The sequence below is a fragment of the Osmia bicornis genome, chromosome 1, assembly GCF_907164935.1.
Source record: "Osmia bicornis bicornis chromosome 1, iOsmBic2.1, whole genome shotgun sequence".
Classification (NCBI taxonomy): Eukaryota; Metazoa; Arthropoda; class Insecta; order Hymenoptera; family Megachilidae; genus Osmia; species Osmia bicornis.
Genome location: NC_060216.1, coordinates 13712780 through 14831130, shown reverse-complemented (window position 1 = coordinate 14831130; position 1118351 = coordinate 13712780). Strand labels below are relative to the sequence as shown.

General features: G+C 35.0%; 135 protein-coding genes, 5 long non-coding RNA genes and 3 other non-coding genes across 350 annotated transcripts in view; 68 read left to right on the top strand and 75 right to left on the bottom strand.

Moving 5' to 3' along the window:
- The window catches only part of LOC114883211 (E3 ubiquitin-protein ligase SH3RF3-like), a 7773-nt gene extending 3518 nt beyond the window's left edge, over positions 1–4255 (top strand). For 3 of the 5 annotated variants that reach the window (XM_029200780.2, XM_029200779.2, XM_029200782.2), the window contains 4 exons: positions 1–110; positions 600–767; positions 1268–1381; positions 1450–4255. The exon at positions 1–110 is cut by the window's left edge and continues 33 nt beyond it. In XM_029200780.2, coding sequence (XP_029056613.1) covers positions 1–110; positions 600–767; positions 1268–1381; positions 1450–1633 — 576 coding nt within the window. In that variant the 3' untranslated portion in view covers positions 1634–4255. Of the gene's footprint in view, positions 111–599; positions 768–1267; positions 1382–1449 lie in introns of those variants that run through there. The other 2 variants (XM_029200781.2, XM_029200783.2) reach the window with 2 other exon arrangements.
- A 94-nt stretch (positions 4256–4349) lies between these two features.
- Positions 4350–7314, top strand: LOC114883214 (transmembrane protein 53). 4 transcript variants are annotated; one of them, XM_029200788.2, is made up of 6 exons: positions 4350–4666; positions 5526–5634; positions 5708–5980; positions 6052–6320; positions 6406–6583; positions 6649–7314. In XM_029200788.2, the coding sequence occupies exons 2-6, from the start codon at positions 5542–5544 to the stop codon at positions 6787–6789; spliced, it is 954 nt and encodes a 317-aa protein (XP_029056621.1). In that variant the 5' UTR covers positions 4350–4666; positions 5526–5541; the 3' UTR covers positions 6790–7314. The 4 variants fall into 4 exon arrangements, with proteins under 4 accessions (XP_029056621.1, XP_029056622.1, XP_029056619.1 ...); XM_029200789.2 differs by lacking the exon at positions 4350–4666 and adding an exon at positions 4692–5384; XM_029200786.2 differs by lacking the exon at positions 4350–4666 and adding an exon at positions 4693–5384 and having other exon boundaries at positions 5490–5634.
- Positions 6994–9381, bottom strand: LOC114883213 (probable ATP-dependent RNA helicase DDX49). The gene is made up of 6 exons (XM_029200785.2): positions 8960–9381; positions 8702–8895; positions 8282–8626; positions 8030–8202; positions 7595–7950; positions 6994–7513 (listed from the first exon to the last, which is right to left on the bottom strand). The coding sequence occupies exons 1-6, from the start codon at positions 9015–9017 to the stop codon at positions 7302–7304; spliced, it is 1338 nt and encodes a 445-aa protein (XP_029056618.1). The 5' UTR covers positions 9018–9381; the 3' UTR covers positions 6994–7301.
- Positions 9382–11355: 1974 nt separating this feature from the next.
- Positions 11356–13358, top strand: LOC114870856. Of its 2 annotated transcripts, none has more exons than XM_029176019.2 (4): positions 11356–11739; positions 11817–11982; positions 12055–12258; positions 12336–13358. In XM_029176019.2, the coding sequence occupies exons 1-4, from the start codon at positions 11565–11567 to the stop codon at positions 12544–12546; spliced, it is 756 nt and encodes a 251-aa protein (XP_029031852.1). In that variant the 5' UTR covers positions 11356–11564; the 3' UTR covers positions 12547–13358. The 2 variants fall into 2 exon arrangements, with proteins under 2 accessions (XP_029031852.1, XP_029031851.1); XM_029176018.2 differs by having other exon boundaries at positions 11356–11748.
- Positions 13359–19337: 5979 nt separating this feature from the next.
- On the bottom strand, positions 19338–63254 carry LOC114883184 (casein kinase I). Of its 6 annotated transcripts, XM_029200734.2 has the most exons (11): positions 61861–63254; positions 27691–27731; positions 27386–27455; positions 26647–26795; positions 26195–26429; positions 24919–25238; positions 24114–24188; positions 23172–23246; positions 22163–22288; positions 20901–21007; positions 19934–20331 (listed from the first exon to the last, which is right to left on the bottom strand). In XM_029200734.2, exons 1-11 carry the CDS (start codon positions 62087–62089, stop codon positions 20145–20147), a joined length of 1614 nt encoding a protein of 537 aa, XP_029056567.1. In that variant the 5' UTR covers positions 62090–63254; the 3' UTR covers positions 19934–20144. The 6 variants fall into 6 exon arrangements, with proteins under 6 accessions (XP_029056565.1, XP_029056563.1, XP_029056564.1 ...); XM_029200732.2 differs by lacking the exons at positions 19934–20331; positions 22163–22288; positions 24114–24188 and adding exons at positions 19338–19753; positions 22761–22832; XM_029200730.2 differs by lacking the exons at positions 19934–20331; positions 24114–24188 and adding an exon at positions 19338–19753.
- An 87-nt stretch (positions 63255–63341) lies between these two features.
- Positions 63342–67399, top strand: LOC114883183 (centrosomal protein of 120 kDa-like). Of its 2 annotated transcripts, none has more exons than XM_029200728.2 (11): positions 63342–63880; positions 63956–64103; positions 64167–64422; positions 64504–65175; positions 65244–65551; positions 65623–65866; positions 65934–66054; positions 66134–66237; positions 66302–66583; positions 66646–66974; positions 67050–67399. In XM_029200728.2, the coding sequence occupies exons 1-11, from the start codon at positions 63829–63831 to the stop codon at positions 67378–67380; spliced, it is 2847 nt and encodes a 948-aa protein (XP_029056561.1). In that variant the 5' UTR covers positions 63342–63828; the 3' UTR covers positions 67381–67399. The 2 variants fall into 2 exon arrangements, with proteins under 2 accessions (XP_029056561.1, XP_029056562.1); XM_029200729.2 differs by having other exon boundaries at positions 63343–63880; positions 65059–65175.
- A 149-nt stretch (positions 67400–67548) lies between these two features.
- On the bottom strand, positions 67549–72167 carry LOC114883182 (nucleolar protein 6). The gene is made up of 11 exons (XM_029200727.2): positions 72028–72167; positions 71455–71928; positions 70921–71386; positions 70299–70857; positions 69931–70225; positions 69634–69858; positions 69131–69565; positions 68887–69050; positions 68542–68795; positions 68067–68476; positions 67549–67984 (listed from the first exon to the last, which is right to left on the bottom strand). Exons 1-11 carry the CDS (start codon positions 72043–72045, stop codon positions 67739–67741), a joined length of 3546 nt encoding a protein of 1181 aa, XP_029056560.2. The 5' UTR covers positions 72046–72167; the 3' UTR covers positions 67549–67738.
- Positions 72168–72544: 377 nt separating this feature from the next.
- Positions 72545–80668, bottom strand: LOC114870860. 4 transcript variants are annotated; one of them, XM_029176029.2, is made up of 16 exons: positions 80603–80636; positions 79995–80494; positions 79715–79868; positions 78521–79134; positions 78276–78452; positions 77839–78200; positions 77488–77754; positions 77057–77419; positions 76742–76985; positions 76429–76637; positions 76225–76363; positions 75897–76153; positions 75667–75829; positions 75431–75597; positions 75287–75338; positions 74404–74492 (listed from the first exon to the last, which is right to left on the bottom strand). In XM_029176029.2, the coding sequence occupies exons 1-15, from the start codon at positions 80619–80621 to the stop codon at positions 75320–75322; spliced, it is 3654 nt and encodes a 1217-aa protein (XP_029031862.2). In that variant the 5' UTR covers positions 80622–80636; the 3' UTR covers positions 74404–74492; positions 75287–75319. The 4 variants fall into 4 exon arrangements, with proteins under 4 accessions (XP_029031861.2, XP_029031860.2, XP_029031864.2 ...); XM_029176028.2 differs by lacking the exon at positions 75287–75338 and having other exon boundaries at positions 72545–74492; positions 80596–80668; XM_029176027.2 differs by lacking the exon at positions 75287–75338 and having other exon boundaries at positions 72545–74492.
- A 291-nt stretch (positions 80669–80959) lies between these two features.
- On the top strand, positions 80960–84179 carry LOC114883192 (RNA polymerase-associated protein Rtf1). Its single transcript, XM_029200752.2, has 7 exons — positions 80960–81135; positions 81500–81758; positions 81838–82242; positions 82327–82567; positions 82653–83379; positions 83463–83730; positions 83814–84179. Exons 1-7 carry the CDS (start codon positions 81055–81057, stop codon positions 83918–83920), a joined length of 2088 nt encoding a protein of 695 aa, XP_029056585.1. The 5' UTR covers positions 80960–81054; the 3' UTR covers positions 83921–84179.
- Positions 84180–86490: 2311 nt separating this feature from the next.
- LOC114883194 (cofilin/actin-depolymerizing factor homolog) lies at positions 86491–91827 on the top strand. Its single transcript, XM_029200756.2, has 3 exons — positions 86491–86660; positions 90865–91107; positions 91183–91827. Exons 1-3 carry the CDS (start codon positions 86658–86660, stop codon positions 91381–91383), a joined length of 447 nt encoding a protein of 148 aa, XP_029056589.1. The 5' UTR covers positions 86491–86657; the 3' UTR covers positions 91384–91827.
- A 100-nt stretch (positions 91828–91927) lies between these two features.
- LOC114883193 (WD repeat-containing protein CG11141) lies at positions 91928–96621 on the top strand. The gene is made up of 10 exons (XM_029200754.2): positions 91928–92468; positions 92780–92977; positions 93230–93466; positions 93524–93811; positions 93891–94051; positions 94125–94260; positions 94332–94635; positions 94706–94865; positions 94945–95774; positions 95841–96621. Exons 3-10 carry the CDS (start codon positions 93242–93244, stop codon positions 95915–95917), a joined length of 2181 nt encoding a protein of 726 aa, XP_029056587.1. The 5' UTR covers positions 91928–92468; positions 92780–92977; positions 93230–93241; the 3' UTR covers positions 95918–96621.
- A 168-nt stretch (positions 96622–96789) lies between these two features.
- Positions 96790–97978, bottom strand: LOC114870906 (ATP synthase subunit O, mitochondrial). The gene is made up of 4 exons (XM_029176130.2): positions 97870–97978; positions 97639–97683; positions 97425–97535; positions 96790–97349 (listed from the first exon to the last, which is right to left on the bottom strand). The coding sequence occupies exons 1-4, from the start codon at positions 97888–97890 to the stop codon at positions 96903–96905; spliced, it is 624 nt and encodes a 207-aa protein (XP_029031963.1). The 5' UTR covers positions 97891–97978; the 3' UTR covers positions 96790–96902.
- Positions 97979–98340: 362 nt separating this feature from the next.
- LOC114870905 lies at positions 98341–111001 on the bottom strand. 3 transcript variants are annotated; one of them, XM_046285894.1, is made up of 7 exons: positions 110974–110996; positions 110097–110148; positions 108479–108575; positions 107855–108021; positions 104246–104379; positions 103717–103893; positions 98341–100699 (listed from the first exon to the last, which is right to left on the bottom strand). In XM_046285894.1, the coding sequence occupies exons 3-7, from the start codon at positions 108566–108568 to the stop codon at positions 100521–100523; spliced, it is 747 nt and encodes a 248-aa protein (XP_046141850.1). In that variant the 5' UTR covers positions 108569–108575; positions 110097–110148; positions 110974–110996; the 3' UTR covers positions 98341–100520. The 3 variants fall into 3 exon arrangements, with proteins under 3 accessions (XP_046141850.1, XP_029031960.1, XP_029031959.1); XM_029176127.2 differs by lacking the exon at positions 110097–110148 and having other exon boundaries at positions 110974–111001; XM_029176126.2 differs by lacking the exon at positions 110974–110996 and having other exon boundaries at positions 108479–109295.
- A 15256-nt stretch (positions 111002–126257) lies between these two features.
- On the top strand, positions 126258–133463 carry LOC114870913 (neurotrimin-like). 2 transcript variants are annotated; one of them, XM_029176138.2, is made up of 10 exons: positions 126258–126402; positions 127207–127308; positions 128727–128945; positions 130069–130190; positions 130287–130428; positions 131412–131509; positions 132333–132635; positions 132717–132909; positions 133001–133054; positions 133121–133463. In XM_029176138.2, the coding sequence occupies exons 1-10, from the start codon at positions 126363–126365 to the stop codon at positions 133261–133263; spliced, it is 1416 nt and encodes a 471-aa protein (XP_029031971.1). In that variant the 5' UTR covers positions 126258–126362; the 3' UTR covers positions 133264–133463. The 2 variants fall into 2 exon arrangements, with proteins under 2 accessions (XP_029031971.1, XP_029031972.1); XM_029176139.2 differs by lacking the exon at positions 128727–128945.
- Positions 133464–134486: 1023 nt separating this feature from the next.
- LOC114870954 (rho guanine nucleotide exchange factor 12) lies at positions 134487–166886 on the bottom strand. 4 transcript variants are annotated; one of them, XM_029176263.2, is made up of 27 exons: positions 166468–166886; positions 162695–162930; positions 161835–161884; positions 161544–161601; positions 159002–159243; positions 158254–158475; positions 157291–157539; positions 156438–156719; positions 156281–156370; positions 156097–156210; positions 155907–156005; positions 155741–155833; positions 155476–155669; positions 155103–155392; positions 154808–154984; positions 154641–154697; positions 148044–148179; positions 147507–147588; positions 147325–147377; positions 139687–139958; positions 137975–139273; positions 137755–137871; positions 137493–137669; positions 137151–137368; positions 136860–137010; positions 136736–136782; positions 134487–136637 (listed from the first exon to the last, which is right to left on the bottom strand). In XM_029176263.2, exons 2-27 carry the CDS (start codon positions 162864–162866, stop codon positions 136539–136541), a joined length of 5040 nt encoding a protein of 1679 aa, XP_029032096.2. In that variant the 5' UTR covers positions 162867–162930; positions 166468–166886; the 3' UTR covers positions 134487–136538. The 4 variants fall into 4 exon arrangements, with proteins under 4 accessions (XP_029032096.2, XP_029032097.2, XP_029032099.2 ...); XM_029176264.2 differs by having other exon boundaries at positions 139687–139946; XM_029176266.2 differs by lacking the exon at positions 157291–157539 and having other exon boundaries at positions 166468–166885.
- A 442-nt stretch (positions 166887–167328) lies between these two features.
- Positions 167329–169727, bottom strand: LOC114883198 (tectonic-3). The gene is made up of 5 exons (XM_029200760.2): positions 169383–169727; positions 169078–169311; positions 168848–169007; positions 168581–168777; positions 167329–168511 (listed from the first exon to the last, which is right to left on the bottom strand). The coding sequence occupies exons 1-5, from the start codon at positions 169725–169727 to the stop codon at positions 167426–167428; spliced, it is 2022 nt and encodes a 673-aa protein (XP_029056593.2). The 3' UTR covers positions 167329–167425.
- Positions 169622–170477, bottom strand: LOC123988161 (B9 domain-containing protein 2-like). The gene is made up of 3 exons (XM_046287207.1): positions 170380–170477; positions 170038–170298; positions 169622–169973 (listed from the first exon to the last, which is right to left on the bottom strand). The coding sequence occupies exons 1-3, from the start codon at positions 170465–170467 to the stop codon at positions 169795–169797; spliced, it is 528 nt and encodes a 175-aa protein (XP_046143163.1). The 5' UTR covers positions 170468–170477; the 3' UTR covers positions 169622–169794.
- A 535-nt stretch (positions 170478–171012) lies between these two features.
- On the top strand, positions 171013–173025 carry LOC114883223 (trafficking protein particle complex subunit 13). 2 transcript variants are annotated; one of them, XM_029200815.2, is made up of 10 exons: positions 171013–171105; positions 171218–171386; positions 171450–171534; positions 171621–171748; positions 171813–171936; positions 172017–172113; positions 172184–172410; positions 172494–172594; positions 172671–172818; positions 172894–173025. In XM_029200815.2, exons 1-10 carry the CDS (start codon positions 171063–171065, stop codon positions 172984–172986), a joined length of 1215 nt encoding a protein of 404 aa, XP_029056648.1. In that variant the 5' UTR covers positions 171013–171062; the 3' UTR covers positions 172987–173025. The 2 variants fall into 2 exon arrangements, with proteins under 2 accessions (XP_029056648.1, XP_029056647.1); XM_029200814.2 differs by having other exon boundaries at positions 171218–171534.
- Positions 173026–173055: 30 nt separating this feature from the next.
- LOC114883225 (GPN-loop GTPase 2) lies at positions 173056–175008 on the bottom strand. The gene is made up of 8 exons (XM_029200817.2): positions 174918–175008; positions 174764–174848; positions 174586–174693; positions 174197–174506; positions 173916–174121; positions 173727–173841; positions 173448–173643; positions 173056–173368 (listed from the first exon to the last, which is right to left on the bottom strand). Exons 4-8 carry the CDS (start codon positions 174315–174317, stop codon positions 173131–173133), a joined length of 876 nt encoding a protein of 291 aa, XP_029056650.1. The 5' UTR covers positions 174318–174506; positions 174586–174693; positions 174764–174848; positions 174918–175008; the 3' UTR covers positions 173056–173130.
- LOC114883228 (proteasome assembly chaperone 3-like) lies at positions 174347–174834 on the bottom strand. The gene is made up of 3 exons (XM_046288408.1): positions 174764–174834; positions 174586–174693; positions 174347–174506 (listed from the first exon to the last, which is right to left on the bottom strand). Exons 1-3 carry the CDS (start codon positions 174832–174834, stop codon positions 174347–174349), a joined length of 339 nt encoding a protein of 112 aa, XP_046144364.1.
- A 351-nt stretch (positions 175009–175359) lies between the features above and the next one.
- Positions 175360–176548, bottom strand: LOC114883226 (lactoylglutathione lyase). Its single transcript, XM_029200818.1, has 4 exons — positions 176456–176548; positions 175790–176085; positions 175636–175703; positions 175360–175556 (listed from the first exon to the last, which is right to left on the bottom strand). The coding sequence occupies exons 2-4, from the start codon at positions 176083–176085 to the stop codon at positions 175369–175371; spliced, it is 552 nt and encodes a 183-aa protein (XP_029056651.1). The 5' UTR covers positions 176456–176548; the 3' UTR covers positions 175360–175368.
- Positions 176549–176704: 156 nt separating this feature from the next.
- On the top strand, positions 176705–178615 carry LOC114883224 (BRO1 domain-containing protein BROX-like). The gene is made up of 7 exons (XM_029200816.2): positions 176705–176805; positions 176989–177219; positions 177303–177398; positions 177471–177649; positions 177727–177902; positions 177971–178203; positions 178266–178615. The coding sequence occupies exons 1-7, from the start codon at positions 176705–176707 to the stop codon at positions 178510–178512; spliced, it is 1263 nt and encodes a 420-aa protein (XP_029056649.1). The 3' UTR covers positions 178513–178615.
- Positions 178616–179417: 802 nt separating this feature from the next.
- Positions 179418–182768, top strand: LOC114883208 (porphobilinogen deaminase). 2 transcript variants are annotated; one of them, XM_029200775.2, is made up of 7 exons: positions 179418–179729; positions 179826–179984; positions 180492–180564; positions 180672–180855; positions 181203–181473; positions 181552–181868; positions 181949–182768. In XM_029200775.2, the coding sequence occupies exons 2-7, from the start codon at positions 179937–179939 to the stop codon at positions 182121–182123; spliced, it is 1068 nt and encodes a 355-aa protein (XP_029056608.1). In that variant the 5' UTR covers positions 179418–179729; positions 179826–179936; the 3' UTR covers positions 182124–182768. The 2 variants fall into 2 exon arrangements, with proteins under 2 accessions (XP_029056608.1, XP_029056609.1); XM_029200776.2 differs by having other exon boundaries at positions 179419–179729; positions 179826–179994.
- Positions 182769–183762: 994 nt separating this feature from the next.
- LOC114883209 (mitochondrial import receptor subunit TOM20 homolog) lies at positions 183763–184809 on the bottom strand. The gene is made up of 4 exons (XM_029200777.2): positions 184601–184809; positions 184225–184316; positions 183968–184141; positions 183763–183902 (listed from the first exon to the last, which is right to left on the bottom strand). The coding sequence occupies exons 1-4, from the start codon at positions 184719–184721 to the stop codon at positions 183861–183863; spliced, it is 429 nt and encodes a 142-aa protein (XP_029056610.1). The 5' UTR covers positions 184722–184809; the 3' UTR covers positions 183763–183860.
- Positions 184810–184910: 101 nt separating this feature from the next.
- On the top strand, positions 184911–189337 carry LOC114883210 (WD repeat and HMG-box DNA-binding protein 1). Of its 3 annotated transcripts, none has more exons than XM_046287164.1 (14): positions 184911–185268; positions 185432–185546; positions 185630–185781; positions 185849–185957; positions 186029–186271; positions 186333–186548; positions 186608–186895; positions 186973–187189; positions 187263–187487; positions 187552–187772; positions 187837–188079; positions 188166–188532; positions 188612–188917; positions 189254–189337. In XM_046287164.1, exons 1-14 carry the CDS (start codon positions 185192–185194, stop codon positions 189259–189261), a joined length of 2787 nt encoding a protein of 928 aa, XP_046143120.1. In that variant the 5' UTR covers positions 184911–185191; the 3' UTR covers positions 189262–189337. The 3 variants fall into 3 exon arrangements, with proteins under 3 accessions (XP_046143120.1, XP_046143116.1, XP_029056611.2); XM_046287160.1 differs by lacking the exon at positions 189254–189337 and adding an exon at positions 189106–189196; XM_029200778.2 differs by lacking the exon at positions 189254–189337 and having other exon boundaries at positions 188612–189071.
- LOC123988142 (organic cation transporter protein-like) lies at positions 189168–192901 on the top strand. Its single transcript, XM_046287169.1, has 9 exons — positions 189168–189428; positions 190735–191018; positions 191085–191188; positions 191258–191412; positions 191495–191663; positions 191735–192060; positions 192140–192444; positions 192521–192657; positions 192733–192901. Exons 1-9 carry the CDS (start codon positions 189407–189409, stop codon positions 192761–192763), a joined length of 1533 nt encoding a protein of 510 aa, XP_046143125.1. The 5' UTR covers positions 189168–189406; the 3' UTR covers positions 192764–192901.
- Positions 192902–193616: 715 nt separating this feature from the next.
- Positions 193617–196307, bottom strand: LOC114870909 (epoxide hydrolase 4-like). 2 transcript variants are annotated; one of them, XM_046287178.1, is made up of 6 exons: positions 195602–196307; positions 195110–195234; positions 194741–195016; positions 194511–194653; positions 194185–194439; positions 193617–194095 (listed from the first exon to the last, which is right to left on the bottom strand). In XM_046287178.1, the coding sequence occupies exons 1-6, from the start codon at positions 195812–195814 to the stop codon at positions 193923–193925; spliced, it is 1185 nt and encodes a 394-aa protein (XP_046143134.1). In that variant the 5' UTR covers positions 195815–196307; the 3' UTR covers positions 193617–193922. The 2 variants fall into 2 exon arrangements, with proteins under 2 accessions (XP_046143134.1, XP_029031967.1); XM_029176134.2 differs by having other exon boundaries at positions 194511–194668; positions 195602–196305.
- A 552-nt stretch (positions 196308–196859) lies between these two features.
- Positions 196860–198420, top strand: LOC114870910 (protein MIS12 homolog). The gene is made up of 4 exons (XM_029176135.2): positions 196860–197194; positions 197664–197833; positions 197893–198030; positions 198095–198420. The coding sequence occupies exons 1-4, from the start codon at positions 197107–197109 to the stop codon at positions 198353–198355; spliced, it is 657 nt and encodes a 218-aa protein (XP_029031968.1). The 5' UTR covers positions 196860–197106; the 3' UTR covers positions 198356–198420.
- A 113-nt stretch (positions 198421–198533) lies between these two features.
- LOC114870969 (enhancer of mRNA-decapping protein 3) lies at positions 198534–202409 on the top strand. 4 transcript variants are annotated; one of them, XM_029176306.2, is made up of 6 exons: positions 198534–199061; positions 199504–199670; positions 199762–200012; positions 200089–200237; positions 200312–200563; positions 200644–202409. In XM_029176306.2, exons 2-6 carry the CDS (start codon positions 199513–199515, stop codon positions 201235–201237), a joined length of 1404 nt encoding a protein of 467 aa, XP_029032139.1. In that variant the 5' UTR covers positions 198534–199061; positions 199504–199512; the 3' UTR covers positions 201238–202409. The 4 variants fall into 4 exon arrangements, with proteins under 4 accessions (XP_029032139.1, XP_029032138.1, XP_029032137.1 ...); XM_029176305.2 differs by having other exon boundaries at positions 198534–199065; XM_029176304.2 differs by having other exon boundaries at positions 198534–199085.
- Positions 202410–202510: 101 nt separating this feature from the next.
- Positions 202511–211671, bottom strand: LOC114870970 (MAP kinase-activated protein kinase 2). 2 transcript variants are annotated; one of them, XM_029176308.2, is made up of 10 exons: positions 211167–211671; positions 210413–210698; positions 208955–209243; positions 205526–205665; positions 205390–205454; positions 205209–205316; positions 205029–205127; positions 204875–204950; positions 204596–204806; positions 202511–204515 (listed from the first exon to the last, which is right to left on the bottom strand). In XM_029176308.2, exons 2-10 carry the CDS (start codon positions 210445–210447, stop codon positions 204273–204275), a joined length of 1266 nt encoding a protein of 421 aa, XP_029032141.1. In that variant the 5' UTR covers positions 210448–210698; positions 211167–211671; the 3' UTR covers positions 202511–204272. The 2 variants fall into 2 exon arrangements, with proteins under 2 accessions (XP_029032141.1, XP_029032140.1); XM_029176307.2 differs by lacking the exons at positions 210413–210698; positions 211167–211671 and adding an exon at positions 209319–209411.
- On the top strand, positions 206757–209386 carry LOC114870975. Of its 2 annotated transcripts, XR_003788452.2 has the most exons (4): positions 206842–207184; positions 207630–207693; positions 207796–208394; positions 209297–209386. It is a non-coding gene; the product is annotated as an uncharacterized LOC114870975 (long non-coding RNA). The 2 variants fall into 2 exon arrangements; XR_003788451.2 differs by lacking the exon at positions 209297–209386 and having other exon boundaries at positions 206757–207184; positions 207796–208948.
- A 1405-nt stretch (positions 211672–213076) lies between the features above and the next one.
- Positions 213077–219524, bottom strand: LOC114870965 (nuclear receptor subfamily 2 group C member 1-like). Of its 7 annotated transcripts, none has more exons than XM_029176291.2 (10): positions 217870–218440; positions 217725–217796; positions 216306–216446; positions 216129–216236; positions 215887–216042; positions 215552–215816; positions 215183–215445; positions 214916–215112; positions 214566–214843; positions 213077–214499 (listed from the first exon to the last, which is right to left on the bottom strand). In XM_029176291.2, exons 3-10 carry the CDS (start codon positions 216438–216440, stop codon positions 214240–214242), a joined length of 1662 nt encoding a protein of 553 aa, XP_029032124.2. In that variant the 5' UTR covers positions 216441–216446; positions 217725–217796; positions 217870–218440; the 3' UTR covers positions 213077–214239. The 7 variants fall into 7 exon arrangements, with proteins under 7 accessions (XP_029032124.2, XP_029032125.2, XP_029032123.2 ...); XM_029176292.2 differs by having other exon boundaries at positions 217874–218440; XM_029176290.2 differs by lacking the exons at positions 217725–217796; positions 217870–218440 and adding an exon at positions 219298–219524.
- A 267-nt stretch (positions 219525–219791) lies between these two features.
- LOC114870972 (microtubule-associated proteins 1A/1B light chain 3A-like) lies at positions 219792–222286 on the bottom strand. The gene is made up of 4 exons (XM_029176310.2): positions 222120–222286; positions 221655–221817; positions 221400–221583; positions 219792–221324 (listed from the first exon to the last, which is right to left on the bottom strand). Exons 1-3 carry the CDS (start codon positions 222160–222162, stop codon positions 221421–221423), a joined length of 369 nt encoding a protein of 122 aa, XP_029032143.1. The 5' UTR covers positions 222163–222286; the 3' UTR covers positions 219792–221324; positions 221400–221420.
- Positions 222287–222769: 483 nt separating this feature from the next.
- On the top strand, positions 222770–245362 carry LOC114870964 (dual specificity tyrosine-phosphorylation-regulated kinase 2-like). The gene is made up of 2 exons (XM_029176288.2): positions 222770–226778; positions 236918–245362. Exons 1-2 carry the CDS (start codon positions 225504–225506, stop codon positions 237944–237946), a joined length of 2304 nt encoding a protein of 767 aa, XP_029032121.1. The 5' UTR covers positions 222770–225503; the 3' UTR covers positions 237947–245362.
- Positions 245363–245439: 77 nt separating this feature from the next.
- Positions 245440–249333, top strand: LOC114870971. Its single transcript, XM_029176309.2, has 6 exons — positions 245440–247889; positions 247959–248145; positions 248224–248352; positions 248408–248593; positions 248664–248928; positions 248997–249333. Exons 1-6 carry the CDS (start codon positions 247763–247765, stop codon positions 249207–249209), a joined length of 1107 nt encoding a protein of 368 aa, XP_029032142.1. The 5' UTR covers positions 245440–247762; the 3' UTR covers positions 249210–249333.
- LOC114870973 lies at positions 249329–253665 on the bottom strand. 2 transcript variants are annotated; one of them, XM_029176312.2, is made up of 3 exons: positions 253580–253665; positions 249848–249980; positions 249329–249777 (listed from the first exon to the last, which is right to left on the bottom strand). In XM_029176312.2, the coding sequence occupies exons 2-3, from the start codon at positions 249975–249977 to the stop codon at positions 249545–249547; spliced, it is 363 nt and encodes a 120-aa protein (XP_029032145.1). In that variant the 5' UTR covers positions 249978–249980; positions 253580–253665; the 3' UTR covers positions 249329–249544. The 2 variants fall into 2 exon arrangements, with proteins under 2 accessions (XP_029032145.1, XP_029032144.1); XM_029176311.2 differs by lacking the exon at positions 253580–253665 and adding an exon at positions 250160–250264.
- Positions 250609–258757, top strand: LOC114870968 (glucose-6-phosphate 1-dehydrogenase). 3 transcript variants are annotated; one of them, XM_046285009.1, is made up of 8 exons: positions 253676–253804; positions 253868–254159; positions 255816–255940; positions 256143–256510; positions 256649–257247; positions 257447–257652; positions 257756–257916; positions 257984–258757. In XM_046285009.1, exons 3-8 carry the CDS (start codon positions 255872–255874, stop codon positions 258072–258074), a joined length of 1494 nt encoding a protein of 497 aa, XP_046140965.1. In that variant the 5' UTR covers positions 253676–253804; positions 253868–254159; positions 255816–255871; the 3' UTR covers positions 258075–258757. The 3 variants fall into 3 exon arrangements, with proteins under 3 accessions (XP_029032133.1, XP_046140965.1, XP_029032134.1); XM_029176300.2 differs by lacking the exons at positions 253676–253804; positions 253868–254159 and adding an exon at positions 250609–250838; XM_029176301.2 differs by lacking the exon at positions 253868–254159.
- LOC114870963 (striatin-interacting protein 1) lies at positions 258565–263152 on the bottom strand. 2 transcript variants are annotated; one of them, XM_029176286.2, is made up of 11 exons: positions 263042–263152; positions 262605–262721; positions 262259–262542; positions 261693–262185; positions 261395–261602; positions 261182–261336; positions 260864–261108; positions 260566–260793; positions 260317–260488; positions 260046–260250; positions 258565–259973 (listed from the first exon to the last, which is right to left on the bottom strand). In XM_029176286.2, exons 1-11 carry the CDS (start codon positions 263126–263128, stop codon positions 259708–259710), a joined length of 2460 nt encoding a protein of 819 aa, XP_029032119.1. In that variant the 5' UTR covers positions 263129–263152; the 3' UTR covers positions 258565–259707. The 2 variants fall into 2 exon arrangements, with proteins under 2 accessions (XP_029032119.1, XP_029032120.1); XM_029176287.2 differs by lacking the exon at positions 263042–263152 and adding an exon at positions 262823–262915.
- LOC114870966 (protein wntless) lies at positions 261861–267523 on the top strand. Of its 3 annotated transcripts, none has more exons than XM_029176299.2 (13): positions 261861–261950; positions 262166–262199; positions 263874–264058; positions 264125–264230; positions 264293–264417; positions 264489–264644; positions 264722–264899; positions 264971–265098; positions 265184–265189; positions 265267–265428; positions 265511–265738; positions 265808–265961; positions 266094–267523. In XM_029176299.2, exons 1-13 carry the CDS (start codon positions 261927–261929, stop codon positions 266192–266194), a joined length of 1587 nt encoding a protein of 528 aa, XP_029032132.1. In that variant the 5' UTR covers positions 261861–261926; the 3' UTR covers positions 266195–267523. The 3 variants fall into 3 exon arrangements, with proteins under 3 accessions (XP_029032132.1, XP_029032131.1, XP_029032130.1); XM_029176298.2 differs by lacking the exons at positions 261861–261950; positions 262166–262199 and adding exons at positions 263073–263152; positions 263598–263728; XM_029176297.2 differs by lacking the exons at positions 261861–261950; positions 262166–262199 and adding exons at positions 263170–263456; positions 263598–263728.
- Positions 267524–268378: 855 nt separating this feature from the next.
- LOC114870857 (ubiquitin-conjugating enzyme E2 H) lies at positions 268379–287725 on the top strand. Of its 3 annotated transcripts, XR_003788435.2 has the most exons (6): positions 268379–269051; positions 275852–275928; positions 285045–285212; positions 285363–285491; positions 285772–286114; positions 287221–287725. XR_003788435.2 is itself a non-coding variant. In XM_029176020.2 (5 exons), exons 1-5 carry the CDS (start codon positions 268999–269001, stop codon positions 285906–285908), a joined length of 564 nt encoding a protein of 187 aa, XP_029031853.1. In that variant the 5' UTR covers positions 268379–268998; the 3' UTR covers positions 285909–287725. The 3 variants fall into 3 exon arrangements, 2 of the variants coding, with proteins under 2 accessions (XP_029031853.1, XP_046141583.1); XM_029176020.2 differs by having other exon boundaries at positions 285772–287725; XM_046285627.1 differs by lacking the exon at positions 268379–269051 and adding an exon at positions 269207–269336 and having other exon boundaries at positions 285772–287725.
- Positions 287726–293899: 6174 nt separating this feature from the next.
- On the top strand, positions 293900–324808 carry LOC114870929 (inositol 1,4,5-trisphosphate receptor). 11 transcript variants are annotated; one of them, XM_046287817.1, is made up of 48 exons: positions 293900–294699; positions 299088–299273; positions 306032–306102; positions 306226–306338; positions 306413–306499; positions 307587–308081; positions 308155–308284; positions 308428–308639; positions 308699–309025; positions 309093–309239; positions 309305–309606; positions 309681–309795; positions 309863–310038; positions 310112–310267; positions 310330–310480; positions 310553–310700; positions 310953–310979; positions 311266–311605; positions 311671–311836; positions 311906–312125; positions 312201–312739; positions 312809–312924; positions 312987–313122; positions 313188–313445; positions 313961–313975; positions 314566–314643; positions 315374–315494; positions 315569–315711; positions 315814–315849; positions 316251–316438; positions 316498–316609; positions 317364–317471; positions 318771–318888; positions 318948–319180; positions 319250–319684; positions 319762–320271; positions 320328–320477; positions 320546–320738; positions 320806–320928; positions 320989–321161; positions 321234–321398; positions 321469–321649; positions 321733–321825; positions 321901–322058; positions 322125–322290; positions 322364–322524; positions 322594–322755; positions 323153–324808. In XM_046287817.1, the coding sequence occupies exons 2-48, from the start codon at positions 299176–299178 to the stop codon at positions 323231–323233; spliced, it is 8433 nt and encodes a 2810-aa protein (XP_046143773.1). In that variant the 5' UTR covers positions 293900–294699; positions 299088–299175; the 3' UTR covers positions 323234–324808. The 11 variants fall into 11 exon arrangements, with proteins under 11 accessions (XP_046143773.1, XP_046143772.1, XP_046143774.1 ...); XM_046287816.1 differs by having other exon boundaries at positions 308155–308293; XM_046287818.1 differs by lacking the exon at positions 310953–310979 and having other exon boundaries at positions 308155–308293.
- Positions 324809–326374: 1566 nt separating this feature from the next.
- LOC114870907 (protein DENND6A) lies at positions 326375–330249 on the top strand. Its single transcript, XM_029176131.2, has 9 exons — positions 326375–327128; positions 327199–327468; positions 327547–327819; positions 327899–328084; positions 328150–328397; positions 328463–328653; positions 328708–328976; positions 329050–329262; positions 329323–330249. Exons 2-9 carry the CDS (start codon positions 327319–327321, stop codon positions 329521–329523), a joined length of 1731 nt encoding a protein of 576 aa, XP_029031964.1. The 5' UTR covers positions 326375–327128; positions 327199–327318; the 3' UTR covers positions 329524–330249.
- Positions 330250–330471: 222 nt separating this feature from the next.
- On the top strand, positions 330472–336747 carry LOC114870902 (kinesin-like protein KIF20B). Of its 2 annotated transcripts, XM_029176119.2 has the most exons (17): positions 330472–330644; positions 330724–330870; positions 330933–331446; positions 331521–332142; positions 332218–332654; positions 332712–332913; positions 332986–333424; positions 333492–333866; positions 333933–334541; positions 334617–334910; positions 334979–335023; positions 335084–335167; positions 335236–335476; positions 335557–335936; positions 336004–336170; positions 336244–336376; positions 336441–336747. In XM_029176119.2, exons 3-17 carry the CDS (start codon positions 330933–330935, stop codon positions 336504–336506), a joined length of 4608 nt encoding a protein of 1535 aa, XP_029031952.2. In that variant the 5' UTR covers positions 330472–330644; positions 330724–330870; the 3' UTR covers positions 336507–336747. The 2 variants fall into 2 exon arrangements, with proteins under 2 accessions (XP_029031952.2, XP_029031953.2); XM_029176120.2 differs by lacking the exon at positions 330724–330870.
- Positions 336748–338095: 1348 nt separating this feature from the next.
- On the bottom strand, positions 338096–393248 carry LOC114870915 (synapse-associated protein 1). 4 transcript variants are annotated; one of them, XM_029176144.2, is made up of 9 exons: positions 392887–393245; positions 388893–389099; positions 388711–388799; positions 376382–376503; positions 347980–348117; positions 347429–347568; positions 346956–347095; positions 344431–344595; positions 338096–340877 (listed from the first exon to the last, which is right to left on the bottom strand). In XM_029176144.2, exons 1-9 carry the CDS (start codon positions 393021–393023, stop codon positions 340702–340704), a joined length of 1314 nt encoding a protein of 437 aa, XP_029031977.2. In that variant the 5' UTR covers positions 393024–393245; the 3' UTR covers positions 338096–340701. The 4 variants fall into 4 exon arrangements, with proteins under 4 accessions (XP_029031977.2, XP_029031978.2, XP_029031979.2 ...); XM_029176145.2 differs by having other exon boundaries at positions 388714–388799; XM_029176146.2 differs by having other exon boundaries at positions 388899–389099.
- A 559-nt stretch (positions 393249–393807) lies between these two features.
- LOC114870917 (GTPase HRas) lies at positions 393808–396518 on the top strand. Of its 3 annotated transcripts, XM_029176155.2 has the most exons (6): positions 393808–394668; positions 394750–394806; positions 394921–394994; positions 395075–395266; positions 395334–395477; positions 396275–396518. In XM_029176155.2, exons 1-6 carry the CDS (start codon positions 394527–394529, stop codon positions 396323–396325), a joined length of 660 nt encoding a protein of 219 aa, XP_029031988.1. In that variant the 5' UTR covers positions 393808–394526; the 3' UTR covers positions 396326–396518. The 3 variants fall into 3 exon arrangements, with proteins under 3 accessions (XP_029031988.1, XP_046142786.1, XP_029031987.1); XM_046286830.1 differs by lacking the exon at positions 395334–395477; XM_029176154.2 differs by having other exon boundaries at positions 395334–396518.
- LOC114870916 (Golgi membrane protein 1-like) lies at positions 394820–406017 on the bottom strand. Of its 9 annotated transcripts, none has more exons than XM_029176152.2 (7): positions 405321–406017; positions 399896–400079; positions 399509–399809; positions 399377–399443; positions 398878–399048; positions 398299–398388; positions 398004–398170 (listed from the first exon to the last, which is right to left on the bottom strand). In XM_029176152.2, the coding sequence occupies exons 2-6, from the start codon at positions 400060–400062 to the stop codon at positions 398312–398314; spliced, it is 783 nt and encodes a 260-aa protein (XP_029031985.1). In that variant the 5' UTR covers positions 400063–400079; positions 405321–406017; the 3' UTR covers positions 398004–398170; positions 398299–398311. The 9 variants fall into 9 exon arrangements, with proteins under 9 accessions (XP_029031986.1, XP_046142777.1, XP_046142776.1 ...); XM_029176151.2 differs by lacking the exon at positions 405321–406017 and adding an exon at positions 403655–405296; XM_029176148.2 differs by lacking the exon at positions 405321–406017 and adding an exon at positions 400274–400589.
- A 2759-nt stretch (positions 406018–408776) lies between these two features.
- On the bottom strand, positions 408777–415506 carry LOC114870914 (host cell factor). Of its 3 annotated transcripts, none has more exons than XM_029176143.2 (8): positions 415136–415506; positions 414735–415016; positions 413248–413955; positions 413040–413191; positions 410060–412963; positions 409762–409989; positions 409296–409677; positions 408777–409181 (listed from the first exon to the last, which is right to left on the bottom strand). In XM_029176143.2, the coding sequence occupies exons 2-8, from the start codon at positions 414901–414903 to the stop codon at positions 409063–409065; spliced, it is 4662 nt and encodes a 1553-aa protein (XP_029031976.2). In that variant the 5' UTR covers positions 414904–415016; positions 415136–415506; the 3' UTR covers positions 408777–409062. The 3 variants fall into 3 exon arrangements, with proteins under 3 accessions (XP_029031976.2, XP_029031974.2, XP_029031975.2); XM_029176141.2 differs by having other exon boundaries at positions 408777–409199; positions 415136–415504; XM_029176142.2 differs by having other exon boundaries at positions 408777–409199; positions 413046–413191; positions 415136–415503.
- A 577-nt stretch (positions 415507–416083) lies between these two features.
- Positions 416084–420436, bottom strand: LOC114870888 (coatomer subunit alpha). Its single transcript, XM_029176087.2, has 5 exons — positions 420260–420436; positions 418968–420192; positions 417942–418889; positions 416716–417870; positions 416084–416644 (listed from the first exon to the last, which is right to left on the bottom strand). The coding sequence occupies exons 1-5, from the start codon at positions 420337–420339 to the stop codon at positions 416408–416410; spliced, it is 3645 nt and encodes a 1214-aa protein (XP_029031920.1). The 5' UTR covers positions 420340–420436; the 3' UTR covers positions 416084–416407.
- A 359-nt stretch (positions 420437–420795) lies between these two features.
- LOC114883206 (cysteine-rich with EGF-like domain protein 2) lies at positions 420796–422437 on the top strand. Of its 3 annotated transcripts, none has more exons than XM_046289604.1 (5): positions 420803–420836; positions 421067–421194; positions 421279–421936; positions 421998–422093; positions 422180–422437. In XM_046289604.1, exons 1-5 carry the CDS (start codon positions 420818–420820, stop codon positions 422398–422400), a joined length of 1122 nt encoding a protein of 373 aa, XP_046145560.1. In that variant the 5' UTR covers positions 420803–420817; the 3' UTR covers positions 422401–422437. The 3 variants fall into 3 exon arrangements, with proteins under 3 accessions (XP_029056605.1, XP_046145560.1, XP_046145534.1); XM_046289578.1 differs by having other exon boundaries at positions 420803–420851; XM_029200772.2 differs by having other exon boundaries at positions 420796–421194; positions 422180–422436.
- Positions 422438–449152: 26715 nt separating this feature from the next.
- Positions 449153–451128, top strand: LOC114883166 (THUMP domain-containing protein 3-like). Of its 2 annotated transcripts, XM_029200692.2 has the most exons (7): positions 449153–449360; positions 449433–449545; positions 449634–450096; positions 450166–450344; positions 450416–450595; positions 450661–450798; positions 450860–451128. In XM_029200692.2, the coding sequence occupies exons 1-7, from the start codon at positions 449267–449269 to the stop codon at positions 451016–451018; spliced, it is 1326 nt and encodes a 441-aa protein (XP_029056525.1). In that variant the 5' UTR covers positions 449153–449266; the 3' UTR covers positions 451019–451128. The 2 variants fall into 2 exon arrangements, with proteins under 2 accessions (XP_029056525.1, XP_029056527.1); XM_029200694.2 differs by lacking the exon at positions 449153–449360 and having other exon boundaries at positions 449457–449541.
- Positions 451041–452417, bottom strand: LOC114883167 (probable ribosome production factor 1). The gene is made up of 3 exons (XM_029200695.2): positions 451759–452417; positions 451415–451679; positions 451041–451352 (listed from the first exon to the last, which is right to left on the bottom strand). The coding sequence occupies exons 1-3, from the start codon at positions 452327–452329 to the stop codon at positions 451175–451177; spliced, it is 1014 nt and encodes a 337-aa protein (XP_029056528.2). The 5' UTR covers positions 452330–452417; the 3' UTR covers positions 451041–451174.
- Positions 452418–452966: 549 nt separating this feature from the next.
- Positions 452967–454119, bottom strand: LOC114870927 (BET1 homolog). 3 transcript variants are annotated; one of them, XM_029176195.2, is made up of 4 exons: positions 454012–454119; positions 453756–453809; positions 453515–453678; positions 452967–453434 (listed from the first exon to the last, which is right to left on the bottom strand). In XM_029176195.2, the coding sequence occupies exons 2-4, from the start codon at positions 453772–453774 to the stop codon at positions 453279–453281; spliced, it is 339 nt and encodes a 112-aa protein (XP_029032028.1). In that variant the 5' UTR covers positions 453775–453809; positions 454012–454119; the 3' UTR covers positions 452967–453278. The 3 variants fall into 3 exon arrangements, with proteins under 3 accessions (XP_029032028.1, XP_029032030.1, XP_029032029.1); XM_029176197.2 differs by lacking the exon at positions 454012–454119 and adding an exon at positions 453898–454005; XM_029176196.2 differs by lacking the exon at positions 454012–454119 and having other exon boundaries at positions 453756–453891.
- A 425-nt stretch (positions 454120–454544) lies between these two features.
- On the top strand, positions 454545–462840 carry LOC114870923 (DNA topoisomerase 2). The gene is made up of 23 exons (XM_029176168.2): positions 454545–454989; positions 455630–455956; positions 456030–456273; positions 456428–456814; positions 456881–457120; positions 457194–457299; positions 457402–457554; positions 457752–457921; positions 457999–458209; positions 458287–458875; positions 458943–459174; positions 459239–459438; positions 459522–459657; positions 459768–460067; positions 460443–460676; positions 460802–460987; positions 461061–461175; positions 461361–461510; positions 461594–461672; positions 461755–461825; positions 462084–462197; positions 462260–462381; positions 462545–462840. Exons 2-23 carry the CDS (start codon positions 455655–455657, stop codon positions 462692–462694), a joined length of 4491 nt encoding a protein of 1496 aa, XP_029032001.1. The 5' UTR covers positions 454545–454989; positions 455630–455654; the 3' UTR covers positions 462695–462840.
- A 2916-nt stretch (positions 462841–465756) lies between these two features.
- On the bottom strand, positions 465757–493667 carry LOC114870925 (serine/threonine-protein kinase tousled-like 2). 21 transcript variants are annotated; one of them, XM_046287369.1, is made up of 16 exons: positions 492422–493666; positions 490338–490401; positions 485667–485752; positions 473106–473196; positions 472786–473048; positions 472486–472719; positions 471706–471798; positions 471015–471476; positions 469972–470175; positions 469616–469707; positions 469234–469381; positions 469054–469165; positions 468800–468938; positions 468567–468678; positions 467734–467841; positions 465757–467415 (listed from the first exon to the last, which is right to left on the bottom strand). In XM_046287369.1, the coding sequence occupies exons 2-16, from the start codon at positions 490366–490368 to the stop codon at positions 467200–467202; spliced, it is 2391 nt and encodes a 796-aa protein (XP_046143325.1). In that variant the 5' UTR covers positions 490369–490401; positions 492422–493666; the 3' UTR covers positions 465757–467199. The 21 variants fall into 21 exon arrangements, with proteins under 21 accessions (XP_046143325.1, XP_029032003.1, XP_029032012.1 ...); XM_029176170.2 differs by lacking the exon at positions 490338–490401 and having other exon boundaries at positions 492422–492693; positions 492787–493666; XM_029176179.2 differs by lacking the exon at positions 485667–485752 and having other exon boundaries at positions 490346–490401; positions 492422–492466; positions 492787–493666.
- Positions 477113–480096, top strand: LOC114870928. The gene is made up of 2 exons (XR_003788447.2): positions 477113–477201; positions 477834–480096. It is a non-coding gene; the product is annotated as an uncharacterized LOC114870928 (long non-coding RNA).
- Positions 493668–494977: 1310 nt separating the features above from the next.
- LOC114870876 (late secretory pathway protein AVL9 homolog) lies at positions 494978–500324 on the bottom strand. The gene is made up of 9 exons (XM_029176069.2): positions 500060–500324; positions 499737–499934; positions 499445–499673; positions 499168–499357; positions 498409–498922; positions 498029–498163; positions 497544–497932; positions 497324–497412; positions 494978–497090 (listed from the first exon to the last, which is right to left on the bottom strand). The coding sequence occupies exons 1-9, from the start codon at positions 500126–500128 to the stop codon at positions 496888–496890; spliced, it is 2016 nt and encodes a 671-aa protein (XP_029031902.1). The 5' UTR covers positions 500129–500324; the 3' UTR covers positions 494978–496887.
- Positions 500325–500719: 395 nt separating this feature from the next.
- LOC114870877 (SUZ domain-containing protein 1) lies at positions 500720–503280 on the bottom strand. Of its 3 annotated transcripts, none has more exons than XM_029176070.2 (4): positions 503137–503280; positions 501751–501821; positions 501379–501568; positions 500720–501320 (listed from the first exon to the last, which is right to left on the bottom strand). In XM_029176070.2, exons 1-4 carry the CDS (start codon positions 503263–503265, stop codon positions 501129–501131), a joined length of 582 nt encoding a protein of 193 aa, XP_029031903.1. In that variant the 5' UTR covers positions 503266–503280; the 3' UTR covers positions 500720–501128. The 3 variants fall into 3 exon arrangements, with proteins under 3 accessions (XP_029031903.1, XP_029031905.1, XP_029031904.1); XM_029176072.2 differs by having other exon boundaries at positions 503141–503217; XM_029176071.2 differs by lacking the exon at positions 503137–503280 and adding an exon at positions 502705–502972.
- Positions 503281–503508: 228 nt separating this feature from the next.
- Trnaw-cca lies at positions 503509–503580 on the bottom strand. Its single transcript has one exon. It is a non-coding gene; the product is annotated as a tRNA-Trp (tRNA).
- A 94-nt stretch (positions 503581–503674) lies between these two features.
- On the top strand, positions 503675–506643 carry LOC114883181 (protein FAM98B). 3 transcript variants are annotated; one of them, XM_029200726.2, is made up of 8 exons: positions 503675–503880; positions 503953–504003; positions 504201–504567; positions 504642–504932; positions 505016–505314; positions 505397–505506; positions 505603–505953; positions 506055–506643. In XM_029200726.2, exons 2-8 carry the CDS (start codon positions 503966–503968, stop codon positions 506210–506212), a joined length of 1614 nt encoding a protein of 537 aa, XP_029056559.2. In that variant the 5' UTR covers positions 503675–503880; positions 503953–503965; the 3' UTR covers positions 506213–506643. The 3 variants fall into 3 exon arrangements, with proteins under 3 accessions (XP_029056559.2, XP_029056558.2, XP_029056556.2); XM_029200725.2 differs by having other exon boundaries at positions 503677–503884; positions 505397–505953; XM_029200723.2 differs by having other exon boundaries at positions 503678–503880; positions 505397–505953.
- A 953-nt stretch (positions 506644–507596) lies between these two features.
- LOC114870920 (transmembrane channel-like protein 7) lies at positions 507597–510927 on the top strand. The gene is made up of 4 exons (XM_029176161.2): positions 507597–507986; positions 508135–508360; positions 508428–508669; positions 508753–510927. The coding sequence occupies exons 2-4, from the start codon at positions 508183–508185 to the stop codon at positions 510640–510642; spliced, it is 2310 nt and encodes a 769-aa protein (XP_029031994.2). The 5' UTR covers positions 507597–507986; positions 508135–508182; the 3' UTR covers positions 510643–510927.
- A 460-nt stretch (positions 510928–511387) lies between these two features.
- Positions 511388–513312, bottom strand: LOC114870922 (ribonuclease H2 subunit C). Of its 2 annotated transcripts, none has more exons than XM_029176166.2 (3): positions 512845–513312; positions 512421–512653; positions 511388–511676 (listed from the first exon to the last, which is right to left on the bottom strand). In XM_029176166.2, the coding sequence occupies exons 1-3, from the start codon at positions 512987–512989 to the stop codon at positions 511659–511661; spliced, it is 396 nt and encodes a 131-aa protein (XP_029031999.1). In that variant the 5' UTR covers positions 512990–513312; the 3' UTR covers positions 511388–511658. The 2 variants fall into 2 exon arrangements, with proteins under 2 accessions (XP_029031999.1, XP_029031998.1); XM_029176165.2 differs by lacking the exon at positions 511388–511676 and adding an exon at positions 512215–512345 and having other exon boundaries at positions 512845–513309.
- A 111-nt stretch (positions 513313–513423) lies between these two features.
- Positions 513424–532757, top strand: LOC114870921 (dihydropyrimidinase). 2 transcript variants are annotated; one of them, XM_029176164.2, is made up of 10 exons: positions 513424–513682; positions 520609–520703; positions 521873–522185; positions 523227–523406; positions 523895–524008; positions 525987–526219; positions 527160–527496; positions 527765–527920; positions 528002–528269; positions 528572–532757. In XM_029176164.2, the coding sequence occupies exons 1-10, from the start codon at positions 513644–513646 to the stop codon at positions 528649–528651; spliced, it is 1815 nt and encodes a 604-aa protein (XP_029031997.1). In that variant the 5' UTR covers positions 513424–513643; the 3' UTR covers positions 528652–532757. The 2 variants fall into 2 exon arrangements, with proteins under 2 accessions (XP_029031997.1, XP_029031996.1); XM_029176163.2 differs by lacking the exon at positions 525987–526219 and adding an exon at positions 524829–525061.
- Positions 532269–546688, bottom strand: LOC114870919 (epidermal growth factor receptor kinase substrate 8-like protein 1). Of its 2 annotated transcripts, none has more exons than XM_029176158.2 (10): positions 546197–546688; positions 539231–539304; positions 538373–538608; positions 537581–537920; positions 536273–537486; positions 535823–535940; positions 533552–533830; positions 533302–533470; positions 533094–533229; positions 532269–533031 (listed from the first exon to the last, which is right to left on the bottom strand). In XM_029176158.2, the coding sequence occupies exons 2-10, from the start codon at positions 539274–539276 to the stop codon at positions 532960–532962; spliced, it is 2610 nt and encodes an 869-aa protein (XP_029031991.1). In that variant the 5' UTR covers positions 539277–539304; positions 546197–546688; the 3' UTR covers positions 532269–532959. The 2 variants fall into 2 exon arrangements, with proteins under 2 accessions (XP_029031991.1, XP_029031990.1); XM_029176157.2 differs by having other exon boundaries at positions 533534–533830; positions 546197–546687.
- Positions 546689–547201: 513 nt separating this feature from the next.
- On the bottom strand, positions 547202–547980 carry LOC114883218 (cytochrome b-c1 complex subunit 8). 2 transcript variants are annotated; one of them, XM_029200795.1, is made up of 3 exons: positions 547883–547980; positions 547506–547671; positions 547202–547365 (listed from the first exon to the last, which is right to left on the bottom strand). In XM_029200795.1, the coding sequence occupies exons 2-3, from the start codon at positions 547657–547659 to the stop codon at positions 547286–547288; spliced, it is 234 nt and encodes a 77-aa protein (XP_029056628.1). In that variant the 5' UTR covers positions 547660–547671; positions 547883–547980; the 3' UTR covers positions 547202–547285. The 2 variants fall into 2 exon arrangements, with proteins under 2 accessions (XP_029056628.1, XP_029056629.1); XM_029200796.1 differs by lacking the exon at positions 547883–547980 and adding an exon at positions 547769–547873.
- Positions 547981–548577: 597 nt separating this feature from the next.
- LOC114883217 (lysine-specific demethylase lid) lies at positions 548578–562885 on the top strand. 2 transcript variants are annotated; one of them, XM_029200794.2, is made up of 18 exons: positions 548578–549092; positions 551821–552037; positions 552123–552283; positions 552353–552715; positions 552790–553068; positions 553143–553635; positions 553705–553832; positions 553912–554106; positions 554947–555407; positions 555481–555742; positions 555815–556637; positions 556715–556923; positions 557013–557237; positions 557326–557410; positions 557480–557880; positions 557983–558103; positions 558186–558328; positions 558631–562885. In XM_029200794.2, exons 1-18 carry the CDS (start codon positions 548862–548864, stop codon positions 558694–558696), a joined length of 4863 nt encoding a protein of 1620 aa, XP_029056627.1. In that variant the 5' UTR covers positions 548578–548861; the 3' UTR covers positions 558697–562885. The 2 variants fall into 2 exon arrangements, with proteins under 2 accessions (XP_029056627.1, XP_029056626.1); XM_029200793.2 differs by having other exon boundaries at positions 548579–549092; positions 558562–562885.
- A 392-nt stretch (positions 562886–563277) lies between these two features.
- LOC114883231 (plastin-1) lies at positions 563278–586547 on the top strand. 2 transcript variants are annotated; one of them, XM_029200826.2, is made up of 6 exons: positions 563278–563292; positions 563359–563409; positions 563978–564462; positions 583700–584130; positions 584314–585532; positions 586169–586547. In XM_029200826.2, the coding sequence occupies exons 3-6, from the start codon at positions 564397–564399 to the stop codon at positions 586361–586363; spliced, it is 1911 nt and encodes a 636-aa protein (XP_029056659.1). In that variant the 5' UTR covers positions 563278–563292; positions 563359–563409; positions 563978–564396; the 3' UTR covers positions 586364–586547. The 2 variants fall into 2 exon arrangements, with proteins under 2 accessions (XP_029056659.1, XP_029056658.1); XM_029200825.2 differs by lacking the exons at positions 563278–563292; positions 563359–563409; positions 563978–564462 and adding an exon at positions 581535–581706.
- Positions 586548–589781: 3234 nt separating this feature from the next.
- On the bottom strand, positions 589782–591945 carry LOC114883232. The gene is made up of 3 exons (XM_029200827.1): positions 591843–591945; positions 590745–591418; positions 589782–590381 (listed from the first exon to the last, which is right to left on the bottom strand). The coding sequence occupies exons 1-3, from the start codon at positions 591871–591873 to the stop codon at positions 590148–590150; spliced, it is 939 nt and encodes a 312-aa protein (XP_029056660.1). The 5' UTR covers positions 591874–591945; the 3' UTR covers positions 589782–590147.
- An 861-nt stretch (positions 591946–592806) lies between these two features.
- On the bottom strand, positions 592807–596888 carry LOC114883216. Of its 2 annotated transcripts, XR_003790521.2 has the most exons (3): positions 596759–596888; positions 596599–596686; positions 595580–595974 (listed from the first exon to the last, which is right to left on the bottom strand). XR_003790521.2 is itself a non-coding variant. In XM_029200791.2 (2 exons), the coding sequence occupies exon 2, from the start codon at positions 595570–595572 to the stop codon at positions 594682–594684; it is 891 nt and encodes a 296-aa protein (XP_029056624.1). In that variant the 5' UTR covers positions 595573–595974; positions 596599–596888; the 3' UTR covers positions 592807–594681. The 2 variants fall into 2 exon arrangements, 1 of the variants encoding a protein (XP_029056624.1); XM_029200791.2 differs by having other exon boundaries at positions 592807–595974; positions 596599–596888.
- A 227-nt stretch (positions 596889–597115) lies between these two features.
- LOC114883230 (ataxin-7-like protein 1) lies at positions 597116–625215 on the top strand. Of its 2 annotated transcripts, XM_046286315.1 has the most exons (7): positions 597116–597194; positions 597736–597839; positions 613676–613732; positions 613834–613938; positions 614115–614821; positions 615768–615818; positions 615907–625215. In XM_046286315.1, exons 2-7 carry the CDS (start codon positions 597782–597784, stop codon positions 616645–616647), a joined length of 1719 nt encoding a protein of 572 aa, XP_046142271.1. In that variant the 5' UTR covers positions 597116–597194; positions 597736–597781; the 3' UTR covers positions 616648–625215. The 2 variants fall into 2 exon arrangements, with proteins under 2 accessions (XP_046142271.1, XP_046142272.1); XM_046286316.1 differs by lacking the exon at positions 615768–615818.
- Positions 598695–600613, bottom strand: LOC114883204 (vitellogenin-like). The gene is made up of 3 exons (XM_029200768.2): positions 600517–600613; positions 599113–599810; positions 598695–599007 (listed from the first exon to the last, which is right to left on the bottom strand). The coding sequence occupies exons 1-3, from the start codon at positions 600545–600547 to the stop codon at positions 598774–598776; spliced, it is 963 nt and encodes a 320-aa protein (XP_029056601.1). The 5' UTR covers positions 600548–600613; the 3' UTR covers positions 598695–598773.
- Positions 601391–604093, bottom strand: LOC114883207. 2 transcript variants are annotated; one of them, XM_029200774.2, is made up of 3 exons: positions 603991–604093; positions 602329–602975; positions 601391–601839 (listed from the first exon to the last, which is right to left on the bottom strand). In XM_029200774.2, exons 1-3 carry the CDS (start codon positions 604025–604027, stop codon positions 601588–601590), a joined length of 936 nt encoding a protein of 311 aa, XP_029056607.2. In that variant the 5' UTR covers positions 604028–604093; the 3' UTR covers positions 601391–601587. The 2 variants fall into 2 exon arrangements, with proteins under 2 accessions (XP_029056607.2, XP_029056606.2); XM_029200773.2 differs by lacking the exon at positions 603991–604093 and having other exon boundaries at positions 602329–603967.
- On the top strand, positions 611201–613353 carry LOC114883229. The gene is made up of 2 exons (XM_029200822.2): positions 611201–611312; positions 611410–613353. The coding sequence occupies exons 1-2, from the start codon at positions 611307–611309 to the stop codon at positions 611845–611847; spliced, it is 444 nt and encodes a 147-aa protein (XP_029056655.2). The 5' UTR covers positions 611201–611306; the 3' UTR covers positions 611848–613353.
- A 1839-nt stretch (positions 625216–627054) lies between the features above and the next one.
- LOC114883189 lies at positions 627055–628875 on the bottom strand. Of its 6 annotated transcripts, none has more exons than XR_003790519.2 (4): positions 628646–628785; positions 628226–628298; positions 627910–628146; positions 627055–627575 (listed from the first exon to the last, which is right to left on the bottom strand). XR_003790519.2 is itself a non-coding variant. In XM_029200746.2 (4 exons), exons 1-3 carry the CDS (start codon positions 628873–628875, stop codon positions 628100–628102), a joined length of 315 nt encoding a protein of 104 aa, XP_029056579.2. In that variant the 3' UTR covers positions 627055–627575; positions 627910–628099. The 6 variants fall into 6 exon arrangements, 3 of the variants coding, with proteins under 3 accessions (XP_029056579.2, XP_029056581.2, XP_029056578.2); XR_006830548.1 differs by having other exon boundaries at positions 628230–628298; XR_003790520.2 differs by lacking the exon at positions 628646–628785 and adding an exon at positions 628412–628436.
- Positions 628876–628947: 72 nt separating this feature from the next.
- Positions 628948–661547, top strand: LOC114883188 (KN motif and ankyrin repeat domain-containing protein 3). Of its 4 annotated transcripts, none has more exons than XM_029200741.2 (10): positions 628948–629064; positions 645580–645677; positions 646919–647118; positions 647396–647630; positions 654740–654855; positions 654940–655020; positions 655912–656127; positions 656948–658176; positions 659076–659673; positions 659747–661547. In XM_029200741.2, exons 2-10 carry the CDS (start codon positions 645632–645634, stop codon positions 660194–660196), a joined length of 3171 nt encoding a protein of 1056 aa, XP_029056574.2. In that variant the 5' UTR covers positions 628948–629064; positions 645580–645631; the 3' UTR covers positions 660197–661547. The 4 variants fall into 4 exon arrangements, with proteins under 4 accessions (XP_029056574.2, XP_029056576.2, XP_029056575.2 ...); XM_029200743.2 differs by lacking the exon at positions 628948–629064 and adding an exon at positions 642683–642885; XM_029200742.2 differs by lacking the exon at positions 628948–629064 and adding an exon at positions 643541–643704.
- Positions 661548–663807: 2260 nt separating this feature from the next.
- LOC114870868 (1-acyl-sn-glycerol-3-phosphate acyltransferase beta) lies at positions 663808–667016 on the top strand. The gene is made up of 6 exons (XM_029176053.2): positions 663808–663916; positions 665056–665241; positions 665425–665558; positions 666145–666326; positions 666405–666570; positions 666637–667016. The coding sequence occupies exons 1-6, from the start codon at positions 663906–663908 to the stop codon at positions 666798–666800; spliced, it is 843 nt and encodes a 280-aa protein (XP_029031886.2). The 5' UTR covers positions 663808–663905; the 3' UTR covers positions 666801–667016.
- An 89-nt stretch (positions 667017–667105) lies between these two features.
- On the top strand, positions 667106–668409 carry LOC114870871 (nucleoside diphosphate kinase 6-like). Of its 2 annotated transcripts, none has more exons than XM_029176058.2 (3): positions 667106–667214; positions 667407–667710; positions 667774–668409. In XM_029176058.2, the coding sequence occupies exons 1-3, from the start codon at positions 667212–667214 to the stop codon at positions 667935–667937; spliced, it is 471 nt and encodes a 156-aa protein (XP_029031891.1). In that variant the 5' UTR covers positions 667106–667211; the 3' UTR covers positions 667938–668409. The 2 variants fall into 2 exon arrangements, with proteins under 2 accessions (XP_029031891.1, XP_029031889.1); XM_029176056.2 differs by having other exon boundaries at positions 667109–667297.
- On the bottom strand, positions 668399–670181 carry LOC114870866 (putative uncharacterized protein DDB_G0282133). The gene is made up of 5 exons (XM_029176051.2): positions 669938–670181; positions 669336–669828; positions 669027–669278; positions 668728–668864; positions 668399–668571 (listed from the first exon to the last, which is right to left on the bottom strand). The coding sequence occupies exons 1-5, from the start codon at positions 669969–669971 to the stop codon at positions 668411–668413; spliced, it is 1077 nt and encodes a 358-aa protein (XP_029031884.1). The 5' UTR covers positions 669972–670181; the 3' UTR covers positions 668399–668410.
- Positions 670182–670445: 264 nt separating this feature from the next.
- Positions 670446–672880, top strand: LOC114870862 (NEDD8-activating enzyme E1 regulatory subunit). 3 transcript variants are annotated; one of them, XM_029176034.2, is made up of 8 exons: positions 670446–670601; positions 670771–670935; positions 671006–671188; positions 671242–671737; positions 671807–671940; positions 672007–672209; positions 672397–672533; positions 672599–672880. In XM_029176034.2, exons 1-8 carry the CDS (start codon positions 670534–670536, stop codon positions 672827–672829), a joined length of 1617 nt encoding a protein of 538 aa, XP_029031867.1. In that variant the 5' UTR covers positions 670446–670533; the 3' UTR covers positions 672830–672880. The 3 variants fall into 3 exon arrangements, with proteins under 3 accessions (XP_029031867.1, XP_029031869.1, XP_029031868.1); XM_029176036.2 differs by lacking the exon at positions 672397–672533 and having other exon boundaries at positions 672599–672737; XM_029176035.2 differs by lacking the exon at positions 670446–670601 and having other exon boundaries at positions 670831–670935; positions 671017–671188.
- Positions 672881–672956: 76 nt separating this feature from the next.
- LOC114870870 (neurocalcin homolog) lies at positions 672957–736026 on the bottom strand. Of its 3 annotated transcripts, none has more exons than XM_029176054.2 (5): positions 735797–736026; positions 680795–681005; positions 680588–680706; positions 680044–680232; positions 672957–679887 (listed from the first exon to the last, which is right to left on the bottom strand). In XM_029176054.2, the coding sequence occupies exons 2-5, from the start codon at positions 680862–680864 to the stop codon at positions 679687–679689; spliced, it is 579 nt and encodes a 192-aa protein (XP_029031887.1). In that variant the 5' UTR covers positions 680865–681005; positions 735797–736026; the 3' UTR covers positions 672957–679686. The 3 variants fall into 3 exon arrangements, with proteins under 3 accessions (XP_029031887.1, XP_029031888.1, XP_046141663.1); XM_029176055.2 differs by lacking the exon at positions 735797–736026 and adding an exon at positions 735650–735788; XM_046285707.1 differs by lacking the exon at positions 735797–736026 and adding an exon at positions 681319–684882.
- On the bottom strand, positions 685237–735642 carry LOC114870872 (neuronal calcium sensor 2). 3 transcript variants are annotated; one of them, XM_029176061.2, is made up of 6 exons: positions 735401–735642; positions 721963–722008; positions 694884–695002; positions 693213–693356; positions 691039–691167; positions 685237–690344 (listed from the first exon to the last, which is right to left on the bottom strand). In XM_029176061.2, exons 3-6 carry the CDS (start codon positions 694992–694994, stop codon positions 690168–690170), a joined length of 561 nt encoding a protein of 186 aa, XP_029031894.1. In that variant the 5' UTR covers positions 694995–695002; positions 721963–722008; positions 735401–735642; the 3' UTR covers positions 685237–690167. The 3 variants fall into 3 exon arrangements, with proteins under 3 accessions (XP_029031894.1, XP_029031893.1, XP_029031892.1); XM_029176060.2 differs by lacking the exons at positions 721963–722008; positions 735401–735642 and adding exons at positions 710902–711097; positions 711199–711361; XM_029176059.2 differs by lacking the exons at positions 721963–722008; positions 735401–735642 and adding an exon at positions 710902–711361.
- Positions 736027–736564: 538 nt separating the features above from the next.
- On the top strand, positions 736565–738226 carry LOC114870867 (replication factor C subunit 2). The gene is made up of 6 exons (XM_029176052.2): positions 736565–736700; positions 736778–737045; positions 737118–737366; positions 737586–737795; positions 737900–738013; positions 738071–738226. The coding sequence occupies exons 1-6, from the start codon at positions 736588–736590 to the stop codon at positions 738170–738172; spliced, it is 1056 nt and encodes a 351-aa protein (XP_029031885.2). The 5' UTR covers positions 736565–736587; the 3' UTR covers positions 738173–738226.
- Positions 738227–738757: 531 nt separating this feature from the next.
- LOC114870861 lies at positions 738758–759643 on the bottom strand. 2 transcript variants are annotated; one of them, XM_029176032.2, is made up of 11 exons: positions 759410–759643; positions 750836–750967; positions 750198–750291; positions 747732–747812; positions 742811–742974; positions 742406–742591; positions 742114–742269; positions 741708–741860; positions 740772–741033; positions 739612–740013; positions 738758–739349 (listed from the first exon to the last, which is right to left on the bottom strand). In XM_029176032.2, the coding sequence occupies exons 2-11, from the start codon at positions 750913–750915 to the stop codon at positions 738954–738956; spliced, it is 1974 nt and encodes a 657-aa protein (XP_029031865.1). In that variant the 5' UTR covers positions 750916–750967; positions 759410–759643; the 3' UTR covers positions 738758–738953. The 2 variants fall into 2 exon arrangements, with proteins under 2 accessions (XP_029031865.1, XP_029031866.1); XM_029176033.2 differs by lacking the exon at positions 759410–759643 and having other exon boundaries at positions 750834–750918.
- Positions 751165–751237, bottom strand: Trnav-uac. Its single transcript has one exon. It is a non-coding gene; the product is annotated as a tRNA-Val (tRNA).
- Positions 754909–759313, bottom strand: LOC114870865 (inner centromere protein-like). 3 transcript variants are annotated; one of them, XM_029176050.2, is made up of 2 exons: positions 759293–759313; positions 754909–756619 (listed from the first exon to the last, which is right to left on the bottom strand). In XM_029176050.2, the coding sequence occupies exon 2, from the start codon at positions 756399–756401 to the stop codon at positions 755214–755216; it is 1188 nt and encodes a 395-aa protein (XP_029031883.1). In that variant the 5' UTR covers positions 756402–756619; positions 759293–759313; the 3' UTR covers positions 754909–755213. The 3 variants fall into 3 exon arrangements, with proteins under 3 accessions (XP_029031883.1, XP_029031882.1, XP_029031881.1); XM_029176049.2 differs by lacking the exon at positions 759293–759313 and adding an exon at positions 758783–758930; XM_029176048.2 differs by lacking the exon at positions 759293–759313 and adding an exon at positions 758574–758714.
- A 1-nt stretch (position 759644) lies between the features above and the next one.
- Positions 759645–790130, top strand: LOC114870863. Of its 11 annotated transcripts, XM_046285681.1 has the most exons (14): positions 761590–761859; positions 762638–762861; positions 773087–773183; positions 773388–773649; positions 773833–773974; positions 774694–774708; positions 776501–776646; positions 776830–776927; positions 777949–778158; positions 784549–784668; positions 785447–785715; positions 787667–787810; positions 788926–789018; positions 789195–789247. In XM_046285681.1, the coding sequence occupies exons 4-13, from the start codon at positions 773448–773450 to the stop codon at positions 788981–788983; spliced, it is 1404 nt and encodes a 467-aa protein (XP_046141637.1). In that variant the 5' UTR covers positions 761590–761859; positions 762638–762861; positions 773087–773183; positions 773388–773447; the 3' UTR covers positions 788984–789018; positions 789195–789247. The 11 variants fall into 11 exon arrangements, with proteins under 11 accessions (XP_029031871.1, XP_046141648.1, XP_046141637.1 ...); XM_029176039.2 differs by lacking the exons at positions 788926–789018; positions 789195–789247 and adding an exon at positions 789288–790130 and having other exon boundaries at positions 776507–776646; XM_029176042.2 differs by lacking the exons at positions 788926–789018; positions 789195–789247 and adding an exon at positions 789288–790130 and having other exon boundaries at positions 787691–787810.
- Trnar-ucu lies at positions 760982–761054 on the bottom strand. The gene has a single exon. It is a non-coding gene; the product is annotated as a tRNA-Arg (tRNA).
- On the bottom strand, positions 780659–783735 carry LOC114870873. The gene is made up of 3 exons (XR_003788437.2): positions 783400–783735; positions 783167–783338; positions 780659–780800 (listed from the first exon to the last, which is right to left on the bottom strand). It is a non-coding gene; the product is annotated as an uncharacterized LOC114870873 (long non-coding RNA).
- A 5700-nt stretch (positions 790131–795830) lies between the features above and the next one.
- On the bottom strand, positions 795831–798110 carry LOC114883176 (uncharacterized protein DDB_G0280315-like). Its single transcript, XM_029200712.2, has 2 exons — positions 797470–798110; positions 795831–797400 (listed from the first exon to the last, which is right to left on the bottom strand). Exons 1-2 carry the CDS (start codon positions 797815–797817, stop codon positions 797011–797013), a joined length of 738 nt encoding a protein of 245 aa, XP_029056545.1. The 5' UTR covers positions 797818–798110; the 3' UTR covers positions 795831–797010.
- A 135-nt stretch (positions 798111–798245) lies between these two features.
- Positions 798246–826546, top strand: LOC114883175 (formin-like protein). 3 transcript variants are annotated; one of them, XM_029200711.2, is made up of 18 exons: positions 798246–798763; positions 814558–814641; positions 817541–817627; positions 817972–818078; positions 818147–818286; positions 818433–818611; positions 818824–818900; positions 818983–819298; positions 819797–819913; positions 820010–820250; positions 820376–820647; positions 820729–820996; positions 821082–821209; positions 821406–821850; positions 821992–822266; positions 822412–822525; positions 823797–823896; positions 825103–825187. In XM_029200711.2, the coding sequence occupies exons 1-17, from the start codon at positions 798545–798547 to the stop codon at positions 823869–823871; spliced, it is 3144 nt and encodes a 1047-aa protein (XP_029056544.1). In that variant the 5' UTR covers positions 798246–798544; the 3' UTR covers positions 823872–823896; positions 825103–825187. The 3 variants fall into 3 exon arrangements, with proteins under 3 accessions (XP_029056544.1, XP_029056542.1, XP_029056543.1); XM_029200709.2 differs by lacking the exon at positions 823797–823896 and having other exon boundaries at positions 798248–798763; positions 825103–826546; XM_029200710.2 differs by lacking the exon at positions 823797–823896 and having other exon boundaries at positions 798249–798763; positions 817999–818078; positions 825103–826546.
- Positions 826547–827533: 987 nt separating this feature from the next.
- On the top strand, positions 827534–829618 carry LOC114883178 (dynein regulatory complex subunit 2). The gene is made up of 6 exons (XM_029200717.2): positions 827534–827908; positions 827975–828227; positions 828295–828512; positions 828581–828973; positions 829174–829311; positions 829410–829618. Exons 1-6 carry the CDS (start codon positions 827768–827770, stop codon positions 829602–829604), a joined length of 1338 nt encoding a protein of 445 aa, XP_029056550.2. The 5' UTR covers positions 827534–827767; the 3' UTR covers positions 829605–829618.
- On the bottom strand, positions 829618–833819 carry LOC114883177 (THO complex subunit 5 homolog). 2 transcript variants are annotated; one of them, XM_029200713.2, is made up of 12 exons: positions 833775–833819; positions 833551–833663; positions 833053–833190; positions 832765–832979; positions 832620–832695; positions 832107–832292; positions 831901–832033; positions 831354–831593; positions 831182–831296; positions 830800–831001; positions 830434–830725; positions 829938–830254 (listed from the first exon to the last, which is right to left on the bottom strand). In XM_029200713.2, the coding sequence occupies exons 2-12, from the start codon at positions 833644–833646 to the stop codon at positions 829938–829940; spliced, it is 2010 nt and encodes a 669-aa protein (XP_029056546.1). In that variant the 5' UTR covers positions 833647–833663; positions 833775–833819. The 2 variants fall into 2 exon arrangements, with proteins under 2 accessions (XP_029056549.1, XP_029056546.1); XM_029200716.2 differs by having other exon boundaries at positions 829618–830254; positions 831182–831284; positions 833551–833802.
- A 368-nt stretch (positions 833820–834187) lies between these two features.
- On the bottom strand, positions 834188–840805 carry LOC114870903 (protein dispatched). Its single transcript, XM_029176121.2, has 10 exons — positions 840032–840805; positions 839817–839954; positions 839002–839691; positions 838532–838919; positions 838251–838452; positions 837783–838170; positions 837131–837709; positions 836745–837045; positions 836377–836677; positions 834188–836295 (listed from the first exon to the last, which is right to left on the bottom strand). The coding sequence occupies exons 1-10, from the start codon at positions 840167–840169 to the stop codon at positions 836058–836060; spliced, it is 3363 nt and encodes a 1120-aa protein (XP_029031954.2). The 5' UTR covers positions 840170–840805; the 3' UTR covers positions 834188–836057.
- A 143-nt stretch (positions 840806–840948) lies between these two features.
- LOC114870904 (protein lines) lies at positions 840949–845226 on the bottom strand. Its single transcript, XM_029176125.2, has 3 exons — positions 844838–845226; positions 844252–844759; positions 840949–844099 (listed from the first exon to the last, which is right to left on the bottom strand). Exon 3 carries the CDS (start codon positions 843917–843919, stop codon positions 842135–842137), a length of 1785 nt encoding a protein of 594 aa, XP_029031958.1. The 5' UTR covers positions 843920–844099; positions 844252–844759; positions 844838–845226; the 3' UTR covers positions 840949–842134.
- Positions 845227–845453: 227 nt separating this feature from the next.
- LOC114883150 (serine/threonine-protein kinase Genghis Khan) lies at positions 845454–859542 on the top strand. Of its 3 annotated transcripts, none has more exons than XM_029200641.2 (25): positions 845454–846580; positions 846852–847039; positions 847114–847296; positions 847501–847772; positions 847857–848156; positions 848246–848389; positions 848460–848582; positions 848667–850094; positions 850179–850414; positions 850491–850597; positions 852047–852244; positions 853069–853232; positions 853307–853562; positions 853638–853924; positions 854010–854153; positions 854232–854367; positions 854446–854687; positions 854773–854953; positions 855034–855222; positions 855287–855472; positions 855547–855728; positions 855813–855911; positions 855986–856091; positions 856208–856365; positions 856491–859542. In XM_029200641.2, exons 2-25 carry the CDS (start codon positions 846967–846969, stop codon positions 856602–856604), a joined length of 5508 nt encoding a protein of 1835 aa, XP_029056474.1. In that variant the 5' UTR covers positions 845454–846580; positions 846852–846966; the 3' UTR covers positions 856605–859542. The 3 variants fall into 3 exon arrangements, with proteins under 3 accessions (XP_029056474.1, XP_029056472.1, XP_029056475.1); XM_029200639.2 differs by having other exon boundaries at positions 845455–846580; positions 855986–856109; XM_029200642.2 differs by lacking the exon at positions 852047–852244 and having other exon boundaries at positions 845460–846580; positions 855986–856109.
- Positions 858468–863493, bottom strand: LOC114883151 (deubiquitinase DESI2). 9 transcript variants are annotated; one of them, XM_046287892.1, is made up of 7 exons: positions 863179–863429; positions 862430–862607; positions 862287–862359; positions 862104–862197; positions 861897–862038; positions 861660–861819; positions 858468–858966 (listed from the first exon to the last, which is right to left on the bottom strand). In XM_046287892.1, the coding sequence occupies exons 2-7, from the start codon at positions 862553–862555 to the stop codon at positions 858941–858943; spliced, it is 621 nt and encodes a 206-aa protein (XP_046143848.1). In that variant the 5' UTR covers positions 862556–862607; positions 863179–863429; the 3' UTR covers positions 858468–858940. The 9 variants fall into 9 exon arrangements, with proteins under 9 accessions (XP_046143848.1, XP_029056480.1, XP_029056477.1 ...); XM_029200647.2 differs by lacking the exons at positions 858468–858966; positions 863179–863429 and adding exons at positions 859809–861591; positions 863436–863493; XM_029200644.2 differs by lacking the exon at positions 858468–858966 and adding an exon at positions 859809–861591.
- A 1667-nt stretch (positions 863494–865160) lies between these two features.
- LOC114870934 (dr1-associated corepressor) lies at positions 865161–867069 on the bottom strand. The gene is made up of 5 exons (XM_029176222.2): positions 866831–867069; positions 866550–866622; positions 866347–866440; positions 866084–866263; positions 865161–866020 (listed from the first exon to the last, which is right to left on the bottom strand). Exons 1-5 carry the CDS (start codon positions 866876–866878, stop codon positions 865714–865716), a joined length of 702 nt encoding a protein of 233 aa, XP_029032055.1. The 5' UTR covers positions 866879–867069; the 3' UTR covers positions 865161–865713.
- Positions 867070–867163: 94 nt separating this feature from the next.
- Positions 867164–870535, top strand: LOC114870933 (DNApol-eta). Its single transcript, XM_029176221.2, has 7 exons — positions 867164–867740; positions 867811–867945; positions 868019–868227; positions 868299–868465; positions 868531–868754; positions 868867–868990; positions 869058–870535. Exons 1-7 carry the CDS (start codon positions 867601–867603, stop codon positions 870429–870431), a joined length of 2373 nt encoding a protein of 790 aa, XP_029032054.1. The 5' UTR covers positions 867164–867600; the 3' UTR covers positions 870432–870535.
- A 32-nt stretch (positions 870536–870567) lies between these two features.
- LOC114870935 lies at positions 870568–870995 on the bottom strand. The gene is made up of 2 exons (XM_029176225.2): positions 870794–870995; positions 870568–870728 (listed from the first exon to the last, which is right to left on the bottom strand). Exons 1-2 carry the CDS (start codon positions 870993–870995, stop codon positions 870568–870570), a joined length of 363 nt encoding a protein of 120 aa, XP_029032058.1.
- A 159-nt stretch (positions 870996–871154) lies between these two features.
- On the bottom strand, positions 871155–878811 carry LOC114870930 (spatacsin). Of its 6 annotated transcripts, none has more exons than XM_029176212.2 (23): positions 878694–878811; positions 877904–878225; positions 877671–877837; positions 877244–877600; positions 876362–877162; positions 876126–876298; positions 875778–876052; positions 875539–875709; positions 875228–875452; positions 874962–875153; positions 874772–874888; positions 874519–874693; positions 874215–874438; positions 873981–874141; positions 873583–873901; positions 873348–873510; positions 872911–873267; positions 872691–872846; positions 872466–872614; positions 872278–872385; positions 871915–872208; positions 871529–871848; positions 871155–871453 (listed from the first exon to the last, which is right to left on the bottom strand). In XM_029176212.2, the coding sequence occupies exons 2-23, from the start codon at positions 878183–878185 to the stop codon at positions 871252–871254; spliced, it is 5388 nt and encodes a 1795-aa protein (XP_029032045.2). In that variant the 5' UTR covers positions 878186–878225; positions 878694–878811; the 3' UTR covers positions 871155–871251. The 6 variants fall into 6 exon arrangements, with proteins under 6 accessions (XP_029032045.2, XP_029032046.2, XP_029032044.2 ...); XM_029176213.2 differs by lacking the exon at positions 878694–878811 and adding an exon at positions 878295–878347; XM_029176211.2 differs by lacking the exon at positions 878694–878811 and having other exon boundaries at positions 877904–878375.
- An 84-nt stretch (positions 878812–878895) lies between these two features.
- LOC114870931 (E3 ubiquitin-protein ligase UBR2) lies at positions 878896–887047 on the bottom strand. 3 transcript variants are annotated; one of them, XM_029176218.2, is made up of 3 exons: positions 886777–887046; positions 886241–886460; positions 878896–885665 (listed from the first exon to the last, which is right to left on the bottom strand). In XM_029176218.2, exon 3 carries the CDS (start codon positions 885631–885633, stop codon positions 880285–880287), a length of 5349 nt encoding a protein of 1782 aa, XP_029032051.2. In that variant the 5' UTR covers positions 885634–885665; positions 886241–886460; positions 886777–887046; the 3' UTR covers positions 878896–880284. The 3 variants fall into 3 exon arrangements, with proteins under 3 accessions (XP_029032051.2, XP_029032052.2, XP_029032053.2); XM_029176219.2 differs by having other exon boundaries at positions 886241–886375; XM_029176220.2 differs by lacking the exon at positions 886241–886460 and having other exon boundaries at positions 886777–887047.
- Positions 887048–887266: 219 nt separating this feature from the next.
- On the top strand, positions 887267–889723 carry LOC114883191 (SWI/SNF-related matrix-associated actin-dependent regulator of chromatin subfamily B member 1). Of its 2 annotated transcripts, none has more exons than XM_029200751.2 (6): positions 887267–887494; positions 887675–888136; positions 888230–888357; positions 888467–888779; positions 888872–889048; positions 889153–889723. In XM_029200751.2, the coding sequence occupies exons 2-6, from the start codon at positions 887685–887687 to the stop codon at positions 889190–889192; spliced, it is 1110 nt and encodes a 369-aa protein (XP_029056584.1). In that variant the 5' UTR covers positions 887267–887494; positions 887675–887684; the 3' UTR covers positions 889193–889723. The 2 variants fall into 2 exon arrangements, with proteins under 2 accessions (XP_029056584.1, XP_029056583.1); XM_029200750.2 differs by having other exon boundaries at positions 887267–887595.
- Positions 889724–890195: 472 nt separating this feature from the next.
- LOC114870912 (putative tricarboxylate transport protein, mitochondrial) lies at positions 890196–893010 on the top strand. The gene is made up of 4 exons (XM_029176137.2): positions 890196–890430; positions 890823–891257; positions 891625–891845; positions 891933–893010. The coding sequence occupies exons 1-4, from the start codon at positions 890277–890279 to the stop codon at positions 892113–892115; spliced, it is 993 nt and encodes a 330-aa protein (XP_029031970.1). The 5' UTR covers positions 890196–890276; the 3' UTR covers positions 892116–893010.
- Positions 893011–893431: 421 nt separating this feature from the next.
- LOC114870955 (tetratricopeptide repeat protein 28) lies at positions 893432–901764 on the top strand. Its single transcript, XM_029176267.2, has 15 exons — positions 893432–893856; positions 894154–894411; positions 894475–894877; positions 894956–895513; positions 895575–895870; positions 895950–896415; positions 896499–896906; positions 896985–897362; positions 897443–898223; positions 898295–898965; positions 899041–899543; positions 899622–899984; positions 900055–900292; positions 900365–900583; positions 900657–901764. Exons 1-15 carry the CDS (start codon positions 893833–893835, stop codon positions 901295–901297), a joined length of 6207 nt encoding a protein of 2068 aa, XP_029032100.1. The 5' UTR covers positions 893432–893832; the 3' UTR covers positions 901298–901764.
- A 29-nt stretch (positions 901765–901793) lies between these two features.
- On the bottom strand, positions 901794–902687 carry LOC114870958 (peptidyl-tRNA hydrolase 2, mitochondrial-like). Its single transcript, XM_029176272.2, has 3 exons — positions 902423–902687; positions 902151–902336; positions 901794–902066 (listed from the first exon to the last, which is right to left on the bottom strand). The coding sequence occupies exons 1-3, from the start codon at positions 902594–902596 to the stop codon at positions 901884–901886; spliced, it is 543 nt and encodes a 180-aa protein (XP_029032105.1). The 5' UTR covers positions 902597–902687; the 3' UTR covers positions 901794–901883.
- A 193-nt stretch (positions 902688–902880) lies between these two features.
- On the top strand, positions 902881–912243 carry LOC114870956 (myotubularin-related protein 13). 3 transcript variants are annotated; one of them, XM_029176270.2, is made up of 21 exons: positions 902881–903692; positions 903950–904035; positions 904093–904380; positions 904460–904679; positions 904747–904988; positions 905065–905370; positions 905448–905625; positions 905733–905937; positions 906004–907605; positions 907676–907869; positions 907933–908328; positions 908395–908611; positions 908698–908899; positions 908970–909115; positions 909192–910037; positions 910109–910256; positions 910330–910475; positions 910549–910775; positions 910866–911072; positions 911150–911232; positions 911308–912243. In XM_029176270.2, exons 1-21 carry the CDS (start codon positions 903593–903595, stop codon positions 911398–911400), a joined length of 6132 nt encoding a protein of 2043 aa, XP_029032103.1. In that variant the 5' UTR covers positions 902881–903592; the 3' UTR covers positions 911401–912243. The 3 variants fall into 3 exon arrangements, with proteins under 3 accessions (XP_029032103.1, XP_029032102.1, XP_029032101.1); XM_029176269.2 differs by having other exon boundaries at positions 907930–908328; XM_029176268.2 differs by having other exon boundaries at positions 905733–907605; positions 907930–908316.
- Positions 912244–912456: 213 nt separating this feature from the next.
- Positions 912457–918546, top strand: LOC114883168 (AP-1 complex subunit beta-1). 6 transcript variants are annotated; one of them, XM_046286768.1, is made up of 13 exons: positions 912489–912614; positions 912792–912860; positions 912988–913146; positions 913717–913887; positions 915150–915176; positions 915277–915522; positions 915604–915864; positions 915950–916372; positions 916452–917136; positions 917214–917472; positions 917555–917906; positions 917988–918179; positions 918255–918546. In XM_046286768.1, exons 3-13 carry the CDS (start codon positions 913039–913041, stop codon positions 918327–918329), a joined length of 2799 nt encoding a protein of 932 aa, XP_046142724.1. In that variant the 5' UTR covers positions 912489–912614; positions 912792–912860; positions 912988–913038; the 3' UTR covers positions 918330–918546. The 6 variants fall into 6 exon arrangements, with proteins under 6 accessions (XP_046142732.1, XP_046142724.1, XP_029056533.1 ...); XM_046286776.1 differs by lacking the exon at positions 912792–912860 and having other exon boundaries at positions 912457–912552; XM_029200700.2 differs by lacking the exon at positions 912792–912860.
- A 123-nt stretch (positions 918547–918669) lies between these two features.
- On the bottom strand, positions 918670–919683 carry LOC114883174 (40S ribosomal protein S27). Its single transcript, XM_029200708.1, has 2 exons — positions 919581–919683; positions 918670–919001 (listed from the first exon to the last, which is right to left on the bottom strand). Exon 2 carries the CDS (start codon positions 918998–919000, stop codon positions 918743–918745), a length of 258 nt encoding a protein of 85 aa, XP_029056541.1. The 5' UTR covers position 919001; positions 919581–919683; the 3' UTR covers positions 918670–918742.
- Positions 919684–919788: 105 nt separating this feature from the next.
- On the top strand, positions 919789–924321 carry LOC114883169 (vang-like protein 1). 3 transcript variants are annotated; one of them, XR_003790518.2, is made up of 5 exons: positions 919789–920319; positions 920404–920995; positions 921068–921226; positions 921298–923541; positions 924240–924321. XR_003790518.2 is itself a non-coding variant. In XM_029200702.2 (5 exons), exons 2-5 carry the CDS (start codon positions 920189–920191, stop codon positions 922132–922134), a joined length of 1719 nt encoding a protein of 572 aa, XP_029056535.1. In that variant the 5' UTR covers positions 919789–920034; positions 920127–920188; the 3' UTR covers positions 922135–923931. The 3 variants fall into 3 exon arrangements, 1 of the variants encoding a protein (XP_029056535.1); XR_003790517.2 differs by having other exon boundaries at positions 921298–923648; positions 924240–924318; XM_029200702.2 differs by lacking the exon at positions 924240–924321 and having other exon boundaries at positions 919789–920034; positions 920127–920319; positions 921298–923931.
- On the top strand, positions 924239–925140 carry LOC114883173 (prefoldin subunit 2). The gene is made up of 3 exons (XM_029200707.2): positions 924239–924461; positions 924626–924749; positions 924862–925140. The coding sequence occupies exons 1-3, from the start codon at positions 924316–924318 to the stop codon at positions 925051–925053; spliced, it is 462 nt and encodes a 153-aa protein (XP_029056540.1). The 5' UTR covers positions 924239–924315; the 3' UTR covers positions 925054–925140.
- Positions 925141–925442: 302 nt separating this feature from the next.
- On the bottom strand, positions 925443–927511 carry LOC114883171 (polycomb protein EED-like). The gene has a single exon (XM_029200704.2). The coding sequence runs from the start codon at positions 927509–927511 to the stop codon at positions 926228–926230; it is 1284 nt and encodes a 427-aa protein (XP_029056537.1). The 3' UTR covers positions 925443–926227.
- LOC114883172 lies at positions 927511–928750 on the bottom strand. Its single transcript, XM_029200706.2, has 4 exons — positions 928499–928750; positions 927974–928162; positions 927735–927896; positions 927511–927649 (listed from the first exon to the last, which is right to left on the bottom strand). The coding sequence occupies exons 1-4, from the start codon at positions 928556–928558 to the stop codon at positions 927545–927547; spliced, it is 516 nt and encodes a 171-aa protein (XP_029056539.1). The 5' UTR covers positions 928559–928750; the 3' UTR covers positions 927511–927544.
- Positions 928751–929231: 481 nt separating this feature from the next.
- On the bottom strand, positions 929232–935456 carry LOC114883240 (glycine receptor subunit alpha-2). Of its 2 annotated transcripts, none has more exons than XM_029200843.2 (9): positions 935080–935456; positions 933637–933781; positions 933298–933380; positions 933054–933197; positions 932853–932935; positions 932303–932437; positions 931966–932066; positions 931510–931827; positions 929232–931295 (listed from the first exon to the last, which is right to left on the bottom strand). In XM_029200843.2, exons 1-9 carry the CDS (start codon positions 935172–935174, stop codon positions 931113–931115), a joined length of 1287 nt encoding a protein of 428 aa, XP_029056676.1. In that variant the 5' UTR covers positions 935175–935456; the 3' UTR covers positions 929232–931112. The 2 variants fall into 2 exon arrangements, with proteins under 2 accessions (XP_029056676.1, XP_029056677.1); XM_029200844.2 differs by having other exon boundaries at positions 929232–931262.
- Positions 935457–937305: 1849 nt separating this feature from the next.
- Positions 937306–943505, top strand: LOC123987862. The gene is made up of 2 exons (XR_006829502.1): positions 937306–939650; positions 942831–943505. It is a non-coding gene; the product is annotated as an uncharacterized LOC123987862 (long non-coding RNA).
- Positions 940264–942837, bottom strand: LOC114883238 (ATP-dependent DNA helicase Q5-like). The gene is made up of 9 exons (XM_029200837.2): positions 942637–942837; positions 942458–942579; positions 942230–942394; positions 941985–942161; positions 941727–941906; positions 941550–941658; positions 941148–941484; positions 940927–941079; positions 940264–940852 (listed from the first exon to the last, which is right to left on the bottom strand). The coding sequence occupies exons 1-9, from the start codon at positions 942740–942742 to the stop codon at positions 940282–940284; spliced, it is 1920 nt and encodes a 639-aa protein (XP_029056670.2). The 5' UTR covers positions 942743–942837; the 3' UTR covers positions 940264–940281.
- A 4808-nt stretch (positions 943506–948313) lies between the features above and the next one.
- Positions 948314–961630, bottom strand: LOC114883236. 3 transcript variants are annotated; one of them, XM_029200834.2, is made up of 12 exons: positions 961438–961630; positions 961265–961346; positions 960437–960587; positions 960217–960375; positions 959733–960145; positions 959176–959653; positions 958746–959086; positions 958460–958668; positions 958100–958385; positions 957777–957916; positions 957535–957684; positions 948314–956651 (listed from the first exon to the last, which is right to left on the bottom strand). In XM_029200834.2, the coding sequence occupies exons 3-12, from the start codon at positions 960557–960559 to the stop codon at positions 953518–953520; spliced, it is 5433 nt and encodes a 1810-aa protein (XP_029056667.2). In that variant the 5' UTR covers positions 960560–960587; positions 961265–961346; positions 961438–961630; the 3' UTR covers positions 948314–953517. The 3 variants fall into 3 exon arrangements, with proteins under 3 accessions (XP_029056667.2, XP_029056668.2, XP_029056665.2); XM_029200835.2 differs by having other exon boundaries at positions 961446–961630; XM_029200832.2 differs by having other exon boundaries at positions 961169–961630.
- LOC114883239 lies at positions 961429–965378 on the top strand. Of its 2 annotated transcripts, none has more exons than XM_029200839.2 (12): positions 961429–961516; positions 963123–963237; positions 963296–963399; positions 963480–963551; positions 963642–963742; positions 963803–963906; positions 963978–964219; positions 964288–964463; positions 964534–964672; positions 964736–964935; positions 965017–965231; positions 965294–965378. In XM_029200839.2, the coding sequence occupies exons 2-12, from the start codon at positions 963147–963149 to the stop codon at positions 965323–965325; spliced, it is 1476 nt and encodes a 491-aa protein (XP_029056672.1). In that variant the 5' UTR covers positions 961429–961516; positions 963123–963146; the 3' UTR covers positions 965326–965378. The 2 variants fall into 2 exon arrangements, with proteins under 2 accessions (XP_029056672.1, XP_029056671.1); XM_029200838.2 differs by having other exon boundaries at positions 963794–963906.
- Positions 965379–965393: 15 nt separating this feature from the next.
- On the bottom strand, positions 965394–966926 carry LOC114870852 (60S ribosomal protein L18). Its single transcript, XM_029176013.2, has 4 exons — positions 966852–966926; positions 966627–966713; positions 965896–966102; positions 965394–965804 (listed from the first exon to the last, which is right to left on the bottom strand). The coding sequence occupies exons 1-4, from the start codon at positions 966852–966854 to the stop codon at positions 965535–965537; spliced, it is 567 nt and encodes a 188-aa protein (XP_029031846.1). The 5' UTR covers positions 966855–966926; the 3' UTR covers positions 965394–965534.
- An 874-nt stretch (positions 966927–967800) lies between these two features.
- LOC114883237 (sphingosine kinase 2-like) lies at positions 967801–979031 on the top strand. The gene is made up of 7 exons (XM_029200836.2): positions 967801–968905; positions 973891–974242; positions 975380–975745; positions 975831–976081; positions 976195–976290; positions 976849–976988; positions 977191–979031. The coding sequence occupies exons 1-7, from the start codon at positions 968350–968352 to the stop codon at positions 977377–977379; spliced, it is 1950 nt and encodes a 649-aa protein (XP_029056669.1). The 5' UTR covers positions 967801–968349; the 3' UTR covers positions 977380–979031.
- A 242-nt stretch (positions 979032–979273) lies between these two features.
- On the bottom strand, positions 979274–983250 carry LOC114883241 (ankyrin repeat domain-containing protein 54). 2 transcript variants are annotated; one of them, XM_029176010.2, is made up of 5 exons: positions 982671–983249; positions 982500–982572; positions 982200–982419; positions 982068–982083; positions 979274–981869 (listed from the first exon to the last, which is right to left on the bottom strand). In XM_029176010.2, exons 1-5 carry the CDS (start codon positions 982995–982997, stop codon positions 981651–981653), a joined length of 855 nt encoding a protein of 284 aa, XP_029031843.1. In that variant the 5' UTR covers positions 982998–983249; the 3' UTR covers positions 979274–981650. The 2 variants fall into 2 exon arrangements, with proteins under 2 accessions (XP_029031843.1, XP_029056679.1); XM_029200846.2 differs by having other exon boundaries at positions 979274–982083; positions 982671–983250.
- Positions 983251–983419: 169 nt separating this feature from the next.
- Positions 983420–984230, top strand: LOC114870854 (39S ribosomal protein L52, mitochondrial). The gene is made up of 4 exons (XM_029176016.1): positions 983420–983530; positions 983637–983706; positions 983806–983938; positions 984024–984230. Exons 1-4 carry the CDS (start codon positions 983500–983502, stop codon positions 984165–984167), a joined length of 378 nt encoding a protein of 125 aa, XP_029031849.1. The 5' UTR covers positions 983420–983499; the 3' UTR covers positions 984168–984230.
- LOC114870853 (39S ribosomal protein L13, mitochondrial) lies at positions 984225–985443 on the bottom strand. Its single transcript, XM_029176015.2, has 4 exons — positions 985260–985443; positions 984956–985079; positions 984618–984772; positions 984225–984546 (listed from the first exon to the last, which is right to left on the bottom strand). The coding sequence occupies exons 1-4, from the start codon at positions 985281–985283 to the stop codon at positions 984313–984315; spliced, it is 537 nt and encodes a 178-aa protein (XP_029031848.1). The 5' UTR covers positions 985284–985443; the 3' UTR covers positions 984225–984312.
- Positions 985444–985560: 117 nt separating this feature from the next.
- LOC114870851 (protein seele) lies at positions 985561–986719 on the top strand. 2 transcript variants are annotated; one of them, XM_029176011.2, is made up of 5 exons: positions 985561–985673; positions 985757–985847; positions 985932–986047; positions 986111–986317; positions 986409–986719. In XM_029176011.2, exons 2-5 carry the CDS (start codon positions 985757–985759, stop codon positions 986589–986591), a joined length of 597 nt encoding a protein of 198 aa, XP_029031844.1. In that variant the 5' UTR covers positions 985561–985673; the 3' UTR covers positions 986592–986719. The 2 variants fall into 2 exon arrangements, with proteins under 2 accessions (XP_029031844.1, XP_029031845.1); XM_029176012.2 differs by lacking the exon at positions 985561–985673 and having other exon boundaries at positions 985939–986047.
- Positions 986720–986943: 224 nt separating this feature from the next.
- On the top strand, positions 986944–989267 carry LOC114883186 (THO complex subunit 4). Its single transcript, XM_029200737.2, has 5 exons — positions 986944–987278; positions 987787–987924; positions 988147–988294; positions 988575–988715; positions 988802–989267. The coding sequence occupies exons 1-5, from the start codon at positions 987069–987071 to the stop codon at positions 988912–988914; spliced, it is 750 nt and encodes a 249-aa protein (XP_029056570.1). The 5' UTR covers positions 986944–987068; the 3' UTR covers positions 988915–989267.
- An 895-nt stretch (positions 989268–990162) lies between these two features.
- On the bottom strand, positions 990163–991707 carry LOC114870880 (ubiquitin-conjugating enzyme E2 S). The gene is made up of 5 exons (XM_029176078.2): positions 991615–991707; positions 991321–991468; positions 990691–990881; positions 990490–990618; positions 990163–990421 (listed from the first exon to the last, which is right to left on the bottom strand). The coding sequence occupies exons 1-5, from the start codon at positions 991630–991632 to the stop codon at positions 990269–990271; spliced, it is 639 nt and encodes a 212-aa protein (XP_029031911.1). The 5' UTR covers positions 991633–991707; the 3' UTR covers positions 990163–990268.
- On the top strand, positions 991485–993477 carry LOC114870879 (ADP-ribosylation factor-like protein 6-interacting protein 1). 2 transcript variants are annotated; one of them, XM_029176077.2, is made up of 5 exons: positions 991485–991579; positions 992241–992374; positions 992630–992867; positions 992970–993054; positions 993142–993477. In XM_029176077.2, the coding sequence occupies exons 2-5, from the start codon at positions 992250–992252 to the stop codon at positions 993243–993245; spliced, it is 552 nt and encodes a 183-aa protein (XP_029031910.1). In that variant the 5' UTR covers positions 991485–991579; positions 992241–992249; the 3' UTR covers positions 993246–993477. The 2 variants fall into 2 exon arrangements, with proteins under 2 accessions (XP_029031910.1, XP_029031909.1); XM_029176076.1 differs by lacking the exon at positions 991485–991579 and adding an exon at positions 991994–992077.
- A 211-nt stretch (positions 993478–993688) lies between these two features.
- LOC114870878 (peroxisomal membrane protein 11B) lies at positions 993689–995239 on the top strand. The gene is made up of 3 exons (XM_029176073.2): positions 993689–994072; positions 994159–994274; positions 994353–995239. Exons 1-3 carry the CDS (start codon positions 994017–994019, stop codon positions 994880–994882), a joined length of 702 nt encoding a protein of 233 aa, XP_029031906.1. The 5' UTR covers positions 993689–994016; the 3' UTR covers positions 994883–995239.
- LOC114870881 (heme transporter hrg1-A-like) lies at positions 995178–996411 on the bottom strand. Its single transcript, XM_029176079.2, has 3 exons — positions 996012–996411; positions 995576–995749; positions 995178–995479 (listed from the first exon to the last, which is right to left on the bottom strand). Exons 1-3 carry the CDS (start codon positions 996136–996138, stop codon positions 995325–995327), a joined length of 456 nt encoding a protein of 151 aa, XP_029031912.2. The 5' UTR covers positions 996139–996411; the 3' UTR covers positions 995178–995324.
- Positions 996412–996986: 575 nt separating this feature from the next.
- Positions 996987–1008743, bottom strand: LOC114870961 (calpain-A-like). 6 transcript variants are annotated; one of them, XM_029176281.2, is made up of 15 exons: positions 1008352–1008743; positions 1008126–1008258; positions 1002006–1002182; positions 1001747–1001934; positions 1001356–1001659; positions 1001111–1001292; positions 1000735–1000985; positions 1000505–1000662; positions 1000215–1000432; positions 1000098–1000140; positions 999595–999724; positions 998557–998685; positions 998000–998127; positions 997730–997925; positions 996987–997674 (listed from the first exon to the last, which is right to left on the bottom strand). In XM_029176281.2, exons 1-15 carry the CDS (start codon positions 1008429–1008431, stop codon positions 997589–997591), a joined length of 2403 nt encoding a protein of 800 aa, XP_029032114.1. In that variant the 5' UTR covers positions 1008432–1008743; the 3' UTR covers positions 996987–997588. The 6 variants fall into 6 exon arrangements, with proteins under 6 accessions (XP_029032114.1, XP_029032117.1, XP_029032116.1 ...); XM_029176284.2 differs by lacking the exons at positions 1008126–1008258; positions 1008352–1008743 and adding an exon at positions 1004176–1004814; XM_029176283.2 differs by lacking the exons at positions 1008126–1008258; positions 1008352–1008743 and adding an exon at positions 1003426–1003931.
- A 102-nt stretch (positions 1008744–1008845) lies between these two features.
- On the bottom strand, positions 1008846–1020906 carry LOC114870959 (leukocyte tyrosine kinase receptor). Of its 6 annotated transcripts, none has more exons than XM_029176275.2 (27): positions 1020133–1020906; positions 1020014–1020054; positions 1018336–1018488; positions 1016919–1017259; positions 1016530–1016722; positions 1016331–1016458; positions 1016107–1016238; positions 1015881–1016036; positions 1015634–1015764; positions 1015406–1015572; positions 1015246–1015340; positions 1015088–1015186; positions 1014853–1015033; positions 1014638–1014785; positions 1014375–1014524; positions 1014155–1014311; positions 1013899–1014090; positions 1013592–1013837; positions 1013435–1013536; positions 1013172–1013367; positions 1012506–1012785; positions 1012140–1012432; positions 1011849–1012074; positions 1011649–1011765; positions 1011345–1011590; positions 1010716–1011177; positions 1008846–1010185 (listed from the first exon to the last, which is right to left on the bottom strand). In XM_029176275.2, exons 4-27 carry the CDS (start codon positions 1017229–1017231, stop codon positions 1010138–1010140), a joined length of 4458 nt encoding a protein of 1485 aa, XP_029032108.2. In that variant the 5' UTR covers positions 1017232–1017259; positions 1018336–1018488; positions 1020014–1020054; positions 1020133–1020906; the 3' UTR covers positions 1008846–1010137. The 6 variants fall into 6 exon arrangements, with proteins under 6 accessions (XP_029032108.2, XP_029032109.2, XP_029032112.2 ...); XM_029176276.2 differs by lacking the exon at positions 1020014–1020054 and having other exon boundaries at positions 1020133–1020405; positions 1020471–1020906; XM_029176279.2 differs by lacking the exon at positions 1020014–1020054 and having other exon boundaries at positions 1008846–1010230.
- Positions 1020907–1021062: 156 nt separating this feature from the next.
- Positions 1021063–1023896, top strand: LOC114883199 (galactokinase-like). The gene is made up of 4 exons (XM_046288387.1): positions 1021063–1022421; positions 1022480–1022681; positions 1023237–1023782; positions 1023886–1023896. The coding sequence occupies exons 1-4, from the start codon at positions 1022230–1022232 to the stop codon at positions 1023894–1023896; spliced, it is 951 nt and encodes a 316-aa protein (XP_046144343.1). The 5' UTR covers positions 1021063–1022229.
- On the bottom strand, positions 1023807–1026355 carry LOC114883179 (sialomucin core protein 24-like). Its single transcript, XM_029200718.2, has 3 exons — positions 1026154–1026355; positions 1025281–1025742; positions 1023807–1025211 (listed from the first exon to the last, which is right to left on the bottom strand). The coding sequence occupies exons 1-3, from the start codon at positions 1026215–1026217 to the stop codon at positions 1025117–1025119; spliced, it is 621 nt and encodes a 206-aa protein (XP_029056551.1). The 5' UTR covers positions 1026218–1026355; the 3' UTR covers positions 1023807–1025116.
- A 778-nt stretch (positions 1026356–1027133) lies between these two features.
- On the top strand, positions 1027134–1032304 carry LOC114870885 (toll-like receptor 7). Its single transcript, XM_029176084.2, has one exon. It carries the CDS (start codon positions 1027550–1027552, stop codon positions 1031615–1031617), a length of 4068 nt encoding a protein of 1355 aa, XP_029031917.1. The 5' UTR covers positions 1027134–1027549; the 3' UTR covers positions 1031618–1032304.
- Positions 1032305–1041966: 9662 nt separating this feature from the next.
- Positions 1041967–1055628, top strand: LOC114870889 (histone-lysine N-methyltransferase trithorax). 2 transcript variants are annotated; one of them, XM_029176088.2, is made up of 10 exons: positions 1041967–1042244; positions 1042420–1043416; positions 1043481–1044044; positions 1044193–1044596; positions 1044659–1044820; positions 1045175–1045570; positions 1045629–1051585; positions 1051657–1051819; positions 1051964–1052110; positions 1052186–1055628. In XM_029176088.2, exons 1-10 carry the CDS (start codon positions 1042080–1042082, stop codon positions 1052357–1052359), a joined length of 9129 nt encoding a protein of 3042 aa, XP_029031921.2. In that variant the 5' UTR covers positions 1041967–1042079; the 3' UTR covers positions 1052360–1055628. The 2 variants fall into 2 exon arrangements, with proteins under 2 accessions (XP_029031921.2, XP_029031922.2); XM_029176089.2 differs by lacking the exon at positions 1045175–1045570.
- A 968-nt stretch (positions 1055629–1056596) lies between these two features.
- On the top strand, positions 1056597–1087479 carry LOC114870890 (protein capicua homolog). 11 transcript variants are annotated; one of them, XM_029176092.2, is made up of 22 exons: positions 1056597–1057180; positions 1073995–1074284; positions 1074925–1075319; positions 1075528–1076092; positions 1076149–1076409; positions 1076710–1076821; positions 1076945–1077151; positions 1077290–1077405; positions 1077518–1078386; positions 1078443–1078656; positions 1078786–1078863; positions 1079364–1079647; positions 1079704–1080114; positions 1080171–1080471; positions 1080542–1080855; positions 1081262–1081490; positions 1081744–1081947; positions 1082011–1082271; positions 1082340–1082523; positions 1082867–1083084; positions 1083156–1083632; positions 1083836–1087479. In XM_029176092.2, the coding sequence occupies exons 3-22, from the start codon at positions 1074945–1074947 to the stop codon at positions 1083904–1083906; spliced, it is 5751 nt and encodes a 1916-aa protein (XP_029031925.2). In that variant the 5' UTR covers positions 1056597–1057180; positions 1073995–1074284; positions 1074925–1074944; the 3' UTR covers positions 1083907–1087479. The 11 variants fall into 11 exon arrangements, with proteins under 11 accessions (XP_029031925.2, XP_029031928.2, XP_046142176.1 ...); XM_029176095.2 differs by lacking the exon at positions 1056597–1057180 and adding an exon at positions 1064615–1064703 and having other exon boundaries at positions 1076725–1076821; XM_046286220.1 differs by lacking the exon at positions 1056597–1057180 and adding an exon at positions 1064615–1064703 and having other exon boundaries at positions 1077293–1077405.
- LOC114870896 lies at positions 1078803–1079348 on the bottom strand. The gene is made up of 3 exons (XR_003788446.1): positions 1079256–1079348; positions 1079041–1079173; positions 1078803–1078852 (listed from the first exon to the last, which is right to left on the bottom strand). It is a non-coding gene; the product is annotated as an uncharacterized LOC114870896 (long non-coding RNA).
- A 308-nt stretch (positions 1087480–1087787) lies between the features above and the next one.
- On the bottom strand, positions 1087788–1093604 carry LOC114870891 (D-aminoacyl-tRNA deacylase 1-like). 4 transcript variants are annotated; one of them, XM_029176106.2, is made up of 11 exons: positions 1093451–1093550; positions 1092147–1092269; positions 1091957–1092066; positions 1091640–1091804; positions 1091437–1091582; positions 1091144–1091378; positions 1090618–1090927; positions 1090250–1090548; positions 1089732–1090174; positions 1089201–1089354; positions 1087788–1088181 (listed from the first exon to the last, which is right to left on the bottom strand). In XM_029176106.2, exons 2-11 carry the CDS (start codon positions 1092193–1092195, stop codon positions 1088179–1088181), a joined length of 1914 nt encoding a protein of 637 aa, XP_029031939.2. In that variant the 5' UTR covers positions 1092196–1092269; positions 1093451–1093550; the 3' UTR covers positions 1087788–1088178. The 4 variants fall into 4 exon arrangements, with proteins under 4 accessions (XP_029031939.2, XP_029031937.2, XP_029031938.2 ...); XM_029176104.2 differs by lacking the exon at positions 1087788–1088181 and adding an exon at positions 1088245–1088560; XM_029176105.2 differs by lacking the exon at positions 1087788–1088181 and having other exon boundaries at positions 1089045–1089354; positions 1093451–1093549.
- A 194-nt stretch (positions 1093605–1093798) lies between these two features.
- LOC114870892 (SH2B adapter protein 1) lies at positions 1093799–1097464 on the top strand. 4 transcript variants are annotated; one of them, XR_003788440.2, is made up of 6 exons: positions 1093801–1094638; positions 1094857–1095734; positions 1095824–1096014; positions 1096092–1096427; positions 1096532–1096704; positions 1097235–1097320. XR_003788440.2 is itself a non-coding variant. In XM_029176108.2 (5 exons), exons 1-5 carry the CDS (start codon positions 1094292–1094294, stop codon positions 1097370–1097372), a joined length of 1806 nt encoding a protein of 601 aa, XP_029031941.1. In that variant the 5' UTR covers positions 1093799–1094291; the 3' UTR covers positions 1097373–1097464. The 4 variants fall into 4 exon arrangements, 2 of the variants coding, with proteins under 2 accessions (XP_029031941.1, XP_029031942.1); XM_029176108.2 differs by lacking the exon at positions 1096532–1096704 and having other exon boundaries at positions 1093799–1094638; positions 1096092–1096343; positions 1097235–1097464; XR_006829529.1 differs by having other exon boundaries at positions 1096092–1096704.
- Positions 1096337–1102243, bottom strand: LOC114870893 (POC1 centriolar protein homolog A). 4 transcript variants are annotated; one of them, XR_003788444.2, is made up of 9 exons: positions 1102220–1102243; positions 1101273–1101627; positions 1100990–1101200; positions 1100694–1100893; positions 1100347–1100628; positions 1099989–1100278; positions 1097361–1097496; positions 1097217–1097285; positions 1096337–1096418 (listed from the first exon to the last, which is right to left on the bottom strand). XR_003788444.2 is itself a non-coding variant. In XM_029176110.2 (6 exons), exons 2-6 carry the CDS (start codon positions 1101618–1101620, stop codon positions 1099985–1099987), a joined length of 1335 nt encoding a protein of 444 aa, XP_029031943.1. In that variant the 5' UTR covers positions 1101621–1101627; positions 1101847–1102204; the 3' UTR covers positions 1099929–1099984. The 4 variants fall into 4 exon arrangements, 1 of the variants encoding a protein (XP_029031943.1); XR_003788443.2 differs by lacking the exon at positions 1102220–1102243 and adding an exon at positions 1101847–1102206 and having other exon boundaries at positions 1101273–1101639; XR_003788442.2 differs by lacking the exon at positions 1102220–1102243 and adding an exon at positions 1101847–1102205.
- On the top strand, positions 1098826–1099910 carry LOC114870895 (copper transport protein ATOX1). The gene is made up of 3 exons (XM_029176112.2): positions 1098826–1099272; positions 1099334–1099409; positions 1099619–1099910. Exons 1-3 carry the CDS (start codon positions 1099261–1099263, stop codon positions 1099747–1099749), a joined length of 219 nt encoding a protein of 72 aa, XP_029031945.1. The 5' UTR covers positions 1098826–1099260; the 3' UTR covers positions 1099750–1099910.
- Positions 1102244–1103568: 1325 nt separating the features above from the next.
- LOC114870884 lies at positions 1103569–1104514 on the bottom strand. Its single transcript, XM_029176082.1, has 4 exons — positions 1104290–1104514; positions 1104059–1104216; positions 1103822–1103998; positions 1103569–1103726 (listed from the first exon to the last, which is right to left on the bottom strand). The coding sequence occupies exons 1-4, from the start codon at positions 1104472–1104474 to the stop codon at positions 1103569–1103571; spliced, it is 678 nt and encodes a 225-aa protein (XP_029031915.1). The 5' UTR covers positions 1104475–1104514.
- Positions 1104515–1105141: 627 nt separating this feature from the next.
- LOC114883200 lies at positions 1105142–1106769 on the bottom strand. Its single transcript, XM_046288363.1, has 4 exons — positions 1106723–1106769; positions 1106417–1106642; positions 1106023–1106343; positions 1105142–1105540 (listed from the first exon to the last, which is right to left on the bottom strand). Exons 1-4 carry the CDS (start codon positions 1106767–1106769, stop codon positions 1105142–1105144), a joined length of 993 nt encoding a protein of 330 aa, XP_046144319.1.
- A 554-nt stretch (positions 1106770–1107323) lies between these two features.
- On the bottom strand, positions 1107324–1109709 carry LOC114870855. Its single transcript, XM_029176017.2, has 5 exons — positions 1109207–1109709; positions 1108263–1108578; positions 1107855–1107975; positions 1107573–1107780; positions 1107324–1107510 (listed from the first exon to the last, which is right to left on the bottom strand). The coding sequence occupies exons 2-5, from the start codon at positions 1108488–1108490 to the stop codon at positions 1107324–1107326; spliced, it is 744 nt and encodes a 247-aa protein (XP_029031850.1). The 5' UTR covers positions 1108491–1108578; positions 1109207–1109709.
- An 888-nt stretch (positions 1109710–1110597) lies between these two features.
- LOC114883205 (U8-agatoxin-Ao1a-like) lies at positions 1110598–1114435 on the top strand. 2 transcript variants are annotated; one of them, XM_029200770.2, is made up of 3 exons: positions 1110598–1110889; positions 1112623–1112701; positions 1112975–1114435. In XM_029200770.2, the coding sequence occupies exons 1-3, from the start codon at positions 1110808–1110810 to the stop codon at positions 1113108–1113110; spliced, it is 297 nt and encodes a 98-aa protein (XP_029056603.1). In that variant the 5' UTR covers positions 1110598–1110807; the 3' UTR covers positions 1113111–1114435. The 2 variants fall into 2 exon arrangements, with proteins under 2 accessions (XP_029056603.1, XP_029056602.1); XM_029200769.2 differs by having other exon boundaries at positions 1110603–1110889; positions 1112948–1114435.
- Positions 1114436–1118351: the final 3916 nt, after the last annotated feature.

Here is a 1118351-nt window from a genome sequence, read left to right as displayed (position 1 = left end):
ATGCGTCGATTAACGAATATCAAAAAATCCAAGTCACCACCTCCTACTACATATTCAATGGACAATCCTGTCTTCGATGACGGTAATTCCATCAACCCAGTACACGTTCGGTAAGATTTTTTTTCTTCTATTGTTACAACAATGAAAAAACTTCGTGCTTTATGCAATTGTAATCTGTTAATTCAACGCGTTAAAGTTATGCTACAAATAAAGTATTAAAATAGAATAATTCTGAATAATCTGCATGTTAATGGCATACTCGATGTTTTATTAACAAGCCGCATGTTTCGTTATTCAGAATCATTTACATGTTCATGTACTTACATGTAAAATATGTGTATTGTTGTATATGTACTCTTATTATGTGTTACGTAACTATTAAAATCACTGCATGATTTTTAGTATTAGCCACACAGATATAATTGAAGAACTCAATTATACATAGTATGCAAAATAGTGTAACTTCTTAATTGTTTCTCTTATTCACTTCCTATTTTTTTTTCTTTTTTTTTGGTTTTTGTTTAATGCAATGCGAGCTGCACGTGTTGAATTATTTGTCTAATTCTACACGGGGGGTGGGTGGGTATATTTAAAATTAGATCGGGATCTTGTCCAAGTCAGTTGCTACAGGTGGGAGCTACACAGGAATTAAATGCTTCAAACAACCATCATCGTTTGTGTCCAGGCACTGTGCAGGGACACGTCACGTCTTCACAAAGACTTAAATTCAAGGAGAGACCATCTTTATCGGTCTCAATCTTCCAGAGGTTAGTTGTTATTTATAAATATCAAATACATGATTGACGAGCAGAATAAGTGAAAAAAATTAACGATTACAGTAAAAAAAATTATCTATCTTAATATATCTACCCAGCTGATACGTAAAGTGGAAGTTGTTTGTTATTTTTTATTCAAATAATCTGTGTGTAATAATTGTGTGACGTACATGTCTAATAATATTAACATTTATAATTACATATATATATAATCTTGCTATACATAGGTAAGTATGTTAATGAAACTTTAGAAACATTAAAATTGCACAGTTACATTGATAGCATTAAAGTGTTAGATTTTGTGCCTGTTGTATGTATGTACTTACGTTTCACAGCTATTGTTATTGGTTTTGTTTTTTCCTTTTCAATTGTATATTTTCATTGCATGTTAAGTACACGTGCGTTTAACGTATAACTATTGTATATAGTTATTAAATATTCGTAACGAGTTAAAAGACATCTTGATTTTCGTTTATTCTTATCATTAACAGATCCAACGAATCTGGGGGAATGGCGTGTACACCGGTAGGAAACCATCACCGTAAAAGTAACTCCTTAGATGCTGGTATGGGAAAACAAATAAAGCAACAACCTTCTCGTGAACGGTATGATATATATTTAATTTTTATTATATTATTTATTGACTTTCAATTAATTGAAATTTATTTTTCAGAGAACGAGTATATAGATTCCGTTGTATTGTGCCATATCCGCCTAACAGTGAATTTGAATTAGAACTTCGAGTGGGAGACATTATTTATGTACATAAAAAGCGTGATGATGGCTGGTATAAGGGTACTCAGCAAAGAACTGGTCGTACAGGACTTTTCCCAGCAAGTTTCGTCGAAGCCTTCTGAGATACAGCTCAAAATCATCTGGTATTAGAGACTTGTATATAACTTCGCACAACTTGAAAGTGACTTATGATAAAGTTACTTTGTAAGCTTATTAATGATATAATCGATAGGAGGGTAAGTAAGAAGAGTACGATTCAAATTGTGTAACTGATTTACACTTCAGTGCATTAAACAATGCACTGAACTTTCACTTACATACTATATGTAGTAAGTTTCCATAATTGTTTGTTATAATTACAACAACAAAAATTGTTTAAATCATAGAACGCACTAAGCATATTGAAATTCTTCAACGTGCATACTGCCATTTGTTAAGAGAAGAAAAGATTAAACAAAGTACGGAATTGTACTTTGTCAATACTGCCATTTGAACAAAAATATTAAAAATAATGTAATACTCTCTATTGTTCTTATTAGTATAAAATCAGCTTCATTAGTTAGAGTATACCGAAAGAATCTTTGTTCATATGTATAAGTATCTTCAGAACAAAATGGGTAAAACGGCATTATTTTTACATAATTTGAAATGTTATTGAATTACGTGTTATTATTGCATATATTTTTACTGATTTTGTGCAACACATTTTTTGTTTCACAAAAATTTTATGAACAAATTAGCATATTATAATTAATATAAATCTTACTAAGTTGTTGTTTTTCAAAGATATGTAGACAATATTTTGTGATATAAAATTGTATAAATTTTTAATAATTTTACCATTTTACTGTTTTTTTTTTTTGTCTTAATGTGGTCAGCTTTGAAAAATATTTTTTTACAAATGTATGCTTCGTCTTAATATTTATGATTCAAAGTATACATATAAAATATTTTCTTGGGGGTAAGTTAATTGTTAACATCCCTCTTTTTATACAGAAATATGTAAGTTTGAGAAATCATTTTGAATGACATAAAAACGTTTCTATTAAACATGTGGTTGTCAAAGACTGGCCTATATTTTTACATTAGTTAAGTAGTTATCAGCAGAAAAATTAATTATATAATTAATGTTTTTAGTAACATTATCTTTATATTTATACCATACAAATGAACGTGTATCTCTTGATTGATGTGGAGACGATGTACATGTTCGTTCAGGATAACAAATCACATCGTTAAAAGCCAATTTCATGTAATTATATTATTATAGGGAATTATAAGTATCAATTGACGAGCTTCCAGAGGCCGAATAATATCAGTATTTAGATGGAAACTTGTTACTTTCCCACATAATGTTATTTACAATCATGCACAAATATCTATAAGTAAAATTTCACATATGTTGACATTTTTATTTTTACACTACAAGTATGTTAATTTTTAACTAATGCTTACCATTCATAGATTACATAAGAATGTGTAAAGATAATTATATAATACCATCAGTTTTATAAAATTTAGCAAGCATTCATAAGTCTGAACATGTATTGTCCTTCTACATATGTTGTAATTTATTTAATTTATAAATTCATGTTTTATATTATGAAAAAATGTTTTATAGAAATTAACTATTATACGTGTACGTATATACACAAGCGCACATATGCGCATTCGATGTAGAAATAAGATTATGGAAGAAGAAAAGAATGGTATTACACGGCATGAACCAGTGATGCCATTTAATTTTGTTTTACTGTTTCTCTGATAGCAATATATTTTAGTATATTTTTTTTTCGACTTTCAATAAATTTGAACTTTATTTTGATTATAAAATAATTCATATTTTATATTTGAAATAAATCCCTTTATTTTTTTCCAATACACAATTTTCTTTTCTTCTTCCTCTGGTACTAAAGAAAGATATGTTTTATCATATTTAGCAATATAAATACACAGTATAAAATGTATTTATATCCTATGTGTTTTATATAATATAAAACTAAGTAATTTATTATTATTAATAACGATAATACCTTATAAAAGGAACATTACTTCATTATAGCAGATAAATTTCAAATAATAATACAACTAGTAATAATATACATTGATGTATGTGGTAATGAAATTTTATCAAAATTTGTAACGTGTATGATTTATTCAGTCATACATTTTATATGATTTACCTATTTTCGTTTGAAGCATGACAAATACATCTAAAAATAAGCAGCATGCAGAATGAGTGTTGCCTATAATTGTAAATAAAATACAATATCCACAGTAAAAGCTTAAACATTCTTTATGATATTCTACTGCAATAAATAGTAAAATCAAAGATATTGTACTCGGTTTTTCATATGTATAATTTCTGTACAAGAAAATTTTTGTAATAGCAACATTGTTCAAAAATTAATCATTTGTACACAAGCAATAACTAAATTAATTTTTGTTAAGCATTAATGTAATATTTTTGTCCTTCCATTAGGATAAATATTTTTACCTGTTGATTATTAGTTGTACATATTATTTAGTAATTTATATTTTGCCACAAACTATCATAGCAAATTTCTTTAGATATTGCACCCAATATAATTTAGAAGCCATAAAATTAACATTTAAGTATTAAATAAAACGTGTAGTAAGCTTCTACAAGTAGCTGTTGTAAAATATTATATTTAAAAGTAATTTTTCCCCTATGACACTGTAATTGATTCATTATTAATAAACTTTATTATATATGAAAAAGAGATTCAATGATTATGTTAATACTAGTAGAGTGAAATTAATTTCTTTTTCATAGAACTGTGTAATTGTAACGTAAAAAAAGAATGTAAAATCTTATTTATCAAACAGATGTAGATAATTATCAAGAATAAAAAACTGTTTTATTTGGTCTGTTTTAAGTTTAAAAATTTTTTGCGATATAGCAAACGAAACTTGCAGTATATTTTGTTACATAAAAAATGAACTTCATATTCATGAAATGCAAATATTTTACAACATAATTGTAAACATTTATGTTGATAACATGCAAATTCGTACAAGATTATGTGCGTGAAATGAATCGTTCAAAGATCAGTCTGTTTGTCATAAGAGAAGATCTACATGTAATTCAGTGTGCTACAGTAGCTAGCGGAACACTCAATCATTAAGCGGCTGTAAGTTTTTTTTTTATCTCTTCTTGATAATGTCAGCCATGTACGAATAGAATTAAGTTTAAACTACAATTTATTGCACATACATTAAAATGTCGTGTAACTGATAACAATAATTTATACAATCTAATTATATTCGTATTTGTGTTTACTGGTAATAGAAATAAGGTACAATTAAGCAGTGAATTAAAATTGTATAATAAGGAATTCTTGTATTCCTTTTTTTGATTTATTTTTACGATTGATATTATTTTAATAAAAGATATCATCGTAATCAGTTAAATTCGAGCGTTCCTATTTATATTCTGATTTTTAACAATTTGTGTGCATTAAGTAACAGAAATGTTGCAAAATGTAATGATTCTTGAGAAATTTGCCGTATGTTCTTTTGAAATATGTAAAAATAAAAAGTGAACGTATAAGTGAAATTTGATATTCGCGCTTGGCAACTTATTTGCGGATGTGTTCATTGGTGTATATGTATACAAGCGAATGACAGCGAATGACAGGGAGCTGTTAGGGAGGGAAAGACAATTTAGTATATTAACGGATAAAAATGTCATTAGATAGGTCAATTGATTTTAAGTAACTATCAGGTTGTACTTTATTCTTTCACACAGTCCCAAATGTACGTAAAGGAACATTAATAACCAAGATGCAAAGAACTAAAGTAAACCGTAATTTCTGAGTAGTAATAATTTGTACATATTGTTATGTTCAAGTATGTATACATGTACTTATTTTTACTTAATGCACCAATAATTTGTTAACCTATTTGAAGTATTAATAATATAAAGCTTTGACGGTATTGTATTATTACTGCTAGCAATCAGTACCAACAAATTCTTTAAATATAATATAGAAATTTACTGTAAACAATGATTGTTGGGAGAATTTTGCTGTCTACCCTTGCAAGAGCACCATTAATTTCTTATGGACCACCACAGCTATTAAGGCAGAAACAAGATTTGGTAATGTAAATTTATAATATTATCACTTTGTCTTTCTAACATTTTTCTAACAGTTGTTATCTTTCCTGATTAGGCTCTATCTTTACTGGTGGGTAAAGTGTCCAATTATCACGTAACAAAGAATATTGAACATATTGTACAAGATAAGCGAATTAAAAACCACAATGGAATAATTCAGCAATATAATAATGTGAAAAATAGGCCACTGTTAATTTTACTTAGCTGGTTATTATCAAAACGTAGACATGTTATGAAATACATGAATTTATACAAGGAACAGGGTTTTGATATTGTAGTAATATCAATTACCCCTTGGCAACTAATGTGGCCTACGAAAGGATCCAGGGTAAGTACAGAAAATAAAAACTATTAATTATCAAGTTTATTATGATTTAATTTGGCAAACTTTTCTTTTAGCTAGTTGCTGCAGATCTATTAGAATTCTTAGTAAAACATAAAAATTATGAACAAATACTATTACATGGATTTTCGGTGGGTGCATATATGTGGGGAGAAATATTAGATTTAATAAAGAGCGACCCTGAAAAATATAGTAATATAATTGATAGAATTGTTGGTCAAGTATGGGATAGTGTGGCTGATGTATCTGAACTGTCAATAGGCACACCACGAGCATTGTTTCCAAAAAACGAGATGTTACAAAATATGCTACAAAAGTATATGGAGTAAGCTTGTCTTCTACTACAATAACATATATATATTTCAAAATTATAATCCTTTTAAATACATGTATGTTGAAATAATTTACAGGTATCATTTAAGAACATTTTACAAACAATCTACTCAATATTATATACGTTCTAGTCAATTATTTCATACAAATTTGGTACATACTCCAGCATTATTTCTCATGAGTAATACAGACCCTGTAGGTTCGGTAACTAGTAACATGAGAGTACGTGATACGTGGGATACGTTGGGTGTAAAGGTAAGACCTTATTTATATATAAAACAAAGACTTTGATTTATTATTTTCACCTAAATACATTTCAGACTTATGTTAAAATATTTGAAAACTCTCCACATGTTGGGCATTATCAAAAATACCCAAAAGAATATGTTGCTGAGTTGTATGCCTTTTTAACTAAATTAAACTTAATTAAAAATGAAGAAAGAATGATATCACATTTATGAATGTGATATATTATGTTTAATCAATTATATTATAATATAGCATTATATTTATCAAATATATAATCATTTGATACGTATTTAATTTCTATAGAAATGAATTTCAGGATAAACAAGCGCCAAAATGGGTATTAATAATTAATTAGAACTTTTGACTTAATTGTTTAGGGCTGTGTTTTATTGGCTGTAAATGAAAATACAACTGTGCAATGATGAAAAATATAGTAATTCAAATTCATGATAATTACATAATTATTGAAGTGTTCATTCGAAAAGATATATGGATGAATTATAATTATACTTTTTTTTAAATTTCATATTTATATGCATCAACACTTATTTCTTATTTACAATTATCTTAATCTTTATAGAGTACAGAATTGCACAGTATGTGATACAAATACGTGCCTTTTATATAATAAGTATGGATATGTAGTTATAAAAATAGTTGAAAACGGTATCAATCTTTGTAATATGTACATCTTCAAAAGTAATAAGATCTAATTATATTTTACTTATTCGTTTTTATCAATGTCTTTCTTTTTCGATTTGTAACGTTTTTTCTTTTCTAAAATCTCTTCAATTTCATCAGGATCTTTGCCTTCAAGAATAAGCTTCTTACGTTTATTAATCATTCTCTTTTCATAAAAGTCTGTTTCGTCTAATTTCATTTCCGCCTCTCGTTTAGCAACAGATATTTGTGTCAGGATTGTAATTATCTCCTTATCTGTAAAATATGTGTTATGTGCTATGAATATGCTTTTACTTTTTACTTGATTGAAAAATCAAACATAAAAACATGTATTACCATTGACTTTATATTCTGTCAATTTTGTTCCAATAGCATCCTCGACAGCATGTAGCAATTTAATATCAGATGGTGTTATTAGGGTAACTGCCATACCTCCTTTACCTGCTCTAGCTGTTCTTCCAACTCTATGAATGTACTCTTTCGGTACATTTGGTATAATATGATTTACAACTAATTCAACAGTGGGGATATCTAAACCTCTTGCTGCAACATCTGTAGCTATTAAAATTTTTATATGGTTTGACTTAAACTGAGTAAGTGCTGCAAGACGATCTTTTTGTTTTATCATTGCATGCAGAGCCACATTTTTAAATCCAACATCATTTAACATCATAGACAGTACTTGACAGTTCCTAAAAGGTAAAGAATGATAAGCTACTGATCATGATTAAATTACATTCATCCATCTATCAAATACACATTTCATTTTACTTGCAGGTGTCTGTAAAAATCATTATAGATCCATCTTTGTTTGTTACTCTAAATGTCCTTATTGCTTCTACCAGAAAAGAATCGCGGACATCCCTTGGACAGAGTACATAACGTTGATCAAGTTCCTTTACTGTAGCCACACCGGATATATCTTCAGATTCCCAAATGAAAGCCTTTAAAAATAATTGGTGATACCATTTAAGATTACTTGTTATGGTTTAACTTGTTAACATTCATAAAATTTTACAATACCTTATTAGATACTATATCTTTTACTTTGTCAAGGGTATCAGTCATTGTTGCACTAAAAAGAAGCATTTGCTTTTGTTTAGGTAATGTATCAAATATAACTTTCAGTTGCTCATCAAAATGTCCTTCTAATAATCTATCAGCTTCATCTAAAACTAAGAATTTTATTTTCTTTAGGGTAAATGTATCACAGCTTGTTAAATGATCAGCTAATCTTCCTGGAGTTGCAACAACTATGTGTGGATGTTTTGATAACTCTAAACCTTGTATGACCATATCCATACCACCGACAATTACACATTTTTTTAAACCAATAGATTTTCCTATTGCTGAAAATTGGTCAGCAATCTATAAATATAAATATTTATTGTTAGCTAGGCAAATATAAAGTGTCTGTGCATTAAAATATATTGTTTTACATACTTGGAAAGCAAGTTCTCTGGTTGGTGTTAAAATGAGTGCATAAATGCCATAGGGATCTTCAGATAACTTTTGTAATATAGGAAGTGCAAAGGCAAGCGTTTTACCACTGCCAGTTTTTGCGCAACCAATGCAATCATCACCTGCTAAAATTCTTGGGATACAATTCTGCTGAATTGGAGTTGGATTTTTTAAACCTAAAGTAAGTAACAGTATTAAAATTTGTTGGTTTATCTATGAACGTTTAAAATGACATCTTACCCATAAAATTACACTGATTAATAAGCCATGAGCTTAAGTTTAAGTCTGCAAATGTCATAATTTCTATTATTTATTTAAAAATTAAGATTGTTTCTAATTGCATACAATCATTGACTACATCACTGCATCCTTTTACATCCTTAGCGCCCCCTGGCGGTAAAAAAAGGAACTAAATCATGCAAAAATTTTGGCCCTCTAGCGGCAAAAATGTGAACTAAATTATCGACCTCGAACCAGCGCCCTCTGGGGACAGAAAAAGGAACTAAATCATGCAAAGATTTTGGCCCTCTAGTGGCAAAAATGTGAACTAAATTTTCGACATCGAATCAGCGCCCTCTGGGGGCAGAAAAAGCAACTAAATCATGCAAAGATTTTGGCCCTCTAGTGGCAAAAATGTGAACTAAATTTTCGACATCGAATCAGCGCCCTCTGGGGACAGAAAAAGGAACTAAATCATGCAAAGATTTTGGCCCTCTAGCGGCAAAAATGTGAACTAAATTTTCTACCTCGAATCAGCGCCCTCTGGTGGCCGAAAAAGGAACTAAATTTTGCAAAAATTTAAATGAAAATTATTTTTCACGAGACTTTACTTACCTTTACTTACCTTTACTTACCTTTATTCGAACCAGTGGCCATAAGTATATTATTTATAATATATTTATTATAAGGGTTGAAAGGATACAAGAGATGCAGGGAGAATTCAGGAGTGTAAGGGATACAGAGATGTAAGGGATGCAGACGTATAAGAAATGCCGGCATATACGAGATGCAGGAATATAGGGAATGTAGTGATATAAGGGATACAGGGATGGCCCTTAAAGACAAAGAAATGATAAATAACTGGGAAGGTTGAGCCGAGGCCCATGAAGAGGGATAAAATAATAAATGACTTGGGAGGGTGGTCCAACCGAGGCCCGAAATTAGGGGTAAAATAATAAACAACAGGATAAAATAATAGGCAAGGCATACAGATGTAATAGAAACAACACGTTCATGCTCCTATTGAATTTATTCAATAAGCTATGAAGATAAATACAGCAACTCCTTCCTTCTAACAACGTGGTAACATGTCTGTGACTGAACTATATTAATTAAATTATATTAGGTTCTTTGTTAAACTGAACAATTATTATTATAATTGTTTGACAAACTTGTATTTAGTTCATGCACTTTGATAAATAAATTATTTGAAAAAAGCAACTGAGTTATTATTTAATTAACCCAATTTTATTTCTAAGTTATTTATTTAATGCTCGTGATTACTGTTCTCAGATATTTATTTAATTGACTTAAATTCTTCTATCATTTTAATTATTCAATGTACTGAACTTCGTTTCGGGGTCCTCGATACCCCGGAAGCCAAATTGTCGGTATGCAGTGTCGCTGGTGCTATGGGGTTCTGAATACCCCAAGATGATATATGGGTATGCAGTGTGATCGATGCCGCGGGGTCCTGAGCACCCCAAGATGATTGTCGGGTTGCAGCGTCGCAGGGGCCTCGGGGTCCTCGATACCCCGGATGCCAAATTGTCGGTATTCAGTATTGCTGGTGCTTTGGGGTTCTGAATACCCCAAGATGATATATGGGTATGCAGTGTGGTCGATGCCGCGGGGTCCTGAGCACCCCAAGATGATTGTCGAGTTGCAGCGTCGCAGGGGCCTCGGGGTCCTCGATACCCCGGATGCCAAATTGTCGGTATTCAGTATTGCTGGTGCTTTGGGGTTCTGAATACCCCAAGATGATATATGGGTATGCAGTGTGGTCGATGCCGCGGGGTCCTGAGCACCCCAAGATGATTGTCGGGTTGCAGCGTCGCAGGGGCCTCGGGGTCCTCGATACCCCGGATGCCAAATTGTCGGTATGCAGTATTGCTGGTGCTTTGGGGTTCTGAATACCCCAAGATGATATATGAGTATGCAGTGTGGTCGATGCCGCGGGGTCCTGAGCACCCCAAGATGATTGTCGGGTTGCAGCGTCGCAGGGGCCTCGGGGTCCTCGATACCCCGGATGCCAAATTGTCGGTATGCAGTATTGCTGGTGCTTTGGGGTTCTGAATACCCCAAGATGATATATGGGTATGCAGTGTGGTCGATGCCGCGGGGTCCTCGCTACCCCGGATGCCAGATTGTCGGTATGCAGTGTCGCTGGTGCTTGGGGGTTCTGAATACCCCAAGATGATATATGGGGATGCAGTGTTGTAGCTGCCGCGGGGTCTTGAATGCCCCAAGATGATTGTCGGGTTGCAGCGTCGCAGGGGCCTCGGGGTCCTCGATACCCCAGATGCCAAATTGTCGATATGCAGTGTCGTAGGTGTTTTGGGGTCCCTAACACCCCAAGATGAATACGTTCTTTTTCAAGGCACAAATTCACGCTTCTTTGAGAACAAAGGCACGTTGGTACTACCCGTCGGTAGGGGGTGCTAACAGTGTTGTTTACAAAACTCCGTAACATGGTTTATTTAAATAATAGTGACAGTTTGTATAAAAAAAAGGAGTTTCCTTGATGCTGGTCAAATATATACCGGCTGGATATAACCGCCTTCCCCGTGCCATAGTACAAATAATTTAAATTTTAATACAGAGGGAAGAAAGAAAATCATACAACATGTTGGGATTTGATAACTTAGAAAAAGCTGTTGTAAGTTTGAGCAAAAGTATCTCTAATTTCCCTATTGGCGCGGTTTCGTTGAATGATTTCAAACCGATCGAAGAAAGGATTAGAGAGACACGAAAAACCTTGAAGGCCTTAAATGCCAGGTTATTAATGCTTAAAGCACAAAGTGAATTTCGTATGTTATATAAATATTTATCCGAAGAAAGAGTTTGTTTGTATGAAATTCATTTGATATTATTTCAGGAACAGCAACCGAAGAATCAGAGGGTGATATAGTAGATACGATAACAGAATTGAATGATGCTACATCATATGTTTTCTTAAACAGTATGAAAACTAAACTGTGTTTTCATTCCTTTACTATTCAAGATATCTTAGCAGGCAAACAAGGAGATCCTGATATGCAAGAGTAAAAAAGAATAAAATCTAAAATATAAGTCTGTAGAGTATAACGCTTAATAATTTCAGTATTCTGTTTCAGAAAAATTTATGCCTGTATGCATAAAATATTTTCCATTAATGATATTTCATTGTCACTGCTGAAGGATATAGATGAAGCAAGAAATAAACAATTTGATTTAAAAGTCAAATGTAGATATGTATTAATTAAATATAAAATGTTTTTAAAGGAACAAGAGGAAATTTGCAACAAAAAATTACAAGAAACAAATCCTCATATGGCATTGTATTAATGATATTAATAATTAATTAATTATTAGGAATTAATGGTATTTTTAATTAATCTCTCATTTCATTTTTCAGAAATAAAGCTAAAACAATGAAAGCTTTAAAAAATATAAATGTCATGAAGAAATTGATTGTAGATTTCATTGGTGCTGCCTATCACATGTTGTACGATCATATATTTTTAGTAAAAATGCTAGAAAAACATAGGGAATTAATTAATATTGATACAATTTTAACAATGGCTGAAAAAAATATAGAACCCGAAAGTACAGCAATAGAGGATTGAAGTTATTGTTGATATATTTAAAAAGGAAATCATGAAATATAATTACTTTGCTATAAGAAATGTATATTTAAATCTCTACGTTATATTTTGTATCTCTTAGATTTACTGCATTAATTTAACTTGAAGCTCTGAATGTAATTCTTTTTTACAATAACGTGTAAAGAAAAAAAGGAAAAACAAGCTTGAATTATGTAACCAAACAATTGAATTACATAAATCAAAAAAGAAAACATCCATGATATTCAATAAGAACTCTTTTCTTGTTTTTCTAAGTGTGCAGACACAACACATATTTACAGGGAAAAATTTCGTGCAATCTCAATGTCTTTTTTTTTTTTCAATTCTATTAAAGCGACTTTATCAGACGGTTTTATATGTATATTATTTGATAAATAACAGTTTATAAGCCAATGATTATGAGTTGAAAGATAGAATTTCGATCACAGCTTACAAGTACGATAAAAATGTATTAATGCAGGGGAGAGAGGTGCACATTCGCCGACAAGACTAATGAAAAACTTGTTTCAATTTCATAAATTATATTCCATCATTTGTGAAATTTTTTATGGTCCAGTACGTCTTTCAGTCCCGTGTATTTTCATCGTTACGATGTAAACCGCTCTCCACCTTTCGTATCCTTACGCTTACTGGCTTAAATATAGAATCAATCGGAAATAGTACTCAAACAATTTAATTCTTATGTACATTAATTTCTTATTTCATTTCTTTTTTTCGTCTTTAATATGTTGTTGGTTTTATAAGTGGAAAGAAAACGAATCCACTAATATAACAAAAAGCACGTTAAAAGTGAACAATTTCATTTCATTCATTTAGAATATCCTCGCAAAAAACATCGGACATCCATTTTTTCTTCTCGTGTATGTATGTATATATGTATGTGTGAGTGTATCATCCGAGTACAGACATGTTACGAAATGGACAAAAAACACTTCGAAGCATATTCGATATCTTTAAATTGTCTCTATAAATTAGCAAATGGAATAATTACGATTTTCATGCTTCTTCGTCCGATTTCGTCGCAAAGAACACATCCACGTTTCGCTGACATTATTAAGATTACGTGGTAATAAAATTAGTCGGGTCACTGTCCATCGTCTGACAGTTATTAATTACCATAATAATACAGCTTATTAATGTCATTAATCGCCATTACTGATATAGTTCATGTATATATATATACACATATATAATATGTATAATGTTTATATAATTTGAAGCTGATACATCTCCTCGATACCCAACATTTCACAATTCTCATTAACTTTTCTCTCGTGTCCATCGTTAGCGTACAATCTATCCATTCCAATAAACTTCTATTTACAAAATTAATCGACGCACTCGATTTCTTTCTGTTTCGTCTGATAGCACATCGGTCTCCTCCTCGCTATATCGATAAACATCTCAAAATTTCTATAACAGCATCAATCTCACACACTCATTATTACATGGTTCACACTATTTTTTTTTTTTTCTGTAATGCACATGAGCTGCCAATTCCATACAAGTGGCAAAATAATCATTGAACACAAGCTACATAATCCTTTAGCAACGGATACACGCTAGAAAAAAAAAAAAACGATAATAGTTAAAACGCTAAAAGGCAATACATTATCTAAATCACGTTTGCGGTGTCGCGGATGAGAAAATATTCCTATAATAATGAAAGCACGACACATTGGTTACACGGTTTTCAATGCAATTTCATTTAAATTAAACGTCGCTAATCGTTTCGAAACGAACATTTAGAGAAAGAAAAAATAAAAATGTATTATTCGACGTTTAGCTCTTTGTTGCTTCACAACGAAAGACAACGAGTTGGAGATACAATGGAACGACTTGGAAGAGATCCCAAAACTTCACAGGTGATACGTGGGGGTGACGAAAGAAACGATTAAAAAAGAAAATATCGGTACAGAAAATCATAAAAGGGTATCACGTATCATCTGTGCATCGCTTTGCGATCAATTCGAGTCCACGACACGACGTATTCGCGTGTCGCATCCTTCGCGAATAATCCGCCATTTTGCATTGCAACTTATTCAAAGCGAGGAAATGAAAGACACGTACACACGGTGATCTTGGTCCGATCTGTTCGCACCAATTTACAAATATACAAATAATCGCATTCGAACTCGTCGTTTCATCGTCAATAATGGGATCGTTTCGTCATTCGGACGAGGTTAACAGCCTTCCCGTGCAACGAGTACAAGAACAAAGAGAAATAAAATAAAGGATTCCAAAAAAAAAAAGAAGATACCATTCTAGGTCGGATAGAAAAATGTTTCTTTTTTTTTTTCTTGTTCGCTCACAACCATACTTAACCAGCAGTCAGTCGTGTTGTATTTAAAAACTGGTGACGCATGAAAAGTCGACTAAAAAAAAACTACAAGCTAAATTGCAACATAGTTGCAGCATAATCATGCCAACGACTCGTGGCAGGGTAGCTTCATAAATATGGAGTCTTTCCTTTTCACAAGACTCCCCCCCCTCCTCGTCACATACATACAATCATTCTTACATTTTCACAGGTGTTTCCCCCTTACACAAATACTATCTTTCAAATCTGAAATTTGTTAACTAATGCACAGGATGTGGCGGAAACGTGATACAAGTAAGTACAGCTTGTACCAGGGCTTTCGTCGCAACCTGCAGACGGTAATCATGGAATTTGAATGCATGTACGTTTCGTATTCTATCAAGAGATCATACAGACGGCACCGTCGACAACACAAGAAACATTAGTTTAAGTATTGGAATAACACCAAGGCTCGTTCTCTCTCTCTCTCTGGACGCGAAAACATCCACAATAGGGATGCGCGGATACCCGATATTACGGACTCGTGCGGGCTCGGAAAAAATCGGGCGGGCTCGGGAAACTTTCGGGTTCGGTCGGATACCATCGAGTTGATCCGGACGAGACCGCGGCCCGCGATCCAACTCTCATGTACTTGTTAATACTTGCAATAAACATTTGCAAAATCTGTTTTATATGGAATCTGTTTTATCTGTTTTAATTGGAATAAGATAATTTGGGAGCTCGTCCAAATCTGCCCGACTGTACCCGACTGAACCCGAAATAGTCGGGCTACCCGACTGCACGCATGTATCGGACGCCCGCCCGAGCACGCCCGATGTTTTCCGAACCGACCCGACTAGTCGGGCCGCACATCCCTAATCCACGCTAAATGATAAACGTCCTTCCCTCTGGCCATTGTTCTCTTTTTAACATTTCTTTCATTCTCCCATTCGATTCGCCTTTTTTCCACTTTCTCTCGATTCGAATTTTCCTACACCGGTCGCATTTTCATTCGCTCTTTCCCCCCGCCACTGTACAAGAAACCTGAACGTCCGACGATTGTTCGACGACCAGTTGCTCTGGCAAGCTTACAAAAAGGAACAAAATGCTCCCGGTTTTCGCGTTCAGTGGGAAGATACAGATACAACGAGAGAGAGGAAATCCAGAGAGTTTAATGGTTCAACTTTTATCTCGATTTTTAAGCGTATTACTTCAAGACATCCGACGGCTAGTTACAGCGTGATATCAGGTGTGCAGAAGCATGCCGCAACGCTTCGTGATACGCTCTCTCTAAGTACATCGATTCATCTTTTATCTTTTTCATTTTCCTCGTAATCGTCGACCATTTAATTATCGGATACAACGTGTACGGATACATTTAACAGGGTGCGTATCGGTATGGTTCGGTAGCGGGGTACGAAATCGTTCGCCATAGTAATTAGCACAAGTTCGGACCATCGAACACGACGAATTTAAGGCTCGCCCTCTACTTTCACGAATTACATTATCTCGCCTACAACATCTCTTTAACGCGTCGATTGCCACGGCTGTTTAATTAAAAGAATACCACTAAAATTACACTAGCAATTCGAAACAGCAAACCGAAGCGTTATAATAAAAAAAATATTAATGAACCATCGAACGGCGGAGCTGAATCAATTAGGATTCAAAGGAAATTTTAATACGAAAAAGATTCGTATATTGAAAAATAAAGACTAAAGTTTAGAACATTTAGAAAACCTCATCCGCCGTACGAAAGTTAATATTTACAATGGCAATCAACGCGTTAATCGTTTTGGTCGAAAATTAACTAACACGCGTTCGCTGAAATTTTACTATATTTCATAAAATGTATTCACCTTTTTCTGTACCGTAATAAAAAATAATGATGACGGTTGTAACACGATTGATCAGATCGTATCGCGTTGATAATTAAACTTTTCTGATTGCAAAAAGTTTGCAAGAAGAATAACATCTGTGCCGACTAGCCGATTAAACGGATTTCTTTTTGTTTCTTTCATTTTCTTGATTAATAATTGTTCGTTTTGTTACAAATTCGTGGTCACTCTCTCTCTTCAAGTGGACGAGATTTTATTCTATGACGAAAAAACTGTACACATCAATTATTACCTCTAATCTCTTTCGCTCTTTTTTCTTTTTTTGTTCTCATTTATCAGTCAACGGCGATCTAACGAGACATAAAGATATTAGCGCAAGTTTCATCTTTCATTATCGTTATTTTCTTTATCAGTTAACGACAGTACATTTACGGCTGAATCTACTGATATACTTATGGCGATACATGTGTTTACTTTCGAATAATAACCATTTTTACTTCTTTGTACATCTATGTGTGTAGTATAACGTTATCGGTAATATTTATAGATATGAACATGATTTATTTTTTTTTTGTAATTCTTTCTTTTTATTAGAAAATCTATCTCTTTGTATATCCCTGTTCTCGATAATAAACGATTAACAAAGAATAAAAGGACGTTTTGTGACAACGCGTTATAGTTATAATAAATTCTATATCATTTTATGTACTAAACATGTATGTACCATCAGAGATTATTCTAACTAACTTCGAGATGTAATGAATTTCATATTAACGCGTGCTTCGATCAGTTTCTTATTTATCAGTCTGCAAATAAACGAACAATTACGAGTCCTTGAATGTGCGACAGATTTCGTTCGAGTATTAAGAAAAAAAAAAACATTTATCGAAAAGTTTCTAACAGTTATACTTTTGACAGAGATCGTTGGAAATTTGTAACAAAACTTCGGAGGATCGATAATTCTTTTCTTGTTCGTTTAATCGGCAGGGCTGACAAAGATCCTTTTCTTCTTCTCCTTTTTCTTCTTCTTCTTCTTCTTCAATTTCGCATACATGTTTCGCGTTAAGTATCTCTTCATTGCTAGAGTGCTTTTTTGAGAATCATCCATAGGAATTTTTGTGTAACACTTCGCAAAGTTCATCTTTCTCTGTTTTAGCAATCAGTAATTAATATTCAAAGGAAATTTTATTGTTTATAACGTTCATGGTAAAATGATTGAATTTTAAAATGAAAAACCTATATTGACGTAAATGTATTCAATTACAGGCATACTTTGGTTCTCTTTTCGTTACATTTCTAATATAATTTCATCTAAATGTGTTAACACGCGTGTTCCAAGGATAAAAAAGAAATTCCTCTGCAATAGACGGTTGATTCAAGAAATGATTTTGAATCATCGCATTTTCTGGTAGAACACGGATCAACTGTATCAATTACAGTATACAATCGTTGATCTAAGTTCTATTCAATTTTTCACGAGTAGATAATACGATCTACGGACATTAATTCTTCTTTTTTTGCTTCCTCGTTTCGATATGTTATATAAAATGTGATTTGAATTATTTCTGCGACGTGTAACTCTTTTCTTTCTTAGAAGGTAATTGCACGGAAGGCATGAAACCGAAATATCGATTCTCTTCTTAAAAGATTCGTACAGCCGGTTCGATGAAGCTTATTAAATGATACATGATCAACGAAAATGTAAAGTAGCTTCGCAGTAAAATAGCTCTCGGATGTATTACGTACAGTCAAGTTTCGTATACAATTCTGTGCTTACGTAGAACAACGATAGGCAGTGTGGGCATAAGAAATCGTTGTTAAAAATAAAATTAGTTAAAAAAAAGAAGACGAGGAATTAACTAAAATATGGTGAGCGTGATTACAGCGCGATGTTCGCAGCTATCTAATGAGAAAAGCTTTAATACTGTTATAAATTCTATAAAAAAAAAGAACCATTCGTTTGAACAATTGATACACTCTTCGAAAGTCTAAATCATGGACTCGTGATCGTTGAGGAAAAAGAACCAAGAATACTAAGACGATCTTAAATTAAACGTGTTTATCATTTCGGTTTCATGCCTTTCCAGTCGATCGGACTTGAAAAATTCTATTTATGTTTAAAGTTCGATACAAGCGGGAGCACGGTACGCTCGTTAATCCGGGAGAGTTATATATTTTTTCTTTTATTTTGTAAAATGAGATCTCAGCTTGGATTGATTTACGATTTAATACACGCATCGTAATACATGTAGCAACGAAGAAACGGCGTTGTTTCAAGACCGCCATAGTGTGTGGTACAAGATGAGAGAGAGTCGTAGGCACAAACACGTTCTTTCACCATCGGCACGTCAATTCCTTCTTCTAATTCTTAGACACGTAGGTGGGACCGATTTCCCGGCCGCTAAACAATCCGATCAGCAGTGACAGGTTTACAGTGTTTTACAATCGGTAACATCGACATTGACAACGATGTTTAACCATTAAGCGATTATCGTACACGTAATGACAATGATAAATCGTAGGATCGTAATAATAATAAGAATAATAAAATAATAATAATAAGAATAATAATAGAGGATAATCTTAGTAGTAATGATAATAATAATAATAATCAGAGGAAAAAGAAGAAGAGCAAAGTTAATCCTGATGATAATAATAATAATAATCGTAATAATAATAATGAGAATAATAGCAATAGTAGTAGCAGTAATAACGATGGCTGTCTGGTTGTTGTTTCATTTGATAAGGTCGACGGCACGACGACATTGCGACGATGGTGTTCACCACCGAATCCTGAGAAGCGGGCCGACTTCCGGCACGTAGCAAAGTAACGGGCCCCCTTTCCGGATCGTCTGCAGCTTCTCTGTCCACCTTATCATCTTCTATTCCACCGATTCGCACTGCCGCGACACGTTTCCCAACATCACATGTACTATTACACGCACACTGTACTGCCCCCCCAAGATCGACGATAACAGACAGTCACTTTTGTCTTCCACTTTTCTTCTTCTTCCGTTTGAAGAAGCAACAGCATCTGCAAATAAAGCAAACACTAATAGGACTTAGAGTCGTCTTCTTTTTCATCGCCTTATTCTATGACACCAACATGCAAACCACGACAAAACATTCCAAAGCGGCGACAAAATCGAGAGAGCTTGCTTTCTCCGTCCAAATCTCCCATAGTGACAACGTTTTATCATCCAAGACAGAAAATAATGCTAAACAAGGAGAGCACGATCTTTTCAAATGCAAACCTCTTTGAGGTCCGCGCTCCGATTTATCAAAATTTACAAATTTTAAGCCTAGATAAAATTTCGAAGATCGTACGCTCCTCTTAAGGATTTATAATTTCTAAATTATCTAACACTGATCAAAGTATACAATCTAACGGCAGGGGAAAAAGAAGAACGGTTCTCTAAAATGATACGTGTATAGTCAGGTGATTATCGAACATTATATTTTGTCTTTATGTTGCATAAAAGGAAGTTCCGTAATGGCCAGTTGTGTCGGAATAATAAACCAAGTTCAGGGATCGTTCTAGGATCGGCATTGGACGTAGAAGGATAGAAACTTCGACGTAGGATCTTTCCGCATCCACTACAACGCTTTTTTGTCAGCAAACATTTCTTTCTGAAAGAGGATAGACAGGATATTTAACATCTATTATCATGCATGAAAACAAACGATGAATTTGAAATTATATCGAGACAGTGATACGGTAATTTGATCGATTAGACCAGGGGTGGACAAATTGCGCCCTGCTAAGACGGTCAGAAAAATCCGCCTTGACCGAAGATTCCTCTTGTATTTAAATAAATTGAATAAAGCAGCCACTATTTTATTGAATTTATATTTACTAATTTTTATGCTACAATTTATACCTTTCTGAAATGCAAAGTTAATTAATGAAGGCAATTATTTTAAAAGGCACAAAGTGGTCCCTGAGCCAAAACAATTGTCCACCCCTGGATTAGACGATTACTATTCATCTTCCACCGCGTTAGTGCATACAATCTCGCTCGTTTACGATGCATATCTCTAATGCATGCACTATTTACGAAATGTGTTAGCTTCTATTTCTTATTTCAATATCCTTCGTCTCTTTAAAATATTAACAAGTTAAAAACCATATACAAGGTGTAGACGAAAACTTAAATCTACCAGTTAGATAGAGAAATGAAGATGATTGTAATACTAACTTGGTTTCGTCCACCATGTCCACTTCCTGAGGCGCTGTTATTGGTGTATTCGAGTGTCCTGCGGTAGGATCATCGTTGGCTAATTCTCCGTTCGTCGAAGACACCACCTAAATATACAATCGATCATTAGTAATTAAATCGAACGTGTAAACGATGAAACTTGAAATTATATCAGAAGAAAATTAAGTATAACGATCGATGGAATTCTGTATACCGTAAAATTAAGATATTTACATGTACAATCGTTCTACTAAACTATATATTTATATACAGGGTGTTCGACAACAGCTGGGAGATTTTTTAAGGGGTGATTCTAGGGATGAAAATCAAGAACGACGAAATAGCGTTTGCGGCTTTGTTTTCCAGTGATTAACGTTTAAAAATTCGAGTAAAGCCGCGAAATAGCGTTTGAGGTTTTTTAGATTTTCTAGAATCACCCCCCTTAAAAAATCGAACACCCTATATACACACGTGTAGATGTTTCTACTTGACAAAGGACTAACAATAAGACGATATAATTTACGTGAGACAAGCGGCACTTTGTATTCACGAGGCGTTGTTAATAAGAAAAACGAAGTGAAACTTTAAAACATGGTAATGGCTAATCAACTCACGGTTAAACAAATTACTCTTATAGTTAAAAACACAACGCATGAAGTTATTATACTTTTACTAGGCTCGTATAAAGCGCGGTTTAATCCGGGAATAGATAGAACGTGATTATGTGACGGTCTGGTGGATTAGTGAAGTAACAGAATTAGAGGTATAAATCGATCAACGAAACAAACGTCCGCATGCTACGACAAACCAATTCGCATCGACTTCAAACTGACCATATAATCCGTTGATGCTTTGTCTAGAAATAGAGCGAACAGTTTACTTGCAGACGCGTCTGGCCATCATCTGGGCTAAGACAATGGAAAACAAGGGGAGAGAGTAGGTAAAACGGAGAGGGATGCATTGTATTTTTTCGATTCGAAGAGAATATACTTTGTAAATCTAATGATTTTTCATTTTAAATCCTATTATCTTTCTTTAATTGAATTTTCCAATTAATGATTTTGAACTATTGGCCAGTAATATAATGAAAAATAATTGTTTTCAATTAATATTTATAATCGAATGATTAGTAACACATGGAATTTTGATACCAAATGGAATTTACAGACAGAACACGTGGCAACGAAAAGAAAGAATGATTTCTTTGGACAGATAAGAGTAGACAGATAATGGACGACACAAGGATCGCTAGGTCCACTCACCTGTACAGAACCGTGCCTATCAGCAGGTGTCAATGTACCACCAGCTCCTGATTGCTTCACAGTATCTGGCCACGTGGTTCCCACCCCTTTACCACCCCCGCCTCCCACCCCTGGACCTGTCACATCCTAAAGGAACAAGCACTAAATTCTCCAAGTTTCAATGCGTCCAACGGTACAAGAAAAATTAACAAATGTATCCTTGAATGGACACGACCTCGTACACTTGTCGCATGTGATACCAAAATGAGTTTCCTTGGGAATACATCACGAATCAACGGTTTTCTTTACATTATCGTTGGACAAATTACAATTTACCATGATACTGATAAACTACGACTAGCTACGTTAAAATTGATTATCAAAACGATACTAGAGGAATGGCAAAAAAAAAAAAGAAGAAAGGGTTGTTTTCTAAGTAACTTCTTCATACATGCATTGAACCTTGATTTTGGAACGAGGTTGATTTTATAGAAAAATATCACTTTATCTACGTGTACCTTCAACCGAATACTTTCGATAAGATAAAAAGCATGCATGAAGAAGTAAAGACGAGAGGAAAAAGAAAAAGGAGACGCGTTACAAAATTTTGTTTCCTTACATAGTTCCCTTGCATTGCGATGTTAACCTCATCCAACACGAGGACTACGTCCTCCTCAAAATCATCGCATTCCTATACACCGAGGATTTCCGTGTTTCGCAAAGAAACAAAATCGTTTATATAAGAGAATCTTTCAGGTGTGTCGAGAAAATATAGAGAATGTAATCTCTTCCCAATTATCGTTTCAACTCATTTCGACAAGTTATTGCGAAAATTATAAAAAGAATCACATTAAAAAAGAAAAATGATAATAAAGAAAGAAATCTATTCCGTATACCCGATGAGGTGTATATATACTCATGCTGTTATTTGAAATAGCTAAGCTTCACACATTCATGCTCGTTTTCTTCGGAAAAAAAAATAAAATAAAATAAAAGAAAGAAAAGATGTTATAAATATTTATTAGCGTACCTTGTACGGATGCCGATCACGATTCGGCGATACGATAATTTCTTGTCCAGTCTGCAAGGATCCAACAGGCGTAGACTGAAAAAACGAAACACAGAAATATTCCATTATAAAAGTATATTCTCGTTACCATATTCGTTTAGTTATATATATGCATAGATAGACGAATTTCTTGATGACATACTTGGAATCAGGAATGAAAGAATATTTTGACGATAATTCAAGATAATTATTTTCAAACACTTGCTCTTCGACACTGCAGGGGAGAATGGAAGGTACATTCTTATAAAGGAATATAAAATCACACAGAAATATAAGTATTAATATCGTCTGGAAAAAAAGAAAGCGTTCTAGGGTTAAACGATATAAATCTACTTAAAGGTATAATTACGTACTTAAGCGATTAGAAGTTTCTATCGCATTATTGTAAAAGCTGTTCGATCATCTTTTTTTAGAAAGGGTTCAGAAAAATACTTAGCAAGTAGGAAGGAAAGGATTATCGATCCGCATGCACTGGCGATACTACCGTATAAATATCCTGATAAAAATCTTACTGTGAGTGTAAACGAATGAATCGAACGTAACACGGGTGGAAGGTTTAAAATATGCGGTGCTAAGTACTGGTGGATGTAGTTGATGCGAATCTCGGTCGAAGCAAGATGTGACATCGTGTTTCAACGAGGGTGAAAAATAAGATTTTCACCCTTTTCTCTTATTTCTTTTTTCATGATAATAAAGTTTCTATCAAGCTCCCAGTATCGTTCCGTGCATTTTACAGCAACATTTTCGAGCACGTATTACGCTTCTCAGATAAAACTATACAGTCGGTGCAGCTGCATCCTTTTGTCATTAACGAAAAGTTTGTTTCTGATTAAACAGGCGTTATCGAACCACGCGTACAGGTCGAATATCAAATATGCGAGCCTCGCGTAACGTGTCACCCACCTTATCGGATTTAGTCTTGCCAACATGAGAAGGAGGAGCCATCCTGAGAGCTCTAAGTTGTTCGAAGTTGGATGGCTAGAGGTACATTGGGGGCAGCATGCAAACGTTAAAGATCATCAAGTGAAATATGACTATTTCTTATATTTCTTTTTTTCTCTTTCTTCACTAAAACGACAGAGAAGACGACGTTACTTACCCCGAAGAGACGATATCTAGGAGTTTCTTGTGACATAACAACGATACTCGAGAAATCTTGCAAGTTTTCGAGCAATTTAAGCACGCTTCAGCTTCGAATTTTATTCGATCCTTAAAAGTCTTGAAACTCTTCGCTCGTGAGATACTGTATTCATAGTAGACTAGAGCGCGTGTGAAATATGCAACGTATGCGAATTAAGATACGCAAGAGTAGCTGATATATATTTCAAATCTTACGGAAAGAATTTCAAGAGTCTTAAGATTCGAAACGTTCTCTATATTCTATTCGAAACGATCCATCCGGATTGAAATCACGTTCGTGTACATTGATAAAATTCTTTTAATTTACATAATCGAATAATCGTCTGGATATTCGAGTGAATATACGAGTAGAGGAAAAAAGAAACGAAAATAACTCCGATGTAGATTTGATATCGACTCTTGCGATACGTGCTTCGTCCCAGGACGTAAACCAGGATGGTTCCTAAAATCTCCTATCATTCTGTCTTCCTTTCTTGCGTGCATTGCGAAGAGATACAAAGAAAAAAAGGAAAAAGAAAAGAAAAAGACACAAGTGTCGTATCGATCACTTGATCAATGGATCACGCACCATCGTCTTGCCGGTCCAATCGAACTCGCCGTCGTTGACGAAACCTCGTTTCTCGTAGAGGTCGTGGAAGAGGTTCCTCAGGTACTCGTAGTCGGGCGTCTCGAAGAAGTCCAATCTACGAACGTATCGCAAGTACGTAGCCATTTCTTCGGGATGACCGTCGCAGAGTACCTCGATCGGTGTATTCCGTTTCGTGTCGCCGATTTTCTGATATCGTTCCTTCAACGTGTCAGCTTTCAATCCTTGCCAAGGAAGGCTACCGCGCAGGAAGTACATGAACATATGTCCTAACGCCTCCAAGTCGTCCCTTCTGCTCTGCTCTAATTGCAAAGAGAATAGAAAAACACATTTGCTTAGTAAAGAATATTTTCTAACTAAATAGTTAACGAAGATCAGAGGATTAAACGCAGCCGCGTCAACGGGCGTTCGCTTTATAACTTTCTCCGGACGTAGACCTCCCGCACCGCGGTTAAGTTTCAAGATGTTCTGGACCTGGTTTACCTAAACGCTTTAACGACCTGTGACATTTGTGAGTAGTCTATTCGATAAAAGTTTACGTTTCAGAGCATCCGTAATCGTTTCTGTAATTATAATTGATATCGATAGCGGTAAACCGGAGTGAAAGATTAATTACAGGAAATGTGTATCAATACCAGGAGCTGATGTATCAGCCGTCAAAGTGATAACGCTAGAAAATAATGTAGAAAATTAAATAAATAATTGATGAAACATAATTTAACCCTTTGCCCTACTTGCTAAACCCAACTATTCACCGCTGTAACGTTGAGGTAAATCAAGGAAATTGAAATATTATGCACATATTGTATTTAGAGATTGCCGGCTGTGCAAATTCTAATTGAAATTGCTCTTCAAATTTAATTATAACACAGGTAAGGTTCAGTTTTGTCACGTTAGAACTGTAAGGTGCGTCACAAGTGTGACTCGTCGTTACATGGCAAGCGGTTAATATATACAGTGGTATGTACGTCTGCTTTGGAATACGTCCAATTCGGAATATGTCCTGTTTGGACGTGACAAATTTTACTCGGTATACGACATACATTTTTTGTGAATTTTGCGTCATTTTTAAATAATTAAAAATTAAATTAATAATCAATTATATTCGGAGTTGATGTATTATTAACTGACTGATCATACAAGTAAAGGAAAGGAGGAGGTACCACTGTACATTGATAAAATTTAAATAAGAATTTAATTAAAATAAGAAATTGAAAATTAGTCATCTTAACTGGTTCGGAGCGAAGATAAAAGTTACCTTTTCCAAGATGCGTGTTGATGCTCATGTAACGCGCCGTACCCGTCAGGCTTTTGTGTTCCCGGTATGGTATGTGTTTGTTCGTCTCCAAGTCTATGTACTCTTTGGCCAGTCCAAAATCAATGATGTGAATAACCTTCTCGCGTTTGGTTGTGCTTCGTCCTATCAGGAAGTTTTCCGGCTTGATATCACGGTAGATCAAGTGTCGACTATGAACGTACTCTATCCTATGAAGCTGTAGAAATAAGCGAGGTATTAATGTACATACGAGGGAAAGAAACTTTTCACCGACTGTGTAAGTCTATCTAGGTATTAAGTTACCGGATAAGTTGTGAGCTTCGATGTAAAGACATAACTGTTCAAATTTTAATTTCTTCTATTTTCATCAAGTATACGTTTATCGTTGTACGTAATTTCAAACAGTGATTTCATATTCCATCGATTGCACTTACAAGTTGTGTGGCGATGTTGAGAACGGTCTTCAGGGTAAACCTCCTACCGCACAGGTCGAACAGGTCCTCCAGGCTCGGTCCGAGAAGTTCCATCACTAAAGCGTTATACTTCCCGCATGGACCGAAGTAGTATACCTCCGGTATACCTTCTACACCGTTGATCGATCGAAAGAAAAGTTAATTGAAAATTCATTATCGATCATTCACCGTGAACAGAGGTGTGCGAGTACTCGGAATTTACGAGTCCAGCGTTTGAATTTACCGAATTACTCGAAATCGACGAACTGTTTGAAACAAAAGCGAGTTATTCGATAAAATCGAACTACTTGAATATTCGAGTAATTCAATTTTTTCAAATAGCTCGCTTTTGTTTCAAACAGTTCGTCGATTTCGAGTAATTTGACAAATTCAAGCGCTCGAAAATTGAATTACTTGAATATTCAAGTGAATCTCGAATATTCGAGTAATTCAATTTTTCAAGTAGCTCGCTTTTGTTTCAAACAGTTCGTCGATTTCGAGTAATTCGGCAAATTCAAGCGCTCGAAAATTCGAGTAATTCAATTTTTCAAGTAGCTCGCTTTTGTTTCAAACAATTCATCGATTTCGAATAATTCGGCAAATTCAAGCGCTCGACTCGGCTCGACCGACCGATCATTGTCCGACTCGAAATTCGAGTACTCGAATAAATCGAGTACTCGCACACCTCTAACCATTCGAATGAATTTCTTTCATTACTCACCGTGTGTACCTAATAATTTGTAAAACCTATATTCTAAGTGTAGCTGCGGCGCCTTCGACCTCATTGGTTCCTACAAAAGCGACAGAAAAAAGAGATAGCAATGGTTTTAAAATAATACCCTGACGGAAAAAAGTTTCTGTCACGTTAATGATTCGTAATGAGATTCGAACGAGATCCCTCTCAGCACTCAGCTAACTTTAACTCCCAGTCAAACTGTTAACGCCAATTAAGCGATTTCCTCGTGTCCTGCTTTTTTTTGTTCTCTATCGCTGAAAGTGACTGTTCTCAAATTTTAATGAACTCACCATTTTAATTGCTACATGCTCGTTATTGTAGAGGTTCTTCCCTGGAACAGAACGGAAAAGTAAAAGGTCTATGGGCGTTCCATGATCGTAGCAATTTTACATAATTCAATCGATAGTTCGTTTTTCTTTTACGCAAGTTAATGCTCAGCCTATAAACAGGTTAACTGCACTGGTAGTTGGTTCTTTTCCGAATTATTTAATTATATCAAATTTAAGGCACCTGATAACTTATCAATTTGCATGATTAAATCCTGTTTTTTTGAATAATGTAATTACTGTTTAATTTTATATATAAAAATGGGATTAATTCCACGTTCGATGGATAGAACGAACGCAAAGGTGTTTAATTATACTCGTTGCAACCGTTTTACGCAATTGCAGATATCGAAGCCTGGGTGTGTCTCGATATCAGCTCGTTAGTCTAAATATCAATAAACGTGGGATTCCTCGAACGCCAATTACAGCGGTGTTTCTCTTTTTATATATATATATCAATGTTCGTAATTATAGCTGAGATATAGAAAAGACGTTAATGTCACCTTAATCGCGTTACATTCGCTTCCATTTCGTGCGATCATTATTATATCGAACGACTTCCCCCCTTGATTGCTCTTCACCGTGAGAAATTCAATTGATCAGATTTGCGGGCTAACTACGTATGCGGTCGTTGTGGTATTACCTATGGTTACCGATTATCACCCTCCGCAAAGCGATATTCCATAATTTTTCATTTATATAATAACACGTTGAACAACATGGGGGTCACCGGCTTCACAATTTACACATGCTTGAATAATTAAAAGAAAACAATAGAAAATTAATTATTACTATTCTTGGTAATTAGAGCTTTATGTTCTAGAGTGTTAACACTAGAACTACCAAACCAGTCAAATTACTGGTTTAAAGTTTTATGTTTTAAATTATAAATTTTATCAAGGTATTTTTGTTAGGTGAAAAATCACGATTTTTGAAAATTTTAATTACTTGTAATTAATAAAATTTTCAGCATCTAGTGTATATTAAATTATGTTGCATCCTTTATCTATTTAATTTTCTACATTATTCTCAAATTAAATAAGCGTACATCAAAAGTCGGTAGTTCTAGTGTCAACAGGTGATAGTGAAATAAAATTGAAAACTAACTGCATAAATTACCAAAAAATGTTTGTAATACTTAGACTCGAAAGTCTGAAGCTTCAAGATGCTCGAGACTACGTGAAAACTCGCCAGACAAATTCGTATGCGTGTTACTCCAGCGAGGACAAAGATACCCTCTTTATAAACGTCAGCTTCGTGACGAGAATTGTGGTGTCGTCACGAAAGTGAACCTCTCACCGTTTCCCAAAGAAAGAGGATAAAGAAGCCGTTCGAGAATGAAAGTACATCGGCTACTTCGAAAATAATGAACTCGAAACTTTGTCGCTAATTAAATAATAATACGCGGAGGACAGCCTGTTCGTTTCGCGACACGCGATACCGGCTGACTTCAGACTTAACCCTCGTGGAAAGGGAACGTAAGATCGTTGCAATTATTCATCCAAATTAATCGGTACGGTCGAACGATTAAACCGTCAAGAAAGTGCAACTTCGAGTTTACGCTTTGAATCGCTAATTGAGACAGCTTACAAATTTCTTAGCTATCTATTTGCACGCCGTCCGTTCCTAACCTAACTTAACACGTTGCTCAGCATCGCGAACGATTTCCTAGTTTCGCAACGAGACATTCAATAACCGCAGATAGGAATCTCCCTAGCTTTGTATATTATTTCAAAAATGTCCGACTATGATTTATAGAAAGGAAACTTGATCGTTGATAAAATTGAAATTATCATAACGCAACGGTGAATGCGATTCGGCATTGATTTTAACCTGAAACGTTATTTCATTCATCCGAAGTGAAATTGGAGTAGGTCACTCGGTGTAATAATACTTTGCATAATTTAAGAGAACGTGACGTAATCCGTGATACGATACAAGAAAATTTGCCGGATTATTCCGTCATCCGATGCAAATGGCTTAAGAATTTTTGATACGTAAATTAGCGAGAAAAGTGTTATCGGGAAAAAGAGGGAATAATCTTAACGACTCTGATTTCTCACGAAAGAGCACGATTTATCACACATGCGCGACGAGTATGAATTTTTTATGCAGAATTTCACATTTTTAAGTATAAATTTTGCTTTTATTTTGGAAAGGTATCATTTTCACCAATTATTACCGTCCACGCTGTAGCGGGGACTGTTCGATTCCGAGATCGCCCGAACTTGGCCGATCGCGGCCGAGTGGAGACGCGTGGACGGTTGAGACAGGAAGAAAGGATGGCGTCGTTATAGGCGTTGTTTTAAGGAAAATAAAGAGTTTAAAAATTAAAAATGTATGATTTTATAACCCAATCCAAATCTACTTCATAAAAGGTAGACACTTACTGATATCGCAAAGTTTCGAGCGTCTAATCATCGCGAAGGGCATGGCTGTTGACGAATAGATAAGAATCGGGGAAGTAATCTTGCGATCGAGCCGGACTCACGCGAACTCGCACGATTAAGGACGACAATTGCAAGCGAGATCTCGAATCGCAACCGTGCGGATCGCGAATGGATTAAGCGGAAATGTAATTGACGAGTGTACCACAACGATGAATCAGTGCCCCGGACCTCACGTGCCGCATCAGACGAGCGTGATGCGTGTACCGTACACGAACGAACCTTTTGTCGCGACTTGTAGCGAGAGTCACACGTGACTCTCCAACAAGTCGCATAAATTCGCATCTTAGGATCTTCGAAACTTTCCAAAATTTAAGAGAAATCGAACGTCGACCGATTGCGAATGAAAAATACCACGATAACCAATTATTCCATGGCGAACGTTTAACTTAGAAGAAAAGAAATCGCGTTTCGTTGCATAAAATGCAAAGTAAGCTTACTTAAAGTTTCTCTCGTTCCGGAAACGAGCAGTTGGCGACCGGAGGGAAAGAAACCGGATGCAAACGAATGGACAAGTATATTTAATTAAACAATCAATCTTCAGGACTTCTCTGAATTTTTCCACGATTTATAAATAGGAAACATAAAATTACGATCCCTCGAATCCTTAATTAACGACGTATTATTTTTCTTACGTAACGAGTCATGGGTCGATTACAAAAAATAATTAAAACGTACTCTAAGGGTGCTATCTCCCGACCTCTCGATAATATTAATAATAACTTGAGAATATTTACAATGACAAGTCAGAAGTGAAAAACAAGATCGCATCAGTGAAGGGTTAAACATTGAGGTAGTTGGAATTTGATACAATAATAAAGCGAAGATAAACCGAAGTAAAAATACGGTACGGAGATAAAAAGAAGGCATACATAATTTTTTAACATTCGACCGTGCGTCGATAAGACGCTTTTTTACTTACAACGTTTAATATGGAAATGAAAGTGGAAATTCACTTGAGAATATTCACGGATGTGCGAGACTTAAAGTGTCACCGAAATAACGTGCTCGAAAGGAAAGAAGAGTAACATGGGTCAAGATTTTAAGATAAAAAACGGCTCTTCTCCTTGATCCTTTTCCCGAAGAAAACGGTTTAGAGTCGATCCGTTTCCACGAAGGAGACGCGCGACAATGGAAAATATGTCAGCAGGAAACGGCGATAATTATATCGCCACCGAACACCGTGGAAAAATTGATCTGTCCTCGAAAATAGGCCGACACCCATTGACGATGAATTCCCTGAAATATTCCAGACGCGTTTCGCCACCGAACGCGTATACACAATGATGCCTAAATGAACGTTGTGTTAGACACGTTCCGCACTGTCTCTATTTTTCAGTCGATAAACCGTGAATTTCAATGAGTCATCCCGAACGCGCAATCTTGATCCTTTCAATCGCAAGCGCGTTAATTAATTTATTTTCAATAAATCAATGAATCGATTCCTCTACAAAATATTAAGAAAGCATCGAACGTGATTCGTTTTCTCCAGCTTTCGTATCGAGCTTCCACGATCGGCGCCAATTACATAAATCAGAAATTACGAAACGAGCCGTGTCCAGTTTGTTTTCTCGCACGGTTTATAAATCGTCGACGCACGAAACACGATTAGAATTCGATCGACGATCGGTTCGATTTACACGCGGTTAATTAATGCTCCTCCAATAACACCGCGTCTCTGCTAATGGCAAATTAATGCTCGCATATTATATCGAGGAGCTTGTATTTAACAGCCCGGTATACCATCTTACAACCCGTCCCACGTACCCCGTTACGTGTGATTCAATTTAACCGTTTATTCGAGCGAAAAGTTGTCGGGACCGGGAAGAAATTCGATTAACTATAATAACGAAACGACGACGTCCAAGATGGAAATTTATTTGCATATTTTCGATAAACGAGAACGAATCTGTATCGGAGTTAGGAATACAGGGTATGAAATGAATATACACGCAGGAGGATCGAGGTCAAGTATAATAATACCGAAAAGAGCCATTGTTTCCCTGACAAAACAAGAATTTTCATCCGCCGACACCCTGTTTTCAATGTTTGATGCTTGACAAAAGCATCGCCCAGTTGCCTCTGTATATCGCAATTGCCACTTACCGTGCATTTGTTCGATCCCTGTGACGCTTCGCGTCTTTGACCCAGTGCATAGAGAGAGCGTGTATACAGAACCCTTTGTGACGCGGCATCGCACCGATAATTAGACTCCCAATCAAGTGTACGCGGTTGATAATTAGACTCGAAGTAAGCCTATTAGACGATGCGTTTGCAGTTCTACCCGCGTAGAAATTGCTTTCACGATGAAGGTATGCCATGCACATATCTCGTCGAGATATCGCGACAACTTGACAACAAGGACTGATGACTGGCATAATTTAACGTAAAGGATGGAGGCGTTTGATATCAACCGTATCCCTTTCATCCAATTCCCGCGATACAGGGGTTGTAACACCGTATTAATAACTTCCTAATTTCCAAAAGTTTGTCTTTGAAATAAATATGCTACAATGTGCGCCAAATACCTTCAACAAACAAGTAAATTTAATTAACATTTTTATCTTAATCCTGTTTGCAACAATACTTTTCTCGAGGTAAAATGTAGCTAATATCTGTAGATCCAATTAGGGAAGGAGGAAGATATTAGGTGAAAAATCGTGGTTGGAATTTGCAGAAGGAATCGATCGTGCAAATTGGAAACGAAGGTGGAATATGAAAAGCGAGCTATTCTGTTTGATCGGTAGGTAGTTTTATAGAGAGGAGTTCAAACTGACTGATAAAAGGAAATATAAAAGGTCCAGCGAAGCGATGGATAAATGCTCGGGGCGAGAAAAATTCCTTGCGCCCTCGTCTGTTCGAACTGGTCGTGCGAAAAATCGATCGATCCAGGCATCCTCGTAAATAACCAAATGAATCTCGAGACATCGATACTCCTTCCTTCCCGATAGAATATTCCTCTAGCAAATAAATCTGCATACAAAGTGGCCCGAGAAAATTTGTAAATAATTGTCGAATAAATTCGTATAACAAGAATGACGTTATTTTTAACCCTTCCATTTTTTTTCAAATTAAGAATTTTGGAAACTCGCAACATTTTCCACATAGCAAACACGTGATCAGTGACGAAATGTCCGACGCAAACTGGACCAGCGAATAACACAGAAGCCGGCTAAGATAGAAAAGCCGCGTGTTCCGTTCGGTTGGAAAAGGTTTCGCAGAGCCGCGTAGAAAATCTAATAAATCGCGTCGGATAAAATGCTCGAAAACAAAGCTAGCCTGTTGAGCTAGCCGCGAAATAAATGGTTTAGGGAAACCACAGAAAAATCCAGCTGACGATATCGAATCGTGCAATCGTTCGATTGATCAAAGTATTCGGTAATTCGATCAAACCGGGCTGGAAAGCAAGCTTCCCTAAAGTTCTTTAATTGAATAAAAAATTTCATATTATTCTCGATTGAACGGAGCGAAACGAGTTAAGAAGGTTTAAAAAGGTTCTAACAAAGCAACGATAAGACGACCGATAGAAAGTGAACGCGTCACCGGAAGTTGGAAAGAAAATCCTGGCAACCGTCCAAAGCTTCTTGAATAAGATATTTCCTACGATCGAAGTAATTCTTCAGCGAGCGTTTGAAATGAAAAAAGAGATATCCCGAGTTGGACAATAAACAAAGGGATCGTCAGAGTGTGGCGGATATTAAAGTCGAAAATGACGGGAGTCGGAATCGCGTGAACTCGGAAATTTTTCATGATTCCCGATGTGGAACGCGATAGGACACGAACCTGGTGTGCCCCGTTCTATTTTACCCTCGTCAACATTTTCTATACGTTCTTAATTTTTTTAATTTAAAAAATCTTGCAAAAATAATTAGAGGGTTAATGAAGATAGATAGTCGAGTCGCTTAGCGCAAGAAATATCTGGAACAGCTGCATTAGATAGGGGAACTTTCGTTTCGCAATTCTGCATTCACAATGGAAGGTCACAGAGAGGTCAACGAGATGCACCATAGAAGGAGATAATTCAGGATATCGGGAAGGCGAAGGTATTCTTCGAGGGTGGTAGAACAGTGCGACGTATCGCGGGGAAAATACACTGGCCAGTTAACGTTATGTTTCCCCTGGAAAGATTGTATCGATCGTAACTCTTCCGTTCGCATAGATCTCCATCAGCGAAATATCGTACGGTTCTCTCACGCGATCACCGGTACGCTCGAGATCGTCTACCAGTGTTCGAGTAATTCCGTGTAATTTCCTGTAATTCTGTTCTATTCGCTGACGTTATTGGAAAAAATTCGATTTTCGAAACGTTGGAAAGACATTCGTCTCGAAGAAGAAGAAACTTTCGACGACCTTTCATCGTCGTTCGCTTTTCCCCTCGGAGTGCGAGCTTCGAAGAGGCGCTCTTTCGACAAGCGTTTCTATTCGTGAACCGTGACGAATTCGATTCTTCTGAAAAGTTCACAGTCACGAGAGTTACATTTCCCTCTGACGGCGAAGTACTTTTTGTCGGATCGACAAATCGTTCGGCAACGAATAACGGATGCGGTTCGTTTCGCGGTTCTTAGAGCGGCAGATTGCGACGCGCGTTTTCCACCTCTGATTACGCAAAACTGAAGCATCGATTCGTTGAAAGTATCATTGTCGGACTGTACGTCAGAAGCAGATAGATCCGTCTTACCGAAAGCTAAGGTCGTCGAACCGTGAGTCCAATTAGTCGCTGCTTTTTCGCGTAATTAATGCAACGACGCTCCGTGTCGGGTCGAATTTGTGACGGGACAACGATTTCTGATAAAGACGCGGCACCCTTGTCACCTTAAAACGTCGCTACGCGTGGTAGCAGGTGATTTAAATAATTTTCTGCTTATTTCGTTAAACTACTTCCCTGGGTTACGGTTCGCAGAGGAAAAAATAGAGAACAGATAAGCCGATAACTTAGTTCGCCTTGGAAATTCGTTAACGAACAGTGGCACAGCTGGGTGAGAAGTTTCTAACTGGTCAAAGCTGAAACACACGTATCCTTTGTACGTTAATCCGCTGGCCGGTCCGCGAAACTCGGCGTAAATGAGATTGCGGCTCGACAAGCCGTTACGGAGCAGCCTGTCGAAAGCGAAGTATTCCGGAAAACTCGTACGCGGGTTACGCAGAAGGGAAACTCTGGCTGAATCGGATCCTGCCGCGTTAGCCGAACAAGCGAGGCTAATTAAGCGAATGGACGAGAAGGATTTGCCACGCGATGGAAAGCGTCACGGAGAGGGATTAACTCCGAAGTAGACTGGTATCGTCTCGCTGAGAGGCGATAATAATTATTAATGAACATTTTATAAGAAGAGCTACGAGAGTGAAGAGAACTCTGTTAAAAATATTTAAATTATCGCTGCTAATTTAAAAAAAAAATAACTCAAATTCATTTTTAATACCAATGTAACATCGTTGCAGTTGCATCGAATTGCGATTAATCGTAGGAGGAGGGAAAGGATCGAGAAAGTGTCGGGATAAACGGGGTTACGAGCGTGACGAATCCCGTGCAAGTTGTGATTCGATTCGCATGGAAGAAATGAGCGATCGAATCGGGCCGCGTAAAGCTACTGCAAGGATTTTATCGGGACGTTGTCGGTCTCTGGCTGGATATAACCTGTCTTACCGGTGCAAACGAGACTGCAGGAAGACAAAAATCACGACGAGAGAATCGAGCCGACGTTGCGGACTGTTTCTAAACAGGGAAAAGAGCAACGTTAAGTATTCAGAACGGGCCTTCGATTATTTATACCTGTTTCGTTGAAAAACAAGATCAAAATGCATAACAATGAAGACCGGGTATCGAGATTACGTGAAAGAAAAAGGATACCGCTGGAAGTGGGTCACTCAAGACGGCTTAACGGAGACGGCGTCTAGGATTCTCATTTTCGAAGGTACGCAAACGTCCTCGTTAAAGAAGAGATTAGACTTAGCGACGGCTTAGAGTGCCTCGCGTGTAATTGTTGAAATATTAAAACTTGCGATAGAATTATGAAAAATATTGAAAATAATTTGGACAGACCAATTAGCAAAACTAGGTCATTTACGGGAGAACGAATTCAATTCGGAGCTCACGCGACTTCGATCGACGAGCGCGCAGGTTTTTCCATTTAAATCGCAAACTCGCGTACAAATCACGGGGCTTGATTTCGAATTTCAACCTGACCGTGTTGCGGAAAATCGATATCCCGAGCTGCCGACGATGCTAATGCTATTTTCAAGCACGACACGAAAGCGTAATAATAACGAACGGTGCCTCGATATTATGCCAGTCGATCGGTGGGTAATCGAGAGAAAACTAACAGCGATGTCGAAGAAATCGAATGAACAAGATCGAGGAAAAATGATAGAATTCGAATTATTGGGTATCGAATTATCGATGATCGCGACATCGGTGTTACTCCAATTTTGTATCGTTGAAGGTATAACAAAGAAGTAGGCGGTGAAAGGGAAAATTATGTTCTAGCGTGACTGGAGACGGCCAGAAGAGAGATGCACGTGTTACATGAACGCGTTCGACTTTGCGATAACCCGAAGGAAGCAGACGACGAGAAGGAAGTGGGTTGGTAGGTAGGTAGGTACGTAGGTAGAGAATAGGGAGGCGGTGGCAGCGACGGGAGATAAAAAAGAAAAGTGGGCCGCAGCGCGTGGCGTTTCGCTATGAGGGAAAGGGTTGAATTTTCCCGCGAAGATAAGGGGGCGATGCTGAAAAATGTTTCAAACAAAGACTCAGTTTTGTGCGAGTGCCACGGCATTAAGCGTCGCGATTAATCGTCAGGTGAGAAAGGAAACGCGTCCGAGGGTGCAGAAGTAGCGCAACGGACACTTTTAACCCTGTAACCCAGTCGAAGCGTGCTACCTTACAAAAGCCATCGAGCAACCAGCACGAACCGACTGGACGACCGAGGAACCGACTCGACCCGGCCTTCCGACGACTAGAAAATCGAAGTAGAGCGTTATACCGGAGAGCGAGGCAACATCGCTTCCATCGATCCGCCTACCACAGCCTATTCCACCCTCCTCTCTCTCTCTCTTACCCTCTTTTTTTCCCCTTCCTTCTTTTAATCTCATCTTTTTGCTCGTACAACCCTTATACCCCGTTCCTCCTCCCGTTTCGTCTGTCTCCTTTTTCAACCCAACCCTTGCTGCCCCACGATCGACGTGTCCCTTTGTTTTCCCCTCTCTTTTCAGCCCGTTTCGCACACTCTTCATCGATGGCCCCTCTTCTGTTTCCAATCCGCTCACCATCCACAGTCTGCACCCGCAATAACGACGCACGCGTGCCACTCCATATCGGACGTTGCTCACACTTCGGCCCGTTCTCTTCTCCCCCTTATCACCCTTCTTCTTCTTCTGCGCTTTTTCCTACCCCGCAACCACGCACGTGCCATTTATTTCGATCCGGCTCGAAACTGCGGCCGGAACTGCGTAACCGGAAATCGAATTCGCAAACAGTTGTCCCCTTCGGTAATTGGATCTTTTTTAGACGAACCTACTCGACAGGGATGTCGATCAATTTTTTAATTCCCAAGCTCGACATTTTTTTAAAGAAATTAATAGCGATTCGATGAAAATCATAAATGTGAAAATTTCATGGGAAGTTAATAAGCGAGCCGATTGAAATTCATCGACGCGTAATGGCGATGAGCGAGGATGAAAAGCGAACCGCGAGTCAATATTATTTTAACTGAAAATCAACCGATGCGATTTACCTACGGTCTATCGTGTTTGCTTGGAAAAAATTTCGCAACGAGATGAATCTAAAATGGGGAACCGTGCGTTATCGACAGACGTGGATACTTTTTCGCGGGTAATCGGAGCTGAGAGAGTTACCTGTCCGCAACAATGCGTAACTCGTTTCGAAGTACGAACGAGTTCTACCGTTCGAAGGGAGTGACGGTGCGCGTTCCGTAAGAAAGTAACTCGATTCCTTCCCTCACCTTCCACGGGCTTTTTCTAAAATAAATAAGAATTAACGAGCTCTCGTTACGATCCGGTGATCTCCGAGAATTCGTGACGCGCTACTGTTCGGACGAAAGGAGGATTCAAAGAAAACTATCATCCCCGAGATACATCGTTCGAGGAAAGAAACGTCGTCGACGCGAATCGCTGGAATTTCGTTTCCACGGAAAACACCGGGGAAACAAGGTTGCGGGTCGTATCGGGAAGAATGGGGTAGTTTAGGGTAGAAATTCGAAGATCCTCCGATAAACCGAATCGCCCTGAGGACAGGCATTGTAAAAAGTCCACCGGTAAATCTCTCCTACAATTGGATTTTTGCGATCGGTTGAATTCAGAAAAACACAAGTCCCCCCGAAAAACTCGATACGACGCCGATGTAACAAAGCGTTCCTGTCTGTGCCAAAAGGAATAACTTGGACCAATTCTAACGAACGATCCACTTGTGCGATTAACGAGGATCGATTTAAAAGGATCCTTAATTAGACGCATATTTCAATCGAACGTTGCTTCGTCACGCGTGTAATGGTAATTAATTTCTCTTCGTACTTGCTTTGGCGAGAGGAATCTTTCAGTGAAAATTGCGAAGAATAATTTACCGAAACGGATCGAAGAATACCGTGTTCAAAATTTAAAATGGCACAATGGTACCTAATGGCCATTTTCATCGGTAAGGAGTTTCAGTGAAAATTGCGAAGAATAATTCAAGGAATATTGTATTCAATATTTAAAATGGCACAATGGTACCTAATGGCCATTTTCATCGGTAAGGAGTTTCAGTGAAAATTGCGAAGAATAATTCAAGGAATATTGTATTCAATATTTATAATGGCACAATAGTATCCGAAAACAAGCCTTTACCTAATGGCCATTTTCATCGGTAAAGAGGGAACACGATCGATTGTGACATTGTTTCGCGTGTCACTGTCGGTTCTGGATGTGCCGCCATTGAATATTGCGTCTGCTGACAAGCAATAGGGGGGCTTTCCAATGATTCTATGGGAATCAATCGCGAGCTGATAGTGGCGTAAATTGATTCCAAGATTATCTTGGAATCTGTCTCTGGAAATTGATTAAATAATTACCCGTTTGCAAAACGTCGCAACTAAATCCGTATCACAAAGGATGAGGGGTCCTCGAATTGAAAAGTCCTTAGAATTCGCATCGTTTCACGTTACATCATTCCGTTGCGTCAATTGAAACTTTGACGTCAGATATTGTTAAGAAAATCTCGAATTTTCGAGATGGAACTTCTGCTACATCCGCGGGAGTTCGTTATCCTGTATGGTCAACAAAGTGGAATGAAAAAAACGGTGATTCTTAGAAACCCGTGGTAACTTTGTTGCTACGTCAGGAAAGAAAAGAATTTCGAAAGTGTGGCAGCCGATGTTGAACCTTGAGAATCCCTCTTCGAGGATCCCTTCGACCGTTACCAGGGACAGCTGTCTGCGGGGCAATGCCGCAAACCAACGTAAACTTGCGGCCTGACGATGAAGAAGAAAGAGGGAAAAGAGGAAGGAACGAGGGAAGGTGAAAGAGAAGGAGAGAGACGCGCAGGTGTCACGATCGAGACGAGTCTCCGGTGCATGCTGTAGACAGAGTTGCACTTTGTGCGTTGCACTTCCCTTCTCTCTCTCCAACCGCTTTTTCATCTCTATCGTTCTCTTCCCTTGCCTCTTGTTCTAGCGTTTCTTCCTGCGCCACATGAAGCCCCGTTCACACGGTACCTCGACCTCTGCAGGCTTTCCTGAGGCAACTGCCACCGGATCAGAGATAAAAGGGACGCTTTTTGTTCGCCCTTGGATTATCTACTTCAATCATTTTCTTGTATAATTATAATCGATCAAAATTCCACGCTTTCGTTTTCCTGATTTCGATTCCTGTCTCGCAGAGGGAATCGAAGCGGAGCTGTAGCTCAATTTACTCGAGATACCAGAAGTTTATGGAGGAAAATAGGAAGCGTCCAATGATAGGACATTGAACGGTCTCTCAGGAATACTGAAAGAGTTGCCAGAACACGTGTTGGCGAAGCCCCAGAACATCTTCGAACTGAATCCTTAGGATCATCTGGTTCAATGCGCTTCTGGGATACGCTGAACGCGTGAAAAAAAATGGCTCCACCGTGTAACAAAGCGGCAATTACAATTCAGCTCGGCAGTGTTTGAATAGAATTGCGTTCGAGACATCTCGGAATTAATTGAATAATCGAGGAACACCGATATAGTAACGAAGTTAAAAAGAAATGTTCTTTAACGTCATAAATCGTGTTTTGCATCGTACTTGTAAACAGGATTTAGAGAGCTGAGCAAAGACTTTTTCTTCGCATCGATGTAATCTCATTGATGACGAAGCACCTGCTAGAGTGCCGTTACCAGTGTATCCGTATGCATTCGATAATTGTTCAGATTCTCGACCAGGTCACTGTACGCCATTCGAGATCCAACAAATTTCGTGGAAATAGATCATTCTCCGACATTACGTACCGTCGTTAAAATTTAGAAGGTGATTTCGAATGAATCGATTGATAGAAAAAATATCAGAAGAAATAATGTTAAATGAGAATTCTACTACTCTGCTTGTTAAGCGGATATCGACACGTATGCATGTACGATCGAAGAAGCTCGTTACATGTAACGCATACACGATGAGCTGGAAGAACGGATATATCGCCGCTTACGAAGCCATTACAAAGATCAAAATACAAAGCGTGTATTGTGAAAGGTTCTACGATAGAATAGATCGGCGAAACGCATGCTCGGTTAATTAAACCGATCCAATTAGTAACAGTGGTAACTAGTTTATACTAAAGCAATTAGTCGTTGATATCGCGTTATCGAAATTCGACGCATTCAAAGCGAATGAAAACCGCTGTTTGCGGGAAATAAGAGAGGCTAATCGGTATAGAAATCGAGTAACCAATCGTTTGCAATTATTAATTAAAGTTTGTCGTTTGATCGGAAATAGTTGAGGTACCAGAGAGGCGAAATACACGTCTGACGGAACTCTCCGTAACTTTCAACGAAACGTGGTTATCCAGCAATTTACGCGCAACTCGTTGACTAATTCACGATGAAACTTGTCAACGTGTTAGCCATCGATGCACTTTCGACGGATAATTAATGAAACTCCCAATGGATCGACGGTCTGTGCACGCGAATAGGGAAGGGACTGGCTGGTTCTTTTCGTCTCTCAAGATATTACGTCGCCGAGAAAATTGTGTTTCGTTGTAAATTATGCATTACGCGAAATCGGATTTCACGTTAATGCATGTATAACGAGATGCACTGCTAATTAGGTTCAATCTGGCCCGTCTGGGCGGTACGATGTATCGATGAGATGGAATTCAAACAAATAACTTCTTGTTTCTTATTCAATATTCGAATCCTTAATTTCATTTAAAGCATCCTTCTAAAATACTGTTAATTGTTCTAATTGCACAATCTCTCATTAAGAAATTTCATTATTATACATAGTGTTCCAAATTTCGAGCACAATTACGAACGGGTTAACGCAACTTTTTCCGGACAAAAGAAACAGATGTTTACGATCGAACGAGAGATCAAAGAGCTTCGAGACACGGGTACATTTAGCGATATCGTGATCGTCTGAGAACGAGGAGAAAGTGAGAGATCGGAATCGAGCACTGTTACCAGGACGATAATGGATGGTCGAAATGCAGTAGGCGAAAAGATAAAGTAAATGCCGGAAGGGACGTGTTCGTTAATCCCTGTTACTTCGCATTACCGTAATTATTCGCCCTATCAACGGAGCTTGTAACCCGGTTGAACGCGATACCCCCGAGGGCTTCTTCAACTTCGATTTATCGATCTTCCGTGGCCTCTTTTAACGTTCCTCGAAAGTCAATTTCAATGTCGCGATGTGACGTTACCGAGACGACGAAACGGACCCCATTTGCCAACTTTTTGTTTAATTAAATCAATAACTGGCGCGGAGAGTAATCAACATCGTCGGATAACATCGTAATTTTATTTATAAAAGGAAAAAAGAGGAGGATTTTCTATTTACGTTTTCCGCGAACGAAGGCAGAAATTCACAGTTCGCGCGAAGAAGTTCATTAACTGAGACGCGTATTTTAATGATGTTCCGTTATTGTTTCTGTTTAATATAAAAGGCTAGGAGAAAGAGGTTTATCGATTCAACTTCTCCCCCAGTTTCTTTGCGGCTACTCTTCTTTATCGCGGGGCTTTGATACGCTTCGAAAGCCACGTTACCTTGCTGTGCAATTAATGAAAATAATCTTGGAAGAAGGTGCGAGGATGCTTCCGTGTCCGGTTTGATTAACGATTAGTAATTACCGAAGGCGATCGCTTTTTCCGACAAGCTACCTGACACGGACAATTGTTGCATAATCAAAAAGAACAATGTTGAGCAACACAAGTCTAGCTTATTATTAGACAAAAATCCTACGGTATTATTCCGTAAAAATCAAACGAAACTCTGAATGAAAAGAAAAGAAAAAACGAGCCGACGACCTGGATATAGGCTCGAGTGTGAAAGATATTCGTCCTATAAATGTATAATGAAACGATTAATTAAAAAGGATAGCACGTGCGGGCACCGCTTAACGGCACTCATCGTTCCTCGACACGAAGGCAACACCGAAAATGGAAAATATATCCTGTCTATTTTTCTTGTAAATTTATGTCACGACCAAGAGATAAAGGCAAAAGGCTGGAAGGACTTTTTGGGACTCTATCCATTTTTGAAGTTTTAATTATAATTATTTATTGTAGTTTGATGAATGTGGAAAGAAAAGCTATTTGAATTTTGTTAATAAAAATAAATGATTAGCAAAAATGATTAATTAAGGCGGAGTCGATATTTTCTTCATTATCGACCTCGAAGAAGTCATTGCGAAATAAACCCTTTTGGTTGGAGGATTCGTCCTGAGTTGGGGCTTTTTCGAGTAACGAGCATCGGGTCGGGTTAAGGGGTAATAAAACAATAATTCATACCATTCTATAAATGGTCAGAAAGTCCCTTTCCCTCTGAAAAGAATACCGAATTCCCTTTTTGGGGAAAGCGTTTTCTGGTGCTCGCAAACTCACTCTTGTCTAAACCATCTCGTAGACAAGTTGCGCAAAATAAACTTTGTCATCTTCACTCAGTATCAGTTATTTTCATCTCTACCGATTTCCCTCGCACGATCCCCTCATTTATGATTAGTAAATTTTCGGAGCTGCAACTGTTCGGTCTATTTGCGGATAGTAAAGTAATAAACCCTGTAAACCCATCGACCGTGTTTTCTAAAGGAGATTAACACCATTACCCTCGGGCATTCCTGTGTTATAAATTTTCTATTATATCCGACGGTTTTATCGTGGTCGCGTGCCATTTTGACCTATCGACGGATTTAGAAAGCGATGCGCTTCGGGATATCTAAATTGTAAGTACATCTGGTGACGTAAAATCACGACGATTACCCGGCGCATCGATCAAACCGTTTCGATAATGTTCCTTTTCATTTTTCTTTCCTCCCCGGGTCGATATAACGGAAGCAACAGGTTCGATAAGAACATCGGGGCGTTAAACAGCGCGAACGAGAGAAATACACATTTTCGATGTAAACCGGTGGAAATAATTCTGGACACTTTGAATAAAAATATTCTTTATTTCATATTTCTGCAGAAAATGTATATTTTGCCGTAATATTTTTATTGTGATCTATAATGTTTATATTTAATATTCTCACGTAATTTAATTTGTAAATGTTTGAAAATTTTAATTTCAAAAAATCTAAACTGCGCCTGACAACTCGAAAGGTTGCGTGATGTGAAATATTCAATGACAGGATGAAAGGATACCCAACGAAATATTAATTTTTTTCTACCTCCCTTGATACGTTGACATTTGTTGACACTTTGAATAAAAATATTTATTTCATATTTGCGCAGAAAATGTATATTCTGCTATGCTAAATTGATACGGTAATATTTTTCTTGTAAATGTTTGAAAATTTTAATTAAAAAAAATCTAAAAATGATTATATATTAAACAATTTGAATAAATGCGAAAAAGTAAAAATTGAAAAGTGTCCAGAATTAATTTCATTAGTGTAGGAGGCGCGAGCAGGGAATGTAGGGCAGAGGGGGGGGAATTTGAAAAATATTAAATCAGAGCGCCCAGTTGCCAGGCAATCGGCGCCGGACGGTCAAACGATCGACCGTCGTAGACACAGGCTTAGACGTAGGTGTAAATGTAGGTCAGGGTACCAGCACGTGCAGCGAGCAAGAGCCCTGGGTCGCAGGAAAAGAATACGGCGAACGGCAAGTTCGTCTACGAGAGCCACTTTTCGATAGCTACTCTAACCACCCACGCTCCCTACTCTAACTCTTTTCCTCGTCATCGAATTTTCCTTCGAAACCTTGACGAACGTCGTTCCTCCCTTAGGGTTTCCATCATTCGTCAGGTATCTCCGGACGAGTACTACAGAAAGCTGAGAAGTTGACGAGGTTAAGGAATGCGGGTACGATTGGTCGTCGTCGATAAGCCACGCCCACGCACAAGCTATTGGTCGATGCGATCGCACGCTAATTGCGTCGTCCGACAAAGAAGAAAAATGTTAGAGTTGACAAGGTTAAGGAATGCGGGTACGATTGGTCGTCGTCGATAAGCCACGCCCACGCACGCGCTATTGGCTGATGCGATTGCACACTAATTGCATCGTCCGACAAAGAAGAAAAATGTTACAGTTTCCATCATTCGTCAGGTATTTCTGGACGAGTACTACAGAAAGCTGAGAAGTTGACGAGGTTAAGGAATGCGGGTACGATTGGTCGTCGTCGATAAGCCACGCCCACGCACGCGCTATTGGCCGACGCGATCGCACACTAATTGCGTCGCCTGACAAAGAAGAAAAATGAGACTTTGCGGTAAAGCGAGATGGTACGAAGTCTGCGAGGCGGCGAACTTTGTACGCGAGGGTCTCACGTGGGGGCGGAGCGTGCCCCTCTGCCCTCCCGCCCGTCAACTTCTCATCTCTATATAATATGTTCAACCCTATCTGAGAAACTGTCCATCTTACTCGAGGGAGAAGCGGATTAATATCGACGCGTATCCAGCAACGTTTATCGAGGTTTAACAAGCTTCTAAATAATTAATCCTCGGTATACTCGAGAGGGATGACATTGAAATAGCTTAGGGTTCGAGAGATCCAACGGGTCGGGGAGGTCCATTAAGAGAAATTGCCAGCTGCAGGCGAATCTAATTGAAAAACGTCTGCGAGCGATTAAAGCGAGTGATATAACTTTTCGTATCGATTATCCATCTGGTACGAATTGTAAATTATACTATAATCTCTGTCGGTTATATTGTAGCTAAAGGTTGATAAGATACCGGGAAATGTGTTAGGAAATGTCAGACGGTTAAATTATTAAACGAAATTACCAGGTAATCTACTTTCGTCAACTCTTTCCCCGTGTAATCTGCAATCAAGGTAATTTAAGATACCTCGAACTTGGTAATTCGCAATCTCCCAGCTGTCGAGAGAAGGCAAAAGTTTTTCCCGGCAAACAATGTTTCGAATTTCGCAGCGGGGGGAAGATTATAAATTATCAAACGTTCAAATGAGCCGGGCATTTGAACGGGGCCGATTAATAACACACGAATCGAACGAGGAACGTTCGCTACCTAATAATTCAAATCGCTCCGGCCATTAGCCTCGATTATTTATGCACACATAGATGATACGGAATCGTTTGAAATTAACATCGAAACGAGACGTAAGTGTGTACAATTCGTTTGCATAATTGATACGCGAGCTCGGAAAGAACCGAATGAAATATTAATACAAGACGAGTATCTGCAAGTCTTAATGAAAACATGATTGATCGTCCATCGATTTTTTCCGGCAAATCGATGAAAGAAAATTATACGTTCCTCGTCGAACGATGGATTTTCTTCAATTTTTTTCCTTCTCTTTCGATTATTAAATTTTATCCAACTCGAGGTGTTGATCGCTGAATGTTAAATTGATAGCAGTGGAAATGTTAAACAGAAATCTCCTTTGCAAACGTTACCTTTTACGGAATGATTGATTCTCTCCATTGAATGTTTAACTTTTCCAACAGTGAAACAAACTTTACCGAACTTCCGAGGAAGCCAGGAACCAGGCTATTATCTTGTTTTGCATTCGCTTTGGAATACTTTTAGAGGAGCAAAGATTGATATTACAATCCTCGCGAACAAATAGACGAGTCGCGTTTCGTTCGAAATTGTGATTCGAAATATGATATCGAAATTCCGCGTAGAATTTCCATATTTTTCAATTTCAAACGTCCATGACGGGATTCGCGCGGGTAGTTATCAGGTTACAGAGGAACGAAGCTTAATTTTCCTTTCTTAACTGATCCTCCTCTCTCGTTAGCCGTCGACGAGTCGAATATAAACGTTGGTTTTCTCGGATCCCCTTAATTGTGTTTGCGATCGAGCGGCAGTGACGCTAATTAAATGCAGATTGATAAGACGATGGGTGTTCGAATGGCAGGATCAGATCTAATTAGGGAGGAGCTCGACGATTTAATTACACGCGATTCTCGAAGAAAGAAACATCGAAGATTAATATTTATTACGAGTGTAGGATAGTGGACATTCTTTCTCATAGGAATACGTTTAGTTTAGGTTAAGATAATTTGCGACAGGGTCATGGTGACCCGTCGAGGGCGAGGACCTTACGAACGGGTCAGTCTTGATGCATCGTTCGTTGTTTACGCGTCTCGTTTGTATCTCAGTAGTTAATCGTAGTTTTGTCGTAATTTCTTGTAATTTCGTTGGAGTTTAATTAACCATCTTCACCTAATTCTAATCGAGCCAGAATTTATTTTAGCCATCGTCAAATCCCGTACAAGAACGATGGTTAATATCGATCATCGATTGATTTTAAAAGTTCCACGAAACAACGAGTAATTTCTCGTAATTTCGTTGGAATTTAATTAACTATAATCCTTCGCCTAATTCCAATGAAGCCAGAATTTATTTCAGCCTTACCATCGTCAAATCCTATACAAGAACGATACTTAATATCGATGCTCGATTGATTTAAAAATTTCAGAACGTAAAAGTTCCACGAAACAACGCGTGTGCCGCTACGAATTAATCCTGAAAGTTTAATGAAAACGGCTGTACAAATGTTTCATTAATCTTCTTGATACAAAATGGCTGATTGCCAGTCGCAACGAACAATGGTTCGGAGTGAAAGTCTATTCAGGCATTACGATGCTCCGGTAACACGATTGTGCTTTGAAAGAGCGCGATTACGCTTAGAACGATCTTTATCAATGAAAAATACCGAGAAATCTGCGGGAAAGCAGAACGCACAGACGCTTACGTAACCGGAGATATTTCCATTCGCGAGAAAACGTACCGTGGAAGAAATTATGTGTCTTCCTGATGTTGACATTTTCATCTCGAATTCGCGGTGACCTTATTTTTCGTCGGATAAAATTTCGCGAGAGGAACCAACTTTTGCGGGAACCTTTGGTCCGTTAAGTGCCTCTCGAAATTACGTTTCTAAAGACGTACCTTTCTGTATAAAAAGAACAATAGCGATCTTATTTAAAATTAAAAAAAAAAAAAAAAAGGAGAAAACAAAATTGTCGAGGAAAGTTTGAAGAAGGAATTTCATAAAGATCCAGTGGCCCTGTTTCGAAGCAACGATACACGACGATGAAAAAGGAAGCCGATAAAACCGAGATCTGAAGATTTTAACGAGCTGCAGATGGTCGAACTCGTTGCACTCGAAAGTGGAAAAGTGCCTCGAGTTCGTAGTTAACGACTGAACGACAGAGCGAAAGCGAGAGCAAAGAAAACAGCGGATTTTCAGGAAGAACAATTAACAAAAGAGAAAGCATCGAGTGATCGATAGGTTTCTCTAATTGCTGACGATGCTGGACTTCATTGAAACTAACTAATTAATATTTTACTCATTGTGGAGATATCTGACCTCAAATTTTCTATAATCGAATAATTAATAAAAGAAATAATTAAAGTAATGTAGAATAGTGGATATCTTCTAGTTTAAATTAAGATAATTTATGATAGGGTCAGGATGACCCGTGGAGAGCAAAATTCCACAGTAGAGTAAAACTAAAAGATTTTTTCGAATAAAACTCGAATCATAAACTAGATTCTTTCTTCGAGAATCGCGAGTAATTAAATCATCCAGCTCCTCCCTAATTAGATCTGATCCTGCCATTCAAACACCTTTTAACTAAAACTAGAGTGCAACACCGGTGTCCATAAAGAACAGCACAATTCAAGGAACGAATGAAACCTGTCGAAGACGTGGAAACTACTTGAAGAAGTAACATCGTACATACAATGCTGCGCTTGACCTTACGTTCTAACGTCATCGTGCCTTTCTAACGAAGTTCTTGACCTCGGTGTATCTTCAGGATCGATACGAGTGAATCTGGTGTCGGATTTGAAAAGAGAAGATAAGCCTGATGCAATCTTCGTGGTAGCCCAAGGACGATTATAAAAAGAAATATGGAAGATCATCAAAAATTTAATAATCTAATATCGCAGCTTTCATTTGATTACCGACGCGAATAGAAAGTAAAATTGAATAATACCTTGCTTCATCGGTTTCCTCGGAATCCTCGAAGGATTCCATTTCCATGACATTATTCGAAGGTCGAGAGGATGCGAGGAGGTTTGAATCAACGAAAGGCAAAGTTTACATCGGGTACACCAGCTGTATATCCTCGTCGGACATTAAACATCAGCTGGTTACTCTAAACTACTATTCCGCGTCATATATACAGGGTGTTCCAATAGTTTCTTAATTTTTTTTAATTTTTGCAACGTTAAATAATTAAGGATAATTTTACGAAAAACTTGTAATCTCGCGGCTCGAAAGCCAGAATTCTACGCGCAAGAGTTTAGAAGCCGAGGCCGACTTTGGTTAAAGAGGCCATCGACGAAGACCTCGGTATTATGTGCTCTCCGAGCAGTGTGCGTGCGTGTGCAAAATGCGATTCGCCTGTTGACAACGCGAACAACAGCTACCGACGACGAACGAACGAAAACAGCCGCTTTTGTTCGCTTCCTTTCCCGCGAAATCGTCGCTCCTTCGTACGCGAGAACTTTGCCACGAGTCGGATCTTTAATTGTTCGCCTGAGTACTCCAAACGCTCCTAACTGATAACGAATCGAATGATAACAAATCAAGCTGTGTACTCGATTAATGAACAGTGAAATATAAACGATTATATCCAGAAATCGCGATGATAAATTAAATTAAAAATCGACACCTGATTATGACGGTTCGATAAAAATATTGATAAATTTATATTGAATAATTTCAAAGCAGAAAAATGTTATAATTTGCTATTTAACTTAACTATCGTCGCTGATTCATAATCTATGATCGCTTTATTGAACTCGTAACGATTGTTATCGTAACCAAGTGATAATGAACCGTGTGTCTCTGAATGAGAAGCAAAGGACAAAAAAAGAAGACTGACACGAGGAAGCTTCTATTATTACGAGCTAATAATAGTAAGGTGGTGGGTTTCGCGAGACGGGATACGAAAATATTTCAAATCGAGTACTATTTTTGGACCGAGTTTCGGCTAACCGGCTGCATACGCCCAGGTGCATCGGGCGGATGCAACAAAAATTGCAGATATCATTTCGCGTGACTCACAAGGACGTTGAAAATATCGTTTTATTTATCAGGGTCACTTTGCGACAAAGCAGAAACGAACGGGTTACCTCGTAAGGTATTTCATTTCTTCGTTCAAAGACCCACTAGATAGATGCATCCGACGAGTGCAATTTTTCTCTTTAACCCTTTACGCTTTGTAACAGGAACAAAGAAGCTTATCAGCAAATATTTATCCTCCACTTTTCACTTTGTTTATGGATAAAGGTCGTCTCGTTACATCGTCAATTTCGAAGAGATAAGAAAATTTTCAGTCGTTGCAATATGTTGCAATATTCTAAAGAGAACGTTTTCAATAGGTGTAATTTGAATCGATTGCAAATTTGTATGAATCCTTTGAAATTTCACCGCCGAAGTCGTAAAACGAATTGTAAAATCCTGAATAATTTCAGAATATCAATTCCCCTTTGTCCGTTGCCTTTCATAAGAATCTTGTTGGAAGATCCTCCTAGATAAGGAAAGCTTATGTCATGATCTTTTCAGAATAATTTCGAGATATTGCTCTATGAATTATTCTACGAAAGTGCAACGATGCGGGTCACGTATGAAACAAAAACGAAACGATCGATCGCATCGATAAATATCAGATTAGAGGGAGGAACAAAATCGGTTCCAAGTTATATAATTTTTCGAACGCAAGTTTTCAAGTTTTCATAATCAGCGATCCCCAAAAATCTTTAGATAACCCTTGATTTAAATAATTTATTCGGGGAAAAAAATGTGCCCTCAAAGGGTTAATCAGCTCGACGCACGAATGACCCACTTTTTTTCTTCCCCATCAGTTTTACCTTTAGGCAGAGGTTTAAACAACAGGAACATAGAAAATTGCTTCCTGGAAGCTGATAAGCGACACGAATGATAACAACCGAACACAAGTAATGACGTAGCGACATGAAAATTTGGGTTAACTCGGTGCATTTATTAATTAAGTAAAATGGTACTGAAATGAAATAACGACCGTAAGAGACCATCTGGTCTCGATCGAATCCGCGATTGCTTTCACGCAGGATCCTTTTTCAATTCGCTAATTCGCACGCGGTTCAATCAGAGCCGGCAGATGCGACTGGCCGGCGATAACAATCCTCCCTCTTCAACATCTTCCTTCTGTTTCTAATGCACACCTTCGGTACAGTGCATTCCCATCACGTTCCGCCACTTGCCTCCCGAGATTATTACGGGCGTAATCGTTTCTGTAACGTAACGTTATGTATTTGCAACGACCTCTGCACGATAAATCCAACCACGTCTCGCCTTCTCTTCCCCTCCGATTATGTCATAAAGAAGAAGAGACACCAGCGTGCCAAGTAGTCTGCGGTAATAGCAAAGCTTCTCGGAATGTATTAGACGAGACTAGCTTGAACGTCGGTTGGCCACAGAAAAATTTATGCCTTCCTGTTGGTGACTGAATTGCAACAAACCATTACAAGCGATTCGATTATACTTTGAAACGATTTGAATTTTCTGATATTTTTTAAAAGATCCACGATTTTTCTCCGATTTATCCCGTTAATTTTCGGAATGCAGATTCGCGAAATTATCGAGGATGAATTATTCCAGTGGCAAACGTTAAAAGTCAGTTGGCCACAGAAAAATTGATGTCTTCCTATTGCAACAAACCATCACAAGCAATTCGATTATACTTTGAAACGATTTGAATTTTCTGATATTTTTTAAAAGATCGACGATTTTTCTCCGATTTATCCCGTTAATTTTCGGAATGCAGATTCGCGAAATTATCGAGGATGAATTATTCCAGTGGCAAGCGTTAAACGTCGAACGGTACGGGTCGAAGAGCAACGATTCCCTGCGGAAACAAGCAGCCTCGAGGAAACCGCGGAATCTCTGCCAATACGCGTGGCCAGGCATAAATCATTGTCAGCAGCATCGGGTCTGATAGAGGGGCGCGTTAACCAGCGGAACTGCGCGAAAAGCAAAAGGGAATTGTTCGCCACGCTGGTTGCATCGGTTCTGACGCCATCGCCCGTTTGCTGACGCCTTTCCTTTTACACGTGCACCGGATAATTCGCAACCGGTATTCGAGGAAAATGGAGCAACCATAATAATCGAGAAGGAAAAACGAAAATATCAGTTTTAATTTCGTACAGTTCGGAGAAATATTAATAATCTCCTATAAATCCAACGAATACCAATTTTCTTCATTTCATTTCACGCCACCGCGACAGCTGTTTCCATTCCAATCCCCTTACGTTAATACACACTTTCCAGGCTTAACAAACGAATATGTCACAGGTGTCGCGGTGAAAATCGAGATACACGCGAGAAAACCGATAATTACTCGCGGAGCAATTCTGTTCGCTCGAAACGGATAGGACAAATAATTCTGAAAGAATACGAAACATAGCCTGACGCGGTTAACTGGGTTACGGAACATCCTAAATTGCTGTATGACGAACAACTTCCCCTTCCTAAGGACTTTCTTGCAATCACTCGGAAACAAAAACTTGGAAAGAAACCGTATATTTTCTCCGAGGATGAGTCAGACTAAGGAACGATCAAGGAACAGCGCGCTTTTTCATTACCAGTTCGTTTATTAAAGTTTGGAAATACTGGGTCTGGATATAAATGGTCAGAATCGGCTACGTAGTTGCGAAACTTGAGATGTTATATTTTTTCAAAATAAACGATTAATTAGGGAAAGTTTGCGAGCGTCGCGCTTTCGAACCTCCTTGCGAGTTTATTTATTTATTTAGTATATATGGCTGGGTATCTTTTGTATTTAACGAAATTACTTTTCCCTTCACAAATCTTATTATCTTCTAATGATTTCTATGGATTCCTATTGAAATTCAAACGCTCGAAACGTTAAGCAGGATTCTATAGCTGGAAATGAAAAATATATCGTTAAAAATTCGAATCTCGATGATCGAAAAATGCAGGGAACGGGCGTCCTCGTGAACTCGGGTGTACTCGAAAAAGAGTCGTGTTCAACGAGAACACTCGTCCTCCAGTTTTTCCTAAACGCGTAAAAAATGGGAGCAGAAATACTGAATTTATTGTTCATCGACAATCGCGGTACGCGATTCATCTCTTTCCACCCTTCGGTTAGGTAAGTGGTGCTAGACTTCTGTTCCTAGCTCTGGCAGCTTTGATTATCTCGGAGTAATCCCCGAGGGAGCCGTGGTAAGGGTGCTTTAACAGACCTATGATCTTTTAGCGAACTTCTACTAACTCTCCGATACTTAATTCCTCGCTAATTTCCTAAGGATGCTCCAGAAATCATTTAACGATCCTCTGGCAAGCCTACGATTCATCAACGACTCTCGAGCGATCCTCTAACGATCCTCTAACGATAATCTCCATTTTTCGCGGCTCGTAAGCGGGCGAAGGCGATCAAGAAGCAATTAGCGCGGGTGAGCAGCGAACAGGTAGATTGCCGTACGAACACGCGGCTGACATCGTTAATTCCGCGTGGGTCAAGTCCGAGTTGCCGAAGAAGTGGCCGTCTAAAAATATATCTCGTTTCCGTTGCCGAGCTGGCATACAAGCCAGGTGAGAAGAGAGAGAGAGAGAATGAGAGGGAAAGGTGCAAAGCTAAGAGACGAGCCAGCAACGGCGGTGTTAAAAGGACGTTATACGGTGCCCGGCTAGTCTAGCCGGATCCGGGGCCGAGTTCATTTCACTTCGCAGTCATCAGCTTCTCTCCTGAGTCACTCGAGTCGACCAAGCAGACAGGTACTCGCTACCTGCCCTCCGATATCCCGACAAAATGGCGTGCGTGCAACACGAGCCTGTTCGAATTCAAACCCATCCCCCTAGCGAATGGACCGGTCAAGGAACGTAGAGTGGACACGCTGGAAAATTGCAGCGACAAGCACTCGCTATGGGGGAAATTAAGAGAGTCAGCTGGACGGTCAGAGGGAATCAGCTGACCGAGAACTTGGACGTTACCGTGGTTTGAAAAGTGGATCGCGGAGGAGATATTTTATATTTTGAAATAAGGAAAAATTCTAGATTAACCCTTTTCGAAGGAGAAATTTCAAACGTTCAGTCTCGTACGAGAAATAGTTTGAAACAAAGGAAACTTAACATCTGTTCGCGAAGGGTTACATTGCTCGCAATCAAGAGAACAGACAAGACACGGGGCGAAATAGGTCGACGGAAATCGACGCGTTTTCTTTGGCTTCTGTTTACCGGTCGTGATAAACGCTTTCTCCGAGCGGAACGGAAAGTTTCGTAAAGTTACGCAATTATAGAAGTTGAATAAATTAAAGGAGAATCGAGCGACAGAGTTTCCATCGAGGCGAAGCAATTAAACAGAGAAAACAGGAAATTTCCGTGAGAAATTTGAATTTCGTTACGACTCCCTATAACTGACTCTGTTAATAAACTGTGACTGAATTCGAAACGAGTTCTTACCGAAAGCGTTCGATCAATTTTTCTAGACGCGACCGTGGGAACGTGGTAAGAGCCGCGATCGACCCCCTCAGGTACCGACCGGAAGGTCGGTTTTACCTACGCCACTTCTCCGGTCTACGGTTTGGAATTTCGTACTTCCTGTTCCCTTGCTAACTTAACCATCATTTTGAAGTGTAATTACAGCGATATTCGTTAATTAGAAGATTAAGGTTTTAGAATTTAACCCTTTTGCTCCGAAAGACCCTAATATTTTATCAAAGCGAAAGGGCGACATTTGAAGACTAGAATATAGAACGCAATGAAATCGACGAGGCGGATTGATAAGATGCATTCTAAGAGGCTTGAATATCGAACTAATCGAATCGATGCCAGTATGATTCGTAAAGCGTCGGATATGCTGCACTCGAACAACTTTACACCACCGCAATGACGTCAGCATCAGCTGATCGAGTTTTCCAGCTGGCTATGTTATCACCAGTGAAAAGGACAACAACTTTGCTGGGTCACGGGTGTAGGAGCTTAAAGTTGCAGGTTATTACGAATACTAAAGTGCAACACGCGTCCGTAACGGCACGTGCGATCCGCAAATAACTTTTCACACGAGCTTCGAAGCGGAAATCAATGGGAACGCGGTTTAAAGAGAACCATATGACGTTTGGAAACGTAACGTAACGCTTTCAAGCTCGGGCGGGCTCGGAAAAAATCGGCCGATGCATACGTGCAGTCGGGTAGTCGGACCGTTTCGGGTCCGGTCGGATAAAGTCGGACGGATTCGGACGAGCTCCCGCGGGCCACGGTCCGCGATCCGACTTGTTAATACTTTCAATAAGTTTTATATGGAATTTTGGAGTAAGATTATTTTTATCACGTGGAAAAATAATGTAACGAATTTATTTGAAATGAATTTCATTCCACCTGTATGGTCATTTATAATGAATATTCCACCTGCAAGCATTAATAAGTATGTACATGAGAGTCGGGTCGCGTCCGAACCTGCCCGATTTTTTCCGAGCCAGCCCGAACCCGTAATACCGTGTACAATTCAATCATAGTGTCCGATCGTCTAGTGTATTTTGTAATTTCAAATTAATTATTGAATATTCGAAAACTTTTATCAGATGATTATGTTAATTACTTTAACGCTTTTATTAAATAATTAGATTTATGATATTTCTTGCGGTTAAACTTGGACTCCGAAGTCAGTGCTTTTTCACTAGACGAACGGACACTATGATTGATATTGTACCCTGATGCACATCCCTAATGCAAATCGTGTCCGCGACGAGAGAGGGGGAAAGAAATTGACGATATTTAATTATTCGAATCAGGGAGCGAATTATATGGAATTTTGAAATAAGACAATTTTTATTACGTGGAAAAATAATACTTGTAACGAATGCTCTGTATTTCAATAATCCACATTGAATCTTTCTTTCATCAACGAGCCGGAGTAATCGACTTTCGGACGGGTTATAAAGACGTAATTGCTCTGGTTTATCGCTCGGTGACGATCGAGGAGAGACGGTCATCGGAGTCGTGACTGGTTCGGCACGGAATGCAAAAGCGATCGTCTTTGCGAGGCTCTCGAGCCACGTGGCGCTATTAACGCGTATCGCACAGGCTGCTGTTATCAGTTTATCACCTTCCTGGTCGGTGACTGGTCGCTTGTGGACGAGCGTAAATGCACTTCCCGAGGACGATCTGGCCGAGACGTGGTCAATTGTTGCGTTCGCCTTGTACAAGCTTCGATAATTGTCCCATTATCGGTCGTGTACACCGTGAACAAATTGCTTTCCAAACCGTATCCAAAAGCGTTTTCCACCCCTTTCGCGCCGCTTAACTCGACTATCACTCGCGATACACATATATTCTGCATCGGCCTCGATCGCTTAGCGAAGCGTGTTCGCGTGGAATAACTCGAGGACGCGTTTATGTATCGATTCAAGAGCGATGCACGAGAGAGAAGAAATCTATGCTCTTTTAACGATCAGCTCAGCGATTGATTTTTACTAGTGTCAACTAGATCCAAGGATGACGATGTAAGAGGTTGCATTTGTATTAGTAACAATGTCAGCTGCGACGAAACGGTCAACCGATCGTCGATCGAACGTATGAATGGGTGGAGCGCAATGCTGAATTCAAAGTACTCGCTTGCAATTAGTATTAATGGAATAGCGGACGAACTGGTAGCGTGTCGCTGTTTATAATCGTTGCATTAAGATAATGAACGGTTAATTGCTCGTTAATCATCTATAAACTGAGCAGAATGAAACAGCGTTAAATCTTGTCGTGATATTTGTAAGATTCTAATTGTAAGTGTAATTAGATTGCTCGTTAAGGTAATTTTATAAATGAAAAGGTAGATCGAATAAAGGATTACCGATAACGAAAAGTGAAAATCCAGGAAGGAAGCTCGATCGTCGAAAGTAATGAAATTTCATTTCCAATCGATATTCGATTCCGAACTCGGATGATGTGATTATGAAAGATGCATCGGGATATCGTGCAATCGGTGATCGGATCGATAGTGAGGATAATCACGGAAAACGATTCCATCGATCCGTTTCTAACTTAGGAGAATCGAACAATTGTCCGGGGGACAAAACGAGAGTATCGATAGAAACGTTCGTACGCTTCACACTTCGCTGATTTAGTCGAACGACAAACGTGCACGAGCAAGAACAACCGGTATTAATACACCTTTATCGCGACCCATGAAATCGTTCGAATGTAAGGCATTAACCGATCGATCCGATTCCACGATATCCCGATGAATCTTTCATAATTACACTGGTGGAATTAATTCTGGACACTTTGAATAAAAATATTTCTGCAGGAAATGTATATTCTGCTATGCTAAATTGATACCGTAATATTTTTATTCTAATCTATAATATTTATACTTAATATTCTCACACGATTTCGTTTGTAAATATTTGAAAATTTTAATTTTAAAGAATCTAAACTGTGTTGTCATTTTTATTTCTGCCCCTGGCAACACGAAACGTTGCATGACGCGAAATAACCAACCACAGGATGAAAGGATATCCAACGAAATATTAATTTTTTTCTACCTCCTTTGATATTTGAAATTGAAATTTTTATTATACATTAAAAGTACGCCTGTAAAAGGTCTTTTTACCGATTTTTTTACGTATAAGCGACGCCCTAAAATTAGAAAATAAAATATTAAATAATTTGAATAAATGCGAAATTTAAGTGGAAATTTAAAATTGTCCACTTTTCATTAATTTCGACTATCGACTCTTAGATACTTTTACTTTTCGATATCGGTGATCCTTTCGGGAAGAATTTCCGCGACGCCCCCGCGGGTAACGACACTTTCCTCCAGACTTTATTACCAGCGTGGCTCGAATTTGTGCAAGGTTCTAAATTATGGAAGTGCTAGATCGGGAATTTATTTATACCGTCCAGTTGGCGCGAATCGATACGGTGTTTCAGCGAATGGAATGGAAAGGATGTTGTTGCGGTCGCGGTCGGATCTCGCGGAACGAGACAACGGCCTATGCAATCGCGCGAGAACGTTTCAATATTAAGAATGACTCATGTGATCGACGACAAAGCACTAAAACGCTCTCTCCTATCGCTAACTTATCCAAAGATAATGTCGCTAATTCGTTCGTGCCGCCGTTATTGTCGGTTGTAAATTAAAATCTCCCGAAGTAATTGCGCTAGACCGCCTAACTATTATTAACAACCGCGGCCTTTTTCCTCCAGTAAACAACCGCTAACTGAGTGCATTTGACACCGCGCTAATTCGTTTATTCCAGGATATTCCGAGCATTGTCTGCGAACGTTCGTAAATCAACGGGAATATTTCTATCCGCTGATTGCGCGTAAAATAATGAAAATTGAATAAGAAGAAAAGATTTTGATGATTTTGATCATTGTACAGCTTAGATTTCTAAATAATGTCAGGACGCACCAGGTGTGTCATCCATTGCACCGTATAGATAGTATATGACACACCTCTTGCGTCTTCTATTGCTTCATATAGATAACATATGACGCACCTGCTGCGTCAAAGATTTCAAACATTTCTATTAATTTTCCTTAAAATAATATTCGATCTATGGTATTTTGCCAATCAACCAAGACGATAAAAATGGTGTTAGGTATGCAAAATTGAATTAAAAAAACACTTTAATTTACATCGCCAACGCGTGCAATTAAAGTGCCTCTACTGAATGTATCTCTAACGATAAACTAAAATCCTTAAACGGTATTAAAAATAAGCGAAGAAAGGATGTTGTTCGAAGAGCGGCGAAGCGTTCGAACAGAAGGCAAAGCACGGACTGAATTTGTCAGAGGGATTTTAAGGAACCGTCCAGGCAGAAGAACTAAATGGGGATTCACACGCGGCTGATCTTTCGGAGATGAATCACAAGGAAGAGGCGAGGTTGCACTAACAAGCAGCCTCGTGCAAACTCGAAAATTATTATGTATATTCGACGAAAGCGACTATTGGCAGAGGGGATATCTGGAGACCGGTGACCCGCTAATTAGTAGCGTTTACAAAAGAACGTTTGCTTTAAGCATTCTTGCCCGTTCGCGATGTCCGTATTCTCCGCTCGAACCTCGACCATTCGACACCCGAGTTAGAATTCGTATTCTATTTCTTTTTTCGTAACGAACATCAATTTTTATCGATTGAAAGTAATTTATGATCATTGACGTAGTATCAAGATATTTTTTCTTGGACTTTCTATGGGTATAAAAATCGCGTTCGAGCCTGTAATCGCGAAAGCGTTAACACGTCGAATAGACAGCATGCGAAAGTTGAACAGCAGAGTCTTAATTCTGAAATATCAGCCAACTGTGCGCGATACGGCGATAAGGGACAACGGGAGAGACCACTTGCAGTTGGGTAATAATTCAACCGATAACGCGTAAACACGTACCACGATGCAGGCTATATTTACCATAGCATCGTACGATTTTAGAGAATAAAAAGAGAACCTGACGCGGACACTTTTACTCGTCCTCCCTTTAGATGTAAGTACGCTATCGCTCATAAATCTTCGGCTAGATTTGGAACTTATTAAACTGATACGCGAATAGAATGCAATCGTAGATATAAAATAAGTATTCGTTAACACTAGATTGATTCATTTACGATTTTATTGCAATTTTTAAATATATATTGGTTTTTAATAGAATTATGAAATGTATATAAATACTAATTCCTTCCCCTCCCCACTAATTAATTCCAAAAATCCATATGTGCTAGTGTTAAATATAGTTATTTTAAATTTAAGAATTTTTATTTAATTTAAATAGTTTTATCATTTCTAATACTTTTATATAACCATCGTGTACTAAAGAACAGTATCAAAAAGATAAGACGATCTTAGAGATAGGATTCAAAAAATGAATCATTTCTAGTAACTTCTATGATAGTAAAATTTTTCTATAATTTTTCTCTATTTTTCCCAAGAAAATTTCTGAATTTTCTGATATTTATTGGGCATCCTAACATCTTTGAACGACAGTGTACAGCACTGTGTTCAAAGTTCCAGGTAAAGTGTATACCTTGCTGACATAGACACGGTACTTCTGCAATATTTACACAGTTGATACTGTCTAAAGCTCGTAAGTGTGAACCGTGTCTCTTTAAAGAAAAGAAGAAAAGCGTCACAGAGCAGCAGTGGAGTTTTCTTTTTTTACACCGGACTCGTGTATCGAATTTTTCGATCTTTTTCCAACACATAGGGGAAAAAGTGCAAGCTTTTCGTCAATGTTCTTTGTTATTCCCTTGCACGGGGAGAGCATTGAAAGTTGGAATCGAACGACACGTTCAGAAGGTGAGATTTACAAAGCTCAGCCTTCAAAGTTGGATGGTTACGCTTTCTTGGGTAGCAAGATTTACCTACTTGATCCCTTTGAGGGCCGAAACCTTTGTGCCTTCTACAGTAGTAGCGCTACCGTTATGTACGTTAAAGGATACGCGATTTACGCTTAAGAAGGCTCAAGTTGTCCTCTGTGATCGGTAGGGAAAATTAGAAAATTCGTGTATCAGAAAACTAAATGTAAAGAACGCAGGGCCGGCCCTGGGCCTAAGGTCCAGGGCCCCCATAAGACAATTTTGCAAATCTAAATTAGTTTAAGCTTCAATGTTAATTATATAAATTTTGTTTGAGCTACTTTTTTTTATGTCATATATGAAGGGGCCCTTTTTCGGAGCTCGCCTCGGACCCCCGAAATCTCAGGGCCGGCCCAGGGCCTAAGCAGACTAGGCGACCGCCTAGGGGCCCCCAAGGTCCAGGGCCCCCATAAGACAATTTTGCAAATCTAAATTAGTTATACAAGCTTCAATGTTAATTTTATAAATTTTATTCGAGCTACTTTTTTTATGTCATATATGAAGGGGCCCTTTTTCGGAGCTCGCCTCGGACCCCCGAAATCTCAGGGCCGGCCCAGGGCCTAAGCAGACTAGGCGACCGCCTAGGGGCCCCCAAGGTCCAGGGCCCCCATAAAACAATTTTGCAAATCTAAATTGCAAGATTTGCAAATCTAAATTAGTTATACAAGCTTCAATGTTAATTTTATAAATTTTATTCGAGCTACTTTTTTTTGTCATATTTACGAAGGGGCCCTTTCTCGGAGCCCGCCTCGGACCCCTGAAATCTCAGAGCCGGCCCTGAAGGAACGATTATTTTAATTTATCCCTAACCGTTTAAACGAGTAAAAAGTTATTTTGCTATAACCTTATACATAAAACATTGAAACTTGGTAGAACTAAATGTTGCGCCGGGAGAACTCGTTTAACTCGAATCACGCGGGTTAACAACAAACTAGTTGACGTGTCGATTTTAACTTTGCTCGCCAAATATTCGATACTTTGATAATTTGCGAAAACGCGTATCGACCGGCCGCTAATTAACAACTTTAACCATTTTGCTCGGTCCTTCTCAAGTTACTGTTCGCAAACTACAAACTTTTATTCTCTTTCATAAAAATATAAATAAAGTCATTGAATTGCAGAGTTATAGCAGTCCATTTAAAAGTAAAGTAAACATGTTGAGTAAGAAAATCACAAGCATCGAGCATAGATAAATGATATAAAATTATCGTTGAATTACGTCATGAAGTTTGACGATAAACGATGCATTCGAAATACGAAAAGAACGTCATCGGTCAATTTACAGCGAGTTATGTTCGTCGACGGGATTTTTCAAATGTCCCCGAACACGTGAACCCGTGGATTAAAATGGAAGGAGTGAAAATGTCGGACGGATATTACGAAAAAAAAAAGAAGAAGAAAAAAAAACCGGAAGGTACGATCCCGTCAGAGAGATCAGCTGAAAAGAATTCCATTGAGATCGATCGAAATGAAAATTCGCTTTAAGGTTCCGTTCGTTACCGCGGCGCGACAGTTCCGAAAGGTTAGAAAGAAATTTTCGAGCTACTTTATGAGTGGCTCCATTTTGTTCGATCTACCGTCAAAGAAGCCACTTTCACGCGCGGGTGTTAACCGTTGACCCGATCTGTCCGTTACACGTAACATAATGAAAAAAGTGTAACTGGCGAACGAGGATTATTTATTGTTCGCGTGGACCAACTTCATTCGGGGTCGTTAAATGGTATATAAGAAAAATAGAAAGAAAAAAAATAAAGAAAATAACTTACCCAGTCGAAGTTCTCCAAAATTGCCAGAGCCAATTTTCTTGCCGACACGGAAGTTGGGCCCGACCATGAGTACATTGGACGACGAAGTGACACTATGCCTGGAGGAATGCACGTTGGATCTGGCAGGATTACCGCTACCGCGAGAGATTCTCTTCGCGGCTTCCTGTTCGCGCTCGGAGCTACGAGCGAGCTCCTTCTCGCGTGTATCCCTACCGTCTCTTTTCTGCATGTTGCCAGTGTCCTCTGTCGTGGCAGAGTATCCGCGACAGTTCTATTTAACGTGACAGAAAGTCTCGTTTGAACGACGAAGAAAATTCCCGACGTATGTCCGGTCGATTAACGGTGACGATGTACGTTTTCTCGGGGATCGATCCCCATTCTTGACATATTTTCTTCTTTGGTCGTCTTCCCTTGGACGGTCGCCGATGGAAATATAACTCCAACGGCTTCCTGGGAGGATGCATACACACGTAAGGCACGCACGACACGACACGCACGCACACACAAGCAATGCACGCACAGAACACCGTACGGCGAGTCGCAGGTGTCACGGTTCGTCGGTCGATGCCTTCAGGGGATCAATCCCCATGCTATCCTAACCTAGCAGCAGATTTCAGGAAATGTTTACACTTAATACAAGATGAAGAGGGCAGACGAGAACACGCGCGAAACACACACCAGCTATTTCTCTTCCTTTATCCCCTTCTTCTATCTCCTTCTATGCGGCTAGTGGTTTATCACAGACGGGAACGAGTGTTCTCTAAGTGTCGAGGACCCTGGACGATTCCATACCAATTTCGACCTGCCTCTTTTGCCCGGCCGGCCGGGAGGAACGGTTAAAGATAAATATCGCGTCTCAGTCGATACGGCGTGCATCGCCAAGACTGTTCTGTCGTACGGGAATACACTCCGAAACCTCCTCCATTACAAACGACCCCGCCGCGTGCGATCGCGATCGTACTCAATCGTGCTCCGATAAAACCACGACTCACCACCGCAGACTCGATTCTGCGGTTAGTTTTGGGAGCGCCGCCGAAGCGGCTCTGAACTCTTTCCAGTGACACGCACACAAGCACATGCACTTTACGAGCTTCGTATGTTCTCTCTTGACTAAGGAAAATCCGCAGTCGTGTCACAAGTATGCCCGATCGGCTATTGTGTGCCTGTACACAAGGCCCGGATTAACCGCTGTCCTTCACGGTCTCGACGTCCCAGATTTTCTAAAACGTTCCTTTCCAAACTGATTATACGAATATGATTCTTTTTAATCGTGTACCGTCCGCCGATTGCACGCACGCTATTTGAAAGATCCGTCGAACGCGGACAAACGATCACGTACAAGTTCACGCTTCTGTCTCTCGCGCTCGACTCGACATGGGTGAGATTTGTTACGAGGCCGACAATGCTGCCAATCTGAAACGATATTCATGTCGCATTCGCAATGTCGCCTCGCGATACTAGCTCCCTCCCTTGCAAACGTCACGGATTCGCACACTTTACAAATGTTTTAAATGCTTTTCATATATATATTAGAATTTATTTTTGAAACTATGGAATCTTTCAGGATTATTATATGCTGGAATAATTTATAAGTTGACCCTCGATAAATATTCAACTTTGTTACCAGGCCACCATGCGCAACTAATTCCCTATCTATGTTTGTTCGATGACATAATTATGATTATGGCGTTGATTTGAATTTTCAAACAGCGGAAAGAATATAATGATAACTGTAGCTGCGAAATTCGCAGAATATGTTAATTCTCTTAATAAATAATATATTTTTTAATATTTTGTATGTGAAATGATACCCTTCCTTTAACTAATCTGTCATCTTAAATGGAAATGTTATGACATTAAGTTCCACGTTTCCATAGAGATCAATTCGAATTTTACTGATTTCTTTAATATTCGTTAAATGTTTATGGGATTTATTTTTAGTATTTTTGTGAATTATATTATAATATAATGGAAACGTCAGTAACTTTTGATGTTCGGATTATATTAAACATAAAAGAAGGTAAATTTTATGTTACTGTTAACCTCCTGTTAGAAATATTATTTTAACAAATTACTTTTATTTTATTAACTTTAGGTAAAGGTTTTGAACAAATTTTATTACCTACGTTAGTTGTTGCAACACTTAATGGACATTCCTTAGAAACTGATGTTGTAGAACCAAGTCCCAATCCTCAGTACGATCATGACTTGGTTTGGGAAGTTGATAAAAATAGATTACGAAAGTACGTTAACACAATAAAATACTTGTTATAAGTTATTTCTAAAGCATTATCTTCATTTTATAGAATGAGATCCGGACAAGTTCCATTGAAGCTAGAATGTTTTGCTATTAAAAGCAACGATCATAAGGAAAAATTAGGGTATCTTCTACTTAATCTGAGAGCTGCACAAGTTTTTTCTAAAAATGATACCATTAATGTGAAATCTAATTGGCATACGCTATTAGGTTTAAAAGGTGAGCTTAAAGTCCATAAACCTGAATTACTCCTGGCTTTAAGTATTCATCATCAAGAACCTACAACATTAAATTCTCAATTAGAGGTAAACAGTTTGTTACCAATATGTAAGTCTTATATTAACACACATGACTGCAAAAATCTTATTTAGTATATAAAATTGCAGCTAAAGAATAGTGAAGAATATCACCAAACAACTCCTGAATCTCCTAAAATAACTCCTTGTTTGCTTTGTGAAGAGCGTCTTATCCAATTGGGTCCTTTAAACACTTGTCATGAATTGTTTTTGTTGAATATCACAGCTATATCTGCAACAAATATAGATTCATTATTACCACCAAATTATTATGCAGATATGAATAATAATTTATATTTTTGGTGTAAAATATTGGAAAATGATATCTACTTTAATAGATCTAAGAAAGATTATGGACAGCTCTGGACACTTAATGAGAAAATTGTAATAAGGATCAGAAGTTCATTAAGAGTCTTAAAAGATTATTTACAACAAAAACCATTTTTGTTTATATATTTGAAATATAAAGAGAACATCTTAGGTCAATCAGAAGTAAATTTGAAACCCCTGATTCCTACTGATAATATTGAAGAATTTCTTAAAATCACAGAAAGTAGTAATAGTACTTTACAACAAAGATGTTACTTATATAGAAAAGATAAAAGTAATGATGCAGAATATAGAAATTCATATCTTGATTTACAGCTAAAATTGCAGTATGCAGGAGGTAAAACAGATGTAACAGAAACTCCTAACACTGTAATTAGTGATTCTATTATTTCTAATTCTGCTAAAGAACTGAAATCTAATTTAAAACAAACGGTAAGTTTCTTTATTCTATACTGTTACAAAAATGAAGAATAGAATGTTCAACTTCACTGTTATTCTAGAAATCATATGGAAGTGAAATAGATTGTCATAGAAATGCTGGTGGTGATTTTGGAAAATATTCTGTTGGAGCTCCCATGATCGACTTCGCAAATACATATAACAGTCTAAATAAACAATCATTGAGCTGTGAAGTTATTCAAAGTCAGCCAATTAAAGCTGTATTTTCACAATCAGCTGATACACTACTGTCTAATATCAATGATTGTTCTAAAAGTGTAGAAGCATATCACTGTTATTGTTTGAATATTTTATTAATAGCAATAAAATTAACATCTCCTGCATTAGCAATGACAAATGCAGAAATTCGGTATTTACTGATTCAGCTTTTTATCGTTTAAAAAATATCTTTTAACTAAATACATACATTCTTTCGAACAGACTTCATCATCCAAAGACTGAAATTGTATCAACATTTCATTCAAATGTGCCATTTTCATTAGGAGAAAAAATAAAATTGCAAGATGTAGGTTGCAAGTTACATTTTATCTCAGCGATAGATGAAATCAGACAGTTATTACTGTCTTTCCCACCAAAGATTAGTATATATAAAAAAGAAGGAAATTCTAAGACATGTGTATGTCAAAGTATTGTTGATATAAAACAATTATTTTCTCAAAATAAGGTAATATGATGTAAAAAAAAATATCTTGCAGTTGTATAGGCTTACTGAGATTCAATCAATTTTTTAGGCTGAACACTTATGTGATGTACCATTATATGATATGGAACAAAAAAATGTTGGTAATTTAGATGTTTTGTTGAATTTAGAGGATCATGGTCCGTATTATAGGATCAAAAGATCAGTACAAAGTAAGTTTTTTATTTTAAAAATTTTCACACCATTTACTTTTGCCTCTTTTAACGTGTATAAATTATACTTCCACCTTAGGTGAATATTTGGGACCACCTATTTTGGATGATAGTTTAGCATATAAAATAGTTGATGAGTTAGAAACATGGAAAGAAAGACAGATGGAAATATTTAAAGTTGAGGTAAAAGTATAAATCAAAATCTGATTGTGTGTAAGATATATGATAATTTTTTAAAATAATTTAGTTGAAAAGGAAGGAAGATCGTCATTTAAATTTATTGAGTCAAGAGTGGCAAAAACAGAAAGAAAATTTAGAAGCAAAACTTGCTTGCAGCATCGAACAATGTAAACTGCTAGCAAACAGTTTAAATAACGCTACAGAAGACTTAAGAATGCGGAGATTACAAAGTCTTGAAAAGGAAACAAGATTAATTAAAACAAATGAAGATTTACATTGGAGATATGAAACAAAAATACGTCAACTTAACGAATCACATTTTGCGATGCTAAAAGAACTTACATTAAAGGTTCGTAAGAGAATTTAATTAGAATAATAATTGAAGAATTGTATATTTTTAATACTTTATAGATCGACATTCTTGAGAAGAATAAAACGACTCTAGAAGGGGAAGTTGAACAATTAAGTGCTGAGAATGAAAGATTACAATTGCTTCTAACGAAACAATTAGAAGAATTAGAATCTTATCAAAAAGGTTCTTTAACGCAGGATCAAACAGCAAACTTGTTACAAGAGTTAAAAATACTTGAAGAAAAATTACAAAATGCACAGGAAAGTAAATATTTCTTCAAAGAACAATGGGCAAAGGCAGTTCGTGAAATGCATTGTATGAGAAGAGAATATCAAGAAGCTAGACAAGTTCAGATAAAAAATAGTAAAGAAGAATTGCAAAACTTGGAGTAAGTATTTAATTTCTGCATACAACGTAGTAATAAGTAAAATTATAATAACGCATTATAAATATTTTCATATAGTCTAGAAGAGATATTGTGTACTGATACAAATGCCTTGACAAATGACCAGATTTTATTGAATGAAATTCAAAAAGAAATTGATGTGATTAAACCTAAACCATCTTTTACTGACAGCGACGTATACTGTCAAGTATTTACGCCGGCCTCTGTAGATTCCAAAATTTTACAGAATAGCAATAAAAGTACGTTTAAAAAATCGGAAGAATGTGATAAAAGACTGCAGGCATTACTCGAAGAACGTAATTCGCTATTAAAGACCGGAAGCTATACAATTGATGATACAGTTATTATGAAACTAAATGCAGAAATAAGATCGTTAATGATGAAGTAGTTGTTATAATATTTTTTAATATATAGCAGGTTATAAAATACGTTGATATTAACTCATTGACAAAAATTATTTTGGTAAAAGTTATATTTTATTACGATATGGGACTGTAGAACACTCTCTACCATTTTTTTTACCTGTGTATGTACATTTATTAAAATAAATATATTGTACTTGTTTAATTACCCTTTATTTATTCGTAATCGTGATCTCAAGGCAAAATAATCCGTAATTTTAACTATAAAATTATAGTATAAAACATTCATTTTATCATGTATACCTGAAATTAATAGCTGATACGGATTCTTTATATTTTACAGAACTTAATGTTTATAGATTTATATTACAATTCCTTTATTATTCAGGTTAAGGAAAACCTTTTTGATCGAACATCAATCGATTGAATCAGATCTCCTCCAAGAATGTAAAAGTCTTGAATCATTGACGAAATATTTAAAACTAATTGACCATCGTCGTTACATTTTCGACCACTGATATTTGATACCTTAAATTCTTTAACTCCTAACACTGAAGGTTTGAACAATACTCCTATTGTTATACCACCATATGTGTCATAAAAGAATAAAGCAAATTCATCGTACCCATCCTAAAAATAAAAACATTTAATGATCAATTATAGTCATAGAATTGCATAAAAAATTGTTATACGTAAAATCATTAAAATTTACCCTAAGTTCTCTTAGGAAATACTGTACAGGATCGAAATCAACAACTGGTATTTTTTGTTTTGAGTGCTTTTTGTAAGGATGCCACTCAACAAGTGGATGTCCTTTATCAAGATCAATTGCTTGCACCCTCCTTGAAACCATAACTGGCTTTAAATGTATTAGACAATCATATTCTGTGAGCGGTGGCCTGAATAAAGGCTTGTAATTCAACAGAGCTTTTGTGAAAAAGTTCTCCTCAAACAATTTCAAAGATTGTCTTGCCAGTGTGGTAATGCGGTTCAAGATCAAAGTAGTTGGTGTTTTCCTCGTCCATAATGATCTTTGATGGTCATAAGGGGTTGATATAAACAGGGGTGGTAGAGAATCACGAGATGATCCAAAAAGCGTTTCTACCGCTATTATTTCTTCTTCTATAATTACGCACCACGTTATAAATAGTAAAAATAATAATTTGTGATATTATTTAAATACTTACTACTCATTTCGTTATTGAAATTAACGATAACAGGATCTGTATTCCAATGGCCCCTTGCAAAAATTTCTAATAGCCTCAAAAATGCTACTTGAGGCATCTGAGGAGGCACATACGGCGCAGGAGTTAAATACATTGAAGCTACAAGTAATTCAACTACTACATCTGGTATATGAGAATGATCCAATAATTGAGCAGAAAGCCAGCGTTTTGTTAAACAACAAGTAGCTCCGAAAGATGGTTGTTGAACATGCAATCTACCACGTAAATAGTATCATTTTAATTCTCTATATTGTATATAAATGCGTAAATAAATAAATAGAAATTTTCTATGAAAATTATTCTTACCCATGTAAGGCACTAGTCAACTTTGGTAATTCAAATAATTTATTTTCCAATTCAATTGATTCATCATTATCTTTGTATTTTATAACTCCATCCTCAGTTACTTGCTGCTTTAAGCAACCAATTTCTTTCTGATGTGCTACTCTTAACCGAAATGCAAACCCATCCTGAAATGATACATTTATTATTAATTGTGCAAATTTAATCAATTGAACGTATTCTGTTTTAAACAGCTGCATGTAATAACCTTATATACGTCGACGTGAGATAAATTTGCATTTGTTACTAAGTTATATTGTTTTCTAAGGCATTCTGCAATTTGTATATGAAAAGCAGCTTTTGTTTTTCTGAAAGCTTCTAACTCATCTGGCCACTTTCCACTAGTTGATAACTGCAGGGTTACTTCAAGTGGACAAACATATTTAGGAGGTGCAGTTATTCCGTTTGCTAATATTAAACAATTTTGTCTTGTTTTAATAAGTCGTTTATCAGGTCGGTAAGTTGTCGACAGTGGTGGAAATACATCCGTGTATCGAAAGACTGCACTGGCTCCTTGAACTCCATGTATGGCTAAAGGAATGTCTGTAAGAGACATCAATTCTTTTTCAAGACCATTAAGTGTGTTTATCGCCTTTAATGCAGCTTCCTCTCCCGTCCCATAAGCAAAATGTGTTATTTTGACCTAAACATTACACAATACCTTTTTTTATTTATTCAAATAAAAAATTGTAGAGAAATTTCTATCATTACCTTTCGCAATTTTAATAATTCTTCCATTTCATCTGCTATATAAATGAAATTATTTTTAAAAAGACGTAATTTTTTGGTTAATAGAAACATTACAATCTTTTTACAGATCAGTCTTTTTCCTGATAATGTTTTGCCTTTTGACCAAACTACTGCTTCGCGAATAGATCCGTCTTGGAATCGACGCAATTCTGATTTATCACCCCAGAATTTTCTAAATTCATTTGCCTAAAATTCATTAAAGTTCATTATAGAAAATAAAATTATGATCATTTTTTTACGTTAAAACAGTTTACTCACTTCTGGTAAATTTGCTTCAGGTCCTTTCTCAACAATATTGAAACAAAATTCGCGATTTAATTCTAATCCAATAAAAATTTGTCCAATGTCATTGTCATTGTTCACTGTGCATTCCCATTCCGAAATTTCATTCGGTAATATACAAATGTGATGTACTCTATTTTTTAATCCTTCTTTTAACATGTTACATATAATTTTTATTGCTTGAGCTCGATAATTGGGACCATAATTTAATTTATCATTTTCTTCTGAATTAGCATTTACCATTTTTCTTAATGCTTGAGTATTTTTAAACCTGCATATTTTTTAAACATTGTTCTTTTATGAAGTTGCATATATATATATATATAACGTTCAAAATTAATTACCAGATAAGATGATCAAATGCTCTATAGAATGGTACTTTTCTCATGAAAAGTGCTTGAAAACTATCAGCATGTGCACTGTCTAGATGACTTAAGCAAAGTTCAGCTTCCCTCTGTATCCATTTATAAGTAGCTGTAGATACATGAGCTGTAATATTATGGTAACCAGTACTATCTAAGAATACACAATCGTAATATTTTTGATAATTGAACACTCTCGTTTTACTGTCTTCATCTTGGCTCATTGTTATTCCAGTTTCATGCAAATTAACTTGCACTAAATAATTCCATACATTCCTGACTATTTGATAACTGCTCATAAATGTATTCAACTTTTTAATCGATAATAAGTATAAAACAAACATTGTAACAATATATCCATCAAAAGATTCAAAACCTTTAGTCAATTCACGTTGAGCCAACCATACTTTCAACAAAATAATACCATCTCTTAAGTTTGGATATTCTTTGATCATTTTCATGTTTTCAGAATTTATTCTCATTGTTAAATCACGAAGAACTATAGAATTGTAATGTGGTGTTGGTGGTAAGTCCTCTGTATCTATAATAATAATATGTATTTAAGTAATATATTTACTTAATATATAACACATTTAAAACATACCATTGCTATTGTTAAAAAACCATCCAGGTCTAATACTGTTTTTTTCTGGTAAAAATCTATTTAATTTAAAACTTCCTTCTTGTGCTGATACATGTACCAGTACAGTGATTTTTGTACCTAATTTTCCAATTGGAACTAGTTTTAAAATTGGCCTTAAATTATCTCCTATAAACTTTTTGTGCTCAGCAATATCAGAAGTGATGTTAGATGCTATACATGCCAAGTATATTGCTTTCTTTTTTAGATATCTATAATTCTGATAATCCTGTTTTTGAAACATTTTAGAAGGCATTTCAACTGTTAAATCTATAGTGATATTTGGACTAATTGCAGCATCAATAATATAAGAACCTATAACAGTAATGTCAGATGGTTTAAGAAATTTGAATGTGCCTTTTGTGTCTTCTGGTACATTCGGCATAGGTATATGGACATCTAACATTTCTTGTAATTCTGGATCTGAAAACTAAACACATAGATTAGAATACCATCTTATACCAATCTGTAAACTTTTAAAGAAATTAAAGCACATACTTGATATTCTTTTGTTTCTTCAATTGATTGTACAGTTTTCTCAAAATTTTCAAACCAAACATTAAATAAATGTTTATATTTGTCTTTGATTCTGACTTCATTTAACATTTCTTCTATTTGTAATCTGAATAAATTAGAATGAAATAAATTCTCTGTTTCCCTGAGCTGATTTAATTCTTCAACAGTTGGTGCTTTATATAAATCTTTGTCTAATTTTGGTTTTTTCTTTGATACATTATCTGTAAAATCATCTGTGATTTTTCTTCTTTTATTATCAGATGTTAGAAGAAAATTTTGGGCATCTGCTTCTTCCATTTCCATTTCTTCTTCTTCCTCTTCTTCTTCTTCTTCTTCTTCTTCTTCTTCTTCTTCTTCTGTATCTCCTCCTTCATTTTCTTGATCTGTATCTTGATCAATTTCAGCATTTTCTAATGACTGATCATCAGAATTATTTACAAAATCATCTATATTTGCCTGAAAAATATAATAGTTGTGTCAATCACATTATACTGCATTTAAATCTTTAAGGTTATATCAAGATAATAATACTTATAGCTCTTATAAATAATATACCTTATAAGGTATCTTCATTTTCGTTTTTTAATTGTTCAATTCGTTGGCTCTTAATATCACAATATCTATAAAATCTAATGTAAAGCATACAATAAAGAACATTCACGCCAACATCTCACGTGCTGTTTTTGAAATGCATTCGGCGCAAACTACTCAAAGAGTTACCGATCGATATTCCAGGGGAACATTAGCGCCATCTATTAAAAAACGGCGGAAACTAGTCGGCGAGTAGTTTCAGCAGTTTCCCGATAGATGGCGCCAGTGTTCCACCATTATTTTATAAATTATTTTTTAATTAATAATTAAAGAAAATGAAGTATATATGGTACAAGGAATTAAATAAATACCCTTCTGAAAAGTATCACTCTATTTTATCTCTTCAAATATGATAATATATTTTATGACTTGAAATATTAACTGTTATTAATTTTATGTTCTTATATTGTTAGTTAAATGTAAAAAATGAAGTACTTATTAACTTTATAGAAAAAATAATAATTTTGAAATTACAATGATCTTCACAATGGAAGCCCACTTTTATTTAAAAGAAGAACATGAAATGAATATCCATGTCTAAACAAGCTGTAATGATACATAGCATTTATAGTCATAGATGCCTGTAGTATGACATTAAAAACTTTTTTAATGTACAAACATATTGCCTTATTATATAAGTCGTTTTGCACCACTTATGGAAGAATTATTCAGACCTAAAAGAAGTTTAACATCTTCAATCTAAGAGCAAAAATATAAGTCATGTAAAACTAAATTACATTACTTAATGTATGTATTTAACAATAGAACAGATAGGTGGGGTTTTTGAAAATTAAATTAAACTACAATCAGCACCTCAAGTTATTAAAATGAGATATGTACAAGTGCATTCTGGCAATGATGATAGCAATACTAAAGAAGTGCAAAACATACAATTATTAGTAACAAAATTTTCTTAAAACTGAACTTTTAATAGTGTTGATCAACATTACATTTTATTGAATATTTTTCTTTCTCGTATGAATTGTATGTATATTTTTCACTGCATAACTTTCGTCAGTGATATGCAATTATATATTTCAGAAAACTTGATATTTATCAAAGCATTTAACAAACAATTAAAATCATACAGTAAAAAATACAATTAACTATAACCAGAACAAACATAGAAGCGCTAATTTATCTGAATGTCATAGAATTTGAAATGGTTGATAAATTTATAATATACCAACAAATTGCATAATCAAGCAATATAAATTTCTGAACAAATGCGCATTAAAAATTCTTTACAATATTATCTTAGATAATATTATCATTATACATTAATGAGCTCAATATCATGATACTATTATTGTACAGATTAATGCTTGAAATTGCATTAATCTTATTACACGGTTATACAATACAGATCTCTTTGAATAATCGATTTAAATGGTATCCTAATATTTACATAATTAATGGAAAGATGTATAATTAAATTGGACAATAATAAAATATTACTTTAATACATACTAGCATATTAAAGCATATTATGATCACATTGATTATTAAATTATTGAAGATAAAAAATAATTACATTAATTTATTGCACATTGCAAGAGCAAATAGCATTTTTTTCGTATATGTTAACGCTTATCTTGAAACACAAACAGTTTGTATATATTAATACATGGTAATTTTTCTTAGTTCATACTTGGACAATAATTCTGTATTTATTAAAAACTAACAATTTTGATCAAACTAGAGAGCATGTAATACAGTCAAAAATTATTTTTTGAAATTTCTCTGAAAAATATTATAGTGGAAAACAATCACATAATGAAAATTAAGATGCAGAAATATTGATATACCTCTGTTATTATATAATTGGTCCAATCACAATCAAACCAATTATGTACATACATAACTTTGTATACTTAATATTCAATATTTTTAGGCCCTAAGAATATAACGATTACTTTCCTCTTACCATTAGTTTTCAGAAGATTCTAACATTTCCTTCTTTTTCTATGCACGTAGTATTCGATGCTAAACAACATATAAACAACAGATAATTTACACTGTGACAGAAAAAGCTAAAATATAAGAATATTCAATCATAAACAGTGATATTTTAACTTAGAACAATATTGACAGTCATATCTATAATTTCTTACTATTAAAAGTTGCAAAAAATAGAATCTTTTAATATAGAAAAGACTTTTTGTTAACATTCTTCTGCATTTAATTTAAATCTAAGTGTATAGAACTATTCATGGAGCAATTCTGTAAGAATTATTTTCTTATCTTTTATATACATTAATTGTTGTAATCAAAATTTCTTGTATTAGATTCGTTTATACAATATTACCGATAACTTGACCCTTTAATAAATTGTAGTCTCATCTGCAGATATAGCCAGCTCTTCTTCACTCCAATCGCTAACTCCAAATCCGGATGAGCCATGGAAACTGCGAGATCTTGCAACATTACTAAAAACAAAGCAATAGATATTCTTCTTAAACTACATGTATGAAGAAAGAACCAGTTAAACACATTATTGTATATAACATGTTAACATGCTGGTGCTCTGTTCCTGTATAATGGAAGTTTCTGTAAAAAATTCAGTTAATTTTTCAATATTTACAATAGTATCTGTAAATTTTCTATCTCTTTCTTTAAATATTTCAGCAATTATAAGTTCTGAAATAGATATTCAAAAACTGTGCAGATAAAAATGTTTTAATATGCTTGGTTCTTTCTCAGATCATGCAAATGAAACAAATCAAAAAATAAGATATTAATCTAGCTGTACCACATTAATAAGCCACAACGAAACTAGCCTGACGTTTTTAATCCACACACTCAAGTTTGTATGTTGATTTAATTTCTAATTATTTAATTTATAAGTAACATCATTTTAATAAAAATAAATAATCATTTTCATAATTTGCTTCACTAAAGCATAATTATAAATTTTGCTATATAATAACGATTGAATAATATGGATTTTAGATACATTTTTTATGCAAAAGATAACAATTTTATGAACGCATAGAAGAATAATGTACTGTATACATATAACTTTTTACATCATATGAAAGATCCATAGTATTCATAGATTAATAGTGCATTAGCAATGGATTAATATAAAAACTAAAATCAAAAAGCAGCATTATTGCAATACGATTTCTTCAAGAGGCTATAAAAAGTAATAAAAGTTACACTTTATAATACACCTCTTAAAAAAATGTTTATCGCAAAATCAAACAAGTCTTTTTCGTACCACTTGCTTGTATCGATGGTCTCTATCATTAGATTATCGATCGCTATCGGTCCTACCAACATAGTGAAATACTTTTTATATTAACCGGATAAAAAATTCTTTCGTATCATTTTTTTAAATTAATAGATAAGAACATGTGCTAACCTTGGGGAAAGATTGGCATTTGCATTTTTCTTTGCTAATCCTGCCTTTTTTCTCCCTTCCATTGCTGCTTTCATGGGATCATAACTTTTACGACGTTTCCAATTTTGCATTTCTACCTCTTTTGCATTAGGCGCTGTAAATTTTGGTTTTGGTTTTATCTTAGATCCCTGTAACGAGAAATGTTCACAAACAATTTAGACTGCAATAAACAAATTTATATGAAAAAATATACATACTGAATTTGGTCTACTTGACCGCATGCTGAAACGTCCAGAATCAGTTCTGCTAATGGTTGTTACAGACTCAGATTTTTCTCGAGTATCATGTGTGACTGATTTATTTTTATTTACATTTGTAGGCAATTTAGTAGGTTGTAAGTCTAATCGTGCTCTGCGTAAACTATAAATAAATTCTTAGAATGCATGTGTTAATTAATAGTATCGATTAATTAAATGTTAATTTTTACCTAAATGCTCTGTTATATTTAGTGTTTGGGGCAACACTATGGACATTAGGCTGACGATCATCACTACTTTCTGTATCAGTATGCTCGTGTAATGCTTTTGATACATTTTTATGTAAGCTATGACTAGTATCCTCATCGCTTTCATTATCTGAATCTATTAAAGGTGAACGACAAACTGTTATACGAGCTGACATAGCTGATACTACATTTTGTGTTGTTTGTAAGTAATACGATGTTTCTAAGTCACTATCGCTTTCCTGTGTATTAAAAATTCATTAACGATTATCTTCAATAAAAATAAATTTTATTTCACCATAAATACACCTACCAACTGTGGACTACACGGTGGAGGTATGTGATGGTCATCTTGAGCAATATTTAATTCGTTGTCGGACCATTCATTGGTTAATGAAAGAGCACCGCCAGTTCCATGGAAACTTGCCGATCTTAATACGGAACTATCATGGCTGAAAATCATCAAATTAAAAACAGAAGTTCATAGATTATAAACACTTGTAAAATATATACTCACTTTCCTGAACTGTCTTCTGTGCTGTGATGCTTCTTTGAATTATCTATTAATTTCTTTCTACCTTCGGCAGCTGCTTTCATCGGGTCATAACTCTTTCTTCGTTTCCAATTTTGGAATTCTACTTCTTTGGAAGTTAATGTCGAATTACTTCTACCAGATTTCTGATCCTTATTTGCTTTTTGATTAGGACGTTGTATGCCGGAAGTATGCTATAAAATATTGAAAATTACTGAAGTTATTTCTCATATTTAGAAAAAGAAAAATTAATAGAAAATATTAAGAAAAATATTATTTATAAATATCATATATTTACATGCGTCGATTTTGGCACTCTCATACTCTGTCTAGTACTATCAGTTCTTGATATAGATACAGCTCTAGGTTTTGTAATTTCTGATTTTTTTAAAGATTCTTTAGTATGCGGATTCACATTATTCGCACGACTTCTATGATAATTTTGTTGTTTATTTATAGCTGTTGATTTTACTTCACTTTGTGCTCTTCTACGCCTTTCTTCTGGTGTAGTATTCGGTGTAGTATCAGATTCACAGTTTAATCTGTACATTATAAAACGTAATTTGAAATATGCAATATTTCATTTAGTACAGATGCCATATTATTTAAATACCTAGCTCTTCTGATACTAAAAGCTCGGTTTAATTTAATTCCAGAGGATACTGAAGCTAATGAAGATTTTGCCTGTTGTTCACCGGCCTCGCTGCTACTATCAGAAGCAGCAACGTATACTCCTCCCGAAGATGTTTTATCAATATCACTGCTATTGAAACTACTACGACGAGATGATTGGCTTTGTGATTTTACATTTCTAATATTTGCGTTGCTGCAAGATCTTTGGATACTTAAATTACGTTGAAGAATTGGACTATTTTGAAGAACACTGTCAGTTTTTATTAACATTTCCTTATTATTAAAGCCAACGTTTCCTTCTTGGTAACTTGCGGTACTATTAGATTTCCTTAACATATATGGACTTCAAAGAAAAAGACTTTTAGTATTATAGCAAACAAAGTATTTGTAATTTTTATTCTATATACGTACCTGTTTTCAACACAAGTGAAATACCCAATATTTTTAGCCTGAGGGGAAGATTTTGCTAAATGTTTAGTTCTTTCTAATACTGGTGAATTAACTATTTGCGTGATTGTTTTACGTGCAACAATTGGACTGTTAGTTAATTTTGGCGTAGACGGTCTTAAACGACTCAAAACGGGACTATTTGGATATTTAATTTCATCATCTTGGTAATACTTCACGCTGCTCTTTTTGGACGTATTACATTCTGTTGCATTCGATGTACATTCTCTCCTATATTATAAAAAATAATGTTCATACATAATTTACGATCGTTACGCTTAAATCATATTTTTTTGCATAAACATTGTTTTTTACCTGTCCAAGGAACTACTTCGTCTTCCTAAATGAAGGGAAGTAAAATCTTTGGACGGACTACTTAATTCAGTGGCTGTATTTTCAGTCTTTGATTTGTTCAAATTTAAATATTTGCGAATACTTTTCCTAGCTTCACTGGTGTTAATTCTTCTAAAAAGAGATTCAGACAAACTTCCTCTTCTTGCCAAAGCACCGTGCACCGGTGTTTGTTGGGAACTTTGTGGCGGTGTATTATAACTATTACTGGTATCGTCATCTGATTCTCCGCCAGAATCAATAAGTGTACTTTGGTTCGAAATTAGACCAATTCTTTCCCTTATTCTGAGATACGATTCTGAATTTAAATTACCATCTTTCTGTTCCTAAAAATGTTCATCATTACATATATATTATTACTGTTATTATACATAGTACCACAGATATGAAATACTTCGTACATAGCGACTACGAGCCAGTCTTTGAGATCTACTATGAATAGGAGACGGTATTTTGGAAGGACTTAACGGAGGGGTGCAACTAGTTGATCCATCGATTGCAGGTGGAAGAGAATTATGTTCTGCTACTTGAGTCGCCCATTCTGATATCCATGTACTATTGTCTCTTGAAACACACATCTTTAAAAGAAACACATTTTAAAGAATTCATAGATAATCGGTAAATAATGAATGCAACATTAGTTTACCTTAAAGCTATGAATACATGCTTCGTTTCTTTCCTCTGCAGTTAAAACACCAACGCTAAATACTTTGTCAATATCCATTCTTGCTTTTTCTTCATCAGTGTAATCCTTGTGAATTGTATATGTTCCTGCTTCGCTAACAGCACCATCTGATCCTCCATCGATATTACTAACATTAAAAACATCTATATCTGTTTCAGTTGGATCATCTGGATTTACTTCCATTGTATAACTAACACTGGACAAATTATGTTCCTTTGTATTAACGCTTTTACGTTTAACATAATTGATATTAGAAACTTTTTCTGAGACATCAGATGAATGTTCATAGTCATCTGCAGCATCAATATTTTTCGTATATAACTTTTCGGTATCATCATCATAATTATTTAATTGAATTCGACTTAAATCATTTATTGTTGCAGATTTTTGTGGTAGCCAATGAGGTGCGGCATTTATTTTGTCTATATTGCCAAGTTCTAAAGAGAGATTTTTATTGGAATACTTATTTTGCTTTGATTGCTCAAAAGATCTAGACATTGTATCTTGTTTGTTTTGAAAATTTGATGTTTTTACAGTGCATTCAGATTTCTTAGAAACATTAGATGATTTTGAACCTAAGAATAAAATTTTATACACATAAAATTTCGTAATAAACTATAAATATCCTGTTATAATAATGTTAATGCTAATGTTAACAAGTAGGAAATAAGTAATATGTATTCAATCTAATTCAGCATGAAGTTTTAATACCAATTTATATGTGATACTAAAATCATTAAGGTTGCCGGCCCACATACTGTGAACATATCAAAGATACTTGTGAAGAATATTAAAAAGCTTGGTAAAGATGATTTCATCATGAGTCATACATTGCATATATAGTCTTCTTTTACATACAATTTTCTCTTCAAAAGGAACTGGTCTTCAATAATTATAAAAAAACAAATATTATTTAAAAAATTGTATGGTAAATATACATTCATTATAAACAATTACTATATTACACTAATGCTCACAGGTGTCTTATTAGCAAAATGTTACTGAACCATTAAATTAATTTTTTTAGCAACAATTAACTGTATAATTAATGATATATATCATGCTACCAACATAATTCTTTTCATCAATTATTAGTGATGTAATAAAAACCAAACTTCTTAGGATTTAATTGTAATTAAAAGGTAATAAAATTACCCAGCTGCTTCAATTTCTCTGACAGTTGATCTGTTTTTCGTTTTGTATCATCCTCGCTACTAAAATAACCCTCCGAATGTGTACTAGAAACTTTTTGTTTTTGCATTAAATTCGAAGAACCCAAAGTACTAGGTTTTTTTGTATTTATTTCTACCTAAAAATTTAATTTCAATATTAGTTATACTGTTTTAAATCGCTATTTATACTGTTACCATGCCATTATGTAGACAATATCTTTCTATCTTCGTTTAATGTTTTCATGTAAGGCCACAAAACCAACCTTGGATGTAGATAAATTTCGTTTATGTCTAGCATTATATCTTTCAAATAAATTTTGATATTTGGTTGCATCAACTTCCTTACTGCCAAAATCAATTGTAAAAGCTAATGGAGGTTGGGACACGTGTCCATCAGTAGAATTTTCTGACATTGTTCTTAATTGTTCAGTCTTGCAATCGTTTTTTAAAATTTTCCCATCCTCTGAGAATTCTTTTTCCTCACTTTCAGTACATACTTTTTCCTCTTCGTTCGTTGATATTCGATTATCTTCCAGATCTTTTACATAAATTTCTGAATCTTCCAGTTGTGCGTATATAGTAGTATCATCGTGTTTCTCGCTATCAATCGTTACATTTTTAAGGGATGACAACGAATTTTCAACATTCTCGATGCTTTCAGTGTCCTTTCGAATGCTGTTATTAAATTCCGCCGAATTGCTTGTCGAAAGTTGAGTGTCAACCCCTTTTGATGTATTCATTTCTACTTCCATATTCACAGCCACTAAATATTCCAATTTTAAACATCCGTAATTAGAATGGTCACGTTATCTACAACACTACTATCTATTACAATTAATTCGTAAATGCCACTCCTATAATTACATCTCACTTTTTGAAGGTAACGTCATATACAGTCCAATATAGTATAAAATTTTCTGACACATCGACACAGGTGCGTCTAATATACGCCATTGACGGCAAAAAGTGTCAACATTCAAAGCTACCAATGCGCGAAATAAAATATTACTAACATACGAAAGGATTGAGCATTGTGTATTAATAATAAAATAGTAATTAGATACTTTAGGACAACATATGTTACACTTTTCATACAAGAATGTGTAATAATTATATAAAATGAACCACACAATTAGTGGTTCAACCTCAAAACTTAGGTTGCTGGAACGAGTAGGGTATTGCAATGCCATTGTTGGTATTAGTGTTTAACGTTTTCGGTTCTACGCGGTCTTCCTAGTTTATTGTATCTTGCATGACGTTAGGTTTATCTTTGTTAGGAGGGCGTGCAATTTTCACGATCTCCGTTAATAAATTTACGTGACGATGCCAAAGAGAAAGAATCAGGCTCTTATAGATTCTGATAGTAGTGGCAGTGCGTCGGAAAGTGGCACGGATTTGGATAATGTAAATGATATAACCTTACATAAAAATCTCATGTTATGTTACTTCCACTTTTATACTTTTGATTAATTTTTTATATTTCAAAAGTAAATAGACAGATTTCAGTAGTAATTTTATTCAAGTTGAATAAATTCCAATACATCTAAATCATATATAGAAGATGTATGACTGAAGATTATTTCACATAACCTGTTAAATTTCAAATGATAGACCCACAGAATTTTCTATTTAAAACATTTACTTCAATTACTTGAAATTTACTTTTTAGTAGTTGTATTTTCTGTATTATACATTTTATGAATTTGTTTAATATAATACATGTATAAAATGATTGAAGTTTAATCATGTATCTGTGAACTTCAATTAGGATTTATTATCACTTGCTAAAAAGAAGAAAGGCAAAGCCCAAGATGATTCTCAATCTAATGAAGAGACTGGAACCACTAAAAAAGATAATAAACATGATTCAGATACATCAGATTCTGATGATGATTGGGGTGCAAAAGCTGGTAAAAATAAAAAGAAGAAAGTACCCACTAAGAGAAATAAACGTAAGATGACAAAGTCTAGTAGTGAAGAAAGTGCTAGCGAAAAAGAACCTGAAAAGGTCTCTGAACCAGAAGAAGGTAATTACTTATTTTAATTTTTCAGAATATTGAAGTATTAATGATATCATAAAGCTATAAAGTAATTTTATATTTACAGGTGAGGTTTCAGATTCGGATGCTAGTGTCTCTGACTCTAGCCAAGAAGAATTTAATGATGGCTATGATGACAAATTAATGGGAGATGCTGAGGATCAGGCAAGACTTGCACAAATGACTGAAAAAGAACGCGAACAAGAGATTTTTAAACGAATCGAACAACGTGAAATTATGAAAACAAGATTTGAGATTGAGAAAAAATTAAGAATGGCCAAGAAACAAGAACTGAAAAAACAAAAAGAGTCGAGAAAGAAAGAAAAGGGTGTTGAAGAAAGAAAACTCGATAGAGCACCGGATCCTAAAGAACGAAGTAAAGATCGTAAAAAGACGATAGAAGAAAAGCAAGATAAAAAATTCCATGCAATGTCTCTCCTAAAAGCGAGACGAGAAGAGAAGAAAGAAAGAGGTAATGTGGTGAATAATTCGAATACAATATTTATTCTAAAAAAAATAGATTTTGTAATTATTTTATCTTCTTCTTTTCTTGTAGAAGAGAAAGAGAAACAGAGGATAGAGCAACAGCAACAACAGTCAAAGGATATTGAAGAAGAAGAATTAGAAGATGATCACAAAGGGGGTGCAAATAAAACGAAGCTTAAAGCATCTGATATTTATTCTGATGACAGTGGTTCATCGGATAGTGCGGAAGATGAAGAAACTGCTAAGCCGGCATCTCATCGTAGATCGTCTTCGAGTGACAGTAGGGATACTGATTCCGACACTGACAAAAAGTCAGTATTTTTTATTATCTCATTAAAGATATTTGTTTGACATGAATAACATCGTTACGAAATAATCGAATGTATTATTTTACAGATCTGTCACCAGTAATAAAGCAAAACCGAAGAAACCAGTATATGTTAGTACAAAGGAAGATCTCAATAAAATTAGATTATCTCGTCATAAAATGGAAAGATTTGTACATCTTCCATTCTTTGATAGAGTAGTACAAGGCTGCTTTGTTAGAATTGGTATTGGTAATAACAATGGGAAACCAGTGTACAGAGTAGCTGAAATTAGCGGTGTCTGTGAAACTGGTAAAATTTACCAACTCGGTGGTACAAGAACGAATAAAGGTTTGAAACTAAGGCACGGGGCACAAGAACGCGTATTTAGATTAGAATTTGTATCCAATCAAGAATTTACCGAATCTGAATTTTTCAAATGGAAAGAAACTTGCGCTCTGCAAGGAATATCAATGCCCACGTTTGAAGAAGTTGAACAAAAATTAAAAGACATTAAAGAAGCTTTGGTTTACGAATTCAAAGAGGAAGATATAGAAAAAATAGTAAGAGAAAAGGAAAGATTTAAGCAAACTCCATATAATTATGCGATGAAGAAGGCACAGCTTATGCGGGAAAGAGATGCAGCTAATTGCAGAGGGGATGACGAAACTGCCACTCGGCTTAATCAAGAATTAAGTGAACTCGAAGAACGTGCTTCTGAGCTGGATAAAATGCGCACGGCAACAATATCTAGTATATCTTATATTAACGATCGTAATCGGAAAAAGAATGTTGAAGAAGCAGAAAAGGCGATCATGGTAATTAACTATCTTACTCTGTTAAGTACAAGAACATTGAAACGTATTAATTTTATGAAGTTAATCTATTCTTTACGTAACAGGAGGAAGTAAAAGCTAATAAAGGTAAAAAAGTAGACGACCCATTTACGAGGCGAAGTACAAAACCAAGAATGGTTTACAAGCCTGACGATGAAGAAGTATCGTCTGCTGTTCCGGTAAATGACAAAGCAAGTCCTCAACAAACTGAAACGATAGCAGTAAATAATGAGAAAGAGAATGGACAGGAAACAAAGAAGAAGCAAAGTACTGAAGATTTATTTAATGCTCATGATTTTGATATCACAATAGATTTGGAAGTTCCAATTCCAAGTAAGTTATCGATGAAATATATTTTCATAACATATTTTGCAGAAATGAAACATATGTACCATGTATTTTTTTTTTTCTTTCAGACAATCCCGTTAGTGTATTACCGAAACCTATTAGTAATATTAAAGATACAGGACCTCGACGGTCCTTGAATTTAGAAGATTATAAAAAGAAGCGGGGACTCATCTAACGTTTGTTAACTCTAGAAAAAAGAAAATCAGTTCTTTGTGATTTGATTAATTGTAAAGATAAGAGTGAAATCTTGTAACAGTTGACTGAGAAACTAGCTTATGTATAGTTCTCATATAACGTTAATTTTTTTTTGTTATTATAAATAATGACTCCTTCTTTTAGAAAGGATATAGGTGGTTCCTACCATATAATTCTAGTTACAATGTCATAATTATTGTATTCTTTACGAAAGAATACAGTTTCAACGTTTATTAAAACATTTGTGTTTTTAAGAAACGCTGTCTAGCAGTACTTAAGCAGGAAAAAGTATTACAATTTGGGTTATTTAAGAGCTTCGTAACTGAATTCACCTCCTCTTTCAATAATATGACTTTTTATCATCCCTTAATATCGAATTAGTAATTCCAATCATGAAAATAGTTATTGATCATAAATACATTAATCATGATTTTGCGTGTATTATTATAACTTTTCGTGTTCTGTATGTTTAAATAAATATTAGTAAGCGACCACCTCATGACAAAAAAAAAAGTATAAAGCTATACGTTTTTACAAGTTATATTTACGATAGTTAATTGCTTTATATGAGAACATAATGAAGACTATCATACTTATAGGTATTTTTTAATTCTTTGCAGTGTTCTAATAATGTTACACATGCTGCATATTGCCGCCAATATAATTTGGCTACAGAAGCTTCAAAACATGTTTTACTATAAAAATTTGTACATATTCTTTAAATAGTTCGAATAATTTAAGTTGGTACATTCTTATATGTATATATTACATCATTTTATGTGATTATATATATACGTATAAGACATGAAATAACGATAAAAATATTTTTAGATATATACTTCTTTTTAGCTTAGTATCCAATAATTATTGTTATCTCCGATCTATTAAGTAGAGTAAATACTTAACAATTGTATCATGGTAATATAATTGGTGTTAATATCTATTCGAATTTAGATATTAACGTTATCTTCAATTTGTTCACGAGGTTAATTCTTCTTATAGCCCATAATCATATCTTGAGTAAATAAAATTTTATATTTTGTACTAAGAAATATGCAGTTTTTATATTTATATAAAATTAATTTCATTCAAATTAACAGTGAAATATTAATTCTTTTAGAAAGTAAAATAATGCTTATAAAAATAAATAAATATTTGCCTAAAAATATATAAGTTTAGTATAAAATTTTATTTATCCAAGATGTAGTAGCTTATTCAGAATACTTCATAAAAATCAGTAATGTTTATGTAAATTGGTAAACTATAACACCTGTAATTCTGAGTAGAAATGATTATTATCCCATTATTGGAGTGAAACATGTATTTGCAGTTATCCATAAATTTGCCAAAATTGTATATATATGTATCTAAACAGTATATTATTAAAAAATAGTAGAGAAATTCATATTCTTATTTGTGTGACTATAGTTTACTTATTTGAAAAAGTGAACAAGAAATATTTCTAGGAACTGAACTGAGAAACATTATTTATAACGCTCGATTTTTATATTAAACAAAGTACATTAAAAAATATGCTTTAATATATTTTTACTATTCCTAGCATGTATTAAGGTATAACGATCTTTAAAGGTAGTATATAAACTTCAATATTTTTTCATTTACAATATACTCGTAAAATAGCTTATTTAATTACATTGTACATTAAAAATTACAGCAATAATATAAGATTAATTGTACTAAGAGTAATCTTGAAATGTATGAATTATGTTTTAAAACTGTGTAATTGACAACAGTATTACAATAATATACATATATGGATATAAATCTACTTCCATGTTATATTTGTTCGACCAAATTTATTCCTGTATGTACATTATACAAGTGCATATAAGTAAGGATTAAAATTTTGCGATATCAAAGATTATCAATAATTCTGTATTTGTGACTCTTTAATTTTTACCGATAGAGTTGAAATTATTGTTGATTCAACATTGTGCTGTCACGTTTCGGGGTGTTTTGAAACTGTCAACTACATTGCGCGGCGTGCGCACGCAAATCATGCAGCATGCGCACTGAACGACGCGCGACGTCTGTATGCGGTCGCTTGCATGCCGCTGCCCATATAAGGTAATTTCCCCATGTCCCTTACAATGATTGGTCAATAAGACCGGCAGGTCGCATCAATGATTAATTCACATAAATAACACGTTGTTGTTACTCAAATCTATTTTATGCCTATGTTAAGGTATCAAGGAACTTATCGAACGTTCTTATTTTTAAGATAACCTAGAAGAAAAGCGTATTCCAATTGAAATTAAATGGTATATAAACGACCGGCATGACCGCATCACACAACGCTTGCGCACTGGAACAATCTTACCGGCTTGAAAGGAATATTCGTGCTTAATAGATTATAATTCGTTGGTTTATCATAAAAAGTATAAAGCGTTTGAAATATACGATTTATTATTGGATTTTCTCCAGAAAAGTATTTGTATATCCGATCACGACTTTTTGTTAGTCACAAATCGGCCAATCAAGACAGAGTTAATCAGAGTGCGCGCGCGCAGGCGTAGGGATACAGGATTCGCAGATAGCTAGCTGAGAGAGGAGCCTCCCTTCCCGTTCGTTCATGAGCCGCGACCCCCGCGACTGGACACTGCGCCTATCCAGTTCCACCAGACCGAGGCTCTCGTGAAAGTGTAGGTTAAAGTGCTTGTTTACGTGAATCTTCTTACTGGCTACGACATCACAAAATGGTAAATATCATACTGTGCATGTATCTACTTTGAAAATAATGTCGCCGATCCTTCGGGAACCGGTAGACGGCTTACTTTGTGGTTATGGCCGAAGCAGACGCGCCGGTCGCCATTTCTGTCCCGGCAATACGCCGCGAGAACGACGGCTTTCTTCTTTTGGCCACACCAATCGACCGATTTCGTTACTTTCAATTGGCTTATTTGGAATTGCCTGTGCAAACGATTTTCATACTTTTAATATAACGAACGAGGAAGGCAAACATTTCACGTTGGGTGCATTTTTATGTGCCAATCGCGATTCCTTGCTTCCAGGAAACGGATGATTCATTTCCAGTTTCACGATACGACAGTCAAATACTTCGAAGAGCAATTATTGTGATCGGTGACGGGAGAAAATTATATGTCGTGGAAACGTAGCAATTTCCAGTTACGTTACAACATATCGTTGTACGGTAATTGTTTCGATAAATTCTTTTTAATTGTTTCAAGTATTTAATTAGAAAGGTGCTTGTTCCTTAGAACATTCTTTTTATTCATTTTTCCAAATTTCTTTTTTCGCACCACATGTTCTGATTTACTGTAAATCGTTTGACGTAGTTTCAGGATTAAAAATTATCCAGTAATAGTAGTAACATGTGGAGTACAGTTTTCAAATACAATTTTAGTAGTATCAACTGTGTAAAGATTATTTCCTTTTATTCTACCCGTTAAGCACCGATTTCATTGGAGTTTATAAAGTATATTTAAGTACTATTATCGTCATACAGTTTCGTATTGAGCTCAAAGATTTCTCGAATTTGCGTTGTAATTGCCAAAAATTTATATAACAAACGTACGTTATGCCAGATTGAAATTTCCTTCCAATCTTTAAAGATGTCGAAATATCGAATTTTATTATCGATCGCTTACTATCTCGTCGACTGCATCGGTGCTCACTTTTATCTTTTCAAACATACGTTACCTATTACTTTATATTCCATTTAGTTAATAGATAAATACAGACGGTATCATTATCAGTCGTGTTTATACAAATGTGGAATAAACTTGCATAAACGAAAAGTGCTTACGACGCTAATAAATCCGTTTCAGTGTGGAATAGTTTGATTCCGCTGTTATTTAACGAGTGAACGTAAACTATTTAAATGTGTTGGCATTAAATTTCATTTGATAAATTAATAATTTAACTATTAAACTGATTAGTTGTATGCACGATACAGTTATCAATAGTTCCGGAAGAATTCATTAAATAGCAGTCGCGTTTCGTTTCCGGCAAATTGGCGACAGAGAATGAACTGTTCGAAACTAGCACAAGTAGTAACTACCATTCTCCGAATACATTTTAAATATTTATGCTGGTTACCGATAGACGCGGTATCCTTGGTAATGAAGAGCTGGGTTTCCTTGCGAAACTAACCCCCCTCCCTCCCCTCTCGCGCTTTGCGGATGACAGTGAACTACAAGAGTTCTGGTAGAGAGGGAAAAATTCAATGAGCCCGTAAGGAGGTCGGTTCTTGCAGGCCAGTGACTCTCAAAGTTCACTGACGCCTTCGCGAATGTGGTGAATAAGCTGATTATCTTCGACGTTATTATGATTAATCTTACTGGCTATTTCTTATTCGTCACCGTATCGCTTTTTTCTCGTTCGCGTTAACGTTTCAGACACTCATTAAACACATATTTTATTACACGTATTAAACACCAAATTATCGTTAGAGATAAAAGATATTTAAACAATTAAAAGCTGAAATCAGTGGATTTCAAATACGGCCGTACTGTTTGACGGTAGTTTTTATTCAAGGTCTGGTAAACATGTTCCTTTGATATTTTTTTTTTTCCCTTTATTTTGCGACACGCGCCAAATATTTGCTGTTCTTTTTCCTGTTGGTTTTACTTAACGGACCGAGCGGCGGTGTATAAAATTGTACGTGTAAATGACCAGTTTTCTCGACAGTCGAACAATCGACCGTGTCGCTCCTCGTCGGTGAATCATCTTCCGTTTGACCTTGTGCCACACACAAGAGACGTTTACAACAACGCCCTAGAGGGAGCCAAGTCTGGCTCTAACCGGCATCCCCCGTCGTGTCAGAATATCGACCGAGGGATTGCATCCTCCATCCACTGGCTGTCCTCCAACCACGTTACACTTTTCGCCGACCCTTTTGCACCCCGATCCGACCCTTACGTTCGTTATTCCAAGGGTAGACAAAACTGTTCGCTCGAATATAATATATATTTACAAATAACAAGCATGAAAGATCATTTCAGTGAATAACAAATTTTACAATAATACAGTGACACACGCGCTGGCAAAGTATCCGTTTTAACTTCAAATATCGAATTACATTTTATGCGACTAATTTTAGCGGTTTTGCAATTTGTTGTTTACCGCGGTCACATCTGTTCCGTTTTCATGCGATTCTTGGAAATACAAGGATGTTTCTTTTTATATATTCAATTTGAATAGAGTTTCGATCCGATGAACGTTGATCCTAGACGAAAGCCGTTTCAAAAATAACTATCCCACTTCGAAACTTTTCACTCTGCGTGCGTGTCGCGCGTCTATGGCGCGTTACCACTCTTTTAACGCATTACCGACAGGAAACGAGAATCCTCGTTTTATTGAAATATGAAAATGCCCCGTCGGTAATGTGTTAACTTCCTTCCCCTAGATACAGGATTTTCAACCTAGCGTCGTATCACGGTCATTGGCGTAATAAAAATTTTTCTCTGGAATTGATTAGATCCTTCATCTTTTTATTATTCATAATTTCACCTAATGAATGCGCCCAAAAATATCTAGTGGAGTCTTGCAAAAATCCCTAGACTTTTAGTGCAAGGGGCTAGCGTGACTAGTTACCACTCTGAGGTTCCAGTTCGAATTTTGGCGGGACTTTCAGGGACTCCTAATATTTTTTTACTTATCGTAATAATTTCTGATGGGGGATAGGGTGTTCGGCACACCCTTCTTTAATCCCCACCTGGCTTCGCCACTGGTCATGGTGGTATTTCACAAATGTCCACCTAGTGGAAGAAAGACGCAGGCGAACGGAGCTCCGTACCGTGTGGCACGTGCCCGAAAAGCAAGGGATAACTTTAGAAATGGACGTCGGATCTCTTTTAGAGTCGGATTCGTGCGTGGGAAGACTTTATTTCGGTACGTCCCCTACGTTTGCCCGCGAAATAAGCTTAAACGGGCAGACTTAACACGACGCGCGTAATACTGATAGTGTTGATACTGGCACGGCCTCCTCTTTACTCTCCAACGCGTGTTATGTACGTGGTAATGTGCAGAAACATGCTCCATGCTTGTAACGCCTGTTCACCTGGTACTAAAAAAAGATACACAGCGTGAAGTCACTAGTAATTAAAATTTCCCATAATCGCGACATTTCATCTAAGAACATAACTAGTCACGTTCTTAGGTGAAAAATCGCGATTTTCGAAAATTTTAATTAATTGTAACTTTTAAGTGCATTGACCGATTACGATGAAATTTTCAGCATACACGTAACATACCTAAATTTACAAATGTCATATTATAAATTTTAATTACAGACTCAAATAAAAAAGTAAAAAAATTGCCTTTTACTATTTCTTTCCCTAATTCGACAAATTGTAATCTTAGTAAATTAATTTTTATAGCTTCTCGAGAAACCTCGAATCTTTTGGTCCAATTTTAAATAAGGTATTCTGTTTTAAACGGTGTCCGAATATTTTTGCGCGCCACTGTATGTATATTGTTTATTTGAAGAAACGAAGCGGAGATAAGAAATTAAACGATGATGTCTTCTCCTTTTTGAAAGATTTTTAAACACAAGTAATAATCTTGACGATAGGATTGAAAATGTTATAAATGTTTGTATTCGCTGGTTGAGAGTAAGTCTTATAAAATCGTACAGAGTCACTAGTTGCTTGTAGCCGATATCAGTTTCAACAGGTATGATTAAGTTTTATAAACAAGCTTTTTATCGAGCCATTATGCAATCTTGTGACTCACAATCAGTATCGCGCCCAATTCGTTTTTACGGTACTGATAATGATTGCACGTTGCTAGAAATTTTCTATTTTCTATCGGTGTCGATATCTTATCGTGTATCGGGTATCGCTGCAGGTATAGCAGTGATGCTTAGGGCAATAAGTATTTAACAGCAAAAATTGAAGTAACAAATTTTAATAATAACGGTGTTTTGTTTTGTTTGTTTAGGCATCCGGAGTAACAGTAGCCGACGTTTGTAAGACGACGTACGAGGAGATTAAAAAAGACAAAAAGCATCGATATGTAATCTTCTACATTAAAGACGAGAAGCAAATTGACGTTGAAGTTATCGGACCTCGCGACGCAGCTTACGACGCTTTCCTAGAAGATTTGCAGAAAGGTGGTAGCGGAGAATGTCGCTATGGCCTTTTCGATTTCGAATATACTCATCAGTGTCAGGGTACTTCCGAGGTAATATTTTTATTGTTGTATAAAGTTAAAAATGATCGATGGGATATTCAATTGACATTCCTTTTGATTTTTCAGGCATCCAAGAAGCAAAAGTTATTCTTAATGTCGTGGTGTCCCGACACGGCTAAAGTTAAGAAGAAGATGTTGTACTCCAGTTCTTTCGACGCTTTGAAAAAGTCCTTAGTTGGCGTGCAAAAGTATATACAGGCAACAGACCTTTCAGAGGCCTCTGAAGAAGCTGTTGAAGAGAAGCTCCGAGCCACTGACAGGAATTAGGAGTATTTCAGCAAATCCAAAATTATTAATATTAATGAGAGAAATCAAGTGAAAAAACAGTACGCAAATTCCCTTCCCCAAAATAATGCTCTATACCGTCGTCGCGTCGAAGGTTCGCGTTTTTACACATTTTTCACGTTTAAGCGAAAACGACTACTAAGTATTTGCGCTACATGTATTAGTCATTGGGGAACGTAAACATTAGCAGAAAGGAACGTAAAAGGAATACAAAATATATAAGGAACAAAAAAAAAAAAAAAACACTTTTCATACTGCGAACGTTGTGTGAATCTGTCTGATATAATATTAATATTATACTATTATTATAATTATAAGATACTTGTAAAAGAATAACAATTTACAACCAGTCAGGCAGTAAGAATGAAAGCATTACACTTTTGTCATCGGCTGTATAATGTTTAAATTAAATTCATTTCATAATGACTTTTTGTGAGATCCCGTTAGTAAATCCCACATTTCCTAATGTTGTGTGAAGCTGTTTTGTTTGTTATAAAAAAAAAAGTGATTAGTAATATCGTTTGTACATGATAAGACAATTAATCGTTTTATATATGAAATAAATTTTGCTTCGGTTATTTTGTATAATTCTTTATATTCAATTTAAATTGTATGCAATCGCTTTTTAAAAGTATTATCAAAAATCTAGTAGCATTATAGACCTATATGTTGCACGTAGAGATAACTAGGTTTTAATAATTTATACATAGTATTAAATGTTTTACAAAGATTAATTAGAATCCTTTCCTGGTCCTTTTTTAGCGAGATGCTCTTTATTGATAAGGAAATGATATTTATACTCAAATTGAAAATGATTTTTAGCGCCATCTATTATCAACTGTCAAAAAGTCCTGAAGAATTGGAAAAATGAGAAAACTGGAAAATGATTTAATAAAAATTAACTAGAACAACATAGCCAAGGCGCAAGTGATTAAAAAGAAAAAAGAAAACATTCTTCCTTTTCCCACATAATCATAACTTCATATATTTAAACAAATATTAATAGCGGAACTCGCGCGTCCTCGATGCAACTCAGTCGTGGCATTTGCTCATTAATCATTTATACTGTATAGTATTTTTCACAAATAAAATATGAATAAATACTATTCTATGCAAACTTAAAATATAAATAATACATGTATGAAATCATAACAGAGGGAAATTCTTAATAATTTTATGCTTCATATGAAACTTGTTTCTTCACAATTGTTATTTTTTGATAACTTATCAACTAATAACTCAAACAAGATTCGCAAAACCCCTTCAGTCATAGTTATATTTATCAAGTTAATTTGCATTACTTTCATTTTTCAATGTTAACCGCAAATAAAAGCAGTATAACGATTTTTGTCAAAATTATCCTTGTGCTTTTCTATAGGTGACGTGGTTTATGGTATGTGAAGGCGTATGCGTACAATCTTGCTATTATAAATTACAGTCAATTACAGTATTGTGAGATGACATTACACCGGATATTATAATACATAATAAAAGATGATTACTGTATACAGTGCAAAGAAGAAAATATAATCGAATAGTATTATATCTCTTTTCATAAACCGCATTTAATAAAGAGGTAATTCAATATATTTTACAACTTATACTGATGAGTTATTGAAAGTAACTGTTTCTTACATGTCATTTTTACTATAATGACATTACAGTGTAGCTTGGTATTGATAAGCAGTGTGATAGTACATAGTTTTACCTAAGAAAAATAGTTACTTAAAAAAGTATAAACTTTTTATGTTACATTTATTTTATAATCTGTTATAAACTATGTTATTTGCAATATAAATTATGTTTATGAAACAATTATATTATGCAGGTGACACTTAAGATGACAACTCCTATGCGCGAGGATGGTGGTCCTTTACGAGAATGGGCACCTCTGGCCATGCTTCTTGAACAAATACCTGCAAAGATTCAAACTGGGCTTTTTACACATAACATTAATTTTACTTGTATCGATGCTGTGCCAGAATTCATAGCTATTGGAACTAATCATGGATTAGTATATTGGTTTGACAGAGATAAACAAGATCTCCAAAGACTTAGATGCGAGGTATTATCAAAACAACATTGTTAATCATTGGATCACTGATGTTATTTATTTTTTCAGAATGTTAATTCTAAAATCACATGCATCCAAGTAATATCAACTGTGGATTATATGGTTGCTGCTGGAAATGAACATGGCGTGGTAACTGTATTTCAGATACCTAAAAGTCCACCAGATTCATTACCAGACAGTTTGAAACCAAAGCAGAAAAAGCAGGTAGAAAGATACAGTATAAGTGGTTTGCATAATAGTGCAGTAACAACAGTTGAATGGTCTAAGAATGGTATGAAGTTGTTTAGCGGGGATCAAGATGGTCTAGTAGTACTTACTGAAATTGACTTTTATATGGTATATAGAAAATTAAATTATAACTTGATATCATTGCTTACAATATTCTTATATCTTTCTCTTACAAATTTATTAATAGCATTTGTCAAAGTCATCAGAATTACTAAATGAAAAGTATGCAGTAGTTCAATTGAATTATCAGCAGGGCTTGTTATTAGTTTCGACGACATTACGTACGATATTAGTTAACAGAAATGAGAATGGAAAAGTAACACAAGTTGGTCAAAAAGAACGAAAAACGTTAGTATAAAATAAAACAGTATCATATTTTTTGTAAGGTAATACATGATGATTTAATATATACATATTTTAGATTAGGAAAATTAGGTGCTGTGTTTGGTTGTAGACAAAATTACACTCAAGATTTAGTAATATATGCTAGTAGACCTGGATTACGTTTATGGCAGGCTGACAAAACTGGAACTGTTCTGAAAACACTGATCTTTAAAGTTTGTATAAAACTGTATTACTATTTTAATTTTCTTTACTGTCAATTGATCTGACGAAAGATATTCTTAAGGATGCCGTCCGATCTGGTCATACGCAAGTGGAACTGTTAAATCCTGCACCAGAGAGTTCTAAAAGAAATCGGGGAGAACCAATGTTCGGTGTTATCTTACCTTTCTGTGAAGATTTATTGATTACATATAGCGATGAAGTTATATATGTAGTAAATCCACAGACCATTGCTATAATGTCTGTTGTAACAGACTTACGTCGTATCACTGATGTTGCTTGTACAAAAGATGAAATATTTGTTTTGGAAGGAGAAAGAAACATTATACGTATTGGATATTGTCCCGAAACTAATATGTTCTCATCAGGTAGTAATTTTTACCTTAACATTTCTTCTAATTCCTGTCTGTCTATATTTAATAAAAATTTAACTTTTAGAAGTAAGAAATACAATAGATCCGCTTTTATCGTTGGCCGAAATTAGTAAACCGGTTACTAACGGTATATTAGAATTAACTTCTAAATTGAAAGAAAGCACAATAGTGCCAGCCATCCCTTTTCATAAAATCAACCCAACTAATATTATTCAATCCGTCGGGTAAAGTATTAAAATAAAATGTTATTTTTACTATTCATGTACTAATGTTACATATTTAAAATCATGTATATCTTTTTAGTATCGTACCGATTGTTACGGCTGATACCGATGCAACTTCAATTGCAAATGCAGAAGAAGCTCTTGAAGAATCACCAACAATGCCTCTAAATTCAAATACTTCATTATTATCGGATCCTGGCACGGTAACAGATAATAATGATCCTGCAGAAAGAAGAAATGTAGAACAGAATGAAAGGTATAACGATAGAAGGCAAATATTTGAAAAGATTAGTCAGCAAGAATTTGAAGACGTCGTCTTCACTCCAGAAAAGAAACTTAAAAAATCACGCAATAAAATAATGAATGGAAATGGAAATTGTTCATCATTATCCGATGTTGATGATTTGTCTGTTTTTAACAAGGATAAATTAAATGCTAATGATCCGAAGACGACACACTCTTCTTTATTAACGCTCAGTATCGACGATGATTTCATACTGAAAACCGATAGAAATCTTGAATCCATTCAGCGTGATGTAGAAGATAAAGAAAAGCGTTTGGCGGACGTGTTGGATTTCGATTTATCGAAATATATGACAAGTAGCCAAATTGCTGCTACTAATTCAAATGTGTCCGAGTCTGTCGATACAATTACGTGTGCCGAATGTAAAATACATTGCAATGGTTCTTCAGCAGAAGAAAAAAATGAGCAAAATGAATACAATGAACATAGTGATCATACTGAAACTGAATCTGGAGACGAAGATGTTAGTTACCAAACTGAGTTGAAGAAGTTGGAAGATTTAGGTGAATGTAGGAAGAAGTTACTACAGGATAAATTAAACGATCCTTCAATAGATACGATTGATTGTGATACAGATAGACGCGATGTAGAATTACGGTTTCGTAGTAAGTATAATAAGGTAAACTGCTAATGTACCTTTTGCAGGTTTCAGAAAATATTTATATTTTCAGTTTTATCAATATCAACAACATTGGAAGACGAAGATTGGGTTTTAGTGAAGAAAGATGTGTATTCAGTTACATCGTAAGATAAAATAATACATTATTTTAGATAAAATTACATCAACTTTTATCTATAGTTTGAAAAATAATAGGTTTTAAATAGATGTGTTTTTAATTTTTTATGCACATCTAACAAACAGTCTTCATATACTGAAATCAAAGCACTATCGTGTATCAGTTTTTGCATACAAAATTGAAATTTTAATAATGTATTTTCTAGTCCTGCTGTAGTGCAATTTGCATTTTTATAATAATTCTGAAAATCATGTTCAATGTATTATTTGAGTATATATGCATATTTTTTTATTTTATTTAAACTGTAAAATATTGCAATCGTATTTTTATTGTAATGTTTTCGAATTAATGAATTTTTTCCTGAATGGAAAATGGCGATGCATTTTTTTATGGTCTATTGTTGTCAAGTATTACTTGTGTATTGTTACACATTTAAAATAATATAGAAGTACCTTGGATTTATGATATTAGTGTTACACATTCCAATTTAAATTTTTGTGACAAATAGATTTGAAAGTAAAAATGATATTATACGTAGTTATCTTATCATGATATAAATGTTAATACAAATTTTTGCAAATCAGTATTTGATTTATTAATATGGTAATCCTCTGAAGATTGTAAATTTCATTGTAAATGCAGACATAAATTTCAAACAAAACTGTAATTTCTGCTGATGTTAAAAAGAAATTTACTATTCTATATGGATAGATATACATATTAATTTAAAACGTGAAAAAATATTGAAAGTCACACTTTTAGATAATAAAACAATTATACTTTATTCGTAATTTTTATTATTTATACCCATAAAATGAAATAAAGGTTCAGTGTGTATAAAATTATTTCAAGAAATGAAAAACAATTTTCTACTAAGAACAAGTAGATTTGGAATAATTTATTGTTTAATGATGTACATGTTATTTAATGAACATCTATATCAACATCTATACATAGATTATTCTTTCCTTTTTCACTGAATATTATAAAAACTGTTCATGCTGAGGTAGCAATAATTTCACTATACCTTTTAACTTTAGTAGCAACACTCATATCTACATATTTATCTCCCACTGATACAATCATACCTCCAATAATGGAAGGATCAACCTTTGCAGTTAATAAGATATTTTGACCTTTGCTTAAGAATCCTTTTAGAGCTTTCTCAAGCTTAGATCTCATATCAGCATCAAGTGGTTTGGCAGTAATTACTTCGCATACAACCTCACCTCTGGTAGCAGCCATTAACATCTTAAATGTATTAATTATACCATTTACTTGTCCAAGTCTTCCATTTTCTGCAAGTAAAGTCAATAGATTTGTAGTTTCCTTAGCCAGGCTGAGTTTACCAGCAACTGATTTAAGTGCTTCAGCTTTGTTTCTTCGTTTTATTGATGGATCTTTCACAAATTCATTCAGCTTCTGATCAGTTTTTACAAGTTCCTATCATAGTACAGAAATTAAAACTGTAGGACTTTAATTCATCATTACATAAAATACAATACATATTATACATACTTGGAATTTTATTAAATCCTTTTCAACATTATTTAATGTCTTTTGTTTTGAAGCAGCTGAATAAAGTGCTGTAGCGTATCTTCCTTGAACTCCAAATACTTGAATTGGAGGCTAACATCGTATAGAAATTAAATTAATAACGATCAGAACATAAATCAAAGATATTATTTTAAGTTATGTAAGTTTATATTTAATATGGAGTTAATAAATGTACCTTAACCATTTGTTGAGCAATGGAATTGCTACTGAACGATCTTGCCTAGAAAACAAATATTTTTTATTAATTTTACAAGTTGTTCTTAGAACTCATAGTGTTTTCATTCTATCAGTTCAATAATTGAGTTGTCAGAATACTTAATTTTCCCACTGAAGATTTAAAATCATTGATTTATGTATTACTTGCAGGTTGACAAAGGTAACAAGTTACGAATGTGATATTACTTACAATTACTCTGCTGAAAGACATGGTTCTATACTTTAAGCAGCACTTTACCAAAATCCGAGAACGACAAATGTGGTTCTACACATTTACCATTATATAAGATGGACCAATTTCATATGTGTGAGTAGAGAATACATATATATCTTTTGATAGAAAGCGCCATCTGTAGAGGGCGCAAGTTGAAAGTGCGCAAAATTTTGTTCGGACAGTAGTAAATAAAATTGCAAAGTGATTCGCTCGTGAATAGGTGAGTTTTTATTTGCTTCATAATTTGTATTACATTCATTTCTTATTCTAAGTTAACTGTTTCAAGTTTTAAGGTATTCATGTGATTTTGACAGCTGTAAGATGGCCAAAATGTATTGTTATAATATTGAACGACAATTGGTACATACCAACTAACACGAAAATGGCGCGTCAAAGCTGATTACTTTGTAAATGGAGTATTCTTCAAACATCATTGTTAAGGTATGTTAAACATTTCTTAGAACATCAAAATTCAACATGAGATTTCAACATATAGCGATCCATTTATTAATTTTCAAACGTGGTGAAGTTTACAATTATACTTTTCATCGGTAAAGATGTTGGATGAACAATCCTTAGTATTTTCGTACCGCCAATTTAATTAGATGCAGAAACATTTATTATATGGACAGTACGTTTAGGATTACACACATTGATAACATATATATTATCTTTCATGCTATTTTGTGCAATATCAATTAGATTATCAATCGATATGTGTAGTTTCCTGTTATCCGTCCTTGGTTAATATGACACAGCTGACAGTTTTATATGTAGATATCTCTTCTATTATTTATTCACTACATTTGATTTATCTTTGAATCATTCTATTTAATACGACAAATAAATTGAACGCAACGTATACAAAATTTATACCACGAAGAAATTTCACAAAGTTATACTTTTCTCTCATTTTTTGGTCGTTAATTATTTTATAATTAATTAATTTACTTCTTTCATTCTAATTAACGTTAATATAATGTCGTAACCAATACTACGTAATTTAAGAAGCTAATCATTTTGTCGTATTTGTGGATGCACAAATGTGTACATACATACAAGATTTATTGTTAATATCATGAATAATAGGTTAGTAACCACAATTAGTATTTTCTGAGTATTAGTGTTATGCATGGACATAAAACTAACACCATATACATTTATGTGAATACATTCATAAGTATATCTTTTTTTTTTTCTTCAAAACATTCATACAATAATATATGTATTTAACATTAAAACAAACCGTGTATATATGCGCATTGCTCGTTTACCATAAGAGTGACTTTTATAATTACTTCTCTTTGTTAATTAACACGTGAACGATAATAGAACAATAGTAACAAAGGATATTTCTGTCAAGGTTTAATTAACATGAAAATTTCATAGTTAAAATAATTCTCTCGCGTCAGTTTTATGACAAACGAGCTGGGCGCGTGGTTCAATTTGGTCCTCTATTGGATTCATTAACGTCTAATTTGATCGACATTTCTCTTTCTACTTTCCGAGTTGACACATTTCTCTAGCATTCTGTACAATGTACACTGTCAGCAAAATATTTATGCTCGTTCTTCATCTGTACCCATCATTTTCCACAGAGATTTTAATAATTTCAAATTCAAATATCGCGGGGTAGGACACGAATAGTCACGAGTGCACGTTCGGAAAAATTCGTGCCTCGGTAGATCCTATATAAGAACACGCGTGGTATGATCGCGTTAGTACGCGACCAGATCGTACAACATTTAGAAGGGGGCTGTTTTTTTTTTTTTTTGCAATTTTGATATTTTTATCCATTAAATACCATTGATTGATAATCGGTGCAGATCAAAGAGCGATATACATACATTTAACATCTATTTTTCCAAGAAACTGATTAGTCGATCATCGATACGATTATGATCGTATTTTTAATTCGGTTCATACTCGGTTCAAACAATTCCTCTGTAAATGAAGCTCCTTTAAAAAAATATCTTCGCAGAATATGTATATGTATATCTATAATTATAGATCTGTATCTTATTAACTAAATAAAGCTTGTATCAGGTTCTTATCGTCTACCAGACTAGTGGAATCCAAGATTCTTCACGGATATTTAATCCTTAGACCGGCAATGACTTCGTTTAATCAAATGAAACTTTTGTAAAACGAATGATCGAACCTCTTATTAAATTTTTCTTATCAACACCATCGCTGAGTGTTTAATTATACGCACATTCGTGTACAGGACGAAACATAATAGTCAGATTTCGTGCTTCCATCCATTTGTCTGGAAACACGAGTTTCTATTATTCAAATAAACCATTGTTACCACAACTATTATTCAAATTATATCTCGGTTATTCGGTTACCGTTTCATTTACGAACTGGTGGTAAGAACCTAATCGATTGGTAACTTCAGCCAGTCTATGGGTTAAAATTGGCCCGGTGTATAGAACGATAAGAATGCTTGTTGAACAACTCAGTGATCAACTCAGACTTACTCGAAAGCGAAACGCTGGCAGTCTCTTAGAATGCCGGCGAAATGAAATCGATTAACACCAGAAGGTTCAAAGGATCCATATTTTTTTTTTTCGTTAACGATAAACACGTAAGCGAACGAAATCTTTGCTCCTTCCAGCGTTGATTTAAACGTAACTGGTCCTCGCAGTGCAACAAAACAGATTCAGAGCTTCATGCAAGTAGGACGAGCGTCTTACCGATCTATTAGATCTATCGTTGCTGTGATTCAATCGATTTCGTTGAATTCTTCGTCCGTTGCCACGGTTTCCTCTGTTTCCGCTCTGATGTAAAGCCTGGTACTTTTCTGTGAACACGAACAGAAAGAAACAATCTCAGCTTCGCCATCTTCAATGGTATTATTCGCGTCTAATAACGTCGATTGTTGTACTTGGTTCGTTAAAATTCAGTTAATGGAAGAAGATACTTTGACATTCCCGAACGTTGATAGGCTAAGTTGCCTGCGTAATTATTTAATGGATGGTAATTCCGTTGAATGGAAGCTCCGGTAAATACGCTTCTGTTTGAAGCGATTCTCTTTAACGTTCCCCTCGAAATTAAAAATCAAATAGCACCTTAATTGATAACGACCTAAGGCTTAACGAGACTAAGCGAGGAGGGGGAAATATTTTCCCTTACGACTTTATTGAATTCTTTTCTAATTGCTCGATCGTATCGATCATCTCTGATAACGCGCGCGATTCCTTCTGCGACCCAGATTATTCTCACCTACTTTCTCTCTACCCGATCCGCGCGAGTTTCTTTAATTCCACTGGTCAAAGCGTCGTAGAAAGAATTTTTCGTACTCTCGGATGTGGGTGCCATTCGGAGGGAAGTGCAGCAATAGGGGAAAATCATGAAAGAACGACTTAACTCGTGCGATGCGGCGCGATCGCAATAAATCGAGACTTTTCCATCGGTCGTAAAATCAGGAAAAGAGGTTTTCATCGAGGATCGCCAGCGATAAAGTACGTTTCTGTGAATTTCAAAGAGGCGTCCGGTCGAAAATCCATTGTTACGAATAAGCCGGTAGGTAAATTACCGGGAAGGTAAGAACGTTGCGGTAAGATTCGTTGAAAATGAGGTTTCATCTAAAGAAAGATGGTAATCTCCGGTTCTCGTTATTGGCAGAAAAACGAATTCCTCTCGTCCTTGACCCCGATCGACGCGAAACGCCGATGATACGTGGCCGTTGTGCATACATATTAATTTCGTCGCGACAAACAGAGGATTCGGGGACGAGAATGAATAAAGGGGTAGGCCAGGCGCCGCGGCGCGGCGTGTTTCGAGTACATAGGTGGAAGCTTTGCCGAGTTTACCTGGTGGTAAAGGTTTGCCCGACCTTGCCCGTTTAGATTGTTTCGCAAATCGTGGCGAGAATTGCTTTATCGGTGGTCGTGCATATTTCCCCTTTCAACCCCACCGATTTTCCCACCCTTTTCCCGTGTCCGCTGAATTCACGTTTCCGCGGAGAACAGAGTGAACGCAGTTTATCCTTGACCCGCTCTCTGTTTAGCGTTAAATAATGCTCGTCGCGGTTTCCGTCTGTACATATTTATTTCCCTGCCCTCCCTGAGCGCGTTACGCGTTCATATCCGTCAGTTGCACGCACAGACATCGGTGCGTAACGTTAATCATCTGGGAATGTAGAGGAGAGTTTTTTTAAATAGAATAAATTAGAAATTCTAAAAGACGGTATTTTCAAATCAATTGAGCTTATTCGAACCCCCTTTGTATCCCTAATTTACCACGAGCTCCTTTCAAAGAATCCCTTAAAAGTCGCACGTGCGTCCGCTAAGAGGGTTCCTTTTTATTCCCGCCTCGTTTCAGCACCGAGTTTCTCCCCCCCCCCCGAAATGAATTCTCTCGTCACGCCGGGTGCACAACACTCGAGCCCTTTTTCGAAATTTTATCTACGAGTCCAACGATTCTCTCCTTGTTGTTGGTTTTTATTCCTTTATTTCCCTCTGTAGCCGCGTACGTTCTCTCTGGAGCGTGAATTTCCCGTCCGTAACACACAGCCAGAAGGAAGTCTGTGTTTCCGCTCGACCTTGACCCGTTTTCCGTTCAATGTCAAACGTTGCTCTCTCTCGTTCTCTCCCTGTCTTTCTCCCGTTCTGTCGCACCGATTCGCCCTCCTTCGACACCCTCCCTCGGTATTCCCTTGATAAGCGTTCGAAGTTTCGAATTTGCCGGTTACGGGATCGAAGGTCGCGGATGCACGACGATATCGGTTTCACGGACCACAGGGACGCATCCGAATTCGCTCATTATATCGACGGATAATTAAGGTCACCGTGTACCAGCCGACCGAAAGACGAACCGGATAAACCCTATACCTAGATGCTTTCTCCTCCCGGAAGGTAATACGTTTGTTCCGTTGAATCAATGGCAACTTAAGTGCGACGAGGTAAGACGTAGACGAACAGACGAAGATGGAGAAATTGTACTCCTTTGAAATCCAGACCTTGGCCTCCGGAGTAACCCGATTAGAGACAGTTGAATAGAGAAGAAGAGGGTGCAGGCGGAGAGGAACACGGGAATAGGGAGAAGGAAGAATGGAAAGAATAATCGAGGGAGGGTGAGATATTAGGGGGTGAATAGAGCGACCAGTTCGCAGAAACTGCTAATCGAATTAACGGCACTGTTTACGTTCCAGGAGAACAGTAAAACGTATCGCAAACGTTGCTCCCTTCTGACTGGGATGTTTTATAAGAAAAATATAGATTCTAAAATTTTAAACAGGAATTAAATTAAATTTGGGTATCTCTCCATGGTCCGTCATCCGAGGGTGAAATTTCTCAAGAGAAAATTTAGACGCCCGAGTCATTTATAAGCAAAAATATACATAATTATTATTTTAATAATTATCTAAATAGGTAGACCCCAAACTAAATTAAAATTAGGTCTCTCTCCATGGTCCGCCATCAGAGGGTGAGATTTCTCAAGAGAAAATTTAGACGCCCGAGTCATTAATAAACAAAAATATACATAATTATTATTTTAATAATTATCTAAATAGGTAGAACCCAAACTAAATTAAAATTAGGTCTCTCTCCATGGTCCGCCATCCCAGGATGAGATTTCCGAAAGTAAAGTTAGACGCGTGTGTCATAAATACGACAGAGTATGGACGGGCAAATGGTTTTGAGCGATAGTGTATATTCTGTGCTTTGATAACCGATGGCGTTTGTAATATCATCCCCGAGGACGAGTAACCGGGATAAATTCGATCGTGGATAGGACGGGGAGACAAGCGAGTCGTCGCGAAACAAAATTCGTTCCCGTAACGATGAACGATGATAACCGGAAATACAACAGTACCTATATTTTCGTCAGATTGCGGCATGAATTCCTGCAGTTCAGCGATCAATTCTCGCATTTCGTCCGAATCTTTTCTTATGCTGCATAATTCCTCCACGTAGAAGTTCGGGGTGATCTGTTTGCACAGAAGTATCTGCGAGATCACGTTGCCGATCTTTGATGGGCCGTTACGACTTTCTGAAACGGGAATGGAAAAAAGAATGAAAAATATTTTTACGGTCGCCCATCGCGATGTAACAAACGACGCTGACAATATCTCTTCGCTTTTTATTATACCTAAAGAAAATGACGTTTTCCCGATGGAAATATCCGACCGGGTAACAAGTTAATCCGGTTCGACGATATTTTTTAAGCTCGTATTCGATTGTCACGCGTAACGCGTTTCGTGTAACTGGATTTTCGATGAAAGTGAATTTATTGCTTTATAGGAGATTCCTCGTAAAGCTCCGGTTAATTAAAATGTTTCGGGCGAAGCTGTACGCCGTTCAATTTATCTTCCAGTTAAAGGAAAGAGGGTTGGTGAACTTACCGTACTCGCTCATGTCCATCGGAACATGGCGAATCAGCTGCTCGCTTTTGGACAATTCGCGTAGGAACAGTTGAGACACGTAGAATAGCAGCATTAAATTCGGGCAGTCTACGGGTATACCGATCTCAGTAGTTCTGAAATCAGAATATTACAAATTTTCGATAACGTTCGATGGTTCGTTCGTTGACTTGTACTACTTGCCTAAGAGGGATCAAATATTAAATAGTGTTATTTAATTCTAAGGGAAGCTAATTTGCATTTTAGAAGATCTAAGCTTATTCCGATCCCTATTTAGTTATCTATTTTATTTCAAAGCCAATATTTATACGAAGCTCTCGGTTGAGGAAACTCGAAGGAAGAAGGCAACCGCGATTTTTCGCGATTGTTCCGCTTTGTACAAAGAAGATTTACGTATTAAAGAGGCGCCTTTAATCCTTCCGTTCGTCAAACGAGAAATATTTAATGTCGTTCCAGTAAACTCGAGAGAAAATCCGAGCGATTTATATTGTCACGGAGCTGTTTCCGCGTTACTTTCTGGCTCGTGGCATTTATTTTCTTTTCTTCACGAGGAAAGGTATAAGATCACGAGCAAAGGTATTATAACGAAGTACATTGCGATCGCGAAAGAAACGCTTGTTCTCTGGGAAGCTTAGGTGGGTGGAAAAATTTCTTCCTTCTTTTTTAACCTTTTACAGTCTACCGTGGAGACTGAATCTACAACGGATATTGCTCTTCAAGTCCCGCGTTCACTTTCTTTTCTTTTCCCTTGAGTTACGATATAACCTACGGTATTGTCTCAACGTAAATTTGTTGAGGGGTAGTTTCGCTGTTTTTAAGATACAAGATGATAAATAAGAAAAATTTAAGGATCCATTATTCACGTATCTTTCTTGTACCGAATAGTCGAAGGGAAAGACGTTTTCCATGCTATCCCCGACCGGTCGTCTCGTCGAAAGCTATTATTTAGTATCGTAAAAATCTAATAAAACGCTGGAAAGTAGGAGGCATCGATTTCAAGCCTGTTTAATGCCAGATGCTCGAGACTGTTAGAGACGTTTATCGTACAATTTTCCATCCGATCGCGGTCTCCAATTCTTATCGGAAAAACTTCCTCGAATTTCATTTCCGCGTTACTTCCGGTTACATATTTCATTGCCGGTTATACCGTCTATTAGCGGTGGAATAAAGCTGGCAACGATCGGTCGATTGTCGTGCAACGACGACTCGTGTTTCGTTGCCAGTAATTTATGGAAAAAAAGCGCTTTCGATTGCAGTTGCAAAGGCGACTTTTGCAATAAACGTTTCTGGAAAATCGTGCGCGATACGCTATCTCTCGAACAATTTCGAGGCGTTGTAAAAGGGATACAGCTTATTCCACATACCCTTGCCAATTTCTCTTTCCTTTTTTTTTTATGAAATAAGACAAGTGTTCCGCGTCGCGTGTCGTTTAACTGATACGAAACTTGCGTGATTCCGTTAGATACATTGCGCCTGATACGGCTGCCATATCTCACGAAGGTATTGGTAAAAATTGATCGCGCGATGAATCAAACACGCCAGGTTTTTAAGCGTTTTCAGGAAGTAGTTGATTATCCCCTTGAAATTCGCTCCCTAATTCGAATAATCAAACATCGTCGATGGACACGATTTGCATTAGGGATGTGTGGGTGCCCGATTACGGGTTCGGGCGGGCTCGGGCGGACTCGGGCGGGTGTCCTATTTCGGGTCAGGTCGGATAAAGTCGGGCAGATTCGGGCGCGGCCCAATCTTATTTACTTATTAACGCTTGCAATAAGCATGTTCGAAATCTATTTTGTATAAAATGAAGATACAGGTGGCATGGAATGAAATTTATTTCAAATAAATTCCACATAGAAGAATTAGGCCGCGGCCCGCGGCCCGCGGGAGCTCGTCCGGGTCTGCCCGACTTTATCCGACCGGGCTACCCGACCGCGCGTATGTATCGTACACCCACCCGAGTCCGTCCGATGTTATCCGAACCGACCCGAATAGTCGGGAACCCGACGCGACGTATTAGTCGGGCCGCAGATCGCTAATTTGCATAGAATTACAGTCCGAGCGACGTTTAAATCGCAATTAGCGTGTGTTTGACGTTTGGAATGTGGCAGAAATTACGCAGCGACGTTACGTGAATAGGGATGCGAGCGTTGGGCACACGCGATCTGTAATTAACCGAAATTATGTAACCGGAGGACGGGATAAACGAATGCGCAGTATTCGGACCGTACGACCGTAGGACTCGTTCCCAATTCCCGAAGGGATTTTCTTTGATTTTCTATCAAAGAAGTTCCGGGAAAATTACGCGACTTACATTTGCATCGAACGAGCCGAGAATCCCGACCGTTTCCGGCAACTTTCCAGCTGTAAATCAACGGGGAGACGAATTAACCAGGACCTGGAAGGGAATGGAAACTCGTGAAACATTTAACTTCTCGTCGGAACAAGCGAACTCCTGTAGGAGAATCTATTTTTTTCTCCAAGACGCCGAGGGTTCTTTGGTGACCGGACCTTGGTCACTTTTACCTTTCTAGGAAAGCAATCCCCGGAATCGATAACATTCTTTCCCGGGCACGTTTCAAAGTAACAGAACTTTTCTGATACTATTATTACGTGCCTGTTTCACACACGGCTCAATCACGATAATCGAAAGACTCGGTAAAAAATAAGAAAGTTCGATAGATTATTTTTTAGATGCTGGTAATGTTGTCCCAAGATTATCGCGACAATCGCGGAGGGAAAAAAGAGCGAACAATTTATCCTTAAGAAATCGATTTGCGCCGCGCCTAAGGGGATGTAATTTGGGGAACAAAAACAGGATCATAATAAGTCTGATAAATCCTCCGGCACAATAGGGAAAGGACAATAGCTTTTATTTAGGGATTTCCGAGCTAAGGCAACGCGTTTCCCAGTATCATCCTCCAGAATCCTCCTTTTTCGGTTATCCCTTAACAAAAATAGGGAAGTACACGATCGTGGCTTGTTTTCTATCGTTGCAATCTATTTTATCCCGTTAATTGGAATCTCATTAACAGGAAGCAATATGAGCGTTCGCTGTGTGTTATGACGTCTTCGTTTAACGCTCGATTCCGAGTAATTGACATAAACTGGTTAATCAATCGTTCGATCTCCCCTTTCTTTTCTTTTCCCCCGCTTTATATTACGCTTTCTCAATTTTCTTCTCAACGATTAGCAAGTTTAATACACACCCCTCCGAAAATCGATCTTTTATTTCATTATCGATGAAAAATATGTTATTAACCTATTTCGGTCCATCGTTTCCAATTCAGTACACTTGATTTGAAATTTTCTCATTATTCCAATGTACACGAAATAAAATTTGCATCGCTAATATCGTACGTCATTGCATCCTTGATTTGAAAAAAAAAAAGTCCAAGCAAAATCAAGTTTTCAATCTTAAATTTTAATACAATTTAAAAAGCTAAAAAAAAAAGGAAGAATAACCAGTCGCCGCAGTGAAACGAGTCAACGATACAGCTGACGCAGCAATTTTTTTTCCGTCAAAAGCACGCGTACTTCTATTTATAATAAAGAAAAAAAATATCTTGAAACGTAGAATGGCATACGTACTTTCCTACTTGTGGCAGTAAAAGCTGGGACGTGTTCTTGCACATTTCTACACAGTTCCGACGTGTTCGCCGAATTTTCTCCCGCAGTTCCGGACAGTCCCGCGGTCTCCCAATGCTTAACAGCTGATCACGATATTGTGCCACGTGGGTGTTGATCTCTTGAATTTGCTAGAAAAATAAAAGCGAAACCCGCGATTAACCCGGTTTCCCGAGATATGTAACAGTTGCTGTGATATACGCGACAACCGGAGATTAAACATCGCCGTGATCATAAACCGAGCAATTTGTTACGTGACCGATGATTATTCTGACGATAAACCGAGCGAACAGCTTATTCGAACGATTGTTTCCTCGTGCATGGAATAAACGACACTTTACGTTAATCTGATCGAAAATAGAACAAGAGAATTGCTTAGAGATTTGAATAAAATTTCATATTTTTCCCTATCGGAAAATAGCAAATTCTTCGTGTTTGATATTGCTCGATTAGAATAATATTAAACCGTGTAATCGGCGAACAGATGCGTAGTCGCTGACCCCAAATACAAATAATTAATATCCCCCGATAAATGTACGATTATGATAAGATAAACGAAAGTATCGAACAACAAGTATAATAATTTACCATAAGAATCGCCCTTTCTGCTTTCTCGACCTTCTCATCTTGCGTCTGGTTCTGAGCATTGCTCACTGATGGTTTCGGCGATTCCGTCATTATTTCGCTTGAACGAGCAACGTTTCGATTGCTAATTGTCGGAAGGCAATTAACAATATCGCTCGGTAATATTCACGAATGCTATGAGATGTTACATCAATATCGGGGAGACACACCGAAATACAGGATTTTAAACACCGCTTTTAACACAGATAGTTATTCGATTTTTTGGATCACAGCCAGAATAAACTTTTACGAGTATCTCGCGTAGATATATTCGTCTAGACTTGGGAAAGAAGCAACGGGGCAAGTTTTCTTTTTTTTTTTTGTTTTTGTTTTTTTTCTCTCTACAAGTAATTGGTGATTTTTAAAGAGAAGAGGTGTATTTCGCCAGTCTGCGTAATTGAGACAGGATCGCTTGAAGCAAAAGCGGCACGAACACGGTGCTTCCCTTTAATAGGACCGATCGTTGTTCTTCGTTAACTGGCGTGTCCGAAAATTGTCGAAAACACGTCTGTTCGTCTTCGTTCGACCATTAGACGAACATTAAAAGTAGATTAACGATAGATTTACGAGCGGTTCCAGTGGGGATAATTAAAAGAAATCGTCCATTTAATGCTTCTGACGACGGGTACGGGGTAAAATGTGCCAACGAATAGCCCGTATTATTCTCATCACGAATCTCATTAAAGTCAGGCTATCGGCGCACTTTCGTGAATTCCTACCGGTCCCGTGATTCGTGTTCGACCCGTCCTTTCCGAATCTCGACGCTCGCTTCATGTTTTCACTGCCAGAATCACGGAGAAATTAGATATACCGCGTGTTCCCGTTAAATTCGAACCTCGGCCAGCTTTCTTTCCTTTACGAGATCAAAAGTTTCCATTGTTAAAAAAAATCGAGCCTCCTCGGGAAAGATGTGCGCGCCGTGCCAGCACACGCGACTAACTGAAACGTGGGTTTTGCTCTCGAGCTCTTTCACTACCGCTCGTTTCCCTTCTTAAGAGCGCATGTCTGACTTACTCCGCTCCTGTACTACTGTCGCCGCGATCTAACTAACCGTACCTTTCTATTACACCAACGCGTAACCAGACTTTCGTGTATCATCAAAACAAACCCTGTTACTTAATTAACCCTTAATATTGAAAAATTTTATTTTTAATCTAACGTCGATAATTTGAAAAGAAAAATTTCAATTTCTCTATCAAAATTATATCGCAAATATAAATTCGTTAAAATTTATATTTGCAATATCGAAAGATTTCCTGTGTTTTAATATTTCGCGTTTCTGCTACTCTCTTGAAATCTTGTCCCCTTTTCTTTCTTTTTCAATCGTATCGCGTACGTATGTAGGAAAAATGACCGTGAACCTTTTTGTACGAAGAAGAAAGGATCTACGAGGCTGTTTTACGTAGAAAGAGGAACAATCTGGACAAACGGAAGGCTGGTATCGCGCTGGTTCAAACCGAACAAAGTCGTAAAACATAATTGGGAAGCGATAATCTTATGCTCGTTTGATAACGATGGAAACTTAAACAGATTTAGAATATTTATCGTCATTCTAATGCTGGTTTCATTCACCGTTACCAACCAATTTTAGATTGAAATGAACTCCGGATTGTCAGCTCCAGGCCGTGCTCTACCTAGAAAGCAATTACCCAGAGAATTTCGTATCATTAACAAAAGATGCTTTCGCGCTGCATAGCAGTCGCAACGGGAAAGCATTGAAACGAATAAAGATATTTGTGTACCGACTGGCTAGTTAAGTATTGTATTATGATTAATTCTTTTAATTATTATCAAAACAATTGTCAATTTTACTGAAAAGCGCGATTCGGACAGTTTGCTTTCATTCGTGAGAAGGTATTATTATCATCTATCATTCTTTCTGTCCAATCTGTGCCAAGTCTACAAATTATTAATTATTAAATTAATGTCAAAAAATAATTGAAATTTTGTTACTTAAAGAAAATAAATTAATGCACGTTTGCCACATAGATTGCCTGTCTGATTAATTTCACATTATACTACTATGGCAGTCAATAAATCATAGAATTATTTTATTATTATAAAATCTAATGATCACAGTTAGCTAATAATAACACAAAAACATTAATTAACTTGATTAAATTTTCATGCAACAACAGTAGTAGGTATATTATATTCAGTACGTCTGACTTATGCTACACTATACTACTGCAGTTCTTAAGATGCACAGATCGCACGAAAGAGGAGAGTCTGTACAATACAAATATCATGCAAAACACAATGAGATATAAAGTATATGTCATGATCAGGCTTTGTATGTAGATTCGCTCCATGATTGTTGCAACTTTTTTTCCTTTGTCTCGACTATAAATTCATGACGGTTTGTACGGTGTGCCTCTCACTGTATGCTGATTATGGAATGTTCGAATTAAGATGGATGCGATGATTATTACGAAATGATTCGAACTTTGAATATTCACTTGATATTGTGGATCTGAAAACTGAACACTTCCGATCCAAGACACTGATCGAAAGCAACTAAAGCCCGTTGCTCTTCCGAGTAACAGGTATACCTGCGTGCCCGGTTGGAGAGGGGGGGAGAAACTGTGTCGTAGCAACAGGCGCGATGAACTGACAGACCAATTTCACGTTTGGAACAGCATCAACGTGTGCATGCGCGATTAAAATCGGATATCAAGTGCTCCATGGATTTTTAGGCCAGGGGAGACTGGTAAAAGGAGGAGCTCGATGGCAAAAATATTTCTTCTGTTCAAAATTAACTGGGTCAGCCCTGAAATTTCGGGGGTCCGAGGCGAGCTTCGAAAATAGGTCAAAAACAAAAGTAGGTCAAATAAAATTTATAAAATTAACATTGACGCTTGTACAACTAATTTAGATTTGCATTTTCATTGATTAATATTCAAATAGTCTTATGGAGGCCCTGGACCTTGGGGGGTCCTAGGCGGCTGCCTAGTTTGCCTAGATCCAGGGCCGGCCCTGAGATTTCGGGGGTCCGAGACGAGCTTCGAAAATAGGCCAAAAACAAAAGTAGGTCAAATAAAATTTATAAAATTAACATTGAAACTTGTACAACTAATTTAGATTTGCATTTTCATTGATTAATATTCGAATAGTCTTATGGAGGCCCTGGACCTTGGGGGGTCCTAGGCGGCTGCCTAGTTTGCCCAGACCCAGGGCCGGCCCTGAGATTTCGGGGGTCCGAGGCGAGCTTCGAAAATAGGCCAAAAACAAAAGTAGGTCAAATAAAATTTATAAAATTAACATTGAAGCTTGTACAACTAATTTAGATTTGCATTTTCATTGATTAATATTCGAATAGTCTTATGGAGGCCCTGGACCTTGGGGGGTCCTAGGCGCCTGCCTAGTTTGCCTAGACCCAGGGCCGGCCCTGAGATTTCGGGGGTCCGAGGCGAGCTTCGAAAAAGGGTCCCTTTGCATATATAAAAAAAAGTAGGTCAAATAAAATTTAAAAAAAATTTATAACATTAAAGCTTGTATAACTAATTTAGGTTTGCATTTACATCGATTAATATTCGAGTAAAAATTCTTAGATGCAAAATCGTTTTATGGGGACCCTAGGTGGCCGCCTAGTTTGCCTCTATCCAGGGCCGGCCCTGAAAATTAATTGAATTAATAACAAATTCTCTGCTGGCAAATTAACACGTTCAGTTAAGGGTTATCTTGGCTCGGGGTATTTGAACGGTTGAAATAAAAGTGTTTGAGATACTCATCGGAACAGGATCATTAATTAAACGCGTGATGGTGGTGGCGCGTTGCTTGGATGTTAATTTCGATGAAACTGTTGTGTGAAGGATTGGTCGATCAGCGTTGGGCTAAATATAGCCGCCAGTTAAATGCAACACGATGAACCAATCGCGCCGCATGCTGCGTGAATAGAGGACGGAGATTGGTTTTACCACGATGCCCCTAACTAACAGGTAAATTTAGCGTGATTCGAATCATCGTCTAGAAACGCTTGTGGTATTTACATCATCAAACGATACTGATTTATGTATATATACAATGTATCCTATTTTGATCTATCCATTTGTTTTTCTAAAAATGATTTTAAACGAAGAATGCTGGAAGCGTTTATGTAACTAGAAGGGTGTCTGACCTATTCTCGACTATACTACTTAACTTCAGAAATAAAAAGTTATAAAGAATTATCAAAATTTTGCATCGATCGTGTTCGTTGATAAATCTACAAACAACGTCGAGATTATTTCGAAAGTTTAATTAATATAGCGAGGTGTAACAATTAATTGCGGAATGGAAAGGATCTCGTCGAAGTTTTAATTGGAACGATAATTAATATATTTCACGGCTCGCCCTTGGCTACCAACAATCCCGCGCTCTTTTTCTCCTAGTTACGTTATTTGCACAGTTTCATTTGTTCGCGTTACCGTAAACCGTGTCGTTTTCTCGGCTAGCCGGAAACTGCCTCGATAACGAGCGAAATTCGTAACACGGTTTTAGAATTCACGAGGGCACTTGACATCAATCATCGCTGGTAAAAGTTAAAAGTGAAACAACGATTCTCCTCTTCTCTTTTTTTTCACCACGAGCGTCAAACGCGATTCTTCGCTTCGTCTCGATAGAAGAAAATAAAATCATCTCCTTTACTGACAAGTTTCACCTTTTATCCGAATCGGAATTCTTTTAGCCTCGGGTTCAGTCGAGAAATGTGTCATTGATTTTATAGAATAAAGGGAAGTTTCTTTCCAGGATTCGAGTTTCTCTGAAAAAATGATTTTAATAGACTGACAAAATGATAAGGACTTATGCATCAACCCGATACGTAAAAGTAGAGCTGCTCGTTTCATCTTCTCTTCCTCGAAACGTTTCTATTTACTTACTCTCCGCTGATGGTTTTCAATCTTTGAGAGCACGAAAATATAAATTCTTTGCCGCTGCGGGTGAAATCAATTTCTTAGATGAGACTTTTAGCCGAGCTAGCAGATTGTCTGACCTTTCCATCGCTATACTACTCGATTCCCAGAGATCCAAAAGAAAGCAACAATAACGTTGTAATCGATCGGACGATGTAAACGTATCCGGTATCGAATGGCAAAGCCCCGTATGTTCGCGTTTCAACGTTTAATCACGATGCAAACAGAGTATCGTTAAATTTTCCTTTCACAAACGCGGCTGAATTTTATTAGTCTATCAACGCGAATCCGTTGTAGGATTTCCTATGGTTGCCGTAACAGAGATGGAGGTTCAGAGGGAAATACAGCGATCCTATCCTCTCAGGAAAACGGATATCTGCAGCAAATTTCGTGTCATAAACGTCCAACACAGAACATAGAGACTCTCAACCTTCGCGGTGCAACGTGTACTTCTCTCAAATATTAATTCCAACTGTTGTATCAAGGCCGAGCTAACAATTTATGCAGAATTTCTTTCTCTGCGAAGATTAAATAACGGATTATGAAAAATAACGTCAGATGAATTTCTTGATATTTCGTTTGAAATACTCTACGTATGAAGAGTTTTAGAACGAGGATGACGGGCCACGAAGAGAGACCTAATTTCAATTTAACTTCGTATTTATTTATAAAACTTTTTCATTTAAAAATTGTACATTTAATATTCAGAGTTAATATCTCTGTTATATGCGTTGTGTGTTTGGGCCTCGATTGACCCAGACTCCGATATTGCAGGCTTAAAGCCCAAAATCTATAATGGAAATTCGAGATAAACGCGACCTTTAATAAACGCGTTGTGTATCCGATGACAATTCGAAACTGTCCGATGCGTTCGCACAATATTTGATCAACGAGAAGCTTTTCGTCGCGAATTGCCGGCTGAAATTTAGGCATCGAATGAGCGCACAATGTCCTCGCATAATTCCACCGAGCCGGAATACGATGGGACAGTAATAATTCACTTTGAGTCTATTAATATCAGCCCTAATTTTCGACGTTGGCGTATCGTTGACGCACCATCCATCGCTGCCAGATGTCAATTTACATTTACATCAACCACTATCCAGGGGTCTTAAAGATGTCCAGCTTCGATAAATCTTCCCTTTGTTTCTTCTTTTAATTGCAATTCGTTACCGTGCTCAAAATAGCCATCGATGTAACGATTTAATAAAATTCTTGGAAAAATTATGGCGTTTTGTCTCGGGAAAATTATGGCATTTCGTCCCGGGAATTGTCCACTAGAACAGTGGGGCTGACGTGGACGGTCCCTGTCCCAGATGTCTGAGTTCTATATTCACAGGAAATTTGATTTCACGGGCTCCTATTGTCCAATGGAGATTAATTTACCGTCGTCTTTTGGAATTTTACGCTAGAAGAAGTGGGGGTTGTGGGCGGAGCGTGGCCCCCCGGCATTGGGCCTTTCCTGTAATGGCCGCAAGGTGTCGCCCGCGTAACTCCATCCTTTCTCGCTAGCGGTCCACCTTACGGCCATCATAGGAAAGGCCCAAGGCGCCACGCTCCGCCCACAACCCCCACATTCTTCTGGCGTAAAATTCGAAGAGACGACGGTAAATTAATCTCCATAGGACAATAGAACGCCGTGAAATCGAATTTCCTTAATTCCACGAGGTTCTTTCGTTCGGGTATCCAGATTTTCAGTTCAACTCGCAAACGATCGGTGAAACACGACCGTTCCGTCGCGATTTGCATGCGGCTATGCATGTATGCATTCGTTTTGCATCTATTAAAAATCAGGACAGCGGTCAGCGATAATCGAGAGTCACGGGTCGCGCGATAGAAATGTAAATGTGAAAACGTTCTACCGGAACCTTGGATCACTTTCGGAATCTTTTTTTATTTCTTACTCAGCTCGTTCGAATCGGAACGAAAAAGCACGCGTACCCGAGGAGCGTTTCTATAATTAATTCGTGGGAGGCGAAACACTCGTTACTTTCATCATTTTCAATTCACATCCGCAAATCTGAAGCGGATGAAAATCTCTTATTTAATATGCATCGAAGGAACGGTGAATTTTCCGTGAATTTATAAACGGATATCTCGATCATCCTCTTATCCTTTCGGTACCCCAGCGCGATTAAGTTTTCGTCTTGAGGAACTAATTCCTTGCGCCCTACTTAATTTGCATATGAAACGACGAATCGTTTCGACGAAGTTGTTTCGCAAACCGCTCGTCGACCCGAGCCTATCGGGTTGAAGGAGAAAAATTAGAAGCAAGAACCACGACGAGGCGTGGATGACGATACTTTCCTGAAAGTTTCGCGAAAATCTCTGTCCGCTCCAGATGCTCTCGAGATTGCCTTCGCGCTTATACGAGGAAACGGTAACCGCGAACTTTCTTGGCGAGGAATAAGAAGAAGAAGAAAAAAAAAAGAAAATTGATCGAACCGCGAAAGAAAATTCTGCTCGATGATATTAGCGGCGAAGTAAGTACGTTTGCGGGTGCAATGTTCGTGGGTAGATGCGATAGCGTGAGCAGGTTAATGGTCAAGTTATATACCTCGAGGTAAGAAAGAAGAGGAAAAGGAAAGGAAAAGTGGGCTATGGAATTGGAGCTGCGTGGAAGTTGGAAAATGGCACGGTAAAGTTACCCACCTTTGTACCAGACGTGTGTACGAGGTGCCGGTTTAAACTAGGAAAATTCCTTCGGTCTCCTATCGGATCGTTAGTTTTCATCGCGAATTAATTAGGAAACAGGAAATTCAGTAATATTTCAGAAAATCCTTAATCAGACGCTCTGCTTTCTGATTTATAACTTTATGATGTTCGAAATGTCAATCTCTTAATTAGGTGATTAAGCGATATTCGTACCATCAGATGTCGGTAATCAACGCGTTTAATTATGAAATTCAGTTCGCACGAAAGGAAGAGAGCGCGATCCGACGAACGTCTCGAAGGAGAATGGAAGGAAGGGGTTGAAATTTGTGTGTTAGTGGGTCAATCAAGAGGAATAAGAAAGGTCATCGTTGCGATCCGAACATTTTACCTTTCCAAGTAGAAAGCTGTCGACGAAAGCATCTGAAATAAAAAGGAAACACTGAGAAATAAAGGGTAAAGCTAGAAGAGTCACGGAGGATGAAACTAATGGAATGGATCGAGAGGGAAAGCATTAGAAAGGGAGAAACCGAGAGAGGACGAATAAAAGAACGATGATAGCATTGTCGAATGGTATCAACGTAAATAAGCTTGTAATCCAATAAGCTGTAGTTGTAAACTTCCTACCATTCCACTCTTTGTTCTCGCTTCCATTTTGAGCTTTGCCCCCGAGCGTTTGAGAAACCGAGTTTCACCGACTTTCCTTCTAATGCCATCAACAACTTTGACTCTTATCAGATTTCTACTTTCATCTTCCTTCGTGCATCTTCCCAATGTGAAAAGAAAATCGATATCACAAGAACTTTTCATTTTTCAACATTGACCGACCACCGATGATCGTTTTTACAGTGGGTGATCAAATTATTAGAGCCATGATATAAGAAGTAGGTTTTTCATGTTTGTGTAGAAATAGAGCCACAATTTTAAGGTTTTTACATTTAAATAAATTTTAATCAATAACTCTCCACTATTAATATACAACAAAATAAAAATAAAGAAATTCATTTAAAAGATTATATTTACTCGGTTTAACTCGGTTTTCATTTAAGAATTAATGATATTTATGTAAAATCATCAATTTATGGGAGTGGCTCTAATAATTCCACAATCGTCACCCTGTAAAATATCGTCTAGAAAAAGAAAGAACAGGAGCAAAGCGTTTCGATCCGTTCTGAACGAGGCTAATAATGAGATCCAATTAAATAATCAAGGAAGAAGCACGTGTTCGTGGAAGGATCTGCTGGAAGGAAAGCTCGTGCTATTTTAGCGACATGGTGGCTCTCCGGGGGATAAATTCTGCATAATTGTAGCAAGAACCGTCTCGGTGCAGCGTTAAATTATTTCGAAGGACCTTCGCGGTGACGTTAACCGTGTCCAACGTTTTCCAGCTGCCCCGCCACGATTTTCATCGTCCAGAAACACGGATAGGGTAATTAGTTTGCCCGTTGGGAGGAGAGTTCGAGAGTTCAACTGGAGCACGTTAGTCCTGGAATCGAGGAAAACGAGTGACTAATTAGCAACTGGAAACTCTCGTACGAAATTATATCAGAGTTATGGAAGCATCCACGAAACGAGGCTACCCTACTTCCGGTTCAAGATGCGAACCGCCCGGGACGGTTCTTGTCGTTAAAGTTTGCCCCGGCGTTAGCCCGACAACACCTTCCTTTCCTTTCGACCTTTATCAACGAACCGTGACGAGATTCGTTTCGCACGGAGATCTCTCTCGTTAACGGATTAACTGTGGAACAAAAGGAATTCACGGCTGTTCCCCCGTAACTTTGTTTCCTTCTAATTACTGATTTACGCGCCGGAAGTAAGCCACTCGGTCGTTCCTGGTATTTATTTCTTTCGCGTCGAGATGCTGACGTTAATTAAATTCCCTTCCTTTCGACGATCCTTCGTTAGAGATGTTTTGATATAAAACGTTGCTCGGCAACAGGAAACGTACGCGTACGAATATATAGAGAAATACCAACTGCAATTCCCTGAATAACCGAAGAAAAATCCAAGAGTAACTGAAAGCTCTTCGGAATTGGCCGAAAAATGACACTCGAAGACGCTAAAAGGACGTGATTCTCACAAGGATTTCCACGAAGGTTCACCCTTCTACTCTCTACCACGATCGATAGCACCTTTTTCAGTTACTTTCCGACACCGCCACTTAACCAGCAACAATCATCGAAGATTCAATTAGTCGTGATATTCATAAAAGGATCGTTCGATAAAAGTTTCTTTTCGATCTAACGATGATGAATTTTACAAAGAGCGAAGGATGCTCGAATGATTTTTTTTCACCGTCAATTAAAAATAATCTATAGGAGAGGAAAAAAAACATCTTAATATAATTTGTACTTTAAAAACCCCATGGATCAGTCTTTGGTGATTTAAAAATAAACTTAAAGTAACTTAGCCTAACTTAATACTAGTTGGGGAGGAATCGCGACTGACGAACCCTGTCCCAGACATCTATCATTCCGCAATTCGGAATTTCTATAAGTTTGGACTGCACGCCGGGCGACCACTATCGAGAACACTGATCACCGATCATCTCGCCGCTACCTAGCGGACCCTGGCCCGAACTAATGGCGTCCGGGGAGACGAAACCCTTTCTCCCTCTCCACTAAACGCCTACAAATCTTAAGAAAACATAGGTCGTTCGAGTGTTTTTTTTTTAACGAGCTTTCCCTCGTTTTCCCTCGTGGAAAGTTTTCCGAGTAAATCGACAATTTCGTGCGGCGGAGACCTAATAAAATATTTCTTTATCTTTATTATCAGTATTGTGTTTCTTTCGGTGCACAATACAAAGAGATACCCTGTTTACATTGTTCTTTGACGATTACAACACAGTGGTCCGTATTTGCCAGAGTAATCTCGCCTTTATTGTGTCGTAAGCCTGTTTGCTCTGACAAACGTTGGCCACTGCAAAGCGTCGGATTAATCATCCGGCCACCATAACTCGATGAACCACTGACTTATTCAACAGACCCGTTTCCAGGCCTTTCTGTTCTTAATTTCTTCTCATTCACGACGAATGTTTTTTTTTATAGATACACAGAGCGAACGTAATTGGAGACAAGTCTTTCCGATTAAATTATAAATTAATCACGGATTCAATAATATTAATATGATTGGTAGTACGATCTAAATCCGGGTTTTGTCACGAATGTAGGGTACGAAATTTTCGAAACTTCACACCAGATCATACAGTGCGACGCAAATGACGTAACCTCCGGTCAATCGCTACAAATAATATTAAATAAATTGCGTATAGAATTCGGAGAGCACGCAGTTTACTCGCGACCATCGTTAATTAGTACAGACGTATGGCGTAACCGCGACAGGAACTATTAATTGAATTATTAGAAATTGAGTAACAGATACGCATAGAAGTGCACAGCTCTGGTGCACCCAGTTTTTACACTTCAGAAACTTTTGAACCGCGAACTAATTGAATTCGTCGATCACCAGTTGCGTACGTAACTCGAGAGGTCAATCAAATTTTCTGTCTCTCTCTTTTTTTTTATTGCGCATTCCAATATAATTAAAAGTACCGTCCAACGACCATCCCTCGACGAAGTATTCAATTATTCCGACTTGATACGCAGGAAGCTAAAAAGAGGGTTCAGAAGTGTTTAATTGAAAAATATGCCTTGGAACATCTTAAACACCCTCGATTGACGTATTTTATTTTTTACGATTTAATTTTTTTACCCTCCGAGTCATTTCGACCTTCGTCACTGACTTTTTTTTTTTTATACACGCAGATTTTTCTCTCTCTGCGTTTGCATCCCGCGTTTCAGAATTTTCCAGGAAAAACTGGGCCGAGTTTTTCCATCGCTCGCCCCGGTTTCAGCTTCGCCCAGTATCACCTGGGAACCGGGTAAATCGTTAGATGTGTTCTGCCTGAAATATATAACGGTAAACAAGGCGGATAGCACGTAACTGGAAATGTTAAAATATTTCTTTTGAATTTTTCAACCCACGGTTTAACCATTCGTAGTTAAGCGTCCCATTTTCTCAAGTACACTTTGTGCGCCGTGTAATTAATTAGCCAGAAACAAATTGGTCCGTCGTCGGAGTTCGAGTGTGAAAAATTTCAAAATGTATTCAACGGTTCCCCGGGTCCTTACAAATCACCGTTGATTACTCAAAGTAACGAGGGTGTTCGTGCGCCTGTGTAACGTCTCTCGAAATGTCCGGCTCGTTTATTTAATACGCAATTTTATCTACGTGCTTTGCGTGTGCTTTCGGTATTGCGGCCGACGAAATAAACGATACACGGTGCACGTAGTACGTGTAATGCGACCGGGAAATATTGCTGGTGTTGCCACTTGTACGGAGCGGAACGTTTAGCCCGGAACACTGATAAAATCTGGCACAACCGCGTTCATTCACCAGGGACACAATTAATCCTTCCTTTTGGCGAAAATATTTCACCAGTTTCTTTCCGCGTTCTTCGAGTCAGATTGATACTAATCAATATACAGTGGCTCGGAAAAGTATTCGCACATCGTTTAACACGTTGACTGCCACGGTACTTTTTAGGATTCCGATGTAAAAAGCCAATTTAATTTAATTATATTAAATTATTAAAAACTAGAAAGTGTTTTTTTTTGAAAAAAAAAAAAGATCTTGCGAATTATCTCGCAGTTGGCAGTCAGCGTGTTAAAACAGAATACCTCATTTAAAATTGGTCCAAACCACTGGAGGTTTTTCGAGAAGCTATAAAAATTAATTTACTAAAATCTGTGCTTCTGTCGTTTTGAAAAATTGCAATTTGTTAAAATCGTGAAATAAAATCAGTGAAGGGTAATTTTTCTACTTTTGCGACTCCCTGTAATTATTCATTGTGACAATATTGATTGAGAGGAATGAGGTAAAAATTTATCAAAGAAAAGAAAATAAACGTATCGATTCATTTTAAACGGGCTTCATTATAAGCTCTTCGTGTCGCTTATTTTCGTACGCTCTTCGCGGTGTTTTTAATTGTATTCGGTACAATTAAACATGTTCGTTTACGAATCGCGCGTAAAAAGTATCCGGTCCGCCAGCATGACCTGCGCAATTAATCCCATTTCCGACCCTAACCAGCAGATATTCCTTTGAGCCGTCCGTAAACATGCCACAGCCGACGATGGTACACTTGGGGTTAGTGCTTCGGTAAATTAATGTTAATTAAAGCACAAGAGTTTTTAGCCACCGTCTGGACAGTCCGTCGCGATGACAACTTACAATTGTCAGAGGAACGGTGCTGGACAAATGCATATTTCTCACATTTCTTTAGCTAAAAGAATTATCCTTCGGAGATAATACGGAAGTGTTCGCGATACGAAGCTTATTAATTTCATAAAAGACGCTGAATAGCTGACGGAAAGGTATAAACATTTCGAATCCGTTGACCCCGTTGGTAAACAGATTTTGCAATCAGCTTAACAGGCCCTCTATGCCACTTGGCCGAGTGTATCAGATAATTGAGAACCTCTCTGAAAGTGTCTTCTTTGCGTTGGATTAAGCATATTCACACGGATTCGTACGACCACGAACGCAAGCGACGCGAAGAGAGGGAAAGGATTACATTCTCGCCCTAATATTTCCACTTCTCCTTTCGCTTCTCTCCTCCTCGCATCACGAGGAAGCTTAAGGCGATACAGGATACCTCCAAGCGTCCTTTCCGCCGGAAATATCGAATGTTAGCCGTGGATTGCTCAAAGGATGCAGAGGCGATCGACAAATACCGGGTGCGCGTTCCGCGGTTGTACGAATGAAATTCGCCGTTTGGTAGGAGAACCGCAAGAATTCTAGGGTACATGCGATACAAGACGGTTGATCGATTTCGAACAACTATGAAAGCCAAATTATCGAGGAGAGTGCACACCGGTCTCGCGTGCATTATTTATAAGAGCAGATTGTACGAGCTACTTTGAACGCGAACCACTTTGTCGAGGTTTCGTTGCGGACCGACTAAGTGCATGCAAAGCTTCTTCGAATGGCTAATTGTTTCGATCATCCCGTTGATAAGGACAGCGTAATAAAGTGCTTTAACCGCATAATTCAGTAGCCCCTTTCATCCCGGGGAAAAAGCATTGCGGAGTGTAATTTGTATCGCTGTTGCAGCCAGCTAGAGAGACATTCGTATTGGTTATCTAGCTAATAAATTTCCTCTGATCTTTCATGAAAAGTACGTACTGTCGAGAGATGGAAAGAATATTAGCGGGAGGGCACAGGGGCAAAGGGAGGACTTCGCACGCTCCGCCCTATCCCCACGTTTAAAATCCATCGCAACGCTGACGTCGTATCATCTCGCTTTGTCGCGAAGTTCCATTTTCCTTCTTTGTCGGGCGGCGCGATTGGCGTGCGATCGCATTGGCCAATAGCGCGCGGCGATGCACGTGCGTAAGGCGTGACGCACCGACTCCGACCAATCGTACTCGCGTTCCTTTCTCTAACGTTCTTTCCATCTCTCGACAGTGGATTATCGCGCGCTAATGGCCGATGCGAAAAAATGAGACTTCGCGAGAAAGCGAGATGGTGCGAAGTGCTCCCTTTGCTCCTGTGCCGTCCCGCTAATCTTCTTTCCATCTCTCGACCGTGCTTCTCTGCGCGAGCCGAAAAATACCTTGCTTACAAATCACGACACGCTCCGAATGCCGGTGGCAGTTCAGGAAGCTGGAAAATTCGCGCGCAAACATCGTTCCAGGACAGCGGTTCGTTGAATCGTTCGCACAAGACAAGCGGCTCCTTCTGTTTTCGGGGCGAGAGGGAAGAAAGGAAAAAGGGAAAAAAAAGAAAAGGGAGAGGAAAAGCCGGAGCTGGTGTCGCCGTAGGCGGTTTGCACAATTTGTCACCGGTGGCTGAATGGTACGCGAGAGAGCAGCGATATTCGCGCGGCTACGCTTTGTAAGAACGAGCTCCGTTCCGTTCATGAATATTTACCACCCGGTCCGAAGACGGCCGGAAAACGGTGGTCGAGAGAATTAACCCGTTTAAATCGAGCTATTCGCGGCGACGAATGGAAAAGAGGTAAAAATTCATTAAGCTCCACTCTCTGGAAAAGTCTTCCGAGAAAAGACGCGCGTCGGAATACTCTAAATGATTTCAAGACGGCGCGAAGCAGCTTCGAACGGACGATAGATCCGCGACGCTTTCCTTTTTTTTCTCGCATTTGCATGGAAAAAAGATCGGACCAGAGAAGACAGACCGAGGCGGATGACCGTAAAAAGGTTTCGGTGCACGCTCGGGCAGAAAACTTTCGTGTCGTTGCATAAAATATCAGCGGGGGTAGTAAAGCTTTGAATTGTAAATTAAGATCGACGGTTGACGAGCTCCTGGCTTTGAGAAAATGTGGGTTATTGTTGGATATTTTTTTTTATCCTACTCGCGTGTTGCGTCGGGTCATGGTATCCGTGTGTTTAACGATCGCGTGTCCACGCTGCAAGAAAGTTGAAAGGAATTTCGGTTAATTACTTGAATTTTACATTATTTTATGGGGGTATTAACGTTTAAAGAGCTCCTTTTCTGCAATTCTTTAAACTTCATTCTTTTCCTGATGGATGCGAAGTTTTATTTGATTAAATTGGGGACTGATTGGTAGACTGGTGGAATTAATTCTTTGCATAAAAATATTTTTTATTTTTGGTATTGATTTTTAGTTCACCGATAGCTAGGGAGAAGCAACTCTTCGCATAAAAGTCAAATTAATTAATAGATATTAAAATATATTAGAATACGAAGTTTAACAATTTCCTATTATTATTCTCCTATATTTTATTTCTTCCTTTAAATTTCATTTCTGTATGAAACAATTCGAATACAGAAACAATTGAAATCTGTCAGTTTGCTTGGATTCGCTGGGATAGTAGCATTGAGTGACGTTTATCAAAACCACCCGTTAATTTCTCGTTATTTTTAGACAGCATCCATTGCGAACAGGTTGTCCGTTGGTTAGTCGCGTTAAAATCCGAGTGAAATTCACTACGGCTGATATACCAACGAGCTAAACATTCGTCAGCACGTTATGCATATCCTCCGAGCATAATCCGTGAACAATGCGCTCCAATGACGTACCAGGGGGTCAACAATGCTCGTTAAATAGACCACAATATCTCCTTTACGCGGGAGCGACTCTTGTTCCTTCGTTTATAATTCTTTTCAAAATATACACTCACTACGAATTGATTTGAATATTAACGTCGTCGCGACAGGGGGGAATAATCGATCGAAGGTTTGATAATTAGTTTTCGCTTAATAATCGCCAGCAGCAGGAGGTCTGTTAATAGGTTCCTGCTCTATTAACCTGCAACAGAAAATGTAAAAGCACAACCTTCGTCGAGCGTTTAACGTCGAACGCTCTTTGTAGAAATTAGGAAAACGTCTCTGTATTTTATTGACAAACATAGGAGAAAACAATCATAAAGGACGTTGAATTTTTCAAGCTACCAAGAGGTAGAAAAGTCCGGCGAAGCGATGAACCGTTTAATATAATTTTCGTGGAAATTGTTTTCCGTGATGTTACTCGAACTGAAGTATATAGCATCCCTGGGAATTGCTGCCGGAATGGGGGTCAAGCTGCCGCTCATGGCTGATTCTGAAAACGAACGCCCGTTTCGACTGATTTCGTTTGTCTCTGTCCCGAGAAAGTGGAGCGCGGACGTCCGTCGGATGGAAATATGAATTTTCTTATTTCGCTAAGCGAATGCCGACTTTGTGGCGGTGAACTACGTTAAATAATTAAGAACGTTTCATACCGGTGTCTCGGCCGAGGCAATAACTCGCGAAGCGCGGCAGAGGGAAATTAAAATGCGATTACACGTAATCTCGATGCTGAAGTTTTGTTGTTAATTCCTCGTGGCTCCGCTTCAAAGTACCTCCGAGTGGACGCCTTTTTATCGTTCGCTCCAGCTTTGCCAATTTTATTTTTTTTTCTCCTTTCATTTTTTCATTTTCCCAACGAGTGCTCTTAATATCGTTGAATTACTTTCGACGTATTCGCAAAATGGCTCTAGTGAAATTTTCAGGAAAGTCTGATTTTACGAAAAGGAATCTTTTATTGAACGATCGATTCGATTACCCTTTGAGAATTACGATGGTAAACGTTGCATTGTCTCCTTGAATGATGCACCACTGACAGTGACATTTTCATTTGTTTACAATCATGAATGAGGGTACGCACGGTTTGTCGATTGCTTTTAAAACGCTCCGTCGATTCACATATTAGATTAACGATTTAATGGATAACTCGATGAATGACTCCATGTATGGTACGTGTCGGTGCGTAAATTGAACAAATTATAGAAGAATGCTTTCGGTGTTGGTAGATGGACACCCTGTGCACGTATACATAGTGGTAGCGTTACAATAGGGTGCGGTGGTTCTCAATTCAAACAAAATATCTTTTCCTTTCAACTCCATTATTTTTATCTACTCTATCGCTTATCAATTAAAGTGTGAAATTAGAAATTTCATATTATAGTCCATAAAATCTTCCAAAAATAAAATTGTTAAAGTCCTATCTATTCTATCGTATGTTAATTAAAGTGTTGTCAATTAGAAATTTTATATTATAGTCCATAAAATCTTCCAAAAATAAAATTATTAAAATCCTATCTATTCCATCGCGTATCAATTTCTATCGTAGATTAATTAAAGTCGTCAAATAGAAATTTCATATTTTAGTCCATAAAATCTTCCAAAAATAAATTTGTTAAAGTCCTATCTATTCCATCGCGTATCAATTTCTATCATACGTTAATTAAAGTCGGCAAATAGAAATTTCATGTTATATTCCATAAAATCTTCGAAAAATAAAATTGTTCAAATCCTATCTATTCTATCGCGTATCAATTTCTATCGTACGTTAATTAAAGCCGTCAAATAGAAATTTCATATTATATTCCATAAAAGCTTCGAAATATAAAATTATTAAAGTCCTAGATTCCACGGGATAAAATTCGCAATTGCAATATTCATAAGTAAATTCATTTCCATTTTATGAAAGAGCTATTTTTGAAATATTCATAAATGAAAAGCAGAGACGATGGACGGGATTTATCGTGGGTGAAAATATGAGCACCCTGATTGGTACAATGGACAACTGGTCATAATTACGTGTGACAAGTGTGCGTGAGGGGGCGTAGACGTGTGTGCGTTAAGATCGTGGCAACACGATCACCATCTTAACTGAAGATCAGTGTCTCGTGAAAAGTCGAAGAGTTCGCGCGTACTACGGCATCATTCTGAATCGTTTCTTCTTTTCCGTTTATTTCGTGATTCGAGGGTGGTGGAACGTATATACATGTTTTTATAAAATGTTGCTGTTCGCTTGGATGCTCTGCATTTTTATCATTGGTGAGCAAAAATCCATACATTTCCCTCGGTCGACCTTTTATTTATTGCATTTTATTTTCGAAGACAAATACGACCCTTATCCTAAATTCTTTCGTGTTTCGAAAACATTGATCCATCTTGCTCTAAGAAGTTTTATTTTAAAGAAACAGACACGTTTCCTGTATTTTTCCTTGAAATACGGGTCTACGAGTTCCTGTTTTCCATTGGATTTTCATGCAGTGAATTGCAGTGAATTTTCGAACAACTTTTATAATTCCCTGCTTCTCCCAATTCAACTGTTTCCACATTTGTTCTGGATTTAATGGAAGATAGTTTGCGAAAATCGCAAACAACCCGAGGGCGTGAAAACGAGTTTCCACCCGGCATGGGATCGGAAATTTTAAATTGCCAGCCTGTCTCGTTTGTTTCTTGCTCTCTCTAATCGCTCGTCCCGTTTCCTTCGTACGAGGAAGCTTCTGGGAAGAGGGAAAACTGAAAGGTGACCAAGCGGCATGGAAAATCGTAGCGACGTTTGCTTACCTGTCGCCGTTCCACCGACGCGAAAATTGCGTATACATAATGTATAAGAAATCTGCATGTGTCTTTTCACGGCACAGGGAAACGCGGTAACACCGGTAGTTTTCGGAGAAAATAGAAAGCGAATGGGCACAGTAGTGTAGAGTAACGAACAGGCTGCAGTGACTGGACGGGAAAATTGCGCCCGTCGGAAGATAAATTGATGCGCAAAATTTGAAGGAAAATTATATCTTGTGTACCGTCGGATATTAGATTAATTATTTCATCAAATTTTCCCCGTTGTTACAGGAAGTCGGGCAGCGGCGAACAACGGATTTAAAAGTTACCCAACAACCGTGAAGACTTTTGAAAATGACACGGTTTTGCTTCCGTGCTACGTCGAGGATCACGGTGAGTAACATATCAAATTCCGATACTCTGAAATTCAATTTACAAACTTATCCGCCCCGCTCGATTAACAAGGGGGGTAAAGTTGAACGAGTTGAACGGGAAACGAGTATTGGAAGCAGGGAAAAAGGTATAAAAGTAATGCCCGCGTATAAACGGTATGGAGGCATCATTCTCTCCTCTCAGTTATTACAAACAAATATCACCTGTTGCGTCTCGTAAACCGCAACAATGGTGTAACATTAGATACCTCGTACCGTGATCGTTTTCTCTTGTAAGAGAGTAAAAGTGATCTCTTCCGTTTCACGTTGCCAGCTGCATTAGAATTGCAACATGCAATCAGGATTCCGTACTTTCCTAATGGTATCAGATATCCATGTATTTTCTATATTAAATTTCTCTAATTTCATTTACTTAATAATTTTTTTCATAGATTCTCCGATTTCTTTATAAGACGCACCCAGTGCGTCGAGGGTATAATTAACACAAGACGCATCTGACGCGTCGTAAATATAATCAACACAAGACGCATCTGGTGCATCGTAAATATAATTAACACAAGACGCATCTGACGTGTCGTGAATATATAATTAACGCAATACGTATCCGGTGCGTCGTAGATATAATTAACAGAAGACTCACCTGGTGTGTCGTCGAATTTTATACATTTATATCCACATGGAAACTCTGGTAATTAAATTGCAAATTTAAGCAATTTAGGGAAACTAGAACAAGGTTGAAATTTTAGCGAACGTTCGGTAATTTTGCTAAACAAGAAACTCGTTCATTCGACTGGACACGGGCTGAGAACGCAAACAATTAACGGTACAATCGATCGAGCTGTCATCGGTGGTTTCGCCTAACAAGATTGCCTGTCAGTTATTCACTTTAGCTTGTCGCAAGTTGGACATGAGGTCACGTACGTACTCTAAAATGATCGGCGATCGTGAAATGGCTACGGATTAAAGAGCTGTTTGGTATTAAGCACTTTCAACCCTTTGGCATTGCTGCGGTAACCACGGATCCAGGACGGCCAACTAACGGCCTCGATTTTCTATCCCAGTTAGGATTACCGTTAAATTAGGTCAGGCAAAAGATACTCGGTTACGTGTTCAACTACTTATCGGTTTAAGGTTCATTAAATCTTAAGACACGGATTCAATCTCCATAATTAAAGAGACGGAATAATTTAAGTACGAAATGGTTTCTATGATTTTTTCATTAAAACAATGAAACGTTTTAATGCCATAATTCTCGAAAATTCCTGGGAAAATCGTGGGGAAAAAGGTATTAGGATAAGAAAGAAGATTGAGGATTCCTGTCGGACGAATAAATCCTGATAAATTCTCTCGCGAAATTAATGTAGACTTTTTTCCATTGAATCACGAGGAGCTTCCAAATTTTCCTCTGTGCATTCACAGACAACGTGCAAACGACGGTGAGGTGGTGGAGGGACGGCTTCCTTTTGGCTGACAGCGGTGAACCACGACACGTACCACCTGAAAGAGTTAGAATGTACTCAAACAGGAGCTTGGAGGTTTCCCATGTGAAGCGAAATGATACCGGGGAGTATGTGTGCCAAGCTTCGCGACCAGCTCCCTGGGGATACGCGACGCAGGTACACGAGATCGAAGTAATGTGTGAGTACGTCAGAATTCTGTATAATAGTTGCAAATTCATGCTCCATAAATCGTGCTTCGAGCTTAATTTTCACCTATACCGAAAGTTTCGTTATACGAACATTGAAAGCAGTTTCCAAAACCTGGTTAGGTATTTGGTGCATGATAAAAGAAGAAAATCCAATTTTACTCTTGCTTGCTCCGACAATTATTAAGCGTAACGAAACAGAGCCGAGATCAAAATCAAAGGAGCGGAAGAGAAAAAGGGGTCTTTGAGAGGAAAGTTAAATACGACTATCGATTGTTGTCGGTGTGAAATTATAGATAACTCGAAAATACCTCGTAGCTCTACGTCATTCGACAAACAAATTCAGGAAAGTTCCCTCGGTCGTCGCCGATTCTCTATGGAGTTTTTCTCAGTCGCGAGGATTTCGGTTTCATTTCGCGGAACGCGTAGCCAACGCTAAAAATAAGAGAAAAGAATCACCGATCATCCCTCTGTGGGGTCGAATTCGGTGGTGTTTTTAGCGTCCCCTGAGATTCCAACTCCTTTTTCCGTCGAACCGTCCCTCTGTGAAATCGAATTCGGTGGTGTTTTTAGCGCCCCCTGAGATTCCAACTCCTTTTTCCGTCGAACCATCCCTCTGTGGAATCGAATTCGGTGGTGTTTCTAGTGTCCTCTGAGATTCCAGTTTCTTTTTCCGTCGAACCACCCCTATGTGGAATCGAATTCGGCGGTGTTTTTTGTGTTCCCTGAGATTCCAACTCATTTTTCCGTCGGACAACAAACGCTTTCGCGCCGGATCCTCTTACTTTTAGACCCACTTGTGATTCCGGTTTCATTTTCAGAGATCGCCAAAAGCGTTTTTAATTGTATCTATTAGGAGCTTTAATTAAAAAGTACGAAAATTAGTTTTAATACTTTCAGGGACAGTACTCGTTTCCATTTCTATCGAGTTGAATTATAATTAACGCAAGACGCACAAGGTGCGTCGTAAATCTAATTAACACAAGACGCACCTGGTGCGTCGTATAAATCCATATGGTAATTCTGGTAATTAAATTGAAAATTTTAACAAATCAGGAAAACTGAAACAAAGTTCTCGACCTTAATTACTAATTAAATTAAAATGATTACTTACAGTTGCACCCAGCGTCCAACCAGTGCCAGAATCCGGTAAACTGGAAGTGAACTTAGGGGAGGAGGTGGACATGGCTTGCGTGGCTAAAGGTGTTCCAGTCCCCATCATATCCTGGAAGAATAAGGTAAACGATGTCGATACGTCTGAATGCGTAAAGAAAAACGACGCCTGTCACCTGTCGTAGCTTTGGTGAACAGTAAAAATATTTGTCCATTCACAGGACGGGGAGATACCGTTTCTGTATGATAGATCACGTCTGCGATTCCACGCTGAGAGTCCCAGTAACGCTGGTCGCTATACTTGTGTGGCGAACAATGACGTCGGTGAATCCGCTGTGGCCACCATAGATTTGTACGTCAGATGTAAGTAAAAATATATTTTTGTATAATCAACAGGGCTGACCCTTGGTCTAGGTAGACTGGGGGGTCACCTAGGGCCCCCATAAGACGATTTTGCAAATCTAAATTGCAAGATTTGCAAATCTAAATTAGTTATACAAGCTTTAATGTTAATTTTATAAATTTTATTTGAGCTACTTTTCTTTATGTCGTATATGTAAAGGGGCCCTTTTTCGAAACCCGGAATCTCAGAGCCGGCCCTGAGCCTAAGCAGACTAGGCTGGACCCCCCAAGGTCCAGGACCCCCATAAAACGATTTTGCAAATCTAAATTAGTTAATTTTATAAATTTTATTTGAGCTACTTTTCTCTATGTCATATATGTAAAGGGGCCCTTTTGTCTTCCCGAAATCTCAGAGCCGGCCCTGATAATCAATTTGATGTATTAATGAATTAATCCTTCATCGAGGAAGCTTTCAACGAGTTACTTCCCATGTAATAACATTGATTTCCTTAGGAATATTCAAAGACGGTGCTGCTTCTTGATGATGCATCGACGTTCGAAGTTAATCAACTTTATGCATGCCTGCCCATGCGTGCGGAAGTAATAACCTACACCATCCTGCTTAAACGGTCGTAATTAAATTAGGAAGCTGACTCTTTAGTATTCCGATCAGATGCCGGTACGAATTAATAGTAACCATGCTAGATTCGGATAAATCGAATCGTTTATCCACGATAATTGTTCATGAATATAAAAATTTCTATTAAAAATCATTGAACTACAAGTGGAGAGCTTTGACTGGACGAGCATTCAACCTCTACTTAAATGATTCATCTCCTTAAATAATTTCATGATTAACGCTGTATTAATTGACAACCTCGGATGCTTTAATAGGTTCAAAGACTGTCCTACATTATGAAAATTTCTTTTATACAGTTACTATATGATGATTATTTTTATTTCCATGTTTCTATTGATTGATCTGCGGATGGGAAACGCCTCAGACAAGCCGAGGATCGAGATGACGAGGACCTGGGCGCACGCACCTCCTGGGATACGCGTACAGCTGCATTGCGAGGTGACTGCCTGGCCAGAAGCAACGGTGAGCAGTTTTGCAAGACTACCGACGATGTAATTACAACGCTAGTAATTAACAGTTCGAACAACAATGGACCTAGTTCGCGCAGAGTGAAGCCGGTTTTCACCGTAGCCGAGAGAGTATCTTCGTTGTTGGAGTTGTAATTACTTCCTGAAACGACAGTTTCGTCTTGCGGATTTAAAGAACTCTATACTTAAAAGAACGCTATTACGTTTACCGTCGATCCTATCCTTCAAAACGTTCCTTTGCCACCAGTGTTTCACTGAGATTTTGCAGCGAAAATTAATTCTGCTTACAAAGTACGTTCGATGGAAAAGGCTAACGAGTTGGGATTTATTGAGAGCAAAGTTTCTAGTCGACGGAATCCTTGTGAAACTTGGCATAGCAGTTGATGTATTACCTTGAAGGGGCTGAACAACTGGAAATTAACACTTAAGCACTTTGAGTGCGTATCCATAAATTAGAAAATCAGTTTACACGAGACGGTGTAATTTCGAAGGACTAGGTAAAGCCTTGTTAACCCTCTACGTTGAACAATTTCTCAGCGTTATCCGTTCGAGGGTGTAACGCGTGACAAATCGATCCACGAGAAACGTGACGATACTTCTCTTAGCGAAAAGTACCTGCTACGGTTAAGCTTCTTGCTGATACAGCATTCCTTCAGACTTCTCACCGCTGACAAATGTTCATAGCGTCCTGGTACATTTGGAATTAAACTTGTATGAGTCATTGTACCGTCTGTCACCTTCTTTTAATGTGACCCAGACCTAGGAAGCTTGTAAACTAGCTATACCTTGAAAATTTTTAAATTAAAAATTCTTTCCAGGTGGAATGGTACTTCAACAACAAAAGCGTGAAGTATTCGTCGAGGATAGTGAAGCACAACGCAGGGAGTGATCACAGTTTGGTGATAAGGAACGTCAGAACGACGGATTATGGTTTCTACCTATGCAGGGCTTCTAATTCCTTGGGGATCACCGAAGCGGCGGTCGAATTATCAGGCATAGCGAATCCTGCCGTCTTGAAGAAGACCTCTCACAGTCTTTCGAAGACCTCGTACAATTTCGTCTGGGAGGTCTACAGTTACAGTCCCATCGTTCAATATGAGTTCAGGTTTCGTAAATACGTGGTAAGACCCTGGCAGTTAATAATTAGAGGAATCATAAATTTTAGGAGACGTGTAGATGTTGAAATGTTAAAATATTTTTAGAACGGTGTTCCTGGTCCATGGCACAATTTGTACATTCCTAGTGGCAATGATGGAAACAGTTTCATACACACGTACTCGTTCAACTTGACGGGATTAGAAGAAGCAACGCATTACGAAGCGCTCGTTTTGTCGAAAAATCGTCATGGATGGAGCAAACCGTCGGATATAATACGATTCGCCACGGAAGGTGCTCGTAAGTAATAAAGACAAGTGACCGCTTCTTCGTCTTGAGAACGATTCCATCCTGTTTCCAACGTTCTCGTGACCTATATAATTTATTTCAGCGGACAGAGACAGCTACATTACAAACGCGATACAAGAGGATAAAATTGTACCAGGTAACTGGTTACAAGTTTCTACCTATACGTCGATAACATATATATTAAATAGTATTTTATTTATAGTGGTGCAACTTGCATCAATGTCGCAACATTCACCTTTAGGAACAGACAGAAGTGGATCATCTTCTAACGAAGCAAAGTTAATGATAGTTATAGCATTTATGTCTGTATTATATGTATTTACTACAAATTTTGAAAATATCTAATACGTTTAAAGCAGTAGTTTTAGTTAATAAGGAAAAAGAAACAAAGAAAACATCAGTTGTATCCTATATTAGGATAAATTCTCCTTAAGTGAGATTATTAAACTTTAAGATTGTAAATAAATTTAAATGTATCTATTGTAGTTCATATATTATACTTTAAAGTGCCTTGGTTTACAAATAAAACGTTAATTACAGTTAAATTGAAAAATTAAATCATCCCTTAAAAATTCCTATTTAGCGCCATCTATACAAAGAAAGCTGAAATTACAGTGTTATAAATCATACTGGGGTGTTAGGGACCCCAAAGCACCGGCGATACTGCATACTGACATTAAGGCATCTGGGGTGTCGGGGACCCCAAGCACCAACGATACTGTATACCGATATTGTGGCATTTGGGGTGTCGAAGACCCCAAGCCACGCTGATACTGCATGCCAGCATTGTGACATCTGGGGCGTCCAGGACCCCGAGCATTATGGCATCTGGGATCTTGAGGACCCCAAGCGCTATTGCATCTGGGATCTTGAGGACCCCAGGCGCTAGTGCATCTGGGATCTTGAGGACCCCAAGTGGTATTGCATCTGGGATCTTGAGGACCCCAAGCGGTATTGCATCTGGGATCTTGAGGACCCCAAGTGGTATTGCATCTGGGATCTTGAGGACCCCAAACGGTATTGCATCGGGGTGTCGAGGACCCCAAGCGGTATTGCGTATGGGATCTTGAGGACCCCAAGCGGTATTGCATCTGGGATCTTGAGGACCCCAAGTGGTATTGCATCGGGGTGTCGAGGACCCCAAGTATTACTGCATCTGGGATCTTGAGGACCCCAAGCATTATGGCATCGGGGTGTCGAGGACCCCGAGCACCAGCGATACTGTATACCGACATTATGGCATCTAGGGGTGTCAGGGACCCCGAAACACCGCTTACGCTCTTCGCCGAGGTGTACAGCGGGGTCTCGTAGACCCCGTTGAGTAGTTTGAGCCACTATAGCATAGATGACGATAGTGGTTATGTCGGTATAGGATAAGTCGGTAACTTGTCGAGTAGTTTCTGGCGTCCTTGCATAGATGGCGCTAAAGTCGCATTTTTAAAAACCATTATAATTATTTAATAACTGTATAAAATTGTTAGGGTATACTGTGACCAAATATTTAAAACTCTACGATTTACAATGTAATAAGTATTTTAATGCAATAATATAATAATAATTAATAATAATAATATCAACTAATAATATTATTAAATACTTTATACATGTACATAGTAATGTATTTATAATAATTCGTATTTTATCAGTAGAAGAATTATTAGTATTTAGTAGTAGCAAAGATTTTATGTAAACAGGTAAGTCTTTTTTGCACGTTCAGTCCTTTGTTACAAAGAGTAGTACAATTTCTTTTATGTCAACTGTATTCTATAATTGAAGAAATCCATTACTGGAGTTGTAATAGTTTTAAGTAAACTGCGTTTAATATAGTTTTTACAATGTTTCGCCTATGATTGTACGTAATTTATTCGCTATAAATTCATTTTTCAACGTTTGTTCTTTATATATCAGTTATTGTTTTCCTTATCTACGAATATTAATAATTTTGAAGTTTCCAGTTATGTTCAGGATTCTATAAATAGTATACAAATTTCTGTTCCATTTTCTTATTTCTATTTCTAAATTCCATTATATTTGAAAAGGAACTTGATTGTTCGATTAGGCAAGTGTAGCACCAAGAGGAAATATTTCTCAAGGCAAATGCCGTTCGTAAAAATCTGCATGCAATATCAGTGTATATTTTCGTAATTAGTTAATTTGGTAACTCTATAATCAATTAACTCTTATGACAGAACACAAAGAACTTATATTATTGTAATAATTTTGTATTTGGTATATTTTTAAACAGTCAATTAAATGTTTAAAGAAAAACAAAAAGTTAATGAAATAAACGATGGAATAGTGAAATAATACACCGTATTAATTTGAACACAGATATTCACTCATTTAACTGTTTTTCATCCTTTTAGGTGTTACATATTTTAATATAATAATTTTATTACATCCAAATTATTATTAGCTTGATTTGTATTACTACGATATATAGCTCAACTGTTCTTAGTGTATTAACATCTTCACGTATTTCCTAGTTTTCCATTTATTTTTTGTCTATTAACTGTAATTGTCAAATTGATATTAACATAAATTAGAAAATTAATACATAAGGGCAGCAATAAATGTAATCTAACAGCAGTAAATAAATTAAATATTAGAATTGTTACTTATTTTTTCGTATGCATTTACCTTCACACTTCACACTATCAGGAAAGCATTACACAATGACGTATGCTGTTTAGTAATTTTAAAAACCAATCGACATTTGCCACCTCTGGATTTAATATCCTGAACATTTGGTCACGGGATATAAAAAAGTATGTAAAAGCGCTTTACGTAATAATGCTGCGTCGAAACTTATCATTCTGCATGTCTTTGCATTCATTACAAATCGACGCACTTGTGGATTATATACCTTTGTGTAAATGCATGTTATGTTTCACAATTATTAAACTATGATATAATAACACAGTTGGTTCCAAATACGCCATTGTAAATCACAACGTGTATATTTCTTCAGGTGAACAACTGAATTGTTCTAAACGTGTATAACATATTTATGTAAATGTTGTTTTTTTTTTGTCTTTTTAATATAAAATGCATTAACAATTAAGTATTTTCAAAGTAATTTCTAGAGAAACGTTTCCATCCTTTTTGTTCTAAAAGCATTTCAAGAAACAAATTTCGAGTGTACAAATTAATATTGCATATGAAATATGTGTAAAACGGCGTCGTTCAGAACATACGATGTAACAACATTTATACAATAATAGATATTGTTAGAGCAGTATTACTGTGTAGAATTTAAAATAATGCATGCTGAAAAAATTTTTTCTCTCACAGTATTACTTTAAAATCCACATCGACGTACTATTTTTAATCAAACGTTCATGTATAATTTCCAGTCATTGACATAACGTGACGCACATGAAACAACGTCATATAGATCCAGTTACATAAAATCTTTGGCAAAGGTATGATTAATCATTGACCCATGACTCTGTAAATATGTCTCTAATATTATTGTATTTCATAAACAGCTACTCGCCATTTGTCATGTTTGTTTTTTTTTTACACAATTTTGATTTCTTCCAGTATGAGCATTCAGAAACGATCTTGCTCGTGAAATGCACCTGGTCGACATTATCTAATACAATGTCTTAGTTGCTTCAACCAACACTATCTCCCATTACTTCCGTTTCTATTTCATGTTCTGTACGCTCTGATTCTTCGATCGTTTCAGATTCACCCCGTGCATCTTCAAATTCCTATTAAGATCAACAAAATTACATTTATAATAACATAGAAAAACTATTAGCATAAAACCATTATATTCATTTGTTATAAAATTACAAGTTCCTCTTACTTCACGTGTTGCATCATCAATACTGCTTTCCTTATTTAAAATTTCACCTGTAAAAAACAACCAAGAAACAATAAATTATTACATCTGTTCACTTCTAATAAATTCAACAAAATAAGGAACTAACCGGTTTCCGTTTGTGTTTGACACGATATAGTGCACGTATCAGAATATTCGCGACGTTTGATATCTGTATCAAGAGCATGAAGACGTTCTCTACTTCTACGTAATTCTTTCCGCAACGTTTCCCGTTCTTCTTCTCTTTCTTTTACAATTTCCTACAATTCAAGAAGCGTAGCACATATAGAAATTTTGTTTTAAAAATATATATATACCCATCTCACATCTTCAAGTGTGATTTTCTGATTAAGAGTCTTCAGTGTATTTTTTAATTTCTTTTTGATGCAAAGTTTCTTACCAATAATTGTGACAATTGAGATGTTAAAGAATGACACACTGGTTGTAAACTAGCAATTGATATTGCTGGTTGAGGATGAAGATGCATTCGTGGCGATGGACAACCAGTCGCTTCGCAACTAGCTGGTGCAGTTAATGCCGATGTTCCACGCGAGGCAAGAACAGTTTCTGTTTCGCTTACATTTAACGCGGAATTTAACATTCCTACCAACTGATTCGCTACAAGTATAAAATAAATTGTATAAAATTATGTTTTAAATAAAAATGTCACTACTCTATAAGAAACTTATGATTATAAAATGTGAAGCCAATAGTTTGAATATTACATTCTACTGAAAAATACCTTGACTAATAGCAGCGAGTATTAGTTCAGCAGGTTCTTTTTCCATGCTTGATGGCTCGGATGCCATATCAGCTACATGCTCAAAATCTTCTTTAGGAATATTTAAAATATCTGCTACCAATAACTGTTTCTCAATTAAAGCCTGTTTGATTATCTCATCCTTTCTTCTGAGACATTCTAAAAACCACGTGAAACGTAAATTACAATAATATTCACAAACTTAAAGATAACACTTTTCTAATTAAAAAAGAACACAATATACCTATAGGTGTAAACACTGGTTCAGCAACATGTACCGGTGGTACTTCTACGTGAACTTCAAGCGGATCTATTAACGATGCTTGAGTACAAGTAACCATTCTTAATGGTTCTCCTATACCTGAACAAAAACCAGATTATTCATTAAAATGAAATTTTAAAACAAAACCTATTCTTTTCTTTTAAAATTCCAAACAATTTTCAATATATAAACATAGCAGAACCTGTTGCAGGAGGTTCATTTGGCAGTGGTGGTGGTTGCTGTTGCTGCTTTGCTTGTTCAGTTGTGGCAGGCTCAGGTGCAGGAGTATTAGGTGTTTCAGGTTCCTGTTCAACGCTTGTATTCGGCGTGGAATCAGTCGCTTCTAATTCCTGTTCCGGTGGCTGGTCCGTTTTCTCAGGAATAATGTCGTGTTCCGTGGAGGAAGTGTCCTCGATCGGGGGTCCTGGTTCCTGTGCCAGTGCAGTTGGAGGAGTAGGTCTTCTACCCTGCTTATCACGAGCCTTGTACGCTTCAGCTGCCTCGGATATATGCTTACACCATAATTTCCGTTCCGCGGGCGAGGCTGCTACTAAATCGTAGATCTGCGCTCCGTTCTGAGAGGTGTTCACCAGATAAAGAGAATTCTTATCGACAGCATTGTGCCTGACGAGAACGGTGGACACTTTGACGATTGGACTGAGCACAGAGTTCGCTTGATTCGTGTTGATAAATTTCAGCAGGTACTTTTCGTCTTGTCGATGCAACAGGAATATCGTGTCGTCGAGGAGTATTACGTGCAGGTCAACGGGTTTGGCTCGATTCTGCTCGGTTCTGCGCCATTGCAACGGACCCTCGTAGATCAATTTACGTTTAGTTATGTCCAGATTTTTAAATTCCTGTACGGTCGGATGTTCGAATTTTTCGAAAGCGGTTCTGTCGATGGTTCGTTGGATCTCTGCCAACCTTTGGTAATCCTCCGCCTCCCGTACAGCCTGGTTCACGCGGCTTAGAATCTCCTTGCTCCGTTCTAAGCTACGTAAAACGGCGGTTCTTTCCTTATCGTTACTCTCCGGCGTGTACTTGGCCAGATTCTCGAATAGAAGGGGATACTTGGTCAATCGTAGCATCCCGGTTAATATGTGATCTTTCAGCTGCAACCTTCGGCAGAGCGGATTAGCTTCGATCTCGTTCAGGAACGAATTTAATTTTGGATCCTTCCGACGACGATCTCGCAACGCGTCCAGGGCTACCTGCTGTTTCGCGCAGTAAGTCGACGCTGCCCTCTCGAACGACTCACCGTTATCCCCGTCGAACATCTCTAACAGAAGCTCGCCAACATCGCCCACGCACGGATTCTCCTTTTTCTTACGTTTCATCGTTTGATTGAACCGCGAATGGATCGTTACCATCTCGTCTAAATTCGAAAACAGTAATTGGATTTGGTCTAACGGAAGTACTTGGGATTCGAGCAGCGGCTTATGGAAAACGTGCGACAACACTCTTAACGCCCGCACGTGAGATCGCTCCGTGTGGAAGAGTTCTGAAAGAATAACGAGCGATGGTGTGCGATTAAGATGATCCAACGTTTACATATTAAAATTGCGAATGCAGTTATAACATAACATTTTATTATTCAAATCCTATCTTTCGCCGGTGTTTTTATTTGCCCGTGGGAATGTTTCACACCGAAAGAAAAAAAAAGAAAAAAAAGAAAAAAAAAATAATTATCCATAAATTTGGATTTGAACCCCAGTCTCACTAGCAGGCTAGCGCTCTACCACTTCAGCCACAGAACCATCTTAGAAACAAGATTTACCTATACGATATACAAGATACGTGGGAATACCAGAAACTTTACATTAAAATATCTGAAAAACGAAGAAACCCTTTAGGGTTTTGTAACCCTATATGTATACTACTTGGAAGATGTAAATGTTATAAAACGAAACGAACCGTTGATAACTTCTTGCCGTTTCTTTTCAGCATTGCTGAGCCGAGCGAGTACGTCCTCGGCGACACCCTGACTCCAGTCAGGAGGATCCGGTTCGACGTCAACATCGCTGTCCCACGAGGTTGACGTGTTCGACGATGACGTAGCTGGGTGCACCTGCTCCAGGCTGGTACTCGGACTGTCCAGGCTTCTCGTCGACAGGCTGCTGTTCGACGAACTGCCAGCCGAGTTGCCGGGAAACGTGCCGGCTGGTTCGCAGTCACTGAAACCAGCCCTATAGTAAATCGTTAGCGAATTACGTATTCGACGGTTTATACCGTACCGGCTGCCTTCAGCCATTTAGAATCTTTTTCAATATCTATAATACCAACTCTAGTTAGGATTCGATGACGTTGGTCCACGGATAAAGTGACTTGTTAGGATTCTCTTGGACAACGGGTCACATTTCATACAAATTATGCAACGAAGAATTAATTAAATTAATTGTTTAACTTAAAATATTCACACTCTTATCCTGGAAACAATGATAAATTGTAATACCTTACGGATTTTGTACGTTGATCATTAACACCGGAATTATCGTGTTTCACGAAGTCGATGAAAATTTCTGGCAGTCGTTCGTTTACGTTCGAGCACTCCGACGAGATGTCGTTCGGATGATCAAACGGTGAAGACGGTTTGGTGCAGGATATTGGACTACTTATGTTTTCGTTGCCACGAAAATTAGGTCGAGGACGGACACGTCGAGAGCCGTGTTGTCTCATCTCTCTTATATCTCCTTAGCCCTAAAGGGCTTCAACGGTGCGGCAAAGCTGGCAGCTAACTGCTGCCTTTACTAGGAAACCGTGGATACACTTTTATTCGAGGGGACTTTTAGCTGCAAAGAGCACTCTCCCGCGAAATGTAGTTACGTTATTCTTTTTTTTTCATTTTTGCATGGCTTAGGCATTTTTGATTAGAATCAACGAGATTGCTTCCCTTTTAGACTTTCATATAGGAAGTTTGTTCTGGTGATTCAATAGCTTGCAAATTTTTTCTGAACCTTTGTGATGCAACGTACGTGAGGAAATTTACAGAATTAAATTTTTAAAAAGGTACGCGGATAAGAATTTCTATAATAATTACGGTATTATGCAAGGTGTAAGCTATGCTGATGGAAATACGATCGTAAAAATGCCACCCATCAGTTTTCTAAGTATACTGCCAAAAGGAAGTTAGTAAATTAAGGGGATTCAAGTATCTACCGAAAGGTTAAACGTTATTTTCGCGGTAAAAGTCGGCTAGCAGTGTGTTGGCATTTTGGCTGAGTTATTATAGTTACTGCAACATTATTCGCACCCCTTCTATCACGATTTACCGGAACTATTAAAGGGCGAATAATGTCCCAATTTTTAACACTAGATTGCCGGACTCACATTCATTAAAATAGGTATAGCACGTATGGATTTTTGGAACTAAGTAGTGGGTAGGAGAAGGAATAAATAATTCTATTAAAAACCAACATGTTTTTAAAAAAATTATTTAAGTTTTTTTATATACAGTGGGTCACAATCACAATCTTAGTAAATTAATTTGCATAGCTTCTCGAGAAACCTCGCGTCATTTGGTCCAATTTTAAACGAGGTATTCCGTTTTAAACGGTGAGCGAATAATTTTGTGATCCACTGTATATAGCAATAAAATCATAAATGAGTGAAATTGACTAACTCCGGCAATCTAGTGTTAACAGCATATTACATTTCTCCTTAAAATAAAATTTATTTCAATAAATCCTGATATTTTGGCGAAATCAAAATAAACATCTACTAATTTCGATCAAATTTTCCCTGGATTTCCAGCTATCTAATTTATCGCGAATAATTGAACACAGCGTGGCTGTGTGCCACGGCGTCCCGACTATAAACGAGAACTTAATCGACGTCGATCAAGCTAAGCCTTATCGAAGCCGCTCCTTCATCACTTTAATCAACCCCCTAGATATAGAATGCGACATTGACTTGCAGCTGATACGCTGCCTTGTGCATACAATCGTACCCGGTCATCAATGGTACCTGTATTCTTCCGAAGAGTAAAAATCCAAGCAATTTTATGCCTCGTACACTGACACCCCCTTTAACAAACAGTTTGCTCAACGAAAGCTTCTATCGACGTACCGTACACAAAATTAATTTGAAAAAGAAAAAGAAATCTTAGTTAATTCCAGATTAAGACGAATTTTATAAATAGTGTCTTCTGTTTAAAAAAGAAAAAAGAAAAAATAGAAAGGGGTAAGAGTTACCATTATAAAACCTTAGAATTTCGAAATTTCAATTGGAGCAAAATTTATTTAGACTCTTTTGCAATCGAATGAAAAATCGTGCTGTAATAAGGAACTTGTTAAAGAAGCTGAGCCTACAGTCTATGTATTGATTCGAAAGTATCGATCGCTTAAAAAATAAAGGGCAAGACATCTATCTCTGGCCTGATACCGCTTTGGTCCCCATTTACAGGCGTGTACACGTATTACGAACGGATCGATAGAAACGGATCATTTTCTTTTTTTTCTGTCCATTTGTGCGCATCGATTTCTTTTAATACCAGCTGCATTAGCAGCCAATTTTTATTGCTCGTCACGAAATATTAACACCTGCGCGAGAAACTGGTATTATTTCGTTTATTTGTACTGTGGTTGATATATTCTGCATTTTTCAGGTAACCGTCTGATTTATGCAAGGCTATACTACTTATTGAAAGAAACGTTTTTATTAATCCTGAAAATATTGCCAAAAATATTCTGTTAATTATAAAATGAATTTGAAAATTCAAAATGAATTAAATCTGAAATAGAAAAAATTCTCAACGATTTTAGCACTGATTTAATTGAAAAAAGGGATTGGTCCTTTTTTTAGGATAAGGCTTATGCACCATTGTGCAGGTATTCTAGGCGGTGTCAATTGAATTTAATTGCTATGAACGTGACCCCTATATAGTGTTGCTGTTCGCAGAAATCTATCCCTCTGTTACATAAAACGCGTTCTTTCTAAGTGAACAATTTTCAATGAATTAATTAGTCTCAAATAGATTTTCAAAGTCATCGAAATTAACCGTACCACAGAAATTTCGCTGGCAATCTTTCCTTTTAAAAGTGATATTATGTATTTGTTATAATAACGATTGTGACAAGATTAGAAATTTTCTTTGATAGATACTAATTGAATGTCTCAGGGCGAAGAATGGATAAAGCTAGGCGGTGATGAAAAAACGAAAGGTGTCGTATCACTGTTAGAATAAGGGAAAGCCATAAAAAGGTAATTAACCATAATGTACTTTGCTTGAATTAGAATCTGACATGTTCGTCTCCATGTACTATCGAGATAAAATAAAAGGTATACGTATTTTAATTCTTCGTCGAAATAATAAATTTCCATTTCATTTTGAATGATCAAACATTAATAAATAAAAAAATGAAATAAAATACGAAAAGTCTGTATTATTTATCAATATTAGTTTCTCTCTGCCATCGAATTTTAATCCTTCATAAAATACTCGACTGAAAGCATCGCTATTCAATTTTTTCCATTTTTTAGAAAATCTGAGGAACAAAACGATTTTTATCCGTTGCGATTCATAAAATTTCTATTTTTGTTGCCTGGCTACAACTTTCGCGTATCTCGCGTTCTAATCATTAAAAGGTTATTCTACTGTTGCCAGTTTTGAAAGGGAGATTAAAATGCAATTTTTCGAGCTTGAAATACAGAAAAAGCGAAATCCGTCCGGATTTGCCTTTTCAGGATTGTCTTCGTATAAAAATAAATAGACCTATCCTATCAGGAATTAAATCACAGATTTCAATATTTTTATCATAGCTGGAACGAGTTGATTTGTTCAGAAATAAAGCGGCACGGGGTTATTTATTTATCGAACCCCAAGTGTCAAAGGCGCGATGCAGTTTCATGCTCGGTCGAGTAAAAGTGAACTTTGCAAGTTGCTCGATGAGGTCAATAATCCTGTATGGCTTTTCAAAATGTAAAAATGCATCAACGATTCGAAGGCACTCGAGAAGGTTGACGGCCTACGATCTACACCGAGATCAATCGTTAGTTCGTCGGATTTGAAGCGGAAGTTAGCATCGTTTTTTCGCTTCTTCGATGAGACTCTAATGCCGCGGTATTTAAGCAATTTCACACTCTTTGGAGAAAATGTTGATTTTCGGGGTCCAAATTAAATTTTGAATAATTTGTAATTTAAGCCAGCAGGCTGAGAGATTTAACAATGATACAAATTACACTTTGAAAATTAGTAATTTGAAAATTAAAGAAGTCAACTTCGGAAGAGTCTAATGCCGCGGTATTTAAGCAATTTCACACTCTTTGGAGAAAATTTTGATTTTTGGACTTCAAATTAAATTTCGCATAATTTGTAATTTAAACCAGCAGGCTGAGAGATTTAACAATGATACTAATTACACTTTGAAAATTAGTAATTTGAAAATTAAAGGAGTCAACTTCCCCCTTTTCGTTTCGGAAGAGTCTAATGTCGCGGTATTTACACCATTTCGCACTCTTTGGAGAAAATTTTGATTTTCGGGGTCCAAATTAAATTTCGCATGAAATGTAATTTAAGCCAACAGGCTGAGACATTTAACAGTAATACTAATTACACTTTGAAAATTAATAATTAGAAAATTTTCAATTTGAAAATTAAAGAAGTCAACTTCTTTTTTCGTTTTGGAAGAGTCTAATGCCGTAATTTCGCACTCTTTGGAGAAAATTTTGATTTTTAGACTTCGAATTAAATTTCGCACAATTTGTAATTTAAGCCGACAGGCTGAGACATTTAACAGTGATACTAATTACACTTTGAAAATTAATAATTTGAAAATTAACGAAGTGAACTTCTTTTTGTTTTCGGAAGAGTTACAAGGATCCACACTTTTCATCTCATATTACTAAACGTTTCAATAGAGGATTGTTAAAATTGCAATTAAGCAATTCAAGGCATAACGGTGTGCATCATGTAACTCGGTCTGTTTTGTGCGGTTCAAACGAGCGACGTCAAGATAAACGCGGATTTTATTAAAAAAATGAATTTCATTTTAAAATTTCTGTAGCTGAATTTGATTTTCAGGCGTTTCGAACGTCGCTCAAAGAAAGGCATTGAAATCACCAGAAATGTATACGAACATTCCCACCCTTAATGATGTTGATCGCGTTTCTTATAAATTAATACATAAAAGATAATTTCACTTACAGTTTACAACGGCCAACCATAATTTCAATTTCATCCCTTACCTTAATTATCAAAATCATATCATAATGAAATTTTGATTGCTATTTAACAAAACTAATAATCATCGAGTGAACACATATATAACGTATAAATTTTCTTTTTTTATACCGACGCTAACTAAAACAGTCGAGAAACATGAACGCGGTCACCGAAGAAATCATAAGCGAACACGTTGAGTTACATAAACCACCCCATAAAGAATCACTCTTGTAAGCCACAGTGGAATACAAAGATTCAACTTCGAAATAGAATGGTGCGGAAAAGATACCCCGATAGATCGTTCTAAGATTGCAATAGCAACCGGTTGATCGGATGAGGCCAGGAAATCGCGATACGACTCGACGGGCGAAGCTTTTCGGATAAACGCGTGGGTGTTTCGGATCGTCGAGGCAACGCAATAACCATCCGCGAAATTGAACGTTTAACGTCAGACTGAAGGCCTTCTGGCTGGCATATACATCTTCGCCAAGAGGAACAGAACGAACCATTCGAGTCTGCGCCGTTCGCACGTGGACGCGGATCTAGAGCGTTAAAAGTACATTTATACGCAACCGTACCGCCAATGTCCCGTCGACGTACCGTCAACAACGATTACCCCCTCCTTCCATTTATTCCCCCTTTCATGTTTTTCAGGAAAATGGACACAGAGGAGGAAAAGCGGACAGGAAACACAAAGCGCACCTGGCTGCGAGTTAAGCTTCCTTTTGTTCAAAGGAAACGTTCCAACTCTCGCCTTATTAGCCAACTCGTACCAAACAATTTAAATAAATTTTTATTAAATTTAAAACGTAATATTTTGTTATTTTCTAAATATTTATCGTAAGATTGAAAATCATGAAAAGAGGGATAAAGCATTTAAACTTTCTATCACTTTTGTGCAGGCCAAATGGTAAGAGTTATCGAATAAATTTAGTGGGTCAAAATCTCAACGAATGGTAGAAAGAAAATATTTTTTAATTTTTTTTTTTTTCATTTAGTTCCAAGGGTTGGCTTTAGAGCGAATCTCGCTCTACTTTTACCTAGTTTGTTTATATTTTTTAAGGGTGAGGAGGAGGTTCTAGGTCAGGCTCTCCCAAGGCTCTCCCAAGGCTTAGGGCAACTAGTGGCTCCTCCCCCTACATTTGCTCCCAAGCCTTGAACGCATACTGTTGGTCTAGATTTTTTCATTTTACTACCAGGGAATTTTCGAATCGCTCAACCAGCAATTTCGTTTTCAAATAAAAAACAATTCTGTTTTGAGAGAGGAAGGATACGTCGACGGTACAGTTATGTATAAATGGATCTTTAAGGAACGAAAAGTCACCGTCGAAGAAACCGAGGACTCTGCCAAAAATCTATACACGGTGTGCCTGAAAAATTCCAGGGTCGAGTAAAAGCCGGAAATAGATGTTCGGGGTGATTTCGGAAGCCGCGAAGGTGGGAGGTGTTTTTTTTTTTTTCGCGAAGCAAGGAATCTTTGACACGATAAAAGAAAAAGAAATAAATAACGAAGAAAGCAATGATAAAAGCTGGATACGTGGTTCAATTTCATTCGGAGCCTTTCCGAGTGCGCTATTTTCGGAAGATAATCTTGAATGTTAGAACGAGAATAAATTTTACTCTAACGAGAAGTGTACTCTTGGACATTTATGGACGTTTACGATTCTGGAACTTTTTAGACACGCTATAACAATTTCAAAACGCAAACGTCAAACGATGATGTTTCAAGGCTGCCAGAATGCACTAAACCTGGTACACTGTTCAATATTTTTACTAACAAGCTGTGTAAACTTAGGAAATTTTGGAGATCGACTTCTCGAAACCGATCCATATCTAAAAATCTGATTCAATAAATATTTCAATATTCAAATATACTGTAACTTTATTATAATTACTGCTTTTGTTTCGGGGATAACAGAATTGTTTTTCAATCTCAATTTATTAAAGTCAATTTTCAAATAATTGAAATAAAAGTTTAAAATTAAATCTGAAATTAAATTCCACAAATTCTTTCATTATTAATAACATTGTTATTCCACAATGTATAAGTACCCTCGATAAAACGAAGCTCTGTACAATGAACTCGTGTTTTCAATCTTTTTGCAATGCACAGCATTTTACTCATCGTTCTGCAATGCACGACTGTGAAATCCAGATTCATTTCAAATAGTGTTCGTCTTTGTAGCGTTTCTATTTTGCTAATTACACAATTTTGTAATGAAGTGACACGGAGCAATAGAAACAGTTTGAAAAACAATTTGTTCCTCGTTGATAAGAGTGTGAATTAATATCAACATAATTATTTTTAAATTACCATAAATAAATAAATATTAATTTCTGTATAATTACACGTGAATTGTTATACAGTTATTTAAATAAAAATATTTACTCACTTTGTTTTGGAGAGATTTGGGTCACTGGTCTTCCTCTTTTCTCGTAGCTGTCGCTGTAACGAGAACAGTTCAAATGATACTTAAAAATACCTATCAATTACCAGTGTTAAGATTTCTTAAATTATACGAAATTTACATAAATTAAAAAATGAATATTTACAATGCACGATTTTGATCCTTACCTTGTGATGTATCCGCTCCTTGTAACTTTCAGACCTGTTTATGTTTGACGTCTTTGGCTTACTGGAAATATTTTGCTGCACCCTAAGTAATCGTAATTAATAAAGCGTAAATTAATATCTATAACAGAAACAAGCTACACAACTGCAATAAATAAATAAAAAAAAGTATGCATTTTCATGGTGTACAGAAAATTCGATGAATATTAAAATTTTAATACCTTACAAATCTCAAATAATAAAAATAAACGCTTTATAATTTTATTAATTAATATCCAGTGTACAACAGGTAGCATCAAGAACCTTATTAAAGCATCCAATTAGTAAGGTGTTAAAATTAAATGAAGGCTTTCTTACAAAAAAGAACGAAGTAATTAAACGAAGCAATTTAAGAACAAATTTGTACAACATCTAAGCAAAATAAATCACTGAATATTTGAATGAAAAATAAACAGACATGTCACATCGTGTGTTCTATGGAAATATGGAAGCAGTTCGAGAATAGAAATATTCTTTCGCGTGCAAATTTGAAACACATACATTTCAGAAATATCTTCCCGCGAGGAAGGATTGTCCATATTATCGGCGTGATCGGAGACCCCGCTGTAAGCGGAAATGCGTCCTCTTTCGCTGCTGGTACGCGCGTTTCCGGCTACGCCGCCCCCGCGATGCTCTCCTGAAAATGCGGAACAAACGAACGCATTCATTAATTGTTCCAAGTGGGAGGCTACGATGGAGAAAAAAAAAAACATCATAGTGCAATAAAAGAACTACGACGACACGTGTAGCTACGATGTTGGTTAAATTATTTCGATTCGCATCGATGCATCATAAAAAGGCCATCACAGATACGTTTCAAGTGAGACTATTGATTTTCGATACAATACCCCTATGTGCTTATTTCCCTTCAATAACCGAGGCATTCTTTTCAATTGAAATTACAATAAATGTAATAAACAATATTTGCTAACATCTTCCCACAGAAGGAAATAATTAATTTATTACATATTTTTGTAACTAAACGATTCGATCAAGTGGTTGGAAAGGACAAAAATATATTTGTAAAAAATAATGGAAAATATTCGTATTAAAAACATGACGTCGAATCAGTGGTATGAAATTTATTGTTCGTACTAATTTAATTTTACGTGGTATCCCGGTGAAATTAACCCGAATTCCATCCGCACAAGAGTCTATTACATCCATGCTGCTATTAAAAAACGAAAGAATGTTTTTCATTTTTTCACGAGTCCATCAAGCTCGAGTATTTATATAAATATTTTTATAACTGTTTCTAAGAAACTGTATCTTAACTCGTAAAATTCGCTTGAATTTATTTATGAATAATTTCTATTTAATTATTAAATAAATAAAAATGAAATACTTCTCTGAATCATTCACAGATTATAAAATCTAATAAATTTCGAAAAAGTAATATATGTTGTTGAGAAACGATAGCTGACGATATTGTATTGCTCTCGTTATCTCGATGATAATGGAAATGAAAGGAACACATTTCTACCGAACTCGTCCAGTTTAATGCGTGCCAGCATCGAATTAACACACAGGCTACGCCACGATTTCTGGCATTCTTCCAAGTATCTTATGTGGAGGCTTATCAGGTAAGGAATGCGACTCAAGGTAAAAGCAGACCGCCAGACTGTGCGGGGATAGGGTGGTTACATTAATCCGTAGTTAGACAAACATACAAATCAAAACCGATTCGTTGCGTCAATGGTAACGATTCGATCGAAAGAACGTACCGTCGAGTTTAACTATGAAACGAACGTCAGTAGCTAAATTAAAATACAGAATAACATTAACACGTCCGCCACAGTAGAAGAGTCCATGCGTGGTCAGACAGGTTGTCATTGTAATTGACATAAAATTGTTCCATTTTTCACTTGCTTTCCCAGTCACTGAAAATGGTAAAAATAATAACACGAAGCTTCCTTCTCTGATTAATCTGAATTTTTCAAGGGATTAATAAACATCGTTTGGAGAAAAATTAATCATCTTCTGATAATAGGTGGTTAATCGATGACTATCGAATAATTGAAACTGTTTCTTTTTACCGCAAATGATATGTTTCCTTCACCTTTGAAAAATTCAAATGGACGAATAAATTGTTCAATGTTAAAAATACTTGAATAGGGAAAAAAGGAATTGGTGCTCTTGAACCCCGTAAGCAGACAGATAGTTATAGATCGACAGGGGTAGGTATGCCGAGAGGATGCACGAAGGAAAAGCTCGAGCCTCGAGTATTTTTAGATTAAGACGATGTAGGCGCGTGTCGCGGAGGCCGGAAACCGTTTTCTCGGCCCCTCCTTCCCGTTTTCTTCTTGGTTGTTGTCGTTGCCGTCTGCACTCGTGCCGTGCAAGATCTATCTTATTTTCCTACCCCCTCGTGCCGACGCATACTTGGCATACGGTTACGACAACGGACACGCGTCATTATAAAATCGAAGGAACAACTGAACCATCAAAAGGTACAGGAGGATAAAATGGTCAAAAGTGCCCTTGAAATCGATTTTATTTAGCTGTGCACGGTTAATAGCTTATTAAAAAACAAAGTTATACACCAAGTTTCAATCCTGTATTTCAACCGAGAGGCTAGTTAGAGAGAATTATAAAATCGATAAAACGGTTTTCAACATATTTTCCCCATTTATTGGTATTCAAAAAATCTGAAAAAATTCACAATCATAAAGAGACGTATTTAGAATATTCTGGAATTTTTGCAGATTTTTTGAATATCAATAAATAGGGAAAATATGTTAAAAACCGGTTTTTCATTTTACCCTCTTACTACCCTCTCGAATGAAATACAGGATTGAAAATAACGTTTTTCTTTTTTTTATGCTATTAAATGGTACACAGCTCAATAAATCGGTTTCGAGGACACTTTTGACCATCTTATCCTGCTACACCCTTTTGGTGAAAATTCGCCAATTACACCCCAATAATTCCAATAATGACATAAGTTACAAACATCGTTTCTGCTACTCATTTTCAATTTAAAAAATATGAATTTTCTAAAGCTTTTCCACAGCAATTTTTTCATTAAATATAAAATTAAAATTTTAAGCTACAAAATACTGAATAATCCTTATTAAATTTTTTCAATCTCTACCAGAAATATTGAAATAGATGGAAGATTTTCAATTGCAATTTCCTCTACCGCTTTCAGGCTCATCTTTAAATACACGCGAGTTGTAAAAGCTTACAATTCGTCTACGCGGGTACCTACGTACGATTTCCAGTACATTCTGATCTAATTTTGTCTAGACACGCAGTATTTGTATAGTCGCAAGGTTCTGTTTATGAGGTACGCGGATCAGACGAGGAAGGGTGGCAAATAATCTGACTTTAATTTAAATGAAACTTTGTAAACTTGTAAAATAATAGATTATGTTAAACGCGAAGAAATTATGTTTCAACAAAAATCCAATTCTGCCATCCGAGAGTTAATTAAAATTGGATTGTTCGCAACCCTTACGAACAACCCCGAAACAGAAGGAAACGGTTGTTCCATAATATTCGCAAACGATGCATCTCGTTCGCTTATATAAATGCAACAAGGATTTATGAACGCGTTTGACGAGCAACACCAGAGGCGAGGAAATTTCTATGGGAATAAATTGTTAAAACTTCCTAGTCTCCCCTTCTTAACTTCCTCAACTGTACCAGAAACTTTCCTCCATACGTGAGAGAAGCTTTGAAACTTTCGAAATTACCGATAAAATTTCGGTCAACGGAAAGGGGAAATAAAATGCCTACATAAAGAACTTTTAAACTAGAATCAACCGTGAGAAACTCCGATGATTGTAGAAAAACTAGAAAATTTCATTTTTTCTTCCTCGTATCGTTTGAAAAGAGAATGATTAAGAACAAACCTGTCTCTTTCTCAGATCCACTAATTTCCTTCGCACCGGTCTCGCGAAACTTCTCCGAAGAATCGTTCTTATCACAGAACGCACTATCGTTTAAATTCTCACAACACGTCGATACATTCAGACGATCCAAACCGACGATTATAGCAGTTTCGATGATCTCGCTCGGTTCCCGTGTCTTCCTCACCGCGTGGAACGTCTCCCAAACTTTACCGGCCAGAGAACCTTTGCTCATCGGCACCGCCGATCTTTGCTTGATCGTTTTCAGCTTCGTTTTCTTCGCCACTTTGTCTTTGCTTACTTTCTCCAACACCACTGTCGAACCTAGTGTTATCCATAATCGTCTACCTTTTCGTCACTGCTCGTTTCGAAGATCAAAGAATCTCCGCTCGTACACCGTAAAGCGAATTAATAATTAGCGCAATTAATGATAATCTTTTTTTTTAAATTAAAAATGAAACGAATCTCCGTAACGCGAATTAATAACTAGCGCAATTAATAATAATCTTTTTTTTTTTAAATTAAAAATGAAACGAATCTCCGTAACGCGAATTAATAATTAGCGCAATTAATGTTAATCTTTTCTTAAAATTAATAATAAAATGTAACGCGATGGAAAGAGCGGAGCTTCTTCGATCGAAACGAGCTCATTAGATATTCACGCGATCTTTACCATCACCCTTCAGCTTCCGATTCAATCTGTTCCTGTATCTCTCCGAGGAAAGCCTGAAGCTAACAAAGCTGGCTAGCGGCGAGGGGTTGGTGGTAGTTGGGTAAGGGTTGCGATCCGGTTCCCCCTCCAAGGGGTCACGCAACTGTTGCACCTCGACCATGTGAACACCTTTCGAGGACGGTGAAAGAGATAAAGAACGATCGGTACACGAATGATACCTCTTGCCACTCTTCCCGCGGCAACAACCGAACTGGCACTAATTTCTCTTCAAGCACTCTGCTCTCGCTTCTTTTTCGCGGAGACTGGTGTGTTTCGTTTCCGGTTAAACCCCACCAGGATCGCTCTCCCCCGCTCGTTTTACAACCACGTTCGAAAGCGTACGTGTACGAATGTACAGGGTGTGCGTGGTTCCTGATTTTCGAAGCCCTCCGAGGTAACCCTCCGGGAACGTTGGGGGGTGATCTTCAAGATATTGATGTGCTTAAGGTTCCTCTTAAAGGGTAGCTATCCTCCAACAGGCGATAGACTCTTCTGCTTCTTAGGATTTTCACACCTTTCTCTTGGATATTTTTGGAAACGTACACTGGAACGTGAACAGATTTTTGTCTTCCACTTTATAGAGGGTGGGGATGTATTGGAGAGAATTGATTTGGAAAAAAATTAATGAATTATTTGAATTTGATTTTTAGTAATAAATTATGTATACACCCTGTATATGAAGACAAATCTCTGTTACTGTGATTCCAAGTTTCAGCTGCCTTTTCGTGGTTTCCGTTCTTCCTTCCTTCCTCTCCTCTTCCACAAATTCAGTTGAGAAAAGTTTAGCCCACACCGAACGCTACACGTTTTGCGAAACTTCCTTATCGCAGAGTGTGATTATTGTAACAGCACGGTTCGATAAAAACCACCTACACTAGTCGTTTCAAGCATCAACCATCGCTTGTGTATTTCAACTTGACACTGCTCTCTTTAATAGTTCAATTTTTAGAGAAAAACTCATATAATGTTTGCAATATCGTGCAAAGTCGTATAGAGTAATTAAAATAATTATTCACATAAAATGAATAATTATACTTATTGAATTCAGTCCTAATTAAAATGTATTAACACACTGTGGATAATGAATTTACTATGAGCTGATATCATTGCCATTCTTAGAATTTGAAACTAGTCATCAAATACACAGGGTGCTCCAAACATAAATGATCAGATTCTATCAGTATGTTTTACAAGTAGAAATAAGAAATATTGTACACTCGAGTGCAATGTAGATTTCTGTTGGAACCCAGGAAGAGCCTAACATATGAACAAGAAGATCTTTAAATTAAAAAAAAGTCCAAGTTGCACATAATCATATGTATCAATAGTGAACTCATTAGAAAGGACTTTGGAATACTCGGTATAAGTCACTGTTATTACTATTCTTAGCAAAAGCTATTATTTTTGTTAGTTGATATATTTTTCAAAAAACTGTATGTCCCTAATGAATACGCTTTATCAAAAGAACCACTCATTGATAAGGAAAATCACCAAGCACTATAATAAATTCATCTTCTTAAGAAACAACTTCTTTCATGAAAAGAAAATTGAACACAACGGTGAACAGATTCTTCTTTAACTGGCACTTCAAAATACTTTTCCAAGGAGAAAAATAAATTTTACTATCAATGGTGGCGAACAATTCCAACGAGACAAACACTTGCTAACAATGGCTGTCGTGACCTACGTTCGTCGAGGAACGCCTCGTTCGAAATGAAGTCAGTAAACTTCGAGATAGCGGATAACGTGAACGAAAAGGAAAAAAAAGAAGCGAACGAGACGTACTTACGTCGACAAACAAGTGTGCGTAATTATAAGCCTCCATAATGCAATATGGAAACAAAACACATTCTGCGGTCTAGCAAGAATATCGTCACGGCGAGAAATATACGTTTAACGAGCATCCTTTTTCCTTACAAATTTATTCAATTATTTTATAACAGAGATAACTGCGATCTTCGTTAATGAACTGAAAGTATATGTTTAATATTAAAATATTATACTTGTCTCGATGCTGAAGAACGCGCTTGATATTCAAAAATTACTCTACATCTGTGATGGCCTGGTTCTTTTGAAATTAAAATTACCTGTTATTAGAAATTAATGAGGAATAAAAAACGCAGAATTGTTCGCAGTGTATTATGAATAAAATATAGATTTCGTTCTGGGAATTATGGTAAAATTAACGGCATCTGACGAGTTATCACGTTGTGAACTGATTAACACAGCTTGACGGTGTTATATGTATGTATATAAAATAAAAAAGAACGATATTTATTCCTTATTACTTTTGCGAATTAAAAAAACTTAGAAATAAAAGATGATTTTGATACATCATATAGAATACTGATATAAAAAGATGTATCATTGTATTCTTAGAAATATAAAATGTCAAGGCTTACTGATATTCGCGGTTCAATGATAAATATTGTCGAACAAAAGCTACATCCACTTTGTCCTTAACACAATCGTTTATGAGCTGAGTGTGTTTTAAACAAATATTTAATGGTTTAATAAAATGAATGTACTTACCATTTTCTCCATCAGTCAATGCCCCGCTGTCCTCCTCGCTTTTCTTTGTTTTATCAACTGTAATCACGAAATAGTTTATTCTATTAACAAACAATTATACATCATAAAAAGGTAAAAGTAAAATAAGATTTTTACATAATATGTTCTGTGATATTTAAGTTACTTACTATGAAGCATATGATTTTGAGAATGATGGTGATGATGCGATGATGGAGGTTTTCTTTCAGGTCTGATACGTTCCATTAATTTGCTTATACGATCCCTTTCCTTCCGAACCACCAATGGTCCTGGACAACTCTCCTCTACTACCCGAACACACTGACGGTGAACACTTAAAGAACAATCTGTAACGAAAAATACAGCCTCCCTTTAATTTTGTTGTATGAAATTATATTCTTCTAATACAATTATTTTATGTCAGCATAGCAGTTAACGATTGATTAATCATACAATTTTACGTACCGCTACATAAATATCCTTGAGGTCCAATTCCGCCAATGATAAGTTGACAATGATTGCAATTAGTAATAGTGAAGTATTGATGAGCTACAAAATGGTGACCCCTGATTGTCATTTTCCTTGTCTTTCCAGTGAGTAAACGTACTTTAAGATTCGATTTATCTTTAGCAACAAATGTAGGTACTCGGTCAAGCGATACTGGCCGGACTTGAAAAATTTTTGTTAAAATTGTTGCCAGACCAGCTGCCGTTGTGAATTGTCGCAAATCTACGTTCTCTTTTTCTATATCTACTCTGAAATAATACATCAGGCGTAATATAAGGAATTATACAGGAATAGAAATTAATACTGTATAAATTTAAACGAGTAAACTTACAAATAAGGATCCATCTTAGGTAAGAGGAACGTTTCTATGATTTTTGTCTCTCGTGACTTGTCGGATGCGCTTTCATCTAACTGGACATCGCTCGGACCAAATATCGTACCTAATCCGGCTATTCTTTTTTGTTGAAAATCTGCAAGTTGCTCGTTCAGTTCTTCTTTCGCGCGTATACGCGCTTTCCAAAAAATCTAACAGAAATGTGATGTTTTATACGAGCGTACGAGGTAATAAAATATTTAAAGAAAAATGAAATACATACCTTTCGCAGAATCTCTTCCTTATCAGATTCTTTCAAGAGAACATCATCTATTTCGTGTGCAACATTTTCGTCTACATTATGCAGACGGAGAGGCTATATAAAAAGTTGAGAATCAAGTATTATGTTTAAGTATGCTGAAAAATATTTTCAATTTTAAGCTACTTACTGCACCAGGTACTAAAAAACTAGAATGAATCTCATATGCCCACTTTCTCATTTCTTTAGCATTGCCTTCTTTGTACAGATCCGTTACTAAATAGAACAACTACAATAATATGAATAATTTTATATAATTTTGGATAATAAAATTAATTATCTTAACAAAATTATTACCCTATACTCTATATAATACCTACCAGACTGGAGGGATCACTGTTTGATAAAACATAATTAATAAATACAGCAAGATGCGCATGGTGTCCCCATAATCGGGACAAAGACTTAAATGGACCATGATCTTCCAACTGACCCTAAAATTATAATCAATTTTAATCAAGTATTCATTCGAATTTGATAGGAACCTTTATATTATAAACTTACAACTTCTTGATCGCTCATGTCGTCATCCTCCATTGACATGATCGGTTGTTGCAACGTGGGCAGTCCAGGAATGCTTTCGTTTAATGTTGTCTGTAAAGAAGAATTTTAAGTACCTATCCCAATAAACAATGTTATAAATTAGGATTCCAATGCTTACATCATTTATGGTAGAATTAGAAGTATCATTTCCTGGACTAGCAACCGGATACGGTGGGGGTGGAGTTCCTGGAGGAGTGATATGAGGTAATTCATCTATATCAATGTCACTATGCCTCACATGCCTTGGAGGAGAAAGATCGTTCATTGATTCGGATGCTATTAAACGTCTACTAGCTTCTGATGGAGAAATACTTGTTGTTCCCAGTTGTTCTGGACTGGATTTTGTTCGTTGGTGCTTATTCAATGAATTTGAAGAACCCAAATTCGCACCCTGTGAAAGCTATAAGAAAATCGAATAATCCCTTATTAAATAAATAGATAATAATCGATAGACTGTTAACAATTATACATTAAACATTCATATAATCTAAGACTGTGTAATTCATTATGCAAGAGTGTAGCGAGATGTATGCATATTATCAATAAATTTGTACATATAATAAAAACACTGCAGTCGCAAAAACAGTAAAAAATATCTATATATCAAACAAGTATTAATCTATATACTGAATAACCACAAGCTCGTCAAATCGCACTTTGATCACAATTACAATCACATTTAAAAGATATCGTTTCAACGAACAATTACAGCTTTAGGCATAACATTTAGACATAATAAGACATAACAAAATCTTCACTTGGTACTTGGTTGTCACTCAGTATCATGATGATCCAGTATATAAAATGAAACGTGAATAGAAATCTTTAAAAACGTAACAAGATAGAACTACAAAATTATTCAGCAGAAAAATTAGTTAACCGTAGAAGTGTACACTATCGTGTGATACTTCCTTTTTACCATGCATTCGTATATATTATTCATTTAATAACTTAGCAGCTAGACTACTTACAGAGTTAGGTATGCCATGACTGGTGGTTGAGGGCATTACATGAGTCAACAGATGACGTTCCAGCTCCAACTGGGCTACGTTGTGCGTATTTGTAGTAGGCGGAGGTCTGGGAGGCAATGGTGGCGGAGACAGGCTTTGCATGGACAAGGATTTACGAGATGGTAGAGGCGGTGGTACATCACCACTGCTACCACTCAAGGGTGAATAATAACCCGGGGAACATGAGGTGTTTGTTACCAATGAGCAAAGCTGTAAGACACAACAAAAGCTGGTTAGATAAAGTTAGCAGAAGCTTGAATACATCCCTATATGAGTGAGTTTGAAAATTTCAACTTCGATGCAATTATACTTTATATAAAACTTATACCTGTATAGTTCAAAAAGTGGACACGTATGATAACCCAATGTAGGTCTTGTCAATTTTTCTCATTATGTACCATCTTATCGTATATAATAAAAAATTATTAAATTGCTACACAATCAATGTATTAAAAAAAATTATACTCAAACGTTGTAACAAAAATAAACATTTTAATATCATGCCGAGCAACTATTTGGTACACTGAACAGCATAGCCTGGAATTGCCAAACACTGATATTAAAGCCAGGCACAAAAATATATATATATATATATAGGGATATAAGAAATGTTAATGAATTAAGCGTTAAAACGAACTCACGTTTCTATAAATACAATTATGAATAATAACGTGATATTTATGACATAATATGCAGGATGTTCCATGGAACTGAAATGGACCGTATCATCAGAATTAAAGATAATGGTTTTATATTTTAAATAGCATCAAGGATGCACTCCATCCCGGTCGATGAAACATCCTTTATACAAATGACTAGTTTACAGGTATAAAATTGATGCAGTACATTAGTGCAATAAACAAGAAACCTTAAAATAGTTTCAGCATCTCATTAAAGCATGTTTCAATGGGAAAAAAACCAGACCTGTTCATTGGTAGTAATCGCAGTTAGTTGTTCCTGTAGGGTGCGCACCCTCCTTTCGGCGCCTGCCAGTTCTGCTTGTAACGCAACAACGTTGACATTACCGCTGCCAGTACTAGCCTTCGCCAGGTCACTGCGAAGCTTGTCAACGTAACTTTGTTCCTTCTCCAACATAAGCTGGAATGTATGAACGCGCTGAGTTTCCAGCTGCCGTTTTTTCTCGAACTGGAATATACAAAAACACAGAAATTGATTAATTTACGGTCCGAATATCTTATAAAATCCTGGCTTAGTTAAAAATCCTATGATAATCCACAAAAACATAAATAAAATAAGTATACCAGATAAAAGATAAATATTACATACCAATGTAACTTGTTTCAAGTAAAAGCAAATATCAAAACCTTCTTATATTTGAAGTTAAACATTTCTAACTAAAAACATAAAACATATCATTAGTAAACCTAACAGATTCCTACATCAAGATGTTGTATATCAAACTCAGAGATATGTTAAACAAAGATCAACACACATTATCAGTAAACCTAATGCAATTCTAATGCATTCTAATGATTCAAATTTTGAAGTGTTTAAGAAACTTATTGGAGCTGATCAGGATTTTTGTGACTTTTTAACTGAAAATCTAGATTATCAGTTTTGACCATTCTTTAATTAAAACTAATCGACTTTTAAATTACAATATCACTCTATGTCAGCCACGAAGCGGATATCATGTTAGCAGGAAACTTACATCAACAGGTTGAGGTCCTGTGATGCGTGCATTACAGGGTGTACCGGACGCCGGTGCAGTCGACGCCCTGTGCAAGGAAGTCGCTGGTTGCGAGGGTGAGACCATCGTCGAGCCGGCTGATAAACTGACCGGCCGTTGATGCTGTCCACCCGTAACGCCAACCTGTAGTCCCGTGGCCGTCGTCACTGCACTACTTGTTGGAACTGGCTTCTGCTGTACCGTCAGTACCACCTGCGTCGAAGCTGCAACAAGAGTTCAAGGACGATGATTAGTCACCTTTCGCATACCTAAGCCGGTCCTTCCCCCGCCTTTGACCCTCCACCTTTCTTTTAACAACCGCTCGAACAGTCATCACTGTGTATTTTTCTTTGAAAATTTTCAGACCTCCGTCGGTTTCACTTTATTTCCTTTGCATGCAACAAATACCACATTTCTTCTATCCAAAAGAAATCAACTTCCAGACGTATTAAAATTAACCGATGATGAATCTTTCAGCTGATCTTGAAATAAGTTTTTAAATATAACGCAAGTCTTATCATGCAAAAGTGAACGAAATATCCGGGTTTGTTAGATCAATAACGATAGGGATATCGCAACGACGATAAGAGCGAACGAGTATAATAACGACGAGGATAAACATGGTAAATATTTAATTAAAGTATCCAGAAAGATAATATTTAAATTACTATTTGCTAACGTAGTTTCTTCTTACGTCATTCGCACGTCTGATCGAATTAACACATCACTACTTGTATCATTTTTTCTTCTAATTCTAGAAATACGTTTCGTCCATCAGAAGCAGAAAAAACTTGGTATCAGAATAACGAATGTTTCCCAAACAAACGCATTGAAAACGTGCCAAGATTTCCAAAACGTTTGCATTTTTTCTTGAAAATCAGGATGACATTGAGCAACACCGTGATCACGATTCAAGATACATGGGTACAGGTGTCGTTTATCATGGGAACTATGGAAATTATGTAATCGCAAGCATCGTAGAGATCGAAAATACCGGAGTAAGGCTTAGCACGAGCTTTCTTCCAAGCTTGCCTCAGGTCGTACGTGGTTCGCGTCTTCATATAGACACAAATCGAAATAAACGTGTATTCGAAGGGTGATCGATTTTCTCGTCTAGCAGTTTCTCGTGTCGCCGATTTAAGCTTCGATTCCCGATACGCGCGCATCGGGAGCCGTGTCGTCTGCGAAACTGCGTAAAACGATGCCGACCCGAGGCGATCCGGCCAGTAGTGAGACGTTCGTACCGAGAAACTTGGCCCCAGGTGCGTGTATTAATATGAATGACGAGATTCTTATGTTTACACGCGACTAATCTCTCCTGTATGACCAGGCCTGGTCATTTGACTATACTGCAACATCTTTCCAAATCGATTCTAATATTATCGCACCTTTTTTGAGACCGCATCGTTCCAATTAAAAGAGTAATTAAAAAGAGAAGTTGCGATATTCTTTAAAATTAAAAATTTTTTTTAAATTACATTATCGTAAATATTCATGAAATCAAAATCGCCATCCTCGAGTTACAATTTACCATGCAAATTAGATCTCCGTGGTGCTTGCGGAATTGATTTTAAATATTCATTAGACCAGCGAAACCCGAATGCGTACAAGAACCACCGTTTTACAAACTGATTAAGTAGGACACCTACTATGCTTTGGAAAGTTATTTAATTGAGTTATTTGGAACAATATTTTGATATTCTGTGATATTTCTGTTGCGAAATTTTAATCGAATTACGGCACAGTTCAGGCAAGGTAGAGGACGTCTACGGGCACATTGTGTTGTACCTGAACTGTTAGAAAGAGGAGGACAGACTCTATGAACGGTCACCGCTATAAACTCTGCTTACATCACTGGAGACCTCGTCGCCGTGGCTTCGTTCATGTTGGTGTGTTCAGAATAAAGTCGCCGACCATCCTTCGCAATCTTTGTAAATGTCTTTTTCGCGGATACGGATAAGAAATCTAACTCCTTCTTTAACGGTTCGCCAAGAATAAACGTTAATTAAAAACCGTTGAATTACGCTATTCATAAAAATAGAATTAAATAAAAATCTAATATTTAACAACTTAATACTATAATTTTCTTAATATATTATGAATCTATTTTTATGAAATCAGGTTAACAACCTACAACAGTTGAGTAGAGTAAACGCATCGTTTATGATCATCAATGACAAGATATAAGAATAACTTGCAAAAGGTGTAAGGCATCTGGTGTGTGGTCACATTATAAGCTTTCCAGACAGACTACCTGGAAATGAGCAATCGACGGGAAAATCCGGGTACAAAGGAAAAAGTGGTTCCCCCTTCGTACATGCGTGGGAGTGCACTGACGATATAATTAAAGAGATTTAGTAAAATGGAAATTCAAAGTTATATAACTAAAGTACTTTAATAAATATGCAATAAATAATAAAAATTCGTCTCTAAGAGAAACATTTCTCAGTATAGTCTTGGAAATAGAAAAAGGAAAGAGACGAAAAAATAGGTCATAGAAAAGAAAGAAAGTATGTAAACTTACACTTTATGAGCTGTACAACTTCCGTATGCGTGGACTGCATTACATTCACGCCGTTAACCTGAAAATACCGATCATAGTTAAAAATAGTAAAATGAGCGTAAATTACTGTGAATTTAAATTCACGCAAGCTGTAGATATTTAAGTTTACAAGTTGATTTATTTAACCCGCGAAAATACTACGAATGTTTTCATTAAAAATTTTATGTACGATTAATTATTGTTTCTTTTTTTTTTCTCGCGCGAAACGTTTTAACGTTATTTTGCAATAACATAAATTCATTATAAGCTCACCTTGATTATTTTGTCGCCCGCGTGAAGGCCAGCTCTCGCGGCTGCACCGCCTACAATGCATCATCATTGCCTTTTAACATCTTTTTTTCTCTTTTCTTTCACGAGACAATAGAAAAATATTCTAACAACTCCTATTTCATCAACACAAATTCCTCGTTATATACTTTTCTCTTTCATTTTCTTCGAGTGCATACAAAATTTCAGACACCCTGACGTAAAAAAAGATAGAAAAATAATATTATAATGTTCATAATTCTATTATTAACTCATTGGAGTGTCTGAGTCATAAGAGAGAAAAAAAAAAATCATTAACGAGAGAAAAGTTTCTAAACATCTAACTTATATAACAGATTGAAACATTCAAGGTACAAATAGCCTCGATAATAATACAATTTAAATATTGCAAAATAATCTTATTATATACCTATGGTCTTTTATACTTTTACTATTCTAAAATATCATATATTTAACACACTTACGGCCACCCAGATAACCGAACTTTTCACAATAACTTTCAAACTTTTCTTTTTGTTTTGAAAATTTATAATTTCTCTTCTTGATGAAAGCATCCATGATAGAATAATCTGATAAATAATTCAATATTTCCAATCCTTTCGGTCCGTCGTTTGATTACATTAATATTCAACGGTGTACAAAGCTATCAGCCGCAAAAGTGTTAAATGCATTGAAACTTATATAAGAGACCGTGGTACCTTCTCAAACGATCAAACGAACGAAACAGACGGTATTCCGGTTCGTTTCGTCGAATGCTATCCTTGTATGCTCAATTGCACCGTGTTTTATCAATTCTGCGAAAAACGATTTTAAAATCGCGCGATTAACACGATGATAACACACACCTTCCTTCACCGACTGAACGTAGACGGGGTTATCGCCTGAGACTTTCATCCCGTATCCTGCCTCGTCTTTGTAGACGACGAGGGTGGCGACGGGTGCTGGTTCAACGGTTCCACCCCCAGCGGCGCCTCCGCCACCCCCGACGCTGCGCCGCAACGCCGCCGTTCCATTCATCCCTTCTTCGATCTCCGCCTGGCCTCCCCTCACCTCAGCCACCGCTGCAGCACGACTCTATCACCTACAAGCAAAACGAAACAACGTTAATAATAATTTAAATACAATCTTCAAGATGATAGATGGGACAGTGGATTGTTCATTATCGAAACGGTAAAAATGGCACAGACAAAAGTGACGATACGCGCTATTTACGGAAATGATACAGTCGGCGAGAATATTGTTTACAAATGGTTTTTCCGTTTTTAGAAGTTTACAGAAAAGAGTCAAATTAACGATGTTTAAAAAATTTCATTTTATATCTTTGTTAATAAGTGGCCCCGTATTTTTGGCTATCGATGGATGTTGAGACTCTCTGTTATTTGCAAAGGTATAAAAAAGTTATATCAGCCGTAACATAGCAGTAAGAACTTTTTTTCTCGACGGAGGATCCTCGGTAAATCTTCGAATTCAGATAGATCTCATCTACTTTTTTGTCTTACCTACTTGTTATTATGATTAAATATTATACTTTCATTAATTTTATGTCACTGATGGTTCAGTGATAAAGTTTAGCAGAGGGTGGACGATAAAAAAGTCCTCGGTTATTCGGTGCACCCTACGACGCACCGTATGCGTCATGTAAATATAATTTTTTAATTATCAATTATTCATCAAAACGCAACGATAAAAATAATGTTACATGGAAATAAAATTAAAATTGATTAGTGACTTGAAATGAAAATAAAAAATAAAGTTAAAAATTATAATTCATGTACTTTCTAATTATATCAACTTTCTTTTAGTAGGGTAATCGAATGCATCGAACGAAATTAATTGATATTTCTGTTCTCTTATTTCGCGTTACTTTCTATACTTTACACGTGCTAAAAGTAGAGTAAAATGATCAAATTATTGAAATTTAAGGATTCGTAGAATCGCGAGAGCAGCGGTAAACGGTTAATTTAAGAGGCTAAAAATATTCTGCTAAATCTACAATTTCAACTAAATTCTTCCCTGCAAATGTTGCATAATCGTTCGATGATTCATGGTTTCTTAATCTTTAACTGAAAACATTAAAGTTGGTCGATACGATAACAGACGAATTAAGATTATTCTGTTTATAAAACATTATTTGATTTAATAGAATCTAATGTACTGTTGCTGTTTCCAGATATAATGAAATTAGGAAAATTACACGAAACAAACAATTTAATTATCTAACAAAAATTCATCACTGTCTCTCGATTGAAACAACCGTTGCGCTTTGACGAATAATTACTTCTTAACGAATACAGGATGTTTGATCATTCACCGCATACGAAGTTAATAAATAATCATGCCCCCTTATCAACGGGATTATGTCTGTCGTAGCTGTTTACTTTCACAAGCTTATAATCAAGTATATTTCACGTACGTGTTTGATTAGTATTTATTGCCATAATGGGTACCAACAATTTTGCGTTTTACATATGTGTTCATCAGTTTTAACATTGACGATTACACGTTTCATGGAATCTGTGACTCTTGCCATTTTAAGTTTCTTTTTATACCTAATGAAAATAATGTCCTGTAACATTACAATTTGTTATAATTACGATTAATAAGAGATTTAAAACTATGTGAATAAATTTATTAGAATATTTGTAATTCGTAAGAATCAACTAATTAGCAAGAATTCCTCCTAAAATATAAAATTAATTTTTATTTTTCTCTTTAAAAAAAATCTCTTAATGATATCAAGCAATATTCAGAAGTGTACTAGTTACTTCTAAAATAGCATAAGACTGGCCTACTAGATGCATATTTAACCCTTATCCGACTGAAATATTTTAAGAACACATCCTACTGAAATCTCTCTAGCGAATATAAGCAAATTCAACGTTTCTGAACTTGTATAATACATTTTTCATAAATATATTTCCGATCTTGCATTCGTTACACGGATGTGTACCATAATTTTTTCATCGCATCCGCTGTGTACCGTTTTACATTTCAATTATTTATGTCCGACTTAATTAATAGAGTTAATTGCTGAATCCTTTGCATCCTAAACGAAGAATCATAGTATTCTAATAACGCAAAACGTTCCTTTTGTGATACTGAAAATTAAATATAATTTTCAATTATTATTTAGTAATGGTGTCGAATTTTAATAACAATGAAAATTTTTTCCCAGTATATGTACGTACCAAACGGTAAAATATTGCTGAAAATTAAATGATAATTAATTCTGTATAAGTGGTGCACCGTAATACGATCGCGTACAGAGTTAATGCACTCGGTGCCCAGTTTTATCAAGGACGAGAAAATTTCAACGCGATTTTATTCTTATTCTATCATTTAAATAATGTAAATTACAATTTAAGTGATTTAAAAAAAAAATCAATTACCTTAAAAAAGCTTTATCTAGATATGTTTCTTATTATTTATTTACACTGAGTATTATTTTAAAAAATGTGTAATATCATATATAATAAAAAAATATTTTTAAATTGAGCGCGGCATAATGTGCGGATAAGGTTATGTTTCCTAAATACCCCACGCACTTCTCCTAAATAAAAATCAAATTGTTGTGAGTTTTTATAATTTTATCTTCTCGTTTTATATGTTTTCTCGTAATTAACAAATGTAACGCGAAGTGGAAATTATTGATCCTGTTTAAAATTTGTTGAAAACAATAGCTTACCGTAAGGTTGGTTTAGTATTTCGGTGGTAACTTCGATATCGCATTCGTGATTTACATGGTTCGTGTCAGACGTGAGTCGAATGCTCTCACGGCGAATTTTAAACGAATCGTGCGCAGTAATGATATTCCGATCAATTTTCTTGATTATTATTGCATTCAAAACAATCTCAAGATTGTTAATTTATCATGCTACACTTTTGCAACAATATTGCACCGTGATAAATAAAATACCGCAAACAATAGACATTTGTGTTTGAAGTATTCGAGTTAATCTTAAGTATAGATTACTGACAAGTAAATTTAATGAAATTATTTATTTTTCTTTAGATCATATAATTATCCAAAAGTATTATGCTAGACAAGTAATAAGAGATTATTCTCTAACTTATTAACAAACCAAACTTCTCAATTTACAAAACTGTAAATTTTAGAGAAATTAAATTATGATGAATTACCCTTCAGCTAATAATACCTCATGATAAAATTTCATTACCAATGTTACTGCCATGTTTAGTATACTTATTCTCTGACTTAAATCGAACTATTTTTTACGTTAAATGTAATAAACAATCTATTTTTGATGTAAATAATAATTATTTGAAAGAGATATTAAGATGTAGGACTTTATTTATATCATTCATAGTGTCTCGTAAATTATTGGATAATATACAATTAAGTATATTCAATTCGAAGAAAATATAAAACAACGCGTGACAGCGATTAAAATTCATAGAATATGTCAAAGAGAAACTGAGAAACCATACATGACATCATGTTATTTAATATAACAGGTTAATAGGTCAGGTACTTATTAGATATTTTAAACATAAAATTACAGAAAAGACAATCGTGAAAAAAAGAAAATACACAGATGAAAGGTTTGAAGAATGACTCGCGAATAGGCGTTCCAAAGAGGATAGAGTAAATACATACCTTTCATTTAATCTATTTCGTAGTTTAACGAATCTTCTACAAAACACCAGTGATGAAGTAGAAGCGCAATAACGCGAGATATCACTTCACCTTGGCACTATATTCCACGAGAATTATATCACAATTGTCATAATAAAAGAACACATATGAACATGGCTGGTGACGGGTAATTATTCTGCCTCTAGCACTTTCACGGCACATTTTGATGTCTCCTGATAATACATGATAAGAAAACAATTCCGTAAAAAAATGAAGACCTCTTCTCTACTAGTTATGCAAACATGCATGCACCATACGTGGATATGAAGGCACTGATTTTTTTATAAAATGCACATTCGATAAAACGAAAATACACTACTAACAAGTGTCAGCCATCTTGTATTGGAGCCAAGCACAACCCAACATCCCATAGTGCATCACGACAGCTGCAGGAGTTCGTACCGAGATTTTAGAGAAGAAATCAGCTTCTTGTGATTGGCGGATGATTTAAATACGCCTTTTCCATTGGATAGAACTCTATTAGTAAATTTTCTTCTGTTTTGGGATGATTTTTTAAAAATACGCTCTACAATTTTTTTAAATTTAAATTTAAATTCTAAAATTTTACTACATGTATAGTTGTATAAAATCGTTAAAAAAAATCATTGTATGAAATCATGATAATTGTTATCTCTATTTTGTATCACTAATCATACAGATTCGTATTTGAATTTGAAATTCACATTCGTATTTTGTACTTATATTTTTTTTTAAATAAATGAACTAAAACTACAGAATTGTTTTTACAAAACAGAGATAATAAAATATACAATATCACACAGTTTTTTCCTTTTATTTGTTTTAAATACACATTGCATTAATCAAATGTTATAAAATAGCATTTTTCAAACTTTCTATTTGCTTACATTAAATAATATTAATAAGTAGATATAGTGGGTAGTATAACAATTACATGAGATCAATACAAAAAATTGTGCAAGGATATAATGAGTAATATAATAATTAAAAATATACTAGGTTTAATACATTTTGACCTACTTAAAAACGGATAAAAAAAGTCGTATGGTAAGGTAAGATCTAAATTAGGACTCCCTGCAAAATAGTATTTGGACGGCTTCGATACGTCATGAAATGTAACGTAACTAATAACATCTACTTTTAACATATCTGTACAGTTTTCAGTCATACACTTTGACCAGAATACATCAGATTCTTCTGAAAAAGTAATACCTACTCCTAATATATTATAATTGGTCAGAGTTTTTGGTTTTGCTAAAGCAGAGTACAAAATATCTAAACGTGTAGATGTTATTAATCCTGAACAATATAATCGACCATTACTTAATTGTCCCGTGACAATATTCTGAGGTATCCTATCAAGTAATATTTGTGCCCAATCAGCAGTATTATTGCTGGAAAAGTTACCTGACTTAGAAATATAAATACTATATTGATTTATTTGAGTGACATTAAGTAAAGAATCCTTCAACGCGAAAAACATTATACGATTTTGTAACTCTATACAAGACGCTGTACTGAAATTATTAGTTTCTAAAGATGCAGAACATTTTAGTTTAACATCTTCCCCAAAAGCAAGAACATATCTGTTGACATCATTACATTCGCCATGCCTTGTAGCTATGGGCAATGTAAAAAAACCATTAGTTTTATTAAAATTAATATACCTGCTTTCCACGTTATTAATCTTATTTATTTTTAAAACACCACTAATTAATGGTTTTCCAAAAATATAACCGGGATTACCGCTTAGAGAGAAAATTTTCTCTTTATCTACGTCTGCCCATTCATAACTTACTTCGAACTGTTGATAGAAACTTCGAGAAACATTTCCTATATTAAAATATACATTAAAACTATTAATTCCCATGGAACCATTGTGAATAATTAAATACTTTACACCTGTTACAATATTGTAACATGTTCCATTAGAACAAGATCCTGATATAGTATCATTATTGCATGTTTTCCAAGAATATTTACAATAGTAATTATTTACAGATAAGCACACGTTTCTGGGGCAACTCTGTAAATAATAATTTGAAATATTATTATATGTATGTAGTACACGAAAACATATAAATTTCATAAATACCTCATTTGATATCTTAATGTAAGTTTCATTTAATAAATGAGGAGATATAATAACAGTAAAATTATTAAATGCTGCAGGAAATAGAAATTCGTTTGTATTAATTAATTCAGTTTGCAAGCACTGTTCTTTCCATTCACGAAGATATTTTACAGTTTTCTTAAATAAACATAACTCAGTAAATCCAGATTGCAGTATTTCTAAATTGAATTACAAACAAATTATTAACATATTGATAATTAAAAATATAATATCCAGAATAATACCTACCCAAAGGTTCAACATAATTGCTCTGTATTTTCCATATAATGTCATCATCTTTATAGAGACTAGGATTATTATATTCAGGTACATATAATTGGTCTTTCCATCTCCATGTCAGTCTATTTGGATTTATAGCTTCTTTTAAATCTTTGTTTGTTTTTATATTCTGCATAAAATGAAAAATTTAGTAAGACATGAATTATAAAAATTGAGTAACAATTATAAAATATAACTACCAAATCATTATTAATGCTATATGTTGGTGGAAGATTGTCATATAAAATGCAAAACAGATTGTTTGCCAGTTTCTCAAGTATAAATGGTGTGTTATTTCGTTCTATAAAATTTCTGTGATAACAATAACGTTTGTCATATAATTCTGCTGCATGATTTTCACAATGTGAAAAAGATGTTAAATGGAATTCGTTACAATCTTTATCACAGCAGCAATTAATATTGCAAGATGACACCTATTTTAAAATGAAGATATTAAATTACAATAGTAATAATTATTAAAATTTCATGAAAAATATAAACTCACTGTTAAATCACATTCACATATAGTAGACTGTACTTTATGTATAGTATGATTTTTTATTTTATCATTGTATTTAATTTTGTGAGATTTTTGTATAGATGATATGTTAATCTTTGTAGTTTGTATTGGATATATAGAACTACTTGTAGTGGTACTTGTATTAACACTAGTTGTATTATAAATGCTATCAATTGTGGTGCTTAATGTTTCTTGTGAAATATCTTTTTCTGTTAATTCATCACATTCTGTTTCATTTGCACATGTAAATATTTCTTCAAGTTTTTTTGTATATGTTAATTGATTAAGCATAAGATAAAAAAACATTAATATAAATATGTTTGTAAACATTTCTGTAGTCTTACATAAAGCTCATTTTAAATATACAATTAATATTCTTTGGCAATATAATGTGCATTTATAAATGACATCCATATTTCTCAAAATTTTTTGTGAGTATATGTAATTCAATTTTAACTGTACCCATGCTTTCTGTAAGCAGTTCAAATCTATCCAAGCAATTAACTAAAACATTTGGAGATTTTAGTTGTAAAGTTATTCCCAAAAATTTATCTTTTAATCTGTCCTTCCAATTACCTGCACACATAAAAATAATAACATAATATTACATTAAATATTTTTCAGGAAATATTCAACTTACCAATTGGTTTCCATGTATGACATTCTATAAAATGTAATCCAGGAGATAATGGAATGTTACAACTTCCATAAGACCCAAATAATATTCTTTCATGTGCATCTCTAAAAAATATTTGCAATAAAAGCTTTGGTGAATTTTGAAGGGTCTGAGTTGTATAGTGTAAATCTATGGGATGATCCCAAACTGGTTCATTAACATATAAGTCACAGCTTTCTTGAGTTTGCCCTTCTTCGCAACCATTTAACACTTTCCATCCATTACCTACAAAAATAAATGTAATCAGTATCATATGTATGATTTTAAACAGGTAATTAATATTTTATATGATAACAGTCATATTACCAGCATGAAAGCTCCACTTGCATAAAAGTTGTGATTGTTTAAAATTTTTAGCAGACAAAATCCTACCAATTATATGCAATTCGGCCATTCCATATAATTATATCATTTCATTGATATAATTATGCATCAACAAACTGCAACAAACGTAGCAAGCAAGATGCAATAAGCTTTGGTTTACAAATGCATTAGGTTCGTTTAACAACAATGCAGGAGAAGGCATTCCATACGCCCTCTTGTGAAATTTCAATAAAACTCTACATGTCAAAGTTTCATGTTACATTTTTTAATATTGTGCCTGCAATGTTGTGAATACATCATTCTTAATTTTATGCTTGAAGTATTTAAATAATTCAATAGATTTTCAAAATTTCATTCTGCTACGAACATTTCTCGTAGAAATTTTAAAAGTTTAACAGATTTTATTGCATATTTATTTCATTTATATTATGCTTTATTAGAGTTTATACATGCATCGTTGTTTTATAAAACAGAAAATTGTGAGAAAACTGTTATAACATCATCTTGAAAAGTAATCTGATGATTAATATATCCAATTATTGATTCAGCAGTCGAATCGAGCCGAATGTTAAGTACTCCACAGGTTATATTCCTTAGGAAACATTAATGTCAACTACTGTTACTTCACTTCAGTAAATATTTATTTTTTATTATAAATATTTATAATGGAAACTAAACCAAAAAGTGAACATTTGCTAGAATTGAAAGGTAATAAAAATGACTCTTACATAATTTTAAATTTAATTAGAGAAATAACCAATGATTATTTCAATATTGACATTGATGATAGTTATATTTTGATTTTGCTTTTATCTTTTAGTGATGAGATTAACAAGACCCACACTTGCAAGTCCAGTAGTTGTTACATGTGATTCAACAGACCTTCCTGGTAATACATTAAATAATGAGCTTAAAAATGATTGTACTGCTTTACAAGGAATGGAAACTCTTGCAGTAGGACAGTTTATGGTATTACCACAAAGTTTTGGGTATGTATATGTAAATAGATATCAACAATTTCACATTAAAATTGTGTGTATATTTCTTTCCAGGAATATATATTTAGGTGAAATATTTTCAAGTTATCTTTGTGTACATAATGGAAGTAATCAGTTAGTAAAAAATGTAACTGTTAAAGTAAGTAATATCCTTTTATGTTTTTAATATACAAAGAAACTTTGTATATGTGTAAGTTATCATTCATTCTTAATAACATTTCATAGGCAGATTTACAAACAAGTACTCAAATTATTCCTCTTTGTGGTAGTAATGGAGAAATGAAAGATTTAGCACCTGATAATACAGTTGATGAAGTAATACATCATGAAGTAAAAGAAATAGGAACACATATGTAAGAATATACAATTAAAGAATATTATAATGTATGTTTATTATGCAGTGATCCCCTTTTTCAGACTAGTTTGTGAAGTAACTTATACATCTACAAATTTAGGAGGCATATCTCAATCGTTTAGAAAATATTTTAAATTTCAAGTGGTTAAGCCATTAGATGTAAAAACAAAGTTTTATAATGCAGAGGTAATATTTTTGTAATAATTAACCTTGTATAAAAAATTGTGTATTAGAGAGATTTATTAAGATCAAATTTTTGTTTAAAGTCAGATGAAGTATATTTAGAAGTTGAAATACAAAATCTGACAGCAGGGCCAATATGTTTAGAGAAAGTTTCACTTGAGTCATCTCATTTATTTAGTGGTAAGTGCATTATACATTACTTTAAATAATCAGATTCTGAGCTCACGTGTGATCATTATAATCATTTCAGTATCAACATTAAATACAAATGAAAAAGGTGAATCCATTTATGGATTAGTTAATTTATTAGATACCGATTGCAGTAGACAATATTTATATTGCTTAAAACCGCAGTTAAGTTTATTGAAAGATCCGAAAATGATGCATAATGCAACAAACATTGGTAAATTTGATATTGTGTGGAGAAGTAACTTAGGAGAAAGAGGAAGATTACAAACAAGTCAATTACAAAGAACGGTTTGTTAAATTGTGTTATTTCATTTATAATTGATTAAGATTTTCATAATTCGATTCATCTAAATATTTTATATTCGTTTTAGGCGCCTGAATACGGCGATATAAGAGTTACTATGAAAGATATTCCTTTAAAAGTTTATCTTGAACAATCAGTTAATTTTAATTGCCACATCATTAATACGTCGTAAGTATTAATCATTATTTCTATAGCCCATAATTGGGAAATTTGACAAATGATTAAACTTTATCGTTTTTGCTAGGGAAAGAAGTATGGATTTAATGTTGAGCTTGGAATCGAATGAATCTATAGCATGGTGTGGAATATCTAACACAACAATAGGAACATTAAAACCTGGTGTATCAATAGATATTCCTTTATGCTTAATTCCATTACGTAGCGGTATCATTGTAAGTACTTTTAATGATAAAAGCATTTAAAAGATAGTAGTATACTATTTAACATCATAATGTGTAATATTTTAGATCATTTCAGGATTAAAATTAGTAGATACATTTTTGAAGAGGGTGTATGATTACGACGGTTTAACACAAATATTTGTCAGTCAAAAAGACTAATATGTTGTTTTATAAAATAATAAAAATATATTTATTAAACTGCAGCATTTTTCTTCCAAATAGACCAAATATTTATTAATACATCAAATGATATTAATATGAACAAAATAATATTAAATGGATTATTTTTAGAAAATAAATTCTTTAGAAGTACTCATCTATTGTGGATGTTTTTTCGGTTTCACTTACTGCTCCCACTGCGCAAGCAAGTAACGTTTGAACATCTTGCGGTTCGTTTCCTCCAAAAATATAGCCGTTAGCTTTATCCACAGCATTTTTTACTTGCAATAATAAAGCTTGATTAGAAATATCTAATGGTATAAAGCTAACAAGACTGTAGTCTTCTATTAATGACACGAAAGCTGCATTCAGTTTTTTATGCCTAAAGTGCAAAACGTGTAATACATAAGTTTTCATACTCTGAACATTTCTAAATATTTATTGTATGATTTCAAACTTACTTTGATGTAAATGGATTTTCGTCCAGTTTGTCTAACAAGTATTTTAAGTCAAGTACTTCAGTATAAAAATCTATATTAAAATCTAGATACTGACTGAACTTTTTCATTTCATCAAATTTTGTCATGACATTAACATGAGGTAAACCTAATTGCAGCATAGTAGTTGTACATAAAATTAATGAAGACAAATATTTACCTACAATCCAAAAAATTAATAATGGTACATGAACACATTTTAGTATATTATTTATACGAAAGAAATATAATAAATATAATTACCAGCATCACTGCAATAATGAGAGTCAACAAGATGTACACTGCATAACCTTACTAAATTTTGGGCTAATTTTTCAGCAATTATACTGACTGATTTGTGATGTGTGTATAATTCAACCTATTGAAAAACATTAAATTATAGCTTAAAAATATATAAATGTTTCATAATATATAATACATATGTATATATACCTGTCCTGGACAATCAATAATAATATAATGATCTTTTAGATTTAAGATCTTTGTAATTAACCATTTTACATTAGCTTCTAAAAATTCCATACAGTAAACTAAAGCTCCATTTGGTCCAAGTCCATAATGTGACATTACTTCCTCATGCTTTATTAATTCAGATATATCAACTATTGGTGTGTATTCCATATTCTCATTTGCAGGATCTGAATATGTAAAAATGTTATAAAAATCATTAATACCAAAATTACTTATTAGTAAAACATTTATCAGTTATTTACCAATGTTGATAATAGCCACTTTTCTACCAAGTTTTTCCAAAAACTTGCTCATAACATGGCAATATGTTGTTTTTCCACTTCCTGGTGGACCAATTACTAATTGACCAAATATCAAACTCATATTTACACATTTGTTTTATAACAGTAATATCACTTTGATTCTTTTAGAGCATTAGCAATAGCTCTCAAAGTATCTGGTTCATAATTTTTTAAGGATAATGATATCAATAATGGTTTATCTAAATTAATCTGTTCTGCTATATAACGAGCAGCTGCCACAATTTCAATATCATCTCTTCCAAACAAAACCCTAAAATATTTGTTACATACTTGTTACATCAAATTAATATGAAATTAATATATTATAGGATGATTAGACAAATACTCACTTTGCAGAATATATACTATTATTAAACTGATGAAATGAAGATCCTTTAGTTACTGCTATTAATGATCCTAACTTCTTTAAATGTGTTGCAATTATTAATACACGGTTACTGAAAAATATTAATGGACAAATGTCAGTAAATAATGTAAACCTATCTTAAACTTACATTATTTACTTACCTGTAAATCTTCAAGGCAATATCAGTGTGATGACCACCGTTAGTAATAATGGCACAAGCATGACTTTTCATATTTATTATATTATCTATATCAAAATTTATAAACGTTTAATGCCGACAAATCTAACCTCAATGATTTACTAAGTAAAACTTACTTATATCATATTTAAAAAGCGCTTAATACTTGCTACCGATTTTATTCAAAACAAACGTTGAATTTATACAGATAGCTGTGTAATACACTATACTGCACTATACACAACACAATTTTTACAGCGGATAATACAGTGTTATATTACAATAAACATTAATGTGGTACCATCTGGTGTATACAGTTAATACTATGGTCTCTTCAATTTTTTTTTTACAGTTACCATAAAAATAATAAAGTACTTATTTATACGTATAAATTATATGTATGTATACGGTTCTGTCCATCAATGGCGGAATACTTTCCCAACTATACTCAACAGTAATTATAAAAGTAATAAAGAATTGGCAAAAATATAAAACAATGGTGCAAAGGCGAGGTACAGCTTTTTTCATTGTCTAAAATCTAACCTAGAACTTGAGGGTATTTAAAGAAAATATTTCATATAATAAACATTAATGATTTAATACTATATTTGCAATACTCGTTGAACTTATAATTTCAATCCAATAATCATCTGGATCTTTGATCATAGCATATCCTTTTAACCTAGTATTGTTTAGTTTCTTTACAAATGTAACATTTAATCTTTCAAATCTTTCACATGCTTTTTCAATATCAGGTACTGCAATTCCAATATGACCTGTGCATTAAAAAAGTATATTTAATTTCAAATATTATATTTGATATATTTTAATTATGTAATAGTTAAAATATATTACCAAATCCTTGAGGATTTGAATTTCCATTATGAAATTTGGTATCAGGATCAGTTTCTGTTCCCCAGTTACTGTAAGGAAATGTTGATATTTCATACGCTACTAATCTATAATAATATTAAACAATTCTTTATTATACATTAAATTGTAAACCTACTGAGCAAGTCCTATAGTAGCTCTACGGCTAAATGTCCATTCAATACTTTCTCTTTTATCAGTAGGTATTTCCTTAGGATTCTCATATCCCAAAAGATACCAAGAGAGTTTGGTCTCAGGAAAATCAATTTTCTGTAATAAATGCATACCGAGTACTTCGGTATAAAATGGTAATGATATTCTTGGATCTTTAATACGATACATTGTTTGTTGCACAAAGTAACCATTCGTTGCAGGATCAGGTTCTTTACACAGTTCACGTGTTTCACTATTTGTTAATCCTGTAGGTTCACCCATCTAAAAGAAATACAATGAAATTTTACATAAATACTACCATATAATTCATTATGATACATACAAAAAATTAAATTTCAATGTAAATAACTTAACTTGGTGATAAAATTCTGTTATTGTTTGTAAATGCCTTATTTTCTTTTTTTTTTTATATATAATATAAATAAATTGAAAATCTTTTCATAAAACTATAGTGCTACTAAATTAAAACACAAAAATTATTTAAATAATGTTATGTTTATATTGTATATGTTGTGTTAAAACTAAATAGGTTAAATCACAAATGTGTGAAGTTGTCATGACAAAATCGTTGCATCAATGGATAATAACTTATGAATATATAACAACACCTACACTATTGTATGATTATTACCTTGTAGAAAATAATAAATATAACAATCAACACTTTGTCACACCCTTCTAAGCGTAATCAGAACGTATGAAAGATTACACGATCTACTACTTCCATCTTCAAAAAGTGGAATATCTTTCATTGAGTACAGTATGATTGTGTAGGTATGTTATGTTGTCTGCTTTACCTTGTTGCCTTATCTGTCAAACTGGATAATTCAAGTAGTTAGATACAATTAATAGGAACAATTTCATTTAAATCATTAAGAACATGGCACATTGGTTTCATCGTAATGTATTAAAAGCAACAACAAATCAAAAATTTGAATTAAAAATAGCTAATCCAACTGATGCTACAAGAAAACTGTGCAGGTTAGCTATATTTATTAGATGTAATAAAACGCATTTTGTTCTTTGCGTGCTTAATTAATACTTTAAGTGCCTATATTATACTATACTATAAAATAAATGATTTTACTGTAAAAAATAATTATGTGGTACCTGTAATTATTAATATTTTCCACAGTACATTTATCTAACTTTCTTATCTTTCAGTGATTTAAAACTATCAAGAATTCGTCTTTTAGATGTAATAAAAAATCCAAATAATTCCAGTGATACCATAGAACCAGCTTTTCATAGCTATTTAAGTTTATTATATGGATTTATATGGGAAATAAATTCAGTAGCGGAACAAGATCAACATGTTGGCAGGCCGAATCCTAGTAAACTCAGAAATGTTGTTATATATAAGTGGACACAGACATTATTGGGAACAAACACTTAGTAATATATAATTTTTACATATGTTATCCTGTGAACAGGAATAAGTATTGAGCATAATTTAAAATATCACTTTCATATTATAGTTCTAGTGCTGATTCTGTTTATGAAGCAGCTAATATGAGTGTAAATGTAGGACTTTGGTTTATGAAACATGCTGCAATGTTAGCTGCTAAAGATGAGTAAGTATAATCAATCTTGAATATGTAAAATGAATATTATAAAAAGTATAATACAATATAAATATAATTCAGCATAAATATGAATGAAGCAAAAGATGTACATACAATGCTAAGAAGGGCTGCAGGAATATTTACTTTTGTACAAACAGAATTTTTACCACAATTGGCAAATCCTCCACCATTAGGAAGTGATTTAGATCCACGAATATTAAATGCATACGTGAATCAGTGTACAGCAGAAGCACAAGAAGGTTTATTGCCTATATTTATAACATATAATTATTACTTTTCCTCTTGACTATTAATTTTCATATACAATATATTACAGTGACTGTAGCAAGAGCAGTGGAACTAAAACATAATGCCAATTTAATATCAGCTTTGGCTAATGAAACAAGTAAATTATTTCTGGATGCAGCTAATACATTACGTTCGTTTAAAGCAGAAATAACAGGTCAATGGATTAAATATTTAGAATTTAAAGCAGCATTTTATCAATCTTATGTAAGTGAAATGTTAGAAATATTAACTATGTGAAATTAAATTATACTTTTCTTTGCTTATCTTTATAGGCTTATAATTATTGTGGCGAAAATTTATTGGCTATGGATAAATGTGGGGAAGCAATTAAAGCTTTACAAGAAAGTGAAGCTTGCTTAAAAAAGGCGAAAATATTATGTCAAGAGTATGGAAAAATAAATGGTCCGGCACCTAAAATAAAGCCAGATGAACATACTGTATTCAAAAGATTAGCCCCTATAGTAAAACTTACTCTCGACAAATGTAACAGAGAGAACGGTTTAATGTAAGTACTTTATACCTGCATGTAATGTAATAGTTTGTTTAATTTCTATTTCTATTTTATAGTTACCATCATAAAATACCAGGAGAAATTCCAGTATTAGATACCAAAGCCACGTTCGGTTTAGTGAGTCCTATCGATTTTCAAATGCAATCATATCATCCTGTATGGAATTTGGATGTATATAAAACATTATCAGGCTTAACTTCGGCAAAAGTTGAAAAAGAACAAAATTTACCTCCTGTCAAGGAGGATGCAATTCATCACAGTACTAAAGACCCTAAAAATGCAAGTGGTTGTATATTACAATAGGCTTCGCTAATGCAGCAATATGAGTAGTAAATTAAATTTACTACTTTTTTATTCTAATAATTTTAAATGTTACTATAACATTAAAAGCTTAATTTATTTAAAAGAAAAGTGTATATGTACAAATTAATCATTTAGTATTTAATTAGCATCTGAATATTTTTATTTATATATGGAGTACTATGCACAGATAGTATATATTTTTAATCAAGAACTATTGCAGCAATTAAATCATTGATTTAAGTGAAAACAGTTTTATATACATGTTTTTGTTTGTATATTTGTTAAAATTTTATTTCCTTTTGTTAACAGTGTGCAATACACATTAAAAAAATATTGTATATGTGATTTGTTGTGTCTAGTATTTGTACATTAACTGCTATAAAATTCAAATTGTCAGTCATGAGTTTTATATTATTTGAATGTTACTATAAATCAGTATTTGAAAAGGAACATTCATTCTGCAATTTATTTATTGTAACTTATTTTACAATAAATATAATAATGAAAGATAATTGTAGGGAATATTCACATAATCAGTCATAACTGTTTTTATATGAAATATTTTATACATAACATATATCTTTCAACAAAGTATTTTGAATATTCAAAGCAAATATTGTAAGCACCATATAAAGAAATTTTATATCTACAGAAACTGTAAAGAGATTGATTGTATTATAGTTAATAAGCTTGCGTAGTCACTGAAGCAGTGACTATCTGTAGCCACTGCTTGCTTTTTATTTACACACACCATAATTCAATCAGAGCTTTTAATTACACTTAAATTACATTTGATTATTGTTACTGATAATGTAACTATAATTAATTATATTAAATGTGAGTTTGAAAAGCGAAATTAAGAAGAAAAAACTTTACTTGTTTAAACATCCCGCCATTGTATTCAATATTCCATTCAACATACACATTCAAAAAACATTAAATCACCGTCAGACCTTTCGCTTCGTGATTACATAGTCGGAACTGGTCGGAACGGTATCAGCATTCCATTCTTGATTCATTCCAGTTGGTCGCTTTCAGTGATCACGTTCTCCAGTGCCGTTTTGTACTAAAAATATGGCGTCTTAAGAATGTAGTACCTTTTATATATCAATTGATTATTTTCACGATCTGCTGCAGTGTCAGTAACTGTGAAATCTGCTACATCTAATAGAATTCAAAATATTTTATATATTTATTAATACTGTGTTCAAGTTCTTGTAAGTATATCCTGGAGGTTACTTTTAAGTGTAGCAATCTAGTGAAAGTTGTTCATGTCTTTGACCTAAATTCGGTTCTTTTTGTCCTTTAAACAGAATTACATTTGACACATTCCGAAATAGGGTAACTTTGTTACATAATAATAATCATTGATAAGATTCTGTTGTAATCAATATACAGAACGTGAGGGAATTTAAATTGCTGTGATGACGGATACACGTGACGTAATACGAGTAGGATCTCGGCAAAGCCAGGTACATAAATGTACAAAACGTTTTCTTTTTTGATAGTATGTTTTTTGTTATATTCTTTGTTCTTATTTGATACTTTCATTTTTAGAAACTTATGTAATAATAATAACGGAAGCAATAACAATTAGATAAACATATTTTACTATTATTTTTTAAGGATACAGGAAGCAAAATATTTTATTCAAATTCAATTCAAAATATGATTATATATATTTTATCCTGTTATCCGAATAGAAAATTCATATCATGAATAAATGATGTAATGCATGATTTGTAAAATGTTAGAAGTGTCATTTATTGTTTTAAATGGTCCATTACTCAGCACTTTTTACTAGTGCTTATTACATTGAATATTTACATATGCAATATTCAATTTCCAACAAGCAGCAGTATTTTAGTTGATCTAATTATTTAACCATCATTTTGTAAAAGAATATGACAAAATTGTACATTTAATAAAAATGTGATATTTACATTACATATCTGAAGTACTTGTAATTATTATTGCAGTTGGCTCTGATTCAAACAAATTATGTGATAAAATGTTTAAAAGAATATAATCCACAAAAGGAATTTGAAATAGGTAAGAAAAATTATAAATAAATTTTTTTTTATGAAAAATGATTAATATTTTTTGTAAAATTTTTATTAAAATTTTACTAAATATGTATTAAATATTATAATTTGCAGTTACAATGAACACAAAAGGAGACAAGATTTTAGATAAATCTTTACCTAAAATTGGTGAGAAGTCTCTTTTTACAGAAGAGTTGGAACTTGCTTTAGAAGATGGCAATGTTGACTTTGTAGTACATTCATTAAAAGATTTACCAACATCATTGCCAAAAGGAATGGTCCTAGGGGCAATATTAAAGTAAGCATAAAATTAAATTAACTACATATTAACATGCTATTCATGCTTTGTTATTCCAAAATGGATGATTACAGATTTAAAATTTAAATTTGCAATAAAATTATCATATTCATGAAAGAGACATATTGCATACATAAAATGCATATTACTTACGTAGTAACATTTTGACTATATTTTGACAATTATAATATCCCTGTGCATTAACATTGTACATATTTTATTTTGTATGATTTTAAATATGTTATATCTTTGTATTTGATATGCAAATAAATGTTACCTCAATTCATCTATCTAATTCACAAAAGAAAGTAAAATAAAACTTGTATTAATTAAAATAAAATTTACAGACGCGAAGATCCGTGTGATGCAGTTGTTATGTCTAAAAAGTACAAAGACAAAACATTATCTACCTTACCAGAAGGTAGTGTTATTGGTACTAGTTCGTTACGCAGATCGGCTCAATTAGCTCGTAACATGCCACACTTAAAAGTGCAAAATATTCGTGGTAATTTAAATACTAGATTAAGAAAGTTGGACGATGAAAATGGACCTTTCGCGGCAATTATTTTAGCAGCTGCTGGTTTAAAAAGAATGAATTGGGAAAATAGAATAAGTCAGGTAATTTTCGTTGTAAATTTATATAAAATTGTTGTTACCTTTTTTATTATTATTTATATGTATTCCCGGTATTTGTAGTTATTAGAACCGGAAGGTACATTGTATGCTGTAGGGCAGGGTGCATTAGGAGTTGAATGTCGGGAAGCAGATTGGAAAATATTGTCCCTTTTGGAACCATTGTATGATGTAGATACAACTTTAAGATGTGTATGCGAACGTTCTTTTCTAAAAACCTTGGGAGGTGGATGTTCAGCGCCAGTCGCTGTTTCCTCGACCTTAGAAGATAAGAATTTAACTATTACTGGTGCTGTATGGTCTTTAGATGGACAGAAACTTGTTAAAGATACCTTTAAAAGCAAACTTTATATACCCGATGATGATGGAGAACCTCCGAAGTAAGTAAACTTAGATGAGTTCGTTCCTAAAGTATTATTTTTCGGAAAATTAATAAAAATGTACATTTATTACATGACAGAAAATGTCCATATCGAGAACCGAAACTTTACTGCAGTGTTGTACCTGGTAAAGTAAGCAATATGAGTCTTACAGGTGCCGAACAACTTGGTAAAGATCTTGCAAAAAGTCTTATAGAGAAGAATGCTCTCGATATTATGGAAGAAGCTAGAAATGAAATTTTAACTGTTAAATAGAATTGATGAATAGTACTGAAATATAAGGTTTTCTTGATGATGAAAACATTCTGAAAATGTATATAGTAAGATCTGATCAGTGTAAAAAGTACAAAATATTATGAACTGTAAAAAAAATCGATAATACCCTGTTGTACAGTTTGTTATAATTTAAATGTTTACCGATTTTGTCATATCATTTCATCATTTTAGCAGTTACACACAAACAAAAGTTGCCAATAGTAAAACCAGTTTAAGTGAAAGCTATACACTGCCGTATTTTCATTTTAAAATCATGTAAAATGTTGTTGCATTGTTTGAATGATTGTGTAATATAGCATACAGGTCATAAATATAATAGTGTTATAACTGAAGCTATTCCATATATGTACATATTACTTTTTTTTAAACAAATATCATTATCAAGAAAACTATTCTATATTGATACATAGTATTATGATGAAATATATTTAGAAAATATGTACTATAAATTATATTTGAGTTTGTTATTTTACTCTGTTGTTTTGTCAGTTGTTTACATCTGGATAATTTATAAAAAATTTATTGTTTGAAGAAAAAATTCTGTACAGTTATGGTGTACAGTATAGTTACTATTGTACATTGAAGGGAATGAAAGGAAATAAAAAGTTATATATTATATATTAATCTGTGGAAAGATCTTTATATACCTAGATCTCATATCCATAATTTTTTAATAGAAGATAGTACTAATTCCTCAATGTATTTATCGACAATGTAAAGTTGTTTTACATGTAAAAACAATAGGATATTATTGAACTTATTTTTTTTCTTTTATTAATAACATTCATTTTGTTTTTACATGATACAGTTTTTAAGAAAAACCGTTTTTATTTGATACTAGATATAATTCTTTCTTATTGCCTTTAGTTTATAAGAATAGAACATTTTTTATACAAAAAAATAATTATAAAGTGTTTAATATGCTAGTGAGTACCGTTGAAAATAATGTCATGTACATATGCTTAATACATCTATTATAAGGATGTCAATTTTTATATTCACAAGGTAGAATACATGTTTTTGCATAAATTTGTGCAAATTCTATAAAATATATTTATTAAGAATATATAGACATAACTGCATTTCTGTAGCTATTTGTAAATGCTGTTATTTTATGATCACATTTCATATGAATTCCTCATTGAATGAGCCTAATGTTTCAACATGCTACTACTAATGCATAAAATTATGCATTTTGAAATTTCTATAAAATCAAACACATTATTCAATTTTAGTATTTGTTCAATTATTTTTCTCCATTTCTGTTCTCTCTTAAAATTGCTACACATTTAACAAATATGAACAATTTATTACAGTCATATAAAGAGATTAAGAAAATCTTGTGTGACACTAGAAATCTTTCTAAGTTTTGTGTATTATATATTTATTGCCACCTTAATCAAAGATATTTTACTTGTATGACTTATCATTGCGGCAGTTAACTGTAATTTTTAAATGAACATCATAGTTAATTAAGTTAAGATAGTTAAGATTTTTCTATTTAAAATTTAAATGCACATAAATGTATATCACATTCTTGATTATTAACATGTAGTATTAAGGAGTATGGAAGTTTAATCAAGGAGAACATGCCACATAATTAGAAAGTTTCACAAGATTAAAGTCACACAAATGTCTACATTATCAAAAGAAGGCATACACTTCTACTAATAGTTAGATTTTATTTTAAAAGTCAACGTAAATTTTAGTATTATTTTATTCAACATCTTCCTCAGCCATTGCAGTTTGAGATAGCTTCTGTAACAAGAAGCAAAATTTTTCCTTATTCCTTATCCTATTAAAACATTAATCTTATCACATACCTGGCTAATAGCTGGTATTCGCTGCAATAAAAGATGAAAAACTTGTGGTGGCAGTGTTTTCTGAAGAACTTGCAATAATTGTGTAGGTTGTCCACAAACAGCAACTGCATTTGCTAAATGCTCAATTCCACCTTCTATATCACCGTATGAAAGCATTTCTTCTCCAAGTTGAACCTTATAATAATTAAAACATATTAGAATAATTTAACAGTGACATTATCAATGGATAATTAAACACTTAAATATATAATATTAACCTCTTGGAAGAAGAATTTTTGAACAACTTCATGATCTTTTAAATCTGGAATTTTTGAACTAGCTTTTTGAGCTTGCTTCTTAGCTTTTCTACCTATAAATATGAAACAATACACATTGAATAAATTAAATGTGTATATCATCCTCAGATATTAAGAGGATTAAAACAAACATTAAACGTGCATTTCAAAATATTAACAATAATGTAAAATGTAATTTTCCGAAGATAATTATTTTTCATTAACAATCACTATTATCAAAACAATTAGTAAATATAACAATCAGTTTTTTAGATAGAATCACATATAAAATCCATTAAAAATACATCACATGGTGTAGAGAATTCTCTATGGAAATAGAAACTAAGACTTGACTTACGTTCACGCAATTTCTTTTTAAAATCTGGATCACTACGACGCTTTTGATCGAAGTAAAAGCAATATCCAACAAATATTCCAGCTATTCCAACAGCAATACCTACTGCAGCCTTTGAAATCATGATGATTGTAATATATAAACTTAAATCTTATAATAACGAAATTTACAAACTCCTCATTGCCTCTTCGGTCACCCTAGAAAAGGCTGCGTCTGCTACTAAATGTACGGAATATAGCAGCAGAAGCAGTGTTTCAACATGTGCTTTAAAAGGCTATGATATAATTAATAAATTCCCTAGCTTGTTACGAAGATTTTACAAATTCTTATCGTATTGTGAATGTATTTAAACGTTTTGTACATATAATTATAGATGTAATTTTAAATAAATTTATTTAGCGTTCATTTAATATATTTTCTTTACATCTTATATAAAAAATATGCGTAGGGATTTATGTATTTTCTGATCGAACTTAAGATTTAGAATGCGCGCCAAAGTATGGGTATAAAGAGTCCGAAGTTTATAATTAGAGATTTAGCAAAGTAAATATACGAATACATGTTTTGAAAAGTTATTCATTAAATTATTAAACGATGCCATTAATAAAGAAACCCATGCGTTATGCACATCCTGAAGGACACACGCATGTTTGTTATTTTACGGGTGAGAAGTAAGTGGAAGCATGCCTAAAAAGATATATTTTGTTTATAATTTTCAATACCAATATTGATTATTATTCATAATTAAAATTGTATCATTATATCAGAAGAGTTTAATGTAATAAAGTAAAACAACAGAAGGGATAAATATTTTAAAAGTACCTGTGATGATAGGGGAGGACTTGTTACTTGTGGATCAGATGGAGATGTTAGATCCTGGTTGAACTTGATGGATGATGATCCAGCTGCAAGCTGTGTCTCTGAGCAGGCCATATCAGTTATATCAAAGGTATACATGTATTTTAAATATGAAATATATTTACACATGTATCTACTTATATCCTTAATGTCTTATAAATATCTTAATTTTAGAATGGAAAAATATTTGTCGGCAATGACAATAATATTGTTCAAATACTTAATTATCCTGATCTTGAAAAAGAAGGAATAGTCACTAGATTTTCAGCCCCTGTATCAGCATTAGCAACATCAAAAGATAGTAACATTATAGTATCAGGATCTTGGTACGTGACACATTAGTTGAATAATTTTTAATTAATATAATAAACTCATGTTTAATATATGTTACAGTGATATGAGAATTCAAGTTACTGATATTAGTACATCAAATAACATAGAGCTGTTAGGGCATGAAGCTCCTATATTGGGTCTATCATTGGATCCCAAAGAAGAATTTGTGGTGAAGTATATCTAATTAATCAGCAATTTATTTTCAATAGCAATAACCATTACAAAATATGATTTGTTTAGGCATCATCAAGTGCAGATGGATCAGTACGTGTATGGAGTATTAAACAAAAAAAGGCTGTAAATATTTGGCCTAATATTGTACCCAAATGTAACTCATTTTTTTTGGCTAAAACATATGGTGTACCCTCATTTCACCCTAAAGATGGAAGTTGTCTTGCATATCCATCTTCAAAGGACATAGTTATAGTGGAAAGATCTTCTTGGAAAGAATTATTTCGTTTAAAGTGCATTAATATAAAAAGTGTAAGTTCTTTTTATCTGTACATTTTATATAAAAAAAATAATATTATTCTTCATAATATAGGAAATTAGTATTTGTAAATTTTCTGAATGTGGTACATTATTAGCTGCTAGTTCAGTAAATGGAGAAATAATTGTTTGGAATACACAAACAAAGGAATTAATTGGCTATATTGAACACCAGCAAAATTCTAAAATCACTGCATTATGTTGGAATGTTGATAAGCCAGATGAGATAGCATTCTGTGATTCTTTGGGTCAATTAGGATGTGTTGATGTGGTAAATATATTTAAAATCTGTTTTTTCTCCCATTATTTTAACAAATATATTTTCTTTAGATATTCGATGATAAGTCACCAAGTAATGTGCTGAATGTAGAAACAAACGGAAATATTAGAGATAATGATACTGATGTGTTAGGAGATGATGATGATGATGATGATGGAGAAAATGTTATATCTTTAAATAAAATTAAAGCATCAGTAGATAATGAAGATGATAAAAGTCAATCTGATGCAGCATCTGAAAAATCACAACATGATGTAAATGTTCTTTCACCTGAAATTCATTTACAACCACCATTTCAACCTGGTTCATCTCCATTACATTTACTGTCCCGTTTTATGGTAAATTTTTTCTTTTTAATTTAAATATCAATAAAACTATACATTACAGATTTTATATACAATGATAATTTATATAGGTTTGGAATGACACTGGTATGGTAAGATGTTTTACTTCTGAAGATGGTGATGAATGTAGTATTGAAGTAGAGTTTCATGATGTGACGATCCATCGTAGTATGCATATTAATAATTACTTAAGGCATACAATAGCAGCTTTATCATCCCAAGCATTGGCACTAAATTGTCCATCAAGTAGTGATACACAAAGTAAACTTGTTGTAATATCATTACAAGGTTAGTATTATATGATTATATGAATTATTTTTGATCAATTCACTTAAGATAACTACAGCTAATGAATAAATAGGCTGGGGGTCTGGAAACAAAGAATGGTCGTTAAATCTTCCTGAGGATGAGGAAGGACAATGCATCGCTGCTGGTGATAATTTCGTAGCGCTTGCAACGTCTAAGAGATATTTAAGAATTTTTACAGTCGCCGGAACGCAGCGTGAAATGATAGCTTTACCAGGTCCTGTGGTGGCAATGAATGGACTCAAAAATAATCTAGTGGTTGCTTATCACAGTGGGATAGGTAATATTTATTTCTCTATTGATCTTACTAATAATTTTTTAATGAAAACAAAATATTTGTATAGGAGTATCAGGTGATCAATGCATGAATTTACTGTGGATTCAAATTCGTAGATTGACCTTACATAGTCAAACACTATGTCTTCCATTATCACCTTCATCAGAACTTATGTGGTTAGGACTTTCTGATCTTGGATCTCCAGTTTTAATGGATGCCGATGATATTATTAAAGTTTATAATAAAAGATCTTCTTTGTGGAAAGTTGTTAGTAATATGAATGGGCAGGTAATATCAATGTTTATCACATTATATGTATATTTGAATAATAATAATAATGAATTTAAATTAGTCCAAGGGTAAAGCAGATCATTATTTTATAATTGGAATTTCTGAGCAACACGGTATGGCGCGTTGCGTTTTATGCAAAGGAAGTCATTATCCCCCAACTACACCGCGTCCTGTCATCGCAGAAATATCATTAATTCCACCGCTTTGTGAATTTGAAAGCGAAAAGACAGAAAAAGAATTGAAATTATGGAAGTTGGGAAGTGACCCGTTAGAAGAAGATGAAGCAATGCTGTCTCTTATTGCGGTATGTTTAATATTCAATATGTTACATATCATACATGTACGAAATTTAAATAATTATTTATATATCTCATAATTTTATTTAATTAGCTCGCTTGCCAGAGCAATTTGGAATATCGAGCAGTAGAACTTTGTGAACAAATGGCATCAGAGAAGGTTATAGAATTAGCAATTAAATATGCACGAAGAATAAACCGAATAGCTTTATCTAATAAATTAGAATCTATTGCTGATATAAAAGAGGAAGAAAAGGAGAAAGAAGTAGAGAATAAGAACAATGATGAAGAAGAAATAAAAAGCGACGATGAACCTCTAGATAATGATCTTAATGCATCAACAATCTTATTACCTATTAAAAAGCCAGATATAGAAATTAAGCCCTTATCGATGAATGAAACGTTATCAATGAAAAGAAATAATCCATTTTTAAAGAGCGGAAATTCTCCAACTATAAAAGGTATGATCATTATATTCTGTTTATTTCATGATATTATGTATATATTATTAAATTAATTTTCATCTTGAAAATAAAATAGGGTTAGCTGGATTAGATATCACATTGGATAAACCACAAAAACCGGCACCATTTATAGCTTTAAAACCGAAGGCGAAACAAGCAAAAGATGCACCGAAGAAAGAAACGTTTGTTAGTTGGTACGCTAAGAACAAGAAAAGTTTACAGGAAGAGTTTCCTGAATTAAGTCCTGCAGATTTAACGAAAGCTGCTTTGGCAAGATACAAAGAAAAGGAGGTGATTCCAAATCGTAATACACCTGAATCTTCGGAATCGAAAAAGAGGAAATTGAGCCCTGAAAGTGAACAAAATGATCAACCGAAACGAGGTTTGAACACACTGCTTAGTTCCTTTTCATATAGCAAATAAATACCTCTACCATAATGTAAGATACATTTTTATAATTTTTAATTTATTGTTTTACGCTAATGTAATTATTTTTTATCATGTAATGCACAATGAATATCAGACTGTTTCATTAACATAGTTCATTTATTCATTCATATCCATTCATAGGTAAGGTTTAATCGATGATTTAAAAACATACGTTATTAGATAACGTGATATGGTAACAATCAAAAGTGATTAAGATTGTCAAAAGTATCGATAAGGTAGGTATTTGGTAATTTGAGATTTTCATCTCGCCAGAAATCTTTCATTCTAGATCGATAAAACAGATAAAGAATAGAGTATTGGAGCTCTTTTAGTTTGTGTAAGACTTTCAGCACGGCAGTTAGCGAAGGTATCGAGCACTTGGATATCGTACATTATTAGTAATTTTACGGACAATAATAAAGTAACAAAATTTAAAAACACAATGCTTGAAAAGGCGATGAGAGGTAAGTAGGAATATTTGGCATTGTTCTCCATTTATTTGTGTTAGAATTTGAAATGTTAGTGAGTCTAAATATACATTTAATTTGGTGGTACAATCCGCGCGTCTTTAATTGCATCATCGCGACACGCATGCGAGAAAAAACAATTGAAATTTCATGTATGACATTAAATTCAATAATTTTTAATAGGAAGAAAATTGAATTAACAATGGTAGATATAGAAATTCGTTTCTTTATTCATAGAATTAAAATAAAAAATTTAACTAAAGTATTATTTCATTCAATATAAATGTAAATAAATAATTTATGTATAAATATTCTATAAATTGAAGTGATTTTGTTTAAATGGGACACACTTTTATCAGTTGTCAACTTGGGAATTTCTTATCTAGGATCTAGAATGATACATATGTAAACATTTCAAATTCTTTTTTCCGTGGACAATTTACGATGGCAATGATTATCTTTTACTGCTGTTATCTAAGGTGAAAAACAAAAATATGTTTTGTGTTAGCGAAGTCAACGTATCAAATTTTCCGCGTTTCAATATTTTTATGGTATTATGCAGTTCATTACGGAAAATTATGACGGATAAACATGACACAAAAATCACAGTATAAAGTTCTTCAACTACTTGTTTGTTTCTAATAATTTATCTATGATCTATTAATAAACGGCCTGCGCTGTTATATGTTTTCCATATACATACAACTGAACTAGTTTCTAGATTTCAAAATGTAAATTAATCGAATTTAATTAGAATATTGAAAATTCAGATTGTGTGAATTTTATTGTAGATATTTTTATATTTTATGACCAACTAAATTTAAATTTTTAAATGCACAACGAACGTTTCTCCAATTCAAGATCATATTACGGTAATGCGAGTAATGCACATGTATATGTCGCATAGGTACCGTTATTGCACTTGGAAAGTTGTATGAGAAACTTGTTCGGTTATAAAAATAAAGTTACTCTTGCAACACGATTAATGATACTCAATAAAGTTGTGATAAAGACATTAATTATATTATGAATTATATTAGTTTTAATTGAATATAATTGTACAAAATAATTCCTCTCAATATTATTCCTCCTTGATATTATAAAAGACATTATTGCATTTCTTAAATACAAATTATTCTGTACGTTGATATTCGAATTTTAAAATATGAAATTAAAGTTAATTACTGACGATTCTTACCATCTGTCGATAAAATTAAGTGGCGGTAATTACAATTCGAATAGTACATACATAGCCTCAGGATTTGAAAATTCAAGTGGTAATAACGAAAAAATATGTTTTCAGATCATACACCATTAGATGTTGTTCAAAATGCTATGGGCGTTATGGGCCCATGGCACATCGTCATTGCTGTAGCACTTTCTCTAGTAAAATTTCCTGTAGCTTGGCATCAACTTTCAATTATATTTCTCGCACCACCGACCAATTTTTCATGTGCTGCACCAACATCAATGACTAATGAATCTACAATAATGAAATGTTATATAGATGTAGGAAATGGTACTATGGAAAAATGTACAAGTTTCAAATATGACAAGCGTATATTTAAGGATAGCATTATAACTCGCGTAAGTATGACCCTTTAATTTAGAATAAATTTACAAATTGTTAAATATAATTTTACAATTTTCTAGTGGGACTTGGTCTGTGACCGTGAACAATTAGCAAACTTTTTACAATCTTGTATAATGTTTGGAGTTCTTGTTGGTAACTTAGTCTTCAGTATAATGGCTGATAGGTATGCTAAAAGTTGTTATAAATTATAAATATAAAATAAGATTACTGGGAGTGACATGTACATTTTCAGAATTGGCAGAAAGAAACCCTTGATGATTGCAATAGGATTGCAATCAATAACTGGAATTATAAGTGCAATTGTTCCATGGTATGAATTATTTGTAATATTCAAATTTATTTCTGCTGTAGCTACAGGTGGTACTATGCTTGTTAGCTTTGTTTTACGTAAGTAGTAAACAATTTATCCAAATTGTAAATATAATATAATTTTTATAAGTATTACAATAAATTATGTAATAAATTACAGTTATGGAGATTGTAGGAGTAGAATGGAGATCAACTATGTCGGTTCTTTTCCATGTGCCATTTTTACTTGGTCACCTAATGAATCCTTTAATTTCATATTTAACACGTACATGGGATGGTTTTCAAATGGCAGTTTCTATACCATCAATATTTTTATTGTCATACTACTGGTACGTAAAAATAATTATACACTAATATGTTTTAATCAAAATGAACTTGAATAGTCTTGCATGTGTTGCAGGATTATACCTGAATCACCAAGATGGTTACTTGCTGTTGGTAAATTATCAAAAGCAGAACAAATTTTAATGAAAGCAGCTGGCAGAAATAAAATACCGGTAGAAAATGTTAAAATAGCAATTGAAACATATGAAAGTAATAGAGAAATTCGTCACAAACAAGATAAGGAGAAATACAATATTACACATTTGTTTAGAACGCCAAATCTAAGATTAAAAACTATTTGTATATGTATTAATTGGTTTGTTTGCGGTAGCTGTTTCTTTGGATTAGCACAGTACATGGGTTACATTGATGGTGATATCTTTGTGAATGTTGCTATATCAGGTAAACTTTATAAAGAAAAATATTGTTCTTTCGTTAAACTTTTTATAAAAGTTATTAAGGTATAATGTTATTTTTTTAGCTGCTGTTGAAGTACCTGGCACTATAGCAGTTTTACTTTTGATATCCCGTGTATCGCGATTAAAAATTTTAATGGGTGGTAATCTATTATCTGCTTTAAGTTTACTTTCACTGACTGTGATAACAAATTCGGATTTTACAGTATTTTTAGCTACATTAGGACTTGCAGGAATGTCATTTAGTTTTCCCACAATATATTTATATAGCAGTGAAGCATTTCCAACTGTAGTTAGAAACGCTGGAGTAGGTTTAGGAAGTGTTTGTGCTAGAATTGGAAGTATGATTGCGCCCTATATTGCGACTATGGTAATATTTTTTATTCGTACAGTTTTTATGCATGCAATGTGATCATACTCCACTAAATGTTATTATTTAATTTTAGGGAAAGATTGAACCTTGGTTACCACCAGTAATATTTGGGGTAGGACCTTTACTTGGTGCTCTATTATGCTTTTTTTTACCAGAAACAATGAATTGTGAATTACCCGAAACCATTGAGGATGGAGAAAATTTTGGAAAGTAAGTTGTAAGATATTAAATAATACTGTATTGATTACCTATTCTTAAATAATATTTTTCAAATAATTATTACAGAAAACAAACTAAAAGAAGTAGAACAAAGTAATATATTTATCAAACAGGAAGAAAATAATATCGTGCTCAAATTGCTCAACTTTTTCAACGAAACTATAATACTTTTTAATTCACATTTTTTTGTACTGTTATACATATATTTTAATAAATAAAATCCTTATAAATATAATAAATTAAACTCAATTAAGTTTAATATTTGAAAAATATTATAGTAACATGGTACGTATGATGTTGTAATTAATATTTTAGAGTAGTTTACTAAATACTGCGTACAACATTTTAGACGAAATAGCTTTATCACGTATGTACATTATTATTAAAAATAATTTTGCTATATATTACACATTATTTAATAATGCAGTTATTTCAATGAGAAAACATTCCTCTTTCTAACAGTGACGACAGATTGGACATACCTTGATCTCTTGATCGGTACGAGTTCGAAAAATTATTAAAATAATTGCTTGACAGACTTCTATTTTAAAAAGACCGCCATAAATTGAAATTTTTAGATTTCGACCCTATTGCCATCTATACGAAAACGGCGCAAACTACTCGACGAGTTACCGATCGATTCCTAGAAACACGAGGGCACTAGCGCCATCTATTAAGAAATCGCGGAAACTATTCGGCAAGTAGTTTCAACGAGTTCCCGATAGATGGCGCCAGTGTTCCCTTGTTTCTGGGAATCGATCGGTAACTCGTCGAGTAGTTTGCGCCGTTTTCGTATAGATGGCAATAGGGTCGAAATCTAAAAATTTCAATTTATGGCGGTCTTTTTAAAATACTCAATATTAGTATGAATTAGAACGAACGAAAACTCGTTCTCTAGGACAGTCTAGGATATAGGGTCTCTCGTTGAAAGAATATCTGAATGCATTAAATAAATAATTAATAAAATAAAATTGTATATTCATGTAACTCATATAAAAAATTAAAATTCTTTCACATAAAACTTAGCTGATTCCTTAATTACAATCTTATTTACAATATATAAATGTTGATAGAAGTAATATAACAAAAATAACTCAGCCTTTGTTTATGTTTATGCATCATATTATCACTTAATATGCATAATTATAAACTATGCAATATTATACATTTGGTAGAAAATTCTTTTATTTTTGTTTCGTCTAGGGACACAAAAGCCTTGCAGTAGCTTTTTGGAAAAATTGAGATTTTTAAGATTTCTACTTGGGTAAGAATATTAATATTTTACTAGGTAAAACATTAACCACACCACTAGTCTTTTTATGAACAGCATCAAACATGTGATTGCCATATTTAACAGTGTTACTTAGAGATCCAAACCAAGAAGATACAATACTCTTGGGTGGTGGTTTCTCTGTGTTACTCACTGTACCTAGAAATTAATTTGTTTACCATGTTATCAAAAACGTGAACAATTCTGTCCACAATTCATAAGTACAATTTATATAATAAATAACTTACCCATTAAGAATTTTAAAATTGCTGTATTTACTATGTTTGATTTTTGTTGATGTGGAAAATGTTGTGCTCCAGCAATTACTTTAACGCTAAATTTTTCAATGTACTCAGAACTTTGTATAATGTTTTCTATTGACACAAGTGGATCTTTGTTTCCAACTATAAGCAGGGTTCTAGTACAAATTTGTTCAGAAGAATCTGTATTAAGTCTTATGAAAGGAAGATTTCTGAAGTAATTAATAGCACCTGTCCAATCCTCTGGGAACAATAATTTTCATTTTATTCTCTACATGTGTGCAAAAAATATTATAATTTCTTTTTTAGATTACCTTTTCTGCTAAATGCATACTTGTATGCTTCTACGTAGTTTTTTTCAGTATTTATTTCATCAAGCTGAAGATGTTGAAATGCATCATTTATGATGGATAAATCTTCTTTGAGTGCATCAATTTCAGGAAGAAATGGCAATCTACTAAAATGCATCCATCTAAATAGTAATATTAATAATAAGATATATATAACTGATACATTATTAATTAACAGCAAATGAATGACTTACTTTAAATCAAATACAGAATTCCCAGTCACTCTATTCCAATAAAAGTTAGGATGGGGGCATGAAATTACAACAAACTTGTGAATCATATCCCCATATAAGGCTACCATATACCACCCTAAAAGTCCACCTAGATCATGACCAATTATACTACATTGTCTTACTCCAAGAGTTAAAATAAATTGTTTTAATTCCTCAATTAAAACTTCAATTCTGTAAGAACGTTTAGTTGCTGGTTTGTCACTATCTCCAAATCCCTTTAAATCTATTGCTACTATCCTAAATAATCAAGGAAGTTGTTATTCTAGATATTGTCTACTGTGCTATACATCTTAATATTCTTACTAAAACATTATTAAAAATAAATTATACCTGTAATGTACAGAAAGACATGGTATTTGTTCCCTCCAAGACAACCAACAGTCAGGAAATCCATGTAGAAGTAATATAAGTGGTTTATCTTTATCTCCAGCTTCTACATAATGAAACTTCACACCCTATAGAAGAAACAAAAATTTTTAATATTTCTAATAAAACATCCATTTACTTCACTTATTGATAAATGCAGTTTTTTTATTTGTACACTTCTCACAAATGTCCGTAGAATAAAATTAACAGTCAATCATTCTTGAGAAAAACAAACAAATTGACACAGTTGTTTTTAAAATTTACTAAAAATATGTAAATACCTATATAATCATGTTGATCGATCGAAATCGAATGTGTACATCGAACAGTTATGTCGTCAAGTGTTATCAGGGGTCGACAATTCTTATACAATTTTCTTGATAAATTTTATTCAAAATTTAAATTGTGTTACACGGATTACATTGGATTAAAAAATATTTTACAAGTTTTGCTTACCTTGATTTTTACATGTGAATGAATTCCTAAATTATTGTCCACCAAACAAGGAGGGGGCTTATCTCGTTGCTGCAGCATGAAAAATTTCTTAGGATCCCAAATCCACTTTGGAAATCTTTTTATTATTAAGTAAAAGCCACACAAGAAAGAAAGAAAATGTAATTTAATGATTTCGAATATTGATACATGAACAATCTTCTCGTTTGTATACATAATTGTTAAACAGGGAAAACAAGATGACTGTACTATTTGAATTTATATATTTCTTCGCATCAAATTTATTTATCTCGTACACTAAACAAAGCAAGGTACTATCAATTTTAATATACCTATATACGTATATGTATAGAGTTGTATAAGTGATAGTATAATATGTATGCAATGTATCAAAATTCACGTGTTCTTTCAGGATTATAGAAAAGGATTATCCGCTTTGATCAAAAGATATAAATCAATATCGTTCGCGAGTTTGAACGTAAATTCAGCGTTTTCAGTGAAGTTGACAATGTATTACTGATTAAAACTTTAGTCCGTAGATCCACGAGAGTAGAGGTCATCGTGAGAAGCGAGGAGGTTCGTTATCGGTTCGGTTCTCAACGTCAAAATGAGCTCAATAAAATCTACAACTAAATACTTGTTCTTAGAAATCTTATGAAAGCCATCTATTGGAAAAGATTGCGAATATAGCAAGTAAGAATTCTTGAGAAATATGACACATTTATTAATTTGTATATGTCAGCTATTACATTAAACATTTTGATAAATTGGAACTGACGTTTATTTTGTTTAGTCTAGTGTTAATAAGGAATATTTAATCATTAAGAAAAGATAGATCCAGTAAGCTGGAAGTGCGTGCAAGTTATTTTTACAAGTTTTTTAATTTTGTATCTAACTGCGCCGCCTTTTGAAAATAACACTGCTGGCACCATCTAACGATCCCTAGAGAACCTACACAAACAAAAATCTCCTTACTACCGTCGGTACAAGTAATACCTGTAATACCAGTCACAGTTGATATTGCAGGATGTGACATGAAAATGATAATGAGAAATTTAGAACCAACCACAGTAAATCTGCGCAGCATGAACGGAAAATCTGTTATTTGACACTACTATTTTCTTGCTGAATAAAGTCCTGTGTATGAAAGACAAATATTTCTACATGATTGCTGATACGTTGATGTTAATAAAATAACGTGATTCAAAGTAATTGAAATCATTTTCTGGTGTAACCTGAACAGAAAATTCTCATTGGAAAAGATTTGCATTTGATTGGTCAGTTTTGAAATAATCTGAAATCCCGCTAACAACTTCAGATGCTTTAAGGAACACAAAGGGACAAAGGACGCTGTCGTACGCAAGCACATAGACGCCATGTTCATTTGTCAACGGACGTCAAGGTGTGATCATCGAAGGGAACAAAGTTGCTTCGAAGAAGTATGAAGATATTGAGTGCTTCAATCAACTCGTCGTACAGTTTATGTGTATCTAAAACGATTTAACGATATGGCGTACTCAGAATTACGGAAACGTAAATTAGAAGAATATGAAATGCAGCTGTTTAACTTTCATTCAAGAGCCGTTTACGCTACTTGTAAGGCGCCGCCGTTTTAAGTTTCATTTTTTGAATGTTTTTCAGATTTTACAACATTCTCAATATGTACAGCAATATATTCTAATCGTTGGACGGGTGCACTCTGGTATCATGTGAATATGATCATGACTAGAGTTACACTCGTCCATTGCTTGGAATACTTTCACCGGCTCCTACGAACGGAGTTAATCACAAAGACTAACGCTTCGCTTTCCTCTTCTTATTTTCTTACGTTATAACTTAAAAGAAGAAACAAATAAAAATTGCCCTTGAACTAATATATATAAATTTATACATGTTGTGTTTTCCTTTAGTTCCTCGTGTATTTGGTTCCTTTTATTTATTTTTTGCTTACCATAAGAATTTTCTTATTTATACGTAATGAAATATTAATAAAATAGAAATAACTATATAATAAATATAATTTTAATAACGTTGCTTTGGTATAAATATTTTCTTTCTTTTATAGTGAAAAATATTGTACATGAAAGGACTCATTCCACAATTAGTAAAATGTGTGAAACAATTAAGGAAGTATACAAGTTAAATTCTGAGAATCTAACAGTACTTTTGACAAATCAAAAGCAATTAGAAAAAATATATTATGAAGCAATAGTATCACATTTAAAAAATATTGAGGTAATCACATTAATACTAATATTTTTTTCAATGTGATAATAAAATATAAATTATTTTAGAGTATTGTAAATAAATATATTGCTGTACCAAGTAATGTTCTGCTGGAAGAAGACAGGTATCAGAGAACACAGTACAGTGATGCAGAATTTGAAAGTATGAAACAAAAATTAAAAGATCTACAAGAGAGAGCAAAAAGAGTACGTATTTTATTCTTCTTTAAACATTGTATAACTGATATTTATCATTATATGAATATTGCAGGCTACTATTTTAAATGCAGTACTGAAAGAAGAATTGCAAGTTTTTGATCAGTTTTCAATTTCTGAAGATGATGTAAATAATATGTGTAATATAATTGAAACTGATCTTGCATGTTCAGATACAGATGATAAGATGTATCAATTAGTAGAAGACTATAGACAGTTTTCCACAAGTATCTTTGATGTACCAGTTACAGAAAAAAGAAAGTACAATACAATGAAGAATCTCAAGTGCAAAGATTTCAATTTAAGTGAATTATAAATTAAATTGAAAGAAAGTTATTTTTCTTAAAGAAAAATATTATTTGATGGATAGTGTTCCTGTAAATAAGTATATTAACATTCTATGAATATTTTATATTTCTATTAAACATCTTTTGTACGATTTATGAATAAATAAAAATTATTTATATTAACTAAAATATTAATTTATATCTAATTTACTATAAAATTTGCTATTTCACTTCTTCCTAAGATCATTTACAAGACTCTCTTCTTGAATGGATACAGGTAGAAAGGATATGTTGGACCGAACGGTACTGAAACTTGAGTCTCTTTTACATCAGCTTGTATGTAAGAAGTAAGAACTGGTAAGAAACGTTTTGCTTTTAGGTTCAAATATTCAAATTTTAATTAAAGTTTCGTGTGAAAGAGACTTTAATATACAATACCGATTGGACGCAGTAAAGTAGGGATCACACTTGCTTGACTAGTTATTGGACGCTAGGAACGTCATTTCGGCTCGTTCCGCCGAATATAATAGAGTACAGTATCTCATAACCTTTTATTGGTCTAAATTATTATTTCATACTACTATTGAGATTCATGTAAAATATCTTTATGTAATTATTTTAAGTAGTACTCAATCTCTTCACCTAACATGGAAAACATTCGTTAAATTCAAATTTTTGAAATTAAATACTTTCTGTTAGAAAGAATCGATAATACGAAAGATAAACCAATAGTATGTAAGTAAGTATGTATGAACCAAGGTATGCATTCTTTTCGTTTGGTATATTCTGGTATATTCAGTACTTATGAGCGGCATGCGGTTAGAGTAGGGATGAAAATATACAAGAATTTTGTTTCGGGCATTGTACGTTAATGAATATATTGACATATGTTTAATACTTTTAAATTTCAAAACAACTACAAAATCTTCAATTAATTGTGACACTATTAAACACACTAACCAGTCGTTATTAACAATATATTCACGTTTAATCACTTACATTATAGGTTCGTATAATTTTCGTTTTTCTGATGTGTTTTAATTTTTTAAAGTTTTTATTAACAATTTATAAAACACATACCTCAGGTATCATTTATTTGACGTTATTGTTTATGTTAACATTATTTTTTTGCCACTGACTAATAATTTTCATTGATAAATTTAATGTACACAAACAGGTAACCAGCATGTCAGAACAATTTGTGGGTTGTACAGTTTCTGTGAAGTGTACAGAGGAAATTGGAAGTTATCAAGGACAGATAGTTGATTTAAATAAAGATGATATTATACTCTCAAAAGCTTTTCATAATGGTGTACCTAGTACTTCGCAAGTAGTTGTTTTAAGGTATTATAATTTTGTTGTTTTTCTAACAATAATAAGTTATCAGATGCAAACATAAAATTAATGAAAATAAAAATTACTCTTGTATTTTCAGTACAAAGGATATATTAAATGTAGAATTCATATCCATCAATGAAACATCGAACACAAATGATATTAATCAAACACAAAATAAAGTAACTGTAAAGAGACCTATTGCTAAAAGAGCTGGAAGGTCGTTCTCAGAAAGTGTTCCCTCTTCTGTTCAATCTACATCCTCTCAGACACAGACTAATTTTATTAAAAAACCAGATAATAATGCTCAACCTATTACAGAACAGCCTGCGAATGGGAAAGTTCCATTAGGTATAATATTGAAGACAGAATCTTTTTACATTTAGGCAATTAGTAAGCAATTTTAATAACAGTTTATTTTTATCAGCTGAATCTGCTAATAAACCAATACAAAAAAGATTGAGCCATAGACAAAGGGCTCTGGAAAGGGATGAACACACATTTGGTACACCGATCGATCAGTCTTTAAGTCAAGATTTTGATTTTGAAAAGAATTTAGCATTATTTAATAAAGAGGTTTGTTTTTCAATATTAAAAGCTATCATAAAAATGATAGTTTTTAAAAAAATGTTATTAAATGCTTTTTACAGGCTGTATGGCAAGAAATAAATTCTTTGAAGCCTGATATTGTTAGGCAATCGGAAAATAATAGGGGAAGATATCGGCACGATGAAAATGTTATCGTTGCCGAACCCACAGTTTTTAGACAGATAACGGTACCTAGTGCTGGAGAAAAGGAATATGTAACAGACAATGGTTTAATAATTCCTAGTATAACGCTTAATCTTCACCGTCAATTAATAGGAGCAGCCGATCGGCTTGGAATTAGTTGGGAACGTAGAGTATGTAAAATGCATTAAAAAATAAGAAAATAAATATATATACATATACTCAGATAAATATAATTAATCTGTTTAAATAGGTCGAACTTTTTGGTCGTGCGGGTGCAGAAATAATATTACAGCTATTAGGTGGAAGTCATCGACTAAATCCGAATAACGCACATCAGTGGCCAACGGTTGTTGCACTGTGCGGACCTCATCGGTCTGGCGCGGCAGGTGTTAACTGTGCTAGACAATTATCTAGTCACGGTGTTAAAACAATCGTGTTTGTAGAAAATTCAGAAGATATTTTTCTTTTGCAAGAACTATCCCTGTACAAACTGACAGGTAATAAGGTAGAAACAAAAGTTAAAAATTTACCGGCAGTGGTGGATTTGATACTCGTAGCACTTTGTGATGAAAATTCTCCTAAAATGATTACACCTATAGCGAGGTGGGCAAATAGTAACAGAGCGCCTATTTTAGCTATCGAACCTCCGGCTACAGGTACACCTGGTATACTTAGCAAATTTAGTTTACTTGGTGGACTACCATTGTCTCATAGCGTCGACAATGGCAGACTATATTTATGTAATCTTGCACTGCCAAACAAAGTATATGCAGATGTTGGTATAACGTATAGGTCTCCTTTTGGACCAAAGTTTGTCATTCCTTTGCATTCCAATATTTCGTAGCAAATTTATTAAGTTAGCGATCATTTTAATAAAGTACTTTACTTTAATCTGATATTACTTTAATGCCTTGCGTATGCTATTATATCGCGAAAGCATTATCCGGATTTATTTAATAAAAATCATACACAACAGCATTTAATGTTATATAGTTCAGGTTTAGTTTGTACATAGACTGTTGTAATTTAATGTGCAAAGTCACATACAATTGTTCATTTAAATATATAAGTATACAATGTATACAAAATGATCGGGTTAAAAAGGGTAAATATACAGTGTTTGGTTTTGTAAATTACATGAAAAATGGAATGATTTTAAAGCAAATTATTTGAAGTAAAATTAACTAATACAGAAATCTTTGAACATTATAAATTGTCGAAATTGAATACTGTATGTGCTTGGTACATTTCAGTAAGTATACAGTTTCTTAGTACAATACAAATATAATATTTTGCTCATGAATAATCATAATAGATACGTTCAAAATATATAACACGTGAACGATATTATTCACTGTTTATACTAAAAGCAAACAGATCACCAACTGAATGATGGAAATTAAATTTCTTTTATATCAGATCTTGAATGCTAAAATTCTATAAAATAATTTTACAGTGGACAAAAGTTTACTATAAGAGATAATTATATTTTTTCATAAATTGTGATATATTAACATAACGAGTTTGTAAAATGATTCTTTATAAATTATCTGTCATCTGAATGAACATAACTCCAGTCCATAAATACAAGAAAAATATACGTAAAGATTTATTACATTATTCGGGGCACAAAATAAATCGTGATCATTGCAGATTTTTACTTGTTTTTACGCCTAAAATATTCAGAGCATTTCATTTTTTTTTTGTCTTTGTAATGTTCGTCATAATTTATAAATTGAACAAATGTTTTTATTGAAACGATGTAAATCTAATTGCATGTTTTATTATACCTTGTGCCAGGTTTTACTGAATAATGTACGAATCATGGTACTATCTTTGAAATTATTAGTTACAACAAATATTTGTACAAGGTTTATTTTAGTTATAGATAGCTTAAGTTATTTATATTTTATATGTAAATATATATTTATATATTGTGGAAATTAATCTTAAACGTTTGATTATGATAAATTTTATGAATATTACTGTAATTTTTCAAGAGTTTTTCAGATGGATAAATATAATTATGCTTAAAAATATAATGTAAAAATGAATACAATATTGTGTTAATTACACATTGATTAAATCTAAATTCAATAGCGAAGTTAAAAGTAAAATTAGACGAATAATATGTATTTATTTTAATTTTTGCAATTGGAGATTGTTCAGATTATTACAGTAATTCAATAATTGAAATAATACAATTTTAGCAAAGTAATACATTGCAATTACAGCACAGAATCACAATTAAATAATGAATCGACTATGTCGTAGTTAAAGACATTCTGTATATTTATTGTCAAGTTTCATAAATGCAGTGCAAACCAGCAGACATAAATTCATTACAAAAATACTTCATTACTACAGTCCAGCTCGAATTAAATATATGTATTAATTTTTGTATAATTTATAATCATTTTAATCTATAAAAATTGTACTATCCCAGTTTTACCAAGTATAACAATGCTACAATTTTTTTTATAGTGTAATTGCTTAACTACATATATTTTAATCTAGGAAAATATTCCAAGATTATTTACTTTTTCAAATTAAAATTCACATAAGTTTTTGTACATGGTTAATAATAATTAATAAGTAGTTATATATATTTTTTTTAAATAAAACAAGAGCTGAACCATCATACAATATTTGTGCTAAAAAATATTTTGTTTCCACAATTCTAAATTGTTGACATTTAGTGGTACATATACTGTGAAAACAAAATTACCAATTAATTAAAAATTTTTAAATAGTTTTACTAAACATATGGTGGAGACAAGCTAAGGCCCGATCAACTCTATTTTTTTGTTACTTATCAGTCATAACGTCCATTTAACTATTACAGATTTTTAATACCTAACATAGATGACTATTAATTATACATATAATCGATCATTATGATTATTTCATTAAAAAATAATTCATACATATAATATTTACAATTCATAACATATCAGTCGTTTCTGAAGAAACAGTAACACGTTATATGAGATTTAATTACCTCTTAAATATCGCCTAAATATGCACCTAACTGAAATACCTAATGGCTCTAGTTGAACTTGTAACTGAAAATTGACCTCTGGTTAATTAAGGTATTTTTCTCCTCTACATTCATTACGATTTTTTATTATATAATGCATCTAAAAAAATATAATTACTACATTCATTTAGTGAAGTTTATATATTTGTTTCTAAGTATAACTTTATTTATTATAAATTTTCCTATTTGAAAAATTAAAAATTATCGTATGTTTTTAGTGCCTAAGAAGCAATGAGGACAATACATGTCAGTAGTACCCTATGACAATTATAAGAATTTCTTCACGTATTTAGCCTCAGTCAATGTTATCACTTAAAAGTACATTGTATATTTTTGTATAATCGTTAAACTGAACGTTTCTGTCACAGTTTGTAATTTTCTTAACTGTGCGTGGATAAAAATTCAAAAATACATGGATATAAATGTTCATGATAAATTAAAGTACTGCATATAAAATATGTATTAAGTAATTGATAGGAAACTATTATAGTTAAATGACAAATTTCATAATTTGTATCAGTAGTAGTGCCTTTCAATAAGTTAAGTATCCACAGTCATTGTAGTATTTGAAGAAAAACTTCTTAGAAGTGGTACATAAGCACAATAGCACGAATTCATGCAATTTGTTAGAAATTACTGGAACGCTTCCATTTCCATTTCTCTGTGATTTTTAATTTTAACTGCATATATATATCTCTTCTCAAGATTACTTCGATTGTAATCATTTATATTTTACATCGTACCAGTTATCAAAAAACAATTCTCATGATAATTACACTATACCTTATACATCTTTGTAAAAAAATACGCCAGCGATTCCTGGCTTTTGTCGCGTATTCCTAGGATGCTGCTGTTGGAGCATTAGCAGCGGGTGGCATAGCGTTTGCCTGTTTTGCTCGTCTACGTTTATTTAATAACGCATTATTTGTGTGATCCAATTGTTTCAAATTAGCCGTATCATAATCTACACGCATCGTGGCTAAAGACCGTGTCATTTCTTCTTGAACTTCCGGCCAAAGTTCTTCACCCTCCCGAAGCACGCGTCCGGTATGTAAAGGCGTAGCTGGTACTTCGGTATATTGCTATGTAACAAAAGTGATATATTTTATATTTATAAGAAAAGTACATAGATTTATCAAATGTATCAAAATATGATTCTTACAGCGATCCATTTGTTGCGCATAACTTCGTCGATCTGTAGTCTTTGAGCGGGATCCGTACACAACATACCCTTAATAAGATTTTTTGCCTCAGAGCTAACATTTGACCATTCAGGAGCTGGAAAATCATACTGACCTAGCCGAATTCTCTTTTTCATTCCTGGTGAAATTGCTAAACCATGGTTACTATAGAAAGGTGGAAAGCCGCACAATCTGAAATATTAATATTATTCATTATGTGAGTATATAACAACAGTTATTTAAAAATAATATTCACTTACAATATGTACATTATAACTCCGAGTGACCATATATCACAGCTTTTATCATATTTTTCAGGTCCCAAAACTTCAGGAGCTTTGGAAAAAAAAGGACATTCGTTTAATTATGTATCTCCCTTACCAAAATGATAGTAGAATTTTAAACGCAACTTACCAACATAATAGGGTGTGTAGCATGGTGTTTGTAAGGTATCCTTTGAATGCGTTTCTTTTGCAAAACCAAAATCAGTAAGTTTCAATATTCCAGTGTTATCTAAAAAATAATGTACCATATACTGTTAAACTTATGTTTTCATCTAACAATAGAAAATTAAGAAAGTGTAAAAATACATACCTGGTTTGGAATACAAAAGATTTTCTGGTTTGAGATCTCTGTGTGCAATATTCATATCGTGCAGATGTTTTACAGCAACACAAATTTCATACATTATTTGTGCTGCTTCTGCAAATAAAGAATTTGTATACTCTAGATATTTTTAATATTACAAAATTATATATTTATTTATTTTTACTACCTCTCTCTGTAAAGGCACCATCTTGCCTGTCTTGTATTCTCTCAAATAATTCTCCACCTTCCATACTAAAAATTTATTAAATATTTACAACCTCATTACCATAATGATACTTAAAAATTAAGTACATGTAGCTTACCATTCCATAACAACCAATAAACATTTATTTCCGCTATATGTGTTTTCATACACATCTTTCACTTGAACTATGTGTCTGCAATTTGACGCTCTCCAATGCAATTCAACTTCTCTACGTGCCTTTACACAGTCATACAATACCTGTAAATGAAAAGTGTATCTCATAGTAAAGAAACCTCTTGAAATATACATAGAAAAGAACTTTTCTGCCTTAATTATCTAGCTTTTAAAAATTTCGTAATTTTATGAAATTAACGTCAATCCTTGAATAAATGAAGTGACGTAATCAGTTAGGATCAAAATGAATATAAACATGAGAAACGACAACTGCATGACTTGCAATATCTACATCTTCGTACATCTACAGATAATTTTTATTTCTTTGGATGAAGAAAAAGCTTATAATACATCTAAAAACTTATAACTATGTTGTAGGTATGTAGAGTGGTGAATGACCCAAAACCAGCTGACGTCGCGATATCGCTAAAACTTGCATTCTATAGCAGTTCGTAACCAGCATTTTTAATGTGAGGTAATGATATGAGATTGATAAGTGTAGTTTAACTGAACGACATTGGTAAGCTGTCTTGCCGCTGCAGTGTCTGTAATTCTACACCGCAGTATTTGGAAACAAAATCTCTTTGGAAAGTGTTACGGTTGTGAAATGGAAAAAAGGAAGGAAAAAAGTATCTCACAGCTGAGTAACATATTTTTAGACCACCCGATGTATTGCGCGGTCTAAAAATATGCAAATATAATTAAAACCCGGGAATCGAGCTCGAAAAAAGTGAAACCGATTTCGATTTGAAATTACCCGGAGCAACAGTGTCGATAGCAATGACGAAATAGATAAATCTCCTATAAAAATAGAATTTAGAAATAGAAATTCATTTGCTCTGAAAGGTTATCTTGTAATAGCGGACGTAACATTACAAATATCGTGTTACAATAATACTCTGCTCTCGAATGAGTTAACGAGTTTCATGTGATTTCCCACGTTAATCTGTTGCGTTACTGTTCAAATGAAAATGCATCAACGGTCATGCGCAATAAATAATCGACAATTCGTGATAATGAGATTAGCGTTTAACAATGTTACGTGGCATGTACAAACGTGGATATACGTGGATTAATATTGATGGCCAGCTAGATGAGATTATTTCTATCATCCCACGCTGCAATATTTAAACGCGGAAAAAGAAGCGCATGGCGCATGCGCGGTAACTGAAAATACAACTTTTGTAATTCGAATTAAAATAACGTATTATTAATTATAATTAAAATATTAATAATAATAATAGTAATGACAAAATATTATTTTTCAATATTTTTGCACAAAACTGCAACGAGTGCAAAAATATTTACGAAGGAACGAAATCCGGTCAATATTTCCATCGTCTACTTCCTGTTATTGGGATTTCATTGCCGGATCACAAAAATATACGAAACGTGTACAAAAAATCAAGAAAGAAATAAGTGACAGTTTTATTGATTGATTGTTTGATAGTATTAGTTAATCAATCAACAGACGTAAATTCATAACAAGAAGTTAGGTTGAAAACCAGTGGACTGTGACGTTGGCAGACATTGACTTTTTTGCAACTACGTAAAGGTGTGCGGAAATATGATTCGATAACTTTCTCCTGAAGTATGCCTCGAGGTACTTTTTTTTTGATTCACTACTGATCTATGGACTTTATACATAATTGGGTATACTACTCACTACTACTATCCGTTATTTCTTCTCTTTTGAAAGTAAATTTTTTTTCCTCTTAATGGCGGAACGTTGCGGTTTCTGGTTTCAGAATTGCAACTGTGATGCTACATTCTCAAGGACTATGTTGAAAGAACAATGCATTGAATAAATTTTCACTGTAAAATACAAATGTAAGATATTGCATTGTTGCATCGGAAGTACCTGAAGGTCGCCACAGGGCCGGCCCTGGGTCGCCATAACAACAATTTAGTTTCATTGATTTATGTGGCTTAATTCCAACAATGAAATCTCTTACAGTTGTCATTGCGTAAAATTACTATATTGACTAATTTAACGACTCTTAGCGAATTTAAAATAGTTTGGTTGACATATAATTTAATCCTTACAGACTGGTGATTAGGAAGCTATTAATTCTTCAACCCTGAATTACCGACAGAGCGGCATCTTTGCAGGTATTGACCATTTTAATGTTAGCAAGCATGAGATCATCAATACTATACAAATGACATATTTTCGTTGAAGCTTATCAAGTACTTCTATTTTTGTCCATTTAGTCAGATGTGCCTCCTCTCCACTCTACTTGTTTACTTTTTTTATATAAGATGGAAGTATAAATCATTACTGGATAAACAAGCTAAGTAGATTTGAAGTAGCTTTAAAACCCTGCTAAGAAACAATTAAAAAAAATGAAATTACAATAAAAAGAATAACTTCCGAAACATGTAGGCACGTGTTTATGCGCGGGACACTACATGATTTTCATAATCGGTCATTGACATTTTATTTATCTACCTCTTTGATCATATTTTTTTGCAATATATTAATAAAATTATTCATAAAGTGTTATTATAATAATACATGTGTCTGTACACGTTTGTACACAAATTACTTACAGAAGTAACAACACTCTAGTGAAATTTTTCCACAAAAATGCCGGTGCAAGATCGATAAATTAAAGAAAAACAGAAATACGAAAAACCCCGAAATTTTTTCAAGGTGATACAGAGAGAAAATAAAAGGCAAATCAGTTTCCAGTGATACACCGCATGGTCAGAATGGTCGAATGGGAAATCACCGGGTATAAATAGAGGATGACTCGCAGTCTGGACTCGCTTGGACATCGTTAGTCGATGATCATACTTCGCCACGCCAAGTAGGTATCGATACATTGCGGATCGATGATCCTCTAATTACGCGTTGGTATGGACATTTAACATCAGATATCGGGAATTCATCCTTGGAGCATTGTTCTGCCGTTCCAAATATAGCCAAGGATAGACGTGTCGCGTTACACTTAAACGTGTAATACCTACGTACTTTCTGATAAGAGCGTTTTATACCTCCATAAAATATGGCGCTACGTACATACATTAAACACGCGTAACACATTTGGTTGCTATCTACACCTGTCGAACAATCCGTTCGTTTTGTAATCATACGTTCGAACATGATGGTTTACTATTCGTGCGTGAAATTGTAATTAAGTTCTACGTAATACCGATCCATAATGAAAGAGGAAATAATAGTTAATTCAATGAGGCTTGTCTCATCGCATAACCGTGGTGTTTTAATATAAGCACTGTTGTAGTTTTCCATCGAAAGAGGAAAATGAAGGAATTAATTGTTTCCATAGTTTGAAATATTTCAAAATTGTATTAGCGAAACTAGGGACCGATTCTGTGAAAAAAAAAAAAGAAGGAACCATTATCTCACCTTAAGTGCATACTTTTCCCTTGTATTTTTGTCATAACATTGAACAACTTTGCCGTTTATTCCAAGTCCAAGTACGTGATTACTGATCTCGTAGTCGTCGATGATCGGTGTAACTTTTGGTACACGGGTGTCGCATCTCGTAAGCGGATGTTCCATGGTCTTCCGTTTCGTTTCCACGGCCGAAACTTCTTTCTCCTTGGTCGTTGCCTCGATCTCGGTATCCGCGGCTCGTTTCCGTTTCCCTTTCTTATTATCCTCGTGGTCTTCGCCGACGGGCCCCTTGCACTTTCTAAAATAATTAATCGTCAGTCATATTTTATGATATTCTCTCTCTTACCATAGGTATAGAACCGTCGATACCCACAATATAAATAATATTCGGAATAAACTGAAACACTTCATGAGAAATCCGGAAAATTACAACTGTACGATTGATAAGGAAAACTTTAGAATGATAGTATAGTTCGTGCTGACACTTCTGAGTACGCACGACGAGTGACATCAGTATAGGTAAAAAATCATTGGCGAACGAAAAGTGTGTATTATCACTTGTAAGAAACAGCGCTTTATCTCGAGACTTACCGGCGAGACAGGGTTTAAAAAATATACCTATTACTCAATTCACACGATTGAATTAATAATGCTCGCACGTAGAAATTTCATAAATTTTTAATAATGCAAAAAATGATAAATTTTTATTCTCTATTTAAAAGTATGAAATTAGTAAAACAATGAAAATTAAAGCTCTATTTCGGGGGTCCGAAGTGGGCCCCTTCACGTATATGACATAAAGAAAAAAGTACCTCAAATAAAATTTATAAAATTAACATTAAAGCCTGTATAAGTAATTTAGATTTGCATTTACATTGATTAATATTAAAATCGTTTTATGGGGGCCCTGGACCCTGGGGGGCCCAAGGCGGCCGCCTAGTCTGTCTAGGCCCAGGGCCGGCCCTGATATTTACAAAAATTGTTTTTAATTAGTTGCTTGCTACAATCAAATCAGATTATTTCACTCTGCACGATAATCGATAGGAATTATTTCGTCGAATTATATAAAATAATAATAGCAGACACACACAAACGCGAATATTGGTATGTGTCGGTACACCTTTGCGTATTACACAACCAGTTTTAATCGATTGCAATGAACCTATAGCACACAGTGGTTCCACGCTTGCGATTGGCGCATTTTAAAATTTATCAGTACAATTTCCAATCGAACATATACAGCCGTCGCGGTGTTTGCGAATGAGATAAAAAAACAATGGAAACGATTGATGAGAGAGAGAGAAAAAAAAACCAACAGCATTAAAACTCAATCGTTAAAATTCAGCGCAAATTATATTTCAAGAATGCGAGTTTTAATGAACGCGCAATTGCTCTGATTGTAACGACAAAAATGTACGACGGGTAATGATGTATATAAAAAAGGAGAAAATAAAATATGACAGAGACCTCCAAAATGTCCACTTGGTTGCCGATTTCGGCATTTGCGTAGCTTTCTAAGTTTTCAAAAGTTCGAATCGAATCGTTGAACGAGGATAAAGAGCATCGCCTTCCAGGAAAGTCGAAACTCCAAAGAATTCTCAGAGTGAAGAGAACACAGCCAGTAGCGGGGTTGTTAGAGCTAAACCGTGAGCTCCGCGTCGTCGAATAAAATAAGAATTTTTTTTTTTCGAATTGTAACTCAAAACTCGATATCCAAAGGATAATCACGGAGGGGAGAGATGCCAGCTGAAAACTGAAGACAAAAACTAATGAAACTCATCTTTAATAATGACAGAGATGATTTTCAGTGACAAGAAGCGTGCAAAAAAGCCATTTTAGTTCAAAAAAAAAAAAAAAGAAGCATTTTTATGTAAGGGTACACGTGGATGGCTCGACACTTCTAATGAGATGGAATTGCATTTCTGTTACGCAAGTAACGCAACAAAAATCTCGTTAAATTGCCAGGATAAACACAATGATGGAGGAACAGAACACAAAGTGACTCGTCAAAGATCTATTTGCATAAACTCGTATTCACCGCCAAATTCGCCATCTATATTTTATCATAATTTACAAAATACTTGGACGATTCACTTAAAATAGCGATTGCAGCATATGAAGTGAACAAAAAAAGATAGCGCGTTAAAGAACAGGCACACTGAAATAATTGATGAACCAATAAAATTAACCTTTAGCATGATTATGCAGTAATATAGCGTACCTGGTGACGCTCACTCCTTCGAAAACAACTTCCCGCCACAGAATAACACAATTGCAATAAAGAACACCACTGTTACAATATATTATTTTTTCACTATTATGAAAACACTCGGTGACTTTTAAGAATAATATTTGTTACGGTACGTCATAACACTGGTTCACAATATTTACACAAAAATATGTTTAAAAATGTTCACAAGTATCGACATATATTTTTAGTTAATTTATTATTCTTTTTGTGCTTCTGTTAAAACAACAGCCAAGAAGAAAAATTCTTCGGAGGTGTGTCACCCACGTTCCAAACGATCGAACGGATTGGAATACCTGGTCTACCTGTCGTGGAATAGCCGGTTTTACGCGAGTGTTGAAATATTTGATAGTGTCGTTGGAAAGTGACGTTTTCGTTACGAGAAACTCGATCATAAAACACTTAACCAAACACGAGATTTTCCATGACCATACTTTCCGTCCATTCGACCGATCGCTACTGAACCCAAGTCCGCTCAGCGACTCTGACTTTCGTACGAAAAACCAATTCACAAACACCAGCGGATAAAGCGGCTATGGCGGCAAAGCGCCTCTACAAGCAATCTTAGGATATGACTCACTCTGCAGGGGCGACTCTATGCTACAACTTTTAGGGTTCTTGCATAAGTATTGCGCCCCACTTTTCTAAATAGTTAGTGGTGGCTGGTCTACAGGGCCGGCCCTGAGATTTTGGGGGTCGGAGGCGAGCTCCGAAAAAGGGCCCCTTCACACATATGACATATAACAGGACCGGCCCTGCTGATCTATAAGAGTTGTAGGGCTGTCGCCCCCCAGTGCAGACTCGCCACTATTAATTTTATGTTTGATATAGGGGAAAAGAAGATACACCATTATTATATGCTAATTATTTATTTATTTTGTTTAATTATACGTTATACCACAATTAAACATGTATGTACATACTCTTTGATAATAATAAAACTGAAGCGGCAACAATCTTCAGGTATCTTGCATATTCTGACTTACAAAATTATTATATTTAATATAAATATCTTTCATACAGGCACGTTTTATATTTACACGTAGTTTCATTTCTTTTCAAGTCAAATATGATTTTTAATTGTATTGTCCGTTAAGCATATTATACATAATAGTTGTATCACATAGAATATATAAATTTCAAAAGATATTTTTCATTTATAATTTGTCATTGATACATCATACATAACATGTGATGCAGTGGATAACAAGTTCCTTTCTAAAGTACAAATAACATCTCTTGTAATGATGCAGAACAAAATATTGTTGTTAATTTGATCCACCACTGCCATTTTGTGAACATAAAATTGGAGTTACTTTTAATTAAAATATTACATACATATTTACTATAAATTGTATCAAATTCTAGTCAATAAGTATAATATACATGAATATCTGTAGAAAAAGATGTATTGTGGTTTAATCTTTGGATTAACAAATTAGAAAGGATACTTATTTTTAATTATATATTAAACACTGTTCAGAATATTCTACACGCTTACTAATCATGAAAATGTTTATGGAAATCTCGTAACTAGCAAAATTGATTTTTTTAAGAACATTAACAATCGTGACGAGTTTAAAAATATTCAACGATTTCTTTCAGTATATTTTCACAAAAAAATATCAATACTTTAAACATTAGTAATGATGCTAAATACACAAGATTATTAACTTCACCTAAAAATACTAACGTTATTTACCTCTTTCATAATCATCAAACAAATACAAATAATATATGTACTTATCATTAATATTAGATTAATATAGTTACAATTAGCAGTAAGATATAAAATGTACATCATTTCTTTAAGTAAACACATATACATTTATTTTTTAATCTGATAAGTATTCCTGCATTTCATAAAAAATATACTATTATTGTCGTTTTTTTTTGTTTTTTTTTTTCAAGTAAATAATACTTAATAATACATTTATAGTAGAGTTAATTCATTAGTTCGTCTCTCATTAAAAATAAATTATGATTAATGGTTGTTTCTGCTTTTGAATGTTGCATCAATTATACTATTGCACATCCTACTCTTTTACGATAAAGATTCAATACCATTTATTTTTTATCTACAATAAAGCACAGCCTAGAAATACATCATTTATCGTGATTAATTTCTAGGAGAAATAAGGAAAACATGTACATGTTTTGACTTATTTGTAGTAAAGTTATGAAATTATTAAGAAATAGTTTCAATTACAACAAAATCGCGATTTGTTTGTACTAATACTTATGTAAAGTTAATATTCTTTTTTTTTTACATTAAATCATTTATATTTTCTTTAAACGTATACTTCAGTTTTGATTCGTATCAAAACTAAGTGATAATTTTCTTCTCTGACGGACGGAAAAAACAGCGACTATAAAAAAATAATAATATTTTGATTTTCATTAATCAATACTTGACTCGACTTTCTTCCTTTATCTAATAACCGAAATCATTATTGGAAAAAGTTACAAGACTGTTGCTTTCTTTTTTTCATTCAAAATCAGAATTTTCCAATACAAAATTATTCATTCAAGGGCTAAATTGCTTTTACTTGCCCTGCATGTTCTTTTTACGTTATACGTAGGTACAAAACTTTCCAAACATATATTTTCAAAATAATTTAAGTTAATAACATATAATACGTAATTAACCATGTCATTTTGTACTTCATTTTTAGAAACAAATACATATATTATTGTTAATATTACCTTCGTGCAACTTGTGGAAAGTTCTGTACAAAACGTATTGAATTTATAATAAATAAGAGAAAAAAAAACTCTGAAACATCAAAATATTGTAAACTAGATATTACATCTGATTAACAAGTTAAAATACACATCTACCCTGAGTTTTAACACCTTTAGAAAGGGGCATATAAGATTTTTACGAAAAATAAAAATTAACTTTGCCTCGTTATACTTTCTCTTATTCTCCATTGTATAAAAATATTCAAGGCATTCAACGGTAATGTATGTATATATAATGTATATATACATACATATATATCACTTTACTAGGTCACGACCTACATTGCACGGATAGTAATTGTCACCCCATATGACTTTCAGGTTCAGTTTTGTAATCTTGCATAGTAAGAATATAAGGCACAACACTAGCTACGCTTACTCTGCCGATAAGACCTGCGAAAAACAGATCTTCCAAAACTCTAGGATTAATCGAACGAAGTGGCGCGAGCCTTAAAAGAAGACGAGGTAATCTGTCCGATCCCACGCGTTGCTGTAATTCCGTCCAGGCAGCTTCTTGTAAAACTTCAACTTTCTTGCGCCAAACACCAGCCAGCACATTGTCTAATAACAAGGTATTACTTTCAACGTTAAAAATCATTGAAAAGGATATATTAATCGGTTACTTACCAGCACTGAAAAGCGTCAATGCTTTAAGGTATGCATATTCAACAGAATCCACTTGTAATTTATGTAGCGAACTAACACAATCTTGTAATCTACATATATGTTCCGTGACAGACTTTACTTTACTAGCTGTAATTTTTTCTTGCGCAATGCTAGCTTGTAAATGATTTATTATCGATGTTAGAATACTCGGAAGTGACAGAGTATATGCACACTGTGCAAGTCCTAAAGTAAAGAGCTGTCCCCAAGAACTACGTACTAACGTTGTTTGAACCTCGGATCTGTAAACATAAGTGATTATATGAAATATTCAAGCTCGTATGATCTAATATTTATATTGTTTATGCGCTTACGGTAACGCTTGAAATGCTGGAATTCCTCTTGCCCAATGAACCGACAGAAAAAGTAATCTGGCAGCACTTTCACAAATATAATGTATTGATAAGTACGCGGGTGCTGGGCTGGGAGCTCTTAACTCAAATAACGTGTGTCTTTCGGAAATTAACTGACCGGTCCATTCTTCTTCTGGTTCACTCGAACCGTTCACACTCTGCGCATATAACGAAACATGAGATATTACATCGTATTAAATAGAATTATGTAAAATAAATTGAACGCACATCTCCGATAAGTTTGGCCATGCTATCCAACGCATGTGAAATAAGTAAACGCTCTCTCGCTAATGTTAACGCATCACTGAGGTCACTATCGCTACTTTGGTCTTCCATACTCGGGCTTTCAGGTTGTTCCCAGGTTGGGGGTGTTTCGGATACCGGTTGCTGCGGTTCCGGTTTAACTCTTGGACTTCGATTTCCTACTTTTGACCCTGCCGATTCACCCAACACTGGTTTTCTCTCGTGTTGGACAGCTACAACGACAAAGCCTGATATTACTGTTACAATGTTGATACAGATTTGAAAGCTTGATTCGTTTTAATTATTAAATATAGAACTTTTGAGAGTAACGTGTATTGTGTTGATTAAACTTACAGTCACTTCGCATTCCCATCGCAAGACACTTTTGAAGTCTACAATACTGACAACGATTTCTGTGATGTTTGGTAACTTCACAACTTTTACTTCCCCTGCATTGATAACCCAACTGCTTTCGAATACTACGCTTGAAAAAACCCTTGCAACCTTCGCAACTGATCGCCCCATAGTGTCTTCCACTGGCCCTATCTCCACATACTACACATAATTCTAGAGACAATCCCAAACCTAAGGAACCGCGAACATCTCTGGCTAATTTTACCTGAAAAAATAACCAACTGTAAGTAGAATGAAATGTAAGATAAAAAATTTGTTAAAAATGTTAATTTTACCTCTACATCAACATTACTTAAATGCTCAATTCCAGAGTGTAAATGAACCATGCCTGTGTGAGGACCCAAATTACGAAAATCTCGTCCCATTTTGTGATCAACTTTATCATCGTGCACGTTATCGACATGATTATTTTGATCCCTTTCCATGTCTCTCTAAATATTATACAGGTAATCAATTAAATATGTTTTAAATATGTTTAATCTTAATTTTCATATAAATAAATATATCAAAAACCCACCATAGCGGGATGATGCGCTAAATTATATAAATTTCTTCCAATACTTTGATCTATTTTATCATCGTGTAGACTTTCACTGCGATCGTTCTGATCCACGTCCATATCCCTCTGTAATTAAAAATTGAAATTTTTTAATCGTATATTACAAACGATATTTAAAAAGAAAATGATATACACCTCAGTTTCAACATCAGCTACGTGATCCACGCCATGGTGTCGGGATAAATTACGAAAATCCATTCCTACTTTTCGTTCCTCTTCGTTTTCATTTAAATTATCGTGATCGCGTTGTTCCCTATGATCCCTGTCCATTTCTTTCTGGAAAAAGAACAAATGAAATAATTACTTAAAAATCTTTACTCATACCGGTAAGATTCGTAGTTGATAAATTTTCTAAACAATCAGTATTCGCTTGTTTAATGGAATAAAATGCGGTGGACAGAAATAACGATGAAATTTCGTCAATCGTGTTTACAAAAATGGGACAAAGGAAAGGACGCAATATTTTAAAAATACTTTTATTTATTCATATCGCCTTTCAAATAATTATTTTTAAAAAAATTCTACAATGACGAGGATACAGCTTATAACTTGAAGAGAAGAAGGATATATTTTTCTATAGCGATTGCATAACATTACACCGAGTATGATCAGGTAAATCGTGATCGTGTAGAGGCCGATTTCATCTAAGCAAACAGAATGTATCGTTTAAAGGCCTAACCATCGGGACGGTATAAAAAATGAAAACTGGAGCATTTGCCGCCCGCCCCTACCTGCTGCAACCCTTTCCCCCCCTACCATTTTAAGAAGTGAAAGAGATGGTACCGAGTTCTTCGGTTCATGGGTTGCTACGTTGTTAGGCGCATACCCATAGCCATGCTACACTGGCTGTCATAGAGCGAATGGTCCATTTCCATACGCTCGTGATCAGACTTCGTCACCGCTGTCAGTGCGGTAACACGAGAAAATGGTGCCTGTACCGTTGTTCAAAAAATAGTTAACATTCTTAGACCTTGCGTTCGTTACACATCAGTACGAACATTCTCTTTCTCAACCTTTCTAATTACGATAAACTTTCAACTCAGGAAACTATCAAATATGTTATTACGTTCAACATGAATTATTTTATATTCTTAATAAATATCTATACGCGTACGATCAATAATGCGACACATATCTAATTTCACGGAAGTGTCATACTCGGGATTCAACGTTATTCCGTTTTACAATCAAGAATTTCATGATCGTAACATGACACCTGTCGTTTTTTCTTCAAACTTAAGCCAATGACCTGTTTAGACACGTGTCACTATAAACAAATTTTTATTTAACAAATTTATAGTTTATTATTTATTGTTCATAAGCTGTATCCTTAATGGAAGTTTGTGTTATACAACAATCAGTCCATCCATCATTCAGAAGATTGATTCAATTGAAAAGATATATAAAACGCTAGATTTTGTTATTTAGATTTTTATTATCCAATGAAAATAATTAACATTTCGTGAAGTAATTTACGTTTCTCTCTCGTCGACCTTAACAAACACGTAGTGTCTTAGAAATTAAAGTTCGAGGACGGTACGCATAATACACTACCTGTTGGGTCGACCTGTATCACCGCATTTGCGTGTGTGTCGGTGGTGGCGCTCTCACGGGTCACGCACGGTTCTGAAAATATAACGTAGCCAGCCACGCGGTAATAGGCGCGGAATAATATTCACGTCTTTAGAAAAATAAATACCAACAACGAAAGGCTACGAGAAAACGGACACAGTTGCAGCACACGAAATCGTTTTTACTACGTTCGAACGGTTGTGCCATAAAAACAAGCACGTTGAAGTTTAAAGGCAACCTTGCGCAGGTGAACGCAGCCAGGCCGTTCGCTGTACTGGCAGGTTGGCAGGTCACTCTCTTGTGTACCGCCAAGACACACCGGCCAGGTGCATTCTCGCCCCGCTTGCCTGCTTTTCTACCTGAGCGAGAACATTTGCCGTGGAGGACCGCATAGTGGCCTCTCGACGAGCGTTACAGGTTATGTCACGTAATACACGCCCGCGATGACTTATCGGTTGGGACTCGAGGTCGCAACGCAGATCGAGAATAGGTCAAACACGAACGAGTTAATAGCGAAAATATACGTAGACTATCGACTACTTTTACATATCTTTGTTCCTAAGACGCGCATAGAAATAACTCATTGTAACTACTTATGGTGTACGCTATTCTTACGAATACTTATTTTACAAAAGGATTCTAATTTTCCACATAAAGATGTTATAGTACCTATGGGACATTGAACACATTTATAATAATATTTATTAAAATCTCATGATTGAAAACAAATAATATTTAACAAAGAGAAATGCTTGTTCTATTTTAACAAAAATAATTTTTACTTTTACTAACTTAAATTAGCAACTTTTAAATATATGTATATTACATTGGCTTATAACCTTTCGAATGGTCATTCCAAGTCGGCTAAAGAATTCTTGGAACGGCATCAGTGAAGAAGAATAGTCACTCTAGAGTAATTATTTCTATACGACCGGACTTCACAGGTAAAGGTCGCTCGTGGGTCCGAAGGTTACCTCCTACCTACTCGATCACCGCATCGACACAGATTTATCTCGTAATCCTACCCATCGCATTAAATTGTATTGCTAATTGCGCATCATTCTTCTTTTTTTTTTCTCAAATATTTATTGTAATTTATTTCTCAATAAAAGCGTAACTCTTTGCAGGAATTTAATGACGTCAACGCTTTTGTTTCTAAAGAGACAAGGAACAATGTTACTACTCTTTGATATTCTTTTTATATTTTTCCGCGTTCGTAATATTCATAACGTTTTTATAATAGAAATGCTTGAATATTTATTTTTAAAGATAAATATAAAATATTAACCGAATTAACTAAGGAATGTTACTACCAACAAAGTTGCGAATGTCAAAATATGATCAATCGTCACGTTAATGTTTGGTCGTCTATTTACAAATATTCTATATGAATAAAAGAAAATATTTTTTACCGTGTATTGCGCAAAGTAGTGAATGCACAGATTGTTACGATATGGGCGAGTTATCGTTCAGGATTTCATACATCGTTATCGACGAAACGGTAACAAAAACTAAAGAATTGAAAGGTAAACAAGCAATTATTACAGAGACTTACCTAAATCAGTAACAACGATGGATAATTTGAACGCACGTCATTTGGACAGATCATAGCAACAACTAGACTTCGTCAACCATCCGTGGGTTAGAGTTCATAACCTCTTCTAACCTTTACCTTTTCTTTGCCTCTTTCCCCCCCGTGCCTAACCCCACCGCTCACCTTTATACTCATTCGACATTGCATTTACCGCCATCGATGCGCGGTTGCACACAGATTGACGATTTTGAAATCTATGTTGCAGAATTTATCTGTCGCGCTAAGTTGTCGGCAAACTCGGGAACCTGTTGGAAGGAAGTACCGCCATATTGGTGAAGGAAGCTGCCATGGATCAGCAGTTTGTATTTAAATTGTTACATGGAGGAGCTTGCAGAACGATCGTAAAGGTATGAAATATATATTCTGTACAATTTAATTTCATTAGAGTATATTTGAAAGCTATAAAGCTAATAAATTAATTTAGAAGAATAAATAAATTTGTAGGAAACAATGTATCTGTTGCAAAAAGTTATTTATTGCAAATAATTTTTTACATAATATATGTTATACATTCATTCATTACACAAGTATTAATAATGCATACCATTAATATTGCCGATATTTATAGTAGTTATCAGTACAATATCATCAGTGTTGAAATATCCATTTATTAATTAATCACCTTATTTGTATTATTGTATCACTATTAGATATTTAAAAATATTTGCAGAAAGCCCTGTTTTTTTCTTGCTCCTCGTCTAAAAGATTTCACATAAATTAAGTTAAATATTGCTTGAAAAAATATATCAGTTATCCTGTCATAAACCTAAGAGTATTATATTTTTAGAATGTCTTTATATAAATTGGTATCAGTTATTTACATTGGTAAATAAGATTTATTCATACCAGAAATTGAAACTGAAAAATCTTTCTGTTCCTAAAATTTTAAATCTTACAAAATTATGTCACCGATACAATAATTATGTTCTTTCTTAGTTATAATGCCAGGTACTTTTGTTTCTTACTTAATTTACTTCTATGAAGATCAATGATAAGTGCGCTTACAACATTTTCGAATTTAAGACACAATTCAGAATATTAATTATCATATAGTATAAGTATCAAATAGCAAAAGATACTAATTTAATATTAAATGGATATCATATATTCCGTTTAGGAACGATTACAATTTAATCGAATTTCATAATGCAAATGTATTTAATAACATTAATTTGAGTATAATAATATTATCACATAACAGTACACATTACATAGTGTGTAATTATATGCATGAACACTTTCGTTAATGTTTCGATATTTTTTTAAAAAGAATAGACTTAGATGCAAAAGTTATTTTCATTAACGGGTTCCGTCGTAAGATTAATTTAAAACACTCCTTTTTTTTCTATCGTCTAAAATTTCATGTACTTACTAAAAGTTCGATTTACCTATTTAATATGTAAGTTATAATACATAGTATAGATACTATTAACGTAATGTCATAATTTATGAAATATCAAACAAACACAGAATAATGTTGGTTTGATTTCATTTTTTTTTTTTTTATATAATATGTCAAGTGTAACTGGCCACTACTTACTATTTTATACAGTAGTATTATCATTTTACATATTTAAAATTTATAAGACGAGTATGGAAGCAAGCAAATTTAGATTAATAATGCTAAAAATTATAAAAGTAACTTTCTTACCTATTAATAAATGAATCTTATTTTAGTAGTTTATATTCATTGAAAATTATAAGAAAAAAGTACTGTCATAAAAAAAAAAAATTATTCTTAAACTTTAACTTATATAAAACATGGTTGATGCATATACTGAAGGCCCAAAGCACCATAAGGATTTTATACACAAATGTCAATCTTCATTGTTCTGTTAATTATTTCCAGCAGGTACTGCAAGTTGATCACAAAAATTCTGCATATTCAATTGCAGGCAGATTTAAGTAATAATAGATCTAAAATTCTTCCTAGGTGTTAAAAACTTTTTAGCACATAGTATGTATACTCCCAGAAAATTTGTTTTCACCTACAAGTTAAAATATCCAAAATAAACAATGCCTAGATTAATATGTTAACAAGAATTAAATGTATGTAAACTTACTTTGTAACTATGTGAATGTAACTAATGCCCAAATACTTCTTGGCTAGCAAACACTACATAAAGAAAACCATCCTCATCTTTCTCTCTTTGATAAAGTTGTGCCATAGTCATGCTACCACTTGCCATGCTTCTTTGATTTACTAATAGAAAAAATGCCTGTGTTGGATGAAGCTGTAGCCTACGTCTATTAATTAATATTGATTAATACAAATTAAATGACAAATGAAATGTCTTACAAAATGTATAAAAATATACCTAATTATTTTTACAAATTCTGCTACTGTAAGATAATCTGGCACCAAAAATTTGGCTTTGTCCAGAACAGGTAACTGTTTCTCTCCATAATATCTTTCAACAATAATAGGTATCTTATTTGGATGCCGTTCTCTAATTAATTCTACATCAGCAACTCGTTGTGCTAAATCAAAGAAAAAGAATGTATTATAAGTATTGTATTAGTTAAAAAAAAAAATAACAGAAATATAGCTCTTTATTATATTTTATAGGATTATATAATTATAAGAAATATATTAACTATTAAATGAAATTCTGTTTAAGATGAAACAAAAATATATAGCTCGAATTATCAATAAAACAAAGATATATTACATTGTGAAATAAGCTGAGCATTGCCAAGGAATACCTTGTATATTTTGTTTAGTTTCTGCTGAAGAATAAATTTGAGGAAAAATTAATTGAAACAATCAAAATTATGCTTACCGAACGAACGTTTTTCTTTAAACGATTTTGGAATTAAATTCATGTTGATTCCACTATCAGTTATTACGACGTACTTAAAATGATATCAGCTGTGAGGCTACAAAAGTATTCTCAACGGGTCAAAATAACGCCAGTCTCTGACTGTTTAAAGCTTAGGTTAGTTCTGATAGACAATACGACGATAACATATGTTTACATTGACATGTGCTGCCCCCTGAAAGCTTGACAGTAGTTATTTGTATTCGACTGCAGCTATTTCTCCCTTTATTATCTCTTCGACTTTCTTGGAAAACGAATCTTTATCCTAAATTACTTGATAAAAAGGAAAAGGTCGAATAAATGTTAACAATGTAATATTTCTATCATCTTTATTCAATAGTAATCTTTTCTTACATCAGAAAGATCGTTAGAATAGAAAATTAGATAAGAATAATTTATATTGTAGCAAATTTATGCGCATACAGCACAGCGCATATTATGCGCAGTTCACCAGAGTGGATAACTACGAAAAGACCAGTTTTCGTTCTTCGCGCATCTCCAGTGCGCATCTTCGCCCTGATTGGCGATACTCCCAAACGAAGTGGAACGCGATTAGCGGAGAGCTCGCTGCGTTCCCCCACCATCTACCAACCTGCGCGTCGCAGTTATGGACTCTGGTGAACTGCGGTATACAATAATGTCGGTCGGTTTGATTTCGCGGGAAAGGCAGGAACTAACGCGGGAGAAAGATTTAACCATCTAGATGTACGTATTAGTTTATGGCCTCCCCTTGGCTTCGAAACAAGAATACGAGTGGTCATCTGTGCGTGCGGCAAGCACCAACCGTCTGTAAACGTGATAGTGCAGGCGTGGGTGTTGCAGCAGGCGTTTCTTTATGAATAGACAAATGGTGCTCCCGCTTTGAGTGCATTGTGAATCAGTGAGTGTGAATTTCTCAGTGAAAAGTTGTGCCGGAATTGAGTAAAAACCTAGTGTTAAATTAAATACACCACACGAGAAGCGTTACCTTCCACTCGGTCGAGAATCGAGCGTATACAAGTTCGTTAATCACGCATGCTAGACGTAGTGGAAGGGGTAACAAAAACACCTGTATACTAAATCTATAGATACAGCGGTGGAGTCAGTGGAAACAAGAGACACTCGGCATCTCGTGGAAATCACGATGGAGGGATCTTTATCACCGGAAGCGTCGTGCTACGTCGCTTAACCGTGAAGAATCTCTTATACCGTATCGGCATTGTTTTTTAAAAACAGAAAGTTAAATACACGTGACGATTGTGCTGTATCGAGTTAGTGAGCCTGGCCGTTCGTCCGTTTGCCTGGTCGTCTACCTCTTCTAAACCGTCCTGACACAACGTTTAACGGGGGTATAAAAAGAATAAACATGGCGGCGACGCGAGAGAGATAGACAGAGGAGCGAGAGAAGGGAGCAAGAGAAAGAGAGAGATAAAGAAAGAGAGAGAGAGAGAGAGAGAGAAGTCAGCCAGCCAGCTAGCCAGCCAGTCAGTGTGCCAGAAGCGACGAACTTCGTTCCGTGTCGTCTTTGTTTCCATGAGTGAAAAAGATCTGTCGTTCTTAAACCATCCACCCATTTCTGCATTTATTCACTCGTGCATGAGTAAATCGTCGAGAATAACAAGTTTGCACGATTAATGCCGAGTGAACGTTTCGCTTGTAAACAGTTATCAAGGTGCGGTCACGTTCATCGTGTTCGCGGTGTTTGCTTCGATTTTCATGCGTGCGGGGTCCACGACCGAGCGTGTTAGAAATCCACTAACACATAGTCTGGCAATAGGGTGGCTCGAGTTTGAGCCTCCTCAGGGTTGACATGATATGTCATTGCCGAAGAAATTTCAACGCCGGTGACAACGACCGTGCGACAGTTTATCGAATTGATACGATGCGAATAATTACACGAAGACGCTGGATCTGGTGAAAAATCAAATAACTGCCCGGGAAGACACGAACAAGGTTTCTTCTATAGTTACGAATGATGTGTTGAATAAAATAAAATCGAGAAATTTTCTACGAGCCGAGTGTGTCGCATGGAAATGGTGTTATCAATTGGGAATCTCCGTTGGTCAGTGACGATGCTTCTACGAAATCGGTGAATCTCGTTCGTCGTAAACATCGAATAACAGTGTTTAACGTACGAACGGTAGAATAAATATTCTTGAGTGGTTCGTTTGTGGAAGAGGGGGAAAAAAGAAAAAAAGAAGAGAGGAAATAGTTCGATGGAGAGAAGTCGTGCAAGTTGGACGGCCCGGTGCCAATAACCTCCGTGGTTAGGAAGTAGACAGTTTTCGCACGATGCGTTTGCCCTCGTGCGCGATACATTATAAAATTAGACGTTCGAAACTTCGCGCGAAGGCAAAAGGATTACATTGTTTCCATGCAGCTACGAAAGTGGAAACATTGAATTGCGGTGGTAACGAGGGTAGGGTCAAGCGACGAAGGGAATTAATACGAATCGGATGAATAATTCGAGAAGGGGAGGGGGGAGGGACCTCTCCCTCGTTGAAGACAGCTGTGCACGGTCGGAAGTGACGTCAGACAGTGGGTTCATAGTTCCTCTTATTTTTCTCGCTCAGCTTTTCCGCCCGGTTTCGAAGGGTTGACGAGAGCGCCGGACAAGGAAAGACGGGCCTTTTCACGAACGACTCGTTAACCGTCGCCCAGCGAATCGTCACAATTTCTAGTCCGCTGTATTTACACCGAGAACCACGAATATTTTTTAGACGTTCAATTGTATTTCGAACGCCTGACCGAAAGGAATAAAACCGTAAGCGTATCGATGATAAGTTAATTCGAACCATTCGAATGCAGACTTATCGAGCGAGCATCGAAGACATATTGGATGCGTCTTAGGAGACTTAATAACTCGGAAGGTGTTCGCTAACGACCCACGTGGGCGGACGAGGCATTTCGCTCGTGAAATTTCGACCCTGACGAGAACGAGACTGAAAGTAAATCGCGTTAAATGCTTTTTAGTCGATTTAATTTATTGAAAAAAACGAAAGAACGTCGCTGACGATGTGACGACTCTTCTAAAGGATCGACCAAATTTACTATTATACATACATATATATATATATATATATATACGTATACAATAAAAGCTTGGAACAATAGAAGAGATATCGAGCGATAGCAATAAAACAAACTAGCGTGTTATCAACCTCGAACCAACATGTTTTTTTATTGTTCGAACGACAATACACGGTGACAGGTTGAAAGATATATGAAAAAAAATTGAAATATCGAAGAGAAGATATCAAAGGGCGAATCTGTTGGATCGTTCGATGGTTGCCTCTTTCGTCGTTCGACCGATCGGTCTGTCCGGCAAAAAACACACGCTTTTAAATCATCGTCAAATGGACACAAATGACTAGCTTAATTCTATCGGCGAACACGTACGAGATGCCCCTGCCAAGACCGAACCTGTACATACCCTCGAGCGCGATCTCCACGCAGACGTACATCACGTCGAGCGACACCAATCACCTGCCACCGTTAAAGGGTAGCGCGTTAGCCCTGAAGCCGACCGTACGTTCCAACAACAGTCTACTCAGTCTGACTGGTGGTAACTCGGACAGTCTGAACTTGAGCCTCGGCTCACACGCCGCCGGTCACAATTCCAGTCACAATTCCGGTCACAATTCCATACGTAACACCAGTCATAACTTGCATTCGCAGCCGGACGGTCAGTCGGGTAGCGAGACCAATCACATGCCACCGTTAAAGGGTAGCGCGTTAGCCCTGAAGCCGAGCTTAATCAGCTCCAACAACAGTCTCCTCAGTCTGACTGGTGGTAACTCGGACAGTCTGAACTTGAGCCTCGGCTCACACTCCGCCGGTCACAATTCCAGTAGTCACAATTCCAGTCACAATTCCATACGTAACACCAGTCATAACTCGCATTCGCAGCCGGACGGTCAGTCGGGTAGCGCGTTACCGAAGAACGGCCGTCCGAACGGTAGTTCCTGCGGTAGCGCCGGCACCTATAAACCCAAGACCATCACCGCCACTCCGGACGCCGTGCTCAAGATCTACAAGAACAGATTGACGCCGTACGAGCATCAGGAGATCCTCGATTACCCCCAGATATACTTCATCGGGGCGAACGCGAAGAAGAGGCCTGGCATAATCGGTCGACCGAACAACAATGACTACGACAACGAACACGGTTCCTACATCCACGTGAATCACGACCACGTCGCCTACAGGTACGAGGTCCTCAAGGTGATCGGCAAAGGGGCGTTCGGCCAGGTGGTCAAGGCATACGACCATAAGAAACAGGAGCACGTTGCCTTGAAGATGCTTAGGAACGAGAAGAGGTTCCATCGTCAGGCGCAGGAGGAGGTGAAGATACTGAGGAAGCTAAGGGAACAGGACAAGGACGACACGATGAACATCATTCATATGTACGACTGGTTCACGTTCCGCAATCACATGTGCATCACCTTCGAACTCCTCAGTATTAATCTCTACGAGCTGATTAAGAAGAACAAGTTCCGTGGATTCAGCATGCAGCTGGTCAGGAAGTTCGCCCACTCGTTGCTTCAGTGCCTCGTCGCCCTTTACAAGAACAGGATCATTCATTGCGACATGAAGCCGGAGAATATTCTGTTGAAGCAGCAAGGACGCGCCGGTATTAAGGTGAGCGCACCTTATATTTTAGATTTTAATAAACTAGGTAAAAGTAGAGCGAGATTTGCTCTGAAGCCAAACCTTGGAACTAAATGGAGAAAGAAAAAATTCGGTCATTCGTTGAGATTTTTGACCCACTAAACACAATGGCGCAAGAATTTTTTCGATAACAGAAAGTCACAGAAAATCTAAGATTTTCAATCTTAGAATCTATGCAGTAAACTCTTACTATATTTCTGGTTAGGGATTACAATTCAATTAATATAGAAAGAGTCGATAGCGTGTATGAAATTCAACTCGAGTGGCGATATAGCGAGAGTTTACTTATTAGCACGGATACCGCAAGAGGAACGAGCGCGACAGGCTGGCTGGCGTGCTCGTTTCATACACCCTGGACATGCAAAACACGCGGCTTTCGTGTTTATATGTACGAACGTTGAATTATACAGAAGTACCGTGAAACTGTACTACAATGCGAGATTAGTGTATTGACAAACGCAATCACACGCGCTCCCGGCGTCCTTGTCCTCTACAATAAACGAATTGCTGGTACGTAGCATAAATTTTCAGACACTTATATGGTACTATAGCTGGTGCACTTAGGTATTGCATTATCCTGAGGTCTATAGAATTAGCATTCAATATCGTGAACTTTCCTCGCGACCTTGCAACGCTGACGAAGCTGGTGAACGCTTTCGTAGCTTCCATGTTGCTCTAACTTTGCTGTAATTGCCTCGAATTATTAACAACGCGATGACCATGGCATACACGTATGTATGTCTATGTAAAAGTAATCTGTCTGAAATTGAATGCAAGGTAGAATAGATTTTACAGTTTTCACTCAGCCTTTAAGAAATGAAACTCCCATTTGCGATACTTGATCGGTTACTTAGCGAACGATAATCCGCAATTGGGTCAGAACAATCGGTCTCTGACTTGTTCATTGTTTTATTACCGATCCAAGTATGCATTTGTAATCTCCAGACGTCTGTCTGGTAGAAAGAACAATATTATCATGAATTTTATGATTATCGTTTAACCTTTTAACTGCAGCTCTATTTAAATATTGCTTTAATTAAAATATTCTAATATTTTTTTTTTTTAAGTAGTTTCGACTTCAGGGACCACAAATTATCTTGTATTTGGGAGTTTGTTCAGAAAATCTTACCGTCTCTTCTCTTTAACCATTGCACACCTACATTGTACATCTTCACTTCTCAGTCCTAAATATAAGTTACACGCTAGCTCCCCAACATCTATTTTTGAGTTCGTTTCTACGACAGCTTTTCCCTTCTTCCGATAAACAGGACGACTTACTTGATCCTCTTCGCCTTTTTTTCTTCCTCCTTGGAAACTTTTTTGGCCCACGACTCGGCTATTCAGTAGAAAGTTTCCCGTGACAATGGAAGGTGGAATAAAAAAAAGGTCGAGGGTTGTTTTAAGGGACGGCGGGTACTTTTTGGAAAGTTGTCTTGGAAGTTCGGTGAACGAGGGAGAATTCAGTTTATCCCAATTTAGGTTTCCCCTGATGGACTGCTCGATGATTTTAGCAATTTATTACTTACGAGTTTGAAAACTTGGAAAGTTAGAAATATAGAAATTTTCCAGTTTTCAAATTTGCAAATTGGGTGATTTGACAACTTGGAAAATTAGAAATATAGAAATCTCCAAATTTCCCAGCTTTCAAACTTTCAAATTTGCAGATTTGGTAATTTTAGAATCTTAGAAATATAGAAATATCCAAATTTTCCAGCTTTCAAGTTTTCAAATTTGCAAATTGAGTGATTTGACAACTTGGAAAATTAGAAATATAGAAATCTCCAAATTTTCCAGCTATCAAACTTTCAAAATTGCAAATTAGGTAATTTTAGAAACTTGGAAACATAGAAATTTCCAAATTTCATTTCCTCCACTGCTACCTTCCAAATTTTGCAAGGAAGCCTCGAAAAGATGGCAATATTTGATTTTCTCATAACAAATTTTTCCATCATTTCATTTTTGAACCGGTCAGAACCTGTGCCTATAATTTTCTCGATATTGTAAAACGGTTTACGATAATCCTCTCTGGCCACGCGATAATAAATTTTCTAAGGTTGTAACGAGCTTCTTTCACGCTGTAGTCACACGTGTGCAAGAGGAAGAGGAAGGAAAGAGATGGTCTCTAATCATTTCCGTGATTCTTCGTATCGCAACGTTTTATTCCGACGCGGTTCTTAAATAGCGGTAGCCGCAATTATGCGGAAAACGGGATAAATATACTTAAACGAGGCACGGCCTAAATGTAATTGGCGAACAGTCGGAGGAAAGAGGTACGGAGGCACGAATAAGATGCACGAACTGGCGGCAGAGCTCGGTCGTAAAAATAGGGAACGAATAGGTTTCTCTGTTCACTATTAATAGCGGGCTGCGTCGATACGATGACTTTAATCCACGACTCTAGGTTTATCGGAAATTTTACGTCACCAGCTAGACACGTTGCAGCCTTAAGAATAACGATCACTATATTTATATTCAGCAAATTTTTCAATAACACCAGGTCATTGGAAGTCTGACATAATTTGATGACATAAAAATGAAAAGAAAAAGGAACTTGCGGTATATCAATTAAAAGCTTAAACTCTAATGAAAATAACTGTACAAATTAAAAAACGACTGGTTACCAGTTCTACCAAGCAATCATAATTAATTTTCAACCATACGTTCTAATGAAGAATCATCCATTTTATAATTATTTTCTTTAATCCTTAAGCTTTAAATTGGTATACCGCATGAGCCATTAAGCGATACTTTTATGTGATGAAATCATACCAATAACCTACCTGTGATTATACTGATGATGAAACTCGCCATAACGAAAGGATTAACGGTGTTGTTTTCGAAGCAATGGACACCTTGTTGATCGAGTGATTCTCGGGCAGAGGAGCGGCTAATTATTTCGAGCGATGCATTGAAACGGGGTCGCTGAACTATTTCTGCCGTAATTCCGCAAGCGTTCCGTACCACCGGTAATCCTCTAGTGGAATAAAAAGCTAAACGGTCGATAATTAAGGAGCTTTAACAGTCCGAAATCCATAGAGCCGGCACGAAGTGGGTTAACAAACGTTCCATGAAAAAAAAAATATGTTGAAACGTAGTTATATCAACGAGCGTCTGGTTAAGCTGTAACGTTGTAATTTCGCGTTCACGCTTTCGCCCATTTTTCCATTAACGACGTGAATAAATATCGAGGTTGCTTCCGTGCACGGTACCGTCACTCGGATAGAACCATTTGAACCAGAGCCGGTGTACAGACGATTTAAGTTTCAAACCGGGACTTAAATTTTATTTAAAATGAATTTAAATTTTCGAACCAAGTTCATTAACCGAGAGGAAAGTTCGATAGCCCTTGGCCCCAGAATTCTCGATCCGTTCCTGGTTACAACCCTTAATTTAATTGTAAGAGAAGCGATGATTGTAAGAGAAGCACGCGTTTACGTGTCCATTTATGTCGCGATTTAAGTGCCACGGAAGTGGTATCGCTTTGTGTAACGACACTTCCAAGTGAGCGCAGCTCAATTAGCCTTCGAACAATGAAGAGAGTAGAGAGTTCATTCAGCGATCGAAACGCTATACACGCGTGGTTATTGAATCTTAAGTCACATCTTATTTACAAAACAGACGTCTCAATGGCTTTTCAATTATACGTTTCTCGAAATAATTAGATGTTTTAACCTCCAGACGATCTTAGAGGAACATCAGCTCAACAATAAGTTTATGGAACGCGTCATTTTGACGCATTTCGAATTTTACTCGCGTGGAAGTATAAACTCGTATATTTCGACAACAGTGCTACCGATTAAACACTCGGGACCAATCAGATAGCTGCGCTTGTCTAATCAGTCCTACTCCACCAATCACAGGGCTCGTTATTTAAGCCCTAGATAAACGGGCCAGATGCATCTGATAAAGCCACTTGCATCGCGCGGAGCCCAGTCAGTCTGCTCTTGGGCTTCGATGAAGGAGGAGTGTTTTTTTTTGCGATTGGTTTTATAGATTTTTGCCTTAGAATCGCGTCGTCAATGAAGACATTAGCGATTGATAATAAGATTATTTCTTGACTAGAAATAATTAGTTTTATAAATTTTTGCCTTAGAGTCGCGTCGTCATAAAGACATTAGCGATTGATAATAATATTATTTCTTGATTAGAAATAGCAGGGTAAAAATGAACAGGGTGGACCCCCTAGAAATATGGGTTGCGAGTAAGTCCAACAAAAATTCCATGATTCTAAAATTGTAAAATTATTTTGATAGGAAATTTGATCATAAGGACTTTTAGCATTCGTTTATCTAAGTATACACCTACGATCGGTTAACATAGTGACCGCCATGGCAATGAGAGATCGTCAATGTTGGAACTGTAAAGATTGTTTCGTGTCTGGTTCAACGATCTCTCGCGTGTTAGCTGAACAGAATCGATCGTTGAATGAATCGAGCCTCTTCATTGTTTCACTTTAATCGAGCAGCCGATGTTAGACTTGGAACGTTACCGCAGACCAGGTTGTGGCACTTCCGCGACACGGAGACTGGACCGGTTTTCCATGCTGGATACGAATTGCTCGTCCTAACCCAGGTCTCTTGGTGCACCATAACGTAGCAGCCTATACAGGGTGTCTCAAGCGAATAGGTCGTATTACATCTTTAACACAATAGTAATATTTCTAAATTTCTGAGAAACCTCCTAGTTGCTTATTATATCCATAATAAGCAAAGTTGAATATTGTGGTTTAATTTTCAGTGGGATTAAATTTAATGGAGCAAGTATTTTAAGCTCCTCTTTGAATATTTGACATTTATTAAATGCAATCCAGTTAATTAATTACGTTCAACGTCTAACCAGCTCAGAATTTGCGAAACGTGATAACAGTTGGAAATAACGTAATAACGATAATGAATTATTTATTAACCGGTACGATTTCACCGGACTTCGAACTCGTTCCGCCAGGAAACACGAATCCTCGCTTCGAAACCACCACGGAGTTGTATTTAATTAAAAAATAAAAACGAATGAATTATTCTTAACTGAAAGAGGACACGTCCAAGTTGAACCCATGCAAAGTCTACCCCGTTGGTATTTATATAGCTAACAAAAGAGGACGGGGAATTAACGGGTCGATGAAATTGTCCTCGTCCTAGAGTCGATGAAGCTTTTCATCTATTCGAGGAGTTCTTATTTTCCGTCTGGTGGAAAACATTGTCAAGGGAGGTTCAATTAATTTTCAATTATATCCGACCGCTGTAATTCAGCCCTTCTATTTTCGTTAGTCACGCGACGTTACACTTGACGCACGATCAACTTTTGCATCATCCTCGGAGGGATGAGTTGCATCTCTCTTGTTTTAACCCGTGTTCTCCTTATTCTTTGACCGTACCGTCGACCTTCTACCTATCGCGATAGAGAAATTATTGCATAATTCGTGTGTATGGGACGGATAGATAAAGTGGCCGTGGATGCACATTTATCACATATGTCCTCGTGAACGAATCGGCTACTCACTTATCTTGCGACTCTGAAAGCCTGAAGCCTACCTAAGTGGTGGAAGGCTTTGTTCTTGAGAACTATGACTAGGGTGTTTTCTTCGTGGCTGGAAAATTAACCCTTGGGTTTAATACAGCACCACTTCAGTGATTCTTTGCTTAGGGGCTCTGAAGGAAGGCCTTTGCAAGATTCTGAAATTTTTAATTCTCAAATTCTCCAAACTCCAAATCTCAAATTTCCGAATTCTCCAAATCTCATATTCTCAAATTCTCGAAATCCCAAATTCTCAAAGTCTCCAAATTTCAAATTCCCCAAATCCCAAATTTCCGAATTCTCCAAATCTCATATTCTCAAATTCTCCAAATCCCAAATTCCCCAAATTCTCCAAATCCCAAATCCCAAATTCTCAAAGTCTCCAAATTTCAAATTCTCCAAATCCCAAATTCCCCAAATTCTCCAAATTCCAAATTCTCAAAGTCTCCAAATTTCAAATTCCCCAAATCCCAAATTCTCCAAATCCCAAATTCCCAAATTTTCAAAGTCTCCAAATTACAAATTCTCCAAATCCCAAATTCCCTAAATTCCAAATTTTTAACATAGATATCTATCTATCACAACACATTTAGTCACGTTTTACTTTTATCTTTTATGCTTTGAACGCAATTTTCAACTTGACCATCGTTCCGACGTGCATATTAAAGCGGAAGAGGTAGAAAGGAAGCACGTTCGTTGAACAAATCCCAGCGAAAGAATAGTGCAAACTGACAACGGAAACAATCCGTGTATCCTACAATATCCGGTCTTCAGCCGCGGTGGAGCACCCGCGCGTTCTACACAACTTCGTTATGGCTCGTTAAATATTGATACTTCAATTTTATATCCACGCAAATATCTATAGCTTTCGTTCTTGTGTTCGTTATTGTGCAGCGAATGTGCCTCTTACGCAAAAACGTTTCAAAAACACACAATTCCGCGTTTACCTTCCGCACTTTCTGTTCTGTTATTATTCTTTCATTCATATTTTTTTTCTTCATTCACGTAATCCGCGTTTTTAGATTTTCACTCTATACGAGATTTGTACCGAAGCTTCTAACAATGGAATAGAAAATTAGTTTTTTATATTCGTTAACCGGAACTTCCCATTACCAACGAATGCATTAGGTTAAAGAATAGTCATTGTTAATAGAAATTCGCTTTGAAATCTCACGCAACGGAAGGATTTAAATGAAATTGAAGTGCAAATTAGTGTCTGCGGTGATCATTAAAGGGTTAAGCATCCGATATGAATATAATGAAGAGGGAAATTAAAATGCTGGGATACGCTTGATGCTCGACTCGATATCCCTTATACGAGGGCTCGATTGTTTCCCGAAGATGCATCACCGGCGAACCATAGGCAGCCCAAGTATTTCCGGTCAGTTGTTATGCCCGACCTTGACAATAAACTCGCTGTTCCCTCCTGATACGCACCACGATTTTTTAACAAAGCACACACGTTTTTTCTCTAATTATATTATTATCCATAAAAAAATGTATGATTTATTATAACAATTCTATTGAATTTTATAGAACAGGTATAACTGTATAATTTATTTCCAAGCAATTGCTCCTCTTACACGTAACCTTTTTAATTCAACATTTGCGCGCTACGGGAACCGACCATTAGCATTTTCGTTCAATTTTCTTTCAACGCAACGAGCTAACGAGCTAGCAAAAAAAGAAAAGATTCCAGATCTTATCGTGGAATATTTTCAGGCTTGGCCAGGAACTGTTTATCGATCGTAACTCGAAAGCAGTAACCAGAAACGTAACGAAGGTAGCCATTTCGGCTTTCCCTATGAGTCATTGTTCCCTATGGTTATTGTCTCCCAAGGGATAACTGTGCTCGATGCCCCAACTTCTCCAGAATTATCTATCCAATATTCCCAATCGTTGCTTGTTTTCAATATAAGTAGGCTTTCCCAGGGAAAATGGCGATATAGGGAATGCAAGAATTTTCAAAATCTTAATTTTTACAATTAAAAATAATTTAGAAAAAGAATAATATTATTTTTAATTATTATATATAACATTTAGAATAAAACTGAGAAATATGAATAATGGATAAATATTAACGTCTTCAGTGACGATGTTTTTTTATTTTATAGTCAAGAGGTTAATCAAATTTTCCCGCGTAAACGTTTGCTCGATAGTGGTGGTCCGCCACAGGTCTATATATATAGAGCCTCCTCCCCTACATTGTCATTCTCCTCGGGAACACCCACGGGGAAGGATGGGAACCTCGGATGTTCCCATTTTTCCAGAGCATTTCTGATTTAATCGCTAATGTAGATTTTCAGCGAGGAATGTAAATGTAAAATTTAATATCCATCTAAGAGAAGTTGAATTAATTACAAGAGTGGCGTGATAATAGCTCAATCTACTTGCTTCTTCCCATTATGATTCATTACGAAGCGAATTGCATTCTCGTTATTTAGATTGCAGTATAACACAGCACGATCGATATTACGCAATGTGTTTTTGTTTAAACGACGCATTTTCTAATTCATGTCAAGGTAAATTGAACGGTCGGTGATTGTACGTTTCCGCAGTGATATCGATTTTCTATCGTTTTTCCCTTGATCTTCCTCCGTCGTGTTGTTTCAACGTATTTTGAATAAAAGCTTCGAGGGAACCTTGACACTTTTCCGTCGTGAATTATTATCGTTTATTCTACTCCCAGAGCACAGGTGAAAAAAAATTTCCACCAGTGTAATTTGCAGACTGCGATGGAAATTCGACAAAGGTCAAGGTTCGGCTGTAATTCGATCGGTAAAAAAGAAAAATCAATTTCCCTGCCAACACTCTCCCCGTTACCGTACACACCGTTGATTATGGACACGTCAAAGGCTTGACCGTGCTTTGATCGACGTGTCCACCCTGTACGCGTGTCTCTCGACAACCTTTTTATACCCCATCGTCGAAAAACTTTTTTCAACGGTGACGTTAAAAATACACTCTACCTCGTTAACCTGGTAATTAAGGATAACGAAATTACTCGTCGTTGGAAAATAATGCAACTCCGCGAGGAGTTAACCAGATTTCAAACATGATTTCAGCGAATTTTTATCGAAAAATTCGCAGAATTATAGGTTCCTTGATAAAACGTTGTTTTGTCGGTTTCTTGTTATTTGAAATTGAACTCTCGGTACCGGAAACGGAACTTTGCCGAACCGACCGAAGCGTACACAAAAGATTTTTCGCGTCTATCGGAAAAAGAGACGAGATTTCCGGTTGTTTGTTTCACGTTTGGTCAAATATCGAAAACAAATTTCGACCGGATCGATGTTATTGGAAACGGTCCAACGATATTGGAAATAATTCCGCCTCCGGTGGCGGATGATATCGCGAGAGACCCAGACGAGCAATAACAAACCGGAAAATCTCGATGGATTTTCCTTGAGATTTAACCATCGCGCGAATAAGTAGAGATCGTACAGGTACCACCTGTTACCTCGTGAAGCTAAACAGCCATTCCAATTAGGGGAACGAGCTTCTTTTTATCGTTGGTTCCCGCAATGGAATGAAAGGGAAACCGCGAATAAACATTTTTCCCCTTTCGTATCTCGTTTCGCGGAGCATCGTAAAGAGAGTCTCGCGGGCTCGATGGTTCCTGACCCCTTTCGCTGAAAACAGACGGTACGTGGTGCGCTTTCGTAATTAGTCGCAACAAACTTGCTCCGACGAACAAACGGTAATGGTTAATTGCAATTTGAAAATTCCTCGTTTTCCAGTACACTTTAGATCCGATAAGAGGAATTATGAAACCAGTAATAGGTTGTTCACGCTTGTTTACATTGTTTTATAAAGCAATTTCACGGTAAAAGCACAAGAAGAGTCTCGCATTCGAGCCGGCTATTTTCTACTAGAACCAGGACGACCCTCCGGCCAATACTTCCGTCAAAAAGCATACCCTTCGTAAAGCTTCCGGCCCGGCACCCTTCACAATCGATCAGCTATGTCACTTTCTATTTACGGTGACGCGATACCGCTACGAACTTGATCGACCAGCTTGTCCTGCACTTTGGTACACATTGTGTGTACTGGTTTTGGTAGAAAAATGAAAGGTAGAGGTTGAGGTAGGTTTTAGAAAAGGAAAAAGTAGAGGTTTCATTTTTATATTTTCAATTATTTTTTAATTATAGTTTATTGCTCGCTCGCCAATAACCCGAGGAAACCAGTGTAACCCTGGATAAACTCCAACGCGGCGTTTCTGTTAGCTACGCGTTGCCCAAAATATTAAACTAGGCCGGTAGAAAACAAAATTATCCGCCACCTCTCTAAAATATTATACAACCTCGTTCATCTGACGTAATACAAATTTACACCGATACACCCTCGTAGTCTAACAGTTTCTATCTCCTGTCTTCTCAAACAGATCTTTACTATTTTGTCACGTTTCGTTGGCAAAGTACGTTGTAAACGATACGTGTCTCTTATTTCATTCGAATCACGTACGATATTCACGATATAACGCAGACTGTTGGGTCTTCGTGTACTCGACTGAGGGATTCTGCAACTATGTTGATCCATAAGTAAAACTAATACTCGTTCGGAGTAACGTTAAAATCGTGATGTGTATTCTGTTTCAGGTGATAGACTTTGGTTCGAGTTGCTACGAGAATCAACGCATCTACACGTACATTCAGAGTCGGTTTTACCGGGCGCCGGAGGTGATCCTGGGCGCAAAATACGGGATGCCGATCGACATGTGGAGTCTCGGTTGCATCCTCGCCGAGTTGTTCACCGGTTTCCCGCTTCTGCCAGGTGAAGACGAGGCGGACCAGATGGCTTGTATCATCGAGCTCCTAGGCATGCCACCGCCGGAGGTACTGGAATCCGCGAAACGACGCAGGCAGTTCATCAATTCGAAGGGTTATCCTCGATACTGTACCGTCACCACCACGTCGGACGGTTCGATCATCGTGAACGGTAGCAATTCTAGGAAAGGAAAAGGCCGCGGACCACCGGGTTCGAGGAAGCTGAAGCAAGTGTTGAACTGCGACGATCCTTATTTCGTCGACTTCATACGGTGCTGCCTGAGATGGGACCCGGAACAAAGGCTGACGCCTAGCAAAGCTTTGAAGCACATATGGTTACGTCGAATGTTGCCAAAGCTTCCGCAGAACACTACTCACGACGCTTTGCCCGCGTTACCAGCCGCGGCTGCTCCGCCACCTCCCTCGACCACCGGGCTAAGAACTTCGGCTACCGGTAGCCGAAGTTCCAGCAAGTCGAACATCTTGCAAACGAACAACACCGAGAACACGAACAAGGTGAAGCAGTTGAACGAGTTCCTACACACAATGTGCACGATATATTCGGCCCTGAACCGTACGAACGGAACGGGCCGACCAGCTCAGCCGGTCTCGGCTAATCATCAAGCCAGGGTCAGCAGTCATCCGTCGTTGAACTCGATCGCCGGTGACGGTGGTAGCAGCGGTGGCGACGGTTGCAGCAGTAGTACCAGCAGCGGACAGCACAGTCATCAGTTGCAAAGCGTACCGCATAACAATGGTTCGCACGGATCCCACGGATCCCATGGATCTCACGGCTCGCACGGGTCCTCGCACGATAGTCGCAGCTCCCTTCGTGTACGCGGTGTCGGCCGAGTCGACTGACGTTTAACGAGGACATCATCGAACAGCAGGGACGAGTCACCGAAATACGAGGCCACTCTTTCTCTCCTCTAACGCGTCGATGATGTTTCGTTGCTTGTCTCGGATGTAACAGGTCCTCCTCCTTGTCGATTCAAGGATAATGCTACCTGCCAAACGACACCGTATGGTGCCTCCTACCTCTGGTAGCGTTCGACTAGGGTTCAGAGAAAGGGTGGTCCCGTAATCGACCTCCAGGTATTACTGTGATCTTTAGTAAAACTGCTGATGGTGAAGGAACTGTTTAAAACAATATGCTCGCGATACCTCGAATCATGTACCTCATCGCGTTGCTGTCCGATACGCTTGTCCAGCATTCATTTCTCGTAGTCGTCGTCGATGTTGTTTACTTTTGTACTCGAGTATTTGTGTGATAACGTTGTAAGAGCGATGACACCCTAGTTTACGTTCGTTTCTATATGTTCGTAGCGTGGAAGGAATGCGGGAGGTTATTTGTGTCCAGGGAAGCGTAGAAGCAAAGATTTCTGCACCGTCTCGATGAATCGATTTTGTTCCGAGTCAAAGGGTTATTTCGTCGACGTCTAAGGACGAAGCTTATTCGATATAGCGAGGCCATTGCTGAGAGCAGCCTTTCACGCGAACAAGAATCTAATAATCAAAGGGCATGGAGCACAGCCGCCTCGTTGAATAGAGTCATCCGGCAGCTTTTTAGGTCAACCGATTCCTCCGGTAATGCTATCAGCTGCGAGCAGAAGGGGAACGTTGATTTTCAATCGACGCGAACCGCTGCTTCTTCTTCTCCATGATTAAAGGACACTTGGCTTGTCTTTTCACTGAAACGCTACTTTGAAATCACTATTACTTTCTTCAGTTTTGCGAATCCAGGATTATCGAGCATCGATCTTCATTCAACTCGATTCTTTTGTTTCGTGGAATCTGAATCTGGAAAATTATCTTCAGTCCCTTGTCTCAGTAATCTTTCTCACCTTTCAATTTCATCGTCACTCGAGTATAATTTTTAAATAATTTATTCCATGTACTTTTTAATTCTTGCCAATAGCTTTAATTTATGATCTTGCATTTTTTAATCCTTCTTTTTGCATCTGTTAGAAACATTTATTCTGCATTTTTATACGGTGCATTTATTACAAGAATTTTCACCCTGCCAATCTCTACAAAAAATAATCAAGAAGCATTTATTTTGACAAAAATTCGATATTGCGAATATTTTAAAACTTCTGATAATTTATGTAACTGAATTTGTTTTTTTCATCGATAGGTATCGACACTTTGATAATTTTTTTATCACTTCGCGTTTATTTTCTTATCTGAAACTCGGCTACTTCGCATTTCGAAGTATAAATAAATAAACTAAAGAGGCGTGCTCAAATCCGAGCGTGTAACTTCGACGGCGACCCTGGCACAAGCGAATTCACGCTAATTTTAGTTTTTGACTGAACGGATAAAGGGACGGAACAGCGTTTCGACGTCGACGTTGAAGTTTTAACCGAGAACGTTGGACGAGCAACGATCAGAAAAAGGGAAGCACGGTTGTAACGCGGGTGAAACGTCTCAATATAATCAAAGAGTGGAAAGATCAGATGCTGAAAGAAGAAGAAGAAGGAAAAAAGAAACGGCAATCAAAGCCAACGATCATAAGGGACGATCCATGATGAAGAAACGAAGAGGAAAAATAAACGAAGGCAGTGAGACGAAGGTTTATTATAAAATCGTGATACTGAACAAGATATCTTGTGATATGGAATTTTAGACGTATTGGGGTTCATTTCGATGAACATAGATAAAAATATAGATATATTATATATATGTATATGAAGTGCGTATATATATATTGTACTGTAATGTCGTGACGCGCTAATCAAGAACAAAGAAGAGCGCGATTATTAAATGAACGTGCTTAGTGAGAAGTAGCCAGCTGAAGCAGGATAAATAATGCGTTAAAAAGAAAAGAAATACAGCGACAAAGGAAGAAGAGAAAAGGTCTCGTGAAACGTTTCACGATACAATGTACGATGATATCGTTCACGATTCCTCCTCCCTCTTTAATTTTACATTTAATTCCTTTTTATCATGTGATTATATTATACGACCGCGTACGAATCTTAGAATTGTACAACGGCGATCGCGAACGTGTGTGTCTGATTAATCTCGCGAGAGAACGAACATTCATCATTATCATTCTTTTTATTTCTCTCATTTTTTTTCCTTTTTTTTTTTAATTAACACGCGAAGGCACATTGTCCCCCGCTGGTCGAGAAGAAACGCGAAGGAAATAATCTTGGCGTATTTCAATTTTTTTCAATAACGCTTTAAGAAGATCGATCGTAAATACCACTGCCAATACCTTCCTCTATATAAGTTCGGCTCTCGTTTTCTCGTAAGTACAAGCGATCGCACGTATTAGTTACGAACCTAGTCCCCCCAGTGAAATTTCAATAATCGTGCTCGTTGCAGAAACAAGGAAATAGTATATTGGCAGAGGGATTTGAGTTAAGGAAGAATTTCGTCGTTTACGATTTGGTATAGCGAAGCGTTGCTGTCGCTCGTAACAAATTAGTATGCTAATAGAAATTCGTACCTTAATATTTTGGGTCGCGTTGGAATCGCAAAGCGTCGTTGGAATAATTTCTCAGTTGCGAAAAATTTGCTATTAGATAATTAATTCGTAAAGCAATTAATTTCTAGCTGAGAGAATTCGTCGCTTTCGATTCGATGCGACGATTAAAACCTTTGTTGCTGAAACAATTTTCAATTTAAAATAAATTTCATACTGGAATCGCGAAATTTAATATTTTTCAAATTACAATTAATTTGCTATTCATTTCTCTGCCAATCTACTCATTTCCCATGGCTCGTTCGAAGTGCTTACGCGTGTGACGATTGTCAGTAAGCACATCTCACTTATGCATACTAGGTACACGTTAAACGTATACTATCGCCGCGTTTACCAATTAACAGATAGACAAATTGCTCGAGAGTTTACGTTTGACTTAATTTCTAATCACAATCCTCACTGCTTTACTGTGATTAACGTTAACTCACGTTCGTTGTCGGTGCAAACTTCGGCTCAAACCTATCGCGTGTATATTTGTCGATTGATCTCGAAGAAGATTGCCCAGAAAATTAATTCAGGCTCCTTCTCCTTCTTTTTATTTTTATTTTCTTTTTTTTTTTATGTTTTCTGAAGCAAAACGTGTATATAAGTACGATGTAAGTGATTAGCTTTTTCTCTCCTTTTCTGTGTCCTTTCTTTTTGTATTAATTGCTTTTTACTATAACGCGTCCCGACGCCCAATGAAGTTTAAGCGATGTAGTTGTAGGCTTATACGAGACAGGATATTTCAAGGTCTAGGCTTTAACTCAAGGTAAACGAGGGTGTGTGCCGATTGTCTGGAAGATGTACACGGAGATTTATCTGAAAGAAAACCTAAGCGATATCCACCTTTTTTTTCCTTGTTTCTATCTTATCTGTTTCAAAATATTGATAGATCTGCTGCATTTCTGTGCATTTCTTTATGGATCTATGGATGCATTGAAGTTTTTTGGATATTAACACATTAAATACCGTGGGAACCATCGATGACCCTCACCAGAAATTTAATATAGACTGAAATAAAATTCCAAGTGCATTAATATTATATTTATTTCATAAGCTGGCAAGTGAAAAATTCAAATGAAATAATTATAATTATAGCCTATCGTAGGTCCATTTTCTCTACGGTATTTAATGTCTTAAATATTCTGTATAAAATACCCCTGAATCAACCCCCAAAAAATCAGAACTAATCCGAGTCATCGTGAAAGTTTCAAACATCGTATCATCATAAATAGAATGAATAATAGAAAGTTCCTTTAGCGATTTGCAACGAAGTGAGGTAGATAAGGGAAAAGTACAGTTCGCAGAGGCATGAATTTGCGATGTGCTTTTATGGCAAATACAAATTAGTAATCGCCTGCAATTATAACGAATTACTAATCCGGAATGAGTTTTCTCCTTATTTCGTTTACTTTCCCACTTTCACCTTTCAATGCTCTACTTAATAGTATAATTCACTAATTTATTTAGTGAGGTTCCCCGCTACATTTCCATCCTTTTCATTTTCTTCTCACCTCTTTCTTTATCTTAAAAAAGCATGATTTATTAATATCCATGACACCGTATTAAATATCCTTATTAAACCCCCACTACGTGATGCGTATGTAACACGCCTGGTGCATAACGCGTGTTACATCAGGGTGCATTTTAACCCCTTTTCACCCTGATTACTTTAAGATGCGTTTATATTTTAAAATAGGACGCGTGGAATAATTAGAAGTAAAAAATGATTATTTTCAAATTTGAGACGTAAGTCGTGGATGGCACCGAAAGTGCTGAGACTTAATTTTTGACCAGGTATACCGAAGGAAAGGGTTAATCTTGTGGAAGAATACGGAGATTTTATCGGATCGATCGACGAGGCGTGCTGGCCCGAAGTTCGTTGAACGCAGCCACCTCGTTCCGTGACCTTCCCTCTTTCAGATCTTGCCATTCCGGTGAATCGATGCTCTCTCCCCCCTCTCTCTAGAATCCTTATCATTCGTACAGTCAGACACGAAGGAACCTCTTCTCCTTGTCGTCTTATCCCTCTTCAAACGCGTCCTCGATGACCCTTCTTCGAGGACCAATTCCCTTCCGACACACAAGGTGGATATTGTTACGGTTCCGAACACACCCGATACTTATTTGAGAAAAAGGAAAGAGATAATAATTGTTTAAGAGAATTAGCGGTAAATAATAATAGATAAGGAACGAGGATAAACGATGTCGAATGAACAAAAGGAGAGAAAAAAAAAGAAAACGGAAGTCGGGTTAGCTTGTAGATCCTCGCCCTCCTCTTTTTCGGTTCTTCTCTTTTCCTTGATTTTTAACCCAGAGACGCGTATAACAACGTGGCGAAGAAAGGTTGTGCCAAATTTTATAATACTCGTCAAGGTAATTAGAAAATGTGGGTCCAAAAATCATTCTATTCTGAGTTATAAAAAAAATTGTATTTTGTGTGAAGGGTGTTCGATAAAGGTGTGGCATTAATTTAAATTCAATTTTTAAATAAATTCAACATTTTTCAATGTTGAAACAAAGCTTTCAGTTAATATTAATAATACTCAAACATGGATCTGGAAGTGTTTTATTTTCAATTTATACAAAAATTTTTCTATTTATTCTGACGAGTACTTCTTTTTAAATTCCGCACAACCTTTTCCGAACACCCCCGCGTCTCTCACCTTGCATCTCTCTTCCGTAGGGAACGACCAATTGATCGTGCGCCATAGCGTATCATGAAATTTATTTCCGATTTAACGAAGCGTGCATTTTTATTCACTGCGAAGGGAAAAAAAGCTGCTGTGTATTCTAGCGGATAGATTCGATTTTCCAAGATACAGAAACGAACGAACTTCGGCAATTTATTTAGGGGATAACTTGTGGTCAAAATTATTCTTTTTTCATGCTCGTAAACCGATCGTTCCTATTTTTTTTAATATAATGCAGTTCAATAAAATCATAAAATTTTAATAACTTCCTGTACGACGTCAAATTTGAATTTTTTTATATGCACGAACGAAATCAATATTCTTTTTTTCCAAACACGGTAGAATACACGGTACGCGAGTCCAATACCGATTTTCGTACAAACATGGTTCCAAATGAAAAAGAAAAATTAAAAAACACTCGTGCTACCATTAGAAATTTCATAATCATCGAAACACCTGTACTACATTTGTACAATAAAAAAAAAAAATACTGAAATAATTGTACAAAATAGACAACCGTTATCCTGCCCCGATTTTTATGGTGTTCGTTTTACGATATACGTTTCTGCACACACGCGCGCTTTCTGTACTCGCGAAATTGTCTTCAGGAAGTGGCCTCTAACATATTCTACGTGTAATTCGTTTTTACCCGGATCGAAAAAACTTCTCGTTTAATCGCAGGTGTTTCATTCGTTCGCGTCGACAGACGCCGCTGCAACGATGCGAAACGAGCGTAATTAATTATGTCTTTCATTTTCTAGGAGGATTACATTGTCGTATTCTCGGTTTGTATGATACTCGGAAGTCGCAGGAAACCCGTGGCGTTTCTTTTCTCGCAGTCTAATTTTAATCGAACGACTCCTAACGAATATCTATCAGCGTCTTGTATTCAATTGTGTACCTCGATTTGTATATAAAAAGTAAAAAAAAAAATGAAAAAGAAAGAAACGATTTGTTCCTTCAAGTGGAATGAGTTCAAGCGGCTCAGTTTAGTACCCCTTTTAATATAATTCCTCGAACAGAGTTATGTGGATCGGTTGCAGCGGCAGCGATCAATCGAATCATCCCTCTTGAATCGCAAGCTTTTTTATATTTTTTTTGTAAAAAGTGTGCATCGTACTCGATTGTTATTTCTTCTCTGATTATGATACTTTTTATGAGTTAAGTTTTATTAGGCTACAGGTATTTTGACAAACGATGAGCATTGATAATAAATGATCGTATGCAGGGTGTTCTGAAGAGCTCTATACCGTTGGATAGATCACGAAAAATCGAAACGAAAAGTTCTGTAGCATTTTTCGATAGGATCAGTAGTTTAGCCACATTTCGTAGTTGAAAATTGACCAATCACCGCGCAGCTTCAGTGGCTCGACGCGGCAGAGGAGGCGTGTCTTGCCACTGACGCTGCGCGCTGATTGGTCAATTTTCAACCACGAAATGTGGCTAAACTATTGATCCCATCGAAAAATGCTGCAGAACTTTTCGCTTCGATTTTCCATGATCTATCCAATGGTGTACAGCTCTTCAGATAATTTATATACAAATTACCTTTGTTCCCTTTGGTAACACCTGAGCCCTTAATAATTAATCATCCCAGGTCAATAATTAATCAATTATAATTCGAATCAAAATGCATTTATCCGAAATAATCTAGTGATTTTGCTAATCGTTTGTCAATGCACCGGTAGCCGTAAGTTTAATGCGGTTTCATCAGCGACAAAACGCAACGTTTGATCTCTTTACAGGCGCGAATATACATAGACGCGTCGTATGTAGGTAACGTAATTGTAATCGAATCATGCTCCCGTTTTCTTGCGTCCAGCGTCACGTATTATTTCTCCCTTGTCTTCTTCGTGTTCTCGAGTTTCCTCGAGGATACAAGAACGAAGAAACGTATAGAGGGACGCGTCGTTGTACATCTAGCAATTCTACGAATGTACCGTGGAAAATTATACGATTTAGAGCGTTTATCCGACAGCACTATGTCGGTCCTCGGAAAGACACAGAAGGATCTCGTATGTAAAGCGTTCTTTCGTCAAAGTCAAGGAAACGCGAAAACTGATTTTTCTAAAGGACTGCTCTGAAATAAACGCTGCTTACGACAGTTAACAGCTGTTGACTTGTTTTCTTTTTTTTTTTTTATTTTATTTTCTAAAACGAACGAGCAAAATGTTCCTCTTCGTTTGATTCTCTCATTCAACAGGAAATGAATGAGAGCGCGTTTCACGAAACGCCGTTGAATAAATAAGAATAAAAATAAAAGGGGTTGAAATAAGACGGAACGTTGAAGGTTCCGTGACATGCGGAAAGATAAACGCGAAGTTAGGCTTTCTGCCAAAACGTTCGATCTTCAAGGTGCGCGCGTCGTTTGATGGAAATTCCCCGACGGTAAAACCGACGCGATCATGGAACTGATGGAGAGTATCGTTAAACTCGTTTCTTTCTTTCCGAGTCGACTCTCGTCTTTGAATAGACATTGGTCGATTAAATCTTGTAGCTGTTAGGCGCCACTACAGTGGCTTCCCTCTAAGCGACTTTCTAGGACGAAACACCATTACACTGGCTTTCTTTTTTCATCTTACTTCTTCACCTATATATGTAATCGCATTAACTCTTCCGTTACCATTGGCGAGCATAGTCGTTTAACGAAATTCTAAAATTCCAGAAAAAAAATTTCTCTCTATGTTTTTGTCGTTAGAAAGGTTAAGACTAATCAAAGGGTTAAAGCGTGCTATAACGAAGAGATAATTAATCGGATCAATGATTACTCGACGTTTGAATCTCATCTCCGTTTGGTTTCGTCAGAGGAAATGCTCGAGTATCTGGAATAGATCGGATTTCGATTATGCGACATTGACTGCTTTTCCGGGTCGCATTTATTTTTAATTCACCGATACAGAGTTCAGAGGAGTGACGTCAAGCAGACTAGGCGTGGATGATTCGATGCCATGTACTTCGGCAAACCGCCAGGGTATTGCTGATCGATTGATTACCCTAATAATATTTTCCTTCCGAATGAGAACCTGCCCCTTTATGTATGTATTTCATACGATTCTATATTTGATTAAGAAAACAAAGCGTATTTGTTTCGCAGTAAATCCTTTGTGCGAGCTTGCTAAGGAAAATTAGTTGATCACCGATGACACACAAAGCGTTTGTTAACAGTGTTTTTCCATTACTCATTGCGAGCCTTATTTCGAATTAGTATAATTTTTTTTCTTTAGTCATTTAGCCTCGATAGCTCTCACGATAGTCGATCTTTCAATATTTTCTTATTTTTAACAATGGACAATTTCGTTTTAGAGGGTGCTACAGTGGAAGGGTTTGTATTAATTTGAAGTTAGCCTGCAAGAAGAACACGTTTCAACAATGATATACTATGATGTTTTGTATCCCAGGATAAACCGGTCTTTAAGAAGTGAAAGAAGAGATCGAACCTCTGTCACTGGTCCTGTCTCGTTACCGACCACTTATTTTCGGTCGGTCCAAATTCAATGGAAAAAGATACTGGCCAGTTGCCAACGGTGCTCAACGAGTACGTTGTCTTTTTACAACCCTTTTCAGACTCAGAAAACACCGAATGATGTGGTGCCTTTCAAAGAATTCTTTGTTAAATGAAATACGTTCAAATTAATCGTAAACTCTTGTTGTTAGAATACTTTAGGTTTAATTCTTAAAATATTCTACACGAAGTGCATATCGAACCATTCATAACTTTCACATTATTTATTTTAGCTATTGAAAGAATAATACGAAAGCAATTTCAAGAATTTTTATTTTTGCAACTGTTATTATTAAATTAGTTTTGTTCTAATTGGGAGATATTGAAAAGTTTATTGCAGATTTGGAGTTCGAAGTCATAGCCTTATGGTTAAATCTTTTTTCTAATTCTTTAATCGTTATTTTATTAAATATTTAAATGCAAAAAAGTAGTTTATGGTAAAAAATGATTAAATGATTTTTAACGATGTTTGAAATTGGTAGAAAAATTGACCATGCGGTGGCGCGCTTATCGAACGCTCCGCCATGTTAGTTTATGCTCTGTGCTGAAATGAAAAATTTGTATATTCAGCAACTGTAACTCGTTCAAATAAAATTAAAAATGTGATTCATTCAGTTCCCGACAAAAAACAAAATTACGGGATGAGTATTTCTGTTTGGGAAGCTTTTGAAATTAAATTGTGAATTTTGTTGAATAAATTTGAAAAGCTACCGCAATGCTTTGAATCGTGCGGTCGTTACAAACTCAAAAGTACGTTTGTCAGACGCTTAGGTATTTCCGACGACAAATATTAAGGTAGAGTTAAATAAAAGCTGTTTGTTTTGTGAGTTTTCGAGTTAGAAGGAACACCATTCTATTTTGGTATAATATCAAGTGTTATTTTGTCGCACACATTGTTTAACTACCTGTTGAATTCAAATTTTAAATCAGAGATATATGTCAATTGTTTCTGGTTCGAAATGTATAATTATTACATTCAATACCAAGGGAATAAATATTAGTCGGCAATGTTGAGAACAGTAGGAATGTATAAAACGATTATTTATTTGTTTCTTCCTATTTCGGTTTTATTTGCATTTGATGGAAATGCAATATTGAGGGAATTGGGTGAAAAACAGTATCAAATGATTAAAGGTATCTATAATTTATTATAATAAAGAACGATTCTTCTTTGTAGAAAATTGATGTCATTTTTTTTTACAGCTAAATCATCTTTGTCCCATCATGGAACATGTTGGCACAATGCTATTCAAGCAATGAAATCTAGCTGTAGTAATTTAAATGACCAAGAACATTCACTTATGGCTTTGAAATTAACAAATTGTTTCTTGGAAGATTCTGGTCATGAAACTTACAATTGTCATCATATAGAATCAGAAAATCAACGCAAGTAAATTGCACTTACTTTGTTTTATTGTAATAAGTTATATTATAATACTTTGTAGCAATATATTTATTTATTTTACAGAAATTGCATTAGTAACATGTCAGACAGGGCATTTAATGTATATAATGAATATTATATACATGCTACACACATGTGCTTTTATTTAAACTATGAAGCTTGGCAAATTGAAACTGACAATACCATTAAAGAGTAGGTTCTTGTATATGAATTATAATTATTATTACTAACTTCTGTCTGTTTACAGATTATATCAAGTTTCTTCAAGAATGAAGGAACAATTATTGGAAGCTTCAGAAATGCAAGGGGCAATGCTTGAAGGTCAAAAACAAAGTCTCAAAATGCAAAATAAACTTTTAGATCATGGAAAGGAACTTGGTTCTATACTGAAGTCTTCGTCCGAAAGTGTTAACAGTATGGCCAAAGATTTTAAGTAAGTTTATGATTTATGTAAGTGCTGTTAGAGCTTTTCAGTTAATTAATTCAATGATTTTATATTGCAGAGAAACAGCAAGGGATCAAAGAGAATTATTATATCAAATCTTCTCCTATATACGTACTTTTCAAGACTGGATTATTGGAGAAGTTTCTTGGTTTCAATCTATTATGTATTATACAATTGGTTGTATTTTATGTGCATTATTTAGTTCTTCTAAAAGAACTGTAGATGCCAGAATCACACTTTTTACAATTCTAAGTTTAAATGTTATAATAGAACGAATGTTAGTCAAATATTATGATAATGTTGTACATCATCCCAATGATAAGGTAATGGAAAATTATATTTTCAGTTAATTATGTTTCGTATATTTATAATAAAATCATGTATAATTCAGGAAAACTTAATCAGTACAACATGGATGTACAGAAAAATAGCTCTCACACTTTGTGCTGTTACATTATTGTTAACATATTATTATTACAAAGATGAACAAATAGAAAATTATAAGGCGTTAAAAAGAATTGAACATCAGTTGAATACCATACAAGAAGTAACATCTACTTGTACCACTGATTATCCATTTCGTATGTATATTAATTGCATATAATTTATATTATGAACAAATAACTGAAATTGTTTTATTATACAGGTTATTTCACTAGGCTCAGAGTGAAACAGTTACAAGCACAAACAAGTAGACAGGCTGAAATGAGAACTTCTTCATAATTAAGGTAAAATATATTTTATTCGTTTGAGGGGTATTTGAAAAACCTCGTCGAAAGATGCCAGAGAGTGCGATCGCGCTTATTTTAATGTAGCGGATCTTTCCGACATGAAATCAGAACAGCGCGATCGCTCTGAGTTGGATTCAAACAGTTATACACATAATATTACAAATACAGTAACAATAATGATGCTAAATCTTTTGTATGCAATATTTTATTAAATAGTTGGGTATTGTCGTAAAAGATAAGTAAGTTGTTTGTCTGAAAACTGTTTAGTTTCAGGAGTAGGTATATCTTTCTTACTCATTTCACTTTGATTCTTCATAGTTATTTCAAGATTTTTGTAACATTTTTGTAACTTGAGTTCAAATTCATTACAAGCACCAAAGCCAAATTCTTTTTCCTTCCAGCAATTAAATAGTAGCGACATTTCAAATAAACATTTGTCCTCTGAAATACATGAAAAGTATTGTGTATGTGAATATTGTAATATATTATTATAGTACAATATGATATTTACGCAAAGAAACCCGTCTTGTTCCGCTAACGCGATTTTGTAATTTCAGAGGATATAATTCCTTAAATGGTACTTTTTTCTCACTTTGTGGTGATCTCGCATATTTGCCAAAATATACCGCGTTTAATCTCATTTTCTGTAACAAAACAATATTAGATCACTACAGATTTAAGGTTAAGAGAAATTAATCTTAGAGCTTTCATATGATACATCGATGATTATGAATACATATTTTTATACATCGTGAAAAGATATTTAAAGATTTATATACGAGACATTTTTCAAATCAATTTCTTTATTTAAATAACACTATACCTTTAATAATGTTTATTCCAAAGAAAATACACCGTGATAGATGGCGCTAGAGTATCGAATTTTGTTGAAAACGATAAAACAGTGTCGATAATTTCCAATATTCATTCTCTTTTCAAATTTTGAAATACTTGTTGATACAAACATTTTGAAAATATTACTTATATGTAAATCGTTTTAAGAAAATAATAAAGCGCTCTATTACCCAATTAATATTATTACATTTTTTAATTTAAATTATACATATATAATTTAAAAAATGTATTAATAACTTAAAAAATGAACAAATTGTGTGTAATACTTTTCTTTTTTTTAAATTTGGTATTAAAAAAAAAAACATTCTTTACTAGTGTAGTAAGTAAAAGTAAAATCTCATAAGAGATTGGCGGACGAAACTAAACGAGGCGGGGAACTCGACGAAACGAGGATCTTTGCGAATAACATTTTAAAATATCAGTTCATCGGTTTACGCGTGCCGCATCGTATTGCATTTTCAAACTTAACCTCAATTTTTTTAAAAAGAAAATTTCATTGTTGTCTTGCCGTTGCATGGAATGCTTTTTGCATTATTCAACGAACTTTTCATAAAGGCACGAGTCTTCTACTGAAACAGTCTATAACGCTGATCGTTAAACATTTTATTTTCTAAATCTTTAAGTATTTATCATGGACAAAATGAGAAGTAAGTTTTCAAACATTCTTAACTAACATTTTGTTTTAAATATTTAATGTACATTACAATTGTTTATTAATCAAAAACATATTCCTAATATTCAATTGTGCAAATGACCTTCGTTCAAAGACACGATTAAATAATTCCAAAAGAATAGATGTTATGATCTTATTTTTATTTTTTTGTATAAATGTTAACGACAAGATAATTAAAACAAAAGCATTTTTTATCGCGAATTTTCTTACACATTCTATTTATATAACAAAATCATACGATATTTTCATTTTCACTGTAAGGTTGGATAAAAGATAACAATTCGAAGATAACTTTAATAAGCAATGATTCTTAGCATTAGTGGGTAATGAAACTTTTAAGAACAGCTTATTTATTAAATAAAAACCTGTATCTATTACTTTTTAGTTATTAAATAATCATTTTAACGAGAGTCATTTTTACGTTTTTGTCGTTGCAAAATCAGTGCAAGGTAAATTTGAAAGTAGGTCTTTCAGATTGATTCACGTGGTGAAGGATGCAACGTAGGCTTCCGTTAATTGAGGGGAATTGTAGGAGAAAAAATCTCCCACTCCATCTCTTATTTATCTATATACTTATGAAAGTAAGTGATGGGAAGTTTCTTCTCCTACCTTTCCCTTTAACTGAAAGAAGCCTACATTGCATCTGAGTGCACTAAAATAATAAAATCTGACCTTGAAAGTACATATGCACATTCATTTTTTAAGACACCAATCATACTAGTTTAAGGACCAAATGACTATGTACGTAAATTACCATAAAATTATAATAGAATGAATGTTAAAAAAGTTGAATTTATAATCATAAAACCTTTGATGAGTAATTGCACAAATACGCGTACATCTACTATCTTGTCCCACCACCGTGTTACGATCGCGTGAGTTGTACGTATCACGCATTACGATAAGCATACGGGAAAAAAGCAGTATCAATATATACGTAATAATAATTGTACTGTAAATTTTCAATTTTTATATATCTTTACTATCGAAGGATGATAAATCATGACTATACACATTTCAGTATAGTTAGCAATATAAAAATTAATTTAATCAAGATCAATTGAAAAAAAAATGTATATATTTTTAAGTTTTAGTGCCATTTGAGATAGTACGTTAGTTATCTATAGATTATCATAGGTTATCATAAAATAATAATCGTGATTTTCTCAAAGCATTACTAATAATACAAAATACGTTATAGCATTAGTAATGCATTAACTATCAGTACGTCCAACGTAATTCAAAATGCATATTCATTTGAAATTTACATTTCATTCTTCATTCATCATGTTTGTCATTAATGTTCACATAAGTGCTTAGATATAAGCCGCTCATATGCCAATTCAATGAACTTGAAAAAAGGAGAAAATAGGAAAACTGATAAAATATAAAATTCAATTTTTCCACAGTTCTCCACTTTTCTGATATGCTACAATTGAAACAAACATGAAACCTAAGAATTAACAATCTAACAGCTTCATTGTTTATAGATCGCGAACGCGTTGATGCGTTTCAAAAGTCAATTCGAAATTGATCGATCGGAAACTTCGATTTCCCTCAGCGATTCGCGCTGGATAACTCGTTATCATTTGTTACTTTGCAAAGTCATTGCCTCTTGCGAGATTAACAGGTGGCCGTTTTACACGTGTTCACGTGCATACGTAATCTGCGTTTATGCGTTAACGTTAACGCGTCACGGAGCAGGGCCGGCTCTGGACCTAGGCAAATTAGGCGGCCGCCTAGGGCCCCCATAAAACGATTTTAATATTAATCGATGTAAATGCAAATCTAAATTAGTTATACAAGCTTTAATGTTAATTTTATAAATTTTATTTGAGCTACTTTTTTATGTGATATTTGCGAAGGGGCCCTTTTTTAGAGCTCGCCTCGGACCCCGAAATCTCAGGGCCGGCCCTGGGTCTAGGCAAACTAGGCAGGCGCCTAGAGCCCCCATAAAACAATTTTGCAAATCTAAATTAATTATACAAGCTTTAATGTTAATTTTATAAATTTTATTTGAGCTACTTTTTTTTATATGATATATGCGAAGGGGCCCTTTTTCGGAGTTCGCCTCGGACCCCCGAAATCTCAGGGCCGGCCCTGTCACGGAGGGTGTGAAATCACCGTAGATTCGTAAATAAATTATTACAAAGGATTTGTAAATACAGGAAAAAAAAAATTCGACATAAGACACTCGTTCGCTTTCGCATCATGTTGCGTCCTTGAATACCGAGGAACAAAACGTTTCCATTCCTCCTACCTGTGTCTTCCTAGGTAATATTAGGCACTCTCAGGACTGCTCTAATAACAAATTCCTATTTACCTGTATAAATTCAATTCGTAATCCACTCTATTTCTTTCCACAGCTTCAGAACCATAAGTTATTCAGAGTTTACAGGAAAGGTATCGTGTTGATTGCAAATTTTTATTACAGGTATCGTACTTATGTAATTATGCGTAATGCCTCTGGCATCGCTGACAATGAATTGTATGAAATTTATTCGAAACTCTTTTGTTACTTAGGAAAAGATTTATTATCTTTTCGAAAATTTTTAGGAGATAGAATGGTTTCTATGATAAATTCATTTGGATCTATTGTTGGAAAGATAAAAATTACTGGACTCCACTTTACTAATTAAGGGAATATCCTGTTCCTCCATAAGGATTAAAGAAGGCGGAAATAATTATTCGTCGTCTCAGGGGGTCTCAACTTACGAATATCTCGGTTGCTTGTACAGGTGTGCTTGTGTTTCAAGTTCGTGCATCTTTTTGAGGCTGAGAAACAGTCCAAAGCGACGATCGCATCAGTCGATGTTGAACGGTTGAAGAGATCGGTAGTGATCAGGTATCGCTCGCGTTTCTCCTCGAGTTTCTTCCGGGACAACTTTGTTCCCAAACTTTCCTGCTACTCAAGTTCAGAATTTTTCAACACCATGTTGAGTAAGTTGAACGATACTACCGATAGAAATATATTTTTTGTGATTATCGTTTTCTTATCTTTAGAGGGCGGTCCTTCAGGTGTGATTAAGGAAATTGGAGATCTGATAGATCGTCGATGCTCGTATTTCGAACGAGGATCTTTCATTGTTTCATTTTATTTTTATTCTCGTCGAGGGATTATCAATAATATTAATAAATTGAATTATGTTAAATTAAAAAGAAAAATTGTGGTGAATATATTGTGCTTTTCTCTTTTGTAAATTAATTTTAATATTTTTTTAATGAATTCGTGCATAAGTGAATCGTGACTTTTGTTTTTTTAAATTTTTCTTCATTTCTTCAGTTAAAAAATACGGTAAACAATCATTTTTTATTTTAACTTATATAATATTGTAAAAAAGTTAAATTAAAAAATTGCAATCACGAAAGAAAATATTTTCAGTAATTTCATTAATAATGAAAAAAAAAAATGTTTTCATAGTGAGTTTGTAACACGATGCAACGAAGGGTTAATAATTATCTCTAATCGCGCTTGTCACGCATTCGCGTTTGGTTTTTTTTACATAATCCATACAAAAAGTGTCGTACCGTGATACGATTAGTTTTCTATCGTTACGTAAGACTTGTAGAACAATTTTATATTCGAATACGAAGCGCCTTAACGCGATGTAATTTTTCTGTATTTAATGATACTTCAACGCGATATTATATTCTTTCAGATTTTCAAATTGATATTATAATAATTTTATTAGAATCAATATAGTATATAAAATTTAATATTGATATTATAATAATTTGATTAGAATTAATATACTAATTTATTTCTAAAAAGCATGAAATAATAAAGAAAATAAAAATGAAAATTAGATATTCAAAAGATATAGTATCTATGTAAATTATAATAGGGTACTGTTCTAATAACCTTCAATCTCCAAAACAAAGGCAAAACAGAAATATTTCATTTCTATCTCGAGATTTCGAGATATCTCTTGAGCGAAGCCTTTGCGAGCAAACTTTTGTTTAATTTGCGACCCAAATTCATATTTTTAAGTTTGGTCATTTAACCCAGGAGCACCCTGTATATTGAGCGTTATATCGTTGTTAGATATTATGTAAAATTATCTCTGTTAGTTATTATTACCGTAATAATTGATTCTGTGTAGTCCTCATTTATATTATACAAGCTTGCGAAGGATAGCAGAGTTGATCTCCTAATCAGTGAATAGATTATTACCTCGAACGAGAATACATTCCCCTCTGAATATTACATAATTATTGATACATGCATATGCGATTACGATAGTTTCAAAAATTTCAAATCCAAGAAAAAATCATCTGATGTTTACACCATCATTCATCAATGGGTTCTCATTAACATAAATGGTGAAACTTTACAGTTCAAAGTCAACAGAAGAGAGCAAACCTCTGCAAACTTGAAATTCCACTTTTTATTTGCTTTTAAAGTAATCATTCGGATAATTTGTTGTAACAGCTATTTTGTAATGGATTTATGCTGTGCTGGCATTTGTATACGAATTACACAGTCGAAGGACGATTATAATATTGATTCGTAAACATTTATAACTGGCGTAAGCATAATTATAGAATTGAAGGAGGGGGGTCAAAAATATTTTTTCATACTTTATTAGCATCACGGTAATATTAAGTCTGATTTTCTTCATTTTTCTTTATTCCTGAAATTTTCTCTTAATCTTTGATCGATGCCTTGAATTTAATTAACGTTCGTATGTTAAAATTGTGTTCTGTAGTTTCGTATGGATATAAGTCTAACTAGTTTCTTTATGCTCTTTGACCTTACTACAAAAACTATATACAAAGTACTAATGAAAACATGAGCGACTTTTAAATGATCTTGACATTTAAATTTTAATAAATAAATAAATATAAATTATTTTAGTCAAGAAATAAATATAAAATAAATTAAACAAATTTCTTTCCATCATACTGATTTTTGCTGATCAACAAAATTAACAAAGAATTTTTGTTTCAGAAACGTCAACGGAGGAAAGCCTGCGCTATATCAGGCAATCCTTGAAGTCAGAAGAAATGGATCACCTTGAAGGAACCCATTTCGATGGATCATTTCCCCACGTGTTTGTAACTCTCGGAGCTTCTGTAAGCATAGCTTTCATTTTTTAATTTAATCCTTTCACTATTCATTAAAATAAGAGATCAATTTTGTATGTCTATACCTATAGTATTTATTATAAATTTTCTAGGTCTCCATATGTTGCTCGTACACCTAAAGAATTAATTACAAACAAAAATCACTCTCACCGTCACGATCAGAATACTAATCAATTTATATTAAATACAGGGTGACTTGGCTAAGAAAAAAATCTATCCAACGTTATGGTGGCTGTTCAGGGACAATCTTTTACCAAAAACCACCACCTTCTTCGGTTACGCGAGGACCAACATGACCGTAAAACAATTACGTGAAAAATGCCATCAGTATATGAAAGTAAAGTCAGGTGAAGAAGAGAGGTACGAAGAGTTTTGGAAGTTAAATCATTACGTGTCCGGTATGTACGACACGCAGAGAGGATTTGAAGTATTGAACGAGGAGCTGAAGAAACATGAGAAAGGGTATCAAGTCGCTCACAGGCTGTTTTATCTCGCTTTACCACCGAGTGTATTCGAAAGCGTCACTGTACATATTAGAAACGTTTGTATGGGAGAAAAGTAAGTAAGAAAAAGGAAATTTTAATTACTCGTTCCAATTACCTTTGACTTTGTACGGTTATTTTTATCAGACTTTAAGCTTTCAATTCCAATAGCATAAATTGAATTATAATAACCTACTTAATTTTTTTCTTACAGGGGATGGACCAGGGTGATCATAGAAAAACCATTCGGTCGGGATGCGATTACATCGCAACAATTATCCGATCATTTAGCCTCCTTGTTCAGAGAAGAACAGATTTACCGTATCGATCATTACCTGGGAAAGGAGATGGTACAAAATTTAATGACACTCAGATTTGGGAATAGAATATTCAATCCAACCTGGAACAGGGAAAACGTAGCATCCGTGCAGATCACTTTCAAAGAACCTTTTGGTACCCAAGGGAGGGGTGGATACTTCGACGAATTCGGTATCATCAGAGACGTAATGCAGAATCATTTGTTACAAATCCTGTCGTTAGTTGCAATGGAGAAACCAGCCTCTTGTCACCCGGATGATATCCGCGACGAGAAGGTGAAGGTTTTGAAATGCATGAAACTCTTGGAATCAGAGGATGTTGTATTAGGTCAATACGTTGGTGATCCTGAATCCGACGACCCTGAAGCACGTTTAGGATATTTGGATGACCCTACTGTACCACCTGGTTCCAATACTCCCACTTATGCCATGGCTGTGTTGAAAATTAATAATGAACGGTGGGACGGTGTTCCTTTTATTCTTAGATGCGGAAAAGGTAAATAACCACATAAATAAAAGATTAGTATAGAAAACTTGAAACTTCTTTTAATAATTTACATTTGAACTTGACATAGAAATTTTCATAATAAGCCGGCATAATGAGCGTTTACAATAGTAATTCAGAATGTCTCTAGTTGTTAAGAATCTATTTTTCTATTACCTCATGTTTCACAAGCGTGTGTATTATTCATTAGCGTTGAACGAACGAAAGGCAGAAGTTAGAATACAATATCAGGATGTGCCCGGCGATATATTCGATGGGAAAGCGAAGAGAAATGAATTAGTAATTAGAGTACAACCCGGTGAAGCATTATACATTAAAATGATGACGAAATCGCCTGGTATTACGTTCGATATGGAGGAAACGGAGCTGGATCTAACGTATGGTTATAGATACAAAGTATGTAAAGTTGAAGAACGTGTGACGAACGTTCGTTTAATGGAATATAGAAGGCAATGAAACGCCAATGATTAAATGTTGTTTAACATTTGATACATTGCAGGACTTGAAACTTCCCGACGCGTACGAACGTTTAATCCTGGATGTATTTTGCGGTTCGCAAATGCATTTCGTGCGAAGCGACGAGCTCTCAGAAGCGTGGAGAATCTTCACGCCGTTACTGCATCAAATTGAAAATGAAAATATTAAACCGATTCCTTATAAGTACGTTGTCTGGTATGAGCCTGAAATCTCAACTTGTTTCTCATACATTTATTTATTGTTCTTTCAGGTATGGTTCGCGAGGACCAAAAGAGGCAGACGAAATGGCGAAATCAAATAACTTTAAGTATTATGGTTCTTACAAATGGATAAAACCATAATCAATAAAAGTTGGTAATAATTGAATGACATTCATAGAGTCAATGTTACAGTTCTTCATCTGTAATCATATCATTCCATTTTTGATATCAATATATACAAAGTATCTTCTGAAATTTTATATCCATATACAAAGTAATTTATACGACTAATTTATTGAACAATTGAATTTCTTCCGTTTTGTTGAAACAGAGTTTTAAAGTACAAAAACACGTTTTACTGGTTAAAATGTGTAGTAATAGATATAAAAGGACATTAACTGTGGAATTCAGTGTGCATATATTGATATGCATTTTATAAGTGATTTTGGATAGAATGTCATTGTTCCACTTGTTAACTTACATCATCTCAGGTAATATAACTTATACTAGGTAATATAGAATATTATATATGTATATATATATATATATATGTATATTTATACAGTGTACAGATAAATTTGTAGATAAGCGTTTAAATATTTTGCAAACAGTTGAAAAATTACAACTTACATGTGGATCATCATTTTTTTATTTACTTTTGACGATTTAAACATGATGCCAATCACATGAAATACTTTGTACAATAGAAGAAATAACATAAATTATGCGATATCTTGCGCTGGAACTATTTAAATATACATTAAAATACATTACAATAAATAAAGAGAAAGTTGAATTATTCAGTTTATAATTCGCACAATCTACAGTTTTACGTATATGATTTTTTAAATGAAACAATGTCGTGATAGGAAAGCACCGGATAAGTGCTTTATTGATTCTTGTATGATAAATTTTTGTACGACTTATACAATTATTCAGCTCCCTCTCCCTCCCTTGTACACATACATACACTCACGCATCATACATATATATATATATAAAGAAACCAACTACTCATATGCATACAAGTCACACGCATTTTTTGCCATATTAAGTAATAAACAAAAAGTACATGATTTATATAGAATTAGCAAATTTTTCTTTAAAAAAATGCAGTTTCGAATTAAATTAATATACGATATACATGTTAACATTCATATATGTTTGTAAATACCATTATATCACGATAAATATTATCATTGTCGTAATGAAAAAGGGGGTACATATAAAAATTATACAAAATACGGGAAGTTTCAGTTGGTATGCAATTCGTAGTTTTTCTTGTTACATTATTAAAAATTAATTTACAGAAACCTAAGATGGTTGAGTATGAACGATACATTCGAATAAATTTTATCTTAGTTCATCGTAATGACATAAGAGACGATTATTATATTTACTTATAACTCTAGTAATAGTAATAGTAAAATATTGCCAGAAGCAATAAGTATTTCACAAATTAAATACACACAAACAAATGTAACAAAAAAAACATGACACAATTTCTTATGAATTATCTCTGAAAAGTCGTTAGTCTTTTCGTTAAACGTTCGTTAGATTAGGACCTTTCACTGTTCAAAGTGTAAAAACCAAATGAAAATTCAGTTTTTTTATTTTTTTATTTTTGACATAACGATATGGCAATGTCTTTTGTTTCTTTTCATTTCTGAACACTTCACGATAGTAACTTGTAAAAATGTCAAAATTTCATCCAGGTCTATGAACTGTCGAAAATATCAATTTAATGTATATATATATTACACTTATTCAAAATTTAAATTTCACACGACGATGAATCCAACAATTCGTCCCAATTAATACTTCTCTGAAATACTTCTTGCTGCAACCATAATTCGTAATGTTGTTTAAACTCATCACTTAATTCCACGTTCATACCGAGTACCGACGTGACTGACGTATCAACAGGTTCCATATCTTTGTCCTTAGGAATATTAGTATATCTTAAATTATTAAAACGATCAACGCAAGAACGTAGTACACTCTCGTCTACTTGAAAGTCCCATGGTCGTGCTTCTAAATCTGATGAAAATGAAACAATAATTGTAAATTTAACATAATACAAGGAAGTTCGGACATATAGTAGGATATTACCATTGCCATAAGCCCAATCATCGTTCAATCGATGTCTAACTTTCGCATAAATTGCACTGATTGTTTTCATATTAGTCTTCCGCCACTGGCGCCCTAAGTATCTCGTTTGCATTTTTAGCAATTTTAAAACATATAATTGCATCATTGCATGCCGAACTTTTAGTGTACGTTTTAATATAGGTGCCGACTTAAAAACGACTAGCATCTGTAAACATAATTAACGTTAATACTTCTTGACGAATGAATAAGAAATTCTTATAATTAAACATACCATAATCCTACTATGTTTCCACTTCGTCAATTTGTTAAGTATACGTAATAAATTAATGCAGGAAAATACATTTCTCCACGAATACGTTTGGTTATTCCCGATTTCAAGATTTTCTATAGTCAGCTCGGGCTGATCACCGATAACACACATGGGGAAATCTAGTATAGGAATACTGTAAATAAGAAAAATATTATATCAAATTTGTATAGATTAAAACAAACGATTAATTCTCGTTAGATAAAAACTTACACATTTTTAGCTTCAATGTAAGCTAGAATATTCTGATTTAAAAATTTTAAAACGAGCGGTATGCAATTAGCGAATACTAAATGCTGTGACATGAATTCAAATTGATATATATGATTCAGCTTGAAGTGTTTCAACAAAAGAAGTAGAATTGCAGAAACAGCTTTAGCGATTATTTCCTTATGCCTATTTACATCGATACTGAGTTTCATTGATTGTAATACTGTCATGCTATATCAAGAGAAACACGTATATTAATATACAAAATAATATATACATGTATTTTAATTTGTGAACTTACGGCATTTGTCCTGGCAGAACATCAGCCATGATATTGGTAGTGTCTGTTTTAGCTTTACTGGCTGGTGCAGTTGCTAACAAAATCTTTAATAATGCAATCATATACTGCGGGACAAACGGCAATATAGCATGATAAACGATTTCTGTCGGTGTCTGACGAATCGGAAACCTTGGAGTAGTTATAGGGTTTCTAAGCATTTGCTCTTCTTTCTGTATTTGAACTTCAGCTAAAGATGTGTACATATGCTGGAAATATTTATTACAATTAATGCGCATTGAGATTTTTTTTAAACACAAGATGTATGAATATTTAACTTACTTTTTTAAGTGTGTTGACACCTTCGTGGATTGGTTGAGGCAATCCTGCCAAACTTTCTCTATCTCCTTCTAAATTGTACCCAACAAACTTTAATCTTGTTACTTCAAGAAAAGTGTCCACATCCTTTTGTCTAACTTTTGGCGTCCACGGTAAACCTGCAGAAGTATATTATCCGAAATAATTAATGTTTATCATAAGAAGTAGAATAATTACTTTTTCCTTTGGTGAGCTGTGGAGTACTAGGCCTTATTTGTAGCTGATTATTTTGTTCCTCACAGTAATTTTGATTCCAACCAGTCTGATTCATAAGTACATTCATTTCTCCTTCGCTTTCATTATTTCCGGTATTATTTCCTAGTTCTCCACCTTCGTATTCCATTCCTAAACCTGGTTCATCCAATGAACTCTGTTTCATTAGACACTGAAAAAAAAAGGAGAGACAATGAGATAAGAAAGTTTGGCTGATTTCAAATAAAATGAAATAAAATATAAAAATAAAACAATGACGTACTCGTCGATAAGATCGATTACTTTTTTTCTGATTTTGTGTTTCTATTAAATCTGCAGCACTAACTGGAGGAGAGCTAGCTCTCATGGTCTTGGCAACTTCTAAAGTATCTTCTTGCTGAGTATCAAGACCGGCTTCCTCGCGGTATTGTTTTTTCAATTCTCTTAGTGTATCAATACCACCCAAGGACACTAAGATTAACTTCCACAGGAGTAGAAGAACCTTTTTCATAGGAAAATGTGGAGCCGATCCACTGCAATGGTACGTTACCATACCGAGAAGCTTAACTATAAGCAATTCCTCTCCATACGGATGTATTAGATCTTCTTTAAAAGATTCAATGTTATCTTTGTAAATACTGTTCTCTAAATCTTTCATTTCTTCTCTCATTACCTCGGTTATGATATATAAAACGGACAGAATTACCCTTAAATCAACAGAATCATCAAGACTAACTGATATTTTTCTCATTGCAGGGGCAGCTCTGCTACTATTCCTGTAAGTGGAAAGGTACATAAGAAAATACTGTTGAACTAAATCTTTTTTTTTTAATGTAAAAGTAAACATACGCAATTTCCATATTAAGAAGTTCAACAAATGCTGGAAATACTCCAGCTTCATACAGTAACATTACATTGATTCTAGTCCATTCTTGTTGTTCTTTGTCAGACTGTACTCCAGCCCAACAACCTTGAGCTAAATACAAGATACACCTAGCTGCTTTCATTCTCAACTGTTTATTAGAAACTTCTAATTGGTCTAACAATTTGGAAATCACAGATCTCTGTTGAGCTTCTGTCATATTTTGCCACCAGGGTCGCAATTTATAAGATTCCATTTGTTCTTCGAATGCCTAGGAACAAATACATGTTTTGTTATTTCGATGCATCATACGATAGAAATGCCTATACTCACTGTAAGATTAACATGTAATTCACACTGTTCATTGTAGCTGTATAATTCAGCAATTTCATTGGCATGCGTATCCGCATCATCATAAACAAAGTCCAAATCTGTGGTTTTAGGTGTTTCCTAAACATAAAAATACAAAAGACATGCAAATGTTACTAAATCGGTGTTAGCTTCTTTCACTATAATGAAATATGAGAAACAATCATAAATATTATATGTACCATTTTATGTATATTAATTTCAACAATTATTATTTAGAAAATGGATAAGAGACGTTATTCACGTATCATGTGATTTGATAAACAGATTGTGGCAATCCAGGCATTAAACAGTATATGCTTCTGTCAGAAAGGTTAGAAACGACTTGATCCACGACGGTTATCGTTACGTATTTCTCGCCAGGTTTTCTTGTCTTTTTAGTTGACAAAGCATTTACTCACATCGGTACTCATTATTCGTTGATGTAGAACTACTCGGGGAAGATTACGCTTCCCATTCCCATTCGCATCCATCGCTACGTCACGCATTTTCTAATAGTGATTGAAAATGCAGTATGTAATGCATCTTATACTTAATTTATCAATCGATACTTTCCTCTCGATTAATCGACGGTTATTCTATCGATCAACGAGATAATGTAATCGATTTTTTAATGAAAAAAGTCGATGATGCACTTTGCTACATTCGATAATGTTTAAGAGACTCCGGTGTATTCAAACTTTTGTTAATGAAATGTTAAAGGCTACGATGATATTTCTTATATTTCGAAAATTCTTCAAATTATCGTTGGCAGCATTGAACGATTGGTTAGCGATATCTTTTTAGAGAATTTCACAAGAAATTTTCCAAATATTGGTAAGATGCAAGCTTCCATTTTGAAAAGCGAAGCTACTCGAAAAGCACGTTAAACTGCTCTTCATATACTCTTCGGGCAAACGCGTCTCTTTTTGTGCGTCCCCTTTGCTAACATTATATTTATATTAAAAAATATTGTAGGCAATTGTAACTGTATAAAGAAAACATGCAAGGAACTATCATAGAAAATTTAAGCGGTAGAAAACTTTCGGTACTCGTCGTACTGTTGATCATCGCACAAATTGTTTGTTTTTTAATAGGTGGACTTATTGGTAAGTGAAAGAACATTAAAGAGTTTGAAAATATCATAGTATTAGAACTTAAGTTTTATGTTTATTTAAAGATAAAAATCTTAAGTAAATTACAGAAGTTTATTATTACAAATTAATAAAATATCTTTCTGTACTTGTTATTTAGCTCCAACTCCTGCTAGTAGCCAAAACATACTTGGTACCCCTTGCAAGGATAGCCGTGTAAATAGATCTGAACCTGGAGGAAATAAATGGTATTATTCAAGAGGAAGAGGAGCTTGTAATGCTGTTGATATGAACGTTAGCTTTGATGGTCATCATCAAGCCTACCAAGTTGTTTATACGTTTCAGGTAAATTTTATATTAAGAGGTACATAAAATAAATTAAAATTTAAACATTTATTCATTTTTTTATAGATGCCTGTGCCTCGAAATAGCATGAAACTTGATTATTCTAGATGGCAACAAAATCTGATTGGTGTTTTACAAGTGGACATTGTTTATCATAGTCAGATAGAAATTGGTAATTTATTAGAAGCACGATAAATGTTTCATAATCATCTGTATTAATTTACATTTCCACAGCTCCTAGAACCAAAATAACATTAGATGCAAGACTTGCATACAGAAACAAGGGTGATCCGGATGATGCTTGGAAACCTTATGCCGCATCTGTGGTTGAAAGAATTTTGGATTGTAGTATTGATGATGTAAATACATTAATTAATTAATGTAATTATATTTAATGGAAGGGGTACATTTACATTTAATTATTTTACAGGCAATGGAGCAATATAATTACAATTGCAAGCTGGTCCCATTGTTTGAACTTGGCTCCTTATTTCACGATTATTATCTTTTAAATATCCGTCTTCCGGCTGATACTGATAAAAACATAAATCAGGGTTTAGGACATATAAGTGATTTATGGCTTACAGTAAATATAAATTATGTTTAAAATATATTATATTTAGCAGGAAATTAGGAATTAATTTTACTCGTTTTATATTGCAGGCTATCAATCAGAATGGCGGATTTACGAGGGTATGGGTCAGTTTGAAAACCATTTTCTTTCCCATTGTTATATGCGTTCTTGCTTGGTATTGGAGACGAATTAATATGCTTTCAAGATCTCCGGCTCTCTTGGAATATTTGCTTTTAGCTCTAGGCGCAGCTCTGACGTTTTTAAACAGTAAGCCGTGCATTATCTACCCTCGTTATACAATACATTCATTATTCCCGTTTAAACATGATCTCTTGTAGCGCCTTTGGAGTACTTAACCCTCGCCTATGATATGCCATTTATGCTTTTATTGGGCGATATTAAACAGGGAGTTTTCTATGCAATGCTCTTGTCTTTTTGGCTCATCTTTGCTGGAGAACATCTTATGGTAAGAATGTAAAATCAGCGTATAAAAATAATTTCTCTTCAACGTACTAATTATATCTTTTTACATGTGGCTTTCTCTTCTACAGATACAGGTGAGTTAAAGTCTTTATTAATTCTTTAAATAATTATATTTGTATAAATATCACTTCTGTAATTATTTATCGTTTAGGAAGGCGATCAAAGAAATTCTTTAAAATGTTACTGGCGTCATTTATCCGCGGTGGGCATTGGCTGCCTCTCATTATTTGTATTCGACATGTGTGAACGCGGCGTGCAATTAAGAAATCCGTTCTACTCAATTTGGGTTACGGATCTTGGGACTAAATTTGCTGTATCCTTTTGTAGACAAAAAAGAAATCTATCTTCTAGTTTGTAAAATTTTAGATTCCTTGACTTGCGAAAACAAAAAACAGTTATCGTTCATAATTTTAGCAGGTATATCCGCTGGTGTGTATTTAATATTTTTATCTTACATGATATGGAAAGTGTTTATGAATATCAGCGCAAAAAGAGCTGCGTTACCCAGTATGAGTTCGGCACGACGTTTACACTACGAGGGTGTAATATACCGATTTAAATTTCTGATGATCGCTACACTGTTATGCGCATCCTTAACTGTTATTGGATTTATGCTAGGCCAGGTATTTAACTCTGCATTATATTTTAAATATCCGTAGAAAGTGAAAATTAATCGTACAAAAAATATGCAGGTCGCAGAAGGACAATGGAAATGGGATGATGAATTGCATTTGGAAATGACATCGGCATTTTTCACTGGGGTGTATGGAATGTGGAATATTTATATTATAGCATTATTGTGCCTATATGCACCATCGCATAAACAATGGCCTATCGAGCCATCCGGTAATTAATAAATTTTTCATTTTCATCTATTTACACTTAACACTATGATTTTGATTTGTCTTTTATCAGTACAACTTATCAGTACCTTATTTCCTTATATCGTTCGTTTAATCTCAATTTAATCTTTTCCAGAAAATAGTATTAGCGAAGAAATCGAATTTTCGCGTTTATCTACCGATCCAAATGAGATGTTGTCTTTGACAGCATTTGCACGAAAAGCAGCGGTAGAGTAAATAGTATACATATTTTATAAAAAAAAAAAAAAAGCATGGCAATCGACCAATCAACAATTTTGTACTTAATCATAGCATGGTACAATGCAATAACCATGAATTAATGAAGGTTTTTCAATAGTTGTAGAGAATGCAAGGACTGATAATACTCTGAAAAGTAATCTCTTAATACCAAAATTAAGTATTTATTAAAAATGATATTTTTTAAGGCTTTTATAATACAACTTAGTATCTAACAATTTTTTATGATGGTACTTAATTAGGTACTTAATATTTTCAAGATTAAACGAATGAAAAAGAGTCACTTTAGACAATGTTTTTTCGTTACGTTCATTTTCGTGTGTAATTAAAATAGAGTAACATGTAGCTGGAGTAATTTTATAAAACATTCCATTTAAAATGCAAATATTCTACCTTCCGGATAACATTTTTTCTATACGTCGCAAACATTAAATTATCATTGATAATTGAAAGGAAATATCATTGCCATGCTTACATAGTAATCATCTTCAATGAATTAATCTGGCGATATTTATTTTCTTAAACGATATTTAATCTATTCCGTCTTTTTATAATACATATCAATATTGGGCATTTATCCATAATTAATGTTCATAAATGTGCATTTAATTGTAGTTAAATAATATTGAATATGTGCATTCAACAATTCTTCATTCTTATATTCAACAGTATTAAGTTCCTCAGATACATTTTTTATATTACATATATTTAATACAAACGTTTACAAATTCCAATGCATTAATGCAGGTTTTTTAGAAGCTAAGGTATGCATGCAACAAAGTAGAATCGAAGCAGGAAGGTGTAATAAATTTGTAACATTTGAATAGAATCAACCTAGTGCACATTAGCTACTTATATATAGTACTTACATTTGCAGCAATAAGATTAGTATTTTCTACTTGTGACGTATCTAACGAAATCTATTAATGAATGGCAACTTCTATACGAATTTTGTATTATATTATTAGTTGTGATATCTTCTTAATAACTTGTGGATGTGAAAAAAAAAATAAAATGTAATGTATTAGGGCTATAAGAAAAAAAAAACCAACAAATTCTTATGCATGTTTATATAATTGAATTTTGGTATTATATATAATAGGAACATTTTTTCATGTATTAATCAAAATTTTTATACATTTTTTAGGTAAACCAATTTGTTAGAATAATTTTGTTAAATTGTTAAATATGATGTAACACTATATGTTATATATATGGTAATTTTACATATGGAAACATAGACTTGTATGTGTCGTTGTAGTTATGTCTTTTGTTTCAACGTTATTAAACGTCCGGGTGAAACACGAACTATTATACGTCCGATTTACCGAGTAATTCCATTTCTTTTAAACCGTTCGTGCAATTTATTCTCTTGCTGGAATAATTATTGCGAGATAAGACCATTCTTTATAACTCCACTATTGAAGGTTTATATAATTTCTCCTATAATATGTGTGAAAGGGGTTAACTTTAAATGTCAAGTTTAATCAAATTTAACAGATACTGGATTTCGCATTGTTGTTTCTAAAAGGTATTTATATATTATTTATAACAATTCTGTATAGTTACTGTATAGGTATTACGAACATGATTATCTATTTAATTTAAATTTAAATTCCACGCATACGTCATCAATTGATACTATTTTACAGTGTTACCAAGTACTAGTGATTTTTATGAATATGTGCTTTCTGTAACGAATTTGTTTCTAAATTCCAAGAGTAATTGCTTTTTGCTTTTGTTTTCGTATTAGCAAATACATAATGCGTGATAAATTTTCAATATTTCAACATCAAGTATACATGTATAAATTATTCATAACGAAATCAAAATACGTTTTTAGTTACGAAATACAACATTAATAGGATACTTTGTGCAACTGATTGCCACATAATAAAAAATAATTCGTATGAAATAATAGAACACGAAATAAGGGCATAAACGAACACGTTTTAATATTAATATTTTTATTAGTTATACAGTTTGAATTTCTTTAGGCGATTTAAAAAAAAAGAAAATTAAAAAAAAAAACGTAACAACGTTTAGCCGTATTATTTGCGGTAATTCTAGTGATATTAGTGAAACGAAAGAATTGCTGGTGATTTGTGGAGGATAGCAGGGATTTTGTATGGTGCGCGCGCATCCAGTGGCAAGACGTAAGACAGAGGTAGCAGCAAGCAAGAGAGCAGTACAGAAGCGGAATCAGATGTAGTGAAGTCTGTGAGTTGACAGTGGGGTGCACGAGAACAGGCGTTTCATAGCGGTGGAGGCGGAGGAGGTTTAGGGGAAAGAATTGTTTTCTGTGTGCGCGAGAAACGTGTCGAACAGTAAAAGTCTCTGAACGGGAATCATTGGTTGGTGGTGGTGAAATGATCCTCTAGCCCGAGGATTTTGACTTGGTCCGCTCGGACAAAGAGGAATACAATTTGTATATCGCTACACATCGACGGATCCTACGCTCGTTCATCCATAGAAAACATCATCAAACGCTGACGTCGCAAAATTCGTCTGGTGTCGTTTTCCTTCGTGGTGAGCGTCGAAGATTCAACGACTGACTAGCGACCATCACGCGCGCGTGTCTTTGTTTTTTTTGTTTCTCAATAAACTTGCTCGCAACGGGTGAAACAGTGTGTTATATCACAGTGGTGAAAGACTGATATTGTTGTGTGTATTGCTGTGATAAATAATCGGTAGCAGTCAGAGGCCCTTCCTAAACGACGATCGAGCTCAGCTGATTCAAGGACTTGCTGCGAAGGGCTCTGCTGCGATAATAGACGATAAATATGTCGTCCCCCAGCGCTGGAAAACGACGTATGGACACGGACGTTCTCAAATTGTATCCTTGAAATTCACTTTTATTTCTCCTACTTGCTATTTGTATCTCCGTCTTCTTTTTTTTCTTCTTCCTCGTCTCCTTCCCCCCACTCCGACTCCTTCTCCCGTAACCCCCCACCCTCTTGTCCCTCCTACTCCGCGATCTCTTGTTCTCGTTCTTTCTTTCTCTTTCGCTCTATCGCACGTGCTTGCGATCGGATGCGAGAGAGGCCTGCACATGGTTGCAAGTGCAAGAGCTACGTAGTATGCATGTGCGTGTTGCACGGTGGAATCGCTTATTTATCAGGTAACCGATTGGTTTATAGGCCGACGAGAAACAACACGGTGCAATGTCAATGATATTTCACGGTGACCAGAGATATTTAACTCCTTGTTTCGTCGATGACGGAACACAGCTGTTTTTAAAACCAGCTGACTCCCTACATTTCTGCGCTCGTGTGTGCGCAGCTTTATCTTGTTCCCTCAACGCATCGCGAGTGTGCCCGACCACAAATTTTTAGAGGTTAGCTTTTATATTTTTCTTTTTTTTTCTTCCTCATTTCGTTCCTTTCGATAGAATTCTTTGATTTAGGAATTCGAACGGTACCCGGATTCTATGATACTCTTTATATTTATACATTCGTAGCGAGCGTAAATATTTAAAGTCGCGCGTCAAAGAGAAGCGTATATACATATGTACGTTGCTTCGAAACGGAGTGAAGCGCGACCAACGGTAATTGAGACGTCACCGTCTCAATTACCGAATATTTCAACATTAATCGAATAATTCAGAAAAATAAACGCGAGCTTTGCAAACAGATATGAAAAATACAAACAAAAGATAATAACGATGCCAACTTATAGACTGGTTCGATTACTTTTCCACCAAACGTTATTATCTTTGATAAGTCACGTGACGATAGTGACTAATAATTTCCATTATTCTTGCCTGAGGTGGCCATTTCTGTTAGAGATACACCTTTGTCGATAAACCTGGTCAACGATCGTTGACGTATTTTACTCTTTAATCAACGTTCGAACAAATTTATCCTTTTGATATAGAACGTACATTTACGCAAGGGGTAGAATAATTGCTTCACCGATTTTGAAGTTCTAGTAACTTCTAGTATTATTACACAGGTGAATCCATGGGGGTTATTGCCATTCCACCATAAGGGGTTGTAAAATTGAAAAAGATAGATTTAATTATATAATTAACAATTAAATTCGCATATTAATATACTTATTAATTAATTAATAACATATTAATATACCAATAAATTCCCACTTGTGTAAATGTGCATAATTTTATAATTAAATGTTCATAGTTTAATCTACATATACGAACCTAATTCGTAAGAAATTGATTTTTTGCGTAATATAACGTCGCGTTTCGCTTATCATTCTTGTACAGACGTTCTTGTACGAATGTGTCAGTTTTTCTAGAGCGATGATAGTCTCTCTTTATACCGTGTTCTTTCGTGTCTCGTAACCATCGATCAGTCTTTGTTGAAGCTTACATTAAATTTGCAAGCGCTTCGTCGGGCAAAGTGAATTGGATGCGTTTATTCGCATCGGTTCGTTCGGTATAAACAGGTTTTCAAATTTCCCGAAGAAAGAATTAGCGATACGAATTTGAAGTCTTAGATAAATTGAAAATTTTCAAGGCAAATTATATCGATACCATTATCTCAACACAAGATTAAACTGGGACAAATATAGTACAGGTTTTTTTTAATAAACTGATAACAGGAAAAAAATTAATCTAAGCGTTATAGAAACAAAAATATTATCGTATCTTTTTAATTAAAATTTCCATTTAAGTTCAGAATCATTTCTCGTACCTTTTGGAATTTATTTAGAAACTTATTCGAAAGAAAAGTCGTAAAATAATAATCGGTATCTTGAAACGAAACAGTCGTAGTTTTCAGCGAACAAAAATAAAAACGATTCGTTAGAAGGGGATAAGGCGAACGGAAAAATTGGAGGATCTCAGCGATGTTAAAATAAACAGGGGAACGTATACAAGTTTTGAAATTTTATAGCGTATAAACTTGTTGGCAAATCGAAGTTAGGTAAATATTTCCATTTTAAATAACGCCGAAAGCCGTTTCCTAGCTTTATTATGGAATATGCATTAGCGACCAATTCGACTGGTTGCTTCGTTATTTTTCTACGGGGCTCGATGGAAAATTGTTTCTTTGCCAAGAATTCCTTTCTTCCGCGATGCGGCATACCGGAATTGTATTTTCGGTCTTTTTCGTTTTGTAAATTTAAGAAAAACCCCCTCTTTGTTCTTTGTCATCATCAAAAAAATGTTGAAATATTTTAATTAAGCGAGCGAATTAATAATCAATTTTGTTATCGAACCTTTTCCTTTTTTGTTGCACGGTTATCGATGATCGTAAATCAGATTGTATAAATTTCATTCTAGTTGTCGCATAATATTGTGACACAAATCGAGCCGTGTTAAAAAACACTGTTTAAAGTGTTATAAAACGTATCTATTAGTGTTCGTCGTATGATCGCGAAGGCTCACCTTGAACGCCTACATGACACGAATGACAAGGTTTGCTTCCTCTTCTAGAATTGCAACCGCATATTTATACACACCTTCCACTGTTTTAACATTGTTTTTATCATCTGTTCTAGTCCAGTTTCAATAGGACGAATAATAGACTAGAAAATGGCAATAATTCCTAGGGACATTATTAATTTTTTTTTAAATTAACACTAGAACTACCAAAGAGATCAAAATGACTGATTTCCAGTTTCTTATTTTAACCCTCTATTGCATGAATTTTTGACGAGTTTACTTAAAAATAAGTTTGGTCATAAAATAAATAATAAAATTTTATTAGAAAATTGCGCAATGTTCCCTCTTGGAACCAGCTCAGAGTCTTTAGTATTGTCTACTTAATTTATTATAGAAATAAATTTAAGTTCCCGTTTGGGAACGGAATGCAATAGAGGGTTAAATTTATAAATTTTATCCAGGTATTTTTTTTTATATTTCTTCCTTCATTTATTTAATAATTTACATTATTTTCAGTTAAAAAATAAGTCGGTAGTTCTAGTGTTAATATTTCAAAAATTCTAATTTTCATCTTCATGTACATAGATCGGAGAGTCTCTCTCTCTACATTGCCATTTTACTCGGGTAAGCTTAACGAGCCGCGCACGGTGCATCTAAAGTTTCGACCAACCCTGTCTAATTTTCATTATTTCTCTAATGCAGTGGTCAGACGAGAAACACGTAGACGTGGTGTTCCGGAAGTAATTCAATTATGGATCGACGATACTCGATGGACCTCTCAGAAGGTTCCTTGTCCGCCCGTCGAAATCAAGCTAATCAATTACGCGGCTAATTAACAAGGTTCTCGATATGGGCGGTTAATGGTTCACCGTAATGGCCTCGATAGCACGCGAGAACACGCGAAAAGTGTTCTTCGTATAATATCGTTTTACCTGAGACCCGTGATATCGACGACGCGTATTTCAATAACGTCCACCTCCACGATATCCAATCTATTCGAGACTTCAATTATTCTCTAAACATCAAAGATCGAAGTTAATAAACGTCACGGGGTATTTGTTCGCGATCGATTCTATACCTCCCAAAGAAATGGAAAAAAAACAACTTGATTTGTATGGAGATAGCGTATTGAAATGAACGGGTTCGATATGAAAGCAGTTGATTTTATCCTTTTTTTTAGAGAATATTGAAAACTGTCAAATGATTCTTTATCATAGATATTGGTACCATATTTTTATTTTTATTCTTGAAATATTCAAGTTTGGATTAGTAGATTAGGACGCATCTGGTGCGTCGAATTGGGAAATCTCGCGTCCAATACTTGACCTTTTTTGAAATGATTCTTTATCATAAATATTGGTACCATATTTTTATTTTTATTCTTGAAGTATTCAAGTTTGGATTAATAGATTAGGACGCATCTGGTGCGTCGAATTGGGAAACCTTGGCGAACGTGCGAATAAATTGAAAAATGAGGAGGTGGCCGAGTTCATCTCGTGTCCAATACTTGACCTTGTTTACGGGCAGGATTACATAGACCTTTCGCTATCAGCGTACATTTCAGTGTGTTTCTCGAATACATTATAAAAGAGGCTGTTTCGCTTTGTGCCTTATCTAAGCAATTCTTACTCCGGCCAGAAAACACAGGGCTATTATCTAAGCGGTACACAACGCCTATCCCATGTTCGTTTCTATGTAACTACAGTGCCTGGAATTCGTAACGAAGGCCAACGACGGAAGAAATAATTTTGTACGCGTTAGGGAAGTTTCCTGTCGCGTTAGAAAGAAAGTTAGAATTATGTATTTCCCTTCGACGAAAATTTTCGCGTGATTTTTCGCACGCGCACCAACGTTGGTCAATGTAAACGCGGCTTATCGAACATCGAAGATAAGAGGGCATCTAGGGGCGCGTCTTCCGAAAATAAATAACATCCAAGGGCGCGAGAGTGATGGATATTTTAAACAATCGTACCATCTGCGCAGATAGACGCGACATCGATTCGCACGTGCTGTTTATTTGGATAGACGCGACGCAGACGCGTACACTTTTTCGTGTTCGCGTTTTAGAGTTTAGTGGTCTTTGCTGGGAGTAAACGAGAAAAAGACCGATGCGCGATTTAGTTAAATTTAACCTGCTCATTAACCCTTTGAAGGCCAGCGGTACGTGCTAGTACCATCTTTTTATTTTTCGTCTTTTCTTTAATTCAGAATTAATTTGCGAATTTTTCAACATGAAAGTACTTTTTACACTCTTGGGATTCCAAGTTATATAATTTTCATGGAAAGTGTTTACTCATAATTGTAAGCAATTAAAACACAAAAAATTCATTTTTTTCCCCCGGGAATAAATTCGGTTATTTTGGAACGAAAAATCCTAGAGCTCTGAAAATTTTTGAATTTTCCAATTCTGACGTCAGAATAGTAATCAGTGACCCCAAAAATTCTCATGAAAAATGTGTCCCTCAAAGGGTTAATCACTGTTCTTACTACCTCAATCAATTTCTCTTATTGGATGTATGAATTAATTAAACGAAATGCTTGGAATGGGAGCTCTGTTTTAATTATCTTTTATTAATCATACATTTGATGAAAGATTAATTAAAAATTATTTCGATTGCCGGTACAAGTTAATTTGGATTCTATTCGGTTGCGTGTCCGAGGCGGGGTTAACGTGGCGCGTACACCTCGATTTATGCGTATCCAACGGCATTACTACGGGAATATACAAGAGAACCGATTGCGTTCACGGTAGCCTGGTCTTTCCGTATAACAAAGCTCGAAGCTGCGCCAGGTGAGAGGCCAGTAACGCTCGCCTCGTGTGTGTAACCGCTTGCCAAAACAAGAAAGTGGTTTACCGTACGTTGAATAACACATCGTTGTAATTTGATTTTCCTTTTCAACGATCGCGCGGCTCTCACGGCTTCGTTACCACTCGATGGAAATAAAAAGGATGTGTTTTCAGTGGTATAAAATACACGAGCGAGCGAGCGGGCTTTTGATAAAATGTACTCATTAGCGATGAAATTTATTGCAGTAGGAAATAAAAATTATTTCCTTTTTCTTCATTTTTCGTCTACGGGGAAACGCAAGTCTCGGAAATAATTGTTTGCCGAACTTTCTCCAAAGTCATCCGGTTCCGTTCTTCAGCATCGTTTTCTGGTTGCGTAGCTTGTTTTCGTACTCGGTCTCCGACCCCGATTCCTCCAACGACACTTTGCATGCCCGCGAATTATTCTATCGCGGTATCGGGGCCAATCTCGCGTGAAAATTTGCTCGATCCACGACGGAACGACGCCGCGTAGGTACCTTTCGATCATCGATGCGTAGTAATGAGTACCGTTTAAACGAACCTAACGATTAAAATCAAACGTACCTTGAGATTCGATGGCGCGTGATAAATCGTAATCGCAGATCTCGACGGAGAATAGCTCGTTTTCAGATTTCATTCCTTTTTCTCCTATCCACGTGAATTCTCGAGAAAGTTATAGTTAAAAATTTAATAAGAAATGATTATTTCTTCGGATGGAGCGTATTATTGTATTCGGAGAAACTCTGAGCATTGCTCAGAAATCTAAGTACTTTCTAATGTGCGGAGCTCTGCAGATGCATTAGAGACAAATTGCGCCCAGATTTCACGTGAAACCGTTATTATAATCTTCAATTGAAGTAGATCACTCATTTATATCTTTATAAATTTAATTTTAAGGTTTCTTGCAAGATTAGGGTAGTAAATCGGTCGGTTTAACCCAGGGCCTCCCACACTTTCTCGTACGGCCCTGCAAAGATTTTGCATTTTGATTTTGAAAAATTCCTAGTGTCCCCCAGCCTCGTTGTACCCTAGGCGTGTTAACTTAATTTTTGGAAATGATACCATGGTGTTTTTTCGGATAGGCACTGATGTTTAAATAAATTTAAGATTAAAACATTGATTTTTTAATTTTAATTTTTAAATTTTACATTTTTAAATTTGTAGCTGGCTCGTTTTGAAAAAGGTTGCTCATCCCTGGTTCAAGCTCTGGCGATTGAGCGCTCGATATCGCGTGGGTGGAGTGGCAGCGAAGGTGTTAATTGATGGGAAGTCGAATGAATCTAACGATCGGGATTTTTGATAAGATTTCGCGCCCGTAATAGTCTACCTTAGTTCATTGCACCGTTTTCTCGTCGACGCCAAAACACATATTTACCCCCCGTGTTTTCGCTTCTTATTTGAATTTACACCTACCTCCTCCGATCCCCGTGTTCCTTTAAATATTATTACAGATTCACATTCCTTAACCGACTCACAGAATAGAAAGCAAGCATGAGGTGACGATTCTAGGAGGATTAAACGAATTTTCCGTGAAATTCTACGGTCCAAGGGGCAGTAAGTACGAAATACACCTTTTCTTTGGATGTTTTATGTGTTTTCAGGAAAGCAAGTATTTTTTCCCTTCTTTTCTTTGTTAATTATTTGGCTAAATTTGATTTGGCAATCATAGTGGTATTCAGTGTCTGATTTATGGATAACTAACGGTGATTATAATCACTGTAATCACAATAAATTGGAATAATTACTTGCTTTCTAATTATAGAGATTGAAAGAAGTTCTATTCGATTGATTGGAAAATCCTCTTCCATATTAAACATAGAAAATTTTCGGCATTAGAATAACTTTGTTAAAAATAAATGTTTGTAATAGAAAAATACTTTTTCTAATTAATCGAATTTCTTTCAACTGATAATATTTTAAGGCAACGTATAGGAGATATCGTGTATTATTTTTTATTTGATGGCAATAGAAACCATAACATTGATTGAAAAACTAAAAGAAACGACCATGAAGCAATCTCAGAACAATGTAATCTCTCCTTACGAGTATCGCATTGCAAATATAAAAGACGATACGAAGGAGTTTCTATTGCATTTCCTTGTACACTTTATCACTTACCAGATATTTTATGTAATGCTTACCTAACAGGCTGTACATTGAAATTATTGATAATTTGTCAAACGTTCACAATTATCCCTATTAAACACCCGAATTATTTACCATTATTATCTGGGCTTAACAGTAAAGTCACTAACGAACAGATTAACTAATATAAGTACACTCATGGATCAGAGTTCAATGTATTGTTTTCTGTTACAATTAATGGAAAAATTTAAAGGTTCCTGGAAACAGTAGAATTTTTTAAAATCTTCTTCATTATACAAATTAATAATTGTGACCAAAAATAAAACACAATTTATCCTCGGTAGAAATATCTTTCCAAGGAACACTTCGTCAGGCGTTTGATTGATATCGTGTCGATCAGCTGATCGATGGAAACGCGTGTATTATTGCAAAAGTGTATCCGGTGCGAGGAACACGCGAGTCCTTGGATTCTGAAATGCTGAGAACATAGTACGATATAATCACGTGAAACGATGATTCCTCTTTGCGACTCGTGTCCGTTCGTATATATCGTGATAAATTATTCGCGGGTTCGCAGGGCAAGGTTACCAAGACCAGGAAGTAATGGATCAGGTTAACGGTGCACCGGTAACGAGGAAACTCGATAGAAATTCATTTGATAAATGAGTCTCGAGGTGATTTAAATTTTGTCATACACGGTTTTTCAATTATCACATTGTTGCATATGAACTGGCTAATTTGGAAATTATGCGTGGGTGGTACGAGTCCCATACCGCCAGAGCCTTCCCCTAATTGAATATTACGAAAGATATTTTCTTTTCCATAATTAAAAAGAGGGTTGATTTTGGAAGATTGAAATTCAGGCGCGATTTCATGACACAAAAGTATCGCGAAATATCGCTTAATTAAAATTCAATTTAAAGCTCAAGATCTATCGATAATTACCGTATAAAGGGTTTATCGATATCGTACGGGTACGAACAGGGAATGTTTACGTGCCGTAGGATTTCTGTTCGCTTGTATATTGATCGATCGAGGAATAACGCTATTCTGGAATGCCGGTGGCACGAAAGAGTGTTTTAAAATTAATTTCATTGCTTCTTCGCTTTTATTGCGTCCTTCGGAACAGTTACAGTTGGGTAAGCTGCTCGATCATTATGACCGTGTATGTGATCGTTCGTGTGTTACAACAATTATCGTAAACGGTGCATCCTGATGCATCTCGATGCAAAAAAATTCTCTTTCAACGAATATAGTTTCATCGAAGTCAAAAATATAATCATCGATCACTTGCCAGACGAGTTCGGCCTCGAAACTGTAGTTAATTAGAAAGGAATTACAGAAGCAGTAATTATGAATTGCGAATTCATCTTGTTAATTGGATATTCTTGTTCATTGTTGCAACTTTTAATTAGGTTCAAAATAAATTCATAAAAGGTTTTATTACTTAGTATCTGCACCATTGTTCTAGTGTTTTACACTCTTGACGCACCACGTGTGTCATATGATTTCCTATCGTTGACGCACCTTATGCGTCTTGCAGTTATCAATTTTTTTCTTTCTTTTTACCAAAGTTTCTTCGCAAACTCGGCGTTACTTTAACCATAAAATTCGTGTAGATAGTTTTACGGTCACGTCGAGAGTTTCTATAACTTTTCACGATATTTCAAAGGGAAGAACAACTGGATCTTACTGGCTGTAAGACCGTTTCGTGTTTTCCAGATAAATCGATGTATTACTGTGAACGGTTTGAAATAAATTACATGGGAAGAAAGAATGGCGGTGACGATAAGAGCTGTTCAGTTTAGACGCATCTCCTCGGTGGTTGCCCCTTTTATTTCTACTTGATCAACCAGCAAAATTGCGTAACCTGTATCGTCAGCACGTGAATTGTCTATCTTTCTATTTTTATTTTTTCTCTTATTACGATAGAGTTCTTATTCGAGGTGGATGTTGAGTCAATTGGGATCCAAAGCTATGGTACGAAAATTCTTTTACGATTCATGTATTGGAAAAATAATTTTAAAAAATATCAGTGATATACAGTCCGAAGGTTAAGAAAGCGTTTAGAATCCTTTTACCAGTAATTATGTCTCTTTTTAAGGCATACGAAGTAAAAGTTATAAGAATACAAACGACGTTGGTAACTGATAAGATTAACAGTGTTTCATTACGAATGTATCACAGAAACAAATATCGTCGATTTCTTGGTGAACTACAACGCAAATGATTTTCATTGGCTGTGTACCACGTAGAGAATCTTTATTGGTTCTTTATCACAGTTTAATGAGTTACTTAATAAACTCATTTGCATTGTAAACCCGCGTAAACGATTTTCATCCACGTTTCGTGATTTTTCTTATCAATTATTTCGAGCGAACCGATATTATCAGAGACTCGACCGGTGTAGGGCTTTTGATAAAATTAATTTATACCCTCGTCCATTAGAACCGGAGCATTTTTCTTTGTGACGCCCGGCGTTGTTGAACATGTGTATGCTCTCAGTACATCCGCCGCTTACACCATCCGTGTTTTACTACACAAAGCACACAGAGTTGTTTGAAAATGCCTGTAAATGAGCGGTCGCCGATACACATCGGTGATACACTGTGTTCCGTACGCTGACCCACTTTAACAACGGCCCTCTAATACGCCCAAGATTCTCTTCGACACCGATGCTGCTCCATGGGGTGTTGGAAAAATTTGCGATAAGCCTTTTATGGGGATAGTGTTCGATTATTGACTAGAAGTATTTTCTACTTTCGGGGAACGAATAGTTAATTTTCAAATTTCTAGATTTTTGGGGGGATGTTCGAGTATTAGAATTTGAGAAATTTGGACTCTTGGGATTTTAGAATTTTAGAATTTTGGGATTTTAGAATATTAGAATTTTAGAAATTTGGGCTATTGGGATTTTAGAATATTAGAATTTGGGAAATTTGGGGATTTTTAGAATATTAGAATTTGGGGAATTTGGGGATTGTAGAATATTAGAATTTTAGAAATATGCAATCTTAGAACCTAGGATTTTAAAAATATTAGAATTCGAAAAATTTGCAATTTAAAAATATTAGAATTTGAAAAATTTGCAAATTTAAAATATTAGAATTTTGGGATTTTAGAATATTGAAGTTTGAGAATTTTGGAATCTTGAAATTTTTGAATTTGGGAATTTTTGAATCCCTTGATCTCTTCCTGTCTCTCCTAATATATTTCCAAGATTGAAATCCATTCCAGAAATCTCCATAGCATCCGAATGTACATGAAAACGTATTTGACCAGAAAGCGTAGTTACAAGTAGGGATCCTCTTGCTAATGATGCTCAACAGTTCTAAATTGAGACCTTAAACAACTTCGTAGCTCGCTGGCTTTCCGGAGATACTTTCCACTAGTCTCTCCTTTTGTATAGCAGACGAGTTATTGTATAAAAGGATCCAAAAAGATCTACGTAACCGTAGCCAAAGGAACGAGTTTATTGTTTCTCGTTGTACGGTCTCGGTTGTGTATTTTTGATTATGAGGAAGCAGTTACGAGTCGGACGACCGACTTTGACTCGTTCTCTCCGTCGAGAGATGGGAATCAATTAAACTGCAATTATGGTGCATTTGGCAGTGAAAGACGACAAGAATCTGTCCGCGGATAGAATCCGAAGCGCGAGCAATGTGGCTAAGAACTATTAATGGAAACAGAAAGACCAACCGAGGAGAGCTTGTTCTTCCTCTGACAAGCAGAGCAGGTGTAATTTCAGGGTCTGTGTTCGCAATTAATTTCACGTTTCATTGAAAACCCTGATATTAAAATTAATTTAGAAAAGAAAAATATAATTTTTAATTATTAATAATTAATAATTACAAAATTTAGTATATAATTGAAAAGTACAAATAACAAAGTAAAAATGAATTCAAATTTTCCCGCGTAAAAATTAATACCCAATTGGCGGTCCGCCACAGGCCTATATAAGCAGGCCCCCTTTCGGCACATTGTCATTCTCCCCGGGGACGTCCACGGGGAAGGATGGGAACACCGTCCCATCACCGCTTTCCTCTGGGAAGCCTGATTTAATCGTGAGTGTACACGAATATTTTCCGGCACAAATGACTGCGGCGAAAGGGTTAACGCACGCATTACGCACATCTGTCAGAGATAAAAAAGGTCGCTCGCCTCTGCTCTATCAACGTACCACGAATTATTAATTCACCGAGGAGTATATTTTATTTTTCGAATTTTCTTGTAAAACCATCGCTATTACAGAAATTATCATCCCGGTAGTATCTCGTTTGCACAACGACCGCGAATTGTTTTCTTCTCAGCCAGACCGTAATTTCTCGTCTTGTTGCCTTTAATTTGCGTCCACTTCTCTGCCACGCGTTTTATCGCCATTTCTTACCAACGTCTATTTATTCGTTTTATTCCTTTCATTTAGCAAGTTATTTTTTCTTCAAATTATCATCAGTTCATTTTCCACAAATTTTCTTTTCATTAACGAGAATAGTATTCACCGTTACGATGCGATAATAACAAATCTATTTGCATGAAATTATAGGAATGTAGATTGAACGCAATCATCGTTGCATTATTACAATAACAGGGGAATATCATGATTACACGGATGCGAATGCAGGATTCAATACAGGCGTTTATTCTGCGGACAAATAACAGGAACACGGTGCAAAACAAACATGATTTCACGTTATAAAAATCACGCGAAATACCACCGTTGATTATACAAATTTAATTTACCTAACGATGCTTGAAATATTATACATCAATAACTCGATATTTCATTCGTACAGGGTGAAATGCAATTAATTAACGTTGCAGAAATTTGATCGTAATGCGTGTGTACAAATCTCATTTCCACCGGAGTGGTAATTACTGTTAACAGTATAAAAATGGATAAAAAAAAATCCGATAGGCGAGCATGAAAATGCTTCTCTCCTGGAATACGTGTAAAAGCACATTTTTTTTTTTTTCTCGATGCGTCTAAATTGCTACGCTTCCAGCTGACCCAGTTTCCACGTAGAAGCTGTCTACGTCACAGTGCAAATTATGTTGTGCATAAGGGACCCTTGGTAATCTCGTGCACCCGATCCTCCTATCCGTGTCTACCCTTTGGTTGATTGTTTCATTTCATTTATCTGAAATTAAGGGGATAGAGAAATTTTTCTTCTTACAAATAGATTTTCATTTTCAAACAGTTACTCCTCGTTTAATAGAAAATGAAATCTGATCAATTTTCATGAAAAATTTTCATTAGAAATCGCGTCGAGATTTCGATGTACACCGTGTATAATCTCTGTCGTAATTTCCAGCGAACCGTTTCACTTTCGTTGCGTGTTGCTCGCGAATTTCCACCACCCTGTCCTCAATTACGATACCTCTCGGCTCGTTCAACAACGGTTACCTTCTTTATAAATCCCTTTAATTACTCAAGATATCTTTTCTTTTTCTTTCACCCTCCCGCGGAGGTTGCATTTCGAAAGAGCTGAAGAGTCGCGCGGATGCAGTTCGATACGACGAAACTTCTCCGAGCCTGGCCCAGTGACCTAGTTTTTCCTTGCTGTTGCTGTGCTACAGGAAAACCGTGTTGCTACGCGTTCGTTTTCCATTTCTACGATTCGACCCACCCTTTGGAGCGAAGAAAAAAATTTTAATCGGTGCAAACGTGATCCACGTTTCGTTGAATCAAAGAGGCAGAGTTCGTTCGGGCATCGTTTCATCGCGTAAAAATCATAAATGAAATTCGAGTATGACGACTGATGGAAATGAGAATATATTCCAGTTAGAGGGAACAGGAAATACAGATATAGTTCGATTATCCTGCGAATGGGAGCTTATCCTACGGTCCATTACGATTCAATTGGATAGAAACAGGAAATGATCGGGTTCAGTTACGGTGTTCGATTCGCGATCATTATTCGCAACCCTTGCTTGCATTGCATCGTAACGAAATACAGTATCCTTTGATCAAACGTACGTGCTTGAAAATTGTGTAACACGATTCAGGAAAAATATTGAAAAATTTGTTTTCAATCGTTCTTTACTTTAACGTTAAATCAGTAAGTACTTTTTTCAACTTTGATTTCATTTTTGTCGATTAAATTGCAGGATGAAATTTTATGAAATAAAATATCAAAAATGTTATTGAATAAACGAAATATGAGCAAAGCGAGTTCAGGTAGATAAGAGCAAAACAGCTTTGCAATCTGAAGAGATTAAGGGTGAACAGAATTTACCGTTCAAATCCTCCCTTGCATTGTTTTCTAATCCCCAAATAGGAAGGTACTTCAATGGAATTTCGTTGATTCTAGTAGTTCTCCAACGGCCTGTGGATTCAACCATTCAATCCGTTATAATCACTATTCATCAATAAGCCTTGAAATCATTTGCAGTCAGTTAATTAATTAATCCACTAATGAATACGATTAGAATTATGCGTTTGATTAATCGAAACATAGGTAAACTCTGCTAAACAGAATAATTAATAAATAAAAATATAACAATTCTTTTTAAATTTCCAATATTATTGTCTTTTAAAATCATTCGAAATACGAGAGTTTCAAAATGATTCCTCGTCTCAATTTCAAACAGAAATAATTTAAACAGCAAACGATACGCGTGCGACTGAATAAAGGATTATCGATGCAAATGTTCCAAACGACCCACCGATAAACGGACAAAATTATTCAGTTTTGATTTATTTAATTATATTCATACGATCGTGATATAATCAAACAAATATCACGTTTAACTCGTGTCTCATTATTATATCAATTAACGCGATAACAGTTCAATTAAACGTACCGGGAAATAAATTGAGACAGGGTATTTAATTAATTTGTGAATTTATAATTTACGAGAATTTTAATAAATAATCGAGTAGGGAAGAAATATGAAGATTGCGAATTTAATTGCTAACTCAATACTTGAGAGTAAGACTCGCACGAGAGTGAGTGTCAACACAGGTGGATACTTACCCTTAGGATTCCACATATAAGACTGAAATATTAAACATCCATTAGGAAATGATTGTTTGACAATTTAGAGATGTCAATTTACAATGTCCCTATTTTTCATGTCGACTCGATATGATGAGTCTTGGTTCGCTGAACCGACTGCACACCGAACAGGAATTAGCTCGGTTGCTTGTGCATTCCCGCAGCTCCGATTCCGTGTGGATATTGATACTTTCACCGTGAATCCGTTCGTCTGTGTGTTCCACGTGCGTGTACGCACAGGTGGGTCACGTTTCTCGCCTACACGTTACTGCAAGCGCGTAATGCACGCTTGTATCCTCATGTGTGTATGCATATTCGCGAAGGCAAAAGTCGGTTCACCGTGACGGGCGGAAAACTATGAGAGAGAGAGAGAGAGAGAGAGAGAGAGAGAGAGTAATTTGTGTAATAGATAGAGTGAGCAGGGGTGGTCGGAGACAGAAGGGGAATCATCATTAAGAGTTTAGAAAAATAAAAATTTCAGATCTAATTAATTAGATGTATTCGCTACTAATGAGCTGCGTTACTAATTAACAATAAAAATAATTTATTTGTTTTAATAAATTAAAAATAGCATAGATTCATTAAAAAAAAAAAAAAAGAAAGTAGGGTATCGGGATTCGAACCGAGGACCTTGAGATTTTTAGTCATGGTTGAAGTATACAAAGTGTTTATTTATGGTTTTATGGAAAAAGTTTAGAGGACAAAGTTATAATATTTCAAGAAGGACATCTAGAGGTATGATTATTTTTTTCCTAGATCGATTTTTCAAAAATTTCAAGATCATCTATATTTAAATTACAGAGGTTCGAGTTACGTTCCATTTGTCTCTTTTTCAAGTGGCCACTTCTGATTCTCTTGTTTTATTATTGGAGTAGAATTTTTCAATTTCATCGACTTCCTTTTGAAATACATCTGAAAATAAAGGTCTCGAGTAATTTGAACTGATGGAAAAGTGAAGGAAAGCTTACCTGGAATTTGCATCGTTGTTTGATATACTAGAAGCTCTCTATGCGAAAGGAGAGCGCTTTAAGTAAGCTTCTTCGATCTAAAAACACCTTCGTGCCAGGGAGTTTGATGGATTCCCTCTTTTCGTGGACAATAGAAGTCGACCTTCCTTCCTTCTCTATTTCCCGTTCATTTTTCCAGCGAGAAAGAGTATCACGTTCCAGGAGTTTTACCGTTCAACGTTCCAGTTTCCTTCATCTATATCGCTGGTTATGATTCCCAGCTGCTGGAATATTATCGATAACTGTGCTTTCAATCTCAATCACTGATGCAATATTCCATTTGTTGTGGCTATCGATTAACCATCGTGAAAATCTTTCATGGAGATTGAACGATTGACTTCTGTTTTATTTCTTCAATCTCCTGTGATTCTATTAGCTTCCTATAGAGTGTCTGTTCCGATTTGATGGCATAAAAGTAGTACAAATTTAATGAAAACGATTATATAAAGGTTTTCTGTGTCTCTACAAATTTCATTCTCTAATAATTTAAAAGAGTTCAATTGAAAATCAATTTTTCTAGCAGATTGAACTTTCGATGAGATTGAAATATTAATCACCTTCTATTTGGACTACATTACAGCACCTTACGAGGGTGGAATATGGAAGGTGAGGGTTCACTTGCCCGAGCACTACCCCTTCAAATCTCCTTCGATCGGCTTTATGAACAAGGTGTACCACCCTAACATTGACGAAGTCTCTGGCACAGTGTGTCTAGACGTAATAAACCAGGCTTGGACTGCCCTTTACGGTATGTATATTTAAATATATCATTCTTTTTCCTTTATTTGAAAGAAAATAGAAGAATATTTGTACCATTTGTTTTCTATTCAAGAAAAATCAACTTCATACTGTTAGATACTTGAATAATTCTGATGGTATCTTTTTCATTCTGTTACAGATTTATCGAATATTTTCGAGTCTTTCCTGCCCCAATTGTTAACATATCCTAATCCAATTGACCCCTTAAATGGCGACGCCGCGGCCATGTATCTACACAAACCTGAGGAGTACAAGAAGAAGGTAGCAGGTGAGTATGTTATCGTCTACCTTCTTCTTTCTTTATCCACCGAAAAGTGATATAACAGAAAGCTAAGAGAGTAAGGAAATTACCATAGAATTATTTCTCTCGGTTGAAAAGTTTTCAATTTACCCGGATATTAACTGGAAGATGTACTCGAACGAGCGTAGAGGGATCAGAGATCCAAGGGGTCGACGTGTAAATTACCTTGGCTCGGGGAAAGCTATTTCCATGTCGAATATCCGGCCGTATTAATTTGCTCGCAATATCCTTGTTGATTTGTTGCTAGATTACGTGAGGAAATACGCGACGGAGGAGGCGTTAAGGGACCAGGAGAACGGCGGTACTGAGAACGGAGTTTCGTCCGACAGCGAGTCTTCGATGAGCGATTTCAGCGAGGACGAAGCACAGGACATGGAGTTGTAACCAAATATTTTACCATCCGTACCCATATCCTTAATCTCGATTCCCTGTAAACACTCCGATCGCTCGTCCTACCAAATAGATGCTTACATTCGAACCATCAGACGGTGTTCGCCGTCTGTTTAGCCGACATGGCACTCTCGTCACTTCGTTTCCTAGGGAACACGTTTCAACTGCGACCAGATTGTTGTTAAATTATTATTCGGCAGGTAAACGAAACAGAAAGGAAGCGTTTAAAAAAATGAACAGCAAATGGATGATGAACAAAAAGAGAATATCGCTTTTGGAGTTTTCAACGAGAGAGGATTCTTTCTTTTTTTTTTTAATTTTTTTATTAATTCCAAATTGGATAGCATTCTGGTTGAACAATTACTGTGATCGACGACGATTAAAGCTTTTGTTTAATATCTTTTTTTTTTTTTATCGCACTTGGTTGTTGTTCCTCCTCGTTGTGGATTTTATTTTCTCTCTTTCTTTTTAAATCGTGCATCGAAGTTGTAGGAACGTTGTTAAAATTTCGTTTACCAACTGTTGCAATTCGTGTTACGTTGTGTTTTAGTGCGCTTTGTTATTCGTACACGTGCCGAGAATAATTACACTTGGCACCGTGTGCAGGGTGTTTGAAAAGATTTTAATGGAAATCTGAGGGATATGGTACTTATCAGAAGATAGGAAAAATGTTTAATACCATCTCTGTCTATCGTAAAGACCATTTGATAATTTTCATTTCTTACTGAAAAGATTAACAGAATAATTAGGAATTTGAAAGAAATATTTTTAAGGATATTTCAATCTTAACGCTATGACTACCTAAGGGACTGTTAACAGAATTATGTCAATTATGATTGATTCTAAATTTTAATTATCATTTGATATAGGTAAGAAAATAATACCATAAGCTAGTTAAAAACAACAAAGTGTTAAAACTTAGAATCCTTCTACTATGGCAATGAATGTATTAAACAATTTTCTAAGTACCATGAATATTACCTCTCTTCTCGAACACCTTGTACATTTAGCATCAATTTCATTTTAACGAACTTGAATGAAAAATTTTTGTAGAGTAACGACTCTTTTGTTGCCTTCACGAAACGACAGTCTCGACAGTAAATAGAAAAGAAGATAAAGGTATACTGAAACACAGGGTGCAGGGTCGATGATGTTATTCTTATCCCATTTTATTCTATTTCTCATGAACAATTTCTTTTTTTCTTTTCTGTCGATGAAAGAATGTTAAAAAATAATTGGAAAATGGGTACTAGGTCCATCTTCCTTATCATTGTTCTATCACAATCCCTGAACGTTTCCCTCGTAGGGCGCAGCAACCGGGGCATGCTTCGACAGTGTTGAAGACAGGTCTGCGTTGTAAACGTCGCTTAAGTAACGATCTTAATGTCGGATTGTCCCAACCGCAGTCGAAATCTGCACGCTCAACGATTCTCGACGGAAGAGAACGAATCAACGGTGACCCCTGTCAATACGACACGTCATTCTGTCATCAGACCGAACCGAATTCATCGCGAATTATCAGAGACGAAGATGGTACGTCCACGGCGGAAGTGCACCATATGGACGTTGATCCGGCGGACGGAAGTAGAAGCGGCAATTTGGATAGAAACACGATTTAACGCGAAAAATCTCTCCTGGTGATGTCTCTTTATATAATATATATATTTTATTATAACTGTCTGATTTAGAACGGCGATTATTGTTTGTACAGTTGTATGCGTTTTATCTCCCCACACCCTCGTGATACTCCCTCATTTATTATTCAAAATTTCTTAATAAGTTGAAATGTTTTAATTTTTTTTTTTTTTTTTTTTTAGATATATATGTATGGTTAAAGTACATTCGCGATCAAATTAGTCTTCCTTGAGGAAATGGTGATACAGGGGAAGTACAAATTCTAAGAATCATAATTTGGACGATATTTTAGAAACAAAATATTAGAAAAATTTAGTATATAATTGAGATATATGAATAGGAAATAAATATCAATTCAAATGTTCCCGCGTAAACGTTTATACGCCCGGGATGGTCCGCCACAGACCTATATAATAGAGCCTCCTCCCTTACATCGTCATTCTTCTCGGGGACGCCCACGGGGTAGGATGGGAACCCAGAACGTCCCTATTTTTTTTTATTTTTTTTTTAAGCCTCATTTGATTACGAGTGTACTCTCATTTGTTTTTTTTTTCTTTTAGAAGTTTAATTTTTATTTTTATGCGGTTACATAATTTTATTTTATGAAGTTTTGGAGAAAGAATTTTGAGGGAATTTTGTACAAAATCTTTGGTGCACAATAATCTTCGTTTAGCAGTTAATTGATCTCTTTCCCTTTGCGTGGTTTTATGGTGTATAAAATATGATCAACCATAAGCGTAGAACACATGGTATTTTTAGTGCCTTTACAGGCAGAAAATTGTGCCTTATACGTGGGTCTCCATAGAAAGGTGAATGATGAGCATTCGTTTAACGAACGTATCAATTGGCAAATCGATCGCAGAATAATGAACCTTGAGTTTTTTATTTTAGAGAAAAACAATATGGTACGAAAATTGAAATTTTCTCGTTTGTATTTTGTAGTAGGTTCACTCCCTATTTTTTAACAATTCAATTTATTATTATTCACACATGAACGTGGCTATCGTATCATTTTTATCTTTATCATTTTTATTTAGTGACATTTTAATTGAATTATTAACACTTTGATACTGCTATTATACATAATTTTTTGCACCAGTATTTAATAATTAATTAATAATAATTTTTAGTACTTTTATACATCAGTTAATATTGTAATTTTAAATGGAAAATTCTCAAATATAATTTTTCGATACAAGAAATTTAATTAAATTATGAAAGTCATTAATTAGATAAAATATGCTGCCATCAAAGTGTTAATTAAATTCGTAATACGATAGCTGCGTCCACGTTTTAATCGTCAGATTTTTTTCTTTTTTAATTAGGAAAATAAAAATAAAGATATTTACTTGATGATAAAAATTCATATTGTTCGCGATTATATGCTTTTATAATTTCATTGATACGATTCATGGTGGCTCTATCCACTCGTGGAAATGTATAGTATTGTATTAATTAATTAGAGAGGTGATTATTAAAATGGAGTGAAACCAATACGACGTTGTCTTTTCTCAGGCATTGTTACATCATCGTTTAATCGTGTTTTCTGAAGGTAAAATAAATCTTCGAAGGTTTCACAAAAATAATTCGCATTTTACGTTAGATTTCAAGAAACATAAAAAAAGAAAAAAGAATAAGCGATTTATTTAGAAAAATTTTGTAATTCTTATTAAATATAGCTGATAGTAGTTTCTCTTAGTCCTTTATATTTTCTTCATAGAATATTCTTCGAAGTAAGTCGATGTAGTAGCTTTAATTATATTCTCATTAGCATCGTTTCATCGTTAATTGAGAAAACCAAAATGAACAGCGAGAAAGAGAGAGAGGAAGAGTGAATGTCCATTGGCGTAACTGGAACTCTTTTTCTCTGTCAGATGTTAATTTTGGTATTTTAGAAATTTTAGAATCATCGAATTTTAGACTAGAAGCCAAATTTTGAAGGAATCATTCGTGACCCCCTGTCTAGTTACGCCAATGCGAACGAGAGAAAAGAAAAAGCAAGATTCAAAGATAAAAAGAATTTGCGTTCTCGTAGATTACAGTGATCGAGGCAAAGTCGTATTCACAGATCTCACGTTATTACTTTTTTATGTATGTAACATAAGATTATGAATGAATTATATGTTATTATTGATCATAATTCGCACAACGCTATTATGTATATGGTTTTTTTACTAACCGAACTTTGTTTAACCAATTGAAAGGATAGTTTTAATAATCATTTTTTATTTTTTTTGCAAATGTTGTTTGTCTCTGCTCATTATGAGTTTGTATCTACTTCTATTTAAATCCTCTACAAACATCCAAAGTTGATAAAACAAATCAATTCAGTCCCCTGTTAATCATTTGCAACATTTTTTATCAATCAGATTAATCATTCTTCAAGCATTGTTCCATGAATATTTGAATGTTTCAGAAATTTCCAAGTACTTCTACTGTCGCACTACTTATTTCAGGAATCAGAAGAATATTACAAACAATACAAAGGAGTCGTTATCTACAATTATAAATAATGCTATATCGATTAAAAAGAATTCATTTGTTTTCTTTCCATGAACCACATCTCATGTAAACAGGTAAAATCGTGGGACAACTCCAAAAGCTATCAGTGACGAGCAATGCCATTCGTTGCCAAACGTTTAATTAATTATTCTTAATTAGTCAAAGGAACAGTACACTCGCGATTTAATCAGGCTTTTTTAGGGAAGAATTCTCTATATTTTAATTTAGAAAGAAAATAATATAATTCTTAATCATTATACATTATAAAATTTAGTATGTAACCGGAAAGTACGAAAAACAAAGTAAACATCAATTCAAATTTTCGCGCGTAAAAGTCGGGGTGGTCCGCCACAGCTCTATATATATAGGGCCCCCTTCAACGCATCGTCATTCTCTCCGGGGACGCCTACGGAGGAGGGTGGGAACCCGGACACCGTCATCCTCCCTGGAGAAGCCTCTTTTGATCGTGAGTGTATAATTTTGTTCTATTCCATGACTAATTCAACCGGATCACTCGTTAAATTATTTTCCACTATATCATAAGTTTTAAAAATGAAACAATTGCAATCTTGTTATTTGCTTGTCTCTTTTATCAGGGCAAGAATAATTCTATCGAAAATTCTCGTCTTACCGGATAGTTTTTTAATTCGCACAAAATTTGTGAGTGATTTTTTAAATCGTATCGATTAGGGTTGCAATAATTTAGGAAAATTGAATGATTATTCTTGCTCTGCCGTTAAGACGCAAGTCTAGTTGGAATTTAGTTGCTAAATCAATCGAGCGATTTAATTAATTCCCACCGTTCGGATCAATATTCTCCATCGAGATAAGGAAATAGCAATATTTTTGCTACTCGTTCGTAATACTAATCTATCATCGATGTTATCTAAAAAGAAATACAAAGGGGGAAAAAAAAAAATAAATGAGAAATATGTTAGAACGACGATGCCGACGTAAGCATCCCGCAATAATGGTTAATTAAAACTAATACAATGATCTTAATCGTTAATCGTCTGATCTATATGGATCGATGCTAGTTTTTACACAAAATAACCGAAACAACAACGATGCTATTACGTTAACGGAGAATATATTAATTATTAGATTTCCTCGGATCTACGACACGAAGCTTTTTATTTTCTCCTTTTTGTTATTGTAAATCTAGTCTGGTAGGACTCGACGCGCGTTGTTCATCTTAAGTTTAAGGGTTTAAGAACAATTGTGTACGTATTCCTAATGAATATCGAAATTGCGACTGTATCGATATTTTGTACAGAAAATTCATTCTGTGTATTTTATTTTATCCGACAAATTGTTAAGCACAAACGATTGCATTTCTGCGACTTGAATGAAATCACAACGCAAAATCGATATTCATTAAATGTACCATACAGAACCACCGAACCACGTACACTTGTTCGATACAACGTTATGTGTTAAATGTTTCAGCATAGATATAAAAGAAAAAAAAAAAAAAAATCACAAAGAATGTTTCTTATTTTCTATCGTGAGAGTGTTGTACTTACTATCAAAAGGGACGACCACACCGCTAAGGGCACCCCGTATATGGTATCGAAAATTGTTATCCAAATGATTCTGTTCTCGTAAGAGAAGCATTGAGGTTAAAGAAAATAAGGGAGAAAATATATTCTCCACGTGTGCGCCTGAAATATTGAATTAGTAAGGGTAATTGATATTTTGAGATTTGTAAGCGCGCTATATACGGAAGTTGAAATAACATCCTATCCAATTTGTCTGTGAGCCGATTGCAACTAGTTGTGTAATTAAATCTATATAAATATTATATATACAATATGTGATCAAGTGGAAGGTGATGCACAATAATGGATTTACGTGAAAGCAAAGAGAAAAAAAAAAGAAAGGAACGAAGGAAAGAAAGATATTTTGTTTTAAGTATTTTTAATCCTCCGACGGTGGGTCGTTAAATAACGATTTTCATTTTCTAAATTTTACACTGTCTCTTTATTTTATAACACTTGAAAGTCTTGTTAAGAAATTTCATCCGGGTCATAATTGACCTGACTCCACCGTCCGATGGTTAATCATAGTGAGCCTCGGTTACGAGTGAAAAGAAAAGGAACACGCTTTATTCACTATTTTTACGGTCGTCCAAAATTTGATCATCCAGCTCGAAAGGATTCAGTAGATCGAGCTGTGTGTGGCTTAATCCTTCGGGGCTGTTCACGAGGTTGCCCTGCTGGCAATGGGCAAATCGATTAGAAAACTATCTCTGCCCCAAGATTTATCTTCAGGGAAAATTGTGTATCCTAAGGGCCCAGGGCGCCTCGTAGACGGCCCTATCATAGTTACACATCACTAGAAGTACTCTCGACACATAGCGTGTAACGTTAGACTAACATTTAAGATGCTGAAACATACAACCAAAAGAAACACGATTGTCATTAACTCTGCAGTAGTGATCATAGAACTTCGAAAAAGATCATGATGATTCTTGTTAATCCAATGTGTGTTCAGTTCAATTATCACAAAATGATCGGAGACCATATAAGAAACCCGTTGAAGAACAATCAATGAATGGTCGCACGAGTACTGCAGGGTTTACGGGAAATCGAGATACTCGTTAAAAGTCAAAGTTAAGCTTTATCAGAGAGAGATTAGGTAAAAAAAAAAAAAAATAATTGAGGAACGTAGCGAGAAGACATTCGGGATGCTTATTAAAAAATTTTATGCGCAATGATAAACGGCTCACATTTTTAGTAAAACAATGTTGTTCTCAGAGCTGTGTCTACGTTCTACGTACAATCGTGAGATCGAATTATTGGTGTCCGTAGAGGGTATATATATTTTCTTATTGTATAATTAGCTCCGCTGCTTTGACACGTTAAGGCCTTAGTACATTAAAATCAGTTACGTTGCATCGCAATTACCGGGAAACGAGGTTTACAATCTGTATAATGTGCAATCACGTGCAACTTGGGTTTCCTTTAGTTAACAGTACAGGTGTCGTTCTAAGACGCCACGCTCAACACGTAGTCGTGATAAAAGTATTGACTAGTTTAACGATTAGCGCTTCAATTTAAAAAAAAATTTGTCATTTTATTTTCTCCTGGTTCTCAGAGTTATTGTTTCGTATTATCTCCCAGGCTGAAAGTATAGGGGAAAGAGTTTCTAGGTTAAGTCCTCTTTAGACTCCCCAAGGCAAACGATGGGAGGTTTTATTCTTATCCAAAGGGAGCCTACGTTGCACTCGTGGGTACAACTTGGTACAGTGATCGATGGAAAAGAAATAATTCAACCGCGAATTGTTCCGAGATGTGTCAATATATAATTGTGAAGAATCGGAGATACGTTCCTCGTTTGAATTTTAATTCGAACTGATTTAAGGGAACTAGAGCCTTAAGCTAGTTGTAAAATTTTCCTTAGGTACCTATTGTTTTAATGTATGAATTGTCTATGTCTGAATGTTCGCATCGTTGAACATACCGGAAGCTACAACAAAACAAAGTGAAAGAAACAAATAATGTTTTCTGAGAAATACGGTGAAGATTCTCGTCCTTTTTGACAAAAAAAAAAACATAAGGAAAAGGCAAAACATAAAAAGGAAACAAGTACGCAACGGTGCGGCGTGCTTCTGTTAATATATCTCATGAATTTATTAAAAATCACAAAATGTCTTTCTAGCTAGTATAGTAACGGTAATTAAGAACTTGCTGATTCCACGTTCTCATGGCTCATGGCGACACAATAAAAAGAATAACAATGAACACTACACTATTACAAAATATTTATTATAAATAAGATATAACAAATATAAAGGATAAATATATTATATTGAATTAATAATGATTGAACGAGATGAAATTTTTTGGTACAATAAAATGAAAAGATTAACGTTGTTGAGATTATTATCTCCTATCGCTTCGCGTCTTATAATCTTTTTTATTAATTTTGCCTTTGTTTCAACGTAGTGATTACATTTTTAATTTTTTTATTGTGGCGCCATCTATTCAAGAACGGCTCAAACTACTCTACACCTTACCGACTGAGATTTCGAAAGGGTTAAACTGGTAGCGCCACCTACTAAAAAGTATTGAAAACTAATTATCATCTTATCGATCAAGCTTCCTGCAGTCGGTAAATACTGAACATCGCTAGCGGTAGTGACTTACCGACCGTCGGAAGGTCGATCGATATGTTGGTAAATTATTTTTGCCGCCGAGTCTCGAACCGACGCGACTCCAGTGCTCCAGTCGTGCCAGAACCATCAAGGTGTACGGACGTATGTTGTCCTGCGTCGCGTTCCAAAGTGTCGTGTATGCATACGCGCGATTAGTGATACTTCGTGACCATACCAAGTCACGCGTTTTCAATATTATTACAACTTCGTGAATATTTATCGCGATTCGATCAAGTAAGCAATCAAATTCTGTGTATAAAAAGATCGCGGTATCTGTGACACGTATGTACGCGAACAACTGACGAGGCTATCGCCAACATTTTCGTATTTTTTCGTGCATCAACGAAGAAGAATCGTCAACGCATTGAAATATTTTGAGCAAGTGTTCCGGCATTCTTAAACCGGTGCGATACCGCCTCGGAAACGATTTCAATCGCGGCGACGTGAAGTGCACTGGAAGTGTTGGGGAACGGTACAGGCGGCGAGGACGTGAGTAAACACGTTTCTTTTTTTTTTTTTCATTTCTTGACTAATGTCGATGGTACAAAGTACATACGACTTTTCTCATATTTTTTCCTTCGTTCATTTATCGTTTTATTTCTCTTTTATTATCCTACTAAACTTTCTGCGTCTTTAATAGAAATCTTATTTTTAATATAAAATGTTTGATCTTTTCTTTGCATCCTGTTAGGTTAGTTTTTGTACGATGGATCGTGTAAAAACGCGGTTTCCGATGATCGTGCGTGAGACGCGTATCAATTACTTCAATAGATCTGTCAATGTAACACGAAAGAAACATTTATCTTTTTATCTTAGAAGAATGCGTGCAGCTGTCTAAATTATGTTTCCGTACTTTTATTAGGCATCAGCTGACTGCATTAGTACGAGCTTTTTCAACGAATCCGTTTGACGTTAGCTGTTAGCCATCGCAAAGTTAATTTCCTTCACGTTCGAATCTCTAGAGGCAACGCGTTATTATTCCGCGCGAGTAGGTCGATTAATAGAATCGTCAGATTTAAACGGTCGCTCGCATAAACGATTCCATTTAACCGATTTCAATCGGCACGTTTTATTTCTCTTTCCGTTCGCTGCGTTTCCGTTGCACTAATTGCAAACGGTGGAAACCGGAACGCGTGAAACGGTTCGTTTCTTCCGTTTCCAGACGGCAATGAATATCGCTGCTATTATCGGACCGTTTTTCGCTCGGTTGACACAATTAAAGACGATAACAATTGCACACGTGAAACGTGCACGAATATTTGCATGACGTTTACTGCAAAAACGCTCACGTAACTTCGTGCGTAAGGCCAGTGACTTTACGTATATGCGATTTATATATCATTTCTGGTGAATTATTAGGGAAGAAGAGCGTGCATAAGTGCGTGCATTGTTACGTCAAGCGGTCCGTACGAACCGTTTCTATTATTAGTTTTATATTTCGTTGCAAAACGGACATATCGCGTTATATGGATCGTGTGCAGCGACGCACGCCCGACAAATCCCGCTAAGGTTAATGACATCGCGCGGGTGGCAAATCGCTTCCTCCTTTTCGACTTCGATTCCGCGGATCCGATATCGATATTGGATAATATGAATGCAATTTCACGTCGGTACCTGACAACCGAGACGAATCATTATTCTTTCCAATTCGCCATATGAAACACGGGACGACACAAATTTGATTTGCCACCTGTCGGTGGAAATTAATGCGAAAACGTGAAATGAAAATTGTAGATGAGTAAAAAATACGATATAAACGAATGGAAAAATTTTAAAGCATTAAAACGAAATCGAGGACCTTAGCAGGCTTTAATGAAGCGTTCTATTTTTTACTCTTCAGGGTGATAGCCTCTTTTAAGGCAAGTCCAATGACCTTTAAACCAAGGTCACTGAAGATTATACGCAGGCCATGAAAGTACCTTGAAAATATATCCTACTTACTTCCTATAATACTTTAATTCCAAATTTTATTTAGATGCTTTAATTACTCAAAAAAAAATCGAGAGTAGCAATCTTTGAATAATCGAACGATTTAAAACGCTACTCGGTTATTTGTGTCAGTTCGATAATACCAACTCGAACGATTTCGAATTTCGATTATTTGAACAGTTCTATTTTCGCTACCATTTTATTACGTATTTCCTGTACGACTTAGTACATATACCAGGTCGTTGTACCTTACAAAGAGCGTGCTACCAAAAATATAATCCTTCCTTGATAAATATCAGGTTGACCTTGGAATGTCCTTGGAATGACCTCTCCAATTCCTGATATTTTTTTTTAAATTAAATATCCTACTTTTATTTGCACAATATCGAATATTTTGAAAGCTGAAAATATTTATTTTTCCTGTGATATCGATATAGAGGGTGCTGTATACGTTCTCTGAATTAATTTTTCGAGTATACCGAATACCCCTCTTGAAACGTGAGATTTAAACAGGAAAAAAGATATTGTCTGCGGGAAAACCTTGGAAAAACGAAACTTAATAAGCAGGTAACGTTAAACCAATGCTATTTCGTAACGTATGGTAAATTAAGCCGGTCGTTTCTTGAAATTAGATCCGGTCTTTTTGTTATTGTGCAGTCGGTAAATTAAAGCATACGATTCGTTTGCACATCTAATGGTAAGTTGTAGAAAAGGGTGATGTTTTTGTAAGACGCATAGGGTGCGTCATTGGTTATCCAAAATATATGAATGTAGATAATTATTTTTTATATCTTTACGTAAAAAATATTACAAAATATTTGTAAATATCATGTGGCAATTGTTAATAGTTAGGCACGGAGAAAAGTAATGGTACCTAAAGACATATTACGGGATTATAAATGGCTAGTAGCTAAGCTCGAGGTTTTAACGGAGTACGCTGATGCATTGGTACGGTTTCATTTAGATCGTATTGCTAGTCAATTGACAATTTATTGTTCGATGACTGGGACATCCGATGGGAGAATAAAAGAAACATCTGCGCGTTCCCTTTTTTTCTTCTCTACTCGTTATATCCCAGTAGTATTTCCTTTTCTTATCGTACAGAATTAAAATTAATATATCAATTTCAAATAAAAATAAAAATAAAAGGAACTCCTAATAGTACGTTCCCTGAGTAATTTCTATTTTGATATAAAAATAAATGTAAAATTATCCATCAGGAAACTTTGAAACGTGAAATTAAAATTTAGTAGTACTTCCATTTTTTAAAATTATTTACATATGAAATTATTGTACTTTGTGTTGTAATGCCGATTGTTTGAAATGAAAATTAAAAACACGTTTATTTTTCATGACTCACTGTTTGTCCCTGCTACTCTCGCGGGTTTTTCTGTGAATGAATACCAGAAATAGAATGTCGCGGTTATGAATGAAGCAGCGAGTTTGGTTACATACAAGGAAGCTGAATATAGCCAGTTTAACGGAGAAAGTAGTTTACTAAAGTTTACTTGGAACTTTGCGTACGAAACTAGAATTAATTCTCGATTGAAAAATGTATAGACACTTGATATAGAAAAATCAGGGTTTCAAATGTCGTGTGTTTTCCTTGGAAGACTTTCGAGTAGTGGTACAACTAGTTACGATAGAGAATGATTTAATTACTCGATGATGCTTCAGCTGCAACTTGCCGGATGAAGCTGGTACGGTACAATAAACGCTAAATGGTCGTTTTCATTAAATCTGAACGCGTTTCAATAATAGAAATTAATTTACTATCCGATCAAAGTTTAAAAAAGGAAATAGGAGAAGACAATCGAATGTCCCTAGTTCTCGCCCTTCCCTATGGGCATCCTGGTGGAGAATGGCAATGGAGGGGAGAGGACCCCGTATATATAGACCAATGGCGGACCACCTCTAGCGTATAACCGCTTGCGCGGGAAAATTTGAATTGATATTTATTTATTAATCATACTTCTCAGTTATATAGTAAAATTTATAATAGATTATAATTAAAAATGATATTATTTTATTTTTAAATTACTTTTAATATTAATATCGTCAAAATTAAGATTTTTTAAATTCCTTAGAGATTCTCTTAGAATAATAATGAAAATTATTAGATTTATCAAGTACTATTGCTTTATTAGTAGAAAATGTATAAAAGCTTTGGTATTTAGACCGTCGAAATGAATTTCTCTGAAAATCATTAGACTAATGGTTCGTTAATTACCGCGCTTGTTTGGCGATCATTTAACAAGCCATAGAACGAACGCTAAACGGTGGGAAATTCAGCGCGATTAATCACGTTTCCCAATCAACCGAATGCAACAAATTAATCGTGTTCGAGTAGGTTGGAATTATAACTGCTAACCGCAACAGCTATTACTTCCAACCGAGCAATTTTAACTTTGATTTTCCTCTCCTCCGAGATGGACGGTCGCGAGGTTCCTAGCAAAATGGGTCAACTAAAACTCAATTTCACCATGGAAATTGCCGTCTTTTTACCTGTCCAGCCGTGTCTATCCTGAAAACGATAGGAGGGAAATTGGTTCCCGTCGAGTTTCCGATTTCTGCAGACTTGTCAGAACTGTCGCGATATGAAAAAAGTTGAAAAAATTGCGTTCATTCTTGTCGTTCGAACTTCTAAACGACTATATACGATTAGCTGAGCATCTACGAACGTTCGTAGTGCATTGTAAGCGAATTTCCTGTGCACTTGCATGCACTGATAGCAATAAAAGCGTTAGCTGGGACACGAGGAAAATTGCGAGATAACTGATTAAATCCTTCGTTCAATCGCAAATTCAGTTTCATTGACAATGAAATGAAATCAGATTCATCCTTCTTTGAAGCCCTCTTCCAAAGAAAGCCATCCCCTTTAGAGGAATCAAGCAATCCGTATTTGTTCTCGCGAGAACAGTAGTAACGATCTCGTTTCTGCCCCGTAGGTGTAGCCATGAATAATTCACTCGGTTGAAAGGCTGAATTCTCCCCGACTTCGAGGTTGCCTGAGAGCCGAAAAACAACAGCTTCAAGATGGGCGAGATCCTTGGCTCGGCGAGCTTCCTTCACCTCGGTGATATCGTCAGCCTCTACGCCGAAGGAAGCGTATCGGGATTTCTTTCCACCCTCGGGTAAGTTGAATATTCATTAAATCGTTCTGACTAATTAGCATGATTCCATAGCGTCCAAGCTGACTCCAGGATGCTTCGTTATTCGACGAAATTTGGCGAAACTCGCTCGAAATCGCGAGGAAGATTATTATACTACCTTAGAAATTTAGTTAAAATTAATGATGTTGATATACCCATTTTATTCCTGATCCTTCACACTACTTTTACTCTAAATATATTACCTCCGCTTATTGATTTTCGATAAAATATTTATCCATTTATTTGTAAATTTAAAATTAACTAATGGACGTTAAACGGGAAATTTAATAAAATGTGATCGCGAAGAATCGAGACTGACATTATATTCACCGGTGAGTCATTCGAAGAATAAATTTATGTATATCCTAAATAACAATGAATAATTTTGTTGATAGAGAATAATCATCTTTAAGAATAATTTATTCCTTCATTTTAGAAGTTTCTAAATCTGAATATTTCTTCATTAAAATAGTATGGGAATATTAATATCGAGGTAATTAAAATGTCGAGCTGAGGGTAAATAGAGGATCCTGTCTACCTGTGGAGGACAGCAAAGGGTTAAAAGGCACTTAATTCTCCGAAATAAGGTCAAAGCAGACTGTGCGACTACGTGGTCCAATTTACTGCAGTTCGTGTATTTTTGAATGAACCGTGCGTCTCGAAAGGCCGTAGGTCATGAAATATAATGTTTGAATGAATTGTGAATAAAGTAGGCCAAAGAACTGTACTCCCAGGTAGTACGGTAAGAAATCTTAGAAGTGTGATTGAAAGGTATTCTCTATTTTATTTCGTGATTTATGAAAGAAGGAAAAATGTAAAATAATTTAATTCAAAATCTTTGTTTTAATATCAGGATCATTCAGATGGCATTTAAATAAGAGATGCAAATATTTTCCAATAAGAATCGAATATCTCTAACCATCTGCAGATTAAATGTCTTCAACCGAACCTGAGATCTCGGATCGTTTAATAACATTTTTCCTTATCTCCTTTAGAATTCAATTTCAAGGGAATCGAGGATCGTTTTGCTGCTCGTCTCGAACATTTGTCAGGACTTTTTTCATTTTATCCTCGATAATCCATTTCCCGGGTCATATAACATTCAGGTCTATCAGAAAAAGGGACTAGCTAGAATAATCTTAGCATATTTGGCGTTCTCTATACATCGCTCTCGAAACGATTAGATATTCAAATCAAACATTGATATCGTTTCCTTTGGAATTCTTCAATACGTTCCTGCTTCAACAAGTACTCTTGGCTACGAGTACTTCGGCACGTTGAATTTTATATCAAACGTATGAATGATTTCCTCGGAAGTGGAAAAGCCATTTCTATGCTCCGTTGGAATCGTTTATGCAAAGAATACATCAAGATTCTTCGATATATTCTCGAGAAATGGCAGATCTTTCCTTTTTCTCCTTTGAGCTCAATTATTTCTAGTTTCTATTGGATTTCTTTAATCTTTTAATTTGGCACGGCGAGTTAAGTTAAAATTCGGCTTCTCTCCATGGTCCGCCATCGGAGGATTAACTTATTATAGAACTTCAAAGACGATCCACGTGAATTTTTAGGGTTTTTTGAAAATTTCTCCCCTCTTCTACTCCCTTTCAGTAACACCTGTTAAAATTCCTCATGTAAAGGGTAAAGGGGCCCGCGATCTTTCTCCCAGAAAAATAAAAAAAATAAAAGGACGATCCACGTGAATTCAAACTCGATAAATAATATCATAAATATGGCAATATTTTAACCAATTAATAATTGTCTGGTAGAGAATCAATATCCGATTGTTTGTATCGTTTCGAAAGGTGTTTGCGGTACTCGAAGAAAAGCATCGGGGTATTAATCGGCTTAGGAGGAAATCCAAAGCTGCCCATGTGAGCCGCTTCCGACGAATAAATTTTCTCCCCTTCGCTCTAACGTGTCGCATTTGCTATTCTTTGCCCGCTTGTATTATCCGCGCCCTGTTGACTTCGGCCAACACAAAGATAGGACGTCGATACGGCCAGGTAATAAGGCGATCCTCTTTGTAATCAAGCTCGTCTATCGTGTGCTCAAAGGGTATCTGCTATTGACGTTAATGTGAGTATCTTTGAAGCCATTATCGGGGAAAAGCATCGCCGAGCGAAAAAAAAGCAATCGGTAAAAAGTAACGTACTTTCTATGATTCTGACTCGTTATGACTTTTTTTTTAGATATTATTGAATTAATCTTCAGGGATCCATGATCTTAATTTCCTGGTGTTTTCCTTGTTGAGAGAAAGCGGTGAAATCGAAGGTGGAATAAAAATCAGAGAGGAAAGAAATTTATCCTCGAGCAGGAAAAACAGATTGCAGTCAGACTTTTGAGAAATTGCGTATTTTTTCGCAACACGGATGTGTTGTATTTTTTAAGTGGAATTTGATAAACAGATGAACGAAGATTATTAAATTGCAAAGAATAATTTGAAATTTTTACTTATTATCCAAATTATTCAAATTCCACTCGTATTAGAATATTGTAGCTTTTGTTACAATTCTAATTCCTAGCAAACAGACTCGTTCTTTTCACGTTCTTACTTGAAGAGGACTTGGTTTGCAAGTGATTATGGCAGGGTTCTCGACCACTTTGGAAATGGGTCAGGTAGGCACACTTCGCCTATTCTAGTGGCTTTCCACGGCTCGAGGCGGTATCTCAAATAAGATTCAATCGAATCTCACTCGGCGTTGCTTGTACACTAGCTATTATCTCTCTTTGTTGCATTTGTGGGCAGATAAAGCGAAGACAAACGTATGCACGCGCACGAATTTTCACGATGTCACGTATCTTGCGAAACACGTATTTTCGAACGTATCGTTCGCGTTTCACTCCGCTTCTATTCCATTCGAATTATAAGTTAGGACGATAGAGTAGAAGAGGAGAGAAATTTTCAAAAAACCCCCCAAATTCATGTGGATCGTCTTTGAACTCCGATGGCGGACCATGGAGAGAAGCCCAATTTCAATTCAACTCGCCGTGCCCAATTAATATAACTTAATAAATCAAATTTTCGAGGATAAAACTCCCTCAAATTCACGTGGATTGTCTTTGAACTCCGATGGCGGACCATGGAGAGAAGCCCAATTTCAATTCAACTCGCCGTGCCCAATTAATATAACTTAATAAATCAAATTTTCGAGGATAAAACTCCCTCAAATTCACGTGGATTGTCTTTGAACTCCGATGGCGGACCATGGAGAGAAGCCCAATTTCAATTCAACTCGCTCTGCCCAATTAATATAACTTAATAAATCAAATTTTCGAGGATAAAACTCCCTCAAATTCACGTGGATCGTCTTTGAAGTTCCATGACGAGTTAACCCTCCGATGGCGGACCATGGAGAGAAGCCCAATTTTAATTCAACTCGCCGTGCCAAATTAATATAACTTAAGAGATCAAATTTTCGAGGATAGTTCGCTGTTAATTACGAAGGAATTACATTGTGCCTTGCGGTTACCAATGCTGGCAGCACTAGTGGCAGGATATAATTTCAGCCGGTACCAGCTCGTCAAACTGAATCTCCGGCTCGTTGAATGGAGTATGCCTACTAATTCCTGTTCTCCGCTAGCATCCCGATTGCACAGCCACTTGTCATTCTCGATAACAGTGCACTCGATGCAGCAGCTCGATGCTGCGGCTGAGAGGGATGTAATTAATGTTTCCAACGATCGAGTTTCAAACATCGATCAGCCGAAAATTTACAATATATCAAAACTATTCTAGTAATTCTTCTTATTATTATTATTTGTATCTATTTTATTCATCCAGAGAATTTCTGTAACCCTTTTAACCCTTTCGGTTCACTTGCGATCAAATCTAGCTTCTTTGCTAATTCAAATTTTCGGGCGCAGTTGGTCCGCCACAGCCCTATATATATGAGGCCCTTTGCGCTGCATTGTCACTTGCTCCGCGGATGCCCACGGAGAAGGGTGGGAACCCTAGATATGACTATTTTTCCTAGGAAAACCTAATCGAGGGTATGAAACTTAATTTCTCGATACTCGAGAAATGTGATTGTTCTCAGGACAATCGTTTTCCTAGATAGCAAGATATGGAAATGCATACGCATTAGGCTGCATTGTGCATCGCGCGCTTCCTGTGCTGATCAATAAATCACCACGTTCCACGCCCTCGATAATTTTATTAATAACTTTGTCGGGTATCGTTTAATTGTTAACGCGCGCGCGTCGAAGGAACGAAATAAGAAACCCGGTTAAGATACAAATATTTTTGCTTATCCGTAAATGAAACACGGTTTATAATGCTCGCTTATCGTACGCAATCTAATCTCGCTAATTAAGCATTGACGCAAAACAGACGTGCAGCGATCGTGTGATACACTTAAAACAGCTTGAGACGATGAGAATCGACCATTAACGCGATTATCCAACATCGGTATTGCTTTAAATAGTCCTGATAAAAATTGTTAGATGAACACTACAAGATTTATGAAAAAGAAGAATTTATGATAACGGGATGTCTGATTAGGATGAATTTTATGGAGCGTAAATACGAGAGATAGTAGAATTAAAATTCTTTATTTAATTCCTTGTTTCCATATAAATGCATCGGTGCACCGTTGCATCTCAAGGGTGTTAACATTAATCACGGCTGCAATAAATGATCTGAGCGCAATCACGGCTGCATTCTATGCTATACGTGCACAGTGCACATGACGCGGTCGCCGACAACAATATCGGGTATCGCGTTATGGTCGTTTCTCTGTTTATGTGCCTTTCTCTGTTATACATATGTAGCTTTCGCGAAAATGCATCGCGTGCATCTCTCTTGTCCGCTGACCCGACAGCTTCAATTCTTACGGCTCGATGCAGTTGTGATCAACCATTATACGAGGGATATTAAAACTGCTCTCGCAAATCGAATATCGGCTCGCTTCGATAACCGATATTTATTACCAAACAAGAAACACTATCATTTATATTAATATTTGTTGAGCTGCAAAAGAATGAAAATTTTGTTTATTTCACAGAATTATTATTTCGATTCATTTTGTTTTTCTATTTGATTTAAAATTCACAGAAAATAGGATGAAAATTTTATACATAATTCAATAGAACTTTTTTTAATAAAAAAAAATATCTGACGGTGAGCTTGCAGTATTTGAACGGGCGTGCGTTTGCATAGCGATAGAGAGGATCAGTAACAATTGATTTTATCTTATATAAGTAAATTCTTTGTTTTGGGATTATTTTTGTCAAAAAAAATCGCTCTAGTTCCAATATTGATTTTTAGTTTAATGGGAAAGGTGGTAGATTTCCGAGAATTTTATAAATTCTTAATCAATTCGCTGTCGTTCTTAGAAGATATATCTTTCGACAATGACTAATGGTCAGCGGCACGTTTCCTGCGTTCTCGGTCACGCGAGAAATCGATGGAACTGCTATTTGCGAATTTATGATCTGGAAAACCATTCGTTCGCTAATTAACAGCTCGCGAAACAAGCGACAATGGCTAAAGTGAGGTGCCATTGAAAACTGTGTTTCTAAAGCCGTGTATACAATGCGCATATAAGAATTGTTTCGAAACAAAAGTACGAGTTCCGAGAGGGAATTATTAAAAATGTTCAAATTCCAGAAATACCAAAAATTTTAATTCTCCTTATCTTCTAAAGCTACAACTTAATTCATTGTTTAATCCTTCTGCTTCCATCGAAATTTCTCTGATTTCTTAACATTTCTATTTCTCTCGAAGCACAAGTAACTTGTATGACTACGTTTCGCGGTACGTATTAGCCTTCGAGGTAGTTAAAAGGAGCTTACGTTTGCGTTACGAATGAGAAGCCTAAATACAATCTCATTAGCGAACTTTGTATTCCATTAGTGACCCAACAACAAGCGACGGTGGGTACTTAGTTTGTGGCAGTGAAAAGGTGCAATTGACCGTCCTCCGTTTTTCGTTTCTAATAATTATTCGCAATCCTTAGAAAAAATCTTGATTCATGAAGATCTTATGAAATAATCTGCAACCGTTGACTACCACTGAGGCAAGATTTCCATGATCAATATGTAGCTTCATTTCTATCGGGGTTGTAAACCTCTTTTTACCATCGATTCTGTTCCCTCGAACCTATTGTTCGGCAGCCAGGTTTTGTGTTGCAGAAAATATTGAAATACTGCTCCATTTCCTACGTGGGTTCCAATTGAAAAATGAATCGTTTTAGAGTTTCCATTGTGTTTTTGATGTACTTTTTATTTTTCAAATTTCGTGAGATAATAGATTTTTCTTTTAAAAATAAGAATAATACCTAATGAAATTTTTCAGTGGTGCTAGTCAATACATTAAAGGATCCCGCGTAATGGTAATGTACTTTGGCGTCACGTTGCCACTATCGGATGCACCCGGTTGCACTATGCACCGAGTATGCGCCGTATCCGAAAGGTTAAAGCTCCTGGGCAAGTCTTGGCCTGCCCCAATATCGATCTACACCTTGTTCTCCTTCCATTTGGACCACTCTTATCCAACCGCTATTTCCGGATTTACATTGTCAATTATCAATTTCTAATTGCATTTTGGAAGGTCGCGTCACGACTAGTTTTATTGCAACGAGATGAAATGACTTCGGTTCAAATCCCAGGAGTATCAAATTTGTTTTTTTTTTTATTTATAAAACAAGCTTACTAATATAAAAATTTGGTATTTATTTTTAATAGATAATGATTTTAAAATAATATAGATTCTTTGAAATATTTTAATTGATTTTTAGATTAGTGGACGACAGGTGCGTGGTATGTCCCGAGGCAGGAGATTTATCAAATCCACCGAAGAAGTTTCGAGGTAATATTTGTACGTCTAAGGTCGTAAATCTACGCTGTCAAAAACAACAGTTCTTTTCTCAGGGCGTAGATCTACGATCTTCTGTAACAACGCGTTAACGTTGGTCTTTGATACAATTTTCAGATTGTCTCTTCAAAATATGTCCTATGAATCGTTATTCCGCTCAGAAGCAATTCTGGAAGGCGGCAAAACAAAACGCAGGCGGTACAGATGCTGTACTGTTAAAAAGACTGCACGTGAGTTTATTTCGATAAACAATTATCGTCATCGTTGGACTATTTATAATCCGAGGATTGATGTTAATTTTCAGCATGCCGCTGAAATCGAGAAGAAACAGAACGAGACTGAAAATAAGAAACTGCTGGGAAGCGTGGTATCCTATGGTAACGTCGTCCAGGTGAGAGGGATTGTTTTCTTTCCCGAGTATTTTTATATATTTTTACATTGCCCCCGTTACGCGAAGTAAATCAATTTACCTTGCGCTACACGCCTCAAAAGGTCAGGCTTAGCTTTAGAACCCAAGGACGCATACCCTTTTTTTATGCATAAAGCTTGCTGGCTACGAGGAAAATAGAAAAACGCAGTAACAATTGAAGGGTTCGTAACAAATACCCTGTCGATTTTTCCTCATTTTTGCAATAAAAATATTTGTATACTTAATAATTTGCTGGTATTTTAACGTAGGAGCCTGGCCCCCTCGCGATTCTAAGATCCTAAGATTTCAAAATTCCAAGATTTTGAATTTATGAAATGAAACTTCAATCTTTTCTTTCACATTTACATTTTCCTTGACTATGCTTGTGCTATTAATCATGAGAGTAGTGGGAAACGATAACTGCTTGCTAATTAACAGAATCTACTTCCTCTGCTCGTATCATTCCTCTTTGTAGTAACTGACTTAAAATCATAAAATCAAGTTATAAAATTTAATTACAAAGCGATAGGCTTATTCGTCTATATTCTATATTGAAGAAAATAATGTCTAAGGGAATAAAACTCAACTCCGTGGTTCACCTTATAAACTGAGTTTCATCCCAGGCAATGCTTGCTGATTGCTTGCTGTTTTAAGTATAATGATCGAATTATTAATCACATTCGTGGTGCTTTTATCGTCCACAACACGGTGAACAACGTTACACTGTAAAGGGATCCTCGGTGTGCCTGTTATACAGAAGCGAAAGAACGTCTGCTTGGAACACAGGGCCTCTGAACACCATTAGACGTCTACTTAACTTGATGCAATAACGTAGTCTGGGGTCTCCGTCGGGCTATCGAGCTACTTTATTGCTTCCCACTTTGTCAGGGAATTATGGTAGACGTGAAAATTAATCTACTACAAAGTACCTTCTTATTTTAGGACTTCCCCTCATACTGATTATTATTCTGGGATTTTCATTGAAATTTCATGCAAATTCAAATTCATATACCTTCCTACACATTTAATTCTATTGCAAGTGTAATATAACTAATGCCCCTTTCTTCAGCTGCTTCACCTCAAATCCAACAAATTCCTGACTGTCAACAAGAGGCTACCAGCCCTCCTCGAGAAGAACGCAATGAGGGTGTATTTAGATGCAAACGGAAACGAGGGTTCCTGGCTCTACATAATGCCCTTCTACAAGCTCCGTAGCGACGGTGATAGCGTGGTAGTCGGTGACAAAGTAATCCTGGAGCCAGTTAATGCTGGCAGACAGGGTCTCCATGTAGCTGCCAACTATGAACTCGGTGATAATCCAGGTTGCAAAGAAGTTAATGTGGTCAATTCAGCAACATCTTGGAAGGTGACATTGTTCATGGAGCATAGGGAGAATCAGGAGGAGATTTTAAAAGGTGGAGATGTTGTTAGATTATTCCATGCAGAGCAAGAAAAGTTTCTAACAATGGACGAGTACAAGAAAAAACAGCATGTATTTTTGAGGACCACTGGGAGAACTAGTGCCACTGCTGCTACCAGTAGTAAAGCTTTATGGGAGGTTGAAGTAAGAAGATTGTAAATAACTCAGCGTTCATCCTTTGAAAATTATTTATTACTAACTTTCTTTCTTTTTCCAGGTTGTCCAGCACGATCCATGCAGAGGAGGAGCTGGCCACTGGAATTCTCTATTCAGATTCAAGCACCTAGCCACAGGGCAATATTTGGCTGCTGAAATTGACACCGACGAACCACGTGAGACCACAAAAGGCAAGCGTGGTAAGATAGATATATACGTGTGTGGAGTAGCATCAACTTGTTTCCTCGGGGATCGTGTACCTCTTTAACTAACACTTGTGATCGTTTCATGAATCTTCATCATATTTATAATACATTGCTATTGTATCGTATAGATCCACCAGGACCAGTGTACAGACTAGTATCAGTACCTCATAGCAATGAAATTAGTTCTTTATTCGAATTGGACCCAACTACGTTAACGAGAGGGGACAGTTTGGTACCACAGTCGTCTTTTGTTAGATTACACCATATATGTACAAATACTTGGGTCCACTCGACGAGTGTACCGATTGACAAAGATGATGAGAAGCCAGTTATGTCAAAGGTAATTTTCAATAAGCATCATGTACAGATCCTGTAATTAAATTATAATCGTGTTAAAAGGTGGGTTGTGCTATCAACAAAGAAGATAAAGAAGCGTTTGCTCTGAGATCCGTATCTCCGGTAGAAGTAAGGGATTTGGATTTTGCGAACGATGCCTGCAAGGTGTTAGCCTCCATAAGTAGTAAATTAGAAAAGGGCACAATTTCGCATAACGAGAGGCGAGCTGTAATGAGTCTACTGCAGGATATAGTGTACTTCATAGCTGGTTTAGAAAATGAACAGAACAAATCTGAGGCGTTAGAATTAATCGTCGCGAATGCCGTGAGGGATCGACAGAAATTATTGCGAGAACAGTACATACTTGGCCAGTTATTTAAAATACTTCAGGTACCGTAGAGTAATTTATATTTCCATTTTGAAATTTTTATACGTTGAAGATATCTTTCTCTTGTAGGCTCCGTTCTTAGAGTCCGCCGAGGGCGAGGGACCATTTCTTAGAATAGAGGAGTTGAATGATCCAAGGCACGCGCCATATAAATATATGTTTCGTTTATGCTATCGAATACTCAGGCTTTCCCAGCAAGATTATCGGAAAAATCAGGTACTGTATATTTTTACACGTAATATTATCGACAGGTCGATATTTATTTTCTCTTTGCGATGCAGGAATACATAGCGAAACACTTTGCTTTCATGCAAAAACAAATTGGATACGATATTTTGGCGGAAGATACCATCACTGCACTTTTGCACAATAATAGAAAATTGTTAGAGAAACATATAACAGCGGCGGAAATTGAAACCTTCGTTGGTCTTGTTAGGAAGAATATGCATAACTGGGAATCGAGGTTTCTAGATTATTTGTCAGATTTGTGTATTTCTAATAAGAAGGCGATTGCAGTCACTCAAGAATTAATTTGTAAAAGTGTACTGAGTGAAAAGAATAAAGATATATTATTAGAAACTAGGTAAACAATGATATGTCTGTTGAAAAAGAGTGCCTTTTTATTTATATGTATTGATGAATGATGATTTTCTTTAGAATGGTTAAAACTCAGGTCGAGGTGGAAGAATTAGACGAGAAGCAAGAAAATGATGAACCAAGAATTACTGTGATGGAAGAATTCGAAGTTTTTCTTACATGGAATAATGGAACGGTTCGCATCAGTATCACTATACTTTCTATCTGCATTTAAAATTTATTCTAACAGATTTTTTATTTAGAAGTCAATGTCTTTAAGTGAATTATCGAGGGGAGCAAAGCTGGGGAATGTTCAAGATGCAGCGATATTGGATTACTATAGGCATCAGTTAAATCTCTTTAGCAATATGTGTCTAAATAGACAGTATTTAGCATTGAATAATTTGTCACCGCATTTGGATATTGGTCTGATACTGAAGTAAGTATAATTAATGTTAGAATCAATGCCCGTTTCCATAATATACAATGAAATTTTGTTATTAAAAATTCAGGTGTATGGAAGATGAGACAGTGCCATACGAATTGCGAGCATCATTCTGCAGACTTATGTTACATCTTCACGTTGACAGAGATCCACAAGAACAAGTGACTCCTGTTAAATATGCTCGATTATGGTCTGAGATTCCTTCGAAAATGAGTATTAACGAGTATGTAAAAATAATACTATATATTTTGTAGAATATTGGTACGATGTATTCATTGATTTCAGTTACGATGCAAACAGAATGAGAGATCAGAATAAGGAAGGCGTTCGCGCTAAATTTAGCGCAACTATTATGTTTGTAGAAGATTATCTATGCAATGTCGTGGCAAAAATGTGGTCTTTTGCGGATCAAGAGCAGAATAAACTGACGTTTGAAGTAAGGGAGAATATGCACAATATACTTGTTCCGCCAAAAAGATACAATTATTTAATACCTTCATATTTCCAGGTTGTGAAATTAGCGCGTGATTTAATTTATTTCGGATTCTACAGTTTTAGCGATCTCTTAAGACTAACGAAAACGTTGCTCAGTATTTTGGACTGCATTTCAGAAAATGACTCAGCTGACGGAAAGATTCCAACTGGTGAAATTGATTGTAAGTGGATTTTTAATTTATATTCGTTCAGTATAGAGTCAACACATCATTTCGCGATATTTCCTGTAGAGTATTATTATTCTCTAATTGTATGCACAAAAGAGAAGTCCCATTGTATCTTCCTTCCCTCTATTGTAGTCTCTAATGTTGTCATATTAACTAAATAACAATTTGTATGTAGTTAATTAAATAGACATGCTAAGTATAGTATATGTTGAAGTATTAATTAATAAATGTTAACAACTTCTAAAGCTGATTCTGTGGATTCTAAGGAAGCAGGTAATATATCAACTATGAATTAAAAACTAGGTTTTGTTAATTACATAATATATGCATGTTGCCTTGTAATCTTTGTTACACCTTGGTTTAGTATAGCACCTTCTTACACTTTGTAATTTCTATATATTTTCTATATTTAACATAAATATCTTACTAAATGTAAATACCCAAGATAAAGTATGCCTACTATGTTTAATTCCTATACCTTCATTTAAAATTCATTAAAAATTTTTACTGTTTGATACATTTTAAAGTTATATAAAACTGTTTGTAATAACTTTAATAGCTGAAGGTGGAGTATTAAGATGTATTGGAGACATGGGAGCAGTGATGACAAGTTTGACATTGGGACCAGCTGGACAAGTGTTAGCTGGCAATTCTTCACCAAGACCAAAGCCGCTCCTGAAGAAAGAATACCCTTTGGTGATGGATACAAAACTGAAGATAATTGAAATTTTGCAATTTATACTCGATGTTCGATTAGACTATAGGATTTCTTGTTTATTGAGCATTTTTAAACAAGAATTTGATGAAACTGAAAGAGCCTCAGGTGATCTAAGTCTTGGTCAGAAAACCATAGACTTGGAATTAATAGGGACACAAGCAGAGGGTATATTTGGCAGCAGGTAATACACCATAGAATCATTTATTTATATCCTTGAAATAATATTTCATAAATCATTTTATTCAGTGAAGAATGCGTGGCATTGGATTTGGATGGGCAAGGTGGTAAAACATTTCTGCGTGTTCTATTACACTTGGCAATGCACGATTATCCACCGTTAGTTTCTGGAGCACTGCATCTACTTTTTAGACATTTTAGTCAAAGACAAGAGGTTTTACAAGCTTTTAAACAAGTACGTTCTTTTGCTTCTCATATTGCCATACTTTTTGACAGGAAAATTTATTAAGGTTTTTATGAATAGGTACAACTGTTAGTTTCTGACAGTGATGTTGAATCTTATAAACAAATAAAATCAGATTTAGATGTGTTACGACAGTCTGTTGAAAAATCTGAGCTTTGGGTGTACAAATCTAGGGCGACAGAAGAACATGGTGGTAAAAAGAAGAAAAGTAAAGAGGAAGAAGACGATGGAGCTACTCCTCGCAAAGCACCACCACAACTATCCACAACTAATAAGAAAGGTTCTGATAATGATTTTAATTGAAAATATTAATTAATCTGTTTCTTTTAAATAAATTATTCTTTGTTGATTATAGGGTCTGCAATAGATTTAGACATTGGTCCTCCATTGCACGCAGACCAGGCAGAGGAATATAAAAAGATACAACAAATTTTAATTCGTATGAATAAATTATGCATACAGACGATTGGTGGTCAAATAAAACCACGAAAACACGAACAAAGACTTCTACGAAACGTCGGTGTACATACTGTTGTCTTAGATTTATTACAAGTACCATTTGACACTAAAGAAGATGTTCGAATGAACGAGTTAATGCGATTAGCACACGATTTTCTTCAGAACTTTTGCTTAGGCAATCAACAGAACCAGGTTCTATTGCATAAACAATTGGATTTGTTTTTAAATCCCGGTATAAGGGAGGCTCAAACAGTGTGCAGTATTTTTCAAGACAATTCAACACTGTGCAATGAAGTAAATGCCAAGGTGATACAACACTTTGTGCATTGCATAGAAACACATGGAAAACACGTGCAATATTTAAAATTCCTTCAAACTATAGTAAAAGCTGAAAATCAATTTATTAGAAAATGTCAAGAAATGGTTATGCAAGAAGTGAGTAGGGATTATATTTATATTGATGAATTTATTTATAGCATTTGATTAATATTATTGTTTTTGTAGTTGGTTCAAGCAGGTGAAGATGTTCTGGTATTTTATAACGATCGATCATCTTTCAATCACTTTGTGGAGATGATGCGATCTGAAAGACATAGGATGGACGAAAGTAGTCCTCTCAAGTATGTTTTACATCTTAGTAATCTAATTTATTACATATATTTTATTTTAATATACATTTTAGGTACCATGTAGAGTTGGTTAAACTATTAGCCTGTTGCACAATGGGGAAGAATGTTAATACCGAAATCAAATGCCACAGTCTTTTACCATTAGATGATATCGTTGCTATGGTGTCACATCCAGATTGTATACCAGAAGTAAGTTCCTTGATTAGGAGTTCGGTTCTAATGACTTAATTATTTAAATGTATGTGTACTTACAGGTGAAAGAAGCATATATCAATTTTCTCAATCATTGTTATATTGATACAGAAGTTGAAATGAAAGAAATTTATACTTCAAATCATATGTGGTCCTTGTTTGAAAAATCTTTTATCGTAGACATGGGTATAATAGCAACGGCTACCCACGATCGTGAACACGCTGATATCGCTCTAGAAAATTATGTGACAGGTTGTCTAATGAATATCATTACGACGTTCTTTAGCAGCCCATTCTCAGATCAAAGTACTACAGTGCAGGTATTGTATTCGTCTTATACCTTGTCAAAAGTTCATCATTTTTATATGAATAGTTTTTCAAACAAATTTATAATGTAATTGGCGTAATTATAATTTCTATCACTGCAGAAATATGTTATAGAAATTTTTTTAAACTAATATCAATATTTATATGGTGGATATTGCACCTTTGTTTTTCAGACGTATAAGCACACTAATTTACAGATGTAACTAATTAACAAAAAGGAAGAACGATTTTTCTTCTAAGTGTATTTATGTAGTTTCAGAGCACAAATTTATTGTTTTTATATGCAATGTCACTTATGTTGATAACGCTTTTTTTTTAAATTATGTTGATTTACATTAGATTATACTTTTATTTTATCAATTATGTTTCATCAGTTTTCGCGCAATATAGAATGAATTAATAAAGAAAATAATTTTTCTTGTATTTAAAGATGTTAAAATTCAGTTAATCTGCGGTGTTTGTACACAATTTAAAATTCCATATTCGTTGTTTCATTACTTAACTGAAGTACATCAAAATGGAGGTAATTTGTAGAAAAGAATATGAGATTTTTAAGTTAGTTACAATTAGTACGATTTGTAGATTATAAGTATTTCTGTAAAAGTACTTATAGGAATAATAATCAAACTTTCAGATATCACAAGTACAAGTAAAATAAGCAGTCATATGATAGATATAAGTAACATAACTAACATGTACTTAATCTAACGCAGAAACCTATCCGAATATTCTATCATTTATTTGATCTGATAATTTCTTGGTTCTTGCTTTGCATGATGAACTTCATTAATTTACATTTATTTAGAAACCAAGTACATGTCACGACCGTTTGAGATCATTAGTATTTGATTAAAAAATACCATATTTTATTTTGTTCCTTATTTATTATTTCAATTTATTTATTTGCCTTATCATGATAAGCCAGAGTACATAATCAATTAATAACTACAGTGTTAATATATCTTTTTTGATGTGTGCTTGGTAATTGGTGATTGCATCAGCGGCATGTTCTGTGTTTTTGGCATGCAACACCTGGCCTTCTTTGACTCATCAACATTGGTTTACTGGGTCTGGGTGCTGGGTCTATATGGTGGTGGGTTGATTTACTAATAGAAACATCTCCACGAGGCTAGACTTTATTGGAGCATCAAGGAGAGTGACCGGAATACTGATAATAATCTTACTGGCTATGTGAGTACTTAAAAAAAAATGCTCTGTCTATTATGAGCACTTGTAAATAACACTTGAAATACTAATATGAAAAAATCAGAAAATATTTGGGTTTGAAGTTTCAAATTAAAACAAGTGGTTTCTAACAATGTTATTTGGTGTAGATATACGGTATATGTTATATCATAAAATTAAAATGTTTTATTGTAAATACTTTCATTGTAAATACACGTGTTTATGTGTAATTCAATAACGCAGGTATATACAAACAAAATAATTAGAAACATAAGCACAAATGTGCTTTATTGATATTAGATTGGTTTACAGTATTCTTCTTTAAAATTCTATGTCTTTATGGGAAGTTATACTAACATACTCACTGTCTTCAATGAATGAAACAAGCTATCTATTTAAACTTTCTCAAGTACTAACCATAGGATCTTAATTATAATTGGGATATCCTTTTATATCTATCTTTTTTTATTTCATGCAGCATGAGTCTGTGATTTAATATCTACAGAAAAGTTTCCTTATACGAATTGCTTGGCAATGAGTGTGTTATATGAAATGCAAAGTAACAGAATCAGTAATAAATAAATAAATGCTTAATTCTCAAGACTTAAACTAAATAGGATAATGATGTTACAGTATATTCTTCTTTGGAAATAATACTTTTAACTTGATTATTTTAGCTTCTTGAATTAGTAGTTTCATAACAATATTAAATGGTGTTTAAATTTTTTTAAAACAGACACGGCAGCCTATTTTCGTTCAGTTGCTTCATGCAGGTTTTAAAGTTTCACAATGTTCATGGCTAAATGCCGGTCAAAGATTCAATGTGGAAAATTGTATACGAACATTGTCAGAAGTAGGTGAGTAAACGTTTCTCATAAATTAAAATTGTACCATTTTATAAATAAAAAATAAACTCTGTTTTCATTGTCAGCCAAAGGCAGAGGTATAGCTATACCAACTGACTTGGAAAGTCAAGTTGCTTCTATGTTCAATAAAGCTGCAATGCTTAGTAGACAAACAAGTAAATGGCTTCAGGCTGCGAAACAACCAAAAATAGAACGCACACAAAGTCAGGTAATAATAAACGTTGATTAAAAATTATTTGGGATTTCATCAATTTTTCTATTAAACCTGTTATAATAATGAATATTACTGACATAATCTCTGAATACATAGAGTGATTTAATTTGTGAGGAAGATAGTAAAACTGAGGTAAAAATTATTCACAAATCTCTGCACTTAACTAATTTGTTATAGCTGTAGTATAGTGTAGGAAAATGAGTAGTGTAGTAAATGTTCAAAGATACATGTCGAGTGCAACGTAGGCCTTTCATAATTAATTAAGAATAAATGTAAGAGGAGAATCTTCCTTGATCTTTGGAAAATTCTGGGAGAGCCTAAGTTGCACTCGACCGTACAATTAGGATTAATACACTTAATATACTGCAAAAATTAAACAAAATCAAAATATTTTTTTTATGCTTAAAAATAATATCTTTTTAGTTTCTTAGCAATCATTATGTTTCATAGCATTTGCTTATATAATTAACTTACATTATAGGAAAAATACTTATATGTATATGATCATTATTGAACAATGTATTTTTATTTAGCTAATGCGTTTGGATCGCAGTATCATAGAAGGCTTACAAGATATAGTATCATTATTGGAAGAGCAATTGAAACCACTAGTTCAATCAGAATTGTCCTTATTAGTGGACATACTCTACCGACCAGAATTACTGTTTCCAGCAGCGAGTGATGCTAGAAAAAGATGTGAAAATGGTGGATTTATAAAAAGGTAAATAAATTGTTATAATTAAGTATATTTTAAATGATAATTTTTCAATTGTTCTTTAGATTAATCAAGCATACCGAAAAATTACTAGAAGAGAAAGAAGAGAAATTATGCGTGAAGGTGTTGAGAACACTCAGGGAAATGATGGCTATTGATCCTGAATATGGAGAAAAAGTGAGTTCTATAGAATCGTGCTTTGCATGGAGTTACAAGAATCATTCATATGAAAAAGATTCACGACATTGTGGAAAAGGGCATTCAGTTGTTTCCGACAAAACGTTACTGATATTAATTAGTAGTGACAAATCCTTTAGGCATGCTTAACATTTACTAATCGCTTTGATATCTGAATAATGAATATTTTGGAATGCGATGGTAATGGCTGTTTTATAATGAACAAATATGCAATAATTCTCGTATTTTTCGAAGCTTATAAAAGTGCATTTCAGTACAGCAATAATGTGTGCTTATGTACCATTTCAAAGATGATGTTTCATGATAGTACTAGCGCTTTAACGATGATAAATTCAGAATCACTTTTGAGAGCATGCCTTTTCTTAAACTAGGATTTGCTACTATTAATTAGCACCGCACCTCGTACAACTGATTAAATATATATTACTGTTTCAAGTTCTAGCTGAACCTGAATTAACAAAAATTTGTGTCTCCACATGTATCCATTTGTACTTTACATGTTTGTTGAAAAGCTAAATGCCCATATGTTATCCGCACACTTTAGATGAACAAGTACGCGGTTAAAAGATTTTTTATTTGGAACTCTAAATGCAAACGAGATAAAGTATAATAAACTTTATGAGTGTATACTATTAAAAAAAAAAAAAAAAAAAAAAAACATAAAATAACAATGGGTGAGTAGGTTTAGTAGAATAGAAATGTAGGTAAAGATGTTTTCATGCTGCAAACGAAGATCGAAGGTGTCTCGGAAGAAGAAGAAACCGAACAGAAGAACGAGTCACAAAGTGGAACAGGCTCTGTTGATGAGCCTGAACCTCGTCAAATGACTCAACAAGAGCGGGTAAAAATTAAAGTAGATAAGAACGGTAATTTGTGGGCACAACGTATATAAATTGGCAACATGAATTTTACTTATATTACTGAGAACTTATTTCACCGTCACTCTATCGTTAATTATTATGTATTTGTATAAGTTCTCTTATATCAAATATTTTTCATTGTTGTATAACTATATACACATTTATGAAATATCAGATATTTTCAAACCACACAAACCACACATTCTCTAGTAGTTGCTTGTAGTATCAAGATTATATCATAAATTTCATGAAATTTGCTTAAATAAAATACATAATGTACGTTGTGTAGGTATACTATGCATGTGCTTGATGAATTTTATTATATTCACTTTAATTCATTCCTTATTCTATCATCTTATTATATCTTCTTAATAAATATAAGTATAATATAGGTATATGACCTCGTCTTTTTAAATAGAAGATTATTATTTGTTTTACTTCAATATAAATAATTAGACATTTAAGTAAGTATTTGTATAAGTTGAATGATTTCAACTGAATTATGATTTTGTGAATCATAATTTCTGATTAATTTTCAATTATTATTTTACTTAGTGTAAAATATTTTTTTAAGTACAATTCCAGTATGGGCATAGAGTTTAGAAAATAGTATAATATTTAAATATGTACATATATATATATTTTTATTCCAGATAGAGTGTACCAATACGTCTGTAGATCTTTCTTACTACGTATATAACACACATTTTCAATAGTAATAGGGATAGCAATGTAGAATTTAGTAATAGAATTATATTTTCAATATTTCTCCTTATGCAATTTCTTAATATTGATATTATTGGTTGTAAAGGTACTACAAGTGTACTGTTAGTAAAGTCATTGACTTTCCTGATCTGAAATATTTAATTATTTTTCAACACATAATATATGAAATCAATGTGTGATTTCTAGTTAATTCTTTCCATTTATTCTCAAATTTTGAATTTTAATGTTGTGCATTTTTCAAAGTATAATATTCATAGTTTAAGTGTTCTCTTCTATTTTATTCACACATGTATGTATAAATTAATCTAATCAACAGATTATAAATTGCACAAATTTTTCACACTACTTTGATGCACAAAGTATGTAAATACACAGTTTCATTACTTCTATTATTAAAGTAATAATTAGGCTGATACTACATATGATGCACTGGTACTCCCTTTCAAACATATTGAACTTTTTATCAATTTTTTCCGCACGATGTATTGGTACATCTCAGTTAATCAAAATGCGTTCCATTTTATCAATTTCTGTTTCTTCTCCTTCTTCCACAGGGAGATGCATTAAGGCACAATCTCTTGACTCGCTACTTTGGGAAATCTTTTATTCAGAAACCAGAAAACATAGAAATTGGAGTTGCTCATATAGCTCCAATCACTCATGGACCAGGAGGTATAAATTGATTTTGTAAAAATTAATTATAGAAGATAATAATGTATAATCTTTTGCAGCCAAACTGTTAAGTCGTGCAGGCCGCACGCTGCATGAAATTCAGAGTCATCTTGACCGTGAAGGCGCATCAGATTTAGTAGTGGAATTAGTAATTAAGAGCGTACACTCTCCAAGTATATTCGTGGAAGCTATAGAACTTGGTATTGCATTGTTAGAAGGAGGAAATCCTATTATACAGAAGAGTGTGTTCAATAAATTGATGGGTGGCGATTTAAGTCAATCATTTTTCAAAGCAAGTTATTCTCTATATATTATATTGTAGATTTTATGCGAGCAAATAATTTAAACAATGCAATTATAGGTATTTTATGACAAGATGAAAGATTCACAGCAGGAAATTAAATCTACGGTTTCGGTAAACACTTCAGACATAGCAGCTAAGGCTCATGAAGACAAGGAGCAGAGCAAGGAAATGGAGAAAATATCAAAGAAACGTACTTCAGGAAAACCTAATGGAATTGTGATAACAGATGAATTGAGAGAAGAATTAAATCAAGCAGCAACGTCTACTGTTCAAGCATATGCAAATGTGCGAAATCTTGCATCCGGTGAAGATGCAACGAACAATGCAGCCCTTGGAAATGCATTGGAAGATATGATAGCTGAAAAATTGGAGAGGCATCGTGGTGGAACGACAGAAAGGGACGAGGGGCAGTTGAGTATAAAAGTTTTAGTAATGCAACCGATATTACGTTTCCTGCAACTATTGTGTGAAAATCACAATCGTGATTTACAGGTAATTATTTTAAGTTCTTCAATAGTATATTTCTTTCAATGGTATGGTAATATTAAAACGTCCAATTTATTTTATAGAATTTCCTGCGTAATCAAAATAACAAGACCAACTTTAATTTAGTATCTGAAACGCTCATGTTCTTGGACTGCATCTGTGGTTCAACTACTGGTGGATTAGGCTTATTAGGATTGTACATAAATGAGCAGAATGTTGCGTTAATTAATCAGACTTTAGAGACCTTGACAGAGTACTGTCAAGGGCCATGCCACGATAATCAGAATTGTATCGCGACTCACGAATCCAATGGATTAGATATAATAACTGCCTTAATTTTGAACGATATCAATCCTTTGGGAAAAACTAGGATGGATTTAGTGTTAGAGTTGAAAAATAACGCTAGTAAATTATTACTAGCTATAATGGAGAGCAGAGGTGATAGTGAGAATGCAGAAAGGATTATGTACAACATGAATCCAAAACAATTAGTTGATGTTGCATGTCGAGCATTTCATCAAGAATCTTTGGATGATGATGGCGACATTGATGATTCCTCAACGGATGGTGAAGAAGGAGTATCACCCAAAGAAGTAATATAGTTTTTATATATCAAAATATCTTGATACTCATTATTAATTCATTTTAGGTTGGACACAATATCTACATTTTATGCCACCAATTAGCACAACACAATAAAGAGTTGGCGTCGATGTTGAAGCCTTCTGAACTAAGCAATGCAGATCCAAAAGTTAACAAAGCATTGCAATACTATGCAACTCACACAGCTCAGATAGAGGTGCAGCATTAATACTCACATTCATTCAACAATAATTTTGTATTTATAAAACCATAAATTCCTTTCAGATTGTTAGAAATGACAGAACACTGGAACAGATTGTGTTCCCAATTCCCGAAATCTGTGAACTTATTACTCTAGACACGAAGATCAAAGTATTGAACACTACAGAACGCGATGATCAGGGATCAAAGGTTTCTGATTTCTTTGAAAGAACAGAGGATATGTTCAATGAAATGAAGTGGCAGAAGAAACTTAGGGGTATGGTATTTTATGGCTTATAAATTTTAAAGTTATTCAATCTAAATATATTATTTTTTATTTACAGGACAACCAGTACTATTTTGGATGAGTAGTTACATGTCTTTATGGAGCAATATTTTATTTAACTGTGCAGTACTCATAAACCTTATCGTAGCTTTCTTTTACCCGTTTGTGGATTCTGTGCCTAGTAAGTTCCTTATAGAAATTTAATAAGAAAGAATGTATAAGCATTTTTTTGTTATTTCAGAATTAAGTTCACACCTGTCTGCTCTCATTTGGACAGTAATGCTTTCATCAGGTGTTATCGTCATTACGCTACCACGGGAATCAGGTATAAGAACTCTGGTAGCTTCAACAATACTACGATTAATATTTTCTATAGGACCAGAACCAACGTTATGGTTGCTCGGTTTTGTCACGGTAAATTTACAATCCATAAATCGAAAATACATTTTCATAGGACCCTTGTCTATAATGAATATGCTTTTTCAGGTTGTATTAAAAGTTGTACATCTAATAAGCATTATAGGTAATCAAGGCACATTGACGAAAAGCTTAGAACAAATAGTGACGAACGTTGAAATTCTGTATCATATATCGTACCTTATATTTTGTGTTCTTGGAATTTGTATGCATCCATTTTTCTACTCAGTTTTAGTAAGTGTTGGAATATTAACTTATTTATGTTAAATAAAACAATGTATTATTAAACTATTTATATTTGCAGCTGTTTGATGTAGTATATCGGGAAGAAACGTTGCTCAATGTAATCAGATCTGTTACAAGAAATGGAAGATCCATTATACTCACTGCTGTATTGGCATTAATTTTAGTTTACATGTTTTCTATCATTGGATTCATGTTCTTTAAAGATGACTTCTTAGTGACTGTTGATGAAGATATTGTGTGTAAGTAGCTGTTTCAACATTATGTTGTATGGTATTTCTAGTGTTGGTAGATTTATTATATCTATTATTTATATTAATTGTAGCATCATATACCAAAGGAAGCACAGAAACGTGTGATGCTGCGGGTAGTGAAAAATGTGAGGCAACAGAAACTGTATCTCGATATATTCGCGAAGGTATTTCATATTTTTGCAACTTAAACTCTTTTGATTAAATACAATAAATAGACTGACACCTTTTTAATTATACAGTTAACGAAAAAGATAGTCGATCAGAAGTAATTAACATTGGTGGAGAACTGAAGGAACGAGCATGCGATTCACTGGTGATGTGTATTGTCACAACTTTAAACCAAGGTTTAAGAAATGGCGGTGGCATTGGAGATATTTTACGAGCACCTTCCAGTACTGTAAGTATATACATAAAAAAAGGTGAGACATGACTATCATTAATATTAATGTTAATCATTTTTCAGGAACCCTTGTTTGTTGCTAGAGTTGTGTACGACTTGCTATTCTTCTTCATTGTAATAATTATTGTTCTGAATCTCATCTTTGGTGTTATCATTGATACATTTGCTGATCTTAGATCAGAGAAACAGCAAAAGGAATTGATTTTGAAGAACACTTGCTTTATTTGCGGTACATATATTTAATTTTTAATTGTATCTACACGTTTTCATTATTGTTAGTATTTACAATATTTCTTTCACAGGACTAAATAGATCATCCTTTGATAATAAAACGGTGTCGTTCGAGGAGCATGTTAAACACGAACACAATATGTGGCATTATCTGTATTTCATCGTTTTAGTGAAAGTGAAAGATCCCACTGAATTTACAGGGCCTGAGTCTTACGTGTACGCTATGGTGAAGGTAATAGTCCATGGAGCTTCAAAAAATTGAACCGTGCTTTAACTTTTAAGCTCTGTGTACTTTTTACAGGACCGGAATCTTGATTGGTTTCCAAGATTAAGGGCCAAGTCATTGGCAGCTGACGAGGGAGAGGGTGAACAAGTAGAATTAAGAAGCTTACAGTCTCAGTTGGAATCCACGCAATGTTTGGTGAAATGTTTGTCACAACAACTTACCGAGCTTCGTGATCAGGTAAATCATTCAACATTGTTCTTAAGCATTGGTGTAGCTAGGACATTTTTCTGTAGTGAGCCAGGACCTTTAGAAATTTTGGAATTGTAGAATCTTAAAACTTTAGAATGGTGAGGGAGGCAGTTCACATTTTAGGAAAAAGGCAGGCCCACTATTGGGGCCCCAGAAATCTTGGCCTCTGCCAATTAATTTTTTTTTTTTTTTTTTTAACGTGGGGAAATCTTGCATAAGACACCCCCGCCCCAACAGGGCGGGGGTAGTGTCGGATTCTTACCGACTAAAACCCCACGGCGGTACAAATTCAAATGAACATACCAAAGCACCCTTGCCTCCACCTAGTTACTCCGATGCTCGTAATCATATTTCAATAATATCCGTTAACATGTTTAATCATTAGATGACGGAGCAACGAAAGCAGAAGCAACGGTTGGGCCTTTTGAATTCTGCGACCGCATTGTTACAGACCGTACCGACGTAAATAAGTACATTTGAAAAATTTATTTTTAATCATCCACGAATCTCAATTTGATACTCCGATGTAATATTTAATGGATAAGTTTGTGTGTTCTTAAGAAGCATTTAAAGACACCCGGGAAAGAAGTATCATGAAAATAACACAATGCATTTGTGTAGGTTTGTTCCTAATTTCAGAGTAAATAATTTTCATACGATAATAAGAATTGATTTTACTAAGAATAACATTAATTTTGCTTGTTTTATATTAGATAGAGAAATCACATTGTAAATTGTGTTAGTCTTGTCACTTTTAGTCTTGTCTAAATAAGTTTACTTGGTACGTGTTACTTAACTTTTAACGATTGTGCAAAATTCAGTAGTACCATGGTAATTTTAATCTTTATGCGAATAAGCAACCGAATGCACGCATGGAAGTACGATATACTATGAATGTAACATATCTGAAGTTCTTATCGAGGTTTTAATATTTCTGCAACCTGTTTGAAACAGGTCTTTAAGAATGTTGAAGCTTTTATCCATGTAATGGATTTGTAAAATAAATGTCTGATATTTCACTTGATACATTAGTAAGTTCGTTTCGTTCGTTGTGTCTATAGACTTTTACGTTTGTAAAATAGGCATAATCTTACAGTAATCACATTATTTACTCATATTTTAATTGGTGATAATAATTGAATTTAGATATGTAAATCGTGTGCGTGTAAGTTTTACAAAAAATCAGGTTAGATATTGAGAATTTGTTTTATTACTTTCTTTATTACAAATCTATGTATTACAAAGAAATTATCTATTTGTTTATAAATTCTTAAACAGTTGGGTATTATCCAGTTACTTCATGAATGAAAAAAGCAATAGAGAATAAGTGAAAGAGCGATTGACAATTAAATGTTATAGAATTTTACAGTTGTCTATTTTCCTGATGTCTGATGCCAGTAGATAGATAAACCGACGATAGAGTAAAATGAAGAAAGAATGTGGATACGCGATTCAGATCCTTATATCATTAATCGTAGATATTTATAGTAAATCAATGTCAATAAATATCGTTATTTAGTTCTATGCAAATAGGCGAACATTAAGAGATAATCTTTATATTTGAAGTATATTCAATGGAAATATATTTAAGCTGTTATTCACTATGCACCAAAAAGCATTCTTGAGTATCGTAGAGGATTATGCTTTTTGTTCATCGACATATATCTTCCACCAATATGTTGATCTTAAATGATGTTCAACATCCTTGTCTCTCTCTCTGTAACATTTATACATATATGTACGTTGATAATTTTTGTTTTTAACAGCGAAACTATATGTAATGTATATACGCATACATCTTATTGGATGTTATTCACATTTTCGTGACTCGTACATATTAAGAATACAACAATAAAAATTGTTGTTTCCTTCTGTGCCAACTTTACCAGATGTTTATTATGAGTTGTTATTTAAGATTTTCATCGTACATTCGAAAGAAATGGATTACCTCTAGATGTACATGTTTCATCTTCCAATTGTAAAATGTATAAATAATAGATTGTATTCAAACTTGTATGTGAATAAATTGTTCTTTTTTTATCAAACCGGCTTTTCTATAACAGTTCAGCATTGATAAAAAGTTATATCTAGCTAATCTTGAACTCTATAAATTAGGCGCTTCGCGCTAAAGCGCGCCAGTTTGTCTTCGGACGTCGAAGAAGAAGGAGGTATACGTCGATTTTCTACCGCAGCGCCATCTATACAAAAGTGGAGCAAACTACTCAACAATGTACCGATTGATCTTCTGAAACGTTGTGGGGTGATGGTAATGCAGGCTTTCCATGAGCCAGAAGGGACTACCCCTAAATCACTTTAACCCCACAGCCCTTGTATATTGAATCCCATATAGCACTGCATCTTCCACATCATTCCTCCCTTACACCTCCATATCCCTTACATCTCCGTATTCCATACATCCCTGTATCCTTTACATACTTGCATCCCTTATACTCCAACATCTCTTATATTTCTGCATCCTTTATACTCCAGCAACCCTTACATCCCTGCATACCTCTCATCCCTGCAAACCTTATAATAAATATATTACAAATATAATAATATATTCATGGCCACTGGTTCGAGTACAGGTAAGTAAAGGTAAGTAAAGGTAAGTAAAGGTAAGTAAAGGTAAGTAAAGGTAAGTAAAGGTAAGTAAAGGTAAGTAAAGGTCATTCAAGGTCATTCAAGGTCATTCAAGGTCATTCAAGGTAAGTGAAGATAAGCAAAGATAAGTAGAGATAAGTAAAGGTCATTCAAGGTCATTCAAGGTCATTCAAGGTCATTCAAGGTAAGTGAAGATAAGCAAAGATAAGTAGAGATAAGTAAAGGTCATTCAAGGTCATTCAAGGTCATTCAAGGTCATTCAAGGTCATTCAAGGTCATTCAAGGTCATTCAAGGTCATTAAAGGTAAGTGAAGATAAGCAAAGATAAGTAGAGATAAGTAAAGGTCATTCAAGGTCATTCAAGGTCATTCAAGGTCATTCAAGGTAAGTGAAGATAAGCAAAGATAAGTAGAGATAAGTAAAGGTCATTCAAGGTCATTCAAGGTCATTCAAGGTCATTCAAGGTAAGTGAAGATAAGCAAAGATAAGTAGAGATAAGTAAAGGTCATTCAAGGTCATTCAAGGTCATTCAAGGTCATTCAAGGTAAGTAAAGATAAGTAGAGATAAGTAAAGGTCATTCAAGGTCATTAAAGGTCATTAAAGGTAAGTAAAGGTAAGTAAAGGTAAGTAAAAGTAAGTAAAGGTAAGTAAAGGTAAGTAAAGGTAAATAAAGGTCATTAAAGGTCATTAAAGGAATGTAAGGGATGCAGTAATGTAACGGATGCAGTGATACAAAGAATTCAGGGTTGTAAGGCATGCGGATATGTAAGGGGTAAGGAAATGTAAGGGATACACTGATATACGGTCGGGCCTTGTGTGGCCCTCAAAGACAAAAGAAAATAATAAATAACTGGGAAGGGTGATCCGTGGCCCATGAAGGCGGATACAATAATAAATAACTTGGATCAAATAATAAATAAAAGGGATTACCATCAACATGCGTTAGAATGTTGCAATGCGAAGTGTTTTATACAGCAGATGGCGCTCTGCGCCAATTCAAGACCTCTTGAAAACAGACATGTCCAGTCTTGTTGGATCTGTAGCAATCTGTAGTCATTGGTGTTTTTGGCATAAGGAAGTAGGAGTTCTGTTGTAATTAAATTGGAAGGCAACACTATGCAGATTTCATAAACAATAAAAGCAGTGTACTTTAATTTGATATTATCTTAATGACTGAATGAATGTGATGAGATAAAGTTCTTAAAACGAGTATATGTTTCATTTCGTAGGTTATAATTATTGTTAGAGACATAAGCATTATGAAGACTTTCTCCTACAAAGCGAAACTAAACCATTTATGTCTGTTTGAACACGAACTTATGCAGCTGTTGTTGGTTAAGAAACCTACTGGTGTTAACATTGTTCAGGAGCGTTCACCTTCTTTTAACGTATTTTCAAAAATCGAATTGACATGTTTGGCAGATTATTATTATCAAGGAACACAAAACACGTGGGCATATTAACAGTTGTTTGCATATAGTAAATAACAATGAAATAAACATACTATGTTATGTCACTCATGTTTTTGATACTTGAGTTCTTTAATTCTTTAATTCGCATATTTCCCTGACACTTTGCTCCTATTAACAAATAGAGTGCAAATGTGGATTATATGCTATTAAGTATTGTTATACAGGGTGATATACGTGTATGTTAAAATTGAAAATAATGAGATTATTCAGAGTGATGAGAAAGCTTCATAGAAGATAATTTTTAATCAAGAAAGCACAGAATGATGTGTACCATAAACAAAGTTGTAAGTTTTGATACTGATGCATATTATAAACTAATAAATACAATCTAATGATAAATTAAATATCTTTCAGAATCCTAGATTCCTTTTTAGGAGTTATTTTAATATATTAATTTATGAATTAAATGAAAGCTGTTGAAACAGTCCACTCCTATAATATGTGTACTTGGTTGGGATAGAAGATTTTAATAAAATGTCAGTTGCTTCCTGTTCAAAAGTTAAAATAATGGATATTGTAAATAGCAAAGAAGAGATGATATACGAAAAATGGGAATGTTTTCATAATTGGGTACATTGTATATGCATTGTTACTTTTGATCTTGAATTAGGTCAAGCTATAGAGGTACATTTTTATTATATTTAACATTTCTTTTTCATTTAAATGTTATTATCTATAATAATATATTTTCTTATTTATCAGGCTATATATCCACCTCATATCAAGTTATCCGAACAAGAGAGATCTAATGTCTGTTATCTTGCTTTTCCTGATTCGAACTCTGGCTGTATGGGGGATACTCAATATCATGTAAGAATAAGGCAGAATGGAACTATGGTGCAAGAGACTGCAGCTTTAAAAGAATACGGTAGAAGATCGCCTCCGTTCTTGCAGTGCGATAAAGATTATTATTGGGGATACGTCTATTTTCGTCAAGTAAAAGACAAATCCCTTCCAAGAGGATATTTCCAAAAGGTTTATTTTACATAACAAAGTAATAAATGTATAGATTCGACGTTACGACGTATAAGCAGTAATATTATTTATATTTTAGAGTATTGTTATTATAACAAAACTGCCATTTGTGAATCTCTTTGGCGAGTTGTGTGCTTTAATTGCGCCTGAGTTTTTTGAATTGGGTAACGCAGTTATGGAAGTTATAGTAAGGGAAATTAATCAATGGCCTTCGCCGATACCTGGCCAAGTAGTGCATTTACCACTTATAGGAGTTTTATTTCAGGTAAAAACACATCTTACCACTGATTCATTCTCTTTCACGTTAATTTTTATTAACTTACATTATAGACATACATCCCAAATCAAAACTATAAAGCAACCGCACCCACGATTGCTGCCATGGATCATGCGCCAAATTTTCATGCAACGCGAAGACTAATTTTAACATCCGTTTACGAAGGAGATATGTTTAGAAGTTTAGCTAGTGTTGTAAATTATGTACATTTATTATGGGAGTTAGTATTACTTAGCGAACCGATAGTTGTTATGGCTGGTTCACCTACTGGCTGCTCTGAAATGGTCCAAGCACTCATCGCGTAAGTATTCTATGTTATATAAATATTTGGAAAGTGTATATTATTAAAGAAAATTTTTTTTTCAGACTAATAGCGCCGTTAAAATATTGCGCCGATCATCGGCCTTATTTTACAATTCATGACTCTGAATTTAAAGAGTACACTACAGACGCTCCATCGCCTCCCGCTGTAATATTAGGTGTAACTAATCCGTTTTTCGCTAAAACTCTCCAGCATTGGCCTCACATTATAAGAATAAGCAATGGAACTAATAATGGTAAGTTCTATGAAACAATGTACAAGTAGAGCGTTGAAATTCCTTATGTTTTAGAAAATCAAAGGTACAAAATAAAGAAATCCGAGAATCTCAAGGTGCTGGATTCAAAGCCAGGAGTTTATACGCAATATAAACCTTTCCTTCAGAAAGATAAAGCTATATTAAAAAAGTTATTTAGAGGTATACAGACGAAAAGGCCAGGCGAAGTGCAGACAGCTCTTTTAAAACGTCATTTAATAGAACTTACTGAAAGTTTTATGATACCTCTTGAAAGATATATTGCCAGTCTTATGCCATTACAAAAAGACATATCACCATTCAAAGTAATTATTTGCTTTCTTGTATTTCATGTAACGGGGAGTTTAAATGATATTGTATGAATCATACTTATTTTAGGCTACGCCCATACCTGAATTATTTAATCCAGACGATTTTTTAGCTACTCTAAGTAGCGCCGGACCGCAACTGACTACCGGCATAAAAGGAGATTGGGTTGGATTGTACAGACGATTTTTTCGATCCCCTAATTTCTCCGGATGGTTTCATAGTAGATATACTGAGCTATCGCAGAAGCTACAAGTTATACAACTCGAAGCATTGTCGCAAGCGGTTAGTTTCTCTAACCTGTAACTTATTTTTTTCATCTAATTTGATTGTGGTTAATTACAGGATTTAAAAACTTGGGTGCAAGGAAAGGAAGAGGTAGAGTTGGTAGATATGATTCTTCGAATTCGACAAAAATTAGAAAAGACTTATATCGATGAAGTACCTATAGGCAATTCTGTGCGAGAAAAGCTGCAAGAAAGAATAGACGATATTACTCATACGTTGCCGGACGATTTGAAAGATATTTTGAATCGCGAATCTTGACACTATGATTACTTTATTAGTTTTGAAGCTTGCTAAGTAATTCTACAATCATCGGTACATAATAAAGAGAATTCAATTGAAGATATCTCTAAACATCGCTCTCTTCGTTAATAAATGTAAAATGATGCGAAGGGAAAATAGTACTGAGAGAAGTATTTAAACTACGTGTAAGATATGAAAGTGTACGAAGATCGACTGGATGTACTTTGGAAAGAATAATTCAATTTCATTTGTAATTTGTTTAATTTACGTTTGAATACTCGAAGATAGATGTGAGCCAGGACTACTTTTCCTTTTTATATGAAACGTAACATAAAACGTGATACAAGAGTCAATAATGATGTGTGAAATATTTCCTAGGTGCGACTAAAGACTTACGAGCTCACGTTAATATTCCTACATTAACAAAATCTTATATGTATTTGTTTCAATATTCTTTTCTAACTAAATATTATTTTTTGATATTTTACAATTCATAGCCATGTTATGTAATCAAATTTCTTCCTAACATCATTTATTTAAGTAATTTATTAATCATTTTGGATGGTTTTTTCTGTTAATATTAAGTGGAATAATGTTTATTCCAAAGGTAATTATAAACTCTAGTTACATGTGAATGTAATAGAAAAAGAGAATATTACCTGTTAAATGTACATATATGTTTAACTTGAGATCTGTAAATACTGATATGAATCATGAATGTAATAAAGATTTATTTTAATAATATCATTGTGTTGCTTATTATCATAAAATAAAAATCGTGTACTGTAAGATTTATGAACAAAAAATATGAGATATAGTACAAACTTTCATAGGGATTTAGAATTTGTTATGGTGTCTGTCATCGTTTATTGGCTGGAGGGACGCATATTGATTCTCACAGGTTAAATTCAAGCGCGGTAGTAATAAAATTCACCACATATTCCACCAATCCATACAAAGCATTCTTGCAGTAGAAATTCAAAATAAAATACTAACCGTTCATGGTTGAGCTTCTCGAGAAAGAAATGTGCGTGATTTGGTATTTTGATTTATCTCTAAAAGCTGGCACGTAGTACACTGAGATCGTTACAACATTATTAAATAGTTTGTAAGAAAGTATTTTATATTGAAAACATAAGGTACGTGTTTCAAGTATTAACAGGTTAATTTATATCTGTAACTGTCCCCAACACTCAAAAACAACTCTTTATTTTTTAGGAGCATGCAATAATAAATGATGATTTAGTTCGCGACGCTTGTGTTTTCCAAAATTTATTTTAATAATTCGTACAATTATTTTGTTTTTTATATGAAGATTAGTTATTGATATTTTTATTTAAAGAACGACGTTTTGATGTTAAGAAGGTAAACTAGGTTTTCTACTTCTATAAAGTGTAATGGAATAATGGACCTATTTTAATTTCTAGATGGATGATACATTAGATTCTATTAGACCTTCTTATGATGTTCATCCTCGAGAAGAGATGTCATATTTGTTTGGCAGAGATCCAAGCATACTGGCTTATGGACAAAGACCTGCACCCTCTAAATATACTAAAAAGAATTTGCTTTCTGTTTATGAGATTGAGGAAAGTAATTCTAGTAGTGAAACTGGTGTCTTTAATTTGGAATCACACAGCTTACAAACTGCTAAAGTATATTTACGAATGAAACCATTTCCTAAGAAGTTGAAATTAACAGAGGAGCAGACAAATGCCTATAAAATACTCAATTCAACTACTTTATTCACAAGATTGCCTACTTTAGAAAATAACAGTAGTTGTCTAAAGAGATCCAATAGCACCGATATTGTGTGCAGAAAATTCACATTCACTAAAACATTCGGGCCTGAAACTACTCAGTTAGAATTATTTGAACAAGCAGTGAAACAACACATGGTAGATTTTTTAGCTGGTCAAAATTCTACCATCATGACATATGGTAAAAATATTTTAAATTGAATTTGTTTTTAATTAAATGATGAGTATAATTTATGGCAAATAATTATTTTAAAGGTACAACAAATTCAGGGAAATCTTATACCTTACAAGGAACTACTACATCCCCTGGAATTATACCAAGATGTTTGGAATTTGTCTTCTCTAATATCACACCAAAATCCACTCCTTCTTACAAGCCTATGAATCATTGTGATGTTGTTTCTCTGAACCCTCTTGAGCGTGCTCAAGAATTAGAGATAAAAACCAAGTTACTGACATTTGCTTCAGTGGATAAACATCAATATATGAATGCTTATAAAGAGATGCAGAAATTGTTACAAGAAGAATCACCGATCCGACCTAGTCAATGCATCGATTCTCATTATTCTGTTTGGGTATCATTTGCTGAAATTTACAACGAAATTGTATATGATCTTTTATCGAACGAATGTCAGAAAAAAAGAACAGCTCTTAAGTTAGCAACAGATTCTCAAGGAAGAGCATTTATAAAAGGTCTGAAGACTGTATGTGTGAACTCTGGTTCTGAAGCGTATCAAGTATTAATGGCTGGCCAGTATAATTTAAAGGTAGCTGCAACAGCTCTGAATGCTAGAAGCTCCAGATCTCATTGTATATTTACTATTAAATTACTGAAATATTATATTGAAAATGATCCCAATTCTGTTGAAGTTAGCACGTATGTACATCATATTTTTCTTACAGAGTTCTTGTTCTAATCGTTTAAGTTATATGATTTTTATTTTACCAACAGGTTCGCGTTTTGTGATTTGGCTGGTTCAGAGCGATTGAAGAAGACGTTGAATATCGGAGAGAGATTAAAAGAAGCTCAAAATATTAATACAAGCTTACTAGTGTTGGGAAGATGCTTAAAAACTATTCACGAAGTACAGATATCGAAACAGAAAATAGAACATACTGGACCGTTTAGAGAATCGAAATTAACGAGGCTGTTTCAAAAAGCCCTATCTGGCAAGGAGCATATAGCTCTTATAGTAAATATCAATCCGGTACCAAATTTATACATAGAAACGCAGAATGTTCTGAATTTTTCTGCTATTGCAAAGAAGATAGTTATAGAACAGAAGGAGAAAGAATATAAGAAAAATAAATCAAGATTTTCACAGTTAGTTACTCAAAGTATAAAAACAGTAACTGATTGGGATTCTACACAAATAGTAGAAAATGAAGGTGATATATAATACTTTCAAAGTAAAAATTAGGCTTGTAACTTTTATTCTTTTGTAGATTGGCAAAATACTGTTGAAAACGATAGTACACCTGATTATATTAATACCGAAGATTATGAGGAATTGTTATATGAAAATGCAAAATTAAAGAAAGAAATTGGTGCTTTAAAGAGTTCTGTATTATCCCGTGATTTACAAATACGTCAAGAAATGGCTGATACTTATACGGCTATGATGAAAGAGCTTGAAACAGAATGGAAGTATGTATCTACATTGTTTGATTTTTTTTTCATATAATTTATTTGACTAATATACCGTTAAATACAATTTAGAAATCGTATAAAAGATGTGGAAGAACAACAGGAAGATGCACTTCAATGGTCTGTGAAACAGGTTGAAGACTTTTACAAGCAGAAATTAGACCAAATGAGTACCCGGAAGAGAAAGAAGTATTTGACCGATCCTGAAAATAATTTCGATGACGATGTTAATGATATAAAAAAGATTAACGAGTTAGAAATAGAGAATTCACGTTTGACAACGAAAATCGTGCTATTAAAAAATAATTTGAAGGAGATCAAAGAAACAAATCAAGCGTTAACGGTAGAAAAAAATAAAGTAACATTCGAACTGGGTTTGACAAAGGAAGATTTAAAAAGTATGACAAATCTATTGAACGCAGCCCAACAAGAAATTAATTTTGATGAGGAGTCAAAAAGTTACCTCGAAGAATTAAAATCCCAGTTGTTTGCTAAGCAAGAACAAGTTAAGGTACATATATCAGATTCGAAGTATTACATTAAGTATATTATTTTTAATCTTTTACGTATTATTTTAGAAATTAAAAGTATTCTTGAATGAAGCAAAAGAAGAGTATATTTCAATCACTACCGAAGTAAGAGAAAAAGAATATACGATTAAAGAACAGGATGAAGAACTGTTTGAGAAACAAGAAACTATAAAAGAATTAGAACATGAGTTGACGGATCTTAATATTTGTTTGATGGAACAGACCAAAACAATGGAAATGTTAGAAGAAAAATTGGAGGCTCAGACAAAGAAAATTCTAGATGACGAAAATAAAATACAAATTATGCAAGAACAAATAGATAAATTAATAAATGAAAAATTATTATTGCAAGACGGGGTTGAATTATTGAAAAAAGCAGGTCTTACTGAGAACAGTATAAAGGAAATAAGCTGTAAAATTGATGTATGTCTCAATTGTTGGGTCGTATTTTTTTATTTAAATGTAATATTACAAATTTTTATTTAACAGGGCTCCGAAACATCTTCTGATTGCTTGGAAAATGAAGAGCAACCGTCTTCTACAATCGAACCAGAAATAGTAAATGATACACTTGAGAATGATAAAAAGGATATTGAAACAGTAGGGGAAGAGGAAATAGATACGCAGATGCAAGACAAAATAATTGCTATAAACGAAGAGAACTTGAGATTGAAACAAAAATTAACTCAGAGTACAATTGAAATACAAAGTCTAAAAGAAGAGTTGGAACATACCAAAGTTAAGCAAAACGACATAGCTGAACAAATACGCAATTTGCAAATTAATAATATAAAGGCTAAAGCTGAAACTGATGATGCTAAACATAAAGTAGCAATAGAAACAGTAGAGATAGGTACCCAAATAAGTGTGAAATCTGAAGAGCAAGGTACAAACACTATTAAAATTGATTTAGACGATAAAAGTAGCCAGATCTCTGAAGATCTAATAAAAGAAGAAGATGAACACATAATAAAGGAAGAAATTAATGAGATAAATTCCGTTGAAGAAAACGATGATCAGGATGTTATATTAGATGAATTAACAAAATTAATGGTAAAATACGATGATGTTAAGACACTGTACAAAGAGAAATGTCTGGTATGTAAGAGATTGTTACGGTAGGCAAAACAATCGTATTTTCTTACTATTGCTAATTATTTTATCATTTTCTAGATAGTGGAAGAAACATACGAAGAAATATTGTTTTTAGAACGAAAAATAAAAGAACTTTCAGCAGAAAGTAGTACAAATAAAGTTGTTGCCGAAGAATACAAACAGTCAATTGAGTTGCTACGACAGGAGCTTTCTACTATGAAAGAAGATAAGGATCAAATTAAAGAGACGTTACAATCCACTGATAACATTAAAGTTAGTTTGGAAACTAAGATTAATGATTATGAACAGCGACTTTACGATACCGAACAACAGCTCATACTTGCTAAGAACAATTACAATCAGTGTATGGAGGTATATTGCTTGGTTTTATTTGAATATATTTTATATTTTCTTTTTAAACATTTGTCTAATATTTACAGAAATTGAATACCTTACAGGCAAGTTTTGATTCTCTTACCACGAAGGTATGTATTGATTATAATATTATTATTTTCTATGTATTTAATCTGCTGATTTTCTTACAGTGCAAAAATGAACACGAAGAAAAAATAAGTAACTTAGAAAAGGAACTTTCTGTTACAATAGAAAAAACTAATTTAAAATCACAGGTATTTAAGAAAAATCATAACAAAATTTGACAAATTTTCAGTTTTTATTCTCTTTTTTTTTTGCTTAGTGTTTGGATGTTCATGCTGCAAAAATTATGGAACTAGAACAAAATCTTGAGGGTGTAACGGAGCTTAAACAAAAGATTGATGAATTAAACAAAAAATTAGAAATATGTCAAACTGAGAAAGATAATTTGCAAAAATTATTGGATGAGAACAATGATAGGCTTTCAGAACTTGAGGAGCGCTTAGTATCCGCGCAGGAAAAAGAACAAGAAAAGGATGATGAGATAAATTCGCTTCAAAGAGGTTGGTCAAACGATAGTACCAGACATTATTTTAAGTATATAATTACGTTTTGAAAATTTTTATATTTTATATTGCTGTAGAAATGAAGCACATGATACAAAAAACTGAGAATGACGATAAAAGTGATAAATTAATGGAAGTAGAAATGAAGAATACGATTAAAAATTTAACAGAAATGAAAGAGAAGCTTTCCCGAAAACAAGAATACATAGATCAATTAGAATTGCAGGTTAAAGATAGCGAACAAAATGCGAAAATTTTAGAACTTTTACAGCTAAGCAGCCAGGAAAGACAAGCAGAGAATGAAAGATTAAGAGTTATGAATGAAAAATTAAAAAATAATTTGATCGAGAAGGAACGTGAAATGGAATCGTTTATGAAGAATAGGGACGAAATGGTGGTAAAATACGAATGTTTAGTGAAGAATCAGCAAGAAGAATTAGAAAAACAGAAACAAGAGGTACTTAGAGGTTTATTTAATAAAATTATTATTCGATGAATTTTCCTTAATAATGGCTTTTTCTCAGTTAATTAAAAATCATCCTAAAGAAGTGGGTTATTGCGAAAATACATCCGAAGATGAAGTGGTGCACAAAGAGCGTCGAACTCGACGACCACCTAAAAAATTCACCCCCACGTCAAAAGTGGATAATCATGACATTCCAACGATCGACCTTTCAACTTCTGATTCTAAGTAAATTACATAAAAATTATGTAAGTTTTATAAACTAAATGACAGATTGAAACATATTATTTTGACGTTTCAGACGAAGCACGAAACGTAATATTTTGCCACCCCCACCGCAGGTGGAAACACTTTCAGAGACAAAGAGAAGTACTCGTAAAAAGAAGCTGTACATAAAAGGAGATGAATCTTTTCACGATATCGAGCCTCTGGAGGTAAATTTTTTAAATTTCAATTAATATTTGATAAAGTACATATACATATTTTTATTCATTTTAGAGTACAGTAATAATCACGCCATCGACGAAAACACGCAATTTAAGGAGTAAGCGAAAGAATGTGTAAATAAAACGTATCATTTAAAATTAAATTATAAAATAAAACTGAGGAAAACAAACAAGAAATCACAGTGCCAACTAATAGCGTTTACTAGGTATAATGTTGTTAAGTTGGTCGTGCCTTTTTTGTGATATTTCTAATACAACGTTAATGTTCTATATTATAAGGCGTATTATCAGAGTAAATAATGGAACTTTGTACTTTTCAATGATATACTTCGTATTAAAATATATAGTTTTTTAAAATATTTCGTTCTTTTATTGATTGCCCAAATCATAGATCTACAACTTCCGGTGAAGATATGGCAGGCAGCGCCACTTGTACAACGCGTGTGGGTGTCCGGCACCCGAATTGAGTAAGAGTGATCAATGTCCTCGATATCATCGATATCCGCAAAGTCCAACTCCATTACGTATTTTTTTAAAAATAATTTACTACAATTAATCAAAATAAATTGTTCAACACTGAACAATACCATCTTCAAACGCGTGCTTAAGTCCTGAATATCGTCGACTTAAAAATATAACCTCAATGAAGCCAAATAAGAACTCGTTTTCTACAAATAAAGCGGACTTATTCGACTATGAATTCGTAAGAGCTTAAGACTTTCTTAAGCATCGACTGTGAATCAACATCGATAAGCAAATGTTTAAGACCAGCTTAGAAATAAGTTGCGACTGTAAATACCGCCCTTACAATTAATTAACTGTATATCAGAGATCTTTATTCTCGCCTTCTAACAACAGGCCGCTCCGACTTGAATGTCGGTGCGAATGTAACATGGCGCTAGCTTCGTGTTTGTTCTCTACCCCCACTCTAGCTGAGTCCGTTCTGCGCAGGCGTGTCCCCATACGCGCCGTTATGGCGGCGCATTTTCAAGATACGAAAATTTTGATAAATCTTCAACATCGATTTATTCAAAAATAAAGCCTCTTCCGAAAAAATGTTATTTTACACTTTCGACTTACTTTTTCACGCAGAATCATCTCCTTTCCGGCTGTGCCAACCTGTATATTATGAATACACATTCAAGAGAAATTGTTGGTAGTCCACCTTAACTTCAGGCCAATATTTTATTTTTTTTCTTCACATAAAAAGCATTAATATATCGAGAGGAACAGATTGATGGGTAATCACGTATCAGTCTATATTATTATATTTTTTTGTTGTCAGTTTATTTCTCACGAGGTACACGACCTTTATTGTTTACATTCCGCACTTATATTAATTATTCTCTTAAATAATTCCGTAATTAATGCTTCATCTCCTTATACTCTCAATAATATTCATAATATATTATCATACTTTCAATGGAGTCAACAACATATATATATATTTTTTTATTTATTTATTTTCATATGTATATCATGTATATTTATTTATGTGTGTATATATATATATACGTATCGGATGTATGTTCATTCTTACGATTGAATGCACTGTACCATAGGATAGCTTGTTTGTTTTTTAATACACAATTCACAGAGTTGTTTTGAAATAAGAGGGGCTGCCGAAGTACACCATGAAAAATCTGCTATTTGTTCATTTTTTTTTCTCTTTCTTTTGTTGGCCATTGAAGTGTGTGTATGTGTGTGTGTGTGTGTGTGTGTGTGTCTGTTAACGTTGAATTTTTTTTTCTTTTTTTCTTTTTTTTTATTACAGAGGGAAAGACGTTCGCTTATCAAGTCTTACATAAATTTACTTTCCTGATCCATCGGTTTCGCCCGTTCAAAAGATGAAGGGCTCTCCTCGTCGCGATATATAATGTACGTTTTCTAACCTCTCGGTCGGTGCCAAGAGGGAAATATATAACAATGAATCAATAGAATATAAACGTATAACACCCAACAGATTCGTCTTAACGAAAAAAAGAAAAAAAAACATGGCTAGATAGTGGAATTATATCACTTATTCTGAGGGGGGAAGGGGGGGAGCTTCGTGTTAATGAAATTTCACGATTATCGACTCTGTGGAACTTCGACGTAACTTAGGCCCGAATTAATTACACACCTTAACATTAATATACATTTAATACAGTATACGTATCCATATATGACCTAACGACTAGCGCGAATGAAAAAACCTCGCAGCGAGTTGAATGAAACACGCGCACGCGGTGAACCAGCGTTGAGCTCAGAATTTTAAGTCTTTCTTTTTTTTTTTTCATCTCTACCCTTAACCCTTCCGCTACAGCCATCGTCGATACAAAACGCTTCCATATTAAATTGTTTTTTAAACCGCAAGTGTTTTTTAGATAATACTCAATTGTTATTCAAAAATTTACACCCTTTGGGCGACTATAGTTACCTGTAGCAGCGAAAGGGTTAAAGGATCAGGGAGTCCTCTAGGCTAGTGAGTTTTTTTTTTCATCATACATCGAATCAGTCGGTCGATGAACGATAGAGAGAATATAGAAAATCTCTGGGGAAGAATTGACGAAAGATCTGGACTCAACATAGCGGCGCACGCAAAACGAACGTCTCGACGGGAAGTGCAAGGATTTCCTTTTACAGCCTTCCTTTTCTTCCTACGAATCACATGTTCCATTTTTCATGGTTGGTAACGAAAATTCCCTTTTTCTCGTCGATCGAGATTGGTCCACGTGAAAAGCTAATCTCTTTAATCTCGATGTTATATAATGCTATCATTTCTGTCCAGAAATGCTTTCCGTTGGACGGTACAGCGCGGAAAATCATTCTTTCCTCTTTCTAGTATCTTCTATTTGCTTTCACGTGGACACAGCAGTTTAAATATTAAACATATACTCAACGTCAGCGTAATTAACAATCAATTTAATGGAACAAGTAGACTCTCGCCAACATAACCTTAATATATGCTCTGAAACCATGTTAGCCAACGATTTTTCTTTCGTACACGTGGTACAATTAACGGAGGCAGAGTATGTTTAATCGAATTGAATTCATCTTTGGCATGCAACATCCACGATCGACGAATAACGATAAAGGATCGTTGTAGGATGCTTGATCTCCGATAGATTAACACGTTGATTGCCGTGGTGGTGATGGACGCCTCAAATTTTGCGTAATTGGATAATTAGGGGCAAGTTTGGGTGACGTTAGCGTTATACTAATAATGCAATTAGTATGTTAATGGAAATTAATTATTACACTGATTAAAGGCACCTATGATCGATGCTTTAAATAATTTAAAAAAAAAGGAATAAGTATTACTATATTAATAACCTAAAACTGGAAATTTAAAAATTAGCTATTTGCAGAAAAATTATTTCCCAATTTTAATTCAAAGTAAATAATTAAAAAATGAAGCGACTTTTTCCACTATGGCATTAAACGTGTCAATTTGATAAAATTAAAAAAAAAAAAAAAAAGAGAAGCTGATTCGTCGATCCGTTCGAAACGGTGTCCTTCGGCACACGGCAGTGTAAAGTGTGTGATCCTGGATAGTCCTCGATCCTTCGAACCCGATGAAGAATATTCAATCGTATTTAATTTATTATTCACACGAGATACACATATATATTTCTTAGCACAGTGCATATCGAGTAAACATTAAGAAGTACATTGATTTATCTTCTTTTTTTTTTCTTTCTTTAAATATGTTTAACGATCAATATTACAAACGAGAAAATGCATGAAGAAATCTTACACATTCGCCCGTGTAGTAATCGACGGCGAGTCTAACAATTGACATAAGTGTGGCGTTCAAGTACATAGAATCGTGTCCCGTGTGCACACCCGTCCACCGTCTATGGATCATCGATGGATGGAATCGACGGAGAAGCTAGATCGTCGAAAAATAATTAACCCATCACCCTCGGGTCACCCTATCGTCTTCATCGTGCTCGAGGATCGTAAACGTACACGCTGTCGAGAGAAAACATACCCCTGTAAGAAGAGGAAAACTTGTTTCCTCTTCCAACCCTCCTTCCTCCCCTTCCATCTTCTACCTCCTCTATCAACAACAATCATTCATTTCTCTCTCCATCTTTATTAAATTAAACGATCAAGTCCCGAACACTAATTACCCAATTAAAAATAAGGAATTTTTCGAAAAGAGAGACAGAGCAAGATTCTTTCTTTCGGTTTTCCTTTTTTTATTTTTAGAAAACCGGAGGAAGATCGATGGAAGAAAAGAAGAAGCCGAATCTCTCCTGGCAGGATCTCAATTGAAACGCGACGAGATCTTCTCTGTATCCGGTCACAAAGAGGATCCCTTCGGCTCACTTGAGGTCCTCCTCTTCCTCGTTGGCCAGTAACTCGTCGATCTGCTTCTCCCAATCGTCTTTATTCGCGTCGGTGTCTTTGGTGGTTGCGACGCCATTCTTCGTCTCGCTTCCGGTTACAACAACCTCGTAATCCTTCAGCTCCGCTTCCAATTCGCGTTCCCAATCTTCTTCTGCGGAGATTGACAAGTAGCTAGTTTCATGCAGGCCACGCGGGGTCTTGTACGGCCAATGTGTGTACGCGTGGGTGTATTATTTTTCTGTGTATATATATATGTGTGTGTCGCAATCGAGCGTCCCAGCCTCGCGTCCCTATTTCTTCGCATTGATCTCGCGACTCGCGTGTCTCCGTGTGCCAGTGTCGGAATTAAATCGTGTATTTGTGTTAGTGTTAGTAGTACGGGTGGGAGGGTAAGCGGGAAAGAGAAGGTGGAGAGCAAAAACTCAAACCACACAAGGAGAGAGAAAAAAAAAAGGGGGTGAAACGGAACCGAGGAGACGGCTTTCCGGCGTCACCCTTCCCTTTTTTACCGATCTATAACTGAAACCTTTCGCATTCCAGCTACATTTCCGCCTCGATTCCCGCCACCATACTTCAATTACTTATTTCATGAAAAATTATCTTAATTCCTCCGTTGCATAATTTTCGTTTTAATTTTCTACAGGAAAAATGGTATAATATCGAAATTTTTATATAACGCAACGAAGGGGTTGAAGTGAAATTAAATTCCACCGAATTTACCGATCGGAAAAATTTCACCTGAAACCGCATTACCATTTTCGTTCGATCGATGAATTATTTCGCGTGTCGAGATTGAGGCAACGAACGAGCACCGAATTTTTCGCCAGTAGTTCATCCCTCCTCTCCCTACAACCCTTGCGTATATCGATTTGTCTTTACATGCGCTCTCCATGTCGAGTCGACGTTCGATAGCCCCGCGAACACCTATCTATATCGACACACTCGATACCGTGTCGTTCTATTATTTTCACTTTCTTCCCTTACTTCTATTTTACCACCCCTCCCCTGTTTTTCTGCATCGAAATAGGGTGCACCGGTGCACGTGCTCGTTTTTAACCCCCTTGCAGTCGTGTATCTACTAGCACTAAATAAAATTAAATAAATTAATTATTTAACCCTCACGGGTACAATAACGCAATGGGCGTCCAATGTTCGCAAATTCAACTTATTTATTTATTAAAAGTAAGGATTTATATGTTATTAATAATTTAATAAAAATTGATATATTATCGAACTTATCGTCATGCAGTATTTACTGCTGAATTATGAAATTCAGTAGTAGTGCTCAACGCATGGTCAGACCCAGCTGGTAATACTACTTAGCTGGGTCACTATAGAAATAAACGAATTTAATTTATAATTATCAACCATTTGGAATTAAAATTTCGAATGAATGAAAGAACCAGTGTGTTTCGGTTTAAATTAAAAAAATTAATTAAGCTCCATTCTATAGGGGGTATAATTGATTTGGAAGGTTTACTAGCGGTACAAATACGACCGCAAAGGATTAACGCCGCTTAAGCGTCGGTCCGTACAGAAAGCTCGTTTTCTCGTTCGATTCGTACGTTTCCCGTCGTTCTTTTTTCACCCCCGCGATTTTCGCGTTCACATTTCGGATAGACGGGCGGGTAAACGGATCGCCTCCGGCCGGCCGTTTTTCTCTCTCCTGAATATGCGTTTCTCTGGTTTACGGGGTAACTCGTTATGCGTTTTAGGTTTGAATTGAATCGGAAGGAAAATCACTACGAGGACTACACCCACAAGAGACGAGACATAAAGGTTACACCTCGATCCCCGATTGTTATTATTTTTTATTTTTTCCATTAAAACACGTATTGTCATTCAACGAATTTTTATATGTTACTTCTTTTTTTTTTTTTGGTTATTTTGTCTTAATTCTTTATGTAACACTTAGTAGATTCTCTTCTATCTTTCCATTTAATCCCTTAATCAAACACGAAGAGAATCGACAAGAGACGATATTTATTGATTAAGAACGAAGACAGACAGACAAACAGACAAACGGACAGACATACAGACATTTAGTCGAGTTTTATTCTTTGTTGCTCGTTATATATTTTTTTTTTTTAATCATCGATTTGTGTATATCTTTTCTTCTCTCTCTTTTCTAAAAGGATACCCCCTTTTTTTCCCCTAGAATATCTCGTACTTTCCCTTAAACACCGCGCGTACTTTCATTTTCTCACGCATTCTGCCCCTTTCTCTCTCTCTCAATCGCTCTCTCCCTTTCTCTCCCTTCAGCAAATGTCGATCCCAAAACCGCGTGCGTCTATGGCCGCTAATTCCATCGGTTTTCTCTTTTATATCACCGTTTCGAATCCGACCGTGTACATACTTCAACGCTGTATCCATTTACGATTTGCATATATCGAGCCGTCTGATCTTCACCCCTCCTCTGTCTTTCTTTCGCCTCGGTATCTCTCTATCTCTCTCGAACATCAGAAATGAGAAAATCGCTAACAACGAGGACGATAAGGAATAGCCATCGCGACGAAAAAGCAACCCCCTGAATCGTCGATCGGTTCGCCATGGATGGGGTGAAAAAAAGAAACGAAAAGGAAGAAAGAAGGAAACGAGGGGTTGAAAACGTAACGAGGGTGACGAGAGGATCGTTCCCTGTCCCGTATTCATCCAGCGGCCTTTGCTTGACCACACTTGAGAGAGAGAAAGAAAAAGGAAAAAGAAAAAAGAAGGGAGCTGGGTGGTTCGAGGAGACAGGGGACGAAAAGCGAAAAACTCAACGTCGGTTTTCGAGACGGGGAAAGAAGCTTGTATTATTAATTTTTTTTTCTTTTTCTGAGGGGTGTGCTTTGGATAATGCTTTTTTTTATCGGGGTCAAATTCTCTCCTCTTCTTTAGGCTGTTGACAGAATAGAATGGAAAGCGGTCGTTTAGTCACATGAAGCAATCATCAATAGTCAGAGATGAGAGACGGTCTACGGGTATGATTGCGAAATAAGGAATAACGTAACACAGTTGTTATCATACAATGGTCGAGAGCAATTCTCGCTACTAAAAAGCACACTGATTAGGAACCTTGGATGAAGCTGCTCGCACATGAATGAAATACACAAAACTACGAAATGAATAAACGGCTCGCTAAAAACGCTGGTGAAAAGAAGGTGGAACACAGAGAGATCGAGTGTCACGATTACGTTGATTCTCGTATTATACTCACGAGGGACGGTGTTTCGTGGACACCTTGTGTCTTGGGCATTGATCGTTCGATCGGAGGAGCTTCTCTTATCAACCCCCTGTACTTAAGGGAAACTTTGAAAATTCAGAAATTTAAAAGTAGAGAAATTTGGAAATTTAAAACTCATACAAATTCCAAATTCTCATATATAAAATTTCCCCCTACAAATACAGAAGGTTAAAAAGAAGAGTTCCTCTTCGAATGTATCTTCTAATTAAAAATTTCGTTGGTGGTCGTAACAGAACGTCTCTTCGAAGATCGAGTGTCTTCGTGTGAAAAAAAAACAATTTTTCGATCAGAGTGCACCAAAGACTCCTCCTTTTTCTCTTTCTCTCAAAAATTAAAAGAAGAGGGAACCGTGGCAGGAGTTAAGGTCCGTCTATCATTCGACGAGCTAAGCAGGGTTTTTCTTCAATTATCGCGACGTTCTATGCAATGATCCCAATTGAATTCATTAGGGTGTTAGCGACGACCAACGATCACTAACCTTTAGGTGGTTGCATCCCAAGTTTTTTCATGCCCTCGCGGACCTCTTCGAGGTCCGTGTCCGAGACCCTCATGCTATCGGACACGAATTCGTGGCCCGGGGAATCGGCGTTGTTACTGCTGGTGGTCACAGTTCCGCCGCTTTCCTGGCCGGTGGTCACTTGAACTGTTCGCAATACAACACTCACGGCTAAACTAGAAGGATCGGGGAGCAACTGTTGCCTAACGCTAAAGCTTTCTATTCCATTCGTATTTCGCTGCGTGTATTGTTGAAATTTCATCGCGGTCCGACTGGCTGCACTACCACGATATCGTTATTCGTCGGTGAAAGATATTCATTTTTTAAAACGAACCGTGTAAACGGATATTTCCTGCTTCTAATAATGAACCGCGAAACGGATAGGTTTCATGGAAGCCGTTCCAAAGGTAAAAACGAACCGGAACACGCTGATGGAGAGTGAAATTTCAGTGACCGGACTTTCGAGAAGTAAACGGAAGTTTCGCGGAGTGCAGCAGTCGCCGGGATCAAATTCTTGTTCTGAAGAAAGTGGTTCAATGCTCGGAGAGAGCGGACGGAATGCAGAAAGGTGAATAACCTCTGGTGGAAGATTATTTCTTAACTCGATAACGGGCGGAGAAAAAATGTAGGAAATATGGGATACATAAATTTGATAATTAGGAAATTTTCTAATTTCATTGGTACGCGAGTGATGTGCGGCCCGACTATTCGGGTCGGTTCGGGAAACATCGGGCGGGTGTCCGATATATATGTGCAGTTGGGTAGCCCGACTGCTTCGGGTCAGGTTGGGTACGAGCTCCCGCGGGCCATTCAAAATCTATCGGACATCCGGCCGATGTTTTCCGGTAATATCGGTTACCTTCAAAGAGGTTAATTTCATTAAACTTCCATCGTCTAAAAATGTTGATATCGAACCACCGTGTGTCTCTCGACCCTTTCTGCTTCCGTTTCTGCCTCCAATTCCGGAAAAGCCGAGTTGTTTTCCCAGCGTGCTGGCGTGCAGCAATTTTCCGAGCGGCGCGTTCGAAATTTCATCAGAAATGATCGTTTCACTCGAATTAACGTCGCATTCGTAATTTCGACGGACCGATAACAATGCAATTTTAATCGTTTCCCACTCGATTATTCCCAGCGTGTTCGAAGAAGGAAAATATTTTGACACGCCAGCACGTTGAATAAATAGAAATCTACACGACGCATCGAACTCTGAATCGTGCCATGCAAAGAAAGATTCTAAGAAAACGTCGCGCGACGCTCGTAAAACGTCTCCGCCGTCTTTTCCCGTCGACGCCTCGCGTCCTCGGACGTACGGGCTAAATCTGTCCGCCCCGACGAGAGGAAATTAACTGTGCTACTTTCGGGCAACAAAGGTATGTCGAGTCAAGCAACTCGGTACTGCAAATGCAAACTAACAGCGGATACTATGTAATGAATGAAAAATAAAAATAAAAGAGCACGCGTGTAGCACGCTCGATCGACCCTCTCTTCGAAAATCATGTCGATGGCTGACTTTTATCGCACCTTTTAAAGTAACGAGTTTCATACGACGAACAAAGCCGACGGATATTCGAAGCGGTCAATGCCACCGCTTCCCAACCATTCACCTATCAATCCCCCTCGTCTATTTGTTATTAAGTCATCTAACAAACAAACTTTTAACGGGATTGTCGGATACAGAGTGTTGGGTTTATTGTCTCTTCGATATTGAAACATCATTTTTGTTTTTACTGCGTTATTCCAGAAGTCTGTGTGGTTTTTGGATCGATGTTTCGATTGAAGCATTGAATGTCGTGAATAAAGATTTTCTTTTGACAACTTTTTTATTCGTTTGTTTGTTAAATATATATTTTATCAGTAAATGGTTTTGGAGTTTTTTTTTTATTCAAATATCCTTCGGCTGAGATGAATTTATTTATCTTTTTAATTAGATAATAAATGCTTATCCGATATTCGAGCATCAATTTGTAGAATAAATATCAGGTGGTCTGAAGAGACTGCCATCGACTATGCAAAGCGTTTTGTTTAAAATATCCTCGACGATATGATCAAATATTCATTCTTTTACTTTTGCAAACATCCCGTATGATGCATAAGTAAATCTGTTATCCATTTAATTCTCTGGGGATGGTGTATCATCGAATGCTTTAAATTAATATTTCAATCCTTTCAGATAAATATTGCAAATTAGTAACATTTGTATTTATTCTAATCAGGGGTCGTCAATGATCAACATCAAAAATTGAATAATTAATTTTTTAATATTTCAAAGGGTAGAAAATCAGAAAATTTCGAAGGGTAGAAAATACAGAAAATTTCAATTAGAAAATGAAACAATCCTGAAAGGGTTGAAATGGAAATAGGTAGAATGTTTCAATTTTTCAATTTACAAAACGCAATGTAGCTGATCGAGAGGGTCGAGTGTTATATCGAATATTGCATGGCAAATGCATCGAACCAAGAATAATAATGTCTAACGATGAGAAAGTGGAGGGTCTAAATGGAATTACCTTCAGGTTGATTCACGTTTCCGGCGGAGGTCAGATTCTGGTTGTTTTCAGCCTGACTGGCCATCGCGTTCAGTTCGTGGCTCTGACGGAGAACCGAGACCCGGTAGAAGTAGTTCCGCCAGAAATTCTCTTCGGATATTCTGCATGACACGGGGAATTAGTCTCGATGTGAACCCGATACAGAGCCCTGCCCTTCCGATCAACCCGTAAACGGACAACGTTTTGGAAATTGCCAATTAACGCGACCCACCGTAGACTGATTTCGTTTACAACCGGTAAATAATCGATTCGTAGTTAAGTACATACGCTTTGTACCTCGGTGTACGTCGATTAATCAGACACGTCCCAAGATAATTTCTAATTAGAAATTCTCTTGGGTTATTTTCGAAAAGCCCCTGCATCGATTTTCTTTTGAAAAATTTTCAGACTTTTCTGTAAGAAAAATATTTTCCAAATAATTCTGTCCAACTTACACTTTCGGTACCAGCTGGAATCGCATGTCCTTCAGATTCGGGTCCAAAGCAAGGGTGGCTTCCGCCATCGGCTGCACAACCTCGAAGTCCCATGGAAAATCAACTCCCTCGGGTGGGGGCCTCAAGAAGTTGCGTTTGTCCTGAAATCAGTGCTCGATTGTGGAAAGGACGAATTCAACTATTTCCCTGGAGTCGACGACTCTACACTCTGTTCATTGCCATCAAACTCGGTGAAATTATTCTTGAATACATTAACCCCATAGTACCGTGTCTGATATCTATTTCAAACGATCAAAGGAGGAACGATCACCGACTATCTCATAATCTTTGCTCATTACCAACCGCTATGAACACCGCAGGAATGGTATCAAGTATCTTTGTGACATACGAGCACTTTGTACACCATATTCCCCTCTCTCTCTGTGTATATACAAAGCCTATCTAGCAAACGGAATTCAATTGCGCCCCTGTGTCTCTCTAAGCTTCGTTTTCCCGGTACAGAACAGTTGTCGAACAAGAACAAACGTGTATACTGGAAAGGAATTACTCACCGTTGAGAGAGATAAGCATTCTTCGCGTAATACGTCCTCGTTCGGTGCACCGACCCACGGTGCAACGGCCTCTCCCTTTTCGGTGTGCTTGTTGGCAATGAAAGCCTCCTGTTCTTTGTTCAGTTCCGCGACCAATCTCTGAAATACCATTAAATCCCGTGATTAGAGAGGGTACAGATGTTGAGGGGAGGACGAGAGTGTCGTCGGACTGCGAGACAGAGCGCAATTAACGGTGTCATCAACTGACGGGCAGATCAAGTGCCCGCTCGAGAGTTCGCGGGCACCGGAGTGCACGGGACAGCTGCGAAGAATAGGAAATATTTCATTTCAAAGTTTTTCAATTTTTTAATTATCTAACGTTTAAATTTTGCATTTTAGTCATTTGGAAATTTGAGACTTTGAAAATGAATCATTCTTATAGCAGATAACCTTCTCATTTTCTGCCCTGGTGTTTTCATTTTCAAAAGCAAAGATATCAAAGACTTCCACGTCAATTATGAATTATTCATGGCGCATAATAAGAAAATGAGGAGAGCCATGGAAAAACTTTATTGCAGGCTATTAAAAGGTAGCTTGTTGAATTTTAAGTGAAATTCTTTTTGACGTTTTTAATAACGAGCCACTGTTTAAGAAAAACATGCCATGGGATCGAATAGATGAAATGGAGAAAAATTGCGTTAAGGGCGAAGAAAAATTGATGGCTAACGATCGTGGAACAAACGAAAGGATTAAAGAGAACGCGTTCCTTCATACCGAGGCTAAAGCTCGGGGAGCTAACCTTCTGATTATCGTGATTGTATTTAGGTCAACAAAGTTCTTAACAATCTCTGACTCGATGGGACTTGATACTAAAGCTCTAGATACATCGATAGCCAAGTTTAAAGGAACCGATACCAATGTGGTTGCTTCGGATTCAGTTAGACTTCCCTAATTTGGATTAACCAAGTATTTAGATTAAGCAAGTTCTCGACTTGTACGAGCCAGGTAACTCGAAACTATTCAATTTTCCTTCGACGAAGCTGATTGCGGAGTATTGTGATTCTGCAGGGGTCAAGAGTAACGATTTGACTTTGGAATATTTTCAGGGTGAATTTATCAAATTAAAATGTTTCATTTAGCACTTTGAGTGCTACGTTATCCATATGAATTTTGATAATTTGGAATTTAAGAATTTTTAAAATTTGAAATTCTTGAATTCTAAAAATGTGAAATTCTTGAATTCTGAAAATTTGAAATTCCTGAATTCTAGAGTTCTAAAAATGTGAAATTCCTGAATTCTTGAATTCTAAAAATGTGAAATTCTTGAATTCTGAAAATTTGGAATTATTGAACTCTGAAAATCTGAAATACTTGAATTCTGAAAATTTGACATTCTTGAATTCTGAAAAGTTGAAATTCCTGAATTCTGAAAAGTTGAAATTCTTGAATTCTGAAACTTTGAAATGAAATAAAATCGATTGGAATTAATACCTAAACAATTGTACCATCGAACTTTCATTCATATAATAGATTTCAGTGAACTCCAGAAGTAATTCAATTCAGTCGTTCTCTGAAGTGAACTTTAACTAACCAGCTACTCAATTCGTGAGCCAAGTGACCGTGTACGTAGGATTTTCAACCGGATGACTTTCAAGACCAGTAAACTCTGACTCTGCAAAGACCTTGAAGAAATATATCCTAATGTATTAAAGATAGAACCACCCTGTGGCGGCGAGGCTCACGCTCGGCTAAGCCAGCTACCTTATTATCGCTTGTATTTGGGTCAACAAAGTTCTCCACTTCTCGCAGACAGTGCATCGTCGCGACGATAACATTCTTCGTCAAACCACTGATCAATATTTTTTTTTTTCCTTCCTCGCCAAGTTAACCAACAGCAATCTGTATAAACGACCCGTGCCAACGACAGAAATGGCAGTACCATTTTTCTCCCACGCAATCCGTGAAACCCTGCTTGTTTATTTCTTGTAACTCGTCCGTGATACCAGTGATTGCTGCAAATTTTTCACTGCAGAAATGTAAAAAGAAAAACGAAACTTTATGAGATTCGTTGATTGGAAAAAATGAAAAATAGAGGCTGGTTTGTAATGTTTGCTCAGAGATGAATGTAACCAAACGAAATTGTTCATTCGTTGTTTTATTTCGGTTGAAAGATTCTTGTTTGCACTTTAAACGAGAATTTTTTTATTAACACTTTACCATTGTTATTCTTTCATATTTTACTAGAATTTTGGAAAAAATTCTAAGTAGAAGAAGAAATAGGGAAAAAATTATTAAATGAGTTCCTGGAATTTTCTATTTATAATCAGGATGTTAATAAAGCAGAATTCAGTGATGCGAAAAAAATTGCAAATGAATGCTTCGTTAACGGAACATTGGTCATTAAAAGTTTCGTTTTGAATGTATTTTTCGGTTTATTCCGGATTGTAGAATTAGTGCAACGTTGGCCCAGAAAACTCGGTTTATTTTTAATCCAGCAAGTCGATGGGTGTACGTCACACTTTTACAATTGTGTGTACACGTCCCCGGCGAATTTTTACTACCGTTGGTCACGCGAATATACAGCTACGACTCATTTTCCACGTGTAAAACAGCAATTTTACTTTCACGGTGCGGAAACTGTAACAGGACAATACATGGTTCAGCGCTTCGATCAATAGCAGAAATTCTAACTAGACGACGTAATATTCATAAATCAAGCAAATGAGCTTCGTGTGTCGAGGCAAGGATCAACAAGGAGTGAACTGTGCCTCGTTTCGTTATGGATCTCTCTAATGATATATAGCACCTGGGTTGGCAATTTGAAATAGGAGATCATTTTGTGTCGTGATAGTAATGTCGTATAGGTGGTTGATCGATGCTCATTATCTTTCGTGGAGACAGGATTTTTTGGGGGTCGACCAAATCCTTTAGAAATTTGGAAAACTTGGAATTTTGGCAATTTGAAATTTTAGAATTATAGAATTTGGAACTTTGGAATTTGGGAATCTTAGAATTTTAGAATTATAGAATCTTGAAACTTTGGAATTTGGGAATCTTAGAATCTTAGAATTATAGAATCTTGAAACTTTGAAATTTGGGAATCTTAGAATTTTAGAATTATAGAATTTGGAACTTTGGAATTTGGCAATTTAGAATTTTAAAATTATAGAATCTCGAAACTTTGGAATTTGGGAATCTTGGAATTTTAGAATTATAAAATCTTGAAACTTTGGAATTCGGAAATTTTAGAATTTTGGCAATTTAAAATTTTAGAATTATAGAATCTTGAAATCCTAAAATTTAAAAATTTTAAAAAACCTAGAATTCTTGAATGAAAAAATTCTGAAATCCACGATTTCATTCAGAAACGCCTTAAGCTTTCTGTTCGAGGCTAATGCCTTCTCAGCCACTATACCAGGACACTACGAATTTGATTCAGCTGACCGTGTTACTGTATCAAGAGGATCCTGACCTCCGGAAGAGGCGAGCATTACACGAAAAGGCTGGAAAAATAGCTTCCGGCTTGACGGATCGGATTCAGTGAATCGATCTGGGTTGGACAACCCGGAGAAATGAAATACCGTCTGCTGAAGGATTCAATAGCATTCTTCGAGCAGACACTTCGGATCCGCATGGAACGTGGAATGTATAACTTTCTTTCCACGCCCATGATCTTATCGAAGGACAAAAGAAATCATAAAGCGAATATTTCTTTATTTATTCAAGAATATCGATGCTAAGAAAACCTTTGTCTCGAGGAATGCAATTTTGTTCACTCAGAAAATTATTAAAGACGCTTTAAAAATGTAAGATGTGTCATTTTTGTAACTATCCTCTTCCTTACACTTTCTAGCGAAATTCTGAAATAGAATAAAATAAAAATATCTACGAATTTCCTGGTCTAATTTTCCCAGCATTACATAGAAATGCACTCGAATGAATAAAAATTTCATTTTACATTTCAACGTGGATTTTCCACGCGATGCTACGTCTTTAACGAAAAATGATTTTAATCGCGCATCCGGCCGACTGTGAGAAAACCTGCACATCTTCCTCGACAGGAGTCCTGTATTACAGTCACGTGGAAGCACGAAACGTGGGCCGAATGCGACAGGATCTTTGCTACTGCCAAGTCCTCTTCAAGGTATGGAATTACCACCCAGGGATTAAAGCTATGGGAAAATAAAAAGAAGCCGGAAAACAGGACGTCGTTTCAATTTTTGATTGCAGTCTTTCAATATCCGATCGGTAAATAAAATATTGAATAATGGAAATTACAGTGGTTACTTAAAATTTTTTATTTTTATTTTATATGCTTTAGAATTTTAGAATTATAGAATCTTGAAATTTGGGAATTTGGGAATCTTAGAATTTTGGCAATTTAGAATTTTAAAACTTTGGAATTTGGGAATCTTAAACAGTGGATTAGGGAAAATTTAATTTTAATTTCAGACTTCTTTAATGGTCCATAATGTGATGCTTGTAGAATTGTTAATTATGCCTGAATATAATTACTGGAAACTTTATGTAATCCCTTGTTATCTCAAAATGATATTAGAAACTTGGAGAAAATGAATGGCGTGTAGGATAATAATGATTCTCTGATATTGCTTTCCAGCGAGTTGAGCGTTGGATTTCACGGTCTGGAGTGTTTGAGATCAGCTCGTATGATTTTGCAACCTTAGTATCGGATCCTAGAACCCGCCTCGAGGTTTTGATAACAGTTCCGGTAACCCTAAGGTGCTCGATATTGAAGTGTTGGATGTGAGAGGAGTTCGAAATTACTGATATGGTACATATTAAATTTCAATCTCCTCCGTATTAAATTTTTAAACACTTTAGATCCCTCAAATCAAATATTTAGTGAGTTAGATACTATACTTCGAGCACTGACGTAACTAGGTACGGGGCAGGCTGGGCCCTCAAAAATGTGAATTCATCCCCTTACAATTTTAGGATTCTCAGGTTCTAAATTCCAAAATTTAAAAATTCTAAAATTACAAAATTCTAAAATTCTAAAATTCTAAAATTCTAAAATTCTAAGATTCTAAAATTCTAAGATTCTAAAATTCTAAGATTCTAAAATTCTAAGATTCTAAAATTCTAAGATTCTAAAATTCTAAGATTCTAAAATTCTAAAATTCTAAGATTCTAACATTCTAAGATTCTAAAATTCTAAAATTCTAAAATTCTAAAATTCTAAAATTCTAAAATTCTAAAATTCTAAAATTCTAAAATTCTAAAATTCTAAAATTCTAAAATTACAAAGTTTCTAAAAATCTCCTCCACCCCCAAAAATCCTAATTACGCCAATAGTTAAAACAGTATAATAACAACCCCAAAGCATTAAATCATGGTTTCACAAAAACATGCCATGGCCAGTAAAATGACCGCAACAGGTAAGAGAAAGCCATCAAAGCAGGCAACTATCTATGGAAGCACATTTCCTATCTTATATCCGGTCATCAGGGGATTAAACACCGTGGTTCTATCAGAACGGGCCACTTTTATTTATTACGTCGAAAGCCCTTATTTCGATAAGACTGCCATTCATCGACAAGCTTTCAATCGAGCAACGTTCTCTTCGAAGAACGATCGGTTGTCTACCACGACAGCTGTCAATTGGCACGTGTTATTACCGCGAAGAGGATCGTTAAAAAACGAATGCTCATTGACGAGCATCCGTCGTTTGCAGACCGACCCAATTTCCAATGGAACAAGGCGACGAGGACGAAACAAGGCATTCGTCGAACAAAGATTCTTTCAACGAGACCACGTTAAATCGTCGTCGAAGTTATTATTGGTTGGAATTCGGGTTGCATCTTTGCTTGATAAATAATTCTTCGACTTCTTAAAAAAATACTAAACTTTTAAGAATTTCATGTCAAATTTTCCTCGAGGAAAATACCTCCATATTTTCCTCGCAAAGAAGATTATTACGATTGAAATTTAAAGGATCTCCAGGAGATCAAGGGAGACCCAGACGGTCATAAATAATCCCTATTCTCTCAGTGGTGTGTAAACGTTGAAAGGATCAGAATAACACAGGTGCGGCGGGTTACGAGGGAGATTGATAAGAGGATGATTACAGTTAATTCTAATTGCCCTGGGTAGAATTATGTTATGATAGAATGCAAGGGCTCGAACAATCCCTCCGACCTTGACCTGAAAGCTTTCGCCTATTGACTTCTCTTACAGATGTGTTACGACCTATTTCCCATTTTCGACGATTAATCTACCGCAGAAGCACCCTTTACGTAACTATTGTTTCAAAGTGAATATTAATAGAATAACTATTTTTGTTTTAAAATTCTACCCCTTTTATCATTCCAAGTGTATTCGAAATCAAGTTCAAATACGGATAGAAGTGAATGACAGGAGGAAACGAGGAGCTTTTGTAGTCAAAGGACAATGCATCAAGGATCTCTTACTCGACAGTTTCTAAATATTGATCTAAGTTAACAGGGATACGTAAAACAAGCAAAGGATTCGAAAGAAAGAGAAATTCTTTTTGTCGATTCTGGATTGAAATCGTTTGGAAACGACCCATCGATTTGCAGAGGACTAAATTGCCAGCCAGGGTAATTGCGCGTCGCATGAAATATTGAAACACGATTCCATAGAAATATTTGTCTATCTTTGCCGAGATAGATTGCCTTTCCTGTTGATAGAGTTTATCAATGGATGTATACAACCGCTTTGAATAATGTTTTCCTTCCATCTGCTCTAGATAGAGATTTGAGTACCAAAATTTTAATTTTAATTTTAATTTTAATTTTGGGAAGCAGATATTTTTCAAATAAATTTCCCAGGCTTGCAAATTTCATTTTTGGAAAGAAAAATTTGATAATTAATTTAACATGGTGTATTTCGAAAGTAGTCAAAAGATTTTCAAATAAATTTCCCACGCTTGCAAATTTCATTTTTCGAAAGAAAAATTTGATAATTAATTTAACACGGTGTATTTCGAAAGCAGCCAAAAGAAGAAGAACATCACCCCCCCGCATCTTTCTTACTTTAAAAGTCTGTAAGAAAAGCATCGTAACGAAAGGTCGATAAGGTGCCAGGAACACGGCTGGTCCGAGTGATTTTCAAGCACAACAAAATGTTTTCACGAAGCGATTAACAGGGAAAGACTTTCACGAGCAAGAACCATCATCGATCCATAGCCAAGCCTTGACAGTAATGGGCTCGCCACATTACCGAGCTACATTTAATCATTTTACGTCCGGTTTTTTCTTCTCTATAAGTAGAAAAAAAGAAAACAGTTTGGTGGTAAAACGCGTGAATAAATATTCAGAGGTGCAACAAAAGCTTCTCCGAGCAACTTATTGATCCATGACTCCGTTCCAGACTTCTGCTGCTGGCTTAAATTTTCAAAACGTTCCGCTGCAATTCCTCACGAATTTTTCTCTTGAAAATATAAAGAGATTCAAATTTATAGAATCCAAGTCGAGGAATTAAATAAATAAATATTTAAATTTAGTTACTATCGAGTCGATAGGTCACCAGATGAATTTCATGGAATTCAACCAGAAGTGTCGAAAGGAATTTCACGATCTCTGGAAGTTTGAAACGTACATCGAGTACAAGTCACGTGCGAATTTCCGGAGAGTGTACAGAGTTCCATCTGAGAGTAGAATCTTGAAGGACTTCACTCAACTCGGGAATGGCTGAACGAAAGCAGACAGCGATCAGTGACTAGAACGGTTTCCGAGAAGAACAGGCCTATCGATCCATGGAACAAGTGCCAAAGAGGATGACGCTGGCTGGTCCCTGACGTAATATCCGTAGCTGATAAAGAAAGCTCCATTTACGATTTTCTGCTCGTCCCAGAGGACAGCGAGGGTAGCGATGTTTCTTATCTATCCCCTTCCGTAACTGCACTCTTTTATTCCTCCTCTGAACGCGACACGAGATGTCTTAGCTCTCTCGTAATCCGCTTGGATAATTTTCTTACCGTCCCTCAACGTTTCCAGCTGAGCGTTCCAGATGATTATTACGCGAGCACAGCTGCGGTTCGGATAAAATTCACGCTCCATAGGAGGATCGTTAACGGAAGATTCGATTAAACGGTTCTTTCGTGAAACAGCATTAGCGCGGTTGTTAACGAGCCGCCTAATGAAACACGAGAAATCACTCGTCGTTGCCCTAGATCGCGAAGTTAACGCGGTCACGTGCGAGGCAAATTAGAATTTGTCGAACACGTGGGCTTTAGCAACGTTCCAATTGCATTGTCAGCTTGACGACAACTTCTGTAATCAACAACCGGCCAGGTGAAACGGAGCGAACAATGTTGCGTAATTATGGAGAAATCGGATGAACCCGTTTCTGGAAAGACGTCCGAGCGGTCGGCGACGAACGGTGCCGGCAGTGGTATAGGTCCGTCGATGGTCAGACGCAGGTGGAAAAATCAACGACTGACCCGATGGTATAACGCCCCGTCACTTCCACGTATGACAGGCTGGCATTTATGTTTGCAAACCGACGTCGAACTTTGTTTCAATTCGATAAAGTGGATCTCTCTGTTTGAACTCTTTTGAAACTAGGGAAAACTTTATTGACACAGACTTTATACGCGTGTATGTACTTTAGATATTTCTTTCGCTTATCGGTTGAATCAGGTATTTTCGAAGGGGCTTTAAAACTGGAACAATGAATTCTTTAGTACCAAAAGTATTTATTTATTTCATTCATCAATTTCTAAGGGGGTGATTATGATATCTCAAATTTACATACTCGAATAAATGGTCCTAATTAAATAAAGATCGTATCATCGCGACTTCAATTAAGGCGTGACAGTAATAAGGAACAGTGGTACAGCCATGAAATTAGTCAGACATATGCTACAGGACGTTATTTATTTAATTCTTCAATGATATTTCAAATTTAAATACTCGAATAAATGCTCCTAATTAAATAAAGATCGTATCATCGCGTCTTCAATTAACGCATGACAGTAATAAGGAGAGAAACAAGAGTGACAGTGGTCCAGCCACGAAATTAGTCAGACACGCGCTACAGGACGTTATTTAATTCTTCAATTTCTAAGCAGGGTGAATATGATATCTCAAATTTAAATACTCGAAAAAATGCTTCTAATTAAATAAAGATCGTATCATCGCGTCTTCAATTAGCACATAACAGTAATAAAGAGAGAAACAAGAGTGACAGTGGTACAGCCAGGAAATTAGTCAGACATGCGCTAAAGAACATTATTTAATTCCTCTATTTTTAAGCGGGGTGAATATACCTCAAATTTAAATACTCGAAAAAATGTACCTAAGGAAATGAAGATATCATCGCGCCTTCAACTACCACATGACAGTAATAAGGAGAGGAACACGAGTGACAGTGGTACAGCGACGAATATAGTCGGACATACGTTACAGGATGCTAGCAGACGGTAACATGAACGATAGGGACAAAACGTTTGCGGTCCGGCATAGTTTCCCACCGATGTAGGTCGTTTAGCAAAGACACGGTACACTCTGCAGGCTCGTAAAGCGGGCAACAAAGGAGCTTTTGATAAAATAATCGTATCACCATAGACGGGCCAGCATACAAACTACATTTTGAACGTGCTCTCAGAAACTAACAGAAAATTGATATTCCGCTATTATCTCTTCGAGTGAAAATAAATGATGTTTGAAAAATTTTTCAACCGACGAAAACATATTTTTAATATTTGGAAATTAGTCTTTATTAAAGGGCCATCGGAGACCCTGCAATTAAGTGCTCAATTTCGTCCGTGACACTTGGGTGGCCGCGATTCGCCGGATGCAGCCAGGCATTCTTAGAGCCACGAACTCGTTATTGGTCCGAGTTCCATGCGGTCCACGGGATCATCGATTACTGACGATCCGCGGTTTGACTCGAAACCCCCCCAGAGTTTAACCCAGTTCGAAGCACCGTCGTCGATGTGATCGAAGAAACGGCAGCGGGGCGGAAAAACGAGGGACGAAAGGCGAGGCCGTCGCCTGGGGGGAAGCAAAAAAAGACGCAGAGCGGACAATGAACGGGAAACGACAAGCGACGAGACGCCACGAGTTTCCCCGTGACCCTGGATCGAAAGTCGAACACCTGCGCTTTTCTATCGGAATTTCCACCCTGCTCCTTTATTTCCCACGCCCTTTCGACTGAACGATAGAAAATATCAAAATAAAATAATTGATAAGGCTGTTTATAATTTTTTGATAGACCTAATATTTTTTTCTATCAAAAAAATTAAATTTTGGTAACGATGAGACGCCACGAGTTTCCCCGTGACCCTGGATCGAAAGTCGGACACCTGCGCTTTTCTATCGGAATTTCCACCCTGCTCCTTTATTTCCCACGCCCTTTCGACTGAACGATATAAAATATCAAAATAAAATAATTGATAAGGCTGTTTATAATTTTTTGATAGACCTAATATTTTTTTCTATCAAAAAAATTAAATTTTCATAACAACGAGACGCTTTCGAACGTCGAGTTAATTCTGTCCGGCGGCGCAGAATGCGCCAGAGAAATTGCATCGGTCGCCATCGTTAGCGGTATGGACGAGCCATTATCCAAGCACGGAAACTCGATTACTCTTCCAATTCAACGGAACTTTCGACGGTGTATCCTGTGACAAGTTCGCCGACGAGAACCAACCGCTCGATACACCGGAACTTGGACCGTGTCCTTCATCCCTTCCGGCGTCAATGATCTCCAACTTCTTGGAAGTACCATCAGTCGAAGGTCAATAGAAAAGCTGATCGATAGTACTTCGTCATTAGTTTTAATTATTAATTAAACGGAAGAGGAAAATAATTTTGTGATCAAGTAGTTCAACTGTGAAATAAATCAGACACCCTGGCATATTCTATTCTTATTCAAATTTCAAAATCATTTCTAAAATTTTAAGTATTATAATATTGATATCAGAAGTGTAATAGAGAATCTCAAGTAATCCAGAGAAAAGGAAGCTCCCAAAGTCTATTTATAAAATTGGAAGAATTCTATTTTAAAGCGTTTCAGAGGGATTAATTAAGAGACATCTAGAATACCCTAGCTAGAGATAAAACTTCTCAGAGTTTTAATATAAATCCAAGGAAAATATAGTGGAGTAGTGAATTTATCCCTGACAGACGAGGGAGAAAAAAGGAACCTCCAATTTTTCTATTTTCTTTAACATTCATTTACTCTATTTGAAGAAACGCGCAGGCAAAAGTCCTGCGTCCTGAGAAATTGATAACAAACGACCTACTTTGATTTCATACCTGAACCGAGCATACGTGGAAAGAATCTTATCTAAAATGGTACAACAATATCGTTCGTTTGGTCCGCATAAATCGACAGTGCAATCGAACGTGTTTATTCCCGAGTCTACGAGGGTCTATTCAGAATTTCTAAGTGAATTTCTACGTTTCGATTCGTAGCCTCTCGTGTCAAGGCCGCACCGCAAGCTGGCAACTTCCGTTTCCGAGTCTGACTCGGAGAGAAAAGCTTATTAGTGCTGCTGGCAAGAGCCAAGCCCTATCTGTAAGAGGCGAGGACACGCAGTTTCCGGCTTGTAATTATAACCGCGAGTCGAGCGAGTGGCTGCTTAAGGTGGAAGACGCTACTTTCGTGGCTCGTTTACGACGAAACTTTCGCCTAGACAGATATAATCCCGCGGCTGTCTCATTTTCCTGAGAAACTTATGTGCCGTTTCTTCGGGAAACATCAACAACGACTTTCCTCTGGCACGCTTTACTACCAAAACTTGGAAATATTGCTATGAAATAGCTGTTTCGAATGATCGATAGATCCTTCCTTTTTCATTTTTTATTTGAATTTCAGTTTGACACTTTTATGGGTTGTAAAATTATATGTCGCTGAATGACTAATTTATTTAAAATGAAAATTACGAATTTCCTTTTTACTATGAAAAGCGCTAATTTCGCGATTGAAACGTTAACATGAATTCTAAATAAAGATAAAATTGAGATTAGCATAGCGTCGAATTAATTCACAGAAGGAAATCAACATTTGCTAATTATACATGGGGAGGAAATACGTGATGAGAATTAATTCCCATGAAGAACATTAATTATTTGCAGAAAGTCGAGCTTCGTTACGTCTACATTTCGCGTCTCTGTACTGGATACGAAACTGAACTGAATTTCCCCTTGCAGCTATGCTATAAATATTCGAAAATTCAACTAAATCGTGTGCAGAGGAATATTTACCGATCTTTCCGTTATTGATCCAGCACTGGATCAAAAGGAGGTCTAAGGGGTGGTACAAGGGTGGTAGAATCTCCTGAAATTCTAAAATTCCAAAGTTCTAAAATTCTAAAATTACAAAGTTCTAAATTTCTAAAATTCCAAAGTTCTAAAATTCTAAAATTCTGAAATTCTAAAGTTCTAAAATTCTGAAAGTCTAAAATTCTAAAATTCTAAGATTCCAAAATTCTAAAATTCCAAAGTTCTAAATTTCTAAAATTCCAAAGTTCTAAAATTCTAAAATTCAGAAATTCTGAAATTCTAAAGTTCTAAAATTCTAAGATTCTAAAATTCTGAAATTCTGAAAGTCTAAAGTTCTAAAATTCTAAGATTCCAAAATTCTAAAATTCTGAAATTCCAAAATTCCAAAATTCTGAAATTCTAAAGAGATCGCGTTTCGAGGATTACAACATCCTGAAATTTCAGACTGCCCAGAGCTGACACGCCTCCCCCCCTAGTTGGAACGTTTAATGAGCGGCTGGAAAGAAACGCGGGAAAAGCAACGGCATAATTAACAGAATTCTAGCCCGCGGGGCTAATTGGCGACGCGAGCTACATTTTAATGAACACACCGGTTAGAAGAAACCCAACTTCCAGCCGATAGGTGAGTTTCAAACGAACCAACTTCGGATATCTGTTTTATTCGAACCGGAGAACTGCTGCATTAAAGTGAGAAGAGAAAGAAACGTAAAACTTTGGACAGTTCGGGAATTCATTTAAACGAGGGTAACCCTTGCTCTTGATTCGAAAGGAAAGCGAACGGATGATTCAACGGTGCTCTTCTTCAACGAGGACGTAGAAAAGCAAAGGTTTAAAAAGGAACTACAGGGTAGGAAGGGTGTTGAAAAGAAAATAGTACTTTTAATGCAGGAAAAACCTTTGACATTATTCAGAATCTTCACTTACATCCATTGCACCTGAAGACTTATTTGCTGCGTGTGAATAGGTGCATTCTAATCAAAGTTCTCAGGTGAATGGTTATTGATGTATTATAGGATCGGGACCTTTAGACCCCGATAATAAAAGGAACCGTAGGGGTGATATAGAAGACCGGGTACAATACAGATAACTTAGCTCCTATTCACCTTTCCGGAAATCCCTATTTTCCAGGATTCTTACAGTATCGTGACCTACTACCTATACAACCCTTAAGTTTCCCACTAATGGTACCTCGGGCCATGCTCGCTATAATAACTCTTTCTAATGGAAAATGTTCCTTAGCTCTAGTTAATTATGCAGCTGCAATTTTGCCCCTGAAAGGATCTTGTGATTTTTAAAAGGGTTAAATTAGGTCTATTCCTTGTTTTTCGGATTGTAAAAAGAAGAATTTTATAATAAACTTATAAAGAAATTATAATAAACTAAACTAAACGTTATGAAATGTGGAAGTCTCTATCTAAACAACACTTGTATTCATAATAAGATGTCTCTCTGAAAATAGAGTTAAGTTCTATTCCGAGGCACAAGATGTGCCATTATTTTTGTACATCACGAAGAGGTCATTATCCTTCTTTAAATTTAACTCATTCCAGCTCGGCCCTCATTTAAAGTCACTGCATCTGAAGTCCCATTTATTAGAATAATTAACTGCAATCTAAAGAGGATAAAATGAAAATAGTAATTTTAATGTAATTAAGAATTTTCAAATAACTTGACTGAAATAGGATTATTTATATCTGTGATATTTTAAGAAATTAAATTTTATTTCAAATAAATTTCAATTCTTCAAGTTTTAATTTTATTTAAAATAAATTTCAATTCTTCAAGTTTAAATTTTATTTGAAATAAATTTCAATTCTTCAATTTTAAATTGTATTTAAAATAAATTTCAATTTTTGAACAAGGAAGATATCTCAAAGCTTTTCCCAGCCAATGGAATTTTCTTTCTCTCGCATAGAAATCCTACTATTTCGCGGAAACATTCAAACGAACGGAGAGAAACTCCATTTCCCAGCAGCAAATTTTGTTTCGCGAGTAAAAAAGGGTTCGAGTCCATCGACAAAGGTAGAGAGAGGAATATTTTCGGAACCGCGTCGATGTTTTACAGCCACCGGGCAATCAGCGAACAAAATCGAGGTGAAAAGCAATTATCTGGTCGTCAAACACGGGCTATTAAACGTACGCGCGATAAATTGCACGGGGAACGCAACGAAACACCTCGATGGCATGGCACGGTATTCCAAGTGAATTCCATGGATTGAAGTTGAAATTTTGAAAAATTTCAGGTTACTCGAAGAGCAACTATGTGTTGCATCGGAAAGCTAGAACGGCATGCAAAATTTGCGTACGTGTGTAACCGTGCTTTCGGTTTGGCCTGTAACTAGGTCGCAGCCGGTCCTGACCCAGATGAATGTTGGGTGACGTCACGCAAACCCCTTGATCTTCTCTTCGTCAAGGTGCCGACTAAGAGTATCTTGCCGTCCCTCTTTTCCTCAACCCTTTTCGACCACCCACCTACTCGATAGCCAGAACCCTAGTAGATCCTTGGAAACGAATTACAGTATCCTCTCGATAATTTCCTATTTTCAGAATTCCGTGTCTTTCTAATAAACGAGGAATTATTCTTCAGGATTTCTAATAAACGAGGATTCTTCATAATAATTTTGGCAAGGAATTAGCGAACACCTATTGAACACACTCGACGACAAATGTGAAACATACGTGCGGACGTGTGTAGAATTTGGTAACGGTGTTTCGCCTCTGGCCACAGAGAACAGGACCATGTTTAAAATGTAGCCTTCGTGTGTTTCTTTGTTCGTTTTGTTTGCCAGCCTTTTTCGCGAACCGCCGTTTTTACGGTGAGAGGTTATTGTGAGGCAGCGGTAAATATTTGTACCCCTACAGGCATATTGGCTGCGAATTTTCGTGGATTCTCCCGGCGAAGATATTTCGAGTTAAATTGAATGATGGAGAGTTGTCTTTTCAGAATTATCTCGTGAAACTGTGTTTGCTAAAATTTAATTTTTGTGACTAATGTTCGGAGTTTTTTAATTCTAAAATTCTAATATTCTAATATTCTAATATTCTAATATTCTAATATTCTAAAATTCTAATATTCTAAAATTCTAATATTCTAAAATTCTAATATTCTAAAATTCTAATATTCTAAAATTCTAATATTCTAATATTCTAATATTCTAATATTCTAATATTCTAAAATTCTAAAAGTCTAAAATTCTAAAGTTCTAAAATTCTAAAATTCTAAAGTTCTAATATTCTAAAATTCTAATATTCTAATATTCTAATATTCTAATATTCTAATATTCTAAAATTCTAAAATTCTAAAGTTCTAAAATTCTAATATTCTAATATTCTAATATTCTAATATTCTAAAATTCTAAAATTCTAAAATTCTAAAATTCTAAAGTTCTAAAGTTCTAAAATTCTAAAATTCTAAAATTCTAAAATTCTAAAATTCTAAAATTCCAAAATTCTAAAATTCTAAAATTCTAAAATTCTAAAGTTCTAAAATTCTAAAATTCTAAAATTCTAAAATCTAAAATTCTAAAGTTCTAAAATTCTAAAATCATTTTTTGCCACCACTGTGTCAAACGACAAGACTATCAAAGAAACTTGGCATGATTTCGAGAATGAACTGACGGGGCGATAGCGGTTAAAGTGGTCCATAGAACCGCGTTGATGTTTGCACCAGTCATCCGGTGAATATTTGTAGGAAACCTATTGCTCACAGTTCTTCCTCAGCTTTATTTCATCGCCGAACGAATCAGACAACTCTATCTATATTTCTACAGTCCCATTTCTTCGTTTTCCCCGAATTTCCGGTGCAATTTTATTAGTCGGAATAGCGCGCCACTAACGTCGATGAAATTTTTTTTCACGAAGCCGTTCAATGGCTGTGCGAATTCGTTACGATATCAAGTTTAGATTGGTGGTGCACATTTCCCTTCTGTTCGATTGCAATTTCTCAAGAAGTGAAAATTCCAGGCACGATTCCGACTGGTATGCTAAGTTCGTTCCACGGTTCGTTGGGACTGGTACAGATTGAAAGAAAAGAAAGTGGGGGTGGATATTAAAAAAAAAACATTGCTGATTGTTTCAATTGAAAGAAACAATAGAATAGGTTGGTGCATTTTGCGAAATTATAAGCTGTGAAAATTGACGAGGAAAATGAAATATCTAATTAATTTTCAGAAAATAAAATAAATTAAATTTACTATTTTGTATAGAAATATTTATACACCCCAGGTTTAGGATCACTATTCTGTAACTAAATTATAAACTGTGAAAATTGATGAGGGAAAATGAAATATCTAATTAATTTTCAGAAAATAAAACAAATGAAATTTGCTATTTTGTATAGAAATATTTGTACACCCCATATTGGAAACCACTAATCTATAAAATAAAAAGCAGACTAATTTTCCAGGAAAATCTGAATTTCCCCCGTACACAGTAGCAGCGAGCAGCGAGAAGAAGGTCGTCGCGTAATTCCACTCTAGCAGTGCTTTAATCAATTAAGCTATCCAATTACCTAGGAAATTTTATTCCGACTAATCGTATCTAGTGGAAAGCACCGAAAAAGAGTCGTCCTTGTGCTTGTTTCACCCTCTCTAATTCCTCTCTCTCTCTCGCCATCTCACCCTACTATCGTTCCCTCTTGGTTAGTAGTACGTTCATCCTCCAGTAAACAGAGTTCCGAGCGGAAACGTTTCATCGAAATCCTGTTAGCACGGTTTCAAGGTGAAACTCGATGCACTGGGCTGGCTGATATACTTTTGCGTCGCTTGACGCGACCTCGGAGGGGGGGCAAAGTTTCGCCGAAGCAAAATTCTCACCGTGTTCGAATTCAAATCCGACCTGCGTCACACCGGCGTCGTAGTTTCGAGAGATTTAATTAACGCCAAACGAAGTGCGATAACGAGCATCGCAGTGCACAATAACTAGACTAAACGGGAACTCAGCTGCAACCAGTTTCAAGTTCAAGGCGAACTGTTTTCGAAGGCCAGACACCTGTCACCCTGCTGGACACGAAAGCTGTGAGAATTTACTAAATTCCTCTCTCGGTAACACGGATTTTCACATAAAATAGTGAAATTCTACCTCGTAAAAGGAGCTTTTCCGATGTTCTCGATTCTAAGAATTTTCCGTTCCATATAAATGGCAGCTAATATAGAAAATTTATTGTATTTGCAAGTGTCTCATTTATATTACAACAAAAAGAATCTGCTGTAATTGTAATTCTTGTTACAACGCTGACGGAAAACTGGGACATGCTTGTATTTGCTTTGAACGAACGGGGGTGAGAAAGAAGGGAGAAGACCTTGTGGCACGCTTCTGTCACTATTTTTTACACTCTCTTAACGTTTCTCTAGGAAATGGACATCCGGTGAATTAAACATGACACTCGATGAATTCTACAACGACAGAAGGGTGAGAAGAAAACAGAGGGTGAAACTCATAAATACAATCGCGGAGAAGAGATTTCTCATCGCGAACGACCATGGAGAATCGAAACCTTTTTCCATTTATTTATACATAATTCATAAAACAATCGATGATTTTCCTTATCCTGTCGACGAAGAAAACGACTAACCGAATTTTCGAATGCAAATCATTCGAGGGTGACCTTTGCAGAGACTTGGCTCGTAGATATACCCGAGCCTCCGGCTTGCAGTCTATTGATCGACTACTACGGATATACGATTAACCGCTAATCGGGAATTAATTAAGTTCACACTTTGCAATCGGAAGATAGCCACCGACTCCGTCCCTGATAACGTTATCAATAATATTGAAAATCTATCGATAATATGGTCAAGATATTGTAGCATCGTAGTTTAGAACTTAGGGTAGTTTTCATTTCTAAAAACAAGAAAAGGGCCATAAAAGAAAAAGGCGATGACGAAAACCAGGCCCAAGGGTCGGCGAGGGTCTTTCTGTGCAAGGGTTTTTCCCGCGAGGGTCTTTCCCGGCGAGGGTCTTACCGGGCGAGGGTCTTTCCGTGCGAGGGTCTTTCCGGGCGAGGGTCTTTCCGGGCGAGGGTCTTTCCAGGTGAGGGTCTTACCGGGCGAGGGTCTTTCCGGGCGAGGGTTTTTCCTGGCGAGGGTCTTACCGGGCGAGAGTCTTTCCGGGCGAGGGTCTTTCCGGGCGAGGGTTTTTCCTGGCAAGGGTCTTACCGGGCGAGAGTCTTTCCGGGCGAGGGTTATTCCGGGCAAGGCCTTGGGCTCTAGCGAGTGGTACGAATGCCTTTTGACTTTCGACGAGTGTAGAACGTTTAGCCTGCGAGACACCTTATTGTCAATTTCGTACCTTATTCAACACTATCTTTCATTATTAAGTCTATTAAACAATATTCATTCATTCAACCACAATATTAAAGTTCCGCCGAGAAGCGACTTACTCGCTCTGCGTTTGGAATGGTAAAAGTATTTCCGACCGAAAAGGTTACAGCGTCGACTGAAAGGAAGAGGAATGGGGCCGGAAACGTTGCAACTACACCCGTTCCTTGTTATCTTCCGTTAAAAAGGTGCTAACGATAAATCAGCCAGCCTGTCGCGTGATCGTTCGAGTTTACCCTGGAAAAGGGTCGTTTCATGCATCGTCCAACCAGAATGCCATCTTTCACCCCGTGTATTTTATTCCGATTCAAGCTTTTCACACCCTTTTACCCAACACGGCGTAAAATTGGGAGGATGGAAATAATATAAGAGATAGGGATTTAAATTAAAATTCGGGTCTCTCTCCGCGGTCCGCCGTCCGAAGGTTGATCAGTCTGCTCGAAGTAAACTTGAGAAGCGATAACGAGAACGTCTTTGAATCGAATAAAACGAGAAGCGGAGGTGTAGAAAGGAGGGTGGAAAGGGTAAGATCAGGGTGGAAAGATTCGAACGACTTTCAGATTGTCTCCAAGGTAACGAGAAAACTTTCAATCTCGATTAACGGTCGGATAGGCGAGAGAAACGAAGCTACCGTTGCTTCGGGATGCATAATTGAAGTTACGCTAATCCTCGAGCTTTCGTTTCCCTCTCGTTTACCAATATACGTACAAGCTTGCAACGAGCCGTGACCTTGGAACATTCAGAGAGACCATGTTTCTTCGTTAACGAGGAAACTTCGACGCGTGAAACGACATACGCGGCACTAATTATGGGCTTAATTAACGCGTCTCCTGCTACAGTTTCGAATTTCATGTTCTATTTTTTTTTTTCACTCCTCCTTCGATGTTTGCGAAGCGCAGATTTGCCGAGCGAGCAACAGTTTAACCGCTTTTCATCGTTCCATCGCGATAACGTGCCTGCTCGACTGATTTTGTATTCAACGGGTACATCGTGGCCTCAGCACGTGACTCTCATTCATTATAGCGACAGAACGTTTAATTAAGGACAGCGTGTTTTGCTAATCGCTTTAAATTAAACGAGGGATCGATTATCGAATCGATGAGAAATTATCTGTTAACCGATTTAAAAAATCGCGATAAAAATCCAGGGTAGTAATATTACACTCGGCTACAAAAAGGGACGTTAAGTTAAGAAAAACTGGAGTAAAGATCAATCGTCTCGGAACAACGCGTAGCAGCCGTAATTACGAGTCGTTGAAAGAGCACAAAGGTAACGAGGGAAAGAAGAATCCTAGTCTTGAAAAAATAAAAAAAAAGGAAAAGTCAAAGATGGAGCCTGTTGCATCGGAAAACGCTCGAAGGAAAAGAGAAATTTTCCACGGTGAAATTTAATACCAGACTCGACGTAATGTTCCTCTTTGTTCCAATTAAACGCGACGATCCATGTTACGATGAAAATAAACTGATTAGTCGTACGCGTGTAAGCTGTAGGCGATATTTATAAATCGGAACGTGTTATCGAATGATACAGTTGATATATCATGAATTTGTTTTGCGACGCGTTTATCGCGTACCTAGTGAATTTTCAAACGAGCGGAGGAAGATAAATGACGACGATAAAACAGAAGAAAATCATGGAAAGAAATATTAGATTTAGTGTAGGAGGAATGAAAGTACGCTCGACGTAAGAAAAACAATTTTGTGTACTCGCTTTAGCATTCATTTCCATATCAAAGTCAATCAAATGCAGAGGGAAAATAAATGAGAATAAAAATGGAGAAGAAAAAACCAAGGACTACCTACACAAGTTGCATACATAAATCCATTAACTCTGAAACATCGCTTAAAAAGTATATTAATTTCATTTTTATTGCAAATAAAATTAATTTGTTTATATTTCAATATAATAATTCCCAGCAAGAATGCTTGTAGTTAATTTTCAGACGATTCTATATTTCATATTACCTTCATTTCTCTAAGAATTATTCTTCCAATACATGAAATCAACATTTTATTCTCAAATTAGATAACTGGAAATAATTTCCAATAGAAATAACCATGTCCAAAGGGTGAATTTTTCTTAAAGTGTCGTTTTTGTACTCGGTACATCAGAGTAATCCAGAAAAAGGATCGGATTTGGATGCAGAATCTCTCGGTGGATATTAATCCGCGAGATTTGTGCGGAACAGGGTGCCTTGAGCGATGCACCGGGCTGGCCCTACGAAGGTCAAGGCTCGTTATCGATTAGTCGCCCCCAAGTGTCTGCAGGGCTGGCACGTACGTCCCTGGCACCAAGGGGTAAAATTTCCAACCATATTCCACGAGCCTTGAAAATCGATTTACATCATGATTGCGACTAACCCTCTACTATTACCATACGATTGTCAGAGGCCCCAAATTCAATATCGTATGCCGTTAAATTGGTGTCTCCTTGCAACATGCATCCTGGCATAACCGCTCCTTTGAACAAGGAGTCGCCTTTGTTCACCCAGAACAGCACTCGTGTTTCGTTGGGTGGGATCGAATAGAATATCGGTGGACAGTTATTGGTCCTTGACGAAAGGTTATTTCGAGGGGAAGTGAAAATGACGAGAAGAAATGATATGTTTGAATAATTTAATTGGAAAAATGAAGGTTCGACAATATGGATAAAATCGTTCTTTGATTGGAATATAGAGGTTGTTTCCCTACGATCGGGTTCGATGATCGAATAACGGAAATTGTGAAAGTGTAAATATTTGCCTGGTTAATGCAAACATTTCATCCGAATCCATAGCGAGTTAAAGCGAAGTATTTACCCTGGTCAGTGTACCATTCCAATTTTTCCATCAGGCAAGCATGAATTCTACCGCTGAAATTAATTAATAATCTGAAATAACAAATCCGATGATTGAATGGAGTACCGTATGGAAAAGGCATCTTTTTTTTTTTTTTATTTCTTTTTCACCATTTAGTAATTTGTAAAACCAATCGACGAAGGAAAGCTCGGTCTCTGAACCCATAAAAACATTGAGGATGGTCAGACAAAACATACAATTCGGATGAAATTGTTTCGCTAATATAATTGCCAGCTTTCCGCGCATCGGAGGACAAAAACAGCAATTCAATTTCCCGGTGATCGCATTCTCTTTGACCCCGGCCAGGAGATTATGCGGCAGGGTTACGCGTTACGTTCGAAGGGGTCAAAGCACCCATCGATGTCATTCAATTTCCCAGAGTAGCACGATCGTGACCGGGTAGCCCTGTGTTGCGGCAAGCCCCCGGGTCATCGACAGTGTGAAAATTCCATAGTCCTCAAGTAGCCTAGCCGCGATGCGGTCGCATCGATATCGAAAATAGGATTTCCGGAAGATCAAAGAGACTCTGATGTACCGTGCCCTGTAACGGTGTACGGGAAATTCTCGATCAGGGATCGTTGTACCGAGCCAGGAACTGATTGATTATCGGATCCTGTTTCATTGTTTCCTCGGTGTCTTTGATTAGACGAGCTCCCTCGCTTATTGTTAGATGTGGAACACTCGATAATTCCCTACCATGTGCATAAATAGTAATTCTCTGAAGAATTAAAATCTGCTATTAAACGTTTCATAATTTCCCATTTCTCAAAATGGCCTTCCTTTGAATTCCAAAAATGAGGAATTATCAAACTGTTTACTCTCGCAATTGTCCATCCCTCAGACTGATGGTCCCAGAGAAATAATATTAATTGTAATTATACGAAACGTCCAAATGACAATCATTTAATTTTCAAACAACAGTTGACCTTCAGTCCGGTGACGAGTGTGAGAGACATAGGCAGCACAGCTGGTGCTGGTGGACAAAAAGCGGAGAGTTGCGAGGGACGGGCAATGCCAGCGGGGGCTAACGAAAATCGATAATACGCTGCGCAAATGGCAAGCTTTTATGACGCTATGCCCGATAAATTCGGCGATAATGACAGAGGAGGGAAGGCTCGGTTTCGCGGATCGTCCCGGGGAGAATCAGCTGTTCGGTGCAAACCTTGGGCTGCCAGAACCGTTTGAAATTCACAGTTCGATGCGATCGACGTTACGCAAAACGAAATCGGAATGATGCAAGGGGGGATTGGAAGGATGAAACTTGCGATAGAGAGAGAATTATGGATAGATAGCTTGCTGTGCGTAGAACTGTGAGCGACAGGCCGGAGAAAGTTCAAGGCTCAAGGCATCGATTCTCGCCGGTGAGACGCGGAAACGCGGGTGGAAAACACGAGCAAACACAGAGACAGAGACACGGTGACGAGTAAACGAGTTCTAGAAAGTTGAGATAGAAGAAAAAGAAAGCAGACAAGATAAATAGCCTGCTAGATTATAACGGATAAAATAAAGTATAAAAATGTTCATTTGTTTAGAAACTAAATTGAGTACAACATTGTTTTCTAGATATTGATCATGGAGTAAAAAAGAAACTATTAAACTATAAATCAAACTTCCCCGGGAAACTCCCATCCGTCCCCGGAGGCATCCCGGGGGCAACTGACGATTCAGACGAGAAGGCCCCGTATATATAGGCCCGTGGCGGACCTCCAATCGCGTGCAACTGCATACGCGGGAAAATTTGAACTGATTTAAAGATTCGAACGAAATTTTCCAATACTTAATAATTAAAAATTATATTATTTTGTTTCTAAATCACTTTCAATATTAATATTATCAAAATTAATATCTTTTTTTTATAAATTCAAAATAAATCTGTGAAAGATACCAGTGAAGTTTTGTTTCTTTATACACCTTGTACATGAATAAAAAGCTAGGTGTCCTACAGAAAGGCCTTCAAAAAGAAGCAATTTTACAGACCATAACGTAGGCGTTATTGCTATTTTTTGAAAAAAGAAAAAACGATGCAGAAACTGGAAGACGTTGAACGGTGCCAGTTTGGCCCGTGCTTCTGTAGTTGGGTCTCGAATGAAAAGGGTGGCGCTTGGATCAATACCAACTGCCCCTATTCTTTGCCCGCGTATGCACGAGTCGTAGTTTCGTTACTGGACGTACAAATACACAGGAGAGACTTTGTGTATGCACCGTTGTACGTGTGGCTTCGAAACTGTAACCACAGCGGTACCCGGGCCGCTGGTTAATCATTTCTGCGCTGAAGCGCGTCTGACCATACAACGGGCCCGACTACTGTGGCCGCATTCGAAGCCCGACGCGTACGGATCCACTTGTTGGATGATATGACCGATCGTTATTCTTGCATTATCGCTATTCAACGACTCGCAGGTGTAAATCAAAATTTTCAGAAAATAGAATTTAGCACCTGGACATTTTTATTTTTATTTTGCAATATAATTAAAATTATGCAAATTACGATAATTGAATGACTTATTCATGCTATCAAACATATTTTTTTCTATTTTTTATTACACGCAATGAAAATTTTCAGAAAGGGCAATTTTACACCTGGACATTTTTATTTTTATTTTGCAATATAATTAAGATTATTCAAAATAAAATAGTTCAATGACTTATTCAAGCTATCAAATATATCTTTTTCTATTTTTTCTCCTCAGGTATTTTTTGTTACACGCAATGGACTCGATGTTTAAACCGAACGTGTCGGCCGTGATTTTTCTAACGGTGTTCAATTTGTTCCAGTTTAATTATTATTCCTCCCCGGGCGTCACGAACGGCACGGATTACCTCGCGCACGCAATTCTCGAAAAATACGAAACCCAACACGTGGTCGGATATTTCTGCTAGAGGGATGAAGCGTAAACGCGTGGTACGTGATGAGACGGTTTTGTAAACTATATTCAACCGTTCAGATTACCGAGATTCATCCGGTAATCGAGCTAATCATTCACCGATATTTAATATCACCGATGGAATCGTAGCTCGCCACTTGCCCGGAAGAAGGTTTTCACGTGATCCGACACCGTACCAAGTACCGGCTGCATTAATTCAACCTTTCTATTCTGGTGTTGATAGATATCGCCGGGTCGTTGGCCATATATCAGCGGGAGAAAGGTGGGCGCGCAGACGGTGGAGAAGTCTGCAGATAATACGATGCGCGCACCTCGTTCACCGTTATTAGGGATGACGCTCGTCAAACGGTCAAAGCAGACGCCGAGTCATGGATTTCCAGAGAATTTCTTATGCGGAAAGTAGCGTATCTATTCGTGGTTTCCAGGGTGAAAATTTGTCTTCCAAAAATTTCATTTTCACCACGGCTATTTTAACGACAGCGAATTTCAATTAAAAAATTCAACACGTCGACACGTTTCACCTTTGATTATTAAGATTAATTAATTTTTCAATCTGAAATTTTAATTATTCCAGCGTATCAAGTTTCAAACGGAACTGTTCGCCCACCTACGCCCTCGATAAGTTTACTCGTTTGCCATCAGAATTTTACGCGACGTTCAATCTCCTTTGAAGTCAAACGAGAATTTTCATTTTCCCGGTGAAAAGGTCGAATTTTTCTCGCGCAACAAACGTTCAACACCCCGTAACTTCGTTATGCGCTCGACGGATCAACGCCCACCCTTAACCGACAACGTGGAAATGTAATTCATTCGATCGGGGAAAGTGGCACGTTCGAATTTACCTGCCGCAACGTGAGAATCTAATTTTGATCTGCATCACGCGTTAACCATCCCTCGTATTAATAACGAATCGCTAACTATGTGCGGCCGAGGGATGCAAAATTTCTCCCCGATATATTAAAAGTGTTAAATTAATAATTCGGTGTGATTTTCATTTTCTTAACCAGTAATCGAATTTCTGTTAATATTGCCAATTTGCAAATTTGCAAACCACCCCTATTTAATTTTCCTATAATTGAAAACGATAACATTCCAAGTTCTCAAAGCTGAATGAAATAAACTTTAAAATAATTTACACTCTCTCAACTTTCTTTTTCTATCCAAGAATTTTACTACCCAGGAGGAAAACTTAAGGAACGCTAAACTTCTCCCAGACAGTTTCTAAATCGAAGATCTCTTAAAATCCAAAGCACCCAGGGACTGTCGCGCACATTAAGCGTACACTCGACGTAGCTTCTGAGAAATTACACGTCATGTGCATACACGGCATGTGTCCCGCTAGGAAAGACGGTAAACCACCAGGAACGCCGCTGAAACTACGCGAGAAACGGAAAGTTCTATGCTTTTGAAAGCACGAACACCGCTGGAAATTTTGTGGTGATCAACGATGAGAACATGAAATTTAATATACCTTTGAAATCATTAATAATTGTCAGTGGTTTTTTGTTCCCTGGATGGGTATATCTACCCTCGTATAAAATTTGGGTTAAACTGACCAGCTATGGAAGATCAATGTTTATTAATTTTTTTCTTTTTTAAATGAAATATTTCTAGGGTAATGAGTTTCAACGACCTACATTTTAACTTCTATTTATTCGATGCTCCACTTGATCAGAATTGCAATATCGGTCCATAGACTCATATGGAAACGAAGCATCTTTCAGCTACAAATTGCTTCGACAGCATCAATCGTGGTCTGATCGACACCCAAATCGAATAAATTGCACAGCAGTTTCCGATGCTCTTTCATTTTATCAGAATTTTCGACGGTAATACCGATAATCTTTCCATGCATCGCAGTGGTTCGAATGCGTCGTTGACAATCGCTACGTTAAAATCAAAATCGTTATCTATAGAATAAGCGTCCTTTTCATAAGAGCTAATTATACGATGCGCGCATCTGGCTCGAGGACTTTGTTTAAAAACGAAGCTTTATGAATTTCGACATTCTATAAACACGTTACGAGCATTCCGCGTCGCATTTCCATGGAAAATTCGGTCGCGTTTTATTAAAGAGGCGACCTTCGCATCGGTGTCCGTGAAAATATTCCTTTTTGAAAAATTATGAAGCGCGATATTGCGAGGAAAAATTCAATTCCAATCAAAAAGACAAAGGGGAATATTGTTTCTCGTTGAACGGAGAAAAATCGTATAAGAAAAATGTCAACATTTAATCGAACAAAGGAAATATTAATTTTCAGAAAACATAACGTTGATCAACGCGTTAAATATTTGATCGAGTCTAATTAAATCTTAAGTGTTCCACTTCGCTTCAGATTCCTAATTAACTTGAAGATTATTTTTGAACCAGCTCTCGAGGCTCTATTTGCTGATCAATAACATTCGTTTCAACAAACGTGGAGAAACAAGTTTGATATTTTTATAGTGCGAACAAACATCCGATTTTTCCATCTGTATTTTTCTATCGTCAGCTTTTCGATAGGGAAAAAATTTGTTTGCTGGAAATATGTATTTGAACGCGAGTTGAAAAATGTTAAGAACGAAGAGTTTAATGCCCTCTCTAGAAGTCGAGGAGAATTGGATCCGTGGAATACGATACGAAGGCAGAGATTGCTGCGATTCAAAGAATCCCATTCAACTTTCGTCTGCCCGTGAACCCCGCTATAGGTGAACGGCAGGGTGATAACCGAACAAGCAGAAATCGCGAAAAACGATATAAAAGTCGAGAACGCGTGTAACGCGGAAAATTCGTTGATATATCGAAGAGGGAGAGGGAGGCTACGCTTAGGAAAATGTGTTCAATAACTTTTCTTCCTCTGCAAAGAATGGTCCTCGACTCGTCGGGTGCATTACACCCGATGAAACGACATTTCTATTCGCGACTGGAATTCCAGTCGTATTTAATAGAGAGGAATCGAGCGAGAGGGTGAAAGGGGGGGTGAATTCTTACCGGGGAATGCTCGATGAAACGCATAACTGATGAATTTCGGTCAGTGAAGATTATAATTATATCTCGTCGCGTTTATTACTGTTCTTACTACTGAAAATTTCAATACGTTTCACATCTTTTTACCTGGTGTTAATTTTAGGTCTTAGATTGATATTGGAGATTGCTTTATGGAACGTAGATATTAAAATAAAATTGGAAGTGTCTTGGAAATTAAATTTCTATCGACTCAAATGGCGGACCATGGAGAGAGGCCATAATTAAACCTTTTCATTTTTCTTCTAAACATTAAATTATTCTTTTTTGGGGTTTCTGAGTATTATACTGTAACAATGTTAATATTACAATAACTATTACTAGAACCACGAATATTTGAAGTAATTAATTATCGAGCTTAACATTCCAACAACCGCAGAATAAGCACTCGAGTTTGATACAACAACCGAATTAATTTTGTGTATCATTGAATAGATTATTGTTGACTCCGCAATGAAATATACGTACATGTAACAATAAATAACAGTATCTGAATTCACCCTTGTTTGCAAGGGGTTGCAACTGAATATGAGAGCAGAAGAAACCATTTTCCACTCGATTGGAAGGGAACTTCACCGAACGGAAATAAGGAAACACTTTTCCCTATCAGCGCGGAAAACGCGAACCGTAAGAATTTTCTGAATTGATTCATGGAAATGATTTTAAACCGCGACAATAGGGTGAACAAAATTCGCACCGCGTCGATGAAAGTGAATTGGTCACTCGAGTAATTAAATGCCACCGATTTGCATTTTCCCTCTAAAGCGACCACCATCAACCGCGTGTTCTGTTGTGTATTTTTTTGTACATAAAATAACGTTCCATTCGATTAATTTCGACGAGAAACAGAGGGTTGAAATTTTGCGTTAGTTATTGAAATCGGACCAGGCGTCGAATCAAAGGGTCCAGTAAATTGTAATCAAAAAAGGATTTTAATATAAAAGTTGGACGATACGCGTCACGATGGTTCGTCATCGAAAATCAATAACGTACAATTTATTAAAATCCTGTTTTACCTTTGATACGCTTCCACGTAGGTATAATACAGTACTTCAATACAATAAAGAAAAATATAAAGTGCACATATCAGTAATAGCGATAGTTATCAGTGATAGTTATCAAAATTCTACCATAAATAATAAAAGAATAATCATCGTGTTACTCACGTTCTCCTCGACGGTTTTCTTGATCTTCACACCAGCCTCAACCACGGTTTTACCAGCCTTGTTCACAGCGCTGTATAAAAACCCGCCCAGAGTCTTGGCACCTGCCAGAGCCTTCGTGGAAACTGCAACGGAGAAGAAAAATATAATGAGCCGTGGAAAAGGAAAGAGGTTCAGCTATGGGACTAGTTTTCAACGCGACAATCCGTTCCAGATACGTCAGCGACACGTTGAAGCATCTCTCGCGGGTATTTTACCATTCATCGGCCGACCAGGAACGTTCGACTAAGCTGCGTTCGCGTTTCAACGGAAAACGACTTGATCACGTGACGTTACTTGCCTCGCGGAACGACGATAAAACGGTAATACCCTGTTCCCGGCGCGGGCTGGCTCCAACGGGAATAAAAATCCTGATGTTTCGCCAACAGCGCAGTCTGTTTTATTAAGAGGTCAATGGACACTGATATTTTTATATCACGTGTTTATTATGACACAGATTTTAGGGCTGGTTAAATAATCATAGATTGTGGATTTTATTCTGATTCGGAGGGATTATCAGATTTTGATATTAATAGTATAGTAGGAGATTTAGTAAATACATAATATTTTTGATAATTATAATATTAACCCTTTTAATATGGAAATTGGTTATAATTATAGTCTGTGTATGTAAAATTCCCCAGGAAAAATGGGGGATGTCCCCGGTCCTCGTCCTTCCCCTTCGGCGGTCCCGAGGAGACTGACAGCGCGGCGATAGGGGCCTCATATATATAGGCCTATGGCGGACCACCCCGCGAGTCTACACGAATACGCGCGAAAATTTGAATTGATATTTATTTATTATATATATTTCTCGGTTATACACTACATTTTATGGTACTTAATAATTAAAAATTGTATTATTTAAGGAAAAAAATTATAATTAATTTCTGTAAATGATACAGAAACAAAATAGAATCGAAATGTGCATTTAACCATTAAATTCTCTTCCCTCTGGATTAAACGAAGCTTTTAAGCTTGGACCACGGTAACGTATCCACTGTTTCGTGTTAATTGATTCGTGTATCGAGTATCGTCGAAAATTAACCAATTTATCGTGCGAATTAATTCTAGTTATGATTTATTATCAATATTAGATTTCAAGCCGATCGGCAATTTTGGTTGTTCGAATATTAATAAAAAAGAATGTGTATCCAATATCAGATAAGGAACGCAAGGGAATAAATTTTGATGACTTTGACAGAATATTTAAAATTTTTACACAATTTCTATTATCTTTTTTACACGTTATTAATAATATCAGTAACTACCGTTTAAGTCGTTCAGTTCAATTTGAAATAATTATTTCATTTAAGACTGCGTCTGAATATTAACGAGAATAACTGTCGATCGTTAATTAGTAATCAGCGAATAATGCTCGACAGATTTGAATTCGGAGATCAAATGACCCTTTGTGTTCAACTCAAAGGATATACCTTCGAATATTAACGCCTATTATGTATACCATGTTGATTCACAGAACAAGGTGAATAATATTTCATAATCCACACAAACGATTATTTTCACCTGCAGATTCAATTAACATTCTGAACAAATATAATTTTAAACCGAGAATAATGAACAAAATACCTTTTCCTATAGCCTTCGAACGAAACTTCCCCTCATTAGGTATAATCACCTGGCATCCAAGTTGCCATCTGACGGAATAATTAACGCTACGTAGTATCATATTATCCTAATTCCAAATCGAATTTCGAAACGCCAGAGAATCGATCCCTTTTTTCAACAAGTCACTGCCAGATCAACGAAGCTCCTATTTATTCGATCTACAAGCATTCTACGATTTACACCCAATTTACACCCAAAATTCTATTTAAAGAAATAATATGAAAACGAACCGTGACTCGCGAAGAAGATGCGCCTCGACGCGCAGAAATCGTGAACACTGGTCGAAGAGTGCTCGATGACTCGACGTAAGCCGAGGCCAATTTAATCAAACAAATTGAACCAGTTCGATTCGCGTGTCTCTCTCTCTAATACTGCCCATTGAATTCTTTCGTCAAGATCGAGTCAGAAAATTCAGGATCGAAGTCGTTCGATGATTATTGATTCCTGATCGAGAAGTTAGAGAAGGGGATGTGAAATGCAGTAACAGAAGGTTGCTACAGGCTGGCAGGGTACCAAGGGAAGTGGTACAGGTGCCAAATATCGTACGAGCCTAGCATCGTGTCAGGGCTTCAACGGTAATTTGTTGCCGGACACGATCGCCACGAGAAATTTACCCTGTTTCCACGATGTATACCCGTAGTAATAAGAGATATTACGCTGTGACTCGCTGGTAGCCGATAAATCAATAGAATGCGACGATTTTAGGTGGAAAATGAGGATTCAGTTTAATTCGCATAGATATCTTCACTAATTTCACGGTAAAATTTTTTTCAAAATAAATCACCCACTATGTTATAATTAGAAAAATAAATTGACACAGAATCTATGAATTGCTGGTAGCTGATAAATCAATAGAATGCGACGATTTTAGATCTAAAATGAGGACTGAGTCGAATTCACGTAGATATTGTAACTTTGCACTAATTTCACGCTAAATTTTTTTCAAAATGAATTTCTAATGGAATTCACCCACTATGTTATAATTAGGAAAATAAATTGACACAGAATCTATGATTTGTTGGTGGTCGATAAATCAATAGAATGCGACGATTTTAGGTGGAAAATGAAGATTAAATTGAATTCACGTAAATATTGTAACTGCACTAATTTCACGCTAAATTTTTTTCAAAATGAATCTAATGAAATTCACCCACTATGTTATAATTAGAAAAATAAATTGACATGGAATCTATGAATTGCTGGTGACCGATAAATCAATAGAATGCGACGATTTTAGATCTAAAATGAGGACTGAATCGAATTCACGTAAATATTGTAACTCTGCACTAATTTCAAGCTAAATTTTTTTCAAAATGAATCTCTGTGTTATAATTAGAAACTCGGGCTATATTTTGAAAATAAATTGACATGGAATCTATCGATTTTGAAATCAGCTCCACCAGCAATACTCCACAGAGATTCGTCTAATACGTTAATGCCCTCCTGGCGTTTATCGTAACACATGTTCACGATTCCACTGATATTTCGGCTCGATCTATTCGTCGTAATAAAGCCACAAGGGAGATTTGCGGTCGTGCACGTTCGAAACGGCAGCTCGTAAAAGATTTTTCAAGAAGAAACCACAGAGAGACGTGACCACCAGCTATCTTCGACGATGCAATTCCACTGCACTGTTCGCTGAACAGCGAAAATGCATAATCGGTTCGCGATAACTCGCGTCATTGCCGATTAAGCTAATAACCGGGCACGTGCTCGATAAAGATGCTATTAGCGGCCAATGAATGCCTTTGATAAAAAGTGTCTCTGGAGGTCAGGAAAATTTGAAGAAAAATAATTCAGATTAGAAAAATTATAGTGCGAGTAAAATTGAAAAATTTTCATTTTAATTAATAGAATTTTTGATAAGAATTTTCTATTCAGAAAAATTTTCCAGCTTTTCTTATTTTTCTTATGAAAGCCTGATTTAATCACAAATATACATAAATGATTAATTAAGCCGTAATGAATCATGTAATAAAATAATTACGGTATTCACTCAGTTCGTTGCCCTGAAAGAAAGTTGATGTTTAATTAAAAATATTCCTTCGCGAGGAGAAAGTTTTCAGTACCCTCAGCATTAAACATAAATACGAAAATCAGACTAACGATCTTAGCTTTTACTTGGAAGAACTTACAAGATAACTATCCCCGTTGCTTTACAATTTCCCTTTGAACTTCTGTCTGACCTATTCGACTTTCTACACGCCGATCGTTACGCGACTTTCATTTATAGAATATCGAGCGTGCGATTCTTTTCTTAACGGAGCAATCGAAAGGATATATCCTGGCCGCTACGAGAAAACATGGCCACTTCGAAAATTATATGACGTGCCAACCGGCGTTTAATCAAACATCGACCTTGCACCTCCATCGCGTTAACCTCGTGCTAGTTTCGCGGCAAGAAGGCGAACATTGAGAAGAGAAAAAAAAAAAATACAAAAGAAAAGGTGCAGGAAGGGCGTGGAGGAAATACGTCCGATTCAGGCACGTGCGACCCTTCATTGCCACGTTGGAAATTTTATTTTTATTTTCTATCATTTCAAATGCGAATATTTCTAATCAAGTTAATTAAAAAATTTCTATCGTTTTGGGTGCTGGGTTGCTGTGAAAATTCAGAGGCAACGCAAATATTTAAAAAAAATAGAAGATTTTTAATTAAATAAATGTGGGGGTTGTGGCGTTTCCGGTACCTAGGCATTTCCTATGATGGCCCTAAGGCAGGCATGGTCACGAAACCAGCTCAAAGAGCGCGTCTGACATCGACACTGTTTGAAAGCACGCTTCACTCTACTTCTTAGCTCTTTACGAATGTGTGGCGTTCGACACAACTAGTTTATTACTAGCTGCCTGTGCCTGCCGTAAGGTGTCGCGCGTGTAACTCCATCCTTTCTCGCAAGTGGTCCATCACGAGCCTTACCAAAATAAGATCTGTGAATATAGAACCCAGGCGTCTAGGGCAGAGACCGCTTATTGAGTTCTATTGGACGGTCCCCGAGACGAAACACCATAATTTCCCCCGACATCCTCCATAAAACGGTTGATGGCTTTCTATGGAACTTCAGATGTCATATATAAGCGAAGTAGCAATAACGATGTTAAAAATAAGGCAGACTTCCTTGCTGTTCCGTAAAGAAATATCCGTCGATAAATAAAGTTAGTCGGTACTTCCCGTTTCCGAATGATTTAATAATCCTATCCAGAAGTCTAGTCGAGCAGAAATGCATTTGACCCCGTGGAAACGCAGCTTCAATCTGATTTTCTCTATCTATTTCTGCATCCTTCGTTCGCGCTATCTCCGATTTATTACCGGAGCAGTGCCCTGTCTGTACGGTGCATTGAACTCCGTCGATAGAAAATCTCGAAAGCATTTCTCCTGAAGAGAAGGTAATAGGAGGAGGTATTAGTTCCCGCGTATACTTGCGAGGATTCGACTGGAATGGAACACCCGGAAAACCGGAAACACGATACAAGAAGTTAGCGATTCTCAAATTTCAATTACTACCCCGGTTTGCTCTTGAAGCGCATCGTGGCCTCGCATAAACTTTCGTGTCATCGAACCCTCGCGTTCTTCCGGAACGACGGTCAAAGAGGCATCCTCGTCCTACCCTTTGCTATACCGGGACTTTCCCCAAGAGCCCCAAGTAACGAGAGCGAAATTCTTTCCCTCTTTGTTCGAGGGAGTTCGACGATCTCCTGTATCGGTCTTTCTCGTTTTCTTCTTCATTCCTTATCTATAGAATTTTTAGAAAGCAACCCTGACTAGAAGGGATGAAACTGTTGGCTGTCGGTCTGTTTGAACAGCCGTGGAAACCAAGGGGACTTACAGGCTTCACGAGCAGGCCTGTAATTAATTCTAGTAGCAGCTCGAACCTACTCATTAGCATCTTCGATCTGACCCCGCTGGAGCTGCGGTAACCTCTCAAGCCGGATCGTCGAGAAGGCTCGAAAAGTGAGAAATTTGGAGGAGAAAAGAAGAGTAATTTGTCGGGGACAGGTAGATTTGGAAAGTTTTCCCTGGTTCCATTTCGAGTACCCAAGGGTGAGTCCGGAGAGTCGGCGACGCACGGACCTTCGACCCCTAGGCTATGGCATTCGAAATTCCCATTACTCCGTTTGCCAGATTACCGTAATAGGAGCTTATTAATGATCTATAAACACCGAGGACCCTCGTGTTATGATTCCCTAACACCTAGATGCCAAGGGTGCGTCCGGAGAGTCGGCGACGCATGGACCTTAAGCTTAAAGCTTATGGGATTTCAAATCTCCCACGCCTCTGTTTGGCAAATTAGCGAAGTAGCAAGTGGAAACTTAACTTCTCCAATAAATACCAGGTATTTCTCCTCATCCCGAATACTTTGAATCCACCTACCCGCCATTTACGACGATACCGAGAATAATTACCGCGAATAATTAGCCGGCAAGTATAGTCAATGAAATCTGCACGATATAACGATTGTTTGTCGGAAGCCAACACAATTTCCCGGATCCGGGATTAACGTCTCTCTGGGGATCTCGTTGAAGAATGCAAGCTCCACTATAGGGGAGGATCGATGGCGAGTCGTAGAGCTTGGCCTGGTTAAAAACGCATAAAATTTTCCTCGGAATCACAGGGAGAATCTTTTCTCGAATTACACAAGGGCGTTCTATAAACATCCTGAATACCTCCGATAGATACTCTTGAGGATTACCGCGTAACGCCATCGACGAGCAAAGCTAAGCAAAAGAAATATAATCCGATCAGGGTTTTGTGAAAAACGAGAATGGAAAAAAGAGAAACGGTCTCGTCGAGTGACCGACAGAAAGGCGCGGACGTGGTCGGTTATATTTCAAACGTCGCATCATTCAACCTAGATTCCCGTTGAGACACAGTGGTCGTGTAACCTTGACCCGTGGAAGAGCACCGGTGGAAAAATCCGCGAAAACCGCTCTGATTTCTCTGACCTTACCGGACAACTGCGTAGCTCGGGAATTATTTTCCTGTGGTTCCCGGTAAATGCGTACGAACGTTTCAGAAACATGATGCCAGCCTCCAGCTGTACCTGCCATCCCGACTGACACGTGGAGGATTTGAATTTCATCGGTGAAATTCACTCGTTTTTCAAACGTGTCTCTTTGACCGCCGACAAAACATAGCCTTGACCGTTTCGCCGACCACGTTTCTCTATGGTTGAATTTATGGAAAAATCCAGCTAACGTGGACGCCGGTGTCGACTGTTTTAATCGGGATCGTTTAAATTAAATTCTGACGTTTACCTAGATCTCTCTACAGATTTTTATTTTTTTCATTAACCGTTGAAAAGCTCAGCCATGTTTTTTATGTCAGTGGAAAATCATTTTTAAAAAGGAAGATTTAAAAAATGAAAATAATACGAAATACAAGATTAAATTTAAATTGGAGCTCCGAGGATTATCTGTCACGGTATATGTACAGGAAAATATTTTCAAGCTTTTTCAAATGAAAATAATAATCCTTTTGATTTTAATTCTAAATATTTGTAATGCAACTTCCTACGATACACATTTGCTAATTTAAATGAAACTTTGTGCAAACGTGGAATTATGTCAGCGTTGTACGGAGGTTCCTATTCTACTTGCTAAACTATACGCCGTCTCTCTTCCTCCCACTACTCGTCTGACTACGTGCTGACACGTACTACTTATTACTGTTCGATCACGCTGCGTTCTATACTACTTCCCTGTCCGACTAGTTACCCGTTTAGTAACATAGTAACGTTACAATGAACGCATACACTGCATTCAGTGTATAGTTACTAAATGCATCTGCTCAAAGTTCTATATTGCTTCCAGTGTAACTAGATTTAATTAAAACTTCAATATAAATTATTAAATATTATTCCTGCAAAAATCATAATATTTTTATCTTTAATTCCTATTAACTGATCGAACAGTTTAATTACGCTCTTTCGACTGTCCAACTAGTTACCGTTTAGTAACATAGTAACATTACAATGAACGCATACACTGCATTCAGTGTATAGTTACTAAATGCATCTGCTCAAAGTTCTATATTGCTTCCAGTGTAACTAGATTCAATTAAAACTTCAATATAAATTATTAAATATTATTCCTGCAAAAATCACAATATTTTCATCTTTAATTCCTAACGATTCCTAACGAACAGTTTAATTACGCGCTTTCGAAAACAATTAAGCAGCAAATAGGAGGCGCAAATGGTACCAAAGATAAGTTTACATCTCCGCAAAGTTTCTCAGTTAATTTCTACCTTCTATATACCAATTCCCTGTCATCAGTTGAACAAGCAAATCTTGGGAAGAACAAACAGGAAAGAAGGCAAGAAGAAAGTCGAGGAGCAACAGCGAGTCTAGTCGCGTGCTCGGCTTGACTTTCGAGAGAGAAGAGCCAGAAGCTCTCTCGGACGGTCGTATTGATCGGCGAAGATGGGGGTCCAACCCCTCGACACGAAGGACGGCTACTTGCTGACTGGATCTGGTTATACTCGTGGAAATTCGTGGCGAACGGTTTCACCGAGAGGATCCACCCAGTCCACCCACGCGAGACCCCCGAGTGTCCTAACGATTTATACGGATGCGGTCATCGAGGAGCCCGGAGCGACGCACAGGGTGTTTCAACGACGCTTTATCACGGATCGAGGATGTCCAGTTACGTATCTAGGTGTTCCACGCCCGAGGCCAAGGACGAATACCTCGACCCCTCTATTTCAACGACGGCTACCACTTCTTTTTCACGGACTCCACTTCAGCTCCTTTAATCCTCGCCGAGCTATTCCGCAGCTTAACGATTATAATCCAGCTGAGGGGAGGAGAGAAAAAAAAAAAAGCGCGGACCCGTCGGAATTGAAGCTCGTTATTGACGTTGTACCGTGCTTTCTTTTTCTTCGTTCGAGGTACTCGCTAACGGTATACATAAACCGTAACTTCTTGATTGTGTCCCATGAAGATGGGACAGGAACGGGGTACGAATCGAATGCTCGAGGAACGACATTATGCAACGGGTTGTTTCGTTTCACCGACCAACTTTCCTTTCGAGGCTAATGACGTTAGGGAGATTGCTTCCGCTCCATCGCGTCGACCAGAATCTCCGACGAGCAGGAAACGAGAGCAACGTGTCCTGCTTAACCAGCCGAACAATATGTCTGACCGATAGCGATGCCACGACCTTCTCCATTCTCCACGATTAAATATGCCCTATTAACCCTTTCCCTCTGTCGCAGGCCGAAACCGATCATACGGTTCACTACCATGGGCCATTGATTCACAAATATTACCGTGTGCACTTAGGGGTTGTACAGGTATTTATGGAGTGAATTCAAGTTGCCTTTGGCAATTTTGAAATTTTGCAATTTTTTTTTCTATGAGTGGAGGTTTCTTGAAGAATAAAAATAAAATTTCGATTTTTGAAAATCGGAAGCTTAATATACCAGGGGTGGGTTAGACCCCTTTCTAAGAAATAGAAGTTTCTTAACAAATAAAAATAAAATTTCAATTTTTGAAAATCGGAAGCTTAATAATCAGGGGTGGGTTAGGCCCCTTTCTAAAGAATGGAGATTTCTTATGAAATAAAAATAAAATTTCGATTTTCGAAAACCGAAAGGCCCCTTGAAAATTTTTCAATTATGAAGTGTGGGAATTAAAAAATTTTAGAATAGCAAGAAGACCAACCTAATACTACAAAAATTACAAAATAACAATAAATAATAAATATCATTAAAGAGTACAGGAAATCTCTGTGCCATCAATGGCTACACTCTACCCACAGGTCGTTCCACAGAAGACTACAGTCGGTGATAATAACAAGACGACTAAACACTGAAAGGTATCATCTTAACACGTGTATACAACAACAGACGGAGAAAAGGTTCCCACGAAAACACCACCTGGGACACGGCTATACGATGACCTACTCTTTGTTCATTCAGAGCCTGACACCGTTGTATATATCCAGCAGAATGTTTTTCTCTATACATGTTATGACCGAGCCAAGAAAGAGCAACTCTAATATTAATTATCCTATGTCGCTTCACGTTCCAGGAAATTTATTTGCTAGGTGAATTGCTACTTTTGCGCACCGTTGTCACAAAGTGGATGAAAATCCACAATTTATTATTCTTTTGTATTGCACCGGTCGCTAAATTAGCAGTAGATCTACCAACCTTTGATGCACATTTGTTTTTATCATAATAAAGGATGAAAGCTAAATTGATATTTGCAATTATTAAAAAAATTCAAAGTCAGTCGTTTCTGATTAAACAAGAAATTCATACTGTAAATAAAAATTGGATCGAATAACCCGTTTCCTTCGCTCGCCTTAGTCCAGATAAATTTCCAATATGATATTTCAACGGTATCAGTTTTAAAACAAATAACAGAAGCGGATCTCGCTTTAATCCATTTTACAGTTTATTCACCCACGCTTCGCGAATCTTTGAAAAATCCTTTCACCCTTAAAAATATTCGCAAAAAATTCTACACTCTTTGCACTTTTCCAGCAATCTACTCAAACAAAGAGAGAAACGTTTAGGGGCTATCGATTCGCGGGGGAGGAGATTCCCTCGAAGGAGCTGGTATACAAAGCGCGTTATAATTTCAAAGTTTCGTTACGGAAAGGACCCGAGAGAAAAGGATCTCTAAAGCTTGGTCCTCGGGAAAATTTGCACAGCTTGCATCGTTTAACGCGACAACTTTGTTAGCCGCGAAAAACGAGAAGACTCGTTGTAAACGAGGATCGATTTACAATGGAATTTTTCGAGGACGTTCGACGGACAAAAATTCCAGCGTTCCATTTTTCCTTTTTCCATTCGCCACAACGCGTTTCGATTTTCATCAACCCGCAGTTTTCTCTCGAACGGAATTGTTACATACCATCGCGAGATTTTTCCAACTTTTATGCAGATGATCCATTATTCAAGACCATATTCATTCGTTCGAAATGCAACAGCTTTGTTGCATTTTTCAAACTGCAATCCAGATGCAATCGTAAAACGTGCACGCACGATTTCATTTCGAAAAAGAGAGAGGTCTTGTTTTGAAAATATAATTTCATTCAACCCGTTCAAGGTACAGATTATTCCAGTTTAATTTCACAGAGTTGAAAATACTGGGAACAAAGGCAACGAACCTTTTCCATTTCGCGGTGCACGGTACACGTGGAAAATATCGAAAGAAAAATTCTCATTTCCTGCCTAACAGCCCCGTAAATACCCGGTGCTGAACTGGCAAAACAAACAAATTAATTACTTATGAAACACGAACGAACGCGTTTCCGCCCGTTATTGTAAACACGAGGAAATTAAGAGGGGTTCGTTTGCGAAACGCGGAGAAAGATCAAATTGATTATCGAATGAACGGATGAATTATATTTGCGAATCGAACTAGGGCGGTGAAAAATATCGGAATATCGGGGAGGGGCTGGTGAATTCCGGACGAGTATTATTTTCGCACGTGTTAGCTCGAACAAGTGTTTTTTCGCCAGGAAAAATATGTTATCGATGGGATCGACGTCCGCGAGGAGTTCAACGTTATCCGTACATCCGGGCAGGGAATGAAAAAAAAATATATAATTTTCACGAAATATACGAATCGTCGGATTGGTTGTTTCCACCGTGGAATAAAACACGAGCGCGCTTTGAAAGAGGGACGAGATGGAATAATGAAACAGACGGGAATCCTCTGACGAGGAATCCTCGCAGGAAGTGGAAGGAGAAAATAGAAGTGAACCATGAAAGTCAATCGAATAACACCGATAGCGATTCCGATATCAGTTCGTTAAACTTGATCGACATCGAGCTGCATCGTTAATCAGGCCAGTTGGACGTGGCGAGTCGAGAAAACCCGATAAGTTTCTCGTTGAATCTTTTATCGAATTGCCTAGCCACTATTCCCGTCTAGCATTCTGAATATGCGCCTCGAAATACTGGCATTTGAGAAAATCAAATCCCCGTGGTACGTGTAACACCATCATTTCTGCATCTTTCATGCGGACACTCCAAAAGCTTTCTCCTTCATAAAGATTTCAGGACGCAACAATGGCAATTGCGAGGAAATAAATCCAGAGTGGATATGGAGTTTAAAACAGTTTCAAAATAAATGGGGAAAATTAAATGTAAATTAATGATTTTACTCATTTGGATTTTTATGAAGCTTACTTAATTACGAATAATATATACGTCTAGAAGTGTATTAAATAATAAACTAGATACTGCGCTACTGCTATAATAAAAAGGTTCAAGAGCCTTTTAATTTCCCAGGGATGAGGATGAACAGGTATCCTTTAGCCTCCTCTTATTGCATGAAAGATGCTTCGTCACAAGCAACGAATATCACTGGTAAGAAGAGTCAGTTTCTTTGAGAGTCCTTCGAACTCTTTCATTTCCCCAACGGGGGGTCTAATTAAAAGTTTCCTTTGCAATTTTCAAGGAAATTGATTAACAGCGACGATGTAAGGACAATTTACGTTGAAGAGAAAATATTTTAGAGAAAATTCTTAGATACAAATTTAATTTTGATCATCTTGGTACCAGTTATATTCGTTAACGAGTGTCGTAATCAACACCTCTGCTGCCGGACGCGAATTATATTGTCTTCAAGTTAAAACGTTAATAATTAAAACGCGATTTCGCGTGGATCGGCAACAAAAGCGTTAATTTAACAGTTATAAACACTCACCACCTCCAAATGCTTGTTGTCCCTCTTCTTTGTCGTCGATCGGTGATCCCTCTAAGCTTCCAGGACCGCTGTCAGCACCCCCAGTAGCGCTGTAACAAAAATGAATAGAAAAATGTTAGAAGAAGTGAATTGCAAGAATGCCGTTTGTTCGAGATCGAAAATATATGCATGGAAACACAAACTCTTGCCTGCTTGCGTCATCTTCCTTCTGGGCCGGCTCGCTTTGGGTGTTTTGCGCCACTTGGGTGCCATTCGCCGGCGGTTGGGACTCGCCTTCATTTCCATGTGCACCGCCACGGGTTAATCCCGGTATTCCACCGCTAAACCAGCCCGTCATTTGAGACTTTACACCGGCCAACATTTCCAATTTGCTACTACCTTTGGTAGGGCTGCAACAGAAAGAATAAACCACCGTTTAATTAACGGGAAACGCTGTGAATTTCCACGATCGTGGAAGGGGAGAAAATATTCGTTAGCTTTTGCTAATTATTCAATTATACAAAATCTAAAGGGTTATTTGCCAATGATCCTCGCTCTTAGAGCAATGGCCTGGAAGACGGAAGATCCGGTTTCCAATCTTGCTCGATTTATAATTCCATATCAATGAAATATTAACGCGTTGATTGCTAAACCGAATACTAAGGATGCGCTGGTACCGCGGATTACCAGTTCGGTTCGGATCGAAAGATTATCTGCTCACCCTCGCATCCTTTAATTAATAACCACGCCTGTTATTAAAATTATCCAGGCTTCGAATTACTAGTATATTTTATTTTTCAACTGTTCAATCAAATTAACACTAGAACTACCAAAGGGGTAAAAATAACTGGTTTCCAGTTTCTTATTTTAAATTATAAATTTTTCAAGATAAAGAAATTATGTTTCATATTCTGTATTATTTTCAACTTAAAAATTAGAGTGGATCAAAGGTCGGTAGTTCTAGTGTTAAAGTAATAACGTCGATGATGGCAATAATAATCAAGCCGTATATGCCATAACTGGATATGGGTCGTTTTCACGGTGGCGATCAATGCGTTAAGCAATCGTATATATAGCACGGTTGAAGGGAAGTAAAAATTCCCTGGTTTGTACAACTGGGCCACCAAAAGCGTATATTTCATCTGGATTATTTGCTCGGCTTTTTTTATTGCGATCGTTACCTAACGTTCGAGCGAAACGAGCCATCGGAGAATGTCCTCTGAAGTGTGCTACCAACTCCTGCCTATTCGCTATAAATATGTTAGGAACAAAAACAGGTCAACGTAACCGAGACGAGGGAGGAGGAAACATTGTTTTCATCAAGTATAACTCGTTTAATAGCAGCATGGCTTTGTAAATGATTTACCGAGGTTAGAAGCGTGGCTAATTAAAAAGGGGGTCCTCGCCCCCTTTAGTATTGTGAAAGATTTCGTTTCGACTGGGCCGGCCCTGAGATTTCGGGGGTCCGAGGCGAGCTCCCAAAAAGGGCCGAGCTCTCAAATAAAATTTATAAAATTAATATTCAAGTAAACCGTCTTATGGGGGCCCTGGACCTTGGGGGCCCCTAGGCGGCCTACTCTGCCAAGGCCCAGAGCCGGCCCTGCGCTTCGACTCTTATTATTTCATCTTTTTCCCTATAAATAACCTACGATTCGATTCTCTGCTTTTGTAATACCTGCCATTACACGTGAATAGTGAATTATGTGATTCCTGATACAGGACTTAACCTATAACATACAACAATGATACTTCGTTAATAACCGGTATTAGATTTGCATCAAACAGCCACAATTATTCGAATTACTCGGTTCGAACGGTAGCCTGTTTGTTAGTAATTTATTGTTCCTCTAATGAAGATTACCAGGAAACGTGGAAACACCATCTATTGTGTGATACTTAAAATTTTATGGAATCTGCTTGTGCTTTGGTAAGCGTTCGAACCACCACAGGCTTCCATTACAATTATACGAATTAACAGTACAGGGAGTGGGTAAACGCAATGCTATTGATTGCAACCTATATAAACGAACATACTTTCCAGTTTTTATAGACGTTTCAAATTACATCAATTTTTCTATGCATCTAAATATTGTAATAATTTTTTATTTCTTACACCTATGGCTTGATAAAAAATTCCTTTATGATTTCATACAGAACCGAACGCATTGTTCTCGGTTAATTGAAATTTTAACATTTAAAGCATATCGGAAACGCTAATGTACACGTATTTAACATAAAGTGCATTAACCTCTTGCATACCAAATGTGCCTTCCAGGCATCTGAAGTATTTAATATTCCGAGCCAAGTACATTGCACTGATTTTCATCCAGTTCATTAGATTTTAATATTAATTATAATACGAATAAATTTACAGGTCATGTCAAATATTGGTATAATTGGGGAATATGCAAATACATGTAAAATCGAGAAACAGTATCGTTAATAATACCTGATTAATTTAAATAAATAAATACCCTTCCCGAGTCAGCTAATTTTACTTTGGAAAAGAAATCAATGTTCGTTCAATGTGCGGTGAAATATTTATTCCTTGGGATCTCCCGATAAGCATCCAAATAGAACAGTCTAGGCAGTTGACCCGAGAATTACTAAATTATGCGGCACCTTTACTCACGGGCATACTAGTGGAAATTGTTTCGGTAACGCGAAGGGTAAAGCACCCCTCGAGCATTTTGCATCCCTCTTTTTTTTTCCATTCCTTCGTTTCCTTTGTAGAGGATAAACCGCGAGAATTAACGCGTTGACTAACGCCAGGAATTTAATTTAATTACTAAAAATAAAACAACGACGGTATTCTGAATGAAAGTAAAACAATCTCCTTCTAGTCGATAAAAGCTATTCCGACTCCAGTTACGTGTAAGGTTGGTACGCCTGTGTGGCCACGCTTCTCTTCCGTCACTCGTATAAATATAAAAATACCGAGAATAAAGGGAATTAAATGAACGGGAGTTAAATCACCGCTCTCTTTGAAACGAAAAAGAAAACTTCCAAGTCTTTTATGATACACAAAAGAACGTTCAAGTTGAGAAAAAAAAGAGACGAATAAAAATTGAATATCCCTAGGGAAGAAAAGGTGACCGCTTTTTTATGAATTATTTTCAGCAACATCAGAAGACTAAAACTTAAGAATACCCCTTCGCTTGGAATAATGGGGTAAACTGGGTTTGAATGATTATATATTTGTACAGCAATTTATAATCTTTCAAAGAGTTCAGTTTAACGCTACATTAATTTCAAGGGGAGTTCGAGCACGTATCTATAAATTCGCGACAGTATTCTGCATATCGCGATGGCGTTCTCTGGAAATCCTATTTCCGAAATCCATTACGTATGACGTAACTTTTCGAGAATGGCCGTATAAATGTCGTATTTCGTGCAGAGCCTTCCCGATAACGCTAGTATAAGCTGGCGTACGTCTCGCGTCTTCGAAGCGGAAAATACGAAATGTCTGACTCGTGACTAGGGGAATCCACGAGAGCTAGGAACGTGAGGTAGCGTTTAGACGCTTGTAATATTTAACAGAACTAAAATGTTAAATATATTGCAATCGTATTTTGTATATTTCATCGTATTGCAATCATATTTTGTATAATTAAAATTTTTAAATAAATGATCGATTAATTGAAAGGGCAATAATATAGACTGCATTAGTCATTAATGGTCTTATTGTGTATATGTATAATCTTGATAAGCATAGATAAAGCTTTATCTGCCAACTGTCACGCTAACTGACAATCGTGAAAACAATGCAGAAAAAGGTTAGGTGCACCATTACTTCGGATGCACGTTAACCTGATTTCAATTTATGAAAGGTTGTAACGGTGTCGTATAAGTAGTACTTTACGTAAGAACAGGGACGTCTGTTATCGATCTAATCCCAAAAATGCATTCAAGATTGAATTTAAAATTTTCAACGTATCGCGCAGATGCGTAAAATCGCCGTGAATTCGTCCGACGTTTGAACGCAAGTACGTAAAAGCAATTGTTTCCAATTAAAACAATCGCTTCTAGGTAACAAACAAGAAATGTTGATACGTAGTGCATTCTGTACAACGCATATAAGATACTGTTGGCGTAGCACAAACAAGATTACCCTCTCCCATGACTATAAGTAAAACACTTATGTCAAACGAGTTACAATGTTCAAGTGATTGTGTAGATTATTAAAGTGACACTAACCTGTCTTTTTTCTCTGCATCGACATCGCCTGGTTCAGTAACCGGAGTAATTTTTTCTTCTGCCGGCATTTCTGTATTGCTTTCTTCGCCTTTCTTTCCCATCCATGTAGACATCTGATTCGTTAGCCCCGTGAACATTTTGAATTATGTCAATTGCTCTAACACTGGAATGTGCGTGATGGATACTATGTATCTTCTTTCTGACCTATTCTCTACGCTAGCAGAAACGTCACTGAAACCCGCTCGGGACCGAGTGACGGTAAAAGCTTGTCCGCTTAGCTGGTCGCGCAACCACGAACTGCGCGAAGTCTGTCCGTGATCGCGCATATCATACTGCGCAGCCTAATAGCCGACTACTGCGCCGCTACCCTCCAACGAAAACTAATGCAAGTACGATTGATTTTCGAACAATGGCGCGAAATATAAATTAAATTTACAGAATATGAAGTATAATCTTTTAAAAATAAATATTAAAATTAATATTTAATTATTAGCGGTAGATATCTCAAGATATACACTATAACGTTCTGAAGAAATTTTTCTTTTTCGTTCAATTCCAGAACAATATAGTTACTAAATTTGTACAGTTTTATTGCAAAATAGGTAATGTAATAAGCTGAGAATATTACCTGTGCATTATATTTCCATACTTCTTCCTTTTACAATAACGTGCACTTTGAAATAATACCATAGCACCATCTCCCTACGAACTGATATACCAACGGAATCGGAAGTTGTTTATTTGACGGTGGTTTACCGGAACTATAGGGTGCTGTAATCACGGTGGTCTTTTTGAAATATCAACAGAGAGCCTTTTGTCCTAAAATGATTAATGAACTTGTCAGTAAAACTTTTTAGCAGATTTCTGTATTGAACGCACAATAATAGGAATTCGAAAAAGAATTGGATCTACTTACTTACATAAAAAAATATGATCGATTCCAATATCATTTTATCCTGCTATCCTATAGATGTCATACTGAATCGAAACGATATTGCCATCTACCAGTCGGTCACCGGAATCAACGAGACTAAATCTTGAATATTTTCCTTATACTTAACTTTTTCAACTTATTAGAACTCGTAAGACATTCTTTGTCAGCCAAATAATACTCGTAAATGTAATAAATTACTAGTTCCTAATTCTGCGCTATCACTGTTGTCAGAAGATTAATGTATAATTATTTCACATTAAAGTTCTTTCAATTATTATTTTCAACAAATAGCATCAATGATCTACGAAGAAACCTCGAATTACATTATAGTTTGTAAACGAACAATAAAATAAAAAAACACGTCCCTGAATACATGATCGCGCGCCTGCTTAATCTTGGCGGCTGTCACGTTCTGTCAAGTCTCCTCGTTAGCCTATGCTCATCAGCCATGCTGTATATAACTGTAAAAAGTATAAATTCGAACAATTAAGTATCCCTCGGTGTGGTTCCGAGCTATTGCAAAAAACAACGGCCTGCAATCGTGATCAAACATGTACCGTATCTTTTCCGATCTAACAACTGATACGGGTGTGTCTACGCGCGTGTTCCAATACGTGACCAAGTATGTCAGTCAGTTTGTAAAAGTGCGAGTGCCCCGTAACCGAAGCAAGCATTAAATTACCAAATAGTTAGTAATTTTCCAACGATGTCAGCTGACATCCTGCAGGATAAGAGCGTGGCCTTGAACGGCAAGAATGACGTACCGGTCGTCTCGCAGCCCACCATCAGGAGTGGACTAAGGGTTTATAAGATCGTTGTTTTGGGCGATGGTGGTGTTGGTAAATCAGGTAATGCAATTTTTATTGTACATCCGAGAAATCTGTTGAGTTACATGTACATAATACACATTGTGAAATGTATTTTTTTAGCTGTCACTCTACAGTTTGTCAGTCACAGCTTCCTTGATTACCATGATCCAACTATAGGTAAGGAGTTTCTATCATACAGTGTATTTCAATGTAAAGCATTTGAAAATATTTCTTTTCTTAGTATTTCTTAGCTTTCAGGGTAATATATTTAATATTCTTTGTTATTGACAGAGGATTCGTATCAACAACAAGCAGTTATAGATGGTGAGGCTGCACTTTTAGACATATTGGATACTGCTGGGCAGGTCAGGATCTATTACTGCAAGACAAAATTCTGCAAAAATTAAAAATTGTTTAATGTATGCATTGTATCTTTTATATACAGGTGGAATTCACGGCTATGCGTGACCAATATATGAGATGTGGAGAGGGATTTATGATATGTTACTCTGTAACTGATAGGCACAGCTTTCAGGAAGCTCTGGAGTATAGGAAATTAATAACAAGAGTAAGAGCTAATGAAGATATACCACTGGTGTTAGTTGGCAACAAATTTGATCTGCAACATCAAAGAAAGGTAAAATGTTAGTTATTTAAGTAATTAGAACTCGTTCACTTTTGCTCATGTGATCATTATACTGTAGGTAACCACAGAAGAGGGAAAGGCACTTGCTGAACAGCTTGGTTGCCCTTTTTATGAAACATCCGCTGCACTTAGACAATTCATAGACGATGCATTTTACTCGTTAGTTAGACAAATTCGAGCTAAAGAGAGATCACGAAATTCAGTACGTAAACATAGTCGTTGGTGGCGACTTCGTTCGATTTTCGCGTTTATTTTTAGAAGAAAGCAAAGACACGTGAACAACCATCACTATTCTCCTTAAATGTAGCCATTTTAAAAATATATTTTTTTTGATAGCATAATTTTTCATTGATATAACATGGCAGCATAAATAGTTTGAAGTTTTATAGATTACAACGAAAAACAATTTTTCGATGATTTTTTTTTATACTTTATGGTAGTCCTCCTCTTTAGGGACTAATTCACTAACATCTCACTGCCTTATCTCTAACCCCATTATACTTTGAGCATAGCAATGGATACATAAAATGTACACTACAATTCATCATTTTTATCAGAAAGAAAAACCACGATTTTAAGAGAACTAATATTTAATATGACAGTATAGTATTTTCATTATCTCCAAATATATTCTCTCCATCATTATTTATTAAAAAGGCTGTTGACATTATTTATAGTATATTTTACCGTGTAGAGTATTTAAAAATTAGAATCGGTTGCCTAATTCTCATAGGAGTAGTTTATTTATATTTTGTTTAAATTAACATCCTATATCTTCATCTAGACATAATTAAACTTTTAATTACTCAGTTACAATTATTATCTTACATGACCAAAGAATGTTTAATATTTAATAAAGTATTAAGCGAAGAATTTATAAATGCAGACGAGTTTGCAGTTGTGAGATGGAAAGCTTTATGATACTAATTGTTATATCGTCCTAATTAATGATGTCAAGTTGATAATTGAAATTTATTTATGCTAATTTCATTTTTGCAGATATCAGAAGTGAATTATTACAAAATATATGGAAGTTACGATAATTTGTAAAGTTTACAAATGTTACATATTTGAAAATCGCACAAAGTAAAGAGTATAAACAAGAAATATTTTGCAAACATTTTGCAATCAAAAGAAAGAAATATATTTTGATGTTTACTAATGAAACAAATAATACTTTTATTTAATCTTGTATTTTTAAAATGGCTCCTAAAGAAAATCGAATTTTAAAAATTATAATATAACGTACTACTGATAGAATATATTTTTACGATTTTTAATATTCGTTGTTTCGAAAAATTTTTAACTATGTATTTTTTAACGCGCAGCTTCTGAATACGTGATTTCGTTTTTAGGGTAGAAAAGATACATATATATATATGGTTATAGATAAATTAAGTAATAGAAAGATAATTTAAAGAATTGCCAGATATTAAATGAAATCTATAATGGCAAGTAGTCATCGTATAAAACAAAAAAACTGGTTAAACGTAAGTTTTAAACGTCTAGTCGTTACTTAATGTTTCCTAGTCAAACTTTGCATTTTGTTACACATAGAAATGATTTACAGTTTACAGATGCAGTTATGAAATTTTGATTAAACACGCTTTAATAAAATCGTTTATGTTTATCATATCTTAGAAAATATTTACACATGTTAGTAATATAATTGTTATAACGTTTTATAAATAGTTTACTACTGAGAAATTTTGATAATTAACATTTAATCCATCATTAGCGAACATAACAATCAAGACTATTTTATTTTTTAGAGTAACTATAAAGTATTGTTATAAACAATGATAATAATTTGCATAATATATCAAGTTAGCTTTGTACCTATGCAGTAAAAAGTATTAATAAATATAAACGAATTATATGTAATCATCGAATATGTAATGATGCAGAGCCTGTATATGTATTATGTGAAATGTGTTTAAATGTGAAAATGACTGTAGGTGCTTTGTTGACAGCACATCATACGATTTTATCTTATATTTTTAAACTCGATGTAACATATATATTCCCAAACTATAAAAAAAAAGAAATAGAAATGTGATGAGATTTAATATATTAATATAAAACTAAAGCTATAAAATAAAAACACATTTGACAGTGACAATACAATGTAATAAAAACATAATATACATGCTCGTTTCAGTATTGAGCAATAAATTTCATATGATTGAAATAAATTCATATAAAATGTAAGGTATAATTGGAAATAACAAAATATAAATTGCAAACGTATTTGAAACATATGATCTGAAATACAATTATACCGTTTTGTAATATTAGTCTCTATTAGACTTATGTATTTACAATTTCATACCTTGACTAAGATATCGTATCCACGATTATGTTTATTTAAGGATAGATTCATGATATATTATTTACTATACAAAAAAGATTCGTGTTTATTCTTAGAGTGAATACAAAATAGAAGAATAAAAACCATTCATTTTAAGTAAATACGATTATTTGCCTTATTCATAACAATTATATAATCTATATAATAACACGATTTATTGATATTACGTAAAATTTAAAATCATTTTCATTAGATTTAATCAAACTATAAAAAATGATAAATTTACGATATTAAACAGATAAAAATTTTTAAACTGTTGAGAATAAATTTCTCTGTTATTATTTATAAATAAAGATGCACTGTGTAAAATGTAAAGCATTTAAAATATTTGTTGCTTTAAGAAACATTATAACTCTATTATATTTAATAAATGTTTGACACATATTTATTAATTACTGTAAGAGATATTTTTATTATACTTATTTATTATCAGTCTCCACTGACTTGTGCTTTCATTCGTTGATCTCTTCTTCTTTCTATTACATTGGCATCTCTCAATCCTGTATTCTCTTGTTTATTGCTTCCTAAATAAACATAAGCAGAATAAAATTATGTTTATATTAATAGTCATTCTTAAAATGAATTATATACATTGATAAACAAAAATAAAATTATAGTGAAGACAGATTTTTAAATTAGCGTATGTAAATACCATTTTGATCTACTTATTCAAATTCTGGATTGACTGATGCTGTGTCTTCGTTGGAAGTATTATTTTTTGAAATTTTTGGACTTGTTTGAGCTGAAAGTCATGTAAACTAAATTACTACTCTAAAATAAAACAGTAAATATGTTTCTGAAAGGTTTTAATTTCAGATCAGTGTACAAATTAACCACGGTTAAATAACACTTATGTATTCCTGAAATTAGTACAGCCTTCACCAATTAGTAATCAATTTATACTACTGACAAATATCTATAATCTATTTTAACCCTTGATTCATTTGATCATGAATGCAAATTTACATTAAATAAGGAGTCAGTATTTGTGTTACAATGTTCCTACATTTTAGATTCCCTTACCAATATTTTATTCATCGATATTAGTTAATCATTTTTCTATATTGATCAAATAATGCAGTATATTTAATAAGCAGTTCAACTGTTCCATGTTACAAATCTAACAATAGATGCATAAATATACAATGACTTTATGTACAGAATTGTTTAGTGCTGCTTTATTTGCGTGGCAATATTCTTTTCTCCTGCGATAGGAGAAAAGTATTACTACCTTTCAACATTGTAACTGAGAAGCGAGGACTTAGGCGCACAGCGCCGGGCGGATCTGTTGGAAGAATTGGAATTCCATGGTATTTCAAACCACGCTGACCAGCTAAGCTTATTCTTACAGCTGACTCCGGAACAGGACCCAACTGAGACTTGTTAATTACTGGTCTTGTAGCTAAATTGGCAAATCGCCAGAATATCATATAATACTAAATCAATTGGTAGTATACAGAAATGAAAGAAAATGGAAGTTGCATTACTATCATCTATTGGTACCCCAAACATGTTAGAATTATTCGCAAAATTATTATTTAAAAAGCTGCTACAATTTAAATAATTCAAATTTATCCTCATTGATTTGTAAAGGCAGTATCAAAATAAATCATTTAAACAAACAGGATATTGTTTAACATTTTCAACTCTTTCTTTTCAATCTAACTTCATATAATTCTAGATGTATAAAAATATAAAGAAACTTAATTTAAAGAAGTGTTTTAACTTACCCAGAGGAGTGATTGTACTTTTCCTTGGGAGAGTTATATTGCATTTAAATTTAAGATCGTTCTTCAACTATAAAAAGTTTTAATAAGTAAAATGTATAATCAGCTTATAAAACTCAAATGTTAATTTAATACCTGATCTACTTCTTCCTGCAATTTTTTGTTTTCCTCCTTTTTTGCATCTAACTTTGTATTAAAAGTATCCTTCTCCAGTCTTAAAGTTTCTAATGTTGCAGTTTTAGTAGCATCTAACTTGTTTAAAGAATCCAATTCACCTTTACAAATATTATTAGAATATTCCAATTCATCGTTCTTTTTCTTTAAATATGCTTGCTGTTCTAAGCGTACATGCAAAGATGCCACTTCACCCTCCGCATGCTTAAATCTTTGCTCTAAATTCCCACGTAATGTAACGCATTGATCTCTTTCTTCGGCACTAAACAATTTTTATATAAACATTTGTAAATTGTAAATTCATTAGAACTGATATGGCATTTATTATAAGAGTAACTATATCGATACCTTATTTTAAGTTGTTCATTTAATTCATCAATTTGTCTAACTAATTCAATATTTTCAGAAGATAGAGTCCACCAGTTGCAAATGAGCATTAAACAAGCGACAAGAAGTCCTCCGACTAGGAGGGGAGGACATCGGCCTCCTCCGACTCTCATACTGTCAATTCCCATTCCTTACTTATTGCACCCTGTTTAATAGACACGCATGTGTATCGTTAATTAACACGCGTATGAAAAATCAATTAACACCGAGTGTCACTCTTGTTCTATTCGATAAATAAGTAAACAATTTAATCATCTGTCACATCGCGTAACATAAAATTAAGGTAAAATAATTTCTAACAAAAGTGGCACTTTTTTAACCTCCCTCTGATACGTATACAGATTCCTTCGGTGTAATTGTCACGAGATTTTTCTTTACAAAATGCACTGAACGTGTGTGGGCGTATTCTAGTATACACTGCCGGTATTGACATCAGTTAATCGCAAGAAATACTAAGTCGCATTATATCACGATGTAACGCAATTCTTGAAACACATTTAAAGATTTCATTTACCCATTAATAATAATAAAATCGGTGTTAAAATAATTTTAAATCAATGCGGTATGATCATGGTGCTGGAATAAGTAATAGTGACGACTGGTGACGACTAACCACAGCAATCACACACATACATACATACATTAAGATACATATGTATATGCTATATGTAGATAGATGATAGGAACGCATGCACACATATTCATTAATGACAAGCTAGTAGGCTATCAACTGCATGGGAAGAGATACCACTTCTACAGGATACTGCTCTTTTACCTTATGCTTATGAATTTTATATTTACGACCTTACCCTGCGATGTACAGTGGGTCATAAAATTATTCACTCACCGTTTAAAATAAAATACCTCATTTAAAATTGGACCAAATGACTTGAGACTTTTTGAGAAGCTATAAAAATTAATTTACTGAGATATGTGCTTCTGTCGTTTTAAAAAATTATAATTTGTCAAACTCGGGAAGAAAATGGTGAAAGGCAATTTTTTAACTTTTTGATCTGAGCCTGTAACGAAAATTTACAAATGTCATATTTTAAATTCTCGTTACAGGCTCAGATAAAAAAGTTAAAAAATTACTCTTCGCTATTTTTTTCACGCTTTCGACAAACTGTAATTTTTTAAAACAGCAAAAATATATATTTTAGTAAATTAATTTTTATAGCTTCTCAAAATGCCTCAAGTCATTTGGTCAAATTTTAAATGATGAGCGAATAATTTTGTCACCCACTGTATCAGATACGAAGATTCGCTCGCGATGCAAGTTCTGTTATTATAGCCTGTCAAAAGACGTACGAAATCATGTACATATGTACAAATATAAAATATCTTCGGTAATTAATCAGCTAAAAATAAGCGTCATTTGCAGGCGTGATAATATAATCTTTTATATTGCAGACATTTTTTCCACGGGTTTTATTTGAACATTCGAAGGATACATGTTTTAAAAATCAGAATTAAACGAATAAAAATCATGCCTTTATTGAATAAAGGAGATCGTGAAATTAACCCAATAATTTCTAGAGATTGTATTTTCAAGATAGGTGACACATTCGTTGCCACCCGCTCGATTGTCAATGCTAAATGCCCGCTATGCAATTTTGGGTATTAAAGGGTTAAGACAGGGGTGGGCGGAACACGAATTCATAGCGTAATTCCTCAAGTACACCACCGATCTCTGATTTTATTCTATATAAACGCTCACAGTGACCACTGTGATCGACTTGCAAAGAATGGTCAAAATTAATAATCTAGTTTTTGAGTTAAAAAATCACAAAAAAATCCCTATCAATAGCGGAGCTTCGCTCCAAAAAGATACGGCCCTCCGCTAACCGCCACTTTCACAAAATGGCCCCCGAGCCAAAACACTTGCCCACCCCTGGGTTAAAAAGTCCAGTTGCGAGGGGACCAATCGCGTACGAATAAACTTTTAATAAGTTTACATACATTTATTCTGTTTCTCTTTGTTACATATAATATATGTTTAGTTAACCCTACCATTGAAGAGAATCTATAGTTGAATAGAGTGAAAAATAGCGCGATCCACGTAATGAACTGAAACGCCAAGAGACATTTTGCACTTAGAGGATTCTCGACGTTCAAATTCATCGTATACACGATTCACTGAAAGATATACTTGTTCAAGAAACGGGCGAAACTATTTTCAACTAATTTCATCGTCGTATGTAATAACAACGTAAGAAGAAGACCGTACAAGCATGCAAGTCATGTGAAAAGTAAAATCTGTCGGACATATTTTTTTTTTCTTATCATACATCATTCTCTCCAGTACAATTAACTTGACACATTTCGTTTTTTTCGCAAAAGTACTCGACTGAAAATAGCATCTCTTTCAAGTACCATCATTTCCCGGATATACAAACGTTCTATGTGATGTGTACAGTCTTAAAATTCAAATAAGATTATTCAAACCCTTTCATTCTAATTGAATTAGAATCAGTTCAATGGTGATTCTCTTTTATTATCTCATCACGCGTTAATTGTATATATCTCATACGTTCATTTTTTTAAATGAATGTTTTAGGCAATCGTTTCTCTCAAGTTCTCAGTGACTTTGCCTGTACGCGTGAACGAAAAATAAAATATATGATAAATGTAATATGTGCTTTCCGGACATTCCATTCGGCACCTGAATATGTGTGTGTATAGAGGGTGTTCCATGTAAGTGAGTTAAATTATAATTCTAAAATGATAGAAGATAGAAAAAAAATCAGACAAATTCCATTCCGGAAGTGGAGTTAGTTAATAAAAAAAATGCAACTACTGGCATCTGATACGTCTCCGCCGTATCACGTGACACCGCGACGCCATTTTGATTCTGACTAACGGAGTCTACCGCTTTAGAGTTATAGCTCGGCCCAATGACATGGAATACCCTGTATATGATGTGTGTCGTCGTTATGCGAAACATATGGTCACGAATGTCGATCACTCATTTATCTCCCTCTTTTACGTCCTAAATCTAGCCTCGCGGATGTTCGTTCGAAGGTCCGAAACATTTTGAGCTAGACGTGGAAAAATAATCTATTGTTGCAAACGTCGTATGATAGAAGTCCGCACACTCGTACGTATTTACATACATACATGTACACACGGGACGCGTTCCACTACATTTCACCTTTCTTTCCTTATTATTATTTAGTCTAAAAGGGATCGACGATCGTGCTGCTTCGAAATAAAATCGACGAAGAGATAACATCTAAAAGATCATTTCCGATGTGTATCACTACTAGTTTCATTTATGAATTATAAATACGTTAGCACTTATAACAAACATAATGCACGGATTTCATTACGTTTGATTTAATTTGATTAAGTTTGAGCAACGTTCGCACGAGTTTCCCGCGCAAACAGGTGATTCTATAAAATGGTTCTCAATATGACGATACTCGTACAGCACCCTTTCGAAACAGCATAATTGTCGACGATAAATTTGTTCATTTCTCGTTAGGTATTCGACGAAAATACCGTACGAAGCACTTTTCGTGCTGATTTAGATCACGTGCAACGAAACACGTGGCAGTAACATCGAGATTACGTAGAAACGTTGCACTTCTCGTGAAAAATATTCGCCGGAAACGCGTGGGTTCTCTTTACGAGACTCGTTCGTGAAAAAGTCGGTAATCTCACGATTTATTCATGCGAGATGAATATTTCAACAAAAGAGAAACAAAATCTTGGAAATACCTTTTCGCTGTACAGTGTGTTCAGCTAGGGATGGACATATCCTTTGATAAGGTGGCAGCTGGGATGATTCAGCTGGGATAACTTCTTCCGTCACTAAAGCACTCGTTAAAGTTTCGTTTTTAAATTACTAATGAAAAACACCGACAAATCAGAACACGTGTAGTGCGCAAGCTCAGTCGCGGGAGTGTTGGCTACGAGAACCGCACTCGATCGTGGCTGCGAACAAACTGGGCCTTGCGCCATGTTGGTTCGTAGCCGACACTCCTGCGCATGCGCACTATATTTGCGCATTGACTGATTGGTGTTTTTCATTAATAATTTAAAAACTATGTCTTAATGAACATTTTGGTAAATAGAAAACTTGTTCAGAATCACTTCAGCTACCACCCTTTCAAAGGGTACCCACCCCTAGACGAGCACCCTGTATATAGATTCATTTGTAATATGTATTAACACATTACCTACCGATTATAATTTAATATTAGTTATAAATTAAAGGAGTAATCTTTACTTTCAATTTCTTCTTAATTATTGTACATTTAACTTTCATTATTTTAATCGATAATGAGTTATGGATAAATTAATAATAATCACAGGTTTCAGTCAACAACTGGTGGCATTAAGAAGCTTCTTAAGTGACATCCGGTAGGTAAAGTGTTAAGAAACAACGTAAACGTCAATTCTCGCGTACACAATTAGCTTCATCATCATTTTCACAGTCGATATGGTGAACGAATGCAAGATGATTCCATGGAATCGTTCTTTCTCGGTACGTTTGAAGGTATTTTTACTCGTCTTTTTTCTTTGTCACGATATGCAGGAAAAATGCATATCCGGCACACGGTGTTCACAGAAAACTCGTGTGCCTTCAGTTCGTTCGCTCTCCGTTATTCTCGTAATTTTGACGAAGTTGCGCGCTTTTTCAACAGGCAACTCTTCTATGCTTTACAATTAACTAACTTATATTAACACTTTGACTTTAACGCCATTATTTTATCCACTCTATCAAACGCTAATTACAATTTAAAAATAAAAATTCTATCAATAATGATTCGTTGAATACAAAAGGGAATGGAAAATTGCGAGAATCATAGATTCTATGAAATGTACGGCAGTCAAAGTGTTAATTAACGTACATTAATTAATATAATTTAGCCTGTTAACCGAGGAGGATTTTCACGAGTTAACTCGTTATCCTTGGTTAATAGGTTAATTAACATTCTACAGCTAGGTGAAAGCGATGCTCACTTATCGATAGATTCAAATGATCGATGACGATTAACACATTGATTGCCATGGAGGTTACTGGCACAATGAATTTTATTAACTGAATTACAAAATAAAAAAAAATAATAAAAATTAATCCCTAATACCCTCAACCTTTTACCTCGTGCCTCCAATTATATTCTAATTTTTTAATTAAAATTCTAAATGCCATTTGCAAAATTAAAAATTTGCATAAACATATACATACAATACATCAATTTCCTTCGTTTGTCTCGCATTTAAATGATAATTAGCTGATACTAGAGTACTTAATTGATAACAGAAAATCGATAAGACAAAAGGTCAACAATTCACACCATCATGTGTCGTTTGGATAATTATATCTCCTATGGCATTCAATATGTCACATACAAAGTACCAAGAAAAATACTGCACTTACCGGCTCGAAAATGAATTGTACACTTATTCTGAGCCGATCTTAACACCTCAAGGACCAAAGACTTCTGCAATGAAATTTATATTCCAATAAACGCAAGCAATAAAAATTAACGATTAAAGGAACGATATCGCATAGTCGTAAAATCGCACGCGATTACTTCGCTCTTTATTTCACCGATGAATCCTATATTATAAGATGCGATTGATCCTCGATACTGATGAATCCTATAAAAAAGTGCAATTTTATCCTTAAAAAGTATAATCATTTAAACTTGTCGATCATCGTTACATCAACAAGTACTAATATAAATTTATATCGAAGTATAAAATTACAATCTGTAAATGTTGTTGTCTTTTTTTTACGTACTCACATTTCGATTAGGCACGCTAATTCTTTTTTCGTCAATTTAATTAAATTATTCGAGGGCTCAAAATGAGTTCATTTATAAAATTTGATAAATTTTCAAAAGACATGTACGATGCTTTTTTTTGGAATTATTAGATTGGAATGGTACCTTATCAGAAAGGATCGATTGTACGTAAACTTTCTCGCTGGAACATAGTTCTAATTAGTGATACTTATTAACGTCGTGTTTACGAAATTTCGTCGAAAAATACAAATGTATATTATTCAGTACGATCGCAGGTTTAGTGCAGTACGCTAAGTTTCTATTTGTCGTTGACAAAATAATTTTATTTCAAAATTTTGCCACGACATCGTTTCGTTTGATTTGCCTGCTGCATACAATTCGCTTTCCCTTGCAATCCTTTCTTCAAGATCTAATCACTCGGAAAGGGTAAAATCGTGCTAATGATGCCGTTTATTTTCTTCTTCAGCATTTAGTCATACGTTTAAAATAGTACGACAAAGTTTGCCATCGACTGTGATCGTAGAGGGGGAAAAACCATCGTTCGGTTTGAGCATAATTTATGCGCTAAGAAAAAAAAATATTATAATTATTTGTCACTAGATTTCCTTAATTATAAAAAGTCCTTCTGGTCGTAACATTTCTCAGGTTGTTACAGGTCCGTTCCTTAAAATTTAATATCGTTTAAGATTTTTTTCATAGAGGTCATCTGGTCCCTTTGAAAGAATATTTTTATTAATTTTCTTTCAAACAGACGTGATTCGTATCCGGATATCTTGAACGATATTAATTTGTTTTTGTTTGTTATAACAAAAGAAATTGCAGAAAGATACCTTGCTTTCGTTACTGCCAAAAGAATTAACAGAAAGGCAGCACGCGAGAAAAATAATGAGATGATTTACAGATTCGTGTTACAATAAAATTAATAGGATATTTTATCTACTTTTTTAGTACATTATTTTAACATTTTCTCTTGAATTAAGTTGATTAATGTAGATAAGAAAAATTTGAAAAATTGAGAACCTAAAATTTATAACATATAAAGTCTTTATAAGTTTCAGGTATACAGTAAGACAGATTATGACACTCATACTTGTATGATAAAATGAAGTTTAATACCTCTTTTTGTATTTTTTTTTTTAGTAGTTTTAGCATACAGTTAGTTGTTGTTGTTGTTTTTTTTTTTAAAGATGCAGGTATCTACAATGTAAGTACACATTCATGTTATAAAAGTCACTACAGTGAAATAACGAGTATTTCATGTAAGATAATTTTTCTATATTTATTCATAACTTCTCTCAATATATATTTAGATATCATGGATACTATTTCAATACATTTGAATAGAACAGAATATCCTACCAGGTATGCATACAATTGAAAATATTCCATCTGTAGGATATTTATAAACTGATATCGTAGTACGGTTTTTAGTATTATCTTTTTTGTCAACAAAACAAAATGAATGAACTAATAACTTTTTTTTTATCGATTGGTCATACAAGTGTTCTATCAGAAGGAAATCTGGTACCATTTAAAGTGATACATATTCGTTAAAAATATGTTAGTCCCTTACGTGTTAAACGAATTTCGAATTGATAAAAGAAAAAAAAAAATAATAGAAGTATGATTGCAGTGAATTATACTAACTTAATGTAAAGTTATTAGTTCTTATAGTTTCCTAACTCTTTTTATATAAACATATTTCAAATATTCTAATTTGTAGGGTATTGTTAATATAAATTTTTTTAGCATAACATATTAAGTGTCTAAAACGCTATGTTAATTCTTAAGCTATAAGCAAATAACACAAAGTTTGTATTGATAAATCTAAAAGTAAAATGTGCGCTTGAATTACTGCAGTTTCAAACATAGCCCCAAGCCATCTAATCATATATCAATCCATGAATTCTATTTATAAATGTTTATGATTTGTTGGCTTCAACATTCAACCTCAGTTTAAAAAGCATTCTTTAAATATTTCAATTAAAATATATTATGCTTAAAAGAACTTAAGATGCGTGTATCCTTCATTAAAACTTTAATGTATAATTGTTTTATTTCTCTATAAATTGTATTTTTTTTTTTTATCATTTATACTAATTCCTTGATTTAGTACCTTAAAAGATTAAACGTTATATTAGACATAATATATTATAATGATATACTATTCAAATAATTATTTCGTTGCCATATAAAAATATTCTTAATTTTCTTCAAATTCTTTTTTATTCTCCAAAACATCAACGCTTTTGAAACCAAGCTTGTAATTTTTCATAAACAACACGTGCAATTCTACTAAACTTATACCATTTTTGCCATTTTTACAAAAAATATCGCTGCGTTTTGTACCGAAAGCATTAACAAAATTGCAAAGGTAAATTCGTATTTTAAAAAAAAAAGAATTTTACAATACGTGCTCCTTTCTCTTATCAAATCTACGTTTTCTTCTTTGTAATTGGCAGTAACAAAAGTAACCAGAGTAAGATATAGCACCGATGTTCTATACAGAAACGGATGTTACAAACAGAATTTTCATTCCATACACTTGCATCGTATTGCAGAATTAAGAAAACAATTTTAATAACATTAAAAAAAAAAAGTCCATTCCAATTACAATATTTACAATAAATATTTAAATGTAGCAGGAAGTTTTCCCAACTCCCAATTCGCATTAAAAAATCTGTACTTACAGATATCTGATAATAATAAAAAATTTTATATCAAGAATTTACAATTCAAAAAAAAAAGAAATCTTTTTCCCAGTAGCTTCACAGAGCTCAAACAAAAATTCCATTTTACTATCTTGTTCCAACCTACAACTACATTAAATTCATATATATGTATGTTAGAAAATAAAACTAAAGGTGGTCAATATTTGGATGTAACTACGAATTGTCGCAGATGATGCAAGTGTTGTCGTTATCTATATCTTCACGACATTTATGGAAAATATTTATAAACGTGGAAAAATTTGTTTAACTCCAAAATAACCACCTTGCCATTTATTAATAGTACTGGTGTTATCTTTACAGAAAAAGGTCGCACATTCGCGAAGGAGTAGGAGAATAACGGTGAGTCAGAAAACGCAGTATAGAAAGACCTTGTATTCGTATATAGAACACTTAAAATACTTTTTTTTTTTAACCCTTATGTTTATACCTCAATGTAGCTATGGACACCTCTTCCATCGTTCTTTTTTATCGTGCATTCATTTCTTTCATTTACTCGCATGTCACGTCGTTTACTCCAAGAATATACTGTTTTCTTTCATCGTCGTTGTTAGGCGTGTGTACCAGCGGAAATTAAATAACGAATAGCGCTGTTTGGATATTTGGGCTGTAAGAGGTCAAGGGAAAACAGACTCAAGAAAAGTTAGCTACTCGGTCTCTTTAGTTTCACCTTCTTCTGTGGGGAGTTTGCTTGTAAACGTATATTTACACCGCGCCTCTTTACTTGTGGATTATTCTCCATGTAATTGCTGGGATCTGCTGCTGTTGATACATTAGATGCTGATACAAAAATTAATAATTTATAGCTTTCCATTGAAAAAAAAAAAAAAAAAATACCTGAATTTATCTTTGACAAAAAAGAATACCTATACTAACCTTGTTGCAACCACCTAACTTGCGTCGCTGGTCCGTATCCTTTCACGTTTCGTGCTGCTATTCTAAATATTATGGCCGGTGTTCGAGTCGTATCAACATAAGCGGCACTAAGGGAACTATTAGACACCGAACAGGAATTGTTTGTACCGCAATAGAATTTCGTGAATGTTAGATTTGAATTTGACGAAGTTGTCTTTGGTTCTCCACTATTATTCGATGCAGTGTTCGACATTGCAATATATGCTGAATATTCCAAAATCGGTCCATCGTTTCTGTTAGGCGGTGGTTCCCATGAAATATGCGCACCGTCCGCGGTTTTACTAATTTTTATAGCACTAGGTGCTCCAGGAAATCCCGGAACATATGTTCTAAACGCCGATACCTTTAAATAAAAAAATTTTTTAAGATATTACAATTACATTCAACATTTTATTTTTGTATCTATATTTATAGTTGTTTTATTTACCTCACTCCAATCACTTTGTCCACAACTATTCACAGCAGCAATTCTTAGTTTATAAATAGTTCCTTGTTCTAAGGCAACCTTGGTTCTTCCCTCAAAAACATCCATCGTCAATGGTTGCGTTATATCTAATGGTTCATCGCCAGGTAAATAATAATGTTGTACAGTAAATCTTGATTCTTGTGTCACCCCCACGTCGTACCATTCTTCTTCCTTCTTTTCCTTCTCATTCTATAAATATAAAAAAAAATGTTAAAAAAATAAATTACACAGCAGCAGGCAAAAGGATTTAATAAATTACCTGTTCAGCTTTAATTTTCATTGGTTGTTCAGCTGACCCCAAGGCAGCTGTGGCTAACGTAGTCAGTGCCGTAGAATCATCACCGTTCTCCGTTCTACTACCATTCATTTTCTCTTGCTTCAAGGGTTCCTTTTTAACAGACTCTTCTTTTATTTCCATTTTCACCGGGGCTACTGGTTTCTGAACATCCATTTCCTTTTCAAGCAGCACGACGTTACTGATAGTTGACGTAGCTGGTTCAGGAATTTTAATATCTTGTTTCATTTTCTCGTCAGGTTGTTCTAACTTTATTTGCATGATAGAAGTTGTGATTGGAATATTGATACTGGTGGTAGTTAAGCAAGAATCTGTGACCATTGGCTCGTCGTTATCTTCCAGCGTCTCCATCGGTGACGTACCTTCAGGGAGTTCCATGGGTTGTTCTGGAACTTCGTCTTTCACTTTTTCAACGGTATCTTGATTATCTTCCTGAGAAAGCTGCGATATACTATCCTCGGGTGATAAATGTTCAGCAACCGACGATTTATCATGATCAGCGGTGTACGAATCCATAGCCATTAATTTGATCTCTGTACTTTCACTTTGCTCGTTCTCATCGTTCTCTGGCAATTCCATTGCTTCCGGCATCGATGCCTCCTCCGACGTAGCTTCTATGGGATCTTGCATGGTAGAAATTTCAGCCTTTATTTGCACTTCCTCGGACGATGCATTATTTATGACCTGCATGGTACTTTCGTTAGACGGTTCCGGTTCGTTAGCAACTTCCACAGGCATTTCACTTTCATTTGGCTGAGCATCAGCAGAAGTTTCCGGCTCGACCGGAATATCTTCCGCGGTGCTGGTTGGAACAGGAACTTCAGTCGCACCTTCCGAGGATACCTCTGGCTCTTTCATGGAAGACTCTTCCATATGAACACTTTCCGGAGCCGCGTCAGCAGGATCTTGCTCCATGTTCGCAGAATCTGCAGCCTGCGATTCTTCTTGATTCTCTAAAGCAGGATCCTCCGCCAGATCAATTTTATCATTGTCTTCGTCGTCGTCAGATAAGAGAACATCTGCCGCGCCGTCGACTTGAGGAATTAAGAAATTACCATCTCTATCGATTTGCATGGACTCCCCACCTCCCATTTGGGAAACCAAAGCTGCTGCGGTGTTCGTTTCATCGCCGTTGCAATTATCGTCCATTTTACCATCCCCTGCTCCGCCGTCGTCTGTAGAGACCATGAAGGATAAATCTCCGGAAGGTTCTTGAACTGGATCTATCAAACCTGCTTCCGCAGCTAACGCAGCCAATGCAGCGTCGGTGGTGGCAGGACCATCAGACGTGGACGCTAATGAAGCCGATGGTTGCTTCTGCGATGGTACGAACAACATTTTACTTGTGTCTATCGTCTCTGATACACTTGAAGTAGTCGCTATGGAACTACTCGTTGGCATGAGAGTAACTGTTTTTGCACCTATTCCACCAGACATTTGTAACGTTACAGGTTTACCAGACACTGTCACCGTTTCTGGTGTTTTCTGTATCTGAGGCATAGTGACGATTTGACTCTTTCCAGGATTGAAAATGGCCTGTGGATTTCCTTTAGTGGCGATGGTCACGGTTTTTGGCACACCACCCTGGCCTGGTACCGTGATAGTTATAGGCTTGCCCGTGGTTCCACCTCCCATCGCACCGGACGAAACGACGATCATTTTTACTCCCTGCTGATTCGTTACGTGGTTAGTTGCTGATAAGGGTAACACGTTTACCGGTGTGGTAATATTCGCCGTTTGTCCGGTACCAGCTTGAGAGGTGGTAACAGCCTGTACAGCTCTCAAACCCGAACCTGTTGTAACTACAATTATTTGGTTTCGACCAACTAATCCACCATTGCCTCCGGGTTTCGTTATCATTATCGTCTGTTTCCCGCTGATGTTTTGCCCTTTGCTCATTGCTACGATGCTAGACGTTTTCATGGTTGTAAGAATCTTGGATCCTGCTACAGTGTTAGGATTTACCAGTCTCAGTATTGTTGGTCCTTGGTTAAGAGGCTTCGCACCTGTTGCTTGAACAGTCTTCCCGGGGATGAGGCTTACTTTAGGCACAGTCGCTACCATTCCTTGTCCGGTTTTAAGAAGGTGGACAATCTGAGGTTGACCAGCTATGTTCTGGCCTGGTTTTTGTAGGATTATCTGTTTACTTTGCTGCGGCGAAGCGGTTCTCAATACCGTTGCACCCGGAGGCGCGAAACGTATTTGTTGGCCAGGTTGTACGTTTTTCATTCTGATTGTGTTAGCTGTTGTCTGTGGAAGAATTGGTACGTTGTTCATACTTATTTTTGGAGTAGCAGCGGCTGCTGCCGCAAGGGCAGCGATCCCTGACATTGCAGCTGGCGTTTGACCTGCCACTGTAGTATTAGAAGTTGGAGCTTGCTCGGGAGTTGTGGGTGTCGTTGTAACTAAGGGAGAACGAATTCTGATCAGATTTCCAGCGACTCTCGGTGTCATTGGGCTTGATGGTTTTGTTACACTTTGTGATGATACTGGTTTCTGAACTGGACTTTGCACAGTCGATTGTACTCGTACTGGGGGAGTTTGTGGTATGGACGGCTTGACAACGGTTGGAGTTGATGGAAGCTCGGGAGCAGTGGTGATGGGCGAAGATGTGGCAGAATCAGTTGCAAGTGTAACCATTGCTGTCGTGGTCGTTGGTACGGCGGTACTCGCCGGTGCGCTGACCGCCGGAAATGTTCCGGTTGTTGCCGATGGTTTACACTTCTGAATCTGTAGTATGTAGTATTGCGCCGATGGTACGGGTGTCCATTGGATTTCTAACGCTTGCAAACTTGCCCTAACTAAGTTCAATTTCGATGGTGCCGATGGCTTGCCGACCTCGAGGTACCACAAATCTTTGCAACAAACCTAAGGACACAGATTAAATCATACTTTATAAAAAATAAAACCATTCCTACATTATAAAACAACTGTATGGACTAACCCTAACCTGATTGTTCCAAGCTTTGCGGTATCCATCCCGACCGGACCATACGTAGAGTTTATTATGCATCCCGATTGCACAATGACCGGCACGAGCACGAGGAACATTTTCTTCTAGAGTATCGACGGTTAATTGTTCCCACGTCCATGTTTCTAAAATAAGATTAATTAATAGTCAAAGGAATAATTGAACTCTAATACTAACTTACCTATATTTAAGCAAGCCAACGTATTCGTGCACTTCCATTCTTTTTCATGTGTTGCTACTTTAACATCATCAACAACGAGCGGTACCCATCCTCCGAAAACGTACATTCGATGACCAATTAATGTGGCAGTATGAAGGGAACGTGGTAATGGAATAGGACCATGAACCACTGGTTTGTTCCAAGTCATTGAATCGACATCGAGATACCACAAATCACCCAAACGACAACCGCTCATACCACCATAAATCACTAAACAGGTTTTTCCTGTTTTACTATCAGAATAAGACACCCCGGTATGGGACTCCCTGGGTGGTGGTGCATGCCCATGGGTTTGCGGTACATCCCAAGCAGTTGTACCATTAGGGAGTAGTTCAAGGGTATATAGATCATTTAAATATCTTGGTATATTGTTTTTATGATCCTCACTGTCATTGGCCAATCCTCCAAAGAGGAATACTCTGTTACCAATGAGAGTAAAACTGTGCCCCAATCTTGGACACGGTGGAGGATCATTTTCTGGTGGTCTGGGTCTCAGTTTCTTCCATTCCCACCTAACTGCTTGGAGTTCGTAAAGCTCATCTGAATATTTTCCATATTCTACCATACCACCAAATACTAAAATACGGCTTCCATCAACAACAAATCCGTATGCTGCACAGCCAGGTGGGATGTCACCTTTTGTGGATGGTACAAACCATTGGTTAGTAGCTGGAAAGAAAAGAGATAATTTTATTAATTAAAAAAACGTTTTTTAACATATAACATTACACGAAATGTTTATGTAATATAAATGCTATGCTAATTTTAAATGGACTCATTTAATAATCTTAACTATCTAAAAAATTTAAATATGATATTGAGTAATTTAATTTATTAATATATTAAAAATAATCCTACATTCTTGTGAACAATAATTTTATACATATATTGCTATATTTATTACATTTTATATAATAAGCTTTACATTCAATTCAAAATTCTTATAAGAAACACATCTAACTTAACACTCATACATACAAGTGTTAGCAATATAGTAAAAAGAATACTATGCTTATTTGTGATATGATAAAGATGTGAAAATATAAAATGAAAGAGTGGGAAGAAAAATAGGAACGGAAGGAAAAAAGAAAAGGAAAGGTGAAGCGTGAACGTGGAATGACGGGAAACGCGGCGCGTTGCAAATTGTGGTGGGGCGTAAGGGACAGCAATGGCCGCTCCCGTGCGTATAAACATGAAAAATGACAGATCGAACTGATTCTCCTTATGAAATTACCCTAATGTTTAACAAATAAAAGTTAAAAAGACATTTACAATGTAGGTACATTCAACCTGTATGAAACATATGATAATAAATGATCTGGCATGAACAAAATTCATATTTTCACGGCGATCCGGCCGGTGACCGTTTTGTCAGTGTATGCCGCCATCTTGGATCGCGGGAATCATCAAGAACGGCGCGAAAGACGCACAGCAAGGAAGGAACTTACTCGTGTTATAGACATGAAGCTCGTCAACAATGCCCTCGTTTCCACCGCCGAAAACAACCATAAGGTCTTTAAGAGCAACTGCCCTGTGTCCATGTCTAGGTCTTGGCTGGGGCCCGGATGGATTTGTGATCCGCTTCCACTTTAGCATGGGTGCCGCCATGATGACCATCGATCACATCATTTTTTCATACCGCGCAGCTATGCACCCACTGTGTTACCCTAGAGCAGTAGGACGCCCGATGGTTTCGGAGATAGTGCGCCCTTATTTTCAAATCTTCCTACCTTCAATATTTATAATTCAATAACTTTTAATAACTTTGAAGGTTCACACACCCAATATAAACGTACTATTCTTGGTATTCTTAGCACTGTCAATATCGTACGTCTCGATTATAACCTACCTTTAACTAATTTACTTCACCGATTATCTTGTCCTAACAAAATGATTCATATGAACGTAAAGTCAGACAAATATTTCTTGATAAGAATCATGAAAATTCTACACGATTTAGAAGACGTCTGTAACGTAACACGTATACACAGAACGCACACCGTATATTTACGTTCACGATGTTTACGGCACTGGTTTTACATCTTCTAGTGCGCTCACTCGGTCTTCTTCAATGATCTAAATGCACATATATTATTCACGATGCACTATTGCGATTGCAATCAAATAATAGTTTCAATGGTATATTTGACGCAAAAGCAATCTTAAAAACATTTAATGCAACATTTATAATATAACTTGAATCTTATGTCCTTTTGAAAACGTTTATTAAACTGACAAAAAATGGCGTAATAAAAAACTTCCCTATATAATTAGGTATTCCTAGATAGTCACAACATGAAATTTATAAAAAGAATCTTATTTCAGAATCTTACTCTGTTGAAAAGGATCTCACTTTAGCAAATTTATAATCTATAGAAATAATTCTTGCACTTTTTTACCTATTATTGCATAGAACTTGCATCACAGAATCGGTTGTTACCAACTTTAAGTTTTAAAATATTAGTAATTTTTGTTTATTAAGATGGCTTGTTCGAAATTTATAATTCAATTACTGTTTATGACGCTTTGAATATGATTACGAAGTTCATTAAAAATTAAATATTATAAACTATATTTGAGTCAAACAATTTAAGCAACTATTTAAACTATAGCTATTTATTATTTTAAATTATGCTACAATTGAAAACCATTTTTTTAATACTATCATTGATTATAAATAAGAAATACATTATTTGAACGTATAGAAACGTTATTAAAAATATACCATGATTAAAAAATGCTGCATAATTATTATAAAATAAGTTGTACAAATTAAAGATTTTGTAGATAAAGTACATAAAATGTAATGACAGTTTTTATTTGTAACTTCATTATATATTTTTAAAATATAATTCCTATGTACTGTTTCAATATGAAATAATAATAACAGTACAAACATATTAAAATCCATATTTTTTTCTTTACGAATCATTGTAAAAACATACTTAAGACTGGATATATATCCATATGCTTCATATTTACAATACTTTTGAAAATATAATACCCTTGACATACTTAAGGAATACCAGAACTTATATTAATATATCGTGAAGTATAGATTGAAATAATTATGATTCATCAGTAGTGTCAGATATATTAATGCAAAAAAAAACATAAAAAATTATCTGAATTGTACAGGACTTATCCTCAAACCGATACATTCTTTACCAATTACTGCTACTTCACAAATCTTACACACTGCATCTTTGAATTGTGGCAAATAAGTTGCACCACATAAAGGACATTTAACTTCCGGTTTTCCTCTGTAAATTGGAACAAACGTGCTTGCACATAGAGAAAATGGATTGTGTTCATCATACGCTAACTGGTGTTCATCTACTGGATTTTTATCGCATGCCTAAAAAAACCATCAAAATATATATTTAAAACACTGAACAATAACATTTAATTTAAACTAAAGATACAAACCTGTAAAATTTTTCGAACTTGTTGAGCTAAGTCAGGTTTAGGTCCCAGTTCGAGTAACCTTCTTGCAAAGGAAGCAGCAGTTTTATAATTCTTCAACTTGAAGAACATATTTACAGCTATCCTTAACGTGAGTATCTGATGAATGGGTTGCAAATTGCAATGTGTAAAGTAAGCTGCCATTTCGCAGATTCGTTTTTGCTCAGCCAAAGTAGCTTTAGGAAGATTCTTCCTCTCAGTTTCCATCTTCAAACCAAGGATATATTCTCGACAAATTTGAATTAATTGTTGAGCTTCTGCGATATCTTGTCTGGTATCAACAACCAGCAATGGTACACTGAGTAAAATAGCTTGAAGCTTTTCTATTGCCTCTGGGAATTTTCCACCAGTCGTCAAATGATAGCATACTTGAAGTCGTTGAACTAAATCAGTAAGATGCAACCCAACTGCAGGGAGACCGCTCTTTGGATTTGTTTCTTTCCAATTCCTCTGAGGATATCCGTACAACGAAGGTATATTCGGCAGCGAAGCAAATGATGTTCTGGCACGAGCGAATGTATTCAAGAAAAGATTCTGATAAGCTTCAAATTCAACAACGCCAACTTGATCATTGAGTAATCTAAATGCAGTTTCAAATGACCCAGCTAGAATATGATCCACAGGCAACTGGGAATTATTCATCCAGTGCTGAGTTGATGGCACTCCTTTCGTCGGTGGTGAATAATAACCATCTTCCACTGTAGTTGTCGTAGTTTCAAGCTCAGGTGGCAGATCCACATCTTCAACATCCCACCCAGCGCTTTCTTCTCCTTCAGGAACGTTTTCATTCTCGATACCTTCTTCATCATCTATTCCTAATTCTTCATCATTACCCCATCCTTCAGCAGGTACTGAGCTATCGTCTTCTGGAGCCAATGCAGCAGCCACTTGGCTCTTACCCCGTGACATCATTGCACCTTCGAAGAAACCTTTCGAGACTGTTAATAATGGCCAATTATTCTCGGCTTGTTGAATGGGTACCGGAGGACGAAGATATTCTGCTCCCTTTTCAAGAGAAGAAAGCTCTTCGCTCATGGAACTGTAAAGGACATCGTCCTCTGAAGATGAAATGCTATGAATTTTTTCTGTTACATATGCTAAAGAAGCTTGGCCAGAACTCTGAAACACAAGAAAATAAAAATGAAATAAAAATTCTCTTGGAAATTAATTTATATAATAGAGATACATACCCGTAATATTTTTGCACGTTCACAGATATCACCAAGATATAAACTACCCTGGTACTGTCCAGATACATCCTTTCTAATCTCAGCTATTTTTATCATCTTGCGTAATTTTTCTAAGTTACCAGTTATGAGATAAAGGAATGATAATTTTTCGAAATTCTTAGTTCTTTGATAACACATTTCAACAACTTGATGGTTCCCTTGCAATAAAGCTGCTTGAGCCAAACTTTCCCAACAGGGTTTTTGATCAAGGGATCTTGCAGCTTCTAAGGCGACTTCTATATTGCCGCATTCGAGTGCGAGACCGAATCTTGTCTTTTCATCTTTTACAAAATGCAAAGCAACTTCAGGGTACCCCTTTTGTTGTAGATATGCAATTATAGATTGGCCAACGAGATTTGCATTGCGAACCATATGCAGAACTTCCTCGTATTTTCTATTAATTAGAGCTAATTTGAATTTATATTCAGTAGGATCTATTCTAAGAATCCTTGGTCTACATTCTCTATCTAAACAGTAAACTTGGTTGCCTTTAACTCTGGTTACGTATATCGGAAGATCTAATGTACGAATGATACCATGATCACCATTGTTAATTGCATATTTTATATGATTACTAGTAGTGTAAATGAAAACTCCTGAATCGTCCCAGGCTCCTGATTTCACTCTAGTATTTTCATGAACAGAGCACAGAGATTCTAATCGTCTATTGCAAATGTTAACTGTATGTTTGGCAAGTAAAGCGACGTGAGACATATCATTGGACCAAACAACATATCTACATTTAGAGATCTTTACTTCTGCTAGTGTTCTCTTCTGTTGAACATCGAAAAGGATTACTTGATCAGCATCTCGTAAAAGAAGCATTCCTGTGCCAGCATAAAATATCTCATCGCAATTTGGAATTTGAACCTTCTTGGTAACTTCATTTTTCAAATTCTTGATCACCAACTGCAACAAAAAATTAGAGAATAATATTTAATTATTTTTGGATAATTTTAAGGGGACTAATTTGTTTAAAATACATACTGAATAAGCTCTGTCTAATACGGCAAAACGGTTTCTAGCAACCCAAATGGCAGTGACCCCCGAAGCCCGCTTTGTATCGGCATCGGTACTTGAACTACCCTCGCGAGGTATCATATACAAATCATAAGTGCTGTTTTCAATATTATTAGGCGCTCTAGTACAAATTAATACAGCATTCTCAGGTTGATTATAGGACATGCTGTAAGGAGGTGTCTTTCCACCCCCGCGTATCTGCATAACGGATGTATCTTTAGAAGTAGTGAAATCTAATTTTCTAAGGAAACGCTCTTTCACGTAATAAAGAACGTTTCCATATACTGCATATGCTGGACGTTCTCTTTCTAGTTTGAAGATGATCATTCCAGAGTCATGTCCAGCAGCAAAGAGATTTAGGGTAGGGTGTGCTGCAAGGACCCAGAATCTTTCATGCTCTCTTCTAAATGTATGCAAGCAAGTGCGTTTGGACATGTCCCATACGCGGATACTCTTGTCTTCTGAGTTTGAGAGAATTAAATCTTGTCTAGGGTGGAACAGGACGCAAGAAACATTGTTGTAGTGTCCACGGCAAGTGTCGACCTCCCATGCTTTAGCATCATTCATTCTCCACATTTTGACTTGACGGTCGTCAGCACCGGATACAATTAATGGTAGTGTGGGATGGAAACATGCCCAGTTAACTCCTCTATCGTGACCTTCAAGGACATGCTTTACAACAGCATCAGCTTGGCCAAATAAATCTGTTGCTCCAGGATTCTTTAAATGGTCTTCTAAGCCTCCTGGACCAGGAGCTACATTTTTCTTTCTTAAGCCAGAAATGTCCCATACTCTTACGGTTTGATCTAAAGAGGCTGATACTATAATATCTTCTGTAGGGTGGAACTGTGCACACATTACATAGTGATTGTGTCCTGTTAAGACACAAATGCAGGTACGGCTCTGCCAGTTCCATATGCGGATTGTTTGATCATCTGATGCACTTAAGATCCATGGGTATTCTTGATGGAATACAATTGTTCTAATATAATCCAAGTGACCTAGTAATGTGAAAATGCATCTTCTTTGTTTGTAGTTCCATACTTTAATTTTGTAGTCATCACCACCAGATGCAAATAATGGCTGTTGATTGTGGAAACATATTCCACGAACAGGTCCATCGTGTTCATCAAATTTATCTAATAAAGTACACATACGGTAGTCCCATAATTGTATAACTCCATTGTGTAAACTGTAAAAGAAAGTGTAAATTTATTAAATTACATTTGAACTTGATGGGGAGATGCGAGAGTACTTACCTTGCAAGAACCCAGGGACGTTTCGGGTGAAACGATAACCCTTTTACTCGGGCAGATTTTGTTTCGAATTTTGTCAACATATTTTAATGAAATATCTAAAGGAATTGTGTCTAACAAAACATTCCCTCCTTCTAACCTTCCGGATTTGACACGACTTGACGACACGTCACTACTGCCGGCATGAAATACGGTATTGCAATAGATGTGCACATACCATTTATGAGAATATACAGGAAAATTTAATAAAAATAATTAAAAAATAGATATTATGATATATTAAATTGTATTATTTTATTCTGATCCCTGACATTTTTTATAAAAATGTATAATACATTGTCCCTTTTTATAAAATTACTTTAGAGCTTACATTGTTCAATGAATCGCTTTAACGTTTAATTGTCTTAAATTTTAAGTTATTTTAAAAGGAAAGGATGTTTTAGATAGGTATTTTATTGATTTATTTAAAAAAATTAACATTTATCATCTATAGATTGATTCAACCATGTTTAATCTGTTCAAAACATGCGCAAACTTATTTACAAAATACTTGTTTAGCCCATGGTGTTCTGCTATCAATGTCGGAGACCCGATGTTATCTACTCGCATAATTTAGAGATATAATTGAGATATTTCATATAATTATGACCTTACGTGAAATATTCCAACTCAATTATTGAAATACTATGTGTTTTTCTTAATTTAAAAACCAAAGAAACAATTTTCTATTATAGTAATTCGAACGTAGAGTAGCAACTGATTCAAATAGAATAATGCACAAACCTAACATTCTTTTTTTTCATTTATTAGGTCTTTTTATTTTACTTAACATATTAGCATATGTGGAATGTAACAAAGCATCTACAAGTGAAGAACTTAAAGCTTATAAATTTCCTCCATGTGCAGCTTGTAAACAATTGACAAATAGTTTTAAAAAGGTAAGCCCATTATTTATTGTGTGTTTTGAATGAAAAGGGAAATTTTCTGTATTTTAATTTCTACATTTAAATTCTGTTTTACAGGGTATAGAGAGGACTAGCCGTGAAAAATTTGATGGTGGTGACAGTGCATGGGAGGAAGATAAATTAGGTTCATATTCAAAAAGTGAAACTAGATTAATAGAGATACAAGAACATTTATGTAAAGAATTAGAACGCGGTGAAACTCAATGCCAAGCTTTAGCTGAAGAATTGGAGAACAAAATAGAAGAATGGTGGTTTAATCATCAACAAACACATCCTGATATTTATGATTATATATGTATTCAACAGACAAAACGATGTTGTCCAAAAGATCATTTTGGTCCAGAATGTGTACCATGTCCTGGTTATCCAGATAAAATTTGCAGCAATAATGGCAAATGCCAAGGAGCAGGAACTAGGAAAGGAATTGGTGGATGCTTATGTGACAAAGGATATGAAGGAGAAAACTGTTCTGACTGTTCTAGTGGATTTTATGAATCATATAGAGATGAAAATAAACTACTATGTTCTCAATGTCATGCTGCCTGTGATGGTCCTTGTGAAGGACCTGGACCAAAGAATTGTAAGAAATGTATGAAAGGATGGTACATGATAAAAGATAAAGGATGTTTTGATATTGATGAATGTATCCAAAGTGAGCAATACTGTCCTGGAAATCAGTTCTGTATTAATAAAGATGGAAGTCATTCCTGTTTAAGTAAGTTATAACAATGATGTTTCAATGATGATTGATGATTTAACTTCTCTATTTCATTTAGGTTGTGATAGAGCTTGTAATGGGTGCACAGGTGATGGTCCAGACATGTGTTTAAAATGTGCAGAAGGATATTATAAGAGAGATAATTTATGTATAAGTAAGATTTATTCACTTTATTATATTTATAGGAGATACAATGTTTATATAAGGTGTTTAGATATGAAATAAGTATTTTTGTTCTAGATTCTGATATCCTGGGCCGTAAACAAAAGGAAAATGTTACTAGATATGCTACCTATTTTGGTCTTTGTGTTGCAACATGTATCATTTTTCAACGTAATATTTATATAGCTAGTGTAATTGGATTATTAGTTGGTATATACATATCAGTGTCAGAGTATATGATAGCACACAGTAATGTTCAGGACACAACAGCAAATGTAGATATATTAGGTCCAGTATAAATAGAATATGATTTAGTAAATTCATACTTACTAATTTAATTGATAAATGGCAATTTTGTGATGTATTATAAATGATTTATAATAAAAATAACATTTATTATTAGTAATAATATTAATTATTTTGAGTTTTTCAGTTTTTATACATACATGTATTGAAAAGTTATAAATTATACTTTGTAAAAGAATGTATGTATAATTAATTTAATAGTAACTGTGTAATATACAAGATAAATATGTAATAATTTAATATTAAAATAATTTTGTATATATACTATCGTGTTTTACCGCTAGATGTCTACAAGGATGAATCATTTCTCGCACGAAATAATCCTGTTTATAGTTTTATATGAAGATCGGGAAGTAATTTTCGCCGCAATACTCTGATATTATATCCATATCAAAATTTTTGAGGAAAAGCTAATGCACTGCCACAGCTTCTTTATTTGTACAAAAAATAAATCTGTGATTGACATATTTGAATATATTTGGTAAATGAGCATCGTATTTCTTCAAAAAGCATTTATTCAGAAATGTTTCGCTTCCGTTCATAAACTCATTTCCTGTTCATTTCCTTCTATCATTATTACCAGTATTGTCGTTGTTATTATAATTGTCATTCATATTATAAATATACTTAGGAATTTTATACATCTAATTTTTTTACAAGGATTCCTTAACATACTCTTATACTTTTGTAAAACCCGCTTTAGAAAGAAGTCTTCGGGATCGTAGTTGAAGAACTGGGGTTCCAACCGATAGATGGCTATTAGGGTTGCACTTTACTCGCAGTTAAAGTAGCTTTTAAGAACCTTAAAGGTGTTAGTTTTGGGGGTGCAAGGTGCAATACTCTGTAATCATATCCATATATGAATTTTTGAAACCCTGTGGAATTATTCCCAAACGGCCATAATTATAATTCAAAAATAAATTTGAAATAGGTCAGAAGACACCCATCCCCAACAGAATTCCCGAAATTTTCAAAGTCCCAGAACTTCGATCTTTCCCTTCCACCTCCTCATTGCACACCCTTCAACACCACCGATTTAAAAAGCGTTCCTTTCGCAAATGGATTCCTAACAACCCTCCACCCCCATAACATTTATAAAATAAAGCAACCACCCTCTGCTCCCCAATTTAACTTTCTTTCCACCTACTCATACTTGCCTTCCACAAACTTATCCCAAGATCCGTAAGTTGTTCCACAAATGCACTCAAAGTCCATAAATCCATTTGCACCAGGAAACCTAAAGAAAAATGCGAGATGGAAAGACCTCGAAGCGCACAAAGAATCTCCCTCAAAAACAGCACTACCTACTCCAACTCAAAAACAATTACACACAGCATTTCCATCTCCAAAATCATCCAAAGATGCACAAACCATACATTAATAAATTTATTCTTTCATCAGCCACAAGAATCCTTCCCCAAAAATACACGATCCTATAAAAAGAACATCAGCGCCCTGAAACTTCGAAGAAAGTAATCATTCTATAAACAAAATCCAACAAACATTGTTCATATCGCACAGTGAATAATTAACACAGTACAAATTGAATTTAAAATTCCCAGGAACGAGTGTTTCTTAATTTGTATCTTCATATCGATATTCCTTCTGCCTCCTTATAATTAAATCATTAAATTCATTTGTAACGTGCAGATCTTTCTTACATATTCGCCTTGGTGTATTTTATTCGCTTTCGAAGTTGTAGTTTAATATTCAAATATTTGTATCTTGTGTAAGATTGTTGTTATTGGAATAAGTATAGTTTTTTAGAAGGGCAGTGTATACGGTAATCGATGTTGGACTTGAGGTAGATGTTTCTCTATTGGAAATTGGTGGAGGTGCCGCTTCTTGGCGCGGAGGGTCCGCAGGTCCTTTTCACAATGGCAGCCTTCGAGAAGGTCCTTGGAATGCGGGATTAGGGGACTAAGACGGTTACCGGTAGGTGGCTGTGACATTATTCCTTTACTCGCTGGGGAAAAGGTTTCTAGAGTCTTAAATAGCTAGTTCTTGGGCTGCAGAAGGTGCAATACTCATATCATATCCATATGAATTTTTGAAAAGCGGGGGAAATCATTTCTCACTCCTATAATACATATTCAAAATTAAAACAACCCTCAAAATATTTTATAGAAAATTCAAGCGAGTAATAGTCGTTTGTATTTTTTATAATTTTCTGGATTAACATACGTGAAAATGTATAATGTTAACAATAAGACAATGTGCGAAACGAGCTTTTCCTTTGTTCTGTGCAAAACTTTGTGAAGTATGAATTAAATGTACAATGCTTTTGCAAATGTCTTATGTACATTATAGACTACAATTGTTTATGCGAGTGCATATTTTTATAGAAAATCTAGAAATGACTAGGAATACTGGTAGATATATAAGACGATTTTTATTCTTCATTTTTTAAGAAATTAATTTTTGAGGAGATATACAATTTTTGACACTATGGATCAGAGAATTTCAACGTCGTGTCGTTATATCATCTGGAATTTCCGTTTGCTCGAAGTATTCAGTATAAAAAAATAAAACGAAAGAACCCCCTTTTTCCTAACCCTCTTTTTTAACCCCCTAGCGGCTGCTGGCACCTGGACCAAAAACTGTTCACCCTTCCTTCTTTTTTTAGTTCCCTTCCCCCTATTTATACTCCCGATTCAAGGATTTACCCCTGCCGGATTGCCCGAAGGGTTGTTTTAAACAACAGTGCAGTTCCAAGCCCGATCGGGAAGACGAACTTGATATTCTTTTAGTCTCGGTATATCGTGCACAGAGTTCACACTGTCGTTTTAAAATCTCTGCTATTCTCGTGGTATTAGTAGGTAAATTAATAAAAAAGACGATTATAAAATTCATTTTCGTGAAGTGTTATTTAAAAAGTTTAATTGTATTAAATATCTTAAGTGAATAGTGATTTTTAACGACGTGCTATCTACGTTTTATTTTATAATAAGAAGAAATGATTATAAAGTCTAATTAGTGATACATCATTTTTATTGAAAATTATATTTTATGTGTAAATGAATATTTCTTTAATTGAAAAGGTAATGAGAAAATTATTAAGATTATTTAGATTTTATAAAATATATTTCTGGGGATATCAATTTGAAATAATGAATTATTTATTACATATTATTATTTATATTAAAATAATTTTAAAGTGGAAATTGAGTATTATAGACCACTATAGACCATCCCTTTTTTAAATAAAATAATATAGATTAAAATAATAAGTTTCTAATGATTTCAAGAGTAATAGAATATGGTGATTGTCCATCATTTTGCGCCATTTTTCGATTCATCGAAAGTAGCCAGGGGCTGCCTAGACAATATACTGATCTGTGGAAACGGATTCGAGGGGGTGCGTATAAGGATCGCCTTTTACCCTCCTAGTCCGACAGCCCATTGGTCAGATCAGATTCTGTCCCTGGACGAAGCTATCGATTATTTGCTGCCGATTTCCAAAGGCTACCTGCACGATAATTTCAACAATGAGCTAGGAGGTGTGGTCTATCTCTATGGTCAAGCAATACCCCCATGCAAATCATTCATAGAGCAAATTATCTCAACATTACCTTATTTGAATAACAAACTCATCAAAAGAATCTAAAATATCTTCCAAAAGTATTCAAGAATTTATATAATTTATTATATAAATTAAAATGTAAAAATTGAAAGAAGAAAACTTAAATTTAAAAAAACACAGAGGCGAAAAAATTAAAATACTTATCTTTATTTACCTGAATAGAAAATTTAATATTTAAAACACTATTACTTAAAGTTATATAAGGTATAAAATTTAATATACATCGCAATATATAAAATGGTCTTCTCCACTAATCACTCACCGTTAATTATCACAATTAATCCACTTACGTATCATATGAAATCAACCATGCCGAAGAGTTCTCGGAAAAAGAAATGGTCATCAGGACGCCATTTTGTCCATAGTAATTGCTTCGGGCGCCTGTGGACATGCGGACCCGTGCTACCCGCACGCGCGTGTGCTGCGTGCCGAGGAGTAGCGGGAGTATTTTATAAGGGTGTGGGGGTGAATAGTCACATGACCAATAGAAAGACGCTTTCCGATTGGCTGGACGATGGCCGATGACGTAATGAATCCGACGACGCGCGGGCTGCCTGGTCTAGGAACAGGTCGAGTGGAACTGATCGACGACAGCCCTGATGAACGTATCCACCCACCCACATGCGTGTCGGACGTGTGGACAGGTACGAGGATACACTAGAAATTCTTTTTTCGAATGTCTAGTTTCTGTCCTTTTCCTTAAACAAATCAACCGATTCAATCGCAATTGAGTAATTCATAACCTGCTTTCTACATTAATAGCGCTATTAGATTTTTCTTTATTTCTTTATATAAATAAATAAAAATATGTATTTTATATTTAAAAACCTTAAAACTTTAAAAAATATTCTTTTAGTAATATCTACTTTTAGATAGTTTAGTAATTCTCAGTGTAAAACTGAGTTAAATAATTAGCGAGTGTTTCACCACCCGCATCGATAGGTCGCTTCGATTATCGAGACATTTAACGAAACACAAACGATTACCGGCTCGATTCGTCACGCCTGAATCAAACAGTCTTATCTTGTCTGGAGTATCAGAAACATGTTCGTACATATTCGAGTGATGGTTAAACAAATTGACGATAGATTATCGTAGAAGTATCGTGGGATTTAAAAAGAAGTATAAGGGTCTTTGTAGTGGGGGTAACGAACCACAGGAGAAAGATCGAGCACGAGTGTTCCAGCATTCCGTCACGGGCGCTCGTGATCAACGGAAGTGTAGTGCCGGTGTGAGAATTTTTTGAGCAGGATCGAAAAAATCGATCAAGACGATCTCGTTTGAGATAGAATGATCGTATCCCGTGTTCGGAGACCATTCATGAAGGCTGTCGTCCAAAATTCATCACCGGAAGGCTAAGGTTCGCGATACAGCATCCTAACCTCACTCGATGTTTTTTGAACATGACAGGAGGAGGAAGGCGCCGGATGATACTGCGTAACCAGGTATTTTTTAATTAAATATTTTGCATAACATATTTCTTAAATAGTATTAAGTAGAACGTATTGTATAAGGTAGTATTAAGTCCTATCTATATCTAAATTTACAAATAATATAATATTAATATGGTACTATAATTTAAAATAGGGTATTTATGTAATTAGTAATCATAATAAGATTCCCCATGAAATATTTATTTTATTATTTTTTAATTTTCTAAGCTATCGCTTAGAAAAAATAAATTAAAGTAATTTTAAGACCTCAAAAATTACCTTAAAGTAATTATTAATTATTACTTTGAACGTATTAACACACAAGATACCCTATAAGTATAAGGAATCTCTTTTTTTTTTACTAAAAAAAGAAAGACCCGTAACGAATTGAAATTCGCACGATATCAGTCGTGCAGGTAATTATCTTTTCGCCTTGCGCGCACTGTCAGCATACTTCTTAATTGACATTACCAGTCAACGTTTCCTTCCTGCATGAATATTTCTTTCCCTACCGGAGATCCGTATTATACGATAAAGAATCTTTTTCACGTGAACGTGACGTCATCGAAACGAGTATAACGACCCCTGCATGGCTCATGTATTATCATGTTATTATAATTGAACCGTGCTTTCGGCGCACTAATTGAGAGAGCGTAATTAATTACCGAGAGGCCGGCCACTGTTTCAAATTGTTCCCGGTCGATTATTTGTTAAAAAATCGCCTATTTCGAAACGAAACGTTCCTTGTACATTTTGTAAACTTCTGTATAATTGCATTCGAAATGCATCACCGTAAACGTTGATCTAAACCGCTGATAATAATTGACTAGTCTCTCTGTACTTTCCCCTGTACATTACAACTATCATATCGTATATTGATACATTTTTTTCTATTGGTACACGGTTTGTACTTGTTCGGTAGTTGAAAGTAAGCCGAGGGATAAGGATCTTAGTGGCAATTAAAAACGTCTTAACACGTTTGCGAACCGATAATTGCCTTCGTTTTTATCTTAATTTCCACAATTTTCAAGCTGTATTATTTAAGAGATTCAATTTCCAATTTCTCTTTCCCCTGATTCAATCTCAAAGTTTTATAGCTTTAAACGTCAAATTAATCCTCAAAATTTCTGACTACGAATGTGTTAATTAGAACCGCATTAGAAAGATAAAAATCTGATGAAACACAAAGAGTTTCTAAATAAAATTCTAATCGTGAAATAAAAGAAATTACTTTTCCCGTTGGTAGACCGACCTTGTTGCCGGTTCAATGTTCCCGCTTTCGAATTCGAGAAAAATTCTCGAACCGCATTTCACATCGGTCGAGGAATCGAGAGCGGTCTCCGGTTACCGGTAAAAACAAAATCGGTTTTTACCGTGCAAACGCGGCGAAAGACAGAAGGAGACGGTTGAACTTTTTCGACGATCGATCGAATCAGAATAATTCGACACACCTTCCGTTTCCTTTTTTTCACCTTTCTTCACGCAATTTTTCTTCGTTCCGCTCGGATCTGGATCGACCACCGCCGCAAACCGTTCGATCGATCGCTTTCACGATCCATATTAAAATGATCGTACCCTCGAACCGGGAATAATTGAAACGGTCCGTGATCCCTGGCAAATGAAACATTGAACAACGTAATTGAATTCTATTTATAAAGCGATATCTACATCGGAAATGGGATAATTCTACGGATATTTCATAGATTTCAATGATTCATCTGAAACCGTCTACGTAGAAGTTCTAATTTTCCTCCTTTTCAGATTTTTTATTCTGCAAAATTGCTATGGAAAAATAATATTTGTTTCATATTAAAAATATTGAAATATTGAGTGGATCTTCCCATTTTTTTTTTGGAAAAAAAGGGCCAACCCTCCCCCGCCACTAAATTAATTAAAAAAAGAGAAAAATTGCAAATGGCATATTGCATTAACGCAACATTGGTCCTTAATGGATTAAAATTTGACGGCAATCCCACGCAAGCCTTTCATTAATGTACTCTGTATAAAATGGCTGTCAGTTGCAGCGAACAATCGGTCAGACTGAAATGCGTGTTGGTATTGTTCCTTTATGAATTTAAATCAGGATATTCCGCAGCGATGGTAATTTAATACAACATTTAGAGAAAGAAGGGTTAATGAATACACAACACACTGTTAGTATAACAAATATCAATGAAAAGCAACATTGAAAAGCAAAAACTGAATCGCAATGAAATTTCCAATAAATCTTTGAAAATGATTCTAATCATAATCGATGAATCATAATTAATTTTCCTTAATTAATTTCTGTAAGCATAAAAATATTTCCAATAAATCTTCGGAAACGATTCTAATCGCAATCGATAAATCATGATTGATTTCATTTTTCTTTCGTTAAAAATGAATTGCCGGCAAATTAATTCCATCTGATAACATCATTGCCATGAGAAAATAATGACGCAAGAACCCTTTCGATATACACGGTGATGCTTGAAATTCTTACAAGCTTGTTCGATGGTTTTTTGCTATTAAACGCCGGTAGCTGAATTTACCCGCGTGTTTTGTCGATTCCGGGCATTAGTGTTCCACCAAGTGTGTCGAGAAATTCGGTTGAGAAGAAAGTAGCGTAATTGCCGGTCTCGTTGCGTTATTCCACCGTCGATCCGGCCGCAAAAAGCGCTCCCGAGGAAAAAATGCTGACTCGCGCGATCTGTTTCGTTCGGCTATGACTCATTGGTAATAATCATCTTTACGACGCTATCGCGGCCTTACTAATTTCACCTGACAGAGTTTACAGGCTCGGTTGGCCTCGTTTTTCATATCTAAATTGCACGCTGACATTGCGCCTAGCATCTTGCGAATACCGCTCGAAAATCATTCGATTCCACGCGTTCCGTTCTGAATTCTCATCGATGATCGAATCGAACAAAAATTTCTAAGCTTCTCGATACCGTTTCTAATCGATCAATCGAGTCCTACACGCGTTTAAATAATTTATTTGAAATTGGGCGCAGTAATTATAGATAAGTAATTTTGATTAATTAGAGGTGAAGAAGGTGTCTCGATACTTTATTATAAAGAAGTAGCAATTTTCTAAGCTTCTCGATACCGTTTCTAATCGATCAATCGAGTCCTACACGCGTTTAAATAATTTATTTGAAATTGGGCGCAGTAATTATAGATAAGTAATTTTGATTAATTAGAGGTGAAGAAGGTGTCTCGATACTTTATTATAAAGAAGTAGCAATTATATAATTGGTACTTCTTTAAGAAAGTAATTAGTACAGGATCGCATTAATGATCATTAGAGGATTCCCTGCCGAGTTCCGAGGAACACTATTTTTATACCTCTAAACATTCGATTAAATGTACACTGGTTCTTTCGTTTCTGATACGTAATTCATTCTCTAGAATCAGAGGACCACCTGTTCAAATAAAGTAATCTATACATCAAAAGCTACTGTACATATACTAAACGTTCGAAGCACCCAGTCTTTATGTAATATTTGATCTATGTTTTAAAAGTATACGCTAATATATTCAAATGAGGTACTGAACATTTTTCAATCTATCTTGTACCCTTTAAATGTTCAGTAATTCAATGGTACCATTTCTAAAATTGAGTTTAATTCACGGTTTCTCGTTTAATCCCCTTGCAATTTATGCAAATTAAAGTTCCATTACGAAAATGAAATTTTTCACGATGCAAATTAAAATTTTATCAACAATTCTACTTTGCAAATGAAACCTCTGGTAAAAATTTCACGTTGCAAATGAATCCTTTGCCAAAGACGTCCCCGTTGCAAATGAAACCTTCTCCATAATGTTATAAATCCCAAGCACTAATAATACCAGAATCAAATAAAAATGTCTACCGCCACTATTACCAGAGTTCCGGTAATTCACTGAGCGTAGCTTCCCAGGTTAAAAACGACGATAAGATTTCTTCCGAGCTCGTCCTCGATACGATTAAGGAGGTTAAAAAGACCTCGGTTTCTTTCCTTTTTTTATCGATCACCTCGAGGCTGCCACCTTTGTCGATTACTAACTTCTTTACGCACCAGTAAAGATTAAAATATTTGCAATATGATAAAAAAAGATCCCTGCTATTCCTATATTATAAATCATCTTGCACTCTTCATCAAAAAGTTCATTTCTTCTTTCTCAATTAAAACTCTCTTTTTAATTCTTTGAAAACAGATGCAAGGTTACTTTGATTCACAAATAGAACTCCATTATTCATAGAAAATTGGTTAAAAATATATTAGAAATTATTTAAAATTATCGTTCAGATTTCTTCTCAAGTTTTTCTCTACCGTCAGCATCTTTGTGCCGAAAGCTCTGTCGATCGCAGGACAAAAGGGAAGAAAAATAAAAACTAAAAAGAGCCTTCAGGGCTGTATACAGGCTACATGCTATCACCACCTGGATCGCATTGTTCTCCCGGATGCATTCATCAAATAAATTGCTTTCATCGGGCCAAGTGTCGGGTTAGCGCGATTGTTACTCCCTTGTCGAAAATCCCGAAGAAGCGTGTTCAAAATTTTCACGTAACAGTTTTTCGAAAAAAAAAGGTGAGAGCGTCACGTTTTTTTTTTCGACGCCAAATTGCGTTCGGTATAGGGGTGAAAAGCTTCGCGTCATCGGTGTACGTTGCTGCCTCTCGCAAGATGGTTCCTCCCTGGTGAAAAAAAAAGGGAGCATTACCGTTGCTTATCCCTATCCTGACCTATGGTTACCATGGTGACGCACACCACGGCCAATCCCACCCTTTAGGGGAGTCCTCCAAGGACCACCAGGGAAATTTCATTTCTCTCTGATCAATGGTAAAAAATACGGCCAACTTGGCCTTTTCTCTCTCTCCTCTCTTTGTCACCGGTAGTCGGCCAATTTTCACTACGTTCGATCCTTTGTACTCTTTCAAAAATTATAAATCGACGAGGAAGAATTCTGATGTCGAGTGTCATTCGACGTGACTCTGCATTTGGGGTTGTTAAAGAACAGTATTAAAAATAGTGAATTTAAAAAAATTATTTAAAAATCATTTTGCCAAAAGTGATTTTTTTTAGTTGAATTAATGGTGAAATAATTATTTAATTAACAGTGCTTATTTTTTACCAATTTTCTACAAGTAATGGAGTTTTATTTGTGAACCAAAGTGACCTTGGATTTGTTTTCAAAAAATTAAAAAAAGAGTTTTAATGAGAAAGAAGAAATGAACTTTTTGCCAGGAAATAAAAGTTGTTGGTTACCAAGTATTTCATAAGCGTGTTTTCAACGTGGAGCATCGCAACTTTGTGGGAAAGTTGGTAATTACGATGACAAATATGAAGTTTACGAAGCCTCTGGAAATTTACCTTCAACCCTTCCGTGACTTCTAGTAAACTCATCTTAAGATCGTGGTTCCAGGCTCCGTAGTTTATACTACTTACAGACCGGTTCGAGTTTGTTCTATGTGGAAGTGTACACGTTTGCACACTATGTAACAGTGGCTTATTGAAGTCCTGGTGAGAACTGGCCTTCACACGTCACCGACGACCAGGTACCCTGACGAAATCGTGTCTTTCGTGATGCTGCTCTTCGGATCGAGTGCCTTTGTCCTTCGATCTTCTCCCTCTTCTTCATCCTCTCTTGAATTACATTCTTCCTGTCAGGTCTCAATGAGTGTATAAATTTTGTAGTGTTAATCCATCTTACATTTTACATTTTCCATTTGAGTTTATTTGTATTGTTTGTTGCAATCCAGAACTAGTCATTCTGTGTTAAAAATATTAATCAATCCCTTGTGTAATTTTATTCATTAAAGTTTAAGCTTCAATTTGATGTGCCACAAGTGCCATTTTGTGGAACTTCTCTGTCATGAAATCATCTCAGACTTCCTATCTACTAATCTAATTTCTAATGTATCTAATTTCATAATCTACTCAGATCAATAAATAAATTAATTATTGTTTAAGCTTCAATTTGATGTGCCATAAGTGCCATTTTGTGGAACTTCTCTGTCATGAAATCATCTCAGACTTCCTATCTACTAATCTAATTTCTAATGTATCTAATTTCATAATCTACTCAGATCAATAAATAAATTAATTATTGTTTAAGCTTCAATTTGATGTGCCATAAGTGCCATTTTGTGGAACTTCTCTGTCATGAAATCATCAGAATTCCTATCTACTAATCTAATTTCTAATGTATCTAATTTCATAATCTACTCAGATCAACAAATTAATTAATTATTTTCTGTGAGATGATTCAATAAAAAATGGACTGAATTAATCAGTTGCAGTATGTGCATTATTGCATGCCATCCATTACACAGATGTTTGAACGCTCCATCCTGTGCAGTATTAGAGCAGGGAGGAAATTGAGGCGAGGGTTACCAGATTATTCTCTACCCAACGGGTGTAATTGAATTTTAAACTCCCCAAACGTTGGGTACATATGCGTCCATTCATGGTACATCGTATCCAGCCGTTTCGTCGACGTCGTGAATTTCATAGGTGAGAGGATCAATTGAACGTTGCCAATGCAACGTGGAATGCACCCTGTCCCTTCTAATAATCGTCAACCATCCTCTATAGAAAAATACACTGTGTACACAATGTAATTCACGGTGTTCCACGAAACTTTCATACGTGCAATAATTTTACCTCTGTTAGCCTTATCGAGCAAGATCTTGCATTCCTCTTGCTCAGCGATGAGAAAACAAAAGGCTATCTGAAACCAAAAAATGCATATTCAATTGCATTACAGCGAATTTTGCTCGAGGTTCGTGTTAGGTAATGAGCAATCATTTTATGAGGAATTTATGGCATCAGCATGATAGAAAAAAAGAAGGGGTGAAATTATTCTATAGGGAAGTTCTTTATTTTTATTTAAAGAAATCAAAAATGTATAATTTATTTAAATTTAATGAGTTTCTCTAACTTTTTTTAAACTCAACATTTTTTGATTGTGTATAAAAAATGAAAATTTATGGAAAATTTTTAATCTGTAAATGTACACTAGATGGTTTTGTTCCAGTGGAAAGATAGAATCCGTGGATAACGATTTTCCTTGCTTTGTTCTAAATAGGCTAATGCACCGGGACAATAGTGGCACTCACTAAAATTTTTCTATGTCCTATATATATATATTAAAAGAGAACTCTTACAAGTGTCCTAGAAAAGTCATCATTTTTCTTTAAAAAAATAAATTATAAGATATATAAATTCTTCAGAAGCTCCAACCGTCTAATTAAATTCAATTAATTCTCCATCCAACTCTGTGTACCATTAAATCATCACACTTAGAAAATTGAAAAAGAAAAATGTCTGTTGATAAAACAATCACGAAAGAACCGTTTAATCTAACGGTATGGAATAATTTCCAGGACTTTGTTTCCAACCGGACTGTGGAAAAGCCGTGAGGAGAATGTGCTCTTCGAGCATGACTCGTATTTACCTGATGTGGTTTCTTCAGCAACATAGCACAGATTTTTTAACCCGACCGTACGACTCAAAGGATATTTGAAAATTTCTAGAAAGACGTTGCTATCAACCACAGAGGATAACGTCCAGCTTTGTCGGTCAGGTGGATCCAATTAATTGGAAATCAAATTCTAATTAAGGAACGCGCCTGAATAATTGACGTGCGTGTGCTTAACGATGCATGGTCGGTTGCCATATTCCAGGCAAACGAACATACATTTCCGAATTAACCGCATCGTGACTCAACAGTCGGAAGTGGAATGAAATTTCATGAGGATTCACTGTGTGCAATTCAAATTCTTTCATTTGCTAATTTTTTTAATTTAGATATAGCAGGTGAAGTTTTCAAAATTAGGGTTTTGTGACGTCGCCCTATTTGAAAGGAAAATTCAGAAGAGTTTCATTTTCTTCTGATAGAATTTGTGTTGAGGATAAGACAAGGAACTTAAGGTTGATTAATCCGGATACTAACTCAACAGTCAAAAATAGAATGAAATTTCATGAAGATTCACTGTGTGAAATTCGAATTCTTTCATTTGCTAATTTTTTTAATTTAGGTATAGCAGGCGAAATTTTGTGACGTCGTCCTATCTGAAATAGACAATAGGAAAATTCAGAAGAGTTTCATTTTCTGATGGTAGAATTTGTGTTGAGGATAAGACAAGGGACTTAAGGTTGATTAATCCGAAAGCTAATTGAACGCCAGAGGCAACAGGAAGTTCCATGCAAGTTCTCGTCGACCGTTTAACCTGCTACTTACCGTACCGAATTCTGATCCTGGAATTAGGTAAGAGAACAGTGTGTTGAGTTGGAAACAGTTGGGAAGCTCGCGGTATTCGCACCTTACCGCAATTCGCTCTTGAAACTCGTTCTCCTAGAGCGATGAACTTTGTGGTATCGCTATAGGCCAGTCGGCGATCCTCTGTGGCTGATTCTCTAACTCCTTTTAATTCGATCAAATAATCTCTCCTCGAGTTTAATCAGGATGTACGAAAACATCTCAATCTGAAACATTATTTTATAGTCAGCAATTTTCAAGTTATTTGATAAGGAGGAATCTTAAATAATTTTAATTGATGGTCTCATCCCTAATTAGAAGATCATCTTCTCAATCAGTGCAATCTAAATATTTTACAGTATTCAATTTTTCTTGCTTCATTGGCTAATTTTCAAATTCAAATTTTTAATTAGCTATCTTGTAATATTAACACTGTTCAAGGTTTATTTTGAGGCATGGGTCACTAGCGACCCTCACAGTAGTCAGTACCTTAATTTGCATTTTTTAAATTCAAAAGGGTCCAAAATCTGGGCTGAAATATCTCATAAAATATTTTATAAAAGTTCCAATTCTTCATCATCGACCACCTGTAGATCCCAGAATCAAATATTCCTTTTCCCAAGTGAACCTGCGATGATTGCAACGGTGAATAATGGCTTTTCACGGAAACGTTCTATGCAGCCGCGTAGCACGTGTCATCAGCGACTGTAAAGATAATTCCTCGTCGAGGAAGTCGAAAGGAAATCAAGAAGATACTAAAAAATTTCTAAGGAACGATTAAAAGTGCTGCTCGATTTCTTGTACCTTCGCAATTTATTTTATATCAAGATGAGAAAGAAGTCAATTTTGAGGATGTTGAGGAGTAGCCTGGAGGAAGATGGTTGCAAATGCGCTTAGAAACGATGGTATACCGAGAAACAAGCCTCTGAAAGCGGTAATAAACGCAGTACCAGCTTGGCAAAGATTCTGTACCCGGAGAAACGCTTAACCACCACTTCCTGGGATTCTTGCGAGAATTCCTGACTGAAAGTAACAAAGGAATCGGTGCTGTTCCACTGGTATCGTAAAACGGTCCGTTCTGATTTTCTTTTTCTTCCTGCTGGCGCTCAACTTGCCTTCGATTCAGAAGAAAGGCATTTCCTTTCATCCGAATCCATTAAACGAGGAAAATGTAATTTTTTTATCAAAGAACTTGATATTTTTTTTATTGGAGATAGGGGCACAGTGATTAATTTCATTTTTTCTTAATTATTATTGCTTCCTCCTGTTCTCCAGATTTATTGAACGCCATCGACGACATCACTAATTACACATCCTTGAATAATTAAAAGAAAATTAAGTAATATTGATACTCATAATGTAAAGTGTAATAAAAATTAACTATTTCCATTCTTAATAATTAGAGCTTCAATAGGTCCTGTAACAATTGACCATTTTCACCGTGGCGTTCAACATTTTAAGTACAGTTGAATAGAGCTGTGTCTAATTTTCTGGTACACCAGCACACATTCTTTTCACGGTTTCTTCAGGTTAACCCCGAGAAACAGCTGAAGGGATGCGATTGGTTCTTCTGGGCCCTTTTATAGTGGCCATTATACCGCGTCCAGGCTTTATCGGCTATCATGACTTGCCGTATTATGCTACTCGTCCCGGGACTTTCCACCTGCGAGACCACAATTCCCTCTCCTCGACGATCAATTTTTCATTCTTGAATCGGTTTACAATCTTCTATAATACCGGAAATTTCTAAACCATCTCACTTAATTTTCCTTTGTTTCAAATTTGTCAAAATTAAATTTTTCCAAATCGAAAACTTCTTCAGTTCTTCCATTACATTGCACGTTTCATAAAAATTCCTACGTTTCTATAAGTCTGGAAGAAATTAAATTTCTCAAAATTAAAAGCTTCTTCTCTTCTTCCATTATCTTAGATTTTATTTTATTCTACATTGTACGTTTCATAAAAATTCCTATGTTTCTATAAGTCTGGAAGAGATTCTTTCTCGGAACTTCGGATGAATTCTTTTCCGAGAATTCCGTGAGTCAGTTCAGATGAGAAAACCTTATTTCGATTCGTCGAAGGAAGGAAACACAATTAATTATTTTTCTCATTTGTCGTTTATTGGCAGTGCAGCCGGTAATTGTTCCATCACGGCTGGCTTGAAAAGGTGTGTACCCAGCCAGGCGGGAATTTCTCAAGAAACGAACGATGTTCGGTCAAATGCGGAGGCGATGAACTTTTCCGATTAATGAGCATCTAGAGCTCGATATCCAATGTTAGAATGGATCTAGGATCTGAATAGTACCCCTTTATAATTTTATTAATAGAATATTAAATATATTCAATGTTCCCAAGTCAATATTTTCAAATTTTCTATCAAACACTCTTCCTTCTCGTTTAGAGACCGAGGTAGAAATTACTTGGTCAGTGACGTTCTTTCATGACGATTGAACCACTCGGTTCCATTGTGGTTTTGTGTTTCATAACCGAAAGTGTTGCGTCACATTATGCTCGGTTCGTCCTTACAATTATTTTTATTTCTGTTATGAAACAAAAGAAAGCCTAAACAGAGGGATGAATCCAGGCTATTCAGTGCAATCAATACCGTCCTCCTGTGCCATTACTGATCCACTTCTGCTCCTTCGGGACACTGGTTGCATCTTCGTTCGTGATTCTCCTAATTAATTATTTTTTAATCAAATGTTAGTTCCAAGACACATTTTAATTTTTCTATTTTCCTCGACGGAAAATCGATCGGATTTCCTCGTTTCCGATGCTCCACTCTCACGATCCGTTCGATTTCTTCTACTCTTCGTGGATTCTATTCAGACCCATGGTTGAGCAACTATTTTTTTACTTTTACCATGGATAATAGAACCCGTCCTCTCGTTTTCTGCCGCATCACCCTGAACAACCTTCTCGCAGTTTCTCGTAATAGTACTATAATGTTCCCTGTAGGGCCCTCGGACCCCTCCTTTCAGTTTTTTCTAGTCGAGTGTACTCTTTTCCTACCCTTGGAACAGATACACCTTTTCTTGCCGTGGAAATAATTCGAGGCGGTTGGAAAAGTTTAATTAAGTTTTAAAATTGACGCGGATACCTTATGGCGTCCCTGTATCCGGTTTCTGGAGCGTGTCTTGCGGCTAGGCTTCCGGTATCGTTACTTTTTGAACTTTTGATTTGGAGTGTGACTTTTTTATAACAAAATACAGTGGCACCTTATACCAAATAGGATTTCCCATAAGATTAATCTGTTCTCGTGTAAAAAAACTCCTATTGATATTATATCTACATTAATGTAAAATAATTTAAACACTGTTCTAGAAATTTGTAAAAAATTCAAATATAAATGTAACCTAATGATAGATTCTAAATTAACAAAGCAAATGGAATAAATTTTACTGCCTCCTTTTTTATGAGTCAGTTAATAATAAACTCCGAATATAATTGATCATTAATTTAATTTTCCCTCTGAGATAATTATTTTAAAATGATGCAAAATTCCAAAGCAGACATATACCGAGGTACCACTGTATATATAAAATTGCAAGAACCTCGTTAACATAATTTATGCGAAACGAAAGCTTAATTAAAAGAGACATTTCTATTACTCAGCACCTGGTGACATTTTTTCAATAAAAAAATTTCTCTCTTAATAATAATTATGCTATTCACTCTACGTTTCACAAATCTCATGCTAATCATTTAAACATCAATCTGATCAGGATTTTCCTGTCCCATAATTATCTCGCGTTTGTTAACCGACGTTAGAGAGTCGGATACATAGAAACGTTAATTAGCCTCGATTAGCCAGCTGTGATTGACTATTAACGTAACCGGGAAACACGCAACCAGTAAATTGGACCACCCTATGGACACCCAAGTGTATATCCGTTGATTCTGTTGCTGGCATGATTTGCTTCTCAACTCGGTGCAATTCCAAGTTCAAAGCCACTTTACCAACTCCTCTCCTATCTCTTTAGATTCTCTGTTTCTCTTTTGTATCGTACTCTTCTCTCCTACCTTTCTCCTCGTGTATACGATCTAGCTACGTGGCTGGCAGCAATTAAGGGCATTCGATAATGATGGAACTATAGGTAAGCAGGATTTCTCTCTCTCTCTCTGGTTTTCTGTTAAGCTGCTTAGAGAAGAGAACAAATCTGTCACTGTCAGCCGTCTATTCACAGTCGTCCGTGCGCTAACTCGATGAAAAAGGAGAAGACGGACGGTGAAATCGCCGTGCGGATGGGCTTCACGGTGATTTTGACTCGTGTTCCCTTCGACCTGTCTACGCCACTCCTTTCCACCTAAGAATGTTTTGATAGGAAGATGTGACGGTAAAATAAAATTCAAGATAATTGGTTTGGATTGCTCGTTAAAGTGTCCGGCGTTGTGCGCAACTTCGAGCCTTAACGATTATACCTTAATTGCCTTTATTCCTTTTTTTCTTCATTGCGGGGGCCATTTTTAGAATACAGTTAATGAGCCAATGAATTAACAATTTCTTTCTTAATATTTCGAGTTCCTTTGTTAATTCCATCTTGAATTCATAATTCTATCATTTGAAATTGTGCTTAGACGTTTGAACTCTCGGATGGCGGACCATGGAGAGAGCCCCGGTATCTATTATCTTGAAGCTTGTAAAGAATGGAAAATTTGAAATTTGAGACGAAGCAGAGTGATATTTTGACAAAAAGAAAACGATGTGGCGAGTAAAACGAGGGGGAGAATTTTTCGATTCTATTAAGCTGACGGTTTCACGTGAAATTCATTCGAAACTCGAGGTATTTGTTCAAGGATCCCGATTCTATCAGGCCTTCGAATCGTCGTTGATGGAACAGATTTGCCTGGAGCGGGGCCTCGTGAATATTACCCTCTTTCTTTCTCCACCCTTCGTCTCGTTACCTTTCCATCTTCCTTTTTTTTTCTACTTCCTTCTCTCATTCACCTCTCGAGGACTCTCTTCCTCGAGTAGAACAGCACGTGCTCGATTCTCAGCGTACGTACGCTCGATGGGCGGGATTTTCGAGGGTAAAAAACCTCGTGTCCCAGCGCGGGGACAAGGCTAAAAGCACGACACACATCGGATTACGTGTCTAAAAAGTGGAAGGAACCACCGATCCAACGGGAAAAAGAGTCCACTTTATTTCTGGAGCGGTTAGAAAGCCGTGATACAACTAATAATCTACTTTACAGGCAATATAAAAAAAGTTCATCAACCCTTCCGTTAGAAATTAAGTAATTTCTTTATTTTAAGTAAAATATTTTCAATTTGGATATTTTTATGAACATTTTCTATTTCCTATTCTATCATTTTTTAATAAAATAAAAATATACTTTTTAGAATAGAAAACTTTCGTCAAATTAAAATTGATGGATTTCTCTAAATTAAATCTTAGACTATTTTCGTTATTAACAGAATATGGTTATATCTGTGAAATCAATGAAATTTGCAATGTCAAACAGGGTCCACTAAAAGATTCGTTCAACGCGATAATGGAATATTAAAAGTGACCCGACTATCAATCGATTGGTGTCTCTATTTTTAAGAAAGGACGGTTCAGGTTCGAATTCCTCCAGAAGCAGGTCTCTGTGATCCCACATAAATTAAGTATCCCCTCTTCCTAAGGGGACTTAAAAATATCTCCCTCTTCTGAATCAATATTCCTCACCGACCGCTTTCTTATCTCCTTTTATCCGTATCAAACTCTTCTTCAAACTAATCACACTTAACCCTTTAACTATCAGACCATTAGAATTTTTACATTTGAAAAGCTTAGACAGCTTTGGAAGGATTTCTGTTGGAAATTTGATTATAAAAATTAATTAGTCTTCTAAGGCCGCCAGTGGCAACTAAAGGGTTGACACTATTTCGGGCTTCTGGGTTTTCCAATCACACTTAACCCTTTCACTGTCGAGGAATTGGAATTTTTACATTTGGAAAACTTAGAGAGCTAAGGAAGGATTTCTGTTGGAAATTTGATTAGAAAAATTAATTAGCCTTCTAAGGGTGCTAGTGGCAATTAAAGGGTTAACACTATTTGGAGTTTCTGGGTTTTCCAAGAATTTTAATTGATCTCTGATGCTAACAAAATCTTGGAAATATTTTCCTGAAATCTGAAATAATTAACCCTTTACTACCCCCAGAAATTTTTTTAGAATCATCTCAATTTTTTCTCGAGTATTCGAGCTTGAAGACCAATTTTTTAGTCGAAATTATAGTAGTAAAGTTGATCCACGAGCGGACGGAGAGGCAGCTGGGAACGTCTGGCCAGGAAGAAGAGGAGAACCGACACCAAAGGATTATTACAGCCGTGTTGCATAACATGTCGTTGACCACACGGTTGGATTACTCATGCTCCTCGTCGAGTGACCTTGTATCGCAATCAAGCCTCGAACCTGCACAGCCTAGGCAGATTCCCTCGTCCAACGATCCTGGACCAACCGGTGGCCCTGGATACGAGGGCAATGCACCTTCGCGCTGCATCACCCTTCTCTTCTTCACCCAGCCGTCTCCGTTCCTCCTAGAAACAATACTGTTACCGGTGTGTCATGGATTGTCCAAGAGGATTTACATGTTCCAGCATCGAACACGACGATAAAACCATGGACCAACTCCTCCGCTTAACCGTATGCGATCGTTTTATCGGTCAACGGGACGATGTTTCATTTTAATGACTCTTATGCACCGGGAGGTGCATCCTTCCACAATGGGGCATTTGCATGAAAAATGCATTTGGGGTGAAAATTGTCTTGTAACCAAAATTCACTTATTTATATTTTGTGTAGGTATTAATTTGAATTTTTGTAAATTTTGATAATGAAAAATGGGAATTATAATTATTTTGAGAAATTCACTTATTTATATTTTGTGTAGGTATTAATTTGAATTTTTGTAAATTTTGAAAATGAAAAATGGGAATTATAATTATTTAGAGAAATAGTAATTTTAAAAAATAAATTTTCTTTCTCTTATTTTGATATTTGATCATTTCTCTCTCAAAGGAGAAATAAGTTTCAAACACACAGACAGTGAACTCCTTAGGTGTAGAGTGTAGAGTTACCACAGGAAACGCGTAATCTTCTATAATATACACTGGCGCGCTTGGTTACAAGTTCATTGAGTCTCCTCCCGGATGCAATCGACAGTTCCATATAAAGAATCTTTCACTTTCTTTTTAACCATGAAACTATAAAAATGATGCTATTCAACTTTCCATCGTAAAATTGTAATTAAGCAACTTAGGAAGTTGATTTCTCCTCTATTTTCGCAAATCAGTTAGCAGAGTCAGCTTGAAATTTTCATGCTAAGTTCCCCGTAACGAGCTTAATCTCATTGACGGCACTCTCGTCGAACATTTTGCATAATTCAATCGCATCCCTGTCTCGATCCGATCTAATTACGGGTATGATTTATGCAGGTGCATTTCCATTGCAATTTTCATTTTCAATAATAGAAATTCAAAACGTATAATCACGGATATTAATATTCGACGCTTTTGGTAAAACTAGGGAACTAGGGAACTAGGGATCCCTAGGATCCCAAGGTATTTAGAATTAAAACCTAATTTCCAAATTTTCTTATTTTTCCAATATCTAAAACTTTTCCAATTCGAAATTAAATTATTTTTCTTTATAGAATTAGAATTCACAAATGACTCCTCCACTATCGTTTCCACTTTAATTCCTAACCTACCCCAATAAAAGTATAAATAAAAACGAATGACAGGGGAAATATTATTTGCCAATTATTTGGCAGACGGATGATAGGATAGCTCGACGTAGAGGCAATCAATGCTCCTAATGTATCCGAGAATTACAAGGATGCCGTGTCTCGGTCTGTTTCAGACTGGCAGGTATCCACGGAAGTGACGCTGTCGCCTAATTAATAAAATAAATCATCCAACCGGTGCATCGACCCCTTCGTTGCATCAACGGTTTGACTGACGGTGTTCCACCTCTGCCGTCGGCTAATTGTCAAATTACAAAGATCGAGAATATATAATGGACGTCGACCAGCAGGACGGTTCGTCGCGATTTTGAACGACCGCCTCCTCTTCCCTCGGATTTCCACTGCGCAAAAGCGAAACGCACCCCCACCAGCACTGTTCACCCAGCAACCCCTACCTCTTTTGCACCTGCAACCCTTCCGTCCGACACCAAGTTACGTCATTCGACTCCGGGACTCCGGCGATCGTGGTCCTACGCTTCCGCTTCCGGTACTACCAGCCACGAGGCGATCTTACTTCGCCAACAGCTGGACCTTTGGTAAAATTTACGACTTGTAGTATCGTTTCGTGTTGTGTGCCATTCGAACGTGTTGTTTCTTATTTTCCTTTGGTTGGTATTGTAAATCACAGTGCTTTCTTTTATTTTATATATTTTAATTTCGGTATGTAGCATGATTTTGTAGTAGAAGTGTTTTATAGAAATTTATATTTTGTATTTTGTAGAGGATTATATTACCGTGCGCGCAAAATTCAAATTAGCGCGCGCTTTAGTTTGAAATAACATCGTCGGTAAGGAAGATGTCTTGCTATCTTCTTCGATCTTTTCAAAATTATTTTAATTCAAATTGAAAATAGTATAATTAATCATCGAAATATCCACTGTCTACAGGAATTTGGATATTAATTTTAATTTTATTATTCTTGTCATTCGATAGTTTACCTCGGTGTTTCTCTGCTGAATGAAATATAAGAACTGTCTGTGCGAATCTCTCCAATAACCTGTATCTGATATCCTCCGTGTAATAAAATTATGATCAGATAGCCGCGTCGAGCCATTCGTCTCAATCATGCTTCGTAGAAGATTGACGAGCGCGTAGGTACTTTCGATCTCTTCCATCCGATGCCTCGCAATTAATTCTCACTGAAATAACAATTGCTTTTGTTCTATATTAGTCTGAGGTGTGCTCTTCAAAGGTATTACATCGGTTTGATAAATCATCGCACGATAAGGAAATATTTAAAGCTGATAATGATGTCGTTTTTACGTGTTGCAGTTGGAGGAAGGTGAAGAACCATTTGTCTACTGGAAACTTATCTCGAACGCTCTTTATGCTTTTGATTGTTGCTCAGAAAGCCTTGATCACAATATTGGCTTTCGGGCAATAATCATAATCACGAAAGGGCAGAGCCCCAACTGTCTGTTGCTAATGGCACCTGTTACTTCAAGGGACCGTCGCAGTTTTGAACGTCTCTCTTCTTCAGCGACTGTGGATTACTGAAAAATTAAAATATAATTTGTTTTCTTTATTAAGTAGTGTAAAATGAGAATATTTGTATTATTGTACAAATAATGTTGTTTCAATATATTACTATTGTAGGATCAATCGTGATCCACCCTTAGGATTAAACTTGTTAACAAAAGGCTTTTATATATTGGAAAAATAATATCTATTTTAGTTTTATAAACAGTGTCTAAAGGTTAAAGCGTTAAGTAATAAATTCTATTTATATTATTATCACAAACATCAACTACTGTAATTTATATTTCTACAACCATATCCCCAATATTGTACAGAACTAATAATACTCTTAGAAACCATTGAATATCAGATTAAAATAAATATAGTAAAAAGTATTACAAGAGGAATCGATTCAACCCCGAACCATTTACGTTTAAAAAAACAAATTACTCGTGATTGATGCATTTACCATGGAGCTACCTTTAAATAAAACCATCCGGAAGAAAAAGCTTTCACGATACTACACTTTATTCAATTCCATCCGTAATACTCCACCAGCCTCTTATGATATCCTCAATCGTATTAAATTATTCCTTTGAAATTATAATTGCACACTTGACTTCTCAGATAGCTGACTAATTGTTGCTCGAACGATCGATCGAGTGATGTGCTTACTTTTAATTGTACCTCCACTGATAAATGTACTTCTGATTATAAACGATCGTTTATCTCGTCCATTCATCGTTTAAAACTTGATTCATTTTTTATCTTTAATTGCTTACCAGTGTGATTTATAAATAAATTTTAATATGCGAATAATACAAGGCTTATATTTCTAAATTATTTTACTAAATAGAATAATAGTGCCTAATACCATTTACAGAATTGTACTTATACTAAATTTCCAAAATCTATATTTATATTCTCCAAATTTTATTGATCCTCGTGTGATGGAACTGAGATCTTATTAACCCAGGATGTAATTTAGGGTATAAATTTAATTTCTCATCTTCCAAATGCTATAGCTACTATTTTTCCAAATTTCTATTTAGAAACCAGAGTGCTAAATTAATTTTATTTCCAAAATTTAGAAAATCTTGAATCGAAGAACATAATCTAAAACAATTCTAATTATAATTGCATCCTACCGCAATAAAAAGTCTCTGAGTAACATTTATCAGATTTTAATCGACTGCGGATGCGATCGAGACGCGAGGGCGATACAGTTCATAAAAGATTCAACGTTAATTACCGAAGATGACCCGGCTGGAAATCCGGTTTTTATATATCCTAGAGAGCACAAGACGGATCGGTGCTAACTGTATAAATCCACGAAAAGTTTCTTCCCGATACTTCGTTCATCTTTCCCGGAGGAGAGTAACGGCGCCGTGACGTTTGGCCGGCGTCGATGGTAACAGGTAGCGACGGCCGGTGTTTCCTCAAAAACTGCCAAAAACTCGAGGCAACGAGGGTCGACAGGTGGAGGAACGAACGAGGATAGACGGTGAGAAATTCGTGCGCCGCGAGACGGGTCAGGCAACGATGCATTATTTAAATTTTAAAAGCATTTCGGAGTGCCGGCTTAATTCGACGTCTAGTTAGCCCATACCCTCCCCCTTATACCGTGGACAACAAACAACCATCGAAGAGTAAATTCGTATACAGAACATTCCACTTGTCACCCCTCTTTCGTGTACCTCTATTACCACCGTGATTAGCTGCATTCAATTTTATACTGACGTGCATAAACGGTGGATATCGTTGAGATTTATTAGCTTCCATCGTTTAACTATTATATAAAATGAAATAAAATTCTTTTACACAAGAGAAATTTCAGTTTAGAAATCTTTTAAAAAATATAGCTCCATTCGAACAGGGCTAATTAAATTGTTACATCCTCTAACGAAAACTACTTCGATAAATTGTAAAATGTACACCTTTGCTAATGCAAAAACAGCGTCCTTTTAAATTCCTCGACAGACCTGATAATCTGTCGTCCTCCGGAATCCGTGGAAATGTAATCCCTTGATAATACTCCGACTGACGTGTGCTGAAACACAAAGTACTGTATCATGATGTACACTACCGAATCTGAGATTCTTTTCCACGCATATGCTCTATCTAAACTCTTCGATATTACTATGATACAATAATAAATTTAAAAAATCGATACTTTGTGCAATAATAAGAGCCCAAGATAAATAACTTAATTTAATATAATTTGCTCTAATGTGAATTGTATTATTTCTTTTTTCATTCGACACCTATCGTACCGAAGGCTCTCGATAAACTGAGATGGATTCACCGAGATGGATATGTTGAAAACAATTTTTTCCCAGTTATAAATCTATGTAACGCACGCTAGCTCGATGGCAGTCCATATTTATATAGTCAGAGAGGTTGACAGATCGACGTTCGGTCGCGCCTCGTTCGCCTTGTGCCGATGAATATTTTAGTCAGCTCTGGCTTCAGCTGTCAGTCCGCGGGACAGGATGCACGAGAAAGAGAGAAAGGGTGGAAACTGACGAAGGGGACGAAGGGGGTGAAATCGGTTCTATGTATAGAGACGTATGGCCCGACGAACTTTCGACCTGAAATGACCCGAGCTAGATGCAGACGCCTCCGCGAGTTTGCCACCTTCCGCGATGGAAAACCTCCCCCTTAACCTGCTACCACATAATCATCGGTTTAATCCAGGATACCAGACGTATCTCTATGAATAACAGGGAATTATGTATTCAAACTTCCAACGATCAGCTTTACCACCTTTTTATTCAAAAAAAAAGTTAATTAGTAGCTCGTGTAAAATTTAGAAGTAATTATTATTGTATAATATCAAAGTATTAAGGTGAAATTGTTGAAAATTAATGAGAGTTATGAAATTACAGGTACCCTTCCATCAGACGCCATATTTGGAACATCAGTTATTAGTTAAAAAATATTCACAATGATTTTTCAATAAGATTTATATGAAATTTAGTAGATCCGCCCCTGGTCCCAGGCAGACTAGGCGGACCCCTTGGGCCCCCGGTCCAGGGTCCCCGTACGACGATTTTGCGTCTAAGAATGTTTATTAGTTGATTAATGCCGGCCCTGGATCAAACTGAGAAAAAGTAAAACTAAATTTAAATTGTTTTAATTTCAAGGGTTCGCCGTCAGGGGGTTGATTAAAATTAATTTTATCCTCTTTATGCTACATTATTTACAATACTACCTTGTTATTTATATTGAATGTTAAATTTGCCACATTCGACAGGCCCGTATTAATAGAATCTTATAAAGTAATGAAACTGATTGTGCAGGGTATCCATATGGGGAATTAAATTAAGGGTAACTGCAAACGTCAACTCACGCTTCTCGTGAATATTCATGTACCACACGAAAGGATCGTTAAACTCAGGAATCGAGTTTATAAAGTGCCTTTTTTACTGCCTCTCTTTACAGCTTTAAAAAGAAACGTTTCGTACAATGGTCGTTAAATAATTCAATATCTTATTTCACGTCAAATTTGTATCTTTTTTAAGCTCGATAAATTAAATTTTCTTCCTTATAGATAAGAGATGAATTCGTTATCGAAATTTCGTTTCGAAAATATTTGATAAGAATTGATAAAATTAGCTAAGCTAATATTTGTTTCATTTTTACTAATTATTATACATATATTTGATTTTAATTAATAATTCAAATACACTGCAGTTGAATATACCTTCTTTTCGTCATTAACATTATATCCAAAAATATTAAGATCATTTGTTAAGTTAAGAAAAGGAGAGATTTTACAAAGAGAACCGTATTTTTGGTCGACAACACACTGATAAGATACAACACACAGTGATGCACGTAGGTGCATTCTGTGTATAAACTCGTTACATCGTTATAATGGTAAAAATTGTTATTTATTTTGCAATATATACTACTTCTTGTCACGTTCTGCAATGCATTTGACAAACGTTTGTTGTTACGTTACAGAAAAGTTAGAAATTTTGTAATGTTTTCAACAAAATTGACATTTTGTATCAGGAGTTCATGTGATTCCAAGAGGTATTCTTTTATTTTGCGCAAAAACGCATTCCAAGATTCGCGCGATTTTTGTTTCCTATCGTTCGGATATTCAAATACCATGCCCATTTCCGCATTTCAGACAGTACGAAATTTCTAACATCGATTCTAATCAATTTCCAATGCTATTTCGACATTTTATTTCACATTTAAACCCAAAATAAATTTAAAAAAGAATGTGAATAATAATTAGAAATGCGAGAAATAAAGCTCATCAATTTTATTAAAAGTTTCACAGATATTATAGGGGATAAACTATTGTACCGCGGGAACACGTGGAATTAGTTTGACATTAGTCACATGTATAATCACGTGTTCAAATATTTTGTACGTAAGTTACAACGTGAAATATCTACGTAAAATTCGACATGAATACGAACAGTGAATCAGATTTACAAAAACTTTTTTTAGAGTCGTTAGCTAACGATAATGTCTTTATGATAGCAACAACTGTTGACACAGGTAGATTCACTTTTCTCATTAAAATCTAAAGCACGTGTTATTCTAAGTAACCTATAAATTGTAATTTTACAGGTTTCGAATGGCAAGCAGTGGACGAATGCAAAGAAAAGCTGGATAAAAATATTAAGATCGTTAAAGAACGGGGAAAAATCTTTTTTAACATATATTGGAATCAATTTACGCAAGTATTATTATTATTATTATTATTTTTATTTTTTTATTCATTAATTTCAATAAACAGATTACTTTATCGTATTTAAACTGTAATTTTAGGTGCAAGAAATGAGATCTATAGATAATATATTCATAGTAGGAGATGTTAGAAAATTTGAATTTAATGGAACCAATAAAGAGGCTGATTTACAGCTTTTCAAAGATGCTGTGAACAATAATATGAAATTAGAAAAGGCTCTGAATGCTTGGAAGTCTGTCACTGAATTCCATGGAAAGATATATCCAACTATTGAAGAATACAATTCAGTAGAGAAGGATTATAAACTCTCCAATACAACTGTTTCACCTGCGACGCAAAGAGTAAAAAAAAGAGGTCAAAATCCTTCTAATACCAAAGAAGATGAGATTCTAAGATACAGAGTAACATGTGAAAGAAGTGGAAAACATGCATTTGAATCTTATGATGTTGCCAGAATTATTGGAGGAGAATTACAAGATAAATATCATTGGCTTGTTGATTTATCTGCATACTATCTAGAAATAGTTTGTAAAGTAACTGATAGTAAGTATAATGTAAGTTAATGAAATTCTGTTTGTTATAAAAGAATAATACATGTTGTATCATAAACAGATGAATTGGTAACACATTTACGTGTTACGCATGAATCTAAGCATCGTCGGAATATTGCGCATTTTGGACCAACTACCCTTAGAGCAACTATATGTTATAATTTATTACGGTTAGCTCATCCTAATCCAGGAGATATAATAACCGACCCAATGTGTGGCGGTGGTTCTATTCCAATAGAGGTGATTTTCATTTCTACTATACTTATAAAAATTCATGAAAAATTATTACAGAATGTAATTGAAAATTCTAGGCAACTTTGGTTTACACTAAATCCTATGTCATTGGTGGAGATAATCATCCAAAAGCTATAGATAGAACGAAATCTAATGTTGATACATGTACCAGAAAATCTAAAATTGATTTAGTACATTGGAATGTACAACAGTTACCACTTAAGGATTCCTGTGTCGACATTGTTATTACTGATATGGTAATGAAATACACTTTCGTGTACACACTGTTATATCATATTTAATTCAATAATTAATTTTACAGCCCTTCGGGAAAAGAAGTGGAAGAATGATTGATAACAGAATACTATACAAACAATTTTTAGTAGAATTAGGACGAGTTGTGAAACCTTCAACGGGCCGAGCAGTATTACTCACTTACGATAGACGTAGTTTTAACACGGTACGTTACTGCAATTCGTATTTTATTTAGAATTGCAATTAATATTGATTTTCATTTACAGGCTTTGCAAGCTGCCGGGAACTTATTTTGGGTAACAAAAATGTTGGGTGTAAATATAGGGGGGCTCCAAGCTGCAGTGTACGTTTTAAAACGAACAGACACAGCTTATGAGCAATTTAAACCTAAAGTTGTTAAACATCCTATACATAGAAGCAAGTGAACAAAAGTGATTACAAATATTGTTAATTTAAGGAAGTTATAGTATCTTTATTACAAGTTAACATTTCATAGAGGTTTAATAAACAGGAATTTTTGTACTTCTTATAAAAACTTTATAAATAATTTCCCTACAAATATTTATGTTAAATGATGAAGTTTATAAGAAGAACTTTCTCCTGCTAGTTTCCATATCGTGTCTTCTTCCTTCTACAAGCCATTCATAGTCTCCATATTTACTATCAAATGTGCCATGTTGCAAGGACTTCAATTTTAAAGTGAATCTAGGTCCTAACTCCCTCAATCTAGGTTTGCCCTTTTTAATGTCAAATTGATACCTACAATGTACATTATTATATTTAATATTATTGAAGTGCTATACACAAGCACAAAATCTCACCTATGATGTCTGAAAAATATGTAATCTCTTTGATTATGAAACGTTACAGCTCTTCTCCCTTTAAATTCAGGTTGATAATGAAATAGAGCTCCCAACATTCTACCAATTGTGTAACCCAAACGAGTAGTGAAATTATTTAAAATAACTTCTGGTCTATGTTTACTAATTTCTTTGTGACTCCTTTTTAATTCCGGTGTTATTTTAACATTACTGAGTTTGAAATATGCTGTTGGCCCCTCGGGTAAATGAATGATTAACATTCCATCTAAGAAGTTTTATAAGGAAAATAATAAATTTAAGTTATTAGAAATTTAATCAGTTGTACAAAGGTATTCAAAGGATACTAGGTTTACACTGATCTTCATTGACAACAATAATATCAGTGAAATTCCTGGCAATGGCACTTTTAACCATCTTTTTCACCCCAGAACGATTTCTATATAATGAAATAGAGTTTGGTATGATCCTTGTCAGTTCAACGCCAAAAATCCTGGTCTTTCTTGTTGGATTATCAGCATAGGTAATCAAAACTTTAGGCTCATATTCGTGTCTATAATAAGGAGCAAATTCGTCGTGTTCAAAATCAATTTTCAGCTCCTGATTTTCTTCATCGTCAATATCACCAGTAATGGTAGTTTCATCTTTCTCTCTTAAACTCTCAATAGTGTGTGGTACTTGTTTAGGTCCACCTTCTTGAATTCTTTTCTTTCGGGCTTCCTTCTTGGCTTTCGTTTTTTCTTTCTTTAATTTTTGACATTTTTGGTAGCGAACTGCTTTGCATTTTATATGATTAAAGTTGCTGTCAGATGGTAGGATAACCTTCGGTGTTTCATCGTTCGATGTACTTGGAGCTTCTTCGTCCTCTCCCCTTTGAACTCTACTCAGAGGATTTATTCGCAAATTCTTTAATTTCATTTCAAGATATTTTGCAGTTTAATGAAGGTATAAAACAACTTCTTCATAACACGTGCTTAAACAGTGACTACAAATAGTAGAAGGCTAGACATGTCCTTGTTTTCAGGTCTTGAATTTATGGGGTCCCAGAGACAGACAAGACAGTGGCGCTTCGGGGTCCCAGGAACCCCGAATGCCAAATTGTCGGTATGCAGTGTCACCTGTGCTTAGGGGTCCCTGACACCCCAAGATGATATTATGTCGGTATGCAGAGAGCATAGTCGGTAACATAGCAGTGCCTCTTTTGCGGAAACTATTCAACGAGTTACCAACCAAACGGAAGCACTCCCGCCATCTATCGGAATTCAGTGGAAACTACTTAGCAAGTCGGTAACTCGTTCAGTTGTTTGCATAATTTTCGTATAGGTGGCGACGGAATCGAACTTTAAAAGCGGTCTTTTTAAAATACGAGTTCAGGAATCCAAATTATCAAACAATTATTTTAATGATTTTTCGGTCCTGTGCTGACCTTGAATGATTTCTAAAAAAGTAGAATCAAACACAGTCAAAACTGTGTATTTCTTGCTGCCACTGCAAGGAATCGTAAAGAAAGAACTGGTAAAGCGGGTACGATTGTCATACAACTATCTACGCAAAGTAACTTTCATTTACCGATTTATTTCTCTATAATCTTGGAAATAATTGAAATGCTAATAGTTATTGGTCCACATATTTCTTAACATAAAATAGTCTTTACATTTACATTGATTTATGTACATTTTAATGTAGGGTGTGTATACAACTTTATACATAAAACTTAATAAATATTTTACCTGCACAACCTATGTAAACAAAATTTAAAAAATTGATATCATATACCAATCTTAAATAGCATAACTGTACATTGTACAACTGCATGTAACAAAATAGTATAAGAATGAGTTACTTTCTTAAGTTTTTGATGTTTTAGTTAAAAAAATTTCACTGTTACCCACAATATGAAAAAGACAACTATAGAGAATAAGATTAAATATAAAATATAATAATTATGACTTCCTTTAGATAAGCGTAAAACACGGGCAACAGAAGATGTTAATGAACCACTTGTCCTTTCAAAATCTTCATCCTGTGATGATAAAAGAAGTTTCTCTGTATAATTAGAATCTGAAATACTTAATAATCTTTTAATATTGCTGGGTAATTCACCATTCCACGAAGAACTTTTTCTTGATAATGTACTTCATTTCCAATATCAATTGACAGTGACTTTAAAGCATGAATTTTATCCTTTAAATGATCTGTCATTTTTTCATTTTCATCTTCCAAACCATCATGATTTGATGTTGTTGGTACTGGCTCATAGGCATAATCTGTAACAGAAATGAATTTATATCAAACCTAGGATAGGTACACTTTGTGGAAAGTATTCCAGCATTGGTGAACTTACTTGTATGAGTTCTACGCATTGTATTCTCAATCTTGGCGGCTGATTATAATACTTCTGAAAGCAGGAAGATTATAAGTGACTTTCATAATAAAAGTGTTTAGAATGAACAGACTTCAATCAATTTGAAATGAAAATATGTTACATGGAGCACTTCAGTAAATTGTTTATCACAGATTATAATGAATTTATAAAATATAATTAAATACTGCAATTGTTTTTAGAGGTATACACTATTGCAACATAGAAAATTACGAACCGTTATAAAAAAACTGCCAACTAAAGTTGTTGATTGTATTAACAGTGACTACAGATACAGAAAGACTGGACATAACTTTGTTCTCGAGGGGGCCTGATTATGGGGATCTGAAAAACCCCCAGGTAAGGTTAGGTCTGCAAATAAACGGTTAGTCGATTCGTTAATTAACAAGTAAAATGAACAATGAGCTCAATTCGAAAGTCTTACTTGCTTTGGAGGATTAAAAGATCAATATCAATTTTCAACAGATAAAATTAATGACCCTGGGTTTATTATTAATTTATTGATAAACAAGATTGCATCGAAATTATTCAAATATGAAATAATTAATACTACCAACATTTTCCACACAAAGTTACTAAAGCTTTGTAATTATTCTAAAAGACACAAATTAAAACTCAATTAAAACTCATCTATTTAATTAAAGAAATTAATGGCAATTCTTTTATTATTTTTAATAAATTTAGCTAATACAATTTATCCTCCGAACTCTGTATGCATATATTCGTAAAATATTTCATTGTGGTTGACAGTTAAATTGTTGTTCTTACTTCTTTATACGTATAAATCGACAAATGAATTGTATAATTTTCAAATGAAAATATTCTAAGATTTTTTAGCGATTTCGAACAAAGTACGTTAATTTTTTATTGCCTTTTGGAACGGTGTACAAAATACGATAGCGACTTCAACCGCTTGGAAGTGGATAGTTTACCATACATCAGTTTACTGTATAGGTTTCAGACGAAGTCTCGAATTAAAATAATATTTTTTTCTGTAATATCGGTAGTTTAATAACTATTTCAGTAAGAAAAGTAACGAGGAAGATAGTGTATATGCGTGTGATAATTATTTAAGTTACTTATCGTATTAAGTGCAATGCGTTAGCTAACAACCTTAAATACTGGTAGAAACCTGTAGGTGTACAAATTTCAGTTGCCGACACAACGCTGTATTTTTATTGCAGTTGTATTAAAGGTAGGCTGTAAAAATAATCCAAAATATGGTCTAATTTCCGCAATTTTTCTTTCAAATGGGTATGTGTTTATACATATTTAAGTTTCGAAAGAACATGCTTACGCGAAATTAGCGTCTTCATCGCACTAGCCAATTGCACGGAGGATGTTTTCCCGCCATATTAGTAAAATTCGTTTTGGGTATGAAACTTTTAATAATAATCAAAATTAATCCTTTGGATTTTGAATTGATATTCAAATGATATGACTAAAGCATATGTTCAAAAACAAAATTTCAAAGCTATTATCATAATTAAGTACATGGAATGTTTGATTTTATCACACTTCATCCATTTATGAAACTGTTTCTTATTTAATACATTAATATATAACGGTAAGGTGTTATAAGAATTATATGACAATTTCATAAATTGAGATTGAAGAACTTAGTGCCCACTAATAAAACATCCTTTTTCTATGACAAAACTGAAATCAAAATTTCCAAATATCAACAAACACTATACATTCCTCACATTTAATACTAAATCATCATTTTCAGTTATTTTCCTGTATTTCTTAAACAGCTTTCTATTTCTTTGAGTACCCTGTATAAGGCATCCAACAATTTAACTAACAAATATGTATAAATTTTAATTTTACAGTTACATAAAGAAACAGTGCAATACAATGAGTATAGCAGTAGAAAATGGCAGAGGGGACAATGCACACAAGAAAAAAACCATTGAGCGCATATACCAAAAGAAGTCTCAATTGGAACATATTTTATTACGACCTGATACATATATTGGTTCTGTAGAACCGGTATGCGAATTAATGTGGATTTATGATAAAGAAAAAGAATGTATGATACAAAGGGAGATAAAATATGTTCCTGGATTGTATAAAATATTTGATGAAATTTTAGTCAATGCAGCAGATAATAAACAAAGAGATCCTAAAATGGATACCATTAAAATTGAAATTGATTCGTAAGTAATACTAATTAGATAGCTATTATGTTAATGATTAGAAGAATAATTAAAAATACATTTCAATCCTTAGAACAAATAATATTATATCTGTATGGAATAATGGTAAAGGCATTCCAGTAGTAATTCATAAAGAAGAAAATATGTATGTTCCCACAATGATATTTGGACATTTATTAACATCATCTAATTATGATGACGAAGAAGAAAAAGTAACTGGTGGTAGAAATGGCTATGGTGCCAAATTGTGTAATATTTTTAGTCATCGTTTTACTATAGAGACAGCATCCAAGGAATATAAGAAATGCTTAAAGCAGGTAATTATTTCAAGTAACTATAAGATTTTCAGAATTTAAAAATTCTAAAATATCTAAGGGATCCAGCCTGCCCCAGAAAATATCCCAGTTATGACAATTCACATAATTACATTTTTTCTAACAATAAACATTTGTAATATGATTACATTTATAGACATGGAATAATAACATGGGAAGTGCAAGTGAACCACGAATAAAAGATTTCTCTGGTGAAGACTTTACAAAAGTCATATTTTCGCCAGATTTATCAAAATTCAAAATGGATTGTTTAGATGATGATATAATTGCCCTGATGTCTCGAAGAGCCTATGATGTAGCAGCTTCTAGCAGAGGCGTTAAAGTTTACCTTAATGGTATTAGAATTCCAGTGAAAAATTTCAAAGATTACGTTGACTTCTACATTAAGGGTAAAGAGGATGATATTGGCAATCCTTTGAAAATTGCATACGAAAGTTGTGGACCGCGCTGGGAAGTAGCTGTGACTATATCGGATAAAGGGTTTCAACAAATGTCTTTCGTAAATAGTATTGCAACAACAAAGGTAATAAATATATTGAAATGAAACATAAGATGAAATATGCCAATTAAATTGTATACTTACACATAGGGTGGTCGGCACGTAGATCATGTCACGGAAATAATAGTGAAGCAATTGACAGAAACTTTAAAAAAGAAAAATAAAGGCGGACTAACAATTAAGCCATTTCAAATAAAAAATCATTTATGGATTTTTATTAATTGTCTCGTTAATAATCCTACGTTTGATTCGCAAACTAAGGAAAACATGACACTGCAAGCTAAAAGTTTTGGATCCAAGTGCACACTCAGTGATAAATTTATTACTTCTGTAAGTATTATAATTTTACTCAACTTGTTTAACGTTATTCTATATGTGTAAGGAATTTTGATTTTTTATATAGATAACGAAAACTGGCATTGTAGAAGCAATTTTAACATGGGCTAAATTTAAAGCAGATAGTCAATTGCAGAAATTAGGACCTAAATCGAAGCAAAGAAAATTACAAGGTAAATTGAGTATAAATCAATCCTACTTATGCCAATGATACGCATATTCACTCCTGTAAAATTCATAATAAATGTAACATTTTATGTGACTTTGTATTGCAGGGATACCAAAATTAGAAGATGCTAATGACGCTGGAACTGCTAAATCATTAGATTGTACACTTATATTAACCGAAGGAGATTCGGCCAAAACTATGGCTGTATCTGGGCTCGCAGCTATAGGTAGAGATAAATATGGTATATTTCCTCTAAGAGGTAAATAATATATTCACATACACAGGTTGCCTTAAAAATACCGTACAACCTGAAAGCCACAGACGAAATTTAATTTCAATTTTTGAACCAAGCTTATAATACCATCCTGATTATGCGGTATTTTTGGGACACTCTATACATCATATTATTTTTACGTGTATAATGTTATGCTATCTTTAAATCCTTTTTACTCTCAGGTAAAATCTTAAACGTAAGGGAAGCAACGCATAAACAAATATTAGAAAATGCAGAGATTAATAATTTAATAAAAATTCTTGGTCTTCAATATAAAAAGAAATATGAAACACGTGACGATTTAAAAACACTGCGGTATGGAAAATTGATGATAATGACTGATCAGGACCAGGTTAATTTCTTTTCGCATGAATTTTATGCCTTATATTTTAATTATGTTATTTAACGTATAATTATGTGTTTATTTAGGACGGTTCTCATATCAAAGGACTGTTGATTAATTTTATTCATCATAATTGGCCATCGCTACTGAAATTAAATTTTGTAGAGGAATTTATTACACCTATTGTTAAGGCATCAAAGGGAAATCAAGTGTTGAGTTTTTTCTCTTTACCAGAATTTACCAAGTGGAAATCTGAAACCGATAATTATCATACTTATAAGATCAAATACTACAAAGGTTTTTATTTTTTTAAATTAACATTATTATCATTGGTCTAACATTCTCTTACAACAATTTATTTCTTTGCGATATAGGTTTGGGTACCTCTACAGCTAAAGAGGCGAAAGAATATTTTGAGAATATGACTAGACACAGAATTAGATTCAGGTACGATGGCGATCACGACGATCAAAATATAATAATGGCCTTTAGCAAGAAATGCGTTGATCAGCGTAAAGATTGGTTAATGAATCACATGGATGAAACAAAGAGAAGAAAAGAGATTGGCCTTGGGGAGCGTTACTTGTATGAAAAAGATACACGTACAGTGACGTTCTCTGATTTCATTAATGTTGAATTAGTTTTATATAGTAATTATGATAATGTTCGGTCCATACCCAATATGATTGATGGTTTTAAACCCGGGCAAAGAAAAGTAATTTATACATGTTTAAAACGTAACGACAAACGTGAAGTTAAAGTCGCCCAGCTAGCTGGTTCTGTTGCTGAACATTCTGCGTACCATCATGGCGAAACTTCTCTTATGTCAACTATCATAAATCTTGCGCAGAATTTTGTAGGAAGCAACAATATTAATTTACTTCAACCGATTGGTCAGTTTGGTACCAGGCTTGCAGGAGGAAAAGACGCGGCAAGTCCTCGATACATCTTCACAATGCTTAGGTATGTTATTTATACTATATGTAATAACTATAACTCAGAAGTGTAACATAATTTTCTTTCTTTGTAGTCCATTAGCTAGACTCATATTCCATAAACACGACGATGCTTTATTAAAGCATGAGTATGATGATAATCAAAAAATTGAACCTGTCTACTATATACCAACAATACCAATGGTATTGGTGAACGGTGCTGATGGTATTGGCACTGGTTGGATGACCAAGATACCAAATTATAATCCTAGAGAAATAATTGAAAATTTGTTTAGAATGATGGACGATGCTGATCCAAAACCTATGGTAATACTCTGGAAAACTATTTTATATTCATCTCTTATGTATCTCATTTTGATATTTTGTTTAGGTACCGTATTATAAAAATTTTAAAGGTACTATTGAAAGTTGCGGAGACTTTAGATACGTTATTAGCGGAGAAATTTCAGTGATCGGACCTGATAAGGTTGAAATTACTGAACTGCCAATCGGTATTTGGACGCAAGTATACAAAGAAACTGTGTTAGAGCCCATGTTACATGGATCGGATAAAACTCCTGCGATTATTACGTAAGTGATACTAGAATGTCATATGAAAATTTTTAATGTTAATAATTACTATGGATTATTTATTTTTATTGTTGCTGTTACAGCGATTACAAAGAATATAATACAGATACGTCTGTACTTTTTATAGTAATATTAAATCGTGATAAGTTAGTTGAATTAGAAAGAGATGGCCTTCATAAAGCTTTTAAATTGCAAACGACAACGACAGTTACATCTATGGTAAGATAAATCTAAGGCTAAAGGTTCTGGTTTTCTATCTAAGGTTTTCCCAGATAGAAAATTCTAATTCCGCACCAACAAAATACAAATGAAATTTATTTTCTTTACAGTGTGCGTTCGATGAAAATCAATGCTTGCAAAAGTATGATTCTTCCCTTCAAATTTTGAGAAACTTTTACAAAGTAAGAATGGAAACGTATCATAAACGAAAGGCTTATTTGGAGGGTATACTGCAAGCAGAGGCATCGAAACTTTCCAATCAAGCACGATTCATTTTAGAAAAGTGCGATGGTAATTTAGTAATAGAAAATAAGAAGAAAAAGGATATGATAGCTGAATTAGTTACACGGGGATACGAATCCGACCCAATAATAGCTTGGAAATTATCACAAAATAGAGAAGAAGTTTTAGTAAGTATTTTATCTTTTACAATAGACACTCGTTATATTTCCGCGGACAGAGCTGTAGGAGTCGGAAATTCCTATGAGTAGAAATAATAATGCAATTTCAGTATACCCTCGTTATATTGCCGCGGATCTTTTCAAACTTTTGTTTGAAGGGAAGTAGGAGAGATAGAAGTATATCACTCACGTGGCAATATAACGAGCGGACTCTCTCAGTAATAGACTACTGTACCTGCAATAAGTGCAATAAAATAATATATATTATACTTTAACTGTTACGTTACGTTAGGAAGCTCAAGTAAGTGATAGAAAGAAAACTACAGGATAAGAGAAATAACTTCTCATATACATATTTAATATTAAAATAATTGATGTTAATAGGAAGAAGTTGCTGATAATGCTGAAGATGAAGGTGCTCTGTCAACCACTGCGATAGGGCAAGAAAATTTTGATTATTTATTAGGAATGACTTTATGGAGTTTAACAAAGGAAAGGAAGGATGAACTGTTACGTCAAAGGGACGAAAAATTAGTTGAATTGAAGAGACTGCAAGCTCGTTCACCTGTCTCTTTATGGAAAGAGGATTTGGATAATTTATTGAGTGAATTAAATAAGGTAATTGGTCTATTCTGTGGCAATAATATTTTTCAGAGTCACTTTGACCCATTCTTATTTAAGAATAACAACGTGTGAAGATTAAAAATAACACTTAATATTCTTGCATACATTGTGTATTGTAGATAGAAGAAAAAGAGCGAAAAGATGAGCATAAATCGAGGCAAACAATTAAAAAACCACCACAAAAATTTTATTCCTCAGACGAAATGCGTAGGGTAGAACCTGTGATTGACACGGAATTGAAAAAGAAAATTGAGAAAGCAAACATTGTATCCAAAGACAAAAAAGAAGGAATTAAAAAACAGAAGGTAACATAATATAATTTTAATTGCACAATTTATTTTCTATAAATTTAACTTAAGTTTTTCTTTAATGTCTTAGATAAAGAAAGATGTTTCAGAAGATAAAGATGAACTTGATGCATTAGTTGAAGCAAGTGCTAAGTCTTTAGAAGACAGACTGGGTACTTCTCCTGAAAAAATAGCTGGCAAAAAGAGTATGTATACACCAATATAATTTTAACCTCAAAGTTAAAAAATTCAAATTTCAAATATTTTCCCACGCTTCTGTGTATTTAAAAAATGGCCAGAGAATAAGATTCCAATAATTTGAGTTGTCCACTTAATAAATTAAATATAGGAAACTAATTTAATGCTTTATTTTTGTTTTAACTTTAATTAGAATTGAAACAGACAACATTGTCATTTAAGCCAAAGGCAAAGAAAGGAGACAAAAAGAAGGAGAAAGAGAAAGACTCTGATGATGAGGATGACATTGATTTTGGTAGTATTTCTCCACCACCGGCACCACGTGCATTACGTAAAACTGCAGGTATTAATTTTTAATAATATACACGATAGTTCGCTATATTACGATAATGGCTGATACACGATTAACTTTTTCGAATATTACAGTTAAGAAGAAATATAACCTGAGTAGTGAAGACAATTCGTCCAGCGACGATGTGATCAGTGTTTCTTCAGATATAGAACTGTAAATATTTAATTTATAATTATAGCATTATGCAAATGTTAAGTAGAATCACAAAGTATGATATTGTTATTTTAATTTTTAGGAAAACCAAACAACCCGCAACTGTAAATAGTGATTCCGATGATATCTTTAACAAAGTACATAATAAGAAACGTAAGTAAATGTACTTATATATGTATAAGCAGTTATCGTCAGTAGCGTAACTAGGTAGAAGTCAGAGGGGGGGTTTGGCCTCCTAAAAATATGAACAAGCCACCTCGCTATTCTAAAATTCTAAGATTAATTTAAAAAGTAGATAGATTAATATAAGGGATGTGGATCACCCCCGAAAAAATCCTAGTTACGCCAATGGTTATCCGCCATATCATTAAAACATTACAATTTATATTACCATTTTATTCATTTTAACAGCAAGTTCAGAAGAACTATTTGACTCCTTAGTCGGTAGTTCTCCAGATAAACAACAAAGACCTGTTATAACATCTAGTGAAGATTCCTCTCTACTATTCTCGCCACCTAAAAAGTGTAAGACTATCAGTATTACAATAATATTAAAATACCTTATCTAATGTATTATTTACATTTAGCTCCCGTTAAAAAGAAAGCTGAAAATGGCGGAGGAAAAGGAGTGAAAAGACAATTAAAGAAAAAAGTAGTTTCTTCTGATTCGGAATCAGAGGATGCCACATTTGCAAGTAAAAAATCATCTGTAAGTAACAATACATCATATAAATTACAAAATATGAAATATTATAAATGAAGTTATCTATTATTAACTACATAAAAGTACAGGAAGCAACGCGTGCACTGTAAAATATTACATTTTAACTCTTTTAAATAATGTAAACTTTAATATTTATTTTATGGTACAGATAAAGAAACGAAAGAAGAAGTCTGATTCGGAGGACGACTCCTCTACAATAATAGATAATTCTCCACCCGTAGCACCAAGAAAAACAGCTGGTCGTTCTCGTAAACCTGTTTCCTATGCCATTCAATCGGATGACGATGATTCCAATTGATCAACTTTCTATAGTGTTCAGGTTCGAACTGCAAAAAACACAATCTTAAGTTGAATTACAATGCAATGATTGTTAAAAATTTTGTGATCGTATTTGATATAAATTTTAACAAATTATGCCTTAAGGATCATAATCAATATTAATAATTTTGTATAACGTTGTACATATATGTATTAGGAGATATGGATAGTATTTTAAGAAAATGAAATTTTACAACAACGACAAGAAAATTCGTTGATCACATTACGCATACAAGTTAGCAAATTTAATAACACGGTCTCCTTTTCCTATTTTAATTTTCACGGAATACTCCATGTTTTGTAATAAAAAAAAATTAATAAAATAACATATTTTTACATGTGTTAGAACGGTAGTTAATACACAATTTTTTTAACATGTATCAATGTGTAATCGCTCAGTAAAAAGAAAGAAATTGTAATAATCCACGTATTCATTGGCGTAACTAGGTAGGAGCTAAAGTGGGTCTGGCCTCCCTCTAAAAACGGGGTTGGTCCCCTTACCATTCTAAAATTTTGAAGTTCAGAATTTTAAATTAATCTCTGAGAGACCAGACCCACCTCAGAAAGGAACCCTAGTTACGCCAATGCACATATTCATTTCATGTACATACCATGCGTATTTCGAATATTTCCAATGTATTTATTAGTGATCATGATTTTTATTCATAGTAGATATACTCTAAAAAAAAATGTTTGATGTTCTGTGTACTCTAAATAAGTATAGAAAAGTGCATAGAAGTACAAGAGTGTCGCGAAAAATTTCATTGTATTGAAATTTTTGCATTTATAACGAATACAATTATAGACATTACAATGCGTCATTTACATTCAGTTAACAATTATTTATTCTTTTCCTTTTTATGGTATATTCTATTTTCATAGTAACACATGTACATGTACCAGAAATGTTTCTTTTTTTACTGTTCATTATAAACATATCTTTAATCAATAAAGTACTTACCATAACGTGCAAATATCATTACCTAATACTGAAATAAAATAAAGCACTATTAGTGTACGCACAACTTAACAATGCTAATTTGTATATGAACTGCATCGACACATATTTTTCGTGTGCTGAACAGTTTTAATAATCTAATAAGAATAACTGGTAAACTAATAACTATTTTTTCAAAAAAGAAAAATGATCGTTTCTGATAAAAAAAGTATACATACATGTTCAACATTGTAGGGAAAGCATACACTGTTATACGTGATTGATATTTAATTAATAAGTTTACTAAGTTTAAATTATACACAAATACGTAAATTTATTGCTATAACGTTTCATACACCATCCTCGACGCAATTCCTGTTGTTTATGAGGAAGATCGTGACTATGCTGACACGTAGGGGCAATAAAAAAGATTTATATTATTTAGTAAAGATTTGTTATTTTAATTACTTTTGTTTTGTTCATTCATAATACTTGAAACTCTACATGTACACATTGGCGTAACTAGGATTTTTTGCTGGGATGAGCCAGGTTCCTTAGAAAGTTTGAAATTTTTATTTCAAAACCAGAAAACTTTAAATTTGGAAATTTCAAAATTCGAACCGGGAACTTGACATTTTTTGAAATGTTGAAATTTGAATTTTGGAGATAGGGTTTTAAAAATTGAGTTTTAAAATTCTGGAATTTTTTAATGATTTGATAGTCAATCACCGCTTCAGAGAAGGGAGCAACAAAATATATGAGGAGGCCAGACCCACCTTGGCCTCTACTTAGTTACGCCAATGCATGTACAATTATATGAGCACGTAGAGCTAAAAATATTATTTTTTTATCTACGGAATGAGACCCATACGTTTTGCTGATCAGGTGATATAATAAACTGGGGCTTTTGTGCAACAAATTTGATGAAAACAAAAAAAAAAATTAATCTTTTAGAAAAAAAAATTTGTTTCTGATATATGCGTTTGATAGTTTTATTAACGATGCATTTTTAAGGAGTTTTCATTATATACAAATGCAAAATTCTTTTCTATCGCAAAACATATAAACATGGCTTGGTATAGATTTGCTTCCTATCGTTACAAATAATCTCAGACTGAGATTTTTTTATGCAATAAATGCTCGTTAAATGATTTCTTTCACTTCTTTTTGTCCGTATTAAGTAATTTAGTTACTTCGTAGAAAAAACGTTACCTTTTCTCTCATTTAAAAGAAGTGTTTTTCGTAAAGTTTACTGGCCAAAGTATGATATTACTTTTGTCCAAGAATAGTATGCAACTGTTATTTTGTTTTTGCAAGAATTAAATTATAATAAATAAAACAACTAATCATGACTACCGCAGCTGTTAATATTTAAACAACAAAATTGTACGCAACCTAAATTACAATTTTTCAAGTACGTGTAAAATTTGGACAATTATGCATACGAGTTCTCAGAAAAAAAAAATAATAAAAATTTGCTCAGCCTCTGACTAGTTTTAATCTTCCAACGTACAGTTTACAAAAAGCACTTCCTCGTGGAAGAAAATTTCAAAAGTATACGTTTTGAAATTTGAAAAGAGAAACAGGCATTGGCGTAACTAGGATTCTTTTCCGGGGTGGGCCCAGCTACTTTAAATTTACTAATAGTATCAAATATTTTATATTGTTTTATTCTAACTTCATCGTGATATTCTTGAATTTTTAAAATTCATAATTTCACGCGATGAGGATATTGTTGTGTATTTTGTTTTTAGTGGCAATACATATTGCATTCCAGTTAAAAAATGTATTCTAACTGAGATAAGACTTTGCCAGAGGATTTTCAAATCTCAACTTCTTAAAATTCTAAAAGTTTCGAATTTCGGAATTCTGGAATTTCAGACTTTTGGGATTTGAAAATTATGGAACTTTAGAATTCTGCAATTTCTCAATTTAAAAATTTTGAAATTGCAACTTCAAAACTTAAAAATCTTATAGTCATCATAATCCCCAAATTTGAGAATATTAAGGGGGGCTAGTCTCACCCTGTCCTCTACCTAGTCACGCCAATGTAAACAGGGGAGGGGGAAGCAGGAACGGTTGGCTTTTAGAATAGAAGCGATGGATCTGATAGTAGACTCTGTTCAGACTTGTAATGTATTCTCCTCTGACCATACTTTTGCCAATCGTGTTTGGGTATTGAACGATCAATACCGTGCCCACATCATTGTACCAACAACTTACAACATTTTAACAACTCTCTTACTCCCAAAAGCTGCAGTTTTGTCGACAGACACGACTATAATACAAAGCAAGGGCACTTGATAAAATAACTTAATCTTCTATTTCATAATTATCTATATAACGTACATATATAAAACAAATTATGAATAAAGAAATAATAATCAGGTCAATAATATTGTATTATGATTCTTACCTTAAAAAATTTTTTTTTTTAAACACCTGATTATAATTGAAAAAGAAGTAAGATCATAATGCGCCGAAGTCCACTCTAGAGAGAAGAAAAAAAAATGTACATGTGCACGTGGTGGACTACGATTTTGATACATTTCATTTGGGAGCATTCTCAATTCATTGCATTCGAACCTTAGACCAATCCTGTGTGTTTAATATATTAAAGCCCACTCTCGTTTCAGAATAGGAACAACCAACCAAATTTCCTCATGTGTGTATGTTAATTGTTATTAGTCATGATATAAGTAATAATGTTAATATTTGAATAAAGTAACATGATATGCAGTCAAATATTCATGGAATACTTGACTGCACGGAGGTCATGCGAGGATCCACCACAGTTGTCTTTCCACTGTCAATGCTTGTCCTTGTTTCTTTACACCATATATATATATTATATCCGATTTATTAGTATATATATATATATAGTATAAATATATACACGCACGCTAGTTTTAACAATCTTTCGGTCACACTCATTCATGCATACGTTTAATCATCAGAAGAGAGGAACGTCTCCGCAGATAAGCAAAGTCCCTCGAGAGAAAAACTGCTCTGACATATTATTTTTTATCTTCACCGAGTAATTTCTTCGTTTTCACTTGCAATAATTTTTCTGTCGCCGTGCTTCACTTTTTCTTTTTTTTTTTTTAATTCACAATGACTTATCACATGTTTATCCGTTTTCTTTCACTATTTATCGAGTCAGCCCACTGTGTGTTTTGATACAAGGAACGATAATACAATTGAATATTTACGAACACAACATTATCATTATTATTATTTTTTTTTTTCGTTTTCTTTTGTCATGCTGAATAAACTTGTCTTCTAGAAAGACGCAAGGCTCCTGGACTTGCGGCGACCAGTCTCGCATCTCTCTTGCAAATGTCCTATGTAGTTGTCGGCCTGTAAGTGTAGTTGTAGAGGTGTGGTGGTGATAAGTGGAGGTGGTAGTGGTGATACTATTCCGGTTTCTTTTTTTTTTTATTTACAATTCGTTATAGCAATCGCTAAGATGAGATGGTGTGCAGTTCAGTGTTCAAGATTTGGCATGTATCAGCGTATCGAAGATTTCTCCCTTTAGTTCCTTTCCACTACGAACTGCTCGACGCGTTCATACCACTAAACATGCCAATGCTAAACGACGTTTGCTGCTGTTGCTGAATTTGTTGTTGCTGCTGCTGCTGCTGTTGATTATTCGCTTGCCGGCCATGCTTTGGCACTGGAGGTTGTAAATATTCGTGTCTAGCTAATGTCAATACATCTATGCGCTCTTCTTTCCTATATGCTAGGCAACTTCTTATGAAACTCTGAAAGAATAAACAAGAAAACAATAGAATTTCATTTCAACACATAAATAGTTTGTCTGACTGCTATAGACGTATATGGCGATTATCTTTTCAAATTTCTGACCTGGCTAGGTCTGCTCAAATAGATTTGAATTCTAGAATTCTAAGATTCCAAGATTCTAAAATCGTCTGATAAAATCTCGTGTTAATAGAAATAAGTATTTTGCCCGAAATGCAATATATAATGCAACTATAGTAGACGATAGTAACTTTCATTTTATAGACACGCAGAGTGTTTAAACTTGGAGCCAAAGGGTTAATAGTAAGATAAATATATACCTTTGCTTCGTTGCTAACTGTTGGTTTATTCGCGAACTGAACTTCAGTGGCTTTCAAAATTGTATTTTCTTCTAAAATGGTAGCCTGGGATTGATTATGTCCAAAAGGCTGAAAGCACATTTGTATACATGTTAGATTCCACCGAATTAACATTTAATTAGGTGTACAAATTAATTCAATGGCTTTTTATTTTTTTAATTCATAGATTTCTTGAAAGGTCATAGTAACTTTAATTATTCAAATAGTCAATAATTTGGTGCCATTTATTAGTAACGATTCAAACCAAGGCGGAAAACTTTAAAGTAGCAATTAAAAAGATGTAATGTTAAAAGCACCGAATTAACTTGTATACTTAATATAAAAAGCAAGGTAACTTTCGCACACCATGCCAAGCGTACACACGAAATTATGGAGCCTGGGTGCCTGCGGACTCGACTCGGGCTCGCATCTATTCTACTGCAGGTTTTATCACTCTTAAATTATTAGTTCGAATCTGTGCCCGTAGTCGTGTCTGCGGGCAGCCTCGGGCACCCGTGCCAGTTTCATAACTTGCTGTGCACTTCTGCAGTACATAATACGTACCGAGTCAAAATGACCCGACATTCGTAGCCCAAGGGTTAAAATTTCAAAATTTCAAAAATTCAAAATTAAAATTTTGCGGGATCACTTTAACCCGATACGAACTGCATGTTCCTACGTGGATTCCTTCCGATGTGTGTATATACTTTTTTGTAATTAAATATATCTGAAGTTTTATACACAATTTATAATGATATTGTTATAGGTCGAAGTAAACCTGTATCCGTTTTTCAAAGGATAATGATTAATCATACCTTTTTGCCGTAAAGACATTGATAAAATATAACGCCCACGCTCCATACATCAACTTTTGACGATATTTTAGGAGGATTTTTACCAATAACAAAACACTCTGGCGGTAGATACCTGAAAATTATAAATATACATTTTTTATATCAACGAATAAGAAACAGAAGTACTAGCTGGATTTATTAACCTCTGAAACCTAGTTACGCCACTGGATATTTGATAACTCCTAAGTACATACCAATAGGTACCAGCTCCTTGAGATGTTAAATCCATTCCATGGTCTGGATTGTAGTTTTCTTCGTCCATTACTTTGCTTAATCCGAAATCTGTAATTTTTATCTCTCCGCAAACATTACCTTCGGTTAATAATATATTACCTATGGAATAATCGGAAAGGAGTTAAAAAAATAAATGATTAGTTTATTATACAGAGTTATGTTGAAAATCACATAAACATTTTCCTATAAATATTACAATTTAAGAAGAATTTACCTGGTTTTAAATCATAATGTATGACTGGGGGTTTTATTTCATTGAGGTACTTTAATGCAGATACAACTTGCATAACAATAGATCTTGCTTCTCTTTCTGGTATAGTCTTATGCTAAAATGAAATGAATATTTTATAAAATCTGGAATGTATGAAAAAATGTTAAAGGTTCATTAATATACCTGCTTGAGGTAAAAATCTAAATCATGGCCATCACAATATTCCAAGACAGTACAAAAAGAGTTGGCGTCAATTTCAAACACATCATACAATTTCACAACGCGAGGATGATCAAGAGCCTTATGTATATTGTACTCTCGTAACGCATGCCTGTAGAAAAAAATATCAAATCATAGAAAAATTCTGAAAGAACAACGCTTTTAAATAATTCTTTCAATATAAAATACATAATTGTCAATAAATGATATTTATTAATTGACGTAAAAATATTCCACGTTGGTCTGTTTTCGTCTTAAATATAGTATTATTTTGCATATAAATAATCGATATTGGTAACTAATATCAAATAATTTATCCACAAAAATATCATCTAAAAATACTCACTTAATATAATTAGCTTTCTTATCCTCTTTCCAGTCTTTATTTAGTTGATGCACTTTACAAGCGACGTATCGTTGCTCCTTTAAGTCAAATGCCTAATATAATAATAAAAAGAATTAAAATACTTAAAATAACAACTCAAAAATTGTTTACTATTTTACAGTGGCGACTCGTCCACTAAGACTGTAGTGCATCCAATATAAAATGGAAGTTTATATAAAAATTTCAAACATAATTTTAGAATTGGAATTTTATTATTAAAATTTTGAATTTTAGTTTTATCCATATTTTACTATTTCAGCCCCACCATTACAAATTCTTACGACCCACCACTGGTGTTAACAATTTTTTTCATTTACCTTATGCACCTCACTGAAACCACCTTTTCCTAACAACATTAGTAGAAGGTAACGTTCGTTCAATACAGGATGAGAATTAAATCTCGATTGGTCCTCGTTGTGAATACGTTTCAGCTCTCTGATGTGTAAGTTCCTTTCTCTTTCGAGTTTTTCCATTTCCAGTTGTAAATCTGCATCCTCCTTTTTCAACGCGCTTTGTCTCAACTATGAAATCAAACAAAAAGATTATAACAATGGGCAGTCAAACTACGTCCTTACTGGAGCAACAACGAGCAACTTTTTGTCGCTCCTTGTTGCTATATGTTTCAAGACACTTCCAACAAGCATCTACTTACAGAAACATTTTGTCCACATTGAAGCAACATAATCTAAGGAACATTTGGATTTTGTTTGGGTTTCAAAACAAGATTTATTGCTAGCAACAAGTTTCAAGCATATTAACCCTCGAACAGCAGACCATAGAAAGAGCCACAATTTTAATTAATTAATAATATTTCATATTATTTTAATTTTCTAAATTTTACACTTTTCCTTTAAAAATTACACATTTAATTTTAATAGGGTTAATATCCTTGTACATGGTTTGTAAGTTTGGGTAATGACACAGACTGCACTGTAGAAGGGTTAATACGTTGTGCATCGGGGGATAAAGCGTCCGCAGTGGAGAAGCATTTGCTGCTGTTGTCACGTGTTTCCGCGTATTAACTATTTCTCTTTGATTTTTGGAATGAAACTTTTAAAATAAAAATAAAAATTTTTAGAATTGATTGTCCGAATGGAAACGGACAACAAGCAGCAACATTTATCAATGGTAACAGAAACGCAAAGAAATGTATAGAAACATTCAGTAACAAGCAGAGATTTTGTCAAGATACATCAACATTAACAAAAAGTTACTCGTTGTTGCTTCAGTGAGGACGCAGCTTCAACACGTCGGATGTGGGATTAACCGAGAACAATAAATAAAAAGAATCTCGCGAACTTTATCTGACAGCTAATAGTTTTTGCTGAGAAGTTATGTTAATAGATTTGAAAAATAATACCTTGAGTATTTCATCAGCTTCGTAATACTCTTGCCACGTATAAGATCCAGGTACTGCATCTGGCTTTAAGAATGTAGCTTCCGTGCCATTATGCAACGAAGGTTGAGGCTGACTACGTTTTCTACCAGTTTCACTGTTCGACGGCCTCTTTTTGAGTAGAAGCTTTTTTTGTTTATCAATTTCTTCACGTTCAGTCGCTATCTCCTCTTGCCGTCTTGCTAATTCTTGAAACGCATAACCGTCCGTCCAATTCTCTTGAAACGTCGCGCCCACCCTTTGCGTTACAAATTGACCCAACCTTAGTCTATTTTGCATACATTTTTGTCTAGCCTCTTTTTTTTCTATGTTTGATTTTTCTTTCAGTAATTTCTTTACAACATCTATACACTTATTTATATGGGATTTGTGCTGCTCGATTACTTTTTGCTGGTTAGCCATTTGATGCCTAAGTTCGTCTGTTGTCTGAAAACAAAAAAAAAATATGTATAGATAAATTTACTTATAATTATAAACAATACTATGAATTTCAATCATTGGCGTAACTAGATAGGAGCCAGGATGAAAATACGGGGATTAGGACCTGATCGTTCTAAAATTCTGAGATTCGAATATTATCTCTGGAAGCCCATAGAAAATACAAAAATCCTAGTTACATCAATAATTCTAATTGACCTCGAATTCAATTACTTACTCTATTTAATTCATCAATTTTATTATTTCGTAATTCTAAATCCGACGAGGCTTGGGTTTCGAATTCCTGTATCCTCTGGCAAGTAAGTTCTGTCTGAAATACAATTACCATATTTATGATAAATCAAAGACAAGTTACTGTAACACATCTGAATGCATTTGTCAGCATAGTTGAGAAAATACTAGATACCTTGCTGCGCCCGAACAGAGAAGTAACATGCAGATGAAGATGTGTTTAGTGCAACACTTTCACAATTTCATATAGAATTTTAATCCGTAAGTATTTGTGTAATATACTGATCATATATTTCTACATATTATGCCATTGGAAAAAAAGAAGCTGATTCATTGAATGACAAAACTACTAAGAAAAAACCCAAACATATAGATAATAATACAGGCAGCAAGGAAAACACCAAAAATGTACGCATTTAAATTTATATTCTCCATCAAAATAATTATAAATTCAACTTCATTAAATGTAAGCATATTTAGAACGAAACATGCACACCTATATTAATTGAAAAGCGAAAGAAAAATTTTCTTCGCCGACAAGGTAGCCTGCCTCCTATGATAACAAATGGATACAGTGCTACAGTTTAGCCAGAAGTTTACTGCAAACATCTGACAAGAAGTACCCATTTGACAATGAATTTTTATAAATTAAAATAACCCCTTTATAACAGAAATAAAACAAAGAAATAAAGTAGATTTATTGGACATTTTGAATTATGGGTCATTTCTTATAAAATGCTTGCAAAAATTATCGAATGTTGCTTACATTTGGGGTGTTAGTCTTCGCTTGCCTGACCTGGCTTGTCCTACTGAGGTTGGTAGGCCTTACCTGCACCTGCTTGCTGACCATTGAGCCTGCAGGTTGTGTAGAGGCTGGTGGAGGAGGAGGTGGAGGTTGAGGATGAGGTCTTGGTGGCTGCATCAGTGAAGAAAATTCGGCCACCGAAGAATTGGGTGTTGTTACTTGCGGTGAAAGGAGTTGTTGAGGTGATGGTGGATACTGTTGAACAAAAAATATATATCAGAAAGGAGTCTTAGGAAGAAAGTTAATTAATAATATATTTACCATAGGATACCCCTGTTGAGGGGAGGGACTCTTAGCGCCCCCATGCCTAATGGGACTATTGCCTAAGTGGTGCTTTGGAAAATAATCATTGATCTTTTTATTCTCAAGAGCAATCACCGATCTGGACCCTTTGCTTCCTATAGGTCCTCCAGTTACTCCACCACCTCCATCATCTGCTTTACGTTTTCTTTTCCTTTCTGAAGGAGTTCTTGGTACTTTCTCAGGAGTATTTGGATCTACCTCCTTATCACTATGCGATGAGCCTACAACCGCATTAAAGTTAATCCTTCTATAAATTATTAATAACAAAATGAACTTACCGGTGCTCATGTTCGAGTCTTGACTATGAACCGACTGACCAGAGTTTACGGTTGATTGAGGTGCCATCTGAATTTGTGACCCAGCAGACATCTGAAAAAAAAATATGCCTATGTCAGAATGGTACTTTCACAGAGAGGTTAAAATTATGAAAAATTATTGAAATCTGAAAAGTGGTCTTTGAAATGAGAGTGGAAAAAAGACAGTACAAGAGAGTAAGAAAGATAGGTGACACCTTCCAGGAGAGCCTATGGTGGAGCCCCATAGTCGTATTTGCTGTTTGAGCTAATAAACAGTATGTCAACCATAGGCACGGTTACGCGCACAATTTCTCCGTAAATGTCAATATCAGCGAATGAATAAAATCTCCGATATATGTTTAGAGGTAAAGGAATCACGACAAAATGGAGGACCCTAACGGAGGGGAACGACGTAAGGGCAGGGAGTTGCGGGGCAAGTGGGAAGAGCGGGAAACGGAGAGGGGGTGGAAGTAGCGAAACAGAGAATGAGAATAGAGCCAGAGGGGTAGAGGAGGTGTAAGGAACTTCTCGATGGCAGAGGAGTGGTTGGATTCGGAACCACGGACGCGCTCCGCGAGGGGGCAGTTTTACTCACTGTTTCGCGTCTGAACTCTTTGGTCAGGCCGGCTAGTTAACTGATTTATTCCTATCGTATACGATACAAACTGAAACTCGCTTCGACGATTACTAACAACAACAAACGACGACATACTACGTCAGACGGCTTTGTGACGTCGATTCAACCGATAAATTACGCACTCTTATTATTATCATTGGCGGCGTGTCAGCCACGTTTACTCCGCGCGCGGTTAAGAACCCGGATTAATGGTTAGTCCTCATGGACGCGGTCACGCGTTTGCGCCGTTTCATTGCCGGAACGTACACGTTCGAATTCCACGCTCTGTCACTGGTGCTTATCCATTCAAAGCATCGCGAATACTAAATTTTGCAAATTTTTTAAAATTCGCAAAATTTTTTTTCGACAATTTCTAATAAATAGGGATAAATAAATATATATTTCCATGTATCTATTTGTATTATTTATATCTACATTTATTTATTTGCAATAAATATAAATAAATTTATAAAAATTTCTTCGTTTCCTATACATTAATCTTTAATACCGCAACAGAAATTCGAATATTTATTTAAATTTATGCTTGTTCTGGATAATGTAGCAAAGTGACATTTAATTTCTACTTACAGGATAATTAATTATTGATATATTCAATTTGTATAATTACCTGAAACTGATTATATTAAAAATAATGTATCAAAGTACACGTGTATATTACGTATATACACTATCCCTATCTACTATTTAAAAATGGCGGTCTGTTTAGAAAGTAAAGCATATATTTTGTCACATCAGCAAATTATTTTAAAAATCATCTTTGTACAATTAAATATTCTAATTACATACACAAGGGAATGATCATTTTTAGATTATACAAGGATATGTATAGCTATTTGAATGGAAAACACTTATATATCGGGTAATCATTAATTAAAGAAATAATGAATTTTCAGGTTAGTTGTTATAAATAATTTGTATTGTATTTTCTGGTATTTTCATGAGAATGCTAGAGAACTTCTTTATCGATGGATCAATGTCTATGCCCGGAACTGGGCTAGAGGGCCGAAGAATCGTATCTTCGTCGGCGATTTGCCTTTAAGACAGCTTCGTGGGTGCCTGGTGTGCGCTTGCGTGAGTGTGCGTAAGATTACATAGGAAGTAGTAATATGTACGAACCTAGTGAATCGGGACATGCGGATATTACAATGGACTCCTTTATTCCTGACGATCGGACCCTTTTACGATCATAATCATAGAGTATGTAACGAATGATATAAACACGTCGTACATATATAACACACTCATAGAAGGTTGGGGGTTCACTTGGTATCTTCGTCAACAGTGAGGTTCCACTCATAAAAGTGGCGTGCAGTTAGCATGCCGGGTAAGCAGCAACAGCACTCACAGCAGCACCGAGTGCCGTCAATGGCCACGATAAACGGCATTACGCGTACGTATTCACGGGGCCAAACTCGGAAGCGAAAAATCCGGCGTAGTCTCGCCTAATCGAAACGGAACTGAAACTGTCTGACCACCGTACCGTTCGCATACTACTACTCTAGCGGGAGGGTTTCCTCTCTTTCTTCGTTCTACACTCTCTCCTCTATCTCTTTCCTTGTCTCGCTTCTCCTCTCCTCTATGTACGGCAAATGAGCAACGCGCGAGATTCCGAGATGCGGCAAAAGGTGCAACTTCCATCTCCCCGCGGCGCCGCTACCGCCCCACGATCACAACAGACAGGGAAGGAGAGAAAGAGAGAGGAGGGGGAGGGGGCAAGCCAGAGGTTGGTGAGCTTGGGCGGAGAGGGATGGGATAGAGAGTTGAAAAGAGAGGTAGGCTGAGTGACGGAGAGCTTTTGCAGGGGTAGGGCCAGGAGAGGAAAAGGGAGTCAGAGAGAGGCGTATGAGACATTCCTTCAGTGAACGGGTCGACCGAGTGTGAGTGCAACCGAGCCGGTAAAATCGATGTGGCGAAGTGTGGCTGTGCCACTACGGCGTGCAAAGGGTGTGCTGTACCCTGTACGTGATCGGTAATCTGCCTTCTGCCGTTCTTATACACTCCAACAAATTCTACTATTAACTATTAACCCTTCATCCCATGATTTTCTTTTTTGACCTTTAGTACAGAATTTCAGGACATATACACAAGCCCCAAAAGGGGTTCCGTCCCAGTCTTCTAAAGATTAATTTTAAAAAGAAAAATGTAAAATATTGAAATTTAGGTATCATGTAAAAGAGATGTTTAAAAAGTACCGAACAGTTCACAGGACGTTATTTTATACAATGGCGACATAGGGGAAGATCACAATTCTATGTGATCATAGAATAAAATAATTTTTAATGATTGAGTATATAACATTCAATATTTATCATATATTATCATTTCATTTCCAGGTTTCAAAATTTAAGTTTAAAATTCCGAAGTTTAAATTTAAAAATTTCAAAATCCAAAATTCTAAGTTTAGATCGCAAAATTTCAAAATTAAAAAATTTTCCCGAGTAAACATTCACAGGTGGACAGTGGGTCTTTTTCCCCCTATATCGCCATTTTCCCTAGAAAAATCTACTGTCCTCAATATAATACAGCAGTACTTGAATTCAATGTTTAGAATTGATCCAATAATAATAAACTGAACTTATCAACAAAATTAAAAATCCAGAATTATTTACATTCTTGTATCAATTTCTATAATTTAACCATTCAGTGGCGCAACCATAACTATTCAATAGAGGGAATAAAAAATATTTTCTTTCATTCTTTATGATGTTAAATCTAATTTTTATTTTTGTTTATTTTAAAAAGTTTTTTAATTTCTTTATGATCGAAAAGGTCAGCTGACCCCCCTCCCTCTAGTTGCGCTACTGTAACCATCATCTATAGAGAGTGGCACCTGACAGAAAATTGAAAAACGTAAGTACCCTTACAGTGGCGCCACTGCTTACGCTCCTGCCAAGGCGATGTGTGTTTCAGCCAGTGTGAGGGCGTATTAGCGAGACGTGGTCTCGGTGGAGGGGATGGAGGAGTTGAGCGTACGTACGAGATGACGACCGACGAACATAACTGCTCAGGCAGGCGAGCAGGTGGGAGTGTATGTCAGATTTTAGATGCAACGACGCAATGTTTGTCGGTAGTCGCGCATTTACACTCTAATGGTGTCGTTACAGTGTTTTTTCACCTCTGTGTTTTATTAAATTTTCATAATTTTCAATTATTCGTGACGTGTGATCAGCCACGATACTTTGCTTCGTTCACTATTAATTCTTATTCCACGCACAGTGTGTTTTAAATAATCACTTCATTCACAATTTTCTAAGTTACGATAAAGTGGAGAAATAATAATTACCTAATAGTGTTACATACTTCGCGTGCCTTTCGTTTTGACCACGTACGAAGGAATAGAAGTGCCTATCGATGCGACATTCAGACAAGGAGCAACGTTGCAATATTTCGGATGCTGTGACAACGTCGCACCCACCATAATGTGTTTTCAGTTTTTTCAATGTACGTACTAGTTTAGTACAGTCGCCGCTGGGTATAGCCAAGACATCTTTTATTATATTCCTTATAATGCCTAATACGAAATTTAGTTATAATTAAAATATTTACATGCCAAAGTGCACGTAAAGTGAAATATGTAATTTTATTTAAAAAAAAAAAAAAAGACCGTCCAATGGCATTTGATGGTGCAAAACAACCATGGGTATTTGATGCGACGGCAACGCAGCAACGACTATCCCCTCTTCTTTATAGAACGAGCCACTGTTTCCCCTCCATACGTTGGGTTAGCCCCCTCCAATGACCTCCCAATAGGTCGCACACTCATTAGCCCAGTCGCGCGCGATTCTCCCCTTCTACTCGGCGCTGCCGCATGTCTCTGGCCGATCAGCTGGTCGGCCACGCGACGTTGCCTCGCTGCTTCGGCTTGCGCTCTGCTCACCGTTCAGCCACGCGGTTTTCCGTGCACACCGCTTCGGGTAAGGTTAGGTATGTTTCTCCGATGCCGTGTAAACGGTGTGTGCGCATTGTACGTTGCAAGGACGACTTCTTGCGATTTCATTCGGGATAAAATCTTCTTCGTAATTCGATGCAATTATCAATCAATTATTTTTTATTTTTTGTTTATTTGTTTTTAGATGTGGCTATATATACTAAATGAAGAAGATGCAATGCGTATTTTTTTTTATATTATTACATCCGGACTTTTTTTAAACTGATGTATAGGGTTACCTTGAAATATGAATTTTGAAATTTTACTTCGATATTTGAATTTTGCATTTGAAAACTTAAAAATGCAAATGTACACAAAGTAAACTCTATAAGCTGCTTTAACATTTTTTATAATTCTACTCCATGTTTGCAACTAGTAAATTTTCCTCACTTTTGTTTTATCAGACTAACACAGGGTTGAATACATTGCTATTATATGTTTTATTACTTCTATAAGAAACTTCTCCAAGGTACTCTACTTTGATATGTTTCTTCCCGAACAAATCGTAAACTAACTAGGTAAATAACGTGGCAGGTGGAACTTTGTTAGCTTAGAAATCAGAGCGTCGGCGGCGCCACTTTAGATTTTCTCCATCAGATCTTAGCGATTACATTGATTATTGCTGTCACATAAAACTATTTAAAATATTCAAGAATAAAATCCGTATACATCGTGCATCGAGATACATGCGTCATAATTATACCCGAGAAATCATGAAAATATTTTGTTCAATTCATTTCAACATACATTTCGTCGAGATAGCTGACAAATTTAAGTATTTTTCCTTTCCGCGCGCATGCGCAAATTGCGTAATCTATTCACCAGTCGCATCATTGAGTTGACAAAATACATACACTATGCAGAGCGGAAAGAATGCGGCTTTGATTGGTCATAGTAGACCCACCTTTTTTGGATATATGTATTTCTGTACCGTATGGCAAAAAAAGAGATCTCGAATATAGTTACTGCCGCTTGAAAATCACGATGGACGTGCCGTGTGTCACTGATTCGGACTTTCAGCCACGCGCGCACATAAGCCGTCTAAGGATTTGTCGATCAGAAAAGGACGCCATCGACCTTTCAGTCGCGACGGCAGTGACGATCGGCACGCCATTGAATAGCGTTGACGCCTAGCATCGTGTATTGACAATGGCAGCAATAGCGTAATCTTAGAATGTTGATCATTAATGTTTAAAACGTGTCACGGTTGGATACGGGAATCCTACTACTATATCAACGTCTACCATTTCAAAAGCTTCAAAGGTCATTGACGTTGAGATTTTTGGAGCGGGACAGAGATCTTTGAAATTTTGAAACTTTGAAACAACTACTGCCTTTTATATAATGTAATATGTATAAAAATACTGTAGTAATTGTTTAAATATGATTGTACGTGATATTAAGACAAAATATATCTTGTACATAATCGTTAAAATATTCAATTGTATAATACAATGAAATATAAAGTTAGGGTGGGGCTCAGGCATATGAACCTTAACCAAACACTTAACGTAGGTAGATCAGTAACGATCGAATCCCCTAGTTCCTGTATGTGGCACTAGATGGTCGCTGGAAGCAACCCTTCTGTTATAGAAAAAAGTGTCACTCTTGAAACATTTTCTTGCTACTTAAACATTTACATCTTGCTAACTATGTTAATCAAATATTCGTATATGATACAGTCATGAAGGTACATACGTATCATAGATATTCAAACGATACAAATCACTTCTAAGATTTTGAGTGACGTGAATTTTTCTATGATTCTGTAAGTTCCTATTTCGATAAGAACATCTAGTTACATATAATTTTATTAAATATTTGAAAGTCTATCTAATAGGTATTATAAAAGTAATATAAAATAAATATGAAATCAAATTTTCCCACTTAAACGTTTACACGCAACTAGGGCACGCGATATGACAACGTACTTCTATATATTTGGGGTTCCCTCCCCTGCATCGCCATTTTCCCTCGGGAGCCCATCGTACTCGGTACTGTACTTAAGTAAAAACAAAATCAGGTGAACGATTGCAGGTATGATTGAATGATATGCATAAGATAAGCAGATATATGGATAAAGTAAAGAATTGATGAGTGGAAAGAAGACAGGGACACGCTTTCTTTGCCGGGGCGTCGACATATCAGCAGTCGGCGAAAGAAGTTCAATGTGGCGGTAAAGGCAGACGGTAATGCAGATTGCGAATTGGACTTTAGGTGTCTCCTGCTACCGCGTTACACTGTACGTGCACTTCGAACTTCCAGCGTTCGCGACCTTAAGCATTTGTGCGCTATCCTTTCAACCATTTTCTTTTCTTTCCCCATTCATGATTTATAAATACTATATTTCAAAAATTGTATCTCTTTGCCGTTTCGATAACTAATAAATGAATCTTGTAAATTTGTAATTCTTAAGTTGCTTACAAGTTAAATAGAAGAATATGTTACAATACCAGCTTCCAGCGTAGAAGAGAGACTGATGTAGCCACAATGGGCAATGAAAAAAACTGGCGAACACACAACTGGTGATACACAATGAAAAAAGCTTTCGAAACTCGAAAGGATCCAAGAACGTCAAACGCGAGTCTGGCTTGTACGTATTCAGTTCCCAAGGTTGGTAGGTATGTATAAACTTTCCATGCAATGTGCGTAGTACCCACTTACTATCGAAAGGATCAATACGGGGAACATGCACTAACAGCTTGCTTGCTTTTATGAATTTCCCTCGCCTAAGACTGTAGGTCACGCAGCAATACGGTTTTATCTTTTCTAAGAAAAAAAAAAATTTTTTTCTTTTTGGAATAATCGGAAATATTTCATTCGATCCGCTTAGTGATCGATGCATATTTTTTATAAAGTTGGTATGTGTGTATTCCAATGTAAGAAACTTTATGAACTTGTATTTTCAGAATGAAAATGATCTATTATTACGCAGAGTAGTTAATTAGTCATTCGAATGAATACGTTAGATTACGCAACGATATGTGTTATGAGACTAGTAAGAAACTGTGTGTACAGTTTTCTGAAAAATTAATAATTTTTAAAAGTTAACTTGAATTCTAAAGTTTTTAAGTTTAGCCGATTAATAAGACTAAAAAATATACGGTAAGAAATTATACATAAAAATTTGGGCATTTAAGTTTTTCAACAAGATGCAACGTATTGAATTTCTTTTAAGACAGGGAATAAACGGAGGTTACCCCGGGGGTGTAGCCCGAATGTCCTTCACCTTCCCTGACTCACGGCATTTTGTAATCGGATCAACTCGGCGTAACTCGTGTATATTCGCAGGTTCCGGATGTTCATAAAAATACCTTCTATATTTAAAGAATAATTACCATAGAAAACATTAGAAATCACTGAACTAATTATTACCAACAGTTTTTTTTTAATTCGTTCGATAATTAAGAAGATAAAAAGAATTAAAGTAAGCTTTGTATTTTCTGTTGCTTCTTGATCAATCTTCCTTTTGACTAGAGTTTGTGGTATCGCGTGTCATTCGTGCGTTTTCGTTCGGGAGACGGAACGTCCCGACTGGATGTCGAATTTGCACGAGTTCGAAGCCGAGTGGCTAAGAGGTGGAGAAAGAATGAAGCGTACAAAGATAAAGAAAAGAAACTATTCAGAAGCTCTACAACTCGATTTAACCACGATCAAATACACAAGTCAAACATAATTATAAAAGATACAATATATTTTCAATTCTGAAGTTTTTACTACTACACTAGTTGTGACGTTGAGAGTTTCTCTAATATGCACCTTAAAAGATAACCCTTCGTACATGCATTTCATTTTTTTTTGCACTTAATATTCGCGAAAAAAAATCTGAAAAAATTCACAACTACCCTCCCAGTTAATGCGGAGGGTTAAAAATTCGTATACTACGGTTTCTTTTGACAAGCTATGGAAAGGTGCATTGCCAAGTAAAATCGGTTCAAGGCTACTTTTGACCATTCCGTCCTGCTATATTACTCTACCCCTTAGTTTATGAACGTCATGATGTAACATAGGTCAACAAGTAAAACATCAATCTCTATGGAACATTGATGAATACACCGAGGAAGGCTCGAAGCCCTCGGAAGCTGCGTTTCAAGTGGCATCCGCCGGAGGCAAGTAGTGTCACCAAAGGTAGGGGAACTGCAACTGCAGCGGAAGGAAAGAGGGGGCGTGCACATTCGACTTCTCCCGAAGCGAAACGACGCGACACGATCGGCCGCTGCTCTACTGAACGGCGTCGAGTGTTGTATATGTCACAGTAAAAGCGTTCAACTCAATAAATGTGTACATTTACTAGTCAATCTATGAATTTACTAATAATTAACAGAATAGCAATATAATTTTATTTAATTATTCCTTTATATATTTTGAAACTTAAAAATTTGAATTTTGAAATTCTGGAATACTGAAATTTTGAAATTCAGTTAATGTTATACTGTCAGTATAATATTAAAGGAATGCTATTCAAAATACTTTTCTTTCTTCTTTTACTAATTATTACATTCGATGACCACCACAGTATCGAATGTGTTAATATTTAGTTGATATTTTCGTCAAAAAGTGTGCTCGTAAAATTTTGCACTTTTACTGTAACATTTCTAAAATGACGGCACGTCGACTGGCTGTCTACTCTGACCGGTGTTACGCTATTGCATGTACGCAACTTGTATGCTTACGCGATAGAGGGTGGTTTTCGTATTGATTCGTACAATGCTTCTCTGTATTACCGACTCCTCGTAAACTTTCTTCAGACAAGATCGATAATGCTAAAAATAGTTAACATCACCGAAAACTATTTCTAAAAGAGTAACATTCCTTAGCAAGTTGATAACCAACGATTCACGTATATTATGTACTGAATTCAATGATGCGTATAACGAATATGTTTGAACAATAATTTATCAGTTATTTGCATGAATATTGGTGTGAAATATTGAATTAACAATATTGACAACAATTGAATTGAGCCAACCCAATATACAATTATAGATCTGTTTACAATCCACATCTCAGAATCGTGTAAATATAGCCACTGATGTATGTATAGAATAAAATAAATCTCGAAACTTTTCATGTTATTTATGAACAAACAGATTCTCTACGAAATTTGTTTTGATGATTATATTTGACGTGATTAATTAAGAATGTGCTCGTGCATTCGCAGTTTCCAATTTACGGTATGTTTAAGTAAACTTACCATTTGATGAGTCTAACTATCCAAATGGCTCAAATAGCAAATCTATAAGAAAATTAATATATGAAGATCTCCAAACATAAAAATAGATACACATTAAATAATAACACTAAAAATGATAAAATACGACGGAAACTGACGAACCACTATAGCAGCAATATTGCTCAAAATAAGAAAAAGTATAATTACCCTGCCTGCTAGTTTATTCATAAAAAAGCATGCACAACAAGTAAACTAATGTTTCGCACTTTTAACGAGTTTTCTTTTCATGAGGAATCGAAACAATGGGCGAGAAATGGAATTATTGCAGTAATTCTAAGTGCAAGAAGTGGTACTTTGTTATAAGTGGGATTTCCTAGGAAAAATGGCGATCTAGGAGAAGAAAGCGCTACCGCTCGTGTGTAAATGTTCACTAGATATTTAATTTACTATTTATTTTACTGTTAATATTTTTTGAAACTTTAAGAATCTTTAGGAATTCTAGAATTTTGCGATCTTGAAATTTGAATTTTGAAATTTTAAAATCTAAAAATTTCGATTCAGAATTATACCTAATACCTGATAAAAAAAGTTCAATTAGCATATAACACCAAACAGGTGTTTTTTGTTTTCAATTCAAAACCAACAAAAGATAAATAAAGCTACTTATATTCTAACATTTCAACGAACGTTGAACGTGTTATCACGTTGTATTCTTTTCGATCAACTAAGCCGAGCACACCTACAAACTTTCACTCGGAATTAAAGGAAGAACGGTACCGCTCGTGTGTTACGAAGTCTAACGATTGCATCCGAAAATTGGCGAACGACAGGTGCGTTATTTCCTTGTCACGTCGAAAACTGTATCCGCTAACATGACTCGAATACGACGTTCTTAACATCTGTATGTCAATAGTATATTCAATTTCATCGACAACGTTCTAAAACGAGCGGATTAAAAAATAAAAACAATATGGAAGAAAGTAAGCGGGCAAGATAAAAATTGAGTATCGGAGATTGTTGCTTACGTAATAGCCTTCGGACATTCTTAAAGCGTACACACAAGCCACGCCACGCCACAGTGTGATTAATCAGAGCACGGAGACACGTGATGCAAAAAATCTGGCAACAGCGTATATAATGGTGTATTACTATTCGTAACCACCGCGCCGAGTTCGGCAGACCAATGTTACGCACGCTAATTGGCCTCTGTACATTATCCGTGCGCCAATCAGCCGCGGCGACTCTCTCGCGCTCTCCACTTCCGATTTCTATTGCCTTCAGGGACGTGCCTATTAGATCGCTACGCACCTTCTATTCGCCGATACAAACACTACACAACAGTGACATTTTTTTTTTAAATTATTCTAAATATACCTCGAATTATTTTTCCCCCCTTATATTATTTTTCTAGTTAAATGAGCGTGTTAATAACTTTTGAAATTTTACGAAGAAAGTTACTTCATTTACATATCTAAAAATTATTCCTATTCGTTTCTTAATCATTAACACACCAAATTACTTAGTTTTACCAATTCATCCGCATGAATATTATCACTGTATAAATAATTCAAGATTAGCAGTTCAATTTCCGGGCGCGCGTTATTTGAATTTCAAACGCGGCCGCTCGTTTTATATAATTGGAGAAAAGAAGTTACGAATTGCGTGAATTTAATTAATAAATTTTCATAGACAACCGAAAATGAATCGAAACCACGATCGTATTTGAATTTTCTGCCCTCCGTTCGTTCTGACAACGTAAACGGGTTAAGTGATAAAAAGAGCACGACAATTGCACCGCGATGCTCTGTTAGACGCGGATATAATAATAAACGAGAACGTCACTAGCTGCATCCGTTGTTCATATATCGGGACATCGAGATGCACAATCGCTGTTATAACTTTGCATAATCGCTATTGAAAGTTTCTTCTTTTTTATTAATCTATTATTCCAAATTTTATGTACCGATCACCCAGTGCCGGATGAGGGCGGGTACACACAAGTGATAGGGGCCCCTTTCGCTACATTGTCATTTTGGAGAAGGACGTAAATCTGGGACCATCGCCACTTTTCTTTGGGACGCCTAACGTGGTCACAAGTGTACCATTATTAGAAATTTATTTTTAAAATTTGCAATGTTTTCACTGAAGTTCAAATACTGCACAACGTATTAAAAGAAGCAATTTCCTGTTTCACTGAGACGATGACGCACACGCGGATAAGAAACGATAACGTTATATCCGTATCGAGCAAATTTCATAATGAAAAACAGAAAATTATAAAGTGTATAAATGATCGAAGATACACTGTTTCTTATTTTTACCTAACCTTGACCATTATATCCCTGTCCTTCGCTCTTATTGTTTTTCAGAAAACGGTCGCACCTATCTACTGATTCGATCTTATGCTTTTAATATTTTGCATCATTCGATGGTTTAAAAAAGATTCGATAGAAATATTTAATAGGCGATACAGTAGACTCTCGTTATATTACCAGGAGAACGATTTGATTTCAAAACAGATTTTCAAACATAATAGTGCTGCTTTTCCAGTATCATAATTTACAAAGTTGATATACTTCTACCCTCTTTTTTCCCCTCCAAGAAGGTTGAAAAATCTACGCCCCTACAGCCTCGTCAGCAATATAACGAGAGTCCACTGTACGTGTAACGTAGCAAAAGCTACATCTTTCAAACCAATTAATTAAGGACCCTATCGTAAGTGAATAGCGTAGAAATAAGGTAACATTTAGAAGAAAATAAGAAGAAAGAAAGATAAACTACACATAGAAGATGTGCTAAGCTCACCCTTGCTCCGAGAAAGCGAGCCTCCAATAACTCCTGCTTCCTTGGGTCCAGGGCGGCCTGAAAGTGCTCCATCTTGACGCCAGCGCCTGGAACAGCACGGCATGACGAGTTAATTTAACGAAAGGAGCTTTTCAAATTATCAAATATATTTATGACAGTATTAAAATATCTCTCAAAGCGTAGGTGTCTACCTGAGAGTGAAACTCACACAAGATACTATCGATAGTCATACGTAATATGATACATGCTAAGAACAATTATTATATTAGCAAAGAAATCATTATTGAATTTTTTCAATGCAAACGTTCAATTTGGTACGCCACATTATTAATGAAATTCAAAGTTTTCTTTCTTTCTTCTTTTTTTTAGCATTAAGGGTTGAATATAATAACAATTATTCGAATTAAAAAATGTGTATATGCTAAATCCCTCCCCTCTTTGAAATTCAATCGCGGACCCTCAGGAATAATAACCGGGGCACGCTATCCGCTACATCGATTCTTTATTCTAGAGATTTGTTTCTCGTTCGTGATTCTACATAGTTTTCCTATGTTTAATAGAACTAAATTGATATTATAAATACGGTAGCAGTAGAGAGACCCGTTAGATGTGGTTGCGGTGGTGGTAGAGGCGATCGCAACGATCGAGGGAGTGGCCAATAGTTGCGGCCGGTAGCTGCGACTACGTCAAATTTCTACGTCCTCTGACTACATTAAAGTAATTTTCGAATACCACATTGACGAACTAACTTTGTACGCTTTGATAGACTAAATAATGTGGGATACTGCTGCAAAATTACTAATCATCAGAGAATTTCGATAAATTTGGGAGAGCTTTATAGAACAAATTCTTGAATTAATTTATGTTTTTAATTTGTATATATTACTGTTTTCGATAAGAATTTTTATTTACTGATAAAAGTCTTTTGAAATACAACTGTTGATGTTATGATTTTGTAAGAAAAACACGAAAACATCAATACCACCCCCGCTAGGATTCGAACCCGAGTTCTCAAACAAAGGGTTAGACGGCAACTTTACCCGCTTCGCTAAACCGTCAACCCTTTATTATACACAGAGTGAAATTTGTACATATTGTTACTTTACGTATTTCAACGAGGACATTCTCTAGCGAAAGCTACTGGTAATATAATACAATATTTAGAGAAAGTACAGCTAATGTACAGCATATTATAATATAGCGTTAGTTTGATAAATTTCAATCAGAAGACAAATATTCAGATATGATTAAAATCTACACTAACCTATACATACATAGTAAAAAATGATATCATCTTACTTTCTTAGAAAAGTACCTGAGCAAATATGTGAGTCACTGTATATCATTATTTTGGATATTTTTAATGCGGTGGGCTAATTTTCTTGGTATTCTGAAATTCATAACCGACACAAGATATCACAGAAACATCATATCTCTGTATAGAACAGTGCCGCTATCATTTCGCGATAATGTTACGGGTTGAATGCTTCATTGTTGCAATTTGCTACAAATACCTATGAATATTGTGTCGAAGTAAAGATAATTTTCACCTGTCTGCTAGCTATTCTGATTTTAGAGCTAAAAATTTAATCTTTACAAAAAACTCTTTTTCTTTTTTGATTTTCGATAATCCATCTCCGAAGAAGAGTGGTTACCGCAAAACACGTTTTAAAAATATGCTTTCAGTACATTCACCGTATCTCCTATACTTTCCAATATTTTTCCGTGCAAAAATTACTAGAAGTGTGTGAAAGTATACTCTTTAAAGTGTAAAAACATTGATCTAAAGAAAGTCACGAGTTTTCCTTAAATAAAATCCCAAAGACGCGTCTTGTTTTGACCGCTGGTGCTAATCACACCATCTTAAATACCAAGCTAAAAATAGTCACAAAGCATAATAGTATTCTTAATTAATTAATAATAATCGATTAGAAATTTCATTAGAATTGAAATGACAATAGCAATGATTAATTTATTTAATTGTCAATCAGAGAATTTGATAAGGGTTTAATGATTTTAATACTTGTAAAACAACCAATAAAATATATTCAAAGAATAAAGGAAACTTTTTAGAGAATCAAAATAAATGGTTGAAACGTTGCGAAAACATGAATAAGTGAATGTTATTCTTTCCAAAATTCAGAATAAATTTACTATTCACTGGATAAGAATGCAATGTGATTCTAAGTAATTCCATAGAATCAAGGAAATCCGTGCAGTTGGGATAATAAAAAAGTCTGAAGTTTCTTCATGGATCTAAAAATAATTAGCAAGGCAGTACTAGCAGGATACGTTTGACTCATTCCAATCTATTTAAACACTACACTCTGTAGAACATTGACTCACAATCAGAAAAATGTAGTCAATTATACGTGAATTTTCAGATAGATTTTCCTCATTGTCTTAGCTTGGTACATTATAAACAGAAGATACAAAAAATAATATTTGGAATACTTTTATTTAAATAAGATAGTATTTAAAGATTTATTTTACTCGACTTATAAAATCGAATAAATATATCTCTGCAGCTACTTTTATATCTTATTTCTAACACTGATCTTGAACATATAAATGAAAATACTGGTATTCTTAGAAATTCATGCGAAGGTCAAATTGCTCAGGTGGTAATATAACGAGAATCTACTGTAGTGTACTCGATAAGCCCCATCAAGTGTTTCTAAGCTTAAGATATGTACGTATTATATACATTGAAAATTATAGCCTTCTGTAATTGATCACGATACGATAGTTTCTAGATACTGGATTGATATTGGAATTAAGTGATTATGCAACCAGACGAGACGTTAACCTAATTATCTCCTTTTTCGGGTCAAACCACCGAAGGAGTTCACCTGACAAACAAAGCTTACGACCTGCACTGTTTTTACATCTACACTATTTTTATGAAACTGTTTCATTAATAATAAATAAAAAAAATTATATTTCAAATTGTCATGAAATCATTAAATAAATGTGACTACAAATCAATCTTTAATACTGCCATTAAATAAAATTTCTAATGCGTTATTAATAATTACCCAAGGTTTTTCATTAATGTTTCCATTGCCTAGTCTATTATTCATTGTTCGCTATCATGTTTCCTATCGTGAATGGAACACACTGTTGCAGAGTATACGACGATAAATTTATCGAGGGTTGAATAGTAAGAAAAAATTAATTTTATATAGAATTTGCATAAATAAAATAAGTATAATATATGATGTTCAGATACCAAAAAATTCTAATTAATATTGGCGGAAATAATTTAGATTTTCGATTTAACACTAGATTGCTATAATATGGATTTTTGGAACTAAGGAGTGGGGAGGGGAAGGAATTAGTATTTTTATACATTTCATAATTCTATTAAAAACCAACATATGTTTTACAAAAAATTATTTAAGTTTTTCTTATATAGTAATAAAATCGTAAATTGACTCGCTCCGGCAATCTAGTGTTAAAATGAACATCGCGTATACATACTAGGTGAACAGTGGGATCTCTTTCCCCTACATTGCTTTTTTCCCTAGGGAAGTCTACTATGCCCGATACTGTACGATACAGTATGAACTGGTTTCCCAGTACGGATCATTTCATATCCTAATACATTTTTCTGTTCATCAAAAATAATATTTTTCGAATGTAAATTTTTCTAGCCTAGGTGTTTCATTCAACTGGGAAGAGCTGTCTTTGACCATATAGACCTTTGTGTCTTCGTTAACGACAGATAATATATAATAACGAGAGATAAGTTACCGCGTTATCTTCCACTCGTGTTTACTAAACGCTTCCTTTTTAAAACTGTGTTGTATACTATGATGGTTAAATTCTGGTGATAGAAGCAAATCTTACTAATACATAAAAATATTGAAAAAAAAATTTCTTAAATCAGAAACCAATTATTAAAACAAGGCTATTAGCTATCCCTTAATTTACTTTTAAGTTAAAAAGAATGAAATATTATTAAATATTTGATATTGTTAGTAAAGCTAAGGGATCTAGACCACCCCCGAAAAAAAATCTTAGTTACGCCAATGCTTAAAAATTATTCTTGCACGGTTAGGCTGATATTGCACCGAGTGCCTCATACGTATTTCAACCGGTTTACAGAAGTCTAATAGCGATGTTTCTTAATGAATTTCAAGCGTAATTCTCTGTTGTATTACGCGACTCATCATGCATGGCATACATGTTATTGTAGTTATTATGCATTGGAACTGTTGATTTTTATGATCCACCGTTATAAAATTCGTACTTTGAACAGCAAATAAGTTTACTTAGGAAATTTCTGACTACTACATAAAAATGAAACGTATGTTTGTTCCCTAATCACTAAGCACATAATTCACTTGAAAACTGGTACATTAACTACGATATGTATCTTTATGTGTAGGAAGTTATTCATTAATAATCATCGCCATTTTCTCTAAAAGAGCCTACTATGCTCAGAACTATACACATACATTAAGTATAAGAATTAATTTAGTGCCTTTCGTTAATTATGACTCTAGATTTAAATACTTTCCCGAGCAATAAATAAAACAAGACTGTCAATAACAATGACGTTTAATAATTAATTTTACTATCATTTTTCAGAAATAAATATTTAGTTTATTTTTTTTCTAAGGCATCAAATTAACTTATACACTTAATACATACACACATACGTACATACATACTTTTCTACACCGGATTTCATCATATTCGGACTCGGGCAACTTCAAAACGTAAAGATCTGCAAAAAAAAACCGAATAATCAAATTTTCACTGATTTGTATATTATATTTTTTATATAATAATCAGACATTGGCATAACTAGATATGTTGAAATTCTAGAATACTAAACATTTGGAAACCTAATATTTTGAAAGCTTAGAATTTTGGAGTTCGGAAAATTTAAAATTTCTTGTAATATAAAGATTCATAGAATTGTTATGTTAGGTTAGGTTAAATCTTTAATTGTATCATCTTAGTTTTCACTGGTATGATAATTACGTTATCTTAGAGGAAAAAAGATGAATCTTAGAAAGTATTGAAAAACCGTTATACTCGATTCTTGTACGCTTACGTTCTCGACAAGATAAACCACCGTTCACAGCAAGCCAATAATACAAAACAAATCGAACAATTGTTTTTGCAATGGACATTTATGCACGCTACGGCTCACTGTGTACAGTATCGAGCAAAGTAGGCTTCCATAGGGAAAATGGTACTCTAGGGGAAACAGAAATTTTCATAACCATAATTTGAAAGATACGTTTTAATATTAAGAGTATTTTAAAAAATAATAATATAATTTTTCACTATGAAATATTACAAAATAACTAAGAAATATGAATAATAAAATAAATATCAAGTCAAATTTTCTCATGTAAACATCTAGATGCAAGTGACAGAACTACGGACTTCCGTGTATTTAAAACCGTATCTCCTACCATCGCCATTTTCCCTGGGGAAGCCTATCGTGCACGCTACTGTATAATAATGTAATGAGGAAAAAACATTTCTCAAGAATGATCAAGAATTCAGCAATAAAGAAAGTAATATGTACATGTACAACTATTAACTGATTTCTATTGTAGTAATTACTTTAATTATAAAAACTGTAAATTAACTCCATTTCTCTTGTGTATCTTCGCAACGTAAAATCACGGCAACGTAGAAAATGGAAACTTATTCCACAACCGCCATATTTAAATTTGTATAAAAATTTTTCTCACTAATCCAATATAAATTGTACGTTTTCCCTAAAATGCTATATTTTTACCAGTTCTTTGTCAGTATTGTATTTCACACGTGGACGCGGTTTAAGGTTATTCCCTATTCCGCCATTAACCCTCGAAAGACGGATGCTCTACACCGCGGTTGTTTCATACAGGGTCACCTTAACGCATAAGAATGCTATTATAATTCAAAATTGAAAATGTATTTTACATCAAAGTACATATGTACACTAAAAGAAGTACAGATAGGAATATGCAATTCATAGTGGATCAAAATGACTCTGCATTCGGTGTGCAAAGATTAGAATTAGATTTCAACTCTCGATCATACGTTAGACCAATAAAGGTTAATTAATCTAGAAACTTAAAAATTTGGATTTTGAGGTGATGAACATTAAACTTAAGAATTTTTAATTTCGAAATATTCAAATTTCAAAACTTTAACCCTTACACGTCGAATACCGCGTTATACTAATCGATTATGTATTATATACCGGGTCAAAATAACCCCGTATTCGCTATTAAAATTGTGTCTTTTAAAAATCATAAATCTTGCTTATCCAAACATTAGAATTTTTAGAAAACACTAAAAATCAGTTTCTACAATGATTGAATTATAGTTCTTTTTCAATATTTATTTCTCCAACAATTTCATTAATACAATGCTCTAAGATTGAAAGCAAACTTTACTGAGACCTTTAACATTATATCTCAGTTAATAGTTGAACAAATAAAGCAAACATTTCTTATAAAACAATCTTTTTCATGCTAGAAGGGTCAACAAAAAAATAACTGCTAATGAATGATTAAGGATAATGTATTTATGTTTATAAATTGATATAGGTTCCTCAATTAGCAACTTACTATGTTATATTATATTAAAATTGATAAAATTTTTAATTCTATTTGCTCCAATGTATAATGTTGCAAAGACAATATTATTTTCTTGTAATTACAAAGAAAATCTTGCCGTCTCTCAGCAGTGATATTGTCACATGAGCCTATGGTTAAAACATTAAAAGTGAAACTTACCACCACCAGAATTCCAGCAATTATCAGTCATCCCTGTTTATCCATCTGTAAAGTTGCCGCTACATTATTACACTGATATCCAACTTGTTCTGTTACATCACATCACTAAAGTCTTCACCAAAATAATCACTCTGAACGCACAAGTAAACTTAGATCTGATCAATGGTAATACACCAATAGAATCATCTTATTCCCACAACACTATTTTACCACATAATCATTTATAATGATAGAATGAGATATTCTAATTAACCCCACAAATAAGAACACATCTAGAAACAGTGGCAATTGGTTAGTCAACAAATAGAATGGTGAGGTTATGTTAGCCCCGTGAATGAAAAGGAGCCATATGATAAATCGTGTACCTGTTGTGCGGTGAAAATACTTAAAGCCGTTTTCTCATCGCGCGATTCGCTTCAGGTTACCGAGACGAAAATGAATTTCTACTTGTAAACTAGGCCTGACATCATGAAGTCACAGGAACGCTCGTAATACGTGATTACGAACAGACGAACACACGGCAATGGGGGGTCTCTGTATTGTTCACCCCCCCTCCCCCACTCAGACTTGATCGCATACACGCATACACGCAAACGAGCGTTCTTCTTTGCTACTTCCCTAGATAATTCTTTCTTATATGCTCCAACGAATATTTTCAACGTACCTCGCAACACATAATAAAAGCACCGGTTTTCTTCTTTGCGATTTCTTTCTCTTTCACGACATAGCGCACTTTGCTTATCGAAAGAAAGGGGAAAACTCATCTGGAAAATGGCTGCCACAGGCCACTTACTGATTTATCGCTTTTTCGCATGGCTACTTTTTGCCCACGGGAACAATAACACGAATAGTATAACCGACGCGATAAATAGTCACCGATTACGCGAGAACGTGAACGTAGATCCTAGACGCCGGCACACACGTAATACATCGCACTACTTGCTACTCCGACCGAGTATACGTACTAGTTTTTTCTCTTTTCTTCCGGAAATCTTATACACAGACGCGTGCGAAGAACACAGCACTTTGACAGAGGGCTTTTTTGCGAATAAAGATGGTTTAAGGGACGAGATACGTGAGCGTCTTGAAATCACCCCGATTTTCTTTTGCACGTATTCGACGACAGTGACGTCGCTTCACTATAGCGCACTCATACGGTTCCTCTGTCTCACTCGCATCAATAGTCGCGTTCGCCACCTTACGACTTCGGCTATTATCGGTGAACTACGATGTTTATTCGGCGCATCGGCTGACCAGTCACGGTTCACACCGCATCTTCCCTGCCTCTTGTCGTTTACCTATTCCTTTCGGATTAACTAGGCTTTTAATTAATATGCGGATGAAATTTTTTTTTTCTTAAAATGGGTCTTAATTGATAAGAAATTACATTATATCTTACATATCTAAAAGGTGGATGTATGAAATACCTTTTTAATTTTTAATTAGTATTTTGTAATTTGTTATTAAACTTAATTTGGTTATGCGATTAATTTTTCTTATTGGTTATCGTTATAGATACTACGTGAACCATGTAATTAAAAAATCTTTTAAAATAATAGTTGACATAAAATTTGTATTCAACGATAATTTGAACGATAAGTTATTAAAAATGTATGGAAATATTCGAATTTATATTAATTACTTGATACGGCTTAAATAGTTGTATTTCTTTCGTAATTAAAGTTCGTTTCATTCAACAAATTACGCGCGGGATATTTAAATATATGCCTGTGCTTAAAATTATAAAAATTATACATATATTTTTAAATAAAGAATAATTGTAAATGCACTAGTATTTTTGCATTATAGTTTAATTTAATATAATAATAACTGATATAAAAAATTTCCAAGTATTTATATACGAGACAACCTATTTTCATAAAAATAATAATTTTTTTTTCGATTCTAAACATTTTATGAATTATTGAATATTAATTACAAATCAAATGTATTATTATAGAAATAGTCTCGTTAAAATAAACAAATTTTATATCATAAACAAACACACATTTAACAATAAATAACAAATAATTATTACCTTTAACTTTGGTATTGTTAATTAGTCCTATAAAAGTTACTCACAAACTTTGTTTTTTTATTTTCTCGATAAAAATTTATGTAATACATAATAACAGTCACTACAATAAATAATTAATCACAATATATTAGATGTACGAATTAATTCGGTGTCTTTGCAATTACGCATTCTTAATTGTTATTTGAAATTTCAGTATTTTCCCGCGCTTCTGTGGATTTGAAAAGTGGCGCGGAAATACGATTTGAATAATTGGAGTTATTATAAGTTTTAAAAAATAAATGTTAAATTAAAGAATGAAAATGTACCGAATTAATTTCTACACTTAATACATCATATACTTTCATATTCTAATTAACATAAACAATATTTTTATACGAGTACGTACACTAAATGTATTTATATATACAGCTGTTGATTCGAATGCGACAAGTACATAAACTTCTTTATTTTGTTAAATTAGCATGAAAAAAACAATTGCACGGCATCTACAATCAAGGAGAATTAAACATAAATAAATATAAAACGCATATTATCACATTTATAAAACCCTGTGTTACATTTAACAAAATTTTCCTTTATATCTCTTGCGGAAATTATACAACTAAAAGTTTTTCATACATATGACTCATAAAAAGTATAACAATGAAGTTATGGCTCACAGATACAATGCAAATTGACTAGTATAGAATTTGATAACAGAAACCTAACAATGTAGAGTAATCATTAACTTTACATAAATTTATTTGTAGTATAAATAAATCATAAGATCTATGCCAACATTTTTGGCACTCGTATTTAAATGAAAATTTGATAACTTCTTTAACTGCTATATCAACCTTTCAGTAATTACAAATAAAATATCACAATTATTAATAAAACAAAAATGTAATTTATAATAACATAATAAATTTTTCTATAAATAGGTAATGCATTTTTATTTGGCCGCTATAAATGTATTCGTTGAACAAAAATTTATTTAACAGAATTAAAAAATAATTCTTTTTGAATTAAAGTTTTAATATTTTAATACGAAAAAGAAAAATGCATTCCATATTTTATCTACATTTATATATTATTGATTATATGTTAACATTGACTAATTTAGCATATTATAAACAGTCTATATACTTATTACAAGTGTAGCAGTTAAGTGTGTTATAATTTATATAAATGTAAATAAAAAATTTCAGAACATATAAACCACAATTTAATTCTTTATAAGAAATTGTTACAATTATATATATATATATATATTTTTTTTTTTAATATTTTTTTTTCGTAACATAATTTTATGTGTATTGAAATTAATTAAATTCTGATAATATAAAAGTTTTTATATTCTCAATAAGAGAATGATACTGAAGCAAGTAATGAGCAATATTATGAACATGTTTAGATGTGTTATTGAGGTTTACGAATTGAAAGAATTCATAACATATGATGTATGTAATATCGTGTATGTGTCACTGGCGTAACTAGGAGTCAGAGTGGGTTTGATTCTACCCCTCCAGAGAAATGTGAATTGGCACCCTCAACATTCTAAAATCTTGTCGTAAAATCGTATTGCAATACAACTAAGTATTTTGTCCGAAATGCAACGTATATTGCAACTAAAATAAGTTATAATCAATCAATATTAGAATGAAATTAGAATGACACAATATTAAATATTTAATACTAATAGTAAATCTAAACTCCCTATCCCACCCTATACAAAAATCCTAGTTAGGTCAATGGTATATGACTGTCTAATTATACTCAAGGTAAAATAATATTAAACCGCTATGAATGAATTGTTTCAATTGATATGCTTGTTTCAAAAAATCCTATGTACAAAACCTAAAACTGCAGGTACTTTTCAATTAAGAGTATCTTTCTATATAAATAATAACATAATAATTGTACAGTACCGAGTATGGTAGGATTTTCTAGGAAAAATGATGCTCTAAGGAAATAAGATATCACTAATTGCCTGTAAATATTAAATGAGAAGTTACGAAATTTCTAGTCTTGTAGTCTGAAAATTTTCCTATATGATCATTTTAAAGGAAGCCTACTATACTCGGTACATATTATACACATTACACAGTAATCAAGTGTGTTAATAAACACATATCTTCGTTTCAAAAGAAAGAAGAATTAATAACTAACATAAAAAGATATTAAAATAAAATGTCAATTAAAATCTTGTATCTCCTTTTTACCACACTATATATCACATTAATAATCTACTGTTCAGATTTGAATTTCTTACCTGAAACTTTTCCTTCAGATTTCCTGTTTTACACACCAGCAATTTGCATTGTACGAATACTATTCTTGATCTACCATATTTTTTGTATAGTAAGAAACAATATCACCTGTTACATTTGGTTTTAGAAATCATCTTTTACAGTTATGGTATCAAACAATTCGAACTCTCTTTATATTAATCTACAGTCATCTCTAGATTTGTATTATTAGTGGATACGTTCATTTCTTCGTCCTCGATAGCAGTTTTATTGGTTATATTTGAAAGTGTCTGATGTATAATTGTTTGATTGTCAGCCTTTCCTTCTTCGACAGACTGAACCGTTGTTAATGTACTCCACCAATTAGAGAATGCCCCTTTAGCTTGGGAAAGTGCACCACCTGTCAAATTGACAAATACTTTTCATACTTATAATTCTGAAACTTTAGAATTTAGATAATCTGGAATTCTTCAATTTATCAAATTTGGCAATCTAAAATTTTACATTCTAGAATTTCAGAATTCAGTAATCCCAGAATTTGAGAATATCATGGGCTAGTCAGGGGGCGGCTCATTTTGGTCCGTTCCTAGTTACGCCAATTTTTATATAAAATATATATTTAATTCAACTAACCTACAGCTTTTCCTGTCGTCGCAACAGCTCTTCCCGTTGACGCCATTGCTTGATTCAATTTCCTTCCACTTTCTGTATTCTGCATCGTGCTACAATACAATTAAATAATACACTTTTCCACTTCATTATTTTATCATTTACAATCCGGTTGTGCGAATTTCATTTCACATGGATTTTAAAACACTACAGCGAGAGTTTACTATAATTAATAAATGCTTACTGCGATAAGCGTAACTTCATATCCTGCACGGATAATTGTCCTGCGAATGGATGACCAGGATCTATGTTATTTATTTCTGGCTTATTAATACTGCTCCAGATTTTGTAGTTATTCGTTGCCCGCCAGGCAGCCATGAACGCAGAATTATAATGGTCAGACTGTCTAGTATCTTGTTGCATAGATGTTCGCAACATGCTTAATAAGTAAACTCGAAACTGGGTTCTGATCCATTCATCTCCACCTTCCCATCCTACGCCGTCTAAAAAAATATCTTTACGGGGCTCTGATACATGCCTGACTATATAATCTGCAAATCTCAGATCCTCCGTTGTGAGATGCAGTTGTCGTCTTAATTCTGGATCGCTTGTTTCTATCCGTGTATTTTCAACCTTTCGTTATAATAAAGAAATATACCATCAGTAGAAGCAAAAATAAAATTTTAAGATAAATTAAAAATTTTGTTTAAAAATACAATTTAAAATTACCTCTACTAATACATCGATAAGCTGTTTCTTTTGCTTGAACAAAACATTCGTTGCCCCAACTATGTAGCCTCTAACGTTAATATCAGCTAAAAGATCCAAATATGGCAAGGATAGATATGGTAAACATAAATAACCCTTTGGAAAATAAATATGTTAATTCATTAAATGCTATAATTATAATAATAGCATTGGCGTAACTAGGGATTTTCTCTGGCATAGGTCAGGTCCCTTAGAACATCTGGAAATTTGAAATTTCGAAAATCTGGAATCTAAAAATTTTTGAATAATAAGGGAGTCACAGTCCATATTTTCGGAGAAAGGGGAACCCACCCTGGCTCCTGCCTAATTACACCAATGAATAATAGTTTACACTTTCATACCTTTGTGAATATATTTAAAGGTAAACCACAGAGTTCTGGATTTATATGAGCAATCTGAGTGATATTATTTGTCAAACGTGCATCTGAAAGTGCATCGTTACTTGTATCGCGTGGCAATGGATTATCAGTATCCGCTGTGCCTAATGTAATTGTGTTTACACTCTGTACTCTATGTACATTATCATTTGATTTAGACGAATACATAGAATTATTTTCTTCCGCGTAAGATTCGGTGCATTCTTGTGCTGATTCCACTTCAATGACTTTCATGCCTACATTTTCATTCTCATTGTTGTTCTTTTTAAATTCATCTAAACATTTGCCTTCCATTGCTTCAATATCTTTATTATCATTTATACACAATGAGTTTCTGTTCGAATTCCCGTTAATGTGTTCTTTTACTGTATCTGACATGTTGTTTTGCACGGAATTCGTAGATAAATTATTATCAATGTTCTTTATTGATATTTCTTCTTCGTCAAATGTAGGAATGGGTGACATAGGTCTTGATGGTCTAAAGAAATATAGATTGAAGAAATAGAATATATTATAATAGTAATGGTCATAGTGTAAGAACATAAACGGACTGTACTCCTGTATTCCACCGCACGTTACTTTATATTTTAAAGTTGACGGTGTTTTGTGAAAGCCACGCGCGAAAGCACACCTTGTATCATTAAAGAGTAGGCAAGATCTATTTGGCTCTGACTACTAGGTCCTGGTTCCTTCTTAATTAATCCACTACTTATAAATAATTACCTAACACATGCAGCTTGTTGCAAGCCATGTTCAATCATCCCAGGATACAAGGAAAGTAATGTTAATATTGTAGCACATAATGGTTGCACCGGGGACTGATAGAAAACAATCTTCTTCTCCAACAGAAGTAATTTAAATAATAAAAGAACTTTGTGACGAAATTGCAGTATAAAATCTCTTGCAGACAATCCTACAAGCATTAATAGTTTTAATAATTTAATAATCTAAACGTATATTTTAAATATTAAAAAAATTATTAGCAATATTTCATAATTACCAACAAACACTTGGGGTGGTATCTGACTTTCACTGCTCATACAAGAATTAAGATGATGATAAGTATCTTCTAATAATGACACTTTACTAAAATCTCCTTCATCAAAATATGCGTGTGTTATCAGAGCCATTTTCACTTGAATATGACCATATAATGGTAAGGTGCTTAACACACAAACAGATTTTTGAACTGTACCTCTTGTTATATCAGATGTACGATTCTTCAATTTCTAGAAAAATAATTATTAATATTATTTTAAGTCTACAATCATTACAGCCATAATTTTCATTACCTCAACAGGAATTTGTCTGAAACATGAAATTCCATATACCGTACATTTTGGATCGTTTAAACTGGGTAAATGAAAAAAGACTGTATCTTCGTCATAATTATGAGATCCATCTGGTAAAGCAAGAGTGGGTAAATATTTCCAACCCAAAGGGCATTCATTTGGAGCTCCAGGTACCAATGGGGGAAATGAATATTCTACCTGATAATGAATACATATTATTGTAATGTAATAAAAAACACTATCATATGTATACACATATTTGTGCATTAATTAGGACATTATAAATTTTTTAATAAAAACTAGTTCCTTTATAAGCAACTTACTTGACACCCTTTCTTGTGATGAAATCCGACAACAATTACATGAAGTATTGGTCCAACAGATTCTGCCATATTTTCGCGATATATGTTAAACAAAATTTATTCGTGATGTAGAATTTGATTTCTATATTAATTATCCCCTTTCATTTCAAACGAATAAAATCGTATTTCTTTACTAATAATAAAGGTATAACAAACGTACAGTTAACACGCGCTTTCAAGCACCATGTTAATTTCACGCCTACCAACCCACCGACCAGAGGCATAGAGATATAAGAATAGAGTGCGTGAAACTATATGGTAAAGTGTGAGTGAGTGCTACACAGCAATAGAAAGAAATCACTAGAGTTCATCTGTTACACGATTTTCCCTAGGTTTTATTAAAAGACCGTTTGGTTTTCAAACTATTGTATTTTTAAATATATTTTATTTCAAATTATTATTAAACATTATTATGTGCATAAACATTAATATCTGTTTGATATTTGGTCATCCAAACCTGTCCACATTGTTCAATAATAATATACATTGATTTAATAATTAAAATGCTTTGTATTTACAAAATTACATATTTCTCTATCTATAGTAGTAATACTTCCCTCGTTTATAAAATAAAATTAAAAAAAAAAAAACGAATAATCACTGAAATATAACAGAGTGATATAAAGAGAAATTCATTTATTATATAATTTCTTTCAACGGCTTAAATATCATGTACAAGTATAGAAAGTAAAATTTCTCAGTCTCTATCACATATCGTAATGTGTTCCCAGTTTAATAACCATAAATTTTCATTTTCCTTTTTAATCAAAATTTTTTCAAAATATAACAGACATTAACAAAACATATTGGTACAAAATGTTACCACTTGTATCATCACCAATTTTTAGTCTTGATCTGTGCAGCCCGCAGTGTAGCTTTTATGCTCCGATCGGAGCAACACGCTTGTATCTGGTCGGAAACGTTAACCTGTTTCCAACCATCAGCCTCATAGCTGCCTCTCTTCTCCATGTCATAGACATGGAAGAAGAGGAAAATGATGGGTGGAAGAATTTTATCCATGGAAGACGCGCTACCTGCGTACATTGAATCCTCGTGTTCCATCTGGTCCAAGAGGCATACGTAAAACATTACTTGGCAAACCACTATTACTTGATGTAATTGTTTTTGCTTGTATTCTATTTATTTCGTGTAACAACTTCTCCTCTGGACTTTTTTCTTCCCCAAGAATTCTTTTTCTCGCTTCCGCATACTCTTGCTCTCTCTGTAAATATTCTTTATTGTATAACATTTTTATGGTCCATATGCATGATTAAGTATACCTGTTTTAAGGATTTAATAGGCTGTTTCGGTTTATCTCCGTTTACTAACGGACCATCGCCGCTACCTTGCGAATCTCTTGTGGGTCTCTTCAGGATTTTCACTGTTGGTCTTGGAGGTACATATTGGGATCTTATACCATCATCACCAAGCATTATCATTCTTGTACTTGCGTTATGACTGGTTTTGAAGCTAAAACATATGGTAGAAAAGTAATTTATTTAAATCAATATATCAATTATTAAATCAATATTAATGCCAATTGTTATTCATGACTGTTAGTTATACATTGTAAATATTTTCTTATTATTCGTAGGGTTATTTTGACAATTACTAAAATTTCTTGTCCTAAGGTTTGATCTTTCTGAACCTACCTAGAAGATTCTATTTCTTCTAATGCTTCTACTGCATTTAACTGGAGGGCATCCAATTTTTTCTCGAGAGCCTAAAATTCATTGTGATTAGAATTTAAGTTTATAACAGACTATGTATTTCTAAGTTACTTTAGTAGCTTGAATATTCTATGACTGATGTGGTAGTTGGATATAGAAGCACTTTGACCCGTAACAATTGTATATAAAATTTAAAATATAACTAAGTATATTATATATGCCCTGAAAGCAATATATGATTCACAATGGAGATAAAATGACCTTTGTAAAGGTTGAAATTATACTCTAAAGTTAAATATTTTCGAAATTCTATAATTTAAATTTCAAAATTCAAACTTGCAATTATGACCTAGTGTGTATTATGTACCAATTGCCAGTTAGATTTAACCTTTAAATCATAGGTTAGGTCAATAAAGGTTAATTAACCTTCACAATTCGAATACTGGATCATTTTGACTGAGTATGTAATTATATACTGGGTCAAAATGACCCTGCATTTAATATACAAAAGTTGAAGTTCAATATTTAACAGAATAAGGTTATTTTATACAAACATCAAAATTTGTGAACAATTTATGTGGTGAAGTGACAATTCAAATATCTTAATTAATATTTTATAAGTAATAACTATTTTTAATAAAATAATGAAGTATGTTAAACATACTTTTTCTTGCTATATACTGTGCTATCAATAGTCACATGGATATCTACTAATACCATATATATATACTATTTATACATAAATAGAATGTAAGAATAATTAAAATATAAGTATTCTTAATGATAGCAACATGTGTCATTATCTAATTGCCCATTTGTTATGCTCGTAAAAATGAACATATTAAAACCTTTCTTACAGTATAGGTTAATATGACTTGGTTATTAATATAACTTTTTACCTTATTATTTTACATGTATTAAGAAAAACGAACTTACTTCCGATTCTTCAATTTCTTCCCAACTTTCTAGAACGTCATCAACAGTTGACATTTTTCGATTGATATATTAATTTTTAATGTCTAAGTATCACTCTGGTAACTTAACAATACAGCCTTGGCATGAACCGAGGAAAGTATAGGCGAGTTCTTAGATTGGCATATATCTTTCAGCGAAAGGTAATTGTGTGTTATATCACATTTACCGAATAAAGAGACTTAATATTTTTTAAACAAATTTTCAGTTAAGTCTAAATTTTGTATTGAAATCAACATATGTGGATCAATCTATGTTAGTGAATATTGATTATTGATCTCTATGTAATTAGAGAATAGTATATATATATAGCTTTATTGATTTAATTCATAATATTATTTAGTTAAAGCAGCAGTATAAATCCTATATATGTTTTAATTTAAAAAATTTACATACATACATACATATAATTACTAGCACGTTCAGGTTCGCTCTGTTCAATGGGACGTGTGTGAATAAGTAATCTCTCATTCGCTCTTGTTTCTTATGTATGTGCAAGAGAAAGATGGTTATTTTTGTTACCATTGCTATCTTTTTCTTGCATATAAGAATAAGAGAGACACAATTGGGTTTCGGAAAACTTTTCTTTACATCCCGTTGAATAAAATGAAGCTAAACGTATAAGTGGACTCGAGATTGTATTATATTTAGGAGCGGAAATGATGCTCTAGAGAAAAACAGTCCCACCATTTGCGTGTAAACGTTTATACAGAAAAATTTAATTTAATATTTAATTTTATAAAAAAAAAAGCAAAATATAATCATCTATGACCCCGACGTGATTTGAACACGCAACCTTCTGATCTGGAGTCAGACGCGCTACCGTTGCGCCACGGAGTCTTATGTCCAAACCTTCTTTTACAATCTATTTCATGTTATATGAAACATAAATTTAACTTTTTTTGTATTGTATATTAAAAAAAAATATTAAAACTGTTTCTAAGATGTTATAAAATTATTTAACAAATCCATTAATCTATTATAATCTGATCCATGAGAGAATACAATAAGGATGCGCAGTATGTATGTATGTATGTACGAATGTATGCATGGTGTAGGATTAAAAAACCTGTCGCTCATTGACAGCGTATAGAATACGGCAAAGAGGTGTATTACATATATTTTGCCTCAATTTTTGTTGTAAGTACGTTTTATTTTTATTTCATTATTACATCTTATGTCTCGTATTAACTGTGTTTTTCATTTAATCAGGAATTTTGCTAAAATGGAACTTAAATTATTGGAAAGAATACGGAACCTTGGGTACGTAACTAAAGGTTATAAAGTTAAAATTGAAATATAGTGTAACTTAAAATATTAAAATAGAACTTGTTAATTTTTGTGTTTATTTAGTTGTAATGGAGGATTAAGAAATTATGATTATAATTATAGTTTCTGTTATAGTACTTTTAATATCTATTAAATTAGTTTTGCAATTTAACCCAATTTTTGTTATACAGATATAATGGAGAATTGGTGGAACCTAATAAATTTATGGAGGCCTTGAAAAGAGGTCCAAAATCTCCAGAATACACAAAGCTTGTATCATGGCTAACAGATGAAATTACTGTACTCAATGATATGGATGAAACTATTCATGCAATTACATCACCAGATGATTCTAGTTCATTTCTATTAGAGTTAAGTTGTTTTCTTAAGGAATTAGGATGTGTAAATGAGAGATTAATGACTGGTAATGTTAATGAGCGATTGGCAACTGAACAAGATAGATATATCTTGTTAGATTTCTTAGGAGCCGAGTTAAAAACTTGCAGATTATTAGAATCTAGGAAATATAAAGATCCCAATTCTATGGCTATAGATGTTGTAAGTTCTCATTGCAAAGATCAGGGTAATTATTAAGCATTATATTTTATTAATAATACATGAACTTCTTATAGGAAGAAAGTGATACTGCTAAAGACTTAAAGGACGCGTTAATAGCATTCAATTTTGAAAAACCACCTCCTGATATCACTACTGAAAAACTTTTCACAAGATTGGAGAATAAATTAACTGAGGTATTAAAAACAGCTCCACCTGAATTGGTAGGTAAACCACTGCTTGATAAAGAATTCTCAGAAGCAGATTGGAAGGAACTGGAACATGTACAACAAGAATTACACGAAGAATATAGAATTCGTCGTGACATGTTACTAAAAAGGTTCGATGTAACCATGCAGTCATTTTTGGTAAATGCAAACAATCATTTTTTCGATAAAATTGGTGAAGCTATTTGTGCTTATATAATCCAATTTTTTTTTTCAATAAATAGTGGTCAGACAGAGTAAAACCCCGAGAAGCTGAAATAAATGAACTATACAAAAATGCAAGGAAACTTTTAAGTGCAGAACCGGATATTACATTTGCTGATTTACTAGCAACAAGGGATGATATCGGATTAATGGAAAAAACCAGCAACGCGACTGTTAGAAAAAATACCCGAAGTGAAATTAACAGAATTATTATAGGAGCGGTACCCGACAGAGGTGGGAGACCATATGAACAAGAACCACCACCACCTGAAATGCCACCATGGCAGAAAGATAGAGTACCAGGACCTTCAACTTCTGGGTTAGTTAAAATTAAAGAAGATAATTTAAAAAAAAATAATTCCAAATATATTTGTATATATGTTTTTACAATATTATTTTAGTGGAGGCTCTGGAGGTCGTGGAGGTCGTGGAGGTAGTGGTCACAGAGGTGGTCGAGGAGGAGGTGGTAGTTATCAGCATTCTGTCTCTTTTTCCGGTGACACTAAAGGAGGTCGGGATAATAGTAATTTTAGTGGGGGAGGTTCATATGGAGGTAGTAGCGGTTTTGGAGACAGTGGTTATCAGAATTCAAATTTCTCCTCTAAAGGAGTATATGGCGGCGGACATAGTGGAGGACAAAGTGGAGGGTATGGAGGTGTATATGGAGGAGGACAAGGTGGTGGATATGGAGGAGGTCAAGGTGGTGGATATGGAGGAGGACAAGGTGGTGGGCATGGAGGAGGTCAAGGTGGTGGATATGGAGGAGGACAAGGTGGTGGACACGGAGGAGGGCAAGGTGGTGGATATGGAGGAGGGCAAGGTGGTGGATATGGAGGAGGTCAAGGTGGTGGATATGGAGGAGGTCAAGGTGGTGGATATGGAGGAGGACAACAAAGTGGTGGATATAGAGGCTATGGAAGCAGGGGAAATAATAGTCATAGTGCAGACAACAATGGAGGTAAACAGGCAAAAAAGAGATTTTAAAACTGTACAATTTTAATGAGTAATTTTTTTATCCATTATATAATTATATGATTATCGTCAATTCTTATTTTTTAGGATATGGTAATCAATACGGTTATTCACGATCCGAAGATAAAGGTGGACAGCAGTATCACAGAGGAGGTGGCAGAGGGGGCAGAGTTCAAGGAGGATGGAATCAAGGCTCAAATAACTATCAACGCAGTGGTGGATATAATCGAGGACGACAATATTAAAACAGCTTTATGGAAAATATCATTCTTGTATTGTACCAATAGTTGTACTAAAAGAAATTTGCTTGATTGATCATAAGAATTAATATCAGTGACCTTCTACATAATAGATAAATGCATAATATTAATGTGTTCGGTTTCCAAATGTTTCTGTAAGGTTAAATTAAGAACTTTGATATTATTTCCAAAATTTAAATTATTTATTGTTATTGAGACTGTAATATTGCCATATACTACTTTATAATATTTTGTTTGTTCAAAGTTAACTTTGGCTATGTATTTGTACTTGAATTTTGTAAATGTCCATTTTTTGTACATAGAATAGATCACGATTTTGTTGAAATTACTAATAATGTAATATGTGAAGGGATACAAAATTGGTTGATATTGTATAAAATATTTACTATATAAATATATGTTATAATTGCATGTCATTTATCAGATATATGATTATGCATAAAGAGTATAAGAAATTGTTTTTTTATTATTTTCTTAAGTTTATCTAAGTCGTGCCTGTTTTACCAGTCGCTCTTTTACTAAAACTCTCAATCACAATTGAAAAGCCACAATTTTGACTCCCTTTGATTTTATTTCATTAGAAATTAATCAAGATCGAAAAAATAATTGTATGACGAACTTGTATTATAAAAATACCGCCATAAATTGAAATTTTTTAAATTCGATCCTGGCGCGATCTATATAAAAACGGCTCAAACTACTCAACAAGTTACGTGGCAGTGGATCGATAAGTCGATAACTTGCTGCATAGCTTCTGCTATTTGCCGGCAGATAGCGCTTGTGTTCCTGTCTTTCAAAAAATCGATCGGTAACTTGTTGAGTAGTTTGAGCCGTTTCTGTATAGATGGCGCTACGATCGGAAAATCGAAATACACCCCCCTGCCACGACGACGTCCGCAGACAGACTAACGCGCACCCCTGCCCAGCGACACTTAATCGGATCAGTTACTGCGGTTATTTTTTCTTTTATTGTAGGAAAATTATGCATAATAACCTCCATTGACCCCTGAAAATGAGCGGCGAGAGAGTGTCGAATTCCTACACCACGGTAATCGGCATTAGTTCTAAAGAAGGGCTCCAGAACCTTATGTCTATTACCTTGAACCCCTTCATGCCTAACAAACAGATACCTTTCTCGGGGGGAGGTCCAAACTGTGATTTCCCCTTGGCGCCTACGCTGTCAAAGAGTTGGTTATACCCTTCTCTTTGACGGTGGTTGCACCCCATAGGAAAGATATGGCCACCCTGAGCTCAAAACACGAGTGATGGAGTATAGTCGTTGATATTGAAGCAATCTGTCGTTACCGTCAACGTCCATTAGATTGTTGCAGTGCGAAGCGTTTTACATTTTTACGCGAGGATAGAGCAGATGGTGCTCGTTCTCGAGGCAGAATTTCAAGACTCCTCGAAAACAAAGGCATGTCTCGTCTTGTCGGATTTGTAGTCACTGCTGCTGGATAAATTGTTGTACCTATCTTAATTTATTCGTTCGAAAACATTAGAAATTCTGTTATATGGAAACATTAAATATGATATTAAAGTGATTTGATACAGCACTGAAATATTCCGCGCAACCTACGTCATAGTTGATAAAACGCTGCAATCTGTGTGTCATCTGACTTGTTAAGATTTAGTGTTTTGTCTGTCGAAGTGTAATTTTTTTATGAGTACTGATATCGACCAACATAAAAGAAAGATGTGTTATCGAGAAGTGTCACAATTACAAAATACTTGATCGATTGATTCATCTGATTGTGAGGTATGCATTTACGAACGTCTACATGTCAATTTCTTCTTTACAGAAATTATAATTTAATTTCACATTAAGTATAATAAACGTTTAACAAAAATTTAATAACTGTTGAGTATTTATCACAAATTAAATGAACATAAATTTCATGTACAAGGTTTATGAAAGAAGCTAGATAAATTAAAGTTACCAATAAGAAGGAAAGATGTCAGGTGGAGAAAGAAAAAAACGTGCTTGCGACAGAGGACAGGGTTGGGAAGAGGCAGGTGCTGAATTTTATCAGGAAAGTTATCCTGCAGCAATTGAAGCAGATTTGCAACAAGCGTTACAAAGAGATCCTTCTCATATAGCCACTTTACTCCCGAGTAAAAAGTCCAGAGTTGGTAAGTCTATGATTGATATAAGTTAAAAGTACATAAAATTATTACATCATTAATACTTTGTTAATAGCAACATCTAAGCGGATACGTAATGACACAAAAACAACATTAAGGAGACGTACCAGTACAAGGTCTCGTGGCACAACTACATCAAGACGTATGTCAACAAATATTCATGATGCAGCAGTGTCTATGTTGCCAGACTTGTCTGAAAATTTATCTAACGAGGAACGGACATGGGAAGAAATAATGCAAATTAAGGCTATGCCTGTGTGTATGGCACAAAAGATACAATTAAAAAATCAATTGCAAGTATGTTAAATACTTGCATTATATCCGAAATAATATTCATTTAAAATTGAATAGATATACAACATGTATGCATACTTTTTCAGAGTGCAACAAAATTAAGGTTGCAAGGCTTTGAACAATTGAAATGGCAACGAAGGAAAGCTTGGCAACAATTTCGTATTAGAATGAAAGAGGCCTATTCAAAAATGGAGTTGTGGAATGATAGCCTTAAAACAATTGGAGGAAATTTTGGAATGGGAATAGTAGCATACTTTTTATTCATCAAATGGTTAATGTATCTTAATATTCTTTTATTTACTATTATGTTTTTATTTATCGTGTTACCTGCGATATTACTCGATGTGCCAGAAGATGAATCGTGTATAAATTCCAATAGCAGTAATAGTATAGCTTGCTGTTCACAACAATATTGGAACACGACTCAAGAAAATATCGGTATAACAGATATTGGTATTTTAGAATACACTTTATTATTTTACGGTGCATATACTCACATGAGTTATGATGCTTCTGGCATTTTTTACAATTTGCCATTATCTTATATTTCTGCTACTATTGGCGTGTTTATTCTTAGTTTAATAGCAATTGTTAAGTCTGCTGCTAAAAGCTTCAAACAGAGAGTGGTTGAAAACGAGGGTCAATTTTATCAGTATTGTAATTTAGTTTTTGGTGGGTGGGATTATTGTATACACAATGAAAAGTCTGCCGACGTAAAGCATAAAGCATTATACAATGAAGTGAAAGCATTTTTAGAAGCTGAGAGATTAGAAGAGGAGAGACAAAATCGAACCAGAGAGGAGAAAACAAAATTGTTTCTTACGCGTTTTTTTATTAATTTAATTATTTTAATGGTATTAATCGGCTGTGGTATATTTATTTATTATATATTTGAATTTTCATTCGATCAAATTTCATTATACATAGGTGAAAGCTATGATAGCTATCTGTCGTTAAATAAAATTGTTGAGTTATTTTTTGAATTTCTTCCATATATATGTATTGTTGTTTTAAATCTTTTAGTACCGTTTCTGTTTCGATATTTGGTCACTCTAGAAAATTATAGTCCATCATTTGTTATACATATAACTCTCTTGCGAACTGTATTTCTACGACTTTCTTCTTTCATTGTTTTACTCACTTCATTTTATAGATTAATCGCTGGCGATGTACCAGATAACGAATGCACTAATCACGATGCTAGACGTCCATTGTGTTGGGAAACATTTGTAGGACAACAATTTTTCAAACTTTATATCACTGATCTTTTTCTTCAATTTTTTATGACATTTTTTATTAACTTTCCCAGATCAGTAATAGCAAAACATACAGAAAATAAGGTACTACGATTTTTCGGAGAACAAGAATTTGATTTACCTAAGCATGTATTAGATGTTGTTTATTTACAAACTATTTGCTGGCTTGGTTGTTTCTTTGCACCTTTGTTACCATTGGTGGCTGTGATCGGTACTTTCTTCTTGTTTTATATTAAAAAATTTTCTTGCTTAGTAAACAGTATTCCATCCAGCAAAATTTATAGAGCGAGCAATTCAAACGCGCTTTTCATGTTCATTTTACTAATTTCATTTATTTTATCTACAGTTCCAGTTGGTTATTCCATTGCAGAGATGGTACCATCGAAATCTTGTGGTCCATTTAGAGGTTTCAAATCTGTATGGTCACTATTAATTCTGATGTTTGCTCACTTTCCTAATTGGCTTCAATCAGTTTTATACTTTTTTGGTACTGCTGGCTTTGGCGTACCAGCTTTTCTTGTTCTTACACTACTTTTATATTATTTTTATGCGGTAGCAATAGCGAATAAGCATATGGTTACAGTTTTAAAGAATCAATTGGTATTAGAAGGACATGATAAACAGTTCTTATTAAATAGATTGAGTGCATTTATTAAACAGCAACAAGATCAGAATAAATATCATCAAGACCAGGCTAATGAGTTAGGAACATTTTCATAATTAATATTATGAAAACTGAAATAATTTTTATGTAGAAATTTTTAAAGTGCACAAATTTAGCAATTGTATAATATGCTTATATATGTGTAAACTATATACACAGATATTCAAATTGATTTATTTACTTCTACTTTCCGCGTGGTAATAAGACTGTTCAACTCGTTTAATCAATTGAATGATTGCTATTGAAAATAATTTAGCAAATTAGTATAATTATAAAAGTCAAGATACTTTTCACTCGATTCGTTTAATTTTAACTAATAAAGCAACTTGGAAGAATAAGAATGAAGAAAAAAAAACACATTTAAGAAAAAATCAGGGTACAAAATGAACACTGTGCAATAGTAAAAAAAAAAAATTGCAAAGTATTAACTATGTATTTGTAGTTTAAGGTACCACTAAAAGTTAAGATTCATATAAAGTAGCAGTAGCAAATGTAAAACCATTTTTTTTTAAATGTTATTTTGCATAGACTGCTAGAAAAAATAATTGTTTTATTTTTGTTCTTTACATCAACATGGAATATCATAAATTCACTTCTTGAATTTAAATAGGGTGCTTTTGCTAAAATAAAGTGAAACGAAGTGATATATGATGGACCTATTTTTAGATTACCTGAGTATTAAAAGTATAATGCGATTGTAAATAGGTTTCTTTAGGCAAATCAAGAGATGTTTAAGAATAAGAGGATATTTTATAGTAGAATGTTTATTACATGTGTACCAAAATATTCATTAACCAAAAATTAATTTATACTTCTGTTTCAACAGATTTTATTTTTGTAAAATAAGTTTTGTTTATAATTTAATAATCTTTGAGATAAATTTATGAGATTTATCCCAATATACAGAGTATACTTACTGCCATTTTTGAAATATATATATACAAATACATATATAGCCATTATACGAATAATAGACATTTTTTAATGTTTTTAATTTTAAAATATGATCATTGTTTTTCATTTGGGATAAGTTTTATCATCTTTAACACTGCCATTGTACATGAAAATATCATTACTCCACCTTTACCATCTATAAACAAATATGCATGTATAAAAAGTTTTAGTAAGAACTATGCATGTATGCAATTTTTTGCAAGTAAATATTGTAAAACTGCCAATATAGGTTACATAGTTTCAAGAAAGCATTTTATATGAATTTTATACAAATATAACTATAAAACAACTGCATATTAATGTCACTCTGAACACAGCTTTTACTAAGGACCACATTTCATTCATTATTACATTATATCTAATATTCTATTTCTCTGATGTCATTAAACCAGTATTAAAAATAATATATAGTATAATTAGTGGTATTATGGATAACAAGAATTCTTCTGTGCTAAAGGGGTAGTAAATGCTTTCATTTTCATTGAAACTTTTATACATTTATAAAAGTAAGAAAATGAATTACAAGTATACTATCTACCCTATAAAAGACTGCACATTTTTGAAACAGCTTTCCTAATTAAACCAAAAATCATTTTTGATGTTTACAATATGTTATGTATAACAAGACTATATGCCTATTATAATAAAATATGGTTAATAAACTATAATATATGTAAAATGTACAAAATATTTATTTTAATCTTTGTAATAGAATAGACAAATCATTGTTTACTTAATCATGTAACAATACTTTATATTTTTATGTTAAGATTTCTGTTTTTACTTATGATTTTGTTGAATGTAGCTGAAAGAAATGTTTTATAAATGAATTCTGGTTTTTTATACAGGAAAACATTTTATTTATTACTTAATAACTCACTGCTTCAGCAATATCAATCCAATCCATTGCTGCTGCTAAAGCATCATTTTTGGATGGAAGTTTATCATAGTTCCAATAAGTGAAACATGAAAAAGTCCCTGTAGAATATAAATTCCGTTCTACATTTTCTGTTTCCGATTTTTTCTGTTCAAGAAACGTAAGACCTTTATATCCAGAAGGTATTACTATCTTTTTCCCTTGCAGCGGGTGCCCACGAAAGGATGCATTATAATCTGTACACAAATAAAAAAAAAGCTTCTTTTAACCTTAAATATAGTTAACGCGATGTTACGTATCTCTAGAAAGAAATATAGTTTACAAAATATGTAATTATTAATTCTCGTACAGTGTTTTTTAACCTACAATAAAAATCGTTATCGATAAATAAGTTTATTAGTGACAATTTTAAAATTAGTAAACTTACGTTCGCCGTCTATGTTACGGATATAAGGAGTAAAATAAGAAGAAACATTAGCAGATTCGTCTCCATAAATTTTGCATGGCATTAAATGTAACACATTCTCTTTTACTTCGGATAAATCATGATTTATATGTAAACGTATGGCCATGGTTAAACGGAAATATTTATACACCTTTTTGGCGGGAACTGGTTCGACCTTAATAACTATTTTTTTCTACTAATTATGACATAAACGCAAGTCAGTATTTTTTATAATATATAATTTACAAGCTTATAAATAATATTTATTTATTAAATAATCATTTAATGTATCACAATTGTTTATAAAATGTGCTCTATTTTAAACGTTCATTTGTTAAAATACACTACGACGAAGTAGTCCGCGACGAACATACTTTTGACTGCGGAGAATTTGTTGTTTCCAAAGTGACTAAAATGTTTCAATTAAAAAATACATGTTTATGTATTTTTGCATAAGTATAGCTTTTCAGACATGTGATAAAACATGTTCAGTGGGGATAGCTCCCCACTATAGTTGAAATAAAGGAAGTGGGGATGAAAATTTACCACCGCCGCGCAACGCGCACTCACAGCGTCAGTTGCAGTCGATTGCCCGATTCGATTCGATCTTGTCATTTTCAATTCTCGCTTCACGAAAATTTCGTGTGAGTGAAGAGTTTTCTCGCGAATAGAAAAAAGAAAAAATAGTGTGTTCGCGTGTCCTTTGTGTAGAACGAACCGTGTGATCGACAGCGTCGTGGGATTCTCCTTCTGGATAACGTAATCTTTTATTTGGCCAAAGATGAGTACGCCGGTAAAAAAAGTGCCCATTCACCTGCAGGTCAGTTAGAATTTTAGAATCCAACTATTTTATTTTTACCCTTTCTCTTCTATTTCCCTCTATCCTTAAGAAGGTTTCTTCTTCGCGTTTAACTATTATCACATTTATAAACTGCGTAAAATATTTCATAGATGTAAATGTAGGTGGAGCAAAGACCGGCTTATCTACCATTTATGCAGCAAATTGTATCGTACACGATATACGGAGCACTTATGTCCTAATCCTATTTTAAATTAAATTCCCAAGCTATCTACCAATATTTATTGATTTCTGTACGAAAATGTACATTACGACCCTAACAGATCTCAGGCGTGTTCGACGATCGGTGCACTAACATTTAAAAATAAAAATAGAATGATTCGTAGAGTTATATCGAGTTAAACTGCACGCTTTATCTGTATTAAATAAAAAAGAAACAAACGTAATATCCACGGTATGATAAATAGAATCAGTTGACAAGTAATCGAGCGATAACTACTATCGCCGGCGGATAAATCGAATTTGGTATACTTATAAAGTAAATGGTGTCGGTAAACGGCCGTGATAGACGTCGGATGGACCGTGTGCAAATGTTAATCGATGCACAACTATCAAGTAGAATTAATACAGCAACAAAACTGATCATCCTCTTAATTCGTTTATCGTAAATCTTTAACTGGAATAACATTTTCTTGAGTTTCCTCATGCAATAAATTATTCAAGACCAATGGAACTGATTCAGTATCATGCAGAATAATCGCTATTACCTAGGGATATATATGATTCTTTAAATAACTTATTCGCAAATATTCGTTGTTTTAAGTACAACCTAACGCGAAGGGGGTCATTGAACTAGCGATCAATAACCAAGGTGGGTGGCTTGTTTAACACAGTCGACAGCAATTAACAAGTAACATTGTATAAGTTAGCATTAAAAAAATAATACATATCTAGTAACCTAATTACCATAGAGTCAAATTTTCTATTTATCCCTCTGATTCACAAGTATCGTTAAATACAGATCACCCTTTTTTTTCCCTCATAGCACCATACATTATAAACCGGTTAAATCGTCCTGTTGACACGCGAGTAGAGTAGTGAACTTGATTATCTAGCGCTCGATTCGCCAAAGAGCCGTTATACAAATAATATAACGCGTTAATAGGAAATATTCTAAATGCAAGTTAGATCAGAAGCTACGAATAATAAAACGTGAACTATGAATCGTTCCCATTATCCAATCATCTAGCGAGCGAGATTAATTTGAATAATTAAGGTGTTGTTATAATAGAGCAGAAAGTAAATAGACTCGATGGGTGTATCCGCGTTTCTATTAAAACCGAAAGTTTCGTCGCATCATCCTAGTGATAGGAAGGTTGCTGCCTTATTGATCCAGGCGTCTTGGCGCTCGGCATCGGTCTATCTCGTACTAGGAGCCCACTGCAGCCACGTGAAAATAACGTTACATATATTACTATTATTACAAATAAAATCGAGCTGAAAACGAGATAAATGCATAGATTCAAAATAGATAATGTAAGACGCATACGGTGCGTCAGATGATACTCTAGGGCAGATAGCGCAGGACGCATAAGGTGCGTCAGACGATATTATAGGGCAAATAGCGCAGGACGCATAAGGTGCGTCAGACGGTATTATAGGGCAAATAGCGCAAGACGCATGCGGTGCGTCAGACGGTATTCTAAGGCAGATAACGCAGGACGCATATGGTGCGTCAATTGATATCTCAAGACAATTATAACCAATGTTACAACCCCTACTAGAACATTAAAATATACTCATATATAAGTGGAATAAATGTTGAAAATCTCCGGGGATGAAAGTTTCTACAAAAATAATTGCGCAGACACCCCGGACCCACAGATTAAGAATCCGACCTCTGCGCTGAAATTATTAACCCCGAGTGTGTTTCGACCGGCGGTATGTCGCGTACAAAGTCGATACCGAAAAGCTGTCAGGGTGCGGGGGCGAAGTGAAACACGAGGGTGGTTCGCGACGATAATTCGTGCTGTGAAAATCGTACGGCACTGCCGGCTAGGGCATGGGTAACAGCGTCGAATCAATAGTTCGTCGACACGAAGTCTCGGGCCGAAGTCGGAAAAACCGTCGGGTTGGGATTTTTACTCGCGGACGCAGAATTGATCCCTAGAGACAGAGGCGACTCGGCGTCGATCCTCCGTTTCCCGGCGAGCTACGGGCACGGCGCTCGGTTTCCGCGAGTAAAAATAAACGCGAATGTTGACTGACATTTTTGCGCGAGCCTTTCATCCCGATTAGAGGGGGCGTAGGTTTGATTTAGAGAAGAAGCCGCGGTGGAAAAAGCGTGGAAGGGATTCTGTATACACTGGGGCAGCGTTCGTTCGCTTAAACGGGGTTTGCGGTGGTAAAATTGAAAACTTTCTGGCCGGGGAACGAGTGTCATCGTTAACTTCAGTAGACTTCCATACGCGACTAATTATAATCTTTCATTTTCAACTTTCACTGATTCGTTTTGGGGCCAATTGCGCACCTGACTCCGCCACTAACGACAAGTGGTACTACGCGTGCTAGTTCGGCTCACCGAGAACTTGACGGCGAATTTAGTCGAATGGAAGTCGGTCAACCGAAATGCAGATTACTGGCATTATTCTTGTGGCATAAATAGACGCGGAGGGGAAGCCAGGTGTGACCCGGTGCTGCCGTTTCCGCGGCTGTTTATTCCGAATGGAAATTGGAACACGACGGTGGGTCGGTATTCCCCACCATTTTTTAATATTCAATTAAACAGGTGCAAGAATGATTTATTGGTTGATCGCGTTCTTTCAGGAGCGATGGTACTTCTGCATTGGCTGCCAGAATGATCGAATTAAATTAGAATATTCGATCTGAATTCCCTGTTCATTTTATCTATCTATCTATCTAAGAAATGTATTAATTAAAAATATTCATGAATATCCATAATGCATTTATTGCATTGGTATATTCAGACGATTGTAAATTCAAAGCTACAGTACCGTAAGTTGGAGTACAGTTTGCCACGTGTTAGCTCAACCCCAATTCCTGAAAGAAAATGGCCAGAAGGTACGGGATTATGTAACGTTATGCAATTGCAAGTTTCATAAGTTGCATCAATGGTGGAATATGTCTGTAGAAAAAGAATTATCACGACTATTTGACCAGCTAATAGGCGAGCGAAGCGGTGTCTCATTAACCTTAAGTAAACGTTAGCTCGGTCCAGTGGACGAGATAGAAACTAGAGTTTCGCTCCTTAAAGGTAGGAAAATCCTTTTCCCAGTGTGAAAGCGGTCAATTATCATTTCTCTCTGGAGCTCGTGCGGCGAACAGACCGGACGGTATAATTAAAAGAAGAAATCAGCTTTTAATTGGACCGAGCAGCGAGTAGAACGAAGCGATGGTGTTGCCCATGCAACCATAGCCGAATGCTTTACCCGACAATGTGTCTATCTAAATGAAGCAACCAGATGAGGAAACGAGATTCTATTGCGGTCGGGTTTACGCGATAAGAATAGAGTTCGTCAATTGGATCGAACTATCCAACCGATAAAATCTTCTATTTGGATAGTGTTCCTTACCCCGCACACGAATTCGAGTTGTTTGCGTGGCTGAAGAAACGATGGAAACATCGATTTTACCAGGACCGTGTCTATGGGGGTGTAAGATCCCATGGGGTTGCGGGTTTTGGTAGTAGATTGAGCAATAAGTTAAATAGAACCTTTTTCTTAACGAGATAAATTCCATGGGGGTAGAGAAAAAATTCCAGGTATCACTAAATTACAATGATAATTAGAAATTAAAGGAAATTGAAGTTTAGGTTTGGGTTGGCTATTTAGGTACTAGTACCTAAAATATTAGGTAATTACCTAGAATACATCAGTATATCTAAGTTTCACTAGTAGTACCTAAGTACCATATCTATTTTGGGATTAGGAACTTATTGTTAAGTTAAATAGAATCTTTTTTTTAACGAGATAAATTTCATGGGGGTAGAAAAAAATTCCAGGTATCACTAAATTACAGTGGTAATTGGAAATTAAAGGAAATTGGAGTTTAGGTTTAGGTTGGGTATTTAGGTACTAGTACTTAAAATATTAAGTAATTACCTAGAATATATCAATATATTTAAGTTTCACTAGTAGTACCTAAGTAAGTACTATCCCTATTTTGGGATCTAGGGACTTATTACTAGTACTCTGGTACCTTAGTGTACCTAAAATAGATAGACATATCTAGGTACTTATTAATACTTAAAATCTAAGTAGGTACTATTATTTATCATAGGGATTATAAGTAGATATTATATCTACAAATAGCCTAGTTTAGATGAAGTATCAACATAACTATTAGCTACTGCTTGAGATAGGTACTTCAGGCACGCGTAGTCAAAAATACATTTCTTTTCTCCGGAAACTAGGACAGCCTTCGATTGAAATGAAAAGAATCGAATAAAGATCGTATCTGGTTGCCGCAATTCACGTAGGCAGAGACCTTGTCATCCTCGCGGTATAGTTATTAGGCAGAGGCGCGAACATGTGTGTTTCATGTGTTTGAGATTTCTGCTTGGATATTTTCAGCAGACAGCAGCTTAAAATACGTTCCCCGTACGACGCTGTGATTTTTGGGGAAAAGAAATTCTTGCGAGCACCTCGATATTGATACTTACTAACCCAGCATTGTCTTCGAGAATCATTTCTTAATAATTTTAATTCTGTATCTTTCTTATCGTATATATATATTATCTAGCATAATATCTTTATTATCAAATTCTTATTTGGGAATATCTGATAAAGGAAATATTAACTTAAGTAATAAATCTATTTCATCATCAATTAAAGAAAGTACCTACTTAAGTATTAGATACCAAAAAGAATTTTGCCCCTTTCTTTATCATTATTTTAAATTTAAACAAATTCAAAAGAAATCGAATATAATGAGAAAAAAAATTCCTAAATTTCACCTATCTATTTTTACCTTCCTCAGGGTGGCGCACCCTCTAAGCACAGTAAACGGACCCAGATTATTTATGTACTAGATACTTAGATGTCGTGTGCTCACTTACCTAAAGTATCCATGTCCATTGAGACATGTAACGCGTTTCCCTCGCCCCTGGCGACTATTCGATTTAACGAACCTGCACCTGCATCACTTAAAAGGGGTGAAGCAGATCGGGATCGATTTCACGAAAGCCTCGACGGTGGTTTAAAGTCACGCGGGGTTGCGAAGCAATTTCACGGTTTGGAGACCTCGGTCTGCGCGAAGGGTGCGTTGCACCACGCGTTGCATTAGGGGGGTGCGTACTCGGGGTCGGTTACAAAACGTGGGTGGTTGCGATGGATTGTCCTTTTTTTTTCCCTCCCTCTGATCTTTCTCCCCTGTACACCCTTTTATCTTTGCCAGGATAGGGCGAGCCCTAAGGGTGGTTGTCAAAAGTCCTTTATGCGGTCTCCTTTCTCCACGCTCTTCCAAAGCTCAGATAATATTTATGCGTTTTGTCTGTGCTTCTTCAGCTTCGCCCAAGTGGCGTCTTTCATCAATTAAAATTTCATGTCTCCCTTTTGTTTCCCTTGATTATGGATGAATCTTCCACCGATAATTCAAAGCTCGATTAACGTAAAGTTTCTATTTAAACAAAAAGTAAAAAAGAATTTTCTGTGCTTCTTCAATTAAAATTTTATCTCTCCCTCTTGTTTTCCTTGATTATGGATGAATCTTCCATCGATAATTCAAAGCTCGATTAACGTAAAGTTTCTATTTAAAAAAAAAGTAAAAAAGAATTTTCTGTGCTTCTTCAATTAAAATTTCAATGTCTCCTTTTTGTTTTCCTTGATTATGGATGAATCTTCCACCGATAATTCAAAGCTCGATTAACGTAAAGTTTCTATTTAAACAAAAAGTAAAAAAGAATTTTCTGCGCTTCTTCAATTAAAATTTTATCTCTCCCTCTTGTTTTCCTTGATTATGGATGAATCTTCCACCGATAATGCAAAGCGCGATTAACGTAAACTTTCTATTTAAAAAAAAGTAAAAAAGAAGAAAGTGAACTAGTAAACGGAGAAAATACATATGCATATATGGGGAACGTGATTTTCAGGCGCGATTGTATGGTAATGTTTCAAGTGGAACGGCGAAAAACACTGCATTTTCCTTGTAAAGAAGCTAGCGTACAACTCGAAGAGAAATCTGTTCATTCTTTCAGATGGAAAGATCGTATGGTTGAATACAAGGTGGTACGCTTATCAGTCACATCACATCGCGTATACTGCTCTAAATCCAGCATTGGCGGAAGTGCGTGAAGCGTAGCTTCTATTATATACTGATTGGTATACCATAGCGTAGAGCAATATACGGACGTTAATCGTCTGCACCGGATGTTGGAACCGACGCACGTTGCAAACGAATATCAAGGACAATATGCGGGGGGGATTTGGGTGCTCAATGAAAGACACTTTGGTTCACCGTCGAAGATCCTTTTCTCGGATAACACCATTTATTTGCCAATAAAGAATTTTACAATAATATTTCATTCGATGCTCGAGTTCACACTGAATAATTATTTATCAAAGTGAAAGGGTTAAAAATGAGAAATATTCCCACAAGCATAGATTGCATAACGCGTGTGATTTGAGAATGAGGAGGAAGGGGGAGAATATTCGCCGATGGCCTGAATAGTTTAATCCTGATCACTGGGAAGCAAAGGGAAACATTATGCGCAATCAAACCGCAATAGGAACCATTATACGCTAGATTTATTTTTCTAGATTTACCTCCCGCTAAATTTCATTTAAATAATGAAAGACCACAAATGAAATCAAATTAACTGAAACTCCAAACCAGAGAATCTTTAAAGAATCGATCGTTATTCAATGTCATCGCCGCGGTTTCTTTTCTAGAATATGTAAATTAATACCGACCGTTCGTTCTGTTTGCAGAGCGCGCAAAACAGGCTGCTGATCAAGAACGGCAAGGTGGTTAACGACGATGGCATCACGGACAACGACGTCTACATCGAAGACGGGATCATAAAGTAAGATTCTTTCACGTTATAATTCCCTTGATTTCTGTCTTACGTAACATGAAACCTTGCAGTTATTACGACACGTTTCGATCGACGGTTTTTCATTCAAACGTTTAGGCTCCGATGAATAGTTATGTAAATGAACGGTAGGACAGCGGATCGACGTAAGCGGGTACACTTTCGGAATTTTTTTACGATCAACGTTTCCCATTCAGTAGCCTAGTCGCGTGTTTGTTTGCCGCTTTACGCAAGCGAAACGCGATACACGCGGATCGTTTTATCAATGAGTAACAACAAGCGAAGCAGCGAGATAACACGCTGATGATGGCGGGTGCGATTTGTCAAACGAGCGTGACATGCACAAGCTAATGGACCGTTGAAAGGCGGTGACGTTAGGCGTACACTTTAATTACGTGTAACTGGGTGGACACGATCGATCGATCGGTATATAAATCAATGCCGATCGATAATTTATGTCGCGTTTGTTGCACCTTGCACTTGCGATTCAGGCGTGGTATCGTTGGACCAAAGTGAAATCATAATAAATCGTTTCATATGTAGGGAGAGAAAAAGGGTTTCGTCTCGGGATCGTCTGCCAGACTCGTCAGGGGGACTGACGACAGACAATTCTTAACCCTAACCTAACCCTAACCCCTTTTTTCTGAACTCATGATATTATAATCGCATGCCGGGGGACCGCCAGCGAGAACAGAGTCAATCCCGCTGCCACCTGGCGGTCGCTGACTCGAGCTAAGGGTGCCCGGGGAGAGTGCCTTCCCCCTCCACTAAACGCCTACACATATTCCCGTCGTTGACCTTTTTTTTACGCGGTGGAAATCTTCCAAAGACACCCCCAGCCCCCCTGGGGAGAGGCCGGAATTTTTACCCACTAAAACCCCCGCGGTGGCCTGCACTGGGGCAGGAGGGCCCCGGGACCTTCGACGAACACGTCGGGACTCCCTCACCCCTTTTTTTTACTTGGGGAAATCTTCCAAAGACATGACCCGCCCCCCTGGGGAGGGGCCAGGGGATCCGGGATTTTTACCCGCTAGAACCCCTACGGTGGTCTACATTGGGGCTATAGGGAGGGCCCCACTGGCGCCACATTTCGAAGGACCTCCTCGCTCCTGGCGTTCCATCATTGACCAGGGTTAATTTTTCCAATTTTCTATCTTTAGACAAATGGGACGCAACCTGATAATACCAGGAGGCACGAGGATCATCGATGCCCGTGGGAAGTACGTGATGCCCGGCGGTATAGATCCGCACACCCACTTCGAACTGGAGCTTATGGGAGCGAAGACTGTGGACGATTTCTATCAAGGGACCAAGGCAGCTGTGGCCGGCGGTACGACTATGATAATCGATTTCGTCATTCCTATGAAGGACGAGTCGCTGATGGAAGCGTACGACCGGTACAGAGAGACCGCCGACAAGAAGGTCTGCTGCGATTATTCGCTCCATGTCGCCGTTACTTCGTGGAGTCCAAAAGTGAGACATTGCACATGTTGGCATGACCGTTAGACACTACTGTTACATGTGATCGTTAGGTCACACCATTGTTTCACTATTATAATAACTTCGCGTTCAATAGGATCTATGTATAAGTAATTTAAAAAAATGAAGTAACCAGTATTTTATATTGTTTATTCGTAGAAATTAGTGGATAGACTGATTTAAGCTTTACATTAGAGATAACATCCAATGGAAATATTGCTAGGATGAATTAATAAGATCTGTTGAAACGATGTTACGCGAGACAAACATACCGCGCACAGTTCACACGCATTCTCTGTTCCATTTAGTCGGGCGGAATGAGATAATTAGTGTAACAGAAGACATTCTTGGAAAAGAGAGCATATTTAGGAATGACCTCTTTCTTTGCTATCTTAACCTGTTAACCGAGAAAGTAGCTGCGAAGAATTCGCCAATTTCTTATTTCATTACACGTACGAAGATAAATTATTATCTAGCGTTGATAGCCAATTAAGCGATTGAAATCTGCGAGTCGATCATCAGAAAGATTACAAGTACTTAGATTGTTGTCATTAATACATTGAATGGCGCAATGAAAACGATTGTATATAATAAGGCGTGCGGTAATTGTAATTATTCAGAGTAGAAAGGCGCTAATTAATCGTTGAATTAGTAAATTTTCAAATTGAAATTGCATTATTCAAAATTAATTATACAAAATTCAGCTCGGACAGTGTTATTCACCTAAATCGTTAGATTTTGAAGGAAACTGTGTCTTAGATCATTGATCGAGCGACATGCTCGCGTCCAAATACGGGCAAACCGATAGATCTTGCGATAAATTGGCAAATCGCAGAGATCCTGCGGCTGCAGGTAGCACCGGCTTTATAACTGTAATCGTGATCGTGAATGGAATAGCGAAACGAATCGGTGAGGAAATCGCGAACCGCTTACGGTTGCATGTAAATCGTCGTGCTCCTTATTTGCTCGCGCTTGTCCGTTCGAAACGATTCCTCTCTGTCTACGTCACCTTCACGAATTCATACTTTGTTGCAGGTCAAAGAGGAAATGGCTACGTTGGCCAGCTCGCACGGTGTGAATAGTTTCAAAATGTTTATGGCCTACCGTGACATGTTCATGATAAGGGACCCGGAGTTGATCGAGGCGTTCAAAGCGTGCAAGGAGTTGGGTGCAATTGCGATGGTTCATGCGGAAAACGGCGATATTATTGCCGAGGTATACCATGATTTATGATATTGGTTACTGTCAGCCTTGGAACGAGCAATTAGTTATTGTTGGACCTGGTTTACTAGCATCAACTGACATATGTTTGTCCCTATTCACTGAAAAAAAATCAATGAACTGACATACATTATTAATCAAAAGGTCAAATTTAAGTGTATACACGCTATTTCTGATTGAAAACAACAGTTGAGAGTCTAAAGTTCTAAGGACCACCGTTCAAGTACCGTGCGTCGCCGACTTTCCGGGCGTTATTTGTCATGTTATAATTGTTCGATTCAAGAGACAAAAATGTCAGTTTATTATCCAACCCAACGAATGGCCGAAAAATGGCCGAATCTCGCTCCAGTTTACTTTAACTTGTTCTTGATACAACAGTAACCGCATTTGGTGGTGCATTGCCCGATAAAAATAGAGTCCTATGCGGTGTCTGACACGAATTTTCTCCAAGGATATATCGGAGGGATTCGAAATTGTTTCAGAACACGAAACGATTGCTCGAAGCAGGAGTTACAGGGCCGGAGGGTCACGAAATGTCGCGTCCTGAGGAAGTGGAAGCGGAAGCTGTGAATAGAGCGTGTATGATAGCCAGCCAGGTAAATGATACGTAGAATTCATTCATTGAATTATTTTTAGAAATCAATGTTTATATTTGTCTAGCATGCTTGTTTACTATTTCTAGCACCCTGCTTTCAGAATCAATATGTTCCTGATAGATTGAAGATTATCGAGCCACTGATGGATGTACGATGCTTCTTTTCACGATTTTAGTTTCATTTTATTATTTTTGCATAAAGTACTTTGCTAGAAATAGGACGGCTGCTTTTAATTAACCATTTGAGTGGTACGTAGTTTCTTGTATCACGTTGAAAAGTGTTAATTACTGTAAATGAGTGTTATGAGAAGGAAGAAAAAGTAGCACTCAAATGGTTAATATTTTGAAATGACTCCAGAAATCCAATGGTACTGTAAAATAGTATTTATACTATATAGAGGGCCGGCCCTGAGATTTCGGGGCTCAGAAAAAGGGCCCCTTCACATATGTGACATTTAAAAAAAAAGTAGCTCAAATAAAATTTATAAAATTAGCATTAAAGCTTGTATAACTAATTTAGATTTGCATATTCAAGTAAACTTACCGGTTTTATGGGGGCCCTAGGCGGTTGCCTAGTTTGCCTAGGTCCAGGGCCGTCCCTGGCTATATAAATTTCAAGCTTTAAATTGATATTATATTGTAATTGCTATTTTATGGTACTTTTATGTCACCAAATTCCCTCAGATTTTTAATATTTTAAAATTACTCACAAAATATCCAACAGCCACCCTGTCCATGTTCACAAAGAAAGCTCCTCGCCACCTGTACAATTAAACAGATGTTATCGAAGACAGAAATCCATCGAAATTCTGCATGCTTAGGTGAATTGTCCACTGTATGTAGTGCATGTGATGAGTCGTAGCGCCGCAGAGGCGGTGGAAGACGCTCGCATACGAGGCGTCTGCGTCTTCGGCGAGACCTTGGCGGCCACAATTGGCACGGATGGTACCAACTACACGCACGAATGCTGGAGACACGCTGCGGGCCACGTTTTGAGCCCACCACTCAGACCAGACCCAGACACGCCTAATGTGATCCTGAATATGTTGGCCAAGTGAGTCGAAGCCACCGTCGGACATTCGTTTAGGGTGACTTTGACATCCGGATCACAATGTATTTGTTTGTTTAAAAAATCTCCTCTGTCAGTATTACCTAAACTATGAAATTTTTATGTGGCATAGAAAAGGATGGACAGAAGAACCATTAGATTTTTTTAGAAAATAGGAGAGGGTTTTGTCTAAAGGGGCTAGGATTCCTAAATTTAACACGTTGAACGCTAAGAATAGTAATAATTAATTTTCAAATTTCAAGCTTTTTATCTGCCATTTCACATTATTTGTACTATAGCAATATTACTTAAAATGTTTCTATTGTTTTCTTTTAATTATTCAGACGTAAGTTGTGGGGCTGCAACCCCCATGGCGTTCAACGTGTTAATATCAATCTACATTTTCGAGTGGACCACCCCTACCTAATTACGCCTATAGGAACTATGTCGCAGGATCATTAAAGCATATAAAATCAATCAGATTGCCATAAGTTCAGGAATACCTAGGATCGTTCTTAAAGCGTACACGCGAACATCGGCAAAGCGTAATTATAGTATCCCGATGTTGCATGCACCGGAAATTATATTTAGAATTTCTGTCGAAATTCTCGTGCATGAACGCCGATAGTTAACTGCAGTTCACTCTACTTTTCCTTTGCCCTATTTATTTTCCATTTGAAATCAGACTTGCACAGCTGGCACGAATCTCTTGTATCAATGTGTAGATGTTGTATCGTAGCTGAACGTAATTTACCTGAACTGTAATTGGACACAGTGATCACGATTGAAATGATCTTAAACAATTTTTACCAAATGGTACCTTATCGTTAATTGAAAAACAACTCAATCGTGATCACCTTTGTTCATCTGACCAAAACTGTAGTCAGGATTGAAGTCTTGACCAGTTAGAGGATTAACGTATGGCGTTTAGGTGAATTCGCCGCTGTACGTAACCGCATTGACGAGCAAATCAGCCGCTGATGTGGTTTCGGCTAAACGCTCGGAGGGTGTTGTCCTGTTCGGAGAAACTCTGGCGAGTGCCGTGGGTGTCGACGGTAGCGAGCAATACGGGAAAGATATCGAAAAAGCCAGGGGTTACGTTACTAGCCCGCCGTTGAGACCCGATTCCACGACACCCGCTTATCTAATCGAACACCTAGCTCAGTAAGTAATTCAACATTGTTCGTATTAAACGTTTGGCTGCATTGGAATATTTAAGATAAGGTCTGTGGGAAAGATAAGGAAGAATCATTGGAAAGCATACGAGTGGAGGATGAACTATCTCTCGCTTTTCAATGATGCGTGGGTGCAATGTGGGCTTTTCTTAGTTAACGGTAAACGAAGGGGAAAGAGTCATCCATTATTTGCCTCCAGCCTTGGGAAAACCCAGGGAGAGCTTAAGGGGAACCCTAAGTTCGATTCTTAGGGAGGCAATTTAGGGTTCTCCCTTTCTGTTAACTGAGGGAAATCCAACCTTATCTCCCCATGGACGTTGCCTTAAATATCACAGAAACATGGTCCCAATGGTACTTCTTCGTTTCACCAGCTTTGGATTGAAAATTGTATTAAGTTCTTCGAGTACTTCTATTTAAGAGATAGCGAAGCCGCCTAACAGCTGACCTATTTGATGATTTTCAATGTTTATCTCCTTTCGAGTGCTTCCCTCAAGGACTTCGAGCACTTCGTTCCAGCGAATCGACGAGTCGGAAATATGTGCGAAAATCGATCGACGAATTCAGTTTGATTCGAAATTGAACATCTCGCTCGGTGTTATTAATTATGTTCCACGAGTACTCGAATGACGGTGATAAATTGCAGCGTGAACGAATTGGCACACGCGACATCAGCGTAACTGAACTTAATTTGCATAGACATTGCGTGGGAAGTCGCTTTTATCTCTGGCGGTACATTAAACGATCAAACGGGCAGAGGAAAATTCGTTTAACGGATCATTGAACGAGTTTAAACGTGAACAGGAATTTCATTTCAATTTTTATATCAGAATATATCATTGTAGCTTATCAGAGATGTCAAGGTAACCTTTTATCAATTCTCTTTGATCATTGTTGAATTTAATGAATATTTATATGAATTATCTCTTCAGGGACGGTCTTCAAGTAACCGGAAGCGACAACTGCACCTTCAACGCGGAACAGAAAGCCCAGGGGAAGGATGATTTCTCCAAGATCCCGAACGGTGTGAACGGTGTCGAGGACAGGATGTCTGTCCTCTGGGAAAAAGGTGTCCACGCTGGTATAATGGATCCGACGAGGTTCGTTGCAGTGACCAGCACTAATGCCGCTAAGATCTTCAACTTGTATCCGAGAAAGGGAGTGATCGCCATTGGTTCAGACGCTGATATAGTTGTCTGGGACCCCAACAGGAAGCGTACCATTTCCGCTCAGACACACGCTCAGGCCGTTGACTTCAACATCTTCGAGGTATGCTGATATTAAGCTTCAATAAAAATCTTCGTTGTGGTTCACTTCGTTGTAAACAAGCAGGAAAACAAGGTAATTAACCCTTTGGTTACAAAAGAATGACTTCACTTGATGAAGTTTATTGTATTCCACTTTAGGAGTTAATTAAATTTGATACTGAACAATTTTGTGGAAAGTGTGACTTCTGTTAACAGGAGAATATTGTTAAGTTGTATTTGAGTAGTAGAATAGTGGAAGGTTCTTCAAGTTTGGACTTGGATCATTTCAGGGTATGGAGGTTCATGGAGTGGCAGAGTATGTTATAGTCGAAGGACGAGTTTGCGTGGATGAATGCGAATTGAAGGTTGTCCATGGCTTTGGAAAGTTCGTGGAGACACCTTGCAATGCTGATTACGTGTACAGCATGATAGAAGATAGAGAGAAGGTTCGTAATATCTCTGACTGACCAAGTGGAACGTAAATAGAAATGTAGAAAGAATGAATGGAAATTTTGCTGTTTGTTCAGAGACCACGCGGTGTCCCGAGATCCGAAGCAGAGGCGAAGAAGTACGCCGAAGAGGATGCTGCTATCGCGAAAGCAAGACAGGAGGCAAGAGCTGCTGCCCTTGCCAAGAGCTATCAGACGAATGGTACTTACGAGAGCCCGAAACCGAAAGTGAAGATGCCTGACTGTTTACCAACATTGCCTGACTCTGCGGTGGTTACGCCATCGTCGAAAGGTCCACGACTAGAGGGACAGAGAAATTTACAAGATTCTACTTTCTCTATTAGCGGTAGGTACCAGAGAGGCCAACTTTGATACCTGAAGAGAAAAGGAAAAATTCCTTGGTAGCATCGACTCCTCTCTGAATTTCTAAATTCAATCAATCATCATTGCACCAAAGTTGAAGCATAATTATTAACCCTTTAACTGTGGATACTTTTAATTTTAAATTATATTACTGAAGTGATATTCTATTTTATTAAGCCACAGCCGCTATTTGATATTAGCAAAAATCACACACCCACAGTTAAAGGGTTTAAAAATTTCAGAAACCATTGTGAATAATTATTAAAAGAGATACATATTTTACAGAGGACGTAGAGGAAGCAAGAAGAGCCTGCATCCGCGTGAACAATCCACCGGGTGGACGCAGTGCGGGAGGTTTTTGGTAATTTATTATGAAAGAAAGAATCAAGGTCCGCTTTGCATATAGGAATTTTCTTTCGAGAGAAAGGTGAATTGACGTGCCGAATTCTCTCCTCACCTTCCTTCCATTACGCGTACACATTCTACATAAACATTTTCTTTCTCTATTTCTATTTTTTTTCCTATCAGACAGCTTTCAGGTTCGCTAAATCATCCGTGAAAATGTATCGTTTCTCATCAATTGATATTCCCATCGATCAAGGTCTGTCCCATCAAAGGAGGAATCGGGAACCACGGGTCAGTAAAGTGTACACGTTCGTATTCTCATGTGTATCACACCATTTCTCGCTTCATTATCGCTTCATTGCCGCTCTCTCTGTGTATACCGTACGCTTCAATTCTTTGACCTTGGACCGTTTGCGCGTTCTTTGTTAAGATTCTGCACTTGTTCGAATAATCGACGGTTAGTTTTTTCACTTTGTGCAATAGATCTGTTATGTTTCTCGTCCGATGAAACGGTTTGTTTTTTAACGATTAATCGTCGTGAATGAACGCGTGTTCCCTGTGTACCATACGTTGTTTCATTGTTTTATAAGATGTTACAGAAGATGCTTTATTCCTCGCGGTTAAGACGCTTTGTATGTTTGTTTAAGTTTTCACGAAGATCCTTGTGAATACGAGATCGGGACGTGAGAGATATATTTCTGTTTCTCGAAAATGTTTATAGATTTGTACAAAAAAAAAAAAAAAAAATGAATGAAGAAAGAAATAGTATTTGATAACGAGGAAATTCCAAGGTCAAGCTTACGAGCAAATTATATTTATTGCATAAATATATATATTAACTCTTCTAACTATTCGAAATCGTTTATACACGATATCAAGTACCTTATAAAGTATTCAACGATCGTGTTTATTAATTAAACACGATCATTTAAAATAGATACATTATTTGCTTCTCAATAGGTTGTACATTACACATGATTGTTGATCAGTTTATTGTTGTAACTTTGGTTTATCTGTTTCGTGAACGATCATTTACATAACAACGGTGTACAAACGATCATCGTCGTCGTCGTAGTCGTCATCATCGGTTTCATCAACGACTTCACGCGATGACGTAAATATTACATTACATGGTCGGTGTACATATTACGAGCGGAAGCCGTTTCGTTGTTCTCATTTAATCAAGGCTTCTCCAGCATGCAACTGTCTCATGGGCATAATAACATTACACGTTTTTATACAATGTAACTTTAGCTGTAAAACCGACACCGGACATCGTTAGTTTAAGTCTTAAGTTTAAGAAACAGCCCATGATGTTTATGTTTCGTTATACGTGTAACGTTAACGCGTTGACTGTAATTCAATGTAATTAAATAATTAAAAAGATGAAAGAACAGGATTATATTAATAATATATGAGGTAGAAAAGCATAAATCTGAAAATTAATTAATGGTATCCTTAATTGTAATTAGAGCTTCTTGCTACACATACGGCAGTCAACGTGTTAATGATAACAGATGATACGTTTCTGACCATAGTAATAGATACATGATTCAGTTAATTGTAATGAGTGTAAATATTAAAGTATCTTTAGTTTAATAATTCGAGGCAGTCGAACCGTTTGTTTTGCAGTAAATTCACGTTAGTATCTTCAAGTGATACATAGATATGGCTCAATTACCACAGGAATTCTGTGAATCGGAACAAAGTGCTGATAAATGAGAAAAAGAATTAGATAAACTTTTTGGATCTTTTTCATCGTATTTGTATCGGTAGAATTTTCGCGAATCTAGGATAGTTCGAGCGATAAAGTGATCTTCAAATTCGTGATACTATAAATTGTATTGTAAAATTCGCAAAATTGAACGCAGCATGAAACAATGTTTTTATTTATAACATACTTTGACACTTCGAATATTTATCAAAAATTTGATAGAAAAATATTCCACCGTTCAAAGTATCAAGATTAAAAAGATTGGTCGATCCGACCCGTAGCTTGTACCAATATTAACTTATATTACGCACAATTCTTAAATAGACCAAGGTTATCTGCTAAAATCATTAATTAGCAGTTCCATATGGAGAAGAGAATGTTAATGTGATGCATTTAAAGAGAACGCACATGTTGTTACAAAATTTCACACAGAAAGATCAAATTGTACATACCGGATGTTCGGCTACAGGTTCGGGCATTCTTCATGGAGATGGGTGCCGAGATGATCGCGAACAACTTTTTCCTTCACTAAAATACTCGTTAAGGTACAGTTTTTAAATTAGTAATTCAAACACTAATTACCCGCCACTCTCGCGGCCGCGCCTGCGCACTATGCGCGCTCTGATTGCGCGGGATTTTTTAAAAATTCAAGAGCCTTAATAAGCATTTTAGTAAAGGACAAAGTTGTTCAGAATTACTCCAGTTACTACTCCCTGCATGAATGCCCACCCCTAATCTAACACCCTGTATATTATATAAGAGAAAAAAACATTTTATAAATTTCCCAATTAACACTTTGACGATCTTTTCATGAAATATCTGACTCTTGCAATTTTACATATGTATACTTTATTTTATTCTAATAGAAATTATAATTAGCTTTATTTAATATAGGTATGCTGCAAAATTACTAGTTTTCAAATTGTAATTAATATAATATAAGGCAAATAATAATGGCAGAAATGGTAAAAAATTAAATTGGCCGTCAAAGTGTTACCATAAATCCTACATTCCTACTTTTAACATGCTATATAAAAATCATCCTTCCTATCCTTCTTCTTTTGAATTATTATCATTAAAAAAAATGATATCCATTATTATTTTATGAATTCTGTAAGACGTGTACCATGAGAAACAATACAAGTGCTCGTCAGTGAAAGTAAATCTACCAGTGATGGTTTCAAAGGATGGTAATAACGTTAAGATTAACGACATTAACAATAATAATCGTCGCATAATAAATATCCATAAGTATGTTACAAATTTTACTGGATAATTATATAAATAAGCGAAAGCTTGGCCTGAGCTACTCGATAAATGACCAAAAATGGTTTATCCTTTAATTACCATTGTAACTGAATATCTATATAAACGCATTGCCGTGTTAAAGGAGACTTTTTAGATCGCATTTAGAGGAATCTCGGATAGTTTTTCAACGTAGATTTTTTATCAAAATTTCACCAACATTTCTAAGAGTTTGTATACAAGCATAGTAATTTTAACGATAAGTTTGTTAGGGATTGCAAGAATTCGAGATCATTTTCATCGTCTAGGATTGTTCGTTACAATTAATTTTGTAATAAAAACGTTTCACACGATGCATCGTTGTTTTCTAACGATATAATTACGTAGCTTCGTTACATAAGACTGCTTGAAGCCTGATTAAACCGAGAAACGGTTTTATTTCAGACAGCTTACCACAGTTCAATGCAGAAGCGTCATTAATCCTCGTTTGTTTTTTACAATTTGTAGTCTATCGACGTTTATTGAGTCTTAAATACAGGGGTTGGATACAATAATTGGAACACTTGTTACAGACACATGTTTCACTAATTAGCAGGTTGTCCACCATGAGATCATTAGTGTCTGGCGCTTCAAATGGAATATAATTATAATTAAATAATTAATAAAAGACAGAAGACAAAATTTTAAATAGTAATACTATTATATATATCAATGATACAAGGCAGCAACATAAAAATTTACAATTTGTATGCTTGGTAATTAGAGCCTCAACATGTCTTGTTACAATTGGTCATTTAACTAGTGTTTCCATTATTCAGTCCACGTTCTGAATATTGTTTATTATGCGCGTTACATTTGTTTAACGATCGTCTTGCGTTAATTTGTTCGCTGTTACATGAAGATCTACATTCTACAAAGAAATTTGTTGTTCGAACGATAAGTATTCCGAGGGCTTGGTAACAGATTTACCTTTATAAACCGCAGGAAAATAAATGAAAACGTATGATTATTATCAATGTGTTCACGTTGCGCGTGACTTCGAGTCGAGTATTCGAAATGGAATGTATAGTTTATCGACATAATTAAGTGATACAGCTAGAGTACGTATTTATGTCTGTTACAAATGTATGTGATTGCTTGAAATAAAATCCTGACATGAATATTAAACGAACCGTTTAATTTGTACGGAAGAATCTCATCAGAAACATTTATCCTAAAAATACTCTTAAGTACAATGCTCAGATATACAAATTTGTATAATATTGCTAGAATATTATTACCTTTCTTTTATGTATCTATTAATAGTTACATATACAACAGAGATACGTATCATATTGTATAATTATTCAAGAGTATTTTTATAGTCGTATCAGTGTTCCTCAACTTTGTGCCTAGCTTTCTCCAGTATCTGCTTCAATTTCGACACCCGAGGGCTCTTCTTCTAGAAATTCATAATAAAGATAATTGAACACTCTTCAAAATATTTTAATCATCATAACTTACCTCGCTCTCGTTTTTCGCTAATTCAATATCATCGAAAAGTTTACCACCCTCAGCAACACCACAATATTGTTCCAATTGTCGCCTGGTTAACTCCATCACCTCTGAACCAGTCATGTCCCTTAATTGTTTGCAAGTTCTGGAAAAATGATTCTTTTTTTAAAAACGTTTTCTCAAAGAAAGCTGAGCCTTCTGTACAGATTCTTCATACTTTTCTGAGAACTCTTTGGCTGTCAACCAATTTTGTACTTCTCTGGGTGAAGAAAATCGGTCCAAAAAAACCTTAGGTGATAAACCATCTTTGTCGTGTCGTTTCTTCTCCCGGTATATCATTAACACCTGTTTCAGCTCCTCCTGCACCCGTTTCTCAGTGCGCAGTCCTATAAAAACAAAGCACATCAAATATTAAACGGCTTGATAAGAAATAAAATAATTGTTTTTACCGATGGGAGGTGAATTACTCTTCAATGATTTGGTTGATATGGTTGAAATAACCGATGACTGACTCTCCAAAGGTGGAGGTGGGGGTGGTGGTGGAGGTGTTGTTCTTCCAGGAACAATTTCCTCAGACACGTTGGCTGGTGGAGGATGAACTTGAACCAATTCTGTTGATTCATTGGCCTTTGGTTTCTCATTCTCTTTAACTTTAGGTGTTGCTGGTGGTTCTTCAATAATTTCAGTCTGGACAGCAAGTGATACTTTGTTGCTACTGTTAGAGATGGCAACATCAGAGGGCTCATCTGTAAAATTGAAATTAGTATAAGATACAAATCATAGCAACGTTGATTACAGTCATTACTAAAATTACTTGATACAAATAATGAAACGTTTAAATAAACTTACCCCGCTACTTCTGAAGAACAGAAACACTGAACCCTCTCACATCTAAAAGCACACTTTAAGCAAGCAAAACGACATTAAATCTATCGACGAACGCAGAACGAGTTTACCAAAAAATATAGATGGTTTATATTTCTCACTGAACTACAGGTGGAACGAGTATACTGTACGCATAGAGACGAGTACAATAAGTAACCGAGTATATTTATTAATCAAGTGATGTACATAAATTACAGTGCAACGAAAATACTGGACGGATCGAATCCCCATCCCGTGGACACAGATCAAGAGTTACTCTATCAAAAAAGTGAATACAAATGTAAATTAAAAAGTGTCTTATTTGCAGGCATCGTTAAACAAATTTTTATTCGTTCACTTCCTTGGATCGACTAGTTATCGTTAGAACTTCATCATTTATTTCTGCTTGGATATCTGCTGGAAGACTGAACGACGAATGGTCGTCGTGTAATTGCAATTACCAAATCAATCCAACAATTGGCGTCTCCTTTGTTTGTACAAGCTTAGATTCACACTGATGCGTACAAACACATTGGACGACACATACAAGCATCAAGAAAGAAAGATCCTCGTCGACGATTGAAGCCATTGATAAAGAATGAAACGAGTCATTAGTCAAGCATGAGAACCGAACATTAATAATAAGGATCTTAATTTAATTCAACGACTTCAATACTGTCGACCCGAAGCTTTTTCTCACGATGAAGCCAAAATACAAAAGTAATAATGGACGGACACAATGATTTCGCTACGGTGTCAACGGAAACGCAGAATGAACATAAAACATTATATTCGACGGTTTCACAACCAGCCCACGGTTCGACGCTTTTACAACAGTTCTATGAATAAAACTATACATATCGTTTTCTATATTGTTAAAGTATACATATGTATATATATATACTAAGATTTGGTTAGTCGATAAATATAAAAAAATATGGTATCGCCCTTATGGTCGCTATAAGAAGTACTCGAACACTCTTGACGGGACTAATGATATCCATTGATTATACATATATATCATTAAATAAAAAGAAAGAAACTAAACAAAGTAATTCGTTGGTGAAATACCAATGAAGATTCAGTGGATCGTTTTCGAACACGTTGTTAATGGTAAAACAGCATTCTCTCCTCATTTACCTTGACTGCAATTCTATTTTTGATCACAAACTTGTATCAGATAAAGTTCTTATCGCTAATAAACCTTTTAAGCTGTAACAGAAAGGAAGAAACAAGATTCTACTGATTCATTAGATTGTTATCAAGTTTAAAAATTTTCAAAATTCTTCTAAATGTATCCATGGATTGAAGCACAGGCTCGTTTATATGCGATTATAAATTAGAAAAGCTTTTGGATACAGGTCGAAGAACTTGAAAATCACGTGCTCGAAAACGGATATAATATTCTTCCTATTGCGATAACGATGCTGACGATTCGACCTAGATATTAACTCGCATATACCTTCTTCATATATTTATATATATACAAATAGAAAAATACGGTATTGTCATTGAAGAAATAAAATAAAAGAGATTATAAATCGTTGAATGATTCGATTAGATAAAACGTGCGGCGTGTACAAAATGATTTCAGACTTAACGTAGACGCCATCGCGTTAATGTGCTCGTTTAATTATCGATGATTAATGGTCAACGTTGACATACTTTGTCCCACGGTGAAAACTATCAGAACGCTTTCGAATGTATACCTCGAACAATTTCAATTGCAAGATTCGTAAAAGCCTTTAATCTTCTTGGGCGGTCTAAAGTGTAGGCTGTTGAATTTCTCAATAGGGACTATGTATCAACTTCGTTTCTGACAAAACTATGCACGGCTAGGAGCCGTTATATAGCTTAAAAGTATCGGAATTCACCTTTTTTCCCGAGTCTCTCTTTTCTCACCCAATCTGCCGGCGCTGGAGGTGGAATCGCGTGCGTTCGGTGGGTGGCTTCCGGTCCTGGACTAGTGCTGGTTCTTTCGATTTCTGAATCCTAAAATATAAAAAGATTACACTGTAAAATATATCTAGTTATTCTATAATAATAATTTCACGAGCAATGCATATTTGGAAAGCAATTCGGTCAACATTTTCCATCGATATTCAAAAGAATAGCAAACAAGAAAATTCCAATATTCCATCGCAAATACAAACTTTTTCCCATTAAGAAACGACTAGATATTTAGAAAGCGATTCTCTAATGACTTCAACAATTACAAGCGGTGACACAGTTTCGCTATTGCTCTTTCTTCGAGCATCATCCTTTACAGCCATTTTCCCTGTACAATTATTTTCTTCGAGCATACATGATCGACCGGGTCTCACCTCGTAATTATAGCCGTGCCCCTGCCTCGGGTATCGGCTCGTGTACAACGGATTGTTAAAAACATCGTTGTCGTTCGAATGAGAAGGATTGTGAGGCGTGACGATTGTGTGAGGCACGTGCGCGACTTGCCCTCTGGAATTCCTCGCCTTCCACCATTTCCTGCTATCGTCTAGTATCTCGAGGTATTCGCCTCTTACGACGGTCAGCTCCTTGTCGTTGTTCGCCGTTCGCGGATAAGTGACTTGTACGATCTTGGCGTGTCGGGTGAGCAGGTCGTCCAGCCAGGCCTCCTGTGCCCGTTCCATACCGCCGGCTCTCGGTGTTCTCTCGATCGAATCGACGGATATATCGCTGTGAGCTCTCGTCTGCTCGACCACTCTCTCCTCTCTGTACAACTCGGAGCTAGGCCCGTAATTCCTCTCGAAGTACTCGTTCCCTCCGCGCTCTTCTCTGCTCTCGTACTCCAAGTAGTCGCTGCTGTAGTGGGATTCGTCGACCTCCCTATGATTATAATAAGGATCGTTCTGCTGTTCAGGAAGCTCGTCCCTCTTCTGTTTATCGGCGTTCAAGAGCGAAGCTAAGTGATCGTGATCCCTGTCCTCCGGGATCGGATACTCGGGCGACCAACCGTCCATGAAGATAGGATGATACGGTGGCACGTGACCTTTCCATTGATCTCTCGGTATCAACCAGGTATCGCCCAACGAGTGCCAGAGTTCAGTCTCTTTGCTGGTCACGCAATTGATCAATAAATTGACAGCCTCTCTGGTCAACAACGGGGAGACAACTTTGCTCGGTAGATTCGGATCGTAATTGGTGTCGTGGGACGCGTCCACGATCAACGCGAGCGGCGTGAAGAGAAAGTGTACGAGCTCGGGCGCGTTCGGATCGTGAATGTGGGCCTTCAGCTTGGCAAGCAGGTTGAACGAGAGCTTGAACTTCTGGAATATGTCGATGAATTCCATCTCGGGCGGTGGTTTCGCTCTCATTGTCAGCATACCGTCGCCTAGGTTCCTCTTCTTCGACTTCCTGTTCCTTCTTCGACGTTCGAGCTCTTTGGAAGCGGCCGCCGCGTGTTGGAGACGGGCGATAAATTTCTCGATATCGTCGAAGCAATGGTTCAGAATCGTCACGTCTCGTTCGTACTTCTCGGAGGACGTCGATGATACCTCGTCGTTGTTCTCCTCCCTGGATATATCGTTCTGACCGTCGGCTATAAAAATGCATTCGATTAGCCCACTTTTACCAGTACGCAGACTTTCATGAAATATTCAATACAAGAAATAATAAACGAGAGAAGGATGTACCATTATTAGCGTTAAAGGCGGACACCTGTTCCCGGACGTTGACACCGTTCAAGGGTGGTTCCGGTGGCGGTAGAGTCGGAGGCGGTGGTATACGACCCCTGGGACCTCTCGGCGACCCACCTGGTACCAGTTTACCCATTTGCAACATCTTCAAATCCTCCACCAGGTCCTGGGCCGAGACGCTTTGACACTGGAATATATGCATTTCTGCTCGTTGACCGGAACCGCTGTCATCCGCCACTGTGAAGACGAGAATGTTGTTATACATCTCCATCGGGTCCCTCGACGTGAACGCGGTCGGTTCCTGTATCAACGAGGCTGGGAATCGCTCCATGACGGCCTGCATACGAATTTACCAACGATGCATTAAGTGAAATTGCCTCGAATCCTCGACGTAATGTAATTTCACAAATGTTCCACTTCGTGGTTTATCATTCTACGGTACACGGTTATACAAGCTGCCTCTGAAACGTCCTATATTCGATTAATATTGTTAATATTTGTACCATTCACTCGATGACCATCGATGGTCCTCGGATGAAAATCGGGCCAACAGGTGTACCCTAATTATTAAAATAATAATTAACTAACAGAAGCGTAAATTGAAATTCTCTATCGTAGAAACTAGTATCATTGCTATTGCAAATATGGTACCAGAGATATGTAAGTCACTTGTGCAAACTTGTTATCGGATTAACTATTCATGTCGAATGCTGATAAGACGTTGCCGTTTTTCAGAGGCACTTTGTACATTATATCTGTTCTCGTAGAAGCATTCCTATGAATCTTTACCCCGGTCTCATTGTCCATGATCAGCACCCAGTTCCGTTCCAGACGGAGCTGCATCTTTTGACTCCAGATGCCGTTACTCTTTTCCAGCTGCAAAAGTCGTCGCATACCGTCCGCTGGATAAACAATACCGGTTTCTTTCGTGACCGTGAACGTGGCCAAATGCTCCATCATGTAAGTCGGCTCGGAGCTACTGACTCGTCCGCCGGATGTGCTGGATGGACCACTGGATCCTCCATCTAAACACGTTAGTTTACCATGAATCTAGTTAACGCTATAGAAAATAGGTATAGCACATATGGATTTTTGGAACTAAGGAGTAGGAAAGAAGGGAATTAGTATTTGTATATGCATTTCATAATTCTATTAAAAAAATTATTTAATACAGCAATAAAATCATAAATGAGTCAAATTAATTCGCTCCAGCAATCTAGTGTTAATTATTGGGATTTAAAGAATCCCAAAGCGATTTTTTCAATTTCCATCCTCGCCTCAAATTTCAAATAGTGTTAATTATTTTGGAGGGTCGAAGGGATTTAAAGAATCCCATAGCGAATTTTTCAATTTCCATCCTCGCCTCAAATTTCAAATAGTGTTAATTATTTTGGAGAGTCCAAGGGATTTAAAGAATCCCATAGCGAATTTTTCAATTTCCATCTTCGCCTCAAATTTCAAATAGTGTTAAGTATTCCGGAGGGTCGAAGGGATTTAAAGAATCCCATAGCGAATTTTTCAATTTCCATCCTCGCCTCAAATTTCAAATAGTGTTAATTATTCCAGAGAGTCGAAGGGATTTAAAGAATCCCAAAGCGAATTTTTCAATTTCCATCCTCGCCTCAATTTCAAATGCTCCGAATTTACCTTTATTGTAAGTGGAGGGACTGTGCCCACTGTTGTAGTACGGCATCGTGGCCAGATCAACGTTCGCCTTTTATCTGCAACATACAATTAATATTCCATCTTGAACAAATCTATAGAGTCATGTTTCTTTTTTTAATAAGAGCAAAGAACTACGTTGAACGTGATTTTGTTGTATCCTAATGACTCAATGATGTTACAATGGTTCGCTAAGCGCAAGGTTTAATAACTTAATGAAGGAGGCAGCCGATACTGGCACGTCGCGTATCGTATCCGGCTACCGGGTCATGGGGACCATACTTGGCGGCACGAAAGCCAGCTTGTAACCAAAGTGAAATTCCAATGAGCCTAATTCGCTCGCCAGACATGTTGAGAATTCCTTTCGCGTGCCTTCCACCTATCGAACTTCGATGGTGAGATCCCGCGGACACAATGGGCCGATAAATATTCCTCTTTGACAAACGCTTTTACTGGGACCAGCATCGCGTCGCGTGCCCTGGCAAATCGGTTCAAAGGGTTAAAGAGCAACTGACCTCGAATAATGGATGCAATTTTAAATAGTAAAAATTAGAATTAATTTTCTGGTAATTAAAGGGTTAATTGCACCCTAATACCATCTAAGAAACCCTCATATTTTAATTTTGAAAAAATTAATATTTTAGAAAATATTTTAATGGAACACCCTGTATGTTCAGTTTACCAATCTATAACTCGTTCTCATAAACGTCCATAATTTATTAATTAGATTAGCCATGAAAATAAACCGTTCAATTACGAAGATATCGACTTCGATTAATCAGGTATCGATTTATCATATAAATTGAGAAATGAATACATCCGAGTGCTTTAAAAGCTTCGGAATATTCCATAAATTAGATCCAAAAGAAATATTATTTCTTCGTTCAGAAACTTCATGAACCTTTAACTTTTTTTTCACTCTCCTCGGAGATGCGTGAGAAACCATGAAAACAACTGGTTTTTGCATAGTTATGCGCGGAGGAATGTGAAATTCTGAATTTGCTTCAAGAGAAACTTATTTAATTCGATGCTTCGTTACGGACGAGAACGTTCCGTATTTATACGGGCAGGTGTTAAATAGAAGCTCGTATATACGGGCTTAACGGTGTTATTTGTAAAATTTATCAATCCTTCGATATGGTACCAGCATCTATAGTAGTAATGTATGTTTAAAGGTCACGTGCATAATGCATCATAACGGGAAGGATGTAATTTTTCGAATTTTTTCGAATATTTCTAATAAATTTAATATTTACCAGCATATGTTGAAGTGAAAAGATTTTCAGGTCAATTTAACCAACGCCACCCTGTTCAACCTACAGTGGGTGATGAAATTATTAGAGCCACTCGCATAAATTGATGATTTTTCATAAGTTTCATTAATTTATAACACTACATTGCCGGAGCGAGTAAATTTCACTCATTTACGATTTTATTGCTATATATATATATAAAAAAACTTAAATAATTTCTTTTAAAACATATGTTGGTTTTTAATAGAATTATGAAATATTCCCCTCCCACTCCTTAGTCCCAAAAATCCATATCTGCTATACCTATTTTGACGGATCTATTTGTCCGGCAATCTAAATGAAACCTGAGTTAAACGAAGTTTTTGTTATTTTTTTATGATGCATTGACAGTTGTAAAATTATGATACACAGTTGAAAAAAGTGAAACTTTTTGACTGGTCTAGAAATTCTTCAGACCTCAAGCCCATCAAAAATTTGTGGAAATATTTATTATTAATAAATGTCAATTGATTGAACGTTTATATAACTAACTAAATAATGTGCTTGTTTATTTTTATAAGTATTTTTTTCTATATTAATAGCGGGGAATTATTGATTAAAAATTACGCAATGTAAAAATCTTAAAATTGTGGCTCTATTTCTACGCAAACACGAAAAACTCATTTTTCATACTATGACTTTAATAATTTGATCTAACTCTAGTTCACCTATCCAGTTCCCATGTCGAGCACGTGTATAATCAGCAAGTAAGTTTACGCGGTGAAATGTTAAACTCGAGCAAGAGGAAGTTGTCGATAAACCAGCTGGTAGATTGTTGGAGCATTAAACGAAAAATATCCAGCTTCGAATCCCGGTCTTTCCGGTTTGTCTGCAATTAAAGCACGGTAAAAGCGGCGCGATCGCAATTAATATTCGAAATCCGAACGTGGAAAGGTTTGGCCGACGAACGTTTTCGTCCAGATTGAATGCTTTCACTATGCCACAAGGATTAGTCAGGCCTGGGAATCCGCATAACGGAGAAGGCATTGTTACCTGCCCCTATCAGATGCAACAAAGTTTCATAAACCGCTAAGGATCGCGTTATTGCAATCATAAAAAGTGCCCTAGATTCTGTATAAAATTGAGAAAAAAATAAACTGAATTCCTTATTATATGTTCTATTAAAAAATTGAAACTTTAAAAAGAAACAAACTATCGAACGCCATAAGTACTGTACGAAACAATGGCGAGGTTAGGTTAGGTCGGCAATTGGCGGTAGATTCTATTGACTCCATTCATCGCGTAGACATTACATTTTAGAGAAGGGGATACAATTGTAAAAGAGGAAAATAAGCGTAGGAGATAGCAACTAGCCTCACGATCTCAAGGGAACCCAACAAACCGTTCCCACCGTCGATGATACAACCCATTTTTATCGAGTCACCTATCGGTAAACGTTACGCAATACCATTAACCGATAGTTCTACGATCCAAATCCGTCGGCCACGTACAATCGTATACATTTGAAATGAAATTGTGCCGCTAAATAGCTGTCCTCCTTCTCTTTTCTCTAGATATCGTGTCCCATAAAAATGTACGACACCCTGTAACCACCGACTGAATTACTGGAATATTTGTGGTTTCGTACCAGCGTTCAAATTGAATTTAATTACAAATGTATGTATGTACACTGGTGGAATTAAAATTAAAACCCCCCTTTCAATTTTTTTTCTATATTCTACTCTATAGTTTGGTCCAGTTGCACCAAGGATCGACTTAAATTTTCGATTCGATCATGGCGATTGACTTGGTGGCAGGTTCTCGCATAGTCTTTCAGTTGCGTAGTGAAAATGTCATAACAGCGACCTAACAGTAATCACGTCGAAAAGGGAAGGGAAAAGGAAGGAAGGTGAGTGGGCTTCGTTCATACAGCGGAGATTGAAGTCGCTGAATGCATTTCAAGACCGCGAGCTGAGAATTCCACGTCGAGTCTTTGAAATTCCAGATTTCTGCTCGAATCGGATGTCTATTTACAGCGAACGCGTCGATGGTTTCTCATCTATCCGAGATGGAAATCTCCCGGAGACGGTCACCAACGAGAATAACCATCCGTGGTACGAAATAATCGTGGAAAGGTGTTTCGTAAAAATCGAATACCGTTTACAACCACGCGAAAGACGAACCGAGAAGTAGAAAGTGAAGTATCCTATCTACGCTTTACATTTACACCGTTAACGATCGTTTATCACGAGCTGAGGATAGCGGGATTTTAGCTATCCACAGTTTCACTGAAACGTAACGACGGAAATGGAAATTCTTATCGCGGGACGTTCGAAGCTGGAGGTTAAATTATGCTAATTTCCGTCGATTCCACGCGAAAGCATCGATCGACGAAGACGTTTGGAATTCGATTGCGCGTCGACGAGAAGAGGGAGGTTAGAACGGCATCGTAAGATGAAGAATAAAAAGTGCGCGACAACGCGGCATATTTACGAGGAAACGACAAGCGCGAGTATAATTGCTTATGGATGCGGGCACGCCCAGCGGAGAAAAATTCATCTAGGGAATGCGCTGAAGTAACCACGTCCTTGACCGTACTTGACAGAAACGGCATTCAACCTTACCATGCCTTCTTCTTCGTCGTCCAACATGGACATTCTCCCAGAAGAACCGACATTAGATACAGACGTTCAGCTTCGAGCTTTTTCTTCGTCGTTCGGTGAATGAATTTTTGACGAAGTAAGGTTAGGTTTTCTGGTATTTAATCTTTCTTACGGTGTGTCGGATACGCGTTTCGAAATTGTAATCGCGGGACCATTTATTTAAGCGGCTTTGTCGCGTCATTAAAATACCTGACATTTTTTACACTTCGAATGCTCGTAAATTAAACATTAAAGTAGGCATTCGTTTCGTAAATGCACGAGATGTAACGAGGTTCACGTAATGCAAGAAAATTATCCAGAGGATATTATAGCCGATTTGAAGGCACGTACAATGGAAACAGATCCGCGGCTGTAAAGTCTAAATGACACGGGAAAGGGACGGAAAGTCTGGCATTCTCGCGTTTTCTCGGCTGCATAGTTGCGCGCCTGGTAATCGCATCTCTCCTTGCATACCTGCAACGAATTCTCCAAGGTGCCGCCTCGATAAAGCCCGTTTCCATAAAAGCGACGCAACTAAATTATCGCTACCTATTCAAAATTTATCAATCTTTCCACGCGTCTCTCGTAATTTTTCTATTTTATCCAAATAAAAATTTTTTATGTATCAATTATTTCTCATGAATTTATATTGGGAAGGTTTAAAAAAATCCAGTTATATGTATTATATACGTAACACGTGTTGCTACGTTCTCGCGCGAAAAAGGGGTAGAATTTATGCGATCGTTAATGTAATCGTTGCACGGTGCAAGGTGGTTTACAAGGAACATCGTAAAACCTCATCTTCCAGATTTACAATAATACGAGCAACAAACACTTTGCTCGCATTCCCTTCATTCGCCAGTGCGTGGAACATCTCTTGCATCGCGAAGGTTGTTCACCCTTATGGAGCGATTAAAATCATTCCTGATCCTGTGAGATGCAATATTTCTTTCCAAATATAAATTTAAGAAAAACTAATGGTTCTTTCAAAATATTTTTAAAATATTAAATAATTGCAATTTAAATGTGATTGAAAATTACCATGGGGTGCACCTTGCCTAAGAGACATCTGGACCGACAAAGGGTTAATTTAGCTTAAATTAAAGGAGTGAAAAGTTCATTCGATCGGTCCATTCGCTGCGAAACTTGTTCGCGATCGACGGATCAGTAGGTATGCGAGTCGTATTGGCAACTTTCTTTCCACTTTTTCAATGCCCGCACAGCTATCCATCCGCAATATGTTTACTTTCAACAGGCGTTTACCTTTCGCGTTCCCTTACCCTACCCGGGAACAGGTATTTTCTGAAAAGCAGCAACCTGTTACCCGTCGCGTTTCAACCCCTACGCTGCTACCTAAGATTTGAGTTTCTTCAAAATGGCGATCTCCACACTTATTTCCGCGGAAGTATTAATTCTTTAAACCTTATAACTGTGTCTAGATGCTCGAAATTGAAACTGGAAAATCTTAACTATTAAAACGTGGCGAATAGTCACCTGTTTCGTGGACTATGATCGTTAGATTAACAAGAATACATATGTGTTATCGAAGAAACAATTTCTAGATAAGTTCGAGCAACTTGTACCCGTTTGCTAACTCGTACGCGATTATTTCTTATCGATATATTATAATGACTAAGTAGATTTGTAAAAGGGTTTAGCATTTTTATGCTTGCAAAAGTGTGATAAAATTCCAACTTGGAAAATCTGTTGTTTATGACAATTAAATCAGTAAATTGTTTGTTGAAATCTTACACGATTACATTTGTAAGATTATTGCATGTGGCACGAGAATTTAGTACGATACGTTGTAACGCGCAATTTAGCAAAAAACGTACAGCAGCGTTTTAATACGCATGCACTTTGTACGCTAGGATATCGAAGGTCGTTCGATGCAATATCGATGGACGTGGAGTACGGTAAATATTTGCAATTTATGTCACGGCAATCATAATGGAGGAGTACGTAGGTATGTATTTCGTAGGCGTGAATTACAGGTGATTGCCGTACATTCCCGTAGCTGTCGGCGTCTTCTTTCTCGATGGCCCGTATCGTTAAAAAAGTTGAACGGTATAATTGTAAATCTAGGGGAAATAAAAGTGCATGTGTACCAAAAGAATAAGTACCGTAAAAACTTGCGAAATAGTCCGCGTAATTGCACCCAAGTATCGACTATCTCGTCGATAAGAGGTTCCACGTTGTATGTACATACAAGTGTAATTTAACGCGGTACGATTTTATTCGAGACAATCGCGTTTAAAACTCGAACGCGTTATCGATTAACGATAAACAACGCGGTGTTTGCTTGGATCGGGAGAATGTCCATTAGAAATGTCATGGGCGGGGAACCTCCTTACTAAACGACGAAGAATAACACATTCACTGTTCTTTTTCATTTCCATAATCAACTATCCCACTACTTTTGCACGCATTAAATTCCTTCGACGCGTTTTCTATATTTAGATACGCTACCTGCGTACTATTAAAAAAAGTTAGGTTAAGTTGTCAAAACAGTTAAAGGGAACTGATTAAAGAACGAGGAAATGAATTTCAAAACAACCCGATGAATGAATCATTGTAATAGTGATAAGACGATAAAAATGTTCACTACGATTTACAATTGATCGTTCAAGTATCTTTATGAGATGTATTAGGCGCGCTTGATCTTCGTATAGTTGATGGGGAAAAAATCCCTTCGAAATAGAAATCCCCTCTTATGGAACGACATTGTTTATCATATAAAGATTTATATTGCAACTATAAGTAAGGGCAACTTTTATTGAGATTTGTCACCGAGTACTCCGAACGTGTATCTTTTTTTTTTATACAGAATGAAATAAATACGAACATGTGTCAATTACAAAGTATTCGAGTAGATATTAATACCGGGATTTTTTCCGAGTAAAATCCGTTACCATAACTAGGTACAGTCTACATATATACATAGATATGCTCGTGCGTTGATTATTATCGGAGACGTAGAGCAACAGGTGTGACCGCGACAGATTTTCTGCGGGGAGAAATCCACGTCGGTGTACTCGGTACAATGACTCCAGTCCAGAAATCATTTCCATAAATACCTTGACAGCAGCGTTTCACCGAGTCCGCTGGATTTCTGCTTCGTAGTTCAGGACCCGTACGGAACCAGCAGACATTGAAGTATCACAACTCACCCGACGTGAACTCGAACGAAACTGTTTCACTCTGTTTTTTACTTACCTATTTACAAATTTTGTCACAATTAGCACACACCAATAAGGGAAAAAAGAGAGAGAAAGAGGAGGGAAAGCTTTTTGGCAGAGAGCTACGTGCCGATCATGCTCGACTGGAAATACCTGAACGACTACCTGATTGCTCTCTGCCTGACCGCTTCTTACCTGCTTTGCCCAGGTGCATTCCTGATACCAAGCTCTCTTATTGGTTGAAGCAAACCTGTAGAATATGGCGCTTAGATCTAACGGAATCGGATAGTTTTGACACGCTGGAATAGAGGTGTACTGAAGATGGAAAAATTGAGAAAAAGGTGTTAATATTGTAATTGAAAAGCAATTGAGTTAAAATGAAATGACTGATATTGTAATTACTGAAACGTATGAAAAAAATAAAGCGAAGATAAATATCACAAAATAGTATTACCAAATTAATAAAAAAAGAAACTAAAGAAGAATCAGTCAAATAATTTTTAATTAAAAAGTTCTTTACTGCAATTTATTATAGAATATTGCTGTTTCTAACTGGATTTACTATGAGATGTCAAAGAACGTACTAGTAATTAATATCATTGTAATTTTTTATACATGCCGCAAAAAAAATTGTAATATAATGAATAATAAAATTAAACCTTTGTACAGCACCGAGCATGGTAGACTTCCTCAGGGAAAATGGCGATGCCCCCGCAACGCTCATTTCCCTTCCCCTCAGCCCTCCCAACGCTATATGCGGCCCGGGGGAAAATCACAATGTAGGGGAAAGGGTCCCAACATATAGGGTTGTGGCCTCCCACCACTTGCGGGCAAATATAATAATCATTACAAATAACAATAAAAATATTTTCCTTACATATGACGGAATAAAATAAAACACTATTTTTTTGAAGATGTTAAATTTTATTTTACTAAATATTACTTATTAAACGTAACTGATTATATACAATATTTTTACGTTTAGAACTAATGACTGTGAGGTTTACGATTTAATCTACGATATTCTGCGTCTGCCCATTCCATCAACAAATAAGTGCCCAAAAAAACTGTAAAATGAAACAAAAAGATTAAGATTGAATCTGTATGTAGTATAAAATATACTAAATAGTAATGCTATTTAATTAAATTTATAATGTTTTTACTAACAATAATGCTGTATTATTAACAATTATGAAACGATACTTACAAGGTCCCGCTCGTAGTACAAGTTGTTGAGTGGTACGTATGAGGTTAGGTAATCCGTCTTTGATCATTCCAGAAAAAGCTTTCTGTTCATATGAACTGAGACGAAAGTATGTAATGCCACTCATTTTGGCAAGAGTTCCCCAATCTTTACCCATTTTGATTGTGTTCTGAAAAAAAAAAAGAAATATTTTGTTCTGTCAAAATACACCTAAGCGTAACCAAGAAATGGTAACAAGTAGACAGAGGTAAAAAATGTTATTATACCTTTAATACACTTAATTTATAAATGATTTGTGTTTTGTTCAAGTAAATGCAATTGTACAAAACACTAAAAGGTAATACTAAAGTTTAATTACATAAAATAGTAATAATACTTACATAATACTCTTCTTCGAAAATTGAACCGACTAAAGCCACAAATTACCAATACTGTAGTTGCAGGATAGACACCAAACGGGGGCAGCATCGCCCTCTATCTTAAATATGTAATAAGAGCGGTGAATTTAAATATCAAAGAATTATGCCAATATTTTAATTTGAAACAATCATTATACATGTTTATATTAATGACGCATACAATATATAGGATTAAAATTATCTTAAGTATATTGCATTACCATATTGTAATGTAATTCTACCATTTCAGAATAAGTATTCATCAATTGATACATTGAAAAAAAATAATATAACAATGTAAAGTGGGTATTATTTACTACTTCGCACTTACTAAATAAGTATAGAAATTACTTATTATCTTGATTATATAATAATAGTTAAAATTAAATAGTTCATAGGGAATTTTCATTTTTATTTGTCGTTTATTATTCCCAACATATCAACTTGCATATTTCTTACAATTTCAACAAACTTTGGAAGTATTATCGAACTTCCACCTATCACATAAGTTCTAAAGATCTTTTTATATAAATAATATATTTTTCTATTGGCATCTAATGCTACAAACTTTCTATAAAAAAGAAAAAGGTGAATAAAAATACTATACACTGACATATTCCATGGTGTATGGTGGCGCCACTATTGCAGAATAATCAAATAGACACAAGGGAAGAAGAGGTATACGAAACAAGGAATACGACAGTTGCTCGTGTGCGAGGCTCCGCGTGATAGCGTGAATGTTGTGTACTGTGTGTTTCGTGGCTATCACATAGTTTGTCAACTGCTTTATAATAAATATACAAATGCAGTTCGAGATGATGGTTCATCAGATCATATTTTCAAATAGATTCTCGCAGCCGGTGACTGAGTAACGGTGCCAGACCTGACGCGAGGTGCTCACCCGCGTTAGGTGCGTTGTGGGCCACCTATCCACATCCAAGCTGTGTTGAGCATTCAAGTCATGGTATCGAGGTTCGACACGAACTTCGGTTGTGACGATTTTTTCGGGACTTATCATTGCACTCAAGACATGGCTTGTGATCGTGGTGATTCGGACTTCGAGTTTGTCATACCGCCAGAGGCGCCGGTCTTCGAGCCAAGTATCGAAGAGTTTCACGACCCTCTGAGTTACATCGCAAAAATACGACCGATCGCAGCAAAGTCTGGCATTTGTAAGATCAAACCGCCGCCTGTAAGTAAATCTTTCCCGAGCGCATCAATCATTTTTTCTCTTGCTGCTTTCTCTTTCCTTCCGTTGTCGTGGGAAGGACGCTGTGCACGGTATCTTCCTTGTTCCTCGTTTCGAGCCAGACAAATCCCGAGTGGATAAATTTGTAATTTTTTTTTTTCTCTTGTTTTTTCTTCACTTACGAACGTGCAAGATATGCACATACGACCTCGTTTACGCACTATGACGCTCCGTACGAACCATCACGCTTGTGACATCACAAAATAAATGAGTTTCTACGTAGTGCGTGCTTCAAAACGAAAATTAATCGGGGAATGAAATCAATTTCTTGTAGCAGCGTATTTTTACGGGGACAATAGGAGTTATTTCGCTTCGCGTTCGTACTGAAACGTTAAGGTCTGGTAAAAAGTCGCAACATTTCTGTCGACATGAAACGAAAGATAATGCGATTAAACGGGGAAGGAATGACCGAAATGTTAATCTTAAATGAATTCCGAGTTTACGCGTATCGATGGGATTTGCATCGGAATCTAACACGCGTTCGGATATCTTTTAATCGGTATGTTGTTGCTGCAAGTAAGAAAATTCTCGAAAAATAAAAAATAAAAAACTGAAACGAAGTACGTTAGAGGTACTCGTCTCATTGCGACATTAATATCGTTATAGCTAGGAGGTACGCTATGTAAAATGGCTGAGACAATCGAAACAATGTCACCTTAGTAAAATCTCATGAAATGTTACAAGAAATCTGGACTGTTGCCTATGACATCGATAGAGAAAGTGCCGAAAAAATTATCACCGTTTCTGGCCAACGATCCTTCCGAAACGATTATGATATCGTAACGTCACAAATATGGGAATCGTTTAATATTTTCCTAGAAGCTTCTGTTTCATCCAAAAATACAAATAACATCTGCTTTTTTTTCATAAATAAATATTTATAAATTTGTACAATGTTATGTGCTGAATTTTATAGGCATTACTGTATCATCTAATTTATTTCAATATTTAATACAATTTTTTTTTATCAGTACAGTTGAAGCATCATAATGAAGCAACAGAATCAGTTCATTTTTTTTTTAGATATTCGTAGGATGTTTGGTGTTGTTATCATATGTTGTCATTTATGATCTAAATTTTATTAATTGTTCGTTTGATTTGTATCATCGTTAGAATCGATTTGAGCCACCATTTTGTTTTCACATGTATGGAGAATGAAGATATTACAATATAAAAATCGTACATTGATGTTGGTAGCTTAATCACGAAGGACAAAGTGATAGTGAAACAGAATTAATGCCAATGATTTTGAAGATATTAGGGGAGATGTATTTGAGAAGAAGTTAAATGAATGCGAATTATTTTTAAAAGTAAACACTGAAAATTGCGTAATTTGGGGAAAAATACGTTCATCTAGTAATTTGAGAAGGATTACATAAAATAAATATTGAAAATTTCGTGCTATTTATTCGTATCCCACGTTCACAGTAGCTTTCAGCTATACGATTTTTTAAATGCCATCTTATCATCAAAAATTTTTATTTAATCTTAAAAGTCGATTGTAAATTATTTTTTCACCCAAAATAGTACTATAAAAATCACAAAAATATTTATATTACCCTAGTAAATTTTTTTTTGATACACCTTTTAGTCCAATAAAAGAAAAGTGATTAATTCTTTTAATTTATTATGTAATAATGAAATATAATATATTAATGTATTTCAGTGGATCAATATGTAGATTAATAATACTCTTTTCTTGTTACTTTGACGACAATTGATGTATCATGTTTACGGCCGTTAACATTATCCTCCCTCAAAACCATTTTCTTAATTTTTTTGGGACTGATTTTCGTTAAGGCAATTGTCATTCATTTTAATGACATCGTTAATGTTTTATCTGTAATTTAATCTATTCCGAACTCTTTAATCGTTTATTAGCAACTCATTATTCATTGAAAAAGTTTATATTTTGTAACGGGATGACGCCATTACGGAAATAACTCTGGTCACGGCATTAAATGGGCGTCGTATATGGAGAAAATCTTTGTAGCGTTTATTTTCTTCAACTTGACATGTTTGTTCTGTCTTAGCGGGGTACATTATTTTAATGACACGTATTGTTATTTGCTCTCCTAATGCGACTGAACGTGATTACATTAAGTTAACAGTAAATTGAAATACATGATTTGCGTCTTTATTTGAACCGTAGATGCGTATGCATTTCGTATTGCGTTCCCATGAGAAAAATCAGTTAAACTGACCCTACGATGGTGTTGCGTCATGATAGGAGAAAAAGTTACGAAGGCACTTATCGATTATTTAGAGATGCATGTCTTCGTTGACGAATTTTCACTGTAACAAAAAGAAAATAGCTTTTTCTGTTGTATACATTTTAATAAAAAAAAACCCTCTCACATTCCACCCTCAAATCCTCATTTTATCATATTAATTGATTCATCTGAAGACCTGTAAGTTGTCATACTAAACAGGAGCTTCATTGAATGTGTAGTCATGTTGTGTAACTTTTGAAAATCACGTGTATTATATTTTCAAATACCATTATTTGTTGTTTTATACTGTTACTATTATTCTCATACATGTAATGAATTTGTTTTGCAATGTATTTTTTATACATGAAAAAACTATAAATCAATATACAAACTATTAATATCCGTGTCTCTTCTATTGTTCATAAATATTTAGAAACATGTTCTCTGTCTTTCTGTAGAACTGGCAGCCACCATTCGCTGTTGATGTTGATAAATTCAAATTTGTTCCAAGAATACAAAGACTAAATGAACTGGAAGCGAAAACAAGAATAAAACTTAATTTCTTGGATCAAATCGCAAAATTCTGGGAGCTTCAAGGTTCTTCGTTAAAAATTCCTCTTGTGGAGCGCAAAGCTCTTGATTTATATTCTCTGCATAAGATAGTTACCGATGAAGGTTTGTTTCCACAGTTTCATTACCAAAGTTATTAAGTACAATTTGGTTGATATAAATATTAATATATTGATATTATTATCTGTAGGTGGCATTGAAACTGTAACAAGGGAAAGAAGATGGGCAAAAATTGCAAATAAACTAGGTTATCCTTCTGGACGTAGTGTTGGAAGCATTTTAAAAAATCATTATGAAAGAATTTTATATCCGTTTGACGTTTTTAAACAGGGCAAAGCATTAACAGACATTGTAAGTGGTGTTGCAAAATGATATACCAATAGATTGTTGAATGTGTCTAAATGATATTGTATTTTATAGAAAATTGAGCCAGATTCCAATGTAAATGAGAAAAAAGATCGTGACTACAAGCCACATGGAATTATATCAAGGCAGCAAATTAAACCTCCAACTGAAAAATTTTCACGTCGATCAAAAAGGTTCAATGCCCAAGAGGAAAAGCAAGAAGTATCTGTTAAACAAGAAGATTGTAAGGAAGAGTGTGATGATTCAGATACTGATTTTAAAGATGGACTTAGAAGTAAGGATTTCGATGACAATAGCAAAGAGCTTAAAAAGTTACAATTTTATGGAGCTGGCCCGAAAATGGCTGGATTCAATACCAAAGAAGCCAAGAAGTCGAATAAAACTAGGGGTGTAAAGCTTGTTTATGAATTTGATCCTGTAAGCCTTGTTTTATTGTGATAATAACTATAAAATAATTACTTTCTTTGTCTTATGTGCAACTTATTTTATAGCTGGCAAAATACATTTGTCATAATTGTGGAAGAGGCGACAACGAAGAAAGTATGCTTTTATGCGATGGATGTGACGATAGTTATCATACTTTCTGTTTAATGCCACCGCTAACAGAAATACCAAAAGGCGATTGGCGGTGTCCAAAATGTGTTGCTGAAGAAGTATCCAAGCCGATGGAAGCATTTGGATTTGAGCAAGCTCAAAGGGAATATACTCTTCAACAATTCGGTGAAATGGCTGATCAATTCAAGAGTGATTATTTTAACATGCCTGTACATGTACGTTATTGTTGTATTTAATAATAAAATGATGATTATGTGCATAAATTGTAAATCGATGTATTCTGTTATAGATGGTGCCAACATCTTTGGTAGAGAAAGAATTTTGGCGGATAGTCTCTTCAATTGACGAAGATGTAACAGTTGAATATGGAGCAGATTTACATACCATGGACCATGGTTCTGGATTTCCAACGAAAACGAGTGTTAATTTATTTACATGCGATCAGGAGTATGCTGAATCATCATGGAATTTGAATAATTTACCAGTTTTGCGTAGTAGCGTCCTAGGTCACATTAATGCCGACATCAGTGGTATGAAGGTACCATGGATGTATGTTGGGATGTGTTTTGCAACATTTTGTTGGCATAACGAGGATCATTGGAGCTATTCAATTAATTATTTACATTGGGGAGAGCCAAAAACATGGTATGGTGTGCCTGGCTCTCAGGCAGAAAAGTTTGAGCAGTCAATGAAAGCTGCTGCACCAGAATTGTTTCATAGTCAGCCAGATTTACTTCATCAATTAGTAACTATTATGAATCCTAACATATTAACAAGCGAAGGTAATGTGGGATTTTAATTATTGTGTTACATTAAATAGCTATTATTAACTATTTACTCATGATACTTAGGTGTTCCAGTATACAGAACTGATCAACATGCAGGTGAATTCGTGGTAACATTTCCCCGTGCGTATCACGCCGGTTTTAACCAAGGGTATAACTTTGCTGAAGCTGTGAATTTTGCACCTGCAGATTGGGTATACTGCCGTTTTAAAATTCTGTCATCGACACGTTTGTATATTATGTATTTTATAGATTCTGTTATATGTTTAATAGCTCAAAATTGGACGAGAATGCATATCGCATTATTCGAATTTAAGGCGATTTTGTGTATTCTCTCACGATGAATTGGTATGCAAAATGTCGTTGGAGCCAGATTCATTAGACATAGGAATTGCAACTGCAACTTATCATGACATGCTTCAAATGGTGGATGATGAGAAAAAATTGCGGAAAAATTTGTTGGAATGGGTGAGTAAATTTATATCTATTCTAGATAAAACATTCATTTTTTAATAATCATGCCATCAATAAAATATATTTTCAAGACAATTATTAGATATATTTAAACATTTCATTTTATGTTCTTAATTAAAACATATAAAAAATTCATTAAATTAATGTACATGTTGTTAATGTTTAAATCTTGCCTCCAAACATAAGAGAGGTTATAATTCTAAATGCAAAGTCTGATATATTTAGGTCAAACAGTATAGTATGTTGGGGCATTCTCTCACTGATTTACCCACCACATTGTATGCACACGTCGACAAACACACATCCATAACCATGCGAGCACATGAAAGATGTGTGTGCGTCTGAATTACCAACCATTGGATATCGTAGTCCTACCATCCACGTTATAATCGTCATTAATGTCTTTATATATTTCGTTATTTTTGGTTAGCTCGCATTCAATGTTGTTGAGATAGTCTCTGTGCGCTCATTCCTTAGTTATGAATCTTCGTTCGTTGATGCTTATTTGGTGTGTTCCTAATCTTGATTATATAACTCTTATTAGGAAATAGAGGTTATGTTTTCAAAGCTTTGCCATGATGCTAAACAAACATTATGTTTCTGCATCGATTCAAAGATTCTTACTCTTTTTCTTTCGATTTCATTGAAAAAACAGCAGTAATAGTTTTAACCAAACGATATATTCATAAAATATTTTTTGTTTGGAACTGAATTTTTCTACAGATGGATACATGTGTTTCATTAACAGTTTCATTTCATGCACAATTTTTTCCAAATGCACAGGGGAAAAGTTGTTCCATAAGTGATTTTTGTGTTTAAAATTATGCTTTCTAGGGTGTAACAGAAGCTGAACGTGAAGCATTTGAACTATTACCAGATGATGAGAGACAGTGTGAAGTGTGCAAAACAACTTGTTTTTTGAGTGCAGTTACATGTTCATGTCACAGTTCACAGTTAGTTTGCTTAAGACATTTCACAGAACTTTGTGACTGCCCTCCAGAAAAGCACACATTACGTTATCGCTATACTTTAGACGAATTACCAATTATGCTACAAAAGTTAAAGTTAAAAGCAGAGTCATTTGACTCTTGGGTGACAAAAGTAAAAGAAGCAATGGACCCTGATAAGAAAAGTGACAAAATTGAACTGAATGAATTAAAAGAACTTTTAAATGAAGCAGAAAGTAAAAAATTCCCAGACAGTGAGTTGCTTACAGCTTTAACAACTGCTGTACAAGATGCTGAAAAATGTGCAAGTGTTGCACAACAACTTTTGAATAATAAACAGCGTACTAGGTATTACTGATCTTCAATGTACATATAAGGTACATATTTATACAAGTAATTTGATTTCCACTTCTTTGTATAGGACTAGGCAATCTGTTGAAACTAAGTATAAGCTTACAGTAGAAGAGTTAACACTTTTCTACAAAGAAATTACAAATCTGTGCTGTGAACTTAAGGAATCCGATGGAGTTAAATTCATACTTGATCAAGTATTACAGTTTCAAAAAGAAGCAGAAGAGTTTGAATCTAAAGAGGATGATTGTGATATTGAACAGCTGGAAAAGTGTATTGATTTTGGTGATTCTATTTGCATTGAACTACCTCAACTCGTTCGTTTAAAACAAGTATGTACACATTAGTGTCTGTCTATTAATTGGAAATTCTTATTCTTCAATATAATTATTTACTTATTACAGAAATTAGCACAAATACAATGGCTGGATGAAGTCAAAACTCTCCAAGAAGATCCAAAATCTATACATCGCGATGATCTCGCAAAATTAATCGAAAAAGGTATGACAATACCTCCTCACTTAAGTATAGAAAATACGCTTTCGGAATTACAAGCATTAATGCTTGCAATTGATAACTGGGAAGAGAAAGCAAAATTGTACCTTCATACAAAAAATCGACAAACCATCGCGTCTCTCGAAGAATTTATTGGCGAGGCTGATAAGGTAGAAGCTTATTTACCAAGTTTGGATGTTCTTCAAGACACATTAAATAAAGCAAAGAATTGGTCGAAGATGGTGGAAGACGTACAAGCAAGAGATAACTTTCCATATTATAATACATTAGATGATTTAATTAAACGGGGTAGAAACATCCCATTGCACCTAGATGCTCTTCCAATCTTAGAATCGACTCTTTCTCAAGCAAAAACTTGGAAAGAAAGAACAGCAAGAACATTCCTAAGGAAAAATTCGCATTACACTTTAATGGAAGCATTGTCACCACGAATCGGAGTCGGTATACAAGCGCTGAAATCTAAGAAGAATAAGAGCGAAGAGTCAGTAGGGCCCGTTTTCGTCTGTGATACAAAATTGGACGATTCCAATGATTCGGCTACCATTGTAGCCGCGTTTAAATTAGCTGAACAACGCGAAATGGAAGCGATGAGAAATTTAAGGGAGAGAAACTTAATGAAGACCGAAATCGAAGATTCGAGGTATTGTGTCTGTCGTCGACCGAGGTTCGGGCTCATGCTTCAATGTGAACTTTGTAAAGATTGGTTCCATTGTAAGTATAATTTTTCACTTCTGATATATAATAACTATAAATTTAATTGTTAAAATTCATTGTCATTGTTATTTCAGCAAATTGTGTACCTTTACCAAAAACATCGTATAAAGGAAAGTTACCAATGTCAAGAGAAATCAAGTTTTTATGTCCTTGTTGTTTACGTTCACGGCGGCCAAGATTGGAAACAATTTTGGCTCTTCTAGTTAGTCTTCAAAAAATTCCAATCCGTTTACCGGAGGGTGAGGCATTGCAATGTTTAACAGAACGTGCAATGAATTGGCAGGTGGGTTTTTTATCAAAATATATAACAACAAACTATTGCGATATACAATTACGTATACAATGATTTGTAACAATGTTTACATTTAATAGGACCGAGCCCGACAGGCCTTGGCTACAGATGAAATTTCATCTGCGCTAGCAAAATTGTCTGTATTGTCACAGAAATTAGTTGAAGCGGCAGCTCGCGAAAAAACCGAAAAAATTATTAGTAGTGAGTTAAAAAAGGCAGCAAATAATCCTGAATTGCATCAAAGGGTACAAGCTATTGCACCGCTTAGTGGTGTGCATTCAGATGATAGCATGATCAGTACGGCGGTAAGTTTATAGCGTTAATGAAGTATAAATATATGTTTTAATATGCTGTATGTGTTACACATAATCAATTATGTGCGTGATATTTTAGGACGATGACGACGATGTTGTTACTATAGATGATGATGAGCCAAGTTGTAGTACATTCAACAGTAACGAACATGCATATTCTTATAGTAAGATTTTTTCTCGCTACAATAATAGATAGTTCAGGTAAAATATTTATGACGTTCTATTATTTTCAGTATCCAAAATTCAGCGTAAGTCACAATCGAGTGACTCGAGCGACGTTGCAGTTGCACTTTCACAAGCTGCAAGGTTGCGTTTAGAGGAACTAATGATGGAAGGTGATTTATTAGAAGTAGCGTTAGACGAAACGCAACACATCTGGCGTATATTAAGTCACACGAATAGTCCAAGCACCGTACGAAAGTATGCAACGTACGACGATGTTCAAACAAATCCCAATCAAGAGACGAGGGACGTGAGAAAACGGGGAAGAAAAAGGAAATCTGAGGAATTCGAATTACTTAAGAAGCTTGGAAGACAAAAAATGGAAGAAAAGAATTTAGCTAAACGCAAGGGATTGCAGAAGGAGAAAAAATCTGCTGGTTCTCCGGTGCCAATGAAGCGTGGACCTCGAAAGGTATCTAAACTGAAAAGCGTAAGCTCTTTTAAATTAAAACTTTCAGTGTCTGTAATAAATTTTAAATTTTAAACTACCTGCGATTGATTATTTTTTCTGTAGATGAAACGCAAAGAGGGTGAAGAAGGCCCAAAGAAAAGAGGTGGCAACAGAAAGAAGACGAAGCAGGATACATCTGACGAAGAAGATGATTGCGCTGCTGTTAATTGCTTACGACCCAGCGGTAAGAATATTTCCTGCACCGAACATGTTTGGACGTAGATACTAATATTGCAGTGTCTTATATTTTTTTGTTTAAATATCAGGTAGGGAAGTTGATTGGGTACAGTGTGACGGTGGCTGTGAGGGTTGGTTCCATATGCACTGCGTTGGCTTGGATCGCACAGAAATAGCTGAGGAAGACGATTACATATGCAGTAATTGTAAAGAAGCAGAACAAAACTCGACGGTAAGTTTACGATAATACCTTATGCAATTCTGTTATCATCTCTGCTATTTTTAGAACAGATAATTTTGTTTATGTTTATGTAAAATAATATTTCTAGCAAAACATGCTTAATTACTATCCTTCTATTTTTTTCTTCTGTTTATCGCATAGCTATTTGTACGATATCCTTATGTCTTTTATTTGATAAGTAGTGCAGCATTTTTTTTTTCCTTTTTCGTTTGTTTATACTGTAGTCAAGAGCGCCAGATCCTCTAGCCGAATCATTAGGCCTGGATGCACTTCTTTCCCTTTCTCAATCTCAGGGATACCAAGGTACAGACAGTGACGCAGATATTCAAGAAACGACGTCCTTCGTCAGGACCTACTAGCCTACGTTATCTTGTTAGCACTGTAAAAGGCTGAAATGTTTCACGATATCAAATCATTTCGACTGTTCAATTACAGTCTAACAATTAATGTTACCTACAAATTATTCAGTCGATTGGTACTGCAGGTCACCGGGTGTCATTCGATTGTTTGTGTCGCGAGTGGACGTCGGGGATAAAGTATTACAACGCTGTTGAATAGCAACATTTTGACGACCACGAACATTATTTTTCTATCTTGATTTCGTACGTCTTGGAAAGTGACGAATGTTACGTACGTATCCTGCTGTATATTGTATTTTTATTTTTTAAGATTAAGCCGAGCACTTGTCAAGTGGAAAGGATTTATTATCCGCGTACAATACATTTATTTATACCTTCGTGAAACAATTATTTTTCACATAATTGATGTTTAATGTTCATTCGCAACATTAAACTATGTGCTTACACAATACGTTGACTCTAAATTAATTACAGAGTTTCGATGTAAAGAAAGATACTGTTTCTAAAAAAACCATGATTGATGCGTATTATTCATACGGATATCACGGATGAACCGTGATATGTGTCGTAGTTTGTATGATATTTTTTCTATTTTCTTTTTTCTGATTTTTTTTTCTTTCTCTCATTTTTTTTTTTTTTGAAAATCGAAAAGTTGCATCTCATTCATAGTCGTTAATCCTTACCTCTCGCTCTGTGTAAGTGAAGACGGAAAATGAAAGGTTTTGCGAGACCAATGACTGTTGACAAAACTAAATCTAAATCATACATGTTAAGACAATTTGTAAGTGAGGTATGAAAGGATGTGAACGACAAGGGGTCGTTCATAAAGGACGTCCGTCCTTAGAGGGGGGAAAGAAAGGTTCTAGTCTTTTGTGACATCTATGTATAAATTTTGTTGAGCAGCCTTCTATTAAAATTTTTAATTATTCATAATTACTCTTTTTACGTGTAGTACAAACTCAATAAATTAAACAAAATTAATAATAAATTAGTAATAAATTAAACAAAAATTGACCGTGTGTGATAAGGGGAAAGGGAAAAGTCTGAAAACAACAGAAATCTATGAATGTCCTTTATGAACGGCCCCTAAGGGAAGTGAGGGAAGATATATTTGAAGGGAAAAATTAGCGACGACGATAATACGCGTAGCGAAGAAAAGTCATTTCAAGATACTTCTACTTCGATGAAGATTCCGTCGGTTTTTATATCGGCTTTTAATTGTAATGGCGTCTAAGGTGACGATGATCCCCTTTGCGCTAAATAGTATGTACAGATAGACTGAGATGTGTGTATTAAAATATAGTTATTATACATATATACATATAAGAAGATTAGTTCGAAAACATGATGTAGATGGAAATAAGTTATAGTTTGTATAAAAGAAAAAAAATGAAATAGAATTGACACGCAAATATATAGCATATCTAAATCTGCCTTCCTGAGACGATTAATTGAAATTCAGTGGATTTTGGACCAGAGTGTACAATTTTATAATTTGGTAACAATGAAAAATTATTTAGCGATGAATTTTCAAAAGGCCTAACAAAGAAGTGTTTTTCTTTAACATTTGTTTAACTTCACTTCTCAAGGATATTAATTATTTTACACATTGTAATTCGCTGAAATGTTTTTAGTACAATTAACAGTTTGCTTTTTATTTTGTACATTATAAAATTGTTGCGACAAATATTGTAAACATCACGTATATGGATCTCATTCTTAGCAAATAAAATAAAAATTAAGAGAGTATTTATATCGTTATTATCAGTGTAAACAAAAAGAAAAAGATATAGATATGCAACTTAGTTGACTCTGGTACAAAACCATCACCTTAACGAATAACGACATTCTTTAATTACGTTTTAATTCGACTGTCGAGTCGCGTTTTTATTTCAAACGCAAACTCATTTTTTTATTTTTATGCATATGTGTTTACGTGCGTGTCTCTATCTGTCTACCTAAGTGTGGTTCTTTTGCACGGTATGCAAAATCAGAACTGTATCGTGTACAAAAAAAAACTATGAAATTTTTATCTTGGATCGATTGGCGTAAAAGAAACTTTGTACAATTAATTGTTAAAGAAATCGAGTATCAACTGAGTTTCCATGTACTAAAACTCTATGAATGTGTGCTACGTATAGAACAAAATGGCGCTCAGTGTGTTTTAAACAATTGCATACCGGAACATACTATTAACACCTTACTAAATGGAAGCCTCTTAATAGTAGCGATTATTAATTAAAAAAATCAATCAATCGCGAATATCTTATTTATAATTTGAAATACTAATTAAGATTATACCTTCCAATTTTTAATTAGTATTAAGTTATTCATTGCGTCGGTGATGTACGTTACGCGTTTTCGTTTAAAACATACTGTAGGTCAGAGTATCATATGAGAAGTTATGTGTATGTACACACATATATTTTTGTACAGATATGAAGAAAAAAAAAAGAAAAAAAAAAGAGGCTTGAAAATCTGATTGTCGCGTCTTGATACGCGGAAACAGTGAATTTCTAACGATAGTGTGTTTTCGTCTCTTTTCTTTTTTTTTTTAAATGAGGTATGAATTTCAATTTGTTTCCTTTTTCGTAATAAAAGATAATGTATATACGTACGTGTATTATTGGTTGTATGTGTTTTATACAAGGTACTTAGATTATTCTAGATTAAAACAGAAAATAGATACGAATTCAGGTTTGTGTAAGAGGGTACACTATCATTAAAAATACATTGTGGTTAGAAAAATCGTTGGAAATTATACGACTGTTTAAAAACTATTTCAAGAATGGAGATGTTCGAGCATTGTACTTTACTATAAAAGTACACATGTGCTATTGTTGAATACTAATCTGTTTGAGCAAACACGAGGCAAGTGCCTACGCGTTTTTTTTTCTTTATCCAAGAAACTAATCAGTGGGCGAAAGAAATTCATAGTCGTTAATCTTCCTTGGTAAATAATAAGCACAAACTGTCTAGTATCAATTATTCTGTTTTCCTTGCAACGAAGCGTTTACGTAACGAGAACTTTAACGAGTCCAAACTACGCGTATTATTAATAGATTAGTATTATATTTCGACCAAAACATCTTTTCTTTTTAATTAATATAATAACTGAATGTTATTAATTCGGTGTATAGCAGAGTATAATATCAAAAGTTCAACTCATATAATATTGTTTCATTTTATACATTTGTTCACTGAGTGGAGTCTTTCCTTTTTTTTTTTAATTTTATTTAAATTTCTTGTTTTGTGATATGATCAATTGCTTAAATATGATAGATTTCTTTTTCTAACAATCGTTATTTAATCGTTTCTTATCTTTTGGTGTTAGCTCTAATCTTGAATAACTTAAACAAAAATTGTTACTTAACTTTCGATGCACTAGTAGTAATTTTGTTTATAATTGCTTTAATTGTCTAATCAGATGTATTCCTTTCTGTGCAACGCACAGAGAAATTATTTAAAAATCGTCGAGGGGCGTTTGAATTATTTTGAAATCTTGTCTCGTAGGACTTTTGAAATTCCACCAAAAATTTGTATAGTCAAAAGACGATATCGCGTTAATTTTGTATTTATATATACATTTTTCATTCATGTTTCATCATATTCTCTTCGAAAAGTAATTCATCGAAGGGGAGATCCTTCCATTGAGAGATGCAATTCTTTTTCATCGTCGCTTGCGTGAATATACCGTTAATATTTACTTGTATAACACGTGGATATATTGTTTATTTCCTTTATACGTGATCCTTTTTTGTTTCTTTTTTTAGACAGAAATATTTATGACACGGTAAATGTAATTTAGGATTAAGTAGCGTTAAACGTAGCCTTTATTTGTAAGATTATATCACTTTGATTTTTGATGAAATATACTAAATGTATATGTGTACATGTACATTCAATACTGTATTAAAATGCTTTTTTTTCCTCTTTATCTCATATCTGAGATAGGAGAAGTGTTAATGTACAGATGAAATTTCAATGAATGGATGTAAGTAGAATTTGAACTCTTTAAACTGTGAAATAATAATAACAAAAGATTGTCTATTATGGAAAATTTATCTACGTAGCCATTGATGATTGTTGCATACGGTTGCAATTAGCTTTCGAAGAATCATTTTTCATTATTAAGCTTTGTTTCACCTGTAAATAGCATTATCGATATAATAAATTACATGGAAAATTATATCCTTTTTTAAAATAACCATGCAGTGTTGAGCGTTCATATCCTTTTAATGGATTTAATGGATTTAAATTACTGAAAACGAAAAAAATGTGTAAGCGCCTTGTTGTATCGTTTGAATTCGGCGCGCTTCATTTTTTAGGTTGTTCTGCGACTTGCCGTTAGACGGCGTCAGTAGTATTGTTTTAAATTAACGACACGAGGATAGCGTACGTGCAACTTATAACAATATTTAGAGCCTTTATAACTTTAAAATAAGGTAATGTTCTCTCTCACTTCTGTATAAATTAAATAATTACTACTTTTTAATAATGCTTGTGAACTTTAAAAAAGGAAGATCGTGCAAGTGGAAAAGTTCAGTTGCAGAAGGGCAGTTGTGTGCACCAACTTCACGTACAAACAAATGAAAGGTACAAAAATATGATTAGCGATTAAGAATATCTCATTTCTGTGTTTTTAATATGTTTTAATTGTAGTCAAGGACATCCAAATTCGAGAAGCAGAATGTCTTCGCCAAACAATAAGTGGTAAGTGGTTTCATTCTATGTACGATTTCCAGTAGACGGAAGTTGGCAATATTTCACTCTGTGTTTCACCATTTTATGGTGCGAAACGGACTCGTATTTCTGTCACGTGCGCGGCGTCTATTCTACGATAAATGCGATTCGAAGCAAAAAGAGGACGTATCCTTTCGTAAAGCGAGCATTATACTTTTTATCTACAATTTAATACGATCGGATGGATTGAAATGACGAATTAAAAAGTAATTTACGGGTTTCTGTAGAAAGAACATGTTGGAAAAACTTTATGGGTGTCTTTTGTCCGATTGAACGCGAACTTGACAACTTCCGTCTTCAGGTTTTTAAATGCGTCACGTTTTAAAAGAACAGTTTTAAATAACATTGTGGTAACATTCCGTAATGTTTTCCTCCATTAAATAACATATTAGTGAGTAATATAGTTACAAAACAATGATATATAACAGATATCGATTTAAATCATTATTGTACACGAAACATAAAAAACGAAAATTAAGACAAAGAATTGTTTATGATTTATTAAACAGATAAGGTAAATTGTAAATTTTTATTGCAGATGAATATTTTCGTGGAACGAGTTGAACCTGTCGTAAGGTGTCAAGCGGTGATCCCTTCGTGATCCTTCGGCCATCTTCGTAACCGTTCGGCGGACTGGCGCGCGCTCCGTTTGGTATTCGGTAAGCGGTAGGCTCAGTATTCGTTGCGACTCCGTGATACAAGGACGTGTTCCTGCGGTGTTTGGCACGTTCACAACCGCGTCGTAACCAAAAACGCGTATGCGAGGTGCGAGAACGCCCCAAGTAACCGTTTTTGCAACTATTCCCGTGTACCGGTCGAAAATTACCGACTCGCGTTGTACGTTTTCCCGTCCGGTTCTGTGTTGTCGCGTACAATAGACTGAGAGTAGAAGAAAGAAGAGGCGTAGTAAGAGGGGCTACACGCAGGGACTGCAGAGAAAGGAAACACGGAAGGATTATGTATTCGAACAACATGGCTACTACGATTGACGACCGGCAGGAGTTGTTGGAGCAGTTTCAAGCGGTGAGTCTTTCTATTTCTCTTCATTCTATCTCTTAATATTCAAATTGCAAACAAACGCTTTGTAACACACTCGCTGTTACGTTTTTCTCCTTGACGATGTACCTATTACTATGTACACCCTCGCTTCTTATCGATCGCCGGTTTTATCAGCATGCTTTCGTGGAAACCCACCCTCGTGGGGACTCGCCGGGTGTCGCCGCCCTGCCGTCAGTTTACTCTTTTTATGCCAAGCCTTTTCAAACTGTGTATACTATAGTGTCCAACGAACTGCGCTCCAAATTATTTTTTTCATTTTTTTTTTGTCACTACGTATACCGCAACGACGTATTGATTTTTTTTGTTGCAATTTTAATATTCATTCACAATTGAATTACGCATGTATGTACGAATGAATCAGTGCAGCTCAATGCGGTTGATTCGTAATGAGGATATGAATCATCAATTCGTTTAGAAAAACTAACGTTTCGCGATCGCGTACCGACATACACAGCCGCGTTTAAATATCAATATGTTTTTTGATCGATCCGGAACGATAATTACGCCCGATGATATAGTGACCCGGTCACTTTTCACTTATAACTCCCTTTACTTACGTTCACGCACGTGTGAGCACTCTCTCTTTGTACGTGCAGCGTGTTTTGCGTTGGCTGGTCGCATGCTTGTTAAACAGTTCAACCGAGAGACTCCATTAACTGTTACATTCGTTACGAGTATTATCTATTGCGCGAACAGTACGCGTTACCGGCATCAGGTTTATTTACATTCTGTCCGCCATTCGAACCGATAGACTGGCTTGAATTAGCGAAACAATGTACTAAATATTAATAATCCAGCGATCATTTATCAATGTTTTATCATTTGAACACAGGGATGCCAAGACCATGGTAATTTAAATTTAATTTTATATTATTTCCTTAGATTTTATTTTATGTACCATTTCAGCTCGGTATCCCAAGGATGAAATATTTTTTTTTTTTATACAAAATTTGTCCGACGATTGCTTAGTTGATTCTCGGTTATTCACTTTCCTAACGGAATCGAATTTCTCAGGGCATTAATTTCTCCGGGTAAGTGTCTAAAATTCCTGGGATACCGTTACGCCCGTTCCAGGGGGCAGACTTTCCAGCATTCTCCAACACCACGCGTCGTTGCACGCACGTGCTCGTCCTTTGAATCATTTTAATAATTTTTTTTTTTTTTTTATCATTGCATCGTGGACTCTTTCACGAGAGGCAATGGTTATGCATGGTTTCTCGATCTCCCACAGGGCTTCGCTGTATCTCGTTGCCCGCTCGTTATTCCTTGTTTCTACGAGTTCGCTTTTCACGGTTGATTAACTGACCGTGTACTCTCGTTTCGTATTGCCTTATTTTCCTCTCGCCTCGGCTGGCGCGAGTTAACTTGTTACGTATTCAATTTTAAAATATTCACTGATACACCGCGATGCAACCACCTGGAATTAACGGATATTTAATTAACTTCAACAGAGTTTCATCTAGAAAGTTACTCGATAAACTGATATTGAATTACTGTGCGGGGAAAATAGGGTAACATGATTTCACCTCACTTTACCCAGCACTAAAGAATGAATGAAAAACTATTTTCACTATTTTCAAAAAATCCAAAGGCCAATTTAAAAAAAATTTTTTTTTAAAATAAATTAAATGATCTCCTCTTACCACCCTCTTCACCATTTAGTTTAGCCTCTTATTTCTCAATTTATTAATTTCTCGCGTGGCCGGGGGCAAAGCCGTTTAAACCGGCACAGAACAGGATACAATTATAAGGATGGAGGCGAACGGTGCTTAGAAACGAGATGAGAATCCCCTCGGAAACAATGACCTTGCTCAAGTACAAGGGAGATGGCGAAATTGCTCCCTTCCGCCGGCATTGTCGAGAAAGTCTTCAATTATCTTATTGATCGCGTTACCGGTGCGAACGCAACCCCTTCCGACATCCTGCTGCTGCAGCAGCAGCCACGTTGCAAAACTGCATGCACCGAATACGTTTTCAAGAAGACGCGGAGGGGACCACCCCTGCAGGGCGTCACTCGGTGTGGGTCTGGTCGCGATAGATCAGGGATTGGGGCAGGAGTGTCGTATTTAAAAATTCAGATTAAGTCTTTGCATGCGATATAGCGTGATTGAAAATTTTGATTGCATTTAAGAAAAATGGGGTACCCTTCGATTTCAAAAAAAAACCCTGACCTAACCTATGAATTACTGAGTTTCATTTCAGGTTAGGTTAGTTTTTTTTTAAATGATGTGCTCGCTGAGATTGGTGCAAAATCCACTTTTTAGACCATTTCAGTTTTTGATCCCCAGGGGTGGTTAAGGGATAGAATGGCCACCATTAGAATCGCCAGGACAATGGCTATCTATGACAGAAAAATTTTGTTAAATTCAACCAAAATTTTGTTGGTTATTTATTATTGGTTACTCGGGTAGTTTGATTTATCAGACCTCACGGAGGAGGTTTAATCCAGTTTATTTTGTATCGAGTAAATCGTAATAGATTTTCTCCTTCTCCCCTTCGTTTCCTCGCTTATCTCAGATTCACTTAGCGGTAGTGAAAGTGGTTAGAGGTGGTATTCGTATTTGTACCGAGCGGAGGGTGCTCGAAAGGGAGTCGTACCAGTCCTTCTGGCTCTAAAGAGCCTTAAAGCGATTAAAGAACCTGGTAAGCTGCTTTTTTAATGCTCGTAGAAACGAGTATAAATCAAGTGGTATTTTCTCTATCTCGTGATTGGTTAGAATTTATTATTTAAATATCTAATTTTGCAATATTTTCTGGGGTTTGCTTGGCAATAGGAGAAAGAGGAAATTTGATGGAAAAATTTGTCGAGTCGAGAGAAAAAATTCGAACTGACCGGTGTAAATAGGCGGAATTCCAGTCACAGATCAGATAACAACATCCGGGGGGACGATTTCGAATAGTCGAAAGCGTCGCTCGGTGAAAACGTCGACAAGGTTTAGTATTGCGTCCGCTTTAAAATACTAGGCGGCGGCATTTTTAGCGGATCTAAATCACCCCTCGAGTTTGTAAATATGTATTTCGCGCTGCTGCCGCTGTCAGTGTGGATCACGCTCGCCCCGTTGGCCGAGGGGTTGAGAGTCACCCTGTCAGAAACAATGTAGGGGAAAGAGCGTGCTTTTGAAAGGGACGTTGCACTGCATAACAGGAGATATATTTTTTGCAGTTTCTTTCGCGCTCCGGGCGATTAAAAAATCCCGGAAATCTTCTTCTTAGAACCACTGTGATGGAAAACACGGAACTTGTGCCAAATGCATTTCCTTTCTCCGGGAATTTAAAACGTGAAATTGTTGGATTTCTTTTCATGGAAAATATGTTGAAAATAATAAATTAACAGGGTTTGAAATGGAGCTTGTTCATAAAAAAAATATTTAAAATTAATTTTAAATTATTTTTGAATTTTTATTGAATCAATTTAATTTTTAATAATTTTTTAATTAATATATTCCTGGGGGCTCGAGGGCTTTTGTATTACTTTTTATTATAATTTTCCAAGTTTCTTTATTTTGTCGGTGAAATTAATTTCATAGATAATTGATTATCTTTGCTACTTCCTTAACCGTTTAGCGGAATCTTTCTGTTGGAAAAGGCGGACGTAAATAATGGAGCACGTGCTCATAACCCCCTGAAGCGTCCTTATTTACCATCGCACGTGTCGTTCTGTTCCTATTCAGAAATCGTACTGTTGGTCCTTTGCTGAAGGGCAAAAATAGACCATCGAGCACGGACTCCTGAGAATGAAATGTTTAGGCTCGCGTTCGGCTTACCGTTTTTCTCGCAGTAGGGAAGGAACACATGTGGGACCATAACAATTCAATGGGGCATGCTTTGAGTCACTTTGGAAAGTCATTTAAATTTCTGAGAAACAAAGGGACATTCTATATTTAATTTTCTTAAGTGCAATAGTCAATCCTTTTATTTTATAACAATTACAAATTATCACGTGATTTTAATAAATAATTTACCAATTACAATTACATTAAATTTTCTTAATTTTTTAAATATCATTTTAAATCTTGATTGCAAAATAATTTTCTTTTGAAAAATATTTCAATTTTGAAATTTTTTTACATTTCTAAAATATTAAATAAAGTATTACATTCAATCAGATCATTCTCAAGCATAAAATGGAATTGTTATTACTGACTGAATCTACTTATACTTTTTAATGAGTTCGTTTAACTCACTCGTGGTTTCACATAGAATTTATTATTATATTTCATGGATCGAGTATTTCTTAGGTGTATACATCGAGATTGTAGCTTCGGACCAAAACGGTTTCACAGTTGTGCGAGCATGAAATTAATGCAGAAATGCACTGGGATGTTCACGTAGCTTGGGTATAACATTGTGTCAAGTTATACATTATCGACAGAACTCTTTAATTTCGCGCATCGTGGCCTTTCATTCGAACGCTCGTCTCTTATGCAAACCAGTAATCACTTTGACCTGGATGAATTAATTAAATTATTTACAGTTTGTCTATTTATCGCCTTCTTAATAAATATTTATTCTAAGAAGACTTAGGCCTCGTTTAGCAGCCACTATAATTTTATTTTATTTTTTTTTTAATGCAAAATAATTGCTGGATGTCTTTCTTTGATACCCATTTGTATGGAAATTTCAAGGCTCGCAATTATCATGCTGTTTCGGATGATTCACTGTCGAACTTGACGCGTTTTTCACCCGGGGTTCAACACCCATTCGCACCATTTCCGGTGTTTCTCATGCGCGAGGTGATAAAGGCACAGCGATTCTCAACGTAACCCTTTCGCCGTAAGAAATTCTAAACTTAAACGAAGTAAGTCGATAAGACTTGTTACACAAAATTACAATTTTTAATAATATCAGGTTTCATATCCTGTTATATAATTTCTTAGATCATTAACTTCATAATATACCTAAATGTTACAATATTAACAACGTTACAGGTATATCGCATTAAGATACGCGCCACATTTAGATCACAGTGCAAATACAAATTTCCAAGGAAATTTCGACCGATGCATGTTATTCTTTTGATAAAGTATCGTGTAAGAAATAGGCTTCTCGTGTACGAAATCTTAACAGGGCCATGCAATCAAAATGATTCACATGATTCGCAATTCCATGTTTAGTCAGTTGACTGTACTCGTTTCTTTGAAAATTAAAAATTTCGTTCAGGAATAATTAAAAAATAAGGCATCGAGGGGGAGGAATGTAGAGAATCGTGGTAGGAAAATGGCACACGACACACCGCGTTCGTAAGGTACCCAGTTTCGCAACGATCCTATTTTTTCAACGGTTCGATCATAGTTCATTTACTATTCCAGCAACGTGCAATTGCATAATAATCGCTCCACGCCGTTATAACAACAGCGTTGAGCAACGAAACAGAACGCATTGTTGGCCTGCGAAAGAACTTTTACGAGAGCTCGTGTCCCACACAATTGCACCACTAACTGAAAAAGGAATTTGGTGTACACTCGCGATCAAATCAATTTTTCTTCAAGAAAAATCGAAGCAGGATTTCGCAGAATCTTAACCCATTAACTGCCATATTTTTATTTTTGATATTTTTATTTAATATAATCCTATTGCAAGTGATACAAAAAAGGATATCTATTCAAATCCCCATTTGGGGATCGTGGTAGCAAATGGGTTAATTTTGACGATATTAATATTTAATGTGATTTAGAAACAAAATTTTTAATTAATATATTTAATAATCCGCTATTGGTCTATATACAGGGTGTTCCAGAATTACCATTGGTCCCTTGAAGGGGTGGTATCTGGGATGATTCTGGAACTTAAATGATTTGATAAATGAATGAATATTAAAGTGTTAATTTAACGATGTCCGTTCGAGCCTCTTTCCTGTTAATCGCCACTTTATACCTCGTAAAGCTTAATACCACGGTATTTTATCAAAAAGACAGGGATTTCTGCAGCGAATATTATAGCGAACAACGTTTCTGCTGTTTCTACGCGGAGCGATGGAAAAACGCGAACGTAACATTCATCAGAGCTTTCATGAATATGTTCTTTATAACGTGAAAATATATCGCTCGTGTTTCCAAGGAGAGCGGATCGTTATTACGATTTTTCATTCAACAATTTTCCTGGAATCTTCTTGGAAGTGTTTAGAGAACACTGTTTCTATTAACGATAATGAATAGCAGTCGGTTCGATCGTTGCTGTCGTTTTATTGATAAGCCGACGAGCGTTCTTTGTTTTCTATTTGCGATCCAGATTATCCAACACTGGACTCGTATTTTTTAGTCCCTCGGACCTTTGTTTAGCTCGGTAATGACGTGTTTACGAATAATAAGCAGAGATGACCGAGCCGTTGAGATATTCTGGTGGACAGAAGCTTTGTTGAATCAGAATGATTGCTATTTTATCTTTCTGCGTGACATTTTGCGTTACCTTTTACCGAAGAAAGTTTCTTTTCCTTTTTTCTTGGATATGTTAATTCTTTGTAGGAATGTAGGAAATGGTAATGATGATGACTTGTTACTTATAGAGGTAGATTATTAATATATATAAAATTAAAATTAAAATTAAAATTAAAATTAAATTTTTGTTATAAAATTTAACAAAACATTAGATAATATTGTAGGAAGTTTTCAATTTTTCAATTTGAATCCTCGAGTAGGTGTCTGAAAAGTTTGATACGTTTGCAAGTTTCTAGAGCGTAGAAACGATTCCGTGATATTAATTCCATGCGCAGAGAGCATCAAAATGCTTTTTCCAGACTCCTTTCTCACATAAATACACGCGTTGTGCGTACACGCGTCCTTTGCCGGTTCGGTTCCCACGCTTAGCTCCTTATTACGCCTGTATTTATAATTAATCCTTCCTTCATCAGAGGTTCCAGACCTCTGAGTATACCCGATAAAACGCTGACGAAACGTATTCCCCCTAATGACTCGGTCTTGGGATCGAAAACCAAATGTGTTTTTTTTTCATATGAAAAGCCCGATGATTAATCCAGGCGACGATTTCAATATCGGCGTGAGTAATGTTTTAATTATGATAAACATGTTTCTTCTATATCCACATATGTTTTCTTTATTAAAGTCCTTCAAAAAGAATGGTATAATAATTTTTCTCGAGCAGATTCTTTGATACCCAATTTTTATTTATTTTTAGTTAGAGATTCAGGAAATTATTTTTAACATTTAAAAAATTGGTGGGAAAAAATGCGATGGGAAGTGCAATGCGGTGTATTCTTCGTCTCGAATACCAAGAATATCGTTTTGCACGGTAGCCCTGACGAATACCAAATGCTAACATTCGCAGGAAATATATACAGGGTGATTCATATAAAGAAATTAGTGCTTTTAAATTTGAATATAATTGATTAATTAAAATTTTCAAATTTCGATTCATTATTCTGTAATATATTCAATGAAATTGAATTTCAAGATAATACGTACCTCCAAAAAACGTAATTGCACATATGTCATAGGTTATCAAATTTTTTTTTTAAGTGACTAAAAGATAAATAATACTTTATCTTATTAAGAAAGATGAAAAGAAATTGACTTTGAACTGTCACCAATTTACATAATGAAATATTGTTCTTCGAGTGAAATATTCTTTAAGCAAGCACTTCTTCTGTACAAGAAACGCCCTGTACATATTGAATCGACGAACCCAGATATTTTTATCCTGTATTTGCAAGAACCTTCAAAATCAACATAGCTTTCCGGTCTGCTTTAGGGTGTACCCATGAGTTTTCGCAGAACTTGTACTCTAAACAATTTCACGATTAAAAGAAACAGTTCTTAGATGGTTTTTAAGTAAAATTCAACGCAGTTCATTGTATTTCCAAAAATTATTTAAATATTATATTGGGTGGAAATTAAATTTGTGACCTTCACATTATTTCCAAATTAAAATTTGCAGTGAGCTCCAAATCACAGGTCACGAAATGGTCATTTTAGAAAATGTTACTTTCAGTGAAAGGCATTGGCCTTTCCACCTCACTTTTCCTCGTGTTTCGAATGCAGGTATTTGAAGCGATAGCTTGGACCATTAGCTTGGCCATTTGTCCGAGACTTTCGCGTTCTGCTTGATAAGCACCCGGCCATGAATGTCCCTTAATGTGCCTTATGGGTAAATAAGGTATCTCTTCTGAAATTGATGAGTCAGAGAGCGGATATATCTTCTTACCAGCAGGGTTTAGGTCCCTGCTAACTAATTTCCTTCGAGTTACCGATGCACCAGAGTAGCCAGTGTCGAGTGACAGTGCCGTTCTTCAATCACGTCGATCATGGTTTTGTATTTCGTTCATAGTTTTGTTAATTGAAATATGAGCTCGGAAAGTCGATCGAAATAGGGACATCAATCGTGTGCTCGTGATTAAACGCTTTTAATCATCTGTGCATTCGAGTAGCGTTAAAATTTTAATCTTTCAAAAAGCAAAGTCACGGACTATTCAAAATATCTTCTCGAAAAAAGAGGAACCAGGTTTGTCGCGTTTACGAGAGACGAAAATATCTTTCAGTGAAAATATGCCTGTCTGGAATGTCCGCAAAACCGTTAATCCTTTCAGGCCGCGTACGGTTCTCAATGTAAATTCCAACGTGGCGGAGCTTTGCTTTTAATTAATACGAGAATCGTTGAACAATGGAGGAACAAAAAGTGACTTTCTTGATGGTATTCGCGTGTGTTGGTAGCAACCACTTCGAAGAAGCTAGAGAATGAATATCTATCCAAGACGGTCTATATCCTGGGAACTTCCTTGTTGAACCTCGTCATCCGGTGGTTTTACAATTTCCTCGTGATAATTATCGAAGCTGCCAATGTCGTAATGAGAAACTCTTGCTAGGAACGTTTTCGAATTTTTTCGATAGAAAATCGAAGACAATTTTCTTCGTTTCATGTTTGAATTTATAAGGAACGGACCGGAGCGCGTTTAATTATGCAAGCAGAGAGATATGGTTTGCATTTACTTAATGAAATGATGGACACGTACGAAAGAGAGAGAAGCTCTGTCAGCTGAGTCAACAGTATATAGAGTTATGTGTACATATGCGATGTTTTGGTTCCTTGTTGCTTTTCGAGTGTGGAGGGAACAGGGGATTACTTCTGAAAGGAATGTCAGTGTCATTGCCTGAACGCGAGAGTACAATGATACCTTTCAAAGGAGGCAATTCATCATTCTGCTATGTTTTTTGGGGGCTTAGTGGATATAGCAAGGCGTGCAGAATTTGGGACTTGGGACTTGGGAACTTGGGAACTTGGGAACTTGGGAACTTGGGACTTGGGACTTGGGAACTTGGAATTTGGGGACTTGGGACTTGGGAACTTGGGACTTGGGACTTGGGAACTTAGGACTTGGGAACTTGGGGCTTGGGGCTTGGGGCTTGGGGACTTGAGGCTTGGGGACTTGAGGCTTGGGAACTTGGGACTTGGGACTTGGGGACTTGGGATTTGGGGACTTGGGAGCTTAGGACTCTGGAACTTGGGACTTTGGAGTATAGGACTTGGAAGTTCGGAACTTAGAACTTAGAAATTAGAAGTCAAACATTAGAGCTTAGATGCTGGAATCTAGAAGAACTTTAGAATTCAAACGCAGTCCTCGAATATAGCAATACTATTTCTTGTCAATTGAAACTCTCAGAAGCAATCTCTCCAACTCCACTCTCCACCTATCTAGATTGCAAAGGGAATAAAATTCAGAAGGGTATTGATAACTGTTCAAGCTAGGAAACATTAAATGACCACAGGAAACGAGATCCATCCAGTTGTATCAATGTCTCTGATCGGTAACGATTATCATATCACTTCTGCGCAACACTGTATTCCTTTCTCTGAATTCAAGACGTATCTTATAACTTTCGATACGTCTTATCGTACACGACATTCATCGTGGAACGACAAATTTCATCTGATAATTCGATAACGAATTATTTATCAACAACCACCAGCGATCTCACGATGTTTATCTAATATGAAAAAGGTATCTTTTCCTTAAAAGGCGAAACATCTGAAGAATTTCTGCCAGTCGGTACGTGTTGTTGGTACGCGACAGTTTTTGTCGTAAATGAAAAATGTTTCCTTGTTAAAATGCAAGTCGTTCCGCTACGACTTGCCGGGAAACGGAGATTGATAGTGCGTAAAAATAGACTTGAATTATAAAAACGAGTGACGAGTGTATCTTGAATCTTCTGGGTCAGCGTAGGCAACATGAATCATGCAGGGAATCATTGTTGAGAGTACTTGACATATCGTCGTCACCATACTGACTCATTTATTTTAATTTTTACGATCGATCAGGGGGCTTGGCCTCTAAACGTTTGGCGTGCCACAAACTTGGAAATTTGGATTTGGAATTAGAACTTGCAACTTGGGAACTTGCGACTTGCGAAATTGCAACTTGGGAACTTGCAATTTAGGAAATTGCAACTTGGGAACTTGCAATTTAGGAACTTGCAACTTGGGAAATTGCAACTTGGGAACTTGCAACTTGGAAAATTGCAACTTGGAAAATTGCAGCTTGGGAAATTGCATCTTGAGAAATTGCAAGTTGGGAACTTATAACTTAAAAACTTAACTCCTCCACATTCGTCATATTCACTTCGCTCAGAAAACAATTTCAACACAATTTCCACTGCAAGGGGTTAAATTACCTGCGGGACAGGTTCGTAATCCTCGAGGAAACTATGATCCAATGTAGCTGTCTTTTTGCGCAAAACGTCTCGTTAATTGCTGAAGTATAATTAAGTAACCGGTCGACGAATGAAAGGTAGCTCTTCTAGCTCGTTTGAATAGACGGTCGGAAGGTGAAATTAAATCGTTAAACGCAATTGTGCCGTTGTGAATGAATGTTGGAGAGCCGGTTACGTTTAGAGGCGTATGAACGTATATGGAGGTACCCTGGGCGCATCCAGCGATGAAATAAAATCGGAGGTGATCGCACTTGGAAGAATGCGAGCTTGACTCACCGTCACCGGTCTTGCTTGAACAAGATGAGGGTTTACTGGACCGCACGTGGCCACGTGTTATAGTCCAGTGAAGGAATAAAAGTAAAAGGTGTTCCTTTCTTTCTTACGTGTATTCAGGTTTTTCGTTTAACCCTTTGCAGCTGAGAGCTGACTCATACTCGTTACTTACTTTAACTTTTATTCAGAAAAAAGGGTCATTTTAAAGCTCGGAGTCTTAAACTGACTTTTAAGTTCCAAGTTCCCAAGTTCTAAAGTCCCAATTTGCAAGCTCCTAAGTTTTAAGATCCCAAATTCTAAAACCCTAATTTCCAAGCTCCTAAGTCCCAAGGTCCCAAATTTTAAAGCTCTAATTTCCGAGCTCCTAAGTCCTAAAGTCCCAAATTTTAAAGCCCTAATTTCCAAGCTTCTAAGTCTTAAGGTTCTAAATTCTAAATCCCTAATTTCAAAGCTCCTAAGTTCTACGGTCCCAAATTTTAAAGCCCTAATTTCCAAGCTCCTAAATTCTAAATCCCTAATTTCCAAGCTCCTAAATTCTAAACCCCTAATTTCCAAGCTCCTAACTCCTAAGGTCCCAAATTTTAAAGCCCTAATTTCCAAGCTTCTAAATCCTAAGATCCCAAATTCTAAAACCCTAATTTCCAAGCTCCTAAGTCCCAAGGTCCCAAATTTTAAAATGTCAATTTCCAATTTCTCCTAAGTTCAAAGACCCTAAGTCCAAAGGTCCCAAATTTACACCTTAATTATTGGCGCCATCTTCATATGCAAATCACTAGTTTCAACATCAGAGTTACTCTACTTTCCGCTTGCAACGGGCATACCAATAGAGATTGACGAGGTGAATTAGCTAACAGGCCAATTTTCGCTAACACGACGGACAATGTTTGCGTTGCAGAGACCGAGACCGAATGGCCTAAGTAAATTGAACGTTACAACGTTTCGTCCCGTTTCTCGTAAGGCCAGAAAACTAGTTCTGTAACAAGCGAGCACGAGTCGTAATAACCGCGAGGGTTCAAGGTGTTCTACTTTCGAATTGTATGAATTACATGTTGACTGGTGTAACCAAAATTGGAGTACAATGTACAGTCAGGTGAATTAGCTCATCGATTAAAAATTAACTATCTAACTAGAAGACGTACGATTGGCATTCCATGTGAACATCCGCGATACGACAGAAACGGTGGCAATTAATTATACCGGTAATTGATCCGTATCGTTCACCTTGATCGCGACCGGACTTCACTTTCGCCCTCGTTGTAAATCAAATCACGCGTGAATCCAGTGACGTGTAACACGATAGAGGGAAAAGTTGATGATCCTACCGAACGATAGGAACGATTAATTGCTAGCCAATCATCGAATGATGCGATGTTAAATGGGTAGAAGGAATCTATCGTTTGTGCCGAGTTGTTGGATAACTTGGGAAACTTGTCTTCAGGATTGATTCATTAGAATTGCAGTATGGTGCATTGCTGATTGCATCAGATAATCAACGATGTAGGTTGATTAAAATTCGTGACATTGTTTTTCGCTATAGCCACATGGCTATGTATTTTAATTACTACATTTTAGAAGTATAGTTTGTCAAATGACAGTATTCAAGAAAGAAAATGAAATAGAAAAAGATTAAACGGTTATATAACAAAGAACGTGCATACATGAAACGTCCTTAGACTTGGTCTTTTCGATAACAAAACGCAAAGTTCTTTATTTTAACTTGTAAAACAGTAGAACAATATCCGTGACAAAAATGGAAAAACTGCGGAAACCGTTGACTATTCACCGCGTTAGAATTTAATGAGCAGAACGAGAATAATTAAAATAGTTATGCAAATCTGGTTATGCAATTCTAGAAAATTTTCAGTACTTTCGCTTGGTAGGCGCAGTTTATGGTTAAAATATGAGTAAGAATTAGAGTAAATGATGGGGTGAAGTATCGAAGTGATCTTCAGCTGCGAACGATTCGCTCGAAGCTGTTCAATTATCGCCACTTGAGCTAACTCCGATGCGACTAGTGAACTTTTTACTCTCTCCTCGTGGCGCCCGTTTAAAGGGATCGACGCCGAGGTTTCAGCAGCGTGTAAAACACGCTCGTTATTTCTTCCACGTGACAATTCCATAAATCAATCCCCTCTGTTAATCTTTTTCGCACAGCTTCTTATGGGGCGATAAAATTTTCATTAGGAGGGCATGGGACATAAGGTACAGGGCATAGGACCTAAGGCATAGGGTGTAAAATATGGGGCATAGGGCATAGGACCTAAGGCATAGGGTGTAAGATATAGGGCATAGGGCATAGGGTGTCAAATATAGAGCATAGGACCTAAGGCATAGGGTGTAAGATATGGGGCATAGGGCATAGGGCATAAGGTATAGGGTGGGGCATGGGACACAAGTTATAGGGCATAGGATTCTAATGCATTCCAAAGTTATTGAATTCAATTGCCAGTTTTGCGTCAGAGACCTTCTGCCTGTTTTGCCCGATTGTCCACTTGAAGAATTATTGTCCTCGGTTTAATTTATCCCTCGTTCCGCGTAGCTACGCGGATCTCGATATTTACAATCGTTTTTATACGATACCGTGAGATTCCCAGGAGAAATAAATCATGCATCATCCGAAGATGGAACGTGGAAACGCATACGTGTTGCGGTTTATCGCGAGCTAGTCACGGAGACCCATGGAAAATTGATATTGACCATCGTGGAACCCGAGAGAAAATACTCGGGATTTATTGAGACTGATGCACACGAGCTTTGCATTCAGAGCACACGCGATCTGATATAGTGAAATGTGGAAACGATTCCAATGTGACAAATTATTGCAATCCAACATTCAGAGAATTCGATAAAGAAGACTAGAAAATCCATTGACGTAATATTATAGAACACTTTTAGGACTTCTACAACTCGGTACACTTTGAATCCGATAAATAAAACATTGAACTCTATCAATCTGATAAAACTAATTCCACTGGTATCAAAGTTTGAAACATCATAAAACTTCAAAAGATCCAACAAATTTCATAGATTTTCTGACTGTATGAAACTTTCAAATCGTTTCTACTAGATCCAACTAGTTCAGGGTCACTTGTATTGAATCTGCTACCTTATGTATCAGGGTTACGTTCATTGTATTCATTTCGGGGTTTCTTTTATCAAATCCTTATTCTACCATTTTTTGGTAACTGGTTTTACGAGTTAGGATTCTTAGGTTTAACGAGTTTTGTATTTTCCTCTATTATGTCTAACAGGTTTGGGAGCACCTGTGTTCTCTTCTGACTTCTATTCTTCGGTGTTACATATCCTGGGTCTGGAAATACCTGAAATTTAGAGGTCCAGAGACCTCTTTCCTTTCTAATATATTCATAGAATTCAATTTTTATTTCGTGGAATTAAAGAGACAAACCTACTGATTTTAAGAAAAATGATTTTAAATATACAAAAGAGGGAAAAGAATTTATAATAAATGAAAAATCTACAAAAGTAGATAAGGAAAATAGAAATAAGAATTGAAAATGAATTTTACAGTTTAATGTATGCACTTATTTCTTCCGCAATAAACGTTGCTAACCGCTAACCTTCGGCTGCATTCTAATTAAGTCTAATTGCATTTTATCATCGGGCTCTCGAAGCGATAAGAGGCTCTAGCCTGTACATAGGAATTTTCAAACGTTTCGAAAATTCTAACAAACGTATCATAAATTGAATTACCGATCTCTCCGATGACTAATCAGCTTTCGACATGACGTGTTTCGTAATTAGTAGGTGTGTCTAGCAAATAACCATCGCCTTTTTTCAAATCCTCCTTACAATACTCTTCAAACAGTGTATACACTTAGGTCGAGTAATTGAAATTGGTATCTCGATTCAAGAGGTTCTTGTAAAAGAACAGAGCACGTCATAGGTGTTCACGTAGGTGGAATCCGAACGTGATGTGGGCAAATTGTTTCTGTAGCTACCTTGGGATCAAGGAAACGCCTTGATACACCTTCTAATTATTTTTATTCAATATTTAAGGATAGGAGAAGAGAAAAATTTCCATAAATAAAATGGAAATGGGGCATTGCACGAATATTTAAAAAATTTCTAAATTTTTCAAAAGAATAAAATTAGAGATTGCAAAGGGTGCAGAGGAGGTATCGGATAATAGGGCATTGCACTGACACGAATAATTAAAAAATTTAGAAATTTTTCAAAATAATAAAGTTAGAGATTGCTAAGGGTGCAGAGGAGGTATCGGATAATAGGGCATTGCAGTGACACGAATATTTAAATAAAAAATTTATAAATTTTTCAAAAGAATAAAATTAGAGATTGCAAAGGGTGCAGAGAAGGTATTGGATAATAGGGCATTGCACTGACACGGATAATTAAGAAATTTAGAAATTTTTCAAAATAATAAAATTAGAGATTGCTAAGGGTGCAGAGAAGGTATCGAATAATAGGGCATTGCACTGACACGAATAATTAAAAAATTTAGAAATTTTTCAAAATAATAAAGTTAGAAATTGCAAAGGGTGCAGAGGAGGTATCGCATATCCTTCAGAGGCTTCGGCACGTCCATGGAGGATAGAACCCAGGAATAGGACACCCTGTAGAAAAGCGGGTGCTCTGTTGGGGTCAAACTTCTCTCTCGTTCCCTTGTATCACGAGAACTGGTTTCACCGGCGTTCTGTTGCCCGTCTCCGACCCCACATCCCCTCTGGATGTTCCCTCCCTCGGAAATCACGATTGAATTACCGCCAGGGAAAAGCAGTTGTTTGTACTCCTGCGTTAATAGACAATCTCGACTTAGACATAGAAAACTAACGGCCACCATGAAACTGCTAACGATATTGGCCTTAATGCGACAATAACCGGTGACATTTCTTAATTCAACAAACGATCCAGTCGATGGTTCATTGAATTCCATCTAACTGGAATTGATGATTTGATATTTTCTATTTATTTCGTGGTGCTGATGATTTAGGTGTCTTTCTTGGAAAAATTTCAACCACTTCCCTTATTAGTTTAATGATAGAAAATTATTGTGTGCAGAGTGGAAAACGAGACTGTTATTGATACTTGCCATGTTAGAATGGTAGGTGGAGAGGTACGTTTACGTTTGACCCGGTTACAAATTACCCACGATCGAAGTACTGCATTTTGCTGGGTCAACGCGCTCCGCTTGATTTCCACCGCAATGCTGATATTAAGTCATTCTGACGTATAGTTAGCGTGGTTAAAAAATCAGTCGATTGTCAAAGTATTTATAAATGTTTTTCTAAAATAAGTACACATTTGGTTATTGATATTATTAATCGTTGAGAAACATTCAACGAAAGGGTTAATATACATTGATCGATTGACATGTTTGAAAAGCATTGACGAATGTTCGTTTATCGTTCAGTCGTGTGCCGGTTTGTTCGCAAGATTAAAAACCTTTCTGCAAATCAGCTTTCGTTCCAGATACGCTATGGCTTTGGACAGAGTATAATTAGTGACGCGTATAATCGCGCCACTTAAAAGCTCGATCAATAAGCGAACGATGTACAATAAAAACTGAAGATTCCTTGTAATCTTCTTGTTACACTTAACGTTTCTTAAGCTCATGAGATTTAATCGTTTTATCTTTCCTTTTGAGTTATCTAAAGATGTTATCAAACAATTACTCTATTAAGGATTAAGAATAATTTTGCTTCACTTTGTATAGCAAAATTTTATACATTTCGAATAAATTAATTTAAGAAATAAGTTAAAGAAATAAATTTATTAAAAAAACAAACTTAAAAAAAAATTTGGAAAGCGGGATTTGAACTTACGACCTTTAGATTTGTGGTCTTACTCGTAGTCTAGTGTGTAAGGTGTAATTAATTGCTAATATATTTTTTAAACAATTACTTATTATTAATTGTTTACTTCCAAATATAGACGTGTTTAATTTAGCGGATCCTATAAAATGTCAAAATTTCATTAATAAGTGACGCAAGGGGTGTTTCAAATAATTGAAAAAAAATCAATCATGCTAGATTATTGGTGATATTACATCACGTCGTCGATAAGGTATCGCGAACCTATCGCGTGAACTTCTTTCCACGTTTTATCGAATATTCGATAACAATGATAACGTAGCTCTCTAAGTCAGGTTTAGTCTCGCGTTGTATTGTCCACGGTCCTCTTCATTGATCTCGTTAGAACAGTTTCTTCTCGTTCTGTTTCCGCCATGGAGATGCTGGAGATGAAAAAGTGGGATGTGATCGAGGAGTACGCTAATGATTTTTCATATTTCGCCAGTATCGTAAGTATTTTACCATTTACAAGCCATTCTTGGTTAGCCTTTTTACGTAAGCAATTAGATAAGATTTAATAAACGAACAAATTGATCGTAGAATTGTTTTACACACGAAAGTCACGGGCAATTTAATTATAAATTAAATTCTAATTAATTAGGAGGATTAACTCGGATTTCTGACAGAATATCATCTATAATTATAGTTTTCTTTAGGTTGTAAAATGAAAGTTATTTAGTGACTCACCGATTTATCGCTTCGGAACAATTTTATCAACTCGGGTTCTGTCAGATTAGGGCATTTATTTACTTCCTTTTTAAGTCATAGTATTTAGCACAATTTACTTTTAAATTGAAAATAAATAAATAAAGCATGATTCGTGAGTCACGAAGCATCTTAATCATTTCTCTAATTTAAAATAAGAAAAAAGTAAATAACTATATCATCAATGATAATTGGTAGGAATTGTTCAATGAAAAAAAAAGAATGCTAATTAGTCGTAACACGGTTTCACGAGAAGCGGCATAAAGAAGCGTCGATTAACCCTGATGCTATTTTCCGAGAAATCTTTAGAGAGTACATATATGACTAGTTCCGACATCGACGCTATTGTTCGTCGTGGAAAATTGCAGCGACTACGATCGCGACTGCATTCTTGAAAAGCGGCTGACTTTTATTGCAGACAACCTAGATATCGTTCGTTGAAAAAAACGCGCGTCGCTCGCGATAAAAGCTTCCTTCCATTCACACGTGCGACGTACACTCGCGATTAAGCGCCGCGCGTTAAAGAGAATATGTCAAACGATTTCCTTCTTTTTTTTTTTGATACTCGATGAGGCTTTTCCAGCTTTCTTATCGTCCGACGTTTTCGTGGAAATGAGACTGGAAATAATGGATGATGTTCATGGTTGATTAAAATGTGTGGATGACGTTGGGAACGTTGCTTTTGTGGATAGATGATCGTTTGATGTTTGAACGTTTGAGAGAAAATACGTTTGTTTTTGACGTAGAAGGGTAAAGTAGGGGATGGGTTAATGGGAGATCATGGATCCTTTTTCCTTTCTGTAAAATTCTGAAATTGAGAAATGCGGAGGCGCTGAAGCGTTGAGATTGCAAAATGTGGAAATTGCAAACTCGAGATTGCAAAATTTCGTAATCGTTAATTCCTGATATTGCAAGATTCAAAGATTACATGCTTCCGAGAAAGGAATATTAAAAAATTGCGAAATTTCAAATTGCAAGCTTTCGAGGTTGCAAATCTCCAATATAACAAACTCTTGAAAATCGCAAAATTCCAAATTCTTCATCTTTCAAAATCATAAGCTCTCAAGATCGCAAAATTTCAAATTCTCCAACTTCCAAAATCGCCAGCTCTCAAAATCGCAAAATTCCAAATTCTTCATCTTTCAAAATCATCAGCTCTCAAGATCGCAAAATTCCAAATTCTCCATCTTCCAAAGTCGCCAGCTCTCAAAATCGCAAAATTCCAAATTCTCCATCTTCCAAAATCGCCAGCTTTGAAAATCGCAAAATTCCAAATTCTTCATCTTTCAAAATCATCAGCTCTCAAAATCGCAAAATTCCAAATTCTCCATTTTCCAAAATCGCCAGCTTTGAAAATCGCAAAATTCCAAATTCTCCATCTTCCAAAATCGCCAGCTCTCAAAATCGCAAAATTCCAAATTCTCCAACTTCCAAAATCGCCAGTTCTTAGGATCACAAAATTCCAAATGCTCCAACTTCCAAGATCGAAAGCTCCCAAACTGCAAGCTCCTGAATCCAAGACTTCAAGAATCCACACTCCAGAAGATCCATCGAAGATTCATCTGCCTAACTCAAAACGCCTAACACGTAACACAAGCTTCAACTCATCGCTCCAAATCCTCAGACGCTTAAACGAAACTCCTGCATGGCGCAAACAACAGAAATCATTCCGGATCGCTCATTCTCCTATCACTACAGAAGGAACACTGAGTCTGAAGGAAACCTTGTTTCTGTTAGATCGACGAAAACGGAGACGGCTTCATCAATCTGACCGAGTTACGAAGCGCTCTGGACATCTGTGGCTTCAAGATGCCCGGTTACAAAGTTCGTCAGATGATCGAGGAATACGACGATAAACAGAGATCAGAGCACAAAGGACGTCTTTCCTTCGAGGAATTCGAGAAATTGTGCAAAAAGTTAAAGGCCAATGAACTCGGCTCCACGTTCAAACAGGTGGTGTCGAAGAAGGAGAATCTGGAGACGTTGGGTGGTATCTCGGAGGCGTCTAGTGAAGGAACCACCCACTCGGTCAGATTAGAGGAACAACTTGCCTTCAGTGATTGGATCAACACAAATCTGTCGCATGATCCTGATTTGAAACACCTGCTGCCCATTGATGCCGAAGGGAAGACCCTGTACGAGAAGGTTAAGGACGGAATTCTTCTCTGGTATGTATACTTTTATTGATAATTTAAATTTTTATGTGGGTAATTGGATACTTGGGTACCTTAATAATTATCTCTTTCATTTAAAAAAAAATTTTCATATTAACATAGAAACAGGTACTTGGGTATTCCATTGCTCGCTCAGTTTATTTATTAATAACAATGAAATTCCTCTATCCATTTCAGCAAGATAATTAATCATTCCTGCCCCGACACCATCGACGAGCGAACCATCAACAAGAAGAACCTGACCTTGTACAAGAAGCACGAGAATCTGACCCTAGCTCTATCATCAGCCCAAGCAATCGGCTGCAACATCGTCAACATCGACGCCCACGATCTCATAAAAGGTTCACCTCACCTGGTCCTGGGTCTCCTCTGGCAAATTATCAGGATCGGTCTGTTCAATCAAATCACCTTGGAGAACTGTCCTGGTCTGGCTACCTTGCTCCAAGACGGCGAACGCATCGAGGATCTATTAAAATTGTCCCCAGAATCGATTCTCCTCAGATGGGTGAACCATCACCTGGAGAACGCTGGTATCGCCAGAAGGTGCAAGAATTTCTACTCAGACATCACCGACTCGGCGATCTACACTTACCTTATCAAACAAATCGCACCACCCAATGCTGGTGTCACCCTGGAGGCTCTAATGGAACCCAACCACACCTCGCGAGCAGAGATCATGCTGCAACAGGCAGCCAAATTAGGTTGCCGCAGTTTCGTAACCCCGAGCGATGTGGTGCACGGTATCTACAAATTGAATTTGGCCTTCGTGGCGAACTTGTTCAATAATTACCCGGGTCTAGACAAACCGGAGAGCAATATAGAAGGATTGGAATCGTTGGAGGAGACTAGAGAAGAGAAAACATATAGAAATTGGATGAACTCCATGGGAGTGGTTCCTTATGTAAATTGGTTGTACTCCGATTTAACCGATGGTCTGGTGATCTTCCAGTTGTACGACATCATTAAACCAGGAACGGTTAACTGGAACAGGGTGCACCAGTACTTCAGCAAGTTAAGGAAGTTCATGGAGAAGCTGGAGAACTGTAATTACGCTGTCGAGTTAGGGAAAACGATGAACTTCTCGTTGGTTGGGATCGCCGGGCAGGATATAAACGATGGAAACGCAACGTTGACCCTGGCATTAATTTGGCAACTGATGAGGTCGTACACTTTGTCTCTGTTGACGTCGCTCGCTGGTACTCAGGGTAGTACAATGGTGGAGAAGGAGGTCGTTCAGTGGGTGAACTCGAAGTTACAGGGGGCTGGGAAGACTAGTAGTATCAAAGGTTTCCAAGATTCCTCGATAGCCGATGGGAAAGTGGTTATCGATCTGATCGATGCCATCAAACCGGGATCCGTGAACTATGATCTGGTTAAGGAGGGAGGCACCGGAGAGGTGATTCTTCAGATAATTCATTTTTAAGTCGTTCGATGGTTCCTTTGACTCTTTGGACCTTGGTATAGGGAAACATGGGCTTATCTAGGGAATACTACCACACTCCTATTGCGTTCAAACTTCATATTTTAGTTGGTTGTACCCTAAACACTCTACCTACAGTTTGACTAAAATCCAAGTGTGGTATCATTCCCAAGTCCCTTAAGCGGTTAGGCCACTCTAGAGCAAGAAAAAATAGGCATATTTTGAGAATTTTTTTAAAAGAATGATGGAATAAATCCAAATTCTGTAAGCATGCCTTTATTTTAAAACTAATAATCTTTGAAAATTAATTTTTGTATACTGATTCAAGTCAAAATATGGGCTCTGCAGCATTTCTTCGATGTCGCTCTTTTTTTCCCACCCATAATTTTTAGCAATAAAAAAAAATAATTTTAATTTTCTCAAAATTCCAGAGTGGCCTAATCCCTTAAGAAATTTCATCGAATCAGAGATCCTTTATGAATATAAAATATTAGTGGAATTTGAAAGTTCAGCGAAGAGGACGGTGTAATGGTCGGTTTGATTTCGACGTAAACGCCGGTGTCGCGTCGGCGTGACTAATTGTAGGTCGTCCTTTCTTTTTCTGATCCTCAGGAGAACCTGGACAACGCGAAATACGCGATATCCTTGGCACGAAAATGTGGCGCGCGCGTTTACGCGCTACCGGAGGACATAACCGAGGTGAAACCTAAGATGGTGATGACGGTGTTCGCTTGTCTGATGGCGATGGACTACATCCCGAATATGGACTCGGTGAAGCAGCAGAACAACGTGAACAACAGTCAATAATGTCGCGCCATCGTCTACGTTTACATTGTGCACGAGAACTGTCGACTGAGTTGCGGTTACAATTGGTAACCGTCTCTCCTTCACCAACCTAATAATTGTATATACAGCTAGGTTTAGGATAGCTTGTTCGTTTCCAGTCGGAAACTAGAGAAGGAGAAGAAACGAATCTATTCGTCGAAACGGATCATGACTGACTCTAATTATCCTCCCGCGTTGCCCGCTTTGGTAGACGTATTACTACGTTCGAGCTGTTGCTTCATCTTTGTTACAGTATTGTCTCTCTAAGTGGTCCGCTCGTTTCTCTAAGCAGCTGTATCTCGTTTTTCTTTTCTATTCTCGTAATTGGCGAATTTTTAATTTTCCAGCTAGGAAAATTTCTGCTTGATTTCCACTTTTCTAATTGGAGAAATATCAGCTTCTGCAAGTGGCGAATTTTTGTTTTTCTAATTTGCGAGATTCCAGTTTTCTAGGTAGGAAATTTTAACTTCAGCAAGTGGTAAATTTTCATTTTTTAATTTGCAAAATTTCAATATTTTCAGTAGGAAAATGTCAGCTTTTCCAAGAGATTAATTTCCATTTTTCTAATTGGAGAAATATCAGCTTCTGCAAGTGGCGAATTTTTGTTTTTCTAATTTGCGAGATTCCAGTTTTCTAGGTAGGAAATTTTAACTTCAGCAAGTGGTAAATTTTCATTTTTTAATTTGCAAAATTTCAATATTTTCAGTAGGAAAATGTCAGCTTTTCCAAGAGCTTAATTTCCATTTTTCTAAATGGAAAAATGTCAGCTTCAGCAAGTGGCGAATTTTTATTATTCTAATTTGCGAAATTCCAGTTTTCTAGGCAGGAAATTTTAGCTTCAGCAAGTAGCGAATTTTCATTTTTTTAATTTGCAAAATTTCAGCTTCTTAGGCAGAAAAATTGCAGCTTTTACAAGTCTTAAATTTCTACTTTTCCAATTGGAGAAATTGCAGCTTTCTAATTAGCAAAATGTAAGCAACCCTAAGTAACAACCTCTAATTACTAAAATAGCAAAATCTCAGCTTTCCTAACTAAAATATCCCACCCTTTCTAAATAAAAAATTGCACCCATCCAATTAGCAAATTTCCTATTTCTATAGATGGAAAATTCCTGCTACTAAATTTCTGCTTTTCCAAGAGATCCCTCTTAGATTGGTAATACTGTTATTCCAAAGAAAAGTGAAAATTAGTGGAGAACCCCGCGTAGACGATGCTAGCGAGCTTCGAGCGAGAGTCACGGGAAAAGGAAGTGGAAATTGATTGTAACGATCAGACAGAGCGTGTCTGTTGCAATTTTGCTCTTCTTGTCGATCGTTGTTTGTATCGTGTGATATTTTCCTTCCAAAAAGAAAAAAAAAAAAATTTTCTACGATCATATCCTCGTCACACTCTGCATTACCCGTGACCTTAGATTTTGTATAAATCAATTTTTTAATAATCGGTGTCAATCGAGAAAAGCCATAGCGAAATGAAAAATCATGGCTCGTTTAAAGTATCTGGATACTGAAAAAGGAAATCGAATCAATTATACACTGGGTATAGTAATTAATACAAGAGAACGAAATTGTGGCTTTCAGATTGTCGATTATATATGTATACAATATGTATTAGATTAACATTCTTGAATCATATATACAATTTGATATATGTACACGTATTTGATACATACCGTAAGGGTGGAGTTGTCATAATTTTACAATGACGATGTCTTTGTCAATCAATCGATCAATTAATCAATTTCATCAGGAGAAATCTACTTATAGGAATTTTCAAAGCATATAATCGAGGGATTGCTTTGCTAAAGCTGTTTGGACGTTCGTTTTAACCCGTTAACTGAGATATTTAACGCTTTCATTTCTAATTAAAAAAAAAAAAATGAATGAAAAATCCAAAAAATTCTCAGTCAACAGGTTAAACATTTGTTAAAATTTCACAATCATTCCCGTCATTTTAAATCCATATTTGAGTACATTTTATCCCCTTCAACTCGACTTTTTTATAAATAAAAATTTCATCAAAATAGGAATTGTTTTGGATCTTAATTTTTCTAATTAAAAAAGCAATCAGTTATCAAAGATAAGAATTGATGATTGAATTTTATACAATTTTAATAATCCAGTGTTGGGTGGAAGGGTTTAAATAATCAGATTTTACGATCAATTTTTCTACCAATCTTTCGTGATCATTTTTAATCGAACGTGAAACAATTGAAAAAAAGAAAAAAAAGAAAAAAAGAGGATTAATAATTCCATGTACCGTCGATACGAAACAAACGCACAAGGATCATTGTAATCGTGCCATTATAAATCATTGATCGCAGGTTTATGCGATATTTAACGATCGACTCGAAACGGACCGTACTTACCTATTTAATGACGGCAAACAAACGTGTCGCAAAACGATGATTAATGCGAATATTGCGTACGAGATAACGCTGGTTCCTCTTGATCGTGCGCGTTTTTTTTTTATGGGTCTTAGCGTGTTACCGGAAGTGTAAGTCATTTGAGGTGAATTTCTGATATCACGAGTTTACGTTGAAAGTCATTGACTCCTTTGTTGTGAAAGATTCGAACGTGAAACTATTGGAGGAGGCAGAGTAGAATGATAGAAAATAGAAAAGTTTATGGACCTTTCAAAATTTATAATTCTTTGAAGCTTGAGAAATAGTTAAGAATTTTCATTTCTTCAAACATAATATGAGAGTTTTATTAAATATTTTTTTATAAGTCTCTTTGCATTGTTATTATTTCTCAAGAATCATAGAATTATGTATGATTACACTGTTAAATGTAGGATCATAAATTTGGCCATTTTTACCATCGTCTTAAATTATCTGTTAACACTTTGACGGCCTATGGATTCAATTCTTCGCGTTATCATTATTTATACTACTTACATCAACAGCCCTAAGTAAATATAAAAATGTCCATAAAATGGTAAAAGTCATAAATCATGCTACTCATAGTCCTCAAAGTGTTAAAGTCTCATTGAAATGAAGATCAAAATATTGATTTAAAAATGAATATTTAAAGTGCAATCTATCGATACTTGGAGCATTCCTAGAGGAAAAAAAATGGACACGTTTTCATCGAGCATTTCTGAAGAACCAATTAATATCATTAATCATTCCATGGAAGGATAAACGTATTCTAAGTTGCATTTCCATGTCAAAATAAAGAAAATCACATTCCTCGTGTCCAGAATCGAATTCGAATGGTAAAATGGTACTCGAAAGCGTCGATTTAAAAGAAAAAAGAAAAATCTTTCAAAGGGCCGTTTGCAATTTTGCGCACTTAGATTTAAGATTTAGTCACGAGAATAGAGTATGCTTTGTTTTGTAAAGCAGAGAGCAACATGAGAAAGAAAAATAGGATAAGCACGTGAGGAAGATTACTATTGCTAAGAGTATGATTCTTGTTTATTATTATTTTTTTTTTTAAATCGATTCGTCAATCAATTTGAACTTATACAATGATCACTAAAATAAAAAAAAGAAGAAAAAGAAAAAAATGCGTACGTTCAGATACACAGAATAATTCTGTGCCTGTGTAGGTCACCGTAGATATAATTTAATGTATCCGTAATTTAAATAAAAAGAAATTTATCTAAGAAATTATCTTCTACCTTTTACAGTTATGAGGATAATAATCGCGATCGAAATTTATAACAGTTCAGTTTATTCTACTGTGAATAGTTTATAGTTTCATCTATATTCATCTATTTTTCAATCCATCTGTAGCATCATAAATTCTTTCTTTCGAGAGATTTATTTCATTGGATAGAATTTGTCAACATCAGCATTAGCCATAATAGTCGTCTTTGAAGCATCAAAAAGTTCAGGCAATTCTCTTTTACCAGCTCTAATGTCGCCTAGAGTTAGACCTACGTGTTGTGATATAACCACTAGATTATTCGTTTTCTCAGATCCTATGGTGCCGTTTCTGGTTAAGGATGAATCAAATTGGTAATCGCTCACGTAGATACGGCTGATCGAGTTTGCCTGTGAAAGAAATAAAAAGAATCGTTTAGTAAAATGAACAGATTTCATCTAGATAAGAATTTTCACCTAGACAAAAATTTGTATCCAAGAATTTTCACCCAGCCAAAAATTTTCATCCAAGAATTTTCACCTAGACAAAAATTTTCACCCAAGAATTTTCATCTAGACAAAAATTTTCATCCAAGAATTTTCACCTAGTCAAAAATTTTCATCCAAGAATTTTCACCTAGTCAAAAATTTTCATCCAAGAATTTTTTCCTGCACAAAATTTTCACTTAGGAAAAATTTTCACCCAAGAATTTTAACGTAGATACAAATTTTCACCTAGAAGATAATTTTCAAAATTTCACAAAAGTCTCTCACCAAATGTGACTGAAGATCAGACTCAACTACATTGTTCCCATAAGATCCAAAGTAAAACGAAGCATAAGAACTGCAATTATTCAAATTCGTTATCTTCTGAATGATTATAGCTTCACTTGGAACTTTGTTCAACTGTGGTAGAGACTCAAGTTCGTATCTAGGATTCTTTATCTTGTGCATCATCTTCGTCGAAGGATAATGATGAACTCCAACAGTGACACTGCACTGTCCAACCGTGGAATTTTCAAAAATTTCAAACACTCCATCTGGTATTCCATTCAAATCAACACCGATGCTTAAACGTTCAGCAATTAATTTGATATCATTCAAATTTCCTACTGGAATCTGATCGTTCACCAATAAGTAATCGATACCGTATTCATTGAATTTTATTTCGAATGGTTCTTCGCTATACAGGTGTTTCATTTCCTCTTCAGGTATATCCAGTTGATTATTATTTGTTACGTCCATGCTGAGTCGTTTAGCGTTTGCCAGGCGACAATTCAATTTGTCGAATGACTTTGGTCTGCAGAACATATTCATCACGGTGTAATTAGATCTTTGTACCGCATCAGAGTGCATGGGGTTGGTCAGTTCCATGATATTCATTTCTATATTGAATATGTATTCTGGACCATATTTCCATGCAGTTTCGTCGACTGCCACACGAGCGACTGTAAAGAAAATTTTCTCAATTAATGTTTCACTTTAATTCTCAAGGACAGTTTTCCAGATGACCGACTTATCGTCAAATTATTCAAAATAGTTTTCACCAAGGAAAAGATTTCACTCAGGAATTTTCACGCTCACAATTTTCACCTAGACAAAATTTTCCACCCAAGAATTTTCACTTAGATAACAATTTTCACCTAGATAAAAATTTCACCCAATTTTCACTCAGAGGAAAATAAAATAGCACAAATGGCATAATATTCGATACTCATCTTAAGTTGTTTTGAACATTTTGATTGAAGCAGAATGCAAGGGAAGTTACAATGTTCGTACAATTGATAATTAGTTATATGTTATAAGCAGTTGCTGGCCCGATTTAGACGGATTGACGATAAAGGCGGTTAAATGGAAAATTGGCTTACCGACCTAAGAAGAACGGAATTAATGAGGCGAGCATGTCGTAGCCACTGTTCTCAACTGGTTTAACACTCTTCTTCAGCTCGGAGATCCTTTTATATCACCGATGGACTCTGACGACCTCGTCGTGTAATTTAATTAAGCTGTCCCACCATCGTCCAACTTGTAATTATTATTCGAGATCGTAGGTCACTGAGGTTCTTTGAAAAATAGAGGACGATTCAATGCACCTTGCACATTTTTTAACAATTTCATCCCCTAATTAAGACTTCTATTCATTAAAATTCTAGAAAAACAGAGTACACATTTGTAAAAATTTATTTATCTTCATTGATAATGATTTTTATTATTGATACATTCATTTAATCGTTGCTTTTGAGAAAATTATTTAAATATCTTGAATGATTTTATGTAAAAAATAATTAGGGAAAGGATGCAAGGTTTCCTACACTACCGATTGTCGCTATATTCATCACATCTGTGATAACAGGCTTATCAATGGAGGTAAATTGTATAATTGAGATTCACTTTATCGATGAAAATGATTATTTTTAACTTCAATAATTATTTAACCCATTTGGCCAATAAATAACATATGACACATATGGTGCGTCCTGATATATACAATACATGACGCACAAGGTGCGTTGTCCATTAAATAACACACCAGAAATGTGATATATATAAACTCTCAAATTTATAAAAATTGAAAACATTAGAAATTTACAATATTCGAATTTAGCTTGAATTAAAAAATATTCCATACTTACGTGATGCCCGGTTCAAAAGAGCTCGAGCGAGGGACCTTCGTATTTAAAAAAAAACAAAAAACAAATTATTTGATTAACAATGACCCAGTGCGAAAGTTAGTTTCCACTTGGACAATTCAACTACCATAATCTGTACCGTACGAGTGGTTCGTGTTGTCGAAGTGTTATTCTATTAAACTCGTTACTCGTCTAATGTAAGAGGTCACCCTTATTTTGCATGGATTATAATATTCTGCGAAGTTCCTCGAGTGTCCCAGGATTCCTGGTTTCCGGATGGTGTCTTCACTGGAAATCGATTTTGTTTACGATGAAAATGGTTTCCAATGTTTCAAAGCGATCGAAAGGCTCGATTCAATAATGGTCCTTCGAATGGTTTCGCACAAACGTTAGGTCCCTCAGAAGCGAACATTATAAGCTGCTTAATTTCTAGTGGGCGCGCAAGTTATGCGTGCACCGACTTCAAAGTGCAGCCGGGTGCATTTGGCAGTCGAATGCAACTCAAGGCACGAACCGGCCACGTTTAACGTTGTCGCCGATTTGGCAACCCTTTGACTCTGACATTCGTTGATTTCTCTTTGATTTTGATTTTAAAAAGGCAACTCATGAAACAATTAAACAATGATTACGGGTAATGAAATTATGAAAGAAACAATTTACACACCGACTACATTTATTGAATACACAACATCATTTACAACATTTAGAATCAATACATATTTTTAAGTTTAAGATGAAATTCATACTACCCACTAATTATTAACATTAAATATTTATTAAACATTAATATAATAATAAATATAGTTTCCAATAAATTTCTCGCTATAGATTCAAAGGAAGTACCGCCACAATGTAGTATAAATGGACCTAAGTAGTTTTCTCGAAAAGGGCTTGGGTCCATTCATACTGGTATAGCTGCACTTCCTTTCTTTTTTAATAAATCTAGTATCGTTCAGTTCCATATTTTCTTAGCTTAATTACATTCGATAATTACCATCACAGATTATTACTCGTTCACAGAGAAACTTCTGGCACTTATTTAGGTACTCTGTTGCTTGGCTGTAGTTCCGAAATTTTGATGGGAAGGGTAGGAGGGGACCCCAAATATAAAGTGGTATCTTCGGCTTCCTATTAGTTTCCGAGATATTAATTAAAAACTTTCGTACAATACATAGAATTTTTCCTGTACAGATGAAACTAACACTACCGTCTTCGCTGTAAGAACCGTCATCGTCAAGTGTCGAACAACCCTTCACACCATAGCAATATCGTTTTGCGTTTCTATAAGGTATACCATGTCAAATTTAATTTTTTTAGTTACATTACGTTATGTTTTATATTTTATTACTAATTCTCTAGAAATTAAACACATTTGATTTATACGTAGGCCGCCGGAAGGCCGTCGTCGTGTTTCCAAAGTTTTGAATAGTCAGGATGGAATCTCCTCTGTGTAAACGGCTGTTCGACACTTGACAATGTCAGCTTACTACAACGAAGACGGTTGTGTTAGTTACGTCTGTATAGGAAAAATTCTATGTATTGTACGAAAGATTTTAATTAATATCTCGGAAGCTAATAGGAAGTCGAAGATACCATTTTATATTTAATGTCCCCTCCCTCCACCCTCTTACGCCTCAAAATTCCATCTTGAACAGCGATCGGTCGTATTTAGAACTTCATTCAGTTTCATTCACCGATTTATCGGAAAATATAAATTACATCATGATTTATAAATGACTTATAGAGTCTTATTTAATTTTCGACATAAAATTTTTGTTTTCTATTCTACTACAAAGAACATTTATAGTAGACGACAAAAATATTTTTATTTATCTTTAAACATTTATAATGGACGACAAAAATATTTTTATTTATCTTTAAACATTTAAAATTCGAAAAATACCTTCCAGATAAATACTCTTTTTCAGCATAATTGAATAAATTTTTAATTTAACATCGATTCGAACATCTAAAAATGTGAGCGTCTTGTACCCCTTTTTATCGATTGTTCGTACAAATTTACAATACAAATTTACGATACACATTTACAATATTTCAGCAAAAATATTACATCTATACATCTATTTCCAGAAAGCCCATTTTCTGCCAAAAAATGAATGATTATCTTTGTAATTAACATACACTTTGATGTTATCATCGGCAAGCAGGTATCGAAGCATCCTCAAAATCCGCCGAAAATTGAACGAATTGCATATATGAATCGGAATACTCTCGATCTGCAGTTCCTTCAAAATATTAATCAATTCAACTAATAGTTCGAATAGATCCTTTGGTTTAATGTTTTTGCGGTATACTAAATGAAACATACGTTTCGAGGATTCTTCATCGAAAGATCCAATGATGACAGGTAAGTATAATTTAATAAACGGATTTTTCGTTAATTCGATCACTGTTTTATGTTCGAACTGACAGTTCTTTCTGGTATTATGTTTGCCATCAGGCGAACATCGAAAAATATGAATCGTATGATTTGGATAATCATATTCACCGTTCTCTAATACAATAATATTGTCAGTCATAGTTTTCTTCATCTTTTTGTAGAATTTATAAAACGTCAGGTAAGATTGTAAAGACGGTCTGGTGTAATCGAATAAATACCAGGTAATTATATTGCTGTTATTATTAATTACATGAGCGCAGCTCAAATAATCTTTCATTGTAACGAATGTTCCATTATTTGTTGCTAAATAATGAGGTACAATGGGTAGGGAATCGATAAAGTCGAACCAGTTGGAATTATGTGTTTCAACTCTGTTTTTGATGCCTACTTTCGGATACCAAAATAAATAACCAATGCTATCGTGAATTTGATAAAAGGTTTTCTTACAAAATTGTGATAACATTTGTAAATCAAAATCCAGGAGTAGTTCGTTCGGAGAACTTAGAATATTAGCAATGCTCTGTTTCAAAGAAATAATGCCAATTTTCAAATCGTTTGCAAAAGTTTTCATAAATCTTGTGAAAAATTCCCTTTGCAATTCTGGGGTTAGTCATAATTCTGACTCGTTCGATTGATCGAACGCTTCATAACCGGTCTTATTGTTGGACATTGCGTGATAACTGTTATTTATTATCGATCCAATCGAAGCTTTCTCGTTTTTTATACTTATTTGAATCAGTGATACTGATAATTCTCTCATGACAATTAGTCTTAGAATATCTTTGTCGTTTTTTAAACACGAGGGACAGTACGTCTGTTCCACGTGATATTCGTCACTTTTGACCGAAGTTGAAGGTTGCATTGTTTTATCTTCATTTCGATCCATTTTAGTACGTTTTAGTAGATTTTTGAGTTTTCGAAACGTTGCACAATATTGTGCTCGAATAGGGGATAGTTTAATCGAATGCGCAGGCTAAAAAGATGAAATATTATTGTTAATTATTAGATACTTTACAAAAGTGATCGTTATTTACGAAATTTCGTGTAAATTTTGACACGTTAGATAGAAAGATCAATGATATCATAGAAATCACTTGCAGCTAGTAGTATAAATTTAAATTAGTCTGCCAATTAAAGAATGATGAAATCCACTTAATTCCAGGTAATATTAAAATTGTATTAATAAACAGAGGTATTAAATCAAAGAAAATTATTTCTTCACGACTGTGATAATTAATGTTGTAGCGTTGCTGACTATACAGTTATTTCTACTGTGCCAGATTATACGTAGAGTTTTCCACTCGTTACCTCGCATAATTTATTTTCATCCAATTAGTTATATTTTAAATTATTACGAAGACTAAACTAGTGTCTCAATTTAATTTCGAAATGCTCAACGCGTTAAACCCGACAGATAATTAATTAATATCGAAATGCTCAACGTGTTAAACTCGGTGCGTAATTAATTAATTTGAAAATGCTCAGAAATGAACCGTTAATTCTATAATCACATAAATCACCAATAATCAAGCCGCACTGATTATCGTTCAAAATCTCCTTTTCAAAGAATATTATTAATACATTCATACAAACCCACCTGTTGAAATTCAGCGAATGAGGGTTGAAATCGTTCGTTCAAGTCTCTCTTCGTATTTCAGTCGCAGGCAAATCACCCTCGTCGATATCTGGGTGTTGAAAATGAAATAGAATAACCTCTTCGAAGAACGCTATCGATACACACGTCGAAGGAAACCCACCTGTTGATGAATTTTAAGGGATGAGGGTTGATGTCTCCGCAGTCTATTTCACGATGATGCACTTTTTCAAACGTATGTCTCAATGTATACTGGATACAGCAGGAGGATGCTCGGGTGGAGTATCGCTTCGGTGTCCGGTTGATCTATGATTTTGGTTCCAGATAGAGCACCGATATATAAACGTTTACCGGATCAGGCGCAGTCAGTCGGTACCAATTCACCCCCCCGGGTTTACAAAGTGGGGGTTGCTACCTATGGCGGACGTGCCTCCGCTGTATGCCACATCCCCTAGGTGTATTGGTGTTTGAGAATAAACGGGGGTAGGGGGTTGGCACCTGCTGTAAGGCGGAAGATGCGCGCGACCGGAAGCTGCCAGTTGGCCCCTAACCGAAGCAACAGCTAGCTAACCGAGTGGGGTATTCAAGGTCGCCTCAAGGTAATCTTATACTTTTTACTTTTTTCCGCTTCTTTTCCTTCGTTCTTCAGTATAAAAATTAACTATTTGCATAATTTCTCTTAAGCGTATTAAAAGCTTTTTGATATTCCAAATTCCCGGTGACCTAGCAGTAGTAATAATAATAATAATAATAATAATAATATTCCAAATTTGTCATCTTCTGTTTCTCTGCGACTTCTTTATTTCATATCTTTTATTTCAATCATTATTTTCCCTGCAACGCACTACGATGGAGGATTAATTATTTTATACTCTATTTCAAATTCCTCTTACTACCCTTTTCGAATAAGAATTATACGTGAAATTTTAGCTGTATGTACCTCCGTAATTATTTTCTGTTTACCCTGAATTTTTTTCGAAAAATACCTCCGATTTTCGTGAAATATTCATTTGTTCGGTTTTGCGCGATCTTGATTAAAAACTTGAATATTTTTCCACTCCATGCAATATCATAATTGTTCGAATCTTTCTCTCTGATATTTGAAATATGTATCGTGACTGACCTTGAACTTTTCACCAGCATTTCCCATAACTAAATCGACGCGTAAAATCTGGACAACCTCGGAATGTCCCAGGACGAGACGTACATCGATCGAGCGGAAACTGCGTTCTGCGAAACAGAAGGTATGGACGCGTACGTTTAAATAATATAAACTTAATCAACTCATTCTCGTTAGAGATAAAGGAACGAAAGGTGAAATTTGATGATATTCGATAAAGTTCGTAGAAATCCAGAAAAATTACTAATTGTTACAAATATTTCAATCTTTCGCGTGGAGTTTGTTGGAGGTATTTCAAAGCCATACAAGTTGCTTTGAGATTGAAATATTGTTTTATTAAAAAAAATATTTTCAACGTAGAAGCCTTTAGAAAAAATCGGAATTTCGAGGGGATAAAAGTGGAAAATACTGAATATCCTTGTTTCCAGTGAAGGGGATGAGTGAATGTATAGAAGATATATTGAAACACGTAATAAATTTTATTTTTTTACTTTGTTGTATATAATACACATGCTTTTTATTGATAAATTAAATTTATCTCAGCATTGAATCGCATCGAGGATACTTGACATTAATTAAAATTAATAAAGCGGATCTATGGGGGTGGAAATAATTTTCCACGAGTTTGTCTGTAACCTTGTACGGGTCGAAATTTTTCCATTTGATTACTGGACTACTGAAACAGTGCAGGTGTTCCTAACTCAAAGCTTGTTATATAGTCTCTGGAAAGCTCATTAGAAACTGCCGACCTTATAGAACACGCAGTTATAAACAGGAAAGCTTATTGTTAGTTGGTGTGATCCTTGACCGGACGGATTTCGCAATTTTATTTCATCTTTCGTAATTAATAATAAATTTAATTAATAGAGATAGAATTTGATGAAAAATCGAGTACAAAGCCTGAATCATGTTAGTTTTTCTTTCATATCTGCAAATTGCTATAAATTAAAGGGTAACATAAAATAAATGAAACTTTGTATATTTCATATTCTATTTATTGTTTTCTCATAACAGTTGTGCTTATTGATTATATTTAATTAGTTCTTGCATCGTTTGACTTATTCTTCTTCAGGGATTCTATCTAAATTAGTATATGCGTATAGACTGGTCGATGCAGGATCCAGGATCTCTGGTAATGCACCTCGTGCAGGATCTATGCTCTTCAAGGTGATGCTTATCTTCTGATGCATGTGCATCGTTCTTGGCTTGTTTAACGTTCTCATGATGCCGGTTGATTCTGTGTACGAATGCATTTCATTTTCTGAGATGCGTATGTGGCTGGTGGATGTTGTCTAAGAAAGTGAATGGAAGTTAATTAATTTTTGCTATTTTACCATTTTACTACTTTTCTATTTTGCTATTTTAAGACAATCATAGAAAATAATTTCAAAACTCACCATATCCATGAAGATATTCTTATACCCATAACTGAAATCCTGTTGATTCCCAAAGAAATATATCTTCCTATTGGGACAGTTCTTGGGTCTTCTGATCTTCTCTATCCGAACTACTGCCCTGTCCAATGGCACCATGTCGGCTCTCTCTGGTTCAAAGACAATCTGAAATCTCCGACGATCATCCGCGGTGTCCTCTCGACTGTATCCTGTCCTTGACATTTTGATCTCCACCTCGCAGTAGCCGATACTAGAGTTCTCCATGGTAACGAACCGTTGTCGTCCCTTTTCCAGTTCAAAGCCGACGTTCAGTTGACCAATAATTGCTCTAATCATATCTAGCCTCCATCTGGCAATATTCCTCGAGACGACGAGATTCTCGATGCCTCTTGAATTAAATCTGACTTCGAATGGTTGTTCGTCGACGAATCTGTCGTTTATTGGCACGAAATTCTTCGCGTTTGAGCACCTCGCGTCCTCCGGGTCTGGTCGTACGATTTTGCCGTTTGCGAAACGACAGCCGAGGGTGTCGCTACCTTTTAACCTGCACTTTAACTCGGCACCGATCATCGAACAGAAATTATCCTTTTGATGGACGATGTTAGACAAAGACATGTTCACCAGTACGTCGTAAGTGGATTCTGGACCATATTGCTGCCAATTTGAGCTCTCGGATGGCTGGTCCACGGGTACGTGTGCGGCTGGAATGATAAGGGGACTGGTATCAGACGTGCCACAGGAAATGCGCGTTCCCTTTGATTCCTGTCCAGCAATGTTTACGCTTGTTGATGGTAATCGATGGCTCCAGGAGAGCCCGATCGAAGAGACATGCGATTATTAGCCATTCTGCGACGAATTATTATACGGAGAATTGATATCATGAAATTGGAATTCTTTTTACGACAAAACGAATGAAAAATTCCTTTATTACTTTTCAATCTACGGCTTCGTTTTCGGGATACGATTAATTAAAGTTGATTAAATACCATGCGATCGAGAGAGCTTATTGTTTACTTATTAATATTTTCACTGGCACAAAAGGATACGCGTATTTCTGGTTCGAAAGATGAAATGGATTAACTATTATAGGGAAGGAGTTTGATTAATTGCTTGCAGCGTACGAGATTTATACAAACATCACCGTCTGAAATTACTCCCCTACTATTTTAATAAACCATGAAACGCTGTATGCGCCGTTTTAGAAATCCTCTATGAAATGCGTGGATAAAAATATTGACGGTTTTTGATAGCGGAGCTCGGTGTTGAAATATTCTGTCGTTTACGGGAGTTGAATTCACCCCTCGTGTGTACGCGTCAATAACGTCCTCCAAAGTCATGGAAATTTATTTGGAAGAATGAAATAAAAAATCGAAACAATTCGAGTATAAAATTGGAGGTATTACTTGCCTAGGAAAAATGGTAGAATTATTGCCAACATGTCTGATAGCTTCGGCTGACACGACTGATACGACGACGTTCCGACTGTCTCCTCTTTATACGACAGATAAGTTGATTCATTACCGTCTCCTTGAAAACAATTTCATTAACGACCGCTTCCGTGCGTATCGTGGTTCCTTCAGACATCTTCCGTATCTTCTTGCATGCTGCGTATCATTTTCCATAGTTCCTGAATTGCTGCAATAGACACGCCCTCGTGTTCTTGATAAAAATCATGGTAATCATTTGCTTTCGTTTCGAGATATTTTCGTTTTTAAAAGAACACTCGTTTGATTATTTGATGGGATGATATTATTAATTAATTATTAAAATGCGATTCAATTTATACTCCCAGTTGTTTGTGTTTGTTTTGACGAACGCAAGATTCGTGTAAATTAATTTGAAATTATTTAATTATTTGATTATTTGATGGCCTTCAAAGGCACACGCAATGCGGCTTTCGAGTGATCGAATTAAAAGCTATGAGGTATATCATTGAGGTATAAATTTTCGTCGTTAATGAAGCACAGATGCGTCTCTCAGTTGAATCCTTGCTTCCTCCTAGCCAATCGAATCATTTAAAGCAGTCGGCTGGGGTTAAAGTGGAACTTGCTTTTAAATCTGAGCCACGTTAATTCGGGGTGAAATTTTACTTTCCCAGTATTCGGTGAAAAAAACAAAATAAAATATTACAAAACTAGTGATTTGATTAAATATACGATTGTCAATGTTCTCATTTTGGAAGTTTAGGGAATTTTGGACATTTTTCGATAGATGAAGAATAGATATTTCTTTTTTTTTTTAATTAATCTAAGTGAAGCACAAATTAAACAAAATACATATATACAAATGAAAGGTATCTTTATTCTTCACAGAATCAAATGACAATACAGTTACACACTATTTACAACAATAGTGATACATAATCTATCGTTATCAGTTGGTGAATGGCAAAACGACTATATTGATCATATTTCGTCGGATATCACCGATGTTGCCATAGTATAAATTCCTGAGAATTTAATCATTCTAATCATTTTTTTAAATCTCCATCGAGGAATCATCCTCGAACGATTTATCTATTAACCATCTTCCAATGAATATGCTAGCTGGTTCGGGATCTTTTACCACGACTGGTTTACTTTTAGCTGGTAGAATTGATTCTAACATCAGGCTTATGTTCTCGTATAAAGTTGTCATCATTCCTTCGGATACTTTGTTGGTGGTTATAACGTTTGTTGTACCTGATAAGAACTCCGTGGATGTTAGCATGATGACGTTCTTCGATGAACTCTGCAATTAAAAGATTAAGGAGATAATGTAGATTTCGAAATTGTCAAATTTTCAAATTTTCAAATTCTCAAACTCAAATTCTAAAATTCTCAAAATCTCAAATTCCCAGATTCTAAAATTCTCAAATTTTCAAATTTTCAAATTCTCAAATTCCGAAATTATCAAATTTTTAAATTCTCAAACTCAAATTGTCAAATCCTCAAATTCTAAAATTATCAAACTCTCAAGTTCTCAAATTCCCAAATTTTCAAATTCTCAAACTTTCAACTTCTCAAATTTTAAAATTCCCAAATTTCCAAAACGCAAACTTTCAAACCCTTGACAACTAAGGGGACCTGGTCCAGCCCCAAAATACTTTAACAATCCTAGCAGACATCAAACACCATAAGTCATCCTTTCTATATAAAACACATAAAACACTATAACACAAAGTTTCGAATTCTCACCCAGCCATCACAGAGCTGCAATTCAATCCCCCAAAATACTCACAACAGTAGACACCACGTCGCTGACTTGTCTAAAGCTCTCTGCGCTTCCGAAAAAATAGGGCACTTTGTGGGTGCACATATGAAGGTGCCTAACCTTCCTAATCTGCACCAGTTCACCATCCTTCACACTGAACATGGTACCCAGCATGTATCCACGATTCTTATGCGATGGATAACCAATTACGTTTCTATCCACGGTGAAAGCCGTCGCGCACTCTCCCATGGTAAAATTTTCCACCGCTACGAACGTTTCTCCGTCCTTTCCAACGAGTACACCGATGTTCAGTTGATCAACGATCACCCTAATCATATCCAGTTCCCTCGGTTGAATATTTTCGTTCACCACCAGACTTTCCAGTCCTTGCTCGTTAAATTTAATCTCGAACTGATCCTGGTTGAAACCGTAAGCTTCTTGGTTGACCGGTACCGCCGGTGTCCCGTCCAGCCAGACGTAACTGTTCGCCTCCGAGTCACGAAAATGGCAACTCAACGCGTAGAATCCTTTCGGCTGGCATACCAATTTCGCTGTCACGTTCAGCTGGATACTAACGTAGCTACCCTCTTCGGGTATCGCCGTCGAATTGACTCTCACCTGGAAAGTGTACTCGGGCCCGTACTCCCACGGCGAATCGACGGCTACACGTGCGGCTGAAAAACGTGTTCGCGTACGATTACGATCGTTGGACGTTTCGCGTGGTCCCGTGAACGTGAACATCTCGTTCCCCGGACTGATACAACCTAACCACACACGTGAATTGAATGATTGAACGAATTGAATTGGCCCGATTACACCCGGCCCGGTAGTTTCCGATCCCGGATCACGCGGCTCCGACGGACCATTTCGTTGCTTCTCACATTCGAAAACGTTCTTCCGTTGAGCCTAGTATACACTTGGATCGTTTCGTATCAAAACGATACGACAGGAATAATGGCCTGGCTTTCATAATTTAATGGTCCTAATTGATATTTCTACAAAGTACATGGGAGATTTCAATTTTTGTGAAAAAATTCAAAATTCATTGAGTTTCAATTATCTCAGAGTGCCTTGAGAAACGAAGAAGTTTGAATTGAGGAGGGTTGAGTGCTCTTGGATGCAATTAGTGTAGGTAATTAGTGTGTATTTTACAAATTCTATTGTTTCATAGACTAGTTGATCATATAGCTGGTTGAAAGTGTAGGTCCACGTGTATCGTTGGTAAGACTTCCATGTGTAACTTCATATTTTTAGAGAGTTAGGAGAAAAGGAAAATTTGGGGTAAAATGGCCAATAGGTAAATGATCGTAGGTATTACCATGAATTTTTATTAATGAAGTTTCAACCCTTCTTTGGGTTCTCTTTAAAAGATCAATACATCTACGTGACACCTACGTTCATCTGGTCCATACTGACCATTTTTTGGTAAAATTCCTTTCTAAAGGAAAGTTAAAGTTCTTCCTCTTTGATTTAGGATCGAATCGTGATCCTTGTACCTGTAGAAATTATTTTAGAAAATTGTATCTCGTGTGTATCTCGTTTTGAGACTGTTGCCAAGTGTATATTAGACATGTAGATCCTCTGGAACGATCAGCAACGATCAGTAAAGTGTCCGTTTTTATTTTGAATCGAAGATGTCGCGGTTTCACCGAATCGGGCCGATCAACGATACCCTGTGGTGTGGCTTACCTAAGAAAAACGGCACTATGTTCAGCACTACGTACATGGTGACACCGTGCAACGTTCAGCTACTTCAGTGGAGTAACAACTGATGTTGGGGTCGCTCTTATACCGTGGTTAAACTGCACTACTGACCTCTTCTTACGATTAGCACTCGGCTCTCTCTTTCCTGCTGCAAAATAAAGCGTGTGCACACGGTAGCTTCGTCGAGAGAATTGATGTAACGTTTCGAAACGGGGCCATCGAAAGGACCCTCCCTTTGAGCATTGACGAGCATGCAGGGATTTTCGAAGGAGAATGACAATATAGGGGAAGGTTTATTCGAAATAGATTTATTCATAAGTAGTTTTAATACTACTCCCCTTGTACAGTGTTGAGCATGGAGGGATTTTCGAAAAAGAATGGCCATATAGGGGAAGGTTTACTCGATTTATTCATATTAAATTAGTTTTAATATTATTCCGCTTGTACATTGTCGAACATGGAGGGATTTTCGAAGAAGAATGGCGATATAGGGGAAGGTTTACTCGATTTATTCATATTAAATTAGTTTTAATATTACTTTCTTGTACTCGTAAGTATAATACACAATGGGATCTTCTTTCTCTATATCGCCAAGTTAGATAAATTTTTGGCAACCAATCTTGATGGAACGCAACGTATGCTTCATTAAGAGAGAAAGGGTATAAATCGTTAGGTGTTGCTCAGAGTTCCGGGAATTTGCTAATTGGACATATGTCGGTCGAAACAGGCGTTGAATTTCTTGCCACTGAGTATTAGCGTACAAATCGATAAATTATATGGTTCGATGAGTCTTCGTTGCAAGGGAAACATGTAATCAGATGGAACGCGTGTTTCGATTAATTACCGTTGCGAGAGAATCCTCTTTAGCGATCAGGTATCCGGAATTCTCAGAGTATCTTACGTTAAAATTATATCTTAAGAGTTTGATTGTCGTAAAGAAAATAATCTTAACTGTTGCTATTTTAATTATTTTATCATTTTTAATCATTAAATTTGATAAAATTTAGCGAATAACTGAGAAATATGAATAATAAGCTAGTGGTGGGAGGCCATAGGCCTATATATAGGAGGTCCCTCTTACCACATTGTCATTCTCCTCGAGGATGCCTCGGGGGAACAGCGGGTCCTCGGACCCCTCGATTTTTTCCTGGGGAATCCTGATTTAATCGCGAGTGTACTTATAATAAATAATGATTCTGGGAAGGGTTGGAGGTGCAGATAGAAAAAAAGATTCGCTCTTTCAAATGCAACAATTTTACTACATAACATGCTAACAAATTAATTATTGCTCAGAATCAAGAACCATAAATCAACCGTATATTTGATACATCGTTTCAATGTATCTCGACATCCTTTTTCAAAGTAGTACCGACGATCATTGGATTTGCAACTTCTGTGAGTTCAGCCTTGACAGGATTAACAGATACCAGGGATACTCGTATGTGGTCCAGTACGGTTCCAATCTTTTTGTCCTTCATGTTGTATATTTCAACTTTGTTGATGCTTTCCGAAGTGAAGTTTGCGCTTGTGATGAATATGCGGCCAATAGAGGATATCTGCAAATTGAAATGTAACCCAATTAGTTATACGTCGAATAGAAATCCAAATTTAAAGATTTCTTTTGCAACCACTCTAATATTATTTTTCGACTTTCAAATTCAATTTTTACATACCAATTTCTCCTTAGACCCGACAGGAACGAAGCCAAAGGTGTGCCTGGTACCAAAATAATAAACCCAATGAGGAGTACAGTTATTAAGATCCGTCTGTTTGCTGATCTCCGTCGCTTGTTCAGGATCGATCTTCTGATCGGGTAGCCAGACGAGCTGATAATCTTTATTCGAAGCCTGTTCCTCCAGTTTCGTTCGAGAGATATTATAATTGACCGAGCATTCGCCCAAAGTGGAGTTCTCCACCTTCCTCAACCGCGATGATACGTCTTTTCTGAATTTAATCCCAGCGCTCAGGTGATTGGCGATCAATCGATACATATTCACCAGATAATCACCCATCAATCTGCTATCGTTCTCGAACGTGTAACTCTCGATTCCATCGTCTTTGAATAAAATTTCAAACGAGGCATTGCCGAATCCAAAATCGGAGAAGGTCGCGCTGCTAGGCGGAGTGGAAGCTTCGGGTTCGAATTTCTCCGGTAGAAATTTCGTGATTCTTGCGTTCTCGAAGCGACAGTTGAGTCGTACAGGTTCCTTAGGACGACATTTCATAGTGACGAGCAAATTCGATGCCATTGGCTCACCTATGTCCACCGCCATGTGCGTGACCATCCCGAGGCTCGCGTTGAACGTATATTCTGGTCCATTTTTCCATTGGTCCTCGTTGGCTGGCAGTCGTACTCCTGGAAAGATAAAGTGCGAACTTGATGGTTAATAAATCGAAGGGCGTTGAAACGATCGCGCTAACGAAGGTCTAGTTTAGAAACTGGGTCAATAACTGGCTGGCAGAAGAAATGTTTGGATTACAGATATAAACAGAAATGGCGAGGGACTCGTCGAATGGTGTCAACGTTTTAAACTCGTTACAGCTCTTGACCCGTCCTTCGTGAATCATTGGGGGATATCAATGATAACCGGAGTGGTAACTGACCTAGGAGAAACGGCACTAGAATAAAGTGCATACCGTCGATCGTTGTACCGTCGATACGAAGTTGGACTTGGACGGTTGGAGGCTCGCTTTTATAGCCTTCCGCCGGTCGACCGAGTCGGTCTAGGTAGGGCTCAATTTGATTACCTCCTACACCGGACAATAACAAACTTCTACGAACGAATTATGTACAACCATCTATTCTTTTTCTATTTACCGACTTAGTAGGTCAGATTGTACGAGCTGGATGCAGGAGATTCTACTAAGTAAATGAAGGGGAGATTCAAGAATAGTTGCTTTAACTAGCTCTCTCTATGGGGGTCATTTATGACTAGATTGTGCATGTTTATGTAGTTAAAATACATCAGATTTTATTATTTTACTATTTCGATGATAATAGAACATTTTTACATTGAAATGGTAGATTTATTTTAGAAAACATTCGCGGTATAAGGAAAACAGGAAAAACTTTTTTAAAAATAATTTCGAAAAGAAATAATATCATTTTTAGTTGTTATATATTATAAAATTTAGTGTATAACTGAAAATTACGAATAACAGAGTGAATATTCATTCAAATTTTCCCGCGTATGTATGTATGTCAGTGGTAGGGGAACCATAGACCTATATATATAAGCGCCCCTTCGGTAGGCTATTATTATCCCCGGACGCACCCTGGGCAACGGGATAGCTACGGAGAGGGGCGAGAACCACCGTTTTCCCTGGGAAGTCTGATTGCATCATTTCATACATCGTAGATTTATTTTAGAAAATATTCGCGGTATAGGGAAAACAGGAAAAATTTTTTTAAAAATAATTTAGAAAAGAAATAATATCATTTTTAGTTGTTATATATTATAAAATTTAGTGTATAACTGAAAATTACGAATAACAAAGCGAATATTCAGTCAAATTTTCCCGGGTATGTATGTATGTCAGTGGTGGGGGAACCGTAGACCTATATATATAAGTGCCCCTGCGCTAGGCTATTATTATCCCCGGACGCACCCTGGGAAACGGGATAGCTACGGAAAGGGGCGAGAACTACCGTTTTCCCTGGGACGTCTGATTTCATGATTTCATCGCGTAATTAACGTGCGCATTAATTGATTAGTTACGTTCGCAACTTGTTTACTTTCGTGCTGAAGCATTCGTTTCATGATTCGTTTTATGATTTTATGATCCACGCGAACAGTAGGTCACAGTTATTTTATATTCCAGACGTAATCACATATTATAAATAATTGTAAATTTAAGGATTTTTATTAAAATTCTAATGTATAGGTATTTTCAAATTTCAAATTTTGTGAAATAAGAAGTGGATAGGTAATGGGATCAGAAAAATGTGGATATCGAATATTTGCCTAGGAGAAGGGAAAAGTGTGGGTGGAGAAAAATCATGGGGTATCATTGGTAAGAACCTTGAAAGTGACATTTATCTCATAGAGCGAAGAGAGTAATTTTCTCATTATCGCGTTGATCATGTGCAATGATCTCGTTTGCAACACTAAATTAGATGACGTCTACTGATAGCGCGGTAATAAGCATAACGGTGATAGTTTTTCATAAACATTGTGAAATTTTCAATAATTTACAAACTTCTTTTTCAGATAAACAGTGATCGTTTTATACATTTTAATTTTAATAGCCATGAGGTAGAAAAAATTATTGAATGTACAAATATTTTACAGGTTATATTTTTATGTTTTATTATTGTAAAAAATTAAAATATCGCGGAAAATATATTTTCAAATTTTTGAATTTTATTAAAACTACGTTTAGAGAATAGTATCACTACCGTCCTCTGTCTGTGAATGAACAAACTAACGAAACAAAACACTGCAATTTTGTTCAAAATAAGTTCTAAAATAAAATAAAATTGTTATCGTAGAATGATTTTTTCACCTCAATATATTGAAAAAATTGCTTATTTTATAAAAGAAACAATTTTCTGTTTCGTTTACTCCTTCGCTTTTCGCTAGATGGCACGAATAGCACTGTTTTCAAATCGCGCCTTGACATATAAAATAAAAAGACGTAAGAATAAGGAAATAAAATTCCTTAATTTGCATAAAATAAAAATGAATATTTATTTAAATACAACTATTCAACATCGTAAATTCGCAGAGTTTAAAGGTACGATTGCAAAATATCATCGCATATTTATTCCTCCTTGATGTCTTAAAATAAAATATAAAACCTACTATTTCAAATATTTTCCTTATGATACCAGTTTCAATTATTTTTCGAAACAAAAATGTTAAGAATTAAACAATCTTTATTTGCATAGGATGCAAAACAATAGTACGAGTTCTCCTCAGGAAAACAGGCAAACATTACTTTTTTTTCCTGACTGATGAAACAGGTTTTCGAACGGTACATAAATTACGTCTGTAATTATCCTGTGATACGGTAACAGCATGTGGTCGCAGTAAATTGTATGATTTTTCCAACAAACGTGATAATTAACAATTATTTTCCAATTTGTATTGCGAATTTTCTCGTAGTCTCCCCAATCAATCTATGACTCAATCGATTGCTGTAAATATCGAGAAACTATAAATTTCAAAGTTCATAAAAAACCCCATTGAAAGGAATCACAGAGTGTAATTCCGATGACGTAAATCATTCACCTAATTAAGAAGCGTTTGTTATTTTGTACTTCAACCGCCTCCAATAAAATTCAATCGCTAAACTAAAATTAAACGCGATCGGAATTCTTCGCTTCTTGAACAATGAAACAGTAATTAGACTTTCGATAGGGAGAGATAATTAAAATTAGCAAAGTGATAAATTTTGCAAAATTCGCGACACTTGAAAATTTTTTAATTTAATCCTTTTTTAAATGTTAAGATTTAATCATTTCAAAAATGTTTAAATTTAATAATTTTTTAAATGTTAAAATTTAATAAGTTTAGCACTGAAGTGCTGAACCTTACATAATTTTTTATTTTTCATCCTACAATTATTTCCACGACGATTTCTCTGAAGATTTTCAAATGATAATTATTATTGACATTAGACCGTAGCCAAAGCCATCATTCTTCGTTCATAAATCCGCAAGAGTACTCAAACAATAAGCAATAGTTCCCAGAACAATTGTTTCTCTTTATTCTTTTACCAACAAGTCTCACATTTGTTCAAGGACCCGTTACATCTCGATTCCTAAAGAAGCTTGGGGAAAATCCAGACACGAATTGAACATCATGCTATTCGTCGATTTTCTTTCGCAAGATAAATAAGAAATAAAAGTGACCCTGACTGTAGAAATCAGTGTTATTTCTTTTCGTTTTCTTTTCAAGAACGGACGACACACTACCAAGAGAGTAGAAGAATAAAAGGAGTTTTACGAAGGCTCGTGAATGGCGCAAACGGGATTTCGTGCTCTCGGTATTTCCCTGGTTCTCATCTCGTTCAATTCAGATGATGATTCTTTATCAATCGGAAAATTCACAGACAAAAAGAAAAATGTTTAACTAACTTGCTGAACTTTTAACATTTTCATTTATATTTCCGAATAACAAGTATATTTCTCATTTATTTCAAGATAATTCTATCGGGAAACCTAGCAATTTTATCAGCGCTTAATGCATGCCTTGCATCATTAAAAAGATTGTTTATTTTCGTAAGAACGTGGGAGGGTCGTGAACTGTGTGACGTGATAAAATTTCACGAATCGGTTATCGTTCACTTAAAACGAAGTAATCGTTAATTAAAGTATATCTTTTCTATTTTCACCGTAAATATGTTGACAGGATTGATAATCGAAATGGAATGGCATTTAATAAAAAGTGATTTCAGAAAACAGTTGACATGGTTTTATGTCGTGAGAATCAATAACTTCTCGCAACACTTGGGAAACAACAATTACTCCGAAACACAAGATTCTTGAACAGATCTGTGAATCAGAAACAAATATACGCGTATTTCATGGTCTATCATTCAACATTTCTAAATTCTGACATCATCTGATTGTGCAATTTGCATGTTGTATGTTGCTAGGATCATCAATATATGGCACCACAAATTTTATATAATTGAAAAACAAAAGGAAAATAGATTAAAAAATTAATTTGCAAGGTAGCAAGTGGAAAATTTAAATAATAAAAGCATAATATTTCTCATTTTAAAATTGAAAAATTTGAGAAATATTAACATTGAAATTTCCATATTCCAAATGTTTAATTAAGAAATTTTCCAATCAATTTCTGAAATATCAAATGATATAAAATTTTCAAATTAAAATGCTTCGCCTCTGGTTCGCCTCGGAAACTTTTAACAAGTTCCTAACTTTCATTCGTTTGCTTTTGAGGTCAAGATACGTTCGACAAAATTTGTTCCTTTTCTCGGGGCAAGAAGGATTTCACGGGAATCCAGTTCACGCATCGGTAGGAGAAATTAGCGTAGGAGTGTACGTTTACGACGAGGTCGAACACGTTTTCCCCCCGATCGTAAATTTCGCGTTTTTAAAGATTCGTAGACGCGTGTGGGGAATCGGGCACGGGAAGTTGTGGCGATTTCCCATCGTGCCATGACTCGACCGGTTCGTGGTGGGGAATCCGGTATCTGGTTGGAGTTATATACAAGAGGCACCATCACTTTGAATAGATTAGTACCGAACAGTGAAATCGAACGATCGGATCGTTGCCGAGGAACACCGTGAAGTGTGAATTATTATTGCAACAGTGATAAACAAATACATGATGGTAAGTACCATTAATATTAATTGACAATCGTAAACATTGATATAAATTTCATATTTTTATATTAAAATATTGCAATTTGTCATCGGCTTCCTTATAGATGAAACGCGTCGCAGTTTTGTTCACCGCCGTTATCATGGTGCAATGTCAGAGGCCTCCTTACGCCGGAAGTAGCAAGCCCTATCCTTCGGTGCTTCCGCAGTACCTCGAAGAGCAAGCAGCAGCTGCCGCAGCGGCGGCTAATTCCACTGGAGGAGTTCTAAATAGAATCGATACGAGCAATGGAACAAATGTAATTTCTTTGTCGGCATCTCCAGGAGCAAGTAACGCGTCTGTCGCGTCGACGATTCCTCCGGACTTACCGATAGACGCGTTAGGAAATATCGATTTGATAAATAGAATCAAAACGTGGCCGAGAGAGAAGCAACCGTTCTGGTTCATCAACTGGCAACAGATCCAGAAACATCGTGGTGATTCGAACAACAGAGCTCAACCGGTTGAAACGCAACCAAATTCAAGATCATTTTTCGCGGGTTAAAATGAGATCGTTATGTATCTTTGAGTATTATCATCTTGTGTTTAATTTCAGACGACAACGCACTGCCGTCGCTTCATCGCTAGTCAAATTCGATTTTTTTTAAATTCTTTTTATAATATAATTGATCGGTGGTACGATTATTGATTATTATATAGACACAGGATTATATCCAGTGATTATATCTAATACACAGCTATTGCAAATGGAATGTTACTTATGATGCAGTAACATTAATTCCTGATGGGTGAATTATTATCACGTAAAGTTTGTTTGTTCTTTCCTTTTTTATGTAACTGCAGAGAAGAGCGTTTGATACTATTTTTAAACAGCAGAGTTTTTATCAAGAATAAAAAGATATTAATTAAAGAAGGTACGGTTGAGTGTGCTTGAAAAACTTTAAATTTCCAATCCACCTGCTGAGCAAGACGCGACAGCCAATAAAACGCGAGAACGAGTCGGAAAGTCGTATAAATCCGAGCGTCTGATTGGCCGAGGGAAGCTGCGCACGGGTAGTCAAGTATACGCCGGTGACGTCAGAACAGTCCGTCCAATGTAAGCGTCGGAATTTCAGTAATAACCCTACGTGCGTGTCGTACGGCGAGGCGTGCTTCTCGTATTCGGTCGTAGAAACGTGAAAGTGGTAGAATATCTCGTTTCGTGAAAGATGTATACCGACAGTACAATGCCGATCGAAATAATCGTCCGATAACCTTTTCATTCATAAACGAACACGCATCATTTACGAGGCAAATGTATTCGATGAGCTTGCGTGTTAAGAAAAAGTCAGATTGTACGCGAACCGCCACCGTACCTGGCAGTCCACGCGGCCCGGCCCCAAAACACTTTCGCCTCGCTATATACACGCGAAATCGCATCGTGTTTCATTCACAACGCGAGCGCCACTGGCAATGTCGGGAAGTGACAGCCCAACATTCTTTCACGGCCAGCCCTGGTCCAGCTGGATCGAAAGAATCGGACGAGACAAGCCGTTGAGTAAGTGCGATGTATCTCATCGAAATGTTCGTTCGTTTGCTGTCGCTGCTTTAAACGCGACTATGCCGACGAGCGTCTGGCTCGTGTACCTAACCTCAACTTCGATGCTCCTCTTTGTCCGTCCGACTTTGACACAGGGCATCGTTAGGGGCCCCGTCGCACACGTTTCTTTTAAAAGCATACCCAACAATTGTCCGGTGCGTTAAAAGTTTCACTAATTCACCTCGCAATACGGACATTTTATTATCAATTTCTTACGACAATTATGTAATTCCTAGCGAATCTTTAACTGTTAAATACGGAGCGTCGAAACGTTAGCTTTAGAAGGATATAGTATATGGCATGGATATCATTGAGAATTTGGTAAATCATTTAAAAACCGTACAGCCTTGCTCGTATTAATATTATTGTACACTTGTATTTTTTATATCTGTGCTCTTTCTTATGAAATTTTGTTGGAAGAATATTATGCATGTACAAAATGTAAACTTAATAAAAGTTGTTTACCCAGAAGTTTGTGTTTTTTATTTCACATTCTACTTGATACTGATAAAATTTTATAAGATAATGATCTTTTATGGGCAATATTTCATACGAGTCTAACAGTATCGTATGATTTTACTGTAATAATGCATTTACAACTGTAGTATATTAAAATTGAACTTAAAACAGAGGTGTAAGATTAATCATGATAATCTTTTATCTCTAGTATTTCTTTTGAAATTAGAAATCACATGTACATTCATATGTATATAATCAGTTTAATTAAAATATTTTTATATGAAACATTAGATACTGTATTGTTTGCTCCATAAGAGAATTCACTTTGTTTCAGGCGATGAAGAAACAGAAGCTCAACTTTCCACCTCAGTTACACGGCTTTCAGCAGAAGGTAAATAGTAATTTACGAATAACTTCAATACAGGAAGCACATTGTTCTCTTTAATAAACAGCACAATATATTTTTTCTAACAAGATATCTTTTTGTTTCAGATATTGATTTATACGGATTTTGTCCTGAGAGGGATTCCTTTTACACGGTAGTATGTGAAACGTGCCATGCCATAGTCAAACCACAAGCTCTCATTCAGCATATGGGTATGTGGTTTTCACTATTGCTTCTCTATTAATACCAGTATTCCTTTACAAATTAATTTTCTAGATTGAAAAATAGTTTGAATTTCTCTATTATTAAGAGCTTAATATTTATTCAGAAAAATACAAGGATACACAGAATGTAACACTACATGAACACTGTCTATATTTTCTCACAGAAAGCCGTCATCCTTCTGGTACGGTCGCTTTTCCACCTCCCACAACTCCAGTCGTGAAGCCTCCCGCGAAAACACCTTATTGTAAAGTGTCCAAGTTGAAAAAGGCACAGCCGTCGCTGCAGATCAGCGCCGGTAGCAAAATCAATCACACGACTGTGAAACGTAACGCGGAGCAGCCGAGCATCTCAACGAGTTTGTCCTCGTCGTCGATACCGATCTCCTCGTCGCCTCGATCGCCTCTCGAGTCTCTTTCGGTTCAGACGTCGAACTCCAGCGTATCGGTGGTCGCCTCTAGCCCGGTGAAGAGTCCGGGCACCGCGTGTCAGCCTCGTCGAAAGAGGTTGAAAACCGATCGGTCCTTGCTCAAGGATCGCGAGTACGATCCCGATCGGCATTGCGGCGTGTGGAACGACGAGACCGGGAAACCTTGCACCAGGTCGCTCACCTGCAAAGCGCACACGGTCTCGCTGCGACGGACGGTCATCGGTCGGAGCAAAACCTTCGACAAGCTCCTCGCGGAACATCGCGCATCGAAGGAGGTGTCAAATCGGCCGACGAAGTTGACCGTGACCGGTACAGTCACCTTATCCTCGACAACGTCCAGCCTGAATCCCTTGACACCCACCACTCCCACGTTGATCGTCGAAACGGAAGCACCCAGTTCTCCACCCGTTTTATCGCTGCCAGACACGTATCCACTGCCAAAGGTAAGAACCTTCGCTGATATTGCTTGTTTTATTGTCTTTGGGATCTCCCTAGATCTTTCCTTAGATTTCCCTTGGATTTTTATTTAAATTTTTCCTAAGTTTTCCCTAGGTTCTCCATTGGATGTTCTTGGGATTTCTTTAGATTTTCCCGAGTTCTAAAGCTAATTTCTAATTAAAAGATTTTAATTTAATTTCTCGTTTCACGATATTTAATTGCTGTTTATTTGACTTCGCGTTAGGAATGTGTTGTGCAGCTTTGATTTCCTATAGGAAATGAAAGTCTTTCCATTTTCTTGCGAAATCTTTCTTTCTATGCTCTGATCCATCATATGTCTGGCGTCGAGGTGCATCTCTTCTACTCTGTTTATTTGTATAAATTTTCAGATTCGATAAAGTGAAATCTTTTAATGTAGATAATTTTTTGTGACGTTCTTATAATACGCATGGTCTGGTATATCGGGATAAAACTTTCATTTTTCAGTAGATATTGATAATTTGGTTCTTGTTTTATTATTCTTGGATCGAAACAATTTGCATATCAAAGGTGGTTCCTTCAGATCTATCGCTTTTTTGGAATAGAAGTGGCAAATGTTTTCCAGTATATAAAATATTTAATGATTTTAGAATCTTACAAAATGAAGTGCATAGGAAGAATTTTAAAAGATTCCCGTTTGACGTATAATTCCGTAGCGTCTTTAAGAAATGTACGAATCTTAGTGGAGCCATGACAGCCAACTATGTCCCCGAATAAATTAGCCAAAAATTGGAGAAAATGAAAATCGAAAAGAAAACAGGTGATAGCCGATGAAAATTTATCGATCGATACCCCTCTTCGTAGATCTCTTAAGACGCATCGAGACGGAAGTAAGAGAAAAGAAAAAAAAGAGACGGTAGGAACGACGGAGGGTGTCGGTTGATCCCTGTTTTCTGTTTTTTGTCATTGCAGGCTGTTGATATGCTTTATCGGTGTCTGGCCCCGCATGGCTCCGCTAAACCTGTAAGGCATGCTTACTTTTCGCCACCGATCTATGAAAACGACCGATCTCATTGCCAGCCGCGAACGCCTCTTTATTTTCTTTTTTTAGACCAAACTCGAAGAGGATTTCGCGAACGAAGAGTTGAGGAGTTTGGAGTCCTCGCTGGTGAACTCGACCGGTTCGTCGCAGTCGAGCTCGATGATGGCGCCGATATCGGTGGTGCTGCCTTCCCTCTCACCGTTGCCAGCTAACAGCGAGGAAGCATCGTCGGTGGCTACCTTGATACCGAGTACAGCCTCGCCAGCGATACCGGTACCAGCAACACTGCCAGCTACTTGCACACAACCATCGTTGGTCACCACGGTACTCGAGGGTGAAACGCCGATCGACATCGATCCCGAATCAGCGATGACCATCTATTCGCCGGTTTACAAGGACAAGTCGCAGTTGGTGGTGCAATTGCCGCGTTTGAACAATATCGCGCATTCCCCTATATCGAGGAGTTGCCAACAGGTACCGGCGTCCATGCCGAGTCTCATATTCGAGCCTATGGAACAGTTGGAGCAGCTGGAACAATTGGAGCAACAGCACGCGACACAGATCAACGGAAAGAGACTGAACCACACGAGCCATTCGAGTCTGGTGAACCAGAGACAGTCGAAGAGAAGCAAACACGACTATCAGCAAGAGTTGTCTACGGCGATCCAAGTGGAAGCTACCACAACATCGTCGCCTTATCCTCATTTCGGCGACATATCTTGGTCGAACTGTCACCCGGAGCCACTGGCCGTAAGTCGGTGGCTTCGTATTTCGTCCAGCCGTAAGCAGTATAACTTTAATATTCACTGACATAAGACCCCACCCACTCCAGGCTGAGGACCAGGGTCAAGCGGCGTTCGTCTACCTCCTCCGTTCTTCGAGATCCGTTTATTTTCCTGGTCGCCCTTGTTAGGTCGCCGTCGAACCTAGGTCCGAAGCCTGTCGAGAAGGGGGACAAAGTCTTGATGAGCGGAACCATATAAGTACCCGCCCATCGAAACCGGCAGCAATTTCTTAACCTGGAATTGGGATGCGTCCTTTGCATGCTTCTCTGCCGAACAACATCCTAGAAGGTTAGTTAGCCTTTCGTTTCATTTCATTTCTCCCTCGTTGACTTTTTTCTTTCTATCGTCCCGTCTCTGACGTCGGGAGACGAGGAAGGACGTTTTCTATGAAACGAGCAAAGGTTTAGGTTTCCTCGACGATGATCGAGGATTATAGGCAGGCTAATTGTTATGGATCGTTCGATTTAGGGGATGTATTCTTACGATGGTACTTTTTTTTTTTTATACAGAAAAGAAATCATGATTTATAGAATTAGGTGAAACATTCCTCGATTTAATATTGACCACGATCCCCTGAAACGTTCTACGGATCCGTACGAAGAGCATCTTGTATCAACGATGCTTCCCTTCCGATGATTATATTTTTCACGACGAAATGTCACAGAAAGTGATGCGACAATAGCAATGCTAGCCCTTTTCAAGTATTATATTGGCAGTGGTAGGTAGTTTAGGACACCGACTGATGTACAATTCCTTTCCACCGTCAACTTTTTTTTACCGAAATCGCAATTGATCGAACTTTGATCGGCGTGTACATCCGAACGCGATTTGTTGATAGGAAAGGATGCAATTTTGTTTTTTCGTTTTCCCGATGTAGGGGTGCGCGGGTATCCGGAAATTCGGGTCGAGATTTATGTCGACTGTCGAGTTGAATTTCGAATCTCGAGTTCGGGTCCCAAAATTACGGCTACTCGATTCGGGTACCCGAATCTTCGGTACCGCGGGCGCGAAGTTACATCGAAACGTCCCCGTGAGAAAGGGACTCACTTGAAATAGACAAATGACCAGCCAATAAATTCGTTGTACATACAGAACGTTTGTTAGAGTAGTTCGATTGAGAAAATGAAAAAAAAACATTAGTAGAAGTTGCTCGTGCATTTTCGCACCGAGGCATCATCAGTTTTGTAAATATACCCAGAGATCATAAATACCGTTGTCCTTTTTGTAAATATCTGAGAATAGTTGGACGACGCACGGAGCGGCCGACGATAAGGTTTTCGCGCGTAGAAACTTCGACTTATTTTCCATGATCCGTGTACAAATGGTCTCTCACCTTGTACATACATATACATATATATATATATCATAGTATACATACATATATTTTTTTTATCGATCACGATCTCTTCAACATTTTTACGTATGACACCTACGCGACCTCAGTAAACGTAACGTCGTCGATTATTCGCTTTTTGTTTCTTTGAAAAATTTTTTCTTTCTTCAGTTCTGCTTTTTTGTGTACAATGGGATGTGAGAGTGTAACGTGTTTAGTGTAATTAATTAATCATGGCAGGAAATCGATTCGATCGCTCGCTTAGGATTCAAATTTCGGCTTCTGCTCTTTGCATCGATCGATGAGATTCATCGATCTAGAGAGTATAGATTGTATAGAATTTTAGTAGAGAATTAGTTAGACTTGAGATAATGAATAATTGTATTTGTTCTTTCATTTCTTTTTCTTTTTTTAATTGCCGAATCACGGCAGACGACTTTAGCGAGCCATAAATTGTCCCAATTGTAGGTAGATACCAGCCATTGTCCTACCCCCTATTCCCCCTCTAAGACGATTTATTTTTGTAAAACGTGTGTCGGTTCTAATTTGCGCGGATCGCTGTTCTCTTCAGCGTTAGGCGACAGGTGGCATATATCTATACATACATTTACGAACTTCTTATCATAGATTGTGATATTTAACTAATTAGCGAAAATTTATTCTAAATCGTGCGTGTGCGTTAGCGAAAGAGGGAGAAATATTTGGACGGGCGAAAAGAGGCGGGATATATGATCTTTGAAGAGGGGAAAAAAGATTTATATTAGGGGTGTGGGAGGAGCCAAAATCCCTATGGGATGGTTGGAATGGGTCAAAGGGTTGAATTTGGTAATATAAAAATTTAAAAAATTGATATTATTTTCTTGAAATAATTCTTATTTAATTCTACTCTGGATTGGAAATATCTAACCCTTTTGGCACTGTAGGCTATAGTCTTCTAATGCAAAATTATTTATTGTAAAAAAAATTCATGGTAAAAATTAATTTATTTCTATTTTCAAAAAACATTTTTCAACCCAATTAGACCCACTATATTAAAGTCCTCCCAGCCCCTAATTTATTTGCGCTTAATCCGGCTACGATTTTCGCCGCTCCCGTAGAAAAAATAAAATTTCCGCTCTGTGTATCGTGTTTGTAGCGTTTTCAGAGTTCTATTGTTGAGTTCTGCTTTAGACGCTGAGGTCTAGTGAGCGAAATGAAAGAGATATATGCTATAGGTGAAAAAATGAAAAGAGAAAATTAATTTTGAAATAGGGAAAAAGACGAGCCGACGAAGGGACGTTGAATTTCATTTTGTTACCGCGCAGTATAAACATTATTATTACCCGCTATTACTCGAGACGATAACGTGGTGTCCAGTCGGTTCACCGCCGTGTTTGTACCTTGGAGGATCGATGAGACGATGATTGATCGATAGATCTGAATATAGTGTAATATATGCCTCACTTTGATCAACAGTAAACGACTATATCGCCTTATAATCGTAATCATGAATTTTGCCTTAAGACTTAATTTAGTAACCATTGAAGACTATTGTGAGAGTGTTTCGAAGAGTAAACCGTGGATGTTTGTGCAAAATGTGCGGGAAAATTTGATAAATTTCATTTAAAGACTAAAGTTATTAAATTTTGTAATTGGTATCTTTAGAGATTGAGAAATTGAACATCTTCATATACGTTTGTATAAATATCTACCGTTTACTCGTATTAATAAACAATCGAATCATCATCGATGAATCATCGAATCATGGCGAAGAAGAGAAAGCAATAATGATTACTGAGAAAATAGGCAGCGAACCGACGAGACTGAATCGTTTCCTACGTCCGTTTACTGATCTTCTCGGCTACCTGAAACCGTGATAATTTGTACATAAATCGCGTAAGCAATTACCCATGTACCTATGGTATCGACGAAACCTCTACAGGTATATATTATATATATACATAGACACACACACATACACATATGATTCTATCGAAGTTGAAGAAGGGAGGAAATATATTGAAATAGAAGGCGCCGAACGCTTTAGCCCAAGTGTACCTACCTTTATTGTATTTGAAGAACTTTACATAGGTTACATTTATGGTACACGTAATATGGTGTGTGAATATCTCCTGTACATAACAAGTGCCCCGTGCATGCTGCGCGAATATACGTATGATCTTTTTTAGAATACCTACACAGGTGTACGAAAATATTTCAACAGCAGAGTGTTCATTATGAGCTGATATGATTGGTCCTCTTTTTTTATTAGTTTTCGAGAATGGATCATTTCGAGGTACTTGGGTCGAAAATTGATTAGTTTAGAAAATATTTTAATTTAGGTTAAGTCCTTCCTGGGATCATCCTTGGGTTTATTGGAGTCCTTGGATTTTCCTTAGATTTTCCTTGGATTTCTTAGGGTTTCCTAGATTTTCCTAGGGTTTCCCTTAGATTTTCTTAGGATTTTTCTTGGATTTCCCTTAGGTTTTCCTAAGTTTGTCCTTAGATTTTCCTAGGATTTCCTTTCGATTTTCTTCGGATTTTCCTAAAATCTCCCTGGATTCGTCCTTAGAATTTCCCTAGGATCTCCTTGAGTTTTGCCTCAGAATTTCCTTAGAATCCTCCAGAGATCCTAGGGTTCCCCAAAACCAAATTCAAAGCAGTCGTTCTAATTTATATCTGGATTTCACAATTTCTTCAACTAAAAATCTTTTCAGTTATTCTAATGTACCCTAAACCTTATAATACCTAATGTAATGAACATACTGCTGTTCGAACGATTTTATGCACCATTGTACGTACCACGTGTTAGTGTTCATCGATCGATGTTGTTTTTCAACGAAGTTTCGAGCGGTTCGACGGTGTGCAATAACAACCGCTAGAACAATAGTAACAATAAAGAAACACAGAAATGCTGTACGCCGACGAAACAGAAAATCGATCGATTCAATCACGGATTAATCATTCAAAGGAACAGTCCTATTTTTTTTAAATTTACTAAGCAATAATACAAATAGTCCACGGTTAAGCGAGTGCACAGCAATAATGATTCTAATTATTTCTAATTAGATTTCTCGCAAGTATTATACAAAGACATTTATCGTTGGCTTACAGTATAAAAAATCAATTTCTCTGATAAATTATAAGTTTCGTTGCGTGTTTCTATGGGAAAAATGATCGGGATTCCTTTTGTACGAAGTTTTATCGTTTCAGTTTCGGCTTGGAACCGTTCGAGACCCGCGTTAGTATTCTTCGTTTCTTTTCGATGGTTAATTAACGAATCCGCGTGAAAAATTGGTGCGTTGGACTCGTGGTGGCTCGCATAAGACTGAGTACGCTTAGAAACAAGAGAAAAAGAATATTGTATCTTCTCGTCGAATAAAAAGTAATCTCTCAAAAAGGTGAATCAGCGATGATTTCTTTTTCTATTGGAAATTTAGCAAACGGGGTAGTTTCGCGCGACAGAAGTACGATGCTTTTTCTTTTTTATTGTTCCACGTACAAATCGCTCGTCCGTTTTGTCCGAGGCACTATCATTTCACGCGGACGAATCTGATAGATACACGTTAGAACAGCTCTGACTTCGTTCATGACGCAACAAGATACAACAAGATATACTTTGTGGCATTTAATTTAAATATACGTTTTATATTTATTTGTAAATTGATTTTGTTCATTCAGTCCGTCACCCACCATCCGCTTCTTCTTCTTCTTCTTCTATGTGCGTCTTTGTTCGATATTATAAAATTGTAAATTAGAGATAGGACATTATTAGATTAGAAATTTTGTGTATACGTTGCTTGTAATTGCCTGCTCTGTTTTGATTAATTAATGAACGTTCTTCATTTCATATTACCATTTTGATTATTTCCAAAACTATAACAATTAGAAGAATATTTTTCAAATAAAATACGTATAAAAATTGCCGAGATTAAGAAAACAATTGGTACAATTTTGGATGATTTTGTTTATTCGACAGCTACCCTTGTAAGACGCATATTGTGCGTCACTAAATATAGGATGATCCATGTGACCGTTTGAGATCATGGCTCTTTTCTAAGTGCAATTAGACAAAAAATAAATGATTTAAAAAGGCTTATATTAAAATGCAATGTTCATAACATGAATAGTGTCATTAAAGCAACTATCATTGCAAAGTCCATTGATTAATCAAAACAGACTGGTATCCGTTACATATCATTGATAGGAAGAGAAAAAAATTAATTAAATAATTATACAGCTGTTTGTTTCCTCGTAATTTTTCTGTATCATAGTTGAAAAGCTAGAGAAACATCGCGCAAACAGAGTTCGGTGGCGTACCGTGCTTGAACTTGTTACTTGTACCGTGCCACGTGAAAATCGAATTCCAAGCTTGGAATTAAACCAGCTGATTGAAAAGGCTCGAGTAATGCAATCGCGATTCCCTAACCACGGTCAATTCGTCGTGATTGCGCGTAATTCGCGATTCGACGAAAGGGAAGCGAGAAACGCAACGCGTTCCTTCATCGCGTATTCTCGACACGATCGGAACACTGCTTTCCAGACGAAATAAAGACCGGTCAGGGGAGGCCACGATTGTTGTTTCGTAGATGAAACATTGTTCGAGCATACGGCGTGCGTAAACGATCCTCCGCGATTCTGTGAAATAAAGCGTCACGTTGAAATCGATGGTACAATGATCATTGAAGAGGAAAAGGATTCTCTGGCAGCTTTTATTTTTATTATCATCAATTCGCCAAGTTTTTTCTTATGAATCCTTTAATTATGTACGAACGCGACGCACCGGGTGCGTCTTGGAGGAAACGAAGAATTTTAATTAAAATATTAAATGATAATATTTTAGTAGAAAATGGAATATTATTATAAAGAATTGTCACCAATTTACAATGGGACTGCGTTACGTGACGCTTTATTAATTTTGCTTTCTGTAATCGTAAGCACTCCCAAGTTATTTTCAACCCAATTATCCAATGTCAAAGCGTCATTTCCTTACAGGAGAAGAAGAAAGAATCTGCTAGAACGTAAAATTAGAAAGTATATTTAAAATAGTGTGTCGGTCGCCTTTTGAAATCGAACGTAGTACACGTTCCTCGACACCTTGCTCCTCACGAAAAAAAACGGGACCGGGATGGAAGAAAAGAAGAAATGAAGTTAAGGTTTAAAGACTAGCTCGTAAGAGTACGTATGTACGAATTGTGTAAATCATTGTGACATCCTCTCTGGTTCGATTCACACCACGCGACTGACTTTGTACAATACTATTCGAATATGCTCGTCGGGTTAGGGACAGAAATCATAACGCAAGACATGTACATTCTCCGCGATATTTAATAACGATATTTTTTTATTCATCCTATTATAGATACACATCTGATATAAGATAGTTCATACAGGTTTGGGTGGTGATATACTTGGTGATTTTCAAAATAAAGCTTCAGGACTTAAGAAGAATAATATTGATCGTCGCGTTTGGATCCAATTATGCAAATAAAAATTAATCTAAATCCTAAGATAGGAGTCAGAGAAATCCAAAGGAAACCCTAGAAAAATCTCAAGAAAATCCTAGAAAAGTCTAAAGGAAATCCTAGGAAAATCTCAAGGAAATCCTAGGAAGATCTAAGGGAGATCCTAGGAAAATTTCAGGGAAATCCTAGGAAAATCTAAGGGAATTTCTAGGAAAATCTAAGGGAAATCCTAGGAAAATCTCAAGGAAATCCTAGGAAAACCTAAAGGAAATTCAAGGGTGATCCTAATAAATTAAAATATTTTCTAAACTAATCAATTTTCAACCCATGTAATTAGGCGTTGAATTCTAAATTTTCAAACTTGATAACTTTTTATCAAAATCAAAAATTCCTCACAACTCTAAAATTTAATTTTCTAGAAATCCTGGAGGCTTTTTTTAAAACACCCCGTATATCACAGTAATATAACATAGCTCATACCATTACATAGATCTATGCATCTTCTTCGACGTTTAATCGTATGCATCGATTACAGAGTAATAGAACTTTATCGCATCTAATCATCTAACCGATTACACGAGTACTTAGATCGTGTAAATCCAACGGAACGAATGGGAAATGCATAAACAATAACGATATTGTTGCATACCGGGTGTGCCGTGTGCGAAGATCATGAAAACGCGTCTAAACGATCGCTGATCGTGTGTTACCGTATTAAAATATAACGTTTAACCGGTCGGCGAATGCTGACACGCGTTCGTGATCATATTTCTCTCAGGTATTTAGCATCTTTGTATCCAACGACATCTTTCTGTAATAAATCATTCAGACAGTGGACGTGATACCGGAAGTGCCGTACAGCGGCTCTGTTTCCGTATTTTCTCTTAGCGGCTTCCACTCGACGCTTCGATCGCATGCTCGAGAAACATTGTAGATTTTTCAAATAGCTTACAAGAATTTTTGCATCGAGCCGCTTTGAATCGTAAGGGCTTAGACTGGCGGGAGGAAGTTTATGGGGTTGACGATTTATAAATACACGATTCTATTTTAGAAATTATCCGCTATTCCTCTTGCTATTCCTGTTATTCAAATTTTAACGCTTTCACGATATTTCGAGAAGGTTACTGGATTCAAACTTTCAGATTTTAACGGAAACATTCGAAAATTCCATAAATTTCCGCTCGTCGATCAGCGTGGAAATTGAAATTTGATAAAAACGAGGAAATTCGTAGATTAAGGAAAACTCTTCGCTCCTAAGGAACGACTTTTACCTAAGAATTTTCATACTCTTAACATTTTCTGATTCTCTTCGATCTATAAGGAAATCTTTTGAAAACCAACGAAAACGAATCCCTCGCGACTTAATTTTCTCCAAAATTCTACCAACTCCTCTCTGATTTCCCTTTCGTCTCGTCACGAGTTTCGTGAATGATAATTACCGTTCTCAGCGTTAAGAGAACCTCCGATGTTAGTATATTTGATAACACATTCTTAAAAAAAAAAATGATGAGATTCGTTCGCAATCAACGATCTCAGTTTCATTCGAAGGCGAAACCAAGCAGTATTAAGAGCGTTCTTCTTGATCCAGCAAGAAAGCGGGCTTTGCGACGATTTTCGGCGCGTGTAACGAGCAACCGGTGTTGTTTAATTATTTTGAGAAATGTGATATGAAATTGAGGGGATGGATGTTTATGGAAAATTAAAGAGTATGAGAAAGAAAAGAATGCAGATGATTGTGAAAAGATCGAGACAGTATTGTTACACCGTTGATCGTTATATGTGCATAAATGCTTCGGAAATAAATGAATCCAAATCACACGTCGACATCTTTTTCTCGTAATTTGTTTATTAAACGCGGTAGAAATATTTATAATTCTTTGGTTTATTAAAATTATTGGCAATTTTTTGAAATTTGTCATAACGATTAATTAATTTTTGTAATTTTCACCGAATCAGACTTTCCCAGGATAAATGGTAATAGCCCTGGGTTCTCTGATTTGATTTATTGATTTTATTAATCGATTTGTAAAATTGATTTATCGATAAACGAAGCAGGCAATTCTTGTTTGGACACGGTTTTCCAGATTACTTTTGAAGAGATGATATCTCGCAGCTTCGAACATGTTCGCGAGAAACGAGCAAGTTTCACGCGTAACGTGAAAGGACGCTTGGGTGACTTGGGGGACACAGAACTGGTCCACCCACTGGTAATTCCATATTTTTTTTTTTTGTAACGCTGCATCGAGTAAGGAGGAGCACGGGATCGATTCGCATCTCGATCGAGAACGATCCTTATCGAGAATTGTCATCTACAACATTACAAAATTTATTATTTTAATCGAACAAAATGATTTTTTATTTTCAGTGGGTCTGTTTGTTGCGAATGTAAGTATCGTTTTAAGAAATAATTTATTTTTCTTTTGTACTAACGTACAATTTTTTCTGTTTCAGGTTCGACGAAAGAGCGCAGTTCCCGAGATCCAAATAAAGATTTTACGTATTTTATTCGAATCGCAAAGAATAGACGAAGAGGATGCTTTAAATAGCTATCCAAGAAGATTCTTCAGGTAATTCCATTGTACCCTGTTTTCTTCTTTGTTGTTCTCTTGCTTACGTCATACTCCTGGTCTTTGTGTTTCCATTCCGAGCTCGTGTTTCGGGAGGGATTATTTTCTCGATTTGCGGTGGAAACAGCGGAATCGTCTGGTAAACAGCTCACGTACAACGATAAATTCGTAGGTATTTAAATACGATTACAATAACGTTAAGGGGAACAATGTCGAACGATCCAAACGATATTTAAACATTTTTCAAACAGGTGTATTTCAGGTTTACGGTTTCAACACTGAAACTGATTACTATCTGATCTCAACGAGAAACGTTTCCAGCCATTAGTCATTCTAGGATCTTCTTAGGACGGTGATTATTATCTAGCATCGTTTATTTTCGTTAGAGTGTCTAATAACAGGTTCATAGAGCCCACGCTTTGCCATAAGAACGAACAGGATGTGTCGTAACATATGTACACCACTTAATGGCGTGAGACAGAAAAAGCTCGTGTAAACACATGCCTTATTAGACGCAGTATTTAATGATTATCTTTAGTAGGGAGTCGAGTACCGTGTTTTGCCGACTCTCTGGACCAACCCTTGGAAGGTATAAAAATACTGAACAACGTGAAATCATTTTCAAATTTTATTTTTCATGGTTACAGTCTTCCTCATTTGTGACGAAAAGCCTTATTAATGATAATCTTTAATAGAGAGTCCGAGTACCGTGCGTCGCCGACTCTGGACCAACCCTTGGAAGGTATAAAAATACTGAACAACGTGAAATCATTATCAAATTTTATTTTTCATGGTTACAGTCTTCTTCATTGCAACGAAAGGCCTTATTAGATGCTGTATTTAATGATAATATTTAATAGAGAGCCCGAGTATCATGCGTCGCCGACTCTCCGGACCAACCCTTGGAAGGTATAAAAATATTGAACAACTTGAAATCATTTTCAAATTTTATTTTTCATGGTTACAGTCTTCCTCATTTGCGACGAAAAGCCTTATTAATGATAATCTTTAATAGAGTCCGAGTAACATGCGTCGCCGACTATCCGGACCAACCCTTGGAAGGAATAAAAATACTGAACAACGTGAAATCATTTTGAAATTTTATTTTTCATGGTTCCAGTCTTCGTCATTTGCAACGAAAGGGTTAACGAAGCGTAAAGGAAGAGAGCACCCGTTAGGAGGTAAAATTAGAGGTGCGGTTTCGGTACAATTATTAAAATAGAAGAGTGACCGGTGTACACGGGTTCAAGTGGAGGGTGTCTGACTCATCCGAGAAAACGTATCGTAGAAGCGGTGGACGAGGTGGAAACTGCGAAATCTATTTGTTGACCAGCTCTCTGCGAGTGCACCAGCTGGACCCAATCGAGAGATTTCTCGCGATGCTCGGGTCATTGCCATCCCTGTTGGCCATCGCTTTATTACCGGCTGGCTGTTGACTTTGGCCCTGGACGATGCTGGAACAAATCATCGTAAAGACGGCGACGCACGGTTATCAGTTTCCATCTGATTCCGAACGCAACCGCGTAAAACGTGACTTGGATCCGCGAACGTTGCCACCATTGAAGTTCTCTTCAAGGCTGTCACCTTCTTCTGGTAAGATACGTATTACCTAACGGGGGGAAACTGGTTAAATGATTACTCCTGACGTCTTATGCAATTATTGCTAAATGGATCATTCAAAATTATAAAAAGAGGAAAGTTTAAAATTTTCTTTAAAAAAAAAATGTTCCTGCAAGAAACACGATCTTCCCAGGGAATGGCAGTCATTTTAACCCCATACAAGGTTTAAGTTACTTAAGCATAATGTTACAAGACATCCTCTTCTTTGAAACAAAGAATAATTCTCTCCTAAAGTAAAACGTTTCCGGTATTCCTGTCTGTTTCTAGAGCAAATCTTCGAAGTTTATCAGTGGGTTCTTTCTACCTGAAGAAAAGGTACGAACCTTTTCGAGCTGATCCAACCATGGGCCAGGTGGTAGGATTTGAAACCCTGCTATTCAGAAGATTTGCGAAGGGAATAGCCGGTTTCTTCTCCGACGTTTGTTACTTTCCCGTTACACATTCTTCCTGCTTACAGCGGGCTTACAAAGGAATCGGTTAAATCGGTCGTAGAAGTAGGCGAAGGTAAAATTCTCACTTTCTTCGAGTCACTGTTACTCGGATTCGCTTCCTTTCGTTTCCTAGCACAGATCGCGAGGTATAATAATCGTAAAACGATCGGCGTGAAAGCATGCCAGTATAATCTCGTATCGCGTTTACCTACGGTTACATAAGGCCAGATGAAAACTCGTTACCTGTGCTAATTGAATTGACGATTGTGCAAGTTCCTTTCCTGAAAAAAGTAGTTCTTTTCTAAAGTAACATATTTACCAAATATTTCATAGAATCACGGTTAACCCTTCTTAATTTAAGGATGCCTTATAATTATAAGTGAAAATTAATTACCAAAATCGTAGACTGATGCGGAACCCTTCAGTGCAAAATTACAAATAATAAAAAATATATTTCCAGTTCAGAAAATCCAGGAAGGGTTAATTTAAAATATTTTATTTTCAATATAAAAATGAAAAATCCTTGAACCTGATTAGAAGTTTCTTCTGTTTCAGAGAAAAGTGGATAAAAGTGGAGGAGCATCTGGCTAGCGAGGCAAAAGTTTGCGAATGCGTCCCTGACCCTTACCTGATCGACTTCTTTCCAGCCTGTGGGGCCTGTAGCACCCTGTTCGCCCTTACCGCGGAGCAACCTGCCGTTTGCTGGCTTCGCTGCATCTCTCCAGCATCCTGCAACAGTTCTTTTTCTATTTTCAACCTTGCGTCTCCTCTTCGTCGTTCGTCCGGTATCAGAGTAACATCCGTCTCTTTTTCCTTGCTGCTACAAGCATCAGCAGCAGCAGTAATGGAAGGGGCCATAGGCTGAAGGAGAAGGAGAAGAACCAGTCGTGAACCAGAACCGTCGGTCCTCAGAATCTCCCAGTCACCTCTTCGAGTCTGTGCGGGGACCAGCGTGTAGATTTGTCGCGGACAATTTCATTTTTCCCGCTCTCCATCGCGCGGCAATCGTTCAGGATGACGAGCAGGATACGAAGAATCGACGATTCGGTGAGTATTTCAATTTTTTTCCACCGATTTCTACAAACCGGTTGAAACAAGACGTTCTTGTAAAATCGCTTGACATTGCTACCAGAAAACCGGTACCATACTTGTGGATATGTACATTTCCGGACTTGCAATTCGTTATGCAAGTCTATTAGAACGATCTGCGATCGGTTTTCATTTGTACGTTATACACGACTGCTTTTTGCGACGAGAAACGAGTTTCCCTGTGTAGGACTCTGTTTTCTACACACCGAAGAGGCTTTCGGTGGTGTAGGTTTGATGTTGCTGGAAAAATGAGTATTAGAATTTGTAATTTTTTATTTTTATTTGTCTCATTTTTGTTTGGAGTTATTTTAATGGAGTTTTATTTCATCTTTTTTTCAATATTTTTCTGGTATGTGATATTTAATGAGCATCGAGTAATTATTATCATAGTCGCTCTTAGTATATGTATAGTGATCATTAGGAGGTTCTCCGATATGGGTTATCACTACTAATACTGCTGTTTCTCTCATATCAAATTCATGAATGAAAATTTGATCTCATTGAAACTCTGATGATCCTATTGTGGGATACCGGTATTGTTGTCCTAATTATGATCGAACCAGGTGCCATGAACTGTTTCGTGGAATTAGAAATTCGGTCGTTAAACGCGTAGGTGACTTTCTACTTGTCATTGGACCGATGTAAATGTTCGTCGAAGGACAATAGCGTGGAAGAGCGTGGGTCACGCAGGCATAATGAATTTCATCTAAAGTATCGCGTTAACAACGATTCTGTCGATGGTAACTTTAGAGTATTGCGATCTTGAAGGTTGGAAATTTGAAAGTTTATAAATTTCATAGCTTCAAAATTTTAAAAATTATTAATTCCATAGCTCCAAAATTTAAAAAATCATAAATTCCATAGCTCCAAAATTTAAAGTTTAGAAATTAAAAAAGTTATAAATTCCATAGCTCCAAAATTTAAAGTTTAGAAATTAAAATAATCATAAATTCCATAGCTCCAAAATTTAAAGTTTGGAAATTTAAAAAGTTATAAATTCCATAGCTCCAAAATTGAAAGTTTAGAAATTTAAAAAGTTATAAATTCCATAGCTCCAAAATTGAAAGTTTAGAAATTTAAGAAGTTATAAATTTCATATCTCGAAAATTCCATAGCTTCAAATTTCAATAGCTCGAAATTTCAATAGCTCCAAAATTTCATACCTCCTAGAATTTCCACGCTTCAAAACTCCACAGCTCTATTATTCCGAAGCTGTCGAATTGCAAACCTGTAGATATTCGAAGCTTTCGAATGACAAAGCCCGTGAATTCCATAGCTCTAGAATTTCCCTCATTGAAGCATCCGATCCTTTGACGTCCACTCGTCACAGATCAATCATGCCTCTAACCAATTTATACGGCGCACTACTGACGTCGCATTCATTAATGTTACTTCCACGTATAAATTGCGACAATATATGGGTTATTGAGAATAATTATTTCATGGATGCCGCGATGTACCGGGCTCGTTTCACGTGCTGCAACAACAAGTCAATAACCTGCGTTCTTTTACGAGGTCGAAGTCTTAATAAATTCGCGATAAAAGTTCGATAACGACCAGCTTCTCCGTACATCTTTTTCCAATAACAAAAGCAGTTAAATTCATTGTTTATTATACGCACGAAAATGGATATCGATTCGTTGCCGTTCAATGGAAAATCAACACCGTTGTCTATTGGTACCTGGCAAGTAAACGAACCTTTGTATCTTTTATCTCGATCCTAGAATAGATTCGTTCACTGTCAGTCACGAGTTTAAACGTGATCTACGACGAATGGAACGAATGTTTGATCGTGGACCGAAGGGTTCTCGTTGCTTGCTTAAACTACACCCACGCCGGGTACGATTTGCATATCGCGTTCCGCTATTTCTTCGTGTTTACGAACCATTCGATCGCCGCTTATATACATCACGTTTCTATCGTGAAAACAAGTGGACTTCGGTTACGTGGAAATTCAACGATAAGACACGCGGCTCTTTGTCGCTACCGCTTCGATAAAACCTGGCTGATTTCCAGCTTACGCTTTAATTAGCTTACCATTTCTGTCTGGATATAAATCCTTACGTGCAAAAAGTGGTAAATGATGAGAAGAAGTACGAGGAGATATTCCTGGATACTGCAACTAAGTATTTCAGGAGAGAAGAAGAATATTTTTTAACAGATTCCAAATATTCCAAATTATATTCTTATTAATTTATATTTTAATTTATCTTATAACGGCTATTGTTACCGTGGCAATTAAGGTTTTAAGACGGATCACCTGTGTGAATCAGCTTATCATTTATATCGTGTTGATTAGCCTTCTTTAATTAATTGGTGTATTTTAAGTCGAGCCATTTCTTGCAATTTGATTAGGATACATAGTTTCAAATTCGATGGTTGATTTAGTTAAGATAAATCATACCTTTCCATTCTATTTATGGATCACATTGAAGGATTATTCAAAGTTTCATTACACATGTACATGAATCGACTGACGTGTTTCTGCATACAGTGGACAGATTAAACATTTTCTATTTAAATGTGCTAATCCTTTCGGTATACAATAATACATTGACGAGGTTTTTTCAAAGGGTAGAAACGTTTTGAATTTCAAAAGTAACCTTTCAGAATATATATGCAATCTTTGAGTTTCGGTATGAATCTTGATTCAGAAATTATTCTCTGTTGCTATCAAAACTTCTGACGTCATTGTATTCAAATATCCAAGGTCTTTTATATATATATTCTCTGTCATGAACGAATTGTAGGATTATCATTTATGAAAGATAATTTCATGCAGGTAGAATTCTTCCAACTCTGCTTTCAAAATTTTGCGTTTCTCTTCGAAGATTCATAGTTTAGTTCCAAGACTGTAAATTCGGAAGCTCTAGAATTTCTCGGAGCTTCCAAATACAGCTTTCTCCAACTTTCACGAGCACCCTGTACTACATGAAAACCAAGTATCCACCGCATAATTCCCCTTCGAATACCAAACGTTTCGTAGAATTTCCTGCCTACTATTTACCGTAGGATGCTCCAAATAATTATACAGCAATGCTTCCAGTTACTCCTCTATTATCGAATGCCGTTGCGCGCTAGTAAATACACACGAGGGCTTTACTCTAGATTTACGTAAACCGCGATATGAAAACGAAGCCGATTATCGTGGTAGGATCGCGAAGAAAAATGCATGGAAGGCGTTGAAGGAACTTGGAGCACGCTTGAAAACCGGTCACGTAACTGGCTGACGCGTTTCTCCAAGCCGTTTCGCTGCGTATCAAAAGCGGTGCAATCAAGAGGAAGAGCGCGTTACGTGTACACAGGTTAATAACTCTCTTTATTCGAGACGCGTAAACGACGTGTATCCAGCTTGCGACCGATAATTACCGGCTAATCCTTAGATAATAATCATCGGATCATTACTTCGATCCATGTAATTCGGACCTCCGGCAGCGTTCGTTGCACGCGCGTACGAGGATACAGGATATATAAATTGACGAGGAGGGAAAAATATAATTGGGAATTGCAGTTTTATTGGGGAACTTGATGGGTGGAGAGTTGGGGGATTTGAAATTTGAAAGCTTTGGGATTCGAGACCTTCGATATTTTGGAAATTTTGATATTTCAGAGCTTCCAGATTGCAAAATTCACAAATTTTTTAATTTCCAAAATCTCGAACTTTCCAAATACCAACGCTTCCAAATTTTCTGATTTCCCAAATTCCCAAATTTTCAAATTTCTAAAATCTCGAACTTCCCAAATTCCAAAATTTTCAAATTTCCAAAATCTCGAACTTTCCAAATTCCAACGCCTTCAAATCTTCTGATTTCCAAAATCCCGAATTTCCCAAATTCCAAAGCTTCCAAATTTTCTGATTTCCCAAATTCCCAAATTTTCAAATTTCCAAAATCTCGAACTTTCCAAATTCCAACGCCTTCAAATCTTCTGATTTCCAAAATCCCGAATTTCCCAAATTCCAAAGCTTCCAAATTTTCTGATTTCCCAAATTCCCAAATTTTCAAATTTCTAAAATCTCGAACTTCCCAAATTCCAAAGCTTCCAAATTTTCAAATTTCCAAAATCTTGAATTTCCCAAATTCCAAAGCTTCCAAATTTTCTGATTTCCCAAATTCCCAAATTTTCAAATTTCTAAAATCTCGAACTTCCCAAATTCCAAAGGTTCCAAATTTTCAAATTTCTAAAGTCTCGAACTTCCCAAATTCCAAAGCTCTCGATATCAGCCTCGTAGCAAAACTCCAGCCCATAGCAAAATATTTTCGTACCATTCATAATTCATGGATATACAGAGTTGTACGTGCATCGAACGAGGCACATCGTATCCCTGAGAAAAATTCTTATTCCGGTTCTCCGACGCAGCGTCGAACATGTGCGTCCATAAGTATCGTTGCACATGTGCAGCGTTACATAACTGTTTGTAATACTCATTTTGTTTGAGTTGCAACAAAGGAGGCTATTTAGCGCGTACACGTTCTAGCCGCTTCTATGCTAATCCAGGCGCGTTTTATCTGGGACGTCAATTAATGTGACGTCGATGTTTAAAGAGTAACCGATGCTGAAGATGATAATAATAATATCATATAATATATTTATTGATAAACTATAAGAATTAGAATAGAGAATTTAATAATACATTAGCAAATTTCTACGAAATTTAATAAACGCGAAGTTAACACGGTGAATAAACACAGTTAATTATAAAATGTTATACGGGAATTGTATTAAATTTAATTAAATTTAATTAAATTATTCCGGTGGACAAAATCGGATAGCTTGCATTGACTTTCAAGAGTATCTCAGCTTATTCATTACCTTTCATCGAGCGTCCGTTCGAGTAAAGGATCCTTATTTGGTACACGGGTTCGCTCGATGCTCGTTAAACCAGCGTAGAAAGTTCATCGAAAGCAACATCGCTTCCCTTGCATTTTATCGTTAATTTCCAGCAATTTTCCGGCTCCCTGACATTTGAACGTCACGGTACAACCGTTTCCAGAAATCCTCTATAACGAACCTATTCCCACGAATGTCACGTGTACTGGCAGCTGTTGGCATTTAAAATAAGTAACAGATTTCTCATCGAACCATAAGTGAACGTTCCATCTGCCTAATAAGTGCTCTGTCTATACCATTCATCTCTCTATATTTTCCATGGAAACGATATTCGTTTGTACATTTTCTCACCTGACTCTGTTTGAACTCCCGCTGCTCGATTTGGTAAAACTTTCGTTGGCCAATATTTGATCTGACCTTTTTTTGTGAAAGGATTTTTGTTCAAATTTACTCTCCAAATTTGCTATGGAAATTACATTTAACCCGTTTAAGTTTTTATCAATTGTTTGAAATAGATGAATTGTAAAATTTGATAATAAATTAACTAGGTTAGTTTTCATTTAATTCATTAATTAATTAAATAATATAGAAGAAAATAGAGTCATTTTTAATTATTATATACTACAAAATTAAGTATATAATTGAAAAGTACGAATAACGAAAAAATATGAATTCAAATTTTCCCGCGTAAAAGTTTGTGCGCGAGCGGGTGGTCCGCCACGGGCCTATATATATAAGGCCCTCTCCGCGGGATCGTCACTTTCCCCTGGGACGCCGATGGGGAAGGATCGGAACTCCCTGGGGGGAACCCGTGGAGTTTCGATCGCGAGTTTATATTTCTGACCAAAGAATGAATAATAAATAAACAGAATAACAATCATGGTCATTTTAACGACGTCATCGTTGGAAATCCATGATCGAGGAATATAAGTAACGTAACTGCTATGAATTAAGAATGAACGCACGTTTATTCGACGACGATGTTAGCCGCAAGCGGATTACGTATTCGCGGAACGTATTTCAAGGCGATTACGTTCGCTCGACGACGATTACACGCATCGTATACACCGAGTTATTCCCATAGCTATCAAAATCGCGACACCAACATACTCCGCGTTAATTAACGTCGTTCTATTAACTTGGGAGAATAATGTCAAGGTCGTGAGCGTGTCTAGAAAAGTGATCGAATAAATTGAATGATGCCACTGATATCTAAGAAGATGATACAATGATGAGATAGTAAATACAGCAAAAAAGATAATTGCTTTGTTGGTGAAGGATTCTGAAGGCTATTCATATTTAAACAGTATCAATTTTATAGAGATATTTGCAATTTTTATTTTGGACTAGGCTCTGATTAATATTCAGAGCAATTTTCCATACAAGTTTTAAAAAACAAAGAAAAGAAAATTCTGTTCGTGGAAAGCTTGATTTACTTTTCATCGTAGAAAACCACCAATATATTCTCTCCATCTATAAAAACTCATTTATCATTCAAACGTTTCATTTTTCAAGAGTTTCATTATTTCAGTATGCAACGTTACTAAAAACTTCAACCGAGAGTTTGTTTTAAAAAAATAAAATTCTTCTTTATAACAAATTTTATACAAATTAAATTACGTCTCGCATGCTTTATTAAAAATTTAATTATCCTTCTCTGTATGTACGTACACATTTCGATCAATATGAAATACGAATATAATATCGTTTCATTATTTTCATTTTAACGAATTTCGCCAGATATTCAGTGAAAAAAAGTATGGTTCAATCGGATTGCAAGTTGCAATAAAATATCGAGTTCGTTCGAGTTGGAATAAATTACACTTTGCTAGCTGCCTTTTTTGGTCGAGTTCTCCGTGCTCGCTGCACTCGCACCCCGTAATTATTTGAATGACCGATAATCGTGCTTCGTCGAACCACGGTGTGTAATGCGACTCTGGTATGCGATCTTTTCATTAAATTAACAACACCGGTATGCACGTCCCGTGTTTCCACCTTTTTCGTGGAACTATTTTCCTCTGTACATTCGTTGAAATAAAAATAGTAACGATAGGAATTTTAGAAATTTAGTAATTATTTTTTGAACAAATAAATGATGAAATCTTTCTTCTTCGCGATTTACTATCGCGATTCAGTGATCCGATATCGAACGGTATAAGAGATAGCGGAACGAAGGATAAACAGGAACAATGACTCGCTGATTAATCGGTAATACGATTAAAATTAACAATCTACTAGAGTTTAGCCATCACTGTCACGTAAACCGATCTCCCATGGCGCGATACCTTTTGTTCCCCGTAACTTATAATCACTATTCTCGGTACAGTATCGAATATCTCGTAGATAATTACCCGCGAATCAACCCGGAAAATCATGAAATTCTCCGAAAATCATTTCCTCCTGATAAATTCCTTGAAATTTCAAATTCATTTATTCCGAGAAGTTGGCTCAAAGAACCTTCTATGGTTTCTTTTTCACCTCGAGTCTTTCAATGACAAAAACATAAATCATGGGATTCAATTAGACGTCGAATTGTTCGACGTCGAAACGCAGCAAAGTGCATCTTCGACGCGTACGACGTCGGAATGCATACTGCAACCTGAATGCATTTTTTAACGCCTGCTTCGTCTTTGTTATTCAAAAACTCCTACCGACAAGTTATATTGAGACGAGCAGAAAAAATAATCTCAGAAAGAGAATCTATAGAATTATTTCATTAATGGACGTCGGAATCCAATTTCCTCGATCAATAGCAAACGTATAAATCACCGAGTCGATTAAAGGAACTTGAAACGTACTTTTTCTCTGCCAGCAAAGGATCAGGGTATAATGCATCTTTAGCTGCTGCATGTCAATTGCAGGATGCATTCAACCGACCGAATGCACTCCTTAATGCCTCTTCAGGTTTTTCATCCTTGCCGAAGAAAATTGTGCAAAAAGTCAAGGTACGATGATTCTGATAGTAGAGGTGGAAGGAGACATTAACCCTTGCAATATTAAGGGAAGGAAGGGTATTTTAAAGACCCTCCATTATTATCTCAAGGATTTGTAAATAGTAAAAAATATTTAAATAAAAATTTAAAAATATAGGTGTCTAAGATACCCCTTCCTCCTCTTAATATTGCAAGGCTCCCCTCAAATTGGCGAACTAGAAAATCAATTTCAAGGATCTCACGTGTCAGCGTTATTTATAAACGGTACGCTACAATTTTCATTTCACTATTCGACCCTGTGGACAACTGTTCTATACGGACTCGTTGTCTCGGTATCTCGTCCTATTTTACCTCGAAGAATTCCACAGAGAAAATATATCCTTCCGTGGAATTATTCTCCAGGTGGTTCCGAATGATTTCTTTATCGCTCGATGGATTTTGAAATCGAGGCAACGTGGTAGAATTAATATTTGAAAATTTGTAATTTCTATAAAAATATATAGAAATATTGTCGATTCTCCATGAGGTTCCGAATGATTTCTTTATTGCTCGATGGATTTTGAAATCGAGGCAACGTGGTAGAATTAATATTTGAAAATTTGTAATTTCTATAAAAATATATAGAAATATTGTCGATTCTCCATGAGGTTCCGAATGATTTCTTTATTGCTCGATGGATTTTGAAATCGAGGCAACGTGGTAGAATTAATATATGAAAATTTTTAATTTCTACAAAAATGTATAGAAATATTATCGATAATTTACAGGATAGGAATATTTTTCTGATGCACTATATAGAGGAAAGCGTTGTACGCGAGAAATGTTCCTGGTCGTCGGTCTTTAAGGCTCTCTTAAAGGAATATGCTTGTATGATCGCGAACCGGGTCGTGCGTTATTCATGTGACACACGCGTGTGCGTAATGTGCATGGGCGAACGAGAAAGGCTGATAGGTGAGCCCACGTGAGCCCTCTTATGTTCCTTCCCACATACCGGGTGTCTGACAAAGTGTCGGACTATACATCAATCGAAGCGTTTTTTTATTCTCTGTAAGAAAGTATTAAGGCACTTGGGTGAAAAATTGAATAGTTTAAAAGATATCTTAAAAAGAAACTCAGGTTCTCCATGATTTAAAAAAGGAATTTTTATGGAATTTCTTATTTTGATGCTGTACACTCGATGGAATCGTTTCTGCTGGATATATTTCCTCCTGGGGTGCTCGTAACACAGGTGCACTATGTTTCAAGCACCCTTTACATTTGTTCACCCACACTGCTCGCACGAGCGCGTACGAGAACACGACGCGACGTGGTGCGTACACCCACGCACGACTTACGCCTTCGCGGCTCGTTGCATCAGGGCCCGGTGTTACAGGCCCAATAAAGGAGCACTAACACAGGCGTAAACAGTGAAACGAGCGGCATTAAAGAGGGGAAATAAAGCAGAGCTGTTCGATATTAAAAATGATGGGTTTCGGTTCATTTAGAGTCTCGATAAGGAAACCTATATATTTCAGAATTATCTCTTTTTCAAGAGTAAATTGATACAAAACGACCTAATAGATTATCATACTGGTTCTTTCGTAAAACCATGAATCTTCAATTAAGAAAACATGGAAAATACTGGTCGTTTCTGATTTAACACTTTATCGGTAGCGAACGTGACTACGAAATCGTGCCTCGAGATATTAGATTCTCGTAGCTCGGTCAACTGTAAGGTTAATTGAATTTACTCGTCATGGTTACGCAAAAGTGTCAGCCACCGAGCTGTAAATTGATTTCTCTACGATTGAATGTAGCGACTGGCGTCAGTTCAAATCCACTTATGTCACAAAGTTTCGAATTTCTACTATTTCAAATTTATTTCTCTTAAACATTGAAATTTATAACAACTTCTATAATTCTCTTCAATTCATTTCTCTACGGTCGAATATAGCGACTGGCGTGAGTTCAAATCCGCTTATTTCACAAAGTTTCGAATTTCTACTATTTCAAATTTATTTCTCTTTCAATTTCTAAGCGAAACATTTTGAAAATTTGATTACTATAATTTTTCAAATTTCCATCACCGCGTCATTGATTAGCGTATCGATAATTCGCGATTAGGAGTAATACCTTCGATCCTAACTAAATTACAAACTACACCATCATTATCCAGCCCCGTGATACACTGATTAAACCCAGCCATAAACCTTAATTACCATTTGTTCTCCAGGTACTGGAAACGTGTATTTTAAAATCATTATAGGAATTTTCTATAATCGTCTATTAATTATGCGCCGTGAGTCATTATTATACTACCAGCTAATTAATTGCAACAGTTATCTTTGAACTGTCGGAAAAGGAGGGTAATAAACTTTTTTTTTATCGAGACGAACGAAGATGATGGGCGCGAGTAATTGAAGATCTCGTGTCAGAGAAGACCAAGTGACCGGAAGTTGTTCATTTGACCGGCAATATCTATGCAAAACGTAGCCGATGTACGCGGTGCATGGCTCACCTTGTTTTACCGTTCGATTTCTCTGTCGCAGTAGCTAGAACGATATTCAATATCGGTGCAATTGTATTCGCGAGAATTGTTTCGCTCGTCGAAGGTAATTGCATCTTGTCATTTTTCATAACTACACCTCTCGACATCGCCTTCTTTGGCGATGCATAAAACCGGTGCAACGAGAACGTAGAATCAATTTTCTTCCCCTTCTCGTCTTTTCTTCTTCAAACTTTACATCCTTCCAAGAATATTCTTCAACTTTTCTTTTGAAAATTACTTTCTAACGATGGAACGTTCTTTACGTAGAGAAAATGAAGAAAAAAAATTACGCTTTGAAATTTTTCAATAACACTTTATTTCCAATAACAGCGTGTATTTTTGTTAAGTGACAAAAAGGAGAAAAGGTTCGTCCTTCGAATACCTTGATACTTTAATTAACTTCCATTGGTTCGATCAGAGTTTTCTCTCCCGTGGATCAAAGTTGACATTGTCGGACTTCCTATCAGCCGAGAATGTTTTCGGTTAAAAATATTGCCGGCTTCGTTAACTATAATTAACCAGGGTCGATAGGTCGACCAGTCGATCCAAGTTCTTCCTATGCGAAAATAACGTGCTATGTACTCGTACGTGATTCAATTTATTTACCACCATTGCTTCCCTTTAGAACGTTCGTTGGAAAGAGAAAAATATAGAACGACAGGTGTTCGAAGCGTATAGAAGAGAAAGTTGAAAATTGAAGATGAGACACTTAAGGGGAAAGTGTAGTTTCTTACGTGAAAATTATTTCTGTTTAACAAATCATGGTGTTATATATGGATTGTAGATTAATTATCTTATATAAATCATTTTATTCGTCAGAGTGGGGCATAAACAATATATTGTAAGAAGACCATTGAAAACCAAGACAATTAATGCCTTTTTGACAGTATTTTCCATTTAATTATTATTGTTATTGTTATTATTCCAATCACTGAATAACTGATTATTAATTAATTAAATACCATATTGAAAGGAAATAAATTTATATGGAAGTATTAATTAATCAGTTATTTAAATATTCAGATAATTGTATTAAGTGTAAATAAACTTATCTGAAAGTATTGATTAATTGATTAAACATTGTGATAATTAAATTGAATGCAAATAAATTTATGCGAAGGTATTAATTAATTACTTAATTAAATATTGAGATAAGTATATTGAATATAAATAAATTTATTCGAAATTATTAATTAATTACTTAATTAAATATTGAGATAAGTATATTGAATAAAAATAAATTTATTCGAAAATATTTGTTTATTTTTATATATTTCTAATTGGATTAGAGAATCTCCGAGTTTCTCTAATCCGTAGATAGTAATAGCGCAAATTATAGCACGTGCCACTGCATATTTTGCTGGTATCCCACTCTGCCGAAATAATACCTAGTCTCTAAATTCTAAATAATAAAATAATAAACTCAGTTTGCAAACGTGTAATAATAGAACACTACCATAACGTATTAAAAATCCTAATCAAAATAAGGTATTCTAATTAAAAAATAATTAACCAGATAAAATATCCACACGAGAGCCCCATCTTTTCATCAGTCTAATAGGGTACAGTGTCGTTTCTTTTCGTCTTATTCGCTCGTGTTTTCTGTCAACGTACAAAAAGTATTTCCTGTTTTCATACGAGGACCGTCGAGGAGACGAGCTCCTGAAAACAGAGAGGGAAAGTTGACCGAAGAAGACGACAAAAATACTCGATGCTTTCGCTCGTCATCCGGTGATATTTTCGTACACGTTCATTGAGAAAAAGCCTTAACGGGTGAACGCGTACAACTCGTCGTATTTACACGCCCCTGGCAATGGGATCCTTCGGGGTCCGGGCTCTTTCGGAAAAAAAAAAACTTCTTGACCTTTGAGGTTTGCACCGATTTTCGCGGCTCTCTTGTTTTAAAGAGACGACTGTCCGAACGAAGTGACGCGTCACGTGTAAATAAAATTTACGATCCCGTGGATTTCGAGGCACACTTTGAACCGAGCTTCGTTTTACGACCATCCTCCTTGTCGACCATTAAACATTCTACGGTGTCGTTCTTCTGTTTGCTACTCAAACAAGCCGTGTGGCGCTTCTTTGAGAGTTTCGGATATTTCGGAGACTCGTAACGCTGGGGAAAAAAAGGGAATGGAAGATGGAGAGCGATTTGTTGGAGGACCCCTGTAGACCTGCAACCGGCGTAACACTTTTGTACTTTCGCCGGGCGAATGATACAATTCGCGTTCCCTTTGGTAGAGTTACAGGAGCTATATTTATTGATTTTTATATAAAATCTAATTTTTTAATTGCTTAATAGACTGGAGGATATTTTTAAAAAATTGAATTTTATAATATGTGGAAATGGCACTATAGAAATAGATATGTGTGATTAGGCACATTATTATGGAATATTGAAAATGAATTTTTTAATCGAATATTTAGAATAATAATCAATAATGACCCCTCCAATTAATTATTAGTAATTATTTTTATTACCAAGAAAATATATTAATAATTCAATATTAAGAATATTGAAATCCCAGGGTTACTTTTGATATACTTTCATCCAGGAAAATTTAAGTACTTCCTCTAAGATATTTAGGCTTCACCAGAGAGTGATGTTCAGTCTCAATCAGGATGCATCCTGTTCGTCATCTCCAGTGCTTTGACTGCGCATTACTTTTTATCTTCCTCTGTTCTCTCTTTTTCAATCGTCTCCTATTTATATAGCCTCGTTACTATCTGCGGTGGGGTTAACGTTACCCTTTGAGAAGAAAAAATAACTGTACACTGGAACAAGGTGAAGGAAATTAATTGCTACCGTGTACCGTTAAATATTTTTCATCTTTCTTGAATCGCCGCTTTAATTACCCACTCGTGTGATCACACGCGTGATTTTTAATGGTGTGAATCTTTAGATTCTGATCTTATTATGGAATTAATTTAAAGAGGAGATAAAACTTCCCAAGCTTCCTAATTGCAATTATTCAAAATAGTATTCTTCCATTTTTCCAATTTAAATTTTCCACTCGCTACCTTAGGGAAAAATTAATATTTCATATCGCTATTATCCCTAGGGAAGCCTAGGGAAAATGGGAATAATTAAATTAAAAGGATAATGATTTTTCTCTGGTAGAGAAGGTACTAGATGGTACTTAATGTTCGACACGATACGTTTCACTGGAGATCAGCCATTTAAACGACCACATGGCCGGACAATAGCAAAGGCTATCAGCTTGTCGGCTTATCAGCGCGTACGTAACTGCGTATCGATCCATTTAACCAACAGCCAAACCGTGTACAGATTTCACACTCGTGGCTTTCTATCGGCTGGGGCCTAAACCGAACGGAATTTCGTCGAAAGTGTTTTATGCAACCGTCTCTTCGCTCGTTCTGGGGCTTCGTTTTCTGGAATTAGGCCATGGTTTCCGTCTGCGGAGACCTGCTGACTTGACTTTACTTTCCATTCAACGACATCGTCTACAAGCCTCCCTGTAATACAACGTGAGTCCTGAGTAATCCCTTTGTTATTAACCCCTTCGTCTATTCTATTCCACTTTAATTAATTTAATTAATAATTGACAAGATTTTAGTATTTCTCTGTGTTTCTTAATTAGTGGAAATAAATTTTCCAAAAATTGTAGTTGCAAATTTAATTTCCAATTTTTAATTTTCCTCATTAGCTTGAACTTGTAAAAAAGGAAATGGTGTAATACTGATCTCATTGATATGATAAGAAAGAACGATAGATAACTTCACCTGCAAACGATTGATCTCTTATTTAATTTCAATTTTACTAATGCTTTATAATTATAAATATTTGCATATCCACCCACGCCACGGAGCAAATGGATTATTATTGCAATCAGCATCAGACTAATAAGTGCACGCATAAATGGATCAGAGGAATATTGTGGAAATTATAGCAGATCCAAATATTACATAACAGATGAAAATTTATGAAAATCCACTAATAATTGCTTCAATAATCACCGAAATTTGTATTTCATAATTATGGTAATTAATTAGTAATTAATTCTTAATGAAGTTGTAAGAAGTTTCTATTGTAAGAATAACAAGGAACAATGTGTACGATGTTTTATCGGCAAAAAATTATCAGTATTGTTTCCGTAATCCCCAGATAAAGGCGGTAAAAACGTGAACTCGTCGAAGGAAAGACGATCAGTGTTGAATTAACGTTGCATGCGCACGTAGCGATTCGTGGCACGAATATAAATGTGGATTCTCTTTCAAAAGGGTCCGAGGGTATTCGGTTCCCTTGACAGCGGCGAATTTCGATGCCACTCGTCCTGAATCACCATGGTAAATATTTACGGGCTAGTTTCTTTTATCAGCCGACGTTGTAACGTCGTGTACAGTCACAGATAACGATTGTCATCGACTTGTTTCAACATGTTCGAAACAGAAACGAATGTTAAATACGTGCTTGTCATCGCGTAGATTCGATGGTGAATTTCTTCGTTCAGTGTTTATATACAAGATTTATCGTGGACCTTGGAATTTGTTTAAAATTTATTTTCTTTATGGAGAAAGTGGACCATTATGTTTAATTTGTGATACGAATATTACAGGTTTATTATTTTTGTCAGTGTTTGAAATTAAAAATTATGATGAATGCTAATTTATATTCCATAAATTATAAGTGCACTTTGCTATAAAAAGTATTTACGACTAATAACGAAAAAATTAATTTTTCAAAAATACAATAATTGAAATTAAATTTTCGCTATCTCTATAAAAATCAGCGTCCAGTACCAAACGTCCAAGGTAACACGTGTCGTTGCATCAACCTCCATACGCAATGAACTGCAAGTTTCCATATCGCGAGAGATTCAATTGAAAGAAGTAACCCTTGCTCGTGAGACGAATTCCAGGCACAGATTTTTCTACGAGATTCAATCGAACCCACGTTTATTAGGATACTCGAATATCGTATAAACAGGAGTCGGCGCCTGATTAAAAATTAAGAAGTCACTTTTGGTCCTTGAAGAAAAAAGGAAATGCCGTGTTACGTGTTCGAGCTTCCAGCCCTACGACCCGCGGTCGAAGTATCCCTTCTAGTGATCGAGACGTGAATCTTAATTGTTTCTTGGAATGATACCTTGGTAAATGTATCACGTAACGCGACGCAATGTTTTCAGGCCAAGGTTTAAAAAGGGCCTCTTATGGTTTCCCTTATTAAAAAATAATTTCTTGCAAAATTAATTATTTTTGCTGAAAATATATATTATGAATTTTTAAAAATGTCTGCCTCTCCTTTTGGTAATTAATAAGCTTTTAATTAGAATTTTTTCAAGCTTAAAATCTTGCTATAATCGAAACACCCAATTTTGTTTAATTTTTTTAAAAATCATCCCTCGGGATTCCCACCGGAAGTGGCCATAAAAATACCATCTCAAAACGTGACCATTTAGCAGAGGAAGAATTAAAGTTCGCGGAGGAGCCAAGAGGACGTGTTGCCGTCAGACCAGAAATCCGGGATACGGAATTAGCCGTCACGGGACGCCGTGGAAATCGTGGTTAAAGACACCATGAAGACGTGTTCCACTCCTCTATCTTCTTTTCGTCAATTATGATATTCCGCGAAATTTCCAATTGCTTTTCCACGCGAGTTCTTTAACATTTTATTAGAGCCAAGCCTCTAGAAAGATTGTACCGAGTTAATTGATGACGATCATCCGTTTATCTTGAAGAAAGGAACCGACGTTTCGACGCGATTTTAGAGACTGATAACGTTGTATGGCGAACAATGTAATGAAATTACGCGGTGTACCAGGAATTTCCTTCGTTCCGCTTGTTAATAAACGCATTCTCAACAGGGGAGGCAGAAACCTTGCTTTAGCGCAATTTCAAATTGCTTTTGTAGTTTATTTATTAATATTAATATTTACGTAAGTTCACGATAAGCATTTATCATTTATACATTATAAAAACAATTAATCCTCGGATGACGGACCATGGAGAGAATTGTAGCAGTAGCAGAAGCGGGTGGGGAAATGAAGCCCTAGGATTCCCTAGATCTTAAAGTTCCTTTGTGACATCCTAGTTTATTGGGTTACTTCGATGAGACCTAGCTCGGCGTCACCATGGAGAGAATCTTAATTTTAATTTAAGATCCCCTATAAAATTCTAGGTGATTTTTCTTTTTAACTAACACGTTACAATTTTTTGTTTCAGAATGGTGAAGATGTTACCCTCTGACCTGTCGTGAGGAGCACCTGGAAGAAATATGGCTTTGACCGTCGTACCCTCGGCTCGCGTTTTCAACGGAAACGGTGAGTTATAAAGCAATCTTATAGCATCAAAATGGGGTAAACCTGTGCGTACGTGAAAAGTCCTCTGTGCCTGCTTTCTAGTTTTTCACGTCGAGTCAATATTACTATCGCTATTGATAATGTCGTTCAATATTTGTGTAAATTTGTGCGGAAGATAAACGTGGGATTCCTTGTCTCGTTTGCTTTCTCGTATTTGAAATGTTTGAATTTTTGAAATTCTGCAATATCGAAATCTTCAATTTTAAACAGGACGTCCGATGCCTCTTCGTTAACTAAAAGGGTATAATAAAACGTAAGAACGTGGAAAATGGCAGGATTAATCGATAAGAAGATATCGATCGAACGAGATTCATGGATCATTTCTCTCGGGGGGGATCGTTAAGTCATTGCCACGTACATCGCGATAGCATGAGCGGTCCAGTGTGACACGTAAATGGGATCTCCACGCACTGCCGGCTAACGAACTTTGCCAGATTATTATTACCGTGTCTCTGGATGGTCGCCAATGGTTACAACATATTTCGGTTTACGCTGAGCGTCGGTCGTTACCCTCGAACAATCAGCCGCTCATGATGATCTACAATCGATCCTACTTCTCCAAAGATAGATCCTTTCTGGTCGGCTAACTTGATCGAACGGCGGCCAGATTGTTTCGTTTCAACTTCTTCAGGGTTGTATTTTTCATCTAAATCAAATTCTGTATCTACCTTCACGACTAATTAAGCCATTTAAAATGAAATCTCATTAAATAAAATAATGAACTAGAAACCAGGATTTTTATTCCAATTATTTTGTAATAAATAATTTCAAACTCGTACAATTTTTACAAGATTGTTTTTTCTCCATTTCTCCAGGGTTGTTTTTCATCTAAATTTTCAAGACTAATTAAGCCATTTAAAATGAAATCTCATTAAATAAAATAATGAACTAGAAACCAGGATTTTTATTCCAATTATTTTGTAACAAATAATTTCAAACTCGTACAATTTTTACAAGATTGTTTTTTCATCTAAATCTTCAAGAGTAATTAAGCAATTTAAAATGAAATCTCATTAAATAAAATAATGAACTAGAAACCAGGATTTTTATCCCAATTATTTCGTAACAAATAAATTCGTCGTTTTTTTTTTAATTTAATTTCAAACGCGTACAATTTTTCCAACAATCATTTTATAATTAGATTTCATTCCGTAGAGGGATTACAATGATTTGTTTAATCTGTTATGATTGCCGGTGGACAGTGGGGACGCAGGGGTACGTTTCCAGTTCGACAGGTTCGATATGCCTTTGCTGCCCTTACGGCTACCACATCGACCTGGACTTTGTGCGATACTGCGAGGCTGTTGCAGCAGGAAGTGCCGGCGACAGGTCTAGCATCGAGAGACGGAAGAAGAGAGAACGTCGAAGGCAATGTCAGTCGATGGAGGTTCTACTGGGTCTGGTAAATTGATCGTTTCATTCCGTAATTAAATGGAATCTAGACCGAACGTTTCTTTCCTTTCTCTTCCTTATTTCAAACATGATAAATTTAAATATGTTTTATTTATTTTTAAATCCTTCCACCCTTTAGCATATCCTTGATCGAAACAGATTTTCCTAGGAAAAAATGGCAATGATTAATGGATTAATAATTAATTTTAGAATAATAAACAGGGTGAAAGATCGACAGCTGTCGAGAAAAGTCGGCTCGTAAATTCCATTTGTATTTTTAATCTTAGGTGAGTCCAGCACTGGTGGGAATAGAGGCAGAACTGCCGAAAATACCGCAAGAAACGTCGTCGGCGACGAACGGTGCGACGACGTTACCGAGGTCGTCGAGCCACGAGAGACAAGGATACAGCCAAGAATCACCGGTGCTCGACCTCAGCGACGTGGTGGGCGACTTCGAGGCGACCCTGAAACGATCCACCAGGTCGACCAAGACCTTCGATAAGCCCGACCAGACGGATAACGGTCAGACAAATTACCATTATTTCATTTTTTTTTCTTTCTTCCTTTCTGTAAATTGCACGTCTCGTTTCGCGCACCATTAGTCATGCCCGCTTTTCACGTCCAAGCTTCTTTTGTCTCCATTCGTGTCTTTAGATTCTTTCGATAAAAAAAAGAAAAAGGAAATAACCGCAGCGTGGCGCGCGATCGATCGTAGATAAAGTTCAGTTTTTTCCAGCGAAAGAAGAAGGAAAGAGATCCAATAATTTCACGCACATTTGATTTCCTCGCGCTGAATCCGCTCGGCCATCTTTCGATTCTCCATGGCCCAATGACCTGCTATACAATAATGCTGCAAAGAGAAATGCTTCCTTCACTTTTGAGTCACTTCGCTATTTCAATGAAATCGTTCTTTGGTTAAGTAAACCCTTGGAACTCCGTTAATTACTTCTCTGTATTGTATCACTCGCCGGAAGTGAAAGAGGAGTCTTAAGTTAATACCATTATGGTATTTATTTTATCAAGTAAATGGTATTCCAGGATCCGTAAGACTTCAAAGAAAGTTATAAATAATTTAAAAAAAAAATAGAAAATGATTATTTAACTGGAAATATAGCTAGAATCTTTGAAGCGTTGATACTTTACTCGGTTAGATGAAATTCAATTGACTGTGAACGAATCAATTGATTTCCGATCCGCACGTTCTCGAGTTGATCCTAATTGAAAGAAATTTTATTTGGTTCTCGAACGGATCCGTTAAACGGTCAATAAAATAGACCATCTGTTCCGGTGAGGTGTCAGCTCGAAGGCACCCGGAAGTAGCGAATATTCGACGCGAATATGCAACCAGCGAAGAGAAATTTTGCATGCATTCCGATGGGCTGTAATTAAATGCAAAAAAATTGCATTTTTTATTCAGGCATAAAAAAGAATGGAATAAATTTTGCGTTAGTTTTAATTACTTCGCCATAGTGTAACAAGTCTGGCCCGTCGGATTTATTAAATTTATTTCAAAATTATGAATTTAGTTCTCTCGGAATGTAATTTATCAGTCGTTAGAATCGAAGAGAGGAAACGTTCTCATCTTTCTGCGAGGACGATTCCATAGGTTCCCATTGTCTGAGGACCGATAAGACAGGAAACCGGAGCAAGAAACCGGGCAGGTTGCGAAACGTGAGAATCTTCCTGCAAACGAGCTAGGTACTCCGGATAGAGTTCGCGGTCTCGTGAGAAACGATTGTCGCTTTTCGTTGGTTGAACCGTCAACTGAAGTATGCAAAACCGAGGTTCTTTGTTGTTTCTCTGAGAGTGAAGACCGTGCGAAGCGAAGATAAATTAAACGGAGAGAAAAGCTATTTTCTGTGGGGACTTTTAACTCATTTACACTGTTCAAATTTTAATTAATTTCCTTAGAATCTTTTGAAATTTTTTTGAAAAAGAAAATTGGAATTAAATTAGGTATAGACTATAATTTAAAAAAATATCTAAATTAAAATTGGAGTCTAATTAATATTCGAGTCCCGAAAATTTCCGATATTTAGCTCTTCCATTTCACAAAATTATTTCTAATTAACTAATTCATTAATATAACTCCCACCAAGATGAAAGATAGATCTCTATAAAAATTCATACGTTACTCAGCCACGACTGACATAACGATCACGGAATATTATTAACCCAATAAAGGAAGGAAGATCTAGCGATCGCGGAGCACCGTTAAGTAATCGCTCGGAACTGTTGTTTGATATAGTTTCCAGGGTGAATAAATAGCGATCTTCTCGGTGAGTTGCTTTTCGCGCCTATGAATCACGGTTCGAAGATAATGTACCGGTCGTTTCTTGGCGGTAACCCGGCTTCGAACGGCGGAAAGCGTCAGCGAAGCCGTCGGTGCGTGGCTGGAACCACCTGCTTCCGGTTGCCAGTCGCGTCGGTTTTATCGTCGCTCGAACGGCACCTGCGTTACCCCATTCGTCCACCCACTAATTTCATCGGACACATGCGGTTGATCTTTTTATTTTTCAACAACAGTCGGATCTGCAGGCCAGCGAATCGAATCTATGCTCTTTTTTTCTTTCTCCATTTCCTTTTCACTCGCGTGCATTATAAAATTAAAACGGCATGCATAGTCGTTTGATTACGATTTTTATAAAACATTCTATTTTTATAAAACATCGATTAGATTTTAGAAAAAAAAAAAGTAAAGCATAAATAATTTATCGGTAATTCGAGCTCAACTTTCTCTGCAAAATCAGAAGCGCTACTATTTTTCTGCGAAAGTGCAACAAATCGAAACAACACGCTTCATCGCGAATAATGAAATCCGTCACAGATGGTCTGAAGTTTGAAACGCGCTTTCCATCCGAAGCGTCCGCTAGTTATTTTCACAGGCACGATTCGAGGCAAAAGTGACAGAGTCTAACGAAAGCCGTGTATTATCTTCCCATTATTAAAGCGTTAACAATGTGTGCTCTCTGGATGGTTAGAAAGTAGAAAAAAAATCGCGATACTAGTTAATTTCGCCGTTGCGTGATGGAGAGAATAACCTAACCTAACCTAGTCGAACGCGAATCGTTGAAAGCACCATGAAATTTCCACGCGAATCATTTTTTTTTCTTTTCCCCCGGTCGCCTGAATGGAGAGAGGCGTTCTGCCAAAAGTTTTCGAACGAAAATAACGCGTTCATACACGCGGTCGACACGAATTCATCGGGGAATACTGTACTCGTGGTTTAATATCGAAAAAGCTACGGTGGTATCGCTCGGTTTTAACTCGATTTGGAAGGCATGACGCGAGTGCATCGAGAACGCTAAACCATTTTCGTGCAACCTTGTCGGAGCAAGGTGGTCGCATATGGCCGTATACACCTGCCACGGACTAAACGTCGCGCAACTGGTGCAATCGTACCTCAACGTCGCTCTAAAATCGTGCGTAAAAAAAACAACAAGATGTTACGATCGATGGACGTTCCGTTGACAACTGGAAACTCGTCACGCGAAAGTGCTGACCGCGAAACGACTGACTTTTTCTATCGGAAGATTTATTTTTATGAACTGAAATTTTTATTTCTCTCAGGGATATCTGTGGGACCAGATTTAGATCTAATGGAGAGGCATGTTCTATTAATTGCTGCGAATAATTGCTTCGAGGATAGTAAATTTAGAAAGGTTCGGGAAGCTCGTTTCCATAAATATCTTGGCTCCTTTGTGATGGAGCACATATTGCCTGAAAGCCATCATTTTTTGCATTTAAGAAAATAAAATCCATTCGAAATTTTGAAAGTTTGAAATCAAATTACCAATGACACACCATGTGCGTCATACGCTATCTATGCAATGACGCACCACCTGCGTCCTACTAAAAAGTTAAAATTTCGTAACAATCCGAACCGTGAATGGATTAAAACTTTTCATCTCTCTACTGATAAGAGGCATTATTGATACTTAATCGAGGTTTACCCTTATCAGCCAACTTGCAAAATGATTATCGATACAAAGCATTGAGGGTAAGCATTCTGTTTTTTTCTCCTTCTTGTGTACGATTAAGAAATCGTGGAGAACACGCACACCGGTCAGAGAACAGGAGAAGAGGCACACAATTCCCCTCTCCATTCACCTCATGGTGAGTAGTCGGAGTCCTGGTTGGCTATAGCCCAGAGTTCGGCGTCACAGTCAAACGCAAACAGTGGCCGCGGTGAAACAGATCGTGGCGCGAATGCTGGAAAAATCGTCGGGAAAGCCGTTGAAAACGGTATGCGAGGAGTTTGAATCGACCGCGTCCACGATCCCAGGGTGTCGCGATCGTCGGCGTGATTTTCGCCGGAATTTATCGCGATTAATCCGTGCTTTGATCGATCGAACGAACGAACGAAAAATATCGAAATCTAACGGCGCGTACCGATCTTTAATTGATCGGTAATCGGAGACGAGTTCGATGTCGAAACTCATCCGCCTCGATGGGTTCCATGGATGTTGAAGTGTCTTGTAGTGCGGTTCAGTCTCTGGAGAACGCTTCTTAGCTGATCTATGAAATCGTGTTCCTTCTTGTAAATCCAGTGAACGGTAAAAAAGCAATCGAGATGGGGGTGAAGAATTTTATAATGAAGAGGATACCCTTCTGCAAGATGAAGGCGAAGAGGAAGTATCGTGAGTCCTCTTCTTTCTTACGGGTTCTATGAACGATCGAATGGTATTGAAAAATTCTTCTCGCAGAAAATACAGACCTTCAACCGTTAATAATCGCAAACTCCGGCTTCGAGGATTTTTTATGCGCGTATCTGCTAATAGATAACAGACACTTACGTCATTCGATTTTCCTCGGGTCATGTTTTCACGTGTGTTGTTGATAGTTGCGTATCGTGCACTCTTAAAGAGGTATCCTTATTTTTTAACGATACAGCAACAGACGCGAATCTTATTTAGATAATTTATGTACGTAGAAAATAATCGGGCTCTCTCCATGGTCCGTCCGAGAATTAATAGCGAAAGGGTTAAAATGAAGGAACAAAGATGTTATTCCCCCCCTTGCAGGTAGTTATTATATCGTTAATACGCCGGGCGGATTTTGGAGGTTAAAGCCGGATTCCAGAGCGGGACATCCTTGGGATAGCGAAAGACGAAATTGAGGTTATGTTTGGGGAGGTAATAAAAAGAAACACCTAGATGCTTAATTTTCATTGTTAACGCGGATGTTATTCCTCGCTGAGGCTACGTGATTCGACGTCGAATGTAATTAAAGAGATACTTTATCTGAGAGACCAAACAAGTTGAATTCATTATCGTCGCGATACAGTAAACGAGTGTCGCTCTGTATACTAACAGCTTGACCCCGTGGAATTGGTATCTCCTCGTTTTCCCGTTGAAACGAAATCGATGGGTCGCCGAGGAAAATTTCAATGAAAACGATGCTTAAGCTTCCAGTTTAATTGGACTGTTCGCCGAGATACTATCGGAATGCAAAGAGATTTAAGAATCAATTCGGAAGCATCGGATCTCGTGATATCTTTCTTTCGTTGCAAATCGCCTGTCGTTTTATTTCAATTATTCTAACGAGTTCGATACCGGGATGAAAAACACAAGGGAAGAGCTGCTACTTTTAACTTGACTTTCACGGACACCGACATCTCTCGCAGTCGGGTCGCTTTTTCATAGAAACACACGATTCTAATCCACATGTGCAACGCGCTAGAAACCAGCACTTCCATATAAAGTGCAACGTAACGATTACCAGCAATTATTTACTCCATCCAAACCCTTCCCCTGTATATAAAAAATGACCCAACATTATTTTATCAAAACTTAAATAAACTTCGCTTTATCGTTTTGCGCTTCAACTGACGCTCTTCAACGACGATTATCGTGCATAAAAATATACAAAAAATTCATTAGAATGAAATGGCAAAAAGGTGATATAAGTAGGTATAATTAAGAGCGGTTCGCATGAGCGCGTGACGCTGTTTGCGTGCCGAAGATCCTTTGATACTAGAATTTCGCGTAGTCGCGTCACGATATCGCGGAACGCATTGGAGATGCCGCGACGTCTGGCGCGTTTCTTTATTGTCTCGAACGTTTCCATGCGGTACGTATTGCGGACCCTTACGCAACAATCAATTAAATGAAAAATTGAACGAGCGAGCAGGTGAACGTCGCGACTTGCGCAACGCGCATGCGCGCAACCTGCACGTTCGTAAGGGCATCGTCGAGGGCTGCACGCAGGAAGTCGTACTCGATGATCGTTTAGATCCTCGGGCAGGGGGGAACACGTGAAATCGTCATTTTTAACGGTCGGAATCACCGTACGGAACGGTTCGATCTTGGAAATTTTACGGTTGCTTCTTTCCTCGAGGCAAGAAATATTTTTATGCTTTCAGTATTTTTAGTTTATGCCTTTTACTAGGTTGTATGATTTTTAGAGGAACAGTGTAGAATTTAGAAAATGAAAATTGGGGCTCTCTACGTGGTCCGTCAAATCGTCATTTTTAAAGGTAGCTTCTTTCCTCGAGTCAAGAAATATTGTTAGTTTATACCTTTTACTAGGTAGTATGATTTTTAGAACAATAGTGTAAAAATTAGAAAATGAAAATTAATTAAATTAAAATTGGGGCTCTCTACGTGGTCCGCCAAATCGTCATTTTTAAAGGTTGCTTCTTTCCTCGAGTCAAGAAATATTTTTAGTTTATACCTTTTACTAGGTAGAATAATTTGTAGAGAAACAGTATAAAAGTTGGAAACTGAAAATTGAATTAAATTAAAATTGGGGCTCCCTACGTGCTCGTCAACCGAAAGTAATAAGCATCCGACAGTATCACGCGATTGTGAGGGTTGGTAATTAAAAAGTGGAATGATAAATGAGTCGTTGCAGGTAAAACAAGGTTTATCTTCGTGCTTGTTTCATTTCAGTTTTCTAATTTACATTTCAATGTGGTTAAACAAAATGTGTACGCAACTGCATGCGACACTATCTGTTTAGAAATTATGAAGTCATAGAAGAATAACAGAAGAAGGTATTACATAATTCAACAATTTTTTATTTGTTATCTTTATCGAGACCTTGAAGTACCAACGCAGTCAGTGTAATTGTAACATTTTTACTAATATTTATATTTTATTTTTCAGTTCAATAACAGAGAGTTGAAACTCGCACGATTTTACTGACGCAGCTAACATATTTGTACATTTTTTTTTTTTTTTTCGAATGTCCATTTTCCGGATGGAAACGTTTCACTCGATTGCGCGCAATTTTAATATTAGAGAAAAGTGTCATCACGTCAAAGTCGTCTTTTTATATAAATATTCATCTGCACGTCAAACACAGAGACTGCTGCGTTCAAATATTTGCGTGAATTTATACGCGGAGGCTATTTGTTGCATTGATATTGCGTACATTGAAATATTCGCTCGCTCGTGTAAATTAATCCATCAAAATTTTCATTTAATTATAAAATACTCCTTTAATCTTCGCTGATATCTCTCATTATATTAATTAAAATTTCTAATTCGATAATGCCGCAATAATTTCAAAGTACCAAATTCCAATATAATTTTTTCAAAGTGAAATTTTATACTTTTATTTCTCCCAGAAAAACGATGAATAAAAATGACAATATTTTTCATCTAAAAAGCTAAAAATTGTTTCAGATGGAACGAATACTGCGACTCCGGTGCAGAACAACGCGCAACCGGAACACGGGGCGGATTTTGACAACGCCAGCGTTGGTAGCGGAAACTCGAATCTCAGCACGGGCGCGCTACAGGTAGGAGCAACAAGTACACTCGTACTGAATTAGTAAACGAAAGCAAAGAACAAGTATATTCTAGCAAAGCGTCACACATTCTAGAACATCAGAGAGCAAATGGCAGCCTCGTTGGAACGGATGAAGGAGCTTGAGGAACAGGTCAAGGCGATTCCCATGTTACAGGTAAACCGCTCGACAATTTTATATCTCCTATGTTTTTCCTTTACTCTATGAATCATCTTTCCTTTCTTTACTTCTCTTGCGATACTTCCGACCGAGAAATGTAATTGCGTTCGATGGTAATGTTGCAATATTAACCCTTTCATAATTATATTTTTATTTTTATATTAATTTGCATTTTTATATTAAAAATTAAAATCAACTTGGTCGCTAACGATTATATCAATGTTATAAGTTTCTTAACACTGTATTATTATAATTGCAACGCAACTCGTTGACCCAGATTTAAGATAGAAATAAGTACCTTCAGCTCTGACACCGACTGTGTTAATCAAGCTTTTAATGAGCTTAAAATTGCGACCCCTAATGAGCTTAAAATTGCGGGTCCACGGAAACAAACTATTCAACATGTTTACGATTGATATATGTTAGACTCTTGTTATATTACCTCGTGAGGGATTTGACGTTCAGATAGATTCTAAAGCACACTAATACCACCCTCCACCATCGTAGTCTATGAAAATAATACCCTTACCAACTGAAAGCTTGGAAGCTTGACAAATCCTCTCCTACAGACCCATCGGCGGCGATATAACGAGAGTCTACTGTAACTAGTTATTCTTGGCATGCATCCATCAACCTATGAATCATACATTAAATGCTCCCTTTACCTTCTTTCTAAAAGAAGGGTAGTTATTTTGAATCACAATCTAACTACCCCAGTAAAGGTACTAATTACCAATTATTTTCATTAATTAAATTTAACTTACTAATCCAATAAATTCAATATGAATAAATTAATATAAATTTATAGCTTAGCTACGTCCACCCGAATGCTGGATAATAATAAATAATCCACCCCGAATGATCACCTTCCCTTACCCCCGATAACAGGTGCAAGTATCGGTGCTGAAAGAGGAGAAGCGGAATCTGCTGCGACGGGTCGACGAGTTGAATTCGTGCAACGAAACGTTGCACAGGCACCGGAGCCAGTCGTTCTCGGAACAGCGAGCATCGATGCGAAATCTGAAGAACGCGGCTGCACCGACCAGAGACGCTGGGACGATGTGTGGCGTAATGACGCGGGACGTCGGTGTTTCGCACCAGCAGGTACACCACCCGTAGCTTCCGTTCCACGACGAATTTATCGCTCGATTCGATCTGCTTTGTGTTTAACCGCGAGAGAAACACGGAGAAACCCGTTTCAACGAACCGCGACACATAACATTTGCATACGTACCGGCAACTTTTAATTACCTCAGCTCGGAACGTCGACAAATTAGTTTATTCGGTTGCTGAGAAAGTACGTACGAGAAACCGCCAAGTTAATTTTAAGGATCTTCTTACGTATTCATTTTATGGATTTTCTACGGTTATTAATGTATTCCACCTTTCTATCAGGATAACTTGGTGAATGTTTCATTTAATATTATTTATCCATGCGATGATACAATCATTTTTTTATTTCCAACTGAGATCTGTTGGGTTTGATACGTGTCGTTGCAAGATTCAAAGCTATTAAAAGGATAAATTAATTTTACATCTGATATAGAACTTCGACTCTTTCATTCCATTTAATATGGTAAATTAGTATTGAGCCAAACCCGGGGCACAGAGAGTGCATTGAAATAAATAATCGATAAATTAGTTATTGATTTCCATTCTTTCCTAATGAAAGGGTTAAATGAATAAACGTAGAAATTATGGAATCCCTATTAATTGAATTTCGAGTGGGAAAAATATTTTTTATCATTCCATCCATCAGATCTGTAATTCATTTCCATAAATTGAGATTAATTATCCAAATGAAACTTCGTTAAAAAGTAGCTACGAATTTAAAAATAATTAACTTCCTCGAAGGCTTTCTAAAAAAAAAATCATTTCGACTGAATAAAAAAAAAATAGTAACGTTGCATTGTTACGCGATCAGGTTCGAACCCGAGATATCGGAATGGTAACCAGCACGCCGATAAAACAATCCCTACAGAGGAGTCGATTGCAGATCGAAGAAATCGTACCTGAAATAAAAGACCGTAGCACGTTCGACAGTACCTCGTCGAGCTTCGACCGGCTCTATTCCCGCGACAGTTGGAGGTCCGCTTTAACCCGTAGCCAACTGATGTACGAGGAAATAGCGCCGGAAACGAAGGCGAGAAATCGTTTGATAAGAAGCCCACTTCAAGTGGAATCGATTCCGCCGATCAGCCCTAAATTGGTCAGGGACGCGAGGAAATATCGGGATATCGGTGTAAATACCAGGAACAAGTTAAAGGACCTGGTACATAGCCGGTTCGTTATAGAGGACATATCGCCAGAGGTGAAGAAAGAAGTTAGGAAAAGATCCATCGGTACCGCGACCAGTTTGAACATGAAAGACGTACTGACGAACGAGGACGTTGCGGTGATCGTGGACGATGCACTGAGGATTTATAAGAGCAGCCTGTTTAAGGACACCGCTTCCAGGGGAAGCCAGTGTACCCTCGATCAGGTAAAAATGATCGAGAAGAGAGATCAGTTTACTCAGGTCGCGGAACCGTTCCGAATGAGGACGAACGTGGGTGTGATGGTGAAACCGAGGGTGTCTGAAATTGGAATCGAGGTTAGAACCGGTCCGGGTACGAGAAGCGTCGCCGTCGGTCCTGATCCATTGGCTACTCAATCTCTGTCGCTTCATTCGTTGAACTCGAGGAGTCATTCGTTTAATTACGGTGACAGTAATGTTAAAAGGAAAAGTACCAAGTCCGTCGGCGTGATGGTCGACGATTTAATAAGGACCACGGTGAAGAGCACCGACACTTCCGGTCTGGCGCCTAAGAAACGGGAGTTCGGTACGTCGCCGATAAAAAAGAAATTCACCGACGTCTCGGTCGGCGAGTCGGTAAAACCGCACATTTCCATCTCCTGCGCGGCCAACTATTGCGATAACTGTAAGGAGACGATCAAAAACCTGGCGAAGCAAATCGTTAATAACGCGGAGAACAATATGAACCATCAGAACACGCAGAATCTTGTATCGAGGATACCCAGGCCGTCGCATATTCCGTTGAACAACTCCGCTGATCAGAGGAGACAGTTTAAGCGACAGGACACTTATACCAAGATACCGGCTGCGGGTGTGATAAGATACGATGTTGATAACAAGGAGCACTATGACAATCGGTTAGTAATTTCTTTTTAGAAGGAGAGGAGTTTAATTTTTAACCCTTCTTTGGATTTTCTAATTTTATTCCATAGATAATTTCCTAGGGACTTTTTAAAATAAATGTTAATGCAAGCTTGGCTTAAATATTTAGGGGCTGCCCTGGCCCTCGTGATCTAAAGAAGGGTTAAGGGAACTTTTAGAAAACGTAGTATACTTCTTCCCTTTTGGAAATCTCTTCTATACAGAGTATTTAGGTTATTATTGGCAAGGGTTGATAGAAAAGTCTTCAAAGATTCATTAAAGTTGAAACCCTCTCTTTATTAATAATAATACAATTACAATTTTATTATAATTTTCAAAAAAGTATTTTGAAATACGTCGATATAAACGCTGAAAACTATAGCACGCGCCATCTATTACTAGCAGGGGATAATACTATAAGGGTAGTTTGGTAAAAATCAAAACTTGACGCGAACGATCAATCTACTGTATGTTTAATGGCAGTTCAGCGCATGTCAGGGAATTGTTGGTTTTTTCCGACTCCATGGTTGCGCGTCGTGTGCATCATAAGCGTTTTTACGGGGACAAAGTACAGAGGTCAAATTGTAAATAACTTCGTTAGAGGTCAGTGACAAAGAAAGTGCACGTAAAATCTCCGCGAATTCGTTATGGTGAGCAAGTAAATCGTGTACCCGATCTCGACGGATCGATGCTGCAACAACAGCAGCAACGTTCAACCCGTTTAGTTAACGATACCGAACTCACCGAAATATCTTCCGCTCGTTTCGTTGAGAAAGGGTAATTGATTTCTTGGATCCATTGTCTTCACTCGATTCGTTCTACACAAATTAAGGAATGAAAAGATTGATTGTTTATATTAAGGAAAAAGTATTTATGTTTTCTTTATTTTTCATAGTATCCAACAACTGCAAGGGGAGAAAGGTAAAGATGAGAAATCAGAGGACATATACACTGGTGAGAAGCAGGCAGACAACGAAGAGAAGCACGAGCTTCCAGAATCTGCTCTGTTTCAACCGATACAAGAGAAACCTAGGAAGAAGGTTGAACCTTCAAAGGAGATGCAAGCCGCCATGAAAGTTCTTAATGACAGTCTTAAAAAATCACCCAGCAAAAATATCTCCCATCAAATGAAAAATGCTATCAACATCATTCAGCAGGAATGGTTCAAAATCTCTAGCACTGTGAATGCTAATCCTTTAGAGGTCGAAGACTATCTGGATTGCTTCGAAGAATGCTCCAGCTGTTTATTAGAGTACATTGTTAACATGACTGATTCCAGTGGAAACACTGCAATGCATTACGCAGTATCGCACGGAAATTTCGACGTTGTGTCTATACTGTTGGATTCGAAAGTCTGCGATATTAACAAAGCAAATGTGGCTGGATACACGGCTGTGATGTTGGCAGCTCTGGCTGAAGTTAGGAATTCTACCCATGCTTCAGTAGCCAACAGGTTGTTCCAACTTGCTGATGTTAATATCAGAGCAAAATTGGTAAGTATTTTACATTAATTTCATCTTTACACTTTGTAACAGTTAATTTAAAATCTACTGCTTCCTTTTTCAGCATGGTCAGACTGCTTTAATGCTAGCAGTGTCTCATGGCCGCAAAGATATGACTCAGTTACTCTTGGATGCTGGAGCAGCGGTTAATATTCAAGACGAAGACGGCAGTACAGCCTTAATGTGCGCTGCAGAACACGGACACACTGATATCGTGCGATTGTTACTCGCGCATCCAGACTGTGATCCATCTATCGTTGACATAGATGGTAGTTCCGCTCTAAAAATCGCGTTAGAAGCGGGCAATCGGGACATAGGTGTGTTGCTATACGCTCACGAGCGTGTAAACAGAGGTACAAGTCCTTATTCGTCGATGAGACGAAGCAGTAGAAGAGGATCCAAGCCGACAACACCTACAGGTCCTTCTCCATCAGCGCCAGTCAGCCCTGCTCCATCACGAAGAGTTCATTCGTCAACCACGTCCCTGAACACATCAAAATATTCTTCTAAATAATTTACAAGACTTATTGATATTTAACGTATTAGTTTGAATGATCATATGAATAAGCAATAATACAATCGGCGTTTCGTGTTTCCTATATTTATTGCAAACGTGTTTTTAGTATTTATCGTCGATTTCTGGTGACAAACGATCATGTTCTTGCCTAATAATCCATTAGCCCTGATACAAGCGTTTAATTTAAGACATATATATTTTACCTGCTCAACTTTGTATACAATTATTCGAGAGGAAGTTTGGAATATATTGTTTTGTAAAGTTAGTTTATAGAAAAGGATCCGTGGAAAACACCATTGCCACGCGAGATTAGCTTATAGGAGAGATATGTATAAACGGGTGAAACTTTTTTCTAGGTGCTGACCGAGTAAAAAGCGAGGTCATATTTTCATTGTTAACAAATTTTTATACATTGTCACGAGTAACGGGCACCCTCAAAATTTGATTCTTAAATTTTAAACACTGTGAAAGTACAAAAGCATTTTATTATTCGGTCACGGTGAAAGAATCAAATAACGTCTTCCAACGATCCTGTGGCATTAAACATTCCAAAATGAAACATTGACGTACAATCCGAATTTCTTACCGGTGAAATCTTTTTCCTCACACCTATCTCTAATGTATTCGAATTTCAGGCCTAATTTCCATTAAATCTGGGGGATCAAACTGCAGTAGAATAATTGTGTACTGATACGGAAACGGAAATACATAAGACATCCATGCGTATAATGATTACACGGTGCACAAAGAAAACGTGAGATATTATAATTCTCATGGTCAATGTTGAATTTATATACGAGAAATATTCGTAGAACCTATTGATCGTCGTTCGATGTTTTAAGTAGAAATGTTATAGATGTGAAAGTATAAATATGATATCTGTGAATGATGTAAAATATTCGAAGGGCACACAAGAGAAATTTAACTAAGTTTTAATAGTTGTTGAAATTTTTTCCAAGGTACAATATATATTATATGTATGTATATGGGGGAAAAAAAGATACGGAAAAATATTTAATTTCATTCCTCGTTTACGTGTGTCATCCTCGCGTTAGGAATTGGATATTTAAGAACGTTGAACGTTTTCTTATATAGGGTTGTGAATATCTAGAAATAACGAACGTATTTAGGTTCAACATCAAAGATTTAGGTTAACATTGTAATAAGTATTCCTATCGTTAAGAATCTGTATTAACATTAAGTGACAATTATACGTATATCAAAGATATAGCACAGAATCAAGTAATAGAATCGTAGGGATCTAGAAAGTAGAAGACTACTTTTCATTGTTTGTGCCTTTATATTTAACATGTAATTGATAATAAACTCAACGAGAAATAATATGAAATGATTGTATATTCTTGTGGTATGTAATTACATGTCCCAGACAATGAAAATGAATTGTTCCTCCATGACAACATAATAAGGGGTCTTATGTAACATTTCCCCACATTACAAAAAAAGAAAAAATATTTACAGCCACTAATTTCAACAAAGGTAGCTGGCTGCGACACCGTTATCAACCATTCGACGCAGAGCGAAGTGAAACATCATCAGTCGTACAGCGACCACCGAGGGGTGCAGGTCTACTTGCTAAACATACATATACCCTTATTTTATTTTCTGCGTTCATTTAATTTGCTGTATTTATCTTCTTGGCTTATTGAATAAACTCATTAGAAGGACGAATTTGTTGGTTTTATTACTCCCGTGTACATCCTTTACATCCCTGCTTTCCTTACATCCCTATTTTCCTTATATCCCTGCATTCCTTACATCCCTGCATTCCTTACATCCCAGCATTCCTTACATCCCTGTACATATTCCTTACATCCCTGTTTTCCTTACATCCCTGCATTCCTTACATCCCTGTATGTCTTACATCTGCACTGTGCTCCTTAGTAGCAAAAATCGAAATTGAATTTGGCGTAAACTATGGCCCTCTAGCGGCAAAAATCTCAACTAAATTTCGAATGTCGAATCAGCGCCCTCTGGTGTCAGAAAAAGGGACTAAATCATGCAAGAATTTTGGCCCTCTAGCGGCAAAAATTCGAACTAAATTTCGAATGTCGAATCAGCGCCATCTGGTTTCAGAAAAAGGAACTAAATCATGCAGGAATTTTGGCCCTCTAGCGGCAAAAATTTGAACTAAATTTCGAATGTCGAATCAGCGCCATCTGGTTTCAGAAAAAGGAACTAAATCATGCAGGAATTTTGGCCCTCTAGCGGCAAAAATTTGAACTAAATTTCGAATGTCGAGTCAGCGCCATCTGGTTTCAGAAAAAGGAACTAAATCATGCAGGAATTTTGGCCCTCTAGCGGCAAAAATTTGAACTAAATTTCGAATGTCGAATCAGCGCCATCTGGTTTCAGAAAAAGGAACTAAATCATGCAGGAATTTTGGCCCTCTAGCGGCAAAAATTTGAACTAAATTTCGAATGTCGAGTCAGCGCCATCTGGTGTCAGAAAAAGGGACTAAATCATGCAGGAATTTTGGCCCTCTAGCGGCAAAAATTTCAACTAAAATTTAAATGTCGAATCAGCGCCATCTGGTGGCAGAACCGGGAACTAAATTCATCGCGACTTTTCGATTCGCTTGAGGTATATGAGATACAGGGATGTATGGGATGCAGGAATATAAGCAATACAAGGATGTAAGGGATGCAGGGATATATGGGATTTTTTTTTTTTTTTTTAACGTGGGGAAATCTTGCATAAGACCCCCCACCGTACCCTGGGGGAGGGCGGCGGGGGAGTGTCAGATTCCTACTGACTAAAACCCCACGGCGACCGACACTGGCGCTAAAGGAGGGCTCCGGGACCTTATGTATATTACTCCGGAGCCCTCCACGCCTGGCACACAAGTGCCCATCTTGGAAAAAGTTCAAACTGAAACCTACTCTGTGGTCGACACCGGGGGTCGCACCCAATGCCGGCCTCTGCTTAGGCCGCGTACAATGACGTCCGGAGCGCCAACTCCAGACGTCTGCGGCCCTGACAGCCCCACCGGTTTTGGTGGTGGAGCCGGCAAATCTAATGTGAGAAACGGGCTGGATCACCCTTCAAATTGCGCACTAAATGGTGATGCGCCTGTATATATACGGATAGGTGCCGCGTTAGCGTTTGGGAGCAGCTACTATGCATGCGCGCGCAGCTGCCGCCAGTTATAAATTACTACACTAGTATTACAAAAATTATTCACAGAACAGAAGTTAAAGAAATTATTAACGCAAATTAAATTGGAATTAGTTAAAGAAAGTTAAAGAAATATATTGAAGTTATAAGCCTTAATTTTAAAACTAACAATTCTTCATAATTTTTGTTTAAATTGATTTTATAGAATGTTAAAGTATTTCCTTCTGTCTCAAATATCATTATCAGAATAAGAATGGTTAGAGAACTGTGGAATTGCTTTAATTGAAGTTTTGAAATTTTGGAATTTTTTAAATATAAGATACGAACACTTCATTCACCATGGACTTGAATTTTGGGTACTAATAAGAATCACCGTACTACATAGATGCCCCTTGCACTCGGCAACAACGTTTACACACACACACACTGTACTACATCTCGTATGTTAGTATACTTTAAAGCACATCCCTATCATAACATCACGTTCTTGTGAAGGTAACGGTTGTGTTAAAACGATTCGTCTGCTCTTTCTTTTCTCTTTCCATTATCTTAACAGTGAAGATACGTCATTATGTATAACATGTAAGTTTATTAATATACTATTATTTAATATTATTTCTTTTTATCTATGTATAATATCTTTTGTGTATATTCAAATTTTATATTTTATAACTATATAAGAAATTATTATAACTAATAGCTAACGTAAAATTTGATTACAATATAAATGTATAAATATTTATTTATTTAATATTATTGTTGAGGTTATATAGTATTTTTAATATCGTTTCACACTTTTTTTCAAATTATAATTAATTAGTATAATTTAATAAGAATATTAAATGATAGAAGATATTAATTCGCCAAAGTTTTATGTTGCAACATATGCGGGTTCAGGTCAGCGTTTTTATGAAACACAATTCCAATTCCGTTTATCTTTACAGTGATAATACGCTACTTTTAAAGTATAATCGGTAACTAAAATGAGCAAACGTTAAATTACTTAAAACTTTTTATTATTATTGAAGTAAAATAAAGATTATATTTTTGTGAAATATTTAAAGCTTTGTCTTGATTGAAATTTAATCATTATGATAATCATTATTATCTACTTCGGGCTTTTGGGTGTGTTTGTGTTTCGATCATCTTCGACGACGTAAACATTGCAGTTCACTTGTTCCGGACAGTTCCAGACATTTTTCTATGAATATTAATCATTGCATATCATTTGAATTGTCAGGTGTGAATGAACCTGTAATAAATATTGCAAATATGGGTGGTTAAATTAATTAGAATTAAGATTTGAGCACGGATAATTCAAAAAGAAATTAACATAGTTTTGAGTTTACTTTTATCATTGATATTATTTTTAGTATTAGTGTCTTCAATATTGTAATAAATATTATAGTTATAATTACAATTGTAATACGTATTAATATTCTTACAATAGTATTTTGCATTGTTGCGATAATAATAATAAGTATGTGCTTGATCGTGATTATTCTGGACTTCGACCGGAATTAAATCAGAGATTACGGAAATGATTCAATGTCGTTTGTATAATGACATGTATAACAAAAATTCTTTCTATGACACAATACTTCGGATGCTTTGGAATACACCTATTGAATTTTACCCTAACCTAAGTAGCACTCGATAAATATATCCTGTACTATTCAATCCACTGCAAAGTTTATGTTTAAATAATCATCTAATTTCAGATTAGAAAACGTTATTTATTATTCAGCTGGATTTCTGATCGCCCTTACCCTCCTTGCAATTGTCGTCTCATGTGAGCCAGTGAGATATTACGTCAAGTTTACTACTTTTATAATAAGCGCTGGCATACCAGCAACTCTACATTTACCTTTCATGCTCTTACGAATCAGGGATTGGAGAAATGCATTGTAAGCAAAAAAAGAAAGAACGTAAAAAATCAGGTATGCACACGAAATTGTCCGAGTGTCCGAATGCTCCTCAACTTGCCCTTGGCATTGCGCGCGAGCAGTCTCGGGCGCCCGTGCTGTGCATGTCTGATATACATCAATAAACGATCGAATTGTAAATTTATTATAAATTTAATGATATAGGTTTTCAGCATGGTGTGTAAAGAAGGTGTTAGAATTTCTAGGAGTGAGATTTCGTGTTCGTGGGAAAGAAAATATTGTTAAAGATTCGGGCAGCATCGTGTTAATCAATCATCAAAGTATATTAGATTTATGTGGTAAATATATGAACTATTTATACTATCGTTAATGTTTTGTCCGAAGAAAGATGTACGTTATAAAAATTATAAATTCTCCATGACAAAAGAAATCACCAAGTCCGAGCACTTATACTGGAGAAACGAGGTGGAGGTGTATTGGGGATAGGACTATTGCAATAATATTACAATAAATACACTTTAAAAAATTCGGCAAGTGATCGGATTCGATTGGAGTGTGAAAACCGTATGTGAATACCGTATACATTTTAATTGTACGCTGCCGAGCCCTCTAGCCTTCCATTTGAGAAAAGAGCGATGTAGGGGAAGGACGCCCCACCACTCGTTTTAATACCCCCATTTATACTCCCCCACTCCGTGTCCATTCTCCTTCCCATTAATGGAAGGCTACTATGCTCGGCACTGTACACTACCTATTAAAAGGGCACTGAGACTTATATCTCAAAAACTAAGTTTTGAATTGCAAAACAGTATAGGATTTTTAAATATCTCTTTTCACGAGACACTCTGTATGATTTCCACGTTAAAAATGAAAAATGCAAATTTATAATACATGTATAGATAATGAAATAAATTTTAATTTCAGTTCTAGGTGAATTGTGGCCAGTACTGACAAAATGCACGGTTATTGCCAAAAGAGAAATTCTATATTTTGGACTATTTGGCTTAGCATCTTGGCTGTGGGGAACGATCTTTATTAACAGGCAAAGGGGCGAGGAAGCTCAAAATGCTATTAATGCGACAGCTAAGTGTATTAAGGATTTAAAAGTAATTTCTATTTTATTTAATGCAAAATGTAATCATTTTATAAATATTTATTAAATACTTTATCTATATGTTTTTCAGGCAAATCTCTTAATATTTCCGGAAGGGAGTCGACATTCTGGTTCTACGTTACTAGCATTTAAAAAAGGCGCCTTTCACTTAGCCATTGCGTCCCAAATGCCAATACAACCCATTATTGTTTCAAAGTATTATTTTCTCAATTCTAAATTAAAGATATTTAATTCAGGTTAGTATTGCTAGACATCGGTAAAAGGAATAATAGCCTAAAGTAATTTATATTATTATGTTACAGGTGTGAGTTATATTACCATTTTGCCCGCTATCTCTACGAAAGGTTTAACGAAAGAAGATCTTCCGAGGCTTATGGAAGATACATATCAAATTATGAACAAAAGCTTTTTGGAAACTTCGAAAGAAGCAATAAATGAATACGTTCATTGTTTAAAAGATAAATAAGAAAAAATGCTATTCTGTGAATATTTAATGTTATTAATTTGATTCGTACAAATACGAAAATTATTCGGTCTATTAAAATTTAAAAATTTCGCAATTTTTTACTGTTATTTGTAACATAAATTAGTATAAAATTTACTATGTGTATAAAAATTCAAAGAAAAATGAAATGTGATTCCAATCATTAATGCGCCTATTACATGTTATATAATCTTTCTATATTTGTTCATTAAAAAAAAATTAGAGGCACCGAACGTCAAATGTGAAATTATGTATTTAAGTTCGGGGCACCGCTCAAGTGTCCTGTCGGCCCTGGTTATTGGTACACGTGATGATTCCTAACAAAAGATTTAAATTTATAATTATTGCATTATGATATTATTGAAATTTCGCAAGATGGGTAGGTAATGAAAAATGGTAAGATGCAATCAGAAAAATATCTTCAGCTAACATTGGCTGTAATTAAGCCGCATATCGTTAAATCTCCCTTTGTGCTTCAGGTAAGAGGGTTATTAACCTAACTTTCTAAATTGTAAATGGCAATCAAAGAGGATTGACACGACAGTTGCTTCTTATCCACGAATATTATGGTAATATTCTGATTTTCAGAAAATTCGAAACTTAATTATTGACAATAATTTGAAAATTGTCAGATCACGCAGGTCAATAATTACCCAAGAAGAAGTAACACTATTTTACGAAGAGCACAAAGAAAAATTCTTTTACAATCGTCTGTTGACGTTTATGTGCAGTGGTCCTTCTGATATTCATATTTTAGCTGATTATGATGCTATTATTAAGTGGAGACAATTAATGGGACCCACAAGAGTTTACCAAGCACAGTATATTGCTCCTGATACTATTCGCGGAATGTTTGGTCTGTCAGATACAAGAAATGCAACACATGGATCTGGTATATCATTATAAATACAGCATCATATTTGGTCATGTTGAGAGTGAAAAATTATTTTTTCAGATTCAGTTGAATCTGCCAGAAGAGAGATTTCAATATTTTTCAAGGATTTTGATATCAGAAGATGGTATCAAAATGAAGAAAGATATTATAGTTTAGGACAGCTTCAATTTGATCCAGTTGCATTTGTACATACTATTGATAGAAATTTAATGAATAGAAATTGATAAGAAAGATGTGACAAAGTGAATACAATATTGCCCGATAAATTGAAATAAGGTAGAAGAAAAAATCTTAAAAACTAGTAAGAACAGCAATGGTCAATTCAAAAGGCAATGAGGTAGTTATTGGTGTAACTAAGTAGGGGCTGAACAGAATTTCAGAATCCCGAAATTCCAGTTTTTCTGAATTAAGAAATTCGAAAATTTTAGAATTTCAAGATTCTCTAAATGCACTAATTTATGCAACTGAAAACAATACGCACAATAATAATATTAAACATTTGATTGTTTTACTAAATTTAAGAGACCTGGTCCATCCAATACAAAAAAACAGTTGTAGTATATGTTTGTTAATTGTTTAATAATATAGAATGTTATTTATTATGTACAGAAATTTTATGTATACTTTCGCATCATTGTTAAATAAATAAAATTACGCGCCTACACATTTACACATAAATGTGCAACATATTAACAATTTATGCATTCATTTTTACATAAACCTTAGGTCTTGAGAACACCTTTATTCCTTCTTCCAATTTATTCAGTTGTTTTTCTATTTCCATTTTTCGACGCTGTGCCCTAAGTGTGTCTACCTTTATTGGCAACATATTTAATTCATTTACAAATTCTTGGTAATCTGTAATAATAAAATACAAATATATAAAACCAAATTAATACAGCAGGATAATGTTACTAATCGGCTATTGCTAGCATAATCATTTGGTCCTAAAACACCTTATATAAATCTAATTTATAGCATTGGTTTACACTGTGTTATCTTTCAAATACATACTCTTTCGTAACACACGTAACGTTTCTCTGCGTTCATCGTCAGGTAAAGGAACATGACCATCCGGACAATTGGCATCTAGTTCTTTTGTCTTAGCTTTCTCTATTTTTTCTAGAGTTTCCTTTCTATTCTTAATGTACCTAGCAAACAATTGGTAAAATACATAAGGAATACAAATTAATTGGATGCCTTTGAATTTCAAATTTTGCGAATTCCAAAATTCGAATATACCTTAAAAATTACACAAACATGAATGTTAAATTAAATTTTTTAGCGTAAACGATTACACGCTAGTAGCTTACTTTGGAACTACGCCCATGCGATAATTAGAAGCAGAAGTATTAGGTTTAGGGTTGTTAATATTGTTACTATTAGTTTTACTAGTTATTTTATTAGTAGTAGAAGAATTTTGTTTATTTAATTTAATAAAATCAGTCTCTTCCTTAGGATTCTTTAAACCAGTTTCATTTTGCACAGGTGTGTCTCCTCCTTCTGATGGTTTACCAATTTCCTCATTTGCCTCATTACAGCTTAGAAATCTTTTTGAAGGATACCTAGAAACAATTTGATTAGCAAAAAATAAAAAACATGTAGTTAATTCCAGTACATACTTTATGATCCCCTCAGAATATAAATTATCAATTTCTGTTGTATTCAATGTTTGAATACCTTGGTTTCTGACTTCAGTTTTTAGATTATCTCTGACTGACGTGCAGGATAAGTTAGAGTCTGACAAAACTTTCCCATGTGATTTTTTTAGAGGTCTATGTTTATGACACTCCTTTTTTTGGTTAACTGATATATTGTTGTTAGTTGAACGCATTGGTTTCTTTGTACAACTAGCAGTTTTGGTTAATATAGGGGCACTGGACTTTTTATACAATTCTGATTTGTGATTTGCAGTACCTTTTGCATGAATAATTTCATGTTGCTTTGTACCGGGTTTTAGTAAACTATCTTCGTTATAATTATTGTTATTAATTCTTTTTCGATTATGTATCTGTGATTTTTGTATATCTTCCGTTGCTGTATTCACCGAAATTTTTTTCATACGATGTAGATTTTTCACATTTTCATGAATGAAATTTTTTCGCCTCACTGGCTCTAAAAATAGTAATTAAATAATGGTAATTATAATAACAGTTAATACTAATTACTATCTAATATTACAGCTCAGCGATTTGAATTTAAATAACAAAAATTGATTGCTTACTTAAGTCAGGAAAAATTCCTTTTAATGTCGTCATATTTACAAAACGCACTCTTGTTTAAACGTTGTTAATTTGTTTCTTTATCAATTCTTAAATTAAACAACGTAATTTACATTTCGATTATAAAATATTTCCAAATGAATAATTTCTAACACATAATTTCAATTCCTTTACTGTCATTGTCGCCAAATAAACAACATTATTTACAAACGAGTGACACTCTGCATACCGACATGGCATCCGGGGTGTCAGGAACCCCGAAGCGCCAGTGACGCTCTGTGGACACAAACCTGAAATCATCATGGGGTGCTAGGGGCCCCGAAGCAACGGTGATGCTCTGCATACAGACATTATGGCATTCGGGGTGTCAGGGACCCCGATGCATCGGTGGCGCTCTCTAGATACCGACCAGATATCATTTTGGGGTATTAGGGACCCCTCAGCTGAAATGTGCGACCCATAGACTTTCTATAGACTATTCATACTAGAGTCAGCTGTGTATGAATATATATATATGGTGTGTGTTAAATCCAAGTGTGATAAACCATTCTTTTAAAATTAAATGTTATTACAGAAGTAGTCTAACAAATTAATCCTAATGGCATCACCAGCTCCCAAATCACCAGAACAATCTGAGAGAAGTAGGAAATATGACAGACAATTAAGGTACACACAGAAATTAACAAATCAGTAAAATTACTTTAAGGTTGGGAAATTACAGACTAATTCAAAGGGATTCATTTTCCATTATTTCACAATTACTTATATATCCATAACTACAGAATTCTATAATGAAATATTCTAATTAATGGAATAATTGTTATTATACATATAGATTATGGGGTGACCATGGTCAGGCAATGCTAGAAGCAGCCCATGTCTGCCTCATAAATGCCACAGGTGTTGGAACAGAAATTCTAAAATCGTTGGTACTTCCAGGTATAGGAGCATTTACAATTGTAGATGGTAAAAAGATAACCAATGAAGATATTGGAGCAAAGTATATAAACACAAAATCATAATTAATCTAATCCATTCAACAATATCTTATACATAATAAATTTGAATAGTTTCTTTTTAGAAGCAGATAGTGTAGGAAAATCAAGAGCTCAAGTTGCAACTCAAATGCTTTTGGAATTAAATTCTGATGTGAGAGGTGATTACATTGATGAGGAGCCAGAACAACTTTTGTATAATAGCCCAGACTTTTTCAATAACTTTACTGTTGTTGTGGCCACTTCGCTTACAGAAAAGTAAGAAACACTTTCGGAGAAACTCGACGTTATGTTAAACAGAAATTTTTCAGGTCTCTAATCCTTCTATCCCAAAGATTATGGGAGTTGAATATACCTCTAATAGTATGCAGGAGTATAGGATTTATTGCATACATGAGAATTCAAGTGAAAGAACACACAATAATAGAAACGCATCCAGATAACGAAACTCCCGATCTACGTTTAGATAAACCATTCGAGTCGCTAAAGCATCATCTGGATTCAATAAACCTTGATGAAATGAGTTTCAAGGATCATTCTCATGTACCGTATTTAGTAATATTGTACAAATACTTGCAGAAATGGATTTTAGAAAAAGGAGAATTACCGAAAACATACAAAGAGAAGCAACAGTTAAGAGAAATGATAAAAAAAGGGATAAGAAGGGACGATAATGATATAGCGAATAGTGAAGAGAATTTTGAAGAAGCTATAAAAGCTGTTAATACTTGTATAGGTCCTACAGAGATTTCAGATAGCGTAATGAATATTCTGAACGATAATCAGTGTATTAATTTAACAGCAAAGGTATGAAAATGGAATATTAACACATTAATAAATTGTCTAACTTCAAATTGATTTAAAATATGTTTTCAGAGCAGTTCATTTTGGATAATTGCAAAGGCGGTAAAGGATTTTATTCAGAACGAAGGAGGGGGATTATTGCCACTGAAAGGAACTTTGCCAGACATGATTGCTGATACTGAAAAATATATAACGCTTCAGCAAATGTAAAATTTATTTTGTATCGAAAATATTGTTCTTTTTTCTTTTTGTTATGGTTACGTTCATTGCAGTTATCATAAACAAGCGGCAGCTGACGTGGAAGCAGTATGGAGACGTACTTTACAATTATTAAGGCAATTGGGGAAATCGTCGGATTCTATTTCTGAGAGAGATGTTAAATTATTTTGTAGGCATGCCTCTAATATACACGTGGAAAGGGGAACGCGTATTGCGGATGAATATGATTCTAAAACCTTCGACGCGAGTAATATAGGTAATGTTTAAAAGAAAGAAATCGCGGTACCCTCAACCATTCAAATAGTCGCGCCATTTAGTAGCATCGGTTCAAATGCAGAAAAGCGCGGGGAAATATTCAAATTCAAAATATTAATTAAAAAAGGATAATTTTAAAGGCTCCAAAATAATTGTGTAATTGAATAATTTTAGAAAAATTTTTCTAGTGCAAAGTTTAGAAAATCCGGAAAGTATGATGATTTACTACGTGGTTCTCAGAGGAGTTGAAAAATTCCAAACGGAATATAATTCATATCCTGGTGAATTTGATGACCAAGTAGAACCTGACATCGTTAAACTCAAAGTATGTTGTCTATGAAATATCAGTAATGAATTTCTAAAGTCTAACTTTCGATTCGATCATTTTAGGCATGCATTACAAAACTGTTGAGCGAATGGGGATGTGGACCATTAGCAAAGGATGACTATGTCCACGAATTTTGTAGATTTGGTGGATCAGAATTACATTCAGTATCAGCATTTTTAGGTGGCCTGGCAGCCCAGGAAGTTATCAAATTTGTTACGAATCAGTACAAACCGGTTCATAATACTTTCATATACGATGCAGTTACATCAAACTCGGGAACGTTTTTCTTTTAGTAATAAATATATTTCTGTAATAATTAAGAAAATATACGGTTTTATAGTTTACAAAGTTTTAAATATTGCGACCTGTTTAATATTTATTTTCTCTGAAAATGTTTAAAGTTTATTGAAACTCAAGTTAAACGAGTATAATATCAACACTTTAATGTAGCAATTAGCTGATACACAAGTGGTTTCGTTCTTATCTTCAATAAACAACTATTAATAACTATTAATCGTAAGGCGTAAAGCAAATTAATATTCATTGGCGCAACTAGGATTTTCGTAAAGGCTGGGCCAGGTCCTTTAATTTTACCAATAGTAGCAAATGTTTAATACGGTTTGGTTTTAACTTGATTTTAAAATTGTTTCGTTTATACATAATTTCACGTGGCGAGGATATTATTATGTTTTGTTTTTAATTGCAGAACACATTGTATTTGAGGCGAAATATTTATTTCTATTAAGGTAACATTTTATAAGTGGATTTTAGAATCTGGGAATTTTAAATCGGTAAAGGGATCAGTCGAATTTTAGAAAGGACCAGGCCCACCCTGTTCCCTCCCCAATTACACCAACCTTAATATTTTATATCTTATAACCAACATTGTACGCAATTATTATTTTACCGGTGTTCTATTCTCAATAATAACTTAATAAAATGTGTTACACTTTGATTTTAAATTCCTTCCTTTTGTACGACATTAGTATTTTATATTATGTTACATTATGTTGTATTTAATAACAAATTAACTTGTATCCTAAGTAAACTAATGAACCATTAACTACGATTAAAGGTAATACGATATAAAATTCTTCCACATAAACCACTTCGATATCCTTAATCAAACATTCATTTCAATTATTTTCAACGTAACATTTTGATTTCGTTTATCGTAAAATGATCTGAAAAAGTCTGGATGCAGAAGTGGTAATGCAAAAGTTGCACAAAATGATTTTATTAATTATGATTAAACGCATTATCAACAGTACACGCATTGTACTTCACATACACACTTAGCACCGATAATACATGTAGAATTAGTAATAAATTATCCTTATATAATACAGAAGAATTTCTTGGTGTAGAGTGGCAGAAGAAACATTCAAATGCTTAATAATAATAATAATCAATGACAGGTAACCATTTTTAAGACATCAAGAGATAGAAACAATCACAAAGAATTTCATGACAAAAGCTGGAGAATAACATTTTGCAGTTTTATTAGGTGTACAAGTTAATTGTGTGTCTTTAACATTACTATTTTAAATTTTCCGCGTTTCTCTGGATTTGAAAAGCGGCGCGCTTCTGAGAATTTGAAAAGTGGCGCGCTTCTGTGGATTTGAAAAGTGGCGCGCGAATATTTTAATATTTGAAGTTACTACGATTTAAAAAAAATAAATGTCCAATTAATAAAGATAAGACACAGAATTAATTTGTGCACATAATAGAATTACGAGAGAAACACCGGTAAAGGATTACAACAATTTTCGTAGTATACACGTTAAAGATTTTAGTTGTTAACTTTCATATTTGTTTAATTCTGAGTCGCATAGTTTGGTAATTAGTTTCGTTTTGGGTTCTATAAAAAGTATGCTAAAACTTTTTGCTTTTATGTTTTGGGAAAGTAATAAAAATTTCTATGATAAAATTACTTACATAATTATTTTTAAGTTTGTATACAGTTACCCTCTCCTCTTTATAATCCCGAGAAAAAAAATAAAGTATATTATAAATGTATTTGGCTGATCAAAAAATTGTTATTTTTGAAACTATACGACTCTGCTAACTATTAGTGAAAGAGGAATTGGAAGATTTATACATATAATAAATAGAAGTTGAAAATCTTGAAAGCATAAGTCATCGATAAAGCCAGAAACAGCGCTAGATTTTTCGTGACAAACTCTTGATACAAGAAATATTAGTAATCTGTTATATCATTATAATACTCTAAGTTAGGGAAGAATTTCTAATTAGAGTTTTAGGCAAAAATTATAATACAGCATAGATATAAATTTCAATGTGCAACAAGTGTTAACTTGAACTAGAATTATTTAGAAAGAAAAATGCTGAGTATTTTTAATGCTAACTATTAAGATTACTGCATCATGCTTGGAAAATTTTTTAATTTTCGTTTCATTACTTAAGTATTACTAGTAAAAATGAAATAGATAGATTCTAATTTAGAAAGAAATATCACGACAAACACGAGCAGTAAATGATAGTATATGTTTTCATTACTAACTACTACCATTTGGAAGGTATTATTCTACCTTCGAGCAATAATTTTAAATTCATTTATTAGATATCGGAAAAAATTCGTGCGGATTTATAGTACGAAATTCAAGTGACCTGAACTCTCTCGAACAATATTTGCATTTAATAAACTGATCATTTATTTTTCTAACTCTTCCCCAATATTTTTCACAGTACATTCCATTAATATAAAAATTCTAATGCAAAAAATTATGGAGATTGCAATGTTAACTTTGGAATAAATTAATATTTGAATTCTGCACTTTTGAAATTTTTAGATTAATTAATATAGATTAATAAATTTAACAGAATAACCACACGAACTTTTCCGGTACCTAATTGCTATTACTCGCTGTTTAGTGTGAGCTTTTAATTGACATATGCTATAATAGATATTCCAGTATTTTCTAAGTATTTGTAGTGAAAGAATTTGAGAAATCAAATTTCCAAACTACTGAAATTTAAATAAATTTATACATGAAATGATTTATAAACTGGAAATTCAGAAAAGTTTTTTAATAGTTTAAGAAAGTGAAATTCCTGATATATAATAGACAGGATAGGAACATTGGCGCAACTAAGATTTCTTTCTAGAGTGAGCCAGGTTACTTGAAAATTTTTTAATTCTGAAATTTTCATATTCTACCAATTTTTTAGTTCTGGAAGCTTTGAATTGTGGGTTCGGAATTAATTGAATTTTCGAATTTGAAAACTGCGCGATTCCGAAATATTGAAATTTTTGAATTCTTAAATTCTGTAATTTTGATTTGTAGAATCTCAAAAATATCTTGGAATTTTAGAATAATGTGGTCAGTCTACATACGTTTTTTTGAGGTGTCGCGTAAATTCATTCTATCCCCTATTCAATTACGCTAATGAATAGGAAGCATAATCTCTGCAGAGTTAGTGAACGTTATTTGCAGCAGAATAATAGATTTGAATATTAGAAAGTGTTAGTATCGTAACGACTATTTTGGCTGCATCTCTCTTTCTATAAATTCGTATATCTACAACATAATATAATATATTTACATATAATATATTTTGTGCATATATTTGTTATTGTAGTTCTTCTATTTTCTAAATATTTTTGAAAAGTTCAATAAATATTACGCAAATGAAATGTTATATTTCAAATTTCTGCTAATACTGGACCTTAACTAACAAAATATCATTTAAACTAAATATCTATTAACAACACACAATCCAATGTTGCTTTATCGTATTCTATTTTGATTAAAATTATTACAATATATAAAATTGCTTTTTCTTGAACGAAGACAAGGACATTAAAAAAAAAAAAGATTTGCAAAATCTTTTTTCATTCTCTTCATAAAATGTTTTTTCTCTTTTTTTTTTGTTTATCATTAATCGTATGTATCAACTGACTACTACTACTCGTGTTTTGACGAATTGACACGACTTAATATCCCTTCATAAAAAAACTGTTAGAAAATTGTTAAATACTGGGGCGATTGTGAAATTATACAAATTTACACGACGTTAACGATTCTTTCCTTTAAGATCGTGCTAATTTACTCTTGCTTATTGCTTCCTGATTTTTAAGATACAATAATTACATTTTGACTCAGCTAGCATCGAATGTAAAATATCAATCCTACGTTATCTAAATAGAATTTTTCATTTTTTTTTTCCCTTCTCTTTTTTGTATACTTCAGAAGGCAAAGTCGTCGTATTGTTTATCGTTACTAATATTTTGTTTCATCGTCAAATAGCCAGAAAAATTCAATATTTATTTTAGAATCTTATATATTAACTTTAATGAGGTTATTTAATTTATACAGTAATTATACGAATAAAAGATATAACTACAGTGGCCGCTCGATAAGTAGCCGCGCTAGAGGGTTCTAGAGGCGTACTTTTTCAATCGGTTAATTATCGAGCGGCCAATTACACGCGCGCTATACCCTCCAATCAAGTGCTTGCTTTCTTGTTGTAGCCACATGTGGTTGGGCTATTCGTATAATAAACGTGGCATTGTACAGTATTAAGAATGGAGGTCTCCATACGGAATGCGGTGCTCCAGGAGGAAAAGGCCTTATCTGAATGTACATGTTTATCAGGGAAAATTTTATTTAATATTTATATTATTATGATTATTTTCTGGAATTTCTAAAATTTAATTCTAGAATTATAACATTTCAAACGTTCAAAATTAATTTTTGAAAATTTAAAGTTTGAGTTTTGTGGAAGTATTAATAATGGGCAATAGGGCCTTATTTTCCTACAACACCATATTTCCTAGGTAAACACCCCATGTTTAATACTATATATACATATACATGAATTTTTCATTCCCTAACTTAGTAACGACAGATTAGGGTGTGCGCGCATGTACGGCTAATGCGTATGAGCGATGGGCATTCCTAACGGCTACTTATGTCGCGGCTACTTTAACGAGCGGCCATTGTATATAGTCTTTAACCTTAATTATTAATGAGCACAATGTGAATGAATGTACATCTTAAAAAGTATAGTAGATATACATATAGATACAAATATACATATATGTCGGTTATACATACATATTTGTATCTTCATAATACGTTGTCCTTCTGTAAAACACAATACTGCCTGTGTATTTAATTAAGCGCAAGATCACGGTGCATGCTCTTCGCTTGTTTAATTGTTGCGTAGTTGTTTTTGAATAATCAATGGAACGAGAATAATTTGAAAGGAAATAATGTGTATCGATTACAAAAACGGGAAGCTTATGGGTGAAAGACAAGAAAATAAAGAATATATAAACAAATTTAAAAATCCCGCCAACTTTGTTAGCCATCTCTACTACAAGTTGACATCTATATACATTTTTTTTTTTTTGGGCATATTTTTTGAAACATATACTTTGCTTACGATGATTATGTTATTTAATTTAGAATAAATTATGAGCGATAAAAAACCGGCACAAATTACACATACGACATTGCGTTTTTATAGCTAAAGTAATAAAATAAAATGTCGCGTATACAAACGTACAATCCTAATCGCACAACTGTCGGGAAATTTCATGTATTGTGCTGGTTCCTTTTCTACGTGTAATTTCTTTCCTGGTTCGTAAGCGTACCCGCGAATTTACATAAAAATATTTAATCGCACACATAGCATATTCACACATGTACACGTGGCATTCGCAAAAATAAATCTCTAACAATAAGAATTCATGCGCGCGAGTGATAATCTTTTCGTCGAAACATCCCTCCCCTAACCGCAGAGATACAAGACTGAACCGCACGCTCGGAAGAGAGTGCTATATAAAGGCTCCGGGTGTCCTTGTCTAACCGCGCATGCGCAGATACTTGGCGGCGTTGCGCATAAAATTTGAAATTTTCAAGAAACTGTACTATAATTATATAAAAGTCTAACAATCGCGATTTTTAAAATGAAATATAAAAAAAAATATTTACCACGTTAATGCGCATACATGATTAGACAAAGATGTCATTTATTTTATTCTTATACTTCTGTGATATCACCGTACCTTGAAAAGCAACTGAAAGTGTCAATGAGTTTGATAATTAGGACAGGTTGAGATTTTATCCTTTTTTTAATGAAAAGATGGTTGACTTTTATTCTAGGTATACAAATTAATAAGGTGTCTTCTATTAATTAGGATTTTAAATTCACATATTTTCCTGCGCTTTTATGCATTTAAGATCCTATTGATAAATGAAGCAATAATAATGTACCAAATTAATTTGTACACCCAATAATATATAAATATCAATAAAAAACAATTTGTGTATACAATTGTTATTATTATTTTTCCAATAACCTTTGTAGCTCGTAGATTTGTTATCAGTATAATAATAAAATACCTCACAAATAAGTCTTTTTCGTAATTAATAGATTCGTGACGGCATGTACTGAGAAATCATAAACAGAATGAAGAGTATTGTGTGTGTATAATATGAAATATGCCCCTGTGAACAGTTAAAAAAAATTAATTTCCCCTTTGGACTGCGTACACCGAAGACCTAATACATTTATCACAAACACCATCGAAGCTGAATTTTGGGACTCTTTACAAAATTCCGAATATATAATGATAATTTTAATTATAAATATCACTTATAGCGTCGAAGTAAGCGCTCGATATCAGAAGAATTTCTCAGGTCACTCGTAATACACAGCACAGAGGGACTGGCATAATCAAAAACAAACTACGCTTCTCTTCTTAAAACCGATCCGTTTATGACACGGAGCGACTGGACTAGTCTTGGAGACTAGCTTGCGGTATGTGCAAGCGCCATGGGCCCAGAGACCCTGGACTGTTTTGGGTACCGGTCCAATTTACAAATGCCCCTTTATTTCTGTCACTTTAGAATAACGATTACGTTCATAAAGATATACTCCCTCGAAAACCTATCAAAACTTCAACTATATTTTTCATTCAAATAAATATTGAAAAAAAGGATCACTAAAATCGAAGAAAATTAACGATACCAACTAGGGTTTTAATAAGTTTTCTAGTGAGCTTTTTAAATGGACGTTTCTTTATCAGCGTATCGTTAGCTGGCGGAACAATGATCAGACCGGTTCCCGAATCAGGTATGTAGATGATACGGTAATACTTGCGTAATAGCCCAGGGTCTCACTGAGCTTGTGCACTTGGATCGCACTGCAACAGTCGCACAATAGACGGGTCGCTTTTCGCACCCTCTATAAACTCGTCGAGCGACAATTTCCCATCCTTATTTTTATCCATCTGACGGAATATCTTGTCGGTTCTCTTTTCGGGGGTTGACTCGTCCTCGGGCATTTTCATCACCGAACCGACCATTTTGTAAATTGCCTGGAAAAAATTAAACCTTACGCTACGTAAAATTAAATAACATTCAACAGGTGCCCGTATCCGTAGTTGTACTCGCGGGCAACTTTCGGTGCCCGTTCTTCATTTCTGCTGTGCATACCTGATATACACCGAGGAACGGAAAAATCGAATAATTACCGTGACAATTTCCAACATTTCTTGCCGCGAAATGTATCCGTTACCATCCAGATCGTACATGCTGAAGGCCCACTTTAATTTCTGTTCCAATTTGCCACGGGACGTTACGCTGAGGGCGCATAGAAATTCTCGAAAGTCGATCGTTCCATCGCCGTTCGCGTCGAATGTTCTGAACACGTGTTCTGCAAACTGTACATTTTATGATCGTGAAAAGATTGGACGGGATATAGTTAATTAGAATACTACTGACCTCAAATTGCAACGCAGGCTACTACAGGATATATGATTCAATAAATATTACTGCTAATTCATTCTTATCCCGGAGACACGTATACATATTGTTTCCCCCGTTAGAAAATCATTAACACGTTGACTAACACGCATGAAACTTAATTCTTTATATTATCTATCGAATGTATCCGATGACGCACATGTTGCGTCTTATAAAGATATCATTAATTAGTAAGTATTAGGTACAAAGAAATGGTAGAAATGATAATCTACCCCTAATATTTTCTTATAATAATACTACACGTTGATTTACCTTGGAAGCATCACCATAAGGAAAGAAGTTTCCGTATATCTTCTTGAATTCTTCCACGCTGAGGTGTCCGCTCGGGCAGTCCTTTAAGAAGCCTTTGTACCATTCTTGAATTTCAGCATCTTTAAAGACGAGCATATTTTTTCATTAATATATCAGAGTGTCTTTGCACCGTAAAACAATTTTTATTGAAATATACTGAGAAGTTACCCGAGAATTCCGTATTCTGTTTGAGATCCTCCAACACTTCTGGCTTCAGCTTGCTGTTCTGCTTCCCCATGGCTGATTCAAGTCCCTTTTAGAATTTTGTCGGCGAGTCGCAGAATTCAGTTAGTAGATAATTAAGGGCTAACTAGGTCTACTATTCTACTGGTGCCGTATGGAACAGCACTTCGTGGCTGGAACTTTTCACCAGACACGCCTGCAAAGAGAGAAGTATATTAGTGTTTAAATCTACGTTTTCCCCGCAAATTCGTTGATCCAAAATGATCGATTAATCCCGCAGGCCGGTATTTAAATAAAAAATTGCAACTATAAAATATATCAAAATTAGAGAAAAAGAAATTGTTTCTATCAGTAGAAATATTGTATATTTACTAGCTGCAGTAATAACGATGAATCACCGCGTGAAAAATATTTTAATAACATTATTTTCATTTTTTTTTCTTTTTTCAAATCTTTTCCATTGAATCTATTTAGTGAAAATGAAATTTACCAAGATCGAATTAGCTTACCATAAGGACAACATTTACACGTCACAGTCATACACATTCACACAACTGTAACAGAAGAAAAAGACCATATTAATATTATTTCTCCAGGTATAAATGGTGAGACAAAGACAACAGGTGAAAAGAATAAATTAGACACATAAAAAACGATTACAACAATGATTACAACAACGATAACAACAACAACAACAACAACAATGATAATACATTTAGAGCATACTGTAGTTTATTATTATAATAATATTAATAATTATGATAAATGCGGTTTTCTTCGTTTGTGTGTCCATTTCGACCTGCTTCAACGAAATCTTAACAAACATAATATTGTTCACAGAAATTCATTTCAGATTATGATCAAAGTCTCTTGTTCGTTCAAACGAAAAGAATGAAAATTTAATGAAAAGCTCCATTCTTAATGGAAGAGGCAATTTTGAAACAACTTTCTCACTATAACGACCAAGTCTCGAAGGCTTAAAGACGAATAGTGAAATGAATAAACCAATAATTATTATTGGATACAAATAATGCCGACGGTTCTCTGTAACGTTAGGATCGTTGGTATGAAGATATTGTATACAATTGTTTGCGTTGCGTTTAACAGTGCACTACAAATTTTGTGCCACCGATAGACCATACTGATTGATTATTCAATTATTTTAGTATTTCATTTCGTGCCTGATTTGCAATGTTCATTCTTAGGTCTAAGCGATAATCAAGAGTGATAAATCGTAATTGATTGTTTCCTTTTGTAAGACAGAAGACTGATACGATAGTCGGATACAGGATCACTTTGACCCATAACAATATTGTTATAATTTTACAACAAAGTTTAAAACGTGTTAAAGTATAACAAAGTATACACATAGGAATAGACATAGAGATATTAAATTAATAATTGCAGCCTCACATTTTCTCTTTTTAACACGTTCAGCCGGGTGTCATCTTATAACGCCACCCCCATTCATTCACCACGTCTACCATTTTACGACGACATCCCTGCTAAATGTGTTAATTACATAGCATTGTTCGATCGAGAGTAATAAGACTGGTTGTTTCAATGGTTCCTCAATAATCAATTACGATTTCAAACAAGTTTCCTTACGTTAACCACTTTCCTTACAATTTTTCTTTTGGTCGAATGCACTATAATTAATTACATTTGGACGTTGGGATAGACGGAAAACATGAAGAATTTTATTTTATTTGCCAATTTTATAAATTACGATTTATTGTGTGACATTGAGGCCATTCAACTATCATAAGCCGATGTATACGATTTTATTGTGACATTTACACATGTATTACATACATCAATTGTTTTTCTACTCATTTTCTTAATCATTTGTATTCAAGAAACAAACGAGAATCATATTATTCAACAATTTTGTACAACATACAAATTTCAGTTAAATGAACATATTTTCACAGAAAATATCGCTGGGTTGCTATAATTATTTTAATATTACTTTCATATAAGTGAGACATGATAAAGTGTTAATTAATTTAAATTTTCACTTTCACGTGCGATTGAATCATACAAGCTCGATGTGATTGATCTTATTTACTTAACAAGTAAAAGTTAGCCTGAAAGGAAATCTTTTAAAAAATTTCAATTTCAATAATTAACACGATAGTTTTATATATAGAAGAATGTTAAATGAATAATTTGAAATTCTTGGCCCGTGGAAAATAATTAATTAATTTCTCAACCTGATAACTTATGTCACTGCTGGTGATTAATTTAAATTTTAGATGAATTCATTAAGTTTCGTAATGGTGCCTCTAAGTTTGAAATTTATAAGGTAATTAAATGTAGAAACAAGCGAGAACCGCTATAAATAATAACTTTATATCGATGAAGGAGTGTACAGTACCGAGCATGGTGAATTTTACGAAAACTGGAGGAAAATCTAAAGGAAAAATAGCTCACTGTTCGCGATAGATTTACTAGGGAAAAACTGATTAGTTTTTTGAACTCTGTATGAAGATCAATTTCGAAAAAATTAATACAGTTTTTAATTATCAAATATTATAAAATTCAATCTCCTTTTTCTACATTTTACCTAGAGAGGTCCATCATGCTCGATACTGTACATAAACCTAGCGAGAAGGGTTAAAATTTCAAGCGATAGAAAAATTTTCAGTACAAGCTTCGAATCATTAGAGGCTTGTCCACACCTATAGACACTGTCTTTAATTTATCTATCGACAATTATCTATAAATCTGAACGAATCTTAAAGAGACACAAAAGAGTTTATTTACACAGCTCTATAAATAAGAGCCTTTACGTATAATTATTTTTATGTAAGTGTACCAGCAAAGAGAGTGAAGAATTACATTTGAATTTTCATTAAATCATATTAACCACTATGGTACAGTAACCTTGTATGCTACTATATACTTCGGAAATACACGTGATCCTATAGATCCTATATATTAAATATCTTGAGATTCTATATGTTAAATATTTCGATTTTAAGAAGCATTTAAAATCAAATGTAACATTACATTCTTCCATAAGCGTGGATTTACATACATGTATAAAATACTTTCAGCTAACGACACCGTGGTCAATAAGCTCTGTCTAATTAGATTAGCATAGTCATTTTTCAACAGTGATTGTTGCATGTATTTGAGCATAATTAATCGTAACCAAAAGCTGGAGTTTTCAATTTTTTTCTTTTTTACCCAATCCAGAATTTTTGAGAACGATTAAAAAAAAAAGAAAAAAAGAAAATTGTATTTTTTTTTTTCTTTATATCCTTGCCATTATTATCTTATTTATTTAGTATGCTGTTTTGCGCTATACATAATATTATTAGATAGAACTATACAGATGGAGAATCAGAACTTCGGACGAGATCGGGAAAGATTATCCCGCTATCCATCGTTCGATGGTTAATGAAAGTGCGAGGAAACCTTTTAAATAGGTTCATGGAAATTCTGTTGCGCGTTGAATTGACTAGAGACCATGGAAAAATTTTTCATTCCCTTTAAAGGATAGATGAATAGATTACATGCTTATACAAAGTAGTATACCATTCTTTTTATCTTTTATTTATTTTTTTTTTTTCATTTTCTTTTTAAACATGTATATTTCTAACTCTAAAAAATTTCTAGCAATATCAAAAAGAAACGGATAGTTTCTATTTTTTTAGATTACTGGTAGTTTTGAAAGCTAATATTTGGAATAAGCGATCGATGCAAGAAATGTTCAATAAATTGGTCGAACTTATGAAACAGTGTTAAACGATGCGACCTTAAGTCTTCGTTCGAAATCTTTCGAATAAGTTAAGAATTATTGAACAGCAGGCTTGATAATGAAAGAGAAATAAATAAAACGAGTTTCATTTTTGGTATTACAAATTGCAAGATTTTACAGCTGCAATCTATAAGTAAGAAGTATTGTAGAAAGGAGTTGGGGAAATGGAAGGAAACTGTATACAGTGTCGAGCATGGAGGCTTTCCTAGGAAAAATAATGATGTGGAGAGTCCAAACTCTTTTGAAATTAAAAAATCTAATTTTTGATTTTTGAAATCTAAATTTCAAGATCCTTCAAAATTTAAAATATAATATTCTGAAATATTTTGATCAGAATTTTGGAATTTTAAAATTATGGAAGCCTTCAAATTTAAATTATTCATAATGCCTGTTAAATCTCGAGTATTCTCCTAGGTCGCCATTATATCTCTAAAAGTCCACCATGCTCGGTATTGTACACCTTTAACACATTCGAGGCCTTTCTGTTCCCCTGTTATCATTTTGATAATTTTTTAATTGCTGATTGATAACGTTAATTTCTTCACAAGACGCACCTGCTGCGTCATAGACATTTCACCGATCTGGAATGTGTTAATAAAGTGGAAATGGAATAGGATACATTGGGAAGACAAAATTGAAGGCGTAGAAAAATATAAAATAGCATAGACTGCAAGTATAGCGTAGAATAATTCAGTTTCTTGTTCGCATCGTAACCATAACTCTCTTTGTTCAATGTATCGTGTTCCTTTTAAAATCTTTTTTAATTGAATTGACAGTGTTTTTGCATTGTTTCTCGCTACGAAGTAACTGAACATTTCTTCAATTGGTACCTTGCATTTATTCCATACATTTTTATCACGAAATTGTTGCAATTTAAAATTCACACCGTAGTATATCATTTAAAATTTCTTTTTTCAAAGCTTTCAAGCGTTAAGTAAAATCTTGTTAAAAACTAAACGAAGTTCATAGAAATGATGAAATGATCCTTTTAAAATTTTAACGTCACGTGCAACTTCATCAAAGACCGAGAGATCAATAGGTCTTTGTATAGCGTTAAAAAGATCTTTTTTATTTTTTAATTTCCTTCGTGAAACGTTAATGAGGTTATTGTTTTAAAAATATTCAGGAAAATATAACCCACCCACGTTACTGAAATTAAAAGTAGTTAAAATAAAAAAAAAATTAAAAAACTGGAACAACCAAATTTTTTTGGTAATTCATGGAATTTCATAGTTTTGTATGCGTGAAGTTCAAAGATGGAGATCTTTGTTTCTATATAATGCACTTTAGGTTCTTTCTTAACACGTTCAGGCCAGGAGAAAAATAATTTCCTTCGGTGTCCTGGACAAAACTGGATGAGAAAAATTTCTGTAAATTAAACGTGACATCTTATGACGCCGCCGGGACGCAGTGTCAGTTTGACATCTTACGATGTCATTCGGACGCCCGGCCAACTGTCCATCTCACGATGCCACCTGACCTGAACGGGTTAAGCTTTATAAAACTCTGTTCACCTATGTTCACTGACTCGTTCGATAAGGAAACTTATTATTTCGATTGTCAATGCTGCACTTTCGGGTTTGAGAAGAATTGCGATGTTCTGTTCTGCATTATTGGATCCAGCTCGCCGGAAATCAAGCGAAAGATTACGAACAGACTATTGGTTAGCAAAATGACTGATCAGAATTGTGGATAGTACGTATGTACAAACTATATTTATGTATTTTTTTTTTATTTTTTTTATTTTTATCTGCATATTTTGGCTACCGGTGGCTCGTGAAATAAAGAAGGAACAGCGCAGTAGAACATCACGTTTTTCTGACACACACGTCGAGATTTCCTAGAAAACTAACACCGTGTCTAATATCCTTAACACTTTGCGGTACAGTTTAGTTTTCCCATTTTCCATTCAGTCTGAATAGTGTCGTTTGGATTGTGGTCATTTTAGGGTTTTTTTTTTCTAAGTAGATAGTATAGTCGAATGAAAGCAAAATTGTATATTAATTATGCTATTAAAATATTCTTAATCCATTGACAACCCTGCTGCGCGTAGACTGGTTAGGTTCTGGTTCTGAACGCAAAGGATTAAGTTAGATTAAGATTGGCTTAGGCCCGCAGACGATACACGTTGACACTGATGGGTCAATTGGGACTCGAATATGCAGTGAACTTTCCTAGGTAAAATTTATTTTATCACCAATATTTTTTGAAACTTTATATTAATTTTGGGGACTTCTTCATTTGCCATACTGTCATATCTCAAAATGGCATACCATTAATACTCTCAAACATAGGTAGGTCATCAATGGATTAATATAGGACCGCAAAGGGTTAAACCAATAAACATCTTCGAATATCTAATCTGTAGCAAATTAGTATAGGTGTTTCTTCTATACACCGTGTTCAATTATACATAATTCCGTATAATATATTTAATACAGTAGAACCTCCACTATCGAAATATTCATCATTCCAGTATTCACCTAACATTATTCTGTACTAGACTATACCGTTTAGGACATCCTGTATAAAAATAAATAAATGCAAAATAAGCATAGGTACGTTCCATTATCCCAAAAGTTTTACTATTTAAATTCTGTCGTATTTCTTTTTGTTTAAATTCGAATAATGGAGGTTCGAGCAGCGATGCGTTTTCGTGAGACTTTTTGCTAGCAGGCTGCATGTGCATACGGTAAGTGAGATTACAGCCAGGGCAAATTATGCATATAAGTAATGTATACAGCTGTGGCATCGCGTAATAGCCCCAGCTGCAATGTCAGTTATGCAGCTGCATGCAGCCTCCTAGGGAGTGTGGGTGCATCCTACGAAAGCGCATCGTTCGGTGCAACTGTGGCGTTACGTATAGAGATGTATCGTGCACGTGAAATATACGTGCACGACGAAACGACAGCTTGTTTAAAATTGACTGAAATTGTGGTATGGATCTGAAGCACGTTTACGCAGTGCGAGAACGCGAAGCGAAAATCGGTTTCGTTTCACGAACAGGCAATGATATGTACTTAATCTAATACGTAATTTATACTTCAATTGCACGGATGTGACTTTTTTTTTTCTTTTTGCAGATTAGTAGCAATAGATATCTAGATTGTAAATCTTGTTCGAGCAAGTCCTAATAGGTAGACACTCTCTATCGATGATTTATAAATTCATAGAATTCTAAAGTACGTTATCAACGATCCTTGCACGAGAGGACAAATTGTTTGCCTAAATACATTGACCTAATCGTAACCGCGCAAATTGGTCGAATATTATTCCTAGTTAATATCCGTCTATCATCGATTGAATTATAATTAGAAAAAAAAAAAAAGAAACAAATTCACTATTTTTAATTTTTTGCCTATTTCGAGAAAAATCACGACCCGAAGTATAATAAGAAATTAATAAACTTTGAATTTAAAAAAAAGATACCTGCTTGATCTTTACACGCAGAATTATTAATGACTCTATTTATATTTACATTTTTGATTCCCTTGAAACTGAATGTTTCAAATTAGACTAATTAAAAAAATGAATCTTTAATACTCTTAGCAGTACCTATTCCGTGTACCGTACTAGGTATAGCTGTATCTACTGCGGCAGTCAGCGCGTTAAAATTGTGCCTCTGATTAACGAGGTGGGTCATCCGTGACCTACGTGGCACCTGTACGTAGCTCGAAAGGACAACATCGTTGCTATCTATAAAACTTTTTTAAAAGCGGATTTCCACTTAAATAAAATGAAATTTAATTTGAATATCTGAAATCCCCGACAAGTGATAAAGAAAAATAGCAAATATATGAAATAAAGAAATTTTCATAAGCTACTAATTAATTAGCAGCTACCTGTGTTAAGACGTTCGATGCCCCTCACGCTATATCGCGTGCTCAGTCCTTCAGGTTTCAATGTGACGGCACACAGCGAGCAACTCGTTTCTAAGAATTCGGCATCGAACGTGTTAATTAATAAAATTTCTCTGACACCATACAACGTATAGATTTTACTTTGTAGGGGTCAAATACGTACCATTTTGTTATTTTCGCAAAAACACATTGCTGTATACCCTATACACGTAATAGTATAAATATATCATACGTAATATAATGTTTCACGTGATACACATATTACACAGAATTTTGCTAAACACGTATTAATATGACAAGTAATATATTCGACTATATATTACATGACATATATTATATATTCATTATAGTAATCGTAACATTGTGCAGTACGTATAAAAGGACCTTGCACGTGCATCGTTGAGAAAAATCAAAGACGCATGTGCAAGCGATTTTAGTTTTCTTTTTTCCTTTTTTTTTCATCATGGAAACTGTTCGACGGTGTATTTGAACGAATATGAACGTTAACCCTTTTGCATCGGAAGCAGATTTTGGTAGAAATTTGAAGATAGCAAATTCCAAGTAGTATAGTGATTTTAAAATCATTTCTGTGGTGGAGTTAGGATAGAAATAGCCTGCAACTAGTGGATAGACCATTTTAAAACGTTCCATAGAATTCTTCTATTATTCCAAAGTATTACCATTAATATTACTATATTGATAAAAATTTCATTCAATAATAATAATTTCAATTCATGTGCTACTCCAATAGACAATTACCATTTTACTATTATTCCAAAGTGTAGTATTCGAACCTATAGAATGGAATGCTGATAGAAAGAGAACGCTGCATAAAGGACCCTCGAGTCCTTATGGTTACACAAAGAGACAAGATGTCCATATTTAACGTCCTCTTTGTATTTCTAAAACATTTGGACCAAATCAAGGAAAATTCTAATTTAACATCTTATGACGTCAGAAGGACGAGCTAGCTTGACATCTTAAGACGCCGTCAGGCATGAACGTCTGAAGCTTTGAGAAAATCTCCGTTCACCTACGTTCACTTATTCAATATACACATTAGTCTATCAGGAGCAAAGGAAATGGTTGAAAGAAAAAAACAGACAGACACTTTCTTACCCTGAAAACGATGCAAACGGGTTAAATGAATGCGTACAGAAGCGTAAGACACAACGATAAGAATTTCTAACAGACTTATAGTGGTGCAACGAAAGAGTTAACAGTTCAATCGATCACTTTTACGTCCATAATTATCGTAGTAGCAAAACAGCATTTCAATAGTATTCGTTGTGTCACCCTGATGTCACTCGCTGAACGTCACCCATCATCACTTTCGTCCTCGTTGTTCCAATATCAAAAGGAAATGCGATTGCCTTACCATTTTCTATCACGAAACATCCGTTAAAGTTCCACTATTACTCGACCATTTACAATTAAGGTGGGTCGTAAACTCGATGCGTCTTCCTCGATGAAGCTGTCATTTCCGTTGGAGGATGTTTAAGGCTGACACTGTGGAAGCTTCTTTTCCCTCTTCATATCATCTTCGTTTGTATTTGTCGTTAATCGAACGATTCGACGATTTGGTTCGAGTTTATGCTCGCCAAGCGAACGTTCTTCGAGCCGCATTGGCTGCATGTGGTCTGATAAGAAAACGTGTATGTTTGTCCGATGTTGCCCGTTTAGTATGGTATCTCTTTTAATAAGGTGGTCCCGAATCAAGGTATACGAATTAGGGGGCCAGCATTTTAGACAGCTCTTCGTCTTGAAGGCAACCCTTCAGAAATTCATCTTGAGTCAACTGACCATCGTTATTCTCGTCCATTTTTGCGAATATGTTCTTCGCTCTTTCCTCCGCACTGTCTGCCGGTCTGTTGCTTGAACACGCGCCCAGCATATCGTATATTGCCTGCGAACAAATAAAAATTCCATCCGGAATTTTTTAATTGGAGTTAATTTGTAGGGTCATTTTAAGATACAGAAATATCTGTGAAAATTATGAAAAATAATTTTTTACACCACGTATATCAGCGAATAATTGAAGGAAAATGTAGGAATGAGTGCATATGGGTAATGATGCACAAATTTCTCGCGCGAATCAGGGAACCCAATTAGTACCGTCGCCTAATTATCTATAAAACTGCTGACGCCTCGTTCGCTGTCGGATTGTTAGAATATTTTTGAAAGCTACTGTACCGTAGCTACTGAAATGCATGTATGCCTAACAGAATCATTGTTAATGGACGCAAGCAGGTCGATTTATAACCCCTCCGATGCAACCTCTCATTATCGTTCCGGTCACTGATTACACCCCGTTAAACTGTATTTCAATTTAACACTCCGACCTATTTGCATGGAACTGAGAATAATTATCTCGCGACATGATTTTAATAATTCTTGGTTTATCGACAAATCGAGGCTTAATGAAAAATTCAATTTAGAGATAGTCCAAGGAGATTAAATCTTACAATATTAATTAGAGTCTTGAATATTATGAAGGAATGCTTGTTTTAGTTTGATAGCTATAAAATTTGATAAACAGACAAATTTTTATACATAGCAAAATTTATTTTTTTAAGAATTATTAGAAAATAAAAACATACCTGCACAATTTTGGTCATTTCCTGGATGTCGATCACACCATTCCCATCAACATCGTACATGCGGAATGCCCATTTCAACTTCTCCTCCGGCGTTCCGCTGGATGTAACATCGATAGCCAATAGGAATTCCTGTAACAAAAAAAGGAAGAATTGTGCCCTGTGTATACGACACAGTATTCATTGCGGAGTTAAAACAACGATGTACTGATTTTTTTGGTAGTCGAACAGTTTTACATCGGGGTTCGTTAAGTGTTTTCTAGTATGGTCGTTAAAGATACAAGCGGAATTGTGAATTAGGTCAGCTGACGCCTGAGGTAGACAAACGACGAGAGTTTGAAAGAAGCAAGTTGAGGGCGAGTCGGCTCTTTGCTCTTCCTGACCTCTCAAGTGTCGCCACTTCTCTTATTGACCCTATCGACGTGCCGGTCCCTTTTGGCCAACTTCTGCCATCGGCTACTTTTTTACTTCCATCCGTGTGATCGCTTTTTCTAAAGGCCTTTCTTCGAAGAATTGTATTCTCGCGAAGCAACTGGAACACCTACTATATTACATGATACTGTTGCCTTATGGTTCACGGTAAGCTAAATAAAATATTTCGCACTGTCCATATTAATTTTAATAATTTTTCATTAATAATCCATGATTTTGCAGTCAAATTAATTTTCCTTAACGAAAATCATGATGTATTCGGTTCCCACTCTTCTCCCTAGGGAAAGGGGGAATTGACTGCTCTTTTCGGCTAGGAGTCAGAGGCCACACCCCCTTCCCCCCACCACTCGCGGTGCGCCCCGGACTAAGGAGTCTCCGAGCCCCTTATGGGCGTGCCGTATGAATCGTGCCCAATGGGTGATGGGGAAGTCCTCCGAGGAAAATGACAATGCAGCGAAAGGGGCCCTATCAATATACGACTAGAATATCGCCACCTTAAGCGGCTTACACTCTTTCTGGATCACCCTGTATAGGGCCTCCCACCACTTATTTTCTCAATGGAAGCCTGATTCGATCACGGATGCCCATATAGTAACCCTTCAGTATTATAGTGAATGGTAAAGCTTCTACGGTTCTGCATCATTAAAGGGAGAACAGTGAAAGGAAATGAGAGACAGATTCGAAAGGGAGCGCCCTTTCAGAAAAAGATTTAAATACACCGTTCCAAATAAAAGATTAAATGTGTGGGATTGAGGGCACCGATTCACGCGAGAGGGCTTTCCCTAGATTCTTAAGTAATTCATGGAAATTCCGAAAGATTCAAAATAGCACTTTAAAAGATCCCCCGAAAAAACCTTTTAAAATTTATAGAAATTTAAAATTTTAAACGATATTCAAACCCCTATAAAGGTCAGGAGGGTATCGACGAAAAATCATAGGTCGTGTGTGTTCAATGAATATTTCCAAACCATCAAATGTTGATCAGTCGGGGATGAGCTTTGATCAGTGATCCGTCTTAAATCGAGGCCGATAAAGGCCATAAGCGCATAAAATCATGGATTTATCAAGCTCGGTTCGAGCCGTTGGCTGGATGGTCGATGGATGTAAGTATATATATAATACGTTTCCAGCCGGCGTTTAGTGAGACACATTGTGCTCGCAACAATGGACTGACAGTTTCACGTTATCCTTTACACTTGAACAGAGGCTGAACGATGAATGCAATTCACGTTTACGGGAACAACACTTTCAACCGTCCAATATTTTACCTCGATCGTTTGAAACGTTTGCAGGAACACAGAGAATTTATCATAAAGGCTCGTGTTATTCTGTTCCAGTTTGCTTTACTGTTCGAATATTTTCAATTTACACAGCAATCGTTAATTTATTTTTCCCGTCGATTAATTTTATTTTTTAACATTTTAGAGAAGAACAAACCTTAGTATTTTTCCGATGAATAAACACCGTCGATCGTTCGACAAATTCTTCTTCAATTTAAAGATGAAATTAAATCTAGCAGTAAATGTAATTTCTATGCGAATCGGTGTATTTCCTCGAGTTTCAACGGAATATCGTTCCGTTGAGAACGCAGTATAATATCGTCGATCGACAGGAGTTGATGCGATCAGGTTTAATCGTTCGGAATAAACGATGTACGAGAGAGTTCTACCTCCAGGAATAGTGCATTATTCCATTGAGAAGGTAACGCAATAGTAGAGAAAAATCGATTGGGAGGAAGGACTTACCTTGAAATCGATGTAGCCATTCTTGTCCATGTCGAATGTACGGAAGACGTGATCACAGAATTCCTCCGCGTTGCCAGAGGGGAAGAACATTTTGTACATGTCGACGAATTTCGCCGGGGTTAACCTACCGTTCGGGCAGTCTTGCTGTAACGTAACGAAAATCAATAGTGTTATTTTCGTTTATATTTGGACAATGAACTATCTTAATCGGTAATATAGCGAGAGTTTACTGCTCTTTTCGGCGAATTTTCAGAGGCTACGCCCCTTTTCTCCCACCACTCGCTGTGTCCTGCGCGAGGGCCTTAGTCCTCGAGGCACCTCAACCCTTTCAGGGCGCACTGGGGCTATACTCGTATCGATGGGTTTCCGCATCAACCATGGGCTACTGAGGTGCCGCGGGGACTAAGGCCCTCGCGCGGGGCATAGCGAGTGGTGGGGCAAAGGGCCCTCGCGCGAGGTACAGCGAGTGGTGGGAGGAAAGAGGCGTGGCCTCTGAAAATGGCCGAAAGAGCAGTTAATTTCGAGCCCAGCCTTATGGGGAAAACTCAGTCCTGTCAAGTATCGGTGATCGGGTCCGAGTATCGTTTGAAATGGTTCGTCCCTTGCCTGTTCCAGGGTTTTTTTAAATTACGTAATCTTAAGAAAGAGTTTACCGTAGATCAATTTAAATAAACTTTTAAATAAACTTTCTGATATAAAAATGGGGTTAACAAGCTGGAGTTCTTGAATGATTTTATGCAATTCGAACAAATGGTATTTATCCACAGATATCCTCTATAAAGGCTCTAAAGGGAAGAAAACACGGAGTATCTTTAACGTCGAACGATAACTGGTTTATCAGGCACAAATCTGATTCAATTGGCGAGTACTCTCCATCTCGGTGGATCCTCTTGGCTGTTTATTCGATCAAATAAAAAGAAATAAATCCGCGTTGGTCCGACGGATGAATCAGTTTTCATCGCATCTTCAGCAGACCCGGCTAATTGGCCTTTAAAGGGAATCTAACTATTTCGAGGGAAAACCGAGGCTACTCGAAAAAGTTTCTTGGATTATTCGAAACAGCTCTCGAGCGAAAGCCGCAGTTCGCACAACTAATTAAACTATGGGAGAACTGTCGTTATCCCCGGCACATTCTTCGATTCCTCCCGCATTTCACGCGAACTTCCGACCATTTCGCAGCTCGGACACAAACGAATCCTCTCCCACAAGTCCGAAGTTTTGAATTGAAATAAACGATCGCTTGTCTCGCTTTCCAACAACACCGTTTCAAAAACGTCCAAGACAGACGGCGCTTGTGGAAAGGTCAATCAGATAGAAGGAATTGGGAGTGGCAGAGTTTAAAACGGTTCGATTTGCACAAGGTTATGTCACCCATTGCCTTTAGGCGATGTATATTAACTTTGCCATTTCCTATCAGGTCTATATGATCCACGGTAAACTTTATATTTTCTTATGTACTATGATTTTGAAGATTTCCTTTTCTTTTTGAGTTCTGAAATTTTGAACTTTTGAAATACTAAAATTTCAATTTTGGAATTTTACATTCTGATACCTAAAAATTTGGATTCTGAATTTTGGGGCTTTAGAACTGATAATTAAAAATTTGAATTTTTGAAAATTTGCCTTTTAATATGTGTTATAATAATTTAAGAAGAACTATGGCATACTCACTTTAAAGCCTTTGTACCATTCCTTTATAGTCGCTTCATCATATCTTGTGTGTGATTTTAGGAAATCCATGTCCTCTTTGCTTAATTTGTCTTTGCTCCCAAAACAACCCATTTTGTAATCTGTAACAATAAACAATAAAATTCTATATTATTATCAGTTCTGTATATTCTGGCCATTATTTATGCTATTAGTATTCTGTAATCGTACAATACGTGATGAACTATTGAATATTAGAATTATTTCTCTTTATCTATTTAATATTTACAACGTCAACTTGCATATCAACGCAATTATATTCTAACAATAAGTGACAGAGAAAGAAGTCGTCAAAAGCACAGCACACGTAAAGAAACCGACAGAAATGGAGAAGTAAAATAATGTTGTAACGAGTGGTCGATACGCGGCTCGAATAGAAAGAGCTTCGAGAAAGCAACCCGGCCGTCTTTAGTCGGGCTGTTTCATTGGGTAGAAAGAGTTTCATTTTCCACGTGCACAGAGAGGAAGCCAGGGTGGCTCGTGACTAGATTGAAAATTAGATCTGATGGCACATGATGATAGCTAGAAAAAATGGTGCTTTCATAGCTAAAGTAATTGTTATTTTTATACCAACAAATAGTAATAACAATAGGAATTTTAATAATCTAGAATGTTAGTATCTTGAAATTTTCCAAGTCTGAAATTTTTAAATTCTGGAATTTTCCAAGTCTGAAACTTTGGATGTTTAGAATTTTTCAATTTAAAAATTTTGGAAGCTCGAACTTTGAGACTTCTGAAATTTGGAAATTCCAAAATTTCCTTACCAATGTTAATTCACACTTCATCCACGATTTATGTTGATCAATTTTTGAACTTTAATTAAACAGTGAGCCTACATCAAAGTAAAAGTGTTTGCACGATAAACGACTGTACTATGGTAGGATTCTTCAAACACGTCGTACATCAGAAAACAGTGCCTTGTACAGTAGTAATAGAGAGACGAGAAGAGGTCGTAAAACGCGAAGTAAATGTAGGACGAAATTAACACAACGCACACACTGTGAGACCTTGTTTTTGTGAAGAAGACACAGATCTGTGTCAATGAAATTGTGTTTGTTTCCTCAGCTATTTACAGGATTAAATTCGTACTCAAGGGATTAATGACGCATTCAGTACAGATGTACATGTATATGTAATTTTAATTACAGAGATAGCATGATGATGATATTCGAGGGAGATTTATATTATCCTTTGAATGGTGGACCATTCAGATAATGACTATCCAAATGTAATTTCATGTTCAATATTATATTCATTTTCATTGTGCTGATTAATATATTATTATCTTGGGAAATTTTCAAACGTTTTAAAAATAACTAGCAATTAGTTGTATAAATGTAGTTTAAATAATTTGTTCAAATTCCAAATTTCTAAACTTCAAAATTAAAAATTTCAAACTAGTAAATTCAATGTCAAAGCCGCCCTATATTCAACCATTGCATCAGTTACAAAGCGTCCATCTTCCAAGGATTAATCCAGAGCTGTCTGAATGAATAATCCCATGATTTAAGATAATTGTACGATAGGAGAGCATGTGTAACATGGTTCGTAGTATTATCTGGACGTGAAGTGAACATTATGTAGGATTAATACATTCACCCTGACAATGGGATCATATCTACGTTCAGGCTCATTAAATTCACCGTGGAACGATGCTTTATTGTCGAATGACAATGTAATCCATAAGCGAATGTAATGTTATCATACATCATCGAAGACAAACTGTTATGGCAATCTTGAATGAATTGCAACTGTGGTGCACAAACGTTCTAATCATTTGGTACGAACAGAATGCAATCTGTCGTGCTGATTCTTATCTATTTAATCAATATTTTATGAAAATTTTTCACTTTAAAATTTTCAAATTTCCATACCTTTAAATTCGTCAATTTTTTAAATTAGAAATATTTGGAAAATTTCAAATTGAGAAATAGTTACTCATCAATTGTTTATACGACTGTAAATCCCACACAGAGCTGGTGGCAGTCAAAGGATTTAAAAGATCCATCGTATTGACAGCACCAAGCCGAAAAGAGGCATTGTTCAACTTAAGTTCAATACCCGTCGTTCATACAACACCAAGAAATCACGATAGAAGACAATAAACGCTTCAACACGAAGTGTGTATCGTATCGTCAGTATTGACATTTCCATCGCATTAACATGCTCATAATGCACCGCAAAGTGCATCCTTTGTATACAAGCTGTTGCACGCCTTTTCATTAAGCGAATTCTTACTGGCTAATGAAATTCACAGATTCCATGCTTTCAAATTCCAAATTTTCAAAATTTGAAAATTAAATAAAAATTTCACAAGTCTAGAAATTGAAGAATTCCAAATTCTAAACTTTCAATTTATTGATCAAAATTTAAGCAAATTAACAAATTCCAAACATCAAAATTCATATTCCAAATTTTCAAAATTTAAAAATTAATTTAAAATTTCACAAGTCAAGGAATTAAAGAATTCCAAATTCTAAACTTTCAATTTATTCATCAATATCTAAGCAAATCATGACTGCTCTGATTCTCATAAAATTGATCAAAATTCTAAACTAAATATTGCTCTGAATGGCTTTTAATTTATTTCGTTTTGGTACTGTTACGCTGACCAAGTTCAATAGTGTTTCTGAAACTAGATACCAAATAACCTTGAAGTTTCCAGATTTAGAAACATGATTTCTAACTAACTGAATCTCCAGCTGTGAATACTCAGCTACGGTATGCCATCCAGAAATCACGACTGGTTTACCGGCAGAAGGACGGGTGGTTAAAGGTTGGGGAAACTTATCTGTTCATCCGTCCAGCTAGGAAAGCGGGGGATGAAGCGGAGTTGGGAGTTTCAGTGAGAATGTTACTGCACGCTGTTTCTCCTGAATGACATCCCACAATGATTGCACTTTGACACTTTGCCATGTAATAGTTTGATAATCTTCCCTGCTACTAAAACGAAGAAGTAAAGGGTTGGACATGATAGGCTTTCCCAGAGAAAATGGGAACACGGGGGAAAAATATTTTCACTCGATATACAATTCTAGAAAATCACTAGATAAATAAGGAAGGGGCATGCGAGCTTAAACACACAATTTAAAAGAAAAATAAATAAACATGTTTTCTCTTTACATTTCATTCAAATTCTTTTATTTTTCTGCTCCCGTTATTCAATGTCTGCAAAATATTAGTTCAGTGCAGTTCAAAACAACCGGAAGTTCTATCGAACAAATCCATTTGCCGAAAACAGAGCCTGTTATCTGTTATCGTCGTGAATTCAACGTTCATTTCATACCTCGTTTATTGATTTTATACTCCCCCGATATTGTTCAGTTTTAACTGGTTATCAGCTAACATTTTCGTTGCATCAATTTGTCTATCTGCGCCCCTATTATTGTTTCAATATTAAAATTTATCGTTATACTGATAAAATTACCAATGTCCACAGTTCGAAGGGAGAGATATCTATATTGATTGCAGTGGCTGCGCGTCTGCGTACGATGGCGAATGCAGATCGTGTCTTCGCTCGATCTGTCGTTACCATATTGAATGATCTTCTTGACCCTTTGTACTTCAAGCACTAACCTGATTGACTTTCACAGCTTTCACGCTCTCTGCTTCGTTCTACTATTTTGAAACGTATATGGTGTACCTTTGGCCAACTACAGTCACATACACATAGCAACGAAATTATTCCCCAAGGGATGTTTTCATGGTATTAAAAAGGGTAAAAAATAGGTGGTCAGAATTAATTTTTCGACGGTACTCAGTGAAGTATACCCAACCTCGACTATTTTACCCTGCCATTTCTACTATTCCACCATCTCTTGCTTGCTGTTCTAATTTTCTAGTTTGCCTTAACGAGGCTTACCAACCTTTAGTTAACCAAAATCCGTGTACCCTCGTTTGAGGTTTGTGAAACACTCGCGGAATAGTTGATTTGCTTTGACACATTCAAGCTCGTTTCGCGGCTTTACAAAGTTAGACGCGCGACTGCGTCCATTTAACGCTTTAATCCGTTTCGAGATTTTATAGAGTAAGAGACAAGGAAGAGAATGCCGCTTGAAGAGCATAAATGAAACTTCAGGGAAAATGTATTTAACTGATTAGTAACGCGTTATTACGCCACCGAGACAACATCGTTTTCAAGGAATAATTTAAACAAGCTTCCCCAGTCGAACTGAGAATTATTCCACCATCTTTATTGGTAGCCATGGTTTGAGTCCATTAAGCTACCCTATTTATCATTTTTATTTACCACTGACCTACTTAAATGAAAGTTTGAAGGTTTAATTTATTTTGGAATAATTATTATGACGAGAAATTTTATATAATTATTTTTCATATTATTGTTAGTGGAATATTTTGTAAGTAATTATAAGTTCGAATTTATAATTAAAATTTGTGAAAAAATGAAATTGTAATTACTGCGGTTTTGAACTCGCGATCTTCAGATTTCCAGGCAGAAGCCTTAACCGTTTCTCCATTGTAAACTTTTAAAATCCTACCTCTTAAAATGAATTTTTTATTCAACGCAATTTTTATTGCATATAGATGAACATACATCGCTGTAATATTAAACAGAATTTATTGTTCGATGCTCACAATCCTGCAAAGTGAAACAAATGAAACGCCTTTTAGAAGCAGTGGCCTTTGAATTAACAACGAGGGAAAAGTTGGATGCGAAAAGTTTCGCATAAAACAACTTTCCATGGAATTTATCGTGCGATATTTTCACGGGCAACAGAGGAATATTTTTCAAGCCTTCCCTGGAAATTTTAATGAAATTATTGGACGATGCTTTTACCCCTTCAAACTATACAGAGATAACTCGGTGGATTCGCGTTAACAGTCTGCGAAAAGTTTCTTCAAAAACTGGGTCCAATTCTAATGAACTTTTTCTTTCTCAGTTTCTTCGGGGTCAGCTTTCAGTGTATTTTACTTAATAGAATTAGGCATTTATTCGCTTTTAATTACTTTCTGAATAACGATTATCGTGCTCTAAATGCATCTTGCTTTTATTCACAATAATTCAGATTTTTATTCTGCCCTGAATTTTAAGTAATAAATAGACATTGGATTAGGTATCTAAAAAATGTGGATGGATTCCTCAACATTTTAAAATTTAAATATTCCAAAATTTCCAAAAACCTGAAATAAAATTTTTGTTTATATATCTAGCCCACCCCAGACAAAAATTCTATAACGGAAAGCTAGTTGTGGTTTTTATTCCACGGTTTAAAATAAGCATTATTTTTAGATAGAAGATATTCTGTTTCATTGAACCTTAGCTTTGTATTTTAACGACTCCGGTTCTATCTTCAAGCTCTTTTACGCTTTTACCATTAACATTATTTTATTGCCGTTGCATCAGACACTGCAGCTGCGCGAATCGATTGATGTAAGCTTAGAAATATAGCCTGTCCGAATTTAACATTTAAACAAAAATACTGCTGTTCTTGAAATAGTATATCGTAAGGCGAGAAATTGATACAAGTAGACTTCGGATGAATTCTTCTCAATCTTCAGAAACCCAGATTCTATGACTGCTAATATACTAATAATGTAAGGCAACAATTAGAAAATTAAAAACTTGAAATCCAAAAATTTTTGTTCTTGTTTCAATTATTTTTAATTATGTTTATCTGTATTATTCAATAATGCGTAAGATAACTATCACGACCCTTCAATTACTCAAAAGCGATTCTCCCGATTCGGTAGTCTCGTGAATGTACAAGGGTACAGGATAGAAATCAGTATGCAATGCTGAACTGCACTTTATTGTGCATGAAAGCGTGTATCCCAATTCCCGTTTTCCGATGGTCCATTTATATGCAGATAACAAAACTGAACGGTAATCGATAAGTCGCTGTGTACAACACTGTGAAAGTTTCCGCAGTTTAACAGAAACTTTCGTTACGCGTTATCGTCGATTGAATTTAATCACCTCATTGCCGATCGCAAACTCTTATTTATCGATGGAAATACCTACTTACTTCTTCAGTTCATTGCATTCGTTTCAGCCGACTCGAGTGGCGGACCATGGAGAGAGCCCGAATTTTCATTTAATTTCCGAAGTTTGGATCTCGATTGACTTGGACACCGATGTTCGAGAGTTAGAAACATACACGTTTTTGCTGAGAATAATCTCGTACAATGTGTTTCATTTTAGATATCGTAGATATTATGTAATAAAACTTCAAAGCACCGAAGCAATCGCTGCTAGAATCAACTGCCTTCAACCGATTAATAAGAGTCATTGAAGCCAGTGTAATTTAGCGTTGCATCGCGTGCACACGGCCACTTGATTCCTCAAATGTGTTAAAAATAAACTCGTTAGTTTGCCATCGGAACTCGGTGGCGTCGATAGAGGAAGATCGATACACTGATGGGAAGAAATAGGACACGTGTACCGAAGTTTATTTGTCACGTGGGAAACGGTAAGTAACAGGTTTCGAGGAAAAATACAATTAAAAAAAAAAAAATTATGCAATGAAATATAAAAAAATGTGAAATTAAATATTTCCGAATAAAATTATGATAAATTATGATAGAAATTACGCATTGCTTTGCGCGGTATTTCTGAATAACCCATTATTCGGTCTAACAGAGAGTTGTCGAAGCAGTTAATCGCGGAGGAAGTTAAAATTCTTTGGCTGCAAGCCATTACTTCCTCTCCCGTTTACACACCCCCCGAAGAACTTAAAGGAACCTATGCTTCATGCATTTAAGTAGCAAAAGTTCTGGAAACTTTCGACCGGAATAGTAATTTACATAATTAATACGTCACTTAAGGAAATTTGTGAGACCGCGTAGGAAACATAAATAAGTAATTTATGCAGTTGAGAACACGAATGTTTTATCGAACCGTCCATTCTTTCCAATTAAATAGAAACTGCAGATCCGCTATCAAAACTTGTGGGAATAATAATTCGTGGAATTTATCGTAAAATGCCAGCGAATGTAATTTAATTCTAAAGTAAAGAATTTTTTACTTTATTAATATTTGCAATATTAAATATTTGGATTAATAGGTATACGTTGTTTCTGAAAATTATTATATTTCCTTCAGATATACTTAGCCCAAGCTAATGTTTCAAAATCACTAGATAGAAACATCCCAGATATTTTTTGGATCAGAGGTCCCCGTAGATTGCTTGTTCAGTAGTCTCCAGACCCTTTCACAGTGCTGATGAATGTGTCAACACGTCCACGACACTGCATTCTCTCTCTTGTGTATATACCCGAATGTAACCGTCCTCGCCAGGGGCTACGTACAGCCCTGCTTTGCATAAGACGGAATAGAATTTCCCCCTAAAAGCCGAATTCACGGGGAAGCTCCGTGCGACTTGCAAAAATGCATAAAACATGTTGTTTCGAATAGAGAAACCTATGATACGAACTACATTTGAATCGTATAAACAATGATTACATTGATAATATACGAAGAAAATTATTTGATAATAATAATTCATTATTTGGATGTTAAAAATTAAGAAGAAAATATGATTTATTTTCACACGAAGAAAAGGGTTAATGTAACAGAGATTATATCGTTGGATCGACACGGGAGTCAACTGTTTCGAAAGGGTGTCAAAGGTAATCCGTGGAAGGCAACTAACGGGCGGTGATTAGTGACTAGGAGCAGGTGACAAGCGGTAACAGGATTCTGGTGTCGGAACCATCACCATCAATGCTGTTCGAGTTCGCCTCCCGTCGCTCTGATAACATTTCTCGACATTGTAGATAGCTAATGTGTTCGCGATTACCACATCTAAACTGCATCATTGCACTTCCCCCAAATCCACTTAAAAGAGCATACACCTATGCATTTCGTGCTATTTTCGTGGTTATTAGCCAATCCCTATCTAAGATTGAAAATCTTGAGAATGGGGCTATAGCATTTTTCTTCCGCCATTGCATTTAGTGGGTAAAATCTTAAAGAATGGTTGAAAATTTTTTTTTTCCACTTCCGGTCAGTGGACCGAAAAAGGGAGCGAATCTCGCTCTGGTTCACTTTAATGTTTTCACTGATGAATACTTGAGATTTTTTGTGATTCCTCAAGATTCTCTTAGATTTCTTGAGATCTCTGAACATTCTTAGAAATCTTTCGCATTATTCTTGGAGGTTCTTAATAACCCTTGGGATTTTTAGGATTTCTAAGGAATTTTATCATTCTTAGGAGTCTTCTGGGATTCCTAGAAATTTTTAGGAACTCTATTTTGGAAGATTATTTTGAATTTCTGGGAAAAAGGGAAAAAGATTCAACGGTATGCAAAGAAAAAAGTAGATATTTAACGTTCTATTTTTCTTCCCGACCGAACAGTAAATCACTTTCACGAGCAACCGTGCTTTTTCTTCCCGGTTAAGGCTTCATCGGTGCATTTCATATTGGCACTGACGTTCCATCAACTTCATGAAACGTTTTTCGCGATGAAAGTTCTCAAAGACTAGGGTAATCTGGTGAAACTAGGTCTCGAAGAAATTCATTGAACTTTTTCCTCCTAGGTAACTCACGAGATTCCCGTGCGTGCGTTTCACCAAGCTTCGAAATCAATTACGAAAATTAAGTTTCCAACGACGGGAAATATTCTTCGAGGATTGCGGGAAATCGGATTTATAAAGATCTTTCCTATATTTACTTTCAGTTGGGAAACAGTTACCGTCGGAGATATTGCTCAACTAAGAACTTGAAATTCATTTTAGAGAAATTGCAAAGTAATTACCTTAAGCACAGTAATTTAATTATCTTTCGTATTATGTTGCGAACTTCATACAGGAATTTTATATTAGAATTGTGGCTCTCTCCATGGTCCGCTGTTTTAGGGGACAGATAAAATAAAAAATAATGAAACACAGTTTCTATAAAATAAAAAAAAAAAAATTTGTCTTTGAATAAAATGTGGCTGTTATTTGTAATTAAAATCACTGTCTTATTTACAATTTCAATAAGATTGCTTATCTCTGATTACAGAGAAATAAAAGTTCTTCTTCCATTCAAATTTAAAACGCAACTAGGATTTTTCCATAGTCGCCGCGGGAAATTGGAAGATACTTTGCTAGCTTTCCAAGAGTGTGCAATTACGAATCTCATTACCAGGCACTCAGTGTTTTAAACACCCGCGAAATCTCAAGGCGGAACAACATCAAGCGACTAGCTGAGAGTTAACGCGTAAACGCCTCGCAAAACCATCCTAGAATTTATACATGGTAAAATTACCAACACGACGGGGAAGACTTTAAATTTCTACATGTGAATACATTTAAAATATGTTGAAAATTGTCTGTTTTATGTACAGGGATGAAAAGATTAGACTAGCACCGTAAAATATACACTAATGCTTTGAATGTGAATTTTGGAATTTTGTAACTTAAAAATTTTAATTTTTTACTTTTGAAATAATCTTGAATCCTTGAAATTTAAATTATAAATTTTGAAATTTTTAATCTTGAGATTTAAAACACAAAAATTCTTACATTAAATTATTACAGAGTAAGAAATCAGAAGTTTAAAGAAACTTAAATTCATCAAATGAAATACGGAAGTTACGTAAACATGGAAAACGTAAGAATGTAATCAGAAAAACCATATAGGTACGTGACTGTTCAATGCTGTCTATGTAAGATTGGAATAAAAAATAAACAAATTTTAAGATTGACTAAAAAATAATAATCTGGGAAAAGTGGTTTCGTTCTTACAATTTTACTCTTCACTGTACTTTCCTTTGAACTTTGATCTAAAAAAAAAACGATACTCCATGTGCATCGACCTAATACATAATAATAACATCCCTCTTCTGGCATCCTTACATTTTATCGAAAATGAACAAGACGAATATAATTTTAATTTCGAGCAGTCTACACGTGACCCAGATCTTCTATTAATAACAATCCAGAAGATCGTGAGAGCTATTGATTTTTTTTTGCGATTACCATGCCAGCCAACGAATATTTCACGAAGAATCATTCCTTCATCGAATCAGAGAAAAATTTCAATCAAATATGCAGATATATAATTGACGAGTTAATTAAAAAATCAGATGAAGATATAGAAATAGTCAGCATTCTTTAATTTCTATTTTGAGAAATAAAATAAAAAAATGAAATTAACTGATAATTAATTGATCAATATGAATCTTTCGAGTTTCAAATTTGAAATGGAAAAAGAAGAAAATTCGATTTCTGAAAATCGTAAGAGGCCTCGATATATTGGAATAAATAAGGCAATGATCATATTTTAAAATGAAATTTTTTCAACCATTGTATCTGAAAGGTTACCTTCAATGTCCTACATGATTCGTGTAGGAAATTTATCGGACAGTTTACCTAAGTAACCTTCCTCGAATTTTATAGAGCACGTTACACCGATATTTTATCACTCGTAGAAAAATAACGCAGCTACGCCTGAAGGACGATCACACATTTTACGTGGAAGGTGGTGAAATGTCAAGGAAGGACGAAACACAGCGATGAAATAGCTGAAGGGACATCCTTAGGAAACTTCTTTCATCCTCAGCTATTTTTTATATGAACCGTTTACAGGTCAAAATGATTAATTTTGAAAAAAGGGACCTAATTAAAAATTGAAATTAAAAAAAAAAAGGATCTGATTGAAAATTGAAATTTAAAAAAAGGACCTAAAGGACCTTCACTGATACTTGATTCATATTATTTCATCAACTCTTCTAATTCTAATTTTACAGAGAAATTTTGTTGTAAAAAGAGAATTCTATTACAGTTCGTTTTAAAAAAGTAGATGTAATAAAACTATATTATTTATTTGGATTCCATTTAACCGAATGAAATTTTATTGAATTCTAGATTAACGAAGTCTCTTACTGAGCTATTATTATCGAGCAGTATTCCTATTACACGAACACTCGTGTGAACTATAAAACGGAGTAATGAAATTTTATGCTCGAAATCTATATGTATAATACTTAACTCAGAGGTGAACTCCTATTATTCGAATAAGAAATTATTGCTAGAGCAGAAACTCGTTGAACTCCTATTATCTGAATATCCTCGTTATTTGCACCATCTGGTCCCAAGGAACGCTTAAGTCGCGCGTTAATTGTTAGACTGTTATCCACTAACGCTGAAAAGTCTTATTTTATGTCACCGTGTATCTTCTACTATTTTCAATTGAATGGAATGGTAATTTTCTTCTTTTCTTGTGGCAATTTATTTATGACGTGAAAATTACCATTCAAATGAGAAATAATTATTTTTTGTAATCATAGCAACGAGTGATCTAATTTTATCGGTTTCAAAATACTAAAATTTAAATTCAAATAATAATATAATTATTGTAGAAAAAATTCTATAGTCGTGAAACTCCTCTAATTAGCATTGGAACTCGGTGCATCCCTGCATTTACACCTGGATATTTTATCCACTAAATTCCCTACTTCTATAAATATTATTATAACTATTTAAGTTGAAGTTTTGGTATCTTTTATATTCATCTTATTTTTGTGCAAAGGCAACGCATTCAACCTGACTTCGCGAACGTAGACTGTCTAACTTTAGAGCGCAAGCTATTCCACGGCAATATAAAAAGATTTTCCAGAACAGCGAACGTACGTTTGCGAATGAAAATATACAATCTCATGTGTTAGCTAGTTCGAATGTAAATAGCGAGCAATCAGTGAGTTTTCTGGCATGAAATTACAGTTTGGACATCGACTGACTGCCTTCTGTCAAGCTGTACTCTCTTTCCTTTTCAAATATTCTTGTCAAAAAGTAGTTGTAAAAGAACACTTACGTACTACGTGTTTGGAAAAACTGAGTACTTAAAAATTGACTGTAACTTTAAATAATAATAAACAGATTAGAACGACTGAATTCTTTAACTATATTCACTCCCTTTTAAAAGTCATAGAAAAATTATTAGAATTTTATAATTATTTTTAAAAATAATTTGAATTATAAAAATACATAGTTAGTGTACTGTAAAATTAAATTGATATAAAAATTGTCTATTGATATTAAAATGAATTTAAAAAATATACAAATTTTCTAAATATATTTGGACTAATTAATTTTATCCTTCGTTAATCAATACAAGGATACCTGTAATTGGAACTATTCACTGATTCCATCAAATAACACGCACCAGGGTTTTTCTCAGTTAATGCATGCTATGACATGGAGACTTTAAAGGTAATCTGGAACACGAGTAGCAGAGATGTCGATGGCATTTATACATATTCAAGTATACCATCTTTGGCACAGGCTGTTACTAATAAAAAAGGCAAAGAATTGATCGTTCTGTTATCGAGTTCCATATCTGGTACATACTATTTTTTTTTCTCAACAATAATTGACAAATTTGTATTTTTCTTTTGTAATAAAATACACTGACAATATTGAAAATTGCAATCAATTTATTGATTAATAATTAATAATTAGAGAGTATACTTTCCAAAGTCATTAAAATAAACTTATCAAAAGTAATCAGTCACGTTTAGGTAATTCAGGTACGTTGAAGATTGCAAAGGTTTGATTATCTTTTGCAAGATAAGGAATATTAGAAAATTTTGTTTCTAAAGGAGAAGAGAAGAATAAGTTTTCTGTGCTTGAAGAATGATTTACTTTCTTCAAATATTAGACCATACCATATTAAATACGGTCTCTCGAACTCCAACTAGTCGGTTATTGATTCAGCGAAACGTGGAAAGAAATCAGGAAAGTGATATCCCATTGCTCTTATTACTCTTTACGACTGGTAACAGATTACCAAAGAGATCTGTAAGGGAGAAAATATTACACTCGTTTTCTTTCTTACGCATGGATCTTCTGCGGATGATCTGCCCATTCGTCAGATAGATGCCCCAAGAAGCAGATAACAGAGAAATTGATAAAACGTAAAAAGTTCAGCTTGAAATTTGAATTTTGGTATCCTAAAATTCTGAAATCTTGGAACTACGAATCTTTATGAATCTTTTCATTAAATAGATAAAGAATCGTTGGACAGAATTGGAAGACAATATTCTAGGAAGACGTTTTTTAATATAGTATTTGTTCCCTTTAATAGAGATTCATAAATAGATTTAGTATTACTATCAATATTATTTATACGACGTCGAGCCAATAATATTGATCGTTCTTTGTCCGAGTAAGAGTCTAATAAAAAACTGTCTGATTTATAGCCACTAATATTTTTTATTTTCTTTCCTACTTCCAATTTTTATATAACAATTTCAGGTCTATAACACTGTAAAACCAACAAGGAAGAGAAATGTGAATATTATTGAAATTTTAATACTTGATGTAATATATAAATCACAATCACGAACTCAATAGTCAGTAAGAAGTATAACTCATTAATGTTCATAGAATATGATATTTGTTTAATAATATAATAAAATTTGGATCAGATGATACGAACCTTCAAAAGTGTATTATAATTGTAATTAATTAAAAAAAAATATAAAAATACTTTGGTATCCATATTGAGTCATGAATGACTCAGGCTTCGTTTGTGCAAGGGTTAAATTAGATAGCTGGTTTCCTATTATTCTCTTCTTCTGAATTTCTTTGGATTATATATGGGTCGAAAGTGAAATATTTGTCTTCTTTTCACGAAATAGAAGGTCCCACTAAGATCGATAGCAGGACATTTAAAACAGAAGTAGGATTTAGTGCAACCTTGAGCTACTGTTCTGACCCCTATTGTATGGAATCTTTTACCTTTCAAATCATAGTGCTCTTGTTTCCGGTAGGCCATTTTCGTATACTTCTGCTGATATACCATTCGTGATCACTTCAAGGATCTTTGTGATTTTTAATACCACGAGTAAAGTGAGAAAATGAACAATTTTCCATTAAAAATATTAAATCCAATAGTTATCAAATGGTATCAGACTTTAAATTAAAAAATTTCAAAATCCAAAGTGAAAATCCAAATTTTCAATATTTCAGAATTGATGTTTTGAAAGCGAAAAAATAATTTTCCATTGAATAAACATGATTTTAAAATAATTCTGAATTCAGAGAATCAATACAGTGTTTCTATATGAATATTATCAATTATTGTAACAAAGCTGAGATTGTATAGGTATCAATCTGATTGATGTAATATCAATGGTGTTTGTCCTCTGTCTCTATTGCCATGATGAATTATTCACGATCAACTTCTGACAGTTATCTGTATCGAAGGTTCGTATCCTTGAAAGGAATAATCAATTGGAATGTCAAGGATGAAACAATGTAACCCAATATCAATCAAGAACGAATTTCTAGTAATAATTAAAACAATGAATCTATTATAATCAATTAAAATTACAATACTTAATAAGGAAAAATTTCAAAGGTTGAGATTCCAATATTGATGGAACTTTGCAGATTTCAAGAATAACTAAAAATAATAATTACGTATTTTTTTTAGCTCAGGTAATAAAGTTTTAAGGGATGAATTCTAGATTGATTGTTAACTATCGCACCTCCTTTTAATATATAATTTACTTAGACTTTGAATGAGAAAACTATGTGTCACATTCTACTTTAGTTATCCCCATTAGCTCTAATGATACTTTAACGAGATTACCGATATATCATTAACCCCTGCGTGTCACACTTGGGGTTACTGAAACCCCAACGAAATTTCCAACTTTAGCACCGTTGCAATTTGAAAGTTAGGATGGCAAAGCCCTTTCAGAACAAAAGTTTCGTACGTGGTCAGAACCACTTGTATCTAGAGCTTGACATAATAAGTAATGATTCATGCCTGGGGTCTGTCAAAACTCCAATGCGATGGCAGTGTAACTTTTTTTTTAAATAAGTGGGAAAAACTGTCAGTAGATACAGCAAACGTTATAAATTCACAAAAAATACTATCCACGTAAAAACAGCAGGAAAAGAAAAAGTATACAATGGATGGACGGCTTACAAATATTTTTTTTATGATTTATTTGATCGCATTTTTCTCACTGTATGTTTCCAAAAACTCTAGTAAATAAAAATTGGAGAATTTTTCACCTCCACTTTCGTTCAAAATATTCAAAAGTATTATTAGATTGTTGTATATGTTATTACTTTGATTTTCTGTCAATCATATTTTCGAATAACAATCTCGATTTTTAATAATTTTTCATGCAATCAGTTTAAGCAGATTTATACAGAGAAATAATCTCAGGTCCTACGAACTTCAATAAAATGATATACCCACGAAAAATAAGTATGACAAGCGAGGGTTAAGTATCAATAGGATATCGATAATCGATAGGACCATTTCTATATGAAAAAGAAGAAAGCGTAATTTACTACACTTAACGCGTTGAAAATTGAAGCCGCACGGGGTGCGTCATACAGCGTTTAGTGTAATTCAATCAACAACGTACCATGTGCGTCTATTATAAGGAAAATTATCAATTATCAATCACAAAGATAAGTTTCCACAAAGATGACATAATAGAAACAAGTAGCTGATACTTGAAGTATCAAGTTAAACATAAATATTTTACACGTTATAACATGAAAAAGAAAATTAATAATTTGATTTCTAAAAACTGTCTTACGTAAACACTTGAACTCAAGATGAATTAATTAAAAAAAAAAAAATTGTTTAGAAAGGGTTTTGTTATTTTGTATAATAACTTCTTAAGTTCTAAGGATTACCAATAATCCCTAGGAATCCCTCAAGTCCCCAGGAATTTCCAACTATTAAATACATTACATCTTCAAAGTTGCAAGATTCAAATTTCAAGGTGTCAAAATGTTTTAAATTAATTAATCCTTCCTGATCTAATCTATGATTTAGAACTGAAATTCAATATTAATCTTAACTCTTCGAATGCAAGGTCAATTGGACCCAATCCGAATTATGTATCGCTATATCTACCACTTGGTGTTTATATATATTTTATTATACTTGAACATATTTTCTAATAAAATTGTTACGGGTGAAAGTGACCCCGAATGAAAATAATCAATCGCCGTCGCGATCCGTCGGTTCCCTCGTCTCGAAAGCAATCTGAAAATCCTTACCAGAGATCTGCAGTAAAATTTCACGATTCGCCGAAATTCACTCCTGGTCTCGTCAGCGATCACTTCAACACCCACAAAATAGCAGTGTCTGTTCACAAGGTTCGAAAACTCATCCGGCTATATTCCGTCACAATACACAAAATACGTCTCTGTGTGGGCGAACGTTCACCTATCCGTTCATAAAATCATCGTATACCTATAGAACGTACACCGAGCCGAATAATAATCTCCGCTCTGATGAGAAAGAAAAAGCAGAAAAGTAAGAAATTTTTCTGCCCGAAGAAACACAATCCACACCAGGGTATATCCTCCTCTTCAAGTCCGGACAGCGAAGTGAGCACGCGAGAAGCACACTCGAAAAGCCTTCCTTTTCTGCCCTTTCTTCCCACCAGCAATTAGCCATCCACCGGAAAAGGTAGTACTCTTCGAGCTTCAGCCAGCATACTACGCTCGCGACTTACACGGTCTCTACCTGTAAGCTTTCTCCCTCTCCTACGTTTAATGACAACAACGTCACGGACGACCTGTGTCTGTCCGAACGGGCGTGCGTACAACACTAAGCTAGCAGCCAGGCCGAACACAGACACGAAGGGAGAGAGAGAGAGAGAGAGGGGGGGAGGAAATAAAAATGAATGTATGAAATTGTTTGACGGACGTGGTAGGTACGAATGCGGCGGAGCTACTACTAAAAGAGACGAACCGAGGCTTCTCCCTTCGATGCTGATCCTGCGTGCTAAACGAGCCCTCCCCCCTGCCTTCCTTTTCCACAGCCACGACACCCACCCACCGAGTTTCATCCACCATCCACCATGTATAAGAGCTCTACCATCGGATTCTTTCTCTTCCCTGTTGCGTTCCTTGCACCCTAAGCCTCTATGCATAACTGCTAATCGAACTTACCTGATGTCCAATATAATTAAATTCATTAAGTGGAAATAGATAGAAGAAGCATGATTCGAGGGTACCTTATTTAGAATAATTTTTTGGAAGTTTCAAAGTTCCCAGGAATTTTAAATTTACCTGATGTCCAATATAATTAAATTCATTAAGTGGAAATAGATAGAAGAAGCATGATTCGAGGGTACCTTATTTAGAATAATTTTTTGGAAGTTTCAAAGTTCCCAGGAATTTTAAATTTACCTGATGTCCAATGACAAAATTAAATTTATAAAGTGGAAATAGATAGAAGAAGAATGATTCGAGGGTACCTTATTTAGAATAATTTTTTGGAAGTTTCAAAGTTCCCAGAAATTTTAAATTTACCTGATATCCAATGACAAATAATTAAATTTATAAAATGGAAATAGATAGAAGAAGAATGATTCGAGGGTACCTTATTTAGAATAATTTTTTGGAAGTTTCAAAGTTCCCAGGGATTTTAAATTTATAAAGTGGAAAGAGATAGAAGAAGAATGATTCGAGGGTACCTTATTTATAATAATTTTTTGGAAGTTTGAAAATTTTCAGGAATTTTAAATATCTAAGGATTTATAGAAAATTAATTTGGTTACAGGGGTTGATAATAGACAATTGATTTCTAGACAATGTAATTAACTTTGTTCTTGTAAAAGTAGGACGTAAAAATGACACATCCTTATTGCAGTAACTTTGAAATGACCCTGTACCACACGTGTTTTTTTTTTTAATAATAATTCATAGAAGAAACATCTGGTAATGGATTTGTAATAGTTTTCTTTAACAGAGATAAATATTGACCATAAATCGCAGTCGTAATCATTCATACAACAAATTGCGAAAATGTTGCCAGCAGAGGAAGTTACGGACCAAAACTCGTGGTGCAATGAAATATCAGAGAAATATATGGGGATAACGGTGTCATTATTAATAAACATATTTCGTATTCAGCGAATAAAATATATATATATATTGATTGCAATTGGAAAAGAGAGATAAGTATTAATTATGGTATAAAATTATATTATACGTATAAATTATTATACAATAAACTTTTAATAAAATATCTATTTATTTTCAAATATTGCAAATTCGTGATTTCTATAATAAAAATGTTAATAATTTTTATATCAGCTTCAAATTCAAAATTCAAAGCTACAACGTTTTAATTAATTAATTCAAAGATTCAAGATTCGATATTCACAGTCTCCAAATATAAACTTACTACTTTGACTTTCTATAAATACCTAACAAAGTTTTAAAAAATGGTTATCAGTGTGATAAACCTGAAGAGTACGAAACCAATGACCAAAATCTAATAAAAATAAATTGATTATAAACGTTAGATAAGATGATTAGATAAGAAGAAAATTTAATTTCATCGAACATTAAGTACCTAATTAATTAAAGCAATCGAAAAAGAAATCACTACACAAGTGTCATGATTATCTGCAATCACTAAACATTCACCCAAGATCCATTTCATGCCATATAATTTTTTTCACAGAAACAAATAAAAGATCCATTAATCACAGAAACAAATCAATTGTGAAAAATGCAAGGATGCCCCATTGGCGCTCGATAATTCCTTCGAAAGCTCCAAATGCAGGGAATTATCAAGCGTTTACTATACAAGGAAAAAAAGGAAAAAGGGCATGATCGTTCGTCCAATAAACTTTAACAAAAGAGTGACCATCGCTCAACGGAGAAACGATTTATCCGTGACTCAAAAAGATGAAAGAGCAGTGATATCGATTAAAAGGTCGTTACTGAAAACTGCTGGTATATATATGTGGCATGTCGAGTAATCGGGTCACGGATACTGAAATCAACTGAGACAGTGCAGCTATTGTTTCTTCTGTGTTGTATTTCCTGAGCGAAAGGGGTGGAAAAAAAGGAAAAATTGTGCGTTCGTCTATACGACTGTGGTTTTCAAAGCATCGACAGAAATGTACGCATTTTCTACTGGAAAATATACAAGCAAAGTATCATAAAAGAGGGATTATTTTATATTAATTTGAAGCTTAAAATTTGTTGAAAATTCCTCTACAAATGTTTCATTAATATTTCGATTTTCATTTTGATTACGTATTTTTGGCATGGAAAAATACCAAAGGATTTTCCTGTACAGATAGCATGATATCTCTTTCATTTCTGTAGTTGCACACCGCATAAAATGAAAATACGACAGTGATACTCGTCAAGATGCTGATGCGGTATACACGCCTGCATTACCAGCTATCTCGAGCTCGAGATTGCTGCTTTTATCACCATTGTCTCCTACATAACGACCCCTGGCTGCTTGTTCGATTTTAATTCAGGATAAATTACTCATACAAGTATTAAACTGCCTGCGTTTCGAACTACCCTTTCAAAGATACCTCCTGCAATCTATATTAAATATAAAATAAATTTTAAAATATTAATTTTCTTTTCATTTATTAAGTAGCATAAAACTTCTTGGGAAATTTGACCATATGAAAAAGAAATTTTTTAAATTGTATTGGACTGTAATTAACACGATTGAATTATTCATGAAACTTTCAACAAAAATATTTTCATTGAAAATTGAAAAAATTAAAATTTGAAAGTTTCAAAATTTAATAACGCCACTATGGAAATGTGGCAACAAAATTAAAATGTCACGTGTAAAACTTTCAAACCTTTTAAATGCAAATTTTAAAATATTAAATTTCAGATTTAAAAATTTTTTTAAATAAAAATAAAGGTAAAAAGTTTTCAATTGGAGATTGATTATATTTGACCCTTTAAAAAATGATGTATCTAATAACTATATAATCTATAATCATATTCGAGGATAGAAAAGAAAAGGCATACAAAGCAGCTCGTATGGCACGACTACGGTATACACATATTTCAAAACACAAAAGCGGATTATTACCGGACCAAAAAACCCGTAAAACCAGAGCAATATCCATGCATCATCATCATCTCTTGCATCGTTTCAGACCCTTTCACGTAAGTCCGTTCGTATCTTGCAAAACGACAAAAACTTGCACTGTCATTCACAAAACTTTTTCTCTCCGTGACATACACGTTACATATTTCAAAGTCGAGCATCATTCAAGAACCGATTAAAACAATTTAGAAAATTAAAAAATTGTTTAACTGAACATTAAAAAATATTGAAATCTAGAAATCTGAAAATTTGGATTTTGAAGCTCGACAATCGTATTAATCGACAAATTACAGGTACGAATTTCAAGCGTTATTATAATCTCTCGAGTGCAATATACAAATAAATTCGATTACGTATGTCAAATGGAATTCCTTGCTTTTCATTTCACTCACACGTGACGTGGAATGATCGCACAAACGAAGGCACTACAATAACGTCGAGTACCACCATATGCTATTTGCAGGAACCGAAATTTTGAATCCAATAACATGCGTAATATCATGGTAAATACATGTATGAAATATGGAACTAATAATAGCACTGTACTTGCTGGTAATTGATAAATGTTAATGTAACATTAAATGTGAACAAGAATTAGTACTCATTGTATTTGTATTGTAATCTTTTCAGATAAAGCCATTATTGGATTAATTAAATAACAAAAACGAATTCCATTCGTAAGTCAGTACCATGAAAAATTTTCTAATACTATTAAAAAATGAATAAATAAAAATTAAATAAGATAATACATAACATATCTCGTGCGTGTGGCTGGGATCCTTTTTTTATTTCGAATGGAGTCTCGAAAGATGAAACACTTCGTTTTAGCCTTAGTTTCTTTAATAATTAAATATTATCTTTAATAAAGACATTATTACTTTGTATTAATTGCTTCCACCCATAAATACCAATAGCCATTTACATACATTAATACCATTAAATATACCTTCTCTTTTATTACCCATACTATTAGCCATTTAATTGCCATTATTTTTGAACAATGTATCATGGCTTTCCTGACGATATATCTTTGGAACTAAGTCGAAGTTTGGAGTTCGATCGACGTTACAATAATTCACATAACACTCTAGCAACTATACAGGAACCGTCATTGGAATACATCGAAGTGATTTCAACAATGCTTTCTACATAGACGAGGCTGTCCAGGGAGATCGATAATTCTGGGTTTTAAGCCGTGTCGCGTGTGGGGTACTCGTTACACTATAACCATCATCAATCTCCCCTTAACCCTGTCTTTCTTTCCCCTATGCTTTCCTCTTTCTCTTTTAATTGCTCGTATAATCCAAGGATGAAATACATACGATGAATATCATTTTAATGAAATTTTTTATAAAAATAATTTTCAGTGTTGGCAGTTCCTGTATTCTTAACGAATTCTTGCAATTATTTTAATTTAACGATCACTCGATATCGCGTGCTCAACCGCCAGTGCTAATTTGAATATTTCTTTAGTCTCGACTTTACGATAACAAGGCACCATGGTCTTTTCAAGACAGTCGTTTTTGTTCTATTATAACAGTAGTATAATCCTTTCGGAATTAGGTTTGTTTATCTAGAAAGAATGGCGCTTGTTCTAGGCTCTAGAATATGCTAAACATTGCAGAGTAAACGGTCAGAAAATATCGGTAATTGATCAGTTTGATCGGAAGGTATTTATTAAAGAGTTTTCACCCTTTCCGTGAATGAAAGTATGTTTCATAATAAAATTTTTAAATTAGTAATGACTCAATGATTCAATTTTAAAAAGTAACAATGACTTATTTTTTATCAGGATTTTCTATCAAGAACCGAGGTTTGTAAAATATAAAAATATCAGTTCTATCTTCTCGTGCAGCTAGATTACATTAAATCGTTTGCTGTTCCAGTTTGCCGACCTGGTTCAAAAATAAATAATTTTACGAAATTCAACTGGTTATGGACATAGGTACATGTAAACGGAACCTGCTTCGTGGAATGAAATTACCTGTGTTTTTGTTATGCTTTACACGTTCCATACCATAGTGAAAACGAGCAGTGGTAAGTGGGTACGAAATATAAATATTAAGGATTATAACATAACAGCTGTTAAATTTTATTTTATAGTTCGTTGCTTAATATTCCGAGTGTAATATGGAAGCTATAAAATTTTTCAATTTACCTTTATAGTTCTTCCCGGCCATTTAATTTTGGTAAGGTAATACGGATGGTATTTAGGATTTTCTGGGTTTCTTTATTTATCGTTTACCATTATACTCCTTTCCAATCCCCTGATTCAATTATCTGATCAACCTGAACTTTAATACCGCTTATTTCAACCGCAGTTCTCTCTTTCACCTTTTTTTTTTTCTTTTTAATTATTCGACCGATTTAGACTTTTGTCAGCTTGCGTCAACACGTAAACTTTATTCACCTTACGTCACATGGGTTGGTCAATGCAAACTTGTTACATTATGCGGCTTGTAGATCGATCGGATCAAGTTTGTCCGAGAAACTTGCCATCGCGTCGCATGTTTCGAAACATTTTGTTATAAATTCTGTTACACTTTCCGAATTGAAAACAGTAACTTCGGTGATAATTCAAGGATCAACATACTATTCGCGTTCTAACAAGGAAAGTTTACGACCTGGTCCTCATGGATTTCAATAAAACGTGATATGATACTAATTCTACATGTGAAATAAATGTATCTATGTTTTGAGCTTTAAAAAATCACATACAAAAACAGGTTGAAGCGATTAGTGTATGTCTTCGAATCAGTGAGATATATATTTTTTTTTTCTTCAAATTAATTGAATTAATTGAATATTATTTTAAATTACTTTAAGAAAGGATTCGAAAAATAAAGGAAAGTTAGCTTCGTTATTTAAAATAAAAATGAATCACATTTTACCTGAAACATTTTTTACATTAATAATATATTTATGAAAAAATACGCATAAAATAATTCTAACATTAAACATAAAAAAAAAAAAATAAACTTTCCTCAATTGGACTCGAAGCCAGAACTAAAGGATTCTACTCCCTGCGTGTCGACACGGTACCACAAAGGAATAAATTGCTCATATCCTGGAGTATGTAAACTTTTTTACAAGTTTAAAAAGAAATGCATTTTTCCCATCATTAGTTGATCGTTTGAATGCGAATAGAGTGTGTATTAGCAGCGAGTTGAACAAGCTGGTGTGAATAGACGAGGCAAGAACATTGGTTCGTGGTCGTGTGACACGCGAAGGGATCTCAGTTGCCCTTTGAAATGCCGTGAGGTCGCCGCGGATATTATCCAGCTTGCCAATCTTAATTTCTCCTTACGAACAGCGCGTCAAGGCTTCCACGGGTTGCATTTATTTTACCCGGGCAACGATTTCGCACAGCACGCGACCCGAACCGCTATAACGTTCTATGATAAACACGAAAACAACTGGGATCTTGCGCCACCCCACACGCGATATGCATTTTTACTAAAGTCGTTAGGTCGTTTTTCCTTCCAACATTCAATTCGACGATCATGCGTAAGTGTAATTATCAGGTAGACGGATAAATGACGTGAAAATCGAAGTATATTTGTTTCCCGAATTTAATACCTATTTCTAGCATCATTTATTTGGTATACTATTCTAATGCCCTGGTATCGTGTTAGACAAAAAATTATTGCCACTTGGGACGAAAATTAAAATTGAATAAAATCAAATAAATAAAATTAATGAAAATCAAATTAAATCAAATTAATGAAAAATAAAATAAATGAAAATAAAATTAATTAAAATAAAAGTGAGTAGAGATAGACTATTATTACTCCGACGATGAGTGACGCGTATAGAAACAGATATTCACAAAAGTGGAAATAAAAGAAATCGCTTATCTCAGCGATTCAGAAGAAAGCTTGATGAAAGAAAGAAATATGACGTACGTCAAAATTCGAGTACAAAAGCTGCGCAGAGAATTGTGCCAAAAATATTGGAGTAAAAGTGTTTTCATTTTCGTGACAACGATACTGCTACGTGACCACTGAAATGTAATTAATTTCATCCATTATCGTCCGGCCACTTGTATTTCTTGTTGACGTTTCATAGCGTAGTTTATTTCTGGTTTCATACTTTTTATACGCGTGCCTGGTTTGAATATGTCATAAATTTCAGTAGTGGATTTGTATCATTTGAAATTTGATATTTTTCAAAGTTACATTAAAGGATGATTTCCTTTTTTAATTAAAATTTTGGCCAAGAAAAATAAATTACCGGATACTTGGCACAGCTCTCCAAGATTTAATTAAAATCTGAATTTTTAGACTTTGAAGACTTTCTCAAGACGAATAATACATGCCAATTTCGTTTCTAGCTACGGTAACTCAGTTTTAAAAGCTAAAATCACCCTCCAAAGTTTCACCCCTTAGAAACTAACTCGCTAACTATCGGAGATTTTTTGTCAACCATTGCATTTTCTTTTCATGCGTTAAAAACTATTCAATTTCTATTAAACAAGTTTCCTTCTATCTTCAAAAGTTACCGAGTTAGCTTTCAAGGGGTCAAACTTTAGAGGCTGATTTCACCCCTCAAAACTGAGTTACCGCGGTTTAAAAAACGCGTACCTATTATTTTTGATTACCCTTCGAACCCACAAAATTTTACAAAAATCATAGCCTGACCCTTTGAAACTTTCCTTCATAAAAGTTACTTAGGTTTCTACTTCAAACCCTCAAAAAAACAAAATTAAAAAATAAAATCTAAAAGATTAATTTCAGAATAAAGTGATCAAGTGGCGCGGATCAATGAACAATGAGAAACTAGGATAACCATTAAAAGCCAATAACCCTATGACAAAGGAACAGCGAGCAGAATACGCCAATGTCAAGGAACTGTGGTTCCACGTATATCGTAAGGAGCGCTAATTACTTTTCCCCATATACCGTGGTTACAGGTGTGTGAGTACGAATAGCGTGCAAGTTTAGGTGGATCACGGAAAGCAGAAACTGACGGAGAGTAGCCGAGACCTGGCTAGGGTAGAGCTGGGTCGCAGTGCTATCGATCTCCGCCCACCTGAAGACCTCTCTACCTCGGCTCTTACCCAATGGGTTACAGAATGAACCATTGGGCCTCCAAGAGGGATACATCAGGTCAACTTGAATGCGAGTAGATATAGCATAAGTGGTCCTCACACATGCCCTGGATGCCATTGGCTAAAGGGCCTTTGCTAATAAACTGATTCGCAATTATGACATCTCCAATCATGTTAATCCCTTAGTTAGGCAAACTGGTTCTTAATATTCCCTATCGGGTCAAATACCCTTTCCCTGTAACGTCAAAGACGTGGCTATTGCTTTTCATTTCCGGTCCTTTGCCAGGCACTGCTTTTCATCATCTCTTGCCATCCTTGTCTTACGCTTTTCATCCCTCTTATCTGTTCAACGCTACTGCGGTTTTTTTAACAAATTTTCCGTTCATTACCTTAATCTAGACGCCTCTTACTTATCGCTAATGCCTTCTTTTACTCTGCAGTCGGTAAAGTGGCTATCGCTACCATGTACGTTTAGGGGGTGAAGGGTGCACGAGAGGATTTCCCTCCAGTGGCACCGTTATTAATAATAGTGATATTAAATAAAAAATAAATGACTGCGAATGTCATCCTCTTTCTTATTTTTGATTAGGAATTATTGTATCAACTTTGAGGATTCTACGTGTTTTCTATTCGATCACAGTGTATACAGGAGAGGGGTAGGAAGATTGCAGGTATTATATCTACCGCAAGTGTGGTACATGCTTGTGTACACCACCCCCCACAAAGGTTACGAGAGAAAGCCCTGACAACAATGAGCGTTTCCCAGGAAAGTCGAGGAAAGTGACGCGCGCACAATGGCGAAGAGAAAAAAGAAAATTATAGCGGGGCGAAACGGGATGGCAAACTTGGTGCCTGCCTTCGTATCTTGCCGAGGGGGTGCCCCTGAGACTCTTTCGACTAACCTTTACGACACTTCTTTGCTGCTTCCTCTTTACCCCCGACCCATCGGAAACCGATCGAATTTTCTCTTTTAGGGTACATTCATATTTAACTATGATCAGCTATTCTTATTCAAAATTTTGAAATTCAAATTTCCAAGCTTTCAAAGTTTAAAAAATTTCTAAGTTCTGAAATTTAATTTGAAAAATTTCGAAAGATCCGAAAATGTATTATTTTATAAAGAAAGAAATGTTTTATGATGGATAAATTTTCAATTGAATACTGTTCATGTTAATTTCCGATACAAATTACATTTGAAGATTCAATTAAAATCTCACGATTCCATGAACGTAATTTATCTGATTATCTTTCGACAACAATTTATGATTGAAATTTATCCTGTCGTTCGCTTGTTAGCTTGTTCACGTCAGGATTATCTGTCGATCGTATTCTATTTTACCCTTTTTTTACTCCCCCACATTCCAACCGATTGGAACGTACGCATGTACGGTAAAGGGAGTGGAACGGCTGTCGTGTATACGAAGATCGCAATATCTGTTCCTGCTCACCCAGCGTGGATTTGCATACGCCGACTAGTAACATAGAGAGCCTTAATCGAGTGAAATATCGTCTCAATTACTACGGATTCACTTGTTCCTATCTGCTCGAAGATAATTTATCCTTTGAATTGCACCTCGATAGCCGGCGATTCTACCCTTCGAACCTTTTGCCAGATCGAAAACATAGGTATTTTAATAATTTAATGAATTTCAAATTTTTGAATTTTTAACATAGTGAATGGAAAAATTAAAATACGCCCTTCTCCTTCTCAGCCCCCTTTCTCAGCACCCCCCTTAAACCCCGCTTGATTCGACCCTGAATTATCTTTCTCACCCGTGAAAATGAACTCTTTAGCTCTTTTGTGTTAATACAGAATACCTATTATTTATTTGATTAATAACAGATGAGGTGGTGGAATTTTTTGATTAATTAAACTGGTGGTCTCATTTTTAAGTCCTTAGTTACCTTGGTAGTAAATACGTCGTAAGTTCACTTCGCTTAGATACGAAGAAGGATATTGATTTCTCAGCTTTGGTAACTAAGGCGCACCCGAAATCCAAATGTTACAATAAATCTACCTTTCGACATAAATTTTTAATCAATATTCTTATCTACGTCCTTGAATAAACGGTCGTCTTTCTATTAATTACTGTTCAATTTGAACCTTCAATTGAACTTAAACGCGTTCGAGATTTTCTTAATAAAATATTTAAAATGTGAAATAAATAATAAATACCTTGTTGGGTTTAATCGATGCATACTGCGAGTTGTGAACCACATGTCTGAAACAAAAAAAACAATAATAAAATATTAGTTAAAATATAACAAACAATGAAATATAGATAAAAATTATATGAAACTTCTCCATTAAGTAATTTCATTGTTTAAAAAATTCTGGACCTACTTAAAAAATAAATCTCTGCAACTATTTAATGAATCAATTAAATATGCACGTTTCTATTGAAACGAACAAAGGCATGACCATTATCTTAAGAATAAGTTACTTTCAAGAACTTCCAGGGCTGTCGCACAATGAACCCTTTTGTCTCTGACAAATTTGATATTTAACCCTTCCTTTCTTTTTATCTCTTACCTTTTTCACGTACAATACAATGAGCGAATTACCATAGAATCACTCTGTAATATTCGTCGTTACCAATCCTCAATCTTTATAAATGAACTTAAAAAAAATATCTTCATTCAGTTACTACTTTTAATTATTTATTTTTACTTGTGTGTAATTACTAAGATTATTTAGGAGTTCCAAGGAATTCTAAAAATCTCTAGGAATTTCAAAAACTTCAAGGTATCTCAAAAATCCTGAGAATTCACAGGAAGAGTTTTTAGGATAGAAAAGTGCTATTTTATCTTTTAATGTTTCAAAATCGGCCATTTAATACAAGACATCAATTTTTTAAACTTAGGGATACCGTACAACTTTGCTGGAAGGGAAGCAAGGAAGGTAACACGGGTTAGGGACAGGATATATGAGAAGAGATCAATCGTGGACGAATTTAAATTAGCCCGGTTAATTAAACAGCGAAATCGATTCCAATAGCGGAAGGAAGCGTACACGACAAGGCCGGTGACAAATTATCTTTACGTGAGCTGATAATTGGTTAATTAGTACCAGTCAGTAATTTATGCCAGAATTCAGTTAGCGCAAACTTTGATTTTCCCGGCATCGTGCACAGCTTCGTATAGAATTATCTGCTTGTGACGTGTTCAATTAATTTCCTTCAGAAAAACATCGAAAGTTCGACGATCTATAAGATCTACTATAAGATATTAAAAAATGCAATAAGGAACGTCGAGGAGTCCCTAAGAATTTAACAAATCCCCAGAGCTTCTGAATATTCCCAATGTAAGAATAATAAAAATTCTGTTAAATATTCATCTAACAATAAGTGTAACAAAATAAATAGTCATGAAATATACACATTTAATTATTATCAAATAATTGGATTTTTTAATTACATTTAATAATCATTCAATGGTTTTCTGGACATTTGGATAGCCTCATTTTTAACGTAGAAAAATTTTCCTTTAATTATCATATAAATGAATTCATTTAAATTCAATAAAGCTTCGGGCTACGATCTCATAAAAGTGCTAAAATGTGCGATGGACAACTATACTGTGACGATTACTCATTTTTTTTATTATCTTTCAAGTATAATCTTTCCAAGATTAATTAGATGGATCTATATTTCCTGAAAAATTAATTTTTCAAATCTGGGTCAAAAAATATTGCTCAAAGAATTTAAGACTTTAATAGCTACACATTTTATGGAATCTTTTTAACAAAAATCCTTCTATTCATTAATCCATCATAAAATTAACAAATTTATCCAAAATCGGTCGACATAAATATTTGTATGCTTCGTTACAGTTTAGTTATAATTACACATTCATCTTAATGGCTTCACTCTCGCACGAGTTAATTGGCTTGCCCATAAATTTCAGACCACCCGTAGGGTACATGGCGAAACGACCATTATTCTATTTATTCGCAACAAGAACCAGCCGTAGAAAGCGGTCAAAAGGAAAAAAAGTATTGTGCAATCGAGTGAAGCGAAAGGCTCTAATTTTACGGTCGTGATTACCAGTAACACGTGCTTCGGTAAACACACCAGAATGAAGTAAATTACCATGAAATAAATCGTCGGCAGGAAATGCTTGGTGCAGTTTGGGATTTACTGTGACCGGAATAGCCGCTTCTTATTCGATTTCCTGCCTGACAGAAAATTGGGAAAGGGTACAGTAGGTTTCAGAAATATTTCGATGCCTTTTGTCATTTCACAAGAAAATCACTAAAAATTACTGCAATTCTAATATTTCGACAAATTAAAATTACAAGATTCCTAAATCCTGATCTCTAAAAATTCTAAAAGATTCTAAAATTCCAGGAATTCTGAAATTCTGTAAATTCACTTTGAAATTCTAAGAGACTTTGAAATTCCAAAACTCTGGCAACATTCGGGCACCTTAGGTGACTTTGAAATTTCAGAATTCTAAGAATTCTGACATTTCCAGATTAATTACTCTAGGGGAATTATGACAGGGGTGCGAGAACTTCCTTCCCCAGGATTTAAACCCGGGCTCATGAATCCCGTCGTAGAGAATCCTAGGAAAAGTGCTCGGTACTATACCATTCAAAGTATTAAATAAGATAACCTGACGCAGGAAAAAATAAATTGTGTAATATACAGATTATATTTTACAAAATAAAATGCTAGCAGTTCGAATGAATTCCATAAAAGAGATTCAGAAACGTTCAATCGTATCTATAGTTACAACTCGTTAAAACTTCTCAATGGGTCCTCGTTGGTGTTCCACTCTCCTAGTTAGCACCTAGTCTTGCATCGATGTTCTTGTAACCATTCCATTTCATGAAATGCGAACTTCTGGTTTTCTGCCAAGGTTTTCTTCCACAAGTATTGTCGATAACTATGATGTTTGTTCGATGGAGCACGGTAATTAATGTCCTAGCACCTTTTTCTTTTTTTCTTTGGCAAACTACCCCTTCATTTTTGTGCTGTTGAAATTTAACCCTTTGACGACTACTGCTATGTATTTGTGATTTTAATATTTAATCTTTTACGCATTTAAAATAAAAGATTAAATTACTATCAGAGTCAAAGTTTAAAATTTGTAAGTTTCTGAACTTTTCATCTTAAGGCTAGAGTCATCAAGTGTTTTATGTTAATTTTCAGAGTAAAATCATTTTTAGACGGTTAAAAGCTATTATTTTCAATTCTCCTTACTTCGCAAATTTTCCGTTCAATCGCTTGCTAAAGTAGCTAGCGTTCGATCGTGTAGGAATCCGGGGTAAACACGTAAAAATATAGCTAACTTCAATCAATTTTCGATTTGCATATTAATAAATATCGACAAATATGCATTGGCATGTATTGAATTATGCGTCTCGTTCAAACTATGTTTAACGTGGAGAATTTTTTAAAATAACACGCGAGAGAGCCATGAAAGTGCTTAACTAATATATTTATTTTAAAATACTAACTCAATAATGTATTTACTCTTTTGTTTCACGTCATTGAATACGTTTTCCGTAAAGTTTTCCGAACGAAAGAAGATTCTAAAATTCCTCCTTTGAAACTCCGATATCTCGAAATTCTGAAATTTCACCCCTGAAATTCCAAGGTTCTAAAATTCCAAGATTCTAGGATTTCAACGTTCTGAAATTTTTAAGTCCTGCAATTTCAAGAATCTGAGATTCCAAAGTTATTAAAATTCTAACATTCGTGTTAATTATATCTCGTGTAAACGAATTTAAGTAGTTTCACCATTTCTCCCCACCTCAATTTCTATTTTGCCATGTTTTATGGTTAAAGATGTTAAAAAATGAAGGCATGAAATATGAAAAAGCATCGAAATTAAACATAAAAACATGACAGCCTGATATAATTGAGCTTTAATTACAGCTAGCAACTCGTGTATCAACCAAAGTTTGGTAAAGCGTAGTTTTCATGTCAGGTAACGAAATTAATGGCTCGTCTGTGTCTGCTTTAACATAAATAAAAAAGGTGAAAAGGTTTCAAAACGAGGACGAGTAAACATCGCGCCGCGCTCTAAATAATCGTAGCATTCATTTTTCTTTTTCAGGAAAACGTAACTTTTTCAAAAGGAGAAAAATTTCTTACTATGATTAAGATAATTCTTAAAAGAAAATCTCGGAAATGCAAATTGATAGGACTTTTCTTTTTACTTCAATAATTCCTCTCTTGATTTGTACGTTAAAATCTAATAAATTTCTAGAAATTACAAAAAACCAATATTTTTTTTAATAATATAAATTAATTTTATAATTTGAAAATAAGAAGAAAGCACGTGGAGCTCAGAAAAAATTAGGTCTGAACTTATTAATTACCCTTATTTACCACAATATTCTGAGATTCAAAATTCTAATTTTTTTTAAATTTCAAAATTCTTGCAAAATTTTACCCTAAAAGAAACAGTTGTGCCAATTGTGAATTTCATTATAAAAGGCGGATTATTTTTAACTAATTTTCTATCGATTGTATTGTAACGAGTATAAACGATTGATAACATTATCCGTGATTTTTAATAACCGAATTCCAGTGTAGTTCGATCTGATCGAAGGTTAGGTATCCGGATTGCTGGTTCTCGTCGCGCTGCCCGCATTGCGTCGCGCTACCCTGACGCCGGCGCCTGACACCCCTTTGGGTTTTCCGCTGCCGACTCCCGGCCACCTCGTCATCCCCCTCCTTTCACCTTTTTTCACGACAACGCCCCTCCCAATTTACCCTCGCCACGCAACGAAGATGCTCGTTAAGCGTTTCCAAACCTCTTTCCCAATTTCCCAGTCACGAATACACTCGATTCTACTTTCGCATGATTTTAATTGAATAGGACGTCGCTGACGACACTTGACGCATGGATATTAACAGGATCATCCGAAGTGTCTAATGAATAGAGGGTCATTTTGACCCATAAAATCTCGAAATTTCAACTTTCAAAGCATCTAATTAAAAATTGAAAAATTGAAAAATTCAGAATTCATGATCCAAAAAAATTAATAAATCCTTCCTATTCTTGGAAAAAAAAATATTATTACTTCAAATATAACTTGAATCACTGCTCCAGCGATCCAAGTATTTTTGAATAATTCATTTGATAGGAAATTCATTGCCCAGTGAAGCAGCTATAAGTCACGATTAAATTCGAATTAAGTTCGGATGAAAGAGTAATATGAGGAATTGATGTTTTTCCTTTTATTCGAAAAGGACGATCATGCAAAAAAGGATCCCAGAAGGAAAGGACAAATGGGCTGCGGGGAAACGACAACCTGACAGTCGTAGTAATCTCGCGAAATGGAAACAAAAGCCGCTTTTCTTTGGGGTGGAGCGCAATTTATTAGTTGACTGCCGAAGGGTTGCTGCTTCTATACAGAGCATACCGACCGCAGGAACCCCAACTAAGGGGTGGGCTGCTGGATTGTACGTGTCAAAATGACAAGCTACCAGTGATACTTTTTTATAGACGCGATAAACGTGATAAACGAGAAAGAATAAAATACTGGAGATGTTTTATAAATGGAGTTCATCAAATTTTTAGCCGCATGCTAATAGAATTGTTTGTTGAGAAGAAAATTCTTTTAAATCGTAACGCGTTTCAAACGTCATCAAACGAAAGCGTAAGCGAGAATACCGGGGTTAAGGAACACCGTTTCCTCTATGTACGCCGAGCCATTATAATCGATTCTCCCGTATGCCTCGATCACTTATTTGTATGGTGTACGCGCGTAACGCTGCGGTACGTAAGTACGTCCCATGAATAACAATGCTATGCGAAAGAGAAATGCTGGCGGCGAATAAAAGGAAACTTTGAAACTTTCGAACGAGCTCTGAACACGTAACGTAATGAGACAAAAAGAATTATTATAAAAAGATTCTCTTGAAGTCGAACACTTTAGAAGAGAAAATATTTCAGTACAAATACAATTACTGTCGTTTAAGAAATTATATATCTTTTTTCGTATTATTAGGTTCAAATTGAATGGCTAGAATATATAATTTTATTCAAATTTATTTGATGACAAAATGTTATCTTCTATAGACGTTTTATGAAAAGGATTGCAAAATATGTTTTGATGCCCCTCCCGAATCGATCAGATTATATCTGCAGTGGGCGAGCATACTTGTGCCAAGTTTCAGTTTTTTGCTTCCTTCCTTTTTCAGGAAGTTGCACACATAGATATGCATTAAAGTGATTCGGGAATGCCAAATAAAGATCTACCGAAGACATAAAACTCAGCTGTTTTTTTAGTGAGAAAATGTGATTTCTAAAACTTCATGGAATGAATGAAATTCTTTGTTCAAAAGTTTCAAATGGAAAGTTAACTTTAGCGATCAGAGGGCGGAACATAGGAAGACCGACAATTTTAATTTAATTTTGCATTTCATATTATTTACATTTTCTAAATTTTACGCTACTCTTTTTAAATTATTCCTTGAATATATGGAACCCTTTTACATTTAATTTTAGATTAATACCTTTGTATAAGTTTTATACAAATAATAAAAATAAAAATGAATTAAAAATGTTTTCAAATAAAATTTTTCATTAATAAAAAGTCAATGTTGAGAATCACTGCACTAGAAAATTTTGAAAAAGTGTACAGAGGCGCCACCTGGAAGGAAAGACTGGAACTAACACGGTCAATAAAGAAGATTTAAAGGGTTCTATATTGCCGACCATGCGCTTAGTCGGTAAATAGGTTCCCGCGAAAATAAGCTGCTATTCAAATTCACGAATGGCGCTGTGGAAAACAATATTGATTATTTGGGCTCCCCGTTCTTTTGAAATACCTTTTTTTTTTTCAAGTTTTCGTGCGCCTGTGAAGGACAAATGTCGAGTGTACTGATTTTTTCGCGTACTACCTACCTACGACTAAACGAATGAATTTTATTAATGCTTATGAAGAACAACGAACTAATTAACGAAGGCATTAGCAATTAGTATTTGCGCATTAAAAAAAAAAATAGTGCATCCTTTTAATACAAAAATTTATAACAAAATCATATATTTATGAGAGAATTTAATCTCACTAACTACCCCAAACTCCAATCCTATATTTAATTTATTATTCTGTAACGTATATATTCTCGATGCGTTTATCAATCTTTTAATTAAAACGTATGCTATGAAAACATCGTTTATAACGTCGGTTTTATATCAATATTTATATAAGACCATTTTCACAGCTTTGTATCAATTTATTTATTTGGAATCGTATCCAGTATTAAATTTCCAGATTTCTTTTAATAAAAATTCGATATTTCTACTCTGCAATGCTAAATTGCTATTTAATTTAATTTAATTTAATTGCTTTAATTCCGAACAGCTGAATTTCTAAATTATTTAATTTGAAAATTTGAAGTCTGGAAAATTACCAAGTTTGAGAATCGGAAAATCTGATATTTCGGGCACACCGATGCCCGTGAGCCCTTCAGTAGGCACGTGATTCGCCCATTACAGCCTTAGGTGACACACCCTTTATATCAGATGGCTTCAAAAGATTAATGCGACAATTCTGCTCATATTCGATAAATTTCTGGACATTATCAGCGATGACCTATAGCAATCGAAATACTATCGTAATAATAATGATTTCCTCGAAATGATATTTCAGCGTGAACGAACACGATCAAATCGGGGAGGCAATGGATTCAGATTTGCGGCGTATAAAGAATGCGGTGGAAGAGCTATTTAAAATTACTTATACGTTGTCCCGATAGGCAGGTCGGTAGTATACACTCTTCGAACTACAAATCAGTTTCCGTGCGTCATCGCGTGTGCCGGAAATCATGAAGTAATCTCGATGAAACTGTGACCAAGCTAGCGTTAAATTGTATAGAGCCTCGTAGGAACACTGTTGACGCGTGGAGTTATAGAATATAACGAAGCATTCCTCTATATAACAATTGGATAAAAATTAAGAAAAAAAAAAATTTTTTTTTAATGGAAGATGAATGTGTTTTCAACTGGATTTATCTTTAGAAAAATGAGCGATTTGACCTTCGCAGAAATTTTCAGGCATAGTAGCGTTGCTCTACTATCATTTTAACATGTGAAGATGATACACATCTATCCCTTCTCTGTCCTCCAAATGAGACTCGAAAGTTTCAAAAATTTTCCTATATCGCCATTTTCCCTAAGATACTGTACAATCTTAAGAATAGACACTTTTAGCTAAACAATTCTATAATTTTAAAAAAATAAGTTCATCAATAATTCCATAATTTAAAAAAATAAGTTCATCAATAATTCCATAATTTAAAAAAATAAGTTCATCAATAATTCTGTGAAAATGAAATAAAATGGGTACAGCATCTGAATCTACGCGCCTAAATATCTTCTTCTTAAATTTTTTTAATTACAAGTGATAATAGATATTAATCCAGATCGATGGCTAGTTAATCATATTTGTCTTCTGATACGAACTGATGCGAATTGAATGAACGGATAAACGAAGCTTATGGACACGATACCCAAAATTCGTGGCATTTTCGCACCTAACAATCTTCCAGAAATTTCATCGTAAAAAAAAAAATCTTTGGCCAGTTTTACCTTCGGACCGCGTGTAAAAGTTACTTCCAGCATTGCACGTAGCTGTAATGGATCAATAGTGGTGAACAGAGCGGCCGGATGGGCTGAATATAGATACACGGAAGAAGTACAAGGTGAAGTATAATCATTTGTCGTTTCTACATTCTCCACCTGCTGTTTAACCGACGGGAAGAACTGCTTCCACTTCATAATTCACGTTTAACCAGTAAACAATGTTGCGTTACTCCTACACTGACTCAGCCCGTGTGAAAATATAATATTCGTGGAACACGTGTACCCATCCAGAGAGGATCATCCCTGGTCTATCAAGAATAATGGACGAAACGTGTCTCGATAAATTTCGAATGAGATATTAAACCGAAGGAACGTGGCAATATAAAATGGGATGATCTTATACATCCTCCAGACAGTAAACTCTCGTTATATTGCCGGATAGGAGGCTGTAGACAGAGGTTACTAAATTCAACTACTAACCGAATGTAGGTTGGTCTCAAAAATTTCTTGTCGAAGAATTGCAAAGTATCTCTTTAATTTTCTATTATTAATAAAATGATTCTGAAGAACATAGTGATTCATCAACAAACTAAACAAACACTGAAGTATTATAATAAAAAAAGAAAAAAAAAATCAATACGTTGCGAGATATTTTAAGTTTATTTACCCTTTTTATTAAAATAAATATACACTTTTGATAGCAAAAATAATTTTATAATAAATAACATTTTTTTTAAACACTAATATTAATATTCTTCTTTTCAAAAATTTTAAACATTTACATATTCAATTATTTATTTATTAATTATTATCACTTTTAATCTTTTCATTACTTTAATACTGGTAGTTTCATTAAAAAAAAAAAGCTATTTTTTATTTTGGCATGCAGTTAGCTTAATTACACGAGTAATAGAAACCATTTTAATTAATATGTATGGAAGGAGATACTCAGCTAATTCATCCTTTTTCCTACAGCAATTTAAGTATTTTTTTTTTTATTTATCACGGATACACGTGTTCAATTTTTACGAGCACACAAGCGTAACCCAACTGCATGTACACTGCAAGTTTACCTAATAAACAACCTTGTAATGCGAGAGATAAAGCAGTCTTCCTCCACCGTATTGCCTTCCCATTGAAGAAAAAGGTCAAGGTGATAGGTATAAATAATTATAAAAATAATTTATTGTAAGCTACCTCTTTTAACACGCGCTGCAGAGGTGTACAGTTCATTTAATTTAATTAAATCGTGTCGCAATATCTTGTTAACACGATCGAGCTTCATTTTTGCGTTCAAATTTCAAAATTACATTCCTAGTACCGATCTTGAAGACACGAGAAGAAAAATAAATAAATTTTTGCAAATTTTTCAAATGAGAGAAATAATATATATTCAACATTTTCTAAATGGCGAGCTTGACGAGTCTTTTTAGGGTTAAAGGTGAGTGGGTGGGTGGTTAATCCTCGGGCAGCGGATCACGGAGAGAGCCCCAATTTTAATTTAATTTCCAGTTCCTCGGAAAATTATTCCTCTAATATGTAAAACTTTCTCGTTTATAAATTATACATTTAACTTTAGATTAATGTTTTGTAAATTTAGGTCTCCCTTGACCGTAACAACATTATCTAGAAATGCAATATTTGCGATTTATATGAAACTACAATGTACCTATTAGAAAATTTATTTTTCCCAAAAAGGGAAGAATATTGAAAACTTTTGATCGAAAGTGTACATGGCGCAATGCGAAATAGCGCCAAGATAGTTGATCTGCAGATTCGGTCGCAAGGATTGTGCAACTAAAGATTTCGTTCAATCTATATCGTCATTTGGCTGCTTACCATCTATCCGTTCATTCTACTATTAGAAAGTGTGAAACAATCCTCAAGAAGCTTTTATGCTAATTACAACTTCTTCCAAGAATGACTAAATGTGTATGAAAAGTTCAAGGAAAAAATGATTTCAACTTAAGGGTCCTTTTAACCCAACACGAATAGTACATGTTATACTACCCATTGTTACGGGTCAAAGTGACCCTGTACTACGTATTTCGTCGCGTATTTGCGAAACAATACAACGAAGGGTTAATGTGTGTTATTATACAGTGAAGATACAATACCAAGTTTAGCGAGCAAATACGTATATACACGGCTGACAAAATTAGCATACAAAGAGGTTCAAATTTATTAACTATTCTCCCCCCTTGAAAACGCCGGACCACGTGCTTCCTCTTTTAGGTACAGAGTCTAGACATTCTAAAGACATTGCAATCGCAATAAATCGTTATTTATAGACCAAAGGAATCCTAAGTTCCTAGGTAATTTTAATATACCCCACTAATTCCACTCTAATAATAATTGAATTCTATAATAGGAATCTATTATAATTTCTTTTAGTGTAGAAGGTAAGGTGCAATAATAGTACATATTGTTATAATTGGTAGCGTACGTGACTACCACCCTGAGGATCGGGGTTCGAATCCCGAGGAGGAAATTCGCATTTTTTTCATAATTTCTACAGTAATGATTTTCTACCGAGAGGACACTAATTATTCAAATTCAAGGTGTAATATTGATGTATTTTCTAAACCTACTGTAATTGTAAGAAAAATTCATAAAATATAATTATTATCTATTGTATGCTAATGAATGATATTAATATAAATTGAAAGGATTTAATGAAATTTTGGCACATCTACTCTGAACCTTAAAGGATATCATTAATATAATTTCACAAGCTGTTCATTCAGCTTCCAAAATATCTTTTTAAAGAACGTTCAATCACAGAAATCTATCGCTCCCTGTTTATCATTCACACATGATCCATCGATAGCCCGATAAAAGTTATTTATCGTTCATTATTCCATTCGATCACAATAGGCGGTATTAAATGAACATTTGTGAGATAAGCAGGTAATCGATAAACGTAATAAAGGAATAGATATATCTCATCAATATCTCTCCTTTCTTTTATTCAAGTGAGAATTTTATGTATTATTTTAATTAGTCCCTAAAATTGATAATATTATATTTTCTCTGAATTCGGTGTATACAGAGTGTTATTAATCTACACTTTAATTAAGTATTATAATTGCTGAGATAAGTTGCTACATTCTAAGGTATCTGAATATTATAGAAATCTCAAAATCAGACATTTAATTGCTCAATGTTTCGACAAAGATAAATTAGATGAACGGTGGTAGCCCAATTTCCGAGCAACCTTCTGTGATGTAAGAAGTCGACAGAAGTGATACTAGAATTCTGTAATTATTCGATATAATCTGAGAAATTCGCGATGGAATGTGTCAGCGGTGAAAAGCAGAGAATAGATGCTTTCAGGGCGAATATGGAGCACATTCTATGCGACGCAAAATGCACCGTAATTATAATCTTAGTGTGGCGGGAAGGGAGAGTAACGGTTTAAACAATAGCATTAGAATATTAGAAATTCCACGATAGTGAATTTTTTAAACTAATCATTTTCTAAGACAAAAATTCCTTAATATTTCGTATTACATTTGTCGAGAAAATATGTAATCATAATTGTACAGTACCGAGCAACGTAGGCTTTTCTAGGGAAAATAAGGTTACAGGGGAAACAGAGATTCTTAAAATCCTATTTTTGACGATATGTTTATTAATAACAATTCCGAAACAAAATAATATGACTTTTAATCATTAAATATTATAAAATTAAACAGACCACGAGAGCTCCAATTTGAACTTAATTTTGTATTTTGTATTAATATCACTGGAACAAAAAGCGTTTAAAAGGAAGCGAGATAAACAGAAATAAATAATGACGTCCTTTCAAAGTATCCAATATACGTCGAATATCAAGAACAAGCGGAAATGATTATCGACATACCGAAATAAATAGAACAACCCATTCACGAGAAAATGCGTAAAATTATTAAATCTTTCGCGGTGAGGTGAAACCTGATTTAAAAATCTTAAAATTTAAATTTTGAAATTCTAAAATTTTACAATCTTAATTTTGATATTTTGAAACTACAAAATGTAATTTATTTTTAATGTCTAATAACTCTGAAATATTTTAGAGTGTAGTGGTCCCTTATATCAGCATTTTCCCTAGAAAAGCCTCCGTGCTCGGTACTGTACATTCTGCTCTAGACACTCCCATTAACCTTAATAATATTATCAACAATATCCCAATAATATATCAATAATTAGTATCAACACGTCGACTCCTAGTTGTAAGTCAAATTACACTCAAACAATCCATACAAATACTCTACTATATTACTGATAATTCTTCGCCATTTTTTCTGGCATCTTACGAATACAGTTGCGATAGAAACTTGGCGGTTTTGAATCAATAAATTCGTCGAGCTGCTTCGAACATTTGTCAACTGATTTTAACTGTACATCTGCCAGATAATGTTACCGTGATTTAAACAAATAAATGAATATTTAAAGAGGCCATATGTCACTCAAAAGTTCCAATTCTCTAAATTTTTTTTTTAACCTTCTACAGACTAATCAGAACATAATTGGTTTTTAAGATCAAAATTGTTCTTTCCAGAACATTTTTTTTTTTATTACAACTCCATTATTATAGATAATACAAAGTTTCAAAACTCAAATTTTTAGGTTTAAAAATTCCAACATTCAAATTTCAAAGTTCTAAATCTTTAATTTAAATTTTCAGAATTTGAAAATTCTCAACACCTCGAATTTCGAAATTTCTGAACTTCAATAATATCAATTAATTCTCCCTACGTTAAACGCAAACAATAATACAGTGCCAAATACATTGTTTACTGACAATGAATTCATTAATTTGTCTATGCTGATATTAATTTGTAAGGTTATGGTGCGATGTAATGTAAACTAACAACAAGTACAAAACGTCAAAAGAGCGGGAGAATACTTCAATTCAAATGTCTGTACTGACTATCTGAAGTCAATTTTCAATCATTTATTCCTACACCTAATACACTATAACCTTGCAGTAAGACGGTAACTTTTAAAAATATATCTGACAAATATTCGAACTACCGAATGCTCTGATAAAGGTTAAAAATGAGAGAAAAGTAAAAACTTACCGAACGTTGCTTCCATGTAACTGTTCCGTACGCAGAGTGTAGACAGCATGGCGTGATGTGTCAAAGATTCTTCTTTCTTCCCGTTCAAAACACGCGCGACGAAAAGATAAAATTCACGACGCACACGTTCAAGCATCCACACACACGCACACATATAAGGAAATCGTACACGCATCAGACATACAATCATACTTGGTAAGCCGAAAATGAGAGGGACAACGGATTAAGAAGAAAGCAGGTAACCTATACCTGCATCGAAGGGAATACTGCGGTCGGACACTGTATACTGTATACTGAGAGCAACCGTACGAGCAAAACGGATACACGCTTTATTGACACGAATTCAACGATACGATTTCAAATGAAAATACGTCAAGTTTGGTTACTCTTACTAACCTATGCGTTGGACGTCGACCGGTTGTCGCGATTACTCAACGAGTTCAAAACATTTCCGCGACACTGACTCGTGCAGATATCACGACGGCGGCCATATTGGAATCTCATTCCCTGAGCCAATGACAAGAGGCTTAGGGAAGAGGGGCGCGCTTGACTGCTGATGTGATCGACCGACTCAAGCGCCATCTTCATGGAAGTCATCATATTTTGAATTATAAATGATATTTGTAAAATCCTTCCTGTTAAATTAAAGAATAAATAAAATATATATTTATGTTTATATGAATAAATACACCTAATATTTTTAACTGAAATTCTATGGTATCATAAATATTATAAGTAATATCGTCTATTAGTTGTCAGAATTTCAAAATTCCAGAATTCCAAAATTATAAATTTCCGAAATTTCTAAATTTCTAAACTTCTAAGGTATCTGGCACACTCCAAAACAAAATCCTAATTACGACAATGAATAGACTATTTACTATTTCAAATAATATTTTAGCCAGCACTACTATTCTTACTGATAGTTTTCTACAGACTTCTAGGTTATGAAATAATAACATATATAAATATTTGAAATAAAGACACAAATTATTTTATATTTGATGTAATAAATATTGAAATAACTAATAAAATAATTATTTTGAATAATTTTACTCTTTTTGGCGATAAGACAATTAACTTCTTACCATTTACTGAAAAATCACACAAATGTGTCTTCCCTTATTATTACACGCTTTTAGACTAAACAGGGTCGAACTTTCCCGCGTTTTCTTAGAATTTAAAAGATGGGTGGCACATACGTTATGGAAGAACCTATGGATGTCGAATCTTTACCATCAACAAGCGGTTACAATGAAAAAAAGAATCAAAGAGTTGCTAAATTTGCAAACCTACCGTGGCAAGTATTATAAAGAATAATATAATTCATTTTAGTGCAAGGTTTAAAAATTAAGGTTATGTTTACTACATTTGTAGGATTGAAAAGTACCGGCCCCAAACATTCTCTGATATTGTTGGAAATGGAAACACGGTGTCAAGGCTTGCTGTCTTTGCCAAGAATGGCAACTGTCCTAATATTATCATTGCTGGTCCACCAGGAGTTGGAAAAACAACAACAATCCTCTGTCTAGCACGCATTCTTTTAGGACCAGCCTTTAAAGAAGCAGTATTAGAATTAAATGCCTCAAATGACAGAGGTATAGATGTTGTCAGAAATAAGATCAAAATGTTTGCACAGAAAAGGGTAAATCTACCTTATATCTAGTCTATAATTCTTAGAACTTATAATACTCAGGTGTTTTGTTTTTTTAATTAGGTAAATCTGGAAAAAGGCAAACATAAAATAATCATTTTGGATGAGGCTGATAGTATGACTGATGGAGCTCAGCAAGCTCTACGTAGAACAATGGAAATTTATAGTAATACTACAAGATTTGCATTAGCTTGTAATAATAGTGAGAAGATTATTGAACCAATACAGTCACGTTGTGCTATGTTGAGATATGGGAAGCTTACAGATGCACAGATTTTGGCAAAGATACTTGAAGTTTGTCAGAAAGAAAATGTATGCAAGAATCTTTTGTATCATTAACAGATTGAATACTGGGGTTGATTAGTGGTACATTAGACTACTTTGGAACTTGTAATTCGATCGATAAGCGTTGGTATTGAAAATTCGATTGTTCGGATCCCGGTCGATAGTATTGAGAATAGGAGTAGTTAATTTTTTAATTTCAAATTTTTTCTGAAATTTACATCATTGATGAATTATATATCTGAACAGGTTTCATATACGGACGATGGTTTAGAAGCAATAGTATTTACTGCACAAGGTGACATGAGACAAGCATTGAATAATCTACAGTCGACAAATAATGGTTTTGGTCATGTAAATAGCGAAAATGTTTTTAAGGTTTGCGACGAGCCTCACCCGTTACTCGTCAAAGAAATGCTTGAACATTGTACACAGGGTGATATTTCGAAAGCATACATGGTAAGATACCTTGTGTCAGCTGTGTAGCTTCAATACAGCTATTGCACCATTAATAATTTTAGGAGTTTTTATTTGATACAATAATCAGGTTTTAATATTAATAGGTAATGCAGCATTTATGGAGAATGGGATATGCCGCGGAAGATTTAATTAGCAACATATTCCGAGTGTGTAAAAATCTACCAATAGATGAAACTTTAAAACTGGATTTTGTAAAGGTATGTACATAACAATTAATACTTGTATCATGCAAAATTAAAATTCTTCAATTTCAGGAAATTGGAATAACACATTTAGGAATAGTGGACGGAATTAACAGTTTACTGCAATTGAACAGTCTTCTGGCTCGGCTTTGTAAAAGAGCAAAACAATCTTAAAAATAATATTTATAAAAATTGTAATTTTTTAAAAATAAAAACTGTTTCTATATTTCTATTACAGAATTGTTTATTTCAATGTATTTTACCTGAAGAAATAATAGTACTCATTTCGACTAGCAATTTCAAAAAAAATTCTATTTGCAACGCTTACGTATACTGAAATTATTTCTACCGTATAAAAGTAAAAAAAAAACATGCTTATACTTGTGCATAATACTTGGGAAGTTCCCCTGGTAAATGAGTATATAGATGTATGTACGTTTCACGTACTTTGTACGAAATATTGATATAACCTAAGCTCATACGTTGACGCTTTTAATTTTTTTTCCAGAAAAAAGAATTAAATAATATTTTGTAATTTTAGTAATTTAAAAATTTAGAATTTTGGATTTTCAATCTGGAATTTTGCAATTTTAAAGTCCATGAAACTTTGGGGGGCTAGAGGGCAAGTCCAACGTGGCCCCTATTTAATTACGCCAATAATTATTGAAAAAGATTTGCACGTCGAAAATATTTTATACTAAATTAATATGCTTGAAACATCCTTAATACTTACTAAATTTAATTCAAAATACTTCAGTCTTCTTTAAATACCAAGTATCAAAATATTGTGTTATATATTTACAAACATACCATCTTAACGGAGATCTTCAACAGCTTCAGCTCAACGACGCTATAATACTAGTAAAAATATAAATATGCAAGCACTCAGTTTATCCCTCAGGATTACGTCAACACATTCGCAATCGCTGACTGGAATTATACGGCAGCGAAAATACTAACACCATTTTTCCATGGGGACGGATGCTAAATGTGGTCTCGGTTTAGGGGAGGGCCAGCGTAATGCACTCTGACAAGATTCCGCCCTGGAAGGTGTTCTCGGCGGAGGCTGAGGTGGATTAGACTGCGAATCCTGTGTCTGACCATTTGTTTCTCCATTTTTATCAGCTCTTGGACTTTTCTCGGGTGGATCCCCTTTGTGATTTCTCTTCGTTGGTTTTTTGGTCACATCGTGGACGGAAGTTGGTGGTGCACTTTCTACCGACTGCAGACTTGCTGCACGATGGAGAGACAGTCGAAGCGGTTTCTTCGGCGGTGCTGGTCTTGATTTTGTGTCCTGAGAATTATACATCATCGATGCGTCTGAATTCTCTGATGCTCTTGATTGAGAATCCTGAAAAAATAATGCAAAAGTAAAAGATATTCCTTAAATAATATTAACGCGTTCGCTCTTTCAATTGGAAATTCGAAAGTCATAGATTATCTTTTTATTCTAAAAAGATGTGAAACAAAAATAATAAATTATCTGCAGATTGTTCACGTAATATTATAATTTGTAAAATCTGGAAATTAGAAAATTAAAAATATAAAAATTATAAAAAGCAAAATATTAGAGGCCCATAGGAAGGCAATTAAAATTAAAATTAATACAATACCTGCAAGCGATAATAAGTGGGCTCAGAATCAAAATCCAAAGACTGTAACTGAGATCCGGTTTTTCTATTTTTCGACAATTGTTCCATAGCTGATTCAACCCTCGGTGGTTTTCTACGCAATTGCGATTGAATCTGCGTTTGCTTGCAATCTAAACTCGCTGTCGATCTGGTTAACTGAAATCCTTGGTGTTTCTGTTTATTCCTGGATTTCTGATAGCCATTGGAGATGCTGTCCGAGGAGAAGTCAAGTTCCTTAGGACTTTTGTCCATCGTACGCTTTGAATGATCACTGTGTCTGTTTCTTACTGTCGGTAAACATTGCCGCAGCTCCATCGAGTTTCTTACGTTGAGTCCTGGTAGATTCGCGACCAGTGCTGTTACTTGCGGTCCTTTCTGAAAAACCTATGGAAAAAGTGACGTTATCTGGAATGCAGAATAAGTTTAACTATGGTCAACTTTGTCGACGGTACTTTTGCAGTATTTTCCACCCGGAAGCTTCGAAGCGAAATATTTGTAATTTAAATCCAAATCGGGACGAAGGATCTGGAAACGAAGAACTCTGCCGTCTCCAACGACCACCTATCCTTCTAATCGCTAGAATCTACCGCCATACTCCATCGTCCTTGATATCACTTGACGTATCATGAATCTGTAGTTTAGAACGTGCTACGAGGGGGATATACTGTTATTTGGAAAAGATTTCCAGTACAGTGACTTCAATAGAAGTTTGCATATATCCTTGATGAAAGATAGGCTCCCCTTTTTTGGGAATCATTTACCATGATATAAGGATATGTATATTCTTACACTATGAATCGATAGTCAAAATCGTCTTAAGGGGTCCTTGGACCTTGGGGGGCCCTAGGCGACCGCCTGGTCTGCCTAGGCCCAGGGCCGAAATAGAAATACAATAGACTCTCGTTATATTGGGAGGACAATTTTTCAATTTTTCAATTTTTCAAGCTCTCATTTAGAGGGATAGGGAAGTTAAAAGTGTATCACCTTAGATCTTAAGGATGCAAGAGGCGCGCTAATATTCTTGCAAATCTTCCACGCGGCGATATAACGAGAGTCTACTGTATGAGCTTAAATATCTAACTAACGCTAAGTTCTAATTGATCCTGTAAATATGACTTCTAAAAAAAAAATCATTTGTATACCTGGACTTGTTCCTGGCGAGTCGGCGGAGGATCCGCGGGTACCTCGGCCCTACTCGGTGCCAGGAGATCCCTAACCTGTTCCTCGAGATACCCGATCCTGTGAGTCAACCTGAGGTTATCTGATCGCAGTGTCCGCAACGCTGCGAGGGATTCGCCTTTTCGAAGGACCACGATTTGTGCCGCGTCGGGTGCAACGGCCAACAGCCTCGCCAAGTCGCTCCTTCCAGCTCCCACCACTAACTTTCCATTCACCTCCAAGATCCTGAAGACAATGTTACCCGATAAAGCGTTGAATTTTACGAGCGAGATATTAACGCTTAATTGGGTGAAACTTTAACACCGACAAAGGGAGATTGATTCATTACCGTAATGGGTGACGAGATGTGCGCTTTCTAGAAATTGTGAGAATTCTAATTGTACTTGGTAATTGGGAAAGTATTTGAATATTGATCTAATACTTGCATTATTTTACACGTTTATCAATATGCTACGAAATTCTTGTAATTTTGAAAAATTGTTGTTTCTTTAATTATATTTCTAAATTAGAAAAATTAATTATGCGTATTTTAAATTAATTAATGCAGAATTTCAATATTTCAAATTTCCAAAATTTCCAAAATTTCCAAAATTTTCATAATGATCCTAGTTACACAAATGTAAGTACACATTGGATTCAGTTCCATCGCGACAAATAATGCAAAACACAGTGTGCTTACGCCACGTAACCTGGCTATCAGTAGGGAACAATACTGAAATCTTGGCATTTAGTTCCCAACGGGTCACTGTAGCGTGAAGCAGCACCGGAAGTTCGCCGTGTACCCCTGCTAATTGCACCCACGACTTCGCATGACCCCATCCGTTCTGCTACTCGCGTCCATGTTTGTATATTCACGAGAATTAAATTTATATATTGAACAGGAAGGAAAATATTCGAACCTGTCTCCTTTGCATAGACCGGAATCTTCGACTGCCCAGTCGACGTACAATCCTGGGGTGTCTTCCCTCGGTCCAGCCCCAAAACGAGGACTTTTCGGATCTGCGCTAACTTCCACAGCGTGAATGGTAACTTGTGTAGAACCAGAAATACAACTGCAAATAATATATTTCATTTTACAGTAGGATAATTACCTGTTTTTGGAAGATTTCCAAATAAGCCTCCCTAATTATTAATTAACAGAGAAAGAAGAGAAAGAACTGAAATTTATTAAAATTGGAAGAACTGAAAAATACTTTTTTAATTATCTTGAAGGGTGATTTACAAGAGCACCCTTGCTCTTATTTAGTTACAATTATCCTACAATTATAATTAAGGGAACATTTTTTATTATTGTCAAAAAAGTACCTAAATATTGTGTCATTCTTTTGTTTCTCCTGAGTCTCCGCCAATTCTAGAGCAGCTTGAAGGGCTCTGCTCTCCTCGCGGAGGGTCAAAAGTTCGAGTTCTTCTCGTCCGAGTCTGTATTCCAACTCGGCTTGCTGTATTCGAACATCAATATTACTGTAAAAAAATTGAAATTTATTTTAAATAAAATGAAATAACATTTAGTCGTGAGGAAAAATCTGATCTACAAATAAATGATATTAAAGGACAATTATTGAAGAGATACATATTTATACTTTTTCTTTTTACTTACTCAGTAATGTTCAGTCGTTCCAGCGCAAGTTTCAAGTTTTTTATTGCTAATCGTTTATTATCCGCGTCACGTCGTAACCTTTGAAGTCGTTCCTCGGTTGCCTTCCTGTCAGCCTCTGTCAAGGGTGGTGCACCATTGCGTAACGCTAATCGGTTACTCAGAGTATTGCATAGCTGCCCTTTTAATCTGAAGCATAACACAAAGATCTACTTTAGATTCTGGCAACGTAGATCTACCCCCTTATTTTATATTTGCAGAAACTATGAGAGAACCTTGAAGGCAAAAAAGGAATAAAATTGTTCTCTTAGAAATCTAATTTTTTTTTAATTTATCTATTCCTTAAACTTCATAGACGTATCCTGTAACTAATTAAAAGTTCTTAATGCTTGCAAAAAAGTATCCTACGTTTGGATGATATTTTCCTTGTCACGCAATGCAACTCGAAGTGCATCTAATTCCTTATAATGATCTCTGTTTCGATGACCAGCTGGCGAGGTAACTCCACCGGAAATGCTGCCACCCTTTTTTCGTCGTGGCGTTGTAGATAAAGAAACTTCTATACTGGCCATCTAGAAAAACAAAATTTTTATGCAATCAGAGGTGTAGACAGGTTTTAATTTCCTGAAAAATTATAAATATCTTTTTTCAATTGTCATTGTCTGTAATTTCAGAAATCCTTAAACAAAGGAATAATTAAAACTTCCTTTTTATCTTATAGTACATACAGTGTCTTTGAAAAAAAAATATATCCAATTTGCATATCTTCACCGAACAAATTCTAGTCGGTGGTCTCGTGTGGGACCCATTGGGCGTGCAAGGTCTCTTACAGTATCCTCCTGGATGTTTCCAGCCCAGTCAAGGCCGACATTGACCTTCTCCACGGTATATGCCAAGAGGAGAGACGAAGTGCTCGCTTGCTCAAGGACCATCGAGCATCGTGTGCAGTACCGATGTGGAAGTCCATTAAGGTCGGGACATCCCGTCTCAGACATCCTCACAAATCATAGGTTTAATGGAACGATAAATTTATATTCATGACGCGTGTCGTTGCACCTCCCTCTGTTTCGATCCTTCCTCAAATCACCCTCATAACTTACTGCTTTTTAACCCTTTGACAGTTCTTAGGAAAATATAATATTCTCTTCGCTGTGTTAGATCAGGGTTCGTAAGGATCTTTGCAATTTCGATGAATTTGTGAAGATTGAGGTGAATTTTTTAAATTCCTAGGAATTTGTGGTGAATTTGAGATTTCTTAAGAATTCTTAGGATCCTATAGAAATTCTTGGAGATTCTTCTGCACTTTTTCTGAATTTCTCATAAAACCTTCAGGATTTTTACCTTATTATTAGCATTCTTATAAAACCATATCCTTCATCCTTATTTATGCCACAATAAAAATCATTAATTTTAGTGTAACTTACGAAGAATAAAACTTCAAGGTGGAGAATGTATGCACTGTTCAAGCGATAATACCGAGCTCTAAGGATATCCGGTTTATCATTCTTCCTAGCCCGGCGGGTGGTCCGTTGTTTCATCCGAGACATGCTCTGTTCACAATAGTCTCGTACCACATCTTCCTTAATGCGGTATTGAAGAAAAGAAGCACTGACCCGTGCCATAAGGGTAAGGTATCTTTTCAAGGGCCAGAGTACCATGGCACTCGTTTCGTACAAATTTTCGATATTGCTTCATGAAAATCACGAATACTATTATTGAAAATAGCGAATGTTCAATTGAGATTAGATAAAATTCTAATTATTATAGGATTTAAATTTGACGTTAGGAAATTTTAAAATCTTGATTCATTTCCCTGAAGAACATTTAAGCTGAAGAAATTCTTCTATTTCTGTTACTTGTTCGCGAGTATCCTCGTTGATGCAGAATGTATATAGAATCTACTAAGTCCATTCACATTCATTTTCAAGCGCACACAAGATAAGCGGGCGGTTTCTAAAGCGACATCGTCCATTCCAGATCGTGTTCCTCGTTTTCTCAGCCTTTTCGCGCCGGCTACTCGACGTCCGCTCGTGAGATTATCTCCAACCAAGATTTACGACATAAAGATTCACGGTTATACGACGAAACTTCAGACTGAAATAGCTGTGTAATCCTATTTACTTCAAATACCCAAGAAACGGTAACTCGTGAAGAAACCTTAATTTTGTAATATAAAAAAGCTGAAAATTGAAACATTGAATATTTCTTTTCCTAATTAATTCGTTAATTTCCTTTAAATCTTTCACATACGTATTCATTCTTTAAACAATACCGACAAGCAAGGTATTACAATTCTCACTCCTTCTCGCGCCTCCGTTCTAAGAATGACGTTATTCCAGGGTGAGAAATTGTTTCGCTGGAAAGTGAAGCAACGAGGGCCGATTATAAAATTTCTTATTAGACTCTTGCTACTTTCTATTGTTAACAAAAGCAAAGAAAATGCTTCTTCTCATAATTATTCGTCTCTGTCTGCTCGTTACTAAATCACCACAGAAGTGTCAATTGAAGTAATTAAAAGGGAGAAAGTAGTGTAACAGATAGGAATGAGACCATTAATTAAACAAATAAAAATATAGTAGAAAATTATTAGAATTCTAAAATTCTAGAACTTTAAAATTTGAAAATTTCGAAATTCTAGAAATTATAAAATAAATATAAATTTTAATTAATAAATCTAAATTAGCCAGCCAATTCGTATAAAAATTTTCTTCATTACAACGATTATTCTTTCTTCTACGAATATGCTATTTTATTCATTTTCCAAGAAGACACCATAATCTTTTCTAAGCGTTCGCTTGAACGTGGTCGAAAACAAAAGGCCTGAGAGTTCAAGGATTCCCTTCCATCCTGAAACTCCCTATTTCCATAAACACGACTTTGCAACGATGGCACAGTGTCAAAGATACTCTGTGTCGATAAAAGGGACACACCAGCTTGCATCTGGCATTTTTTATCCACCAAGTTATCGTGGACTCGAATCTCTACAGAAGTTATGCAGCTTCGTTTCTTTTCACGAATCGCGTAAAAAGAAATAATTCTGAAATAACCAGATGATAGAGACGCCTCTGATCCGATCTAACACTTTTTCTCTCTGTAGTAAAAGTGATCCTGGCACCGACATTCCCTGAATTTTTGCCACGTGTAAGCCACGTTACCCTGAACGAGGATAGCTGGCTGGTGTGTATACGCAGGAAGCGGAAATTTATTGTGGAATTTGCATGGAGAAGCTTTCCGAGGTAATCCTGGAGACCCTACTTTGCAGCCACACGCTGCATAAATGTCATTGAACGCAACAATATTGATAAAAATTTCGTGTGATCATTTTTAATAAATTTTAAGCCTCAAATTGATGTAATATATAGTAGACTCTCGTTATATTAGGGATACACCATTATTATTCTGAGTGATATATTTTGCTGTTTGAACTATTTTGATTTTATTATTATTTAGAATGTTTGGGAATGGAATTTTTGAAGGGCAATGTTTTCGACACGTTAAAGGGAAGAGTTGCCTGGGGTATACTGCTGTTCAGACAGTAAAGGGCACTGACTCCTGGATCTGCAATCTCGTCGGCCAAATCTGTTTCAGTGTTTGGACCCAAGGGCGTACTGTTATTTTCCTTTGTAACCAGAAATACAAAGAACCCAATGATTCTTAATTTAGCATTCTTAAGAAATGCTAAGAAAAATGTAAAAAATCCCTGAAGGAATGACGAGGGGTGCCAAAAATCCTAAGGATTTCCAGGAAATTTAAAAATCTTCAGTTGCTTTTTAAAAGGAATTAAAATTTAAAGATCAAGATGAACGTTTCACTAAAGTAACACGAAGGGGTTAAATGTAAAAATTCTTTCCATCAGCAGGGATCATCGTCCACCTCGAGGAACATCTTCGAATGCCTGCAAGAAGATATCTTATCGACGTTGATGCAACCTCTTCGACTCGTGGTTCTTCTTCATTATTCATATGGAGCCCCCTGCGCGCAGCACGCTCCCTCTTCTGTTCTCTTCCTTCCTTCTTCACTTTTTGCTTCTGCTAACCCTTCGGGATGGCAAAACACGGCTCCGCTCGGGCGTAAACATCCGAATGAATTTTTACTAGTTACTCGAAGAAGTCAAAACCGCTTCAACGGCTCTGACAACGAACATTAATCGTAGCTTTGGAAATACAAGCTGAACGCTGTACGCCACGATAAAACATCGCGGGCTATCCATGGGCGCCATAAAAAGTATCTACATGTTTCTTATCGAATTGATGAATCAGAATTGTTAAAATATTCATGACACGATGGTATGCTGTTCGTATAGGGTGTCTTTTAAACAAGAATAATTGTTTAGGAACAGAAAAGCAGGTGTGAACAGGAAATTGCCCGTAGGGTGGCCGGTTGCCCGAGTGCCCGCATGCTTTTTCACGGGCTCGTGGCTATTTCATTGCAAATCTTGTTAAAATATTGATGACACGACGGTGTGCTGTTCGTATAGGGTGTCTTTCAAGCGAGAATAGTTATTTAGGAACAGAAAAGCAGGTGTGAACAGGAAATTGCCCGTAGGGTGGCCGGTTGCCCGAGTGCCCGCATGCTTTTTCACGGGCTCGTGGCTATTTCATTGCAAATCTTGTTAAAATATTGATGACACGACGGTGTGCTGTTCGTATAGGGTGTCTTTCAAGCGAGAATAGTTATTTAGGAACAGAAAAGCAGGTGTGAATAGGGGATTGCCCGTAGGGCAGCCGATTTTTCACGGATTCGTGGCTGTTTCATTGCAAATATTTTTTTTTTCTTTTTATACATAAAATATGATTCATCGTAGACCTTTATTCTATATTTTATTTAATTTTGGAGGATGCTGCGCCATTGGTCAGCCATGCGTGGATGCGGAGCAGCTTTAATGGCAGGCCATGCCGCGCTCATGGGCCTGTGGAACCGAAACTCGAGTGAAGGGCCCACAGTTTGGTTCACGCATCTGCATATAAATCACTAGTTGGACAGCCTTAAAAAGCCGGGGGCTATTGCCGACCCGCCAATAACCGCGAAACATCGCCTTCGCTTTCTTCCGACGCGTACCGGTTAAAAAAACCGCTCCCATATACCTGCCCTTTTTTTCGACAGTATTTCAGGAAGGAATAAAAAAGAGAAGGGAGAAGAAGACTGTGGAACAATGGAGGATGGCAATTAAACGAAATTGCAATGGCAAGTAGGACAGAATTTTTGTAGACTATATGCACAATTTTAGGGACAAGTATTAATTGAATATACTTGTAATTTTCTATCCAAGTTAAAGATAGAAATTAATTAAGAAATAGTGCAATATTTGAATATGAAATATTTCTATTACCTTCGCTTCTAATGTTTCTAATTGCGCCATTCTTGGTTCCAGTAACTGTGGTTGAGAACCAGCCCCGGTGTGCAAAGCAGTCTATAACAGAAGAGCAATTAATTAAATTTTTAATTAATCTTCAAACTTGAATTCCGAAATTTTCTAATTGAAATTTTGATTTTGAAATATTAAAATCTTGCATTGTCAGAGTTTTATTAATACTTTCAATGGCGGAAGCAATGATCACGACGTTATATAAAACATAATGTTCCTTTTCTTTATGATCGTGTTTTACGTCTCCATTTGTAGCGTTGCTGATGAAAGGATTTTATATCTCCGTTCGAATTGACCACGAAATAACAGGTGACCCGTAATATTTGATTGCTCTGGTGACAAGTAGAATTGAGAATTTATTACCAATTCGAGCTAAATGAAACCTGCTGTTAATTAACCAATTATCATCAATTTGTAGAGAGATCAGCAAGTTCCCGATAATATTAGATACTAAATTTCACTTTTTGATATTTGTAATATTAGATACGGAATATCCATTTATCCGTGTCACTAAATTTTATGGTTGTCCATGAACTTTCTACGAGTTCCACCCTGAAGCTTTATGATTCTGGCCGTCTATACTGTTATTAACTTCCCGGTTCTACGGACGAAAGTCGTATTTCGAAGTTTACGAGTTCCTCAGTTTTCAAGCAGTTAGTGCACTAACTTCGTGAGAAACTATCATTCTTCTCAACTTAACAATTACTGCCCGTATCTTAAAACCTTTGTTAAACTATGAAAACAATAATTGATTGATATTTTCTAGGAATTGCAAAAAATCCCTAAAATCCATAGGAACTGCCCAAAAAAATTCCAAGGAACTCAAAACACCCTCGGAGTCTCAAAATTTATTTTCATACAATATTGATTTTATTTTTATTGATCAGGATAAGGAAGATTCTACTTATATGGACGCTAACTATCCCTCACATGAGGAGGTTTCGTATGGTCGTGAGAATTTCCAAGGAGGCCGAGAAATCGTAATTCTCACGAGCCCTACAATCGGGCCTCTCGTGTAATTGCTCGACGGAGCTGCAGTCGCACGCCATTCGCCTCGAGCGACTCTTTCAGAAATGTAAAATCCTTTCGTTCCTTTCCTTGAAATTGAATAACGCGTTAACCATTTTGCTTCTAACAATGTAGCTTACAGGGTTCGTTTATTAAAACTTAATCGCAAGATAAATGGATTAAATTGCGTGGACGGTATTAACCCTAAGAGGCTGAGCTCAATAATTAGAAAATACTGAACGTAATATATAAGAGTAGACTTTCATTATATTGTCACTTGAACGATTTTCAAACATAATAGGGTCGCTCTTCCTTTACCATAACCGAAGAAAATGATACACCTCTGGGATCATTAGAGATTTCTTGAAATTTTTAAAAATTGTCGGTACTTTAGGAATTTCTAGCGACTTTTAATACAAAGAAAAATAGATTTAATAAGAATTTTAATTCGGTTCAGCCTGCTATCGGGTTAGGGTGAAGACATTGCATTCTTTGAAGCCAATAAAGGGCAATCTTGCGGTCGTTTCTCAACGCCTCCGAAGGTACTCATTATAACCCTCGAAAGCAACTGCAGGTATGCGAAACGGAAGACAAAAGAATGTGAAACTTGATTCTTTTCTGTAATATAGAATCTATACAGTAGTCGGATGTTCAGAAAGGAAGTGGTCCAAATTTTAACAAAAATATTAAATGTGTACTGATCATTAATAAACTTTGAAAAGTATATTAATTCAGTAACGTGTGTTTGATATGCAAAATTTTGCAAAATTATTCTTTTTAATAAGGATCTTCTGAAATGACTAATTCTACATGTTCGACGCTGTTAATTAATTTTAAGGGTGGGAGTTGATGTATACATTATCTGTATAGTAACCGTTAGATATGGGGTCTTCCGGGTATGGGGGAGTAGTAAGGCTGGACTAGCAAGAAGATGATTACAAGTTCTTTTTCTCCTGCTCACGGCGTGCTCTCCTCGGCCAGCACACCCACGATCTCTAATGATTAACGAAAGTGAAGACAACCCGTGGCGAAGCAAGGTTGCGTTTAATCGGTTCAATTAACTGCGTTGAACCGGCACGATCAGCCAGCGGGAACCAATGACAAAGCAGTTTTCTCTACCGATGCTAATAACTTTCTATATTGAGATAGCCATTGTTCGTCCAAGATACGCTCAATTATTATTGTCAGAGGCTTTCGAGTGTAAGCAGGAAATTATTCTCAACAAGATTCAAGAAGAAAATTTTCCCAATTCACTATGAAATGGCAAAAATTTTTATAAAATTTTATCTAAATATTTACTTTTGCAACTTTAGAGGTATAGTCATTTCTTTTCCATGACCATTACCATTTTTATACAGTATAAATGCAATTTTAATTTCAAAATTAATAAAAGAAGATGGAATAATAAAGTACAATAATTACCAAAGAAACTGATCGTTGTTGAAGTTTCAGTCCTAAATCTTCTTTCTCATCCCCGTAATCGGTGGTATAAAATAGCACGCTCTTCTTCGATCCCCTGGAACAAATATTTAAATACACCTTAATAATTAAAGCATCTACATTTTTCTTATTCAACTTAAATTAACCCATCGGCAATAATTAGCTATAATTAGCAGCAATAAGTCTAATGTTTCCTGCTGCTCTCATAATCTCATGGATTGTATTTAACCCCTGTATGGGTCTTTAAAAAATGTAGAAAATGAAAGTAATATAAAATACAAAAGTAAATTAAAATTAGGGCTCTCTTCGTGATCGTTCGTCAAAGGGTTAACTGGAGCTTCGGTAAGCTGAAGAACCGAAGAATGCCGTCTTTCCAAATAAGCAACACCTTTAAGTATGTGTTAAATTGGTAAAAAAGAAGTGGATGAATAGGGAGGTGAAAATTAATGGGAAGTCGATGGTTGTTGCGGAATACTTTCGTGTTTCTACTCTTCAATTATTGGCGATAAATCAACGCGGTGCACACGATTTCTCTCCACGCCCTCGTTGTCGCGAGCAATTAAACGCGAATCCATAATATAAAATACGGTAGTACGGGTCTGAGTTTATGATAATCACACCTGACTGCCTTCCCATTCCGGTTGAATGGCTGATGTTCAGCGAGCACGGGCGAATCGGCGTAGCACCGGCTCTCGTTCATAGCGACCACAGCAACATTGCAGCCTACGTTAATTTCCCTGCCACGTGGACATCTGGAAAAAGAAATGATTGACTTGTCATTCAATAAATATATTTGCTTTTACCATACTTTCACCTCATTCGCTACGGTGAGCGACTATGATGTAGCCGCTTGTCACAACGTAATCGCTATGCAGTCTAAATTGTACCAATGATAAATTTCTTACTTTCAAATGAATTGAAAAAAAATTCAAGTGAAAAAAAAAAATTATGGTTCCGGCCGGGATCGAACCGGCGACCTTCTGCGTGTAAAGCAGACGTGATAACCGCTACACTACGGAACCTCTCTTGCCGCAGATTTTTTAATTCTACACTTCTTAATTTAAAATTCTAAGGAAATAAAAAAAATTATAGGAAGATTCTTAAGATAAAAAATTAATTATTCTAGAAATTTTATGAGCTATTAAAATTATAAGAATTATAAAATTATTAGAATTCTATAAGAATTCATCCTCCTAAATTATACCTCTGTGGCAGGAGATTTTTTAATTTAAAATTCTAATGAAATAAAAAAAAATTATAGGAAGATTCTTAAAATAAAAAAAATTAATTATTCTAGAAATTTTATGAGATATTAAAATTAATAAATCTAATGAAATTTAATGTAAATATTTCTATAAGAATTCATCCTCCTAAATTATACCTCTGTGGCAGATTTTTTAATTTAAAATTCTAATGAAATAAAAAAAAATTATAGAGATTCTTGAAATAAAAAATAAATTATTCTAGAAATTTTATGAGAATCATTTTAATAAAAATTAATGTAAATATTTCTATAAGATTCTCCTAAATTATAAATATTTTATTCCACACCTAACAATATAATAATTTTCTGTAGGATCACGACTGACCCAGACTCCGCTATAGAAGGGTTAAAAAAAAAAAAAAAAGATACGCTTGGTCTACATTGCTGTTTGAATATAATGGGATCGTAGTGCACACCTGACAGACAGCTGTGCTCGTCACGGCATCGTCATGGTCCTCGCTCGCGTATAATTCACCACTGTTCCCCGTCATCCTTTGGGGTACTGTACCGTATATCAAGCCATGCGTGTCCTCGTAAATATTTCACTTCCTAACTTTACTTTATAGGGGTCAAAATTGAAACGACACGTCCGTTCCACCTTCGTAAATCTTTGAAACTGGCATGTACAGGTATTGTAATATTTCAAACAAAACTGGATGATTTATGGACATTATACGAGAGCACCATATTTTGTCAAGGAATAAAGCTTATTGTTTGTCTTTTGACTTATTGTGAAATATATTTCAGAGTTTATTGTTAATTGTATTTTGGTGGCTTATTAGGTTTGTATATCGTATAGCAGAGTAATTAACACGGTGTTAGGCATGTACTCCCTCAAGTGTACTCAGCAATTCTCCATGCATTACCTATAGGTCAAGGTTGACATCCAATATATTTGTAATTAGATCCCGTCAATATACCCTGGCGATATTGACGGAATTGATCGTTAATAAAGGAGTAACTATAAGTAACTATTCAACCTTCCTGTCGTCTAATTAACCCGAACAAATGAGGTACAGTGACTAGAGCAATAAAAATAAATATAATTTGTAGAAGTAATTTTCATTATAGAATTATAGAATTTTTAAGTGATTTTCATTATAAAATTTTTAGTGATTAAAAATGATTTTCTTAATTTTAAACCAATCTATTGTACGCATCAACTATCTAAAAATTCTGCACTTTTCTTGCCGATGGTATCGCATATAGAAAAGCGTCGTCTAGAGATGCAATCGTGACAGGAAGTTTGATAGATCTTTCCTATTTTCCAATCTCCTGTTTCTGCACCCCCTAAACACTTACGTGTACCGCATTATACATCTCGTTACACGACGTCCACGAGCAATGCAATTTACGTTACATAGACGCAGCACTCTGCATAGGTAACAGCAGTAGGCGGAGGAATGAACTTTCTCGCGCATAACTTATGCAGATCGATCGTCCATTGTGAACGGTTACTTAATACGTTTACGAATATTAGTCATAAACACGGCTTCGTCGAACGTGGGTTTAGAGACCGAGACCGCCTTGGCGCCTCTGCGAACAAGGGCTCCCCGATTCAACCTATGATGTCCTCTTTGAATAATAAGAATGATGCATAAACAGCCTACGATTTCGAGACTTCTAAACAATGGCCAAAGAAAATCGAGGAGATTTTATAACTTCATTATCGACTCAACTATTAGAGCCTTATTTTCGAACTTCATTTTCGTTCCATAATTAAACAGTCAGACGTGAGAAAATTAATTTAAGTCTCATCGCAACCGTGAACGCGTTAGTAAGTACTTAGTCTAATCTCGCAAAGAAATAATCACAACCAGCTATTGTCCTTCATGCATTACGCTAATGAGTTCGTATGCAAATCTCGCGAATGTATAATGGTACAATTGAAGATGTATCGCGAATGGGTATAGGTTTGTACGAAAGATCCACGTGGAAGAGAAGTGTAAGAAGAGCAAAGAGAGCGTGGATAACAAGAGCTTACAGTATTGCTAAGCGATCTATTTGTAAAAGAGAACGAATAAGGATGGAATAAATGCGTGGCTTACGGTAGCTCTGCTCATTGTTGGTATCCTCAAGGTACCACACAATGGCACACAATAGAACCATAACGTCACGATGGATGAGCAGTGTCACCATATTATTTGTCATAAGGAGATTGAATAGATAACGAGATTTACAGGAGAATCGAGGCACGACTAACGGGGTGTAACTTTTTGAAAGTTATTATTTCATGGAGAAAGTAATTTTCTTTTACGAAAGTGTTCGCTGTAGAGTCTAATTATATCAATAAAATGAAAATTCATCAAACATCTCGGTTAAAGCGTCATAATATGTAATTTTATTTGTAAACAGAATTATCCTCGAAATGACTACATCTTTTTTTCCAACTTTAAACATCTCTTTCCTTGTACGAAGAACGATATAATTGGAGGGCGTGCAACGTGAAAAGTGTTTCTGTTTCTCCATCGTTTCATCCGGAGCAACAGTTACGCGGTATAAAAGGGAAAAAAGAGAGATACTTCCAACTTTACTCGTTTCTTACATTCTTCTGCTTTTCAAGGCAATTTATTCGTGAGCAGGTAAAGTTACTAACTGGAATAAGAAAAAAAGAAGGTCATTGAAATGGTCAATTTCGAATCATTGAAATAGTTAATGGTTTCTATGAATTAATAAGTTAGTTACATTCTAAATAATAATTATAATATACACAAACGAAGAGACTTTGATTACTATAGGTAACGAGTGTGGTACCAGCAATCTATTAGTAGTAATAGGTAATGAAATGAATATGGTACTTAATGTGTCATCGTCATTTATACTTACGCTTTCATTAGATTTATACAAATAAAGAAACATTTATAGCCACGCGAACTTACATAAGTCCACAGGACGAATAGTAAAAAATACTCCCAACGAGATATTCACCGTTCCTTTTAACGACCAAGAAACTTGATTCTTCCACCCTGACGCAGGAAGAAAACGAATGAGCGTTATAAATTAAAGTAACGGTGTGTCGTTACTGGCAAACGTCAAATTATTCTTTTCGAATATTTTTTTTCTCTTCTTCTTTTAGTTATATTGTCTATCTAGTTATATTTTTAAACTCGAGTCCTGGGATGTTTTTCGACCGAAACCATCCACCGGAAGTGGAAGGTTCCAATATAATTGGCAACACCTGCCAACAAGTGGCATGGGTGTAGCCATATTCTAAGAACACTATAAAAGTTATTTGAATTTGAATTGAAGTTCACGTGGTAATAAAATGTAATTTACTGATGTCTATGAACTCGTGGGAATTATTCAGCTTTGTTGATAAATTGAATATAAATCGTGACAGGAGATGGAATTTATTGTGGGAGATTGAACTTTTATCATGAATATTAATTAAAAATAAGAGTACAGTTGTTACAATTATTTTGATAGAAATTGATTTTTATTTAATGTGTATATAAGAACTATAATAATAAGGAATCCCAAAAATTTTTAGGAAACTCAAACATTCCAACAAAAATGTAAGAAATCACTAAAATTATCGAAAAGTTCAAACAAATCCCAAAAATCCCTATGAATGCTAAAAAATTGTAAGAAACATAAAATTTTCTAAGATTGCTCTAGAGCCCTTAAACATTTCAAAAAAAAATGCAAAAAATCCTTAAGGACCCCCCCAAAAAATTAAATCTTCGTATAAAACATTCCAGCATTTAAATCTTCATACCGTCATTACATAAATTTCATGGTTTATTAACAATTCTCATTTCCTCTTGAGTAAGAGCCGCCTTATCAATAAACTCGGAAATATTCTTCACGTGTTGTTCCAACAGTCTCTTCCTTTCATCGTGAACCATCTCCAACTTCTTCTTCTCCCTCTTTCCCTCGTCCTTAGCTTCCTCCTCCATTTTACAGATTTCCTTCTGTCGAATGATACGACGGGTCTCTATTAACCTCGCTAGATCATCCTTGTACTGAGCCTGCATCCTTTTTCTGGCATTATAAGTGAGCCTAGCAATTCTTTCATTTTCCATGATATTTTTCATGATCTCTTCGGCAAACGCTTTGTCTTGCTCCACGAAACGCATTTTACATTCTTCAGTAAAAATAATTTGTTCCTGAAGATCAGTTGCTAGTTCCTCCCTCATCATCTGCCTCCTAGCCCTCTCCTCTTCATCTTTAATCATCAATTCACGTTTTAGATCCTCAGTCACCAGTTCGATCATCAAGATCTCTCTTTCTCTTTTCTCCATTTCTTTACACATCAACACTCTTCCTAATTCAAGAATAATTTTCTCCCTTTTCTCATGCTGCTCCTGAAGAAGCTGTTTCATTTTTAACTTACGTTCGTCCAACTCCTTCAGATACTGTTGGTCCTCTTCAAGTTTTATCGCTTCCGCCTCCATGTCCTCCTGACGACGAATCTCCTTCATCTCTTCGTGGATCAAATATTCTCTCTTCATAGTTTCCATCCGTTCCATCTTCGTCTCCTCCGCTCTGCTCCTCTCGGTGTATTCCCTGATTTGGTCTACTTCCGTCAGCACCTCTCTTTCTCTTCTCGCCTCCTCCATCATCATTTTCTTCTCTTCCTCCTTCTCCTCCATCTGCAAAGTCAACTCGGCTCTGTATTCCGAGGATTTCTTTTGATTCGAGATCTGTCGCTGTAGATCCTCCTCGTGGACCGCCTGTTGATCCAACAGCTGCTGTTTCGCTGTCCGTTGTTTACGTATGTTTTGGATGTAACGCTCGGTTTGACGCTCCATCAGCTGCGTTTCCAGCTCTTTCGACATGTAAGCTCGACGTAATTCCGACTCGAGGTTCGTCAGATCGTCGTAAGATTCTCGGTTCCGGCTGCTTCGACGGAGTTTCGCGAGGAAATCGTGGGTCGAGGAGACGGTGTCCTGGGGAGACTCGGTTGGGTCTTTCTCCATGGTCCGCGCTTCGAAGGTGAAAATGTAACTGCTAGCAGTTTAAACAGGTATGTTCAAAGAATCTACTTATTGCCGCGAAGATTTCTTCGGAGATGGTAGAAACGTCTTGTTATCTCGATTTTTATATTTTATTTATTTATTCGATCGAATACGGCGTGTATTCTCTTTCTTTTGTACAGTAACTAAGGAGCTTTGGTGATGATGAATTCTTCGGTTTCCTATTTAAACAAAGTATAATACGAAGTATCTTATATAAAAATTTTCATTATATTAAGACGAAGAAATATAAATATACAATGAGCTTTGTATCGATAAAATATAGTTCATGTTGTTGCAACTTCTGTTCTATAAGTTCGTGTCACGATTGAGCCAGGCTTCGCCTGTTGGAGAGTTAATTAGTTAAACAGTTAATACTGTTATAAAGAGTAAAATTAGTGTTGGATTAACGGTAAATTCAATTCGTTTTTCCTTACGGTACTTGATTACACTTTGAGAATTTTCGCACGGCAATTTGGGTTAGGCCAAATTTAAACACACCGGCCAGCTGTTCAGCATTAAATCATAGTAATTAACGCAAACTAGTATTTATCTCGAGGAGATGAATTTTATTTATAGTAACGCTTGATTGAGTTTGTATCGCATGGTAGCTGACAGGGTAATCAGGAACTAACCGAACGGACGGTAATGACTGTTAATAACTTGGTATTTAATAAATGAAGTTATATGAAATTCAGGTGCACAGAGTTTGAAACTTTCGTTCAGGTTGAATTTATAACTCTGTTTAAATTAGTTTAGTATCACTGAGTTATTATCCATCAAAGTTTGATTTTCTGATACCAACAGCTGCTATGGCGGTGGCAAGGACGAAGAGTGCACTAGGGGCGGTAAAACCCAGGGACGTGGGACAAATTTGTAGCCCTCCATGACAAAGTTTGCCTGTGCTTGGTATACAGTGTCGGAAACAAATATTAATACTCGACTTCTACGTGAAACTATATTATAATAGCTAAACGAAATTAAAACCTTCTCACGTTAAAATATATCAAATAATTAATTTTGAAATTGCAGAAATATTTGATAAACGATGCTTCCAACACTCATTCGTTTATACCCTACGTGCTGTGTAATATTTTCCAATCGTTTAATCTTAGGGGTGCCATGGTGGGAGCACTGCGTTCTTCAACACAGGCTTCCATACCAATGCACATTCTACATGTATGAATTGGGGTGAGCTGATGGGCATGGCACAATGGTCGACTAAACTGAACGCCAATTTTTGAATTAAATATAATTTCTCTCGCAAAATATGAATTAGAAATTTGGAATATTCTTCTATTGGAAAGTACCCTATATTTCTATTAGAAATTTGAAATCCATTCCCATTCATTTATTAGAAATTTGGAATATTTTTCTAAATGAAAGTCTGCTATTTTTCTATTAGAAATTTTCTTATTTTCCTATTAAAAATTCAGAATAATTTCCAAATTCTCCTATTTCTCTATTATCAATACCATAAAATATTACATTTTAGTTTCAAACGAGCTACCTCATCAGTATTCAAAATATTACTAACACGTCAATTTCGTCCCTCACAAATTCAATAACATCCATCATACTGAAATATTGACAATATATATTGATTATCTGAAGGTCCCTACAGAGCTATATGAAGATCAAGGATTATCACTTTAACGCTACATACTGTGCAGTATCTTTCTTGCAAAAAATCTTTTTCAGCTCATAAACGGCAATACCGCTATAATTAGCAATTGAACTTCATTTATCACTGACATACAGTCTCGAAAGCGTGAAGGATAACACGATCCAGAGTTACGCTACAGTTGCATTAAATCTATAGATTGGGAACACTGGCAGTAATAATTCGTAGAAACGAAAATCGTTCACCGTTTCACGAGACGGTAATCGCTTTACTCTGGCGATTAATCTTCTGCCGTGATTTTGATCGATCCCACGGCTGGGCAACGTGTAATTTACATTCGTATTACGAGCGTGGAAACCGGAACTTGAAATTTGCGTAAAACACGAAGTACAGTAGACAAATATATTGTTACTCGAACAGCATTCCGATAACACTCATTGCAGCAACACGTTATATACTATAGATTCACTTATACTACCAAAATAGACTACATTTTAATAAAATTTTCTTACTTTATAAATGTTTTAATATTAATTCTCGTTTACACATTCGTAATTTCAGTTTTCAAATATTCATAGCTTCTACACTCTGATAATTACACGCAATTATACCACGAAACCTATTAAACGATCATTTAACCTCAACTGAGTTAAGGAATCATAATATTTATTCTGGAAGTTCATTGTAAATACCGTTCACCTATAAGCGTCCATATAAATACCTTTGTAATCCGCAGAGAGTGCGCGCTAACTGCCGTATATGTCATTGAACTACTTTTATTTACTTGTCTCAACCTTTTTTAGATTACATATACCGCGGGTAATTAGCGACTTCTATCTTGAGAACGAGTTTATTACATTCGTTATCTTTAAACGTTAGTGATTCGAAATTATTTCAACTCTCGGACGGCGGACCATGGAGAGAGCTCCAATTAATATTATTTTCGTTTTCTAAATTTTACACTATTCCTAAAAGTTATTTTCAAAAAAGAAGAATATTTCTAAATTGGGTATGGTATATATTTTGTAAGTCTAATAAAACATAATTCGTCAACTTTCATGTTCAAAACGATCACCTAACCTAACATTGCACTTCAGATGTATAAGTGGTGTTCTACGAAACTGATCGTTCTGACTTATACTCTGCTGCTCACTCATCAGAGATATATTGTTAACTTCGAAGAGGAGATTAAGGTTAAGTAAGTTCTGAATTTTTATTATATTATGATTACCCATGATTGACATTCGATGGTTTGTAAATTTTCGCGGTAATCCCGTAAAGAACTGCGCATTAAATATTTAATCACGCACGCATGCGCACAATTCTTATAAACATAGAGTCGACATACCTGATTCCAAATGAAATTGAAGACGCTATGTGTAAATCCCAGCTACCTACACACTTTGAATATAAAATTCACTTAAAAAAGAAACAGTATACACTTATACTTTTGCGTAGTTCAAGCACACTGTGGTTTTCACTGAAGAATTTAAATAAGGTTAATACACACAGGAATAAAACGATTCGGCGCGGAGCGTTTTGACAACTGTGACCGGTACGAAGGATCGAGACCGACTAACCGGCTTTACGCGTCAGGGCACACGCGAGCCGAGACTATACCGCGCGGCCTCTTTAAACCCATCCCTCTGATAGGCTACTACGAACCCACCAGGTAAGTTCCTACGACCAGAGTTCTTCGAACGTGGAGGCGTACGATCGCTGTTACGATATTCGTTACAAATGAAATTCTTTTGCCTCTTGCTGACGACGTTGCAAATTTTTATTCTTTCTGTTTATTTGTAACTGTGTCACTAATTACCTATAGTATATATAAAAGAAAAAAGAAACGAGTTCAATCTTAACATAATTTCAATAAAAGGGGTGCACTTTACGATTTCAACTTGATGTCGAAATGCACTCAGTTCGTGGTTTAACAATGATTCGAATGGTTGTTGAAGAAAATAAAATCCGATTTCTCCTTTCCGCATTTATGTATTTGGGTTCAATAAAGATGAGTGCCTTCTTAACCTGACCTGACAACCTCCACTCGAGGTTCTTTCACCCTCACTTTTTCTTTTCGATTACAAGAACAGGAAGGAAATGGACCTCCTGAATATATCACGAAACATTTTATCGCGCTGAGCTTTCCAGTATATTTCCGGCGCAACATACAAATGCTTCGAGCCATGCTTTTATTCTAAAGAGTAGACTTGTTCGTTGCTCTCTTTAAATAGTGATGGGCTTAAGTGGAGTGTGTATTTACGAATGTGAATTAATTCTGTTTTTAGAATTTTCATATAGCATTGTATAAATGATACTTTATGATATTTTTGTGTCATCAAATTATATGAGACTACTATTGTTTCCAAGCTAGCCATTTATTTTGTTTAAATTTGAATATATTACGTTTGGGAATTTGTATTTTATTTTGAAGTAAAAAATGTTTATAGAGGTTCCGAATGAAAATATTGAAAGTTCAAATTTATTTACGAGTTACTTAAACTTATCACTACTTTCATATAAGAAGTGGAACATTGAAGAAAGGGAAGCAAAGTTTGTAATATTAATTGGCAGTAAAGCACTCTGCAAAACTAGTTATCAAGTAGCATAGAAGCAATAATTCAACTGCCTTGTAATTAGGAGAATAGTTAAGTACGTTAACTTTCCATTTTACAGTTTTTAGAATGTTATTTTAATGTAATACTGATTTTTAAAAATATTTATTGTTTAAAGAATTAAAATTTGTTTCATCAACATCTTTTGATTTTTTAAATAGTTTATATTTCGTATCTATAATATTATAAAAATTACACATCCTATTACATAAATATTTATTTAAATGAAACAGAAATTATACATTTTATTGTTAAAAAAAGAAGTCGTGTAATAGGACTTTTGTCACTATATGCAAAACAACACTCATCCCTTGCGGGGATCGAACCCGCGACCTTTGGATTAGAAGTCCAACGCGCTATCCTCTGCGCCAAAGGGACTGTTTGATGGCATAGATTTTAATTAGAAAGTCATCCATAAAGTATCTTTCCAAATGCATATATTGTATTAAATCTGTAAATATTTCATAAATATATGCATTTATGTATGATTTAAGTAAAAATGTTAACCAAACATAGAATTAACATTTAAACCAAAATTTAAACACTTCAACATTTAAAAATTAAAATATTCAAACTCCATGGAGAAATTTCCAATTTTAATTCTAAGGACACTATTTCTTTAAAAATTATTCTTCAAAATTGTACATTTAACTATGTTAATATCCTTGTATGTGTTTTGTAAATTTGGGTTTCAAGGATTAATGTTATCAGTTAGTTATCGTTATAGATAATTGCTAATCTAAACGAGATTAGGGGTAGATCCCACTGTATTGTTCTCTAATAAACGTTACACCTCGGCAGGTGGCTCCATGCAGTGAGACTCTCCGACACTCGCGTACCATCCCCTACCAATACCCCACCAGCAGCCCTGGTTAACCTTATGGTTAGCTCCTAGTCGAGGCCGCCTGACGAGCGGCAAACCCCTAGCGTTCAGTGTTTCCGCTTCCTCCGTAGCAGGCGTTACGCGCGGGCACTATTTCTCCTCCGTCCACGGTTTTTCCCGTGTGTATTTTCAAAAAAGTGCAACACCGATTCACCTGTACGTTCGACATCGAAGTATCTAACGAGTGACGTTCAATTAATTCCTGACGAAAAATCGTCAAACAATATTGGTTCGGTTGAATTCTGAAACCTTCTCGTTTCGCGAGTTCTCGTGCATTTTCCTAGAAGCAGTGTCAACGACGTAAGTCGAGCATTTGTGATTTAATTAATTCTCTGACATTTCCCTTTTTTTCGCGGAAGCTGACCTATAACATTTTTCCACCTGGTCAGGGAGGTGCGCTGAAATTTTACCATCGCATGTGACACGAAACGGTGTCGCGTAGGTTCATCGTTTAAAGGATGCAGTTCTTTTTCGCGAAGTCACTTTTATTTGAATGTAAACAGGAGTATTGTTTCTATCTCGCACGCGATCCTCTCGTTTTTTAGTAGATTTGATCGCGGATTAAAACAGTTTTACATATAATTTAGGGTATTAATAGGGGATGAATAATATTTGTACGATGAATGTAGTATTAATTTAACCCAATGTATATTGTACACAGAAAAAGAAATAATTCAGTATTAATGTCAAAATGACCTGGAATTGGTATACAGTGTATACTTAAAATTTGAATAATTAGAATTTCAGTTTGTTATTATTAATTGTTGGTAAAGTTTGTTTATAGTACTTTAGAGTTAATTAGAATTTATTATTAATAGCAAACAGCTTATATTAGTTGACTTGATTATTAATAAGCGAAGGATATATTAGAATATATTATTAGTAACTCTTACTACACTTAATTAGAGTATACTATTAATATGCATGATTAATTTATTACTTAGAGATACATTAGATGTTTATTATTAATAATTAAAATTCCAACGTGTTTTGCAATTCAAAACGAAACCTTTGCGTACATACAATCAAACTGAATTATTAAATCATAAATTTCACAAATCCCCAACTGTTATAATAGAAAGGAAGCAATGATCGATCTTCATTGATAACAATCGAAATCCTCGTGATGACGGGATAGTTTCTAGTGAATAAAAGGAGTGATCGAAAGAACGATCCAATACAAAAACGTGACAGTGCTCGAATACAAGTTCTCATTTTTCTGGTCTCTTGTCCTGGTTTTGTTTTGCGCAAGAAGCTTTCCAGAAAAGAAGAACCGCCACTACGGATTCCAACGCTTCGAAGGTGAGTTTCAACAGAGATCTTTTTCTCGTGTTCAACCTATGTTATATCCTATATTCTTTTTATTCTAGGATGTTTTATAGCTGAACGTGTATATAAGCGTCAATTTAACGATTCCTTACTGTTTATTTTTAATAATATACTTGTAAAATTATTTAAAAAAAATCTCTTTTCCTTGTTAACTATTCAAGTACATTAGATATAAAATTATAATATTTAATATGTAAAAATATTCATCAGAAAATAGAACAGAATGTAAAATTACTGGATAAATTCCAATTAAATTTCATGTAATTTTACAATTTTATATAAATTCAGATTTTCACGTATCAAATGAACGATTGTGGAACAGTAAAAGTCGAACACAGTTTGATGACATAAAAGTATCTCAAAATACTATTTATAGCACATCACATTGAAGTTAAAAATATTCTAAAAATGACCATACAAATCCCCCGTTAATATCTCTAATACAAAATGGCTGATTGTGGATTGCAACGTACACTGTTCTTGCTCGTCAAATATCCAATTTCGGAACGTAAGAATTCTAGTACAATTTCACGACATAAAGAATAACGAAATACCACTTATGGCACATCAAACCGAAACTCGAGACTTCAAACTGTTACATAATTTACGAAAGTTTGTTATCTACTAATGGACTCCTTCAAATCAAATACCGAACTTCGGGCTTTCCTATCAACGCTTTTTATGAATCATCCCTTTCACTGTTGTTTATTGTTTACACAATTTCGAGGTAAAACAAAGGATCCTCATTTGCGGCTCTCCCCTAGTTTGCTTCAACTCATCAATTCCTGTCAGTTACGCATGACGGGGGAGAAAACTTCTTTATACCCCTGCAGAGTTAGCCTGACTGCATTACATGTTGGCAAAAAATGAAAATTTGTTCATTAACTGTTATGTCTTCATGAAATAGTCATTTATCATAGTTATCGCTCCAATTACGATTTCAGACAGGTACTAATAATGGTAACATAGAAAACACTTCTTTAATATTATCTCAAGGTCGTATTCTTCAAGATCACAGAGTAAATTTTATTTTTCATTTTTTAAATAAAATTGTATTGATTTTTTGGAATAATCAGGGTTGAAAAAAACGCGTTTATTGTCGGTCGCGCGATATCACCTGCTCGACTCTCCACTCACGTCATATCGCGTGTGTCGATGATAAATGTCCAATCACGCGGTATCGCGTGAACAAATTGCGGAATTGCCGATCTCGCGTTACAATCGAACCGCGGATGTTTTATCGCTCGGTTTTTTACGGAACGCAGAGGGAGATTTCAATTTTCGTGCTAATGCACCGCTGATGAGACATCGCGCTGCTCAAAAAGGGATTGTTCGAAAGCTTGTCTGTGCGTGGGGGTCTTTGAAAAGATTGAAACGAACCGCGACGGTCCGTTAAAATCGGCGCACAGCTGTCCTCGTGCCATTTTCCTTTGAAAGCCGCGTTTCAATCGACACTTTCTGAACAAAAATATAAAAGCGAATCAGTGAGATATAAAATTGCGGCCCGTCAGAGACGAATCCGTTGCGAATCCGACGTATTAAGGTCAGTAACGTTTGGCGATCATTGTTCCATGTGTGCGGAGGGTTAATTCGCGCCGATTGCTTTCAATACGTTCATGATCGATTAACTCTTTAAAGATAGAAAATCCATGATTATAAAATTATTATATATGAAATAATTTAACGTTGCAAATGTCTGATGAAAAATTTGTCTCTTCTCATGATTAGTAATATATACCGCACGATGAAACAAGGGAATAAATTAGAAAATATGTTTCCGTGACACGGATTGACATTCCTTCCCGACGGATCGATAATATTGATTGTTGTAAGGAAAACGAGCGTAAGCATTCTGGTCACCTGTGACGTAGTGTCCACTTTAAAACGTATGTACATATGTAAGTATTGGAAGCGTATACGACCTCGTCTGCCTCTACGCGATTACGTTGGATAACATGTGTCACACGACAACTAGGCCGACACCGTGTCGGATTAGCATTAAAATTTACTTACTAGGGAAAGTTAAAAGACAAACGAGTTCTTGTTCGATGTAGTTAACTTCCTTGAAAATATAGACCATGCAAGTTGGTGTAATAATTTGCATATTATTTTTCAAATTCTTGAAATTTTAAACAAGTAAACAAGTTTATGCATAGTTACTCGTGCGACTAACAAGGTTACGGTCAATTATGGTAATATTGTTACGTACACCGATGTAAACGTCTCGTATGTAACATATCTCGACGTATATAACGCGAAAGTGAATTAGAAATTCTGATCGTGACGAGTAATTTCTGGTTAAATAGCTGCTTTCGTAATACCGCTTTTAATCAACCAGATGCATCATTATGTAATTTGATCAACGTTTCAATGTGCCATTCACTTCTTCTTTTTCAATAGTAAAATTTAGTGTAATAATTTAATGTTTTGTGAGACACTATTTTGGTTTGAACGTAAAGAGGAAAGATTGAGTAACGAATGATTAATTAGAATGATTCAAATTAGCAGGAAATAAGAGAAAGAAAAATGTAAATTAAAAAAATTTTTCTTTGCAAATAATGTATTTTCTAAATTAGATTATGTTTTCTTCCTTTTGAAGACATTTGTACACATAAATTTCAATATTTCCAGTGATTTAACATTCTCCCAGTTCCATTTCATTCCGTGCATAGTTTTCAGATGGATGACGAACAAAAATGCTCCTAAAAAGATGAAAAATGTCGCTAAAAGTTGTTTGATCAATGAAGGAACAATCGTTCAGAAGAACATCCATATCCTTCACGAAAACATGGTCGTTTGTCGTGTTGCCCTTGGGCTTGACAATTCATACATTCTTCTTCCTGCAATTCTTTCGACACGTTTAGGAATCGTAACTTTTCAAGCCCTCGGGGAAATAATGATAGTAGAGCGCAATATGAAAATAAGTAATCAATACTGGACTGAATACACGTTGTTCGACATGCTCCTCTTACTTTGTTTCTTTTCTATGATTCTGTAATATTTATTGTGTGATCAGTTTTATGATATTGGAATGCTACAGTATTTACGACGATATGAAAATAAATAGCTTCCTTGTTTTACTTTTTTTATTTTATATAAAATATAATTTCAGGATAATTAATCCTTAAACGGCGAAGTTTTGATCAATCGCAAACCAAAGAGTGAAAATTTAGAAAATGAAAATAATATGAAATAGAGAATTAAATTGAAATTTGGATTCTCTCCATGGTCCGCCGTTCGAAGGTTAAAAGAAATTTTGAAAAAAATATTGAAATACTATAAAATTTATAACATTATAATATAAATAGAAAAAGGGGTGTATAAAATATGCATCACATAATACAGGTAGTATAGGTGATCTGGATCATATTGTAATTTATCTATGCAAATGACGAGTGGGGGTGAGAAAATTCTTTAAATGTTCAGATTTCACTATAACAAATGATATGCTTTATTAAAAAAAAAAAAAGAAAAACTTGAAGATAGATACTCAATGCATGCATGTGCTTTGAACTTATCAAAGGATTAGCCAGAAGCTTTAAAAGATCTTTATCTTGTAACATCGAGGCTGCATACGTAATACCAGATTTGATGGGCTACGTGTCAGGGGTAAACAAAATATAGGGACAGAAGATTAGTTGTCACTCGTAAATGTTCTACGAAAGCTTTGCTCTGGCTTGGATTGACACCGTTCAAGGTGTATACTCAAGGGACAGGATCAGGCTTGCACAGCAAAGAAACTAAAAGACCGATCGTACAACGTGAATTTATGCGATCCATAAAAATCCCTCTAACCCTTAGGCGAAATTCACATAACAGTTCGTTGCACACGTATTTCCATCCTACCACATATGAAACCCTTTATCATCAGCCCGAACTGTGCCACTTTTTTCCTTATATTTTTCTGCGGAATAAAATATTATCATATTTTTTCAATATATTTTTCTAAGGAAATATGGCTGTAAATTGTTTTTTTATATTCAGAATTACCCTGCGCACCCCACTGAATATTTATGGACGTTACAAAAAAATCAATTTAGTAGTAATAAAAATATGATACAGGTATTATGAAATAGCAAGAGAAAATAATACGATGTAGTATTTTTAATTGCGATGCAACCCAGATATTCCAATAGTATTCTAAGTTTTTTTTAAATTTTTCAAATATTTTTAACTAGTAAAAGGGTAGCAGGATAAGATGGTCAAAAGTGCCCTTGAGCATATCTTATTGAGCTATGCAGTATTTAATAGCTCATTGAAAAAAAACCATTATACACCAAGTTTCAACCCAGTATCTCAACTGGGAGGGTAGTTAGAAAATAAAATTTAAAAAAAACGGTTTTTACCATATTTTCCCTATTTATTGGTATTCAAAAAATCTGAAAAAATTCTAGACTATTCTAAACATGTTTCTTTATGATTGTGAATTTTTTCAGATTTTTTGAATACCAATAAATAGTGAAAATATGGATTTTTTTTTAAATAAGCTATTAAATGCTGCATGGCTCAATAAAATCGGCTCAAGGGTACTTTTGACCATTTTACCCTGCCATACCCTTTCCCAAATTTTCCAAGGTTTCCAACTTCTTCTCTCTTCTCAAGTTTCTAAAATTTTTCAAAATACTTGCACTCAGTCCTCGAAGGGTGGAGCAAGTGTTGTAAAAGGGGGTGTAATAACAGTATCCCCAAGTGGCAGGTATATTCCACGCAAGGTTACTTTGTTCTCACGTTCAGACAGTAAACTGCACCTTCATATTGCCCGTTGCATAAAGAAAATTCTGAGGGTGCTTCGAAGAATATCCATGCAATTTTTCCGCAAGAAAAGTTCGCCAAGGTCATTCCGCATGATACACCATCCTCCAGAGATTTTTCACTCGATCTGTACAGGGTATAACTTATTTTCTTCTACTTATAGTCCCCCTGTGGCAGAAAACCATGGAGAGAAGTTATATTTGTTACGAGTTTCGAACCACAATTTAAGTCGTCCAGGAGATAAATAAAGATAATGATGAAGCATTGGAACGTTAGAAGTTGATTCCAAAATCATATCTATTTTATTCCTCCGACAGTGTAGTACTCGTTAAGGAGGAATCGGTATTTTCATCGGAATCGAAATCGAGGGAAGTTGTTCCTTCTATTTCCAGAGAAAACTTAGCTACACAAGCACGCAATTTCTCGTAACGTCAGCTTTCGCGCGAGTTCTTCGAGCTTCCATTACCATACCCTTGCATATCTCCCGGGGAAGTGGTTTCCCCGCCAGCAGAAATAGCACTTTCTTCTGCTGCCGAACGAAAAAAGTACGCGCAGAAGGGCACTCGGAGACGCAGAAGCCAGTAAATGGTGCTGCCTCGGAGCGTCCGCACAAATCTTCTGTACTTCGGTATCTTCCATTGTTAAAATATAACAATAGGTTTCGAATTGACATTGGAAAGATATTTTTTAAATTAATTTGAATAAAAGTGGAAATAGGTGTGTATTTATAATAGTTTAATAATTAACTGTGGGTGAAATTAATTTTGTACTGAGGGTGTTTGTGTCTCTTTATAATTAACCTGTGTTAAAAGGTTTCCTTGTTAAAAAATTCCAAAATTCAAATTTCAGAATTGAAGAAAAATATTTTTGTATAAAAATTATTTAAAAAATAATCGACCTGTTTTATTGATAAAATTCGAATGGCATAAATAGTCCAATTCCATGTAATTTACATACGTTCCAATCATGTAAACTTGATCATTACGTAAGTTTATCCAAGCTGAGGCTCAGAATATACACTGTCAATACCAATGATTGGAAAGAGGAGATAATTATAGCTAACAGCTGCTGACTCGGAATACCTATGTAATGAAAAGATCCATACAATTTGATTTATAAAGCTATAAATTATTATACGATCGACGAAGCTTAAAGTCCTGATTTAAACCCGAGAACAAAACTATTGGCGGGAAAGAAAGAGGTAAAACGACCTCTTTACTTAGATAAAATTTAAACTTTCTAATTGTTTAATTTGCTAAGTGGTTCAGCAAATCTAAGTGAAAAGAATATAAGTACCTGCTATCTGTTCAATAAGCTCTACTTGAAAACTAATCTTCAAACCTGATGACGAAACGAGGCTTTCGTAGTTATATCTTGTGTAAGTGGTAACACGTGCCATCTCCTTGGTGACAGGATTTTAAGGTAACTTGGGATTTCATGCAACTTTATAATGTGTTATCCAACGTGTAAGGAGTACTATACAAATGACTTTAGAATACCTGTAATTGATACAGGTACTTAAGAAAGTTTCCTTATAAGAACGTCTTATAAAAGAGTCATTAAATTGAAATTGCCCCAGTGATTTAATTAAAATTTGTTATAATTGAAATCGACACATGGACCTTATTATTTTTCTTCCATTTCAAGATTTAAAAATCTCGAAATTTTGAAACGGGAATTTTGAAATTTTAACGTCTTGAAATTGGAACTTTGAAACACCCTGTACACAAGATGACTGAAGTGTGCTCTTCAAGTTTTCGTGAAGAGCTTCATGGCTAGAAATACCAAAGAAAGCGAAAGTCAGCCATTTACAAGTTGGTTAAACGTTTCGTTGGCATTGGCCGAGCTTTCAGCCGAAAGAGTAAAATCTGGACGATTAAGGAACGGAAATGTTGAGGAGATCCTTTATTTGTCTGTCGTGCAGACCGCGGCAGATTACTTCCGGTAGAAAGTGAAGCTTGAGCTTTCTCTGAGTGACCGGAAGAGATAATGGTATTAAGTCAGTGTGTCTTCGAAAAGCTTCGTTCCAATTGCGTTTAAAGTAAAATTTTATTTTTATTCAAAAAAAGAGTACTTTAATTTACCTAATTATATAGAAATAACTTCTTCTGTGTAACAGTTAAGAATTTGAAAAAATAGGAACGATGGAGTCTAAAATTAAATTTAAATTATTCCCTTTCGATATAATTCCCTATCGAAGGACTAATTCAGATGCTTGAATAAAGTTTCGGAACGCAATTCCGTCGAGTTGTATAATTTACGTTCGATTTTAGCCCTGACTCAGTCAAAAGGGAATTACTTTTTCGATTCAAGTTAGAGCAGAAGACTTCAGGGAAGCATAAAACGAAATCCCAAAGGATTCCTGAACCGAATACCGTAAGCAACTTGAATAAATCGACAGGGAAAAAAAGAAGGTTTTGCAGCTGACGCCAAATGTTTTTTCTTCTTTGAAACATTCCATTCACAGTTCTGTGAAAATAAATTTTCCGATTTCGGAATGTCAACAGTCTGACGCAGTTTGGTGAGATAAAAGTACTGAAAATTGTTCAGAACATCAAATTGAAAAATTAAATTTATTTAAAATGACTGCAGAAATTTCTCACAAATGCTTTTTAAGAAAAATATTTAAAAATATCAAAATTTAGAAATTTTTCAAAAATCTCAAAAGTTTAATAATTTTATTGATTGAAATGACCCTTCATGCGATTGCTACATCAATCACAAAGCAACCATTTATTGTGCTTAATGAAACACCTGAGTAAATTAATTAAAAGTATGAATGCTTTAATCAACTGCTGCAAAATGTATTATTAAGATTAAATGCATTCTCTATAGTTTGTTATAATTGTCACAGAGAAGGCTGCATTAATTTCCGTGTATCAACAATCCGTTGGCGTTGAAACAAGGATTAATTGCGAATGTATAACGAAGTTTTATATAGACAGCAGAACAGCACTCGGTGCGAAGTATCGCATCGTACGTAATTTCTCTGACGCAATGTTTTCATAAGCATTGTTTCACGACATCCCTTTGTTTATCGTGTAAATAATTCCGTGCCGGTGTGCTTGCTCACGACCAAGAATGAATTTTGTATATTTTAATCCATTGAGATTTGTATAACGAATCGCAGGTTACTCGGAGAAACACTTGGTTTTAAGAAAAACAGATTATTTGTTGAAATAATTCAAATCCAAATAGAGATGTAATTGCGGATAAATACACAGTGACGGGAAAAATTATGAAACACAGTTTTAATCTCTACTAATGGATACATAAATATGTGAATATACTTCACAGAGAAGAATGAATGTAAAGAACCTGATCTTTTTGACACATTTTGTTGAAAAAGAATGTTTCGAAATTTAAAAATTAAGCCATTGACATTTGAAATGTAATGGATTCATTGTTCAAGAGGTAGCTGTCACAAAAGAAGGTCTAATTTCAGTAATTGCCTTAAAGTCGACAATAGGGGAAAATTGCCGGAAAGAGCGATCAATGTCTTTCCGTTTTACATTTAAGTACCTTCCCGCCTTCTATTTGTAAATTTAAGCACAATGCCTTTCAAATATTGTGTAACAGATGAAAATCTTCTGTGAAATTCTTATATTTTTAAATATTTATAATTATGAATTTTGTTTTATAAAATATTGCAAATTTTTTTTAACCATTAGACTTTTAACCATCATATTATTTTCATCATTTTCTAAATTTTACGCTTATTAAATAAATCCCTTTCGTGTAAAAATGATGCATGCAACTTTGATACCCTTGCATATTATTATTATTAATTATAATTAATTCAATTTGATATTCATATATGCATTTATTTAAAATTTAAAATATAGCATTATTTTAGTTCGTCGTGTTCTCAGATGCAATTTTATTCAAGATACGTATTACAAGGAATTTTAAATTTCCCTTTGGAATTTCCCTGATCTTATCAAATGTCTGTATTCGGACGAAGTGGAATTTACCGCAATGCAGAGAATCCGTAACTGTTTCCGTTCTTGTAACCGTCTGTGTACCTATACAGGTGAAGAAAGTACCGATAATGTAATTGAAATCTTTACGAGTTCAGACAAGAATTTCATTTGCATCGTTCTCGTTTTTCATTCAAACAATTTGTTACAAGATTAAGTTATTTTATTTGTGAAAACTTCAAAACTCTCAAGATGTTATCAATCTAGGAATCAAATGAAAACCTTGTGGTTGTGCCTCTTTGACAGCAGTAAAGGACATGCTAGCTGAGTATTGATTCCGACGTATTTATTATTCAAACTCTCTTCTAAATATTGTACAGGATATGTATTATTAATTTATTTTAGGAAGCAGTATTGCAGGAAATTCTTGAATATAATTTTCCGAATAAACAGTATTTATTTACTGTGTTATTTTCGAGGAAGGTATCTAGGAAAAATTTGGAATTCTAATATTTTAAAGATTTGGAATTTTCGTATTTTGAAATTCTGGTATTTTGGAATATTGAAATTTTGAAAATCCAAATTTATAGAATTCTAAAATCTTGAAAATTTGAAATTTTTTAATTTTAATATTTGTAACTCTGTTATCTCTGGTCCGAACGTGTCGACCAAAAGTCAAACTATAATATCGCGATACTTTTGGAACAGTAACATTTTCTCTGTACTCACAAGGCGATTACGATAAGAAACACAAAGTAAGATGGAAATTGGTCGGTACCAAGGGGAGAAACAGCTGCTACTTCCGAATAGACCAGTTATTAGCAAGCGAACGATAACAATCGGTAGGTTCGATGGCAATTTGCGTGTGAACGCGATACAAATCGTTAATAGGAGGGTGGATTGGGTGGGTGTTGACCTTTCCGGGTTGCGTGCCACGCGCACGAACGCGCTGTGCCAACGAAAACATCGAAGCCTAAACTGACCAGCCAGCTGGCAGCATGCCTTCGAGCAACAAATGAGGTTTGCGGTTTACATTGATTCCCCTTTGTATGCATCTGGTAACCGAGGTTCTTGACTTCGTGCAATGCACCAGCGGCGCTAAATTTATGTGCAATACTGTGCGTGCCTCGCAGGAAGTTCTGGGATGGCAGAGAGGAAAGGATGCACCTAGCGTATACTGCATGGCTCGCCGGTTTTAGGTTGAATTTACATTGGGCAAATAGCCCTCCAGGCTTGGAAGATAGTCCGTTTAAATACCTTCCCTCTTCCTTGGACCTTGATATAGGCGAGAACTACTGGACCGACTACTTGCCACGTGTAAACTTAGCCTTTGGCGAGTCTAATTAACACGTTCATTACCAAATCAACCCTACTTGGGTAATGTTTGATTTTCCATAGGAATTTACCCATATAATTAGGAATCTTGTTGCTTATCTAGTTGTATATAATATTGTGAAAATAAATATACTAGACTTTGTATTCTATAAATTATAAAATAATATAAAAATGATTGATTTCTGTTACAGAAACCATTGGAATGACTTTCTTCAAGTGTCATCTGAACAACGAGATGCAAGTACAATGTGCCACACGGAGATCCTGAAGGATCATCCTGCTGTAACGGTATGTATGTACTAATTAACAAATTTCTATGAGGTCATTAATACCTCTTTCACTTGCAAATATAATGTTTTTCTAAGTAATAAAAATAGGCAGAGGAGTTCAGGGCATCAGACGAGTATTTGGGCACTCCGAAGCCCTGTGGGCAATTTCATGTACATACCAAAAATAAACTACTTATGAGTTTTTGGATTGTCCTTTTCCTAGTGGTTATGGCGTAATGAAGGAAGAAGAATGCTAGATGAGCCCCACGGCAGAGGATGCTAGATGAGCCCCAGTCATCAGAGAGGTGCATGTCCAGACCATCAGAGAGCTATATACGAGGAACAGAAACGCACGTCTCTGAGAGGACACCGAAGTGGAAACAAACACGTGTGTGGAAGAATACGCGGTCCATACCTGGTCCGCCATCTTGGCGGCATGGTCCTTTGGGCCACTATACTATTCCTGCAAGGAGCTGGTTTTGTCGGTGAGCCTAAATTAAAAAAAATAAATAAATAAATTCCACTGTAATTTATTATTATTACAAAATATTGTATATTTGTTATGAGTAGATCTACCTAAGAGGGCTCGAACATTTTTCAACGTTCCCAATCAAAAATTCAAAAATTATCAAATTTATAAATATTTATTTATTTATTTATTTTCTCAGGCTCAGTGACAGGTATTCCAGGAGTTCCAGAAAATATCACGGTGATGTTCCTGAATCCAACGTCTGTCCGCGTATCTTGGAGCACCAGCCAAGTGGAGCAAGTGGAGAAATACGATGTCACGTACAAGCCAACAGATGCCAGGTGCGTTTCCGGATTTCGATATTTCATATGTGCTTTCTCCTACTGCACCTGTGCGCGATGAAACTTTAAAGAATCACATGCACAAGTTTCTCAAATCGGTATGTCAACGTATACCGACGAGTGAAGAGACGTTTGCATTAGGCAACTTTCAGTCGAAGAATCTTAAATTGTGCAAACTCCTTCTAAATTTTATAGCGGGACAAATATGGATAGCAAAATAGTAAATTAAGTACGAATGCTCCAGGCAGTTCATGAATTCAGTTAGAACAGTTCTCTTCAGTTTGAAGAGAAACGAAAATTCATTTAATACGTTTAATCCGGATGACGTCTTAAGACTTCATTTAACGAAAATAGGAACAGAAAGTTTGTCAAGATTCCAAGCTCTCATTTAAAAGGAGAGGGAGATAAAAATGCACCATTTTTATAATTACGTTGATATACTGAATTAATAAGTTCGTGTAAAACAATGCTTTTGGAAAATATTTTTATCTACTTCACTACTATGATACACGTATGTGCCTATATTCTACACTTTCTTAAAATTTCATCTATTTATGAATAGTACAGGTTTCCCTGCTTTCATAGCGAATAGTGAGGAGTTAATTATACATTAGAATTGAATTATGTGAATTGTTTTATCAATTGGTATCACAGTCTGTCAGTGTCAAGTATTAAGAGGGACTTGATATTAATTGATGCTTTCTCCTATTGCGGCGCAGGAAACACAATGACAGGTATACAGATTTTCTATCAAAGTTGCAAGCATTATTAACAAATACAATGTATTATAATAACAATACAAAAGATTATTCGCTTAACGAGAATCCTCGATAGGATAGTGTAGCAACATTTCACATTACCGTTTAATTATTAAGTAATCAGCACCGAACGTTTTAACTTCTTCAAGGATGGACTCGTTATCCTGTTAATATCGACAAGGTACAAAAGCGTATTAATTCTATTTTTAAAAAAGCAACGAAGCAATTACGGGGTAGCTGAGGCGATTCTGAACAACTTTTTCCTTTACCAAAATGCTCGTTAAAGCTTAATTATTGAATTATTAATGAGAAGCACCTGCTGTATAATAACCGAGAAATAATAACAAGCATGAAATTTTCCCTTGAGAAAATGTTTGGATAATAAACAGATTTTAATTGTTAGAAATGGTGCAGGAGAAACTTTGACACAATCGTAGAACTTTACGTACCTATATCCATTTTAATTAACACTTCTTCGATCAACATTTCCTTAGAACAAAGAAACACTTTATTCCAGGTCAACTATTCTGTTTATTTATCACACTTTCGAAGCAATGGTAAACAAGCGGGTCGTAATGTCAAGGTTCTATGTTAGAGGTCTACCTCGGAATCTTATTGACGATCTATCTTATTAATATCCATTCGTCATCTGCTACAAAATAATCTTCACTACTATTATTAATTGCATACCCTAGTGCATTAATACATTTCTCTCTGCCTATAAATAAAGGTACCACTACCTTGAAGAATAATAATTCTTTAATTACTGTGGTGTCCAAATATCTGTGCGAATCTATTTTATCCCTGAATATATCACTATAAACCTAAATACGTACAGTACCGAGCATGTTAGCCTTCCCTAATTTCCTTCTAACGCTATTTTCCCTAGGAAAGTCTACTATGCCCGATGCTGTACTCAAATCTATGAACCAATGTGTTGATATCCATGAAGAAGTTAAATCAGTGCACAGCTTTCCAAATCTATGCACCGTAAACATACGTTCTGTAGAAAAGCACCGAAAAGTGAGCCACAAAGCATCTTATTAATTGCACAGTACGTATAATTTCAAAATAAACAGTGTGACGTTCCTGCTAGTAAACAGAGTAATAATATGCTAAAGTTTCTCGAGTAGGTTTGAAAATTCCATGTTGTACAAAATATAAACAAATGCTAGGTGTATTATTCGTTACCATTCCTAATTATAAATTCAAAATTGCATACAAATGTAAATTAATTCGTTTAATTATACCTTTTCCTGTTACTGTATTTTTTGAAGCGCTCTTCTGTGCACTGAATTCATTTTCCAGCAAAAAAGCATGATTACACTCTGCTGATATTAAAGATGCAATTTCTAGGTAAACGTTTATTAGTATCACATTCATTACTGTCTGTATTGCTCGTAACCTTTGACCATTAACAAGGTTCCATTTTCAAATCGCATTATGCATCGTCTCCGTACTCTTATTTTCTCTTTATCATGGTTGCTTTGCAGAGAAAATAATCTTTCCCGGAAATTAAATGTCGGGGAAGGAGATTGAGTACCACGTACAGGAAATATTGAATTCTTGACAGTTTCTTGTTAACTATTTTCATCCTTTAAAATGAACATAGAAATGGCTCTTTTCTTGAGAAGAATATGAAATTTCATATTTATTAGGAAAATTATGTTAATGAAGATAGTATGTTTTTAAGCATTCAAATATAAGGATTCGAATAGAGTATCGAGATTCTGGTACAAAATCCGACACATAATGGCAAGATGGTTAGTTACAGGGTGGTGGCGGTGGTCGCAGGAAACAGCGAAGCGGTTACACTCAGCGGCCTTAGAGCTGACACACAGTATCAACTTGTCGTCACCGCCGTCAGAGCTGGCAAAAAGTTTCGAAGTCGACCGATCGTCTTCCGTACGCTAGGTAAGTTTTCAGCTTCCGGTTACGTGGTTTAACAGTGACGGGAACAGGAGATCAGACAAGGTGCGACGTTTCCAGGTCTCTTTGAGATTATTTCAAAATTTCTTCAAGAGTAACGCTATGAATTTAAAATATTAAGTGACCAAAATATTAAAGACATTTATTATTCGACGTTACGTGTTTCAGAACCGCCAAGAACATCCCCTCAACAGGATGCAACGGTGACTGATGGCCCTCTTCCACCTCCGCCACCTTCTTCTCAACAACCGCAACCCTACATACAAGTAAGTTTAAATATACATAATTCAAAGTAAAATTGGTAAATGTCTACAATTAGGGCCTCAACGAGGTAAATTCTATGGATTTTTGACCCTCGAATCCAAAAGTGTTGATAAAATTTGGGGGTCGCTTGTATTTTTTAAGAAAAATACAATTATCAGAAAAAATAGAACTTACCTCGCGGCAAAAACTCAGCTTTTAAAACTTTGAAATTTGAGCTTAAAAATTGTTAAATTTGTAAATTCGTGTTTAAAAAATTTTCAAATTTTCAAACCTTTAGATTCGAGTTTTGAGATATTTATGTTTTGAAATCTGAATGTTGAGACTCTGTAATTTTGAAATTGTATTCAATATGTTTACGACACTATGTATGTATATATTTTGCTGCACTGGTTGAAATTGCCGAGATAAAGGACAATGCAGTTGCAGTATAACTATACTGTTTGAGTTGCAGCATACTAGCAGCTTTATTGACATGTAAAACGGAATACACGTTCTATTGCTGTTCTATCGTTTGATTTTATGAGTATAGAAGCATTCGTGTGTGTTTACGTAGCAACATTGATGGTATTGTTTAATAATTCAGAACGTTAAGCGGAACATTACGTGACTCGAATGATTATTACTTTGTAAGGATTTATCGAAACATGCATTGGAGTAGGTTGTATTATGTGAAATAACATGAATTACCCATTAAAATTTGAGACGATTATTTATAGACGATTATTAAAAACAAAATATTGGAATTTTTTAATTTGAATTTTAAAACCTTGAAATTAGAATTCTGCAATTATGAAATTGAATAATTTTACATAAAATAATTTTACGTGAAATTTTATAACATTTAATATTTAAAAATGATCTTTTTCCTTTTAAATATTCATACAGGATGGGGCAGGGTATTATAGCAAGTAGTGGAGAACTTTCTCCCCTATGTCTTCATTTTGCATAAAGAAACTTCCCGTACTGACGATGAGTAGCATCTCAATTTTCTTGTGCATAAGGGAACAAACACATGAATTACAGGTTCGTGGTGTAGAAGTGGGCATCGTGGTGTTGGTGTTGATCTTCTGGGCGGGCGCGATAGCGTTATTTTTCAACCGCTGGGGAAAAATTCGCATGTTGCTGCCATACCAACCTGATTACAAAGAACAGTTGAAGGTTCCAGGGACCGGGGTATGCACAGCGACGAACTCTGCATACACGCAACACCCGACTCAACACAACTGCTCTCAGGTAACGCATTATTACACTGGACTCTTTGCTACCTTCGGTATTCTAATTGGATAAATGCAAACAGATCACATTGATATACGATCTGTTAGTCGAGCTTGCTTTCGCAGGTTCCTTGAAACCATTTACCAAGTTGATCAAAGACTAATTACTAATTAACGAATGGATAAATGTTTCAAGTCTTATCAACTTTCGAATGATTATGTACATTGGTGTGACCAGAATTTTTGGATAGGGTGGGCCAGGTTTTTTAAAAATTTTGGAATTCTTTAATTTCAAAATTATTAAATTTTTTGAGTTTTTGAATTTTTGAATTCTGAAGTTTTGGAATTAAAGAATCTTACAATTTTACCTGAATTTTTGGGCAAGAGAAACCAGGTCTCTTAAAAATTTTGGAATTCATTAATTTCAAAATTATTAAATTTTTCAATTCTGAAATTTTGTAATTTTTGAATTAAAAATCCTGAAATTTTAGAATGGTTAAGAAGTTACGCCAATGGCTATCTAAACAATTGTATATTTTTCAAATACGTTCGAAGGGTGGAAGTCGTTATCAGTTAAACCGTGTCAGGGTTCTGATATCGGTACATCAGTCGACCGATTCACATGTCGAATCTAATGCATTGAAACGAGAATCGTACGAACATGTCAGGATATCGATTTAATCAGATGCTACTAGAATTTAATTGGACGGCACACGTAATCGCGGAAGCGATGGAAACGAACGTTTTCCTGGTGAAAGCTGTACGTCAAAAAGACGCATCACCTCGGATCGTGTATTGAACCGAGAGATATATATTTCCCTTAAATTCTATTCGCGACATAGTAGAATTTATCCCTTTACTATATTAAATTACATGACGTATTCATGGTGACCATGTATCACAAGGAAATTTGAAACTGAACTTACTATATACACTTTATGAGAATTAATTAGTGATTGATTTTAATAAATGATATTAGGTGTGGAAATTAATTAAAATTATACAAATTTTATTTTAATTAATACCTGAGTATTTCAAGGTATTAATTATCATTATTAAAACTTCGTGGTAGCCACGTATTGTAAAATCATTTAAAAATATAAACTTGAAGATAAACAGTGGCAATTCAATGGCAAACAGTTTCTCTTGATCCTATTGGACGTTTTACAGGAGTAGTGTTAGAATTATTCTGTCGATCGATTCTAACTGCATTTCACTGAGCTTCTCGCCTGCTTCTCGGAATGATTCTCAATTCCCATTAACTTTCAATAATTCATTTTTATTTTATAGGTAGGGATAAATAAGATTTACTAGAGATAAGAGGATAGATTTACTCTTTAGTAGGGTAAAATTTGACGAGAGGATTTTAGAGTTTTAGAATCTTAAAATTTTTGAATGTTCAGAATTTTTCAATTTGAAAATTCTGACATTCTGAAATTTTTTTATTCAAAATATCTGAAATTTTGAAATTTTAGGGAGGTTAATCAATATTAATACAATCATCCATCCCCAACGAATTCTAATGAAATCAATTTCTTTCTGTCTCTTCGAACCTTTCTGTAATCCATCGCAAAATCATTTCTAAACTTAAAAATAATCTACGGTCCACATTGTAAAAAATCTCCAAGGTAATGACCACATTGTCGGATATGGTGATGCAGTGTGGGGGCGGGGGCTGTTGCGTGTTGGAGCAGTGCTTTCAGTATCCAAGAAGAGCCCGAGAGCCCCGTGACTGTGGCTGCCAATTTGCTCTTCTCCACAGGGCCGACCACGCGTGACCATCGGTACTTTGCCTGTTATCTCTATTTTCTTCTTCTCCTTCTTCACTTTCTTCATCCACTTTTCTTCTTCACTCTGTACGTATTAAACAAACTGTTTCTTCAACACTGACTGCGAACAAGCTTTCGTCCTGTTCTATCTCTCGTCTCTGTATCCAATATTCTGTCTGACATCACGGCGTGCCTGTGATTTCACACACGGTGTAGAAAACATTGTGACGTTGTTTACACACTTTGATCGGTGAAGATATATGTTAATATTTTAATACGTTTCGTACCACATGAAATACCAAGCTGGTCCATCATGTTTACCGAAGGTTTCCAACCCTTTCAATATGGGAGAGTTGAAAGAAAAATGTGCAATTACAGTTAAGGATGGATAAGGCAAGTTCTAATTATGACTAATTGTATGGAGGACCAAATTAATATTTTTGGGGCCTTGAGGCAATCGAACTCTCAAGGGTGGGAGTAAAAATAATTTCATTCAATATTTTTTGACGTAGTAAACGAAAAGTTTATAGGAGATCCTCTAGAAAGTGGAGCTCAAGGCTCTAGCCCCCCTTAGACCCCCCTTTAAAATTGAGGATATAATTATGATAATTACTGTCGAAAGGGTCAGTTGATCCCCTATTAAGAAATTAAAAATCTCTTTTGTAATAAATACCAGAATATTTTCAAAAATTTCTGGAAACTCAATATCAATATACTTGATATTGAATTTTTAAAAAATACCCTTTTTAATTTATCTTCGCCGATCATAATACATATTCTGTACATGTCTGATGGTGTTTGTTCCTTTATGTAATTTTTCTTTAGCTCCGACTGAATCCACTTAATTAATACATCGAACCCGAGACAATTTGTTCAAGTCCACCATGGATTCCTGAAAGTGTAAAATTTATATTTCTAAGGGGATAGATCTACGGTTTGTCTCGCACTGCGTAGATCTACGATCTTCGGTCACACCGTATTAATAGAGACGTAGAAAAACAACGACTTAAATTTATTTCATCGATTCCAACGTAAATTGTCTGTGTGATAATGATAGATTACGTATGTAGGGCAACAGCCAGAGTTAATGTAACCGATTTAAACGCGAATCGATCGTTCACATAAATTGTCTCGTCTTCTTTTGGGTCGATTTAGAACGTAATGTTTTGAGGATAAACGATCGCGTTGATGTATTAGGCAATTAATTTTTTGTTTTGTATTTATATTTTATCAGTTTACTTATTTAGGTGTAAGTAAACAATTTTGGATAAAAACGAATCTTTTTCCTTTCTGAACGTACGATGAATCATTGAGAGCGCAAAACAAGAATTTTAAGAGTTTTCAATAGGTATGGAATTTGTATAATTTTAGAGGTTTAATAGCTGTTTGGTAATCAGTTAGGCTTGCCAACGTTTATAATTAATCAATATCATCAGAAATAGGTATGGAGAATTTAAAAAAATAATTACTCTTGAAAAATGAATTTAACATTTACACTAATGTTAAATTGTATGATCTTCTATTATATATAGTAATTATAATAGAGCTGCAGGTAGGTAAATTAAAAATTAAAAAAAGAAATCGTACTAATGAAATAAAAATTAAGATATACATACGAAAATATTAGAAAATCTACATATGTATGTTTGTATAATATAAGCTCAGAATGATGGTTTGTAGCTTCGATCAGCTTTTGAAGTGTTATACGTAGTACCATAATATAAGAATGCTTTTGATTAAATGCTTTTCCATTGCATGTTAACGCCAAATTGCTGTTCGATGCTACCTCAATCGCAATTATTTGAATTTTTTAACACGGGAGATTATGCACTGCTTATGAGATTGGCAAGCCTAAAATATTTTCATCATTTTTCTCTAACGTTTAATATATAATTAATCCTCGCTAATAATCTCAACTGGTTCATGTCCTTTTTCAACCCTCGAATGGCCGACACTTTCGAAAATACTATAGTCAAGCTACTTCCAAAATCTTATTTCTATTTTATTTTAGAAATTAAATTAAAACCTGTAATTTTGACCCATTTGGTAGTTCTAATATTATTGGCAAAAGGTGATATCCCATCAATAGCATCGAGGAGTAATTATACCTAAAATAAAGGAGATCTCTTCGCCTATGTTAGGTTTCTATCGCTAGGAATATAATCCTGCTTTCGATTTAACTCGTGATAGCAGCTTTCAAACTTGATTTGCGCTCGTCAACGTTCGATGCGTACAGAGAGGCCATTTCCATATCCTAAAAGCAGACGATTAATGAACTCCTCTATAATCAACCGATCCATTGTTCGAATCATCAGTCCTCTTCTATCCAGTATCTCCTACCCTGTTTGTTAATTGGAACTGAACGATAAATCATTTCTTCTTTATACCAATTATTCAAATTTAGATTGTGTTAACGATGGTGCACACGTGCACCTGTCGTATTAGTAACGAAAAGTGGAAACGGTCGGTAGTTAATACAGTAGGCTCTCGTTATATCGCCGCGAACAAAATTGAAGAGATAGAAAATTTTGCAAACTTCCAAGATCTCATTTGGAAAAGATGCTTAAAGTATAACGAGAATCTACTATAAGAGGAATTACAGGGGTACAGTATTAAATTTGCACCAATGCTTGATTCACTTCGAGTGCTAATTGCACTTGGATGTACGAGTGCTATATACTTTCGAAAGTGCTTTTTCTAGTGGCGTTTCAGAAATTATTCTCGCTTTTTACGATTCACGATTTTTACCACTCCAGATTTATCCACTTATCAATTTAATTTAATATATTTTCAATTAATGAGATGATGAATTATTAGAGCGAATATTTATTTGAATATAAAAATAACATTAGTGGCGTTTCATAAATTATTCTCGCTTTTCACGATTCACGATTTTTACCACTCCAGATTTATCCACTTGTCTATTTAATTGAATATATTTTCAATTAATGAATAAAAATAAAATTATATAGTTTCTGATAATTTGAAATATTATTAACTCATAGTTTATATCTGAAGAAGAAATAATTATTTAAATTATAATTCGCAATAAATTTTGTTACAATTATTTTTCAAACGACCGTCATCGCTCTAACCGTAATGAAAAATTTATGAGAAAAGTCGTTCAACCAGAAGTTTATTGCGGAAGTAGAAAAAGTGCCGTCGAAGAAGGCAGCGTAAAATCATGTGTGATTGGTAATCCGACGTTTATAGGAAGAATATTGCTTTCCGAGAGCTACGTCTTCGCTAAATATATACCTTGTCTCAAAGTCGTCGAAGTAATAGCTTCCTGACCCAAATCTCGACGAGATCACGAATCTGCTATAGACAGGAAACTCCGACGTTAGCGTCGGGATATAGACGTGCTAAATTCGATTGACCGTCCACCCTTTGGTCAGTAAAGACTAATTAAATTCTGTGATGTAGTCCACTGGAAAAGAGCAATCGTGCGAACGAAAAGAAAAAACACGTAGATTGATTAGTTAGCTGACCTGGTTTTCAAGATTTTTAGGTAACTAGCACACGTTCAGCACAATTTTCATTTCTACATTATTTATAAGCACCGAAATTTTGTTCTTTCTTCAAAATATTCAAACACCCGTTGATGTTGAAAAGCACTGCGAAACACCGATGCTTTCACGTCACAATTACCACGTGTATCACCAAGATAAATGCTTAGCTCACCTGAAATGCTTATTAATCTTTTCAAAGGCTGAAACAATCGGTCATACTGTCAGGATGGTCATCGTGTGACCGATGCTTTTGTGGATAATGTAATAAGTGATTGCTTGGATGAAAGTGTTATTTGCTATCATTATTGCTAACTGCAAAAGAATAGCACATGATAAAATAGTTTTCAGAAATTGGGAAATGTTACAATTTTGCAGAAAGTTTTATATGTATATATTTTTTGAGCAAATTATTTTCAAATTTCAGATAATATAAATAAATTGTGTTTTTTTTAAATGTTCTATAATGATTCTTTATTAGAAAGGATACTCGCTAAAAATAGAATTGTTTATCAATTTTTCATTAATTATAGGAATTCATGAAATTTCAATAAATTCATTTGATTTTTAAATATAAGTAACATTATTTCATTTCAGAATCCAATTATGAAGTACTTCAACTCTGCAAACAGGACGTACATCTTTGTATTGATTTTTGCGGTGCTTTTTATCTCTCCGATAAGAGAACAGCATGAAATATGAAAAATTCACTGTACATATAATACCTTCAAAACGTGTTTACACGAAGGAAAGTTTTTTAATGTTGATACTTTTTTGCGCAATCAACGCCTGGAAACTTTGCCTTATGAAATATTTAGGTGTACAGAGTGATTCATATATGGCCATATATTGTCCTAAAGTAAAATATATTATTTTATATTCTACATAAAAAGGTATTAAAATATAATACTAAACAAATCAGTAATTCCTGAGATAGTTTATACAAAACAATTTAAAGTACAATAAAAAACCATCAGCATCCAATTTTATTTTTAGCGAGTACCAAAGTTTTCTCTATTTCCTGTCTCTGGCATGGAAAAAAACTCACGCTTGGGGAGAAATCACATTGAAATGCAATTTTCCATTGGATCGTAAGGTGGACGATCTAATCGTACGGTGTGGAATTTCCAGCATCTGCACTGGTCGAGCCATCACGTGGACTCCTTGGACAGCGGAGGTGGTTTAGGGTGGCCGAGAACATCCAGACCGAGGGTGAATAGTGCCATCGACGTGGCCGGCTTCCTGTCCCAGGTACGTTACAATAGGTATAAAAAAGAATGCCTTATGCGAAATGACGGGCAGAACCATTGCCCGCTGAGGAGCTCCTGGGCACTCGGCGTGCACGGTGCAGCGATAAGGTATGGGATGGAGTTGTGTGAAATTTTCAAATTTTTCCAAATATAAAAATCTTCTCGTCGATTCATAATCATTTATATTGAAAATTGTATTGAAAATTAAATATTTCAGTTGAAATCAGAGCAGCGATAATTAGATGCAACTCTGGACTTCGAGGTCTGTGTATATAAGTAATTAAGTAATTAATTCAAAAAGTAATTAAGTAATTAATTCTTCGTTGAGGAAGATTCTAGAGAAATCATGGTTGAAAATAATTTTTAATACATTTATCTGCATAATATGAAATTTGAAAAGCGTTAACTAGCAATGCGGTGGATATTTAAATAAGTAACGAACACGAATGAGACCGTACAAAATAGACACGTCAAACGTTAAAGTTCAAGGCGGTCGAAGGTGAAGTGTAGTTCACAAGTTGATCAATAACATCGTGGTTTAGTTGCAGGGTAGTCGTTAAATTCATTTCCTGGGTAACATGGACCGCGCGCAGTAATCACGGTATTGCTGCATTTTTTAACGGCAACGGTTTCAAACAACTACCCCTCGCATCTACCCTGATTAATCGTAAATAAGCGTTTCTCGCGGCGTTTCCTGAAACGATAAGAATACAGTTATACTCGATATTATCAGACGAGAAAAATCGTTTCCCTGACACGAGCTGTGATTTATTTTTCAGGAATTCTTACGACGGCACGGTTCAACGTCGAAATTGTGCCGGAAGGTTCGCAGTGCAGATAATTTGCCGTTGGCATCGACGAATCGACAAGATCAACGAATCTCAAAGGAAGATGGCATCGATGGCGACAAAGAGTCCTTCTTAAAGCCGACACAAGAAGAAAAATACGAGGATTTGGAATCGAAGAGGCAGGGCAGCTTAGAAAGCGGTCCGAAAGATAATCCTGAACTATCCTTGCTTGATCCTAATCATCAACAACAGTCTTCAAGGTAATTTACCCTGAGAGAAACAATAACTCTAATCTTTCATCGCATGATATTTTAAAATTTTTTTAATCTGGACGGTAGGAGAGGAAAATTTGTCGAGCTTCCAAACATTCAATTAAAAGCGAAAAGAGAGATCAAATTTTATGAAAATGTTTCATAAAATATTGTGAAATGTTTATAAATTTCTGGAATTTCAAGGGACATTTACTTGATTAATTTCTCTCTGTGATGTATCAATTTTTCAAACGTCACTTCTTCGCTTTATTCGATTAACTTTTTCATTTCATCGACCGCTGTAATCCGTTACCATCTGTACGTAGGTGAAACATAAATCTCATTAATTCGTGACGATAGGATAACGAAAGAAATATATTTCTGCTATTCACACTTGTTCCATGTTCAATTAGCTTCGACATCTTCTTTCAGAATTTAATTAAAGTGGAAGTGTTGTATGTGCCATGCTAGCACGCAAAATTGCGGAATTTAGTAGGGACTGCGCGTAATTAATTTTAAATTATGTTAATTAAGTTCATTTAATATACAGTGAATTCGTGATATGACCGCGATTTATGGAATAATGTAAAATATCAAATAATAAGATCTGTGTATGCTTTAGAAAAAAATGTCTCTAAATTTTTTTAATTCTTTAAATGAAAAAGAAAATCGACCACGTTGCTTTAGACAGAGGTTCATTATTAAAATTTTTTAGTGCGTTGCGTTTTTTTAGTTGAATCGTTCTAGACAAAATTTCTTTTTCTCCAGGGACTGAAACTAAAACATAAATCTGCAAGATTAAAAGCTTTTAAAAGTTAGCAAGAAATACAACTGATTCGGAAAAAAAAGACAATATCATCATCAGAATAGGAGAAACGTAAAAGAAAGTTTCAAAGTTATGCATATAAGAAGTGGAAGCTGTTGAAATCAGAAGTCAGCTGAAAAGTTAGAGAAACTAAATCAAAAACTTTATCTCTTAACTCTGTTGGGTGAAATGTTCAAGTTGGAAGATTTTCTTCGCGAATAAAAAATAATATTAATAGTAATATTTTGACCAACAAGAAAAGTAATATTTATCTTACAGCTTTATATTTAAAATTAAATTTAAACAAAATCTTTGCGAATAAAAGCATCAGAGTTCGGAGAATGAAAATGGTATGTTAGTAAATATAAAACGGGTGTGTTCACTAAATACAATATTTCAGATTAATACACAATAACTCATCCTCATTTTTATTTCCTTTCCGAAGAATCGCTATAGAAAATAAATCTTCAACTCGTGCGTCTATAGCGGCATTCCCTTTTACGTGACATTTCCACTTTATCACGCACCCCAAGAGGAGGGTCGTCACCCTTGTCTCTGAACTTCTTATACTTACTTCTTATACTTCTTATTACGTCGGAAGTTTTTTGTTCGCAGTTCTTCTTATTTATAATTAAACAATACCATATATATATATTTTTAATTATAACATGAAATACAATACAAAATAGGCAGACATTTATTATAAGATAATTATTATTTATTAAAAACAGGAATAATAGATTGTTAATTTTCAAGCTTTCTATTTGCTATTTTACATCATTAATATAATAGTAATGGCTGTTCAAATACTGGCCTTCCCCTTCCACTAAACGCCTACAATATGTACTGTATTCTTTCTATTATTCTCTTTTAATTATCCGAAATTTGCATGATACCCTTGTGACCTTTTCCTTGCTTCAAATTAATTAAATTAATGCTGTTTTCATTAAGCACCCGCGATATATCAAATGGAACTATCTATTCGAAGGTAATTTATTAGTAATCCGCGAAAAAGATGCTGACACACCCCCACGGGGATTTTTGCCTCCGCAATTATTGAGCAAACACGCTACGAGAGATGGAGTTAGATATTTCAACTGTGTAAATTTGAAGTGTATAAAAAGGGAAATAAAATCTGGAGTAAATTGGTGGTAGAGAGGATTGTTGTGGATGTTTCAGGGATTCTCCGATAACGTCTTCATCATCGTTCGTCGGCCGACGTTTCGGGGGATGGCGAGCCGGCGGCAGTCACGAATATGTTCGCTGTCCTGTACGACAACCTGCTTCCATGGATGAGCGGTAAGGAATCTTCTATATGCATTGTTCTAAATACTTGGAATAATTCGCCCAAATAGCGTACCATTTTCCTAAAGCGATCAATACAAGAAATTCTTGAACCCTTTTAATTATCTATTTTTATATATTTAGAAAGAACAAATTTTTATTAATTACAATAATTTATTCATATTAATTTTTCAATTTTAATTACGTTTTCACTGGCGTAAATTGAATAACTTTTTCCCACAATTCCCATTTTACTTCTTTTATTTGAAAATCTGGCTAAATATTTCAGCATTGTACAGGAACAGTCCACTGCTTATCTTGTTAACACGTTTCCATACTACATGGACCAGCGATAGCCCACGGCGTTTCTCCAGAGTACAAGTTTAATTAACCCTTGCCTAACATTGCCTATGTAGGTATTCTCCAACTCTGCCCGAGGACGATTCCTCCACGTGTGTGAATGGTTAAAGGGTTTCAAATTTCCTTTCATTTTATTTGCTTTCAACCTACCATTTACTGTTTTGTTAACACTGGTTTGGTAACAATCACTTTTTAACTATGAAATATTGCATAATAATTGAGAAAAATATTGTAGGAATATAAAAATATAAAAATCAAATTTCTCGATCCTTCTTTCTAAATGAAACTCCAACAGAAGACGAGCCAGCTGTAAAATGCATTCATCTATGAATTCACAAGAAACCAGGGATATTTTTACCTTCAAACGATCTGGATCCCACTCATCCTACGTTGATGAATATACACGGTTGACGTCGATTCACCCTGTAAATATCGTTCCCTCTTAAAGGCTACCCTCGAAACTTGGTCACACGCCAAGCAACCTTTCAAGGCTGTGCCAACATATAACACCCTTTAGTCTACCGTGTGCCACTCGGATAAAAATTACAATTCTAAAACAAAATTGACGACCGCGTCTCTTTCAATGTACACTTCCGGTCGTGACCTAGTTTTCCTTGCTGAAATGAATAAAACAGGTATCTTCTGCATAAATTATCTCCAAATGTGCCAAAGGAATTTTTGAAATACAATGGAAGGACATTTCACCCTCGTCTTTCAGAAATAATTAGTTTCTGATAAATTAGCAAAACACGTTCCTTGATAATTTTCAGGTGTTATCGGCGATCCTGCGATTCCGACGCTCGTCTTTCAGAAATAATTAGTTTCTGATAAATTAGCAAAACATGTTCCTTGATAATTTTCAGGTGTTATCGGCGATCCTGCGATTCCGACGCTCATCTTTCAGAAATAATTAGTTTCTGATAAATTAGCAAAACATGTTCCTTGATAATTTCCAGGTGTTATCGGCGATCTTGCGATTCCGACGCTCATTTTCAGAAATAATTAGTTTCTGATAAATTAGCAAAATGATAATTTTCAGGTGTTATCGGCGATCCTGCGATTCCGACGCTCATCTTTCAGAAATAATTAGTTTCTGATAAATTAGCAAAACACGTTCCTTGATAATTTTCAGGTGTTATCGGCGATCCTGCGATTCCGACGCTCGTCTAACCCGTTGTCATCATCATCACCGTCGCGGCGGGATCGAGCGGCATTCGAAGAGCTGCGACTACGCGCGACGCACCCCCGAATCGAGCATCGAGGTGCAACATTTCGGTCTGCCGATACTCAGCGTCAGCGAACCCAGCCCTCCGGACGAAAACGACAGGGTGGACGAATATTTGTAGGACTTGCTTGTCGAGGAGTTCCTTCAGGAAATCCTCGTCTGATGATGATTCGTCATGCTTCAGAAGCTGTTGAGTTTGTGCTCAACCAAAGTGGTTGAAGGGGTAAGCTCGAAGCAAATCTCGAGATCGTCTTCGAAACGAAGTTTAGGTGATTCTTTTGCGTTCGAACTTGACGATTGACCCCAGGTGAGAAACGTGGAGTATGTGGGTCCAAAGGTATTTGTAAGCAGAACTAAATGATTCTAAACGACTAAACGAAGAATTTGTTTTCCTGGTGGGAGAGTTGAACATATTTATGGATAAAAGGAGGTTTTTATCTTTCTGAAACTAACATTCAAAATTGAAGTCTTTTTAGGTTGCTTTTAACCCCTTGCCTTATGATTTCTAATGATTTTTTAATGATTTTTAATCATTTTGAACAAGAAACGATTTCTAATGATTGCTCATAGTTTCTGATGATTTCTAATGGTTTCTAATGATTTGTATATCTAAACAAAGTAAATTAAAATTCTTTTGAAAGTTTCAAACTCACAGGTTTAGCAGACCCCCAGCTGTGATACGAATGTGATTCAAAATTATAAGGCAAGGAGTTAAACCAATTAAGATTCGAAGGAATTATCATTAATAATTATGGAAATTATGATCCAGTAAGGTGATGAAATGAAATTCTTATAATGTACAATGTCAATTGAGCAGATGGACTGAACATCTGCATGATTCTACTTAAAACAGTAACTTTGTTACTCTAATAACTCTGAATGTTGATTCGTATGCGATATTTATTCCACCGTATCCGGTTTTAAAATAATAGATGTTTCGAGTGATACGTGTCTAATCGTACGATGTTCCGATTATTCTTTTTCTCTTTTCATGCTTCCATGCGGTATTGTTACCGGTAATCGATGTGAATATTTTTAAATTGTTTGCAACCCACTGGACTGTTATTTTAAATATTTTTCAATTGTCTCGATGGAAACTCAATTAAACAAAATTTAAGATATACGATACTGAAAACTTTACACTGCAATTCTGAAAATTTAATATTACAATAAAAATTCTTTAATACCTAACATTACAATTTTCTCGAGACAATAGAAAAGTATCCTCTTATAAAAAATAAAATTTTTTTATTATTATATTAATTACTCAAGGATTATTTATGTTTGAGGAACATGTGTTACAAGATATCAACAACCGAACAAAGGACAAAATATTAATGCAAAATATGTTCACAAACCAAGAAAGAAATCTGCATATTTTGAAAGAAAATAATAACTGAAATACACATATGATTTGTACAGAATCAGTTTCACAAAGATCTTACAATACTTTTCAAACTAATCAATATATAATAATGTTTTATATTATTTTACATTAATTAACAATAACATTTAACAAACTAATAAAGAATAGCAGAACATCGAATTTTCGATTTTGAAAGCAAACTCTGCTTTCATTTTAGAATTTTAATTTCAGCAAACCTCTAAGTAACTAATTAAGTTATATACAATTGATTAATTGCTATACAGAATATGAGTGACAATTTTTTCAGCAGAATATGTGAATGTTTATGGAACAGAAAACATCAGGAATCGGAAATTAGGAAATTATTCATTAACTTATTAATTTCCAGAGGAAGAAAATCATTCATTATCAAGATACATGGAAATTATTAACCCGGTTATATCGCGACCGACCCAGCAAGAAATGTGTTAATGCAAATAAGTATTTCTAATATTTATGATACTATAAATATTCATTTGTAATATTTATGGTATTAAATATGTACAAGTTTGGGTATTAATGGGTTAATGGAATATATCTTTCGTGGAATTTGGCACCATTCATATTTGAATTCGTGTAATTTAGGGTAAATATGTTTTTATCGGTGCTCAAACACGAAAAAATCGACTAGAGTCAATATTGCACGTTCTGCTAACGTAATGCGACACAGTGGTGACCTCGAGGTAAATTATTACGCGAATCGTTCGTCCTTCCGTTTAGTAAATTTTAAGCAACGACTTACGAAAGTACCATTAGGAGATCCATGTACATTAAGTAAACGTGCAAATTCTCAAACTCTAATTAAAATCAATTATTCTAACTTGTTAGACTGATAATAAATTGAATTTCAGTTATTGTTCAAAGTCAGTGTCAGAGATATTGATATTAATTTAATAAATTTATTATTTAAAAAATTTTTAATTTATAGCTTTGATGAATTTAATTGTTTTATTATTGACGTTTGAAATTTTTCTAATTACGACCTTGCTTTAAAAATATAATTAGAAACTAAAGAGAGGGTTTGGAGTTTGCACGATCATTATCGGTTATCAGAGTCCATTATTACGTGGGAACAATAGATTGTGAAATATGTGCGACAGATTCAAGTACTTGCCCGTATTATCTCGAACATCGAATGAATTAAGAGCTTGTCAACTAGTTTAATAGTAAAATTTCATTCGAGTACCTTGTTAAACACATTTCTGGACCAATCAATAAACAAAGGGGGCCATAATTTCTTCATTCCAATGATCAATTTTTTAACAGAAGAAACAGTGAATTTATTTTAAATTTTTTAAATTTCATTTTTTCAAAATGGTTAGTTTCATTTATAAATATTAATATGACACTCTCAAATTTTGGGGACCAAATACATACTTGTAAAAGTGCAGCAAAAGAAGCCTCTCTATTACAAAATGTATACTATTTATTTTATGAAAATTATCTCATCCTTTTTTACACTGTATTTTATAATAAATTGAGAGCATGAAATTTAAAACGGAATTAATTGTAATATCATCAAATGCTCAAGAAAAAACTTTGAATGATTAAATACGTAAGAGATACCATTTGTATGTAAATAGAAGTTTCATAAAATTCAGTTCAATTTCCGTAATATTTTTCCAATAAAAATATAAAAAGAACTTTCATTTCAAATATCAATATTTAAATATCAAATATTTAAATATCGATACCAGTGATTAAAATCAAATGTTTGCTGAAAGAAGATATCAAATTATACATTCTCTCTATATTAAATGCCATTACATATCAGTAATAATAGTTTCATTAATAACTACAAATTAATAAATGTATTTTATTTCTTATTTTAACTTGCTGATTCTTATGACAATTTGAATTCCAGAGTATAGAGATATTAGGATACTTAATGAAGTTTCTAATCTTGAGTCAATTTCTTTGTTGCAAGTACCCGGCCAAGAATCCTGTCGCACGTATTAATTGGACCTAAAGTAGATGAGTAATACACGTCGTACGTATCTATAGATGACACATTATACTAGATACGAAAGCAAATCGATAATGTAACCTTAGGCACTTACAATCACCACGATGATTCTCGTACTTACATTCTCATTGTTTCACTCATTGAGCCAAACACGAGCGTAATCAAGGTACATAGTAAAGATATCAATCGTTTTAAGCCAAATTGCCTTTGAAGACCGATGCTCTATGACAGGGTTTCTTTGACCCATAACGATGTCATAAGATGTAAAATATATTTAAATATAAACACTGAGATATTGAAATTGAAAGATATGAAATGTAAAATTTTAAACAAGCCAACATACAATGCTGTTCATTTATTATAAATTAGTTGAGCAAAGAACTTTGGAACTTTACTATGTGACTTTGCTCGTGTACTTTCCTACGCTTCAAGTATCTATGTAAATATTCATAATCAACGCAACGTGTTTTCACACGATCGAATCGGAACACGAACGATTTCTCCAACTTCGTCGTATATTTTAATAAAATCCAAAGCTTGACTATTTCTTCGACGGAGAATCTTGCGATTCGTATGGTTCATTAATTTGTACATATCATTGGAATTTCAATAATAAACCTAGAAAAATAAAGGGTTGGGGTTGGTTTCCACTAGTTAGAAAAAATTGAAAATATATTATTTGCGTTATTTAAGAAATTTTCAATTCTTTTTTAAATATCTGTATCACATAACTAAATTAAATATATTTCTAAAATAGAAAAATATCTTTTTGTCCAAGATTAAAAGGAAACAGTACGAGTTTCAGGAACCATCGAACAAAAAATTAAGTGATGTATGGAGAATTTTAAAAACAGTGACTAACAGTCAACGAAGACTTATATATATACATATAATAATATATATATATATGAATGTATGATGTATGTATCTATGAAATATCTCTTATAATCGTACGTACATCGTAGTGAAGAAATTTAATCAATGGGCTAAATAAGTGATAATATATTATTTTTATTCTCAATTGTACAGAAATATCAAATCTCTATGAAATGATGCTTGAATTTCAATTTATATTGATAATTATCATACGGGGCTCATGCTGATAATTTATTTCTTAAATTGAATAAACAAACTGACATAATTATTACATGAAACTTATTATCAAACACTTGAAAAACGAATCCATATTATTTGAAATTATTAATACGCTATGTCATATAGAAAGGATTCGAAATTTTATATTACATATACAACGAAATAGACAGTCCAAACTTTATTACCAGAAACTCATCTTTTGTAAATAATAATCAATAGAATTGAAAAGTATATTACAGCATGAGACCTGTAACGAGCAAAGAGAGATTCAATTACCTCCAATCTGCAGCAACCATAGCTTTAAACAAAGAGACCAAATATTGTAAAGAAGAGTTCATATTCTCTTACATGAGGGTCAGTCTTAAGGAATCCCAAATTAATTAACTTTTGCAAGAAGAGTATAAAAAGAAAAATGTAAAAGGTACGTTTTAACACTTTGACTGCCAGAGTAAACGTGTCTCAGTAATTTTATTTTTAATTTCTGCGTGTATGACACTGGTTGATTATAATCATTAATTTTAGATACAATTCTTGATAAAAACGTAAGTGAATGTATTAAATATTTATTTGTATCATTAAAAGTTATTTGATATTCGTATCTGGATGACACGGCAGTCCACGTGTTAAAACAACCGTATTAAATCTCTGTATATATACATGTACGGTAGATTAGAATTTTGATCATGTTGATCTAACGCAAATCAGTAAATACTGCATCAAACGATCATTTGATCGGCGACGCTTGCACCTAGTTACGCAACTTTTCCATTAAATATTTACAAGTTTGTGATGGAAAAGCGGCGAAGAAAGGTACGACTCAGATCCATATAACTTTATTACAGATTAGAATTGGCCATTGGCGTAGAGTCCACACCCAGTGAAATATTATTGAAAAAAAAAGGAATAGAAAAAAATTCTCAGTTAATAAAAATTAATATTTGGACCGAGATAAATATGAAATCATAGATAAAACATAATAAACCTTCAGACAAAAATCCTATATATTGTAGTTACACCAATGAAAATGATAAATAAGCAGAAAAACCATGAAACGAAATTTTGCGTTGAAAAATATAAATAAAGTTTCTCAGTTTAATTCGTATAGTTGCATGTAAATATATCATGTATGATTGTCTGTTAAGAAACATGAATTGTCTGCGACACAAACATGAATTTTTAATAAAACGGTATGATAAGAAAAATTTTGTTTTTCTCGCTGGATCGGGAGTAAGGGGGAGATGGATAAAGGGAGTGATGCAACTGCACTTGCACTCGCGTATATATACCATTGCACGCGCATGCGCATGGACAACCCTATTACTTTGCGCAAGCGCGTACGCCTTGCATTTACCTGCGCATGAACACGTGCGCAGCAAATATGCACTTATAATTTCAAAATAAAAATCAAGGGAAGTAAAGCAATATAGTACGGTTTATATTTTGAAATCAGCCGCTGGATAGTAAATCTTATAAGCCGGATGTCGGCAAACATTTAATTAATCTCGATATTAATATCTTTAAAATTAGAATTTTGAAAATTTCTCTTCCCCGTCATTTTTCCTAAAGAATCCCGCCGTGCTCGGTACTGCGCATAGAAAAAAGTGTCCTAATTGGAAATTACAAACATTCAAGAACGAAATGAACAGTTCTGTACCAGAAAATACGTAGCTCATATTGATTACTTCGACTAACGATCTATTATTCATGTACCTACACGATCTTACTTCCCATTGTATCGTAGCCTTACCTTGAAAAGCCCAAGGTTGGAGATCTAATGCCACCCGATTGGATTAATTAACGAGCTGTTTCTTTTGTTGTATATTTCATTAACAAACTCAAATTATATTTAATAACAATAATCGAACAGTGCAATCACAACATTTAATTAGAAAAAAATTATTTGAAGAATCAGCTTATATTTATATTTTGCAAAATGAAACAAAAATCTACAGGGAATGAAAATGTAAAAGAAACTGACTAATGCTTACAGAATATTAAAATGATTATTACCATAATTTACATGTATTTACACATAGTTCTTTTGTACAGATTATTCATACAATGATTGGTTAAAACATCAATGACATGCTTTATACGATCATATAAAATCGTACTGTGGAAATAAATACGATTCTCCATTAAATTATACAAATTTTTGTACCAAATCGTCATTTGTACATTAAGGTAGCATGTTAAACATGTAGGACACTTTTGTCGTCGCTTGCTAAAACACGCTATAAAAAATGTGTAAAGATTGGAAATAAACATTTTTCAAAGATAACAATCATTTAAACCTATTATTCCACTGTTTTAATTTTACAATATTCCAACGTTGATTTAGCTTTAAATAAAATATCTTGCAGTTTAAACAAATTTCAAGTCATTGCATTTAAAATAAAAAGTACGAACGTAAGTAAGTTAATCCTAAAATTAGAATTGCTGGCGTTTGCACGTAATTAATGATTATTTAATTCTACGCTTATGTTACGTTAATATAGATCAGACGTGTACAGCAAGTAGCTCAAGGGTCACTGGCGTCCGCGATTGCCCGAGATTTCTGTCTCGGGTACCTCCACGCCGTCAAATGAGATCCCACGCATACTTAATTTCGTATGCACGCCTGATATAAATATATACAATTAACTCTTCGTACATTTCTATGCCATACATGGACTAATGATATTATACGATTAAAATTAATGATGGATATTCAATAATATAAATCAGCACTCATATAATTATTTGTCAAGATAACTTAAATTTAATTCATATAGTTGAATCTTAACTAAATATATAGCTGGATCTTAGATGCTTCGACAGTTTCTAGCCGCTTAATCTATCGGTGAAAAATTGGTGTTTACTGTTCCCTTGTATTCTGACATATATGTACCTCTTTTAGTACATACTAGAGAATTGCACATATATAATTCTACACTTATCTTTTCACAGCCTTCTTGTGAAAATATCGTTTGAAAGAAGTATTATATCATGCATATACGAAATATGCTTCTATAATAATCTTTGAAAAGAAAAAATTTCGTTAATTCGTCAATTCATATAACAGAACTGTTTCATAAATTCCTATATACATTTAAGTGTTAATATGTACAATTTAGATATAAAGTACTGTGCAGTGTAATTTCCTTAAAAGCACTCTCTTACTGTTATATAAGATCTTGAATCACATTTTTTGTAGGAGCAGAATGAACTCCATTTTCTTGGAAATCTTCACAAACACTATCATTATTACTGCCATTGCTTTCATTTACTAACTCTTGACTGAATGTTACATTCTCAAGGTTTATGTCTATTGAGCTTTCTGTTCTGGATACACTGCTAACATCTGTATCGTCTAACCCCAATTCATTTTTCGAATCTATATAAATTGATTCTGAGGAGATCAAGGGTTCAAAGGTAGGCGACATTTCTGAGTCATTTACTTCTTTGGAGTCATTTAATTTTTTCATCAATTCTGCCCAAGGATCTTCCAAAAAGGAGGTCCTATCTATGTAGTTCGATATATCTACCTGTTTACGTGCGTCCTTTTGATAACCCTAAATATAAGAAAACCAACATATTTTGTACTGTTTATACTAGTGACCATAAGAAAACGATAAAATTACCTTTTTTTGACCATAGAATTGTTTACCAGAGTGCTTGTAAGGAGAGTACAAATTATTGAAATTCGACTTTGGGGTTGAATGATAATTGTTCCGGTAATGGTTAAATCCACCACTACCTGAATTACGGTGATTACGACCTCTAGAACCACGCCAATTTCGTTCTGGCAATGGTGAACTGGCGTTCAACGGGATAAAATCATTCCCAGAGTTTTGATTTGGAGAAGTACACTGATAATTATCATTCTTAATATAGTTATAACCTGTCCTATTTTTACGATCGTGTACCTTCCAATTGTAATTCTGCTTCGGTTTGCTGCTACTCGGCATACTTAACGGAGACTTTTTCATTTTTCCAATGTTGATTTACACTAGTCTTGTTTCATACAATCTACAAATATTTACAAATACTTTTTATTAACCAATACACTAAAACGACGCCATACTGTTTTGGAGGTTAGATAGTAGATCGATATCTCGAAATAATGGCGTCCTTATATATCGATTTATCGATAGTTATTAACTCGATATATGAATTTGAATAACAATTGATTTTGTTAAATTAAGTTTATCTTATCTACAATTCTTTTTAAATCTAATTAATTATTTTATAATATAAATTGTACAATTTTATCACACTCTAATGTATAGTGCTTCCATCTGGAATGAAATTATCAACAAAACACCACGGCTACCAACCTTACACACATCTCATTTCAAATTCACCGCGCATTGCAGATGGCGCAAGCACGGACGATGGCGCATGCGTAGTGGCTGTGATGCGTCGCAGAGGAGCGGGCCTGGCAGACGCAGCTAGTGCTTCGTGCAGTGTGGATAGTAGAGGTTTACATCGTGTTGTTGTTCGCGCACGTTCGTCAGTTTGTGTCCGCAATGGACGGCTTGGTACCTGTTGCACGGCCCGGCGCGGACCGGTTCGATTCGTCTTCTAATCGACGTTAGAAAACGTGATTTCCGTTCTGTGGAAGATGAACCGTCGCGATCGTGGCTGTTGACGTTTCTCCTGGTGTGACAGTGCTAGCCGCTGCAACGGCGCAGGATACGTGTTACGACTGAAATAATGGGGATCGTGCAGAGCCGTGCCGGCGAGAGCGATGGCGGTGTGCGCGAGGTGTTCATCGGCGGTGTCAAGGGCGGCGCGCCTCATCAATCCTGTCAAGCCAGTCTCGGCATGGGAAGTTTGGGTGGACCGCACGCAAGGACTGGCAGCGTCCGTAGCGCGCCGAGGCAACCGATGCCTGACGCCGTCGAACTCGAGAGGCGCTTCACCAAAGTGCTGGTGAGTAATATGTATACACTTTTTGCTTATGTCCTAATGCACACATCCGGCATGTAACCCGTGAAGATTTGGAACTGTCAGTATACTGGTACGTATGGGGTTAGGACGCATTCGTAATTCTCAACGACCTAGTGCAGTTGCAGTACGCTCTCATTATATTACCGCGGACAATTTTTCAAGCTTCCAAACTTTCATTTTTAAGTATCATTTTCTTAAACTACGATGGTGGAAGTGCTTGAAAATCCGTGTGAAGGTCAAATCTCTCACGTGGCAATATAACGAGAGTCTACTGTACTATAGGATTCCATGACTCACGCTATGTTCTACGATTGACAATTTTCTATTAATCCTCGGACAATGGATAGTACAGTAGTTGCACGCACGGCGGATACTGGGTTAAACATGACCCAATATTCGGGAATAAATTTTTAGAATATTAGTATATAATAATATCATTATTTCGGGGCGAAGTAGCGTAATAGATTATCACCTTTGAAGGTCCAAGATCGAATCTCACAAATGACACTAGGATTTCACATTATTTTACAATTTTTTGAATATTAGTACATTATTAGTATTGAAAATTCGTATTGAATAAAACACTCATGAATTCACGATTTCAACTCAATGTAACGATGGGTCTTGAATGACCCAGTATCCGTCGACCGATGGTTAATTATGCTATTATGAGGCAGAGAAGGATGTATTGTGGCTGTTCGTTAAAATGCGCCAGTGGCTACGATATTTCAGAGAAATGTGCATCGATGCGCATACAAACGACGTTTACAAAGCTATCTTTTGAGAAGCTTTCAAAGGATCCATTTACGCCGATATGCGTGAACGGCGAGGGTAATAGGATAATAATTGAATCGCGCTGATCACGTTGCTCGTCAACCGTCGATTTAGCTCGCAATAGAAATTTGACGGCAGGATTAACGTGTGGAAGATTACGAAATAATAGAAACTATTGAAAATATACACACTACGTGTGTAATATGCATTTCAGATATGCATCTTGCACTTTCGTATATCTGTTGATTTAGAAACAACATCGTTATCATAGTAACAGATGTAATGTAATTAATAAGTTGATCGGTATCAACACGTATGACCTGTTAATAATACTCCACGATAGTGGTTATATTTAGCTGCTATCAATGGTAAACATAAGGTCTTCCAAGGATTATGAAATTTATTACACAAATTAATTAATATCGTAAAGTAAAATTTCTTTTGATTTCTTTTTTAATCAATCATACTTTAAGTTCTTATTTGATAAAATCATTAATAAACGTGCTGTAATTAAGTTTCAAATCCTGCGAAATGAGATTCAAAATATGTATAATTAGCATATTTCGCCCTTTCCAACTAAGGCTTCTGGATCCGCCCTGTCTGCAATGCAGATGAACCTGGCTGCAAATGAATCACACGGTTTTTATTTATTTCTGAAGTGTGTTTGTTAAGCTGGGTTTCCATGCTCGTGTAATTTGCATAAACTGAAAGAATTAATTACACCTGAACCGGTTGTATGTTAAATTAACAGAAAGTAGAGAAATTAATGAAACAAAATGAATTGGCATCAATTAAGTGCTTTGCGTTTCAACAAATTATCATAAAATCCGGGAAATTCAAAAAATTTTTAGGTTGAATTATTTTACTTAGAGACGTTCGTTAATTTTTTCCACCGGGTCGAAAATGTCAGGAGGTCGAAATACGAGAATTAACACCGAGCGAAAGAGAGACGGAGTATAGAAAGATACGTACGCCTACGTAGAAGCGGCTCTCACCAAATAAGATTCGATTGTGCATCCAAACGAGCATCGCGGCAACTACGAACATATCGTAAACAAAGAGACCCCTTTACGGCTCGCATTAACGTACGATCATTCGATTCGTTATCCTTTTCACTCCACTCTACACGTCCAAAGATATCTTTGTCTTAATGTCCAACCTCCTTAGTCTCGCTTCTTGAAATCAATAATTTCGATAATTCTGGTATCGTGAATGTATCCCATTGTACGTATCCGTCTAACTACCGTCAACCATGCTCTTTGAATTTTAATAATAAGCTTTTATAACGAGCCTGCACACGAAATTGCCCGAGGGCGCCCGGACTGCTCGCGGGCTTTTCACTCGATATCAAACGGTAGGTTCGAGTTTGTGCCCGGAACTTTGCTCGCGGGCTGCCCCGAGCGCCTGTGCCCCATAGCATAGAAAACACAAAGATAGATTAGTATGTTAAATAATTTCATGTAACAGGGTTAATTAATAGAGGCGATAAAATAATTCACGTGAATTAAAGTTATCGTTAGTAGGGTGAGAAACTTGGAGTTAGATTAGATTTTCCATATTCATTATTGTATCATAACAAAATAGTAAATAATTTGATACGGTGCAACAGTTACTTGAACCCGTATTTTTACACACGTCCGACCTAAAGGTGCGGCTAACTGTTGTTGCGTTACACCTGATGCTCGATAACGAAGTATGGTGCATCGTTGTAATAGCTTCCTCGTAAATCATACTGCTGGAAGCGTTTGTAATAAACATTGGACTTACCCGTTGGCTACAATGCTATCGGAGTTTCTATCTTGGAACTAGAGAAATTAATTTGTAATATTAGACCTTTTCAACAAATGAAACCTTAATTATTCGGTTTCGTAACGTATGAAACTATCTTTTAAAAAAAAGATAATACGGATGCACTTCTGTCGATCAGTGCAATGATAAAGATCGAAGGTGTTAAAAACATACTCTGTCGAGCATCAATTTCTTATCTGTAGGGAGAAACAGTTTCACGAATTAACACGTAATCCTGGCTGCTTGGCTAGCCAAGTCATCCAACCGTAAAAACGTTGATTGTTGTGCGGAACGCGTCGATAAAGTTACTAATTAAAGCTAAGTGCTTATCGTCTAGGGGTCTTCAGCGAGTCAACGCTCGTCCTTTTCATTTTTTTTCTGTTGCTCTAATAAAAACTATTAATGAGTTCTCATCGATATTGAATCAATACTATTTTAATTCATATACAGGGTATTGTTGAAATTTGCAATTTATTCAAATTGAAAAAATTTCAATTTTTCCTTTCTGTCTTTGTTTCTTTATTTCATCATATATTCCCGGATTTCTGATAATTTCCAGCCACTTGTGTTTTTCTTACAATTTCTTATAATCGCAATTATCTGGAATATATTATTGATTCAAGTTTATCGGTGTATATTTCAAAAAAATTAACGAAATCGCGTGTTATATACATCATAACTATCTTATCTTACTATTAATACTTAATATTTCCATTGAATTGATACTTTTTTTTTGAATATGTTAAATTACACTGTAACGAATACACGTGTGGAAAAGTTGTAATTCCAAGAATTCGAGCACTGATGAAAATTAATGCAATTATTCTGAAAATAACATTAAAAATGATCGCTTCTTTTAGTATTATTACAGGTACCTCGAGTTACTTTCGACAATGCAGATCTGTCGAGTGCAGCTATGAGGCAGCAAAGTGAAAGGGAAATTAGGTATTACAACGTACAAATTGCCGCAATAACTTTTTTGTTCACGTTTTTTTCGTCGTTCTCTTTCGATCAGAATCGTGTTTCTAATGCTGATGTTGCGAACATCAGGAGCAAGTAACAGACAGAAGACGTTCTAATCAATTATAAAATTATAAAAATTCAACTTGGAGACCGAGCTCGAATCCTGCCGCATTCTTGAAGGGCTGTCGGAACAGAGGCATAGGCTAGCTAGCTTATAGAAGATACGTGTACCTGCTCGCTTGATACCAACAGCACGATCCTCTTCAAGGGTTCCTGCTCCACACGAGAATCTTCAACATTCTCACAATCGTGAAGCAAACGCTCTCGCTGACCGACGCCCACTTCTTTTCCTCTCTTCGTTCATCCTCTCTCACTATTTCGCCGTCTCTTACCATCGGTGACAATACGTCTGGAACGTAGCCAAACCACCGCGATATGGTAAAATGTTCGAATTCAGAATTTCCTCCTTTCCCAGATGGAGATTTTTCAAAAATTCCTAGATTTTTGTTTAGCATCTTCTAATTAGGATAAACTTGAAAAAAATACAGTAGAGCTTAAATTATTCGAGGTGCTTTGATTTTAAAAATTGGATCATTGATGTTCTTCAAATTGCAACGTGAATTTGATATATTGCTGTGCACGCAGCATTTCTTATTTCTTCAGATTTTTCTCTATTGTACGATATCGATCGGGATCGATGATCGATAGAATCATACCGTGATACACGATTGTATAGTACAGCTGCACGGATGCACGCTGAGGAATTGAATACAGAACGCGAAAAATAAAAAAAATGTCGATGCTGATAACACGACCCTCTGGAGCTAAACAATACTGTCCAAGGGCGGAGTTCTGTCTGAAAATATCCACAGGAAAAGATAAAACCGGCGTTTCTATATATAGAGGGGTCTTGGAGCAGTGTTTCTCATGTTGGTGTATCTTTCGTAATAAATTAGGGACTTTCTTGATTAACTCTTAATCAACTACCCTAGAATGGTAAATCAGGAAATTAATTTTCTTTTATATAAGATCCATAAAATAATATTTGGCAGTGGGATTAGAATATATTGAAAAATAAAATTAAAAGAAATGAATTTTTTTAAAATTATTTACTAGTGACATATTTTCGAAACTTCTACTGTATATCAGTTGATGGTGCAATCGAATGAATCACAGTAACTGTAAAACGCTTGGCGAATCTAGGGGAAAAAGCGTTTTGACGATTACATAACCGCATGTAGGAAGATACGAAAGCAACGCAGAAATGCTTTCACTATCGACAGACTGGAAAATGTGTCGACCGTCGGTGGCGGTGTATTTTTAACGCGGATCGCAGGCAGACAGCTTTGTGCAATTTCTGCGCACAGCTGAATTAAAACGGCTGTTTGTGAATATGCAGACGTTTTATGCGTACGCGTACAGTACGGGGCACGGTAGACTTCCCTGGGGAAAATGGCGGTGTAAGGGAAGCAGGAATCATCAAAATTTTAACATTAAATTTAATTTACATACCAAATGATATGACTTTTATATATGGGCCCCGTTTTCTACATTTTCACTGGGGATTTCATTTTCATTTGAGGAAAATCTCATTTCCTTTGGGGATACCTATGGGAAAAGGCGAGGACCATTTTTCCTAGGGAAGCCTGATTTGATCGCGAATGTACGTGACCATAGAAATGTTGAGAACGTCTCGAAACTGGTAATACAACCGTAAAAAGATATAGATTCTAGGTATAAATACACTGTACATCGCGTAGTAAGGTGAATGTTCGTTTAATCTGCTCATAAAAGATCATGTAAATAAATTGCTCGATTATTCCACACTCAAAAGTAACTTTGTTGTAATTGCATCGTAATTGTGTCACCAGTGAGATTTGTAGTTACAAGACGAAAGGGTTAACAATGTTCACCTATCATCTTTGTGAAAGAGGACAAAGAGTTAGTGCAGCGGAGAGCACGAAATGGCCCATGGCCAAATGGCGCGCACGTGCGAATAGAGCTATTTCTGCAGCATAAATAAAGGTTCCTCCACCTTCACGCTGAAACGCGTGCAGTTGCCAGTGGCGCCTAACCGCTGTCGTTTGACCGTGAACTGGCAGTCATTGATCTGCCAAATTGGAAAAAGGGTTATTCGAAGAAAATCCCTGAAATTAGTTGAAGTATTTAAGCGGACCATGGAGAGAGCCGCGATTGATCTAGACATTTGAGTGATTTCTAAATTGGAAAATTATTCTTCGATATTCCAAATTTCTTCTTCCTTTTTTCTAATAATTTATAATAGATTGTTTGAGAATGAAATGCTTTAAAGTGTTAAATATTCGAGTTAAGAAAATTGTTATTACGCTGGCACGAAAGACGATCCTAAAAGACACCTACACGACACGTACCGCGAGAAGTTCAAAGAGCAATTGTTCTTCGTCAAGATTGCAAATGCAGAGCCCTTCTAGCAACGATCGTCTTCCTGCGATTACCATGCACATCTGCTGCCCTGCTGTGTTCTTTATGATAGCTCATATGCGCGTGCAATAACACCTACACGTGTGGACCAGTCCACCCGTTCTCAATAGACCTTTTTTCCCGTGATAAGTATCCTTAGAATCGTAGCCGAGTCATTCATTGAGAATCTAGCCCCTTGAAACAACAATTTCAACAACGTAACTTTAAATATCATATTTTTATATCATACTAAAAAATAAAATAATAATAATAACAATTAGACGATACATGATCATTGTGTTTGCCTGAGAAAAGTATGTGTCTCGAGTATGCAGTCTTACCACATCCGTCTGTTCAATTGTTTCGCCATTAAATCCTATGATTCATCACGCATGATTATGGTGATGATGCCATTCGTTACTCGGACAATTTCATAAATAAATCAGGATTAATTAAGAGCAATAAATTATAATGAGCAAACGTGTGCGACGCTTTAAATATTAAATATTCATGTGCTATCTTGCGGTGGTACTTTTAGCATTTAACGTGCCTGGAGATATTTCGGTGGATAGGTTCGTATCGGACACCCTGTGTATAGGTTTATTCAAGCGTAACGTGGGTGAGGATGTCGGCTCGGTAGTTCGACGGCTGCCACAACAGAGAATCCTAGGTGTGTCACTAACCGGTGCTAGGGACACAATCCCATTGCCACAGTTATTTCACATTTTTATCCTTCACTCTTTTGTGCTCTCCCGTTGCGAAGGGAGGCGATTTTGATCATGCCTGCGAAAGAAATGCCAAGAAAATGGTCCCTAATGTTTGCATAATGTTCTTCATCTTCTATAATTCGAAAAATAATATTTTTATCGTTATCAATGTTAATCTGAAAATGATACACAGGTGATTATAGTAAAATTATAAGATAAATGATTAAATATTCCGAGTGCAAATCGAATCGATTGATGGACCGCGTTGAAAGCAGTGTTTTGCAGGAAAGGGTTGCATCCCTGGTAACGAGGCTGGCTCCATGCAGTCTATGCACCCTTGTTCTACCCTCGCTTCACCCTCGTTCTAGGTACACGCGTTTCCACGTCCCCTAGCTCGTCGCCGTCAGGGGCCATAACCTCCCCTAACCTTCGATTCTCCTTGAAGTTCAGCGATCCCAAATGGTGGAAACCCACCCATTCTACGTCCCTAAAGCTTTCAATATCCCGCAAGTTTCCCTTGCGTTGCGTAACCTTCGCGACGGTTTTCCTGGAGAAAGGAGGGGCACCCAGAGATTTTTATTCGAATGAAACACGATAGCTTCGAATCTAATTGAGATAATTAAAAAAGTTCGAGTAAGCGGTAGATCCTCTTCAGGAGCGTACGGATTAAAATAAGTGCAAGTTCACAGATACGTTAATTCGTCGCCTTTTGTAGCTAGCCGCAGTGACTCGCCGAGTGCTTCTCCGGAGATCACTTAACGCGCTTTAACTCACTAATTATCGCATCTGGCTGGATCATTAGTCTCGTGAAAGTCGACTAGAATCGCTCTTACACTAGTGGAATTAATTCTGGACACTTTTAAATTTTTAATTAAATTTTATATTTAATCATTAATATTTTGTATTCTAATTTTAGGGCGTCGCTTATATAAAAGAAATCAAGAATAAAGAATATTCAATAAAAATAAAGAATATTTTTTATTCAAAGTGTCCAGAATTCTACCAGTTACATCTTACATTATCTATTTTAATGCACTCTTTATTACGTTGTAAATTTGAATTTATTTTGAATATCCTTGGAAAGTTTCCTCGGTGGTTGGTTCGACTCACGCTGCGCTTACGCGCAAAACGAGAGAATTAGATACACATTTGCGAGAGCAAACGTAGAATTTGCTTGGAGAAAATTAAACAAGAACAACGAGAGGAACGATGAAGCAGAGACGGGGCGTGGCAGCGGATAAAAGGAAAAGAAAATGCGTAATCGTGCGTGAGTTCGCGAAAGATGATGTCACTATGCAGTCGGCACGAGTGCACGTGACGTTATCACTTAATTTTAGACGACGCTCTCTCATTCAGCTTTACGAGACTTTCGATGTCCCTCGAAGCCAGTTAAGAACGAGATGGTATAATAACCCCGTATGACCGTCGTTTTAAAACAGACACTGCAAACTTTTATGCACTTTTTATGCACTTTTATTCACACGTTTTGTTATCGCGACGAGTCCACCCATCGTGAAAGATATTTTTGATTAATGGTGAAAATTTTCGTACCTTTTTCTTCGATACATTTGATGCACGTCTGATTTCAAATGCAACGCGATTCTTGAACGAAAATTTATGTAAATTTATTCAGTCTACTGGTTCTACTAGTTACTCAAAACAAACTTATGTAAAATGAAATTTCTCTGTGTTCATGAAAAGTGCATTGCATCGCGTTACGTGGTTCTTAGAAATGCTAGAGGAGGATGGTAATAAATATGTATAATACCTTCCGGTAATAAAATCATAATTATGGAAGCGTAAGAACATGCAACTTGCTCTTGATGTATGGACTTATCTAATGTAATAATTGTTCCGCTATAAAGTACTTGTATCATTCACTTATTAGCATATTTATTAGTCATTTTAATTAGTATAATCATGAAATTTGTTGTGCAATTATTTTATGGAAATGTATAAGAAAATAAGAAAGAAATAAGCATACAAAATTATTTTATTTCTATTCGCTATTCAATATTTTTTATTTAAAATGATATATTTTTCCCTAGCCTTTAGCTAGGTTTCAGCATATTGATTACTTTTTTGGGTGGCTTGTCTATTTTTAAATGATTCATCTCCAATATCGATATCCGAAAATGTATAGTCTGCCGGATAGGATATCAATACTAATCGGATTATTAACGCATGAATATCACTAGTTTCCAGAGAGACAAGGTGTATTAGAAATTTTTTAGGAAACCCTTTGAGCAATCTACGGTGAATTGCTACAGCCTTCAAAGCAACACCGATTATCTCGTCTAACTTGATCATATATCGTTTACCTACACTTTATTACATCAATTTCGTAATTTTCCAATTTCTCAAACAAGCATCGTTTACGTGATACACTTAACTTATTATATTTGAACAAGGCGGTTAATTATATTTAATAATTACGGTGAAATTACATACCTTCCTGAATTGAAAACCGATATTACATGATTGAAATTGTATTTTTTTATTGAATAATTTCTATTTTATGCAGTTTTATATACTGGAAGAATAATTTTAAAGGAACAGTATAAAATTTAGAAAATGAAACTAATATGAAATACGAAATTAAATTAACATTGTGGCTCTCTCCATGGTCCGCCATCCGAGAGTTGAATACTAATGGCCATCGACTACTTTTTGTTATAAAATTTAATGGCCACTAAAATGACCATTTAAAATCCAAACTCTAGTGATTAACCACTGTGACTACCACTAAACTTTGTATCCAATTTCTGTTTGTTACCGCGATACCCGTTCAAACGCAATTACGAAGTAAAAAGCAAGTTCAACAAACCTAATTAAATCCAATATAGTGTGCACGGTCGTACAGTTGTCTTTTCCCCTCTACTATTTCCTTCTATAAATATTGCACAGAAAGAGGGACGAAAATAGATAGGGGATACTGTACGTCTGCGCAATATAGATTTTTCAAAGGAAAGTTCGTTTCCTGTGCGAGACACCTTTGAGAAATCGAATGAACGTTACTTTCTATTCATTTGTTCAATTATATTACCACTTTTTTTTCTATTAATTAGTATATTCGATAATTAATATGTTAAATCTTGCGGAAATCACTGGCGATTGTACTCTGTTGAATTTTTATTAACTTAGGATAATTGATTTAAATCAAGTTACGAGATTTAATGTTATTTAGTGAATAAATTAGTGGCAAATTGGAATCAAGCTAAATATGTAAAATTAGTGCTATGAAAAAAAAAATTAATAGAAAAGTTAGAATTGTTATTATAAATTGGCCATGGGTGAACGAAGTATCTCTATACCATTTTAGGTTCCTGGACAAATGGTTCCTAGAAGTTGGGACATGATTAAGGAAATGTCACTTCCGTAGATTCCGGATGCACGTTTTCACCAAAAATAGAATGTTCCTTTCGTCCTTCGACCATTGGTCCTTCCGGAGTGACGCAGCATTCGAACAGCTTAGAATCATAAACTAGCTATAACAAATTTAATAAGAATTTGCAAAATTCTCTTTTATTTTTAATGCAGGATTTCATTGATAAAATTTTTTCATAGAAAATCAGCAATTTACATTTTATGAAAATTGTCTTTTCAAGTTTTTATACAAAAGATAGTAATGGAAAAAGTGTAGAAATATGTATGCAATAAAATAACGATTTCTTTCCTGAGAAAAGAAATGATCTACTAACAATTAGCTTTCTTCGTAAAGAGGATGCTGGAATAATAGTACAATACAACAGTTAGATCCTCTTTGTTTGCAAATTCTGAAAAGGACGATTCGACACAGAAAATTTCTCCAATTTACTTGGGCGAAATTGGAGAGAAAGATAAAAAGGAAACCAGGAGATTCGATAACTTCTCACACATTCGCGGCCCACTTTTGCAAATGATGGTGTTAATTAAGGAACGTGATCTGTGAAGATACGAAACGTAAATTACTGCCTGTATTTAATGAACCTATATAATTCAATCTTACTATTCCACACAGTGTTAAACTTAAGTAAAATTCATTTACATACAAATTTCACTGAAATGAAATTGCACAAAGTTCTACAAAAAAGAAAGGAAACAATGGATTTTCTAATTTCCTCCACAAAATCATCATTTCACAATAATACTTTCTCTCGCGTCTTACGCGATACGTTCAACTCGGTTGCACCAAACTTCCAATAAAAATATTGTTGACTAGCAACAATAAAGACGCGAATTCATTCTTCCGACATGTAGATATTCGCAGCTTCACGCGGAACGACACCTGACATGTTCTGATATCTGATTCCTCGGATCAGATAAAATTTACCAGGTAGAAAGATCAGAGAAAGTCGCTGGCCAAGCGACAGCGATCCTACAGCTAACAATAATAAATATTAGGACAAATAACGCAACGTTTGCTCGTGTACATTAGCTAACGCGAAACCCAAGTCGCGGATCCGGTTAGGTAATCAATGGAACGTAATTAGCAAACTTTGGACAGGGTAATATTATCTGATGGAAGGGTAAGACGCGTGTTTCCATATTTTTTTCCATCTAAGAAATCAATAAGTTCCTCTGGTATATCACACGAATGAACCTGAAATTTTTTCCCTAGCTCATTAACACTAGATTGCGCATATGGATTTTTGGAACTAAGGAGTGAGAGGGAAAGGAATTAGTATTTTTATACATTTCATAATTAAAAAAAATTATTTAAATAAATCAAATTGACTCACTCCGGCAATCTAGTGTTAAATTCATAAAAGTGATGAATATCTTATTGTTAGAAGCGACTGGAAAATATTAATGGCGCATCGCCCACCCTGTGAAGCTCGTTAACGCGTATGTCGGGGCAAGGAGAAAAACGAGTGGGCAGAAACCAACGAGGATTTCTGTCATTCGGTATATATACTCCATCTGATTATTGATTGTGTTGATGGTGGTGGGTTCCCCCGTGTGCTATGGTGCATCCACGCAAAATCGCCCACGTAGGTGGATCGAACATTTCGGTACATTCTGATGCAACGTAGTCTTCCTGATTCGCTTTTAATACAAACGATTGAATATTCTATTCCTCCATACTTTTCCCGGGCTCCCGAAGAGCGCGCGGGCACTCGATTGCCCTACAAGCAATTTCGTGTGCATACCTTGAAATATCCTCTGACATTGATCGTCAGATAAAATACAATCGGCCAGGAGAACATTGAACCTTCGGAAGAGGCTCTTTCCACGATTCATCGTCTCGTGAATTGCTTTTTGTGTCGACCGCACTGGCGCCGTTTCTATGAAGCTTTTATGGGATATTAAACTGATAGATTGTGGTCTTGTTATGGTACACCATCCTCACCAACTGGAATTTCTTTTTCTTCCATTTACGTATCACTCCGTTTGTATCGTTTCTCGAAGGAAATATTTTCTAACTTTTAATACCTTTGCGATAATTCTTTAAGCATTGATCGACGATAAAATTAAATTCTAAGTAACATAATTATTTACCCTCTTATCTTTTCGATGTACGATAAAACATTGGCAATCTGAGAAATTAAATTTCCCGAAATTTGCTGTTTGATTTAATGCATAGCAATAAAAACGTTGAACAAATTAATGATTCTGATAAGAAAACCATCGTCTGGAGATAAGGCATATTAGTATCACGGTATCGATTCCAATCTTGTATTAGGTAAATTAATAGCTCGACAGGATTCCAGATACGAGCATGAACGATTTACATATGTACACTTGATCGTACATGCTTTTATTATGCGTTTATAGAACCTAATTTTCTTTTTATTTAAAATCTGTTTGAATTGTAAAAATTGTAGGTTTTCGAGCATCGCACGATGCTCGATGCCCTTTCTAATCTCCGTTTCCGGTGACCCTTGGCCTGGAAACACCCGTCTCATTATTCCAGCGCAGCGTTGCGTGTAATACTAGCAACTTAGTCTGCTTGTATATTTCATTTTCTGGTGATCGTTAAATAATTGCCCTTTTACGTGGTTACGTAAAATCGACACAGGATATACGTAGATATTTTACAAGTTAGCTATTGTTTAAAAAATTTTCGATGCGGATACTTGACACTGGCTAGGCGCAAGTTCTTGCATTTCAATCGATCCGCGAGATCGTCTTTGGCTGTATCAGCCGCGGTCGCTCATTGAACCGTGACAAACAGATCGTTTCGCAATCATCGGTGTTCAGAGACAGTCCGGTTCCTCGGCCCGTAATGCGATACGGAGCAAATGTAACCCAAGGATTCGTCGTTTATTGTGCTAGGAATCTGAGCGTCATTTCTGTCCCCAACGACGTAAGAACGTAATTTTCAGGAAAAAAATATGGTAATTTTGTTTCATTGAAATTGGTATAAAAAGGAAATTAATCAAATTGAAATGTTCCAATTGTGGTATTAACACTAGAATTATCGACCTTTGATGCAGACTAATTTTTATGTTGAAAATAATTCAGAAAATTAAATATATAAGGGATGAAACGTAATTTAATCTATACATCCATTCTTCATCTCGACAATAGCCAATATAATTTCAGCAAAAATACCTCGTTGAAATTTATAAATTAAAACTGGTTTGGTAGTTCTAGTGTTAATGAGTTTATTTGTTTCAACTTTAGGGTGATTTGAAATCTGATACTTAAAAAAAAATTTGTCTTCTATTTTTCCTAATTTTCTTTTTAATGTATTTTTTAATACGTCGAATGATAAATGACTTTAGACGGTATCGACAATTTCCAAGGAGGGTAATTTTCGATGTGTCACTCCTTATTATCGATCACTTGACTTTCGGATACCAGGAACATTTTGCTTGAACGACTTGTTTGCTTCTTTAAGTGCACTTCGCTGAGAATTAAGGGGAACGTCACTACGAACAGGAGCTTTTAACTCGACCAGTGCGGAGAATCTGGTAACACTGGTTTTGTTTCAGTCTACTGTCACACCTTTGTATCTCCGTGACGATCACGCGATATCGCGTGTTAAGTCCATGGCGTTTGAACGTTGCGGCACATCAGTAAGATTCTATAAATTGCGTTCAAATGTTTATGAAACAGCATTTTTATTACCAAAATAATAATTAGTAAATATTGAAAAATATACTAATTATTCTTGAAAAAGAAAAGTCTCATTACATAATAACATTATGTACGTAAACCTGTAATTTCTTGCGAAATGTTACATTAAATCATTGGAAAGTTTGTTTTCGAACGTAGAAAATGAAATTTATTATCGTATTTCAAAAAGACAAAAATTAGTTTCTATTAATTGGTAAAAAGAAAAAACAGTGTTCACCATACTGAAACGAAACTGGAGTTGTTCCAAATGATCAGAAACCGTAACAGTGCAAACATCGCCTCGCCTCCGGAAAATTACAGCTTTTCTTTATTCACTGGGAACGCGTAAATAGCTGTTGCAAAAGGAGCACAGTTTTCGTAGAACTTCTATTGCATCGTTGGAAATTGTAATTCATTCTGATCAACGAACGAGAACGTGCGTTTGCTTTCTCTAACGAGGAAAGAACCGTAGGAAAAGTCATCGTTCCGAAACTATAACTAGTCGAATGATATTGTTATCTTAAGATCTATATGACTTGATTTCACCTATTGACCCAGTGACTTTCCTATCCTGAGAAAGTTCATTTCCTTTCTGTACATTTCTTTGAACAAATTCATTTTGTGCAGGATAAATACAATTTTCTGTATTTCCATTTGAACATCTTATCAGTGATATTCAAACGAAGCTTATGAGTCACAAAATATACGTAAACATCATTTTTTAAATTGCGTTGTATTGTTCCTCAGTATTAAAAGTATAAGTTTGTACAAGAAGGTCGTTTACAAATCGCGATTTATGTAATTCTTCGCGTAGTGCGCGTTCATCGTTATCGTACAATTCACCGTTCAAGTAGAAGCACCGTATGCGTAATGTATATGTATCGCGAGTAGTGATGTCATGCACTCGTGGCTTCCGCATCCGCTCTTTGATAATTATTCGTCGACTATGCTCGTCGCTAACCACGACCACCTATACATCGTAACTAAGAATATTATTCTTGACTCAGCTTTCACAACCTTCATTTTTATCACTGACGTGTTCGATCTTTGTTTTCATTCGTATCTTTAGGTGTAGAAATTAATTCGGTGCCTTTAATATTACTCCTTTTTTAACCCTTTCTTAACGTGTCACTCAACGTCTGACACTCGCTGTGCACTGACGGTGACTAGTCACCCGTCCCACTAAACGGTGAACTTCGCATTTATTTTTAACTTTTGGTAGAGTAGAATATTATTACATTGTTATTTCTATAGTTGCTGATTTCTTATTTTTAATTTCTATTTCATTTTATATTACGAGATTATTATTTGGTTATTTTTATTTTTTAATAAAAATAAACAATGTTGAAACGATGAAAATGAAAGCCACTCGATAAAGTCAGCAGCTCTCAGGTACTTGTTCGATTCTTTTACCACGACCTTTGATGACTGCATTACCCTAACGAGGACAGTTCAAACAAGAAGGGATACTATGAGATCACAGCGTTTGCATATTCGACTAATTAGCGGTGTACCATCGACAAAGGGAAATTAATTATTTATTCATTTTGGTAGATTATATAGCTTCGATAATTAATTGCAATATTTTTTGAACGAAAGCTTTAGTTTTCTTTAAAAATTGAAGATAATTTACTTTTATACTCAACTGAAATAGAATCGTAAAAAATGCAGTTTTGTGAGTAAGCGCTTTAATTATTGTAAAATGAAGATAACAAGCAATTCTTATCAGAAAATTATAGTTTTTCAAGGTAGAATAAAATATTTTAATTATTCCTAGTTATATAACGCAAAGTACCTTGTTGACGCAAAGCTATTTATACACATTATTTTACAAATATTTACAACAATTATAAAGACAATTTTCATTGTTCTCATAAGGCAAAGGGAAACAAGTTAATTATTTCCTATAAATTATTCCTGAATCACCGTTGTGTTTTGCAGACTGCTTTTATTTGCCAAGAAACAGAATAAAAAGAAGAGAAAAGAGAGTCATGGTACATGGCTCGGTATCATACACGCTCAGACATTAAAGTGAAACTTGGATCTTTTTGTGTGTTTCAGGCTTCAATGGATTTACCTCCAGACAAGGCAAAACTTTTGAAGCAATACGACAACGAGAAAAAATGGGACATCATATGCGATCAAGTGAGTATGCAGCATCCATTAATAGCAGCTTTGTATAAAATTTAGAAATTAATTTCAAAGCAAAATTTTTTTAATTTATATCGTCGAATGTTCTCTATATACACATGCATAATACCTTGGAAATATGAACGTGTCCGATCGTATAATAATTAAACTGAAAAAGTACAATGAACTCTTGAATGAAAGTACATCGTACGGTACGTGAAATTTTTCATACTGTCATTCATAAATGTTTCTTCGCGAAATTGATACCAGACTGGCATTGTAACGAATCATAAGAATGACGTAATCGGCCTTTAACTTGACGAACTTATTGTTAATCATCTTATTCTGAGATCTTTGCCCGCTTCGTATTCGTTCAATTCCTCGCCGACCAATGAATGCGGGTCCACGACCCGTGCTTTATAAATCGTCCCACGATCCTTCCTCGACTTATTTCGTTTAATCAATCATTTTGTCCGTACGGTACCAAATCTTCCATTTAAAAAGTGATATGCTTATTTATTACGTGGTCAGAATTAAATTTATATGAAAATTAAAAATATGTTGCTATAGGAGTGAGAAGAATATTAACAATAAAAGTATCTTTTAGTATGATAAATTAAAAATATTATTATAATTACCGTGGTCGAAAAAAATATAAATTATATTACATGTATAATTAATTAAACAACGAATAAATTAATTAATACACAAATTTCATAATAATGTTGAGGATAACGATGGTAGCTGAAATAATATTATTAAACGTGAACGTAAGGGGGAATCTTTTGAAAAGCTTCCTGCAGCCAAATGGTTTAGCGTATGCATTAAGTCAGTTCTCTGTTCCGGAATAGCGGAAGAAAAAGTTACAAAAGGGTCCCTGTAAAGAGTTCAGGCAAGGTTTTTGCGGTTTAGGTGGACCACTTGCCTCGTTAAACAGAGAAGAGCCAAGCAGTTAGGGTGGAACTCGTCTCGAGTGGAAATCGCTCCCTTTTCTCATTGTGAGCTAGAAAGAATGGTGGAAAGTATAAAATGGATTTGACGAGTCGTCTGAATTGAGAATACGTGGTTGCTAACAATTCTTTTATTGCAAGGATGAGTCTCGGATATTGATGTAACTAGGTGCCAGGCCCACCCTTCACTTTATCACTTAAAAATTTTAAGATTCTAAAATTTTTGAATTTTAAAATCCCTGATTTTTGAAGTTCCAGAATCCCTAAATTCCTCAGAATTTCAAAATAAAAAATTCCAGAATCCCCAAATTCTCCAGAATTTCAAAATAAAAAATTCCAGAATTCTAAAACTTAGAATTTTAAAATACCCTCAAATTTTAAAAAATGGACCAGTCTCACCCTAAAAAATTCCATTTACTCCATTGATCCTAGGTGAAGCTTTAAATAAATAAATAAGAGATTGAACATGTTAAATAGATACTTTCTGCCGTTCCGTCCACCTCTGAGATGCAGTTGCACCAGAATCTGTTGATGAAATAGGATATTCTTGAGGCGATAGGGTTGCCTGTTGGGGTCATCGATGGCCCGTCCCGATTTTTGAATACGCCTGTAGGGCATGTGGGTAACACGACACGGATGTAATGCAAGCCGTGCTATTATACGATACAAGAAAGCGGGCCGCAAAAAAGTACAGCATCCCTACTTCATCAGAGGAACGTGTACACACGTGGTCAGGACACAGCTTCAAATTGTTTTAAATAATTTCTGAAATTCAACATTTTTTTTTAATGAAGAATTTGTACGTTCTTGTTCGTTAATTATTGAACATCTTAGCAATAAACATTTGGTCTGTAATGAGTACGTTTACCTGGCAACGGTATCAATTAAAAAGACACAATGTTGAATCAACGTTTATAGTAATGACGAGAATGAGAGGTAGCTTTGAAAGGAATTTACCGTTTCGCGTTCCATGTGTGAATTACAGAGGAGTAACGATGATCCTTTGAGAACTGTAAACGCGAGATGAAAGTGTATCCGAAGAATGAACCCACATGCGTGAAATTAGCCAAATTAGTGGCACAGGCACGCATTCACGCAGCCAGACACGCATTTAGGAAAACCGTGGGATATTGTTCTACGGTGTGCTTGTGTAGGAGTTCAGTGGCGTAAGTAGGCAGGGTTTAGGGTAGATCAGATCTCCACAAAATGTGGACCAGTTTCATTATTCTAAGATTCTGATTCTTTTTAAAATTCAAAAATTTCTAAATTTCATAATTCCAGAATCTTAAGATTAAAAAATTCTTTTATTCTAAAATTTTAATATCCTCTCGTAAGATTTTATCTATGCAAAAATTAATATTTTTTATTGTAAAAATTAAATTAGAATTAAACAGTATTAAACGTTTGACACAGTTTGAAGCTAACGATCCATCTCACCCCATACAAAAATCCTAGTTACGCCAATGAGGAAGCTACCATAGTGCCTTGCCCATTAAAACCACCGAGTGTGGAATCGCACACACCCTGATTACAAAGGCGTTCGCTTCAATCCTCGCTGAAGCTCGAAATACGCATCCCTTCAAAGGATCGTACAATTTCATGTATCGTGTACCCTTGAAATACGTTTCTATGAAATTAATTCGAACAGTGGCACAACCATAATTATCTGATAGGAGGTTCAACAAAGTTTTTCCATGACTTACTAGTATCGTCAATACTTAATTAAGGTGATTAAGGGGAGGTTTAAGAGGGCCTGCAACCCCAGGCCCTATTTTCCAGGAGGCTATGTTATAAATCCCTGATTTTATAAATTCCAGAATCCCCAAATTTCCCAGAATTTCAAAATAAAAAATTCAAAAATCCTCAAATTCTTCAGAATTCCAGAATCGTCTTACGAGGGCCCCTAGTCTGCTCTAGTTATAAACCTTCCAATTATATTAATAATATTATTTTTTTTTTTTCAGGAAAGGGTACAAGCAAAAGATCCACCATCACATTACTTAGCAAAATTACGAACGTATCTAGATCCGAAAGCATCACGGAGCCATCGAGTATGTTGAATTTACATTATTTCACGCATATTCCTTATGTGTTCGTATTTTCGTCCCTTTTCTGTTGTAACGCGAATTGGAACAGAATAGCGTATTGTAAGCGGTCCTCTAATTGTTTCAATTGGTACAGTTAACGGGAAAAATACGCTTTTAAATATTATATGCACTCAACCCTTTAAACACGATTCTGAACAAATAAGGTTTCGCTTAAAAGAGACCGAATTATTCGTGTTACAGAAGGGTTGACTGTACTTGTTTGGTTTTTGTACAAGAAAAAGTCCGTTTATTTTCTGTTCGTTTTTCGCGTAAGAAACTTGGAACAACGGATACTAATCATTATACAGACGTATCGTTTTCTCACGTTCTTTCAGAAAAGAAAAATGGTCGGAGAATCGACGTCGACGCAGGTCTTAAGGGATTTGGAGATCTCTTTACGCACGAATCACATTGAGTAAGTTTTCTTATATTGTATTTAAAAAATTTGAAATAATCTATTGTGTAAAATAAATCATGTTTCAGGTGGGTAAGGGAGTTCCTGGACGAAGAAAATCAGGGGCTTGATGCCCTCATAGACTACCTCAGCTTCAGGTTACTCATGATGAGACACGAACAACGTCTCCTGGAATCGCATGCCAATTCTGAAGAGAAATTACAAACTGGTAATTTTGATTAATAACAATATTATTAAAATTGTGTATAAAAATAATTTTGTTAGTTTTAATTTTCAGAACTTTTAAGTATTGATTTTTGAAGTTTTGAAATTCTGAAAGTTGCATTTAATAATTTGAAATCTTTTTTATTGTAGCTGGTCCTGGTGACACTTCACCCTTAAACAACGGCTGTCTCAGGCCACCGATCCACGAGCTCAAGGATAGTCCTGGCGTTAAAAGGAGATCCAGGCACGTGGCACGTCTAAATATGGGCGAAGCGAAGGATGACATTCACGTTTGCATACTGTGCATGCGTGCCATCATGAATAACAAGGTATGAAATCTGTGTATGTAGAAGAATTAGTACAAGGACTACTGGTACTATTAACCCTTTCCATTTAGAAGCTGGTTCAACGTTTCGTTTATAACATCGACTAACTTGATAATTATAAAGATTTCAGGATAAAAATTTCACTCAAACTTTCAGAATTCCCAAATTTCAAAAATTAGAACGTACCCTTATTTAGTTTAATTAATTTTTTACAGTACGGTTTTAACATGGTCATACAACATCGAGAGGCAATTAATTGCATCGCTCTTAGTTTGATGCACAAAAGTTTAAGGTAAAAAACGTGAGAAAAATTAATTTCTATTTCTATGATGTTTAAATTGAGAAAAATACTTTTTTTTTTCCTTTTTCTTTAGAACGAAGGCTCTAGTGCTGGAATTGTTAGCCGCTATCTGTCTGGTGAAGGGTGGACACGAGATTATTCTGTCCGCGTTCGATAACTTCAAGGAAGTGTGCTCGGAAAGGCGAAGATTCACAACGCTGATGGCATACTTCACCCAATACGATAGTTTTCACATAGAATTCATGGTCGCTTGTATGCAGTTCGTGAACATCGTTGTTCACTCGGTCGAGGACATGAATTTCAGAGTACACCTACAGTACGAGTTTACCAAGCTTGGATTAGATGAATATCTCGAGAAACTTAGGCATACCGAGAGCGAAGACCTCCAGGTTAGTGAATCACCGTTCGTATCAAGATGATAGACTTCCATAGAGAAAATGATGGTCTAGAAGAAAATATACCCCATTATTCGCGTATATATTTTTGAATATATACTTGACGCGTTCGTCGTATTTGTCAGGTTTGACGTCTTATGACGTCATCCGTGCTGAAAATATTATCCAGGAGAAGTCTACGTTGCACTCAACTGTACAAACATAAATTAAATCATCACACGTTTTTGTTCTTTTTCCAAGCCAATTCGATCAATTTTAATTGATTTATTTGTTTCTTTCAATATTAATAAATTGAATCTGTCTTGTGTCAAGGAAAACGATAATTTTGAATGCTAATATTGAAAAACATAAAATATGTTACATTTGTTCTTAATTGTACATATACATATGATAACAATACAAGGTGTCAATGGTCTGTATTTGAAAGACCATATGATGCAGTGCATGAAAAGTTTTAAGAATCGTGTTGAATTTGACTTAATGATCCCCTAGGTTCAAATCTCTGCGTATCTGGATAACGTGTTCGACGTAGCTGCCTTGATGGAGGACAGCGAAACCAAGACTGCAGCGTTAGAAAAAGTAGCTGAATTAGAAGATGAACTTGGCCACGTAAGTGTGTCGTGTCGTTCTTTAAATAATTTAAAAAATTTCATTTATACTGACATATAACTTGGTATATTTATTTCACACCTGTTGGGATATTAGGCGCACGATAGAATGGCAGAACTGGAAAGAGAATCCCTGGCTAAGTTAGCCGAACTAGAGACTGAATTGGGCGCGTTGAAAGTAGAATACGCGGAGGCTGTGGAGGCTCGTCGACTGGCCGAAGAGGAACTCACAGCTCTGAAGAGGCAGAAACAGGATTCCGCTCGAAGGCAGAGCGTGCTAGAAAACAAAATCATTGAACTGGAGACTCTTACCGGCACTCTTACTAAAGGTTCCACCGGTACGTTTCTCAACATTCTGATATTTAGGCTTGGACCCTTTACTAACCAGCCAATAGAAGTATCAGGTAAAAATACTGCCTGTTGTAGAAAATTAATGAATAATATTTTCAATATAATTAAATAGCCAATCTTCGAAATGGATCTGCAACTAGTCCAATGAGCAGCTCGGATAATATCACGTCCTCTACAATGAATTCGACTCCGTCGCCGACAATGGCGCAACCTCCTCCACCTGCCCCTGCACCACCTCCGCCACCTCCTCCTCCTTGCCCTCCTCCACCTCCTATGGCGCCTCTTTCGCCAGGGGATCACAAGTTACCACCACCTGCCCCTATACCTCCGCCACCCGCGGGCATGATGCAGGCACCGGACGGAGCGATGACTATTAAACGAAAGGTAAATATCTTTATAATTATTGAGTAAGGAAACCCTACATTGTAGATAATTGTACAAACGTTCTTCGTTCCTCGTTTATAGGTCCAAACGAAATATAAACTTCCAACGTTGAATTGGATTGCCCTGAAGCCGAATCAGGTTCGAGGTACAATCTTCAACGAATTGGACGACGACCGACTGCACAATTACATAGACTTCTCCGATTTCGAAGAGCGGTTTAAGATTGGAATGGGTGGGCACGTTGCCAATGGCACCAATGAAATTGACGGTCTTCAAAGCTTCCCTAGTAAAAGATTCAAAAAACCAGAAAATGTGTCTCTTTTGGAGCACACCAGACTACGAAATATTGGTACAATGTTCAATATGAAATTATGATAATTCTTTGATTTGTATAAAATTATGCGATTATACGTTTGGCTTTATTTCACTTGTAGCTATATCTCGAAGAAAAATGGAAATGCCTGTAGAGAAAGTTATCATGGCCGTGAACGCACTTGATTTGAAGATACTTTCGCTGGAAAATGTGGAGCTACTGCAGCGTATGGTTCCCACGGATCAAGAGGTACTTGTTTCGCTATGAAACTGTTGAGCGGGCATTCATAACAAGTAGTAAAATGAGTATGGGCACTTGAGATTGCCCGCGGACGTAATTACTGGTCCCGCGATAATCGCGCGAGCACTCGACTGCCCAGTGGGCAATTTCGCGTACAAGCCTGCTGAAAATTATGATACTTAATTACAATCTTATTACGTTGCAGATTAAGGCATACAGGGAGTATATTATTGAGAAGAAGAACGTTAACCTTCTGACAGAAGAAGACAAGTTTCTGATGCAGTTGGGTAAAGTCGAAAGAATATCGACCAAGTTGTCTATCATGAATTATATAGGAAACTTTTTCGATAATTTACATCTGATCACTCCGCAAATACACGCTGTAATATCTGCCTCAAGTACGGTTAAAAGTTCGAAGAAATTGAGGGCAGTGTTAGAGATCATTCTTGCCTTTGGGAATTACTTGAACAGCAGTAAACGTGGTCCTGCTTATGGATTCAAACTTCAGAGTTTAGACACATTACTCGATACCAAGTCCACCGATAAGAGGATGTGCCTTTTACATTATATTGTAGCAACCATACGTGTCAAGTTTCCGGAATTGATTAATTTTGAATCCGAGCTTATGTATATTGACAAAGCAGCAACAGGTAAAATTAATAACATTTACTAGAGATTAAGAGATATGAATTATGATATACTAAATAATAAATAATCATTTTTAACAATTCTCCTACCCCTTTTAGCCCTCAGAAATAAAATCAATTTTTTCTTTCATTTATTAATTTCAGTCTCTTTAGAAAATATAACTACAGATGTTCACGAGCTGGAAAAGGGTATGGATCTTGTTAGGAAAGAATTCGAACTTCGTGGTAAAGAGAAACATAACACGGTACTGCGAGATTTCTTGAATAACTCCGAAGAAAAGTTGCGACGTCTAAAATCAGATGCTCGCGCTGCTGGTGAAGCATTCAGGGAATGCGTTGAATTTTTTGGAGAAAGCCCCAGACAGGCCGATGCTAATACATTCTTCTCGCTTCTTGTTAGATTCGCAAGGGCATTTAAGGTAAATTATTGAACAGGCATAGCCATTTGTTGAATTTAATTATTTATTGACTAGTTAATTAAAGATTAATAAACAAACGTCATGGGTAAAATATTTAGTATTTAATAAGTATAATTAATAAAATTAAAAAATATATGTTATTTAGGCTGCGGATCAAGAAAATGAACAGCGTCGCAGATTAGAAGCTGCTGCTGCAGAAGCTTTGAACGCTTCAGAAGATGTAATTAAACGAAATAAAATAAATCAGAAGAAGCAGCAGGTATACTATATTTATTCATTTATTTTTTTCGCTTATTTTGGGAAGAATCAATTATATTTACCTAAGTTATGCACGCTATGCATTTAACAAGCTTGATTTAAAAAATTTATTTCTATGTTTATGAATACAGTACTCGCATCTTGATATTTTTTTTTTGTTATATGCTTATTTATTAAATTTCCATTTATTTTATTGCATTTAGCAGACTCTACTCTTACTCTTCCAATTGTTATTTTATTTCAATTTTGTGTTTACTAAAATATATTAATTTCTTTAATAACTTCAAAACTATGAAAAACATTTTTAGTAAAATTTTAAGTTATTATCATCGGTGTAACTAGAATTTTTTCGAGGATGGATTAGGACAAACTTAAATTTAATTATTTCATATATTTTTAAATTCCCTCTTCCTTTCTTTCTCTCAACATCAATGCTATAAACTCCACATGTGTTTCTTAAAATATTACTTTTAACTTTTTATTCCAAATCAATTTATAAACAAAACATTCAATATGCATGCCCTTGCAACAAAAATACGAATATTAGATCCATTATATAATCCAGTGTGTAAATAAATTAAATAGTATCAAATAGACATTTCCTTATAATTTACAAAAGAAAAAGAAAAAATAATCACCGTGTAATATAAAAATTCTTTAATTTTTTCTTAACGTTTGTACTTACAATATGTGTAATGTCAAACATACATGCTTTATGTACATGCTTATTTCTCAATTATTTTGCATGGCTGATTATTTATTAAAAGCTTGCAAATCTTCACACTTAACATTTCTAAATTATTCATACGAAACAATATAAAAAAAAACATCAACTATCACTAAAATAATTCATGCCAATAATTTTTTCTCATTTTTTTTTTTCTTTTTTTAAATTGTCAATACTAAGGGAGGAAAGACATAAAAATATATATATGTATAATTTGTTGGGAAATAATTATTCTAATTGAAAAAACTGCTCGTGAGAAAATTACAGTAAACTCTCGGTATATCGCCGTCTCTGTATATTGCCGGTTAAGCGAGTTCCCCTTTAAATGAATTTTTGCACACGCCTAATGAGTTTACTGTAATTTTTCAAAGTCTTTGTTTTCGCTGCATGTTGTGAGATAGCATGATATAATTTTGCGGGGATTATCAAATAATTATGATTTCTCGTTATTACAAGAAATGCTCTATTTTCCGTTTCAAGAACAGACAAAGTATCTCACAAACGTCTGTTTTTCTTATTTGTTACATATTTATTTGGATTTAAAGTCACCGAAATTTTGCTGTAACACGAACAAGAGTCTGTTACATCGGCATCTTAATGAACTGGAGCTCAGAACGTAACAATGTAGAAAACAATTCACAACATGTAAGTCTCTCCTCACTCACTTCCTTCTAATGACATATTTTTGGCAAGTGCTATTCGCACATATACACTGCATTTAGACAACACACATGTAGGTTTAGCTTTTTATCCAGGCATTGATTGGATACACTTTAAACCACATTTGAAAACGGTTCTTTCTTATATTTTTATTATAATATTTATTTTCTATACTGCTTTGTAATTATTGCCCAAAAATAGTAATATTTAATAGCAATTTATTTTGTATTATAATAAAGTAAGATTTAAATTAATTTGGCACCCTTAAAATTTGATTTTAATTTCTTCCGCCTCTCAGGGTTTAAAATGCAATTAATAAATGGCACAAAAATTTGAATGATTGAAGATACTATGAATTTTTAAAAATAGAATTTTAATTTGGAAAGGAAAGGTACAGAAAAAAATTACATTCACGTTTTCAAAGAACTGTTTTCTTAATGTGATGGTATATTCACTTGATTCATATCATTAACAAAAAATTAAAAAATGCATCGGCATGTGTTCTAGAGCTTGCATTGATGTTGCCTGAGAGAAGTCCTCTATTATCACTTTCTCATTGGCGTAACTAGGATTTCGGTATGAAGTAGAAGAGGTCCCTTAATTTTACCAACTAATATCAATTAATTTTTCTTTTTCATAATTTCACGTAATAAATTATAGATACATAATTTTTTTTATTAAGATAAGATTTTCTGAGAGGATCTTAGAATTTTAGAATTTAAAAATCTTGCAATTCTGGTATTTTAATTTTTTTGTTTAATTTTGGAATTTTTCTATTTCTGGGATATGGATTCTTTAAATTTTGGAATTGTGGAATTTCACCCTGGGCCCTACCTAGTTACGCCAATGCACTTTCCTATGCTACTGCCAAAAGTCTTATAAGTTAGATGCATATGAATTAACGAAATAGCAATTAAATAGAATATTAAGCCGGACTTATATAACATTAATTATAGGTAACACAAAAATCCATAAATAAAACTATAATCATAAGATACGTATGTACTAATTGAGTGTTTTTATTTCAGAATTTGTTTTTCTTAAAATATTTATCGAATTAAATATTCTCAGTATCAGCAATGATACCTAATGTATAATATTTCTAAAATTAATTTTTGTTATTTAATCACTTACGTTGTACCATTTTATTAACGAACAAATAATTAATAAATATTATATGATTTTCCACAGGATGCTGTGATAAATGAATTGAAAAATAAAACAAGACTGGTCCAGGAGAAGAAACTGTTGCAGCAGGACGAGGTTTACAACGGTGCACTGGAAGACATTCTTCTTGGGCTTAGATCGGAACCTTACCGAAGAGCAGATGCAGTTAGACGTAGTCAGCGCAGACGTATCGATAATCACAGACTTTCTCGCACTGCTGAGGAACTAGAACTCTAAGCCACGCTTCACATTCAATGTGCTTGTCGTTTTAGGAAGAACAATATCTCATTGACAAGAAAACTATAATAATCTGCACAAACAGTTTAGTGCTTATAGTTTTCAACATAAAAGCATGAATGAATCGAGAAATTTAAATTTAATTTTCCTTCTTTTTTATTTTTATTGATTGAACAACGTTGACGTTTATTATTGGAATCTCATTAAAATATATGGTTAAATTTTTGTTAAGTTAGAAAACAGGAGGAAGGATAAATATAGAATGGTAGAATTGTAGATATGACAATTGTAAAAATTTATACGATACACGTGGTATAAAGTTTTGGAAAAGTGTTGCAGGCACGCGAGTCACTTGTACGGTGCTATACATTCATCTACAGGCAAAACACCTTAACGTTGCAGTCATTGGCGTAACTACGATGGATCAGACAACTTAGATTTACTAATAGTATCAAGTGGTTAATATTTTGAAATTCCAGTGTTTTCAAATTCTGATATTTTGAATTTTTAAAGCTTAGGATCCTAAAATCTCAAAAGGTTTGAATGATAGGGAGCAAGGCCCACCGTAGCCCCTACCAAATTGCTCCACTGATTAAACTGATGTCAGTGACATTTTGGATTTCTACAACTTCTTCGATCCATTTTGTTTCTGTTGTACAATTTCGATGCGTCCTCACAGAGAACGTTTCTAAGATATTACTAGAAAAATTCGTAGGGCTATTTTTGCATTGTTTTCCATTAATGAATACTTTTAAGTGATTATATTATGGAAATTGTTTCCATTTAATTATTGTTGATTGTTATATGCGTTTGAAATATTTATCATTTTCAAATTTAATTGATATCTGTTGATCGTTTGTTTGAGAGTTTCTAAGAAGAAAAAAAGGAGAGAATGAAATAGTATAAATAACAATAAGCACATTTATATATGAAGCGAAATTCAAAGTGTACTTTTTGGATATTTGTAAATTTTCTAGCATTTACAGTTTTTTATTGAATCGTAACATTCCATGGATATACGAATCCAGAGCTCTTTATACAATTTTCTAAATAACAGAATAACTATTTTCTGCCGCACAAATTTTACAAAGTATGAAAGTTCCAAATGCTGCAGCATAATTTTCGCAAAGTCTGAAAAATGTCAATTCTTCGCACAGACGACAGTAGTATTCTTAAAGAATCTTATTTTGATACAAATAATATATAAAAGATAGCACAACTTGTTACATTCCGTCAGGACCTCAAGATACGCTCAATATAACAATAAATACGTAATAGCATTTAGTATGATCGTTTCCACTATAACGCATTTATGCATATTTCTGCAGAGACTATATGTGTATAGTAAATAGGGTATTCTACATGCAAATTAAATTTTCTTGAGCATGATTAGTACATATTAATCATTTAATATTAAAACACTAAAAACGAATAAAACAAAATTACTTTAAAAAATGTAAAGGTAGTAATCTAAACGCACAATTTTTAAATTACAAATCAAAATTATAAAATAAAAATAAAAGAAAAGCAAGAAAATAATTAATTAAGCATATAACATCAAATGATAAAATTATGCGTTATAGTTGCAACGGCTGGTCTTTCATATTCTTCATTACTATATAGTCCAAAAAAAAGGAATAGATAATGCGATTCATCTTTCAAAGCAATTTCAAAATTTTTATATATTTGCAACATAGCTAGCATACATTTTCTACAGCATTTTTCTAGGTGATTACATATCCCGAATTTTTTGAAGAAATAATGAAATTATATTTTCAAGTTTGTACGTTTTTTATATGTAAATATTATGGTAATGTACAAAGTATACTGGTAGTTTATAAAGAAATGTAATTAATAATCGTAAACGAATTGCCAGTGTGATGTTTAGATAAGTATAACATCTATGTGCGTAATTAATAATTATTCGTTGGCTAAATTGCGAAATGGGGATATAGTTTCAGACAGTTGCTAAATGAAAGAAACGTATCTTATGTAAAATGTAAATACTGTGCATTTTATTAAATAAGTTATGCAAAATAGACATGTGCTTTACTTTGTATAAAAATCATTCGGAATAAATATAATATTAATGTACTGTATAGACATATACACACGTAGACATATTATTTACTCTCTGATTCGAGTAAGCGTTTAGTTTTGTAATTTTTTAATTTAAATTAGAAACTTTGAAATTTAAATTTGTAAATCGAAATTTAAGTTTTAAAAATTGGAAAGATTTTAATTCTGAATTTTAGTTTTGAAACATTGACGTTTTAATTTTAAAACCATGAAATCTGAATTCTTAAACTTTCATCATGTGCTATACATATTGATCAAACATGCAATCACTTTTATACATTGTTATCCCTTGTTCTTCTGTTACAGGTGTATCTTAAACAATAAATACATTGAATATTATTATTTCGTACTGAAATAACAAAGTCATATAAAAATGATAAAGAGAAAGAAGGGTAAAGGTAACAAATTTGCTCGAATGAATGAAGAAGAACGTGCACGTTACATGCAACATCGTGTTGAATTTGAATTAGAAGCAAAACGGCGTAAACAGCAATTAATAGCTATTTTCACCAAAGTAAGAGACTATATTTCATATAACAAAATATTAATAAATAACTAATATCATATAACTGATTAACAGAATAAGCTAAAACGTGAAGGAGTATTTTTTAAACTGAACGATGCAAAAATCAATGAAAAATGGAGATACATTCTGCGACAAATAAAATGTACAGAATTCTATGAAGATATAAAACATGTTTCTGAAACTTTTGAAAGAGCATTAAAGATAAAAAATGAAACAATATCTTGTCTAGAAAAGGAATTAAAAACAGCTGATGCAGACCACAGAAAGCTCCAAGAGTCTCATATTATGTTAATAAATAATATAATTGGTATTTATAAAAATATTTCTAGAATCTATAATTTAGTCATAATTTTATTTATCTTCGTATGATACAGGAAAATACAAAGAGAAATTAAAAATATTACATGATATGTACAATTTGAATAATATTGAATGTAACAATATCATTGAACTAAATGAATTGAAAAATTATTTGAAAGAAAATTGTAAAGAAATTTATAATATCATACAGAAGAAAATTGTCAGTTTAAATGAAAAACAATCTACAAAGAAAATAAAAAATGCTGTGAACATTCTTAACATAGCATACTTGGTAATAATATTAATATAATATTAGCATAAAAATTGATAGATAGTTAAAATTAATTTATTCAATTGTAGAAGGAAGACTTAACATCAGATCTTTTGAATTCTTCTTTTTTTAAAATTGAAAATCTGTGGGATTATCTTCATAAAATGATAGATGAATATGAGCGAATAACTAAGAGCAAGAAAAAACAATATGAGTATTTAAAAGAACAAGACAATATTGATCAAATGTTAATATTACAATATCCAAAAACATGTTTGCAACTACAGAATGCCATTGAAAATTTGAAATCCAATATAGCGATACTACGTATGAAAAGAGACAGTCACATAGAAATACTTAAAACACAAGCAACAGATATAAATAAAAAATTCAAAGATATTAAACAAAAGATTGTTATAATGCAGATAATTGATTCTTCGAAAAGGAAAAAATTAATTATTACCAGCAATGAAATTTTGAAGGTAAAAGATTTAGATTGTTTTCTACAAAATGAAACTTCTAGTTTCTTATTATATGTATTTTATTCATTATTATCTAGTCAGGATGTTATTTTGAAGAATGAATGAATATCCTTAACAAACACAAAATTTCTTTTTTCATTTACCCCATAATGTTATGCTATGAAGAGTTAGTAATATTTCTTTTGTCTTTGCATTTACAGTATTTACAGCAAATCATGGAAAAAAGTTCTATGGTCCTGGAAATGGTTAAAATCTGTTCTGTATTAGAACCAACATCTTTTAATACAAAAAGGTATTTTACACAGGATGCAATACCAACTGAATTTTTTGACAATAATGTAAGTGTTAAGTATTTTTGGAATTTATATCTGGAATTTCGGAATTCAGAAAATTTTAATTATCCAAATAGTATTTTAAAATACATAAAATATTTCAGATACCTAAATCGTACTACAAAATCAATAAATTTTGGGAACAGTATAATTACATTAAAGTAGATAATATTTTATTAAAAAAGAAAAGTAACAAATTATGTGCAGAGAATGAGAAATTGACACATAAATTACAGGAATACATTATAGCAGTCTCTGATATACCAGTATTGTATCCCATTGTTTCACCTCTGATTTAAATAGGCTAAGTAATAGATGGTCAAGTGCCTCTGCGCCAGCCCCTGCACGGTCCCCATCATCAGATATTCTGTGTTCCCACTATCAATTAATTTGTACTTACATAATCCGGAGATGCGTTCAACATGAAGAGTAAGACATTAGAGGAAAGTGATGATGGGGTACTTTTCTCTTGTACCTTAGCGCAGCTTTTAGCGCAAAATTATCTGCAGGCATTCAGGCGTCTTACGGTCAATTTAGTGTTCATGCTTCATATATTCTAGCGTCTATGTTTAGAAACTGATACATTTTAATAAGTGTATTTACTTATATATACTGATTTGTACGAAAACATATTAACGGTGAATAAAAATTCCACCACCTAATTCTAAATATTTATACGGTCTAGCTCTAGTGCGACCTTTAACAGCATGGAAAAATATTTTCTCTTTTGATACGATATTTTCTGTTTCCAAATAAATATCAAAACAAGCTCTTAATCGCTGAAGTTGTGCAGACAGTGTTGGTGATTTTGTCCACATAACATTTACTTCTCTTTCCATATCTCTCAAAATATCTCCATGAACTGGTAGTGTTGAATTCATGTTTATACTAAAGACTGGGGCTATTTTTGGGTAATCTGCTTTTATGGCTATTTTTGCTATTAATTCATCTAAAAGAAAATTGGGTACAGAAAAAAGTTTTCAGTTTTATTAATCTATCATTATGAATGTGTGATAATTAAAAGATTATTAATTGGTTTTTTGTCAACATAGCGTCGAAAAACCTATTAATAAGCTTCCAGTAGGTAAAGGGTTAATAAGATAATTTTATGATAATTTTGTTACTTACTACTTCCTCTGCGAAGTACAGCTTCATAAAACATATCCAATGAAGATACTAATCCCTGTTGTTCGAGAGCACGATTAATGGAATTAGAATAATTATTCCAGGAGATTGTTGTGAATTTTTGTAAAATTGTACTAAATTTCTGTGGTACATCATTAGTAGTACTATAGGGTGGTAAATTTCCAGATTCTAGTTGTCGAATCTCTGTACACAACTCTAATCTTGCTTTCACACGTCTTTTAATTTCTCTCAGTACGCTTTCGACGTTGTCTTGTGTTAATTCAGAACTTGTAGGCTGTATAATATTATCATTTAGAGTATTTATCAATAAAACTAGTTACGGCAATGGTTACATAGAAAATTTCTTACCACTTGTTCACGTGCATCAGGCGAAATGAAATGCAATCCTGCCATCCGTTGCGCCCATTTATATGGAATTCCTAATCCAAGTGATGCAAACTGTCCTAAGTTATGCCGACCTAATTGATAATTGTTAGCAGGATTTGGACTTTCTAATCCCAAATCTCTTGGATACAATTCACGTAAAATTGATTCTGACACCAACATATCCCTATTATTAAAATAAATTGATTTAAAAGCTCAAATGAAATAAAAAATGCTTTTACAGTGGAATCCGGTTATTATAATTTAAAACCTCTGTTTAATGTTATTAGCCGATTATTATTCTCAAAGATTGCAAGTCCCAAAGCGATCATAATAAATGAATTCCACTGTATTAATAATTATGTACCCGGTATTGGTACTCCCAACTCCTTCAGTTTTCAATTTTGATTCCACGGTCACAACTTTCAAAACCATCATATAAAAGAACTGTAACGTAAGCTTTGTTTCATCTGAAAATAAATCTAATATTTAAAAATATTTCATTTTATTAGGATTAATACTTTTTTTGCGATACTGACTTTTCAGTTTAATAACAATTTTTACGTGCAAAGGATGTCTCTGGACTAGTTTAGTTCTTTTTTCTTCCTGTCTGGCTTCTCTGGACAACCTATGATGTCGCTTTTTATGCACAGGAGTTTCTTCGATAATATTCTCAGAGACATTTTCAGGATCAGAGTCTGATTCTTGCAAACCGTCTTGATTATTTGCACGCTTTGCTTCTTCTTCATCACCTTCCACTTTTACCATTATAGAGTTATCTATGGAGAAAATTTATATTAGAAACATGACTTAGAACGTAACACGTTTTAATAGTATAAAGCAATGATGAGCAGATCAAGTGCCCACTGAAGAGCTCATGAACACCGGTGTGCGCGGTACGTGCTGTAAGAAGTTATGAGACACAGGTACAGAAAATATTGAATTTTAAAATTTAAAATTATAGAAGTTTGGAAATTTAGAAATATAAAAATTTTTAAGTTAAGAAATTAATTATTCATCAGTGCCCGCCTGTACACATCACTTGCACTTCCGGGCACAGTCGCCCATCACTGATGTAAAGTATACCATATGCGTCTCTGTATGCAGATGCTTTTGCATAAAGAACATATAATGGTGAAGGAAGTAACGTTGCTTTGTAATGTTCTTGTCTAATTTTATCCAATGGCAAACCAAGACTTTCTTGTAGCGGCTTACTTGCCTAAAAAAAAATAGCTTAGATTTCAATTTATTACCACTAAATTATAATTACAAGTATAAATAATGACACTTACTTCTAGTATTGAACGAAGCTGTGGTGCAAGATTATCAAGCCTGGTTTGCTTAGAATCTATACTTAACGCTACTGCTTTCTTATTTTCCGTCAATTCATCACATAATGCAGCTAACTGTTTCCTTTGTGTTAATTCCCATTCTAAACGTGCTAATCTCAACTGATGAGGATTGTTTACTGTTATATCCTAAATGTATTATTTTATATTAGAGACATTACTGTTTATAATGCTCTTTTTAGTGTAACTAGGTAAAGGCCAGAGTGGTGCCCCTCCAAAAATGTCTAAGGTTCTATAATTCTGATATACTAATATTTAAAAATTCTCAAATTCCAAGATTTTCTCGTAAAATTTTGCACAATGCAAGATATTAAATACTTGACACTGTTAAAGCTTGGAAACCTAACAGCTGATCCACATTTTAGAGAAGGGGCAGGTCCACCCTGAACTTTACTCATTAGTTACATCAATGAATACTATACAATCATTAAATATTAGTTTCAATCTCCATCATACCCGTCTAGAAATACTTTCAGGTGCTTCTTTATAAAATTCTTCTTCTGAAACCAGTTGTATTAACTCATCTTTAGATCTACACATCAAAGGATGTTCATTAATACATTATAATTATTATATTAAAATTAGAATAAGATATACTTACTTAAATTGTAGACATTTAATAACTTCTTTTTTCAAATGCATCACTTCATATAACAAATTTTGTAAATGTAAATGCCTACTGTCGACACTGCTTTTCGAAGATACGAGAGAATCTCTTGCAAACTTTGTACGAAATTTTTCCATTCTATTTAATTTCTTCAATTCAATAAATGCTAATGACGTTTGAACTTGAAGCTCATGTATTTCATCTTTGGTCTACATAAAACACAATTTCCATTAATAAAAAGCTGATATAATGTTTAAAGAATGCAGTATTAAAAATACAGACACTTGGATCATTGGAGCTTTTCAGCTTTGCTATTTTATTCATCGCTTTACGTATACTGTCACAAGTTGATAAAAAGTTTTCTGAGTCGTTCTCTGGTAAACGTTCCATAGCTTCCTTTTCCTCATAACTTATTATAGCCTAAATAAAAAATATATTTAATTCAATATTTCATAAAAGTTTATTGTAATGCAGTAGAATCTGCTTATTATGATCAATTCAGAACTTGCAATGTTTCAGGGCAATAAACAGCTGATGATATTAAACACAAGATAAAAATGTTCATTATTAAATTTAATTTATTACAAACAATTACAATAATTATAATCCTTATCCACTACAACAATATATTTTGAAAATATAAAGAGTATACTTCGGAGAAAGATCTATTTATGTATTTTCTTTAAATTCTTGTCATGCATTCATGTAATTATGATAACAATAGTCAATTAATAACAGTATCTGTGATTATAATAATGGGATTTTATTGTATTAATTCACCTTATACATATCTCCATCTTTAAGAGATACTCCAGAATTTCCACTGACTGATTTTCTCCTCTTCTTTGAGGTATCAGATTCGCTCTCTTTTCCCATAATTTCTGTTTGTATTACTTAATGCATATATAAAGAAACAATATTTTAGATTTCCACAAAATATTTATACAATTATATAAGTATGTTCTTAAATTTGTTATTAAATATTTGTAAACATCATATCTAACCTTACACCACTGACTACAGATGCAAACACACACCATATATATACATATATATATTCATACACAGCTGACTCTAGTATGAATAGTCTATAGAAACTCTATGGGTCGCACATTTTAGCTAAGGGGTCCCTGACACCCCTTGACAATATCTGGTCGGTATGCAGAGCGCGCCACCGATGCATCGGGGTCCCTGACACCCCGGATGCCATAATGTCGGTAATCAGAGTAATGTTTGGGGTCCCTAATACCCCAAGATGATAACAAGCGCCACCGATGCAACGGGGTCCCTAACAACCCGGATGCCATAATGTCGGTATCCAAACAGCGTCACCGGTGTTTCGGGGTCCTTGATACCCCAGGATGAAATCAGGTCCGTATGAAGAGGGCACAACCAGTATAATTTTTTTTCAGTGTATTTAATTTACTTCATTTCTTTTTTTTGCTTATTAAATAAGCTCATCGAAGGGGAATAACATTTATGATTATATCCCTCTTCTGGGTCTCAGCCGAGGACCCCACTTATTTTACTTTTTCCAGTTATTTATATAATTTTATCCCTCATTATAGGCTAAGGCCATCTCAGTATCCCTTACATCCCTGCATTCCTTCCATCCCAGCATTTCTTAAATAATGGTAGGGGTGAGAAGAATGTAGGGATGAAAAGAATGTAGGGATGAAAAGAATGTAGGGCTGAAGAGAATGTAGGGATGTATAATGTATGTACAGGATGCAGGGATGTAAGGAATGCAGGAATGTTAGAGATGCTGGATGTTAGGATATTTTATGCTGTAGATTTACATGTTTATCACAGATTTTACTGGATAAAACATTAACAAATATACGTATTAACATGAAATAGTTATTTAACATATACATAACAAGCTCACTATATTAGAATATACGTATAACATATACAGATACATATATAAATGTATTCAAGATCGCCAAGGCATGATATATTATATTGATACTTCTAATAAGATTCAATTTAACATCATAGATTCTTATTTCTCTGAAAGCATGAAGTTGTACTACATAAATTGTGAATTTGTACCTTTGTTTTTTTTAAATAATGAAATACTTGTGAAGGCTGAACCTCATTCAATATTACTAGTAATAACTTTTAATATTACAATTATTTATAAATCATTAATTTTTCTTAAGTATTACCAATGCATTATTAAATAATAAAAAAATAGTAGGATAAATTGTTAATTTAAAAGAAATTAACATAATTAACTAAAGTCTATTTAGAAATAATTCCAAACTATTATAAATAAAGTGTAAATAATAAATAAAATTTGAATCAAACTAGAAAGAAAAATGTTTTCAAATGCCTAGAAAATCTGCTAATGAAAATTATAAAAATTTGTCAGTCTTCTTTCAATATGTACCTCATATAGTTTATAAATATAATCCTAAACAAAACTACATACAACAGTACACCTCATTATTTATTTTATATTTAATTAAGATCACATACACGCACACATTTTTTTATGAATTTCAAAACTTAATGTTGTTCAATGAAATGAAAGGAATCATCGTGTCTGAAAACTGTAGACCTGTTTACATACAGTATTTGATTTTTTAAAAATTTGTAAATCTACACTAAAATAAATATATTCACTTACATAAATAGTTTTGTTCTGAATGCAGAACAAAATCTTGTACTTCTTACAAGATTTTACTTTAACATATAAAATATAATAAAATAATATTGTTGGTAATAAATGAGTAATTGATTTCATTATCCTACATATTTTAAAAAGTATCTATCTTTATATCGAACTAAATATGAGTATAACAATACAAAAATCTTAGTAAAAAACAAGAATTGTTTACAAAAAATAAGCTACAATGCATTTATAAATATATAAATGCAAGTCTAATAGTATAATACTTTGTCGATAATATGTGTCATAAACACAGAATACAGTTTACAACCTTCTAAAAAACTGAAAGTCAAAGATATTATAAAATATAAAAAAATTTGCGATATACTTGGCACTTTAAGCCTCGCTCGTATCACAATGGATAAACATGTACATGTATCTGGCATAACTGACATAGGAAGCCCAATGAATGTTAATAATAAATATACAAATAATTATCTTAAACTATTTCGACACAGCCAATGACACATTAGTCGCATATGATCATAGCTCTATATAGAATATAAGTTATATATAAAAAAGTAAATTTTTCAATTTAACATTTACAGAAGCATATATCATATTATAGTTATTTCTCATTTAAAATATATTTTATTACTTGACCTTCTCTTTATTGAAGTAACGCTGATGTTGGAGATGGAGGTAACGATGGTGAATGTGGTTGTCTTGTAGTAAAAGTTTCTATTTCGTTACAGTGAAATTGACATACTGTACTAGATGTACTTAACGTAGATTCTGACCACATTCCTCTTCCCTTAATCTTTCTTCTAGTTCTGTTATTATCAGTATTTGCATCAGGCACATTTCCAGATTCTCTTTTACCAAAATAATTCCGTAACAGATTTAATCTACAATTATTATAATCAAGTTAATTTCTGAAAGATTCTATTTACAACACAGGATTGTACATTGAAATCAAAGTCATTCACCTGGGGTATTGAAACTGAGCAAATTGAGATGACGGACCTATTATTGCTAATACTGGGCATAGAAAAAAGGTAGCGTATATCCAGCTTATACCCATCACAAGTAACAAAAACATACCAATTTGTATATAAGCTAGTACACAGGAAGGTAACATAAGAGCACCAGCAGCACCACTTGTAAGGGAGGCCATTAAAGTTGGACCACCCATTTGTGTGAGAGCTGTTTTAACTCTATCCTCTCGTTCTTTAGAAGCACATGTCCTATAACTTACTACATAATGCAAGCTAAAATCTACAGCCAAACCTAAAAACAATATAAATGTCATTATACAATTAACAAAATATTAAATTATACATATATTGATATGTACCTATAGCTGTAGATACTGCAACACTTTCTAAAACGTTTAGTTTCCAACCAAGAAGAATTAAGCCAGCAATTGTTACTATAATTGCGGCGCCAATTGTTACAATCGCGTATAAACTTATAAGAGGATTGAATGTTACAAAAGCTAATACTATAAGAGCTAGGGTTAACGAAACCCCCATTGCCCAAAGTGTACCTTCGTACAATGTTCGTTGTAATTCATAGAACTCCAATCTACTAACAAACCATCCGCCACGCATCCCAATTGGAGCACTTTTTAATTGATCTTGCATCCAATCTTCAACCTATTAACATTTTTTAATTTTTTTAAATGGATGCTTTATTAATTTTATACTTGTAATTACTATTGTAACATAGCAGAATGTGTACCTGATGAAAAAATTGATCCATACTTGAAAATGAAAGACTATAGTTATATACACTGTCGTATTCGACGACCAAAGCTTTAATTTTTGGCGTTGGCATTGTTACCAAATTCGTTTCATTCGATACTTGTAATTGGGTGAGAACTGGTTCGTTTAAAAATTTTAATCCAGCAGAGACACCATTACGAACCCATAAGTGCGAAGGTGTACGATATAATTCTGCATTAGCTTCGGCCGCACATCGTTGTAAAACGGTAGAATTATATGGAAATCTACTTTTCTCACAACATGGCATATAATTAATACGAGAATCAATAGGATCTTCGCAACGTCTCCGCATCCAATTATTTAACGATTCGATGAAACAATTAGGAAGTAATGGTCCTAAGGTCTCACGGTAGAAAGGTTGAGCTCTTAAATTGTGACAGAATTTTTCAAGCCATAATTGCGACTCTGGATGAGACACATCAAAAGATTCGTCCCACTCTGGTGTACCAATTAAGTCAGGATCGAGATAATTACCATTGTCAATTGGTTTTACACCCCATACAAATCTTAATGGCAATACATCTCCGTTATCAACCTGAAATTGTAAATTTTTTTATTACTTTTTGAAAAATTTTGTCAAACGATTTTTCAAATCTTTTTATACTTACTGATTCGTGCTTTTCAAACCAGAATTTTCGGGAATATATTAAATCATACTTTTCGAACGGATGAGAACTATCAAATAATTGGAAATCAACACTATCTGGCAATTGTAAGCCTGGATATTGAAAAACAATGATGCAACATATTATTGCTACGATACTCAAACTTAGTAGCCAGCACCATCGAAAATTAATAACTGTTTTTGTAAGAGTAGCGTTAAAATTGTTTGTTATTTTATCTTTAAATAATCGTGAAGGTCGGATAATTTTACGAGTTATAAAATGTGCAGGAGATAAAGCGCCTAATCTAAATCGTTCTGACACAATTACACATGCTGGTAGCCAAGTAATCATCAAGAAGAAATTAGCGATAATAGTCATTCCTGAAAATAAACTAAAAGTTTATGTGATTAGTAACATATTATATATGTAGTAAATATTTGTAATTATTTTACTATTGATTCAAATTTATACCTGAAGCAATTGATAGCAGTAACGTTACTAACAATTGATGCGAAAAATGCTACTGCAGTAGTTAGAGACGTAACAAACATAGATGGAACAGCATGTTTCATAGTTTCTTGTACTAATTTAACTAATTCATTGTTTGATATCTTTTGTCCTTTTCCTTTCTCCCAAATTTTACAATATATAAATGCATCATCTGCGCCTATTCCTTAAAATAAATAAAATTATATATTTTTTTATATTTTATTATTATAAATTATATTTTTAATTACTTTATAGATTCTTACCTACTGCAACAATGATTGCTAATAAATTCATGAATGGGAAAAACTTAACATGTAAAACCAAAGTGTACAAAGCATATGAAATGCCAAGACTAAAAATTACTGCAATAATTGTTGTGACAGTTAACAACAATGAACTAGTATATGCCCATATGCAAATTGTTACAAAGGCAAAACCAGTAAGCAACAGAATAGAATCTGATACCAACAATTGATCAAACAATGTACTTTTTAAACCTAATTGCATTCCTTTAACACAAAATTTTCCATAAGATAAGCCACCATTGTTTAATTCTTTATAAAAATCTAAAGTGGCTGAACTTGCAGCTATTGGCAAAAATATCATTGCATATTTCAATGTTGAGTTTAATTGATTCTGAGAGTCTTGTTTCTGTAATAGGAACATCAGAACTTTATATTAGTAAACATTTTATATATTATCTTGTAATAATGTTTTTCATCAATATACTTACATGCTTTAAAACAAAGTCAGTATCTAATAAATAATGCAGTAAATGGTAAACTGCATTATGTGCATAACATTCAGCTGGGACATGCCTTTGACAATTTAAATCTTCTGCACAATTCGATGTTAAATGATGATTTTGATAAAAATAAGAACATCTTTGTAATAGAATTTCTACACGATTCAGATCATTTTCTGTTACTCCTAAGCAGGAACTTCTATTAGATAAAAATGCAACATAATTTGCTGGTGACCAACTTCTGCAACACTTCTCTGCCACATTGTTATGTTCCCCTTGCATTTGACATAAAGATGGAAAGTGAGAATTTAAACGAATCTCTGCATCAATATGGCATTGTGCTAATACACCTTCCATTGACCATAAATTTGTGTTTTTAGAATCTCTACCAATAACCACCCTTGCATAGGCAGAAGATGGTAGATTGCAAAAAAAATTCTCACTGTCAACATAATCTTCATTTTTGTATTCTTTTACTATATCTAATCTATTTTTATTTTTTAATTCCATCAGCTCTTCCCATTTGTCCTTAACTGTGCCTTCATCTATTTTCTGTTTGTTATCAGTTACTTCTTTTAGATATTTCTTCCCTCCTTTCCTTTTATTCTTAGGTTTCTTTCTAACAATACCTTGGCTAATCCAAGTATGATTCTGTATGTTAACTGGGTTCTGTAAATTCTAAAATATCGTTATTATATCAATTGTGAATACAATAATGACAAGATATAACTACAATATTTTAAACAACATATTATATACACAATTAATATAATATACTGACATGTAATCCCTAATAGAAGTACCTGTTGATTTAGTTGCTGTACATAATAATAATATTCTAAAGGATTATCAATCAATTGTCCTCTTGGTTTACTTGCTTCCAATAAATTTTGCCAAGTAATCAGTCGTTGTGCTAACATAGTGCCTCTTGCTTCAAAGCCCTTAACAAAATAAAGAAAATATAAAGTAATAAAGAATATGTACATGTACTTCTTGCATGTTATTTATATTTACTTACTAGTTGCGGATCAGAAAAATCTGGGAACTTTTTGACAGCCAAAGGAACAATCAAGCATGTTGAAGAAAATATGAATATTGCTGTCAAAATGCTATAAGGATAATGAGCTACCACACGAGAAAACCACCACACTTCCATTTTGATAATTATACTTTTTCTTTCAATTTAAATTATATATCATTGGAAGTGCCATAAATTGCTCAGATTATACGTTGTCATAATAGTGTAATAATGTTATTTCTTAAATTTTTTAATTTAAATGATTCACAATATAAATAAAATTTCGTAGTATAATATTGTCAAAAAAAGCTCTTTATACGTGCATCTTGAAGATCACTCTGTACAATACACAATACTAACATTTTTTTAAATAAAGTTTGAAAGGATTTTACGTTTCTTTCTTACTATAATTTCCATGAAACTTACATCGTTTTTTTACATCAATGTTTTGTTTATCATCTTAGAATTGTAGTAATAAATATGAGCGTAAAAGGAACAAAATTAACAGGCACTATTTATGTTAGATTTTTAATGAAATTTTTCAGAAATAAATGTAATTTTATGCAAAATGTTAGAGCATGATTTTCTAATTTACAAAAAGAATATGGACTTCCCACTTTAAAGGGGTGGCACGTGTTTACATCGGTGGTAATAAATGGAATAATCCATGAATCTAAAAATATATGAATAATACACGTACACCGGGAAGTCGGGAAGACTTCGTGTTGCAAGCGTGCATATTTAGTGATCCATTCAGATCCACTCTACTATAGTCGATAAAGTAGATGCACCATGCATAGGTGTGGTAAAACAGGTACGAATGTCATACAGACTTTACAGAATATTATTATAACATTATAATTTGTAACTATTATTAGAATAATTACAATAAGGGAAATAAAAAAATGACTCCATGATTATAAAAGTAAAAATATGTAGATTTTTAGTGTATTACATATATCATACTTACAAAGTTAATCTTAACATATGAATAGTTAATATTACAATTGATATATACAAATATTTTAAATTTGTTAACAATATCAAAATAATCATGGCAAATATTGTTCTCAACATTAATTTAGAAGCAATTATTGCCATTCAAATCTAATAATTTATTAATACTGGCATAAATTCAAATGTCAGCAACTTATCTAATTGCCAGTAGCTTTACATTTACATACCTCCAATATTTTACAATATTGTAATTTATACAATCATGACAATATGACAGAATGTTTGATTTTAATGTTATTGATTTTTACAATTGTCTTTAATTACATGGACAGAACAGAAAAACTTAAAATTATCCTAAAATTGTCAGTTAAGGAACAGACGAGCGAATTTATACTTTTTTTATTAATGCATCTAGTATGAAACTTAAAAGCCAATGTTATAATTTAATGTACTGACTTGTTTAACTCTAATATTCTGCACTTTTACAATTTAAAATTTTTTAATTTTTTCTACATATGTGTTTTTTTTTAACTACCTGTATAAAAGCTTTTGGAAAGTGATCAAATATATTTTTATAAATTTAATTACAAATTTAATGTACAAAAGCATTTAGTACATAAAATGGTGTACATCAGAATCCAGCTTACACAATTCTATTTGACTGGCAAATTGTACATTTAGTGTTTATGTATACATATAAATATTATTCTAATAGTATACATTTAAATTTATTTCCAATGGTGCTTTGGCAAATACGTTCTCATAGCACCATAGAAGTGCAGTTTCATTTTGAAGCATATAATTTTAGCTAATCTTTGTACTACTTTAACCCATTTATACTTCAACTATGAAATGCAATACATTACTCTTGGATAAAAATTCAACAATACTTCTGAATGAATAAAATTTTGCTAAATATAATAAATAAAATTGCTTTTTTTCTGAATCCTCTAATATTAATTTAGGCATTCAGTGCTACACACGAAAATAGTGTAATTCAGTCGTTTATCAAAACGAAGTTAACAATGCTATACAGTATTATTTTCTGGCTGGTAAAATAAGCCAGATGTGAAATCTTTTTATTCTTACAGTTTGTACATTAATCTAATGAATTGAATTTCAAATCTCATGATACAACCAAAATAATTAGTTTTCTATATTGCCTTCATAGAAGGACTCACATTTTTCTAACAAACGTAGAACTGGGTTTATGTTATAAGGAAACAAAGCTTTAGATACTAATCTGTCAATTGCTAAACGAAGTCTTATTAATATTGTCATGGTATCGTCTAATTCTCTTCCACAACATGAGACAAACTCTGTCCAATTTCTTTTAACATATTTCAAGAATCTCAATAAGTATAATAAGAAACAGGTTTCATTACTAACAAGTAAATCTAACAGAACATCTGGATCATGTGATACCGCGTGTATAAATTGTATAAAAGTTAAAGTGGGACTAAGCATATGACCAAGGTCATTCTGTGGAGGTCCTCTGTAAAACAAACCAACTGCTACATCCAAACAGCATACCATGCCTTCGATCAAAAAATCGTCTTGATCATGAAACATCTGCACAACCCATTGCGACAAAGGCATTTCAGGATGGAATGGCATTAATGTTTTAACACATTGGTCGAGCTGCCTTAAAACTTCTCTTATACTCCTCTCGATAACTGCCATATCAGCATCAAGATCTTCTGCTTCTGAACCCAACGAAGAGTCACTGGAATCGCTACGTGTCTCTTTAACTGTCACAGCAACACTTTTTAAAACTAAAAGCACAATTTTTTGTAGAAGGGGTCGATCTCCTTCACCGGAACCTCCTCCAAATCTTCCAGAACCATGCCTGTATGGTAAGGCATCTAATAATCTCCAATCTTTTACCGCACGTACAATTAAGTGTGCAAGAGAACAAGGTTCATCTGGAAGTATATCTTGCAATGCTAAAGTACTTCCATAACAGAGTACTTCGTTAAATAATCCAAGGAGATGTCTCCAAATGACACCAGGAACACTAGCATTTAATAGTACAACCAAATTATCTAGTTGAGAATAGAAAAGTTTGGTATCTATAACAGATAAATTAGCTTTTACAGAAATAATTGACTCCCATAAGTCAAGAAATGTAATGACAACTGACTCGTGCTGAGGTGTATACGAACTAAGAATGGCATCAAATTTTGATACTAGGATGGTCCATTTGGATTCTAATGCTTTGACACACATTGCTTTTACAGGTGTACTATCAAAACTTTCTGCATCTGAAACTGATATTGTGTTACAGTGCGACGGTGTCACCATAGTTTCAGTATCTTCAAGGGGATGCATGCCGCAGTCCTTATGCTCTACAACTCTTTTTACAACATCTAAGGTAAAAAGCATTTGACTCGGAGAATGAGTATTCACCAAAGATTGAGTTAGTTTCTCTAACCATGCTGTTTCAATGTTTTCCTTTGTTACAATAAAAAATGATGCAAGAACTCTGCTAGCAGCAAATGATATAAATTTGTTTGTTGTAGAAGATAGTTCAATTATTTGATCTATAATCCCATGCTCGTTTCGCGCCAGCGCATCACAAACATCTACCACTCTTCTGCACATAACACCTCTAGTGTTTTGTTTAATAGCTAAATCAAATAAAAGCTGTAAAGCACTTATAAATTCTAATGTTTGATCAGGTTCCCATTCTGATAATATCGAAGATCGAAAAGTGCCATCAGCAGATTCCACTGTTGCACTAGTGAACGGTTTACGTAGACTGCTTTCCGGTATGTTACATAAACATTGCGCTAACAAACTATTCTGTAGCTGCTCAATATCTGATAATGTATCTCTTTCAACTTCATTATTCTCAATACGTTGTTTCTTCTTTGCTGGCTCCTCCATTGTGTTATTAGGAGGACAGTAATAACAGTGCCAAAGCACCATTAGTAGCACTATTCTTGATGCTTTCTCCTCATAGTCTATGATGTTTTTCCATCAGGTTATCTTCATAATATATAAAATGCTCCAAGAGACGAAATACCGTGTAAGTTCAAAATGAAATTTAGTCAACATTAGCTTGTCGTATTTATAGAAGCCATAAATATTTCAACTGGAATAATGTACCTGTATTAACATAATAGAGAAAAAAATCAATTAAACATTTTAGAAATTCACGCTTACAGTTTGCATTATAAGTAATGTTTATATAAAAAAAAATTTAGTTATGACAATTGTACATGCTGAATACTATAAAAATATAATAGATGAAAACTTACAGGTATAATTGATTCTTGCTTTTATCGACTTTTTGAAATATTTGTAAATTCCAACACCTTCATAGATACGTGCAAAGAAGTGTGTGTACATACATATATATATATATGTTTACATATTCATTCATACAAAGATGTATGCGTATATTTTTCTTATGCACTTCGATTAATTAATTAATTAATGTACAACATGTTTTTAACAAATTTTGAATCGTATTTATTCTCAGATACACTCAATAAACGGTAACCGTAGAGTTTAATACAGGTTGCACATGTAATACATAAACCGACGCTTGCTGATACGTTAATATACACACAGAAAGATTCTCTATCAATATCGTGACAGACAGTTAAATATGTCAGCGGAATATTTGACAGCACTATTTTAGATTAACACCGTATTTCACTATTTTAACACTGTAAATATATTATTGTTTGTGCTTGAAGAATTTCTTTTGACTAGGAAGTGACAGAGCACTCAACAACTTTGCTCTGTTGCCACGTATACATGCTACCGAGTAAAAATAAGAAATACGGATTTATATCTTTTAGCCGTAGATGTATTTCCATTAAACAATTCATATCTTACGTCAAGTGGTAAAATGTTACGTTGATAGTCAATAAGACACGAATTCTTCGTGTTTATTAGATATTTTTCGGGTGGCATCATGCAGAGCTGCGTAACACAGTAGCTCCTCCTCGTACATTCCACAATGTACTGAGTGTGAATTATTATAATTAGTAGATTAATTGCGTTCAAATAGCGATCGAAGTTTATTAAATATTCATTAAATGTCTTTTCTTTAATTTTTCATAATAAAAGTAATCAAAATCAAAAAGTCGTATAATAAATACAGGAGATGATCGGCAACTCTGCATCGATTGCAGCGCTCCAAAATTTATACAGATCCTTATTTGTCGTATAATTTGTATTTTGATAATTGTGTACATAAATAAATTTGTAAATAATATCTTGTAATTTATTTTTGTAGCAAAAATTATATCATAAACCTATAATCTACATAATAAAGCGTAATTTTATTGAAATCTGATTGATAATATGTATATGTAAGAATTGTATCACTGTATTATCACACAATAGGAACTAAAATCATTTGATTTTCAAATACATGTTATAAAAACAATTACTTATAAATTTACAAGCTAGAATTATGCATTTCATACTTAAATAATAGAAGTTTTTATTTCAATTTGTTTAGGATTCAGAGAATTTGTTTTTAAGAAATTTGTATTGACATCATCGCTTTGCCAACGTTCTACACCAGTATGTTATCACTGTTAAAAATAATCAAATGTATGTACATATAATAAATTGAATTATTTTGCAAATATTTAATAAAAATTCAAGTGATCAAATCGATGAATGGAGAGACTGTTACTGTAAACTCGCTTTGTCATTTTCCACCTTTCATATGGTAGTTAGAACCTATCTATATGCTAAACTGTCATGGGTACTTTCAATGACGTAGGACTGCCATATTTTTTCTATATGGGGCCTGCCAGGGGGTCAACCAAATTGTTGGGGGTTTGGAGGTGGCCATGCAAGATGTTTTGTGATAATCAAATGGTGCGCATAATAAACAATTAAATCAGTATAACAGCGGGGCGCGTCGTTTTGGCAGATATGCCTGAATCATTCGAACAAGCGATCCGGATTGGCAAAGAAAAAGCCTTTCACTCAAAACATCCTTCTTGCATGTGATAGGAATTTTACGTCACAAATTTGATCGGAATGAGAGTGTAGTGCCGCAACGAGGTTATAACTAGAAATTGGGACAATGGGCTTTAACATTTATCTAAGTTCTGTCTAACAGTTATTACATTAAACAAGTACTGTATAGTTTTCCTATGAAATACCAATTACTTCTACGATAGGAGTTGTCTTGGTGATTTTGTTGAATTCGTTGATCGCGAATGCGGTGCCCTACCCCATTGCACTATTTTTGTCTGTACGTTTTATTTACACGTATTTCTCTTGTTGCGTGTTTTCTTCGCCAAATATTTTGGCTATCTTTATAGCAGTTACGTAATTTCCGACGTGTGTAATTCCGGCACCATGGCCGATGATGAATTAAATGAAACTCGATTGTTTTACACCTAGTGGCGTGTGGATCATATATACCACGCAAAGTTAAAGGGAATTGATTTTTGACATTCTTTGCATAAGGGTATAAGAAAAGTTTAATGCGTGCTGGTAATTTGTTAATAACATGGTCAGAAAACGACTGCTACACGGTTGTAAACAATATTAATGTTTAAACAGTGAAAGTGTTTCAATTTAGATATGTCTATTGGAAATTATCTTCTTAAGGTAAATTATCAATTATACAGCTTTATTTATTATATTTTTCCATATTTTTAAATATTTAAGATAATTTTAAAAAGTTTAGTTATTTCACTTATAATTAACATATAACTTTATGCAGTTATGTTATTTTTAATTAAATGTTATTAATGTATAATGATTGAATTGAACATTATAGATTATAATTATAAAGTGAAATTTCTTAATTTCAATTGGATTGTATATGTATGTATGTATGTACATATAGAAAAAGTTATAATGATATAAAATATTTTAGGATTTTCATCACATCATAATGTGGTGGTTTGAAATATTATTAAATAATATTATTAAGGACAACAGAAGTAATATCCAAAGATTTTGGTAAGGGACAACCTTATCAAAAAAGAGACATGTCAGATTCATCGCAGCACCAATATAATCAACCTCCTCCTGATATTATGCCGAAAGGACTTGCGATCAATGGTATGTTACCAAATACATATAAATATTTTTCTACAAGATATAACCAAAATTTAAATAAAAATTATTTTCAATAGGCATAGGAGGCAGGTTACGCCAGTTAGAATCTCTTTTTATCGATGGTCCTGCACAAGGGGAGGGAAGAGTTGGCCATACATTTTCCATTGAGACACTCATTGATATTTTACTTGTCTTATATGATGAATGTTGCAATTCTTCCTTACGGCGTGAGAAGACTGTCTCAGATTTTATTGAATTTGGTATATATTACATATAATACACTGGTTCCTCGCTTTTATACGCAGGTTTTCATTTACGCGGTCAAAACCGGGTCACCATTTCTAGCGTAAAAACAAACCACACGGAAAAAAGTTTTTGCGCAAACCGAGGGACCAGTATACATCTGAGGTTTTCTATCATAATTTAGTTATCAGTCCGATTAATATCATCTGTTATTTTTGTAGTAAAACCTGTGGCTGCTTGCATAAAGAGTTTGCAATTGGCACGTGAAGATTTTGAGATAGTAAAAGTTATTGGCAGAGGTGCATTTGGAGAAGTATGTGTTGTAAGAATGCGCGGTTCGGACAAGGTATTTGCGATGAAAATTTTGAACAAATGGGAAATGCTAAAGCGTGCAGAGACTGCATGCTTTAGAGAAGAACGAGATGTACTGGTGTACGGTGATCGTAGATGGATCACAAATCTTCATTATGCCTTTCAAGATGACAATAATTTGGTACTATTTTTATATATATGTAATAGAAGTTATTATCACTTGTAAGAGTAAAAACATGTTATTTCTTTTGAATTAATCATGTAGTATTTGGTCATGGATTATTACTGTGGTGGAGATTTGTTAACACTATTGAGCAAATTTGAGGATCGCCTTCCTGAAGATATGGCTCGTTTTTACATAGCTGAAATGGTTCTAGCTATTGGGTCCATACATGACTTACGTTATGTACACCGCGATATTAAACCTGATAATGTTTTATTAGACGCAAATGGACACATTAGATTAGCAGATTTTGGATCTTGTTTACGATTGTTTGAAGACGGTACTGTACAAAGTAATGTTGCTGTTGGTACACCAGACTATATTTCACCAGAAATATTAAGGGTAAAATCGTACTTTTATGTTTCGTTATACGTTATATCTATATTTTAATTAATTAATTTTAATCGATATCTCTGTTCTATGAATTATAGGCAATGGAAGATGGACAGGGACAATATGGGCCTGAGTGTGATTGGTGGTCTTTAGGAGTATGTATGTATGAAATGTTGTATGGAGAAACACCTTTTTATGCAGAATCTCTAGTCGAAACTTATGGGAAAATTATGAACCATAAGGTAATAAAATTGTTTCACTTGATGTAATATACATTATCTATATACTAATGAACATTTTGTTCAATTTCAGAATTGCTTTGACTTTCCAACGGATGATATGTATGATGTTTCTGAAGAAGCTAAGGATTTAATGAGAAAACTAATATGTAGCTCAGAATTTAGATTAGGTCAAAATGGAATTGATGATTTTAAGGTATTATCTGATATTTTATTATCTTAACAAAACTTGTAATATTTATAATTAAAAGATAAATTGTGTACATTTTGAACAACGCAGAAACACCCATGGTTTGATGGAGTAAATTGGGAAACTCTTAGAGACAGTACCGCACCTTACATTCCTGAAGTTTCCTCGCCAACTGATACATCAAACTTCGATGTCGATGATACAGATGTTCGCAGTTCTGATGCTGTACCGCCAGCAGCAAATTCTGCGTTCTCTGCGCTTCACTTGCCGTTCGTTGGTTTTAGTTTTACTCAAGGCAGTTGCATATCGGATTTGGGTTGTTTATCTGCTGTTACTCAAAAGGACAAACGTGTACAGATACTCGAGAAAGAGAATGCACAATTAACGCAAACGCTCGAGGATTTAAAGAAACAGCTTAGTTTGAGTCATTCTTCGCCGGGAATATCACCAGATTCCAATAATGCAACAAGAAAACTTCAAGATGAAATAAATACGCTCACTAAACGTAACTGTGAGTTAGAATCACAATTAAAGTCAATGGAAGTTCCACGTGAATTACGCAACTTAGATAACGGTGATATCACAAAATTACGAGAATTAGAAAAATTAGTACGATCGCTTCGATTAGAGAAAGAAGAAGCTGTTAAAGATAAATTGGATGCACAAGAAAAACTTAAACTTCAAGATAAGGAATTAAAAGATGCTTTAACCCAACGTAAACTTGCAATGGCAGAATATACTGAAGTCACAGACAAATTGTCAGAATTAAGACAACAAAAGCAAAAGTTGTCCAGACAGGTTAGAGATAAAGAAGAAGAATTAGAGGTTGTAATGCAAAAGGTTGATAGTTTACGACACGATATTCGTAAGGCTGAGAAATTACGTAGAGAACTCGAAAATCGAGTAGAAGAAGCAATGGCGGAAACAAGTAAAGAAAGAAAATTACGCGAGCGTAGCGAAGAATATTGTAAGCAGATGCAGGAAGAAACGGAAAAAATTAGACAAAGGTCTATGGGAAATGATGTGAGCGCAAATCATGCATTAGCAACGCAGGAAATTAATAGATTAAAAGCAGAAGTCGAAAAACTCGAAGTTCAATACAATGAAAACTTGAATCAACAGCAAAGTAGGTTCAACCTTGAGATTCGCAGCCTTCAGGAACAATTACACGAAACTGAAACAAGAAGGGATTTATTGGAAAGGGAAGTTCAATTAACGAAAGAAAAATTAGATGCTGCAAGATTGGAAAACATTACCGATAGCGAGGAGACTATCAATGAATTAAGTAGACGTCATGAAAGAGAAAAAATTATGCTAGTCGAAGAGAACAAAAAACTTATGTTAGAACTTAGTACTCTTACCGATAGTGTTAATAGAATACAAGGTGAAAGACGTCAATTAGAAGAAGAATATGAAGAGTTAAGAAATAAAAAAGAAGCTATTGCACAGTGGGAAGCTCAGATTACGGAAATTATTCAATGGGTATCTGATGAGAAAGATGCCAGGGGGTATTTGCAGGTTTGTTTTTCTTTTTTTTTTTTTAATTTATGTAAAGTTTTGAGCAGTAGCAGCTTTTATAATTATGTCATTCATTAATTTCAGGCACTTGCTACAAAAATGACGGAAGAATTGGAGTTTTTAAAACACTCTGGAGGTGTAGGAGGTGTAGGAAGTGGTTCCACAATGGCGGATAAAAACTGGAGAAATCGTAGATCACAGAAACTTGATAAAATGGAACTTTTGAATTTACAAAGTTCTTTGCAAAGCGAAATTCAAGCTAAGCAGGCAATATCTGAAGAGCTTACCAAGACACGTTCAGATTTAATTGCTGCTCAAAAGTAATTATCATAAACATGAATCGTGTATAAAATTCTAATTCTACGAGTAAATATTTTTCTATTTATGTGTTTACAGAGAGTTGAGAGATTTTAGACAGCGGTTCGATACGCTTACACACGAGATAAAACGCAAAGAAATGCAAATAAAAGAGTTGCAAGCAAGACTTGACACAGGCGATGGCTGTAAGTACATTTCAATTGACAATGTTACCAAACAAAATTTCATAAAAGTTAAATTATTGCGTTTTTCGAAAAATTTTGTATCGACCATGATTATACAAACTGCTGCGGTTTATACTATGTATGTAATTTATAAACGTTTTGATTTATCTCGCGCAGTATTTAAGCGATAAATATATATTTATCTAGTCACTATTTTTTTGCAATAATAATGTTCTTTATAAATGTAAATTATTTTTTGTAACAATTATTTTTATGATTATATATTATATTTGAGGATATTTAATAAAACTAGTTCAGAACAGTTTAAATGTTATTGCAAAAAATATTCATATATAAATCTATACGTAGATATGTTATGTTACGATTTTCTCGGTAAACAAATTTGCATGTTATAGTAAAAAATCAGTAGATTGAAGAACGTGTGAAGTTTGTATCAGGAATCATAAATGTCTTTCAAATTTCTTTAGATATAAGATTTTAAGATACAGTATACACTTCCCAATATTATCAGTTAATATTTAATATTTAAACAGTGCAATTTTTTTATGATCTTTGAATGATTTGTATGATTCTTTATACATGCATATTTATGCAAATATTGACAGTTATGTATTATGTTAGTTTTTTTATATTATTGCTGAAATGAGAATTACCACTTATAGTGATAACTTTAGTTTAACAATTCCTTTGATTTTAATGAAAAAAAAAATGTAGTGCTTTTAAAAAGTATGAGTACCATCTAGTTATTTATTACCAATTGCAAACTATGCAAGTAGACACTGCATTTCAACTAATGGATTTATTTGGAACTGGTATGAGTCGGTGTGTGAATAATTTTTTTTATTATTTTTTTTTATTATTCGATTTCTTTGTTTTTGTATATACAAATATTTAGATTTATTGTACTGTTACAATATAGATAAAAATATACAAATGCAACACATAATACATAAACTTCATAATTAAGCATATAAGTTTTTTTAGTAATATATGAAAAGAAATGATGTATTTTTAATGGTATCACACTCATTACGTGCAATATATATGTGTATATATATATAAGTTATTTTACATGTATTCAATCGTTATTTGGATGAAACATAAGGCACTTAAATTATGGAATGTAACGTTCTCTGAGATTATTAAGTCTCAAAATTTAATGTGACATTCTTTTGTTCACTGTACATGTTTATATTCTGGAACATTTCTATCATTGTAATTCATATTTGAAATAGAAACAACATTGTACGTACAATGTAAGATATTTATAACTACTTGTTACCAATAATAGAGATCGTTGCTATTGGGATATTTATCCAGCATAGTAATTCGGTTGTCCGGTACGGTATGCGATTCTGATTTCTAGACTACAAAGTGCCTCTGTTTATTGGCGTAACGAGCTGTGTCTGGGGCCTCTTGTTGCTCATCTTCAAACTGTATTTGTGACAGCTGTCCTATCCAGCAAAACGTCAAGCAAATCTCCAAACATCGTTAGCACCAAACCCCAACGCATCATCGTACATCAGCCGTCATCACCCCTACCAGTAATGCGTGCTCCCCGCGTCACGACATGTCGCTTATTAACTAGATTTGTTCCCGTCAACACATTCATCAGTCAGAATGCCGTCGCCATCGTATCGCCACCCGGTAAATGAAGTGGCAGCCAAAAAAAAAAACGCGATTTTGATTGACTAGTCAGCTGGGTTGCTAATTATTACAACACAGTGTTATGTTTTCTTAATTAATGATACAATAAGAAAACAGTAGAATAATATGAAATATCTTTAAAAAAGCATTAAATTTTTATCAAGTTTTAGATCTTATCTAAAACATAGCTCTGTGTTGATTTTAATGTAAATTACTATCAGAATCAATTATGTGTTTCTTTGTATGTTAAAAAATAATCGTTCCCCAAGTAAGGCTAGTGTTAGTAGTTCTTCATCGTTTTTAGGTGATGGTTGTTGTTTGTTAATCTTTCTTAGTAGCTGATAATTACTCAAATTTGTAATTACATAAATTAACAGGTATGTTGTGTCTGAATGTTTTCGCCTTTAGATTGTTTGGTATGCTTGCTATTTCTGCTGGTGAACGACCGAGTATCAACCCTTTATTTATTATTTTCTTTTCTTTTTTTTTTCACAATAACGATTACTACCTTAACAGAATTTGTGTGGTGCAAATTGCAGTGGAGTGATTACATTAAAAATATTTAAGAAAGACTGTTATGAAATTTGCAATGATTTAAACGTACACATTCGTAGAAAGAAAGCATAATTTTTCACTTTCACATTTTTCACTTTGTATCTTAATAGATTATGGATAAAAGTATTATGAGTATTTCTTTTCTTTTCTTTTTTTTTTTTTCATTAATTTTAACAGCGCCAAAAGTAATTTCAATTTTCTATATATTTAAACAAACATTATCTCATTACATTATGTTGGTTTTCTAATACCCTCTTTCTGTATTTCAGTTCTAGAACGTCCTACATCTCAAATGTCATATTTGGAACATTTTTTGAAAGAAACTGCAAGCAGTACACGTCACGGAAGCGCAGATAGCGTCGAAGCTGATATTGAAGATAATCGGGCACCAAGTATTTCCAGTAGTAAAAGCAATTTATCTGAATTAAGTATTGTAAGGATTAATTTTATACAATTAACATCAGTTTATATAAACTTGCAATATTTATTAAATTATAATATTTATAGGATCCAACGTCACCGTTGTCCCATGAGCTATTGAATAAATCATCCGCATCTCACGGGCAAGCCAGTCTTCAACCAAAACCAAAATCTCATCAGTTCTTAGTAAGAACATTTTCAGCGCCTACGAAGTGCAATCATTGTACTTCGTTGATGGTGGGCTTAACGAGGCAAGGAGTAGTATGCGAAGTTTGTGGTTTTGCATGTCACATGCCTTGTTGCGATAAGGTCCCACCTATGTGTCCTGTGCCACATGATCAAAGTAAATATTATTTCATTTATTATTAATGTTTTAGTATTAATTACTTTAGCTAAGTAATGAATCATTTTTTTACAGCAAAACGACCATTGGGTATTGATCCAACACGGGGAATAGGTACAGCTTATGAAGGGTATGTTAAAGTGCCAAAAATGGGAGGAGTAAAAAAGGGTTGGGTTCGTCAATTTGTGGTTGTCTGTGACTTCAAATTATTTCTTTACGACATTTCACCAGATCGTAATGCATTACCATCTGTGTATGTATCTCAAGTCCTAGACATGCGGGATGAAGAATTTAGCGTTAGTTCTGTTCGTGATTCGGATGTCATACACGCTACAAAAAAAGACATTCCTTGCATTTTTAGGGTAATTCTCGGAATTAATATCATTGTTATAGTTTCATTATCGTAGTTACTTCATCATTAATATTTCTTCTTTTTCATTTATTTAGATAACAACATCTTTACTAGAACCACCTGGCTTAAAGAATCACACGTTAATGCTTGCAGACACTGAAAGTGAGAAAACAAAATGGGTAGTTGCTTTGAGTGAACTACATAGAATACTAAAGAAAAATAATCTTCCTAATACAACGGTAAAATTGAATAACTGTGGATATGTTCTGGAAAAATATTATAATTTACAATTATACTGTTCATTTTTTTCAACACAGATTTTTAGAGCAAAAGAATTGTTAGATAATACATTGGCGCTTATTAAAAATGTGATGTCAGGAGCAATTATTGATCCGGATCGTCTAGTCATTGGTACAGAAGAAGGTCTCTTCTGTTTAGATTTAGATCGTAGTGGTACGTTACGTTTTATATATTCAGAGAATAATACAAGAAATTAAACATTATTGTAATTAACTGATATTACGCTTTCAGAGATTGCAAGGGTCGGAGAAGGAAAGAAAATATACTTACTGGAATATGTAACGGAAGAACAATTAATTGTAGTTTTAAGTGGAAAACAACGTCATGTGCGGCTGGTTCCAGTACGTGCATTGGATGGAGACGAAGTCGAATGGATTAAAGTTGCAGAGACTAAAGGATGCATTACTTTAACGACAGGAGTAGTACGCCGTAGTCCGTTAACTTATTGTTTGTGCGTTGCCATCAAAAAGCAGGTAGAAAATTTCTCTTCCTATATTTAAAAATTAATGTAATTACCATCTGTTGTTTTTAATATCGAATGTTTCTTTTTTAACTTAGAATGCATCGCAAGTGATTATCTATGAAATAACGCGTACCAAAACACGTCATAAACGTATACGTGAATTAATGTTATCATGTCACGCACAAACTTTGCAAATTCTCTCTGAAGGTCGATTCTGTGTTGGTTATCCTTCCGGCTTTTCTATCTACAGCATTTTAGGAGACCATCACCCTATTTGTGTGTATAAACCTTATTAAATGAATAATTGATTTAACGTATGGACAACCATATTCATTTTTCTTTTTTATATAATTTAGCATTGGTCCATTCTGAGAATACGCTCTTAGGTTTTCTCACGTACAGCGCTGTGGATGCTTTACGTTGTATTGAATTACCGCGTGGTGAATTCTTATTAGTCTTCCATACATTGGCAGTTTATGTCGATAGCCAAGGCAGAAAAAGCAGAGATCGTGAAATTATGTACCCTGCTGTTCCTACAGCAGTTAGTAAGTATCCTTCTAAGTATACATTAAAATTAAGTCTGGAATGTAATGTAACTTTGATTTTCAGGTTATTGTGAAGGTTACTTATTAGTTTATAGTGAAACTCACATTGACGTGTTTGACTGTACAACTGGAGACTGGTTACAAACGCTTAATGTTAAACGAGCACGACCATTAAATACTTCAGGCTCTCTAACATCTTGCATTATCAACGACATGCCACATGTTATTTTTCTGAGCAATTTACATCAACGTTAGTACATTTTACAGATTATATTAATTATAATCATTGTAACATTATAAAATGTATTCTGTTTAACACCATAGGAGAACTACTGAATTTAACTCCACTAGATGCGAGCGGTAGACAAATGACAAGACCACGAAGAAGGTTTTCATTGCGAGAAGGAAACAGAGCTGCTCGTCCTACTGACAGACGCTCAAAAATGATATCTGCTCCGACGAATTTCAATCATATCAGTCATATGGGTCCAGGTAATGGAATACAGGTAAGTTATTTAGATTTTATTAATTTTCACTGATATATTATATATATATATATATATATATACATGTTTTATAATTGGTTTTAGATTCAACGGCTGCTAGATTTACCTACTACTGTTGAAACAGCTGATCAACAGCATAGTGGTCATCATAGTGGCTCTCACCTTCATAGCAGTCAGCAAAGAGTAACAAATTTAATACATCTTTGTGGGTAATTTTAATATAATAGTTTTCCTAATATTATATTAATCGTTTATAGTTGTATGGTCCAGCACTTCAAACGCCAAGTAAACCAGCGCCATTGCCGCCGAGGCATCCTCCTTCTGATACTCGACGTCTTAGTTCTCATATATCTAGAAATTCAGGTTATTCACCACATAATGGTATACACTTAATTATGTTATTTTTTTTTTTTTTTTACAAAATCTTACATTCAATATTTTATGCAAATCATTTTTTTTTGGTCTTGCTTTTTCTGTAGGTTCAACGTCTTCGCGTAGAGGACCGGCGCCTCAAAGACCAACTGCTACTCCACCTTCGTTACCACGTACTCCTGTAGACCAAGTTGACTCGGAATCTGTGCACCTACGATCGCATACTCCACTTTCTGTTGGTAGCATTCCATCTTTACACGACAAGGTATCTGTTGTTTTTTTTTAATTTTTTTTTTTTTTTTTTTTTTATTATATAAATGTTAATCAAACGTGAAAAGTGATGATAAGAAAATATCCTCGTAATGAACGTATAAAACTTAATTTATATAGGAACACACCTCTGGTGGAAGTCCTAGACATTCAATAGCTTCAAACAACAGTTCAAATCCATCGACGCCACCAAGTCCCGCTCACGATCATGGTTCATCTTCATACGATTCATAAAAATTTATTTAACGCTTCTCATAATATTAGTAAGTTACTGTAATTATGTGCACCACCTAATTAGTAGGGTTACAGTATCTATGATATTGTCTTTTACACACAATAATATTTATGTTTGATTTTTCAACTGGAAAGTTATCAGTTTCTTTTTTTGTTCTTTCTTTTAATTTTGTGCAATATATTCTCTTGATATTGTACAATATGTTAACCATATTAGAAACATAACAAACGAGAATGATATTCGTATATGCAATTGAATTGAAAGGTTGCACATCATAAATAGTTAGTTCGATACAAAGATCTAATAAATACGTAAAGACCAGTGCTGACACGACATTGCAATAACTTTCTGGTTTTAAAGGATTTATACATAATAAGTTATATAATTAACAAGGCAATTTATAGTTAATGTAACGATAAATTATTGTAAATAATGTGTTTGGAAATCATTGAGTCAGCTTAACGATGCCATATATTATCGAAGCGGGTGTCGTTTTTCTATTTTTGAGTTTTTAATGCAGACCATGCATAATTTTAACTTTTGATCGTCATGACTAAATGTTTTTAAGTTAATCAAATCGAAATCTCAGTCAAATTATCTAGCAATAAAAGGATTAACCTAATTAATCTATCAATACCTACTTTTCAATGTAGGTATATAAAACAAAATAGTTTCAAGTAAAACGTATACTTAATCATTCGTAACGGCATAAACAAATTCAAAGGAAGTGAATCGATCTGATGCCTTATGACTAAACCATTTTTATTGCGTCATAATGCAGTAAGGTACACCATATTATTCAGCGTGTGAATAGTAGGAATAATCGTGCAATGTACTGGAAACTCCCGCTGATAATAAGTAGTTATTAAGCAAAATGGCTTATATACTTTTATGCAACGTATAAGTACTATATTTTCGACAAGAAAGGAACAATGTTAAATATTGATTTATCCTTACTGCAACGAAACCTGTTTTTTCGTTTTAAAAATGTGCCGTTTTGTTTATTTTATCACTAAAGTGACAAGATTCATTTTTAAAAAGCGTATATGTATTAAAAACCTAATGATCGAATATATTTATAAGTGCAATGCATAATGACTGAGAATAATATCGAAAATGGAACTAAGGCGATAAAGTATCATACTTTTTTTCTTCAAAAATGAAATTTTAAGTTTGTATTAACATATTTGTATAACAGCTTCAAGACACGTTGTGTACTATAACGTTTTTAATACTTTTATATTAATACATTTAAAAATTAACAAATGCAAGAAATTATAAATTGTTTTGAAATTACAGACAAAACATAATATCACATAATAGTTAATCAGTTACATTCACTTTTTTAATAGATATAAGATTAGAACAAAACAAGTGAAATTACGATAAAAATGAAAACATGATAACAAGTTTTATATGTTTTAATGTATAGAATATATACATTTTCCATGTACATTTATATAAATTTACTAATTATACTAGAAGAAAAGAAAAAGAGTTGGTAGAACAAAATAACTGTCTCAGGATTCTATGCCAGTAGTTAAAGTATAAAATTACATTTAATGGTTAAGAATCCCGAGGTGCTTGATAATTATACAGGAAATTAATGAAGATTGGAGACATATCTTTATCTTCAATAATTTAAATAATGTCATACAGTATAACAAGAAGCCAATTACTACAATATTGATCCAATCCTTCAGTACACGAAAACGAAGTGCATGTAAAGAATAATTTTGAATATAATATTGCATTTAAACTTTCATATATTTGTAATGAATTTTAATGGAAAAGAAAAAAAGTTTAAAAAAATCTCAAGACGTTTATGGAATATTGCAACGGTAAAATATTGATATGCTACATTCCTTGGAATTCTTTTTTATTTTCATAAAACAATGTCGAATATACATAAACAAACGAAATTCCAACTCTTTGAAAGATCCATCGTTAATAGACGTCAAAGTTTACCTAAGACAATTCTAATGTGCGTATAATGCCAAAAAAAAAGAAACAAAAACATTGAAATATCTCCATCACATTTGTGTAATAACGACCTGAACATATATATTATAAATAAAATATATATCAACTACAATAGGTTTGACATTCTTATATTTAAAAAATATTTAAAAAAAGACCGTTAATAGAAGAAAAGTGTTAAAGTTATCGAACGAAGAATGTATTAGCACAGGTATTGGTGTCCGTACCGGAATAAAATAAAGTTTAAAAAACAAATTCTAGAGTTATTCTAGAAATGTAATCGAGATATGTTTATAAATTATATAGTAATGTACGTATTATTGTACTTACCAACGGAATTCACTAATTTGTCGTCTCATCTGCCATTGTTACTTAAGGGTTCTAAAATCAAAGATACATGTGTTTACATTTCTGTTGCCTTCTATTCGAATCGAGTCTATCTATAAATGGATAGAACATACGAAGAAATAGTCACTTTGTATAGTATTGATTTTCTATTCTGTAAATAATTCAATTTCTAAATGAGCTCGCAGTTTCGAATTTGATTTTAGACCCTTTAAATCTATTTCCTTCTCTTTTTCTTTTGGTGTGCACATACGACGGTGGAAGTTTACATATGTCTTCTAATAACATGTAAAAACCACGCTATTAATTATAATTTTCTTTTTATGTATAATCAAAATATACGACTGGCATTCTGCACCAGAATAGAAGAATATGTATGCATATATAGATTGTACGATTCAATAGTTTACTTTTTTACGAATTGTTAGAATACTTTCTGTAACAATTAATAATGATTTATGTATCCCATTGGTTTAATACCAGTGCATGTAATGACCTGACTATTAATCCCTTTTTTTAGCAATTTAGTTTAGTGTATTCTATATTATGAAACTTATTTATAAACTAATATGTGCATTATTTACGATATTTATTAAAAGCAATTGCAAGCAACTACTCGTATTTTGAATAATGTATTTTTGTTGTAAATTATAGAATGAACGTGGTATTATGGAGAAAGAAAACCAAATTTTTATGTTTATAAGATTTCCTCGTAAATATCTTTTATAATATTTATAATTTCTGTCTTATATTTTGTTTGGTAAAATCGTCCTGGAAAAATATATATATATACTTCTTTTAAAATTCATTATCCCTTAAAAAAATAATTTATTGTCTTGAGTAAAGGAAGTGTATTAATAAATTGAAAGGCTTGTGCGTACATTTCTTGATTTTATATGTAAGTATAACATGCTTATTAATTACAAATATTTTGTACTAATGATTAAAGTTTAAATAAATTATGTTAAACAATTTAAATGGAAAACTATTAAATTTTGTGTATACAGTACACTTAAGTTTATAGATATTACAATTAAGAAGACCAAAGGATACTTATTTGAATGTTTATTATTTAAAAAAAAGAAACGACAGTAAGAAGAAAAACCTTACTGAAACAAAAAACTAAATATCATTATAAAAAAGATTACTTCGATAATTATACAAGCTTTTGTACTTATATTGTATATTGTGCTTTGTATATTTCGTTATTTTATTATGCTATACTGATCTAAATATCACGAAAGTAATTCATTTTATAACATTGTATCAATATAAGTGTCAGTGAGAAATACAAAACATGCTTTGATCTATAAGATACTAGTAATGACTACTTATTTTTTATGCCATTTTTGCAAATATAATGATAAGAAATTTTGTTCAGTGTACTATATAACATATCATGTACTTAACATTTTTAATGTTACAATTTTTTTTATATGTAAGACAAAATATTTTAGATAAAATATTGTAATTATCATATATATCTTAAATTTAGCTACAACTCATTCAATGAAGAATGGTTACGTGTTAATATTAAATATAACATACATATGATTGGTAACATCAATCTGAATTGTATGTAACACAACTTCTTAATAGTATTCCTAAAGACTGAATTAATAAAAATCAAATTGGCACTATAATTTTTACTCGAGTTTTGCGTTATATTATACAAATATAAAACAATCAATATCATTTCTTTTCACGTATTTATATCATATTCAAATTGCTTTGTCAGTTTTCTTTAATATGTAACATTATAAATTTAATGTCAATAACAATTTTAGCAATCTCACTAATTCACTCATTGGTTTACAGCTTGAAAAGAACTTCGGAAATAATAATATTCTTGCAATTAATTTTGTATCGTGCAAAATTAAGAATACTCTCATAGAAGTCAATATACCTATTGTACAAGATCATTGATTTGGATTAGCTTAATTATAAAATTATAAATATGTTTTTTTTTTATAAAACTATTTCGACAGAACATATTTTCATTAAACCATACATAAAAAATAAGTTATATATAACTTGGTTATTTATTACGTATGAATGTCAATATTAAATTCATTCCTCGTTTGAATTTCCTAACAATATTAATGGCAGCTGTACAAAGAGGTGTCGCATGTATATGTAATGATAATATTCTATTGTAATCAAAAGTACTAGATTACTGAATATTTAGAAACGCATCACAGAATATTTCTAAAGTAATGATTAAATGAATAATGTATAATTAATATCTATAAATTTGCAAAAGTAATGTGAAATAAAAGGTATTGCATGTATAAAACCTTAGTTACGAAGAACTTCTTGAAAAAAGAAAAGAATACCAATAACTAAATACGTCCCAGTCTCTTTACAGTTCTGATTTATACATAATTATCTATCAATTGTATATCTATTAAATTTCAACCATATAATACAACAAAGAACACACGCGACGTTGTAAGTGCCGTCCAATGTTTAGGAGACGACATGTTGCAAGAAAGGCATTCCTTTTCTATTACTAATCACCAGTGGAATTCAGAGTACAATATCAAATTTGTACCTCGTTTCGACGGTTTTGTTTCTTGGATTCCGCGATCCTGGCGATAAATTTACTGTCATGATAAACTTCCCTCGTGTGTTGCATAAATTTTCTAAAAGGTGTAACTCCTACTGCATTTTAGATTTCTCCCTTTTGCAAAATTAGCTAAGCGACAAGGAGGTATCAGAAGACGTACTTTCAGAAGGCGTACTTTCATGGCTGACTTGGCTTAAAGAATGTTGAAGTGCATCGGGTGTTAGCCATTCCTTCGGTAGGCAACGTTGAAGAAATGGTACACAAGAACTAAAATATGCGAGACGGTTTACCCAACCAGGTATTTCTTGGCCACATAAAATCTGTAATTTAAAATAAAAATATTTCGTTGACACTAAGTAACAAAACTAAGTACTGTATTATAACTTTGTATACATACAAGTGTAAGTTGGCTACTAAAGTGATTACAATTCTTATTCATTAAATGGTAACGGTCACCTCTAAAGTCTTTCCCTAATTCGGTAACAATCCTAGTTACATCTTCCTCTGTAAAGTCTGTATATCCAATGTGTACTGATTGCCTATAATGAAGAATCAATTTATTCTTAAATGAATAATTTTTTTATATCCATATTAGTAAACTTACCTATATCTAAATTGCTCTCCTAATTCCTCTGCAACTCTTGGTGTAATTTCAAAAATTCCAGAAATTGGTTTAGAATGGCCTCCATATGCATATTCTATTAACATATTTACATTTGTTGAATTAAGATCACAATTCTTTTTTTTGGTAATAGATAAAAATGTATTATATATATTGTATATGTACCTGTTCCATAGATTTCAACACCTGAATGAAAGACACCTAATCCAATTGGTGTTGTATATTCATTTATCCAATACTAAAAACAGAAAAATTTAATATACTGAAAAGTATATATTGATAAGAATTAAGAAAACCCTTCATTTTACCATATCATAGACATTAAGAATTATTGGCTCACGAGCCATTTTTGGTATTAATTCTTCACTGTCCTGTGGATAACCCAGACAACTGGGAAAGGACAAATTGCAGCTAAGACCTGACGAAAACATCATAGAGATACTTGTACTCGAACAGATGAGCAGTACTACTTATGTTCCAATGCACCTAATAAGCAAATATATAAGCTATATACTGGATCTACACTAAGCAAATAGCCATAAATTACTACACAACAGAAATCTTAATATTAAATAACATCTGACATTTTAAAACCACTTATATGGCTATATAAACCAAATAAAATTACAATAAAATGCATCAGTTGATATGTTAAAATATCACTTATTAATTATCAGTAACTATTTACATGCTTGTGATGTAAAATTATATTATAATGTACAAAATGCATAACATTTTTCTAATAGCACTAAAATAACTTATAAAACTGTAGTAACAAAGTAATAATAATTATTTAAGTTCTTACAAATATTAAACAATAATAAATGTTAAGGTTAAAACATAAACAGATATTACTATGAATTAATTGTATGATTTATAACTATTTTGATAATGCTAGCAAATTACATATAAGACGTGAAACATTTAGGTTTATTGTAAAAAGTTTATTAGTGACAAATCTGAATAGGAAATGAACAAATTTCAGACTACAAGGAAGAGGTATGAATCATCAGAACAAAGCCTTTGTTATATGACGTATTAAAATGAATTATGTTACCTAAAAAAAAAATTGAGATTTCACTATCACTTCATTTCTTTATAGTTCTTTATAAACAAATAAAGAACACATCAAACTTCAAATTTTCTTCACAGATTTGTTTGTCATGTTAAACAATACACAGAAGCATGATACGATTTCGAGTACGTATATTCTTTATGATGCAAAAGTTAAAACTCTTCGAGTTTATAATTTTTGAAATGATTTTTAAATTTGTTTATATGAAACATTTAATAACATAGATTTATGAAAATTACTCGGAAATTGTATTAATTAGGAAGTCTATTTCTTGCCTGAAGTATACTAAACAAACAATAAAATACTTTTAAGATTTGACATATTGTAAATATTTATCATATATTTTTAGTTATAAATTCAATTAATTTTATATACATAAGGACATCAATATGAAGAATTTTTAAATAAAATTTATAGAAATTCTTTTTATATTTATATAACTAAAAAAACAAATGCCCACAAATGCCATTTGTCTAGTAATATCGAATTTCAATTTCTCTAGGCAAGTATCGAATGTTGAATAATTATAATTTTAATTTGTAATTCTATATATTTACATATGTATTTCAATAACTAAGTACGCATAAAATATTTATGAAATACTGTTTTATTTTGTTATAAATCTATAAAATATGCGTTGTTTAGGATGGGTTTAATGTGTTTTAAATAATAAAAAAGAATCTTAGTAAGGGGCATAAAATAATGAAAAACCGTATTATTTATATTATTACAGTAAATGTCTTCTATTTGTTTATAAGTTTCACTGTAATGAAAAACTAAGAATTTATTTTTCCTGAGTAAATTTTCTATATTCAATAGGAGAATTTTATAAAAAATGTATTTAAACGTATTGTCTTTTTTATTGCTTTTAAGGCATCAAAATCTTACGATATTTATACTATTTTCAATATTTTAAAACTATTTACAGATGCATCATTTTCATATGAACTAATGAATTTACTAGAATAATTCTACGCATATTTATTTACAATGGTATAATATAAATGTACATACATACCAATTTCAAATGAGAAAGTTCTTAATTGATCTTGCAGTTTTCAATTGAAACAAATATGTTACTTTTTTGAATTTTTGTTATTATAATAATAAATAAATAAATAAGACTTTATACATTAAATAGTAATTATTTTGTTTCAAAACAATTTTGATTTTGGTTTTCTTTTCTCTGAAAGTAATTAAAAACCTTCTCTTAATAAAATTTTTATATTCTTAACTATGTACAGTTTGATAAGATGCATTTAATCTAATTTTTTCATTAATTCACATCAAGATAGATCATTTATCTCAAAATGTACATTTAATAATTAAATGACTTTTCTATTATGTTTGAATATCACATCTACTACATAAATCATCTTTCATAATTACAAATCTATGAAATCAAACATTAATATACTAAATATACATTTTATATGTGCATTCTTCATATTAATTTCTAACACATCTTCTCCATCCAAATATTTTTCATAACTGCATTTTACAATTATGACAGTAGATGCCAAATTTTTCTGTGTAAATAAAATAGTATTAAAATTCAAGTTTAAATTTTAATAGACTGGTCTTACTCGATCGTATTTTTTACATACTGAATTTTGAATCATTCAACAGTTTTAGTCAAAATATACTGTTCACTTGTGTATAATAGTTTTGCAACATGTCTTGAAATATTATGTAAAATATAAAATATAAATTCTAATGAGTACAAGAAAAAATAAGACATCGCGCGTTATGTAATGAGAATATTCGACAATATTAATTTAAAAAAAAATTCGTTAAATGTTAAGATACAAATATCTTGTTACATATTAATTTTTTTCTTATAAAAATCGCATACTTTACATATATGTGTAGTAAAAAAATCTTAGTTATAAAGCTTATTATGTATACATTGTATTGCAAATGATAAAGATTCTAAAATGTATATATATATATATATATATGTATAAAGTATATGAGGTACATTTAAAAAAAATCTGATAGTTACTAAATACAAATCTAACTACGTTCTTAACAATAAGTGTTTGTACCTACACAAATGTACAATGGACCTGCATAAATATATGAATAGTGACAGAAACTATGTCCAGAATATTAGCAATATAGGTATGTTTTGTAGTATTCAATAGTTGTGTGAACTCAAATATTCGCACTTACTATACACGTATGTATATACTTTAAAGTAATATACTAAAAATATAACTGCTTCATATTAATCAAGTACAACAGTACAAAATATTTATATATACCAAATACATCAATTTAACTAGTTTAAACGAAACAATTATGCAATTTGATGAAACAAATATAAAAATACAAAACTTGATGGTTGGTAAAGCATATATAAATAACTAAACAGTTCGAATAATGCAAATCATATGTTCTAAATTATTAATGATGAATAGTTTGAACAAAAATTTGTGACACTCCATTAAACACTTCTGTAATTGTTTCAAATTTAATAATGTATGAATTTATAATCCTAGTATTAAAAAATGACTATGTATCATAGTCTTCATCAAGAGTGGCAGTATGAGCAAAATTTGATGTTGGCTGATTATTTGCATTTACACCAGGTGTATTTGTACTTAAATTCATAGGATTAACTTCTGTATAAAAGTTAGGTTGACTAATTTGAAATGATGCAGGCACAGATATTTGAAATTCTGGAACTTGTTGAACAGACGCGTCTTTAATTGTTTCATTAACACCACCTGAATTGTGTATTCCTGTTCCTCCATTGTCTTTTGAATTTTTACTTTCTAAATTTACTTCAGTACTGAATCCCATTTGTTGTTTCTGGGTTCTATAAAAATATGAAGATATATTTATGATTATAAAATGAAAAATAATATATTAGATTACTTACCTTACTTCAGAATGTCGTAATACAGGTGCACAAACAGATGTATTTGACAGATTTGTATTTATTGGAGCAGGTGTCAATGGTGGTGTAGGCACTTCTTCATCAGGTCCTGATACATCTGGTAATGATTTTACTAAATCTTTTAAAAAATCAAAACGACTTTCAGACAAAATACACTGTTTCCTATAAATAAATATAACTTAATAATTGTCAATAAATATGAGTTTCTATAGTTGAATCAATTTCTTTTAAAGGATTATACTCACATATGAGATGGACTTAGAGTCTTAGCATTTTTGGCACTTGTAATCTCCATAGTTTTTGTAAGCAGTGAATGTACAAATAGTTCTAATGTTCTAGGTATACAAATAGTTAAGGAATCGTCATTACAAAACAAGATCATTAATCATTTAAGTGTTAAGATACTAAATGACTTATTTATTTCTTACTCATAATTTTAAAAGGATATAAATTATGATCGGTACTGCTTGTGCAACTTTCCCAACTTCTTCGTCAGTTTGCATAATTTTTTTAATTCGGCCCTATGTATAAAAAAATAGGTTAGACGTACATGTTTCAAGATTTTATTTGCACTTACATTTACGAGATTTCATATTTTTTTACGGCTTAAGAATCACTGTATATTAATTACTACACTGCTTTTATTAAAATAACAATCATAGTTTATGTAAAACATAAATATTTCTATGGAAAATCTTTCCAAGCTACACATAATATTTTGATACTCACCGCTGGGAAACGTGCATTATATTTTTTCTTTTTACTTGGCATTGTCATAAAACTATAAGTACTTGAAACCGCGTAAGTTACTTATAAATAAAAAAAGAATAAAACTTCGCAAAAAACGCGTTTATGTTGTATTTGTAATACCAGATGAGGTGTTCCCAAACTTGACAGACATCTGTGATCTGTATTTTCAATAATTTGTGAAGTATTTTATGTTCGTAAATGTAACGGTTATCACACACATATATAATATATATACGTATATAAATAAAATGTGTTCTAAAATATATATCAAAAACATGTATTATTAGAATTACTTTTATTTTATATTGGCATGTGATACACTACTGATAATTTTTTATCTTTCATATTATTTACCGATCTTTATTAACAAGAGCAAATAGTTTATTGACATTATTCATATAAAATGAAACTTTTAATAATGATCGAAGATATCTTTTTATTATAACTTCACTTTTACAAGATATCATAACTTTAGGAACGACCACAGAACGACAAATGTATAGTTACAAGTTTGAATCATCGGCGCTTTCCGAGAACTCGCGGCTGAAACCATTGTTTATGAATCTTTGCAATGACTTATTTTATAACATAACTTGACTATTTTTAAAGAAGTGTAGGCAATGTTTGTACGAATAAAAACAATAAACACTTTTATATATATAAAATTTTAATAAATAAAATTATTAGAACGTTATAAGAATCTCTAACCTCTAAACTATATCAAATATAATTATTTAAATTTGTTTATAATGGCGAATACAGATAATGATAGAATTGTTGTATTAATTGATATGGATTGTTTCTTCTGTCAAGTTGAAACAAAACTTCAACCAGCATATGCTGGAAAACCACTTGCTGTTGTACAGTATAATCAGTGGCAGTTAGGAGGGTAAGATTTAAACCAATATAAGTTACAACTACATAAGTAAACTATTAATATATTAACTCTGTGTAATTAGAATAATTGCTGTTAATTATGAGGCAAGAGAATATGGTGTTACTAGACACATGAGAGGTGAAGAAGCCAAACAAAAATGTTCGGATCTTATTTTAGCTTCTGTACCATGTCTTCGTGGAAAAGCAGATACATCTAGGTACATAAAAAAAGTAAGAAAATCTTTTTATGTACATATGTATAATTTTTCAATTTTATGAATATTTATTTAGATATAGAAGTGCTGGACGTGAGGTTGTTGATGTCATAAAGAAACATTGCAATATAATAGAAAAAGCTAGCGTGGATGAAGCATACTTAGATATTACTGACATTGTTGTTAAAAAAATGTCTACAAGCTCTATTTCTCAAGAGTGTTTAACAATACAGCTTTGTAATACATTTGTAGTGGGATATTCAGAAATTGGAAATAATGATGAAGGTAAAGCAAATTATCTTAATGTTTTGCTACTATTAGTAAATTTGAGTATATGATGTTATATATGATATTAGAAGAAAGACGTAAAGGACTAAATAGTTGGCTTACAAATATTTTTGAAGAATTTGAAGATGTACAAGCTCAGAAACTTGCATTAGCTGGAATGATAGTTGAAGAATTAAGAAATGACATATTTAAAGAAACAGGATTCAAATGTTCTGCTGGTATTTCATTCAATAAGGTAAAGTGAAATATTACTGTTTTCTAAAACTGATGTTATCATTTAAATAATTTATGTATTTTTAGATATTAGCTAAATTAGCATGTGGACTGCACAAACCTAATAGACAGACAATTTTACCTTTGAATGCAGTGTCAAAACTTTATTCAACATTACCTATAAAAAAAGTTAGAAATCTTGGTGGAAAGTTTGGAGATGTTGTTATTGAATCTCTTAATTGTAATGTTATGGGTGACTTATTGCAGTATTCATTGCAATATTTACAAAAACGTTTTGATGACAAAACGGGGTATGCCTTCTATGTTATAACATTCATAAATAAAATATTTCAAATAATAATATATTTTTTTCAAATAACATTCATTGCTTTTTGCTTTTTCATTGTTTTTTCCGTTATATAGATTATGGTTATTTAATATTGCTCGGGGTATAGATAACGAGCCTGTCACTACACGACTTGTATCAAAGTCAATTGGAGCATGCAAAACGTTTCCAGGCAAACTGGCTATTACTTCATTAGACGTGGTAAATTACCTGCTGAAATTTATCTAAACAAAATTGGTTGAAATATATACATATGTTTTATTTGCAGTTAAAACATTGGGCTAGTGAGCTGTCAGCAGAGGTTTGTGAACGTTTGGAACAAGATCTTCAGGAAAATGAACGACGTGCAACGTTACTTACAATATGCTATCACTATTATCAAAAGAAAAGTACTGTATCTCAATCACGTTCGTGCGGTTTAAATTCGTATAAACCAGAAAAAATGGCAATTCGCTGTGTAGAAATTATATCTAAATCAACGCAATGTCCAATAGCATATTTAGGAATTTCAGCTGGAAAATTTATACCTGCTAAAGACAACGAAAATCTTAGGAACTTTTTTAAATTAAGTAAGACAAAACATACCCAGGACATAAATAATCAAACAGAAAATGTAAAACTAAAATGTGTTGAGACAGAAGATAGTATTACTAAAATAGCAAATAATTTGCAACCAAATAAATGCATTAGCACTTTTAAAATTAATGAAATAAATAACGCATCACATAGTAAAGTTAAAAATATACAGAATTCTCAAAATAGTTTAAAATTAAATAAACAAATTTGTAATGAGAAAACAGATAGTTCACCTACTTCTAGTAAATTAAATAATTTAATTATGTCATTAAACGAGCGAAGTAAGAAATTGAATAATTATAATTTTAACAATTCGTTAGATCAAAATGATTTCAAAGAATCATTTTTTATGAATATTTTTAATTCAGAAAAAACCAAATTGAAAGATACAGACGCACGTGGCATTGAAATGATTGAAATTAATGAAGATACGAATATTAATTTCGAATATGAAAATTTAAATGAAAATAATGTACAAAAAAGTGAGAATAATCATAAGAACGCTTCAGACAGTAGTACTGAAGAACATAATGAATCTACAAGTAGTAAGGATGAAAAAAAGCAACCATCCTCAAACATAAATATAAATAACAATATAAATCATGGGCAAGGTACCATCAAACTAAAAGATATATTTCCTGATTTGAATAACATTGACCTTAGTGTACTTGCGTTATTACCTTTAGATTTACAAGAAGAAGCAAAATTTTATATAAAATCACAAAATAAGAAGGATAATACGAAAGAAATTATAGTAAGAAATACAAAGGGAAAAAATAGATCTAAGACAAATGATTCAAAAGCAAAGAAATTTGGTGATATTTATAGTTTTCTCGTCAGAAAAGAATCTCCTAATTTTATTGAAGTGCCTTCTAAACAGTGTGCACAGTGTTGTCGAATGATACCTTTATTAAAGTATCAGGAGCATTGCGATTTTCATGTGGCTGAAAATCTGCAAAAGGAACTAAACAATTCTGTATCACAAACCGTAAATATAAAAAGAAAAGGCAACATATCTGACATAAGTACGAATTCCATAAAACGTCGATCGAGTGAAGGTACTTGAGAAAACTTGTAATATCTAAAAATGTGTTTTAAATAAATTCTTATATTTTGTAGATAAATTTTTAAATTATAATAACGAAATAAATAACACAATGGTTAAAGTTACTTATTTAAATAAAGTACATAATATCTGCAAATTATATATACGCGTAATTAATATTTAAAAGTCGATTTGTACTTAAACAGTCCACTTTTGCAAATTCAAACTTCATAGTTTCTTTGTACAGTTTCATTGAATTTTGAAACGTGATAATCGTTTCTTTTATTGCTTCATTAGATGATTTAAGTATATGCAATGCTATAATACAACGAATAAAGTTAGAAAATTTGTAAATAGCAATTGAGAATATTATGAATTGATACCTTGTTGTTTATCAGTATCTTCTTTATCAATAGCTTCTACTAATTTATGAATGAGGTTCAATAATCCTAATTGTTTCTGTGATAAAAATTTTGATGATGATATTTTTCCGAATTTTCTTTCATATTTTTTTATGTATGCATTTAATTTAAAAATCGGCCCCTTTTCCGATTTACCATGACATTCGACTTTTTTATAACACATTTTTGAGGTCGTTATCGCTTTAATTTGTATTTTATATTGCGTAAAACTGTGAAGTGGGAGAAATACTTCTTTTGTTTTTATATAGGCATATAAATAAATAAAATTTGTATTATTATATCAAATGTAATTTCGAATACACAAAACGGATAAATACATTAATAATATAAGGAAATATTTATTTATACAAAAATAAAAATTTATATACATTTTGGTACTTGTCTTTTTAAATATTTGGAATCAGTTAAATGTAAAGTAATCAGATAGCATTATATCCCTTCTTCCACACTGTATCTTTAAGGTATGCACCTATCATAGGATTATTGAGCAATGTTTCTACAATATTCTTAAATCCTAACTGGCTGGCTAATACATATTTACATTCCACGTCTGACAATTCAGAAATTAATATTTTCATATTGTCTGTCATATCATGAGTAATGCTTTTTTCCAATCTATATCTATAATTGATTGAAATTAATTTAGAGATTATAATAATAGAGAACGATTTTTTTAAAAATAAATAGTCATCATACCTTCGAGCACAATCTTGTACAAGAGCAGGAGTTAATTTGTTCACGACTATGTAATCTTTTAAATATTTTGTTTCCCCGTTTAGTATACAGTGACTGTAAATTTGATTAGCCCAATCTACATTATGATTATAGGCATGTATGACAATAAGAGCTTGAGAAAAATTACAAGTGTGACATAACACTTTGTCTATATCTTCAGACTTTAAGTTAAGTATAGAGATTACTTGTTGATTATAAGCCACTGAATTAAGTAATGATAGTTGAAGAGCAACTAGTTGTTCCTGATCAGAACACTGACCCGCAAAATTTAATTTATTAGCCTATATAAACACATAATATAAATAGATATTAAGAATACATTTTTGTTAATATAATAAACGACTTACTTGTAAATAGTATTGTGTTGCATGAGTATAATTAGTTACTGCTAATTGCAGTTGTTTCTGAACATTCTCGGTTTTGGTCAATCTTATTTCATGTTGAGCAATACTTGGTAGTTTTCCCTGATCCTTTGTTGCATCTAATATTAATGATTTAATTACATCTTTTGCTTCATTTTCCCACATTAGTGCAATTTCGTAATATAGTCGAAAATGTAATGCTACCAAAGTAAAAAGATCCTTATTTTCAGGACATTGACGTTTCAAGAATTCCAAAAGTGCCGTTTTTAGACCAGTTGGCTATAATGAATTACTGATTTTATATGCTATATATAAATTATTATACAAACAGTAAACGGTAAAACATACTTTATCCAATCCCTTTCCAAGCAGGAATTCAAACTGATCGTTTTCTTTTAATATTTGAAATATGTAATTCATTTCTGTGAAACGACCAACACCTGTTACAAGATGCACCTAAAATCATGTTATACAATTATTATATATTATTTTACGATAATAATTTTATTCTTTATTTTTATCATATGAGGCTATACCAATAATGCCCAATATTTCAGATTTTGTAAAACATTTGCAAGATTTTGACATTTACGTAGTACTGATGCTATCCCTTCCATATTACAAGAAGTTGTAAAACAGTCATGAGCTCGTATTAATAATTCTACAATAGTCCTTAGAGTTGACTCTGAAAAATAAAGGAAGATTGTGAGACAAATTTAAATACCACATGAATGCAATGGTAATTATGCTTATTATAATACCTTTTCTTACTTCACTATGAAAATATCCAAGTAATTTATTTGCAGTTTTTAAAAGCTGCCAACCAAGAAGGGAAACATCACTGCATAATTCCATAATTATTCGAAAATTTGTATTCAAAGAGTATCCCCACAAACTAATGTTATCCTCATATCCACCTGTAAGAATCAGAAACTTATAATAGTCACATATAAGTTTGCAGCATGTTCAATAACTACATACCTTCTACACCATGACTAATGCTTACAGTGATATTCTCAGCTAAAAATATTGCAACAGTATCGCTGCTTATTTTGTATGCAGAAATGATATCACTGATAACCTCAGACTTATCTTCAATATCACTTTCTGTAATTTCTTGTAGAAATTGTATCGGATTATTCAACATTAACAGTAATTGGTAACTTTTTCCTAGCTGCATTGCTAGCTTATAACATAATACAATTTTAAGACATGTATTTACTCCATGTTCTAAAGCTTCAAGTGATTTTTGTAAAATTAATAAACATTCCATTTGTACTTTATGAATGTTTTCATCTTTTATTTTATTTATTTCACTGGTATTGGCTGAAGTAGTTACTGTATAAAAACTTTTGTTTACTAATATGTTATAGTCATTTAATAATTTATTATAGAAAAAATATAAAAATAATAGTTACGTGAAGAAGATGAAGACAGTCTTTGCAAACGATTTCTCAAAGCATATTTTTGTTGCTTACTTTTATTTATGTCTTTCAACAAATATTTTTGTTCAACAGTTAACTCATCTGGTGAAATTTCACCTTCTGCCAAACTCAAACATAGCATCAGAATTTGTAAATCCTGCAAGTAGTAGAATATTTAATACATATAGTCAATAGAAATGTTTGTTACATAAAAATTAACGATGCTTACTTTATGTTTATAATTAAAAATAGTACTTATTCTTAGTGCAGTATCTAATTTTCCCAAATCAATTAATTTATTAATTAACTCTTTGGCTGAATTTTTTTCATGTGAATTATTTAGAGTGCAACTAAATTTCAACTTATTTAATCCTGATAATAATTCTGTTTTCAGTTTATTGAAAGTACGAGACTCATTATCTAATTGTATATTTTCAGGTCCAGCTAATATACATGATTTCCACATCGCTACTTCTAAAGCATCAATATTTTGTTGCTCTGTTTCAACATTCTTTAATTTTTCGAAAGCGAGTCTTAATATTTCGTATCTGTTAAAAAATTTATATCAATTATTCATTTTAATTGAATTAAAATACAAATTTCTGTTCATAAAAAGGATATACGTACCTCTCCTTATGAGAAGCAACTTTCTCGGCATGTTCTATAAAAAACTCCGCTGATTTTTCACACGAAACATTATACTTTTCAAAATTTCGCGCACACTCATTCCAAAATTTATCGTCAATGCTATCATTTTTTTGCGTGTAATATTTAAATTTACTTCGATACTGTAAATATAATCAATGCATTATTATGAAACAGAAAACAAATGATTATAAAGGACACATATTGAGATAATACCTGAGCTAAAATTATATCAGAGGAATTTAATCCTGCCGCATTTGATAATTCTAATGCACTATTGTAATTTTCAGTTTTTAACAAATCATTAATACATCTTTGGATTTCTGCATTAAAATTATGCACATCGTTCGATACGGTGAATACCGTAAAATTTAGAGTAACGTTAGTTGTTTGAAGAATTTTTATAACATGTAGAAGACATTGCAAATTTGGACTGTAAACTGTAAAATATATAATAATTGTTGTAAGATTGATATTATTGTCTACAATAAATAAATGGTAATAACAAATCTTTTAGTACCTGGAAGATCTGCATAAAAATTACATTTGATTAATATCTCGAGAAATTTTGTTTGTAAATGTGTACTTCTAAGACCGTAAGCGAGTGTTGTAATAACACAGTTAATTGCAACGCTCGCGACCCAATGCAAATTATTTAAATAGGTAGTATCAGAACAATCCCAATCCATAGCTTTCTGAGAAATGTGTAATTATTACATTACTTTATCTAGACATAGACACATATAAACACGTTAATAATGCTTAAAACGTACATTGCATTTTAAATTTGAACACTGGGTTTTAAAATCCAGTATGTGCTGGCACTCTTCAAAGTTACCATAATCTATACATTGCACAAGGAATTCGAAGAATGAGTTGAAAGGACTCTCCTATAATTGAATAATTTCAATGAAATTACTAATACAAAATTTCTTGTTATTAACATAAATAAAATATACTTACAGGCATAAAAATTTTATATCCTTTATTAATGGTACTGATATATCCGCATGTTGTCATTTTAATTAATAAATTAAATACTTGATTTGCAGACCATACTTGTTGTTCTAAACATTCTTTGTAATTAGAGAGAATATCTTCATCTGCAGTAGATATTACCATCCACGAATAACAATATGCAGCTGTTGATGATGGCTAAAATGAATTTTAATGATATAAGTAGAACAAAGTTCTCTACAAAAAGGCATATGTATTAACATAAGATATACCTCATAACAAGTTGCTAAAACTGTGAGAAAAGGTCGTAATGTTAGTCGAGAAGCATTTATTAAAGCACCCGGTGGATCTGGACTGTGATGACATTTCAAAATAATCAACCATAAATCGTCATCTGGAGAACAAATATTATCATATATAGGATATTCACATGAACTATGTGAATCAGAAGTGTTTGCAGAATCTGCTGATGCTGTAGACTCAGAAATAGAAGATCCCTATAATTAAAAATATATTTATTTTATAGGTAGATGTTATTATATTTTATTAAATATGTTATGCACATATTACTTTGACTGCTTACACTTTGTTTAACTCCAATTTTGTAATACAATGATTGCCTAACATCTCGTGATTTCATTTTCTGTTCATTACAAACAGTTGGCTGACATTTTGTAAGATGTGTATTGCTTAAACAAGTTAACAAATGCTCTCTTAAAATTGTATCTTCGAAACATTTAGCAGTTTCTAATACCTAAAACCAACATAGTATATGGTCTTTTTTTCAATAAAATTTAAACTAATTAGAAGTAAAGTTATTACCTGGTTTAACGGGTAAGTAAAAACGTCACAAACTAAAGTAAATTCGAACCAATAATTTTGGTTTGCTAAAAATTTTAACAAGCTGACTGGCAAAGGAAAATTATGCACTCTTGCGAATCGTACAATAATGTCCCATATTTTTAATATACTTATAAATTGTTGACTATCTTCAATTATATTTTCAGTAAAATTCTTTTTAAAACTGTCTTCAAAATGTGACATAACAATTTTCAAGTCATCTTCGTCTTTGTATACTATGTTTTCTAATAAATTTCCTGTGGATTAAATAATATACTAAACAATATTTATAATTTTCATACTTGGCAAATGTTTGATGTAAAAAATTACCAATAGAAATATTCAGTTCTTTTTGTATGTAATTTGCTGCTGTTATATGGAGTCTTAAATTTTCTGAGTCAACACCTAACATTTCAATAAATGAGACACAAGTGCATAATATTTCTGATTTGTCTAAATTTTGCAATGCAAAAAGGTGTGCATACAGAGCAGCTTTGTATTTCCTGAAATCAGTATGTTAAATTCATAATGTTTTTTCAATATAAATATAACATAATTCTCTTTACCTTCTAGAAGATATATTTCCAATTAATTTTCCTTGGGAGTATTTTAAACTAAATATAGCCATGTTAGGGCGAGCTTCTTTCAAATAATATTCATATGTTAATGCTTCTGTATATCCATATTTGTTAACAAGGGCATTGTTTGAAAAGTGAGGCATTGATTCATCATCAAAACGCCATTTAAATAGACGCTTTACATTTAAATTTTTATAACCATCCAATAAATCATACATTGTGGTTTCCTTTCTTGGTTCAATCTCCACAAAACGGTTAAGAATTGGCACGTGCTTCAGTGTATTCTGAAGGACTTCATATGAAATACTATAAGCGCCTAATTTTAAATCATTTTTACTCATAAATATATCTCTTAAAATACTTCTTTTTATTTCTGAATTTTCATTTTCGTTTATTATGCTTTCTTTAGACAAGTATGAAAATATTAATACTAAAACTATGAAATAATTTTGCTTTAAATATTCATCTACATTATCAGAAAGATAATAAATTGTCTTAAAAATTCCTTCTATCAACACATCTTGACAATCTCCTTGTCCTTCACACATTTTTGTTAATGTATCATATAATTCTCCAAGTTTAACTTTATCTTCTTGAGTATTTGTTTCATTTAAACAGTGTGCAAGACACAATTCCTTATCAACATTTCGCATAAATTCATTTCTATCAATGTTGCATGATTTCTGGGATAATATTGTGTTAAATTCTGATAGTGTCATTGCATTACCAAAAATACGAGATAACGTCAGTTTTATATCTTGCTGTTCTTTTTCCAAAAATATTCCATACCTAATGAATTTAGAAATCAAATCGATAAATTTTTATATAAATATGTATAGATATTTTAGTATTTTACAGACAAAGACATACCTACACAATTGATTTTTAGTTAGATCCTTCACAAGAGGGCTAGCATTTGAAGAATCAATCATCTCAATCATTTCTGAGGTAATATTTAAAGAAATGAACAAAGATTTATATTCTTCACCAACTGCATTTGATTCTTCTACTGCATTACCACCATAATAATTATCAATCCAAAACTTTATCATCTCAATTTTATTATTTGACAACAAATAATCCCATAGTACATTATTAGTTATATTTGTAGAAAGAATATCTTCAGGCATAGAAAAATATAATTCAGTGGATAATGTTTGTTTTATAATTTCAGGCAATTTTATAATTTTTTTTATAGATAAGGAAGAGCTTAAATTATGTTCAATCCTGGAAAAATTATGCTTTTTAGTTTTCTATTCTGTTTAAGTCAACAAAATATAGTTATGGAGAAACTTACATATATTTCTGTTCAAATTGCATAATACTTTTTATAATATTCCACGAGTTTAAATACTCAATTTGAAAGTGTTCAACATTTATTAGGTATTCTGCTAAGTAATCTCTTAACATAAAATCTTTGCAGTTTATACAGATATCAAATATATATTCGACTGGATTTTTTTTCTATAAAAAAAAAGTATTAAATACAAACAATAACAGATCATATATAATAATGCAAATTTAATATACCATATTATTTAAAATATGAGAAGCCCTGTAAATTTGATGTTTATTCAAAAGTTCTATAATCCAAGTTTCTACTTCTTTATTGAAATAATGTTGAGCATCTTCGATAGAACAATTTCGTCTGCATGCTAAATATTTATGAGCAAGATTAATATGTGTGCCTTTTGCAGATGCTTCTCTGACAACCTCTCTATCTCCTAATATGCGCCAGCCAGACCAAATGGCAGCAGCTTCTCCAGTTAAGCATTCAACTGGAATACCTCCCACTGTTGTTTTCTCTGCCATTTTACTAATATCTTTTTTTACAATATACTACAATGTTTTGCTAAAAATATACATTCAATTATAAAATAATAAGTTACATAGCCAATAATGTTATTTACTGTACTGGTACGTTTTTATCAATGTATTGTATTTTTCACGAGAAAGTAGTATCATTTCGCGCAGCCCGACTGAGCTCATTGTCAGAAAGTTCTCCCACCATGATTTACTTCCCATTGCATCCGCCAAATACACGGTGGACAAAATATACTAATATAGGAAGGGCTTATTATAGGACAGAGGTAGTGAATCATAATTCACAAGTTTATGATCACCGGATATACTTTCTGATAGCTGTAAGGCGCTTGCGTGTTACCTTGGTAGCAGAGCGTGGCAGAACCAATCAGAGCCAACATGCACAAACAAAACCAAAATTCGTTCATCCGATAGTAAGTACTATTCTCTCGTGTAAAATAGTATTGGATTTAAATAACTATATGCAATTCTAGTTTGATGATTGAACATATCTTACCTGATATTTTACCACCTGCATCACGTACTTATCTGATTGTAGATGTAACCACATGTAACATTTACATAGATATATCTATATAGCAAAAACTTTAAATTAGAAAGAGAACCATTTCTTTAATAGTTTGATGATATTTTTTTTAAACATATAGTTATCAATTATTTGTAAATAATTCACAAAACATTTTTTTTTTATTATTTGTACTTTTTATATATTTCTTTCCATTAATCAGAAATAAAACAAATGTATTAATACAATAAAGCATTAGGTAAAACAATCCATTAGAAGATGAAATATCACTTTACGTTTTATCAGAAATGTTCACTTAATGTTTTTAAATGAAATAAATAACAACTAAAAATATATTGATGGGTCAATGTAGTACACTGTCTTCTATCCTACAATATCAAAATAAACAGACATTAAACATACAAGTCTGATTAAAACTGCATTGCATTCTATTATTAACAATAAAAATCTTTTCTGAAATCACTCCCTTAAACATTTTACATATTATTATCAGTTTATAAATAATTTTTATCAAAATCTATCGCACATAAATAAGACCGAGAATATTCGCATCTGTATTTTTTGTGTAAGGACTTTAAACTTGTTAAATTGATCAAGAATATAATTAATATTTACATACTATTCCTGTCATTATAAACTTATACATAAATAATTCTATATTAAATAACTGTATAATATACAAGTTAATACAATGTTGTAGTAGAAGCAGAGAACTAATCTAATTAATATAAAAATGTTAATATTATGCAAGAAAGAGATTCGTTAAATTATGTACTTTATTGTATCAAATTGTATCGAACTAAAAGACTAGCAATAAGAAAACAAACATTATGTCACATTATTTATTTGAATTATTAAAAACTCATTTCAATATCTATTATTTCTTCACTATTTATCTATTATGCTGCAACATATTACTTTTTAGGAAATTTAAAAATCAAATAAATATTATTGTAAAGTTAGTGACTGTAAAATTATTTGTATTTGTAACTCATACTTTCAAATTTTTATGTATTTAACTTTTCTAAATTTATAACAGTTTATGACATGAAATACTTTAAGTATAGCTTATAACATTTGCATAAAATGACAAGAAAAATGATGATAACCATTAAGAATACCTTAAAATAGCTATGACTAAAATGTTTCTCATTTATACAAATCGAATTATTCACAAGATTTCATAATTTTTTTTTTTTTAAACAATGTGACAATTATTTGAATGACATTAAAACTAATTTTCTGCAAGTAACAAAATTGGTACAACATTTTGTCAATAATTATAAAGAAATTTATATTTAATTTACACAATAATAGAAAATTCTGTAAACTCTGAAATAATCTAAAAAGAAAGTTGCAACGAGATTAATATCGAATCATTTAAATATATAACGTCATCCTCGCTCTGTTCTCAAAATAAATAATTTCATCAGTTTATCGTGATGATTAAACAGATAATCAACAACCACAGTACGAATAGCTATGATTGTTTATGCTAAATATTGATTTAGTATCCATAACTAAACGCTCGGGCTAGATTGCATAGGAAATCCTAGGATGGTTATAAATGCTGCCATCGTGTTGATATAGGACTACTTGAAGATTCGATAGCCCTTGATATGGATTCATACAGTCCATGCCCCAACCACAATTGATTCAACTGTCTGTATCTGTCATGACACAATCTTAATGGATTTCCTCTTCGTAAACCTTGATCCGTTTCTCCGTATTCATCGAGATAAGGCGGGCAAGCAAAAAAGCCACGATTTGGAATTCTTAAGAAGAGAATTTCACATTCTCGTATTCGTAGAAACAATCCTACACCAGCGCCGCATTTACTTGCATGATATGTACACGCACCAACCATTGCATTGTTTAATTCAAATTGGCAACAATAACTTTGAGAACATAACATTTCTCCGCAAACGAGACACAGAGTCGGAGTCTTAGAATCTTCACGAACGCTATTGGGACATGTGAACGAAGATATCATATTTATCAGTTCACTATAATCCTCTGGAAGCTCCACTAATTTGTTAACTTTCAAAGATTTTTTTATTATCGTTACTGTTCTAGTACCAGACGAATGCATCTGAACAGTGGGATGACTTTTCCAAATATCGATCAGCTTTATGATAATATTTAAATTTGGCTTTACTAATTCATCACATGTTGTGGGTAATCCTAAATATGCACAGATATTCTCATACGTAGCTCCATATACTTTAGTTAATTCCTCGGGTGCTGGAACATCAGTTATATAATGAAAGTAAAGTGCACAACATCTAAGAAACGGTAAACAAGCTTCTTTTACTTGTTTCCACATAGTAACAGCTGTTTGAGTGCCAACATTAATGTTTAAAGCTTGAGCCATTATTAGAATGGATTCTGAGTACGTATTTTCAGATTCATCTTCATCGTCTATATCCATTTCCTTGTTAAACTCTAATGTTAATAATATTTGCACTATATGAGATATAAATACAAGCTGCAAGGCATAAAATTCACATACTCCACCGGTGATTATCGATGGTGGCATATCAAATTTTGTACTAAATAGGCTTGGCAGTGAATTAATTAAAGGAATAAGCACCCCAAATGGATCCCAATCTAAAATACTTGCTCCATCGTCTGGATTCTTTAATAATAACGTTAAAAGAGAAAGAGCGTGTCGTCCAATAGTATCTTTATCTGCCCATGTCAAATTTGTACTAGCACCATTTACACATGTAGATCCTAAAACAGCTGAAATTCTAGCAAGTCCTTCTAAGTTGTCCCTTTGTCTAGATGACAAAGCACCGAATAAAGGTTTATCCATATCCTGTAGAAGAGATTCTATAGCATGAATACTATATGCTGTTGATTTCCATGCCAATAATGGTACTCTAGAGTCACCTTCATGAGGCTCAGCGCCAAATTGTTTTGCGTATGTTGCTTGTGCAAAAAAATGAATTGTAGATATTAAATTTTCAGATAGAGTTACACCCGACTGTCCATAAGCTGATTCAAAAATTGTTGCTACATTTCCAAGTTCGTGACGAATAGCTTTTGTAGGACATAAAAGTGATCCATCGTCTAGAGAACCTAATGGTTTAGTATTCACACAAATCGGGCATACAAAATCGTTGTTCTCCTTACTAGATTGCGCTTTGTACAATTTTCCACTTGGATTGCATTCTGTGATTTTTAAAGCTTCCAACCATGTACCAAAGTCAAGTTCAGGTTGATTCTGAGGAGTTGGTTGTAACGTTCCTAAGGCTGGTAAGAGAGGTAATACAGTATTACTAAGACATTCGCAAAGTGGACAGAGATATTCATGTTTCTCGACATCAAAACCTGCAGGTTGTCGTAAACGAAATGGTCTTCTATTCTCTTTAGCAAGAACGTTATTAAAATATTCTTGCCAACAATGAACGTGCATTACGTGACCACAGGTACTAGTATGCGGTGATGCTCCTAATTTTGAAGAAAGATATAACGGGTTTGATTCATCGGTATTCATCAGTGTAGCTCTATTTTGACAAAGTACTGTAGATTGCTGAACAAATGCAGCTAATACCATTGCTGGTCCAGTCGCTGTTACAGCTTGATTTTCTTGACACAAAATACAAGTTTTATAAGTTTCTTCTTCAGACATTCTTGCTGGTTGTCCAATACCAACAGCAACAGGTGTTTTTTGAGAACATTCGCTTAAATTAATATTAGAATCTCGGTCATTAGATTTATTCACATCTAAAGAAGCTTCTTCAAAAAGTTCAGCATTCTCTTTCATAAAATGTTTCTGCATAGCAGCCATTTGTGCCATTATTCTTGCACGCTTTTCTGCTGCCATTTTGGTTCTCCATTCTTTATCACTTTCAACGTTTTCAGTTGTAGATTCTGTGCAGAGTGCAGCAGCTGTGGTAACTTCCATTGATGTATAACCAGCGACTTCCCTGTATTTTGTTAACACCCAAGTTAATAAATCTTTGTACGCCTCTACGCGTGGACTGTTAGATAAATCTTCCAACAATTTGCAAATGTTCCATTTAGCGGCTCTTGCCGTAAAAGCAAAGAAGGGGTAGTAACCAGATTCTTGTTCTTGTAAAGCATATCCGATAAGATGTAAAATTTTATGTATCTGAGATTCTGAGAATCTGCGAGGTCTACAATTAAGTGCTCTCTCTAATACAATTTTCATTATATGTAATATGACATCACATTGTAATAAATTAGTAACTAAACTAAATACCTCTGTCAATTTAGGTAACTTAGGAGGTGGGCAACACTCCAATTCTCCTAATGCTTTCCTTCGTTTTCTTTGTGTCTCTTCAGAGTTACTTACCTCTTCTTTTGTGTAATGATAAAAGAATACATTATATTCTGAATATAAATGAGGTTTTAATTCATACACTCCTTTTGCTCCTGATGCTCCTGAAGGTTTTTTGAAATCTGCAACATCATGTATTACTTTTTCCATTTCAGTTTCCCAATGTGTATCGTCCGACAATGTTTTAGTAAGCTCAGAGTGAGAAAGAGGTTTAATACATAATTGTTGAATTATTTCTTTTTTCAAGATATCATCAGGAGTAACCTGTCCAACTCCAAGTACGTATCTCTCTCCAATTATTGTAATAAGTAATCCTAAAAATTCTTCAACTAAAGTTTGTCTAATACTCTCATCTTCAAGATATTTCACAGCATTGACATCAAAATCTGGACTAGCCCACTGTAGAAGATTAAATTTGTTTAAAACGTGAATTAAAAATTCATTGCTTTCTATCAAAGATGCTCCAGCTTGAAGTAAAATAATATCTTTATCCAGCATTTCAGAACGGCACTTAACATTATGATAGAAATATAACTGATTTAATAAAGAATATCCATTCCTTTTCCACATACCGCTATGTACTTGTGCAATCATTACTTGAGTAGCTAGTACAGGTTCAATAATTTGCTCCAATGTAGGTTTTGTATGATTTATAAATTCTGCACATTGAAAATGTAAATCATGTTTCTCAAGGTATGGAAAAAGACCAGCTAAAAATCTGGAAAGTGGTAGATGTATAGATACTGGTTCAGAAGATACATCGTACTGAAGACATGTTGCACTGTGATCTGCTAACTCTCGCACTTGAGGGGGTCCGATCTCGTGTCCTGGTTGTTCATATAATCTTCTTAGAACCAGTCTAAAAGCCTTTATCAAAACAATTTGATCTGAACCACACCACTGTAGTGCCAAACTAATAACTGGAGATAATCTAATGTGTAAATTGAATGCAGATTCCCATTCAGGTTCGTATTCCATATGCTGACCAACTTGTCTCACTACAGCATCCATACATTGCATACTGCTAAGCAACGTGAGTAAAAGTGAAAGTCCTTGTAAAAAACTTTTTCTTAATTCATCCGTCCAAACATCTGGTTTGTAACTCAGTAAATATCGTAGATCCTGAAGCATGTATAGAGCTCTTTTAAAAGTAGTATTAGGAGTATCTCTTTCAAATTCTAATTTTCCTGCTGCATTACATTTACGTGAACTTTCCGAAATAAATGTATTTAACAAGATGAACAATACGTCGTGATGGGCAATTAAATGATGCGCCAATGTTGGAACTGTAAATAATTGTACAGAGAAAGAAACAATAGAGAATGAATGATCGTGATCATCTCTGATGTAATCTTTCATAACAGAACCATAATTATAAGTAAACACAATTGCAAAAGCTTTCTTGCTTTCATATTCCATAAGCATTCCCGACATTAATAATCTATGCCAAGCGGTTCTTGCGGATTTCCATAATTGTGAATCTCTCATAAGTATGCCTTCGACGATAGAAATAACTGGTAATTTCGTATTGAGTGCAACGTTACTAAAAAGCACTCTGAATCCCTCGCAAGGACTTATAAATTGTTGTAACCAATGCAAAAGCTTCATAGCAAATATTTGATGAGCAATTACATGAACATGAACTACGAGTACTTTTAACGCTCGATTATTATGTCTTGAAGTAAATTTTTCAATATCATTTTTTAAATCCTTACAACGTTGAAAATCTGAGCATTCAACAACAGCTCTACCATCTCTATCGACGCTTGTTACAAATTCTAATGCGTCTCTTTGGGAGCAATTCATAACACGTGTTAGGGTAGCAATTACTTGATCGAACGTATGAGTTTCATCGTTAAAAAGAACTGTACAATAATGATCCGAAGTCGATGGCAGTGACAAAGGATTATCATCCGTTTCTTTAACACATAAATCAGCAGGTAATCCTGGTGTATGTTCTAAAGACAATATTTCATAGCAGTACCTTAATACTGCTTCAAAAGCTACTACTGCTCTTTCTGCTATATCTCCAGGTAATTTATTTCCACGAGCTTCTTTAGCCTGAATTCCAGCTAAATGTATATTACAAAATGGTTCTTTTTTCCAAGCTTCTATATCTCCACAATCGCAACATCCACCACCGCAAGAAGTGCCCATTCTATACTTATGATTACGATGAGCTGATTGCTTGAAACAATCCACGCACAAGACACATGTTGAATCCACGCCGCATTCTCTGCAGCTGTATGTAGCTTCTCCCATTTTGAATACTTTACCACATATCACATTATCCGTTTGACTTATCTGTTTTAGTACTACCTGCGGATCTCCGTTACAAATAAATTCTTCTAAGGTATTATAAAGTACTTTTTGTGCCTTCTCCTCATCAAAATTCCAGTCTAAGCAATTACTATCCGGTTCTGGACTATATATTTTTGGAACCCAAATTCTCCAGTGTTCCTTAAAATGATTACACGATAACACTCCTTTATTCATTTTTTCTATCCATGTATTCACACACGGATTACTAAAATTTGGAAGATCAGATGAAACTGCTGGCGATGACTCCATATCTTCAATATTTTGATGTTCGTTATTCATTATGATAAGTTAAATTGCCAAAATAATGTGTACTGAAATCATAAATATTATAAATCAAAGTTTGTTTCATTAAAAACTTTAACATTTTACAACTTTAATGTAAAAAAATTTACTTATTTTTATAAAATTAATATAAAACAATAAATAGTAAGGTAAACTTTTATTTATCTCTAATCAAAAAATCTTTACAATATCAATTATTTAAAATATTATTATTATTTTTCTATATCAGAGTTGCATAATTTCTAGTTCAGAAGCAATATCATTTCTTCTGAATTATCTATTATGGGGCTCATAATATCTGAAACACCACAGTATTATGTTCTTTCTATTTTTTCTTTTTGTCTTCTGCTGTTACACAGATAAACAAAAAGCTATCAAATCAATCGGAGCCCCACAATTAGGGATAACTTAAAAGGCGCATTGCTCACAAATAAGAAGTTATGCAGTTCTGTTCTACATGCTTTATTCTAACAAAATCAAAGAAATTTTTATGTATTTCTGTTAACATTTATATTTAAATATTAACAATATTTGACGATACATAAAACATTAACTGAATTTTATTTTAGTAACACATATATCTAATAAGTATTGTAATACTAACCACAATAATACACAGGATCAACACACTTCTTAATATAATGTACCAACAAAAGGCAGATGCATCATATTATACATTTTACATTGTTATTCGATCCAATATCTCAACTTTAGGTACATCAAAATCATTCATAAAATCCTATAAAATGAAATAATCTAATCCATACAAATTACGTGGTTTGGTTTAGTTTTGCACAATGCTTTCATTTTTATTCAATCATGATCTGAAAGTGATAGGTTACCAGGGGCTTATAGACACAGTATATACATGACTTATTACTGCTTTCTTTTTTGCTTGTATTAGAAAACGTTAGTAATTGCGTCTAATTTCTAATACCAATTTATCAAATGTTATACTTAAGTTACTTGAGAAATTGGAACTCTCTTAATTTTATAAAACGTAAAATTAATAGCTATGTCATAACATTTCATATATTTTGTAGAAAACAAAAATTTCGATCTGATATACTATTTCATAAACATAAGCAGTCTTTTCACTAAACCGAACTATTTTTAACTTTTCCTGAAGACGATACTTACTGTTATGACGATCAGGCCAAGGTTAATAAAAGATATTGAAAGTTCTTTGTTATACAAAATCTGTAGAAGACTTTTTCAATTACGTATACAATAATGCTTTGAAATTGTCGTTTTTTAATAATCACACGTTTCCGTCAAAACTCGTATACTCAACAATGGTAATTAACCAAGTTTTGACATCTCAAAACGAAATGATAAGCAATACTTTCACACAGCTGCTTGAACAATGCACAAAATGGCTTATGAAGTTTTACAATCCTAAATTACACGTATAATAGATACGCTTTCACTTTAATATTTACTTTTGATTACAGCGCCACTAAATATTTTTGAATATTATAAATTTATATTAAATAAAACTGAATATATGTACGAGAATTTATTTAAAATTAAGTAAATATAACTTTTGTTTATGTTTATATACAGTTCTTAAATATTTTATAAAAATAAATTTCATTTGTTACATTTATACCATGGAGTTAGGAATATAAGAATACATAGAGCATATTTTTGTGAAACGAAACCGCTGCATACATATTATACATAAATACAGATACAGTACCGAGCAAAAAGTAAGCTTCCTCTGTATAAATTATTTAATAGGGACCTAGTTTTAACCAGGTATTGTTTACTCGAACATTCGAACTGAGTTTATGAAAATGTTAATGTTAATAAAAGTGTGACAAATAAATAAAGTGATAAATAAGTAATAAAACAGGTAGGTAAACTAAAAAAAACATGTAAATAATGGTAGTGGTGTTAAGCAGCATCATATTATAAACTACTCAAATCATTGTTATTATAAACTATGGTTATAAAGTAAGTTATACACAAACTGTTCATTGAATTGATCTTTACTAATGTATTTATATTATATGTAAGTATTATGTGTTTATAGAAAAACAAGCATGGCTTTACGTACGTACGGTGATAAACCTATAAGTTTTCAAGTGGAAGAAAATGGAGAATATTATTGTATTGGATCCGAAGTGGGCAATTATTTACGCCTATTTCGAGGATCATTGTATAAACGTTATCCTGGAATGTTTAGAAGATCTATTACAAATGATGAACGTAAAAAGCTAGTAGAACTTGGACTAAGTCAACATGTACTTGCATCTAGCGTATCACTCTTAAGGGCTAGTGAAGTAGAAGATATTATTGAAGGCAATGATGATAAATACAAAGCTGTATCAGTGCATTCAACAGAACCTCCAGCTCCTAGAGAAGGGAAATCAAAGAAGTCAATGCCTTGGGTACCTAGCTTACCAAATAGTTCACATTTAGATGCAGTTCCACAAGCTACACCAATTAATCGCAACAGAGTACATAATAAAAAAGTCAGAACGTTTCCTTTATGGTAAATGTTAACAGATGAAATTAAATATTTACTTTAAGATAAAAATCAGTGCTAAAGTAACAATTATTACATATATCTACAATTATTTTTTAGTTTTGATGATACAGATCCATCAGCAAATTTAGAAAATGCAGCACAACAGGAAATGTTAGTTCCAATTCGTTTAGATATGGAAATTGAAGGGCAAAAATTACGAGATACTTTCACATGGAATAAAAATGGTATGTTCATTCATCTAATGTAATTATATACATAGTATATACATGTAGTTTACATTAGAATATGCTTACTTTGAAACATATATAATAAAGTAGTTCTCTTTTATTTCAGAAAGTCTTATAACACCAGAACAGTTTGCTGAAGTATTATGTGATGATCTAGATTTAAATCCATTAACTTTTGTACCAGCTATTGCACAAGCTATAAGACAACAAATTGAAGCTTTTCCACAAGAAACTATTTTAGAAGATCAATGTGATCAACGAGTTATAATTAAATTAAACATACATGTAGGAAATACTTCCTTGGTAGATCAAGTGGAATGGGATATGTCTGAAAAAGAAAATAATCCTGAAAAGTTTGCAATGAAGCTTTGTGCTGAATTAGGACTTGGTGGAGAGTTTGTTACTGCTATTGCTTATAGGTAAATGTAAACAATTAATCTTCATGTATTTTGAAAATATTTCAACAAAAATAATTAAATTATATATATTTAACAATTAAATTTATTTTTAGTGTTCGTGGACAATTATCATGGCACCAAAGAACTTACGCATTTTCTGAAGCCCCTTTACCTACAGTAGAAGTACCTTTTAGACCACCTTCAGAAGCTGATCAGTGGGCACCATTTTTAGAAACATTAACAGATGCAGAAATGGAAAAGAAAATACGCGATCAAGATCGAAATACAAGGTAAAGTTTCTATATTATATCAGTATTTGCATAAATTTTATATAAATGTCAATTAAATTCAGTTAATTATAAAGTTATTATTATATTGTTCGGTTTTGTTTCAGACGTATGAGGCGTTTAGCAAATACTACACCTGGATGGTAAAATGTGTAAATTGCATTGGTAAATTATATTGATAACAGTAGCAAAATATGGCATCTATTACGTGGATGTGTTTAAAAGATATTCACTTTGACCATTTTTAGATTTTTTAAAATTATGAATATAATAATAGCTTTTTTGTTAAGATTTAAGCAGAAAATAAAGTGTACTTTAATACATATTTAACAAATCAGTATCAAAATTTTACCTATGATAAAATACTATCACTTATTATTTTATAATCATTTTCTATTTTTATGTACTCACTCACACATTATACATTCAATTACATAACATCACAAATAAAAAGGTTTCTGATAGTATATTTTATTTTAACTGTTTATGAAATATAATTCACGTGATCGTGTAACGAAATATTTCCAGTAATGATAAGAAATTTGTAATATGATTCCATTCGTGTTTAGTAAGTAGCTAATCTAATAAGAAACAAATCTAAATTAATTCGTATTTCTTTGAATTTATAAAATAAATTATGATATGCAGTATTTGAGTAAATAGATGATTAAGCATAAATTTTTATTTTTATTTTATTTTACCATGCCATTCTATTATATGTTTAATTACAAAAAATTTATTTAACACTTGGTAATTTAATACTTGTTAAAAAGTAACGAAATTGTAAACAAATGTTTGAAAACTATTTAAAATTTCACAGTAGTTCTTATAACTGTAATTAAATAAAACAATCAATACCAAAATGAAATTTACAATAATCGGGTACAATGCAAACAAACGTTGTTAGATAAACAAATTTAATTATTCATATTTTATCTTGTGTAGAATTTATCAAATATACATTGCTATTAAATTGATAAAGGAAAATATATTATTGATGCGCGAAATTTTGATCATGCCACCCATCGTCAACCCTTTGATTATTTTTATACGTCTAATATCAAGTTACATTTTACAATTCTCAACCGAAAAAAGTAAGTGTGAGTAAAAGAAATTTTTGAGGAAGGGGAACTTGCTTCGCGCATCGGAACGTTCAGATATTAATCGACTCCAGTCTAGATTCAGCGTTTAACGCCTTAAGACTACCGACAGACAGAAACGAATTTAAAAGATGGATATTTGTTCTTTGATGCGCAAATCGTCGCAACAATCAAGTACAATTTCGACATTCCGTAATAATCCTTTTCCTTCTAGACCGTGGCTTATTGATAATGGAGCTGCAGCGGCTGCCGGTAGTAGTCTTGGTGTTAAAGGAATAATAGCTGGTATATACTTTTTTCTTTGTAACATTTATTAAAATTAGTATTACATTTATTATATATGCTCAGTGTTCTGTGGCTACTATTAAAATAAACCGATAGAGTGCAGATACCTTAACTAAGAGTGACAAAGAAGTATAAACAATGTAAAAGCATTAGAAAGGAAAGAGAGAAAAAGTGATAAACTTGAGTCAGCACATTCAACGTATGATAGTATCAAAGGTTGAAGTGTGTTTAACCTTGAAAACGCGAGTTCAAAATGTTTTTTTTTTTCTCATTTGTGAATGAAATCGTTTACCAATTTTTTATTTGAACATATAATAACTTTTATTAATGTTGTTTTAATTAAACAATATAAAAATTTCATAATAAAGTAATAATATGAATTTATGTCTTAGGTGGTATTACTGGAGGAATAGAAATATGTATTACATATCCAACTGAATATGTGAAAACGCAACTACAACTTGATGGAAAAGCTGGAGCTGGTAAAGAATATTCGGGAATATGGGACTGTGTAACAAAAACAGTAAAAAATAGAGGATTTTTTGGCCTGTACAGGGGCCTTTCGGTGTTACTTTATGGTTCAATACCAAAATCAGCTGTACGTTTTGGATCCTTTGAAACAATAAAGGGTGTATTAGTGGATGAAAATGGAAATCTTAGTACACAAAGAAGTTTCTTAGCAGGATTATGTGCTGGCGCATCTGAAGCTATTTTTGCTGTTACTCCTATGGAAACTATTAAAGTCAAATTTATTAATGACCAACGGTCAGTTAATCCAAAATACAAAGGATTCTTTCATGGAGTAAGATTGATTACCAAAGAATATGGTAAGTAGAATATTGATAATTTTTTAAATGAAACACATTATATGTATATAAAATAGTTTGCAAATATAAATTAATTGAATATTTATGTTTTAATTTGAGTATAGTGATACAATAGGAATTAGAAATTTAATTATGCAGTTGTTTGCCTTGAACTATGAACCTAATCAATTTCATGCAAACAGTCTACTCATATTTCAAGGGTTCTCAGTTTACACATGCCAGAATGTAATAATAAGCATCTTACTTCTGTATCATTTAATCAAACTTTATTATAAATTTGTTTAAAGATCTTGGTGTATAATATTGATTAAATTATGTAAAATTATAGGCTACTTATAGCTATTTAAATTTATAATTTTTTATTTAGGAATTAGAGGTGTATATCAAGGTTTAACGCCTACTATCATTAAACAAGGATCAAATCAAGCAATCAGATTTTGTGTTATGGAAACATTAAAGGATTGGTACAGAGGTGGAGACAAAAATGTACATATACCAAAATTGGTTGTGGGTGCATTTGGTGCATGTGCTGGGGCATTATCAGTGTTTGGAAATACTCCAATTGATGTTATAAAGACTCGAATGCAGGTATGAGCTTTATCTACCTTTCATCTTCTATAAAATTATCATTTTCTGTTTAAGCATAAATTATTAAATTTAAATCCATGTTTTTAGGGCTTAGAAGCCTCAAAGTACAAAAATAGTGTAGACTGTATGATTCAAATATGGAAGAATGAGGGCCCAAGTGCATTTTATAAAGGAACCATTCCAAGATTAAGTAGAGTATGTTTAGATGTTGGAATAACATTTATGATTTATGATTCCTTTATGGAAATATTTAATCGAGTCTGGCCTTAAAAATTAATTTTATAATTATATTATTTAAAAATATCCATGCCAATGTAGCTTTCATAATTTAATAGTTGCATTTGTATATTATATTTGTAATGATGTGTTTCTAAAACTATATCTCATTTTAAATGTGCTATTATAATAGAAATTTTAATATAAACTAAAGAACATAGAATTAGTATCAATATTGAAAGCTACAGTTGCATAGAGCACAAATTCCATTATACATATATTTTTTTATGTACATTTTTATTTAACATAAAATTTATGCACAAGTGGAAAATACTAATGTGAATTCAATTCACAACCAATTCAATTGTGCCTAGAAATATTATTTTTGCTGATTATGCATCAGTTATCATTAATATTGTTTAAAATATTATTGAATACTTAACATTCCTATACATTCGAATCTTCGAATAAATGTTTATATGAAAATGATTTGTACGTGATATGCATAAATCTTGTATATATAAATGTATATCATCTATTCTGAACATAATGTACAGTTTTGGTACAAAATAAAAACTATTTATTACCTGAGCGAAGGAAAATAAATTTGTATTATTTTTTTTACGATTACAGTGCATTACTAGGTAACATTAAAGGCCATAAAGCATTATTTACTGACATAAGTTACATATAATGTACACATTTCGATAAACATGATAATCTTCGCTCAGATACTATTCTTTATCTTTCATCAAGTATAAAAAATTAATTACAATGGCTGTGACATTCAAATAGAAATTGACATGTAAAAGTTCTGCATACAAAATTTTGTAATTTTGTAATAAATTCAGATATCTATTTTATTACTAAAACTACTGAAAACTATTGTTCAAAACAATTTGTATTATTTATACATCAAAATATATAATTTTATAGTGCTGTTTTTAAATATGTTTACGAAAAAACCCTATTAAAATCTATAATGCTATTTTCATTTAAATATCTTTATTAAAAAATAATTTACATTTTTATATACATATATTCAAAAGTAAAACAATTAAGACAGGGTCCTTGCTACCTGTTATAACTTTATAAACAATGTACTAGGATTAATTCTAATTAAACAAATTTTGTATTATTGTTTACAGCACCTTATATTGTTTTGTTTTGATATTGATAAAATATATTTGTGTTACATGACATTCAGTATGTATTATTGAAATGACATATTTATAAAAAAACTTATAAAGTAAACTTAATATGTTTATTTAAAATATGCATGCTTTTATTTCTGTGCGTGTACTTATATACATACATACATAGGCACACGTACACCATATGCGGAGTGTAGATTTCATAAGCTATACATGTAAGGCCCAATCTGCAAGGAGTACAGAAGTAGGCAGTGCCGGCCCCACTCTGGGTTCAAGGGGGGACTCGGGGTCGCATTCCAAGATGGCTGTGTCTGAGGAATGCAGTGGGTGCCCTCCTAAGACGCCTTCCTCCCTCCTTTTTTTTATTAAACTATTTCACCTATCCTAACGAATACTTTGATTACTAGGCGAAGTAATTATGTCAATGTGTATCCAATGAGTGTCGTTTAAGTTCAAAAACAATACCCTGTGAAGAATAAATGTAAATGAGGAAAAGGAAGGTGATACGGGAAGTCCTAGAAAGGCCCTATACTGTAAAATGTACGGTCTTATCTAATGAAGCTTCCTCGCCACAGATAATGCTTATGCAGGAGGATGCTACTTGCTCGTCTTAAGCAATGTCTCATAGGGATATCTCTGAGGTAACAAGAACTTTTGAAATATACCCTGCTGAATATTATTATTATACCTCAAATTGTTTAATTATACGTACTTTCGCATATTTTTTTTTAGGTCTTACAAATCTCAATATTTATAACTTTAATATTAAATTTGTCACATATAATGATAAATTATATCATATAACTATAAATAAAAATCACTGCAGTAATAATATTCAATAAAAATAGTTCTGTCAAAAAATATAAAGTAGATTTTGTATATACTGTATATACAAGCTATACATAATACAAAACATTATTTTATTTTAAACATTTAAGGTGGAGCCCGAAGGTACGTCGGCCTTGGCTGCTGGATCGAGATCTCTATTCTTAGAGACTGTACGTCGTAGCAATGCGGCATGTCAGAATGGTGATTATGCTCTTGCTGCAACTTTATATACGGAAGCTCTTGCTTTGGATCCACTCAGCCATGTGCTATATTCGAACAGGTCAGCAGCTAGGCTTAAAATGGGTTTATTTGCACTTGCACTTCAAGATGCTGTCAGAGCCACAGAACTTAGTCCTCAGTGGCCAAAGGTACATTTATTCACTTATACAAATAATTTATTAAATAATCAATTAAACGTATTATATTAATAGGCATATTATCGCCAAGGAGTAGCATTGCAATGTTTGGGGAGACATGGAGAGGCTTTAGTGGCCTTTAGTACAGGTCTGGCCCATGATCCTTCAAATTGCCAGCTGTTATCTGGTCTGGTAGAAGCATCTTTAAAATCACCATTACGTGCAACATTAGAACCAACATTTCAACAACTACGTGCAATGAAACTTGATGAATCTCCTTTTGTTGTTATTTCTGTTGTTGGTCAAGAACTACTTGGAGCAGGACAGTATAAAGCAGCAGCAGGTGTATTAGAAGCTGCACTCACTATTGGTTCTTGTAGCTTAAAATTGAGAGGTTCTGTATTCTCAGCTCTTTCTAGTGCATATTGGGCATTAAATTCGTTGGATAAAGCTATCAATTACATGCAACAAGATTTAGGTAAATATTACCAAAATAAAAAGAACAAGTATACATTAATAGAATATGGTTTTAAACTTCGAGTATAAATATTTACAGGTGTTGCACGATCATTAGGAGATACACAAGGTGAATGTAGAGCTCATGGAAATTTGGGTTCTGCATACTTTAGTAAGGGCAGTTTTAAAGAAGCTTTAACAGCACACAGGTATCAGTTGGTTTTAGCTATGAAGTGCAAAGACACTCAGGCTGCAGCATCCGCTTTAACTAGCCTGGGTCACGTTTATACAGCTATTGGTGATTTACCAAACGCACTTGCATCTCATAAGCAATGTGTGCAGTTAGTAAAACAAATGGGAGATCGACTTCAAGAAGCACGAGAAATAGGTAATGTGGGAGCAGTTTATTTGGCAATGGGAGAATTTGAAAGTGCTGTTGACTGTCATACACAGCATTTGAGAATTGCGAGACGTTTAGGAGATCGCGTAGAAGAAGCAAGAGCATTTAGTAACTTGGGTTCGTCTCATCACTATCGAAGAAATTTTGGTCAGGCAATGGCATATCATGAAAATGTTCTAAGAATAGCACAAGAACTTGGTGATAGAGCAATAGAAATGAGAGCTTATGCTGGATTGGGTCATGCTGCAAGATGTGCAGGTAAAACAATAATAAGAAAGTTGTAAAGAAAAAATTAATTTACTTATGTATTTTTATTTAGGTGATCTTGCACAAGCCAAATTGTGGCATCAGAGACAACTTGATGTTGCTTTAGCTACAAAAGATAAAGTAGCTGAGGGACGAGCGTGTAGTAATTTAGGAATTGTTTATCAATTACTTGGAGAACATGAAGCTGCACTTAAGTTGCATCAGGCTCACTTAGGAATTGCTAGATCATTAGGAGATAAAGCTGGAATGGGTAGAGCATATGGAAACATTGGGAATGCGTATAATGCATTAGGATATTATGAACAAGCTATTAAATATCATAAACAGGAATTAACAATAAGCAAAGAGGTAAGTTTAGAATATGAAATCAAAAAGTTTAATAACACACTTGTATTACAAGATTGTAAATTGTTTTTTCTTCATGTAGGTTAATGATCGAAGCTCAGAAGCTAGTACTCATGGAAATTTAGCAGTGGCATATCAAGCTGTACAAGGACATGAAGCAGCATTAAGACATTATAGAGCTCATTTAGCTATAGCACGCGAGTTAAAAGATACAGCTGGTGAAGCGTGTGCTTTACTTAATCTTGCCAATTGCTTGTCATCTCGTGGTAGATTTGAAGAAGCGGTTCCATATTATGAAAATTATCTTATGCTATCGCAGGAACTACATGATGTAGAAGGAGAAGCGAAAGCGTGTCACTTCTTAGGCTATGCACATTATTGTTTAGGTAATCATCGTGAAGCTGTTAGATATTATGATCAAGATTTGGCATTGGCTAAGGATTTACAGGATAAATCTGGAATGGGAAGAGCTTATTGTAATTTGGGATTAGCACATTTAGCTTTGGAAAATTTAGATACAGCATTAGAGTGCCAAAAGTATTATTTAGGTAAGAAACTATTATGTTTAAAAGAGGGTAATGTAAAAATTCCAAGATATTGTACATTTTAATACTTTCTCTTTTGTATGTAGCTATTGCACATATGACTAAACACTTAGCTGGAAAATTTCGAGCTTTGGGAAATATTGGTGATTGTCTTTTACGTCTGGGTGAAGCTGAAGAAGCCATAAAAATGCATCAACGTCAGTTAAATTTAGCCCGACAAGCAGGTGATCGTAGTTTGGAAGCTGCTGCTTATGGAGCTTTAGGTATTGCACACCGGACAATAAAAAGTCTTGATAAGGCATTAGGATTTCATACTCAAGAATTAACTTTAAGACAAGAAGCTGGAGATCTACGTGGTGAGTGTAGAGCTCACGGGAATTTAGGCGCCGTACACATGGCATTAGGTCAATACACTCATGCAGTAAAATGTTATCAAGAACAACTTGAAAGAGCAAAAGAATTAGCGGATTCAGGAGTTGAAGCACAAGCGTTAGGTAAAATTTTTGTTTCGTTATGATACAAAGTTTGATTTTATAAATATAATATTCATTGTTTTTTTCCTCCTGAAACAGGAAACTTAGGAATAGCTAGACTTAATATGGCACATTATGAAGATGCAATTGGATACTTTGAACAACAATTAGCAACTTTAGAACCATTGATGATGGGTACAGCTTTATTGAACAAAGCTAGAGCACTTGGGAATTTAGGAGACTGTTACGAAGCTTTGGGAGATCCAGAAGAAGCTATCAAATGTCATGAACAACAATTGGCAGCTGCTACAAAATTGAAAAGTATAAGAGAACAAGAAAGAGCGTATCGAGGTTTAGGTCGAGCTCGAGAAGCAACTGGTAATCTACAAGAAGCTTTAGTTTGTTTTGAAAAAAGATTAGTGGCTGCGCATGAAGTTGATAGCCCAGAATCAAGAGGTGCAGCATACGGAGATTTAGGTAGAAATTAATATATTAATATTTAAACGCGCATCAATTTCTTTTTATATCTTATGAATTCGCCAATATTAATTTTATAGGTAGAGTGCATGCTGCGTTAGGTAATCACGAACAGGCTGTTAGTTGCTTATCGCATCAACTTGCTCTTGCCAGGGGACTCGGAGATAAAGCTGCTGAAGCAGAGGCTGCTAGTGGATTAGGAGCTGTTCATTTATTAATGGATGATCCAAATTCTGCGTTACGCCATCATCAGTTGGAACTTTCAATTGCTGAAGCTTTAGATGCAGCTGGATTACAAGCTAGGGCATGTGCAAATTTAGGTGTAACTCAGGAAGCATTGGGACAATTCGAGGAAGCTATAAGATTACAAGAACAATCGTTGAGTCTTGCAGCAGCAGCTGGAGATCAACCTGCAAGAGCAGCTGCGTTTTCTAGTTTGGGACGTCTTCATCATCTGTGCGGTGATTTGTCACGGGCTTTGAGTTATTTACAATCTGGATTGTCATTGTCCGAGGGATTAGGAAGAAGAGAGGAAGCAGCCAGATTGAGGCACAGGCTTGGTCTTGTTCATTGGGAAGCTGGCGAAGCAGCGATTGCTGTAGAACATTTAGAAAAAGCGGCAAATTTATTAGAATCATTAGATGGAACTTCCTCGAATCTTATTTGTGGACAACCAAATAAGTCTGATTTATTATCAGAAACTTACAGAATGTTACAAAAAGTATTAATTAGTTTAAATAGAGCTGAAGAAGCTTTAAATTGGGCGGAAAGATCGAGACGTTGTAAAAGTAACTGTTTGGATGATGCTGCACACTACTCGGAAATTATTGATAGACAACGTGGAGTTATTCTATATTATAGGTAATTTAAATTTATTAATGAATTAAATATACGTAACAATTCAAAATAACACATTTAAAATAATATTTTAGTGAAGTCGGATGTGAGTTACATGCTTGGTGTTTAGCTCCTGGTCGAGGGCTATTACGATTTCATTCTACTACTTTAGACGATGGCATAGGATTGGAAAAACGAGTTTTGCAAGCACGAGAAGCTCTTTTAGAAGAAACAAGTGAATTCATTGAAGAAACAAAAATCCCATCAAGAGGACATCATCTTAATGCTAGTTCATATAGTTTAAGCAGTCTGTTCAGTGTAGGATCAGTTAGTTCGCGAGCAGGGAGTGCTCGATGGGGACGAGGAACAAAAGGACCTACGTGGCAATCACCGTTACCGATTCAAGTACTTTATGATTTACTTTTAGCACCATTTGAAGATCTTTTGCCACCAGCAAGGAAGGAGTTAATTATGGTAGTAGAGAAGTCGTTGTATTTGGCACCGCTTCCGGCTTTACAATCAAATCCTGGAGAAGATTATTTGTGCGAAAGATTTTCCTTATTAGTTGTACCATCTCTCGCAGCTTTAAGAAAACGGTTAAAAACTCCTATTCCAGAAGGCGGCGCAACTGTTGCTGCATTAGTTGCAGGAAATCCTATACTTCCTGAAGAGATTAGAGAAGAGTATGGATGGTCTGAAAGTATGGCTTCTACTGAAACAGAATCTGAAATTGTTGCTGAATTATTAGAGGCCCGTGCTTTAACTGGTAAATATCACAAGTTCGTCCTTTTATAAAATAAAGTATCGATTAATTAATTTATTTTTTTACTGTCATCAATAGGGGCAGAAGCAACTAGATCGGCTGTTTTAAGATCTTTACCTGATGCAGAATGCGTACACCTGACAGTACCTGTTTTTTGGAATTCTGCTAGTTTAGCATTAACTGCTGATCCATGCGAAGACTCCTCTGTAAGACCGGAATATCTGATAAATCATTCAGATATTTTAAAATTAAGAATAGCTGCTCGTTTAGTTGTCATATCTAGCGGCCACGGTTGGAATAGTACAGAAAATACCACTGCCACGTCAGATGGTGTGCAAAATTTAGCCAAAGCTTTATTAAATGCCGGTGTGCAATGTGTACTTATAGGAATGTGGGCTGTTCCACCAACGGCTGGTAGTATATTATTACGAGCATTTTATAGTGCTATGTTACAAGGTGCCAGAGCATCTAGAGCATTAGCAGAAGCTATGCAAACAGTTCAACATACAAGGCACTTTGCGCATCCTGCAAATTGGGCTGGTTGGTTACTCATTGGAGGGGATGCACGATTATCAAACAAAGTATATACACAGTTAAAACAATTTATATTTCAAGTATATAGATATGGTTGAGTGGTTCATAAATTATTATTTATTCAGGTTGCTTTGATGGGACAAGCACTTGCTGAATTACTGCGTGGTGGTCCAGAACAAAGTCGCGATGCTTTACGCGTGACACTTCACTTGGTAGAAAAATCATTGCAACGAATACATCGGGGACAAAAGAATGCTATGTATACAACCCAACGTAGTATCGAAAATAAAGTGGGAGCAGCAACTGGATGGCGAGAACTTTTAATGTCAGTAGGATTTAGGTTTGAACCAGCTGGAAATGGGATACCGTCTTCTGTATTTTTCCCCCAAAGTGATCCAGAGGAAAGATTAACAAGATGTAGCGCAAGTTTGCAAGCATTGCTAGGATTGGGACCTGCATCGTTACATGCACTTGCTAGATTATTACAGGTAAACCTATTTACTATATGATATAAAAAGTAAGAATTTACTAAACTATAGATAATTATATGCTACATAGGCACCAGAAGCAGCAGAAGATGTGATTGCAGCGATGAGAAGAGCTACTTGTGCGACAGAAGGTCAAGAAGTAACATTACCAGTACAAGTGTGGAGAGCATCAGGGTCCCATGAACTATTTGCAAGTTTAGGTTTTGATCTCATGGAAGTTGGTCAATCAGAAGTTACTTTAAGAACGGGAAAACAAGCATCGCGAAGAGCTGTCCAATTTGCTCTTCAAGCTCTTCTAGCTTTATTTGGTAAGCCCATTTATTAACTATATAAATTTGTAGGTAAAGTGACATGTACTTAATTCGTAAAAATGTTATTAGACACGCAAGAAGCACCTAAAAGTCTAACTTTAGACTCGAGTAGTTCCATGGAAAGCCTAGCTTCTGTTGCCCATATAGAAAAGAATGTCATAGAGCGACCTCGACTAGGAGGCGCATTTGCAAATTATGTTCGACATCGAGGTGAACCAGATGGAAAAACTATGGAACCGCCAAATGTTCCAATTCCTACATCACGACAAGCATGTCAAAATGGAGGAGGTATAAATAAGTTAAATTTAATTTTTAACGAGTATTAAACATAAAAAGCTTGAAAAATATGTATGTTTTCTAGGTGAATCGGATGTTGCTTTCACTCCCAGTCCCCCGGTAGCACTTAATTTGAATCATCAAACGCGTATTAGAAATCTTTACCCTGATCAAACTATAAGACCAGGTTCTAGTTCGAGTAGTTCAGTAACAGATTGGGATAATGGACATGCAACTGTTTTAAGGCGACAACCATTGCCACCATTACCAGCCACTGTATTAGAAAGATTAAGTGTTAGAACAGAAATTGGATCTAATTCCCCCAGGAAACCTCGTCATCCTACAGCAACCGAGGATATTTGTGCTCAAACGGATTCTACGCAATCTGCAGAAACACATAATCAGAATTTAAGAAACGTAGCCACGTCACTTACAAGCCTAACACGTGAATTAACACCTACAATTTCAGAGGTATATCATGAGCGAAACTTAGGATTAGGATTGGCACCGTCTTTATCAAAATTATTAGGAGAAGTAAGTTCTGTTCCTGAAAACGAAGAAAATCAATCGACGCGAACAAGTCATGATCAAACTCAAAATTGGATACAAAACGAATCGGAATTATGTCGAAGAGACGAAGCTGATGGTAGATCCATTGCTGAATCGCAATGCAGTGCCACCAGTTCTAACAAAATACATAGAAAAGCACCCCCTCCTCCAGTATAGATTATTTATATATTATTTATAAGCATTATATAATACTTTAAATAAAAATAATAGCACTAGGTACCAAAGACTGGAAGATATTTTATTGGAAACAAATTTTTCTATGTTTTGTGATCAGATCTGGGAATATTTAACGGTAATACTTATTTTTTAGTGATATAATTATACACTTCTATTTAATTCTTTCATAACAATGATTTTCCAACATAAATATTAGTAAATGCTATTTTTATTTAAATTAATGATGAAATTTAATATCAGTTAAAGGTATGTTATTTACAATGATATTAAATGTTGTTTCTACATTCGTTGACGCAAAAATGTATTATATGGAACATTACCAGTGAATTGAAATTGTGTATTTTAAAATTGATGACACCTTTTGAAATTATATTACTTCACTATTTTGTATCTCTTCCTTCTTTATACATATATTGTCACATTTCTTCATGTATTGTATTTTTATATTTATATTTTTATGTACATATATATCTAATTATATCATTAAAAAGAACAATAACAGTGTATTTATTTTTTTACTACATAAATAAAAAATATATTTATAGTAATAAAATCAGTCAAAACATTAGAACAATTTTAAGTGTCCAGTTACTTCATCTATCAATGGGGCTGGTCCTGGACCAACTGCGCACACTGTTTTGCTTCCTGGTTCTATTTGTGTGCGTCCAGCATCTTGTATTGTATTTGCTAAAAGTCCAACAGCCCTAGCTTGCTTTGCTACTTCTTTTAGTGCCTCTTCACTGTCCACCTAAACATTTTATCAAGTAAATTATTGAATGTAACATTTTAAATTGTAATTTTATTACACTATATCAATAACAAACTGATATACTTTGACAGTAATTTTAGCTTGCCCACATTCTTCCCAAGCTTGAAGGATTTTGGGATACTTTTTGGCTGCTTTATAAGCTGCAACAGCGGCATGAGCACATTGTGCTGCTACTTTTCCTTTACCCATCTTTAAGTCAGTTCTAATTACTAAAATAAGCTTGTAATTATCATATTCATCTGTGTACACCTGTTGAGAAAAAAATGTAATATTATCTTTATTATACTGTATTAGTTATAAATAAATGCAAGTATAAGAATTTTAGTTGTTCTTACTATGTTATCTGAAGATTTATTAGAATCATTAAAAGCCTTTAAATCTCGCAATGTTGTTATTTTATATAAACAATAACCTAGTACTGCTGCAATAACAAAACCGACTGTTGCATCTGAAAAACTGTCAAAACTTTCTAAAAGTATTTCAGACACAGTCATTTTATGAGAACTCATAATTTTCTCGTGCAAAATACTATTGATACAGAGGAAAACTTTGAAGCAACCTGCCGCTGCCCAACGCTGCCTTGCGCTGCCTGCCGCTAGCTATTCGGTTTCATTCGTCAATGGTCGGTACTTTCATAACATTGGCGTAGGAAAATCCGACTATTCATTCAGATATAAATGAGATGATTTATATCTTTATAAGAGCATTCAATGAAACGTGAAAATATTAAATTGATTTTATAAGAAATTTTTATTCGTATACACGTTTGATTTTATTCGTATAGAATGTTTTAAAATTCGATCATAGTTTTAAATAATATGCTGTACATACTGACGAATATTGCACTCACAGCAATTATGCAATAATTTCAATATGAACACACTATAAAGTTACATCGAAGAGTAACATCTATAGAAACATATATGTTTTTAGTTTTAGGATATTCTCAGTGACCCAAGCAGAAGACAAACAAAAAAAAGTAAAATTAAATGAGAATTATAACGCGTCCGTCTCTTCGTTTGTATATCTGTGGCGCGTTTTGGTTCATACGCGGTTCAACAAACACCCAATGTGGCGCTTGAACTTGGAAGGTTATGGATTGAAGCTTCGGGGTGTGGCATCATATTGCGATTTATAAAATAAATGGAATATTGTATTCCTATATAATGACGAACAAACTTGTTTTCTGAATGCGACGAGGCCAAGAAATCCTATTTCAACGGTGTACGTGGTGTCTTAAAAATTTCAACCACTGCCTGGAAATTTGTACATCAAACAAAACAAAAATTGCTTTAATATATTCTAGACGATATTGCACTTTTAACCGTACATTTTATGATCTGATTAATGCTTAAATGAAATAATATACATTTAAACATGTCTATGATATTTTTCAATTAATTTGCATATTGACACGTATTTATGTGTAACATTGGCACAAGGTAGTTGATTGTTACTTGATAGGATACGGTCCATGAAATCACGTGTATTAAAGTCTACGTGGGATGTTGGGCGCTATCACCCCCACGAGCTCCCACGAGTATACCGAAATGTCTCGATTAGCCGACTACTTTGTTGTGGTCGGCTACGACCACGAAAAAGAGAGTAAGTTTTCACCTATTATCCAATACTTACTCTTTAAAAACATATTAATGTTGTTGATACGTATTTACAAATAATTCATATTAAAAAACGTTTGTTAAAGAATCTATATGTAGATTAAAATTTGCGTATAATATTTAATTGTCTATGTAAAAAAGCTGTTTATTATAATAAAATGTTTTTATTCAGATTTTTTAATTGAGATATTAACTCTTATTATTTGTCATTCATCATACATGTAATATTGTATCTTATTATAGGAGGTGGTATAAGTAATGGAATCATTTTACAAAGATTCCCTGAGAAAGATTGGCCAGATACACCATTTATAGAAGGAATAGAATGGGTAAGATGTGGCTGTTAAATTTCTAATTTTTTCATCTAATTATATATTATTTTATAGTTTTGTCAACCACAAGGATGGGCCTTATCAACAGAAAGACAAGAGCCAAGGTTTTTTGTATCCATTTTAACTGACATCGATGCAAACCGTCATTACTGTGCATGCATGTGTTTTAATGAAACTATATCTATTGTGCCAAGTAAGCCTGTAGATGAAGAAGAAGATCCTGTAGATGGTGATAGTCGTTCTTTGGTCAGAACAATGCCAACAATTACACATCACAGCATCATGTATGCACCTAAATGTCTGGTGCTGGTTTCCAGACTTGATTACATTGAAACATTTAGAGTATGTAAAATACTATCAATGTTAATGGTACAGTTTTATTTTTGGATGCAACAATAAGATGTTAATATTATTGCTTTAGAATTGCCTTGGTATTATATACACAGTGTACGTAGAAAATCTTGGTATACCATTAGAAACTTTGGTAGGAAACATATTAGGTTGTATACAAGTACCACCTGCTGGTGGACCACAAGTAAGGTTTAGCATTGGTGCAGGTGACCGTCAAGCACTTCAACCTCCAATCAGTCCTTCTCTTCCAATTACTCATAGTAGCGTAAACCTTTTATTTCAACAATTAGGTAAGGATATTATAAATACACATGTTCATTTTGTAATCTTTTCAATTAATGTAAACTTGTTTTACAGGTATTCGTAATGTATTAGTATTATTTTGTGCTGTCATGACAGAACACAAGATACTCTTTCATTCTGCAAGTTACTCACGATTAACCGAAGGATGTCGCGCTCTTACTGCACTAATGTATCCATTTAGATATACGCATGTTTACATTCCTCTCTTACCAGCAGCTTTAGTGGAAGTACTCAGTACACCTACTCCATTTATTATGGGTGTACACAGTTCACTAAAATATGAAGTTGCAGAACTTGTAAGATATTCAATATAGTTCTTATAATTTTATATGTCAGTGATTTTTAATAAATATCATATTTTTTTTTTTATAGATGGATGTAATTGTTGCTGATTTAGATGGAGGGTCTATAATGGTTCCAGATGGAGTTTCACTTCCACTCCTTCCTGAACCACTTCTTTCGCAAACACAAGATGCATTGTCTTTAGTATTGCAACCAGAATTAACTTGTGCAGATTATGCCTTTCCACCGCTTGCAACACGAGCCCCACATTCACCTATGTTAGACAAGGAGTTAAGAGCAGTTTTTATGCGAACCTTTGCTCAATTGTTGCAAGGGTACAGAAGTTGTCTGACATTAATAAGAATTCATCCAAAACCTGTTATAACATTTCATAAGGTTGTTATATGTTACTGATGTTATTTATATGATTGCAGATAAATTAGTAATACAGATATGATACTTTTTATTTCTAGGCAGCATTCTTAGGAGAACGTGGTTTAACGGATTGTGATTTTACAACTAGAGTGTTGGATTGCATGTTTTTTACTTCATTTATTGCAGAAAGGGGACCACCTTGGAGGCCTTGCGACGTATGGGATGAATTATACAATAACTTGAGCGATCAATTAAAACAAGAAGCACAAGATAATAGTAAGTAATAATAATATAGTATACAGTAATAAAATATTGAGAAATTTTACAGGCTTTTTGTAACAGCCGGTATAAAACATTATTGATGTCCCGTATATTATTGTTAGGACTCATTTTAACGCATATTCAAGAATTAGCACAACAATTATATACAAACGAAAATCCAAATCCTCAACCATACGTACAAAAAATTTTGAAACCACCTGAAGGAGCATTTGCCAGAATACACCAGCCACTTTTACCACGCATTAATTCAGAACAAGTTCAAGCGATTATAGACGAAGGTCTTGCAAAAAATAATCTTAAAGTCAGGTTCGTATTACAGACACATTTTACAAATTTTTACCCATATTTTATATCTGCCTTTTTTGTATACAGATTATCATCATTAAGACCATCACAACCTCGCATTGTACCAATGGGTCCACACATTTCATTTGTCCATGACACTAGACATTTGGTTAGCAATTCTGCACGTAGACTCGAAGTTCTACGTAATTGTATAAATTGTATATTTGAAAATAAGATATCCGATGCTCGTAAAACTTTCCCGGCTGTCTTAAGAGCTTTGAAAAGCAAAGCTGCTCGTTTAGCACTTTGCATGGAATTGTCGCAGCACGTTGTTGGAAACAAGGCTATGTTAGAACATCAACAATTTGATCTAGTTGTACGATTAATGAATTGTGCGTTGCAAGATGATTCGTCTATGGACGAACATGGTGTTGCTGCTGCGCTTCTTCCTCTTGCAACTGCATTTTGCAGAAAACTTTGCACAGGAGTAATACAGTTTGCTTATACTTGTATTCAAGAACATCCCGTGTGGCAAAATCAACAATTTTGGGAAGATGCTTTCTATTTGGACGTTCAGAAGGACATTAAACGATTATATCTTCCTGGTGAGAATTCTCCACCACGGCTCATAAACGATGGTATTCTAAGTCCTATCAGCCCACGCGACGGTAAAGAATTTCCATTTCGTGATCGATACTCGATTTATCAAATTCAAGAACCATCGGCCCTTGAAATAGCTGCTGAACAAATGAGGATTTGGCCGACTATTGACGCTGAAAAACAAAAGGAACTCATAGCAAGCGAAGAGAGTACTATGTATAGCCAAGCAATTCATTATGCGAATAGAATGGTTTACTTATTGGTCCCGTTGGATATAGGAGCAAAGACTCACCGTCAGGATAATGTTTATGATGACGAAAGAGCAAGTAATAGTATTACAAATAGTGTAGCAAGCGACAGTGGCGATGCAGAGTCTGGATTTGAAGAAACTGATCCCGGAGAAACTGGTAGCGCGGTTATTCGGATGGTTTCAAGATTTGTAGACCGTGTTTGTACCGAAGGGGGTGTAAGTGCTGAACATGTTAGATGTTTACATCAAATGGTTCCTGGCGTTGTTCATATGCACATCGAAACCCTCGAGGCTGTACATAGAGAAAGTAAGAGATTACCCCCGATACAGAAACCGAAAATTTTAACACCCAACATGTTGCCCGGTGAAGAAGTTATTATGGATGGTTTACGCGTTTATCTTCTACCGGATGGAAGAGAAGAAAGTTCTGCAGGATTGCCAAAGATACCACCGCTCTTGCCAGCCGAAGGGGCTATTTTTCTTACTAATTACAGAATCGTATTTAAAGGAATCCCTTGTGATCCATTTGCTTGCGAACAGTTAGTGGTTCGAGCTTTCCCTGTAACGTCATTAACTAAAGAAAAGCGTGTAGCTGTACAACATTTAGCACATTTAGATCAGTGTTTACAGGAAGGATTACAATTACGTTCTTGTACTTTTCAATTAATAAAATTAGCTTTCGATGAAGAAGTTACACCTGAAAATATTGAAACTTTACGAAAATTAGTTCATAAAGCTCGCTATCCACCGCATATTTTCCATCATTTCGCTTTCAATGGTCAGGTGCTGGTTACTCAGACTGCGCACCATAAAGGAAAAGAAAAGAATGCCACTCTTAAGTAAGTTATCTTTTATTTGAATATTTTTCTATTCATCTGTGTTTATTATAAAATTATTCTTTATTTTTAGGGGATTCGCAAAGAAAACACTCTTGAAAACTGCACGTAAGGCAGGTTTTAAGCCAAAACAGTCATCTAAAAGACAAAAGTACGTCTTGCCAAATATGAATATCATTACTAATAATAAATACATGACATCACCTGGTCGAATGAGTTTACCAGTAACAGATAACAATGACTTGAGTCACGATGATGATCTCAGTGGTAAGTTAATTGAATAAATTGTTTTTCCATTTTAAGTGTATTTAAGTGACATCTTTGCAGTAGATGATTTTGAGATTCCTGGTATTGTAACTCAACCACCGACTGATGCAAAAACGTTAGAACGATTATCAGAACGTAGTTACGTTAGAGATTGGTATCGACTGGGATTATATTCAAATGGACCGCACAATAATCGTAGAAACGAACCATTTCGATTGTCGTCTGTGAATTGTGCCTACATGATTTGTAGAAGTTATCCCGCGCTACTTATAGTTCCTTCGTCAGTATCAGATGAAAGTATTCGTAGATTTTGTCGGCTTTATAGACATAATAGAATACCTATCGTCACATGGAGACATCCAAGAACGAAAGCACTTTTAATTAGAGGAGCAGGTTATCATGGAAAGGGTGTTATGGGGATGCTAAAAGCTCATCCAGCATCTGCTGGTAACTTAAAAAGTAATAATTATTTTTATATTCTTATTTTTCGTTTTTAATATATTAAATTATTTATTTTATTCGTAGCAACATCTTCGGAAACGACATCTTCTCTAGAACAAGAAAAGTATATTATGGCTCTTGTAGCTGCAACTCCGTTATCCGCAATAAGGCAAGGTTCTGCATGGGGAATGTCTGACAGTTCTCTCAGTATTGATTCTTTATTGTTAGCGGCTGAAGATCGTAATGCGACGCCTGAACAGTCGCGGCGAAATCCATTTAATAAAGCGATTGGAACATTGAGGTACATAGGTTTTGATTTTATAATATTTCACATTCTACAGAATATGTAAGAGAATTTAATTAAATATATTACACATTTTTTTATAGTTCATCAGGAGGTAAGGGCCCAAAGAACTTTGGTCGCTGGGGTTCGTTAAAAGATAAAAGACATAATTCTCAAGCTTCTTTAACTTCAGTTCACCAACGTGGAACTGTGAGACATTCTACAGATTCGGATAGCGGTACTGAATGTGTTCATACATTTCAACGTGCCGCATTATACATCCTGGGTGAAAAAGCACATATGAAAGTAAGATGACTAATTTTTACATTATTCTAAATATATAATCAATGTTATAATTTCTTTTTTAATGGAAAAGGGTGTTAAAGCGGAATCTGCACCGAAAACAGATTTCATTCCAGTGGAATATTATGATGTAAGACATACCAAAGCTGCATTTAAAAAACTTATGCGAGCCTGTGTTCCTAGCTCTCCGAATGTAGAGCCTGACCAAAGTTTTTATAAGTATGTCTAATTCATCTAAACGAATGTCATTTTATTTATTATAAAATTTTCTCACAGATAACATTCATCATTCTAGATTAATCGAAAGTTCAGAATGGTTACAGCAGCTTCAGAATTTAATGCAATTAGCTGGAGCTGTTATAGACTTAATGGACGTACAAGGATCATCGGTGGCTGTTTGTTTAGAGGAGGGTTGGGATACTACAGCAACAGTATGTTCTGTTGCTCAAGTATGTCTTGATCCTCAGTACAGAACTATTGAAGGTTTTCGAATTTTGATCGAAAAAGAATGGCTTGGATTTGGTCATAGATTTGGACACCGTAGTAATCTTGCAGCGAACTCACAAACTACAAACTTTACTCCTACCTTTCTTCAGTTCCTAGATATAGTACATCAAATTCAAAAGCAATTCCCATTAGCGTTTGAATTTAACGAATATTACTTAAAATTTTTGGCATATCATTCGGTTTCTTGCCGTTTCCGTACGTTTTTATTAGACTGTGAGTTTGATAGAGTAGAATGTGGCATTACTGCCGTAGAAGACAAAAGAGGATCACTGACAAGCCATCACAAAGGTGTCGACACAGGTAGCGATGATGAAACAATTTACCCTGGAGGTAGATTAGCAGGAACTAATCAAGGATGTAACCTTGGTCAAAGCATATTTGATTATATCGAGAAACAACATGCAAGGTGTCCCTTGTTCTATAATTTCATGTACACGCCTAATACTGAAAATACGGTATTAAGGCCTGTTTCACATTTATCAAGTCTCGATATTTGGCAATACTATTTAGAAGAAGAATTGGCTCACGGGCCTGCATATGACTTAGAAGTATTGCAACAAGACTCACAACAAGAGGAGGAAGCAGAAGCTGCTGATGGTGTGGTGAAAAGTAATCGCAAAGTGGTTACACAAGGGTATGACTGTGACTACATTCATTTAACTTACTTTATTGACACTTTTTTATTTACATTATTTTGTATGATAGGTATGACGGTGTGAGTTCAATGGTACCCGATCAATTTTCCCATCTTCTGGAAGAGATTCATAAATTGGAAACTGAATTGGGTCATTTGCCACAAAAGTGGAAAGTACTTTGGGATAAACTTGAATTGCCAAATACAGATTCACTTGCTGTTAGTATATAGTATATATCAAGTTTTTTAAAATACAATTTTATTCACAACTTAACATTTATTTTTTATATAGCGACATGCTTCATTCAGTACTGCATTGGTTAGATATCATGGTCGATTGATTCATAAACGTTCAACATTAGAATTACTTTTGAGAGGTAAACTCGCTGGTGGTAATACTTCTGGAAATGATGGTTCCGTTTATGCACATCCTCATAGGTATTTTTCATAGTTAAGTTTCTTATAATGAATTAATAAATAAATATTCATAAATCTATTGATATTATTCTAGGTTCGAGAGATTAGATTCAGCAACGCCGACTCATTGCGATGCCTGCTCTGGTGTATTATGGGGTCCTGTAAAAGCCGGTTTGCGTTGTGTTGATTGTGGCCATGTATGTCACGATAAGTGTGCTGATGCAGTACCAAAAAATTGTACAAAATATAAGGCAGTAACTGATAATTTACAAACTCACACGCTTACACGAAGCGGCGGTGACAATGGAAGTGTAAATTCAAGTATGGATATTATGTTATATATTAATATAATTTTTGGTTTATAAATTGCAGTCACTTATTAGTACCATGAATTTTTATCGTTTAATACAGGTGTCGCTACAATACAAACTTCTTCGCAACAATATTATGAACAATTCTCTAGTAATGTTGCTGAAAATAGAACACATGAAGGCTATCTTTATAAACGAGGTGCTCTACTTAAAGGTTGGAAACAAAGATGGTTTGTGTTAGATTCTATAAAACATCAATTAAGATATTATGATGCAATGGAAGATTCTCATTGTAAAGGATATATTGGTGCGTAAGAAGTTATTAAAAATCATATAAGTGTATAAAAAATCTATAAATATTCATCAATGTTCTCTGTGTTACAGATTTAGCCGAAGTAGTATCTGTAACTCCAGCTCAACCAATGCCAGGGCCACCAAAGAAAACAGATGATAAATCGTTCTTTGATGTAAATATAAAATCATTTTATATTTTTTATTTATTGAAAAAGTGTTTCATATTATATTAATGATTATATTTACAGCTTCGTACAAACAGACGAACATATAATTTTTGTGCTGGTGATGCAGCAACTGCACAAGAATGGATTGAAAAAGTTCAAGCGTGCTTACAATAGCTTGATTATAACTCTAATTTAAATTATGCAAGTGACTGATAGATTAAAACAGATTTTAATTTTGTTACATACTATTGTATAGTTTACTAGTAGTACGTATTATAGACTGCAGTAACATTGCTTTAAATATTTAAAATCCAACAATTGTTGGATTGAAAACAGTATCATAAATTGAATGTGATGTACTCATATCTTTGACGTAGCATTATTATATAAATGTATATTGTAATTGTATAATTACATACGTTAAATTTGAGTTATTTCAGCTGGAAGATGAAAGATCAGAAGATACTCAATTAAACGTTAAAAGTTTTTTATTTTTTGTATTATGTTTTTAATTTTAAATGCATACAAATAGAGCGTAAACTATATTAAAATGTTAAATGAAATCATCTATTCTGAAAATTACTACGATATTATTGTTAGTATAATTACAATTATAACCGGATAAGTAGCTACTTTGCTTGTTACAAAGAATGAACGAACATGAACGGATACGAAAAGTCATGTTCTTTTGAAATCTCATGTAATATTTGTTTAATAACTGCTACGCTTATCAGTAAAACTAAAATTGAAAAACTCTTGTATACTATTAATTTTTAGTTGTAATTGCTTTTACATTTGTAATATTTGCTTGCGAAATGCATTATCATTTTCTTACGTTTGTTATGTACATTGCACTTCAATTTTTTTAGCAAATCATTTTTTTAACTTAATGAAAAGTTACAACTCAAATGAAAGCCGCAAAAGTTACATACTATCACAGTTTATTTAATACTTTGTTAATATCGTTGTAAAAATTAAGTAAATATTTAAAAATAAAGATTGAAATTTTTTTAATAACTATTTATACATTTACATTTGTTTAAATAAGTGCATTTATCTTTCAATTGTTTTAATAATTTTTTATGAAAAGAAAATTTCATTTTGGTTTCTCCCGCCATTTTTACAAGCAAGTGGAGACTAGGGAATTTATGTGACCGTGAGCATTTTAGGCACTACCACAGCGCTAGTGCACCCTAGGAATAAGGTTTGTTTCTAAAGGTTTTTAATACATACAAGCTTATCTCATTTCTATATATTTCTAGATCTATGATATAAGGGGTGGTCCAGTTTGCGGTTGGAGGGCGTTTTGCGTTAAGATCTGTCAATGTACTGTCAATTGATCGTTTTTTAAACTTTCTAACTGTTTACAACAGCCAAAATATCGCAAAGTAAAATATTGTTAAGTAAAACTTTTAGTAGATTGTTGTAGTTAGTATAAATATCAACAGTTAAGATACGATAGTTATACGACATGAACATGTAAAATGTTCTCCTGCATTAATACTTTTAATTATCATACTTATTCCGCTATGTTTTAGATATTTTAATATTATTTTATTTTTTAGAGTATAAAACGTACTTTTATTTATTATTCAAGTTTGAAGAATTCCTTAATGTTTCATATTTTCATTGGTGTTAGTAGAACGATACTATATATTCTGAACATTGATCCATTCACGATTTGCTATATATAACGAAATCTTATTCAATTTTACTACACGGGATACTAGTACACTCGTAATATGTAATTATATTTTGCAGGGTGTGAATTAAAATACTTACATTAGGCTTTAATAAAATACAAAATTCAAAATGACAGATTCAAAATATTTCACCACTACAAAGAAAGGAGAAATATTTGAACTTAAATCTGAATTAAATAATGACAAAAAGGAAAAGAAGAAGGAAGCTGTAAAAAAAGTGAGTTGATTTATTAATAAATATCAGTTATTACATGTTTTATGTAAAATATATTAATAAGGCATGTAATAATTTATTTTTAATGCCGAGACATTCCTATTTCATCAGTAAACAATCAGTATAGTTTTATATAGCAAACATCTGATTTTAAAAGGTAATGATTTTTCTTACCAAAGGTAAGCTATATAAATCATCAATTCTATGATTTTCTCAATCTGATATATTCTGTTTTGTTTATTATTAATATTTATTGTACAGCAGTATTAGTATTTATAAGAATTTACATTTTCTAAATACCAAATCAATAAATCTATTTCATGCTGCTCAAAAGCTGGATAAATGAAAACGCATAATAAAATTTGTTAAAAGCAACAAATTTTAATACTATCATTACTTATTTATTATGTTTTTTAAATTATTTGAATGCATAATTTACAATCATTACATTAACATAATTTACTTAAATGATAATTTACTTTAATTGTAACTATTTTTCTTTATCTATAGTTATTATTATAAAAGAGATTAATTATTAATTGGTTGCTTAAATGTAATATTAATTATGCGTAGGTAATTGCTTCCATGACTGTGGGCAAAGATGTATCTGCACTTTTCCCTGATGTTGTCAACTGTATGCAGACAGACAATTTAGAGCTTAAAAAATTGGTGTATTTGTATCTGATGAATTATGCCAAGAGTCAACCAGATATGGCCATCATGGCTGTCAACACATTCGTTAAGGTAATGTAGCTTAGTAACTCAATAAAAATTTATATACTTTATTAATGCACTTTTATCCTTTATATACTTTAATAACACTTGGATGATGTTGAGAGTTTCTGTCTGCAAAGAGGCAAGCTGGAAAAAGAAACTTTGTGCTAGTTTCCTTATGTTTCACATTTTCTTTTTCTTTTCAAATAAATTTAATGTTAATTTTACAGCCTGCCTCACACTATGTACAGACCGTGCTTTGCAAATTATATCAGTTTGCACAGAGCTGTCTGCATTATGGGACGGAATGTATTTTCTTTCTCTTATTGAATTGCTTATTTTTTAAAGGGCACGAGACTGGAATTTGGCTGTGTATAATGTATCACTTATTCTTCTGTGTTTTATATTATACATTATATCAATCATTTTTATTCATTTGGATTATGTCCACCAAATTCCAGTGTTTCTTTTTAGTTAAGCATTACAAATAGGAATGAAATTATGACAGTTATAAGATTTTGCAAAATTATTCAAAAAATCACATCAAGAAGCCCAATAACATATGTGTTAATTTTTTTTTAATATTAATGCACTAATACTTTATGCTGTTTTCTAAAGTGAGCATGGAACTTTTTCTATAAATCATAAAAATATTGTTTACATTTAAATAGTTTGTAGAAGGATGTATAATAATAACACAGCTATAATTTTATAATAATTATATAATTGGTCTTAAAAAAAAAACGAATTGTTTAAAACAGCTATGGTGATAAAATCAAACGAAATCTATACTTTACTCATGATGTTTAATATATAAACAGCATGAACGTACTAATTACCTTAATATCCATTTTATATGTATGACTTCATCATAAATTGTTGCGTGTATGAAGTGCATATAAATTTCCACTATTTGCACGTAAAGTGTTTTATTCCTTTCAAAACCTTTCGTGTTAATTAATAAATGTAATAAGTGTTAAAAATTTATGACACAGTTATCGTACATAACTTTGATGTACACTTTGTAAATGTTTGATTAAGTATCATGTAACATATACTTACGTGCATGGCACCTAACTAATTGTGTTAATTCTAATTTCATTTTAATCTATAAATTATCATTTTAATGAAAGCTATAAATAGCAAAATTGTAAGATGAATATCTCGTGCTCTTTAAAAAATGATCAGTTCTGCATCATATTATTTTAAATGGTTGATAAGTATAATATTTAACAATTAATCAAAATGGTGACGGTGACCAATTTGACCTTTTTCGTTCTGACACGCAAAAGGAGCTAGCGACATCTCCGATGACAAAGGTACCATACCATTTTCTACTTCGTTAAAATTCATGGGTTGAAATAGATAGCCACTACTGTGACTAGACTTGAATCCCTGGCTTGCCCGATTTTTGCGCAGGATTGCGAGGACCCAAATCCGCTGATTCGAGCATTAGCAGTTCGCACAATGGGTTGTATACGCGTGGACAAGATTACTGAATACCTCTGTGAACCATTACGAAAATGTCTGAAGGATGAGGATCCATATGTTCGTAAGACGGCAGCTGTTTGCGTGGCCAAGCTTTATGATATTAATGCAGCATTAGTCGAGGACCAAGGGTTTTTAGATCAGTTGAAAGACCTTTTATCAGACAGTAATCCTATGGTAAATATTTCAAGCTTATTCATCATTTAAATATTTATACAATATTTATTATTTATTTCTTCATTCAACATTTGTATTTAGGTTGTTGCAAATGCAGTAGCTGCTTTGTCTGAAATTAATGAAGCAAGTCCAAGCGGACAGCCTTTAGTTGAAATGAATGCGCAAACCATTAACAAATTATTAACTGCTCTCAATGAATGTACAGAGTGGGGTCAAGTTTTCATTTTAGATTCATTGGCGAATTATTCGCCTAAAGACGACCGTGAAGCACAGAGTATCTGTGAACGTATCACTCCACGTTTAGCTCATGCTAACGCTGCTGTTGTTCTATCTGCTGTTAAGGTTGTACATCAAGCAGAAATCAATGGCTATAAATAATTAAGTCGATTTTTTAAAAATATTTTCTTTCTACGTCTCTCATACGTAGGTACTGATGAAATTAATGGAAATGTTGCAATCAGAATCCGATTTTGTTGGCACATTAACAAAGAAATTAGCACCACCGCTTGTAACATTACTCAGCTCTGAGCCCGAAGTACAGTACGTAGCATTGCGAAATATAAATCTAATTGTTCAAAAACGCCCAGATATTTTAAAACACGAGATGAAAGTATTTTTCGTTAAGTACAACGATCCAATTTATGTGAAACTCGAGAAATTGGACATTATGATTCGTTTGGCATCTCAAGCTAACATTGCTCAGGTTTTGTCTGAATTAAAAGAATATGCTACAGAAGTTGATGTAGATTTTGTACGGAAAGCTGTGAGAGCTATTGGTCGTTGTGCCATCAAAGTTGAACCTTCAGCCGAACGCTGTGTTTCAACCCTTCTAGACCTTATACAAACAAAGGTATTGTAAAATAAGAATAAAAATTTAATTATTTATATAAACAACATATACATATATATATATTTATTTATTTTATTAGGTTAATTACGTTGTTCAAGAAGCAATCGTGGTTATAAAAGACATTTTTCGAAAATATCCAAATAAATACGAAAGTATTATTTCAACCCTTTGCGAAAATTTGGATACACTCGATGAACCTGAAGCACGTGCGTCAATGATATGGATTATTGGAGAATATGCTGAACGTATCGACAATGCAGATGAACTTCTTGAAAGTTTCTTAGAGGGATTCCACGATGAAAATACTCAAGTCCAGTTACAGTTACTTACGGCAATTGTTAAACTATTCCTTAAACGACCTACAGATACTCAAGAATTAGTTCAACAAGTGCTTAGTTTAGCGACTCAAGATTCCGATAATCCTGATTTAAGAGACAGAGGATTTATTTACTGGCGATTACTTAGTACTGATCCAGCAGCTGCTAAAGAAGTTGTACTTGCTGAGAAACCTCTTATTTCAGAAGAAACAGACTTGTTAGAACCAACATTGTTAGATGAATTGATATGTCATATTTCAAGTTTGGCATCGGTATATCATAAACCACCTACCGCTTTCGTTGAAGGTAGAGCAGCGGGTGCTAGAAAATCATTGCCTGCCAGAAGTAATTCGAACGAGGATTCAGCTCAACATGCAGCACAACCTCATGCTCAAGTTATTCCTGCTCAAGATTCATTGATAGGCGATCTTCTTAGTATGGATATTGGTAAACGATTTTACCCCATTTTCATTGTGGCAGTAAACGTGTTAATATTTTCATTATTCGTTATATTGATTGTTTAGGAGGTCCAGCTATGGTTACTCCAGCGCCAACTCCTCAGGCAGGATTAGGTTTGGATTTACTAGGGGGTGTTTTGGACGGAGTTTTGGGAGGAACTGATACTGGAAGTAATGCACCTGTTGTGTCGCAAAGTACTACTGGACTTCTTGGTGATATATTTGGTTTTAATCAAGGACCTACCGCTTATATACCACCGAAGGTTAATTGGTTACCTGCCGAAAAAGGTAAAGGATTTGATATATGGGGAACATTTTCACGCAAGTAAGTAATATTATTATATAGATGTAGTTGGTGAAAAAGGTATAAAGATCTTTATAATAATATAATAATTATTTTATAATAGAAATGGACAGATTAGCATGGATATGACATTTACAAATAAAGCGATGCAACCTATGGGAGGTTTTGCTATACAATTAAATAAGAATAGTTTTGGTTTAACACCAGCTGCTCCATTACAAGTACCAACTCCATTGAATCCTGGTGCTAGTGTAGAAGCTAATGTAATCTTATCTACTGCTGGCGCAGTACAACGCATGGAACCTTTAAATAATCTTCAAGTTGCAATAAAAAATAATATTGATGTGTTTTATTTTGCTTGTATTGTTCCCATGAATGTATACTTTGCTGAAGATGGGCAATTAGATAAGAGAGTATTCCTTAGTACATGGAAAGAAATACCTGCTCAAAACGAGGTTTGCCATTTTTGTTTCAGATTATCATTAATATACCTAATAATATTTCAAGTAATAGAATTATTAAAATAAACGTTTCAGGTACAGTATACGTTAAAAGGAGTATTATTGACTGCAGATCAAGTTGTACAAAAAATGCAGCAAAATAATGTATTCACAATTGCTAAAAGAAACGTAGAAGGACAAGATATGTTGTATCAATCTCTTAAATTAACAAATGGCGTTTGGGTATTAAATGAATTAAAAATTCAACCTGGAAATCCTGATGTCACGGTAAGTTCAAAAATTAAATTCGATGAGAATCAAATATCGTCAATTGATTTAATTTTCAATATATCTCAATTACAGTTATCTCTGAAGTCACGTTCTGTGGAAGTTGCACCTGGTATATTCCAAGCTTACAACGCAATTCTACATTCTTAAATAATTATTCAACATTGGAATTGTGTAATATTATATTTTATGACCATGATCTATTTGTTTACATAAGTTATTTATGTACTCTGCATATAACTTATCTAATCAAAAATTACTGCAAACATTTGTTTATATTTTGTTATGAACTTATGGTAAATTTAATATACTGTTAAATTGATCATGAAGTGGATGTAAATCAAAATAAAGATATACTAAGGATCTATTTGTATGTACATTTAATATTTACAGAAATCAGACGTATATTTTAACTTGATAATCTACAAGGATTGAAAATAAATGTTTTAAAATAACATCTTTCAATAAGATATAATAAATACGAATAACCTATACAATAATTCTTTTTATTTATTTAATATAAAGAGAAATGGATACATTATGTTGTTTTAATCATTGTTACATTAACATTGAACCTTTCTTCTAAAGGAGCAACCTTCTGTCAACCGAGCTTTACCACCAGTGGATGTACACAATATCGTACGGCAACCATCGCACTCTACTGATCTCTGTGCATGCGAGAAAATTGTTTTAATTGCATAACATCCTGGGCATTTGACATCCATAAAGTAACTGTTCGGCTTCTGTACAAGCCTTTTTAACTTATGCTTCCTCTTTTCTTCTGCTGGACTTGGGTGAAGTAGATCTTTAGCAAGAGGCATTCTGCACCAAAACATCCATAAAACAATATATAAATAAATTATATATTTTAATCATTTTTATCTGTTTAAAACAAAACAGGTAGCTCGATGTAAAACACTTCTGTAATAAGTGCTTTTCATTTAAGGATTAATATTTTGAAAGAATCCAAGTAAATATATTCAATAATTATACACAATTAGATATAAATTTGCTATTTATGTTTTTGTCAATCACAAGAAACTTAATTAAGAAAGAAGACACTGCCGTGTTAAAAGCTTACGTTATATCAGGCAACAGATGACAAGTTCTAGAGTACATTACGTATAAACGCGCAATACAAAAATTTCTATGCTTACAGTAAGTCTTATGTTTAATGTAACGTACTTTATACGTAACATCAGGGAATTAAGAGAATATGTCAATAGTTGTATACATAATACTTTATATACTTTCAAAGAATTTCTATCATGCACTCTGAGCGTACTACTTGAAGCAGTATAATTAGGTACTGATATAACAAAATTTAGGGATAATTGATTATTTTTTTCATTGTACACGTAAAGCACAATACTGAATATTTTATTGTGTGCATTTACTTACGTGATTATGCTCGTATTTTACTTTAAATTCAATGATTAGACTGTTCGCCACGTGTTTTAGCAACAACGTTATACACTGAAAAGGACAAGATCGGTCTGTTTTTATACCAATAAAATCCCTAATCGTGATTCATTGTAACCAACTGATTCAAGTTCTTACTTTTCCCTAGTAAAGATCCTTTGAAAGTTACTAAAAATGATATATCCCTAGAAAATCATGTTGTTTTTTCCCTAACGATTATTCCGGAATGTGGTAACAAGAGGGTGAGAATAATATAAACTTTAGGCGTGTCGGCGTCTGTTTTATAATGTTTTAAAGAAAATTGCATTAGATGAACATTTTTGTTACAATATTCTTAAATGATAGAAATCTAATGTATTAAAAAATGTACTTCCTATCTTAAAATGTTGAAGGTACAAACGATTTCATACATGGAAAATGTCCGCAAGATTCTGTGAGCCTGATGCACCATTTTATAACTTTATAGTTTCAATTTTCCGATTAATACATTACGTATAAATGTATACACATGTGCGTGGTGTTTAGTTATCAGTGGAAGAAGGTATGTTCTTATGGGGTAACAGGAGGAAGGTAGCCTTTGTCGGGGAATGGAGACGGAGAGCGTAAAATCGGGGGCTAGCGAGCATAGCCATAGCCATCATAGCAGAACTTCTCAAAAACATCATCGTACTCACAGTTCTAAATCTCATCACAGACAACACTCGCACAGAAGTACCAGGTATTTTAATGCCATAGGAAACTATATAATTTAATTAATATTGTTTTGTAAGAAATCTCTGTTAACATGAATATTTTTTCAAAGGACCAATCGCAGTCAGAAGAAAGAGAGACACAATTTAGACTCCACTGAAATGGCACCTTTTCAAACAACTGTTAATGTTAGAGGTGATAGCGTTGATAATTTAGGTCAAGAAGTTATAGAAGTTCAAATTCTACCTCAGGATGAAAACTGGGGTGAAAATACTACAGCGGTTACTGGAAACACATCTGATAGATCTGAATCAACTGAAGATGTTAGTCATTGGCCAAGTGACAATGAGGGATCCTTTGGTTCCTGTAATCGATTTATGGGGCCTATCGTAGCAATGATACTTGGGCTGAGTGCTTTTCTCAGTCCAATAACTATGGTTATACTGCCTAAACTTGGATTTTTTCCTGACTCTACAACTGTTCTAACAATGCAACAAAAACTACAGTTACTGTCGTGTAATGCTGAATGCAAAGGCCAGTTGTTAGGTTTAGCTTTCAAGTTGGTGCTATTAGGTATTGGAAGCTGGGCTGTGTTTTTACGTTCAAGAAATGCTACCATGCCGCGTATATTCTTATTCAGAGCAGGTGTATTGCTTCTCACCACATTATGTATTTGTACTTATTGGCTATTCTATGTTGTTCAGGTATATATTTTTTTAATATTTTGAAATTTTATCTTAATATACGCATAATTACATATAATTTGTTATTTATAGGTTACAGAGAGTGCTAAGACAGCTGCTAATGGTGAAATAACAGAGTACAAAAATTTAGTAAATTATGCTGGCACTCTTGCAGATACTCTACTCTTTATTCATTATGTTGCTATATTATTAATTGAAATTCGCCATCAGCAACCTATGTTTTATCTTAAAGTACGTATAATTATTCTTTTCATATTTCCACATCTATTATCAATATATTAACATTAATATTAATATTTAAGGTTGTAAGGTCGCCAGATGGCGAATCACGATCTTACGCAATTGGACAATTATCAATACAGCGAGCAGCGGTTTGGGTATTAGAAAGATATTACACGGAATTTCCCATTTATAATCCATATTTAGAAAGATTGCCAGTATCAAAATCTGGTAGAAAACAATCAAGCTTCAAATTTTATGAAGTTGACGGAGGGGTAACTGGTGGTGTTCAATCGCGAGGAGGTAGCGGTGATAGAGCAGTAATAACGACTCAAACTCGTCGTAGAGATTCTAGCCACAATGAACGATTTTACGAAGAACATGATTATGAACGTAGAGTAAGAAAACGCAGAGCAAGACTAATCACTGCCGCTGAAGAAGCATTTGCACATATTAAACGTTTGCACTCAGAAGTTGAGTCGACTCCAAATTCAGGTCCTATGGATCCTATGGAAGCTGCACAAGCAGTGTTTCCATCTATGGCAAGAGCACTGCAGAAATACTTGAGGGTTACTCGACAACAACCACGTCATTCTGTTGAGTCCATTTTAACTAGACTTGCGCGATGTTTGGCTCAAGATGCAGCACCGCGCGCATTTTTGGAACCTTTCTTCGTAACCAGTCCTGTTTTATCAAATGAGAAAGAGAGGCAGAAACGATCGCATCATTGGGCTTTAGTCTGCGAGGGAGAATTACCTTCGCGACCGCTTGCTAATGGCTGCGAATTTCAATTAAGACAAGGTGAAGTAGCGCTTCTATGTACAGTATACCACTTACCCCATTTTCACCTCACCGAACAACTCGCACATCCTAAATCTAACAAATTTTTATTAAGACTAAATTCCGAAACGTCGGTCTAACAGCCTAAAACAGATAGCTCAGTTTTTGTATTTTTTCCAAGGAGTGGGAGAGATAATTTACAGCCTGATATTTGTATTCTTAACGAATACAAAAGTTACTAAATATCAATAACTTTTTTATTGTATATATCTGAAAAAAAGAATAACGTAATAGTGTATCTATATTGTGAATTATAGCAAAAAATGATACTGAAGCATGCAGAATATAATACTCATAAAAGTGATAAAGGTTTTCTAAAGTATATTTTGTAATGGAGAAAGTTTCGTACATGACAACATAGTTTCCAATGTAGTGAACTCACTTTAATGAAATTATTTAATTTCTCCTTACTTATAACATAAATAAGAAAATTCATTTCCGGTATTTTATTTCAGTAGTTAGTATATTGTTTTAAACAAAGATAAGTAAAACAAAGACTATTATACACAAGATTGCTTAAGGAACAAATATTTCCTACCGATTTTTAAGAATGTAAAGTATTAAGCGTTATCGTTTTAATTAAAGATTCCATGTTAGTATCTCATTTACTACTTAACTGATACACATATATTTTTATCTTGTATTTTTCATTCATTTAATCTCATAGCAATAATTTTGCTAGCAACAGTAACAAACGAAAAATAATAAAAATTAAACATTTTAAATAAGAAAATAATACATTTTTATAACATATTTATATGGCAGACTGTTTAATTTATATACTACATGCAATTATTGATTTAAATTCATAAATTAATTTTTTGACCGATCAAGCATTAAAAGTATACTTACAAATTTTTGTTTTAATATTTTAGTATTCGGCTCTGTACTTAAAACAATTAAATATTAATTTATTTATATTTATAACTGAAAAAGTATACATCTTTATATGCATTTATACAATATTGTATGTATTTATAATACTTTATGTTATACATTTAAAATACTATATGTTTTGGTATTACTTAATGTACCTATTTCTACTATGTTAATTTTTAATTTTATATTAAATTTTTGTATTGTTTTAAAACATTTCATATTCCAAAAGGCTGATAATTTTGTATTGCATTTAATTGCACATGCTATTGAAACATATATACAGTATCGAGCAAAGTAGGCTTCGATAGTAATTAATTTTGACGATATTAGTATTAAAAGTGATTTAGAAACAAAATAATATTATGAATGCATAATGTTGCAATTGCGTTTTTTTTTGTACTTCTATTCGATATTTAAATTTTCGTACTTGAAAAGGATTGAGTGTAAATTTATACATATATGCCTAAAAAATGTTTAACATATCACCGTTTAAATAACCCAAAATGTATATCACTTGCCTCTACTCATAAATTGTATTATTTAATACTGTAGTAATTTAAGAATGTTGTGTCAAGGACATACAAAAATATTTCGAATTTTACAATTTTGTAAGTATGCAATATTATTATGGGTAGTCTTATCCATGAACTTTTTTTATTTATGTGTGAGTGTGATGAATGTATCAATTGACAATGGAGTATAAATTTGCTGTATAGTACGTATTAATTTTTTAATACACATTTTGACATTGTGTATTACATTTTTATTCTGTTCTATGTGAAATATAATATATTAGAAATGTAATTTGGTAAGACAGCTATATTTTGTAAAAAAAATAAACCCAAGCACGCACAAGATAGAATTCTATTGTCGCAAAAATGCTACAGAAAAATAAACAAATAAACTTATTACTTCAAATTTTACTTATAAGTCTCAAATTGTTCTATGAAAAAATATTTCAATGCAAGACATATATTTATAGTAATATGTGAAAAATAAAAAATTAAAATGTTTATTTCCTATATCGGGTTTGTAATATGTATTCTTTTAAATTTTATTCAAAATAAAATAGTTCAAGTTTTAAGATTATTAAATTCCATGATACAGTTGCTATATAAAACATGAATTCAATATTAATTTATTTATTGTATTATTCGTTTTACAAAAGATCATCGTTCTCTCTGCGACGAATTTTTGTTCATTTTGCGCTTCGTCTGCGCAAACGCGTTGTGACACCGAATAGTGCTTCAAAATGCACGGCATACGTAACAAAATCGATTTTAAATAGGGACATTTCTTTGTGTAGAATAAAGTCTAGTGAATCTTGGTGAATCTTTGATACGCACGAAGAAGAAAAAAGAAAGTAATACAAAGCACCTAATATGGCTAGCGATAAAAAATCAGGGAAATCTTCAAAAGGCACGAAGTCCAATGCAGAAATATTATCCGAATTTCAAATGCTTCGTAATGAGCAAAGGACAATGGCTAATAAATTGTCAGAAATGGAAATGGAATTAAACGAACACAAGTATGTTTCCTAACCTATATCACTATAAAAAAATTTATTCATAACTCTTATATCATTTAAAATATTATAAATAAAGAAATTTTGTGTAATAAAGTTATAATTAAATTTTTATTAAAAATGTATCTATAAATGTTTATTTACAGTTTTTTTATTTAATGTTTTAGAATTGTAATCGATACATTAAAAAATATAGATCCTAAAAGGAAATGCTACAGAATGACAGGAGGTGTTTTGTGTGAACGTACTGTAGAAGATGTAATGCCTGCATTGGTTACGAATAAAGAACAGGTTAGATTTATTTTATATTTATTTACTAAAATAAAGTTACATTCATTCATTTTAAACACTTACTTTATACTTACTTCCAACTCAAGAGTAAAATATGTCTTGTTGTTTATAGCTAACTAAAGTAATAGATGCTTTAAATGATCAACTAATGAAAAAAGGAGTTGAGATAAATGAATTTAAAGAAAAACATAATATCAAAATCAGAGGGCAACAGGATATACAAAGACAAGACGAAGATAAAGACTCTAAAGAAGCAAAAAGAAGTGCAGTTGTTGTTAATTCACTATTAAGCAATTATGCATAAAATCAAAGTTTCTTGTTTATAATTCATATTACATTTATATTTGAATTATACATTGGTACTTATTTATTAAATTTTCTGTAAAAACATTATAGTTAAAATTTACCAAAATTCAATTTTTTATTTGCTGCATATTTTTTATAAAATAAAAAAATACTCGTTGATTTTTGTTTAAAGGATAAATGCTAAACATTTTTTATAACCATTTTTGTTGCATTTTCATTATAGAAACACTGTGGATAATTTGTATACCATAATAAATTTTACAATAGAAAAGTATAAGTGGGTAACTGATAACCATTAAGAATTTAGTATATGATTTATAATAAGTAACTTTAAAAGTAATTCTATATACATTTAAAAGGATTTTCGTATTTAATAATGAAATTACATGAACTATAAAAGTTTTTTATTACCGAGTAGATATCTATATAGTGTAATGCACAATTAGTATTTATGAACTTTTTATGAATATATCACAGTAAAAGTGTAAACTCAGTAAATGTTCATGGTTTGCACTTCTGTATTGCATTGAACAAGAATGTTTCCAGCTTTCTCAATTTGTATTAAACAAATATTTTTTTCCAATTATAGTCGGAGTATGATAAAATAAAATATTTAAATGTTTATACAAAGTAATTTTATTTTGTGAAATTAGTATCACACAATTTCACAAAGTATTATACTGTATGTAAAAAATAGAAGCACATACTGTGCGTTTATGAGAAGGGGCGAGGGTTCCATTGGCTGAATTGAATAGAACCCATCCCTTTCTAATAAAACTGTAGAAAATATGATTCATGCAGTTTCGTTATTTATCGAAACGGTCACAAGTTCTCTTCTTGCTTCAGAATAACCCCGCGTGTCTTCTCATAAACATACAGTATTGCTTTTGTAATTACAATTTTCATTAATATATAAACATGGCAATTATGTTTAGTCTTTTTTTTAAAACGTTTGTAGGTACAATTTCATGTCCGAAAAACTAATTTCTTATTATTAAGAAGAGAAAACTATGTTAATAAAAAAGTATATAAAATAATTTTGAATAAACCTTCATAAATTATTTATGAATACAAATTTACTATATATAGTAATTACTATATGAAGACAGTATATAATCATTAAATGCAACATGTGTAAATATAAAGACATTATTATATTTATCATACAAATGTTAATGTTCACGATTCCACCTCCATACGGTAGCATCGTCGCAAACACATAACAATACCGAACCATCTCTACTTAAACTAGTTTGACGTATAGGGGCAGTACATCGAGGATGCTGAAGTGAGTAACACCGTGCTTGTCCAGGTTCATCAACCTCTAAGTCCCACACGTATGTCCTACCCACTTGATTTCCTAGAGCTATCGTACGCTGCCAAAAGTCCATTGAAAATCGTATAAACCATATATCACATTCTTTAAATTCAAATCTATGTAAAACAGTGGCGCTTGTTTCTCCACTACGCAATTGAGTATCTTCGAGACGTCCTGGTTTCCAACATACAATGCAATTTTCACAGGACTTGCTTAAAATAAAATCACCGTACCATTTGACGCAATCAACATAATTACGATGAACATCCCGTGTAGTAAAGTCCGGAAAATGTTGAAGTATAGAATCAAATGGTCTTCCATTACGACTTGGATTGCAATAATAGGATTGTTTTATTGCTTCTTGCATATCTGGCTTATCCAATGACCACAGTTTCAAAGCGTGATCCATACCACATGAAATAATACGTTCTCCTTTCATATCAAAATCGGCGCTTAAGACTTCATCTCTATGACCTTCAACGCCACCAAATATTGCTATGCATACATCAGTTTTTATATTCCATAATCTAAGAGCATGGTCTTTTGATGCTGAAAGTAATATATTTGCATCCTTGGGATGAATTTTTAATTCATTTATTGCATGACCATGTCCAATATAGTGCTTGATACAAGTCATGGTTACAGGGCTGATCACTCTTATAACACCACGTGATCCAGCCACCGCTAATAATGGTTTACCAGAATCATCGTAAGTCCAAGTACAAGTATAAAAATTTTCTTCAGGATCAGGATCTGCGTAACACTGGCGTAATCTGATATTACCTCCTTCCGGACATTCATAAATACTTACTCGGTTGCTTCCCACAGAAGCAAATATTAACGGTTCGCCTTCTTTCAAATGATGATTAAACTGTACTCCAAATAATGGTTGTCCATGATCTTCCTTAACGCTACAGCAGTATTTGTAAAGGGGTTTATCCATACATGGTTTATATTTTGTTGTTTTACTTCTGCGTCTTCCTTTTCTTCTATAACGGGCACTACGTGTAGGTGTATCGCTACGATGAGTACCAGCTGTTGAATTACTGCCAATACTACATTCAGTCTCATCGCTATCATTTTCGCTGTCTTCTTGGCTAGAAGCATATGCTTGACTCTTGCTAGTTGTTCTTTTCATTTTAGTATCAAAGGTACAATTATGTTTCTTGAATTAATGTATTACTAATGCACTAGTAGGAATTCCATTTGTCATACCAAGTACACTTTCTGCTATATTTAATATTCTATTACCTAACTGAACACAACCTTGTGGCTTCTAGAAAAACAAACATTAATTTAATATAATATGATACGTATAGAATTAATCTAAAAAATGGAAAATATAGTATATATAAACTTACATAAACATTAGCACATAACAGTTTAATATTATACTTTTCTTGTATTTTTGTTGATATATGGAAAGTCAATCCCATACAATTTGAGATTCCTTTACAGCTTACTAGGCAGGCTGCTCCAGAAAGTATATACTGTTGGTCTATAAGACTTATGTTTGTTTCTACCTTAAATAATAATATCTTTTATATAAATACACTTGATAGCCAGGATCAAACTTATTAAAAATAAACCCAACACTTACTTCTGATACAGATTGAGCTATTTTCCAATCAAAACTCAAAATAATAAAATCTATTCCAAGATTAGAATGTGATTGTAAAACTTGATTAATAAGTTCACATTGATGTACTGAAATATGCCAATTTCTTTCTTTTGCGCATTGATGCAATCCATCAGCAATCTTTTGGCATAATTCTGCTGCTCCGACAACCTACATTAATATATAATATTATTACTATTATTTCACATTAACAAATTTTTCATTTATCTTTTCAAAATCAACATAACCTTCACAAAACATTTATACGATAAACACATAAAATAATTAAGCTTTCGTAATTATTTTGGTAAAATATACAAACATAAAGATATTATAAATACATACAAATTTAAATAAAAATAAATATAAAAATAAAATACACTTTAACATAACTGAAGATAAAGTAAAATATATACTTTAATTTTATACCTATTAGGATAGTAACATCTTATTTAAGACAATTTGTATTTAAAATAATTCAATAGAATGAAAACAAATTAAACCTACCAAAAAAGAAACTAAACAATCACTTTGGCGTGTACCACAATAAGTAAGAATGTTCGCCATGTTTGATTTGCGATAAATGCATCATAAACCTGAACTTAGGTACGTAAAGACAAAGCATATTCTTTATTCTTTCGGTGGGAAGCATTGCGGATACACCATATGTAGGTACACCCAGTGACTACAGATAGTCACTGACTGCTATCTATAGTCACTGCTTCATGACAGTAGCTACAGATCCATGTATGTAGATCCAACAAAACTGGATATGCTTTTGGAGAATCCCCAATAACCCAGGCGTATTCCCAACTGGTATTTTAAATACACATTTAGTTCCGATTTTTACCGCCAGACGGCACCGATTCGAAATTCTATCTTTAGTTGAAACTTTTGCCGCGAAAAGGCCAAAATATATGCCAAATTTAGTTCCGATTTTTACCACCAAGGGGCGCAATGCAGGGATGCCTGGGTTGCTAAGATGAAAAGAAAGCAAACCTGTAAGGGGTACAGAAATGTACGGAATGCAGAGATGTAAGGGATGCGGAGATGTAAAAGATTCACGGATATAAGGAATACTGGGATGTAAAAGAATTCAATTATTTTATTAATTTCTCGATCTTGTGTTAATTCTGACTGATTTAAAAAAGGAATAGATTCAATGACTAAATAAAGTTGATTGTATCAATTCCAGACAGGGTTGCATGGTAATAAAGAAACGAATGAGGAATTTCAGTTATTGAATAAAAATGAAAGCAAACAGACGTTTATTTTACAGAGCGATAATTAGTATTATGTAGTCCTAAATAAAAGTTTTAAATGATGAAAGCTTATATACAATATTCATACCGTTCGATCAAATGTCCCTTCATTACCTTTTTAAGGCTCACGCACTGCGGAACAAAAAGTGCTCTAATTTTATTATTTACATGAATTTCGAGCTAATATTTTAGAAGCATATTTTCTACCCGAGGGATTAAATATTTTGCAGTACGAAACATGTTAAATAAACGATGATATTTTATTTTATCATTAAGTTGTGGTGACGGAAGAAAAATGAGGATTCTCAGTGAAATATAGGGAAACTTAATTAAAGGACATTATTATCATTAAATAAAGTAATAATGAAATGCACTGCACACTACACTGTACATTTATAATATACTGTATCATTCTTTCTCTTGGCCATTCCCCATTCTCAAAAGGGCACAGTTGCCCATCACTGACATCGCAGATATTGGGGGCCAACTGTATAACCAACATTTAGGTCTATTTGACAAAGATTATTGCCGATGCTTGTTTTAGCAGTTGCAACTTTGTTTCTTAACAAGTTTAATTATCATAAATTTCAATTAAATTAATAGTAAATCTTCAAGTAATTATTTGTTAAAAGGACCGAACCACACGTTTAGACAGTTCGACAGTTTCACTTATTATGCTTCGATAATAATGTGAATTTTTGATATTTATACAATTTGTAGTACTCGTTAAACTACACAAGCTTTTTTTTCTTTTGTTTTATTGCTCTCGCTCGTAATTAAGAGGATTAAACACCGAAACGATAGTTGTCAGTGATTACAATTTGGATTCTTTGTTTTTCCTCCTTTGATATCTATTTTTCAATTTACGATTCGATAAACAAGTTTATGATTTATAAATAACTGAAATTTTTTATAACGTTAAATTAATGAGCCGAAGACGATTTTTATTATAATACATGAAGTATCACGTTCTCTTTGTAGTAAGGATACGTTGAAGATAATGATACAATTATAAAGAAAACGAGTACTTAAAGAATAATACGCTGAAAAATATGTTCTGAAATTCGATCGAGCATAATTGTACTTAATTTTAATCACCATTAAACAATTTCATTTTAAGCGTTCACTTTTCAAGTGAAATTCGCTCGGAGTTATTTGAAATCTCAATTCCTAATCAATTTAATTTAACTACGTCTTTTATTAACAATAATAATTCATTTGAGATTTATCTACACTTTTCATTTTATTTATCGATAATAACGTTCAATTCAAATCTCGTTCATCATATCGCATTTTTTATTCCTTAGTTTATATAAATTTTTAATTATCTAGTTTTTGGTAACATAGTATTGAATTGAAAGTGCTAAAGTGTTACCGCGAATTAATCTTCGAATTTCTCCGTCAATGTTTTTGAGCAATACCTATCCTTTACCCTTCCTAATAAAAACAAATATTTTCAATTATTCCTTTATCACATTGCAACTTTGCATATCAGAAATGTCGATCAATTAATAATCGTTCCCTTTCTGATTACACCAATATTCTCCAACACAAATCTTAATTAAATCCCTCTGTTCTCGACGATTCTTTAATTCTATCAACAGCCTGGATCAGCGCTCGTCATCGAAAACGATTGATCGTCAAACGATCTCCTAAAAATACACCATCACGATCAGTGTATCCATTCCATTCATACCCTTACACGATGTCCTTAAAAAAACATTCCGCGATCAGAATCGTAAAGTTTGTGTCTTCTTTCGGTAACGTCTTGTCGCATTTTTCATTATCCCCTTCCGGTAACGTCAGCTTCTTTTCATCGAGCTCGTTGAGGAAGTCGCGATCGGGTGCTCCTTGAATGTTTAAATGTACTCGGCGAACATGATCCAATAGGTGACGTTCAGAACAGCGAATAGGAAGGGGAAAAAGACCCGTGAAACTCGATCGATGTTCAGGGCACGCATTCGCGCCCTTTGGGCAGGTGTAGGCCCTGGCGGTGGTCCGGTTGATTTCTGCGATCGACCGGATAACAACATTGCGTTCTCCTGCGTGAGAACGATCACAACTTGAACCGCCGGTGTGCAGACAACGCTTCCGTGCCTCGAAACTTACAGAGAGACGAATGCGTGCTCGATAATGGGATCTTTCAATTCTTCAAATCTAACTTAGAGAGGGTGGACCCTCTCTAAGGGTAGCTCTCTCATATTTTCCGAGGCACAGAAGCTGTCTGGTACAGTCGGATTTTCATCCAGGCGTTACCTTAGTGGCAATGTCGAAGATTTTGTCGAGCTTTGCGGTATCCGTGCCACTGGAGGATGGCGGCGCAGGAGGAGGCGCCGGCTTTGCCGCCGGTGGATCCGAATCGCCGAGGACGATATTTACCAGGCAATACTCCATCAACGCCATGAACACGAACACCGTGCAAACGGACATGAACGCATCGACGGCCTTTAGATACGACACGGGTGGTAGTGACGCTTGACTCTTCGCGTGTTGGGTCGAAAGAGTGAGGAGGGATGTTACGCCAAGTGTTACCCTCGCTGGCGCTGCTTCCGGTTTTATCCAAAAGGACACCCACTGTGCAGAGTATGAGGCAATTCAAAGACAGTGCAAATTAAAAGAAATTTAAGTATATTTTATTTGCCTTTCCGTCTATAAAAAACTAATATCTCATAAACTTATGAAACAATAATGATTTTTTATTCAAAAACTCACCGACATAATGACGATTAAGCAAGTGGGAACGTAAGTATGAAACAGGTAGTAGCCAAGTCTACGCTTTAAGACGAACACTACCTCGAGGCAAGTGAAGTTACCTAAACAGTAAAGAAATTTCTATTAATCTTTCTTCGACGAACACGGATACCCACGAAACATCGACGTTACTGTATTCTAATGAACATTGCTCGGTTCGGTGTGACATCATTTTCTACTTTTATTCGTACGCCTCTTCTCTTTCAACAGTCTCGAATTGAACGTTAATTAGGGAAGAGTAAAAAGATCGTTTTGTTTCGCGAGCACAAAGCTTCGTGAACACGAAACGTTCGCTTACCGGTCGAATAGACCTGGGTGCAATCGGCTGTGTAATTCTTAACCAGTTGCAACTGCGGCAGCTCGATGTTCTCGTCGACGACGAGTGGCACGTCAGGATCCCACTGGAAGATCATTTCATCCGTCGTGTGCGACACTGTTGACCGAGTTGTTTTGTCCTTGTGAAATCGTACCGGTATTCACCGTGTATAAAACTAAAAAGGCCGTACTCTACGACTCGGTTCCCGAATATTCAAGTAAATTCACATCGCTGCTCGATTTACCGTCTAATCGTTTGGAACGCTTTTCATTCAAAGCATTGGACACCTTCGGAAGCTCTATCGCGCTCGCAGCAGAACGATCGTGCTTTAACCTCGTTCGTAGGATAGAAATTCGGAAAAAAGGAATTGGTACACGAACGGAAAGAGACTCTTAATATGATACCGCGAGGAATGGTAATTAGCGATCAGAAAATAAAAAGAAAATAGTATATTAAGGTATTTCTTGAAGAAAATAAGTAATCTCTATTTAGAATTTTGAAATCAGTTTAAGAGAAATACAATTCTACTCACGGCTTTCCATCTGTAGCTTACATTCCTGTGTATCGTGAGGGTAGATAAGGAAATTCATGGCACAAGAGAGTTTCAATGTCAATCTGAAACATAATGACAGAATATTTCCTCTTGTATAAGGATTTAATAACGAAATGATTCATTCGTGTTACATCAAATGTGCAAGGTGATGATTTCTAAAGAATTGAAGAATATACTTACTTGACCATGTATAAAATAGTCTTGTCTTTGTACAGCCACAAATAGTGATTCGGTATAGTCATCGTTTGAAAAGTCACTGACTTCGCGTTCTTGAAGAAGGAATCTGGTCGCCACATATTCTTCAACCAGTCTACCTCCAGCAATCTTAAATTTTAATGAAATCGATGCACATTTTCAACTTACTAATTTTTGCAATATTATATGTATATCTTCTACTATAACTGAAAAATAGATACTGTCACACCTATATTCGGATGTCATGTTTTCTGGTAATCGCAGCCTGTTATCTTTCCAAGTTTGAGCGAAGAATATGTCAGCAGCGTAGGTCTAGAAACACGAAAAACCATGATCTATACTTCAACATTTCAACCTTTTGCGGACGGTTGTCTGCGGACAGCAGTCCAAGCGTCACTCGAGCGTCAGAGTATCCCTTCCGCAAAGGGTTAACGCTATTTATTTCATGTTAAATTGTTTTTTTAAACCCTTTTGGAATAGATAGTTTGCCGAGGTCGTTATTAAATCGATTTACTTTGAAACAATATCTGAATCGGATGTAAGAAATTGAAGTAATAACAAATAATACCATTGAATTCTCGTCTATCGAGTCAAGTCCCATGACGGTTACGTGGAAGTAAACGACGGTCGCTTGTCCATCTTTCTTAGGCGGTCGCATTTTATCATAGAGCTTAGGATCTTCCGGTAAGAGATCGAAGAACTCCAAACTCCGCCTGCAATTTCGATTCACAGTTTTGGTAAATGTAGAAACACTTCGTCAAACCATAAGAAACTTTCACAGAAAGTTAAATAAATACGAGAACGAAACATGTTTAAGAACCATTTAATGACAAAATCTTAGATAAAATTAGTATTCAAATAATACTTTTTTAAGGAGACATTTTATCGTATTTTCACTGTTAATTATCCTCAGGAATGAAAAACACAATTACACAGGGTTTAATTGTTTTTCAGTACGACATATATAGGAGACAGGAGTGAAATTAACAAAAGCTCATTGTCAGGAAACTTTCCGACGTCCACTCACATCCATTTCATCACATCTTATCAGCTTTTGGTTATACACATAACAAATTCATACACGATGTTCACTATTTTCACACGTAGGATTTAATTTCGTCGAACTTGACACACTGCACTGCAGAAGTTTCACTGTGATCCACTCTTTCGACTTCTTCGCGGTGATTTCATCGAGTCTTCTATCCATGGTCGATTCGAAACCGTTCTGTATTAAAAAGTTTCATTCTACTATGAAATAATATCATTTAAGATTCCTTAAAATGTTAAACGCGAACGATTGTTAAACCTGTAATAAAAGAACTATTATATTTATAAAATATCATTGTTCAGAGGTATGTTAAAGAAATAATTCTTACAATTTTATACAAATTTCTACCCACTTAACTATTTTTACATATTTACGTTTCACGAATCTAATAATATTGGACAGGAGTAAAGAATACATCCATTTCGTGTTCTCTAAAACTGCCATTTTGTAGCGTCAGAACGCAAGAAGAACCTCTTCTCCCAGCGATAACTACGTTTTCATAATGCAACATTACATGAGATTCCCATGGAAGTGGACCACGAGTCCAAGTAGAAAAACTGCTGGTATAGGACTAAAAACCTTAAGATAAGAACTATTAGAATAAGAGTCGAAGTGAAAAAGAAATGGCGATTGAAGAAGAGGAAGATAGAAGTCCAGAAAGAGGAACCGATGATTGAATATTCCAATGGAATAGTAATATAAATTCCATGACAAGAAACCATATTTACAAACAAAATTACAAACCCAAGAAGAAACTGTTGGTGTTACCTTATAAAAGAACTATAACTACTGACTCGCAATCGTAATAGAAGAATACTAAAAAATCCAGATCTCCATTGAAAATAGATAGAAATCCAAGGAGAGAAACTGCTGGTGATGTTCCAAAAGGAAAGGGCTACAACTCGAGGGAAAAGTATCGGTGGCGCGTTAAAATGGCGGCGCTAATAGTAGGAAGATTCTTACTGAGCATCCGCGGTGCGTCCGAGCAGGAGAAGAAGTACGACCGAGGAAAGAATTGCGGAAACCATGCCGCCTCCATGTGCCTCGTCCATCGACATCTTTCGTCGACGTCTCCTCAGCGCATCTTCTTCGTACCAGAAGCGGAAGGAATCAAGAGTCGGTGAGAAGTAACAAAGGTGAGCGCGTGTAACCAGTGCGTGGAACGGAAATGAGCGGAAGAGATAAAGAAAAGAAAGAAAAAAAAAAGATTCTTCGAAGGAAACCGAGCTCTATCTTTCTCTCCCTCTCTGTTCGTTGTCCAATCCCTTCGCCTTTTGCTGATCGTTAATCCCCGAATCGCGAGGACGTGCAACCGTCGACTGACTTCTTGAAACGACTTTGTCGAAGCTGCAGAATCCTCATCGTCGGCTATAGAGATGCAACGGTGGAGGTGGATACTCGTTGGTAGCGGTAGTGGTGGCGATGGAGGTGGTGGACCAGCAACGGCACTAGCACCGATATGCACCTCGTCGCCACCCCGCTTCTTCCTCTTAACTCGATACCGAGGGAAGAAGAAAAGAAAGAAGGGGTAACTCGCGCTCGTGACGTGCTACACGATGACAGGTTAGAAAGGGTCGAGAGTATCGCGGAGGACCGAGGAGGAAAGAAGTGGTGGTAATCCCTGTAGGTTCGTGGCGTTCCGATGTTTCCACGACACGAATCTACCTCAATGCGGCATATGCCCAATGTGCCATCGTCAACGGACGTAATCGCGCGACACGAACACCTTGTCAAACGCGCTAATTGCGACGATGAATGCTAAGGGGATAAATAACGTAAGGCTGGATGGAGGCCGCGCGGATCATGATCGGGTGCACCCTCGCGATCTTGCTTTTCATATCCTCGGATCAATCGGTATGTGCGGATATCGCGTTCAACAAATCGAGTGTCAATTTATTTCTCTACAATACTTCTTATACGATAATAAGATGAAATAAAATACAATAAAGTTGTATTTTAGATTTAGATTTAGATTCGCAAAAATTTCAGTCAAACACTAATTTCTTCTTATCGCTAGAGATTCATTAGCAGAACTGTGAGCTATAAAAACGTGTTTATTCGTTACAATCCTCGACGGAGTTGCGCCTAACGAGCAGTGAAGAACAGAATACATGTATCAAGGTAGCTGTTCTAAGTTTCTTTGATGTACCCGCAACTTAAAATACCAAGAAGTAATACTACCACTACCGTAAGTCTTCTAACAAGATCTCTTCAACCCGGCTATAAGAAACATAATAGTAAAACTTGAAAGAGGGAGTTTAATGTATAATTAATGGAAAGTGCCATTACTCGAGGAACACTTTATTTACATTTATTATAAATTCATCCAGAAACAACGATGGCAATATTATATTCATATATTCGCTCAACAAAAATGACGGTGGCCCAAGTCCGAATTGATCTTGGGGGTCTCGCGCGGAGAAACTAAGAAACTCTCGAAGCGAAGAAGCTTCATTTTCTCATGATTCTTTTTTAAAAATATTCATGGTACAATTACACAGCACCTTACAGAGCTCGATTTTGTAATTCAACTTTTAAAACATTATAAAACTCTCTGCACGTCGATTGTTATACTTCTAAATTCTCGTTACTCTTCGAATTAAGTCCGAAAACCTTGAATTACTTTTCGGTGTTTCACTCTTACTCTACCAATGATGCTAGTGTCGTTCCTATTGACCCCTTAATATCAAAGACGGTACAGTAATGAAACATCGGAGCACGAAAACATAGAGGGAAGCAAAGAAGAAGATAGCAAGGTAAAGAGGAAGAACGTCACCGATGTCGAGGGGGCAGAGAGCAGAAGAATCGAGGAGGAAGAGAAAAGGATCCTGCAGTCTCTCCTCCCGTTCTCTCGCCACCCTTCTTGAGGGTGACTCTTAGAGACGTTAACTACCGTGCTATTTGAAGACATCGTCGTCGACCGACGGGACACACCGCTCGATATATCGATCCTCGAAAATTGTGCCGCGAATAGAATGCTACGTGTTCGCGGCGTTCGTGCATCTTCAAGTGGCCGCTCTTCGAGAGGGTATACATCCATATATGTACATATACGTGCGTGAGCGCGCGCCACCACATTTCTGATCACTTCGCCGTTAAATACATGTACCTACATACTTACACGAGGAACGGAAGTACGTGTAACGATGTGGATGAAAAGAATGTCTAGAAGAGACAGGTAAGGAACTGCTTTTCAACATCCCGCCAAGGAGATATGTTCCTGTAACGATGTCGCTATTAATGATTAATTATCATCCGGGTTACATGTAACACTGCATTTTTTATAAACTGCATTAGGCGTTTTAGGTTTACCGTTAGGGGATAATGGAGTAATGGCCCAAACTAAGAAATTACGGATGCTCCTTGTCTCTTCTGTACAAAGGGCAGAGGAATAGTCACACAGGACCATCCGGAGTTTCTTAAGTTCCTCCGCATAAGGCACCTAAGATCAATTCGGACTTGGGCCATTAAGAAAGTTCCTCATCCATTCTTCGCCTCCTACTTTTTGACCACTATTTATTTACTTACACCTTGACCTCGTGACATTAACTTGAAAATATACAAATTCCTTTCCTTTTCACTGATTCTAAGTCGTAGTATCGACCAGTCGGTTTGAAAAGCGCGTTTCCACAATGCCTTGCTAATTGTTGAGTGCTGGATGTAATATGGCAACGCATATGCATAGACATTGTCTGCTAAGGATTCGAAAGGAAGATCGTTAAGAAAAACTGAAATTCTAAGTATATCTGTTGAATATTTTTTCAATTACCATCACTAACCAATAGTATAACTGCAAAGGCAAAGTATCATTTTCTTTAAACTTTAATAGTAGGAGGAAAAAGATCTGATTATGAATATTTCGATGCATCTTGTGACGCCATTTTTCGTAGTACCGACGTCGATATCGGGGCTGGCTGCTGTTAGAAAGGAAAGAGCCGAGAAATGGATTGCTGAAGGAGTCGTTCGAGTGGTTCGCGGCATTCTACTATTCCCACTGGTGTTGCAGGCCCAATGACCTGATTGTAGAAGTAAAAAGAAGCTGCTCTCGATGGTTCGTTACCACGAGTTTCGACAGGGGGGGATGTCTGCGGTATTTTCAGAAGCGTCAAGTACCCCTATCGCCTCACTTTTAGTACAATTCATTTTCTCTACTTGTCCAACAGGGATTTATCTGTATTGGTTGCTCGTTATTTCGAACGAGCAATTTCAGTTTCAAGAGAAGTTTTTTTTTTTTCTTCAGTCGGCTGTTAATCCTTCTTCTTCGAGAACCGAACGATCTATATGTCAACGTCTCTTCTTTGATGATAACGAGTAATTTGTTAATAACAGAGATTCTAGGGATTTGATTCTTTTTTTGTGCTTTCCATTTCTTTTCTTTCGCGCTGTGTTAAGGTCCCTCGATAACAAAAAGAGATTACTGGGACAAGACCAGCGTATTATCGAATTTAATGATCTATATTTGACTCACTCGAAGAAGAGCGCGGGAAGGAACGTTTAAAAAATCGAACTCGTCTCAAGTGGTCAGAGTGTTGTCAGCTTCTCTTCGATTACCAGCTACGAAGCATTTACGTCAAAGACTGTATGACGTCACTGAACGAGACCTGGAATATCCAGATTTTTGTCGTTTCGAACCCCCCAGATATTTTGTAGAAACCCATACAGAAATAAAACGAAATCCAAGTCGTGCAGATATTTCAGACACATTAACATGTGAGGTCGCATAAAATTAATCTTTTCTAGTGGAAATATGAATATTGACCATCAATTAAAAAGACCCGAAGGTACTTCATTTGTTAATTAAAACGCAGTTGATACTTCAGTTGAGCATAATTAAAAGAAAGAAGTACGATCGTGAAAACAGAATGACTTGCATAGAGGATCAATACGCCAAATTGGTAACACGATGTACTTAACTCGTTAAGTAGCAAACTATTTATAGACGAAAACACGTTTGATATGTCTGAAAAATCTTGGCAATCTGGGCACAGATGAATTACAATTTCATTTGAAACCCGTCACGAATAATATGTACTTCTAAAATCGTTTGACGAATTGGTCAGATTGACCGATACACTCCTGGCAGAGTGAGAAACTAAATTAGGAAAACGATGATCCTGCGGGTAAAAGCAGGGTAGAAGACGACGATACACGTGTCGCGATGATGTTTTTGCGAACGTCAGCTGAGGTACTCTTGGTCGAGGCATGTTGAGAAGTACGGCCGGGTGGAGGGACACGGTTCAGGCTTAGCTTACCGTGGAGAAGCGTTTCGAGGTAGTTGGAGACGATGCACGATAAGCACGCCCGTTCCTCTTTCTTCTGACCTCACGCCGTTTCTATCCCTGGTGCAGCCTAACCGAGCCAAAAAGCCCTCCCTCTCCAAGCGACCGCCTGCCTATTATTTTCGACCGATTGCCAATTGTCGTGCAACTGCCGACGTAGCTGCTCCCGTTGGGTGATTCCGGTTTGCCGCATCCAGGAAACAGGAATCCTGGAACATCTTCGGGATTGTTTCATTCGATCCTGCAATTTTACTGGTTCGAATGCTTCCTTTTCTTGTATCTTATTCTCTTGCTACTTGACATTATTATTTGGTTGATGTTGCATGTGGAATAGATTTGATCCTTTCCCGGATAGTCCAGTGATTCTCAAACTGTGCTCCCCTGGAGGGTTCTGAAATTGTTCAATACCTTTACTGAAATTATGCATCTTACTTATTATTACTGACATAGAAACACCCTTGTTTGAACGTTCTAAAACATTCTAATTTGGCCGAACACATGCAACTTCAAATAAGGACATTTTTGAAGACTGGAACGTGACAGACAGGTGCATCATCCGGGTGTTGGTAAGAAAATCCAAAGACTCAAATACGAGTTATATCACCTGTTGCGTGAATGAGCAAGTTTGACGTTTTACGAGTATAACTCGTCGACCCAGTTTGCGTCTAGCACCGATGCGATACAAATCAATCTATTTAAAAAAAATCACCTTCCATAATGATTTCATAAAAATAATATTAACGATATATTTATATATTATTGCAATGGTTAACAATCGACAGGAATATCATTTCAAATAGCTTTTTATTACATATAAAAATAAAAATTATTTTAGTTTCATATTTATATATTATTATATATTATTATATATTATTATTAGTTAACTTCACTTTTTTTTTATTTCTAATGTTATTGATTGTCTGTCTAAATTATACTTATCCATTAAATATTCTATCATTACATTGTCACGCGACTCGCTCGCGTTTGAATTATTCTTAACGGGTTTCACAGACTGTTTCATAACAGCCTTTTTATCCGTAACTTTTTCGATTTCAATGCTTGGTTTATTATCAGAATTTAATTTCTGTTGGTATTTGGTGTCAGCAACAACGGTTTCAGGGGAGTCTCTCCTTGGAATGAGATCGCTTCTTTCGCCTACTTTTATTTTAGTAATTTTCAAAACCTTAATTCTTTTTCTGTTAGGACTTTTGATAGAATTTTTTCGTTTTACTGATTGTTTTATGATCTTGCGTGGAGAGGAACCTAGTTCTGGTGACGTCGCATCTTTCCTTACGTTATTATTATCCACTAAAGAATGCGACGTGCATGTACACGTGTGTACTGTGCCTTCCTGACTAGTTTTATCGTTATATTGCACGATCTGTTTATTATTGTCTTTTATTTTTAATTCCTCACAGTTAGTTTCTTTAATTGGCAAGTCTTCACTTGTCTCATAACTGAGAATTAGAAAGCATTTATAACTTAAGTTTTTATTTATAAAACAAAAATATTTTTATCCATGAATACTTACCTGTTGTATTTTATTCCCTCCCTACCTTCAGAAAATACGAGAAATTTAGCGGTTCTTACTTCTACTATCTCTTCATCCTTACAGACATCACAATTTCTTTTGCAAGGGGGTATTACACGCCCAAAATATTGACTAATAACCACGTGACGGCATCTAAAGAGAATTAGTCTCAAGATTTAATGTACATACATACAAGGGCTTCATTAATATAAATTTCGTACTTTACTAAAAGGCAATAGGATATTAATTTTTCGTATTCTTTTAATCTTTGTTTTATATGCTCTGGATCGTTCATTACATCGTGATTTTCGATAGCCATTTTCACCGATAAATATTCCTTCACGCTAAAATATATTCTGCAATGCGACAAATTATTATCCGAACGGCTTTGCATTGATTCTCTATAATACTTGGAAATATTTTCAGGTACTGTCCAATACACTGTGCATCTAATTGATTTCTTATAAATGAATCCATAACTGTAGGTTGTAGTAATAACATAAGCATCACCGGATATCCACTTATTCTCGATATTACGCTGCTTGCCACGAGTCAACTCTAAAATAAATAACAGATTTTATTTTTTTATCTAACAGCCTTGGTTCAAATTATAATATGCTCACTATGGTGGTACGCAAGCGTGGATATGCCAGAAGCATTTAACTTATTCTTTAATAATTCTGCAGTTGCTACCTCCCTACAATAGATAATGGCACAACCTTTTTGCAGAACCTAAGTGCAATTAATATATATATAAATACTTGTTATCTAATTGCACTGGAAAAACAAAGCTGATTTACCTTCTGAATACTTGTTCCTAAAAACCCTAGTGATTCCACGATAAAGTTTTTAAGATGCTCAAATGGATCAGGAAGAATATCTAAAAACCATATATCATAGACTACATTGATTTTTTGAGCTGCTAATAAAAATATCTTTGGGTTTCTTAGCGTCAATTGTTCACAAATGTCTTTGATTACCTAACAAAACATTTTAATATCCTATGATATAAATTTAAAAACAAGCAATAAAAAAATACTAATCAATTTTTTTATTACCTCATTGGTAACTGTTGTAGTTACTACAACTTTTGGAATGCCATCATATATTTTACGAACTGCATTTATTCTTGTATAATTAGAAGTATATTCGTATCCAAATTTACTTAAATAATGTGCTTCATTAAACACAATGTAAGATAATTTCTTTTGTCTTTTTAATTCAAATACAAGCTTCTGTTAAAATATTTGTTAATCAATTAGTGTACAAATGATAAAAAGTAATATAACAAACAAATGTTTACCTGAAAATATGCTAGTAGAGCTATATCTGGAGTAACATACAATAATGATATAGTAGGGGAACCTGATATTAAATTCTTTAAAATACTTTGTCTTTTACTTGGGTGTAAAGTTTGATGTAACAAACACGCATTGATCTGCTTACTTCTTAAAAATTCTACTTCTTTCTAAAAAGAATAAAATAAAAAATTCCTGAATGATGTAATTTGAAAAATGACTAAAAATTTTACCTTCATGAAAGATAATTTTGGTGAATGAATAATAGCAACTTTGCCTTGTACAATGGCTGGTAATTGAAAACAAAGAGATCTACCTAAGCCAGGAGGCATAGATATGCATACAGATTGTCCACCTACAATTTTTATAAATTGTTACACAAAATTTTAATTAAAATGAAAAAAATATTAACCTTCAACAATAGCAACAGTAGCATCTTTTTGAACGGTATTTAGAAAGTTATCATAACTAAATACCCACTGCAAAACTTTTACTAAACTTGTTTCATCATATTTCATTGTTACATATTTTATTAAACTAATAAAAGCATTTGTCAAGAACTTAAAAGTTAACAGGAATTACTGCTCAACTTCGCATTGATTTTAGGGGCTTCATGCGAGAAAACTGAGAAGCAAAACTGGACATGTCCTCATTTTCAAGGAGTCTTCCATTTGTGCCCTGAAAACGAGCGCCATCTGCTCATCCTAGTATAAAGGGTTGCAGAGATGTAAGGGATGCAGGGATGCAAGGAACGCAAGAATGTAAGGTATAGAGGGATGTAGGAGATACAGGGCCATAAGGGATGTAGAGCTGCAACATTTAATTATGAAGGTAGATTTAGGAAAATAATAGGGAGACAAGGAAATAGAGTGAATAAGATAGCCCACAGTTGTTTGACAGATATTTGTTTGTAAAATGTTAAAAAATGGCACTATTTCATGTTAGACAATTCGATAATTATTTAGTTATCGAATTATTAAATAATTCGAAATTATTTAGCTAGTTCTCTGAAATGAAATTTGTAAACGATAATCTATCGATGATCAAACGAGAAGTCAATACTCTACCGATGTAGGGATGACGCGTTCGAGATCAGCCCGTTGCCTCGAGATTTCGAGGTCGATCACGTCCTCGTCCCAGAAACCCGGGGATGAGGATGCACTCTCCGTTTATCCCGCGGAAAATGGCATACTCGGCTACTTGAATTAATTATTTTGTTGCGTCAAACGTTTCACATTTTTTTAACACACTGGCTGTAATTGAATAAATGATAGAAAATGATTTTTGTAAATGGCAGAAATTTACAACACAGGTCATGCCCTACTCTCCTTCTCCAAAAAAAAAAAAATGCGTACACGTGACGATAATGTTAAAAAAGATGAGAATTTATTTTAAAAAACAACTTCCGACACTATCTAACGATATGCAAATCGTTAGTATCCAAATCTTCAGCGCCTAATAAACAGATAAACAATCGATAAACGCCAAAATTTTCAGTGGGTTCGTTCAATAAAAAAAAAAGATAGACAAGTTCCAAAGTGCAAAAATTCCGAAGTTGCACGATAATAGACAACGAATCACAGAAGGTTTGAACAAAACTCAATATGAGAATGCCTGTAAGATTATCTTAAAACCTGCATACAAGATAATCCGGTTGTTCGATTCGTTTGTCAACGGTAAGTTTATGTTATCTGGATTAATACACCACATACGTTCGTAGTAAACTAATTAATCACGATCATCGTATAACTTGCTAATGTGCATTGCGTATCGGAGCTTGCGAACTCGCTTAATCCCTAGAAAAATGAAAGTTTAGAAAGTAAAAGGTATAAAAATATATGCATACGCCGCTTTACCGTCCTTCGTATCCTGTACCCCGTGGAGAACCCCGGAAAACTTCGGATTTTTCACACACGCACACATACAGATACAACCGCGCGTTCACACCTACTCAAACAAACATCGAAAGTACACTGAAACAATGATAAAAAGAGAATATGAATTTGAAATCCCACAAACCCACGTGTTTTCACTTTTGATTGAAGTTTTCATTGTTTTATGTTCCCTCTCCACGTAGCACTGGCCACGAGAACGATGCAACTTCCGGTTATCTGTTTCGATGGGGTCTACCTTTGTACTTTTGAGTTTTCGATAGTTTTGTAAATTGAGCTTGTAAAATGATTTAATAGGAAATAGTAAATCAATTATTTGGGAAAAATGTGCTTCCCATGTGACTAATTATCTTTAACCCTTTACACACTGATTCTGTTAGCATTCATATGATTCCTATGTGGATATTTAACATTTTTTTTATTTTTTCTTAAATTCATTGATACCGGTACACTAAATCAGTGGAAAATATATTAAATATAAAACTGCAAGATTTTGGCACTGTGTTCTGGTACATGTTCGACGAAGGGTTAATATTTTATTGCAAAATTTACATACTTAAACTTACATATATCAATATTTTGATTTAAAATACATTTGTACTAGTACTCCTAATTTTGATTCAATATTTTAGTAAACTAAGGTAAAACGTAATATTTAAATTGTTGAACGTATCAGTACTAGCATGGTAATAGAGATTCATTAATGCCAACAGAATGTTCTAACGATAAATGAAATGTAAAATGAAAATTTAATGTGTCACTAAATTATCCTAAATAAGAAAAGTAAATAATTTGTCCACTGAAACAGATAATCCGTAGCCAATCGTGATAAAACACGATATAAATTCTACCCAACAAACAGCACCACTTATATTTTACAATTCTCAGGTAATAAAGTCTACGCGACTACGACGCATTCGAATAAAAAACTTTTTTTGCTTAATTCACCTCTGCGAGTGCTGCTTCTTCGAAACACGCGTCCTCGAAATGGACGATTCGACGTTAATACAAACGTTAACGTAAACCGATAGAACAATAAGCAATCGTTCGTTGCTCCAGCAAGAATGAGAAATAAGAACGTTACGAGCAGAAGCAGCACTCGAAGAAGTACTCGTGGCTTGTTACTTCGTGCTACTTTGCTTCTTCGAGTCCGGAAGACGCAGATCGCAAGCACGATTCCTGAATTTGCTCTACTTTCGTCTGTACAACTATGAAAAAAGCAACACCAGAGAAGAACTGATGATTTTTTTTGTTGGTTTTGTCCTTTTTTTTTTTTTAAATTCATTCAACTATGACTCTACACTGTGTACAGTCGGTAGGAACGATATAACGTTAAATCTGTGGTGTCCTATGCAAAATTTAAAATTCTAAAAAATTACATAATTATAAAAATGTTGAAATTTTCATGCGGTTCTGTGATCGCATGGTTTTGGTACAAATTGATGACACGGCACTCTCAAATTATAGCACTATATCATTTACACCGACTACACATTTTGCACCCTTTCACCCTTATTTCGTGCAACAGTTTGTGCGATCGCGTGTTCGAACCCGATTTCATGGTCCCTTCGTGATCAAGAAAATTGATGTGTTTCCAGGAACCAAAAAAGTATATCCAGAAGAAAGGATCTTGAAAGGACCGAGGAAAATCGGCACGCAGAGAAAGACACCCGCATTTTTCGCATCTTTTCTCACAAAGTAACTCGATCATCGCTCGTATAAACTGATTTCATCCGTACAAATGTATGTGACTATGCTCTGCTTTTTTTTCATTTCCTTCTTTTTGTACAAAATCTTAAGATTTCTTCTTTAATATATGGAAATTGGTCATCGAGTAACACGAGAAGCAATCATTAAATCCTTTCTGATAATGAAATACTCAATTTTGATTCAAGATACCTTAGCAAATAGAATATAAAATAAAACAAAAAGAAAAATATATTGAATATAAATACCAATTATAATAAGACACTACTGTACTTGGATATTATGAATAATTAAAGACTTAACTTTATACTATTGAAAAATAAAAAAATTTTAATATAAAGGGTTGTATGAATGCATCTCGTATACCAGCATTAAACTAAAACATTCACGGAACAATCGCGTCGTAATGTCTTCCCATTTCGTGTTTACAAAAGGCTAAATAGGATAATAGAAAAATGAAGAAAATTGCATAATGCATCGATTAAAAGATAAGCTTCGTATTAAAACAGCAAGTTCAGCTAAATATAGTAGTAACACTCGAATCTCACGCACTGCTTACACTTAAAGAGTATAAAATGCAATTGTTTACATTGGAAGTAGAATATCTTATATTCATCACTCGGTGGTTACCAAAAAGCTACTTTACGTAATATACGAAGATACGATTAAAAACGATCGATTATCATGCGTTAATTATCATTAAAGAAATAAACAAAAGTAAAATTCAGCGATCTTATATCGAGTTTAGTATACTAGTACAGTGTATCATTTGAGAAAGAACAAAGAGGATCAATCGTCACATCTAAGCCACTGATTTCATGGAATCATGAAAGACTGTAATTCCCCAAAGTATTTCGTGCCAGTATCGCTTGCAGTGGCACTGAGATTGCGAGATTTTCATTTACCTGAGACAGCGCAGCCATTTTGGAAACAACCCTGCGCATCTCAAATAATCTCAAATGGATCCATTGCTATCACCAGGAAAGACCATCATATTTTCAGCACCATAAGAAGGCGTTGGTGAGCTTCTCGCATCGAGAGAGGCTCTACTCGCAGAGCTAAAGCTACTTGAACTCAGATCTTCGTAACTGGCAACAGATTGGCTGCCTCCTGAAACAAATTTGTTAAAACGCATCGTTAGAATGAAACTTTAAATGGATTTCATTTAACAAACACCACAGCGAAAAGATTAAATTACATTCACAAGAATATATGATTTTTATTTTTGTATTTTTATTTCTATCGTATCTTCTTTGATCTCCTTATAAATCTGATAATGTTGGATTACTTCAGCCCATAAATAAATATTCTATGTGTCGTGTGCAATTTATATACATATATGAATTTTACAGAACATTCCGAGCATTCGCAAATTCGTAAATCGCAAAGTGGAAAGTAGCGTTGACATTCATGCTGGTATTATAATTTTTCATTTCTCTTCATCACGTTCCTACCGTTTGAACGATTAACAAAATCATCGATTCTTTGAAATTAATTTGGGACGTTAATCATCGTTAGGTGTATTCAATTAAAATTACCTGGAGAGAATAAATGAGTGAATGATCACTAAAAAATATTTTTCTTTAAATAATAGATTTTGTGCAAATTATAATTCTATCTTAGCTCGTTATTAACGTTCCAAATTTACAGAAAAATTTTATAGATTTACAAGTTTATATATCTCGAAACACAGGATCGTAATACAAGAACCAGAGTCATATGAATGATCACTATATGCTCTTCAACTAAAAGGTGATCAAATAAGTACATCATGAAAGCTGCTTAAAATATTATTCCGACACGTTTGAAATTTCGAGTTACTATTTAACATTGAATGAACTAATAGTACCATTTGTTTGATTGGCAGTAACGTATCGTTTGTTATCTTCATCGTGAAATTGGATAATTGATAGCACGTAAAACAAACACGATACATCGTATACACATACATTGAAATACAGATACATTTCGCAATTCGTCGTGATACAATGAACTAATTTATTAACACTTTCACTGCTGCACAATTCGATGACGTTTTTACAATGTCCGATCACGTTATATCTCGTGATTCACATCAGCAACTGTGAATGTGTTAATGTCACTATCAATCCCCTGCCTTACGATCTCTTTTGCAACTAAGTTTGTAACTAAATTTTGATATTAATAAAGAAAAGGATGACAAAGCAAAAGATGTTCTATAGATATTGTAAGACAAGAGAGTTCGATCTTACGAATTATCGTTAATTAACAATAAATATTTTACACAGAAATGTACAAAATACAGAACTTCAAGGCTGTCTATAATCCACGCGACTCTCGAAATACGATTCCTCTGGTGAAGGAATGACAAAGAAGAGGGATGAAAGGGTGAGGTAGAGAAGAAACACCAAAGAAAAATTTCTTGTACTTTTTCAGGTAAAGATAATCGATAATTATCGTACGATATCATTAAAAAATTCAGTGAAAAAAAATACAACCATAGCAAAGTGGTTCGACTTCAGAGGTTCTTTATTTTGAAAATAATTATTCTCTCGCTAAGAGCATTGTTCATTTTACATTCAATATAGAAGAGTCACGGGTTTACAGATGAATTGTACCTACATTGTTAGGTAGCAGGTTCTGTAGAGATAGGTTGTCAGGTAATTTTGATTCTAACAAAATCGTTGCAATAGAAAAGAAAAATATTCTGGCTCGCAAGAAAACGCCAAGCATTGAAATCTCTCTTTTTCAACAGCAATGAATGCCCTCGGTGACACTGAGTTTGCTACGTCGAGGAAATCGTGCTTTTTTGTGACAATTGTTTAACACGAAATTACTACCCTCGTTAGAAGAGAAAGTATATTCATTACACGTGATTAATTGCTTAAACGTTAAACCTCGTAAGTTTGTGACTCGATGTAACAAATATTGCGATTAATGCAACTTATGATTATTTAAATTATTAAATTAAGTTTTGATTAACAAACAAGTTCATTTGATGGCGATTATGGTATTTATAATATGCGTGTTGCAGGATAAAATGTACTACTCGTCTAATTAATAAATAAGACATGAGAAACGTGAAGACGAGCAACATGTTTTTTATAATACAAATATTCAAGTACTTACTAAAATTGACTATATTCTTTCATGTATAATAAATTTAAATACAACTAAAAAATTATTTCTAAACACTTTTAGTGTTTCAGGAAACAGCATAATACATGATTTTATATCTGAGTAAGCATCTTTCCTTAGAAATAAAATATAAAACATACTAGATTACAAACATCGGCAATTGTTATTTTGTTCAAGAATTTGTTAAAATCTAATGTTTTGTTAATTACGAACTATTTTTTTGTTTCGTTTAATACCAACAAACATTATCCAACAATCTATGCTTGCAACTTAAAGTTATTACAACAATCATTGCACGATCAATAAACAAAAAAGAAAATAACAAAAAATGAATTAAGAGGCAGTAAATAATAATACAGTAACGATAAAATATAATACGATTAAATTAAATCCAAAAATATAAACACTTGTAGCAACGATTTCGATGTTAATGATAATTCCTAAAATTTAACTCCACGAGTCAATTTCGAAACTAACATCGAACGATATCATTCACAACTTTGATTTATAAAATTCTGCGCTTTAAAACTCCTGCATACACTCGTTAGACAACGACAATAAATAAATAAATTTCTCGAGTTGAACAAAATTCAAAAATTATATTATAGAGAGATAGCATAGAAGGTGTCATAATCCTAGTTATGCACCTGTATAACAATGAATTAACAATTTAGGTCATGTAAGGTTAAATCTAAGTGCATCTTATTGCAACTGAATACCATTTTTCGTAACTACTTTGCAAAATACTTGTTGAGTATTCACGTGTTTTCTCTTTTTTTCTTTTTTTATTCCCTTTTCTATGCTTTTCCTTTTTAGCCATCACCTGTTACTCATTAGCACAACAAATATCTGTCGTTAAAAATTACCATTGAAAGCACTGCACCTAGGAAGCTCTACGATACTGTGACAATTCTCTTTCGATAAAAGTCTTTAAAAATAAACACGATTAAACACGTTTCTCTCGGCGTAGCAATGATACAGCGTATCACGAACATAATCACAGCACTTACGAGGACTAAAGCGACGTTAAAAGCTTTGTACTAAATCTCTCGGCTAAATCCTCGACAAAAGACCTTCTTCTCGTTTGATCAAGAAGATCTGGTCGTTCTCCATTTGTACTAGTAATGAACTCTAATGAGTTAGAGATATACGAGTAGGCTGAAAATTATAGTACAAATTAGAAATGAAGTTAGTCTACATGAAAAAAGACTGTCTACCCAAGTGCATAGATGATTTTAATAAGCTGACTGAAAGTAAAAGGGAATAGTTGATTTCTTTTTTATTTGAACTATATTCCAATCAATTATCAAATTTGATTCTTTTGGAAAACAAAATTATTAAAATAGCAAATCGATTTAAAAAATGTTCCCTTTCTATATATTAAAAGCTTCAGACAAAAAAAAGATTGCGTTTCCGAGTGTACTATAATTTTCTACCTACTCTGTACATGTGTATGTATATGTATATTATATTTGTATCTATACCAGGCATGGACACTTTGCTTGAATTTGCTCCCGGGCAATCTCGAGTACTCGTGACCGTACTACTTGCCCATGCCTAAGTTACACGAACGAACAAACGATTTGCTCTTCGATAACACGGTCTGCTATTAATTCCTTGCCTTATGATTTCTTTGAACGATCAAGTACGCTAAAATCGGCTGTTCATGGCTTAAAATTAGTTATTTAGAATAGAATTAGCTGTTCGCTATAAACTAGAAGTAACTGTTCACTTCACTGTATAAAATTAACTATTCGCTGAATATAGTACGTTATCCATTCGATAGAATTAGCCTTTCACTGAATGGCGAAGCAAATGAAAATAAACGATGAATTATAATAAAAATTAAATAAAAATTTCACTATTCAACGCGTAAAATGTACATTGTCATATTGTTCCCAAAATCTGTAACGCGAGTGAGGCTCGTTGCGATAAGACAAGGGTTGAACACGATCATTTATATAGAGAGATGAAAATTCAATTAAACGAAGTCGAAGGTCTTCATCGAAGCTGATCCCTTTTTACTTTCTAACTTTTTTCTTAACTGGCTCGTTTTCCGAAAAGTCTCCTCTGCGTAGAATTATTTAAATAAAAGATAGAAATGATTAATTTGAAAAATTGCTTTGAAAACACACGAAATTTGATCAATTCTAAGAGCATCGACGTAAGGACCATGAATAATTTCAAAAATTTCCATTGTGGAACACTAAGCGCCACGAGAATCTAATACACAGCCGTAATTTCGACTAATAGTAAGGGACTTGATCCAATGATTTAAAGTTAACTTGTTGCACTATCAAAACACAAAATAAATTGAAAAAAAAAACTTGATGAACGAGGCACGAGAATACATATACAGGTGTACCTCGACAGTAAATTAAAAAATGATCTAGCACGCTGAAACAAGATCCCGTGTTAACGCAAAGTATACAAAGAGAATCTTGTTCCTTTTTTTTTTCTCTTTTAAGTTCTTGCTAATATACAATGCAAGAACGTTATATGTTACACAACAAACGTTCAATATGCATCACGAATTTACACGATCAAAGGTCTTACGATAAATATACCTATGGTGAATTTTCACCTGTTTCACATGATTTTCATGACAATTCAACTGAAATCCTTTGGATTTAAAATAATTTCCCTTGAGACAACATTTCGATTATTTTTCTAACTCTACACACATTGTGTGTGCATATACAAGGTGTTAAAAAATACCCTGAAGACCTCTACACCGCTGGATAGATCGCGAAAAATCGAAGTGAAAAGTTCTGTAGCATTTTTCACTTCGATTTTTCGTGATCTATCCAGCGGTGTAGAGGTCTTCAGGGTATTTTTTAACACCCTGTAGAGTCCGCGAAATACAATTTCAGTTTAATACATGTACACTAATCCTTTTCAATCGTATTCATTATTACCACGAATGAATTCATTTCGTTACAAGAGAAAAGTGTACGAAACCTACTGCTAATTGCTTCTCGATCGACTGGACGATAGAGAACGAGTTTGAATACACATTTAACCAGCTCTTGCCGAAAGCTTAAACCAAAATCATAAAATGCCCGAGGAAATGGCTAAGAAATTTTCATTCGTTTGACACGGTGCGGTTGAAAAGCTATCAGAATTCTTCAAATGAATTGCTTGTGATCCATTAATTCGTACGGCTTTCACGGAAAGCATGCCCCGATGACGTACGAAACGGTAAATTACATTGAAATCATCGATGAACGTTCAATAATATTTTCAGAAACCCTATTTCAATTTTGTCATATGGCCAATTTTGTATTCTAAAATTTCGCGTCTCAAAGAATTATTCGTGAAACAAATATATTTTCTAGAAACGTTATCGATGATTACGATGTAAGCCTGAATTAGACAGTTTGTAAGTACGTCACAGGTGTCTTTGTGCAACTGAAACATGTAATCGCTATCGTGGCCACGTATGATAGTACAAACGAAAGGTACATAGTCACAGTGAAAAAGTGTCTAACCAATTACCGATAAACCAGGCATGCACATCAAGTTGCCCATGCGGACGCCCGTGCTTTTTCGCGGGCATCGTAACAATGATCGATCGTAATAAAGCTAAAACCACACTTTTCGTATGCACCACACGGATTAGATTGATTCGACGACATAAGACGGTCGAAACAGAAATATATCGCTATGAAACTATTCGAAACACAGACGGTGTTTTTTGTTTCTTTGTCCTTATATCTGTTAAATATACATATATGATATAGAAGTTTCAAAAGTTTCTACGTGTCTCTATTTTACTTCCTACATTTTTTCTCTTTTCTGTCCTTTTTTCTTCTTTAATTCGTTTTCTACATTCCACTGGAATGCAATAGGACGTACATGGTACAGTACAGCCTTGCCCTTTAATATCATCTTAGAAAACTATATCGAGCGTCTTACATGATATTCCTACTTTTTATATGTAGTATTCTTACATTTATTCGTGCTGATATCTTTTTCAGCTCACGATATGAGAATACATTAATTAACACTTAATCGACGGGTCCGATTAACTAAAGCGCTAGACACTTTTCACTCAACAGAAAGAATAAATTTAGATTTACACGAAAGTCTGAAAGGAATACCGGATACCACCAATATTGCTCTCCCGCTCCTATGTTAGCTTCATCTCTTTCTAGACGCCTCTAGTTTAGGCGACGGCCACTAGGTGTCTTTTGGGCCTTTGTTTCTCGCTAGTGGTCGACAGGGAATCATTCAACTTGCGATATAAGAATTATGAAAATTAGCATCTCGGACGTCTAAAATTTTAGTGACCGGTCGTTCAAGCGCTGAATCAATGCATTCTCTCTAATCGGTATTTCAACAATATTCAGCCTATGCGGAAATTATTTTAGAAAATATTCTCAAAAATATGAAATCTGTTGCTGTTGCCGAATTAAAACGCCCGTTAAAAATGATATCGTTTCTAAGATGATTTAATGAGACGAGAACTGGACAAAGTTCTCGACTCCGTACTTCTGCTAATCGGCTCCTGTCATTTGCATCAGGAATATGTAAAGGGCAAGACTGGCCTTAGGTACATCCATGCAATCCTCTACTCATCTGCGTTTTTTTTTCTTCGACCTGTTGCCCTTCTTAGACGTGGCGCAGACGGAGGACGAGCCACTCGTCGCGCTTCTCTCCACGGTTTCACTCTTCGAGTAATCACCCTCGGCATTCGTGAACACAACGTTCGCGTTCATCTCGTCCGAGGAGCTCGAACGCTCTGGTACGATCTCCTGCTCAGAGTCGCTTTTCTTCTCCGTATCTCGTTCAGGTTCCGAGGAATCTTCCTTCAAGAATATAGGATCGGCGTAATTCTTATTCTCGTTCAGAGCTTCCACGACGATTTCGCTCAAAGTCTCAAACTTCGAAGGCTTTTCTTTCTCATCCAAGAAAGGCGGATTAACCGATCTAAGCTTCGAAGTGTTTGCGCTTTCCTTCTCTTCCAAGGGAACTCGATCAACCGATGAATGTTTCGAAGACTTCGCGTTTTCTTTCTCTTTTAAGGAACCTCGATCCACCGAGCTCGAGGCCTTCGAAGGTTCCTCGGAGGGTACAGCGGCTAAATTTTCATAGTTCTTCTCCGAAGATTTAAATTTCTGATTGGAGTCGATCTCCGAAGAATCTGAAGGATCTACCTTCCTACGAGCCTTTTCTTCAGAACTTCGCAGTTGCGAAGTTGATTCCGAACCTTTCTTCTTCACGATCGAGCTCCAAGAGCCTGGTTGAGCAGAAGACTCCTTCACATTCGTCTCTGCTAACTCTTTTAATTGATCGATCATCAAGGAGGATTTAGACGAGGACTCGACGCGTTTACGAGAAGTTTTCTTTTCCTCAATGGTCGGTTCCTCTGCAACTGGATCGACGTCGATGTCCTTACCTTCGTGCTCGGTACTCTTCTTCTTTACAATAGAACTCCAAGAAACGTCCGTCTGCACTACAGGCTCTTCGAAATCTAACTCTGTTACAGCCTCACGAAGCTTCTCGATCACCTGCGAGTTCGTCCTCGACAGAGACTCGTGCACCTTTCTCTTGATAGAGTCAATCTTCTCCAAAATAGGAGTACGTTTCACCGTCTCTACCGTTTCCATTGCATCTCCGGTTTTGACAGGTTTATCCTCCTCTGATCGCATTTCCGACTCCGCAACTGGAGAACCGCTTTTCTTCTTCACAACGGCGCTCCAAGAAACTTCGGGAATTTGTTCCTGACTCGATTCCCTTACAGTTTCTTCAACAGCCTTCGAGGACTCGACTGGTACCTCCGCGGTACTCTGTACGGTGCTTTCAACATACGGCTTTCTGTTTTTTCGAGATTTCCTCGAGCGAGTTCCAAATTCGGGTCCAGGTAGAACCTGGCATTCTGGAGCAGGTGTTAACTCGGTGAAGATCTCCATCTCGGCCTTCTGCATCGCGTCGATATCGATGATCTCGATTCCAGCTTGAGATCGTTTTGGAACATTCGAAGGTGAAGTTTTAGCGGATCGAGTCTTCGTTGTTCTCAGAGGGCTCGTACTTTCAAACGTATCTTTCAGGGTAACGCATTCTTCAGGGTCCTCCTTCTTCTCTGCGCCTTTGTTCTTCCAGCTTTCGACTGGCTTGAAAATCACCGTCACATCAGCCGCTGAGGTATCGCTCTCTATTACCACGATATCCTTCGTCTTCTTTGAACTCTTAGATTTCGATAATTGCTCGTCTTGCGGTTTCTTCTTTTCGGGAACATCCCTATCCTCGTCGAAACACACGTCGGAATGCTGAATGTGCTCCATGTCGTCGTCAGATGACACTCGTTTACTTTTGGTTGTAGCCGAGTCAGAATCGCTGGCTTCTTTCAAATCCTCCTTGCATGTTTTACTAACAGCCTCGATCAGCTCGGATGAATGAATATACTCCAAGTCGTCGTCGGATATGGTGTTCTTGCTGTTCTTTCTCTGCAGAAAGGGCGAAGAACCCGTGCAACTGATATCCGTGTACTTGGTGATGTCGATGCACTCGGATTGAGGCAATTCGGAAGTGTGGATATGCTCGATGTCTTCGTCGGATTGAATCAAAGTACTGTCCTTGCCGCAACTAGAGGTTTCCACTATGTGATACTCACTGGAGCTGAATTCATCAGTTGAATCTGATGGTGGTGATTTGTATTTATCTACCTCTTTAATCGTTACATCAACGTTGATCACTGATTTAGGATCATCGTTACTATCACCCTCTTCTCTTATACGTCCCAGCTCCATAATCGGTTCCACTCGGTTTCCTGAAAGCTTACTTTCTATATTGGATTCCACTTTTGGTTCCTTGCAATCTTGGCTCGTGGAAGACTTCAATTTCCCTTTGGACTTTCCTCCAGTCTCTTTCACCGATTCTTTATCGACTGTTTCCTTATCATAACTTTTTCTCTTAGAGCTAGAATTATTTTTAGATTCCACGCAAGTTGTATCCTCGATCACGATACTGTCCTCGTGTTCCTTGAGGACGTACTTTTTAACCGATGTTCTGGTCTCGGCCTTAGATCCATCTCCTCCTGACCTCTTCACAAGCTTCTCCGACTCGTAAAGCTTCTTGCTTTCCGCTTTAGAATGGGTCGAAACGCTTCTTTTCCCGTGAGCCAGTTTATTTTCCATCAACACGACACTGTCATCGTCGCAGTTCATCACGTACTGTGCCTCGGACATGCTCTTCTCGTGTGCACCTCTGCCTGCTCTCTTATCGAATCTCTTACACCAAACAGCCTGTTTAACCTGGGTCATAGGGCTACTGGGTATCTCACCCTGTTCGACGCAGAGACTCAAACTTGTAGGCACGTCGTGAAAGGCTTCCTCTTTCTCGAAGTCGATGCCTCCTGGTTCCCCGATGGCCGCGATCTCGACACAGAGAGCCTTCCTCTCTTTAACCTCGCGAATATTCTCGTCGGGTACACTGTCTATCGCAGGCTCGCTAGCTGAACGCATTTCAGCGCAGATCTCGGTCAGGTCGCGCAGAGTTTGACTCTCTGGCTCGAGATCGCCGAGAGATGCCGGACCCTCTTCGGCACACACGCTCCTAGGTGGCTCCGGCACGTAGCTCTCCTCCACGGAGTCAAACTCCTGACTGGAGTTTATGTCCTCCTCGTCGGCTGACACGGTAATCACGGTGCCCAAAGGGTTGACGACTTTAGTTACCGGTTGACCCACCCTCTCAAATACCGATCGCCTCCCTAGTAACAGAAAAAGCCGTTGGCAGGTATCAATATCGAGTCAAGTGTCTCTCCCTCGCTTTGTGATCTCTATCAGATTTCTGTGTCTCTCATTTGAACTTGTGTTTATGTGTCAGTGGTTAACAGTGTCTTTTGAATACTACATCTTTCGTTCATGTACTTTCAACGCAGTATAGATATTGTCGAAAATATATGAAGAAAATAGTGTGTGAGAGAACATGAGATCAAGTAACGTTTTGGTCGAGTTTTCACACTGCACACCACAAAAACGCAAACTTTGTGTGTCACAATCATCTCGAAATAAAACAAGGTGTATCTTGTTTTTTTTGAACCATATGGTGAAATGTATATGCTCGTTGAAATTTCGAGCGAGAGGAAGAAATTCTTATGGGATTAGTGGGCTGTATGCAGCCTTTCAATTGTTTATCTCGACGTAAAGGATAGACGTTGAGATAATGTATCTGCTGTTAGTGATTAGATGTAATACATCATTAAGGGGAGGGTGGGAACGGAGATACCTGCCTCTGGCCAGTTCTGTATCCACACAAACTTACAATCTAACAATCATCCATCATTAAATGCAGAAAGCAGAAGCATCGTATCTCTCTCTCTCTCTCTCTCATTCTCTCGCTTTCTCTCTTTTTTTGGATACGTGCTCACAATCATAAGTTTGATCAAATAAATGACGAATTAATTTTAATTTCCATTTCAAAGAATTCAGTAATTATAGACTTTTAATTCAAGCTGTAGAAAATGTTTTCGCTGTTGTTGCCGATTCTCGCAACGTATGAGAATGATGTTAAAGTATCGACAAGTGGGATATGCCGGGATTAGATTCTTCTACTTCAAAGCAAAGCGTCACACGTCTCGCGTAATCACTTACCTGGTGCACGATGAGGCGCGATAGATGTTTCTAGCATAGCCTCTGCCAAATCTTCTCTCAACTGATTCTCACCACCTCCGACCCCGGTATTTTCACTATCTAACGAATCGCCATACGCTTCCACGAATCTTGGAGATTGCTCGTAACTACCTAAAAAAAATATTAAAAAGAAAATATCACGTGAATGAGCATGCCGTAAATAATAGTTAAGTGTACAATGGTCGCAGTTCATTTTAACTTACTTCCTGATCCATCGATAACCACAGGTACCAATGATCGAGACGCAGCATGCGGCATGTTAACCGGATTCGATCTTGCTGGTCGAGAACCACCAGTTATTCCTATTTCGACTGCCTCCGCTTCAACCAAATTCACGGGAGCTCTGCCATTAATACAAACTTTTATTGATATAAACTTTAATTGAATAACGTATACACCGCGAACCGTAATTCGTGGTATAAGTGAGGTTAACGAGATTCTACCCTTAAGCTATAGAACATGTCTAACATCATTTTCACCACAAATTACAGTCCACGATATATATTAAACATTTACAGAAACTAACCCGCTGGTTGCATTGTAAGTTTTAAAGACAAACTGAGGACCCATCCAAAGTCGCCTATGCGGACCAGCGTGTGTTACAATTTCTACCTGACTTAACCAACGATCCTCTGCTAAATCGCCGTCTTGAACGTCTTTTGGTATAGTATTGACACTCAACAAAGCGCTAGAGAGTGACAAAGGTGGCACAATTTCTAAGGAGTTTGGAGATCTTAAAAGAGGCCATTGGCCTTTAGCTTCAACTTCTAATTCTATCATCGTATCGTCACACACTTTTTCCTTTGGTACACCTAAGATGTATATTATTAATTGATCAGTATCAACGCGAATGTTAATATCAAATTTTTGACTACATTTGATTTACCTGCAGCTGGTTTTGGTTCTAAATCGTATTGTATCAGGTTTCCGTGGCACGCCATGATAAACAAGGAATCAACTGCTCTTTTCATAACTTTCGCAGTAGATTCTCTTTGCGCATACATCCAAGCACGTGGTGGTGCAAAACAAGCACATATTTTTAATGGTAACGTTCCACTATCGTCTGAGTGTAATCGTTGTCTTTGCTGCGGCCTACTATATTATACAAAATATAAATATTTAATTAATAATGTTTGTACAAGCAATAAAACTTAACAATGGATAATAATTACCTCTGTTGAACTTGACTATTTACGTGGTTCAACGAAGAAGGTTGCCGTATCTGTGCCAAAGGATGTAAAATGGTCGGATGAGGATACGGGGGTAGTCTTGGATTAGAATAGGGGTACACTGATAAAGGTAATTCTGTATGAGACACAGGGGAATGAGATCTGGTGCCATCGTCCATTAAACCAGCGCTTCTATGAAATCTTGAAAGTCTATTTACAACATGAGGTGTGGAATGAGTTCGTATTCCTACCGGTCCTCCGTATGGTGCGACCGGGAAAACGTGGGTAGTACCCCGTACAGTTGAAATTGCGGCCCAACGAGTATCACTCGAAAACACCATATCCTGTTGTGTGATAACATATAAATTATAGTATCTGTAAGCATGAAATTTTAAGGTGTTAAATATTGAATAGTTCATTGAAAGATAAACACCTGCACTTTCGCAGTAGTATCCCCGCGATGTAAAATATATAAATGATGTACGGCTGTCAAAGTGGGGCCACCTGGATGCGGTTGAATCCTAAATACATGAAAATCATGCCCCCTTTTGTCAGCAGTCATTAATAGCGCACCGCTTAAATCAAAGGTCATGGCAACGATTGCATCACTATGGGCAGTAAAATGAGCAACTACAGTCTCTATATTCGCGTCATCCAACTCTTTCTCTTCTTTTGCAGCTTGGAGATCTAATATCGTGATCACCCCTGGCTGGGTCACGTCACTGCCCGTATTGTTGATGACCACTGGCGATACCGAATTACCAGTTAAGCTCGAAGCAACAGTCTCTCCTAATCCTCGTAAGCCTTTGCCCAAAGATTTCGCCGCGTAAAGAACAGTCGCGGTATAACTTTGAACTCCTTCGCCTTCGCAACCACCGCTGCTTCTTTTTGCTGGTAACAACTTCTTTTCGCTACAAATAACATAAGAAATTTTATTTTTCAACTCGTGCCGATTGTATCGGTACGAGGGCCGATTTCTGACATTCTCACCTATAAGCAAGCCATCTTGTTCCTAAAGCGACAGGATTTGGATTTGGACCAGGACTGGCATAACAGGTAGTAACTGTTAACACATCCTCCAATGTTCTACCATCGAATACAGCGATTTTTTCTAAAAATGTCACCACTATGGATCGCTTATTTGCCAAAATATCGCAAACAGGATTTTTAAATTTGATGCTTTTAACTTGTTCCCCAGTTTTTAACGAAATGAAGCTAATATTGCAAAATTGTGGTCCAGGTCCAGCTGAATCACATACTGCTACCATTGGCCGTTTCGACTCAAACAGATCGGCATGTTCGTCGTCAGTCTTTGGATTTGGTAAAATTCGCAGAGTACGAACTACTCCTTGTCGCCATGATAACACTTCCGTTGCTTCGCCTGTTGCCGTTATTAACCAGACCTGTATAAACCAAAATATTATTTATATTTTAGCAAATTAAAATAAAAAAACAATAGATAAAGATGTGAAACCTGGACTCCAGTTGTATATCCAAGCACCAATAATAAAGGTGGTGTGTTAGAGCCCTCATTGTAATCTGGATACAGGGCTGCATCATTAATGTCTGCATACTCAAATCTTGCCCACGATATAGACTCTTTGTTCTCAGAATTTGGTGTGCCAGCATAAGCCTACACAAACAATATAAATTAATAAAAAATTATTAAAGTGATGATTTCTTAAGAAACTAACCTGTGGAACAATATCATTAATAATTCCTGCAACGCTGTCTATAATTGATCGATCAACTATTGGTTGAGGTGATACAACTTGAACTCCTTTATGCACACCACGTCTTGGAGAGTCTGCAGACATTTTCTTTTCCCAAACTTAATCTTTGTACCTGTAAATATTAAAAAAATTAAAATATACAAATCTAAATCGGATACTTCAATAAAGAAAAAAAAAATGCAATAACATGAAAGAATTTATACGTGTTACATGTTTAATATTTATTTATATAAACATTTAAGTATATGCAACATACATATTTCTATTAATAATAACATAACATATAACAGAGGAAAATCGTACGAATCGAGGAATTAATAACAAATCGGAAATAATACAACTATAAAAACAATTATTATTTGCACAAAGCTATTTCTGAATTATTATCTGTACATTTGATAATACATAAATGAGTAAGAAGAAAGTAGTGGGAGAATTTATTCTACCTGTTAAAGAATATTACACAATCGAATACAGCTGTTCGTCGTGTATGTTCAGGGACGATTAATAAAAGGCAAATACAAACGTCAAAGAAACAACAAAACCAACATTTGAATGATTATTGTTCGAAAACCAAATACAAATACAGATACAAATATATCATATTTTAACAAAATAAATACACTGACATTAAAAAAGCGACCCTGACACTCGGTCGAACAAAGGGGTAGGAGATAGTTTTCTCACACATACCTATCGCTTCTATCGACGTTCTTAATACTCATTTACGGAAAGATATCTATGGCTTAATCGTTCTTGATATAACACAAAACATAGTTTTCAATTTACCTCGCCATAAAACTGTATTTTCATACTGGGAAGTTCGCCATCTCTGAGACGACCTTCTACTGCGTCATTCTGTAAGTGACTGCTACAACACAACCAGAAAACGATAATGATGTCACCCCGCCCGCGAAACGTCAATCTTCTTCTTCGAAATATCAAACTCGTCGGTGAAATACCTAGTTACCAGAAATTAGTGGATCCGTTGTCTGTTCCGACGGACCGACGAGGATATTCCAAAACGTCGTTCGTTAAAAGGTATCACGTATCATAACTCCAACAACGGTCTGTTTCGCTAGAAATATGAAAACAATAATCAGCTGATTCAGATAAGGAAATGGTAGGAAAGGAGGGGAGATCAGGAGAAAAGTGAACCACGAACCCTGGTATTTGCAAGATGTAAAAGATAGCTAGATGGCATAATGAATATTTAAGTTGTATTTTACTTTTATTTATGAATTAGTTTTCATTTCAATAGTGCACACATACATTCATTCGAACTGATTCAAACCCAACGAAAATTTGCTTTTAAATTTGAAGGTATATTTATATATTAAGTAATAGTAATTTGTTTAAACATAATAAAAAAATTCAAATAATATTGTTCTAAGAAGAAAGTTAATTGTTTAAATATATGTGTAATCAACAAATTTTATTGATTATGATATTGGTAACACTGCATCAGTTTATGTTCTGATACGATTTGAGAAGCTAGGATTCCACACTTTTTCTCAGGAGTATGTCTTGGATAAAATGAAACTAAATGATTTTCTAAGTAGGGAACAACATGAAAATGATATGCATCTGATATAACCAAACTAAAACAATCGTAAATATAGTTGCATTAGCCAATAGGGATGCGTTCATTATTCCACCGCCAGAGGTAATCAACACGAGTAGCCGATGAGTTGGCATGCAAGCTTTTTTGTTTGGTGTGGGAAAGAATTGCGCGCAAGTTGCGTATATGCGTGGAAAGACAACTTGGCATCAGCGCCACCTGTAAATAGAACATTTAAATCAAAGCGCTATATGCTTCGGATATTCATAAAAACTGAACATTATATTTTTCAAAGCGGTGACATCGATTAAGTATTTTTATGTTGCATGTTCCTTTGTAACGATGTTATTATCTATCAATCAGAAATACAATTGATGGACCCAAATCTCATAAGAAATTGCAGATAATTCCCGAACATTGCGTGTTGCGAATTACAAATTCATACACAAAGATAATTTTACATTAACAGATTTGTATACAAGGGAAAAGAAATGATCTTACGTCGACTTAATGGATAGAATGATTAAATTCCTGCCTTTGACAGAACTTTCATGTAGCTATACAAGCGGTTCGATAAATCGTTCTAGTTTGTAAAGCGGAACATCGATACAACACAACTGTAATTACGGAATTCAGTGTAACATTAATATTTCATGTTGCTGGCAATACATACGACATTCTTATCGTGGATTCCCTAATGCACTGTAATTATGTCTGCGTGTATTTGTGGAGCGAGAAGCCTATTTAATCGGTGGAGTTTGCGTGTCCTCCATGTCACCGATGTCACCGTGTAGCGAACTGAATGGCATGGTCCCCCGACTTAGAAATGTACGATTTCTACAGTCATCCTCCACAACTGGTTCAAGATAGATCAAAGAAACCGTGGTTTAAATTCGTTTACGTCAGTAAATAAGGGAATTTTTAAATTCTGTAAAAAATGATGCGTCGAAAGAGGGTACCCCTTTTGAAATTCGTTTTCCTTTTTTAATTCGCTTCGAAATTATTTTCTTATTACTACTTTAAGCATATGACAAAATTGAGCTAAGAGTACTTAAAATTAAAATTATGTACAAAAAATAATTACAGGGTGGCTTGAAGGCTTCGCGAAAGATGGCCAAAAAAACAACGCCGGCGTCGTTGCAAACTGATATTTCCAATAATGAAGAATGGGAAAAACTTTTGAAAAGGACGGGTTTAATAGGGATGTATCTATGTATTGAAATAATCCTAATAAATATATAATATTAATAATTATTTAGTGGTCGATATATATTCGGAATGGAGCGGACCATGCACAGGAATGATAAGCATCTTAAAAAAAATCAAGATGGAAATTGGGGGTGATGCATTAAGTTACGCTACGGTAATTTCTAAGTTTAATTAATTGTGTTAAAGACGTAAAATAATGATTCGTTAATACGGTAAATATATAATAATAAATAGGCAAAATGCGATTACATCACGGACTTAGAGCGTTTCCAAGGGAAAAGTGAACCGACGTGGATGTTCATACATGTAAGTGCAACATTCAGCTTATTCTCTTCGAATTGATATAATTATAATTCATAAAATAGCGAGTGTGGAAATAAAGAAATTTTTATATAGAATGGTCAAATGATAAACCTTATGTTTGGTGCTCAATGTCCCCAACTACTAAAGATATTAACAACAGAATTGCAACGAATACAAAATGGGGAGGAATACGAGTAAGTAAAATATATAATTTTATACAATGAAATAATATTAAATAATGCAAGTTTTATCAGGTTTTCTATAAGCGTATCGGAAAAAAGTCCGGAAGAAATAAAACGTTTAAAAATTATCGAAGATACTAGAATAGCTAAAGAAGCGGAAAAAAGAGCAAGAAAAGGTTCCACATAAAAATAAATCGCGAATACGAATTATTAGAATAATTTTATAATGTTTTAATTAATTAAACAGAAGCTGAGGCTAAGGCACGTTACGAAGCTGAAATGTCACACTTAATTACTTCATTGTGCAAAGAAACTTGTCTTTTACTATATCCATGGGTTTTTAAAGACGAAGAAGGTCATAAAAGAGATAAAAAGTCTAGTCCGCCATATACTGAATTAGTTGAAGAAATATTGCCAGGAAATTATTCAATTGAACAAGAAATTCGAAGACGACTTACTGAAGATATTCTCGATATAATGTTTAATGAAGTAATACATGTCGATATACTTCAAAGTTATTGCACAATGACAATTTTAATATAAAATGTGTTTTGCAGTCTGATTATGTGCTATCACCGAACGCAAGACAATTACTTTTGAATGGTAAATGCATGTTTCTACGATTAAAAATAGATGAAACAAAGTCGGATGTCGATGTTCATGAATACTTGTTGAGTCTCTTATTTGGAGAACCAGAATTACCAAGTGAAGACAAGATATTCACTGAAGAATGGTGTGTAAATAATTGATAAACAAAAATTTTGCTAATTTTCATCAATTAATTGCCTGAATTTTTGAACAAGTTATGTTGGACGTCATCGACCTGCCTACGGAACAAATGAAAATGAAATATTTCCAGTTGTGTGGACACCACCGAATTGTAGAAATAAAGCCATTGTTTTTCGTACAATTTTCATGGCGTACACTAATAAAACATATCCTGTAAGTGTATTAAATTTATCAGGATAAATCAGTTTACCGTATAAAGCATTTATTACTCTACAGTACGAAGATAAAACTACAAAAGCACCTATCGTAGTATTTAAATACGACTATACAAGAAAGAACGAGTTGAAATTAGTTTTGGAAGAATTTGAAGATGAGATCGTCCATTTCGGTATCTTTCAATCTGATAAACCACCTGAGGCAAAGCTTATAGCAAAAAGTATTCAAGAATTCGAGTCAACTGTAAAAGAAAGAACAGGGTAAATGCTGCACTTTAAATCGGTATTCTAAGACTTAGCAAAGATTTAAAAACAAGGTTACATTTATACTAATTTTAACAGGTATGAAACATTTGTATGCGTTGTAAAGAAAGTAGGATGTGAAGCATTTTTAAGGTTTGCCGGTATTGGGCCGTATCACGTAAGCGAAAATCCAGAAAAAGGTATAGAGGAATCAGAATTATATTTTCCGGACATTACTGCGTTAGAGGAAACGCAATCGGACGATGAGGAGAAACCAGAAGAATTAATAGAAAACCCTGAGGAGAATAAAAGTGCAACGACATAAAGCATAGATACTCAATGACATCCGAATTTCATATTTAACTGAACACTGTATTAATTCATAGAAATTATTATCTAAACCTTTAACCTTAAGTTTAATTAGAGAATAAAACATAAGATAACAATCTATTATCTGTAAATGAAGGAATTAATAATTTGTTAAGATGTGAAGCCAACATTTATTTTCCAACTACCTCAACTTGCTATATAAAAGAACGTAGCCGTAGAGAAAATGTCTAAATTATGCAAGTCAATTTAAGGATATGGTACAATAAATGATGGCAAATAAACAAAATTTATTTCTTATATCCACAGCTTCGCCTACGGCCTCTTGCTCTTTCAAACTTTCGACCCTTAGAACGTACTAATGGTTTCGTGTGCGAATGAGGTACACCAGGAGCTGGTCCAAAGTGTTTCACGGCTTCACGGGCATTACGACGACCCTGCATTAAAACTGTCCTTCTTCCAGTAGGAGCACGTAACGCTAGCTGATCAAAAGTGATCAGTTCACCTCCAGCTTTTAATATACGGGCCCTTGCTTTTTCGGTAACGCGTAAAGCACACACCTATGATATAAAAAAACATCGATTAAACAAACATATGTTTTATGCTTACTTGAGATAAGTTACTTGTATCAAGTATACGAATATTACTTACTGTAAGTTTTGGGACTTCAAAAATCCTAGCATCATCTGTTACCGTGCCCACAATTACTGCAATAGCATTTTCTCGTCCAGGTTTCTTCATAAACCTGACAACACGTGCAAGAGATATTGGGGGACGATGAATCTTGCTCATAAAAAGTCTTCTAAGAATAATCTTGTTAAACTTTGAACTTGTACGCCTAGCCAGGAAGCGGTAAAGCTATAACAAAAACAATAAACTTAAACATTTTTAAATGAAGTTTACATTAAAGTATAATTACGAAACTAACCTAAAAGATTACAAATATTAAGTCGAACTTTATACAGGATATTTTTTACAGAACTAAGATTACTTTCCACAGTATTTTATTAGGAACAATTTCAAATGCAAAAATTAATAACCTTCTTTTCCATATTAAAATGTGTCAACTAGTATAATCATCGTTTGTATAATATACAAAGATGGAATAGGAAAGTTGACTAGATTTACTCTAGCGAACGTTCAAATTGGATCAGTTTATATAAAAACTGACACAGAGTGCGATTCGCAAAAATAAACGTGTTCTGTAAACCTCATGTGAGTATGACAACAATACAGGAACAGTTTACTTAAGATGTACCATTCAGTTGTTTAACACAATCTAATATTTAATATTACTCACTGTATAGAATCTATATTATCAACATGGACTTAAAAATATTGTATGTAAGTTAAAAATTAAAAATACACGTGACAATACTTACTTTGACGAGAAGTCGTAAGTAGACATCTTGGGATTTAGGTTCGATACGCCGAACCTTCCTATCATGTTTGTGGTTGATGTCGATACCCTGTAAATAAAATAATTTTCATTAATCGTTTTCAATGCTTTCGAAATCTAATTAAGTATTTCAGTCATCGTAATCGAAACAGATCATTTCAATGACTACTGATTTTATAAATCGAGTAAATCCCTTACTCCATCTTACCATTTTGACAAACCGGAAAAGAAACGGACGAGCTCTTCAGCAATGTGAATAGGTGCCCCTGTAAACGGATGTCCAAGAGGGCGCTGTTTGACTTATAGTGCAATTACTATAAAAACAAAACTAATAACGCAAAGTATGTGCAAATTTGCATCACTTTCTATTAAAAATATATATAGTCACTGAAGACTTAAAAAGTATGTGATGTATTTTTATTTTATCACCTCAACATTACACTTGTTGCATCCTAGGATCAGAACTGCCAAACTTAACATAGAATATTTCCAAAATATATTCTGTTCAACGAGAGAATGTTTAGATTTTAGTAAAAAAAACTATTCAAAAGCTGTCTTTATACTCTGAAACACAAGAAGCACAAAACCTCTAACCTTAATACAGTGGAAAACTTTGAAAATATTCTAAATAAGTAAATATGCTCTCGCAATAAGTCTCTTTTTCTAGTGAATTCTAGGCTTGTTCTTCAGTGATTTCCAGGCAAATCCACTAGAAAAATTAAAAAATCCAGACACTTGCCAGGATTCGAACTCGAGTCCCTTCCATTTGCAGGCAGTTACTTTACCCACTACGTCACTATGATATTAGGGTTACTTGTTATTTGGTCTGGAGAATGCAATCCCACTAATTTAACTTTTATTTCTCATTTTTTATGTCTTATTAAATTGCATCATTAATATACATCCAATATATCTTATTCCATTATTATCGGGATAAGAATAAGAATGTAATAAGAAAAGCATCAAGAATATAATAAAAACAAATTCTTCTGATAGTTTATTAAGTTCCCAATCTTATTGAAGTAAATGAACTAATATTTTACAATTTAAAGTCTACCTACGGCAACCATCGAAACTATATTTACGGTATTAGTAGATTTTTTAAACGCAAGATAGCGTTGCTGGTGTTCCAGCAATTCGTCCATCAAGTTTCAAGTTTCCGATAAACAGTATATACCGTGACTTCGATGTGTTCGAAACAGTTTGATGCTCGATTGCGCGCAAGTACAGAAGTAACGAAGATAATGGTACAGTTTCATTTAATCATCATTTAGAATTTCATAGGTTTTTTAATTCCATCCATACAATTGAAAAAGAACTTCAATGGCGTTACACGAGTGCAATCTAAAGACCGTCCTTCCGTGAAACCTAATCTTTAAGAAGAGATAATGTTACAAGTACTTACGTTGCTCAAGTAATACACGTGCTTCGATAAATTTATGTGCAACGAACTGTACGAAAAAATGAAAGAAAAATGTATAAATAATTAAAGTAAAGAATAAGCGAATATTAAGCTTTTAAGTGATCAGAATCCGGTTGTCTTTTGTACATGAAATCTTTCAAAGGTAATCATTATCTGCATCAGGGACAAGAGAAGGAAGCTTACATATAAGGAAAGAGAGATGTTTGTGTACTATGTGCCTTTAATACCATGATAATGATCTGTCTATGGTACAAACGTCAGTGTAATTCATGTTTCTTATCGAATGAAAAGCAATCATCAGCGTGTCATGGAGGACGGTGGTCAAGTGCATTCTATCACTCTTCTCGAAGAAACCTTTTACGTTACGTCCAAAAAGAACACTTATTACAAGGTGAGATTGACCGAAAAGGGTCTCAGCTTAGAGAAAGACAATAATGGTGCGACTAAGGTTGAAACGATCGTTCTAAACGACATAATAGGATGCAGATGTATGCGTTCGAAACGTAAAAGCGCGGGAAGCTGTGTTTGTGGCCCAGGTACTTCGAGGTCGCAATTCAAGCTGGTCGAATCTGCTGAAGCTTTTCAATGTTACGACGAGTTCGACACCTCGGCCTATTTGTATATTTATGCATACAAGTTGAAAAAAGCACGGATGAAAGGTATCAAGAGACGCGAAAGAACGACAATCACACTAAGGTTTCGAAGCTTCGACAAGTACGAGGATAATCTGCGGGAGGCTAGCAGGTGGCGATTAGCTATTAAATGTCTCATTGCTGGCGTGCCCGTGCCGAAAAGCTTTATGAGCCCCAGTCACGAGAATCTCGAGTCCTTGATCAATGGTAAGTCCAAGATTTTTCACCGTTAATAAAATCGCACGGTAATATGACAAATTGTACAATTATCGATCGGTTTTTTTTAATTCACTGCAATGAGGCGAATTCGTAGATAACATAGACAATAATATTCAATAATCTATGCTGGCTGTTACGAAATAAATAATACATGAAAACGTTCGTTACAATTCTTTTTTCTGAATTTATTAAAGGTTAATGAATGCTTAGGTCATATTATATCAATAACCAAAGATTAATTGAAAAATATTGTTTATTAAAAGCAATAAGAAAGGTTTATAAATTTTAAGTGAAATCAAGTTGTAAATTACGTTCATATTTTTTTTTTCTTTTCAAAATATAGTTGCATGGTACTAACATAGATCCACATTAGAAGCTAAAATACTTTCTATTACATACCTTGCATATGCAGGCCAGGTGCCAACATGTTCTTGTTCAAGTAGGCTTAAGTAAATATGCTATGTATTTTTTGTTTAAAGTGTTTATCTATTTTTTTTTTTTTACGTAATACTTCCTTCTTACATTATTTCCATAATTACATAAATCTTATGCAGTTGCCTTCGTGATTTCTATTTATAAATTTTTACTTCTCAGTTTCAATTTCTAATTGAATGTTCTAAAATTTTGTTCAAGTTTGTCTTTCATTTAATTTTATAATTATGCGAAAAATGGTATTATTACAAAGTTTTATCTTATCACATATTTTCACGTAGGACGGTTATCAGTTTCAATGACGACGGATAATCATGGCGTAAACCTCTAAACATCAAATGCATTTTGATATTTGCATTTTGAAACGTGGGAAATATATATAGAATAACATGTTATATTTTAACAGGTGCATAGATTCATCCGCTGTTCGAGTTTCTGCGGCACATTGCGCGTTTAAGAAGAGCGGAAAAATCATTATTCTTTCGGTAGGACAATTATTGCGAAACTTGCAAGCGTTTCAAACTTTCTTGCTCTTAAACCCTTCGTTTCTTTTGCAACTTTTCTAATCAGACGCGACGATTCATTTGCAAGGATTTTAAATTGCCTTTCTTGATCAAATTCTCTCAGCTTATTCTATGATTAGAAATGAAAATAAAATAAAATTGTACAACATAAAATGACGAGCCAACTGTTTCTTTATCTATATGTTCATGCTCGTGGAATATAAACGTCGATGATATAGAAATATTGATAATCGTACAAAATGCAAGGTAAATTTGATGTTGTGTCAGTAATTTGATGTGAACGAGCAATGGGTTATTTTTAGATCTTAACCGATGATTAATCCTTGGTTTTCCTATGTTTGCAAAAGTGAACGATAAAACACCTGAAGATAATTTGTATTTTTAAAAGCAGAGCCAGATTTTAGCACACAATATTTGTGTTATTATTCTAAACTGTGGGCGTACTGAAAATTTTTTATTTGCTGTATAATTAAAATATTTGTCGACTTCTGATGAAAGTAGCATAAAATTTCAAGAGCAGCGGTGTAAGAGTTTCTCTTCATTAAAATAAGTAAATAAGAATTACATAATTTTTCTGATACGAATCCGGTTGTGCATGTTTTAACGATTCGAAACGCGATGTTATTCATCCGAAAAGAATTTTTTTACCCCATGTCCCGAAGTTTCAAAATGCTTTTTTATTGCTGCAAAGAATTTGTGAATCAAATATTGAACTTGAAATATTTTTACTGACGGTCCTTCTGTTACGTATAATCCCAAATTGTATATTCATGAAATTCATGAAGTGAACGCGAACCGTGGTATTCTGAGAATGGTTGTTTTTTAATAATTACAGCGGCATTGTTCGTGCCTGGCTATTGCAATCATTGTTGTGCGTTCTGGTGCATAAACGCTCATTTTCAATTGCATAACGCAATCAAGGACTCGTGTAATCGCGGTTAGAGCAATGAAATTCAGTAATTAAGATGACTTTTCATATTTTCCAACAGAAAAATTACATTTTAAAAGCAATTTCCAGTCACTTTTTTATTCAATATTAAATATTGCTCATTTTATTATTCTTTGTTAGGAAAATTGAGTTCGACGAAAGTTTAGATTTGCGACAGAGATTTATTAACTCGTAAGAGCTCTTATTATTCAGGCTTTCGAAGGTAACCGATTCCAAGATTTTGTTGCACCGCTGCCAAATCTTTGTCTCTTTAATAACACCGACAACCTGTGGAACAGTGAGAAATTACAAAGCTAATTCATTGATTCCTTAGTGATCGAAAGAATTCGAGTAAATTTCTCCATCCGTGTATCAGAATTTTCGAATAGAAAAGAATTTCAAACCTAGATAAGTACTTTAGACTTAAAAACGTGGGAGCTAAAAATTTAAAAAACAAATACCGAAAGTTAAGCATCTTGAACCTGAACCTTCGAATAGTTCTGTCTACAATAGACTTATTATTATAAAATTGACGGTAGTACAATGATGGTATCATTATATTAACGTCTGTAGTACACGTGCCTGTTATTCACGTGCACGGATTATGTAGACGATCATAGCAAAAAGGAAATATTTTCATATCATTTGCAATAATAAATTACTTGACGATTTTTTACGCTATTAGTTCTGACTAAGGCGGAATGCATTTTCTTAGAAATAAGTTTAACACTGACGTTAATACCGATACGATAAAAAGATAACCTTTGTAAATTATGGAAAATTATTTCTGCTAATTGTTATCGTGGAAAATGATTATGCAGCATACGTAAGTGATTTGTAAAACTACTAATGGCTAGTTAGAACTACAGCAGTAAATGATAAAATGTTGCTATTTAGTATTGCAGAAATTTTGATAAGGTTTTGAAATGATACTACACTTGTATTTTATTCAAATTATAGGTAAAGAGTGTTTAGGGTAGTGTTTCCCAACGTGGAGCCCACGCCCCAAAGGGGGGCAATTTGATTGTTAAGGGGGGTAATTCGAAAATGGACTCGTCCAGAGTTTAAGTTAACCGTATGGCGACTCTCACTCGCACTCGAGCTGGGTAAACGTCCATAATTACTGATAATTAAAATAATATAGAAAAATCTTTCATTAAAATTATTTCCTACTTAAATTTCTGTTCTCCGTTATATGTTTTGAAAATATACTTACTGTGTTTCCTCAACAATTTTCTAGTGATTTCTTTGTGAAACCTATCATTTAAGTTTCTTCAGTGAACAATTCAATTTTTGGATATTAAAAATTATGTTTACGTTACATAGGGTGTATAAGAATTTTAGAAAGGCTTCAGTTGGGCATGGCACAAAAATGGTTGGGAAACACTGGTTTAGGGTATAACCAGCTTAAAGATGAAGTGCCAATGAGCGAAGCTGTGGTATAGTTTTCTAATGGTACAGACAAAAAAAACTAACCTAACCTAACCTTATTTTTCTTTTTACCCCTTCTCGGCGAAATCAGCCGGCACCACGCGAAGGTGTAGATTTCCTAGTGTTGGATTTGCTCCCTTAACTCGAAGCTCCACCCACTAACAACGTCTGCCCATTTTCCGCCCAACCCTTATCATTTTACGCGATTTTCTATATTTTGGCACGTTGACACTTTATATTTTCGACACCCCTAACCTAACCCACATATATATATATGTATACAAAGTTTAAACACAATAGGGGTGTGGTACCATTCCCGAGATAAGCCGAAATTTTATAGTAGTCAATCCAGTTTCTTCTTTTTAACCCATTAGCTGCTACGATCTCCATTTGGGGATTTTGGAATTTTACGTACACCACTCGGCGCCAAAAATATGCATATATATAACTTATCCGGCTAAAAATTTCAAAAAAAAATTTGGCAGTTAATGGGTTAATTATCTGTGACTCTAGAAGATGAATAAAAATGTTGCTATCTTCCCTTGCATTCCTTTTCATATCTTTTTTCCTATTCTTAAATTTTTATTTACGACCTGATTAAAGGTATCGACGCGAATCGAATGTGCCAAATCGCGCGTACGTAGGACGCAGAAGAGGGAAGAACAATTGGGTCGCGTCTTCGCGTCGCCAAAAGTACATATTTCGGGATTTTTCTGAAAACGAGCATCGCGTATGGCTGTTGGCCAAATGAATTCAGACCGACCTACATAAAATTTCTAATTACATCTCATTAAGCTCTTTGTGTCATAAGATTACTCTTTCGAAGTATTTCTTTTCATTGATTGTTCGAGGGAAACGTTTATCCATTGTCCCTGCGTGGTATTGTTCCACGTTCAATTGCAGGCAGTTCAATTATTTAGAACGTAGGTGAATTGAAACAGTAAAATACGATTTAAATGGACAATGAAAATATTATTCGATGGCTTAAATTAATTCGGTATGGAAAAGAAAAAAAAATGTTGTTCCACTCATTCCGAAAGATTTCTCTTTGCTTTGATACCTTATTACCAATCCGGTTTACCTATACTTTCACTAGTTACGTTTTACGATACATAACTGTTAGTTTACGTAAATGCGAGTGGAGCCTGTTCGAACTGTTTGCTTGAAAAATAGTTTCGTTCGAAAGTCATCTAAGTACCTTATTCTCTCTTCTTAAGTAATATACACGCAACTCGAAAGAACGTTTGATAATTATCTTGTGACATAAAAGGGTCAACGTTCCGAATAATTTCACAATCTGTTAAAAGAAAATTTAGATTTCGTTCAGCGTGCAAAATACACCCAATTAAAGGAATACTAAATTTTACACAGGACCAGAAGCAATGAAAATCAGAATTATTATCGGGAAATAATAATTTCCATGAAAGTGAAACTCGAATCGTATCGAACCGTCGAAGCACAAATTATTCGTGTTAATCAAACGCGGTCGTAACTGCAGAGAGAAATCTCTGCAACAGGGGTTGCTGCAACGATTGCAATGTCCCGCTGTTCATAAAGCTGCGTTACATGTCACGTAATCATCGAGAGGATTCTCTCTGCTCTGAAAAGTTCATTCGAATCAAACCAGCTGTACAAACGCAATTCAAACCATGTTTCAGCATGCCCGGGGGAACAAAAGAAGATACTGGTGTTGCTGAACCCGAAATCTGGACCGGGAAGGGGTCGCGAGACGTTTCAGAAAAGGATTCATCCGATTTTGTCGGAAGCCGAGAGACCGTACGAGGTGCACATCACGAAATGTCCCAATTACGCCCGTGAATTCGTGCGGACGAGGGACATTTATCAATGGAGCGGTTTGCTGATGGTCGGGGGTGACGGTATCGTGTTCGAGGTGGTGAATGGACTCTTTCAAAGGACAGACTGGGAAAGGGCTCTCAAAGAATTGCCTCTCGGCGTGATACCCTGCGGTTCCGGCAATGGCTTAGCAAAATCCATCGCGTACGCTAAACAGTAAGTTCGTTTTATTGAGACTATCTCAACCGTGATTTATTTCACCCCCGTCTTTATCGTCCTGCGGAAGTCGTTTCGGTCTTGGACTATTACAGAAGATTTATTTGCTACTACCGAGTAAGAGAATCATTTTTCTTGGTTGAAATCGTCGATGTAACTAGGTAGGGACTAGGGTGAACCTTGTCCTTTAAAAATGTAGATTCACCCTCTCATCATTTCAGCAGGGAAACCTGCTTTAAAATTAATTCTGAAAGATACAAAAGTATCGAGCTTATGGGAAGTATCTCATGAGCCTAAAAGCAGTATCTACAGTTCAACATATCAAAGTCTACCCCGATATTGGTTCATTGTATCGAATATTGTTACAGTGCAAAAGGTTAATTATACGAATATGTGCGGCGTTACATTGCTTAACAATCATCACTGTTTACAATTTATCCTGTACATTGGTGTAGAAAGCGTTCTTCGAATACAAATTAAACTTATGGATTGCGGTTGAAGTAACAACTTCATTTCCGGAAAGGAGTAAGAAAAAAAAAAGGATTCTGACATTCAAGATCTTAGAATAAGATTCTATTGTAACTCATGACTCAAAGAGTATGTTATTTCAATGCCTCAGTAATACAGGAAAAACTTTGTCTTGTTCGTGAAACTAAAGAATTTCCTGGTCTAATATATCAATGTTCACGTATTTTGATATTGAACAATTAATGGTACTTAAAATATCTCTGTTATCGCATAATTAAAAGCTTATCAAATTATAGATAAAACAGCGACAACAATGAACAAAAGTTTACACGAAGAATTTTGTACATTGATACTGATTAAAACAATGGAGGTATTGAATTAGTAGATATGGATAGACATCAATATAATAAAATTAATCACAATCTATCTATAAAGAAAAATGACATTTCTTTGAAATAAGAAATAAGTATCAGACATGGGTTACTAATCAGATCATATATTGCATACCATATGACAAAGCAAACGGAACGCATTAAGACCAAGTGGTGCATAGGGTGACAATGAATGATTCTTTAATGCAATAGCGTAGGCAGTTGAAAATATTAACTCTTGATATTTCGAGTGTTTCCTTCTCGAATGCAAAAATTGATAAAAATAACATTGTTTCAGAGAACCATACGACTACAATCCGCTTTTAATTAGCGCCCTATCCGTGGTGAAGTTCAAGAAAGCGCGAATGGATCTGGTGCGTGTGGAGACCAGGAATCAAATACTATTTTCGTTTCTATCGGTCGGCTGGGGTCTGTTGGCTGACATTGACATTGAAAGTGAACGTTTAAGAGCGATCGGTGGTCAGAGATTCACCGTTTGGACTATCGCTCGGCTGATAGGATTAAGAACGTACAAAGGCAAAGTATCTTATTTGCCTTGTGATAAGGTACCATCTGTTGAGAATTTAGGTAACGGTAAGGCCTACGAATACGCGAAGGAATCGCAGATATCACACTCCAGGAGCTGCGATGATGATTTGGACCGGTAACTTGTTAATTTTTACATTTACTAAAAATAAACTAGCCAAACTTAATAGATGTTCACCGTCAATGGTTTCGTAATTGTTCAGTTACAGCAAAATTAGTGAATCGAAGAGTTTTCATGACGCTCTAGATGGGAATCCAACTATTCTGAACGACTCGTTCGATGGCTACGATGATAACGAGATAATAAGCGAAAGTCTTACTCTGGAGACAGAAACAGAGAGAAGACAGAGGCTGGATAGCTTCTATTCTGCGACCTCTGCGAGGTCAACTTACTTTAGTACAGGTTCAGTTTCTAGTTATCACAGCATCGATGAGCCCGATAACGGGGAAGTTGGTAAGCTTTTTGTCTTAATAAAATAGAATTGATTTGTTCTTCGGTGAGGATTTTTTACTTTTATCTTTGAAACCGGTATTTCTGCTTAAAGTCATAATTTCTATGTAATTAAGATGTAGAAAACAACAGCAATCAAGTTATGTATGGGCCATCGTCCAGGCTGCCTGCTCTAACTTCGGAAGTATCGAGTTCATGGACGCAGATTCAGGGTAAGAAACAGTACATGTATTATTTGCAATAATAGCGTTTAACGTGTGTACGTAGACCATAACTATGATATAAAACAAAAGAAAAGTAAGCCAGGTTATTGCTTAACTGTACGCATCTCGTGCATTCTTACATATTAATTCGAAGCCTTATTCATTCACAACACTCTAAGTACAGTGTCTCTACCACATTTGCTTTCTGTTTAAAAACACATCCAGCTGCAAGGACAGAATGTTGCTGCAAGTAGCTCTACTTGCCATGACCCGTATTTGTTCATAACACACAACCATATAAGTACATGTCAGCATAAAAGCAGAAACTTTTGTTTGCAAGATACAAAGAGACTTAGCAAACAAACGTAATGAATATCGTTATGCAATGTATAACGATGTTTTTATGTTATCCTACCAACAGGTGTTGCTCTTTGTAAATTGAAGGTTTATCAGTATGTGTTTGAAATCGTTTCCAAATGATATATTGTAATTTTCAAAGCTTTTTCTCTATTTTATATATCATCAATTTACATGAATTTGTAGATGCGGATATATTTCAAATTTCAGGAGAGTTTGTGATGGTTCACGCGGCATATCAGTCACACTTGGGCCAAGATTATTTCTTCGCACCCCGTGCCAAATTGGCGGATGGTATTATTTGGCTGGTAATAGTAAAAGCTGGAATCACTCGAGCCAATTTACTCCAGGTAAATAGTCCAATTAGGAATACTATCACCCTGGCGTTTTAATTTATTGTCGGCTAAGTATGATATGGAAATGAAAAGCGAATTAATTTATTGTTTGACGTTGATGAAGTGTTTTACACTTTGTGGTTCATCTGTTTAGATTAATGATAATCGATTTAATTTATGGTAAATTGATATGTAATTGATTTGTTGTCTCTATTAGTTCCTGTTGGGTTTAAGTAATGGTACCCACTTAACACGATCTGGTATCGAAATGATTCCCGTGAGGGCGTTTCGAATAGAACCAGAGGAAGGCGTACACGGTCACATAACAGTGGATGGAGAACTGGTAGACTACGGGCCTGTACAGGCTGAAATATTTCCGTCTTTAGCAACAGTGATGTCGCAATGATATAAATTAGTGTTTAGCTTCATAAGGTCTTAGCTATGGAATCAAATGGTACAATCCTAGAACCTAAAGTTCAATGATATATGTATATGGTAGCATGGTCCTGGTGACAATACTGTATTTAGATACACAGATTCTTAATCGCGATCGATATGATTTCATTGAGAATCGTGATAGATGTACATTCTAGACTGTAAGTATAAATTAAAAATCATTCCACGAATGTATTCGAGTACATGTAATTTCATGAAATCAGCTTAGGCTATAGTTTGTACAAACTCAGCCGTTTAGAGTTTTACAATCCGCACAGAGTGATTCGACCGCAGAATTTACAATTTTATTGGTCCATTGTACGTAGAGAAATTAAAGGAGAAGAAAGTCTGCAAATTTTGCTTTATAAGGTATAGGAATTTTGTAAATAAATATCAGAAGTGATTGCATTGGTAGATTTACAATTGCATTCCGTATTTATTTTTCTCAATCTAATTCCTTTTTTTTTTTCAATTAAAAATTGGATAATTAGATTTATGCTACCATTTAAAATGTTATATCTTAAAAAAGGAAATATCAGTTTTGAGGCACTTAATGTGCCTGCTTCAAATGCTACATCGTTGGTTAACTAATGATTGTTAATTACACTCGTTGGTTTTAGCTGTATCTTTTTGGATTGTTTCTTATATGACGCACAATAGTATAACTGTAACAATTCCACAGGCTTCTTATTAATTAATAAGTATTATTGTTAAGTTTGATAGCATAATTATCAAATTTTATTCTACCCGAGGGTTAAATGCATTTTCTTCCAAATTATTTACCAAAATCAATATGATTATAATTTGCGTACCATATAAGCTGAGGATTAAATATATTTTCTTCTCATTATTTACCAAAACAACATAGAAATTATTACGTATCAGTGATATAGCACATATATTTTATTAAACCCTTTTCAGTTGGAGTTAAGTATCTGAGTCTGAGTCAATTAGTTGAAGATATAGTAAAATAATTTTCATATAAAATTAATAACCGCTTGACTAGGGAACCAATGAAAAGGGTTGATCTTGATAGTGCTCAAATTTTGTATATTTAATTAGGTGCATTTATGATTAAAAAGGATCGATTGTTTCGGTACAAATTACGATGTATTTTTTGTCCTTACATATCACGCTCATCAAAATGATTTGAAAATTATTAATGTTGTGTATAAATTTTACTGTTTATAGTTAGGCCATTGTAAATCTGTGCCAAGGAATGTATAAAGATGAATAAAATGAATAAGAAATAAGTAGGATATTCAGGAATTCTTGACTAGCAAGAATTTTTCGTGTCAAAACTATTAAACTGTGAGATACTTTTTTCAAAAGATTCCGTAAAATATCCACAACGATCTTATATAGCTTTTCTTTTGTTTAAAAAAACAAATTACAAATCATGATTTAAAAAGCGCTGACTCTTTGGAAGATTGTTCGAATAAACGTTACATTGTCGCTCAAAGTAACAAAATTATTTGTCATCGATAAGATTGATATGTATAATACTAATTTTTGTTATTTCGTTGTACTTCAACGGAACGATCGTTAATGTTTTTGAGACTAATGATAAGTTATTTAGTATAGTAGTGATTATAGGTGATGAATAAATTTCTTTATATAAAACCATAAGTTATTTCTGCACCTGAAAATTGTTAAATTATAGCTGTCAATCAATCTTGTGGATTTAATTACTTATCGTAATTAAAAATCACTTGCTTATATTATTACCGAATGCTTTAAATGCACTAACAAATAAAGAACATAATTTTGTAGATAAATTTTTTATGGTATTATTCTGATTTAAAAAAGAGGTTAAATTTGAAATTTTTATACATGAATATTGCAAAAAGAAAATAAGTACAATATTTCAGTTCATTATTTATTGACTGCATATCAGTACAAGAGAAATCACATCATTTATTATGATCTAATTAACTGAATAAACCCTCGTTTACTTATAAACAACAATGGATACAATTGTAAAAAATGAAAAAAAAAACATCTCACGTATACGCTTGATTATATGAAGGAACTTATATCATTGTAAGTTCCTATAAAGCAAAATAATTTTTTTTGATTTTCTAATTAAGTACCGTTTACCGGATGAATCATTTATATACAGTTCGTATAAAGTAATTACATTAATTATTTACACGCTCATATGTAGTTAGATAATACAAAGATGATCATTTACATTTACTAGATCTGTTCATAGAAATATCGCGATCATAAATTTTATTTCTATGTACTATACCTAATAAAACATAGTATCTAACATAACTACTTCATTCTCAAAAATAAATTTGAAACGTTACATTGACCCACACATTGTTTTTTATACTACATTCAATAAAATTGGCTTGTTATATCAATTTTAACTATTATTTTATCAGTTATATATTATAAAATAATAGCAATTGACAGACAAGCAGTTTTGAAAAAATCATGTCTAGTCCTAATTGTATTACTTAATTGTATAATAATACTTTGAACACCTATGCATTATAGATTGCATTATATGAATTATATTTATATTTAATAATATACAGTTCAACAAATGATATGTTTACCATGTAAACGTTTGACAGTTTTTAATTTCATATGATCATTTATTTCATAATTTGCACATATATCTAACATTGTTTTAGAAATATCATTATGGCTGCAAACAGAGTGACAGAATATGGATGATAATGAAGTAATGGCAATATTTAAAATGTTTAACTTTTAAAATTAACAATAAGTTTCATTAGAATATATGATTTTGTTTAAAACAAATTAATAAGTATCACATAAACCATTTTGATAGAGACACTTCTATTAAAATTTTACGTTTATGGGTACGATATTTTCATTATGAAGAATGCTTCACACATAGCGTTACAATACCTTTTATAAACACATTAAGAAATACGTTTATCAACGCTTAACAGTTGCATAACATTATACAAAGAAATATAATGCATTTGTAAAAACTTGGGATAGAACTGTAAGTGACAAGAACACCTTGTAGCCTATTTTGAAAGTTTACCAGTCTTGTAGCTATGAAAATTTGAAAAAAACTTAAAAAAAGGATTCAGATCTTAAAAAGAATCGTAATATACACAACAAAACTGAAATAGTAAATATACATATAAATTACTAAAATAATAGCAGATTAAAATAGAATATTAAAGAAATGTATAAACTTATAAAAAAAATGAATAAGCATATACACACTGTAAACAATAATAAACGAGATAATTATATTTTTGGTTTTAATACTCTCTTTGCAGCTTGCTGAATTTACCAAACACAATCTAAAACATCATCTTTTTCATTCGATCTTTGAAAAGTGATGCTGTGGAAATTAAAAATTAGTTGTTCTATAGTTGCTTAAATATATTAAATTGAAGCGATTCTTTAAATGAGCAAGAATACTTATAACAATTGTAGAAGAAAAAAAATTATCAATTTATATATGGGTATAAAGTAAAACATGTAATTAAAACTTGCAAAAATGTTATGTACCATTCTTTAAACCTACACCATATGAAAACGTTTGTATTTAAAAAGTTATTATATACTATGAATTTTATATCAAATAGAACTTGCATATGTATATAAATATAACTAACTTGAAGCAGTGATTGCTGAGAAGACAAAGAGAAACAGAAGTTAAAGGCCGAAGTGGAATCGTGAAATATTATACTTCTGGCTTGTTATCCTAAAATTGAGCTGTTATCTAATCCATAGGGACATTAGTAATAAACGTCTTTATAATTAAAGACCTCTAATTGTATAATTTATGATACATACATAGTATCAAGCTAATAACAACAAATAAGCAAATCGTTCATTGAAAATAATATTTTAGTAATAAAGAAAGCAAAGTTTGTTGAAATCATTTCAATCAAACAAAAAAAGGATGTAAAAATATCTGATGTGTCATTAATGTATAAATAACAACATCCTATATAATAATAGTCACACTCTAATTCGATATACCTAAATGTATCGATGTAACGATCGTTTAAATGAACTGTAATTCTGTCTCATTTTGTACATTAAAAATTTATCATTATCTCACGCGGGAATATTTATTAAAAAAGATTTTTATCGTGACGCATCGATTAACTACAAAAAATGTATTTGTTACGATATGATTGTAAATTTAACATATGCTGTTGACCTTCTCTTCAATTTTGTATCATTTCTAATTATGAATGTTAACCAAAATCGACTGTTAATGCAAATGGATAATTACTGAGTTATAGAAAGAGCATCTAAATTAGCCAACAGATCTTTGACATCGTCTTGAATTTGATCAGATGGATTGGATAAAGATAAACGCGAGCAAAAAGTGCTTAAGGTATCCATCTTTTTGTGAGTATCTTTTTGTTTCCGTAAACATGCCAACAGCATGCTCTTTACATTCTGCACTTCTTCTCTGGTTCTCTGCATATTCTCTCCCTTACAGTTCTGTAACAATTTCAATTTTGTCTGTGCTAATTGTAAGGGATTGTAACTTTCCTGATCCAAAGATAATAAATCCGTCCCCGCATTTAACAAAAGCGTAACCACCGATATTTTACCAGTCACAGCGGCTAAGTGCAATGGAGTGTTACCTACACAATCGCGACGATTAGGATCCGCGCCATGTTCTAGTAATAAACTTACCATTTCTGTGTAACCCCTGCAAAATTTCATTTGTTACATATATTAAATCAAATTAATATTAAATAACAGCATCCAGGATTCTACTGCTAAATAATATAAATTTAACTAAAAATTAAAAATTATTGAACTTGCCTGCAAGATGCAAGATGAAGAGGAGTTCGTCCTTGTTCATCATGATTATTAGGTGATACACCACTAATTAACAGTTGTCTCATCATTATAGTATTGTTTGTGGCTGCTGCAACTCTCATTTTACGTTCAATAAAAGGTGCTTGAGAGTAACTCCAAGAAACAGGATGATGATATCTGTGTGATGTATGCACAGATTTCATTTTTTTATAATAAATACCTCCTTTAAAAATAAAAACAACAGAAATATTATTATACAAGATTAATTATATTGGAAAACAAAATTATGTAAAATTAACTTACTTCTTCTGAATATTGTCATGTAAGGTGATGGCCTGGCAGAATTATATATGCAAGGAAATTTAATTTCTGGAACCTGTAACATGATTTATAGTACTTAGAAAATAATAAATTGAAATATGAAAGTATAAACAAAAATACTGTTCATAAAAAGACTATAAAAAAGATACGTACGTTGGAGGATAGAACGATTGGTCCCGAACTACTTGTCGGCGTAGAATTCTCAATTTCTTCAGGATATTTGTAATTTTCATTTATAGAACCTAAAGATGAAAGTGGTAAACGTACGCCTGGCCAACAAACCAACCAATCCGATCCAATTTCAATACGAAGATTTTCTGGTTTAGTTGTGCGAATATCATTTTGAGTGCTGCTTATTGTTGCAACAGCTGAACTGACTGGACTGGTGTTGATTTCATCTGTCAACATATCTTCATTTTGAGCAAACGAACTATCGTCCGAATTGTTACTGGTTTCAATTCCTGAGTCCACGGATGTCATTTTAGATTTAAACGTGCACCGACGTTTTAGAAATAAGACGTTCCACTTCTCAAACTCAACTTATACCACGTACTTACGTACCATGATTGTCTGTACGAAAATAATAACAGATTTGAAGTTTGCCACTAATCAAAGTTACTTCTTTGTCACCACCTTTGTCTTTAAATTCCTTTAGCTCACTGCAATACAAATACATATATATAAACTGATTATGTTCTTTAAATAATTATTATTAAAATATAATTATTATGTTTTTGTTTATTTCTATAGTCCCTATTATGAGAGAATGCATAGTATCTAAATACCAAAATGGACTTTCCGAGGGAAAATAGCAATATAGGGGAAGTTGGAATTCTCAAAGTTAGTTCCAAGACTGACATAAATATTGCATATCTAAGTTTCTTATCTATGTGCCAATATATATTTCATGATTTATGTGTTTATATACATACCAAATTTATAACCCAGATTATGTTTTAGTTAACTTTTAAAACCTGAAAGAATGATAATGTTTCGTGTTAATCATTGTACATGTTAGTAGACAAATATTATTTTTCAGTTTCGACCAGTGTTGAAACTATTCCTTCATAGCACAACAGTAAAACAAACTTGTAAAAAATTGATTATTTAATATTTCAGATCTTGTTACCTCTGTTAGTAGATTTCACACATCTACTACAACACATTTAAATCAGGGTTGGAGAAACGCGTAAGATTAAATTTTACAATATACAATACATAATTAAACATACGGTAAATTAAACACACTGTAAATTACATGAAAAAATTTATGTTATTATGATTACAGCAAAAAATTTGTACGGAACCCTAATACAGCTGGGCCACTACTTACTTTACAAGATTACTCATTTAAAGATAATAAACCTACTCCTTATGGTGCGAACCAACTAAAACGTATGCAAAGACATCAACAATATGCGGTATATTTGTTTAAATGAATTTGTATTTATAATATTTATAATATTTACAGTAAAATAATAAAACTATAACTTTTATCAATTTCAGAAAAAAATTATCCAACTAGTTAGTGAAGTTGATTATGCAGTTGAACGACATGCTAAGTTATTAAAAGAAAAAGAGGAACAAAAACAACAAATTCTGGATAGCAAATTAAAACCTAAAGGACAGCAATTAATTACAAGTGAATAATGTTTCTAAACTTACTTTATGTATATGTAAGCACATGTAAATAATAAAATTATTGTATTTTAATTTCGTTTTATTACTACTTATGTATGATACAAATTACAAATGGGAAAATAATTAATGTAATGATCTATTTACAATTATTGTTTTATCGAAGTTGATAATCAACTGGATATTTTATAAGTTGTGGAATCGTTTCTTTTTCTTCTGGTAAAATTTCATGTAATCTACTTGGAACTGGTTTTAATTGTTTGATCTGATTAGTAACATTTTTTAGCATATCTTCAGGTACATTTTCATCAGGGAAAATATGTAGCCTTTGCATAGTGTGTCTTCTTTGCAAATTTCCAGTCATTGAAGAATAAATTGCCTTCTTTAATATCTGTAATGTAAATACAATGCTTCTTGTAATTTTTGTACAAAATTACTTATTAATCATTTCATACTGCTTACCATGGTGGGATCTTTACTATGTAATTCCCATGCTAATGTCCAGGTTGCACCTCCAATATACCCAGTATGATGATAATAGACACGTTTTTGCCACTCATCTCCACGTAATGCAATGTCCTTACTATTTACAACTATTACATGGTCACCACAATCATCTAAAAATTATTAAATGTAATCATATTAATCAGGAGAAAATGCTGTATGAAAATCAATTTTTCTTTTATATTATTATGAAGACCAGATTCTGTTTTTCTTTTAATTGAAACTATGTATTTTTTTATATGACTTCATAATGAACCATGCTTAACCAACTTTCTTGTGTGATTAATTATCCTTACTAGTTGGATGATATATGGGTTTATATAGTCCCATGAGATAATGTTTTATCCTATGGGCACTTTTAAAAGGATCTTGCCAAGTCGCATCAAAGATGTGCCAAATACGTGCAAACGTACCCCAATGCTACACATAAAGTATAATAAAAAATGTACTGTGTCATTTTAATATTAAAGTAATATTTATAAAGTAAAATAAACTGCAATATTTATGAAATTAAATATCTTGTAAGATGAAAAGGTACATCTAAACAAAAATCTATCAATAGAAAGGCAAGGAATATAAGTTTATTTATAAAAGGAATACCTGTCCTCTACGAACAAGAGACATTATGATCACAATAAAAATTTAATATTAATGCAAAAATAATGTCAAAATTTCTAGACTGTGTTATACATTATATGTACTTATATCATATGCTTTTAGGTTAAGTTCAATGTTGAATTATGAGCCTATGCATATAGGAACATATTTGTTGGCTTCCCTGGGATAATAATGATGCAAGGAGAATAACTTCTGCCTGCAAAGTTCCTAGGCATGATAGTTACCCATTGGTTATTATTTGACCATTGAGCATTATTTTACATGCTTATGTATATTCGTTCATGTATACGTGTTATACACGTGTCCACCTTTGAAAAAATTGAGACATTTCATTAGAATTGTATTAGTTTACAAACAGTATATATAGATATTATTTAATTTTCAGTTAAATACAATGTAAGTTTAGGTCCAACATTTATAACTTTTTTGACTTTTGAAATAATTTTAATATAATTCATTAACATATTTCTTTATTACAGATGAAAACCTTAATAGTGGCATATTTTATTTTGTTTGTAAATGTTTTTGTTGAACCTACAAAGGTTGATAACAAGCTTTTAAAATGTTTAGGTAAGTAAAATAATATGTATATATATGAACATAAATGCATTTATTCAAATAAGATTGTAACAAGTTAATATTAATTATATATAGTTTGTAGATCGACTATAACAGAATTTGAAAGAGAATTAGCAAAAATTGATCCTTCAATAGAAATTGAAGTAGGAAATTATAGATTGGATGCAGAAGGAAATGCAATTCACAAAAAGGTAGTAATTAAGTTTTATATCTCATTTAAGAAAATGATCAAAAATATGTATTTTTATTTGAAGATTCCACTTGCTGAATCTGAAGTGCATATGTCTGATATGTTGGATAATATTTGTAATAAAATGTCAGATTATGTTAAAGCAACATATAAATCAAATGGTCAGTTAACAATTTTGAATCTCATGACTCCAGCTGGTACCATGAATCCTGAAATGGGTAAGGTTGATATCATTCAAGATGGTGATTTCAATAAAAGTTTAAAATATTATGTAAGTTCGCCTATATTATTCATAAATGTAATTAATCAAGAAAAATATATTGTTTGATTTAAAATACTATACATTTCTTATTATATTGCAGTGTGAGGGAGTAGTAGAGGAGTTTGAAGATTCTATAATTTCTCTGTTTACTCATAAAGAGAATAATATTAAAAGACAGTTATGTACAAATATTGCAAAACTATGCAATCCTACTGATTTCAGTCATGAAGATGATGAAAATATTGAGCAAAATGATATGGATGAAGATCGTGATGAACTGTAATAGTACTCGAAAAGAAGTGATACATTTGTATTACTTTATTTTTGATATTCAAAATTTATTTAAATATTGTAATATGTTTAAAGAAAGAATGAAGTCATAAACTGTAAAATACATTTAAGGCAAATAAATAAAAAATAAATTTGTATCTTGAAAATATCGACTTTCGTTTAAAAATAATTATAAATATCAGGTTTTGGAATTGATATGGTTATAAATATTGGGGAAACTTAAAATGCCAATGAAATTAAAGTAAATCAAAGGGTTAATTTAAAATTTAACGGTACATTGATAGATAGCGCTCTGTTCGTCGAATAATTGTACAGTACTTCTAGAAGTTTCTCTACAATCTACGGTCTTTACAACCAGCTTTCTGTGCGCGCTTGTTTCGTCTTCGTTCGCCGCCATCATTACGAAGACGAAAGAGGTTGGTTTTACTGATTTTTACGTGGTAGTGTCATTATTCGAAAGCCAGCACAAATGAAGATGGTTGATAAAATAGAAATGAGTCTTGATGACATTATCAAGCAAAATAAAGGGACTAGACCGCGCGGCGGAGGTGGCAGACGTGGAAGAGGTGCCGGTAATTCACCTCGTAGAGGAGCACGCAGAACTCAAAGAGTTGGTGGTGGCGTCATGCGGGGACGCAGTCGTGGTGGCATTACCAGAAATTCTCTTCCGTACACGAGGGTAAGAAATCATTTGTATTCTAATAAAATGTTCGATGTTCATATTACATTCGCTTTGTCACGTGTGGCTATATCGAAACCTATCGTATTACTTCCGTTGAAAGCGCTTGTGCATTATGTGGTTTAATCTATGGAGGGATTAACGGGTATATTTTGGAATAAATTAGTCTTTACATTGTTTATGTAAAAACAGTACTACTGTAAAAAAAAAACTGTGTTATATATTTTTGGAAATTGTTTAACATCGAATTCTATACAAATTGCTATAGTTTGCGTTTTTATAAGATGATGCTTCAGCGTTCGTTTTAAGGACGATTATGTTTATCATTTTTTTTTTTTTTTTCTAATAATGTTTACTATTTTAAATGTGGAATATTTGGTATTATTTAATAGAATCACTTGATATCTGCAGTAAATGTATTAAGGAAATTTTTAATTAATTAATTATTTTATTTGTATTTTTCAAAAATATATACTATAATAAATACAATTTTTATTGATGTATTTAGGGTGATGTAAACAGTGCATGGAAACATGACATGTTTGATGGGGTAAAAAAGGTTGGCCGAAGTGCAATAGGTAGCACAGGAACAACCAAGCTCCTCGTATCAAACCTTGACTTTGGAGTATCGGATTCAGATATTCAGGTATAACTAAAAAGACTTTCAATAATTTGTAAACATATTGCTCTGATTTGAATTTAGACTAAAATAATAAATAACAAGTATTCGGTTTATGAAAAGAATATTTGCTGTTACATATTTTTTCAAAATTAGCGTTAAATATTTCATTACAAAAAGAATAATATTGACATTCTTTAATTACTAAACACAACATTTACAAATAACTGTATGTTTATGTGTTTCCAGGAATTATTTAGTGAATTTGGTCCCTTAAAATCAGCAGCAGTACATTATGACAGGTCAGGTCGATCTTTAGGCTCTGCAGATGTTATATTTGAAAGAAGAGCAGATGCCATTAAAGCAATGAAACAGTATAATGGAGTACCATTGGATGGTGTGTAGTTGAATTTATGTTTGGACTATAAGTTTTGCTTTGGATGTCTCTTTTTAATTATAAAATTCCGCCTATATTTAGGGTTTCAGTATCACTTATTAATCTGGTCTCCAGTTTATACCTAGCAACATACAGTTTGAGCATTTTCTCTTTTATCCTTCCATAAATACTCCAACATGGGATGAAATTAAAGAAAAACAAATTTCAAAGAAGTTATTGTGAATTATGATTTGCACAACTATTCACATCTATTATTGCAATATGTGGTATACATCGGCAGGTCGTGAAATGAACATACAAGTTGCTACCTCTGAAATACCAGTCACATCAATCCGTGGAGGCCCGAGACTAAGCGGCAGTAGTTATACACAGAGACCTCAGTCCCGGTTTAGGGGTAATCGTGGAACAGGATCCATCAGAGGTACGCAGTTAAATTATTTGAAGAAAAATGAATCTTTGTGTTTAAAGAATCAGTGTACTGATGCATCCTTATGTTTTTCATTAAAGGTCGTGGGACGGGACGACGTGGTGGCAGAGGAGGCATTCGACAAGCGACGAAAACTCCTACCGCTGAAGAATTAGACGCCGAGTTGGAAGCTTACGTAAAAGAAGTAAAGTAACAACGTCACAAAGCATACTTTTAAGATTTTGTTCTGATTTGACTTAACACGATACAATGTGTTTCCCTAATTTTCATGAGAATATATAAAAATAAGTATAATTGTATATTTAGCAAGATGTTATAAGAAATTTCTATTAATGGGTCTTTTATTTTTGACGTTTTCTCTGGAAATTGGCATACAAATTTTACAAATATATAAAAATGATAATTTGTAGGAGTTCATAAATTTTTTTATGATACCGTAACATAAAGAAAATAAAAAGTTATGATATAAAGACTGTATGGATTTGTATGTACTATCGTGCGTGTGTGATTATCAGACGAAAAATACAGTAACATTCAACTTTAAAAGTTGTTCTTTATCAAAATACAGAATGTACTTTTAGCCCTCAATTTAATCGATTTTTATGAATCATGAAATACCAAAATATACATATTTAAAATATCCATCATCATATACGTTACACATCGTGGAATACCCCCTATTATATACTACATGTCAGTCGCTATATTTAATAGTATCATATATTTGTAAATTGATCTTTTATGAATTGTTTCTTTTTATCATGAATAATTAAAAAAAAAAAAAAAACCACTATGTGTAGCTCATAGCTTACAGTGGAACAAGGCTGTGACATACTGTTATCTAGTCGTCTACTAGAGATGAAATTTTACTGTGCAGTAATGGGTTTGAAAACCGATGTACACGCTTTTATTCATGCAGCATATAAATGGCAATGCAGTGGTACAAGACTGAAGCAAAAAAAAATTCACGAATCATTACCTAATAAAGAACAATGTTCTTGTGAATAGAATGATTTTTATTTCCTACCTAATCGAGAAAAAAGAACTATATTTGGATCAATTTCTTTTTTAAATCATTTCGACATTTTCGTATTCAAAATAATTTTTGGGTTATAATACTTGTTTGGAAAAAAAAATGTTTTATTAAAATACAGAAAAAAATATTTAAAAAATTACATCTGTTATTTATAAACATCTAAAATACAACAATTTTATTTGGAGAACATTCTTTATTTTTATTTAAATAATCACACGAGGTATTATTTTGTACATATGTAAAAATATTTACTAATAGATGTCACAGAGTGGGTTAAATTATTTTTCACTCTTGATTGTAAAGTAGATCACTACGAAGTTGTACTTGTTTGCATCTTAGGAAGTCATTCATTAATGCTTCTAGAATTATTAACTTTCTAAATACTTAATAATAAGATCAGTCGAGTTTAGATAATAAATTTTTACTATGCAATAATTGTGTACAATATGAGGCAACATTACCACACCAGTATTTTAAATTATAAAAGATAGATAAATTATATGAATTTTTTTTATAATCTTTTGAGTGTTCTCTTCTTGTCTTTTAACATTTTTTTCTTTTCTGCTGTTAGTTTTTTATCTCCTGCATGCTTTTTTGGGAGAGGTCCCCCAACTTCAGAGGAAGTACAACTTTCTAAAGTTGCTTTATTGCCTTTTCCACCCCCCTGAAGCATAAATTTATTGTTCAGTATATGTATAAACAAATGTAATAAGCCTTATAACATTATTTTACCTGCGCATGTATTTCTGTCATCATTTTTGCTCTTTCTGAATAATCATCGTACCTTTCTAAAAGTAATTTACCAGCCTCTTCATTTAAAGCAGATTCTGCATTTGGCACTATTAAGAGGCATTTTACAGTCTAAAAATATGATACAAATAAATGCTTGTATTGTATTGGCCATTAACACTTGTTTGCTAATAAATAGCTTACTAGTAATATGTGTTTAATTCCGAGATCTGATTTCCAATCCTTTTTTAAAGTATTGACACATATTTCACCATTTTTCGCAACATTTGGATGAAATATTTTTGTGAGGAAAAATGCCTTTGGTGGTCCTTGAGGAAAATCTTTGCCAAGAGCTAATTTTACTCTAAAGAAACCACCAGCATATGGTGTTCCCGCTGATAATAAAAATTATAATCAATATTATAATAATACACGTATACCTTTACAAAATTGAATAAATCAGATTATATGTAAACTTGTAAAATAATTAATATAAGAAAACAACTTAGAATAAGAATGGATTATATAGTTTGTAAATATGAAGGACTATAATAAGAAAACTAAATTTTATCAACTTAATCTTTAACAGTATTACATCTAAATAATTTAACAACTGATTTTCCGAATCATATTTTTATAATTGGTAAAATAAAATCTATATATATTTATAAATATATCTACAATTGTGTACATATACATATACATGTACACATAAACATATATATTTGACATGTGGATAGGTTATCCTTTAGTAATTGTATTATCTTTTTATACAGTACATATTACGCAATTGAAATTTTACAAGAATAGTAATTACGTGAGATTTAATCTTACAGGGTCCTTCTATGATTGCTTGAATGTCTGTAACATCTTCTTCGTTTAAAACAACACGAATACCTTCGGGTGGTTGTGAAGCTAATTCAGTCATTTCTTTAGCTACACGTCTAATAATTTGCGGTGATAAGTTTTCGACATTTGATATCTGAAAAAAATAAATTATAATACAGAACATATAATACGTAAAATAAAATATATTAGGAGAAACCTGTCTCCTTAACCAGAACATAAACAAGAAGTACCGCTCTTAAAGTTTGTAAGAAAAAATAATACATATAATTAAATACTTACAGAACTTACAGCAGCCATATTTAGTAAATTTTGAATGAAATTTCAACTAAACACGTTTAAGACGCGATTGTTTGAAATATACTGCTAGAAAATCTTTAACGTCACAACATCAGCACAGCATTGCCTTCAATAACCAACATTTTGAACTGATAGCCAATCGTGTGCGAGTTACAATAATCTCGAAACTAGAAGTCGATTCTCTGTCATTTCATGTGTTTTCAAGCAAAAAGTATCCGGCGTCTCTGACACTGACGGCATATTACAATAATCAAACTGATAAATAAACAAACGATCAGATCAAGTAAAATATAAAGCTGTATAATGTAAAAAGATTACAACTGTGTTGTATTAACTTACACTTTCAAGTTTCTGACATACTACTGACATCGTGCCTTTGGACAGTGCGAATTTGAATATTTTGCTACATATTAACAAAATGACCGATAATACAGGAATAGAAAGGGTGAAATTTTACATACATTTTTATAATTTAAATATCAAAAATAAAACTAATATTTTTTATTAAAATATCATATGTCAACGTATTTTCTTTTTTTTGTAATAGAAAAATCAATGAAAGAAGCACTGATTTTTCTTTCTTAATATGTAATACAATCATATTGCAGGAAAAACATATGAAACAATTAAAGCGTAGAATGGAATGTTGGCGTGAGCTAATACTTCCATTAAATTCCATTCTATTATGGGAACGATCTTGGTATCCTGGTCTCATACTTGGAATTACTACCACAATATTTTTGTAAGTTAAAACATCCAAATATTGTGTGTAATATGTACCTTTTATCAATGTAAATTACTTATTTTTAATTTTATGAAATAACATTGTCAAACATATTTTATTTAAGTTAAAAAATAATTATTAGTTTATTTTAAATGTTATTTCATTTATTTTCATGATATACTCTATTAGAAAGTTTTGTACGCATTATGTGGAATGTTAATGAATCTAATTTTCAAAATTGTAATATTTATATAAATTTTATCTGTTTTGTAGCCTCATATGGATGTTGGAACCTGCTTTCCTTACAATAATATCTATATTTCTTCTTCTGTTGGCTTTAATTGATTATCTTGTGCCACCTATGACATCCCTTTTATATCCTGTTAATAGCTGGACAGGTCAAAAAGAAAAAAAGTTGAATGAGATTTGTCAGAACTTATCCATAACGATTTTGCACTTGCAAAATTTATGGAGATCAATGTTACAAACACGAAAGGATCGCCCGAATGTTGTAAGTTAAATATATGTAACTTAGAATTTAAGAAATTACAAGTATTAACCATAAAATTTATGAAAAAATATTGTTTCAAAAAATATTTGTTCTGTATTGTAGTATTATGCAGCAATAATAACTTTTCTTGTCATTTGTATATGGATTGGAAGTACAATCAACAACTTGCTTCTGTCTTATATCACAGGTAATATGTTTGTAATTCATTTTTTAAATTATGTATTCTATAAAGTACATGTATTAGAATCATCTGTATTCTATTGGGATGTTGCAGTGAACATTGTTTTACTTATGCCAGGACTTAGACATAGAGGACGTGCAATATCAACGTTTGTGCGTGATTGTGTGTATCTCTTTCATGGTCTTTCTCATTTATAAGACTTCTTATCTATACTAGGTTAATTTATAACTTATTTATTTACAATTAAGGAAAACTAGATTTTCAGCTTTTAAAAGGTACAATTATTATGATAGAAATTACTACTAATTGTTTTGTCATTTTATATAACATCTTATATTACCGTTTACTTTGAATGCACTTTTATACCATAAACATGTTTGCACATTGTTTTCTCATTCATAAATCATAATAAAACTACTTCATCTTTTATCCCAGTTATGATACTTAACTGATATGGGCTACTGTATTTACATCACGTACTATTAGATTGCATCATATATCATGCAATATTAATTTTGCTGTGTAACATTGTGCATAATTTTGAAAGTTTTGAAAATCGCGGGTATAGCGAAGGACATATTTGGCGGCGCTGGTGGCATGTTTTTATAAAAGAAAATGACACTGAAAATGTTTTATCTTTTATCACATATGTACAGTGACTATAGTCACTGATATGTATATATGCATGTACTGTGACAAAATCTTAGACTTTAACATAAGAATAATTAAAAAGTGTTTATGTTACGTACAGCGACGATTACAAATTTTACAAGAACCATAAATGGACAGTACTTATTTTGCGTGTTAATTCAATTGGGTTAGGTATTTTTTAGATAACTTATTTGCTGTATATCTTAATTGTTTACATGCGATTGTAAACAAATATTACGACGTAATCCAAGTTAATCAGTTTTAAATCATTTTACAAATTATTATCATTTTAATACGATACATTAAGTGAAAAGATCATGGATATAGTACTAAAATTAAATGAACAGACTGTGGGCAGAGACAAAATTATCAGGTATGTTACTTTATCTAATTCTCAAGTATTTTTGAATTTTATTAAATTTAGTTAAAATAAATATGTATAAATATAATGTTTTACAGATTACTGCAATATGGAAGTCGTGCTTATTGGTATTATGCTCAAAATACTCATAGTACCCAACATTCTGCAGAAGTCTTAAGAAGTTTAGAATATACTTTTAGTTCATTTAGAAAATGTACTTTATTTTAATTAAGATTTAAATGTTAATGTAGTTAAAATTACTACTAATACATTATTTTTATCTTTTTTGTAGTATTACGCCTTGGAAGATGTTTGGATAGTTTATATTCTGCCTTAAAAGTGATGAAATACCCAAATCTAGCTGTAAGGGTTACTTTAACATTATCGAAAATTTCTAATGCTCTATTTCTATTAGCAGATCACATCATTTGGATTGGTCGTGTGGGACTGTTAAGGGTTAATATTGAAAAGTGGAGTAAGATAGCTAATAAGTATTGGTTGATGAGTATTATTATGAATCTTATAAGAGATATTTATGAAATTATTACAATAATTGAACATGATGAAAGAAAAAATGTATTAATGAGAAAACCAAACTTCTCACCTGATATGTGGAAACAATATAAATTATTATTTCATTTGAAAAATCACAAAGATATTGCAATGGATGCAATTAAAAATGGGTGTGATTTATTCATTCCACTGACTGCATTAGGGTTTACTAAATTTTCTCCTGGTACAATAGGTATATTTGGTGTTATATCTTCGATTGTCGGTCTTTATACTTTAATTTACCCATTGTACAAGTTAACTCCAGCTTGAAATTCATTTCATTTGTAAAGTACAATGTTTTTTATATATATGATACACATATACTTATTACAAAAGTTTTTATTTACATTGAAAGGTACTACTTTTAGTTGTTTAGTTTTTTTTATACTTTTAATGTACATATTATTACTATGCATTTTAATACATTATAAAATCATAGTACTGTGATATCTAAATAGTTATATTTTTAATGTATTTTCTATAAATTTTATAAATGTAATATAGCAAATTATTTAATATATAAGACTATATTGTATAAGGAGGATTGGGATAAAATTTAAACAGATAAGTTTCCATGTCTTTAATTTTGAGTTATACTTTTATGAAAATATATTTATTGATTACTGATAGCGTTTAATCTTATTTTATATTATTAACACTTATAAAAATTAATTATTATCAAATTTGTTTGTATTTATTAATATAAAAAATGTTAAGCAGCACCATCTCCTGTCAGGATGGGTGCAGACCCTTCTTGGATAATTATTTCATACTTATGAGAATAGTACATTAAGAAAATACCCCATTTGCCACAAATCATGGACCAAACAGCTGAAATTATTGTACTGTGTGCAATTGGTTCAATGGCTGTAATATTGAATATTTATTATTGTATTTTTCTATGTATTTGGCACAAAACATAAAATTAAAGCTTTAATCAAGAAAATAAAGTTATGTACTTACAAATTTTATAATAAAATGTAAGAAACAGATACCAAATTAATGCAGCAACACTAGCAACTGCACTTACAAAACCAACAACGTTTAGATTTCTCAATGTAACTTTGGTATGCCATCTTTCTAAACTTTCCTTTCCTCTAACCCAATGCAAGTGGAAACAAACTGCAGCTAAAATACCTGCGTAATACATGAAGTAATAACTTGCTTATTAAATTATTGGTAAAAGGAAGGATTCATATTCAAAGGCATGGTTACTAAAGTATAAACTATATGCAATGAAATTAAATATACATATACATATATTGTATATACCAAAAATATCTGACCTGTTGATTATCAATGATTAACAGTACAACATACTACGTAATACCGTAACTTAATACAAGGTGAAATCAGCATAAAGTACATACTTAAATATTATTTAACGAGCAATGCTAACCTGATAAGATCGACCAAAATCCAACATCGTGATTTTTATATGCTACGAAAAAAACAAAAAATGCTGATATACCTACAATTACACCAATAGCACTTATTATTAGATGTACTACGACGTCTCGTAACATTTTTTATTTTTTCTATTCACTACGTAATATAAATACAAATACAATACAAATACAATACAAATCGACTGTAATGTCTCATAAGAAAATCGCTTCGGATAAATGCATAAATGCACACAGAATCGAGTTGTGCGTTAAAAGTTACAACACGAAGAAACAGATAATTAAAGTAACTGGTTTGCGACAACTCAGTTATCTGAAATACATAAAAATATAGTGATGTTTGAAAAACTGTGCAAAACAGATCGAACAAACCATCAATACTTAACAATCAATATTTTGAAATTATAACAAATTAAGTTGTAGCTGAACTTTATCGGACCCAAAATTTTCGACATTTTTTTTTTAAATCTATAGTTTTTGATGCGGAGAATCCAAAAATACAAGTCTTAATTATAGGAATCCAATGGTTAAAAAGTTATAAGTGTGTAAAATTTGATATTTTTAGCGCATTTGCTCAATTTAAATATGGACTAAGGCATCCATAGTTTCGGAAAATCGATCGATAAATTGTTGAATAGTTTGCGGCAGTTTTATATAGATGGCGCTGTGATAGAAAATGGTGTGGCGGCCGTTATCGATAAGGAAGATTGATCGCCGCTTTTACCAAGCTTTCTCGCCAATCATTTATTTTCAGAAACAAAATTCAAATAGCTTTTCTGTGCATTCTGATTCATTCCTTCAACATCCATCAAACTGTAAAGACATGTTAACCTTTTCAAAATTCCAATTTCAATAAATCCATAATGGTATGGATTAGAACCTCTTGCTTCTTTCACTCCCGAAGACAGAACAAAAAAAATAAAAAAAATAAAAAATAAAATAGGATGAAAAAAATATAACACACCATGCGAAGTTCTTAAATTTTATTTGCAATAGAGTATAAACATAAGGAAGACGGACAAATATATTTAAATAATTTATAAGATTTTTTTTTATTCACATTTGAAGTATAAAATTATAGACTAGTTTCTATGTCTGTTGTAATAAATTATTATTTTAGCAAAATTAGAATTTAGATGTTCAGCATCGAGCACGCTAAGCTTCCTAAAGAAAATAGGGATAGAGAGGAAGCAGAAATTCTCTAAACCTAAATTTTAACAAAATTTACATTGAAAGTGATTTAGAAAAAAGTAACATTTTTAACTATTAAGAATTATAAAATTTAGTATGTAATTGAAAAATACGAATAATAAAGTAGATATTAATTTAAATTTTTCCGTGCAAACGTTTATACGCAAATAGTGGACAGTTATGGATGGGACGGATGGGAGCCTATCATGTTCGGTGCTGTACATAGGTATATTAAGGCACGTAATACCATTATTTATCTATCAATACAAATGCAACAGACAAATTACTGTAAATAGGAAATATTTCTTTTTCTCTTTTGTTTTCTTGGCCACTTTGTAGTAAAAGAAAAACAGCTATTAAAATCGTAACATACTTTTTTTTATGAGTATAACGTCTTCTCTATCCATTCTTCCATCGTAAATGTAGCTGTGTTAGTTTGATCTGGATCTCGTTCCCTGAAAATATCTACAAAAGAGAATTAAATACTATTCCTTTTATTTATCTTGATTTATTCTCTTACCTATCATTGTTTTAAGTCGAACTGCACACATTATGTAGTCATCAAACGTAATTGTGCCGTCTTTTGTTCCATAACGATGGACCAAAATATTTAATATATGATTATTTAACCGATATCCTGCACTATTTAAAGCTTGCCGCAATTCGAATGCGCTCAAGAATCCTGATTCGTCTTTGTCATACAATTTGAATACAGCCTGAAAAATAAAACAATATTTACATACATATCTTGATAAATTCAACATTATTTAATACTGAAGAAAAATTTTACCCTCCATTTTTTTATATCGTTCCATAAAGTTCTGAACTCTTCAAAACCTAGTTTACCAGAGTGATCAACATCTAACATGGCAACCATGCTGCGACACACATCCTTACTGAATCCTTTATCGTGGGTTTCTAAAAATAAAGAAAAAATTTTCAGATATATTAGATGCCTTTTCTTTTTTAACTTCAATAATTTGCCGCTACTTTTTAAATCCACTAAAGTACAGGAAATTTAAATTTAAAATAGTAATGTTGAAGGCACCGAATTTGATAGAAAGAAGAAAGTATTGAAATATTATAAAATTGTTATTATAAACCTATGACAATACCACAGATGTGAACATGGACTACAATTAATGGGATTATGATAAAGCTGCGTAGCAACTTTTTACATTCTGCATTCGTTAATGATTTATATTCTCTGACCATGCAAAAATTCTTCAAGCTTTTCACTTACATCTTGAGCAATTAAACTGTGATATTAATTTTATTCTAGTATACTCTACCAATGTAACCTAGCCTTAGAAATGACCTGGAAGTACATACTAGATGATGCCTTACCTAAGGACTTATTGTACTGTTCATTATTACAAACAATGCCGCACAGCAGTGAGATGAGAGTGTCGATAAACGAACCATCTCCTTGTACAGTTTCATGAGCCTCACTACGACGCACCGACTGTGGTAGTTCTACCCGTAACATACAGCTACACGTTAACATTAATTTTTACATATCTACATTAGGGTCAATAAAGTAGATATACTTTCTGTAAAATAATTTTTTAACCAGTAGTTATGATTAAAGCAATGGCTTTGTGAATTCCAATTTAAATGTTCCTGAAGTTTTAATTTTTACAACTGTTACATTCAACAATATTTTAATAGAGCGGGTTTATGAACCAATAAATTATGTGCCTTTTCTCTATTCAAATAATCAATCATTTGGTGCCACTTTTCAAGTCCACAGAAGGGCGAGAAAATATTCAAAGGCATCGACTTAGAACTACTATTAGTCTTGCTAAATTTTAATTTTTGGTACGACAACGATTTTCTGAAATTGTGACCCAAATGTATTTATGTATGTACATACAATAGGTATGAAGTAATTATACCGAAAGAACATGCACAATTATGAGAGTGAAGATTGCGTTGCATTAGCATTCACACATTAATAATTGATAAATAAAAGAACACTACAACTAAAATTAGAATGCACTGTGCTATTTGAGTAGAATTCAATTTTGTGAATGTATTTTACACGTATGATTAATGATAAGCGCAAGAACTGCAAACAATAAAAAGCATTACGAAAGCTTTTCAACAATAAGCAAAAACAGCAAATTAATTAAACAAGAAACAGAATTAAGATTTCGTTTTGGAAATGTTTACGTGTAAAGCTATTACGTAAATAGTGTAACATATAAATAAAATTGATTTAAAATAATAATGCCAAAGATACTGAATCAATTTGTAGACTTAATATATAGGATAGACTAAAAAGAATGCTTCAAGTAAATATTATTCAATTGAAATTTGTGGATTTAAATTTATTCTGCATATTGGAACAGAAATATTTAAATCCTAACAATAACATCATACCTTTTCGCATAGCAAAATCTAAGATTTCTTTCAGTTCCATCCAATCCACTTCCATATCATCACCAGCAAGTTTCTTGAAGAATTCACGAACTTTTTCTGCGTTTCTGTCTGGCTCTGGCTCATCTTGTACCTAAAAATGAGAATAATATTAGAATTCCAGAAAATAGAATCCATTCTTCACAGAAAAAGCAACCCCAATTTATAACATGCGCTACTTACTTTATCCCCATCTCCATTATCACCCTTAGGGTTAATCACCTAAAAGCCAAGCAACGTAGACATGCGTGTTATGGATGATTAATTAGGCTGTTTGGGTGCTAAGTTTAAACAGGTCATTGTAAAACAATTAGGTGTATAGTTAGGTGTACACATTAAACACGATAGACACAATATATCTACACAATAGACAGTGGGTACATTTTAAAGCATTGTACAAATATTGGGTGCATGTATTAATTATATAGACAATAACAAGATTTTAATAATTATTTTTTATTTCTTACCCTATCATCAACTTCTCCGATACCGACTTCCTCATCATTCTCTCTAAAAAATACAAATTCCATTACAAATTCAAATTTTTAATAATTATAATAAATTGAAATAGGAGGATTGCTTACTCCATATTATTTTTATTTTCAGAGAATATTCTCAACAAGAATTCTCCTTCCTCATTAGGATCAAATGTACTTGGCACTATACAATAGACCCCAGGTGGCAACTTAAAGCGGCAAGTTACTTCTCTTAGGTTTATAAATGCTGGGGATCTTGCTACTGAGGCGTTGTACTTGAAGAAATTAACGTCTAGAGGTTTTGGTAGTCGTTCTGGATATTCCAACTGTTTCAATTACCATATTCAATCAATTATATAAAAACTTAAATACTTTTTTCATTTTTTGTAGATACATACATGGTATATTGCAAACCCAATGGTCAAACACTCTGCACCCATTCTCTTCTGTGCTCTTCTATTCTTCTGCATTAATGCAACAATGACTGTACATTTGTCATCATCCTCATCAGGATACTCCAATGTAATACGGTACTGTGGATTATGCCAGAATGTTTCTACAAAGCATCAACAATTAATTAACAGGTTTGTTATCAGTACCTATCTGGGAATAACTTTTAAAAATTTACCTAAAAAGTTTCTGCAGCCTCCCGCAGTGACGCCACGTACCCATTCTCCTTCAAAAACACTCATCTCCCACCTTTTCTTACCAGCATTCAAATCATCCTCTGTCAACGAATCTGGATTCAAGTTACAAATTTCTAATTGGGTAAAGTATTTGGTGAAATCCTGGAAGGACATCCAAAACTCTCCATCCATATCGAAGGTCAAACCCAATTCTTCTTTCTCATGGTCAGGAATGAATCTCCATTCTGGAGATCTATTAAATAATCACAGTCATTAGTGTCTTAATGACTACGATTAATTCGAAACCTTTATTATTAAATGATTGATCATTTGAATACAGAAATTGCACCGAATTAACTTGTATCCCTAATAACTTACTGATCACTCCATGGACCGTTCCATTCAGCCTCGTTACCCCATGGGTTTCTGAGCCTGAGTAGAGGAATTCTTCCATACTGATTTGGTGTCTGAATTTCCACATGTTTTACACGTGTAATACTGTAAGCATGGCCTCTGATCAATCCCTGAGGTGTCTCTGCTTCCAATACATTTGGATCAGGCTAAAATATAATAACATTTAATTTTGTCACTTATTCTTCAATCAACAGAATGATAATTAATACCTCAATTGAACAACCCATTAAGGAATTTCTTTCAAATGCTTTCAGTAATATACTGAAGAGGTTTGGAGGTGTCTGATCCATTTGGTACATTTCTGTCACCCCGCCAGTGAAATCTTCCATGGCCTCACAAGTACTTCCACCCTTTAATGCTTCATATGAACCATGGAGTTTGGCATAGGCTTTTTCTAATAGGGCACTCCAGAATTCGCTGCTCTCTGCTGAACGGAGGTATACTAATTCTCCATGATAAGTTGGCAGTCTATCGTCAATTACGATGTCTACCCATCTGCCATATTGCCAAAATCTATTTGATATAAATGTAAAATAAGTTTTTTTTTTTTAATTTATAAAGTATTTATATTTCTTTTCTTTTACTTAATTGGTAGAATACCTGAAGTGAAAGATACCAGCATAATTCTCATCAAAGCTCTGGTCCTCTGGAACCACTTGGAAGAATAAATTGGCATCCATGGTAAGATTCGCGACTGCTGCCAGAAGCCAACAGTCTCCCAGTTCTCCCTGTTGTACATCGAATCTGGAGAACCCTTCTACAAATAGTTGAGGGTTGTCTACAATTTCCTGCAAAGTAAAATTGAAATAGAATTCAAAAGAAATATTGGATATTAAGTATTGTTTAAAGCATTCTTTACCATTGGTCGTTTCCATTCTATATATCTATCTGGTCTTCTTGAAAAATATAATGATGTGTCATCTGCTGGGAATTCTGGATCATCAAAGAGAGTGCCTGATGTTAGACATTCTCTTCTAAGTGTGTTGAAGTCTTGGACTGCTCCTCTGGGTCTGAAGCCAGATCCTTTTTCCCCCAACTGTAAAAAAAGAATACATTTTACAAAATCTTTGACAAATCTTCTTTAAACATCTACAGAAGAGCCTACGTTATAACAAGATTTCCCAATGAAATTTTTAGTAGTTTTTATAGGCTTGTCATGATACTTGTTTTTCTTCAAATTTGAGTCTGTTTTTTTGAAAGATAGCACTTTAGAAGAAGAAGGAATACTGTGAATAGTGTTTCTTTTTCCCACATTGATATTTTCTAATGTTGGAGCGATTTTCAACACAGCTACCCCTTCTTGCATATAATTTGAAAATCTGTAATTAGTGTATCTACGTTTTTGTTCCATTTTATTTAAACAACCACTTTGTCCAACCATTTAAATGGTTCTGGAAATGGATTGATCTAATGGATTGTTGAGTATACTTATCTTTTGCGGCAATTATTATAACCGGAAGAAAGTCTGACCGCGAACTGATAATGATAACAAAATGCATTTCCTTTGAAACCTTGAACAGTATCATTTGATACAGTGCCGACTCCATAAGCGGTTCCCGCTTTGTGTGCCATAATGCTTAAACATCATGGACTTCTCACGCGATATCGCGTGAGTGAAAATTTACGATATCACGTGATTATACATTATTAATTTTTATTTATTTGTTTGATGTGAATCAACGGGCAATTTCATTATCTCTAATATTATCTAAAAGACAACAAAACTCGTTTTTCTTATCGTACGTGAGATGAATGAGCAATATATGACGCATGGCATGAGTATTCTGTTTAATTATAATTCCTGCAGGTACTCGAATGTGTATGCAGTGATTGAAATGCTTTAATCGGCGTCATCACCCTTGAAAATAATTTCTATCTGTTTAAATTTTCAACGCGAAATAAATGCGCAATTCAGTTCAGTGCGGGTTTTGTTCCTTAGTCATGATGTTATGATGACTTATTAAGTTTAAAGTTGGTAAATTAGTGTCGAAGGATTAGTAAGGAAAATTAATACTATGGTACTGGTATGAAAAATTTTATTTAATAACATTTTTTTAGTTATAACATCAATGTGAGTATGAATATTATTCAACAATGAATATTAAGTCGTTATTTGGAAAATTTGTATAATAAATTGTTAAGATATTAATAGTATTTATTCCAGAATCATATGATTGGAATGTTGCAGATATCTTGAAATGTTATAGAACAACGCATCGGTTTAAACTAGTTTATCAAATTAAAATTCAATTGGACCCAGCTCCGTTAGGGACGCATACCACTTTAATGTTGAACAGCGACGGAAGGAACCGTTTCACTTCCACCGCTGCTTTAACGAATACATCATCGAGAGGAGCTCCATCGCCGTAGTAACTCATCCTTTCCTCCGTTAACTACGCCCTGTTTCTCCACAACACTATGTCCAGAGAACTTTCCAAAAGTCAATAATAGCAAGTAGTTGCAAAGGGAATTTCGTGCGAACTGTTGCGTTGACAGGTTTGCAGTCACGAACTGAGCTCATTCTCCTGTTACCCTCACCCATGTTTCGTCATAAGTCGCGCCATTCCCATAATACATGTGACTTTTTCTATTGAATTTTTCTTTACAAGAGCTACACTAATGATGGCATACAATTTAGAGACAATAATAGAAAGAGAATGCTGCAAATCGTCTCTTGTGTCTTTGTTTAATTGCGCATATGCAGTGACTTATTGAGATTACGCATGCGTATTCGAACAATGACACTGCGCGCGAATTTTGAAAACTTCCATGGAAAGAAATATAAAAGCCTAATAATTTTCTCAATGATATATATAGTATATTATATAATTAAAAAATTTGTCTATTTTCATTATTCTGTATAATTAGATTCCATTGAACACCATCTATGAAGAACACCATGAACCAATACATTGGCGGAAAATTCAGCTTTCATAAATGACCTTGCGTTCTCAAGTTCCAATTATCGTAATTGCACAAGTGATATAACACCAATTTATCAATTATTAAAATGGGAGGGAGATACTCACTTCAACCTTCTTCGTCTCTTGCCGTAGAAATTGCGGTTCGACAACTTCCGGCTTCCATCCATAAGAAAACTGGTTCATTTTGTCCTTGATATTTCAATCTCAACTGAATCCACGAAGAAAATGTAATCAAATAACTATTTTTCTACTAAAAATATTTCACTGATCAGTAGGGACACCTGTTATTTAGGTTAACCACCACCACCGTGATATCTAACTGAATGCATTTCTGAGACACATTTGGCTCAAAATTCTATGGCGGAAGGGAAATTCTTATGGTTGACCTCGAAACTCGTTACACTGTGAACTTGTAGTCACTGTTTGTACCTTGTAACTTGTAACTGAATTAGACGCACAGTGAACTGTTTATCATCACGTGGCTTTGACGTGGAGAGTGACTAAAGCAAACTAACATCTTAACATCGTAGCACCTGGTTATCTATCATTATCTACATATACAGTTCACCTGTTATAGTTGCATGCACTATATTCTGTTTCCTATCATAACAATCAATCCGCATCGGTAATGATATCGTCTTCCTTTTTCTAAGTTTAGATTGTAAATTAAAGTGTTGTAATGGTTTAATTTGTGTTAAAAACACGAGTTTTTGTAAAATAATTAAGTTAATACATTGAAAACGTTGTAGAAATTTAATTTTAATATGTTTTTTACGAAGAAACCTTCCCCGTGTCGAGAACGGTACAGATAGTGCCATCTATCGACCGACCTAGGAACTAAAAAAATAGAAAATTCCGTTTTTTGGCAAAATAAAAAACTTCTGAGCTTTTCCGAGGCTACTAAATGATTCTACGACCTCTAATACACAGGAAGAATGTCCTCACAATTAATGTAAGGCTTTAATTAAGAAATTGAGAAAAATAAGCTTTTCCTGGACCAAACAATTGGCGTCCATCTAGCGGCGAAAAGGTGGAAGCGGCTTATTTTAATTACAATTTAAATTACACTATCGAGGTATTTTTGTTGAAACGTATGTTGGCTATTGTTGAGATAAAGAATGGATGTATGTGTTAAATTATGTTTCATCCTCCATCTATTTGATTTACTACGTTGTTTTCAACTTTAAAATAAGTCTGCACCAAACGTCGGTAAATCTAGTGTTAAAGCTCATCAACTCATTTTAAAATTTAATAATTTTGGAATGATTTCATGACTTAAAAGTCACACTTATGTTACATTAATTTAAAGATTAAAATGCCAAGAAAATTGTTACATTACTACCCATTAATTCTATTAATACAAAGTGGCTGGTTGCCAGTTAGAGTAATCAGTGTAGCAAAGTAACACCCATATATCATTTCTTTACAAATATTGATTAACATATTCTATATCTAAACGATTATTATAAAAAAAATAAAAGTATAACAATCCAATACAGACCCATATGGTAGATTCAATTAAACAGCATAAACAAAAATATGTAACTTTAAATTCAATTAAAATTCAAGACTTTAATAAAAGTGTATTGTTTTATGTGTTATTGTTAATTAAAATTATCTTTGATCTCCAAAAACCTAATAAAAAATGAAATGCATCGTGAGTAGCGTATTGATTGGAAGTCACACCCTTCAGGGTGCGTCTGTGTTACGGTGTCAAGGTCACCATAAGTCCTCACCCTCCTGAGTCCTCTTCTAATTAACAAGAAATTAATTCCTCAAATATTCAGATCAACATTTTAAAATTATCACATACCTTACACCATATTTTTATTATGAAATTAATAACAAATGTATATATTTTTAAAGTTTAACTTGTTTCAAGTTCGCGTGAAAACGTGTTCGAAGCTGAGTTGCTCACGATAAACTGGTCAATGTTTTCTGGGAGATGCCTGGAACGAAAGTATCCTCCTCCACGTTGGCGTCGGCGTCTCGACGCTTTGATATATATAGTGCGTTTCAAAAGAAATAAATCTAAAAATGCCAGTCACTTTTCATAATTTCTTTTCTTCTAAAATAAGTGCGAAGTAAATAGAGAATCTATTATATACACTTTGTTATACATATCTTAAGGTATATTTAGGTATTTTCTGATTTTTTTTATTCGACGAAATGGCGGAAATATAACTGCCTTCCGATGGCCACCCTCTGAAGGAAGTATCTATATTGAGACAGCTGTATCTCCGCCATTTTGTTGAGTACAAAAAACTCATAAATATTCTCTTGTAGCTTAAAATATGCACAGCAATATCCACGCTCCAGTTTTCATTTGATTTTTTTTGAAACGCCATGTACACACTTTCTCCTTCCTTTGTAGGGTCACTTCTTTCTTAAGTTTCAAGAATTTAAAGAAGTCGTTATAGTCTGAATTGAGAAAGTGGTGAAGGTAGAGTTATTTTTAAATTTTTAAGGGAAATCTGGCTCATGGTAATAGGTATCTTTCATCTCGGACCTTATTTGGCCAGATAACATGGATTTTAATTATTCAGTCATCACTGATACAGAAAAATTTTGCTGCGTCAATTTTTAAAATTTCATTAAACAAAAATGAAATTCAAAATGTTCGTTTAGATATTAATTTATCTCACTTTATATCTACCTCTTTTAATAAATTGAATTTAAATGTTAAAGAATGAAATATTATAACAGAAATGAGATGACAGAGCGTTTAGAAATCATTTCGAAAGTAATATATTGCTATGTATATCATGCCAGTAATTTACTCCAAGTCGTTCTGGGAACACGTGTTTGCCAGAAGTGAATAATAGATTGTTTCGTAATTGAGGAAAACTGCATTTGCAAAATTTAAGTTAGAAAATATTTAAAACACTTATTTTTGATCATATTTAGCAAAGTTATTAAAAATGGAGTAAACATTGTCAAGTTGCTATTTGTTAAATGACAAATTTTGAAAGGTAAAAGTTCTACTTCAAATTTATGACATAAAAGTACTTCAAAATTGCACTTATGATATATTAAAATAAAGTTTAAACTTCCCTGAAAATATTAACGTAAGTGCCCTATCAGTACTTTTAATAAAAAATTGGTTGATGATAGATTGCAACGAACAATGAATACCGAGGCGCTGATTCTTATATGAAAAATTTGATATCATTTCATGACAGAAAAGTATGATCAAATATCACTTGTGTTACATCAATTTAAAGCTTAAATTTTCCTGAAAATAATGACAAATGTTTTATCAACATTCCCAACACAAACGCCTTCAAAAGATATACAGATGTCGTATTTCCTTCTTAATAACTCTCATTAATTTGGTCAAAATTTCATTAACAATATATTAAAAGGTACTTAGTTAAAATTTCAGTGGTCATTAAGGTAAATGACAATTTAATCACCGTAAACAAAACAATTCGAAATCTAAAAATTATTTAAAGGGTAAACCAAATTAAACGTTAGAATAAACAAGGTATCAACCAGAGCAGAGATAATAAAACTAGGTAACAACCTTGGCAGTAACTCGCCTAAAAATACAAATCCTACGTTTCATCGTACGAGGGTGTTCATTTTAGTTAAAACTACATTTGGCTGAGTTCCAAATAATGGAGGAAAAAAAATATCTTCCCCCCTACTGACATTCGACGAGCATCGGTTCATTCTGCCTTCTGCGAGTTCATTTTGATCCGTAACGTATTCATGGAATGTCTTCGAGTACATGAGAAAATTCGTTGGTGTATTTCTAAACGATTAATTTCATGATAATCATTAATAAATTTGGCAAATAATACAAAATTGTGCTGTGAAAATAGGGTGCATATCAATCAGCTTTGTGTAAATGTAAAAGAAAACCACCCTCGTTCAGAAAAAATTAATGTGACCCACCTTGTGTAATTATGCTGCCCTTATGTGACGAAAAATTAATTAAATATTTAGAAGAAATTTTAATTCAACGATACAAAGTGAATAGAATAATTTTTTCAAATAAAAACAACAAGGAAAGGGTTAGTTTATATACATATACATATAAAAGCACGGACCTTAAAGAGAGCCTTGGCTGGGTGATGTATATCACCTGAACCAGAGAGTCCTCCCCTGAGCAGTCTTGAAAGAAGGTTGTATTTGCCATAAGTGGACCACGTATCCTCTGCTGGTTTAAATAGTGTAGGATTTCTAGAAAGAAAATTCCAAAATAGTTATCCAGGTTTCCCACACCTCCGATCTTTCGTTAACAAAACACGTGGCCTTCAAAATAGGATTTCTTACCCCTTGAGAAATTTATATATCCTGGAATTGTCATCGGAGTCGCGGATGGCTTTCACGTAGTAGTAGGAGTAATTCAACATGTTCCTGATAAATATAGCGAACAACGTGAGGCGCGAGATTGTCTAAAGGGCGGCAAGAAACGTACTGTTCGTCGAAAACTACACACGAATTGTCGTCTGTACCCCTTCTTCTTCTTGTCGGTAGGTTTCCTCGTTTATGCTTACCTATATTCTCAGAATGTCTGCACATGTGGACAACTGGCCTGGGTATCACCACCGAGATGACAATGTTATTTTTGTTCTTTCCTTAAGAATTATTGCGAATGCTTCAATTGTGTTCCGCTTTAATCACTACCACTAGAGAATTTTAATTCAAGGACAAAAAGTGAATAGAATGAATTATTCAAATATACCTTAAGATATGTACAACAAAATGTATATAACAAATTTTTCATTTACCTAATGATTTGAAACAGAAACAAATAAATTCATAAATTTTCCACAAACATGTCTTTATTACGTTTTACGTACAGGTATATGGTGGTTGACTTTCATACGCTGGGCGTACGTAAAGTACGTCATCGTTGTAAGAAAAATAAAAAAGGGCCTGTGCTCTTTTATTTATTATTATTATTTTTTTTTTTTTGCGATTCAAAATGCCTGCCCATTTGTTGTTATGAACAAACCTCGACTTTCCACCAACCTGAGGTAGGCAAATACTTTAATTAATTAACAGTCAGGTAATCGTCACACCTTTTACATTTTGCTATCGTTGTCCTTTGATATTGTTAAAAAAAAAAGATTCATAATTGCCTTGTCTAGAATATACATACAATTATACAAAGGTTTTATAGGTGTGTGTATAGAAAGAACACGCCGCCATCATTATCTTTCGTGTAAATTAAGTCTTGTGTAAAGTGTATTGTCTCTCTCTCTCTCTCTCTTCCTCTCTCTTTCTCTTATACACACTCACTCATTCACTAAAACTTCTACACGTATTACACTGTTTTGCAATCATAAAAAAATTACAATGCGGCCAAAAAAGACCCCCGACATTATCTGTGGTTATCCTTCAGACGTTTAACAGCTGATAACGGCTATATCTACATAATTTATAATATATCTTTATTTATATATATGTTTGTGTGCGTGGAATGTGTGATAGTTGTTCTAACCCTTTCAGACACGACGATAATGTGTTCATGTTTTTTACATACATGTAGATATTTGTATACAGTTCGTGAGAAACTGAATAAAAAAGTCATGTACGGTTTTTCAATCCAACGCTCTGTTACCGAAATATAAACATTTGAATTATAGGCGCCGTGGTGTCTGAGCGGTCAACTGATTAGGCGTCATGGGAGCTCTAATTTAAACGCGTATATCACAGGAACGAAAAGTTGGATTAAAAAACGGTAAAAGACTTTTCTATTTCTTTTTCCACGAAGAATTCATATTTCTCTCGTCATTTTTATGACAGCCTGTGTGTGGGTCGATTTAGTTGAATTTAACAACGAACGTAAATGGTTATTGCAATGACCATCCGTCTGATAAACGCAATTAAACGTTTCCCTCGTGTTATGGACGAAAGTGGCAATTCATAGGAGCGTTTCCTCAGAACAGACGCGCCGCGAACGTTCTTCATCTCGTATCCACAGAGACGACGAGGCATCCATTACACGGATCGATGTAGAGACGCCGGTTATCGTTGCCGATCGTTGCAACGATCTGGCTCGTGTCGCAACAACGACGACCGGGGAGAATCGTCACTCCCCTTTGTACAAATCTCAGCAGGAGCATTCCTCTTCCCTTGGTAGCTCGTGACCCAGAGGATCCTTCGTGTGAAGAACAGAGAGACGATAGTTCCATCATACATAGAACTACGGTGAAACGAATTCAGGGATAAACACGTTGCTAGATATCTCAGATAAAAACATTGAGTTTCACGTTGTTTCTTTATACTAATCCTGTGCACTCGGATAATACCCTACAGGGTACGAACTTAAAATTATAAGGATGTCTCTGATGGCTATAGATTCTTCATGAAAAAACAAATCGAAAAGTCTTTTACCATTTTTCAATTCGACGCCCTATTCTCAAGATATAAGCAGTTATGTTAGAGGCGCCGGATCCTACACGATCAGCTGATCGTAGGCGCCATAGCGCCTCTAATTCAAATGCTCATATCTCGAGAACGAATCGTCGGATTGAAATACCATACGAGACTTTTTTATTCAGATTTTCATGAAGAATCTATAGCCTGAAGCTGTAAACTGTATACCAACTTCACCCTTAAAAATATTTAAAAAAAAAATAGACATAAAGGGAGTGCAAAGGGTTACCACGTCAAGGAGAAACGAATTACCTTCTTTAATTCCATACTTCCGGGAGTGCTTGAGCGTTGTGGAGGTGGTGAGAATGCAATTTTCTCATAGGGTATTGTGCCACGACACAGGGCACTAGGATCCAAACTGAGGGCAGCTTTCAGGGCATTTTTCTTTAACATTCCATTAACATTGGTGCTTGTGTTTAGGCCGGTGTGACTAGGGGAGCAAGTACGCGTGTTCGGTGACGAATTCGTTGTGTCAGGCGGTGTATCAGAGGAAGCGACGATCAAGGAGTCCGAGTTAGTATCCGTTACACTGTCGTTACCATTTCTTCGGTCCGCGTTGGTCACGTCAATGGTGCTGCTTCGACGGCTCTCCGTCTTTGCTGGACGGTTGTTACCATTGTCTGCATTTCTTAACTTACCACTATTTTCGATGTCCATTGAAGTTCGATGTACGCTTTTCTCTTCAGGAGTTGAACCGCCATCCTTTTGTTTGTTCTGAAATCATGGATGATATACGTCCGATATCATTTCATGACAGAAAAATTCCTCAATTTGGCACCTCTGGCGCATCAATTCAAAGTCTAAACACTAAGGAAAATGGCTACGTAGGCACCCCGTTAGGATTTTTCATAAAAAATGGCCATCTGATAAATTGAACCTACCTCGGTGTGATCATTCTCATTATCATTATGAGTGGTATTTCCGTCGCAGGTTTGTTTAGAGGTATCAGCACTAGACCCATACGGATTGTATAGAAATCGTGGTTGCAAGCGATCAGTAGATTGCAGGATTTTTGATGGATTTTCGTTTCCCGAAATAGGCGGATTACCAGCAGCTGCCTGCGCCATTCGTTGACTCGCTGATCGTGGGTCAATAATTCTAGGCTGCATGTATCCACAAGCATCCAGCTACAAAAATAAAGAAATCAAATAAAACTTGAATGACTTAGAGAGAGTTTTTACTTACTTCTGATTGGACGTTAATGCACTCGGTCTCCGGATCCGGTCTCATGATGGTTATTTCTCGATCACAGATGGGTAGAATATCAAAATTAGGCGTTGGATGATTTATGACATCTGGATCCTAAATGCAAACATCATTTGTTCATCATTTTTATGGAGATTATTTGTTGCAATATAACGATAGTTTACTGTATAAGTAATTACTTGTAAACAGTAACCCATTCTTTCAACAATGGTTGCAAAACTAGGCCTATCTTCTGGTCGTGGGTGCCAGCACCGGGTCATTATTCCATAAATAGGATCAGGACAACCCGCTGGTTTTTCCAGACGCCCCCCTGACGTCACCATAGACATCGCTTCTCTATTAGTGCACCCAGTATAAGGTATATATCCAAAGGACATGATTTCCCATAGGAGAACACCGAAAGCCCTAAAAATCAAATATTAGTCGAATACATATTCTAAATTGAAATGAATTAAATTAAATTAGCTCACCAGACATCAGTCTTCGTGGTAAATATACCGTCCAGAAAGCTCTCTGGAGGCATCCATTTGATGGGCAGCATGGCCTTGCCTCCTTTCCTATAGTAATCACTTCTATAAATATCTTTCGCCATTCCAAAATCGGCGATCTTCACTATGCGACCGGGTCCTTTGCAGGTGAGCAGACAATTCCTGGCCGCGATGTCTCGGTGTATGAAACGGGCCTCCTCCATGTATTTGCAGCCCTTGGCCACGTCATAGCCGCACATTATTAAGTCCAGCATTGTCAGGGAGGTGGATCGATCCTGCCAAATGAGGAATTTCAAAAAAAAAAAGAGAAAATGATAATTTCTGTAAAAATGGTAAAATGGTACGTACCGCGCGTGGCCTCTCTTCCCGAAGAAAATTTTTCAAATTTCCACCAGCAAGTAATTCCAGCACAATATATTTGGGGTTTTTATCAAAGGAAACTCCAATAAAGTGTACAATATTAGGGTGATTAAATTTGCTCATAATCAGAGCTTCCATCATAAAGTCAGCTTCGGTTTCAGGCCTTGATGAACACGGTATAGTTTTCACAGCAACTGGGTGTTCTTCATTACGTCTGTATTTATAGACACCTTGGAACACTTCGCCGAAAGCGCCTTGTCCAAGTGGTCTGTGACATAAATCAATTTTTCGCCATTGATTTTAATATATGACCAGAGACAAACCGTAGGTCCTGACAGGATATATATCTACGACTTTAAGTTCAGATTCCAAGTATGCTATACGAACACGAGGCACGCGAAAATATGTAGAATGAAATAATGAAGAGAAATGTCCTTTACCATTTTTCAATTGGGATAAGTTTCCATGGAGATACTAATTTTGATCCCGTGGCGGTCCCATTAGTGGGTTTAACACAAGTACCTTCACGGAAACCTACTTCAATTGGACTTTTCTCTTCAATTTTGTATGCAGAATTCATAACTTATATCATTTTTTAAATATTAATTAAAAATACATTTAAAAAAACTGATGCTTTGATGATTTCATACTTACTTTACCAGAGTAATATAATCACGAGGTATCTGCGGTAGATCCTTAAAGCTATATAGATTCCCAGCAAACTCATAGTTCGGATTGAACTCAGTCATCATGGTATCAGAAACACCACGCAATGATGTCAACTCTGTACCATTACCAAACATGACTTGTCGTCGGCGTAGTAAGGCCTTTTTGTTTTGATAACGATTATCTAAAAACAAAATAGCCTTTATTACATAAAATTCCATATATTACAATATTATTTAATAATTTCTTACAAAGTAGCAGACAGAGAGCAGCGAATGCAAGGAATAAGCCAACGCTCATAGCAATGAGCCAAATCATGAACGTCTGATGAGTTATCTTGGAGTCATCAGCCACTGTAAACAAAATAATGTAAATAATTATTTAAATGATAATTTGTCAAGTACTTACTGACACATGATCTGGAATCATTGCTCAATAACCATCCCGGTGGACAGAGACACTTTGTCTCACTGAGGTACTGATCCAGGGCGACGCACCGGAAGTCACACCCGCAGCCACTGATAGCCGGAATAATGTAGACCTCTCCGGGGCCGTGATTTATTCCTGGCCGGAAATGGACGTGCATAAGCTCCCGACTGGCGTAGGAGTAGCCGCCTTCGCCGTTGCTGGGTTTCTTGCGACCCGTATCGCCACCTGAGTCACCATGATCGTCATTAATAGCGGATACTATTTCCTTTTTTTCAATGATGCTTACCTATGTAGCCGCCACCACCCCCTCCTGTCAGACATCCACCTCCTCCCCCACCGAATCCTCCATTTCCATGACTGTGGTTTCCAGGACCGCAGCCAATTCCTCCTACGCCTCCCCAGACCAACGAGGTGCCAGCAGAAGTTCGTTGACCCGGAGGGGTATTTGATGACCCGTTCCACCCGCCTCCAGGTCCACCTGTGCCATCCAGATTTACGTAATTAATATCTTTAGGTGAATTACTGCTTAATAGTATATTTACCTGCTTCTACCGAAAGAGCTATACCGGAAGTCGGTTGTCTTCCAGGGGGCGCAGGTCCTCGACCATGCTGGAGACCATTATCTATAAACTGTCCTAAGCCTATGCCCCCACCTCCGGCTGCTACGAGCACCGGATGCTGTTCTTGATAATTTTTTAGCTGCAAATGATTGATTAGTATTGAAAAAGTGATAGGTGTTATACCGATTTGATATTTACTTACTGTGAAGATATAGGTTGCTCCACCACCACCTCCACCCCCATCCCTGATTCTTATGTTTCTTACGTCGTATACTTTAGAGGAACTTCCGGGAGATAAAGACACTCCAACAGATCCATTACCTTGACAACTATCTATTCTCAATCCTAAATTCTAAAAAATTCATTTACCATCTGTTATTTAATAAAAGAAAGATCGTCTTATTTATCTTCTTCTAGATTATGAAGTAAATTGAAATTTTAAGTCGAATTTTTAAAAATTCTTACTTTGGGGCATGCGTCAGTTCCTGGTTGTCCAACCATGAAATATAATTGTTCGCCCTTTTCTAGTTCAATTACTCCTCGGACCATAGCGCCCAAGGTGCTTCCCATGCCACTGGAACCTTTTCCTCCTCGAGCACCCATTCCTATCAATCTAAATTTAAAAACAAGAAAAAACAATCAGTAATAAAATTGTATAATTATGGGGATTAATTTCTTACGTGTAATATCCTCCACGAGGCGCTGTCCATCTTTGAACACCGTTTAAGTTGAAGGAAAATGGATCTTCCATTTCCGGCGGAGGTAATATTAATTCAATTCCTGTTTTATTATATTCATCGGCACATTGGTCCGGTGTAGGACCTGTCCTTCCGGTTGCACCGCAGGTACCGATTCTTATAACTAAAAATACAGAAAATTAAAAATCCATATTCTTTTGTAAAATAAAATACATACCAGTTTCGTTGACAAAATCAGCATGCTGATCAGGAATCTTTTCTGAATCAATAACTGGGTTGTAATAATTGAAATTCCCAACGACTTCCGGTGGAACCCCTAACAAATACAGTGAATAAAACATTGAAGAGTTTAAAAAAAATAATTTAGTTATTTACCAATTCCAAAACATTCTGGGCTCAGAGAAAAATCATCAATGGCTACATCACCCTTGGAAGAATACCCTCTGCTTGCTTCGAACTCCAAGAAGTACCTGAAGAAAAACAAAAATTTAATTTTAAGTCAGACACAATTAGCACCCATTATGTCGAATTTTACCTGTATCTAATATCAGGCAGAGAGACAGCATGGTTATACCACACGTCGCTTCTATCCCCATAAGACCACCATAGAGATTCAGAATGATTCTGATGTGGTTTTACTTGAATCAGGTATAGCGCAAGGGAACCACTGTGTACACCGTATTGGTGGAAAAAGAAACGTACCTAAACATTTGTATGAATTAATTTGTTAATTAATTTGTTCATTTCATAGTAAATGACTTACTTGACAAGATCCATAGTATGGACTCTTTATATCACTACTGTAGGGGGGTGTCGGATTGTATAAAGGACTCTCTATGGTGCCTCGACTGCCATATTCCACTCTTTTTGACATATTTACATATGCATATGTTCCTAAAATTAAACATTACATTAACGTCAAGATATATAAATTAATAGTATTCAAAATTGAGGCCAAATTCGAATGTTATAATTTATATAAAATTTTCTAAGTAAAATTAAATACAAACCAGAGGCATTGCGGTATGTATGATCATAACTAGGACCAGTTTTCTCAGAAGGAGTAGCACCACGATGCAAAGTCCAATTTAAAGGTCTTCCAGGTACATTTCTCCAACCACACCATCCATGTTCAAAATCGCATCTGGCATTCTCTGGTATTTTCTCTGAAATTCTCCTCAATTATAGCCTTATTACATATACGTAGAATAGTAAGGGAAATAATTTGATAATTACCGCAGTCGCGTTCCTCGTCTTCGCCGTCGGCGCAGTCTTTAGTTAGGTCGCAAACACGTGTTCTGTTTAAACAGGAACCATTATTACAGCGGAACATGTCTTTCGTACATGCCGTTCCTAGCGGTGTTGATTCTGGAATAAGAACCATGTTTCTTCAATAATTATAGTTATAGAAATTTTCCGCATTACATTTTTTAAATTACAGCAATAAAAATAATAATTACCCGGGAAACAATCAATTAGGCGAATGTTATCAATAGCAATGCTAGAGTTAGAATTGGGTAACAGCATTTCCAATAATAATTTATGAGGTTGACTAATTGTACCCAATTTGAATCGTGTTGCACCCCATCTGTAACACAACATAAGTTCCATTTAAGGAAGAAAATATCATTAGAATAATCATAGAAAATAAATACATACTTTGCATAATTATTTCCTGGCTTCTCCGCAGCGATGGAACTCGTATTATTAGTGATTATGACCAAATTTATGTAACCATTTCTCATTTCGACTTGGTATGATGATAATTCTAGTACACAACGGGAGCCAGTTGGAGGAATAGTTACGGACCACATTTGGGTCTTTCCTCCACCAGTGAACCACAAGAAGTGACCTAATAAAAAGTAAAACAATTTTTACTTATCATTTTCTATTCAAATTATTTATGCAATTATGAATAATTTTGAATGATTTAAAAGTGTTATGGCGGACTTTCCACATTGAATCTTCAAGATTGATTTATCCAAAAATAAAGTATAAAAAATATTTTTTAATCATTTTTTAATAGAGATCCTTCTTCTGCATTTTACCTCTCTCTGAATTACTGGCATCGGTAATAGGCCCCAATCTTCCTCTCACAGGTGGTTTGGTTCTTTCGAAACCCGGATTTTGATCCCACGACCAATCGCAGCTTTTCTCAAGATCGCAATGTCCAAGTTGAGTCGCTCGGCTCAGAGGAATCTGCATGTCGTTGGTCCCTCGTGGCATCCTCTCTTCCCGATTACAAAAGGTGCCGGTGATGTGACAGAAACTGACGATGATTCGTAACAATAGCTTGCCAGACAGATGAAATTCACTCTGACAATTTCTGCTCGACACCCCGGCCCCCGTACCTCTGTTCATTACTCTTTACTTTCCCACTCGATATATCCTAAAAAAGAAACCATAATCCACAATTTTTTATATTTTTATATATAAAATTATTGCGCAAGTTAGATTAAGTCCCCTATGGTGCCTTTCATTTTTTTAATTGAAGTCTAAACAGTGTAAAATTTAAAAAATGAAAATAATGTATATAAAGTCAGAATTAATTTGTATAGCTAATAAAATAAAATAAATGACTCTTATTTAATTACGAATGATAAGAAGCCTTTAAAAATCATTGAAGAATGATTTCGTTTATAATTGCAGGTACTTTTATGGTTTCCACTGGTGAAACCTTATCAATACCTTAGTAAATTAAAAAATAGTTTTGTAATTTTTATTATCGTATCAGGAGATATGAAGAAAATAGTGGTAGAAATGAGAGGGAGAAATGGGTGATGAAACGAAGCGGTGATTGGCGGAAATGGAATAACTGATTCGCCGATATTTCATAATTTCCGGTTAGACGGTAATAACGAAGGCATCCCTCGTAATACTAATATACCAATAACGATACGAATCCGAGTATCAGTTTGATTTTCGTGGAAACAAAATAATATTTTTATTATTTTCAATAATTGTTGAGCCCAACAAATTTTTATATCATTTTCTAATTTCCTTTTTTTTTTTAAATATTGAATACTGATAGAAACAAGGACAGAAAAGAATATTGATAATCCCCTACTGATTGAAATTTAGGGAATACTTCCTAATTTTAGTCTTATAATAATAATTTCCAGTATATATTTCCCTATAAATAAATATTATAAATCGTTTGAAGACACTGTGTGTTATAATTAACAATCAACTATTTTTATACCAAGAATATAAGTGAAACTTGTATGTTGTAATTTTTATTCAGATTTAGAATTTAATTCTTTCTGTTGTGAAATGTATTTTCGAATGAAATTAAAAATGGATGAAAGAAAAGTTAGTATAGCAACTTCTACAACGACAGACATTGCGAAGAAATTATTCAGAGTATTTCTATCGATCTTTCAGTCACTCTCGGTTGGAAAGCTCAACGGCACGCTATGGTATAATGCGGTATTAATAATGTGTAACATATATAATACTTCTTACCTTCGATCGAGAACGAACTTGTACAATTTGCCAGCATAGTTTCTCGTAATTCATTCGTTCGGTTATATTAGCACCTGTTCACTAACTTTGATGGTCGGTTTCGGCCATATATGATACCCATTCGTCATTTCCATTCATTCAGATCCAAGGTTTCTATTACAAACAAAAGTATTTACATTAGCGTTAATTAGGCTAGTTCTTTAAAGAATTCTTAAGGTAATTTAAATAGCGTGTCAGTAAGAATTTTTAATAGCATGTCACCAAGAATTCTTGTGGTTTAAACAGCATATTACCAAGAATTCATAAAGCAATTTAATCACTATGAATTCCTAAGGTATATCACCAAGAATTCTTATGGTTTAAACGGTATATTTCCAAGAATTTTAAGGCATATCATCAAAAATTTATACGGTAATTTAAACAGCATATCACCCAAAATTTTTAAAAGAATTTCAACCAGTATATCACTTAACATTCCAAATATAATTTGAACAGCATATCACCAAACATTGTTAACTTAATTTAAACCACATACCATGTACTTAAAATTGTTTATTATTTAACATAAAGAACAAATCTATTTCAATTCCGTACCTATTATTATTTTCAAATATTTCGATATACTTCTGTAGATAAAAAATTTCTTTTTTAATATTAGAGAATGGAGAACGATGCTTTTAGTCTTTCGAACGGCAAAATGTAACTAGTTGTATCGCGTTATAGGATCTCGCACTCTCAACTGGATAATCTCTCCTGTATCATTAATAGCAGTCCAGAAACGTTTCTTCTCTCTATCTATTTAACAACCATCTCCTTCTTTCTCAACATCCCTTCAACCATTCGTCTCTCATTCTATCTGTCTCTCTCTTTTCCGGAATATTCAAACGATCGTTCCACAAGTGCGAATTAAGTGCTTCCCCGACTCAATTCGAACGACACTTGATCCTCTTTTCCTCGCATGTAACAGACCCCTCTTTTTTGCATGTATATTGCAAATTACAGAACTTGAAATTTTGAAATTAAAAAAAAACATAATTTAAAACTATTTAAATTGAAAAGATTGATGCGTCAAAAGTTCATAACAGAAAAGTATTACGAAATGGTACTCGTGGTACATTAAATTTTTAAAGTCTAATCAAAATAACTATATAAATGCCCCATTGACATTCCTAATAAAAAAAGAGGAGGGCTATTAGGTTGTTGAATATTGATTAGGGTATTTTAAAAAGTCAACATTCTAATGGAAATTCATTACAAAAGTATTTCCGAATGGTACTTGTGCTACATCAAATAAAAATTTAAAACCTAGTGAACGAGAAGGTTTAATGATTTTATCGATATTGATAATAAAAGATGATTAAGAGTTAATTAAAATGAAGTGGTTATGAACCGCATGGTGAATTCAAATAAACAATTATTATTAATTAAGATGATTAATTTTCAATAATTTCTGAACATAAAAAATATATATATTTTTTTGAGAATAATAATTAAGATTACAAATGTTAATTTGTTCAAATAATAAAAAAAAATTGTTTGAACAGCCTAAGTAAAATTCGAAATTCCATTTGCAAAGCTCAAGATTTCACACGTATTTCCCCCTCTCTTTTCCCATACACTATCACGCAGATTCCTATCGTTAATTACGTGACAATCATCAGAAATAAATATCGATTACCTTAGTCCCGAGCATCATCGAAGATTGACCTTCAGAAAACCCTGAAACTCGACCCACCATCATCCACAGAGCACTCTACACAAAGCACTATAGCCCATTTGCGTCCAACTTGTACTCACCATGAGGTAAAAAAGAATGCACGTATCTCACAGGTAAGCACACACTTTCTCCGTCAGCCGAACGACGGAGTAGGCCTCGTCAGTATCGGTCATCAGGATGTAAAATTCATCCGATGATCGTGTGTGTGGACCGCACGCGAATTGATTCTGTCGCAGCGCAAGATCTGAAATCCGGTACGTATCTCGTCCCACGACGACAATCGATAAAACTCAGACCACCGTGTCTCTTCCCCTCTCGGTCCAGCCTCTCTCGCTTTTCCTCTGCTTCTTTGTCTACTTTTCAAGAACCGACTTCCATGTATCAGGTTGGCAGGTGGATAGGAATCGTTGGGTATCACCTGGTCCGGTTAAGAGCCTTCGGAGCTGAGGATTTCCGTTCGCGAGGCAGCAGTAGCAGCAGCAGCAGCAGCAGCGCGTGGACCCGAGCACACCGGCTGGTTCAGCAACCAGCACCACCGATCGATGATACGTTCATCAGGATTCACCTTGGGCGCATATTCGAGGCTGGTGGTACAGCCAGGCGGGCGTCGCGACGTCCAGCGTTCCTCGGGTCTATTTGGACAGCGAAGGGTAAAAGGAAAGTTCGCTAGCCGGTGATGAAGGTGAAGAAACGGAGGAGGATGCTGGGATAGGGTTGAACGGAGGAGAGAGGAGGACGGTAACGGAGAGGATGCTGAGAGTTAAAGCGGGGAGAGAAAAAGCGAAATAGAGAGGTATATACGAGAGAGCATGCTCTTATTGACGAAGGGCAGGGACTCCGCCCCTGTTCGGAGCCAGACTCCCGTACACGCCTACCTAGGCTCCCGCGGGAGATCTGTTCGCGCCAAAAAATTGGAATCTTTGAATTTTATAGCGGATTTTAGGTTTTTGGCGCAAAATCGACTGGATTGTAATGGTGCATGTACCAAAACCCAACTATGGATCACTGACTAAAAACCTTACGTTGGAGAAAGGAGAAGTCACACTGTTTTGATAATTCTTTTATAGCTTACATAGAGGTATTTCCATAATAGATGTACCTTGGTTTCCATATGTAAAGTCCAGGCGCTAAATTGAAAGCCCTGGACTCCTTGCTCTATAATGGCCAAAGTCAGCCACTATCAGTCAGCCCGCACATATGATGCAGGGCAGACATTGTATATAATATAAAATATCCTATGGCCTTCATAGATAAGGTCCTAACTATAAGCCTTAGGGCCTATAATATCGTCTCCTCTACCCCCTAGACGCTTACTTCCGGCGCCAAATTGCTTCCTCCTTGTTCTTTTACTATAAAATATCTTATAATTATTTGATTTTAAATGAATTGCAATGGAATTTACATAATACGTATCTACCATGAGTTGAATGCCTCATGTTGTATGATAATTACGTGACATTTGTGACGTACAACTCATTATCGTACTGTATGGATAAGCATATGCAGCATGCGGTTTTCATGCCAATATACCAGTAATTTCCGTTATGCTATCACCAGTAACATAAGCGTAGCTGATAAAAGGATATTGCAGCTTTATGTTTCCAGTCCGTGAAGACCAAAATGAGTATTAACAATCGTATTTGTAATCAAATTGAAAATGAATTGAATATTTATATTTTTGTAAATTCAATTGGAGAATGTTAGAAATTAGAAAAGAATTATTTGGAGAATTGGATTTCACTCTCCGATGACAGAGGAATAATTTTCAAATTAATTTGATAAATATTATCGAATTCCTTTCGCCAAATTTTAATCGATGCCCGATCGGTGATCTGGGTCACGATTGACCAGGTCACCTTCCTTTGAGAATTAAAAGAAATGAAATGATTTCATAGCAAATACAATAATTCCAAACATTGATTACTACTTTTCTTATCTGTATCTCTGCTGCGTAAATGTCACGGATATTACGTTTCGACGCACTTCACAGAAATAGAAAAGTACTAATTGTGCTTTTTTCTTGTATGTACAGACACACGGTTTAAGAAAGAATATATACAAAATGTTTTAACCGAAGCTAAAACAAATCAAAGAAGAAAAATGCGTTCTTTACTTTTTTTTTGCAATAGGAAATGTCAAATGAAAGAAATTACAATAATTTGTAATTCGTTATTACGATGAAACCATATTTAAGCAATAATGTTCTGGACAAAATTCCAAAAACGTCCAGCATCGATGATTTAAAAACAAAAGCTGAGGAAGAATTTACAAAATATTATGGAACTTACCCAACCTGTGCCGTGTACGCACCCGGAAGTCTGACAATAGGCGGGAAAAACCGAAATGTAGAGAGCAAATCATTGTCCATGGTAGGTGGAAGTTTGTCCATTTTACGAAACATTTATCTTTCTCGTTGATATAAAACAGGCCGTTCAACTTGTCACTGTGGTAGTTGGCAAACGAAGTCATGGAAATAAATGGTGTTACGTTAAAACAATGGCAGAGGAAATAGTCGGTAGTAAAGTATTCGACATTTATTTGAACACCGAGTCACTTGAAATATCAACGGAAGAAAGTTTGTGGGTACGATATGTAAAGGGAACGATACAAAGTTTCAAGACCAGACGAGGTATACTTTTAGTTTCTAATTAAGTTGCAATTTTTGTTTCATAAGTTTTTAAAGGCTTTGTCCTTGAAAAGTTATGGCAGTCAGTGTGTGAACTGTGGTTATATTGTCAAATGAGGAAATTCTATTACCCTAATTTTACAAATATGGAATCCTGAAACTGGAATTCCAAAATATTTAGAATTTCGGAGTTTTGTAGTTGTAAGATTAAAACCTTAAAACTTTGAAATTCTCGAATTCTGGAACTTTATTAGTATGAAATTCTAGAGACTTGGAATCTTTGGAAGTCTAAAATTTGGAAATTTCTAAATTTTAGAAATTTCAAACTTTTAGGAGCCTGGAATTCCGGAATTCTCGGATTTTAAAATAATAATAAAACTGGACGAAACTTTTTATGGTCCAGATCCACCCTAACTCCTTAATTCCCAATGCCCACATGTGTGCCCTTACTATATCAACATTTCTAAGAATTTTTCCTCTTTTCACGGCAATATACCGCGAGTCCACTATACAAAAAGTCACATGCGTTCGTCGTAACGCGATCAATACCGTTAACAGCAAACGTTCCCGGATTTAAAATCGTAATCGCGTCCAACGTGCCGATGAAACGTGGTCTTGGAAGTAGCTCCGCCTTGGTCGTCGCCTTATACACGTTTCTCGAGGCGATCACGAACACGTACACGGGCAACATTCTCGAAAAAACATTGGCATGCTACTTAGCTGAGAGATTGGCAGCAAACCCATGCCGAGTCCATCTGGGTGACATTTTGACCTCGATCATAGGAATCGAAGACAAAATATTCTGTTTCAATCCAAAATCTCTCCACTTCAAAACCTACAACTGGGATTCCAAGGACGTTTATTTTATATTCATAGAATGTGGAAAAAAAGAATGGTCACCATTTTGTACAGAAATGAAAAATAAAGAAATGTTGACTTTGATAAATACTAGATCTAAATGGCGAACACATCCTCTTCCTGATTCAATGATCCAGCTCCTTTTTTCCCAAGAAACTATAAAAATGGTCAATGATATTAATATTGAAAATGATAGAATCAAAAATATGATTGAAAAAATTGAATCAGAGGAATGGGAACATTTGGGTAATTACTTCTCTTTTAATTGCATAGTATTAATCATGTATAATTGATATAAGCAATTATTTTACATAGCTTGTTAAACGTAAATAATATTATATTATTTTAGGCCGTATTTAATAATATATATCTTTCTTATAATTATATGTTTCCAAAGTTAGGTACGCGATCCTTCAAGTCACCTCGACTGTACATACAATGTTACAGGAAAGCTGATGGGAGAAAACCATCGTCCCATGGGAGAATGTATCAGTGAATTAAAAAATGTCGAGGGAGTTTTAGGAATCAGTATCATCGACCGTGATTATGATGCATCTATAGTAACGCTGGTAAAAAGAAAATTCTTTAAGCGAAAAAAATAAAATAAAATTGTCATGTTTCTTCAACAGGTGCGAAGATCAAAATTAAAAAATTTCATTTCTTTTTGGAAACGCACAAAGATTTCGCAAAAATATTATTTAATAAAATCTTATGGTGGAGCTTCTGTATTTTACTCGTACGAACGTCGGTTTCTTCCTTCAAGTGCTAGAAAACATCGTCCAAAATTTTTAAACAAATATTATCTGAAGGGTAAGGATCATTTCGAAGAACAATTCTACAGACCTGATTCCCGAAAAGTTATACCTTTGTTTATACCATCTGAGTCGTATTTTGGTTAGGAACCTTTAGGTACAGTTCCGAGAATGGGAGGTTTTCCTAGGGAAAGATTGCGATCTGAGGGGAAAAGGCACCAATGCGTGTCCAGTAGTGAGTCAAGGTTTAGCAGGGAAAATTTCATTAAATATTTATTGGAATTTTGTATTTAAAAATTTTGGAATTGGAGTTTTGAGATTCTGAAATCTTGGAAAACTGAATTTCAAAATTTTGAAATTTAAACGCTAAATTTTATAATATTTAATAATTCAAAGTTTTATTGATTTTTTAAAAATAATTTTAGTAACTCCTCCTCCCTACACCGCCATTTTCCCTAAAAAAGCCTCCATACTCGCTGCTATACAATTATTTAAAAACAAAATAATACATTGATCGTTATTCCGTAGAATTGATCTCCTTGGAATGCGGATTTGATTGGTCAACTCTTGCGCATGTGCACGTACGTCCTTCCCGATGCGCGTCCAGAGAAAACAATATTATAGCCCGTAATCTTTTTTGCTTTTTCTTATTTTAGTACAAAGAAAACCGCGCGTTTACACATCACATTACTAAGAGCACTTAAATCTCGCGCCACTTAAGTGCGTTATAAAAATACGCAATACTGGAACGGTGAAATTCATAGTTTTCAGTTCGATTGATTGCGTTTACTTGAAAATGGAATTCTTTTAGCGATGACTTCCGCGGCATCATAGAGTGCGATAGTTCCGTTCGTTGAATGTCCTATAGAATTTCCATGAAAGTGCGCCAATAGCCATCAAAGATGTAGCCAAAATAATTCCTCCTAGAAAAGTAAATGAATACCCATCCATTACCCACTGTCCAATTTCTTTTGAAAAATCAATAAACATACCTAAGAAACTGAGCCCATCAAAGTGTCTTTCCTTGGATGGTGATGGAGGAGCTTGTTTTGTTGACGCTGGAACTGCTGTTGTTGCAGGTGGAGGTGGAACTGTTGATGGACTGTCAGTAACCGTGGGTACAGGCATGTTAGTTGTTACTGGAGGTATTATTTTTGTAGTGTTTGTTGTAGTTATTGTTGGCACAATTTTAGTTGGTGGTAAGGAAGAAACAGACGGAGCTGAATCAGTGGTAATGTTATTAGGAATAGCAGTGTTAGGTGTAGTTTCAATGATAGCAGGAGCAGGATCTTCTGTAATATTCTTAGCAGCAGGAGCAGTGATATTGCTGTTAGTTTTATTAATATTAGCAGTAATGTTAGAAGCTTCAGTGTTAGGATAAATTTTAGGAACAGTATTGGTTGTATCCGTTGTCTGCTGACCCTTAATTTCCTTGTCTTGTGGTGCTGCAACAGCTGTCCAAAGAATTAATATTATATTGAAAGAAATAAATATGTTTGATATACTGGATGTTGATAAATTATTTATCTGCTTGGTAAAAATAAATTACACTAAACAAAATCCTCTAAAAGTTATTTGAATTATAAAAAAATTCCCGCTAGACGCATAAAATCAATAAAATGGTTTGAACTGAATAAATAATGAAAACAAATGAAAAACAAATTGCATCATATACGTATTTTCCCAAGCGTCAGCAAAACGAAAGCGATACGGGTGAACGGTATCTGCATCGTAAAAATGAAAAATCTCTATCACTAATTCATATTCATTAGTTTATCTACGCATACCAGGAAATTAAAAAAAAAAATATGTCGCCTACATAACTGTATACTTAAAAGAAAGGAAATATATTGTTTCTTACTTACCCTCCTTACCCGCAATACAACAAATTGTTGTAGCCAGAAAGATGGTTATATGAATTAATCTCATCTTGGAAATAGCTTGGAATAATAAACGTATACTGTTTAAAGAATGTTGACAAATGGATTCCCCGCTACAAATGAAGTCACAGGAACTTGCTACGTAAGCTTCTGGATGAAATTGAACTGGTCGCTGGAATCGGCCTCCACCAATTATAGCAATAATGGGACAGTAGCGACCCCCGGTGTCGTTTTTTAAAATCACATTCCCTAGATGGCGGAAAAAGACACGTAGGTATCAAATTTTATTAAATAATTAATATTTCTGAGTTATATAGTAAATGTTATAATAATATTATAATATTACTCTTTTCTAAATTAATATCTTCACAACTAGAATTTGAAAAATTCATACTCTCCGCCATTTTCTCTAGGGAAGCTTATTATGTTCAGTTTCGCACTATTTTATTAGTTTACCACAATAATAAGTTAAAACGATCATCAATTACTTCATCCATGTAATAATTATGATAATTTGAAGGTAAAATTTGTAATAATTTAGCTATTTTGAAAAGAACGTGTGGTTTTGAAATGCCAAAGCAGTACCGTCTTTAATCTAAGGCACCCTAGGTTTAAAATCTGATAAAATTAGGTTTAAGCTCCGAATCCTGCGTACTCTATATACGGCATCAAGCCCTTTATATCAAACCATTTTATTGATTTAATAATTTCCAGAAAGGAATTGCTATTATTGAAACAAGTTGTTTCAAAAAATTTGCCACAGCATTGATTAGAGTCACGGTCTGGCACCTAAAAAATGCACCAATGGGCATGAAGTATAATAAAATATCAGCGGCCATATGGCCGCCTGTGCTTTGAGTTCTGGCGCACTCTAGCGTTGGAAATCGAAATCGAAGAGGAACGGCATCGGAATGCCGATGATGCGCGCTCAGCAGCGGTCTGCTAGATCAGTGCTAGTGCTTGATGCGAGGCGAGTGTACGGAGGTGCACGGGCGCTTCGCGCAAACGGTTCAGTACAGACTGTTTTCGTTCTGTCGTTTCATTCAATCGTGTTCCTCTTTAAACCACCTGACGACATTAGCTACCCGCTAAAGTGTGTGTAAGAACGAAAGGAAAGGCGCCGGTTCGCGAGTGAGAAACCCAGTGGAATATCGTAAGGGTGTCTCTCCACCAGCCCACGACTAAAGGGCAAGAGAAATGGGCCGGTCCGTACTTACGTGATAGGAGGTGCACGAGCGCGCGCGCGCTCGCGCTCGCACTCGCTCGCGTGTGTATGTGCGTGCGTGTGTCATCGCTGTGCGAGTGTGAGAAAGGAGGGTGAGCTTCCCTATATTCCGAAAGTGACCGGGTTCGTTCGTTAAGCTTAACGTCGCAGCCCAAGATGACAGCCAAGTATGTTTTCATGACGCTGATCAACGCGGCTTTGCTGTTGACGATCCTCTCGGAGTCCACCGGGGCCTCCTGCAAGTGGTTGTCCGAGGGTGGAAACGAGACGCGTTCCGCGGACTGCTCTCTCAGGGTATTGGATCCCGGCACAATCACCAACCTGGTCTCGTCGTTGGACGGCGCTCTGAAATTGCGGATCCGTTGCAGTGACGTCCATCACTTTGAGAGCAGCTTTAACGCGCAGAGCTGGCAGCGCTTGACCAGCCTGCACGACCTCCACGTGCACGGGTGCAAGGTACTACGAATACCCGAAGGAGCCTTCCAACCACTGCTGGAGCTAAAGAGACTAACCGTGCAAACCTTCAACGCGGTCTGGGGTGCGGGTCGTTATCTGGAGCTCGCCCCGGATTCACTGCTTGGCCTGCGGGAGCTGCACACATTGGAGTTGTTGGAAAGCAACGTGCAGGCGCTTCCAGTAGGACTACTTTGCGGACTGGATAATCTTCAAACGTTAAACCTCACCGGCAACCGCCTGCGGGATGTGAACGAGATAGGGTTGAACCGAAGGGACATCCTGCCCGAGGAGCCTTGTCGAGCAGACATTCGCATTCTGGACTTGTCACGGAACGACATCAAACGCCTACCTCAGAACAGTCCGCTGCTCGGTCTGCGTCAGTTGCAAGAGTTACACCTGCAGCGGAATACGATCGTGGAGATTGCCGGTGACGCGCTCAGCGGACTGACTGTACTGCGTACCTTTAATGCCAGTTATAACTCCCTGGATTCGTTGCCCGAGGGCCTGTTCGTCAGTACGAGGGATCTCCGAGAGATACACCTGGCGTACAACGGACTGCGCGACCTGCCGAAGGGTATATTCACCCGGTTGGAGCAGCTGCTGGTGCTCAATCTGGCGGGCAATCGGTTGGGCAGCGACCGAGTGGACGAGACAACGTTCCTGGGATTAATTAGACTGATCGTCCTGGATTTATCGTACAATCTACTAACGCACATCGATGCTCGTATGTTCAAGGACCTCTTCTTCCTTCAGATCCTTGATCTGAGAAACAATTCTATAGATCGTATAGAGAGCAACGCCTTTCTGCCCCTGTACAACCTACATACCCTTGAGCTGTCCGACAACAAGCTGCACACCGTGGGAGCACAACTGTTCAACGGCCTGTTCGTGCTGAATCGGCTCACGTTGTCCGGCAACTCTATCGCGAGCATCGACCCGCTGGCGTTTCGCAACTGTTCCGATTTGAAGGAACTGGATTTGAGCGGTAACGAGCTTACGGCCGTGCCTGACGCGCTGCGCGACCTGGCTCTCTTGAAAACCCTCGACCTAGGCGAGAACCGGATCAGCAGTTTCTACAATGGTTCGTTCCGCAATCTGGATCAACTAACCGGATTGCGGTTGATCGGTAACGATATCGGGAATCTATCGCGCGGGATGCTCTGGGATCTGCCCAATCTGCAGATCCTGAATCTGGCCAGGAACAAAGTGCAGCACGTCGAAAGATACGCGTTCGAACGTAACCAGCGACTGGAGGCGATCCGGCTGGACGGGAACTTCCTATCGGACATTAATGGTGTCTTCACCAGCATCGCCAGTCTGTTGTTACTGAATTTATCAGAAAATCACATCGAGTGGTTCGATTATGCCTTCATCCCTGTGAACCTAAAATGGCTGGACATACACGGAAACTTCATCGAAAGTCTGGGGAATTACTACGAGATCCGTGACTCCAAGGTGAAGACACTGGACGCAAGTCACAACCGCATCACGGAATTGTCGCCTCTGTCTGTGCCCGACAGTGTAGAGTTACTGTTCATTAACAATAACTACATCAGCGTGGTACGCCCCAATACCTTCACGGATAAGGTGAACCTGACCAGAGTCGACATGTACGCGAACATGATCGAGACAATGGAGCTAACGTCGTTGCTATTGACCAAGGTCCCCGAGGACAAGCCTCTGCCCGAGTTCTACATCGGAGGCAATCCCTTCAATTGCAACTGCTCTATGGACTGGCTGCCGTCGATCAACAATCAGACGTCGACGGGGGAGTACCCTCGCATTATGGACCTAGACAACGTGATGTGTCGCACATCCGGTCCACGTGGCGTAGCCATCGTACCCGCTTCCACGGCGCGGGCCGAGCAGTTCCTCTGTCGCTACGAGGCCCACTGTTTCGCCCTTTGCCATTGCTGTGACTTCGATGCGTGTGACTGCGAGATGACCTGCCCGGCCGGCTGCAAGTGCTATAACGACCGCACATGGAAAACGAACGCCGTGGACTGCTCCGGCCTCAGCGTCGAGGAGATCCCCAGGCGCATACCGATGGACGCGACCGAGGTGTACCTAGACGGTAACGTGTTACGCGAGTTGCAAAATCACGTGTTCATTGGGCGCAAGAATATGCGGGTGCTTTACGTGAACGCAAGCGGCATCGAGTCCATTCAGAACCGTACCTTCAACGGTCTGAACAACCTGCAAATTCTTCACCTCGAGGACAATCGAATTCGCGAACTGAAGGGATTCGAGTTCGAACGCTTATCCCATCTGCGCGAACTGTACTTGCAGAACAACCTGATTGGTTTTATCAGTAACCTGACCTTCCTGCCGTTACACTCCCTCGAGATACTAAGACTCAGTGGTAATCGACTGGTGACCTTCCCTGTGTGGCAAGTCACTCTGAACGCTAAGCTCGTGGAGCTGTCCCTGGGCAGTAATCCGTGGTCCTGTCGCTGCAAGTTCCTCCAAGAACTGTCCTCGTGGGTGTCGGACAATGCGCACAAAGTGGTGGACGCTAGCGACGTATGGTGTTACTATGGGGGTGACGCGAGACCCGCTTACCGTCGGCGGTTGAACGTCAATGAGACGGTCTGTTCCGATTACTTTTCTCAGGGAGGCGTGATAGAGAGCATCATGATTTCCGATTACCTGCCTCTGGTAGCGGCTACCTTGTCCGCGGTGTTAGTCCTTCTGGTGATCATAGTCCTCGCATTTATATTCCGCGAGCCAGTGGGCGCCTGGGCCTACTCGAAATACGGTTTGCGGTTTCTGCGCGCGAAACCAGGGAAATCCACCGTTGGCACGGCGACAATGCCTTCTGCGGCACCGATGTCCGCTTGCTGCGACGGCGACCGTGAACGCCCGTACGATTGCTATGTCTGCTACAGCCCCAACGACGAGGACTTCGTGCTGCACTCGCTGGCCGTCGAGCTCGAGCACGGTACCGCGGGTCTCCGACTGTGCCTGCACCATCGCGATCTCCCTTGCGTGCTTCGGGCTTCTGCTCCGGCCCCGGTCATTCTGGAGGCAGTGGACGCGTCGCGCCGCGTGCTGCTCGTCCTGACTCGCAACTTCCTGCAGACCGAGTGGTCCCGCTTTGAGTTCCGGGCGGCGCTACACGAGGCGTTCCGCGGTCGGGCCGCCCAATTTATTATCGTGCAGGCGGGCCACGCGTGTCCGGAAGTGGAGCGCGATCGCGAGCTGCGACCTTACCTACGCACCGCGGCGGCGATACTCACGTGGGGGGAGAAGAGGTTTTGGGAACGCCTCCGGTACGCGATCCCTTCAACCAACACGGGAGACATCTCCGTCGAGAGTAAATCCTCGCCGCTGGTTTACAAGCGTAACATCAATACGTACACTCTGGACGGGGTAGGTAGCGAGAAGAGTAGCATGTCCACCCTACGCGCGCAAGAAAGGCAGCGTACTTTCTTCAAGGATTCCTCTCCGACGACCGCACTGATGCTGCAGCACGCACCTCCTCCCGCCTACTCCTGCGGTACCGTGTCCGTACCGCAGCAACCTCCTTCGTCGCCGCAGCCCAGGCTGACCGTCAATCACGCTTATCGAGACGCGGTACCAGGTAACAACCTCATCGCCACGACGGTCAGCAGCGGTAGCAGCGAGGATCACAGGAGACCCCTATCCGAGCATATATACTCCTCCATCGACTCGGACTATTCCACCTTGGAGAGGACCGCCTGGAGGCAGCAGCAACCCCCGCCCCCTCCGCCCCCGCCATCCTCCGGACAGGCCTACCTCGTCTAGCTTCGCGACGATTGTGATACGTTCTCAGAAGGAAGAAGCTTGGTCTTGCTTTTTGTGTTCACACAGGGGGACGTGTTCATTCTGACGAACGAAAGATATTATTTTCTGAGTGTCACAGGTTCTCGGGATGATTAGCCGATGCTACTTGCTCGCTTCTCGCGAGACGCGCTCGCTCTTTGTAATTGTTCACTTTTCCACTCCTGGCATTGCTGCTCCGTCCCCTTCTTTTGTTGTCGTTCATCCTCCTCCGGTACGGTGCGCGCGCGCGCGGGCGCGAAACTTCTGAATGGCGTCTCGCAAGAAGCCAAGGAGTCAGCGAGCGATAAACACGTCTCCTTTGCGGGAAATCGTTCATGAGCGTGTACATATTCTATTATAATGAGCGCGATATGTAAATACAGCTACAATATGTACATAAACATTATACACGATTACGTCCTAAGAGAGAGAGAATGTATGAAGCGAGCGAGTGTTTTAGCTTCGATTTTCAATTCTCTAGGTAGACGACCTTTTTGTAATTTTATATGTCCAACGATACTGTACGATATGTAAATATGTAAGATATTATTCGTCGCGTACAGAATTAAGAGTGAGAAAAGATGAAGGCATGTGCTTGGTGATCACGACACCAGTGTCGTAAGAACTTCAACTGTATACTTGATTTTATTTAAATCATGTGAATAAATTTATAAAATACGTTATTACAAGCTTGTGAGAATACAACCTAATCTCTGACCTATGGGGGATGGAGAGATTTACCGAATCGGGCCTGAAATTTCTGAGTTTCAGTTTCAACCTGCTACTCTTGTTTTCCAAGCACCGCCTACAGGATATATTCCTCTGTAACGGTGTTGTTTCTCTCTCACACACACACACACGCTGTAGTATAATACTATATAGATCGGGAACGGAACATTGATCCTAGTCAGCGCCACCGCGCACTCACTGCACACCATCTGCACACTTACATTATTAATGCTCCTACACCGGTGCCGCAGGCTGCACCATTTAGAAAATCTTTGGGGGAATTTTCATGGAAAGTTTGTTCGAGGCCTTTGAAACTATGATTTCCGTGACGGGCCGAGTAGGCTGTCCGTTGAAAACCAGTTTTGGCTCGGGGAATGTAAGTACGGCTGTAATTACTTACACCATACTTACCGGCTACGCGATCTAGCCATGGGGTCTATTGCGGTATCTCACGGGCGCAGCAGCGAGAGAAAGGGAACCAGCGTCCTCGAGCACCTTTCACCGGAGAGGGTGGGCGCCACGCGTCAAGTTCGTAATATGGGTCGTTCTTGCGAAACATTGAAGCAATTGTCGGCCTTGAAGAGCCCAGGCCCAATGGCGCAACCTGACAGAACAAGGACATCGGCCTGCATCCCAGCAGTATATTGCCCTACGCCTCTGTTCTTTCTTCGGGGCTAAAGTTTTATCGGGTCGGCCATTGCGTGTGAGACGGCTTTCCTAGTATTTGTGGCGAGTTCGAAAGCCGCGATATCGTTGGCAGGTTTTCTGACTTGCGTGACGACTGCCATGTTTGCAAGGAGGGAGAGAAAGAGAGCTGCCCCGTCGCGCCACCTGCGCCTAACCTGCGCATATGCCCTCCACCCCTCTGGTGCAGGCGGCCGTTAAACGTACACTGTTGAAGTTGAAGCCAGTAATTTCGCGAAAACTGCCACCACCGTCGTCACTGTCGCTGTCGTTGCACTCAACAATGCGAATACCACGTGTGTGCACGCGATCCTATTCAACCAGGCCCGAGAAACAGTAGATTTACGATGACCCGGCTTCTTCGAAATCACACCCGGCCCAGTTTTTCCGCAAATCATATACGTACATGTGTGTACGCCTTAAACGGCCGAGGGGGGAGGATGTAAACTAGAAGGCTGCGTGACCTGTCACCGTGAGCGCAGCTAGATTTATACGCGGATGCTAACTTGTCGCATATTTACTTCGCTGGCTTCCCTTTTTGAGGTACCTTACCCTAACGCTCACACCCCCTCGATGACAAGCCGCAACAATGCCGAGGGGGCAGACTGCCCGACGCCAGTACCAACTGCCACGCACCTTTTCTTTTTTCTTTTTTCTTTTTACCTATTCTACCTGGCCAGGTAGCCGACTGTGTATCGACCACTCGTATATATTCACCGGTGCAGTGATCCGCATGGAAAGATCCAACTCTATGGATTTACGTTGGGCGCAAACCATTTTTTAAGCGCATTAAGGGTGTCACTTTTGAAACGGTTTCCATGTAATTATGTACTCACTGTCAGTTGGAGTAATAGAGGGGGTTTGAGCGCAATGGCAAAGGGTGACTTAATCTAATCTAATTTTAACTTGTTACAAAAATTTGTTTTATTGCAGTCTTAACTTATGTAGTTGGTTGTCGTAGATACACATCCTTCACGTCTTTGGGGACCGACTTCCTTGGGGTCCCTTGTGCCTTATGCATTGCCACTTTACATGTGAGCTGTGCAAATAGTTAGGTGGAACCTCTTCGAAAATTCAGGGCAAATCGGTGATTCAATTACAGGGAAATGCGAACGAAAAGCCCTGGAGGATCTGGCATGATACTTCATGAAATGCAGTTTCAGCTGTCTAAAATACAGAATGTAGCGAAAATAATGGAATCTTATAATAGACGGCCCGCATTGATCTTGGTCCTGGACAATGTATTTCGAATTACGCAATAATACCCCCTTTTCACTATGGGACAAGCGTTGACACGAAATCAATTTGCCCGGATTGTTAATTAGGTAAATATTTTGCATAAAAGGTGGATTAACTGGAAGGAAAAATTAATTAAAATTGCGCGTACAGAGGAAACTCTTTTGCAATATAAACGCGGTGCTTTATCATCCGCACACCACAGAAAATAAAATGAAACAGGGGTGGAGATTGTAACGATCGTGATTCAATATTTTTTATACAGGAGGAGAAACTTTAATTTAGAAATTACTTAATTTTGTATTTCCCATGTCTCTGCCTCACACTACGCACATAAGTGCCCGTAACTTCTCCATTAGCCTGTCACTGCCCTAGAGACTTAACTCGCAAACCTATGAGCCAAGAGACGTATGTACGTTAAATCTATATCGAATTAATACTTCCCCAAATAAATGCAAATCCCAAACCTCAGAGTTTCTCGATTCCTCTCCGGGACCAACAATTTGCAATGCTCTTTAAAAACTCAATTCCCAATTCCCGACTTAATGAACAGGATTCTCCTCCATTCTGCCGTTCAATAAAGCCAATTAACCATCGGAATAGGTTTGATTGATTCGCTTCGGGTGTAGGTTTCCTAGCCTTCCTAAGGCGACAGATCCTCTGAAAACAAGTGGCCGTCTTTGTTTTTGCCCTGTTAGGACAAAAAAAGGATGGGTTGCTCCGGTTCCCCGGCTACCGTCCTTCGATCCGACGATAGGTATCTGAACGGGTCGTGCGTACCCACACACACTATTCGGTTGGCACGCTAGCCTTCTCCGGAGGTTAGATGCGCGTGATAATGCTGGCAAAAGAGAAGAGTGTATACCCTTGGAGTTAGGTCCGCTCGGATAGAATGGCGGGTGTGGTACGTGACTATGCGCAAAGAAATGACCGTAGGGGGGAAGGAGTCGAAGAAGGTTGGGAGAGCAAGAAGAGCTACCGGGAGAGGATGCGTTGGTTCCGTTATCGACCTGCAGCAGGGCGTGTCTCTGTTCATCCTTCTCCCTCAGCTATTTCGATCCTTCTCCGTTACTTTAGTTCCGTCTCTGTCCGAAGCGCTCGCGGCGTTTCGCCTCTTCCGTCTTCGTCATCCTGACGGGTTCGGGCACACACACGGAGGCCCTACACTACACCGTCTCTCTTGACTTCTCGATTGCGCCACACGCTCTCGGGCCCTTAGTTATTGGCATTATTATTATTTGCACCTTTCCGCGCGTACACCATCGACCGGCCTCGTTGCACACACCAGGACGGCGGGGCAGGGGGAGGGGGGCTTGTAACGAGTTAACGAGTTTAAAGAAATGACTCACTGCTCGCGCCCTCCCTTGGCACAAAGGATAATAAGATGGAACGTGTGACGAATAATCGTCGTTAGAAGCAGACATTCTTCGGATTTTAGAGCTGAAATTTTTGAAAAATATGACGGAACCATAGGTAGATATGCCGGGCATGAATGAATGTTTTGTCTAACGTTCACTGCACTCTTGTTTCGTTTCATTTTTCTTTTTTCTCTTTTTTTTGAATTTTTCTGTTTTAATAATGGATGTCTCGTTGTCCCCACTGCGTTCATTTTTTTTTTTTAATTTCAGCTTGAAACTTTACTATTTAAAGTTTCCTAATAATTATAATAATTGTTATCTGTCTGGTTCCATTCTGGTAGTTGGTATAACGAAATGAAGGTTGAGAGGATGTCATTAATTTTGATTACTTCTCATTCGTTGGGACAATTAAATAATTGCAAATATTAATTTATTTTTTAATATTTTACTTTAATAGTTTTATAAGGATTCTTTTATTTTTGTGTGAATTATGCAGGTAAGTCGTTATGAAGAATCCGTGATGGGACACCTGTGAACCCCTAAGCAGTAACATGTGATAGCCAATGAAATTGAGATAAGTTTAAAGGGGTTTACGCATCTGAAATTAGAGATATGAGTAGAAATTGTGGTGTACGATGAGGGGTAATTGTGCACAGAATTTGATGAGAAAAAAGTACGATAAAATGACACTTATGATACATTAAATTAAAGCTTACACTTTAACGAAAATGGCTATATAAATCATTCATCGATATTTTTAATACCAACTAATTAATTAACTATCGGAACAAACAATGACTAAAAGTGAAATGTTCCTTAGTAAAGTAGCATAAAATGGCACTTATATGGCGCACCATTTTGTATCTTAAGATGTATAACAGAGCATACGAGTGCAGCGAGCTGTAGAAAGCTAGAAGACGGTTCATCGCACGGAGAACGTGAGAAATACTTACACACCATTCTACATTATTCTTTTTCTCCCCTCTTCGAATGTATATACTAAACTCGCGTGTACGAAAAATAAAAAAAGCAACGCTGTACTTCTCTCGCCCCGATTAAACAGGTAGTCGTTGGATAAAAACAAAAGCACCGCTACCAGTGGTTTTCCAGGGAGAAAAAATCTTCAAAAAGAGTTGCGTGCAATCAATACGCATCTATGTGTGGAATGCATTTTAGATTTTTTTAACATTGTAAAATTATAAGTGAATTATCAAGCGTCAATGGCATGCGTGCATTCTTCATACACTCTTTGGCTTATCTACGTGTCCCTAACAGGGAATTATCGAACGCCTACCTGAAGTATAATGTTTGCAAAAAAAAAAACTAAACATAGACCATGTGGGCGTTTGCATCTCGTTCACTTCTACGAACCTATAGATTCTATCTAGTATGTATACGGGTTACATTGTCGTAAAGCGTAAACCGGTCTCTTAGCTTGTACCAATATATCCATTGATACGTATATCTACCTTCGCCGGACAGAAATAGGTGTCTGAGCAATGATTTCAGAGGAGAATATGAGTATACTGGAGAGGATAATAAAATAGAATTCTTTTCTTCGACAGGAAGAGAACACGAGATATGGATAATGGACACGTGGGTGTCTAAACTGGATCGAGTCCTGTCTGTTGTATATAAATAGAATTTTTTGATCGGTTATCCCGTAGATTTACTAAGTGCCAAGGATTTATTTTAATATTAATAAAAATTCTGTAATTTTGAAATTCTGGAATTGGAATAAAAACTGCTTTAAGTACTCGTTTTACGTAGACTCCAGATTGCAATCAATTTATACTAGATTATTCTATACATGTGGAATTCTTTTATGGATCATCGAATAAATATTTAACATTTCTTGTACGTTGAATGATATTTATGATTGGAAATGAAAGAAATATCGTAACGTATATAAGGAGAACATCAATATTCACTATTGCAGTGTATCGTGAATATTCGTTTTATGCATTTCCCACATCGTGATAAACCGATGAATGCAATCTCTACACAGATACGAATAGTACTTCATTCTTCCTTTTTTTTTTTATTCATGAATGATACGTATGCATCGCTTTCAAGCGTCTCTATTGTTTTTTTTTTCTTTTTAAATTACTTATTGTACGATACTTGATCAAAAAATACTATAGAACAATATGACCTTGTTTTATCTTTGATAGGTACAGAATGACCCATTTTTAATCTTTTATGCAATAAAAAATGTTTTTTATAAAATTCAGGGAAAGTTTATTCTATTTTGAAAGGGAATATTTTTTTACAATTGTTAAATAATTTATTTTTAATTCTTAATCAAGATTCTTAAATTATAAAATTATAAGATCCAAAATGATAATTTCCGAGATTCTGAAATTCTTGAAACGCAATGTAAATGGCAATTACTCGAAAATTACTGTTTTGCAGTTAGGGCTGTGTTGCATCGAATGGCTTGGTATTACTGTCAGCGGTAATTCGTTGAAAAAGGTCTGAAACGAATGCACGCGATACAGAGTAGAATCGTTGACATCAGCATTCTTCTCATTGTCAGTTTCGGTTGTGGGACCGTACTTATCGATTAGCCCCGCCATCTCTTTCCACGATTGTTCCGCTCTTGTCTCCGGTGTCGCATTGGTGCGCGCCCCAGAAACGCCGTACGCTGGTATGCGAGCCACGGTAATTACGGGGAAACAAGAAGGATGCTCCGGTAGGCGCATCCAACAAACCTCCAAGATACGTAAGGACCGTGCAATTCGCTACGAGACAACGATTTTTGGGGGAGAACTATACGTCCCCAATCCTTGGATCGTGGCAATTTTTCTTACGACACAACTACCCTGATATGGAATTTTTCTGTGTCCCCTTCGTTTGGAATCTGATATTAAAGTGAATAGCTTCCAACGAAAATTTAATAATTAAACAATTTTTGGAAAGTTGGAAAATGGAAATTTGGAAATTTAGAAATATAAAAATATCAAATTCTTTAATTACACTTTAGTCACGAAATCGTACCGAATCCCCAAAATTTATTTTAAAGTAAAACCCATTATTGACATTGCTACAATCGGCAATAGAAATGCGCATGCACGATTGTTATCCATATGTCAACGTTTGCAAAAAAAAATAGATACATTGAAAGCTATTCGATCCGTTAAAGTAATTCGTCAAATCGAGAAGATTAGAGAGGCGTGGTTAATTCTTTTTATTTGAACGAACGGGAAAACGCGTTTCACAGATACTGCGTCACGTACTGACTCTCATTTAATGAGCGTGAAAAGTATTCGCTTAACTTGCATGCTATTTTCCTTTTCTCTTTTTTTTCAGTTATAGTCTCCACCCCGGAATGTCACTCGGAATATTCTGCGTATTTCTCACGTTCGAGGTACAATGAACCAACTTCCAACTTTCTAAGCCTCTAGCACGCGAGCCGCGTTGCAAACAAAAGGAACAGGGAAATGAATTCACCGGTTCATAAACGTGATGTACATGTCTTATAATTACGTGGTCTGTCGCTAAAGTAATCTGATTTTATTCGTTTTTATCGTGAACTACTTTTTACAATGATAAATGGACTCGAATGATTAATTTGAGTATTTGGAAAAATCATAACAGAAAAGCATTATCAAATGATACTTATAGCATATCAAAATAAAGCTTAGAGTATCACGAAAATTACCATATAAAGCTTTCATTAATATTCTTAATACTGAATGAGTAGTCGTAGATCGCAACGAACACTGTTGGTACAAATGAAATTTCGAAACCCAAATAGTGTAAGAAAAATTCATGACATAAAAGTATTCCGAAATATCGCATATGATTCATGAAATTGAAGCTTAAAATCTTTCAAAAATAACTACAGAATGGTCCAGGAAAGTATGGGCGTATACACGTTCGCGTTATCCTTTCTAGGATCACACACTTGTCCGTGTTGTGTGAGGTTGAAGTCCGTGGATACAGTGCAGAGTACGCAATGCAAAGCAACGAAACGGAACAAGCAGATCTTATAGCTCCGTTACAACCGGCTAGCTGACCGATCCCAACGAGAATACGACCGGGTACCACACCCGCTCGGGCATTTCGAGCGGAATGATCAGGACGAGATAAACTCGTTCGCTTCGCCGCTTTAAAACGAATATACGCCTCGCTGTAACGAGAGTCTCGGGTTTCCTTGCGTACAGCTAAACTATCGCGTTAGATCGTCTCCAATTTGAATTTGATTGAACGCGACAACTTTGCGTTTGCTGTTTCAACCGGTCCTCTTTTTCCTTTTTTTATTTTTTACCTTTTGTTTTGGAGAATGCAGTCTGCAAACGCGCATTTCTTTATATAGAAAAGAGAATTTTGTCTTATTCGTTGCTTGCTTCGATGATTATTGAAATCAGATATTTGATATAGTGCAACAATAGTGTTAGTTGCGATCCACAACTACTCATGTTGTATTAAGAATATCAATAAAAGTTTTATATGGTAATTTTTGTGAAGCTTCAAGCTTTATTTTGGTGTACCATAAGTGCCATTTTACAACGCTTTTCTGTTATGAAATTGTATCTGAAAAAAGAATAAAATTACGTAAGCCCTGAGTCGATAAAGAAAATAGATTAAAAATTTTCTAATCTATAGACGAGTTAATCTATTTTCAATTTGAATTTAATTTACTATTTTATCCTTCATTTTTTTTTCTTGTCACACAAAATGGAGTTGATTGCAGTTATACTCGAATTACAAATGACAAGCTTTTATGCAAATTACAACAGTAATCTTCCTCTTACACAGTATAAATGGGCGTAAAAATGATTGTAATTATAATTTTAATGCACTCATATAATGTGTATTTTCATACTGTAATAAAAACTTGTATTTATTTTAATGTTTTGTCATATAAAATAATTTTCAAATGATATACGTAACAATTTTTTAAATAAATACATAATAAAAAATATGAAGTTATTGTATTGAAAAATTGCACTTCCATAAAACAATTATTCCTTCAATGTTTTCACAAAATACCTTTATCGTGAATAATAAAAAGCAATTTATTAACAAATTCAACTGAAATGAAATCCATTCCAATACTTTCGATTTTTTTCAAATACCTTATAATTTTTAATGATGATAATGTTTATTCAAATATAAATATTTTAGCAAACCTTTAATCAAAAAAAGCGAGAGTGGTTAATAAGAGATTTTTAAAATTTTACTAATTTGCTCCGCGCCTTAGAAACATTAGGTACGGTACTGATATACATTAAATATTAAATGAAAAGCACGGTTCGAATGTTTCTGTATCGGTTGTAATTTACTTTTTGACCCGGTTGGATTCGTACAAAAGGGAGGAAAGGTAATAAGCTATTGATGTACCTTATTAAAAATATAAAGTTTATCAGTACGCGTGTATTCGTATGTACATAAATATTTATGATACAGAGAGATCGATAAAATGGGATGCGGTATTGGTAGCCCCGATAACTTCAACCCAATATAATGCAACTCAATTTGTGTTGCCATGAAGATGGACGTCGATATGGTCTTTATCAAATTTTTGTATTACAAATGTAATTATAAAGAATCATATATATATTTCACAGTCTTTTATTTAATTTCGTGTCATAATGCAGATAATGATTATTATCATATTTAAAAATTAATAAATTCTAATTCTTCATTTCTATATGCTATGTTAATTATGTTAACTACTATTTGAACTTGAATTTAAATTTAAAATAAATCGATACTCGATATATCGAATCAATTGATCTGTTATAATCATTGTTATTTATTATAATTCTAAATGTGTAATAAAATTAAAAAAGCAAACCGTTTATTATACACTACGTATAATTTTTTGTTATTAAATGTTCAAATTAATTTAGTGGCATTTCCTTTTTTAATTGAAGATTTATTTTGAAAAGGTCATAGTAATTCCAATTATTACCATATTTTCGCGCCACTTTTGAAGTTTACCGAAGCTCGGGAAAATATTAAAATGTCAAATAGTAATTAAAAAGGTGTAATACTAAAGACATTAAATTCATTTATACACCTATTAATTTAAATAATGACGCGCCTTAATTATATATAAACAATAAGAAAACGTCAATATAAATAATTGTAAATGTAATAGAACACTTGAACGATGCAACGCTAAAAGCGCGCGCAATTTAAACTCCGCTTCAATTGAAAATCACTAGACGAACGCTTACATATGTATTCGGTAAACACATGTACCCACCTTACTACCAGTGATTCAGTGATTTGACAATACGCGCGTATTTCGCGGCAATGATCGAATTTAGCCGACGTTAACCGATGTTAAACGAACGCCAGCGTAACATATATATCGGTGTGTGTTAAGTGTTCAGTTGGTGCGCCTCGGCTGGGCAAAAATCGCGTAAAATGGAAACAGAATTTCGTAGCGAGGTTGAGGTTGCCCGTTGAAATCAGTGAACATGGGAAGGTCCAAGTTTCCCGGGAAGCCGCCAAAGACGGTCACCAGGAAACGTATCAAAGTTCTCGGCCAACCCGAGACAGCCCAAAGCGATTCGGTAACCGTCGCCGAGAACATCTATTACGGACTTTCCCTGTTCAACGAAACATTTGGTGACAACGAGAAGGTAATCCACCATTTACATTCACAGCTATCTACTAATACACATCCAATAACACTTTCATTTGTAAATAAATATATTTACCATGGAAGCGTCATAGGGACGCATACGGCGCCCAATGACCACAGAAACTGAAATATATGAAAGTTAACCTATATGAAGATATTTTTTTTCTTTATAGGAACACCCACCGTTCCATGGTTTTAGCACTAAAGAGGCTAATCTGTCCGTGTCTTATATCAAAACACAGCAACATGACACAAAAACCCCATCCGTCAAACCTACCAATGAAAGTGTCACTGAAACTAAGAATTCTTCTGAGAATAATGATAAGGAGGATATCAAGCAAGCTGCAAAGTTCCATAGACCCAAGAATCGCAAGAATATCAAGTTCTCAAATTTCATGAAAACACCAGTATTAAAGTCAGTGAACAATATTTTGGACCAGCACCAACGAACAAGACAACTACGTAATAGTACTGCAAAGAGATTACTGCAGAGGGCGAAGTCTAACAGCATGACTGCTCAGTGTGGAGACAAACAGAATGCTGTGAGGAAGTTTATTCTGCCAGTGCGAAGTGCCCATTCATCAAGAGTGATTAAACCAAATAAGAGATTCATAGAAGAGTTGGAGGAGATTTCTGAGCACAGTGAGAATGAAGTCAGCACTCAAGTGAAGAAGGCCAAGTTTGCACTGAATAAACTCTGCGATCAAGAGGAGAATTTTAGTAAATTGTGTACAAAACTAAGGAACAAAGCACAAGACGCACAAGGTGTAAAGAGTAAGAGCAAAATTGCAAAGAATCAGAAGCCATTCTCTGTTCCTACAAAAGTTCTTCCTGATTCCGATGTTCCAAGTTCAGAGTCTTCCAGGATTCAGACAAGGTCAGGAATGCACAGTGAAGCTGTTGATTTGAATGTTGAAGGCAGTTCTGATAAAACTGCAGAGGGAAATTCAGATAATTTTGACACGGAAAGCACATTGTCAGAAAGTGAAAGCGAGCACAGTAATCACACAGAAGATGAGCAATCAGAATGGACTGGAATGAAACTAAGCGGTGGAAAAGTAATTTTAAGGAAAGCAAGATTAAAATTAGATAATAAATGTGTTGGAGGAACAGAAGGGCCATTTTCAACAACAAATAACAACAGTGTTACAACTGGAAACACTAATTTAGGTACATATCTAATTTAATATTTTATAAAGACAGTGAAATCATTTTATTAATCTGATTTTTTTAGGATTGACAGGTACTATCAAATGTGGAGTCTGTGGAGCAGTGCGATTTTACAGATTTGTAAAACAGGCCAGAAAATTTGGCATCCACAGTTGTGAATCTTGTAGAAAATTCATCAGTAAAATGATCAAGCGACAGGCTTGTGCAAAATCTACGAATAGTACTCTCCCGATCCTGCAATGCCATAAAGGCGACGGTTTATGTTTGGTGCCGCCTGTTGTGAGGAGTCAGCAATGGAATCTCATGCGATGCGTTTACAAAGCCAGGTGTCCGGCTTGTTGGTTGAAGATGTGTCTGAAATGTTACAACATTCCTTCTTCGTTAAGAACAGGCTTGAATGCACTGTTGCCACCAATGATGAGAGATCCTTTAAGCGTTCCATTGTCATTGAATCAAGAAGATGATAGTCAAGGTCAGAAATTGATATCTTGTAAATTGGGCTGGCCTGCAGAGGATAGTTCAGAGAAGAACTTGTTCAAATCGGCTATGAGCTGGAGAAATATGGAAATGGGTCAGAAAACTAGTTACCAAGGCACTGGAGGTTTTCTGTATACAAAATTAGATAAATGTAAGTTTTAGGTATCGTAAATTTTAGGCTATCTGCAATTATCGAATTCATATTTTCGCGCTACTTTTCAAACCCGTCAAAACGTGACAAATTCAAATTTAAAATAGTAACGCTAAAGGCACTTTACAAATATTTACAAATGTTATAGTTGATTCAACGCTGAATATATCGCCCAGTAAAAAGAGAAGAAAAAATAATAGGATAAAAGTGCGAAAGAAATTAAAGAATCCAATGTTTTCGCCGCCGTCTTTGAATCAGTGTCCGCAGCCCCTGAGACAGAGACTCGAACTAAAAGGACCAAGGGTTAAACACGTATGTCGAAGCGCAAGTGTTGCTCTTGGTCAACCAATTGCTACTTTTCCCTCCGTGGATGGAAAAGAAGACACTGAAAGCAATAAGCACATTCCGAAAACACTGAAGGAAAATGATAGGCTGGAAAAAAAAGGTGATATTAAAGAAAAAGAGCAACAAAAGCATAACGATGAAGATACTACAAATGTAATACAACAGCCTCATCCGAAAAGAGGGAAACAGCAACAAAATCTACAAATGGTAAATACATATTATTATATTTTTTTATTTATATAATTATTAATGTTTTCAATTTTACACAGGTACCTAAAACAAATAACGAGACGTTACACGCAGTATCTATAGACTTCTGGGAACAGTACGATCCCGCAGAAGTTGGTGCAAAAGGTTTTGCTTTGATTGGTTCAGAACTCTTCCATATTTCTGCTATTTGCTATCTCTGTGGGAGCGCTGGAAAAGAACCAGTAAGTAATTATCCAGGAAGTTTCCAACCCGATAGTATAAATAGGCTGAATCTACATGAAAAAATAAGTAAACAATGTTGAGTGAAATTTTTTCACAGGGATCTTCGTTTTCGAATAAATCAGTGTTGAAAGTTCATTGATTCAAAAAAAAACGCCATAAATATGGAGCCTCTGTCTATATCCGCCAAAAGTGTCCTAGCGGGCTTTTCAAATCGTTGCATTTTCAACGTTGATTTATTTAAAAATAAAGCGTCCTACAAAAACGTGCCTCTATACTTTTTATTTATTTTGTTTATATAGATTTACCCTATAAATATTATTATATACAGTTGTACATGGTAACGATCTTTCCAGCTGATCCATTGTCAATGCTGTTGTGAGCCATATCATGCGTTTTGTCTGGAACCCAGTGAATGGAATGCTTGTGCCCAACCAAATTGGTGCTGTCCCCGATGTACAATATGCCAATCCTGCCATCAAAGATCTGGTCCAAAACTGTCATGCATTCGTTGTCGTCAATCGTTTCATCACTCGTGTTTGTCGAAGTCCGGTGTCAGCGCGCGACTATACAGTCCTGAGAGACCTTATGTGTGTCAAAGTTGTGTGAAATGTAAGAGCTGTGGTAGCGAAGGGGTCAATGTTCATGTGGGCAACTTACCATTATGCTCCATGTGTTTTAAATTACGTCAACAAGGAAATTATTGTCCCCTTTGTCAAAGATGTTACAACGAGAATGATTTTGATACAAAAGTGAGTATACATTAATCTGATTAAATTAAGAGTATCTTTATACGCATTTAAATTTCAGATGATGGAGTGCAGCGAGTGTTCTTATTGGGTTCATGCTCGCTGTGAGGGACTTTCCGATGAGCGTTATCAGATCCTCAGTTATCTTCCTGATTCAATCGAATTCACCTGCAGTCAGTGTTCATCGAACCCAAATTCCATTTGGAGGAACGCTATAGAAGCTGAACTGAAGGCTGGTTTCATAGGCGTTATAAAATCCTTGAGTAAAAATAGAAAAGCTTGCGCCGCACTGAAGTGGAGTCCACAGAAGGAATGTTCATGTAGATCTACAAAAAAGTTAGATGTCTCAGATGACAAGGTTGAATCAAATACTAAAGAAGTTAACACAGATGAGTCTGAAGAATGTTCTAAATCCGATACAAATAAAACAGATGAGGACCAACCAAGCGATTCTAATAGAAGAGGACTAAGGCGCCTTCGACAAAAGTTTCATTTGAAAGAATGTTCTGTTAGAGTAAAAAATTGTGCACTAAAAGATTCTCAAGAAAGCGATAAAAAGGATTCACCGATCCAAGAAAATTCTAACGATACGACGGAGTGTCACTGTTCGGATCAACAAATCATTGTCAGACCCTCCCCCACCTTAATGTCTGTAAAGCAGAAAGTGAATAATAATGAATACAAAACATTATCACAATTCCATTACGACATGGAGCACGTAATCAACCGAATAGGAACAAAGGAACTCATCGACGCTTACCACGAAACTTTACGCGAGGTATTTCCATGGTTCAGCCCGAAAAGTACTAAAAATACTGAAAAGAGTGATATGTTACCAGCGAAAGATATTAAGGATGATAATTTTGTTGGAAAGCTTGACGATTCAATTCTAGAAATATGGAAAGAAGAAGTGATGAGAGCGCCAAAGGCAATCGCGGCCAAAACGGCAAACTTGTATAATGTTCACGTCGAAGATAGTAGATCATGTTGTTTGTGCAAAGGATTGGGCGATGGTTCGGAAACAAAAGAAGGTCGTTTATTATACTGCGGACAAAATGAGTGGGTTCATTCAAATTGTGCGCTTTGGTCCAACGAAGTGTTTGAAGAGATAGATGGTTCTTTGCAGAACGTTCACAGCGCTATTTCCAGAGGGAGACTGATTCGCTGTTCAGAGTGTGGGAAAAAAGGGGCCAGCGTTGGTTGCTGTGCAAAAAATTGTAACAGTACTTTTCACTATCCTTGTGCAAGGAGTATAGGACTCGCCTTCAATGATGACAAAACAGTATTCTGTTCTTTGCATTTAAATAACTGCACGCATAAGACATTGCAGAATGAGAGTGAATTTAGTCTTCGGAGACCAGTGTACGTTGAGTTAGATCGCAAAAAAAAGAAGTACGCGGAACCAAATAAGGTGAAAGTAATGATAGGTTCATTAATGATCGATTGTTTGGGTACAGTTATTCCTGAATACTCTGACACGGTGGAGAAAATTATACCTTGTGATTACAAATGCTCCCGACTGTACTGGTCCACAGTGAATCCGTTTAAAATTGTACGGTATTACATTAGAACATACGTACAAGTGTATGTACCGGAAGTATCTCCAGATTTAGAGAATAACGTAACAATTGATCATTCGAAGGAGCAAGAAAAGGAGAATACAATAGATGTACAGAATAATGAATTTTTGGCTGCAAAACAGACATTAGATGCTTTAGTTGATGCAGTCTGCAATAAAGAAGTAGATGAAAACCTAGCAGAGCAGAATAACACTGATCTTTTACCTCCAGAATTAAAAGAAGCCATATTTGAAGATCTTCCACATGATTTGTTGGATGGAATTTCCATGCAGGATATATTTCCAAAGATAACATATGAAGATTTCTTGGCAATGGATTTGAAGAATGATGGACCCTTTGCAACTGATCTGTTTAAAGATGATATGTTATCGTCTGAGGTTGATGAGATTATAAAACCATCAGAGAACAAAATCTCAAAGATAGATCCTTCTTTGTTAGAATTAGGACCTCATAATGATCTCTGGGTTCATCTTGAGACGAAAACATCGGTACAAGATCTAATGGACGACTTATTTAGTTCCAAAAAACGAGGAGGCAGGGAATTGAAGAGATCCAAATCAGAAGTTATGTCAAACAGTCCATTAATTGTCGGAGGACAGAGGCACCATCAAAGATCGTGTAGTTTAACTTGGAGCTGCAAATTGGATAGCACTTACGGTCCCAGCATAAAGCGAAGGAAGCTATCTAGAAATTCAAGCATGACAAAGTCGAGTGAATCCAACGTATTAGATTCTCAAACTGAGCGTCCACCTACTTTACATGAATTAAGAATTCCGGACAGTATAATGGTCACTGTGGGCAGAGCTAACACCCCTAATATTCTATCTGACTCTGTGCGAGAGTTAAAATATTGCATTGAGGATGCGAATGGCATTAATCGCAGGGTGATATCGACCAGCCGCGAGGAGGGAAAAGAGCACAAGAGACTCTTTTGGCATGCAAGGCAGCAGCCAAGAATCCTGCAGGTGGATGGCCCTGCGGATCCAAGCAGTGCCAGTGAGTGCAGTTCTCCAGAGTACAATACAGAAGAGAAAAACACTCTAACAGAGCACTTATCAATCCCCCAATTAGATGGAATTAACGATGAATCCTCCTGTGACAGTGAAAAAGATTTTAATCCTTGTACAAAAACTTCAAATGTCCTGCGCCCAAAAAGAATATACGGATTCCTTAAATCGCACAATAATTTGAAATTGAATTTAGAGATCCCACAATTGGATGGTGCAGATGACATTTCCAGCGACGATGAGTGTATCTCACCTAAACATATTGAGAATGAAAGAATTAGTGTCACTGCGCAATGCGGAGCACCCTTTGACCACATAGACCGCCCTGTGACCTGTAAAAGGTGTCGCTGTACCTACAGAACGCAGGATAGTTATAACAGACACCTCGCGAACTGTGACATTATGGTAACAAGTGACAGCGACTCGGAGACTATGGATAACAAATTGGCATCACCTGATTCTAGATTCTCTCCCAGCATCGGCTCAGTCTCTCCACAGTTTATAACTCTGTCTCCATCCGAGGGGCATACTCTGTCTTCTGATTACCCAGATATGCAGGCAACATCTCCTCTGGAAGCTTCTGTACCTTCACCCCATCCAGCAATTCAAATCGAACCTATAGCACAGGCAATTATAACACCTCAGATTCACACCCACGCCACAGTGGAGACCGTCCATCAAACAGTATTAACATCCAACGACATGATTGTGCAGACGCAGTATACCAGAACAACCACCACACTACCAAATGCTACAGTATTACCCCAGGAAAGTACTGTTCAGATAACAGAGATAACAGATCCTCCATCTGTCGCAAGTGATTCCAGTTCATCGCAGAATTCTCCAGATGTTTCACAGACAATCCCAAGCCCTCAAGTATCTCCAACATTCTCATCGACTGGTGTGCAAACAGCAAGCAATGAGCAGACGAACTGCCAGATGACTAAATTGAAATCAAAGTCTCCAAGAGCCCCCAAGTCCAGGGCAAAGGGAATCAAAGCACAGATTGTAAAAAATACTATTCAGCCTCATAACGGACACAATAGATTCCAACCAGTGCAGAATAATACTCCAGTTATCCAATTGCAGCAAACCCAGAGACCCAGCGGGCCAACCGTGATACTCCAACAGGTTGCGTCCCCAGGAATTATGTCTGCGTACGTTGAAACATTGCAACAGCAATCAGGACAGAATCTCCAGTATGTAACGACAATTGGAGGTCAGCACGAGACTGCGTTTAAACCTCAGTTCATAACAACCAATCACCTAGTTCCTGGCGCTTACATACAGGCATCTGATAATTTATTGGCATTGCAAAATGGAGGTATATCGATATTGCCTGGTGTGCAGATTGCTCAGACGCAGCCCACAGTCCTCGGAACAATTATCCAACAACAGCCCAATGCGATTCAGTGTGGGGTTATTTCATCAGAACAATTATTATTAAGTTCAACGCCTACGTTGGAAATGTTCACAGATTCAACTGGCAGCATGTTTCTTTCTAATCAACCAATGTATTACGGTCTTGAGACCATCGTAAGCAATACAGTGATGTCTTCCAGCCAGTTCATGGCTGGCACAGTTCCACAGGTGCTGGCAAGCAGCTACCAAACCACAACGCAGGTGTTCCAAGCATCAAAGCTTATGGAGCCTATTGTCGATGTTCAGGCTGTGCCCACTGTAACTGCTGTACCCAGCGTGTCCAATATAGCTAGCATACCCATTCCAACTGTACCTAATGTACCTAACGTAACAAATATACCCAGCGTGCCCGGTGCATCCAGCATACCAAACGTACTTGGTGCTCCAAATATACCTAATGTATCCAATATACCCGCTGCGCCTAGTGCTCCCAACATACCCAATGTACCCAGTGTATCCAGCGTTGGAAACATCCCTGCAGTACCCAGCTACGTTGTAGTGAATCAGACACCACCTATAGCAGAGCCCATAGTAACTCCACAGATAAACATGCCAGTGACTGAGAGTTTCAATCCTATATTGCCTGTATCTTGTCAAGATATGTGTCCATCAGAGCCCCAGATAACCAGAGTAACATCGTCGCCAAAATTACTTCAGAATTCAATACCAAGAGTGGCTGTGCGTCCCAGTCCAGTTACCCAGATGAATAACGGACCGTGGAAGATCACGGAGCCTCTGTTTGGTTCAGAGCAGATGAACAACAACGTGAGACCTTATTTCGATTCAAAACATGTATCAGAAAATACTAGTATGATAAAATCCAGCATATCGTCTAAGATACCACCGCTACCTAATCATTGCATCACGCAGAGGGACATAATTGTAAATAAATTGAGCCATGATGTAAATAATGTGCATAATTATAGTAGTACTAGTTCGAACAGTGTTAATGTAAGTACGAGTAGTAATCCAGTAATCAGCAGCTCGTGTATGCAGAGTAAGACAAGTAGTGTACCAACGAGCAGACCCATGAACAGAGTATTGCCAATGCAAGCGGTAACACCTAAGCAAGATACCACGAAGACAGAGATGATTATAGAGGAGCCAACGAAGCCTGAGATAAAGCCTGCGGAACCCGAGTCGAAGAAGATGGAGGCTGTGGCTCCAGTGAAAAAACCTGAGACAACGATAAGCGACATAAATGATATGAAATTAAATACAGAGGCCATAGAGAAGGTGAAAGAGAATCTGAAGTTGGAACTAGACAAGGAGAAACTGCAAAATGCATCACTGAAGATAGTATTACAGAAACAACTTCAAGATGGTTCTTACAAAATCACTCATAACATGAAAGCGGTAACTCAGAATAAGAAATCTCCGCAGGTAACTTCTGTGGAAATTTTACCAACAAAGCAGGTACCTCAGATAACTTCTCTACAATTATTACCAATTAAAACATTCACCTTGAAAGCGAACAAAATTGATGAGAAGAAACCTATGAATATATTAAAAACAAAGGCTCCTCCCGTTGCTGTTAAAAAGCCAAGAGTAATTAAATCAAACACACATACACAAAAAGCCTCTTCGAAAGGACCAATGCTGATGTACGAGATCAAATCACAGGATGGATTCATTCATACAGCTTCATCGATGGCTGAAGTATGGGAGACAGTGTTTCAGGCGGTGCAGAGTGCTCGAAAAGCTCACAATTTGCCCCCGTTGCCTCATAATCCTCTAACCGAGAATCTGGGCTTGGAGAATAATGCTACAGTATATTTGGTGGAACAGCTGCCTGATGTAAATAAATGTACCAAGTATAAACCTAGATTTCATAGTCTGACACCTCCTAAAGCTGGAGAGGGAGAAAATGATCTGCCAACGGCTTGTGATAACGGTGCTGCTCGTGCAGAGCCTTTTAAAGGGAGGAAGGTTCATGATATGTTCAGTTGGTTAGCGTCCAGGCACAGGCAGCAGCCTAAATTAATTGCTATATCAGAAGCTGAATCCAGGTATGAATAATTAATCAAAAGTTTTATTGCATTGATTGAATAGTACTATATAGTAATTTATTATATTGCAGACGAGTGGCAAGCACAAACTTGCCAATGGCTATGCGTTTCAGAATCCTTAAAGAAACATCAAAAGAATCAGTAGGAGTCTATCATTCTCATATTCACGGCAGAGGTTTGTTTTGTCTGAGAGACATAGAAGCTGGAGAAATGGTTATTGAATACGCTGGTGAAGTACGTAAAAATTACAAGAAATAATATTGATTTTAAGCGCTTATAAGTAATTGAGATTTAAATTTTGCTCCATTTTCATACGCGCACAAATTTAAAAGATGACGCTCCTATTTATGCATTATTCATTTGTTTATAAAATTACAGGTGATTCGAGCTTCTCTAACTGACAAAAGGGAGAAATATTATGACAGTAAAAATATAGGATGTTATATGTTCAAAATCGACGATCATTTCGTTGTTGATGCCACGATGAAAGGGAACGCGGCTAGATTCATTAACCACTCCTGCGAGGTAAAATTTCTTATTTAAATGCCAGTTATTAACTATAAGAAGAAAGTTATTAATTTTTAAAATAATATGTTTCAGCCAAACTGTTATTCGCGAGTGGTAGACATCCTAGGTAAGAAGCACATACTAATCTTCGCTCTTCGCCGAATAAATCAAGGCGAAGAATTAACGTACGACTACAAGTTTCCCTTCGAAGATATCAAGATTCCATGTACCTGCGGTTCGCGCAGATGTCGTAAATACCTCAATTGAGACTGCTAACGACGAGCGCTTTTGGGGATAGGATTCATTTTATCGAACGTTATTCATTTTAATCGTCAAACTATTTTCAGAGATCGCAGCTTTTTATTACTATAATGGAAAATAGATATATTAGAAGGCCAGAATTCGCGTTATGACAATGTTACTTCAAACGGCTACGATCGGTAGTTGATTTTAAGGAGTCTACTTATAGCAATAAACGCGTCCTGCTTTCTCTATTCTGAAATGAATCCTCCATTGGAGGTTCATGAAAGTTATCCACATATACATACACGTACACACACAATACACATGCACTTTTAGACTCTACTTTAAGTGTACAAGTTATCGTCACTTTACACTAAATCCAAAACGCTCTTAAGTTAGAATTCGAATTGGACCAAAATTCTGTACTTAGAAGGGAAAACAAAAAAAAAATGTTTTCCAAGGTCACTTACTTTCTTGACCCTTTCTAGGTCACTGATCATACTTCGCTGAATTACTATTTTAAATTTTCCCGCGCCTCGGTGAATTCGAAAATTGGCGCGAGAATTTGAAAAACGAGCATGGTCATTTGAAAGGGTTAACATAAAAATAATATATATTATATATATATATATACATTATTTAGTGTACAGTGTACGATGAACTTTGTAGGGCCAGAATTTCAAACGTTCTTTGTAAATTATGTAATTGTTAGATTAGATACATTGTCCTTGATGTAAGTACCAGTAAGAAAGAAAAGAAAGGAACAGATTATAACTGTTTCGAAGGCATACCTACTTTGGCAGACATTGATGATAATTTAAGTCTTATCGTAGTGAAGAAAACTAAAAAACCCAAAAAAAAAAAAGTAAATGGGGGAGAGTTCCCGATAAAAAATGAATTATATTCATTTGAAGAATGCGCAATATATTATTTTGATATGTGTTTTTTTTTATAGATCTTTTTCAAGAATGCACCCATGCGTTTGTGCTTCCGCCTTGCCAATATATTATTATTTTTATTCGACAAGAACCACATTAAGCTTACGTTTGGGACAAGATGTGTATAAAAGGAGATACTAATAATAATTAATGATAAGATATGATTGGAAGTGAAACTTTTCTAGGATATTTCTAGAAAACGTTTGTGATATATTCCCACGCTGGGGACTACGGATCGATATGGTGTATCCGTAGAGAGATGAAAGCACCTTTCTGTGAAATGCAGTTTTGCCTTACCTTTAATGTACCTACGCTTGAAAACCCGGTGATAGATTTTTAGATGTACCCATTCAAAAAACAAGCTAATTGTGTCTATCGCATCCATATTAAGCTATATGATATAAAAAGAAGTATTTTTAGTGCGGTCAATCAATTTCTGCCGAGGTGGTTGGTCCCTTGAAATTATTTGGTGCTCCATGGACACCGTTAAGTGCACTTTAAGAGGATGAAAAATGAAGAAAATAGAAAAAAAGAAATGGCCTAGGGTAGGGGTGGATTTTAATAAATTAAGAAAAGCGAATTTTATTTAATAAAATAATTGTATATGAGAGAGAGTGAAATGATGGCAGGAACATTATTCGAAGCGCGCGCGCTTTTGTCGGTCGTGCAACAATCTTTTTTTAATCGGCCTGGTTTGGTACAAAATGCGTATGATAATTTGTAAAAAGAAAAAAGAAAAAAAAAGAAACTAGTTCTGGTCACAAGAAATTGCCATTTTTCTTTTCTTTTTTTTTTTTAAACATGGAAAAATGAATATTGTTAATATAATTATTTGTAAAGATGAAGGAAATGGAAAAATCATGCGGACGTATAAAACAGTAATTTTTACTTGGAGAATATAATAGCAATGTTAGATATTTTATTGATATTTATTATTACGGATGACGGTTCTAGGGTTAAAACAAAACTAATGATTTTTAGAGAGCATGGTGCCGCACGATGGTCTAAATATTGTTGAGATAATATAAACACGCCAGCTTCTTTTTTAATTGTTATAACACATCACCGTAAATCATTTTTTATGGGGATATTCCCATAGCAAGAATTATAAAGATGTACAAATTAATTCGGTGCCTTTCACCATTTCAAATTCAAATTTTCCGCGCGCTTTTGTAGGCGCGGGAATTTTCAGATTCTTCAACCAAATTAATTTGTACACCTAATAGAGATAGACAAATTAAGAGCATTGTTTTCTATTTTATTTATAAATCCATCGAAATACTTTATGCTCCATAATGAATCATTTAAAAAAAGAGAATCAGTTTTTTTTTAAATGATTCGTGGAACGTGTACAAGGCTTGTTTAGTATTACGCATCATTATTATTATTACGATTAATTATAACTTACACAGAGATAGAAAAGCATAATACATCACCACTCATCATATTTTGCACCAACAGTTTGTTTACACCAGTCAGCACCTTTAAAAAAAAAAAATTAAATTCGACATATATGTGTAATCTTGAGAAGTGTTGAGTGGTTAAGTTTATTTTTGTTACGACAATTTCCAAAATAATCGCAGCGTTGCGTATAGGGTTCTCCAAGGGCGTGTTTTGAGGTGTCCCCTTGACGCCCCATGGATCCGCCCCTGATCTCTTCGGAAGAAGTAAAAAAGAGATAAGTAATACTATTAAAAATGGAAATTGAAAAAAAGAATTGTCTGTGATTATCAGTCATAATAATCTTTAGGTCGACATATTTTTTAGAAGATATTTTTTAGCAAATTACAAAATTTATGATATACCCCTATTATTGATATGATATTGGAAATCAGAAACACGCTATGCATAATAATTATTAAAAATTAAAAGAAAAAGGACAAAAAAATTATAGAATTATGAATAGTTGAGATCGATGGCTGTTGTAAAATATTCAGTGTTTGGACAAATAATTTATAATATATAATATATAATATATATATATAATATTGCATACTAATTAGTAGCGTTTCTAATCTCTTTTTTGCGTTCAAATATTAATTAGAAGAAAAACACGAAGAGATGCTGCGGACAAAATGGGATATGTAAAAATTGTCGTTATAAAAATCCATCTACTTATTGTAGACAACTTATTGAAGTAATCGAGTAATGTTTACATTAACCAGATGATATGCATACCACATAGAAAGATACACGTAACCGCTTTCATTACACACACTACACAGAAAGAGAGAGAAAGAGTGAGAGAGTGAGAATGAAAGGGAGGATACACCCACACACCCATGTTTTGTAATTAAATGTTTTGTTAGTATTATATGAGAAATTAACAAAATAAAAACACAAATGGAAGTATAATATTTAACCCCTATATTGATATTTAAAAATCTTATAATTACATGATTTATAACAAGGGGTTAATTTGAAATATTGTCAGAGTGCAATTAGTTTAAAGGCTTATCTTCCTTTGTCCGTTCTCACAAAACGAGTAAGTACCATATTGTAATCTGCGATACCACTTGTTCATTGTAAGAGCAACGTTATAGGTCATGCTTTTTTTCCACGTGTGAATTATTCTTTTTATTACCGTGCATATTCGGTTCAGCGCGCCTCGCTGACTCATTCGGATGTTGTGCGTAAAATGATTTTCTTTGAAAGTGGAAATTAGAAGCAATAAATAGAGTTTATGATTTTTTTTTGTAACAATTATCAGTTAGTATTATAATATAATGTGTCGAGTACGGTAGACTTCCCTAAGGAATTGGCAGTATAAGAGAAAAAGATCCCACCAAAATTCAAAAATTTCATCTAAGTTTTAGAATACAAAATTTTCAAAAAAAATATTTCCGCGATAGTGGTGAAGCCTTTCCTTTAGGAAAAAACCTCCACTTTCTCTAAAACAACCTTTCATGCTCCACGCTGTACACCGCTCTTTTTCGATGTACACTCTTGCGTAATGTAGTCTTCTTTTAGTTAAGTAAAGGTATCTCCACTCCTTTCATACATACACTTCCTAGTAACTAAAGAAAACCACTTTACCCACGTCTGTACTTATACATGCTGCTTCCCAATCTTCAATGAGTCAATTATTGTAGAATAATAATGTAAATACGATAAGAAAATGAAATTCTCAGTTTCCCAATTTAAACAAAGAAAGTACGCCACAATCGTTCTGAGCCGTTTTCGTGGAACAGTGAATAATCATCTCGTTCTCACCATGGTTATCCACCTCCCTCTTCAAGAAAGCCTATAAGCGTTCTACGCGCGGCCATTCGCCGCATTCTGTCTTTGTTCTTTTCACGAGTGTTTCGTGTCTCCACTCACCTCCTCCGCCATCTTTTTTCCACCACTCATACATCCCTGTTTCTCACACAAGGTGTTAGTCACCTCAAGGACGTTCGCTGTAATTGGGATAGGTCGGATAGATACGTCCAAGTGAGAAAGTAAAGGAGGGGAGTGGTAGTAGTGGTGGGGGGGGACGTGGCGAGAAGGAGACAAGCGTATACAGCGCTGATGCGTGCGTTTCTGTAAATGGCGCCTGGTAGAGCGTCGCGCGTCACGGTTCTCTCTTTCTCTTTCTTGTGGTAGCCGTTACCAGTCTCCCTTCGCGTGGTGCATCCTCAGTCTTCGATTATAATTTGTGTCGTCGCGAATGCACGGTTTCTGGTGTCTTTTCGTAATTCCGTAAGTGATCGTCAAATGTTAGTGGTACTTGATTTCGTGCAACATGGAAGAAGGTGCATCGATGCTACGATAGTGGTTTCCAAGCGAGGAGAGTTCCGCGACAGCAACGCCGTCTGTACGAGGAATACGTCGCCTGTTATCTCCTCCTTCCCCCCTTCTACTATCACTACGCAGCCGCCTCGTCGCCTTTGTTCACTCGTTGCCACGGACACCAGGGAGGCCTCAGGTAAAGACCGATTCAGGGCCAACGAGAAAGAATATGTTTAGGAGGGAGTCAGTGAGAAGAGCAGAGATTAGGAATTAACTTTCGTTCCAATCATTAGTAATGTGACCTGAGAGAGGTAGATGACTCTCTCTGGTTTTGGAGCAACGTGGAAACCTGTTATTTCCATCACGGTTTTATTTCTGCCGAGTATGTTACTGCGCATGCGTCGCGACACGGACTGCTCTGCTATTCTCACCGAATAATTTACGGCACGTGAGCTCCACGGGATCGAACGCGTTCGTGACGATATTCTATATGAATCAAAGATACGTTATGCTTATCTTGACGCGATGCTTAGGCGTGACCCAACTATACGTAAGTGCAGCGTGCCATCGATCCGAATTCATTCGCATTATTGCACATTACTATGGTATTGATTATGCGTAATCAACGTTCTGCATCAAACAGAGGTTAGGTTTTCATTGTCTGCCCATCCGTACGTGTGTTTATGCGAAATATGATTTCGTAAAATGAGTTCTCAAGTAAACAAAAGAACTTTCGCTGTCTCAGGTCACTGATGACGTTATGTCTTTATGGGAACATCTTTTATATGAAGTGCCTACTGTTGTGTATATTTTGTGAAAACATTTTTGATTTAACATTCATTTTTCAAACAACCACTCAATAATCAATAGTTTCGCGCCATTTATGGGGAGCATTTGAAATCCATGGAAGCGCGGGAAAATTTAAAATGGTAATTAAGAAGGTGTATGTTGAAAGCATTTAATAATGTACGAATCTCCTTTCTGAACGAGTATTGAATTTTTCTATAAATAATTTACTAGTTTATTAGTAGTTATGCCAAATAGCAAAGGAATTCGTCTACTGTTTCCACTATTGCCAATCAATGGAATTGGGCATCTCGCCAAAAATTATGAAATATTTTCAAAATTCGCGCTATTATAACCTTTCATTCAATCATCATGAAATTAAATTTATGGCGTTACATGAATTTCATTCGTTTATTGGATAAGGTTAAGGCACCCTTCTGATTAATCCGATCCTGGTGAAATCTGTTGCTAACCGACGCTCTTACCAGGGCCACGGCGAACCGCGTCGAGACGCCCGTATATACAACAGTCGTCGTTCGTGACGGTACATCTACTGCTATATATGCTTGTGTCTCAGGTATATGTAATCGCGAGACCTACTACTCTTTTAATAGACGGAATAGGTCTATAGACACACGCTAGACGTCGTCCACGGTCAATGCTTGGCACATGGCGACCAAACGTTGAATGAAATATTTTCGGAAGCGTATCCGGTTGCGTTCGCACGCACGTGTAATTTTTTTTTTTAATAATTATGTGGTTCTATTTGAAATCAATTAGATTTTTAATGTATGAGATACATTTAATATTTTGAATTTTGAATTTTCCCGCGCTTATGGGGATTTTGAATGGTATTCATAAATGGCGCGAAATTGTTAATTCTTTGAACGAATTGAAGAAATAATTTATCTAATCTATACAGAAAAGGATAGATGGCTCGATATAATTGTAACTAGAGCAATACACATTTAAATATGGTGTTCAAATTTATCGTATGTGTTTTCCATTTCATGCGCAATGTCACGCGGTTGTCTTTGAATAATACATGATGGGAAAAAAAGAAAAGAAATCCGAGAATTCTTCCACGGTATCGGATTGAGATAAATCATTCGTTTTTAGTGATGCTGTCTGTTCGGAGAAATAAAAGGTATACTTTATACGTTTACAAAATTAATACTAAAAACAATAACTTAAATGAATTTTAGTATTAATATTAGAATAATTGATATTTCGTAGGAAAAAATTCTAATTTAAAAAATATTCATTTTTATGAGTTTATGTGTAAGTGGTGGGGATTTATTTCCCTATGGTGCCATTTACCTTAGGATGATCTCCATGCCCAGCACTGTACACCGTCCTCCCTAGAATATCTTTTTAATTAGTGAATTTTCGATCTAAGTTTTTTAATACTTCTTTGTAGCAATTTTCTAGTAATTTTTCCTAGTGATATTCTTTTTACTAGAGCTGTGGTTTAGCTTAGTTACCTTAGCATGGGTATTTTAAAATTTTGTCCACCTTTTATTAAAATCTGAAGGTGGAGGACACAGAGAATTCTTGTCACTCCCGTAATCAGTTGCGCACTAGCAGACTGCCCGGCAGCACCACCCCGTTGTGCTATTATTACACGCAGAATCAATCGAAAGTCTCTATGTATTTGCGTCACGCGTATCTCGTACGTTTAATACAACCCACAGACAGTGGTTAATAGACAGGCCTTTGAGCTTGTAATTCCACATAATGTAATTTGTTTGATTACTAGAGTATCGGCGACGCACCTCAATTTTAACCTCAGGATGACTTGTGATGATTTCTACGTTGGTATTATAAGTACTTTGAGAATTATGGAAACAGAAGCATGTACAGTATTGAGCATGGAGGACTTCCGTAGGGGAAAAAGGGCAGAGTTGCAAAATTCAAATTTCAAATTCAAAAATCCAAATGTTTAAGTTTCAAAAAATATTAAGTAAAACTTTCCCTGGTAAACGCTTATAAATGAGCGGTGGCGCCTTTTTCCCCTAGTGCGCCATTTTCCCTAGTGAACCTTCCATACTCGGTACTGTACGGTCACATGCACTTAGGAGTGTTTTTCCATAATCATTGTGGATAACGAGGCTCCGCCAACTACATCCTGCTAGCCAATGAGAGCATAGTAGGCTTATCTAAAGAAAATGGTGTTCTAGGAAAGGGCAGAAAGCTCCTCCTATCATTCTTACTCTTAGCCAATGGGAACTTTGTGTATAGTAACGAGCATAGTAGGCTTCCCTAGGGAAAAATGACTAAAACATATGAATGATCCAATAAACTATTAAAAGCTCCATTTAAACTGCTTGAAAAGTAATTCTTTTAGGTTAAATGTGAAAGGTGAAACGACTCAAATAAATCAATCGAAGGAAACTTATTATTAGAGTGAGATCGATAAGAAATAATCTGCATATCAGACTCCTATGGTTTGTCTTCGATAACACGCGATACGTGATATGCTGATAAATATCAGTAGCATGCTCGATGATGATTATCTTAGAATTCAATTTTTCTTTCATTACATCATTGAGTTATTCAGTCACTTTGATGCAAGTATAAGATAAATTCATGAAAGTTAGAAGTTCAGAAACAAATTCATGACATAAAAGTTTTTCAAACTGACACTTGTGAAAACTCAGTTCAAAGCTTAAACTTTGACAAACACAACTATATAAATAATCTTCGAATATTCTTAATATAATATGAATAGTTGTGGATTGCACAGCACAATGTTGTTTCAATTTTTAAATGCAAAAGTTCTAAGACAAATTCATGACATAAAAGTATTTCAAAGTGGCATTTGTGGCACACTAATTCAAAGCTTAAAATATAACGAAAATAACCGTATAAATTGCAAGAATGATTAATTATCAATTATCGTAAACAATGAATTATACTAAAATTAAATACAAACTCTATCAATAATTCAATACATCATTAAGTAATGATGTCACCTAAAATATCAAATTTAAAACAATTAATTACTCCAGAAAATAGTTAACATCTTGAATGGAAATCATTTTGAAAAAGTATCAATCATTCATTTCTCCAGCACGACTCCAATAACTTTCCTACAACATTCATAGGTTACGAAAGATCTATAGATCTCGTTAGGTGAAATGATGCATCGGAAACGCTTGACGCGTTTATTTGCAGATTTCCATTCAGTCTAGCAAAGTAACTGTAACTTATTGACGTCCTTCGTAACGCTACTACAGAGACCAGTTTATTGATTAGCTATTACAAAAAAAAAAAAAAAGAAACATTACGTGGCGGTAAGAAGAGATTTATTATGTAATCCGTTCTTGGAAACCGATTTCTTATCGACGACGATCCAGCCTTGATTGTGTCACTGCGCCAGACGTTGTTTTAAATGCAGTCGAATCCGTAATGGCAACCAGAAACTGCAAAACCTACTGATTTGTTGCGAGTAAATGAACGTACGTCATATGCGTGGTCAGTATTCAATGAACGTAGGTCGTCGACGACAATTACTCATTCGAAAGTATTATCATTATTAGCCTGGCTAAATCTCTATTACAATTTTTTAAATAACCAAGGTAGTAAATATTGAAAAAATAACGAAATAATTCAAATAAACTTTCTATGGCAAGAAAGAATAAATATATAGGCAGAGACGAATTTTTGTTTGTATTATTTCAAGGTTAACTTAATTTTTTTAAATACAATCATACAATATTTTTCTTTATCGCATTAGATAGAGCGTTTCAAAACGAATTCAACGATCTATTACCCATATACCTTCTATTAATTAGTATCTGAGATACAGCATTTTGAAAAATGACAGCGGAAGTAGAATGGGAGAGCCGGAAGTGGCGAGGGAGATCCTGACACGTCACTTTCCGAATTTTCATCACTAAGATTCCCATATCTCCTAAACTACTTAAGCAAATTGCAAAATTTTTTTTTCCTCGTATAAGTGACACTTTTTGTCATCTAATCTTCATAGAGACGATGCTTATAAAATCTCAAAGGTGTAGCTAGGGGCACGGGTACCCTGCCATAAATGTAAAAACGCTTATTGATATACAGAATCGTTGTTTGTGAAGTTTTTAGGAAAATTTATTTTATTAAAAAGAATAAAATGGTAGACGTGATTCATTCAACAGTGCTTCCATTGCAGTGTCGTATCTACCGTATTAAAATTCATGAAAATGGGTGTGGAGGTGTTTTGGACGTAGTCCTGGGTCATCATTGACCGAGCTACATAGGTGGAATTTTTGAGAAACCTTTCTACGGTGTCGAGGCGGGAATATAGCTATCCACGTGAAGTCCCATAACGAGGTTACGCCATTCATCGACGGCACGAAAGTCTATGAAGGGAAATGCAGAAGGGGAGTCGAGTCACTACAAGGTACTCCCCAGTACCTCATTGATGAACTCTCCATGGAACATATTTCACTTCTAACAGAGAATTCGTATATTAAATGACTCTGAAAATAATGAAATTTTAATTCAATGATAGTGATAATACAACTCGGAAGGATTTAGGTGAAATTATAAAGTAACTAAAAATGCTGTTAGAAACATTTTGTTATTTTATACACATATTTTAAGGTATAATAAAATGTACATAACAGATTTTTTGTTTACTTCATGATTTAAAAGAAAAAATGGTGAAAAATGACTTTAATTTTTTGGGAGAAAATGTTTCTACGCCAATGGGATTCACATATATGTGTGTGTGTACGCATGCACCGAATCTCTCTTTCTCTCTTTCCGTTTCTTACGCTGTAGTTGCATGCTTATGTATGGATTGTTGCCAGGGACGTAGCTAGGGGCCACTTTTTTAAAAATTTCCTAAATCGAACTCTATGCAAAAAATTAAGAAATTCTATTTAATTGAGCTTATTTTAACACACACAGTAATGCTACTATGCACGCACGTGTAAATTCTAAAATTGGCACCAGTATTATTCGAAGGCTTTGAACGATGAATAATGATGTTGACTTAGAAGTTGCTACGTCTAGGCAAGCGGATGATCATCTCTCACAAGCGGTTCGAGTATCTTCAGCAAATATTTGTAGTTTACAAATAGTATGCAAATGCAGCCGGTAGAATTATTATTATCGCGTTCGTGATCATTTTAATCGCAACGAAACAAACATTGTCAATACGATCCAAATGAATCATTAAATGTAGAAATGAATACCAGTACTAATAATAGAATTTTATAGAAAAAAAAAATCCATAAGAATCTGTGCCCAGTGGGGTATGAAATGTAATCTCAGAAGGACGTTCCACTTTTTTGAGTATAACCCTTAAACTACAAAATCTATAAAAAAATGTTTCCTATCAAACTTTTATAATATTACAAGAGCATTTCTCTGTAGTTTTTGTAGTTTAGAAGTTATTTTAGAAAAATTCTAGGAAAATTCTGCAACCTTCGCACAGAAAGGACATGGTCAAAATAAAACTAAATAAAATTTCAGCTAATTCCTGAAAAATATAATGCGCCGTAGGAGGGATCCCCTGAAAAACCGCAAGGCGCTCGGAAGAATGCGAAGTCGGGGCGAGCGCGGGCCATGGAGACGCTCCTGAGGCTACAGTCCGTCGGCGGTGTAGCTTGCTGGTGTGCGTAGGTGTGTGCTCCGGGTTAGAGGCTTCTACTCGTGCCCTCTGTGTGTAGCTGTCAGTGAGTGCGCGCGCGTCGAACTGTGCGTGTGTCCGTGGTACGACAAGATATGAAGTAAAGGCGGCGGAGGAGGAGGAGAAGGTAGTAGTAGTAGCAGCAGTGGCACAGTGGTGGTGGTAGCAGTGGTGTGCGTGTTGTCTGGTTGGTTATATGGCTGGACGAGTCGCAAGCAGTTCAGTTGAGCAACTGAGGCCGAGTCCATACGTGAAAAACCGTGTCTGGAAAGATGTCAATAATGGTGTTAAATAAGAATCTAGCGTAGTAGCCATCTCCTCCCTGTGACGCGAGTGCACGCGCATTACGGCCACTGGCAAGAGCAGCCCGGGTCGTTTGCGGTTCCCGGGAATTCGTGTGGATTCTTACACGGCGGAGTGGCGGTCTACGAGAGCACGACAAGACGTTGTATACATATATACGCGTGCGCGTGAGAATGCTCCGTCAGTGTGCGTGGCTTGCGGGAACCGAGCGTACGTATGTGCACGTGCGCGAACGATCTCGCATTGTGTGTCAGTGACTCTCCCGTGGTAGTTTGATCGCTGTCACGAGCATCCACTACCTGCCCTAGGAGTCTTACTATACGTCTCCTCGTCTATTTATACGACGACCATACACGACTCGTACTTACCTCTCCTCCCTCACCTTTTCACTCCCCGCTCGCCCGCCGCGTCCCCCACCAGGCTCTCTCCCCTTTCGTATCGGGCCTCCCTTTCTCCCGCCTCTCTCTTTCTCTTCTTCTTCCCTCTTGGCCGCGTGACGACATCCGCGAACGAGCAAGCCGAGAGAGCTGCCGCGCGACTCGTATTCCCGTACACGCGGAATGTGCTCGGCTGGAATTTTCTTCTCTCCATCACAATGGATTTATTGTGTTAGTGAGTAACTGGCAGAGGCGACGTGCGCACCGCTCAAGACACTGACCACCAGAAACGTACGCCGCGACGACAACAACGATCAGGAAGACGAAAGAACGTGCGCGTCCGGCTTAACTTCACCAGTCAAGATGGAGCTAGTAGACGCGGTATGGGAATTTCGCGATTTTTAGCGAGAATTCTCGGACCAATTGTGTACTCGGTTTTGTGCCTTTCTGTAATGCAATTTTTTTAGGATACTCCGTTACGTGTACGACCTGTGTGCTTTCAATCAAGTGTATAGTGATATTGTTAACGTAATGCGGTACTTGAATGGAAAGTAACTCTCTCGGGATTATTATTAAGATGATTCTCACCAAGCCAAGGATTATGAGTTCTGTGTAAGCCCAGTAAGTCCCTGCATTTTCATTCTATTTATATTGAACATTTGACAAGCTGCAATTTCATTATCTCCAATTTACGATTAATTATGTATTCTACCTTTCTATTATTTTTTTCCATTCAATTTAGAGGTTAGGTTAATAGATCGAACTAAAATAACTCATAGAAATTTCTTTATGATAATCCTAACCTATATTTTCATTTGAAAGTTCAAAGTTGATTCATACAATCGTTGATAAGATTACAATAATATGCGCACGTGCATCGGTTTTGTTAATAAAAATGATCGCGATCGATCGAGTTCGTTGATGCGAGAGTAGTATCGATATACAAGATAAATGATTATTGTTGAGAATTTTTAAATGTATTATATGCATCATTGCTGAAGATTCGCTGCAAAATAAATGTTATCTTTCGAGGCTTCGTTGATAACGTACACGGTAATCGTGTTGCATCATTTTTACGATTATTATTGACACACGAGCGGTAACAATCAATTGAAATTTTAATACAATTACGCGAGTTGCCTTATCGGTTTGTATTATATGTGTATAAAGAGGAATGATTAATATTTCATTGTAACGTTTTTCCTTTGAAAATTAAAACAATTATGCGACGAAGAGTTAAATTAATAACAATTAAGGTTAGATTAGGTTATTTATAACTAATTGTGTAGTGGGTCAAAACGACCCTGCATTCCGCTCAAGCGATATTGCGCGATAGATTTTCACTATTAGGTGTCCATTCGCGCAACATATCGTCAAAGATTCATTCACGTGATATCGCATGGCCCATACTTAAAAGCCCGCCCACGCGATACCGCGTGCTGATTTGTCGATGTTTGAACGTTGCGGCACACAGCGAACGATCTCCTCAGATCTGATCACCGAATCGTTTGAAACACTGCTGTGTTAGGTGCACATGCCCTTATGATTTTTGGAAATTATATTAAAGGATTACCTGAGCACTTCCGGTGGAAGTGGTCAACCGTGTTCCGTCTTAAAATACATTTTTCAATACGGTGTGCATCCATATTATCATGTTACAAAAATGCTTTATTCTAATCGCGAAGAAAACAAGCATTATGCAAAAAGGATAGAAAAAGAAAGAGAAACTGTGCCTCGATGTACTGTTGATAAGAAGAAAAAGAAATCTGTATAATCGTTGCGTGGGTCACGATAAGACCTCGGTGTTTAATGATTTTCGAAGCCATCTCCGCGATACATTTATATATTTATTATGTTATCTTCGTCTTTTGAACCGACAACATCTAGAACATCTGCTAGATTATTTATAATAATACGCAGCTGGAAGACGATTGATGTTCTTTTTTTTTCATTTTGTAAATATTTGTATTGATTTAGCAAAAAGAAAAGAAGGATATCACGGTTCACGAAGGTTCACGGTGTAGAATTTCTTATCGGTTCCACTGGTTATCAGTTCTTGATAAACGAACGAAATAGATGTTATTCCTTCCGGACTTGTGAATCCTAAGTATCTGTAATCAATTATTCAATTAGTCGGAATAATTATCATGCTTGCTTACGTAACGGGCTAGATTAGTAATTAATAAGATCAAAGATCGTTATAAACTTGCCTTTTGACTAGGCGAATACAATGATCAATATTAGGTGGGAAATATTTATTTATTATTTAATATTTTAATACTTTTCATCTTAAATATTTGTATTTTTTCCGTGACTGCCTAGGTGAATCATATACGATTTTAATATGACTCATAAGGAGTTAGATTGAAATGGGATTGTTGGTTTTTTTAACGATTTCATGACAGAAAAGTTTGGTGAACTAACAACTCTGGTATGCCATATTCAAATTAAAAGTTTTAGGAAAATTGTGGTATAAATGCTTCGTGAATATTTTTAATATAAAATAGTTCTTCAATGAATCTCACGATAGTATCGTTCATCGAGGGGTTTCACCACTTTGGCGATTGAGGAGGGATCATGAAATGAATGGAAAATTTGTTATATAAGTTTGGTTGTATGTACATATTTCAAGGTATATAAATATATTTTTGGATTTTATTTATTTAGCAAAATGGCAAAGTTACAGCTGTCTTACATTTATGCATTTGAAATTTGATCATTGTTTGTTATAATTAACAACCAGACATTTTATATTGAAATTCCTAACAGAATGTTTATATAGTCATTTTCCTCAAGTGTTAAGCTTTACATCGATGTACCACAAGTGGTATTTTGTGATACTTTTATGTCATGAAATCCTGTCAGATTCAACCTCTTCAAATCTTTCATGGAAAAAACCTAATATTATTGTACTATTGCATGTAATACGTGTACTATGCACATAATTCTCTTTTTAAATTCGATGCAGGGATTTCTTAGTTGTCGATGAAACTCAGTGATACCTTATCATTCCTCGAGACTCGTGTTAATGACTTTTCTTCTCGCGTTGCATATTTCCAAGCAATATCGATAAGCGAACCCCAACTTATGTCACATTCCTTTTATCAAGACTGCTGCTGCTGACCCTGTTGCCTTTTCTAGTTTAACCGTCCACGACCTCTACTGACATCGTTGAGGACCTGCCCTACGCTTCGTCAAGCACGCGCCTTTATTTGCGTATCCGTGTGAATCGGATCGCTTGTTTCCCATCCGGTTCATTTAAAAATAGTATTAGATAAAGAAACTTTAAAAGTTGATCATTATGATAGTATTTTTACGATAGGATGATTCAGTTTATTGTTGGCGCAGTTTATGATATCTGCGAGGAACTATCAAAACTTTAATATTAGAAATTAGTCGTTTGGTAAAAACATTGTTCGTTGGAATCCACAATTAGTCATCTTGTATTGAGAATATCTAAGAGGCATTTATATAGTCATTTTCGGGAAAGTTTAAGCATTAATTTGATATACCATAAGTGCAATTTTGAGATACTTTTCTGTCATGAAATTGTATTGAAAGTTTCATTTTTCAGAATTAGCCATTTGGTAGCAGTATTGTTTATTGCAATTGGCGACTACCCTTTTCGTATTAAAAATCTTAAGGGGGCGTTTGTATAAAAATGTTTTTCAAATTTTAAGCTTTAAATCGATGTATCACAAGTGTCATTTAATGATACTTTTCAGTGATAAAATTACGTTGATATCTTACAACTTTGAATACATTAAAAAAACATAACAAAGTGATCATGCCTTGATTTTTCTGCCCTATTTTTAAACTTCTTTTCCATTACTATGCAACATAGTTGAGGTGTAAATCGATCGATGATATCAAAATTCATTGTTCGCGTGTTGGATAGACAGGAACGGTGAATAGACGATATAATTCAGACACACGAATAGCTGGACGTTTGTAATTAGATTAATGCAGGTGAGTGAACACTTGGGACGCGAAATAGTCGTTATTGGGTTAACGTATTTTTACTCCTGCTAAGCTGGGGATATTGATTTTAGTTAAAACCAGGAAGAGGAGGAGGAGGAGGGGGTGGGCACTTGAATTTTTGAAGTGCCAGCTAAACGAGACACCGCTGCAAATCGATTTACAGTCTCGTTTCGATATCTTTATCTTTTCTCATTCTGTATTAATTGATGCGCTGAGATTGTGGTTGATTTAATTGATTACATTGACAACTTACAGAAAACTTAGTAGGAACTGATTAGACGACGCACCTGGTGTGTCATATTCTATTTCCCCATTACATTTAAGCTACGAAAAAATTATTTTAAGATTTTATTTATTCAACAAAATGACGAAATTATACTTTTCTCGTGATAACCACTTTTAAAAAAAGTGAGCCGGCTGTAGCTTCTCCATTTTTTTATTAAAATAAAATAGAAAAATATTTTTATATAATTTAAGACGTGCACAATGAAATGTACATAACAGATTTTCCATTTACTTCGTGATTTTTTTCCAGAACGAATGTTAAAAAATAGTTTTAATTAATATTGAACGACGCACGTGATGCGTCATACACTATTTCTAGTGAATCTCTACTTGCTATATTAAACGAAGGAGAAACGATATAATAACGTAGAATTAAACGCGTGTGGGCTTGTTACCTGGTTATAAAGCGAATGCGTTTGTTTTTAGTGTGGGCATGTGTGTGCCTATGAAACTTTAAAGGGTAATGTCATGCTGTTATGAGCCCGGAAATTTATTGATATCCCGTTAAAAAGTTCACGTTCTTTCTTTTTTTATTCATCGGGGTATTTTCGTGCTGGATAAAAACGAACAATTGATTGCAAAGGGTAGAAAGGAAAACGTAATGATCTTATACACCTACTTGAAGAATTGCAATAAATAATTATAAAATAATAATGAAACTAAATAATAATATTCAAAAGTCGAAAATTGATAATTTTATTACTTACAAAATATTTTTCATTTCTTTTCAAGACACCTGGAGTATCGCGTAGGATTTTCAATGAATATAGAAATGACGCAACAAGTGCGTCGTACGCTATTCCAGTATGCATAGCCAAGACGCACCCGGTGCGTCAGAAACAAAACTAAAACAAAATTACAATGATATTGTAAAATACGAAGTGGTATCTATATTTTGTATTTTTCTTTGTTTTTCTTTTCTTCAACCAGCCGTGCATTCCGGCGATACTATTATCTCTAGAACGCACAGGAAGTCGCACCATACGCGAGCGTAGTGAAGTTTGTAACGAGATTTGTAGTCGTCCATACACGAATATCGTATTAACCCTTTATATTCCGACTTTTGTAAAAAGGGAAAAAAAATGACGTTCCCCCCAGAATCCTAAATGTATCACAATGGATATTACAATGTCGCCAGAAAAATTATCGGTACTACAACCGATACTTCCCAGGGATACTGTACAGGTGCCATTCAGAGTTCAAGTACGGTCTCTACGGGTATCGTCGTAAGCCAGTATTATGGACCCCCTCCTTGGTATTTAGTTTCCTGACTTCAGGAAAGGCACCGTATCGGCTACACGAATTACACGTGTAAAAGAAAACAGTGGACGATACCTACGGTTCGAGTATACCACCCGCGGATCCTTCGTTCATTCGCAATGCCCCCGAGGAGCTTTCCTTTTGACGGGCCTTAACAACTTGTAACCGATACCTGTGCCCCCTTCTTTTTTCTCTCTGTCTGCGTACGGTCTGAATGAAAGGAGGCAAATCGTCGCGCGAATATTGTATACGCGGCCAGGACAACCCACGAGGCACCTTAACCACAATGACGAGGGGTTGGACATAAATCAGATATACGACGGTACTCTAGTAGCGCGCCAGGTATATCCTCCCGTCACAATTGTCCGTCTTAAGCTCATTGTTGAGCATCCCTATCGGTGTCTTCCGAAACACCTGCTTTTTCAGATGATTCCTTTGCTTAGAATGTTCTGTAATCGTTGGGAAACGTAATGCACGAATTAGAAAGCTGGTTAGAAATTGATTAACTCTGGTCGGATGGTAAATATACCATTTTTTTTTTTTTGTTCATCAAGTAGCGTTGCACAGTGGGAAAGCTGGATCGCTAATAAAGACATTGCGCAAACTTTTTGCATAATACGATATCGCGTGGGCATTCGTATTTCCACGTGTTTCTAGTACGATCTTTCGTAATACGTGTGCACACACTGCTTTTCGAATTTCCCTTATCTTAACGGAACATCTCGCTGAAAAATTTCAAACGTACCGCGTTTCCATTGTGCGCCAACATTTCGCCATACTATAATTGTTTTTCTTTTTTCATTTTTTTTTTTCTTTTTTCATGATTTATATTAATGAAATTTAAAGTATTGTAATCTGGAACAGTTGTTGATTGAAAGATTTTTAACACGTTCACTATCATTTACGCGATATCGCGTGAGATTAAAATTTTGAAACAAAAATCTTTCGTATCAGGTATTTGAAATTAAAATTTATTATAGTTCAAAGTTTGAAGGTACATTTTTATTTTCTAACTTATAAATATAGTCGCGACAATAATAATTAATAATTACCTATAATTATGACTTTGACCATATAATTTAAAAGCAGAATCCAAAGTCATGATCCCATAATACTAAGTTTTTAAATTGCGACAAAAGCCATTTTACGATATTTTATGTGACGTGAAAACATACCCTACTGGGTGACATGCCCGCGTAATTCAAACAGGATATACCTTTTTTCTTCTTCGGAGTGAAACGATACCCCGTTGTCTAATTGAATTAGAACGGTGTATATTCGTTAGAGTCTTTTCATCGGGGAGGATAAACATCGTCCCTCGGTTGTTCTTTACTAAAGAAGTCTCCTGTTTTGACAATATCGAATGACTAGTAACGCGACACGTCCGCCGATGCCGGCGTAAACAAGTAGAGATAGGATGCCTTTGAAGGAACGATTCCTTAAGATACTGCTTTCAACGTGTTTTCTTTCGTATTCATTCCCATCGAAAGTACTGTCAATTAGGTAGAAAAAAAATGTATCGTATATCATTGTGTATACAATATATTGATTTAACCTTAAAGAAGAAGTTACACGTTCCCATCGTGTAGTATGACTGTTACAACAATTAGAAACCTAGTTTTATCACGTTACTCACACGCGATGACTCATTACTACCTTGATGGTAGCAAGTTAATCTTAACAATACGCTCGTGTATCAAGTATCACGAATTTATGCGTAACTTAATTACCCGAACAATTAATAATTATGGTACAGTCGTAGTTTGCCACATGTGTTCGAATGAGATACACCTGATAAAAATACAGCATCCGATCGATCAGTGGTGATTTTCCTGACGGAAGATCCGAGCATAGATACATCTCGGTATCTTCGTGTAACAGGTTTTGAATTTCGTAGCCGTTCGGCCACCCTCGTACCTGTAAAACGCTGCACACTGTGTACAATATAGCATAGCGAGTCGACACAATGGCGGAGAGTTTCGGAGAGCAACGTGAGTCAGCCGTGGTGGTAGGGAGTGAAGTTAGTGCATTCCCCCTTAGTCCTTTTACCCACACTTAGAGAAGCGTTGTTTTCCTCCGGTTCACGGGGCGAGCTCCGGCTCAGTGTCAGTGCAGCGATCGCTTCGAAGGTGGTAGCACGGAGGAGTCGTGACTCTATCTCTTTCGCTCGATCCCCTCCCCTCCGTCGTCTCGCTCCCTCGGACGTGAGATAAGAACGTCACGCATACGCGAGCGTTATCCTTGTCCGACGGCTGCGTCGCACCCTCTCCATCTTTCCTCCCGTTGTTTCCTCTCGGGGTAGACGTACTGTGCTGCGCACGATTTCCGATCGATGCGGATCAATTTTTGTGTCCAAAAAAAAAAGAGTGCTCGTTAGTTGGCCCTTGGAAGTAGCCGGCTTTGAGGAAAAGAAGCGCGCCCGTGATTTCTTGAATAGGTTATGTAGCGCACATGTGAATCGACTTATGTGTATACACGGCCGCGTCTCTGTGTTTTTTAAGACGATCCTGTCAGCATGAAGGTCGAGGTGATGTTGAACGTTTTCGTGTCGCTTCGTTGGAAATACTAGCGTATCGATAGGACGGTAATATACCGAAGGTTCGTTGGATTTTATCGTGTCGGCGTTATTGCATCAATTATTGAATTGCGAGCATCGTTGATTTTATGTTTACGCGTGACAAAAAGGAGTTGTTTCGGGGAACGCAATCAACAGTTGTTTCACAAGCAGTCGTTTTGTAACAGTGTGCGTAAAGTTGAATACTTTCCGTCACGCGGCCTTATTTAAATCCGTTTCTGCGGAGCAATTTGTTCTTTTTTTTTTCCAATGCATGTTTCTGCCGCGAAAGATTATCGGGACGCGTCTCGTAATTCGAAAGCAAATTCCTGTAATTTGTTCGGTGTTTAGCTGTGAAATCTTTACATTTGAACGGTCAAGCTATCGTTTAAACATTAATCTCTTCTGTTATCTCACACTTGCTACTTGATTGCACCGCTTACATGCAGTGCTGTCATTAAAACAAGAATAAATTTAATTTTTTAATGGTAAATTAGTATATACATGTAGACAATATATGTTACTGTAAATATTTTATTTTAGAACGAAAGTTTGAAAATTAGATTCCTTTTTTGTGTTAGATAGAGAGTGTTTTCATTTTATTTAAGTTAAATCTATTTGATTAAAGGTGGATTTCTATGACGGCGATTGCTTAAATCTTTAACTGCATAAAACGTGTATATATATACGCGCTCTTATTTGTATTAATATACATGAATGATGTATACGTTCACGCTTTCGCACATTGATCAGTATATATCGATTACGTACAAACACTGCCGTCCATAAGTCACTGGACACGCTTTAAAACAGAATACTCTTTTTAAAATTGGACCAAATGACTTGAGGTTTCTCGAGAAGCTATACAAATTAATTTACTAAGGTACGTGCTTTTGTCGTTTTAAAAAATTACAATTTGTCGAAATCAGGAAAAAAATAGTAAAAGGCAATTTTTTAACTTTTTTATTTGAGCCTGTAATGAAAATTTAAAATGTCTTTCGTAGATTCAAATAAGTTGTGTGTATGCTGAAAATTTCATCGAGATCGGTCAACGCGCTTAAAAGGAGTCTAAAAGATCTACGAAAGACGTATCTTAAATTTTCATTAAAGACTCGCATTAAAAAGTTGAAAAATTACCCTTCACTATTTTTTTTCCAAGATTTCAATAAATTGTACTTTTTTAAAACGACAAAAGCACATATCTTAGTAAATTAATTTGTATAGCTTCTCGAGAAACCTCAAGTCATTTGGTCCAATTTTAAAAAGAGTATTCTGTTTTAAAGAGTGTCCGGTGTCTTATGGACGGCAGTGTATGTGCTTTGATACGTCCATTAATATAATATATGGCAGGCGTATATATGCATATGTATGCTATTATAGCCTATTAGTATATGCGGAAGATGTATATATGCGTTTTCAATAATAAGGGGCAACTTATTTGATGAACGTATATATACGTCCTCTTTCCTTATTAGTATGTACACATGACGTATATATCCGCTTTCATAATACCTATTAATACACATACAAGACGTAACTATACACTCTTGCGTGTCTATTAATATATCCATAGGACGTATATGTACGTCCAATATGTTATAAAATCTAAAATAATTTTAACCTTTAATAACATTTTTTTTTTTTTAATTTATGGCGCGTTTTCTTTTACAAAGTTTAAATGAATCTTTATAAAATATTTTATAGAATCTAATTGTAATAATATAATAAGTAAAAACTGATTTTGGGTATGTCAGGATGAAGAAACGACCGTTGAGCCAGAACCCTGTACCGTGGTAACCATTTTCGAAACACGTTTTCCTCTGTTGTTACAGGACATTGACTAGAGGTACAAGACAATTACAAAAGGAGAGAGTAAAAGTGTTCGCCTAAGAGGAGAATTTTCGGAGGAGGATGCTCGGCAGTTGGGGCTGGGAAGAAGAATTGGAGTTGGGAGAGGGAATAACAACCCCGTCGCAAGATAGACAAAGACGAGAAAGCCCAGACTCGACGCATCCTGTCCCCGACAGCCGGGTGCTAAGGTATGCACCCAGCCGGTGTCACCACCCTCCCAACTTCACGACACCACATTTCAGCACACAGCCTCCTCTCGACTGTACAGATTGTAAGTATTATATATTTTAACCTTAAGATGAATTTTCAATAATCAAACCGTATATAGTAGTGGCAGCCAGTATGTAGTAAGATCATAAATTAAACATTGTCCATGATTTTTAGAGAATTCTAGATCAGACTTTCACTGGACTCTCCCTGAACTGTCTCTCGACCAATACCCCTCCTCCTCCAAACAAAAAATGGATAGACAGTAACGGAATAGTACTTTGGCCCGTAAAATTGCTGAATATCCATTATATTAAAAAATTCACTTCGAAACTGAAAAACCAAAGCTTTTTTCATTCACAATTTTAAAATCATAAAAACGCGGGAAAATTTGCTTTGAAAGAGAAGAAATGATACATATTCAGCCATATGAATTCTCTAGCCTTCTATCTGGTATTAGATGCGAGAGATGGTGGGTGTCTAGGAGTGCAAATACAATAACACTTTCACTTTTGGAAACAAAGTTCATCCTGAGAACCAGAATGATTGAACGTAAAGGTTGAATATTAGAATCAATGAATCCTAATTGTGGGAATTAATTTGTTTATTTCTTCCATCTGAATATCATCATTCGGTATCTAAGTTATTGACAAATAACGATGAAATTATGAAAATATACTGATGAATTGTTAATTAATTTTCAGAGCAGCGTGAGGTGGCCAAAATGCTGACTGCTCATTCAGAGATGCAGGAGAAACGGGAGGATCCCCTTGGAGGCGGACAATATGGAACAGGCGGGGGTGGTGGGGGCAGTTCGATTGAAGAGAAATCTATTCCAGAACAACCACCTCCGCCCCCGGCGCCTCCACAGAGGGATCCATCGGATCCAACGATCAGTGCTAAGAAACTTCCAAAGAAACGAAAGTTTGATCCATCGGAACTCGAGGAGATGGATAAAACTAGCAATGTAACGAGCAACATCAACAATATGGTGAACATTAGGGCACCAAATATGCCAATCAGTCAATCAGGTTTAGTTCAACAGTCTACCATTGCGACTAGGCAATCTCCGCAGCAACAAGAATCCGATTGTTATCAAGTATGTTTCAAAAAGAACATTAATGAATGCTTTAAATAACTCTAGTGTTATTATGTGTAAATATAGCTTTAAAAATTTATGAGGTATGGTACTGCCAGCGCCATTGATATTTCAAATGCATAAAAACGCGGGAAAATTTGAAATCTTAGTTGACTAATATAAATAATAATTGATACATTAATACTAATGTTATTGATTATTTTTTCAGGTATCCTCGGCACATTCGGTGGTAGTTCTACCACCCCAAAGTACAGCAGTGGATTATTCAGTCCGAGAGGAACCTCTACGTTCTCGTCCTCGGCCTGCCACTGTTGCTATTGATCTCAGTGAGTGGCGCGACCACAGAGTGTTAGCTTTAAGGGATTCATATTATTATCCGGGTGTTATCCGTAACGTTGTCCAAGGCGAGATTTATATAGAGTTTGATGGTGACAGGAAACAGATGCGTTACACGGACGTTTTGGGGGCGGGAAAGTACGATGTGATAGGTGACGCTAGCCCGTCCGTAGGGCAGGTGACTTTAGACGCGAAAGTTTGTATCAAATGTCCGACGTCGAACAATCATATAGACATGGCTAAAGTGTTCGTTAAAGGGACGGTGTGCAAGATTCTAACGAACCCTAAACGTTTTGTCGTTAAAATACCAAGGGAGGACGATCAGAGTGATCGTTACGTCGTGAAACGCGCCGATCTGAGATTGGTCCAACCTCCATGGTGGGACGAACTCGAAGAAGGACTGGAAGACTGTGATTCTTCGAGGGTCGAAGGAATTGGTACGTAGGATATCTTAGCATGTTATTCATTTTATGGATCTTGATCTTCTTTTCAGAACATGGCTACCGAAATTCTTCAGAAGCTCCAGCAGTGCCAATTTTACAGCTACATCATACCACGCATCATACCTCTCATATATCAACCCATAGTGATACGAGTGGTTATTATAGGACTACTGGTACTAGTCCACTGATGACTCTAGGTACTTCAGCGCACTCGGCTACTACTGCGTTAAGCAATGGGAGCAGACCGTATGATGATTTGGAGAGCGAAGATGACTTGGATAGGGAAGATATTACGTTCCCTTCGGACGCAGGTAATATAGTTACTTGTACAGTGTCGGCTATGGAGGTTGTTCTAGGGAAAATAACGATATTGGGGGAGATCCTACTAAAATCCCCATTGATATTGAACGACGCAAGTTTGGATCACGCATCAGGTGCGTCATGTAGTACTTTCAATTGATGTTTGAATGACGTACCAGGCGCGTCATATATTCTGCCTATATATGAAATTTCTGTATCGCCATTTTACCCTAGGGAACCATCTCGTACTTTATACTGTACATAGATCTAACATTTAATAAAAGTAATATATAATTGTATTTAACTGACAGATGCAAAATTATCAGGGAGTAGTAAGAGAAGCAGTATGCAGAGTCGAGGGAGTACCAGTAGTCTAGTTGAACAGCGCAGTATAACTCCTCGCTCTCAAGCAGCCACACCCAGGTAATAAGTAACACTTATCGTTAATCGTTTAACATGTTTGTTGGGGCTCACGCGCCTGGCGCATGAAAGTTTTTTGTTTCTGGCAAATACCGTAAAATATTAAATTAATTAATTATTGTACAGATCTCAGGCGGCGACGCCACATAGATATAAAAAAGGTGATGTAGTGACTACGCCAAGTGGAGTCAGGAAGAAATTCAACGGTAAACAATGGCGTAGACTTTGTAGCAAAGAGGGATGTTCCAAAGAAAGCCAACGGAGAGGATACTGCTCTCGCCACCTCAGTTTGAAGGGATCTGGTCTCAGGGGTCCAACGAACACCTTTCCTGGGTGAGAAAAATAAATACACTTAATCATCTTAAAACACAATACAAAAATTGCAACAACCCTAGAACACGGTTTGCTCAAGATGACACGGGTTGACTATATTCATTCTGAAATGCTCTTCAATAATATTTTTAATTTCAGTAGTAGAATGGATGGCGAAGAAACATCCAGGGATTCCGATACGTCTCCAAATTACGGAGACAGGAGAATTGCTGGACGATTTGATCAAGATGAGACTGAAGCAGCGAATATGCTTGGTGAGTGTTTTTTCCGCAAGGCAAACGGGTCATTCGTTAATTTAGTTTCTATTTAAAACACGTCGCAGTCAGAGAATTAAAGAACGATTCTGATGTATGTTTGTTGTTACAGTGTCCCTGGGAAGTTCCAGATCAGCAACGCCAGCCTTTTCGTCGCCTACAGGACAGTCCTCCATATCCCCCTGCATCAATCAGTCTCCAGTCCCACCGTTGGGTCTCAATCAGAACAACGTCTTCATGCCAATATCAAGTCCCGCTCATCATGCGGCTCCTTTAATTTCCCCTGGAACTAAATGGAAAAACTCGCCGACTCAGTCCACCTTTCACACGCAGTATCAGCAGCAAGTCATAAAACCAGAGCCCAACCGCGTGGTCAGGTCAAACCGCCCAGCTCCGACTGCCCCAAACCCTGCCAGCATAGGAGCAAGTGTGATAAGAATCTCTCCAGTGAGCCGCGGTATATCCGGACCTAACTTAACGTCTTCATGGTCCGAGCAAAGTCCTCCACCCCGACATCCTTCGGTTGTGACGACCATAGCTCAACAGCAACAAGGAATCATCCTCCAGCACGCTCTCACTACCAACAATGGTTTCCCGAGTCATTCTGAGATTCCAGAGCAGAGTCCACAGATACTGAAACCGTCTCACTCGCCTCACATACCGCCTCTATCCGCGCCGACGCCGCAAAATCTCACTCTTCTACATAAGCCTCTGGAGCAACCAGTGGACTACGCTCAGCCCCAACCTCAGAGTCAGCCTATCTATGTGATGCAACATCAGCATGAGAAGAAGTATCTTGTGATAAAGAACACCATGGACGTGTTCGCGGCAGGGCATATCACCAATCAGGATGATAAATACAGGCCTGGGTTGATGAATCACCTAGGTCAGCTCCCATCGCTGCATCAGGCGCAGTGCCAGCCACCCCAGTCGCCTGCTGTCTCGTCCGTCCATGTTGATAAATTATCTGTTCTTCAGCAAGTAAGTATCCTAGTGTAAAAATCATAAGCCCAATGTTATACGTATACTGTTTGTAGGCAAGTAAAATTGCAACCCATGCATCTACGCATATGGATATGCAGAGGACCCAACCTCCTCCTACCAGTGTTGTTATGACAACTACTGAGGCTTCGAATCCACCCACTCCAACTAGTGTCTTCCAACACGTGATTGTACAACCCGGGCATTTGGTGCAGATTCCAAAGACTCAAGCATCTAGGGAAGAGAATTCTAAAAATAATGGAGTTCTGTGTAAGTCCGGATTTTATAATGATGATTTTAGCCTGCGTAGTTTGGTGTTAGGATTATTATTATAGGGATACATTTTGCATTAATTATTGTGATGTTAGAGAATTTGACTAAACGGTAAGGCTTTCACAGATGGCAGCCACGATGTCCCTGCATACCAGCCCCATCCTCCATCATTACTGAACAATGCAGTGCGCAACTGGAAAAAAGGTTTGATTTTTCACTGCCAAACAAAATGTATGATTGTTATTATATGTGTTGTAGAATATATATTGTTAATGGTACGTCACATTACGCCTCTATGATGCGAGAATTTGAATAGCGATAAGGGTTATTTCGATAATTAAAGTTAATATGATTTCAAAAACCACCTAATTTTAAACGTACCATTATATATTTTACAACCAATGCAAACTAACTTTCTGCTTGTAATTAACTTTAATGTTGGGGAACGGTTCCAGCAAATTGCTTCTCTCCGATTCGGTGCTTTTAATGTTGCAAAATTTCCTATGCTTCTATGCTGCGAAAATATAAACACCGATAACGATTATTTCAATAATTGTAGTTACTATGTCTCCAAATGTATCTAATTTTAAATGTACCATTAATACAAACTAATCAACTTTCTGCTTTAATGTTGGGAAAGGTTCTATTGCTATTCCATCCTACTAACAGTGGCCATTGTGATTAACACAGCAATTTCATTGCAGCTTTTCCCTGGCAGACTACGGTACTGGATCAAGCAGAAGTGAGTCCTCCGCCATCAGCATTGAGCCCACCACTGAGTGCACCTCCAATTCCAATCAGCATGAGTACGCCTGGTGAGGACGGATCAGCTCCAGGCCCAGACCCCATCACTCCCGCGGAAGAGGAGGATGATGATGTATTTGAAGCAGAACCCACAACTCCTGCGGAGGTTGAGACCAATGCTAACAAAAGACGCAGTCAATCTCTTAGCGCGTTGCATTCCAAAGAGCCCCAGAGTCCTCTGAAAGTAAGTTTAATTGAAAAGTACAATTGTTTCTGAATAATACATGCAATTTTTTACAGACTAAAGACAGAATACGCCGGCCAATGAACGCATTTATGATCTTCTCTAAACGCCATCGCGCTGTTGTGCACCAGAGACACCCGAATCAAGACAACCGCACGGTATCTAAAATACTGGGAGAGTGGTGGTATGCTTTGGGTTCGGAAGAGAAGCAGAAATACCATGACCTTGCATCAGAGGTAAAGGAGGCTCATTTCAAGGCGCATCCGGATTGGAAATGGTGTAGCAAGGATAGAAGAAAAACTTCTAGTACAAGTTTTAAAGGAAGTGAATCCAGAGGGAAATTAAACAGCACTGGAGAGGAAACTGACATGGGACCACCAACGGATGATATACCACTGACTCCAAGAGCAAGTGATGAAATCACTGTACCAGTCACCACCGTGTATAACGAAGTCCCTACCATCGAGGTAAATTTTACTTACATCATTTAATATACAATTTTCTATTTGTGTATTTTCATCAGGTTGTCAATCAGTCGCATATTCATCGGATAATGGAAATGCCTCTGCAAGTGGAGACTGCGGAATCCGATATAAAACAAGACGAGGATGGAAATGCATCGGATGAAGATCAGATGGTTATTTGTGAAGATCCTCAGCCTGAAATTGATTTGAAATGTAAGGATAAGTTGACGGACAGCGACAATGATATTCAGGATGAAGACGGTGAAAAGAAGTGCTATTCTCAGTCAAGATTCTCTCCTGTGAGTGGTCAAAAGATGAGTGTCAAGCAAGAAGTCACTTGCAGGCCTAAGCCCATCAAAGGTACATTTTATTTAATTATAATACATAATTATGTAGCATAGTGTGGTAAAGGCGTCTCTCCTTTGTCTAGCACGAATACCTTCAACAGGTATTGAGACTACAACAAAGTACCATCACACTTCCATGGACAAGGGGGGAACCGTGTCTGTTTTATCCAGCACGTATCCTTACCACAGTCCTGTGAATCCTACCGGAGTGTCAGGTTTCCAGCCCACTGGTGGAGCGTTCATAACCATGCCTATATCACCGAAAGTCATCAAGCCTGAGCCAGTGAAGAACGAGCAGCAATATAGTACGCAGTACAGCATGAGTAATCTGGTGGCAAGCATTCATGAAAATGGAAGGAACATGACTAAATTCACAGCTGCTCCTGTATTGCATTCTGTGAGTATATAGTAGAATGATTGGATAGTAACATACATACCTAAAATTACCCAGACACCTAAGCCCCATTTTTTAAAGACCCCAGGCATGTGTGAATACTTTTGTCTGAGAATAAGGTATGAATAGTTACTATGATACTAGGATAGTTGAGTGCTATTCGCACGTGCCTACTTGCCTGAAAATTATCAATTTAATTCTTTGTTGCATGATTTCAAAAAGAAATTTAGTTTTAAATAATAAATAATTATATAATGTTGAAAGTTTTTTAATTTTGTACAATTACGATATAATGCAACAAAGGATTAACATAATAACCTGAAATGAGGGAGCAATTAATGAGGGGACTCTTAAATGGTTCACGTGTAAACACATGCGAATAAACTCAAAAGCTTAATAATACTGACAGATTGGATCAAAACCTATGATGGCTCTGTTTAAACAACAGCAGCCGTTGCAGTCTTTAGGCACTATTCTTCGTCCCCTTACTTCAGCTGTCCCTTATCAACCATCGTTCACTCTAACATTGCTCGATAACGATTTGGTGGCTGTTTCCAAACCGCAGCAGGGATCCCAGTATCTTGGTCCGACACCTCCCCATCCCCGGATGTACTGTGGATTCCATATACCTATTTCCGGTAAGTTTGTACGGTACAAAATAAGGTAGGTGTTCCTAGAGAAAATTGGCGGGATGAAAGAATTTTCAAAGTTCTAATCTTAAAGATATTAATTTAAAAAAAGTTGAAATATTATTTTAGGTGTACAAATTGAAGAAGTTGAAGATATTCGCTTAATAAAATTTTCCTTAGGGAAGCCTACTGTGTTCATTACTGTACGCCAAATTAAAAATACACAAAAATCTAGTTTTAAAAATCCTATAATTAATTATAGATGCTGGCAATCGCAACATATCTTCACAAGGTTTAGTTTCTAGTAATAAGATGGAAACGCAAAGCGTGATTGTGAGCAAATCTTACCCAGTCTCAACGACATCCACCACGTCGAATTACAGAGGAATTGGTCATCCAATAGCGCGACTGGCAGAGCCTGAAAAGAATGAAAATCAAGTAGGAAACAACCATGCTCAATTTTATGGTAAGTACTCAAAAATCATTTAAAGTAAATTAGAGATTGGGAGTTACATGATTCGTATTTTAGTGACCAATGTGAAATCTGAACAAGACAGGAAGGATACTGTTAATATTCTTCTACCTGTTGCGAACGATAAACACAAGCAACCATCCACGCCGCACACTCCTCATACGCCTCTCAGTAATCACGCTAGTGAAGTTCCATCTAATAAATCGTATTCCATGGATGATGTTCAAAATGATGTAGGGCCAAGTAAAGGTCCTTTTATGCTCGCGCCTACCCCGGCACAACTTGGTCGTGCACCATTACAAAGGAGACAATCAATGGGTATTTTATGATAGTTTTGTTATTGAAATTAGCTGTGAGTATATGTTTATGGAAATTATGATTCTTAGCAATGCCTCCCACATCAAATGCAGGAGACCATGGGCCTCTGACGTCTCAACACTGTGACAATCGTTCACAAACAAGCACATCTCAATCCGCGGAACAAAATTTCTCAGAATCTCATGCTTCGCCTTCACCTTCTACCAAGAAAGGATCTTTCTTTAAAAAGAATGTTGAGGATGGAATGGACAGGTATTTTGATTTTGAAAATATTAAGAATAATTTAGAATATAATTTTTAATTATTAGATGTTGTAGAATTTAGTATGTAACTAAGAAATATAGGTAATAAAATAAATATCAATGTAAATTTTTCCGCGTAAACGTTTACACGTAAGTGATAGGGCCCTAGACAACTATAGGTATACATATATGGGACCACCTCCCTTACATTGCCATTTCCCTCGGGAAAACCTCTGTGTACGGTACTGTACAGTGTTCGTGTTCGAACAGTGCCAAAAATACGGACTAAAAATTTTAGTTACCCTGATGTTTATATTTAATTATTTCAACTTTTAACATATATACATTTCCAGAGTTCTTGAGCAAGTGAATTTTCAAGAAAAGTTCTCGTCTTTGCCTGAATTCAAGCCAGAAGACATCCAAAGTCCAAGTGCAATCACAATTAATACAGCGGGTTCATCTGGTCATAGTTCAGTAGTAACATCAGGTTTACATCCATCAAATTTACAATCATCGATGCAAATGCAAAGTTACCGCAAGAAGTCTACACAAGGACCTCATAGGCCCACAAGTAAATAATTGTCAACAAATATTATTCGCTTTTCAAATTTTCATTTTAGTAAAAATATATTTGTTTAACAGTAAATGAGGACGAGATTGAATCGGACACACCAGTGTCCGCCACTCCAAAATCAACTTCCAGTGTGAAATTGACAGGGAATACATTCTTTGGTCCAGACTTTAACGTCGACGCCTACAGAACTAACACAGATCTTGTAGACGTCGATGCCAGTTCCCCTAGGACGCCGAAGACCCCTGGAGGCGGTGGTAATTCAGTAGGAATCGGCGGTAGAAACGAAAATGAAAGAGGCCACAGAAAAGTCTTGGAACAGCGTCGGCATCTTGTGATGCAATTGTTTCAAGAACACGGGTATTTTCCTTCTACTCAGGCCACTACAACGTTTCAAGCAAAACATTCGGATATATTTCCTAACAAGACGAGTTTGCAATTGAAAATCAGGGAAGTGAGACAGAAATTGAAAGCCAATTCGACGCCCATGAGTGCTAACAGTCTCGTTAGCCCGTTACCTATTTCTGAACCTTCGCCCAACGTGACTGGTATTTATAAACTTCATTTTCATTTAAAATTTTCCCGAGTTTGTTACGCGTATGATAGCCGAAATGTGCAGGTGCATAGATATCTTGAAAGACGTAAATTTTGAATATCAGTAACTTACAAATACTTAAAATCAGTTTTATTTCTAAAGAGTTTTTTAGTAATTTGTTGTAATTTTTAATTCTCAATTTTAATATTTTTATAGGACCATTGACTGCTCCTCCTACATCGATGGGAGCTCCCCATTCACTGCCCGTAAGCAGTAGTGGTAGCTAGCGCCCACGTGCCAACTGTGATACTATGCATCCCCCTACTCCACAGCATGAGTACATCATTATTCATTGAAAAGAAAGGAACGTTTGTTGTAAAGTGATGCAAGGCTTTAGTGCAATTTGAACATTGAGGCAGGTAAACTTAATACAGGCATATCAAGGTGAGTTGATGTACACATATCAATAAATGTATATAAGAAAGTTTATGTGTGTTCGAGCATCTGTGTTTTATTGGAAATGAGTGATCAAGAATTCCACTAATTCCATTAGCAAATTAGAGGCTCAATAAAAAATGACGAGCTTTCTTGTCTCAGAAGAAAAGACAATACTCTTCTGCATTCTAAATCCAAAGATGATTTATAAAAAAAATATAGAAATTATTTTACTACAGGTGAAAGTGATATCTGTACATCGAAGCACCTTGCAAGGAATTACAGAAGGCCTAAGCCGTTGTTAAACATTGTATGCGTGTGTGTATGAGAGAGAGAGAAAGAAATCTTAATCAGAGTATTAGAATTAAAATGAAAATCAGAGTTTATATACTTTAGTTATACTTTATATATATAGAAAGATGAAACTATAGAACTGCGATATGAAACATTGCACAAAATTTATGTAACGCAGTCAGCAAATATGTTTATTTTATCTGTAAATATTATACGGCATGAGCTGGAGTGGGAGAGTTTAAAAAGAAGTATCTATAAAAGATTTTAAGAAGCATTCAGATAAATCGTGCCATTGTGCGGCGACAAAGAAGGGAATGCATGCGTAAATAAGTCCCTTAATTAATTGTTAGACACCACTTGATATATGTTTCTAATATTCTCGAAAGTACTTATCTACTGTTTTTAAAGCTCTGCTTAAATTCAACGCGTTCAATTATTTTATAAAATATTTTAAATTTTTTTTGCGACGGTTTTTATACAGGCCGTCTTTTTTTCTTTTTTTTTTTGTTTTTTTTTGGCCATGGACAATCTATTTGTTTTTAAATGCGTATTATTTGATGAAATTTGAGATTCAATTTTTTTTAATGAATTATATATTATTTTAGCGCATTTTATCAACACGTTGAATTTCAGCGGAGATTTGTTGAATTTGGCTGTAAAATAGATTATGTAATTAGCGATAATGTTTATAAAATGGAAAAGCGCACTTTGAAAAAATTCAAATTTTGCGCCACGGCACGCATATTGTAGTTAGGATAGGAACAATGTCTATTCTACATATTTTGTAAATAGGAAGAAAATACAATATACTAATTGAGTATATATTATTAAAAGATTTAGGATACGAAATGGTAGAGTATAGCATTGTAATTTGTAGAATAATGAGAGCGCAGGCAGGATTAGGTTATGAAAGGATCATTACAGATTGCGGGCCTTCTTGCGCACGGGACGGTCCCCCCAACCCTCCTCCAAAGTTAACCCTTTCCTAAAATTCTTAGGATATTATTATTTGTAAATATTATTACATTTTTTCATTTATTATTTTTCATGGAGCGTTTAACGCACCGGCGGCAAAACAGAGACACTTGAAATCTGCAGTGATTCAATCTTGTAACCTTTTTTTTAAAATGATTAAGAAATTCATATTCCAATCATTAAATCATATTATAGTAATTTTCTTTTTAAATCACATTGTTTTTATCAGAAATTTTTTTAATTTCCCTCCATAATTTATAGATTGTTTTGAATATTGCAGAGATTTTTTTAATTTCCCGTCCAAGTATAAATTGCTTTGAATCTTGCAAAGGAATTTTTTTTAATTTCCCGTCAAAGTTTAGATTGTTTTGAATTCTATTTTTATTATAACAATATTTTAGATAATAATGTAGTTTCTCATTTTAGAGTTTCAGCAATATTTTATATTAGCTGCGTAATTTTAATATGTACTAACTTCCTTTTACAGGAAATAGATCACACCAGGGATCAAGCGTCTCTCATTGCCCTTCAAAGAATTTATATTTTGTACTTGTATAAACTATTTTCCAGTATTGATAAGATTTTGAAAAATACTTTCATATTTCCCTCCTTTTTTGGTTTTTTTTTGTTACAAAATGGTGATGAAATATGTTTAGTGATTTAGCAGCCATCATGTGACTGTGATCTAGGAAAACAGAAGTAAAGTAAAATGGCGGCTACTTAACTGGCATTTTCTTCACCATATTCTCTCCCCTGAATCCTTACGCACTTGATCGAAACCTATGCACTTCTATTTCTTAATTAATTTCTTTTTTTTATTATTATTCGCAACAATGTATTTTTATTACATTCTAAGTTGCTATTTTTTCTTGTTTAATTCTACAAATATTTTTAAAATTGTTATACGATTATATATCAGTCACGAATAATGTTATAGAAATATAGGAGAAGTAATATCATATTATGGCGAAATAAAAAGCATACAGTGAATCTTTGTTATATACAGCATTAAATGCATGAAAATATCATGCATTGTACATGCGTAGGTAATAAAGTGTAATTGTATGAAAAATTACAAGTGAAATGTTTAACATCTTGTGATGCATATACATATACTTACACAATATGCATACATCTATATATATAGATATATATTACACAATTTATAGATGAAAAATATGGCTGTGGCGTTAAAATCTGTGCCAGTCTGCTAAAAGTTCATAAAATTATTTTTCTAACAAAATTCATTTTTAACTTTACGTATAATTATCTTAACATATTTAAAATTAGGTGTACCTATTGATTCAGTGCCTTTAGCATTACGTGTTTTAAATTTGAATTTCCCGCGCTTTGGTGGACTTGAAAAGTGGTGCGAAAATATGAAAAGGCGCCGAATTAATTCTTATACCTAATACTTTTAATTTTTAACTGTGACAGATCAGCAAAATTGTATAATGTATTACTTTTGCATATACATGAACTGTAAATATAAAAATTTGTTGGGATTGGCAGATTTTAACACCGACGCCCTTTATACGAGAACCAGTTGTTGGACCAAATTGCCGTGTGACCATTTTGACTTACGAATGCGTTACTTTTTTTCTAAAGCATTAGTATAACAAAAGTAACCACGGAATTTGCTCGAAGGCACTGTGACATTTACGGAGGACGTGTATTTTAACACTGTGGCGAGCTTAGAAGAAAAAGATGTACAAATTAATTCGGTGCCTTTAGCATTACGCCTTCTTCAATTTAAATTTCCCGCACTTCGGCGGGTTTAAAAAGTGGTGTAAAAATTTGAAAAGACACCGAATTCATTTGTACTGCTAATACAGATATGTAACATTGAATAAAACGAATACATGCGTTGATTACTTTTCATTCATTATTTTGCAATATTTAATAAATGCCTGCAGACTTTTTTATAATGCTCAAAGTTACAGTTATTTATTTATTCTATCCATGACGTTTAAGATTAAGGGATATTTAAACACCGTACAATGTCACATTGCTCGTACAAGAGGTTATGGTTGTCTGCTGTTGTTCAACAGCAAGAGTGAATCTCATTTTGTCCAACGATAATAAATTTCTCATCACTGTACGGAAACAAATGCCTGTTGTAATTAATGGTGATATTATATTGGTGTACAAATCAATTCGATGTTTAATTTCGAATTTTCCACGTTTTGATGGATTTGAAAAGTAACGCGAGAATATAAATGATTATTTGAATAACTGTAGCACCGAATTAATTTGTACACACAATATATTGAAAAAGAATTAAAATCAACACTCGAGGGATTATTATACTTGTAAACAGTGTTTCACGCCTATTTGTTTCCGGAAAGAAACCGATATACACTTACACTTAACCAAGAGAAGTTACGTTGCATCTATGTACAGTACCGAGTACGGTAGGAATTCTCTAAATCTTAATTTTGAGGGATATTAATATTAAGAGTACTTCACAATATAATTTTTAATTATTAAACATGAGCAAATTTAGTATATAACTAAGAAATATGCAATATCAATCCAAATTTCCCGCGCAAACATCCATGCAAGGATAGGGCCCTAACATCATATACATATATGGGGCCATCTCCCCTCTATTGCCATTCACCTTAGAGAAGTCTCCGTGCCCAGTACTGTACATTACTGTGTTCTAGGATCTCCGAATTGAATGAGGCAGCATTTTAATTGGTATAAAAGTACTTGCAGATAAAACCAAGTTACAGTCCATTATGGTGGATAAACTTACATTGATTTTTTTCATTTTTCGACGAAGTGCACAAAGAGGATGTACTTTTCTCGGGGAAACGTTATTTAAGGGCCTCTGTACATTAGTATTACCATCACTGTATGTGAAAAAAATAGTGGATTACGAATTTTCAGAAAGCAGATATATATGAATATATATATATTAAAGAATCATATATATATTATATACCAATGTCTAATTATAAATTATTGAACAAGTGTTATCAAATAAAATGTTGTACTCTATGTTGACAATCGCCGACGTTCTCAGCCTGAACAGGTGTACATCATGCCTTGAATTAAAGAATGCGACACGGAAGATCATGGGTGCGTGTAATTCATTTTTTCAAACAGTGTAAAACAAAATGGCTATCGACCGTTTGCTTGTATTTTATTATCACAACATTAGACGTGTTCACGGATTAAAAGAGCATGGAATTTTAACTTGTATATAGTTCAGTTATTTGCTTCGAGAACCTTGTAAAAAGAAAAACAGAATTTTTAGATGCTTTGAGGATCTTGATAAATGCGTACAATCATTCTCTAATTTTCCTTTCTTTTTTCATGATTACATGCCAAACGTCGTCATTCTTTTAGTCATTTAGTCATTCTTTTTTGTACATAATTCACGTAGCATAAAATGAAATACAAATAAATACAATAGATGCGTATTAAACTCATTTTGTTATTGATTTTAGAATTTTTACGTGCATTTATAATTATTAATATCTACTATTGGAAGATTTATGTTATATTTCCTTCTATCTTTAATATATTAGCGTATAAATTAATTCGGTCCCACTAGCATTATTATTTTGAACTTTCCCGCGCTTTGATGTATATGACAAGTGGCGCGAAAATTCGATTTCAATTAAAAAAAAGAAAAGGCACCGAATTGATATGTAGTTTCTTTTGTTAATATTTTAAAGCTGTGGTGATATTACGAAATAATATATACTCATTGAAAAAGTAAAATTTATATTATGGTAAAAACCAAAGAATTACAAGTTTCAAATCTTAGAACTATCTAAATAAGGAATGTTAGTAACAATAATTTTGCCTATTTTAAAATTCTACGAACACATTACTCAATTCCCATTAAAAATTAGTGTTTTACCTTACTTAACTCCTCTTGAGTGAAACGCAACACTGTAGAAATTGCATTCAACATATGACGTTTACTAGAAGCATCACTGGTAGTTAAATAGTTAATGAAAACGTTTTTTAAATATTCCAAATTAGCGCCTTCTCGAGATTTGCATGCTTCTAGTCTAAAAGAATTGATTATTTGTAATGTATACGTATTATATTAGGCGTAGACATTAATTTGGTACCTTTTATCAATTTGAATTTTTAATTCCAATATCTTCCCGCGCCAGGGAAATAAGTGTCGGTTCTCGGCAGTAACAAAAATTAAAGCTACTATAATTTTTTACGAAATATTATAAGTACTTTATAGTTTCTACAATTTAAAAAGAATAGTAATTACAGTAATGCCTTTTTTAACTGAAGTTGTAGTAATTTTAATGACGATCATCGTCATTCAAAATCTCGCGCTACTTTTCAGATCTTCTGAAGTGCAGGAAATTCAAATTCAAAAGGTACCCAATAAATCTGTACGCTTAATAAATATATATGAATATATTACCTCGCAATCTGTGCCTGTAAACTTTTTATCTCTTCCTTCTGTTTCTCCTTTATATGAACCATCTCTCTTTGCCTCTCTCGTAGTGTAGCTTCTAATTCTAAAACTTTCCTTCGAGAAGTTGATACCTGAACTTCTTTTCTAGCTAATTCTTGACTGTAATGTAGAATTGGAGGACTGTCACTTGTTAATAACCCTGTCATTAAGTCACTAACAGGTTCTCTCTTATTTTCATCTGATTTATTCTGAATACTTTCTTTTTTAGACAGAGCTGCATGAAAAGATGATTTTAGATTCATGATTTCTTTGTCTTTTTCTTCTATGAGAGCCATTGACCTTTCTCTTTGACGCAGTAACTGTTGTTCTAATGTAGATATTTTACTTCGATATTCGTTGTCTTTTTGTATTAACATGTGCTCCAATTTATCTCGATCCTCTTGAAATGACTAAAAACAGTAATATTAATTATAGTAGATATTTATAAGAAAAAGATTCGAAAAATCGTGCGAGAATTTGAATACCTTTTGCTGATGCTCCAATTTCAATTGTAATTCCCTTTCCTTGTTTATAATTTCATTATTCAAAACACGTATTCTTTCTTCTAAATTATTACTATGTGCCTTCAAAAGATGTAGTTGCGTCTTATTATTTTTATCATGAGACAACGCTATATTTTGGTTCTGAATATTATAGGACCTATTTGTATTACTGTATTTCCATTGTTGTTTGTAATCTTCAAATTCTTGCAACAAAATTTCATACTTTTCTTTGTAATCAACAACGTGTTGCTTGTCACACAATTCTAGATTGTGTAATAACACTGAAAAATAAAATTTGTTATTAGTGATTCTTATGAACATTTTTATGTGTTGATTTTTAATGTAGATACATTTAACATGTGTTGATTCATTCTTCTTATTGTCCAAATCCAACAATTTGGTATAAAGATTCTTTATCTTAGAGATAATCTCTTCAGGCTCATTATTTAAATTAATATAATCATGCTCAGAATCTTGTAAACTGATTAATTGGTCTTTTAGTTTTTGAATTGCTTGCTGATCTTGTTGTCTCATTTTGTCGTATCCTCCGACAATTTCTGAGAGTTCAGCCAATCTTGCTTCTAAGCCAGCCACTCTTGCTTCATGAGTCATTGCTAAAGCTCTGGCCTGTTGCTCCGCGGTTGCAGCTCTCTTTTGCTCCTGTAGAATAAATAAATGATTTTTAGTAGAGTTATAGATAAAAATTGCATAAATTAACACGTCGATTGACTAATTATTAAGAATTTCAGAGCATCACACTTTTTAAATTTGAATTCCTCGCGCTTCTATAGATTTCAAAACTAGCGCAAAAATACGACTTCAATAATTGGAGTTACTATGAATAGGTATTGAACGTATTAATATTTATCGAATTACTTCATGTATCGCATTCAAATGCTGTTTCTTCATCAGAGCCATTTCAGACTGCAGAGATAATAAAATTGGAGGAGTTTCTTTTGCTGCTTCTTCAGCTTGTCTTAATTTATTCCTAGTTATTTCTAATTCTGCTTCAAGTATTTTGCATTGTGTTTTATTTGCAAACTGACTCTTCAGCTGTGCTTCTAATTGTTCTTTATTCTTACGTTCATCGTATAATAATTTTTGAAGCTCTCTGAAAAGAAATACCATGTAATTTATTATTCCCTTTATGTAATTTCAAAAATACTTGCTTTATCATTTTAGCATGATCTGCCTGTTCCTTTTCTCTCTCGTGACGTTCCATAATTAATTTACATTTTACGTGTTCAATTTCTGAGTGATTTGAATTCTGTGTTTTTTTTAATTTGTCTTTTAAATCTTTTATTACCTTCTCATACTGCAAAAGGTTGAAATTTAATGTGATTTAAAATTAATATAAATAGAATGAACTCACTTCATCGCGTTCATTTCTTAATTGTTTTTTATCTATTTGAAAATTTGCTTCCATTTTCGATTTTTCTGCTGAAAGAGTAGCCAAAGAATTCATCAAAGTGTCCAATCGGTTTTTTAATTTTTCTACTGATTCTAGGTCGTTGGTATCCGTTTGAATTTCTCGCGACTGAAAATAGATATTTAAGATTAATAACATGTTATAAAAACATGATTTTATTTTTAACGACTGAAAATTAGGATTATAAAAATGTATACTAAAACTATATGGCTAAGATTAATATAAAATTATAAGAATCTCTAATTTTTTAAATTGTATACTTGTCGTGAATTAAATAATTCATCGTCTGTGTTTGTAGCTTTAGATTGCTTTAATTCCACATTTTCCACATTTTCTGCATTTCTTATTTCAGAAGAATTGTTTAATTTATCTAAAATATTTATAATTTATTATTATTCAGAAATCGTTAATTGTAATATTTATTAGCGCTAAAAATTACAATGTATGTACCATCTAAATTTGAATTCCCTGCTTCTTGTTTATCAGTTTTTTCTTCCATTTTGTTTCAATAGTTTTAAACTTAGTTCTTTATTTAATATATTTGTATATATTTATTAAGAATAATATTTTCGCCTGAAATAAGAATATAAAAATTAATGAATTTATTTTAATTGCAGAAGAATTTACATTAAAAGCTATATTCTTTCATTTTCTTTTTTTGCTATTAAAAGGTACCGAATGCTATTAAATAATTAATGCCTTTAAAGATTTAATCACTATATTTATAAAAATGTCGCAAGTTACATGAACTTATACTGTTATTACATAATTAAAACGTGATAAGTATTGTACAATTACAAGTTTAATCATTTATTTTTAATGATTAATGAAAAGGATTTTTAAGAATTTTTTAAATTTATCAATTATGGCAAATAATTCGGTGCCTTCAACTACTATTTTAAATATGAATATTTTCCCGCGCTTAAGTGGATTTAAAAAGTGGCGCGAGAATATAGTTTTAGTAATTGGAATTACTGTTACTTTTGCAAAATAAAGGAAGGCACCAAATTAATTTCTACACAGTTGTCTTTGAATTTACATTGATAATCATTGACAATTATTTGATTCATTAGGCTTAATTGGAGATTCTATTTCTAATGTTACAGGCCCACTGTTTTGTATATTAACTTCCATCATTGCTCCAAATTTACCATCTGTAGAAAGTATTTAAAGAAATGACCATATATTACAATAATTTGATAACAGTACTTATTTCTTAGAACTGTTACCTTTAATTAATTCTGGTTTATAACTTTTACCAAGCTCAGCAAGAAACTTATTATAAAATGGTTCAGATTCTTGCGCAGACATAGCCTTATGAAAGTCTAATCTATTCCCTTTCAAAGTATGATACAATGTAAACTGACTGATACATAGTATTTCATATTGTTTATCCACAATACTGGCACACCATTTCTTTTCATTATCACCATCAAAAATCTTAGTATTCAGTACCTTTTTCACTCTGAGGAAAATAAAAAAAAATTTGCTTTTCATTTTGTAAAATCAAACAGTCTCTTTAAAGCATTATTTATTACATATATTTCATGTCTTCCATCGTGTCATCTCTTTTTATACCAATTAATACACAGAGACCATTTCCAATGTTACTAATTACTTCACCATCAACTGAAAAATCATTCTATAATTTTATCAATGTTAAGTGGAGGTTAATTTTCCAATGTAAATTCTTACTATCTACCACAATGAAATGAAACATATGGTGATATTTAAATATATCACCTAATGATTACCTGAAACGCTAGCCTTCGTTACCCTTTGTATTACGGCTTTCATATTAAGTCTAAAATTGTCAATTATCGTTATCAATAGATAGCAAAGAGTTAACAAAATATATAATTGCTATTGGTTCCACAATACAATGAATACTTATTTATGTATTCATACATATGTATGTATGTACATACATACTACATACTGATACTAGAGTCGGCTGTGACGAAGCAAATACGAGAGTTGGAAGGCCTGACTTACAGTTCTATGAAAGTGCCATCTTTGTTGTCATTTTTCCACTATAATTTTCTACACGAATTTACAGTGTATGCAAAACAGATTGCGCTAGTAGTTTCAACGTTTTCATATCTCATAATGTCGGTAAAAATATTTTTGCAAAAGAAAGATCCTATTACGCGAAATTTTAAAAAATCAGATATGAGAATTAAATACTTGTTATATTGATAACAGACCAAAGTTAAAATGCATAAGTTATATGAAATCTGTTAAAATAATTATAGATTGTTTCCCATTGAGTCACTACAAACGACGAGAAAAGGGTGATAAAAAGCAAAGTTCAATTACTTTGACGGGCTAATAGCTATTTAGTTTTTCCTCAGAAAACAAGTGTACTTTGTTCAGTTGTTAAGAGCGGTAGTTAATGAACAAAGTAGCTCTATCTGCTGTATAATGTTCTATTGTATATAGTTCATATATACGAGGAAATTCGATATATGTTTGTATGCGTACGCGCCTGTGCTTTCTATACATAGAATTTTACGGCTGTGTTAAGACTTTTGTGGTGGTTGTATAGTTGGCAGGGGGAGGTCTTTAGCCCCCTTCGTGAGGCACACGCCGGTAATGAGTGTTTATACTATAACTACGGCGACACCAATAACAAGTGCAACAGTATCAACAACAACGACAACGACGACGACGGGGGTAACAGTGACGACGACGGCTACGTCGACAACAATAGCGGCGCCGGCGGTTGCCGTGTCGCCTGAAGCTGCACCTGGTTGGATAGAATTTTGTGAGAGACACGCCCGCGCTTCAGCTTCTGATTTCGCCAAGGCTTTTTGTACTTACGTCAGTTTAAATTTACCCGAAAGCGCTAGATCAAATCTTTCTCACCGTGATTTTTTAAGGAAATTCGTTGAAAGCTTTTGCGAGCACTTTGAAAGCGAATATCTGCGTCGTACAATTAGGTCTGTTCCAATCTTAAAAATATGTTCTTACACGTAAATTTTTGTTTATCTAAGCATCTACAGTTTATTGAATTGTATATCACATGATAACATAAGAACCTATTAATAAAATTATTGTTCTTTGTAAGATATTACTTTACTGAAAACACATCTGTACATATATGTATGCATGCATGTATTAGAAAAATATATATTTGTGCTTTTACAATATTTTACAGATCACCATCTTTATATGACACCAGACATACGATAACTAATGATAGGGATATTAATGTTGCAAGTCAAAATAATAATGCTCCTGTACGTATCTCATCTCATGAGGAATTCAGTGATTATTCTGAGCACGATGGGGATGCAATATCACCAAAACCAATACATAAACCCTTTTTCCGTCGTTTATCTTTTAAAGGGCTTAAAAAAGGTAAAAGCTTCTTTCACAAGCAGCAAAGCGACGAGGTGGAATTATCTCATAGCGAACATCGCAGAGATAAACATTCAAAAGCTAAGCTTTCAAAGATTGTGGTGGAATGTAGAAAAGAAGGCATTGTTAATTCCTTGATGGGAGAAAATATTGATGGAACTCAGAAATGGGAAAAATCAAGACTTGCCTTAATAAAAGCAATTGGTGGATACATGTTAGAATTTTATTCTCCTCCAAAAGCAGTAAAACCACGTAGTGGTGTGTTTTGTTCTGCGATAACTGAAGCTAGAGAAACAACTGCACTAGAGATGCCAGATCATGAAAATACATTTGTATTAAAGACACAAAATATGGAATTTGTAATAGAAGCTCATGATTCAAATGATATGAGATCATGGTTAGCTACTATTAAATATTGTATGCGCACAGTACAACAAAGTTTTTTTAATCCTAGTTGTGGAACAGATGCTACTGAAGATTCTTTAGGTCATGGTTCATTAGCTATTAGTAATGAAGGAGATAGATTAAGAACTAACTCTGCAAGTAAAAGTTCTCGATCTACAGCCCACGAACACGGGGATGAAGCACCAAGTAACCCACCAGAAATACCTCCAAGACTTCGTATGAGAAGTAATAGTAATTTAGAATTATGTTCATCACAAGATATTGATCAAAGTAAGATTTGTTTTCGATTTCTTTTTATTACAAGTAGGTGTTCAAAATTGTATAGTTTGTACATTACAAGCAACGAAACTTTATTATAGATGATGGTGAATTGGATTTATCGCATAGTTTAAGAGAGTATCCATGGTTTCATGGAACTCTCCCTAGATCAGATGCAGCACAGCTTGTTTTACATAGTGCTGCTAATGGTCATGGTGTGTTTCTTGTTAGGCAAAGTGAAACCAGAAAAGGAGAATTTGTATTAACTTTCAATTTCCAAGGCAGAGCAAAGGTAGCCTTTATTAATTCAGTAGTCTTTAATAAACAATTAAAGTCTTATGATAATTATTATTGTAATTTTTATTACAGCATTTACGTATGACATTGAACGATCAAGGGCAGTGTAGAGTTCAACATCTTTGCTTTCCTGCAATATATGACATGCTTGAACATTTTCGTAAAAATGCTATACCTCTTGAATCAGGTGGGACAGCCGACGTAACTTTAACGGAATTTGTCGTAGCAAATCATGCCATACGACCAGGACACCATAATGTAGCTGGAGTGAATCAACAACAGTTACAAGAAAGAAGACCTCCAGCAGCTCCAGAGCCAAGAGAAGTAAGAGTCAGCAGTGGAAGTCTAACTCCTCTTGAGTGAACGCGAGTGGCCAGCACCCACAGTCTGAAGTCTAATCTACAGACAGTGAGTAAATAAATAAAGTGATGCACCCATTTTTCGTGCGGCTGGTGATATATACATATACTTATGGAGATTTTATCAGTTTTTTCTTTTATAATTCCATCTAGGTCCATATTCGGATTATTTTTAAACATTTAAACAATACCAAATTTTTTGGATCATTTTTTACTATTAACACATTGATTATGTATTGTCAGTGGTTCAATTATGTACATATTTTCTTATTTGTCGAATAGTTACATTATGGTCTTAATAAATTATATCTTTTTGATAATGAGTGGTATGTATATTTTTATTTATATTATTAAAAAAAAATTTGTTTATACTCTAATAAATTTATATTATTGTTGTATATTTGCAATACTGTTATTTTATGTAAAGTACCTAATCTTATTATTGCATTTATTATACAATTTCCTATTATTTCAACATCGGATTTAGACATTTAAAAATTTTTAATCCGAATGTGGGAAATTACTAAAATTACTGAAGTATAATCAAAGTAGAAACAGTTGTCAAAATTAATACGCCTCATGTCAAATGTGTGACAACTCTTAATATTAAAGAATTTTATGGATATTATGAGAAACAATGGTGCTGAATAAGTATGACCGTGGGGCAAGGAGCTCGCTTTTATACATAAACTGTTCTTAAAATTTCTGGTTCCCTTTGTTTTATAATTAAGAAGAAATATAGCTCTTTCACTTTTGTTTCATATTGTTCTTTAAATCCAGAAAATTTAAGAAACATTTTAATTACCTCCTTTAAATCAAGTTTAAAACAAATAATTACCTATTTGTTAATATATAGGTACGCACATATGGAGGTTCTATACGAACACGTACAGAATCACTGGAGAGACTGGAACAACAAAATAACATTACAGAACAACAAAGTTCATCATCATCTAGTGGTAGAGCAATTCAAAACACTTACAGTTTTCTTTGACGATGGATTCACAATACTTTACCATCAGGCTATAATCCAGTTAGTTCTTTAGATTAAATATTTTCCACATCAACTTATTTTATAAACAAAACCAGGGCCTCATTGCCATTGTTTTATACAATTACTGGAAAAAAATATAATTTTTCCAATTTTATTTTGTAACAAAAGGTTTTATTTGTTAAAACGTTCTTTTTTTATCTTTTAACGAAAATATAAAGTTTGAAATGTAATTGTTTATTGATGTAAATAGAATTTATGAGCTGTACTCTTTTGCACGTTCAGATATATCAGCTCAAAGTTTCATAATATTAAACACATTGCGGCCTGCTTGTCGTTATTCTATTACAAGAATAAAGGGAATATTCTAAAATCATAGATAATTATCCATCATGCCAATTAATTTACTTATTGTTAGATATGTGTACTTATACATATAAACGTGTAAAGAAATTATATGCAAATGTAAGTGCAAGTTAGTTCTCTTGTATATGTAATGTAATTACAGAAAACCTCTTTTCTATTCTGTTCTTTTCTTATAAATTGCAGAACATACAACTGATAGATAGTACTTTTGTTGAACTTTATTTTAAAAATTCAACAACTAGTCTTAATATTACATGTAATTATTATCCTCAATTTTTAAGCAAAAAATCGAATTGTAATATTAAATCCGAGCAAAATTAAAATATTAAATATAATTTTGTATTATTTTGAAGTACAGTTAATAAGTTTTATAATAAGTTAAGTGGTAATACATATTATTAAACTGCCTAGTATATAAGAATTATTCATATTGTAGAGCAGTATGGCTGAATGTGCAAAATTAGATTATAAAGGAATGTATAACTATTCAAATCCTTTGAATAGTTAAAAATGCATGAAATTCATAAAAAAGCATATGACTATTTTTGTTACAAAAGATAAACTTTATTATTATTATTTTTCCTTTCTGTAGCAATGAACTGTTTGCATACATTTTTTTTTGTTCTAAAAGAATCTTTGTTAACAGAAACTGTTGACCTAAATATTAATTTTTATTTAATTGTTATTTTTAATTTCATATAAAATGTTAAATAATTTGTGAAAATCATGTTTATCCATCATACATATATTATATCTAACTGAATTTGATACTGTAAAAAGAGTAAAAAATTATTTTTAAATAAGATCTGAAGTATAATGAATGTAATAACACAAAAAAATTGTCAGAATATCGTGCTTAAATTGGAAAGCTAGTTAACTGGAAATTAAAATTATCATTAGAAAATATATGTATAAAAATATAACAAATTTTTAATAAAACTCATAAGATATATACCACAATCCAACTATTGAACTATTACATTCCTTTGAAAATACATACTTTCAAATTTTGTTAGCTCTTGTTTGAGTGTAATAAATATCTAGGAGAAAGGTTCATGTATATTTCGACCGGTTTATATGTATATATATATGTATATTGTATGTATAGTACGAACAGTATCGCCTTTAAATTAACCTCCTTCTTTACAAATGCAAATTAATACGTTCTCTCGCGACGGGGACTATAATTTTATCCCCATATAACTTTTAAGTGACGGCAGTATTATTTAAAATATCGGGAATGCTTTATTATAACATTTAATGTCAATGATATGGATAAAAAATAATACGAGATATATACTATCAGTGCATATAAGTATATAAATATACAAATATGTTACTGAAAACGGGTAGACCTGTATAAGAATCATTGTTTATCATCCAGTAAACGTGTATTATCATTTTAGCAACCAGATAAGAGTTATTTCTGGTTAAATTAAAAGTACTCTTCCGCATTTATCACAGAATACATAATAATTACAAGGTGCCACGTCAACTATATAGATAAATATACACGGCTATCAGCATGGCATCTCAGGTAACGAGTTCTTAATATAATGTAGTAATCAAATATTAATTAAGTATTAATTAAATTTAAGGTATATGAATTTGGCGTAGAAATGACATGCGAAGGATGCGCTAATGCTGTAACAAATGTGCTTAATAAGAAAGAAGGTAAGAACTAATGTTTATTGTATGAATTTATGAGGTTTTCATTTTATTATTAAAATTTTCTTTCTGATTTTCATTACTTTCATCAAATGATGTTAATAATTTACAATATGAGATATAATATTAATTTAAAGTTATAAAGTTTTATTATAAAAGGTCAAATGTAATAAATATTAATTCTGAAGGTAGTTATTCTATGTATTCATTTGTAGGTGTCAATGATATACAGATAGATTTAGAAGGAAAAAAGGTATTTGTAACCTCTAGGCTTCCTTCTGATGAAATATTACAAACTATTAAGAAAACTGGAAAAGCATGCCAATATTTAGGAATAAAAAAATAATGTTGATTTAATTTTGATCAGCAATTTATCAAAATTAATATGTATGATTACTAATTTACAAGGTATACTGGTTGTTAAAATTCTGTTATTTTTCAAATTGGTAATGAAAAGAATGTGAATATTAAATTTAAGGATTAATTAAAAGTTGTTTTATATAAGATTATTATTATATTTTTAAATATGTACCACTCAGTCATATAAAAAATAATGTAATTTTATACATAAAATATAATCCTTACTTTTTTAATTCTTCTTCTAATATTGTTAAACGTTGTTCCAAGCTCATAACAGCATCATGTAATGACTGTACTTCTTCACTAAGGGCATCTACTGCATTACTTGCATGCATTTCAGAGAATTGTTTAGATAAATATGATATATTTACAATACGGCCTTCTTCAACTGGTTTTTGGTTTCTCATATTAATTATTTCAGGTTTCATATTTTTTGTCAAAGCTTCAGGGTCAGGTGCTTCACACTGACTTTTCTCGGGTTGTACATTTATATTATCATACTTTTCATGTAATGGCTAAAATAATGCAATACAGTTATGAATAAGTATAAACAATTTTATATTATTATATAAAATATAATTACTATCTCCACTGTTTCCTCTCTTCCTTCAAATATATCAATTTTTTGAGATATTTCATCATTGATGCTGAAACTTGATTCTGTAATAGGTGAAACTAACTGTCGCGGAATTTTACGAGCAATATCATCTCTATCAAAATTAGTCTTCCACATTAGTAATTGTCGATCACCTCCACCAGAAGCAAAAAATTCTCCATTAGAAGAGAATGTTATTGACGTTACACTGGTACCGGCAACATGTCCTTTAAGTGTATAAATCGGCCGACCCTCTAACAAGTCTAAAACCTGTTCTACATGTTTTAATACATTTGTTATAGAGAAAATAAATAAATAGAAAAAGCTTAATCTACCTTCATTGTAGAATCACTAGAAGCAGTTAACATGAAATTTCCCTTTGGATGAAATTTTACCATGTTTACAGGACCTGTGTGAGTTGCATAGTGTTGATATAAAGAAGTAGTACGTAAATCATATAATTTTACACAACCAGCCGTATTTGCAGATCCAATAACAGACCCACTTGGATGAAATTCCACATGTGTAGAATGAGCTGATGAAATAATGTACTTTATACAGTAACAGTTACAATATTTTGAAATTTATTTACAGAATGTACAAAGTATAAAGGTTTCAAGTGCAAGTATACCTTTTATATCATTAAAAGTTTGAATACAGCGTCCACTAATAATGTCCCATAATTTTATTGTTTTGTCATCGCTACAGGAGATTACAAGTCTACCATCCAAGGAAAATCTAGCACATCTGACCCAGCTTGTATGACTTACAAATGACATGAGAAATCTTCTTTGACATACTGTCCATAATTTGATACTTTTATCATCTGATGCAGTGATCAACTGTACATTAAAATAATATAACTTTAAATATATAATAAATGTAATGAATGATATAATGTAAAATACAAATACCTTCTTTCCATCTGGACTAAACTGTATCGATCTAACAGCCCCTAAATGAGCTTTAAAATCTAAACATTGACCTGTTACTTTAGGAACCCAAATTCTAACAGATCTATCTCTAGAAGCACTAGCTATAACTTCTCCTGATGGAGCATAAGCAACATCAAATATAGCATCTTTATGTCCCTGAAATCTGTAAGCCCTTACAGATTCTTTTAGATTCCATAGTATTAAAGTTTTATCTAAGCTACTTGATACAAGTTGAGTAGTCTCAGGATGAAAACATAAACTTGTAATAGTGTTTTCATGACCTTTAAAATGTTTTTCTATTGTAGGATCACAAGCACTTTCAACCATTATTCCTCTACAACAAATACTTTATATAAAACTACAATAAAATAACCGCATACAACATTGAAATTGTTCAACTATGATATTCTTAACCTAAATATAATTACTAATATATAAACAAAGTATTCTATAATACATTTATTATCATAAAAATATTGTATTCCTTTTAACTTTGAGTTACTTTGTTTAAACAAATTTAAAGTAAAAAAAAAAACATGGAATATTTAGTTACCTTTCCTTGATTATATCAGTTATGATAATGATTGTATTATAAATGTTTCGAGATATATTTGTAAATTATTTTATACATTGAGTTGGTGACAGCTGATTCTCTTAAAAGCACGAGGTTTTTAAAGCATATTCAATTCAAAACGAATTTTGACTACGTTCATCAATAGAAGTACCATACCACCACCAATGACTAAATATGTACATATGCAAAAAGATTGGACAGACATGTTCCCGAGAAGTTAAAATTTAGGGGATCCTAGACACCCCTACATGAGGAAAAGACAACAAATTCTCTGTTTCCCTTACATCCCAGCATTCCTCTCATCCTTGTTTTCTTTATACCCCTGTATCTTTCACATCCCTGTATCACTTACATCTCTGTTTCCCTTATATCCCTGCATTTCTTACATCTCTGTATCCCTTTATAAATAAAAGGGAACTAACTTTTGCCGAAATTTTGGCCCTCTAGCGGGAAAAATGCGAACTAAAGTTTCGACGTCGAATCAGCGCCCTCTGGTGACAAAAAAAGGAACCAAATCACGTCGAAATTTTGGCCCTCTAGCGGGAAAAATGCGAACTAAAATTTCGACGTCGAATCAGCGCCCCCTGGTGACAAAAAAAGGAACTAAATCACGTCGAAATTTTGGCCCTCTAGCGGCAAAAATGCGAACTAAAATTTCGACGTCGAATCAGCGCCCTCTGGTGACAAAAAAAGGAACTAAATCACGTCGAAATTTTGGCCCTCTAGCGGGAAAAATGCGAACTAAAATTTCGACGTCGAATCAGCGCCCTCTGGTGACAAAAAAAGGAACTAAATCACGTCGAAATTTTGGCCCTCTAGCGGGAAAAATGCGAACTAAAATTTCGACGTCGAATCAGCGCCCCCTGGTGACAAAAAAAGGAACTAAATCACGTCGAAATTTTGGCCCTCTAGCGGGAAAAATGCGAACTAAAATTTCGACGTCGAATCAGCGCCCTCTGGTGGCAAAAAAAGGAACTAAATTCGTACAAGACTTTACTTACCTTTACTTACCTTTGCTTGAACCATTTTTTGTAATGTATTTATTATAAGGGTTGCAGGGGTACAAGAGATGTAGGGATATGAGGATTGCAGGCATGTAAGGGATGCAGTGATGTAAGGGATGCTGGGATTTCAAAGATGTCTACATGTAAGGGATGCTGGGATTTAAAGGATGTCTACATCTAAGGGATGCAAGAATATAAGAGATATAGGGCTGAGCCCCGTGGGATCCGGAAAGACAAAAAAAATAATAAATAATTGGAAAGTGTGAGCCGAAGTCCATGAAGAGGGATGCAATCATAAATGTGATTCCCCTTCGATGAGTTTATTTAATAAGCAAAGAAAATAAATGAAGTAAATTAAATATTTACCTTTAATGCGTAAATATTTACCTTTATACAATATTGAGAAGTAATTACTGTGTTTTAATATAAGTTTGATTTTTATAATTTATTAAAGATCAAACAATCATTAAATGTTAAACGTACAGTAATAAAAGTTACAACTTATACAGTTTACTCTTAGATTTTTAAATTTATCTGCTGCTTTTTTAAAGTAATTTATTTACCATGGCACACAAATTGAGTACAACCTTGTTAAACAATTATTTTAATAATTCTTCGGTCTTCTGCTCGTTCTAACTGATTTTTTTCGAAAAATGGATACTCTAATCAGTAAGGGAAATAATTTATGGTTTCGAGTTTATAATCTACAGTCACCGAATCTTTTCCTAGACGACGGTAATGGTTCCAAATACTGTTGTCGATTTTTCATGTTGCTTAGACCCATTTTACTAATATTGTCCATGTATTCTGAACGTTCAGACATAGGTGTATTCCATAAAGAGAAACATTCTGGAACTAAAGGTACATTTCCACAATATTGCATCTCTAGCTTTTATATTTTTATTTAGTATTAATTTGAAGATCATCACGAATAAGAAAATATTTAATACCTTGCAAAAGATTAATGGTCTTTGCTGGTTGAATATGTGGTCTCTCGATGGCGGTATACCTGAACCTTGTAGGATCTCTATACCCTTCTTTTAATTCTGTAACTTCCGTTGGTATTGGGGAACAGTATGGGGAATCGACTGCAGCCATCAGTTTTCTGTACCCGCTAATCGGCAATCCTAAATGTATTTAAACTAATTATTTAGAAAAATCCTTATTTTCTCAGCATTCTTTCGTACCTCTTCTCGAGTAGTCTGTTTGATAAACGCTTTTCATTGTCTCCTCCATCGATTCGCAGTTGCTGTCCAACAGCGCTGTTGTTAGATTCGTCATCTTGCGATTAACTTTCATTAATTGATCATAAATTTGTCGTTCCTTCTCTGCTAAATACTTGTAACTGAAAATATGTTTCTAACGATCTATCGAAATTCCTTTTTCAAAGTGTTCTAATTAGACAAATATTAATTTACTTATTCTTGTTGATTTGATGGCCATGCACGTCGCATTTGCAATCTTCAGGGTCGGTTCTGGGCATATACAATCGAGTCCCCGTGTTCATGGGCGGTTGTGCAGGTTTCGCGATAAGAGGTATCGGGTAAGGCCATTTAAAGTCATTTTGAGTGTTCGAGATGAAGTTTTCCAACGCGGTAGTCATCGTGTACCAGTAATTTGATTGTGAATTTTAAAATAAACTACCGAAATTTACATTGGCCCCTGTGAACAGAAACATTTTCTTTCTATACAAAATTAAAGAATAATAAAAGCGCAAGGATCGAAATTTTTCGAGTTTCCTGTAAAAAGAATTTTCAGAATTTTCAAATTACCTTCTTAAATCGAATTTAACCTCTTTTTTTGTGGAAACTTCGTTTACCTAGAATTTCATCGTGGAAAAAACAGCCACTAAGCGTTACATGACAAAGAAGGCCGATCTGATTCGTTGGTGCTGGTCGTGCAATCGAGTCTCAACACCTTTCGGAAAAACCAAAATACGCTTTCTTTCGCCATCGTGATCGTGGCAACGACAGCTCTATAAAGAACGTAATGCAGTACAGCGTTCAAACAGAAAATACCGATGTTCGCGACCACCGATTCGGTTGTTGCCGTTAAATCGCTCATTTTGCTATCATTCACTAATGATTTATCGAATCGTACTCTTCGGTCCTCAATTTGACGGTCGATGTTCAATTTGAAGTTCAGGTTTTGTTCTACCCCTTCGATAGATAATTTCGCGCGTATCAGATTGTAGAGATGTAATCATTATACAAGGACGATTTATTGTCGTGAATAACAAAAGTACAATAAACGGACGATAAATTTGATTTTTAAGCGGAGGTTGCTGAGGTGTCGCTGAATTTCCGGCGCGGAGAGGCGGGCCTCGACATACGATCGATCGTTTCCGGTTCTTCCGGCTCGTTTCTCTTCTCGTGTTCTGCTTCGAATTCTTGGTCACCGACGAGCGGTACTTTCATGTAAATACGAGGGTCCATTCGTTTCTTCGGTTTCACACGGTACCTGTCCTTGTGCGATTCTTCTAGGGACGAAAAGAAACGCTCCTGAGGATTCGCCGAGGTTAACTTCAATAGTACCTCGTCCTGAGATTGACTGCAATTTTTCCTCTGAACGCGTCCTCTCGGTGTCGTGAAAATTGGCCTTGTCGTCTCTTGTACGCATCCGCAGTTCAATCGTGTGATCGTGGTCATTGTGCCGCATGGCTCTAAATTCTGGAGAATACATTTGTTCAGAAGTTTGCCGAACGAAGGTCCATTTATATTCGTCGATGTAATTTCCCTTTATCGAAATATTATCTACATAAATAAAAATTAAATGCTGTTCGTTGGTAAGCGTATCACTTGAGAACGGCTGGACCGATTTGGCTAATTCCTTTCTCTAAATGTTCGTAATAGTCCGAATAAGGTTTTTAGGGAAAGAAAAATTGGAAAAGTTGCCCGTTTTTGTATGAACTAAAGACCATAACTCACCATTCGAACGATGGATATGCGTAATTCTTTTTTTGTTTTGTTCGTTATGGTCCTGGAAAAGTTTTCAGGAAAAAAAATTTCAGACAATTACAAAGGAAAGTCGGAAAATTTGGACAGGACAACGTCTGTCGGGTCAGCTAGTTGGTTATATAAATGGACCTTTCAGAGTATAATTGTATCTAGAATCATATCGTATTTACTCTTTCTTGCAATACTTTGGGCACGTTTTTAGAACGATTTTCGGAATAAGGTTGAAAGCTGGTACTCTGTAATTTTCCGGCCGTCCTCAACGGCGATGTACCTATTTTAGCCCCGAGATAATATTCTCCTATTAATCGTTTAATCTCCTGCGAGTAGTATCTCTCGCTTATGTCTCGTTTCATTTGCAGTTCCTTTAATTTTTGCAACTTTTGCATCGCTATTACTGCCTCGGGCATATCGAACTCTGAGTGGCCATTCGATCGCTGAACCTTCTCGCGAATAGCAGGGTTGTTATGTTTCGGAACCACGTTCACGTAAATCGTTTCATCCGGATAATTATGTAACTGAAAGAAAATTAGATTTTACGATTTAAACATTTTTCTTTCAGATTAAAAGCTGAAGAAAAGAAGCAGCTACTGATACGGTGTTCCTATTGCCCTCTTCTTCTTCGACGACAGTTTCCTCGGAAGTCTTCGCTTCCGGAAATTTGCTGTGGGGTTCTCCGGGACAATCCTGCTGATATACGTTCGGTTTTGTGTATCGCGACTGGTTAGGGTGCACCTCTCTGGGCCAATTGTTTCCGGAAACGGTGGCTGTGTGCGGCGAGGATTTCCTCCGATTGTCCATTGGTCTCGATGGCCACCTTTCGTGATGCATAGTAATGTTGAAATTTCCACGAAAATAAATTGGTGTGTAATGTGATAAAGATTAAGGGTGATTTACTCGTCCGATACTTTGCCGCGAACCCGAGTCGGAGATAAGGTCGTCATTTTAATTTATCCCCCGTAACATGCGCTGTATCGAGCTGAGTAACATTTTATGCATCATTACCCAGGATTTGTTGTGCTAGATCACTTTACTTTTTCATGATTTCTCCATTTATACCGCGAACGAGGTAACTGACTTGTTTAAATAACTTCAGGTAACTTGAGAATTGTCATAAACAAACTACAGGGTAGATCAATATATTCAATGCACTTCTATCATTTCAAACCCCTTTTAATTCAAATCCCATCTTCGACTTTATCTACGGTCGGTATTTCAGAAACCGTATTTAAACACCAAGTCTCGTAAGACGGTAAGTCTATTTTTATACCTCGTTTAAGGTCTAACTTAAGATTAGTAATAAAATAAATAAAATTTATTATGATTATTAATATTAATATTATGTTTTAGGCAAAGTGCTGTGTAGTTATTATTCGAGTTGCCTTTTTTCGCTAGTTCTGCCATTCTTTACTAGATGGCAATAGAGGTACCGTTTTCCAAGAGCGCGTATATATAAAAATGATAAGACAAAAGTATTATATTGATTTATCTTAAGAAATCAAAGTACATTGGATGGAAGTGCCAGCTTCTTTTTCGCAAGAACCAAAGAGCATTCGGATGGTGTACTGTTGGGTCCTTTGGAATATATTTGTGGCTCTACTGGCAGGGGTGGTCCAAACGGACACTCCTTTATTATGCGATTTCCTATAGTTTCAATCGTGGCATCGTATTCTGTATCCCCGGTTCTGAAATAAATAATTATATAATAATAAAAAAATAGAAAAATACCTGCTCCTTTCTTTCTTACCGTATACGAAGAATTTCTCGTTCCTTTTGGCTCGGCGTTAAGTTATCCAGAGGTTTCTGAACTCTGTCAACGCGTAATAAATTTTCAGTGGCAATCTTCCACGGATTTCTATAGGATTTATTTTGAATCGTTTCCGATATGACCCAATCCTCTGGTAACTTTATATCTTTTCTTCTACCGTAGATCTTCACACGTGGCGAATAATCGCCTATTTTTAATAATTTTAATGACTTTGATAATTTTGTTTTTATAAGAACATTGAAAATTTTCAACGAAATTAACCTTTCGAATAATCCAACTGATAGAGAGTTTGCGTAACTTCGTTCTCTCTTCTCTCGATCAACTCTTCGTTTGGGGTGGTTTCCGGAAGAAAGTCTTTCATACGAGGGTGACTATCGCGAATCTAAATATTATCAAAAATATAGGAATTTTATCAAGATATATGTACAAGTGAAACTATTGCACTACGATACACACTAGTGTAATATAATATGTTTGAAGTGCTTGAAGATAGAAGGTTGAAATAATAAGTCTGGTTGTTATTTAATACTTTGCAGTCACGATTGATAACGAGTTGGAATATTTCTTGCAATTTCATTTTCGCCGATTAATTAACTTTTAAACTTACTAATTGTATGCAAGGGTGCAAGAGACAATAAAAAAGTTAACATTAAATTGTTGCTTCTTTACTCTGTTTAAAACATCTTGGGGATCTTCAGTCTGCTCGTCCAAAGGTAAAGTCGCATTCTTTCGACGAGTGTTTAAACATTTCTTGAAAGGACCATTTAAAATGGTCAAGGGTGGAGGGTAGCTGGTTTCTTGTACATATGCCTTTCGTTTCTCGGTTTGTTTCGCTGGAAAATCCTTTCTGTAAATCGTAAGGAAATCCCGAGTCTCATCTTCCAGTTCTAGGAGCATTTCTTCATTTCCCCGTAATATACATATATGCACTCGAAAAAATTTATTGGAGGTTAAACAAAATTTTGACGTTAATGATTGAATTTGTCTGGAAAAGAAAATGGTTTAAAGTTAGGAAACGCATCCCAGAAAAATGTATGTGAAAACTGAGGATAATGACGAAATGAAAATTAATTGCCAAAAAAAAGGAAAAAATTAATGACGTAGAAAAGCGTATAGAAAGTCGAAAGAAGAAGTCTAATGATCGTCCGATTTCTCGTGGCTCATTATGGAAACGATATAACAAGAGGCACGGCACCCTTGTGTACTATAAATGCCAATTAGGACATGACATCAAATTTCCCTGCGATAGGTGTGTTCTTGTTTATGCGACTCGCCTACGCTTTCTTCCTTTTTCGTTCTCTCTTTCTCGCTGTTTTTATCCTCGCGACTTAAAGAGGATTGGAAAAATAGGCACCAATGGATCAATCGAATTCTGTAGCTTTTCGATATTGGTATTTTGAGATTGCATCCCTATTAATTGACCATTTCTTTTTTCTTTAATGCACTAAAATTTCCATAAGAATCCAGTTTAAAAATGTTAAAATTAATTCAGGTTGAAACAATAGGAAAATTATTTCATAATTATCTAAGTTAGTGGTGTGAGTAAATATATTGATGAAAGAAGTAATTATTTTTTAATTGCAGACGAAAAGAGTGAAGATGATGAGACCTACCTTCACCTAATCACTTTTACCCAAAATTAGTTTGCCTTTATCAAGTCACAAAATTGCCCCTCGCATCCTAACAATACCTCTGTGTCATAGTTCATCAGCCAGAAGAAGCAATTTGTACCCTATCCTTTTACTTTTTCACCCTCTTGCTGTTCACCCACACGCGCTGCTTTTGAACCTTTCTCGGAAGACAAATGTTTCTTCTTCCCCTTGCTTTTATTCTTGCTTCTATGTTCCTATTCTTTGCTTTCTTCCTTCGTTCACGGGAACACGTTTATTGGCACTGCTACGAATTTCCTCTTGAGTTTTAGTATTTTTCCACTTGTATGTACAAATATGTACTTAGCTTAAAGGGTTGTTTCGTTTTTATTTAAAATTTTCGGTGCACCGTGTTCGCGTACCGAATACTTTGCATAAAATATATTAACTGCCTTGGAGAACCGGTATGTCGCTGATATTGCGTAAGTTAAATAGCGAACAATGCTTTGGATGATCCATAAAGCGAAATCGTTCAGTCGTAAGTGATTATTACGCATTGTTCGTCAATTATAACAAAGGCCTTCAATCGGATACATATATCTACTACACTAAACATACAGGGTGGGTCGATTGAATGAATCCATGCAATTCTCTTTCGAATCATTTGTTTTTCAAACAATGTTCCATGAAACTTCGGTTACTTGGTAAACAATGGTAAATAATTCATCTATCGTTTATTGTCAAAATTTGATAAACTATTCTATTCTGATTGCACCTGTTCTGTCATTAATTGTCAATTCTCAAAAACTCATTATGCACACTGTTTGCAGTAAAAGGATTAAAGTGCTCGGTATTTGTGCGAACATCATACAATTTAATTTCTCCATTAAAAATATCGAAATCGACTCCAATATCTGAAAAAGGAACGACGCAATTTCAGTCAGTTTTTCCCTTAAAGGTTTTAGGACTACTCAATCTCCGTCTGAATACCTCAGATACCACACATTCATTCTTAACTGCTTAAGAAAGCACACAGTTCAGTTCTTTCCTTGAAACCCTTCAATCGTCTCAATTCCCATAGAAATGCTTGAAAATGTCACATATCTTCTGCAGACATCAGCTTCTGGAGTGATTGAAAAATAAGTAGATAGAAGCGCAAGGAAAAAACGTAAATCGCATTAAGGATCACATAATCAGGGTAGGCACAGCGAGGGTACCAGTTGCTCCGCAACCAGTTGCTCGTGGTAAGGGTGGTAGCCAGCCTTGTCGAGGCGGTGTACGCGGCGCATTCGTATCGGTCCTCGAAGGATCCCTCTCTCGTTCCTTCTACACCCCTTCAGGTGGCCGCGTACAACCACTGGAACAGTGTCCAGACACCATGAACGAGCGTGGAACCGAGTCTTATCCTGCTGAATTCTCACCCTCCGCAACGAGATCCTCGTGGGGGCGAGTCGCCACGCCTCCTGCGTCTATATAAGCTACCACTCCGGTGTGGAAACCTCACTTGCACCCCGGCCACGGCCAGGAAAAGGTACACAATATCCACGGGAACGGTTCCACTAGCCTCGACCCCGGAACACCGACCAAGGATCAATCGTTAAAAAGCAGTACGATTCGAGGAAGTCATGAAGTTCTGTTTATTGTGGTTGTTCGTTTTCCTGGTCGTCCTTGCTGATAGGACCCTAGGTAGCCCCTATATCGACGATGGTAAGTGATTCATTTACTGATCCTTTTATGCTCTGTGCGAATGAAGGTTGAGGGATGGACGAAGAAGGACGTAGGTCACTGAGGACTTAAGTTTCTTTGACGGTGATAGAATTCTTTGAAGTATTTTCTTGAATCCTCTTACTTGAGAATATTTTTGTATTAATCTGTTGGTTTCCAATTCAAATATGACAGACTTGTATAATCAAAAATTATTAAAAATAAGGATATACGTAATATTTCAACCTTCTTTATTTCCTTTAACATTGCAACTTTGAATAATTAGTTCCAGCTGAGAAAATTAAAATTCATGGGGATAATGAGAATTTATATCTGTGGGTTCTGAAGGTCTTACGTTTGCTTATTTTTCAAAGTGATTAATGATACCTGCTTGAATATTATCTGTATAAATGTTGAATTTTTCATAAATCAAATTTTAAATATTTAAATGTTAAATATGTACATACACTGCATGTTTAATAAATGGCACATACTAAATTCATAGAACAGTTTAAGAATTCTCCTGCCTGTTTATCCAAGCTTCTATTATTATCGAAAGTGGAACGTAATTCAGTTATATATGAATGGTTAAATGGAAACAGAAAATATCGTAGTGTATTTTTAGCCGAGCGTTCGATTTTCCATTCTTATTTAGTGGTTTTCGTATCGGAATCGACGAGCGCGTTTAGTCGGTTGTTTCGATGCTATCCGATAATCGACCAGTTCAATCGCGTTAATTAATTAACGATTATTTGTTGGGACCAATACGATCGCAATGATAACGATCGTTTCGCGTAAATTGGACGAAAGTGCGGACGTTAAACGGTTCGATGCAATTCTATTCTGCATATGTGTACTTTTTAATTATTGCAACAAATATATTACATTTATATTAATCAATTCATATTTCTGCATTAAAAAATAAGGAAGTGAAACAGTGTCTTTCTTTTCAATAAAAAATACCCAACTTATTTTTATTAGATTTTTAATTTTGAAAATGTCAATCAGAAGTGGCCTTCGCAACAGTTAACGTGTTAAATCGTCGATAAAAGATCGAAAAGAATTTCGTACCACTCTCATGTCCAGTAGTATAACCCGTATGTGATCAGACGGCAATCGGATTTGTTGCCTTCGTACGTCCAATCGAAAGAGCAATCACTGTCACTTACTCTAACATTTCTCGAGCCGATATGTTGACAGCTCTTTTTGGCATACGATCCATTTTTTAAATATTTGATAGCATATCAAAGTTATTAAAATAATATAAATTTAATAAAAGTGTTCTTGAATATTAACACAATTAAATTCGCGTGATTTCAAGAATGTTTAGAGAATAGTTAATTATGCACGATCCTTTGGAAGGAAGGAAAATTTAATAATTGCACCTGGCGTTTAAAACCGAGGAAAATTTCGTTCATTCGCGTTTATGGGGGTTCCAAGAATATTGAAACATTGACAAAATCCCTGGGGTGGAATGCCAGGAACGCGGAACGAGAAGCACAGGGAAAAGCCGGCACGTTAGATTACCTTAATCCCGGAGGTGGTTGATGAGAATAACAACGAAGAAAATGAAGAAAGTCGGATAACGAATTATCACTGCGTGCTTCTCTCCGAGGGTGTAAAATTATACAGGAATTTTCTCGCGAATTTACCCTTGCACAGATGATTCATAGTCATTTTTAATCATCTCGATCCACGTTAAAGAATTTAATCAATTGGTGTTTTTGGTGTTACAGAGGAGGACTCTTTACAACTTGCCGATTCCGATTATACAGACAATGCATTGGAAAATTTAATGCGAGCTGCTCAACAAAAGTGAGTATTTATTGCCTTATTATATTAAATTCATGTCTCTTCCCATCCCCTCCAGAAGATTTTCATTAAAATTGCAGCTTTTTTATTCCAAAGTCGATGGACAATAATAAAAATGATTCGAAAGTTATTCGTTAGAAATTGTAGTAACTTTTATCTGTCACAAAAATAATTTCACCTCCCTCATATCCATCTTGATGTCTCGATGTCTTCGGAAAGCATTATTCTGACGCTCTTAATCTCGAGTAGACGTACCTCGTTGATTTACCTGTTTAGGAGGGCCTGCATAAGACGGGGTGGGAATTGCGACCACCGGCCGAAGGATTGCTGTTACAGTTCCAGTTGCAGATGCAATTTGTGGGGCTCGAATTGTCAATGCCAACGGATGGGTCTCTTCCAGAAGTGGGGCTAAACGTGTCCTCCGATTTCACCTTTATTTCGTCAACAATGTTTCCCTTAGCACGCGACAACTTGTCTTGCACGATCCGATATGATTTTCACATCCCTCGATTATTTAAACAAATATTTTCAAAACCTATCAATGATCTTCCGTACGAATATCTAACACTTCCACTAAAATTCTACACGACACGACTAGATCTAATTGTAAGCGGATTTCATTTGTAAACTAGTGAAAGCTGTAATCATCGAGCGGGATATTTTGTTTGTAAAATCATCAGCATCAGAATATATATTATAGAACGATGATTTCATTTCACTTTCTTCTTCGCATTATTTTCGGGGATGTTTAAGGAATCTACCTCCCCCGTTTATAACATTCTTTTGCAGTTTTAGTTTAAGTATTTAATTATATTTCTACTGCTATCAATTATAGTATACTTCGAGGCCTTGCGCAATCTGTCATTTGTGCACAGATATAAACCCCATCGATGCGGTGAACGATAAGAATAAAGCCGAAAGAACGCTAGTTACGTTTCTCAATGTTTGCTTGATTTTTTGTAAGAAACACCAGCCGAACTGCGAAAGCGAATCAAAAAATGAACCCGATTCTTCCTTCACGTAATACTAATAACGTACATAAGTTCAAACGAACAGCGCAACGATAAAGTATAAAAGTTACTCGAATGAATGCCTAACGCGAAGAAATAAGAGTTTCTAATTGAAAATTCTATTTCTCCTTTTGTTCAGCTATTCAGCGATTATTTAACCCGAGTTCGATGTTGACGAGTGTTTTAGCGGTAGTTGAAAGCTTTGCGACTGATTTATTTATTGAGCTGTAAATTTCTTTTCGTGAAACATTTGTGTAATCGTGAATCGTGTCTGTCACGGATTGGACTTGATCGTCAGGGATAAAATTGTATAAAATTAGCGTAGAGAAAGCGTGGAGAAATTACTCGTACGAACATTAATCTCTTGGTCAGGCTCGATTCTTACTGGTGATTTAAACCGTCATCTTCTACGATCAAGCGATGAAAAATTGGTGATTTATCGGAAGGAAAATATCAAAAAAATTTATGGATATACCGTCCTTTGATTGGGATTTCTCCTAGCCACTTTTTCTCAATCAGACGTCGGTGTTTCCTCGATTCAATCGCTATCGGGAATGATCACGGTTCGTCCCGTAAAATTATTGAAATTTGCTGAATCGTCTCTTGGGACACGCGGTCTCAGATATTAGGAAAATGTCTCCTATTAAATTTTAAACGTACCTAAGTGTATGCATTACAATAATGTATGTTATCGTATCGTATTGGAAGGTGGATGTACATGTACCGATATATTATATGGAAATATAATATATATTATATATGTGACGACAAGTTAATTTTCTCATCCAATTTCTGCTTTTCTTTGCGACACTTTTGTTTTCTTCGACATTTTTAATCGAGCAAAAATATGAGACAATCGGTGGAACACGAATAGGAAGGCGAATGAACAAGAGGATCTGACCAGTCACGAGTTTAAACTCGAGCAGAACACGAGAATAAAAGGTTTGCCTTAAATCTGCTCGCGACCTCTCAGAACGACCCAGCGATGGTACATACCATGGATCGAGTGGGTCGAGTAACTGGATCGTAACGTTTCACTTCTATCTCAATGTGTATGCTCGCAGGACATCGTTGGTAGGATCCGTGTCCACGAAAGTAGGAAGTCGAATCGCGATCGAACGAAGATGTATCCAGCCAGATCCCGATCTTACGGCCGCGGTAGAAGAAGGTTAAACGAGTTAACCTCGACGAATCTATGGTCGACTCTGGCTCGTAAATAATCTCTCTTCGTGGTAATGAAACGTGTGACCACCACGGGTGTCCGGGATTATTCGGGAATCTCTGCTGGCCGTTGCCATAACGAGCGAAACTTTACTCGAGAGTTAACTGAATTCTCAGTTGTTCTAAATGCCTTAGGGGGAGGAAAATCGTTGGGTCGGAGAGGAAAACTCGTAGAACTTTCAGTTTTATTTCCGAACAAGTTCTTTACCCTTAGCACGAATTAAATACGTCTAAATAATTTCATACAAATTAATTAGCAACGCCGTTGACACAGGACGAGTAACATTTTTCATCGCGTACGTTTCAACGTTTTATTAGACACGGGTCAATTGGTTTTCCAGGTCGTGTCGCCTCGTGCAATTAAGCAGCTAGTGTGATCTAGTTAGGAAAAATAAAATACTCTTCGTGGTGACGAAATCCTAACTCTACGTGTGCTGATACATTATTTGCTCAATGCTTATTTCGAGCATTTATAAAGACAAAAACCATGCGAATGTAAATTGTTACTTAATACATCAGCGATGAATGGGGTTTCAATGAAATTGTAGACTCTTTTTGAAAAAAGGTATATATCTGATGTTGAGATACAATGCTCCACCTACGTTATATTACCAGGGGTTCGTTAATTAGAAACTGACGTCATTGGCTGAATGCTATATTTGCAATTCGTAGTCACCCGAAAATAAAGCATTTAACCGGAATATGCGACGAAGCAATTGGATTAGCGTTTATGCAACGAATAATAAATTCCAACAGCATGATTAATATCATTGATGATCACTATGAGGTACCTACACTGGTGATCAATATTATCGAATAATTGAAACGTGACGATCATTATGATAAGCACAAAATTCTATAAAAAAGAGTAACAATAGGAACATTTATCATTATAATATATCATCCCACCTACCTGGTTGTACCCTACTTTCTCCTATTCAATTCTGCCAGTTAGTTACCAGACAATTTTTGCCAATTACATGATGTTTTACAATAAAAATGAGTGGATAAAGGTCAGAATCACTGTCAGAAGGTTCGATGACACCGACACAGAACGAACTACAATCTGTGGATCACGTTTTGCACGAAGTACGAGTTCAACGAACCATGCTTCGATCTCCTACGGCGTCTATCTGTTTCGGTGTTTCATTCTGAAGGCAGCGAAAGGTCAGAAGGGTTGTGACAGAAGATAACCCTGCCAAAGGGACAGACTTATTGTTTGCTAACCGATTTACTTTGCCCCCAAGTGATCCTCGATCGACTTCGTCTTGTGAAGAACTGTCGATATCCTTTTTCCATTGCGTTTTAATATTTAACTTGAAAAAATGGTTGAATTTAAAAAAAAAAAAGAGTAAAATCTATGTAACGCTGTAGGGATGCTTTACGAGAGTAATTAATGAGTAGCAATTAATTATTTCAAAGTACTACACATTCAGTAGAGAGCTAGGTAACAGTGGTATTTTTGTGAAAGTCAGTCGGACATGGTCATGCTTTGTCGTAAACGGTTTAATTACATCCCTTTGTTCTCCCAGGCATTTCCTTTTATCCGCGCGGATAATCTCGACCTTTCAAGTTCAGTGACCCGATGGTGAACCATAAATCAAAGGTGGTTTGTATTCGCTATTGAGCATGGTAACACCTCTTTCAATATAAACCTGACATCAAGGTTATATCTTTCATTTTGTAGGAATATTCAGTTGGTTTAATTTCAACTATGAAAAAAGCTTAGGTGAAGGATAAAGAAAGGATAAACTTTTGTCATAATGATTCATAACAATTTGATAGATTTTCAAAGGATCGCTTTTATGGGGTTTCGCATTTGTTCCTGAAGGTTTAATACCAATCAAAGGTCAGAATATCCATTGGCCAGGAACAGTACGGATAATCAAGAACTACTGGCTCGAAATAACAGTGTTTCTCTTACGTAATCGCGTGTACCTTCGCGTTTCACGAGTATCCTTCTCTTAAAGTTGCGAGTAACCGACTGTACTCTTTGGCCAGATCCCTGGGATTTATCTTCCTTGAATCCATTCGACCGTTATCGTTCGATCGAACACGTGCTGCAAAACTGTACGGCACGAGTTAACGGTGATTCGCTTTCGAACGTGTGGCATCGTAGGCGGCCATAAAGTCGCAGCTTCGCTAAATCGATTTTCGACGAGGGTTACGAATACGAGAAGCTTCAACTGGTTCGAGGTCGTCTTTCTGATACCCCTGAATCCAGCGGTGCTTGAATTCCCCTTGTCTTGGCGTATTGTTGCGTAAGATCACTATACGAGAGTGCAACGGGTAACCTTGAAGAGCCTCGAGCTAGCTTACGCCCCCGCGTCGTGTCGTTTCCTACGAATACTCCAGTACCACCGTCCCTCCATGATACAGACCGATCGAATATTTTTATAAATATTATCGCTCGGTTTAAAAAGAATATAAAGTAGCCACGGAACTTTTTAGGAAATTTTCTAAACTGATCCAAAGAAGAAGGAAGAAATTCGAGTAGCAAACTAAACAGACATCTCTCTGTTTGAGTAGCTGTTGAGAATACCGAAGTCGTCTAACATTTTTCACCCATGGACCCGTTGAATATAAAATGAGCGCGGGGGCGTGAGAGATCGTCGAAACCTTCTTACGGTGTTGCGAAAGGGGAAAGTTAGAATAAATTCCAGATAAGCCCGGAATCAATTGTGTTCAACGAGGTCGGTTGGATTTTAATTTTAGCTTGGTGCTTAAAATTACGATTTTCAATTACTGGCGTTTTTAATTAATCAGAATTTTACAATCATTATAAGGAGAATGACTTATGCAACTGTGCAAATATTTGGACAGAATATTTTTTGAAGCAACACCTGATATTCCTTATCAGGAATTCTAAGTACATTATCTTGAAATATCGTTGTTACCAGGGAAACCATAATTTCAGTATGATACTATACCGCATTCCACCACGCCTTTGTCGTGCCGATGAATGAACGTTATCATTAGTTAATTTAGTACACGAAGCATAATCTGTAGGTACATAGGAATTGCGTTACACGTTTATTTATGCGAGAATATTAATTAATTTATCCGTAACGCGTATGTATGTCCTAGGTTGCTATTCAAATCATACACCGGTCTCCAAATAGTATTTAACATTTACATTACATTTCTGACGGTAATGAATTTATGATAAATATAGTAATAATTTGAATTTAGTTTCAAGTTTTCGAAACGGTAGGTAATGTAATATGAAACAGCGGATACCTTATTAGCCGAGTTGTACCGTTTTATTGGTACATTATATGATAATTTTAATTAGAGCTAAAGTCGAACGGAAATTCCTCACGGTGCAAATAGGCAGAGAAAGAGGATAGAGATTACGGTTGGCGCATTAAGGCAGAAGTGTTTAAGGAGGTGCTCGACTAATGTCTCTGATATTAATAACG

Coding starts and splice junctions, on each gene's coding strand:
- LOC114883214 (XM_029200788.2), top strand. CDS start 5,542: ATGATTGTTGGGAGAATTTTGCTGTCTACCCTTGCAAGAGCACCATTA. Junction 5,635..5,707: donor TAAGGCAGAAACAAGATTTG/GTAATGTAAATT, acceptor TTTCCTGATTAG/GCTCTATCTTTACTGGTGGG. Junction 6,584..6,648: donor GGGATACGTTGGGTGTAAAG/GTAAGACCTTAT, acceptor AATACATTTCAG/ACTTATGTTAAAATATTTGA.
- LOC114883213 (XM_029200785.2), bottom strand. CDS start 9,017: ATGACATTTGCAGACTTAAACTTAAGCTCATGGCTTATTAATCAGTGT. Junction 7,951..8,029: donor ATTTTTACAGACACCTGCAA/GTAAAATGAAAT, acceptor TTTACCTTTTAG/GAACTGTCAAGTACTGTCTA. Junction 7,514..7,594: donor GACAGAATATAAAGTCAATG/GTAATACATGTT, acceptor CATATTTTACAG/ATAAGGAGATAATTACAATC.
- LOC114870856 (XM_029176018.2), top strand. CDS start 11,565: ATGTTGGGATTTGATAACTTAGAAAAAGCTGTTGTAAGTTTGAGCAAA. Junction 11,749..11,816: donor TAAAGCACAAAGTGAATTTC/GTATGTTATATA, acceptor ATATTATTTCAG/GAACAGCAACCGAAGAATCA. Junction 11,983..12,054: donor GGAGATCCTGATATGCAAGA/GTAAAAAAGAAT, acceptor ATTCTGTTTCAG/AAAAATTTATGCCTGTATGC.
- LOC114883184 (XM_029200734.2), bottom strand. CDS start 62,089: ATGCAGAAAAGAGACGGTAGGGATACACGCGAGAAGGAGCTCGCTCGT. Junction 27,456..27,690: donor AGCATGTAGCAATTAAAATG/GTGAGTTCATTA, acceptor TCGCTTTTGTAG/GAACCAATGAGGTCGAAGGC. Junction 20,332..20,900: donor GACATGGTGGACGAAACCAA/GTTAGTATTACA, acceptor ATCCTCTTTCAG/AAAGAAATGTTTGCTGACAA.
- LOC114883183 (XM_029200728.2), top strand. CDS start 63,829: ATGGAAACGTCAGTAACTTTTGATGTTCGGATTATATTAAACATAAAA. Junction 64,104..64,166: donor GATAAAAATAGATTACGAAA/GTACGTTAACAC, acceptor TTCATTTTATAG/AATGAGATCCGGACAAGTTC. Junction 65,867..65,933: donor AATTATTTTCTCAAAATAAG/GTAATATGATGT, acceptor TCAATTTTTTAG/GCTGAACACTTATGTGATGT.
- LOC114883182 (XM_029200727.2), bottom strand. Junction 69,859..69,930: donor CTGAAGCAAATTTACCAGAA/GTGAGTAAACTG, acceptor AATGAATTTTAG/GCAAATGAATTTAGAAAATT. Junction 69,566..69,633: donor AATTATTAAAATTGCGAAAG/GTAATGATAGAA, acceptor TGTAATGTTTAG/GTCAAAATAACACATTTTGC.
- LOC114870860 (XM_029176027.2), bottom strand. Junction 76,986..77,056: donor TTTAGTATCAGAAGAGCTAG/GTATTTAAATAA, acceptor TATAATGTACAG/ATTAAACTGTGAATCTGATA. Junction 74,493..75,430: donor AATGCCAATCTTTCCCCAAG/GTTAGCACATGT, acceptor CTTTGTTTTTAG/TAATGTTGCAAGATCTCGCA.
- LOC114883192 (XM_029200752.2), top strand. CDS start 81,055: ATGCCAAAGAGAAAGAATCAGGCTCTTATAGATTCTGATAGTAGTGGC. Junction 82,243..82,326: donor AGAAGAGAAGAAAGAAAGAG/GTAATGTGGTGA, acceptor CTTTTCTTGTAG/AAGAGAAAGAGAAACAGAGG. Junction 83,380..83,462: donor AAGCAGAAAAGGCGATCATG/GTAATTAACTAT, acceptor TTTACGTAACAG/GAGGAAGTAAAAGCTAATAA.
- LOC114883194 (XM_029200756.2), top strand. Junction 91,108..91,182: donor AGTGTCAGGGTACTTCCGAG/GTAATATTTTTA, acceptor TTGATTTTTCAG/GCATCCAAGAAGCAAAAGTT.
- LOC114883193 (XM_029200754.2), top strand. CDS start 93,242: ATGACAACTCCTATGCGCGAGGATGGTGGTCCTTTACGAGAATGGGCA. Junction 93,812..93,890: donor CTGAAATTGACTTTTATATG/GTATATAGAAAA, acceptor ATTTATTAATAG/CATTTGTCAAAGTCATCAGA. Junction 94,866..94,944: donor AATATTATTCAATCCGTCGG/GTAAAGTATTAA, acceptor ATATCTTTTTAG/TATCGTACCGATTGTTACGG.
- LOC114870906 (XM_029176130.2), bottom strand. CDS start 97,890: ATGTCTTTCAGCAGAGTAATT. Junction 97,684..97,869: donor TGTCTTTCAGCAGAGTAATT/GTAAGTAATATC, acceptor TTTGTTTTCTAG/GCAAGATCGTTCAGTAGCAA. Junction 97,350..97,424: donor AGGATTTAATAAAATTCCAA/GTATGTATAATA, acceptor GTACTATGATAG/GAACTTGTAAAAACTGATCA.
- LOC114870905 (XM_029176127.2), bottom strand. CDS start 108,568: ATGACGGAATCGCCGAAACCATCAGTGAGCAATGCTCAGAACCAGACG. Junction 108,022..108,478: donor CAGAAAGGGCGATTCTTATG/GTAAATTATTAT, acceptor TTATTTTTCTAG/CAAATTCAAGAGATCAACAC. Junction 104,380..107,854: donor TTACTGCCACAAGTAGGAAA/GTACGTATGCCA, acceptor TTCTGATTTCAG/AACTACTGAGATCGGTATAC.
- LOC114870913 (XM_029176138.2), top strand. CDS start 126,363: ATGTTGCTGTTCGCTTGGATGCTCTGCATTTTTATCATTG. Junction 131,510..132,332: donor CTGCCTGGCCAGAAGCAACG/GTGAGCAGTTTT, acceptor AATTCTTTCCAG/GTGGAATGGTACTTCAACAA. Junction 132,910..133,000: donor ATTCGCCACGGAAGGTGCTC/GTAAGTAATAAA, acceptor AATTTATTTCAG/CGGACAGAGACAGCTACATT.
- LOC114870954 (XM_029176263.2), bottom strand. CDS start 162,866: ATGAATGGAACGGCGGCGTTGCGGCGCAGCGTCGGGGGTGGCGGAGGC. Junction 148,180..154,640: donor ATTGACTGATGGAGAAAATG/GTAAGTACATTC, acceptor CCGCATTTTCAG/GAGAGCATCGCGGGGGCGGC. Junction 137,011..137,150: donor CTCAATTGTCACAATTATTG/GTAAGAAACTTT, acceptor CTTGAATTGTAG/GAAATTGTAAAAGAAAGAGA.
- LOC114883198 (XM_029200760.2), bottom strand. CDS start 169,727: ATGTTTACAAACATATTTATATTAATGTTTTTTTATCTTATGCTTAAT. Junction 169,008..169,077: donor ATAGCATTAATAATGATTTG/GTAGTTATATTT, acceptor CATTTTATGCAG/AATATAAAAACAAACAAAGA. Junction 168,512..168,580: donor ACATTAAGATATCAAATGAG/GTATTTATGAAA, acceptor TATTATTTACAG/AGTTGCCCCAGAAACGTGTG.
- LOC123988161 (XM_046287207.1), bottom strand. CDS start 170,467: ATGGCCGAATTGCATATAATTGGTAGGATTTTGTCTGCTAAAAATTTT. Junction 170,299..170,379: donor CAAGTGGAGCTTTCATGCTG/GTAATATGACTG, acceptor TTATTTTTGTAG/GTAATGGATGGAAAGTGTTA. Junction 169,974..170,037: donor TCATACATGGAAACCAATTG/GTAAGTTGAATA, acceptor TTATGTGTGCAG/GTAATTGGAAGGACAGATTA.
- LOC114883223 (XM_029200814.2), top strand. CDS start 171,063: ATGGAAACTAAACCAAAAAGTGAACATTTGCTAGAATTGAAAG. Junction 171,749..171,812: donor AAAGAAATAGGAACACATAT/GTAAGAATATAC, acceptor CCCCTTTTTCAG/ACTAGTTTGTGAAGTAACTT. Junction 172,411..172,493: donor CAAGTCAATTACAAAGAACG/GTTTGTTAAATT, acceptor TATTCGTTTTAG/GCGCCTGAATACGGCGATAT.
- LOC114883225 (XM_029200817.2), bottom strand. CDS start 174,317: ATGAGTTTGATATTTGGTCAATTAGTAATTGGTCCACCAGGAAGTGGA. Junction 173,842..173,915: donor TTATTGATTGTCCAGGACAG/GTATATATACAT, acceptor GTTTTTCAATAG/GTTGAATTATACACACATCA. Junction 173,644..173,726: donor TCATTATTGCAGTGATGCTG/GTAATTATATTT, acceptor TTTGGATTGTAG/GTAAATATTTGTCTTCATTA.
- LOC114883228 (XM_046288408.1), bottom strand. CDS start 174,834: ATGAAAAGTCATGCTTGTGCCATTATTACTAACGGTGGTCATCACACT. Junction 174,694..174,763: donor ATTGCCTTGAAGATTTACAG/GTAAGTAAATAA, acceptor AATATTTTTCAG/TAACCGTGTATTAATAATTG. Junction 174,507..174,585: donor AATAGTATATATTCTGCAAA/GTGAGTATTTGT, acceptor CAAATATTTTAG/GGTTTTGTTTGGAAGAGATG.
- LOC114883226 (XM_029200818.1), bottom strand. CDS start 176,085: ATGGGTGAACCTACAGGATTAACAAATAGTGAAACACGTGAACTGTGT. Junction 175,704..175,789: donor GCTACTATAGGACTTGCTCA/GTAGGTTTACAA, acceptor ATTTCCTTACAG/TAACTGGGGAACAGAAACTG. Junction 175,557..175,635: donor TTCAAATCCTCAAGGATTTG/GTAATATATTTT, acceptor TTTAATGCACAG/GTCATATTGGAATTGCAGTA.
- LOC114883224 (XM_029200816.2), top strand. CDS start 176,705: ATGGCACATTGGTTTCATCGTAATGTATTAAAAGCAACAACAAATCAA. Junction 177,650..177,726: donor TACAGCAGAAGCACAAGAAG/GTTTATTGCCTA, acceptor AATATATTACAG/TGACTGTAGCAAGAGCAGTG. Junction 178,204..178,265: donor AACAGAGAGAACGGTTTAAT/GTAAGTACTTTA, acceptor TCTATTTTATAG/TTACCATCATAAAATACCAG.
- LOC114883208 (XM_029200775.2), top strand. CDS start 179,937: ATGACGGATACACGTGACGTAATACGAGTAGGATCTCGGCAAAGCCAG. Junction 179,985..180,491: donor TAGGATCTCGGCAAAGCCAG/GTACATAAATGT, acceptor TTATTATTGCAG/TTGGCTCTGATTCAAACAAA. Junction 180,856..181,202: donor GTCCTAGGGGCAATATTAAA/GTAAGCATAAAA, acceptor TAAAATTTACAG/ACGCGAAGATCCGTGTGATG.
- LOC114883209 (XM_029200777.2), bottom strand. CDS start 184,721: ATGATTTCAAAGGCTGCAGTAGGTATTGCTGTTGGAATAGCTGGAATA. Junction 184,142..184,224: donor AAAAATTCTTCTTCCAAGAG/GTTAATATTATA, acceptor AATTATTATAAG/GTTCAACTTGGAGAAGAAAT. Junction 183,903..183,967: donor GAATACCAGCTATTAGCCAG/GTATGTGATAAG, acceptor TTCTTGTTACAG/AAGCTATCTCAAACTGCAAT.
- LOC114883210 (XM_029200778.2), top strand. CDS start 185,192: ATGCCATTAATAAAGAAACCCATGCGTTATGCACATCCTGAAGGACAC. Junction 185,547..185,629: donor CCATATCAGTTATATCAAAG/GTATACATGTAT, acceptor TCTTAATTTTAG/AATGGAAAAATATTTGTCGG. Junction 188,080..188,165: donor CAATGCTGTCTCTTATTGCG/GTATGTTTAATA, acceptor TTATTTAATTAG/CTCGCTTGCCAGAGCAATTT.
- LOC123988142 (XM_046287169.1), top strand. CDS start 189,407: ATGCTTGAAAAGGCGATGAGAG. Junction 189,429..190,734: donor GCTTGAAAAGGCGATGAGAG/GTAAGTAGGAAT, acceptor ATATGTTTTCAG/ATCATACACCATTAGATGTT. Junction 192,061..192,139: donor TGTGAATGTTGCTATATCAG/GTAAACTTTATA, acceptor TTATTTTTTTAG/CTGCTGTTGAAGTACCTGGC.
- LOC114870909 (XM_029176134.2), bottom strand. CDS start 195,814: ATGTATACAAACGAGAAGATTGTTCATGTATCAATATTCGAAATCATT. Junction 195,235..195,601: donor ATTCACATGTAAAAATCAAG/GTAAGCAAAACT, acceptor TTTCTTCTATAG/GGTGTGAAGTTTCATTATGT. Junction 195,017..195,109: donor TGTCTTTCTGTACATTACAG/GTATAATTTATT, acceptor TTGATTATTTAG/GATAGTAGCAATAGATTTAA.
- LOC114870910 (XM_029176135.2), top strand. CDS start 197,107: ATGGCGTACTCAGAATTACGGAAACGTAAATTAGAAGAATATGAAATG. Junction 197,195..197,663: donor AAGAGCCGTTTACGCTACTT/GTAAGGCGCCGC, acceptor TTTCTTTTATAG/TGAAAAATATTGTACATGAA. Junction 198,031..198,094: donor TACAAGAGAGAGCAAAAAGA/GTACGTATTTTA, acceptor TGAATATTGCAG/GCTACTATTTTAAATGCAGT.
- LOC114870969 (XM_029176306.2), top strand. CDS start 199,513: ATGTCAGAACAATTTGTGGGTTGTACAGTTTCTGTGAAGTGTACAGAG. Junction 200,238..200,311: donor TAGCATTATTTAATAAAGAG/GTTTGTTTTTCA, acceptor TGCTTTTTACAG/GCTGTATGGCAAGAAATAAA. Junction 200,564..200,643: donor GAATTAGTTGGGAACGTAGA/GTATGTAAAATG, acceptor CTGTTTAAATAG/GTCGAACTTTTTGGTCGTGC.
- LOC114870970 (XM_029176307.2), bottom strand. CDS start 209,356: ATGAAGTGTTTCAGTTTATTCCGAATATTATTTATATT. Junction 209,244..209,318: donor TTCCGAATATTATTTATATT/GTGGGTATCGAC, acceptor TAATTATTTTAG/AAAGTGCAAGGGGCCCGTCG. Junction 204,516..204,595: donor TGCGCAACAAATGGATCGCT/GTAAGAATCATA, acceptor TTTGTTACATAG/CAATATACCGAAGTACCAGC.
- LOC114870965 (XM_029176290.2), bottom strand. CDS start 216,440: ATGGACAGGGATCATAGGGAACAACGCGATCACGATAATTTAAATGAA. Junction 215,817..215,886: donor TAAGTAATGTTGATGTAGAG/GTAAAATTAACA, acceptor TTATTTTTTCAG/GTAAAATTAGCCAGAGATGT. Junction 214,500..214,565: donor ATTGACGCTTTTCAGTGCTG/GTAAGTAACCGA, acceptor CCTTGTTATTAG/ACAATGTGCTGGCTGGTGTT.
- LOC114870972 (XM_029176310.2), bottom strand. CDS start 222,162: ATGAATTTAATTCCAAAATCGTTTAAAGAAAAACGTTCGTTCG. Junction 221,818..222,119: donor TAAAGAAAAACGTTCGTTCG/GTAAGCATAATT, acceptor TCTTTGATTTAG/CACAACGAGTTGCTGATGTA. Junction 221,584..221,654: donor GAATTTGTAAAAATAATTAG/GTATATTTTTAT, acceptor ATTAATTAATAG/ACGTAGGCTACAGCTTCATC.
- LOC114870964 (XM_029176288.2), top strand. CDS start 225,504: ATGACTAGCTTAATTCTATCGGCGAACACGTACGAGATGCCCCTGCCA. Junction 226,779..236,917: donor AAGGACGCGCCGGTATTAAG/GTGAGCGCACCT, acceptor ATTCTGTTTCAG/GTGATAGACTTTGGTTCGAG.
- LOC114870971 (XM_029176309.2), top strand. CDS start 247,763: ATGTTGAGAACAGTAGGAATGTATAAAACGATTATTTATTTGTTTCTT. Junction 248,594..248,663: donor AGTATGGCCAAAGATTTTAA/GTAAGTTTATGA, acceptor TTTATATTGCAG/AGAAACAGCAAGGGATCAAA. Junction 248,929..248,996: donor TACATCATCCCAATGATAAG/GTAATGGAAAAT, acceptor TGTATAATTCAG/GAAAACTTAATCAGTACAAC.
- LOC114870973 (XM_029176312.2), bottom strand. CDS start 249,977: ATGAGATTAAACGCGGTATATTTTGGCAAATATGCGAGATCACCACAA. Junction 249,778..249,847: donor AACAAGACGGGTTTCTTTGC/GTAAATATCATA, acceptor CATGTATTTCAG/AGGACAAATGTTTATTTGAA.
- LOC114870968 (XM_029176300.2), top strand. Junction 255,941..256,142: donor TTGTAACTCTCGGAGCTTCT/GTAAGCATAGCT, acceptor TATTAAATACAG/GGTGACTTGGCTAAGAAAAA. Junction 257,917..257,983: donor ATTAAACCGATTCCTTATAA/GTACGTTGTCTG, acceptor TTGTTCTTTCAG/GTATGGTTCGCGAGGACCAA.
- LOC114870963 (XM_029176286.2), bottom strand. CDS start 263,128: ATGCGTGACGTAGCGATGGATGCGAATGGGAATGGGAAGCGTAATCTT. Junction 260,794..260,863: donor GTTCTGCCAGGACAAATGCC/GTAAGTTCACAA, acceptor CTCTTGATATAG/CATGACAGTATTACAATCAA. Junction 259,974..260,045: donor TGATTGGGCTTATGGCAATG/GTAATATCCTAC, acceptor CATTTTCATCAG/ATTTAGAAGCACGACCATGG.
- LOC114870966 (XM_029176298.2), top strand. CDS start 263,623: ATGCAAGGAACTATCATAGAAAATTTAAGCGGTAGAAAACTTTCGGTA. Junction 263,729..263,873: donor TTTAATAGGTGGACTTATTG/GTAAGTGAAAGA, acceptor CTTGTTATTTAG/CTCCAACTCCTGCTAGTAGC. Junction 264,900..264,970: donor AGCTCTGACGTTTTTAAACA/GTAAGCCGTGCA, acceptor GATCTCTTGTAG/CGCCTTTGGAGTACTTAACC.
- LOC114870857 (XM_029176020.2), top strand. CDS start 268,999: ATGTCGTCCCCCAGCGCTGGAAAACGACGTATGGACACGGACGTTCTC. Junction 285,213..285,362: donor GGCTTGGACTGCCCTTTACG/GTATGTATATTT, acceptor ATTCTGTTACAG/ATTTATCGAATATTTTCGAG. Junction 285,492..285,771: donor GTACAAGAAGAAGGTAGCAG/GTGAGTATGTTA, acceptor ATTTGTTGCTAG/ATTACGTGAGGAAATACGCG.
- LOC114870929 (XM_046287816.1), top strand. CDS start 299,176: ATGGGCGAGATCCTTGGCTCGGCGAGCTTCCTTCACCTCGGTGATATC. Junction 312,740..312,808: donor AAGAAATGGTTATGCAAGAA/GTGAGTAGGGAT, acceptor TTGTTTTTGTAG/TTGGTTCAAGCAGGTGAAGA. Junction 318,889..318,947: donor AATCACTCATGGACCAGGAG/GTATAAATTGAT, acceptor AATCTTTTGCAG/CCAAACTGTTAAGTCGTGCA.
- LOC114870907 (XM_029176131.2), top strand. CDS start 327,319: ATGTCAGTTGCTTCCTGTTCAAAAGTTAAAATAATGGATATTGTAAAT. Junction 327,469..327,546: donor AATTAGGTCAAGCTATAGAG/GTACATTTTTAT, acceptor CTTATTTATCAG/GCTATATATCCACCTCATAT. Junction 328,977..329,049: donor AAGACATATCACCATTCAAA/GTAATTATTTGC, acceptor TACTTATTTTAG/GCTACGCCCATACCTGAATT.
- LOC114870902 (XM_029176120.2), top strand. CDS start 330,933: ATGGATGATACATTAGATTCTATTAGACCTTCTTATGATGTTCATCCT. Junction 332,655..332,711: donor ACAAATAGTAGAAAATGAAG/GTGATATATAAT, acceptor ATTCTTTTGTAG/ATTGGCAAAATACTGTTGAA. Junction 333,425..333,491: donor CTAAGCAAGAACAAGTTAAG/GTACATATATCA, acceptor GTATTATTTTAG/AAATTAAAAGTATTCTTGAA.
- LOC114870915 (XM_029176144.2), bottom strand. CDS start 393,023: ATGTTCACGGGGCTAACGAATCAGATGTCTACATGGATGGGAAAGAAA. Junction 348,118..376,381: donor AGAAAACCGTCGAGGAGAAC/GTGAGTAACACG, acceptor ATGGTATTTCAG/AGATTGGTCGCGGAACTGAA. Junction 347,096..347,428: donor TTCCAGCTGGTACCGAAAGT/GTAAGTTGGACA, acceptor CGTGTCATGCAG/AATATCCGAAGAGAATTTCT.
- LOC114870917 (XM_029176154.2), top strand. CDS start 394,527: ATGTCAGCTGACATCCTGCAGGATAAGAGCGTGGCCTTGAACGGCAAG. Junction 394,807..394,920: donor TTACCATGATCCAACTATAG/GTAAGGAGTTTC, acceptor TGTTATTGACAG/AGGATTCGTATCAACAACAA. Junction 394,995..395,074: donor TATTGGATACTGCTGGGCAG/GTCAGGATCTAT, acceptor TTTTATATACAG/GTGGAATTCACGGCTATGCG.
- LOC114870916 (XM_029176152.2), bottom strand. CDS start 400,062: ATGGGAATTGACAGTATGAGAGTCGGAGGAGGCCGATGTCCTCCCCTC. Junction 399,810..399,895: donor AATGAACAACTTAAAATAAG/GTATCGATATAG, acceptor AAAATTGTTTAG/TGCCGAAGAAAGAGATCAAT. Junction 399,049..399,376: donor AAGTACAATCACTCCTCTGG/GTAAGTTAAAAC, acceptor TTGCCAATTTAG/CTACAAGACCAGTAATTAAC.
- LOC114870914 (XM_029176141.2), bottom strand. CDS start 414,903: ATGGTCATCATGGCGGCACCCATGCTAAAGTGGAAGCGGATCACAAAT. Junction 413,956..414,734: donor GCTTCATGTCTATAACACGA/GTAAGTTCCTTC, acceptor TTTTCTTTCCAG/CTACTAACCAATGGTTTGTA. Junction 409,678..409,761: donor GACAAAGTGATTGGAGTGAG/GTAAATAAAACA, acceptor TTTTATTTAAAG/GTATCGGCGTTTAGAACATA.
- LOC114870888 (XM_029176087.2), bottom strand. CDS start 420,339: ATGTTGACAAAATTCGAAACAAAATCTGCCCGAGTAAAAGGGTTATCG. Junction 420,193..420,259: donor CGTCCCTGGGTTCTTGCAAG/GTAAGTACTCTC, acceptor TTTCTTTTACAG/TTTACACAATGGAGTTATAC. Junction 418,890..418,967: donor TATTAGACAGAGCTTATTCA/GTATGTATTTTA, acceptor TTTTTGTTGCAG/TTGGTGATCAAGAATTTGAA.
- LOC114883206 (XM_029200772.2), top strand. CDS start 421,030: ATGCACAAACCTAACATTCTTTTTTTTCATTTATTAGGTCTTTTTATT. Junction 421,937..421,997: donor TGGAAGTCATTCCTGTTTAA/GTAAGTTATAAC, acceptor TATTTCATTTAG/GTTGTGATAGAGCTTGTAAT. Junction 422,094..422,179: donor GAGAGATAATTTATGTATAA/GTAAGATTTATT, acceptor TTTTTGTTCTAG/ATTCTGATATCCTGGGCCGT.
- LOC114883166 (XM_029200692.2), top strand. CDS start 449,267: ATGAATACGAACAGTGAATCAGATTTACAAAAACTTTTTTTAGAGTCG. Junction 449,546..449,633: donor ATTGGAATCAATTTACGCAA/GTATTATTATTA, acceptor CTGTAATTTTAG/GTGCAAGAAATGAGATCTAT. Junction 450,345..450,415: donor GTGGTTCTATTCCAATAGAG/GTGATTTTCATT, acceptor TGAAAATTCTAG/GCAACTTTGGTTTACACTAA.
- LOC114883167 (XM_029200695.2), bottom strand. CDS start 452,329: ATGAAATTAAAGAATTTGCGAATAAATCCTCTGAGTAGAGTTCAAAGG. Junction 451,680..451,758: donor TGAAGATCAGTGTAAACCTA/GTATCCTTTGAA, acceptor AAAACTTCTTAG/ATGGAATGTTAATCATTCAT. Junction 451,353..451,414: donor ATATTTTTCAGACATCATAG/GTGAGATTTTGT, acceptor TGTACATTGTAG/GTATCAATTTGACATTAAAA.
- LOC114870927 (XM_029176195.2), bottom strand. Junction 453,435..453,514: donor AAAAAGTTCTTCGTGGAATG/GTGAATTACCCA, acceptor TTATCATCACAG/GATGAAGATTTTGAAAGGAC.
- LOC114870923 (XM_029176168.2), top strand. CDS start 455,655: ATGAGTATAGCAGTAGAAAATGGCAGAGGGGACAATGCACACAAGAAA. Junction 457,555..457,751: donor TGGTATATTTCCTCTAAGAG/GTAAATAATATA, acceptor TTTTACTCTCAG/GTAAAATCTTAAACGTAAGG. Junction 458,876..458,942: donor TACATCTTCACAATGCTTAG/GTATGTTATTTA, acceptor CTTTCTTTGTAG/TCCATTAGCTAGACTCATAT.
- LOC114870925 (XM_046287369.1), bottom strand. CDS start 490,368: ATGATGAAATCCGGTGTAGAAAAGTATGTAT. Junction 471,799..472,485: donor CGAAGACTAACACCCCAAAT/GTAAGCAACATT, acceptor ATTGTATTTCAG/ACAGAACTTACTTGCCAGAG. Junction 469,382..469,615: donor AAGAAAGCTAATTATATTAA/GTGAGTATTTTT, acceptor TTTTTTCTACAG/GCATGCGTTACGAGAGTACA.
- LOC114870876 (XM_029176069.2), bottom strand. CDS start 500,128: ATGGCAGAATCTGTTGGACCAATACTTCATGTAATTGTTGTCGGATTT. Junction 497,933..498,028: donor TTATCGATGTATTAGTAGAG/GTAATTTTAAAT, acceptor TTATAACGAAAG/GTTGAAAATACACGGATAGA. Junction 497,091..497,323: donor GACGACAGGAAAAGCTGTAG/GTTAGTTGAATT, acceptor TCAATTTGACAG/GTGGTGCACTTTCCCAAGCT.
- LOC114870877 (XM_029176070.2), bottom strand. CDS start 503,265: ATGGTAACAAAAATAACCATCTTTCTCTTGCACATACATAAGAAACAA. Junction 501,822..503,136: donor TAGTAATTATATGTATGTAT/GTATGTAAATTT, acceptor AATGAATTTTAG/GCTCTCGAGAAAAAATTGGA. Junction 501,321..501,378: donor CTATTAAATCCTTAAAACAG/GTATACTTAATC, acceptor GAATATTTACAG/AGAGAGCAAGAGTATGCGGA.
- LOC114883181 (XM_029200725.2), top strand. CDS start 503,966: ATGGAACTTAAATTATTGGAAAGAATACGGAACCTTGG. Junction 504,568..504,641: donor ATTCTATGGCTATAGATGTT/GTAAGTTCTCAT, acceptor AACTTCTTATAG/GAAGAAAGTGATACTGCTAA. Junction 505,954..506,054: donor TAGTGCAGACAACAATGGAG/GTAAACAGGCAA, acceptor CTTATTTTTTAG/GATATGGTAATCAATACGGT.
- LOC114870920 (XM_029176161.2), top strand. CDS start 508,183: ATGTCAGGTGGAGAAAGAAAAAAACGTGCTTGCGACAGAGGACAGGGT. Junction 508,361..508,427: donor GAGTAAAAAGTCCAGAGTTG/GTAAGTCTATGA, acceptor CTTTGTTAATAG/CAACATCTAAGCGGATACGT. Junction 508,670..508,752: donor AATTAAAAAATCAATTGCAA/GTATGTTAAATA, acceptor ATACTTTTTCAG/AGTGCAACAAAATTAAGGTT.
- LOC114870922 (XM_029176165.2), bottom strand. CDS start 512,989: ATGGCCATACGTTTACATATAAATCATGATTTATCCGAAGTAAAAGAG. Junction 512,654..512,844: donor CCGTAACATAGACGGCGAAC/GTAAGTTTACTA, acceptor ATTTGTGTACAG/ATTATAATGCATCCTTTCGT. Junction 512,346..512,420: donor GGATTGATATTGCTGAAGCA/GTGAGTTATTAA, acceptor CATTTCTTTCAG/CTACATTCAACAAAATCATA.
- LOC114870921 (XM_029176164.2), top strand. CDS start 513,644: ATGAGTACGCCGGTAAAAAAAGTGCCCATTCACCTGCAG. Junction 526,220..527,159: donor CTAATCGAACACCTAGCTCA/GTAAGTAATTCA, acceptor TTATCTCTTCAG/GGACGGTCTTCAAGTAACCG. Junction 528,270..528,571: donor TTCTACTTTCTCTATTAGCG/GTAGGTACCAGA, acceptor CATATTTTACAG/AGGACGTAGAGGAAGCAAGA.
- LOC114870919 (XM_029176157.2), bottom strand. CDS start 539,276: ATGCCGTACTACAACAGTGGGCACAGTCCCTCCACTTACAATAAAG. Junction 538,609..539,230: donor TCCCTCCACTTACAATAAAG/GTAAATTCGGAG, acceptor TAACGTGTTTAG/ATGGAGGATCCAGTGGTCCA. Junction 537,487..537,580: donor CGCCTTTAACGCTAATAATG/GTACATCCTTCT, acceptor GCATTTTTATAG/CCGACGGTCAGAACGATATA.
- LOC114883218 (XM_029200795.1), bottom strand. CDS start 547,659: ATGGGTAAAGATTGGGGAACTCTTGCCAAAATGAGTGGCATTACATAC. Junction 547,366..547,505: donor TGTACTACGAGCGGGACCTT/GTAAGTATCGTT, acceptor TTCATTTTACAG/TTTTTTTGGGCACTTATTTG.
- LOC114883217 (XM_029200793.2), top strand. CDS start 548,862: ATGGTATCGAGGTTCGACACGAACTTCGGTTGTGACGATTTTTTCGGG. Junction 552,284..552,352: donor GCAAAGCATTAACAGACATT/GTAAGTGGTGTT, acceptor TGTATTTTATAG/AAAATTGAGCCAGATTCCAA. Junction 557,881..557,982: donor TGAAGCGTGGACCTCGAAAG/GTATCTAAACTG, acceptor TTTTTTCTGTAG/ATGAAACGCAAAGAGGGTGA.
- LOC114883231 (XM_029200825.2), top strand. CDS start 581,632: ATGGAGATGCTGGAGATGAAAAAGTGGGATGTGATCGAGGAGTACGCT. Junction 584,131..584,313: donor AAGGACGGAATTCTTCTCTG/GTATGTATACTT, acceptor TATCCATTTCAG/CAAGATAATTAATCATTCCT. Junction 585,533..586,168: donor AGGAGGGAGGCACCGGAGAG/GTGATTCTTCAG, acceptor TCTGATCCTCAG/GAGAACCTGGACAACGCGAA.
- LOC114883232 (XM_029200827.1), bottom strand. CDS start 591,873: ATGCTCGCCTCATTAATTCCGTTCTTCTTAG. Junction 591,419..591,842: donor ATTAATTCCGTTCTTCTTAG/GTCGGTAAGCCA, acceptor TTTTCTTTACAG/TCGCTCGTGTGGCAGTCGAC. Junction 590,382..590,744: donor CTGATCTTCAGTCACATTTG/GTGAGAGACTTT, acceptor TTTCTTTCACAG/GCAAACTCGATCAGCCGTAT.
- LOC114883216 (XM_029200791.2), bottom strand. CDS start 595,572: ATGAAAACTTTTGCAAACGATTTGAAAATTGGCATTATTTCTTTGAAA.
- LOC114883230 (XM_046286315.1), top strand. CDS start 597,782: ATGTCCCAGGACGAGACGTACATCGATCGAGCGGAAACTGCGTTCTGC. Junction 597,840..613,675: donor TGCGTTCTGCGAAACAGAAG/GTATGGACGCGT, acceptor ACTTTGTTTCAG/GCGATGAAGAAACAGAAGCT. Junction 613,733..613,833: donor TACACGGCTTTCAGCAGAAG/GTAAATAGTAAT, acceptor TTTTTGTTTCAG/ATATTGATTTATACGGATTT.
- LOC114883204 (XM_029200768.2), bottom strand. CDS start 600,547: ATGTTGGCAATAATTCTACCATTTTTCCTAG. Junction 599,811..600,516: donor AATTCTACCATTTTTCCTAG/GCAAGTAATACC, acceptor TTATCATTCCAG/CCGCACACGTACCCGTGGAC. Junction 599,008..599,112: donor AGAATATCTTCATGGATATG/GTGAGTTTTGAA, acceptor TCACTTTCTTAG/ACAACATCCACCAGCCACAT.
- LOC114883207 (XM_029200773.2), bottom strand. CDS start 603,042: ATGTTCACGTTCACGGGACCACGCGAAACGTCCAACGATCGTAATCGT. Junction 601,840..602,328: donor GCGACGTGGTGTCTACTGTT/GTGAGTATTTTG, acceptor TTTTAATTGCAG/AGTTCATCGAAGAACGTCAT.
- LOC114883189 (XM_029200745.2), bottom strand. CDS start 628,875: ATGGCCCCTTCCATTACTGCTGCTGCTGATGCTTGTAGCAGCAAGGAA. Junction 628,299..628,645: donor GCTGGAAAGAAGTCGATCAG/GTAAGGGTCAGG, acceptor TACTTTTTTCAG/GAAAGGAACTTGCACAATCG. Junction 627,421..628,260: donor CGTCAATTCAATTAGCACAG/GTAACGAGTTTT, acceptor GATTTGTTCCAG/CATCGTCCAGGGCCAAAGTC.
- LOC114883188 (XM_029200741.2), top strand. CDS start 645,632: ATGGCTTTGACCGTCGTACCCTCGGCTCGCGTTTTCAACGGAAACG. Junction 654,856..654,939: donor TCAGCACGGGCGCGCTACAG/GTAGGAGCAACA, acceptor CACACATTCTAG/AACATCAGAGAGCAAATGGC. Junction 655,021..655,911: donor AGGCGATTCCCATGTTACAG/GTAAACCGCTCG, acceptor CCCCGATAACAG/GTGCAAGTATCGGTGCTGAA.
- LOC114870868 (XM_029176053.2), top strand. Junction 666,327..666,404: donor AGTGTATTAAGGATTTAAAA/GTAATTTCTATT, acceptor TATGTTTTTCAG/GCAAATCTCTTAATATTTCC. Junction 666,571..666,636: donor ATTAAAGATATTTAATTCAG/GTTAGTATTGCT, acceptor ATTATGTTACAG/GTGTGAGTTATATTACCATT.
- LOC114870871 (XM_029176056.2), top strand. CDS start 667,205: ATGAAAAATGGTAAGATGCAATCAGAAAAATATCTTCAGCTAACATTG. Junction 667,298..667,406: donor AATCTCCCTTTGTGCTTCAG/GTAAGAGGGTTA, acceptor TCTGATTTTCAG/AAAATTCGAAACTTAATTAT. Junction 667,711..667,773: donor AAATGCAACACATGGATCTG/GTATATCATTAT, acceptor TTATTTTTTCAG/ATTCAGTTGAATCTGCCAGA.
- LOC114870866 (XM_029176051.2), bottom strand. CDS start 669,971: ATGACGACATTAAAAGGAATTTTTCCTGACTTAA. Junction 669,829..669,937: donor AGGAATTTTTCCTGACTTAA/GTAAGCAATCAA, acceptor TACTATTTTTAG/AGCCAGTGAGGCGAAAAAAT. Junction 668,865..669,026: donor CGCATGGGCGTAGTTCCAAA/GTAAGCTACTAG, acceptor ATTGTTTGCTAG/GTACATTAAGAATAGAAAGG.
- LOC114870862 (XM_029176034.2), top strand. CDS start 670,534: ATGGCATCACCAGCTCCCAAATCACCAGAACAATCTGAGAGAAGTAGG. Junction 670,936..671,005: donor AATGAAGATATTGGAGCAAA/GTATATAAACAC, acceptor AAATTTGAATAG/TTTCTTTTTAGAAGCAGATA. Junction 672,534..672,598: donor CTGACATCGTTAAACTCAAA/GTATGTTGTCTA, acceptor CGATCATTTTAG/GCATGCATTACAAAACTGTT.
- LOC114870870 (XM_029176054.2), bottom strand. CDS start 680,864: ATGGGGAAGCAGAACAGCAAGCTGAAGCCAGAAGTGTTGGAGGATCTC. Junction 680,707..680,794: donor ACAGAATACGGAATTCTCGG/GTAACTTCTCAG, acceptor TCGTCTTTAAAG/ATGCTGAAATTCAAGAATGG. Junction 679,888..680,043: donor AAATGTTGGAAATTGTCACG/GTAATTATTCGA, acceptor AATTTTTTCCAG/GCAATTTACAAAATGGTCGG.
- LOC114870872 (XM_029176061.2), bottom strand. CDS start 694,994: ATGGGTTGTTTTGGGAGCAAAGACAAATTAAGCAAAGAGGACATGGAT. Junction 693,357..694,883: donor AATGGTACAAAGGCTTTAAA/GTGAGTATGCCA, acceptor GTTACGTTACAG/CAAGACTGCCCGAACGGTAG. Junction 691,168..693,212: donor ATGGCTACATCGATTTCAAG/GTAAGTCCTTCC, acceptor TTTTTGTTACAG/GAATTCCTATTGGCTATCGA.
- LOC114870867 (XM_029176052.2), top strand. CDS start 736,588: ATGGGTGGCACATACGTTATGGAAGAACCTATGGATGTCGAATCTTTA. Junction 737,046..737,117: donor AAATGTTTGCACAGAAAAGG/GTAAATCTACCT, acceptor TTTTTTAATTAG/GTAAATCTGGAAAAAGGCAA. Junction 737,367..737,585: donor AAGTTTGTCAGAAAGAAAAT/GTATGCAAGAAT, acceptor ATATCTGAACAG/GTTTCATATACGGACGATGG.
- LOC114870861 (XM_029176032.2), bottom strand. CDS start 750,915: ATGAACGAGAGCCGGTGCTACGCCGATTCGCCCGTGCTCGCTGAACAT. Junction 747,813..750,197: donor AACAACGATCAGTTTCTTTG/GTAATTATTGTA, acceptor CTTCTGTTATAG/ACTGCTTTGCACACCGGGGC. Junction 741,034..741,707: donor GGTCTATGCAAAGGAGACAG/GTTCGAATATTT, acceptor CATTGTCTTCAG/GATCTTGGAGGTGAATGGAA.
- LOC114870865 (XM_029176050.2), bottom strand. CDS start 756,401: ATGGAGAAAGACCCAACCGAGTCTCCCCAGGACACCGTCTCCTCGACC.
- LOC114870863 (XM_029176038.2), top strand. CDS start 773,448: ATGAGCCCCAGTCATCAGAGAGGTGCATGTCCAGACCATCAGAGAGCT. Junction 776,928..777,948: donor AACCGCAACCCTACATACAA/GTAAGTTTAAAT, acceptor CATGAATTACAG/GTTCGTGGTGTAGAAGTGGG. Junction 785,716..787,666: donor CATCAACAACAGTCTTCAAG/GTAATTTACCCT, acceptor AATTGGTGGTAG/AGAGGATTGTTGTGGATGTT.
- LOC114883176 (XM_029200712.2), bottom strand. CDS start 797,817: ATGAAAAAGTCTCCGTTAAGTATGCCGAGTAGCAGCAAACCGAAGCAG. Junction 797,401..797,469: donor AATTCTATGGTCAAAAAAAG/GTAATTTTATCG, acceptor TCTTATATTTAG/GGTTATCAAAAGGACGCACG.
- LOC114883175 (XM_029200709.2), top strand. CDS start 798,545: ATGGGGATCGTGCAGAGCCGTGCCGGCGAGAGCGATGGCGGTGTGCGC. Junction 818,612..818,823: donor GTGCCATCATGAATAACAAG/GTATGAAATCTG, acceptor AATTTTTTACAG/TACGGTTTTAACATGGTCAT. Junction 822,526..825,102: donor TAAATCAGAAGAAGCAGCAG/GTATACTATATT, acceptor GATTTTCCACAG/GATGCTGTGATAAATGAATT.
- LOC114883178 (XM_029200717.2), top strand. CDS start 827,768: ATGATAAAGAGAAAGAAGGGTAAAGGTAACAAATTTGCTCGAATGAAT. Junction 828,513..828,580: donor TTCTTAACATAGCATACTTG/GTAATAATATTA, acceptor ATTCAATTGTAG/AAGGAAGACTTAACATCAGA. Junction 828,974..829,173: donor CCAGCAATGAAATTTTGAAG/GTAAAAGATTTA, acceptor TTGCATTTACAG/TATTTACAGCAAATCATGGA.
- LOC114883177 (XM_029200713.2), bottom strand. CDS start 833,646: ATGGGAAAAGAGAGCGAATCTGATACCTCAAAGAAGAGGAGAAAATCA. Junction 832,696..832,764: donor ATTAAATGTCTACAATTTAA/GTAAGTATATCT, acceptor TTTGATGTGTAG/ATCTAAAGATGAGTTAATAC. Junction 832,293..832,619: donor CTGAAAGTATTTCTAGACGG/GTATGATGGAGA, acceptor TAATACATTTAG/GATATAACAGTAAACAATCC.
- LOC114870903 (XM_029176121.2), bottom strand. CDS start 840,169: ATGGAAGTGTGGTGGTTTTCTCGTGTGGTAGCTCATTATCCTTATAGC. Junction 837,046..837,130: donor TGGATCAATTTTTTCATCAG/GTACACATTCTG, acceptor AAATGTTAATAG/GTTGAAGATTGGATGCAAGA. Junction 836,296..836,376: donor GCTCAGTTTCAATACCCCAG/GTGAATGACTTT, acceptor TAATAATTGTAG/ATTAAATCTGTTACGGAATT.
- LOC114870904 (XM_029176125.2), bottom strand. CDS start 843,919: ATGGTGCTTTGGCACTGTTATTACTGTCCTCCTAATAACACAATGGAG.
- LOC114883150 (XM_029200639.2), top strand. CDS start 846,967: ATGTCAGATTCATCGCAGCACCAATATAATCAACCTCCTCCTGATATT. Junction 853,925..854,009: donor ACATTCCTTGCATTTTTAGG/GTAATTCTCGGA, acceptor TCATTTATTTAG/ATAACAACATCTTTACTAGA. Junction 854,688..854,772: donor GCGTTGCCATCAAAAAGCAG/GTAGAAAATTTC, acceptor TTTTTAACTTAG/AATGCATCGCAAGTGATTAT.
- LOC114883151 (XM_029200647.2), bottom strand. CDS start 862,555: ATGATGTTTTCGTCAGGTCTTAGCTGCAATTTGTCCTTTCCCAGTTGT. Junction 862,198..862,286: donor TGTTGAAATCTATGGAACAG/GTACATATACAA, acceptor ATATGTTAATAG/AATATGCATATGGAGGCCAT. Junction 861,592..861,659: donor TGAAAGTACGCCTTCTGAAA/GTACGTCTTCTG, acceptor AAAATGCAGTAG/GAGTTACACCTTTTAGAAAA.
- LOC114870934 (XM_029176222.2), bottom strand. CDS start 866,878: ATGACAATGCCAAGTAAAAAGAAAAAATATAATGCACGTTTCCCAGCG. Junction 866,441..866,549: donor AGCAGTACCGATCATAATTT/ATATCCTTTTAA, acceptor CTATTTGTATAC/CTAGAACATTAGAACTATTT. Junction 866,264..866,346: donor ACTCTAAGTCCATCTCATAT/GTGAGTATAATC, acceptor ATTTATTTATAG/GAAACAGTGTATTTTGTCTG.
- LOC114870933 (XM_029176221.2), top strand. CDS start 867,601: ATGGCGAATACAGATAATGATAGAATTGTTGTATTAATTGATATGGAT. Junction 868,228..868,298: donor AATTGGAAATAATGATGAAG/GTAAAGCAAATT, acceptor ATATGATATTAG/AAGAAAGACGTAAAGGACTA. Junction 868,991..869,057: donor CTATTACTTCATTAGACGTG/GTAAATTACCTG, acceptor TTTTATTTGCAG/TTAAAACATTGGGCTAGTGA.
- LOC114870935 (XM_029176225.2), bottom strand. CDS start 870,995: ATGTGTTATAAAAAAGTCGAATGTCATGGTAAATCGGAAAAGGGGCCG. Junction 870,729..870,793: donor AGATACTGATAAACAACAAG/GTATCAATTCAT, acceptor GTTGTATTATAG/CATTGCATATACTTAAATCA.
- LOC114870930 (XM_029176212.2), bottom strand. CDS start 878,185: ATGGCAGAGAAAACAACAGTGGGAGGTATTCCAGTTGAATGCTTAACT. Junction 877,601..877,670: donor CAATTTGAACAGAAATATAT/GTAAGTTTCTCC, acceptor TAATTTTTCCAG/GATTGAACATAATTTAAGCT. Junction 877,163..877,243: donor ACTAAAAATCAATTGTGTAG/GTATGTCTTTGT, acceptor TAAATTCATTAG/GTATGGAATATTTTTGGAAA.
- LOC114870931 (XM_029176220.2), bottom strand. CDS start 885,633: ATGAATAACGAACATCAAAATATTGAAGATATGGAGTCATCGCCAGCA.
- LOC114883191 (XM_029200750.2), top strand. Junction 888,137..888,229: donor GTCAGAACGTTTCCTTTATG/GTAAATGTTAAC, acceptor ATTATTTTTTAG/TTTTGATGATACAGATCCAT. Junction 888,358..888,466: donor TTTCACATGGAATAAAAATG/GTATGTTCATTC, acceptor CTTTTATTTCAG/AAAGTCTTATAACACCAGAA.
- LOC114870912 (XM_029176137.2), top strand. CDS start 890,277: ATGGATATTTGTTCTTTGATGCGCAAATCGTCGCAACAATCAAGTACA. Junction 890,431..890,822: donor TGTTAAAGGAATAATAGCTG/GTATATACTTTT, acceptor TTTATGTCTTAG/GTGGTATTACTGGAGGAATA. Junction 891,258..891,624: donor ATTGATTACCAAAGAATATG/GTAAGTAGAATA, acceptor TTTTTTATTTAG/GAATTAGAGGTGTATATCAA.
- LOC114870955 (XM_029176267.2), top strand. CDS start 893,833: ATGTCTCATAGGGATATCTCTGAG. Junction 894,878..894,955: donor TTACATGCAACAAGATTTAG/GTAAATATTACC, acceptor AAATATTTACAG/GTGTTGCACGATCATTAGGA. Junction 897,363..897,442: donor TGCAGCATACGGAGATTTAG/GTAGAAATTAAT, acceptor TTAATTTTATAG/GTAGAGTGCATGCTGCGTTA.
- LOC114870958 (XM_029176272.2), bottom strand. CDS start 902,596: ATGAGTTCTCATAAAATGACTGTGTCTGAAATACTTTTAGAAAGTTTT. Junction 902,337..902,422: donor ATAAATCTTCAGATAACATA/GTAAGAACAACT, acceptor TTTTCTCAACAG/GTGTACACAGATGAATATGA. Junction 902,067..902,150: donor AAGCTAAAATTACTGTCAAA/GTATATCAGTTT, acceptor TAAAATGTTTAG/GTGGACAGTGAAGAGGCACT.
- LOC114870956 (XM_029176268.2), top strand. CDS start 903,593: ATGTTGGGCGCTATCACCCCCACGAGCTCCCACGAGTATACCGAAATG. Junction 907,606..907,675: donor GAAAAGAATGCCACTCTTAA/GTAAGTTATCTT, acceptor CTTTATTTTTAG/GGGATTCGCAAAGAAAACAC. Junction 910,038..910,108: donor CGCAAAGTGGTTACACAAGG/GTATGACTGTGA, acceptor TTTGTATGATAG/GTATGACGGTGTGAGTTCAA.
- LOC114883168 (XM_046286776.1), top strand. CDS start 913,039: ATGACAGATTCAAAATATTTCACCACTACAAAGAAAGGAGAAATATTT. Junction 913,147..913,716: donor AGAAGGAAGCTGTAAAAAAA/GTGAGTTGATTT, acceptor AATTATGCGTAG/GTAATTGCTTCCATGACTGT. Junction 917,137..917,213: donor TCTTCTTAGTATGGATATTG/GTAAACGATTTT, acceptor TTGATTGTTTAG/GAGGTCCAGCTATGGTTACT.
- LOC114883174 (XM_029200708.1), bottom strand. CDS start 919,000: ATGCCTCTTGCTAAAGATCTACTTCACCCAAGTCCAGCAGAAGAAAAG.
- LOC114883169 (XM_029200702.2), top strand. CDS start 920,189: ATGGAGACGGAGAGCGTAAAATCGGGGGCTAGCGAGCATAGCCATAGC. Junction 920,996..921,067: donor GGCTATTCTATGTTGTTCAG/GTATATATTTTT, acceptor TGTTATTTATAG/GTTACAGAGAGTGCTAAGAC. Junction 921,227..921,297: donor AACCTATGTTTTATCTTAAA/GTACGTATAATT, acceptor TTAATATTTAAG/GTTGTAAGGTCGCCAGATGG.
- LOC114883173 (XM_029200707.2), top strand. CDS start 924,316: ATGGCTAGCGATAAAAAATCAGGGAAATCTTCAAAAGGCACGAAGTCC. Junction 924,462..924,625: donor ATGGAATTAAACGAACACAA/GTATGTTTCCTA, acceptor TTAATGTTTTAG/AATTGTAATCGATACATTAA. Junction 924,750..924,861: donor TGGTTACGAATAAAGAACAG/GTTAGATTTATT, acceptor TGTTGTTTATAG/CTAACTAAAGTAATAGATGC.
- LOC114883171 (XM_029200704.2), bottom strand. CDS start 927,511: ATGAAAAGAACAACTAGCAAGAGTCAAGCATATGCTTCTAGCCAAGAA.
- LOC114883172 (XM_029200706.2), bottom strand. CDS start 928,558: ATGGCGAACATTCTTACTTATTGTGGTACACGCCAAAGTGATTGTTTA. Junction 928,163..928,498: donor ATTGTTTAGTTTCTTTTTTG/GTAGGTTTAATT, acceptor ATATTAATGTAG/GTTGTCGGAGCAGCAGAATT. Junction 927,650..927,734: donor TGTTATGTGCTAATGTTTAT/GTAAGTTTATAT, acceptor TTGTTTTTCTAG/AAGCCACAAGGTTGTGTTCA.
- LOC114883240 (XM_029200843.2), bottom strand. CDS start 935,174: ATGTCGATGGACGAGGCACATGGAGGCGGCATGGTTTCCGCAATTCTT. Junction 933,782..935,079: donor GGACGCACCGCGGATGCTCA/GTAAGAATCTTC, acceptor TCGAAATTGCAG/GCGGAGTTTGGAGTTCTTCG. Junction 931,296..931,509: donor TCTTCGACATTGCCACTAAG/GTAACGCCTGGA, acceptor GTTCTCACGCAG/GAGAACGCAATGTTGTTATC.
- LOC114883238 (XM_029200837.2), bottom strand. CDS start 942,742: ATGAAATATGATGAAACAAGTTTAGTAAAAGTTTTGCAGTGGGTATTT. Junction 942,395..942,457: donor CAAAATTATCTTTCATGAAG/GTAAAATTTTTA, acceptor TATTCTTTTTAG/AAAGAAGTAGAATTTTTAAG. Junction 941,080..941,147: donor TCCTATTGCCTTTTAGTAAA/GTACGAAATTTA, acceptor AATTCTCTTTAG/ATGCCGTCACGTGGTTATTA.
- LOC114883236 (XM_029200832.2), bottom strand. CDS start 960,559: ATGTCTGCAGACTCTCCAAGACGTGGTGTGCATAAAGGAGTTCAAGTT. Junction 960,146..960,216: donor GATATACAACTGGAGTCCAG/GTTTCACATCTT, acceptor TGGTTTATACAG/GTCTGGTTAATAACGGCAAC. Junction 959,654..959,732: donor ACAAGATGGCTTGCTTATAG/GTGAGAATGTCA, acceptor TGTTATTTGTAG/CGAAAAGAAGTTGTTACCAG.
- LOC114883239 (XM_029200838.2), top strand. CDS start 963,147: ATGGCCAAAAAAACAACGCCGGCGTCGTTGCAAACTGATATTTCCAAT. Junction 963,400..963,479: donor ATGCATTAAGTTACGCTACG/GTAATTTCTAAG, acceptor AATAATAAATAG/GCAAAATGCGATTACATCAC. Junction 963,552..963,641: donor CGACGTGGATGTTCATACAT/GTAAGTGCAACA, acceptor ATTTTTATATAG/AATGGTCAAATGATAAACCT.
- LOC114870852 (XM_029176013.2), bottom strand. Junction 966,103..966,626: donor ACTTACGACTTCTCGTCAAA/GTAAGTATTGTC, acceptor TTTTTGTTATAG/CTTTACCGCTTCCTGGCTAG. Junction 965,805..965,895: donor TTGAAGTCCCAAAACTTACA/GTAAGTAATATT, acceptor TTTATATCATAG/GTGTGTGCTTTACGCGTTAC.
- LOC114883237 (XM_029200836.2), top strand. CDS start 968,350: ATGAAAAGCAATCATCAGCGTGTCATGGAGGACGGTGGTCAAGTGCAT. Junction 976,082..976,194: donor GCCCGATAACGGGGAAGTTG/GTAAGCTTTTTG, acceptor TATGTAATTAAG/ATGTAGAAAACAACAGCAAT. Junction 976,291..976,848: donor TTCATGGACGCAGATTCAGG/GTAAGAAACAGT, acceptor TTCAAATTTCAG/GAGAGTTTGTGATGGTTCAC.
- LOC114883241 (XM_029200846.2), bottom strand. CDS start 982,997: ATGACATCCGTGGACTCAGGAATTGAAACCAGTAACAATTCGGACGAT. Junction 982,573..982,670: donor CAATCGTTCTATCCTCCAAC/GTACGTATCTTT, acceptor ATCATGTTACAG/GTTCCAGAAATTAAATTTCC. Junction 982,084..982,199: donor CTTCATCTTGCATCTTGCAG/GCAAGTTCAATA, acceptor GAAATTTTGCAG/GGGTTACACAGAAATGGTAA.
- LOC114870854 (XM_029176016.1), top strand. CDS start 983,500: ATGATAATGTTTCGTGTTAATCATTGTACAT. Junction 983,707..983,805: donor AATCAGGGTTGGAGAAACGC/GTAAGATTAAAT, acceptor TTATGATTACAG/CAAAAAATTTGTACGGAACC. Junction 983,939..984,023: donor AAAGACATCAACAATATGCG/GTATATTTGTTT, acceptor TATCAATTTCAG/AAAAAAATTATCCAACTAGT.
- LOC114870853 (XM_029176015.2), bottom strand. CDS start 985,283: ATGTCTCTTGTTCGTAGAGGACAG. Junction 984,773..984,955: donor ACCCATATATCATCCAACTA/GTAAGGATAATT, acceptor AATAATTTTTAG/ATGATTGTGGTGACCATGTA. Junction 984,547..984,617: donor ATAGTAAAGATCCCACCATG/GTAAGCAGTATG, acceptor TTTACATTACAG/ATATTAAAGAAGGCAATTTA.
- LOC114870851 (XM_029176011.2), top strand. CDS start 985,757: ATGAAAACCTTAATAGTGGCATATTTTATTTTGTTTGTAAATGTTTTT. Junction 985,848..985,931: donor CAAGCTTTTAAAATGTTTAG/GTAAGTAAAATA, acceptor AATTATATATAG/TTTGTAGATCGACTATAACA. Junction 986,048..986,110: donor GAAATGCAATTCACAAAAAG/GTAGTAATTAAG, acceptor TTTTATTTGAAG/ATTCCACTTGCTGAATCTGA.
- LOC114883186 (XM_029200737.2), top strand. CDS start 987,069: ATGAAGATGGTTGATAAAATAGAAATGAGTCTTGATGACATTATCAAG. Junction 987,279..987,786: donor ATTCTCTTCCGTACACGAGG/GTAAGAAATCAT, acceptor TGATGTATTTAG/GGTGATGTAAACAGTGCATG. Junction 988,716..988,801: donor TGGAACAGGATCCATCAGAG/GTACGCAGTTAA, acceptor TTTTCATTAAAG/GTCGTGGGACGGGACGACGT.
- LOC114870880 (XM_029176078.2), bottom strand. Junction 990,882..991,320: donor AGCAATCATAGAAGGACCCT/GTAAGATTAAAT, acceptor TTTTATTATCAG/CGGGAACACCATATGCTGGT. Junction 990,619..990,690: donor GAATTAAACACATATTACTA/GTAAGCTATTTA, acceptor TCATATTTTTAG/ACTGTAAAATGCCTCTTAAT.
- LOC114870879 (XM_029176076.1), top strand. CDS start 992,051: ATGACCGATAATACAGGAATAGAAAGG. Junction 992,375..992,629: donor ATTACTACCACAATATTTTT/GTAAGTTAAAAC, acceptor TCTGTTTTGTAG/CCTCATATGGATGTTGGAAC. Junction 992,868..992,969: donor GAAAGGATCGCCCGAATGTT/GTAAGTTAAATA, acceptor TCTGTATTGTAG/TATTATGCAGCAATAATAAC.
- LOC114870878 (XM_029176073.2), top strand. CDS start 994,017: ATGGATATAGTACTAAAATTAAATGAACAGACTGTGGGCAGAGACAAA. Junction 994,073..994,158: donor GGCAGAGACAAAATTATCAG/GTATGTTACTTT, acceptor AATGTTTTACAG/ATTACTGCAATATGGAAGTC. Junction 994,275..994,352: donor TTTTAGTTCATTTAGAAAAT/GTACTTTATTTT, acceptor TCTTTTTTGTAG/TATTACGCCTTGGAAGATGT.
- LOC114870881 (XM_029176079.2), bottom strand. CDS start 996,138: ATGTTACGAGACGTCGTAGTACATCTAATAATAAGTGCTATTGGTGTA. Junction 995,750..996,011: donor ATTTTGGTCGATCTTATCAG/GTTAGCATTGCT, acceptor TGTATTACGCAG/GTATTTTAGCTGCAGTTTGT. Junction 995,480..995,575: donor TACATTTTATTATAAAATTT/GTAAGTACATAA, acceptor TCAATATTACAG/CCATTGAACCAATTGCACAC.
- LOC114870961 (XM_029176280.2), bottom strand. CDS start 1,002,527: ATGGTTGGACAAAGTGGTTGTTTAAATAAAATGGAACAAAAACGTAGA. Junction 1,000,663..1,000,734: donor AGGCTGCAGAAACTTTTTAG/GTAAATTTTTAA, acceptor GATGCTTTGTAG/AAACATTCTGGCATAATCCA. Junction 1,000,433..1,000,504: donor TTGGGTTTGCAATATACCAT/GTATGTATCTAC, acceptor TAATTGAAACAG/TTGGAATATCCAGAACGACT.
- LOC114870959 (XM_029176275.2), bottom strand. CDS start 1,017,231: ATGAACAGAGGTACGGGGGCCGGGGTGTCGAGCAGAAATTGTCAGAGT. Junction 1,016,723..1,016,918: donor TGCCAGTAATTCAGAGAGAG/GTAAAATGCAGA, acceptor ACTTTTTATTAG/GTCACTTCTTGTGGTTCACT. Junction 1,012,433..1,012,505: donor GGGAAGAGAGGCCACGCGCG/GTACGTACCATT, acceptor CTCATTTGGCAG/GATCGATCCACCTCCCTGAC.
- LOC114883199 (XM_046288387.1), top strand. CDS start 1,022,230: ATGAAACCATATTTAAGCAATAATGTTCTGGACAAAATTCCAAAAACG. Junction 1,022,422..1,022,479: donor AGAGCAAATCATTGTCCATG/GTAGGTGGAAGT, acceptor GATATAAAACAG/GCCGTTCAACTTGTCACTGT. Junction 1,022,682..1,023,236: donor AAGTTTCAAGACCAGACGAG/GTATACTTTTAG, acceptor TACCGTTAACAG/CAAACGTTCCCGGATTTAAA.
- LOC114883179 (XM_029200718.2), bottom strand. CDS start 1,026,217: ATGAGATTAATTCATATAACCATCTTTCTGGCTACAACAATTTGTTGT. Junction 1,025,743..1,026,153: donor TTGTATTGCGGGTAAGGAGG/GTAAGTAAGAAA, acceptor TTCTTTGGACAG/CTGTTGCAGCACCACAAGAC. Junction 1,025,212..1,025,280: donor TGATGGGCTCAGTTTCTTAG/GTATGTTTATTG, acceptor TTACTTTTCTAG/GAGGAATTATTTTGGCTACA.
- LOC114870885 (XM_029176084.2), top strand. CDS start 1,027,550: ATGACAGCCAAGTATGTTTTCATGACGCTGATCAACGCGGCTTTGCTG.
- LOC114870889 (XM_029176088.2), top strand. CDS start 1,042,080: ATGGGAAGGTCCAAGTTTCCCGGGAAGCCGCCAAAGACGGTCACCAGG. Junction 1,043,417..1,043,480: donor AACTGGAAACACTAATTTAG/GTACATATCTAA, acceptor TGATTTTTTTAG/GATTGACAGGTACTATCAAA. Junction 1,045,571..1,045,628: donor AGAATGATTTTGATACAAAA/GTGAGTATACAT, acceptor TTTAAATTTCAG/ATGATGGAGTGCAGCGAGTG.
- LOC114870890 (XM_029176092.2), top strand. CDS start 1,074,945: ATGCTGACTGCTCATTCAGAGATGCAGGAGAAACGGGAGGATCCCCTT. Junction 1,076,822..1,076,944: donor TCTCAAGCAGCCACACCCAG/GTAATAAGTAAC, acceptor ATTATTGTACAG/ATCTCAGGCGGCGACGCCAC. Junction 1,080,115..1,080,170: donor ACGAAGTCCCTACCATCGAG/GTAAATTTTACT, acceptor TATTTTCATCAG/GTTGTCAATCAGTCGCATAT.
- LOC114870891 (XM_029176104.2), bottom strand. CDS start 1,092,195: ATGGAAGAAAAAACTGATAAACAAGAAGCAGGGAATTCAAATTTAGAT. Junction 1,092,067..1,092,146: donor AGGGAATTCAAATTTAGATG/GTACATACATTG, acceptor TAAATATTTTAG/ATAAATTAAACAATTCTTCT. Junction 1,091,805..1,091,956: donor AATTATTTAATTCACGACAA/GTATACAATTTA, acceptor ATCTATTTTCAG/TCGCGAGAAATTCAAACGGA.
- LOC114870892 (XM_029176108.2), top strand. CDS start 1,094,292: ATGAGTGTTTATACTATAACTACGGCGACACCAATAACAAGTGCAACA. Junction 1,096,015..1,096,091: donor ATTTCCAAGGCAGAGCAAAG/GTAGCCTTTATT, acceptor TTTTTATTACAG/CATTTACGTATGACATTGAA. Junction 1,096,344..1,097,234: donor CAGCTCCAGAGCCAAGAGAA/GTAAGAGTCAGC, acceptor GTTAATATATAG/GTACGCACATATGGAGGTTC.
- LOC114870895 (XM_029176112.2), top strand. Junction 1,099,410..1,099,618: donor TGTGCTTAATAAGAAAGAAG/GTAAGAACTAAT, acceptor ATTCATTTGTAG/GTGTCAATGATATACAGATA.
- LOC114870893 (XM_029176110.2), bottom strand. CDS start 1,101,620: ATGGTTGAAAGTGCTTGTGATCCTACAATAGAAAAACATTTTAAAGGT. Junction 1,100,894..1,100,989: donor AACTTTTAATGATATAAAAG/GTATACTTGCAC, acceptor TTATTTCATCAG/CTCATTCTACACATGTGGAA. Junction 1,100,629..1,100,693: donor CTAGTGATTCTACAATGAAG/GTAGATTAAGCT, acceptor CATGTAGAACAG/GTTTTAGACTTGTTAGAGGG.
- LOC114870884 (XM_029176082.1), bottom strand. CDS start 1,104,474: ATGACTACCGCGTTGGAAAACTTCATCTCGAACACTCAAAATGACTTT. Junction 1,104,217..1,104,289: donor CATCAAATCAACAAGAATAA/GTAAATTAATAT, acceptor ACATATTTTCAG/TTACAAGTATTTAGCAGAGA. Junction 1,103,727..1,103,821: donor GACCATTAATCTTTTGCAAG/GTATTAAATATT, acceptor ATGTACCTTTAG/TTCCAGAATGTTTCTCTTTA.
- LOC114883200 (XM_046288363.1), bottom strand. CDS start 1,106,769: ATGACGACCTTATCTCCGACTCGGGTTCGCGGCAAAGTATCGGACGA. Junction 1,106,344..1,106,416: donor GCAATAGGAACACCGTATCA/GTAGCTGCTTCT, acceptor ATTTTCTTTCAG/TTACATAATTATCCGGATGA. Junction 1,105,541..1,106,022: donor CCGAAAATCGTTCTAAAAAC/GTGCCCAAAGTA, acceptor TGTATTCTCCAG/AATTTAGAGCCATGCGGCAC.
- LOC114870855 (XM_029176017.2), bottom strand. CDS start 1,108,490: ATGCTCCTAGAACTGGAAGATGAGACTCGGGATTTCCTTACGATTTAC. Junction 1,107,976..1,108,262: donor CCCAAGATGTTTTAAACAGA/GTAAAGAAGCAA, acceptor GATAATATTTAG/ATTCGCGATAGTCACCCTCG. Junction 1,107,511..1,107,572: donor CGAGAAATTCTTCGTATACG/GTAAGAAAGAAA, acceptor TATTTATTTCAG/AACCGGGGATACAGAATACG.
- LOC114883205 (XM_029200769.2), top strand. CDS start 1,110,808: ATGAAGTTCTGTTTATTGTGGTTGTTCGTTTTCCTGGTCGTCCTTGCT. Junction 1,110,890..1,112,622: donor TAGCCCCTATATCGACGATG/GTAAGTGATTCA, acceptor TTGGTGTTACAG/AGGAGGACTCTTTACAACTT. Junction 1,112,702..1,112,947: donor ATGCGAGCTGCTCAACAAAA/GTGAGTATTTAT, acceptor AATCTCGAGTAG/ACGTACCTCGTTGATTTACC.